The 939,767-nt window shown below is 38.4% G+C and overlaps 8 protein-coding genes and 2 long non-coding RNA genes across 25 annotated transcripts in view; 5 read left to right on the forward strand and 5 right to left on the reverse strand.

Annotated features, from left to right (window-relative positions):
* Nucleotides 1-1,711: 1,711 nt before the first annotated feature.
* Nucleotides 1,712-43,385, reverse strand: bud23 (BUD23 rRNA methyltransferase and ribosome maturation factor). Of its 3 annotated transcripts, XM_039756576.1 has the most exons (13): nucleotides 37,452-37,644; nucleotides 35,598-35,742; nucleotides 35,167-35,204; nucleotides 31,768-31,863; nucleotides 29,151-29,233; nucleotides 25,186-25,282; nucleotides 23,934-24,030; nucleotides 23,448-23,498; nucleotides 23,118-23,203; nucleotides 20,956-21,001; nucleotides 14,560-14,621; nucleotides 5,133-5,222; nucleotides 1,712-2,272 (listed from the first exon to the last, which is right to left on the reverse strand). In XM_039756576.1, the coding sequence occupies exons 2-13, from the start codon at nucleotides 35,697-35,699 to the stop codon at nucleotides 2,218-2,220; spliced, it is 903 nt and encodes a 300-aa protein (XP_039612510.1). In that variant the 5' UTR covers nucleotides 35,700-35,742; nucleotides 37,452-37,644; the 3' UTR covers nucleotides 1,712-2,217. The 3 variants fall into 3 exon arrangements, with proteins under 3 accessions (XP_039612510.1, XP_039612512.1, XP_039612511.1); XM_039756578.1 differs by lacking the exons at nucleotides 35,598-35,742; nucleotides 37,452-37,644 and adding an exon at nucleotides 43,313-43,385; XM_039756577.1 differs by lacking the exon at nucleotides 35,598-35,742 and having other exon boundaries at nucleotides 37,452-37,641.
* LOC120531299 (dnaJ homolog subfamily C member 30, mitochondrial-like) lies at nucleotides 43,089-45,294 on the forward strand. The gene has a single exon (XM_039756575.1). It carries the CDS (start codon nucleotides 43,103-43,105, stop codon nucleotides 44,030-44,032), a length of 930 nt encoding a protein of 309 aa, XP_039612509.1. The 5' UTR covers nucleotides 43,089-43,102; the 3' UTR covers nucleotides 44,033-45,294.
* A 1,662-nt stretch (nucleotides 45,295-46,956) lies between these two features.
* LOC120531298 (SH2B adapter protein 2) lies at nucleotides 46,957-121,605 on the reverse strand. Of its 6 annotated transcripts, none has more exons than XM_039756568.1 (9): nucleotides 121,482-121,601; nucleotides 93,890-94,757; nucleotides 86,970-87,071; nucleotides 63,242-63,333; nucleotides 61,187-61,287; nucleotides 60,324-60,479; nucleotides 59,637-59,839; nucleotides 57,563-57,734; nucleotides 46,957-49,397 (listed from the first exon to the last, which is right to left on the reverse strand). In XM_039756568.1, exons 2-9 carry the CDS (start codon nucleotides 94,724-94,726, stop codon nucleotides 49,090-49,092), a joined length of 1,971 nt encoding a protein of 656 aa, XP_039612502.1. In that variant the 5' UTR covers nucleotides 94,727-94,757; nucleotides 121,482-121,601; the 3' UTR covers nucleotides 46,957-49,089. The 6 variants fall into 6 exon arrangements, with proteins under 6 accessions (XP_039612502.1, XP_039612503.1, XP_039612506.1 ...); XM_039756569.1 differs by having other exon boundaries at nucleotides 121,444-121,601; XM_039756572.1 differs by lacking the exon at nucleotides 121,482-121,601 and adding an exon at nucleotides 97,858-97,939.
* Nucleotides 121,606-121,655: 50 nt separating this feature from the next.
* On the forward strand, nucleotides 121,656-122,718 carry LOC120531302. Its single transcript, XR_005634091.1, has 2 exons — nucleotides 121,656-121,894; nucleotides 122,095-122,718. It is a non-coding gene; the product is annotated as an uncharacterized LOC120531302 (long non-coding RNA).
* An 18,508-nt stretch (nucleotides 122,719-141,226) lies between these two features.
* On the reverse strand, nucleotides 141,227-638,770 carry cux1b (cut-like homeobox 1b). 6 transcript variants are annotated; one of them, XM_039756582.1, is made up of 24 exons: nucleotides 638,544-638,770; nucleotides 519,962-520,072; nucleotides 456,831-456,878; nucleotides 414,622-414,700; nucleotides 382,141-382,278; nucleotides 379,924-380,047; nucleotides 377,065-377,141; nucleotides 376,363-376,429; nucleotides 335,761-335,809; nucleotides 330,509-330,613; nucleotides 315,125-315,313; nucleotides 314,657-314,715; nucleotides 310,269-310,317; nucleotides 304,871-304,967; nucleotides 296,901-297,653; nucleotides 269,602-269,667; nucleotides 267,863-267,964; nucleotides 266,718-267,211; nucleotides 265,763-266,089; nucleotides 262,603-262,762; nucleotides 236,586-236,855; nucleotides 225,614-225,802; nucleotides 206,629-206,896; nucleotides 201,950-202,966 (listed from the first exon to the last, which is right to left on the reverse strand). In XM_039756582.1, exons 1-24 carry the CDS (start codon nucleotides 638,604-638,606, stop codon nucleotides 202,483-202,485), a joined length of 4,368 nt encoding a protein of 1,455 aa, XP_039612516.1. In that variant the 5' UTR covers nucleotides 638,607-638,770; the 3' UTR covers nucleotides 201,950-202,482. The 6 variants fall into 6 exon arrangements, with proteins under 6 accessions (XP_039612520.1, XP_039612516.1, XP_039612514.1 ...); XM_039756580.1 differs by having other exon boundaries at nucleotides 269,587-269,667; XM_039756586.1 differs by lacking the exons at nucleotides 201,950-202,966; nucleotides 206,629-206,896; nucleotides 225,614-225,802; ... (5 more) ...; nucleotides 269,602-269,667; nucleotides 296,901-297,653 and adding exons at nucleotides 141,227-142,602; nucleotides 148,796-148,860; nucleotides 150,196-150,276; ... (4 more) ...; nucleotides 185,721-185,787; nucleotides 186,130-186,266 and having other exon boundaries at nucleotides 638,544-638,606.
* Nucleotides 638,771-638,782: 12 nt separating this feature from the next.
* LOC120531304 lies at nucleotides 638,783-715,725 on the forward strand. 2 transcript variants are annotated; one of them, XR_005634092.1, is made up of 3 exons: nucleotides 638,783-638,880; nucleotides 711,943-711,996; nucleotides 715,480-715,725. It is a non-coding gene; the product is annotated as an uncharacterized LOC120531304 (long non-coding RNA). The 2 variants fall into 2 exon arrangements; XR_005634093.1 differs by lacking the exons at nucleotides 711,943-711,996; nucleotides 715,480-715,725 and adding exons at nucleotides 655,109-655,171; nucleotides 667,236-667,550.
* Nucleotides 715,726-719,950: 4,225 nt separating this feature from the next.
* Nucleotides 719,951-758,174, forward strand: LOC120531307 (myosin regulatory light chain 2B, cardiac muscle isoform). Of its 2 annotated transcripts, none has more exons than XM_039756589.1 (7): nucleotides 719,951-720,050; nucleotides 724,291-724,380; nucleotides 725,062-725,137; nucleotides 729,020-729,124; nucleotides 740,889-740,967; nucleotides 744,685-744,733; nucleotides 757,830-758,174. In XM_039756589.1, exons 1-7 carry the CDS (start codon nucleotides 720,048-720,050, stop codon nucleotides 757,932-757,934), a joined length of 507 nt encoding a protein of 168 aa, XP_039612523.1. In that variant the 5' UTR covers nucleotides 719,951-720,047; the 3' UTR covers nucleotides 757,935-758,174. The 2 variants fall into 2 exon arrangements, with proteins under 2 accessions (XP_039612523.1, XP_039612524.1); XM_039756590.1 differs by lacking the exon at nucleotides 719,951-720,050 and adding an exon at nucleotides 720,076-720,099.
* Nucleotides 758,175-761,436: 3,262 nt separating this feature from the next.
* Nucleotides 761,437-874,676, reverse strand: LOC120531305 (collagen alpha-1(XXVI) chain). Of its 2 annotated transcripts, none has more exons than XM_039756588.1 (14): nucleotides 874,074-874,676; nucleotides 866,957-867,079; nucleotides 862,469-862,566; nucleotides 798,524-798,585; nucleotides 798,167-798,302; nucleotides 790,782-790,907; nucleotides 784,618-784,749; nucleotides 768,098-768,190; nucleotides 767,595-767,683; nucleotides 765,811-765,852; nucleotides 764,787-764,822; nucleotides 764,442-764,486; nucleotides 762,484-762,568; nucleotides 761,437-762,100 (listed from the first exon to the last, which is right to left on the reverse strand). In XM_039756588.1, the coding sequence occupies exons 1-14, from the start codon at nucleotides 874,229-874,231 to the stop codon at nucleotides 761,931-761,933; spliced, it is 1,395 nt and encodes a 464-aa protein (XP_039612522.1). In that variant the 5' UTR covers nucleotides 874,232-874,676; the 3' UTR covers nucleotides 761,437-761,930. The 2 variants fall into 2 exon arrangements, with proteins under 2 accessions (XP_039612522.1, XP_039612521.1); XM_039756587.1 differs by having other exon boundaries at nucleotides 862,469-862,572.
* Nucleotides 874,677-901,794: 27,118 nt separating this feature from the next.
* ift22 (intraflagellar transport 22 homolog (Chlamydomonas)) lies at nucleotides 901,795-931,853 on the forward strand. The gene is made up of 5 exons (XM_039756594.1): nucleotides 901,795-902,214; nucleotides 905,529-905,611; nucleotides 912,452-912,541; nucleotides 925,934-926,136; nucleotides 930,665-931,853. The coding sequence occupies exons 1-5, from the start codon at nucleotides 902,176-902,178 to the stop codon at nucleotides 930,811-930,813; spliced, it is 564 nt and encodes a 187-aa protein (XP_039612528.1). The 5' UTR covers nucleotides 901,795-902,175; the 3' UTR covers nucleotides 930,814-931,853.
* Nucleotides 931,854-932,118: 265 nt separating this feature from the next.
* The window catches only part of mis12 (MIS12 kinetochore complex component), a 19,536-nt gene continuing 11,887 nt past the window's right edge, over nucleotides 932,119-939,767 (reverse strand). Inside the window, exon 2 of the mRNA XM_039756593.1 lies at nucleotides 932,119-933,654. Coding sequence (XP_039612527.1) covers nucleotides 933,032-933,654 — 623 coding nt within the window. The 3' untranslated portion in view covers nucleotides 932,119-933,031. The remainder of the gene's footprint in view (nucleotides 933,655-939,767) is intronic.

Here is a 939,767-nt window from a genome sequence, read left to right on the forward strand (position 1 = left end):
TAAATGGGCTTTAGGAAAATAAATAAATAAATCAAAGGAATAGCCGCCATTTTAACAAACTGCAGTCGTCCCATACCCGATGAGGAAGCGGGACTCGCACACGTTAAAATGTTTTAAGGCAGTAAACGGCGCCCTGGTTTTTAAAATCCACTTTTGAATGAATTAGGGTGCCCATTAGGTGGGGGCTTTAGCACGTCACCTTCTCCATCCTTCACCGGGCACTGTGGCCCAAGTTGGGGAGATGAGAGTGAGATGAGAGCCCACTGTCATTATGGGCTGCAGGGCCGTTTTCAAGAGGGGCTCAAACTGGAGGTGTAGCTACGCTAGCAGGATGCGGCCATGTTAAAAGTAAAACATCAATCTAAACAGAAACAGAGTGCGGAGAGGCGGGCGCCCACTTCGTCAAGTGCAGGTACGGCCGAGTCATTGGGGCTGAAGTGGACACGCTGGAACCAAACTGGTGGTGGTGGTGGTGTGGCATTAATGGATGGGGCTGCACCAAACTGGGCAAAGTTACCACTGGGAACCCATAAGCCTGCCCTTCTGTAAAGGACACACCTGCCAAATAAGCTGCACCCCCCAACAGGAGAAAAGCTCTGCGCATAAATCAGTCAAATGCACGCGCAGGATCATCTGGTTCTGAGCACAGATGAGAACCTCCATGTGAAGATCCACCAAAGCGAGAGACCAACGGGCCACAAGTACGAGGTGTGAGACATTTAACTGCCCTTTCACCTCACGAGATAACAACAACAATAAAATCCAGATTGGCTGTTTTTTTTTGTGGTGCATTTGGAAAAGTGCAGTACACACTTCTACCACTGAGTGGGGCCGAGTTGTTATAAACAAATGGAGGTCACAGTTATTTGCTGTAACAACTCACAAAACAGCAACACGGAAAAAGTGGCAACATTTGATTCCAAATCCCGAAAGCCTCTGTGCACTGCTGCAAGCCAACGGACGCCGAGCCAACTCTGCCAGAGCAGCAGGATGGATCAAGATGGAGTGCCAAAGGGCCTGGGACCACACCAGCACACGGAGAAGACCCCGGAAGATGGAAATGAACAAGTCCAGTCCAGACCTTGCAAAAAAAAAAAACTTAAAAAGGGGGCGATGGGAAATTTGGTGAGTCTGGGAAATTAGGCACGTAGAAAACAGGATACCAAAAGTATGTGGAAAAAGGGGGGGAAAAAACCTGGTTTGAGACATGACTTAAATAAAATGTGACGTCTGTCTCAAACAATCACGCTGCCACCACCACACAACACTGGGAACTGCAATGTGATTTGGTCTGCGACGTGATGCTAAAAACTGACCAAATCTGGACAACTGACATTTTCTACACTGAACCCAATTACTGTCCGCACACATTGTCTATACTGTAGACTGGCAGCAGTGGCACGTGGTTGAACACTAATGGCGGCAGGCCGTCTCTGCACAAGTTCAAACCCAAGTGTATCTACGCTGGCTCAGTTAAAAAGCTGACAGTAAAAACACAGACGAACACGATGGCTCCAACAGGACATGAAGCTGCACTTTGAAGAGACCGACAGACATATATCACGTATATTCAACCACGTGCCACTGCTGCCAGTATATATATATATATATATATATATATATATATATATATATATATATATAAGATGTGTTCTTAGGCTTCTAATAAATTGGTTTTTTTCCCAAAAAATACAGGCTCACAACACAAAAATCCAACCCTTAATTGAACAGCATTTATTCATTTAGGAACAAAATCCCACATTTTACATTAAATCATGTGTGCGAGACCCTTAGCAAAGCCAGCATTGAGTTGTGCAGACCCCCAGGCGCTTTTACTGCCTCCCCTTCGTCTTTAACCAGCAGTTACCCAGAGGAGTTCAGCCAGCCTCTGAGCACAACGTGATCACACAGAATGGCTGCCGACTCGCTCCGTTATTTCGCTGTAATGTTTAGCTGGCACGACAGTTGAGCAGTTCCTGAAAAGCAGCAGTGGCACAGCAGACACACAACAATGGCTCTCCGGTCATTTACATGTGTGTTCAATGAGCTACACAAGCACCTTGTACAACTTTCAGTTGTCTGGTACATATTTACTAACGTCCTTTTGGCTTTCAGTCACATGAAGGCCAACAGTCTTCTTGATTGTAGGTGGCGTACACATTAAGTGCAGCGTCTGGCTGAGATACGTGGCGGTCTGCTGCTGTTAAACTGGGTCCATTAAAACCGGGCCTTCCGCTGTCTTCCAGTGTATTTGGTGTCTGCGCGAACCTCCCTGACAGGGAACAGAGTATTAAAGTTAAGACACTTCAGCAGTTATGTAATATTTACACAAGGAAAATGTCATCATACACTTGTCAATTAAAATAAAATTAAAAACACAGCATAATATATTTGAGGTTAAATAACACATTCCAGTACATAAGCATATAAGGGAAGGCAAAATGTCGTTTAGTAAAATAAACCTTCAAAGGCCTGTAGCAAGATACACGGTAATCAAGGTCCCACTCTGTTTTGGGCGAATTCAATGCAAGGATGCAGAACTGTTATCTCAGTTTCAGTAAGTGTGTGTGTGTGTGGTCACGCTGTGCCCCCATAACCGTACCACTAACTGCTATTTAGGGTGAAGTCCATCATGTCCAGCAAAGACGGTCAGTGTCGGTGATGAGCGCAGAGATCACACAGCACTGAATGTCCACGCCTGCTACACTGATGCATTTATTATTATAAAGTACATAAAATGAGGAACAAACATGTTCCTCACACGTTATGGGTCTCAGCTTGTGCTGACAAATGTGAAATTTAATTTCTGCCTTCCCCAAGGTGACGCGCACATAAAACAAAGACTCGACTCTTCAAACACCCAACCTGCTCATTTCGAACACTCAACTTGATCAGCGCACAGCCGACCGTCGTACTGTCACAATAAATGTGGCCTGGCAGCTACGACCCAAAGCTATTTAACATTTCTCAATCCCACTGATCTGCAATGGCTTGTCACTCCTTCCAAGGGCCAGAACAGACCGACGCTCACTACCAACAGGGATTTGTGTTAAACAGTACAACCCTTGAGGTCCACAGCCAACAAGCAGCACACAATTTATCAAATGGCCACACGGTATGCGAGAGACAACTTGGCAGAGCACCCTGACTGGACTTCCTTTCCCTACCCAACAGCTTTCTTGTGCAAAATGGCCAACCAATTTGAGAGCAAAGCTTCACAGCCGTAAACACCACGATGATCACTCATGTTTGACTCACATTGCCAAGCATGATGGAGGTGTCAGTTAAAGAGGCAAGACTCAGATTCTCAGTGGCGCCAGCTCACCACTTCATCCAGCTACTGCAATTCTCTTGCCAGCATTACCAGGCTCCCTGACAGGGTGGCCATGTCAACCCAGTGTGCTGGCTTTGTGTACATTTAAAAATGTTACTTTCAGACCCACAAATACCCCCAAAACACTTTTAGAATCTCCTGAAGACCTGTGCTTTGGACACTATTTTTATGTACAGTAAACCCTCAAAAGGTGGCATTCCTGGCACCCTGAAGACGTCTTTGCAGCTTATTAGCAAACATTCAGCAGCTTTAAAAAAAAAAAAAACCCTGCAACTAAATGTAATCAAGTAGAAGCCTCTGTGCGTAAAGTTGTAAGATCATCAAAATCAATGATGGGACGTGGCCCACTGGCGCTCTTTGAAAATTAAAACCCGGCTAAATCGTCTGCTGTCGGTTTCAACAGGCCTGCGCTGCTCTCTCGACGTCCTGCCGTAATGCCAGTCTCTGTACAGTACACCCAGTTTTACGCAGGACTGTATCCGAATATGCTGCACACGTGCGGTCCAACACGATTCTAACAGCAGAGCATTTAACGGAGTGACAACACAAGCGGCTTGAACTCCTCGTGATGCACGTATTACGATGGCAGTTCTTAGGCCAGAACAGCAACTCCGTGTACACAAAATCCTGATGGCTCTTTTTCTGTCTCTTCATCCCAAAGTGACACGAAATGCTGGAGATTTGCAAAATGTTATTCTACAACCAAACTCTAAGACTATGTATTTTTTAAAACACACAGACAGATAGACAGACAGACATTTGTCTCAGTTGTCACCTTTCAGCCAAAGCTACACCAGCACTTTCAACCAACGAGAACAAGTACTTTTGAAAACGTCAGAGCGGTGTTTCCGTATGGATGGGTTTGTTTGTGCTTATTATGTTGCTCCTCCTTGACTGGATCCTCCTCATTTCAGCGCCTCATTCTCCGACTGGTCATCGTTCCCGAAAAGAAAAATACATTCCAATATAGCAGGAATGAAATCGTTGTTTTACATACGGCTTATTGTGTTGCTTACCTGTATGCATCTAAATTGCGCCCTGTGCAACTTTTAGAAACCGTAATCACGCGACTACTCACACTGCACGATGGAGCTGGCAGTCACATATGTGCTCCAACTGCAGGGGTGTGTCCGGCCCGGTTGACGTGACACGACTTGAATTTGGAAAGGAATTGGATGGCAGTATCAGAAAGCTGGCTTGTCCGACTGCTCACAATACAAGACAATGGACAGAAACCACTCCGATACTGCATGTGAAATGACGGCCGATGAAGCTGAAAACGAATTGCAGTTTAAGACATCGATGCTGCGCACAGGCCCCATGCAGGTGAGCGATTACTACATCATATGCCTTTTGGTTATTTTACTATGGACAAGGATGATTCCAACAATGTGAAAACACTAGCGTGGAAGGAGATGAAGGAGTGTGGGCATTGCCCAAGGGTTCAAATGCCAGTGTAGATATGTACCGAAAGAACAGTAAATCCAAGCCATTAACATGTTAAACTTTCACAAAACAAACTCTGTCATAAGCAATCCCTCCCAATGTTATACCAACGCTGATGGCAGTGGTCTATAATATGTCATAAACGATGATTCTGCTATTGTCATCTTTTGTTTGGTTAATTTATGAAAATAAATAGCCGTTACCAGCCTTAAAAATGGCCTGTTCAGATTTACAAGCTGAATGAAATACATGAATAATCATCATCTCCCACCACACAGCATGAGGAAGTAAATCTTCCCTGGACGGGGGGCACCGTTTCCTCACTTCGTCACCACCACGGTGTTAAACTCACCTCCCCTGCCTGCGCCGTCTTTCTTTCTTCTCTAGAATCCAATCTTTGCTCTTCTTCAGGGATTTCCCTTTCAGGTTTTTAAACCTCGTTCTGAAATGGAGACAGCAAAGCAGAGTCATTCTGCAGTAAATAATGTGAGCTAAAGCACAGAGAACTCATGGCGACAGACCACACAACATTCAGTCACGTGCTTCACATCTACTTGAAACAAAGCAGGGAACACAAACAAGAAACGTGTCCTCCAAGGGCCGAAGTCTATCGCTGGACATGTGAAGTTCAAAGGGAGGCAATATGGAGACACGGATTGATCATTGAACTGTTGGAGAAAAGAGCAGTTGTGGGGAAAACATAGAAACATAAACAGAATACACAAACCTCCATACAGAAGACCCCAAAATATGAAAGAAAAATGAGCCGATGGCCTGTGAGGTGGTAAAACAAGATGCCCTGTGCCCTCTGTAAGCCCTGGCAGTGAGCTGTGACAGATAAAGGAGGTCCAGTTTTGATTTAGGACTGTTTCTCCAGCCTCCCTAAACATCAGAATGCTTTCCACAATCACGGCCCAAATGATATGAGCACTCACTCCATACACGACACAGCCAATAGCCGGACCGTTTATATACTCCATGGGCTGCTTTAGAACATTTCTTGGTTTCACATTCCTACGTTACACATGGAGCACATACACTTGGTCACTTCCTCCACTGCCCTCGTTGACCACAATGAATGCTACTGTTGGACTTCCAAATGCAAACCTGTGCAGCGCTCCGAGCTGAAAGAGTGAATGCCTAGCCGTTTAGCAGCTAAATGGACACCCTTGTTAAACCGAGAAAGTGACACAGCGGGAAGCAGGGGTTTTTTGTGCATTTCATGAGTTCCAATCATCCATCACTGACTAAGAAGGCATAAAATTGGTCTGAAAATCAGCGAGAGTAAACAGAACACAGCATATCATGCACGCCATGAACTTCAGATCCTTACAAATGCATACTGGAGAGCGGATGTAAAATGTGCTGCGTTAATCAGGAAGATTTCTGTTATTAATCTCATCAAGCTTAGTTTTTTTTTTGTGCCTTTCTGCCAAAATTAAAATTTGCCTTTTTATTTATTATGCTGCCAAAACATTATTATTCCAAAGGAAAACTTGTGCAGACATTTCAAAGCAGTTAATAAAGCAACAATGTTGTCTAACTGGCATCTGACTCAGGGCCGACAAGCCCTCACGACCAGCCCTGCAGAGGAGAACTTGGGAGGCGGACTGGGGGTTTTGTTTCAATGGCTGATTTTTAAAACGTCAAGAGCAATGAGTGCTTATCATTTAGTGACGAGCAGCACCCAAGGTCACAATCAGTTTGCCTACACCGCGTGATACACATGGGTGACACTGATAAGGGGACTGGGCTAACATCCTGGATGATGTCGGTCTTCCTTCATGCTTTCCTCCACATCTCCAAAGATGGTGCGAGTGGGCTCTTTGATAGACTGGCGCCCTGTTTGCTCATTACTGCCAGGATAGGATCTGGACCCCCATAAACCTGCCTTGGATTAAGCGATGTGGTTTGAGAATGACTGACTGACTGAGTGAGTGTTCAATATTTTAGGTCTCCTGCATCACGCTCAGTAGCTGCTCATTTCATTTGTTGGGTTTAACACGGAGTGGATTTGCTGCTTAGCACCTTAGCCTAACCCTGCCAATCCAAACCTTCCTGAATTATCCAGTAAGTTTAATGGCAGCAGTGCAGTGACAATGATAGGAGAGCTCAGCTCGCGTGTTTAAATATCAAGATCACACAAAAACCAAAGAAACTCATTAAACAAAAGGAAAGCGACTGATTTTAAAGAAGATGTGCAAACTATACAGTATGCAGACTTGCATTATATAACAAAAATGTCTGCCTTTCAAAATGAAGAAAAAGATTAACAGGACACAAACATTTTCAGTTTCCTTTTTTCAGGATGGTTTAGACATGTTTGCCAATTACTGCAGATGTCTCTACAGCCTGAAAATACAGGGTGCTCCAGATCTAATAATGCAGATCCAGATCGTCTGGATGATGATTCCAGTTCGGCACGAAGACGATTCTTCATGTCGTCAGTTCACACACTTCCCGATGGTCCGGGATTTTTCAGGTCATTTTCTATGTAATAAACTTAAGTTATAACGTGATGAAAATTGCATAACATCTGGACCACCCTATATAAATAATGAATGTTCACCTAAATTGTAGATTACCAAATTCAACTTACTTGGAAACAAGTTTAAGCCAAAAAAATAAATAAATAAACACCAGTTAAAACGACTGTAGAAACTTTAAAAGTGGAGCAAACTGCTTTACTATTCTGTATCTTGAATCCTTAACATTCCTCTCTAAGGGGCCCGGAGGATGAGGGGTTGGAGAAGGGGCTAGAAAGTTGTGTTTGGGGTTACGAAGTCGGCGATTGTTCAAGTAAAACTTGTGACACTTTATCATGTCAGTCGCTACAGTATCAAAGAAAAGAAAAGATCGCATTAGCACAAACAAAAGGAAATCATCAGGACCAGGTGTAATTGAAAAAATAGCAAGACAAAGCGAGGTCAGAAATAAAAGGCAAAGAGCAGAAAACAAAGTAAAACGTCATAAAGAGGTTCAAAAACGAGGGGGCGAAACACACGCAGAGCAGGTTAGAGATAATGAAGACAATGGAATTCAAAAGCCACAAAAGCGCGGTATACATGCAGAGCAATTTACAAAATGTAAAAGCAGAAAAATTTGAAAGTATCAAAACAAGATAAAGATCGCTTTAGCGCTAAAAGAGAGAAATTATGGACCATACGCTATGAGAATCTGTGGTCCCGCAACAGTTAAAGCAACGACAAGTTTAATGTCAAAGAAAACACAATTCGGTCAGGTGTATATTTATGATCACATTTAAACAGGCGAAAAGACTGTAGTAATGTAGTATATATTCCGCGAATCTTGATCTTGATATCCCATTCATATTAAAATGTTTACAGTTTCCCGTGAGAATACATTATCCTATGACAATCAATAAATCACAGGGACAAACATTCAAAAAAGTCGGATTATTTATTAGAGAAAAAGAAATGATCTTCACTCACGGCCAGTTATACGTTGCGTTGTCACAATGTGTCTCCAAAAACGGAATCAAAATTCAATGCAATCATGAAGTAAAGGGAATTCCAAATATTGTTTTTACTGAAGCTTTAAAGTAAAACTGCAAATAATGAAATTGACACAATTCCAAAGGGAAAAAAAAAGCTTTTAAAATTGTATACTGTATGTGATTAACCAGACACAGGGATTGGCGAGCGAAGCCCCCAAGTATATAAGAAAAGAAAAATAAAGATTTCACCTTGTGATATTAAAAATGGATTTACTACATTCCCCAAAAGCAAAGGATATATTTATATTCTTGAATGTTTATTCAGAAGCTGTCTTTGTACCAACGGCTCACTCCAAACTAATGAAGAGGCCTGTGGCCAGACTTTAATCCTTAACCAGACAAATCATTTCCAGTTGCCCTTATTGTAATATTTCTACCTAAAACTGACAAAAGCAAATGTTCAAAGCCCACTCTTGGTCAGATGACACACAGAATGCCTCTGAGCCTATCAGATCAGTGCATGCCATGGCCAGGGACACTTCCACTCTTACTCAAAGCAATTCACTTCAGTGATCCTGGTGGGCCTCCATGCCAACCTCAATTCAGCCGTTCAGTCAGTCAGTGATTCTTTAAATTGGACCTCGTGCTCTGCAGTTAGGCAGTCCATTTTTGTCGAGACTCCTTCTAACACTTCTAACTTATGCTTAGCAAGTTACAGTGCATTTATAACTTCAACTTGTAGGACACTCTGGGATTCACAGTAAAAAGAACTTGAAACCCAGTTGTACTATAAAGTTCTAAGTTATGTTTTATAGGAAACCAAAGTTAACCAGCAAGAGCATTAACAAAAATAATTAATGGAATGGCCAAACTATTCCAACCACCATGGCTGCTTTAGTATTGTTAGAAGACATTGCGAATTAGAAGAAGAATTAGAAGAGAGTGTGTATTTACAGTTGATGACGACTGGGTTCTAGGACGATTTCAATTTCCAAGAGCTATCCTCATAGAGCTGTGTGCTGAACTGACGACAGCTTTACAATGACCGACTCTGAGGAATTGTGCTTTACCTGCTCAGTTGCAAGTTCTGTTCATTCTCGGGTTTTTATCCACAGGAATTTTTCAACTTGAACTTGCTGACTGATCGGTTATTTTACTGTCATCACTGAGTCACACTGTGCCAACTGTATGGGATAGTATTATCTACTTGTCATCCAGATAGATAAGATTTCCTTAGACTGTGGTTGAACTAGCAAACATAAAAGCGCAATTTGCAGCAACGGTCTTTTTTCCAAATGTATTCGGAGTGGTCAGCTGCATGCACATTGCTGTTGCAATGACGCCGGACAAGTTACATTAGCCAGGGATGAATCACCAAAAGAATGAGCTGACATCCCATAATATATATATATATATATATATATACGTGGAACATCTAAAAATGGCAGCTCCGCACAGTCACAGGTGCTTTTTCTAACAAGTGCAGCAAAAGGCAAGCAGTCCTTTGAAGGACAGCGAGCCACCTCAAAGAGCAGAGAATCGATCCGTTGTGGAGCTCAGAATCAATGCCTGATTATAGAATCTCTTTCAGAGAATTAATTTGCTAATGTAAATAGAGAGCATTTCCACTTTTTTAATGTGCTGCTCTATCATGCACAGAAAGTGTGTCGCATTGTGCAAGCCCCTAGCATGCTGCATATATAAAGTGGCACCCTAACGTGGCTTGCCTGTAGCTGGACAGATGTGCTATGATAAACCTGACCCACCAAATGAGCAGCCAAATTGGACAGCGTTACAACTTTGTTTGAATGTAATTAGAGGAATTCACATTTATTTTTTAACCAATTCATTTAATTTGTGGTCAATATCACATAGTACAGCCCTTATATTCCTTAGTTCTTTTGCCATATCTTACAGCATCCGTCAGCACACAGCCAGTGGCCTCCCAGCAGTTTGAGGCAGAGGTGTGTGCAGCCAGCACCCAAAAACGTACCGCCTGACCATCGCACAGAGGTCAGCTTTTAAAATACTGTCTGAAACAGAACAAACAGATGGTGGGCTGCGACTCGCCTTTTCACATCGATTGTGATATCTGACCACTTCTTGTTTTTCCTTTTGGGCACTGTGCAACTTTCTGAACTTGAACTTTCAAGTGACTCCACCACACTTGTTTCTTATACCACTGCGTAAGCCAACAAATAGTACGTTTTTCCTTGCCTCCATTTCAGTTTCACATGCCATTCCACTGAATGGAACGCATTTATATTGATATATATATTAATATATGCAAAATTCTGGGTGGCGCTGTAGGAACGTGCATTTGCTAAATTTCACGTTCACTGGGATTTCTAAAGGTGACCTGCATGGAACCTGGTGTATGTACTAGAATTTATTGTGCATACGCACATTTCCACTTTTGTTCGAACTCCATGTTTTAGTGTGAATTCAGCGTTATACATGAGGTCCCAGGGCTATGAAAACACCACTTAAAAGACCCTAATAGATAAAATATTTTCTGGGGCTTCCTTTCTTAGTCAATCAAAGGATCGTATGGACTCTGCATGTTGAATTGCCTTTGCAATTCATAGTCTTCCATGTTTAGTTTACTAGAGTACAGTAACAATAGCAGTGTGTTAACATGCAAGCATGTACTGTATGTAAACATTATTTGTATACTCGGTTTCCAGTTTCCAGAAGTGCACCTAAGTGGCCTAAAGAAAAGTTTTCAGATGGATAAAACTCCGATTATACATTCATCCTGGCATGTCTCACCTTTAACAGCATAGGAGTACAGACCGACTTAAGTCATCTCTGAATCTTGTAATGTCTTCTCAACACTTCCTTGGAGACATTATGAGACAAGATGACAGACAGAATACCATCACGCTTCATATCCCAGAAATCACAGCCTTTATACAAAGATGGTGATCTCAGTACAAATAAGGCCAGTAATATTAATACTAGACAGTGATATTTTAAATTAAATGTTACTTTAAATGGTAAGTTATTCACTTAGAAAAAGAAAATTGTTTTCATTTTGTGTATGCAGTTTTGGAAAGATGTACTTGATGAAGGGGCTATTGATTATCTTTACAGCAGGTAAATGTATGCATTTTAACAAAAGACATAAAACCAAGACATTTATTGATGAAATAAACGCATTTCAGACTGAGCAGCTTAAACCACGGCATTTATCTCAATGTTATAGGAAACAGGCAGAAGTGTTTATAGACATTTCTGCTGACAAATGTGCTACAACGTGGAAAACAGGTATTCTGATTATTGATCTCAGTTTGATTGATTGCGGTGCCTTGGCGACAGCTCCATGTGGCCCAGCGTTCCTCCCAGCAGTCAAAGCTGCCAAGCACTGCAAGTTTAGGTGCATCTCCCATGCTGTACTGTGGTCCAAAATAAGAAAACTATTTTCTTATTTATTTAAGAGAAAATAAACACAAAAATATAATTAATGTTTACTTAACCGAGACGGTTGTTTGCAGCCATGAACTACCAAAGCCGGTGGATGGTATTCTGATCTAGGAACTTATCACCAGCTAGCTGAAATGCCCGGCAGGAAAATAAAGTGTTTTTAATTGTTTGAGAAAAGTTATAAAAAAAAAAAAAAAAAACTTAAAAAATAAAAATAAATTAACAAACAATGAAGACTCATTAATGTGCTTGTTTTGCGATCTTGTATGTATGTATGTTATCATCCAGTTGAAGCTCAGAACCAGCCAAGCCTTGAATTTCAAAAGTGGTGCTCAAACAAAGAATGCTGGCAGTCACCACCAGTTCGCCCACTGGTGGTCGTTCAGAGTGTCAACTGGATGATAAAATGCAAAAAGAGCGCAAGATCACCCCCACCCCACCCCACCCCACCCTACCCTACCCTACCCTATCCAGATGGGGTGGTTAAGGTTAATTTTTAGTTGACTAATGAGAAACATGTGTACCAAGTTACATGAAAATCGCTCTAGCTGTTCGGAAGTGATGCTGGAACACACACACACACACACACAGACTATCTATATTTATGTCCTAGTCCCATGTAAAACATGGTCGTATCTTCATGTCACTCACAATAATGAACAAACACAGTCTCCTATAACTAAAGACACACAGATTTTCAAAGAATCTTTGACCATATTAAGTAAATCACTCAAACTGTGAAATTGAAGGTTGGAAAAAGTGAACTCTAAGCTAATGACTTTTTAAAAAGCTCAATGCAGTCAGAATTTAGCACACCTGGAGTCCATTTAATGAAACGAGTTCAGAGGTGTGGCCTAGAATGACTTTGATTGATAACAAACACTATAAAGTTTGAGTTTGAGCTTTTGACAAGAAGCATATCCAGATGGGAATCAAGCCTGAAGTCTGAAGAGCTACAATCGAGACTTGTTAATCTGCATAATGCTGGAAAGGGTTACAAAGTCATCTCAAAAATTTTTAGTTATTCATCAGTCTACCGTTAGGCAAGTTGTCTGCCAAGATGACCCTAAAAGCACAACACAAAGTCAGCAATGAGGTAAAGAAGAACCCTAGAGTGACAGCAAAGGACTTGTAGAAGTCATTAGAACTGGCTAACATCTCTGTTCATGAGTCATCTATACGCAAAACATTGAACAAGTAAGGAGTCCATGGCAGGACACCAAGAAGGAAGTCGCTGCTATCAAAAAAGAACATTGCTGAACCTCTGAAGTTTGCGAAAGAGCACTTGGACACTCCACAACGGTACTGGAAAAATGTTTTGTGGAGTGATGAAACCAAAATTGAACTATTTGGGAAGAACAAGCAGAACTTCATCTGGCGTAAAAAGGGCACTGCACATCAACATCATCCCTGCATGGTGGAGGGAACATCATGATTTGGGCCTGGACAGCTTGCCATCATTGAGGGGAGAAAATGAATTTACAAGTTTATCAACAAATTCTCTAAGATAATGTGAGGATGTCTGTCTGTCAACTTAAGCTCAGAAGAGGCTGGGTGATGCAACAGGACAATGACCCCAAACATCGCAACAAATCCACAGCACAATGACTTCAGAAGAACAAATTCCACCTTTTGGAGTGGCCCAGTCAGAGCCCAGATCTCAATCCTATTGAGATGCTGTAGAATGACTTGAAGAGAGCCATACACAGAAGACAGCCAAAGAATTTGGAAGAGTTAAGACAATTCTGCTGGGAAGAATGGGCTCAAATTCCCCCCACACGATGTGCAGATCTGATCTGCAGTTACAGGAAGTGCTTGGTTGAGGTCATTGCTGCGAAAGGAGGGACAAACACTTATTAAATCCCAAGGTTCACTTAATTTTTTGAACATTGAATGCGTTTGTAAAATAAAGACATGAAAGAGTAGAATTTTTTGTGTGTCATTGGCTTAAGCTCATTGTATATATCAGTACCTGTGACTTGGATGAAGATCAGATCACTTTGTATGACCAATTCATGCAGTAAGCCTGATAATTCCAAAGGGTTCACATACTTTTTTACTTTGACTGTATGTACGAGGCTGGAAAATGTACCATCCAAACCCTTCTGGAAATGACAACGATAAGCCTCGCGTTTCTGTGGGTATCCGAGAAGATGCAGAGAAGGGAAGTCTGACCCAGCCCCGCCAAGTGCTCGGAGACCTTCGACCTGCACTCATTTGCCAGTTTTACACCTCAACATGAAGTCTCTTTGTGCCCGCCTGGTAGTGAAGTGGGATGGGCCCCCTGGTACAGCGGGTGTCTGCATACTCCACTTCTGACTTCTCGCAGGGCTGACAGACAGCAGCTGTGCCCCACAGTTAACCGCTTTGTTTTGTTTGCACGTAAGGAGCCCATAGATTCTCTCTTAAGCAGAGCGAGTCCTTTCTCCTAAAAAGCACTCAAACATTCATTCAGCAGACCCCGCAGTGACTCATTTTACTGTCTCTTCTCAAGTTCAATGATGACAAAGTCAACTACACAACCCTTCCTGAAATTCATTAGGAAGCGTGCGGGGGAGGCAGGAGCTGGAAAAAAAAAAGTGCAATCAAACAGAAAATCCCTTTAACCTTAAAGAAAATTAGATTTGTCAGCCCAAGTCATCTTCTGTCAAACACGATGATCAGCTCACAGACAAGCACACACATTAATGCTGACAGGGCTACATGGTCGGCTTAATTTGATGACAACGTGTCAAGCAGGACCCCACACAACCACAAATAAGGACTTCTTTCATTTGTTTTAATACTGCGCCAAGTTGCTGTCAATTAATGTTTTTGTAAGAAACGCAGATACAAACAAAGCAACACACACAACACTTCAGTGGATTACTTTAGATTGCCTTATTTTTCAGCTTACCTTTCTCCAGTGAACATGGCCTGATGAGCTACCCCCTTTTCCACAGTTTCGGAGCCTAACCCCTGAAACAAAAGGCAAAGGACCATCCAATTAATGACGTGTAAAACAACATGGTGTGGCTAGTGTGTACTTCAAGCTGTGGAAAGCTTCTCCATCTCTGACTTCTCATTCAAATGCACAAGTGCAAAAGAAAAGAAGTGTGAGATGTTATGTCGTTACTGATTTCATAAGATGCATCCCCTCGCAAACAGCAATTTACATTTATCTGCAGGCTGTAGTTACCCGTTAAGAGTAAAGACATTACAGAGAGAGCGTCCACTCAATCTGTCCAGCACACCACTTGTCACAATCTTGTCACTCTGTGTGACTTTGTTCAGCTGAAGCTAACAAAACCACGTGACTGTTCACACAGCACAAATCATCCTAGTATGAGCGGCCCTAAGTGAAGGCCATTACTGAGGGATAGGTCGAGCCTCCACGTTCATTTGACGACTTCTGCCTTACTTCTGTGCACTGGTGCCGACTAAATCACACTAGCAAGTCGAGTTCTGGATTGGCTTACCAGCACAAAGTCCCCTTCAGTGCCACATCAACAAATGACCACTAAAGCTGCACTACTGTAATCACACGTCTGGAGTTGCAGTACCAGACTGACAAATTAACTTGAAGTTTCCATCCTATTTTTATTTCTCAATGGTCTTTATGTGCCAAGTGAAATTTGAAGAATAGGAAGTGGCTCCAAAAATTACATAAAAAAAAAATATATATTGATTAGTCAATATTTTATTTTATTTTTAATTTGCTTGATTCATTACTATTACCTAACAGTGTCACTGTGCTGCCCTTAAAAGAAGTAGTCAATAAAATGAATAATAAAAGTACTTGAAAGGAAAAGTTTTTCAAGTCAAAAGTTATTTCTTCAAAATCATTTCATATATTAAATCAGTTTGCCACAAGTGACTGCATTTAAAAGTGAAGCATATTTTATACATTTTTAAAAATAACTACATTTACAATTGAGCTTATGGATACTGGGATCCCAAAATAAAAAAAGCCTCAACACCAAAGAATGAACTAAATACGCGCGTTTTTCAATCTACAAATGGTAGCGAGCATTGATCTGTGCCTTGAGATTGTAAAACAGCGTATCACGTCGTGTTCAGAAGGGAAAAAAGCAAAGCAATGATGTGAGATTTGGCTGTTTTAAGAGAATACTGGCTGTGCGCGTCACTTCAGCTACCCATTTGTCTTCCTCCACAGCACCGGACAGGGCCAGCGGGGTGTGGACTCGGTGTGGGAAGTCATCTCCACGCGCCATTGCACATTTCAAATGTTGAATTGCCATCTGTAGACATCTAGACAATAATAACTGAAAAAAGTCGCATGATCTCATACTCTTTCACTATTTCACAAAGATACCGTGCGGTTCAGCAGGACTGTTAAGGCATCATGAGCTTCAGTGAGACAGAACATTGAGCAGGCAGGTCACCAGGGACGGACGTGGGGCATTTGCCTGATGCAGCAGCAGACCACCTGTGGTAAATGGCGGCAGCATTTTGCACTTTGATAGCAAACACACCCAAACCAGACCCACTGTTCACTCTTTGATATAATATACTTTTAACAGGGCACTGAATGCTCCAAGGGGGACCCTCACACCCGCTCAAAAAAGAAATTGTGTAGCCTTTGAAATGCATCGTGAGGAGGACTAAACAGCCTACAAAAACACACACACTACCAGCAGTGATTCGTTTCCACTTCAAGCACAGCACACAGCAAGTCAAGAGACAAGAACTGAACAGAACGTTACAGGAATCTGACCCGCTTATCCAGGGCAGGGTCGCCAAACAGCTGGAACCTGCCGACACCAGGCAGAACAATCCATGGGCAGGGCACCAGTCCATCACAGGGCAAACACACACCCCGCAGCAATGCCCATCCACTTAACTTGCATGTGTTCGGCCTGTGGGAGGAAACTGGAGCACCGGGGGAAGACATGCGGACTCCACACTGAGAGCACCAGGACACAACACTGCAGCGCCCTTCACTGTGAGACAGCAGCACTACCACTGCAGTATCAAAGTGATTACAGTTATTATTACTGTCCTCAGTAGTTTCCAACCATTAATCTATTCATACATTTGTCTCCGCTACAGACACAATAGTAACAGCAATAATAAAAACTAGCCAACCCGCGGCGTACCATACGCCGCATAATCAGGCCGTTTCTTTAATGATTTTTAAGCACAGGGAGAAAATTAACATTTGAAAAAAATCGGTAATATAATAAATCAGCAAGAAAAGCAACATTGTAACAATGCATGGAACGAACCAACACACAATCGTCCGTGCCTGAAAACTGGCGGACCGCCATCGCTCATGTGCCCACCTCCAACTCGTCACTCGAGTCGTTGTCGTCTTTGCACAGTCCAGATGCACCTGTGACTCACATAGACTTTTCATTGCTCTGTGCGGTTTTGGCTGCTTTTCTATATATAATCCACCAAGACACCCGACCACAGTAGTAGCGCGAATTGCTGTATGTAGCATGTAAAACAGCTTGCTATGGTGCACACGGTCGTGCGTTGTAACTGAAAACTCGGTTTTTAAAGACTGCTTACTTCATTGTGCTTTGAGGGCAACATACAATACAGAGTTTTACACGCTGCATACAGCGATTCACATCCGCAACAAATACGACTCTTCTTAGATGGTGCTGTTGCGTCCACCCACGCTCTCAAAGCATACACACTGCCTGGTAATGTGCCCGCTCGCAAGAGCAACCAACAGAGACCCGCCCACCAACTGTAAGACCATGGGACACCCCTCGCAAACTGTTCTACATGCCGCATACAGCGATTCACATCCATGACATGATTTTTCCTAGATGGTCCTGTCGCGTCCACCCTCGCACTTGAAGCATACACACTGCCTGGTCATGTACCCGGTCGCATGCCGCGTCCACCCTCGTTCTCGAAGCATACACACCGCCTGGTCATGTGCCCGCTCGCAAGAGTAACTCACGGAGAGCTGCCCACCAGCTGCCTGTGTGTGTGCCTCTGTCTGTCTCTGGCACTGCCTATGTGTGTGCGCGGCTTTCTCTTGCGCTGCCTCTGTGTGAGCCGGTCAGGCACAGAGAAGGTCAGCTGCTGAGAGAGTGTCTCGACTGTTGCAGGGCCTGCATTGGTGAAGCAGGTGAGACGGTAATGAAACAGAGGCACAGGGCTTATTGGTTTTTAAAGACTGCTTCCTTCATTGTGTTTTAACCTAAGTTTTAAAGGATTGTTTTAAGGATCCCATGGGATACCCCTCGCAAACTGTTTTGCACGCTGCATATAGCGATTTACTTCCGCGAGAAACATGTCTCTATGAACAGTCAACGTGGCTCAGAGCTGCATGTGGACTCTACGACAGACGAACATAAATGATGCCGTTTTTCCTGTGTCGTTGCGTCCGACTTGGTGGGCGTGGTTCTGCGAGTTGTCGTTGTATCCAATGGTTAGAGTTGGTGGGCGTGGTTCCTTCCGGCGTGCTTTCCATGGGTGTCTTGCCTTATATATATATATTGCTCAAAAGAATTAAAGGAACACTTTTTAATCCGAGTATAGCATAAAGTCAATGAAACTTATGGGATATTAATCTGGTCAGTTAAGTAGCAGAGGGGGTTGTTAATCAGTTTCAGCTGCTGTGGTGTTAATGAAATTAACAACAGATGCACTAGAGGGGCAACAATGAGATGACCCCCAAATCAGGAATGGTTTAACAGGTGGAGGCCACTGACATTTTTCCCTCCTCATCTTTTCTGACTGTTTCTTCACTAGTTTTGCATTTGGCTACAGTCAGTGTCACTACTGGTAGCATGAGGTGATAACTGGACCCTACAGAGATTGCACAGGTAGTCCAACTTCTCCAGGATGGCACATCAATACGTGTCATTGCCAGAAGGTTTGCTGTGTCTCCCTGCACAGTCTCAAGGGCATGGAGGAGATTCTAGGAGACAAGCAGTTACTCTAGGAGAGCTGGAGAGGGCCATAGAAGGTCCATAACCCATCAGCAGGACCAGTATCTGCTCCTTTGGGCAAGGAGGAACAGGATGAGCACTGCCAGAGCCCTACAAAATGACATCCAGCAGGCCACTGGTGTGAATGTCTCTGACCAAACAACCAGAAAGACTTCATGAGGGTGACCCAAGGGCCCCATGTCCTCTAATGGGCCCTGAGCTCACTGCCCAGCAGCATGCAGCTCGATTGGCATTCGCCATAGAATACCAGAATTGGCAGATGCACCACTGGTGCCCTGTGCTTTTTACAGATGTGAACAGGTTCACCCTGAGCACGTGACAGAAGTGAAAGGGTCTGGAGAAGCCATGGAGAACATTATGCTGCCTGTAACATCATTCAGTTTGGTGGTGGGTTAATGATTGTCTGGGGAGGCATATCCATGGAGGGTCACACAGACCACTACAGGCTTGACAAAGGCACCTTGGCTGCCATTAGGTATCAGGATGAAATCCTTGGACCCATTATCAGACCCTATGCTGGTACAGTGGCTCCTGGTGCACGACAATTCCTGGCCTCATGTGGTGAGAGTATGCAGGCAGTTCCTGGAGGATGAAGGAATTGATACCATTGACTGGCCACCACACTTTCCTGACCTAAATCCAATAGAACACCTCTGAGACATTATGTTTTGGTCCATCCAATGCCACCAGGTTGCACCTCAGACTGTCCAGGAGCTCAGTGATGCCCTGGTCCAGATCTGGGAGGAGATCCCCCACAACACCATCTGTCATCTCATTAGAAGCATGCACCGATGTTGTCAGGCATGTATACAAGAACACAGGGGTCATACAAAGTGCTGCGTACAATTTTGAGTTGCTGCAATTAAATTTTGTCAAAATGGACTAGCCTGCCACATCATTTTTTCACTCTGATTTTTGGGGCGTCTTTGCATTCAGGGCTCTGTAGGTTGATCATTTTCATTTCCATCAAACAATGTGGCATCCTTTCGTTCCTAACACATTACCCAGTCTATATCAGTATAGATATCCAGAAGGATTTCTTTTTCCCATTGAGATCTGATGTGTTTTCAAAGTGTTCCTTTAATTTTTTTGAGCATATATATATATATATATATATATATATAGATATATATAGATATATATAGATATATATATATATATATATATATATATAGATATATATAATATAATATAATATAATAATAATATAATATTCATACTCCATCCATCCACCTTCCTAACTTGGTTAATCCAGAGTAGGGTCACAGGGAGCCTAGCCCAGTAAGCAATGGACGCAAAGCCCAAACAGTTTCTGGAAACAATCACACACACACACACACACGGGCCAGTATAGCAACACAAACTCAAATCAGACTGAAGTTTAGGAAGTTCAGTACAGATGGTTTAACACAGACAGAGAGGGCCATCTACGTACATGGAGTGAGCAACTCATCATGCATCCAAAAAAAAAAAAAAAAATATCAATAATTGGCCAGTGGAGCTTCAATCATTAAAAATCAAAGGCTTTCAATAAAAATACAGTGCAGTGTAATCCGTTCAGTTGAGATTGATTTGTATGTGTATAAAAGTACACTCGTCAAACATCTCACTCCATAAGCTTTGTAAAATAACAGCACAGAATGTAAAGTGCGTTGGGTTGTCACAACGCCACCCCTGACAGCCACAGCAAGCAGACAAAACAGGCAAGAAATGCATCCTTACCTCGAGCAAACACCACCAAGAATAAATCCGATAATAATTATGTCTATTTGCCTTTTGTTATCACAGAGAGGCCTCATGGATGTGGAGGGCAGGTTCTCTCATATCAACACCTTTACTGTTTCACGTCAATGCATTTGATACATTTTAAGACTTTTTCCATACAACCCCACAAACTGCAAAAACAAGCAAGATATTTTTAAAATTTATATAAAAAATAAAGCTTCACTTTAAACCCAAATTACAGGCAGCAAATTATTATATTAACATGATTGTGAAGGAATAACATCGACTTGAAAAATATTGACTTTATCTTTTAACTGGAAAATGTTCAGACAGCATACAGATGTAACAACAGGCAGTCTTAGAGAATGAAATTTAAAAAGCAGCAGATTCACCCAAATTAAAACCAACAGAAAACAACACGGCGTAAAACCAAAGTCTGCACTCCTGCGGCACTGTCTGGGATTAGTGGAGTCCAAAGATCCATAAGAAAGTTCATAAATACGCATCCTGCACTCATCTACCAACCCTTTATATACCTGTGATGTCTTTATTTGAAAACACCCAAGACCTCAAACAAAGCATACAAAATACGCTGGGCCGAGTACAAACTGAAATTTAGCCTCCTACTGGGTTTCACTCGGATCTCTTACCTTTGGCAATGCCCCTGATACTCCAACAAAGAGGCAAAGAAAAAACCTGTAAAAAGAAAAAAAAATAAATAAAATATTTCAAAGATACAGTGACCTAGAGCAACTTAGAGTACAGCTTGAGTGAATTCTCCAGAGATGCACTGCCAAAATTAGCCTAAGCCTGAATTGAACGAATATTTCTTCTTGTCAAGATGGCTTTCTCTCACTTTCCTCTCAATATGATACCTTGTCTGAGAGCGACTGTAAAAGATAAAAGGTGATGCATGGAGTTCTTCACAAGAAGGAGACTACTGAGACAGGACATGCTGTTAACAAAAAGCCAATGTGATTTGATAGATGACAGAATTTGTTCAGAAAGCAGCAAACAAATAGGACTTGAGTCAGTAGGCCGCTGCGTGCACTTTGAAGTCACAAGAGCAGGCCGGTCGCTTGCCATACTGAGGATGTGCGGTTTCCACCAGACACAATCACTTTTTGTCTGCTTGCTTTGAAGTGTAGTGATGGCAGCAGGCTGTGCAGGTCACACTAAAAGCCTCAAGTACCACTTGAAGAATTCTCAGGAGCTTTAGTGCCTCCAGCTTGACCAGTGTCTGCTTGTGGGCCTAACAACAGCTGCAGTGGTCGCACAAAGCTCAACATCTTATATAAGCACATAACTAAGAAACAAAGAAAATGTTTTTAATCGAAGCTTGTTTGTTACTTACCACCTGATCTTACTATGCTGTAGGATATTGACCTGCCTGTGCCAGGGGTCTTATGGTGTACCAGCTGTGTAGGACACTCACAGTACACCTGCTCAAGTACAGTGGCCTCCACAATATAGAAATGCAAAATGGGCCGCGATCTTGATCTTACATTCAAAACTATAAACATTAACCTAACCTTTAGTTAAAGTAAAACAGTTTGAAGGAAATAGAAATCCTCATTATTAAACAAACACATTTCACAAATGAATGTGTGCCACTATTGATAGGCATGTTTGATCTTCGGGCTTTAGTTACTTAGGTTAGGTGGCTGAAGCCCAGAGACAAAATCATGGAGCTAGTAGTAATGAAAAAGCCGTGCCAGAGTAAGGCGAGTCAAGCAGCACTAAGAGAAGATGGTGGAAAGATGTGACAGAATTAGCTGAGCAGCACCAGGAGACGCTGGTCGAGTAGAGGAGCCAAGAGGTGAACGGATGATCAGGAATTGCAGTTATTCTGGAGAAGATGATCAAGATTGGGACCAAAACCACATGACACAGACACACCCAGGTGGCTACAGATGTGGGGAACAGGGCCAAATCATGGCATGTTGGGGGGCACATGTGGGTGGTGTTTTCATCTTTTCCAACTCTTGGTGTGAACAAGTGGTGGTCAAGAAGTTAAAGCATGCTGCACTTCTACTGTTGTTACATTAACATCCTGTGCCCACGTAACAGCATGGAAAAAGAAAACGAGACGTTCTACCCTGCATCTGACAGCATTAGTAACAATCGTATGTAGGGGGCCCAAACGACACCTTTGGGTAGTAGTACTCTCAAACTTTCTGGTATGTGGTCATTCTGGGACAGGACTGGACAGAAACAACAAGCGAGACACAAAAACCAGCAAATTCCTTCAATCTCCACACAACTGGTCCCAATAAACCTTCCTGCATATTAAAAGTAAAGCACACAGCAGCAAGGTCATGTGGCCTCCAAAAAGCAGCATACTTTGGAAAAATTAAAGACTAATGACTGTATTTACTGCATTACTGTATTTACTGCTGGCAAACATCTGGCTTACCTCCAAACTAAAATAACTGGGAATGGACCAGGCCTGATGTTATCTGGGTGAGGGAAGAATGCCAGACAAATTCAGACAAGATTAGTCTTCACCTACTGTATGTACCTGCTGTTTTCATCTGCTTAGAGGAATTTTACTGACCCTTTATGTTCAGGTGTGCGCCACAACGGCCCAGCAACACCTCTTCATGCTTGTTGACAGCTGCGCCATATTCAAGTAGGACTTTGGCCTAAACGTTGAGTTTCCAAATTTCAAACAATGTGTGTATCTTCTAGTGGTAGTTTGTTACGTACATTTACAACTGCAAAGTCAGAACAATTTTGGGGGTGGGCATGAAATGCCACAGATTCGACACATAAGTGGGTACGAGAGTCAACTACTCATCATGCCACTTACTTCTTGGCTTTAGCACTGTTTGGATAATCGACCACCATGCCTCCAGTGAAGCCCGCCTTCATTGCTTGTGATGTGATCAATTCCAGCTACGTCATAAAAGAGAGGAGAAGAAAGATGTGAAGCACAGCATGTGATGAGCCACCAAAATACAAGAACACAGGGAAGCTCAAATGTGCAGACCCAGGCTTTAGTAAATCTCAGCCTGGCTTGTTTTTAAGGAAAACACACTTAATGAATAACACAGAAGTACCAGGAAAGAAAAATTAAAACATACTTCTTGAATTTTAACCACAGCACAATAAGGGTTATGACTATTATACAGATGCCTACCTGGTCTGAATTTTCTGGGTAGATCTGAAAAACTGCTCGAGAACCACGGGCCTAAAAAAAAAAAAAAAATTTATTTATGTAAAGCAAAAACTACAAAATGAATGCCCCCAATTACGACAATGGTTATCATTTTTGCAAACAATTCCATATAAACTGAAAGTAAACCACCAGCACACAAAGAAACACCCAAGGGACACACATCCAGCCCGAGGTGACACCTACTCAACGCACATTATTTTTTTATTTATTTCTTCATTGAGGACAAATGGCCTTCATGTTAGGGTTAAAGATCTCAACTGCATGCCAACACTACACACACCTAAGATAGCATCCATTTGTTTGGGATAACCAAGCAACGCTAAACCTGCAAAAATACGGACAGCTTAAATGGATTTGGTCTTAGCATCTGTAAAAGAATAACAGAAATAAAGAGCAGCACAACATCAAGACACGGTGTATAAAAACCAGCCAGGATAAGTAACATACCAGCGAGGAATAAAGAGTGCTGAAGAACCGGTAAAGCCGCCTGGGGGGACTGTGGGACTTCTTGTCTGCATTACAAAGCCACTGAAGTGCCGATATGCTGCAAAGGAAAAGAGGACTCGCACTAAGTAGGATTCTTCTTTTAGATTACATATGGCAGAGTGCATCACACAACAGGAAAACAGTTTTGGAGGAGGAATAAGGGCTGAAAAGACAAGACATTCATGCTGATTAAATAAATGTTATCAGCCTTATTCAACACAAATGGACGTCACAAAACCAAGCCTCCTTTCCTTCCAAAGCTCCTCACGTGTGCTGCTTCACTTAGTTGTCTGCCGGATTCTGCTTTACAGAAATTACGGGTTCAATTATTTATTCTTACACTTGTAATCAGTCTTAAAAGATAGACAAAACTATACAGTGAACGTATTTTTTCTAATTTTTATTTTACTTCCAAGAAAATAACACTGCATACAATCAAGCTAGAAGAAAAAAAAAACAAAAAACAAAAACACACACACATTAGAAATCCACTATGAAGTAAAGCTTTGGCCTCCCTGTAGTTATCGGTGTTTGCGTCTTTCTTATAGCAAACTGCCTAAGCAAAATGATCGACAAGTGTGAAGTGAACTACAGAAACCAAGTATGTGATAGAAAAGAGAAGAATGACAGCTCTGGCATCCGCTACCCACCAGGCAAATGTGGCACAGCAGCCTGCTGGCACTCACGTGCTACTGGGGCTGGAATCTCGATCTGCGGAGCACCGGAGGGCTTTGTGTTTTCTAGTTTTAATTAAAGTGAACCCTTGAACGTCTTTCTTTATGGCATTTCTTGCCTAATATTTATTTATTTATCCAGGCTTGTTGCATGTAAAAGTTTGCATTGTGATTGAAAAAGAATTTTACTTTCATAATGTTTATTAAGTTAGACAGGCAGTTTTCATCCAAACATATATTCCAGACAGGTTTTTAAATATTACTTCTCTTATTGGTCAAAGCACTTCACTAACTGGTTTATATTCATATTTGGTTTCTACACCATACTGATTTATGTGTTAGAGAGGCACTGGCTCATTTAATACAATAACCATGTATTTCAGAAAAACAAACTGAACTATAACTAATGTGTGTGCCACCTGATGGCACCTGAACTCTGCCTAAAACCCTAACAGGCTACTTAGTCACACAAGCTCATAAATCTTGGCATACAGGGCACCATTTATATCCATCAATAATAATTCAACCCAACACTGTACCTGATACAGCCATCGAATGTGCCAGCCCTAAAGGGCACTCCATGGCCCATGTCTGCCAAAACAAGATCACCTTCGACTTCTCTTTCCCGAGCAACATCTACAATGGCAAAAAAAAGGAAATGTGAAAAATTACAAAATAGTGCAGCTCGATTTCAAACTGAAAAATGTCAACAACAAACTCCATGTTACATTTCAACTGCAGGAGTAACTGGATTTTTCAAGACAAACTTTCACTGATTTTTTTTTTTTAAAAGAACAAAGATACTACACAATACACACACACTTAAGCCATTTAAATAATAATGCCAGGCAAGTACCTTGTTTTGTCTGAAAGACATTATGTAAAATGAAAAACAGACCATTTGCTATGCTAATGCCAACCCCATGCAAGAACCTCAAACAAAGAAAGAACTTGGCAGTGGATCCTCCGAGTGTGTATCTGATTTTCTCTTTTTAAGGATTTCCTTCTGATCCAATGGACCAAATGCGGATTTGACAAGAAAGGAGGAAGAGCCCAGCTGCGTTTCTGATACACGTACATTGTTATTTGGCATTCCAAGAACACCATTTAGCAACATCTGGTCTTTGAAAACAACACTTTTCTGGCTAGAACAGCCTCATTCAGAACCCAAGTACAGTGTGTCAATTAATAAACATATTGGGCCTAACAGTCAACGTCTTCTATGTTACAGCGAGAAACCATCATCATAACCCACACCTGGATGCACAGGAAAATCATTTTCTTCCAAGACCCCAATTACTAGTTAACAGAACTGCGGGCCTGAAAAACTTTCATCATACAGAAGCTACAGGGGACTCAAAGTATTCAGACCCCTTCACTTGCTTCACACTTTATTTGCATTGTAGATTCAATTTTAAATGGATAAAAGTATTATGTTTGTCAATTAATCGACACACAATAACCCATGAAAACATGTCTTTAGAAAAGTTTGTAAAAATTTCTTAAAAATTAAAAACTGAAATCTCTCACTCATGTAAATTTTATGCAGTACTTTGCAGAAGCCTTTTGGACAACTTTTACATTTTTAAGGCTTCTTGGTTAAGCCACTACAAGCTTTGGACAGTTTATCGTATTCTTCCTGGCAGATCCCCTCAAGCTCAGTTGAAGTGTCTAAACTCCCACCGTCAGGTCTCTCCACACTTGTTCTAGTGGGGCTTAAGTCTGGGATGTGGTTGGGCCACCCAAGGACAGTCAGAGACCTGTCCCAAAGCCACTCCAGCATTGTCTTGGCTGTACGTGTTGTGTCATTGTCATGCTGAAATGAGAACCGTCACTCCAGCCTCAAGACGTTTGCACACTGCAGCAGGTTTTCTTCAAGGACCTCGCTGTATGTATGCGACTACATTCAGCCTTCCCTCAGTCCTAACAAGTCGTCTTGTCCCTGTAGCGGAGAAACACTCCCACAGCACGATGCTGCAACCACCATAGTTCGTTGTAGGGATGGTATTAGGCATGTGATGAGCAGTGCCTGGTCTTTATCACCCTTGGTGCTTGGAGTTCTGCTCAAAGAGTTCAATTTTTGTCTTTGAGATGAGCCCAGAAGGTGACATTATCCCCCAAGTGTCACTTGGGCTTGGAATTCTGCGTAATTACAGTTAAGGTCGAGTCAGACTCGGAGCGAGTATAATGATCCCCTTTACGGTGTTAAACCTGAGTAACTCTTGGCACAGCATGCTGCTGCTGCCGCCCTCTTGTGAATGAAAGAACATCATTCTACAAAACAATCATGAATATTTCTATGCATTCTGCCTCTTTAAATTAAGTATGCTAGCTCATGAATATTTATGGGTGGGGCGGAGCCTTCAAGCAAAGAACAATGGCACACGAGAACCCATAAAGCCAGTTTTGGAAAGGACACTGAAACTTAACTATTGCTTGAACCAAATCGAATGATGGTGATGACAATCTGAATTGGTCATCAGACGCACACATGGACAGTGAAAGTGATGCATACAGAACCTCTGTGATTGCTTGGTGACTTCAGTCGCATGATGCTTCACAGTGGTACGACATTAGCTACACAGCTAAAAGTCAAAATGACTGCAATCAAGTACAAGAAAGACGTTAGCCCAAACAACACTGCTTTCTGCTCACAAAGCAGCAACTGTCAATGTTCGTTTTAAGGAGAATGTAGCAGTCACCAAGCCTTGAGCTGCAGTAACCTACAATAACAAAGGGGGCACATGCCCATTGTGCGGCTCAGGCACTGGCATTCTACCATCTCACTCACACGCAACAGAAAATAAGAAATGGGCATTAAGAAAAGAGCTTCTACTTCCCTGATTGCAATGTCAGCCTGTGCGCTGGTGAGGCAACTATCTAAAGAACGACATATCACATGAAGGATGCATACTAAAATGTGCCCCGTACAGCAGTGGGCAATTGACATACCTTTCCTACTGTATTTATGCTGACGTTCTGGTATTAACAAGTTTATGTTACGCATAATTTTTCTTGCTGGATAAATATATCTCCAAGGAGGCTTCTGTGTAGCTACTCTAAAATAAATGCCCAATTGATGGAGCCTAGCTGAGATGGCCATCCAACTGACCGGAAGTCCTCTGCTATGATGTAAGAACCAAAGTTCTATTAGAGTGTCCATTGTATTCCCTTGGTCACCTCCCAGACCAAGGTCCTTCTTGTCCAATTACTCAGGTTGGCCTGACAGCCAATTCCAGGAAGAGCGCTGGAGGTTCCAAACTTCTTCTGTTTCACAATTATGGATTCTACTGTGCCCCTGAGAACTTTCAAAGCGTTAGAAAACATGATGGACTAAACAATGAGAAGAGTGACACGTCAGGAGAGGGCACCAGCAATGCTGAACCATTTTCAAGTGATCGTCAGCTAAAGCATTCCATGAATATCGATTGCTAAATCAACGCCGCCCTGGGACATTCATCTTTGTCAATTTTAACTTTTCTTAAACGTTTTCTAAAGACTCTCTCTCTATACAGGTATATATCTCCAGACTTTGCTATCCACATTTTCGTTCATGTTTTTCTCGGATTGTATTATCGTTCTTTAATAAATACCATGGCTTTCAACTTTCTGTACTTTGTCTTCATATCTAGAATGACTGAAGTAATAAGGTAAATTATTTTTGAGCACCTGGAGCAGTAAGGATGTGCCATATGATCGAGGTGAGGACAAAGAGCTCTGTCTGATAATGTACACTGCATCAAAGCAAGACATTTATTGGCTGATAAATGGCCTATAGCCAATGCTGAGTCTTTTTATGTTCAAATATATTCTTGGAGACCAAGAACAATATTTAGGTCTGAGATATATCTAGGACATCATACACTGTTTGTGCCTATGATAAGTAAGTCTCTTGGAGTACTAGGGAAAGTAATGTGGTATTCATCCCGTACTTATGTGGGTTTAAGTGCTAGGGAATAACGTGCATGTGTATAAGTCTTCATTACGGTACTTTTGTGGTTAGGGTCTGTCTGTCTGTATGTGTGTGTTAGTCTTAAGGTGCGACAGCAGACCAACACTTACCCCTAAAGAAAATTGGTAAAGGGTAAGTAGAGGGAAATATCACGATAATACAATGCGTTTACTGTGATCTATGCCGCAGCACAATTTTACCGTAGAGGTCTACAGAAAGTTCCTTGGACCAAGAGCAATTTCAGAGTTTGGAGTTTTAGTAAATTTGCAAACTTTTCAAAAAAAAAAAAAAAAAAACCCAACATGTTTTCACTTTGTTATTATGGATTGAGTGTGGACTGATGGGTAAAAATGGCAAACGAATCAATTTAAAATTAAATCCACAACAAAATAAAGTGTGCAAAATGTGAAGGGGTCTGAATACTTGAGTACACACTGTGTATAAATCTGAAGTCAAAATGTCCACTGTAAACATTTTTCTTTGTTAAGTTTCCCCCGGCTGAGACAAAGGCTAAATAGACAGCTTGGTGATGGTTTCTGTAGCCTACCATACCCAGCATTGCTGTGCTGATGTCTAGTCCAACCCAGTAGTGTCCTTCTTCAGACAGGTAGTCTCCACTCAGGCCTGATCCACACCTGGAGGCAGAATATTTAATGCAGGGAAAGAAGCATGAAATAATGTATACATAAAAAAAATTATTATAACAGGACCAATACTGACCAACCTATCACGTGACTCATTCTGCACGTTCAAAACAGATTGGTGGAACATTATTATATGGCGTCCTTAGGACTACCGGCTATTTGGGCTATTCAGGCACATTAATGTAAAATAATGAAATTACTAATTAATGCATTATATACAACACACAGAAAAACTGAATTAACTTTGATAGAAATGCCCCTGCTGTTGGCAGCTATTTTTGGTTAATGAATTAAACAAGTGACATTTTGTTCAGAACAAAAAAGTATTACAGACCAAAGGGGGTTCATGTATAAACGGTGTGTACGCACAAAAATGTTGCGCAAGCCCGCTTCCACATTCAAATCACGATGTATAAAACCTAAACTTGCCGTAAAGCCACGCACAATTTCACAGTAGCTTCCAACCTTGCCACACACAAGTTCTCTGGTCGGTTTTGCGGACAGGTGGCACCCAGCGTCAAAACAGTGCTACTGTGCCAGTGAGGTTTTCCTTTCTTTTTTAGATCCACATTCCCGACGTGGCTTTATAAATACACTGAAATGAACCGCATAGTGTTTATTAATTTAATGTATCCGATTGTAATTAACTTGTAACAATATAATGGTCCACGGAATAGCCAAACAATTCCAAATACCATAACTGCTTTAGCGTTGTTACTCTCACTATACCACTCAAGACTATTTATACCACTGTATCGGAGTGTGCAATCTGACTGGAAAGAGAATTATTGGTATACAGCATCAAGCACACGCCGCCTCAGCCATGCTGTCTATTGAACTGCTCTCATATGACAAAACGCTTTACAGCCTTTCCCGTACGGACCTCGCAGTTCAGAAACAGTTTCATCCCAAGAACTCTAAACACACTCAATCAGTCCATCAACTGCTCCTTGTAGAACTGTTTGTACTTATTGGTACAATCACCTCACTGTAAACTTACGATACAGTTATAATATTGCACAACCTGAGCCACTGTATAATGTGCGTATTAACATATGATGACAATATAATTTTTAAGATGAAATGCAGCAAAAAATGATTATAATATACGGATAAAACTAACTTCTTTTAAATAATCTGTATTGTTAATAGTTAGACATGTGAGGACACAGTGTCGCAGCGCTAGCCAGGATCTGGCGCTCCATTCATGGATTGTTCCTGCCTCGCGCTGTATGCTTGCTGGTGCGACACTGGATGAATAGAATAATTACACACGTACTATGAAGATATTTCAATGTTCCTTAAAAGTTTTGAAGAATCGGCGTTCTAAACTTACAGATGGCTTAACGTCTACTACACAGCTGATTGTGTGGCGATTGGGTATTTGGAGAAAGAAAAGTAAGGACAGGAATTGGAGGTTAGTATGTTTGATAGAGACAGTACTGCTGCAATAAATTATTTCATCGAAGGTCGCGCATGGTGCAGCAGCATCTTGTGTGAGACATGAACAATCACTGAGCCATCATGTTCTCATGTTTAATAACATGCTTTAACTCCTATCATCATGAAAATGATATCACGTATACATCTCAGTATTTTAATTATTCAGAGAGCTGTAATATCACGAGTGTAATGGATTCTGTGTCCTGTCGGAGAAAAAGAAAGAACAGAAGCACGTAGTGATTCACACACAGAGCTCATAGCATTTAACGTGCTACTTTAGTTACGATGGGATTTGAGAAACTGGTTAATTAAACAATTTAAAGATGAAGTTTATGATGTCCTACTTTAATGACAAAATAAACTACAAGGTTAAAGTGGAAATTGAGATTAAAGTTGACCTTTGAGGTTTTTTCCCCACTATGCCCCTATTTTTTTTTTCTCTGTACCCTAATAAGCTTTCAATTTCACGGTTTATTTGAACAAATAGTATGTTTTTCCTTTGTCTCCACTTGGTATTTGCTGAAATTCTTATATGTCCCCCGTACTTTTCCCATTGTCTTTTCACAGAAAGCTGAGCTTAAGGGCAATTTTATATTGTTTTGCATATTCAAAGAGGTGTAATTCTGGGAGGAGTTGGGGCGTTACATTAAGCGCGTGCACGAGCGTTAGTTTTCACGCTGACCGGGATTTATGGAGCGGAAGAACGTGGAAGTTGGCAAACGCACAGATTTAGGCATCTGGATTTTTTTGTGTGTTAAGCACATTTCCGTTTTGGTCCTTAAGCCATGTTTTAATGTGAATTCTATGCAACGAGTTATGCATGAGGCCCCGGAAACATTATAGATAATCTGAAGTTGCCCTACTAACCACATCACTGTTTTAACGATACCACAAGTGCTATTTAATTCAAAAAAAGAAATCCTCTCTCTTTGGCCTACATGTTAATCACAACAGGCATCCAATTCTTATTATTTCACACTCCTGAGGTAGAAAAAGAAGGCGCAGTGTGCAAGACAGGATTAGGAGTCAAACATTGGTTTTCAACGGGTTTACTAAAAAATGAAAGGAAGTTAAAGCCTTACCCAATGTCAAGCAAGAAGCAAGACTGATTCTCTGGCAAACTGAGAAGTTCCACTGCTCTCTCCGACATCTGGCTCTGGATCTCGATCATACGAGAGCTACAATACAAAATGAAAGTTAAAAACTCAGGGCACAGCAGAAACCAGGGCCCGTCCAGCAAAGGACCATTTTTGCCGACATTGTTTTCTTCATCCGTTCTTCTAAACGGATTTCTTTCTGTTAGGATTAAAAGAGAGCCACCCCAGACACGAAAGAGGAGTCAGTCCTAGCTGGGGAATCCCCTCACTGCAGGGCACACAGGATTACACCGAGTTCTTGATGCTCACAGCTCCAAGACGACAGTCAGCTTCAGCAGGAGAGTACCCTTTACTCCTGGATCACGTAGGAACTCGCCATGCCCTGAGATGAATGCGTTTTTAGCCCTTTTTGGACAGGATTAGTTTTAGAGCAGGAGCTGCTGCAGTAAAGTGCTTATTACTGGAGGACTTCTGCAATTTCGGTCCTGTCTGGAACTTTTTACAGCCTGCGCATTCACACCTCAGTGAAGACCACAAGGCCTTTTCCCTTCTATAAACAGACCATAATAAAGGCTACACTAGTACTGTGCAAATCGACATGGCAGTGACATTCTGTCATTTGAGGGATTTGGACAGAACTAAAGTTACAAGGGTCTGCTGAGAACAGCTACCTTACCCACTGCCCAAAGCGGGAAGAAAGAAGTGCTGCTTCCCTTTGTTGTGCTTTGTGAACAGCAGGGGGTGAGGTATCCCATTGGTGGTCCGAAGGCACACAGATATGCACAATTGACACCCAAAAGCAGGATGGGGTGTGTGTGTGTGTGAACAGACGTATTATCATCAATGAGGGCTGCACTGATGTGGATGGAAGTGAATGTCCACACCGCTACTCCTAAGGCAGGAACACAGAAATGCTGGTATGGAGAAGCCCACCTCCTGGTGTGAAGTTGAGTGGGGCATTAGAATACCTGGATTTGTAACCAACAAGTCTAAATGACAAGCGGAACTGTTTGCTGATTTTTGTTGAAAACTGAACTTATGGTTACATACACTGGAGAGCTTCAGATCACCTGCTCCTACATGTCAGACATTACACAGTGGACAAGTGAACAATACCCATAGCACACGTGAGTAAACAACCCTGCAATGCACTGATGAGAAAGTGTAAAAGTATAAATTACAAATTCTGCATTATTAAACTTGTTACTTTTGTACACAACTATCGTATTAAACATTCTGGGGTTTTCCTTCTGGTGCTATAAGCAAGTCTGGGGAACATGGCAGCCGGAGGCCCTGACTGAACTGGGGAGGGCATACAGTGGGATGCAAAAGTTTGGGCAACCTTGTTAATAGTCATTATTTTCCTGTATAAATCGTTGGTTGTTACGATAAAAAATGTCAGTTAAATATATCATATAGGAGACACACACAGTGATATTTGAGAAGTGAAATGAAGTTTATTGGATTTACAGAAAGTGTGCAATAATTGTTCAAACAAAATCAGGCAGGTGCATAAATTTGGGCACCACAAAAAAGAAATGAAATCAATATTTAGTAGATCCGCCTTTTGCAGAAATTACAGCCTCTATAAACGTTTCCTGTAGGTTCCAATGAGAGTCTGGATTGTGGTTGAAGGTATTTTGGACCATTCCTCTTTACAAAACATCTCTAGTTCATTCAGGTTTGATGGCTTCCGAGCATGGACAGCTCTCTTTAACTCACACCACAGATTTTCAATTATATTCAGGTCTGGGGACTGAGATGGCCATTCCAGAACGTTGTACTTGTTCCTCTGCATGAATGCCTTAGTGGATTTTGAGCAGTGTTTCGGGTCGTTGTCTTGTTGAAAGATCCAGCCCTGGCGCAGCTTCAGCTTTGTCACTGATTCCTGGACATTGGTCTCCAGAATCTGCTGATACTGAGTGGAATCCATGCGTCCCTCAACTTTGACAAGATTCCCAGTCCCTGCACTGGCCACACAGCCCCACAGCATGATGGAACCACCACCATATTTTACTGTAGGTAGCAGGTGTTTTTCTTGGAATGCTGTGTTCTTTTTCCTCCATGCATAACGCCCTTGTTATGCCCAAATAACTCAATTTTAGTTTCATCAGTCCACAGCACCTTATTCCAAAATGAAGCTGGCTTGTCCAAATGTGCTTGAGCATACCTCAAGCGGCTCTGTTTGTTCTGTGGGCGGAGAAAAGGCTTCCTCTGCATCACTCTCGCATACAGCATCTCCTTGTGTAAAGTGCACCGAATGGTTGAATGATGCACAGTGACTCCATCTGCTGCAAGATGATGTTGTAGGTCTTTGGTGCTGGTCTGTGGGTTGACTCTGACTGTTCTCACCATTCGTCGCTTCTGTCTATCCGAAATCTTTCTTGGTCTGCCACTTCGAGCCTTAACTTGAACTGAGCCTGTGGTCTTCCATTTCCTCAATATGTTCCTAACTGTGGAAACAGACAGCTTAAATCTCTGGGACAGCTTTCTGTATCCTTCCCCTAAACCATGATGGTGAACAATCTTTGTCTTCAGGTCATTTGAGAGTTGTTTTGTGACCCCCATGTTGCTACTCTTCAGAGAAAATTAAAGGAGGAGGGGAACTTACAATTGACCCCCTTAAATACTCTTTCTCATGATAGGATTCACCTGTGTATGTAGGTCAGGGGTCACTGAGCTTACCAAGCCAATTTGAGTTCCAATAATTAGTTCTAAAAGTTTTGGAATCAATAAAATGACAACAGTGCCCAAATTTATGCACCTGCCTGATTTTGTTTGAACAATTATTGCACACTTTCTGTAAATCCAATAAACTTCATTTCACTTCTCAAATATCACTGTGTGTGTCTCCTATATGATATATTTAACTGACATTTCTTATCATAACAACCAACGATTTATACAGGAAAATAATGACTATTAACAAGGTTGCCCAAACTATTGCATCCCACTGTTTGACTGACTGAACCTGGGTCACTAGGCTCAAAGGCCTCCTTGCTGACCCTCACAGCGCCATCACGGTGCCGTTTCTGTTAACAGACCATCACACTTGCTACTCACTGCAAGCCCCAGCTACTTACGCCACCTTCTGAGATTATCTGTTAAGAACCGCATGCAGTGGGAGACGCACCAGTGTGCCACATTTCAGGTCAGAGGCATGACAAGCAAAGCTGTGCATGAAAAACAACCAAGCAAATGGAAACGGTGCTCTAAAGACACAGACGGCAGAATGGCCTACCCTTCTATTTTAGAATGCAAGCTTTCTGGCAAAGGCGAGGTGTTAAGACATCGTAGGCTGGCATTTGACTGAAGTGGACACAAAGCTACAAAACTAAACACACTGAGAGTGGGAATGAAGACGTGGAACACAAGGCCACTTACTTCTGGGTGTACTTTCTGGCTTCTTCTTCATTGTAATACTGTGAATAAAAAGAGATGCAGAGTGTGTGACAGCCTTCTCACAGGGACATATAAATATGCAGGTCACACTGCTGACCTTTTATTAAAACAGTAATAAGAATAAAATTGCTAATAATAATAAAGCTTAGAACTAGAAACACCGACAGGCACCTGTGTAGTCAAACACCCTTTTCTAAAAATATACACGACATACAAAAGATACCGTCAGCTACCTCACTGATCATCTTACCAAGAGTACGTGGCAGAAAGGAGACCCCGAATCCAGCGGAGGGCTGGGGGGTCACAGGCAGGATGGACAGGACTGTGGTCCGGCACGGGGGCCGATTTTCAGTCACCGTCCAACCTAATGTGCACATCTTTGGGGTAACGGAGGTAAAGTGGCCCACAATTACCTCTGCCATGTACACGTTCACTCCAAAAATGCCAAAGGCATCCTTCTCAGTCCAGCAGGTAAACAGGGTGAAGAGGCTGGTCTGCAGGTTCAAATGCAGCATCAAGCAGGCTAAGCACACCGTAAGGTAGATGGGCTGTTTGGATCTGTGGTGACAAAAGCAAAATGAAATCTGCACAGAGCTCAGTGCTGGGCGGTATGACTAGAAGTCTACATCACGGTGTTTTTCTAAATTATCCCGGTTTCACGTATTTTTGTTCCCCCATGCATGAGTGGATGTTAGCCACATTTTCCACTGCAATTACTGCAGTAGACTGGCTAAGAATAATCTATCCCACTGTCATGAGAATTGTACAAAAAAACATTTTAATGTGCACACCAGTATGAATACAGGTTTGCATGGCCCCATAAAGTGAAGGGTGTGGCACTAATGAAGAGAAGGAATCACATTGCATGACAGTTGAAGTCAAAATATAGAACCTTTTTATTTAACAAATTTTGCATACAACTTTTCAACCATCCAAAGAGGCATTTAGACTTAGTAAAATATCCAGAGGTGCTTGTCAAAAGTTGTATTGCACTGTACATGTCTTAGAAAAGGAATAAATAGTAAATATTTTTTGTAAACCAACCACACTTTCTGTTAATGTTAACAATCTCTGTCCACTGACACTTTAAACTGACTTTTTAAACAACTTTACCATCATTAAACTGCATAATATTTAAACTAATAAATAATAACAATAAAATAAATAATAGTGTAACTTCTAGTAATAATACTATTACTTCAAGCCCAGGTGCATTACACAGTATTCACCAAATTAAAATAAAATAAAACAAGTACAACTTGGTGATGACATCTTTACTGAACCATCATTTAGGCAAACTGCATTAATATGGACCTCGCTTCAAGCTAAGCTATATACATAAATAATAAAACTGCAACTTGCATTTATAAAGCCATTTGTGGTGTAGCCCTATGGAATCAGATCTGGGCCACGGTGAGGAAAAAAAATACTGTGTGTCGAGATTAAAGTCGACATTTCCACTTTATTCTCATAATTTTTTATAATAAAAGTAGAATATCGTGCAGTAAACTTCATCTTTAAAACGATTGTTTAATTTACTAGATTTTCTCAAACCACGTCATAAATTAATGTAGCACATTAAATGCTTCAAGTTGTTCCCTGACCCAGTTGTTAATCGCTACGCGCCTCTTAAACTGACCTCCTCGTCTATGGCGAGTAACACTGTACCATAAAAATGTTAGGTTCACTTCGATGGTTTCACTTTTAAACGTCGAAATGTTCGCAAGTGTGGCTTACTCAGACAAGGCAGCACACATCGACACAACACCGCCTCCCGAAACAGAAGCTAGCATACGAAATGCTGATTAACAGTCCGGTCGTTCTCCATCACAGCCCGTGTGCCCTTGTGGTCATAATCACGAATAAAGTGACCTGGAAATGTCCGTTTAACGTCAACTTCCAATGCAGCCAGTACTGACTCAGACTGGGATGGCCAGCAAATGATGCACGAGGTTCTGTACTGGTAACAAAACGTGAAGTATTTAAACTGACAATTCCAAATAAGGTATACAAAACTTGTAAAAGCACAGCACAAAAAAAAAACACACAAGCATCATAAACTCTGTGACATGTACGCTTTCGAACTTTAATGTAAAACTAGTTAAGGTCAATTGACTGTAGATGCCTTGTTTGACTCAAAAGCTGCTTTTTCACAAATCTCTGCCATTTCAACAGCCTGGTTTAACACAACAGCGTTCGTTTGCGGATTTAAAACGTGAAACATGATAATTGCGTCACAGTCCTGCTTGTTTAAACTAACACCTTACCACTTCTGGAGGCGCTTTATGTTCCGGTCTTCGGCAGCTGAACGACATAATTGCACTAACTAAAATCGAAGATTCATTTACTTAAAAAGTGAAAAGTTCGTGTCTGCGTCCATCTACAATCACCACATGGCGCGAGTGCCCCTTGACGTCATCGCTGAGCGACATTCTCCTATGATTGGAGGAGAATTCGGTGACGTTGCGCATGCTCCACAAGTGCCTTCATTTATTTAAATAGACCGCTCGTTTGGCCGGTCTATTTAAATGCGGTTGGCTGACACATCCGTACGTTCAACAGTATGGAATGTGTTTAAATGAACTGGATTAAAGAACTTTGGACGAACACTACACCCTAGCAGATTTTTTTTTCAAAGCAAATTGTTTCCGTAATTTTATCTGTTCGGGCGTTCATCGAGATGGCGACGCAGTGCTGCTTCTCATAGTTGCAGAACTGCGGGTTCAAATTTCGAGTTTACTCGTTTTTCCTGTGTGCACCTAAGTGAGTTTAGAGTCATTGTGGACATCTCTGACTGAGCCCAGTGTGCACGGTTATTTAGCCTGCCTGGTCGTAGAAACACTCAGCCATCCTACGATTGGAAAAATAGTTTGGGTAGGGCGAGGTTTCCTGCGTCATATAAATGCTTCTGTAGGAGAAATTGAAGAAAATGTCTCTAGAATATGGTTTAAGTCGTATCTCGGTGTTCCTTCAAAGTCAGTGGCGAAGTGCTTTTAGCCACTGCGTGGTTTACTTGGAAACAGTAGCACACTGGAATTGAATACTTGTGTACAGCTTGATTTGAAAACAGACCGTTCCTTCTAACGCCCATGTTATGATTCACCTATCCCGTAGGAAACGAAAAGTGACAGATTTCTAAATCCGCTAGACGAGTTAAAGTTGGGGTATATGTGTGGGGACCTCGTTCAAGAAATGCCTGGCACCACACTGAGAGGAGTCCCAACATACATTTCACTAATGTGTCTGTGATTAAATATTACAGTTATGTGAAATGTATGTAATGTAGCTCATGAAAGTGGTAGTGTAGAGCACAAACTGTGGTACACATGTCAGTTACACATTCTGTACATACAACGACAATGATGTGTATTTAGTGAGAGGTTACATGGTGAGTGACAGATGAATAGAACTTTATTTGTCCCCAGGGGGAACTTTGGCTCTTTGTAGAAACTCCTTAAATATATATATATATATATAGATAACAACAGCATTTATTCAAATAGCATGTTTTCATACAAATTATGTATCTCAAAGTGCTTTACAGGATGAAGAAAGTGAAAAAAGAAAAATATAAAAAAAGATTTGGCAATATTAGGTAACAAAGAATAAAGTAAGGTCAGATGGCCAGGAGGACAGAAAGAATAAAAAAAAAAACCAAGAGGGCTGGGGGAAAAAAAAAATCTTCAGGGGTTCTGAGGCCACGAGACCACCCAGCCCACTCTAGGCATTCTACCTAACGTAAATGGTCTAAATCACTCCTCATGGTATTCAGGGTTCACAGTCATGTGGACATCTGGCCTTCAATCCATTATTTTTAGGTCTGCATGGTGCTTTGGTCAGGTGGTGGTAGCACAGAAAACTGGACAAAGACCAGCAGAGAAAGTAGTGGTTAGTATGGATTATGGAGATATAATTAATGCATATACAAAATAGCAGGGTTACACTAAAATGAAGCTAATAGAAATCCATATTAAAGTAATGTTTTTTAGCAGTTTTTTAAATGCCCCTCCCTCTTAGCCTGGTGAATTTCTATCGGTAAGCTATTCCACATTTTAGGTACATAACAGCAAAAGGCCGCCTCACCACTTGTTTTAAGTTTAATTCTTGGAATTCTAAGCAGACACTCATTTGAAGATCTAAGGTAACAATTTGGAGTGTAAGGCGAGAGGCATTCTGAAATATAAGATAGAGCGAGATTATTTAAGGCTTTGTAAAACATAAGCAGTATTTTAAAATCAATTCTAAATGATAATGGTAACCAGTGTAATGACATCAAAACTGGAGAGATGTGCTCAGCTTTTCTTTTCCTAGTTAAGATTCTAGCAGCTGCATTCTGCACTTGTTGCAATTGATTTATGTCTTTTTTGGGTAGTCCTGAGAGGAGTGCATTACAGTAATCTAGTCGACTGAAAACAAACGCGTGAACTAATTTCTCAGCATCCTGCAAAGTTATGAGTTCTAACTTTTGCTGTGTTTCTTATGTGAAAAAATGCTGTCCTAGTGATCTGATTAATATGTGATTTAAAATGTAGGCCAGAGTTAATAGATACCCCTAAATTCTTTACCTCTGTATTGACTTAATCCTAATGCATCAAGTTTATTTCTAATTACCTCATTATATCCATTTTTGTCAATCATTAAGATTCCTGTTTTCTCCTTATTTAGTTTAAGAAAATTACTACTCATCCACTCAGAAACACAAGTAAGACATTGTGTTAGTGAATCAACAGGGTCGGGGTCATCAGGCTGTATTGATAAATACAGCTGCGTATCATTAGCATAGCTGTGGTGACTCACGTTATGCCCCGAGATAATCTGACCTAACGGAAGCACGTAGATCGAAAAGAGCAGCAGACCCAGGATAGATCCTTGTGGAACACCATATAGGATATCATGGGACTTTGAAGTATAATTACCACAACTAACAAAGAATTTTTTACCTGTTAAGTAAGATTCAAACCAATTTAAGACACTGCCAGAGAGGCCCACCCATTGACTAGGGCAATTTCTAAGAATATTGTGATCAATGGTATCAAATGCGGCACTCAGATCTAAGAGGATGAGAACAGATAAATGGCCTCTGTCTGCATTCACTCGCAAATCATTTACTACTTTAACGAATGCAGTTTCTGTGATATTATTCAAGTGATCATTTATACATATATACACAATCGCACACACACACATTATATATATATATATATATATATATATATATATATATATATATCAGTAGAGTCTCACTTATCCAACATTCCATATTATCCGACGTCCCACCGCAAAAAAAAACCCACAAAAATGCATCAATTGGCAACAAGAACTGCAAGTTGTGAGCGTGAGCGTAGTCTATTTTTTGTTGCTCCCAACTCTACCGCAGCTAATTACAGTGGAACCTCGGTTTGTGAGCATAATTCGTTGCGGAAACATGCTCACAGTCCAAAGCACTCGTACAGTATATCAATCCGAATTTCCCCATAAGAAATAATGGAAACTCAGAGGAGTCATTCCACAACCCAAAACTATTCATATAAAAATGATTAATACAAAATATAAAGTAAAAATACATAAAGCAAATTAACCTGCACTTTACCTTTGAAAAGAATCATGGCTGGTGTGAGTTTCTAAACTCTTGTGGGATTCCACCTAATGTGACGACACATGGAAGAGCGTCCCAAAGCAATCGCAGTCTCCCAGCGCTGTAGCAGTTCGCCGTATAAGCGAATCTGAAAAGATCGTGGACATGCTATAAGCACCTGCCATTGATGGGGGATACAAGGAACAAGGAACATTATAAATGCACAGGGCACAGTACTGCTTTGGCAATGACCCTGCCTGAGTGCCATGTCTGTCTGTGTATAGGAGAATGGCAGATCCCGCTACAATAAATAACCGCACTGTTGCGGTTTCAAGCTTAAAAAAGCTGGTGTTGCTAAAGTACTGAGACTCAGCTTTGTGTTTTCGGGTGCAAGAAGGGGATTTGCAGGTTACAGCACAAACACATACACACACAAGCAGTCACAATGCTGTAGTTACGCTCATACAGATGTTGACTATATGAGTGATGGAGTTAAGGCTAGAAACTGCAATTAATTACATTGAGCAACAAGAAGAAGCTACAGGAATCGACATAATGATGCTGCAAAGATGGCGAGACACATATACACATATATATACATATATATACATACACATACACATACATATACACATATACATACATACATACATACATACATACATATATATATATATATATATATATATATATATATATATATATATATATATATACACACACACATACACATACATATATATATATGTGTGTGTGTGTGTGTGTGTGTATGTGTGTGTTTATACATACAGTACAGGCCAAAAGTTTGGACACACCTCCTCATTCAATGTGTTTTCTTTATTTTCATGACCATTTACATTGGTAGATTCTCACTGAAGGCATCAAAACTATGAATGAACACATGTGGAGTTATGTACTTATGGTTTCATTTCAGGTGACTACCTGTTGAAGCTCATCGAGAGAATGCCAAGAGTATGCAAAGCAGTAATCAGAGCAAAGGGTGGCTATTTTGAAGAAACTAGAATATAAAACATGTTTTCAGTTATTTCACCTTTTTTTGTTAAGTACATAACTCCACATGTGTTCATTCATAGTTTTGATGCCTTCAGTGAGAATATACCAATGTAAATGGTCATGAAAATAAAGAAAACACATTGAATGCGGAGGTGTGTCCAAACTTTTGACCTGTACTGTATATATAAACACACACACACACACAGTGGTCTGAGCACACAACAAAATGAAGGTAAAAGAAGGAAAATGTCTGCCCTGGCAACCACAGTCCCAGTGAGGTATTATGCAGTATTGCTGTTGGTATCAAGGAACCCCAGTAGTGTTTCTTGACATACTTCTGCTGACTAATCTGTTGTTATCTAAAAGTACTCAGTGTTAAGTGTGTCAAAGAGAGGATGTGAAGCATTGTTCATAATGGCACTCAGTTTTGTCTTAACTCTGTCCTTTGCTACGACCTCCTGGTGCACAGAGTGTGTCCTATAGCTGAGCATTCCTTTTAATTAGCCAGTTGATTCAGTGGACCTCTCTTGAAGTGATGGTACCAGCCCAGCACACCACAGCATTGATAATTGCACTGGCAATCACAGAATTGTAGATGTGAAGGATGTCACTTCCCTCTCAAGAAATAAGAGCCCACACTGCCCCTTCTTGTAAAGTTTCTCTATGTTACAGACAATTTCAACTGAACACTGATGTGGACTCCTATCTACATCCACTCCTTAAATGGTGACCAGACATAGAAGAGGTTTGGTGTAGTAAGAGTCTATAATCAATTTGTTGTTTTTGCTGATGTTAAGATGCAGACAATTCTCCCTGCACCGAGAAACAAAGTTCTCCACTTGACTCCTGGAAAATGAGCCGGTACTTTGAGATTAAAAATCCAACTCCTTGGGTACTGCAGAATACCGGCTGTCTATACAAAACGTTTAACTAAACATGTATATAAATTTATTATTCCATCCATCCATCCATATTCTAACCCGCTGAATCCGAATACAGGGTCACGGGGGTCTGCTGGAGCCAATCCCAGCCAACACAGGGCACAAGGCAGGAACCAATCCTGGGCAGGGTGCCAACCCACCGCAGAATTTATTATTTCTTCCCTGAATTAATGTTTACGCAGTTTAAAAAAAAAAACAAAAAACGACGTCGTCCTGTCTCCTTCAAGTGCTAACAGCGATCTACCGTAACTAGACGAGCCGCTTTAAACCGGTCGATCTTGCACACGCAACTTTAGAGTCTCTCTTGCTGATTGGTTGGCAATCAACGGAAGTCATCAACGATTGGCCGTGTCTCCGGAAACAAGTGAGGGAGGCCATCGGAGCTGTGATGGCGGAGGTTGCCCGGTCGTATAGACTTGGGCTGCTCCGTGTTGCATGCGACTGTCATGTACCTGCCGGTACCCTATGGACCGAAGGCGGCGTGCGGGCACTGGAGGATCGGGCGCCTCGCGTCACCATTCACGTTCCCGGAAAAGGTAACCGGAGAGTGGAAGTGACCCGGCTGAAATCTGCCCTTTGCAAAGCCGGCGGTGCTTACCTCTTATCCTTTACCGCTGCGAGGAGACTCGAATCGGGTCTGCGGCAGAGCTTTAGTGGTTGGCCGGCAATTGGAGTCACGGCCGGCAGGGGTCCCTTCACCCTCGGTCCGCAGTTGAGCAGGTCCTACGTACGCAATGGCAGCCAAGCCCCGGAGCTGCAGCTGTACAGAAGCAAGACGGCGTACTACGACATCCTCCAAGTGACCCCCAGCGCCACTCAGGCACAGATCAAGACGGCCTACTACAAGCAGTCTTTCTTGTACCATCCTGACAGAAACGCAGGCAGTGAAGAGGCAGCGCTGCGCTTCTCGGACATTAGTGAAGCCTACACGGTACTGGGGAGCATCAGTCTCCGCAAAAAGTACGACCGGGGCATCCTGAGTAAAGCCGACCTGCTGGGTACTGGCACACCTTCCCCCAGCGAGGGCCCATCCGCGTCCAAGGAGCGAAGCCAAGGTGGCCACAGTCAGCGGAAGTGGACACGAAACGGCAAACCCGTCACCCACACCGGGGACAAGCCGATCTTTGACTTCGATGCCTTTTATAAAGCGCATTACGGACAGCAGTTGGAACGAGAGAAAATGTTGCGCGAGTTAAAGAGAAAGCGCCAGGAGAATGAGAAAAAGGAAACCACCCTGAACAAGATGACCGAGGTGTCCGTGGGTCTCCTCCTGGCCATGAGCTTACTCATATTCTACAATTTGCGCACGAGTATGTGAGCCGCGGCTGCTGCTGCAGTTGTTCACATTTGAGCAGTCAGACACTTCAGCGAATGCCTTGGTGATTTCTGTCAGCTTTGTCTCGTTTTTAAACCAAATCTCTGCTTTTATTAAGGCGTGTATTGTAAGGTGTTGGTCGGCTTCAGTTTTAAAGTAATCAGTAGTTGAACAGTAACCTCAAGGACCACCTAGCTGTTTCGGTTTAATCAGATTGGCTGGCAGCAAAGAGAGGCTTTGATTTGGACGAGTAGCTTTTCACTAAAGTGAAGTCACGTCCTTCAGGGTCATTGCATGCTGCCTTATTGCTGGATGGCAGTTCACACATATAGGATGATTATGCCTTTTATTTCACAGTCTGTCTGTTAAACAATGCCATTTCTGGTTTTAAATGTAGCCCCCAAGCCATTTGATGCCCCGACACTGGAAAAGTCCCTTTGTTGGAGCAGCTTCTTCACAACAGCAAGTACAGGGAGAGGGCAGATCACCCCAGTGCATGGTGCCTTATTCGGAATCTGTTATTTACAGCTGTATGATGGTGGTATGGAGTACATGTAACTGGACAGAATTTTTCAACTTAGTAGAAGCTTATGCCACACTTCGCCATAACTGAGGACTTTTCTGTGGGATGTGGTTGCATCTGCGGCTATTCTCTGGTTTGAGAATGTTTCTCTACATGTACGTGCGTGTCTTTCAGGGACAGAATTTACAGACTTAAACTGCACGGACGACTGCAGAAGAAGCAGCCTGCACTGGACTGGAATCAGGCATTTCTGGTGTAAAGTTAAACATTAAAAACACTTTTAAATGAAGCTGCATTTAGTTAGATGTTTTGTGTCAAGAGGTAGCAGCTTATTTCAAGATGGTGAGCCAGACGATTGGTGGGCCTGCTGGAAGTAAAAGCTGCACCCGCTGAAGCCAGCCGGCCTCCCCTCCGCTCTGCAGCCTGGTTGGTTTCCTTGTGTGATGGCTCGATGGAGGTGCTTGCCTTGACTCTTTCCCAGTAGTAAATGGAGTTTTATGGACTGACTGACTGACTGATGCTTCATCCTTGACGGCTGTCACTCACTTTACATCCATTATCTTTAAAACGGTTGATTCAAGCAACCAGTAGGGGAACCTCAGAGGAACTTGAGACATGGCTGCAAGAAATGGTATTAGCTGTAATGACACCATTATATTTCAGAACTTAAGCAACACATACACTGAGACTAAGTCCAGAAGGAACTGCTATCTGTTAAGCAAAGCTGTTAAAAAAAAAAAAATAATAATAATAAGCACAGATGTTAAAAGTCACAATCACTTCTGATGCTCAGTGCTGTAGTCTGGGGTTTGAACCATTTGCCATATTTGAACTTACTTGCCTAGTCGAGACTTCAGCCTTCCCTTTAACAAGTTTGAGACACCCGGTTTTTCTAAGCAGGTTATCAACAGAAAATTGTCCCTTAACTCCTTAGCCCGCAGTGCTGCTGCAGTGACACAGAAGGACAAGGTGCCTGCTTTAGTCCTGAAAATATAAAAAAAAAAAAGAACTTGGAGTGGGTTAAAGTGGCTAACCAGCGGGCCACTTGAGGCAAATTCTGTTCAAATGAATTAGGGGATGCTGGCGTCCTCCATTTCTTGTGGGTCTGTTAACATTTATTTAACTACATTTGAGGCTTTAAGTAAGAATGCACTTTATGAACTAAACAAAAAAGGTTTATTTTTATTACTATTTCAATAAATGTCTAGAAAGACACTCGGACTGTACCTTCAGAATGGTGTCTCGTACTCCGTGGGTTCATGACTGTTCCACATTGACTTCAGGTTTTCAACTTCCCGCTGATAATCTTTATTGGTCTCCTCTGAGATGTTCAAGTTTTATTTCTAATCCTTAGGGTATTTATAGAAAAGAGCAAATCACAAACACACTTTTCACCACTTTGAAAATGTTTTGCTCATTGTAACAGTTTGGTCTGGCACATTCAAAGGTAAAGGAATACTGTGACAAGGCGGACAATGAAAAACTGAATGTCTGAACCAACAGGACACGGCGGCCACTGGGCTCTGGAGGAGAGTGGTGCCTCACTTCATACCAACGTCTGGGCACACCTGCTGCTCATGTGGCCCAGGCCATCTTTAGTGCCATCCTCTTTCCATCAGTGGCAATGACACCTGCAACATGTAAAGTGGCACCAGATGATTTAGTGGCAGAGGCAGCACTGGTGAGCTGTGGAGCTGCTGTGTCCCTCATGGACACCATAGCTTTTAAAAGCTAAGGAACTCCTCCTTTACAAATCTTAGCAAGAACTGAAAGGAACAGTTGGTTTCCTGGTGATTGGCCTGTCTTGTATATTTTTGCTTTAATTCTCCACCTTCAGTTTTCTCGGGTCCTTGCACCCACCATACAGGCTTTCTGCCCACCCTAGTCGATTAGGGAGAGTGTTACAGAGATCTGTGACAGGTACCAGCCCATTACAGGCGCCTGTCGTGGCCAAGTCTGTTCGAGGTGTGCCAATTCCTGCTCATGCCCATCACAGTTAGACCTGCACATGGACGTTACATGCCCACTTTGGCTGCACAAGCTCTGTACAGTTCAAATGCTGGAGTGCCACTCCTGGTGACTTTATTAGGGCCCATGGTGGTGTTCTGGTTCACTCGTGGTGATTTAGGGGTCCTACACAAGGGTGTTAAGAGGTGCTTGTTGTATTCCAGCCTCTCATCTACAGCTGTCCCACCCCACACAGGCCTGGCACTGGCAGGCCCACTCGGGGCCTCTCATCAAGGACTTTGTTCATGACCATTGAAGGGGGTCTTTTCTCTAGCTGGCCTATTCTAGGTGTGCCCACGCTGGCTGCAGTGACAGGTCTAAAGTTTAATGTGGGGAGGTCTTCACTTCTTGTACGGACCTTTGAGTTCACAAGCTCAAGTAAGACCAGAGACGCAGGTAAAAGAAAGTTCTTTAATTGTTACCGTCTAGACAGTCTTGCACTGCACAATGGCAATACGATATTACACTATAAATACGGACCACTGATCTTTGTACATACACTCAGAAAATGCAGCATTAGATTTGCAAATACAGCACAGCATTCTGTGCGATTCACAGATAAGTTGTGGACTTGAGTGCCCGTCTCCAAAAACCCACCATATTTTACTCGGACAGCACAAGGTCTAGATAAACAGAATAAAGGTTGATTTGGCACAGCATTAAAATACGAGCAGTTCAGACTTGAACTTCATCTCACAAGTTAAAAATCCTGCATCCCGGTGGTCCTCTGTGCAGCTTTGTCACTCACTGATGTTTGGGCTCCATTTAAGTTTGAACTGCTTTAGTACATCCCACCCTGAGGTGACAAAGTAGCACAATGTGACATCCAGTCTGCAGAATGGCTGCTAGAGTGACATTAGAGTGGGGTGACAGGGCAGGGCTTTATACCGTTTGCCAAAGTTTAGGAAATGGAGTCAATAAAGGGAGACATCCTGACGCCATCCAACTTCTCGGGTTCCTGCTGTCCCAATGGGTCTCAGAAGAAATGAATTAAAACTGAGGCGACTTTCATCAAAGTTCCAGGGCTGAGCTGCGCTTGGTCATTTGTGGGCTTTCCATTTGTGCTCCAGTTTTCATTCCAATCTGGTTCTTCCAATTGCAATTTGGAAGACATTGGTCAGACTAAAACAAATGGTGTCCCGTAATGGCTCCCCAAACCCACTGCCTCTGGAGAGATAGCAATGATGGCTACGTGAATGTCACACGCTTCTACTTCTGCGATAGTCCAGGTCTGAACTGAAAAATTACCTTGTTTAAAAAATTAAAAAACCTGATTCTGGTGTCCCCTGAAGCCCTGCCTTTAATCACCATGCTGCTGTTTAATGGTTTAAGTGTCAGTGTAGGGTTAGGGTTTAGGTTTCTAAAACCTACCTGATTTTGCAGTGTTTTCTTCACATGAGCAGATTTGTTTTCTGACTGCACTTGTCTTTCTGAGCATTAATTGCGTCATAGTATGCACTGCCATTTGCAATGGCGCCCGAGATCCCTTTAAAAACTGTCACTCAGTGGCAGTAAGAATGATTGAAAATGAACATGTATGAAGAGATGAGCCAATACCACCAATGCGGTAAATGTCGCACAGCGGTGTGCTTGGTGACGTTACCCGGACACTGGGGCTACGTGTAAGGACTGAGAGCCTCCATAAAGCAGCTCGTCTTTTATGGGGGTCACACTTGTCACGTGTGCAGAGTACGCTGAAGGTCTCACTTGCATGTTCTAAACAGCATGCAACATACCACCATTCTGAAGAAAGCAGGATCAAGAAATGAGTGAATGTAGGGGCTAAAGGCAGGCACTGGACTCCAAGTGATACGCTGGTTGGAATACAAAATGAGCAACTGGGCCACTTTTGAGGACCACTCGCTGGGTCAGAAATGAACAGGAGCTGGGGAATGGGGCAGGGAAATCTCTACTGCTGTTTGGAACTTCAGCCTCGATGACTGCTCAAAACGTGGACTTTTGTCGATGGCTGGAATGCATTGTCTAGAATGAATTATATATACACGTTACAGTCTAAAATGGTGTAAAATCTTAAAACAGACAGACCTGTAGCTTGAGGCGCTAGCAGCTCAAATTCTCACCACCGTGAGCCGTGCTCTTTATTTAAAGGACTGGAAGGTGTAGACAGGAGCGAGACATGGGAAGCACAGTGGCACTCCAAGAGCTGATGGTGGCATTTGTGATAAAGTGTGTTTAAGCACCAGTTCAATGCAGACAATGGTCCGTCAGCTGTGAAGTGGAGCTGAAAACAACATCATCTATGCAGCATTCTCTAGATTGTTCTGCTTCTGTTTCAGGAAAGGTGACCCATTTCTGACAAAATGTGCCACCAAAGTGTAGTTGATTCATTCTGAGACACCCTTACAGTCCCGCTTGCCAAGTATAAAAGTCATTGTGGGAAACCAAAGGATTCCAAAATGTGCAAAAAAGACGTTAAAACCAAACTAGAAGGACAGCACTCCCACAACCGTGCTACTCCGCGCCAGGCACTATATATCCATGTTCCGATCTGGCCAGCTAGGCACACCTCTCAGTAGAACGAGTACTGGTTTTCCACAGCTCGGGTTCTGCGGGAGCCATCACTCTCGTGGTAATCCTCTGAGCTGCCCCCTGCAGGCTCCAGCAGTCGCTCAGAACTGTTACTCCGGCTCCGTAAGCCCCCTACGGCCGTCTCCCCGCGAGGAAAAGGTGGCAGGGATGTTGGTGAGGAGGAGGCTGAAGATGCCAGGGTCTCTGCAGGCTGGCTGGCCGGCTGAACGGATCCAGTGAAGTAGTGCTGGGAGTCGGTTCGACAGGTGGGCAGGCTGCTGGGCTGCTGGAGCTGAGGTGCAATGGGCTCTTAAAAAAAAAACAAGAAAACACACAGTGGGGTTATTGAGGTTTGCCTCGGCACAGGACTCCTCTTTTTTAAGCCTGCCTCTTTTCAGACTCACTGATGACAACAGCTACAAGACGTCACAGAGTGCTCAGCGTAGTAAACAAGATGGGGTCTTTACGACGCAGAGTCATAGCATCAGCGACTAGGCTGTGGTTTCTAGTCTAATTTTGCAAGTTTGTTCATTGGGGCCCATCAGTGACCTTCCACATTTTAAAAATGTTAAAGACTTTGGACTTCCAACCCTGAGGTTGTGGGTTCAAATCCCGCCATTGACACCATGTGACCATGAGCAAGTCACTTCACTTGCTTGTTCTCCAACTGGAAAAAAAAAAAAAACAAACAAAAGAAATGTAACCCATTGTGTCTCAAGTCAAGCTGGATAATGGCATCAGAAGTGTTTTCATCCCCAGCAAAACGCTGCCATAAGTATGTTACAACTTAGACAGAAAAATGGCTGGATTTCTACCGGGGGCACCATAAGGAGGTGTCATTACTATGGATCATGACTGATCTGTCACACCTAGAGCTGGATTCTGGTGACCCTGAAAAAAAACTTTGTACCCAGTGTCCCTGGGGATGCTGGAGCTAGCAATGCCATGTCAGGCCTGTGTGGGGCAGAAGTGCCAGCGTGTTTTAACGATGAATGTCTTTGATGCCCTCGAGTCCCTGCAGTGGGAGGCGTGCCATCGTTTCCCCTTCATGAGATGCTCTTGGGAGCGACAGAGTAAACGCACATGCAGGAGGGAGGATTTCATTTCTGAATTTCCTCTCTGCAGTCAGCTCGCAGTGCTCAGAGACTCATTCCATTTCATCAGGCGGTCTCGGCGGATCACTTTGTGGTTTAAAGACGCATCCATTTCCAGATTTTGCCCGCAACTAAATCCAACAATTTTACCAGTCAGCCGTAGAACTAAGTGAATGAATATATTAGGAAATAATGCCAGCTAAGGGCCACGGAGAGGCTGGGGAATATTATTAGCAGCCATAATTAACTGGTAGGCAGGGGGAAGCTGCTGAGAGCTCCAACCCAAACTGACGGCTATTAATTAAAATGCATGGAAGAGAGTCTCAAATTGAAGAAATCGAACAAGAACTATTGGTTCTTTTTGGCATTCATTTTCTGATTACCATGTTGCTAAAGTGCAAGAGCAGGTGGTGTGAACACTGGCCATGAAATGTCATCAGGTTAATAAAGACCACCGGCTTCATGTGTTCCCAGGACCCTGGCCTCTCGCTGCTGCGTCAGACTCATCAGGCCTCCCTCCAGTTTTGCTGATGTAAGTAAGAGTTGTGACAGGTGGGCTAGTGAGGTAAGCAAGCCAGGGGCTGCCTCGCAGCTCCATTAACCTGGGCTTCCTTCTAAAGCTGACCCCTGAAAGGAGTGCTGGGGTACTGGTCTCAGTGTGGATGTGTTGTGGCTGGGGTGGTGGGAGTCCAGTGATATGGCCCCGTCGCTTTGGACAGATGCATGATAAACCACATGTTGTTTCCCGTGCTGATCGCTCAACCCCCTTATTGGCATGTGAAAATGGAGAGAAAGGAAAACGCACCGTGTGATGAGTCCACCTGCTGGCTGTGTAGGAACAGTGTCCAGTGCGCAGGATTAAGTGCCTTTCAGGACAGAAGTGTGTACACAGGTAGAGTTATTACCCAAATCACTGGAGGCCTTCTGTTTAAGACAGTAAGTAAACCCAAGATTAATGGTGACAAGGCACAAGGATTTCGTGGGTGTTTGATGGAAATGATGAACCCAGGGGGTTTTGGGCAGTGAGAGTGACAAAGGGTTCATTAGGACCACCTAGCCACTGAAGCAGGGTGGGCAGTTTTTTACCCAGTGGGTCAGGCTGACCCATCACAGGTCCGAGACCCATGGAATGCTTTTATATTTGTATTAAACTGGACTGACTTCATAAATGAGGGCCCTTCATTTTGGCTCATATCTGAACAAACCCACCCATAGCACCACACCAGGGGGACATTTGCAGATAAGGAATGTTTACTCCATCGTGGCAGCTGTGCCAACAAATACTTAGTGTAACAGTGAAAGAGTTGCCCAGAGAAACTGTGGCTCGTTTGGTGTGAAGATTGTTATGACAGATCAGCATGAGCAGGCATGAATTGATTCAGCTTACACGTCCATCGGACTACCTAAGGGTCTCACTCTAGGCTCGTCCTAAGCAGGCAGATTTACAACTTCTACAGCACACCAAGAATACTTCAAGCCAAATCCAGCATAGATGCAGACAGGGATGGTAAGCAGTCAATAGAAAATGTCACAGCAGGTCCCCTGAGTCTGAGATGGCACCTTGCAAACATATCTGAAACATTTCTGAACATGATGCAAAGCGCTGATCTTCGGGGATGGCCGCCAGCAAGCCTCAAAGATCCTTTTGGACAGGCCAGAGCCTGCCTACAGCATCATTAGCGTTGTTGGACTGTTACATCTGCACACAGTAGCCAACATATACTGCGATATATGAAGCTGACCACCCGGCATCATGATGACCAGTGACTCATACTTGTCCGTACGTATGAGTGACAAGTGCGCTGTCAAGCTAGCCAGGTCTGCTGTGGCTACTGTCAGCAATGAGTCCCACCTTGATGCCACCCAGTTTAGTACATGGAGATGACAGACAGTTGTGCAGTGTGGCCAACAATAATCATAAAGCCACAGCAGGTGTCATGTCATGGTGTGGAACTTTAGCCTCATATTGGCATTTTTTCAACAGCTGATAACACTCCTTCTTCTTGTGCGCATCATGACGGTGCAGACAGGTCTCATAATAGGACAATGCCCAACCACACCACTGTCGTAATGCTTAAATGAAACTTGAGTGGCATGTTCTGGAATGCCAATCATAATACACCCCATCTGCAGATCAGTGCCTCCCTCAAGGAGCAGCCACAAAGGAAGAGTCTGACAAACAAGAGGAGACCACCAAGCTTGCTTGTATCTCCTGCAGACCTTTTATTTTTATGAAAATAAATGATGTTGAGCTGCATGACTTGGTAGTTTGCAGCAGGTAGTCATAAACTTTTGTGTAAAGACGTGCTTCCTGGCTTCACCGTTAAATGCACTTCGCCTTAATTTACACCGATGTCTTTGTGAATGTGATTCTCTTTAATTCTGATTAATTTTATCATTTTTAAAAATGTTAAAGACTCTGAGTTAAGCTCCCTGTTTGAGAATGACGAGGTTTCAGACTGAGTGGTATGTGCCCTTTGGTTCAAGATGAATGACTTCTAGTTCTGTCATGACCAGCACCATGCACAGCAGTCCAGATGTGGGGTCACTAGTGTGGGGACTGATAGAACAGGTCACACGTCACTCTCTAGTGCCTAACTGATAACATGAGTATTAAAAAGCCCACGTAGGACCCACATGCTTCAGTTTACTCCAGTATCCCTCTATCTGTTCGTGGAAACTGAACCACTAGGTGCCGCTATTTACTCCTCAAAAAGCTTATTGTTTAAAGGATATTTGCAAACGAAACATCAAATCTCCCACTTCACTTCCAGCTTCAAAAAGCACTGCTTACTTTAAAATGTCTCTCTTGTCTGAGACCAAACCCCCCAAAAAAACAGTAGGCAATCACAAAAGTCACATCAGTAAGTAAGAATATTATTATTGTGTGTGTGTGTATATATATATATATATATATATATATATATATATAAATATACACACATATATACGGTATATACATATACATATATATAGCTCAAAAAATTAAAGGAACACTTTTTAATCAGAGTATAGCATCAAGTCAATGAAACTTATGGGATATTAATCTGGTCAGTTAAGTAGCAGAGGGGGTTGTTAATCAGTTTCAGCTGCTGTGGTGTTAATGAAATTAACAACAGATGCACTAGAGGGGCAACAATGAGATGACCCCCAAAACAAGAATGGTTTAACAGGTGGAGGCCATTGACATTTTGGCCACTGACATTTTTCCCTCCTCATCTTTTCTGTTTTTTCACTAGTTTTTCATTTGGCTGTGGTCAGTGTCACTACTGGTAGCGCGATGCGATGTCTGGACCCTACAGAGATTGCACAGGTAGTCCAACTTCTCCAGGATGGCACATAATTACGTGCCATTGCCAGAGGGTTTGCCGTGTCTCCAGGCACAGTCTCAAGGGCATGGAGGAGATTCCAGGAGACATGCAGTTACACTAGGAGAGCTGCACAGGGCCGCAGAAGGTCCTTAACCCATCAGCAGGACTGGTATCTGCTCCTTTGGGCAAGGAGGAGCAGGATGAGCACTGCCAGAGCCTTACAAAATGACCTCCAGCAGGACAATAATGTGAATGTCTCTGACCAAACAATTAGAAACAGACTTCATGATAGTGGCCTGAGGGCCCGATGTCCTGCACCGTGGCGCTCAATTGGCATTTGCCATGGAATACCAGAATTGTCAGGTCTACCACTGGTGCCCTGTGCTTTTCACAGATGAGAGCAGGTTCACCCTGAGCACATGTTACAGACGTGAAAGGGTCTGAAGAAGCCGTGAAGAACGTTATTCTGCCTGTAACATCGTTCAGCATGACCGGTTTGGTGGTGAGTCAATGATGGTCTGGGGAGGCATATCCATGGAGGGACGCACAGGCCTCTCCAGGCTAGACAACGGCATCTTGAGTGCCATTAGGTATCAGGATGAAATCCATGGACCCACTATCAGACCCTATGCTGGTTCCTCCTGGTGCATGTCAATGCCCGGCCTCATGTGGCAAGAGTATGCAGGCAGTTCCTGGAGGATGAAGGAATTGATACCATTGGCTGGCCCCCACGCTTGCCTAACCTAAATCCACTAAAATACCTCTGGGACATTATGTTTCGGTCTATCCCACGCTACCAGGTTACACCTCAGCCTGTCCAGGAGCTCAGTGATGCCCTGGTCCAGATCTGGGAGGAGATCCACCAGGACACCATCTGTCATCTCATTAGGAGCATGCCCCCCAGATGTTGTCAGGCATGCACACAAGCACGTGGGGATCATACAAACTACTGAGTAGGATTCTGAGTTGCTGCAATAAAATTTCGCCAAAATGGAATAACCTTCCACATCATTTTTTCACTTTGATTTTTGGGGTGTCTTTGAATTCAGCCCTCTGTTGGTTGAGAATTTTCATTTCCATCAAACAATGTGGCATCCTTTCGTTCCTAACACATTACCCAGTCCATATCAGTATAGATACCCAGCATGACTTTTTTCCCCATTGAGATCTGACGTGTTTTCCAAGTGTTCCTTTAATTTTTTTGAGCAGTTTATGTACTGTATATACACTATATGTATATATGTATATAAATGTATGTATTGAGACACACTACTTAATTATTGAATTCAGGTGTTTCAGTCAGACCCATTGCCACAGGTGTATAAAATCACACTCTGAGCCATGCAGTCTCCATTTACAAAAATTTATAAAATTAAATAGGTCGTTCTGAAGAGCTCAGTGACTTCAAGCGCGATGTTGTAATAGGGTGCCACCTTTGCAATAAGATGTTTCATGAAATTTCATCCCTGCTGGATACTCCATGGTCAACTGTAAGTGGTATTATTGGAAAGTGGAAGCGTTTACGAACAACAGCAACTCAGCCACGAAGCAGAAGACCACGTAAAGTCACAGAGCGAGATCAGCGACTGTTAAGGTGCATGGTGCGTAAAGGTCGGCAAAGCTCTGCTGATTCCGTAGCTGAAGAGTTCCAAACTTCTACTGGCATAATGTAAGAACAAAAACTGTGCGGCGAGAGCATCACTAAGTCAAATGCCAAGCGTCAGATGGAGTGGTGGAAATGTGTTCTGTGGAATGACAGGTCCTGCTTCTCTGTTTGACAGTCAGAAGGGTGAGTCTGGGTTTGGCGGATGCCATGAGAACGTTACCTGCCTGACTGCATTGTGCCAACTGTGAAGTTTGGTGGAGGAAGGATAATGGTGTATGGCTGTTTTTCAGGATATGGGCTAGGCCCCTTACTTCCAGTGAAGGGCAATCTTAATGCTTCAGCCTACTAAGGCATTTTGGATAATGTCATGCTTCCAACTTTGTGGAAAAATTTTGGGGAAGACTCTTTTCTATTCCAGCATGACTGTGGCCCACTACATAAAGCAAGGTCCATAAAGACATTGTTGGATGAGTTTGGTGTGGAAGAACTTGACTGGCTTGCACAGAGTCCAGTCGTCAACCCCATTGAACACGTTTGGGATGAACTGGAACAGAGATTGCGAGCCAGGTCTTCTCGTTTAACATCATTGCCTGACTTCACAAATGCTCGACAGAATTAATGGGCAAACATTCAAACAGAAACACACCAACCATCTTGTGGAAAGCCTGTCAAGAAGAGTGGAAGTTGTTATAGCTTCAAAGGACAGACCAACTTCATATTAAAGTCTATGTATTTGAATGCAATGTCATTAAAGTCCCTGTTGGTGTAATGGTCAGGTGTCCCAATACTTTTGTCCATATATATATGTGTATGTATATGTTATCACACATGCGTGCTTGGGAGGCAGCCTAAGGGCTCAACAGGGAGTAAGACACAGAGACTGGGGTTGTTAAATGGTGCTAAAACCTTTTCTCCCTCTTCCACAGACCAGCAGAAGGAAAGTCTGCCTAAGACCCCACCTACTTCCGCTTCAACCCGCCCTCCTATGAGACCTCACTTCCTGCCTTAATCCCACCCTTTCCTGTCTACTCTCTATATAACCAGAAGCTTTATTCCTCTTGTTTAGTCTTGTTGAGACTTAGTTTTGAATGACTACTTTGTTTTGTGGTTACCACAGTATATGGTGTGGACTCCCCAAATCTTTATATTTGTTCTTTTTGTCTTTGTCACATTATACAGGGTGAGGCAGAAAGGACGGACGTTTTTTACAAAATCACAAAATTGTTAATTTTTTCTTACTGAAAATAGCATTTCAAAATATTGAAATAGCGTTTGACAATTTGTAGGGATGGAAATGCAGGTCTAAACGCAAAATACGCCTTACCGAACGATTACTGAGGCCAAATTCAGAAGAATTCTTCCGAGCAGATCGACTTAGACTGCGCATCAGGGCTATTCGTACGTTTTCCACATTTTCAGGGGTATGTGCCGTTCGTGTAGCCCCCAGCGGTCTTTTGTTCATTAGTGTACCTCGTGTACAAAGTGCTTTAACCCAGCGTAGGATAGTGTTACGAGCGGGAACAGCTTTATTTCTGTGGATATTGAAATGGCAACTCACGCTGAACTGCGGTAATAGATTGGTTGTTCTGGACAAAACAGTCATATGCAAAAACGCGGTGTTCTATCATCCATGGCTTCAACTAAAAAGAAAATAAAAAAATGCTAAAACTTTGCGAACCTAACGCCACCTACCGCACATCTGTCACTCCAACTAGTGGCGAGTTCTAGCCATTTCAAAGACGTCTGTCCTTTCTGCCTCACCCTGTATCAGGCAAATCATATGTTGTGCACTCTTTGCATTATTTGGCAGGTACTACAGTATATATATATATATATATATATATATATATATATATATATATATATATATATACTGTATATGGAAAAGAAAGTATGGCCATCCCACTCTGAAAACTGACTAGCAGCCATTTATTTGTGCCCGACTCACTGACTGTGTTTTTTTATTCTTACCCATTTTGCACTAGTGTAAAAATGGGAGCACCCAGGTTGGGCTCAATCAGAGGTAAGGCACGTGTGATTGCACTGAGGAGAAAGCAGTCATTCAAAGTGTGGTAATCAGTGGAGCGGCTGGCTTGAATAGGATGGACAGCTCCATGGAACTAAATGGATGTTTCTGTTATTCTACTCCTCATGAAGAAAAGCCGAAGCAAACTGACACAGTGTCACCCATCACAGTAGACCAGACGACCTTTGAGGCTCTCTGGTCAGTCCTGACAGTCAGCCCATTCATTATTTATATGCAGCAAACACAACTCAAGAAAAATGTGAAATAAGATCACATCTCTGCTAGAAAGTCTCACTGAAAATACACTAAAAAGCAGATGCACAGGGTTGGAGAATTAATGGAATGGAGAAAACAGTCACACAATCATCTCATGATGGATGAGTCTTGTCTGGCATTCAGGAAAAGAAGCAATGAGGGGGTTGGGAGGAGGGGTGTACCTGGCAGGGGGCGCGGTGCCTGCACATAGCAACGCAGAGTGATGTCGGCTGAACCCCCCGATTCCAGGGGGATGGGGTGGGCATGGAAGTGGCGCAACATGTCAGTGACTGTCTGGAACCAAAGATGGTGGACGTGGCACTGCCCGTTCTCGTTCACTGACAGGCGAAGATGCTGAAATGAGAAGCAGATGCTGTAATGAGAAACCAGGAAATGCTGAGAATAAAATTATATAATAATAAAAAGTAAGCAAAACACCTCACCTGAGTTCATTTCACTAACATACCTTTATACCAAGAGGTCAACCTGAAGCGATGACCTTTCAACAAGAAACAGCTACTGTAAATAGGCCACCAGGTCACAAATCCGACCAAACCACTGAAGCACTGCTCTCAGTTTAATGTCATTAGGTGGCCCCTGTCTCCTTCTATCGTTTTTACATTTCTGGAAAGTCAGGAGGCATTAAATGTTCAAAGTGTATAATAATGGCTGGAGACTTTAGGCCATAAGGCTGCTGGCTTAAGAAAGACTGTGTGACTATGAGCAAGAAATGTGTCTGAACTGGACAATGTGTGTAGGAGCCTGACAAATAATAATAATAATATTAAGATCAGGTACGGAATAAGCATAGTTACCAAAGGAATATCACAGTGTCAACAATAAGAGCAAGCTTGAGCCATAATGCTGCTGTGTGCCCAGTGCTACTGCAGAAAGGAGACACACAGTCGAATATTGAGCAACCTGCCATGGTCAGTCAGTATTCTAAGAGTTTGCACAGCCAGTGCCTGACCACTGGTATGATTATCAGCCTGAGAAAGTCACTAATCTTACAACTGGAATGAACTGATCAGACATCATACTCCAGGATCAGAGCCTTTATCTCTGCCTGTCAATGCAAATGTCTCCCTCAAGAAGGTAGAAAGGCCAAGCAAATACAAAGATCTTGAAATAGAGATCAAGGGCATTTGAAACACAAAGACTTGTTTGATTCTTATTGTGGTCACAGCTCTTGGAATCATTATACACGGTGACTAAATATACCCTCAATGAACTGCCTGGCAAAGCAAATGCTGCTCAAAGGTCACCCTCCTCAGAACAGCCCAAATACTCTGCAAAGTCCCGACCAATGGGCAGCAAGAGCGCCTGAAGAATCTCTCTCAACAACAACCAGTAGTACCAGTGTGGATTCTTTAGACCTTCAGTTGCCATTACTGTCTCACCATGTGTCCTGATGAAGTCACTAAAACTTGTCTGTGCTCCAACTGAAAGCATGCTCCCATTGGCCTTGGGCAAGAAATGACACGAGGAGACACAGCAGACAAAAATGGTGGAAACCCTGCGTAAAATAAGTGGCCCAGTGCCGAAAAAATGTAGGCTAGTGCTCAGGTGTGGTCTCTGAATTAAAGAAGGGATTAACATCTTAATATGTGCAGGATCCTATGTTCAAATTAGGAATAGGCCATGTGTTCATTGGGATACAACAAGTACAACAGGAGACCCTAGTGAATTTGGAAGAAGGCTGAATATGGATGTAAGGAAAGAAAGGGTATGGGGAGATGTGGACAATCAGGGAGTGCTAAGTACCATCGATGTGACGCCACAGTGTCCAAATACCACAGTTCTCTCACACACTACATCTAAACCCAATTAAGTATTTATGAGGGAACCTAAGAAAGTGCCGCACACCATAAGGGAAATGCTAGCTAGCTGCTCTGGTGTACACCCAGAGAACACTCTTTTGGCCATTACCTGTAAATGTTTACATGGCATTACCATTGCCGGTCTCCTGCTCATTTTTTTTGTTTTAGTGAGCTGCATTTCAGTACTCATTAAACTGCACTCATTATCACGACTGTCACATTGATGCTTGAGATAAGATCAAAAGTAAAACAATCTGCTAGAAACCCTGAGATCACCTGTTCAGCACCCACAAGCACTGCAACAAAAAGGGAGTATTTGGGTAAAACCTGATCTAGACCAAAGCATGTCTCTGTCTTTGGAGGATGTCCTCACAAAATGTCCATTTTTCTTCCTCTTGTAACCTGTGACTGCTTTCAGAATGGTAGCTTTATTCACCTTTGCCTTGCCCTGGAAATTGAAGGTGAGGACGTACTCCCCTGGACGCGTTTCACTCTGCCGAATGACAAAGAGTCCGTGGCTGCGAGCTCCTCCAGCTAAGACCAGCTGTGCAGCTCTCACTCGTGACAGCGTTCCATGGAACCATGGGTAATCTGTGAGGCAGATGTTTCCTTCAGAGTCCCTGCCTTCACTTGCCACTCCTGTGGAAAAATAAAGAGAGTTTAGTTTGTTTCTGCAGGAACATAAGTGGACACTAGGTGGTGCCAGAAGAGCTTGCTTTGCCATAAAGATCAGGAAGGATTTCTCTTTGGCTTGCTGAGGGTGGGTGGCATGGGGTCATGAGAGTGAATTAGCAGTTCCTGAGGGGGAGGGAGGTATGAGCAGCTGGAGTGGCAATCACATGGTCAGTGATCACAAATCCTGCTTAGGGCTCGCAGTTTAGCCCTGAGCAAGTCACACAACTAGTGAGCACTTGAGTTGGAATAAGAACATAAGAAGCCTTCATTAGGATGGTGAATATGAAAAACCCGGGACAAAATAAAAATGGGTAGGGAAGGATGGTGCAAGTCCAACCAGTTCTATCCCTCTAAATTTACAAAGTGGAGCACCATAGCACTAGTCACAGTATGTGGCTCAAAAGAGCACCTTCCCTCCAGCAGTCTACTCTCCCACCATGCTGCTTACCTGCTGACTGCCCAGCTCCGCTAAACTCTGATGATTGTAGAAACCTCTCAAGGGGGATGTGTTCGGAGAATGGATAGTCCTTGCAGCGGGCAGGCAGAGTATTGCGGGGCTCGCTGACTCCAGAGAGACAAGGCCTGTCTGGCAACCTGGGTACACCTTCAAGAGGAAAACAAAAACCTCATCCCTTTGAAAGGCAACAGAATAAGGCACCACCTGGGGACAGTCTGCTTTACAGCATCAAAAGCAGGTTAACAGTGGCAGCAGCTGCTTGTTTTGTACAAAGCGTCTCCCGGGAAAATAAGGCTAACCAACTAAGTCAGCTTGTGATCATAAATGCTAAACTCATCTAGGGGCAAAATGATCTCATCTCGCCAAAATAACGTGAAGAACTCCAAGTGTCTGGCAACAGAAACTCCTTCCAGCGACTCGCTAATGTCTACACATGCAAAATTAGTGCTTCGACTATATTTAGTGACAGTCTCATTATGCTTTTGGGGTGGCTAACAGGCCCAGCACTGCCTGACAGGTGCACTTTCACAGAGAACCCATGTGTGCCTGTGTCAGTGTCAGACAGGTTACCCTCATTCCATGGAACTTGAAGCAAAATAAAATCCCAAGAGAGCAGAGTAAAAGACAGGATTGGTTCAAATAAAAATAGAGTCTGCATCATCAGCACTCTATAAATACTTGCGTGCTGCTGGTATTTGCTGTCATCAGCACTGACATGATAATAAAGTATTCAAATTAGCAAATTTACAGTTAACTAGTTCCGGAACATTATTTTTAGTAGGCACTCTACACTTCATAGGGCTCATGACAATCATGATGAAATGGCTCATGTCTGATTTCTCAGTCACACTTACCTTCTCCAAGCAGCTCGCAGCTACAAGATGAACCTGTTGGGAAGTCTCTGCAGGGCCCTCCATGAGGACAAGAGGAGAGTTCTATGTCTTCACCACTGTCACTGCAGATACAAATAAGACAATTGTCATGTGAGTGGAGGGCAAACTGACCAATCTTCAGCTTCCTGATGGACCCCGATGTGATACAAAAAAAATGACATGGAGTGACGCTTTTTATAAAATCATGACAAGCTAGGTTGCTGCCATGTGCCCAGTGTAGCTAGCTTGCCATGGCCCTGCATTAGGGAAACAATGCGCAGACTGCAGCAGATGTGCTAATGCTTCCTCCTCATTGTTAGAAATTTATTTTCACGTGTTTTTATTATTGCTATACAAATAGGCTTAAGATCAGCAAAACGACAGAAGATTAGAAGACAGAAAGTACAGATGAGGCACTTAACACAGGAGACATGGCCCTCTGAGAAATCTGAAATCAACTCCTTGACACTGTTTAGACTGTCAAAGCTTTGTCACACACGTGCGCATGGGAGGCAGCTTAAGGTCTTGAAGTAAGGGCAATTCCGAATCAGACCGGGATGTGGCAGAGTGCACTGACTCTTTTGCTCCCTTTCCTGCAGACCATTCACGGGAGATTCCACCTTACCCCTGTGATGTCACGTCCGGGCTCGAGCCCATGGAAGAAGACCCTTATGAGCCCGACCCCTTTGACCTCACTTCCCCTTTAAAAGCCTCCACCTTTTCCCTATTCCCCCAGTTCTGTTTTGGACATGGTTTTGTGCACATTAGTGCTGTCATTTATTTGCAACTTGCAGTCAGGAAACCAAATATACGGGTGGCTGTCAGCTCATTGTGGAGTTTGTGACAACTTATACTGTAAATGAAGCAGAATCAGCCACAGGAACTGTGGACTGATGTTTTCTAAAGGGAATTTTTAAAAAAGATGGCAAAATAAATGTTTCTTCCACATCACTGTGAAGATAAATAATTATGTTTGTTTGCTGTTGTCTCACTTTAAAGGTTAAAACCTTTATAATAATCAAACTGGATGTGAAGCACTGACTCTGGCACTGAGGTGACATAAAAAAAAAATTTCCAAGAATGAAATAGGGAGATTCGCATTTCTGTGCTGAATTCCCCGTTCTTAACTGAATGTTTTATTAATGTTCATAATCCACAATTCACAAACCTGCTTAATCCAATCCAGGATTGTGGTTGGATGGAGCCTAACTAAGCAGTATCAGGTACAAAGCAGGAATCAGTCCTGAGCAGCACGCCAGCCTATTGCCCAGCCACACATCCACACACACACTGGACTAACTGAGCAAAAGCTGTTAGCTTTGTGATGTACTTGGGGAGGGATGGACAGGTGAGCATACAAAGTCCTCACAGCAGGCTCCTGTAATATTACAAACACAGGGAAAAAAGACAGAATTCAGAAAGACGGCACTTCAGGGTCCTGTACTTGCACCCTGAGTCCTTCTGGGTTTTCTCCAGACATCTGTCGCCTCCCAAAGGTTGTTGGGATATCTGTGAGGGTTGGTGCATGCATGAGTGTGTCCCATGACATACTGGCATCCCATCCATGAATGGTTTAAGCCTTGTTTTCATTGTTATTCAGCTTGTTGTTTCTTACAACGTTTTCATGAAAATTCAACAGCAAGCTCAGTGCAGCATTTCCGTTTGGAGTAAGACCTAAATAAAGGATCGGGGCCTCCAACTCAGAAAGCATCAGGGCGTGTGAGAACCTTGAAGTGGAGGATTTGCTCTTAGAATCAGCTTAAGCGTATACCCATTATATTCCATTCTTTTAATTTAAAGTGCAGGATCTTTAACATTTCTCTTTTGGGGAAATTTCTTCTTGTATCAATGCTCCTTGTAGGAAACAGTGATGCCACCTTCTCTTACTAGCACCCAGACCCAACCCATCATTAAAGGATTGTGCTAAACACAACTAAGTGTGTGCATTCCCACCTCGGCTTTGGACCGCTGAAGTCCCATCACTATCACTGTCTCCACATTCTTGTACAGGACTGCCACAAGTGGATCTGCTCTTACCTGGGCTCGATACAGTCCTGGATATCAGCTACCCAAGAGTGCTTCTGCAGTGAGTCAATGGTTTCTAAGATGTATTCTGCTCCGTTCTCCACCTGGAATACAAACATTTCATGAGTTTTCAGGTATGTTACTAAGAAAAGAGTTGCTCTAAATCTTTTTAACTGCAGAATATTATCATTTACTCAGTTTGGTATGGGAGAAACAGGCAGGACTGCAGAGTCGGCATTAAACACCTGTCCAAGTGAAGTGCATGATATTTAGGTCTCAGTGGTCTTTCTGACTTTGTTCCTTCTCGAGGGCTCAACACCAGTTAATACAGTGGTGTAATTCTGAAGTGTTCGGTTACATGTGGGAATATCCAAAATAAAAGGCGTCAAGTCCATGCAACTCAAGCCTATGGGAAAAAAGACAACTGGCACTTCAACAGCCCAGTATTTATGGAGGGCAGAGTATTTATCTTCTCAAACACATCCCAGTATACCTGAAATGTCGACTTTATAACATTCATTTTCCCTTTTGTGGATGCACACTGACAGCCTTATTGTAGATTATTTAATTCACAGACACCAGTTGTTATTTTACATGAACAGGGTCACTCTCAATGACTCTCACTGAAGTCTACTAGTTGGCACCATGATATACAATGTGCATTAAATCTAACGCACAAACGGGAGAGAAGTTGATGTTCATCTTGGTCTGCTTTCTTTCTGCTTCTCAATTTCACTTCCATAGGAATAAAAATGATAGAATTTTCAAAGAAAAAATAAATTGTAGATACAGAGACATGCCAAGGGTAAAGTGGCAGGCAAATGCTTGCTTAAAAATATAGGTAAGAAACAATAAAACTTCAAATCACACACATATCATATACAGTATACATATTTGTGTATATATATCCACTTTAATAAAAGGATACCTGTCTGTGTGTCTATCTTGTATCTGTCCAGTTGCTATGTGTCTGTATTTTCAACGGATGGTGCACCGCAAACATTGTTAGTAATGCAATGCATTGCATTTGTCATTCCAATAGATGGCACATTACAAACATTAGCACGTCTATTATGAATGCCATACCTAATAGCATTTAACAGGAACATTAACACCAAGGTCTATGCTGATTGCTTAGATGGGTAGCACAGTTATGTATATATTATATATACTGTATCTCAGTACCTACTGTACTGGAGTTGTAGCAAAAATGATTAGACATTCATGCATTTTACGTGATTTGAGTTGGGAACAGGAATTCAAAAAGATGCAAGATATACTTTAGGAAATACTACATAAACTACTGGACTTGTAGATCAGAAAGAGGCACAATTTGTGAGTAGCAATGTCAGGTTTCTGCAACAGAAATGTGAAAAGGAGGCAATACATTTTTATTAATTAAAAGTATAATCAACTTATTGATGAATTACCAATAAATAACATTAAGACACTTCTTAAAAACTGATTAACGGTAGCGTGAATTAGGGCCAGAATTTCATTTTTTGGTAAGGAATCTTCCTCTTATGTGACTCTGGAGTGGCAGATTTGATATACCTGACAGACAGTTCTAGCACAGGCTTTAGAAAGAGCGGTCATCACAGAATACGTATTTATCTTGACCCTGTATGCCTACAAAATTAATTTATTGATGTTTTTTTCTGAACGATAAATAATACTTAATCATATAATGAAAAAAACATAATATGAATGTCACAGAGACCAGTAAACACAGATTATTCAGGATACTTTATTTTATGACAACTTTTCAAGGCTGCTTCTGCCACTGGACTTTCTGAAATAGGCAAGCGTCCACAGGTATCGGGCATTTGAATATTTAGGAACAGTAATCTTATTAACAACATTCAATAAAAATAGTCTCTAGTTTCCCATCCATTATTTCAGAAATCAGTCTGTTGTTTGATTTTCAAGGTGTTGTCTCTCTTAGATGACCAGATGTTAGATAGTAATTATGTCATCCATGAATAGGCCGTTATGTGCTTGGAATTGGGGACTAAATCTCTGTCACTCCCACACTGTCCTATATGTGCTACCATCACATTTTACTTGTTATTTTGATGAATACCCTACAAGCAGCACGTATTCCGTGTTTGCTGGATCATTTTAGCAGTTACTTTTACTGCAGCAGGAGTGCAGTACTTTAAAGGAAATATCTCCATGAGACTGTGCTGCTCCTAGCACACTAGTCACTGTCTCATTAGAAGAGTTAGCCTTCGTGATTCCATGTCAGAGGAGCATCATGAGCTCAGTTACTGAGTGTCTGGCTCCGGTGAAGCTTTTGAAACACAGACTCGTATATTTTATTTTGAAATGAACGTATTTTATTCAGGAGTTCACATTAGCATTGAAGGGGAGTCATAAGTATAGTGAGATACCTGGAATGAAAATGGTCTCAGTTTTAATTTGGCACAACTGTAGATCCATTATAATGAATCCAAAGGGTTATGTATAGTGTTCTTTTATTAGCCCTACAATCCTTTTGCTCTCATTTCTAATTTACTCTTTCATCTAACACATCATTTTTCTGAACTACAAAACACTTCAAGTGAAGAAGGGCCAAACTCACAGCAGGTCACATTATCACACCCTTACTCATAAAAACGTGATCTGGTCTTCTGCCAAGTCACCTAAACTAGTAACACATACAGAATGCAGGCAACACAAAAGAGCTTCCCCTCAACGGTTTATAAAGAGACCCTGGATGCACTGCATCGCTGTATTTTAATGTTTTGTGCTTTGACTATGAGACCACAGGCGGCATGGTGGTGCAGTGGTAGCACTGCTGCCTCGCAGTAAGGAGACATGGGTTCGCTTCCTGGGTCCTCCCTGCGTGGAGTTTGCGTGTTCTCCCCGTGTCTGTGTGGATGTATGCCCCCCGGTGAGCTGGCGCCCTGCCTGGGATTTGTTCCTGCCTTGCGCCCTATGTTGGCTGGGACTGGCTCCAGCAGTGCCCAGTAACCCTGTGTTAGGATATAGCTGGTTGGATATTGACTGACTGACTATGAGAACACCACTGCATGTCATGATTTGTGGTCTGCAGCATTCACATACCTGCTTTAATTAATTACATCCAAATTATGAACATTTCTCACTGTGTTTCCACATATAGCCAGGCTAAATCCTGTCTTGGTCGGCTGGATTACCACCCCATTGGACCACAAACCCAAGTCACATATGTGGTGTCTGGAGCAAAAGGAAGCTCAGTGTAGAGATATTAAACTTGCAATTCAATTTTCAATATTCAAATTGTAAAAATACTGAAATGTACTCTTAAGTTAAGACCCACATAAGATACAATCCCCTGAAGAGACCTCTACAAATATAGCAGGGAGCCATTATAAAATGTAACAGCGAACATTTTTTTCAGCTGAAAGTGTCCTGGTCACTGTCAACCAGACTGGCACACAAACTTTTGTCCTGTCCTCCATGCACACAGTGACACTTTCAGTCAATCAGTGCTTTTCCTTCATTTTGAATTTGTGCCCACAAAGTGCACTGCCATCAGCATACCCTCATCATACCACAATGCTTTTAAAATGAGCCTCTGACCATCAGTTGGGTTGAGCTTGGAGTCAAGAGAGGAGCAGATGCAAGAGCTCACCTTGTAAAAGGAAAATGGAGACCAGAGAGAAGTAAAGGTGGTGGGAGGTCGAGGAGAAGCAGAATGCTCTTTTTGAGGCACCTGAAGGCTAACCTTTGTTACCGAGAACACTGCAGGATAGTTAGAGAGGTGTTGGTGTTCTCCCATCTTCATAATGTGTTACCTTCTTATCTGCATCCCATTCTGTCCTCCTGTGTGTACCTCAATACATCCTTTGGTTGACTGGACTCTGATCTCTCTTAGTTGTTGCTCTGGGTTTGCAAATTGCTCAAGAAAACATGTCAATGTCAATTTATTTATATAGCACATTTAAAACAACATAGTAATGCTGTGGCCAAAGTGCTTTACAATAATAGAATAATAGAATAAAAGAAAAAAACAAAAACAATAAACAATAAAACATAAATAGTAAAATAATATATGAACATAAAATAAGATAGATAAAAATAAATAGAAATAATGTTATACAATCACAAAGAGGAATCCATGAGTATTACTGAAGGTCACTGAATGCAAGTGAAAAGAAATGAGTTTTTAATCTTGTTTTGAACAGTTCAATTGTAGACGACTCCTTTATGTGATGAGGTAAAGAGTTCCACAGGCGAGGAGCAGCAGCTGTAAAAGCCCTGTCCTCCTTGGTTTTACATTTGGTACATGAGCCTTCCATGATTTTACACGGCCAGACAGGGCTTACTAAGGACAGACACTTCTTCTTTAATCTCTGCTACCTGCTTTAAGCAGTACAGAGTTTATCATTATCAGAACAACCAGAAGCACTATTATTATTGGATGCAGAAAAGAATTTAGATTTTTATTTTATTTTCCACATTGTGTAGGTTTGGGTTTGGCACAAAAATGACAGTCTTCATAAAACTGCACTTTCAAATTCCAGATGGCTTCATTCAAACATTCATTTTTACCATTGCTACCTAATGGCTTCCATTTTATCTGCATAAAAGTAAAATGTCTCAGGAACTCAGAACAAAGGTTCTCCTTGTAAGCAGATGGAATGTTACTCTGTGGATCTGACCACGACTGTTTACTTCATCATGTGTTTTATATATAGTAGATACATTTATAACATATTTGAGGGAAGGTATACAATTTCATGGTTTAGGTAACATGGTTCCTTTCACTGTGCTACGCACATTTACATATCTGAGTGCCACAACTTTAGAAAACTTCCACCATCAAACTCTGACTGTGTCTAGAGAGCACTAAGCAGGGTCTTCTCAAGTAGCTCAATAAACAGCTGTACTTTTAGGAAGAAGGAATAAGTTCCAAATGAGTATTATTCCAAAGAGGTGAGTTTATTTCAGTGTATTCTGTCTCTGTAACTTTTTGCATTTCTTTAAGATTTTAATCCCCTTTTGATAAGAGGCAATGTCCTTACTTATTTGATATTAAAAAAATGTCCCTTCAGAAACAGGACTGGCACTTGAGTTCTCTTCTATGAGTTCTCCATATCTCTCTGTCCATACCACAATAACTTACTGTGTATTTCTTTCTCTTTTTTTTCCAACTGCCTCTATTTTTTGCCATAACCATTCCCAAAAGCCCACTGGTTCATAACTTACTGAATATTTAATATCAGTGTAGCAGCGGGTTCACTCTTCATCAGTACTGTTAGGTTAAGTTCACCCTTAGGCCAGGTTTATACTTCACGCTGCGTAACGCATGCTGCAGCGGACATTCCTGCTATGCAAGTGTTGTACTGTTTATACTTGCGTGCGTACTTTACGTAAATTTGGAAGAATCCACCAGGTGGCAGTGTGAGATATCATCACAATGAGAACAGATTCAGCTTCGCTGTGTTGTGAATTGCCTGGAATTCCGATGACACTTTACAAGCACTCACATACACTAGTGTCATTTTAGTGTCACCAAATCTGCATATCTTTGGAAGGTTACCTGAGCACACTGTAGAAACCCAGCAGGAAAACATGTAAACTCCAGGCAGGGAATACCAGCGATGAAACTCCCTGCGAGGCAGCAGCACTACTGCACCACCCCCATGCGTGTAATTTAACAATATTCATTATTTAAACAAAGTTAATGATTTTTTCTGTAAAATGTAACATACATATTTTAACGCATTTCATCATGACAGTGATATCAAGTATAAATCTTAGGATTCTAAATGTGCAGAGAGTTGAACTATCATACATTTAATGTGTTCTGTGTGGCGATCTATTGCTGTTTGCCGCTGTTGTCAGGTCAAGAGGAAGCTCTAGAAAAAAAAAGACGGCACAGAAGACAGTATGTGAGACTTTTAAAAGATATTGTGTCATTACGATCGGGAATATGCGATGCTTGAATATAAAAGCACCACAAATGCATATATCAGCATTTTGCTTCACCACATCGAACCATTCATCAAACATCAAAGCGCGCACATCAACACCGTAGGACCCGCATAGCAGCTTTCTGTCACATGTAGATAGTAACCGATGTGAACGGAAACCGGGCACAGACAGGCAGACATGTTGTTTTCCACCACCACACGTTTATTTACAAATATTTACAGCGTTCAAAAGTGCACACACAAACCCCCAAAGTCCTGGCCACACACTATGCCTTTCTTCGGGCTGCCTCCACTCTTGCTTCTCCTGCTTTGTCCTACTTCCACCCGACTCCAGCCTCAAAGGAAGAGAGGCGGCCCCTTTTATCCACACCTGGATGTGCTCCAGGTGCTTCCCGGCAATCTTCCACCGACATGCCCCCGTGTGGCGGAAGTGCTGGCTGTACTCCCAGAAGCACTCCAGGTGTCCCTGCTTCTCTTCCCCCCAGCACTTGTTGGTGTTTCGGAAGTGCTGAGGTCCAGGGTCTCCAAGGCCTCGGGATGCTCCCTGGCGGTGACCACAGGCCCCTACAGGGTTGGGCTTCCAAGCCCTCTACCCGTGGCCACCAAAACCACCATGGTGGCGGCCCCCACGTGGTCCAAGGTGGGCGCATGCCCTCTTCCGGTCCTTCATGGCGTCCTGGCTGGGTCATCGCCCCCGGCATCCCTAACACCAGAGACTGATGTCACATTTCAACTTTCAGCACACTGCACCCCCAGACTTTTTGCCGGGACTGCAACTCACGCATGCGTTGTGTTAATTTCTGAGGACCTGCTCAAAGGACGCGTCAAATGAACACTGTGAACGTGTGGCAGCCTTGATGCATGTGCGTTCTGAGCGTAAGTTTATAAACGAGCCCTTAGAAGAAAAGTATGTGTATTTCCTATTTCTGAAATATCTATCATTTACTTTCTAGTATAAGCAGGATATTGGAACCCTTACAGATTTACATGGAAATGATACTTGCTTCAAATATATTTTTTATTATTTGCAAATCAGGGATTTTGTTCACTGTAATATATCTTGATTTCAAAATCATCTCCCTATGTCTAAATTATAGTTACTAAAATTAAACATTCCTGTTGAAAAAGAATGATTTCAAAATCAAGTCAAGGCTTTCAAAACAGCTCCCCTTAGACGCAGTAAAGCAACAGACAATACAGCAGAGACTCCATCAATTGAAGGTCAACATGGCCTAGCACCTTTTAAGGTGGTACAGTCGTGGCCAAAGGTTTTGAGAATGACACAAATATTAATTTTCACAAAGTTGCTGCCACTGCTTTTATGATGGCAATTTGCATTGACTCCAGAATGTTATGAAGAGTGATCAGATAAAATGCAATTGATTGCCAAGTCCCTCTTTGCCAAGAAAATTAACCTAATCCCAAAAAACCTATTTCCACTACTTACTGACTTACTGACATCATTTCAGTGATCCTCTTGTTAACACAGGTGAGAGTGTTGAGGAGGACAAGGCTGGAGATCACTCTGTCATGCTAATCGAGTTAGAATAGAGACGTTCAATTGTCGTGAAGAAGGATTCTGAGCGCCCAAGAAAGTCCAGCAAGCACCAGGGCTGTCTCCTAAAGTTGCTTCAGCTGCAGGATTGGGGCACCACCAGTGCAGAACTTGCTCAGGAATGCCAGCAGGCAGGTGTGAGTGCATCTGCACACACAGTGAGGTGAAGACATTTGGAGGATGGCCAGGTGTCAAGATGGGCGGCAAAGAAGTCACTTCTCTCCAAGAAAAACATCAGGGACAGACTGATATTCTGGTTAAGGTACAGGGACTGGACTGATGAGGACTGGGGTAAAGTCATTTTCTCTGATGAATCCCCTTTCTGATTGTTTGGGGCATCCGGAAAAAAGACTGTCCGTAGAAGAAAAGGTGAGTGTTACCATCAGTCCTGTGTCATGCCAATAGTAAAGCATCCTGAGACCATGCATGTATGGGGTTTAGCCAAGGGTATGGGCTCACTCACAATTTTGCCAAAGAACAAAGCCATGAATAAAGAATGGTACCAAACCATCCTCCAAGAGCAACTTTTCCCAACCATCCAAGAACAGTTTGGTGATGAACAATTCCTTTTCTAGTATGATGGAGTACCATGCCATATGGAAAAAGTGATAACTATGTGGCTTGGTGAACAAAACATTGAAATTTTGGGTCCATGGCCAGGAAACTCCCCAGACCTTAATCCCATTGAGAACTTGCATTCAATCCTCAAGAGGCAGGTGGATAAACAAAAACCCACAAATTCTGACAAACTCCAAACATTGATTATGCAAGAATGGGCTGCCATCAGTCAGGATTTGGCCCAGAAGCTGATTGACAGCATGCCAGTGCAAATTGCAGAGGTCTTGAAAAAGAAAGACCAACACTGCAAATATTGACTCTTAGCATATACTTAATGTAATTGTCAATAAATGCCTTTGAATTTCATGAAATGCTTGTAATTATACTTCAGTATACCATAGAAACATCTCACAAAAAGACTGAAGCAGCAAACCTTGTGAAAACCAATACTTGTGTCACTGTCAAAACTTTTGGCCACGACTGTATGCCAAGTACGCTATATTCATGTCTCCAAGTATGAACCCTGTGTGTTTTCACTTTAGTGTCTCAATAAACATGTAATCACCTACTGCTCTTGTTAGATTTATCTTGAACGTAAACTTATTTTCAAAGATACGTCCTGCATATCTGTTACCCTGAAGACTTGCCAGCTGATTTTACACACCTGGAAGAATCCTATACCATCCACAATGGCTGAAGGACAGAGTAAATGAACTTCAGTTAGAAAAACAAAATCTAATCAATGGAGGTCAGTCTAGTTATACAGCTCTGGGTACAGCTTTTATTTTCAGTCACCAAATTATAGATTTTAAAACATTAGAAAAGTTCAGACTAGAACATGCCATTTAGCCCAACAAAGCAAGCCAGTCCTATCCACTTAATTCTTCTAAAATTACATTGAGTTAAAGTCCTGCTGTCTACCAAACTACATAGCAGCTTACTCCACGTATCCAAGGCTCTCTGTGAGAAGACCAACTCTTAACTCTTCGCTGTGCGAAGTTTACCCTTAACAAGTTTCCAACTATGTCTCCATGTTCTTGTTGAACTCATTTTAATATAACAGTCTCATTCCACTGTACTAATTCCTTTATGATTTTAAACATTTCAGTCATGTCACCTCTTAATCTTCTTTTGCTTAAACTGTAAAGGCTCAGCTCTTTTAATCTTTCCTCATAATTCAACCCCTGTAACCCTGAATCAGCCTAGTCGCTCTTCTCTGGACCTTTTCTAGTGCTGCTTTGTCCTTTTTGTAGCCTGGAGACCAAAACTGCACACAGTACTCAAGATGAGACCTCACCAGTGTGTTATAAAACTTGAGTATAACGTCCTAGTAGTTTACACACCATGCTATATAACCTAATATTCTGTTAGCCTTCTGAAGGGCTTCAAAACACTGATAGTGTAGAGTCCACTATGACTCCTAAATCCTTCTCATAAGATGTACTCTCGATTTTCCGACCGCCCATTCTGTATTCAAACCTAATATTTTTACTTCCTATGTGTAATACTTTACATTTACTGACATTAAATTTCATATGCCACGAATCTGCCCAAGCATGTATGCTATCCAAGTCCCTCTGTAATGATTTAACAGATTCCAGATTATCTGCTAATCTACCTATCTTGGTATCATCTGCAAACTTAACCAGCTTGTTATTTATCCATCCATTATCCAACCTGCTATATCCTAACTACAGGGTCACGGTGGTCTGCTGGAGCCAATCCCAGCCAACACAAGGCGCAAGGCAGGAAACAAACACCGGGCAGGGCACCGGCTTGTTATTTATATTCCTATCCAAATCTTATATATATATTAAAAATAGCAGCGGCCCTAGCACTGACCCCTGTGGAACACCACTCTTAACATCGGCCAGTTCTGATGAGGTTCCTCGCACCATCCCCCTCTGCTTCCTGTGTCTGAGCCAATTCTGCACCCATCTATAAATATCACCCTGAACTCCCACTTCTTTTAGTTTGATGCCCAACCTCTCATGTGGCACCTTATCAAATGCTTTCTAAAAGTCCAGATAAATAATATCTTAAGCTCCACTTTGATCACATCTTTTGTTGCTTCCTCATAAAATTCCAGCATGTTAGTAAAACACGACCTCCCTCTTGCTGACTGTTCAGTAAAACTCCTGGTCTTGCCAGGTGTTCTTCAGTCTTATACTTAATAATTCCTTCCATTCATTTACTTGTGATGCTGTTAAGCTTACTGGCCTATAGTTGTCTGGATCTGCCTGGTCACCCTCTTTATATAACATGATAATATTTACAATTTTCCAGTCATTCAAAATTTCCCCAAAGTGCACAGTGACATCCTCAAATATGCATAATTGTGTAACAGAAGGGGTGGGGGGTGTAGCAAGACAGAGGGTCTGCTGCACTGTCAGAGGCACCCTGATGAGCTCCGGCACCACACGCAGGTTTCCTTCCCTCCACTGGCTCAGAAGGATGCGCTGACATCCAAAGGCTGGAACGCAGGCAGCTGATGACAGAACACTGCATTATCTCGAGTGAACTCCTGAACTGAGACAACCTTTAGAACTTTTCCTTTTGCTCTTTATTTTTTTTTATTGATTGGGGCTTGATTTAAAGAAATATCTGAAGGAAACAATCTATTATGCTGTACACCTGTAATATATTATCATAAACTAGCCAACCCGCGGCGTACCATACGCCGCATAATCAGGCCAGTTTTTTAATGATTTTTGAGCACACAGAGAAAATTAACATTTGAAGAATCAGCAATGTAATAAATCAGCAAGAAAAGCAACATTGTAACAATGCACAGAACGAACTAACACACAATCGTTCGTGACTGAAAACTGGCAGACCGTCCTCGCGCCTTCTCCTGCCAGACAGAGGGATGGGGGTGCACGGCGCGGAGTGTGGAACGGGAGAGGAGAGAAGGACGTCCATTCAGCTCCCTCCGTCATGCTAGTCTGCTGATTTCTCGTTCAGTATGCGCTGCCCGCTCATGTGCCCATCTCCAACTTGTCACTTGAGTCGTCGTCTTTATACAGTCCAGATGTACCTGTGACTGACGTAGACTTTTAATTGCTCTGTGCGGTTTTGGCTGCCTTTCTATATATAATCCACCAAGACACCCGACCACGGTAGTAGCGAGGTGGGAGGGGGGTGTGTACAAAGGGTAGGGACGCAACCAGTGGGAGCGTATGAGTCGCACTTAGTGGGAATTCCACGGTTTGCAGCCCGAATGGGGTTCAACGGCTTACCCACGCCGGGTAGACACACGCTCAATGTCATGCATAAGTATTTATTGAATGCTAAACACTTTTGGAAAGACACGGTTGTCTAAAACAGGTTGGTGTGAGAATACAACAGTAAGTGAATGAAAAGATGGAACTCTGGAGAGAGCAAAATATAACACAATAGTGAACCCGTGGCATAACAAACACCGCATAATTATTTATTGATGGTTGAACACTTCTGGAAAGACACAGTTGTCTAAAAAGGGAGGGTTTCAGGATACAATAGAAAGTGAATGAAAAGATGGAACTCTGGAGAGAGCAAAATATAACACAATAGTGAACCCGCGGCATAACAAACGGCGCGTGGCTCAGACGTGCATGTGGACTCTTACCACAGACGAAAGTGACTAACTGGGTGGTCGGTGAGTTTTTGCATCCGGGCAAATGGGCAGGCAGTGTGAATGCCTAGAGAGCGAGGGTAGACGCCGGCCAGTGAAAAAGGAGTGCTGGTGGGCAGGAAAACGTCTTCCGTGTTACTGCAGGAGCATCTAAGAAGACACATGTTTTTCACGGATGCGAATAGCTGTATGTAGCGTGTAAAACAGTTTGCTATGGTGCACGCGGTCGTGAGTCGTAACCGAAAACTCGGTTTTAAAAGAGTGCTTACTTCGTTGTGCTTTAACCTCAGTTGTAAAGGATTGTTTTAAGGATTTCATGGCATACCCCTCGCAAACCGTTTCACATGCTGCATATGGCGATTCACCACCGCTAGAAACATGCCTCTATGAACAGTCAACGTCGCTCGGAGGTGCATGACATGCACATGACATTAACCTGACCTGCACTGCATGTGGCCTCTACAACAGACAAGTATAAATGACGCCATTTTTTCTGTGTCCTTGCGTCCGAGTTGGTGGGCGTGGCCCTGCGAGTTGCTGTCGTATCCAATGGTCTTGGAGTTGGCGGGCATGGCTCCTTCCTGCGTGCGCCATAGGTGTCTCACTTGTTGGCAGCTTAGTGAATCCACGCCCCTCCCGGCATGCTTTTCATGGTTGTCTTGCCTTTCCATGGGTGTCTTGCCTTAGTGAATTATATATATAGATTATTGCTTTTAAAAAATGTAGATATTATAAATTAAAAGGACAAATTAAACGCTTTAGGCTGTTAACCGTTTTGTCAATTTTGTTTTTACTTTAGGCTCTGCATGTTTTTTATTTTACTCTATCACACTCTTATAAAGGAATCCCCCAAAGGCTCTTTGCAGTTCACTACTGTTTATACATACTGGTGTTGTCTTCAAAAATTGTTTAAAAGTGATGTGCGTCTTATTGCTGTACTAACACTTTTCTTAAGAAAGATGCTACCTGTGTCACGAATGGTACTGAACCAGTGTTTTTATACTTTCCTTTGTGTTCATTTTAGTAGTAACAGTAGATTTCTCTGTTTTCCTTGCACTGAACTTCAGTCATTCCACATTTGCTCACTTCTCATACTGATGTCTTAAGTACAAATACCTAGCCCTGGCAAGAAATGGGCTGTGTTTCGACTTACTGAACTGTTTACAAATCAAGTCACTTATGTTTCTAGACAGCTAACAAAGAATGTGGGCATGGAAATCCACACAGGATTGATGGGGCATCGTTCACTGCATCAGACCACATATGGCTTTGTTTTACATGTTGATGTACCGAAAAAAATGTTGCCAGATTTTGATAAAGATGAGTCTCTTATCTACAGAGTTAAATGTCTTTCTGCAACAAAGTGTCCCCCCGAGTAACAGTGTCCAAGAGGAGTTTAAAAAGTCCAATGATGGTTTGAACTTTGAAAACATAAAAGTCAAATGGCTCATACACAGATCATGGTGCTTCAAAGGTGTGCATTTGGCACTCACTTTTTTGTTTTTTAAAAGGCTGAATTTTCAGGCAAAGGACTGTTTCATGATAAATTTGTATCATAAGTAGGGTGTTCTATATTCATATATATGGTGACAATGATTTCTGATATGTTCACTAAAAGCCAAGAACTATTTGAGAAGTTTATCATATTATATCAGTGCTTCTCAATTATTTTCTGTCATGCCCCCCCTAGGAAGAAGAAAACATCTCGCGCCCCCCAAGCGACTATAAATAGTATCATTTGTCTATAAAATTGTTATAAGTACACCTCTGCATAACACTGTATCCTTATTAACGTATAAGAGAATAAAAAAAGAAGGAAATATGGACCAATTTACAACAAAGAATAGCTTTATTAAATGTAACAGAAAAGATTTAAAGTGCATTCTAAATTCAAAAAAAATTTAAAAGAAAAATAAAAAGCATGTTCCCCGAGGTCAAACGCGCCCCACTATTTGAGAAGCACTGTATTATATGGAGGATAGCATTATGAAGATGTTAATCTTTGTATGAATGGTTTTCTGTGTGACTTTAGCCTATTAAAATATATTTCTCTTTTTATGTCAATGGTCAGCTTTAAACTTTGCTGTCTGCCCATTTCTGAGTACCCCCTTAGTTTTTAATTATACGTTATGTTAAGTTTATCTGTCATTTGATGCTAATTCTCTATCTTCCCTAAATTCCTCAAACTCTGTCCTCAGTGTACTTAAAAGTCTCATCTAGTAGCAGAAACATAAACTCTTCCTTTAAAGCCCACTTTAGAAAGTCAAAAGAATTAGAAATGTGCACTTTGCTGTTATCCCTCTGTAATAATGTAATGGATATCATGGTTTCTGTGAAAGAACAGTAAAACCATATTAAATGTGTGCCTTAGCAGTTTCTATCCCATACCCGCTCGCTCTCCATCTGCGGGGGGTCTGCATGTTCTCCCCATATCTGTGTGACTGGTCAACTGCTGGCTGTAAACTAGCTCTACACTTGTGATTGCAGTGTGAATGTCAGCGAGGCTGGCGGTGAGCTGCCACTGTTCATGACTTGTGCCAGATACTGCTTGAGTAGGATATGACCCAGCGCAACAGCAAAATTGGATTAACTGAGCAGAGAAAATCGACAAACTGAAAGATGGTCTCAGTGAAAACACGCATTCACAGAACTGCCAAGTTAAACACAGTCAGACATTTTCTTGTAATGTTATGACATTGGCTGTATTTTATAATAAATTACTGATGTTTACTCAGGCTCCATGACTCCTGTTCAAAGTTACTGTACTGTACTGTATTCATGAAACACAATTTATTATACCCTTTTGATTGTAGATATTTTATACAGGCTTCCTATAAAGGCTACTCAGCATTGAGTTTTGGTATGGAGAACCTGGTTTAATTCAATAATCAATTGAAATAAATTAACATGTGGTGACATTTCTGATGAAACAATAAATACATTTTAATAATAACTTCCCAAAAAGCTTTTTTGTCTCCCTTGGGAGAAAAAAGAACATTAAACCATAAGCTGATTAATCAATATTATAATAAATAAGAATCTCCCAGTCTATGAAATTGACAGGTGATGATGTTTAATGATTACTTTAAATAAATGAAGGGTCATATATTATATAATATATTGATTACATATTCAGAGAGGAAAATTAATGCATACATATTGTGCTAGACCACCAATGCATTTTGTCTTGAGCCACAAGCCCCATAGACCTGTACGTGGACAGTAAGAGGCACATGGATGACATGTCACAACATATGGACTCCAAGGTCCAATCCTGTATGACAAACAGATCAGTGGAGGATGTGAGGCCCCACGGTCTTCACCATATGCTTCAAAATCAGCTCTTCAATGATTACATCTATGCTATTAGCACTATCATCATCCTAAAACCTAACAACAAAGTGGCAGGCACGAATGTCAGTCAATCAATCCTTGTAGTACTGGCTATTGAGTTTCTAATTCTGACAGGTCGCAAATGCAGAGCCTGAACGATGCCACCTCTAAATCTCTCGCTTTGAGTATGGAAGCCACACAGAGTTAGATCTTATCCACCCATCCATCCGCTTTGTAGCTTAGTTATCTACTACAGGGTTATTTGGAGTTAGTGTCTATAATGGCAGCAATGGTGCCAGGTGAGAACTAACCCAGTATGGGACATTAGTCAATCAAATGGCACACACATACACTGCCACATTCACTCACACAATGCTAATTCAATTTCTTTGAGTAATTATAACTGAGTGGGCACAACATATTTTGGGTATTGTCAGGAAAGCTCACCCGCATCTGAGGACAACTTGGAATTCTCAGAAACTTCTACAGGTCTACACTGAAGTTCATCCTCAATGGCTGCATGCCATCCTAGTACTGCACTGCTTGATGTAAAATTGTTAAACACTGGACAGAGTGGTGAAGGCAACACAGAATATTACTGGCACCTGGCTGCTTTTGTCACAGGGCATGTATAATGCCTACTGCTTTAGAACGTCACGCTGTCCTATTGAAAACCTCAACCATCTTGCACTTTCCTCATTCCTCCCTCCTAGTATATATAAATGATGATTTTATTTATTAGGGAAAAAAAATGTCCAAACATACATGGCCCTTTGTGAAAAAGTAATTGCCCCCTAATCCTAATAACTGGTTGTGCCACCCTTAGCAGTAACAACTGCAATCAAGTTTTTGTGATAACTGGCAATGAGTCTTTCACATCACTGTGGAGGAATTTTGGCCTACTCTTCTTTGCAGAATTGTTTCAATTCAGCCACATTGGAGGGTTTCCGAGCATGAACCGCTTTTTTAAGATCACACCACAGCATCTCAATTGGATTGAAGTCCGGACTTTGACTAGGCCACTCCAAATTTTGTTTTTTTTAAGCCATTCAGAGGTGGACTTGCTGGTGTGTTTTGGATCATCGTCCTGCTGCAGAACCCAAGTGTCCTTCAGCTTGAGGTCACAAACTGAGGGCCAGACATTATCCCTGTTCAGGATTTTTTTTGGTAGAGAGCAGAACTCATGGTTCCACCAAGTACAGCAAGTCGTCCAGGTCCTGAAGCAGCCCCAGACGAGCACACTACCACCACCATGTTTGACTGTTGGTATGATGTTCTTTTTCTGAAATGCTGTGCTACTTTTACGCCAGATGTAACAGGACGCACATCTTCCAAAAAGTTCAACTTTTGTTTCTTCAGTCCACAGAATATTTTCCCAAGAGTCTTAGGCATCATCAAGAGGTTTATTGGCAAAAGTGAGACGAGTCTTTTATGTTCTTTTTGGTCAGCAGTGGTTTTCGCTTTGGAACTCTGCCATGCATGCCATTTTTGCTCAGTCTATTTCTTATGCTTGAGTCATGAACACTGACCTAAACTGAGGCAAGTGTGGTGTGCAGTTCTTTAGATGTTGCTCTGGGTTCTTTTGTGACCTCTTGGATGAGTCTTCGCTGCACTCTTGGGGTAATTTTTGTAGGTCGGCTACTCCTGGGAAGATTCACCACTGTTCCATGTTACTCCATTTGTGGATAATGGAGTCCCAGTGCTTTAGAAATAGCTTTGTAACCTTTTCCAGACTGATAGATGTCAATCACTGTGTTTCTCATCTTTCCTGAGTTTCTTTAGATCATGGCATGATGTCTTCCTTTTTGGGATCTTTTGGCCTACTTCACTTTGTCTGACAGGTTCTATTTAAGGTCTGGCAGTAATCAGGCCTGGGCGTGGAAAGTGAAATTGAACTCAGCTTTCCAAAAAATGTGATTTAACAAGGGGGGCAATTACTTTGTCACATAGGGCCATGTAGGTTTGCATAGTTTTCTTCCTTAATAAATAAAATCATCACTTAAAAACTGCATTTTATGTTTACTTGGGTTATCTTTGTCTAATATTTAACTTTGTTTGATGATCTGAAACATTTAAGTGTGACAAAAATGCAAAAAAAAAATATTTCACAGCACTGTATATTGTACTGTATATATGCTTTTCATGTTGACTGTGTTTCTCCTTGTGTTGCTACTGTATCACTGTCACTATTCTGGGGAAACATACAAGTAAGAATTTCATTGTACTGCATTTACATGACAATAAACATTAACAACTGCATTTCATGTGTTTTTTGCAAGAACAGTCAAGTCTGCTGATGAGGCTACATTTTTGGGAGTCATCTCAATTTGAACCTTTAAAAAACTAACTTGTGGTGAAGTGCAAGTGACACAAAATATGCTGCCACCATTATACTGTACACCTAAGGCCAGGCTGAAGGGGCAGTCAAACATTTCATTTTCCTGGACAGAAGAACACCCTGCAGGGTAACATAGGAAGTATGAACATCTGTGATGGCCAAGAAAGCTCCCCAGAGGCGTTTCGTATCCTCTGATGGATCTTCTCGTGTCTGGTAAATGGCTCAGGTCTATTGAGAGTAGGCCTATGTGGCTTCACTGCAGCACATTCCCAATCTTGACACTACAGCCTTTTGCTTTCTACTCAGTTTTACTTTTATTTGCCACATAACTCAGAAGAACAGTCTAACGGGTTATTCTTTTCAAGCGCATTTGTGTTAAATTGGCTATTTAGAGGTAGTTACGATGATTACTGTGGACCATAGCTTTTGGGTTCTTTGAGATGTTTTATTTGTACGAGCTTCACCTAATCAAATGCAATGCAAATTTCATTGTTTTGGCAATAAAGTAAATACATAAATGCAATATAATAAATACATTTTGTTTTTTTTTGTAAGTGATTGCTTATTCTAATAGCTCATTTGCCTGGATATTCCTTCCCTAACACAGAGACTTGTCATCATCCTTTACATTTAATTTGCAACACACTCTCAAACATTATTTTTATTGTTAGCTGCCATCACTGCTCTAATGATATGACAGCACAGGACATCTTTAATGTTTAATAATGAAAATGATGAAAAATAATGTAGTGAAAGGACATAGTGAGTGAAGGCGATGGAAGCTCATGCCCAGCTCTCCCTCTTACACTTTCCACTTCCTGACAGCACGCCAATTTCCTCTCTGAATGCGTCTCTTTGGAAGCTTGCCATGTGTGTGCCCATCACAGCTGGTTTATCAGGAGATGGTTAGGCTGCTCACCCCCTTCTTGTCACATGTGGCTGGAACTGACTTGCAGAAATAATCTTCTCACTTGAAGCCACAAACTTTCACAATGACAAAGGACCGCAGACAAATAAATAAAAAATTGCCAACAAATGCACAAACACTGAAAGGAAAAAAAAAACCTTCAGTACGGCTGGCTTGTTGCAACGCACAGTACAGTATGTCTCGTCTGACAGCTTTTAAAAATAAAAAGAGGCACCTTTTTATCCCCATCATCCCTCTCCTCCGAGCAATTTGCAGCTATGCAGTACTAGAATTTTTTTTGAATGTGAAGATCTTCTGCCTGGCATAGCTAAAAACACTGAGCTAGGGGTCTGCAGAATTTATCACAAGAACCGTGCACATGGATTGCCGGCAGGTGTCTTTGACCTTTCTGTACATAGCTGCCTGTCTGCTCACTAAGTGGCAAACTGCATTTGAATGTAAATCTGCAATTGTCCAAGATCTCACAAATCAGGACAAAAAACACAGCATTATCCTCTTAGTTGTGTGTACATGTGAACATCGGGAAGCTTTTTCAGCTAGCCCAGCTGGAGGACAAATCTAGGCAGAATTATTCAGTGAATGAGCGTGGCCAGTGCGCAGTGGACCGTCTTCTCAGTGGCCACAGACACTACTTCCACTTGGCAGTCCTTTACCTCTTGGCTTGGTCCCTTATTTTATAATGAGGTGACCCATACTAAAGTAAATAAAAAGCTTCTAGTATGCCATAGAAAAATACATTTTGATTTGAAAATGATTTTTTTTTTATTGGGAGTCCCTGGGTTACAATTTTCTTCTATTGAAAAAGGGAGTGCATCTGCTGAGGAATCTGCTCCGAGCCACATCACCTCTCAGTTGCTCGTACTAATTAAGACAACAGTGGCAAGACTTGAACCAGCGCCCTTGGATTACAGAACAATCCTTTCAGCGTGGAGCTAAACAAGAACTCTGTATGGTACAGTGGGACCAATCAGGGCTTCTAACTATGATGGCACCCCATTTGTAGCAGCAGGCTCTTTCAATCTCTCCACCTGGCTACACACCCTCCCTGTTATACCGAGGAGATGCAAAACTAAACAAACTAATGCTTGTCTCCTTTCCAAAGCCCAAGTACATTATATATTATGTGGGGAATCAAATCTCTTGCCCAATGTATATACTGCATAAAAAATTGTTTTGATAATTCTTTTCCAGATAAAGTCTTCGGCTTTTTGCTCCTACTAGACTCTGTGCCCATCTTGCTTATTCTGCCCTGAAGAAAGTCACTACTGAAATGATGGGGAAATTTGCCCAATTGTAGGTCCTTCCTGAAGAAACCCAGCAGAACATCTCCCAGCCCAGTGGATGAAAAGAAAATGTGTAGTAAGAAGTGATGTGTGGGATCTCCCTACCCTACAAAACACTCAACAATGTGAAGTTCTAATTAGTGATGAGCGAGCACCAAAGTGCATCGCGATGACCGAGCACCCGAGTATAATGTAAGTCAATGGGAGACAACCAGGCACCCCCTGCTCTGAAGAGGGGAGGGTGCCTGCTCCATTGGAAAAGATCAGAAAGTGACAGAAACACCATCCAAATGGACCGGGAACAGCATGGGGACGATGTCTGGATGCATCTTGGACTCCCGAGTCGCTGCTGGGAACAAGTTTGTCCGAGTTGTAAGCCACTTTTACAGACTGACAAAAACACGCCCAAAACCCCCCAAAAAAATACATTTTACAGGAAAAATGACACTCTAAAACATTATATGCCAGTGCCTGCAGGTGAGCTGACGCTCTAAAACATTATATGCGAGTGCCTGCAGGTGAGCTGACGCTCTAAAACATTATATGCGAGTGCACACTGTTTAGCACCCGATGATGTGTTCTGGCCAGCCAATCACTGTAATGCCAGCACCTGACATGGCTACTGACATTACAGTGAGGGCAGTACTTACCTGCCCCTTGATTGGCTGTCTCCAACCCGCGAAACGTGCAAGGCGGACACTCGAGCATGGCGCATGAGCTCATGTGGTGTTCGTTCGAGTAGCGCCATGCTCCGAGCATAGCAATGCTCGAGCCGAACACATTTTTGGCCGAGCATGCTCACTCATCACTAGTTCTAATCTGAATCACCTTTAGGATGATGGGAAAAAAAACACATCAAGACAGACAGGGAAAGGCCTTGGACATGCATCTTCTTTGGCATGAGCTGTATGGTGACACACCTCAATAATAAACGTACATAGATGTGCATAGTATGACATCCAATTTAATTGTGATCATGCCAAGGAAGGGGTATTATCAGTAGGTGGGACTGCACAGGGTGGATCTCTCCAAGCCAAAGATGATCCTATGAAGTTCACTTGATAATTTGAGAATTTACAGGTGAAACAGGCTAGCAAGGGGCACATCAAGAAGAAATTGGGCATTGGAGATCACAAGTGCCAAGAGCACATCCACCATATCCATCATTATGGGAACTCCTAAATAAAAGGGACACTTTGAAGGCTGGGCACCAATGATAGACCACATGCGTTCCAAAGACAGACAAACCACTAGCCCTAAATACACCCTTAATATTTTGCTTTCTGAGCAGTCTAGCTTTATTTCTTACCCATGAGCATCTTTCGTAAGTGATTCCATCTTACCTTACTTCCAACATTAAGCCTAACCCTAAGGCTCATTTATTCTTAGCACAGTCACCATAGTCAAATGTGCACAAATTCATGGTGAGAAATCACCCAGACCCTGTGGGAAAGATGAAAGTCTATGCAGGCAGAAATGGAAAGATCTGTGAGTCTGATATGTAAGCGCAAAGAACAACTTTGAGGGAAAATCCAGGAATTCTACAACCACACTGTGTCAGGCACTCAATGCTTGAACTATAAACAGAGCAGGGTGCGCTTCCATGTTGGCGGCTGTCTGTGTCTGAGTATGAACGGGCCTTTACTCTCTCCTTAACCAATCCCTGAGCTATCAAGTCAAGCCACACTTCCAAGTTCACTGTGCCCCATACTTCATTTTGTCATGCTATGCCATGACATTCTGTATAACAGGAGAAACACCAAAATGGGACATGAGCTCAATTGTAGCACTCATTTTACTGCATAGTTCAGTATGTTTTTGCTTTTTACTTCCATAACTGACTTCTTAGTCTTGTCTTAGGTTCTGTCTTGCTTTGCTGTTACTGTTACTTGTTTGACAACATGACTTAAATTCTTTTTCACTAACCGATTCCATGTTCCTTATAAGGGCTGCTATGACACATAGATCTTTTGAGATTAACCCTTAACAATGGATTAATGATGCAGGACATTGAAATTGGCATTTTCAAAATTTTGCACCATAAAGAGATATAAAATGCAATGAGCTGGTAGCAGCACGCCAAGTAACTAGTGAGTGGATAGGCAATGCATTGTATCATCAACATGGAAGTGTGGGAGGGAGTCCTTCTTTAATGTTCTAATTGATTAAACGTGTGTCAGATAATGACTGTATATAAGTCATTTTTACAACTAACTAAATGCCAGTGTGAAGGTGTTGTGACAACAAGGGCATAACTGGCATGTCCTACTTAATTGCATGAATCAGAACAATTTCAAAATCTAGCCAAACAAGATAGATGGCAAGAGCATAGCTACAACCTGTTGGAGACTGGGAGTTTTGAAAAAGATAATATGTGCAGCAGAGGTTTCAATTTTGCATTCGGAATTCAAAGTGAATGCCAAGGACTAATAATATATTTATTGACAACTTATACCACTCTCCACTATCATATGCCAGTTGTAACTCTCTGGAAGTCCCCCAGAGTTTAGTGACAGCAGAAGAGCACAAACTGATATTCAGAAAAACTTCTTGATGGAAAGAAAAGGGTACAAGTATGGCCTGTTAACAGGCAATGCAGTATGGGTTGGTTGGTATGTAGGTTTAGGAAACTTACTTTATTTCATATTAATTGAGGTAAAAGTGGGAGCTAAACTGATGTATGTACCAACACCTTACAAAATAATCTCCTGTACTTCTCATTTTAATGGATTCCATGCATACATCTTAAAAACTTATGGCAGGTTCAGAACGCTGCCGTCAGAACTGCGATTGATGCCAAACACCACTGCCACATTGTCCCTTGTTAACCTTGTCTGCACTGGCTTCTGATCAAGTTTAAAAAAAAATCTCTGCTACTAACTAATACATCTTTCAACTTATCTACACTTCCACTTTCACCATATAAATCTGTTACAATTGCTGACATCTTCTGGTGCTGACCTAATCCAAAATCTTGTGGCACAAATCTTAGCAAATGCTCAGTCAGCTTTGTGGCTCCTGCTCCCTGTAACTCACTTCCCAGCAATCCCACCATTTAACGTTTTCATCAGCTCCTCTGTTCCTTGCTGTAGTAGTACTCACTTAGTTTGCTCGGTTTAGAAGGTTCTACCCTGACCTTACCAGCTGATCTTATAATCCTACTTTGCCTGTCTCACTATCACCATGTTCTCGTATTCTTTACTGTTCTTGAAAAACGCTTTGTGATTGTGACCACTGTTGATTATTGTGTACAATGCTGGGCTCCTGCAGATGTCCACCCATGCTGAATTTTGGCATTCACTTGGACTTGCAGTTTTCAGAAATGTGGTTTTGATTGTGACACAGTGCAGCAGAAGCTAGCAACGCAGCCTCAAGCCTCCAGAGTCCTAGGTTAGGTGTGCATGTTCTCCCTGTGTCTATGAGACTTTTTCTTAAGGTTCTCTTTTTGTCCCCTCGCACATTCTGAAGACATCTAGGCAACCCAAAATTAGACCTGTGAGAATGCAAGTGCATGTTGGTCCTGCAATGGAATGGTGCCATGAGCAGGGTTGGTTCCTGTCTTGAGCCAAAGCGGTCAGGATAGGCAACTCCTGAAATGGACTAAGAGAATTTCAGATTGTCATGATACTTAGTTCAACATTTAGTTTTCATATAGGCTTCTTATACTGTTATTCTCATCTTGCCAGTCCAGGGCTTGTTCTGCCAAAATGTTGACCAGATAGGCACTGACCTCTTATAACCCTAAACTGGATTAAATATGTTAGAAAATTGATGAATGGAAAGATGGATTCATGCTTCTTTGATTTCCATGTATCTTTAATACTGCAGTGATGGCATGTGCCTTAGATGGCACAATATAAAATAAAGATTGATGGACTGACTGGTGACCTGGATTTAGACTTCAAATCAAATTTCGTTTGTCAGATTGCCTTGTAATGTAATTTTTTTTTTCAGAAGTCAAAATGCAGGCTTTTATTCTCAGGGTGTCTTGTGATTCTGAGAGTGACTGGTGAAGAGCCAACCGCCTCCAAGCTCTTCACTCCCCACGCTACTGCTTGGCTGCCTGCCACTTGTCTCCTTTGTAGTGTGTTTGTTAAGCAGCTAGAACGATTCAGCGGCTGCACTGGACTTAAGATTCTTCTCCTTCCAAAAGCCAGTATGTGTGCTTGCTGCATCAGTTAACATTTATACTGTGCTTAGAAACTCACCTTGAGGACAAAGGTGTTATCTTTGTCAGGCATCTCCAGGGGCATTGTTGTCCGGACCTCTACAATAGCTGACAGGGGTACACAGACCTTCGGTTTGGTGGACTGCAAAAAATACAAAAAGACAGCCAAGTAAATGTACAACATCAAGCTTACTGTAGGTCCATAGAATCCAGCAGACAATGTCTCTACTGGGGCTTCTATAAGACAAGTGAAAAAATTCCCAAATTTGCATTCTCGTAAATGCTCAACCAACAACAAAACCCCCTTCGTTTTGGCCCTAAGTTGTGGACCTCTTACGGTAACCCACTGTTACATTCTATCCATCCATCATCCAACCCGCTATATCCTAACTACCAGCCAACACAGGGCACAAGGCAGGAAACAAACCCCGGGTAGGGTGCCAGCCCACTGCAGGGCACACACATAGACATCAAGCACACACAAGGGACAATTTAGGGTCGTCAATGCACCTAACCTGCACGTCTTTGGACTGTGGGAGGAAACCGGAGTACCCGGAGGAAACCCACAAAGACACGGGGAAAACATGCAAACTCCACGCAGGGAAGGACCCACAAAGCTGTGAGGCAGCAGCGCTACACACTGCGCCACCGTGCCACCCCTTGTTACATTCTAGTTTTTGAAATTTGAAGAAATCTCTTTAGGAACAAGGCAAACAAAGCTGATCTGCTCTTCGATGTGAACTTCACCCGTAAACCATCTTCTTCAACTCACCTGTGGTGCTAGCCTTAACCAAAGCAGCCACTGCTTACAACACAAAAGCATGTGTTCAGTGTGTTTTAAGGAGCTATTTGCTAATGTGTGCTAAATGAAAAGAAAAAAAAAAACAGCAAATGCAAAAAGAAGTTGGCAATGCTGCCTCATGGGTGCAGCATCCTGGGTTTGAAATCTGAATCCATTTGTGGTCTGAATGTTAGAACAGATTTGACATTAACCGGCCACCCAGCCCATCTCAGCACGTCAGTCTTATTCACCTAATATCTTCTAATATCTTCATCAAGCTCCATTTTAAAGGGCCTGCTGTTAACCACTCTACTTGGCAATTTATCCCATATATTAATAAGCAAAATTACACCTTTTATTGGCCAACTAAAAAGATTACAACATGCATATAAAAGGTGTCATTTTGCTTGGCTTTTCTATACATTCATAATGGCTAACACGGTACAACACCCTACTACTAAAGAAAGTGAAAAATTTTCCTTTAACAAGTTTTCATCTTTGTCCATATGCTCTTGAAGAACTAGTTTTAAAGCAACAGCCAGGACTGGACTAATTATTTTCATAATTCTAAAGACTTCAATCATGTCCCTTCTTAATCCCCATTTACTTTCACTGAAAAGATTCAACTCCTTCAGTCTCTCCTCATAGCTCAAACCTCTCAGTTTCTATAATCAGCTTAGTCTTCTCTGGACTTTCTCTAGATGTGCTATGTCTTTTTGTAATATGGACAACAAAACTGAACACAGTACTCCAGGTGAGGCCTTACTAGTGCATTGTATAATAAATAAATAACGTACTTCACACATCAGCTACTGTATATAACCTAACATCCTAACATTCTATTAGCATTCTTGATTACTTCTGCCTGCTAGCTGGATGTAGATGGTGACAAGTTCACAATGACAACTAAATCCTTCCCATAAACAGTACTTTCAAGAGTCCAATTTCCCATTGTGTACTCAAATCAAACATTTTTATTTCCTATGTGTAATGCTTAAGATTTACTTACATTAAATTTCATCCATCCATTATCCAACCCACTATAGCCTAACTACAAGGTGACGGGGGTCTGCAGGAGCCAATCCCAGCCAACACAGAAAACAAACCCTGGGCAGGGCACCAGCCCACTGCAGGGCATACACACACACACACCAAGCACACATCCGGAGCACCTGGATGAAACCCACGCAGACAAGGGGAGAACATGCCAGCTCCATGCAGGGAGGACCCGGGAAGCGAACCCAGGTCTCCTAACTGCTACCGCTGCGCCACCGTGCCACCCACATTAAATTTCACCTCCCACAAATCTGGCCAAGCCTGCCCTGGTCCCTCTGGAATGATTCAGCTTACTGTATTTTGCATTACCCACCATTCCACCCAGTTTGGTGTTATTTGCAGACTTAAGCAGCTTATTGATTATATTCGGGTCCAGATCATTAAAGTACTGTACATTAAAAAGAACAGCAGCCCCAGCACTGATCCCTCAGAGACACCACATTTAGCATCACCTAATTTAACTCTATCCTTTGTTCCAAGTGTTTAAGGCAATTTCAATGTGCCTTGAATTCCCACTTTTTTTTTAGTTTGATCATTAAGCTTTTATGTGAGACATTATTAAAAGTTTTTTGAAACTCGAGGTAAATAATATTACAGGAGGGATAGGCTCCAACAGACCCGCATGGCCCTGTTCAGGACTAAGCAGGCTAGAAAATCATAGACTGACCTCTCTTACCGTGAGCTTTTGTTGCTTTCTTAAAATATCCTTGCATGTCATGTTCAATGTTTTTCTTAATAACTACTTCCGTTAATTTACCCATAATGCACATTAAGCTTACATGCCTGTACTATACTTGGATCAGTTTGAACACATTTTCTATAATGGGACAATGTTAGCTACCTTCCAATCTGTAGGAATCTTTCCAGTGTTAAATGCTTTATTAAGACATATCCTAGGTGTAGAATAAATGCCATTTGGTGTGGACTTTTTTATTTCTTCTCTTTTAATCTAAGTAGATCTTTTCTCTTCAAACTCCCATACAGAGTTTGCATGTTCCTCCCATGTGTGTGCAGCAGAGTTGTGCAGTATACATTTAAAAGAGTATGGTACCAGCATGTTGGTGTTTTCAGTAATGGAAGTAAATGTTAGGCCTTGTTCACACGGGCGTTAAGTTTTTGGATAACGAACTTGCTCTGAACGTCCTAGACGTTTATGTTGCATTTTGTGGTGGCGATCGATTGACTTCTACACCGGCGTTCGTTTGTCTCTGTCTAACGCCAGCCTGCAGCCCAAATTGTAGTTTGTGTGTTAACCTGTGGAGGCAGTGTCGGGAACTGGATATGAAAGCCCTTGTCGTTTTATTTGAGGTGCCTCCTTTCAATATGGACCATTTTGCTATGTTAGATATTAATCTTCTTGTTTTAAAAATATTCGTAATACGGTGACGTAGGGAGAGAAAAAATCGGCGCCGCTACTGGGTTCAGCCTCTGACTGCACAACGTCGGGTTAAAGGAAGTTTTTTTTGTGCTTTATGAAGAAATGCGAAAATTTCCGCGCAAGTTTTTTAATTACTGTCGGATGTCGGTTTCCACTTTTGATTGTCTGCTGCAGCTGGTGCAATGCCACATTGCACGCCGATCAACCAATATGCGACTTGGTGTTAGCCCGAAGAGACTACTTGTCACTTTGAGGTAAGGAAACAGTAGTCGAGTGTGCGCTTACACCGGTGTTATGCACTGAAATGCCCCCCCCGCCATGGACTGCCCCCCCTACATAATCGTTATCAAATATTATATTAGAACATAAATTAATAGGTTCATGGTTTACAAATTACATGAGACAATAAAATAAAATAAGCGATATGAAAATATATATGTTGTATATGAAAACATAAAAATATTAATATCATGGGATATATCTGGTCCTCCGAAGCGTAAAATAAACGCGCAGAAAATGAACTAGAAGCGGTTTCCTTGCGTTCGTTGGGTTTTGAACGCCAAGAAAAAGCTGCATGCAACGTTTTTTTGATGCCGTATAACGCTGCTGCGGACAAACGCCGCCACCAAAGCCCGTGTGAACACTCTCATTGACTCCTACGTGTAGAAAACACTCGGCGCTTGATCCGCGCCACGGACGCCTCTGACGCAAAACGCTCGATTTTAACGCCCGTGTGAACAAGGCCTTAGTGCTACCCATCAAGCAAACACCAAACCCCCAAAAATCCAAACTCTTCAACACACAATAGACTACATGGGTGAAAGCTTTGACGTGGTGAAGGCTCCATGGGGTAAAAACATGCTTCAATGCCCTGGAGACCTCACAGGGGACCAACCCATAACCCTTTCTTGGATGCATTGGAAGCTACATGAGGGAACCACTCTTTGTATTGACGTGGTGCAACTGGGAGGCAGGAGTGTGATGGAGGTTTACCTGAGGAAGTTATTCGTTATTTGCTTTGGTACCAGTACCGCGGTCCAACACCTGGTATCAACTCCAAAGACTTGGGGGGAATAAATATCAATTATTAAAAAAAACAAAAACAGGTGGATGTGTTCATATGTGTGCCCTGTGATGGACTCTCTCCTGCCCTGTGTTCAGTAATGCCATGAAATGTTATACTATGTAAGACCAAGGTTCAGAGGCTTCCCTATCTTTCCTCATTTTAGCCCCAAACTAATAATCTTCTGGGGTTGGCCTTCTTTCTGGCATGTAGAGTCCCAGATTTGCCATTTCATGCAATGTGTAAAATTTCTTGTTTTGTTAAGTGTTTTTCCATAGCACACCACATGAATTAAAGGGGACTACTTGGATAAACAAAATGGAGCAGCAGGTAGCACTGCTGCTTCACCCCCTATCTTTTTTCTGGTGTGATGCCAAAAATGCTCCAATGAGCAAATGACATCCTTCATACCTTCAAATTTTGCCATCCTGTTGCTGTAACACACAACGGGGATGAAGGGTACGTGATAGGCTCACTGGAGTGGGGTTTCATGGCTGCTGTATGCAGGCCTCATCTTTTTAGATAGCTGGACACTGCCTTTGGGAGGATTTTACCTTTCTGTTTGTTGCAAGTTTACTTTCCTTCTTTTTTGGGGGGTTTGACAACAAGAACTCTAACTGGGCTCCATGCACCAGATTCTTAATTTTTTTCTTTTGTAGCAACCACTTTCAAACTTAAAGTGAAAAAGTCTTGTATTTCTTTAGTGCTAGTTGAGTCTTGGTAAGAAACCAGTACTGATTAGGTTGCGCTGAAAAGGAGCAATAAAAAATAAAATGTGGACTGAAAAATGTCTAGTTAGTTCAGACTCTGAATTAATCTAATGGGATGCATCACTCCAACTGTACTGGGATGGCCACAAAGTGTCACCTGCCCGCCATATTTGAGGCACTCACTAGGGTTGAATGAATTATTCATTGTTGTTCTTAACACCCACTCATCTATTTTTTGTCAAGTTGTTAGTATTAAAAGATGTAATTACTTATGCAGCATATACACAGAAAGAAGGAATTCATTATGAAAGAAGTCTGCAATACCAAGGAACACCAAGATTAACCCAAAAATCCAAATGTAGTGTACGTGTCAGTGTTTACATCACGCTGAGCTGGTACTGGCAGTTACGTCACATATAAACACATTGCATGGGACTCAATATCTCAGCATCTTGTGCCGTATGCACTGAAGTGGTCTTAAAACCTACTGAATCTGAACTCGTAAATTATTAGGTGGTTCTGTAATACAGGAGAAGACACTTCATCAGAGCTGGATTACATGACTAAGAGAGATAAAAGCAAATTAAAATGAGAAATTCTCAAAGACACTGAAAAAGGTGAAATAGTGAATTAAGTACCTGATGAAACCAATGGGAATTAAAGAGAATAACATTTATGATGGAAATCAGGAGGCTCAGCTTCACACAGAGTCGTGGGAATCTAGAATAATCTATGGAGTCAAGTAATTGAGAAGTTTTAAAAAGCATCTGGATGAGATACTGGCACAGTGTATCCGTCAACTAAAGAAATAAGCTTGTTGGACTGAAGGGTGTCTTCGCATTTGTGACACTTCTTGCATTCTTATTAAATAATTAACTCTTGGACATGAATACTGCTAATGAGGATTTGCCCGAAATACAAATGTTCAAATAATAATTCCCAAAAACACTGTTCACATAATAAAAATAATATTAGGCTCAATAAAACAATCCTCATGCAATCTTACTCTGTGTTTCACAGTTGTAATTCATTTAGATGATCTTGCACAGATTTCTTTTCACTTTGACATTAAAGTGTCTATTTCTGTTCTGTTAATAAATGTCAAAAAACTCAGAACGAAATCCTCTGTGATTCAATGTTGTAGAACAAAAAAATGGCAAAGATTCCGTTTTTATGGGCGCTATATGGTTTCACTTTGCTCTTTTTCCCTGTGCAAACTTTGGTAGTGTATGAACCTCAATAATTTCAACACAACCCTCTTTTGTCAGAAAAGTTAACCAGAAAAAAATGAAATAAAAACAGAATGACTAAGCTTTCTCTACCTGTTGCAGTCACACAGCATTTGTTTAATGCAGCCTACAGTATTCAGACACTGTATTCTCCATCTTTTTTCTTCATGGGACCTGCTCTATTGTGTCACTATATAATGTTTTATACCAGTAAAAAATCTATGTTTTATTTTCCTGAGAAACCAAATAGCATCTTTATAGTCTGTCATGTAGGTTTGCATGTGCTCAATAAGCAAATTAAATGTGCCAAATCCCAGCGCACCTCTATGGCCTCTTCCCATACAAGCTGACTTTCACCAAGAGTTACAACATCACTTCAACATGGCCACTTTCTTCTAACCTGGTCATGGTCTGGGAACTCTCTCAGAATGTATAGCCTCCAATCTATAACACATTCTCCAACAATTTTTCCAGTTCTCAGCTGAGTTCAACCCCATCTTTAAGCAGGCCCATTCCTCAAAACCTACTCACAATTCGCAGTCAGTTTGAGCTGAGGACTGAAACTGGATTGCGGGCAGGAAACCTTCACAGATAGGGGCCTCCAAATACCAGACCAGACATCAGTGCTGTACAGGCAATGTCAAGTCAAACAGACATGGGTAACTTCACTAATGATGTAGAGTTATTCTAGCAAGCTTGAAGACATCGTACCACTTATTTCCAAATTCTCTAGTTGGACCTACCTTGGGTGGCACGTAAAACTCAAGCAGGAACCGTTCCCCCTCTATTCGGACAGCTTTGCGCAGAAGCAGCCGGCACTTCTGCCACTGGGAGCTGCCCACGCAGTTGGTGTCATCTGCCACCATATAACGCAGCGTGCCCTCTCTCTGAATCTCCAGGAGCTCAGCCTTCGGTGTCTGGGAAGCCTTTGTGAGTCGCAGACGTTGGCTCCATTTCTCTCCACTCTCACTGTTGGCTCGCCGACCCTGATCAGGTTCAGGGGATGAGCGTCTGTGCCATATTTCTTTGACTCCATCCACCACGCAGAGGCTCATGTTGCGTAAGGAGAAGCCCTTTTTGAATTTGGCTTTGGGGTGGCCCATAGACACATCCTCGGTGCTCCGTGACTGTCCATACGTAGACACCTTGTGCTGCCTACCTGCTGACGCTTGGCTCCCTGCACCCCTGCCAAGGTTACCCTGACTGCTGTCCATGCTGTCTAGCGATTCGCTAGAGGCTCCTGCCTCTCTCCTGCGCAGGTACAGATCCCGAGCGTAGGGCAGAGGGCAGCTCTGGAGACCCACAAAGGGCACAATGCCGTACCTGAGAGCTCCACCCGGTGAGCCTGGTGTGGTGCTACGGCTCAGTTCTGCAGTAAAGCAGTCCAAAAAATGTGTGGCAAAGTGCTGCGAAAAAGACGTATCCGCACCAGGGATGTCGTAGGTGGGGTTCTCACTTATGAACTGGCGGAATTTTGCGGCAAACTCAGTGGCGGAGGTGCGAGCATGCAGTTCACAGAACTCCTTCCAATCAGGCAGCTGGCAGGAATACTCAGGGCTTGAGGGGGTATCTCCATTCATGGCTGTTCCATTCCACTTCTGGGGAAGTCAGCTGGGAAGGAAAGAAAGACAAAATTATATTTCATGAAAAAAAGAAGGGGTAAAGGAAATGCAAAATCTGACCTCAAACAAAGCAACTCTAAGAAGCCTTCATAGAGCAGGATCATATGTGCTGCCACAGCTGCCTGCCCCATTTGTCAAGCAGCAATAAATTTGTCTCCGCAGGACAGGCGTGCTCCTTAAGAACTGACTGACCACTGAGGGAACGTCCACCCCCACAGTAAACCCGACAGTCCGCTATGGTCTAATCGCTGTCACTTAATCCTCTACATATTTATCAATGTCATCATTAATCGTATCAAACCAGCCTTCTCAATCACTGTCCCAAACAATTCTACATTAGCAGCTGAAAAACAACCATAGATGTCTGGCAATGTCGGGGAAAATGTCCCCTTAGCAGACTGGCCAATGCAGCTCTTAAATGGCCAGTTCAGGGAAAGTCTTTTCATTTGTTACAGCCATTCCACCCACTCTTTACCTGCATGAATTCCACAGACTAATGAAAGCAGTGCAATCCTAACAAAAGGTGATGAATAAGAACAGAGAAAGTGAACACAGCATCGCAAATTAAAAGCTCTAGTGAAACATGTCTACAAGAAACATTCATGCAGCTCTCAGTTGAAGTGGCTGCTGAGCAACCTTATGAGCCGCATATCCAGTGGTGCTACTGTCTGAATGGATGAATGAGAACATTTAGATCATCTGAAGGTAGCGTGCGTATTGACCAGTTTAACGGGGGTCTATAGTGCACAATGCATCCTACTTGAAAGTAATGGAGCCTCAAAGATCTGTCACTGTGCGTTTCAAAGCAAAACATCCATCCATCCATTTTCTAACCCGCTGAATCCGAATAGGGTCACGGGGGTCTGCTGGAGCCAACCCCAGCCAACACAGGGCACAAGGCAGGAACCAATCCAGGGCAGGGTGCCAACCCACCGCAGGACACACACAAACACACCCACCCCAATTTAGAATCGCCAATCCACCTAACCTGCATGTCTTTGGATTGTGGGAGGAAACCGGAGCGCCCGGAGGAAACCCACGCAGACACGGGGAGAACATGCATACTCCACCTGGGTCTCCTAACTGCGAGGCAGCAGCCACTGCGCCACCCTGCCGCCCCAAAGCAAAACACCCTTTTAGTATTTAAAATTCTATGTTTGAGTGCACAAAGTTGCACACTGTGATGACGTGCTCTCTGACTATTCAAAGCTTCAAATTATGATGTTACTCCTTCTTACTTCAGAAGATTCACATGGATTTCCGGTTGGACTATTCGGCAAAATGCAAGGTCGCTGATGATTTATGACAAGTAATGATAAAAGGCATTTTCCTAGGAAATAAAGAGCAAAATGAACGTATTGAATGTGCATTACTTTGCTCCAAATCAAATTTGATCAACAAAATTGCATTTCTGGCTGACCAACCAGGTTACGGGTTTTCCTTTTTACAACTGACTAAAGTTCAAAGTTCAGTGTTACATCACAACCCAGGCAGTTCAGGTAGGTTTGCTTTCTCCAAATTGTCTGACTTGTAGAAACTCGGATTTACTATCAATCCGAGAGTTTGTGAACACAGCACATGTATGGTCCTATGATACAGGGGGCCAAACGGCCTACAGTTAGAACCTTTAAATAAACAAATGCATAAAACAATGAACACATTTAAAATGGTTCTCTGAGCACACGCAATAGTACGTAGTGATGATCTGTAAAGGCTGAACAGCAACTCACAGTCACAGTTCCTTTATTAATTATAAGCACATTGATAACACTTTAAAAATAAAATGTATTATTATTCTTGTTATCATATTCATTGTCTCTCAAAATCCTAAAAGGAACTTCAAGGTTCTAAAATAATTTGTCGGAAGTAGTATAACTTTATGTAGTATAACTGCTCAGACGGAAAAAACGAAATTCCTGGCTGAGGCTCGAGGCTAACTGAGGCCATCAGTACGCATTATGCTGAATTTCAGTGTAAACGAGCCCCGCAAGTCTCAAACCATTTGTGCTAAAAGTCTGGATAGTATGGTTCATTTGCAAACACTTCATAATCAAGTCTCTAAGCTGAATTTCTTCTACAAAACAGAACCCTTAGTATTTGCCCCTCTATATATTCATTCATATTCAGGATTATAGCGGCTCATCCAGCAATGCCTTAAATCCCCCAAGTTGCATCACTGCACACACAAGTGTAACAAATGCCCTCAGATAAATGTTTCCGCACGATACTGTAGGGTGTGTACGGCCAGTTATTCACCTCTGCTGGCCCGCAGTGGGCTCAGTTTTTCACCACAGTCTGAGGCCTGTTGCTGTCTCTTACAGAATGCGTCATTCAACCTGACTTTGCATTTCCCAGTTTTTGTAATCATGAATGAGCTCACAGCATGTGGCGTTTAGTAATCTTGAGTTCAGTTTCAGAATTGTCTCGTGCCTCTCTCACGTGCCGTCTGACTAAATGACTTTAAAACAGAGAAGCCCCAGTTCCAGTAAAATGTTACGTAGGAATGAAGAGAGGCTCTCGTTGTCATTCACACGTGAAGGTGTTCAAAGTTTAGAAAGAAAAAATCATACTGAGCATGCTGGAGAGTCAAGCAGGCGGTCACAACTTTAGTTCTTTATCAGCTTTCATAACTTGGAGTAATTCATAAAAGGAAAACAAGAAGTCAGCATAACAATGGTGCACTACCACCCCCATATAAACCTCGCAACAAGAGACAGAGAAAAGCTGCAGGCACAGCGGCCGTCTACAGGCTGACTGCTGGAAGATGACGAAGCCCCTCTTTCTCTACCATTCTGTTCTCAAATGCTGCAGACTGACAAGGGCTTTGCGGGTGTCACCATGACCTAGCCGGTGGTACAGGAAGGGGCCTCCTCCAAAACGGCACAAGTGTGATTGTATCCATTTTTTGGTTGCCATTGTCATGATTGTGTATCCAGATTTGACTCGTGGGAGACACAGAGGTATGCACTCCCAATTAATGTGGAGACATCCATGAAGTGAAGTGCTGGTCCATGGATTAAATCGGGAAATCAAAGCCTTGGGAGGAAACCCACACAAACGCATTAAGAACATTCAGTTTCAATGCAGACCTGAATTTAGGATCCAAATTATGTGAGGTGCCAACCTGCTGCAATTACAAAAAAAAAAAGAAAATAAAAAACATCCTTTGAGCTCATCATCAAGCACACTGCTCATTGACTGTCCATGACTCAGACCACCCAGTCAGTCCTTAAACATCCCAGTGGTCACAGGCCTGCCTTATCCTTCTGTTTTGGTGATCTTCTCCCCCTAAATTGAGGGACTCCCAGCGATGTCTCAAAAACTGTGACACGTTATAACTAAAATTACTTTGACTTGCACTCAGTCTAAGTCAGCAGCTGCTCTGAAAGATAAACGTGAAAGTAATCTGTAATGAAGAAAGAAACAAAGAGCAAAATGTCTGCCTTTTAGATAAAGCTCTTCTGCTTCCTGTTACAGCTGCTAGTCTCTCTAAGAAAATAAAAAACAAAGCACTAAAGCTTCTTATGGCAATTCTATGAAAAGAAGAAAAGGACATCTTAGAAAAGGGGAGTGTAGTAGGTTAGCACAGCTACCTCACTTCTCCAACGATGCAGTCACATCCTTGGCTCATGTAGAATCTTCATGTTCTCCCTGTGTTCTCCTTCCACATCCTAAACATGTGCAGGTCATCTTGATTGGTCACTCTAGAGTGGTGTACCATTAAAATGGTGCCTCTACAGCTTTCTCTGCTTTATATCTCAGACATCTCCAAATAAGATGGTAGCATTGTTAGACAGAGGGCTTTTGTTCTCTTTTGGATGTTTAAACTTTTCTCATTTGGTTGTTTTTTTTTTTTTTGAAAATCAGTAAAAATCATTTATAAAATAAAATCTTAACTAGTGCCTCTATACTGACCACTATCAGTGAGTGCCTTCCTGGACTGGTCCTTACCGTGTGGTCAGGAAGCACCACTGGTATAACATCAGAAGCCTGTCTTGTCCTTCCGTTTCAGTGTCATATGAGAGTTTGACGATGCAGGCAATCCTCCAAACACTTAGGCCCTCTGTCATACTAAAATCTTGAGTGTATATGAAGGCTAACCCCAAAACTGACACCACCAACTCACTGACAGGACCATTACTTCATGTCTTTAAAGCTGTGGCTATGAATATTGGACTGAGATCATCAAGACTGCAAGATCACATTTCACTGCTGCCTCATGGTGCAAACCCAGGCAGATCTCTGAAGTCTTCTGGAATGATGAGAGATTAGTTGAACTTTGGCTGCCAGTGGCACAGCTACAAACTGTATCTTCATCTCAGCCGGGGTTTTGGGGGGTGAGCAGAGTTTCAGCAGCATTTGAGCACAAGGCAGGAATCTGCTAGAGCTGGGGCAGCCATTCACAGTGGGACACACACACACACACACACACAGAATGACAGCACATTATGAGGTCACAAGTACCAAGTCAGCAATAAACAGAAGATTACACTGCATGCCTTGTTGAAGACTTCTTGTCTCAGGAAAATATAAACTCTGAATATTTACAAAGGACAAAAACAGCCACATAAAAAGTGAGAAGTAGCAATGGTGGTAATGCAGAAATGACTACATAAAGTCTGACGTGAAAGTTAGGTTTCAGCAGGGGTTTTTGTGTATTTTCTGTTTTTTATTGCTTTGGTTAAATTTGAAGGATTACTTGTCAAGTTTTTATGTAATTTATATTATGTTTGTTTGTTATTTATGTGTTGTGTCTTGAAGTTTATAAGTGTTCCTTGTGGAAGACCAGTGGCTGGGCCCATCATGATAGCACATCAGAGGGACTGCCTTCCACCAATGAGTGCTGTTTGGAGATTATTTTAAGTATTGATTTTTTTCATTTTTCTGATTTCTTAAAATTTTTGCTTCTGTTTTCAGGGATTAAGTTTTGGGATTTGTTCCCCTTGGATTGCCTTTTGGATTTTGGTTTGCCTTTATTTCAATAAATTCCTGATTATAATAAATATTTTGAGGAAATTGTCTCTTCAGGCCATAGGTTTTACAGTTTTACAGTAGTTTTGTATATTTTGAGCTTTTAAAACCAGCTTCCCATTTTTGGTCCTGTCTTGGCTGCAGCCTGTCCATGGTAATTGGGGTTGGTGGTTGGCTGCCTGGAACAAGGCCAATTCTAGACAGGCCAGAGAAGTCCTGGCCTGCTTTATGGATCATTTAGAAGGCCTCATAACCTTTTTGCAATATTTCTGAGTCCAATATACAACATATTATTCTACTTAAAGTGACTCTCTCTCCACCCCCCTTGTGAATTACAAGTTTCCTGGTGAATTTAATGTCAATGTGTCTAGTCGTTTAATGCAAACTCATCTCAAGTTTCGTTTTTTACTCAGAGCTTTGTCATGTTTCAAAGACTATATCAGATAGACCTTTGGATGAAAAAAAATTCTAAAGTTAAAGTAAAGGTGCCATCGTAACAAAGTTACTTAACTCTTTAAAGTCCTGTTAATTATTATATGCATGACTTAGAACACAAGAATAGCCTTTATGAGAAATGGATCTTAAGCCCAGTAGGGCTCGCCTACTCTGTTCACTTAATGATTTCAGCATGTCATCAAGGTGCTCCTATGAAGTGTACAACTTGGTAACTCATCCCATTAATCTACAATTCTTTGTGTAAAGAAACATGTTCTCACATTTCTGCCAAATACACTCTTAACCACCTCCTACCTGTGTCCCCATATTATCTTCATGAAGAGTAGATTTTAAATTAACAGCCTGCACTCACCTTTTAAACTCGCTTACTTATTTTAAACATGTCAGTCATGTCATTTTTATTAGCTTAAAGTGAAAGACTCCCCTCCTTTACTGACTACCTCACAATCCTGGATTAAGTCCTGTCACTCCTCTCTGAGCCTTTTCTAGTGCTCATGCATTTTTGTGTTATGCTGATATGTGGATGGACCATGATAGATGATAAATAATTATGTGCCCTCTGTTTACTACATCTTATGCATGTATTGATTAGAAACATAACACAGTATGTGCAACAAGCATGGAGTAGAGAATCATAGAAACGTTTAGGATTAATTGTACTCTGTGTAGAAATTACTCTATTACGAGATGTGCAGTGCAGCTTGGCTTGAAGCATCACTGGACAGAACTAGTAAAGAGGAGCATTTCAGGTCAGCACTGGACGAAGGTGTGAAATCACCAGGTACATCCTGTGAGACTGTGTCATAAGAAAACACTGACCAATGGAAGATTTGAGAAGAAAGGTTGGACCTGGAAGAACTGTTTCAGGTGCCACGGGCTGTCATGGGAAAGGTGTCTGTTTCTACTCTTCGATTCCCCATCGGCCCAAAAATGTCACATGGAAGTTTGAAAAAGACATAAAAGACATGGCAAATCGACGTTCTGGGTGCCACCCCAGCCACTGACGCCAGGAGTACTGCCAGAAAGACGAAACAGCTCACTGTTTAATGCAAGACACCCTTCCACCTGAGCACTAGATTTTGATAAGTAGCGCCAGTAACCATCCAGGTTGCATTTGGGGTAAATGCCACACCCATACATAATCAACTTCCTTCAGGTTCAGGCACTTTTTAAGAATTAAGGACATTTATACTCTACAACCTATAATGAGTGGCTGCTGTACGGTTTGTTTACAGTTTCTGAGTAAGTTAATGGTAAATGACACAGGCTTTCAGTCCTGGTTTGGTCTGCGTGTGATTAGTGTCAATCAATGATATCGCAGCCTAAATGTTTAGACGTTAAATTGGGGAACACCACATGACAAAACATACATGGAGACCAAAACTGCACACAAAATTCCAGATGAGGCCTATGAAGTGCGTCGTTTAACTTAAGTGTCACCTTGGACTGGCACACGATACAATGTGCTTTGTAACCCAGCTTTCTATCATCCCTTCTTGTGGTTTTTGTAAACCAGGATTGAAATGGCCATTGGGGCAGTTGGAAATTTTCCCCAAGTACTGCATAATATATAAAAAATTTGAATATAAAGTTTACCTTTAACATATTAATACAAATATTTAATGTTTAAAAACAAAAGGACCAAGAAACCTTTCTTTACTGTATGCAGAATTATTGAACTACTACTTATCAAATTCATTCCAACTTAAAACATCCATGGGTTAGAAGAAAAACAAAGTTGGATAAAAGAATGGTACTGAACGTACAAAAAGAACAAAAACATTGCTGCCACATGCAGCATAATGTACAAAAATAACTGACCTGTTCATCTCAGCACCTTCAACTGCTTATAAGTCAGCTAATTCTGCTAATGAGATGGTACAGCAGTCAGAATGCGTGAGGGCAGTAGCCAAAGATGAGGCAGCCCAAGCCGATCACAGCAGGTACAAGGGTTACATGCAGACTCTGAGGATTCTGAAAGTGACTCAGAGCAAGTAATGAAACAAGAACGAGGCTGTAGGTTTCCTTACTTTTCGCAAGCTTGTTAATAGGAGCTAAACAGTTCTTTTTCCCAGCAGAATCCATGACAGATATCTTGAAATGCAGTGATAAACAAGACTTGCTCCTTGAAATGACAGGATTAGTAGAAAACGGTTATCTTATTGTGAGGAAGCACAAGTCCTCTTTTGCTTTGTGTGTTCAGCATTTTCTAAGAGTGACAGTCAATTTGTTAATGGAATGACAGGCTAGAAGCATTGGAGTTTTTGTGGATGGCTATCTTCTGTAGTCAAGCAAGTTGGGAGAAGGTGATTTTCAGAAAGGCAAAAAGAAGCGCTTAGTGCTTGAGTACATTTTTGATGTGTAAGGAAGCACTTAGTTATGAGGTGGAAGGGTGGGCCTTTAGTATACTTTTGAGAATACTACAGCTGACCATGGCACCCTTCAGTAGTTAACTTTGTTGTACAGTAAATATGGCATATCCTTGAAGCTGCATCTGACACTTGAGTTGCAGTCTCTTGACACAGAAAAGAAACCTTTGACACCAGGCTTATGCAGCTTTAACAGTCAGCAACATATTTTTCGTCATGGCCGATGTAAGTGTCTTTTCTATGATTGGATTGGCTAAAGTGCTGCCAAGGCCACTGTGTTGTGGCATGTTGAGTTGTATGTTGTGTTCAACATGAAGCTGCAAATTGTTGTCATGTCCATCAAGCAAATACAGTTTGCTTTTATTTGTGTAAAGTTGTGTGGTGGTGTTTATGGTTAATAATGTAAATTTACATTCCAGTGCATTCATAATCCCTTATTATGGTATTTGGATGTCTGCACTCGGGGTGTTTATGTGTGCCTTGTGCATCCTGGTGCACAGACCAATCAGATCTATTTAGGCACAAGAAGCTTAGGATGTGCAGCTCATGTTCACTGGGCCACCAGAATCCTTAATTGCCAGGTAAACGCAATGTCCCAATCTGACCCTGCTGTACCATGTCTGAGTTGTGGACAGTTTGGACTTCAGGGGTTGCCTGTTCACTGACCTTGAACCCAAACAAGACACAGGTGAACGAAGCACCAAAAAAAAATGGAATGCATTAATGAAGGGAGGAATAATAAAAGCAAATGAAAAGGGGATGTTGCATAAGAGGGTAAAAACAACACCTATGCCTTCCTATAGAACAAGTTCAAAGACTACCCTTCAGGGTGGCTGATTCAGTTACCCACTGTAAGAGACACTCTCTTGCTCACCTTCCAACACCATGTATTTTCATTCTATGCCTCTGGGCTGCCTTTGCTTCTCCTGCTAACCAAGTACTTTCTCCCAACTCCAAGCTCTATCTCAGAGTGGCTGGAAAATGTATTCAAGTAAGGGGGCAGGACCATTTCTAGGTAACATTCAGAAGTACTTCCAAAGTACCTGGTGGCTACTCAAGCTGTAATGGTGTCTTCCCTTATTGGCTCCAGATGTTCCTGCTCTTTTTTCATACCACAGAGGTGTCCTGGGAGTACCAGAGAGGCTGCCAAGCCCAGTCACCTTGTGGACTTAGCACACACTGCCCTTTAGCAGTCAGTGGAATGCTGCTTTTATTAATAATATTATAGGATATTCTTGGGTCTCACCTGGCTGCTAGGGCACCCTTTTGGTAGTCTGGGTGTCTGTACCCCAAACTGTTTGACAACAATGACAAAACCACTACATTTTTCTCATAATATGCACTGACTAGTTTCAAATCCTTGCATTCTGCTGTTATATCCTGTATTACTTGAGCTGTACAAGGTGAGACACAAAAATAACCGGACTGGGCTTGGGGCTTTCCTGGAAAACCGTCTGGAGGTTGGCTGGATGTAAATCATAGAACTATGTCCCATCCTACATGCCCTCTCAAACCGCTGACCGGCTAGGTATATCCTGTGAAAAGCCCAGTCAGTATTTGCACAACAATCGCTACACAATTTGCTGCAACAACGTCAGGTGAAAAAAGCAAACAGCGAGACAGGGCAAGACAATGCTCCCCCGCGCACAATGCCTTTTCAGTAAAACAGTTTTTGACTAACAAAAACATTCTTGTCCTCGATCTTCTTCTTCTTTCGGCTGCTCCCATTAGGGGTTGCCACAGCAGATCATCTTCTTCCATATCTTTCTGTCCTCTGCATCTTGTTCTGTTACACCCATCACCTGCATGCCCTCTCTTACCATATCCATAAACATTCTCTTAGGCCTTCCTCTTTTCCTCTTCCCTGGCAGCTTTATCCTTAACATCCTTCTCCAAATATACCCAGCATCTCTCCTCTGCACAAACCAATGCAATCTTGCCTCTTTGACTTTGTCTCCGAACCATCCAACTTGTGCTGATCCTCTAATGTACTCATTTCTAATCCTATCCATCATCGTCACACCCAAAACTTCATGCTGTGGCTCATCAATTTTATTCCCCTGTAGTTACCGCAGTCCTGCACATCCCCCTTATTCTTAAATATCGGCACCATTATGCTTCTTCTCCACTCCTCAGGCATCCTGTCTATTTCCAAGATTCCATTAAACAATCTGGTTAAAAACACCACCGTCATCTCTCCTAAACACTCCATGCTTCCATAGGTATGCCATCTGGACCAATGGCTTTTCCATTCTTCATCCTCTTCATAGCTGTCCTTACTTCCTCCTTGCCAGTCTCTTCCTCTTCTTGATCTCCAACATCATCCTACAGACCACCATCCTATGCTGCTTAACTACACTTTCCCCTGCCACCACTTTGCAGTCTTCAATCTCCTTCAGATTGACTCTTATGAATAGGATGTAATCTACCTGTGTGCATCTTCCTCCACTCTTGTACATTACCCTATGTTCTTCCCTCTTCTTAAAATACGTATTCACCACAGTCATGTCCATCTGTTTGGCAAAATTCACTATCCTCTAACCTTCTTCATTCCTCTCCTTGACACCATACCTACCCATCACCTCCTCATCTCCACTGTTCCCTTCACCAAAATCCCCATTGAACTCCACTCCAATCACCACTTTCTGTCCCTTGGGTACACAGTTCATCACTTCATCCAACTCACTCCAAAAATCTTCTTTCTCACCCATTACACACCAAACTTGCGGTGCATATGCACTAACAACATTCATCATCACACCTCCAATTTCCAGCTTCATAATCATTACTCTGCCTGGCACTCTTTTCACCTTCAAAACACTCTTGACATACTGTTCCTTCACAATAACTCCCATTTCTTCTTCCATCCACACCAAGATAGAACAATTTGAATCCACCTCCAATCCACTTGGCCTTACTCCCCTTCCATTTAGTCTCTTGCACTCACAATATATCAGCCTTCCTTCTCTCCATCATATCGTCTAACTCTCTCCACTTACCAGTCATACTGCCAGCATTCAAAGTTCCTACCCTCAGTTCCACTCTCTTTACTTTCCTCCTCTCCTCCTGCCTCTAGACACGTCTCCCAGATCATCCTCCCTATTTGCCTGATTAGCTCCCTGTGATTTTTACTTGTTCCCTAAAATCAAAAGTAACCTGAAGGGAACACATTTTTCTTCAATAGATGAAGTGAAGACAGAAATGGCAAGCCTGTTGAACAGCCTCAAGCAAGAAGACTTCCAGCACGGTTTCAATGGATGGAAGATACTTATGGAGCGGGAGGGGGAGTATATAGAAGGTGACAACGTTTAGAATACTGTAATTCATCAATAAATATTTTTTTTTACCAATCTGGTTATCTTTGTATCTCACCTCATATATCTTGTATTTTTTATTTCCTACATGTATTATACCTTTCAAATTTCACAGAAATGCATAGTGTGAATTCTGTTCAAGTCCTTCTGCAGAGATTGTGCTGTCTACATAGAATTTGTTAATTCAGCTAGTGTAATGTCATCTTCAAATGTAACATATTTATTAGATACATTTAAGTCTAATCATTTATGTACTGGAAAGAAAGAGGTGCCCCCAGAATTCCTAGATTTAGAAAAACTCACTTCATTTTGAAAAAGCTCCCGATATTGCAATAAACTGTTCTGCATACTTGAGCCCCAGAGCCCTTTTGTGCAAGGAGTAGTATCCAATGCAAAATGTACTAGTTGTTTGTAAAGCCATCTCAGTGATTGCTACAACCCTACACTGAAATAAAATGTAATAAACTGTCCGCATGTGTCAGTTTCTAATACTCCATAATCACATCACACAGGCCACATGTGGAAGAAGCATGTGCTCTTGACGTTTTATTTACATGTGCTTAAGGGCATCTCAAAATGTCACTCCTAAGATTCTCTTTTTATTTCAAAACATTCCAATACACAGTACATCAGTAGATATTTTTTTTTAAAATTAGATTCAACCATAACCTCATTTATTTGGAATTCAAAACATCCACATATCCAAAGGATGATGGTGGCATGGCACTATCTAACTTTCAGTTTTATTACTGGGTAGCACATATACAAGCTATAAAAACCTGGACATGGACACAAATAGATGAACATACACAGGCTTAGTCCGCAATAGAAGTAAAATCCTGCAGTACTTCTTTAAATTCCTTGCTTTGTACCCCAATAAGTATAAGTCATCGCCAATATACTAGCAACCCGAATGTGCTTCACTCACTCAGAATAAGGAACCAATGTAGGAAGTATTTTAAGATAGAGAAGCTTTTAATCTGTGGCACCTCTGCACAACAACCACCTTTTTCCATCCTCTCAAACATATGCAGTTTTTAATGCCTGGAAAACATTTGGGATTAAATCACTTACAGATCTGTACATAGACAATGTCTTTGCATCCTATGAACAATTACACTCCAAGTGTAACTACCAGCAACACATTTCTTTCACTACCTTCAAATTAAAAAACTTTGTTAAACAGAACCTGCCCCATTTTCCTAACCTCCCACCTACCTCTATGCGGGAAAAAATATTGCTCAGTCTCGAGGACTCACACAGCATTTCCGTAATACATAAAGCTATTTTACAGTCCCTCCCTTTCAAAGACCCAAGAGAACAGTTTGAAAAGGATCTCTTACTCAACATCTCAGAAAAGGAGTAGAAGGTAGCAATGCACAGAATTCACTCGAGCTCCATATGCACAAAGCATAGAATTATTCAACTTACAATTATATATTGAGCACATCTGTCTGTTTAAAATTGTCCAAAATGTTTCCAGGGCAAGATCCAACCTGCGAACGCTGCAATCAAGTTCCAGCCTCACTGGGTTGCATGTTTTGGGCCTACACCAAATTAACATCATTCTGGACCAACATTTTTAATTATCTTTCAGACAGCCTTGGAGTCACAATCACTCCTAACCCATTAACAGCTGTGCTTGGCGTACTTCCAGTGGGCTTAAAGTGGAGAAGTGTGATTGCCTTCACTACACTACTGGCACGTAGACTTATCTTGCTCAACTGGAAGAATCCTAACTCTCCTCTATTAAGTCAGTGGGTAACTGATGTTTTACACTATTTGAAATTGGAAAAAAAATCTAATTCTCACTTAGAGGATCTGTGCAGAACGTTTTCAAAACCTGGCAGGACAATAAGAATAATAATAAGAATAAGCATTACAATTGAGGAAACAGACTCTCTCCCCTCTTTTTCCTTTTTTTTACTCTATTTATTTTAAATTATTTATTCATTTATCTATTTACTTATTTTTACTGGCTTAAAGTTTTACTCTGCTGGCCTAGTTCTTTTTATCATGGGTGGGGGTTGATTTGTTTTGAACCAAGTCTTGTAAAACTTAACCAATTGGTATGGAATGTTATTTGTTATTAAAATCAATAATTTCGCTCAAAGCCAAGTATAAACTAGGTAAAAAAATGTCTAAGTCATTAGGGAAACTTACCTCAAAGGTGTAACACTTACTTATTTAGTAGATTTAGTGCTGGAATTACTAAAGCTAGTGACATGTGGTCAAACCCCAAAATGATAGCTAAAATCTAAAATAAAAAAAAACAATGCTAGCAGGTCACAAACACAATCAGAAAACAATAATCCCTAACCCAAAAAAAGATCTATCAGAATTTAGTTGGTGATTTTGAATTTATCCCAAAGACAGGATACCTGGGAACAATTTAAGCAATGTTCGGGGTGATGATGGTGACAGCAACTGTGATGGCAGCAGCAAACACCATGGCTGTATCACATGAAACAATACAAAATGGCAACACCAACAAATATAAGACAAAATAACATTATTAAAAATAAATGCATATATAAGCCCAAAACCTCATATAATTCATGACAGTATATATTAACTCATGTTGTGGAGTGAAACTTTAAATATAAGTTGATAAATATTTTGTATATCTTTATGTATACATCAGACAATGTAGATGCAGTAGTGTTTCAGGAGAAATGTTTTATTTGATAAGAACAGCAATGCATTTATGTCTAACTAACTAAACTGGTTTTGTATCCCCTGCAAGAAGGCCACCTAGCTGGAAAGCTTCAGCTAAACAAATTTTATCCACTACTTGAGGGCATTTGTGAAAAGGCAGAGTGGGCAATGCAGTATCAGACCAGCTTGGCAAGAGTGACAGTGTTTGGACTGAGAGCCTAAAAGGCATCCATAAAGCCATAAAGAAAGCAACTGAGGGATGAGTTGTACCGGAATTTCATTGGTCCTGTGGCGAGTGCCCTCTTCTACGCGGTGGTGTGCTGGGGAGGCAGCATAAAGATGAAGGACGTCTCACACATGGACAAACTGGTGAGGAAGGCAGGCTCTATTGTAGGAGTCAAGTTGGACAGTTTAATATCTGTGGCAGAGTGACGGGCATTAAGCAAACTCCTGTCAATCATGAAGAATCCACTGCATCCACTGAACAGTGTCATCTCCAGGCAGAGGAGTAGCTTCAGTGACAGACTTTTGTCACTGTCCTGTTCCACTGACAGACTGAGGAGATCGTTCCTCCCCCACACTATGCGACTCTTCAATTCCACCCGGGGGAGTAAATGCTAACATTATTCAAAGTTATTGTCTGTTTTTAAATGCATTTTTATTACTCTTTAATTTAATATTGTTTTTTTTTTGTATCAGTATACTGCTGCTGGATTATGTGAATTTCCCCTTGGGATTAATAAAGTATCTATCTATCTATCTATCTATCTATCTATCTATCTATCTATCTATCTATCTATCTATCTATTTAAAGTTGGCTGTTTGGGATTGGTTTTGAATCAGAAGCCATTCCGTACCACGACGCCCTATTGGTCTAAGTATTTGGACAGGAATGAATAAAATCAGTAATTTTACTGCCACCCCACTCTCTCTCACACACCATGAAAAGAACAAAATGACGAGCACACCATGGCAGCTATACTGGGACAGGCATGTGGCCCGCCCTGAAGAAAGATGACAAGAAATGATGATCAAACCAGAGATATTTGAGTAACTGCAAGTCCTTGTGCCGCCTGAAACAACACATCTAGCATTTATCATGCTGTAAAGTTTCCAATATTCACATGTATTTTGTTATTATTTTATGAATATTATGAATCATACACTATTTAGAAGTTGTAACTTAACTCCTGCTTGTCCAATATCTAATTGCCTGAGGTTACAGATGTGGAAGGGAAGGCTGGGAGAAGTGCTAAAGTACAATACCCTATAAAGAGTGGTAAATCTATGGAATTTGAGTCATTCTGATAACGTCTGCACAATAAAGAGTACAAAAGGGGAAAGAAGAGTCACATAGCACTCTGCCAAGGCAAAACACACAAATCATTTAATTGGCTCAACTAGGAAAAAAACATTTCAGATGAATTCAATTTGAAATATATTTCAATTGTATTGTGTGTATTTGAATGCAAGAAGGGCCACATGTTAAAAAAATATCTAAAGAGAGGGTTGTGTGGCATTGCCTAACATTGGGTTGCAAACGTTCATATTTTGAGAATAAGGAAAAAACAAGATAATAGAGCATAACCTGCTTGGTTCACCTTGGAAACCAAATCTTTCTCAAATTCCTCTTGTTGTGCCTTGCTCTGCACTCCAGCCGTCAATAAACCATCTTTATATATTTACCAGCAATTCAGCTGGGCCTCACTCGTTGAAGATATGGCACCAACTGTAAGGCTGCTCCAGTGTATGATAATCATCTACTCCAGCTCTTGCATCTGCACAGTAATGTCATTTTTGGAATATTGTACTGATTGTATTTTTAACTGATTTGTGTTTTACTTCTTGTATTCTGATATTTACTCTTTAAGCACAATTAGACTCAATAATAAGAAAACATGCTCCCAGAGATTTCAAACAGTTTGACTAACTTGTATGTTACTGTGGCAGGTCACGAGTGTTTTCTCAGGCTGCCACTCTGAAACCAACTGCCACCCAGCAGGTCATGAGCATCAAGGACCAAATGTGATCTTGCACCTTGTAACCGGCTGTGTGAAATATAATGTGGACGGGAACCATGGCACATGCTTCAGTTAGAACCACAACAAATGCAGATTTGGTTTTTTCACTTAATGTAATAGAACCCCATAACCCTGAATTGGATTAGCAGTTTTGAAGATGGATGGACATACAGGTAAAGTTACAAAAATGCAGGAAGATATTCTAAACCTAAATACTAAAACACAATAGCCTTAAATGTCATGCTTTTGATGGGGCATACTGTAAAGTGCACAATGCTTCAGCACTGCCTGTGAGGTCTGCACCTTTTTTATATCTCTACTCACTGTAAGGGACATTTTCACTGTCTTACCAGCCTGTATGCTCTTCTATGTAGCAAACACCTTCCATCATAGAGATGATCTATGATCATATGATATTTAACTCTTTCATTAACTGTACTGTCTATATAAGTAGTGCCTACTCACTTGCCAAAGACTTTTAATCTATCCAGATATTTTATTACTTTTCATATCCACACAAGGTATTGTATGTGAGATGTTACACAAATGAACTCAGCCTTTGTAAGTTATATGTGTCAGCATTTGCCATGTGATCTCAGGCTGCTTATATGGCATAGCTCCTTAGGGCTATTGTAATAAGGGATGTCCACTGAAACAACCATTTATTTTATTTATTTAAAAAGAAAGCTCCCCAACACCCTCTTATCACTGCAGTGTAATTTGTGTTAACTAGCTATAAAAGAAGATAGCCTGAGTCAAATTCAGGGCCAAAGGAAGATGGGGCCAATTTGAAACGCATTGTTCAAGAACAGCCTAAATCAAACACTAAGTGCATCACAGGCCTGTGTTAAATAACCATGGAGGCAGGCAACTAAGACAGCCTACACACAGCAAAGAGGTTAAGAAATCAGGACACTCATCATGTGATGGCTTTTAGAGAAAAACTGAAGCTGGGTGGTAAATCTTCTTATCAATTACTGTACAAAACATCTAGAATTGCTAACACTAAAGGCTCAAACAAATGATGACAAACCAAAGAAGTGCACAGCAACTGTGGGAGATGACTAGCATTCAAAGTACAGATAGCAGCTAAAAAAAAACAGTCCATCAACACAGAAACAGTACAGGCATTATAAGGTAAGAGGGGCATAAAACTGTCACATATCTCTCTAGTATCATTTATCTTAAATGAAAAAATACCAAGAAATGCTGAGCTCTTTTTTTTACATAGCCAACAAGTGTTTGGGGAAAGACACTTTACAGGTGTCTGCTCACAGTCTGAGACCTGTCAATATGGACACTTATTGTAGATCTTTCACAAAGCTTGTATCAATAACGTGGGATCATAGGCGCACTGCCACACAGAATAGCAAGTGGCACTAGAACTTTCTAATGGCCTTTATTGTGATTCTGCTCATTAGTATAATCTCTCTGGAATGCATAGTGCCAGTTCAATATTCATGCCCAGCCAGACGTCCGTCAGAACTGGCACACAGACTGAAATACAAATTCAACAACAGTTTTATAAAACAACTGGCATAGAGGGCACAGAACAGATGCACTGTATACTATTATATAAACAACAAAAGAAAATACTTCTCTCAATAACTATCTTTTAATAATCTTAAAGTTCTGCAAAGCCGGTATTAACGGGCCTGTCAAAAAATAAAAACCAAAAAACACCTACAACACCTCTGAATGCAGTGGCAGTCTCCAAATTGTGGACGATGTGTCGTCAAACACCAAGGCGTACTGTACTCACTGTCATTCCCTTCTGAATGTACGGTATATACACTTTTCCTTCCCCCCTTTCCCATTTAAGAGGACATCTATATTTTATATTATACAGTATTATATATTATATATATTACATTATGCGCATGCCTGTGTTAGCATTCCATTCTTTTATATGCTGTTTCTTTTTATTTTTGAAGTGATCTAAAATGTACCAAACATCCTAACTGTATCCTGGATGTCAGCTTTTCATTTCCAAAACATATTCTATATTTCAACTACAGTACTTTGAAAAGAAAGGCCTACATCATGCTATTCTCTCCTCTCATCTTTTTACTTATTCATAGCTGGCAGAACAAAGCAACATTATTGACAACTGGTGGCCAAGACAGGAAGTAAGAAACATTCAGCCAGAGGCACACCCAACTGGTAAACCCCAGCAAGCAGGTGCATCATGGAACTCGTTCATGGGACCTTTACGCTGTCTTGTGGCGCTTTTCCACTGCATAGTACGGCACAGCACGGTTCAGTGCAGCTCACCTTGGTTCGGCTCGGTTTGCGTTTCGACTGCAGTTTAGTACCGCTTTAGAGTGGGCGGGATTATTCACGTGTCGTTATAGTTGCGCTGCCTCTACTGCTCGCTCTTCATTTTTTTTAACTTGTCCCTACACTGTATGTAAGTCCGATGGTAGCCATGTGCGCCCAAGAGCTTAGCGACCTCCTGAAAAACTTTTTCATTCCGCGTCGCCCCATCCAGCTCTCGCTGGATCCGCTCCTTGGCTACCAACGAGAGGAACGTCTGTACTTCCTCAATAGACCACGAAACAGCCATTTTTGGTTAAAACAAAATGGTGTGTCCGAACCTTCGCTGGCTGTGCTAAAAATATAGCGGGTCTGTTGTGTCTCATGTCGCAAGTTCAGTGACGCAGTAATGACAATTTTCTCCGGCCAACCAGTGACCAGCAGAGTTTACACGTCACGTTTTGGTAACGGTTCGGCGCTTGGAACCTCGGCTGAGGTGGTACTAAAAAAAGGACCAGGTACCAGGTACTGTTCCCAGTGGAAAACCCCCCAAAAGTGAGCTGAACTGAACCGTGTCGTGCCGTACTATGCAGTGGAAAAGCGCCTTTGATGGGTCAGGTGAACGTGTCCAGCGCCACTAATAGGTAAATGGTACAAACTGCTTTCAAGAGTCCCAAACAGAAATGGAAAAGTAGGAATAGAGGTGATAGAAGTGGCTTAGTCCAAAAAGAAAATCATTCAAATGTTAATTCAAGCGCACAGTCTGTCAGGATTTTGAATTGTCAATCCTACGGACCTTTGCATTGTGTTTTATTCCTCTGGTTACACAATCTCTGACGGTTTTCTGCGAAAGAATGACAGCTGCAAAAACTATAAATGCTTTGAGTTTCCCTTTGTTCAGCAGAAAGAAATGTCAGCATTAAAAAAAAGAGGATGTGTGGGTAAAATTGCTAAGAAGTGAAGGTCTGCTGTCATCTGAGGAGCTCCAGGCTCCCTGTTTCTGCTTTGTGGCTGTCTGTGCTACTCCTTCAATCGATTTGCCTTCAGGATGACTGCACCAAATCCAAAGCTATCCAAAGCTATCGGGCCACACCCAACAGACTCAGTCTGCTTCAAAGAAGAGGGAAGGTGAGAATTACTAGCAGTGATGCTTCATTCTCACCTATGCCAGCTGCACACTATGTCTACACCAGCCTGACCACAACTTCTGCAACTACATGTAGGCAGGAAATACCGAGGGTCTCACGTGCAGAAGGAAAGCTCCCAGATCACTGTCCACTAAAGCAGGTGACGCAGTCCTCCAACCTTTACAAACTGTGGGAAAATGCAGCATTCTGCACAAATATTATAAGAGGAAACAAAATGATCTGGAAATCCTTGCTGTCCTAAAAATAGCTCGCCAGAGAGACCCCTGAGTGCCAAACACTGTGTGACACACAGGATAAACGAGCGAGCAAGGGGCCTATGTGTAGCAAGGGGGATTGTGACGGATGTCAAGATGAGAAAATGAAAGGAACAAAGGCCAGCCTGCTGGTCATTCTTGAGGGGAATTTCTCTTGGAGTTGGCTCTGGAAAACAGGCGAGGTACATCTTAATGCATGAAAGAAGGAAGGCTGAACTGATACAAAATCCGGGAGTCAAGTAACACAATGTACTAAATAAAACGAAGACTAACTGGTGGAACAGCATCGCCAGTCTCATGGCACTTGTCCTCTGAGGAAGTTAGAATGATGACAGACCAGAGACATGTCCATCATGGTTCTAACTAAGGTAGCGCTTGCTCCTGGACAACAGTATCTTTGGGGCTTCCAACATAGCAAGGGGTTAGAATAAAGTCATAGAAAATGACTAAGTAGGAAGTGCATGCTGATGGAACTATTTCTGCTTTAATATCCCCTTTCCGAGGGAGGCAACTAGCCATCTTGGGTGATCCTATAAAATGGCCTAGTGCTGCATTTCCTTTATTTCTGTACAAGCCAAATGCATGATAAATTTGAAATTTCTTTTTTATCAGTTTGCCCTCTCAAACTGAGCAGGTTCATGATTGATCAATTAAAGCTCTCAAAGTTATGCCACCATTAGCCTCACTCAGTCAGCAAACACATTAAGTGCAAAAGAAATATAAAAATATGAATAGTTTGCTGCGGTGGGCTGAAACCCCTTTCTCAGTGGGGCTACTCTTAGGCTTATCTGAGGAGGACAGTAAGGCCACTTTATTAGGGACACATATCCTTCACATGTAACTGACTGCTCTGTCAATGGCCACATAATACAGTATGTGTGGATAACATTAGTTGAAGACGACAGGATGGCAATTTGTGTTGAGTCAAAAGTCATCTTAAGCAAGGCTAAGTGCTGGACACCAGACACACTACTTGAATGTTAACATGTGATTGTGTCAGGCTAAGGTGAGATGAGTAAGGTGTCAAAAATGGCTCAATGGCCAAAAATATATGGAAAAAGTGAGGCTAAGCAAATGGATCAGAGTTACAGCTGGGTGGCTAACAGCTGAGCACAGCAGTGGTGGTGCTGAAAGACACCTTGTCTTGGACACAACATGGTATCTGGCAGTTCAGATGGGTGCCACTCCTCCTGGTCAGTGCAATACAAAAAAGTGCTGTGGAATAATGAATGCAAACAACAGCACGTGAAAAGGACTGTGGGATCTGTTTCATGGGATATTTCCAAAATCCCTTGAGAATTTGGCTGTACTGGCAGTACTGAGCAGCAGCAGTTTTGGAATCAAGTGATGGGTAGTGGAGGTGTGAAACAAAAATGGTAGTCATGATACCAAATGAGCAGGTCAAAACCACAAGCAAATTGTGTCATGACTGGCAGTTTTTCATTTTTTATTCCTTTTCTGCGGCTATTTGGGTGAAGGTTTATGCTCATTGAGATGTTTTCTACCTCAGAAAAGCTCATTTTGACATTGTTTTATTTTTATCTCACTCCACTGAAATGTTGCATTCTTTTACCGTTTTGGTTGTGTGCACCACCACGTTCAGATAATTGTGTGGTCTGTTGCCATGACAAGGTTGCCCAGAGTCCTCTCCTCTGTTGCAGCATGGCACATGATGTCAACTATGTGACCATATAAAGGTCAACACAAGGGGGTCCATACAATTCAACATTGGATAAAAACAAACAAATTATTGTCAGTCTTTTTTTATGTGTGTTTCTGGTCAAATTATTTTTCCTTTATGCATTTTGACTTTAATTTTTAATTTGTCTCTTGGCTAAATGAAAGATGGGCTTGATTTATTGTTAACGATTTTAGCACAGCTTTTGTTTATATCTCCTTTTCTAAGGTCAGATTTATAAAACTGGTGTATGCTTTTCACAACAAAAGTTGAAATTTATAAAAGGAAACTTGAAGGAAAAACATTGCAGAGAGACTAAGAAATGACAAAACCCTTGCTCAAGTACGGAAATGCTTCCAAACTACCTAAATGAATTGCCCCATGGAATTACTGAAGTTTTGCTAATCTAATCTAAATGATGACTCACCCATATAACAAACATATTGCACCTCAAAAGTGATGAATATGATGCCCAGACTGTATTGTAGTTCCCTTTCAAGAGGACCAATTCTGCGTATTTACACTTTTGAACCTTTTTGGTTTTTTGTCAGTTTATATCGGCTACTTGTCACTTCTCGAGGAACTGGCCAACAGATCAGGACTGTTTCAGCCAAAACTTCAGCTACATTATGCCTGATGTGCTGGAGGCCATTAACTGACTGACGAGGTGCTACATTCAGCTTTTGTATGGTGTGGGTGCATATACATAAAACATCACCCTGTTTTAGCCAATACTGGACAACTGTGTTTCGTTTTCCCAAATGTAATCGGACCAATTTGCTGTACTCATATTGCAATTTGAGCACTTAGAAAGAATGAAGCTGCTTTTGTTAACCGTAAACAGTGATATTCCATTAACCCACAAGGCATTTGTGATGCTAAAATGAGACTGACAATCATCATGGCTCAGTGGCCTGGGCCAGCACATGATTCATTCATTTTAAGGCAAAGTAGCTTGTTGGTATGGTAACTGGCAGAATCCTCCATTGTACTATGTATCAACACAGCAATCATGTCATTACATATGCCAGGTGATAGTGGGTGCCTTGTGCCTTTACCTGATCCCCAAAATGCAGGGGAGAAGCAGTAAAATGCCACTCTTGCTCTTACGTGCTCAGCTACAGAGCACAGCATAAGGATCGATGCATCGTAAGGGATAAAGTGCATCCAGAAAGTATTCACAGCGCATCACTTTTTCCACATTTTGTTATCTTATAGCCTTATTCCAAAATGGATTAAATTCATTTTTTTCCTCAGAATTCTACACACAACACCCCTTAATGACAACGTGAAAAAAAGTTTACTTGAGGTTTTTGCAAATTTATTAAAAATAAAAAACCTGAGAAATCACATGTACATAAGTATTCACAGCCTTTGCTCAATACTTTGTCGATGCACCTTTGGCAGCAATTACAGCCTCAAGTCTTTTTGAATCTGATGCCACAACCTTGGCACACCTATCCTTGGCCAGTTTCGCCCATTCCTCTTTGCAGCACCTCTCAAGCTCCATCAGGTTGGATGGGAAGCATCGGTGCACAGCTATTTTAAGATCTCTCCAGAGATGTTCAATCGGATTCAAGTCTGGGCTCTGGCTGGGCCACTCAAGGACATTCACAGAAATGTCCTGAAGCCACTCCTTTGATATCTTGGCTGTGTGCTTAGTGTCGTTGTCCTGCTGAAAGATGAACCGTCGTCCCAGTCTAAGGTCAAGAGCGCTCTGGATCAGGTTTTCATCCAGGATGCCTCTGTACATTGCTGCAGTCATCTTTCCCTTTATACTGACTAGTCTCCTAGTTCCTGCCGCTGAAAAACATCCCCACAGCATGCTGCTGCCACCACCATGCTTCACTGTAGGGATGGTATTGGCCTGGTGATCAGCGGTGCCTGGTTTCCTCCAAACGTGACGCCTGGCATTCACACCAAAGAGTTCAATCTTTGTCTCATCAGACCAGAGAATTTTGTTTCTCATGGTCTGAGAGTCCTTCAGGTGCCTTTTGGAAAACTCCAGGCGGGCTGCAATTTGCCTTTTACTAAGGAGTGGCTTCCGTCTGGCCACTCTACCATACAGGCCTGATTGGTGGATTGCTGCAGAGATGGTTGTCCTTTTGGAAGGTTCTCCTCTCTTCAAAGAGGACCTCTGGAGCTCTGACAGAGTGACCATCGGGTTCTTGGTCACCTCCCTGACTAAGGCCCCTCTCCCCCAATCGTTCAGTTTAGACGGCTGGCCAGCTCTAGGAAGAGTCCTGGTGGTTTCGAACTTCTTCCACTTACGGATGATGGAGGCCACTGTGCTCATTGGTCCTTGAAAGTAGTAGAAATTTTTCTGTAACCTTCCCCAGATTTGTGCCTCGAGACAATCCTGTCTCGGAGGTCTACAGACAATTCCTTTGACTTCGTGCTTGGTTTGTGCTCTGACATGAACTGTCAACTGTGGGACCTTATATAGACAGGTGTGTGCCTTTCCAAATCATGTCCAATCAACTGAATTTACCACAGGTGGACTCCAATTAAGCTGCAGAAACATCTCAAGAATGATCAGGGGAAACAGGATGCACCTGAGCTCAATTTTGAGCTTCATGACAAAGGCTGTGAATACTTATGTACATGTGCTTTCTCAATTTTTTTTTTTTAATAAATATGCAAAAATCTCAAGTAAACTTTTTTCATGTTGTCATTATGGGGTGTTGTGTGTAGTATTCTGAGGAAAAAAATGAGTTTAATCCATTTTGGAATAAGGCTGTAACATAACCAAATGTGGAAAAAGTGATGCGCTGTGAATACTTTCTGGATGTACTGTAGGCTGCTTTACCAGGCAATGAAGTTCTGCAGCATACTGACTGAATATGTATGAGGTTAATTACCATTCTCTATGTATGCGCATTTCAGGGCAGCAACCAGGCGGAGTTCGAGGCTCCCTCTCATATGAACATTTACAAGATGATGGTGATTTCAAAACTGTGAACTGTGTAGAAATGTGGATATGCCAGGTTTTATACATCAGATTTTTTTGCTGTAAGTATTTTCCTGTCTTTTGCCATACACATTTTCACAATCAAAGTTTTATAAATGCAACTCTTTCTAAGAGCAGATTTCTATCTCTTTGAGATGGAACAAACTGGGCCAAAACATAAGTCAATGACTGTAGGCAAAAGGATACAAAGAGTTTAAAAACAGAAACCAAATTTAGACTAAGGGGAAATGCCACTAGTTATCAAGGTTGAATCCATGAACTTGAACAAACCATTAAGTGCATAATGCTGACCTTTTATACCGTTGACCTGGTAATGCCAAGCATTGCACATTTCTGATTGACCTTACATATTAACTGCTTGGTAACCAGACCAAACAAATGCATAAAATAGTGGCACTTGCAATGGCAAAACCTATTTGTACTTTAACATTTTACTATGTTTATTTAAAAGTACATTTATTAAACACTAAGAAAGACAATGGTAATCTACCAAAAAGATGTGTCCAGATTTAGACTGAATAAAGGAACAAACCAATGTTTCCATTCCAAGGAACCTTAAACAGACGTGCTTCTGCACCAAGTCAATGGTTATAATCACTCAGTTGTCATTTCATAAAGCACCCTTCTTCCTTGTGAAAACCGCTTCTCTTGGAATGAAATACAATTTCCCCAAACACTTATCCTTCCAATAGGACTCGTGCTCTCAGCAGGGTCAAGTGAACCTGCAACTCTGTGTTGTGCACATTCACCCTCTCTGCTTAAACCACCACCAAGTCCGTGTTCAAGCAAAAATCAGTTTGTGAGGGTGTGATCATATGCCGGTCAAAAATTTTAAATCTAAACGGACATGGCTGGTATGTCATCGGGACCGTTTCCATGCCACAAAGTTCCAATTTTTGGGGAGAAAATGTTGAAAGGCCAATAATTCATCCACACATTTTTTCTATCCCCAAGTCCAATTCAGCGTCACAGGGAGCTGATGCCTGTCCCAACAGCACAAAGCCAAAATCAACCCTGAATGGTATGCCAGTACACACTGGGTCAAACAACCTAACATACACATCTTGGGGATTAGGAAGGGACATTGGAGACCATGGAGGCTGAAATGCCAATTATTTGGGAGCAGCACAAGCCTGTGATCTAATTGTATTATTTCCAGAAATCTGTAGCACTAAGTGTCTCAAGGCAAGTAGAACTTACTTCAGATTTACTACAGCCCACTTACTAAAAAGATATACATGCCGTATACTGTATTCCCTAAGGAAAACATCCACCCAAACCTTGTTGTCTACTGTGAACAGCTGCTACACTATTTAGTGGAAGCTGATTCAAAAAGGCCCACCCTTAAGTCAGGCTGCAGACCCACCACTGCCTCATTCAGTAAGAGGCATTCTCTTACTCAGCTTTATCCTGTTTCGGTGAAATGAGATGAATAAGACCAATGAGCACCTTGGACCAAATGGCTTGTTATAATATTCTCTTAACTGACTGGAGTCCTTCTCATTTCTAGGCTCTAACTTTGTCCCTGCACTCTCAGACAAGCACCAAACGCGCCTCTTAAGAACAGGCATGTGAAAGCCACATGCCTATTCTGTTGCATTTCCAGCCAATGTGTGATATCGTTTCAATTGTAATTGAGCATTGTATAGTAAAATCACTGTGAAAGAGGCTATAGAATTTGCTATATTTTCCTTGCTAGGAGATTCTAGCGAAATGCTTAACTTCTTCTGGATTGTAATTCTTTACTGGTGATGGAGCTTGCTGTGACAGGCACTATATAAAACACTTCTTTTGGTGTGATGCTCTTTCAATGTAATTACAGTTTTTTGCCAGATTCCTTCTCAGTAGCAGTGCGGTAGTGCAGCACTGTTTGAGAACCACAAGCTGTTGGTATAGCTGTACTTCTCTTCTCAGGTGATTCGTGTGCACTGCCTGCTTCGTTCAGAATTTGAATGTATTACACTTTGCAGAGCGTTTGTAATGATGCTCTTTATGAGAGCCGCTTCTTAAAATAAATCTTGTTTGGCGTACAGGTGCTTCATCGTATATTTTACTGTAGTATCGGTTGTTTCTTATTCTCTTTGGATACGTACAATCACGCTTTCTGGAATCACTTTGATAATAACTGAGTGAGACAGACAGACAGTTAAGTGGGCTGCAGTCAAGAGACAGGTCAGCCGGACAGAAGCCAACAGGAGGCCAATTCGTGGGGTGCGGAAGGTGAACACCCTGCTGCTCCTCGGCCCTGTTTTCTCCGGAGACCCCCAAGATTAGAGCTCGTGTCTGCTTTCTCTTGTTCATTTGTGTCTCGCCCTTCTGAATGGAAGCACTATGCCGCGGGGGAGAAACAGCAAAGAAAGGATACAGCGAGGGAGGGAGCGAGCGAAGCTCCCACTCCTTTGTGAGTTTCAGCACCACGGCAAGCGGTCTCTTCAGGTAAAGCTGTCGCCAAACGCACGCATGCACGCCCTGGTCTTGTGCGACCGACCGTTTGCCTGCTCATACAACGTGCACACACGGACCGACAGACACGCGCGACACAAACAGGTAAAGGCCGGCGTGTCGTCTACCCCACTCACTTTTCCTAAACGGCTCCTCGTCCGGCGGATGCTCTTACCCGGCTCGCGTTTCATCGTCCGACCGCACTGTCCTCTTAACATCTGTCACACCAGCGTCTCTTCTGCCTATATACGCGCGCGACAGCGGAGAAACTCCTGGATACCGTAATCTCCCAAGTCTGCGCCGGCAAAATGATGAAGCGACGCGCGCGCGCACGCACGCACATACGAGAGCGCGCGAGCAGGGGGCGTCTCCCTTGCGAGCATCTGATTGCTTCGACAGATTCAGAGAGATGCCAAAGCCGATGTACTCGCGACTACAGGTATAGTGCCTTTAACGGAGTGCCGAACAAACGGGCAACAGCGGCGACACAGTTCAAGCGTAATAAACAAAGGGAAAAACAGGAAACCGTGCAGTAAGACGGACGTCAACGGACACAAAGACAACTCCGGCGGGCACCTTGAGCAATCAGTTAAGTACAGTTTTGCTAACAATCAGAATTAGATTTTATCTTACGTAAGACATTTACAGCCCTGCTGACATGTTGGTGGGCACAAAGCCAGACGTGGTGAGTGAATACAGTAGAAAAGTATCTCCTGGTGACACCTGACAGTGACAATAAAAAGAGTCCTGACCAGTACATTTAACAATTTTTTGTGTTTACCATTTAGAATGCTGTTCCACGAGGCATTGAGCCGCTGCCTCACGCATACAGACCCTGGATTCCAGTCCACCCTGTATCAAGCTGGCATTTTCCCCTCTGTTTGAATGGGTTTCCTCCCACATCCCGATGAGGATAGGTCGATTGACCAGTCAAAGACTTCATGACTTAGAGTTGCAATGGCATGGGTGAACCTGTTTTTGGATTAAGCTGTTCTGGGAGAGGTATGCTGCATTAGGTAAAAACGGTTCTCATATTCATGCCAGAAGGTTTTATGTGTGTTTTGTTTTTAATTATATTTTTGTTGACCTTTTGTAACTAAATATTTCACTATAATTTGCACTGTGTGTAGTATGTGACAAAATTTGTTTTGGATTTAGAATCTTAGCTTGGACATAATCCAAATGAGAATTGTCAAAAACATTTTCACACCAATTCTTTTTTGTCTGGCCTCTCTCTAGTGCCGTCTGGGCAGTTTTTTTTTTCTTGGAAGCTTACCTGACTTGACTCCACATTACCCGAATGCTCATTTTTGGAGGATGTCCATTATCATATAGATTTTCTTTTTAGTAATTATTCTCATGTTCTTAAAATAATTCTTGGTTTAATGGAATAAATTCTTGGTGCTTTTCAATAATCTTATCCTGCATTTGTTCAGAATGTTCTTCCGTCTTCCTTGTTTTGTTTTTTTTAACCTCCGCTGATGTGAAGTACCTTCATCTATTCCAGTAAGTTTCACTTCGGCTAGTTGTGCTCAAGATAATTTAGAGATATCATATAGCATAACACTGAATCCATTAATTTCCGTTTGTACTTATAACTGATTGAGAAGGATTGGTATAATTTTGTTTGCACTTTCGAAGTAGACCCTTCTGTTAATCAACAGAAGAAAATCCTAGTTAAGTACAGTCCTTCCACTTTAAGAAGGTGACTCTCTGATGATATACATTTTTTTTATTTTATTGATTTTATTAAAATCAAACAAAATTCCATACAAACAAGTCAAGTTTTACAAAACTAGGTTCAAAACAAATCAACCCCCACCCATGAGACAGAGAGCTAGGCCAGCAGATTAAAACTTTAAACTAGTAAAAATAAGTAAATAGATAAATTAATAAATGAATAAAAATAGAGTAAAAAAAGAGGGGAGAGAATCTGCTTCCTCAATTAAAATGCTTATTCTAAAATGTTATTGATTAGGTCCTGCTAGGTTTTGAAAAAGGTTTGTACAGATCCTCTTAAGTGAGAATTTTATTTTTTCCAAATTCAAATAGTATATAACATCAGTTACTCACTGACTTAGAATAGGCGAGTTAGGATTCTTCAAGTTGAGCAAGATAAGTCTACGTGCCAAAAGTGTAGTAAAGGCAATCACAGTTTGTTTCTCCTTCTCCACTTTAAGCACATCTGGAAGAACCCCAAACACAGCTGTTAATGGGTTAGGAGGGATTGTGACACCAGAATGATGTTAATTTGGTGCAGGCCCAAAACATATGGCCCAGTGAGGCTGGAACTTAATTGCAACGTTCGCAGGTTGGATCTTGCTCTGGAAACAATTTTGGACATTTTTAAATGAGAGAGATCTGCTCAATATATAATTTTAAATTGAATAATTCTATGCTTTGCACATATGGAGCTCGAGTGAATTCTGTGCATTGCTACCTTCCACTCCTTTTCTGAGATGTTGAGTAAGAGATCCTTTTCAAACTGTTCTCTTGGGTCTTTGAAAGGGAGACACTGTAAAATGGTTGTATATATTACGGAGATGCTGTCTGAGTCCTCAAGACTGAGCAATATTTTTTTCTGGCATATAGGTAGGTGGGAGGTGAGGAAAATTGAGTAGGTTCTGTTTAACAAAGTTTTTTAATTTGAAGGTAGTGAAAGAAATGTGTTGCTGGTAGTTACACTTGGAGTGTAATTGTTCATAGGATGCAAAGACATTGTCTATGTACAGATCTGTAAGTGATTGAATCCCAAATGTTTTCCAGGCATTAAAAACTGCATATGTTTGTGAGGGTTGAAATAGGTGGTTCTTGTGCAGAGGTTCCACAGATAAAAGCTTCTCTATCTTAAAATACTTCCTACATTGGTTCCATATTCTGAGTAAGTGAAGCACAATCGGGTTGCTAGTATATTGGCGATAACTTGTATTTATTGGGGTGCATAGCAAAGAATATAAAGAAGTAGTGCAGGATTTTATTTTTATTGCAGACCAAGCCTGTGTATGTTCCTCTATTTGTGTCCATGTCCAGGTTTTTATAGCTTGTATATTTGCGGCCCAGTAATAAAACTGAAAGTTACGTAGAGCCATGCCATCATCCGCCTTAGGTCTTTGTAGGGTCGCTCTTTGGATATGTGGATGTTTTGAATTCCAAATAAATGAGGTTATGGCCGAGTTTAATTTTTCTAAAAAATGATTTATTAATGTATATTGGAATGTTTGAAATAAAAAAGAAGCTTAGGAAGGATGTCCAATCAAATATTGTGTTCTTGAGAATTCACTGGGAAGAGTACACTTTTATTCAAAATAATTCTGAGACCAGAAATCTTTTGAAATTCTGTTAGTGCTGTTAGGACTGCAGGCACAGTATTTTGTGCATCTGATATTTACAGTACCATATCATCTGCATATAGAGAAATTTTCTGTCCAAGCCCTTCTCTGATAATCCCCTTTATCTCATAAGCATTTCGACAGTGAATTGCCAGTGGCTCAATGGTGATTGCAAACAGCAGTGGTGACAAGGGGCATCCTTGTCTATTACCATGTTCTAGTTTAAAGTAGTCTGAATTAATGTTGTTAATACAAACTGAGGCTTCTGGATTGGTATACAGTTGTTTGATTCATGTACAAATGTTTGGGCCAAACCCAAATTTCTCCAATGTAGTGAATAGGTAGTTCCATTCAACCATGTCAAATGGTTTTTCTGCATCCAGCGTTAATAATATTTCTGGGGTGTTAGACTTTGTGGGTGAATATATTACATTACACAGGCGTCGAGGATTGGAAGCTAAGTGTCTTCTTTTAGTAAATCCAGTTTGGTCTTGTGATATTACTGAAGGAAGCACTTTCTCAATTCTATTAGCTAGGACTTTGGAGAGTATCTTAACATAATTATTCAGAAGTAAAATTGGTCTCTATGATCCACATTGTAATAAGTCCTTATTTTGTTTAGGAAAGACGGTAATTTAATACTTGCCGAAAAGTTTGAGGTAGAATTTTATTGTTTCTAGCTTCTGTAAATGTTGCAAATAAAAGGGGAGCTAGCGGAGTTGAGAATTTTTTATAAAATCCGACAGGGTAGCCATCAGGGCCTGCTGCTTTCCCACTCTGAAGTGAGTTTGTAGCATCTAGTAATTTTGATAGTGCCAGAGGTTTATCCAATTCCTCTGCACTGAGAGCATCTATTTGTGGTATCTGTAATGCATCCAGAAATGCATTAGATTGTGTCTTGTCTTCTTTAAACTCAGTAGAATATAAGGACTTATAGTAGTCTCTAAATGTGTGCATTATATATTTATGGTCAAAGATTTTGTCTCCATCTGTGTTGGTGACTGCTGGGATTGCATTGCGAACTTCCTTGCTTGTGGATTTGTTGAGCTAAGATCTCATTAGCTTTCTCTCCATGTTCATAATAATGATGTCTTGATTTAAAAATGAGTTGTTCAGTTTCTTTAGTTGTTAAGAGGATGAGCTCTGAATGCAGAGCCTGTCTTTTCCTATGAAGAGCCTCACTTGGACACCTGGCTCATTCTTGATCTATTCTAGTAATTTCACTGATTAGCTCTAATACCTTCTTGGTTTCCAATTTAGTTCTGTGGGAAAGATATGAGATAATCTGTCCTCTCAAGAAAGCCTTCAGGGTTTCCCAGAGTATTCTTGCAGAAACCTCTGAGGATGTATTTGTCTCAAAAAAATTAATTTTTTTGGATATAAATTCTGTACAGTTCTCACATGCTATTAAAAGTGGGTTAAGATGCCATCTGCGAGATGAGTGTGTGGGGAATAATGAGTTTAGCTCCAAGATCAAAGGGACATGGTCAGAAATAACAATAGCATCGTACTTACAAGATTTAATCGTAGGCAAGAAATTGTTACCTACAAAAAAATAATCAATTCTTGAGTAGCAATGATGTACTGGTGAGTAGAAGGAATATGCTCTTGACTATGGGTTTAGAAACCTCCAAGGGTCTGATGAGTTGTAATGAGTTACAAACTGTGTAATTGTCTTTGCAGTGTTAGATGTCATCGCCCCTGTGGCAGGAGACCCATCTAGGTCTGGATTTAAAACATAATTAAAGTCCCTAGCAATTATAATTTTATGAGTGTTCACATTGGAAATGGATGCAAATACATTTTGGATGAAATCCCTATCATCCACATTGGGTGGCTAGACTGGGAATCATAGACTCTCTGATGATTTCCATTGGGGAATTTTTGACTTTAAAATGTTCTAGAATTTCACATTATTGCTTCCACATTTTGTATTATGGTAGTGTACCGAAAGTCACCATTTTTTAAATTTGTCTAAGTTTCTTTGTTTGGCACAGAGCTGTGCAAGTCCTTCAGTTCCAGTTCTCCCCTTTCATGAGTGACACAACCTTCCAGGTTTTGGTCACATATGGTAGTGGGGTGGACGTGTATCTAAACTAACACTCTGAGTTCTTTAATTGAATCACTTCAGTCCACAACTTTTTTGTTCACTTTATTTCTTTATAAAAATATGTAGGTCTGTAATATTTATTACATTCTTGTTTATCATGGTCCAGAGAGTAGTGATGTTTTGCATGCTGGTTGATCCTTCAAGTAAGAATTTCATTGAACTCTGTATACAGTACCTGCCATTTTCTGGGTTCACTCACCTTAGCCAGTTGCCCCATATTTTCGGGGTACTGAAGCAGAAGTCACAGCTGCTGTACCTGACAGCAGCCTCCTTTAGTCACCTTTGACAATACATACAAGAGGAAAGGTAACCTTATGCTAACTGCAAGTCAGAGGGGCAAAATGCTACCACTAAACACTGTACATTAGGATTCCATATAACAAATGAGGTTTTACATCTGCCCTTTAGGGTAACTGCCACAATTATTCTTCCTGCCTCCGTATTTCTTACTTGTCCCAAAACTCACCCTTTTCACCCTGCCCTCTGTGCCCATTTTAGCTTTTTTATATGATATATGCACTACATCTCCTTGTTTCCATAATGTCATCATCCGCTGAGCAGTTTAGACTCTCAAGTAACTCCTCTTACAGCTGTGTATACATGTGATCCCCTTATGTCTCCTACTGGCCTGTGATCTCCCTCCCTTGGCATAAGGACATGCATACATGTCCTTCCTTATGCCACTGAGGCCCCCTTTTATTTGGCAGGCCCTCCAGCCTGCCTTGAGGCTTTTATTCTCTCAAGCCACTTTTTTTTTGGAGGGGGGAGGCGACTTGACAGGCTTTTCAGTCAGGTTTCAGAATGCCTTTGCAACTTAACTTATCTTGCTGCTTCCCGCCCGACCCCTGCCAACCATTCACGCCAAGTGTCAACACCTCCAACAGTGCTGTCTCCTACTGTTCTTTTTGAGCCCTTGATTTCCTGTGAGCTTGGCCCATCAGCTTAGGTCCTCAGAGCTTAGTGGCTCTGAAATCACTGCCTCTAATTCCCATCCTTATAGCCGGCCAAGGAGCAGCTGGTGTTGGTGTTAAGCTGATGGCAGAAGGTTTAGTTGACAGCAAGCCTTGCAGCCAACTTGAACACTGAAGATGGCAAGAGACAGCCGAAACAGGCTGCAACTCTTTTTAAGTATGGAGGGGGTCAATTAACTGAAATGTATGGAGGAATATTTCGGACAAAATGAAATAAATAAATAAATGCGTAAATAAATAAAAGTACTGTGAAATGTGAGCATAAATAAATAAATGTGTCATGAAATGACAGCCTTAATAAATAAATATGTCATGAAATGAGAGCATAAATAAATAAATGTGTCACGAAATATGTTTTTCGTTGCTTATTTATTTCATTTTGTCCGTAACATTCCTGCAAACCGTCATGAAATACGGCTTGAAATAAAACTGTCACTTTCACTCGTCAAAGTTGAGAGGGTGGGCTCTAACACGCCCTCTAGTTACTGATTGGTGAATCAATAGCATAAAAATTAATTAGAAAAATGCTTACTACTGCCGATTAAATGGATTCTGCCGAAGATATTACGTATTTCAGAGAGAGAATTGAAGATTTATCGGAAGAAATTACAATGTTGGCGGCCCTTTTAGAACTGAGTATTTGACCCTTGTTTTACGGGTAAAAAGTCAGTTGCATATTCGCAGCTACTTTTTCAAACAACTGTACAGCTCTGATCAGTGGTAAAGTTGTTCAGTTCAAAATATTAGGTGGAGCTGCTTTGGGCATTCCATGTCAAAGTACCTAAACTAATACAGCCGTTGCAGCTTACCGTATATCAAACTGGCTCATTCGCCTTGTGATCGTCTTCTCTGATACATCATACAGATCTGCAATCTGTCGTACTTTTAAACCGCATAACAGAAGGTGTTCTATTGACTCAGCTGGAATGTCAAAGGGTGGACGTCCAGATCAGGGAACTGCATCACCTGAACTGGAGTGTAGTAGAGTCTGTTCCACCTGTTCTTCGATAATTTCAAAAACAGTTTCATCTATATCGGAGTATAAAAGGGCCGCCAACATTGTAATTTCTTCCGATAAATCTTCAATTCTCTCTCTGAAATACGTAATATCTTCGGCAGAATCCATTTCATCGGCAGTAGTAAGCATTTTTCTAATTAAGTCTTGTGCTATCGATTCACCAATCAGTAACTAGAGGGCGTGTTAGAGCCCACCCTCTCAACTTTGACGAGTGAAAGTGACAGTTTTATTTCAAGCCGTATTTCATGACGGTTTGCAGGAACGTTACGGACAAAATGAAATAAATAAATAAGCAACGAAAAACATATTTCATGACACATTTATTTATTTATGCTCTCAGTTCATGACATATTTATTTATTAAGGCTCTCATTTCATGACACATTTATTTATTTATGCTCACATTTCACAGTACTTTAATTTATTTACGCATTTATTTATTTATTTCATTTTGCCCGAAATATTCCTCCATAGAAATGAGGTGTCATCACTCAAAAACAAAAAAAGCCCAAATCAGACTGGACTAAAAGATGGTTAGAAAACACATTTTTACACTTGCTTAATAATTGACTACAATTATTGTTGCCTCAAAGACAAGCATGGCAAGGAATCATTCCCTGCATGCATACAGAAACCTTGGTTTTAATTTTAGGGTCCAATAAAAATTGTTAAACCCTATTACTCCATTATTATATGAAATGACTTTGTGTCAAGCAGGTGCACATAGCTAAGTTTACTTAATTACAAATGCTTGTCCTGATCAGTGTGTGTTTTTGCATCAGTTTGAAAAGTCTGTCTGGAGAGCATAATTTTTCTCATTGTTACAGTTCTCGTCTGAGGGGTTAGTTGATTTGACTTTTCATTGCTTTTTGTAGCAGCAGTTTGCTGGCAACGATTACAGAGTTGATTGCTAATGCCATTTTTTTGTCTTTAAAATGCTTATCCCATCGTCAGACACTACTAGCACCCATGCAGACTCGACATGTGCACACTGAAGATGTGTGGAATGTTTGTGGCTCGCCACAAATTGTTGAAATGACATGTCCTACCCTATGAATGGGTAACCAAGGTAGACAACAAGATCTTCCACTTGGTTGTGAGCTGACAGATGAAGCTACCAGCTGCAATAAAGAGCATTTCAGTATTATGGTAGCATTGTCTCATGTACTGTGAAACTGTTAGTTACATGCTAAACAAGACGTGTTATCAGGCATTAGGTGGTAATTCCAAAATGTTGTTTACTTTTGCTATGCCACTCATATACACTAATGAAAAAGAACAACTTGGAGAACCAAATGAATCTGAACTAAAACATTTTTAGAAACACAATTCAAAAGAGGGTAGCAAAAACAATCTTAGTTGCTCTATTGGAAGATAGCTATACTGTACAGTAGTTTAGTCTGTAACAAATGTGTAATGAGGCTTACTGATTTACTCATTCCAAACATCCACAAATATACAGTTTATGGGGATTTTCACTCTCACATTTCACTCACTGGCTGATGTGAGTCATTTCCTTCTGGCTGTCCAAGACCTGTTGCACTGTCATCTCCTAGGGCTACCCCAGCAAAGTCTCAATGCATTGGACCTTGGTCTGAGACTTGTCCTGGTCAGCCCATTCTCCATTACGAACAGCAGTATTATTATGTCTTTAAAGCCTTCTTTTGGTCTGGATAGATATAAATTGCATCATGTCAGTTACTGAATGGATTTTCCACACTGCTTCCATTTTTAGCACCCTGTTTACTGAAATATATTTTGCCCATTGATTGTTATATACAATTAGTTAATAATCATTAGCCCCTGAGGAGAAAAGAGGCATTTTCAAACATTCATGTCAAATTTTAACATAATTTTTCAAACTTTACAAAGCCTTCATCAATGTTAAAACCTTCAACTGGTACATTTTGCATTAAAAAACAACTTCCATATTGCTGTATAACAACTACTGTATATTGAAAAACGGGGTTGTCAAAATTATTAACCCCACGTGAATTTGTCAGGAAGCATTGTAGTAGTAAAGTTAAATGCTGTGGTGTCAAACCACACCTGGACCCCGTATGACTTGATTGGCTCAATCAATTAGCTCCACACCCTAACAAATGGACTGAAATGACCAGGGTTAGTGGAACTTAAAAGGCAAGATTGAGAAGCATCAATGCTTACATTCTTTGTAAAAAGTAATTCATCATACTAAAAACCAATTAAATAAATATGGACCTCGGAAAAGATAGTCGATGAGCATCGCTGGATCTTTCAGCAAGATAATGACTCAAACCACACATCACAGTTGGTCCAGAACTTTTGAGGAACACCAAGATGGAGGTCTTGGAGTGGCCATCTCAAAGCCCAGATCCCAGTCCTATTGAGAGTCTTTCCAGTGCGCTCATGGTTAATGTCCATACTTGAAAACCATCTAATTTGCATGAGCTGGATCAATTTACCATGGAGGAATGGTCTACAATCTCTCAGGAGATTTCTGCAAACCTTGTGAAAAACTGCAGCAGGGGGCTTCTATCAGTTGCGAGTCAGAAGGGGTATAGTATTGACAATTAATTGTCAGAGGGCTAATTTTGGCCATGCTATTTTTGTGTTATCTTTGTTTCCGTTAAGTGCATCAGTAAATTATTTTCATCAAATGTCTTGGAAATTGTGTCTTTGTTCTTTTGGAAGTAATTCTCATAAACACTTTAAATACTAGTCATTTTTCTTAGCAAAATTAATGGCTGTGTTCAATTTTGGACATGGGTAAGTATTATGACCTTAACTGTTGGTGGTCCCTCCTATTGCCATTTTTTTTTTATTTGTATAGTTGTGTTCTTCCTCTCTTTAATACCTCCTACAAGCTTTAATCATTGGAAATCTCCTTATAGGTAGTTTTGTTGCAGTTTTTCAGAATACTGTAAGAACTAGAAGTTCAGTACTTGCTGATTAAGTGCAGAGGTTAATCAAAATGACAGCATAACTTGAAGAGGGAGGATTAGTGCTATTGGAAAAACGTATGGTTAAAAACAAACTTCTAGTAAAGCAAAAAATATAATTATGACAGTTATAAACTGTATGGAATGTAAAGTGTTCCACCAATAAAGAAGATACTCCTCATATTATTTTAAGAGCATGTCGGCCAATCCATACCAACCTCAAGTAAAGTCCATGGAACCAAAACCTTCTCAGATCTATCCTCCTTGACAACCCTAACATATTTTTCTCTCCCTATGTCTTTTCTATTTTACACACTGGTCTTCTGAAAGGAGCCCTTCATTGAGATCCACCCTTTGTGGTCAGGAGTGGGATGAAGTTTTGGATTACATAAATAAATCAATTTTGTTATGTTTTCCATACCTTCTGTACTGCTTGCTTATTAGGTTTGCATGGGATTTCCTTTCTGAATTGAAGATCTGCCTCTCCCCTCACTCACTGGTCAAATGTTCACTTTTCAATTCAAGGCTGTATCCCACACAAATTGTGTTTCCTGTTCATGCTCTGCACCAATTTTCTGCAAGTATTTATCTAATAATGCTTTAGCAAAAAAATGAACGCATGTGACTAGGTAACTGACACGGATGTTTTTGGTATCTGTTTGTTGTGGTCCAGAATTTGTCACCATTGACCACCATTCTATCGTAAACCTATTCCTATTCCTATTTCCATGAAAATATGAAATTAAACATTTTTTTCCCTCAGTCATCATTACAAAACATATGGGGTAAGTAACATATAAAAAATATTTTTGTGTGGTGTTTTCCTTTAATGCATTCTGTGTTGGATGACAGAGATTCTGAAAAATGTAAAAATATCCTTCACTTTCAGCTAAATTGATAACACCCTCAAACCTACTTAATCTAATTTAATGTTGTGACAGGCCCAAGGCCATCCCAATACAATGGGCACAAGACAAGAGAAAGACCTTGACAGGTCACCTCTTCTTCATATGTCACATGCAGAATTATATACTATACTATATAGAACTGTGACCTTAAATGCCTACTTTCTGTAAGCTGTTAAGGTCTTAACGACCATTCCACAGGTGCATGTTAATTAATTGATTATGGTTAATTGAACATGCATGGAAAACATTGTTTAAACCCTTTACAATGAAGATCTGTAAAGTTATTTGGATTTTTAGAACATTATTGTTGAAATACACAGTCCTGAAAAAGGGACATTTCTTTTTTTGCTGAGTATATAATGTAAAAACAAAAAATGTTTTTCATAACACTTAATCGAGAAAATGAATTGAAATAAATGGGAACAGCATTTTCCTCAGTATTTATGGGGAGAAAAATCCATGCAAAATACTGAACCTCTCTGGACGTGCAGGTGTTAGACATGGTGGTAAGTTCATCAATGAGAAGATGAGTCCTAGGAAGGAGGGGGAGGAGTATAAGGCCTAAGGGTCAAACTAATAAATCTGTCTGCTGTTAGTTTTACTGGATCAATTGTGAATCTCAGGACTTCCATAAATTCCGATCGATGCTCCTGTAATAGACTGTGATGGGCTCTTTGACTTCTCTGGAGAATCACCTACAGTCTTACAGGTCAGCATTTAGTATTGACGAGCAGTACAAGTAACCAGCATTTTGTTTCTTGGGGGCCAAATTCAGAAAGTCTTTACCAATGTATAGCATAGTGAGCTGTCAACGGCGTATGGGGTTGTTATATGCTCTTTTATTATGGGATCTTTTACTTGCCCTTCCCAGTCATATTCAATTTTATTTTTTTCATGTTCTTTTTGTGCTTGTTGCAGCTCTATTCTGATCCTATAACTGTAATATTCTGTTCCTAGTGCTTTTTCTCACCTTGGGCTGGTTCAAGGCTCTGGCACAATAAAACTGCCATGCACTGGTACTGAATCAAAACACTTGGCACTGGCCCAAAAGAATGATCCTTTGGGTGTGAAATTCGGAGGTTATTCTGGAAGTCAGATCTGTCCTAGGCTTTTCTTGTGGGAGTTCATTTTCTGGGGACTGCTGAGCTGCAGATTGTGTTTTGCAGTTCAGGCGTTAAATACAAATCTGTAAAAATGAGCAATAATGAGTCAACATGGAAAAGGGGTTTGGGTAAGGCCTTCAGTTACAAATGGTGTGGATGTACTTGTGCTGATTTGTGGGTTAAAGCACATGATTAATCTATCCATTATCAGGTCTGGCTAGGTGTTTTGGTTTGGGATGGGATCTGGACACGGGGTGTTAACTTGGAGTCTTGATTACTTGCACATAGTCCTCATTATCTGCTTCTTTAATGACTCCTCAATATGAATTGGAGATTACAGGTATAAAGTGTCTATTGGGATGCACTATGCTGTCAACACAGTGAGCATCTAAATACAAGGTAAAAACATCTGGGCCATTAATAAGTGGCCTAGAAAGACAATTCTTGATGTAAGACTTATTGAATTATTGTGGTGCCTGTTAGGCCGGGAAAGTATATAGCATATAAATGGCAAGCTGCTGAAAGGTGCTAGATTGCGTAGTATGTTTACTGTGATGCACAATAGGATTTGGTCAGAACTCCATTATCCTTAGGGGTAAACAAAAAAACCTTCAGTTGGTGGCCACATTAGTTTTAGGTTCACTTTTAATTCTAGAAATAACCCCTGAGGTGGATATAAATGACCACTTTCAGCAAGAGATAAGCACACCTGGAGTAGAAGACAAAGGCAACAACTTCCTGGTATGGCCATTAGTTTTACTGACTCTAAATTGGCATAGAGTGAGGCAGTAGGGGACCCTTGTTTATTTTATGACCTCTTGATGTTGGATTAGCTCTTGTTGACAGTAATGTGTACCGTGGATTATGTAAGGTAGTCATTGGGTCTTAGCTGATGCTTCTTAAGCCTCAGTGTGGATGGCTGCCACTACAGAAGGTCATTGTTGGACTGCTTGCTCAGGCAGGATATTTCATAGGAGGATTAGATTAAGAAGAGAAGTGACAGCAAAAAAATTATTATGAAACAATTTAAAGGGATTGGAAAGAAGATGGAAATCAGAACATCTGCACTAGACAGAAGATGAGCAAGTGCTGCCAATGTTCTGGTATTCTTTCATTCTTATACATAATAAACCCGGTAGAGTACTTGGAACATACACTTGCTGATTGAGGGTGGCAAGGACTTCATAGTGTTAAATCCTCATTTTCAAGACTCATCTGAATTCCATCATCTCAGAGTATCCCCAAACATATATTTTTTTTACACTGGAGCTTCTGTGTTGTGGCTCAGGTCCTACTGAGGTGCGGGATTGCTCTTTAAAGCTGCTTGTATGGCATTTCGCATTGACCTTTAATTTTTGTCCTATTGACACATTATTCTGCTGATCTTCAAAAGTATTATCTGTCCATTTATGTTGATAAAACAAATTGTTTCACATTTTTTGTATTGTGTTCTGTTTAACCTTTGTTTAACACAATTAAAGAGGCAATAAAACTTAAATAACTGATTGTTAAGGTGAGCTGATGTTAACTTCAAATTAGGACCGGGAAAGACAACTATTAAATTATTTCCTTCTTTAAAAAATTTACCCAGATGCTAAGACATGTTAAGAATATGCCCAGACAAAAAGCCCACCCATTCCTGTTGATCAGCAGCCCAGGAACGATCTGGAGCAACGCCAGCAGACATGCCAGCTCTTCACTAATTAACTGCTGCAGAGAAGTGCTGGAAGACAGTCTTTTAAGAGGCTCTGAATTATTCAGCAGATGTGCGTCCAAAATTCCTTTAGCGTCTTGGGAGCGATCACAGGTCACATGTCAAAGCTGAGGGCATAGAAGTTCCCAGAAGCATTTGCAAGGCCAGCACGTCAGATAAATGGTAGCTCTGTTTGGCCCAGTGTGAAGGTGGACAGTGACAAATGAGACTTGACAACAGATTTGTCTGCTCCTTCCAGGAGGCCCAATACAGAATTATTCAATTCAGTCTAAATGTTTATCCAATTAGAAACATGGCAGCTATACGTGCGGCACTGGATCAAGACAGTGTACACTTAGTGGGTTTGGGGAGGGTGTCTTTGATGCATTGAAATACTCTAAATATAAAGATTTGAGTGATCAAGGCTTATGGTGTTGCTAAGGTGTGGAGGATCTACCATAGGTGGCGTGCTCACTTAGGTAAACTTCAAACGGAGAAAGGCCACTGCTGACATCCACTTTATTCCTAAGCGGTAGTACCTGCTGCTTCAGGCCTTCAAGGCAGGCTCAGTCTAGCACCTTCCCTTACATGATGTATTTTCCAGTGTACTTAGCTTCATTTCTAGTTTGCCTGGCCACGTTTCACATACTTTGTATTAATGACCTTTATTTTTCACTTGTGTACAAGTCTTAAAATATTTTCAGGGCTTTGATCTCTTCACCTCTGGCTGGGGTCCCAATTTTGTACAGCAGTAACAAGGCAATTTGAGGATCCAAGCCTTCTTATTTCTGTGTCATCTTTGTATAATTGGTGATATAAATCTGCATGAGAGTTGCCTAGTGGATCAGTGGAATAAAAAAAAAAATTAAGATAAACAAATGACGGATATGAATGCTAGTACTACCAGCTCGGCAGGAGGGAGGAATGACACAGAAATTATTCTATTAAGATGCATCCCAAGTATCCTACATCTCAGACTCTTCAGTATGTTTTCTGGCAATGCTATTCACATTTTGCCATTTCTTCTTTTTCATCACAAAGATACAGTAAAAGATCTTGGTAAACTTCAGTGTGCCAAGATTACAGTTTCTGGGAAATTGCCCAAAAAAGTCCAATTATCAAAATTTGTCTTGTTTTCCAGCGAGAAACATCAATTTTTTTTTCTAGCAGTTTTTATTACACGTTTTCTCACAGAGCTCCTGACTTCACATTACACAAGGTGTGTCAGTGTTTCCTTGTTCTCTCATTTGGATCAGATTTTTAGTTTTCCATGTTAGTGTATATTTTAATTCTTCTCCTTCTTTAGACATTTCTACTACTTGATGGTACCTCTCTTCAAAGGTCTTTCAACTTGAGGAAACATTTCTATATTGAATCAATCATGACCAAAACTGTTAGTCGTCTAATAAGTGGAAATTTAACTATCCACTCATTTATGTTGTTAAACATTAAACGGAATGATGGGACATAACTGGCAAACACTTCCTGACACTCTGGAGTTCTCCATAGCTAAAGGACCAAGTATCGATCACTATGCAAGTTTAAATCATGTTAAGACAATGTTAGTGTGGTTTGCTACAAGGCTATAAAGCAAAATGTTCACAATACACAAAGCTTCCACTCATTTAAAGTTGTTGCTCTTCTTTTGGCTACAGTCTTACAGTTTTGTATGTTGCTTTCAAGGAACATGTTAGTAATGTTAATCTATGCATTCAAGTGGGCAGTAACATTAATTGTTTGATGACGTGACTGATTTTAAAATAGATGATAAAACCTAACAGTGAAAAATAGCTATTCCTGTACATTGTACTATGATATGCCTAATTCTCCACAATTGTGCTGTTTTCAACTTGGAAACCGGTCTTTGATTACAGATCTGGGTGGAATGAAATCATAAGGGGCTTTTATTTCACGTTGGCTTCTTTCTAGTAAGCACGTCAGTAGAAGATGACTGACAGGTGAGTCACCCAATCAGCAATAGTAATTTGCTGAATAATTTTCTAAAGCACAGTTTAGAAATCACTGTCAGTTAACTGGCTCCTGCATAGTCGGGCCCTTTAGTGTTTGGTGTTGTGAGCTCTATGAGAACCTCTGGTGAAAGGCAAAGAGAAGGACCAGTAGATGTCGGGTGACAGGGTCCTGGCAAACTCGTAGTCAAAAGTCAGGGAAGTATTTTATACTTTTTATAGGGAAAGATATTGACAACAAATCACATTTGGACTAAATCAGTGGTCTAAAATGACAGTCTAAAGAAGAGAACAAAATGGCTCCACTTAAAAACAGGCACAAAGACTTAATTTGATTTGTCCAAGTTCTTCGGTCCAGGATTCTATAATGCTATTTTATATACAGGACATGTCACAAAGTCTACGATCAAGAGGTTTAGTAACTAACATTGCTGCTAAACACAATATACCACCACCATGTGCAAACATGTTAATTTTGATGGCAGCAAGGTAACCTTATTATCATATAAAAACAAACAAATACATGAGAAACAAAATAGTGACAAAAAATGGTCATAAATTATTAAAAACAAACAAAAAAAGAACATGATTTATGACACTCTGTTTTAAGACATTGCAAGACCATGGCTATAATTAGCAACCTCCTTGAACTCTACGATGCAAAATCTGCATGTTGAAACACAAGAGATTGAAAACTATATGCTGTACCCTGTTCTGCCCTCAATATTAACATGAGATTACTGAGTACAGTAGCTAAATCCAGCCCATTGGGTCACCTGACTGCAGCCCACCCTGCACAGTTAACATGTTGTGATTTGTGTGAAGTAAAAATTAACTGCTTGCTGGGTTGCCTTCAGCCATACCAGTGTGCCGGACCCACAGGCATCAAGACGTTACTGGCATTGCAAGTGTTCAGTAATGATTACAGCTACTCCTTTCTGTTCATATGACACACAGCTGTAGCTTCTTTGGGCTTGGAAATCAAACCAGTTTTGAAGTCCACATTTCCGAGTCACCCAGACTTTTAAGTTACCATTTTAAGCGAAACAATCAGACATCAATTTCAGCCTGACCCCCTGTGGACCAAGGCCAGGGTTTTTGAGGTTTTCTTCTCCACCCTAGCCGTACCGCTTCCCTCAAGGACTGCAGAAAGCATCAAAAACAGCGAGGACTGCTCAGCACCAGGGGGTACACAGAGATTACTACTGAACTGCTCGGTACAGGAGATGGCACCAGGCGCTTGTGATCAGAATTTGGTAATCTTATTAGATAACTAAAATCACTCAAAGATGATTTAACCTTGCTATGAATCACACTTCTGTATTGGCATTAGAGCCTGAAACAGAATTACACTACCATAATATGGACTTGAACAAATAATAAAGTTAATAATTACTTTCACTCAAACACACTAGTATTTTTTTGAAGTTTGAATTAAGTTAATAGTTGACTTACAGATTTTTTTTCTTGTTAATGCATTTAAGTCAGTTATGTATTTTGGGACAAGGTAGTCCAAGAATAACTAGCCCTATCTAGTCAATAAGAGAAACAAAAATTAATCTAAACTTCAAGTAATTAAAGTCAATCAATCTTGACAATTTCAAGAAATCCAGAAATCAGAAATGATTCACTCTGTTGTGAGCACACTAAAGATGAGCCATTCAGAACGGTGACAGGCAACTTTAGATTTAACAGCATATTCCTTTTCTGGACACAGCAAGCAGGGCCCACTCTATTCAAATGTTAATGTCTTTAAACGTAACCCTAGGCAGGAGTTACCATCTTACTGCCACCTACAGGCTTGTTATTGACAGCACCAGCTTCCATTATCCAAAACAGAAGTTCTTGTGTGTGCCGTTGTTTGTTTATCATTTATGTTTATATATTCTTCTTCTATGTTGTGTAAAGCTTTAATTTCCCCCTTGGGGATAATTTAGTGCTATGATGAACCCAGCTCTAATAAGGTCCACCAAAGGAACGTCAGGCCAGGAGCCCATATAAATACTTCAAGTTCTTTAACCAGCAGACACATGTCAACATCAGCTGTTCATGATCCTGCATGAATTATACTTTCCTTAAAGAATTGCTGCAAAGGAGCCACTACTGGCAGTGGAGGATACAAAGAAGAAGAAACCTGTCATCAAACTGAAGGTAGGCTACTTTAAAGAACTTAAAATGTAAGATTAGATTTGATTTAAATTTCTTTACCACTATGCAGTCTGTTTCATATGTATTATTTCATAGATTTGATGTCTTTGTTATTATTGTAACAGCAAAAACAAAAAGTCTTCTGTGAAGTAGGGTTGTTCAAACTTTGACCAGCCTTTAAAGTTGATGCAAACAATTCCTACAGGTGTCCCAATTTCTATTTATTACTTACAAACCCTCCATCAATATGTAAAAGCAGTGGTGAAACAAACCACATTGCTACACCATCTGAAGCATTTTTGACAAGGTTTAATTAACTTCCATTGTTGCAGAAAAGCTGCAAGTTGTTAACCCACTACTTGTTCCCTGAAAAAGGCTTTTTTGTATAATCCAGTATCCTAAATTTTTTTCTAACCTCTGTCAGTTTACTGCACAGCCAAATACCATTTCAGGTTACACACTGGACTTAAATGGCTTTAATTTAAAAAAGGAAAAATGGGGGTGTTCTAAAACTTTTGACCAGTAGTGTTTATATATGAAGAAAAATAAATACACGCACTTCATTCAGTTGTTCCCCAACTTTAAATCAGGATTGAGATCCCAGCTCAGTTTCAATCTCTGACTGCTAACTCGCTGCCTACTAAAATAAACATGATGGAAAAAAATCCAAGAAATGTGAAAGTCTGCTGTTTTTTATCTGCTTTCTGCATGTTTACTCACACGAGGGAGGTGGTTATAACTAAATCAGGGTGGGATAAGCAATACAAGCAAGTGTTTGGTGTCAGGACATGAGGACAAATGAGGCCCACAGGACAGTGTTCTGAAGATGGCAGTGCTATCCATTCATTACTGAATGAGGTTGTTTAATTCAGGGTCTGCCAGGTGTAGGAACCTAAGCAGCTATTGGATGAAAGAGGCTCTCCTGAATAGGACACCATGCTATGATAGATAGATAGATAGATAGATAGATAGATAGATAGATAGATAGATAGATAGATAGATAGATAGATAGATAGATAGATAGATAGATAGATAGATAGATAGATAGATAGATAGATAGATAGATAGATAGATAGATAGATAGATAGATAGATAGATAGATAGATAGATAGATAGATAGATACTTTATTAATCCCAAGGGGAAATTCACATAATCCAGCAGCAGTATACTGATACAAAGAAACAATATTAAATTAAATAGTAATAAAAATGAAAAGAATTAAAATAAAATTAATGTACGCATTTACTCCCCCGGGTGGAATTGAAGAGTCGCATAGTGTGGGGGAGGAACGATCTCCTCAGTCTGTCAGTGGAACAGGACAGTGACAAGTCTGTCACTGAAGCTACTCCTCTGCCTGGAGATGATCCTGTTCAGTGGATGCAGTGGATTCTTCATGATTGACAGGAGTTTGCTTAGTGCCCGTCGCTCTGCCACAGATGTTAAACTGTCCAACTTTAATCCTACAATGGAGCCTGCCTTCTTAACAAGTTTGTCCAGGCGTGAGGCGTCTTTCATCTTTATGCTGCCACCCCAGCAAACCACCGCGTAGAAGAGGGCACTCGCCACAACTGTCTGGTAGAACATCTGCAGCATCTTACTGCAGATGTTGAAGGATGCCAACCTTCTCAGAAAGTATAGTCTGCTCTGAGCTTTGTGCACTGTGCTATGGATATACTGTAGATTACATCAACCTGCACACAAATATTATCAACAGAAATGTTATCATAAATGAAATGATTCAAAACCAGCAGATGCATTGCTTCACATTTTTATTAGCATAACTTGTCTAAATCCATAAAGCCCAAAAACCTAATCCCAACTCATAAAAAGGCAAAGACAACGGTAGAAGGAAAGCTATTAAAAACAACATTAATCTTTCAAAGTGCCTTAAAAAAGCCAACCAACTCCTTCATATTTATTTTATATCCCTTCTACACACACCCTAATAATCAGAGTGGGAACAAAATAAGTATGCTACAGGGGAATGTGGGAAGAAAGTGCAAAAGCCAAAGCAAGGGTCTCCTGGGATTTAATTAAAGAGAGGTACAGAAAGCAAATGCATTTACTGGTTAAACGGGCAAGTTAAACAGCAAATGAAATAAATAAAACAGGCTGATTAGCCAGACAATGTGGAGGAATGTTAAACATTTATGAGAAATGAGCTCATAGAGGGCAGACAACAGACTGGATCTGTTAATTCATTTTTTAACAATATGATAAAACTATGCAAGTGTAAGCTGAAGAACAGAAAAAAAAATTGAAAATGAAAACATCAATGCAAAAGGGCAACCAGTTATCTTTTGATATAAGTAATGGCCGTTGGTGATGCTGTTTGCTATTAAAAACAAATGTGCTTCTGCATCTAAATACAGGCCTTGTGGTTACAACTCTGTGGATTTAGGATGATGAGCATTGTTTTTTAATTAGCATTCATAGCCCTAACAATACAAGCTAAATGTATGGGGATGTGTGCCAACACAGTACCTACTATGCACGAGCAGTGTGAAATGTTAATAAAGTACACCATATATTTAAACAGTAAATATACCCCATGTGTATTTGCATGCATACATGCCGAAACAAAAAACCCCACACACAAATATAAGTATATAAAGAGCGATGACTGATATAAATATATATATCAGGTATATAAGATACAAGGTCTACACTTCCAAAACAATACACATTTCTCATTTAGTCCCAAAAATAACACATGTAGAAAAAAAATCAACTCAAGTTTCTAAAGAAGTCCCCACATTTTTTCATATTTACCCCGAAATCAATACCCAGATTATGATTAATCCACTATTTCTGAACAGGCCACAATGACAGGTATATGAAACATCCATTCAAACTTCCTTTAGTTAATGAGATTACCAAAGCATCTTGAAATGAGATGAAATGGCATTGGGAAAGTGTAGACAGACGTCTAAATGGGTCAGAAGGCCAAGTGACCTACACAAAGGCCATGTCTTCCTCCAAAGGCCTAGGGCTAACATGACAAGAAGGGCAGAATAAAAGGCCCCTGATCACAGTCTCACATTTCCCCACCACTTCATTTGACATTTCACTGCCATATCCCTGCATTCTCTCCATTCTCATGGAAACGATGCAGGTGGTCTGAGTACCTGTTAAAGAAACAAACAAAAAAAATTACACAAGGAAATATCTGTACAACAGACACCAGGCAATCTATTCTTTTTCAACCATAAAACAGTATCTTATGGTAAGGTATATTCACCCCCGTGGCCCTGCATTTTCATTTTATGGTGTCAACAGAAAGATCACACTTGTAGGTTTGGATCTGCAAACACATTTTTAGCACAATATAAAACAAAGCCTGATTGATAACACAATGAAAAATCCATCAAATGAGCAGCACCTCCTCAATGAAGTGACGTAAAGGTACTGTAGACCCTCTTTTGGAGCGTTTGCTCATTTACTATGCCATATATGACACTGAGCACCTGGTCTCAGAATTCAGAGCAAGGCCCTTGACAATTGATGAATGCTTTGAGTAGTGAGGAAAGCACTATATAAATGCAAAAGAATTATAAATAAAACAAATTCAGTCTCTGCCAGTCCTTAAAATGTCCTATGACTGTATGGCACCCTCTAGAGATCTTAAAGATGCTTACAACTGTAGGAGCTAACATGTGAGATACCTGTGTTTGTGTCATTTAGCCAGAATTTACTTACTGATTTATGCTGAAGTAAAGGTCTTTTTAAATATATGTCAATAAGAAATCAAGATATATAGCTGCAGATGCTAATACAGTGGTCAAGTGAATAGTGCCTCTGCTTCACAGATCTAGGAATATTGCTTTAAATGTCAACCTAGTCATGGTCTGTAGGGAGTTCATGCGCTCTTCTCGTGACTGCATGGGATTTTCTCCCATATCGCAAAGCTGTGCAGGTCCAGTTGGCAGGTTAATGTGAACTGACCTGCTATGAGGGAGTTTAAGTGCACCAATCGTTCCCTCTTATGTGGTCCATCTTGATTAAATGTACTGGTCTAATCTGGCATTAAAAAAACATTTACATTATTTGCAGTATTTAGATGTTTTCTACTGTACACTTTATAAAAATCATTTAAGCTACTGTATATATTAGAATAACTATACATCTTATATATTGATTTGAGTATGTGTAGTTTTTTTTTTTTTTTTAAATCCACACCCTCAAGAAAATTTCACACGCATCACAATTTTTCGGGAACAGACACTAGGCTACTTTGGAACCCACAGTTTTTCCCTTTGGGGAAAAGGGTGGGGAGTACTTTTACTATGGTGAGTTTTAAGGACAAAGGGTTAAGAAACACCATTTATGAAAGATAAATAGTTCTGCCTTAAAATGACTTACCTTTTGCCATGCTAAGTGCTGCTGTTAGTTTTTAATAATCGGAAAGTACTGGGGATGTTTTATTATATACAGGTAGTAATATAATGAACTCTTGTGTATTTTATTTCTGTCATTTTTGTAAGTCACTTTGAAAATAGGCATCTGTCAAATAAACAATGATAACAAAAATAATTTTAAAACATTTATTTCAATAATCATGATAGAGGTCTGGAAGCACTGGGTGAAGTTAGGACCGGTCCACTACGGGGCACACATGCGTGGCTGCTACACACGTGTGCATGGGAGGCAGTTAAAGGGCCTGAATGAGGGTAATTTCATGCCAGCCCAGGGGGTGGCAGAGTGTACTGACCCTTTCTGTCTTTTCACCGCAGACCTATCATAGGAAATTCCACCTGGTTCTGAAGATGCCACTTCTGTTTCCGGCCCTGATCACGTCACTGCCATTTCTGGGCCTGATGATGTCACTTCTGGTGCAGGTCCTAATGACATCACTTCCGCCGGCAGGTTTATGAGTTGGTACACGCCCACCTCCTAGGAGGCCATCTGGGCACGGAGAAAATTTAGGAGTGGATTAAGCTTCAATTTTATTGGCCGGGAATTAATGAGGATGTTCACCGCTTTTGCACATCCTACCTGGAGTGTCAATTGCAACAAATTCCTAGGAGGGACTGTGCTGCTCTTGTTCGCCTTCCCCTAATTGATGTTCTGTTTGAAAGGATTGGGGTCGACTTAATAGGACCCCTGGAACCCTCAGCTAGAGGACACAAATATATTTTAATCCTAGTAGATTATGCTACCCGGTATCCCAAAGCTGTTCAGTTGTGCTCAACCTCTTCTAAAGCTATTGCATGGGAATTGGTAGGGGTCTTAGCAGGAATCGGCATCCCTAAAGAAGTCCTAATGGACCAAGGTATGCCTTTCACCTCGCGGACGTTCAAGAAAATGGCCAGATTACTGAAAATAAAGCATCCAAAGACCACTATGTATCATCCTCAAACCGATGGTCTAGTGGAGAAATTTAATCAAACTCTTAAGCAAATGCTACACAAGGAGGTCAGCGATAATGGAAGAAACTGGGATCAGCTCCTCCCCCTTGTTCTTTTTGCATATTGGGAAGTCCCACAAGTCTCTACGGGCTTCTCCCCTTTTGAATTATTATACAAACGACAACCCTGGGGCGTATTGGACATTCTAAAGAAAGGGTGGGAGGAAGAGGCCCTCCCCTCTACAAATATATCACACAATTTTGGGATAGATTTGGAAAGATTCAGCCCTTACTCAAAAGTCACATGGAAGAGGTGCAAGCAGCACAGGCCCAGCACATCTCTTAGGGGATTCCAACTAGGGTTCTTGTTCCTACCTGCCATTCTAAATTGCTAGCCAATTGGCAGGGTCCTTATGAAGTTAAGGAGAGGAAAGGATTTGCCGATTATTTGGTGAAACAACCCAATCATCGACCAAGCAAGAGGGTCTACCATGTAAATCTGCTGAAGCCGTGGAAGGACAAGGATCCTGGCCCCTACTCCGGTCAGCCCTGCTTACTCTTTGCTCACAAACATAATCTAAATTTCCAGCGATGGGAGCTGGAAATAATTATCCTATCTGTCACAGAGGTAGTGACTGAAACACATGGAAGGACCTCTCTGATCGCGTATGATATTGTGACAGAGCCTGGGGTTATAGTTCAAGAACACTCATATCATCTTCCTGAGACAAAATGAGCTGAATTCGAGCTTGACATGAAGTGCATGCTGGAACTAGGAGTAATAGAGGAGAGTCAAAGTCCCTGGTCCAGTCCCATCATCTTGGTCAGTAAGCCTGATGGGAGTTGGAGGTTTTGCAATGACTTCCATTGGCATAATCAAGTCTCCCGGTTTGATGCCTGTCCAATGCCACTAGTGGACGACCTCCTCAAGAGGCTAGGACAGCCCAAGAATTTGACCACTCTTGACATGACTAATGGGTACTGGTATGTTCCTTTAACAGATACCGTAAAAGCTAAGGCAGCGTTTAGCACCCCTAATGGTCACTGGCAGTATCGTGTCCTCCCATTTGGGTTACAAGGGGGCTCCTGCGACTTTCCGGCGCCTGGTGGACAAACTGCTTTAGCCCCATAACTCATATAGTGCTGCCTACCTGGATAATGTGGTAATCTATTCCAGCACATGGGAGGAATACCTACAGCAGGTCCAAACAGTATTGAGGATACTTGGTAAAGCCGGACTTTGGATTAACCCCAAGAAATGCTTCTTTGGATTAAATGAAGCCAAATATTTAGGCTAACTGATGGGTCGGGGTACCACGAAGCCACAGTGCTCTAAAGTAGTTGCCATAATGAAATGGTCCAGTCCGAGAATCAAGCAGAAAGTCCAAGCCTTTCTCGGCTTAGTGGGATACTACTGCCGGTTTGTACCCTGATTTTTGGAGAGAGCAGCGCCCTTGACTGATTTGACAAAGAAGAGGGCCCCAAACTATGTGGTACAGACTAATAAGACAGAAGCTGCATTTGGTGACTTAAAACAGGTTCTTAAGTCAGCACCGGTCTTGAAATCCCCTAAATTTTCTCTACCTTTCATTCACCAGAAGGTGACTTCGGACACAGATCTTGGTGCCGTGCTACACCAGAGTGTCGACAGTGTTGAACTCTCTGTCATGTTCCTGAGTTGGAAGTTGCTGGAACGAGAAACCAGGTATGCAGAGGTGGAAAAATAGGCCTTGGCAATTAAATGGGAGATTATACAGCTGAGGTACTACTTCATGGGCTGCGAATTCACCCATGTGATGGATCAAGCACCATTATAGTGGATAGCCCTACAAAAGGAGTTGAATCCGTGAGACACCAGATGGTTTCTTGACCTACAGCCATAAAAGTTGTCACTGGTTCATTTACGCGGATCCCTCCACGCCAATTCCAATGCTCTTTCTCGGGTTCACCACCTCTTGGTCAGGAATGCCTGACCTAATGGGTCTGGGCTGAAGGGGGGGCCCTTGTCACACATGTGCTCATGGGAGGCAGTTAAAGGGCCTAAATGAGGGTAATTCCATGCCAGATCAGGGGGTTGCAGAGTGTACTGATCCTTTCTCACTTTCCACTGCAAACCGATTATGGGAAATTCTGCATGGCTTTGAGGATGCTGCTTTCTCTTTTCTGGCCCTGATAACGTCATTTCCGGTTCCAAACCCAATGATGTTGCTTCTGGTACTAGTCCTAATGACATCACTTCCTGCCCTCTCCTTTTAAAACGCCATCTTTACCTCATCAAGACAGTTCTGTTCTGGACTCAAATCTGTACTCAATTGCACACAAAACTTAACTCTTATGCAGCCAGGAAACAATATATGGGTGGCTACCCCAACTCTTTTTGTGGCTCACTTGTCTAATCTTTGACAGTGCACAAACACACCAACACTGTGACAATTGAGAACAGCCATTCAAATGAATAGGTAAGTTTTTGGGATTGAGGAAGGAATGGAGGAACTGCCCAAGTGACTCACACTTGGATAGCACATACAAGTTTCACACAGACCTCAGATTTCTGGAGCTAGGAAAGAATTGTGCTAAAAAGTGTCACAATGCTGTCCTATTATAGCATATAATGCCATTTTTCATTTGCCTGCCCTTAAGTAAAACCAAAACAGACCAGCAGAGGGTAAAATAGGCAGCAAAAAAGAAATGTTATTATTACTATTATTTAGCTGTTATCTGTTTTAATCTAATATAACAGGAATGCATAGAATGTTGGTTTTAGCCAATTGACTTCCTGTAGCTAGGAGAAGGCAGCAATAAAAACTATAACACTTCAAATTTTAAAATGTACATATATAATTAGAATAGAAATTACACAACACAAACAGCAGAATATCAATGTTAATATGGAATCTCTCCAAAATATTGAACACATTCAATAATTTGGTGATGCTAGGCCAAGCTGGGCAATCTGACAACTCATTACATCCCTCCTTACATGTCAGGATATGTTCAAGTTTAACACTGGAGAATCAAATTCACATAAGACACAACTGTTCAACTAAAACACTTCCAACATGGTGCAATTAATAGTGGTAGAAAAAAGTGGCCTAGTAAAACTCTCTATATTGGAAAGCAGACAGCTGCATCCCTGGCATGGAGGAATACCAGACCAACAATGAGCACTTGGCCCACCTTATTATTAGTGTAGCACCATATGACAGGAGCAGGGTTATATGGGACCTCCCTGTCTCTCTTGTGCTCTCTCTCTCTCTCTTCTCCTAAGGAAGGAAGACAACTGAGTGTATTACAGAGAAGTCACGAGGGACCCTCTCCTAAGCAAATGAGATGGAGAAAACGAATTAAGTGGGCAAGCAGGATAGCCACTCCAAATACAAAACATTGATGATATGTATGTTATATAATATAAAAAGGAAAAGGGTTACTCGGACTGTCTTTATCTTCTAATTATGCATGAAACTCAGTCAGTGGCAGTGAAATGTGGGCAAATAGTAGCATCTGGCGGCTGCCTATCAGTAAGTAAAGTGAAAGGGAAAGATGCTATAAGCATTCGCTCTCCTGTAATGATTTGTTACTGCTTTTCTGAAGAATGCAATATGTAGTGTAGTAAAGGTGCATATGCAATTTCATCTCACTGTGCACCTCCAGTGCTTACATGTGACCCTCCTTTGACTTTCCTTGGCCTACCAAAATGCTTGTGCTGTTTTTGCCTGTAACTGGCAATAGTCAAATTTAATTTGACAACAAAATGTTCAAGATCCCCATAGAGTTTAGTGGAGTTGCTTCTGATTGCCATGTTCCTTCAATTATAAAATATTAGAGACCCCAACTCCCTTAGCTCCTCCAGAATGAGTTGTGATGCCTGCTATTTTTAAATGTCAAATGAGGGAGAGGCCCACTTGAATATCTTTTCTCAAGCAAGAGGTATATTATGTGTTAAGTTCCTATATATTTCAAAAATAATTCCTTACTTTTTTGCGCAGTATGCAGAACAGTCTCTTCCAATACTCTCACTCCAGGCCGTTTTGTACAGCACCTAGAAGAAAACAAGAGGTGAGTTTCTGTCATGCACTGCAAATAAAAGTAATATGGAGGAGGCATGTGTCTCATTGCAGGTATCATATTATTTTCTAATAGCCAAGCCAACTCCCGTATGAACATAAGTAATGCCATTGAGATTACATAGTAATATTAGTGCTGCTACCTATCTATCATGCTTAGGCACTGCAGCTCATTCTAAAATTGTAAAATGCTACAGTGTTAGGAATGGAGAGTTCAATAAATATGTCAGCATAATGGCTCACTACTGTGTCCATGTTCTGTGGAGTAGCAGAGGGTCAAAAACTGATTTTTTGAAAAAAGTTCTTCATCATGCAGAGGTTTGCTTGTGGGTTGCATAATCTGAGGCATTGTGTGACTAAAATAAGTTCCACAGTTTAACCAACAGCAAAAGCAGGCTTCTTCTAATGTATGCATTGGTGTAATAACTAACGAGAGAAAAATGCAAGCCTGGCGGTTAAAAATAAAGTGTTTAAGTGTGTGTAGGGTTGTCACACAAAGGTGACTGAACTATCTGTTTTTTTAAATTATAAGCTGCAAGTGAAGCTTGGCCACTTCAGACGCTTTATCCTTTGTTAAACGGGAGCAGAACATTACAAGCAGCCCTACAAGGAACGTGTACTTTAGGCTGCAGAAAACTGGAAAGCTGTGAAATATCAAGTCCAGAGAAGCCTGAGTAGAGTCCTGGCATAATTTGTTAGCTGAAGAGGTTCTCTTTATATCCATCCATCCATTATCCAACCCGCTATATCCTAACTACAGGGTCACGGGGGTCTGCTGGAGCCAATCCCAGCCAACACAGGGCACAAGGCAGGAAACCATTTTCAATTCTAAGCAGAGACTACAAAGATCCGAATGCAAATTGAACCTGTCTGAGTACAAGTGTTACTGGACATAAATGCCAAGAAAGAATGGAAAATCTGGTACAGATAGAACTTTCCTTAGATGGGGACCCTGAGGCTAACAACTTGGAAGCAGGTGGGAGTGCCCATTGAACTCTGGCATGAAAATGATTGCCAACATAAGCATCAGTAAGAATATGTAAGTAGAAGGACACAAGATTCTAAGGGGTCACCCTCCCACTCCTATGTGACTTTTCAGTCTAGTAGACTACACATATGAAGAGCTATTGCAAGTTACAGAAATAACAGCATTACATCACTATATGTTTTTACCCTTAACAAGACCTCTTCCAGATTACTAAATATTGTCTGTGTAGCAGCTGACTCAGTACCTTTGCCCCCTATCCCAATCTGTGTAGGTTTTACTGTAGGGAGTAAACATTGATGTAATTCTGATGTAGTGCACTTACCAGAAAGACCAAGCAGTGGAGGAAGATGGTATAAAAGAAAGCTATGGTCCGGGCCATCTTGTTTGAGAGAATCACCTTTCCCTGAAAGAAATATCATTCTTATTTTCCACCTTTCAACTTAATATTATTGTTATAAGACACACACACACACACATACATTTATTAGCCCTGGGGCATTGTGTGCTTAATTATCAAACAGACAAACATATATTATACTTTCATATTCTAGTGGTTACTTGTTTTATTCTTCTAATTCATTCATACTGCTTATCTAATTTTAGTGATTCCAGAGTGATAACCGAAATGCACAATGAAAGAATTTTTTTTTTTTTTTTTTAATTGCTTTCAGAAAAACTTTGCACCGACTGATTCCACATGACACCAATTTCAGATGGGAAAGTGTTGAGTCCTGTCCTCATTTTGAGTCTTAGATTTAAAATGACACTATTATAGCAGTAAATCAGCACTGCCTGCTGTACTCAGCTATAATCAGATAATTTTGAATTCAGTCTGGCAGAAAGTGGATGTGCAGGACATTGTTTTGCACATATGAAAAGGCCCACTGTTCAGACATATCTGGCTTGGTGCAAGATTCATGAAAAAACCTGCTCTGTGAACTGTTTTTGACCGATTATAACTCAGGAGAGAAACATGCACCCTGATCACCAACAAAAAAAGCAAGTCTGTTTCTGATTCCTGAGAGTTACACTGCATTCACTGTTAGAGGTAGATGGTCTCTTCCAATTTATAAATGATATGCAGTGCCCCAATAAAAATGGTGAAAAGCACTGGAATCTTTAGAGATGCATTCTTTGTGCTAAAGAAGTGTGTCTGCTTAAGATTCCCAAGAGACCTGCTCTACTTTTCAGTACAGACGGTTGGACATTGGATTCTTGAAAGTTACTTTTTGTTCAGTGTTGAAGACAGGTGTCTACTTCAGGTTTTTAAGAATTACTACTTGATCATGAATCTGGGTTACAGATCTCTGGAAAAATGACTCAAAAGCACAAAGCAGCACTAAAGACTATAATAATCTACACTGTTCTCATCGTGGTATATATCTATGGTGAGATGACAAAAGCTGTAAATGATAAATGTAAAAAGGAAAAAAATGTACAGCAACAAATGCATACTGTTAGTAAATTGCTCCACAACTCCAGTACTTCAGCTTGACATCTGACAGTGTTTTCGTCTCTATCATGTTAATGTATACACACACTGATACGGAAACTGCAAATGTAATTTGGTTTAAGTTTTGCAGAGAATAAAATATGATTCAAGATGTGAAGCACAAATCAAACATGTAAATTATGAAAACGTTGTGAAACGAATGAATACTTCAACTAAATATTAAGCAAGTCCCTATAAGTATTTAGCACCTACAAAACCACATGGAAGATATTTTCACACACAAGTCCGACACAATGCTTAATGCTAGCAGGGAGCAAATCTTGCTATACTCAGAACCTCAGTTTGATTTGGCCAAGGAACATTAAACACAACTCAGATAGTTCAGTTCCTGTTTTTGATCATAAAGCAGTTAAAGCCTTCTCCAAATGTTTGACTGCCCTGTCTTTTTTTTTTTTTAACAATGAAAGACTGATTAGTTTTGATTGCCCTTGTCACATCTGTCTGTTCCATTTTTTCAATATGCTTTGAATACCTAGTGCTAAGAAAGAACATCCAATCATAAAGCTGCTATTTTTGTGATTTTTATTATCATTAAACGACTTTTTATAATGTAGGCATTTTTCTTCTTATACAAAAAGTTACCTTTTTTCTGGAGTTTTACTGATGTGTCATCCCTTATTTCTAAATTCTGATCATCAAATTTATGCTCATGAGAGAAAAGGCCTTGGATCCAGCAACTCTTACATTGCATTCTGTGGGATTTTAGTCCTGGTGCACACCTCTAACACAAAGTTCATTCTCTAGGACCCTCATTTACCATATGCTCTATGACATGAGGGTGTACACCATGCTTTACTTTAAATTAATAATGATCAATCAACCAGAACAATAATGCTTTGTATAAAAGTTACTATTTGAAAGATAAAAAATTCTAAAGTTGAACTTTAAGTTGGAGTCATAATTTTTAAGCTTACTACAGTCGGAGGGTCCAAAGCCTAAGGTAACACAAAACACACAATTTGATATATAATATATACCATGATAAATGAATCTCTCATGAATAGTGATTTTATTGCTAAAAAAGAAACAAACAAAATAAAGAATACGTGGCAAAAAATAACATAAGAACAAAAGTTAAATGGAGTGGAAAAACAAAAAATGGAAATAAAAGGGTCGCTCTACTGTTTAATGTTTAGCACCACATTATGCAAAATCCCTCAGAAAAAGTCTAAATGTGACACTTCCAAAAACATGAGCATTAATATAGAGCTGACACCCCTTTACGGCTACAACAGAATCCACTCTTCTAGGAAGGCTTCCCTCAACATTTTTGGGTTTGTGTGGGAATTTGTGTTCATTGAGCGTAAGGTCAGATACTGAGGCTGAACAAGAAGGCCTGGCTTTCAATCAGTGTTCCCATGCATCCCAAAGGTGTTCAGAAAGGGTGTGCAGAAGGGTTGCAACCAGGGCATTGTGCAGGCCACTTGAGCTCCACCACACCAGACTTGTCAATATCACAAATCTGTCCATACACAAAGGCACGTCTCTTTATTGACCTGGCATTGTGTATAGGAAAAGGACTAAAACAGAAAAGGGCTTTCCCCAAAATGTTGCAACAAAGTTTGAAGAGCACAATTGTCTAAAATGTCTTTGTATTCAGTAGCATTTACAGTACTCATCACTGGAACTAAGGGGCTTAGCCCAAACCCTGAAAAACAACCCCAAAACATAATCTCTCCTCCACTGTGTAGTCTGGAAGGTATTGTTGGCCAAGTACCCGCCATACCCAGATTCGTCCATCAGTCTGCCAAACAGCCAAGTGTGATTCATGGCTGAACTGTTGTCACTCCTAGATGCTTCCACTTCACAATAATAGCACTTATAGTTGATTGGGGCAGATCTAGCAGAACAGAAATTCCACTGACTGACAGGAGTCAAACATAACCATCTATGACAATGACATATTTAAAGTCACCAAGTTCTTCAGTACGATCCACTCTAATACCAATGTTTGTCAATAGAATCTGCATGGCTATGTGCTTGACTTAATGCACTTTTTAACAATGGGTGTGGCTGAAACACCTGAACTCACTAATTTGGAGGGGTGTCCACATACCATTGGCCATATAGTATAACTGGACATAAATTGACATATCTTAATTTAGGTACCTCTAGGTCGGGACAGAACATATTCTCTTAAAAATGTCCCCAAGATATTTCATGTATATGCAAATACTCCAAAATCTAAAATATCCAAAACCTGAAACACTTCAGGTCCCAAGCACAACCTGCATGCTGATGAACCTTTTCATTATTTTTTCTAAGGGTCTACAAAATTAAATTTCACTATTTTTACTTTGTGCAGTTTTTGTTGCTCTTTTGTCCCCCACAACTCTGTCTGTGCAAAATGGTGTGTTTTTTTTTTGCACTTTTTACTGCTTGGGCCTATCATGTATATTATTTGTTAAAGTCACTTTTTTATTTTAGAAATTACAGGGCAAGTGGATTAAATTCCATCGCAATTGTTGCATGTAGCAATCAAAATGTAACCTGAACACAGTCATTGTGGCCTTCATTTGGTGCTCATGAGGTATAAGTAGAGAAGATGCATTACATGGAAGACTACACCTCTGCACTTCTTAATGGAAGAAAATAACTAACACTCTATTTACCTGAATTTCACTATAATTTTTTTAAATTCATTATTTTAAATTTTAATTTAACGTTAACTTCAGATGTAGCCTTAACCAGGGCTGCCAAAGACGATTAAGGCAAAGGTGCTGTTGGCAGAATGTATGAATTTTAATTCCAAGCTGAAATGTTTAGCTTCAGTCTGCCGACACTTGTTCAGGCACTCTGAAAAGTACAGTAGAAAGACCAGAACTTCAAATATTTTCACTGATGTTTTGTTCATCACCCAGAGATGAATACAGTTCAGAGTTTGGCCTTTATTTCCTCCCACTGTTTGACTTCACATTTTCAGTTCTTTGTTTGTACAGACAAATGATGAGAATTTACTTTACACTTGACATGCTTTCAAACAGAAGCTTACAACATAATCTTCCTTAGCTCAGTATTAATCTGCCAAACTGAGAAGCACCATCTTTCTTCTCCCACACATTCCTCAGAAGTTCCTGTACATGGCCCCTTAATGTTAGCAATCCTTTTTTTTTTTAACGCAGATCCCTGTCTAATTGGAATACTGCCAGGCTCACATGTTTAAAACTGTATTTTCCACAATCCAAAACAAGTTGAGACCTTTCTTATATGCCTCCCACATTATCAACAACAAATCAGTACTTTCAAGATGTACTGTATAACTTTTTTGTGGGCAGTACAATGGTGCTGCTTCTGCTTCACAGCTCCAAAGTCCCAAGTTGAAATCAGAACCCAAGCATTGAAGAGATTTGATGTTCTCCTCAATTCTGGCATCCAAATATATCCCATACATGTGCACACAAGAAAACTGACCACACAGTGGCTGAAGAAGAAAAAAGTTGAATGCCCTTGCATGGCCTAGTTAGAGCCCAGACTTAAACCCTACTGAAAATCTGTGGAATGACTTGAAGATTGAAGTTCAACAATGGTCATCATTCAATATGACTGAGCTTGAACTGTTCTGTAAAGACGAGTGGGCAAATATTGCACAGTTGATTATCTTCAGGAAAAATGCCACGGTCACTACTTGAACTGTGTTAATAATAATAGCTTATCAGTCTATAGACTGAATTTTTACAATCATGCCATTTACATCAAACACTGGACATGTTATTGCGACACTTCAGATCTTTCACTTAATAAGCAACATGCAAAACCTAGGGAGCTCCCTGTGAGGCTAACCTGGGAGAATGTGATTTAACAACACAGGTAGGAATAATGAGATTTTGGCAACTGAGAGTGGATAATGACACATTTCAAATTTTCATCTAATAAACTATACTTGAAGTTACACAAAGTTAGTCCACATACACCTGGGGAGAACATGCAAGTTCAATACAGACACAGGCTAGCAATCAAACCTGAATATAAAGGTACTGTGTACTAATAAAAATAGTAATACATTTTATTTATATAATACTTCACAAATTATCAAAGGAATACAATAGAAAGTAAAGCAAAAATAACAATAATACTGCTGAAAAGTAAACACTCAGATGGAGATCTCCTATTAAAAACATTGTAATACCGTGCCATTCTAAATATGTTTTTCATTTTTATTTTAGTGAACAAAATGATTCTAAATGTTTGCAAATGTATTAAAAATAAAATATTTAAACTAAAAGGATGTATTAAAAATAAAAAAATATCACATTGACATAAGTGTTCAGACCCTTTACTCGGTACAAGGTTGAAACAATTTAACAATTTTGGCAGTGATTACAGCCTTTAGATTTGTTGGTTATGATGCAACAAGCTTCAAACACCTGGATTTAGGGATTTCTGCCATTTTCCTCTGTAGAGTCGTTGGACGTTCTGTCAAGATGTGTGTTCAAATATAAATATAAATATATATATATTAGGCCTGGGAATTTGACACCGGGCAAACTTTTCATGTATTTTTTTTTTTAACAGTACAAAACAATAATATAAATAAGTACCTAAAGAATTACATACACATCCAGTATCATATTTATATTCTTCCTTTAAAAATTTTCTGAAATAAAATGTTTTCTATAGAGGTTTAACATTTCGCATTATGTGGTTTACATGTCAATACTCAGCACTGGTGCTCATTTTCTTGATTTATTCATACAGGCATAGGTGCAGGGGAGTGGGAGTAAATGGGGTGGGTAGGGGAGCTTAAGGCAGTCCTGGTGCCTCAAAATGAGAAAAGCTGCGAAGGTAAAAAGTATGCTCTTATTTTTTTTCATGTTACTGTAACAAAAATGAATCAATCCTATATCACAATACTGAATCATACTATAGTGCTACTATCAAGTGCTAAATAAGTTATCTAGGTATGAGAGGCACTAAAACCAAAATAAGTCTTTAGTATATCTGTATCTAACTTGCCAGTTTGCCAGCCAGCTTACAATGCTGACTGCCCTGATATAATGGCAAAATTCTATGAAATTATAAGTGTAGTGATTATCCCAATTATTCCAGTTTGCAGTATCTTCACTAATTTATACAAAGAATGCAACCTAACCATAATGTACAGTGTCAGATTTTAAAGGAGACATGCAGCTATAGAGGCATTATTTTAGCGTGCCAGGAGCAATGATGTTAGGTACAGCAGCATTTTCCAACCGTTTAACTGTGATGGCAAACTTTTTGAAACACACAAAATCTTAAGGCACACCACCATTCTACCAAACACAAAAGAATTAAATCGATAAATGTGCTAAACTGTCTGACGAGGTGGGACAGGAGGGAAATAAAAAAAAAGCTGCTTACAGATTGCAAGACCGAATAAGGAATTGAGAATAAGTAGCTAACCAAATAATGAGCTGTGAATACGGAGCCAACTTCATCCTTGTTCATAAATTGCCATTTGCAAACACAATTTCCAGTTGTTTTGTCCCTTTGTCCACTCATACAGGTGGTCCTTCTCTCTGCATCACTCCACTGGCCCAGGGTCTCTACAAGAGTTGCTGGATAACATACACCCAGGCAGATGGACCTGGCTGCTAAAGGCTTCTGCGAGAATCAAGACATCGGGGACCTCTTTTGGGAAAGGCCGCGTTGCGTTTCTTCAAGTGGGATGGCCTGCATCCGAATAGATTCGGCGCCCGGGTCCTCTCCGAAAACATTGCTAAGGTAATTCGTCTAACTTGACTGTCTATTTCTACTTTAAACCCCTTCCGTAATGCTACTGCTTTGCTAGGACATGATAATGGCTTAACAAAGTCTTCCGTAAAAGTGCACAACATTGATACTCTAATAACCAATCTTAGTGCACGTAAAAAATCTAGGCAGTGTGGCATAAACACCAATAATTTAATTGAAATTACTACTTTAGATGAACAATGCATTAAAACTATAAAAACAGATTATAAATAACATAAAAAATACACACAGAGCGCCCCTCTGAAACATTAAATATGGCACTATTAAATGTTAGAGCTTTAACTAACAAGACGTTTTTTTATCAACGATCTTATTAGTGATAGAAAAATTGATTTTACTAAGTGAATTCTCAGGCTTAATGTCAATTTTAATTACAAACTATGACACACTCTTAATAGTCGGCGACTTTAACTTTCATATTGATAATCAGTGTGACCTAAAAGTAAAGGAATTCATGAACCTCCTGGACTCTTTTCATTTGAGACAGCTCGTTAATCAGCCTACACATAAAGCAGATCATACGTTAGACTTAGTAATTACCAAAGGACTAAAAGTTGATGTAAAGCAGGTCATTGATACGGGTCTATCAGACCATTTTCTTCTACTATTTAATACAGAAATAATCATAGAAAACATTCATGAGAAGCATATTGTTAAAAACACTTCTTTGACTCATCAGCAGCTTTAAAACTTACAAACATTCTAAGCAATCATTCCATTTATAGTGCCAACTATAATAGCGAAGATAATGTAAATAGTAAGGTGGAAAAATGTAATTCTAAAGTGAGAGCTGCTGTTGACATAGTTGCACCTGAAAAGACAGTTACTGATTTAAAAAGAACATGTCGTAGAGCTGAGCGTAAATGGAGGAAAACTAAACTGATTATCCACTATGAGATATTGAAGGCTAAAATAACAGAATACAATAATACAGTTCGTCTTGAGAGGTGCTGCTATTTCTCTAAGATTATAAATAACAATGCAAGTAATCCCAGAGTCTTATTTTCTACAATTGATCGTATGCTAAACCCAAGTAACACAAAGGAATGCCTCCAAAATACTTCCAGCGAAACCTGTGAGGCTATTGCTGTATTTTTCAATCAAAAAATCAATAATATTAGAAATAACATAGTACATCTCCCCAACACTGCGGATCCTCCTAAGCCCCAGTACTCTGTTATAAACAAATGAAATTCTTTCACCAGGACAGATTTACCTGATTACATAGAATAATCTCTCGTCAACTGAAACCCTCCACCTGCGTCCTTGACCCAATACCAACAAGTTTTTTCAAAGAAGTATCGGGTGTGCTAATTGATAATATTCTTGACATAGTAAACTCGTCATTAAATATGGGGGTCTTCCCAGACTGTCTTAAGACTGCTGTAGTTACACCCATACTCAAGAAAAATAATCTTGACCCCTCTACTTTTGAAAATTTTAGACTCATCTCTAACCTGCCCGTTTTAAGTAAAATTCTAGAGAAGGTAGACATTATGCAGTTAAATGACCACCTCAATAAACATGCTATTCTTGATAAATTTCAGTTAGGTTTTAGAACAAATCACAGTACAGAAACTGCACTTGTTAAAGTAGTAAATGACTTGCGGGTAAATGCAGACGGAGGCCATTTATCTGTTCTCATCCTCCTAGATCTGACTGTTGCATTTGACACCATTGATCACAATATTCTTAGAAATCGCCTTATGGGTGGGCCTCTCTGGCAGGGTCCTAAATTGGTTTGAATCCTACCTGGCAGGGAGAAAATTCTTTGTTAGTTGTGGTAATCACAACTCAAACACACATGATATCCAATATGGTGTTCCACAAGGCTCTATCCTGGGTCCGCTGCTCTTCTCAATCTATATGCTTCCGTTAGGTCAGATTATCTCGGGGCATAACGTGAGTTACCACAGCTATGCTGATGACACACAGCTGTACTTATCAATAGCACCTGATGACACCAACTCTCTCGATTCAATGTCTTACTTGTGTTTCTGAATGGATGAATAGTAATTTTCTCAAGCTAAATAAAGAGAAAACTGAAATTTTAGTGATTGGCAATAATGGATTCAATGTAAAATGATTTTGATAAATGTTTATGCACCTAATGTTGATGATAAGGAATTTATACAAAATTTATTTGCATCCATTCCCAATCTGAACACTCATAAAGTTATAATGGCTGGGGACTTTAATTGTGTTTTAAATCCACTTTTAGGGAACGGCATCTAACACTGCAAAGATAATTACAAAGTTTATAACTGATCACAACTTATCAGATCCCTGGAGGTTTTTAAACCCAAATTCAAGAGCATATTCTTTCTACTCACCAGTACATCATTGCTACTCAAGGATTGATTACTTCTTTATAGACAATAACTTCTTGCCTAAGATTAAATCTTGCAAATACGATGCTATTGTTATTTCAGACCATGCACCTATGATCTTGGAGCTGAAATTACTAAGCCCCATACACTCACCCTGCTTCTATTAGTTGACGAGAATTGTACAGAATTTATATCCAAACAAATCAAATTCTTTCTAGAGACAAATACATCCCCGACATCTCTGCAGGAATACTCTGGGAAACTCTTAAGGCCTTCTTAAGAGGACAGATTATCTCATATCTTTCCCACAGAAATAAATCCGAGCGAAGAAAGTAGCAGAGATAAAAGCGAAATTACTAAAATAGATGAAGAACATGCCAGACTACCAAGCAAGATTCTACATAGGAGGAGGCAGGCTCTGCATTCAGAATTAAAACCTCTTGACAACTAAAGAAACTGAACAACTAATTTACAAATCCAGACATCCAGACATGGAGAGAAAGCTAATAAGCTTTTAGCTCAACAAATTCACAAGCAAGAAGTGCGCAACGCAATCTCGGTAATAACTAACACGAATGGAGATAAAATCATCGAACACAAAAATATAATGCACACTTTCAGAGACTACTATAAATCCCTATATACTACTGAGTTTAAAGAAGACAATACACAATCTAATGCATTTCTGGATACATTACAGATACCACAAATAGACGCTTTTAGTGTGGAGGAACTTGATAAACCTCTGCATTATCAGAATTACTAGATGCTATAAAGTCACTCCAAGGTGGAAAAGCAGCAGGCCCTGATGGCTACCCTGCAGAGTTTTACAAGAAATTCTCCGCTCAGCTAGCTCCCCTCCTATTAGCAACATTTACAGAAGCCAGAGATAACCAATCTCTTCCACAAACCTTTCGCCAAGCACTAATCACTGTCTTTCCAAAACAAAATAAGGACTTATTACAATGTGCATCATACAGACCAATTTCACTTCTGAATAACGACGTTAAAATACTCTCTAAAATCATAGCTAGAAGGATGGAGAAAGTGCTCCCTCGTAATATCACAAGACCAAACTGGATTTATTAGGGGCCGACACTTATCTTCAAATCTTCGACGCCTGTTTAATGTAATATACTCACCAACTAAATCAAACACCCCAGAAATATTATTATCATTGGATGCAGAAAAAGCATTCACATGATTGAATGGAAATACCTTTTACTACATTGGAGAAGTTTGGGTTTGGCCCAACATTTGTGCATGGATTAAATTACTGTATACTAACCCAGAAGCTTCAGTTTGCATCAATAACATTTGCTCAGACTACTTTAAACTAGAACGTGGCACTAGACAAGGATGCCCTTGTCACCGCTGCTGTTTGCGATTGCCATTGAACCACTGGCAATACATTGTAATACGGATCAGATAAAGGGGATTAGCAGAGAAGGACTTGAACAGAAAATCTCATTATATGCAGATGACATGGTACTGTATATTTCGGACCCAGAAAATTCTGTGCCTGCAGTCTTAGCAGCACTCACAGAATTTCAAAAGATCTCTGGTCTCAGAATTAATCTGAATAAAAGTGTACTCTTTCCAGTGAATTCTCAAGCATATAATATTAGATTAGATACCCTACCTTTTATCATTGCAAAACAGTTTAAATACCTAGAGGTAAACATCACAAGTAAACATAAAGCTCTATATCAGCAAAATTTCGCCGTCTGCATGGAAAAAAATAAACAAAATTTGCATAGATTGTCAACTCTTCATCTCACTCTAGCTGGAAGAATTAACACTGTTAAGATGAATATTCTTCCTAAGCTCCTTTTTTATTTCAAAACATCCCAATATACATTAATAAATCATTCTTTAAGCAATTAGATTCAATAATAACCTCATTTATTTGGAATTCAAAACATCCACGCATTAAAAGAGCGACCCTACAAAGACAAAAGGCAGAAGGCAGCATGGCTCTACCTAACTTCCAGATTTATTACTGGGCAGCAAATATACAGGCGATAAGAACCTGGACAAAAACAGAAGAACATACACACACCAGAGGAGTGTGTTTCTCTCACGTCAGGACCCGGGCCACTACACTTTTATTTCAACAGTGCACTAGCTGAATAATACTTGAAGAGAAATCATCATGTCATTAATGATGATGAACAATTGAGGATGGTATTTGTGGAGTATTAACACAAGTTTTAATGTATGCCCATTTAAGAGATCCTTATACTTTTAAAGCATTCTTTAGCAGTGCAATCAAAGTCTACAGTTGTTTTGATTGTTTAGTTTTACTTTGACATGTCTGTGCTTTATATACTATGCCAATTTGAGAATTAACACAATATCTTTTTGTTGATATTTTTGTAGGTGCTTATAATATTTGACCTTGTTTTCTTATTGCCTTCTTATCTTCTTGCCAGGAAGGAATATAAATTCAGATTGTACTTGCTTAAGTAGTATTTTGTTAAGTTCAGGTTTCAGTTCATTTTTGAACTTTAAACTATGCCATTCATTTTTTAAATTCCTTTGTGTTGATTTTACATTATTATTTTTGTAATTCAGTGTATATTTACTTCATGATTTATGTACTTATTGAATTGTGTCCCAGCCTCAGAGTTCCAGTTTCACATTGCAGAGCTAACTCTGGAAAAACCTGGAGCACAGCAGCAGGCTCCGCGAGGTGACAAGGGGGTCTGTGAAGGGATACAGAAGAAAGTGCGGTGTGCTGTAGCTAATCCTCTGGCCTACTCGCATACAGGAATAGCGATAGTAAATGGGCAAAAAGTTACATCTTTATTTGATACTGGCAGTAACATTTCCATTGTTGCTTGCAATTTAGTGTTGCCGAAACAATGGCTTAAAGATACGACCTGTATCACCTGTATTCATGGGGATGTCCGGAACTATAGGTCCGCCGTCTGCTACGATGGCATCCTAAAAAAAACTAGTGGTGCTGGTCCTTGATGATCCTCTGTTTCCCATGATACTGGGTACAGATTGGTCGGACAATAAATGCGGTACAACACTTGCTATTCCCACACAGCGTCCTCAGCCATCTCCACACCATGTTCACAGCTGGACAAGAGACAGAGTTCGGCCACTAACGATGACGTGGATACACCCAGGACATCGCGACACGATACGTCAGGCACGCCAAACACGCGGCCCGCAACAGAAATCTATGTGGCCCGCATGACAGATCCTAGTTAGCACTGAACTTGTACAAAATGATTACTATTGTTTGTGACTGAATCATTCTGCATCTTCGGCGTTACTTATTGACTTTTCTTACTTCTGCCTTCTGACAAATGCGCGTTTTCCAATGGCATTATGGTACCGGAAACGTCATCTGCTAGTATAGCCACGAGCCTTGACCAAAGTTAATGAGCCGCAACGTCACAACTGAAGTGCTAGGCTGCAGCAGTGGGCAGCAGGGGTAGCTTTAAGCATGTGCAAAATGTGCACCTGCACAGGGCCGCCACGCCAATATATACTGAATATAAAAAAGAAAGAGAAAATAATGACATAGCTGAAGGCAATGTGACCGAAAAACATTGTGTTTCTTGTTAATTAGTACACTGTATTTACTAATGTCGCTAGAGTCGGAGCAGTAAGCTATATGTAGTATTATAACGTTCTGCTGCAATGGGAATATCATGGGCCGCCACTTGGTTTTCAAGTTACAGACACGCGCATATAGAAGCGTGTCATGAGCACGAGACGGCTATGCAGTGTCTGCAACGGATGTGGCCATCCGCCGTGCATAAAATACCATATTGACGTTGGCGGGTGATGGGGCCACCGATTCTTTATCTGCCCAGGGCCGCCACGAGCCTAGAGATGCCCCTGCTAGGCTACACTACTGGCTAGGCTGCTGAGACTGGCCACTGGGCAGAACTGACCATCAACAGTAGTAATAGTCCGCATATTTCCACATTTTTTTGCTCTAGTTTTATGTAATTTTGTGCTAGTATTGTAACAAACAGTTAGTGCAGACTACAGATGAAGATCTGAAGTGGACGCGAGAAGTTGGTGAGTAGTTTATTAATATATTTTTCTGATTTTGAGTTTGTAAAATTAGTGTAGGTCAGTTAGCGTTTTGCATATCGGTTATTTTACAATATAAACTTTGAAGTAAACTTAGTAAAGTAAAATTTGATTTTTGGAGGATTTGGTTTCCAACTTGAATTACTGAGCAATGAATTCAGTGAGCGTTTTCGTGATATCAGTTCACACAAACTGGACTTTGCGCTGTTCTCTTACAACGTTGAAAATGCGCCTGAGAATATCCAAATGGAATTGACTGAACTGCAGTTAGATTCTATTCTGAAGGCCAAATACAACGGAGTCGGTATGCCAGGCTTGTATGCTTACCTGCCACCCTTGTATGTGCAAATCTGTAAGTTGGCATCAAGAGTACTGTAAATGTTCGGAAGCACTTACCTTTTTGTTTTCGTAAATGTAAGCTACCAAAACCCCACATCGCTCAAGACTTACTGTCGAGCAGCTTTCATAAAAGTTGCAGGTGTACAAGATTTGAAGCCTGATATTGACGAACTGGTTACTAACAAGAGATGCCAAGTGTCGGGACAAAAGAAATAGATCTCACACTGTAAGACTCCTATATAAGCAATGAAAATAATATAATAATATAAGGACCTAGCTAAGAGGCTAAGATTCTTAATTGTACGGTGTTGTATGGTGAGTGTATTAAAAATAAATTGCTTTTCTTTAAACTTTAAGTGTTACATTTTTTAAAGTTTTCAGTATTGGAAAGAAAGCTACAGTAACTTTGTATAATAGTATTTGTTACAGTGCGGCCCACTGACGCACGTATGGCAGTTAAAGTGGCCCACCAATGGTAGTGAGTGTGATATGCCTGTGATACGTCATCTACAACCCATGCCACAAGGTCCCTACTTTGTATTGAATAATGACCTTTTGTATCGGATAGCAGAACATGAGGTGGAGGTAAGGTCACTGCTGCCTGTCTGTGAGCTGGCTCATACCTACCTCATGGGAGTCCATCTGGTGTATTAAGTTCAGATTCTTTTGGCCCAGAATTAATGAGGAGGTCCGTCACTTTTGCATGTCATGTCCTGAATGTCAATTGCGACGTATTGGTCGGAAAGCCTGACGGAAGTTGGAGGTTTTGCAATGACTTCTGCCGGCTTAACAAAGTGTCCCAATTTGATGAATATTCGATGTCACAAGTGGACAATCTCCTTGAGCGGCTAAGACAAGCCAAATGTCTGACTACTCTTGATATGACCAAAGGGTGATTGGCAAGTTCCCTTAAAGGACTCCACAAAGGAAAAGACAGCGTTTAGTACCGCTAGCAGACACTGGCAGTACTGTGTTCTCCCACTCGGGTTACATGCGGCACCTGCAACCTTCTTTGTCTGGTGGACAAAGTGCTCTGTCCTCATAACTTGTATAGTGCTACTTACTTAGATGATGATGGAAAGAACATATACAACAGGTTCAAGCCAAATTGTGGTCATTAGTGGAAGCCGGTCTTCGCATTAATCCACAGAAATGTTTCTTTGGACTAGTCGAAGCCAAACATTTAGGCTACGTAGTGGGCCGGGGTATAGTATAACCTCAGTGCTCCAAAATAAATGGCATCTTGAATTGGCCCGTCTGATAAACAAGGCTACTATTGGCGGTTCGTACCCCGGTTTTCCAAGAGAGCAATGCCCTTGACTAATCTAACAAGGAAGGGGAAACCGAATCATGAGGTATGGGATGATACAACAGAGGCTGCATTTAGTAACCTAAAGCAGGCCCTTACATCAGCTCCAATATTGAAAGCACCCAACTTTTCTTTGCCTTTCATTCTCCAGACAGATGCTTCAGACACAGGTCTTGGAGCCATGCTGGGTCAAAGCTTTGACAGAGTGGAACACCCCGTGATGTACCGGAGTTGGAAACTGTTGGACCGCGAAAGCAGGTATGTGGCAGTGGAGCGGAAGGCTTTGGCGATTAAAGGTGCGATTACTCAGCAGATGGCCTTACACAGGGATTTCAAACCTACGAGGTGGTTTTTGGACCTACAGCCGTATAAGTATTCGGTTGTTTATTGTTGGGTTATCCTGCAATCCAATGCCGATGCAGTTTCCTGGAGTCACAACCACTAAGACTGGTACACCCAACCCGATGTGTCTGGGGGTGGGGTTGGGGGTATGGTGCCGTGTCACACGCGCGCAACTAGGAGGAAGTTGAAGTGACCAGGTGAAGGTAATTCCATGCCAAGCCAGGGGATGGCGGGGTACACTAAACCTAATTCTGTTAACTCTGCAGACCAAATACGGGAAATCCAGTCTGATCCCATATTGCTGGTGTCACTTCTGGTCCCAGCACTTAGATGATATCACGTCCAAACTCTTTAAAAATGTCATCTTTCCTGCATAATGTTAGTTCAATTCAGGACTCAAACCATGGGTCGAGGCTGTTCATTTCTATATACTGTACATACTGTGTATATATATATACACTAACCTAAAGGATTATTAGGAACACCATACTAATATAGTGGTTGAGCCCCTTTCGCCTTCAGAACTGCCTTAATTCTACGTGGCATTGATTCAACAAGGTGCTGAAAGCATTCTTTAGAAATGTTGGCCCATATTGATAGGATAGCATCTTGCAGTTGATGGAGATTTGTGGGATGCACATCCAGGGCACGAAGCTCCTGTTCCACCACATCCCAAAGATGCTCTATTGGGTTGAGATCTGGTGACTGTGGGGGCCATTTTAGTACAGTGTATTCATTGTCATGTTCAAGAAACCAATTTGAAATGATTTGAGCTTTGTGACATAGTGCATTATCCTGCTAGAAGTAGCCATCAGAGGATTGGTATATGGTGGTCATGAAGGGATGGACATGGTCAGAAACAATGCTCAGGTAGCCCGTGGCATTTAAACGATGCCCAATTGGCACTAAGGGGCCTAAAGTGTGCCAAGAAAACATCCCCCACACCATTACACCACCACCACCACCAGCCTGCACAGTGGTAACAAGGCATGATGGATCCATGTTCTCATTCTGTTTACGCTAAATTCTGACTCTACCATTTGAATGTCTCAACAGAAATCGAGACTCATCAGACCAGGCAACATTTTTCCAGTCTTCAACTGTCCAATTTTGGTGAGCTTGTGCAAATTGTAGCCTCTTTTTCCTATTTGTAGTGGAGATGAGTGGTACCCGGTGGGGTCTTCTGCTGTTGTAGCCCATCCGCCTCAAGGTTGTGCGTGTTGTGGCTTCACAAATGCTTTGCTGCATACCTCGGTTGTAACGAGTGGTAATTTCAGTCAAAGTTGCTCTTCTATCAGCTTGAATCAGTCTGCCCATTCTCCTCTGACCTCTAGCATCAAAAAGGCATTTTCGCCCACAGGACTGCCGCATACTGGATGTTTTTCCCTTTTCACACCATTCTTTGTAAACCCTAGAAATGGTTGTGCGTGAAAATCCCAGTAACTGAGCAGATTATGAAATACTCAGACCGGCCCGTCTGGCACCAACAACCATGCCACGCTCAAAATTGCTTAAATCACCTTTCTTTCCCATTCTGACATTCAGTTTGGAGTTCAGGAGATTGTCTTGACCAGGACCACACCCTAAATGCATTGAAGCAACTGCCATGTGATTGGTTGATTAGATAATTGAATTGATGAGAAATTGAACAGGTGTTCCTAATAATCCTTTAGGTGAGTGTATATATATATATATATATATATATATATATATATATATATAGTTACATAGTTTACTGTCAAATAATGCAAAGAGTATGCGACACGTGTTTTGCCCTTATTTAAGCTCATCCGGCATACACACTCCACAGCACCCCTCCAGGGATCGAACCTCCAGGCTGTCAAATAAATGAACCACACACCGTGGGGCAGCGTAAAGGGACTTCGTCTCTGACGCTGACGTTCGAGGTTTGATCCCTGCGAGGGGTGCTGTGGAGTGTGTACGCCTGATAAGCCCAAATAAGGGCGAAACACATGTTTTGTACTTTTTGCATTATTTGATAGTAAACTATGTAACATTCTATGAACTGCTTCTTGCAACTGAGAGGGCCCATGGCGGATGTTTGTAGACTGCAGACCAACCTCATGCGTTACCTGGTAAGTAACCACCCATACAATCAGATCGAGACTCAGACTATGGATGCTATGAAATTATATATATATATATATACACACACACACACACATACATACACACAAACATATACATGCAAACACACACTTCTTTAGGCAGGTGTTTAAATTGTTCATTTATTCAAAACACAACAGCAGGAAGGCTCATAACTAGAATTAAGAAAAATGACCATCTAATTCTAGTTTTTAAACCAGGTGATTGACTCAACTGAGAACTGAGGCCTTTAAAATATCCCTTCCACCATATACATTCATAAATGGTTTGACTTCCCCTTGTCTTAAAAAAACATAATACTTCCTATACTCTAGCATGTACAATGGAAATTGAAGATGTTGGCATACTTAAAAGTCCAAGAATAAATAAGACAAGTGTAGATGGGTAGAATTTTCAGTTTTAACCAACGCCCCAAACTTTGGAATAATCTATCTACCAATATTACAGAAGTCCCATCATTCCCAACATTTACATCATGACTAGAATGTGCACAAGTGGTGCTTTCATTTTGTTTTAAGTAAAAATATATTATTTGCTAAACCTTCAATAATTTGTCTGCAGCCTATCTGGTTTTGCTTGCCTGACGTGGTGCTTGTTGCTGCTGGGAAAACCTTTGACCCAATGATCTAATGTTAGAATGAGTTGGTTTGGAAACCCAATGAGGTTTTCTTCAAGGTGCACACTGGAGAGGTGACAACACTAAAAGCAGTTTTATTTATGCCTGCATTTGAATGTGAGGATCACATAAGTTTACACATTTTAATAATAAGTCAGAAATACTTAATGTGAAATTAATCAAAGGCATCTTTAGTTAGAGTATGTATATATTCACATGACCTTTGGAGTATTATACTGCCAAAACTTCCAAGAAACCATGGTACATTTAATGTGCAATTCTGTATCAGCTGAGGGTTGACAAGACATTTAGTTGTTGGTTGGGTGGGGAACTTTCAACTTTATACACCATGTGTCAATGAGACATTCTAGAGTCTTAAATCCAAACTTCAATTCAGAGTTACAACTAACCACAGAAAATGCAAGTAATGCTTGCCCCACCACAATATTTATATGTGAATAAAAGAAGTAACAAAATAATTAATAAATAATAAGGAGTGATCATAACTCTCCAACAATTTCTGCAATACTAGTTGTTTTTAATTATTCTGATTTGTTTTATCTACAAGCACTATGAATTGTGAAAGTGAAATCCATGAATGTGCTAGGTTTACTTGTTTACCCTTCCTTTATCTTGAATCTCCAAATGAATGCTTTCTAGATGACTAAAATTGGTCTTTTTGAAATTTCTGCCTAAACTGTTTTGTGTTTATCTGTAAAGTTTTCAAAATAGAATCAAAACATCATTATTAATTATCAGTTTACAACAAAAGTCAGTTGTTTTCCTGCTATAAGTGCAACTAGGTTGCTTATGTAAAAACACTCACCATGCTGAGCGTTGCTTTATCCCAGGGACTAAGACTGAGATACCTTCGTTGACGTTCCTAAGATGCAAAAAGAAATATAAATATTTGTTACATAAAGGAGAGGATTTATATAAGTAAACATGATGGAAAGTATATATGGTAATCTGTACATTTATGCTAACTTGATGGAGAGATGGAGAAAGCTTCATGACTATTTTCAGCAGAGGCTTGGCAAGGATATCAACTTAAAGATTATACTTTCATGTATGGGAAAAGCTAATTAATATTAAGGATTTTCATTGTCAAATTATGGCAAATAATTATAAAAATAATTTGGTCATGATGGTATAAAGGTTAGGGCTGGTCAGCACCAAAGTAAAGGCCCAACTAAGGACAGCTGCCATGTTCTCCATCTCCCCAACAAAGGACAGCTGCCATGTTCTCCATCTTCATATAGGTTTTTAGAAGGTTCACTGATTCTCTCCCACATTCAACAGGTTCAGGTTATGTTCACTGGCAGCAGTAAATTATGACATATTAAGTGAGTGTGGATGTGATTGTGCTTTGGGATCACTCTTGTCGTGCACCAGTACTTGTGGAACAAGCTCCAGCTCTCTATGACCATATGCTGGAATAAAAATGTTTAGAAACGGAATGAAGGAAAGCAATGAAATGAAATGAATGAATTGGCATTAAATTTGAGATTCTGTTTTACTTACTTGCAAAAATGTGACCATATGAATAACCGTGCTAGGACCACGTTAATGGAAACAAGGAAACGTTTTTGGGTCGTTTTTTCTGGGGTAAACATAATGCTAAGGAGGCTACCTCTTTGCTTTCTTTTGCATTATCAAAACTGTGATGTTCATTTGAAAGGGAAAAAAATCAACCACATCCTTAAGTTTCAAGGTCTCAAACTAACAATATGTTCTGGTAATCTGCAGTAGCTGCAGGTTTATATAATAATTATTCTCCTAATTGGTAGTCATAAAACACTGCTACTGGAGCATATTTTTGTGCATTACATTTACCCAACTCACTTTTTAAAACCTGGAATCTTTAACTGCTTTGTTTATCCTTAGCCAATGCATATAACAATGAGATGCAAAGGCAGCTTAATTGGACCAGCAAAATACCTGCGCTTCCCAGAGGAGAAGTAGTGTGTTAAAGAAGTTATGAAAAAAAAGGAAACATTTTAAAAATAATGTAACATGATTGTCAATGTAATTGTCATAGGCTTATTTTAGTATTGAGAGTGAATTTGATGATTGTAAATGTTGTGTATGAGAAATGCACATTTCCCCATTTCTATACACTTGAAAGCGACAACGAAACAATTCCGCAGCAGCTATCAGTTCACATGCAGGACCATAGGTTGAGAGCTTAAGCATTTCACTGCTATAGTGGTCCGGTGTAGTATAATTGTATCCTGTACCATCATCATTCCACACCTTGAACCTGTCCCAGTCATTCAGTACATAAGACCCAATGTCTCTGCGGATATCAAGGTTGAGACTGATATGGCCATGCAGTAAGTAAGAGAGAGAATGGAAGAGGCAGGTGCAATTTGGAGGCATGGAAACCAATGGTTACGGGTTGGTGAAATTTTGAATGACAGTGATCACCGGAATAGACATGTTATTCAGAGTAAACTTACACCCGTTGAGAAAAAAAGTACAAAGAAAGGTGAGAAGCGGTAGAGCAGGGAATGAAAGGTAGAAGTCAGCACCAGGAAGATGTACATGGGCAAGTAAGGAAGCCCTAAAATGACAGCCTTGAAGCGGTGGAGTAAATGAAAAGGCAGGAGTCACCAGCAGGAAGACGTGAAGGAAGGCGAACAATAACAGGTTTGAAGCGGTACAGTAAAGAAGAAGGGAGCAGTGAGCATGAGGAACAGCTGAGGAAAGTAAGGAAGCAAGTAAAGAGGCACATGAGCGCGGGATGTCGTTAATGTATATAGGCAGGGAGCCAACCACGTGGTAGGTGCGAGGACAGCAGGTTTGCTGAAAAAGGAAGGGTGACCGGGAGCAGTCCTTGTGCGTCTCTGCCGTGAAATAAATTGTCTGTTAACGGAAATAAGGAATGAAACTGCCAAAAGGAGAGATCAGTTCCGAAAGTCCCTTACTGCAGAATGGTGAGAACTGCCAAAAGGAAGACGTTATTTCTGAAAGTTTTTTACGGGGTACAGCGCGAAATGAAACATTATTGTTTATAAGTACAGTGTAAAGGATGAGCATGGGAAATGTGGGCTTCCTACATATATCGGAAGTCACAGAAATAGTGAGGCGGGGTTTCCCCTTTCTAAATATACAGTTTAGGGGGTACACCCGTTTCTCCCCCTTGGGTGTTGCAATAGGACATGAAGTTTACCTAATTTTTGTAAGTACACTGCAGGGAATGAGCATGCGAAATTTCAGCTTCCCAGCTATATGAAAAGTAGGAGAATTAGTGATGACTCAGTGAGGGCTTTGCCTTTTAGATAGACAGACAGACAGACAGACAGATAGATAGAAAGATAGACAGAGAAATAGAAAGATATGTTTAATGAATGATTTGTGAAGAAAAAGAGCAAAGGAATTAGAAATACTACAAAATATTTGTGTTGTGTTACCGCAAAAGAAAATCAGCAATATTAAAAATATTAAAACGGGGCACCGCATTGGTTTCACTGCCAACAGTCACTGGCTATGAATGTAGTAGCTGAACAAAGTCAAATCATTTAGCTACTGAGGCTTCTTGGAGCACATTTTGAGACCTCTTCTTGGCTAAGCTAGTCAATAAAAATTTCACTTGTTTAATCAATAGCTCATAGTATATTCCTATTTCCTAGTTTCAACATAGTTTCTTTTTTGGATCATAAAATGACATACTTTTGTCGTAGTGAATATTACTGATATATTTTCTGTTTTATTCAACCATGTTTTGACTAATAATTATTTTACTCCTACATGTAGACAGAACAATGACCACTCCTTATCTTGGTGCCAATATACTAATTTGAAAAATCATTTTCAGGACTTCATAATTTGTTTGTTTTAATTATTTAAATGTTTATTCTGGTATACATTCTATTTTATTGTAAAAATTCCTGTCTTATGATTTATGATAATTTAGTCCTTTTAATCCAAATATTATAAATAATAGTTTCCATTTTATATGTAATTCTAATATTATAAGTCTGTCTTACTGGTCTTTATTGTAGCCAATGTAATGAAACCATTAAACAAATAAATACATAAATCAATCTAGTATTAAAATATTCCTGCTGTTACATGGCAATTATCAACTCTTAAGACTTGTGATTTCTTCTTATGAAAGCTGTTAGGCAGGACTGCAATTAAATTTAAATGAAAAACTATGGTCTAAGTTTTGAAAATGTAACACCGTTAAAAAAATTTGTGCAGTTAACGCAGGTTCTTTTTGACCCTACAAAATTCCCGTAGTGCAAGCTGAGCCTGCAAAGTTATTTCTTGTAGAAGTCACTCCATATTCCTAATTGTTGAACGATGGAAAAAGGTCCATTAAATGAGAAGTTCAGTTTCAAACCTTTGCCTGACGGCTCACCCGATAAAAATAAGGTTGTGTGTAGTTACTGTAAAAACCGAATTTAGTTATCACCGGAGTACAAGCAGCCTACAATATCACATGCAAGCCGAGCATCCATTTTATACTAATAGCATTAATCCGGGTAATATGCGACAGACCACGCTTGACAGTTGGCAGAAACCAATGGATGCGTCAACCTCCAGCAAATTAACGGTAGCAATTGCTAACTGGATAGCCACAGCATGCAGACGGATTTACATAGTGGAGGATGAAGGTCTGCACGACATAATTCGGATTGCATCCAATGATCCAACTTATGAATTATCCTTGAGAGCCACAGTTATAACTAGTATACACGAGCTGTATGATTCAGAAAGGGTAAAACTAGCTAAGGAGTTGCAGTTCACAGAGATGGTCACTCTTCCTAGTGTCCACTGGACATCACTTGGAAATCATAACTACCTTGGGGTTACAGCCCGTTATGTTGATGAATTGTGGAAACTGCATTCACATGCTTTGACGGTCATGAAAACATCAGAGAGACATCATGTCGAAACATGTGCCGAAAATTTTATGGATGTAGCGAAGCAATGGAACATTGAGAATAAAGTAAGCACACTCAGTACAGATAGTGCACGAAATTTTATTTCAGCGGCGAGACAGCTGCCTTTCGAACACTTGCCATGCATCGCACACAGCATTCAACATTCTGTTACAGTGTCTCTGCAGAATAGTGCATTTGACGGCACACTTTCCAGATGCTGAAAGGTGGTGGGATACTTCAAGCACAGTCCATCAAATACTGCAGAACTTAAGAAACAGCAAGTCGCGCATGGCCTGAAGACTGAGACACTCGTACAAGAAGTGACGACTAGATGGAACTCCACTCTGGAGATGGTGAAGTGTGTGCGAAGAAACAAACAACCACTAAGAGATGCACTAGCCCTACATAAAACTAACATGGTCATGCCAACAAATGCTAAGCTGGAGAAACTTCAGATGCTGGAGGCATTGCTTGAGCCCTACAGGTAATATACCCGTTTTTTTTATCTTCTAGCAATCTCGCATGCTTTTATTGAAATATGTGAGTCTCCATCGATCATTAAATACACATAGTGGGAGTGTGGAGTCTCTAACTTTAGCAGCAAGTTCTTTTTTCATACTGTCGGCTATTTGGACAGTCGTTTAGTATATGGTTGTCATAAGTTGGATTGACGTTTATGACATTTTTTATGTAGTTAATATGAGTGGGCCAAATTTTGTAAAGGGATGTTCGTCTTTTGCAATAAAGTACGCAATGCTCACTTTGATTTTAAGAACCTCCTCATTAACTTTTATTTTTTCTGGGTTATTAGCAGCAGTCGAAGATGAGAACATGCCATGTAGGTTTTTTTTTTCTTTGTTTTCTGAAAAGCTATGCTTATATGTTATATGTCACTACACTGGTTACCTGTGTCTTTCAGAATTGACTTTAAAATTCTGCTTATGGTTTATAAAGCCCTAAATAATCTCGCTCCATCTTGTATATCGGAATGTCTGACACCCTATATCCCAAATCGTAACCTTAGATCCTCAAATGAGTGTCTCCTTACAATTCCAAAAGCTAAACTTAAAAGAAGTGGTGAGGCGGCCTTCTGCTGTTATGCACCTAAAATCTGGAATAGCCTGCCAATAGGAATTCGCCAGGCTAATACAGTAGAGCACTTTAAAACACTGCTGAAAACACATTACTTTAACATGGCTTTTTCATAACTTCACTTTAACTTAATCCTGATACTCTGCATTTCAATTCATCATAATAACTATTCATAATGGCTCTAAAATCCGTACTGACCCCTACTCTCTCTTCTGTTTCTTTTTCCGGTTTCTTTGTGGTGGCGGCCTGCGCCACCACCACCTACTCAAAGCATCATGATGCTCCAGAATTGATGGACTAAAAGCCATAAGTCTACGTGACCATCATCATCAAATCCTTCTGTGAGAACCCTAAATCCAAAGAGGACTGTTTCATCATGTTAGGTAGATTGCCCAGAGGGGACTGGGCGGTCTCATGGTCTGGAATCCCTGCAGATTTTATTTTTTTTCTCCAGCCGTCTGGAGTTTTTTTTCTGTCCACCCTAGCCATCGGCCCTTACTTATTCTATGTTAATTAATGTTGACTTATTCTGTTTTCTTACTGTGTCTTTTATTTTTCTATTCATTTTGTAAAGCACTTTGAGCTACATTTTTTTGTATGAAAATGTGCTATATAAATAAATGTTGTTATTCCATTTTAAAATCGGGTTTCCAGTAATGTACGGCATTGTGCATGCCAACATTTCTCTCGATGCTTGTAGTACCTGCTTGTAATAATAAAAAAAGACAAGGGAAATCTTTTAGCCACTGTCCATTAAACTGGTACATTTTTTTGTGTCTGATAATGAGATATTTAATGGCAGGGGCCGCCTCCTCACATGACGCAACAGTAGTAGTGCTGAGTTTAAGTTGGATTGGGAGGGGGGCTTGCCATCCTCTACTCGTTGCCTACTCTCTCCTGTGAGTGTTGTGATATTACATTATAGTACATCCACAAAGAATGTTTTATAATTGCAAATTTGATAAAAAAAACAAACATAGCTGAAGTGTGGTCATTGATTGTTGGCATCCTCAAAGACGAGATACAGCAACCAGTGCAAGCTGCAACATCAGAACCCCCAAAGAAGAAAGCATCTCTCTTAGTGGTTTCAGAGTCGGAATTAGATGAGAAGGAGGACTGTAATAAGAAGTCTTTAGCACTATAAAGCAGAGCCTGTCATCAGCATGGAGGATTGCCCCCTAAAGTGGTGGTCCACACAAACTCTGGTATACAAACAGCTAGCTTGCCTTGCTTGCAAGTACTTGGCAACACCTGCCACATCAGTGCCTTGCAAGAGATTGTTTTCACTCTCTGGGAATATTATGCAAAAAAAGCGAGTTGCCTTGTCCTCTGGAAATGTGACCAAACTTTTATGTTTAAGCAACTGTCTTGGTTTAATAAAATAGAAATAGTGTATTATTCATAATAATCCAAAAGGCCAACCTGCTGTTTCTGCTGAGAAATTAACTTGGCTAGATAAACAATTTTGAATTGTATTCTGTTTAAACAAATCCTGTTTTATATTGCTTTTGAGTGAGATTTATTAAGCATTACTGAGAAATACATGGAGACTGCAGTATGAGACTACATGTCTTAAATATATGTCATCTGTTTTACAATATAAGTCCAATTGTTTATTTTCTATGTTCAGCATTGCATCTCCCTAGAGTATGAGTGAATAAAGCCTCCTCACAGTTGAAGTTTTGTCTTTATCTCCTCTTGTTCCAGTTACCTGAACACGTGAAGTACATTTATATGACATTATGTTGTGTCCATTCTTCTTAATACGGTCTGATTGCCCTTATAATTCTTTGTGGTACAATTTGTAAAAACTTGATTGCTTTGTATGGATTCCAATAAAATTAATGAAATAAAAAAAAAAAAATAATAAAGTCATGCGACTAATCGCAACTAAACTTTTTGATCACTTGACAGCCCTAGTATAGACATGATGAGTTAAGGAGCTCTAATTTCAAAAATACTACAATCAGTAGTTGTACCCTTTTGCTGAAGGAGGCAAATGGATCCAGCCGTTCTTCATACTGAGAGGAATAGCGCATCACCGTGTCATCATTCCCACAACCCTGAAGAGACAATGAAGAAAGAGAAGAATTCTTGGTGATGGAAGCACTAACAGTTGCATCAAGAAAAACAAAGCAAATGGGCAACAACTCCACATAAATAACTTCCCAGAGACTCATGGTAATACTGCTCATCTCTGACATCCAGATTTAGCTGGCCATCTGTGACTGTCAGGGCTAAAAGTGGTCATGCCATCTTACTGTGTCAAAAACTGCATTGTGAAGCAGAAAAGACTGTTTTTTATTTTATTTGTTAAATTGCAAGGCATACAATTTCATTTGACTCACCACTACAAAGAAATGTACAAATCCCAGAATATAATTGAAAAAATAGTTACGAATATATGGAATACTCATACCCATTGATGGGCACATGGGAACTGACTGAGCATTCTGGGTGAACAAAGGCTATTCCAGGAGCAGTGGACACAAGGCAGGAACCAGCCATCAACATAGCACCCTGTTTATTGAAGAACAAATTTGCGTACACACATCCACAATCATCCCGGGCCAATTAAGAATCCCTAATTAACCAAACCCGCATGTTTTTGATTAGGAAAACTGCAGTAGCTGGAGAAAATCCACACAGACATTGGAAGAATGTGCCAGCTCCATCTAGGAATTCACTGATTGTGGTATTCATACACAGGGTGTTGGTTCCATGAACCAGTAGTACCAACCACTTTGCCATGGTGCTTCCCAGATGACTAAAGAGTCGATTCTTGTCCAGAATGCAGAATTAATATTGTGGACATTACACTATTTAATTGTTCAAATTACATGAAAAGTCATCAAAAAGGAAGAAACATTATCAGCCACAACAGCCCAGATTCTTCACTCCATGTTTGCCTTGGTTTCTCATTATGACAGGTTTAGTAGAAGATGATTCAAAATGATTGGTAACAAAACATTCTAACTAAACATACCTTGTTCGGATAACCCTGTAAAAATTTGATCTTCTCATAAAGCTTGATGTTGTCAGCTCGTAAGCTGTCCAGTTCAGTCTGAAGAGCCTGCATGGTTTGCTGCATACTTCTGCTCTCCTGCATAAAACAAGAAAAACATTTGAACATGACAATGTACCAGGGAGAGCAATGAATGTACAATTTGTACATACAGTCATGTCAGTTTATTTTAATGCATGCTCTGAATTCTCTGGGCAGGTTTCTAGGTCTCTTGTTGTAGTTTTATGAGAAAATAAAATAAGCCATACTGGAATTGTGCCCTGTGGGATGCAAGCTTGGTGCAGCTTACAGTCACACACACACAGAGCCAGTGCAGAGACACCAGTTATCTGAAACTGTACGTCTTTGGGATATGGGAGAAAACTTGATGCAGACAGGGGAAAATATGCAGATAAACACAGCAATCAGGAATAGGATTTCAACCTAGGACTCTAAAGCAGTAAGTCCGTAATGCTAACCACTATACCACCCATAAGATGTATAAGAAGGGCTTTGCTTACAAAGGAAATCTTCTTTAAATCAACAGTTAAGAAACATAAAAAAAAGTCCACTTCTGAAGCTTGCTTTGTGCCCTCAAAAAAAAAAAATCTCTCTTGTGCATTCAAAATTCATTCTTGCTACATTTGTACTTTATTTTCTTAAGGATCGAAATGCTTTCCTAAACATCTTTCCTTTCATTCATTGCCAACGAAATTATAGAATGGACATAGGGAGCAGATACTCACAGCCTCCAGCTCCTGGTTACGGGCTCGGAAACGCTCCCTCTGGCTAGAGATGATGGACAGCAGGGAGTCCATTTGCCCTTGGGGAAGTTCAGCATAGGAAACCGTGCTGACACCTAGAGATGGGGAGTAACAAACATGTATGACAAAGGGGATGGCAGAGAAAATCAGAAGACTTTAAATAAGTAAGCAAACTTCTTGTTTTTCAGATTCTTCTTTTTTCTGGTACTTGATTAATGGGTTGTGCATATTGATCGTGTATAATTGTTTTAATTTTCTGGGTTTTTATTTCTAGATTTATTATATACTAGCAAAATACCCACGCTTCGCAGCAGAGAACAAGTGTGTTAAAGAAGTTATGAAAAAGAAAACAAAACATTTTAAAAATAACATAACCTGATTGTCAATGTAATTGTTTTGTCACTGTTATGAGTGTTGCTGTCATCAAGGATTTGATTATCATTATTTCTTTCAATCAGGTTCATATTTGGAGGATGTGTTGTTTTGAAGTTACATTCCGTGTTTGTCAACTGTTGTAAAGATAACAGGTTTGATTAATCAAAGTGTTCACTACACAAATCGCTACTCCTGAATTTAAGATTTTAACAGGCATTCCAGGTATTAACTTGTGCTAAACGTACCATGGTGTGACGTAAGGGGAGCTGACTGTAAAAAGGCAAGGAGGAGTGTATTTTGAACAAAAAGGGAGAAGACAGCGAAGGAGCGGAAAAGTGAGAAGGAAAACTGTTTAAATAAAGAGCTAGGAAGGTGAATGGTAAGAAGCAGCCAGCGGTAAAGCAAGGAAGACTCCGTAATAAGGACGGTTGGGTGCACGTAGAAGGTGTAACAATAAGATCGTTAAGCCTTATGATAATTGTTCCCGCACGGAGGGTTTAGAGAGACACACTGGGAGAAGTATAATCTGAACCTCTCTACAGTTTCGTTTATTTTCGGGTTGTAATGTTCATCAAATTTACGTATCATCTGGTCCAGTGGCGGACTGTGCATTTCACACCTAGGCCTTCAGTAGTGCTCTATCTGAATCAACCCGCCCCTCAAAAACTAATTTATGGTTATAAAAACCACGTTATTATGGAGAAATAGAGCATAAAGAGCCGCTGCATTGCAGATAGATAACTCCTGTAGCCACAATCAATGCCTTTAGGTGGATTGGCGATTCTAAATTGTCCCTAGTGTGTGCTTGGTGTGTGAGTGTGTGTCCTGCCGTGGGTTGGTGCCTTGCCTGGGATTGGTTCCTGCCTTGTGTCCTGTGTTGGCTGGGATTGGCTCAAGCAGACCCCTGTGTTCGGATTCAATGGGTTGAAAAATGGATGGATGGATACCAGACATCACTGCATGCAGTTACTCCTTCTCAATAATTCATTAGGATGAACATAATTTCTAACATTGTTTTGTATACCAGTATACCATCTGGGCAACTCACCACATAGATACTCTCTAGGCTAACTGCCTGCACTGTCTACCACACAGATTGGCCCTGGATTCAATGCACATCTAAAATCATAAAATGGATTGGAAATGCAATTAAGGTGCATACCCACTTGAGGGAGCCATCTCTTACAGGGATTGCCTTCGAGAAAGCTTTACATTATTTAGAAGAGTTTCTTGAAATGTTAAAAATTTCTTTCCCAAAATAGTCAATGGGATGCAGATGAAAGGTGAAATTAGCAGCCAGGGATGAGGTGCAGATGGTTCACAAGTTTATACCAAACTAGCAAAATACCCGCACTTCGCAGCGGAGAAGTAGTGTGTTAAAGAAGTAATGAAAAAGAAAAGGAAACATTTTAATAATAACGTAACAATTGACAATGTAATTGTGTTGTCATTTTCATGAGTGTTGCTGGCATATTGCATATTGTGTTGCGTTCCAGAACCCCCGCGATAGATGAAAATCCGCGAAGTAGAAACCATATGTTTGTGTAGTTATTTTTATATATTTTAAGCCCTTATAAACTCTCCCACACTGTTAATTATTAGAGCCCTCTAGACATGAAATAACACCCTTTAGTCAAAAGTTTAAACTGTGCTCCATGACAAGACAGAGATGACAGTTCTTTCTCACAATTAAAAGAATGCAAATAGATCTTCTCTTCAGGAGCAGAGAATTTCAGAGAGAGAGAGAGCTCGCAAAGAAAAGCAAACAATCAAAAAATCAATACGTGTGCTTTTAAGTTTGCCATGGCATTTTTTAGAGGAGCGTCAGTATCTTCTAAGCAAACAGCCTCTGTGCAAACAGCCCCTCTGCTCACATCTCCTCCGTCGGAGAACGTCAGAGAGAGAGAGAGAGAGTGAGATTAAAGCAAACCATCAAAAAATCAATAAGTGTGCTTTTGGAAGCACCGTGATAAGGCGGCATTTCTTAGAGGTGCGTCCGTATCCACTAGGCAAACAGCTTCTGTGCAAACAGCACTTCTGCTCACAGCCCCTCTGTAAGGCGCAGAGAATGTCAGAGAGGGTGAGATAGAGGCAGAGACAAGCAAACAATCAAGCTCCGCGCGGGATGCATATCTTATAGCATTGAGGAGTTTTAGTTAATATGTAATATATGCTCTGATTGGGTAGCTTCTAAGCCATCCGCCAATAGCGTCCCTTGTATGAAAACAACAGGGCAAACAAACTGAGGAAGCGTGTAGCATAAGTTAAAAGACCCATTGTCCGCAGAAATCTGCGAACCAGCGAAAAATCCGTGATATATATTTAGATGTGCTTACATTTAAAATCCGCGATAGAGTGAAGCCGCAAAAGTCGAAGCGCGATATAGCGAGGGATTACTCTATATATATATATACAGTATATATATATATATATATATATATATATAGACACACACACACATAAACATATATACATATACATATCCATACATATATACATATACTGTATACACACACACATATATACAGTATATATACATATATACACATACATCCACATACAGTATAGATACATATACATACATATCTACATATATATATACACACACACACATATATATAAACATATAGATATCTACATATATACATATACACACACACACACATACATATATATTATATATATAGCAAAATACCCGCGCTTCACAGCGATGTCGTGTGTTAAAGAAGTTATGAAAAAGAAAAGGAAACATTTTAAAAATAATGTAAGATGATTGTCAAAGTAATTGTTTTGTGTATTTGGCGGCAGCGTCACAAAGTTTTTTTCGTCTAGCTGCATCAGAAAATGTACCACAACGTCTGACACGCCTCCTTTTTAGTGTTTCTCACAGCTTGGATTGCTGCTGTCATAATGGGTTTGAGTCTACACATATATATATATATATATATATATATATATATATATATATATATATATATATATATATATATATATATATATACACACATATACACACACATACATAGATACATATATATATATATATATATATACATACATATCTTCATATCTACATATCTATATACATATCTACATATACACATATATATATATATATATACATATACACATACCTATCTACATCATATATACACACACATACATACATACACACAAATTATATATATGTGTGTTTGTATGTATGTATGTATATGCATGTGTGTATATATATATATATATATATATATATAATGTAGATATATATATGTATATATATATATATATATAATGTAGATAGGTGTGTGTGTGTGTATATATATATATATATATATATATATATATATATATATATATACACATACATATATATATATATATATATATATATACACACATACATATAATTGTGTGTATGTTTGTATGTGTCTATATGTGTGTGTATAGCTTTGGTCACTGAGTGCAAGGGAAAAACAATAAAATATAGTCTATAAGTTATTAAACAGTAAAACATTAACGTTTTAAGAAGTACAGGTACATTGAGCACTACTGGAGTGGTTGTGGGTAAACTACATTTTAAAGACTGTGTAACACAACAGGTAAGTAGAACTAACAGCAGCTAAAATGTATATGGATCATCTCTCGGTAGTAGATCCCTTTTGAAAGGCGCTACACGACGGCTGTGGTATAGAAATTACATTTTCTATGTGAACGTTCAAATTTGTACCTCTGGTAATGTGCCTTACCGGCATTTAAAGAAAATTAGTTTTGTGTCCTCTGCAGTGTTAAGAGAGAAAGGCTTTGGTTTGGGATAAAAGGAAAAAAGGTGTAAAGAAAGGAAAGTTGCCTTTTCTTTTATATAGTATAGAGAGATGTGTTCGCTGACGTTATGATTGCCTTTTGGGGACAGTCGCGGTGGGTCTTGTGTAGACTGGTGAGACGTCCCGCCATTAATCGGTTGTGATGGCACTGTCAGTCCTCCACTCGTGTGCGTGTCTTCATAATCCGAGCTGACGACCTCATAATCGTATATGTGCAAAAGAAAGTGCAAATCGCCTTAATATTAGTTTGCCGCGGTGTAGAAAAGGGGTCCTGTGTTTGCACTTGTCTGGGCTATAGCTCAGGGGGAGGAGGAAAAAAATTAAAAGTGCTCACTTTGACTTAAGGCAGAAGCGCAGTCAGCGCCTCAAAGGCCGGCACAGCTATGCACGCTGGCTGCTCGACTTTGCTGGGCAGGAGACCCCAGTTTTGCAGACACGTTCATGATATCAAAAGTCTCAGCTCTTTGGAGGTCATTCATATATATATATATATATATATATATATATATATATACAAAATACCGCGCGCAGCGAGAAGTAGTGTGTTAAAGAAGTAATGAAAAAGAAAAGGAAACATTTTAATAATAACATGATTGACATTGTCATGAGTGTTGCTGTCATATATATGCCTGCCTAAATAAGTCACCCTCGCTTTGCTCTTACTTTTTTACCGTTCATTTAATCATGGCTAGTGGCGGAAAAATTATAAAATGGAAGGAGGATTACACTGAGTATGGCTTTACCAAAACAATTATTGATGGCGAATCGATTATTCATAAAGCTTGAATTGGTGATCTGTTTTTCTGTGTTAACCTCATATTTTTTCATACTTCTTCTCAAACTAAGGTGGTGCGAGGGTAAAATGAATCGGATGCGCTGATCAATGTAATCGGTGTACCAGGAAATCATGCATTGACAAAAGCTCCCCTTTGCTTGTAATGCAAAGTGTGATTAAATGCATTATTTTTAACGCTTATGGAGCACATGCATGAAGCTTCTCAGCTGTGCTTGTGCTAAGAAAAGGAAAGATTTTAAAAATAACGTAACACGATTGTCAATGTAACCTTTTGTAAGTAGTGCCTGGAGGATTCAGTGTGGAGAAACTCTAGAGACAGCGTGTGTATTAACTTGTGGATTTTTCTGTGAGTATTTGGTGGCAGTCTGACGAAGTTGCTTCGGAAGACGGCGTTAGCCGCGGAGCTCAGCTCAGAGCGAAATGAGGTAAATGGGAGGGGTGATGATGACGTGACTCCCCCACCCGCCTTAACTGTCAATCCCCCACAAACACAGTCTTTCGGAATTTGCATAAGCACACCCCTTTGCCTACAATTTTAACTTAGTTACAAAGTGATCAAAACTCTCGCTTATATCCTCGTCCTCTCATTAAACTTGTATCCCGCATTCCCTGTGGGCATGTGAAACGCCAGCGTAGCCTGTCTATGAACTTAATTTAAAGTTTAGGTTTACACCTTGCTTTCTTTCCGAGGTAGCAGCACTCATGAATATGTTAGTATATGTCACTCGCTCGCTTCTTATTGTTTCGCTGCCTTCTCAATTATATAATGCATGTTTTCTTAAGCGCTTTTTGGAGGTCTTCCTGGTTTTCTACGCACTGCGTTGACAGTCAGTTCACGTGATTACGTGGGAGGCGTGATGATGTCACACGAAACTCCACCCCCACGTCTTTCCAGCTCAACTCCATTACAGTTAATGGAGAAAAATACCTTCCAGTTATGACCATTAGGCGTAGAATTTCGAAATGAAACCTGCCCAACTTTTGTAAGTAAGCTGTAAGGAATGAGCCTGCCAAATTTCAGCCTTCTACCCACACGTGAACTTGGAGAATTAGTGATGAGTCAGTGAGTGAGTGAGTGATTGAGTGAGGGCTTTGCCTTTTATTAGTGTAGATACTCAGAATAGTTTACATTTTTAGAAAATGAACCATGAAGTTAAAGTCGACCAAAACAGTTTTTCTATTTATTGCTACCAAAAGAACTGCTGAAATACTGCAACAATCTATTATTACAAGAAGAAAGTTCTCCAATTGTACAGTACTCAAACTTCTTATTAAAAAAATAAATTATTGTTTACAAAAAATAAAAACCATGAAATATCACACTGACACAAGTATTCAGACCCATTTTTATGACACTTGATTCAGGTGCATCCTACTCTATTTATTATCATTGAGATGTTTCAACACCTTGTTTGGTATCCACCGGAGGTCATTTTAATTGATTGCACACGATCATGAGAGGCACAAACTTATATGAGTTCCAAAAGTTAATAATGTGTACCAGAGCAAAAACAAAGCCATGGGGTGGAAAGAATTGCCTGACAAGCTTTGAGTCAGGATTGTGTCAAGACACAGATCTGGAGATGGCTACAAAAACTTTCTGCAGCACTGAAGAAGAGCACAGTGGTCTGCAATTCTTAAAAGAAATGAGTCTAGAATAACCATATATCTTCCTAGAGCTGGCTGCCTGGACAAGCAAGGCAAGAACAAATTTAGGATGAAATAGCTGCCCACTACTACGCAGTTGTTCGTGCCAGGACAATTTAAAAGACTGTCTATGCTGACCCATTATTCTGGGAAACAGAATTACGTGGTGTCAATAATGGGAGCTTTAGGAACACCTTCTGGATTCTGCTGAAATCACACCATGACAAGAGGGGGCACAGTCACTAACTGTAGTCTCTTTCTCTCTCTACAGTGGCAAGACAACACCCAATTAGAACTACTGAGCCCCGCCACCTCTGGCTGAGACTTCCCTACAGAAAGTTGTCTGACTTCAGGGGAAACCCTCACATGCTAGAACTCCCTATGGCTAAAGCTCTCAAACAAGCTATTTAAAAATGAGACACAAGTTGGTTAAGAAAGCAGTTAAGAAGCTTTGTTTCTGTTACACCACTAAAGACATGTTCTTGTTCTATTTATTGGACTATTGCTTTGAACATGGTAGACTGGTTGGCACTCCACATATTCTTTGGAACACCAGTCAACCTTCTGTCCTTTACACTAGAGAAAATCCAGAAAAATGGCATGAGAAAAGGTGCAAACTCCATATAGACAGTGATTGAGTCATGAATTGAACTCGGGAATTAGACCTTGTAAAGTACCAACATGGGGCGGCACGGTGGCGCAATGGTAGTGCTGCTGTCTCACAGTAAGGAGTCATAGATTCGCTTCCCGGGTCCTCTCTGTATGGAGTTTGCATGCTCTCCCCATGTCTGCGTGGGTTTCCTCCGGGTGCTCCGGTTTCTTCCCACAGTCCAAAGACTTGCAGGTTAGGTGCATTGGCGATCCTAAATTTCTCCTAGTGTGTGCTTGGTGTATGTGCATGTGCCCGGCAGTGGGCTGGCACCCTGCTCAGGATTTGTTCCTGCCTTGCGCCCTGTGTTGGCTGGGATTGGCTCCAGCAGACCCCCATGATCCTGTGTTAGGATATAGCAGGATGGACAATGGATGGAAGAACAAACATGCCACTCACCAAACTATTGTAATTAAAATATGATAGCATGTTTCATTACCACTGAAGAGAGCTGTGGCTTCTTTAATTGGCTCTGGGATTCTTTCCAGATGGGTCATGTCTGCACCCTGAAACAAAGCAAAGGACATCTCAGAATGGACGTTTAGTAAGGGAAGATAAAGTCAGTTACAGATATCTGTCCTCTGCACTCAAAAGTCTGTGTACAAGGTACACAGAAGCTGAAATTAAAGTGGTGACTGCATGTTCTGTCAGTATTAGGAAAAATGATCTACCTCTCCCACATTTATCTGAAAAGACAAATGAAACTCAAAGAATTAAATGAGTGCAGACTGCTTAAAGTAATAAAAAATTCAACTTCTGGACACCCAATTGAATTGTATCAGTTTCATTCCACATATGGTGAGAACTAAAGGTCACATTATCTCCTTCTTGAGAAGTCTCTGACCCACCTCTGTGTCTGGTCGCTGCAGAGATGACATGGACTGAATGGTGCTCAGATCATGCTCCAGCTTCATTATCAGATCTTTTTGGTCAGCACTGGTTCTGACTGCCTCAGCAAACTCCAGCTGCAGCTTAGCATAGCGTCCTGTCAAAGGAAAGAATATGGTCACATGTGTTGCCATTTCATTCAAAAATGAAATGAACCTTGGCTTGATGCTCTCTAAAGAAACATGTTACCATCACTTCCATTTTTTTAAAATGTGAGTATCTTGTATTAGTCTTGAAGAGGTTGCCCTGTTAGGCAATTATAAATAAAATTGGATACACAGCAGCTGATCCACCAATAGAAAACACCAACGCCAAGCATCAAACACATGTACATGCCTTTGTGAACTGACTTATGTGAACTTTCTCAGTACAAATCTTGAAGATCAACACTTAACTCATCTATCAGTGTGACTGATGCCATGCAGGGCTTGGAGGAACACTATTGAATGTCCTTTGAATAGCAGGTGAAGGCAGACAGCTCTCAACAGTAACAGAAACCTGCTGCCTATTGGGTTAGCAGGTAACGGTTTCATTCAGGGCACAGTGCACTGATTTCAGGAAGTTTAACAGGGCACTGTGACTACTTGACCCTGGAACTGACTTCTAAAGTCAGGAGAGAAAAGCAGGCCAGAATAAAGTGGAAAGAGTACCAATTTGTGGTGTGGGAAAGCAGGAACATGGAGATTCTATTCCTCCAAATATACAGGGCAAAGAAACTTTTTTGGTAAGTGCAGGCATGCAGTAAGGTTGGTTTGTTTTCTGTTACTCTATTTTCTAGTGCTTTCCTGTAATATTCCCTATTGTGTGCTTTTTAGTTTAATATTATTGTAAACAATACAGACTTGCAGACAATAAAATTAAACTTCTATTCTTGCAATTTTCTAGAAGATCAAAGCATACCGTTTTAATGAAATATTTACCCAAAATGACTATAAAGGTATATTATTACAAACATATGTGGAATACCAATTTGACAATTTTACTACTGCCTTCTCTATTTTTGGACATACAAAAAAAAAGGTTGTGCACTTCACAACTTAATGAAACATATTTCACCTTTTGAACGATAACACAAAATTAATGAATGTGCATCTGCTAACCACCACAAAACTTAATTCTACTCCAGTAGTGAACATCTTCAAATAGCTGAGTCTATACTTAGTTTTACCAACACCTTATAAACAACTTTAATTTGTAGACAGCAGAAATTCAGATTGTTAATTATTTGTTTCCAGGTCCAGAATTCGCTAGTGCTACTTTAAATATATATCACATAAATGCCTTACACCTGCCAAATGTTTTGACGCTTTCTGTGTCAACACTCATAACCCTGATCCTATAAATTAAGAAGAGATGAGAAAACAATGGGCTAAGCTTTTTCAAGGTAAAATCAATTGCATGTTTAAAATAAGCATTGGGAGCAAAAACAATTCAATATATTACAGAATTCACATTTCAATTATTCATATAAAAGTTCCATGTATACAGTGGCATGCAAAATGTTGTGTACCTTTGCTTAAACTACTGTGAATAGTTAAGTGAGCAGAAGATGAACTTATCACCAAAAGGCATAAAGTTAATGAAGACATTTCTTTTCAACGTTTTTATGCAGATAATTTTTACCAAGGTTTCAGACCTTCATGTTAAGGCTATGGCTTGTTCACAGTCACCATTAGGAAAGTCCAGGTGATGCAAATATTAAATCTGTATAAATTCTGATTCCTTAAACCTTGCCCCAACAATCAGCAGCCATGGGCTCCGCTAAGCAGCTGCCTAGCATTCTGAAAAATAAAATAATTGATGCTCACAAAACAAAAGGTGGCTAAAAGAAGATAGCATAGAGATTTCAGGTAGCCATTTCCTTACTTTGCAATGTTATTAAGAAATGACAGTTAACAGTAATTGTGGAGGTCAAGTTGAGGTTTGGAAAACCAAGAAAACTTTCTGAAAGAACTGCTCATTGTACTGCTAGGCAAATAAAACCCCTGTTTATTGTGGCGACACCTGAACAAATATGATCTTCATGGTAAGCATGGAGATGGATCTTTCATGCTTTGGTCTTGTGTTGCAGCCAGTGGCACAGGGAACATGTCATTGGTGGAGGGAACAATGGATTCAAATAAATACCAGCAAATTCTAAAAGCAAACATCACACCATCTGTAAAAAAAAAAAGCTGAAATTAAAAAGAGGATGAGTCCTACAATAGGATAATGGATCAGAAACACACCTCAAATCTACAATAAAATATCTCAAGGGGCACACGCTGATTGCTTTGCCATGGCCCTCACAGTCCCCCCAATATAAACATCATTGAAAATTTGTGGATGAATCTCAAAAGAGCAGTGCATGCCAGAAAGTCCAAGAATCTTGCAGAATTAGAAGCCTTTTACAAGGATGAATGGATGAAAATATCCCAAGTAAGAACTGGAAGACTCTTACCTGGCTAGAAAAAATGTTTACAAACTGTGACACTTGCCAAAGGGGATGTTACTAATTACTGACAATTTTAGGTTCAAAAAATTATGCTTTAGGCCCTTTTCAATTTTTTTCGTATTTTGTACCTGTGAATACTTGAAATAAAAATGTAATGTTGCCTAAAATATTAAACAAATATGTCATATTTAACTTTGTCATTTGGTGATCAGTTCATCTTCTGCTCACTTAAATATTCACAGTAACAGACATTTTAAGCAAGGGTGCCCAAACTTTTGCATGCCACCATATTCTAAATACATAAGTAAATCAAAGTGATTAAAGTTAGGCAATGAGAGACCCCCATCACCAAAAGAAGAAGCCAGTGCTTACCTGTGTCACCACATACACACCTGTAGAATGTCAGTGGTTTAGTGATAACTAACAAACAGGAAGACTGTCTCAGCACAGCCAATATCAGTAGTATTGTACTGTCAGATATCTTGAACTTCAGCCATTGCTGTTACTTCACTCACCAGTGCCAAAGGGTCTATAGAAGCACTTGTATGTGAGATTTTCATATTTTGATTCCCATATCCAAATTCAAAAAAGATAAAATGACTCTGTGACCCATAAAATTTGCTATCGTTTGCACTTGCTAAAATGGTAGAAGAAAAAATAATTCTTTAACAATACAAATCACCAACAGCCCACTTCCCTACAACATGAAGCAAGGCTGGCAAGCTAAATCGGTCAGTGTCCAGAAAAAGTTATGTGAAGGGTTATTTCATAATATTGATCTTTTAAAAAGATTTCAGTAGGCAAGGTGGGTCACAAACAGCATGGGAGGGAGCTACTGGAATGAAAACATGTCATTATTTTGTCTACCACAGACAATTTGTGAGATCTACAGTGATGCAGCAGGTTGATGGTTTTACTTCTTCAAGAGTAAGTACCAGCAGCTGTAAAAAACGGTTAACAAATTACAAGTTCATTGCCCCTATAAGCAAATTTGCTGGATAGATTAAAAATCTACCTGTTAAAAATACACATAAAAATAAGTAATAGTTGCTAAAATTAAACATTTTCATTAGTAGTTGAATACAAATACAGTTTGCACCCCACTAGTGGAAAAAATAGCTTAAATAAATACACCACACATCAAATTGTGTTTGTATAAAAGATATTTACTTCAATTATCACACCTAGGGTGCTAGTGAATAATAATAATAATAATAACAATAATAATAATAATAATAATAATAATAATACATTGTGTGAGTTTCATACAGTGATATTGCTTCTCCATATTGTAGAGGGAACTGTCTTACAGTGCTGAGAATAGACTTACAAGGAAAATCTAAAAAGAAAAGAAAAACTCATCTGGACAGAAAAACAGCGCCATGGAGGTATCAATTTTTCCTGCTGCCAATCATAAAGCTTCACATACGCACAGTATGTCTATATATAAATACAACTTTTATGGTTTAGTGTGTAATATATAATATATATATATGGACATTAAACAATTGCCCATACCTATTTTTGACTAATTTGTGCATAGTTCACACGCACAAAGAAAAATAGTGTATATATATATATATATATATATATATATATATATAAATAAAGATTGTGATGTGGAACCAAGAGAGAGATTTTTTACAGTTTATAGACAGGACCATAGATGTGCTAGGCGGACTGTCCACATAGCCACAGAAGCAGCAGACTCAAAGACTTCAATCTTGGTTTTTCTTTAAAAACACAAACAAAATTAACCCCCAGATCAATTGCCCCACCCTAGGTAAAGACAATTACGATTGTTTTCTCCACAACTGTTACAAAAAATCAAAGTGCGGCATCTGAAATAATTGCCTCTGTATCTGTGGCTAAGTAGAGTGTCCCCTATTTTGGTTGTGGCTGGTGCAAGTTCAAACCAAGTTCGAACCATTCTACTGCAGCTGCCCAAGACAGTTTCATCATCCTGTAACGTGGCAAAAACATGGTTTGTGGGTGGAGAGGGGGTTACAAATAATATCATAATACAGGCTGACAACATAATTACTTTTTCTAGACAGGCCCTGAAATAAATGGAGTTGCCTTGGTTGGTGCATCACAGTGAAATGCTGAGGCAGCACAAATATGAAATTTCTGAACAGGCAGGATTTTTCTTTTACATTTTTTTTTTTGGTCAAATTATTTTTTTTGTAATAACAGAACAGATACTTCAGTGTGAAGTTTGGAAGCAAGAGTAGCGCTCCAAAATGCCCAGTGCACAAGAAGTGTAGACATAACAATTGTACAACACAGACTAAGTCATTAATTGTTCTGAACACAGGCCTCCAATCACTAAATAACCCCAAGGTGGAAATGGCAATTTGTGATGACTGAACCTTTAAGGTTAAATTAAATATATGTAAATGCCACAAAACAGATAATGCAATGTTGTAGAGCTTAGCTTTTAAAAGAACTACACATGTGGAAGCCAGATTACTGCCAAACAAGCACAGTTGAAAGGGGAAAGGATATACCAAGCGGCACTTAACTCCATGATCAATAAGTCATTTTTATGACCAGGAAGAAAATCAAGTCTCAACACCCCTACCATTCTGAGTCAAATGAAATGGTACCTGCAAAGTCTTTACCTATTTCTGTTTTTATGGCACTCCACTTTCAGACAAAAAAAAAACAGGGCAGGGCACAGATGCATTGCAAAGCTACAACACTGATATCACTGCTATCTACCCATCCACCTTTGCTGGTCAAGCATATTGGAGGCCTCTGTCTCTTGACAGACTTTTCTATGAATAGAAAGTAGTGTCCCTCTTGCTGTCAACATTAGAAAATGGCTTATATATCTGGTGATTGTATAAAAGTGATTAATCACCATCATCATGGGAACAAAATGTCATGGGAATATTACAGCCTTGAAAATGATACAGCAGAATGTGATTCCAACCAGGGCACACATTAAATGGGATGCATAAGAGATGAACAGAGGTAAGCACTCTTACTTCTGGGCTAAGTACATCTAAACAAGTAAAAGTGATATTTAAAAAATAAAATAAATAAATAAAAAAACAGAAGAAAGACAAAATGCATGGGATAACTTCCTGCAGGAGTTCTACTTTACCAAACCATTAGTACTTGATACAATTCTTATGAATTGATAACCACTGCTGTTATATATAAAAAAACAAACAAACAAAAAAAACATCACTACACCCTACATCATGGCTGGAGCCAGAAGCAGAAATGTGGAAGAGGAGCAGCAGCAAGGCACCCTGGGAGCTTTACTTATAATATGTGTTTCCTATACTGTACTTCACAAAAGCCTTGGACAATGGTTAACTGGAAAGTGGTGAAGTGAAAATGTAGTGTAGGAATAATGTTTTGAACCTCTAATTTGATGAAAAATATTTTTTTGTTCTAGCCCGTTTATTTCTATGTATTTCTATGTATTTATATATATATATATATATATATATATATATATATATATAGTATAGAACCCTTTCTCTCACTACTTACATATATGTATTACGTGCATGTGTACATATACATATAATAATATTAATTGATTAATTGATTGATTAATATTCAGCCTTCAGACCAAGGTTGATCTATGTTGGGAACATGGTGCAGGAAAAGTTTTTGAAAACTACAAAATAAAACACCTACTTAGGTGCTGCATGTGCCTTGTGATTACTTCATCCGAGGGTGCTGCTTTACTAAGTCTGCAGAAAAATTTTTGCTACTTGTTAAATTTTAGCATTCCTAGCACAGCTTCCAGAAAACAAACCTTAGAATACAAATAATTTATAGAATTGATGCCTCCCACCAACAACCTCAAAAACAAACAAACAAAAAAAAAAAACATAAAACCAAAAAACCAACACAACGAAGAATGGTGCATATTTTGCAGTGTGGCAACATTTAAAGTGGGCACATTAGTGTTGTAATGCAGGAATTAATCAAGGAAGCAAAAAGTCAATAACAAACCACAACATAAAAGAGAAAAGATGGGTTCAACTATATGTGTTTTTTTTCCTTTTAGTTAAAACCTGAGTACTACAGTAGCTTTTCCAGTCCCTATATACAACTAGAGCATGGAAAAATAACAAATCGAATATGGTAAGAAGAAAAATTTCAACAGATGCTCTAATTTACCTTCACAACTCAAAAGTGCAGAAATGCAATTGTTGTATTACACAGCGACCACTGACACTGCTGTTGGTAGGGAGCATCTAAATGCCCAGTATCCTATTCAAATGTAGCCAATTTTCTTCTTCTTAATATAGGAATAAAAACACTGGATGCTCATGAAATTAGCAATAGTTATATTTTCTTTAGGTTTTATGGACATTTCACTAAATGATAAATAAAAGATATGCACCTGTCATTTCAGAAAGAATATAAAAATTTAACATTGAAATGTAAATAAAATCAAATTGCTTTCCAACAAAACTGTTCACACCTACAGTAGCTTAAATCCCATTATATTACATATTGATTTCCTTCCTCTACATCAAAATTTTTAATCTGTAGTAAGAGTGCCAAGGCCTGGTTCAAGAATGCTGCTAATCTGCATAATTCTACCAGTAAAGAAGTTATTTAAAACCTGATCAGTGCTGCTAAAAACATTAAAGGTACAACTCAAAAGCCAGGTCAGAAAGTAGTTAAGAGGCAATCTACATAGCAAATTCCACAATCCTCCATAACACAGAACAGCAATGCACTCTGGATTTTCTTTTTTTATTGCTTTCATAATGCTTTTTGCTTGGTTAGAAAACAGAGAGCATCCACATGTTCAGCCCCAGTTAGCTGCCAATATAATATTAACTTTGAACAAGATAAGGACCTAAGAAGTAGAAAAGAAAGCTCTTCATATGTGTTCTAGTTAAAGTATACATATTTACTTCATACCAGCCTCACTCCAAACCATTCAGCTCATACATTTCCACATTTAGCTAGCTCTCAGTATAGCTTATAAGCAAATGACCTAGGTCTAACAGTTGATACCCGCTTAGAATTGTAAGAGGAAAGTTTAAAAACAAAATACAGAATAAATAAATTACACATTTCTCTCAGATAAAACTGAAATCTCAACTTCTAAATCCTGAGATAGACATCCCTGATTTGCCAGTGATTTGCTTTCCTTGCTTCCAAGGAGACAAGAATCATGTATTTCTTCCTTGCTTTGGTTACTGTAAAAAAAAAAAAAAAGAAAAAAAAAAAAATAACATACTAAGACACAAAAAAGCACAGCACGTGGTGGTCCTGAACAATACGATGATTAGATATATTAAATGGTTGTGTGGTCTTGCATCCCATGAACTTAATTTTTTTTTTTTAGACACTCTGCTGAAAACCAAAAATACTTGAAATCTCCAACAAATTTCTTGGGTAGCATAGAATCAAACTCAAATGGCAGATCTAAAGACCCTGAAGCCCATGAAAAATACAACAGCAAAACAGTATGTACAGGCATGACACAAGAAGTTCTAATTTCCGGCATGAAGGTTAACCGGACCCAGACAGAAATGAGGCAACCTGCGGGAATATACACAGGCTCTTACACTACTTTAAGGATATGCAAGATTACCTGGCTACAGGTCCATATATTTAAATGAGTTTGGACTGTCCTTTTAAACTGACATGGATCTCTGGCTGGCTGTTTGCATGATGTAATCAGTCCACAGGATCAAACACAATTTCTTGGCTAAATCAGCAAAAAATCCTACACCATTCTCACTTAATCAGAGGAGTTCACAATTAAAACAGAATAGGAAAAACATTACTAATATTATCATATGCCCTTCTATTAAAACTTATTTTCATAATGAGATATTTGAAACAAACCTGTAAAAGAGAAACCATCTTTAACGATGTTATCCTCCTGACCTGAACTAAAGCAGAATTAAATTTAACGTTCATCATTAATGTGAACTCTAACTGAAACATACGTGATATGAGAAAATCTTCAGGCTGTTTGTTCAGATTTTGTATCAGGCTCTGAATGAACAAAAATGCGCAGGAGGCTTAACAGAAGGAAAGGCAGAGCATAAAGGCCTGTGGAGAAATTTCAAGTATGTAAACAACACAAAACAATCAGGTAAAAACAGGTCTCATTGTCATCCATCATCAAGAGGTGCTGCCAAATCGCTGAAACTCAGCATCACCCAGGGATTGAAGCCCTAGGTAATCTGGTACATTTCATGAAATTCTACCTTTGGTACAAGTTTCTTTACCCTTTCCAAAGAGTAACACGCTTAAGTGAATCCTGTGATTGTTATAGTTAGTGCATGATACCATGATAAGCCAGCAAATTTCCCCTCAAAACTAAAGGGGCCCACTGCATTAGTTCAACTACAAAATGTTTTCACACAACAAAAAAATGGATAACCAGTTGAATCCATACCATATAAAATTTTGCCTATTTTGCCATAGCATTCTAATGGTCCAGCAATTATACCATGGCCTATTTCACAAAATCTTTAAAAAGATCAAATGACAGTTCATGTGATTATTGATATTCTGTGCTGTTTTCATTTAATTATGTGGCCTGGAGAGGTCTACACAATGGAAACTTTATATTTCCTTTATACATTACAGGGGAAAACTGCACATATTATCTAATGGCTAAAAAACAAAATGTGTTTCTTGCAACATTGTTAAAGTATAGGTGTACATAGGCCAACTGGGTTTTATGAATTAACTTCAGCAATTTTTGCTAGAAAACCCAGAATGAACAAACTGGCTTGTGGGACAAGGACTTGTATCATCATGCTAAGCAATTACAAGCATCTCTAAAATAAGCACAATATTGAAATTTGTGTATAAAATAAAGCCTCCAAATAAGGATCATGGTCTTCATCCATCTATCTGGACTTGCTGACTACCACTATATGACACCTAACAGAGACTGCAGTAAAGGGGTGAGATAGCAGGATTTATTCTATCAGTACTGAATGTCACAACCTTCAATCATTTAGTTATCATCAGTAATCAACAGGCAAGATGGTATATGGTAAGCATGGATCAACCACAATAAGAGAGCCTTTAACTAAAGTTACAAATCACTCATATTTATCTCTTAAAATCTTAATCAGCCAGAGAATCAGCAAACAAAACTATTGGGCTTTGTAATGCTTTACAATTCAGATGTAAAATAAAATAAAATAAAATAAAATAAGGAGATTCATTATTTCTTAACACAACACAAAAATATAACCTTGTTAAATATTCTTGGTTTCAGAGTTAAATATGGGTTTATGAAGGCAAATTAAAATAAATTTAATGACATCTTTCAGTATATGTAAGAAGGGACCAGAACAGGTCTTTTGTAATTTACTGAAAAACTGTGAACATTGTATGCTGTTTTTAATGGATTAACTAAGGCAGAAGGAGTAAGTCATCTGCCATGCTTCTTTTTCACCCTATACATGGTACTCCAACAACAAGGTAGACATATAAAAATGGCACTACCAAAGGTACAGATTTACACTGGTATAACTGACTTTCTCCAGTTCAACTTTCTAATCTGAAGTGCAATGAGACCCTACCATAATAAAACATAGTTAACAAAAAATAAAATATTATCAAGACACTGAAATTATAACCATTACATTTTATAGAGTTTCTTTGGATTACTACTAAGTAAATAAAGACAGAAACCAAAAAGCACAAAGCTTAATTTCAGCTGCTAGCTATTTTCGACCAAAACATGTGGGTCCACCTTTTATCTGTTCAGCCCACTGTGAGGTAGCTCTCACTAAAGGTTTAGGTAGCTTCATATGGTGCATTGGCGGAAGACATTAAAGATAAAGAGAACAAAAATAAAATTTCCAGATAGGTTGGCCTCATCAACTTTCAACATGCTAACTACATTTATTGTATGCACTGCACAGCTATGTTAGATACTGATAGTAAAGAACGAAGTAACTGTAATCTGGATCTTAAGGAGGTCTGTGCACAGCCACTAATTGATATTGTAGATTTTGGGATTTTGTAGTGGTCAAAAGCACACTTAAATTGTTCTTTTACTCAATTCAAATTGACAGTTTTTTTTCAAATTCTGGACACTGAAATGTACAATATATTGTAGTTACAACATAAAGGGGAAGGCACAAAAAAGGGTATGAAAAGATTAAAGAAATTGAGGCCTTTATTTAACTGCCAGTATGTCTGAAACCATGCTTGATATGTGGCAAATTGTAATTTGCTCCCTTAATTATGACTAATTTGTTTCCAGATTATCCGAGTGCTTCTTGAAGCTCCAATGACGAATGACATTGCTGCCAGTCTTCTCCCAAACATGTCTATATCAGTAGCATTGTTACAGCATGCTGCCTCCATACTTATTAATCATTAACTGGTGTAAAGATTATTAATTTTAAAAGAGCACCTTCAAGACTGAACTAACATCCATTTAGTGACGTTCTCACCTGTGTCAACCATTTCCAATGATGATTGAACTTAAACATGATATTATGAATGGCCTGTCCCTTTTGGCTCTGTTCTCCTGGGTTTCTAGCTGAATTAACTCTCATTTGACAAAGTAATATGATTTACCTTTAAAAATGATAAAAGTAGCTTCACTAATTTTTGTAATTAAAGGAACCGAAAACCAGAAATTATCAATTAAAATGCTGGAAATGTTTTGCCTACCAAAAATATAATGTGGCAGTGTATCTTGCTAAGGATTAGGCACAAAAAGGCTTTGCTGTTGAGCCACTGTGGCTGATGGAGGCACTCAGGACCCTGGGAGTGCACTTGGTTTGAAACCAATGGCATATTTATATGAAAAAAAGGCATCAATTAAAGAGACTGCACCCCACAGGATCCAGGAAGGCTGGCTCATAAACTTCTCTGAAAAGGCATTCTTGTGTTTGCCTGTATTTCTAAGGAGGCTCTCTGATTTCAGGCTCTGCTTAAGCAGAGTGGAGTGTCTCTCAGTACTATGTAATAAGAAGTTAGACTCTTGGCGAGTGCTTCGGTTTCTAACCTTAATTTAAAGGCACCATGCCCCGATTTGCTGTCCAATAGTGGAATAGAAGGGCTAGAGTTTAAAGGCTTCACGCCCCAAGGTGCTTTGTAGTAAAAATGAGTGTTTGGTTTGTAACCATTTGTGAGAAGGCCATAATTTCATAAGCCACTATTGTGCACTCTGCTACCTCAGTCTCCAACAGCAAAGCCTAGAAGTGACTTCAAGTCTAAGTTGCTTGGTTTGTTGCCTGCACTTGTAGAATGGGTCACTGAATGCTTCTCATGCCTGTGGGTGCATCGGTGTTTAGCTCCAGTGCCATGAACATGTTCAGCACACATCAGCAATTGCAATACCAAATTAAATAAAACTGATATCTGAAACTGAAATGCAATGAGATGGTGCAAACCACCATTAAAGATGTGCTTGTGCTTCATTCTGTGAGAGCTACACATTTAAAAGCAAAGATGTTGAGGAGCCAAAAATATATGTAGCTGGTAAATGAACAACATATTCAATGATAATTTAAGCTCACGGGTTTTGTCTAGCAAGACATACTTAGTGAGCAGTGCAGTAAGTAGGATTATTTTAATGCCCATGATACACACAGGACAAAGCAAACTTAATGGAAAGGTAAACTAATGTTCTAGTTACCCATATAGAGTAAAAGAAAACATAATACATGTGAAGTATGAGAGTTCTGCCTTTTCATAGGAACATGATCCACTGCCCAGTGATTCAATATTCTGCTTTACGTCTGTTCTCCTCCCGTTCCATTGTCATTTAAATCAACTGTTAACAGTGATATTAACATTAATGGAGATCCCAAGTCTCCAACATAGTTCATCCACTTGGACTAAAAGAAAAACAAAAAACAAATTAAAAAAGTACTGTATTTTACAAGAAACCTAAATAAGTTCATTGTATGTATGCCCATTGAAACAGTCAAAAATAATCTACAGAAAACTGTACAATTCAGCACCGTTTTATTATTTGGACACAACCTAGGTCAACCTTTGGTCAACACAGATACGCCTGCTTGTATATTTTTAATTTTTTCTGTCAGATGGACACAACCTAGGGCTCCTGGTAAACAGCCCTGTTTGCTGTTTTACATTTTTGACTACTTTATTTTTCTTAGGTAGACATAAACCAGAAATATCAATAGTTAAAAGCCATGCCTATGACCGTTTCTAATTAATGTTTTCTTTAGGCCCAAATTTCCCTCCAGTCACCTTTGCCAAGCCTGCTGCTTAGCAGCGAGGCGGTGGCCTTTGCCGCAATGCTTCTGCATCCAAGAACTCATAGGTGCGCACGTCACCTATGGCTCCCCTATTTTTCTAAAGAGTTACCTTAAGAACACTTGGTACAAAACAGCTAAGTGCTTTTCTGTTGGTGTATCAAAGAATCAAATCAGACAGTATTAAAAAAAGAAACTAAAAAGGATCATTTGTGCTAAAATAGGTTCTGCAGCTGTCCAACACATAAAGAAATACTAACACATATCAGTCAAATGAGTAGAAGCATGATGAGGCATCCAGGAATTAATGTTAAGAAAAAGGATGGACACACACACACACACACACACACACAAATAACAATACAGTCAAATAAACCCCAAAATAAACCTGTTATGACAATAATAAAATTGAGTTATGAATGCACTATGTAATGTTTTCATAACTGGCTTTTCTTATTATTACTTTTTATCTTCTCTTGAAATAATATAAATGACATTTTCAAAATAGTCTTCAGTTCATTAATATACATGTATGACAACTAAATCTTGTAAATATTACCCAATACTGCCGGCAGTCTATCAATCTAAAAAAAAAAAATAAAAAATAAAGTTGCCCCCCTTTTTAATTATTTTCTAACCAAAAAACTTCAAATAAAAATACAGCACCTATAAATAAGCTAAAACAATAAGAAACAAAATTCATTATATACTGAAATAATCTATTGTTAAGTCTTGTAAAATATGGCATAAAAAGGAACCTACAAACAGAAAACGATGGTGAAGCCATTGATGGATAAACGCAGCTTATTAAAAAGAAAGGGTGGCAGTTGTGCACTCTACATGTGCAAGGTACATACAAAAAAGAAAAAGAAAACTCACACAGACCTAGAAAATCTTGCTTGTGTCACAAATTGCTCTTGTGTACACCCACACACTCAAGTATACAGCATTCTCACACACATACGGGCAAAGAGAGGCAGGAGGCACAGTAGAGTTGAAGATGTGCGCCTTAGAGGGGCCAGGCATTGGTTGCAGGTTAGAGGTGCATATTTTTTGTTCATGTATAAAACTATATACACATATTACGATGGGGTAAACAAATAAAAGGATATTTACACAGGGTAGAAATTGATGTAATAGGTTGAGTTTTTGCTTGCAATTATGTCTTATTGGGTACACATTATGAGTAATTCTATCCCTGACAACTGTGTAAACAAAAGCAAAGGTATCCCAGGTCTTAACTTGCTGCCAGTCTTGAACTAATGGCTCCCAGTTTTACTTCTATTTTTGTATACTTTTGATAAGCAAAAGCATACATTGCACACAATGGATCAGTACCCCCAACATGAAAGTGGTACATGAGTAAAACTGATCCAATACTTTAATTTTTTATTGGCTTATTGCAAATAATTAGCTGCTTTGCTTATAGTACTTCACAAAAATGTCATATTTATGGTCAGCTGCATGTCTTCCTTTGGTGCCAGATCCAAATAGATTCCAGTGAAACAGAAAATCAACATACACAATAGTTCAAATTATAATTAAATTTACTCTACATAGATTGCCACAGTAGCTCTGGCAGCTCTATTATAAATAAACCAACTGGCAATGGTAGTAATTGCACCACCTTAACTTTCAACACAAGGATGTTCTGTAATCATAATATTACAAAGTCTAAAAATGATGACTTTTACAAAACAGCAATAAAGAATGATTCAGGTTTAAGGGGAACAAAAAAATAAGATTAAATATAAAATTAGTGCTTATATCTGATTTTTTCTTTTGAAAAATATTTGCAATAACATGTACTACAGTCAGCTCTACTACCCTTCCACATTTAGAAAGTTGTTTTCATAGTCTAACCTCATTATCTCTGACCATGCAACCCAGGGGTGATACCTAAGTTTGTATGGATTTGAAGCAGTTTTTCTTTGGGTTAAAACATTTCAAAAAAGTGTAATTTAAATAGCCCAGAATTCTTGAGATTTTTGAATGCAGATGCCATCAATGTTATCCTGTGTAAATATCCCTTAAGACATTTCCTTAGGTCCTGAGAAATACTCCATATCAAAAATAAAGAATACCAAAACAATTTGAAGGGACTCCCGATGGCCAAAACAGACAAATAGCTAACATATGAACACTCGTTTAAATGAGATAAATGGCAGGAGAGGCAAGCAAAGTGAAACCCAAAGAGAACCATCTGTTTTAAAATTGCTTGCTCTTTCTATAATGCATCTCCAACTCAAAACACTAAACCTTAATAGATTGCTTCAGTCTCTTCTGTCTGTTTTGAACATCTAGGCTCTTTGGGATGTGCACACTGTGCTCTTTCAATGCAGCTATAACAAAGATGCTTGGAAATGGGACAAACAATGCCAAAGCAAGCCCAACGCCATGCTTCACAACTGTGCCAAACAGCACTCCTGCCCATGAGGTCTGAACAGCGTGTTTTGTGGTTAGAGGATAAAAAAGCAGGTTCTTTTCTGTCTTTTCCTTTTTTTTTTAAATAGCTAAGCTTAAATATTTTCTCAATCTGTTCATGTCTCCTGATTTTGGCCTAAAATGGAGTGTATTTCAAAAAACTCTCCCCCTTTTAATGACCTAGTAGTCAATTAAAGCTATGAAACAAATGTGCACTACATATCAAGAATTCTAGTCCACTCACAAGAAAACACTAAAATCAGCTACTACAAATTGATTTTTATCCTGACATAGCCGTTTTTAGTTAAAAAATAAGTGAAATGAATGTGTTTTTTCCCAAAGTTTTAAACATCAAGTGTTTTTCCCCCAAAATACTTAGGAGTTCCAAAACTAGTGTGTTTAGAGTCAACAGACTGTGCAATCTCTTAGTGGCAACCAAACAGCTATAAAACTGGTTTTTCTTTTACACACACAAAAAAAGTGTTCCTTTTATCCTTTTCTTCTTAAAGTAGTTGATAGTGTACTGGAACATCAACGCCATTAAATGGCAGCCTCAGGGGAAAAGAAAAAGAAGAAAAAAGTAGCTTGTGGGGACCATATATTTATGAAGATCCCTCCCCCATTTACATTATATATATATATATATATATATATATATATATATATATATATATATATATATATATATATATATATATATATATATATATACTTGGGATTCTTATTTCATTTTCCTGCTCATTCTTGGACACCAAAGAACAAAAAATGGGGAAAAAACCCAAAATGCACGCACACACACACGCACGACAAGGCAAATGCTGTAACAGTTATTCAGCTCAACAGTGTGAAGAAAATTCACGCAGAAAACAATTATTCAAAAACATTTTTGAGGGCAACATGCCCTCTTTGCAGAGAAAAAAATTGCTTCTTAAGTTTTTTTCTTCTGAAAACTGCATGGTATCCTAGGATTTTAATGCTCCTTATCGTCTCTGGTTCTCCTTTTCAGTTAGGCTTCTAAATCTTTTTGCACCATTTGGCCTATGGTGGGAAGGCCCTGTGGCCAGCAGGGCATTAAGTGCTTCACAAATAAAAACCAGATGGAGGTCCTTGTAGTTTTTTTTAAGATTCCCTCACTTCTGAATTCCAACTGACCTTTTTCTTCACTTTTCTGCCAGGCTTTGCCTCTGCAAAAAAGACTGCATGAATGTTTAAAAAAATACAAAAACAACAAACAAAAGCCCCTAAACATCTCAAAACTCCCACTCAGAGGGCTCTTCTCGACTAGCAGCCTTCTCTAAGCGATGGATGATGTTGTTTAGATTGGCAGCCTTTTTTTTGCGCAGACTGCTATCCCTGGGATTCTTGGCAGAGGCTGGCGTTGTCTCTGGAAAGCTGAACAAGCTCTGGAGGGCACCACCCTTGTGCCCACTGGTGCCGGGTATACTGGATGCTGAGGTAGTGGCGTCCTGCAGGGCAGGGGAGCGAGTGGGAGTTTGGGTTCCTCCTTCTTCTCTGGAGTCAGGACCCTCTCCCTCTGAAGTCACCCCACAGTCATCAGGCCCCAAGGCAACTCCTGGTCTGCTTTCCATAGTTCCATCAGACTCAGTGCCATCACAACTGTCCCGTTCACCACTGGTCTTACAGGCTCGAGATGTAGGAGAGCCACTCTCAGTAGGTGCACCTTGGCTGCCTGCCTGGATTTCCTCAATGAAGAGCTCCCTGCGGATCCTGGACCTGTGGGGCACCAAAATGAAAATGGAATAGAATTAAGTTTTTAGAATTGTGACTAAATTAATTTGCCTATAACAAATACTTTCAGTATGTCTCTTATATTTGTCTAACAAAAGGGATCTTAACTTTTCTTGACAAGGAAAGATGTCTAAGTGACCATCAAGACTAGAAGACAACCTAGAAGCTACCAATGACTAACTCAAGTGAAACACTAGTTTGTGAGCATTTGGTATATTTTCCATGTAACATAGGGAGGAATAAAAAGCAAGGCAACACTGTACATTACTTTTGCCAAAGAGTACTTGGATGACAAATGAAAGTCAAAAGGGAGAAATGTCAGAAAACAGTAAGACAAAAATGGAAGGCTAGAATAAAATAAGTACAGGTGAAGAAGAAATCAAGGTCACAATTTATAGGAAGGATAAGGTCACAAGGAAATGTTATTACATTTACAGTATGTGCTTCACAAGTTTACTCACAAAGGACTCAGGATTTAGTGAAGTGTGCAGATGAAAGTATAAAGTTAATTTTAACCCCTTTTCACTTTTGTCCAGTTAAAGAAGGCAACATACTGACACATAGTTGTTCCTCACCAAATTTGAAAGCTAGAATAGACATGGTAACAAATTGTCAGGAAGGATTCTCTCTTACATGCCACTTTTAGGTCTTCTAGTATCACCTCGGATTCAGATTGAATGTTGTCTAGACATCTTTAGAAGAAGTAATCAAAAATTCCAGTAAGCACTAAATATAGAATTTTTCACACTGTTAAGCAGTACTGGGCATGACTTAGGTACAAGTCAACTTGGATCAACATAGCTTCTGACAATCCCTGTTTTACCATCTTAATGGCAATGAAAGAGCCTAGCCTATTAGCGATCTGCATTCCATCATCCAAAAATACAAATGAACCAAAATTTTCCAAAATTGGAGAATGATTTTACATTACTTACTGAACAAAATTTATGTAACAAAATTACTGATCTTACACCTGAAAAACCCACCACCAAAGAATTTTTGTCTCCCCGTTTTATACTTTATGACATAACAGTAGTTGCTATGACTTAAACAAAAATCATTAGGTAAAAGTAACCCTGAGTGAACAAATAACCGACAATATAGGGGACTTATTTCATTCATAGATTAACGAAAGTGGTAAAATGTCTGTTAATCTATGTGAAAAGGGAATCGTCCCATAACTAAATAACTGGCTTTGTAATATTCAGCAAGAATAACTGCAACCAGGTATTTCCAGCAGTTAACTACTTAGTCTTTCACACCACTATTGAAAACGCTATGGCCCTCTCTTCCTTTTAAAAGACGGCTGCAAAGTCATACACTTGTGGATTTTCAAATATGAACTTTTCACATCAGATCATATAAAACCTCACTAGGATTTATGCATGCACTTTGACTAAGCCATTTCATTGTGAGGTAGGAGAAGCCTGTTGATACCTAGAGGGTATCGTGATTACCACCTGGCAAGACTGTCTCAAAACTTTTTAGATGGACAACATGATTCAATGGAGATCCACTGCTTCAGAAATTACTTTTTTCCTCACCAAATTACATTAACTATTTTTCTGTAGTTTTGCTTCGAGTTTCTTTTACTAGTGGCATGAAGACTGTAACCAAGGTACTTAAAAATTTAAATTTTTTTTTCCTTTTAACTAGGAAGAGTTAGCTACAACAATAACTTTTTAACAACCGAATATATGAATTTGTCATTACCCTGTACACAAAAAGAACTACAAAAATGTGGCACTTTTTTCACTCAGACTGTCACCCTATATATACATGTAACACAAAGCTGGAATTGCACAATTGTTTAAAATGTTTTTGTATGCTGTAGCATTAACAGTACTCTTCTCTGGAACCAAAGGACCTAACACAAGCCCTGAAAAACAATCTTTGACCATCATATCTCATCCACCAAACTTTATTATATTCACTGGGCAGTCTGGAAGGCACCATTGTTCTGGAATTTGTCAAATTCATCAATCAGACTTTAAGATAGTGAAGTGTAATACATCATTACAGAGAACACATTTCGCTACTCCAGAGTCCAATGGCATCATACTTTACACCACTACAGCTGTAACTGTTGCATATAATGATCCTAGGCTTGTGGGCAGTTGCTCATCCATGGAAATCAATTTCATGAAGCACCCAGTGTACAGTTCTTGTGCTGATGTTGCTTCCAGCACCAGTTTGGAACTCTGTTATGAATGATCCTAACAGAGGATTGTCAATTTTAGACTCTATGTGTTTCAGTACTCACTGGCCTTACTCTGCGAATTTGGTCTATGACTTCAAGGCTGGACTGTTGTTGATCCTAGACACTTCCAGTTCACAATAACAGCACTTATATTTGACCAGGGAAGACCTAGCACAGCAGAAATTTCACGTAAATTGCAAAGAGGAATTCTATAGTAGTGCAGTGTTTAACATCACTGAGCTTTTCAGTTCGACCCATTCTACCGCCAATGTTTGTCAACGGAGACCGAATGGCCAAGTGCTTTATTTTATTAACCTACATCCACATACCTTTGGTCATATAATGCACCGTTGCTATGTAACATGATACTTGTATAATAACCAATGAATATGTCAAACAAACAAAATATAAATATCATACTCATCTTGAAAAGTATTTCGCTTTATAAACTGAGCATTGTGTGTTTGTAATCAGATTTTAGAGTAAAGACGCACTGTAATTAAACCAAAGACAGTTTAAAATTATTAATCAGTATAATGATGTCTGATCAGTATTTTAAGAATACTTTGCTGCAGATCAAGCAAATTAAAAATTACTTGAAGACTTTTTATTTTAGAATGTTAAACAGAAGACACTGATTTATAATTGTGAAAAAAATCAAGTCCAAGAACAAATTCACACTTAGCAAAAGCAATAAAATGTAAGATACCAAAATAAACAACATTGGCCCTGCCAGCCAACACTAATGTTAATAGTGGAGTTCACATAGTCACTGCTCCAAAACATGCTAGGACAACATTATACAGTACTATTTTTAAATGAACAAATTATAACAAAACCTAGTTTAACATGGCTTAGGTTGATAGTGGAAAGAGCCTCAATCTATTGCAAATTGGGGGTAGGTAGAAAGCTACTCAGTTTGAGTGAATTTATATTCTAAGAAAATGATTCATGGTTTAGTTGGCAGGCAAGGAAAGACAAAAAGAATGCCAAATAAAGATCATGTGGTATTGATCATTTCTTCTGACAACCTTGACATGAGAGTGGGCAATGCTAAACTACATGGTTTGCAAGAAACCTTACAGAGAAGGACAAGTTAAAGAGAACTAGATAGTCTAAGGAAACAGAGGGCATGTCAAAGATGATAGGGATATCAGAATCATATCTGTTATAACTAGTTAATAAATCTCAAAGTCTGAAGAAAGCTCAAAAACCTGTACCAAATGCAACAAGTCAAACTGAGCAATATAAAATGTGAAAGTCACTTATGACAGATAGAAAATTAACTGCACCAAATTCTTGTCTCCAAATTTTATATATGTTCCATGAGACACATTTCCTTTGTGTATAGCGTAATCCCACTGAAAATGATGGTTAAGTCTTAATTGGATTGCTGGATGTGCAAAAAGGAATGGTGTGGACCTGTATTTCACCTCACCCAACTTACCTGTAGTTATGGAACCAGTTAATGACAGTGCTTGTTTTGAGGTTGAGTTGGTTAGCAAGTTCCTCAATTGTTTTAGGGGAAGGGTAGGGCTTTTGCTGGTAAGCTCGCTTGAGAGCCTCCTTCTCTTCAGGGGCCAGTACAACACGAGGCTTTTTCAGTTGATGATGCTGGTGCTGGGGGCTGGCTCCTTGACTGTAGTCGATTGTGGTCAAACTGCTGTCGACAGGTTGGCTGTCACTTACTGAACTATGACGTCGCTTCATGTAAGCTAGAAAATAAAATGAAGTCAGATTAAGATAAGTGATCAGGTTTAATACAAAGTAAACAATACTGAACTGTGTATTTAAAAGCTGTTTAACTAAATTATATACAGTATATATCTATCTCTAATCACTAGGATAAAAGCTGTGTATGGTTTCCTTATAGGACTTGCAAGATATGAGCAGTTCAAACCTTTTTAATTTTACAATATATAATGAAGTTTACAGCCAAGTATTATATACTGTATATGAAATGTATTGTGATGGGGTCAAAATTATATAATTATGATAGGAAATATCCTGTGCTAAATGTGTGTGATTTTTAATTTATGACCATCAAGAAGAATACCAAATAATACCCAAAAGAATAAAAAGCACTTCTGAGATGCTTCTACTTGTAATACAGTGGGATGCAAAAGTTTGGGCAACCTTGTTAATAGTCATTATTTTCCTGTATAAATCGTTGGTTGTTATGATAAGAAATGTCAGTTAAACATATCATATAGGAGACACACACAGTGATATTTGAGAAGTGAAATGAAGTTTATTGGATTTACAGAAAGTGTGCAATAATTGTTCAAACAAAATCAGGCAGGTGCATAAATTTGCGCACCGTTGTCATTTTATTGATTCCAAAACTTTTAGAACTAATTATTGGAACTCAAATTGGCTTGGTAAGCTCAGTGATCCCTGACCTACATACACAGGTGTATCCTATAATGAGAAAGAGTATTTAAGGGGGTCAATTGTAAGTTTCCCTCCTCCTTTAATTTTCTCTGAAGAGTAGCAACATGGGGGTCACAAAACAACTCTCAAATGACCTGAAGACAAAGATTGTTCACCATCATGGTTTAGGGGAAGGATACAGAAAGCTGTCCCAGAGATTTAAGCTGTCTGTTTCCACAGTTAGGAACATATTGAGGAAATGGAAGACCACAGGCTCAGTTCAAGTTAAGGCTCGAAGTGGCAGACCAAGAAAGATTTCGGATAGACAGAAGCGGCGAATGGTGAGAACAGTCAGAGTCAACCCACAGACCAGCACCAAAGACCTACAACATCATCTTGCAGCAGATGGAGTCACTGTGCATCATTCAACCATTCGGTGCACTTTACACAAGGAGATGCTGTATGCGAGAGTGATGCAGAGGAAGCCTTTTCTCCGCCCACAGCACAAACAGAGCCGCTTGAGGTATGCTCAAGCACATTTGGACAAGCCAGCTTCATTTTGGAATAAGGTGCTGTGGACTGATGAAACTAAAATTGAGTTATTTGGGCATAACAAGGGGCGTTATGCATGGAGGAAAAAGAACACAGCATTCCAAGAAAAACACCTGCTACCTACAGTAAAATATGGTGGTGGTTCCATCATGCTGTGGGGCTGTGTGGCCAGTGCAGGGACTGGGAATCTTGTCAAAGTTGAGGGACGCATGGATTCCACTCAGTATCAGCAGATTCTGGAGACCAATGTCCAGGAATCAGTGACAAAGCTGAAGCTGCGCCAGGGCTGGATCTTTCAACAAGACAACGACCCGAAACACTGCTCAAAATCCACTAAGGCATTCATGCAGAGGAACAAGTACAACGTTCTGGAATGGCCATCTCAGTCCCCAGACCTGAATATAATTGAAAATCTGTGGTGTGAGTTAAAGAGAGCTGTCCATGCTCGGAAGCCATCAAACCTGAATGAACTAGAGATGTTTTGTAAAGAGGAATGGTCCAAAATACCTTCAACCACAATCCAGACTCTCATTGGAACCTACAGGAAACGTTTATAGAGGCTGTAATTTCTGCAAAAGGCGGATCTACTAAATATTGATTTCATTTCTTTTTTGTGGTGCCCAAATTTATGCACCTGCCTGATTTTGTTTGAACAATTATTGCACACTTTCTGTAAATCCAATAAACTTCATTTCACATCTCAAATATCACTGTGTGTGTCTCCTATATGATATATTTAACTGACATTTTTTATCGTAACAACAAACGATTTATACAGGAAGATAATGACTATTAACAAGGTTGCCCAAACTTTTGCATCCCACTGTACAGATACGCTGAAAGCTCCTCTTATTTTTTATAATAAGGAGTCAATATAAGTTGAAAAAATTAACAAAGTAATTTTTTTTTGCATCAATTAAAGCAAAGTTGACTAGTTTCTAATTACAAAATCAATACTATTAGGTAATGTGATTCCATAAAATAAATTAGCAATGATTAAATTGAATTATCTTCAAAAAATATTTGGTCTGAAAATCGTACATTTTGTATCTGTTACTATACAAAATTGTTCTCAGCTATCACTACATCATGTATCTCATGTTTACAAGGAGAATGGAGATATCTAAATTCCTGACACAATAATTAAAACATCATACAAAAGCAACCAATATCAAAATGTCTAATACAAAATGCATAATCCTAGTGCTGCATAATCTTAATGTTATGTATCTAGATAAATGCACACAATGTCTCAAACACTTTAAAATTATTAAATAAACAATTTACTTAAAATAATCTTGTGAATGACAGTGAAGCATCTTCAAAAGACAAAGAGATTTTGTATTAAAGAACTGTATCCCTCTTTATTCACTGGTGGATACATTTACAGTCATAGTGGTAAATCACAACCAGAGTACTATATGATTTTTCAATGGCAGTTTGTGAAACTGCACTAATGAATTGACCTTCTGCTTGTTGAACCATCTTAGACTACACAAATATAAGCTATACTTTTAACCAGATACTGTTTTCACTTGTTTGTCTTTCAACCTTTAATCTTTAAATGCATACCCCTCTCATACAATACTTTGCAATGTTTATCTCATGTGAAGTGTCTTGATAGCTAAGAAATAAGCCACTGTTGGGCAAGACTCCTGACCAATCAATAAAGGTGGAGTCAGGTTTTTAATTAGAAAACATAATGTTTTGAGCTCACTTAATTGTCACACATGAGAGAAAATGGTTTATTTAATAACAATATTTAACAAACACAGAAGTACTGTATCTGGGAGCATATGACTGGATACCTGAAATTTGGTTTATGCAACATGGGATGTTTATAAATGTATGGTTCGGTTTGTTTGGTGTTGGTTAAGCTGCATCCTAATTCAACTGCAATGTGCAGTGGAACCTCAGTTCACGAATGTCTCGGAACACGTACAAATCGGTTTACGACCAAAAAGTTCGACAAACTTCTGTATCTGTTCACAACCACACACTCAGTATACGAACAAGCCAGTTTCCCTTTCGGTTTGTGCGTGCCGATGATTTCTGCGTGTGTTCAGTCTCTCCGTGTGCATTCTCTGTGCAGAGTGAGAGAGACACACACACACACAGACAGACGCGCACGAGTGAGACAGACACACATACACATACACACGAATGAGAGACACACAAACACACACATGAGCAAGCGAGAGAGATGGCTGAACGCATAAGGCTGAGAAGGCAGTTAAAGAATGCACCAGGCTTGTTTTTAAAAAGACAGATCCGAGAATTGTTTTAACCTCATTGTATTTAATGAAGACTTTTTTCTATTGGATTTTAACCTCCACTTCTGTTTACAGCGATCGGTTCATAGTGTGCATTGTTGCAATGATACTTTTCTTGGTGGTTTAGTAAATTACAAATTTTAAAAATGTTAATTTTTTCCCTGTGCTTCAAACTCATTAAAAAAAAGTGTTTTTAGCGAGAGATTCGTAGCGCTATAGTGCGAACTCTTGCAGTGTTAGTTTTTTCTGTTGTTCAAAGTTTTTAGTTTAGTTTACTATTACGGGGTGCATTCTATGGTATGATTAACTATATTTGTGCTTAAAAATCTTTAAAAAATTATATTTACATACAGTTTGTACGGTCTGGAAGGGATTAAATGTATTGACATACAATCCTATGGGGGAAATTACTTCGGTTCCTGACCAAATCTGTTTACGACCAGAGTTCTGGAACGAATTATGGTCGTGAACCGAGGTTCCACTGTATCAGGAATTTATTTGTCTCCATTTTTCATAAAAGACATGACATCAGAAAGTGTTTTGATCCATCACTACAAACAAAGAGGAGTGAGCAACAGATACAATTTTAAGGTGGGGTACTCATTTTAGATTCAAATTGAACTAAAATATGAATTACATTGCTTACTGAATAATTGGATATGACTCTCTTTATGGTGTTAATGTCAGTTATGGGTGCATAAAAGCTGACTTTATCTCAAACTGATTGCCCCAGAGAATTTCCTGGCAAAGAGTATTTAAGTGCTATGATGTTTAAACCAGCTAACCGGGACATATGTTCCTCTTTTGGGAATAAACAAAGCAAGAAGTCTTTCCTAAAGACTGAAAAAAGAATTGAAAACAGAAAGAAGCCTTTCAGAAGGGTTATGGTTATGAGTTGTTTTTCAAGCAATATGTATTATCAGTAGCATAGCTTGACACGAATTACAATGAGTAGTTCACCAGAATTATATTATTTTACCACTGCCAAAACACTAGCAAAACAATGGAATCAAGACCAAAGAGCTTCAAGTCCAAGATTATTTTACTGTGCTTATTCACTAATCAAATCCTTATCTTAGACAAAGGGGTTCCTGTGCTGCACTGAAATTGATTAGAAAGTCTTTATGACCCACTTGTTGCACTTTCTACAATGGCACTGTGACACATAAAATATTTAAAAGAGAAAAATTGAACTAAAATCTTTCTCAGACCCAAAAATAGAGTACAAAGTCATACATCAAAACAAAGCTTAAAAATTAAGCTTCAAAAGTACAAAATTCTCATGAACAAAAAAAATATTCAAAGCACAAAATTTTCTAACATCCAATACACTACTGAATCTTCTGAAACTAGTAATAATTCTTCTTTTCCCTGCTTCTCAGTCTCTTAGCTTTCTTAGCTCTCCATGGCAGCTAAAGTATTCACACATACAACAAAACAGTGAGTTTAGCTTTCCATCCAGAATTTATTTTCTTTTTACTCTAGTTCATAAGAATTATGAACTGTTTGAAATCAATTTATTATTTTTTTATCCAGCGCCTCCTGATTCACCAGTACAACAAAACCCCTACATATGATATACAGTTCAACTCATCTTAATGTCTAGTTATGCAAGACTTTGAGCTTTTGGGGAGCTTCTCCCTATTTTTGGCCGTCTAGATCCAAGAAATCCCAATTTTTAGGCCATATTGTGCAAAGGAAATTACACCCTGCAGATAAACAGTAAACTAATAGGTGTTTTCAGCACAAAAATGTGGGTTGGTAATATAAGCAAGTGGAGTGTTGTTTTCTGCTACTTCAAGGCTGCTGATTATGAAAATGATAATAGTTTTGATATTCAATTCTTTACCAGTGATCCTAATAATAATAATACATTTTAAGACCCACTTCCGGAAGTTAAAAAATAATTAATTTCATCTATAAGCATATGAGGTATTGTTTTAGACAGGTATGTCCAACTGCGGTCCTGGCGGGTTAAAGTGACAGTAGGCCAGTTCATTCTAACCATCTTCTTAATTAGTGAGACGTTTTTGCTGCTAATTAACTTGTTTTGCCATAGTTTTAAGTGACGTGACTCAGACCCCTTAGTTTTTTCTTTTTCCTTAATGAGCAGCCAAACAATAATGAGACACAAAACAAGCTGCCACATGATCATTTAACCTGAAAATAAAGAAAGGTGATGGTCTCTGTCTTATTGGTCTGCTCAGGTCACCAAAACATCTTGACGGTGGCTTAAGAAAAAACAGAAACTCAACAGCCTGTTGTGTCAGAATGAGAGCAGCAACAAGTCACGATATTCAAAAACATCTTTAATGAACAGCAAGAATTGGCTTCTTGTTTGGAAATTGGTTGGAATGAAATTGGCAGGAGTTTGACGTTCCAATTTAGCTGGTCATCAGTTGGCTTGTTTCATGTCTCATTTCTGTTTGGCTGCCATTTAATGAAGAAACAAATCAATTCAGAGGACTGAATCCTTAAAAATAAGGCTATTAAACTGAAGGGAAAAAGAGTTAATTAGCAGTGAAAACTGCCTGCTGATTAGGAAAGGGACCAGAATGAAAACCTGAAGCCACTGCAGCCCACCAGGACCGGAGTTGGACACCCATGTTTTAAACTATTTCAAGGTCAGTGATTACAAATATAAAGATATTTTGTATTTTTCCCCCTATATAATCAGGAATATTTTGACTTTAAAAATTTAAAGCACATATTTTAATATTTCAAATATTATATTTGATGCAACTTTTTTGTTTATTATGTACTTCCGATGAAGTAAATCATTACATTTCTTATTAACACCACAAATTAGGGTAGCTTCTGCAAATTCAGACTTTTTCCAAATTAAATGTTAAATATCATTGCTAAGGACATGCATACATTATTTGAAAACAAATATATGTAGCAATCACAGTCCTGTTCCTCTTGTAATTTCTTTATACATATTTAATCACAGATTTTTTAAATTGATTTTTTCTGATACTGTCTGGTGCTACATTTCCCTCTTTTATCAGTATAGTTTTGGAATAACTCAAGTCACATCACATAATGAAAAGAATGCACTTGATTATGATGTTTGGTGCAACCAATTTAGAGTTAATGTAAGATCAATAGTAGTAAGGACTGTAAAATGACCTCTACATAAAACTCCAGTAAATTGGAAATATTTTAACTGGCTGACCATTTACCCCAAATTTAGCAAATAATACAGAAAACTTCAAATTATACAGTTGGTAATCCATCATAACTAATCAGTCCCATGGAGATTTCCAAAACTTAACTAAAACTAAATCCAAACTTAAGAGCATATTTCTTCTTCTCACCAGTACATCACTGTTAATCAAGAATTACTTCTTTATAGATAACATTTTTCTTTCCAAATCTTCCAAGTACAATACTATTGTTATCTGATCATGGAACTCAAATCACTAATTCCCACATACTCATCTCACAGCTTGCATCTTAACCCCCTGTTATTAACTGATGAGACAAATGCATCCTCAGAGGTCTGCAGTAATACTCTGAAGGCATTTTTAAGAGGTCCGATTATTTCATATCTCTCCCACAAAAATAAATAGGAAACCAAGAAGACATTGGAGTTAATCAATAAAATTACCATAATAAATCATGAAAATGCCACGTCTCCAAATGAGGCAACTCTATAGGAAGAGACCAGCTTTGAAATAAGAATTCAACCTCTTGACAACAAATGAAATGGAACAACTCAATTTTAAATCGCAACATCATTACAATGAACATGGAGGGAAGTCTAATAAGATCTTAGCTCAACAAATCCGCAAGCAGGAAGTTCACAACACAGTATCAATAATTACCAACACAGATGTAGATAAAATCATTGACCATAAAAATATAATGCACACATTTAAAGAGTACTATTAGTCCTTATATTGTACTCAGTTTAAAGAAGACAAGACACAAGCTAATGCATTTTTGATGTATTAGAGATAACAGTTAAGATGTTATCAATGCAGATGAACTGGATAAACCTCTGACATTCACATTACTACTAGACGCTATAATTTCACTTCAGAGTGGGAAAGCAGCAGGTCCTGATGGCTACCCTGCCAATTTTTATAAAATAAATTCAATTCAATTAAGTTAGCTTATCTATTATTAGCAAGATTTTTAAAAGCCAGAGAAAATAAAATTCTACCTTGAACGTTTCACCAAGCATTAGTTATCGTCTTTCCTAAGAAAAATGAGGACTTATTACAATTTGTATCATACAGACCAATCTCATTTCTGAATAATAATGTTAAGATACTCTCCAAAGTTCTAGCTAGAAGGATTGAGAAAGTGCTTCCTTTGGTAATATAACAAGAAAAAAAACAGATTCACTAAACTTAGTTTCCAATCTTCAAAACCTGTTTAATGTAATGTATTCACCCATAAAGTCTAACACCCTAGAGATCTTATTATCTTTGGATACAAAAAAGGCATTTGATATGGTTGATTACCACTCCACCACATTGCACAAATATGGGTTTGGCCCAAGCATACGTTCATGTAAATCAAATTACTATATACCAATCCAGAAGCTTCATTTTGTATTAACAACATTATTTCAGGCTACTATAAACTAGAACATAGTACTAGACAAGGATGCTCTTTGCAATCGCCACTGAGCTACTGGTTGTTCACTTTCAAAATGCATCTGAGATAAAGGGGATTATCAGAAAAGGATTTGAACAGAAAACATCACTTTATGCAGATGATATGGTACTGTATATATAAGACCCACAAAATACCGTGCCAGCAGTCCTAACGACACTAGCAGAATTTCAGAAGATATCTAGACCCAAAATTAATTTGAACAAAAGCGAGTTTTTTCCAGTGAATTCTCTAGCACACAATATTAGATTGGACACCTTCCCTTTAATTATTGCAGATAAGTTTAAATACCATGGGGTAAAACTTAAACAAGACATGCATAGCTGGCCTACCCTCCATCTCACTTTAGCAAGAAGAATGAATCAAAACTGTCAAGATGAATATACTTCCCAGAATTCTTTATCTATTTCAGAATATCCCCATACATACGTATTAACAAATCATTTAAGAAATTAGATCCAATCATAACCATATTTATTTAGAATTCAAAACATCCACTGATCCAAAGGGTGACTCTACAACGACCTAAAGTAAAAGGTGGTATGGCACTACCTAACTTTCAATTTTATTAGTGGGCGGCAAATATACAAGCTATAAATAACTGGACAGTGACAACTCAATTGTCCTTCATTCACTCAGAATATAGAACCAATGTAGGAAGCACCACAAGACAGAGAAGCTTTTATCTGTTGCACCTCTACATAATAACCACCTTTTTCCACCCTCTCAAACATATACGGTTTTTAATGTTAGTAAAATGTACAGGATTAAATCATTTAGAGAACTGCATACAGATAACGTATTTGCATCCTATGAACAATTACACTTCAAATATAACTTCCCATCACCACAATTTTTCCAGTGCTTTCAAATTACAAACATTACTAAACAGAATCTGCCCAATTTTCAACACCTCCCACCTATTTCTATTCCAGAAGAAATATTGATCAGTCTTGAAGACTCCAACAGCATTTTTATAATATATAATAACATTTTCAAGTCCCTTCCTTTCAAAGATCCCAGAGTACAGTGGGAAAAGGATCCCTTACTTAACATTTTAGGAAAGGAGTGGAAGGCAGTCACTCTAGCTCCATATATGCAAAGCCTACAATTATTCAACTTAAAATCTTTTATTGAGCACCACCTTCTCTTGAGTGGGGGTGGGATTTAGTTTTGTTACGCTTGACTTGATTGTTCATAATGTTATTTTCTTATAATACAATTAATTTAAAAAAAAATTAATTTTAGTTTTTCTACAGGGGAGGGAGGTTTACGCATAAAAACTGATATATCAAAATGTCCTTTCTTAGCAGGTACCTACTTGCGTATATGTACTACCCTGCCAAATTTCAGCTTTTTAAAAAAATGGAAGAGAGTTATTGTTGATAAGTGAGTCAGCCAACTTTGCATTACATATTTTATATTTTTTCTGTATACTATGTATGTGTGTACTGTATATATATATATATATATATATATATATATATATATATATATATATATATATATATATACACACACACACACACATATATACATACACACACAAACACACACGTGTGAAAAACATACAATAGGAAATGAGATTTATTCCACAAATTAACAGGTAATAGTGAAAAACTCTTATTACAGCATGTGCTTCATAAACTAAATAGTGTATAAGAAAACATTTATTCAGCCTGCAGCACTGAAAATGTTTTAGTACATTACCATTGCAATTTGAACTATCATTAAAACAAAAAGAGATTAGAATCTTAATGATAAAGTTAATCAAATTCTAAAATAAACAGAATGTAACAATACGAAAAAAAGTATTGTCACAAGATTTAAATGGGTCTTTAAAGCTGTTGTGTTTCCCTTTAACATTGATGGTATGTTTTTCTTTAGGAAAAGTAGCATCTCAGTTTCCTTGCCTAATAATCTGTTTTTTTTTTCAGTGTGAAAGCAGAGCTAAAGAATTGCTTGTTGCCAACACTCAGATAAGATGCAAACAGGGAAGCTCATGCCAATTCAGCAAGTGTAAGAAAAAAAGTTTAATTGTCCCAAGAGAGAATTTGGTTTGTCAGCAGATTAGACGGAGATTAAAAAATACCTCAACAAAGAACATAGCCATAAAAGAACACATCTTGGCCTCCTCATGATGGGTTTTGCACGTCTTTTCTAAAACAATTAATAAAAAAAACTCCCAGCATTTGTTGCTCTTTTATTTAGATGAAGTAGCGAACCTGTACCATGTGTTCAATCAAAACAGAAACTATAATTATGTATTTATACAATTCAATTTTACAAACATTCATTTATTTTATCATTGACATTATACTGAGTAAGCTTTATCAGTTAGTAATAAAACAAGAAAGTGTTTGTTAAATGTGGTAATTTACTGTATCTGCAAGTAACAAATTATACATTATTTGTTTGAAACAATTAAATGTAAACTTAAGTGTTCTGTTAGATTTTTAATTAGTCTAAAAGCTGTTAGCAAACCCTGGATTAATGAACCAAAATCACACAGTAAAACAACTCAGCCTCAATGTTGTTTAATCTCTGCTGAATGCTTTCAACAATAATGATTTTTTGCGGTTTTCACTCTGTTATCCATACCAGCACTTTTTTCTTGTAGTCTTTTCAATGCAATGACTGACAGGTAACATCTTTCATTTTCACTATAGAAGGGAACTTACCTTTTCATAAGTTCCTCAAAAATGAGAGAATAATAGTGTTTGTAGTGAGACACAATTTGTTTTGCATTTACAGTGATTAGTAAACCAAAGTCTGCAGTATATGCACATAAAGCATTTTTCTGCTCTTGAAGGTTTTGCAGCACATAAAGTATGCGCTGTTCTAACTAGTTGGCACATCTTGTTATGGTCTTTCGTTTGGCTGCCTTTATTTTGTCTGTACACTCTGCAACCAGAAGTATATACAGTAAGTAGTGGATGTTTAAAATGTTCAACTAATTGTATTACAATCGCTACAATACTATTTATGCTAAACTGCGAGATCATCCCTTCACTTACAAAGAACTGGAATGTATAAGCAAAACAATGCAAACTGGGTAGAGAAGCATTTGTCATTGCTTTTGAAACACTTTAGACATTATTCTATTTATTAGGCATAAAAACACACCCTTTGCTTTTTTCAGTGCTCTGATTTTCAAGCATTTTTTTTAAATGCCACTGTTAAAGCAGCAGCTTTGTGTGAACAAAATATTTCTTGTACATTTAGAATGCCTTTCTTTAAGCAAAAATTACAGTTACAATCTACTGAACAGTAAAATTCAAAAATGACAATGAGCTTATTTCAGAACTCTACATGTCATGCTTTTTGAGGTTAAGCTACCTAAGAGGAGTGCTCATATATGAAATTACAAGCAAATAACCTTTGATAATGCATTGTCTGAAAAAAGCTGTCTGCTTGCTTAAGTACATTGTGAATCAAATTAAATTACAGAATCCTAATCATTCTATATCTTAAAAAATGCCACCCAAGACTATATTAACTCAGTTTATTTGTAATGCGTTTTGACATCTTACAATCAGGGTCACACTTTAGCTTCTTTTCAAACAATGCCATTATCAGTGCTTGAGCGTCAGAAGCTCTGCTGCTCTCACTGTATAGATTAGGTCAGTATGCTCGGCAGAGTGATGTTGCCACAAAATGTCTTATCAAAATTAGTTGTCCCAAACATTTATGATTCAGTTCCCATCAACTAATTTTTTTTCATTACGAATGTTCAATAGTGTTGTTGACATAAATGTTCTGATGGGGTCATATCATAATGTTTGCTTTAAGTGTGCAGACTTCTCTAATGTTAACATTAATTGACCTAGCTAATCATATCTGTTCTCCTTTTGCTAATTACTACCAGGATATGCAAATGGTGTGTGAACTTGAACCTCACAAAAAAAAAAAATAATAAATGGGATACTGCACCTCAAATGGTGCTACATCACTATGATAACCTCTGACATCGTCATTATTTGACAAATACAGTAATACAGATTGAAATGTAAAGTAAGCTGAGAGCCTCACAACCACCCGCTGCTCAGGAAAATATAATGGCTATGAACTGGCTAAAATAAAATAGCAACACCTCGTAATGAAAATTGAATAGAGCTGAAATGAACAATGAGAATCCACAATAACATGGAAGCTACATGGAGATATACAGTAAATACATACTGAATGACTTGAACTCAGGTCTCTGGGGCTGTCCAGTAGAAGTGATAACCAATGTGTTTTCACGTGTTTGCTGGACAGCGCAAGGCTGGCAAAAAATTACAACAGTTTATATACCTACACTTTCTTCAATAGAAGAAGATTAAAGATTCTTTAAGATTCTTTGAAAAAGAGGCATTGTATTACTGATTTTTGTTCCATTAAGTGGAAAGAACAAATGCAAGTCTTCGTTGCTGGCTTTTTAAAAAGTACTGCTTATAGTGGAGTGTAAAAAAAATGAGTAACATTTATCATATAGGTTGATAAATAATGTGTATGTCTTTATTTGTCAAATTAAGTTTATACTAATAATAAGAGTGAGACTGAAGATGTTACCTTCAGACCAGATGATGGCCACAAGGCAGCACAACAAAATGATTATCTGAAGACAGCTGACTAGAATTAAGTTAGTGTAAATACAAGCTTAGGTGACCCTTAAAACTATGCAACATGCAATATCAAGCTATATAGGTTTGTAACCAGTAGACAGTAGTGCAGTTTGTATACAGGGAGTGCAGAATTATTAGGCAAGTTGTATTTTTGAGGATTAATTTTAATATGGAACAAACACAGTGCTATCAGTCAATCCAAAATGTTAATAAACCTGAAACCTGAATGTTTCACAACGGAAATGTGAGTGTGAACATCATCAGGGGAATACATATGTGCGCACAATTATTAGGCAACTATTAGTGTGCAGATTTATTATGCAACTAAAGGAAAAATGAAAATTTTCCCATCTCACTTGTTTATTTTCATCTGTTATAGTGAGAATAATAAACAAACACCTCAAAATTTACAAATAAACATCTCTGACATTTCAAAAAAAATAAATCAATCAATCAATGACCAATATAGCCACCCTTCTTTCCAATAACAGTCATAAGCCTTTCCATTCATGGAGTCTGTCAGTTTCTTGATCTGTTGACGATCAGCTTTTGTGGAGCAGTGACCACAGCCTCCCAGACACTCTTCAGAAAGGTGTATTGTTTTTCTCCCCCGTAAATCTAGCGTTTAAGAAGTGCCCACAAGTTCTCGATAGGGTTTAGGTCAGATGAGGAAGGAGGGCCATGTCATTATTCCTTCATCTTTAAGGCCTTTACTGGCTGGCCACGCAGTGGAGAACTTCGATGCAAGTGTTGGAGCATTGGCCTGCACAAAAATCATGGTCTTTTTCCTGTATCACTGTTTGAAGAAATTGTCTTCGAAAAACTGGCAGTAGGTTTGGGAGTTGATTTTGAGTTCATCTTCAATTGAAAAAGGTCCAACTAGCTCATCTTTAAAAATACCAGCTCGTACCAGTACCCCACCTCCACGTTGGAGTGGAGCTCTGTGCCCATTACTGATCCACAGGTCCATCCATCTGGTCCATCAAGAGTCACTCTCATCTCATCGGTCCATAAAACCTTTGAAAAAAATCTGTCTTCAGATATTTCTTGGCCAAGTTTTGACGTTTCAACTTATGTTTCTTGTTCAGTGGTGGTTGGGTTTCAGCCCTCCTTACCTTGGCCATGTCTTTGAGCACTGAACACCTTGTACTTCTGGGCACTCCAGGTAGGTTGCAGCTCTGGAATATGAAAGTACTGGAGGATAATGGGTTCCTGGTAGCTTCACGTTTGATTCTTCTCAAATCTTTGGCAGCTAATTTGCGTCTTTTGTTCTCAACACGTTTCTTGCGACCCTGTTGACTATTTGCAACAAAATGTTTGATGTTTCTGTGATCACACACCAATATCTTAGCAATTCCAAAAGTACTGCATCCCTCTGAAAGACTTTTTACAATTTTTGACTTTTCAGAGTCAGTTAAATCTCTTTTTTGGTCCATTTTGCCTGAGGAAAACTAGCTGCCTAATAATTCTGCACACCTTGATATAGGGTGTTGATCTCCTTAGGCCACACCCTCCCTCATTACACAAATACACATCACCTGACGTGCTTAAATCCAATAAGCATTCAAGTTAATACAGCTTGGAAATGGAATATACGCATTAAAAATGATGATATGGTCAAAATACTCACTTGCCTAATAATTGTGCACACAGTGTAGAGTGCTTTCCTCTTTTACATGTCAGAAAGCTGCTCCAATCAGCAAACAATCTCAAGCCGTAACAACAAACTTTTTAAATAATTGCAAAGCTGTATGTGTGTGTCCTTGAGTCTCAACTTATGCTTGAATGTGCTGTCTGTTCTGTATGGCTTCACATTTATTGAGTTAATAAACCTTAATACTGCAAGGATTGAAAAGGATATTCTGGCAAACTGGGAATTTGAAGAGATGCCACAGCCACCATCTTCTGCAGACTTCTGTAAAAGTTCATAAGATTCAGTTTCTTACAAGATGCAACATTCTGTCAAAATGGGACCTTTTTCAAACCAACTTGTATGTTTGCAAATATATTTGCGGTGTCCACATACATTATACAGAATTTCCTTTAGCTGGAATCCTTAAATTACCATTGACTAAACTCTCTAGTTTCATTGTGGTTTTTTAAAAAAAATAAAACTAAATCATGAGCAAATATAAAAGAAAAAGCTATATATTGAATGGAGAGCATTACAGACATATATAAGTTCTTCATGCAATAATTCGCCCATCAATCCATCCATCCAATTATAATCATTTTTAACCAAAAATAATCCAAATGTAGAGTCTCCTATTTCTAAAAATAAACCAGTGGACAATAACCAGAAGAAAACTCACTTTGATATTGGGTAAATACTTTAAAAAGATATGTTTATTTTTAAAAATGTTTTTCACTGAGTGCCAGCTCAAAGAGCTGTAATAAGTTCACAAAATACAAGTAAAGATTTTACAAATGATTAATTACATAATGCAAATTTATTAAAGGTACAGATTTAAAACACATGTCTGTTTCCAGGGGCGGATCTATAATCAGTGCATGACAGGATGGGGCCTTTTCACTAATTCTGAACGCACAGCTTCCCCCTGAAAAGGTGGCTGGATGAAATGATGGAGTAACGGTTTTCCAATATGTCAGAGATGATCACATCTTGCGCTTAAATCAAAAGTGAAAAATATCGCACTGCATTAAATGACATGGTGTCCGGGCACTGCACTATTAAAAGAATGATCAACCCGGGGTCCTGCGAGGGTATTAAACCAGCCTTGTCTGTATCTGACTTGATGTCTTAGTCACTAACACAGTGCATCCAACAAAAAAAACTGCATATTGAGGAACAAAAGGTATACACACTGGGCCAAGTCTGAATATAGTATGGGATCACTTCAAACCCTTCGTTTTGCAGAACAGAACACTTAATGAAGAATAATAATAATAATAAAGAAATGGTGCTGTAAATGTTGTTATTATATAAGGTTACCAGTTGACATTATAACTAATATTATTTGAATGATTGTGCCCCATGATAGAGTGGTGTCAAATTGGGCATGGGGGACTGGAGGCATACCACTGCAACAAGAGCTATTAGCAAGGGCAATTTCAGCAAAGCAGGTTGTGCTATAGGGTCAACATGCAGTCAAATGAATCCTAGTACAGACTCAACTTTAATTTTTGACACTGCTGCTCATACAAACGGCAAATAAATATTATAATTCATTTAAGTCAAAACACTTACTTATGAAGAAGCACCAAAGTCAAGTGTATAATAGTCCTTTTTTAGTTCTCATTCTTTACCTGTGTGGTAAAGTCAGATACATTATAGAAAGATAATATATTCTAGATTCAGTTCCAAAAGAGTTCCACTTCACTGTTGGTGGCAGCTACTATATGCCTTCCATTTTTTGCAGCCTACAGTTTAGACCTCAGTTCAGAAAACTGCACAAATATGTATGTAGACAAAGTGTTGTAGTGTATTATTAGGTCCCAGACTCTTACCCTAGAAGCTTTCAGTTAATTTCTTGCTTTTGACCACTGTGTGGCTACCACTAATAAATTAGTTGACCTGACTAAGCTCCACCTGCACAAATGTACGTAAACAGATCCATTAAGCGTCTGGAAATGTAAACTGCCATGATTAGTATTCATTACAGACAGCAGTAAAAGAAATCACTAGATGGAATACTACACAATCACTAGACACACTCACACAAATAATCAGACTCACTCACAACAAAGACAATTTAAAATTGGCAAAGATTATAAACCAGAATTCCCCAAGTAAACTTACACTAAGAACATCCAAGATTCATATCTGACATTTTGGCTGGGGGGGTTGATTTTTTTTTTTTAATATAGTTTTGTTAAACTTGACTTACTTATTTGAAATGTTATGTGATTTTAATAAAATCAATAAAATGTTGAATAAAAAAAACAAACAAGATGTCTGAAGCACTGAGGAGGCTACATCAAGTGTTACACAGGTGAGCTAAGGCTATATACTTCACCTAAGATTTACCTAAATTCGATTGCAATCTCTAGAATTGTTAGTGTTTGAGCTCTGACTCACATCATTGATCTTCATGAACAAAGTGTTAATATATCATATTCATTTTTGATGACGAAAGATAGAGACTGACCCACTGTTTTTGACCTTAGCTGATTTTATAAATTACATTTCTTCTCCTAATCCCTATTCAAAATTACATCTTACCTCAGAAGGCATGACAATGCAAATACCCAAAAAGTTTTCTTGCATTTTGAAAACATTCTGATAAGTCAAAAAAATATGAAAATGTTCACAAGACTGCAAATGTAAGATAAATGTGCAAATTCTGTTAATTTTTCATAGGTTTTTAACCTTTTACTTGTGCTGACAACATATTCCAGAAACCTATGTTTAAATGTGGCAAATATGCTTTTTTGCTTAACAACTGTGAAAGATACTGAGGAGACTACATTTATAAATGCAATAGTCAGACAGAGTGCTGCTTACTCATGACTATACAATGAATCAGTAAATAACATGTACTAATTGAAACTATAGATATTAGACATTACTTAACATTATCAATGCTAAATACTTAGAAATAAAAATCAAAGTCATTATCTACCACTAGGTGGCGAATCTTTCACACATTTACAACATTTGATAACAATACTCAAATTTTAATCACTATTGCTGTGAACAAATAACACACAAGATAAGGTGCTTTATTGGCTTTGTCCTTGTTCTCTCATTCTCAGTGTGTCTCCCGCCACACAAGTAATATTCATACATAACGAACTGTACAGAAAAACTTAACCTATCAGAAATGTACACTCTGACAACGATTTGATGGTTGTGGCAAAAAATATTGCTGTGGAAGTAAAATGCATTGTTAAGACCAAAACTGATAAAAAAATTTCCCAAAAAAAAGGTCTTTTGGGAAAACGCACTAAATCAATTACAATTAAGACTAATGAAAAATATCAAAGTTAAATTCCACTTCTGAACTTACAAGTTTTAATGGATTTGTTTTTTAAGCAGTCCTTTGTACAATATAGAGACAATGTTAGTGTTTGCAAACTAGTTATAACTGGATGTTGAATCTTTAATGTATACAGATGCATTGGCACTGAGGGGATCTCTGTTCCCAAAGGGGCCAATTCTAAATAAAATACATGACTTGATGTTCAGATGTTAAAGATTTATTAAAAAAATACACCATGGTACTTCAAATTCAACCTTACTATAACACACATTTAGCTACTGAGGTACTAAATCCATTTGTTTTCCAATAAAACAGGACTTTCACTAGTAGCCAGTAACTCATGTGTTTTAACCTGCCTTCACAACTAACTGTTACAATACCTGTGACCCAATCCAGATTAACTCTATTCAATTGCAATATTGATTTAAATCACCAGTTAAAAAACGATTTCCATAGATCATAACACTTTATTTAACAATTCACATTTTCAGCTAGGAAATGTACAGCGATCTATAATGTAACAATACACTTTTTAAACTGATGCCTTACAAAAACTATTTCCCAAAAAAAGCTTCTGGTTAACCTTTAAAATATTATTCAGCTGTTTGACTTCTCTGAAAGCCAAACTTATGTAGAAGTCTAGCTCAGAGAATCCGTAACATTTTTTACATTATAAGTTGTTTCCATAGCCTCCAATATAGGACAGATGTGGATGAACCCAAACAGATGAATCAAATGAGATTAAAAACTGTAGCAGATGAGTTACAGTACTTATTTAATTAACATGTTTATAGCAGAAAGTAAAGAAAGTAATAAATAGGAAGGCTCTGTTTCATTGCAACATTTCACTGTAAGTGTAAGGCAGTGAACAGAGCTGGGACAGCAGCTGGAGAGGATAGGAAACTGAAAAAGCTAGCAATATCGTTTTCTCAGGGTGACTACCACTGTTAAAACCTGCCCACTTGACATCGCTGAACATAGTCCTAATTTTATTATGTGATAGAGAAGGACAAGGAACAGGAAGAGGAGAAAGAGCGGAGACGGTGGGCAATTACCTTTCTTCTCCATGCGCTTCATGTCCATTAGCTTCTCGACGTTGTGCGGGTCACTCAGCCAGAGCTGCATACGCACAAAGGGCTCCCTCCCCTTCAGACTGAGCTTGTGCCAGGGTTTTGGTCGGGCCAGCAGGTCCGAGACAGAACCTTGGGTCAGGCCTAGGATAGTCTCGCCAAAGAGTCGCTGCCCTACAGAACACAAGCACAAAAACACAGGGCGTGTTAATGCTGATTCTAAACTTTGTGGTGAGGTTCTTTAGGATAGGCCAGGGCACAGAAGTTGTCAGTGCCACTGGATAACAGAATCCGTAGCAGCTCCAGCGTGATTTTGAAGAGTAGCATTCCAAAATGGATATTCTTTGAGGCAATTATATTGAAAAATATAGTACAGTATCCGATTACTGTCAGTGGATTAAAAATATCTTGATTAGGAAAACCCAAACATGTCTGCCTTCTTAAAGATATCCAAAAATGTAACAAATGCTATAAATAATATACTATAAGTACAAGCCCATTCAATTTATACAAATCAGTCTAAAGTACTCTGTTCACCATCCCGTTTTAGTTCCTCAAACTCTACCAATTATGTATTACAACATTTTCTATGACACATTAAACACTTGTGGCTGCCATGTAAAACGTTTAAGAGTATGCACCTTCATTCTTTTTAAATAACTTTACAGGGTCCAAATTATCAAAACATATAATGATACTTGATTTTTTTTCAACTTGCCTCTCATCCACATAAAAAAGGAGTGTCTGGTAACACCAATAAAATGGTAAACTACACCTGTGTTGTTAAAATACAAATAAAAAAACTTCAGACCATAGTTTCAATTAGGCGTACACTATACTGTTAAAAAAAAAAAAAAAGGAAAATAAAAACTGATTTAAGGGTAATGTTTTGTTGTCGCATTGTATAATGAGACAAAGAATAAATATGAAATCAGAAACTAAAGTATGTCTTATTTGCTTAAATTTATATAATAGACTTTATACATTAAAAATGTACACTTTGTGAAAAGACCTGTGTAGGCTCTAGAACTTCTATGCATCTTCACTTGTTAGTAAAAGCAAGAATTTTCACAACCAGCAAGTAGGGGTACATTCAGGCTCATTTATAGATTGTTTCTTTCACATGCCTTTCTGACCATGAGAATTCATTCTGGAGTGAAAGACCAAATAGAAGTCTATAATCAAAATGTCATTTTTTCCCAGCACAGAATTGTTGTCTATAGTTTTACTCTGGTCATGATGGGTGTTTAAAAATTATAAAAAGTTGGCATTGTGAATTTCCTGGTCATCCAAGTTTGTGGATAATCTTAAGAAAGATCTGCATGGTTGGTGTTACTGTATTACTATTAGTATTCAAAACCACTTTTTCTAGCTTCTACTTTGATTTTTGGTTTACTGTTTTCATTTTCATGAGTTTGCATGTTCTCCCCGTGTCTGTGTAGGTTTCCTCCGGGTGCTCCAGTTTCTTCCAACAGTCTAAAGACATGCAGGTTAGGTGCATTGGCAATCCTAAATTGTCCTTAGTGTGTGTCCCTACCCAGGGATTTGTTCCTGCCTTGCGACTTGTGCTGGCTGGGACTGGCTCCAGCAGACCTCCGTGACCCTGAGTTAGGATATAGCGGGTTGGAATATGACTGACTGACTAATACTTTGATGGAAAGATGGGACAGACACTCAATAATGACTTTCTTGGCTAGTATTCTGATATTTCTTTGCTTGGTCTTTCCACTGTTACACGTTTTCCTTTCTTCTTGGCATGTACAGTATACTAACTGTTAGCTTTATGCATTAACAAATATACTTTAAAAAGAATGTAATTTCTAAGTCTTTATGCCAAGGAATATACAAAACATCTCATCTGCCATACACAACATAACATGAGATTCACATTATATGCAAGACTTAGGATTCTGTTAAATGATGTATTTATTATAGATTTTTTATTATAGATTTATTATAGATTATAGATTTATTATAGTTGGGCATAAAGCATATCTGATTATATTTCTGACAGTAGTCTTTATTTAACACTGAAGCATAAAACAAATGGAAATGCAGGCTTCTACAATATACTGGCTATAAACCAATAAAAGAAAACTACATGTTGTAAATTATTCTAAATGCCCATCTTTGTTAACAGGTTCAATAAGCTAAAACACTGGATGACTGAGAAATCTGGAACACCCAAAACATATTTTCTAAAAACTGAAGAGGGTCTGATTTTTAGTTGTATCTGTGAGAAACACAGGCATTACACTTGACAGTGATCTATCTCTTAGGCCTAATACTAATGCAGTAAATTGTATAAATTCTGTGTTTTCAAACATGAAATACACAAAAATAAGTAGGTTTCTCATTATGAAGGTTTTCATTTTGCTTTAAACCTAATCAATACAATGGTTTACTTGTATTTGTGTTCATTCTAGCTTCAGCCTGCAATTAACTCACAATGATACCATAAGAATTAAGCAGAATTAGAGGAGGAGACAGTAAACACTGCAGGACTTGCATGTGTGACATGGGGTGTACTTTTTTTTCTGTGGGTGGGAGCAGGCAACACCAAAAGTTTATTCTGTGTGGAAGTGTAATGCGGTATTTAAAAAGCAAGTGGAATCTTTTTTTTTTTTTTTTTGTCCCAATGCACCCTCTGTTAGCAAAGTATGACCATATAAGTACTATACTTAATCTCTAAATTGGTTGAAATGAAATCAAAAGTTGATTTCAATATTCCCCTAGTGACATGGAATGGTATGAATAATTTACCCCTTTACCTTACAGAATTTATTAATATTTACAGTCCAGACTGTACATTGTAATTACAAGAAGGTCTTTTTATTAGGTCCATCAAGGATAAAATCAAACACTTGCATGCAAATCTGAGTACGAACCATGCTATTTAAGCTAAAATGACTAATTAAAATCTATGTAAAAACTATTTAAATGTATGTATACATGGTGAAACCAAACAATTAGTCATTGATATGTAAAAAATAAAAAATATATAAAAATTTTTCCATTATAGTAATTGAAATACTCCAATTTCACTAATGCTATATCCTAACTACATTGTAACAGGGGTCTGCTGGAGCCAATCCCAGCCAACACAGGGCGCAAGGCAGGAAACAAACCCCGGGCAGGGCGCCAGCCCACAGCAGGGCGCGCGCGCACACACACACACACACACACCCCCAAATAACCAAGCACACACTAGGGACAATTGAAAATCGCTAATGCACCTAACATGCATGTCTTAGGACTGTGGGAGGAAACCGGAGCACCCGGAGGAAACCCACACAGACACGGGGAGAACCCGGGTCTCTTAACTGCGAGGCAGCAGCGCTACCCACCGCGCCGCCCCTGAAATACTCTATGCATGTAAAGAGAAGCAAGTTAAGTGGTCTATAAAGTGAAGGTTATCATGCACATCCAACCCGCAAAAAAAAAAAATTAATAAATAATGCTTAAGTCACTCACGTACATTAGTTCATTATTTATTTACTTATCTACAGCATTTATAAGAACGCCCACTTCTGTGCAGCAAATTGACATTCACCAATGCTAGAGCTAAAACAATAACCACAGAATGCTCCATTCACCTTTCGTGCAGGCAGTAACTTAATTTTATTCTACCCCTTACTATTCTGCTTGCAGCAATTGCTCCTTCAAGTCAATCAATCTACATCATTGCAGTCTCTTTTAAATTCAACCTCATGTCCGCTTGCTATTGCATGTTTCATTCTGGAGAAAAAAAGAAAACATTTAACTAATAATGTCAGACGTGTTAAGTGAAATGTGACATTATGTGTGTTCCAAAAACATCCATAGCTGATTTCCATCAAGTAGATACTTTGCAATGTTATTACATCACACATAGCATGCGCTGTGGAAGAATAATTTAGGGTAACATAGCATTCATCTTAAGGAAATAGCATAAAGTGTTAAAAAATGTCAGAAACCTTTGCACGCATATCAGAAGACCAGATAAAGGTCAAAATGAACAACAAAATGCACTAAGAGATGACAAAGAAATCAACAGATGTCCTGTAAAACAACCAGAATAGACATGAAATATATGCACAGAAATTTCAAGGACAGTGGCTCAATTTCAAAGGTATAAGAAGAACCAGAAAATAACAGACTTTTATTATATAAAAGTCATTTGGGTGTAAAAATAAAAATGAACCAACCAGAGTAAAATGTATGCATTGATTGACACTGTATGTCAATTCGACAGTTTATAAAATGAAGCTCTATTCTTTGTTTCTCTTGTTTCATTCTGACAGTGCTGTAACAGACTGCTTTTGAAGAATGCTCCTTCTAAGGCAGGGATTCTCTGCAGGTTTTTGTTCCAACCAGCTTCTGTTTTTAATTGAACTCCTGGGCTAATTAAGTGAACTGATATTTCCCAAGTTCTGCGTTTAAGGAACAATATATTAATTAGAAAACTAAGTTTGCTAAAAAAAAAAAAAATATTAAAATGTACCAAACAGTTACTGTATATAGTGATAATGTATTTTTTTTTCTTTTTAACATTATTTTCATCTTGATTTTCATTCTGCTTTTCAAGGTGTTCTAATAGTTTAATTAACCCATTATTTACTAATTAGTGGGTCTGACTCTAAAGTAGCTGCAGCCTTTGATTATTCAGTGTTGTTTGCCTGGGTGTCTGCTCTGCTTGTTTTAAGTTGTAATTATTAAGATACAATGAAGGGGGAAAAACTGAGAAAGGGCAAAGTATAATGAAATCAACAAAAGTGAGTTAAGCATTTAAATCTATAGCAAAAGCAGAAATATTTATAAATGTCTTATAAATGTAAAAATCATGCTGCTATGCTTTTCTGAATGTTGAATAAAAGAAAAAAAAAGACAGGTAATTAAATGAGATCAGTGTTATCAGGTGTTGTCACTGATTAGGAATCCTGTTGGAACAAAAACCTGCAGCCACAGGGGTCCCCAGGACCGATGTTGAGAACCCCAGCTCTAAGGCATTTTGCAGAGGAGAATTAAAAGATGCAATAAACAGCTTTTCTTCTACCTGATTACTGACTTGTCCTGTTAGAGGATGTTTATTTCTTTAATAAGATGTTAAATTTCTACCACAGCACTTGATTAGAGGTGGGGGGAAAATCATAGGACCAGCCTATAACAAATTGTCTGGGTTATGGCCTTTTACCTAGAGGTCAGGGTCATTCCTTGTCATACACACACGCACACAACTAAACATCCTAAAAGAATGTAACCATTTCAAAACTTTATAGCCCTAGTAAACACTAATTTGAAAGAGTATTTGTGCATTAAAAAAAGAAAAGGCTGAATTCCATTGGGAGCAATGGTAACAAATAAAGACACATTTCAATTCTTTCAATGCCAATTCACTCATATCTGTTGTAACAATGGTGATAGCTACACAGAAGGCCAACTACATAGATGTTTTCAGAGGAAGCAATATTTTTAGGTAGGGAGTTGTGGGTGATTTTTCCAGCATACTGGATCAAAAGAAAGCACTATACTGGTTTGCTGGTTGGAGAGTACATATTGTGGCAACTATAAAAGAAAATAAAAAAGTGCTGTACATGTAAAAATTATAGAGCTTGTTTGGTATTTAATTGGTTATGACCTTCTGAAATGGTTCAATAATTTCATTAATATAACAATCCTTATTTCACACCCTTCTTTTTTACGTTTATTTTTATATTGGGACTGTCAAATCGTAAGTTAGTATGCATATATAATTTGAATACATTATAAAAACATACTATTCTTTTTTTTTTTTATTTATTAATTTTATTACAATCAATACATAGCAATCAAGTTTTTACAAAAAAAAAGAATTATGCTAAGAACAGATCGATCCCCACCCTTGAGAGAGAGAGCAAGCCAAACGGTGTAAAATTTAAGGCTTTTAAAAATACCTAAATCAACAAATTCTCTGTGCTTTATAAAATCATTTCAAAATATTACTGATTAGATCCTGCCATGTTTTGAAAAAAGTCTGCACAGATCCTCTAACTGAGTATTTGATTTTTTCCAATTTTAAATAATATAACACATCAGTTTCCCACTGACTTAAAAGAGGAGAGTTTGGGTTCTTCCAGTTTATCAGAATAAGTCTGCGTGCCAACAGTGTAGTGAATGCAATCACAGTTTGTTTGTCTTTCTCCACTTTAAGACCCTCTGGAAGAACCCCAAACACAGCTGTTAATGGGTTAGGAGGGATTGTGAGTCCAAGACTGTCTGAGAGGTAATTAAAAATTTTTGTCCAGAATAATGTTAATTTGGAGCAGGCCCAGAACATGTGACCTAGTGACATACTACTCTAACATACTATTCTAAGGTAAAAACTGAAATTTAGATGTAAACAAACGGTCCTTTGCTTAACCTCACAAATTAATATCAACATTATGTTAATTGAGACACAATATGCAATATTACTCTATTTTTAAAGATATATTTTATGCATCACTTCCACAATCAGCCTTTTCATAATTTTTAATAAATTACAGGTATTGTCAAAATGGACAGTCAATTACAATACATCCTTTCACAATGCATTTTGGGAGATATTTTTTATTTTCCTACCTCACTGCTCTGCTTTTGGATCTACAATTGTACTAAGAATAGAATTTGATGGTCTTCTTTGATAACCTAAAGCTATTCTTCTGCTCCTGATTCTGTTCCGATTTACTCCTGAAATGCAGATCCCTGGTGTACTGCCGTTTTTTGCCAGAATTGTTTAACATCTATCACAGCAAGCAATAGCTGGCTTCCTTTATAATTAATGACAATGGGAAACCACTACCATATTTCTGATTTTACTTTTATCATTGTAACAGCTATAAAATTACCATTTTAAAGAGCGTTTTCAGTGTCTGAAAAGTCCATATACCTATCTCAGCTAACAAGTGGTTTCATGCACAGTCTGAAGTGGCTGCTTACTTGACACATCATTACGTGAGACATATTAGATATGTTCGGATTGGCTGTATTATATATTTGCTGCAAGTGCAAAGAATAAAAAAAGCAAATCTCAGTTTAGTGCAGTCCTGTATGTTATTCATCGACTGACTGTACCTGCACATCCCAACTAATCTACAACTCATGCTGTTTATGCCTTACTTTAAGCTTTTGCTCTTTGTTGTTTGTTAATGCATTTATTTCCTGATAAACTCTAAAACTCTTTTTATACAGTTTTTCTAAGTTGCTGCACATAAATCCATACACTTAAAGAAAATGTATACTGTGAAGAAAACACTTTAAGACCATTATAATGCAAAATTAACTAAATTCAGCTGTTTCATTTATGAATCACATACTGCTCACTGTGCCTTATTTTAAATAAAACAGAAATGGGCATTCACACTTCTTCATATGACATTCAGGAGCAAAAAGAGGCATAGCTTGTAAAAACAATATTAGCGTGTCAAGTGGTCCTTAATCTCTAACAAATTATAAACAAATTAGCGATTGTCATATTTCCTTCCAAGTGTATATAATCTAAAGGTTTGCAAGCATTAGTAGGTGAATGCTAACTTAAACATTATGGGAATGGGTAATCAATGCATAATCTTCAGTAAAATTAATCTTTAAATATTATGAATGAATTGGAGTCAGATTAAAAATTAATCATAATTTATTCTGTTGTAAATTAAGTGGTGTAACAAATGTAGCTTAGAAGGCTGGTGAAATAAACAATTAAAATAATAACTATATATGCCTGTAGTACTAGGGTGTTGTACCTTGTTAGCCACTATGGATGTGGTGAGAAGTTAAGCAAAATGATACCTTTTATTGGGTAACTACAACTTGCCTGAAGAAGGGGCCTGAGTTGCCTCGAAAGTTTGCATGTTATAATCTTTCTAGTTAGCCAATAAAAGGTGTCATTATGCTTAAATTCTCACCATAACTATATATGCATAATTAATAAATGCATAAATTAATAGCCAGTTAGAAGTCCTACATGTCTTTTAAGAAACAGTACATGATTCCCATGTATTTAATGCTTTACAAATACACTACAAGAAAATGTAAAAATAATAACATAAAATTACAAAAAAAAATTATCCTAGGTTTAAATATTTTTCAATATGTACTCATTTTTAGCATGAATATTTATACATTAATTTTTGGCTAATTTGACGGCCCTATTTTATATTCCTCATACACAGCAAGTAAAAATTTTGGGGTCTGGCTTTACTATCATAACACTGAATTCACACTGCATGGAGGTTACCACAATTCCTCACACACATCAAGTACCACATTCCTCCATATTGAGATCTAGGAAATAATTTCCTGTTGGAAACAGCAAACGTTCACCCTCTTGGGTTATTTTTAGTTTAATTTAATTAAGCCTTGATTGAGTAAACTGCATTAAATAAAAATGGTACAAAAAACTGTGGCATGGGCCTAACAAGAAATACTGACATGAATGTGAATAGATAAAGAAAATATATAATATAATATATAAATATATAAAGATAAAGTAGTGACATAAAAAGTAAAAACAAACCTAGACTACAATAAAGCAGTTGCACTGCTATATGTTTTACCCCATTGCTGAGGCTTGCATTCTCCTCTTCTGTTCTGCTCTCCTCTCTACTTGCTAATTACTTGTTAACTACTCTTATTAATTAAACAATTCAATGCAGTGAAGCAATCGCAAGGCTAAATTTTTTAACATAAAAGTTTAGTTTACTGGAGAAATTACCTAAGACCTTGGTTAATGGAATGGGAGTTAAAATGGGTGGAGCATAGATAGATAGCTCTATCATCACTAAATTTTAAATGTTTCTCCAATGTTATTTAAATTCCATATTGCTTTTCATGCATGATGAAATCAACAGTGTATTTTCAACACTTAGGTTCATTTGCCTAGAATTGCATGGATATAGTATATCCTAAACAAAAAAAAAGGCAAAAGGCAGAATCCAATTCTAGACAGAATGTCAGTCAATTAAAATTACATACTTAATGCACATCACCATACTCCTATTGAACCGATTTAAACATATTTATCAATGTCCTGTACAAGGAATACTAGAGCCCCCAAAGAATAAAAACCAACAAAATTCTTAACGAGAATTATACCTAAACACTGTGAGGTGTAGCTTTCCCACATGTGTGTCTTCTACCCAAACGCACTATTTTCTAAACAATTTCTTTATGGGAGAAATTAATTTAGGCTAGATACTGATTTTTTTCTCAATTCTTACACTATTCCCAAGAGCAAAAATGTATACAGTAAATGGCATAAAGAAAGGCCTGTTTTTACACTGTAAGCTGTAATTTGCATAAAGAAATGCTAATAAGGAAACGTTATCTCTTTCTAAATTAGTATAAAGTTACATTATTTTCTATGTAAGTATATTAAATTGGGGCCCATGTGTCCCCCAACAACCTGCTTAGAGAGGTATGGAGTTAGATAACAAACACACTTCTTCCCAAGAGCTGTGGTTTTTGTGTGTATGTTTATAGGATTTGGGGCTATTTTTACATTGACAATCTGCTAACTACGTTTATGTAAATCATAAACTGCTCTATGGAAAACATGACTTTGTAATTACTACAATTTTTCAAAGTAGGAAATCATATAATTGTGGTTTTTACTAAGGTAAATGAAGAAAAGCTCCTATTAAGGACACTTTCTCATCAGTTCACAGCAAAGGTTGAAAAATCATGGAACAAAACACAATAAGCAAAATGTATTTTCGTTTCTACAATAGACCACAGAAATGCAAGATTTTATATTCAAGTGCTGTTAAACAACTATTTAAAATAAAAAAAATAGAACATTTTTTATTTTAAAAGTAGAATGCGCTCTGGTATAGAGTTATACAAAATAAATGTATTATTTTGTATGTACATAAAAATATTATATGCATGCATACAGGAGCTTGTGAGGGGCCCCACTGTGGTTTATATTGGGAGGCTGTGACAGCATATTTTAGCAATGGAGATCACATTCTTTTTAAAACTACTTATGAAATATGATTACTTTGATTGATGCTAGACAGATGGACTTATTTGTGGTGTATGGTAAAAGATACTGGGTAGCAGAAGACTCATTTTCTTATAGGAAATTTAAGAGAATGAATGGAAAGGCTCCATCTAGTAAATAGGCTGGTGAGAGACTAAATTAGTGGATGGGAAGAGAGATTGTATAATCTGAATTTTTAGTATTTCGACAGCTCAATGTAATAGTATTTTCCTTTGGTATAGTAAATCCAGATTACATAACTCATGAAACTGCAAAAAGCCAGAGTTTATCTGACCTATATTACAAAAATAATTTGACCCTTTTATGTGTTACAAATACAACTGTAAGATATTAAATTGTATTACACAATATCTGAGCAATAACATAGCTTTGTCTTCATATTTGATTTAAAAGAAAGCAAAAGAACATGACTAAGGACTTCCCACCATACCTAATTGACATGCAGGGCTGCTATTATTGCTAAACTAATGCTGCAATACGTGTTTAGCCATCAAATAATCTGTTATATCTTGCATCCTAAAAATGATTCCCTTTCCTACTATTACAATGTGTCAGGTACTATTTGAGAGAAATGTAATCTGTCAGAAATATTAGTAATTGTGTAACACAAGGCAGAGATGTATTATCATTTTCATATACTTATTTTCCAATAAATAAGGAGTACTCTATTTCATTTATACTAAAAGAAGGCTGCTGGCTCTCCACTGTCCTACGGAAATGCATGGCTCAACAAAAAACAGCCTGGAGTGACTCAAACATACTTGAGTAGTCAAATCCATGTGTACCCAAGTGAAAACCTGATAATTTCAATGAAACAGTGACAAAATTTATTGGGATACAGAGAAAGTTACAAATGTATTAATAAGATTACTCAAAAATGACATAGTGTATGGGTGGAGAAAGCAGCCATATTACACCAAGCTTCTAAAAGGAATGCAATTCTAGTAAATTAACACTCACCAAGATTGTTGTCTGTCAGAACCTCCTTGACCTTCTTGGTAATAACATAGGTGTCAAGCTCTGGAGACATAGCAACCATCTCCTGGATGCTAAGGCCAGAGTGTCCAGGGGGTGGAAGTGGTGTGCTGGGCTGGGACTCAGACGGTTCGCAAAGGTCTTGAGATGAAGTCTGTGTGGTATTATCTGTCAGGCTCTTCACAGACTCCCCTGCTGAGCTAAGTGGAGATTCTGGAGCTGGACTGCAGCTTGCTGATGTTTTTGGAGTGCTCTCTGCAATTGTAAAAAACAGGTAGAGGATGGTTGACAAGACAAGACAAATGAAAATCCTAAGCCATTAACTATCATTGGTATGCTTTCCACATACAGAAACCACAGTTATTCATCACATACTCACATAAAATTCTAAGTCCATCCAAAAGCATTAGTTCAATGCCACTGTCAATTTGTGTGCTTGGTTTGTGTTTAACGGCCATTTAACTGTTAGTCTTACTTTTAGTGAACTAGCAAAGAGCATAACAGACTGCATCATCTTGAAACACTGTAGTTTCTTTAAAACCAGAATTCCTACTTGGAACTATGGACTATACTGGATAAACGCATTCATCTACTACTCTTTCACTGTCAAGAATTAACTACTGCAATGTTCGGAGAACAGCTGAACGTTGTGCTTAGACTTGTACCATTTCAGTGTTACAAATCAAGAACATGACAGCAAAATAATGATACTGAATTACAATAGGGCTAGTACTTAACAAATAAGAAAGGTTCACTGATGCAACATAACAGACAACAGACTACATTTGGCATCAGACTAAATAATTAACATATATAGCTTATGATGCAGTACTGTAACTTATGACATAGAACTGCAGACGCCATTTTCATTATTTTTTTTTTTTTTTTACAAAAACAATATGTATTTTTTCTGTAAACAACAGATTAGAAAACCAGCATTAAGTTTGAGCTCTCATAACAAAAATGCATCACCGCTATCTGAGGGAATAAAAAAAAAAACAAAAACAAAACAGAATCCACTCCAATAATCTGATTTCTCCTCCGGCAGAAATATCAGTGAACAGGCAAGCATGGTCACCTGGGAATTTTTAATAAAGGGAGCAGTGAAAGCCCAACGAAAGAGCACACTGGCAGACCATCCATCTTGTTCAGGCAACCCTGTCACGGGCTGCACAAATTTCTATGTGATGAAGCCAGGGGGCCATGTCCTTTAACCTGAAAGCAAGGTCGCATTGTATATACCAGCACGGGGGGGATGTGTTCTGTTTTATTTCAAATTTGTGTTTAATAATGTCTCTAAAACATGAAACAAACAAAAGGAGATTAAAAACAACAAAATATGGTGGGTAGCAAAATATGTGTCATGGTTGAAAATGGTTCAAAATTAACACAAAGTTTTAAAAACAACAAGATTTCATAGTTGCCTCCAATTCTATATAAGCATTTAAAAGAACCAATTTTCAAAAAGACCTTACAGACATTTAGAAAGTAAAAAACATAGTCATAAAACGTAAAGAATATACAGGGTTGTACTTCTTCCTACTTGCATGTATATGTGAGAAAATATAGGCTTGTGTTTTAAAAAAATTAAAATCAGTATAATGAAGAGAGAAAAAAGTAACAGAAAAAATAATGCAGTTGCATGATGTGCTGTTTCTGTCTGATGTAAGACATTCCAATTTCTTATAATTACATTTATTTACAAAAATAATTTGAATCTATATAGGGGCCATTCTAACATGGAACATAACATTATTGGGACAAAAAACATATCTAACAACTCAAAATAAAAGTGAGTAAGTGGGTGGGTGGAAGCAGTATATAAGAGGAGGGGTCATTGACAAATACAAGTTTAAATCGAAAACAGAATTTTAAAATTACTTAATAGAAAAATACAACCACTTACTGTTTAATAAATTCAGGCGTATTGTAACCATCGCAAAAGGTAGTTTAACAAATGTTCCAAATTAATAAATGACAACTTTTATGATATACAGTATAAGAAAACAAAACACTTTGTATAAGCTTTCCAATTATCTTCAAACCTAAATTAACATAGTCAGTTAACAGAAAATAAAATATGGAAATAACATAAGGACAGTAGAGTGATGCAACTGGAAGCACTACTGCCTCACAGATCTAGTGCATTGGATTTGAATCAACACTTATGGCTCTTGTCTGTGTGATCTTTGCACATCCATCCCATGTCTGAGTGGATTTTCCAAGTATGAAGATGTAAATGACAGGCTGTAACTGCCTTGTACCCATTGATGCTAGGATAGGCTCTAGCCCAAAGACACCTTATACTGGATTAAGTACGGTTGAGAAAGATACATATTCATTGTTTTAACTTATATTACTCTTTTGACTTCAGCATAATTTTACAGATAAATGACTGTGTAATAAAAACAAACAAAAAAAAATTTACCCTTGGAAATAAAGTAAATAAGTATGTATTTTGGCAGAGGGATTAACCCTGTGTTCCATCTTTATCCTGAAAGAACAAAATATTAAGTTCTTTAACTTTTGAATTAATTTTAATTGATTTTTTTTTAAGATTCTTAATTGCATCATTACTTTCTATAAATGGCACCCAAACAGAAATGAAATGTGAAATGAGTGAGCCAAGAAAAGACCTACTAAGGTAGGGCATCAAACTTCAACCAATTTCACTCCAAACAGTTGCTTACTTACGTCCTGAGTCTTGCCATTAGTTAAACACATTCTTTAATTCCATGGCTTGTTGCTGCTCTCACTGTGAAATATCATACACTTCCGAAACTGAAGATTGTCTCTTTTCTAAGAGCACTATTAACATTTCTGAGACTTTCATCTTTCTTTATTTTCAGATATTGTATTATTGACACAGTCTGCTGGTCATGTTTTGGCTCATTTTGTATCTCATTATTGTCTGGCAGCTATTTAATGAAAAAGAAACAATTAAGGGGTCTGAGTCTTCAAGTGCAAGTCAATTAAAATAAAAAGAATCAAAAAGAAGTTAATTAGCAGCAAAAACAGGGTACTAATTAAGAAAAGGGTTACAATGAAAATCTGTAGCCACTGTGGTCCACCAGGACCAGAGTTGGGGGACTCTTATTCTTGAGCTTCTTCTGGTCCTACAACTTTCCCTACAGAGTTCCCTGAAGCAGGCAAGGGCTTCACTGTATGCTTGACCTTTTTTCATCTTTTATTGTGCTAATCCCCAATACACTGAATTGGGTGCAGGGTTCTCCTCAGCAGTCTAGATGTCCCCAGCATGGTTGTTTCCAGGGCACTTAAAAAAACATACAGGAAGTTTTTTCCCTTTAAGGGCAAAAGGCAAATTAACATTATTACCATTGTAAACCTATACTGGGCATATCTTATTCATTATTTTGCTCCTGTTGTGTCTTAGCAGAGTATCTATCAATATTGAAAATAATTTTCCAAACTGATTTTATCATTATTAATCATCATTTTATACAATTATTCAACTTAAAATTATATATCGAGCACATCGGTCTTGTTTAAAATTGTCCAAAATGTTTCCAGGGCAAGATCCAACCTACAAACGTTGCAATCAAATTCCAGTCTCACTGGGGGGCATGCACCAAATTAACATCATTTTGTACCAAAATCTTTAAATGCCTTTCAGACAGTCTTGATGTCACAATCTCTCTTAATACACTAACAGCTGTGTTTGGTGTACTTCCTGATGGACTTAAAGTAGAGAAGTACAGACAAACTGTAAGTGCCTTTACTACACTATTGGCACGTGGACTTATCTTGCTCAACTGGAAGAATCCTAACTCTCCTAATTCGAAGTCAGTGGTCACTGATGTTATACACTATTGGAAATTGGAAAAAACCTAATTCTCACTTAGAGGATCTGTATAAAACTTTTTCAAAACCTGGCAGGATCTGATCAATAATATCTTAGAGCAGGGGTGCCCAATGCGTCAATTGCGATCGACCGGTAGATCGCAAATGTAGTGCAGGTAGATTGCGTTGCATTAAAAAAAAAACATTTTTTTAAAATTAGTCTATCATATATCCTCCCTATGGCATTTGCCACTCGATTGACACACAGGGCGGCCAGTCTGAGATTTCTTTTCATCTAACACACTGGCCATTCCGCAAGCACGATCAAACGCGCGAGCTACTGCAAAACTTTGGCTTTGATCTAGTTAGCCTTCCAATTTATATCGACTAAAGAAGGGATTTAATAAAAAATTGTTTGGGGAGGGTATGGGCTGGATGTGGAATCGCAACAATGTCACAATCGAAGTGTGTTTGTCTGATCTGTCAATCTATCATTGCTATTCCAAAGAAGGAAAATGTAGAAAGGCACTTTCGAACTGTTCATAAAAGCTATGAAACTGACTTCCTTCTGAAAAGCGATCTGAGAAAGAGAAAGGAGAGGGAACTAAAATCGCAATTAATCGGACAGCCGTCATTTTTTACTCGGCTGAATTCAAAAGCTCCTTAACTGCATTATTTGGCTCTACTTGTTTATGCGAGTCAGCCTTTTCCCACTTAAAGATTATTAAATCCAAATACTGTAGTGACCAGAAATGTACTGAATTGTTATTGTGCCATAAAGGTTATTCAGTAAAGTATACTCGATATTATATATAATATATAGCATTTTTAATGTAGGTAGATCATTTCAACCTGGTCATTTTAAAAGTAGCTCGCAAGCCGAAAAAGTGTGGGCACCCCTGTCTTAGAATAAGCATTTAAAAATTAGGAAACAGATTTTCTCCCCTCTTTCTTATTCATTTATTAATTTATCTACATACTTTTTTCATCTTTTTTACTAGTTTAACATTTTACTCTGCTGGCCTAGTTCTATTTGTCATGGGTGGGGATTGATTCGTTTCGAACTTAGTTTGTTAAACTTGACTTGCTTGTATGGAATGTTATTTAATTTTAATAAAATGCAAAAATAAAAAAAAAGTTATAACTTGTAATTGTCCATGTATTTGACTTCTGAAGCAACTTTTAACCCCGAGATGACCTCAAGAAGATGGAGCCTGTCATGGCTGCATAAATCAAACAGATCTTTAGGAGTATGGAACAAACTGGACTATCCACAGAAACCCCACTGACACAAGGAAAATTGAAATTTTACACAGTGCCCATGCAGAGATATGGACTCATGTCACTTAAGTCTTCAGATTGCAAACAATGCACCAAACTGCAAAAGTCAGAAATTAAAATGATACATTAAACAGGTTGGTCTGTATGAGCGTGTATGAGTTTCCCTTGCAGTTTCTGCATCTTACTTTTGGCTTGGTTCTGCTTTATTCTCAGTGATGCACTGAATGGATTAACTGAAATCACAGCATACAGATAAGGCAAAACCTAATCCACATATTTATAATGGTATTATGGAGAACAATATTACACTTAAGGAGCATTTCCAACAAACAAAAAAAATTAAGATGCAACTCCAGCTAAACTAGCAGCTTTTAACTAAATCAATCTAGCCAAATTTTTTAACTGTTCTGCCACAAGCTTAAAGGATGAGACCTATTAATGGAAGATCTGCAAAGCATAATTCACTCTCTCATATTGGAAAGGGCAGTAACTGACCATGCGGAAAAGAGTTAGAATCTTTAAGAAAAAATAAATGGCTTGGTATGGAAATTATTATTATATATATATATATATATATATATATATATATATATATATATATATATATATATATATATATAAGCTCCCACAGGTTAAACAAAATCGACCATTAGTTCAAGTAGATTTGGTTATGGACACAGTGGATCAAAGGCTGACAAAGGCTGTTTTGCAACTTCAAGCAAAGTGACATAGCTTGCTCTCATTGTAATCTACAGGGCAGAGTTAAGAAGCATCCACCTGAATTCAGTAAGATACCATGCTGAAAGAGTAATGACTACTAGGCTAGAATGCTTATTCAACTTAAGTTCTGCATCTGGTATTACTCAAAAAAGATTATAAAAACAGATGTGGAATTATGGTAGCCCCAAAGGTGTTTAGTTATAGTGCGAAAAATAGCATTCATGAATGTGGAAGACAGAGATATACAGTAGCCATAACATATGGCTGTGGGAAGAGGTAGCATGAAAACACCTTTCACGAGCAAGATATAATCCTAGGTACATCTTTGACATTCTAACTCAAAACAGATGTACATGATCCACAATATGGCCACATCTAGCATAGATTAAGGAGGTGAGTATTATACTCTATGCTAAGCAAAGTTACTTTAAACAAAAAAAGACAACTCTTTAGCAGATAAAGTAAGGAAAGGTAAGGAACTAATTGGTTTCCAGGAAATCTCTGATCAACATGAATTCTGAAAATTCTAAATATATGATCCAGACTAATCACTTAAACACTACATAAATGAATACGCTTAAAATAAATTTAGAGTTTAGGGTTAACTCAGGCAAAAACATGCTATTCTCTAGGACCACTTGCACACACAAGTGTGAAAGGTACTTCTTTATATAGTATGATTGACTGTGCATCCATAATCTTGAACTGTCAGAAATAAAGCAGCCATCTATTGGTCACAAACTCCATTACATACTCCATTGTTAGTATGTGTATAAGCAAATAAGCTGTATGACAGACTGGTGTACCCTCCGGTTTTGTGCACTTTTTCTTTGATTACCTGTGGTATAAATGCAATATTTTCTACAATTTAGTTTAGTTTCTGCAAAATTTAATACAATGTATAAATAACAATGGAAATTATATGTGCTTAAAACACAAAAACATGAAAAAAACAACATCAACAGTTGTAGTTATATGTAAAAATAAAATATTTATGCAAAATTGTTTAAGGTAAATATAAAAATATTTATAAATGTGTACTTGGGATGTACCCTAATTCTGATAATGTAAGAGATATGTCTACCAATAATTACCTTTCTTGGTTTACTTTGATTTATAAATATTGCCTATGCTTAGAAACAAGAATATATACCTGCGCTGTGAAAGCATCAGCACCTCCAGCTGTCTTTCACAAAACAGTCCACCAGTTTTATGAAATGTACATTCAGGCAGCATCTGACATTCATTAGTTTTTCATCATTTCATGGTCCTGGATAGAGTGGCACTGCACTTTTAAAGCAATGGCAGAGCCTGGGAGCACACAAGCTGTACCTGTGCTGGTTATGGCGAGGCACACTGCAGTCATCGAATGAGCAGTCAGCCTTGCCATCACTTCCTATTATCTCCCTGCCGTGTTAAGGGAAACAGCTGGGAGGAAGGCAGTCAGCTCGCATCTTTGGCAGGAGGGATTCCTCACTAGTGACATTTTTACTTCTGGCATGGCGGGAGGCGTGAAGACTGGGAGTAGAAATGACAGGTTGTCCTGTGGCAGGCTGCCAGCAACAAACAGCACAAATGTTTGAAGAATCAAGGGGAGGGAAAATGAAGCCAAACCAATAGAAGGATTGGGGAATATTAGAAGATAAAAGCAGGCACAATTACTGGGTGGGAGGAAAACTATATTAAAAACAGCTGTGTGCCTCAGTCATATACCCTGCGATTTTATTTTTTTATTTTACATGTATCACTTAACATCTTTTCCATGCCTTAGAAATGAGTTTCCACTATCAAACTTTTAAAGACAAATTTTACTGGGGAAAAAATAAAGCATGACTATAATATACTATTTATACATAAAAAAACCATAAGGCTTCACTAGTGACTGTTCCATCTATAAATGTCTCTGATAAACCTGTACATAACTAACAATAACTTTTATTATAGAAAAAATACATCATAAAGCATAAAAAGACAAAAGGCTAGCTTTAGGAGTGAAAGTGAAATCAAGCAAGAAATCTGGCAACCAATTTCTGTCATTAAGAACAGCAGCAGCTAATGCATATTCCAGATATTAAGGTTCACCATAGGCATTCTTTTGGAAGTCCAAATTATTTATAAGGATAAAGAAAAACATTTCAAAAAAGGATTGTTAAAAAAATCACTGCCAAGGGCACATGAATGGGTACCTTTTTGCAAAATATTTGAATTTGCAATATCTGCACAACTCTTCTAAGTCTTTGAAAAATAAAACAAATTTGATGAACTGAATAGCTTTTTTACAATATACCTTTCATTTAAAGTTAATTTTGAAAATGTATAACAGATTTTACATATCACAGATGATATTTTCTGTGGTTAAAACTTAAATTTCAGCAATGCCTAACCATTCAATAATCTGCTTGTACGCATGAATTTAAGGTCCTGGGTATAAGGAGTTTACTGAATAATGAACAACTACCAACATTTTAAATAATATTGCCTATGACCTGGTGGTAACTGAATATTAGCTCCAAATGCAACAAAAGAGAGAGTATTATTGCACTGCCTAATGTTTTATGTAAAATTTTCAATTATTTTATTATTTTAAACAAAAAAGCTTTACCTTTCTTCTGGCATTATCATTTTAGGTACAGAAACATAGTATTGTGAATTTCCCCTTGGGATTAATAAAGTATCTATCTATCTATTATTTTAAAAAAAATGTCCACCTCTTAGAACTCAGCACCACAATGTAAAGGTAAACAATCAGTGCATTTACATGGACACACACAACCAGTATAAGGCAAGTACCTCATTTAAGATAGAATCCTGGTTTCTAAAAACCTCAGTTTACATCTGCAAGTATGCTTCTGGAGTTCTTGTTTGGCAAAATGCTCCAACACCTAAACTGCACAAAAATGTCATCATTGGCTACCAACAAGCATGCAGCCTGTAATAATTTTCTTTGGTTTTATAAATATGGTTAGTTCTTCATGTACTTTGATGTAAGGAACATCCATTGCCTTTTAACATCTCCTGGACACCCGAGGATTTACATTATGAACACTGGTCACTGAACTTCACTGTATAGATAGATGAAAACTAAACTGACACTTTATTAAAATGTTTATGTTACTGGATTGCACACAACACACTCTTTTCTTTTGGTTGAGCAAATGAGCATTGCAAAGAACCCGTGTGTCTTCTTGCATTATACCCAATGATGATCGGATAATAACAACGCTGTTATTTTTACTTCAATAAAAAAGTATGGTGATAGGTAACTCTTTACTTTAAAAGGTAATCAGACTACAAAATACACATTACTCTTAAAATGTTACCATATTGCTCCCAAGATTGCTCTGATGAGCATAGCACTGCACATTCAGCTAATCAAACTTAAGCTAGCAATTTCTGAAATATTGAGACAGACTATTTCAAAGAGGAGAAGAAACAGTGATTGTACAAATATTTGCCTCAGGAAATTAATCTTTGTGGACGTTTTCACTGTTTTCTACTGTACCTGTGGATGCAGAAAGTGTGTGTGAAACTAGCACATGTGCTGGCAAATAAAAGTGCAATGGCCATACACAGATTTCAAAATCCATATGTGTAATAGGGATAAGGGTTTACATGGCCACATAACCAAGTAACTCAAGAAGAAATCTATGCCTGTTAATTAGTTTTCACAGGGACTAATAACCTGGATTCTCTGGACAAATGCCACATGGCATTTTAGAAACTATGCCTCTGTAAATAACCAGGTTATTAAAGTGCAAATAAACACACTGAATTAGAACATTTTAATTAAAGCATACCTACATCTTGTCTTTACACATTATAAATGTTAGATGATACTGCACATCTTTTCCTTGATCATGGACTTGGCACTAGGACTAAACTGCTCAGTGGTGACACTGGCCTTATCAAGATTCACAATACTGTAGTCTTGTCTAATATCACGTATTGTACTATGATGTTTTGCCCTACTGAGACGCCCAGTAATAACTTCTGTAAGCTTCTTTTTTTCTGTCTCCAAAACATATATACATATAGCATTATTCATCCTGAATAGTACATTGTAATGCACTGAATTTAGGAGAGGTGATTTCAAAATTAATTTGGTGAATTAATGCTGAGTAGTACAGAACTGAATAAAAAGGTAGAGATAAAAACTTATGGACCGCAGGACTGTACTGCAAAGACTTGCCAACTAGCGGAAAAATCAAGGTACTAACTCTAAGCCATCACCAGTAAAAGTCAAGCAAGGTAAAGTAATGGTGTCTTTAAATTTCATACTTGTGCTGTTCTCAATTACGTTCACAGAAAAGTTTACATGATGACAGTTCAAGGTGCATTGAAAATTTTTTTTTAAAAGAAATCACAGAAATTTGCTAATTGCAATTTGTACAGAGGGCTGTCACAAAGATGGGTTGCAGTGTTTTAGTATTAATGAAAATGCCAACTAAAACACAAAAATACTGTCACAACATGTCCCTTTCCTCTATATAAAATAAAAAGGGGAAAAAAACAGTGGATTGCTTCCTACCAGGATGTATTGTACAATAAATGCATGGACAAATATGGTTTGATATAAAGAAAAAAGCTTAAAAAAATAACTGCAAGAACATGTACCTGGCACAAAACATGCTTTGCATTAAAACAGACATGAATAGTTAAGAAGACAGTTTATTTATTTATTTATTTATTTTTTTATAACTGACAGAAATAAACAGAGAGAACAAGAACAATGACAGAACGGTATAAAACTGCAACAAAACAAATCAAAATTTTCTTGAAGTGCAACTTAAAAAAAACAAAAAAACAAATGAGACAGAATCCTGACAATTGCATGGTAGCAGTGCTCTTTTTATTTACATCACAAAGTCACTAATCGTCCGGTATTATGACTCGGAAAGTAACTGTCATATGATTACAACTAGGGACAAAACAATCAGATGGAAATACAGTATTATTTAACTACCCATTTTATATATATATATATATATATATATATATATATATATATATAGGTGGTCCAGATGTAATTATGCAATTTTCATCAAGCTATAACTTAAGTTTAATACATAGAAAATCAACCGAAAAACCCTGGACCATTGAGAAGTATGCGAAATGGCAACATGAAGAAATGCGCCGAACTTTAATCATCCCCATGTAAATCAAAGTCATCCAGACGATCTGAACCACCCTGTATGTGTATATGTATATATATATAAATTTGGGTACCCTTGTAATTTTGCTGATTTGAATACATGTAACTGCTCAATACTGATTACTTGCAACACCAAATTGGTTGGATTAGCTCGTTAAGCTTTGAACTTCACAGACAGGTTTGTCCAATCATGAGAAAAGGTATTTAAGGTGGTCAATTGCAAGTTGTGCTTCCCTTTCACTCTCCTCTGAAGAGTGACAGCATGGGATCCTCAAAGCAACTCTCAAAAGATCTGAAAACAAAGATTATTCAGTATCATGGTTCAGGTTGAAGGCTACAAAAAGCTATCTCAGAGGTTTAAACTGTAAGTTTCAACCGTAAGGAATGCAATCAGGAATGGAAGGCCACAGGCACAGATGCTGTTAAACCCACAGGTCTGGCAGGCCAAGAAAAATACAGGAGTGGCATATGCACAGGATTGTGGGAATAGTTACAGACAACCCACAGATCACCTCCAAAGAGCACCCGCGAATTGTGAAAGACCGTGAATTTTGGATGTGTTAAAAAAAATGCCTATTGTTATAGTTTAAACCCCAAATATGCCCCCAAAACACTTTAATTTCAAACTCAGCTTAATAAATTACCCTAAAAAAAAGAATGTACAGGTAAACCTGTATACTGTACAGTACTGTACTGCTATGTCACCCATAGTGCTAGAATGTAAAATATCAATGTTATCCTTATATGTACTGTAATTAATGCAAAGCGCATCTTCTTTGGTATGCGCTGTTGTTTTCTTTGGTATAAGTAGGGTAAATACAGTAATAATTTAATAAAAATACAGTAAAATGTATGGGTATTCACCAATAATGAATGATATTGATTGAAGATGATAATGATAATGAATTAGCTGTTCAGTACAATGAAGGTATGTAATGAAGATAATGATTATACAGCAAAGCAGAGGATTTACAGCTCCTCAGGTGGGGCCTCTTTGGGTGCTTCAGGAGGAGTCGTATCTTCTGATGGGTCTTCTTCTGGTAGGGTTTTGCGCTGGCTTTTCCTTATAGGTGTGAGGAACACTGTGATGGGAAGTTGCTGTCATTGCTTCTTCATGGGGGCAAGGAGGATTTTATATGTCTGAATGGCAGCATTGATGCCATTATTAACTTTGAGAGCCCGAACCATATAGGGATCCCATGCTTTGGTTCATTGCCAGAAGCCTTAAAAGGTGCAAGGCATTTGGGCAACATCTTAGAGCTTTAAGAAGAACAAAATGAAACACACGAGAACACTCAGCGAAACACTCAAGATAGCTACATGTGGTAAACTGTTATGATGTGGGAATGCTGAGCTGCATCTGCCAGAGATGCGTCACAGGGCAGCAGCCAATCAGTGTCAAGGAGGAATGAATAACGTTCTCAGATTGGGTACTTTCAATCCTCCCGCCTAAGAGTACAGTGGTACAGTATTTCACCATTACAAGCCGTGTTTTCCTCTACAGTTGCTTGTGTTCTCTCTACAGTACTAAAAAATTGATACAATATTATATTTTACAGTATATGGAAATTTAGCTGAATGTACATTAATATTTATGTTACAAAATTAGTAAATTATATTGTTCTTAACATTTTAGCATTAAAGTGCATGAAAAATTATATATTGCCATGAAAAAAGCCATAAAAAAAATTGTGGAAGATATTTGTAGTTTCCGTGAACAATTATTAGTTAGGTACTAAGGAAAAATTTGCGAACAACATCAGTGAACTACTGTCACAAACACACGCTTGGGACGCAGCTAACGGACTCAACAACGTGGGATAACAGAAAGAAGGTGAGTTTTGTACAGGGCAATAATGTCCCTCTCGTTCAACGCACCATTTGAAGACTGGGAGACGATTCCACACACACAATAACAAAGCCTTTACTTCCAACCTCACCTGACGACTGCACTTCCAACCTCAACGTTTCACGTCATTTCCACTCTACCTTCTTGCCAGCATTCCCTCTGTATTCAATTTCCTGCCAGTTTCACTATATAAACTTCTCTCATTCACTGTAATGTTGTCCTCTTTATGATTCATTTTGAATGCATAAGCCAGGAAAGGCTACTTTGGTCCTTACAGTACATGGGGCTAACCCCAAACTTTTATGAGTGTGTTGTCTCATAAACTTTGTCTAGATAAACTTTTGTTTTTAAAACGTTTTCAAGACTAAAGATAAAGAACTTTTTTGGCAGTACATAAATGGTCATCTTTGCTCTGTTTACTTAAATTTTGCCCTATTTTATTTTCCTTCAAAGTTACGAATTTTGGACTACACTGGTTTGCTGCCCTGTTCAGAGTTGGTTCATGCCTTTCACCTAATTTGCTCTGATAGGCTATGGCCCCTAGTCAGCATGAACTGGAATAAGATAATTTGAGAATGCTATTTTATTAGGACAGGTGACTAGAACTAAATGAAGAAAGGATAGCATGTGTAAGGCATGTTTGCATGTGCATGTGGAGAAAGAGACACAATATATTTCATTTTAAACTGAAGGCATAAAAAACACTGAGGAAAAAACATGGATTCTCCTAACTCAGGTGATTCTGTGCCACACTTAGTGAGGCATAGTGAACTTTCAATAACTTAAAGATGACAAGTCAAAGTGCTGCTTACTTATAGCACAAGCAAAACAGTCATTAAGTTGTAAAGCATTTCTTCCCAGCTTAATTTCTGCAAGTGCCTCTTCCTGAAAACTTTAATATATTTAAAATAAGCCTGCTATTCATTGAGAAAACGGTCTTCTTTTTTTCCTTAATATTTCACTCTTCTTTGATACTTTTTGAAGGCCATTTTTAGCAAACTGACACATTAAAACGATCATAAGAACTTAATATCCTTTTAAATTTCTATGATTCCAAAGCGGGCATAGTGTTAAGAAAAAAAATGACATCCACTTGGCCATCTATGCACCAGTTTGCAAAATCCATTACAAACTTCTCCCTCTCCCTGACATACAAATAATCTATACATTGCTCACTTAATTTGCCATAAAAATTATTGAGAAGAGGGTACTTAATATGGGACTGGCAGTAAAAGCAATTTATCATCAATGCGCTCCACTGCCTACGTTATGGCCAGGCTTCTTTTCAGCATTCATCAAGCAATCAGCCGATTATTTGCATATTAATCAGGCAACCGAGCGTGAGAGCTGAGAATAGCGGCCAAATGCTGCACCATCTCGGGAGGAGAGCTCAGTAATTACCATACATCAGCGTTATGATGGGGTAATTGATTACAACATCTATGAGAGGCCCTAGGGAGAGCCAGAATTCATCCACACACCCCCAAAACTCACCCATCCCATCAACTGCCTTTTTAATTGCTCAATACCTCAAAATTTGTTTCTATCTTAATTATAACTTGCCTTTATTTATCTTAAATGTAAAAGGATTAATGTTTCACTACAGAACAATAAGGCCTTTAGGGCAAGGAACACCTATAAATAAAAATACAAAGCTAGAGCATTTCAGAAGTATAAATTAGCAAAATTAGCCATTTCTGAACTTTCATGTTTCAGAGGTCAGCCGCTATAAAATAATACTGGTTTGTTCTGTGGGAAAGATTATAGTCCAGTGTCACAAAGTATGATTTCTAATGCTTTTCTTTGATTAGGGCTTTTTACATATAATAATCATGATTTTTTTGGGCATAACTTCCAGCAAACACAAATTGGACTGAGAAACTTTGAGAATGATGTAATATGATGGAGCTTAACCTTAGTAAGTCAAAATAATTAACTGAAGGATTCCAGTTCATTGGTATGTAATATGTGTAACAATTTAGCACAGACTTGATAAGTACTGTCTATACAAACCTTAAGTGTGCATGTTACAGAAATTATTTAGCAAGCAATGAGTAGACTATCACCCTGTTGAGCAGCAAGATGACAACTAATAAGTATTTCATGGATTTTATCTTTTTTGATTGTTTTTTTAAATTTTGTCTCAGAATGGTAACAAGTGGTAAACAAATGACTAAAGTACATTATTCCTAATTTTACTGACTTCTTTCTGTCTTTTGTGAAGGCAGTAATAGTAAGGATGTGCTTTTTCAACTGATTTAGTAGTCATGTTTATTGGTAATGTTTAAATACTGCCTTAGGGTCGAGGGTGTGTCACTTCTGGCCATTAGTGGGGGACTAACATATTGTTTTCAAAAGTAGGCTCTCTACTAGAGGTCTACATGTCTAGTGGATTCTATTATCCCCCTATTAAGGCAAGTAGCAGATTACTGAAATGCACTACAAAGAAAAGCATCTCAATCGCGGTTAAAACAGCTTGTTCATGACCAAAAAAGTCATTTTCCTTTTGTATTTCTGCATTGTTTAATTTGCTTTTTTTAAACAAGATATAGGGTTACTTGTATTCACCTTGTGTTTCTCAGACCAATGGATATGATGATTTGCTTTCACAGCTGTACCAACCACTTTCAAAGTCTGTAAACCACTATATAAAATATCACATTCATACATTCCTGGCTGATTCAAGGTAGCACTGTGGAATATCATAAACACTTTACCTTCAGGTTACAACCATTGCATTTTTCACCAAACGGGAGAATATTAATGAGAAATTGAACAGAGAAAACACTTCTCTTGAATGGTTCAGAGACAGGTTAACTATAGCAATCAGGAATCGTTAATTTTTTTCATAAGTCTACTTAGAAAAAATTCTGAGGAAGGGATTTTCTACAAGAACAGACTTCAAGACTACCTCAGTTTTACTTTGTTTAGTCTCAATTACAGCTCAATAAATTCAATTAATGGAGAGGGCGAATAGTAAAATGCTTCAGGATGCATTCACGATTATATATTATGGCCAATCACTTGTGATAATAGTTATATTATAATAATATGACAAATAAGACACAAAGCAAAAGTAGTTGGAGGCTGGTCTCTGTAATGATTAACCAATGCTAGTGTAACTGAAAAATGGTTTATGATAGATTGGTCAAACATTTCAACTTTAATTGCAGGCTTTTCAACTTTTTTAAGCCTGTTCAATTCCAAAAGGTTTTGGTTGTCACTAAGAAGCCATGCAGTACTTGCTAGTTTTTTTTTACCCTTTATGCTTTTTTTCATCTTCTTAAGAGAAAAGCACTTTGCAAATAAAGGGAAGGTGTTCAGTTCAAGCAGCAGTGGCATATGTACTGCAGAAGCAGTCAGCAAGTAAATAATTAACCATCTTTGCATAAGGTATTAGTGGTTAACGGAACAAATTTCCTTGTAAGGAAGGAAATAAAATATTAAAACAAAGAGTACTGTACTAGTTAAACCAAGTACATGGTACACAAGCTGATGAGCATTTTTACTAAAAGAAAGAAAGAAAGAAAGAAAGAAAGAAAATGAGACAAAGACAATCAGCAAACAGCTTAAAGTTCATGATTAACAAAGGGAAGTGGGAGCTTAGAGAGGTCCAGTAGGTAATAGCAGGCACTGTTGGTTCGTTTAACTCTTATTTATAGTTAATATTAAATGGGGTTAACAGTCACCCACAAATATTTTTAAGAGTTACACCAATACCATACAAGTCCATATGATATTGGACTTTCAGAGGCTTGAATTTGATAAAGCCTGCTTCTATGAGGCTTACATAAGCAAGGGATGTAAACCACTCCAACATTTTTTTAGGATCACAGTTACAGTAAAAATGTAGCACATGAGGTGGATACTGTACAATCCAATAAAAGTTCAAGTCAAAATTCAGAAGCAGTAAGAAATAAAACAGAACTCTGTAGTGAATAAAGAGCTAAAATAAAAAAAATCAGTGGTATAATGTGTATAAGACATGTAATTACCACAGTAACCTTAGGGCTTATGAGAGTGACCGTTACATAGGATACTTGGGAACCAAAAAGGAAGCTGGAGAACAATATTGAGGAAAACGTGGCAGATGACTGAAATAGATTCTTTCATTAAAGTAGTAAAAAAAATGGTAAAATGTATTAGGAATATAAAGGGCAATCTAAAATATGCTGTATAGATAGTGTAATGGCTAAAACTCTAAATGTGCATTTTCTGTTGTTTACATGTATAAAGATGTAAAGAAGATTGACAACTCCTGTCCCCATTAGCAGGAGGGGCAATCAAGGAGATCTTAAATAGGCTGAAGTCTAAATAAAAATCACCAGGAGCAGACAAAATGTATGCTACAATGCTTAAGGATGTTACATAGTACATATATATAAAACCATTGACACATATTTATTTTAACTGCACACTAGAGAAACTCATAAAGAAGATAGAAAATATTATCCTATTATATAAAGAGGGTAACTACAGGCCAGTAAACCTAATATGCACCACAAGTACATTAATGGAAGAAATCATTAAGTAAAACATTGAGCATTGCATGTTAAAGAAAAGGTGTACTTATGAAAAAAGAAGGTCAAAAAGACGATGACAAGAGGATTAAATGGAGAGAACATGCATGCTCTACACTTTTGCTTTTGAGCCTCTGTGGCAAAACTGAGATTCAAATCTTAACAAAATGAATGCCAGGAATCCTAGAATGTGCCACTGAGCACATGACTGTGGACAAAGGATGAACACCTTTTATGTACAGTCATTCAACTTTTTTAGATTTTCAATGTTTTAAAAATCAGCTTTAAAGATAACCCTCCTTAGCTCTGGTGACTAATAAAGATGTCACCTATAGAGTCTGAATATGTTCCCTGTGTCTGTGTCGATGTTCTGATACTCCTCATCCAAAAGATAAGCTCTGGCCACATACAACCTGAACAGGATTAAATTAGAGGAAAAAAGACAAGCAAGTGGATTGGTCATGCATGTGTGTGATGTTTGTGTGTGTGTGTGTGTGTGTGTGTGTGTGTGTGTGTGTGTGTGTGAGAGAGAGTGTGTTCACTCTGCAGGCACACAAATTCAAGAAAGATTCTTTATAAGCTTAGCTTACCACAGCATGTAATTAAAAAGGTTAGCAAAATCATGTCACTAACTGCTGGCTTAATATTTAGCTTGCAAAACACATCAAAGGTAAAACTGCAACAAGACTGTTGCATGACATTGGTAGGTATATGTTAAACCACTGAACACATGATTAGAGTTAAATGTGACGCATCTGTGAACTGAATCTCTGCATCAGTCATTTGATCAAAATTGCAAAGCACTGCTGTTAAGGAAAACTGCCAAAATGTACATTTTTTTACCAAACAATTTTTATTTCAGCCCATTTTTACATTTTTCATAACACATGCATTAAAAATATATATACATATATATGTTTTGTAAGAAAACTTGTTGGAAAACCAGCAATGACTGGGTCTGACTGTGCCTAAAGAGCTTGAATCACTCATGAAATTGCAGCATTCACATAGTAGGCTACAAGAAAATCATATCCATGGTGGGGGTGACTGTAGCAGGCAATGAGGTGAAGATAACACCCAGACTTCAATTAGAATTAGTAAAATAACATGAATATGCTATTTTACAGTATATCCACAAAATCAACACACAGATCAATACTTGATAACATTCCTGTCTAGAAAATTGACATATTTTGAATGTTGTATGGTATTTTTCCCTCCCTTGTTTTTATCCCAGTGCCAAGTAAATGCCAATTTAAACGTTAAAAACATGTATAGTATGTTATCATTTTTTGTTAATTCTTAAAAAAAGCATCACTTAAAAATAATTTCCCATGGCAAATTTTATACAATGTTGTGAAGAAATAACAGACTTGAAAAAATTAGAACTTACCATTTAAAACTGCCAGAAATCACAACTCTGTCAGCATAAAAATTACAGTTACCTGTCTCATCACATTTTGGACTTACAAAAATAACTTCCATCCAAAGATGTTTTTAAGTTCCTTCCTTTTATAATGTTTTCCATCCATCCACTCATTCTTAATCAAATCCACCCAGTTGACCTAATCCACAAGAGCCTATTCTGACAGCATCATGCGCAAGGCAAAACTCAAACTCACTGACCAAAAAGTGTTCTCAAGAAAGACAAACACAAGAAGAAAACAGACAAAAACTGAAAGCTACACTAACTATCAAAAGCATTGATATACCTTCAAAAATGTAAAAAAATCTTCTTAAAAATTATGGACAGATTTCAAAATATCATTGCTTTCTTATATTAAGATAAAGCTGTAACCTCAATTTCAGTATTTGCTAAAATAAGATAAAAATGAAAAGATTAATTTTGCTTATAGCATTGACTACAAAGCATCAAAATGGTAGAATTATGCATTTTTATTTGAAAGAAGGCAAGAACGTAAATCTACTCAGAAAATGCTGTGCAAAGTTACTGCATAGAGCTTGGATGGCCTTTCAAAGTAATTGGGAAGAGACTAAATGCATTTGGTTTTGTTTAAAATACTATTTCATCAATTGTCTGGATGCCTTTAACCTTAAAATAATGAACAATTAAATGATGCTTTCACCATAATGCAAAGCATCATTTTCCCTCTTTTGAGCCATAAGTAAGGTCAGAGACTTGTTTGCAATAATTGAGGATGGATGTGGCTCATTTATCACATTTGAACTCCAATTCCCTGCACAACAGGGCAAAGAATGCAAGAGAATAATTAGGCAATTTTGTTCTCTGTGATGTTTTGTTACTCTGCCCTTCTGCTGCCTCACTGGTTGATACCAGTGATAAATGGCATAGACATCGTTAGACAAATAGAAACCTAAATCAAACTCTTCTGGATTCCCACCCACCAGCTCCAAAACAACAAAAACGAGCAAACTCACATTCTACAGACTGAACTCAAAACTAAGACACTGTAGAGTGGATAACTACCTAAAAAAGTGCAATGACAGTGTAAATAGCTGAAAAAGTTAAATTCCTGAGTTAAAGCACTTAAGTGGTATAAAGTAGTTTCTAATTTAAAAGCAGAAAAAATAGTATTGTTATGGGTTTTTATCTTGGAAGAAGACAGTTATAGTGATGCTGAGTGAAAAACAACAATCAATTAAACATTAAAATCTTGGCTAAAGTACATTATACCTGTAAATGTAATTATTACATACATAAGCACTCTGGGGAAGTGATATCTTTCACTACTGATCTTCAAAACAGGAAATGAGGAGAATATTGCAATTCTGACACTAGCACAACACTAAAACCTGTTCATAATGGAAGCTGCACACTGATATTTAACCACTTTCTAAATATTAAATGGAACAACAAGATGTTGTTCCAAGAAACTGTCCCTTGTCAATTGCTGAGTAGTTGTGGAAATCCCAGAGGTGACGGTCTACTGGCTAACATATTATTTTAATTGGGCTGAGTAGGTACACAAGGGGTATATTGCTTTGCTTCCAATCTGGAATTTGCTTGGGTGACTTCTGGAAATCTACTATGATACATCTTAATTGGTTGTCATGGATTATTATGTCTACTTTGCTATCTAATGCAGTCACTTCTTCAAAACCAAAATATTCGCCAGATGAACTGTATCGATTTCGAACAAACTATGAAGTGCCTGCTGATCTCTTGCTGCACCCCGGCATTCTCCGACGACCAAAGTACGTTCACTGAGGCTCTCGTCATCGTTTTTGCCTCAGCAGGAGTAGCAGCAGGTCTATTTCTTCAATTTGGTCTGAAGGATGCACATGTCCACGTACTTCTGAGCAATGTGCTAATCACAACGTGTGGATTCCCTTGGTAAAATCACCGGAATATACAGTACGTCCATAGATGCTTTGAAGTTTGGATTATTTAATACTCGATCTATCGCTAACAAAGCTCTACTGATTGGTGTTATCATAGATACTAAGATGGACTGTTTATGTCTTAACGGAGACCTGGCAGCAACTCAGTGATTATTTCCATCTAAATCAAGTGCTCACTCCAGAGTCTGTCTGCATCTCCAAATCCTGTTCTTCGGGGAGGGTAGGCAGTCTTGCAATAATATACCGTAAAGACTAAAAACTGTCACCGATACCTCTTCCAAAGTATCCATCCTTTGAACTGTTAGCTGGCAAACTCTATTATAATTGCTGTTTTATATAGACCTCCTAAACTATCAAGTGTTTTTATTGCTGAACTTTTTACTGTTTTAACAACTCTGTGTGCAATGTCTGCTAATGTCATCCTCATGGGTAATTTTAACATACATGTTGGCGTGCCAACTGATGCACTGAAAGCCTTGACTGTTTTAATTTAATTCAATATGTCAAGTTTCCGACTCATAACAAGGGTAATATTTTATACTTCATTTGCTGCTCTGGTATCACACCTCACAATCTTATTCCTACTGAACTATCTATCTCAGATCATAGAATGACCACATTTGATGTTAGCTTATCTCTCAGTAAATCTTATGTTCCGTGTGTAATTTCATTTCGTAATGTCAAGCATGTAAACCCAGAGATCCTTATACATTGATTGCAATCCCAGTCTGTTTCTCCTTCCGCTACCACACCATCGGGATTAGTAGACCATTACAATGCTGCTCTGTCCTCTGCCTTTGATACGCTAGCTCCCTTAAAAACACGGACTGTCTCATTTATTCGCACTGCTCCCTGGTTTACATTTCAATCCCGTCAGCTCAAAGCCTCGGGCCGACAGTTGGAGCGCCTAGCTAAAAAGACGGGTCTTGTTATACACAAGGAAATGTACTCAAGATCATGTGTTGAAATACAAAAATGCTCTCTCTGCTGCAAAACTGTATATTATTCTAACATTATCAATACAGGAGGGAATAATATTAGAGATATTTTTTTCTATAATGAAAAGGCTAATTACACCACCAGAAAGTGCTGCTCACCATAACCTCTCTGTTAAATACTGCTGCACTTTTTTGGATTTCTTCAACTCAAAAATTGAAAAAATCCACCAGAAATGTTCTTCCTCTATTTCTGCAGAAAATGACATATTCTCCACTATCACCCATGTTCCCTTACCAACCACCCTATTCTCAGATTTCAGTTTACCAGCTGAAAATAATATCTCAGAGCTTGTAACAAAATCTAATTCTTCCATATGCCAATTAGATCCAATACCTACAAGCTTTGTTAAGTCTTGTCTGTCCCATATTTCCCCCATGATAACTACTATAGTTAACTCTTCCCTTACTACAGGCACGGTCCCCCTCTCACTAAAAACCGCCTCAATTACTCCAATTCTGAAAAAACCTGGTTTAGATCCAAATATCCTTAACAATTATCAGCCTATTTCAAATGTTCCATTTATATCCAAAATTCTTGAAAAGATAAGTTGCCTCCCAACTCTAGTCCCACCTTTCAAAAAATAATCTTTTTGAACAGTTTCAATCTGGGTTTCACCCTAAACACAGCACAGAAGCAGCCCTGGTCAAAATCACAAATGATCTTCTCCGGGCAGCTGACATGGGACTTTCATCAATTTTTTGTGCTTCAGTTCTGCATTTGACACCATATCTCATCAGATACTTTTGAAAGGTCTAGATGGTTTTGGAGTCCGTGGCCTTGTCCTCCAGTGGTCTTCTTCCTACCCCACTGATAGGAAGCAATTTGTTCAAATAAAGGCCTTTAAATCTGAGAACGCAGTCGTTACTCAGGGAGTTCCACAGGGTTCTGTTTTGTGGCCGCTTCTTTTTCTCATTTATATCTTCCCAATAGGTAATATCTTCTGGCACCATGGTATTAAGTTTTATTGCTACGCTGATGACACACAGCTATATCTATCCACTAAATCCACTTCTGTTTTCCCTCCAGATGCCCTCATGGCATGTCTCCAAGACAAAGACATGGATGACTCACAATTTTCTCCAACTAAACAGCAATAAGACTGAGGTGCTCCTCATTGGCTCAAAATCTACACTTGTTAAGGTTAACTATTCTATTATTTTAATCAACAATATCAACACAAACATCTATTCCCAAGTTAAGAGCCTGGGTGTTATTCTTGACAGTACTCTCTCTTTTTCTTCCCATATAAGTACCATTTCTCGAATTGCTTTCCTCCATCTCCGAAACATTTCTAGACTTCGCCCTGTTCTTACCCAGCACAGTACTTAAGTATTGGTTAACGTCCTAGTCACCTCACGAATAGACAACTGTAACACTATTCCATCTGGCATTCCACAAAAACTTACTCATCGCTTACAATTTATTCAAAATTCTGCTGCCAGGATAATAACCTGTTCTAAATCCACTGAACATACTACACCTATTCTTTCTCAACTTCACTGGCTCCTTGTTAATTACAGAATACAATACAAAATACTGCTCTTAACATTTAAAGCAACCACAACCTTGCTCCTCCCTACCTCACTGATCTCCTCCAGATTTACACTCCATCTCGCTTACTCAGATCTTCATCTGCAGCTCTACTTTCTGTACTACACTTCAAACTCAGTTCTATGAGAGCTTGAACATTCTCTCATATTGTTCCTCAACTCTGGAATTCTCTTCCCTCTCATATTCGTCAGCTTGATTCAATAGCACAGTTTAAAAGTACCCTCAAAACATCTTTTCAAGCTGGCATATCAATTGTGAATTCTACACTGTTACTGCCTGTCATATTTGTCCATCCATCCAGCCATCCTCTTCCGCTTATCCAAGGTCGGGTCGTGGGGGAAGCAGCTTGAGCAGAGATGCCCAGACTTCCCTCTCCCCGGCCATCTCTTCTAGCTTTTCTGGGAGGATCCTGAGGTGTTCCCAGGGAAGCTGGGAGACATAGTCCCTCCAGTGTGTCCCGAGTCTTCCCCAGGGCCTCCTCCCAGTTGGACGTGCTCGGAACACCTCACCAGGGAGGCGTCCAGGAGGCATCCACCTCATCTGATTCCTCTCGATCCGGAGGAGCAGCGGCTCTACTCTGAGCCCCTCCCAGATGACTGAGTTTCTCACCCTGTCTTTAAGGGAAAGCTCAGACACCCTGCAGACGAAACTCATTTCAGCCCCTTGTATTCGCAATCTCATTCTTTTAGTGACTACCCATAGCTCATGACCATAGGTGAGGGTAGGAACATAGATCGACTGGTAAATTGAGAGCTTTGCCTTATGGCTCAGCTCCTTTTTCACCACAACAGACCGATGCAGAGCCCGCATCACTGCAGACGCTGCACCGATCCGCCTGTCGATCTCACACTCCATTCTTCCCTCACTCGTGAAGAAGACCCAGAGATACTTGAACTCCTCCACTTGGGGCAGGATCTCGTCTCCAACCCTGAAAGGGCACTCCACCCTTTTCCAGCTGAGGACCATGGTCTCGGATTTGGAGATGCTGATTCGCATCCCAGCCGCTTCACACTCTGAAGATCACAGTCTGATGAAGCAAATAGGACAACATCATCTGCAAAAAGCATGGACCCAATCCTGAGTCCACCAAACCGGACTCCCTCAACACCTTGGCTGCGCCTAGAAATTCTGTCCATAAAAGTTATGAACAGAATCGGTGACAAAGGGCAGTCCTGGCGGAGTCCAACTTTCACTAGAAACGGGTTTGACTTACTATCGGCAATGCGGACCAAGGTCTGACACCGGTTGTACAGGGACCGAAGAGCCCTTGTCAGGTGGTCCAATACCCCATACTCTCGGAGCACCCCCACAGGATTCCCCAAGGGACACAGTTGAACGCCTTTTCCAAGTCCACAAAACACATGCAGACTGGTTGGGCAAACTCCCATGCACCCTCCAGGACTCTGCTAATGGTGTAGAGCTAGTCCACTGTTCTGCAACCAGGACGAAAACCACATTGTTCCTCCTGAATCCGAGGTTCAACTATCCAAAAGATCCTCCCTCTCCAGGACCCCCGAATAGACTTTTCCAGGGAGGCTGAGGAGTGTGATCCCTCTGTAGTTGGAACACACCCTCCAGGTCCCCCTTCTTAAAGAGGGGGACCACCACCCCGGTCTGGCAATCCAGAGGCACTGTCCCCGATGTCCATGCGATGTTGCAGAGACGTGTCAATCAAGACAGTCCTACAACATCCAGAGCCTTTAGGAACTCCGGGCATATCTCATCCACCCCCGGGGCCCTGCCACCATGGAGTTTTTTGACCACTTCGGTGACCTCAGCCCTAGAGATTGGGGAGCCCACTTCCGAGTCCCCAGGCTCTGCTTCCTCATTGGAAGGCATGTTAGTGGGACTGAGGAGGTCTTCGAACCCCAACCGACCCACAACGTTCCGAGTCAACATCAGTAGTGCACCATCCCCACCATATACAGTGTTGACACTGCACTGCTTCCCCCTCCAGAGATGCCGGACAGTGGACCAGAATCTCCTCAAAGCTGTCCTAAAGTCATTCTCCATGGCCTCCCCAAACTCCTCCCATGCCCGAGTTTTTGCCTCAGCAACCACCGAAGCCGCATTACGCTTGGCCTGCAGGTACCTATTAGCTGCTTCCAGAGTCCCATAGGACAAAAGGGTTCGGTAGGACTCCTTCTTCAGCTTGACGGCATCCCTCACCACCGGTGTCCACCAATGGGTTCAGGGATTGCCGCTGCGACAGGCACCGACCACCTTACGGCCACAGGTCCGGTCAGCCGCCTCAACAATAGAGGCACAGAACATGGCCCATTCGGACTCAATGTCCCAAACATATTTGTTTGTTTGCTAATTATTGCTTTGTGATTTATCATTTTCTTATTTGTATTTTATTAATTGTTGTTTAACTTAATTGTAAGGTGACCTTGAGTGATAAGAAAGGTGCCTATTAAATGTATTATTATTATTATTATTTATTTTGAACAACAAAAATATTCTTTAACAAAATCCAATACTAAATATAAAGGATTTTTGCAGTCACAGGAAATATAAGGGTGTATTTATAAAGCATGCAGACTGAGTTTTGATAGTGAAAAGGTTTCTAGCAGAGGATGCTGATCAGCATGAGCAAGGTTTGACTAGCATAAATCTAATAGAGCTAACAGATTGTGTCTCAAAATCTTCTGCTTTTTTCAAAACCCTTGCCCATATTTCAGTCAGTTCTTAGCACTTAAAAATGTGGTCTAGGCAGGGAAAAAAAAATATTTAAAGCAAAGTCAGTAGACTTTAACACACTTTTGATTTTGCGGTCTTCAAAATACTTGCAACATGACCTACCTTGCTGTTGGCCCTGCAAAGGTAACACATTCTGACCAAGCTCTCCATTGAGCCATAACTGCATGCGGATAAATGGTTCTCGGCCCTTCTGTGTCAGTTTGCTCCAGGGTTTGGGCCTAGATAGCATATCACTAACACTTCCTTGTGAAAGTCCCAACACCTAAGGAACAAAGAGCATTAAAAAGAAATACATAAGTCAACTACACAACAAAAATAAACACCAAAACTTCCAGAAATGTATCCCACCTCCCAAAAAAATCTGTTCACAGACTTTTTACATACATTTCGCAGACAATATTACACACACTGTTGAGACTTCTCAGAAAAAAAAAGTAGGAAATAGAGGAAACACAGAATGTGCTGTTTATGCTTAAACACAAATTCAGTGTCTAATTCTATTACTTTAAGAAATAAGTAATCAGTGTCTACGTCATGGAAGGATAAACGATTTTGAACCAGGATGTTAACAACTAGCTGTTGATTCATTAGCTCAGCTTGAGTTTAAACTGAATAGTTGTGTTGATGATACAATTCAATTCAAAATTGTATGATTGGAAATTTAATTTAATTGCATCATTGCAACACCTAATAAACTTACTTTGAGACAAAATGCTAATTTAAACAGACACAAGGGCAGCATCTAAATAAAATGTCAAATAGTTTTACATCTTAAATAAGAACAGATGCATTCAGTGAAAATAAAGAGTGCTACATGAAGTTTGGATTAGTAGCACTGAAGGTCAAAGAGTGACAAACGGTGCTACAAACTGTGTAATATTGTGCTAAAATACAAAAGCAGCACAGCTACAATGCATTATCACACAAAAAACAAGTGAACTGCTTTCAAAGAAAGCCAGTGATAACTGGTGCCCACAGAAAAATCACACAATTGTGTACAATGACATGTTGTCCAGCAACATAACAATAATCATATCTTATTTATAGAGCAGTTGATGACACATGCTTTTGGCAGCTAATCAATTATGTTGAATTAGAGAACCAAAATTTATCTAGAAGTGGTGTCACTAGCTGAAATAAAAATAATAAAAAAAACATTTTACTGAGAAAATACAAGAGCTAAAAACTCAGCTAGCTACAAGCCAATAAGCTCTCAATCACAACTGACTTGGATTGCGCTAGCAATCAAGAGTCATATCAAATTAAAATGACACTATGCAGATAAAGACTGACTGATAAAAGGGCACTAGGGACACAACATTTTCAACCAGGCATATTGCTTGCTGAGAAACTAACCCCTTGTAGACATGGGGACAAGCAGGCAAAGTGGTTGTGCGTGTTTGTGATAACACACTAAACAATATGAATGTATATTCACAAACACTTGTGAGCCTCAGAAGCATGTTTCATTTGTATTCCACTGCCAATGACTGACTTAGTATGTATCTTAAACATGGCAAGAGACTACCTGAGCATACCTGGAACATTAGTGCATGGCATTAGTGCATTTGTAAAGGCCAAATCATGCAGATGTATGCAGATTGACACATGTATTTTGTAGACAACCACTTTCATCTTGAGAACTGTGCTCAAACTTCCACAGTTGAGTCCTTGCTGCTTGAACTTCATGTTCAAAGAGTATGTGGCAGCCTTGTCAATTAATAGATTGAGCAAGTGATTAACTCTTAAACAAATCAATACACTAAACTTAAACAAAAACACAAAGTACTTTCCAGTATTGCAGTGAAACACTTTGTGATCCAGTTTCACTTAACATTAAATAAATTCTTACATGCATAAAACATAAACAAATTCTTTTCTGGGAAATTTATCCTTGTATTATATGCTACGTGTACCATGGCAGCACACTGGTTAGTGCTGCTGCTTCACGTATCTAGCATCCTGGGATCAAATCCTCAGCCTGTCCATGTGAAGTCGTCTCATTCTCACCGTGTAAGAGTGGGTTTTCCTCACACAACCCCAAAGGGTTGACATTATCATTGTATTAATGTCTGACTCAAAAGTGGCCCCATTGTGTGTGTTGGTGTGTGTGTGAGCGAGCCATGCAGTGTCTCCAACACTGCTGAGATGGACTCAACATGTCTATACTCTCACCCTCACAAACCTGAATTGGATTAAGTGGGTTTCAGTATGTTATGGACATTAATTATTTCTGTGTGATTGAGCAGGCAGTCTCATTTTATTGATAATCATTCATCATAGGATGTCAACTATCACTAATGAAATGTGATCAAAATTTGCCTTCCATTTAGATTCCACATATTTTGATTTCAGAAAAGCACAAGGTTTTCAGCAATCCCAGAAGAAATGGGAGTAAGGTAGGAACCGTCCCTGGATGAAATCCCACAGAGCACACTCATAACAAACTATGGTTACAGCTTCAAATGGCTTTAGAATATTGGCAAAAATGGGATATATAAGAAATACACACACAAGCACGAGGAGAACTGACAACTTTCACAACACAGTGACAGATCCAGGATTAAAAATTGGCCACCTGGAGTTGTGCGGCAGCAACATAAACTATTGTAGTACACACAGCAACATTTACTGTGCCAAATCTCAAAGGTATATGGTTAAAAAAGCCAAATGCATTAACTGCATAGGCTCTGACTGTGGTCATAATTAATATATTTATAAGATATAAGAAGTGTGTTAAGGAGGGCTTGCTCATAGAGAAAAAAAAGAAAAGAGTCTTGTGTTTGAAAATGTATTTCTCTCGGCACATTGTTAAAATTTCTTTAGGACATCTTTAGTTATTTCCCAAAAAAGATGCATTATGGACAGCTCTTCATATGTATAGTGGTTGGTGACTCTTCCATTCACAATAACATTTAAAGGTAACAACTACATTACTAACTTGATACCCTACTCCTTACAACAGAAATTAAATGCCTTATGCTCACTAGGTTAAATAAAGCACACATGTTCCAACATGTGGGATATAAGAGGAAAAACAAATATCAGAAAGTGCCTAAATTTGATTTTGCTTCAATCAACAAACTGTGAAACAGTTGATATTTTTAATTGAAAAAATGTCATGTTAACTGGAGGTAAAAAGAAAGTTCAGATCAAAGATAGGCTTATTACGTGTATCACACAGACAAAGCCTAGTGTAGGGAGGAAGCTAAGAAACTACTTCCAAAGCTCAATTTAGGCTGTACACTGGGAAGGCCCTGACCTTTTCTCCAAAGATCCGCTGGCAGATGCCATTCTTGGCTAGCTTCTCCTTGACCTGGCGTGTCAGATCGATGGTGTCCACCTCCTGGTACATGTAGAACTCATACTGCTCCGGGGTCAGCGGTGGGACAGCAGGCTTGGTGGGCTTGGTGAGGGGCAGCAGCGGGGAGGAGGGCAGGGGGCTGCTCTGAGGGGTCTCGCTGCGGCTGGCACCCTGCATGCTTAGCTCTGAGCTCTGTGAATAAGGAGACTCTGCGCTCGGCCAGTCCTTCCAGTAGTCTGAGGAGGATGACGCAGGGGCAGAGGACCCACCCAGCCGTGGGGGCTTCTGACAACACAGAAACAGCGAGCAATGGGTAAGTTAGAAGGAAAAAAAAAACACTATGGAGAAATTAAATTTGCCTCTTAAGAGTTAAAACTTTGTACATTAAATGCAAAACTGCATGTATTAGTTAATATAGAAATAAAATCACAACTGAAGGTGTACTGATAAATAACTTTCATAAGAAGATAAACATTCCTTTGTCAAATTAAAAATACCAATATGCCAAATAAATTATTTTTCTTCACCTTCAGATTGGCCAAGTCATTTCAGACCCTGCTACCGCAAACTGCCCTTTCATTTACTGCAAAATCCTACCAGTTCTGCTGTGCAGCCCCATCCCCATACTCCTCTAGGCCACATCAGGCCAATCCAGCCCTGTTATATTATCTCCACTTCCAGCTGACCCCTTCTTGTTTTGTGTCTTGCTTATGCTCCGCAAGCATAGTATATACAAGTCAAGTGAGCGATTTCTAAGAGTGGTTAATATGGTTTCTTGCCAGTTTAACTGGTGAGATGTTCAATCCAAAAAACCCTGGCCTATCTGATCTCTGCTCACATATATCATACCTGCAATAGCTTTCCTTGACAAGCCACTAATCTCAAATTGCAAATGAATGGGTGTTTTTAATACCTCTTTGACATCTTCTGGAACACGGCTATCATCTGTAGCAAGTGGAGCACTGCGTCGATCTGAATGCATGGTGCTCCACCATTGGTCCCTCCAACAGGCTGTACGGTTGCTCTCAGCATTCTTTCCCTGCTTTGGACCGCCATCAGCAATTCCTTGGAGTTCTGCAATTGGTGACTCTGTATTCTCCTTTTTGATTGTACTGCAAGAATGAAACTCCAGGACGGAAGCCGAACCAGTAGGCTTCTTCAGAGAAAGGGACATTGGAGCAAATGCAGGAACTAACTGAGGAGTAGCCAGAAGCTTGGGTGATAATACAGAGATCTCTGTTGTGGACAGAGGTCCAGATTTGAGTATGGGCTCCAAAGCAGCTTGCTGGGCTTCCATTTCCCGTCGTGCCTGTTCCAAGATTGAGCGGATGGCTTCATCTGAGCTGCTTCCTGACCCAGTTCCACAGGCACTGCTGCTCGAAACTGAGGAAGACTGAGAAGGCTCAGCTAATGGAAAAAAAAAAATCCTATTAATTTCAGATGACTGATAAAAAAAGTGATCAAAATATAGGACTACAAAGTAACCTGAAACCACTACAAGCAAAATTTTCATTTGTGCTTCAAGGGTTGGGTAATATGTTGGCTAAAAATTAATGACACTGAACAAAACAATTTTAGAAGAAACTGGCCATAGTCCTTACCACACATGCACATACAGTGGAAGATCTAATTTTACCATTTAGGCCAACAGATGGCAGAGGTGGAGTGTGGATTTGTCCCCTTACATTTGTAATCTTCAAGAGAAAACCTCTCTGGGTGTGATAGACATAGACATTTGAAAAGCAGAAAGTACATGTTTCTAGGTTTATCTCTGAAACCAAAAATCATACATCCTTCTCACAGTGTTATAAGCCCATGTCTTTCTTTTCATGCCGTTTGGTGCCAGAGTTAATCTTGGTAGTAGAGGGAACATCACTAGAACCATTACAGGATGGTATGTAACGTAAAATATCTCCATTTGAGATTCTTTCCTGACAGATGTTATGCAAGCTGACTATGGACAAGAAATATTTATGCTGTTACAGTAGCTTTGATAGGGCAAGGTTGTATCACAGTGTGATTTATATGCAGATGCATACAGACCTGGAAGCATCTTACCTGTCTTCTGCACCTGCAGCTCCCTCTTAGCCTGCTCCAGGATAGATTTGATGGCTTCATCTGAGCCACTCTCTGTGCTCCGAATTCGAGTTGTAATGTTCCCTGTGGGTCAAGAGAAAAAGAGACAATGATCCACCTTGAGTGAAAGAGAAATAGGCATTACAGATTAGAAGAAACATTTTTCTTTCGAATGAATAGACCTTGAAGCAAGTATTTTATTTGCAAGGTTCCTCATATGTGACAGCAAAAAGGATAAAAAAGGGATAAAAAAAGATATGCTGCCACAAGAAGCAACTCTCTGATTTCAGGCATCAGCCTTTCTGTAATTAAATATCATAAAAATAGATTATGATAACAGAGAACTCTCTGGGTATTTGTCTGGTACAATGGATACCATAAATGAAAGACAACATAAAAGTCTAATTTCAGTTGAGAAAAGTGCAAATCTTTCCTATAGCTTAAGTGTAATAATACTGATGGTCTACCATGCATAACAGCCAATCACAAAGTGGCAAGTAAAGGCTTTTAAGCTGACTTTGAACTGACCCTTGAAATCAGGAAATGGAAGATATTCATCATTTTAGAATCATAATTAATACCACACAGTGTTTGGATTCACCAAAAATGAGGAAGTGAGAATTTACTGTCTATTACTGACACAGGAAACAAGTCTTTCACTTGCTTATATACAGTAGAGAGAAGCACAAAGAGAACCAAAAGATGCCATCCTCTTTTAAATAATAAGGAAGTGACCTGTTTCAAACAAGAAAAAATCTCCCTATGTTCATCTTATTGTATCAAAGACCTGATGAACATAGCAAAAAGTAAAATACTAAAGAAATTAGAAGGCATTCACTTACTAAAACAGCAAAAACTTTCCTTGTTAACTGAAACAAATCTGGCTCATACAATTTACAACTATGTTCACGCCATTTAAATAAACTAAATGTTCATCCATCAAATACAAAACTGCATCTCTAATCCATGATATCTATGAAAACAGCAGAGGGAGCTGTAGTTTTGGTTTTGGGTTTTGTAAGCACTTGTAGGGCACCATTCATTCACAGAAAACTGTCCTATGTCATATGGGTAGAAAAATTTTAGGAATTCAAATTAAAGAGCAGCCAAGTGATGTATTTGAGATAATTTGATCTATAAACTGTTTCTTTTCAAGTTCATCAGATATCACCCTGATGTATTTGACAAAAAAAGAACTCAGACTGGATTAGACATGCAGGGGTTGAGAAAGATAGTTGGGGAGGAAAGAGAAAAAGGGCCAACCACACCCGGACATTTAAAACTGCTTTCACAATGATTTTTCAGATCATATCCAGAAAGATTAAGAAATATGTCAAAAGGAAAGAGAAAAACAGCTGAACTAGTTGTTTCTGTGGCCAATCTGAAGAAAAATGTTTTAGTGTCAAACAATCTTGTGTACAGGCAAAATTTATTATAAAGCTGAAAACTTAACTGGGCTCTTATTTCCAGACCTGAAAGGAGACCAGATAGACATGTATTTTGTTAAACCTATGTGCTGTGAAAAACAACTCCATTAGTCAGGTCCATCACCCCTTTTGCTTCCATTATTACTTTTTGTTTTGATTGTTCAAGTCCTTGTTTTTCAGCAGACTCCAGGCCAGAATGAAAAGACTAGGCAAGCCAAAAAATACATCAATACAAGTTTATCACACTCCAATCACAATAAGTGACGGCAAAAAACAGACCTGGCCACGACGTACCTTCTGAGCCATTTCTTCTTTTCGGTATCTCCTGAAACACTCTGTTCAGGGTCTGGCCTGGATTCTCTGTTGAAAAACAAGCGGCAACAGATAGAAAAAAATAAGTAAAGAGGGGTTGGGGAAAAAAAAAAACGAAACTGAAGGAGGTGAAGGAAAACATGTCTCATGTTCAATAGAAGGAGAGAACAGCTACCACTCTCCACTGAAATCCATGTCTCCTTTGGAATCAACTAAGCCTATTAAATTCCGTACATGGACTGACTTAACAGTTATCCTGAAGTAAATTGCAAAACACAATTTAAATGGTGTACACCATAGTAACTTCAGAAATGTTGCAGATGGCTCAAAAGCGAGACAATTCACATGCATGCTCAGAGCAATACAAATAAATCTATTAAGTTCAACTTAGTAAAAGTCAAACCATTCAAGACCAAGATGTAGGAGGTAGCATGCCTACAGTAAGCAACCGACAATCCCATCCATCAAGTCTGCTGCGTTGTCATTCTAGACAACGTTTCTAAATACTGAGCTATGGTTGCACTGGTCGAGTGCCCTGACTGACCACCCTTAATAAAGCAATGTGAGGTTGAAAATTACATTTGCTGTCATCATAAAAATATAGCCACATCAAAAATTTCAGGCAACTATTCCAAGCAGTAGTTGGAAAGAACAAATAACATCAAATAACTTCAAGCTCTACACTAAATGTCTACTTTTGCATCAAATTACATTTGTCGATGATATTAATATTTTATGTTTGATCAATAACTTTTCAAATTAAAAGATTTTTCTAGTGAAACAACATCAATGACACTGGATCATCTCTCATTAGTATACTGCTAGACTGTCAAACGATTTCCATTTTCAAGCCAGTGGTACACAACCGTAGCGTCTGGGACCAATATATGCAAATTTTAACAAGTACGAACGATCTGCTATTATTTAAGAGCAACAAATGGAGACCATCAATGATTGAATTACACCAGCCTTAGGTGTCTGTGACAAAGAGTCTGCTTTTACAAAGACTGCAGTTAGCAGCACATACTGTTAAGGATGTCACAATACATTTTTGTATTAGATATCAAAACCAGTGAAAATTAACAATACTCAATACCACGGCAAAAACAGAAATCCCATTGAATGTCTTTTTATTAAAGTACTGTACATCCATTTACTGAAGTGAACAATATTTTGCCTTTTTCTGCATTACAATATAAAATATATAAATACTATCAGTAACAATATCTTTAAAATATTGGTATATCCATTGAGTAGGTACCCAAATAGATAGATAGATAGATAGATAGATAGATAGATAGATAGATAGATAGATAGATAGATAGATAGATAGATAGATAGATAGATACTTTATTAATCCCAAGGGGAAATTCACAGATATCATTTTAGTAAACAATTACTAGCATTCATAAATATCAAAACGCAAAACGCATATAAAGGATTATATATCATGAACTACCTGGTTTATCTTAGTATGTGAACAATCTAAATGTATTCTCTGACATTTTTTGTCCAGTAACTGAAACTAATGCTTAAAATCCTTACTAAATATAAATATATATGGACTGTTGAATTAGTCAATTACAATTCCAGATATTTCCATTTAAACAGACTCTTTAAAGCAGCCTTTGTAAAAACATGCTTTTACAGTCTGGTTTGTCAGTAAACTAATCAGTTAAATTTGTTATATTTGCTATTGTGAGATTTATATTTGCATAATTATCTAGTTAAAAAATATTACTAAACAGTAACATTTAACAGGCGCATCAAATTAATTCAACTTTTAAACATCAGAAACTCATGGTGCTTTTAATTTTCCAAATCTGTCACTCCTTTTTTTTTTTGAACATTTGCCCCAACTTTCAGTTTTACATGAATCCTTTATTTCAGAACTCATGTCAAGCAGCATTGTTTTGTGTTTTCAAGGTTTTTGCATGAGTGATTAGACTTTATTTCTTATGTTTGTGTACAAATGAAGAACTTAAAATTCAAAGGCCTGTTTTAACCTGTACTCAGTAAATTTAAAACTATGAGGCAGCACTACATTCTCCAATGTACCATTCAAATATATGATGTGTACTTTTAATTACGGCATATACTAATGAATGGTAGTTTGCTCTCAAAAGCCAAATGAGTGACATAAATTCAGTGTTTGCAGATTCATATTTAGCAATGAACTATGTTGTATTGATTCTCCTTGTAACTGCATGTTTTGCAGATGATATATCTTTATTAACATGGTATATGTCATATTAATAGGCTTTTCTTGTATTATTTTTCCTTCCAGAGTAAACTATCTACTTGCACTATCTACAATTTACTTACTTACTATACATGAGTGCAGTGCTAACTTTCTTAGTACTACCAATACTATTAAAAAAAGCTGGTACCAATACATTTTTGAATTTTGGTAGTGAATTAGTACTGAAATATCAGTTCTTGTGACATCCCCACATGCAGTAGATGGAAATTTTCTAGCTGTGGCCATCACTACTTTCGTCATCCTCTTTTCATCTATAATATTGCTTAGACAATCAGTTTATTTGTTCAAAAGGGCTAGTTAAAAAAATTGGATATGTCTGCAGGAAGTCTACCCTTAAAGGTAAAGCATAGGGGACAACTGAACATTCATGTGAAAATAGAAAAGCTTAAAGACTTAATATAGGAAAGCTACCATGTAACTAACAGACCCAGAAGTTACCTTGAGACATAATCAGCAGATTTGTCCATAATTAGATGTTAGTTTTTCCCAATTTTCCTAGTTTTCCTAATTTTATGTAAAACAGACTTGCTAAGTGCATGTCCATTGTTTAGTATTATGTTTAACAACACAATGGGGTTTTTTTTTTATTTATTTTATGGCTCCAGCAGACCCCCGTGGCCCTGTAGTTTGGATATAGTGGGTTGGATAATAGATGGATGATTTTACTGTAATCATTCCATACAAATAGATACATTTTTACAGAAAATAGGACTGAAAACAAATCAACCCCCACCCCTAAGAAAGAGAGTATGGCCAACAGAGTAAAACTTAAAGCTAGTAAACATATGTAAATTGATGAGTTTAATAAGCGGATAAAGATAAATGGAGAAGAAAAAGAAACGGGAAGAGAATCTGCTTCCTCAGTGCTTTAAGAGCTTAATCTAAAATGTTATTAATTTGATCCTGCCAGTTTTTGAAAACGTTCCGCACAGATCCTCTAAGTGAGAATTTGATTTTTTTCCAATTTCAAATAGTATAAAACATTAGTTACCCACTGACTTAAAAGAGGAGAGTTAGGATTAGAAGTCTATGTGCCAGTAGCGTAGTAAAGGCAATCACAGTTTGTTTCTCCTTCTCCACTTTAACCCCATCTGGAAGTACACCAAACACAGCTGTTAATGGGTTACAAGGGATTGTGACACCAAGGCTGTCTGAAAGACATTTAAAGATTTTGGTCCAGAATGATGTTAATTTGGTGCATGCCCAAAACATGTGACCCAGTGAGGCTGGAACTTGATTGCAGCGTTCGCAGGTTGGATTTTGCCCTGGAAACATTTTAGAAAATTTTAAACGAGACAGATGTGCTCGAAATTGAATTTTGAGTTGAATAATGATATGTTTTGTGCATCGAGTGAATTCTCTACATTGCTACCTTCCACTCCTTTTTCTGATATACTGAGTGAGAGATCCTTTTCCCACTGTCCTCTTGGATTTTTGAAAGGGAGGGACTGTAAAATGGTTTTATATATTGCAGAAATGCTGTCTGAGTTTTCGAAACTGAGCAATGTTTTTTTCCAGCACAGAGGAAGGTGGGAGATGAGCAAAATCGGGCAGGTTCTGTTTAACAAAGTTTCTAATTTGAAGATAGTAAAAGAAAGGTGTAGCTGGAAAGTTAAATTTGGAATGTAATTGTTCATAGGATGCAAAGACGTTGTCTAGGTAAAGATCTCTAAGTGATTTAATCCCAGATGTTTTCCAGGCATTAAAAACTGCATATGTTTGCGAGGGTTGAAATAGGTGGTTCTGGTGCAGAGGTGCCACAGATAAAGGATTCTCTATTTTAAAATGCTTCCTACATTGGATCCTTATTCTGAGTGAGTGAAGCACAATTGGGTTGTTAGTATATTGGCGATAACTTGCATTTATAGGGGCACAAAGCAGGGAGTATAAAGTACTACTGCAGGATTTTATTCTTATTGCAGACCAAGCCTGTTGTATGTTCATCTATTTGTGTCCATATCCAGGTTTTTATAGCTTGTATGTTTGCTGCCCAGTAATAAAACTGAAAGTTAGGTAGAGCCATGCCACCTTCTGCCTTAGGTCATTGTAGGGTCGCTCTTTGGATGCGTAGATGTTTTAAGCTCCAAATAAATGAGGCTATGGTTGGATCTAATTGCTTAAAAAATGATTTATTGATGTACAGTGGAAACTCAGCTTGGTTGTGAACCAAAGTAATTTCCCCCATAGGATTGTACTGTACGTAAATACAATTAATCCGTTCCAGACCATACAAACTGTATGTAAATATATATTTTTTAATATTTTTAAACACAAATATAGTTAATTATACCATAAAATGCACAGCATAATAGTAAACTAAATGTAAAAGCATTGAATAACTCTGAGAAAACCTTGAACAACAGAGAAAACTAACACTGCAAGAGTTTGCGCTATAGCACTATGAACCACTTGTTAAAAACACTATTTTTAATGAGTTTTAAGGACAGGGGAAAAAAATGAACATTTGAAAAATCCGTAATTTAATAAACCATCAAGAAAAGTAACAGTGCAACAATGCACGCTACGAACCGATCGCTGTAAACAGAAGTGAAGTGGAGGTTAAAATCCAATAGAAAAAATTCTTCATTAAATACGAGGTTAAAACAATGCTCAAATCCGTCTCTTTAAAAACAAGTCCGGTGCATTCTTTAACTGCCTTCTCGGTCTTATGTGTCCAGCTCTCTCTCTCGCTCGCGTGCGCGTGAGTGCACGTGCTAGTGTTTGTGTGTGTGTGTGTCTCTCTTGCGTGTGTGTCATTCTCTTTCTCTGTCTCTCTCTCTCTCACTGCACAGAGAGAGAGATGGAACACATGCGGAAATCATCAGCGTGCACAAACCAAAAGAGAAACTGGCTTGTTCGTATACCAAGTGTGTGGTCGTGAACAGATGCAAAAGTTTGGCAGTTTTTGGTCGTAAACCAATTTGTATGTGTTCCGAGACATTCGTTCATTCATTCATTCATTATTCAGAAGTGAAATTGGTCCTTATTTTGTTTAGGAAAGACGGTGGTTACTGCTTGGTGAAAAGTTTGTGGTAGAATTTGATTGTCTCTAGCTTCTGTAAATGTTGCTAATAAGAGGGGAGCTAGCCGAGTGGAGAATTTCTTATAAAATTCGACAGGGCAGCCATCAGGGCCTGGTTAAACAAGCCTATTATGTATACTGGCAAACCTATTATCTGTATCTTGGCTATTAGCATATCCCGAAATATAATGGTAAATAACAAGGTATTTGTGAGATACTTAATGTGTGAATTCAATTAGCGCTGCCTTTAAATACTTGACATAAAGAGACCATAATTATTTAGTAATCTTACTCGCGTCTAAAGCATGCCTCTGATATTATTTAAAAATAAATATATAAAGAGGTATATAAAGAAGGTAAGAAAAGTAGGAAGGTTAATGAGAATTAACTGAGCGTTAGATTAGTCAGGGCAGGGCTATATTTCAGCCAGTGCCTAAAAACTGTTCTCCACTACACTCTCACCAATTCCTTTCTATGAATCACTCACCTTCAACTGAATTGTTAAACTTAAATTAAACAGGAATATCATTCAGTTATAGGTGGACTCTAGTTTACAGAGACTACTACAGTAATTTATTTAAACAATTTAATATAAAAAATGTACAAGTTTCAACCCCCCCGTGCTGTTTGTTTACTGGTTGCTACTGCAATGGAATCAATTGTATTAGATCATCAGCCTTCTTCTGGCTACAGGAAAATGAAAGGCTCTATAACTTGCTGTTTTCAAAGACATTTAGAACTGTTTTACTTTTACTCTGCTAAATGGTAACTTTCTTTTTTAAATAGGGCATCATCTGAAATTTACATCACTGTCAAAATACTACATTTAATCATTATACTATTCAGTTATCCAAATGGTTTTTGTGCATGGTGCAGATTAAATCAGTCTTTTTTTTTGTTTTAAATTAGTGAACCAACAAATAATAAAAATCTGGTATCGGAATTGACCATAAAAATACTGACTAACACATCTTTTAAGAGTTACAGTGCTAGATGTTTATCTTCCTTTCTGAAAATCTATTTACTACATTTAATTAGTTCTGCTTGATTCTTTTCAACTTCATTATAAAGGCCAACTTGCCAATTTAGCATAGCCACAGTAAATTTGGTTTCACAAATAAACAGAAAAGCTTTCTTTAATAAAGCAACATTCTACAATAAACACCATTATTCAAAGGCAGTTTACCAGTGCTCAACTATGGTACAATTTTTCAAAAAAGCACATATAGGTTTAGTGACATATTCAGAGTTTCATTACCCGAGGCAATCTGCTACTATACTCCCCCAAAAGCCCCATCTCTATGGGGTACTCCCAAAAACACTTGCCTATTGTCACTGGGATCAAAACTAGATATTTCCATAAAGAAATGGATCTCTGCAAGAAGTACTGCTGTGATGTGTAATGACTGCCAAAACCACACAAACATGTCAACATCTTCATCAAGCAACCATGCAAAATCCACAATCAACTTTGGAGAAGAAGTGGGGTTAAGTTTTACTTTTGTCAAAAACTTGTGCAAATAAAAAAGGTCAAATTCTAGAGATTTTAGTTTATATATTCCAAGGCATGAAAGCAAGTTTTCTTTTTTTCTTAAATAAATTCAGCATAGGAAAGAAGAGTATTGGAGCAAAGGGACAAAATGGTACACATTCCACTGATTAGGGCTTGAAATCAGTTAAAAAAATGTAATCACATAAATGTATGTAATTATGATTAATAACATCTAACATTAAAATATATAATTATATAATTAATACAAATATCATGAAGTAAATAAACACTGAATCACAAAATTGAAGTAGAATCACCACAAAGGAATTAAAAAAAATAATGGCATAGTTTAAGCTTAAACAATTATTTTACCCTGAACTTTTATCAAAATACTATGTGAGCAAGAACAACCTGAATTTGAATGCCTTTCAAGATAAAAAGAAGGCAGTAAGAGAACGAGGCTAATGTATTAATTCTCAAATTGGCATAACATAAAAATGACTGAAACAACTGTAGACGTTGAATGCACTGATAAAGACTGATTCAAATGAAAGAATGAACATACTATTAATTGTTCATCACCATCAATTATTGAAAATTATACTCCCCACAAGTGCTGTGTCTGCGAACATCAATCTCAGAGCTGCTTTTTTTTGCTGTCCCCCTGTTCCACACCATCGGATAGTTTAGCAGATGTATAGATTTAATACTTTTTTTTTTGTTAGAATCTTGGTGTGCCTTGAGATTTTCTGGGTTACAAAAACATGCCACCAGAGAAAAATGGTTGCAAAACACTACTTTACCTACAACTTTGCTCCTGGCACACTAAAAAAGACTTCCATAGCTACCATCTTGCATAACAACTGACAGTGTGCATTGCTTGGATAGTTATGTTGCATTCTTTGCATAAATTAGCAAAGATACTGCAGACTGGAATAACGGGTAGGGATAATCATTACATTTCTGTTTCGTAGAATTTTATCATTATATTAGGGCAGTCAGCACTAAGTTAAATACAGAGATACTAGGGACTTATTTTATGATAATGCCACTTAAAGATAACTTATTTAGCACTAATGGGATATGACATTGAATTGATCTTCTTACAGAAAAATGAAATGAAAAAAAAAGAGAGCGCTTAAATTTTACCTTCGCAACTTTTCTTTAGCATTGCACCAGGCCTGCCGTAACCCCCCCAAACCTTTTTCTCCCATGCCCCTGAACCTATGTCAGTATGTATAAATCAAGAAAATTAACATCAGAGCCACGTATTCACATGTGGCATATCATTGTGAACCGTGTAATATGAAATGTTAAACCTTTAAATGAAAATTATATTTCATAAAATTTTTAAAGGTAGTATATAAATATGGTACTGGATGTGTATGTAAGTCTTCAGGACAGGTACATTCTTAATTTTTTGTATTATTGTTTCATAATGTTTAAAAAAATTACATTAAAATGCCACCCTGACTAAAAAGCTGCTTGAGGTGTTTGCTTCTTGGCCGGCTCTGAATGCAACAATATTTTTACCATGTTAAACATGGCCACATTAATGGCAAAACTTCATTATAATTAAGGTTAAGCACATATCAGTCTGATGCTTGACACGCTAACATATAATATACAGGAGTGCATGCATATGTATTTGTGCCACACAAGAATTTCAAAACACACCAATAACATTTTAGAATGTGCCAGCTTTTAAAGAGGCAAGTTTTGGATGAAGAAATGATAAAGCAGAGAGATTGTAAGTTTTTATGGACATGTTGACAGACCAGGATAGTCTAGCCGTAACAATTTCTTCCAACCTGTCCCAGAAAATTCCCAGATGCTCCTAGGCCAGATGTAATCCTTTTAGCCTATCCAATAACAATTCCTTAGTCTTCTCCTACTGGGCAAAGCTTTGAGCACTTCCCAATATGTGAAAATTATTAATAGGAACCAGTAACTATCCCGTGAAATAGCTTTGTGCAAAAATACACAGAAAAATTCACATTGAATTTTAACCATACATTAATCCAATTAAGGGATGCAGGGGGCTGAAGCCCATCACAACAGTGCTAGACAAATGACTGTTAAACAACCCAAGCTGGGTTGCTAGGTAGTCAATGGGCATACCTACCAAACAGTTTACCTAACATGCATATAGGAGAAACAAAGAAGGGAAAAACTCAGAGAAAATGTGTCATTGTGTCCAGATATTAGATTTGATGCCAGCCTAATGGAATTGTGAGGTATCAGCACTGATGACTATGCCACAATTACATTTCAAAAACCACAGCAAAACAGTAGACACACTGCCAAAGAAAACATCATACACTCAAAATTAGAAAAAGCAATACCAACAATTCAGGACTGGGGATTTCTGACTGGCCACTTAGCATAACATACATGGCACTTCCAAGTGGAATATAGGTAACAACTTGCATAAAAACAAGAAGCAAGTGAATTTTCAATATAAAAATCAAAAAGGCTGTCTAGACACAAACCTTGTAGTTTAACATACTGTATTAACAATAGAGATAGTGGACAGAAATTAACTTATCCATCTTAATAATAACTAAAAGTGCCTACATCAGGGGCCTCGTGTAAATGTTGTGTATGCCTGTTTCCACGCTCACTTCGAGATGTGTAAAAACTAAACTTGACGTAAAGCCACACACATTTTCACAGCAGGGTCCCACCTTGCATACGCACATTTCTGCTCAGTTTTGCAAACTGGCAGCACCCAGATTCAAAGCAGTGCTACTGTTTCTGATATCTGCTTATCTTTTATAGAATCACATCTATGATGCGGGTTTTATCAAATACACTGAAATTAATTGCATATTGTTAACAAATTTAGTTCACTTTATTGTAATCATTCTGAAACAATATAATGGTGCATAGCCAAACTATTCCAACTACCATGGCTGCTTTAGCGTTGTTAGAAGACATCGCAAATGGAAGAGTCAGAAGAGAGTGCATATTTAGAGATGATGATGACTGGTTTCTAAGTCGATTTCAATTTCTAAAAGCTATCCTCTTGCAGCTATGTGCTGAACCGGTGCCAAAGGCAGACTTTAAGGAATTCTGCTCTATCTGCTTCTTTGCAAGTTCTGTCCACTCTTGGGTTTTTAGTCACAGGAGCTTTTGAAAGTGAACCTGTTGAAGATCAGGTATTTCTCAATCAACACTTAGTCACGCCATGCCAGCTGTATAGGATGGTATTATACACTTGTCATTAAGATATACAAGATTTCAATACACTGTGGTTGAACTGGGAAACATCAAAGAGTACTTCGCCGCAACGTCCGGTTTTACAAATGTAATCGGAGTGGTCAACTGCACACACACTGCTATTGCAACGGCAACAGACAAATTACATCAGCCAGGGATGAATCACCAAAAGAATGAGCTGACATTACATCATATACTAGCAGGGGTGCCTATAAAAATGGCAGCTCTGCACAGTCACGGGTGTTTAATCTAACTAGTGCAGTAAAGGGCAAGCAGTCCTTTCAAGGATAAATAGCAGAGAATCGATCTGTTGTGGTGTTCAGCACAAACACTACTATAAAGGCACCTTCAGAGAATAAATTTGTTTATGTAATGTGAAGGATGGCCGGCTATATATTCCAGACCACACCTCCAAGCAGCCAAATAGAGCCCTAACAGCGGCATGGAGGTTCCCCGAATTCCAGCAGAGCCTCATGGACCTTGTAGTTTTTATAAACAACCCTGCTGGGTACCATGGGGACCACCAGGAGCCGCTATAGGGAGGCTTGGGAAGTGCTACGTGCCCTATAACCCGGAAGTACGTCCTGGTCACATGAACAGTAGGAATGATGTGCTTCCGGGGTGAAGAAAAGACTTTGTATCCAACCCGGAAGTGATAAGAAATCTCATGGACCATAGGGTGGATTCACTTCTGGGTCAGGAGATATAAAAGGACCATGGGAAATCCCAGACGCGGAGCTGAGCTGGGAGGAAGGGTGGCAACGCGTCTGGGAGTGGAGGATTGATTATTGTTATTGGTTATTTATGATTATGTAATTATAATAATAAAAATAATAATTATTAGACTTTTACCTGGTGTTTGGCGTGGTACCTGAGGGTTCAAGGGAGCTGTAGCTCCCCCAACTGCTACAGTAAATAGATAGCATTTGCATTATATTAATGTGCTGCTCTATAGTGCACAGAAAGAGTATTGCAGCGTGCATGTACAGTACCTGAAGAGATGATTTATGATGAATCTGACCCACCAAATAATCAGTCAAATTGGACAGCATTACAACTTTGTTTGAATGTAATTAGCAGATTGTAAAAAACAGGTAATCAGATGCAGTATTTATTTTTTAAACAATTCATTAAATTTGTGGTCAATATCACATAGTACAGCCCTTATATTCCTTAGTTCATTGAGCACACCTTTTACAGCATCCACTATTGCATTTTGTGACTGTCTGCCCACCATCAAATGGTTGCCCGGCGGTTTCTGAGGCAGAAGTGTATGTGCAATAAGCACCTGAAGACATGCTTGGCACAGCAGGAACATCACCACCTAACCATCGCAAAGGGGTCAGCTTTTGTAATATTGTCTGAAACTGAATAAACAAACATTGGGCTACGATTCACCTTTTCACATTGACTGTGATATCTGATCACTTGTTTTTTATTTCAGGTACTGTACGACTTTCTGAACTTGAACTTTTGAGTGTTTCCATCATGCTTTTGTTGCTTATACCACTGCTTAAGCCAATAAATAATGTTTATCCTTGATTCTGCTTCACATTCACTGAAATTCCTTTAATTCACGCGCTTTTGTAATTGTCTTTTAACCAAATGCAGAATGGAAAGTAATATTTATATCAATTGCATATTAAAATATGCAAAATTTTGGAAGGAGACAGGGTGGGGCAGCAGGCTCATGCACGTGTGTTACATTTCACGCTGACCTGGATTTATGGAGTGGAAGTGCGTGGAAATTGGCTTATGCACGGTTTTGTGCACCTGAATTTTTTGTGATTAAGCACATTTCCACTTTCGTCTGTATGCCATGTTTTAATGTGAATTCTACACACAGGTTTATACATGAAGCCCCTGGTCTTCGTTGATTAATTAGATTTCACAAACAAACATTAAATATATATAATGTGTGTGCATTCTTTCACAGGGTTTCAAAGACACTTTTCAAAGAAAAACAGAAGAAAGCAAGCTCATTCTCAGCCTGGAAATGCATGTTTCTAAAGGTCTTGAAAAGCAGCTGAATTTTTAGTCTCTCCCTTCATTTTTGTCTAATTGCTACTCTTACCTTTTTTCCTTCATATTGCCCCAACTTTGTTCCCTCCTTCCCATCCTGCTCTTTCCTTTTCAGTTGCACGCCTAATTAAGTCTATACAGCTGTAACACTGTGTCTAGGAATGTTCTGATCAGGTTTTTTTATTCTTTATTTTTTTAAGGCTGAAACCGATCGTCAATTTAATGCTACTTGATTGACCAATTTAAACACTGATTTTTTTTTCATTATCCTTTTAAAAAAACATTTTACACTAACCTCCTGTATAATTAGACTCACAGAAGTGAATAGAAGCCTTATTTTCTATGTTACCTTTGGTATTTTTTTTAATTACTACTAGGGGGTTCACCCACAGCCCATTTTGCTTGCCAATCCCCCAGGCCTGCGCTATGCGCCAGCCACTTCGCGTCTCTACCGCTCACGTTGTGAAGAGGGGGGCTGAACACACCCCAAGGAGATGCGGTTGCTCCTCCAAAACCCCATCTTAAACAGTGATACAATGGAAAACGTTTTTTTTACCTCCTCTTTCCTCGATCTGCTGCTGGAGTGCTGCTGCAGCCGTGCCGCATGATCTCCATCTTGTGGGGAGCTTCGAACATGTAAAAGCATTTACAGTAGATGTCCTACTCTTTGTCTTTTATTTCTGGCACCGGGCGTGGTTAAATCTCTTGGCACAAAGTCTCGTCTCACAAGATGTTAATTCTTGATATTTTTAGTTTATAATTTAAAAACAGAATAAGAATCTGAAAATCTAACAAAATCACATTAAAATCTGATAAATTCGGAAAAGAATGATACCAAACATACAGTATATATGTAGGTTTTAAAATAAGCCCAATTTAAAGCGCGACAAAAAAGTGACATAAAAATGTCACATAAAATCGTTGCACTTTTAGGCTTAGGAGATATATATATTTATATATATATATATATATATATATATATATATATATATATATATATATATATTTATATATATAGAGTAGATAGAAAATTAACACCACAGGTGTTAACTGTTAATTTTTTATTAACAAAATGAAATTCTGTAGGCTTATTGTTCAGTGACCATAAAAATACTAGACAGATAAATTGATAAATGAATAAAGATAAATGGAGTAAAAGAGGGGAGAGAATCTGGTTCATCAATTTAAATGCTTATTCTAAAATGTTTTGTACAGATCCTCTAAGTGCAAATTTGATTTTTTCCAGTTACAAATAGTTACCCTCTGACCCTAGGTGAGTTAGGATTCTTCCAATTGAGCAAGATCAGTGTATGTGCCAATGGTGTAGTAAATGTAATTACAGTTTGTCCGTCTCCACTTTAAGCCCATCTGGAAGTACACCAAACACAGTTGTTAGTGGATTAGGAAGGATTGTGACTCCAAGGCTGTCTGAAAGGTATTTAAAGATTTTGGTCCAAAATGATGTAAATTTGGTACAGGCCCAAAACACGTGGCCTAGTGAGGCCGGAACTTGATTGCAGCGTTCGCAGGTTGGATCTTGCCCTGGAAACATTTTGGACAATTTTAAACAAAACAGATGTGCTCGATGTATAATTTTGAGTTGAATAATTCTATGCTTTGTGCATATGGAGCTTGAGCGAATTCTGGACATTGCTACTTTCCACTCCTTTTCTGAAATGTTGAGTAAGAGATCCTTTTCCCATTGTTCTCTTGAAACTTTGAAAGAGGCGGACTATAAAATAGTTTTATGTATTATTGAAATGCTGTCTGAGTCCTTGAGACTGAGCAACATTTTTTTCCACCATAGAGGTAGGTGGGAGGTGAGGAAAATTGGACAGTTTCTGTTTAACAAAGTTTCAAATCTGAAGGTAATAAAAGAAATGTATTGCTGGAAAGATAAATTTGGAGTGTAATTGTTCATAGGATGCAAAGACATTGTTTTTGTACAGCTCTCTAAGTGATTTAATCCCAAATGTTTTCAAGGCAGTAAAAACTGCATATGTTTGAGAGGATGGAAAAAGGTGGTTCTTGTGCAGAGGTGCCACAGATAAAAGCTTCTCTGTCTTAAAATACTTCCTACATTGGTTCCTTATTCTGAGTGAGTGAAGCACAATTGGGTTGTTAGTATATTGGCAATAACTTGTATTGGTACATAGCAAGGAATATAAAGAAGTACTGCAGGATTTTATTTCCATTGCAGGCCAAGCATGTGTATTTTCATCTATTTGTGTCCATGTTTTTTTATAGTTTGTATGTTTGCTGCCCAGTAATAAAACTGAAAGTCAGGTAGAGCCATGCCATCATCTGCCTTAGGTCTTTGTAGGGTCGCACTTTAGATACGTGGATGTTTTGAATTCCAAATAAATGAGGTTATGGTTGAATCTCATTTCTAAAAAAATAATCTACTGATGTACTATATATTGAAATGTTTTGAAATAAAAAGAGAAGCTTAGGAAGGATATTCATCTTAAAAATGTTAATTCTTCCATTTAAAGTGAGATGAAGGGTTGACAATCTATACAAGTCTTGCTTAATTTTTTTCAATACAGACAGCAAAATTTTGTTGATAAACAGCTTTATATTTACTTGTGATGTTTACCCCTAGGTATTTAAACTGATCTGCAATGATAAAAGGGAAGGTGTCCAATCTAATATTGTATGCTTGAGAATTCACTGGGAAGAGCACACTTCAATTCAAATTGATTCTGAGACCAGAAATATTTTGAAATTCTGTTAGTGCTGTTAGGACTGCAGGCACAGTATTTTGTGCATCTGATATTTACAGTACCATATCATCTGTATATAAAGAAAATTTCTGTTCCAGTCCTTCTCTGATAATCCACTTTATCTCAATAGCATTTCGACAATGAATTGCCAGTGGCTCAATGGCGATTGCAAAAAGCAGTAGTGACAAGGGGCATCCTTGCCTGGTACTACACTCTAGTTTAAAGTAGTAATTTATCCAGAAGACATAAGACTAACATGCTTAACAGGTTTATAAGTAAAATACACCTTTTGCGGTTAAGTTTACCAGCCTGTAACAATTTCAAATTTGTCTTTATCTTTTCTTTTCTTTTTCCAACTAAAAATGTAAGCTGCTGCACTTAAAAACAAGCTCACCATACAAACTGAAACAATGTTCATTTTAATTAAAGAACCAAAAAAAAGGTCTGAATTTCAAGTAGCTTTTGTTGCCTTTTGTCAAAATGTACAAGACAACTTCTACAATTCTTTTTTCTTAGTTTATTACTCTCCTTTCTCAATGTAAACGTTAAACTCCCTGATAAAACAAGCCTCCACTGCTGCTCTTTGTTTGCACTGCAGGAAGTTTGTGACTTCTGTAACAACTTGCGTAAAGGTGCACTCCAAGTATATTACCGTACAGTTTGGGACAGCAGGGGCTGAAAAGAAGCTGTCTTGCATTAATTAAATTAAAAAAAAATGTAATTCACACTAAAAGAAACAGCAAAGATTTTAAATACTATCCTCCACTAGCACACTTCATAGCAATCACAGACTTCTGTAAGCACTTTAACCATGTTATGTTTTACAATACTACCTTTACCTCCTCTCATTCACAAAACAAACAAAATGAAGAGCGGGTTAGAAAAAAAAAAGTCTCAGTCTACAAACTTCAGCTTGCTATAGCTAAATTTGAATGTTCACATGCAATTAAGTAGTATTTAGTCCACATGTTGTAAAACTCAGTGTGTTTGTTTCGTTTATGTAAAGTCATGCATGTTGTGGAAGATACTACGATAATAACAACAATAATAATAATAATAATAATAATAATAATAGGCAGTGGAATCATGTCAGTAGGGCTCTGACTACTTTTGTTTTATCAATTTAAAAATAGTTATTTTAAGTTATTAAATTTTGTATGCAATATGATATGACAGCACAACATGACATATTTTTTATGTCAAAAGTATATGATCAGTGTTTTTCGAATTTGTTATTCTTTAACAATCATGCTCTATATTAAATGCCACATAAAATTGGATTCTAAAGTGAAGTGCTTTTTTATATATTTTAAAAATACCTTGTCTGTTCTTGATGATTACAATGGGGCTGAAGGGTAAATTGATCCACAAGTGACAGAAAAAAAATAAAACTTACCAAATATACCAATCAGCCACAACATTAAAACCACTGACAAGTGAAGTGAATAACACTGATCTCATCTTATTACAATAACATCTCTCAAGAGTGAGATATAATAGGTGGCGAATGAACAGTCAGATCTTGAAGGTGATGCATTGAAAGCAGTGAAAATGGGCAAGCATTTTTGACACGTGTCAAATTGTGATGGCTTAATGATTGGGTCAAAGCATTCTTAAAACAGCAGATGTTTTTGGGTGTTCACATTATACAGTAATTGGTGTCTAACAAAATTTATCCAAGGACAGACAACTGGTGAACTGGCGACAAAGTCATAAGTGCCCAAAGCTTGAAGGCTAGCCTGTCTGGTCCAATCCCATAGCTAGCTGCTGTAGCACAGACTGCCGTAAAACTGAATGCTGGCCAACAGAGAATGGTGTCAGAACACACAGTGCATTGCAGCTTGCTGCATATAGAGTTACACAGCAGAAGAACACTCAGAATGCCCATGTTGAGCCCTGTTCACTGTCAAAAGTTTCTTAAATGGGCACATAAGCACCAGAACTGGATCGTGGAACAATGGAAGAATGTGGCCTGATTTGACTAATCAAATCTTTTAGATCATGTAGATGGTCCAGTGTGTGTACATTATTTAACTTAGAGAAAAGATGGCACCACAGTGCATTATAAGAAGAAGGCAACATTATTCCATGGTGGCAGTTTCCTCTTTCAGCGGGCTAATGCACACTGACACACAAAAAAAAAACGTTCAGGAATGGTATCAGAAACATAACAGAGTTAAAAATATAGACTTAGCCTCCAATTTCCCCGGATTTTAATCCGATTGAGCATCTGTGCGATTTGCTGGGAAAAAAATACAATCCATGGATGCCCAACTTCATAACTTAACAGGACTTAAAGGATCTGCTGCTGACATCTTGGTCCCAGATGCCACAGGACACCTTCAAAGGTCTTGTGAAGTCTATGCCTCATAGGGTCAGAACTGTTTTGGCAGCAAAAGTGGGACCAAAGCAATATTAGGTAGGTGATTTTAATGTTGAGCCTGATCAATGTATGCCCACTTTGAAGTAAGAAAAGCTTTGATTTAAGAAAAAACATGCCTTTCGCGTTAATGAGGCATTCGATGAAACTAAAAATAATTATTTTATCACAGATCTTTTGAACTGTTTTTCTTGAGGTAAGAACACGTCTTGTGTTCGCTCAACGTGGGTGGAGTTTAGGTAAAAACTAGCTGTGTAACTTGCCTTTGCTTGGGAAATTTTCAAAGAAAATAGGTCTTAGTTATAGTGCCATTGGCTAACCAGATGTATCAGAAGTACTATGTAACTAATTTGATTAGATTTTATGTATAAGATATTTGCTGCGGTGGGTTGGCACCCTGCCCAGGTTTGGTTCCTGCCTTGTGCCCTGTGTTGGCTGGGATTGGCTCCAGCAGACCCCCGTGACCCTATTCGGATTTAGCGGGTTAGAAAATGGATGGATGGATGGATATTTGCTGTTTGAATGACAGACAGGTTTCCTCACCAGTGAATGAGAGGGAGAAGCAGAATTTCAATTCAAATGCATAGCACTGTGAGAATGACAACTTCCTTGATGACATATATTCCATAGCTTGCAGGAAGTAACAGTTAATAATATTTTAGCAAAAAATGCACATATTTTGTAAGTTTTTACCATACAAGTGGATATTGGGCATGTGGATTATGCAATATTAGCTACATGTAGATTTTCTTATTTTTTGCCATGGATGTTTTTAGTTCGTTTCGTACTGTTCAGCACTGATCACCTATCAACACAGCTGAACTGGGAAATTCAGTATTTAATTTCTCTGTGAAAACATGAGATCAAAAGTTTTTCTTGACCACCACTGCAAACTACATAGGGTAAATAACATTTTTAAAAAAATGTCAGTTTTAGATGGAGTAGCAATATTAAAACAGTATATGGCAACCTTGAGAAATATTTCAATAGTAACATGTTTATTATATGCTGCTACCTGACTCCTTGAGTCCTTGAGCAGCATCATCACCCTTCTTGGGGAAAGTATTGTAAGGAAAGGTGCACTCATTTAAAGAAGCAGTGTTGAAAGTATCTGCTATTTTTTAGCATATATTCCTTATCATTATAATGATCTGTCATGCTCAAGCATGCTTCCATATTTCTACTCAACCACAAACAAGTGCTACTTGTTTCAGGTCCATTTTGGTTTTTGTCTGATATTTGGAATAAAGTGGATGTAACATGAATTCAGAAGTATAATTGTAGAATGGGATGACTTCTCCTGTTCTGAATGTTAATCATTTTTAAAAACTTTGATGCACATTGTTTCAAACATGGTGACTACTGTCATTTGATTTTCCTTTCAATAGCCTGCTGTATATAGACATGCATTAAAGTAAACTGGTAATTAATGATTATCTATGACGCAGACCTACTATTACTGGACATAGTGCTGCTTGCTTAGCTTTAATGCAATCTTCATACTGGACTATGTGGTTGAATATTAAATGGCCATTGTGGCAGATGTCTGGGGCAACAACCTGGCCGGGCCGCCTTGAAGGACCGGAAGAGGGCGTGCGCCCACCTCAGACCACGTGGGGGCGGCCACCCTGGTTGCTATGGAGCTCAACCCTGTAGGGGCCCGTGGTCACCGCCAGGGGGTGCCCCAGTGCCTTGGAGACCCTGGACCTCAGCACTTCCGCCACACCTGGAAGGGCTGGAGGGAAGAAGAACAGGGACACCCGGAGTGCTTCCGGGGATGCAGCCAGCACTTCCGCCACACTGGGGCATGTCGGTGGAGGATTGCCGGGAAACACCTGGAGCACATCCGGGTGATTATAAAAGGGGCTGCCTCCCTTCAGACAATGGCTGGAGTCGGGTGAGTAGAGGACAAAGCAAGAGAAGAGAGTGGAGGCGGTCTGAAGAGTGAGGCAAAGTGTGTGAGAGGCCTGGACTTGGGGAGTCTTGGGGGTTTGTGTGCACTGTTGACTTGTATATAGCTGTAAATAAACGTGTGGTGGTGATTTAAAACATGTCTGCCTGTCTGTGTCCGGAGCTTAGTCCACACTATATAAACATTCTGCACAGTAAAAAATGAAATATTTTTAAATTACGGATGATTCTCTTCATTTTGGTACATACTGTAAATGTCTGAAAAGTGTCAGATTATCTAGATTCAATATTACTTATATTCCTCAACTTTTCTGAAAGATGCTGCAATTAGAAAAGAAATCTGTTTACACTTTTTAGAAGATGTTGTCTGAATTTAAACTCTAGAAAATGCATTACCAGCATTTGCCAACTATTACTTTTTGCTTCTTCCTTGAGATTCACTGAACCCATTCTTTCCATTTTCCAACGTAATCACATCTCTTTTTTCCTGTCCAGGACAATGCCCCATCTTCAGACATCTGTCTATACTATTGTCTACTTATGCAATTCACATGGCTCATCAATCACTTCTGCTGCATCCTTCATTTGCATACAGTGTGCTCTCAGTGTAGCCAAGAGTATTTATGTTAGCATAATATTAATAAATACTAAAAAAAATACCCGCGCTTCGCAGCGGAGAAGTCATGTGTTAAGAAAGTTATGAAAAAGAAAAGGAAACATTTTAATAATAACGTAACATGATTGTGAAAGTAATTGTTTTGTCACTGTTATGAGTGTTGCTGTCATCAAGGATTTGATTATCATTATTTCTTTCAATCAGGTTCATATTTGGAGGACGTGTTGTTCAAGTTACATTCCGTGTTTGTCAACCGTTGTAAAGATAACAGGTTTCGTTCATCGTAGGCGAGTATTTAGCGGCAGCGTCTCTATTAAGTTGTGGATTTTTCTGCGAGTATTTGGCGGCAGCATCACAAAGTTGTTTTCGTCTAGCTGCATCAGAAAATGTACCACGACGTCTGACACGCATCCTTTTTAGTGTTTTCTCACAGCTTGGACTGCTGCTGTCATAATCGGTTCGAGTCTACATATACATATACATATATATATCTACATACATATCTACAAATATGTATACATATATCTATATACATATCTACATATATACACATATACATACATATCTACATCATATATACACACACATAAATATGTATGTGTGTGTGTATGTATGTATGTGCATGTATATATAATGTAGATAGGGGTGTGTGTGTATATATATACATATATATGTATGTGTCTATATGTGTGCATGTATATATATATATATATATATATAGCTGATTACCCATTGCCTTAGGTCACTGAGTGCAAGGGAAAAAAAATAAAATGTAGTCTATAAGTTATTAAACAGTAAAACATTAACGTTTAAAGAAATAAAGATACATTGAGCACTACTGGAGTTGTTTCGGGTAAACTACATTTTAAAGATGGTATAACACAACAAGTAAGTAGTACTAACAGCAGCTAAAATATATATGGATCATCTCTTGGTAGTTGATCCCTTTTGAAAGGTGCTACATGACAGCTGTGGTATAGTAATTACATTTTCTATGTGAACGTTCAAATTTCTGCCTGTGGCAATGTGCCTTACCGGCATTACCAGCAATTAAAGAAAATTAGTTTTGTGTCCTCTGCAGTTTTAACAGAGAAAGGCTTTGGTTTGGGATAAAAGGAAAAAAGGTGTAAAGAAAGGAAACTTGCCTTTTTGTTGTATATAGTGTAGAGAGACGTCTTCGCTGACGATATGAGTGCCTTTTGGGGACGGTCGCAGTGGGTCTCATGTAGACTGGTGAGACGTCCCTGCCATTAACCGGCCGGGAAGGCACTGTTGGTCCTCCACTCCTGTGCGTGTCTTCCGCAACCTCATAATTGTATCCGTGAAAAAGAAAGTGCGAAGCGCCTTAATATTAGTTTGCCGCGGTCTAGAAAATCCCGTATTTGCAGTTGTCTGGGCTATAGCTCAGGGGAAGGAGGAAAAAAATTAAAAGTGCTCACTTTCATTTAAGGCAGAAGCACAGCGCGCGCCGGCTGCTCGACATTTATAGTATTTTTGCAGGGCAGGAGACGCCACTTTTTGCAGATACATTCACGTGATTAAATATCTCTGCGCTCTTTAGAGGTCTTGCTTGTTCTCTGTGTACTGCGTTCATATTCAGTTCACGTGAGCCGCTCAGAGTACATGCATTGAAGCTTCTGAGCTGTGCCTGTGCTATCTCGTGCGATCTCGCGCTGTCCACGGCTTTATTTAATGTTAGCTAAGACCGGGACTTAAAAGTTTCTCTCTCAGTTTTGCTGAGTTTGTGTCAAACACCACCCTGACCATCTCATCTTCGTCTGAATATTTAGTGGCAGAGTGTTTCTATTAGATTGCCGCTGAGGGACGGCCTTATATGGGCAGGCACTCAGTTACGTGGGAGGCGTGATGATGCGAGACGCAAGACGCAACTCCGCCTCACATAGCGACCAAGCTGCCCGCTATGGCCGTATACAGTATATGAAAGTAGGTTCCAATTATGACTGTTACGCGTAGAATTTCGAAATGAAACCTGCCTAACTTTTGTAAGTAAGCTGTAAGGAATGAGCCTGCCAAATTTCAGCCTTCCACCTAAACGGGAAGTTGGAGAATTAGTGATGAGTGAGTGAGTGAGTGAGTGAGTTAGCCAGACAGGGCTTTGCCTTTTATTAGTATAGATTAGCATATTGATAAAAATAAAGTGTGTCAGCCCATTTTTTTTTTCTAGAATGTCACTATTCTTAAATCAATTCTGTCAAGGCATTTTTGAAATTTTGGGATTTTTAGTTTCTCTATTGTAGGGGGTGTTTTACCCCTAAAAGATGAAATATCAAAGTGTTCTTTCTAAACAGATACCTACCAACCTAGATGTACCATCCTGCAGAATTTCAACTTCTTAACTAAACAGGAACCAGTGATGTTTTTGATTGCCCATTATTGTAGGTAATTACTGTTCCAAGCATATTTCAGGTGAGTCATTTTACTGCAGCTGTAACTAAAGCGGACTGAAATATATAGCCATAGAATAATAACAATGGCAATGTTGTTTACTAGCAAATTGAATCTTGTGTAGATGAGTAGCTCTTATGTAAAACAGAGAATCAGAATAATCATTAGTGGTACTGCTTCACGGATCTAGTGTCATTGATTTGAATCGAGCAGTAGGTTGTTGTCAGTGAAGAAAAAAAATAATCTCCATATGGTCACTCAAATCTCTCATGTATTAATGCTAAGTAAGTATTTAACACCACTAAAAATAAGATCAATAAGCAAACTTGTTCTAATTAAATATCTAATGAAAGCTGCCAATTTGGCCCTTCCGGTTTTGATAGCTTCTTCTAGTTTAATTTGGGAATTGAAAAAATATGTCTCAAAAACTCCATGACTGATGATAGTTGAAAATTCGTCTTCATCTATACTAACTAAAAGGCAAAGCCCTCACTGACTCACTCACTCATCACTAATTTTCCAACTTCCCGTGTAGGTGGAAGGCTGAAATTTGGCAGGCTCATTCCTTACAGCTTACTTACAAAAGTTGGGCAGGTTTCATTTCGAAATTCTACACGTAATGGTCATAACTGGAACCTATTTTTCTCCATATACTGTAATGGAGTTGAGCTCGATGGCCGTGAGGGGCGGAGTTTCATGTGACATCATCACGCCTCCCACATAATCACGTGAACTGACTGTCAACGCAGTACGTAGAAAACAAGGAAGAGCTCCAAAAAGTGCTTTAGAAAACATGCATTATACAATTGAGAAGGCAGCGAAGCAATAAGAAGCGAGCGAGTGACACATACAAGCATATTCATGAGTGCAGCTACTTCGGAAACAAAGCACGGTGTAAACCTAAAGTTTAAATTAAGTTCATAGACAGGCTGTCGCTGCCGTTTGTCATGCCCACGGCTAATGCGGGATACAAGTTTAATGAGAGGACGCAGGGTATAAACAAGAGTTTTGATCACTTTGTAACTAAGTTAAAATTGCTGGTGAAGGGCTGTGCTTATGCAAATTCCGAGTGACTGTGTTTGTGGGGGGATTGACAGTTAAGGCGGGTGGGGGAGTCATGTCATCATCTCCCCTGCCATTCACCTCATTTCGGTCTGAGATGAGCTCCGCAGCTAACGCGGTCTTGCGGAAGCAATTTTGTCACACTGCCACCAAATACTCACAGAAAAATCCACAACTTAATACACACGCTGTCTCTAGAGTTTCTCCACACTCTGAATCCTCCAGGCACTACTTACAAAAGGTCACATTGACAATCGTGTTATGTTATTTTTAAAATGTTTCCTTTTCTTAGCACAAGCACAGCTGAGAAGCTTCAATGCATGTGCTCTATAACGCGTTAAAAAATAACGCATTTAATCACACTTTGCATTCCAAGCAAAGGGGAACTTCTGTCAATGCATGATTTCCTGGTACACCGATTACACTGATGCACACATCAGAGCTACAAAAATGTAACAGTCGGAAGAAAGCGCGTTGCTAGGACTGTTTGGAGGAAAATTTCATTTCAAAAGACTACCCGATGGAAGCCTTGATAAAAGCGTGGTTTTGTGCACACACACACACATATATATATATATATATATATATATATATATATATATATATACATACACACACATATATATATACATACACACACACATATATATATATATATATATATATATATATATACACACAGTATATATACATATATATATATGACAGCAACACTCATGACAATGACAATGTCAATCATGTTACGTTATTATTAAAATGTTTCCTTTTCTTTTTCATTACTTCTTTAACACACTACTTCTCCGCTGCGAAGCGCGGGTATTTTGCTAGTCAGTACTATATACTACTGTTTCGCATAACAAAGCAGGATCATTTCCCGGACACATCTAAGTTATTACTCTTTAAGTATTAAGTCCCACTCACTGCAATGGGGCACTATTCCTTATTAGCCATTACTTCACATTTTTCACATTTGCATTACCAGTCACCACTTGTCTGTTACATCACGATACCTTCAGGTTGCATATTTTACTTTTTTTGTCTCTTCAAATCTGCTCTCTCTGTTCTTTCTCCTTTGATCTTTTGGAGCTCCTCATCAGTATATTCTTCTTCGTACAAATACGGTTCAATGATTATGCTAAATGTATCCTTACCATCATAGGTGGACATATTGCTGAAGTGACAGCTTATTTGTCTATAGCCTGAAAGAATACCCATAAGGAGTTGATTCTCAAAATTAAAACGGAGTGTCTGGCATTCAAAAAATAAGCTAGATAAAACCACGCTCCAGCAAAATAAAGTGCCGTGCTTGCTTCATTTTAACATGGCAATATCACAAACAGTTTATATACGCTTTTTATTTCTCTCTAAGGCAATGGGGATACACTGTTTTACACTACCTGTGAAATCTTAAGACATAGATTAATATCTGATAACATTCTTGCCTTAAAAAAATGCATGTAATTGGTAAGTTAAGCCCTTCTTTCATATTTGGATCTGTGTACCCTCCAACTCCATTGTAAGCTGCAAGAACAACCATTTTTTAAATCTATAAAACAAAATTCACTTTAGAAACCAATTTTATAAGAGAAATTAGTATATACTATAATTGTGAGGAAGCAACTTGAAACATACCGAAATTACTGATTCCAACTAAATTTTTGAAGGGGTCAGGTCAAACTCACGTGCAGTTATCACACTATAAAATATATGCTATGTGCAGAATGCTCATGTATGCATTTTACAAACATTAAACTGTGCAGCTAAAAATAATTCAGAGATATGAAAAAATTGTTAAAATAACATACTACAAACTAATGACAATTACTGAGATATTGTCAGGGCACAGTTCTGTCAACAAAAAATAAATGTGCAATGTTATTTAATGTCTGCATGCATCATGCAAGTGCTTTCCAAAGTCAGTCAGACTGCTTAAAGAGGGCCAGTATGCAACATTTTTCCGTTCTTGCCTAAACAGCACCAGCAGTAAACATATCCATAACGACACTTCTCATAACACACAACGAAACCTCTGAAACTGTTTTTGTATAACTGGATTCAGTTTAAAAATTATTTGTGCATAGATTACACTGTAGTAATTTTAAATTATATCATGATATAAATTTTAGCCATACCGCCCACCCCTAGCTGAAATGGAATTTTTAGTGATAAAGATGGTAATAAACATTAAGTAATGAATATTTACAGGTAGTTAAAAACATAAAAATACAGGTAGTTATTAGGCTTCAAGAAGGAGAATTCAACCAGAGAACTTCACTGTGGTGGCCCAAAAACAGCAATCACTCCATCATTGCTTTCACATGGTGAGGGATTCATCAGAGAGGGCCAACAGATCACCCCAAGAAAGTATGCAACTCAGTTTTCTGTGCCAAACAGAATTACAAACAACAATGCTGAAGCCTTAGGATATTCAAAAGTGAGTGAGCATGTTGGGTTCCACAAGGTAAAATTTCTGATCATAAAACTGACTGAAGAAATGTGCATTCAGATTTGTATTCCTGGTATGTGGCTGACTCAGAAAGCTATTTGTTTGTCTATCATCACTTGGTATGAAACACACATCCATCACTTACCAACAAAAAACAAAGCCCTCACAGAAGTGGCATCCTCAGGAGTAGAAGCTAAGACTTTAGCTGGAAGTCATGAACAATTTTTTTTAATGCAGAAGTAGTAATTTTAGGACATATTATGACACACAGTGAAACCTTTAACTCAGATCTGAACATTCCAACATTTATAAATTAAAGAAATACTTAAGGAGTTTTTGACTTCACAAAAATGTTGCTGAAATCCCCCAACATGAGAACACATAACTACACAAAAGTCTGAAACACAGGTAACAAGCAGAAACAGCATCAGAAATAATTGAGGGAAAAGGGCGAAAGTGTTCTTAGATAAAACAATTTTGGCCCATTAAACACTGGGAGGGGGATGGGCAGAACCATCTTCCCACCATCCTATGTAGGAAAAACCAGGGTTCTTGGCAGACAAACTTTTAGCTAGAAATGGAGTTGTAACAAGTTACATTTTCCCCAAGTGCCACATTAAGTGGACAGTTGGGCAAAAGTAAAAGCCTCATTTAACACACAAATTATTTTCATCTCAAAAATAGCTCTGCTTCCAAAGTCTTATTTCATCTATCATTCTCAATTGTGCTTACTATAGCAGAAAGATGATAAATGCATTTGCCACAACATAATTGCTGAAGCCAAAACAACAATAAGGTAAAAGAAGGTTAAAAACAGAAAAAGGACAACAATATCCTGGATTTCAACTTGAACATTACCTTATCATTTTCATTGTATTCCCCACAATCTGATATCACCAATCTAACTTATTATAAATCATTCTCTTCCAATGAAGGGTGACCAGACATTTACTATTCCCACCCCAAAAAATAATTTCATGGCAGAAGATCCTAAGCTCTACAGCAGTGATAGGACTGGTTACTTTATCCATAGACAAAAAGTTTAACATATGGAAACAATGCAAATACCCAGTAAAAAAGTAATTGTTTTGAAAGATTACTTATTGCTCTTATAACCTTAATATTATCAAATACTTTCAAATATATATATATAAAATGTTTGAGAAAAACATGAAATTTACTAAGACCATAGACATAAAGCATTTGGTCAGCACAGATTTGGTCAATTAAGCAGAAGAAATTATTTGGCTTCAACTATTTTTTGCCAAAAAAATCAGAATGTGAAATCTATGATACTTAATAAGAATGTCAATCAGTCATAAGCATGAAATGACCATATCAGTTTATATAAACAAGTTTATATTATATAAACAAAACTAATATTAGCAGTGGTGTGTACTTTTGGCACAGGATGGCTATCAATTCATATGAATTATGTAAAACAGCTTAGACATACGCAAATCTATGCTCTGAGCTCAGAACTGGTCAAGCACATTGCAGGGCAAACACAATCTGTGGGACAATGAAGGTGCAAATTAATCTGAAGAGCATCACAAGGCTACTCTTATTGGTTAAAAAATATGAGACAAGAAGACTCTCTATCTACCTGTGAAAATCACTGCTACAGAATTTGGCAAAACTGACCAGATACTTTAGTTCTACTAAGTACTTCAGCAAAGCAGCTGAGGATGTAACATAAGCTGTAATACTCACCTCTCTGGCGACCTTGGATGCTGCGTAGAGCCAAGATGTTTTGCTCATCTGACAGGAACTGTTTCATCTTGTGGAAGGGTTCTTTGCCACGAATCGTTAGCTTATTCCAGGGCTTTGGACGGGCCAGGATCTCACTGACTGAGCCTTGTGAGAGGCCCAAAACATAATGGCCAAAAATACGTTGACCGATGTTGTGCTTGATGAGCTGTTCTTTCACCTGCCTGGCAATCTCAGCAGTGTCCATATCTTCTCCTTCCGAGATGCTACCTGCACTTTCTGATTGGCTTGGAGATGGTGCCATACCGTTGACATCTGGGCTGCTTGCCTGCTGCTGAAGAGGGCTGACAGAAAGAGAATTTGTGCTATATGTTGCTGGGGCAAACAACATGGTAGCTGTACCAGCAGATGACTCCTGAAGGGCTTTAGAATAAAACGTTTGCATGATTTGGCGCTGTAGAAGAGAGTTCAATGCAACCTTTCCTGCCAAAGGGAATGAGCCAGGTGTCCCAGCCAGGGTGGCCCCAAAAAAGTCCTGTCCAATGCCTGTAGGAGAAAACTGGTGCGTGCCGTTGGTGGTGGATGCCTGCTCGGCAGGTCCGGTACTGTTGCTACCAGTTGTGCGCAGCAGTTGTGAAGGGGATGGGGTGGCCTGCAGGGTGGTGGAGGTGGTGGTGTTGGTGGCAGTGGTGGTAACAGCAGCGTTGACACATTGACTCTCCGGTGTTTGGTCTTTGCTTTTCCTCCCAGCTGACCCTACAAGAAAGGTCAAACACAATGCATTATGGGGGAGCAAAAGGGTGTTTTTTTTTTCTTTTCAAAATATTAAAAAAGGGGAGGGGCAAAAATACGAAGCACTTTATCATGGACTAAAAATATATAATAAAAAAGGCTTCATATGCCTTCCATACTACCATTTTTTGTGCAAAAAAAAGGAAAAAAGAAAGAAAAAAGACAAAATCTGCCAAACGTATGCCCCCCACAACATAACGCTCATGCATTTGATGTTTGTACCTTTCTTGCTTGGTGCAGCCTAGAGCCTGCTTCTAATTTAAGAATTCAGTCAATATTTTGCTTTAAGGAATTTGCTGTTTTGTCATTTTGAGTAGATACAGTGGACACACCGTAGAAACTCCAAGTAAATAAATAGGGAGAAAGGAGTTAATATGTGGGTTAATTATTCAGGAGTGGTTTCTGAAGCTCAGGCAGGTTAACGTCAAGGTTCATCCACTTCACTTGCCCTAGGCTTTCCTTGGTACCAGCCACATCCATCTAGGAGAAGCTCAAAGAAATCCTTTGTATTCAACCATGATAGAGTATGCTCAAAAACATCCGTCTTTAGATTTTGTTTTCACCTGGAGAAGTAAAGAAAAGGGTGTTCTGCCCACTGACAATGTCCTGAGTCCTTTGCCACAGAAAAATGTTAAACTGCAGTGATCCAAAGTGTCTGGAAGGCATGTAGAACTGGACAGGCAGAAACAGCTGCATCCTGGCTACCAGTGTAGCTGGGGTTTTTATTTGCATCTTGTTCAGTCCTTGCAGCCCTAGTTAGGAGGCTGGCATCTTTCAGTTGTAAAGTGAACAAGGATAAGGGCAGGGACAAAATAGTAATGGGAGTTTGCTTTGCTTTGCCTGTGTGCATTGCTTCCATTTCCAGGGTCCTTGAAAAAGCTGCTTAATATGCCATGAATGTGCATTGTGCGGGCAAAAAAATGCAAAAAACGTATAAAAAAAAAATTTTAAATTAAAAACAAAAGGAATTCAAATGGAAAAGTAGTACTGAAAAAATGTGTGGCCTCAACAGCAAATGATTGGCTTTATGGACTAAACAGATATAACAAGATTCTGTTATTTCCTTTTATTGTTAACATAGCTATACATACTCCAACAATTCCCACTATGGCTTAACATCTTTCTGAAGGAGGTACGCCCTCGATAGCCCTGCAAGTTACAGGCAATAAATGTGACACTGTCAACTGCAGCTGTTGAGGCACCTCACATGGTGAAGCCTAGAGAAAGGTGTTTCTGCTGACATGAAAAAAGTGTTGAAATACTGGTTAAATAAAAAAATGTGTTGAGCAGCACATTTGTTATTTTATTTTATGAACTAACTCAGACTGACAATTCTGGTTAGTCAACTTAAAACGAACAGCAGCAGAGTATATAGAGGGTTTTGGTGAAACTTTACAAAAATCTCAGTGAATTGTTTTCAGACGAATCTCAAGTAACAATACCTAAACGTGCTGCAAAAAACTGAAACAAATGTTTTGTTGTTTAGGGTTTAAATTTCAGTAGAAAAAGATTAGGTCTTCATTGTAAAATTTTGGAAAAATGCTATTTTAACCTCTTACATAGCAATATTTTTTCTGGAATTAAAGACTTGAAGATTCTACACCAATAGTCATTAAAAGACAGCTGTGGCCTTATGCACATTTAATTATGCTCTTTCCCTCACAAAACATCACAGAAATAAACAATGCGTAACCATTTAGGAAGATTGATTGATTGTTACATACAGTGGCAAGCAAACGTTTGCTTAAAACCTCCTTAAAATGTCTGTTACTATGAATAGTTAAATGAGCAGAAGATGAACTGATCACCAAAAGATACAAAGATAAAGATGACATATTCCTATAATATTTAAACATGATTGGGGCACAGAGGTGGCTCTGAGGCTAGGGTTTTGCACTGGCAGGTTGCCGGTTCGAATCCCGTAAACGCCAAAAGTGAATTTACTTTATTGGGTCCTTGAGAAAGGCCCTTAACCTGCAATTGCTCCATCCTGGGTATGACATTAATCTGCATAGAGCCCTGCATGTAAGGCCCTCCAACCTACAGGGAAAAAACTGGGGGTTGGTAGCAGAACTGGCACTCCAGCCACCAAAAAAAACCTCACACTGTTTCACTCCAACTGAACTAGTGTGGTGCCGAGATGTCACCCATTGCATGGCTGCACTCTGGTCCTAATCTGGGATCCTGAGTTGGTTTGTCATGTGGTGGGTGCGGTAATGCGCTGTATCAGCGCATGCTCCTAACCTCCTCTCCCTCTCTTAAACAAGATTATATTTTTATTTACATCATTCACAGGTAATGTATACAAAAAAACTAAAAAAAGGCCTGAAGCAAAAGTTTGGGCACCCGACATGGTCAGTAACACTCCCTTTGAAAAGTATCAAAGCTTTCTATAGCCGAGTAAGAGTCTTTCATTTCTCACTTGTGGTACTTTCACTCATTCATCCTAGCAAAATTCTTCAATATTCTTGGGCTTTCCGGCATGCACTGTTCTTTTAAGATCTATACCCAGATTTTCAATGATGTTTAGGTCAGGGGACTATGAGGACCATGTAAAACCATCAGCTTTTAAGGTATTCCATTATAGATTTTGAGGTGTTTTGGATCATTATCTTGTTGTAGGGCCCATCTTTATTTTAACTTCAGCCCTTTTACAGATGGTGTGATGTTTGCTTCCAGAATTTGCTGGTATTTATTTGAATCCATTCTTCCCTCTACCAATGACATTTAGCCTGTGCCACTGACTGCAAAACAAGCCCAAAGCATGATCAATCAACCACCATACTTAATAGTTGGAGAGGTGTTCTTTCCTGGAATTCTGCACCCTATTTTCTCCAAACATACCTTTGCACATTATTGGCCAAAAAGTTCTGTTTTGACTTAATCAGTCCATAGAACTTGTTTCCAAAATGCATCAGGTTTGTTTAGATGTTCATATGCAACCTTCAGGCATTGAAGTTTGTGGCTGGGATGTATATTTGTTCAAGTGTCACCGCACAGTAGAAGAGTGCATCACCAGTCAGCATCTGCTTAAACATCCTAAAGGTCTATTGCAGTGAAACAGGTTTTTCTTTTTTTTTTTTAATTTGCCTTTCTAGCAATCTAACGAGCAGTTCTTTTAGAAAGATTTCTTGGTCTTCTAGATCTTAACTTGATTCAACAGTTCCTGTTAACTGTCACTTCTTAATAACATTACAAAATAAGGAAACAGCTACCTGAAAATACTATGCTATCTTCTTGTAGCATTATCCTGCTTTGTATCAATTATTTTATTATTCAGAGTGCTAGGCAACTGCAAAGAGGAGCCCATGGCTGCTAGTTGTTGGGACAAGGTTTTAGGAGTAAAAGAATGTATACAGCTTTGCAATTTGCATCACCTGGGATTTTCAAATGATGACTATAAACAAGCCATAGTCCTAATGAGCTAATGAAGGCCTGAGACATTGGGATAAGTTATCTGGTACCTCAAATACCTTGGGGTGCCCAAACTTTTGCATGGTTCTTCTTTCCTTTTTTACTGTACAACTATACAAAACAAAAAAATTAACACTAATCTTGCATAAAACTAAGAAAAGTGTCATCGTTAACTTTAAACCTTTTTGGTGATCAGTTTATCTTCTGATCACTTAACTATTCACAGTAACAGACATTTTAAGCATGAGTGCCCAAACTTTTGCATGCTACTGCATCTGGAAAGATTCTTGCATGAGCTATAGAAAGTGACCCTAACCCATACTAAAGAACAGTGTTAAAACAGAATTTTTAATCTGAATCTGTCAATGGTTCCAAAAAGAAAACAAATCTGGTAAATTAAAACATACAATATGTCAAAAGTATATGCAAGTTGAGTATCCCTAATATGAAAAGTCTGGAAGCAGAGAATTTCAGGTTTCTACTTTTTTCCAATTATGGAATAGTTGCATATGCACAATGAGATATCTTGGAGACACCCTTGATCAAACAGGGAAATGTAGCCAAAGCAGCTAAATGACTTTATTAAATGTACTTATTCTTGCTTTAGGCCAACAGATGTCAGTATATATTTAGAGATGCCAAGCAATCACTGGTGGGTGTCAAAATGGACACCCTGAATAGAGGCTCACCTTTGTAATTAACAAGTTCATTGACAAAGAAATCACCAAACAACTTATGGACTCTGCCATATCTTTGGATGCATCATCCGTTGCTCATTGTCTGGTCATAAAACTAATTTAACTATTACATTTGTGTGTAACAACTTATTTTATCTAAGAACATACTAGAGCAAGCCTCTCTTGTTGCAAAATATTAATTAAAAGTGATGTTTTGCCATAATAAAATAAAGAAAAATCCTCTCCTCCCCTTCCCATGGCAGTTTCATATAGTGTATTTAATGAAAATTATGTCTGTGATTTAAACTATAATGTAAAGGTAAAAAGAAATGAGTTCATATATTAAAAGAAAAAAAGAAAGATTCAGTCATCATGTTTACATTTACTCTCAAAACTAGGGAAAGATGAGTAACCTGGTTAAGGCTAAAACCTGGTTTCTTAAAAATCTCTGTTCATACGTGCAAGAATGCTTCCAGAGTTCTCCTTTAGCAAAACATTCCTTACATTCCAATGCTATTAAACTGTGCAAAAAAAGTTCTACGTCATCAGTGGCTACTGTGAATCCAAAAAATGGGCATAAATCCTGTGATAATGTTCTTGTGTTTAATAAATATGTTTAATTCTAAATGGCTCTGAAGTAAATAATATTCATCCCCTTTTTAGAACCCTGACCTGATCCAGCGAAGATTTGCAGTGTGTAAGCTGGGTACTGCATCACCCAATCACATAGTTTCAACATATCTACAGCAAATAGCTAGATTAAAACTAAAGCGACTCTTTATTATATATTACTGTTACAGGGTTGCACGCAGCACACACTTGGCTGTGTGACTGAGCCCTGCAAAGGACCAGCTTACTGGTTCGTGTGTTTCTTGCCTTATATCCAGTGCTGCTGGGGTAATTTGTAATGCAAGTTACTTTATCATTACCCTGAACATAGCTCGCATGATTATGCTGCAGAGTTAGCACTGTATGATCAGTTCATCAACATAAATATAGTGATTTCTGAAATACTGGGATAGATGATTTCACCAAGCAGAAGGAATAATGCCATTGCTCTAGCATTTGCTGTTTTCTATCTATGGTTGCTGAAAGCATGTGTAAAGCTAACACATGCAGAGGCTGGCAGAGTACAACAGACATACAAAATACTTAACTGTAACCCAGTTGAAGGTTTACATGGCCAAATATACGGATTATTCACAGTTAACATGTGTTAACCTCATTTCTCACAGGCCAATAACTTGGTTTCACTAACAGGAACAGGGGCTTACATGGCAATTTAGAAACCAGGTTTCTTAAAATAATCAGGTTATTGAAGCACTTCTATATGCACTGAACAAGTATTCATTCATCCCTTTAGTTATGCCACACCTTAAACAGGCAGGTATAATCAGTTGTGTGTTTTGAGGCTACATAACTGGTTTAGTAACCTTGTCCAATGGAGGTGCTTCTAATGAGTTTAGGTTAAATGCTTCTTTAGTGGTACATCATTAGAACAATACATCATAAAATAAATATTAAGACAAAGAAACCTTAAAAGAGAAATTCAATAGAAATAATTTTGAAAAAGCACCAGTAACAAAAATGGAAAATCATATGAAGGACTGAATACTGTCAAAGCAAAGACTTAAAAACTGAGAAAGCATGTGACAAATGTAAACCAGCATAGAAAATGGGATTCCAAAAATGAGTAAACATTTAAGATTAATTAGTGAAAATAATTTTCAATCTTTAAATGAATTAGTTAGTAATGACAATAAGAATCCAACACTGTGGCAGAGAGACATTAGAAGCTAGCTTAGAAAATAAAAATAGGACACAGCATGAAAGGAAAACCTTCAGTAGTCTGCAAAAGACCTGCAAATTGGGACGTGGTTCATCTTCCAATAGAGCAATATCCTAAAACATGTGGGTACATAAAGATTCCATGTTAAAGTAACCATGAATATGTCACGTGAACTGAGAACAGCTGTTCTGCAATGGTCCCCATGCAGCTAGGAGAAATATAATCATTTTTAAGTCATTGTCGTAAAATACCAGATATTAGTAATTTTCTATTTTTGTAATTCTAATTAATTTTGAAAGCTTTGCAAAATTTTGACACCACTTTGACATTAAAATGAGCTTTTAATGTTGATCAATGATGAAAAATCCCAATGAGTACCTTAAGAGTCCCAATCACAACAAAAAATAAATAAAATAAAAAGGGTGGTGGGGGGAATAATTTACTGTGAGTAAAAAGTGTGATTAAAAAATAAGTTATATAAAGCATACAACAAAAGAAAAAAAAATCAATACAAGTGTGTTTTGTTGCTTTTTTTTCCTAAAGCCTCCTATTTTGGTATGGTTCAAGTTTTAAAATGTCCAATTCAATCAGGAAGAACATGAAGTCAGATATCCGTCCCCACCCATCTGTCTTAATGTCAAGGGCTTGCTGCACTGGTTGCTGTAATCATCATTCTACAGAAACAAGTCCCAACCAAGCTCTCTGCTGGGATATTCATTAATTGACTTGGTTAATATTCTGCTGTAAAAAAAACAACTTCTGCAGTGTGGTTGTGGTTAATTACAGATGCAAAAAAGAGAACAATGCAAAACAAGACAAATAAAATAATTAAGCTGTCAACAGATTGAAATACATTTTTAAAAACAAATGGATGCATTAATAATTATACATCTTTTGCCAAATGAATACTTGTTATCAAAAACTAAACAATGTGTCTCTAGTGACCTTTAATTTTAACAGGTAAACTTAATTAGTTCCCCTAAAAAGTCCCAATTGAACTACAATAATAATGTGGACTCCTCTCACAGTTAAAAAATTTTAAGGCATTGAAGATGTCTTGTGGGTTTCTCTAATTTTAACTTAATTAATCATTAGTGCCAACAGAAAGGCTGACAACTCCTCCTCTATAAATATTCAGGACAGTAACAAGAAGTGTTTACAAAGTAATTCTAATTTTTCTTCACTATGATACAAACATTCATAGTAAAATGTCATGTTTTATTTAGTACCAATTACCTGCCATCTAACAATAAAAATGTAAATGTCACATTGAAAAGACTCTCTGGGAAACCACCACCTACCGCTCAGATCACTGTTAGCAATACGAAGACTTGCACTTTCTGACTGCAAAGAGCGATTCTTCTCCAGTAGCAATACCTCCAGTGGTTTTGATGCATCCTGAAAATGAACAACATGCTTTGATGACTTTTGCTCAAAAAGGCATACTGTAAAAAACAAAACATACATTTGCAAATATAGTTATGTAGTAATATGGACTAATTATTAGAACATCACATAGAATGATAGTGCAGGATCTTAAATTATACTAATTCATGCACAGTAATATAGCAATAACATAGCAATATCTTGAAACCATTACATAAAGTAGTTTCACATACTCTATACTGTATAATCAGAAACTAAGGAAATTACAATAAGATGATAGCTCTCATCTATTTTATTGTTTTTAAAAATTTCTTATTCATGATCATTAAAGTCAGACACTATTGCTAAAATTAAAATATACAGAAAAGCCAATCAAAATGATACCTTTTATTGGCTAACTAAAAAGATTACAATATGCAAGCTTTCAAGGCAACTCAGGCCCCTTCTTCAGGCAAGATGTTGATTATATCTTTTTCTCTCTCTGCTTGTTGTTACCTTTCCCCTATGTCTCTTACTTTTAATGTCCCATTCTAGTTAATGTCCCATCTACCTCAGTCTCTTTCTGATCAGTGCAAAGGGCTCTTTTCTACACTCACTTTAAAGCCAATATGGAGATCCCATGTCTAGTCAAGGAAGCCCTGCAAACCTAGGCTGCTGGTGACTAGAAACATAAGTGCTGGCACAACTCCCTGATGTTGTATAATCACCATGACTAAGAGATTATAGTGGATTACTGACTAAAATCTTGAAATGCAAATCCAGCAACACTGGATTTGAATCTTAGTTCATGCCCAAAATGCCTTTTGTAAATTTAAATTTAAGAACTGCAATGCAGAATTATGCTAACAGGTGAATCTAATTCTCAAATGATCCACTGTTAGAAATAACTTTAGGTGGTTCTTAGTTCAAAACACTTGAGTTCTACTGCACTACATATATTTCTCTGCTAACTAAAAGAAATGCAAATTCAAGGTAGACAAAAAAATAAGATACAAAAAAGTGCTTTAGACAGCCAAAACAAAGAGCTAAGGTATGAGGAAGCTTTTCAGAAAAGGGTGGGATCAGTGCTGCAGCCACCATTCTAGTTAATATACATAAAAAATCTGGATTAAAAAAAAAAAAAACAAAAACAAAACACCAGGTCCATCATCTTAATAGATGATGCTAAACTGAGGAAAAAAGTACATAATGTAGAATCAGCTGAATTGTTACAAAATGACCTGAACAAATTATAGCCTTGGATAGTAGGATAGTTTCATAGTAGGTGAAATTTAATGCAAGAAAATATAAAGTATTACGCACAGGAAGATAAAATGAAAGAGTGGAATATGTAATGGGAATTCTGAAGCATGGAAGTACACCCTATAAAGAGGACTTTGGAGTCATAATGGATTCGTCACTATCTGCATCAAGACAGTGAACAGAAGCAATCAGGTTGCTAGGTTAAATGACATGATGTTTAGAGTAAAATTGAGGCTATGCTTAAACTATATAATGTACTGGTGAGACCTCTGCTGGAATACTGGGTATAGATTTGGCCTCTGTGTTACAAAGAAAAAACAAAAAAAACACTGCAGTGTCAGGCAAAGTCCAGAGAAGAGCAACTAGGCTGATTCCAGAACTGAGAGGTATGAGCTATGTGGAAAGATTAACACTAGAATTACCAGAGCCTACGAAAAAACTTGTAGATACGGCCACCTTAAATCCATTCGCACCTCTCCGTCAGCATCTTTTGTCCTGTAAATGTGCCGATAAAGACAAGTAGCAAGCAGCCTGGTATCCCATCCCCCCACCGCCGCAAAACGTGCACAGTGTTCTCCCAGCTCATGCCTTGATTGATTATCTGGGAATGAAGTGCTGGAGTTTCAGAGTGGAAATAACAGATTGTTATTTGGAACACATGCATTTCATGTGTGTTCCATTTCTACAATAATCTGCATAAGCACATTGTTAAAACAGAAACGTTTTCATATTTTAGTAGTAAATGACAAAATGTTGGCATAAACTATATAATGTGTGAAGCCGGAAGTCCAAGGATTAAATAAATACTTTCATAAAAGTTTCAAGGACGATTCTATCTGTCTATATCTATCTATCTATCTACAACATCTTCCGTGGTGTAGCGGTAAGATTTGCTGACTTGTAATCAAGAGTCCCCGGTCGATCCCGACTGCCTCATATATTTGCTATTTTCAGTAGTGAGCTACTTATTGTTAATATTATACAGTACACGCATACATTTGGTTTGCATCTGTAACAGACGGTGTACATTTATAGGACTTGTAAAAGTTACCTCTTTTTTTAATTTTTTTTACATTTTAATTCTCTCAGACACAATCATGATATATACTACCGCCCTATGGATCTGACGCTGTTAGATTTTATTTGAAACTGGGAGTAATTGTAGATGTGTGGTGTTTTGAGGCAATGGAACTGGACATTCTCTGATCTGGAGGGATAAAAGCTGACACACAAATGCTGGTGAATCTGCCTTCTTCGTATCTCACCATCACTTGATTTTTTTATTCAGTTTTATTGAGTGTTCCTGCTCACGCTGAATTAGTATGCACCTTATGGTCTATGATGTCAAAAAAAAAAACAGAGACATAGGTATATATGATATTTGGAGTTATTCATTTTGGAAAACATTGTGGCACAGATGCAACATTATTCATATTCATTCGCGTAACATCTTGCGCTTGTAATTGGTGACCGTGTCCCCCTGATCTTGCCAGTGTCCATGTTGCTGTATGGGGCTGTATCTTTTGTACTCCAGGACATGCAGAGGAAAGAATAGTACAGAGAGGTCAGTTCAGCACTATATGCAATCATCAAATTCAAATGTTAACAGTTCACACACACGCAAGGACCGTCCTTCCTACATTTACGACATGTGTAACTGTTGCAATTCACGCACTTCTCTCTATGCTGCGGTTCCTATTACATTGAAAGGCCACTTGATACTGACTCAGTTTACTTTCCCGGGGAAAGTGGCTGTCTTGGAACAGAACCTTGTCGATGCTGCATCCTCCTTTTCTTTTAATGAGTCATATGTGCTTTCTCAATTTTTTTTATTTTTAATAAATTTGCAAAAACCTCAAGTAAACTTTTTTCACGTTGTCATTATGGGGTGTTGTGTATAGAATTGTGAGGAAAAAAATGAATTTAATCCATTTTGGAATAAGGCTGTAACATAACAAAATGTGGAGAAAGTGATGCGCTGTGAATACTTTCCGAATGCACTGTATTTAAGCTTGGATAATCCAACCAGAGGCTTCGAGCTCCTGTTAAAGTATGGAAGCTCAAGTAGCCAGCCTCAGCCATTGTTAAAATGGTGCCTGTGTTGACTGAATGTTAAATATGTAAGCACTACAGGAAGTACATGTGAATCAAGTCTAATAAATTAGGAATTTCCAGTATTAATTCATTAATTCCAGTAGTAGTAATTTTTGCATCAATATAAAGACAAACTTAGAGGTTAAAATGCCATTTTACTACCTACATAAAAAGACTTTTTGGGATGATCTTTGGGCAATGTGCACTTTTTAAGGACTTCTGAGGTTTTTTTTCTTTTTTAGCTACTGTTTATTGGATTGCATTATTATGTCTATGACAACAATGCAACAGTTCTATTATAAAATCTGGTCCAAATAAAGTACAATATCATGAAATCAGAGTCTCAGAATATTTTGTTATAGTGAGAAGGATCTTGGCATCTAAAAGATGTTTTACAAATAACGTGAGAAGTGCTTCAGTGTTAGTATGTAAATGCAGAAAGTGCAGATATTTATCTTTTAATGACAGCCAGTGATGACTGAGAACAGTCTAATGGTACACTGTTGATTATTTTCATGCAGGAACAGGTAAGAAAGAAAAAATAACCACAATTTAAATTACGATGACAATAATGGTCAGAAATAATCTTTTTCAAAAACTGTAAAGCAAACTAAAGGCATTAATAAACTGGAAGGTATTCCTGTACTGTTTAAGCAAACTAAACAGAAGTTGATGCAGCAAAGTTGCCCTCTTCTGTATCATTTCAGCAGGAAGAAGCAGTTCAATTTAAAACTAGCTGTATGAAGAACAACAAATTATCACCTGAAGCACCACACACTCTGAGCTACTATTGCACATGAAATGAGTGTGGTTTCCTGCTAGGTAGGTAAGCTAAACTGCACCTCTAAGGTATGAGTGATGGTCAATGTGCCTTACCCACAGATAGTTTCAGCTTGATAACCTCTGGCACACCTAGACAACTGGTTAAAAAGAAATGGATTAATATCTGTAATTTCACTTTTATTCAAGCACTTTGAGCTACATTTTTTTGTATGAATATGTGCTTTATAAATAAATGTTGATTGATTGATTGATTGATTGATTCTTGCTTCTGGTGGCAGTAAGTGGACTGCATGCACTTGCTATCTCGGGGGATTATTTTATGAAGTTTTACAGATTGCGGCTGTTTCTACTTTGCATTATTTATTTTATTTTATTTGAAGGCAATGGAGATTAAAGACACTACTTTAAAATACTCTGACTCATAAATTCCTTAAGTAAATATTAAGTAATGGATATATTTGCCTATGCAGTATCTATAGTTATAGGTACTAATTTTTCCCACAGATGGGATTATACATAAATCTGTTTTTTCTGACCTTCTTGTAGTATGAGATGTATAATAGGTGCTTTGAGCCAAATACATTTGTGCTATCAATTGTTTGAACAATTTTTGGTGTACAGTTGTAAATCATAATTTGTGTTTGGTAAGAATAATGTTTAAATGAACATTAAATGTATTTTGTATAGACTAAAAACATTTATTTATTAATTCTTTTGTTTTTTTGTTGCAAATGGGAAATGTGTAATCTGGACCTGCGGTAAAATTTGAACAATACCTTGCACTCACACTCATACACAAATGCTATGAATTTAGTCACTCGAGAAGAAATGCTTATGTCTAATATACACCACATTTTGTGGATAAGTAAATAATGAATGAAATCCAATGTTTTTCCTTACCTTTGGTGAGGTGCACCTTTTTGATTACTTTAATTTAGGTATTTTTTTGGTAAGTAATGTAATTAATTCACTTATGGGAAGTTAAAACGGCTTATTTACAAAGTATTTTTCTGCTTTATTAAATAAATACTACAGTCTAGACAGAAGCCTTTTTCAAAGTTGTTCTTCTGTGTTAAAATTTACTTTATTTTTGTGTGCTTTTGGATGGCATTTAAAATATTCATCTTGAGTATCTACTCAATTTAACATAACCTTTATGAAAGCCTCCTATTATGTTCAATGATGCAGACATACCTGTGCAGCAGAACCTTCAGATGAAACAAATTCCATAGACTTCAAAATACTGTGGAGACAAAAAGAACGAAAGTCATGCAATAACATTCATAAGTGTGTATTACTCTGCTCTCTGTTGAGTTACCAGTCTGAACTATTCTCATTCTTACTAGATAAACAATTGTTAAATTGATAACACTGAAGCAATGACATCTCCCGGAAAGTCGAATGCAGAAAAGTGAAAAAAAAAACAAAAAAAAAAACCCAAATCAGTATGACCCTGCTGGATGCTGGGTAATATCTAACTTATAACTGGGCTCAATCACCTGAGTTTTCAAAACAAACACTGAACCCAAACATCTATATTATTCTGGCTCAGCAATGGACTGAAAGCGACCTGTAAACTGGTAAAAACACTTACACTCTACCAAACTGTAATTGGACAATGCTTTATCACTTAATGTTAGAGCAAAACACAAATATTCAAATTAAAGAGTAATCATTATCTAACCATGCAGGTCACAACTACATAAGTGAGACTAGAACACTGCATGTTCAATAATACTAAAAAAAGATTCCAACAACAGCTAAACAAGATCCAAAATAATCCTGATAGGGCACCATCAATGGCCCTTTAAGATGAGTACAATATACAGTAAGCAGAAATACCCACTTACACCAGAATGTTTTTTTCCAACAAAAACAACGCAAGACCAAAAATGCAAATAACCAGTATCACCAATCCATAACAAGAAATTTTAAAGCAGAATGCCTCAGTTTACAGATGTTTGCAGTTTTTGGATTGTGTCAGTTCAGCAAAATGATCCCATTGCAAATATTTGAAAACACTTGTAAACAATATAAAAACAAAACCACATCATTTCCACCACATTTCTTTCAGTGAGAAAAGGACAAATATATTGCAATATCAATAAAAAAAAGTAATCATTTATGGAATGATGAATTTAACAAATTTTTACTCTGCAGTGAATTTGCAGTTTTCAGAAATAGCCTCAAAAATTCATTCCACATGCTTTGGTGGAGACCGATAAGAGGTTGTACAAATGGCCATTACAAATGCTAACAATGGGTGTGTCAAGGCAGTTGTAATCAGTCTAACAAGTGTCCTTAAAATAACTTATTCAAAGACATTCAGGTATAAGTACATTAACACTAAAGGGAGGTGGAGAATGACCCGAGTGGCTAAAATACAGTAACTTAGAAAACCAATACCAACTGTCAACATGAGACATTCAGAGTGACAAATCACACAAAAACATGTCAAGTATAGATAAGACAACAATAATACAAGGTAAGTAAAAAAAGTAAAAGATTTTTATGTTTATATTCAGTCTCACAAAAAAGCCCAATGCATTCATTGTACGCAACATTTCCCATTATGTTTGAAAACTGTTTTCAAATATAATTAACTTGAAAAACCTTAAATTTTAGAATGAATAGAATTATACTTTGACAGATTTATGATGACTATTGCATTGATGACATCTATACCAGATCTTAAAAAATTACAGTTTATTATGAAATTGAAATGATGTTTAATTATTAATATTGCACTCCCAAGTGTGCAATATATGTTAGTTAATTTTCAGAACTGCCAGACAAAAATGTATTAGGTCTTGAGGCATAATATATCGTGAGGTGTAGGGTTTACAAGTGATGTACAAATGATGTCCAAAAATTTTACAATTTTCTCCAGTATGACTGGGGACAATGGAGTTATTTTATTACAAGAATGTTATATGGAAAAAATTGGACAGAATGGTAACAGAAATAAAAACACTAGTCACGTAATAAAGATATACTCAAGAACTCAATACAAAAAAGTATATAAAACACTTAAGTATTACTTAAGTATCTTATTGTTTAGAAACATCTATTGCAAACTAGGTATTCAACTCTTCTTTCAATAAAGTCTTTTATTCCCATCTCCAAGAATCACTTTACCAAACATTTCATTATACAGACCTGATGACCTGGAAAACTTAAATTTTTGGAAGTACAAGATGCTAACTGTACCCTGAAACCATACATCACATGTAAACTTTTACATGGTGGTGGTAGAACATAGCTGCTAAATGTGTTTAAGATATACTGCAGCTATAGAAATCAAACTTAACAAACAACATGCATGGTGGAGAAAAATAAAAAAACAACTAATCACTGAAATTCACTGAAAGACCTGGAGCTTAGGATCACAGTATTTGATGAGTTAAGGTGGCCAGAAATGCATTTATCAGCACACATAAAGTAAACACTGACAATTTAAGGAAGAGAAAAAAGAAGAAAACATGAATATAAACACAGCAATGCCAGTCTGGCTGCAGAAACTGCACAATCCCTCTAAAGACAAATTTAGCCAAAGGTTGGTAGATATAAAATATTACATATATAATGCATACAATAAACAGCCTAAAGCATACTTGATTTTTTGCCAAATGTCAAACCAAAATGTTATCTTTCTTGATGGAGATTAATGTGACAAACCATTACAAAAAACAATTGAGGCCCAGAATATAAGCACATGGTTTTCCAATAATAAAAAGGATTAATCACTTTCACAGCATGATCCATCAAAACAATATACCTCAACCAAGACTTGAATGCTACTTTAGCACTTGTGTTCCAGAACATCATGGGGTTCAAATATGGCAAAGATCCATTATAAGAAAGAAAAAAAAAGAAAAATTAGAATACATAACTTCCTCTTTAAAAAAAAAAAAGAAAATTTGGAAGCCTGTGTATCTTGAGGTGGTGAAATGACTGCTTAGAGAAAAATATGGTAACAAAATCTCTTAGAATTGCTGAAATAATTAAGGAAAAGTACATCAAGAAGATAGGATAATGATTCACTGCAAATAAAATAAAAGAAAAAAACATTTTGAAGGAAAAATGAAAAACTAACGTAGGAACAAAGCTAAGGGCAATTACTAACCATAATAATGTGAATTTCCCCTTGGGATTAATAAAGTATCTATCTATCTATCTATCTATCTATCTATCTATCTATCTATCTATCTATCTATCTATCTATCTATCTATCTATCTAACCAAAGCTATGTTATGATTCAACAACATTTATTTATAAAGCACATTTTCATACAAAAAAAATGTAGCTCAAAGTGCTTTACAAAATGAAGAATAGAAAAATAGAAGACACAATAAAAAATAAAAATAAGTCAACTTTAATTAACATAGAATAAGTAAGGTCCGATGGCCAGGGTGGACAAAAACAAAAAAAAAAAAAAAAAAAAAAAAAACTCCAGGCGGCTGGAGAAAAAAATAAAATCTGCAGGGATTCCAGTGGAAAAATGCTCGACTTTCTAAAAGTAATCTTATTGCTTTCTATTAATTGCAAATAACTCATAAAAACAGGGACTAGAATAACCAAATAGAACTGTTATTCACCTGAAAGGCTGTTTCCCATCTTCACAGGAATCTTAGTTTAGAAACACCCCAAACTCCACAGATATAAAAGAATTAAACTACATTTTTTACTTGGTTGACACAAAGATGAATATTAAAGCATACTCATTTATGAATTTCAAGTTCTAACTGGTGACAAATTCAATAAAAGTCAGGTCCATCAGATGTTTCCCACAACATTTTTTAACTTTAAAAATCTACCTAAATATTTTCAGTTAACTTATCTAATTATAAGGCAAAGACTAACACAAAGTTTAAACACCAACAAAGTGGAAAATGTACAGAAAAACAAGTGTATTAAAGTTCTGTTTGCTGTCTAAATGGAGTCTGACCCTATTATTCCACAGGCTAGGCTATCAAAATTTACAATCATCAGGCAATGCATTTATGCTGGAAAACAATCAAACAATGTAGTTTTTAATTTTTCTTTGACTGAGTACATACCCTGCTCTTGTTACCTGTTCATCACAAAATCCTCTTTTGTTCAATCAGAAAACGACACATAAGAAGACATACAATCAAACAGGTTTTAAAATAAATCCCTTTCTTAGTAATGTTCAGCATAACACACTGTTCTGAAAGCCACCTGGCAAACTGCTGGCAAAGCAATGTACACGTCACAATAAAGCCTTATGATGAAATGTGAACAGTGCTTGTGCTTGAAGGAATCTCCAAGCCAGATGCTTCCAGGCTACCCATTTCTAAAGGTTAATAGGACTTCACTATCTGGAACATGTCACTGCGCGCTATTTGAGTTTTACAAAACCTCAATGAAGGAAAATAGGCCTGTTTTATTGTCCCTCCAAGAAAGACATCAGTCATCAGAGAAAAGCTGCTTGGTTAGTGGGCTAGGAGCAATACCTTCAAAGAAAGCAACTTCTCCTTTATCTGTTCTTGCCCAACAACCTGGTTTGTCTAGTTTGATAGGAAAATCTTTAAACAGTTTGCAGCACCAATGAACTTACTTCAACTCCTTCTTGACTTCTTCATAGTCAGCCTGTCCTTTCAGCTTATCCTCTAGTTGCTGAGGAAAACAATAAAAAGATTTTTTTTGCCATAAAAGTACAAGAATTGACACAAATACACATAGAAAACACTAATCTTAACTTATATCCATTTCTTCATGAGTGTAGAGGTTTATTTTCTGAAAATACTACATATTTCAGATTAACTCCAGAAAATTAGATATTTTGATAATTATCAAATTTGAAAATTTGACAATTATCAACAGTGTTATTATCTTATTTGTGAACAATAATAAAGCCAGTTACATCTAATCTAATTCTGAATTCTCACAGAATTAGGCTAACCCAAAGCTTGCCTGAACAAACAAGAAAAACAGAATTTTGCCCTTTTTGTTTTAACATTCTTTGAAATTTCCCTTTGGTTGAATTTACAAAAAAAACCTCTAAATAAGACAAAGATTCATTAACCTTGAGAGTGGAGTTCTTGGTGTTGAGCTGCTGCTCAAGTTGAGATATCTGGCTGGCAGAGCTCTCGCGCAGTGTGCTTAGGTTGGCTTGCAGTCGCTGTACATCTTCTACCAGCTGAGTGATCTCTCTGTCCTTTGCTGTTAGTTCCACCTCCAAGCTGGACCGTGTCAACACTTCAATTGCTTGCTCCTGTTTCAATTGGAAGCATACAGAAAATGTATAATTTCTTTGAAACAAATATAAACATTACAACAGTTTAAGGAATACCTGATATTAAGAAGTCCTGAAATTACTCATTTGGTAAAGAAAGTGAGGCTTAAGGCAAAGCATTTTTTCATAAAATACAAAAAAATATCTCTGTAGAAAAGCTTAAAAATACTAAGAGATTCTTTGAAATTCAAAAGACCATGAAGTTATTGCAATGTAAGAAAACTTTAGGCCCAGGCAGTTTTAAACTCTGTACGATTATTGTTTGCAAGATTTAGCAGACACATAAAATAAAATCTCATCTAAAACATTAAGCCAAGTGTCAATTACTGTCTTTCAAAGAAAAAATAAAGACTACAATGTGCATTGCATACACAAAGATCTTGATGAAAGTTTTAGCCAAACAATTAGAAAACGTGTGTCCCTCTTTAATATTGCAAGATCAAGGGGAATTTATTAATGACTGACAATTAGCATCCAACATTTGGTCCTTGCTTCTGATATAGAATGTTAATCTCTAGTGGTCTTACTATCTTTGAATGCAGAAAAGGTCTTTGACATAGTTGAATAAGGCTACGTAATGTATTTCCCATATTGGGTTTGACTCCAATATATCTGCATGGATTACATTATTCTAAAAGCCTCTGTCCATATTAATAGTTTCTCAGATTATTTCAAATTAAAAAGGAAAAGCAAACAAGTGTGTCTAGTATCAAAATTCTTTTTGTAATTAATATTGAAGCATTATATTTTTATCTTCAGAAACAGCATGATCATGGATCATAAGAGAAGGGCTTAAAAAGAAAATGTCTCCTTATGCTGAAAATATGATGCCATAGATGTCACCTATACCATTACTATTGAATCTGCTAGGAGATTTTTATAAGATTTTTGGGATTCAAATGAATTCCAATGAAAGAGTTTTTAAATATAAATATTTCGAATTTTATCAGAAGGGTGCATCATAAGCACTTTAAAGAGAACATATTCATTATGTTTTAAGGCTTTTGCATTCATCAATGGACAAATGTATCCTTTATCCCCTTTGTAAACTACAAGAACAGACAAAATATATTTAATAGTTATAAAAAATGCTTCACCTTAGAACACAATTTTATGTGGCAAATTAATATATTATTGTGAAGAAATAACCTTGACTTGAATACCAAACGTCTATCATTTAACTTTCAGTTCTGCTACTTAGTTGCACAATAAAATATTAAAAATTGGAAGAATTCCACCAAACCTAATTTGACTTGGGTAGCAATGGAAAGGAAACCTTATTTTAAATATTTCGGTATGCTTTGCTCTGTACTTCACTTAACACTAATCCAACAAATCAATATTTAAAATACAGAACCAATGTAGGACATATTTTAAAGAAAAGAATTACTCATCTTGCATCCCTGCACATCATAATCACTAATATCAGCATTCTTTAATCTATATTATATATAATATATAGATGATGATTATGGTCGCATCATTTTGAATTCACCATATTGATAAAGTATTTCCACCTTATAAACTAATAAGCTCCAAATTTTTTCTTCCAACTGCTCAATAAAATTAAAGGAACACAGAAAACACATCAGATCGCAATTGGAAAAAATCATGCTGGATACCTATACTGATATGGAGTGAGTAATGTGTTAGGGGCAAAAGGATGCCACATCATTTGATGGAAAAGAAAATAATCAACCATCAGAGGGCTGAATTCAAAAACACCATGAAAATCAAAGTGAATAAATGATGCCGCAGGCTAGTACATTTTGCCAAAATTTCATTGCAGCAACTCAAAATCGTATTCAGTAGTTTGTATGACCCCCATGTGCTTGTATGCATGCCTGACAATGTCAGGGCATGCTCCTAATGAGACAATGGATGGTGTCCTGGGGGATCTCCTCCCAGATCTGGACCAGGGCATCACTGAGCTCCTGCACAGTCTGAGGTGCAACCTGGCAGTGCCAGATTGACTGAAACATATTGATCCAGAGGTTTCTATTGGATTTAGGTCAGGCAAGCATTGGGGCCAGTCAATTCTTTCATCCCCCAGGAACTGCCTGTATACTTTTGCCATGTGAGGCTGGGCATTGTCAAGGACCAGAAGGAACCCAGGGCCCAGTGCACCAGCATAGGATCTGACAATGGGTCCAAGGATTTCATCCTGATACCTAATGGCAGTCAAGGTGCAGTTGTCTAGCCTGTAGAGGTCTGTGCGTCCCTCCATGGATATGCCTCCCCAGACCATCATTGACCCACTACCAAACCGGTCATGCTGAACGATGTTACAGGCAGAATAACGGTCTTCACGGCTTCTCCAGACCCTTCAACATCTGTCACATGTGCTCAGGGTGAACCAGCTCTCATCTGTGAAAAGCAAAGTGCGCCAGTCGTAGACCTGACAATTCTGGTATTCCATGGCAAATGCCAATCAAGCTCCACGATGCTGAGCAGTGAGCACAGGACCCACTAGAGGACATCGGGGCCCCCAGGCCACTCTCATGAAGTCTGTTTCTGATTGTTTGGTCAGAGACATTCTCACCAGTGGCCAGCTGGAGGTCATTTTGAAGGGCTTTGGCAGTGCTCATTTCTGTTCCTCCTTGCCCAAAGGAGCAGATACTAGTCCTGCTGATGGGTTAAGGACCTTCTATGGCCCTGTCCAGCTCTCCTAGAGTAACTGCCTGTCTTCTGGTATATCCTCCATGCCCTTGAGACTGTGTTGGGAGACACAGCAAACCTTTTGGCAATGGCACGTATTTATGTGCCATCCTGGAGAAGATGGGCTACTTGTGCAACCTTTGTAGGGTCCAGATATATTGCCTCATTCTACCAGTAGTGACACTGACCGTAGCCAAATGAAAAACTAGTTAAAAAAACAGTCACAAAAGATGAAGCGGGGCATCTCAGTGGCCTCCACCTGTTAAACCATTCCTATTTTGGGGGTATCCTCATTGTTGTGCAACTGTTGTTAATTTCATTAACACCAAAGCAGATGAAACTGATTAACAACCCCCTCTGCTTCTTAACTGACCAGATCAATATCCTAGAAGTTTCACTGACTTGATGCTATAAAGTGTTCGTTAAATTTTCTTGACCAGCATATATGCATATACATATATATATCCCTCAGACAATACTGACCAGTATGGATAAATATTTAGACAGCACCTCCAGAATAAATAAAAAAAAATTCAAGGAGTTTCTTAATGATCTTAAGGAACGGAATGAAAGGGGTCTTTCAATTAGAATTTCATAAGAAGATTGGAATTCAGTCAGTCATAAAATATACTCTAGTTCAATGTGAGTTAAGCAAATCATAATTCATCTAACATTTGTTCACATATGTCTCAATTTCAAATGGTCTAAAATGTAGCCCAAACAAAATCAACCTGTGAGCAATGTGATCAAGTATCTGCATCATTAGATTACATGTTTTGTAAAGTCCTACACTTAAAACCATTTTTGTCAAAAAGATGTGCATATACCTCTCAGACAGCCTTGGAATAAAACAACTCATAAAGCCTTAGCAGCAATATTTAAAGTAATGCTAAAAGAGATGAAAGTGTGCTATAAAAATTGGTTGTTATATTCAATATGACATTATTTTTACAAAGACTTGTTTGCTCGATTGGAAGAGTTCCTATCCACCTATAACTCAGGAGGAAAGCAATAATCTATATTATCTTCTCAGGTTTGCACTTGAGAGGAAGGAACTCCTGTAGTGATTTAATTGGAAATTAAAAGCGAATTTCCACCCTAATAAACTGAAGTTCTGCATGGAATGAGTGTTTGTCATCAATTGAGACGATTTCTAGTTTTTTTCATTGCCCTCTGGTACACTTACCAAATCATTTAAGTCAGCTACAATATCCTGCTACAGCATTTTAAAAATGTTGGCTTGTCAGACAACTATGAAGCTGGAATTGATAATAGGCTAGATCACATGCTTAAGGTCCATGTTCACTTTAAACAGTCTGAGTTTACAGAGACGAAATAAGCACTGATTGCATTTAGAGTATACATTTCTGTATTAATATTCCAATTAAGATTATTATCTAGGGTAGATCCTAAATATTCTATGCAGTCACTATTTTCTACATCCCCACTCTAGTGGGTGAGCATGCAAATTTCTGCAACTTAAATACTAAATGTTTTTCTTTTTACAGAGTAAGATGGTTCTTATTACATCAATTTAATAAACATTCCACTTGATTTCAGTATCAACACGGTGTCATCTACATACTTGATAATGAAACATTAGCAACTGTTCTGTCTTAGGTCACTAGTGAAATGTGTAAATGGGAATGGAGACTAAACACATCCCTGATGGGCCACTGTACTTGAAAGAGTGACTTTAAAAGTGTGTCATAAACTTTAGACTGTGAATGATTTAAAAAAAAGTTCTAAATTCATAATAAATGGGTCAACATCCATACTGTTCTATTTCTCAATCAGTTAGCAAGGCTTGTTGTAATGAATAATGCTCTGACATATGAACCAGTCTAATCGAAAAAAAGTGTAGGATGTAGGATGACCAACAGAGCATCTTCCACACTTTAGTTTGCACAGTAAGCAAATCGGTGGTTATTTTGAAACGGCTAAGTCTGTGTCATTGAAATGATTTTTACCAAATGTTTGAAACACATCTTTGGAATGGAAGTGTGTGCCACAGGTCAACAAGTCATTCATACTGCATGAATTGGAGACTTTAAGAACTGGTGTCATGATTGACTGTTTCAATAAATCAGATACAATATTATACTTTATGGACCAGTTAAAATGCAAATGAAAGAAGCACTCCTGTAATTCTTCTACACTGTCATTGCACCAGTTTTGAATTTTCTATATGGCTGGTTTTACTTGTTTCAGTTTTGCTTGTACTTTGGAAGTAAATAAACAACAACATGGTCAGACATACCCTGCGATATGTAGGTGCCAGAGATTATTCTGTAAAACTTGTCCAATCTGCACTTCCTCTCAAGTATTAATATTCACGTACTAATGGTAGTGTGAAAATACTGATTCCAATTTATATAAATGAAAATCTCCTACCACAAGTTAGAACATGTCAGGTGATTTGGTTTCCAGTTTCTGAAAAGTTTTAAAAATTGTTTCCCCTGCAGAAGTACATAAACAACTGTCACACATATTAGATTAAACCTACACAATAGACAATATGGATGAATATACTGCCTTTCACTAATATACAGGCAAACATCGCCACTAGTCTGCTTTCCAGATGCTTAGTTTCTCTCTTGCTGTTCGCATACAGATTTATCTGTTTCAATGTCTATGTCCAAGTGTGTATTCTTAACACTAGAATTACCAGGGCCTACGAGAAAACTAGTAAATCCATTTGCACGTCTCCGTCAGCGTCTTTTGTCCTCTAAATGTGCCGATTAAGACAAGCAGCAGGCAGCCTACTATTCCATCCCCCCACTGACTTAGAACGTGTACAAACTTCTCCCAGCTCATGCCTTGTTTGATTATCTGGGACTGAACTGCTGGAGTTTTAGAGTGGAAATAATAGATCGTTATTTGGAAAACATGCATTTCAGGTGGGTTCCGTTTCTAGAGTAATCTGTGTAAACACATTGTTAAAACAGAAACTTTTTCATATTTTAGTAATAAATGTTACATGTAGGCATAAACTATAGATTGTGTGAAGCCTTAAGTCCAAAGATCAAATAAACACTTTCACTAAATGTTCAAGGACGATACAACAGCTTCCGTGGCGTAGCAGTAAGATTTCCTGACTTGTAATCAAGAGGCCACTGGTTCAATCCCCACTGTCTCCTATATTTGCCGTATTCAGTAGTGAGCTGCTCTTATTGTTAATATTATACAGTACACACATACAATTGGTTTGCGTCTGTAACAGACCGTGTACATTTATAGTACGGCACTTGTAAAAGTTATCTTTTTTTTTCACTTTTATTCTCTCAGTCACAATCACGATACATACTACCGCCCCTACACCCAGGGATCTGACGCTGAGTAGTGGAACATTTTAATTCATCTGGTATGTTAGCAGTACATGAGGCATTAGTTGTAGCTGGTCTCGCTGATACCAATGTATCATGGCTACAGATGAACACTGCTGGGCACCCATTTAGGATATCCTTCACAGGCAGTGCGTAACTGTCCTATTTAATTCCAAAAACAACAACAATCAAAAGTAGAAAATTCTAATATTGCAAAAAATTTTACAAAAAGAACTACTGACAGAATGTTAACAGAAAAGAAATAATTTTTAAAAATTTAAAAAACAAAAACATAGAGAGAGGTGAAGTGAGAGGTTAGCTACAGTGAAAGAACCAGAGTACAAAAATAAAAAAGATGGAATGTGACAACCTGGAACTGGTCACACATTTTGACTGTGCCCTCAACATAAGCTTTACTGAAAATTTGTTTTTAGGTGACCTATCATCATTGTCATGTCTACTTCCTGCATGAAACAACCCTGCCCTGTGAACCGTATTGAAATTTGGTACACATATTTTTCAAGGAAATTTGTTGGTAAAGTTCTATATTCATTGGGATATCCCAAGTAGGGTCCACTACAGAAATCTGAAATGAACTGGCGAAATTTCAAAATTGCCTATCTTATGAATGAGAAACATTCTATGCGACTTCAATTAAGGATTTGTTTATTGTTTCAAATACACCTTGTGAAAGGTTACTAACTTTTCATTTTGTATATTTTCCTATTATACCCATCCAACATGCCACTTCCTCACAGCAAAACAGATCCCTAATTTTAGTTAAGTAAATGCCATGGGCCAAATGCATAACGCTGTGCATAGAAATCATACTATAACGTGGCGTAAGCACAAAGCGCAAATGTGCTTATGCATAAAAAAATCCAGATGCATAGATCTGTGCGTTCGCCCACTTCCACGTTCTTCCACGACATAAATCCCGGTCAGTGTGAAAAGTAACGCACGTGCCTGCTGTTCCGCCCCGTCTCCTCCCAGAATTATGCCTCTTTGAATATGCAAATCAATATAAATAGCCATTAAGCTCAGTGTTCTGTGAAAAGGCAATGGCAAAAGCACAGGGGGAAATAGAAGAAGTTCAGCGAATACCGAGTGGAGACAAGGAAAAACGTACTATTTGTTGGTTTAAACAGTGATATAAACATCGAAAGGAAGTTGATCGAGTGACAGAGTGTCGGAGAAATTTGAAGGCTCAAGTTCACAAAGTCGCCCAGTGCCAGAAATAAAAGAAGTTGTCAGATATCAAAGTCGCCGTGAAAAGGTGACTCATAGTCCACCATCTGAGTGTCATATTAAAGCTTATTAGGGTACAGAGAAAAAAAAAATAGGCACACAGTGGGGAAAAACGCAGGAAATGTCAACTTTAATCTGGAAATTTCCACTTTAATCACGTAGTTTATTTTGTCATTAAAGTAGAACATCATAAACTTCATCTTAAAATCGTTTAATTTACTAGTTTCTCAAATCCCACTAAAGTAGCACGTTAAACGCTTTGTTTTGTATTTGACCTTCTATGAGCTCTATGTGTGTGAATCACTATGTGCTTCCGGGCTTTCTCTTCCTCCGACAGGACACAGAATCTATTACATGATAGGAGTTACAGCATGTTATTAAACATGGGAACACGGTGGCACAGTGATTGTGTGCGACCTTCGATGAAATAATTTATTGCAGCAGTACAGTCTCTTTTAAACGTACTAACTCACAATTCCTGTCCTTACTTTTCTTTCTCCAAATACCCAATTGCCACACAATCAGTTCTGTAATAGACATTAAGCCATCTGTAAGCTTAGAACGGCGATTCCTCAAAACTTTTAAGGAACACTGAAATATCTTCATAGTACATGTTTCATTATTCTATCCTTCCAGTGTCACTCCAAGCCCAGCAAGCACACAGCACAAGGCAGGAACAATCCGTGAACTAGCGTAGCGACACCATGTCCTCACGTGTTTAATTATTAACAATATAGATTATTTAAATGAAGTTAAAGTTTTATCTGTATAATATAATAAACATATTTTGCTGCATTTCATCTTAAAAATGATATTGTCATCATATGTAAATATATGCTTTATAAAGTGGCTCAGGTTGTGCAATATTTTAACTGTAGTGCAAGTTTACAGTGAGGTGATTGTACTAATAAATACAAACAGTTCTACAAGGAGCACTTGGACTGATTTGAGTGTGTTTATAGTTCTTGGGATGAAACTGTTTCTGAACTGCGAACTGCGGTCTGTACAGGAAAGGTTTTGAAGCGTTTGCCGTGTGAGAGCAATTCAAATAAGCAGCATGTGCTTGATGCTGTAGACCTATAATTCTCTTTCAAATCAGCTGCTCTGAGTGGTGCAGTGAGAGTAATATGGAAAAAGTTGATCCGCTATGGCAACCCCTAACGTGAGCAGCTGAAAGAGGAAAAAGAAGGTGCAGTGATAGTAACAACGCTAAAGCAGTTATGGTACTTAGAATAGTTTGGTCATTCTGTGGACCATTTTATTCCTATAACCTAATTATAATCAGATGCATTAAACTAATAAACAATATGCGGTTATTTTCAGTGTATTTATAAAGCCGTGTCAGGGAAGTGGATCAAAAAAGAAATGGTAACTACACATGAAAAGTAGCACTGCTTTGACCCTGGGTGCCGCCAGTCTGCAAAACCGAGTGCAGAACTTGTGTACGTCAGGGTATGAGCTACCGTGGAAATGTGTGTGGCTTGTATGCCAAGTTTAGGTTTTATACATCGCGATTTGAACTTGGAAACAGGCTTACACAACATTTTTGTGAGTACGCACCGTTTATACATGAGGCCCCTGGAGAGGGTGCACGTGTAAAACCTGCACTTCAGATAGACCAACTCAATTGTCCACCTGCTTGAGGTAAGTTAAACATAAAAATAAAATAGTCACTTATCTAGAAATTAATTTAAGAGGAAAAGGAATTAGTTAATTATCAGTTGCTCGGTAGGCACAGAGTGGACAAATCCCGGCTGCATTATTTGAACATTATAATATTTCAATATTTCTTTAGCACTGCATTCATGGGCAAAGCTCCAGACCAGCTGCACAACATCACGGTCTGAAACATCAAACATTTTTTACCTCAATGAAGATTTTACCTGTCTATCAGGTATGTCTTCCAAAAACTGCTACGTTTAAGAAATCTGAACTATGCTACAGTTGTGCTTGAAAGTTTCTGAACCCATTACAATTTTCTATATTTATGCATAAATATGACCTAAAACATCATCAGATTTTCACTCAAGCCCTAAAAGTAGATAAAGAGAAACCAGTTAAACAAATGAGACAAACATATTATACTTGGTCATTTATTTATTAAGGAAAATTATTGAATATTACATATTTGTGAGTGGCAAAAGTACGTGAACCTTTGCTTTCAGTATCTGGTGTGACCCCCTTTGCAGCAATTACTGTAACTAAATGTTTCCGGTAACTTTTGATCATTCCTGCACACTGGCTTGGAGGAATTTCAGCCCATTCCTCCATACAGAACAGCTTCAACTCTGGGATGTTGGTGGGTTTCCTCACATTAACTGCTCGCTTCAGGTCCCACAACATTTCGATTGGATTAAGGTCAGGACTTTGATTTGGCCATTCCAAAACATTAACTTTATTCTTCTTTAACCATTCTTTGGTAGAACGACTTGTGTGCTTAGGGTTGTTGTCTTGCTGCATGACCCACATTCTCTTGAGATTCAGTTCATGGACAGATGTCCTGACATTTTCCTTTAGAATTCTCTGATATAATTCAGAATTCAGTGTTCCATCACTGAAGGCAAGCTATCCTGGCCCAGATGCAGCAAAACAGGCCCAAGCCATGATACTACCACCACCATGTTTCACAGATGGGATAAGGTTTTTATACTGGAATGCAGTGTTTTCCTTTTTCCAAACATAACGCTTTTCATTTAAACCAAAAAGTTCTATTTTGGTCTCATCCGTCCACAAAACATTCTTCCAATAGCCTTCTGGTTTGTCCATGTGATCGTTAGCAAACTGCAGACGAGCAGCAATTTTTTTGGAGAGCAGTGGCTTTCTCCTTGCAACCCTGCCATTGCACACCATTGTTGTTAAGTGTTCTCCTGATGGTGGAATAAGGAACATGAACATTAGCCAATGTGAGAGATACCTTCAGTTACTTAGAAGTTAACCTGGGGTCCTTTGTGACCTCATCGACTATTAAACGCCTTGCTCTTGGAGTGATCTTTGTTGGTCGACCACTCCTGGGGAGGTTAACAATGGTCTTGAATTTTCTCCATTTGTACACAATCTGTCTGAATGTGGATTGGTGGAATCCAAACACTTTAGAGATGGTTTTGTAACCTTTTCCAGCCTGATGAGCATCAACAACTCTTTTTCTGAGGTCCTCAGAAATCTCCTTTGTTTGTGCCATGATACACTTCCACAAACATGTCTTGTGAAGAGCAGAATTTGATAGATCCCTGTTCTTTAAATAACACACGGAGCCCACTCACACCTGATTGTCATCCCATTGATTGAAAACATCTGACTCTAATTTCACCTTCAAACTAACTGCTAATTTCACCTTCAAACTGCTAATCCTAGAGGTTCACACAGTTTTGCCACTCACAAATATGTAATATTTGATCATTTTCCTCAATAAATAAATGACCAAGTATAATATTCTTTGTCTCATTTGTTTAACTGGTTTCTCTTTATCTACTTTTACGACTTGAGTGAAAATCTGATGATGTTTTAGGTCATATGTATGCAGAAATATAGAAAATTCTAAAGGGTTCAGAAACTTTCAAGCACAACTGTATTTGGACACCTCTCCAAATTATTGAGTTCAGATGTTTCAACGTCACCCATTGTTAACAGATGCATAAAATCCAGCACATCACCTTGCAATCTCCACTGATAAACAATGCAGTAGAATGGGTTGCACTGAAGGTCTCATTGGCTTTAAATGTTACACTGCGATAGGATGCCTACTTTGCAAAAAGTCAGTATGTAAGATTTCTCATCTACTAGATGTGCCCCTGTCAACTGTAAGTGCTATTATTGTGAAGTGGAAGTATCTAGGAGCAGTAACTACTAAGCCAAAAAGTCACAGACCACACAAACTCACAGAACAGGGCTGCCAAATGCAAAACACTTAAAAATCATCTATCTTCTGTTGCATCACTCACAACAGAGTTCCAAACTACCACTGGAAGCAGCAGTAGCACAACAACTGTGTGTCTAAATCTACATTAAATGGGTTTCCATATGCAAATAGCTGTTTACAAGACTAACAGCACTATTCGCCAGCTGGAGAAGTGTGATGCACACCATCTAAACAATTAGATTCTGGAGCAGTGTAAATGTGTTCTCTTCCATGATCACACTTCAGACAAATCTGGTTTGGCAGATGCCAGGAGAACGCTACTTTCTGAACTGCACTAATGTAGGGCTGCTTTTCAGGGTTTGTGCTATGCCCCTTGGTTCCAGTGGTAGTATTAATGCTACAGCATACAAGGTCAATTTAGACAACTGTGAACTTCCAACTATGTAACAATAGTTTGGGGAAGGCCATTTTCTGTTCCAGCATGAATGTGCCCTTGTGCACAAAACAGGTCTAGATAGACATGGTTTGACGAGTTTGGTGTGAAGGAACTTGAGTAGCCTACACATTTCAAAATATTGTAGAAAGAAAGCATTCCCAGAAGGATGATAGCTGTTATAGCTGCAAATTGAAGGCCAACTCCATATTATGGCCCATGGTTTTGGAAAGGGGTGTTCAATAACCTCATAAAGAGGTGATAGTCAGGTGTGCACAATCTTCTGCATACAGCGGTGTAAGAATAGGAATGGAAAACGGTGAGAAAGGAATTCAGAAATCAAGAAGAAAGAAATACTTTTTGAAAGACGCAGTTGTGAATAGGTGTTTTGCTGGAGACGACAGATGAGTTTAAAGATCTAACCCTAGAAAAAGCCACGGTCAGTGAAAATTGCTGCAACAACAGTGTGACATGTCGGGGCATTGTATCGTTGTAAATCCTGCCCAGAGTTTTCCTTGAAAACCATTCGCACAGATGCTTTTGGATTGGACTGAGCGATTTAATGCATGTGTTTGTATGATTTAGCGAAGGGGTTGATGGTTCCGAGCATGGGATCTAACTGGAGAAGTACATTTTCGCTGCATGCAAAGTTTGCTTTATTTTGTAAGCGTACTTCAGTAGCTGCATTGTGTCAAAAACATACAACTGTCTATATCCTGGAGAGGTAGAAGTGTTAGCATATAGTGGAGAGATTTGGTGATAAATTTGCCCACGTATTTTAAAACAGTATGGTCCGTGGCCAGGAGGTTGAGTTATCTGTGCACCCATGGAAGCAAACGCTAGAGAAGAGTTGTATTCTCGAATGTGTTCACAATAATTTTTACCTTCTGCTGTTTGCTGTGTAAGAAGCTGTTGTAAAGACACAGGAGGCTCCAAGCAAAAGTGGTAAAGCTACTTTACTGTTGTTGGAAGCACCTCGAGTACTTGTTGGATGTATTACACTCAGCAGGCCAGTATAGTGCATGACAGTAATTGCACTGGTGGTCTGGAGTCCCAATGATGTACTCTTGGATGGGAAGACAGGAATGAGGTGAAGAAGTACCTGTGGTAACAGGAAGAGGATTGTGTGTAGGTCTGCTGAGACTGCGTTGGTTTGGAAACGTTACTTTGCAGATGTCGCATTGCAAGACTTGTGAATCAGTTTTGTTGTGTTTACTCAGACAATCCTGTGTAGTGAACTTCTTATTGTATTGCATTTCTGGCACTCGTATAGTTGTTAGAAAGAATGCCTTTTCTTGTGTTTAGCAAGTGAGGTTCACGTTTGAAAAGTTTTGTTGCAGGAATCGTACTGGAAGAATGTGTTACGGGAGTGGGAATCAGGTAATTTTTCATCGGTATGAATTTTTGCGTGTTTGTGAAGATAGTTCTGTGTTGTGAAACGTTTTGTGCAAGTGTGACACTGAAACAATTTGTCACTGCAGTGAATTTTCTTGTTTGGCAAGGCTGGGTTTTGTTTTGAAAGGTTTACTACAAATGTTGCAGAGGAAGGCTGTACCAGTAGACAAAACTGTAGTGTTTTGTGGAAGAGAAGAATGACTGAGGACTGATGTGTTGGTGTTATCAGACATTATATGCTGCTGTGGAGATATGATCGGAATCGGTAGGAGAGCTTCATATTGGCCATTGTCCCGTTGTCCTGAGTATAGAAGGTAAATGAAGAGAGTATTTCCAGAATTGTAAATGCAAGGTGGGATATTGGGGTTGTGTTTGAAGTAAATGACAATGGTAGCATGGAGAATCTCTGAAACAGCTTGAATTTCAGCCTCACCACCATAAACTCCAGATGTTGCCATGTATTGATAGTACTCCTGACTTGTTGTGATAACTCGATTTGCGTTGGAAAGAACAACAGGAAGAACGTTTCCAAATCTGTGTGATGCAACAAAATCTACTGTCCTATGTTGTACTGAGAGTGCATTGCCTTCATCAACCGTTTGTGTCAAGAAATAACCCACTGATAGGAACAGACAGTTGCCGGATCCCGGAATAGAGATGACGTTGTACAAAAGCCCGTTGATAGAGAAGATACTGTTGTTCATTTTATAACAAAGGCTTAGGAAACAACCGTCGCCGTATAACGAAAATAGCAAGGTTAATGGGAGGCCACAGGCAGCATGGGGAAATGTTTGGAAGAGGAAAAATAGGAATTGAGATATGCTGTGTCGGCTGCGTGTGGGCGGGACCGGTTTTGAAGAGGAGCCGCAGCAAGCGTAGGGAAGGGATTGGAAGAGGACGAATAAGAATCAAGAAATGCCGCGTCAGCTGCGTGTGGGCGGGACTGGTTTTGAAGTGGAAGCAAGACGAACCAGAAGAGAAATATATATAAGAGACAATTAGACATATGCCATCCACAACTATTGATCAATGCCATTTTTACATTACTTGAATTTTATTTGGGCCATTACAATACTATTTGGGTAATGTTTTTAATGGAATGATATTTCAAAGTAGTGTTATAAAGCATGTATTTAATGTCTTCTACTACATTCTATTGTGTATGACTCACATATTGAATAAACACAAATGTGATAACTGACTGATGAAATACAGTAAAAAAAAAAAAAAAAATGAAAACGCTATAGCTTTTAAATCAGTTAACTAAGCCCTCTAACACATCTGAATATTTTGCCAAGTGTACAGTTTCTAAATTGGTTTATTTTGTTGTCTGAAAAGCCTGAAGTTTCAATAGAGCCAAATCAACCTAATTGTTAATGTAGGTGCTTTCATTACACTTGTGATCCAGCTTTGCTCAGCTTACTCAACCAGGATCTACTTGGCAAATCCATATAATATAGCAGCCTTTCTTGGTTACAGTTTTTTTTCCCTTCAAATCTCTGATCTTGGACTTTTTCACTTGTTTTAACTTTTCTGATATTAAACTTATATGGGGGAATAGGAGAGGGGAAATAATTACCAGCCAAAAGAATAAGTAAAAGAAAGAAAATGAAACCGAAAAAGTAATTACACTGCATTAAAGATAAAGAAAAATAGGTAAGAGTTTCTTGTTCATTCAATAACTTAATAAAATAGGTAGAACTTTACTTAAAATGCTACATACAGATTTTGTAAGATGAAAGAGTTTTTCAGTTAAATGTTAATCCTGTGAGCTGAACAAGACTGTTCAGCACTGATATTTCTGTACTTTTACTAAATCCTCAATGCTGTAGGTTATGCATGGACATTGGTGAAACACAAAACGGACATATTTATATCAAATAGAATGCTGTATTTAATGTCTGTAGTCACTGTTATTAATGAATGCTTTTCTTACTATAATAGTGGACTTGCCAATAAAACAAAATATAGAATTGAATTTAAGATTATTTTAAGAATAAAACATAACAGAATAAAGCAATAAAAAGACTAGTTAAAGGCATAAGCAGTTTTACATATGCCTAATGAAAATGAAGAAAAGGTTTTGAAGTATAATTAACTAAAAAAAACTGTGAATGAAACAATACTCTCCTTTCACACTGACAAGAGAGATACCACTTCCATACTGAAAGCTAGAAGACTCAAAGAAGATAACAGGAGCCCCCTCTCTCACCCCACCACAAGAATGTGAACTGTCTAGTTGTGTGTTAAAAGCTTACCACATCAGGAGCCTTCTGAATCTGATTGGCCAGCTGAAGGGACTTGTTGGCAGATGTGAGCTGCTCTCGTAAGGTCTCAGCTTCTCTCTCAGCTGCCTCTGCTCTCTGCAGGAGGAAAGCAAAACAAGGAAATGTATTCATTTCAACAGATGACAATTATTACAAGCACATTCATCAATTCACGGCCTGCTGACTATAATTGATTTCCTAAACACTCTACCTAATAAACGGTGAGAAGGGAGAAAAAAAAATGAAGTGATGGATTTCCGTTTGAAACAGAACAAGGGGGAAATAATTGAGTGATTATGACAGTAATTTCACGCCAGAGTCAAGGACTCCCCTGCTGATAGCAACATTGTGGGTTTCTGAACCTTGTAGCCAGAATGAAAACAGAAAGAAGATTGTTAAGGATAGGTATTTGGCTGTTTCTGGAAAATGGAAGTGGTCTGCTTTTAAAACCCCAATCTTAAAATGTGCAAATTTGTGATATATGCTAATGTTAAGAGGTGTAGCAGCTTCTATTTTATCTGCCTCAAGAATCAGCATTTGCTGCTTTTCACCAGTGAAACCATTTTATGGTTCATGGGAGACATCCTTTAGTTTGAGTGATACAAATTCTGCTAACAACAGAAGCAATTCTTAAACTAGTCTCAACTAACTAAAAATGCTGACTTGAAGTTTGATTGATAAACTAAACAAGTCTGGAATTGAAACAAAGTTGTCTAAACACAAATGAAAGCTAAATATTGGCAATAATTTACAAAAGTGATTCTTTGTTTCTTCTCACATTACACTTAAGTTGAAAAGTATTGTATTTGTATGTCCCCTAATTGTATTTTGTGGATGGGCAATGGGTATATAGGTTGGGATTAAACCATTCATATGTAAAAACATTACATTGATAGATGACCAACAAACACAAAGCAACATTCAGAAAATCGTAACTAGCCATAAGTATGAACTGAGGTAAGCAGTGGTTGTGGGACAGTTAGAGGGTGAGTCCTACTTCAACATTTTCTTGTGAACAAGAGTGGAGACCAGCAAGTCCTTGGCCAATGTCTTTCAATACACACTAACGGTCTGGCAGCAAGTCAAACAGCAAAGGTTATTCTTTGAACTTATATTTAGAATTCAAACTGAACTCTGTTGAACAACTTTAGAGTAATACATTGAAATTATCCTAACTCTTTTATATTAAGGCACTGAATCTCCTCTGTTGCCCATTTTAAGTAATCACAACAATTCTTACCCTAAAAGAAATTACAGGCAAATATGTTTAACAATGTTGATGTACATTTGTAAAATGAAGTGTCATATTGTTTCTGAAATTATTCACAAATAAATTTTCTGCAGCAAAGGACCTGTCCCATAAACAGTGTTCCTTTTCATCTGACAATTTCAGCAAAAGAAAATTCAACTATAAAAGCTGAATACAACGATTACTATGTTGCCCAGCAAATCTGTTCACAAAGTCATCCAAATTCAAAGATTTACTGCATTTGGACTTGATGTTTAGTATACTAAATTTGACATTCTACTTTCTGTCATAGTAAATTTTACAAATGATTATTAATTAGTTTTAGGAGTGAAAAACGTTGTATACAAGAATTACTGCTGACTGGTAATTTCATGACTATCTTACAAAACCATTACAGCTCAAAGAACAGATCCTGGTATGGGTAGAAAAAATTAGCAAGTTCCAAAAGAGTGGCAGGATTTTGTTTACGATTCTTTTTAAGCCTTTCTAATATTCTCCTTTTCTGCAGAAGTGCATGCTTAAAGTCTTCAATATTGGACTCATAATCATTTGCCAAAAGATGAACAACCTCCTCTGATAGAAATCTAGAACTAGATGCATTTAGAACCTGAATACCAAAAATGATACGGCAGTTGGTACTAGAAAAATTCCTTTCCATTTCCCCAATCATACTGTCAATAACTGGGTAGTATACTTTGACTTGAAAAGCATATTTGCTCTCTGGTTCTGCACGCTGTCCAAGGCTGGTGCTGACAACACAATCTTTGAGTTTTCCTGATACCTTTACTGACCGCTTTGAGAAGTACTGGGCTGTAGAAATATCACTTCTTTGACATGTGTCATCTGTATCACTCCAAATCTCATCAAAGTAGGCACTGCTGCAATAATGTGTCATTGTGTCTTTCACTGATTGAATTAAATAATCAGCTTTAGAAAGATAAGTGTTTTTGACTGAAACATGTCTTGACAAAAATTTAGAATCACCAAAAACCTTTCTGAACACTGGAAAACACCCTACAAAATCCAAATCAATTTGACCCAATATTCCACGAGGTTCGATAGCTCTCTGTGGATTGTACTCATACTAAATTTTTTCAAAGGCTTCAAGAATTGCAGGCAGTCTGTACATTACATCGCGGCATGCTACATGTCTGCAAGCCTCACATGTATCGCTAAGGTGCTAAAGCTCCCTTAGTGCCCCTATAAACAGTTCACACTGCACATCCAACAATTTCTGATGTATACAGGGTCCAGACATGAATGTGTACAATATTTTCCAACAAAGCAAAAAAGTTTCCAGCATCAGGTACACTTCTGACTGTGTCAACTAACACAAGTTTAAGCAATGTGCATTGCAATGAACATAATAAAATGCAAATATGGCAACATCTAGCTTGGACACTTGAATATACCCTACTTATAACTACTGCTCCATTGTATCCTTGACCTACAAGGGTATTTTTTATAATACAAACAGCCAATAATTTGCTCACGTTTCACAATCATTTCTCTCTCTCTTTGCTGGGGCTCTCTGTTCTCTTTTTTTGGGGGAAAAAAAAAAACTGACATCAGCTTTTCTCTTCATTTTACAAAGCAGACAACACAACTTTTCAAATGTATCTGAAATGTGATTAAAAGATGTATTAGTTGTACAGCATGCTTATTATTATTTGGAATTTGTAAGGAAAGGTCATTCTGGGTTAAAGGCAGCAGTATACTTCAGACAGAACAGACATTTTTTTACCCATGTGCACCGAAGGAGGAATACCTAGTGATTACATTGTATACAAAATCAATGTATATATTGAAAACAAAAAGTTGGGTGAGATTATACAAACCCATGCAAATGACCGAACTACGAAAGAGGTGGCAGACTCAATGTGCATGACCATTGCACGTGAATGGCTAGACTTGAAAGCAGTGTGTTATCCTTTGAAAATGTATACACGAATTAATGTTCTAAATGAAAATGGCACAGGTATGTGTATAATTGTGGGTGTAAAGTGTTTATAAAGTTTAAAAAACAATGTTAAACACATCTTTTCACAGTTTGTTTTTAATATATATTAACACCAATAATAACAAAAGTATAGAAAATGCACTGTGCAACAAGAAGCATTTGTAAGTTTAAAGGTAAAATGATGTTCTTAAACCATGCACATAAAACATGAAAAAGAATACAATTAAGTATAAACATTACTGTAAACAAAGGAATTAACACATATAAAAAGTAATATAACATGGAGCTAATGTTAATTAGATGGTGTTTCAACGTCAGATTTAGTTTTTCTTTGAGTATACCACCATCATTAATGTTAACTTCAGCTAAGCACCTAGCTATAAATCACACACACTACAAAGAGTCAAAGGAGAGAAATTAAAAATTATTTTTAACATTACCTCACACTTTCATCCAAGTCAGACAATCTCAATCTCACAAATTGTGCACCGTTAAATCCGCAGCGGCACAAAAAAAAAACAAAGGATGAGGAGTCTCAAGTGGTGCATGAAACAAACCACTGTTCTCTGAAGGAGAAGTTTACACGGAAGGCTGAGCACAGGACATGTTTATGTCAAAAGAATGTTTATGAAACTTAGTTATTAACTACAACTTTTGCGTTTTATATTATATTTTCATGGGGGATGGGGTTGTTTGGGTAGGGGAACTGAGGTGTCCCCTGGGATAAAGAATCTACTCAACTCCTTTAATACTTGTGGCTTGACATTAGTAGTGGAAATGCAACATGGAAAAGTCAGATCAATCCACAACTATATCTACCCAGACTAGAACAATAAATAAATAGAATTTAGTCTTATCTGACTTGTCAGGCACATACAAAAGCTGTTGACAATAAGACACCAACCAGAAAACAAACATCATAGCCGATAGATACTGAACAAATGTAATCAAATATTCAAACGCTCTTTTCAATCATTCTGTGAAACATTGGAATTACATCTAAACATAATTTATTGATTGGGAAATTGGGATTGGGAAAACATTAAATAAAATAAACTGTGCAGGTGGGAAATACACAATATAAACAAAAGCACATCGCTAGTATTATCTTGTCTGTTTACATTGTGAAATGTGGCCGGCTTATAATCCTGGCCAATACCCTCAGGCCGCCAGATGGAGCCCTCCCTGCAGTATGGAGGTGCCCCGAAGACCAGCAGGGAGTCATGGGACATGGAGTTTTTATACAAGACCCTGCTGGATACCTCAGGGGGCGCAAGAGGGAGCTGCAGGGAGGACCGAAGACTTCTTTGTGCCCTATGACCCGGAAGTTCGTCATAGGAAGAGCGACGGGCTTCCGGGATGAAGAAAAGAACTTGTGTCTGACCCAGAAGTGATTGAGAGTCACATGGACTGGGGATGGAGAACACTTCTGGGTCAGGGAATATAAAAGGACTGTGAGAGCTCCCAGACGGGAGCTGAGGCGTCTGGGAGCTGGAGGATTGATTTATTGAGTATTTGTGTGAGTTTATATGAGTATAGTGGAGGAGAAGGTGTTTTGTACACTGTGGAGATTAAATAAAGTCAACTTGAGGACTTTTACCTGGTGTCTAGAGTCGTGGACGGGGTTCAAGGGACCGAGAGCGCCCCCTATCTACCACAACATGTACAAATTCTGCCAAAAAAAAATCCCATTCCAAATCATTTATTTTATTAATGCCAATTTTTTCATACTTGGTTGTGCTCTGTCGCACAGTGGTACCCTGGTTTCATGTGATTGAACCTGTAATCTATTGACAGTGTCTGGACTCTTGGCATATTTTAATTTTTAGGATATAGAATAATTGATGCAGTTTATCATCTTATGCAGGTGAGTAAATATAATCAGAATGTGGTTCAAAAATTTAATCAATAAAAAGTTAGTAATCAAACTATACATAGAAAAAAATCAGTTTTGATTAACAGACAAGTTCATCTCACACTGCGAAACACTATATGTGTAATATTATGCCTTCAAAAGGTTTTGGTATAGCATACCTGATTAGCTCTCTCAAGGTCAGTCATAACCATCTCAATTTCATCAGACCTACAAAAAGAAAAAAAAAGCTATAAGTCAACCCATCAGTATTTAAAGACCCTTCTTAAACATAAAGATGCTTCACTAAGATAACATATAGCCACATTATAATATCCCACTATTGAATTAGTTTTTAGAGTGAAGGCACTTCTTTAGTACTATGACAATGCCTGTCAAGTGCCAAAGTCAAGTTGTTCAAATGCAACTGATGCCGAAACAGTAGTAGTAAGTAAGTGATAGAGACACTAACAAATTTAATTATGCCAATAATTTCTTTATGCTAATTCTCTGATATGGGAGTTCTATTTCCCAACAGATTACCAGATCCCTTGCATAGACATTCAATCTTGGTCTTTCTAAAAGCGGCTGGTATACAAGTTTCTGGATTTTTTTGGTTTAATGGCCTGAAGAATCAAGATAAGGTATATATTATACACTAGCATTTATAGCTGAAAAGTAGATGCATGGTCCTGTATGTACAGCAAAGAAGAGCAAGAGTCAAGAGATTTAAAAAGAATAATTTCTAATGAGAAAATAATTTGAATTATTTTATAAAAATAAGATTGCCAACTTTGTTCTATTTATATAAATATTAATATCAGGTTCTGGGCACTATAAACTACAGATTTTAAAAAGATTACTATAATATAATGAACACTAGGATGTAATTCTCAGAAAATATACAGGGAGGTAAAAGGGACAGTGTGTTGACTGTATTATTCTCTTCATAAACTATTCATGCTGTATCTTGGTTGTTTAATAGGGAAGAGGAAAAAAAGGAAAAGACTAGATTGTGAGCAACTTTTCGTATACATTCATCATGGAAATAAAAAAGGAAAACCAAAATTGTACTGTATTAACAGCAGAGGAAAACAATGACAAAGATACCAAATTGGATCAGTGGTAAGGGAAAACAAATTATAATACAACCAATTCAATTACTCATCCAAAAAGGTATTTCATCTGAACTGATATATAATCTATGTCAAAGCTAAAGCAAAAAACCAATAAGAGTCAAACACTGCAGCCTGCGGCTATTTACATTAACACGTTCAAATAAGATAGATGAAAGCTAACTCTGGTACTTTAGGATCCACTGCAAGTGGTACAGCTTAATTCAGTTTAAAAACAACTTAGAAATACTATTAAAATAATTTGGAATGAATGTCACTAAGCTCATTAACAATGGTAAAAAAAAAATTAAGGGAAAAACAAACAACCACATTTAACTAGTCTGTGATCATTTAAGTCATCAGTTTATACCAAAACTTGGTTGTGATTTGTTTATATAGAAACTGTAGGAAAAAACATAAATAACAAAGATTTAATGTCAGAATTGTCGAATATGAAATGAGATCAACAATCAAATTCAAACTCATTTAAAACCCAGAATTTCATTTATTAGTGCATCCCTGACCCTCTAGTTTTTCCAGATCCCTAAATTACTGTCAATCAATTATTATAGGTCCATGAGAGATAGGGCCCTGCAAAGTACCGTTGCATCAGTAGCCAACTCTGACTTCTGTGCTCTTGTATTAGAATAAGGCAGATTGGAAAAAGAATGAATGAAAGAAAAATATACAATTAATCAAATCAAGTAATATAATTGTGCAAACTTATACTAAAGTTAAACTTACTAAAATGTAAGGATGGATGATAAAACTTAGGAAATATTACCCCAATGGAGATAGCACATGCATACATTGGTTATTGATTTGTTTGGCTATTAAAAGGCTGTGACAAGTACTGTAGCATTTAGACTTGTATTTTGGGATAACTGATATGTGCATCACACCATTCACTACTATAATGTATTAATATATATATTATAATTTAAGGTTAAGATTACCATCACCTTGGATTATTTTTGCCAATAAAGAAGTACTGCAACACTGATTTGCTTTATATAAACTCAAATGGCTCTCTTTAAAGTTAGTTTGAGAATGCTAGCAGATTCTGGCCAGCTCCTTCTTGATTAATTTGGTTGAAATGAAAGGCATTTTTCCATAAGGCATTCAAATATTGATGGTCTCTGACATATAAGCCAAACATATGACAGTGACTAAGAAATAAAACTATATGAATAGCACCTAAAAAAAATAAAAAGGTAAATCATAGTACATATCATATGCAAAAAATAATGAGCCGGTTGTGCATAGTTTTTCAGCAATTCAGACATTAAGAATTCAAAGCAATAATTATTAAGTACATGTACACTAATGACAAGATTCTGCTTCAAGAACTAGTTTTAATTGCAAAGTGATTTGGTCGCCATGAAAATCTAGTCTAGAAAAAGCTAATAAGGCATAGAAGAACTTTAAACCAAGGAAAAACAGACAAAGCACAGCAAAATTATTTATTTATTAAAACAATATGTAAAATGAATAAAATAAAACGGTGACACAGCAGTATTTGAGTTCAGGAACAGTGCAGAACAGTAAATGCACTGAAAAATAAGAATGTTTTTAATTTTGATTTGAAAGCTTCTTCTGTTGAATCATCCCTAACATGTTTTAGCAGATTATTCCATTTTTGTGTTGCATAATGGCTAAAAGCCATTTCAACCTGTTACAGTCTCACACTGTGTATAACAAGCTGTCCACTCCAAAGTTATTTAGTTTAGTGACTTGTATACTAAAACCAGTATCTTAAAATCAGTCCTATTGCTGACTGGAAGCCAATGTAATGTTCTTAGTACAGGAGTGATATCTTATCTTTTCTTAATTTTGGTAAGTATTCTGGCAGTAGCATTCTCAACAAATTGTAATTTCTAAATAGTCTTTCTGGGCAGGCGTGAGAAAAGAGCATTGCAGTGATCTACTCATTTGAAAATAAAGGCATGGGTAAGTTTCTCCAAGTCTGTTCGTGACATCAAATGTCTGATTTTAGAAATAATTTTCAGATGACAAAATGCAGATTTAGTTACTATTTCAATATGATTACTAAAATTGAGATCTACGTCCAGAAGTATCCAAAGATTTTTGACTTGTTTTTCAGCCTTTTGTGCTGTGGACTGTAAGTAAGAAGCAATTTTAAGTCTTTCCTGTTGACTACATTACAATTCAATATCTTTTGCAAATTCGAATTATTATGAGGTGCCATGGACCATTTACATTCAAGGACCAAGATTGCAGAGGAAAAACAATTAAAGAAAATAATTTTTAGACAGCTACACCTCCACCACACAGTAGTTGTTTAAACCCAGTACCCAACCATCATTCAAACAAAATTAGGCCTCTCTTTTCCATTTTCCAGAAAAGCACATGCCATTAAGCTTACAGAATAACAGTGTAATCCTACAGGCTGAGAGGAGGGAAGATGTGGCTGGGAATATGCATCTGACTTACAGAGAGACAGCAGCAATAAAGGAGAAGGATTACACTAATAGTCGATAGGCTCATTTTAATTCACGATAATCTGATGTAATATCATCTCTTCTATTAATGTACAACGGGAACCCACAGAAGGTTTAGCAGTAGACTTTAACTACAGATCACTTGCATGCCTCCCACAATAAAACACTTCTCCTGATGATGCACAAGGCACACACCAAGTAACACTATAAAAAGATTTCAGGCTCTGAACTTTTAGATAAAAATTTGGTAGAGGATATTGAGAACCTGATTCAGTTTTTTCTAACCAGACACTGTGCAGTTGGCTATGTAAAAGTACAACAAAAACAGCAATATAAAATCCTTGAGTACAGAATCACTAAACCACCAACTAAGTCAAATGTGAACAAGTAGGCAGCAATCCACACAACCACACATAACTGTCCTGTCAATAAGACTAGAGTCCAGGGATGGTACAAAATTGAAAAAGGAAACAATGAAGTTATCCATTATCAGTAGGAGATGGATTTAGAACTGAAGAAAGAAAATGAAGTGGAACACCACTCTACATACTAAGATGAACATTTAAATGCCAGTATGGTGATTAAAACGAACTAAGAAGGATTTTTGCTTAATTTCCCCTGCTAAAGCTCTACACTAAAGCAGAAAGCTATGAAGTGGAATTACTGATAAGTACATCCGATACTAATGCAAAATAAAGAGGTTAAAACAGCAAAAGCAGTTAATCAAACATGCAGATGTAAAACATTTTAAATACCTCTGGATTTAGATGGATTTTCCTGTAAACCCTGGCAGCATTGTGGAATTAAGAGAGAAAAACTGCCTCTATCACTTAGCAGGGTCAAAGAGAATTACTTTGGTATAGGCTTTGCAGTATGAAGCAACACCTGTCAGGTATCACTATGATTTGAACCTTAAAATATAGAATATGAAAGAAAACAGATGCACAGATGCTATGAGTGAGGACTGGGCAATGCTCAACATTTTCATTAGTCTTGAATATGATAGGAATTCTGGCTTAGTTGATTACAAAAGCTTAGATTAACAAGATAAATGTAATTTTATAATGCTGATGGGAATAAGTCAACATTTAGGGACAGAGAAATATACTGCAAGCGTCTCAATCGAAGGTGTCAGTGTTCCCTGGACAGTAAGGCAGAAAAAGTCTAGTCCAGCACTTGCAAAATATAGACACCTATGTGATATATATATATTGTGGAAGCCAACCCAGACACAGACAGGCAGACACCCATGGTTCAACAACCAACACACGTTTATTCGTCTGTACAATATTTACAGTGCACACAACCCAGTACCCCGTACCAAACACCCTCAAAGTCCAGGCCTCTATCCAATACCTCTCTCTTCAGGTCCGCCTCCACTCCACTCCTCTCCTCTCCTCCGAGCTCTGTCCTTCTTCCACCTGACTCCAGCCATTGAATGGAGGGAGGCAGCCCCTTTTATATCCACCCAGATGTGCTCAAGGTGCCTTTCAATGAGCTCCTGCCGGCACTCCCGGGACGCCCAGGAGGACTGGAGGAGGGCTTGTACCTCCTCCAGACCGCGAGGGGGCAACATCCCTGATTATGTTGGGGGCCACGGGTAAAGGGCCTGAACAACCCTGGAGCCCAGCACTTCCGCCACACCAGGAAGTGCTGGGGGGAAGACGACAGGGGACACCTGGAGGGCTTCCGGGTGCGCAGCCGGCACTTCTGCCACACTGGGGCGTGTTTGCGGAGGAGTGCCGGGAAAAAGCTGGAGCCCATCCAGGTTCCTATTTAAGGGGCCGCCTCCCTTCAGTCAAGACTGGAAGTCGGGTGGAAGAGAGATGGAGCAGGAGAGAGGACTGGAGGTGGCCAGGAGAAGGAAAGGCACAAAGGACTGTGAGGCCTGGACATTGGGGGAATGGTGCAAGAGGCACTGGGGAGTGCACTGTAAATATTGTAAAATAAACGTGTGTGTGGTGAACTTAAGATGTCCATCTGTCTGTGTCCGGGTTCAAGTCCACTATATATATATATATATATATATATTTACACCACTGCAAAGCAGTTTTGTGTGAACAGTTTAAGAATGAACAAGTGTGAAATGCTTAAAAAAACAAATAAAAAGCAGTTTTCAAATTCTAATCAAATTCTTTGTTTTGTAAATGCTTGATGAAGATGAAGCTGATGCATCAAAATATGTTTACCTATTCAGGTTATTTACAACTATTTAAGCACAGCAGAAAACTTTTATGTTTTGTCAGATAAATTCGCTTTTTGACTAGAAGGACCCAATTCTTCTCTAATTCTCTTAATTGACCCATTAACATAGTTGCCTGAATATAATATTACACTATGCTCAATTATCTTTCCATTTTAAATTTAATCATCCAGTCTAGAGTCACAGGATGTACAGTATGTACCCCTAGAACGCTGGGCACAAGGCAAGAATTAAAGCTGGATGGGGTTCCAGCTCACTGCAGGACACACTTGTGCACACACCCAACAGCACAACCTGCTGGACTTTGGAATGTGAGAATAAAATCAAATTACCAAGAAGAACATGCTTGTAGACTTGGGGGAAAAAGATGCAAACTCCACAAAAGCAGCACCTGGGCACTCAGTTTGATTAATTTAAGTATGAAGGTTCCACATAAGATAGACACATGCCAACGAAACACATTGCATGCAATAAATAAAGCATGGGTGTAGAAATACTAGCTTATTAGCAATAAATGGATATTGTAAGCAGAAGATACATAGTCAAACATCATATAAATACATGTACTGAAGACTCAATTTAGTGAGGAAACAAGGACTATGGTAAGTTGTAAAGCAAGCTCCAATTTGTCAGCACTCAAACCAAACATATTTAATGTTTGAAACTGACAGCAGTGTGTCCGAGTTCCTGTGCTGCTTAATTGTGAAATTATGCTGGTTTCTGTAGACACAGAGTAGTGATAACATATTGCTTGATGCTGTCTTCTCCACTGTGGTTAACTGTTGTTTGTATGCATGTAACAAAAAATAATCCAGAGGTATTTTTAGAGACATCTACTGACTTTGGAGATACCTGAAAGGTTGTTGCTAGCATGTGAGGGTGGATGTGGCAAATAAACTGCGTGTTTATAATATGAACTTTGCCAGTTTTTTCAAACACTACATTTTAGGTGAGGAACTACTGAAAGTACACTCATTAACACCACTGCACAATTGTCCTACTCTCTCAAGAAAAACAAAAATTCCCCCCTAAGAGAAAAATTCATAAAGATGCATTTGTAAGCCATATAGATAGGACAGAAACCTGAAATGATTTAATATCACAGTGAAACCACAGGAGGCACAGAAAACTTGGATATTTTAATAGTTTTATTTAGTTTTCATTTTTGTCACATTTTATTAGTTTTGCTTTACTCGCCAAACATGTCCACATAGACACAGGTTTGCAAGTGTAAAAATACAGTTTTCAAACTGTGTACCATCCCTGTTGTACCCTATCAACACATTCAATTTTACTGTCTGTGGCAGAAATCAGTTTACTTTTGATAATGGAACAGTTCAAGGCTTCCAGTATAATCAAAAAATGAATGAATCAAATAATTACATGTCATTTGTTAATTTAACTTACAACACGTTTAATCAAATAGTAATTTAAAAATGCTTTCTTTTTTAGTTTTGAGATTCTCTTTGTGAGCAGTAAGACCAATACACACATATACACTTATTTCATATTTATTTTTGATATGTTCTGATGCTGACTATGTCATTTACCCATTTCAAAACTTTGAAAGTCTACTTTTTCAGTGTTAATAACACTAGAAATAAAGATGAGTTTTATCAAGTATATAGTGCATTTCTACAAGCATTTTATTTATATTAAATATTGCACGTGTTATAGTAACACCTCAGATCATTCAGTTGACCCTAAATTGGGAGGATGTAATTTAACAACACCTGTAGGAATGAGCAGGTTTTGACAATCCAGAGTGCTTAATTACACACTTCTATTATCCAACTATAAAACAATATCTGAAGCTACACACACACTTAGTCCACATATTGAACGGTAGAACACTCAAACTCGACAGAGACATTAATCAGGTTAGAAATCAAACCTGAGCTCATGGCACTGTATAGTAGTAATAATAATAATGATAATAATAAGATTTATTTATACAGCCACTTTCCCATGCTCAAAGAGCTTCACAAATACTCAAAGGAATACAGTAAAAACACAAGCAAAGATGACATTAACAACACAGGATACAAACTAAATATTAAACATTTGAAAGTCAAAGCTTTGAATTAGATTATTAAAAAAGCAGAAAAAAGAAGCCATAAATAAAAAATACAATTTGTGTAAAATTACATGCAGAAAAACAAATGTAGATGTTAAAATTACCCAAAGACACAAAGATCAATGTATCAAATAAGAGCAGATTTTATATCAGTCAAATGCTAGGAGTATATTGACCATTTAATGGATATTCATTTGCTGTTCAGCAAAGATTCAACAGATGCAGACAAACCTATGTGCTGTTAAGAAAGTAAACAGACCAGACAAAGTTCTCATTTTGAGGTGCATAGTGAAGTGTTTGTTTTCATTTTCATATTTTGCATGACTTATCAAGATTGCATTCTGCAATGAACATAATAGTACTAGTTTCTTATTCTCTAAGATTGATCATCTGCTAAAACCTGGTAACACAAAGGAATGCCTCCAAAATACTTCCAGTGAAACCTGTGAGAGGATTGCTGTATTCCTCAATCACAAAATTAATGATATTAGAAATAATATAATATCTCTCCCGAACACTGCAGATCCTCCTAAGCCCCAGACTGTCTTAAGACTGCTGTAGTTAAACCCCTAATCAAGAAAAATAATCTTGACCCCTCTGCTTTTGAAAATGTTAGACCCATCTCTAACCTGCCTTTCTTAAGTAAAGTTCTGGAGAAGGCAGTCATTATGCAGTTAAATGACCACCTCAAATGCAGACAGAGGCCATTTATCTGTTCTCATCCTCTTAGATCTGAGTGCCGTATTTGACACCACTGATCACAACATTCTTAGAAATCACCTTAGTCAATGGGTGGGCCTCTCTGGCAGTGTCTTTAATTGGTTTGAATCCTACCTGGCAGGTAGAAAATTCTTAGTTAGTTTTGGTAATTACAACTCAAAGACACATGATATTCTATATGGTGTTCCACAAGGCTCTATCATGGGTCCGCTGCTCTTCTCAATCTACATGCTTACGTTAGGTCAGATTATCTCAGGGCACAACATGAGCTACCACAGCTATGCTGATGACACACAGCTGTACTTATCAATAGCACCTGATGACACCGATTCTCTCGATTCACTAACACAATGTCTTACTTGTGTTTCTAATTGGATGAAAAGTAATTTTCTCAAGCTAAATTAAGAGAAAAAAGAAATTTTAGTGATTGGCAATAATGGAGACAATGAGACTATTAGAAATAAACTTGATGCATTAGGATTAAAAGTCAAGATGGAGGTAAACAACTAAGAGGTAACTGTTGACTGTAACCTGAATTTTAAATCGCATATTAATCAGACCACTAGAACAGCATTTTTTCACTTAAGAAACACAGCAAAAGATAGACCTCTTATATCATTGAAAGATGCTGAGAAATTAGTTCACGCTTTTGTTTTCAGTCGTCTAGATTACTGTAACGCAATTCTCTAAGGACTACCCAAAAAAGACAAATTGTTTGCAACTAGTGCAGGATGCAGCTACTAGAATCTTAACTCGAAAAAGAAAATCTGAACACATCTCTCCAGATTTGATGTCACTACTCTGGTTACCTGTGTCATTCAGAATTGACTTTAAAATACTGCTTATGGTTTACAAAACCTGAAATAATCTCGCTCCATCTCTCTGTATATTCAATTTATTATAATAACTATTCATGTTGGCTCTAAAATCCGTACTATCCCCTACTCTCTCTTCTGTTTCTTATCCCGGTTTTCTGTGGTGGCGATCTGCGCCATCACCACCAAATAAAAGCACCGTGATGTTCCTACATTGATGGATTAAAAGCCAGAAGTATGCATGACCATCATTTTCTAGTCCTTCCAAGAGATCCCTAAATACAAAGAGGACTGTTTCATGTATGTTAGGTAGAATGCCCAGAGGGGGCTGAGCGGTCTCGTGGCCTGGAACTTCTGCAGATTTTATTTTTCTTCTCTCCAGCCGTCTGGAGTTTTTTTTTGTTTTTCCTGTCCTTCCTGGCCATCAGACCTTACTCTTATTCTATGTTAATTAGTGTTGTCTTATTCTAATTCTTACTTTGTCTTTTATATCTCTTTTCTTCATCATGTAAAGCACTTTGAGCTACATTATTTGTATGAAAACGTGCTATATATATATAAATGTTGTTGTTGTAGTGCTTTACCAATGATGAGCCAACAAGCAAATAATATCTGTGCAAAATATGGGTGAAATTAATGAAATTTCAACTTTCTTTGGTGTAAACGGATAACATTTTTTCAGTCTAAACACTGACTGAATTTGAAGCATGGGGTGGCTATTCCAGCATGAAATATTCTCCATCCATGGCTCTAATTTTCGAAGTGCTTCAAGGTGCCTTCCAAAGTAATATGTGGCAAGTTATAAGCTCAATTTCCTTGATGCCTACCACTCACAAAAAACAGATCATCTGTAACTGGCTTTCCAATGTTATCCACAAAATAAATCACTGACAAGTAATGTAGTTTTGGTATTCGCCCACAATCCGAGAAGTGAAAGCTGACTGATGGATGAAATGACCAATGAAATCCACAGATTTAGACATCTGTAGCAAGTGGTACTTGCACACTTGCACATGCGAACGATGCATTGTTTTTCTCTAAGATAATATTACGAATGTCTGCTTTTAAATAATATTTAATAAATATACCAGCAAATGCACACTCAAATATACATTATGTACAAAGACTATTGGTGTGAAAATCAAAGTTACAATTACAAAAACTAGCTTTGTTGTCATTTTCAATTGTTCACTTTAGTTTAGTTAAAGAAATTCAGATTTTTTTTTTATTTTTGATATACTTTTTTTTCTTTCTAAGTAACACAGTTTGTTATAGTTTTCATTAACAGGAATTACATTGGTAATGGCCGCATATACCAGACAGCAAAACAATACCTGTGGTCTCTTGGTCATTTTAACACATGATTAAGTTTAGCATTTACAATGCTCTTGTAATTTGGAGTAATATTAACAGTACATGAGAAGAGTTCCTTCACAGATTATGACCAGTTGCATCCACTGTGAGTGGTCTGTGCCTGGCAGTCATGTTGACAATGAGAATTGTGGGAGGGAAGTTACAGTTGTGCTTGAAAGTTTGTGAACCCTTTAGAATTTTCTATATTTATGCATAAATATGACCTAAAACATCATCAGATTTTCACTCAAGTCCTAAAAGTAAATAAAGAGAAACCAGTTAAACAAATGAGACAAAAATATTATACTTGGTCATTTATTTATTAAGGAAAATGATTGAATATTACATATTTGTGAGTGGCAAAAGTATGTGAACCTTTGCTTTCAGTATATGGTGTGACCCCCCCTTAGCAGCAATAACTGCAAATAAACATTTCCGGTAACTTTTGATCAAACATTAACTTTATTCTTCTTTAACCATTCTTTGGAAGAATGACTTGTGTACTTAGGGTCGTTGTCTTGCTGCATGACCCACCTTCTCTTCAGATTCAGTTCATGGACAGATGTCCTGACATTTTCCTTTAGAATTCTCTGATATAATTCAGAATTCAGTGTTCCATCAATGAAGGCAAGCCGTCCTGGCCCAGATGCAACAGGCCCAAGCCATGATACTACCACCACCATGTTTCACAGATGGGATAAGGTTCTTATACTGGAATGCAGTGTTTTCCTTTCTCCAAACATAACACTTTTCATTTAAACCAAAAAGTTCTATTTTGGTCTCATCCATCCACAAAACATTCTTCCATTCATCCACATGATCTTTAGCAAACTGCAGACGAGCAGCAATGTTTTTTTTGGAGAGCAGTGGCTTTCTCCTTGCAACCCTGCTAGGCACACCATTGTTGTTCAGTGTTCTCCTGATGGTGGACTCATGAACATAAACAGTAGCCAATGTGAGAGATACCTTCAGTTACTTAGAAGTTACCCTGGGGTCCTTTGTGACCTTGCCGACTATTAAACGTCTTGCTCTTGGAGTGATCTTTGTTGGTCGACCACTCCTGGGGAAGGTAACAATGGTCTTGAATTTTCTCCATTTGTACACAATCTGTCTGAATGTGGATTGGTGGAGTCCAAACTCTTTAGAGATGGTTTTGTAACCTTTTCTAGCCTGATGAACATCAACAACTCTTTTTCTGAGGTCCTCAGAAATCTCCTTTGTTCGTACCATGATACACTTCCACAAACATGTGTTGTGAAGAGCAGACTTTGATAGATCCCTTCTCTTTAAATAACACAAGTTGTCCACTCACACCTGATTGTCATCCCATTGATTGAAAACACCTGACTCTAATTTCACCTTCAAACTAACTGCTAATCCTAGAGGTTCACATACTTTTGCCACTCACAAATATGTAATATTCGATTATTTTTCTCAATAAATAAATGACCAAGTATAATGTTTTTGTCTCATTTGTTTAACTGGTTTCTCTTTATCTACTTTTAGGACTTGAGTGAAAATCTGATGATGTTTTAGGTCATATTTATGTAGAAATATAGAAAATTCTAGAAGGTTCACAAACTTTCAAGCACAACTGTAAATACTGGAAACTTGTATTGTTAGCATGCCTGACGCACAAGTGTTCGGACAGACCACTTCTCTATTTGAACTTGCCTGATTGCATTTTTAACAGTATGCTTTCCTTTAGGACCAAAATAAGCCCAAACATAAATAGCAGTAATATCCTTGGTAACATACATTTCTATTTTAGAATTTTTCTTTTTTTTTTTTTGGTGCAAACAAATGGAATCTGTATTTGTTTCTACTTAGGTCATAACAAATAAACCATGAAGCTTGCATAACTTGGTATAGTAATAATGTTTTAAAGACATTAAAAAATTTGATCTCCTTTCTGAAATGTGCATACCTGCTTTGTGGAAAAAGAGTGTGTTAAGGCGTTGATCATTTTCTCTCAATTATGTTTTAATTAGTGTAAAAAGTTTAAAAGAAATATGTATAAAGGGGAAACAAACAGGCTAGTTCAAAAAAGTATTATTAGGTTAACTATTAATATTTTTAAGCACATAAACCACTGGGGTCTCCGGATGCCCAAACAATGAAGTAGTAAATTTTACCTTAACAAAAGACGTCTCTGGCACTTGAACAGGAAAAAAAACTGATATCACAGACGGAAAACACAATATTATTTTGAGCAAGAAAATGCAGCATGATCTATAAGTTAAAACATAAAAACATGATCTTGCCATAGCTCTGGAACTTTTCAATATAGTATGTGGGTAATTATGCTATGAATCCTAATCTCAAACATTCTCACACAATCTCAAAGAATCATTCGTGAAGACCACAAACGATGAAAACTACTTAAAATCGCACACGCTGTAATAAAACCTCCATCAACTGAGGCTTATAAGTGGTGTGCATCTACACAAGTATATGCTAAATCGTCATCCTAACATACACAGAGGCAATCAGCAAAAGACTCAAATGTTTCTATCTCCATATCACTCACATAGTTATCTTTCAAAATGAATTAAGCATGATAAAAAAGGAATGGATGAATGAATACATTATTTCAGGTAAATTAAAGAGGATCAAATTCTTATGCAGCTTCATTCTAAATTAAGTTTGTAGTGGTAAATGAAACAAGCAGGATAGAAGGAGATAATCACATTTCAAAACTAAAATGTCTTTTAGTTCTAAATTCCTTGGCCTTGTGCACATAACAAAAGAAGACTCTAACAGGTCAAGAGAAAAACCATTGGTGGTGTACCATCAAGATACTTCTACCTCCTTTCACATCTTCCTGTCTCATTATATTTAAATATCCATCCATCCATTATCCAACCCGCTATATCCTAACTACAGGGTCATAGGGGTCTGCTGGAGCCAATCCCAGCCAACACAGGGTGCAAGGCAGGAAACAAACCCCGGGCAGGGCGCACACACACACACAAAGCACACACTAGGGACAATTTAAGGTCGCCAATGCACCTAATCTGCATGTCTTTGGACAGTGGGAGGAAACCGGAGCACACGGAGGAAACCCACGCAGACATGGGGAGAGCATGCAAACTCCACGCAGGGAGGACCCAGGAAGTGAACCCAGGTCTCCTAACTGTGAGGCAGCAATGCTACCCACTGCGCCACCCATATTTAAATATGTACTGTAGTAATGAAGGCAAAAACATGAGCTCACTGCAGGTTTATTTCAACCCTAGATAAAAGACTTCAAGAGTCCTACCACCCAAATAAACCATCCATCCATCCATTTTTCAACCTGCTGAATCCGAACACAGGGTCACGGGGGTCTGCTGGAGCCAATCCCAGCCAACACAGGGCACAAGGCAGGAACCAATCCCGGGCAGGGTGCCAACCCACCGCAGGACACACACCAAGCACACACTAAGCCCAATTTAGAATCGCCAATCCACCTAAACTGCATGTCTTTGGACAGTGGGAGGAAACCGGAGCACACGGAGGAAACCCACGCAGACACGGGGAGAGCATGCAAACTCCACACAGGGAGGACCCGGGAAGCGAACCCAGGTCTCCTAACTGTGAGGCAGCAACGCTACCCACTGCGGAACCCATATTTAAATATGTACTGTAATAATGAAGGCAAAACATGAGCTCACTGCAGGTGAATTTTAACCCTAGATAAAAGACTTCAAGAGTCCTACCACCCAAATGAACCAATTACTCTAAAAAAAATGTATACTGTAAATGCCACACGGGCTGGACGGGCATCCCAGCCAGAAAAGGGGAGAAGAAGGGGATTCGATCCAGAAGATAGGGCCAGAAAGGTTGGACGGACAGCCCACCAGATGTGGAAGATGTCGCTGGGGACTTTTCACACCCTCAGCATGCTAGATGGCAGAGGCCCAGGATATTGCAGCCCAGAAGGGAGCCAGCAGAGCATGCAAGATATGTAGTCTGGCAGAGTAGTCCTGCTGGAGTCAATGGGTGCTACAAGAGGAAGCTGCAAGGAGACACGCTCCCTGCTGTATGAGACTTCTGCAAGACCTAGATGCACTTCCAATGAGCAGCAGCTCTTGATCTCAAAAAAGAGACCACACTCCCTTATCCAGGCAAGTCGGAGCTGGGATGACGGACAGCAGCACTCAACTGGAGGAAGGCAGTACATAGATGAGAAGTGAACTGTGGAGACAGAAACATCTGTGCTTGTTTTACATTGGACGTATTGTGGTGAATAAAAAACATCCATTATTTGAACCCAGGACTCTTGGTGTGTTCATGTTGGGGTTTGGGGCTCGCTGACAGCCCAGTTTTAATTACAATACATAAACACTAATACCATAACATACAGTCATATGAAAAAGTTTGGGAACCCCTCTCAGTCTGCATAATAATTTACTTTCAACAAAAAGATAACAGTGGTATGTCTTTCATTTCCTAGGAACATCCAAGTACTGGGGTGTTTTCTGAACAAAGATTTTTAGTGAAGCAGTATTTAGTTGTATGAAATTAAATCAAATGTGAAAAACTGACAAAGTGCAAAAATGTGGGTACACCTGTAATTTTGCTGATTTGAATGCATGGAACTGCTCAATACTGATTACTTGCAACACCAAATTGGTTGGATTAGCTTGTTAAGCCTTGAACTTCATAGACAGGTGTGTCCAATTATGAGAAAAGGTATTTAAGGTGGTCAATTGCAAGTTGTATTTCCCTTTGACTCTCCTCTGAAGAGTGACAGCATGGGATACTCAAAGCAACTCTTAAAAGATCTGAAAACAAAGATTGTTCAGTATCATGGTTTAAGGGAAGGCTCCAAAAAGCTATCTCAGAGGTTTAAACTGTCAGTTTCTACTGTAAGGAATGTAGTACTAGGTTGTTGTACCGTATTAGCCATTATGAATGTAGAGAAAAGCCAAGCAAAATGACACCTTTTATTGGCTAACTAAAAAAGATTACAATATGAAAGCTTTCGAGGCAACTCAGGCCCCTTCTTCAGGCAAGATGTAATACAGAAACTGAAGTTTCCTGTGTTTATATCCACACACTAGGACAAGAAACAACAATGGTAAATTTTTAAATGAAAACTCTTAAATGTAAAAAATTAATAGGTTCATTCAGGCTAAGATTAATTTAACAGGAGATAGAAGAACAATGTATGGTCAAAATCTTTAGATAAGATAACTGTCCAACAAAGTCCTTTGAAGTTTGTGATGAGTTTTTCAAAACAATGCAGATCTGTAGTCAGGTTGTCTGTGTCAGTCTGAGAGATGCAAACAGTCTTCATATCTGGCTATAAAACTCTTGTCTCTGTTCAAGCCATGCTGTAATGTATTAAATTTTAACATGAGCTTAACTTCCCATTCTTTTCTCTCTTGCTGCGTTTTGAAGTTGCCCATAAGCACTGTGACTTTAAAGTCCCTCTGGACACTGTGAGCATGGCTTGAACAGAGACATTATTATATATTACTAGCAAAATACCCGTGCTTCGCTGCGGAGAAGTAGTGTGTTAAAGAAGTAATGAAAAAGAAAAAGAAACATTTTAATAATAACATAACATGACTGACAATGTAATTGTTTTGTCATTGTCATGAATGTTGCTGGCATATATATATATATATATATATATATATATACACACACACATACATGTCTACATATATAGACACACATAATATACATACATATATATCTATCTATCTATCTATATGTATATATCTATCTATCTATATAATCTATATATCTATATCTATCTATATAATCTATATATCTATATCTATCTATCTATATATGTATATCTCTCTCTCTCTCTCTCTCTTATATATATATATTTATATATATATGCTAGCAGAATACTCGCGCTTCGCAGCGGAGAAGTAGTGTGCTATCGCAGCGGAGAAGTAGAGTGCTAAAGAAGTTATGAAAAAGAAAAGGAAAAATTTTAAAAACAACATAACATGATTGTTAATGTAATTGTTTTGTCATTGATATGAGTGTTGTTCTTATATATATATATATATATATATATATATATATATATATATATATATATATATATATATATATATATATATATATATATATATACCGCAGCAGAGAAGTAAAAAGAAAAGGAAACATTTTAATAATAACGTAACATGATTGACAATGTAATTGTTTTGTCATTGTCATGAGTGTTGCTGGCATATATATATATATATATATATATATATATATATATATATATATATATATATATATATATATATATATATATATATCTCCTCCTTGAACCGTCACCTTATCGTGGTGGAGGGGTTTGCGTGTCTGAATGATCCTAGGAGCTATGTTGTCCGGGGCTTTATGCCCCTGGTAGGGCCAGCCAAGGCAAACTGGTCCTAGGTGAGGGATGAGACAAAGAGCGGTTCAACAAACCTCCGATGAAGAGCAAAACTTTGGACAACGCTTTCCCTTGCCCGGACGCTGGTCACCGGGCCCCTCTGGAGCCAGACCTGGAGGTGGGGCTCGATGGCGGCGCCTGGTGGCCGGGCCTGCACCCATGGGCTGCCGGGCACAGCCCAAGAGGTAACGGGTCCTCCTCCCATGGGCTCACCACCTATGGGAGTGGCCAAGGAGGTTGGGTGCAGTGTGAGTTGGGTGGTGGCCGAAGGCGGGGACCTTGGCGGTCTGATCCTCGGCTACAGAAACTGGCTCTTGTTCTCCCGGAAGAGCTGGAAGAAGTGGCCGGGGAGAGGGAACTCTGGGCCTCTCTGCTTAAGCTGCTGCCCCCGACCCGACCTCGGATAAGCGGAAGAGGATGGATGGATGGATGGATATATATATATATATATATATATATATATATATATATATACACACACACATGTGTAGATATATACACACACACATATACTATGGGGTGCCAAACAGGCAAATACATTGATTTTGTGAATATATAAAGTCGGCGTCAGAATATATAAAGTCAAAACTTGAATATATAAAGTCATTCCCAAATATATAAAGTCAAAACTTGAATACATAAAGTCACTGTCGGAATATATAAAATCAAAACTTGAATATATACAGTCAGCGTCGGTATACATAAAGTCAAAACTTTTTTCTGAATATATACAGTCAAAACTTGAATATATAAAGTCAGCGCTGGAATATATAAAGTGAAAACTTGAATATATAAAGTCATTCCCGAATATATAAAGTCAGCGTCGGTATATATAAAGTCAAACTTGTTTCTGAATATATAAAGTCAAAAGTTGAATATATAAAGTCAGCGCTGGAATATATAATGTCAAAACCTGAATATATAAAGTCAGCGTCGGAATTTCTAAAGTCATTCCTGATTATATAAAGTCAACATCGGAGTATATAAACTCACTCCTGAATATATAAAGTGAAAGTCAAAATCTATTGATTGAAACGACTCTGAACTGAACTAAGTTAACAAAAACGTATTCAGAAAAATAGATTAAAAAAACACTGTTCGGTTAATGTTTTGAAAATGATGCATGTGCCCTGCCCAGGACTGGTTCCTGCCTTACGCCCAGTGTTGGCTGGGATTGGCTCCAGCAGACCCCCGTGACTATGTGGTCGGACTCAACGGGATGGGAAATGGATGTATATTCCAGCGCTGCCTTTATATATTCCAACGCTGACTTTATATATTTAAGTTTTGACTTTATATATTCCAGCGCTTACTTTATGTATTCAGAAATATTCCGACGCTGACTTTATATATTCAAGTTTTGACTTTATTTATTCCGACAGTGACTTTATATAATCAAGGTTTGACTTTATATATTCTGAAATGACTTTACATATAAAAGTTTTGACTTTATATAGTTAAATTTAGTCATCATTGCATAACTTTTTCTTTACCATAGAAATTTAAAGACTAAATTCAACTTCCATTCTTAACAAAGATATTTCTGGCGACTAAATAGAACCTACTTATATCCAAATTCGAGCTATTGAGCTGTCGCCTACCTGCCTGAATAAGTCACCCTCGCTTCGCTCTTACTTTTTTACCGTTCATTTAAAACGAATACAGTTCATTTTGAACGAATCTTTAATGTGATTCGGGAAGAACGAGTCATCTCGTGAGAGCGATTCGTTCAGTCGCGCATGCGCATTTGCACAACTTCCTATAGTTTCTGTATTGGAATTGATTCACCTGTCTCGAGTCTTCGGGTTTGAGTCGTTCGATCATAAGCTTAACCTATGCAGTCTGAGCCGGAAAGAGAATTGAACGAATTGACTCGAAAAAAGATTTATTCATTTTGCTGAAGGAGACTCAAAGGTCCAAGTCGGTAAAATGATCCAAACTTCCCATCACTACTGCGTTAGCTGAGGAGCTCAGATCAGAGAAAAATGAGGAGAATGGGAGGGGAGATGATGACGTGATTCCCCCACCCGCCTTAACTGTCAATCCCCCACAAACACAGTCTCTCGGAATTTGCATAAGCACAGTCACCTGCAATTTAACTTAGTTACAAAGTGGTCAAAACTCTCGTTTATATCCTGTGTCCTCTCATTAAACATGTATCCCGCATTACCCGCGGGCATGACAAATGTCAGCAGCAGCCTGTCTATGAACTTAATTTAAACTTTAGGTTTACACCGTGCTTTGTTTCCGAAGTAGCAGCACTCATGAATATGGTTGTATATGTCACTCGCTCGCTTCTTATTGTTTCGCTGCCTTCACAATTATATAATGCATGTTTTCTTCAGCGCTTTTTGGAGTTCTTCCTGGTTTTCTACGCACTACGTTGACAGTCAGTTCACGTGATTACGTGGGAGGCGTGATGATGTCACAAGAAACTCCGCCCACAACGGCTTTCAAGCTCAACTCCATTACAGTAAATGGAGAAAAATAGCTGCCAGTTATGAACATTATGTGTAGAATTTCGAAATGAAACCTGCCTAACTTTTGTAAGGAAGCTGTAAGAAATGAGCCTGCCAAATTTCAGCCTGCTACCTACATGGGAAGTTGGAGAATTAGTGACGTTGGAAAGTTCAATATGGCGACCGACAGTGGCGTCATACCACCAAAATAAGTACGTACATTGGTTTCGGTTAGCGCGGGAAGCCGCCTACCAAATTTTGTGAAGATGGGGCCATAAATAAGAAAGTTCAACATGGCGGATGTTTTCGACCATTATGACCGTTACACATAGAGTTTCGAAATGAAACCTGCTTAACTTTTGTAAGTAAGCTGTAAGGAATAAGCCTGCCAAATTTCAGCCTTTTACCTACACGGGAGGTTGGAGAATTAGTGATGAGTGAGTGAGTGAGTCAGTGAGGGCTTTGCCTTTTATTAGTATAGATAAAATTAATTTTTTCTACATAAAAATGCGGTCATTTTACCTACAATGCAATTGTTTTCTCCACATTAACCTTGTTAGGCAGTTAATCTTTCCTGAAATTTGCGATTTCGCGTAGGTTGTGATATATTGAAGAGTTAAAAAATTTATTGCGTGACATTAATTTTGATGAGCTGTCTATAGATCGTTTTTGATTAGAGAATTTTTCATATAAAACAAGTTGGTTTCGTGCTGTCTGTTTATTAAAAATAAAGAAAACATTCTAACGGTTTCCAAATGTTATGAAATATCAATAAAAATCTTCACTTAGACGCGATTATTTTTTTACCGACAACAGCGGTAATATTTACTTCTTTGGAAATGTACCATCTTGTGGAATTTCGAATACGTCATTAGGAATTACCTGCGTAACCCATAATGCACTGCGGTAAGCACGGTGTTCTCACTATATGTGTGTTGCTGAAACTGAAATAAGTAGCATCGCGGATGAGAAATGGATCATTGCTTGATTAAAACTGGCACAACAGGCCCTGAAAAACCCACAGGAGCGTATTAAGGCCACTGTGAAAAAAATACAGACACAGTGAAGACAAAAAAAATGTAAATGTCGAGATTAAAGTCGACATTTCCACTTTATTCTCGTAGTTTATTTCATCAGTAGAATGTCGCAAACTAAATTTCACCTTAAAATGAATGTTTCATTTACTAGATTTTCTCAAACCTGGTCATAAATTAATGTAGCACATTAAATGCTTTATATTAAGTGTTCCCCGACCCAGTTGTTAATCTCTGCTCGCTTCTTAAACTGACTTCCTCTTGCACTGAGGAAGCGCTGGCAGCAATTGCCGCACATTGACTTCATGAAATTCCTGCTCAATGAACATTCAGAATACTAAGATAAATACTTGATATCTTTTTCACGATGAAATGCATTAAAGCATGTATTAGACATGGGTGGCGGGGGACACGGTGGCGTGGGTGTAGTGCTGCTCCCTTGCATTAAGGGGTCCTCAGCTCTACGTTCAATGTAGAGAACTTTATGGCAGGTGTAACGAGGCTCCAAAAAAAACGGATATTTGAATGGGTATCGCACAGGTTTACCTGAAATATTGTGTAAATGTTGGGTTCGTGATCTGGAGGTTGGAGACACGATCGCAGAATTCAATGGATGTTTTTCTGAGCGGGCTTTCTTTATTGCATGTTTGCTGTGTCTATCTTACGTACTAAACCCCCAGTTCCTATCCTTTGTCTTTCTCCATATAACTAATCACCACACGATAAACGTCTTTGTAAAATTAAAACTAGTTATAAACCTAGACCTCAGAGTTTTCAGAACTTTAAAAAAAATTTTTGTTATACATGTTTAATTATGCCATCCATTCAGAGGTATAAGCTTATAACTAGTTTTAATTTCACAAATAGAGACATGAGTCTAAAAGTAAGAAAAAAGTTGGTTCAATTGAAAAGCGTTTTCTAAAGCTGAACGCTCAGAGGTTGAGCATTATGCTAGGCTGTTCAATACTGCTTCTTTAGAAGAGTTTGACCCACGACCAGCTGTGGAATTCTGGCTGTCACCTGGCAACAGGCACATCACTCAAAAAAACTGAAAAGTCGTTAGCATCCACTTCTGCAGGACCATCAGTCCAGGAACCATGCAGTTCAGCTCAAGCAGAAAAGAAAAGCATTCAGCCCATGCTGTCTGAGATAGTAAAGATTCTTGGGGGAGAAGATGTTGCAAGACAAAAGCTGAAGAACATGGCAGAAAATGAATCAAGACAGTGTTCTGTTATGTAACTGCAATATATGAAAAAAGAACTAGTGTAGCTATAATGAAGGCATTGTTTATTAGCCAGTTAAAATAAGGGAATCTTTTATATAATGTTCTAGAGCAAGGTGGCAAAATACTACTCCCTGAAAGAACTTTTTTCAGTTTTAAAATGGAAGGCAGTTTTGGTATCAATAAAAGAGATCAGAAAAAATAAACTATTTTTCACTTTTGTTATTCGTTTATGGGCAAGTGAATTTAACTGGCGGACAAGTGGATTTTCTAAGTTTACTTGTCCGTGGACAAGAAGAAATAAATTTGATTTCCACACCCCTGACAATGTTCTGGAATGGCTGTCACAGTTCTCTGACTTGAATATCATCGAAAATCTATGGGATGATTTCAAGCAGGCTGTCCAAGCTCAGCTGCCATCAAATTTAACTGAACTAGAGAGATTTTCTATGGAAGAATGGTCATAAATAACTCCATCCAGAATCCAGACACTCATCAAAGGCTACAGGAGGTGTCTAGAGGCTGTTATATTTGCAAAAGAAAGCTCAATTAAGTATTGATGTAATATCTTTGTTGGGGTGCCCAAATATATGTACCTGTCTAATTTTGTTATGATGCATATTGCATATTTTCTGTTAATCCAATTAACTTAATGTCACTGCTGAAATACTACTGTTTCCATAAGGCATGTCATATACTGTACGTTTTCCAGTGTGGAAGAAAAGCTAGAGGAGAGGGTTTTAAACTATAACAGTTTACTTCTGTCCTCTGATTCAGCAAGTACACAATGAAAGTCATTTCACCTGCCTATGCTTTAACTAAATAAGAGAAAAAAAAAACCAAACAAAAAAGAGGTACTCTAAAATTGTAGATATTATAAACAGCTGTTTAGTACCCTTTTGGCCTGTAGGTAAAAACTGTGCCTGAACCCAATGATACACATGTTAATAATTCCAAAGCATTACCTGAAACTGGGGAGAAAATTTACAAGGCAGGCTGGTTTAGGTCTTTAATAACAGCAAGGTATCATATACAATATGTACTGAATGAAGATGAGCTGTGTGTTACTAATATTCTGAACGTAGTTTACCACTCTCTGTAATGCTTTGCTGTTTTGAGCAATACTGTACAGTATGAGAAAAGATTTAGACAAGTTAGAAAACATATGCATGGTGTAACATTCAGGTACATTCGAGGGCTGTGGAGGCACTGTAACCCTCAATGGACTGAGTTCAGCAGGTAGGTTCTAGAACCTTCTCAATTCATTTCAGGGTTTTAAGGGTCTGAGGTATCCCACTGAAACTGGGCCAAAGGCTGAAAATAGGTGTTTTTGCAATTAATTTTCATGAAATGGGACGTGCTAAGCTATTCAGTTATGACAAATGTTAGGGATGAATGCAAACTTTATTACAGTGAGTGTCCATTACGGATATCAGGTGAATGTGGCACTCTGCTGGTAAATTATAGGGTCACTAATTTTCAAAGTTTCAAACTGGGACATTTACTGTATGTAGCATGTATGCCCATGCATAAAAAAAAAACCTATCTTCATAATGCTTGTTTTATCTCATTATTATCAGAGAGGGATGACGGCATGAGGGGAAAAAAACATCCTATGAAAAACATACATTTTCAGAAATGAACACGCACACAAAACTTGAAGTATAAAAAAAAATGTTGATTCTCTCTTTTTGTCTGCTTCTTGTTCCATCTTGCAATGTTGTTTAAATGTAACACAAGTTGTTAATTAAGCAGGGTTGCATCTTGGGTGTTTTGTGCATGCTGTTGTAAATATATTGGGATGATGTTTGTTTCAGAGAAGCAATTTTAGCAGCACTGAAAAACTTTAAAAGATGAACTGATTGTTAAAACCAGAACATTTTGATATTCTTCAGTTATTTGTCAGGATGCATACCATGAAATCAGGACTGTTCCTGTCACCATAACACCTGGTCACCCTAGTAAATTATGGTGTCAGTGAAACACAGGATACTTTATTCATTTCTAGATAACGCTTTGTTTTCCTTGCTTGCATTTTATAATTACACAGTCAGAAAGATCATTTAAGTTATAGCATTTTTTTAAACCTTTTTGACAAGTGGACTGTATTTAGTTAGGGAATGTTTTTGTGTACCAAGTGGTTCTCCGTTGGATTTTCAGCAGCACAATCAATTAATAATAGATAGAAGAGTAGGTTGCTTTTGGGTTTACTTGTGGTGGAGCTCTCTGGACTGGTGACAATTTATATCTAGCACTTCATACATCAGCATGAAGTAAAAACATGATTAATATACACTCACCTAAAGGATTATTAGGAACACCTGTTCAATTTCTCATTAATGCAATTATCTAATCAACCAATCACATGGCAGTTGCTTCAATGCATTTAGGGGTGTGGTCCTGGTCAAGACAATCTCCTGAACTCCAAACTGAATGTCAGAATGGGAAATAAAGGTGATTTAAGCAATTTTGAGCGTGGTATGGTTGTTGGTGCCAGACGGGCCGGTCTGAGTATTTCACAATCTGGTCAGTTACTGGGATTTTCACGCACAACCATTTCTAGGGTTTACAAAGAATGGTGTGAAAAGGGAAAAACATCCAGTATGCGGCAGTCCTGTGGGGGAAAATGCCTTGTTGATGGTAGAGGTCAGAGGAGAATGGGCCGACTGATTCAAGCTGATAGAAGAGCAACTTTGACTGAAATAACCACTCGTTACAACCGAGGTATGCAACAAAGCATTTGTGAAGCCACAACACGCACAACCTTGAGGCGGATGGGCTACAACAGCAGAAGACCCCACCGGGTACCACTCATCTCCACTACGAATAGGAAAAAGACGCTACAATTTGCACAAGCTCACCAAAATTGGACAGTTGAAGACTGGAAAAATGTTGCCTGGTCTGATGAGTCTCGATTTCTGTTGAGACATTCAAATTGTAGGGTCAGAATTTGGCGTAAACAAAATTAGAACATGGATCCATCATGCCTTGTTACCACTGTGCAGGCTGGTGGTGGTGGTGTAATGGTGTGGGGGATGTTTTCTTGGCACACTTTAGCTCGAATCATTTCAAATTGGTTTCTTGAACATGACAATGAGTTCACTGTACTGAAATGGCCCCCACAGTCACCAGATCTCAACCCAATAGAGCATCTTTGGGATGTGGTGGAACGGAGCTTCGTGCCCTGGATGTGCATCCCACAAATCTCCATCAACTGCAAGATGCTATCCTATCAATATGGGCCAACATTTCTAAAGAATACTTTCAGCACCTTGTTGAATCAATGTCACATAGAATTAAGGCAGTTCTGAAGGCGAAAGGGGGTCAAACACCGTATTAGTATGGTGTTCCTAATAATCCTTTAGGTGAGTGTATTTGCAGTGTCTGCCTTTTTTAGACTGATCTATTGCGGACTTTCTGCCTTTTTTCAGAAAATCTATGGACCAGTACCAGTCCATGAGAGACAATGGCTTAAAGCACTGGGAAGAGTAAAATATTGGTGCACTGGTTGTCAACTGTATGTGATCAAACCACTGAAAATAATTAACAAAGAAAAAAGCAAGGTGCTGATTCTAAGGTTTCCTCGTGCACCTAGCTGGAACTGTAGATGCCAGGTTAATCCCTCATGCAGCCACTCATGCAAACAGCCAGTAACAGTGAGCAACTTTCTACCAGAGCAGTCAGTCTGCTACTGTTTAATTGAGTTTCAGTGGGATCTGTTCACCGTGAGTAGTGACAATCAGATATGAAAAAGAGGAAAGAATGCAAAAGTTGGTGTAACCGCTGTCAAGGTAAAATTAAACCAGTAACCTAATTTGTAGTTTAAGTCACACAGAAAGTTTGTCCCATTTAAACACAGAGGAGTCCACAGATTTGCCAATGCTTTTCAGTTGGAGACTTTGAAATAACAAAACTTTGTACCAGGCAATCTGTTTGAGATATCTCAACAAAAATAAAAGGTCTCAACAAATTTTCTTGAACAATAAAGTGTGCCACACTTCAATAATATTTGTCCACTAGGGGCCCAGTTGCTTCATGTGGACAGATGGACAGACAGACAGAGGCTATTTGCAATAGGTGCTGTAAGAATTATCTGTCAACACAGCTAAAAAGGAAAGAACATAAATAGGTTTACAGGAACCTTGTGAACAAGACTTACTATAGTACATGTGCTATTAAAGAAGACATATATTGAGTATTGCTCTAGTAATAATGGGTGAAGTTTTATTTTATCAATACTTTAAGCCCCCAGTTGCTAAAATAATAAAACAATAACCTCTCCACCACTTACTAATCTTACCAAAAGTTTTGTCCAAGGCAATGTTCTTTTTTAGCAACAGACGCCGTAATGCTTCTGATTTCAAGATAGAGCCAGGCCCCTTGGCAAATCTTGTCTATTAGATTGTTTATGTCATCTTAATGCAACAGATTTAAAATATCAGAAACCAAAACCTAAGGTTCAACACCTAAAAATTGTATAAACATTATATGCTTCTCTTGGTCTCATTTGGTCTTGTAAAGACAAGATAAACATACTAGTACAGGGAACTCCATGCTTTTCTGTACACACACCTTCAGGCAAGTTTTAGAGGGGCATCAACCTCACAGTTGATCCTATGATTACATTTTATTACAAAAAGAAAACTACACTAAGTAATATGCATTGAAGCTTCTTCAGTTGTATATGCTAAAAGTAAGTCTCATTAATGCACAGCTTGGTCTCCTGCTCTATGGGTGCTCCTGAGCAGAGATGGCTGAGGCCCTAGCTAAGGCCATAACCTTTCCTTCATGCTGCTATTTGAAATAAGAGGTTAAGCTGCAGGTCAGGTATAGCAGACATAAATAGCTGGATACATGAATATATTTACGTTAATCCTCTCCCACACTAACTTTTTTGATATTCTATGTCAGTGCTTGCCTAACATCCTCCAAGATTATCATGTAATTTTGCAAATGTAGCCCACAATAGTAGTTTCAAACACCCATGCCTCATGGTAGTCTTTCACAAACAAATGCAAACTACTAAATTACTTATTTATAAAAAGTACTTTAATATGCTATATTTGTAATCACCACTGCCAAATGGCAATGTGTATTTAAATTACACTGTAAATGTTTTACAGGAAAATGGACCAGGAAGGAAAACACCTTTTCAGAATTTTCAACTTGTGCAACCCTTTCTTAATGTAACACACATGCATTTTAAACAATGTGCCAGAACAATGAATCCAAAAGAACCATTTCAAATTTATCCATGCTCAGTTCATCACCTAGTGCTTGTGAGAGTACTCAGTATGACAACAAAGTGCATAAAAGGTCTTTTTTATTAAAAGGCTTAACATGCTTACATTACACTGGAGAACACATTTTTTTTAGTTAGATCTTGCGTTTGTGTTTTACACATTTTTGGGTGGTGATCCCAGAAATTACCCCAGTTTTTTGCTATCACATCCAGTTTTTACAATAAAGGGTACCCTCCATTTTTGTCAAAAAACACATACAATGAAAAAATAATGAAATAATAACTTGAATAGACTGTTTATTTAAATTTCTTTTATTAATACAAAGGATTTATTGTTACTCTATGACTTCTTTTTTCTACATTAAAACATTTGAAAATTAATCGGGTAAGCAGTTAAGGTAAAAATTTACGTTTATAGCTTTTCCTGGAGCGTTCAGTGTTAGGACAATCCTGCCAGATGCTCCAACAATAGTCAGCCGTTATATGTACATCCCATCCTTTCATGACCTTCAAATATTGGTGGAATCATTCACCTTGCTCATCATTGACTGCACCAAGATTTCCAGGAAGTTAGAAAGATGGCTATGCAGAAAATGCACATTGATGCTCATATTGCAACCAAGCATTTTGTAGCTATCCAAGAGTTTCTGGACAATTTCTGTGTAATTATTTGGTTGTGTGTTTCCAAGAAAGTCCTTGACAATGGCTTTGAATGATAACCAAGCCTTCTTATCAACTTCTGACACTGTCCTGATGAAATGTTCATCTTTGATGAGCTGCCGAATCTGTGGACCATCAAACACACCGGCCTTTATTTTTTCAAATGACAGGCTAGGAAATGCCAAAATGAGGTACTTCAAACTTGAGTCTCCTTCAGTTGGCAAAGCTTTAACGAACTGCTTCATCAGACCCAGTTTCATGTGCAGAGGTGGGAATATAATAATCTTTCTATCAACAAGTGGATCATGTATAATGTTTGGATCACATGGTTTTAGGGCAGATCTTGGAGGCCAATTCCTTTCCACCCAATGTCTCTCACGAGCTCTGCTGACCCATATGCACAGATAACAGGGATACTTGGTGTATCCGCGTTGCTGACCAAGAAGGAAGCATACCATTTTAAGGTCAACAGATGACCCAATTGTGTTGGTGATATTACAACAGCTCAATGACTCTCTTTATGTCTGCATATTCTTCACAAAGAGAAACCGAATGGCCAATTGAGACTGACCCAAATATATTGCCATTATGAAGGAGGACACACTTTAAGCTCCGCTTTGAGCTATCGATGAATAGTCGCAATTCAGTTGATTTATAGATTGGAATTCCAAATTCCTAAATTAAACCAGGAATGTTATGGCAATACACAAAGCCACTGTCAGTTCTAAAGTAATGCAATTTCTCTGGTTCGAAAGTACAATACCATTGTTCCTTTTTAAAGTAAGTTTTTCTCACGCAGTCTTGCGTGGAAGAAGTTCTGAAGCCTTCTTCGATAGTCCCAAAGCATGTGCCAAATCATTCAACTCATGCTGATCAAATCCTTTACGAACAGAGTCCTCTTCAATTTCAAACTCTTCATCATTGTTGTCACCTAGTTCATCACCACAATTATGTTCTTCAAGAGAGGGTAGTGTAACGAAAAACGGCACTGGGATTTCATCTGAATGAGCCACTGGGCGTACAGCTGATGGTAGACTAGTATACTCTATGTTACATTTATTTTCCTTGTTATATCCTGAGGTTTTCACTATACAAAAGTAACAGTCACTGTAATGATCTCCTGGCTCTCGCCAAACCATAGATATACCAAATGGCACCTTATCACGTGTTCCCTTTGGCCATATCCATAAACCCTCAGCACACTGTTTGCACACCTGATTAGGGGTCCAAGACTTATCTTGATCACCAAGTTTAACTTTGAAATATGCCAAATAGGCTTGCTCTACAAATGTGCTTATGTTCGTCCTTTAACTGGGAATGGTGAAACTGCCACAGATGTAACAAAATAAATCAGGGTTGTTTAGGCACTTATGATGAGAAACAGCAGAGCCAGACATAATATGAAAGAAAGGAAATACATGTGCAAGTAGAAAAATAGATTTTGCTTATTCACTAAATAGAGCAACCTCTGACCACACTGTCTTGCATGTAAATTAATAGCCTATACAAATTAACGCTACAGTAATCGCACTAATATAAGCGGTAGAGAAAAAAGAAGAAAACTAACTGCGCTTTCAGAATCAGTATACATATTTTAGTGTAATAAGCTTATAAATTGAAGTCAACAAACAATTTGTTCAAAATTGTTCCCCAGTTAATTTTATAGTTCCAAAATAATACAATTAATGATATACTGCTATAAAACCAAGAGCTCGGGCTATGTAAGAAAAAGGGATATTTAAATTGTGGCTATATCCAGATACACCAAGAGATTTTCTGATGCTTTTTCTATTATTTTTTCTTTTCTTTAGGGAAAAAACATGCAATTTCAAGAAACTTTATTTCTACTGGTCAAGTCTAAGACAAACTTTTATAGACAGTCATACAGATAGAAACTGAAAAGAATATATATATATATTCTATATATATATATATATATATATATATATATATATATATATATATATATATATAAATAAAAAACAGTATTTACCAAAACAAGCAAACAGAAGTATGGCTACTGGTAACAGTAACTGGACCACTCCTCCAGTGCCTCTGCTTAGTGAATGTTAAAACAATTATTCTATGTGTAATATAATGTGTGTGCTTGTAAATGGACCTTGAATCTTAGCATCTTAGACCATCACATGTAAAATATTATCCTAACTACTAATAACTTCTTAAAGAGAAGGGTAGAGTGGTTGGAGGGCCAGAAAAGTATTTAAGTCCTGAGCAATAGTACGGAGTAACTTGCTTGTAATTGAAGTTATTTGTGTTTATTCTAATGTCATATAGTATCTTCAGAAGCAAATATACTGTATGTCATACAAATGTATTGGTGCTTGGGGCACACAGCATAAAGCTCTAAGCAGAAGCAGGATTTTTATGAAATTTGATGCCTTTATCAAGAAAACAAATTATGTGTTATTCGTCCCTTGAGATATGTGAATGCTTCCTGTCCATGTGTAGCTGTTTTTGAATTTGGTTTCCCTATAATACATTATTCTTATTTTATGCTAGCCACTGATGATTTCACCTGCATATTGAATTCAATATTTATTTGATTAGGTTAATAATAAAACAAGAACATGCAGGGACTGCACATTTCCATATGTAGCATGCTAAAATATGACTCTTCAGAAAATGACCTTTCAACATCTATCAAAATATTACCCAAGGGCAACAAGCACCCAAAGTTTGCACTGCTTCTACAGTAAACTAAAACTTGTATTCACTGTGTGTCTAATGGCAGAAGACACCATTTCCACAACAACTCAAATGTTTTTTGTTTTTTTTAGTTCAGAAACAGCAGACAAAGTACACTAGCTCACAATCTCTATATCCATGAAGCACAATCTTTGTTTATTAGTATGTTCTTTGTGTACAAATTATTTGGCACACAGGTCCTTCTCACCCAAATTCAAGTTTTTAACACATAACTTTCAGCCTTGTATCCGGCGATGGTCTAGGATGGCTACACTGACCCTGGTAGCTTGAACCCTGTACCATCAATAACATGTCCAAGGATAGCCCAGGCAAACTAGGACACACATAGTCAGCAAGGGGTTAGTGTAAAATGCTTCAGTGCTTTATTAAACAAAAAAGTCATACAAAGAAAAATGTGTGGTGCTCTTCCAAATAAATAAATAATCCATAAAAATTCAGGATACACTGGAAACTGTTGTGGAAAAAGAGTATGGTAGCAAAATTAGATTCCATCGTGAAAAATCCCCTCTATCCTGCCCGGAGGCGGTCTCTTGGAGCACTTTCAGCCATAGGCTCATTACACCATGGTGTGCTAAGAAACGCCTCTGGGGTCTTTTCTGCCTACTGGTATCAGGCAATTCGGTGCTTCCTCCCAATATACTCTTTAAATTAAATTAATTTTGAAATTTCTAAACAATACATATTTTGTTATTTGTTTTTAGTTATTTACTTAAAAAATGATTGATTTATTGGCTGTGTTATGTGTCCTGTGAGTCTGCATCTTAGTTTTTTATGTTTCTGCTGCTGTATTCTTGTGAATTTCCTATTGGTATTGATAACATTTATCTTATCTAATAAATACAATGAATATAAAAAGTCTGCACACCCCTGCCAAAATTGCAGATTTTGTGTAATAAAAAAATGAAACCAAGATAAATCCTGTCGAAATTCAATTCAGCTTTACTACAAAATTGCAATATATACAGTACAAAGAAGGTGAAAACAAATCAGAAACTGTGAAAAAAGAAAAAAAAACACTGGTTGCATTAGTGTTTACACACTCTAAACTAATGCTTAGTTGAAGCATATTTTGATTTTATTACAGCATTCAGTCTTTTTGTGTAAGAGTCTATCAGTGTAGCATATCTGTCCCAATTATGAAGGCATCTCATTTCAGGTCACCTCACAGATTTTCAACTGGATTAAAATCTGAGCTCAGGTGGGGCCATTCCAGAAAAATTATCCTCCTTTGTTGATTCTGATGTATGCTCTGGGCCATTGTCATGCTGAAAGGTGAAGTTCCTCTTCATCTTCTTTCAGCTGAAGATGCTTGAAGGTTTTGTGCCAATGTAGACTGATATTTGCAGCTATTCTTGATTCCATCCACTTTGACTAAAGCCCCAATTCCAGCTGAAGGAAAGCAGCCCCAAAGCATGATGTTGCCTCCACCATGCTTCACTGTGGGTATGGTGTATTTCTGATGATGTGTTGTGTTATTTCTGAGCCAAACATACCTTTTGGAATAATGGCCAAATAATTTAACCTTGGTCTCATCAGATCATAATACATTTTTCCAAATGGTTGTGGAAGACTGGGTGTACCTTTTTTGCAAAGTTTAACCAGGCATGGATGTTTTCTTTGTGAGTAAAGTCTTTCACCTGCTACACTACCCCACAACTCAGACATGAAGAATACATCTGACTGTTGTCACATGTATGGAACAACCAGTACTTTCCTGCAGCTCCTTTAATGTTACTATAGGCCTCTTGGTGACCTCTGTGACCAGTTGCCTCCTTGTCTTCTTAACAATCTTAAGAGGTAAGTCCTGATCTTGACAAAGTCATTGCTAAGTCATATTTTTTGCATTTTTTAATGACTGTCTTCAACATGCTCCATAAGATGTTTAATAATTTGGATACTTCTTTGCACTCCTGTCCTGACTGATAAGAGGATATCAGAATAATCCTACAGGAACAGGCAAACTTTATCCAAGCTCAATCAGAACCACTTTAATTGATGTCAGGAGTATGCTAACTGCTATTTATGATAATAAGACTTATTGTGATTGGCTGATTCTGAACACAGCTACAACCTTGATTATTAAAGGGTGTACACACTAATGCAACAAGGTTTTCGTCTTTTTTTCAATAAACAGTTTCTGATTTGTTTCCACCTTCTTTGTACAGATTGCAATTTTGCAATAATGGTGGAATAAGTTCAGACAGGATTCATCTTGGTTTCATTTTTATTACACAAAATCTGTGATTTTGGCAAAGGTGTGTAGACTTTTTATATCCACTGTAGAATCAATATTTCCAATAAAAACAAGGTTAAAACTTAGGCAGGTCTTCCTTTATAAAAAAAAAAAACAGTAACAGAAATCGCACTGAATACACTTGACTTGAAGCATTCATAGTTTTCATACTCTTTTTCTTTGTACATTTAGCATTAGTTTGCTCAGAGGTTGATGCGCTTGCTGCTTCCTGAGCAGCTCTTCTTTTTTCTTCCCTAGTGGTATGCTTCTTCTCTTCTTTCATCTGCATCTTTTTGTGTTAAAACTGTTTAAGTCAGTGTTTGTGTTGCAATTACTTCTCCTCTTCGTTGTCCAGCAACCATGCAAAATCTAACTATGCTTAATTGGGATCCAAGGTAAATCTACTCTCTCACTCCTCAGCTCCAACTCTTGGCAACTACCCCAAATCTGAGACTGACCGAAGACAGGTGGCATCTTTCTCTCTCTTAGGTTCAATCCGCCAACACCACAATATTTTTAGTTTTAGTAAACATTTTAGCGTGCCATCATTTTTACAACATTTGCAAAAACTGTCAAACTAATGAAGAAGAATATACAATGAGGAAGCAAAGACAAATGTTAACAATTATTAATAAACATATCTAAAATTGCATTTTAGTGTTTACAAATGCTAACCAAAAATAGAAAGGTGTTTTTTTTTCCACAGAACTGTCAATGTTCAGGACGCTTCATCCATCCATTAAAAATAAATACAGAACTAGGGAGAACCTAAATGGTATACTCAAGAAGCAAACTTAGCCTTCACAATAATCAAGTTATTTTTATCTTTTTTAACCTGAAGTAGTATGTAAATAATGAATACTTTTAAAATCTGTATTCACATGTATACTGTTCTTTTTATCATTTTTGTTTATTAAAATTCCGTATCAATTCACACTCAAGCTCTATCATTAAAAAAATAATTTATTAAAAAAGTATTTGTCTCACACAAGGAAAACTAAAAAACACACACCCACAATCACACAAAAGCTAACAGTAATCACTTGACAAAATCAGAAAATACAATTTTAGGGATGGGGGATTTAAGAACATCACCTTTAGATGCTTGTGCCTAAACTGGGACCAACACTTAACAATTTAAGAACTAACAAATTCTGGCACTTCAAATCATTTAATTCCTGGGGGGAGTTTGCCAAGAAAAAAGGATGACAACTCCTTGTTTAGATCAAACAATATTTGATCACTTGTGTCAGTAGTTTACTGTAGTTAAGTATATACTTCAATTTTGATAGGTCTACTGTTATCCCTAATCATGCTGTGTTATTAGTATTATTACTGTTAGCAGTAGCCAAGATCCAAGATTGTACTCTACTTTGCAGCATTGGGTTTATATTAGTGGGGGGGCATGATCAGACACATTTGGGGACCCCAGCTTTAAAAACGTTCGGGAACGTATTCAATAAACTATTGACATTGAGTAAAATTACACACATATTAAAATGTTACACTGTAAACTTAGTAAATGTATTTAAAACAAAGTAATTATAGCCACTTTGTTTTCTTGATGTCAAAAGTTTCAGTTAGAAGATTTTTAGTCATACTTATTTAAAAACTGATGGAGATAATTTAAAGACAATTATTACAATATAGCTTTATTTTTGATGAACGGCAACCTTGGCACAGTTACAGCAGTCCTTTGCTTGTAAGCCCCTGGTTTATTGCAGTCTATTGAGGATTAGTTTATGGAGGCGAAATTGTTAATTTATTTTGAAAATACATTTTCTTAAAAAGGCACATGAGTTACTAGTTTGAACTGGATCAAATTTCAAATTGTCTGGTAAAAAAAGGGATCGAACTGAATTGACAAAGTCACCATTAATTCACAGATCAACTTCAGAGTCACCAATTAAACATTCACCATGATTTTATACTGAGAGGAAAGCAAAAAAGATGGAGGTCACAAGCAATTTATGCACATAAGGTCACTTTGCTGAAAAATTATTTGCTTTTGAAATAATTTAAACATGAAAAAAATTACACCTGGGTAACATTAAGGGCCTAATGCTTTGTCTTGATTGCGATTTTTTTTTTTGGTCAGCACATTTTCAAAAAAGCTTAGTTCAATCATATAAGGAAGACTTTTATTTGAAAATCTGGAGCTTCTGATAATCCTAGATTCAAGGCTAACATGCCATCGACGTCTTCCCAGAACTTTGTACAACACACAAGACTCACTGGGACCCTTTCAAGAGATTGTATGATGGGAGATAAGTGCAACCTGTCAAAACATTTATTTGATGGAGCATAAGCAGCATGATTCTGTAAAAAGTAACTTTTTTATTATTTATAGAAGAATCTTAAACATCTCAAGCACAGAAGTTGAACAAGGGCTGCTGATACATTTTAGGTAAAAGTGTTTCTTTTTATGTTTTGTTTTTTGATATTTTTCTGCTTTTTGTGGTACTTTTTGCTATACTTTCTAATTAAGAGTGTCTTTCTCTATAATCAACTTAGAATTAAACATAGGGCTAGAGTTATACTATAAAGTTCCAGCAAAAAACCATAAAAATGAGACCTAACCTATTTTATTTTTTAAGCCGTACTTTAATTAAAAGTTCATCTATTGTTTTGTTTTTGTGGCCTATATGCATATATTGGTTGTTCCTGTATATCACCAAATGACAAGGTGTGAAGAGGCAGTATAAAGATTCTAATGCTGCTTTACAATGTCCTGTTTACTGATATAAACTAAGATGACGGATCTATTCTTTTTTTTTAAACAATATGAAAAGATCATAGGTCACACAGCCTTTATCCCATATGCAAGCCTACTTTGTATCCAGGGCACTCTCTCTGTGAACAGGAATTCCCTAGGGGGCAGTATGCCTACTGTTACTGAAGTGTGAAAGTCTCCTGCCTGATAACTTCTTGTTTAAGGGAGGGTGCAAGAGGGAATGTTTCCATGACAAGTTTGAATTGAAATGTAATTAGCCTTTGGACACAGAACAAGGATCCATTGATGAAGTACAAGGCAGGCTGTCTGCATGTAGCTCGTGTGAGGGGCGGTGCCCAGCACCATATGTTTATTAATGAGGAATATCTCCATGCTTCCCCCACATTTCCAGCTACTGCTGCTAAGACAAACTTAACAATGGCATTTTTTTCCCACTTCAGCAGATGCTCACTTTACTTACTTACTCACTCCCTCATGTGCCAGGGAGTACAGTCCAGCCTATAAAATACAAGATTCCTTCTTGTTCTTTTTTATTGCATTTAAGTCCTAATGTGATGCTATGTCAGCACTGTCTTTTGTATACGACAGCAGAGAACTACAGAGATCCATTGTATTTAAACACATTGTAGACAACAGAATAATGGGGCTTTAAAGGAAAGTAAACTGAAGGAACAAATAGTTGTAATATGTAGTAAAATCATAATGATTATGCTACAATAAATCCACACACAAAAACAAAATGGTACAGCTGTGCTTCAGATTTCAAAACTTCACTATTTAAATTGTACTGAATTATAACTGATTGGTTTTGTCTAAGGGTACCTCGGCAATAATAATAATAATAATTTTTCACAGTAATCCAAAACATAATAAACAACATTACATTTTTTTAAATATTTAACCACTATCCCTTTGGAGTTATTAGCTACCCTGCAGGTGACTGAAAATCCATCACAGGTCAAGACTCAACTTTTTCACTTTTTCACACTTTCCACAAATAGCATTATGGCAGAAATTATATTACCCCAGTAGATAAATGTAAAGTAATGATACCCTATATGAAGAGGGAGCCTATAGCTTATATAAACCTCTTGAGAAGAGCTAATGGAAATGATGCGACACCCTGATAACAGGATAATGCGGTCACAGCTCTTAATGCCCTATGGATCCAGAAAGATGTGTTCATCTTTTAATACATTTACACTGTATCTCATGATCAGCTGTTTACGCATGCTGGAGTAATCTAATCTGCTCTTGATCACAGAAAACAAACCCCAACAAAGAAACCTGAACATACAGCAAGCAGCATCACAGGCGAGCCGCAGAAATGAAAGCAAAGGCAAGTCCATCCATCAAGCTGACACTTTCCAGGCATGTGTTACAGAAGCACCAAAGCACTTGGAGGCTACTCACAATTTCTATTCAAAGCCCTCTAAAAGCTCTGTTAAAAAACTGTAATAGTGGTACACTTTCTATTTGGTCTGAAGCAGAAACTGCCATTGTCTAAAAATAATGTATTTTACAAAGATGATTGAATTACTAGTATTTCTTAAACAGCATATCTAGCTAAAAATATATTTCTGCAAGGAAAGGAAGGCAATGTCATTTAAATGAGTCTCCACTGGAGCATTTAAAATTGCAAGGGTTTCGCATGTCAATGCAAACAGTTACTTACTTGAACTGGATTGCACAGAGGCTCTCAGGAGAGGACAGAATCATGGCACTCACTGCTGACTGCTAGAACAAAATCTAAAGTGATTTATTATTTAAAGCTGCTTTTTATTCATTTTAAAGACAAAGAATGCTCTTGATTAACCTTGAAAGCTTATATTTAAATTCAAAAAACTCTACTTGAGAAAATGTACATATATTTATTTTTACTTATATCTGACTAACTTGATTTCTGTAGATATTTCAATACAATATCAGATGGAAGTGTAAACTTTTAACATATTAAGCTTTGTTTGAGTCATGGTAGAATAGTGTGGTCAACTGGGGGAGTGAGTTAGGAGAGGGTTCTTTAAAAAAAAAAAACGCCTGTGTATAACAATATAATTCTAAGTAGATTAACAGTAAGTGCCTTAAATGGAAAAATGCTTGGACATTGGATTCATTCATGGAAGAGAAATAAAAATGTAACTAACATAGTGTGAAGATGTTTGAGGAAAATGATCATAATAACATAATACAGAAGAAGCACACTTGATACTATGAAGGAAACCATACTTTAATGGACATAAATGTAAAATCCACAATATTGTTAATTGTGAATTTCACCCAGCTAAAAAATGGAATAGGGTGCAAGGACCTTAACCTTTCATTACTGTTGAAGGTTTGGCGCTTATTGGCTTTAGTGAAGTGTTACTTCACTATTGACTGCAAGCGTGAAGAGGTAAATATGTTATGCAAGCTGTAAATTTATGTCAGTCAAGGAGAAGAAAAAAACAACATGGCCCAAGATGGTTAAAAATTGCTATTCAAGGCAAAAGCAATCTTCCTGGTGAAAAGTACATCAGATTTATTTGAACATTTTGAATATGGAGAGAAGATATCACTAGCTTGTTGAGAAAACCAAAGCTTTCTTCATTATAGTTTACATAGATATCTATAAATTTGTCTTTATACAAGAGAGAGCATTCCTTTTCCTGGCAGTCTGTCCTAGATACAGTCTTGCATATATACAAAGCAATGTTTTTTTAAATTATTTTCAGTGAACATGTATTTTTCTTTTTTTTATTTACAATGATGTCTTATTCAGGGTTGTTTTTGGCCTTGGAATATCAGCTAACTATAATTGCATTAAGTAGAATTAAGGGTATGTTATGCTACATAAAGAAAAATCAACCAGAAATACTAAATTTAGTCTTGCACAAGTGATTTGAAGTATGTTTTCCATACTTAGGTAAATATAAATTTCAAGAAACCGCAGAACCAGAATCAAGAAACCACAAACAATTAATTTTATTATTATTACTATATGAGCAATCACTTGAAATTGCTGGAAAAAGAATAGTATATTGGAGCTTAAAAGGGGAAAAAACTCCACAGCATTCACACTGGGGACAAAATAAAAAAAATCTATTCTTAAATATGAGTTAAAGAGAAGCCTTGTCTAAAACTATTAAGTGGCAATCCTGTGAGTCCTGGATAAAAGACTTTTCAGATGTCACTCAAGTGTTCCTGTTTCACTAGCTCCTATTTAGTTTGACTTATTCTACTCTGAAAGTTTTGACCAAGACCCCGATAGTTTTTGTAAGGAACAGTGATCAACAGCGCCCTGCAGCAGTTACTGTGCAGTCTGTGTGCTGCGGTCTGTCTGAACATTGGTAGAGCCAGCAGTGTGATGACATGAGACCTGCTTACATCAAAGCACTGCAAACAGGCTTGGCAAGCACATGGTCTATTTGGTTACCAAAGGTATAATTAAGGAGCTTCCAAACACTGGGTGGTAAGCCCCAAATTAGCTCCAGGGTACAAACTTAGCAATAGGCAGCATACTTGTATGACAACTCAACATGTAAATTACAGTCTGTGCTCGACCACAGTGAGAGAAGGGGAGTGCCGCAAGTGGGAAGGGTAAGCGTGTGTGTGTGTGTGTGTGTGCATATGCATCAGTGTGTGTGTATGTGTGTGTGTGCGAGAGAGAGAGAGAGAGAGAGACAGACAGGACAGGGCGCTAGCACAGACTGCTTAGGACTGAACAAAAGTTGCTCTCTTGCCTCTCTTCCATAAATTTAACAGAAAATCAGAGTGGTTGCAGCCATGGATGCAGACTTTAAAAAAGATCATAATCTCTCATCCAAACAACATACCCCACCCCACCCCCTTCCACATTGAGTCTACTAAGCTCAAGTACAAATAAAGATTTATTAAAATGTACTTTCAAAAGAATCATATAAAATGAAGGCAGAAACTAAAAAATAATCCAAGCATCCATTTAGCAGATCAAATAAATCAATTTTCAGAGTCACAGGAAGCCACACCCCAAACCTCTGGATGCAAGACAAATACCAACCGCAGGACACACCAGTGCACAATGGGATACTAAGCTATATACAAGTAATTACAAGTGACTAATTTAACTTTGTGATGTGCAAGGAAAATGAATAATACATAGAAAAATAAAAACCCATGCAAGCACTGGGAGAATATGTAAACTCCACATTGTCAGTAACCAAGACACGATCTAAAATCAGTCTCCTGGAGTTCTGGGGCAGTTGTTTAATTCAATGCACTGTTATGCTGCCCTAAGGAAGAATCCAAACATATCTGGAAAAATTCTTACCTGCATTCACATGTACAGCTCATTTTGCTAGATAATAAACTACTTCAGGCTAAATAAAAGGCAAAGAATCAGTTCCAAATGCACTCATATACAGGAATATGGAGTTTTTCCGAAGCAAAAGCAGTAAGATATAAGCTCCCAATATCAACAAAGACAGTCACAACTGCTATTTACTGTGCTGCAATGTAATTTATTACCTATCATTACATATCTGTGTCTTTTTTAAAGCTGTAATATTGTTACTTCTCATATCTTTCAGATTCCAAATCTTAAGTTCTTATATGCAGTTTTAACTTCATTATATGGCTTTCCTCAAGCACACAACAACTACCCTGACCTGAAAAGCAAGGAACAGAAAATTAAAAAGGAGCCGAATATAAAGTACAAAGTATGACAGTGTTGAGAGGGAGATAACAGCAAAGTAGTGTATATGGAAAAAGTGGGTACAAATACAAATAAAAGAAGAGCTATAATTGGTGCAGTGATGATTGTAGCTTGTTTCAGAGTTAGTGGGGTAACCAGCAAATCAGTTATGTAAAATGGTCCCTGTTACATATATGGTGCTTAGATAACAGTTTGACACCTAATAGTATGTAATATAAATCTTCACTAGTTATTTTTTAGTTGCTGGCTGCTTAGCACATCTAAACTTGTTAAGATGGGTTTATTATTAGTTCTTAAACTTCAAAATATACCAGTTAGATTTTATCGAAGAGCTGATTTGCCACTGTGTTAACTTTTAAAATTCTGAGATATGTGAATATTATGTATCTAGATAAAATGTGTTGGATTAATTTCACCATTTGATACAACAATGCTTATTAGAGGTAAAAAGTGATAAACTGCAAAGGAAATGACAGGGTTCAATAATCCCATCTCCTTACTTCAAAAATTACTAAGCATACATGTGATGATCAAATATAAACAAAAAAGTGGATATCATGGAAAAGATTGTCTACTATTAGCTTTATTGGACAAAACATTAATATATGGTTCCTTCAAACACAGGTGGCTCTCCTGTCACTAGAAAACAAAACAAAACAGTGATTCTCTTATTAGAAACTTACTTTGCAGTAGACTCTTCATCATACTTTGTTTTCAGATCAAACAGTTCAGCCTGAGTGGCATCCAATGCTGGAAAGAGGTGAAAAAACAGCCCAGAAAATAAAAAAAAAAAAAAAAAAAAAGGCAGGGGGCGATGAGTTCGTTACATATGCGCTGAAAGCAATTACATCAAAAAACATTTAAGTTTTGTGTTCAAGACTGAAAACAATCAAAACCAATCACATTCTTAGAGAAGAAATGTTGATTTAGTTTTCTTTCCCAACAAAAATTATTTTTTATGAATTTTCTAAATGCAGCCAAAAGTCTATGCGAAAATACATTTTCAATGATATGAAAAAAGAATGACTTTAGATTTGACTTCACAACAAGCTGAATTAATCCCAAAACTGTTTCACAAAATTTAAATCACTTGTGTCACATTCTCCATGAAAGCAGTGGTGGCAATTTAAGGAATTTACAGTACATACATGGAAACCAACACACAATATTCTAATATTACAACAGTATGACAGAAAGAAATTTATCTCTGTCATGAAAATAACTGAGTGCAACTTTTCATCAGCATCACACCACTACAGTTGGGCAAAAGAAACTAAACTTAAAATGTGATGTTCTACACTGGACATGAAATATATAGGTAAGCGAATTTAAAAAATAATAATAATTAATCAATTTCCCATAATTACTGAAATGTTTCCACTTACCTGACTGCAGTGACTGAGCCTTGCGATTTGCCTCCTCCAATTTTGAGGAAAGGGACTCTTGTGTTTCCTGAAGCCTCCTGGAGTTAAAATTTAAAGAGGTTTACTATTAATCCCCTCAAGGGATACTCTGTCATCTTCTGATTGTCTTTTTTAGACACCACTGGAGCTACAGCTAACCAAACTTAAACACAAGTGTGCTTTTATGAGAAATGTGAACTTGAAATCTGAAACACACCATACACAACTAAAAGAAATCATCTTACAAGTTTCAGTGGCTTGCTAATCTGACTGGAAATACTTTTTTGAGGTGGGGATGATTCTATCAATTCAAAGGTTAAACTGTTCATTTTAACAAAACTGTACTTTTTTTTCTAAAGTTTAACGTCATCCATTTAGCCAATGAGATTCAGCGTGAAAAACAGAGATTGAAATTTGCAATCTACTTCACCTAGTTTCCTCTTGGGCACAGCCATCAGCAATGTGTCCATCTCCAGAGAGTGTCGACCTTGTCAAGAGGTTTACTTACCTTAGCGGCAACATTCATGTCTATGGTGACTACTCCTATGAAGTAAGTAGACGGACTAGGAGAGCATTGGGGGTCATGAGGTTACTGGAAAGGGGTGTGTGGCGCTCCCAATATCTATGCAAAAGGACGAAGGTCTAAATCTTTAGAGTCCTTGTGCTACCTGTCTTGCTATTTGGTTGTGAGACATGGATGCTGTCCAGTGACCTGAGACAAAGAATGGACTCCTTTGGTACTGTGTCTCTTCAGAGAATCCTTGATTACTGCTGGTTTGACTTTGTGACAGAGTATTAGTTATGGCACTATGACCATGTGGCATGAGGGTGATCCATCTCACAGAGGACCTGAGGGGCTGGACCAGGCCAAAGGGATGCCCACATAACATCTGGCTGTGCCAGATAGATGGCCATTTCCGGAGGGTGGGCCGCGTGTCTGCCTTGGGGATTTGGAACCTGGACCCCAAGCTGTTTCGTTATGTGGTTGAACATTCAATTCCCTTTCTATACTGATCATATACTTTTCATACTCCATTAACTACATAATGTGATCAGAGACCTGTAGCACGTGATCTGCATCCTAACTTGTGCTGGTACTAAGGTATAAGAGAACGACGAATGCCTGTTAGGTGCAAAATTTAATGAGTTACACATTTTCATCCAATTTTCTAGTAAATAAAAAAAATGATGTATCAGCAATATCTCAAATAAAAGTTCAAAAAAGCAATGTTAAGTGAAAAATATGATGTGAAATCTTTTCATAAAGTGAAACCTTGCAATAAGCAGTGCAATGCTAACCTAGAAATCTCTTTGTATTTTTTTGATTCAAAATTACATGTTGTAACATTCCTTTGTGAAACCCACATTTTTGCTTATATCATTCATTTGCCAATTTAGGATACAATGAAGAAGGGCTGCATACCCTTATGTTGTGCCACAGATACCCATAGCATGAACTTAAAGTAAGGGGAAGAGAGGAAAGAAACTATATTAAGATGATGTCACTCCACAATCAAAGCACAAGCAAGTTATAAGCTTTCATTTAAAAAAAATAAATTCGCAATAGGGGATGGACCAGCAGTGTCCAACATTCCTTGTGCTACATAAAAGAAACCATAAGCATCCTACCAACTGATCAGAGGAATAGTACAATTGCCTTCCTGTGATGCATTTAACCAATCACAAGTGTAACACCAATCAGAACCAAGAATACTGGTCAAAAACTACCTAATGGTCTATGAATGTGGGTGTTCTGCAGACTCCAGCAATTTTTGTGCAGTTTGTCTTAACTCCCATCTGAATGTGTAGTTCATGACATCAGTTTTTCATCTGTTAATGCTGAATTATAAACAGTTGGCAAAGATGTGATCAATGTACTAAAAATGACTGCATTATACTGCCACATTAAATAAAGGAAAGTTACTTTGGATTCTGAGACAAAACCAGAATTCTGGGTTGCTTTAGTACTGTCAAGTTGAGGTTCTAATGCAGAAAATCTAAAAAATATCCTGATTCATCATCAGAAAATGTGCAGTATTGTTAGCTTTTATGCACATATAATGTGGACCATGATGACAAAAAAATGAACATTTTATACTTTCCTACCCAAACAAAACTGCTCCTGAACTTATTCAGGTGCATTATGAAAAATGTGTTCCCATTTTTACCTAAAGTCTTTTTAAAGGTACACTTTAGAAGAGTAATCTTACTCATGTATTCCTAGATTTTATTTTAGGGTCCTTTGTTATATCATGAAAAAATGAATGCATTGCTCTTGAGGATATCACGGCAACACCAGGATAGATATTTTCCTAATCTTACTATATTTGGACATTTTTTTTTCTCAGTGGGTTCTCAGAAACTTGGAAGCTGCTTTTGTAACCACTTTAACACCTCAACATTCCTTTTTGCCACAGATTTCACATAACCTTTTTGATTGTGGCATGCTGAGTGCTTATAACTTTTCTGATATTAAGATGAAAGGATAGCCAGAAATATATTGAACATAGTTGGCCTGAATCAGGTCAAACTGTTAAGCATGTTATTTAGATAGCTGATTTTTAATTACCTACTTAATTAGTTTGTAATCGCTCGAGGGGGTAATAATTGCATGCATGATTACCATACAAAACAAGCAAATTAAAGAATCATCAAAAGTTTTGTGTTAAGTTTTTTTCTCAGGCACTTAAATCATATAGCAGGACATGAAAAGATTAAATAAAATTAATTGTACAAACTGCACAACAACTTATAAAATCAAAGAAAATACCACAACACTGTACCCTGATGTGCTCAACAGTTGAAACAAAACATTAAAAAAATGTTCCAACTAGCACTTACCTCTCCTTTTCTGCATAGTTGTTTTGTAGCTGTTGCTCCTTCTCAAGAGCTAGGGTCTCCACTTGGGCTTTTAAAGACTGCTCATATTCCCGAATCTTTTCTTTAAGTGCTTTAATTGTTACTTCTATTTAAAAGAAAAAGAGGGTGAATTAGGGACAAAATGAAGATAGTGAAAAGGGATGCTACTATCAGGGAGAAGGAGTGACAATATTATTCACATACACACACACACACATTATATATATATATATATATATATATATATATATATATACATATATACATATATATACAGTATATATATATACACATATATATATATATATATATATATATATATATACACACACACACAGATAGATAGATTATATATATATATATATATAAATAAAATATAAAAATCTAGACTGATTGGCTTGAAAAGCAGGAGTTACACGGAATGGCACAGCAGAATATGAGTACACAGGACAGCAAGGTACTATGTGACAAGAATGCTGTGACGTGAAACAGCACGGTAGACAAGCTCCAAATAGTGGCTTAATAGTTTCATCTGCGTTTAAGTGAGCTTTCTCCAATTCTTCCTTCCTGTTTTTTCCCTGTGATTTAAACTCAAGTGTTTCAACCCTGACACATAATCAATGGAAACGAGTCCCTTTGGAGACCTTTTTGCTCCTTAACTGCTAAATTGAACTTTAAACGTTTAGGTTCTGTAGGATCAATCGTTTCTGTTGTGCAAGTTTGTGGGGGGGGCGATGTGGGGGGTGTTGGTGGGACTGGTGTGTGTGTGTGTGTATGTAGTGGGGGGCATGTTGAAGAGGATTTAAACACCCATAGTAGAACAGGCTAAGGCAAAGGGAGGAAAATATATCATAGATACATACAAGGAATGGCAAGAAAAACATTGTCTAAAACATAATATTGCAGCTATAGAGTGCTCTTAATTAGATAACAGTAAAAAGGGGAACTTAAAGTAACCACACTGAAGCAGCACATGTTAATTTGGGACATTGTAAACATCCTGTGATTAAGCATATTATCAAAGTAGAGAAGGTTGCAAGACTTAAGATACCTGAATTCTAATTATACTAGAGATGAAAAGAAAAGTCACCAGAACAACCATCTCAGAACATACTCCAGAAGCCAGAAGATGTTAATTGCAAGAAAAGATATGAGACGGAAAAGGATGAAGTTCAAGGTATAACCATTGTGAAGGACAGCCGGGTCCCAAGCCCGGCAGGGACGCCCCTGCTGCTTATGTTCCGGGGGAGCCACCATGGGCAGTCCAGTACCTCCCCCGGGACGCTTGGTGGCAGCCTCCATGGCTGACGGTGATTCCCCAACCACCCGCAGGGCTCCATGGGAGATGGAGTCCTCCACAGCCTGGTTGGGGGCTCGGATGGCCACTAGGAGGAGCTGCATGGAAACATCAGCCTGGCTGGACGAATCTTCAGCCCCACCCGGAGGTGCAATTAGGACCAAGTGGTCAAGCACCTGGAACATTTCCGGGTGGGTTATAAAAAGGGCCAGCCACCACCACTCGAGGAGCCAGGGTCGGGAGGAGGAGGACTACGTTTGTGGAGGAGTGGTGGTAGAGGAAGAAGAGTGTGTTGTGCTTTAGTGTTTGTGCTTTGGGACTGTGTATTGCCTGTGGGTCCTGGGGAAGACGTGCGCCCACGGGTGAAGAAAGAAATAAAGTCTTTGTGTTTTTATACGTGCCTCCGTGTCTTTCTGTGTCGGGTCAGGCGCCTATATAGCGCCTTTGTTACACCATATATTAAAATAGCGGTACTGTACTAAACAAATGTATTTCTACTGTTACTCCTGGAATGCAATAACCTCCCAAAAAGACAAATGCTGAACTAAAAAGGGAAGATAAAGTTTGAAGAACATGGAAGTTGTTAACAATTACTTCCTATATATCACAGCAAACAATGATGGGTAATCCAACATTACAACTTTATCTTAACTTTTAAATCACCTAGCTCAGCCAAGTTACATAAACAGGAAAAATTAAGTAAGGGATTTGAACTCTGTCTCTAGTTGGTAGAGCTTTTCAGTCTAACCAATTTCTGATTTTACTTAGACATCTATATCAATCAAGCAAATACTGAGCTTAATAACCTGAAATAGAGAGCTTTACTATGAGCTACAGAATGAAAACTGAAGATGACCACTACAGTACAATAAACAATCCCATATCATTATTTAAATACACACCCTGATTTTTAACCTCTGCAAACTCCTTGTTGTAATCCTCCAGTGTTTCCCTCAGCTTCTGGTTCTCGGTCTCAATATCATGCATGCGTTGCACCTTCACCTGAAGTTGCTGACCCAGTTCCAGGGCTGGTACTGGATCTGAAACACAAAATATACAATTGTATCCTGGATCTAACACAGGTTTGAATTAATGTCACTGACATAGTGGACTGTGATGTTGAGTTTAAAGCAGGGAAAAAAGCAACAACCTTCTTGAAGTGTATTATACATATACACATACATTTATAAATGGAAAACAAACAAGAAAGACATTTGTAGTAGCCTGAGAACATAAATATCCTTCCCAAGTAGGATATATATTACAAAATATTTAAAAATAATAGGTCAATGAATGCAAAAATTTCCAGTCAAAAAATCAGTAACCATATCAAACTACATTGTGACTTTGTACCTCCAGTTACACTTGAAAACATATAACCTAACATATGCAATGACCGTCAGACTGAGCATTTTGTTTTTTTTTAATTAAACAAAAAATCATTTTGATCTTTGAATAAAATGGTGTAAGGGACAACGTTGGGATAAAAACAAGGGCCAAAAGACAGAAGGGGAGAAGGGAAGAGAAAAAGCATGAACAAAAAAGCAAATGTATACAAATAATGTAATAAAACACAGAAAGATTATATTTCTACATCCCAATTCTTATTTGGATTCACACTACAGATCTACTACTTCACGTCAAACAATTTTATTTTTTGGAAGAAAGCATGATTCTATACAGATGTAGCCCTAGGCTCATATAATATAATATTCCCCTTAATAATGTTTACTGGTTGTTTATTTAAAAAAAAAAAAAAACCAAAGTGAGTTTTACGTGGTTTTCAGAGGCTTTAGAGCTCCGGGTGGTATTCACGTGAGAACCTGTTGGACACGAGGACATCAAGAAGTGGGGGTTTAAAAAAAAAAAAATTGAAAGAAAAAAAAGTGGTTGTGAGTTGAGCAACAGAGGCAAACTAACAGAGTTAGCCTACGAAGAGGCACTAGATACTTTGGATAGCGCTCCAGGTGACCAAAGGAAAGCCTGGCAGCTCCTTGGGCAAGGAGGAAAAACAGCAAGTTTTACAGCATTTGAATGGACTAGCTCCATTTTGTTTGCAGCATTTTGCCATGAGCCTGCCGGCCTGCAGGGCAACTCCATCATTTTTTCACAGCGTGGAAGTGCTGTATTTGGACAATGGACACTGATATTCACTCTGCTTATTAGTGAGTACTGTGACCTTTTATGTTGGCTCGTTAAAAGTGAATGGGCCTTAACGTTTTTGGCCACCATGTTCACGAGCGTTGACCAGGCCTGCAATGAGGGGGGGTTTGTGTTAATATTTTATTTTAGTGGCCACTAGATTGTGTGTGTGTCTGTCTGTGAGCCCCTAAAGTTGTTAAGTTAAAATGAGGTTTTACTGATTAAGTTTGCTCATATTATAGGTTTGTTTATTGTGTTCTTCTTTAACAGAGGGATGTTTTAAGTGCTGGTAAAAGCAAACAGTTAAAAGTACATTTGTAAGGTTTAAGTGCACTGCCTGAACCAATAGGTATTTGTTGTGAAGGCTAAATATACTGCAATTTGTGTGATTTTTCTCATTTCTATAATCTATGATTTGTGGGAATTTTAATTGGACTTAACTATAAAAAGTTTTATTCATTTTTTTTTTGATATTTTTCCAATTTAGTCAATAAATTTTGTTATAGTTTGGGAACATATTTGTATTGAGAATTGTGTTACAAGTTACTAATTGTGAAACAGCTGGCAGCTTATTACTGGGTAGTAGGAATTAGTTAAGTGAATCTAATTTATCCTCTAAAAACACATATTTAAAATTAAAGGGGTTTCCATAAATCAGTTTAGTGAAATAGAGTTTACAAACTTAGGGCGTTATCTTATGGCTAAAGGGTAAAGAAAGTGCTACACAGAGATTCAATATAAAATGTAGAACTGGATGAGAAAGACGAAAAGATGACAGAAATGGAACAGACACAGACAAGGAGAATTTCCCTGCCTCTGCTGGGAGAGTATGGGCAGACATTACGCCTGTTTGTCTAGAATGCACAAGCCTGTTAGAACTTGCTTAAGAACTAGAGAAGCAGTTTAGTTAAAAAGTGATAAATTGTGTATGAACATTTGTTCAAAATTCCATTTACTTTTACAATATTCTCAAGCAGCTTTATCTAATCAAGGGTCTCTGGGAGCCTGAAGCCCTAACCCTGCAGCACAAGATGCAAGGCATGAAACAGCCCTATACAGGACTGTTCAGTTATGAATGCAGATGTGTGCAATATAAGTATACAAGGTGCGTCCTTTATTATTTTGTGTATTATTTTATTCTTTTAAAATTTACTCAAATATTGCAAAGCATCTTTAAAATTGTTTGTGATGGAGAATGAATTGAGACAGATAAAATAAGATGCAGAGTGGAGAAGAGATATATAAAGGGGAGAAAACATGGGGCAGAAAGCACTTTCAGATATAAATCACTCCAGACAATATTAAAAAAAAAAAAAAGTTGGAGCATTGTTTTGAACCAAGGGAGGATTTTAGACTATTTCCTGTGCACAACATATATTATATATTACTTAATTTAAGAAATGGCTAATTACTAAAATGAAAAAGATAAAAATCAGAGTGTGTCTGGGCTGGAAGAACTTCAACAATAAAAGGCTATTTGCCAAATTGCAAGCTTAATGTACAATACTTAAAGAAAACAAAAGGAAGTGTGAGAAAGGACACAATTCTTAAAATAACTTCATTCTTTGTGAAATGTGAAGGCTTTGGATTCTTATCCCTACTATGTGTTTCATCACCTCATTAAATGTACACTGGAGGGAATTTTTTTTTACTGTTTATTTTACTGTTGCACTGCCGAATTTATAGATAAATTGCATACACTGATAGGCCACTATTAGAGCTGACAGTAAAAATGACAATAAGTCTGGAAAAAATAGCAATGGAAAAAGAGCTTTCACAGGAAGGATTAAAACAGGTAGGTGGGCAAAGTTACCCTGTAGCAATAGTCTATTCTTGTTCTATTTTACAAATTCCAATTAAAGAAACTACCTAAAGCCAATGTCACATTACACAACTTCTAGTCATTGAGTATTTCAGATTTGCTGACTGGGTCTCCAGACCACGTTAGTTTATATTGTAGGGCTCTGCCCTTTTTGTGACAGCTAACACTAGAATCCCTGGAGCCTACGAAAATATTCAGAATGCCAGGCCACCTTAAAATTCCCACGTACCTCCTCATCAGTGTGTTTGTTTTGCAAAAGTATCCTTCAGCACAAACAGCAAACTGCCTTCTCACCCATCCTCCACCGAGGCAGCTGAAGTCATTCACATAAATCTCACAGCTGATGTCTATTGATCTAGGAGTTAGGTGTCTGGATTTGTATATGGTCAATAATATATCATTATTTGGAATACAACATGTCTACAGTGATCTGTGTAAATACAGGATGACAGGAAATACGAGGCAAGAAATGTTGAACACATAACTAAAACGGAAATTATTTTCATGTTCTAGTTATAATGACAAAATGTTCAAGTGAAGTGTATAACGTGTGAAGACTGAACTCCAAATATAAACACTTTCATAAAAGGTATAATAAAACAAATGTGCTTTTATTCAAGAATATAACCGAATAAAAAGAATTGTTCAATTTGCATGTGTAAAAACTGAAGCCCAAATATAATTCAATACAAAGAAGACCTGTCCGCTTGGCTGGTGCAGAAGTAGGAACTACTAACTCATAATAAAGAGGTTGCAGGTTTGATCCTGTATCCTCCCTATTTTGAGTAGTGACCTGCTATTATCATTACTATTATACTGTACAATAAAAACATACATTTGATTTGAGTCTGTAACATCCGATGTAAATTTATGGTACTTTTAAAAGTTAGTGTTTTAGTTTTTTTAAATTCAGATTTATTCTCTCAGTCACATTCACATTCCCCCCCCCCGATCTGACACTGATAGTTTTCAAATAAAAACATGGTATAACGAACTTACCACTACCTCTATGAGTTGATGACATGTATTTCCATTCTTTTCACAAGAGCAGCGATGACCACAGTTGCTGCTGTGGTTGATGCCTGATCAGAACAATATATTGTAATGGCAGATACGATGCCCTGTGACTGCTATCAGGATACCATGAGGCATTTGTTCTTTGACAACAAAGACACCCGTGCAGAACGTGAGAAAAATGACAGATTTGCTGAAAGGCAACGTTGTGTTGGGAACTGTGTTTTGAGTTACAGCTCAGGGCAACATATTACTGTGGATAAGCAACTGTATCCAACCAAGGTCTGTTATCCTTTCTTACCGTAGATCTCAACCAAGCCTGACAAATTTGGCATAAAGTTTGGTATTGCTGCACATTTGAAGAGCTGTTTCAAGACAAGGGGAAAAGTGTAACAACAGACAACTTCTTTACATTCCTTAAACTGGCAAATAGTCTATTCTCTGCAGTTCGCATACCAGGAGAAGGTGGGAGTGGAGGATGCCATCATCTATATGCTACACCAATCCCTCTCCCACTTGGACAGAGGCAGGTGTTATAAGAATTATGTTTTTGGACTTCTCTAGTGCCTTCAACACCATCCAACCTCAGCTCCTTAGGGACAAGCTGACTGAGATGGGAGTAGACTCACACTTGGTGGCATGGATCGTGGACTATCTTACAGACAGACCTCAGTATGTGCGTCTTGGGAACTGCAGGTCTGATGGTCAGCAACACGGGAGCGCAGCAGGGGACTGTACTTTCTCTGGTCCTGTTCAGCCTACATACATCAGACTTCCAATACGATTTGGAGTCCTGCCATGTGCAAAAGTTCGCTGATGACACTGCAATTGTGGGCTGCATCAGGAGTGGGCAGGAGGAGGAGTACAGGAAGCTAATCAAAGACTTTGTTAAATGGTGTGACTCAAACCACTGAAACCTGAACACCAGCAAGACCTAGGAACTGCTGGTGGATTTTAGGAGGTTCAGGCCCCTCATGGACCCCATGATCATCAGAGGCGACTGTGTTCTGAGGGTACAGACCTATAAATACCTGGGAGTGCAGCTGGATGATAAATTGGACTGGACTGCCAATACTGATGCTCTGTGTACGAAAGGTCAGAGCACACTATACTTTCTGAGAAGGTTGGCGTCCTTCAACATCTGCAATAAGATGCTGCAGATGTTCTACCAGACGGTTGTGGCGAATGCCCTCTTCTACGCGGTGGTGTTCTGGGGAGGCAGCATAAAGAAGAAAGATGCCTCACACCTGAACAAACTGGTGAGGAAGGCAGGGTCTATTGTAAACATTGAGCTGGACAGTTTGACATCTGTAGCAGAGCGACAGGCACTAAGCAAACTTCTGTCAATCATGAAGAATCCACTGCATCCACTTAACAGTGTCATCTCCAGGCAGAGGAGTAGCTTCAGTGACAGACTTTTGTCACTGTCTTGCTCCACTAACAGATTGAGGAGATCGTTCCTCCCCCACACTATGTGACTCTTCAATTCCATCCGGGGGAGTAAATGCTAACATTATTCAAAGTTATTGTCTGTTTTTACATGCATTTTAATTACTCTTTAATTTAATATTGTTTCTTGTATCAGTATACTGCTGCTGGATTATGTGAATTTCCCTTGAGATTAATAAAGTATCTATCTATCTATCTATCTATCTATCTATCTAGACTGCTGCAATACAACGCGGAGATCAAGCAAGTTTTGCAGGAGATGTTTCCAGGAAAGCTGATCTCCCTGAGCAGCAATGTTCAGGTGACCTTCACGTTTACCTGATCTCTGTGCGGTTTCTGCTTGTGGGAGGGACTATCTCAAGTCGAAAGTATACACACACTGACCTCAAAACCTTGAAGCCGTCAAGGATGCTATTCACCACGAAATCTCCACTACCACCCTTTAAATGGCTGAATGAGTCTCGAAGAGTGTATCGCTAATGATGGCCACCACCTTGAAGACATAATTTTTAAAACGCAGTAAAAAAAAAACTATTTTTGCACAGGGCACAAGGCAGAAACGAATCCCCGGGCAGGGCGCCAGCCCACCACAGGGCACACACACACACCAAGCACACATTAGGGACAATTTCAGATTACCAATGCACCTAACCTGCATGTCTTTGGACCGTGGGAGGAAACTGGAGCACCTGGAGGAAACTGACGCAGACACGGGGAGAACATGCAAACTCCACGCAGGGAGGACCCGGGAAGTGAACCCAGGTCTCCTTATTGCAAGGCAACAGCGCTACCACTGTGCCACTGTACCGACCTCAGAGCAGTAAATAATTCCTGAAATATAATAGAATATAATAGTTCAGGTAACTTGGTTCCTGGCGCGCAAAGCCTAATTACTAATGTTCACGTCCGAATTTTTTGTTCTATCCCACTCATGGCCAGTGATTCTGTAAAATAATCTCCAAGGAGCTCTTCCAGAGATAATTTTTTGCAATGTGGCTGTTCCAGCTAAGTACCATGTTGTTCTGCTCCACCTACTTCAATGCTCTAGCATCTGCACTCCTATCTCCTGCTCCCTCTGTTTTCTGTATCGACAAATAGCTACAAATGCAAATCTTCAAATAATACTACTAGGACTTCCAAAACATAAATTTTACTACTGAGCACAGACACAAACTCATACACACAGAGTAAATAAATACCTGTAACCTGTAACTGCCTTGCTTCCTCCTTCAGCCTGTTGAACAAAGCATCGTTCTGGTTGGGTTCCAGATGTGGTAAATTTCTAAATCTTGGATCCATCACGGCACTTTCCACAGGAAATACACTGTCCTTACTGTATCTTTTTCCTGGGCAGACGTGTTTGCTCGCTCCACTCCATGCTGTTTTTTGTTTTGTTTTGTGTTTTTCTTTTTTGCCTTCTCTACAGCGCACAAATGCCTTGCACTACTATCATACAGCGGACAGGCATTGCTGGACATAGTTAACTCACACAGTCCCCTGGAATTTACCGGTTTTATACCATCTGAGCTACAGTTCATTGTTTGCTCCCGCAACCAACACCACAACCACACCCAGGAAGACCCCGTAGCACAAAGCTCGAACGACCAAGCTGACCACAGGAGAGTGCTCTGGAGACGGCGACGCAAGTGAGGCAAGAGGGGAGGGCTCCACGCTAGGCTGAAAGCCCGCACTAGTTGATCACCGCTACCCAGCCTCTTGCTAGCCAACATCTGGTCTCTGGAAAAAAAAACTGGATTAGCTAAGAGCCAGGATTACAGCACAGCGAGAAATAAGAGAGTGCTGCGCTCTAATTTTCACTGAGACCTGGCTTTAGCACAAAGTCCCAGAATGCGCCGTTCAGCTACAGACTCACTCTGTGCACTCACTCCAAGCATCACAAAGTGTTTTGAGAGAGTGGTGCTGGCCCACATTCAGAGCAGCATATTGGACACTCTGGACCCCCTGCAGTACGCCTACCGGCAAAACAGGTCCACCTCAGATGCCATCGCAGCCGCACTACATTATTCCCTCTCCCATCTGGAGGACAAAGACTCCTACATCAGGATGCTCTTTGTTGAATACAGCTCCGCCTTTAACACGGTTATCCCCCATAAACTGTCTGCACTTGGCCTGCACCCAACCCTGTGTGACTGGCTCTTAGACTTTCTGACTGGCAGACCAAACACGGGCACCCCACAGGGATGCGTCTTCAGCCCCATCCTCAACACCCTGTTCACTCACGACTGTGTCGCCTCCCACAAAGATAACATCATCCTAAAGTTCGCAGATGACACCGCAGTGATTGGACGCATCACTGGTGGGGATGAAGCAGCCTACAGGAGGGAGGTGGACAGTCTGACATCATGGTGTGAGGACAACAACCTCACCCTCAACACAGACAAGACGAAGGAAATGATAGTGGACATGAGGAAGGAGAGGAGACCTCACCAGCTACTGTTCATGAAGCATCTGAGCATCTATATCAGTGAGGACCTCAATTGGACATTTAACACCACACAGCTGGTCAAGAGGGCTCAACAGCGGCTGTACTTTGAGGAGGCAGAGGAAGTTTGGTATGTCGACTAATATCCTCGGCAACTTTAACAGCTGCATTGTTGAGAACATCTTGACCAGCTGCATTACCATGTGGCACAGCTATACAACTGCTATGGACCACAAACGAGAGTTGTAAAGACTGCTGAGAAGATCACCAGGACCCCACTGCCCTCTCTGCAAAACATCTAAAACTGCACAGTCCGCAGGAGAACTGCCTCGATCCTCAGGGACCCCACCAACCCCCAACACAATCTGTTCACACTTCTACCCTCAGGCAGGAGGTATAGAAATATGAAATGCAGAAATTCCAGGCTAAATAACTTTTTCTTTCCCAAGGCCATTAGACTCCTAAATAACTGACTGGAGTTTACAACCATGGTTCACCTCATTCTACATTTATGTGTATTTACCTCACACAACTATATTTGACTAGTCCATCACACACCTACCTGCACAATTACACTTTATACTTCTATTCTGTTTTTATACTTTATGCTGCCTCTGTTACTTATTATCTATCTGCTACTTATTATTTATGTTTATCTTTATATGTTGGTTTTGTCATTTGGTGTGGACAGCAAAGAAAGAATTTCATTGTACAGGGAAACGTGTTTCCTTACTGTGCACATGACAATAAACATTGAACTTGAACTTTATGCTTGCCACAGTGGCCAAGTCCTTCTCGTTCGGTGCCATGCGTTGCTCAATCATGTGTCTCTGGGGCACAATGTGAGACACAGTAGAGATATGTTTATCGCAAAACACTGTGGTGGTTCACTTGATGGGCTTAAGTAGTTGAACGATGTCCTCAGTATTACTATTGTTGATTTCACGCACATTTCACTGTATCTCTTATGAGGGCTGTTGAAATTGCTGCTTGCTGCTCAAGATAGTGATTGAGCACTTCCAGTGTACTATTCCATTGTGTTATGACATCAGTGTATGTGACAGAAGGCTCAATAATTTCTTTTTGGAGGCGAATGTAGCTATAGCTATGAGGCTCTGGTAAAATTAAGTTACTACATCTTTTACTCAGCCAAGCAGATGAGGAAGAAGAGGTACAAAGCACCTGAAATGAGAACAAAGCCCAGCTTTTCTGACTGCTACATCTAGTGTTAAATGTATTATCAGTAAGAACAGTGATGTTGCAATTAGCCATTTAAAGCTCCAACTCCAAATTAGCCAACTTCAGCACCACAGCAATGTTTCATCCAGAGTGAGTTTCAAAAACAGGCCAAGTGTAAAGTACAACACTCACTATTTGTCAGTGGCTGGTGATAGCACAGGCTGTGATCGTGATACAACTTTGGTTCACCCTGGAGATCCAGCTGTCTGTAGTTATTACAATGCTCTCTGAATCTTTCAGGGATTCTTTCACACTCAGCTTCGTCATAATAGGCTGGTAATACAGTGCCACTAAACTGTAAGCATCAAAGAATACTGAATGTCAGTTCTAGCATGTTCACAAGCAGAAAAAACCCCTCATTTTCAAAAACTGAAAAGGATCTCAAGTAATTTGCAATAAAAACACCAATACACCTTGTTATTTCTTTGCACTTTGTACTCCGCTCTAGCATCTGCAAATACATTTGCCAAAGATGTCTGGCCTTTAGGCAATTGCCTCCTTGTAGGTGGTGATTTGTATTTGTCACTATGGTTCAACATGTTTGTAATGTTAGCAGTAATGTATGTCAAAATAATCTTGCAGTGCTTGTAAATGGTCTTCATCTTATCAACTTTTTTTTCTTTTTCAAATGTGTTTTTTTATTAAACACAAAATACACAATGCTGCCAGAAAGCAGACCTTACACAACGGGACATCCACAATTTCAACTTTGTCCGATTCCATTATGATTTAGGTTAATTTGCACTTAGCCACACACACTCAAACCAAGACCAGAGATTGTTAATGCCATGTATAATGTTGACTACACCAACTGTTGTTGACAAAGATCATTTAAAAAGAAGAAAGTATGCTTAACTTTTTGGTAGCACTTAAAGAAACAGATTCCATGTCACTGCAAATGAGCATCTGTATCCATGATGAAGATCATCACTACATTATATTTTTTGTACTTCGAAAGGCCCATTAATTGGTTTTCAGATTTCATGCACACAGAGCACAACATACAACTAAAGACAGAATCACAGACTAGTTAGAGTGAGTCATTAGGTATGTCAAATTATCTGATTGGCTTCAAACTGACAACTGCTCCTGATTCGTTAAGATTATGTAAATGAAGGGAATGACTGGAAAATGCAGGAAAAGTTGTGTAATGTGACATAAGCCACATTTCCATTATAGGTATGAGCAAAAAAGCAAGTGATACTTATGAAAAGTCAACAAAACACAAATGCAAACTGTCTATGTTTCCACTGAACGATTTTATGTGAATAAAGTTTGGTTTATCACCTGAAATTAGAAATGACAACGGATATGATGGGTGTTGGTTCTATTATTTCAATTGTGTTTACAGTCGCTGTGTTCGTTTCTAATTGGAGGAGACGAGAACAAGTGAATACAATAAAGGGAAGGCGAACTCCCTATATCTATCTATCTATCTACTTGGCAGAGGCCACATACAGTCATATGAAAAAGTTTGGGAACCCCTCTTAATTCTTTGGATTCCACCTGTGGTAAATTCAGTTGATTGGACAAGTTTGGAAAGGCACACACCTGTCTATATAAGGTCCCACAGTTGACAGTTCATGTCAGAGCACAAACCAAGCATGAAGTCAAAGGAATTGTCTGTAGACCTCCGAGACAGGATTGTCTCGAGGCACAAATCTGGGGAAGGTTACAGAAAAATTTCTGCTGCTTTTAAGGTCCCAGTGAGCACAGTGGCCTCCATCATCTGCAAGCCACCAAGACTCATCCTAGAGCTGGCCAGCCATCTAAACTGAGCGATCGGCGGAGAAGGGCCTTAGTCAGGGAGGTGACCAAGAACCCGATGGTCACTCTGTCAGAGCTCCTCTGTGGAGAGAGGAGAACCTTCCAGAAGGACAACCATCTCTGCAGCAATCCAACAATCAGGCCTGTATGGTAGAGTGGCCAGACAGAAGCCACTACTTAGTAAAAGGCACATGGCTGCCTGCCTGGAGTTTGCCAAAAGGCACATGAAGGACTCTCAGACCATGAGAAACAAAATTCTCTGGTCTGATAAGACAAAGATTGAACTCTTTGGTGTGAATGCCAGGCACCAAGTTTGGAGGAAACCAGGCACCGCTCATCACCAGGCCAATACCATCCCTACAGTGAAGCGTGGTGGTGGCAGCATCATGCTGTGGGGATGTTTTTCAGCGGCAGGAACTGGGAGACTAGTCAGGATAAAGGGAAAGATGACTGCAGCAATGTACAGAGACATCATGGAGGAAAACCTGCTCCAGAGCGCTCAACCTCAGACTGGTTGAGATGGTTCATCTTTCAGCAGGACAACGACCCTAAGCACACAGCCAAGATATCAAAGGAGTGGCTTCTGGACAACTCTCTGAATGTCCTTGAGTGGCCCAGCCAGAGCCCAGACTTGAATCCGATTGAACATCTCTGGAGAGATCTTAAAATGGCTGTGCACCGATGCTTCCCATCCAACCTGATGGAGCTTGAGAGGTGCTGCAAAGAGGAATGGGCGAAACTGGCCAAGGATAGGTGTGCCAAGCTTGTGGCATCATATTCAAAAATACTTGAGGCTGTAATTACTGCCAAAGGTGCATCAACAAAGTATTGAGCAAAGGCTGTGAATACTTATCTACATGTGATTTCTCAGTTTTTTTTATTTTTAATAAATTTGCAAAAACATGAAATAAACTTTTTTCATGTTGTCGTTATGGGGTGTTGTGTGTAGATTTCTGAGGAAAAAAATTAATTTAATCCATTTTGGAATAAGGCTGTAACATAACAAAATATGAAAAGGTGATGCACTGTGAATATTTTCCGGATGCACTGTATTTCTGACCATTCTTCCATACAAAATCTCTCCAGTTCAGTTAAATTTGATGGCTGACGATCATGGACAGCCTGCTTCAAATCATCCCATAGATATTCAAGTCAGGGGACTGTTACAGCCTTTCCAGAACATTGTACTTCTCCCTCTGCATGAATGCCTTTGTAGATTTTGAACTGTGTTTTGGGTCATTCTCTTGTTGGAATATGCAACCCCTGCGCAACTTCAACTTTGTGATTGATGCTTGAACGTTATCCTGAAGAATTTGTTGATACCGGGTTGAATTCACCCGACCCTCGACTGTAACAAGGGCCCCAGTCCCTGAACTAGCCACATAGCCCCACAGCATGATGGAACCTCAACCAAATTTGACAGTAGGTAGGCAGGTGTTTTTCTTGGAATGCGGTGTTCTTCTTCCACCATGCAAAGTGTTTTTTGATGTGACCAAATAACTCAATTGTTGTCTCATCCGTCCAAAGCACTTTGTTCCAGAATTAATCTGGCTTGTCTAAATCAGCATTTGCATACAACAAGCAACTGTTTGTGACGTGAGTACAGAAAGGGCTCCTTTCTCATCACCTTGCCATACAGATGTACTTTGTGCAAATTGCACTTGACTGTAGAACGATGTACAGATACACCATCTGCAGCAAGATGTTCTTGCAGGTCTTTGGAAGGGAATCTGTGGGTTGTCTGTAACCATTCTCATATGTCGCTCCTGTATTTTTCTTGGCCTGCCAGACCTGGGTTTAACAGCAACTGTGCCTGTGGCCTTCCATTTCCTGATTACATTCCTTACAGTTGAAACTGACAGTTTAAACCTCTGAGATAGCTTTTTGGAGCCTTCCCCATAACCATGATACTGAACAATCTTTGTTTTCAGATCTTTTGATAGTTGCTTTGAGGATCCCATGCTGTCACTCATCAGAGGAGAGTCAAAGGGACGCATAACTTGCAATTGACCACCTTAAATACCTTTTCTCACGATTGGACACACCTGTCTATGAAGTTCAAAGCTTAACGAACTAATCCAACCTATTTGGTGTTGCAAGTAATCAGTATTAAGCAGTTGCATGCATTCAAATCAGCAAAATTACAAGGGTACCCAAATTTTTACACAGCCACTTTTTTACATTTGATTTAATTTCATACAACTAAATACTGCTTCACTAAAAATCTTTCTTCAGAAAACACCCCAATACTCAGATGTTCCAAGGAAATGAAAGACATACCACTGTTATCTTTTTTGCTGAAAGTAAATTATTATGTAGGCTAAGAGGGGTTCCCAAACTTTTTCATATGACTGTATTAGGGGATTTCTTTGAACTCGTCCACAGTGGTTTTACTTAGCAGCTGTGGGAATAAAATTTTAGGATGACCAGCTTAACATTCATGGAAAAATGCAATGCAATAGATCCTCCTGTTCCCTGCCTTAGCATACACAAGGAAGACAGTCCGGACTGAGAAACGCATAGCCATCGCACTTTATAAACTGGCTACCTGTGCTGAGCATAGAGTTGTTGCCGAGACCTTTGGTGTGAACAAAATCACCTTTTACAGGTGTGTATATGTGGTGTGACAGGCCATATGCTTCAAACTAATGAGGCAATACATCACTATACCCGATCTGGAAGAGGTACAGCATTTTTTTGCAACACAATTACGAGGCACACAAAATACTTCAGGTGTATGGTGCAATCGACCGCTCGCATATCCCTATTCAAAGCACTACGAAACGGGTGTTAGGATTATGTTAATAAAAAACCGCTGAACATCTATTGCTCTGCAGGGAGTCACTGAAGACAGAATAATGATCAAGGACATTTGTGTTGGGTCAACCGGTAGTACTTATGATACTGCTGTATTCAACACATGACATTCGCACAAGTATTTGAACATGTATATCCTGTCATGTGACCTAAATGTGAAAAAAAAGTGTTTCCATTGCAGTTTTATGAATTATTCCTTGGTCGAATCACCTGAAAAACAACCTCAAGCGAGTGTATACTTTTTTTGCAAATTTTGAGTTTCCATTACCGTTTTTTTGTTTCGTAATTTCAAAATATGCATTAAGGAGGTTAATGGAAATGTGGCTATAGTCTTAAATTGTAGGGCCCTCTGGCAGCCAGGATGGTATAGTCATTAAATTAAATGATTGCAAATAATAAGAGCAACCATGAAAATAAAACATATATGTTAGGATGTCTAGCAGTCAAAACTGAACAGAGTAAGTAAAAGCTTTTCTTTAGGAATCTCACTCCACTCTTCCACATTTCAAAAGTCCTGAATTCACAAAAGATTAATGAAGGTAGAAACCAATGTCACAGTATCCTTTGGAAACCAGATGAATGCGTCTTAGGAGTCTGTTCTAGTTAACTGGAGTGGCAGCCATTCCAGCAGCTCCGTGTATGACCTTTTTTCTCTATTTTACTGATCACTCCTACCACTTTCTTTTATGTGGACTTGTTCCCTGGACACTTTTTACTACTTTTACTACTTGGACATGGATTTTTACATGCCTAGACTCATCTATTCAAGTAGTCAACTTCAAGCGCTGAGAACAAATGCCCATGCCAGCTGGTGTGGTTCCCTGTTTACCTGACGAGGTAAGAAGGCGGTTCCCTATTTACCTGACGAGGTAAGAAGGCAGTATCGGGGCAGCAAAGATAAAAGCCAAGCGTCTAGCGAGAAAGTGGTGCTACAAACCTTTGGTGCCTGCTACGATCCTGGTAAATGTGAATTCACTACCAAATAAGATCGACGAACTGGCTGCGCTTGTGAAAAATGTCAGGACCTACAGAGAATGCAGTTTGCTGTGTTTTAGTGAAACGTGGCTAACAACTAACATTCCAGATGCTGATGTGGAGCTACCCGGGTTTAGCACAGTTAGAGCGGACAGAGACGCAAGTACCTGCAGGAAGCAGAAAGGAGGAGGACTCACTCTAAATGTAAATAAAAGATGGTGTAACTCAGGACATGTAAACGTTAAAATCTCCACTTGCTGCAGGGATATCGAACTGTTGGCCGTAAGTCTGCGTCCCTATTACTTGCCAGGAGAGTTTGGACACGTCATTGTTGTTATTGTTTACATCCCTCCTTGGGCGAACTCGGAGATAGCGGGTGACGTCATCCATTCCGCAGTTGCTAAGTTACAAACACGGTTGTGCTAATCGCTGGAGACTCTAACCATGTGACGCTGGACAAAACATTACCTGCCTTCTCCCAGTATGTGGATTGTAACACCCGGAAAAATAGGACTATCGACCTACTGTATGCAAACGTTAAAGACGCATACAGCGCTTGGGAAAGCAGATCATAACCTGGTTCTGCTTCAGCCTCACTATAAACCAAGAGTGAGGGAGCTACCTACAACCACACGCTCATTAAGGAAGTGGTCCCCTGACGCAGAGCAGGCTCTGAGAGACTGTGTGGGAACTACGGATCCAGGGATACTGCAGGGGTCATACAGTGAGAACATTGAGGAGGTTGTTGACTGCACTACTGAGTACATCAACTTCTGTATGGACATTGGAGTTCCAGTAAGAACAGTACGCTGCTATGCTAACAACAAGCCATGGATTACAAGTGACATCAAGGGCCTTTTGAACCAGAAGAAAATGGCTTTTAAACGCGGTGATCAGCATGAGCTCAAGCACATGCAAAAGGAACTCCGAGTCCAGCTCAGGGAGGCAAAGGAGCAGTATAGGAGAAATCTGGAGCAGAAGTTGCAGAATAACAGCATGAAGGAAGTGTGGGATGGGATGAAGATCATCACTGGCTGAAGGTCGAAGTGGGGTGCCACCATTGAGAGAGACGTGGAGAGAGCAAACCAGATGAACAACTTCTTCAACAGGTTTTTGACCACCCTAACCCACTCTCACTTCAGAGTACTGAAACCACCACCCATTCTTCTACTGATACCAGCATAGGAGAGAGTTTCCCCCAGCCCACAATTACAGCAGCCCAGGTAAACAGAGAGCTGAGGAGACTTTGTGCCAGCAAAGCAGCGGGTCCAGACGGAGTATCGCCACAACTGCTGAAGGCCTGTGCATTGGAGCTGGGGAGTCCTGAGGCTTTGGAAAAAATCTTGCATCAACACAGTCCCAAAGGTATTACGTCCAAGTGAGCTGAATGACTTCCAGCCTGTCGCTCTGACTTCACATGTGATGAAGACCATGGAGTGGCTGCTGCTTCACCACCTGAGGCCACAGATCCGCCACGCCCTCGATCCTCTGCAGTTCGCATACCAGGTGAAGGTGGGAGCAGAGGATGCCATCATCTATATGCTACACCGATCCCTAACTTACTTGTACAGAGGCAGTGGTGCTGTAAGAATTATGTTTTTGGACTTCTCTAGTGCCTTCAACACCATCCAACCTCTGCTCCTTAGGGACAAGCTGACTGAGATGGGAGTAGACTCACACCTGGTGGTATGGATCGTGGACTATCTTAAAGACAGACCTCAGTATGTGCGTCTCGGGAACTGCAGGTCTGACATTGTGGTCAGCAACACAGGAGCGCTGCAGGGGACTGTACTTTCTCCGGTCCTGTTCAGCTTATAAACATTGCACTTCCAATACAACTTGGAGTCCTGCCACGTGCAAAGGTTTGCAGACGACACTGCTATTGTGGGCTGCATCAGAGTGAGCAGGAGGAGGAGTATAGGAAGCTAATCAAAGACTTTGTTAAATGGTGTGACTCAAACCACCTACAACTAAACACCAGCAAAACTGAGGAGCTGGTGGTGGATTTTAGGAGGCCCAGGCCCCTCATGGACCCCGTGATCATCAGAGGTGACTGTGTGCAAAGGGTGCAGACTTATAAATACCTGGAGTGCAGCTGGATGATAAATTGGACTGGACTGCCAATACTGATGCTCTGTGTAAGAAAGGACAGAGCCAACTACACTTCCTTAGAAGGCTGGTGTCCTTCAACATCTGCAATAAGATGCTGCAGATGTTCCATCAGATGGTTGTGGCGAGCGCCCTCTTCTACGTGGTGATATGCTGGGGAGGCAGCATAAAGAAGAAAGATGCCTCACACCTGAACAAACTGGTGAGGAAGGCAGGGTCTATTGTAAACATTGAGCTGGACAGTTTGACATCCGTGGCAGAGCGACGGGCGCTGAGCAGGCTCCAGTCAATAATTGAAAATCCACTGCATCCACTGAACAGGATCATCTCCAGACAGAGGAGCAGCTTCAGCGACACACTGCTGTCACTGTCCTGCTCCACTGACAGACTGAGGAGATTGTTCCTCCCCCACAATATGCGACTCTTCAATTCCACCCGGGGAGGTAAACACTAATATTATACAAAATTATTGTCTGTCTGTTATACCTTCATTGTTATCACTCTTTAATTTAATATTGTTCTTTGTCAGTATGCTGCTGCTGGAGTATGTGAATTTCCCCTTGGGATTAATAAAGTATCTATCTATCTTCTAGTTAACTGGAGTTAACTTCTAGTTAACTTTAAATCTCCTGCTAACAAAATATACACTGTAGGCCAAAATGTGTCTAAATGTGTTGTAGTTTTCATGTTGTCCAAGATGGGAATTTTCCATTTATTTGATATTTTTCATAGTGAATTTCCATCATGTTTTGTTGAAGTAACAGCTCTTTATCTAAATATTAGATGTTGGCCTTACCAGGAATGAGGGGTAAATTCTTATGAATGTAACCAATTGCATCATAAATGCTGTAAGTTGCCTTGAATTAAGCAATCAGCCAAATAAGTAAATGTAAATGTAGATTTATATCACCCTTCATTAAAGACATGGTGGAGTAACAATACAGACAAAACTAAGATAACATTAACAGGTGCAGGTCAGATTTATTTATTGTTATTTCTCTACAAATAAGCATTATCCCATTGGTAACAATTTTATCTGCAACAGCTGCACATGCCTGCCTTGTTTAAGCAAATATATAGCATTATACTCCAGTTTTTAAACACATATCTACCTAACAATTAGCTCCCCCCACCCAAGCTGCTTTCAGAAAAGCACGGACTCAACGAACATATGAAAATGCTTTACTTGCACATTGGGCCGTGTTAATTCCAGCAAGCAAATCGGCTGGTAATGTGTGTTTATTCCAAGCATTTGACACATGGCATGATGGATGCAAGAACCCATGTGGCTTATCAGACCAGCAATGACCTTACAATTCCTTCATGTTTCCTAGGTAACTGATATAGAACATTATTCATTTTTGCACGTAGAAGTTCAACTAAGTGGACATGTAAGAAGCCCAGTTGTAGAAAAAAAATGGCTTGTGCAAGCTGTTATGCCTGTTTTATGCCATTGTTAATCTCAGCTCTTAGATGAATGACTAGAGCTTATTTTATAAGTTATGTCAACCTCCATCAAATTCTTTCATCAAGTTTCTATTTTTGATTACTGGTTCACCATTGACTACTGTTTACATACTGATTAAGTTTCAATAACCTTGAGACAGTATTGTGTGTGAATACTCTAGAAAAGGTACAGATCCTAATACATTAATCCTTGCAAATATCTGGTTCTAATTATCTTGCTGTGTTTAAAGGTACTTAATTGAACAGTTTTATATATTTTCCCTTCAAAAACACACACAATGTTTTATTTATACTGTACATTTCTCTTAAATATTACTATCTCAACAAGTAATACTCTCCTGGATTAGGCAGTCAGCTAAGCAAGAAGACCAAGTGTACCTCATACTGTGGAAACATAGTTAAGCACCTAAATGCATATTGCAAAAATACAATATACTCTGCATGATGGAGATTGGGGGTGGTTGTTTTGCACAGAGATATCAATGTGCATCATTAAAAGGCTGAATAATGTAAAAAATTTTTAAAAATGATTCTAAATCACCTTCTAAAGTTTTGAGGAAACACTCTGAGAAAATAATGCCAGAAGAAGAATTTCTCATTGATGTGCAGGTGAGCTTAAATTGTGTTAAGTAGTGCTGATCAGCGAATTTCGCCAAAGCATTATTTGCAGTGAATTGGTTGTGCTCATGTTCACCCTTGTTCATCAAATTATTTACTGATAATTAGCCTGACTTAGGAGATCTTTTTTCCTCAGCACCCCATAATGCTTTGCAAGACCAGCTCATCAACCCCCAGAGTTGTAACAGCCAACCTTGGATGGGATCAACCCCAGGACATATAATGCTGAACATATGCATTACAGACTCTTAGTGGTAGAATAGATAAGTAAATAACGCAGGTTCTCAAAATTTAATTAAGAAACATACGCAGTATAAATAGTTTTCTCTGCTTGTTACCAAATGAGCAGATAGATCTTCAAATTCCATGTCAGTATAAGAGAAGGAGGCATGTGCCCTATGATGATTAGCATGATTAGCCACGTGGAGTTAGAAAGCAAACCGTGAAGGAGCCTGACAAACACAAGAGACTCTATGAAATAATAATAACGAACAATTTATTACTACTTGCAAGATGTTTCTATCTTTTAGACAGAAGAAAAGTGCAAAGGATCAGCACAAACAGTATGGAGAGCCTTCAGTGTGACTTCAAAAAATATCCAGCAGTTTCAATCATGACATGCCACTTTGAATAAGCATTTATTCCGACTTTTTACTATGATTTCGGCATTTCTGCTTTGATTTGATGAAATTATGCCATTAATCACCATTATGATCCAGTCAAATCTAGTTCAGTTAGTCCTCTCCCATTGACTTCAATGCATTTTGCTGAATTCAGCGATTTTTGTGAATACTTCGGTGATTTCTCTGAAGTCAAGTAATGTGGAGTTCAATCATCACTAGTATTAAGCTTCAAAATAGAAAAAAAAATTGTTATGTATACAAAGCAAATACTCTTAACCTCACAGTTTAGAGTAGTACCAAAGGAAAGCTTTTAACATATTCCAAAGAGGTAATGTGGGTTTTCACCAAAGAAGATACCCATCATTTACCCATGCATCTACTCATTTTCAAACATATTTATTCATTTCAGAGTCATGGAAAGCCAGATTCTATCCTAGTCAAAATAAACTCAAGGGTCAAACCAAATCTAGACTGGGCTCAAGTCCATCTGTAGTCTCACACACATGCATACAGAACTTAACACTCATCCACGGCAGTTACAACAGTAACTGGCCTTACAATCATGTGTTTGGAATATGGGATAGAAACCCAAAGTAGCCAGAGAAAAACTTACACAAATGCAGGAAGAATATGCTAATTGCATACAGGAAGTGTCTGGGCTGCGATTGAAGCAAGCCCAGGACTCTTCAAATGTAAGACAATAGCTCTAACCACTGTGCCTCCCTTAGACATTAATAAATAAAATAATGAAACATCCAAAATTGGTAATGAAGATTTTAAATGTTTTATAGCAAGAAATCATGCTTTTACTATACTGCTAAATATACACTAAAGGTGTTATATGTAGGATTTGAAATATAAAACAAAGAACCTAATATCTAAAGCCATTACAGCAGAGAATGGCCTAAGCCTACTTCTAAAAACATAATCTAATGAAAGAATGAATGAATGTTACCCTAAACACAAAAAATAATAAAAATAATAAATTTGCAACTTAAATAAAGTTGTCAAGCCAGCTGACATTGCCTTAGTCAGATTTATAAATAATTTACAATGAAAAAAAAACCTTCACAGAAGTTTACATAAGAAAAAGTGAAAATATGATATAATTGTACCTAAAAAACCTACTTCTCTGTAATAGCCTGGAGTCGTGGCACAGTATACAATTTTTTTTTTTTTTTTTTACTTGTTTCAGTATTTGCTTTACACTATGCATATAGTTTCAGAATGGCAACTTATGTGTAAAAATAACTGATCTGATGACATTTTCTGTCCTGTGTATTTTGTATGAGGTAAGGACATCTTAGTATTTGTTCCTGCAGACCAAATCATAGCATATACAGCTAAATTGAGCTAAACAAATTAAGCTATAATGGCCTTGATGTCAAAGAGTCTCTAGCTATTAACTGTGGGTTATAACTTTAACACTATTGGTTTACTTGATTCTTGTGACATAAGCATGCAAGAGAACTAAAGTCAAAACAAGTGTAATATGGCATTTGATTCTTTACACAAGGCAGAGAGTAGGATTTTTTTTTTTTGTTTTTCTCACTGACTAAAATCCAGGGTAATTTTATAAACAAATAGAAATATTTACTAAAACATACAAAATAAATTTTACCTTATCCAAATAGTAAAAGCAGCTTATTTAGTTTCATCAACGTTAGACGTTACATAAATTTGAATATTATATCTATTGTCATGAACAGTTGGGTTCATGTTGATTTTGTGGGTTCTAACATTGGTAAATGCTGGCCAGGAATAGAGAAACTACTGTTTGTAGGACTGAAGAAGGAACTGATTTTACATCATGCAGTTTTCAAATTGTAAAAGCCATACTTCCCAATATGTCAAAGAGCAAATGCATTCTATGGGAAAATATAACCCAACAACAACAGGCACATAAGAGTTACTAAAAACTCATACATATTTTAAAATTTTGACAGTTTCCATGGACACTATTATAATATATTTGTATGTGTGTGTTGTCACACATATGTGCATCAGAATCATCTGGATGGCTCTGGTACTGTAAGTCCGCAAATCCACCTCGTGGCAAGAGGAGGTGAAATAGCTATCTAAATCTCCTACTTTCTTCATGACTCTGAGCATTCGCCCGAAGAGGTAGCACAGCCCTAAATTTAGCCCACAGGCTAAATCAGTCCCACTCTCCATGGACTGGGCCTATAAACAGGGAAGAATGAAGAAATGAAGTTCATCTTTTTTTGACCCTGAAAAACTTGAGAGAGAGAGAAAGAGAGATGGACATTTGGACCAGTTTGGACCCTGGGTTCAGAGAGACTCGGGGTAACAGTGTGGCATGTGGGTTACCTCTGACCCGCATAGTGAGGTGGAGCCATTTGGCATGCATGATGTTACAATGGGCCAAAGCACCTGGGAATGTGTGGCATTGCTGAAGACTTGAGTAGCAAGGCATAAACTGTGCATTAGAAGCCAAACAGTCCTTTCTAGGGCAACTCACTAGTAATTACTATAGAGAGGCTAATTCTATTTCTCAGTCACTTGCACACCCCAGGTTGTTACTGTATTACTGAGGATCCCCCAGGCTTCAAAGCGTCAAACTCTGCAACTGGAGTGTAAACACAGTATATATGTGTGAGAGACAATAAATGTATATTTTCTATATTTATAACTATATTTTCTACATATACTTGCATTTTAAATGTTCTGTGTTTTTCATTATCATTAAATGAAAGCAATCTCCAAGTGCTGAAAAAAGAAAATGTTACACTGCTGTTAATGTGTACTCTGTAGTTAGGCATACTCATGTTGCGTCTGTACTGAAACTGTTCAGACTTTTGTACTTGTTATTATTCCCAAATAATATCTCCAATACAGTATTGTATAACAACTATTTACATGGCCTTTACATTTTATTAGGTATTATAAGAATCAAATATATTATAAATATAGGACAGTATGTTAATATATATATTAAATATAAATAATCTATAAATGATTAGTATATGGGAGGAAATGCTATGCAAATATTTCATCTTTTTTTTTTATTTTATTTTATACAAAGGGCTTGAGCACCCATGGATTTTGATACCTGCAGGTGGTCATGGAACAAAACCCCTGCAGATACAGAGATCACATCTTTCAGTGAGTATTGCATTTTTTTTAAACAAATACAAAACGTATTAATAAATAATTACACACTATAACAACATATAACCAATTGTTTGAATATACATATAAGCTCTTGTTGCAATGTTTATCCTCTCATATACATAACAATAACAATAAACAAATAACCAATTCACTAACACAGACCCTGAAATAGATGCTAGTATGAAAGTTATAAAGGAGTTTAGCAATGATGTTTTTATGTGGCGTGAAGTGCAAAAGACATGTAATCACCAAATCTTGTAAAAATGTGAACTGTTTTGCCTAGAGATGCTCTGATAAATTTGGAGACAATCTATATTTGGCTGATTTTTCCTATGAAAAACTAGTTTAGTGATTGGTAAATTGGCCAATTATAAAAAATGATTTTTTTTCCAGCCCTTGCTTAAGCCTAATTTTTACAGTGGTTTAGTTATAATCCTCCCGTACTTGAGGTACTATGGTAGATGAGCTAGTGCATGTCTTTCTTTTTTTTTATTTGCTGAAACCACCTGTAAATAGAAAGCAGCCATGCAAACTTTACCAGAGAGAGAGAAGATAGAAATATTAGCCTTTACATTAAAGAATACAGTATAGAGTAATACACTGGGAAAAAGAAATCAGAGGAGTTGTCTGCAATTAGATAAATTGGAAGAAAAGATACTTTACTGAATTCAGAATTTTTTATTTGGCCCTTTGATTAAAACAGACACTGCTTCTTTGAGTATGGATGGTGAGCTGAGCTCATGTTAAGTACAGAAACTCAAATTCTCAATTAGAAAAAGATAAAGAAGAATTTGAAATTGCTACATAGTAAACAATAGGCTTGTTAGCTAAACAGTAAAATTTGTCTTTTACACATGTAAGGTTGTTAAGCATGTTAGCCTTGCATCAAAGGGTTTGTACTGTGTTTACTTTTTGTTGTGTGTGTGTGTGTCATATAGTATAACTTTTGGTAAGAAAGAAGTACTGCATGATTAAAATGGTAATCCATAATTATAATTACACTTCAAGAATTAGCAATGTGTAGCTGGTACACTGCAAAACAAATAAAACAAAAACAACACCTGAACAAATATAGTAGATCTAAATTTTAACAGCAAAAAAGATGTAGAGAAATTAATTATTAAAAATGATTAAAACCAATAAATGCATGTATATTTACATTTAAACAGTGTTTGACTGCTAATATCAATTACCTGAATCAACGTGTAAGAATATATTTGTTTTTTTGTTAGACTAATGGTGAAAACTACTTTTTTTAATTAAGATTTGTTTCAGAGAAGCTTATCAGGAACCACATCATGCCATTCATTCCTCCCATGCTTAATCCGCACCAATTTGCCTAAACAGCAAACAGGTCTACGGAGGATGCTGTGGCCACTGTTCTCCATGCTGTTCTGTCCGATCTGGAGCAGCAGGGGAGCTACACACGGCTGCTCTTCATAGACTTCAGCTCTGACTAATGACCAAACTGTCAGACATAGGACTTCCACACTCCACTTGCCTTTGGATCAAGCACTTCCTGAGAGATCGCACTCAGAGGGTTAGAGTGGGCCCCTACTTCTCCACACCCATCAGCCTCAGCACTGGCACCCCACAGCGCTGTGTGCTGAGCCCCCTGCTCTACACCCTCTACACCCAAAATTGCATTCCTGCCCACCACAGTAACACCATTGTTAAGTTCGCTGACGATATCACGGTAGTAGGGCTCATCTCTGAGGGTTGAGGAGTCCACCTACAGGGATGAGGTGGAGCGGCTGGAAATGTGGTGTAGGAATAACAAGTTGCTCCTAAATATAGCCAAGACCAAGAAGCTCATCGTGGACTTCAGGAAGAAGGCAGACAACATCCAGCCACTCATCATCAATGGGGACTGTGTGGAGAGGGTCTCAGACTTCTGCTTCTTGGGAGTCACCATTAGGGAGGACTTGACCTGGGGAACACACACTGTTGAGGTAGTGAAGAAGGCCCAAAAGAGACTCTACTTCCTGAGGGTGCTCAGGAAGAACACCATTCCTGAGAAACTGCTGGTGTCCTTTTACTGCTGCACAGTAGAGGGCATCCTGGTCTACTGTCTCTGTGTGTGGTTCACCAGCTACACAGTAGCACAGAAGAAAGAGCTCCCCAGGGTCATTAAGGTCGCCCAGCAGATAGTCGGTTGTCCTCTCCCCTCATTAGAAGAACTGCATAGTTCCTGTTGCCTCAGGAACGTCAAGACAATTCTTCAGGACCCATCACACCCAGGACATCCATTGTTTGAACGCCTGCCTTCAGCTAGACGTTTCAGATCCATAAAGACTAAGACAAATAGACTGAGAAACAGTTTCTATCCTTCAGCCATCACCATGCTGAATGCTGCTAAGTGGTCAATCTGACCTAGTGCACCTTCATGTTTACAATACAATACACTCTCATGTTTACAATTGGATTAGGGACAAGTGCAATATGATGTATGTATGAGTGGAAAACATTGTTCTGCTGTTATGGACTATTTTGGTACTCCTTTTTTATTTTAGTTTTAACTTGAGTAATTGTGTTTTTTATTTAATTTTTTTTTGCACTGGAAAATTGCACCTAAAATTTCATTGTACAATGTCTCATTGCTACAATGACAGTAAAAGATTTTGATTTGATTTGAAATTAGACAATATGACAGCTTGCAATTATGAGGGCCATTATATTTCTTTCATGCCATATTTATTGTGGTTAAAAATTTTCTGTACATATTTTACTACTTAAACAAGTATATATTTTAAGGGAATTTTATGTATTTTAGTATTTTTAATGCCACTAAACATAATTTTGTTAATAAAAAATGAACAGGTAACACCAATGGTCTACAGTTTAATTAAAAAAATACCAAATTTAACAGTTTAATATATAAGCCTTCAAGGGCTAAAGGAGAACAAATCTGAATCAGTATTGGAATTGGCCAATTCAGTAACATGAAATTAGTGATTGGTATAAATCCTGATCTGCCTACTATTACATCTGTGAAACAAATTAATTAGAGCTCAGATTTTCTCACTTATCATTCACAGCATCACTGCTAACAAAATATTAACTTTTCATGTGTCCTCTTTAAAACATATACTCATCCCTCCCTCTTTAAAGGGGTTAGGACACCTGCACAAAAGCTACTCAGTAAAATTAAACCAACATATTATATATAATTTGCACTGTGACGCAGTGAAATGCATTGTTTTACAAACCTACAGGCACATTCAATTTATTAAAACATCTGTGAAATACTTAATGAAAGCCCTATAAACCAACATCTTAACCTGTAATCTAGACTGTGGTGCAGTGTTCAGCATTGCCGTTTATGATTACTAACAAAACATCTATGAATATGACCTGTGCTAAAGTGTTAACATGACCAACAATAAAGTGCTTTTCGATTTAAGTTATAAATTCAGTATTGCTGATAAGCTTTAGAGATTTTTATTTTCCTTCATGAACATTTCCTGACAATAATTATTTAGTTAATTATTCCCTCACATGCCACACCAACCCCAAAATATTTCTGGATATCCCACAGTCACATCTACACTAAAAGGTCTTGTAAGTTTTTTTTTTTTTATTGTTCTCTGAATTTTTTGTTCTACTGTGATACTTCTTTTGAATAAATAAAACTGCATCCTTTCACCTGACTCTTTCTGTGCAGTAAGAGTAACTGCTGGTGGCAAACTGAAGGCAGCAACCTTTAGATTTCCATATACTAGAAACTAAACCAGGGAGCCCAAATATAGCACAGAGGACACACTGCTGACCACCCAGTTGGAATTATATGACCAACAAAATTAACTTAAGAAGTTTATGAGCTAAGTTTTTATTATTACTAAAAGATTGTGCTTGAAGTTACCTCACTACCAATGTAGAGCAAAAGTGGCAAGAGGATAGAAGTTTATCATACATAACACAAATAAACATTTGACAAATAGCAAGGTTTAAATGTAGTTTACACTGGCTCTTATACTACATTTTTACAGAAGTTAAAATATGTCAGGATATGACCATTCACACTTCTTCATACGCATTTGTAAACATATCCATTTGAAACTCTGCAGCCTTTATTGGAAAAAACTAAACAGATGAACAGAGTCTAAAGTTTAAAACTCATTTCATAGAAACACTGAAAAACTACTTAAAATGAAGCAATTCCTGTGCATTGCTAAGTAGCTAGAAATAATAATCAGTTTATGCTATTTTTTTAACAAACCCTTTATAATAGTGGTGGGTGAAGTCAGCATCTAAATGTTAATTGAGACGCATGATCAAAGACAAATACTGCCTGCCTGTGCAAGATAGCAGTGCCATGTTCAATAAAAACATTTTACTTCAGTGAAGAAGATGACCATTGGGCAGACGAAGAATGTTGTTTTTGATTAATTTACCAGTAGGCATTCCATGCAACATATTTTTAAATATCACACCTCCCTCTTTTTAAATTGCCAGTATCTGATAAAGCATTTTTTACGTGTCAATCACAATATTCCCCTTCTGAAAGCATAACAATTATATTTATCAATGATGGAGAATATGTCTGTAGGCTTTCCCAGGCAGATAAATTTGCAGAGTGTAGAGCAAAATATAAGTACTAAAAACTTGGAATGTAAAAAAACAGTTTTCTCTGTTTCATCATGGACAAGGGAGGAAAATAATATCACAAGACTGCAAAGGGAAAAACTTAAATTTTACAAACTAGTAAAAGGGTGTTGTACCATGTTAGCCAATATGAATGTAGTGAGAAATCAAGCAAAATGACACCATTTATTGGCTAACTAAAAAGTTAGCCTTTAACATGCATACTGTAATCTTTTTAGTTAACCAATAAAAGGTGTCATTTTGCTCGACTTCTCACTACACACTAATGATACAAAGACAGTTCAAAGACAGATCAGCTGTTTGTTATGAAGAAGTTATCTCTGAGTTTGCAAATTATGCTGCTGCTCTGAATTGTTGAAAGAACAATTCATGATGCGATCTCAAAGTAATTTTTTCTTCACATTCCATTCTAGGAAACCCAGAGCATCACAAAGGGGGCTATCTGGCAAACTAATGCCACACATTAGGCCCCTGAGCTGTGATGGTAAGACTTTCTGAAGATAAGGCAAATCCATTCTTACATATGAGTAAAATCTTTCTTTATAAGAAGCAGAATGGCTGAACCAAAAAAAGAATTTCTGGCAATTAAGTGGACAATCAAAGCTGAGAGTATATTGCCTAATATGACCAACAGTTCACCACAGTGACTGGTCAACATTGGCAAACTGCACTTAAGTACAGATGCAGTACTGTATTTTAGCCAGCTTTCTTATATTAATGCCAAGCACAAACATGTTTACATGTACTTATTTGACTGACTTCTTTATCCAAGGTGACTTGCAACATTTATGATATAATTGGTTACATTTTTTTTGGTTTTCCAATTGAAGCACAGGTAAGTCAAGTGACTTGTTTTTGGTTACAGAGTGTCAGCAGGAAAAGAACACACAACCTCAGGGTTTGAAGTCCAAAGCCTTAACCTCTATGCGATACCATAGGATGAGGCAAAAGAGCAAGCCCTTGCACTTCTGATAGCTTCAAAGAGTGTTGCTATAAATGTTGGTGGCTCCCTTTTAACTAGCACCAGGAAGCAGTGGTAAACTGCAGGGCCATACGATAAAGGTACTGAGTTTAAAATCAATGTGATTAAAGATCAAATATTCTATAAAGAGCACTTGCAAGCACAAAGTTGAAGATATTGTTTCTTGTGAGGTCAAGCAAGCCTCAAGCTATGCTGATGTGTCTAGTAGCATAAGTAACTCATTAAGAACCTGAAGAATCTGAGGAAGATTCCTTGTTACCACTAAGTGAGTGCTATGGAACTGAAGCAGAAGTTGTTACTGAAGTGTTAAGCTAGAAATAAATCACCTGAAATTTATCATTTGAAAGGAATGCAGTAATCCCTCCTTGATTGCGGGGGTTGCGTTCTAGAACCCCCGCGATAGGTGAAAATCCGCGAAGTAGAACCCATATGTTTGAATGGTTATTTTTATATATTTTAAGCCCTTAGAAACTCTCCCACACTGTTTATAAATATTCTCCGCACAGTTATACAGTAAACCCTCGTTTATCGCAGTTAATCCACTCCAGACAGATAAATGAATTTCCCCGAAGTAGGATTCTTTATTTATAAATCTAATATTTTCGCAGTTAGAGCATAGAAAACCTGTTTACGACCTTCTAAATACGTTTTTTAACATTATATATCTTCCTCTTCAAAGAAATGCGCGTCAGGAGCTGAGAATGTCAGAGAGAGAGAGAGAAATGTAAACAATCAAAAATCAATAGGGTTGTTGGGCTTCTAAGTGGAAGCATCGAAGCGGCCGGCCACAATGAAGGGATCAACGTGAAGGTAGTCTTTCAGCATTTTTTAGAGGAGTGCCCGTATATTCTAAGCAAACAGCCACTGTGAAAACAGCCCCTCTGCTCACACACCCTCCCGTCAAAAGCAGAGAATGTCAGAGAGAGTGAGAGAGATAGAGAAAAACAAACAATCTAAAAATCAATATGAGTTGTTAGAGCTTTTAAGTGTGCAAAGCACCGCGCAAGAAGCATATCGTATATCACTGAGGAGTTTTATTTAATACGTAATATGTGCTCTGATTGGGTAGCTTCTCAGCCATCTGCCAATAGCGTCCCTTGTATGAAATCAACTGGGCAAACAAACTTAGGAAGCACGTACCATAAATTAAAAGACCCATTGTCCGCAGAAATCCGCGAACCAGCAAAAAATCCGTGATATATATTTAGATATGCTTACATTTAAAATCCGCGATGGAGTGAAGCTGCGAAAGTCGAAGCACGATATAGCGAGGGATCACTGTCCCTGTATTCTTGACAATGTGAAAAGATTTTTGTTTACAGCACATTAATGATAAACTGATTGCTCTAGTGTGCTTTTTTTATTTTGGATTGCAAAATTCCCTAAATAGTCACATCAGTGGAGAAATAAAAGCATTCTGATGGGTCCCACTCACAAATCTAGCAGTAATGAAGTTGTATGGTTAAAACAATTAGGTAAAGGATTTCCTATTACATGCAATAATATGACTTTCTAAATACAATATTTTGACCATGTGGTTTCTTCATTTTGTAGTGTAACTATGAATGAGAACAAGTTGGTGTTAGTATGCCAGAAATCTATAAAGGGCAGCTGCTTGTCTGAAGCAGGTACATCATTATGATGAGCCTATCCAAACATTTCATCTATGTCCAAGAACTGAGTAGATGGAGGAAGATATACTATATGTTCATTTTGAACATTAGTGGATACTTAAAACTGGGGTAATGTACTTTATGTGATTTATTCAGAAAACCTTTAAAATTACAAGTAAAAAACTGATTCTTTAAAAAAAACTAAAGTACAAATAACCTATAAGCAATCTATATTTAGTGACCGCCTTACCTTTTTCTTGAACAAGTCAGCACTTCAGGCTTATGTATGAACCTAGTATAGCTAGATTTGTTGTCCTTAACAGGCAAGATTCAGAACAGACACTCAAAGACTCTTTTCCCAAATGACTAAACACTTTTGAGCCTTTTGAAAGAAAGCAGAACTTACATGATTTTCCTCATTAATCTATTTTCACCACATTGATATACAGCAGAAGATAGATTAAGGTCCAACTCTAGTTATACAGGATACTATTACAAAGAAAAAACAATGTAAATATTTATTACCTAATGGAACAAAAGCCACAAAATTAACAAAAGCATCCATAAATCTGCTTTCATTCTGTAGCAATGAATAAAAAACTGCTCTTTGCTTTTCTCCTTTATGTGTAAGATGGCAGTCCTCCAAGTCAATGTGCTGCCTGTTTGGCATACAGAAGACAACAAAAGAAATGGGGGCAGAAATGGACACTTTTATTTCTCTGTTATTATGCAGTCTACATATACCCCTCCCACCTCAGTATATTAAAAAAAAAAAAGACTTCTGCCCAGTGGGAGAGCTACAAGGGTGCCCAAGCAGAGTGATCAGTGCATGTATCAAGGGTGGTCTCGGTATGAGCCCCTGCCAGCAAGACAAGCCTTTTCATCAGTACTCATCATCAGCACACTAATTGCTGTATGACTAATTATGCCCCAATTCTAGTTGATTTTCCTTAATGAGACAGCTGGGTTAATTATGTAATCATATGATTATATTAGCCCTGAGAAACCCGGCGGGGAGAAAGGACTGTGTATTTGCTAGAGAGAGAGAGAGAGAGAGAGAAGCAAAACTGAGGTGAGAACGATAAAATAACAGTCTGGAATTACAAAGCTAAAAGATGTGGCAAATATATTTGCAATCATTGAGGTCAGAAACAATTGAAAAGGCTAAAAATACAATATTGAAAGACACTACAAGACAGAGGGGTTCAGTTAATTGAAAACTGCCAGTGTGGTCTGCCCAATAATTGCAAAGGAACAATACGATAATAATATGGAAACAAAAACACATGCCATTTATTTAAAAATATGTCTAAAACTAATGGTGCTATTCACTCTTCTCGACATTTAAGATTCATGCATATCACTACTCCCAACCAGTGAAGTGTGGCACAAAGGTAACAGTGCAACAATAGGCTCCATCAGCAAAGTAAATGGCACAGATATTCAAGGATCCATTCAAAGTAGCAATGCGACCTTAGTAGAAATACTCAGAGTAATAATAAAACTGGTTAACAGGTAACACATTGTGCACAAATGTGTAAAGAATGACAAGTCAGGTAAATTAGTTTCTGAACTTTAACTTCAACAAAGTACTTTCATGTGCATTAAGGAACAATAACAATTACCTAATATTCAAATGATACTGCACATTTTACTTTTTTTAAATTACAAGTGTGCAAGTAAAACTCAAAACTCAACAAGAGCCAGGAAATCTATAGATAAAACAAAACAAAAATGAATAATGGTAGAATTTATAACTAATGAGACATAAATTCAATGAAAGCTCTACCAAAATGGAACATGAGCAGAAACAGTTTGAACATAAATAAAACACCAACATGACAATTAATTTAATATGAAGAGATGAAAAATGAAGAGATGAAAGCATCAACTGCAGACAGTGGTAGCCTGGTCAACAAAAGATACACTATGACAACTACAGAAGAGAAAGGCAAGAATATTAAAGCTAATTAGTAGTAAAATAGGATTCAAACATAGCTGCCTATGTGGAGGTTGTACATTCTCATTGTGGGTTTTCTCTTGATTTTTACGTTTCGTCCCACTTCTTCAAGATAACACGATTAGGTTAAATAATTTCTATAATTGGGTTAATGTGTTATGAGTGTAAGTATTTGTAAGGGATAACTGGACAATACAGAAAAAGTCAGAGATGGAATGGTACAGCAGCCCCAGTGTAATTCAAGCTGACGTCATAGATGACAACAGAAGGTCTCTAGGTGCTCTTCATCCGCTTTGGCAAGGCTTCCGTTCTCTGTGTAGCAGCATGTTACAAGCCTCCCCCCCAACCCCTCAACCCCCGCCTTACTATAGGAAGGCTGGGAACTCCTAACCACAACAGCCATAATTTACTGATGCACTAAGTGGTTCCCCAGGCGTGCCAGCTGTCTGCATTTCAAAATGCAGGCAACCACAAAAACCTGAAATGGAGCACAGCTGCACGTTTCAATATAGAAATACTTCTGACCCAGGCTTTTAAACTATGTATGACATAAAGCAGAGCTCCAGGAAACACTGCACCGGGTGAAACCTAGCCAAAGCTTACCTGGGACATCGATTAGTCTCTTATAAACATTCAAGAAAGCTGCTTCTGCTTCTTTGCTTCGTTTACTCAAGGCATCAATCTGGAATAAAGGCAAAACAGATGAGGATGAGAGTGAGATGTGTAGTTTTGTGTCTGTCAGTTCCTGAGGTGCCCATGTGCACCACTTCTAGATTTTAATCTACTCTCTCCTGATTCTCAAATCTTGAAAACATGAAAATACAAACATACTTACTAGGAAAAAAAAGAACAGACATGTGAATGAAACATGCATAATCACAGTAAGCTCAGTGTGCTATTTCTATTATATATGTGAAACCATTCCAAAGATATATGTACAAGGGAGAAGAAAAGAAAGATGTGATCTTTAAAGCTCAGAGTCCACAGTTATGAGCAGATGCCATTTTTAGTACCATCAGTTAATGCACAAATTTTACAATGAAACAATGTACAATTTGTAATAAACAAAGTAATGACTTAATCATTCATTATTTAATTTTAATGAATACTAAACAGCATTTAATAAAAGAGAATTCCAAAACACATAAAATACGCTCTAATGTTTTCCCATGAATAAACTAATGTGTATACATAACGTATAACAAAGTGCAGCTACCTTCTTCTCCCACTAAGTAAAAAAGTATAGCAGGGTTACATGTGAATGTGGGAGGAATTCACTCCATAATTTTGTCGAGCCTATAACGAGACCTGCTCAAAACTAACAACCTAAATTTTTTAAATCCTTAGCCCTCAGTGAATGGTTATATGGCCTTCACAATTCACCACCACCTCATGCATTTTTTCCGATTAATATGGCTTGCTCCTGTATCCCGATGACATGTATATAAGGTTAATTGGCTGCTGCCCTGTCACAGTCCAGGTTCTGTGCCCAGCAATGCAAGGAAATGCTCTTGCCCCTTGCAAAGATGTAAAGGAAAAAAATGGTTCAGAAAATGGACGAATGCACAGATAAAAATTACAGATTGATTTGCCCAATCAAAACTACTAGAGAAAGGTTTATCACTTTTGATGATCCCTTGAATGACGTCCTGAAAGTTACAATCTTAAAAATTATACACTTCGCAAGAAGTAGCAATCTCACTCAGAAATAGTATCTTACCAGTAACAAACTGAACTTATTGTTTAAAAGGTAAAAAATGATAAACAAAAAGATAAACTCCAGACAAAACAAATGCATTTTTGTAAATGCAGAAACAGCACAGAAACTCCAGGACAACCACCAATCACAGATTTTTGTTTCAACATTAAAAAATGGCTGTATTACCAATGATTTGGTTTTCTTATAAGATGCCTCATAGAGGCATGTCAAGCAATCACAAAGAGGCATACACCAGAACAAAACAGAGATATTTTTAAACTTCCTAATTAAATCTGCCTTTTTTGCATTTTCTTCTGAGACTTGACAGAAAATACCAAGCAGGTATTACCAGTCAAGTTCATTTCCTCCAAAAAATCTAAGTAATTACTAAAGCTGCACTTTGTGTTCATGCAAAATTTATCTTACAAAAAAAAAAAGGAAATGAATATCTCTCAACCAGGTTGAAAATATAGAGTGGAAGGAATGGTGGAAAAGTTCAGCAAACTTGCCTAATAAAAGACTGGACATAAAAAGACCTTTTCAAATACAGTACAAATAAATTGTTGCTGACTTTATTGAAATAATCTATATTTACACAATCTAATGTTTAGCATTAGAAGATATAACTGCCACTGCTGAGTGAAACATAATGAACTGCACTGTACTGTTCAAAATATGAACAAATGTAATGGAACAGGTCTGACTGACACAAGTATTAACAATGATGTGCATTGACACAGACAAATACAATTTTATCAAGGAGGTTGACAATTTCATAGGGCTTTAAAAGATGCTTAATGAATGAAGCAAAAATGTAACAAAGTGGTTCTTGTTTCTTGTCTGGTTTCTTACACAAATCTATGTGACTTTCAAAAAAGTCACTGTTCTGAAATGAATTCTATTTCTTCCTAGCACTTTCAGAGCTATCACTGATCGATAATTTATGTAACTTAAGACAGACAACTTCAGACTTCATGACTCAAGTCTTCAGCTAATGTAATGTGGATAAATCAAACTTAGAATCTATTTCAAACATATTTTGGGATAGTAAAACAAGTTTACAAAAATGATTGAAGCCGATTTTATCATCTGAATAAACTAGGGAGGTTTTGAATACTCTTTAAATAATAACTGAATTGTGTAGGAGGAGAATGGGCATCCTGGCCGGGAAGAAGGATGTGTTTTATGCCCAGCCAGACTAATACATTGGATGGACCAGCAGAAGATGAGATTCAGGAGAGGTTCCATTCCCCAAATGACAGGTGGCACTGGTTCTCATAAGGCAACCCAGTTGGAACAACTGCATGGGTGCTTGGGAATAGGAATCCAGAAGTGCAGCCCTGTCGGGGTCCCTGGGTCAGGGTGGAGGGCGCTGTCAGGGAGGACCTCCCTACTTTATGGCCCAGAAGTGCACCCCAGAAGACATTGGTATGACCCCAGAAGCATTCCCAGATTCAGCATAAAAGGATGCCTGTTGCCACACATGGTCGTGTCAGAGTCAGAACGCTGCAGGCAAAACTCAGTGGAGGTGATGGAGAAACAGCTGGTGATTTATTGTTCATTTATTATATTTGTGGCTTAATATTGGAGAGGTGATTGTAAAATGTGCTTTAGTGGAATAAAAAATCCTTTATTTTACACCCTCAACGTGTGGTGCTTTACCAAGTCTGTGGTTTGGGGCTCTCTGGAACTCCATGTGGTCACAATTGTAATCCGCCGTCTTCACCAATTCTGAATTTCATGCATTATGCCATGCATTTTCAGAACCTGCTCTCATCCAGTAGAATTCTGCATGGTTAAACTTCCGGAATTCTCCTCATACATACAGTTGAAAATTTGCTTTCTACTCTTTACATGATAGGCTTATGTGACCAAAATGTACATTCTCCCAAAGCATGCCACCAAAAACACTATAGAGTAAAAATACTTTGGATTTTAAACAAAGAAAGAGTTACTTTGATTTTTTTAAGTCATCTTGTGGTAGAGGAAAAGAGAAGGGGAAAGAAAGTAGTTTGAATAATGGTAACAGTCATACATGCAAAGCGGCCCTGGAAACAAAGAACTCAGAAATGACATTCATTTTAAAACAACAACTACAATCTCTTCATATCATGATAAATTTGAAATTTTTTGCACATTTCTGTGAAAAGCATGACAAGTACTCTTAGTACTTAGAGTCATAGTTGTGACTTGTTTTCCAAAATGCCAGTATTTCTATGATAAAAAGTTGAATATTATTCTAAGATTACAGGTTTTCATTTGTGCATAGGCTCAGAATTGAAGTTATATGAATCTGTACTTTTGGGAACTGACACAAAATCAATGCTTTTGTTTATTCTTTCATTATCATCAGACATCATCCTCTATCAGGGTGACCATCAATGGTTCTCCATCTGAACTCTGTTTTCTGCTAGCCTCTTTATTTATCATTTAGTCTGGTACTCATTGTTCTTCCTTTGGCTTTTTACCCTTCACCTGCCCATACTTGCCTCTACGATGTTCAAGGTCAAACCTCCAGGTGAATACTTCATTACATGCCCAGGACACTTTCCTTGAGTTCAACCTATTCATAGATGCCTCTTTGTTTTCAATCTGAGCAATGCAGCTTTGTTAGTTACATTGTTTATCAAGCTTATTTGTAGAATTCTTCTGTAGCACCATTACTCAAAAACATCTATTTTCCTTTTCCGCTCTTTATGCAGAGTCAACGTTTCACACCGATAGCCCAAAACTGAGAAAATGTGACACTTTAGCAATCAGCGAATCGTGTTTTAAATCTCTTTTCCTTACTTGTTTGTTTCTAAAAAATCACCTTTGTTCGTTTTGTGTTTATTACTGCTTTTCCAATTTTCTGTTATCCAGCATCCCAAGTATTGCACTCGTTAACCATTCCATTTTCATTCCTTTGGTTACTATGTTACATGCTTTTCCTACAGAATAGATTATTACTACTTTGATCTTCTTTGTGTTGAATTCCATTCCATATTCCGTTCTTTCTATAATTAATATTGACAATTTGTTTCTGTATGTCTAATTTGTTCTACGTAATCAGTACTGTGTCATGTGCACATCTTATATTGTTTACTATGTGTCCCCCAATATTTATTCCTTTATCCTCCTCCCATGCAGGTGTTACTAAATATTTACTATATACAGTATATGGAACAATATTGATGATGAAATATCCTTTTTCCCTTTGCAGATCTAATGCAATATTTGGTTGTGGTTAATTTTCTTTCAGTATCTGGAATAGCTTCTAATAGTTGGTTGCCTAATCTCTAATAATTTATCAATTGCTTTCTATAATCAATACATAAGGTTTTCCACATTTTCTAAAGCTCTGTCACAAAGCATTCTTAATTGGAAAAATTGCATCTTTCATTCATCTCCATCTATACAAACCTACTTAATTCTCTGATTTTGTTCTATTGTTTTTAATTTCTTTACTTTTAATCAATTTAAGCAGTATTTTAGATGCATATGCAATCAAGCAGATCATTCAAAAGTCAACAACAATCTTTGACTTTGCCTATTTTTGGAATTGGACTAAATATACATATTAGAACATCTACTGGAATAATCCATGTACTGTACAAACATTTCTGTGCCTCATTCCTACTGGTATACTGAGAATCAATTGTTTGCTAAATGTTTCTGGTACTTAGGGTATAAAATGTTTATGTTTTGCAAAATAGTTTAATTATCTGCCACTGTTAAAACCTCTTTAGATTTTAAATGTTTTTCCTCAAGTTGTGCTGTGAATTTCAGTCTTATTTCTTTTAACCATTAATGACTCTCTTTCCAATGACTTATTGTCATCTTTTTTTTTTTTTTTTTATTTTCTTTTTGATTTTTTTTCTATTTTCTTTAGTTTTATTCTAACACTATTTCGAGAACAATTTTATACTACAATATAGTCTATTTGATTTCTTGTGTTGCCATCTGGTGACTTCTAGGTGTATCTTGCATTTTCTATCTATCAGAACCACGTATTTGTGACTGCTGAAATTCTGTATTACGTTTCTTTTAAAATTTAAAACCTTTAGGTCACAAACAGATGCTGGCCACTTTCAAGTTCCTCCAACAATTGGAACATCATCCTTTTAGCTTGCAAGGACTGGTTTACTTTGCCTTTAGACTTTATAATTTGTGTATGCTGGATATAGAATCTGAGCCTATGTTTATTCTATATTTCAAATAATAGTGCTGGAGGTCAACCACCTCCTTTCACATTATTTTGTGTGATAAAAATATATTTGCCTACATCTGATATTCTGCATTAAATGAACTTAATATTAATTACAGTTAGTAAACACAATTTAAAAGACATGCATGTAATATTGCCACTGTTGTAGCGCTGCTAGCACACAACAAAGGAAACCAGTGTTCAAATTCCAGTTAATCTCTGCATGAAGTCTATAAGTTCTCCCTGTGTCCATGTTGGTTCCCTCCCACAGTCTAAAGACAAGTGGGTTAGGTGAATTGGAGATTCTAAATTGGTCCCTGATATCTCTGTGTGTGCTTTCCCTTTACAATAGGCTAATGTCCACATGGTGATTGCTGGGTTAGACTCCAGATACTCCACGACCCTGCCCTGGATAAGAATGATTACCAAATAGATGGATGGATGAATAACATGTAATACCTAGTGCCCCATATAAAGATTAAATAGCCTTCTTGGATTCAGGACCTGCTTAGAGTACCTGGTTAATCAGAGAAACAACTGGAACTAAACGTTCCTTGTTGTTATTTTTCAGGTTTTCACAGCAATGGCAGAAAATCTAGCCCACTTTTCTTTGAACAATTACTACAACTCAGTAATAACTTATGGGTTATTAAAAGTATATTGCCCACTTCAGGTCCACAACAATTTGTTTTATATGTAGGCTTCAAGAAGAATAAATCAAGATTTTTTGAATGACTTCAATTATTCTAATTTATGCTTGCTTTAGTGTTTAGAATTATATTCTCGTTGCACATAAAAGCAGATACACAGATGACATAACATTCTCCAGAGGAATTAGATTAATATAGATAAACTTTATTAATCCCATGGGGAAATTCAAATGCATACAGCAGCTAAAACATAAAAACAAGAATACAGACTCATATGGAAGATAATTCATCCAATTAATCAATGGATAGATAGATAAACAAACAAAAAAATACATAAACAACTTATCAAGTACATAAGAGGGAAGCATTGAATTGCCTAATAGCAGTGAGCAGAAAAGACCTCCAGAGCAACATCTTAGCACACCATGGTGGAATGAGCCTGTGGCTAAAAGTGCTCCAAGAAAGCGCCTCCTGGAGGGAACGGAGGGGATTTTTCATGATGACATCCGATTTTTCAAAATAGCTTCCAGTGTGTCCAGGGTTCAATCTGTGATGGAGCAGGCTGTCTTGAGAAGTTTTTTCAGGCATTGTGCTTCTCTGCTCAGGTTGCTTTCCCCCGGAGACTGCCGTGTAGAACATCACACTGGCTACTATGGACTGGAAAAACATTTTCAGCAGCTTTCTGCACACATTAAAAGACCTGAGTCTCTTTAGCAAGTACAGTCTGCTATGGTCCTTTTGGTACAGTACTACTGTGTTATCAGACCAGTAAAGTTTGCTGTTTATGTGAACCCCAGTGTACTTGTAGCTCTGCACGACTTCCATGTCCTCCCCTTGAATGGTGACTGGTCTCAGAGGCTTCTTGGCATGTCGGAAGTTCACCACCAGTTCTTCTGTCTTGCTGATATCGAGATGCAGGTTGTTCTCCCAGCACCACAAGACAAAGTTCTCTACCTCATCTCCATTATTAATGCAGTCTACGATAGACAAATCATCAGAAAATTTCTGTAGATGGCAAGTGCTCGCATTATGCTAGAAGTCTGTTATATGGAGGTTAAACAGGAAAAGAGACCCTGAGGTTCTCCATTATTACACACTACCATTTCTGATACACATTCCCTCAGCCTCACGAACTGCTGTCTGTTGGTCAAGTAGTCCATAATCCAGGACATTGTGTAAGCATTAAGATTCAAAGCCTTGAGCTTTTTTCCAAGTTAATAAGGCAGAATGGTGTAAAAAGAAATGGAAAAGTTAAAGAACATTGATTGTGGGACCAACTTTGTCGAAGTGGAAGAATGTACTATGGAGCATGTACTGTAGATGAGAGCAGCCTTCAGAACTACAGTATATGTGCCTGATAAGCAAACTGCAGAGGATCCAGATGTTCTGAAACTATGGGTTGTGGCTATTTTAGGCCTCTCATAGGTTTTCATGATGGAGAAAGTAAGAGCAACTGGTCTGAAGTCCTTTGGATCACTGGAATGCCCCTTTCTTTGGCACTGGGTCCACACATGATGCTTTCCACAGCTGGGGAATGTTATGCAAATTCAGAGAAAAGGAGAAGAGGTGCTGAAGGACTCCTAAGAGTGGGCTGGCACATGTTTTCACTATGCTGGGTCTGATTTCATCGGGCCCTGAAGCCTCTATGCAAAGTTTCCCCAGCTCTCTCCTTACTTGATCAGCAGAGAAACATAATCCAGGATTGGGACTGGGGAAGGCGCTTTGAAGACCATAGATATGATATAATTGTATGTCATGCAGGGTGCAGAAGGCGGCTGAGATTCCAGAACCACCTCAGCTTGCATACAGACTTTGCAGTGTCAGGGGAAGGCTGGACTGAGAAGAATGAGTCAAACATATTGAAAAACTGGTTCATTCATTAGCTCTGTTCTTGTTCACAACCTCTGCATGTTTAACAGCCTGCTTGTAGCCACTGATAGTTCTCATCCCATTCTACATGTACTATGTGTTGTTTTAACTTGTGCTCAAGTTTTCCCTGTAGTGGCCTTTCCTCTCATGGAGCTGCTTCATCAGTTCTAACTGCACCAGTTTGATTTTGTCCTTATTCCCAGAAGTAAAGACTCTATTCGTCATATTCAGTAGGGCTTTAAGTTCTTTTGTAATCCATGTCTTGTTGTTGGAAAAAATGACAGTCTTTGTGAGGACTGTGTAATATACAAAAATGTGACATAATCTGTGATACAGTGACATAATTCCTTAATGTCCTGACCATGTATATCCTACATCTAGCATATCCTAGACATTGTGTTCAAAGGCATCTTTCAGATCCTCCTCAGTTTGAGTTGTCCATACCTGCACAGTCCTGCTTGGTAGCTGGCAACCTCTGGATAACAGGTTTACTGTATATGTAGGTATGAGCTGTATCAAATTATGCCTCTTAAACATTAGCATATAACAAATCCAGGGTCCTGTTTTCTCTTGTTGTACAGTCCACAAGGATTTGACCTGCTAGCACAACTACATGTGAAAACTCTCATGGCATATAATAAGGTCATATGGCCACCAATGTAATGTGCCTGGGGTTGCACCATTTTTAATTCACAAAAACGGCAAAACCGTCTCCTTTCTTCTTACCGCTTTCGTTCCTCCTTCTGTACACCCACACAATTTAAAATCCATCCAGTACAACCACAGAGTCTGGTGTTTCTTCTCTAAGTCACATCTCAGTGGAGCGCCTATTACACTGCAGAGTTTGTATTCCCTTTGGCTCCTGTTGAGCGTTACAAACTCATCCATTTTATTCACCAGAAATCTAGTATTTCCCATGATAACTGAAAGCAGATAAGATTTGTACCAGTCAGGCACCCGCTTTTTTTCCCTATATGTTTACACTGTTCCTCTGCTGGCTGCCCAGCGACTAGATCTGATGCTCTAGTAGACAAAGGGCGTAGGTCCAACGGTTGCTGTCGCGTGTAAGTGAGTACAAGTACTTCCTCACATTTTCGTTTATCCAAGTTATCCATAACAAAAAGTAGCAAACAATAATGAAGACAAACAAACACAGTGCTGCTTACGTGCAGCCACTTGTGGCACCAATACAGAGGAGACTTATACATGTACCAGTGATGTTAATAATCCAGGTCTTGATGCCACAAAATAATACCAATCCACAACACTACCTTCACCAAGCCAGACTACTGCTATGAGGATATTCTTGCAAAAAGCAGGGTTAGCTTTTCCCCCAGATGGAACAAATTGTCTATTGCAGCATAGACTCATATATTCATACTACATTGCACCAAAACTCAAATATCATTCAGACTGTGGCTAACAACTCTCTCTCTTACAGTATGCTGCACGAAGCAGAAGTGGAAGCGGGCAATGTCCAACAAACATGAACCGCATCGTTGATGAACTCCAGGCTCTCGATATCCAGATCAAGACACTCCTGTCCAGACGGAGCTACCTGAGGGATTTGAACGCTCGTCTGCTGGAAAAATCCTCCCCAACATCTGAAATCGTCACAGTAAATCACAGTTCAGTAACATCGACTCCACACTGTGCCGCTCACTTTCAAATCTAAGTGAGCTTTACCCTCGTGCTTCGTGATCGCAGTGACGATGTCAATGATGAAGAACTCAGCCTTTTTCTGTTATGCAGGCGGGGGTTAAAGGCTAGAACACCTCCATTGGCACAGGCAAGCATCTCCACCCAGAACCGGCTCGACCCTCACCGCTCCTCCAGTTTGCCTTCTACCCCGGGTGATGTATTTGTGATTGCAGATTCAATCGTACGAAACCTAAATATCTCTTGCTCTAATCAGAAAACTTTTGTCTCTTGTTTTCCCGGTGCTCGTGTCCGAGATGTTATGAGACAAGCGCTGACAAGTCTTCAAGAGGCACATGAACAGGGCAGTGGGATCCATTGTGCGCCGGGGTAAAGGACGTGAGAAACAGACAGTCAGAGACTCTCAAGGCGGACTTCTCAGCATTTGTTAACACTAGAATTACCAGAGCCTACAAGAAAACTCTTAAATCCGGCCCACCTTAAATCCGTTCACACCTCTCCATTAGCGTCTTTTGTCCTGTAAATGAGCTGATTAAGACAAGCAGCAAGCAGCATCCTATTACATCCCCCACCATCACAGAACGTTCACCAAGTTTTCCCAGCTCATGCCTTGTTTGATTATCTGGGAGTTAACTGCTGGAGTTTTAGAGTGGTGTTTTGACGTGGCTATTTCATGTGTGTTCCGTTTCAACAGTAATCTGTGTAAATACATTATTAAAACAGAAACTTCTTCATATTTTAGTAATAAATGTTACAAAATGTAGGCATAAACTATAGAATGTGTGAAGCCTGAAGTCCAAAGATCAAATAAACACTTTCACAAAAGGTTCAAGGACGATACAACAGCTTCTGTAGTGTAGCGGTAAGATTTGACGACTTATAATCAAGAGTCCCCAGTTCGATCCTGATTGTCTCCTATATTTACTGTTTTCAGTAGTGAGCTGCTATTATTGTTAACATTATACAGTACACACATACATTTGGGTTTGCGTCTGTAACAGACCATGTACATTTATAGTACTGTACTTATAAAAGTTACCTTTTTTTTTCCTACTTTTATTCTCTCACTCACGATCATGATACATACTACTGCCCTAAGGATCTAATGCTGTTAAGTTTTTATTTGGAAACTGGGAATAACTGTAGATGTGAGTGGTGTTTTGAGGCAATGGAACTGGACATTCTCTGATCTGCAGGGATAAAAGCTGACACACAAACGCTGGTGAAACTGACTTCTTCGCATCTCACTGTCACATTATTTTTTTTAATTCAGTTTTATTGAGTATTCCTGATCACACAGAATTAGTATGCACATTATGGTGTATGATGTCAAAAAAAAAAAACACAGAAGTAGGTATATATGATATTTTGAAGAAATCATTTTATGACCTGAATAGTACCAACCAGAAAACATCATCGTACGAATGCAAAATTATTTGAAAACGAACAGCATCACATCGGGTGGGAATTTACGCTGGCGCTGTTACTTAGAGTCAGATCAGGAGAGGTGTTAGAGCGTGATCATGATTGAGAGAGTAAAACTGAAAAAAGCTACATTTTACAAGTACCATAAATTTATACCTAATGTTCCATATGTTTGTCTCTTTCTTTTTTTTCTCCATACTGAAAGAACCATCTTTCCTACATTTACGACGTGTGTACCTGTTGCAATGCGCACACTTCTCTCTATGTCTGTGTTTTTATTTTGACATCATACACCATAAGATGCAAACTAATTCTGCGTGAGCAGGAACACTCAATAAAACTGAATAAAAAAGAAATAAAGTTACGGTGAGATACAAAGAAGGCAGATTCACCAGTGTTTGTGTGTCAGCTTTTATCCCTCAGAGAATGTCCAGTTCCATTGCCTCAAAACACAACTCACATCTACAGTTACTCGCAGTTTCAAATAAAAACTAACAGCGTTAGCTCTTTAGGGCGGTAGTATGTATCGTGAGTGAGAGAATAAAAGTGAAAAAAAAAGGTAACTTTTACAAGTACAGTACTATAAATGTACATGATCTGTTACAGATGCAAACCAAATATATGTGTGTATTGCATAATATTAACAATAAGAGCAGCTTACTGCTGAAAACAGTAAATATACAGGGTGGTCCAGATCTAATTATGCAGATCCAGATTGTCTGAATGACTTTCATTTATGCGGGGACAATTCCAGTTTGGCGCGAAGGCGATTCTTCATGTTGTCAGATCGCACACTTCTCGATGGTCCAGGATTTTTCAGGTGATTTTCTATGTAATAAACTTAGTAAGTTATAGCGTAATAAAAACTGCACAATTAGATCTGGACCACCCTATAAGAGACAGTCAGGATCGAACCGGGGACTCTTGATTATAAGTCATCAAATCTTACCGCCATGCCACGGAAGCTGTTGTATCTTCCTTGAACCTTTTGTGAAAGTGTTTATTTGATCTTTGGACTTCAGGCTTCACACATTCTATAGTTCATGCCTACATTTTTATAACATTTATTAATAAAACATGAAAAAGTTTCTGTTTTAACAATGTGTTTACACAGATTACTGTAGAAACGGAACACACATAAAATGCATGTGTTCCAAATAATGATCTATTATTTCCACTCTGAAACTCCAGCAATTCACTCCCAGATAATCAAATAAGGCATGAGCTGGGAGAACTTAGTGAACATTCTGTGACGTGGGGGATGGAACAGCAGGCTGCTTGTTGCTTGTCTTAGTCGGCACATTTACAGGACAAAAGACGCTGACAGAGAGGTGCGAACGGATTTAAGGTGGGCCGGATTAACAAGTTTTCTTGTAGGCTCTGGTAATTCTAGTGTTAAAGCCATGAAGGAGAGGGCCCCGGTTGCAAGAATCTTCATCTCAGGTCAACAACCTCTTGTTAAAAGATCGAAGGAGTACTACAGTCATCTGCTGACATTAAACATGTGGCTGAAAGGCTTCTGCGAGAGTCAAAACATCGGGTTCATTGACAACTGGGACCTCTTCTGGGAGAGGCCGCATTTCTTCAAGCAGGATGGTCTACATCCAAATAGATTCAGAGCCCGGGTCCTATCTGAAAACATAGCTAAGGTAATAAGTCTCTTGACTGTCTATTTTTGTTCCTAACACTTTCCATAATGCTTTGTTAGGACGAGACAATTCAGTAACAAAATATTCCTCCAAAGTGCATTGCATTAATACTGTAATAACTAACCTCAATGCATGTAAAAAGGACTAGGCAGTGCAGCATAAATCAAATAACTTAATTACAATTACACCTCTTGATGAACAATGTATCCTTATATATAATTTGATACTATCCATATGTATGGTGTTCGCGTCAATACCCCATATGTATGGTGTTCGCGTCAATACCCCATATGTATGGTGTTCGCGTCAATACCCCGTATGCATGGTGTTCGCGTCAATACCCCGTATGCATGGTGTTCGCGTCAATACCCCGTATGCATGGTGTTCGCGTCAATACCCCATATGTATGGTTTTCGCGTCAATACCCCATATGTATGGTGTTCGCATCAATACCTCGACTCAATACAAGTTAGAACCATGCAATGGGACTCTGCCTCTGTAGTTAGAGCATAACGTGGCAAACGCGGACGCAGTAATGCATGATTGGCTAAGAATGTTTGAATGCTTCATTGACGCCGCTGGACGGCCGAGTATAGTAAGTCGGTGTTGGTTCGAGCAGATAACAGTAAGTTTGGTTGGTTTTTGGCATGTTGGTTTGGTGGGGCGTACTTTCTGGGACTAACATCGTCAACTGACTTAAACCCTTCGACAGCTCCGGAACCATAAGTAATTTAGAACGTATTGCCATTTGCTTGGTACGTCGAAATCTATCTTTGGGCACTTTGGTTTTGGCATCCGTCCTTCTGTCATCTATTAGCAAATTGAGTAATGACGGCTGGGAATTAACAACAGTCATTGTTTACATTTTAGCCGATCTCAGATCTAAAATGACCACGCCAACATATTACTCCGACTCTGATTAGAGTCGTAAAATACGGTGCGTTTTGAAAATTTGTTTGCCAGAAAAAATTAAATGAGGTGCGCCAAAGAGCTGAGTTCACGTCTCGCAGCCCCGTTTAAAAAGTAAACTCTTCATTACATCCGCAGAAAATGTCTATTTTAAGCACAAATCAGTGCCATGATAAAATCATTTCAAGGACTTAAAAAAAAAAAAAAATTCTTTGCAAAGAAAGTATGGACTTCACAAATGAAAAATTTGTAGCCCGATTCGATTGGGCTCCCACTCGCTAGTTAAAACTATAAAAACAGATTATAGATTAAATAAAAAATATGCACAGAGCGACGCTAATAAAAATAACTTAATTTCTATCTCGAATACCCATAACACACAACTCAGTTCTGCTCTTCCCAAACATTAAATATGGCTTTATTAAAAGTTATAGCATTAAACAACAAGATATTTAGTGATAGGAAAATTGATTTTATTGCACTAAGTGAGATGTGGCTTAATTCTGAAGGTGCAGCTGTGTTAATCGAATCTGCGCCTCCGAATTACAGCTTTGCTCATGCGGATCGCCATGGAAAGAAAGGCGGCGGTTTAGCAAACATTTAATGTAGCCAGTTAAAGTGTAAAGATATTGGCTTTGGCAAATTTAAGTCCTCTGAGTATCTTGCCATTGTTATTCATGGAGTTTCAAGTTTCTAGTATTATCCGTGCATAGACCTCCTAAATACAATGCGACTTTCGTTGAGAAATTCTCAGACTGTCAATTGTAATTATGAACTATGACATGTTCCTAAATAGTGGGTGACTTTAACTTTCATATCGATAATCAGCGTGACCTAAAAGTAAAAGAATTTTTGATCATCCTGGACTCTTGATTTGAGCCAGCACATTAGTCAGCCTACACACAAAGCAGGTCATACGTTAGACTTAGTAATTACAAAAGGACTAACAGTTGATGTGAAGCAGATCATTGATATTGGTCTATCAGACCATTTTCTCATACTATTTAATATAGAAATAAAGCATATTGTTAAAAAACATTTCTTTGATTCATCAGCAGCTTCAAAATTTACAAACACTTTTAAGAAACCAGTTCATTTGTAGTGCTTACTACAATAGTGAGAAAAATGTAAATAGTAAGATAGAAAATTTGAATACTAAGACGAGAGCTGCTGCTGACATAGTCACACCTGAAAAAATAGTTAAAAAAATCTTCTAGCACTATAATATCATGGAAGAACCAAAGAGTGTCTGATCTAAAGAGAACATGCCGGAAAGTGGAACGTAAATGGAGAAAAACTAAACTATCCACTATGACATATTGAAGGTTAAAATAACAGAATACAACAACATAGTCCGTCTTGAGAAGCAATGTTATTTCTCTAGAATTATAAATAACAATGCTAGTAATCCCAGAGTCTTGTTCTCTACAATTGATTGTCTGCTAAATCCAGGTCCCTAAATGGAATGCCTCCAAAATACTTCCAGTGAAATTTGTGAGGCTTTTGCCGTATTTCTTAATCATAAAATTAATGATATTAGAAATGATATAGTGCAGCTCCCCAATAGTGACCCTCTTAAACCCCGGTACTCCATTATAAACAAATTAAATTCTTTCACCAGGATAGATTTACCTGATTTACAGTGGTGTGAAAACTATTTGCCCCCTTCCTGATTTCTTATTCTTTTGCATGTTTGTCACACAAAATGTTTCTGATCATCAAACACATTTAACTATTAGTCAAGTATAACACAAGTAAACACAAAATGCAGGTTTTAAATGATGGTTTTTATTATTTAGGGAGAAAAAAAATCCAAACCTACATGGCCCTGTGTGAAAAGTAATTGCCCCTTGTTAAAAATAACCTAACTGTGGTGTATCACACCTGAGTTCAATTTCCGTAGCCACCCCCAGGCCTGATTACTGCCACACCTGTTTCAATCAAGAAATCACTTAAATAGGAGCTGCCTGACACAGAGAAGTAGACCAAAAGCACCTCAAAAGCTAGACATCATGCCAAGATCCAAAGAAATTCAGGAACAAATGAGAACAGAAGTAATTGAGATCTATCAGTCTGGTAAAGGTTATAAAGCCATTTCTAAAGCTTTGGGACTCCAGCGAACCACAATGAGAGCCATTATCCACAAATGGCAAAAACATGGAACATTGGTGAACCTTCCCAGGAGTGGCCGGCCGACCAAAATTACCCCAAGAACGCAGAGACGACTCATCCGAGAGGTCACAAAAGACCCCAGGACAACGTCTAAAGAACTGCAGGCCTCACTTGCCTCAATTAAGGTCAGTGTTCACGACTCCACCATAAGAAAGAGACTGGGCAAAAACAGCCTGCATGGTAGATTTCCAAGAAGCAAACCACTGTTAAGCAAAAAGAACATTAGGGCTCATCTCAATTTTGCTAAGAAACATCTCAATGATTGCCAAGACTTTTGGGAAAATACCTTGTGGACTGATGAGACAAAAGTTGAACTTTTGGAAGGCAAATGTCCCTACATCTGGCGTAAAAGGAACACAGCATTTCAGAAAAAGAACATCATACCAACAGTAAAATATGGTGGTGGTAGTGTGATGGTCTGGGGTTGTTTTGCTGCTTCAGGACCTGGAAGGCTTGCTGTGATAGATGGAACCATGAATTCTACTGTGTACCAAAAAATCCTGAAGGAGAATGTCCAGCCATCTGTTCGTCCACTCAAGCTGAAGCGATCTTGGGTGCTGCAAGAGGACAATGACCCAAAACACACTAGCAAATCCACCTCTGAATGGCTGAAGAAAAACAAAATGAAGACTTTGGAGTGGCCTAGTCAAAGTCCTGACCTGAATCCAATTGAGATGCTATGGCATGACCTTAAAAAGGCAGTTCATGCTAGAAAACCCTCAAATAAAGCTGAATTACAACAATTCTGCAAAGATGAGTGGGCCAAAATTCCTCCAGAGCGCTGTAAAAGACTCATTGCAAGTTATCGCAAACTTGCTTGGGCAATTACTTTTTCACACAGGGCCATGTAGGTTTGGATTTTTTTTCTCCCTAAATAATAAAAACCATCATTTAAAAACTGCATTTTGTGTTCACTTGTGTTATATTTGACTAATGGTTAAATGTGTTTGATGATCAGAAACATTTTGTGTGACAAACATGCAAAAGAATAAGAAATCAGGAAGGGGGCAAATAGTTTTTCACACCACTGTATATAAAATAATTTCTCAACTGACACCCTACACCTGTGTCCTTCACCCAATACCAGCAAGTTTTTTCAAAGAAATATTGGGCGTGCTAATTGATAGTATTCTTGACATAGTAAACTCGTCATTAGATACGGGGGTCTTCACAGACTGTCTTAAGACTGCTGTAGTTAAATCCCTGCTGAAGAAAAATAATCTTGACTCCGCAGCTTTTGAAAATTTTAGACCTATTTCTAACCTGCCTTTGTTAAGTAAATTTCTAGAGAAGGCAATCATTATGCAGCTTAATGAACACCTCAATAAACATACTATTCTTGATAAGTTTCAGTCAGGTTTCAGAACAAAACACAGTACAGAAAAACATTTGTTAAAGTAGTAAAGGACTTGCGGGTAAATGCAGACAGAGGCCGTTTACCTGTTCTCATTTTCTTAGATCTGAGTGCCGCATATGATACCATTGATCACAATATTCTAAGAAATCGCCTTAGTCAATGGGTGGGCCTCTCTGGCAGTGTCTTAAATCGGTTTGAATCCTACCTTGCAGGTAGAAAATTCTTTGTTAGTTGTGGTAATTATACTTTAAAGACACATGATATTCTATATGATGTTCCACAAGGCTCTATCCTGGGTCCACTGCTCTTTTAGATTTACATGCTTCCGTTAGGTCAGATTATCTCAAGGCATAACGCAAGCTACCACAGACAGCTATGCTGATGACACACAGCTTTATTTATTAATAGCACCCGACAATCCTAACACTCTTTATTTATTGACACAATGTCTTGTGTTTCCAAATTGATGAGTAGTAATTTTCTCAAACTAAATAAAGAGAAAAAAGACATTTTAGAAATTGGCAATAATGGATATAATGAGGTTATTAGAAATAAACTTGATCCATTACAATTAAAAGTCAAGTTGGAGGTAGGGCTGTTCGATATAACGATATATATCGGATGACAATATGAAAACGTCTATCGCTGCACATTACGCTATCGTTTGTTTCGTGGTGTCGCAAAATAAACTGTTTACGGTAATGTTTTTTCATTGTTTTGATGGCCACCACGTGAATGCAGACACACTAGCATGGCTGATGAAGACGAGGCAACACCAGGTAGCTCCACACAGAAGGACCTTGTTCCTAAACAAGGGGCTACCTCTGTAGTATGGAGATGGTTTGGATTTGAAAAGTCTGACACGGACCAGAAAACGGTACTGTGCAAATTATGCTGCAAACCGATCGCTACCACAGACTCCAACACGACAAACCTCTTCTACACCTCCGCAAAAAGCACGTGAGCGAGCGAGCGTGCAGAGAGTTTACAACTGAGAGGCAGGCCACGTAGGATATTACAGTTGTAAAGGTACCATTTAAACGAGCATGTTAAAAGCTTGGAAGATTAATTGCTACCAAAACAATTTGCTTAAGGCATAATTTTCCTGCAGCGCTTGCTGTCAGCGTTAATCTTGTTAAAATTACGCTTACGCCACAACTGATATCGGCAAATCTCCGTTAACGAGTTACGCGGATCGCCCGCGCTTGGGGCTGGACGGCATCAACACGCTAGCGCGCTCAGTCCCACGCGGGGGCGATCAGCTGTAACTAATTAACGGAGATTTGCCACACTACGATGTGCAAATTAACATTTTACTAGAATGTAGCCTAAAAAATATTATATTTAATATTATATATTTAATATATTTTTATCGTAAGACTTATTGCTGCTACACTTTGAAGTACAATGTTTACATTTGGTTTTGACAGTTAATGTTAGACTTGTATTTATTTTGTTTAAAGGGTTTATTGGCCTTATATAGTTTAGTTGTTATTGCTTTGATCCTTTTATATTTAATATATGTTGTGAGAGTTATTGCTGCTACAGTTCACATTTTGTTTATGTCAGGCATTTTATATAGCAGTATTTTATATTGGGCCTTTAGTAATTTGTTTTTGAAAAGTGTTTTATATTTGATACATTAACATTTTATGTTTACATTCTAAGTCAAACATTTGCTCAAATGTTCTAAATAAAAGAACAGAAATAATTACAAGTTGAGTACTTCTCATTTTTGATTTTTAATTTAAATGAAAAAAAAGGAGTGGTGATTATATAAACTATTCACTGAATACAAAGAAAATGTACTATATCGTGATATCGGGATATGAAATGAAATATCGGGATATAAGATTTTGGTCATATCGCACAGCCCTAGTTGGAGGTAAAGAATTTAGGGGTAACTATTGACTCTGACCTGAATTTTAAATCACATATTAATCAGATAACTAGGACAGCATTTTTTCACTTAAGAAATATATCAAGATGCTGAAAAATTAGTTCACGCTTTTGTTTTCAGTTGGCTAGATTACTGTACTGCACTCCTCTCAGGACTACCAAAAAATGACATCAATCGATTGCAACTAGTGCAGAATGCAGCTGCTGGAATCTTAACTTAGAAAAAAAAATCCGAGCACATCACCTCGCTTTTGATTTCACTACATTGGTTACCTGTGCCATTTAGAATTGACTTTAAAATAGTGCTTATGGTTTACAAAGCTTTAAATAATCTGGCTCCATCTTATATTTCGGAATGTCTTACACTTTACACTCCAAATTGTAACCTTAGATCTTCAAATGAGGGTCTGCTTAGAATTTCAAGAGCTAAACTTAAAAGAAGTGGTGAGGCGGTGTTCTGCGCTTATGCACCTAAAATCTGGAATAGCTTGCCAAAAGGAATTCACCAGGTTAATACAGTGGAGGACTTTAAAACACTGCTGAAAACTCATTACTTAAACATGGATTTCTCATAGCTTCATCTTAGTTAAGTCCTGATGCTCTATATACAGTATTCCATCAATTATCATTATTATTCATGGTGGCTCCAAAATCCATACTAACTCCTACTTTCTCTTCTATTCTATTTCTGGTTTTCTGTGGTGGCAATCTGCATCGCCACCACCACCTAATCAAAGCACAGTGATGTCCCTACATTGATGGATTAAAAGCCAGAAGTCCACATCACCATCATCATCAAATTCTTCCATGTGAACTCTGCATACAATGAGGTCTGATTGAGGTCATTTATGTTAGGTAGAATGCCAAGAGGGGGCTGGATGGTCTTGTGGCCTGGAAGCCCTGCAGATTTTAATTTTTTCTCCAGCCGTTTGTATTTTTTTTTTCTATCCTCCCTGGCCATCAGACCTTACTTTTATTCTATGTTAATTAGTGTTCCCTAATTTTAATTATTTATTTTGTCTTTCTTCATCATGTAAAGCACTTTGAGCTACATTGTTTATATGAAAATGTGCTATATAAATAAATGATGTTGTTGTTGTAACTTCAGGCGAGCATGAGTGTTCTTATTATTGAGTGTTGATTTAGATCTTGTACTTCAACCACTGACTACACTGTCACCCAGGTGAAGCTAGGAACACTGACCAAAGCCAATATACAAATGTTTGCAGATCTCTAGATGCTATGATTAGAATGTGACTTCTTTGAAAACATTAAGCACATGAAGAGAAAAACACTATGAAAAGTACTCAGCAATTCATAGAATAATTCATACATTCTTGACACACTTAGTTCAACTATCCAAGTAAGGAGTTGAGTTTTTCCAATCTACATTACATGGAAAGCAGGAGTCCTCAAACCAAACATACACCTTTACACAAACACACATAATCAAACAGCTTCAATTTCAAGTCTCCAATTATATTGTATGTTTCTGGGATGTGGGACAGAAAAAAACAAAACCTGTAAAACTCATGCAGAGAAAAAGTATGAAAATTCAAACAATGGCTGAATCAGGATTTAAACACAGTCCCACTAGAGAAATCAACACTTGGGTAGTAACCTTTTCATAACAATGGCTAGCCAGTGATGTTTCACTGTGGCACGATTTATATCTATTTATTGCCTGAGAATTATGCAAATCTGCCACTATCTATCTTTATAGAAAACATAGAAGAAAAAGTAATTTATTAATTTGAACTAGAAAAAGTAATTTATTAATCTTAACTATATAAAAATAGGCAACAACTAATAAACACAATTCATTACTTCTTTAATAGCACCCCCTGCTTAAAAGCAATCTCCAGTGCCACAGACATGAAGCAAATCGTTCATACCCAGATATATCGAGTTTACAAGGTTTGAGGTAGCCCATATTCATAAACCTATCCCATTCAGAAACGATGAAAAACTGAATGTGAAAGACTATCTGCTATCCAAAATTCTTTAGCTCTCTCAAATATGAAAAACAAACCTGAAATTAAAGCGCGCACTTAAAACTCAATCTTTATGTCATACAACTGGCAATTGATTGTTGAGTTGTAAGCAGATTTGTTACTTGAGAATTAAAGTGTTCAGTACACTACTAAAAGTGGGTTATTATGTAAAAAGAGCCATCCATATATATATATATATAGCACTTGTATATTCCTCCACACATCCAAATTCAAGCCAGTAAAATCCAGCTCAAGGTTACAGGGGCCAGGGTTGGTTCTAAACATGATTATGCATTAGTAAGCTACACTTATAGAAAGCAAAGACAAAACATTTATCACTGCAAACTTAAAAGAAAATGCACTAGATTGTTTTGTGATAAATTAAAAGATTTGCTGCATCCTGCAACGAGTGTGAAAAAGAAATACATCTGTCATTGGGACACATAGTAGATGGCCTGATATACTGTACCAAAAACACAAAAGAAACTCTGGATTGCTTCTGCTGGTGCAGTAAATTAATGTATAGCTTAATGGATGAAAAAGGACCTGAAAGGATTTAGAAACTTAAAAGCAAAGTTATAAAAAATATAATACTGAAATTTGCCCACATTACAAATCCTGGCTACACTAGAGCACGTCTATTGTGTGAATGACATGGCATGCAAGATTTGAACGTGGACCTTAGTTTTTAAATTATTCATTACAAACACATTAATACAGAGGAAGCATTTTTGCTTAACAAATGTAAAATTCCTCAGAGAAGATACATTATTTTGTTCAGCCTTGGTAAATATCTTTAATAATATCTTCCCAAAGACAAATAACAAAAAAATAAATAAACTAAATGGTACACAGTGTGTGAAAAAATACGAATAAAAGAATGACCAGAATATAAAATATGCATTCATTATATTACATGGTAAAGTATATGCATTACCTAAAAAGGTATTCACACATCCCACCCAGAATTCTCATACAATATGGAATACAGTGTTTGTATTAGGATTTCTGAGAAATGAGCATATTCAAAAATATTTAGGGGTTCAGTTCCTGTATTTAAAGGGGTAGATAAATTGAACCAATTTACCAACTATCATCCTATCTGGGTTGGTTGAGAGCAAGGGAAATATAAAAATGTAAGCCTCTCAATAATGATTCACTACTAAATAGGACTAAGTAAAAGATTACACTATTTCAAGCATGTACTCAATGCAATATATACACAATCTAAACAATTCTAAATTGAAACTGGTAATACTAAAGCATCAAAACTTTTCTGCATGCATAAAAAAGGGGAAAAAGTAAATGTATCAAGAAGGCCTTAAAGGTTACATTTCAAAGTTTATTTTCACATTAAAAACAACCAGGGTGTAATGTGGCTCTTTTTCTTGCTTGAATATTAAAATTGGTTGAGAGATAGACAGGGCGGAAGCAGGATATTAGCAGACAGGCAGTTGTTAGGATTTGAGAGCAGACTCCTCTTTATTACACACTACTAAAATACAGTAAAGGTGGAAGATTTCACTGCTTCACCGGTTAAAAAATAGACGTTATACACAAGGCAAACTATGTCAGTAATGTATTCATGCATACAAAGTTTTTTGTGTTACTCAAGCAATTGGGATTGCCATGAGTTAACACTGCCCAAATATTATTGAATTCATTAAGATGTTATTTATGATAATCATAGACGATCTGTCAATGTTTCTGTAACTGATTGGGCAAGAATTTTTATTTTTTTGGTTCAGCTAAAGGTAGTATAAAATGGTCCTGTCACTTGGGAAGCTGAAGTGAGAATCAATACCTTGCAAACATTATACATATACACATATATATATATATATACATATACATATATATATACATATACATATACATATATATATACATATACATATATATATATATATATATATACATATATATATACATATATATATATATATATATATATATATATATATATATATATATATATATATATATATATATATATATATATATATATATATATATATATATATATATATATATATATATATATATATATATATATATATATATATATATATATATATATATATATATATATATATATATATACATATATATATATATATATATATATATATATATATATATATATATATATATATCGGTCAGCCTGAACTAGACCGATTCAACAGCTTCAAAATGTATAAACAAAAACCTGACATGTGATGCCTTTAATCTGCAATGCTAAAAACAAAATCAGAGGCTCAATATCGAGGCCCATATCTAGGCCATAAACTATCTCCAAAATCATATCGACTGTACAATCTTTTAAAATATATAATAAAAATAACTTTAAAACATTTACAAATGTCTGCATCAAATAGATTCTTATATTCAATCCTCAGTATGCATCCTGAACTCATTAAACTGTGCCAGTGTTATATTGTATAGTTTTCTAATAGAAATACAATAAATATAGTCACATTGAGTAAAAGAGATTTTCATTATTTATCAAACTTGACAAAATCTGAACATTAATATTTTCACTAAGAAATTATTTAAAAACACAATGTTAAAGCTACAACACTGATCATTTCCACTCTGCTTCAACTGACATGTCAACTAGCGTGGGGAATTTTAAACTCAAGAGGAAGAAAAAACAAAGCAAGGGAAATGTTCATCTAATAGACCTAATGTATGTTTTATTGTCTTAAGTTTTCTTTAAGGCCCTTAAGAATGGATCTTAAACATTTAATGTAGAATTTCCTATTATGAACTGCACAGAGGCATGGGCATAACACTATTGTGTTATCATTTCAAATGCAAGAACAACAAGGAAAGGGTGGACAAACAAACCATAAGAGATTAAAAATATAATAGTGGCAAATAGGTTCTGCTTTATAAACATGGAGTAAAAATCTGGAGTAAAAGGCATTTCGAGGCAAGTGTGTCAACATAAAAATAGCATTATGAGTAGTTTGAAAAACTATGAATTCACAATATCAATAGGGATGGTGCAAGGAGCAGTGTTGTTATCTACTGACAGTTTAATATCTTTATACCAAAGTAAGCAATATTGTCAGAAGAAGCAGACTGTCAGCCTTGCTAATGCAATCAGCCTAATCCAACTAAAAGATCATGGAATGATGTATCTACACAAAAACTGGTGTATGCAGCTACATCTGCTTGTGCCTGTTAAACATACTGTATGCATTAGACATAGAACAACCATAGGCTAAAGCAATAAAGAACTATTTAAAAACAAAAGGAAATGTTGCAGGTTTAGAAAGGCAACATACAGTGTGGAGAATGGCCAGCCGTTTATTCCGGCCAATACCCCCAAGCCGCCAGGTGGAGCCCTCCTTACAGCATGGAGGTCCCCAGAAGACCAGCAGGGCATCATGGACAATGGAGTTTTTATGCACAGCCCTGCTGGATGCCATGGGGGCCACTAGGGACGCTGCAGGGAGGAGTAATGAATATTTTCCCTACGCCCCGGAAGCACACGTGGACAAGAGGAATGACGTGCTTCCGGGGTGAAGAAAAGAACTTGTACCTGATCCGGAAGTGATTGAGAGCCAAATGGACTGAGGATTAGGAACACTTCCGGGTCAGGAGATATAAAAGACTGTGGGAGCTCCCAGACGGCGAGCTGAGTTGGGAGGCAGGGTGGCTAAGCGTCTGGGAGTGGAGGATTGGTTATTGGATTATTGTATTGTTCATTTGAGAATTGTGAAGAGGAGCGTGCTTTGTGCACTTATTAGTATAATAAATATTCATCTTTTGGACTTTTACCTGGTGTCTGACGTGTGGTCTGAGGGTACAAGGGTGCGAGAAAACCCTAATTCTGTCACAACAGTTAAACGTTATTTAAATAAAGCAGAGAAACAACAGACGGACTTTTAGGAGGATGTATGCAAGCAGCCATATACATACATCCTTGTTAAAGATAAAATGGACTAATATGGATTTTTGCTGACATAAATGTTTTCTACTTCTTGTCTTTCTTCTTTGTCTGTTACATTTCTTTAATCTTTGTGGGGCAGAGCACAATTTATAGCTCAGGCCTAACGGAAAGGTATCTGACAACTTTTTGTTCCTCTATTGGCTAACAATTCTTTGATGAACAGAGACTTTTACCTTGTTTAGTTTATTAAAAAAAGTGGACAAATCTGCATCATCTTCACCTACAACATTTGCTTTTCAAAAGAAATGACTCAGGCATGTACTTTCCATTGTTTTTCATATCCCATGTGTTTATTTTATCACATACCCCAATGAGCCTTTATGATTGAAAATGGGTATGGCTATCACACCTGTTGATGGCATTTGCTCTGTTTATAAAGTGATTCCAGTTCTCTAAGCTCTGAAGGAGTCTTTTCTATTTATAAAAGACGCAGTTGCTCCTCTGACACCCCCTCTTAAACGGTGATACAATGGGGGAAACATACAGTTTTTTTTTTGTTTTTTTTTTACCTCCTCTTTGTTGGATCACCTGCTAGCTTACTGCTGCTGCCGTGCTGTGTGATCTGCATTTCATGCAGCGCACTTCTGTCATATCATCTATGTCCATATATCTGATCTCTTTTCGCTTTTACCTTTTCATTAATATTGCGTTGAATTTTGAGTCCGTGTTTAGAATTACATTGTGACAATGCAACGTATAACTGCACTGAGTGAATATCGTTCCTTTCTCTCTACAAGAAATGTGTCTGACATAAAAATGCAAGACTTTTCCAAATTTCTTTGCATAAGCGCTTGTCTTGCGGGGCTTCTCTGAGACAATCACGTCTCGTCTCCTTCCAAGATTTTTTTTTTTACATGTTGTGGGCGGCACGGTGGCACAGTGATAATGCTGCTGCCTCACAGTAAGGAGACCCAGGTTCACTTCCTGAGGCCTCCCTGCATGGAGTTTGCATGTTCTCCCCGTGTCTGTGTGGGTTTCCTCTGGGTACTCTGGTTTCCTCCCACAGTCCAAAGACATGCAGATTAGGTGCATTTGTGATTCTAAATTGTCCCTAGTGGGTGGGCGGGTGGCTGTGTGTGTGTGTGTCTGTGTGCCCAGCGGTGGGCTGGCACCCTGCCCGAGGTTTGTTTCCTGCCTTGCTCCCTGTGTTGGCTGGGATTGGCTCCAGCAGACCCCCATGACCCTGTAGTTAGGATATAGCGGGTTGGATAATGGTGGATGTACATGTTGTCTTCTTGCTTAACTGTTTAGGTAAACCAAGCATGGTTCAAAATTAGCCATAACATACATTTTTCATAAAAAGAAAATTATTTTCTTGTTGTCATGAAGGTACAATTCCACCAAACTTCTTCAACAATGATCTTTTGAAACCTGGTCTGATTTGTTCAGCTCTGTAAAACTAACTTCAGGGCAATCATAACCAGCTACTCTGAAACTTTTAGTGAAGTTCTTTGCTTCATGAGAAAAAACTAACTCAACCAGAAACCTTAAAGTATTTAGCTGTTATCAGCTCTGTCAAGCAGCTACAAATGCGAATGAACTCTATTAAGCTTGATAAGCCTTTAGTTTCCACACAGATAACCTTGCCCCAGTTTGAAACCAGTAAATAGTTAACTTCTTTAAGTAGTGTTTGGCTAAGAATATTCTCATCCTTTCTACATTTTTTTAAAATAATAAACGGTAACAGTTATGGTGATGGTTCACACTACTACAATACTGAACTGGAAAAGAATATCTCTTAACAATATAAAACTAACCCTTAATCTTCTAACACATTTTATTTTCATCACCATCAAAGCCCTTCATTCCCAGTTTAATTGAATAAGATACATTTAACTTTTTTTGACTGCCCACTTTCAGGCCTCAGAACGATAATTCATATTCTTAGTACCAGGTAATGGGTCTGATCAGGCTTTTTTTAAGGTCGATACCTATCACTGATTTCAAGTTACATGATCAGGCGATGCCATTTCAGATATAATTTTTTTGCCCTTTTAAAAAATTTTTTACATGAATCTTCTACTTAACCACACAGATAGAAATTTTATGAAAATTCAAAAATTTAAAGATGAATAGTTACCACAACATTGTAAAGAGCATTAGGAAAATTGAAAATATACCATAAGATTTAATGTATAATTAATTATAGACACATTGCTTTGTATTTTTTAAAGGTATTACTTAAACAGCAACATGTGCATCCTAGGGAACAAATGTGCTGCTGCATCTTCCTTTTTTTAGCCCAGTTCTTGCCCTGTATGATTTACGGTGTAATGCAGCTACTACTACAAATAGGCAACATGTAAAAAGTCACTCTTTTTTCAGTCCTATGGGAAGGAAATTAAACCCTTTCAGATGTTTCCTGAAGAAAAACATCTGGACAAAAACAGCACAGGCCAATTTTCCTTACAGCTTGAGCTATTTAAATTTGTACCGTTTGGGGCAAAAGGAATATGCATAAAAAAGAAAATACCATTATTGTACCCACTTATATGTTTTTAAAAGCTATGGGGTAAGTCTTAAAATATATACAGTCAAGTAACAAGAATAAAAGGAAAGAGTGTCAAAAAGTAGAACATAATACTAAGAATTTTTCAGAATGAATAAAACAGATCAACAAAGACAGAAATTCTCCATGCTGTCCATCAGTAAAATAAGATATTTTTAAAAGATACTTTTAAATTTCCAAATCTGTATATTTTTTGGAGATCAGTGGACAGATAGCACCTATTAACTCTCTTTCTCACTTCCCTGTAGATCAAACCCGGGAGGTTCCACCTGGCTCTCTTGACATCACTTCTGGGACCGAACCAATGGAAACAGACCTTACCAGCTCCGGCCCCCCAGATGTCACATCCGGGCCTGATCCAATGAATAATGAACACGTGCCCGACCCTTATGACCTCACTTCCTGTCTTCCCCTTTAAAAGCCTACCCTTTTCCCTTCTCCCGCAGTCTGGTTTTGGACTCCATTGTATGCACTTCAGTGCTAGTTGCTTTAAAAAATGACTTTTTGCAGCCAGGATACCAAATTATATGGGTGGCTGCCCCAACCCTTTATCTGTATTTGTCTCGTTTTGTGACACTATACAGAGATGTTAAAATCCAAACAATTTGGTAAATGATAGACAGACGGACAAACAGATAGATAGATATGTTCAGTACTACATAAGATAGATAGATCTGTCTTTGTTGCTGGGGGAAATCTGGCTTTTTACAGAAGCTCAATAAAAAAAATAAAGGCGCCACAGTGTAATCTCTTGACACATTTCTGCTAAATGATTCATTGACTGAAAGTACTCTTAAGTGTGTCAAATAGAGAATGTGCAGCCTTGTTCATAAAGGCACTCAGTTTTGTTTTAAATGTCTCCTTGGCTACTACCTCCAGGGGGTCCGCAGTGCATCCTATAATTGAGCTTTTCCTTTTAATTAGCTTGTTGATTTGATTGGCTTTTCTTGAAGCAATGTTACTGGCCCAGCACACCACAACATAGAAAACTGCACTGGCCATTACAGAGTTATACAAGATATGAAGGATGTCACTTCCCACATTAAAGGAATGCAGTCTTCTAAGGAAAAAGAGCCTGGTCTGCCCTGTCTGCAACCAGTCCAACCTGTCATTAATTCAAACACTCAAGTATTTGTAGGAGGGCACCACCTCTACATCTACTCCTTGAATAGTTGCTGGACATAAAGGCTCTTTGGTGCGGCCAATGTCAATAACCAGTTCATTGGTTTTGCTGAAGTTATGTTGCAGAAAATTCTTTCTACACCAATTATTTTGTAATCCACAGTAACATTGCAGAGCTGGAGGACCCACTTCAACTGGGGAAAAAACAAATTTTACCCATGGCTTTGCAAGCTTTACATGGCTTTATCTGTGCTTTGCGGATGGGTATTCTCAAAGGCAGGGTAAGTCAATTTAAAAAAGATTGCATCAGCCCTTATATATAGTCGGAATAATTTGGCTTTCTAAACAAAAATCAATAGCCTCCCTTTAAAATTATTTATTTATTCTATTTCTTACAATGTTACTCATCCACAGGTTATACAAATACTTCCTCCTAGTCCTGCTTAGTTAATGCATTTCCACATTTCATTGTAAGCACAGACAGCCTAAGCCACCAGTAAATCTAAAAAAAAAAACTGACCAAAGAACCAATATTCATATGCATTTGATGCATTATTCATAAAGTTACAGTGTTTACAGTAATACTGCTATTTTAAATATATGCTGATCAATAAAGACTAAATGTACAAAGATTTTCATTTATTTATAATTTACAGTTAAATAGTAACCAGACATTGAGGCTCTTTGGTGTGGCAAAAGTCAATTACCAGTTCCTTAGTTCTACGGATGTTAAGATGCAGCCAATTCCCTTCCTACCAAGAAACAAACTTTTCCACCAGACTCCTATACTCTGTCTCATCCCCTTTGTCAACGTGCCCAATAAATGCAGAATCATCTGAGAATTTCTGTAAGTAACATGACCTGCTATTATATTGTATTTGTAGTTGTAGTTGGAGGTGTAAAGAGTGAAGTGAAAAGGTGACAGGACTGTTCCTTGTGATGCTCCAGTGCTGCTCAAACTGTGGTCTCCGCAAAAGAAAGTCCATTATCCAGGATACCATAGGCTCATCCACCTGCATCTCTCTGTGTTTTACCCTTTAACAAGAAATTCTGGTTGGTAATGAAGGAGCTGGAGAAATCAAAAAACATAATTGTCACAGTGCTACAAACTCAGTCCAGGTGAGAATTTGCTTTGTGAAGCAGTTAGATAATTGCATCCTGCACTTCAATCTTTGTCTGATAGTTGGACTTGTCACTGACCAATCCACATGACATAGTAGGAGTTTTTGATGTAGTGGGGGTGATGTGGGAAGACTGGTCATCGGAAGAAGGTTGTAGCAAGAGAGAAAATCTATTAAAAATTGGTTCAGGACATTAGCTTTGTCCACATTCCCTTCTACAACCTGAGCCCTGGATTGCTCGAGTCCAGTAATTATACCCAGTCCATTCCAGACATCCTTCATGTTATTCTGAGTAAGCGTGTTTTCTATTTTAGGTTTTTAAGCTTCCTTTACTTCACTCAGCTTTTTCTTCAGCACACACTGTACATCTTTTAGAGCTTCTTTGTTTCTGTATTTAAATGTTCTCTTTTTCTCATTCAGGAGACCTTCTAGCTCCTTAGTAATCCTGGGCTTGTTGTCTGAAAAGCATCAGACTGTTTTTATGGGTACCACTCTGTTGACACAAAACTTAATATAAAGTCTGTGATCTCAGTATTGTCCCCATTAGATTGTCATTCAGAGCCATTTCAGTATAGAGGCTCCACTTCCTCAATATTCTGGTGGTAACAGGTTGCTTTTAATAACAGGCTTGTAGCTGTGAATAAGATGAATCAGGATGTGGTCAGATTTGCCTAAAGGTGTTAGTAGATAACAATTAAAGGCATCTTTAACATTTGAAAACTGCAGGTCCAACTTCTTATTTCAAGTGGAACCGGTCAAAAACTGATAGAAATTTGTCATCATTTGTACCAAAGTCACATGGTTGAATCATCACATATTATAACTGCAGGGTCAGAGCAACTCCTCATTTATCATTTCCATTGCCAGGTTCCATTTGCAGAGGAAGGAATATAAACATAAATAAGAATGATGTAATCTATATCCCTGTGCAAATAACATGGATGAATTCTGACAGCCAAATTTTCAATGTATGACTTACAACCTGTAGTTCTAACTGTAATATAATACCTTTACACTATACCTCATTCACATAGATATTATTGAAGATTGCACTAAAGGCTGAGAATTAAAAAACCTGGCTGCAAACTGAAATGGCAAAATACACAGAAAACCCCCCCAAAAAAAATATGAAACACATGTCATGTTCAAAAAGATATTCTAAAATCAAAACATATAATGTAGGGAGCAAAAATAATACAGTAGTGCCTCACATTTCAAACTTAAATTAATTTCAGGAGGCCATTTGAACTTGAATTGCTTGAGGTCTGAATCAATTTTTCCCTATTGGAAATAATGGAAAGTGAATTAATTCATTCCCAGACCCCAAACAATACTCAATTTTATAACCTTAAACAGCAAATACACATAATGTAAGGTAAAAATAACACAAAACACTAAATAATAAAACATTAAAACAATAAATAAAATACGTAAATAATGCATAATAAAATGAAAATTGCATTTACTGTTCCTGAGTGAGGAATGCCAATGTCCCATGTGTCTGGTAGAAAGGAAGAGAATGGTTACCGTTTAGAGAATGGTGTGGGTGGGTCACCTTATGCCAAATTACTGTACTTCGCAGTAAGTTCCTTTTTCAACTCAATCTTCAATGTTACAACCTTCCTCTTAGGCTTCCTTGCTTCCATACTCTTCTAGGATGCCATGGTTAAAAGACAGGGGTTATATACAGTATATAACCAAACACACAAAAAATAAAGCAAAAAAAAGCTTTTAAAACACATGAGTGTAACCCCAGAGATGCTTTCACAGCAAGAGCAAGAGACAATTTTGGCACTCAATCGAAGACGTTTACACTTGCTGCGTAAGTGCCACCTGTTACTGCATTTTTTTCACTGCGTGCTTAGTTCGAACTTAGAAGAACTGTTCGAACTCTGGATCATATTTCACTTGAATTTAGCATTCAAACTCTGGAACATTCAAAGTCAGAATTGTTCAAAGTATGAGATACCGTTATATTATACAAAATTTGGACTGATTGAAAACCTGGAAGCTACATAATTTTTCAAAAAATAAGCTTAAAAGCATCAAGCATGGAAAATATAAAAATGGAGGAAAAATCCTCTTTGATTCTAGAGCCTCTGAAGCATTCCGCCTGAAATGTGTACCGATGCTCAAACTCAATAATATAAACTAGCAAATTAAAACTTTTTTACCCATTTATGTTAGTATAAATGGATTTTTAAAAGTTTCCTGTGAGGGCATATTTTCACATCTCAATTTATTTCCTTTCATTTTTAACACCCTGAAAGTAAAATAGTGAATTCAAATGATTATGTAAAATGATCGGAGACAGCTAAAATAACTGTAATCAGGCAATCATGTAGTAATTGTAAAAGGTATATGTATGTGCAAGGTCTTTCATTTCCATGTTTTTGCTTTTCTGAATACAACAGTATACTCACTGGAACCCAATGTTTTCATCATAAAGGTGATGGAGTGGCCTTGCCATTCCATTCACATACCGTACCTCCCCTGGCAGTATTCAGATACTTGTAAGGAATGATAGCCCAACTGATTACAGTAAGTGACCTAAAGTGCCTTGCAGTTTCAGACTGTTTTTTAAGCTGTGGGATAAGATCTCTGGCGGAAAGATTAGGGGATTTTTCAGACTTTCTAAACAAAGGTATTAAATTAAATGAAGTTCAGGCAATCCAGCTGTGTGTGCTTTAAATGTCAGATAATGGCGAATACGGTATATTATCTTTTAGGTTCTTGTACCGGTGAGGCTTTGGACCTCTGCACATCCCCAAAAAGAAAGGAAAAATATTAACTACACAGGTATGAGCACCATCACAAGGTATTTTATAAAGTGAACAAGAATACAGCTCAGAACTGGGGCCACAACATAAACATCTTCTGACTCTGCACTTGTACTTATGTTATGTTACAGGAATATGTACAATTACATTTTATGGCATAGAAATGTGCCCTCCATCCAAAAAAAGACAAATACACAAAACATGATCAAGCACAAAAGTATCACAATGACAGTATGAAGCATAATTATATACAGATACCATATACAGCTGGAATAGTTAGCTTCAATTGCTTACACCATGGGGCACAGCAAAGTGGATTAAGTGGGGCTAAAAGAATGACCTGCCAAATTTTAATCTGAGACTAGAATTTCTGATGCTTTAATAATCTTACTCGATTATAAATGTGCATGTTTTCATAAACATATTGCATGGTGTTTTCATTTTGCATTAATGTTTGTTTATCAAGAGTTAACTTTCCCAGATAACAGGTGCGTAATTGGTTACTACCCCTTCCATTCATGCTGAACTACTGATTGGGTGTCTACCTAGAAATTCAGTCTAATACATTTCAGAATGACACAATAGCTACTTGATTTCTTTTCAAGTCTTAGGAATGAACGCCTGTGTTACCCCTATCATTGAAATTAGTGAAAGGCTACCCACTAGGCTACTCTACACAACTTGAAATTTCTGTAAAACTCAGAAATAAATGTTTAAGTAGGTAAGCACTGCTATTCACTTAATGTGACTGCTATAGGGGCAAAGAAATGGTGATATTTTGTTAACTGCAGTTCCTAAATATGACATGCCTTGCATTTAATTCTTATTGCAAGTTATTTCAAGATGTACATTTTACACTGCCTTTAGACAATAACATGACCCAAGACACACCAAACCTCCATCTGCAATCACAGTCAGCCACTAACAATTTTTTAGAAGAAACATTAACCACAACAAGATTTTATTGGAAGATTTGGCTGGATATAATGGCAGTGTTTCTGCTCTACATCTAGGATTTTCTACCATTCATAATTCTACATGTTTAGCACGAGGTGATGAAAATGTGATAAGTAACATAAAAGGACAAAAAATTGGCGGTGATTGAGTGTGGATGTTACCATTTCAATAACATTGTGTCCGATACAAGGGTTGGGTCTTGTTGGGAGCACAAAATTGTAGACCACTGGTCTGTACCAATAGAGGCTGTTAACAGCTTCAGTTTCCTTGAAGTCACTCATAGCCACCGGAAGCTAGCAAATAGTAAATCTGCTGCCAGCTAGAACTACAAATATAGACCTCGTATCCCCAACAGAGCTCACTGGCAAGAACATCTATTGTTCAAAATATACTCTTTTATATAATTTTTGAAATGCAAACTATGTTTTAACAAAGGGAGCAAGATGGAAAGCACTGCAGCCTCACGCCTCTAGGGATCTCAGCCTAGGCAATGTCTCTGCAGGGACTGATTCTTTTGTGGTGTTTGTGGGGAATGACCACTGGTTTGAAACCCAAGGCAAATTTCACAAAGGAGTTGTAAAAGACTTAACTACAGGTCAGTGCTCCTCCAGTAAGTCTCGGTAGTAATAATTAAGTTTTGAAATATGGATGAATGTGAAACTCCACTTTTGGCCAAAAAGAGTCAACTAATACCAAATTCTGGTTAGTCTTGAAGTGTCAAAACTGACATCAGCATCAAATAGAAATTTCTGAACCCAAACTCAGTTATGAAGGATGGATTCATCACTGAAAATTTTGATTGCAGCAGTTTGCGACCAAACAGGTGAACAGCAAAATTCAGAGCATCTATATTAAAAAAAAAAATACAACAAAAGAAAATCATAAAGGAGTAACTTGCTTATTGGCCATGCTAGGTTGGAAGACTTTATCTTTAAAAAAACAATAATGTGTGTGTGAGACTTTCTAGTGTGAGATATTCAGATGAACACAAGGTGCTCAGGGGACTCTGGCTGGAAAAAGGCAAAACATCTCTTGATCAACAAAAGAAAGCAGACAGAGGCGCTGTACTCAAGGCATGAAAGGTATTTTTAGAGACTCTCAGAAGCCAACATTATTTTTCTTTTTTATTAAATCCCATCTGCACTTGATTTCTTATTAGGGATTTCCTGTCTGAAGTTCTCTGTATTTATAGCGGCAGAGCTGCTGATAACAGCAACTGACCAATTACTGGTATTCACTTGTGCCAGATAGTTCTTTTCTGTTCATTGTTTTAAGTGCTTGCTTTCTTAAAATCACAGAATAATGAGGAACAGGAGTGCAGGGTTATCATTAAGGTGTGAAGCACAGGGTGACATGCATGCAAGAACGCACACAAGTTCATATGTTGAAAATTCTTTTAATGAGATTTGTCTGTAATATTGTTGGTGACTTTTCTGGTTTTGTAAAAATCAGAAAAAAGGTTTTATAATAAAAGAGCAGCCAAGATGCAGGGAAGCATGAGTCTAAATAAAATGAGGTGGAACTTTCTTAATTCAAGAGAATGTGGCAATGCATGAAAGAGAGGTGCCAGGCAAGAGACATGAGCATACAGCCCACAGTTTATATGCAGGGGAGAGCAGCACTCTCTTGCTGGAAGTTTGAGAAATGGACTGACAGTGATTAATGACCTGCCGAGTCTTCCCCCCACCTCCACTTCTCCCTCTCTCTTTCATGCACTTGGTCAGCTTCCACCAAACAGAGGTCTGATCTGCAAGATATCTGACTCAAATTAAATTTGGCTTTCCTCTCCACCATTTATTTCCTATGTGACGGAAGGTTATACTCCCTCATCTCTCAACAGTAAGAGAAGACAGCCCCATTGCAGCAAAATGAAGAGACTGTTTCCAATTACAAAGAGAAACCATTCAGGCAACCTCTCACAGGCACTCATATATGTATAAGTGTGCCACCAAAAAACCTGGCATCAGTGCTTGTGGCCACTACAACATGATTTGAAATCTCATCTTATTATCTATACTTCATGCTAGAAAAAGACCCATTTATATACAGCATCGGTAAATTCAATACAGGGCACTTTTACTACCCTCATTTAGCACACATGGTTCGTAAATATATTCAATTGATTGCATTTTAATGTTTCAAAAGAAAATTTATTGATACTCAAATACACACAATCCTTAGCACTGAGGCAAAAAACATCTGATTAAGATAAAGGATAAGAATATTTGGAACTCCATTAGGATGTCGAAAGGTTTATGAATCCTGTAACTGTGCCCACTGGAGCTAATCTAATATCTGAAATGAAACATTTGTACACTCCAGTGTGCTGTGTAGTGGACTAACCAGAAGAAATAAAGAAGATTACCTTATTCATGATCTATTAGCATTGCTGTTATTTTTGGGTTTGCCAGAGTCACTATACTGACAAGGTTCTATGCAGCCAACATCTTTAAAAAACTGTCAAATCATCTAATGGTCCATATTCAATCTATTCAGCAATTTACTCTGCTCTACTCTTTTGTTTAGGTTATTATTCTATTGTTGTTGCTCGATATCTAAACCCAAACCTAAAACATAACATTGGAGATTGTTAACTTTTTTCATAAAACTTTGGCGAGAAAAATTATGATGGGGAAAGAAAAAATGGTTGTTGGTAAGGTAGAGGGACATCTTTAATAGAAAAAATAAATTTTTTGAAATTGCTTTAGAAGTAGTCACATTAGTAATATTGTCACATGTGTAGGTCAAGTCAGGTTGGGGAGCATGCACTGGTACAGTGCGGTGCTGCACCCAACACACAACATAACAGCTTGGGATCCTGGCTTGCAACCCCCCAGGAAGACACGCGGCCCAGTCCCACTCTCCAGAAATGACACTCTATCTGCCGCAGCCAGGTATTACGTGGGCATCCCCTCGGTCTGGTCCAACCACTTGAGTCCTCAAGCGAACCGGATCACCCTCGGGGAATCGCGCCACATGGCAATAGTGCCATAACTGACTCTCCCTCACAATGCAGTTAATGTGACTCATTCACAACTCCATGAGTAACCACTTATTCGACACAAAGTCACACCAGCGGTACCCAAGGATTCTCTGAAGAGACACAATACCGAAAGAGTCCAGTCTTTGTCTCAGGTCAATGGATAGCATCCATGTCTCGCAACCATATAGTAAGACAGGAAGAACAAGGACTCTAAAAGACCTGGACCATCATCCTTTTGCATAGATATAGGGAGCGGCCCCCAACCCTTTCCAGCGACCTCATGACCCCTCATGCTCTCCCAATCAGTCTATTAATTTCATAGGAAGAGCCACGAGAGACATGAATGTCATTTCCTGGTAAGTAACATGTATAGACTGCAGTAAAATTCCTATTTGCATGCCCAATGTATCAGGAATAAAGTTGCAGTGAGTAAAAGACTATGATTGCAAAGATGAGCTCAAGGTTAAAAATTAAAGGGATGGAAATTTAATATAGGCACTATTCACACAGGGCAAATTTTGATGCTCTAAGTCAATCTAACAGCACATTTTTGGGGCAAACTGCATGTGAACATAGAGAGAACAAAACTCCAGATAGAAAACTTTCAAGTCAAGGTTTAAGCAGTGTGTACCCTAATGCAACATAACAACAGGACAATTTTTAGAAATAATTATAACCTTATAAACTAGAAGAGAGATGGAGTGGTTGAGTTTTCAAAAGTACAGTAGCTAAACTACTTTCAATATTTAATTTAAAGCAGTTAATTAATCAATACATTGTTGAACTAAACATACTGGACAGAAATGTGTAAATGATAAAACAAAATCCTAGGAAAAACAGTTTTGAAAAATACAGTTGTGCTTGAAAGTTTATGAACCCTTTAGAATTTTCTATATTTCTGCCTAAATATGACCTAAAACATCATCAGATTTTCACTCAAGTCCTAAAAGCAGATAAAGAGAAACCAGTTAAACAAATGAGACAAAATATTATACTTGGTCATTTATTTATTGAGGAAAATGATCAAATATTACATATTTTTGAGTGGAAAAAGTATGTGAACCTCAAGGATTAGCAGTTAGTTTGAAGGTGGAATTAGACTGAGCTGTTTTCAATCAATGGGATGACAATCAGGTGTGAGTGGGCACCGTGTGTTATTTAAAGAACAGGGATCTATCAAAGTCTGCTCTTCACAACACAAGTTTGTGGAACTTGGAGATTTCTGAGGACCTCAGAAAAAGAAATGTTGATGCTCATCAGGCTGGAAAAGGTTACAACACCATCTCTAAAGAGTTTGGACTCCACCAATCCACAGTCAAGACAGATTGTGTACAAATGGGGGAAATTCAAGACCATTGTTACCCTCCCCAGGAGTGGTCAACCAACAAAGATCACTCCAAGAGCAAGGTGTGTAATAATCGGCGAGGTCACAAAGGACCCCAGGGTAACTTCAAAGCAGCTGAAGGCCTCTTTCACATTGGCTAATGTTCATGTTCATGAATCCACCATCAGGAGAACACTGAACAACAATGGTGTGCATGGTAGGGTTCCAAGGAGAAAGCCACTGCTCTCCAAAAAATAACACTGCTGCTCGTCTGCAGTTTGCTAAAGATCATGTGGACAAACCAAAAAGCTATTGGAAGAATGCTTTGTGGACAGATGAGACCAAAATAGAACTTTTTGGTTTAAATGAAAAGCGTTATGTTTGGAGAAAGGAAAACACTGCATTCCAGCATAAGAACCTTATCCCATCTGTGGAACATGGTGGTGGTAGTATCATGGTTTGGGCCTGTTTTGCTGCATCTGGACCAGGATGGCTTGCCTTCATTGATGGAACAATGAATTCTGAATTATATCAGAGAATTGAAAGGAAAATGTCAGGACATCTGTCCATGAACTGAATCTCAAGAAAAGGTAGACAACGACCCTAAGCACACAAGTCATTCTACCAAGGAATGGTTAAAGAAGAATAAAGTTAATGTTTTGGAATGGCCAAGTCAAAGTCCTGACCTTAAGCCAATCGAAATGTTGTGGAGGGACCTGAAGTGAGCAGTTAATGTGAGGAAACCCACCAACATCTCATTGCTGAAGCTGTTCTCTACAGAGGAATGGGCTAAAATTCCTCCAAGCCAGTGTGCAGGAATGATCAAAAGTTACCAGAAACGTTTAGTTCCAGTTATTGCTGCAAAGGGGGAGGTCACACCAGATACTGAAAGCAAAGGTTCACATACTTTTGCCACTCAGAAATATGTAATATTCAATCATTTTCCTTAATTAATAAATGACCAAGTATAATATTTTTGTCTCATTTGTTTAACTGGTTTCTCTTTATCTACTTTTAGGATTTGAGTGAAAAACGGATGATGTTTTAGGTCATATTTATGCAGAAATATAGAAAATTCTAAAGGGTTCACAAACTTTCAAGCACAACTGTACATCTGTGTACACCTTCTGCTGCTTATTGGAATCACTTATAGGCATGGACTCCACTCTGGTCATACTTTGAAAAATGTAAAATTAAATTAGTTTACTGTTTAAGGCAGTACGGACAGGAATATACACACTGAAAGACTGAAGATACAATCAAAATCAAATGACACCAACAAAACTAGCACTACGAACATAAACAATACCCAAGTTTAAAAACTTTCACTGCAGCTTTAAAGTCAAACATGCATCAATGAAAAAATCAAAGAAATGTGAAATACAAAATTATGTATGATTAGTAACAACCATCTTTGACATTTCTGACACCACAGTTAGTTTCCACTAAAGGAATTTCGTACTAGATGCAGCTTATAAAGGAATATATCATGTGCCATGTCCTGCAACTCAGATAGTAGGAAAAGAAATGCAAAATACCATTCATTTGCTACATAAAGTTAGATTTACAGCATTATGATACTCAGGTCTATCTAATATGAACTACAAAAGAGGTGACAACCTTCCCTCCAGACCATGACCACCCGTAAGCTGCAAAACTGGCAGGAAAGACGGTGGCCAAGAAGAGCAAGGCCTATCATCAATACAAAAGTTTATGCATGTCTGGCTGGCTCCCATTAGCCCTGTTTTAACTCAATTTTTTCTCACAAGGAAGCAATTTAAACATGGCTGCAAGCTAGGAAGTCTAATAACAGGACACTAATAACATGTTCCACCGGCACAGTACTTCAGAGGCTGTGAAATGGTGTGATTGAGCTAAGACTCAGTGACTGCCTCTGTGTGTCTTGTGTGTCTAACAAAATGTGCACCCACCTAATGGTAATACATTGCCATTTACACAGATGCAAAGGTACATAGTACAAACAGTCACTAAAGGGCTAATAAAGAGAGAGTATTTTTTGTTGGTAGAACCCTTTTGTTAAAATAACATATATAGTATATACTGCATATATATAATAAAGTATTAAAGCATGTCAACATTTAACATCTGTATGTGCAAATAATATTACAAAGCTGCTAAAATTCTGAAAATATTACTGATATGTATAAAAATGCTAACTGCATTATAAACTGAGTAAGACCAATGTTTTTTATTACATACTGCAGCAAATTCTGCAGACATGATTCTAAGTTTCTGTAAATTATCAGGGGCCTGCACTTTGACTGCATGCAGGAGAACAAACGCAAAATGAAATCCAAAAATGATAAATTTCTATCTTCTTAGCCTACAGCTGGTGGCAGTTAACATGCTTACCTATACTCATTTATAAATACATTTAATACGCTGGTAATTCTTTTGCATTACAATTAAGCTTTTGCCAGAGTCGCTTTCTTATATGGATCTATAATGTCCAGCAGAGGCAGCCACTATACTGGTCGCTGTCAGCCCCGGGCATGTTACAACAATGATCCATTGTACACTGAGGGGTAACTTATTTCTATATATTCAAGGTTATTACTGCACAGATTCCATCTTACCCTGAACTGAAAAACTAAGGTACAGTAACTCCTTTTGTTTTCAACAAACACCTTAGGACAGGAGTGCTCAACTCAAGCCTTGGGGGTCTGCAGTGGCTGCAGGATACTGTTTTTAATCAAATTTTTAAGTAGAATTAATTTATGGATAACTAATGCAATATGCTTTTGGGCTTTGTCTTAGTTAACTCATTTGTTATAAGTAATAACTCTTAATTACATGTTTTAGCTTTAAGTAAGTACATAAAGGTTCAAACTATTTCCTGAATTCTTAGGCCCCATCAACACTTGCACATTATCATTTAAAAGGAAAACATTTTTCTCCATTTTGGTCTTTTAATAGCAAGGCATCTTAATGAAGTGAATGGGTGCAGAATGCAGCCAAGCTCTCAATATTACAGGACAGAGAGAAAAACACAATCCAGTAAAGAGACAAGAGACTCAAGTCTGTTCCGGACCACAAAACATATCGGTAATGTCCTCAGGAAACCAAAAAAAATCTAATGCGTGATAAAGATTTGTCTTGGAACAATGAAATCACTAACAAGCCATATAATTAAATACCAAGTTTCATTATCTTCTGGGCCTGGCATCTACAGTAATTACCAAACTTGGCGGAATCAAAAAGTGCCATCTCTGTGGACCTCCAGGATTGGAGTCGAGTAGCCCTGCTCTAGGAGGAAGTTTTACCTTGCCTGTGTGACCACTTTACATGTAGCCTCTCTTCAGTTTTTGTTTACCTCCTACATATTTTGGAGATATATCTACACTGCAATCTGCTTCACCTCTGTACCTTCCAGACTAACCCATAATATCCAGCAGATACAACCTTAATTGATCAACCAAACAGTTTCAAGTGCAGTACCTTTTCTGTTTTTACAGTTCTGCTGAACTGATTTTAAATCAAATCTAGTTTGATATTATATTTGCATCATTTTACATTTTCCTGGTCCTGTCTTTAATGAAAGTACAATTCTAGATTTTTTCAGCTGTCAATTTATGCAGCATCATTTTCATTGAAAATATTTGTCCTGGTTTGGAGGAGTCCTAAAATGGTTTTTACTTGTTCAATATCATTTATTAATAAGGAATCAGTACTCATAAAACAGCACTTATTTTCAACTGCAAGAGATCTGAATTCTTAAGGGTAGAGTGTTCACGAAATTGTTGTTAAAATATCAATGCTCTTTGCTTTATAAGACATGTCCAATAAAGGAACCATCATAATCATTAGATACAAAGCACTGTTTAAACTAGAATATTGCTTAGAATATAAAGATCTGTACTTTAAACATCAAAGAAGACATAAAAATCATTGCTGGAAGAGATGAACTGTTTATTACGAAAATGTACCTCAACTTAAATGAAATAATTATTTTAGCAGCATTAATAATTTCATTTTGTATTCTCAGTAAACAGGTGAGAGAATTACAAAGGTTTGTCCTGATACCCAGAAATATATTACTGCTGTTGTTTGTTCATTCAATTTTTTAATTTATAAAAAGGATATTTTCAAAATATGACAACACCCAACCAACATTAAAGATAACAGTCAGTTAATAAAGCTAAATTCTCAATATGCTCACCAAAGTATTTTACCAAATAATTTGAAGTAGAATGTAGCTGGCCACTGAACCTCTGTCAGTCTAAACTTGCACTGTATATATTTAGAAACTAACTAAGGTTCCAGCTACAAAACGGTAAACAACTAAAAGCAACAGGACTCTTACATGCAAAGAAGAAATACAAATACAAAATGCAGTCGTATAGCACATTGTGTCTTAGGACGTGGGCTGCTCCACCACCTTCTTCTTTTATTTCCGTATCCTGGGTCACTGCAATGGAGTTAATGCTACAGTTTCACCTACTCAGACTATATTAATATTTCAGTTATGTTACAAACTCTTGTGCTACAGCAGATCTACTGTTCCCTCTTCAATTAGGAATTTCACACTGAAGTCCATTTTGAATAACAAGAACACTTCATACTCACTTCTGCCTGGAAGCTCTTTAGTAATGGAGCTACCTGCTTGCGGAGATCCTGTGGGGAGAGAGAAAAACAGGAAAAAGTAATCAACACTCTATTCACCTTTAAGAAGACTACAGGTCAATCAGAGTCGGAAAAAAATGTGAATAATATCACCCAAGCCCGTCAACATATCTCCAACTTCTAGGACTAAAACACGGACACCATTAAAGATCCACTATTCTGACAGAAGCTAACTGCTGAAAACTGTGTAACTCCACCTGTCATACACCTAAAATGACCTTGCAATATGGTAGAGGGTGTCCCTAGATGATTACAGATGCCAGTTTGCCCACATGCAAGCAATACTATACTTATTAAACGTTTAGACAAATCTAAATTATCAGCAAAACAAAGAATGTATAAGAAAATAAGGTGGCACAAACATAGGCTTATACCTCCATGAGGATAAATTTAAATTGTGTCCACTGATTTAGCAGTATTTATACAGTATATTGTTGCAATGTTTTCACTGAATTTTCACTTGGTAGTCTAGACATGTTGGCTATGTTAACTGGTGATTACAAATTAGCCTGGTGTACTGTTAAGTTATTGTAGGTGTACCTTGTGATTAGTGATGAGCAAACTCTGTGGAATTTCAGCAAAATCACAGAAATCACCAAAAGTCAACCTGCTCATCCATAATACATTCTAAGTGAATTTCCACCATATTTATCAAAGAAAAGTGAATTGCATCGTATCAATTAATCTATTGAAGTCAATGGGGGGAAGAAAAACTGAAAACGTTTTAAGTGGATTCTAATGGTGCAATAGTGTTTAATTGTCCCTGAGGGCTACGTAAGCATCTACCAATTATGCTGGACCTAATATTGAGGATGCATACATAAAAAGCACTTAATGTACCAACTCATAATATAAAGAGATGAGTTAGGACAACAGCAACAGTGCCATTTACTAAAACTGGTAATTACACGAATATTCAGTTGGTGCAATGTAGCTATCCTGCCTGTAACAGATTGGGTATTGCACTAGAACCAATCAGTTAAGCGGACACCACCCCTGCAGGATTCTCAAAGACAAATTTTAACCTGGAACAAACTGATACAGTATTTTCATTTAGTAAGGTGATATGCCAGCAGACATTTGTTTCTTACATAGACCATTTATTTACAGTTTTCAGTCTATGTATTTGGTAGACTTGGCAGACCTAAGCCTAAGGGCACATGATAAAAGAAAAAGAACTCACTTAGGCCTGGCTGGATTGTGATGAGACTGAATGTATTAACCTTCAACCGTGAATAAAGTGAATGAACAAAGGGCTCCATTTGGAAGACGACTCTTCCCCCTCTGTCTGGGAATGAGGTCAAAGCCCTTGGAGTGCAAGGCACAAAGGGCACAGCAGCCCACAGTGTCTGACAAAGAAATAACCCAGCACAAATGAGTGCAAGCAATCAGCAAGACACGGATATGGTTACCAAGACAAGAAAGAAAAAAATGACTAATGAGAATTGACATGGAGACAATATTGATTCATTGTGCCCTTAAAATAGTATGCTTGTTTTAACATTAGTAAAAAAATTACACACCTATTCTGAGAAAGTTGTGATAAACAGACCAAGGTAGATGCCAGAAACCCCTAAAATGACAATATCAAAATACTTTGATATGCACAACTATAATTCGTTCATTTCTATGAAAATTCAAATTTTAGGCTAGAACATTGAAGACGTCTTACAAAACTGAAGCATAATTTCTGAAGGTGTGATACTGCCATTAAGGCAGGTAGGAATTTCTAATGCCAGAATGGCTAGTGTTTATAAAATTACTTTAAATCATCATCTTATTCATAAAAAAAAGTTACGGTAATCAATTCATTAATTACAAAAAATGTTCAGAATGAAACATATTTTAAAGTATCCATTTAGATTCCTCTGTGGAATAGCCTAATAACATCTAACATATATTTTTGTGATATGCAGTAACAGCCTGTTGAAAAAGGTTATGAAAATGCCTTGAGTATATTGAAAGTTTGATTAAGCTCTTTATTAAGGGCACAGACTTTGTCTGGAAAACCTATCAAGTCCACATTGTGATTATACTGTAAATCAACAAAAATGGGACAGTGTAACCCATCAAACCAAACACAGAGTCATAAAGAACATTAGAACAATCTAGACAATAACAAGACATTCAGTGGAACAAAACTCGCCATTTTAATCCACTTAACTGTTCTAAAATAACATCCAAGTCTTGTTTTTTTTAAAGTCCCTTAAGTCCTACTATCAACCACACTACTTGGTAAATTATTCCAAGTGTCTATGGTTCTCTGTGTAAAGAAAAAACAATGTGCGAAATTTACCCTTTAACAAGTTTCCAACTGTGTCCCTGTGTTCTTGATGAACTCATTTTAAAAAAAGTCTTGATCCACTGTACTAATTTCCTTCATAATTTTAAACACTTCAATCATGTCTCCTCTTAATCTTCTTTTGCTTAAACTGAAAAGGCTTTTAAGTTTTTAAACTTTCCTCATAATTCAGCCCCTGTAGCCCTGTAATCAGCCTTGTTCATCTTCTCTGGACTTCTCCCAGCTCTGCTATGCCATTTTAGTAGCCTGGAGACTAAAACTGCACACAATACTCCAGATGAGGTCTCCCCAAGTGCATTATAAAATTTGAGTATAAGCTCCTTGGTCTTGTACTCTATACATCGTGCTACGTAACCTAACATTCTGTTAGCCTTCTTAATAAAAAGGCTTCCAAATACTGTTGACAGTGTCAAGTCCACTACAACTCCTAAATCCTTCTCATAAGGTGTATTTTCAATTTTCAGACCTTACACTGTGTAATAAAACTGAACATGTTTACTTCCTACATGTAATTCTTTACATTTACCTACATTAAATATCATCTGTCACAAATCTGCCCCAGCCTGTAAACTGTCTAAATCCTTCTGTAGTGATTCAAGAAGTTCTAGATTATCTTCTAATCCACCCAGCTAAAATATCACCTGCAAACTTAACCAATTTATTACTTATATTTCAATTCAAATCATCCACTTTAATAAAAGCCCTGTGTGCGTCCAGGTGTCCGTGTGTGTGTCTTCTGGTGAAGTGCGCATGCGCGGGGCCACAACGCACATCGCACCATGCCCCGCCCATGTGCACGGCATCTTGGTCGCACACAGACTCGAAGCCGGGCACACAGTGAATGGCCTATCCGCGGCAGCGCATAATAAACAAATAAAGCACACACACTGGAAGCTGGGCACACAGTGAATTGCCTTGCCGCGGCAGCGCATGATAAGCAAATAAAAGATATCATTGCTGGGGAGAGTGCTGATTAGGTAGTCTGGCTGCGCACATAAAATCCATTGCTGTGGAGACGCCACACATACAATAACTCAGAAACTGCACAGTACTTGCTGGGGAGACGACACAGTCACGATTATCAACTGCACGCCACACATTACATCAGTTGCTGGGGACACTCTGCTGATTGCCCACTGTTTTGACAGAAAATTAAAGTCATATTACAGAAATCAAAGCCAGTATTACTGTCAGAGAAAATTACAGGCATTTTACGGAAATACAAACCAGTATTACTGCGAGAGAAATTTAAAGGCACACAATACACTGACGCATATTACAGCCACATACAAGCCAGTATTACTGTAAGAGAAAATATTTTGGACATATCTACTAACAACATGCCACCCGGAAAAAAAAGGACACGTCAAGTAGGACAAAAGGCACAGACAATCAAATCCTATATAAGTAACATCTCCTGGAAGAACGGTCAGCTCAACAAGTAAACATCAACAAAAGAAAGGCTGAAAGACAAAAAAAAATATGAACAAATAGATCGATTGAAGAAAAAAAAAAGAGCGTCAGAAAAATGCTAAAAGAGAGACTCAAAAGAGCAAACCTTACAAAAAGTTGGCATTTACTTGCCAGAACCAGTATTCAGCCATGGTCAGTTATATGTTGCATTATCAAGAGTGAGAAGTTATCCAGATGTTGTTGTCAAGGTTGTAGATGGTCCTGAACAAGGCAAACTCTTGCGAAACTCAGACAGAATATTTACAAGAAATGTTGTCTATAATGAAATTTTATAGAAAAATTTCATGAGGTAAAAAAATAGAAAATTTTTTCTAAATATCTTCTTCAGATATTGTGTATTACAGATTGTTACAAAGGTTTACACTAAGGCAATATTAATTATACTTACTGTATTGTCATACGTTTCTATTTTATTTTTATTATTATCTTACTTTAGGCTTCTTGCAAATATATTTAAAAAAAAAAAAAAAGATATTTTTTAATTTTCCTACTAATTTCAAATTTACATATGGCCCCATCCTGCATTATATGTAAAACTTTTTAAAACCTACTTTTAAATCTTCCATTGCTCCTCAGCTGTCCCCACACTTAAACATTTATCCCAGTCTTAGCATCCGCAATCTTCCAAAACACTGAGGACTGCATTATATTATAGTCAGTTGAGTCAAGTGGTTCAAACACCTCTATATCCTCAATTCTATCCTGATTGTTTTACAAAATACTAAATCTAGACAAGTTTCACCCTTCACACTGTGTTAAAAAACAATCACTGATTACATCTATAAACTCTGCTGTTTGCAAGACTATCCCAGTTAATATTCAAGTAGTTAAACCCATGACTATAATATCCCCTCTGTTAAACTTGCCTTTTACATTGGGTGGTCTATAACACACTCTTAAAATAAGGCCTCTTTCCCTAATAGATCTTTCCAGATGAAGCCAAATGTCCTCACTAAGACAGGGCTCATCATCCAACGGAAGGGGGAATGGGGGGTGGGGGATGGTTGGGAGCATGCACTGATTATAGCATGTTGCTGCACCCACCACACAACAAACCACCCAGATTGGGACCAGAGTGTAGCCCTGTAACAGATCACACCTCAGCACCACACTGGAATAGTGTGAGGCTTTTACAGTGGCTGATGAGGACCTGCATTAAAATTCGGTTTGAAATAAACAGCAACCCCACCTTCTTTTCTGTACTGTCCATCCTCCTAAAAATGTGTATCCTTCTCTGTTATACTCCTCCATATCTTTGTTAGTTAACCAGGTTTCTGTTATTGCTATCATAATTATGTTCCACTACATACAACTCACTTGTTTAATTTCTGATACTTTGAGGCAAGCAACTTTTAATTTGTTACTCATTTTATTTTTGTATTGAAACATTAGGTCAGAATTTACATTACTATACATTTTTATGGTGAATATGGGACTTGATCACTTGAGAAATCCAAAATGTTACTGCGGAACATAACAGCATAAGGTTTGAAACTGTAAAATGGTTGTAGGTAAACACAAACTTATCCTTATATATCGACTTACACCATGAACATTACAGGGGGAAAAAAAGGTCTTTGTACATTTGTATAATTGGACCAGAACAGCTTAAGGGACAAGTTCAGTATTTCTCAAGTGGAAGTTATTTCTTCACAATCATGGTATATATTAATTTGCCACATGACATTGCATTATAAAGTGAACCATGTTTTTATAAATGTTCCCCAAAAGCCGGAGAACTGAATTGTAAATACCACGTGTAACCTTGAACAAGTCACTTAACCAATTCATGCACCAAATGAAGAAATTTAAAAACAAGTACAAAGCTGCATTTTGTAAGATTTAGTTTTTATTATTTTTAAATAAAAATAAATGCTAAGAAATAAATGTAAACTTAACCTCTAAACCTCATTGGCTGCAACAGCAATGAGAAGTGTTAGCAGGCACATGAAAATACAAAGGCTACAAGAGATAACAAAAGAGAACTTAAGGAAGCAGCAAGGGTAGGCTGCTTGTAACCAAGTTAAAACTACAGGTTCATAGCATACATTTATAAACATTACTTTTTCCTTTTCACATCATTGACTATCAAGCTGTGAGGAAATACTTAAAAGATAAATGATTATCAGAGAAAATAAGAAATACAGAGGTGATGAAGTTTACTAAATTGCACACTCATTAGCTAAGCACTCACTTCTGGTACAGGGTGGGAGGAGACCAAAAAAAAAAAGAAAGAAATAGAGGCAGGGCTAGTAATGAAGATAACGGCAGCCCAGATGGGGAGTGGGTAATGAAACAAACAGGAAACTGTGCTTTCATGCAATTAGTCCTGATGAGCAGGTCTGCCTGGCAGCACGCAATTCAAGGTCTATTTTTAGAGTGCGCTTAAGGACACAACCAAGGATGCAACCAAGCACAGTAGGAGAAGCTCTCACATTGGTGCACATATGGGGCAGTTCAGTCACTTTGCTTTACTTGTGATTCTGAACTGCACAAGAGAGAAAATAAAAGATCCCAACATGCTCATTAGAAAGTGAGTATGTGTGAAGATGAAAACAGACCAATGCCTGGTATTTCCTATGCTAGTCATTCTTGTATTGATAAACTATACAGCATTATTATCCTATAAATGTCATATTTCAAGATTAAAAAAGGAATACAATTGTTAGCATGTACTCTAGAAGGATATTGATGTGAAATGTCTCTTTGCCTATGACCAATGGGGACTGTCAAATTGTGCTAAATAAAATAAAATTAAAGCATGACATTTTGTCTCTGGTCCCAGCTGCAAAAGCCTCAAAAATAACAACAACATAGTTTATTTGGTATTTGGTAAACTGTATTAGCAGCACTGGAGCCAGTATAAACTGAATATGTTTAGGAAAGAACCAAACATTTTTGGGGTACAAAGGCCCATAAATATTTATATGTCAAATCAGACGACAAAATATTGAGAAAAAAACCTGAGTGAGCTGATATTCAGAGGTGTCATACATTACGATACCGACATTATCAGGACAGCTTGTGTAAGAAGAGTCAGTTGTAAAAACAAGGAGTTTATGTAAAATTCAAGAGAAATGAAGATACATTTTTAAAGAAATGTGTTGACAGACACATCTAAACAGTGAGTGTCACAATGTAAAGGAGAATTTACAGTAAGGCTTTAAGATACGAAGAAAACAAACACTGTCATACTAGTCACACAAAAAGATTAATACAACTCAATCAATGAAAACAGTTGTATAAATTAGAAGCAGAACCTTGAAAAAGACCGGAAGTCACTTGGAGAAGAACATTTTGTCCTCGTACAATTTCACCTAAATTAGGACTCTGGCGGCAACATTTTATTCTCTGGGCATAATATTCAAATGGGAAATTGATCAGATTTTGGTAGGGGCATGGTGGAGTTTTTCCATTACCTTGTATGATCTCAATATTAATGTCTCTTAAAAGAAGACAGCAGGAAAGTGTGTAAGGAAAACACTTCAGAAACTATGGAGATAAATAAAACACAAAGTCATCAGCATAAAGATGATGTTCAATGCAGAAATTTAATGAATGATTGAGGCTTTAAAATAAAACCATGAGTTGGCAAAGCAGATTAAGTGAAATATTGTGTCTGTCAGCAAGGCAGATCTTTCCTGACTAAACCATTTAGAAAAGGAAGCTGTGCTGTGTCACCAGCAGCGGTTCTGCAAAAAGCTACCCAGAGACATTGGCAAAGCTTTAGCACAGTCAGGCCAGATTGGAAGTGCCATTTCCTGGAGGGAAGCTGGCGAGGATGGGAAAGTCCAGTTATGCTGACTAAATGTCTCAAGTGCTTTGAAGATGATGGCAAGGAAGCAGAACTAGTTAACAAGGAGAGATCAAGGAGGTCTTCCCACAAACACTGGCAATGAGCCAGGCCCCAGGCCAAAGAGAACAGCATTAGTTGGACAGGCTGACCTTATATGCCTTGCAGTCAGGACATCATCCACTGAGCCACAAAGACACAAGCATAAAAACCAGTGGTATGTGTACACACATACAGATCCATGCATTCTCACTTTTCTTCTAGCCTGAAGGCAAACTCTCATCATTTCATTTCACTTGATACAGTTTACTTTTATCTTAACGGAGAATGATCACAATACCCCTTATCTACTTGAAACTTGTAAAGGTGTGCCTGGAGAAATTAGTGTGGTGAATTAAAATTTAAAACAAAACATTACCTATACAACATTTTGTAAAATAAAGATCATTATTTTGTTGATAAAACAACTTACATTTTATAGGAAAAGACAAACTACCGATTCAGCTTATTATTAGGTTAATCATAAATCCTTAAACTCCCTATTTGTTTTATCTCTAGAACATTAAATGATTATAATTGATCATTTTATTTTGTCCTGTCACATGTCTACTTTCCATTCAGAAGGGAGACCTACTCTTACTAAAGTTATCATTTAACTGTAAGCAGGTATTCCTGGAATCCAAGCATACCACCTATGACTCCATTCAGGACTGCCCAAATATTCCACAGTGAGTTTGCAATCAAGTACATCACTCTAGCAAAGATGACAGCAGGGCCCTCCCCACAGCTGGAGCGGCTGACATGCAGCTGCTACACATATTTGCTTGGCTGCTTGTCTGCGAGGTCCTGATGCGGGCTGCCCAAAAGGGGCAATTAACCAGAGCCAAAGGCAGGTCTGGGACTTGAATGCCAAGAGTACTTTTCTCCGTCTATCTTTTATTTTGCTGGAGGTATAGCATGTTCTGATTCCCTGCTGAATGATGTGACCTTACAAACATAGCTCAGTTTTAGACATTCTACTGAAGTCTGGTTTCCTCATTCCAAAGGTATGCATGTTAGGTTTACTAGCATGATACAAATGCACACTGCATATCCTGCACAGCACTGCCATCTTCATGGCTTTTGCCTTAAAATCCCTTCAGGAAAGAATTGGCTTTGGCATGATGCCAAATGAAATGGAAGTTAGAAAATTGATGGATGGTTTATGAATCTAGTCTACTTCTTAAGGAACCAGACAATACAATATTTTCCTACACTGCAAAATCAGTAAACATCTTCTTAGCCAGAACATCACAGTACTATAAAGGCAGCACACTTATCCTTAAAATGACTTGGCATTTGTTAATCTAGCCTAAGAGAGGAGGGACTAGTGTCAATAGTATTTCTTTAGAATTCTAATGAACTGCTGGCAAGCAAACAGCGACATACAAGAAATTTCACTGTGAATCTTAGACTCCGGACAGACTCACACAAATAAAAATTACATGTAAAGTATCAGAGGCAACACTTTAAGCAATCTGTAAGGAGATGATGAGTGCGTACGGTGACATGGGGCTTGAGTATTACCAAATGACTGGCCAGACATGAGGCTCATTGGACAGGTGGATGTCAAAAACAGAGGTCATACAAATGCTTAAAGGCAGAAAACACTAGAAAGACAATACTGTGCAATCTATATATATAATTCACTAAGGCAAGACAACCATGGAAAGCACGCCGGAAGGGCCGTGGATTCACTAAGCCGCCGACAAGACAGACACCTATAGCGCACGCAGGAAGGAGCCACGCCGGAGGTGAATCGCCATATGCAGCGTGTAAAACGGTTTGCGAGGGGTATCCTATGGGATCCTTAAAATAATCCTTTACAACTGAGGTTAAAACACAATGAAGTAAGAAGTTTTAAAAAATGAGTTTTCGGTTGCGACGCACGACCGTGTGCGCCATAGCAAACTGTTTTACACGCTACATACAGCAATTCGCATCCGCAACAAACATGCGTCTTCTTAGATGCTCCTGCAGGAACACGGAAAGTCCACGTGAGTCACAGGTGCATCTGGACTGTGCAAAGATGACGACTACTCAAGTGACGACTTGGAGGTGGGCACATGAGCGATGGCAGTCCGCCAGTTTTCAGTCACGGACGATTGTGTGTTTGTTCGTTCCGTGCATTGTTACAATGTTGCTTTTCTTGCTGATTTATTACATTACCGATTTTTCAAATGTTAATTTTCTCCCTGTGCTTAAAAATCATTAAAAAAACGGCCCGATTATGCGGCGTATGGTACGCCGCGGGTTGGCTAGTATGTTTTAAAATAGGAGACCTTGGCTGGAGACTATTAAACCCTCCAAATTATCCAGTGTTTCATATTTATCCATCTCTCAATTTGCTAACCACTTATTCAAATCAGGATCATGAGTAACTAATGCCTATCCTGTCAGTACTGGGCACAAGTTTAATGCCTTTCCATATACAAATATGCATACAATGAAAGCCAACTTGATTTGGCGTTGGCATCACCAATAACACTAACTTATCATTGGAACATGGAAATTCAACCCTTTTATTCAAAAAAGAATTTTCCAGATTCATCCAGGTTCATGAAGGCAGTGGCAGGGTAGGATTCAAACCTGAGATTAATGCAGCTGCATGGCAGGAACACTAAGAAAATGTAAAAATCAGTGGAGTTTCTATGAAAGAAATCAGAGTCCTGTATCAGGAATAATGCTACATGACTTTTAGCAGTAAAAGAAAATGCAGGAAGCAAGATGTGTTGATGGCATAATATCATTTAACTGCAATAACACTGGTCAGTCCAGCAGTGGGAAAAGTATTAAATCATGCTTGAATAAAATGAACAGATACCACCGCCCAACAGGATCAAAAAAAGATTTCTTCCTCTGTAAATGAAAATGTTAAAATATATTTAAAATTTTGTATTAGTATTATAGTTGCAATGTCTTATTTGTCACTGTCCTTTGCCATTACCATATGAAGGTTTATCTGATTATTAGTTATCGGAAACTTTACTGATCTTCACTGGCCCAATTAGTTATTGAGGCATTAGAACTTGTCTAGCCCTCTACTTTTCAGCCCCAAAAGCCTCATTTAAACACTATCAAACGTCTTCTTGTTTAAAACCTGAATATCCATTCAACAACCTCCAATTTTCTTCTATTTTCTGTGTTTTCCTGAATTTTAGCTTTGATCTTTACTCAAAACTTAACTGCTCCTTCAGTTTGGTTCATATTTATTTGGTTTCCAGCCAAAACTTATTATTGCTGCAAGTCTGCAGCTTCATTGCTGCTCAATGTTTAAATTCTTAATTCATATTTAAACTAATACCACTTTCATGCTATTGTAGGTCACAGTATTTTCTTCAAGTACTCAGTTGTACGACACTAACTGCTCAAAACTGAGGGTCTTGTAGGAATCCTTCTTTAACTGATGAAAAATTGTACTGGCAAAGGGAGTGAAACAAATCTAAAGTGTGAACTAAATATACTTTTGAGCTCATCCCACTGTTTTATTCTCAATTCCACTTCACATTCTTAAAGATTTAATTGATCCTGTATTGGAATCTACAGACAAAATAGATGCTATTTCTAACAGCACGAGCATGTACTGCACTACTGAAAGCAAATAAATTGTGTGTTAATCATCAAATAACTTTTGTGGTGTGGACTGATAATTCTGTCTATACATTAGGGTTACAGAGTATGCCAGTACTTGAAAAGTGCCAAAATAATCCAAATGTTAAAATGGCACAGTACCAACATTTTGAGATTTTTGGTACTTGAAGTTAATATCTTTCCTCTCAATCCCAATCCCCCAAATCTGTTATTTGCGTAGGAACAGTTTTGGCACTGGTACCAAGTTCCAAAGACTAGTATTAACACCAAAGTCAAAATTTTCAGTGATGATCCACACTACTATACATAGCACTATAGGCAATACTGAGGCATAATGTTGTACAGTGTCTCTACCATTTTGATGTTCATTTGCTTTACTAGTGGATAAGTCCTCACCTATCTGCTAATCTAACCTTTATCATCATAACAAGTTCAAGAATTAAAACAAGATTTACCTTGCAATATTATTTTGCTCTATTACTTTGAATCTTTCCCTGTACTTCAGGATTCTGTTATCCCAGCTGAAATTAAGAGATTGAAATTACACAGTGGTAGCGCTGCTGCCTTGCAGCAAGGAGACCTGGGTTTGCTTCCCGGGTCCTCCCTGTATGGAGTTTGCATGTCCTTCTTGTGTCTGTGTGGGTTTTCTCCGGGTGCTCCGCTTTCCTTCCACAGTCCAAAAGACTTGCAGGTTAGGTGCATTGGTGATCCTAAATTGTCACTTGTGTGTACTTGGTGTGTGGGTGTGCCCTACAGTGGGCTGGCTAGGATTGGCTCCAGCAGACCCCCGTGACCCTGTGTTAGGATATAGCGGGCTGGGCAATGACTGACTGACTGACATTCCTAAATTTAATAGGGTCAGAAACTATCTGAATACTGGCCACTGTCAACCTTATACCAGAAATTTGGAATATTAAGTAGCACACCAAAGCAATTTGTCAGATTTAAATTTAACCAGAGTATACAGTGCTTGCTGCCGGTGTTTTGAGATATCAGAAGTTATTTCCCAAGACATAACCAACAAGATAGGAATTTGAGTTCTGGTCAACTTTAACAGGAGGAGGACATGAAATTAAAACTCACACATATAGAGACAAGTATCTATCTATACAGTTCCAATTTGGAGTTCCCAGTTTACTAAGCATACAGGTCTCTGTAAACACACATTGAGACATGCTAGGGGAGTCAATTATAATGGAATGAAACATTATTTATTACATTGTCAGATTTTCATGTTTTGCCAAAATATTTAGTACAAACCATTACCTTGTACAACTAAGACTATCTTCTGCAGACTTTAAAACACAGGTGTTCCAATATTCTTAGCTTTTGTTTGGCTACAAATTCTAAATCATGGGAACTGCTCAGTATTAGGGTGCAAGAAATAGTATGGTTGCAGCAGGTCATGAGCTTTGTCTTTTTAAAAAGTACACAGCAAGACAACTGAGCTCTTTTAATTAAAAAGTAAACAACAGCAAGACAACTGAGCTCTTTTAATTAAAAAGTAAACAAACATTCTTATTTCTCAAAGAGCAAATAGAAAACAGTTAATTCTACCTTATGGCTGGACTTTCATACATACATAGGGAACACGGACAACCCAACAATAAATCTTGGTAAATGGAAAATGCCCTTGAAATCACAACACTTAAAGAACAAATCTATCTAGTGGGTCACTGCAGGTCACACATCTCCAATTCCAGTTCATTCCTATTACCTGTATATTGTTTAATGCAGACATCCAATGAAATTCATGCACAGTCTTCACAAGTATAAAAAAAATAATTGTCACTATCTCAGTAAAATTTGACTTGTTTTTGCACTCTGAACTTTACAAGGAGCTACAGTGTGTGACAGCACACAGAAACCATGTACATACAGATTATTGACCCTTCTTGATAGTGTTCCCTTCAAAATATTTAAATATCAAAATGTTTTTGAGTTTACTCACAATAAAAATGGTAGTGATATTTTTTTTTTGCTTTCTTTTTAAGCAAAAAATATTTTTACAGCTACAAATTTCAATAAATATAATTTCCTCAAAATTTTCACTGTAGTCAAAAATTATTTTTTTAAAAGTTGAAAAGTAGAAACATTTTCTACCAGCAAACAATCTCACGGAGGCACAGTTTATAATAAATAAATATGTAAAGAACTATGCTAGAAGAAAACAGAAAAAATGAGCATGAAAACAAAAACAAAAGGAAAAAATACACCTTGTGAGTGCAGCCAGACTCCAATCTAGATGACTGAATACAGTAAAGATATCCAGTTCCTGATATGAGATACAGCTGAGAGTCAGTTCTTAATATTTGTTTTTGAAAAACCATTGATTCTCACAGCTGAAAGTTAAGACCAAAATGATTTGTAAAAAGAGAAATTCAAAAGATTTATAGAAGAGTCAGTTTTTCTAAAAGTATCTATTTGATAATATTTTGACAAAAAATGCATGCATTGCATGTTGCAATGAAACACCAGGATAATTATCATGTGGATCATGCAACACAAGTAACATAATATTTTATTTTATTGGATATTTATTGTATCATTTGCCATTGTGTAACATTGGTTACCACTGGCTTGAATAATATCATCAACTGTTTTGACCTCTGTTCTCCATCAAAGAGAAATACATTTTTTTTCTCAGACATCACTACTAAATGTATGAGCTAAGTATTATATTAAAAATATATAATTTTGGGGTGGAGTATTTCTTTAAGATAATAGAAGGCTAAATGCCGTCATTCATCTTTTATTTATGTATATGATTTTTTTTTAATGAAGGAGAGTGTGTTAAATAATTTGCCATACTATCTAACCAGTATTGCTATTAATAAATTTCACTGAAAATGGTATTAACTACAAAAATTCAGATACTGTACCATTCTATCCCCAGTTCCACGTAGAAACACTTTCTCCCTATAAAAATATGGTACCAACACAAGCTCTGGGTACCAATGACCCAATATTGCAATGAGCAAGTCTGGAAAATTAATAAATGATGGAATGGATGATTACTTTAAAATCAACAAAGGGATTTGAGGAGATGTACACCTTGAAATATTAAACAAGCTGGGCATCATATTTCAGCTTGCCACGACAATGTACTGAATAAAGCAGGTTCAGTAAATAAGTCGGTGGATTATTTTCATACTTTTCAATTAGCAGAACACAGATTACAAAAGAGTTTTGAAGACTTTATATAATTTCACTGATCCAGCAAATACAGAAACCATACAAGATGCAGGCTAAAACTGGCACAACCAGAAAACTATGTTTAAACACAAATCTCCATCTTCCCCATTTATTTTCTTTCAGAGAGAACAAGAATACTATTAGAAAGTGGACGCCACAGGCCATTAAAAAGATACAGGTTTGTGCTTCTCCTCGACCCAGGAGCACTGATGTGCACAGCTCTTGTAAGTCTTTTGTCTTTATGAAGAAACATAAAAAAGCTTTCAACAAAGTACTAGCAAGAAGACAAGGACTTAACCAAGCATTAGTGAATTGTGTTTTGCACATCACAAAGGACGCCACTTTCTTCTGGTCTCTCTGAGAAACAAAACAATAAAACAAAAGAGAAACTAATAACACATACAAAGATGTTTATCTCTGCCTGGAAGCTCAAGGCTTCCAGATCACAGTGCCATGAATTTGCTTATTTATACCAGTGTAGTGGCAGTTTGGCATGCTACCAGAGTGGTCAATTGGTTTATTGGACCATTTTTATTAAAGTTTTTTTCTGATGAAAATTTGCTTCTATCTAAAAATTCCAAAGTATTCATTGAATTATATGAAGGAAAAACACATTTAATTAGAAAATAGCTTGAATGGATATTAACAAATGTTCTTTATCCAACATCTCTGCCATCTATGCTGAAAACCAAGGTCTTGACTTTTGTACCTCATTTTTATTTGCTAGGGATAGTGCTTGATGTCATACAGTTCTGGTTATAAACTGGAGACACTTATTTTTATGACCATGAAACACAGCTGTCCATGTCCCATTACTTCCAAATCTCATTACTTTAATTACCAACTATTTAGATATACTGTTTTCCATGTACAGTACTCTCAAAAATAAACTCGTCTTCTTGCTCAATGTAAAAATAACCAAGAGTTATGTAAATCCAAACAAAGCAAAATACACTGAAGCAGAGACGTACATTGTTTCAGCTTCCAAATATTCTTCTGATGAACAAGTAACAATCTAACAGAAGCTGTTTAACATGTAAAATTTACCTAACTCAGTTCTGTATAACAAGCTGCTCTAGAGCAAATTTTAAATGAATCTGCTTTAATTCCATGACACTGTCCATAATGCAAAACCTTTTCAATGAAGTATAAAGTAACATCGGGCTTAAAAGACTGAAGATTTCAGCGAGAACGATTTATACATATTAAAGTGCATGTCCACAGACCTGCCACATTCTTAAAACGTGTGGATTCTATATTTCCTCCTTCATTTATGTACTTCTGATGGAAATTTAAAAATGTTTGAAATCTTTTAGAATAATTTTATCAATTGTTTCAAATATTGTTTCCAATCTAAAGTTCAATAACAATGAAAGTTACAAATGACAGGAGGCTGTTCACTTTAGCCATATATTATTGATATGTACAAAACAAACTTAATGTGTAAAACTATTAAAAGAAAAAAACAATGCAAGAAAAGTATATTTATACTTTCCATGTTGTGGAAAACAATCTATAAAAATAAAATAATATTATTACTTATTTATTTTTAGATTTTTGGCTTCATTTGATGTTATTGGTCTATTCTGCACACTGAGGGTCTGATTTTATATAACATTGGTCACTTTTCTCAGCAAAATGGATTTTCACAAATTTTGCATGTAGGTTGCCATTGGCCTAACATACAATGCAGGGTCTATGGTGAAGTTCATGAAATTTTGCATGCATAATACAGTTTACAGAATTTAAAATCTATACTTTGAGGCCTTTCAAAAGTTCCATTTAAGACAAGGGGTTGTAATAGGAGGGTGAGGAGTGGCAAAAAAACAAAACTGCACTATTAATTCAGTCAATGCCAACAAATTTGGTATAATGTTTAGGTCTGGTCCTACGTGAATTCTACATTGCACACAAGTCAGTGGACTTATATTCACACACAAAACCAGAATAATGCGAGTAACCCAGTTAAGGGAGAAACCTACAGTAGATTCTCAAAAAGCCCTGTTTACATGCAAGAGTACATTTATGGAGTTCTCTCTTGGCAAAATGGTCTGACGTTATTAAACTGCACAAAAATAAGTTAAATGCCCTGATCAGCCACTGTGAATTACAAAACCAGACGAAGTAGTATGGTAATCCTAAGATCTGAGTGCTGGCTCAGTGAACAACAGAACGATATCAGTGCCAAGTTTAACTAATACGCAGCTAGTCTTGTTTTGGCCTTGGTTTGATCAGCTGGCTATCTGATTGCCCGTTAATGGCAGCATTACACATTCCTCTTGATTTAAGGGAACAGAGCACAGGGAAGAAGTACATCCTCAGGTAAACTTGAGCAAAAATAATTGCAATAAAAAATAACTGCAATTCTTAAGCTATAATTACAGCAAATGTAGTTCATTTCAAACATACGAAAAGGCCCTGAAATCCCTATATGAAAAGTAATCACAACAAGAGATACACATTATTCATTATGCATGAAGATTTTCCTAATAAACAAAATAATCCAACAGTAAGCAAAGTATATAAAATACTCAGACAGAGACTGGACAATATTCATTCATGTCTCATTGCAGATCAAACTTCACAGCAGTGAACATATTCTGTATAATATATAGTATTATATAGAGATATATAGTGTATTAAATTGTACTTTGTGAAAGATCTTATATCAGATGTTCAGAACACCAACAAAGATTCCTTCACGACTTTCAAATACGAATACAACTGGCAACATCCTTTAATGTGCACTTTTGGAGCCAGCACTCAAGCAGCATAAAATGCAATATAAATATCTCTATAATAATGCAATTACCAAAGCATTTGTCTCTGGAAATTTATCCTTGTGGATGCTTCCACCATTTTCTACCAGTGGCTACTGAAGGAGTTGGTGAAGCAAAGACTGGTGGGATAGAATTGTTTTGAAAAAGTTTGCTAACAACAAATGGACATGTGCAAGTTAACAAAGTGCAACAGACATGAGCAGATTATGAAATCCTTAACTGCAATCTGGTTATATGTGCACAAGTTTTCATAACCGGGTTACTCTCTGAGAAATCTATGTGTGTTAATCCATTTTCTCAAAGATCAATATCCCGGTTTCTGTGAAAGGAATAAGGTTATGCATGGCACTCTTCAAACCGGATTTCTGTGAATAACATGGTTATTACAGCGCATGTAAAATCACTCGGTGATTCAACAGAAACTACTGCATGGGGGTGGACGTTGTGTAATTGGGAGGGTAAACAACACAAAAATCGTGCATCATGCAAAAAGGCTGTCTTTCACAAAATGTTTATATTTACATTATTGTTAATGCAATTTAAAATATAGGGTTCATGGGACAGCTACAATAACATAAACACCACACATTACTCTGAAACAGCTAAGAGATATTTATGAAATTTAGTATATATGTTATGATTACCTCAACTTAACATATCGACTTTATTGAGTTTCAAAAGTCTCATTATAAACAGGAGTTCAATAGAGGGAATAACACAAAAAACAGTGGTTTTCCCATTTTTCATACCATACCATCATTTCCGGCGCCGCATCCGAGTGGCAGCCTTTCCAGCATACTCCGTATGCGATCTTTTTACCTTTTTATCTCTATTATTCTCTATTTCACTGATCACTTCTACCACTTTCTTTAATGTGGAATTGCTCCCTGGAGACTTTTTACACATTTTACTATTTTACTATTTGACATGGATTGTTACACTCCGAGAATCGCCTATTCAAGTAGTCAGCTTAAAGCACTGAGAAGAAATGCTTATGCCGGTGTGGTTCCTTATTTACCTGACGAGGTAAGAAGACGATATCGGGCAGCCGAGCCGGCGCAAAGATAAAAAAATAAGATTAAATTGAGACAACTTGAGAGAAAATGGCGTTATAAACCGTCGGTGCCTTCTGTGATCCTGGGAAATGTAAACTCACTACCAAATAAGATCGACGAACTGGCTGTGCTGGTGAAAAATGTCAGAACCTACAGAGAATGCAGCTTGCTGTGTTTTAGTGAAACGTGGCTAACGTCTATCATTCCAGATGCTAACGTGGAGCTACCCGGGTTTAGCACAGTTAGAGCGGACAGAGACGCAAGTACCTGTGGAAAGAAGAAAGGTGGAGGACTCGCTCTCTATGTCAATACAAAGTGGTGCAACTCAGGACATGTAAGCGTTAAAATCTCCACTTGCTGCAGGGACATCGAACTGTTGGCCGTAAGTCTGCGCCCCTATTACTTGCCAAGAGAGTTTGGACACGTGATTGCTGTTATTGTTTACATCCCCCCTCAAGCGAGCGCGGAGATGGCGAGTGACATCATCCATTCCGCAGTTGCTAAGTTACAAACGCAGCACCCTGAGGCACTTGTGCTAATCGCTGGAGACTTTAACCATGTAACGCTGGATAAAACATTACCTGCCTTCTCCCAGTATGTGGATTGTAACACTCGGAAACAGGACTATTGACCTACTATATGCAAGCGTTAAAGACGCATACAGCGCCACCCCACTGCCTGCGCTTGGGAAAGCAGATCATAACCTGGTTCTGCTTCAGCCTCAATACAAACCAAGAGTGAGGCTACCTACAACCACACGCTCATTCAGGAAGTGGTCCCTGAGGCAGAGCAGGCTCTGAGAGACTGCTTTGGAACTACAGACTGGGATATATTGCTGAGTCACATAGTGAGAACATTGAAGAGGCTGTTGAATGCACAACTGATTACATCAACTTCTGTATGGACATTGTAGTTCCAGTAAGAACAGTATGCTGCTATGCTAACAACAAGCCATGGATTACAAGTGACATCAAGGGCCTTTTGAACCAGAAGAAAAGGGCTTTTAAAGGTGGTGATAAGCATGAGCTGAAGTGCGTGCAGAAGGAACTCGAGTCCAGCTCAGGGCGAAAGAGCAGTACAGGAGAAAGCTGGAGCAGAAGTTGCAGAACAACAGTATGAAGGAAGTGTGGGATGGGATGAAGATTATCACTGGCTGCAGCTCGAAGCGGGTGCCGCCATCGAGACAGACGTGGAGAGAGCAAACCAAATGAACAACTTCTTTAATAGGTTTGATCACAGTAACCCACTCTCACCTCGAGTACTGCATCCTCCAACCATCCTTCTGCTGATACCAGCATAGGTGAGACATCCCCACCCACAATTACAGCAGCCCAGGTGAGCAGAGAGCTGAAAAGACTTTGTGCCAGCAAAGCAGCGGGTCCAGATGGTGTATCGCCACGATTGCTGAAGGCCTGTGCGTTGGAACTGGGGAGTCCTCTACAGCGCATCTTCAACCTGAGCCTGGAACAGGGAGAGTCCCAGGCTTTGGAAAACATCTTGTATCACTCCTGTCCCAAAGGTATCACGTCCTAGTGAGCTGAATGACTTCCGGCCTGTTGCTCTGACGTCACATCTGATGAAGACCATGGAGCGGCTGCTGCTTCACCACCTGAGGCCACAGGTCCGTCACGCCCTCGACCCTCTGCAGTTCGCATACCAGGAGAAGGTGGGAGCGGAGGATGCCATCATCTATATGCTTCATCGATCCCTCTCCCACCTGGACAGAGGCAGTGGTGCTGTAAGAATTATGTTTCTGGACTTCTCTAGCGCCTTCAACACCATCCAACCTCTGCTCCTTAGGGATAAGCTGACTGAGATGGGAGTAGACTCACACCTTGTGGCATGGATTGTGGACTATCTTACAGACAGACCTCAATATGTGCGTCTTGGGAACTGCAGGTCTGACATTGTGTGCAGCAATACAGGGCACCGCAGGGGACTGTACTTTCTCCGGTCCTGTTCAATCTATATACATCAGACTTCCAATATGACTCGAGTCCTGCCACGTGCAAAGTTCGCTGATGACACTGCTATTGTGGGCTGCATCAGGTGTGGGCAGGAGGAGGAGTACAGAAAGTTAATCAAAGACTTTGTTAAATGGTGCGACTCAAACCACTTACACCTTAACACCAGCAAGACCAAGGAGCTGGTGGTGGATTTTAGGAGGCCCAGGCCCCTCATGGACCCTGTGATCATCAGAGGTGACTGTGTGCAGAGGGTGCAGACCTATAAATATCTGGGAGTGCAGCTGGATGACAAATTGGACTGGACTGCCAATACTGATGCTCTATGTAAGAAAGCTCAGAGCAGACTATACTTTCTGAGAAGGTTGGCATCCTTCAACATCTGCAGTAAGATGCTGCAGATGTTCTACCAGACGGTTGTGGCGAGTGCCCTCTTCTACGCGGTGGTGTGCTGGGGTGGCAGCATAAAGATGAAAGACGCCTCACGCCTGGACAAACTTGTTAAGAAGGCAGGCTCCATTGTAGGATTAAAGTTGGACAGTTTAACATCTGTGGCAGAGCGACGGGCACTAAGCAAACTCCTGTCAATCATGAATAATCCACTGCATCCACTTAACAGTGTCATCTCCAGACAGAGGAGTAGCTTCAGTGACAGACTTTTGTCACTGTCCTGTTCCACTGACAGACTGAGGAGATCGTTCCTCCCCCACACTACGCGACTCTTCAATTCCACCCGGGGGAGTAAATGCGAACATTAATTTTATTTTAATTCTTTTCATTTTTATTACTATTTAATTTAATATTGTTTCTTTGTATCAGTATACTGCTGCTGGATTATGTGAATTTCCCCTTGGGATTAATAAAGTATCTATCTATCTATCTATCTATTGATGATTCAATTCATAAACATTAGTGTATTAATGTGGGATTAAACATCTATTTGTAAAACCACAGTAAACCAGGAAATGCAAAGTAGTAGCATTCATGCTTTCAACCCAGCTAGGAGTTACCACAATTACAAAGTCCAATCAAACAACTTCTTAACTCATGACAATACTTTTTATTATCAGGGAGGGAGTGCAGATACTGCTTTTCAACTTGTGGAACGGCAGAAGATTGAGAAAATGTATGCAGACTGGGGAGGTGGATAATACAACCAAAAAAAATAACCAATAAAGTTTGTGTGCTTACCAAAGTTATTACAGTATAGTTAATGAAAACTAAAATCAAAACTGAAACTATTATTAAAAAAACATTTTCGTAAAATGAAATAAAATAATTAACAAAACTGAAATGAAAAACTAAAACTAAACAAAACTATTAAAGTAGCTGGAAAGACAAACTAAAATAAAATAATAATTTACTAAAATATTTTTAGTTTTCATTTTTGAATGAATATTCTTGCCATTAGTCTGTAACCCTTGTAAGTTTTAACTCTAAAACAGAAAGTCATCCACCACAAGCCGCCTGCACATATTCATCCAGTGAACAGTGGCTGGTGATGGAGGGTGAGTGTTCGCACAGCATTTGCGGTGACACTGCAAGCTGAATGTAGGTGCGTAAAGCATGTGAAATAGAAAGTGATTTACATGGTGCCGCCTTTCTTTGTGCTTGTTGTATATCAAGATGTAATTCAAACGGCAGAAATCAGAATGTCCTGCTCAACAAAACGTTTACTATATGGACAGAAAAATCACGAGTGAGTAATGTTTCAGTTTATTTCTCAGGTGACTGCTTTTTGTTGACATCAATTCACCTGCCACTTCACACAGGATAAATCATTTTTACTTTCTCATATACAAAGTATAGAGAAAGTATAGCTATCATGAAAAAATTCGACCTTGATATTTTGAAGAATCTTGACATTATAGACCTCCCAAAGTCCAAAAATACTGTTTTTTGGAATTTTGTGTGTGTGTGTGTGTGTGTGTATAAACACGATAACTCAAAAACGCACTAGATAGATGGATATAATTCGGCATGTGATTGTTACACCACAATTGTATATCTGCAGTAATTATGCCATAATTACTAAAACTGAAACTAATAGATATAAAAATAAAATAGAAACGTCTTTGTGAAATAAAAACTAAACTAAAACTAAAAATACACAATGAAGGAAAACTAAAACTAAACTGAATTTCCAAGAAAGGTCAGAAAAAATATAGAAATAAAAACTAATATAAAAAGGCAAAACTAACCTTGGTGCTTACTAATTAAACCAAGCTCTTTCCAGGGGTATAATTCTTTTTATGGCAGATTTTGTCATACATGGGCAATACTACATTTTTAATACATCATATGTTAAAAAGATTGATTTATTACAGATAGACACCTAGTTTTTGCAGAAAAATACTATATACCATGAGTAATTCCTGTCAAAATTTGTTCTGATGTGGTTTAGTGTATACACTGTATATAAAGGATCAAAACTGCTGTACAGCACAAAGATATTTTTATACAATTTCCAGCAAACCTTGAATTTATGAATATGCAACTGTGGTCCAACTATTTTAGAAGTTAAAGAATCTAATGCTAAAGAAAAATTTCACGCTTCTAGCATTAACAGTTTAAAAGTTGTGACATATGGAACACTTAGTAGCACTTGTTTTATAGTAAAATTACGGCCACAACACCATTTTAAAGCCTCCACATCTCACAAATGAATGAATATACAAGCTTAAAATTCTGCACGCCGTGTAACAACTTGGAGATGGTTAGTTGGGAAGCCTCTCTTGATTTTACATGGATTGACTCATCTCAAAAGAGGATTTCCATATCTCATCCTAGATGCTGTTATTAACAATGATAGGGGAAAAAAGGATAAAGCAGTGTAAAAATACAAAGCAAAATAACATAAATAACTGAGAGAATATGCATATTCTAAGTACCGTTTATACTCACGGATGAGTCGGGACTTGATTTTACTGTATAATTTCCGGTATTTTATACTGTCGGTCGTATAAGTTGAATGCAGAAAACTCACGGTATTGGTCCAAGAGATTATGATATGCTGCTGCCCACCTGAGAACATAACCACGGAATACACTGCCTTTTTTTTCTATGCATTGTGCCTACGTGGCCATACGGTAATACCCGAACTATTCTGAAGCGACACTTGCACTAATTTGTGTTTTTTGTACTTCACATCCTCATACACCTTTATCATAAGAGAATCCCTTATCTACGATGGCATGTTCGGTCAGAAGAAAATGAAGCTGGTTTTAAATTAAAAGTTGAAGTAGCAAAAGAAATTGGTAACTACGCTGCTGCAACAAAATTCGATGCTTCTGAGAAACTGATGCAAGATTTGTGAAGGCAAGAAGATGTAACAAAAAAATGTGTCGCATTTTTTAACAGGCGTATAAGTCGGGGTCTGATTTTATGATCAATTTTTCAGGTTTCAGGATCTGACATACACGTGAGTATATACAGTAACTAGACAATAACAAACCAACAGCAATTCAATTCTGATAAAGCAAAAATATACCGTACTTTAGACAAATATCACTCTTATAATGGGACACAGTACATATGTGTGCTGCAGCAAACTACAGATGTTAATCTGTGACAAAATCCTATCTGCTTAAAATTATCAGATCTCCTTTATAAAGAATACTAGCAAAATACCTGCGCTTCGCAGTAGTGTGTTAAAGAAGCAATGAAAAAGAAAAGGAAACATTTTGAAAATAACGTAACATGATTGTCAATGTAATTGTTTTGTCACTGTTGTGAGTGATGAGTGTTGCTGTCATATATATATATATATATATATATATATATAATATATATATATATAAATATATATATATATTTACACACACACACATAAACATATATATATACATATATATACACACACACATATATATATCTACATATATACACATACATATACATACACACATACATACACACACATATATAAACATATATATACATATACATACATATCTACATATATACACACACAGCTATTTCGTATCAGTGCAATACGCTGCTTGTTAAAACGGATAACTCCGCTCTTACGTGCAAGTCTGCGTGGATATTATGAACTATCGTATTTGTTCAAGTTCTATTTAAATTTTAAATAGAAGGAATTTTTATTTAGTCGACAGAAATATCTTTGGTAGGAATGGTAAAACAGACAGGAATATTATTCTGAATAAATCAACTCAAACCTTAAACAACTTATAATATTTTGCTCTCCATAAAAATATATCCTGTCTAAATTATACAAGTTAGAAATAAAGTAAACGTTAAAAGAACAAACATTCAAATTTCTTTACTCTTATGTAATTTTATATAAAAAATAATCTTAGATTTTAAATATCCCAAAAGATTTTGCTCTCCATAAAAATATATCCTGTCAAAATTATACAAATTCAAATATGAACATGCTGCATAACAAAACCTGGAAATATAAATAAAATGTGTTCCTTTCAGCAATAACAAATCAAATCATTCAGTTGTCTTTGCTCATATGTCATTTTAGAGCTGGACGCCTGGCATCTTTTTGGCAACAGGTTCGTTTATGTTTGGTGTGAGGTTCTGTGTTGTGGAGATTCTCAGGATGGATTGCAGGTGCTCATCAGTGAGGCGACTCCTGTGTGCTGTTTTGTTAGTCTTTATCACTGAGAAGAGCTTCTCACACAGATATGTGCTACCAAACATGCACAAGGTTCGAGCCGCATGTAGACGGACTTTTTTTGTTCTTCAAAGTCACCAAAGCGCCGTGCAAACTCAGTGCGCTCAGTTTATCAGCAAAGTGCGTATTTGGGAACACCGTAGTGACGACTTGGTTTAACATTACTTGGCAACAGGGAAAGTGGGGCAAATTGCACTGGTGCATTTGTGTCTCCCATAAAAGCAGCTTCACTTGAAATCACTTTGTGATTGTGCACGGGTAAAAACGTCCGCTGAAGTGTCAGATTCTTATTTAATTCTTCTGCTTTCTGTATCTTCTGCATTGCATTCAGGTTACCCTGATGTTTTGTCTCATAGTGCCGTCTTAGATTAAATTCTGTAATTACAGCCACATTAGCTCCACAAATGAGACACACGGGTTCAGTAAACATATACTCAGCCTCCCATCGGTTTTAAAGGCTCTATTTTCAGAATCAACTTTTCTCTTCAGCATCGTGTGAGCTAGCTTCGCAATAACTTGCAGCATCATAAGCTAGACTTGATTAACGCGTAAGTGTTAGGCAAGGCAGCTGAAGCTCTGCATTATGGGATCTGTAGTTTATTGTGTTACCAGCGCTTCATATACCCGGCCATTAATAACAATAATACAGTATATAAAATGATCTCGGGCGGATATAATTACGCCGGGCGGATGTGGCCCGCCCTTGAGTTTGACACATATGGACTAAATAGAACTTGAAAAGATATATTTTTTTAAATGTGATCGCACAATTCATATAGAGTTGACGCGCACTACAGCCTGCATGCCTCAATAAGTCATCCTCCCTCGCTCTTACTTTTTACCGTTCATCTAATGAATACACTGAGTATGGCTTTACCAAAACAATCATTGATGGCGAATAAAGTATCCATTATTCGAGTATGTAGATCGGGATATATATATATACATATATATATACCAGCGTATCGAAGCGGAGAAGTAGTGTGTTAAAAAGCTAGAAAAGAAAAGGGAACATTTTAAAAATAACGTAACATGACTGTCAATATACAGTATTTGTTTTGTGAGTGTTACTGAGTGTTGCTGTCATCAAGGATTTGATTATCATTATTTCTTTCAATCAGGTTCGTATTTGTAGGATGTGTTGTGTTCAAGTTACATTCCGTGTTTGTCAATCGTTGTAAAGATGACAGGTTTCATTCATCGATTCGTTTCTTACTGCATCAATAAACAGCTCGTCTTCTTCTTTATCTGAGACCTGACACACTGCATGCACGGGTTTTTTACACTGTCTTCCTTTAGCGGGACATTGACTTTTCCACCGTGTGCTTTGTTTCCGCAGTAGCTGGATTTATGAATATGCTTGTATCAGACGCTTCATATTTTTTGCTGCCTTTTCAATTGTGTAATTCGGTTTTTGTTCAGCGCTTTGGAACTGTTGCTTTTATCTGTGCACTCGTCAGTTCACGTGAGCCGCTCGGTGTACATGCATCGAAGTTTCCCAGCTGTGCTGGTGCCATCTCGTGCTATGTCCATGGCTGTATTTAATGTTACCTTAGTCCTGGCACTTAAAACTTTCTCTCGCAGTTTCGCTGAGTTTGTACCAAACACCACCCTGACCATCTCATCTTCCTCTGCATAAGCACAGTCCTTAACCCGTGAATATTTAGTGGGAGTTTGCTATTGGATTGCCGCTGACGGACGGCCTTATATGGGCAGGCACTAAATTACAAACGCCAGCGGCAGCCTGTCTATGAACTTAATTTAAAGTGTAGGTTTACATCGTGCTTTGTTTCCGAAGTAGCAGAACTCATGAATATCGCTCGCTTCTTATTGTTTTGCTGCCTTCTCAATTATATAATGCATGTTTTCTTCAGCGCTTTTTGGAGGTCTTCCTGGTTTTCTATGTACTGCGTGATTACGTGGGAGGCGTGATGATGTCACACAAAACTCCGCCCCCACGGCGTTCAAGCTCATCTCCATTACAGTAAATGGAGAAAACAGCTTCCAGTTATGACCATTACGCGTAGAATTTCGAAATGAAACCTGCCCAACTTTTGTAAGGAATCTGTACCCACACGGGAAGTTGGAGAATTAGTGATGAGTGAGTGAGTGAGTGAGTGAGGGCTTTGCCTTTTATTAGTATAAATAAATAAACATGCCATGTGCAATTTAACACAGCATTTCACAATTCTATATTTTAATCACTGCAATTGTGAACCATCACCAGCATCAGCTCCAGTTTCACTACAGCATAGGAGTAAGCAAAATAAAAAGAAATGCTGGAAATCCTCATAAGTGATCTAAGCAGTCAGTGTAACCTAACTGACTTTTCCTTGAATTCCATTTTGGCCCAGTGAACACCAGCAGACCAGGTCGGCATTGGTCCAAGACAGACTGTGTGAGTGATACCTCTACAGCTGCCAGAGAAGGTGAAGGCAATTCACTGCCAATGCTATATATACACTGCAATTTGTTACTGCGAAAAGCCATCTGTTTCTTGGTATTACTATTCTCAGAGGGCAAATTACAGCTAACATTCAACATAAAACATCAATTTAAAACCATCAGCTATTCATAATTTCAAATCGTTATTGAAAACAAGGACATAAATGTCAGAGAGTAGAGGAGTAGTTCTGTTAATAATGCTCCTATTTATCTGGACATGGGTATATAAAAAAGGAAGACAGGCACTTAATAAGCAGGACTCACAATGTACTGGACTACAAATTATAGCATCCCGTCTCTGTGCCTTCTTTGAAAAGTGGGCCTTCTTATTTAGTAATAAAAATGATTCTGAGCCAACATACTCCGGGGAAGACCATGGTGGTGGCATCCAGTTCAAGTTACCTAAATAAACTATGTCCACATCAGCGGTCTTGCTGGAGCAACATGATAATTACAGCCTGGACTTCACGCTCAAAGTTCTACCTCTTCACTCCAAGAGGAAATTCAGTAATTCCATACCAAGAACTGACCTGAGTCTGATATACAGTGTTATGCTATATTGTAGTAAACTTATCTGAACACCCCCAAAAAAAAACTCACATACACACATTCGCTATTCCACTTTCACATTACATTAATATCTCTATATTTTTACATTTAAAACACTAAAAAAAATTTTTTTTTCTTTCTTCTTCAAATTTTCCCTACTTCATTCTGACTGCATTGTGTATTGGTCAAAGAAAACTGGGGACTATAATGAAGTGAACACTAAAATTTAAAAGCTCAAGTTTATTTCATGCAGCTGTTCACATTGCAAGACCTGCAACATCAACAGCAATTATTTCTCAATTTTTCACTTACAGTCTAGGGGTATTTAACTGTCAACACATTGCACTTTGAAAAGCAGCAATAGATGGTCTACAATATCTATGATCTGTAAGTCTTCCATTCACAGCTAAAACAGGGAGACATACAGTTGCAGAAGGGATATGGAAGGAAAACCAGACCTTGTGGAGTAAATCCTGCACGGACACAATGAGAGTTTACAAACTTCACACTGACAGCAACCAGGCACATGATTCAAAACAAAGAACAGGTCTACAAGTACTGTGCTACCAATCTAGAAACTATGACAAAATCACAACACCAAAAATTATTCCAGTAATGTCAGACTGAATGTTACTATTAGAACATAGTTGAAAGATTTTATTAAAAACTGACATTTAGCTATAAAAGTACAGTAGTTTTTTTCACTTTATAACAATTATATATACAGTACTTTGAAAAGTCTTAGGCACTTATAATTCACAAATATATTTGACAGTTTATGTCTTCTGAATTGGTGTGTCAACAGAAAAGAGCAAAATCCCACAACTTTCAAATTAAAATATGTGAGATCTTTGTAGGCATATTACCCAGTGCTTGATTAAGCAAATATAAAAAATAGGTGCTAATGATCAATCAACTAATGTGTAGAGTGAACCAAAATGATCAACTGAAACAGAAACATCAAGTAATAAAACTTGACAGGGTACAATTAAACTAAAAGCTGGCAAAAGTGAGAATATTGACAAGACATAAGATGGTCATCCTGCATCATCAGGGTCTTTAGCAAGCAGCCATTTCCTGTTAGACAAGTGTTTCTAGATATGCTGTCCAAGCTCTTCTGCAGGAGCATGAATAAACAGACAAGGCTGAGGACAGAAAATGCAGTGATCAACCTTGGAAACCAAGTGCAGCAAATGAGAAATACATCAAGCTTACCTCCCTTCAAAATAGGCAGATGTGCACCACTATCAGCCCAGAACTGGCAGAAACCACTGGGAGCCTGGTACACCCATTTACAGTCATGTGACATCTTGTTAAAAGTGGTCCTCATGAAGCAGATACAACCAGAAAGTTATTCCTCTGAGGTGAAAAAAAGTCAAATGACTCACTTACACAAGAAAACACATGGACTGGGGTGTAGAAAAATGACAACAGTAGCACTGGTTTTGAGAAACCTATCTTAAACAGAAGGCAGTTTATCTGTCTATGGGCTGGTGAATGGTAAATAGATGAACAAATGAAGGAAACAGTGAAGCACAGGGGAGGTTCCCCATAGATTTGGGGTTGCATTACCACAAACACTGGTGGTGATTTGATCAAAACGAATAGCCCCCTCATTGCTGAGCAGATTCTTACCACCCATCATGCGATACCATCAAGCATAACAATGACCTCTAGCATCAGCCAAAATCATAAAAGAACTATTTGCAGCAAAAAGAGGAACACATAATCCTTGAATATGTAATCCTTGAACAAATGGCAATGGCCCACACAGAGTTCTGATCTCAACATCACTGAGTCCAGGATTACATGTAGAGACAGATGTAAGTCCGTCAAAGACTGCCATGGAATTGTGGCAAGTTCTCCAAGGCACTCAGAAAAGCCCAGTATCTGTATGCAAGTATGCCTGAATTGCTACTGCTTTAACTCAAAGGCCAGTCACACCAAATCTTGATTTCAATGATGTTTTTTCATTTTATGTTTGCTGTTCTTTCAAGGAAGTTTGCTGATTAATTCAAGCTATTCATGAAATTTTTTGAAAGCATTCCCATTACATAGCATTTTCCCACAAATTTTCTGGAAATGCTCATGATTCTAAAGCTAGCTTTAGAAAATAATTGACCAACTTTAAAATGTAGGTTTTTTCGCTATTCAATTTTTAATATTATAATCACTCATAACATGGTAATTTTTCATTTTGGGGATAGCATAGTATTTACAAAGAATATAGAGCTGAAAAAGGGCTTTAAAACAAAATGGGAACCATTTCTGTGCAACTTATATTTAGGGAGATATAGCCAGTCAAAGTCATAATCCTCCGATAAGTTCAAATTTGCTACCTTAAATTTCCCTCAATACCGATGCAAGACACATGCAATTTCAGTTCCATGGGTCACTCATATGACCAAATAAGCATTTCAAGTTTTATTAAAATCTGTGATAATTGTCCAAAAGTGTGATGATTTGACATGGAATTACCCTAAGGTAGTTGCAGCAATGCTCAGTAGCTCTCAGTGAATATGACAGATGCAAAACTTCTTAAGCTGCTCAAACCACAAAGACCTTCATATAAATCCTTAATATGTGACATAAATCTCCCATAAGAAAGTAATGTATAAGAATTGTCAGACCTTCCTGAATGATGCATCTCAGTCCTGTTTATTTAGAGGTCTGCAGTCTGATGCAAACCATTCTGCAGTAAACAGCAATACTTAAGCTTTTCTTTGTTGCCTGTGGAAACCAGTGGCAGCTCTGCATTCACATTACTTCCATACATGCAGACTAGGTGGTTTGGCATTGCTAAAGTAGACCATGCATGTCTATGCATGCACCCTGTCTTGGACTGGTGCCCTGTCCAGAGACTGGTCCTGCCTTGGATCTGATGGTTGCTGGGGCAGACTTCTGATGCCCCATTACCCTGCAAGGTACAAGTGGTTTAGGAAGATGGATGGTAGGATATATAAATGAATGTTCAACTTTTTCACATGCTTACATGTTATGTACCTGCTCAATAATCTTTCACTATAGCATAACATATGCATTATCAATCTAGTGGCAGAAGACAATCTTTGCTACATACACAAATAAGCTTCCATAGAATAAAATGATAAAAGCCTTTTTCAAATATTATTGTCTAGTTGTCTACAGAACAGAGACATCAATTTGTATCTACACATCAACATTTAATAATGTTAATAACAGGTGCTGGGTGATGACTTTCCAAGGAAAATCCACGTCCCTAGAGAGAAGTTCCTCTTCCCTGTTCCACTGGCTGCAGCGCTTACTTTACACAGGGCTGAAATGTTGCCACAGAGGAAGATGAACAGGGTAGCTAGCAAAGTAACACACTCTGCCATTCTCTCTTTAAAACAGCTGAATCTCACAACTGTGGTTTTTTATTTTCCTTTTCCACCTCTTTAAAACTACATGGATACACTGTTTTGTAATATGTGTGTAATTCCAAGACATGGATCAATACCTAATGACAGATTAATAACTTAATTTACACTGTAGCACTGAAAGAACTTTTGTTTTCAGGTTTTGTTTTACCCCAAGCAAAAAAATGCACGCCAAGATTCAAAACTTTAACCTTAACAATGTAAGAGTTTTAAATTTAATACAAAAGGGAAGCATGTACAAATTTGTAGGAATTGTCAGGAAAAAAATATCATCATGAAACTATAAATATTAAAGGTCTACATACCATAAAGTATAGAGGCTAAAGAAATTAAATTCAAGAACAGCAAGCAAAATTGCAGTTCTTGACTGTGACTGGCCGGAATGAAGCATCACAATCTTTGATTCAGAGGTTTGTCTTTGATGAATTGTAATCATAGTTGATAAACAATGGCTTCCACAACCCAACGTATATTATTTTAAACTTCTACACAACATATAGCACATTCCACTTTGGTGGAATGGATTACAAGGCAAAGGCTGATAAAATGTCCTGTAATGAAAAGTACTCTTCCAATTTCAGAGCAACATGCCTGTAGGCTGCACATTCATGTCCAGGGGCTCGTCTATATCAGTTGCCATTGCTCACTCACATTCACACAGCTCTGTACTTGCACAGAGGGGTTGGGGGAGTTGGCTGCTGTGCACAGAGGGGCTGCTTGTTAAGCTATTCGATCATCTGGGTCATTCATCTAAGGCAGCTCGCCATTAATGGGAAGCACAAATAAAGTAAACATATTAGCGTCACTTCTCATTTCCACGGATGGCTGCGTTCACAGACAATGACTCATCGAAGTTGCACTGGAGAAATCAGAAACTTGGGGGCCATAGCTTGTGCTGCCTGCATCCCAGCATGCTTTGTGCTGACCTACTGAAATTGGGCTTACAAAATTAAGGAAAACAGCGAGTCATCGTATATGTACCATTTACCTGCACGACTTTTCCTCACGCTATGTTTTCACTGTTTCTTGTAAGCATTACTGTGGACTGCTATGTATATTAAAATAAAATAGATATTTGCATACGTATAAAAGAAGCTTGTAAAAAGAGAAATAATCAGTCTAACCACCACAAAAAAGTTATTATATGTGTTACTAATTTCAAATAGGAGGCACTCATATTCACTTCAGCATGCAGGTTAGGCTGAGGAGCATGCACTAGTACAGCATGTTGCTCAGAATACTTGTTGGCAACCCCTAGGCAGACACCCCCCGGAAATGACCATCTATCTGCCACAGCTACGTGTTAGATAGGCATTGCCTTGGCCTGGTTAAGCTGCTCAAATCATCAACAATGAAGATCCTGCAAGATGGATCACCCTCAGGGAATCGTGCCACATAGCCGTAAAACAACAGATGGTCTCTGACAATGACAATAATGTGCCTCATTTGGGGTTCTGTGAGTACTCAAGGGTTCTCCAAAGAGACACAGTACCAAAGGAGTCCAGTCTTTGGCTGAAGAAACTGGACAGCACCATTTCTCGCAACCATATAACAAAACAGAAAGCACCAAGACCCTAAAGAATTGCACCTTCATCTTTTTGCAAAGATATCAAGAGCACCACACACCCCTTTCCAGTGATCCAATGACCCCACACCCCCAGGGCTCTTCCTATCTATTTTCATGTCTCTGGTCACTATTCCTTCCTATGAAGTCAACAGATGAATTGGGAGACTTCAGCATGCCCCACATAAAATTAACAACTTTATTATCTATCCCCAGCCTGGCTGCTCATTTTCTAATACATTACAGATTAATGCATAACAGGCAGATAACACAATGTTTATTTGAAAAGCCAAATTAGAGTCGAGTTGCCTCATAGTCAAACAATATCTGTTCATTCATTAATTTACACTTATACCTTGTCATATATATTAATACAATCAGAATACATTCACTGGCTTAATGCTATTCCTACAGGGGACAATTAAAGAGATAAAAAGCTATACCAAAGTGATCAGATCCATAACTGAGCAAAGTAATTCAGTGCAGTTAAGTTCTTGGGATACCTGAGCTCAGCAAAGCCAAGAAGCAGATCTCTGGGTGCTAATGGTATAGCCAAAGGACCCCTCCTTGTTGCATTCATGGATAAATCAAGTTGTTTACATTCTGCCATAAGCCCCAAAAGCTTTTACAACTCACCATTAAAACCTGAATGCTCTTATGCTGATAGTCTGAGCTGCAACTCAGCCCTAGGCCTGTAACATGGACATGGTTTCAGAGCGGGTCTTTTTTTTTTGTGATTAGACAATTTCATGACAGCATTTGCCAAACCTAACAACAGTAAACCATCGCATCCTGGGGAACTGGCACTTTAATGACCAAGGCATACTCTTAAATTACAGACATATGAAAGACTTTTTTTTTCTTTTTGACTATCAACCACCTTTTAAGAATAACACTTTAGCACAACTGTATCTAAGTGTCCACAACCACACATGTTGACTAGAAACCTTTCTCAATATGATGAATTTTATATAATCCAAGAAAGAGAAATAACACTTGGATTATTGTGAAGATGTTTTGGCTTGAAGTACCCATGGATAGAATGTGCCTCAGAGACCTTCTTCTTTGTCTGAATACTTTTATAAAACCCCACGTTTTCCTATGTGACAAGTTACCAATGAGGCAATAGTCCAAATGTGAACCAAATCCCTGGCATTTGCCAGATATGTCCCCTTCCACATGACAAAGTCCCTGCTTGGACAAAATGCATCTTCTTCATTTTAAAAAAAGATTAAAATTAAAACAGTTCCTGAGAAACGCACACGTAATGAATTCAGCTGGAGATCTTATAAGTAAAACAAACCAAAGGTCAGTGAGATAAATCAGTCTTACTGCTGAATATAGCTAGGTTTTCTAAAAAATCATATTTCCTAAACATAGACATGAGTTCTCATTATGTGTTCATTTTGGAAATCACCATCTGTAAGCTGCTCAGAGCTTCCCCGTATCTACAGGCTTCATATTTTAAGATGTCTGTTACTTTAATGTTTTATCTGTTACAACTCACCTTCACCCGTGTATTTTGGATCATCAATGACAGAGAGAGTTCAACACAGTCAATTGTGCGGTAAAAAATATTAATGGCTTATGTGACAGTTACTTTGTCTAAACTTTTGAAAAACAACTAAATAACTACAGACTCAAAAATCTCTCAAAGTAAGTTTCTGAGTAAGCAGCTTACCAATAATCATGCAACAACAGGGGACAGAGGTCTTGAATAAGTTTCCACTTCTTTCAACAATGACACTGTGTTAATAAAATAAAATATATATCTGTGCAAACAGAGTACTTGAATGAGTACTTATTTAGTACATGTGATGTTGCATAATGTGAAACAATATGTAGTGATACTTCCAATTTTCATATGGATACATTTGGAACATTTTAAGGCTTTTGTCTTCCATTGTTAATGACGTCCCAATGGCAACAAGTGTAGGGCCCTTAGGGTGATGCAGTATTTAATACTTTATTTGAACAGCCCTTAATATCAACAATGCAAATGAATAGCATAAACAAAATTACACCACTATTATAATAAATAAATAACCTTAACATAAAAAAAATGTGAAACATAACTTTTAGTTTCAGGGAGACAGACAGATATATGAACAGATGCACTCTGAAGCAAGCCTTCATTAACTTCATTACCAATGCATTAACTGCATCTGCACCAATGAAGCATTTATGATTAACCTTATGCAGAACTTTTTAGAACGCGAGAGAAAACTACAGTACATGGAGAAAAAATGCACAGATACAGTATGCATACAATAATCAGGTCAGAATTTATTATCTTGGAAAACACCCTTAATCCTCACTAGAACAAAATAATATATTGAAACAAAGCTGTGGATTCATATTTGTTCGTATCTGCACTCTAAAACACACTATAAGGCGCTGGCCAAACAGAGATTGATTATGGAGGAAGAGATTGGATTTTCCAAAGTTTAACAAAATCTTCAATATAATTAAGTCTAATCTTCTGCTTCTTTCTTCAAGCGTGATGCACTCTAAATTCAATAATAAAGCTGTTTGTTTTGTCTTGGTAGAGTATTATATTGCTCTACTTTCCCCTTTTGTATTATTAATATGTAGCCTTTGCAGAATGCCTCAAATCTCACAGTCTTACCACTGTTTATAAGGTATTATACCATATAACTTCTCCTCACCTTACCTTCTACATTTATAGCCTTAGGCAATTAGGTGTATTAAAAGACAAGCAGGAGTTAAGTTACAATTTAAATAATGTATTATTGATAATATTCATAAACAATAACAATATGCAAAGTACATTTGAATATTGGCAACCATACGACCTAATAAATGTTGATGTGTAGTTTCAGGCAGCACACAGACTTGTTAGTTACTTAAAAATGTTTCTAGTTCATTTGTGGTCAGCTTTCTTCAGAACAGGCCACATGCTTGTCTCAATATGGCTACCGAGCTGTGCTCTTTATTGTGTTGTCCTTTCCAGTTCATGGTGTGAGATGGTCTTTCATCAATTTGGCAAGAGAGAGAGGGTGAAGTAAACCAAGCAAATTTATAGGTTTTTCTGTCCAACCCCTAGAGCCAATAGGATGTCATGGTGCTTAAAGGCTTCTGATACAAGCCAGTTCCAAACAGCCATATTTCAGACCAATGGAGGGATTGAACACCTTCACACCTGCCTTCGAAACCAAGTGTTAAGGTAAAGCTTGGCAGATATGCAGCCTGACTTTGCTGTGGGAGTTGACTGAGAGACTTTAGCAGAGAAACACTTACCGAACTTGTTTGAGTTACCTCACCCAACCCAGTCATAAAATTACAAAGAGACTCATTCCTAAAAGGGGGGTAAACATGAATGCTTCTCACTAATGTAACACTAATATTATATTGCTTTGCCTAAGTTACACATAAAGACATACAAAATATTTATCAACTTGTATGCAAAATTTCACATCACAACACTTCCTGTTCTTGTTCACTTCCAGTGTGAGCTTCTCAATACCTATATGAACTCCCTGCTGTATCCTAACACAACTGTTAGCAATACACAGAGTATATATGGTAAAAACACAAACAGGGTAGACTGCCACAGACTGTTTCCATCAGGCACTTATCCCTTTCTTCCCCAAAACACAATATTTAAAAACACAAGAATAGTTCTGGTCTTAAACAATTGTCATTTTAGTATAAGGAGCTTCCCCAACTGAAACACTCCAAACATATAATGGGTGCCTGTGATGGAGCTCACTGCTTCTGTCTCTCATTTAAATTTAGTTCTGAAGTAAAAGCTCCTGTAAACTTCCATAATTTTATATACTACATAAAATGCACAGTACTGTGTGCTGGATGATTTGTCAATTTACTTGCTTTAATTTCCTATTACTTGATCAGTAAACCACATTATTAAGTTATAATCAGTGCAATGCAGCAGCGGCTACAGATTTTATGGTTAATGCTTATGGTTAATTCCTTCTTTTTCTTTTTCTTTTTTGGTGTCAATGCATTTGTAAGTGGAGCTGGTCAGTGGTTTAGTCCACTACTCTTGTCTACCACAATCTCATTCTTTTTAGGCTTTCTAATACCATATGAGAACTTTATTATTGCCATTATTACAATTTAGAATCATGACCTCTTAATGATCTCCAGAAAAAGAATACAGCTTAAAAGAAGGGGAAAGTAGAACTCAGCCCAAGCCACCGTCTGCATGTGCAGGAGGCACAGGGGCCGTGACTAGGGAATCCATTCCTGGGCTCCCAGATTCCCAGACATTAAATTGCTGTAATTCCTGGGAAACCGGCAACAGCCAAGCTCGCATATATAGCGTGTAAAAGTGTAAAAATCGATCAAGAAATAACAGAGTTATAGCTGAAAATAATTAAGTGGCGCGATTTTTGGCCCATGATGTAGTGTGTTGCCGATTAATTCAGTCAACAACAGACCAGCAGCAGTCAGTCTCCTGGCTCCCACTAAGACTGAGTACAGTACAAATGCCGGGACGGGGCAGACTTCATTGACGTCTGTCAGACAACAGCTTTGAACAGCAACTTGAAATTTCAATGCGTCAGTCTGTTGCATCCGCATTATCTGTGCCAAGAAACTTGCCATCGCAGAATGATGACAAGAAACCGGATGCATCAGTAAAAGCTGAAATGGCGGTGTTTCAGAGCAAAGGCATGTGCGGGCGTTGTTTAAAACAAGTGTATCAGTATCTGGTGACTGTGCCGCCTACTTCAGTGGAGGCAAAGAGTGCTTTCTCAGCGGCTGGCGCATTCTGCACGAAGGTGCGCTCTCGCCTGGAAGACCGCACGCTGGACACATTGTGCTTTCTATGCTCTTATTACCGCAACTAACTAGATACATGTATTTATATGACAGCATGAACTGCTTGTAGATAAGGTTAGTCTTTTATTGGTGTCAACATATTGCAGTAGTTTTATTAAAAATAAGTGTTGGTCATTCTAAAACCGTTCACATGTGAGATGCCGATGCACTGTGTCATCCCGGGAGCCTGGGATTCCCGGGAATGACATTCGAGAGTCTCGAATTCCCAGGAATGGATTCCCTAGCCGTGATGGATTGGCTGTTGGCAGTGCAGACACAGAATGACTGATGGCCAAAGGTCAATGTCGGCAATGTGACACACCCATCTCCATTCCACAGGGAACACAGGGCATTGGAGCCAGTAACAATAAACTAGATTAAAAGTAAAGTGGACATTTGCATGTTCACCCAAGTTATAGTCACTCAGGGTACAGTTTTATACTTTATATATTTTAAAGAGACTGTCTAAAACTTGTATCAGTACAATTTTATTTTTGTTACGTCAAGCGTGTCACTGCTACAGGGGCATTTTCAAGCCAATGTACAGAATACTTCTACAATCTTAAGCATTTACAGCTCAACATTTCTGTTTTTACAACTTCCAATTTTTAAGTTACTTGATGGAAAAAGGAGCTCATTCTTTAAAAAAGGTGAAGGCACATACATTTTTTTGTTTCCATTTGGTTAACATCCTTTGTTTGAGAAGCATTTTCTATCACCACTAGTCAGTATGGTGAATGAGCTCCGGTCAGGTTGATTCAGAGGCATTTATTCAGAAGGCAAATTAATAAAGTCAGGACAAAAGGGTAGCCCAGATTTTCAGAATGTCCCTCAGAAAATTAGCCTAAATAAATAAAAATGGGCTAAGACTAAAATTTAACAGACAAAAGGCTAAAAAGAACTTGGGAAAGAGTAAGAATTTAGAGACTAGCAAAAATACACGGACATGTCAACATTTTCTCAACTGCCAAAAGGACTTTAAAGGAAGAGAGGTCATCAGCAAAAGTGACAGACTACTTGGCAATGCTCGCTTTATTATATTTCTAAAAGTTCCAAAAAAACAGATATTTTTAAAATTAATGAAGACTTCTAGATTATACTATATGTACACTAAAAACAATTTAAACTTTTTAGGACCCTGCGTCCTTAAATGGTATACTAAGTAACTATATAGAAACTAAGAAGTTTAAAATGATTTAATTGTTTCCAAAGAACATTAACAAAAATCTAGTGTGTACCACTAGGCACTAAATGTTAAATATTGGCAATCCACGCACACACCTGCAAGATGCAAGCCGATCTTAGCACAGTCGACCACATTGCTAACCCTCAACATACAAAGGTAATTCGGTATTGATACAATGTAAAAGGAAAAAAAAAACAGCATCACTCTAAACAGAAATCGTTTTGATCACATACCCTACAAGCTGCTAGGCATGTGTATCACTATGCCTGAAATGATTCACACACATGCATTTTTCTTCTTCTCTGATTGAACTGAATTTTACAGTGAAGCCTTATTGATTATGAGATCAATGATATAACATTACAATAACTTTACATGTAATATACAACTTATTTTTCAAGAATTTTCTCTGGCCCATCACCATAGGAATTAAATCAACTCCACCCAATACTATTGCATTGTAGTACTACATTGTTAAAAAAAAAAAAAGAGTTGGGTCCCGCAAGTATGCAGACCTGTAGTCTACAGTGCCAATGCAGCATGTCAGAGAGCAAAAGAATGATGCCATGTTACTGAGGGTTTTCAGTATATTTTTAGCTGTATATCATGCAACCCTATATAGGACTTGTACAAACATACAAAACTGAATCCATTAAACTGCAGTATCTACCAAAACAAAGTAATTCCTGAAATTTATAGAATTGCAGTAGTGAGGAAATCATAGGAATGATAAGAAAAAGATTAATAGATAAAGGGTATTTTTACATACCAATCCTGGAGGCAGAATGAAATTTAAAACATGAGAAAGCAGGCCTATCAAAGATGTGTGGCATATTTATAAACACAACTCAGTATTGATGGGGAATTCCAACAAAGAAAAATTTCTGTGGGTGGAACTTATTTATTACAAGGACAAAGAGACACATGATTTCTTACTTAATTTTTTTTGCATTTCTTTTGCTCGGTGTCCTACACATTTTTGCAAATGTGAAATGCAGTGAAACCGCAAATGGATTTGTGTTTTCTGTCTCTCAGATCAGTACGTCAAGGTGTTGGACACAATTGAGGACTGTTGTTCAAGTGTTTATTCTGAGATGACTTTTAAACTCCATATCAAAACTTATCTCTTTTATCTACTTCTTTTACTTAGTTTCAATCTTCATTTTATGGCAATCTCACCCTAGGAAGCATTTCAGTTTGGCACGAGGCTTGCCATCAGTTATCAATAAACAAGTAGCACAAATCTAAATTCCTAGATATACAGCATATTACACCAGAGAGGTAGACAAAAATAAAACTATAAAACTAAAAAAAGTCCAGGGCCAGGCTGAAACAAGGGTCTACAAAAGGATGAATGCCTTATCAGTGCAAACAGCAGCCTGATTATAGCTGGAAACATTTGCTGAAGCTACATGAAATATTTACCAACCCTGCATCTTTAATAAGCTTTGTGATTAACTGCTTTGGGACCTCCACCACCTAAAAATAGAGGCAGTACTCAAGCTGTAAAGAAAGTGACAAAGGAATTCTCCAAACAGCTAAGAGGACAGAGAATATTTCAATTTAGAAAAAGAGACATGGCAATAGTGTAGTTACTAAATGTGTTGCACAATAGATTTATAACCACTGAGGACTTTTTATAATACATAATGTAGGTTTAATTAAAAAAATCTGAATTATTTCTTAAAGGTGTTTTTCATGCAAACATGTCTTTCTTTCAGTATGGTTGGGAAGAAAGACATCCTATGATGAGCATAGACATACCTACTGATTTTTTTCATTGCCTTGTCTTTGAAGAAAGACAATCACATCAGTTTGCCACAGTGCCAGCCACAGCTCTGGTACAGTTTGAAATTCAGTTTGTTCTTCTCTGAGATTCTGTTAATTTTCTTTCCTGTTACCATTTAACAAAATACCGCACACAGAAAGTCCTTTTATACCACATCCACATCTTCCAGTTAATGATTTAATTTGGCAGCTGGGACTGGTTAGCTGCTGGGAGGATATGGAGTGATAAGAAGTGACATCACAGAGAGGCATCCCACTGAATGCCTGAAGCTTTACTACAACATTAATAATTCAGCAGTGCTCAAGAAAGACATGTCCCTATCCACATAAAGCTGTGTATGAATTAATGGCAATATTTGACATTAGTAAACGCATTTATTTAAGCTAATACTTTTGCCAAAGTTGAGTTACAAATTGCTAGGTTAAGAGACTTGCTTAAATTCACATACATACATACATACATACATACATACATACATACATACATACATACACACACACACATGCATACATACATTTCCTCCATCTGCCCATAAGTCAAAAGCACGGGAATAATTTTAAGGGAAAAGAGAGGGAACACATGTCTGCAGAGCACTCTGTTCTCTCTTTTCTGGGGAGGACCACAAGCATTTCGATAAGAAAGTTCATGGGTGTAAGTAAGACTGACTGACCTAGTGAAAGTAGATCCACACTTCCGGACTGGTGACAAATGGACGTTTTACACGGGGACAGTAACCAGGAAGGTCAGCTTAAATTCAGCAGCTGAAGGAGAAGAAATTCTGAATAAGGCTAGTCAGAGAAGTAACTTGGAAGTTTGATTTAGAGAACCTTCTACATTAACTAATGTTTGAGACAGATCTATGTAAACGTAAGAATGAAATTTTGAGCCTAATTTTAGAACATCAGAATTTTAATGAAAACAGACAATTTAGTCCAACAAGCTAGTCAATCCTACTCACCTAATGTCTCCAAAATCAGATTGAAGTACTAATATGCATCAATGGTTCTCTGTGCAAAGAAAAATCTATTATTTGTGAAAAATTCACCCATGACAAGTTTCAATCTGTGTTTCCATGCCCCTACTGAAGAATTTATTTTAAAGCAACAGCTAGTATCCATTCATCCATTATCCAACCCGCTATATCCTAACTACCTGCTATATCCTAACTACAGGGTCATCATTGAACTAATTCATTTCCTTTTAATCTTTTTTTACTTGACCTCTATGGCATTAACCCCGAGCATGACTTGAGAACAGAATTCTATGTAATTACAGTTAAGGCCGAGTCACTCTTGGGGTGACATGTAATAATCTTCTTTATAGTGTTATATCCGAATAACTTTATGGATAGTATTCTGCTACCATGTAGTGGAAAAAATAACATTATGCTGCAAAACATCATAAATATTTCCATGTGTTTTGTCACTATAAGGAAATCATCAATACCCATGAGTAGAGTGAAGCCTTCAACCAAAACAAAATGGTACATAAATGAGAAGCCAGTGTAAGGGATGGCCGGCAGCTCAACCTGGCCAGGAAGCCCCAAGAATGGAAGGATTGGAGAAGGCAGCTACTTTTGGACATTGCCTCCCCCCAGATGCTAGATGGCAGCTCCCCTGGAGTATAGTGGTGCCCCGGATTCCCACAGGGCATCCTGAGACTTGGAGTTCGCTATCTCAGCCCTGTTGGGTGCTGTGGGTGCCACCAGGGGGTACTATGGTAGGACCGGGGGAGTCGTGCTTCCCTTATAGCCCAGAAATAGTAGGAAGTCACAAAGACGGAAGACCCGATGTATTTCCAGGCTGATTAAGGAACTTTAATTCTCTGTCTGACCCGGAAGTGCAGGCAAGTCACGCGGACGGAAGAGCAGAAGCACTTCCGGGTCAAGAACTATATAAAGGACTGCTGAAGACCCAGCAAGCGAGCCGGTGGAGGTGGAGGTGGATAAAGCTTGCTGGGAGGTGTGGAGGAGAAAAGACAGAGAAAGAATTGTGTTGATTGTGTTTATTTGCTTGTATATTGTGGCTGTGGTGCTTTGAGCACTGTTTTGAGAAGAGAAGAAATAAAAATAATTCTCAGTGCTTTTACCCTGTGTCCTGAGTGGGTTTAAAGGGGCAATTGCAACCTCTTGTGTCCAAACCAGTTTTAGAACAAAATGAAACCAAGCCATTTGTTGAATCACGCGATAGGACAATGTGAAATGGTCTTCAGACATTGATACGGATAATGAAACTGATGCATTGTGTAACTGAACTGCCATGATAATCCTGGTGCAATCAGATGCTTCATGCTTCATCACAGTGAAAGTAGATCCAAGGCAAAAGGGTATTAATAAAGTATCTATCTATCTATCTATCTAAAATGATTATGATCAAACAAAAAGACAAGAAAAATGTTAGCCCCTAAGTACGGTTCAAAATGCAGCAACTGGTATTATTGCAAGGGGAAATGAAGTTGTCACTAAGCCTTGTGCTGTGAAAACCTAAAATAATACAAGAGATATGACTCTTGTAACTGGAAAAAATATAAATGTGCAAAGAAACACATTTCTACTGTCCCAATTGCAATGTGTAATGGTGCCTGTTTCAAAACATGCAACACAAGGGACATGAACTAAATTGGCATTAGTACAATAGTGGACGTTGGACATACCTTTCCTGCTGTATGTTGACATTTGATATTGACATGTTTCTCTTACATAATAATAAAAATAGTAATACCATCTTTTCTTGTTAAAAACATTCAATGTTTGTGACTTGTTTTTCCAGGGATAAACATAATGCTAATGAGGCTATACAGTGATCCCTCGCTATATCGCGCTTCGACTTTCACGGCTTCACTCCATCGCGGATTTTAAATGTAAGCATATCTAAATATATATCATGGATTTTTCGCTGGTTCGCAGATTTCTGCGGACAATGGGTCTTTTAATTCATGGCACATGCTTCCTCAGTTTGTTTGCCCAGTTGATTTCATACAAGGGACGCTATTGGCGGATGGTTTAGAAGCTACCCAATCAGAGCATGTATTACGTATTAACTAAAACTCCTCAATGATATACGATATGCTTCCTGCGCGGTGCTTGATTGTTTGCTTTTCTCTGTCTCTCTCACTTTCTCGGACATTCTCTGCGCCTGACGGAGGGGGTGTGAGCAGAGGGGCTGTTTGCCTAGAGGATACGGACGCTCCTCTAAAAAAATGCCGCTTTATCACAGTGCTTCGGCATACTTAAAAAGCACGTATTGATTTTTTGATTGTTTGCTTTTTTCTCTCTCTCTCTCTCTAACATTCTCTGCTCCTGACACGTATTCTTTGAAGAGGAAGATATGTTTGCATTCTTTAAATTGTGAGAAAGAACTGTCATCTCTGTCTTGTCATGGAGCACAGTTTAAACTTTTGACTAAAGGGTGTTATTTCATGTCTAGAGGGCTCTAATAATGTTAACAGTGTGGGAGAGTTTATAAGGGCTTAAAATATATAAAAATAACTACACAAACATATGGTTTCTACTTCACAGATTTTCATCTATCGCGGGGGGTTCCAGAACGCAACCCCTGCGATCGAGGAGGGATTACTATACTAAAAAGGTTTAATATTTCTCCATAGCTCATACCTTGCAGGCCTGCCACAAGTCTAGCAGTTTCTCTTTCTACCTTTTATTAGTGCTGATATGTCTTATTAGAAATAAATTGGAATGTGGTGTTAACAGAGACCAAATCTGTTAACAGGAAATAAGTTGTGGGGAAAAGAATTCTGGTCTTTGGGAAACTTATAAGTAGTTAATGCTTTTATTATTCTTCGATTTCTCTGATTTTTAATAGCATTACTTATGTCAGGGACATGTGCATGATCCCTCAATTATGAAGCTAAACAGATGAAACCCTTTGTAAGGTGAACTTTTGTATCATAAAGAAATAACTGCCTGAACTTAAAACAGAAACAAATTACTGTACATAATTACTCCCATTTCTGCAAAAAGTATAGAGGGTTATCTATGCCTAAATAAAATGCAACCCAACATATAAAATAAACTGAAATGCAATGCTTTTTATGTCATGCGTTAAATTTTGCCTCTATTACTTTCATTTCATAATTAAAAATAAATCAATTATATTGTTCATTGCTCTTCACCACAGCACATAATATCCATGACAATTTCAAATACAATACAAATATTCACTTTGTTTTAATCTATGTCAATTAGATCAGGTCTTTACTAAAAGCAAACCAAACTCGTTACATTTCACTGAGAGTCCTGAAAGTGTACTTGAACAGCACTAACGGATTAACCGCAGAAAATGCTTAATGAAACTGAATGACTGATTACTGTCAAGAATTGGAGCAAAGGGTGTAAACAGCAGGACAAGAGATGTTCTAATAAAAAACATGAAAGGTGTAATTCAGGTACAGTATTTCTAGGTAGCATAATACAGTTTTCTCAATTATTAAAGCAGTTGGATATTTGAAGTGTGGCTAGTTATGTTTAGATTTTATAAATATCGAATAAAGGCAAACCTTTGTCTTTGTTAATGTGATCACAGAGTTAGGGTTCTTTATATTTTTTTTATTCTAACCATTTGTAATAAGTAAAAAAATAAATATATAATATCCGGCTAATTGTTTTGTTTTTTTCTGCATCTGTACTATAGTCCTCTGTAATATAAATTAGCAAGTGATGATGAGCTGTGGCATGCATCCATGAATGTTGGTCGCGTAGTGTGATATTTCCAGCCTGATTTTGTCTCATGGTGTAATATGTGTCTTTTTTAGACAAGGATTGACAACTAATGAACAATGAGTTGGAAGTACAATGCATACAATGTAAACATAAGGAAACAAGAAAAAATAAGTACTTTACACTGAGCAAGCAGAAAACAGGCTTTTCTATCCAATATACAGTATAGTGCCTGTTGTATTATGACAGACATTATCAATAGCTAATAACAAGTGTCTTTTGCTTATAATATAGTACAAGGTAAAATATAATATTTATTTATTTCAAATGATCTCTTGAAGCAGACCAAAATCACTCACAGTAATGATTTCAAAGCCTCTTACCCATACTGTTCACACCCCTGGCCGCACTTCCTGACACTATAGTAATTTGATTTAATTTAGTTTTGGGATAGTTAATGCATGGTTGTCCAAAGAAATTCCATGAACTTTGTTACAAACCATACTGAAAAGCAATGAATCATTTGACAGATTCATACTTAAATATGGCACCAATAAAGGCACCAATAAATGTACCAAAAGAAAATGTGTGACACTAATATGCATTGCATTTCACTGTATTTTACATGCAGGATTGCAAATGAATTTGATATGAACATAAAATAGCACTAAAACATATGAGAACTGAGCTAAATTAGTTTAATAATAACATTAGACATGAAAAGAAATCATATTAAGACATTTATCTTGAATAAATACTGTTTAAAATGGCTGCTTTTTACTTTTTCTTTCACAATCTTTTTTTAGAGCCATGATGCTCAATATATAATGTGAGAAGACCCCTGAGCAACACACATGATAATCTGAGTGTACCACAGCAAAGTGAATGCAGCATCAGCTTTCAGAATGTGCGATTCTGTGTTTGCATTTAATTGGCATCCACCTCTTCTTCAAACATCTAGCCCCACCCTTTTTCCATTTGAAACGGCTGTAAAAATGATTGGGTGTCTTCACAGGCAGCATGCATCTGAAAACTGTCCCAGAGTGAGTCTAATTGTGGCACGTAAGATTAAAAGGAGTATTAAAAGACTGTCTCCCAAAATTCTCAAACATACAGCATATACATAAAGCAGCATGTAGGAGTGCGTACGAGTTTTTAAGGAGGATATAATCATCCCAAAATGGATCTCTGAACAAAGTGGAAAAAATCTACAATAGTCTAGCCAGTTTCAATGGATGTTTCATTGTGTCTTGCAAAAGTGTCATGGCCTAAAGCTTGTGGACATCTAATCATCACAGTTATATGAGCTTATAGTCCATACCACTGCCACATCGTTCCTTTATGGCTACAACAGTCTTCTCTCTTCTTGGAAGGCTTTCCGCAAGATTTTGGAGTGTTGTCTGTAGGTATGTGTGTCCATTCTGCCAAATGAGCAATTAAGTCAGACATTAATGTTGGGCAAAATGGCCTGGCTCGCAATCAGTGATCAAGTTCATCCCAAAGGTATCATTCAGAAGGGTTGAAGTCAGGGCTCTATAAAGACCACTAGAATTTCTCCACAACAAACCTACTAATACATGTCTTTATGGGCCTTGATTTGTGCACAGGGTTACAGTCATGCCAGGATAGAAAAGGGCTTTCTACAAACTGTTGCACAATTTTGGAATTGCAGAACTGTCTAAAATGTCTTTTTCTTTTGCAGCATTAAGAGTACTCTTTTACTGGGACCAAAAGACCTAGCCCAAAACCTGAAAAAAGCCCCAGACCATTATCCACCCTCCATCAAACTTTATAACAGGCACTATGCAGTCCAGATAGTAGCATTCTCCTGGCATTTGCAAAACCTAGATACATCATAATGTCAAATAGTAAAACATTGTTAATCACTCCAGAGAATCATTTCCATTGCTCTAGAGTCCAATGGTAGTATACTTTACACCACTCCAGCCAATGCTGGGCATTACACATAGTGATCTTAGGCTTTCATTTAGCTCCCAACACACAGTTTGTGTGCTGATGTTGCTTCTAGGGAGAGTTTGGAACTTTCTTACGATTGATGCATCAAAGGATAGGTGATTTTTGTGTGTTGTACGCTTCGGCACTTAGCTGTCCGGCTCAGTGAGTTTCTGTTTGTGGCTGAACTGTTCTGGCACCTAAACAATTCTACTTTAAAATAGCAGCAATTACAGATGTAGGAGAGCATTAGGTAAATAGCTAATGTGTGGCGATCATACTGCTGCAAGAATGTATGCCAAATATTGGTGGTGGCAGAAATGGTAAAGCTCTTTTAATGGAAACTGGCTATGTGCTTGGCTTTATGCACATCTTAACAATGGATGCAGCTGAAACATCTAAATTCAAAAATTTGGAGGGGCGTCCACTTACTTGTGGCCATGTACTGTAGTGTATTAAACAACTGATATCAGTGCTCAAGACCCATACAGCCTGAGCTCCCAGGGTGCATTAAGGGAGGGATGTAACTTTTAAACTAAGAATGCCTATGTGTACACTAGTCTATACATCTTGTTATGCAGTTATGTCTTTAATTTTTTATTGTGACCTGGCCATCAAATTTGTACACATTTTTCTAAATGTGAAGTGATCAGTGTACTGTTAAAATATGAGCAAAATAGTCACTGCTTAACTAAGTTCTCTCTTAGATTAATGTAAGTGAAGACTGAGATAAAATGTTGTATTTTCCATTTTACTGTAATAGGGAGCATAAGAAAACACCAACGGACAGATGCACCTGCTTCTGGCTAAAAATGCCCCGAAATGTGCTGCGTAATTTGATTTTATGCTTTTTTATGCACTTAATAATAAATAAAATGTGATCCTTGAACCCTCATCTTTCCAACCTAAAGACCAAGCATAAGATATAAAATATAAGCAGAAGCATGTTCAAAATCAGCAACTCTTGTGTATTCCTTCTTCTTTTATCTTTCACAATTAAGAGGCAGTAGACACCCTTATCTGAGCATAGGTGTGGTACTCATATTAGCCTATCATTAACCAAAGAATGTAACCAAATATATCACATTCACAGAGACAAAAGTAGGATATACACTTCTATCAACCAAATATACAATACAAATGACTCTTCTAAAAAGCCCAGATTGTCTCCCACTTATGTAATTTCACATTAGCCATGTCTATTAATGACTTTTTTTGCTAAACTACTTCCACTGGTAGAAATACAAATTGAGCTTTGAAGTCACTGCTAATGATGTGGCAGAATTTTCGCCCACCCCTACTGCCAACTCCCCACATAACATGGATTACCCTTTAGTTAAATTTTTCATCTAAAAATGTATACTTATTTACTTCTACTTAGGCTAATTTGAAGAAATATAAAGTGACAAAAACTGTTTCTAAGCCTATAAAAGTCAGTGTACTCCCAGATAGCCTGCCTCATCTCTAAAGCTGAATCCTTTGCTGGCTTTGGTTGGAAGTCCACAAGAGCTGACTTTTCAGTTAAGTCAGGAATTGAATTTGACTGCCCCCCCTCACACCTCCACCCACAAACACTCAAGCTCAAGCGGATTAAAAGGAACGCCTCTTAAATCAATAGCTTGTTTCATTAGAGAGGCATCCACGCTGGGCTTCTCACTGTCTGGCTGGTAAAATATCTGTGCGCTGTGTTAAACAGAGCTATAATTAACTGTGCAAGACGCCAGTCAGTCAGAGCGGGCACAGTGCCAGCAGATCAGCCCTAATTACTATATTCACTTTGTCAGGAACGCTCACTTTACAGCTCCTTCTGATTCGCCCTGGCAGCCCCTCAAATCCCTCATCACAAAACATCACATCCTCCAACGGCTGGGCTTTTAATCATAAGTGACTAGCTTTAGGGAGTCAGCCAGGCAAGGCAGATACCAGGCTTCCTGGGGTCACCCAGAGAGATCAGGGGGGCCAGTCATGAACACTAGCCCAAATCCTCCCCCACCAACACAATGCAGAGTGGAGAAAGCCCACCGCAAGCATGTCAGGAAAGTTCCCTGTGCACCTCACATATTTAGGAAACCGATAGATCTGAGCATTCCAATGTAAACTAAATTAAGCAGGCATTCAGAGCTCATCATCTACAGCTACCCTTCAAATCACACTGGCATAAGTCCCCTTACTGAGACACACCACTCTCTTTTCTATCAAGTTTCCAAATACTCTCTCCCAGCTTATTCCAAAAAGAGCCAAACAGTCTATAAGCTTACTCATTCCCATCTCTGAGCCATACCCCTCTAGACTATCTAGTGTCACCACTAAGCTACACTGCCTCCCAGTTTGTTCACTCTCATTGTTACAGTCACACTCTCCACCTAGCCTTTCCACCCATCAAAGAATCATGCCACTTCCTTATATGATCACTTTTATTACTAAGCGATACTGCCTACCAATTTGCTCAATTACCCCATTCATATTATTTATGCATTTGATCATGTTCATCACTAGGCCACACAGCCCTCTAGCCTGTCCAGCCTCCTTATTCAGCCACAATTGACATATTTCAGTCAGGTTTCACCATTCTGTTAATTCTCACTACTGATCTGTCTGCTTTCAAGTTTGTTTGTTCTCATAAATGAGCCGCCCAACATGATTATTCTCATTAATAAAACTACACTGCTTCCCAATCTACCTGCTCCTTTGACAATGCACCTGTCTTGTCAATAGGCAATGCTGCATCTTTCAGTCTGCCCACTCCCACCATATAACCACCAAGCCTGTTTACTCTGAAAAACTAAGCCCCCACTGAGTACTAAAGGCTCCTCACTCTTCTCTTTCATTAAAACTGTCTCCCAATCTATCCTCTCTTACCACTGCAGCACACACAGATGCCTTTCACACACTTAGTCCAATTCTAATTGTAATACAAGTAGTAACTGAGGCGGAAGCTCCCTATGATACTACATTAACAACAACAAAAAAAACTGTCAGTCTTGGGTTTGCCCTGTGATAGACAGTCCAACCAGTGGTGCCAGGATAGAATCTGTGACCCTTGTCATGGGAAAAGAGGCTCAGAAAACAAAATTAATGTATTGGGAAGATGTAGTTTAACTAATGAAATAAAAACTCAATGCACTGTATTCAAACATAGAAGTGTGTAGAGAATTTGTTTTACAATTAAACTGACATATTGTTAAACGAACACTCAACAATCGCCATCAATGCATTTCAATAAGGCTTTGTTACCCCATGCAATCTCTATCTACTATTTGATTACATACATATGAAGCTGCATTGTCACTGATAAAAATCAGTTTACATGTGCATGTTACACATTTGCATCAAACAGGTTTTTCCTGTCACTTCACCCAGTTCTTCGCTACATACTCCTTTCACATCAGCTACCACAGTCACCACAAATGGAGTTTTTTTTAAACCCAGGCCAGAGTGCAGAGTAACAACCCAGACTGGAGAGATAGGGAGAATCTTCAAATCTGAGACACAATGAGCATGACCCCCACACACTCCATTCTGCCTTCTCTAACCACTAAGCAACATTGCCTCATTCTCCAGTTAGCTTACTCTCATCACCAAGTAATGCTACATTGTGTTTTGGTTGGCAAAGCAGAGTGTCTTGACTTGACTTAATCCCCATCACCACTCATTACGTATCTCGCCATGTATCATTGTCAAGCATATACAGGTGCTGGTCATAAAATTAGAATATCATGACAAAGTTGATTTATTTCAGTAAATAAATCAACTTTGTCATGATATTCTAATTTTATGACCAGCATCTGTATATCAAAAGTGGAAAACAGGAGGCATCATGATGAATGTGTTGGGACACAATAGTAACACTTTAACTGGGACCAGTGTAAAAAAAAAAACAGACAAATGTAGTATATTCAGCTCAAGACCAACCTTGAAAAAGTATTTCATGCTGATGAACATTTAATAGCACATCAATTTATAAACAGAGAATGTAACTAAGTTTTCCAAGTTATAAAAAACTACAGAAAAAACAACTGACATTGATCCATCTCCCTTCAGGATATGCTGCTTTCTTCGAAGGAACACTGGTAGACTAGGAGATAATGAATCAAAAAAATGTATTCAAAGGCTTGCTAATCATACCTATGCAACCTAAAAAAATTAAGTTTTCTCTATATCTTTATAATTTTAGAACAAAAAAACAAAATATAGTTCACAAAGTGGAAAACTATGCCAGTCTTTCAAGACTGACAGGTTGTAAATTAGGCTTCACTTTGCACCTATATACACTAGAGGGCACTGCTGTGTCTCTAGATTTGGTATATAGGAGGAAGGTATCACACCTGATGACATGCGAGGGTTTGGCATAACACAGTTAAGAATAATAAACAGAAATATTTTACTATTGACTTTTTGAATAATGTTTAATTAGCCGTTCAAGAGGGCCTGTCATTTTTGAGAAATGTTTCAGTCCCATTTAACCTAAATTCAGTACAATTAAAATACAAACTAATGCTCTCCTACATCATCATCATTATTATTACTATCTTTATATACCCAATAAGTGTAATGCTTATTGGCCAAAACAATAAACATCAAGCAAAACTGCTGGATGTCAACAGTAAAACTGAGAGTTCAAGTAAATATGCTTCTATTACTTTTGGTTGTTGCCATGTCTGACAGCACTGATACTGTATGTAGGCTGTAGCAGGATTAGCCAAAAAAAGCCCAACCACTGAATGCATGCACACGTGTGTAAATGTTGCTACTGTTGGTGCACTGATATTTTATCTGTCACATTTACCTCATCCTCATTACTTCCCAGACATCATGGCATACTAGTTAAGGAAATGAAAGTAAAGTACAAACTTACTAGTTACATCTCCGCCTCGCTGTGAGACCCTGAATAAATCACCTTACCTACCTGAACACCCACAGCAAAAATGTATATATAAACAGCTGTTCTATGGATGTGTGCTAGTAAGGTGTCTTGGGATGGTTTTCAGTATACCAAGTTGCAATATAAAAAGGAGGTTATTTGTTGGCATAAGCAGTTTGAATAAATAACTTTTAGAGTATATACCTTGACTGGTTATACTGTTAGGAATGATTGTGTGTGGTCAGCAACATTTCATCTCCAAAGGAATGACCAAACCCTGGATTAGGTCATCTCAAGGTATAATTTAGGATTCTTTTAATCCATTTACATTGGAAGTTTCTTGCAATTCCATGAAGAAGCCATGCAGTCATTATTAATCAAATTCATTTCATTAAATACCTTACATAGTAAGACATTTATAATCAAGAATTTGATGGCTTATACACTTTTTCTGTAATCTCACCTATCGAATTTAAGAATGGAAAACTGTTCTCAGCAAACACTGCTTCCTATTTTCTTAGACTAGCTGAGACAATAATCATTACTGGATATTTTTCAGGTATGGAAAGTGCAAGGCAATATCAAGGGAATCACCATGAAGTCAATTCCTGTAAGATAACTGTTCAAGTTGAGAGATACAACCAGTAACTGGGAAGTGAAAAAAATTACTTTATTGTCAAACACTAGGGGGTTGCTGGTATATGTAGTCAAACACAATGCAAGGGATCATAATGAATACCAGAAATGAGTTTATAAACTAAAATGGGTTGAGAATTTTTTTTATGAGGAGGGTAAGATTGAATGGGGTTAAAATTTTACTGTTTAAAAAAGATGACAACTGCATCTGCAACATCTCACACAACTAATATTGTCTTATACCGTTCTTTAAAAACAGAAAGAGGGAGCTGGATCCAATTGTAGAAAAATGCATCCTGAGAATGGCAGTAACTCATTACACAAAAGACAGTTCATTTCACATTCTTAGTATGCCTGCTGGCATATCTTTTAATATGGGAGTAAAATTCTCTGTGAGCAGAAAAGTTATGTGCAGAAATTTCAAACCTGGGACCAAGGTACAGCCCACTCAAACATTCTGAAACAAAGTTTCCCATGGAAAAAAAATATTAATAATTTTTGCCCTTAGCCAAAGCCCAAATGCAATTAATTTAGTAATGGGTTATTGAGTTTAAGCATAAACTGTAAACCATGGACATTTTAAAAGGAAAATATGTCTGATTTATTGCATTATTGGAGACAAAGCAGAGAAGTGTTTTTTTCCATTTATTCATCAACACTGTTCATAGTGCTAACTCAGAAAGAATTTTGGAGGGGGAGGCAAAACAAACTGTACAATATCTCATATCTTGAAGACCAAAGCTATTAAAAAGAAAAAGGAACACAAAGAAACAAAAATAAAAAAAACTCCACCACCTAAAAAGGGCTACTAAGTGTCTCTGGTAAAGTGCAACAATGCACATTCCTCCTAAGTCATTATAAAATAAACTCCATGACAATGGTAAGGCTACAATACAGAAAGCAGTAATATATGGGGCAGAAAGAGTTAAGCAACATTTGAAAACAATAACACATTAAACAAAAAACTCAGTTTATATGAAAACAGAATTGCTGGACACTGAAATAGAAAATTACAATTTGTAGAAACCAATGGGAAAACTCTTTAGATGCATTTAATCAGAAGACGTCCATATCATGCTTTGATCAGATGGGGATTAAATACAACACATAATCAAGACAACGGGCACTATAAACTGTAAAGAAGAAGATTCAAATGTCACTGGGTGCTGGGATATTTTATCTGTAAGACATGCAACATGTGACAGACTACTTTCTGAAAGCTAGCTTGAATCATGACAGAGTATGCAAGAAAGGAGAAACCAGCATTTCACATTCCAAATAAGTGGTTGTTTGAAATCCAGTTTTTATCTGTAGCAAAACTTGAAAAGCTACAACATCCAACTACATTTTTCTTTTGTCAACTGTTGTTAACTGTGAATGAATTACAATGAAGCAAAAGTGGTCAGCCCAGTTACCTGCAGGAGCTGAAATGATACAAAAGGAGCAGGTAAATAATAGAATTATACGGGGCAATGACAAACTACTTGCATAGATTCTGAAACTTCAAGTTGTTCTTCTTCCTACCAAAAGGTACTTTTGATGGCCTCTGATGAGCACGCCTCCATCTATTTTCAGATGCAGAAAACCCAAGGCCCTAATGACTTGCATTATAAATAAATATTCAAACAATAATTATGATAATGCATCTTCCTCAGCAGAATGGGAAGTTATCGCCAATTTGGGGTCATGGGTGCTCAACAAACATGCAAGTTCACATCTAAGAAACCACAATCACCTTACCAATATGCAAATTGCATACATACCATAAACAAGTATCCATAGCATATTATATATTTTAAAAAAAGGAAGCTAACTTCAATCTGTTGTCAAGCATAGTCTTAATTTCACAGCATACCCAGCCTAATTAACTACAGAACAGAACTTGTGCTACCTGTACCAAAACTTTTTCATCAAGCCTTTGCACATTTTGTGGTTACTTTTAAGTTAAACAATTAACATGGGAGATAAAAAGAGAAAAAGTATCAGATGACTGTTCTGTGATGTTTTGCATGAATTTTGTATTTTATAACTTCTTTAGAGATTTATCTTCTTCTCAAATAACACAAAAGTAAGAGTGAAATGGCTTTTAAACATTCAGAGAAACAAGGACGTTCATTTTTACACAAGAAGTACTCTATTTTACATAAAACAGGGGTGACTTTGACAACCCTTGGAGCCAGCCACGGCAGCATTCATGTTATCTGTAGTACAGTGCTTATGTTGTACCAAACAGGCTCACATATTGAACGCTATTTAATTATCAATGCTGGGCAGAAAAGGCTGCATTAAGTAAATTTTAATAAGATGAAAGAAGCGGCTATATAAGAACATGACAGAGCATGGCGCACAGTTAAATGAAAAAAACTGAAAAATGTAGGGAAAAAAAATAATGAAACAAATCAAAATTAGTAAATAAATATTAGCTTTCTTTGCAGCTTTTCTTTGAACTCTCCACAGCATTGGTTTATCTCATTTTAATTTTAGGTTCTGGTAATAAGCTTACTGCTTAAAATATACAAATAAATTTGCAATTTAAACTTTGTGGTTATCTCCGAAAACTAATAATGGTGTTTTATGCTGCTTTGCCTAAAACTCCAAAAGTGATGGCCTTCTTTTATCTGAGCAATGCTTATAAGTAGCCTACCTTTCAATGCAGTAGAATAGATACAGCCAGATAAATAACAAAATGGTAGGTTAAAAGTGTCTCATGCTCTCAGTTTTTAAAGAATGAGCTACACTGACGTTTTATATACAATGAGCTAAGAAGGATAAGGAGTGTAATTTATTGCACATAGAAAGTGCATTATGAAAAAACTTGGCCTGCAATAGAATAGACTTTTATTGAAGCCTGACATCTAAATGTCAGATGCCTGTTTATTAAAACGGTAAATAGCTATTCTTCATTTATTTCTCTCAATCCTGTTGGTTATACTTCATAACCAATAACATTATTATGATAACCCTATTGAAGAATTGTCAAAGAATTTAAATACATTCAGAATTGTGATGTATTTATTCATATGTTTAGAATGGTACTGATTTTGTTCGTACTGATTTGCTCTGTGCCCTTCACAAATCTCTTTGGCCAGGTATCATTTACCACTAAAAAAAAAAAAAACACCTTTTTGTGCCATAAAACTGGATCACTTTAAAAAAAAATTTAAAATAAATAAATTACATTACTCTGATTCATAGACCTAATTTGATCCTGGAAGATTAATATAAAAGATAGAAATCTGAATACCAAAAGGACTGCTCCAATTATTTTGTATGCAAAAAATGATAATCTCTTCAAAACGTAAATCATATTCAAGATTGCTCAGAAATTATGGTGAAGCTAACAACTTAAGGGATATTTTTCTAAGCTTAATAAAGAATGCAACTATCATCAAATAAGCCAAATACTGATGTAAAATGGTTGATGAAATTGCAAATAATTATCCTGTTTTTATGCAATAGGTTACAACATAGGTAATAGGATCAAACACCATTACACAGGAAAAAAAACTTACAAGACATTATATAAAATAGCAAGAATTGAATATAATAAGCTAAGCAATTAAAAAATAGTCTTACTATTAATGAAAGCTGTGTGAACTGAAGAGGTGAGTGATGGAAGGAGGAAGCAAAAGGTTAAAGAACTGACTGCTGGTGGTAAGTGGAGGCTTGAGGAGAGGGCATTGGCAATTAGTTGGTGGAAAGTGACAGACATGACGAAGGAGTACCAGGGTAAACTGAAGACAGTGAAATGCATCTGCCTCAATTACAACAATTTCTTCTATATTTTCCAGAAAGATAACTGGCTCTTTTGAAGGAACGCAAGCTGATGTAATTCAATAAAGAATAAAAAATAAAAAATCTAAGACACTAGCTTGAAAGTACACACAAACTACTACAGCATTTTCACTCAGTATGCACAGTATCTATTGTCTTTGTTAGAAGTTAGCGTCATATGCATTACAACACAGTTGACATGGTCCAAGAAAACTGAAATGTTCAGATAACAGTGGTGAGCTTTCTAAGGTGATAGTAGTAGTAGTAATAGTAGTTGTTGTAGTATTGCCCTTAATATATATATATATATATATATATATATATATATATATATAAACATACACACATAAACAGTATAGGTTCACCTCAGGCGCAGATATCTGAGGTTTGATCCCTGGAAAGGGAAGCAAAGTTGCTTATGCCTGATGAGCCACAATTAGGGTGAAAAACGTGCTGTGTATTCTTTGTATTATTTGACAGTTACTCTATAACCTGCCTGTGATCTGCTTCTCTCCACTGAGAGGGCGTGGCAGATGTTTGCTGACTGGCTGACCAACCTGAAGCGTTACCTGGTAGGCGATTTAGACCTATGGATATGGATAAATTCTATATATATATTTTATACATACAACCCCAATTCCAAAAAAGTTGGAACGCTGTATAAAATGTAAATTAAAACAGAATGCAAATCTTATAAATCCATATTTTATTCACAATAGAACACAGAAAACATATCAAATGTTGAAAGTGAGACGTTTTACTACTTCATGAAAAGTATTAGCTCATTTTGAAATTGATGGCAGCAATATGTCTCAAGAAAATTGAGACAGGGACAACAAAAGGCTGGAAAAGTAAGTAGTACTGAAAAGAAACAGCTGGAGGAACATTTTGCAACCAATTAAGTTAATTGGCAACAGGTCAGTAATATGATTGGGTATAAAAAGAGCATCTTAGACAGGCAGAGTCTCTCAGAAGTAAAGAATAGCAAAGGCTCACCAATCTGCAAAAAAATGCATCTACAAATTGTGGAACAATTTAAGAATAATGTTCTGCAACATTAAAATTGCAAAGACTTTGAATATGTCATCATCTGCAGCACATAATATTATCAAAACTTTCAGAGAATCTGAAGAAATGTCTGTGTGCAAGGGACAAGGCCACAAACCAGTATTGGATGCCCGTGATCTTTGGGCCCTCAGGTGGTGCTGCATTAAAAACAGGCATGAATCTGTCATGGAAATTACTGCATGGACTCAAGAACACTTCCAGAAATCACTGTCAGTGAAGACAGCTCACCATGCCATCCACAAATGCAGGTTAAAGCTCCATCATGCAAAGAAAAAGCCATATGTGAACATGACCCAGAAACACCACTGTCTTCTCTGGGCCAAAACTCATTTAAAATGGACGGAGACAAAGTGGAAAACTGTCCTCTGGTCAGACAAATCAAAATTAGAATTTTTTTTTTGGAAAACATGGGATGCCGCGTCCTCCGGACTAAACAGGTGAGGGACCACTTGGCTTGTTATCAGTGCTCAGTTCAAAAGCTGGGTTCTCTGATGGTATGGGGGTGCATTAATTGTCTATGGATTTGGCAGATGGCTCATCTGAAAAGTTACCATCAATGCTGAAGCGTATAAACAGGTTTTACAGCAACATGTGCTCTCATCCAAATGACATCTCTTTCAGGGAAGACCTGGTATATTTCAGCAAAACAATGCTACTGCACACTGCATCTATTACAACAGCATGGCCTCATAGTATAAGAGTCCAGGTGCTGAATAAGCCTGCCTACAATCCAGACCTTTCATCAAATGGAAACATTTTTGCGCATCATGGAACAAAAAATATGATAAAGACGACCCAAGACTGTTGGGCAGCTAGAATCCTATTTAAGACAAGTAGGGGACAACATTCCCAAAAGTCCAGCAACCAGTCTCGTCAGTTCCCAGATGTTTACGGATTGTTGTTAAAAGAAGAGGGGATGCTACACAGTGGTAAACATGGCTCTGCTTTTTGAGATATATTGCTGCTATCAAATTCAAAAGTACTTTATTCTTTTCTTAAAATAGTACATTTTCTCATTTTAAACTTTTGAAATGTTTTCTTTGTTCCATTGTGAATAAAATATGGGTTTATAAGATTTGCAAATCATTGCATTCTGTTTTTATTTACATTTTACACAGTGTCACAACTTTTTTGGAATTGGGGTTGTGTATATTCTTCAAATCATATAGTAAACTCATGCACCTCACACCTTGTGGGTAAGTATTATGATGAAATGTGGTAGTCCTCATCTTGACTAACCTGAGCTATTTATTACACAGGACAGTGAACAAAGTACTAGGACAAAATGAAGCATGCAGGATCTCAATAACCTTACGCTATAATGTACAAAATTAGAGCAAGTCCACAATGAACAGGTGGAAAATGATTGTGGTGTTGCACACCACTCTCACAAGCTGCTTCTTGCTCTTGGCAAAGATACTGTCATATTAAACCAGGATGGAGAAGGGTAAGGCATGTTCACTCTATGGGGCCACTTCTGTTACCTCATTCATTTTCAACATCTATAATTGATGTTTAATACATAAAGGTACAAAGGTGATATGTATTTCTAAATGCTATATTTTGCTCCTCAATCCTTTTCATCAACTGTCTTTTATTCTGTACTATTCAGATGCTGAAGGATGTTACTTTAACATGGCCTTCTCATAATTTCACTTTAATTTAATCCTGATACTCTGTATGTTCAGTTCATTATAATAACTATTCATGGTGGCTCTAAAATCCGTACTATCCCCTAATCTCTCTTCTGTTTCTTTTTCCAGTTTATTTGTGGTGGCGGCCTGCGCCACCACCACCTACTCAAAGCATCATGATGCTCCAACATTGATGGACTAAAAGCCAGAAGTCTACATGACCATCATCATCAAGTCTTTCCGTGAGAACCTTAAATACAAAGAGGACTGTTTCATTTATGTGAGGTAGAATGCCCAGAGGGAACTGGGCGGTCTCATGGTCTGGAATCCCTGCAGATTTTATTTTTTTCTCCAGCCATCTGGAGTTTTGTTTTGTCCTCTCTGGCCATCGGACCTTACTCTTATTTTATGTTAATTAATGTTGACTTATTTTATTTTCTTACTGTGTCTTTTATTTTTCTATTCTTCATTATGTAAAGCAATTTGAGCTACATTTTATGTATGAAAATGTGCTATATAAATAAATGTTGTAGTTGTTGTTGTCATAGACATCTCTAGCAGTCAGAAAAAGATTTACACTAGAAACATGTAGTACCTTGGGCAGCCTTCAAACTCCTTTCTAAATTTGTTTTAAATAGTTATATAGTACAAAACTAGGCTGTTTCAATCCTATGGTCTATGTAAGTTACACAAATATTGATTACCAGTGTCTCAGTGAGGTTAACACCATACTGTTTAGGTTCTCAACATTGCTGCTGTGTTGGTATCTATGAAAGCCCATAGCCTTACATCCTCAGGAATCGAACTCACTCTGTCTGTGTACAGTTTAACTAATACATTGGTGCAGAAGACCAGTTCCTGAGCTGTAGGAAACTCCAAGAAGGATATACTCTCACAAAGTCCATAAGGAACACAACTCAGTAAAGATCATTTGACTGAACTCGGAAGAAATTATTGTTTCCCATTTAAAAAAGGCCCCACACATACTAAAACCTACCCCCACCCATCACTTGCAGTCAGTTACACAACAACCCACACTCCAGCTATCTTAATCCTGATTAATGTGTTGAGAGGGAGAACAAGTCTACATATTTTCATGCTTTCATATTATTATAACTTCAGTGTTATGCAATACAGTTAAGTAACAAAAGCTAACTTGACATTTTCCTTTATTTAATGAAGGTATAAATTCGACCTATCCTGCATCAACAACATGTATATGCATGTATCTGGTAAAAAATAAATAAAGAATTAAATAAATAAAATAAGCACATGATTAGCACTAACAAATTAACAAGAGAACAGCCTACAGAGTTATCAGACACAGTACTGCAGCACAGACCCATACTTCTCATACAAACCAGCAGGAAGAATAAGCAAATAAGTAAAATGCACTTGCCTTACAAGGCAGTTCTAATCATGCCTTTTAATCCACCAGTTTTCTATGAAATGATAGCTGATACCTCTTACTCTTTTATTCAGCCTTATCACTTAAACCCTTGCTCCAAGATAACTTTTTTCTGTGTACAATCAAGTAATTCAGAAATCCAACCTGTCATCTGTTTATAAGCACTCTCCAACATTTATGAATAACTTAATATGGTGTTAAAAGATCAAAATGGTAGACAGCACTGCAGTTACAGCAAAAATAAAAGAATGTATGCACATGATAGAAATTGAACTTCATATTATTTTAAACAATTACAAAAATATGATCACTGGTAGCAGCTACCTTAAGGAGTAACGTGAATTACTTTTAATTTCCAAGTTCAATTTCCAGGACCTACACCCTAGTAAATACTATACACTGCCCAAGACTGCTCTGAATTTCTTGAGATTTCAATGTCCTTCTGTTGAAAATCCCCTCCCCCTTAAAAAATGAAAATGCAATAATGTCAAGGCCTGCATCAACACACAGTGATGCCATCCCCAAGGTTTTAAACTCCATTTAATTTCCCTTCATTAGTTTTGCTGCCATTACTTCTTCATGCCTTATCAGTTATGCAATGACTGTGTCCTTCTATTCAGTTCCCTTGGTGTTAAAAATTGTGGGCAGGGCTAGAGTCAGACAGCTGCCAGCTGACACAATGATGATACACCACAAAGAATGTTCTGAACAAGACTCATTCACAAGTTCAAGAACTCTAAGAGACATACACACTTGTACCCACAGCTGACCATGCCAATAATTTCCACTGAGAGCTGTCTCTTAGGGCTTTGAACATTCTCCTCATGTATGCATAGGGTTTTTCTCCAGGTACTCTGCTTTCCCTCTCTCATACCAATGTCAGTTAGGTTAGCTGTTGACTTTAAAATTGCTTTGTTCCAGTCTCTGTGGTTGTTTTTGATTATGCCCTTCAGTACCAAGAATTCATTTCTGGAAGGTGCCTGATTCTGGAGGGACTGGTTCTGGCTATCTAAAACCCTGAACTGGATTAAGAAGATTAAGGAAAAGGATTAAGTAATTTTTAAATGTATTGTGTTAAAAGTGTCTAGAAGAGTGTTTGTATATAAAATACTGTACAATGCAACACTCAGAATGTTTTTTTTTTCTTTTTAAAACTCAGCTAATACTTAATAATGGCTGAAATATATTTCAAATGAAACATAAGAGCTTTGCACACTATGCCAGATGTTTTGGTAACTAACACATTAGAAAACATCCATCCATTATCCAACCCACTATATCCTAACTACAGGGACAAGGGAGTCTGCTGGAGTCAATCCCAGGCAACACAGGGCGCAAGGCAGGAAACAAACCCTGGGCAGGACGCCACCCCACCGCAGGGCGCACGCACACATACACACACCAAGCACACACTAGGGGCAATTTAGAACCGCCAATGCATCAAACCTGCATGTTTTTGGACTGTGGGAGGAAACAGGAGTACCCGGAGGAAACCCACGCAGACACAGGGAGAACTCCACGGAGGGTGGACACAGGAAGCGAACCCGGGTCTCCTAACTGTGAGGCAGCAGCACTACCCACTGCGCCACTATGCCACCCTTAAAAAAAACCACCCAGTGAAAATTATACTGTGGCAGTTTCTAAAAGGTAATTAATGCCATAACTACATTGTATGTTCATCTGATATAACACACCATCACCACAGCAATGGGATGGAAAATTCAAACCATCTTGATCTGCTGATCCAAACCCCAGGTATTTCATTTCCACACCACCACCATCATCATGCCACTTCATAAAGGACCTGCTAAAACTTAAACAGAGTTAAGGCCTAGTAAAGGACATATAATCAGAGATCACTTAGAATACGGACAAAATATGTTCCCAAAACAACCATGCAGTACAAAAAGCATGAGCCATACAGTAATAAAGAAAGCTTTTATTGATGCAGCCTCGTAAGCCACAGCCTCACTATCCCTCATGCCAAATGGTTCAGGGTTTAAGACAAGTTGTTGCCACTCAGAAAATGAAAAACATTAATGGCTAATTACATATGAAGTTAGCAAATGAAGAAATTTCAGATTTTTTTGAACAGTAAGGCCTGTCTAACCTTGTCAGAGTTGGAGGAGAATAATGAGTGCTAGCTCTGCAAAACCAGGCACAAGGCATGGCTCTGTTCTGGATGGAATAGAAGTCTACAGCAAAATTATTAATTCACTTTAGTAGTGAAATGTTAGACAATAAAGTTAGTCAAATACCTAGGTTGGAATGAAAATTTGCATTAACCCTTCCTTTAGGTATAATACCATGTTGTCAAGTATCATTACACCTTGTGCTCAAAAGACAAAGTATTTTATTTATCCATCAGCTGACCTGCAGAATATGCTGGTAATTGGCTGCCCTAATTACTATTTACAAGAACACCAAAGGATCACCATTACCCTCCCTCTCCTTTACCATCCAGAGAAACCCATGCTGAGAGACTCACCTCTGGTGTGTTCTTCTTAAACTCGCGGCTCTGATCAATAAGCTTTTTTCTGGACTGCTCACTCTCATCTTGTCTGTTGGCCAGTACAGTGGCGGTAGCATCAAGCTCTCTCTGGGAACAAAACAAGACACAAGTCTGTCATTACGCATAGCGCCTTGCTGCGGGTTTCTCATTTGCATTAGAACACCAAGGCGGCCAAGTGCTTCCATGAAAAAGAAAAAAAAAAGTCTCGCTGAATGCCACTGCACTACTGAGCTCCCATAAGCCAAGCAGATTATGGCATTCATGCAGAAAGAAAAAAGGGGAGAGAGAGAGAGCAGCGAGATTGTTCCCTCACCGAGACTTTAGAATAAAAAAAAAAAAATAGCACTAATAACAGCAGGAGAAAATATACTTAAAACCTAAAATAGGAGACATTTTTGGAAATGTTTAATTGGTATAGCTAAATAAATAAGAGAAAAGGGTGGGAAAAACAGAAAAAGTTAACAAAATGCTCATTAGAAATTATGCAAAAACAAAAATAACCTCATCCTTTGTATCATACAGTTCAGCTTGGGCATGTTGAGGTGGATCCTACTATATCTTGGAGTATATATTACATAAAACACACATAACCACACATGGAGTGATCAGCGAGCTTTTTACAGCATTTCAAAATGCTGATGCGCACATTTTCTGCTTTTTGGGAGTGTTAATTTTCTTTCAACCATGGGTAGGCAAAACACACTACATTGCCATTGTTTTCAGAAAGACAGATGTGCCCAGCTAGTGCCTTTCAAAAAATGTCTAGTGGCAAATGCAAATTTGACAATTTGGATATCAAAATAATAGGGGTAACTGGAATTTTGGGATTTTTAATTTATTGGTAGTTCAAACTCAACCCTAACAATGTAATTAGAAAAATTACAGACAACAATTACCAATGTATAATTCAGGATCTGATTCCTTACAGTCTACACAAACAGAAAATAAAAAGATACAAGTATTTCACAAAACTAAAACAATAAATAAGGTTAATAAGAACAATTACAGCAAGCTTATGTAAGATATTATGGAAGATATTTTCAGGAAATGAACTGTGAATTATCAGTATGTCTAAAAGTACAACTTCATGGACATTATAATCAAGACAGAATATTGGTTTTGTTAACAACAGATAAATGAGACTTGACAAGCTTTGTGTGGCAGGGATAAAGGAAAGCAAGTCTATTCCCAGTCTTCAACAAGTGATAAAATGTACTGAAGTCAGTCAACATTACAGAGATCACATGTTTTGATTTACTTAGCAACAAGTTTCCATTCAGGGCAAAGTTGAATACAGTTGAGTATTTCCCTATAGATTTGTATTCAAAAGCACGTCTTTTTACAGTCCAAAATCAACCTTCAAAAAATGGACATTAGGCAGTGACCTATGAAAAATGCACAACATTCCAGGCAGTAATCATATAAGAGATGTAGGAGATGCACTTCTGTGGTAGCAAGACGCTCTAAGCTAATGAGATGAATGAAAATGAAGATGCAGTTCTCTTCACTTCCCTATGCTTGCACAGATCTCTGCCTTCTTAAGACAGTTTCTGGCACTGAAATGAAAAATAGTTCAACTCACTAATGTCTGTAGTGCTAAATAATTTTGTTAAAATGCACTATCCCTAAGCAAAGATGCACAGTATATTGTTGCCTAGTGGATTAAAGAAATTCAATTCAATAATATAATACATAGAATACCTTTAGCAATGTCTCTGTTATATTGTTAGTTGTACTTACAACTGGATACCATCAAAGAGCCACAACTGACTGTATAGCCTAGAGAAGAGGGATCTGTCCGATTATAGGTTGCAATTAATAAAAGCAATGACTAAGTGTTAGGTTAAGAGTTAGCATTTTACAGAAGTTATTACCACACTAAACACTCTCACAAAGTTTACAGTTACCGACCAACCAATAGTTTGCCTTTCTTACTAAGGTCTATTACAAGAGTGCATCTACAGTCAAAGACATGAACACACAATGCAGCTTCCTTTACCTGTAAAGGACATCATCTTACTTTCTGTGCTATATGCTAAGGGCAGGACCAGGGCCGAAAGACTGGACTAGGGACACCTTGAGGCAGAAGCAACTGCTATGCAAAATGCACCATTATATGAATACATATGCATGTGCCATTGATGTCCCAATTCAATTTGATTTCAATTCACAATGTCCTGCTTCGATTCAATATCGGTTTTATCATTATTTAATTGCCAAGCACTGAAATATTTGAAGTGCAGGCATTTTTAGAGATTACTAAACTTTGCATTGAGAACATTAATATAATGTGACAAAATTCAATAACACTTTATTCGAAAGGTGTCTACACAGTGTTTTCATAACATACACACAAGCATTGAACAGCATTTAAAAATCAATTCTTGATACGTAATGAACAGTTAACATGAGTACTTGCAAGAGGTTGAACAAAATATTATTGCTCGTTAAAACTTTTTCTTAGCACTGCACTCATTGAAAATTCACCATAATTTAGCAAATATATCTATCTCCACATCAGAGTCAACACATATTATATGGAGGTCTCTTCCTGTTAATACAAAGCAGTGACATCTGCTTTATAAAATGCCTGTATCATCTAACAAATAATATCATTAAAAATAAAATATTGCTAATTAAATAGTAAACATTATTCAGTAGCTTATTAGCTTATTCCCCTACTGCACTTTAACTAATCTTGAATTAGTCGAAATTAAAGATATAGCAGGAAGATTTGTGTCTTTCTATAATCTTATACATACAGTTGGTCACGTGTAACTGTTGAATTAATCAGTCTTGAAAATGTATCCTCACAGTTCCTCCTCAGACAAAAAAGGAAGTGTTTTAAAATGAGTATCTAGTGCTGAGGCTTGTTGACAGTGGTGCTGGATGATTGGAACAGTTGGGTATCACAGGCTGCTCTGAAAATTCTGACTGATGTGGTCACGTAAAGAGATGCCACACTGGAGATGCTAGAAAGATTTTCGGAATAATGGCCAGCATCTCAGCAGCTCTGCATACCTTATAGGCAGTGAGGTTGCTCCCGGTGTGACTGGCATACACTGCACTTATCTGCAACATATCCGCCACATGCACCCACTCAATTTTAATGTAATGACATATGACTGTCACGTAAGAATCAGCTGTCCAAGATGTCCAGCTGTCACAAATTAAGGCTACTCTCTCCACTGGCATAAGGATGTAACTCATTAAAAAATAATGCATTCCAGTTACAATTGTTACACTCTGCACTCCACATCAGTGGAATGTGACAATATTTCTTATCTGCATGATTGCAGCACATCTTCCAGAGATAAAATTGTACCACCTGTACAAAAACCAGATTTAGCCAGCAGATGCTCAGTGTACTGCAAAATTGTGCCCAGTCATAAAATATTTGTGAATGCAGATTGCATCTAAAGTAAATGTACAAAGATTGTTTTTAAAATTACAGAATCAAATCAATTATCAATTTTACAATCAATGCAAAGAAAAATGTATTAATTAAAGGCAACCAGCACTTTTCTGAATTTGGACCAGGATTCTTAAATGACTCACAGAATTTGACAAGAATTCTGCATATTTTGCCATTTAAAATCTGGTTATGGTAGTTATCAATGGATACAATTCTTCCAAAAGATGGTCGACACTCTTTTTTTATATGATACTTATGAAAAATATCTAGTGTTACATGTTAAATGTAAGCTGAACTAAACTTAAAAGTAGGACTCAACATTTTGTATTAACAGTAAAATTGAAAAGATGCAAGCTAAAATTTCAAAAACCACACAATGCTAATTATATACACAGTATATTGTGAAAGAAAATAACAATGTATATACAGTGTCTTCTTCAAAAACAGACTAGACAAAGTAAATCCTCTCTGCTCCAGCCTGACGTGAACATGTGTGGTCTAAAGCCTAAAAACTAGCTGGGAAGAGGAGAGCTGAGACTTGCAATAGTAGACTACCAGAGATTACTTGGCTTTGGTAATTTTAAAATTCAAATAAGACAAACTGCACAAAGTTAATATATTTTCAGTCAATACTATACTTATCCCCATCCTGAATGTATGTAGTCATACTGTATGCACAAAAACATAAGCATGGTATTCACCATGACCTACTACTGAACGTACTCTGTATCCCACCACTGTTATGCTGCCAATTCACTACTCTTGTCCATGGAAAGTGATACCAAAGATCTAGTGAGTCTTAAAACCCAAGAGTAAAAGGAGTTAATTTATAACTCTGCCTAGCACATACACATACTACTTTAGGATGTCTAGGAGATGGTGGATGGTGAGTTGGCCTTGGTTACCAGAACCGTAACTTTGTCATTCATAACTGCCCATGCGTGAACTACCCCAAAAGTTATCTTCTCCTGGAATGCTATTGAATGGAGTTTGTTTTTGTATTCCTCTCCTCTTCTGTCAATTGGCCACATCTTAATTATAATGTCATGATTTCTTTGTTTATCAAATTAAACTACTCTGTTTTACTGTGTACTATTTGTGCATATATATATATATATATATATATATATATACACACACACACACATATATATATGTATATATATATATATATATATACACACACACACACACACACACACACACACACACACACACATATATATATATATATATATATATATATATATATATATATATATACACACACACACATATTTTATATATATATATATATATATATATATATATATATATATATATATATATATATATATATATGACAGATGGTTCAATTATTCCAGTCAATCCATTATAGTGGAAAATATTTGTGCTTTGAATCTGTACTCACTGAAAAACACTACATGCCAAACTATAAAAACTAAGGCTTCCTAACCCTCTATAAAAGAAAAGCAGTACCAAATCTATAAAAAAACTACACTAGAGTGATTTGTTAACTATTTTTTTCCAGTCTAGGTTCACAGGGAGTTGGTGCCTATCTTAGCAACCCTGGCAACAAGGCAGAAAGAAACCCTGGACAGGTTCGCAGTCACTGTAGGGCACACTCACTCACCCTGGGCCATTTCAGAGTTATCATATTACCTGCAGTGGTAGCAAAACAGCACTCTGGTTAACACGTCTGCCTAACACATGCAGCATTTTGGAATGGAATCCCATGCCTGGCTGCAGTCTGTGTGGAGCTGACACTTTTCCCACATGTGTGTTTTTCTCTAGGTAGCTTTAATTCCATATTCCAAAGACGTGTCGGTTAGGTTAATTGGTGATTGTAAACTGGTCTCGTGTAAGACATCAAAAACTCAGTTGCTTGTTGTAATTAACTATCTACATAATTGTACAGCCTGCTCTGTCTGACAAACATTAAGAAGGAAATGAAACATATAAAAAGTTATATATACTGTATATGTAATCTAACTTGAAAGATTACAAGGAGTTCTCTAATTATGTGCCCGTTTAACTCACAAAACCATACAATATGAATATATGACTAAAAATATGAAAGCAAGTATGAACAGACAAGCCATAACAACCATTTCCCTAGATAATATAAAAAATGTAGTTTATGGAAAAACTGCTGATTGTGAATAAGTTCTTAAGGAAAAAATGTGTGCAACTTGATGAAATTATTATTAGGCCTATCAATATTATATAATCACCTGATCGCGATTATTGGACTTGACCATGATTATTTATCATCTGTATAATAGCAGGATGAAACAGGACCGTCATATTTCTCTCAGTATTTCCATATCATTTTACACCATTTAATGTTTGACTGGGGCTCGTTTTTGTTCAGTACGAAGGAAGGTTACTTTTTAAAAGCAAATTAGTTATATTACTCATATGTTACTTATTATAAAATATAACGTACTACAAACAGTGTGTTACTTTTGTCTTACTCTTTCTTCTCTTACATGAGAAACTGCACATTTCACTGGGCAGAATTTGTTATTAAATCCAAAACCCAAGAACCTTCATAAAACCAACCAGACACAATCAAATTTAATAATTTTCTTGTGCTTTATAAATATTGTAGCTAAACTAGGTCGGAATCTGAGAGGAGCATGCTCCCCTGGCAGCCAAGACCTGTCTGACTGGGCGGAATGCTTGAAGAGGCCGGCTATAAAAAACAGCTACCTGAGTAGCGGAGTGATGCCGCATACAGTGCCCTGCTATCGTGTCTCCCTAGCTTCTGCATCACACCCAAGTGCTGCAGTGATCACTAGCCAGGGGTACTGTACAATGGCTGAACCCTGCAACTCTAAACTGGATAGATTAAATGTACCCTCAGCACATGCAGTAGTGATTTTAAAGTAGAGGCTGGTTATGTGGGTGTGAAAATGGTATACAAAGGGCTAATAGGATGCAGCAGGTCATCTAAGCTAAAGGTAAACATTCATAGCTTTTTGAAGTGTTCATCATGTAGGTCTCCCACTCACAAAAATATACCCTTCCTCCATTTACTGCTTTTGTTTAATGGTTATAACACTCTATCTTCTCTTTTCCTCTCAAAGCCAGTAATAACAGGCACAACTCTTCTTCCATCAGTAGAGTGTCACTTCCTCTGCAGTGACATTGTTAGGCATGAGACACGGATCAAACACTGTCACCTGCTGAATATAAGAATATCAACTTGTGAATGAAATGGGCTGGCATCTGGAAGGTTGCCAGTTCGAATCACCATTACTGCCAAAGAGATCCTGCTCTGCTGGGACCTTGAACAAGGCCTTTAAACTGCAATTACTCCAGGGGCACTATACAACAGCTGAACCTGAACTCTGACCCCAAGGGGTAAGCAAAAACTAACAAATTCCTAATACAGTGGAACTTCAGGTCACGACCGTAATTCGTTCCAAACTCTGGTCGCAACCCAATTTGGTCGTGACCTGAAGTAATTTCCCCCATAGGATTGTATGTAAATATTGTAAATACAATTAATCTGTTCCAGACCATACAACCTGTATGTAAATGTTTTTTTTAAAGATTTTTAAGCATAAAAATAGTTAATTATACCATAGAATGCACAGTGTAATAGTACACTAAATGTAAAAAACATTGAAAAACACTGAGAAAACCTTGAACAGAGAAAACTAACACTGCAAGAGTTCGCGCTATAGCCTTACGAACCGCTCGCTGTAAACACTTTTTTTTAATGAGTTTTTGAGGAGGAATGAGGATTTGAAAAATCCTTAATTTATACAAAAACTAACCATAAACAACCAAGCAAACTAACCTTGCATGAGTTGAGTTCTGGCATGAAGGAACTGGGTGGAGAGAAGATTACAGTTTTGAGGTAAATTCCCTCTGCACGATGCACGTCTGACCGAGAACAATGTACTGTACAGGGAGAGACTGAACACATGCGTAAATCACCAGCGTGTACGAACCGGAAGGGAAACAAAATAGAGCACAAAGAGTTCACAGCGAATGCACAGGGAGAGACTGAACACGTGCGGAAATCATTGGCGCGTACAAACCGGATGGGAAACTGGCTTGTTTGTCACCCGAGTGTGTGTTCGTGAACAGATGCAAAAGTTTGGCAAACTTTTTGGTCATAACCCAATTTGTATGTGTTACGAGACGTTTGTGTCCTGAGATTCCACAATAAGAAATTGTATAAGGTGAAATAAAGAAAAAAAAAAGTATTGTTTGGTCGCCAAGTTTCACACAGAAAGTATACTGTAAATCAGGTTTACTCCAATGACAGCAGGCAATGTCTTTGCAAACAAACAAAAAAAGCAGTAGTTCTGTAAAATATTGCAGTCCATTTTTTGGGGAGTTGGCAGGAATAATCTTCCATTGTACCGCAGCTTTTTTTGCTTTGTTTTTTTTTTAAATATAATGTAATGCAGGAATTGTTACTTCTAGAAAATAGATATTATGTTACGTTACTCATTACGTTACACAATGTTCAATGCATGAAGTCTGATTTCACTTAAATTATTTAGATAAATGTTTATTCAAAATATGGGTAACATCGTTGCTTTTGTAAAATTAAAAGAATTATAGTTGTTATTGCCATCACTTATTGATTCATAAGTGCTAAAAAATGAAGGGGTTTTGGTTTGCTACTAGCACAGTGACAGGCAGCATATGACATAATTCTTACAACTTTTCAATCTACTGAGAGTTGCTTTTATTCTGTCACACATACAGAATTAGGTGGCAGCCTAAAAAATGAAATATACTTTCTCTACTCTCTCATCCAACAAAAACTGGCTTTATTTCTTTGAAGTTTGTTTATTAAACCAACACTACACTGTGCAAATGTCATCTGAACACAAATACCTCAGAGGATCAAAACAGAACTCTGTACAGTGATACCCAGCAAACAAAAAAGTCACAATTTTATGCTTTGCAAAGGAAAACATACACATCCGAAAGCAAATCACCACCAAAGTCATTAGTTTCACCTGAGAAAAGCTGAAGTCAATAACCTATCTCTTTACAGTTACAAAAATTAAAAGCTTCCCTCTTCACCCTAACATCCAACTTAAAGGCTAAAAAGGAGTAAAGATGTCCAGGAGCAGAATCTCTCCTTACCCAATGACATAGGGAGTAGGCAAAGTGGTGGGAAACCCTCTTTTTGACTCACAGGGCGGGATTTGTGTATAAAAGACCAAATTGTACTATGTAATGGCTTTATAATTTTCCTAATGGAAGAATTTTGCTGGCTCAGGCAGTGGTGCTTGTCTTAGTTAATTTGTTCAGTAGTAAACGCTGATGGAACAGATTACCAAGCTCCCCCGAGAGCCGCCTGTGCCAGATGCTATCAGCTGCGTATGCAACGGCAAATATTATTAGGCCATTTTCATACAGCTCGCGCCTAAACCAGAGGAGATCAGCTTTTCATTTGAATTAGCAGCTGGGTAGCAAAGTGTCAAGCTCCTAAACACTTACAAAATTACCTGGATCCATGCTCTAACAGCTACAAACAATATATAGTGTTTGCCTATGTGCATGTAAACATGCAAATAGGCACATATGTATACAAATAAATGTTCATCTTGCCCTTAAGGAGCAAGTCTTTTCCAAGGCTAATCTTATATGTTGACAGATCTCCCTAGTCAAAAATAGAAAATACACTTAAAACATATGTACAGACATTTAAATAATATTGAACAACACCTATGCTGAATTATATGGAGAGCTGCCCTAGATAAGACTCTGCTCAGACAGCCCCTAACTACATGCAGTCAATAGCAGTCACAGCGCCAATCTGTTGCAACAGAGCCAAGTAGTACCTAGGACTAACCTGGTTTTAGTAAACTGAAAAAACATACTATATAACTTAGTGTTCTTTTAACATATTGCTATATACACTGCATTACTGTTAACTTTTAAACGTACCACTTGAAAATACACATTTTCATTTTTTTCTCCTTTGCCTGTTTCATATGCAGGATATACTATTTTTTCAGTGTCAATATTATTATATAGGCTGTCAACACTCAGCACAACTTTTTAAAGTATTTCATGCCATGTTGGTGTAATTTTATCAGTGAAACACATTAGCAGCCAATCAAACTGATGTGTTAAGGGTCCAATAAATGAAAAGAATAAAAATCTGTATGTGGCAGCTGGGCCAGTTCAACTGCTGCACTATGTGATGATGATAATGGTTCATCAGGTAAGGATTTCACTGGACTGTGTACACAAGAAGCTACAAAAAATTAAAGGAACTTGAAGATAACAGAATTTGGTAGAAAAAGAAAAGAAAAGGGCATTTAATTTATTCTCATACACTAAATTACCTTCAGTGTGCCTGAAAATTTTTCATCTGGTCTTGTGCTTTGTGTTTCTAAAACAGGACAGTTTTCTCAGGTGTAAACCTGCCAAGCCCATTACATGATAACATAATGACAATAAAACACGTTTTGTCTATAAGGCAACACAAACATGTTAATTTTGTGCTTACACTTATGAAAACACATGCACAGGAAAGTCACTGCCCAACTCAATGAAGCTCCCAAGGAAAGAGCCCCAGGAAGTGGGCAATACAATAACCAAACATTCATCTGTAGCTAATCGTTATGTTCAGTGTGTTGAGTAGTCCTGTGGCTCACCCCCTTACAAAATACACAAGAATCTGTAAAACAGTTTAGCTTGAACTAATTAAATATACAGGCACCAATGTTAAAAGGATGACTACAATGGCAAACAACCAATACACCAGCAGGATTAATAAATTGCTGCACTGCTGATAGAGTGTAACTGTAGAGTGGAAACAGGTATGCAATGAAAGAATTTGGATCTAAGACCACAATATTGCAGATTGAAATCTTAACCTGTGACAACAATTCATCTTACCTCTTGACACAAAAATAGTAAAATAAACAATATACTTGAATTCTGTACAATGCTAAACACGTGAAGGTTAAGCGAGCTGTATACTATGAAAGGCACTACACAAATGCAAAACTGGTTACTCAGTACTCTCTCTGTGTGAATGCCAAGAAAAAAGAAAATATGCATCAAAGAACAAGTCTAACTTGAGCCATTGTACCTTCTGTAGAAATACATTTTTCATAAAATATTTTTATTTACCATTAAAAAACCGAAAAAACTCAAGTTGATAAAATACAGTTTTATAAATATTTTGTAGTACTAGGGTGTTTTACCATGTAAGCCATTATGAATGTAGTGAGAAGTCAAGCAAAATGACACATTTTACTGGCTAACTAAAAAGATTACAATGCGTAAGCTTTTAAGGCAACTCAGGTCCCTTCTTCAGGCAAGATGTAATCAAATATTTTGGTAATTTGATCATGATTAAAATTTCAAAAACACTAAAGCCCTGCAATTTTCAATCATTTTCTAACTCACCTATTCAGTTTAGTGTCACAGGGAGCTACTGCCTATCTATCAGGAAGTACTGATAAATAGGTAGGAACCAACCTAGAACAGGTGACCAAGGCCACAATAACACACGCACTGCAATAGATCAAAATTATACTAAAGGAAAAACCAAGCAGGCATGTGGAAAACATCTGAAAAAAATCTCATATACTCAGATATGGGAATGGTATTTGAGGAGTAAACAAGACAATGATTATATTTTTATATTATGTACATTAAACAACCATCGACAACAAAACAAATTAATATTATATTGAATAATTATTATAAAAGTAAAGTTGAATAAATCGGACTTTGCAGCTGCATGAATTTAAAAAAAAACACAATCGAGTATGTGTTAAAGTAAAGTACCACTTCTGGTTAACAGAAATAGCCCAAAGATTTACAGAAATCTATATTTTGTACCTAATACTTGTATGCAAAATTTGGTTGACCTAAGTGTACTCAAGTTATCATGTTTATACACACACACACACACACACACACACAGACAGAATTCCAAAAATGGCATTTTGTGATTCAGGGAGATCTAAAACATCGAGACTGATCAAAATCTTGAAATGGAGTTTATGGAGAATTCCAAAACTTTCCCTATACTTCATATACAAGAAAGTAAAAATAACTAGCTAACAGGACCTCTCCCAAAAAATTTGCTTTACTAAATCTGAATGACAAAGATCTTCATATACCTGCAAAAAGGTATGGCAGAAGTAGGCAGTGTTAAATACACTATTTGCTCAGAGACCACCCAAATATATATATATGTATAGTTTTTCTTACTGTAACTTTCTTCCTACTTGCTCAGAAAAAAAAAATTAACTTTTACTAAGCAAATGACAAGAAAATAAACTCAACAATATACTTGACATATCACCATGATTTAGATTTCATAAGTTTCCTTCCTAATTTCTTTCTTCAACACTTCAGTAAATACTTTGCTTTACTGCACTGAAAACACAAAAATAAGCTGTCCAGTCCATTATTGTAAAAGCGTTACCTTTTTACACACCCATCCTCAAGGAATGAAGAGAACTTCAGTTACATCTGATGTAACACTATGTCGGTTCAGTTTTTCTTGGCTGTGGCTCTACATTTTTGTGTTAAACTGTACTTTGGAGTATTTAATAAACACAGGTATTCAAAGATATGTTCAGTGTGAACAGAAAACTTCAGTGTAGCAGAAACACAGACATTTGCTTAAGATGGAGTCTTGGTAGAAATATAAGCATCAGCCAATTAATATGTGCAAGAAAGCCTACAGCAGTGTGTGGTGTCCTAGCATCTGCATCATCATTGCTTTTAATATTAGTAACAACTTTTTGCTTACCTTAAAATTCAACTTTCAAACAAACACAAGATTTATCATGAAATAATGCAGAAGGTAGATGTAGTTAGAGGTAAATCTTTTTAGAACAGCTAAAGGCTAAATCACATTATGTGACTTTCCAGCAATTGTTAGTTGTAGCCTTTTTTTTAGATAATCTTATAGATTCAAAGGCACCCAGCATACTACCATGAATTCATTCACCTAATGTGACATACCCAGTGACTCATTCCAACAAGCATAACTAGCTAAGATAAAATCAAACAGATTTTATTTTGTCTTTAGTTCTGTGGGTGGGCTTGTATACATGGGAGCTGATATGCCCTTGAAGAGGAACTCTTTACTTACTGTATTTTATTCAACTACAGAGTCTACTCACAGAATTTATTAAAAGAGACTTAAACCCAGTTAAGAGTAATCCCAAATATGCATGGAAAAAAACATGGTCAGGCCAGGTATAGTATAGTATAGCATAGCATAGTTACGGATGCCACTGCTCAAAAGAAAAGCCAAATATATCTTGGAGAAAGGGATCAAAGCTGCAAAAAGGAAATACTCAGATAAGCTGCAGAAACAATTGTCTGCAAACAACAGCACATCAGGCTGGAGAAGCCTTAAACAAGTCACTAATTACAAGAAACAAACAGATTTGCTGATACCAGTCTGGCTAATAAGTTAAATCAGTTTTCCAGACATATTGAAAGACAATGGGACATAAATCTACTCAATAGTATCATTGATACTACAGTGCACTCATCTTCTTTTCAGCTTTACCTTCCTGCCATCGCTGCAAAAGACATCTGCAGCCTATTCAAAAAACAAATTATTAAAAAGCTATAACCCAGGACCTAAATTTCCCCTTCTTTGCTCAGGCACTGTGAAGACCAGTTGTCTGCAGTATTTGCAAAAATTTTCAACCAATTTCTGGATCTGTGCACTCCCCCTGCCTGCTTCAAGACCTCCACCATAATTCCAGAAGCAAAAAAATCAAAGGTCATAGATCTAATGAGTATAGACCAATACCTTTAACTTGGGATGCTCCAATACTGTTTTTTAAGGACAATACCATCAAAATTTCATTTTACTTTATCAACCAATTCTGATACCAATTTCATTTTTTTCCCTTCTCTTTAAAAAACTAAGCTCCTGCAAAACTAGATGAACAGAAGTGTTATGTCCTATATTAAAGTGTTAACTTTGGTATTTTTATAACTAAACTACTGTATAGACCACAGTTATTAACTGACTGGCCATTTATATTAACAAAATTGAATTTTGAATGCTGCTTAAATGTAAATATACGTACACTTATAGGTTTTAATCATTTTAAATCATTAATTGCACTAAAGCTGTTTGCTAATAAAATATACATTTACTACATTTATATACTGTAGGTGTTTTTTTCTTCAGTGTATCTGCCAGACATTGTAATTCTTGAAGTGTAATTATAAATAGGGATTACCATTTTCTTACCAAAACTTATGCTGTATGACACACAACAACAAATACTAAAGAGTACAAATATTTTTTAAAAGTATTTTGATTATTAGGCAGCAATTTCAAATTTGTCTTTATCTTTTCTTTTTCCAACTAAAAATGAAGGGTGCTACACCTAAAACACCGCCTGCTGTCCAAACTCAAATGGTGTTCATTTTAATTTAAAGTACAAAGTAAAAAGGCAAAAACCTTTAGACCGTCTCAGGTTCCTTTTTTTCCAGTTTATTACTCCACTTTTTTAATGTAAAGGCAAATATTCCAATTGTCTCTCACTCTCTGATAAAAAAAGCTTCCACTCGCTGCTCTTTGTTTACAATGCAGGAAATTTGCTGCAAAAAAAAAAATATCAACAATCATAATACCTTGCGTAAAGAAGCATTACAACTGAATTATCATAATGATCTAGAAAAGCAGGGTCTGGAAATATTGATTTTTGTGATCGGCTAATTTAACAATCATCAATCAAGTCTTTTTTTACTGAAAATCAGCCGATTATGATCAGTGGCCGATTAATCAGAACATCCCTTGCTTTAACCTCTGTGGTAATGAAAACTTCGAAACAACTGAATCTGAATTCCCTCAAGAACGCTACAAAAGACTTCCTGGAGCCATTTCAGTTTGCATACAGAGCCAACCAAGTCTGTGGATGATGCAGTAAACTTCAGTCTGAGCTTTACTTACCAACACCTTGATATGTCAGGGACATGTGTGAGGATCTTGTCTATGGACATTATCTCTGCTTTCAATACAATCATCCCATAGCTCCTAGATGAGAAACTCACCCAACTCAAATAGCCCATTTCAATCTGCCATTGCATCACGGACTTTCTTACAGGTAGGAAACAGTATGTGTGGTTGGGCACACACATTTGACCTATTAACACTTAGTACTAATGCACTGCAGGGATAAGTATTTTCCCCACTACTCTTTTCACTTTTTACAAATGACTGTACCTCTGGCAATTCGTCTGTCAAACTTCTTAAATTTGCAGATGACATTATACTAACTGACCTCATTTCAAACAATGATGAGTTCATACACAGACATTATTGATATTATGGTGCAGCCATAATAATTTGGACCTTAAAATGCAAAAAACTCAGAAGATCGTAGATTTCAGGAAACAGACACCTGCTCACCTATCACTTGCCATAATCTGCTGAGTTGTTGGGACAACATTTACGTTTCTGCACACTGTGCTGCCACAAAATCTTCAGTGGGACAGTAACATTATATATATTATTCCGAAAGCCCATCAGAAGATATTCTTTTTTGCATCAACTGAGGAAATTCAATCTCCCCCAAACAACATTGGTTCAATTCTACACAGCCAAAGGAGTCCATTCTGACCTCAGCTATAACTACTATCTGGATTGGTGGTGCCTCTGTTGAGGCTAATGTCAATCTGCAATGTATCATAAAAACCATGAAAGGATCACAGACTGCAACTTACCATACATTGAAGTCTTATATGAGTCCAAGGAAGGAAAAGGGCAACAAAGATCAATGATGATCTAATTCACCCACAGCATCCATCACTTGTTCCAAAGACATCCCTCTGGAAAAAACGTCTTTGTGCAGTCACAGTTCAAACAACCCATTATCTAAACAGTTTTTTTCCACGTGCAGTTATTCTGACTTAACTGGTCTGAGCTTTTACTCAGTATCTATGAAAACCTGTATACTGGACTGCCTGGACATTTTAATTCTTCTATCTCTTTAATGTTTTTGTATTGTCTTTGCATAATGCAAAATAGTTTATCATTTTATATTTTTGTATTCTGTGTTGTCTAATGTATGTTGCACCAATACTATCAAGATACTAGTACACATTAGTGTATCAGGCCAACAAAGTAAATTCTGATTCCGATACAAAAAGAAAAATAGAGCCAAGCTATATAATGCATAGCAAGCTGGACAAAGGGCTTGGTCCATTAATTTTGGACATGAAGATTTTAAGGGCATGGTTACATTGGTTTGAAATAACAAATGACTTACACCAAAATCACTTTCTTTGCGTTTGATGGACTGACTTTGGATTCAGGTGGGGAAATGAAATGCAGGCTTGTTTCTTATAGGCATTTTTAACCTGCTTGAAGAGTATAATGGAGACTTGTTCAAGTTAATTGTACAAAATTACAAAATTCAAACAAAGAAAGAACCACTGCAATTTAGTAAGTAACCAATGCGGATCTACTAACAATGTTAAAACTATCAGACAACTGCAGATCTTTGATCATCTCAAGTTTTCTGCTCTGGCATTTTAACATTGGGATAACATTTATTCCACTCACACATATAAAATATAAATCCATAAAGCACCATTCTTTTCCTTTAATATTTTTTAATACTCTGCTAAATTAAAATATGTGTTTGGTGCAGGTTACTGTCTCTGTAAGTAAAGCAGAACTCCTAGACCTAAAGTGATGGAAATTTTTCCTGATTTCCCCTCATCAGCCAGTTGCATTATCTACTGAAGCGGTATCTCTGCTGATAACCGAGTCATGTTTAGCCATCCTGGCTCAGCCAATTACACTCTGCCACCACGCATCTTCCATTTCCATTTATGCACATTGCTGTCAAACATACTGTTCTTCATTCCTGTAAGACATCTTTCTAAGTCAGACACAGGGCAACATGTATGAGACAAAGAATACAAATGTAAAGGTATAGTGTAACACAAATGTAAAGTCTCTAAAATGTAGGTATGACTGAAGAGATGCAGAGAAATGAGGCATCAGTGACTGGGCAATATATCCAAAAAAAAAAAAATCTCTTTTTTAACGTATGGATGATGTATGATTTATTTAAATATTTTAACTCAGAAAAAAAATTTCAACTAACTAAAAATGTAACTGCATCATTCACAAAAATTCAAAATCTAATGGTTTTATTGTCAATGAGAAAAGGTGCAAAATAACAATGCATCTTTCTCTGCAGTCTTTTCTATAACTTTCTTCCTCGTCGTTCTTCCCTGTGGCATCCACACTCTTTTCAAATCACTTACTGCGACCTTTCCTTCTATTTCTGCAGTTTTCTGCTCTTTCCCTGTACCTAAGACACACCTTTATCACAGGTTACTTTTTTTCTTTCTTTGTACAAACACTTTAGGATGCAGATCACACAAGCTATCTTCTTTCTATTATAACTAGTGGTCTCTGGCATGAGCTGCATTTAGAAGATTAGAGGAGCCTCTTCTTCCAAATGCACTCCAATAGCCCTCCGACCACGCATTACAGACAGCCTGCTTATTCTTCTCTCCATCGAAGCCTAGCCATCACTCCAAGGTGAGAAGGCACGATGGACAAATCTGGCATATTACTATAACAGGTAGCATACCTTGTGTAGCCCGAGCTGAAGCAGGAAAAAGAATATTCGGGAGCTGTTGGTTGGTGAAAGGCTTTAACTGCATCCCATGCTTTCTCACACTAGTTCCAGTCTGTTGCTTCCAGTTAAGGTTCTGAAACTGAGCTTTTCATTTTACTTTATTTAGTCCAACATCCGATCCTTCATATATGAACCAATTCTTTAACATTACAGCCTTTACTTGGATCAAGTGTATTCATAAGAGAAGCACCACTCATTATATTGTGATGCCCCTTTCACGGACGTGAGGAACAAAATCACACTGACAGTTGGCTATACAGAAATCAAAATAGGTAAAATTCTACCAAAATATACACTCAAAGAAACAATAACACAATCAGTAACTATTTACAACCCTCCCACTGTTACAGGCACAGGAAACACCATCACTTTGGTCCTTACCCTTTCCTTTATATTTTAAGTAAATTGCACTTTTCAGCCTACTGTTTCAAAGTCACACTAGTCTGCAGGAGCTTTATGTGCAACTATCCTGCAGGCTCTATTCACTTCCAGCACAATAATCAACTTCACTATCCCGCACACAGTTGAGCACTACTGTAGCACTATCACCATCCAAATTGAAAAGAGTGCCACTTCCAAAATCTGATCCATTTTCATCCTCAATCCCTGCCCCTTGCATCTAGGTTGCAGAATTTGCATCAAGAACAGACTAATGCAGCTTATCTGTGCTTAAACCACCTCCACGATGCTCTGCCACTTGTCAGGATAAGTTTAAAAAAAATTCATTTGAATTATACGATTTAATCAAACAAAAATCGTTCAACCAAGCCCTACATGGTTTGTCTAAAGATTAATTTCACTTGTCAATGCTAATCTAATCTATAACACTTATGCTATCCTCAGCATAACCATTCAAGTAGTGTGCCGAAACTTTCCTCATGTGCCCATCTGTCTCTCTGCTTTGAAAGTCACAGGGTTTGGCTTCATAACATTCCTGAAATTTCTTGGGTCACCTTGACGTGCCATTACTCCTGTCCTTATCACTTTGACTCGAATTACTTCTGGTTTTTTTTTTCGTTAACAGCCTTGATATATTTTAGTCTCAACTTGAAGGAAATACTATGTCAGCATTCAGAAATGTACAGTATATACTGTAGGGATTAGAGGGATCACTAGATGGAAGCTCAGAAAAACTCCATTCCATAATGTCTCATGTCATCATGAGAAGAACTTATATGGGGGCCAGGTCTGCACTGTTTTTCCTTTTATCTTTTTAGGAAAAACAGCGCAGACCTTTCCCCTCTCTACATCAAGGGTGTTTGTGTGGAAAGGACCCCAGCATTCAAATTCATGGGTACCTTTATCACTGCTGTCTCTTCTTGAACTACAAACATCAAAGAGGTCAGTAAAAAGACATAGCACTGACTTCATTTCCTTAAAGACTACTTAGGAAGAAAAATCTGGAACAAAAGTTGCTAGTGATTATTTACCACTCCTGAATAGAGAGCATTCTGACATACTGTATCACAGTGTGGTACTGACGCTACAGTGCAGCAGACAGGAGGAGGCTTCAGGGTGTCATCAATGCAGCTCAAAAGACTGTAAGCTGTTCTCTACTCACTCCAAAAGACTTGTATATTTTGCTGCTGCCTTTGCAGGACAAAAAACATTTTGAAGGACCCCTCACAACCAGATTTTCACCTGTTTGACTACCTGTTGCTCTCTGGTAGACGCTACAGGTTCATCAAATCAAGGAAAAAACACTCTGGAACAGTTTCTTTCCTGGAGCCATAACTGCACTGAATCTCAACATATAGTGAGCATCTCTCCCTGTGCCTCCGTCTCTATCCCCTTCTCTTTTCTCTCTCCTTCTTTCACTCTCCACGCCGCCCACTGTTCACTTTTTATTTTGGATGTGCAATAATCCTCTGTGTAATCCCAGTCTACTGCAATATTAGTCTGCAATTTTTTCTTTGTGCAATATTTTACATTATTAGTATTCTTTCTGTAATACTCATATCATGGGTAATTCATTGTGCAATACCTGCATGATCAAATATTTCTTGTTTAGTAATAGATTTGTTGCTTAGCAATACCATATTATTACCTATTAATTACTATTTTTTTATATAAATTCTTTTTATTTAGCAGTTTTATATGTAGTACTTTATAGTTACTGTAAAAATGATTGGTTTTGTTTTCCATTGCATCTGAAGGAATAGCTGTTCTGTAATTTCATTATACATGGTATAATGACAATAAAGGCTTCTAATCTATAAAAAAACAAACTATCTTTTCAAACTGACATTTTAATCATGTCATGGGGAAGAATACATTGGATATTTTAAGAGAAGACTGAACTTATCAACCATGGCCACGGCCAAGTCCAAGTCCAAATGGGAAAAATTAGCATGTACTTAATTTTTCAAACAATTGACTAGTTCACTTGTTTACTTCTTCTATGTTCTATTATACTATCCATATCTACAAAACTGGATAACACTGTAGATTGACACAAGATGTACAAGTGCAACATTTCCTTCTTTTTCTTTTGTATTCCTGTGTTCTCATGTTAAAAGAATGAGTGATTTCTTCAAATTAATGACAGACCTATTTGAGGCCCCAAAACCTAACTTAGGGTGAAGAAAAGCTGCAACTGTGAATCTGATGGCACCCGACAGAAGCTGGACATGAGTCACAAGCAATTCAGGACGATCCAGTTGTTAAATTTTAAAACAGCTAGGGGGAGTATCAAAAGTACTCAACTTTTAATTTTGCGGAAGTCTTTCTGCTGACGATGCTCAAGGAGCCAATTTTTCTGTTTGTTGTATACTTGCTTCAAATTCCGCCCTCGGCCCATCAACATTCACATTCCACAAATACTTTCCAGGCTTTTGCGGTGACTAATTAAGAGAAATTATACAGTCTGTTCATGGAGAGAAAAGTCTCAGAGGAGCCTGGTCTCAGCCAAAGAGCAAAATGGAAAATACACCTTTAAGGATAAATTAGTGTTTACCTCATAAATTTCTGATCATGTGCAAATTTGATCCATATATTTTACCATTCTAAGCAGTTTACAAAACTTCATTTAATTCTCAACTCAAGAAAAAAGTAATACACCTCGAAATATAAGGGATGAAAAAAAAGCACTTATTGATAACCATATAAAAAGAAAAAATAAGCTAAAAGAAAAGAACTACCCTCCAGATGTAGAAAGAAAAGAAAAAACTCATTCTTTTCTTTAAAAAAACAGCATGTAAGCACTGTTTCTGCTGTCAACATGGCTTACTGCACAATTCTGGTGACACACTGTGAGTCACGCTGGCAGCAAAGGACAGCTGACTTTAAAAAGTCAAAATTGTCAATTTTTCAGTAAGGGCACATAATTGCCATCCCTTTGGCATGGCTGGTCTATGATTCACATCAAGTTCTATTATAATCAAGTACAGCTGCACCACCCTAAAACTTCAAGTTACTGCTGGCTACATAGCTGCAGTGAATCCTGGATGGGTCACTCAGAGACGGGAAGGAGCCTGTCAACCACAATTTAGGATAATACAGCCACTTATTATAAAAGCTTTTTCTTAAACAGCAATTATTAAAAAAGTCCAGGTATCAATCAGAAGCAAAGACTGAAAATGACCACTTGTTGTTCAACTACATAAGGCCATATTAACCTGCAATTTTTGTCCACCAAAACAAAAACACAAACATTCAGTTAGGAGTCAATGATGCAGATGGCATTAAACCGATCCAAAGAAGAAGAAAAACAGGAGATATCCCCCAATAGTAACATCACAAAAGATGGTGACCACAACCCTTTGTGATTACATAGCTGATGAGAATTATACACTTTGCCACACCCCTTAATATATACAATGGGAAAAGTGATGCCAAGAAGACTGGGATTGCTACAATACAGGCAAATACTACTGATAGTATTGTATTGGATGCTAACTGGTACTTAGCAGAATCGATTATATTTCCAACACTCAAAAGTAGCATCTGATACTGAAACCCAGGATTCCACACTCCTCAGGAAAGAAAAAAAAAATAAAACCTCAAAAAACATGGTGGAATATTACATCTATCAGATGTGAATGTATTTTTTCACTGTTTGCAATAGATCTTGAACATGATGGAATCTGACAGACCTCTTTTGGACATCAGTGGGTAACACTGAACAAGATGATGCATACAGAAGAAGACTTCTGAGGAGTTTAAAATATTCTACCTGTTGAGCAAAATTACCAAAAGATTAACAAGATTTACTGCATACTATAGGTTTATATAATCACGTGTGAAATTCATACTTGAAATAACTTCATATTCCTATATGAATTAGTGACAAAAAGGTTAGGGAGTTGAGGACAAAATGTTTTTTCTGGTCTCCAAAGAATATTTGCAGGTATGAGCTAAAATCATTTCACTTCTCATGTCTTACAAAGTCCTAATGTGTTCAGATTTTGAAAAATGAATGTACCTGGATGGTAGTTTTTGGTAACATGAGCAGAAATATTGATAACATTTAAAAGGAAGATTTTTTTTTGTTTGTTTTGATTGCAATAAACAATGGGTAATGTTAACAGAAGATAACAATAAGCACGCTTTCACTGTATCACAACATTTAAGAATTATATACAATATGTGTGCCAGTCAGAGATATTTTTGACACCACCACTTTAACAAATAGTTAAAATACTTGGCGGGAAATATATTTTTTCTTATCCTGAGTACTGAATAGTACAGAGCAACGGGGATTGTGGAAGAGAGGTGAAAATGAGAGTGCAGGCAGGGTGGAGTTAGTGGAGAAGAGTGTTAGGAGCAATTTGCGACAGATGGGTATCAGCAAGAGTGAAATGGAAGACCTACAGGACAGTAGTGAGACCAGCTGTGTTATATGGGTTGGTGACGGTGGCACTGACCAAAATACAGGAGACCGAGCTGGAGGTGGCAGAGTTAAAGATGTTAAGATTTGCATTGGGTGTTATGAGAATGGACGGGACTAGAAACAAATACATTAAAGGGTTGGACAGTTTGGAGACAAGGTCAAGAGAGGCGACACTGCATTGGTTTGGACATGTGAAGAGGAGAGATGCTGAGTGTATCGGGGAAAAAGATGCTAAGGATAGAGCTGACAGGCAATAGGAAAAGAGGAAGGCCTAAGAGAAGGTTTATGGATGTGGTGAGTGAGGACATGCAGGTTATGGGTATAACAGAGAAAGATACAGATGACAGGAAGACATGGAAAAATATGATCCACTGTGGCAAACCCTAACCGGGGCATCCAAAAGATGATGATCCTGGGTACGGAATAGCCCATACATGATTTGTTTTAGCGGGTTGAGTGCAACAAGAAAATAAAGTACTAAACAACTTAACTCTTAATGAAAAGTATATGCTCAGACTTTTTCAGCAAACCAACTCAAACTAAAATGAGTAATTCCAATTTATGAAATTATGTACTGTCTCTTAGTTAGAACCCCAAATATCCTTTGCTTATTACATATTGTACCCTTCAAAAGTTATCACATCTATCCATGCAATTTTTAAATTTGCTTATCCAGAACAGCGTAACAGGAAAGGTAGAGAGACTATCCAGAAAGCATCAGGCACAAGTCAGGAACAACCTCTGGACAGGGTACCCTCCAATCATAGGGTTAACACACATGCACCCAAACACTCACATCAAGGGTCAATTCAGCTTCTCTAATCTACCTAACCTGTATGTCTTTGGACTGCAGAAGAAAACTTAAGAATCCGGAGGAAAGAAATCCAGATGGACATGGTAAGAACATGCAAAATGCATGCAGTAAGCACCCGGGACGCAAACTCCAGTCTCCTTGTTGCAAGGAAGCAGCGCTACCACTAAACCACCAGGCAACCCATTATTATAACCAAGACTTTACTTTAAATATTTTTCCATCCATTTCCTTATTATATCTATTTAATCTACTTTAGTGTTATGCTGCCCATGGACTATCTTGATAGTATCAGAGACAAGGCAGAAACCAATACTGGATCAAGTTAAGTACTCTACAGCATACAACACCCACATGTACAAAGTTACATTCATAGAAGGCCAGAGTAAAGTTGTGAATTATATATATCTATCTATCTATATATGCTGACATTTGGAATAACGGAAAAACACACACACACACACAAACTACCCATAAGAATTGATACACAGTCATACACAACAACAACATGCAATTTTCATCTAGACTGCGAGAAGGCAAAGATTCCAAACTTGTCTCCAGAGCTCTGTGGCTGCAGTGCTTAACACTGTCCTGGTCTTTTAATGTTGCTAATTAATGAAATTCTAAGTGTGGTCAGGTTGTGGAGTTCCAACACTGCTGGGGTCAGGCATTGGTCCCTTTAAACCCAGAAATGCACAAAGGTCATCTGGAAAATAACTGAACGCATTAAACACAGGTTACTGCTTTGCACCCATTGCTGTTGGGATAAGGTCCAGGACTCCATTACCTTAAATTGGATTAAGCAGGTTTAAAAATAATATAATTCTGAAAAGGACAGAAACTAAATTATATAAATTTCCTTCTTTTATGATATTCTATATAATACAGGGACAGGAAATATATTTTTTAACAGCTCTTAACAGTTAAGACAGAAGATTCTTCAGTCGGAAATAATTCTCATTTGCCTGCTTGGGCAATTATGTTGATTTTACTAAAGTCACTAGTGTTTTGATATGCCTTAGTAAAAGATTGCTTTACATTGTTTTGATGAAGATCATTTTGCCAAAAGCTCTCCACCACCTTTTCTTTCAGATTATAAAGCAAGCTACCAGAAAGACTAATACACAATAAGGTTGGGAACATGGTTTCTACTGACCTGTTATTTTACACAGCGTATAGGTGTGCAAATTTTATAGAATTAGGAATACTATCCTGGAAAACACTCTCATACATTAATTTAACATAGTACTGTATTGCCTTATTTATGTTTAGTTTTATTCCCTTTGGAATGTTATGTCCTCTTCAGATACTTTTGTTTAATTTTTTTAATAAGTATACAAGAACAAAATTGCCCATAGGAAAGATAATGATTAAACCTAACTACTGAAATAAAGTATGTAGGAACTGAAGATTGAATGATAATTCACTTTTAAGCAAAAACAATGCACCAATCACAGAATCCAAGTAACACTATTGTGGCTCAAGAGTTAAAAAGTTAAAAACAAAAAAAAGTAAATGCAGTGCTGGAATCAAGAAGAAGGTGGAGCAAAATTTCCTAAAGGAATGGACAGAAAGCATTTGAGGCCAGCCTCCAAAGCCGGTAGAAATATAACCTACAAGACTTAAAGCTGTTAATGCATCAAATAATAGATTAGCCAAATATAAATTTGAAGTGTATAAATTCTTATGCAAGGAGTAAATTTCAGTTCCGATCTTTGAGGGATCTTATAATAGACTAGCCACTGGAAGCCCGATCGAATCAGGCTACAAATTCTACGTTTGTGAAATCCATACTTTCTCTGCAAAGAATTATTTGTTTTTTTAAGTCCTTGAAAGGATTTTGTTATCATGGGACTGATTTGTGCTTAAAATAGACCTTTTCGGCCGATGTAATGAAGAGCTTCCTGTTTAAACGGGGCTGCGAGACATTAACTCAGCTCTTCAGCGCACCTCATTTGATTTTTTCCAGCAAACAAATTTTCAAAACAAACCGTATTTTATGACTCTAATCAGAGTCGGAGTAATAATTATGTTGGCATGGTCATTTTAGGTCTGAGATCGGCTAAAATTTAAACAATGACTGTTGTTAATACCCAGCCGTCATTACTCAGTTTGCCAATAGATGTCAGAAGGACAGATGCCAAAACCGAACTGCCCAAAGATAGATTTCGACGTACCAAGCAAATGGCGAAACATTCTAAATTACTTACGGTTCCGGAGCTGTCGAAGGGTTTAAGGCAGTCGACAATGTTAGTCCTGGAAAGTACGCCCCACCTAACCAACATTCAAAAAACCAACTGAACTTACTGCTATCTGCTCGAACCAACACCGACTTACTATACACGGCCGTCCAGCAGCGTCACTGAAGCATTCGAACATTCTCAGCCAATCATGCAATACTGTGTCCGCGTTTGCCACGTTATGTTCTAACTACAGAGGCTGAGTCCCATTGCATGGTTCTAACTTGTACTGAGTCAAGGTATTGACGTGAACACTATACATACGGGGTAGTGACACGAACACCATACATATGGATAGTATCAAATAATATATAAGGATAAGCACATTTGTCCTTAAAACTCTATTTTTTTTCCTTGAGCATGAACATCCATCCAGTATAAAATCTGCTTAATCTATTGTTATGGGCACTAGAGCCTCTCTTTGCAACACTGGACACAAGGAAGAAACTAATCCTGGACTGGCCATCGTTTTGGAGACACTTGCAAGCACTCAAACTCACTCTTACAGGGCCAGCATAGAACTGCCAACTTTGACATCATCTGAATGTAGAAGGCAAATAAGTAATTAGTATAAAGAGAATGTAGCAAGTCCACACAGGCACTGTTTGGACAGATTAGAAACCAAGACTCTGGACCAGATGAGATACATTTTGCAAAAAATAGAAATGCAAACTAGAACAAGGTGTGCAGGTATCATCTATATTCCAAGAAATTTTGAAAACTTTTAGGTAGTATGAGTACTTCTGCAAAGTTTTGAATACTGTTTGTAACAGAATATAAAATGGTGGTAACATATGAACAATACTGAATAAAATGATGACTGCTTGTATTTATCCTACTCTGACAAAATAAATGGTGAAAAAGAGTGATAACACATTTATATGGTACACAAATGTCCAAAAAACACCTCTATTCCAACAGCAGTGCAAGTCTTACATATTATTGAAATGTCATAAAGGTGCTGGTCTTGAGAAGCATTCAACAGCAAGAGGTGGGGAAGTGAGGAAGGAAGGAAGGTACCATTTCTTAACCAGAAAAAATAAGCACTATCTGCCTACAAGGTACTTGGTTCATGTTTCCAAAAAAAAAAAAAAACTAAAAATCATTACACTTTCTTCATACAAAACATTTCTGTGGAATAAGGGAAGCATGTAGTAAATGTAAAAAACACTCTTCTGATAAACAACACAGATGGCTTCTGTTGGGGGGCGGCTGACTCCAAGCACTGAACTGTGTGCTCTTTTAGCACAGAAACTGTGTCACAACCACAGTTGGTTTATTGTTCTCCCACTCAGCTCCTGTTATCATAGCTTCGCCTAAGCCACTACCATCACATCCCCCACAAATTCTGAACGTCACTTCCTCAGATAGTCACACATCTGTACTGTATCCACACTGTATGTCTTGAAATTAAGTGTAGGTGATTTATATAAAAAAAAAAAGCAAAAGTAAAAAAAAAAAATCCTACTCATAACAAGATCAAGACAATCACTATTTGTTACTATAGTTATATATAACGCCCATGAAGTATACTGGTTGTCTCAAGACTCCAGGAGGTTAAAGCTACTGCTCTGTGAAAAACTAGAGATCACGTGCAGAATACAGTTTGGGAAAACTGTCACTTGCATCAATTTCTAAGACTCAACACTTCTTGTTCTTATTGTTTACTGACTACAGATAAGCCAAGCACTGACTTGTAAAACAGCACCTTCATCAGCACTTCATTCCTGACATGCATTTCCTTATCATCTCAACTCACTGTCCAAAACCCACATCAATGCCACCCTAAATTCTGTCTTGAGTTAGGTGATCACTGTGATCTGATACATTCAACTTACCACTGGTTACAAAGGGCTTTCAATTTTCTGTTAAACTTTTAATAGAAAGACTTTGCAGTCTTTGAATTGGTATGCAGCGCAAGTGGTGGCTCTGAGGCTAGGGATCGGCACTGGCAATCGGACGGTTGCCGGTTCAAATCCTGTAAATGCCAAAAGGGACTCTTGTTTGTTGGGCCCTTGAGCAAGGCCCTTAACCTGCAATTGCTGAGCACTTTGAGTAGTGAGAAAAGCGCTATATAAATGCAAAGAATTATTATTATTTTTCCCCTATTGTCAATTTTTACTATGCACTATTACCAATGCTATGTCAAAAGTCTTGTTTCATGTAGTTTTCATGGTAGGAGGTGTGCATTACACCCAATTAATCCCTCAATAGAGACCTCTGGAATTTAATTAGTCTTCACTTTTATCTACAGCAGTGTTTCCTTCTTAAAATACAATGTTTTCCATGCATGTGCACCATAGGTGTTTTTACAGTTACTGAATTGATTTTAAAAGTAACCTGATCAGCTGATCTGAATGTATTTGCCTATTTGAAGCATCACACAGACAATTTCAGATTAAAGGCCAAATGCTGTCAAATGTATTTTAACCCTTAACTACTCACAACATTTTTCATCTTCTAAGTATTCACTGTGTACTTTATGCACCAGTGTTAAAATGGCTATTTATATGCACGCTGTGAGGTTGTGATATAAAATATTGCAATCATTTTAAACTGTACATGTTTTCAATGTAATCTACTAGCATATTACTGAATAGTATGACACAGTCTAGAACTATCTGAAAATAAACCGTAAACACTTCTCCAGTGCTCATTCGTCACTGGTCACTTTCATCCACTGCAGGATTTACACATGCATCACATTTCAAGTCATTGCAAGAACAACATCTCATCGTTGTCATACATACACAAGTATTTGCACGGTGTACCAAATGTACCATATGGAACTTGAGACAGTGCATCCACTCATAAAACCGGATGGTGGCACAATGGAAGGAAACCATTGAGACACTGTACTTGTAGTGAATCAAGCTGAGGATTGATGGCAGATGCTGCTGGCAGGCTCTAGTAAAAGGACGTTGGACAAAAATAATTGAGATTGGTGTACAAAATATATCCGCGCAAATGATTAAGGCTTAAGAAGACAGGACAATACTTTTCAGTGATGGCAGACTCAGCACATTGTAAAAAAAGAGATGTCTGCTTGGCAAGGATATCATGCGCCCATGTGTTGAACAGCTGCAGGCTAAGATCCAAAGGTGAGAAGCATGTGAGTAATCAGAAGTGTAGGCAGCCGCTTAGTTACAAGGTGTCCCTTTGGTGGACATCACCATATTTCAGAGTTGTTGCAATAAACTCACAAGTCAATCAAAAGCAATAATTGTATTTTTATATACCCAACAGTGTATTCTTTCATTAGTAAAATATGTGATTTGCACATGTATATTCCAAGTCACGGATGAGTGACTGCTTTTATCAAAGGTTTCACCTACGTCAAGCCACATACCATGAAAGACCCATTACAATTTGACTGATTATGTTCGTAGCACTCCAATGACGTATAGATGCCTATAATTGTTCATTCATACTATATATCACACCTGTTTTGTTTGTCATTTTTGGATTTTGGACTTTTGGATTTAAACATGCTTTTGGACTCTGAAAAGGACAACTTCCCACTCCCAAGATCCTGAAGAAGCCCAGAAAAATTTGGTTATTTCTTCCATTTTAAACACTGATGATAAAGCAGCCCTGGATTAACCATTAAACAAAATAAGCAAATGCTTAGGCCACCTAGAAAGGAAAATAGAGCAGCACAGACGAGAGAAAACAGTTCATAATTATTAAACAATTTATAAGTAGGCATAATTATGCATTATTTTTACATCTGTTGATCCATGTATGCTGAAATGCTACATAATTTCAAAGGTAGAAAAGAATGAAATGGGAGAAGTTCTGTCTCATACAAATGGGGATTCTTCATTATTATCTCTTTTTAAAAAATTCTTCACCAAAGTCAGTTTCTGTAAAAGGAGGATTTTGAAAATGAGTTGTGTGACAAGTATGAAAGCTTTCTTTACTAGGCTGTACAGCAGGGCTTGGTTTGATGGCATCTGCTGAAGCAGTATTCAGTCACTGGAGATCTAAAAATGTTTTAGTTTGACTTAATATAAATTTTCTTCATGTTCATAAAGATGTTTCTAAAGTCAATATTAAAGTCTAGTTAGGCTTGCTTGTTTTTGTTTAATGGGAAACCAAAGGAATTGGGGAGAATAGTTCTTTGAAAAATTTTTTACTGTCAATCTTGTTTATTTCTACTGTACATTTTCAAAGATTCTGTGTCTTTATAATGGCATCTGCAAAATATTATTTACTTCTTAACCAGTTCCTATTTTTTTATTTTATATAGTAAAGATATTTTGAAATAATCTAATCTAATTAGATCAGCAGATTCAATTCATTCCAATAAAAAAAACTTAAAACTCACTTGTTCATGGCGGCATTTATTTTACCATAACATTATGACCCTTTTTTTTGGTTCAATTCTCTGTCCAGTTGCTCAGAATGATTTACATTTGTATCACAAATGATGTTATTTGTTCAAGGGTTTTTTTTAGTATTTCTATTAATGTAGGCGATCGTGCCTTATTGCCTGTTGTAAGTCAAAGCTTTGTGTTTCTTGTATTTATCTTTATTTAGTGTTTTACGCTAATAATAATATTTCATAACCAGTGCTGTGTATTTGACCCTTTTTCTGCTTTTTCCCTGCGGTTCATTTTGAAATTCTGAGAAGCACTTTGAGCATGGGAAAGGCACTAAGTTATTAAAATGTACATTATTTTTATTATTATTATTACTAATACTATTAATTTAGTTGATTAAAAAGGTCCTAATAAAAAGAAACAACACACTATAAGTACCTACTGTCAATCCATAAACTTCGGCAAACTGAAGCACCTAAACTGGATAGTGACTGAAAACCATATGCACGTAGATTATACCATGATATACTGAAATCATGACAATTTGTAATTATATAGTGATGTATCTATACAAATTTATGGCCACACTGCATGACTCTTAGTCTATAGTACAACTCCTAAGTGTTACGGTATTCCGTTTTGCAGTTTAAGGGTCATGGGTTCAATTACCATACCCTGATGTTGTCTGCTGCACATTCTCCCATTGTTAGTTTACTGATCAGTGTTATTTCAAGTTCTACTTACAGTACTGGCAACATTTCTTAACCTCTTAGGCACTAAGGGGTTTTTGGCATTATTGTGCCTAAAATACCCAAAAATGAACAGCTATCATTCTGCTTATGTAGTAAAGGAGCTGTAAATGGCTGAAGAGTAGTGGGCTTATACCATGAACAAGACAGCAGCTGAAACAGCTTTTATGCTCAATTGAATGTGGGTCCTCGCATGAAACTTTGATAGGCGCAGGTACAGTATAACAGCACTCACAGGTACGTCAAGATGTGTTTTAGTTAGAAAGAGTATGGTTGAGTAACTTCTCTAATAACGACTTAGAAAAAAAAAAAATATGCAGTGTACCAGACCCTGATAATTAATATAACACAAGCAAAACACTTTAATCCTAAATGAGAAATCCACAGTACAGACTCAGTATGTGTCCACAAGAAGGGAGGCGGCAGCACCTGCCCATCTTTGCTCTGCTTTATTCCACACCAACCCTAATCTATCCAGCTCTTAAGAGTACATTCTGATCCTACAGCTTAAGATTTGACTTGTCCTCCTTAATGATGCCAAATGTTGACACACTGTAGAAGTGCTGTGAACACTTGGGTATCTGTGGTCAATCACAAGTATTTTAAAACAGGATCAAAGGTACTAAAATGTGCTCAAAGATCCCAAATGGTATAAAGTCTCCTAGTACTAGATGTGCTACTAATGTAATACTCATTAGAATATACCTGCAAATAGATATGAATGGGGTAGCCCCTACTAACGTTACCTGTTTGGCATCAACATTAGAAATAAATTACTTTTCTGATTTGACACAGCAAACTGAAAAGACTAACATACAATATAAAATAATTAGCAGCAACGCATGCTTCTGCAACTGTTAAATGGTTTCATTTTATATTTAGTTATTTAGCAGGATACCAAGAATGGTAATTTTGCAAAGAAAGGCTATAATTAGATAACATGTTTGATGTGACACATTCCTAATTGTTCTGCAAATAAAATACTGTTTAGAATCATTTTACTAAGTAATTAACTCCAAAAATTGGATTCCTGATCATATATTCTCAATTACATGTTTACTTTAAGGGGCAGCCACTTCCAAATATGGGAACTCTGTAGTAGACTTCCTAAATATTTACTAGAAGATTTGCCATTCTGTTTACTCTGCACGTTGTCTTTGGAGGCCCCATTGTATATTTAACATGTTGCATACATCATCAAGAAGAAATATAGTACACCTGTTATGTGCTGTAGAATAATGAAGAGATATCGGGTTTTACCTGTTCTGCTCTATGCACACCTAGACCTTGAAGATTTCAAATTATTGTACTAGCCTTCTGCATTCAGTGCAATGAGCTGGCCACTAAAACAACACTTTCAGAACATGAAATTCCCACACCACATGTGAATGTTATAATGGGATAACCTTGGTATAGAGTTTCAAACTATGTACAAAAAATTCTGATAGCTATTTCTCATCATTAAATGGCTGAAGGACATATACCATTAGTCCTCCAACTCTCCACAAATGTCTGCCCATTCAGGACAGGCTAATATATCATACAAGAGACACCAGACAAGATGATAGCTCTGCATCACAAAAGGCTACTAATCCAGATTGACACAGTTTAATGCATGGGATCACATACACAGTGTATTAAAAAAATGTGTAAATTCTACAGGTGACCATATCACTTTAATACTAATTCAGTACTTCATAAAGCCTTATAGGAAGAAGCAGAGAAGCAATGGATAATACAAACCTGTAACAACTGCAGAACACCATGCCTTCATAATAACTTTTGTCCTGTCCCTTACATCAACTTTAAGTAGCTTAATTATCTAAAGCAACCAATAATTCTATAAAGGCCAAGCAGAATCTCAATACACAGGGAGAATGTATTAATGAATTTAAGATTTTTATTAACCAGGTTTTCACAATCATGACAAAAATTACTGCAAAGTGTAGCTTATTTGAAGCTACAGCTTTCCAAGTATCCATTTCTTCTAATCTACTTTAGTACAGTACATGAGAAGTTCAAGTCTAGTTTAACCAGTAAAATCAATTTATGGCAAAACGGATTTAAAACACACGAGCCATTTTAAAAACACACTAACATTCAGTAGACAGGCCTCTTAAAACACAACACAACATCTAGTGGGCAGAACACACAAGCAGCACTTCATAAGATGAATCAGCACATCACTATGGTGGAGAGGCTGGTATTATACTATCAACATTTTGTGATGAAAAGGGCAAGCACATTTCATAACACACAGATTGCCTCACAGTGAGCACAAAGATAATGCTTTTAAAAGATACTAAGTGCAGGAGATTCTTCTTTTTATTCATGATCTTAAAAGGACACAAGTCATTAATTATTTATTGATTCTCTAAAATCATCCTCACAAAATAAATGGGTTAACAAAATTTTGTTAGATTTTATTTTTAGATTGATTGACAAAATATCTTGCACAGTTCTCATGCCAATCCAGGTATTTCCCTTACTGTGAATAATGTGAACATTATGGACAAGACGAGATCTGAAACTTGCTTGTAGGTTTCAAAAAAGTGCAAACAAATTAGACACAGAAAATGCATACTTTATACCTGCATTTTTTGTTTGTTTTTGCTTTGTGAACAATGTTTTATGTTAAACAGACTCATAAGGAAATTTTATACTTGTAGGAATAAAATTCATGCATCTACAAATGGTAAAAATAATATGGTCCAAGAAAGTAGTGTAAAAGTTGCATCTTTTTTCCATAAGCATGTGTTCACACAGTTACTGTATACTGTAGGAAAAGGTAGCTTTGTGCCTAAACCCACCCATAATGGAGTGCTTCTCATCTGTAATGGGGTTCATGAACATTATACCATGGCATGCTAGCAGAAATTACCCAGCTTCAATGACTTGAGAATCTGTGTCACGCTGAATCAGTATCACAGTGGCCTAACAGACATGCAATGAGTTTGTTAGCATTAGCATACATTTCTGAGAACCCAAAATGTTTGAACATCTAATATTTATCTCACAATATGCCAGGCATCTGCAGTCATATGTCAGATAATATCAAAAAGCAGAGTTGGAACAGGTGATTTAATACAACAAGGAATAATTAGTGACACCAAACTAGATATTCATGTAAAACTCACATAACAAAAACACATATGCTTTGTTGAGATCATTAAAGCTTCAAAACTAATCACCCTGTGTTAAAAGGGTACATTAAAAAAATAATATAAAGGTCTTATTTTTAGTGGCTTAATAGACATTATTAGTCTGTGTTCTATAGTATGCAGCCCACAGCCCACAAGTTAATATATTTTATAATAATTTAAACAAAGGGAATCATGCATCGCATTCATAACAATGAAATACACAAGTAAGAATGCAAGTAAAAATTCAAATAAAAAAAAAAAAATCAACAGCCTTCTTAAGCAAATTTTAGCATGTTACCCGAGTGTTCTCTTGTGAGTTTTTTCACAAAAGTCAAGAGATAGTAAGCTGGGTGATGAAGTCGAATTAGCTCAGAGGCTATGTGTACCCAATCCAGTATATCTCCTGCCTTTTTACTGTCACTAGTGAATTTGACTTAAAGAAACAGGACACACAAAAAGGATAATTGGACTTCAATAAACAGCCAGCAATTGCAAACACCCAGAAACATTCTTAAATGCAATAGCATTCTTGATGACAGCAGAACTACAGAATAATAAAACTCGATAAGCCCTGAACTACTTATAGATGTGCCCTACCACTACACAGACCTAAATTCCTTGGTTAGCATTTGCAGGGATTGGAAAACTACGGTAGTGAGGGCTGCTTTAAAATCTGTCTCAAACTGTGCTTTCAGACTGTTTATTTTTCTGTGGAAACTGTTTATTATGCACTCACCCCAAGAAATCACAAACTTTGGCCCAGAACACGCCCTCCAAAACCATTGCAGTTGCCACGTCTGAAATAACCCCCAAGACAGAAGGCAAAAAAATGGGCAGACAGGCCCAATTGGTTGTTTTACAGCTGCTCATAAAACAGTGGGCCAAGTGGACTGCTTCCAGTCAGAATCCATTTTGTAACTCCATTCCTTTCTAATTAAGCGTCTTCAAAAGTGATGATGGGGGTGGGGTGGGGGGTGTAACTTTACAAGCACAATACAGCACTTAATGAATGTGTAGAGCAGCTGTTATTTTAATTTTTTTATTATTAAGTGATGTTATCAAGAATGCACGTTATCAATATCAGAGTGAAGATGATAAATTAATAAAGAAACAAATTCCAAGGGGGAGACTTCTGGCACATTTGTGTGGCACACTTTTTTTTCTAACACATACACACACAAAGCTAGTTAACCACTCAAAAGCAGCTGCTGGCTACAGTCTGACAGCCGTTAGTCTGAGCAGCCGTGTCTCCGGAAGATGTACGCTAGAGCTAATTTCACTCAGCTTACGAAAGGAGAGATGGGGATGTATTATGAAATGTTGCAGTGGAGCTGTGCCGAATTCTCATTTCAAAGGTCTGTCGCTCATTGAAAGTGTCTGCTCGGCAGGGTAATTATCCAAGTGATGTAGAGGCTCAGATTAGTGCAGTAAAGCATTCCCCAACTATCCACCAGAGGAAAACGTTTCTTCCAGACTACTGCCCGAGAAGAGCTGCAATAAAGGGGAGCCTTATCTGGAGTCCTCCTTCTTCCACCCCCGCATAGGAAGAAAGAGCGCACTGTACTGGGCCACGTAGATGGATTAGTCTTGCGGTGAGCGCAATCAGATAAACGTAATAAACCTTTACAACACATGGAGAGAGTGCTGAAGCTACAATGCCGGCACACATGTACAGCCTGAATGGGCTCAAAGGCTTATCTGCCAGCCAGGATTTCCTCATTTTTTCTGCAAGCAGCACCGTGACAGACTCTCCCATCTGAGCAATTTATAAAGCAAATCGAAAAAGGCTAAAAGTGGAAAAATATAAACCCCCACTTTGTCCTTGTACCTGAACTGTGTCTTTTGGTAATGAACCAAAAGACAACTATGGAACGAGTTCATTCTTCAAAATGAATGGAACCCAGGATTTACCCACATAAGCATAGGGGACTGAAACAATTTATCTGGAGGTAATTTGTGAAATGGACTTTATTTTTACTTTAAACACAAAGTCCATCTCTTAAAGATGTTACAAGGTACCATAATGCTAAAGAACTAAACACGAGCAGAAATTTACATTTTATCACATTAAATTCCAAATGTGCTTCAGCTCAAATAACCACTATTTGACAAAACTGTATCTGACTATTGGCAAACACAAAACAGTGAAACACTGACGCTTGCTTGGGGCAAGTCTATGACTGGGCATAAGGCAGCCAACTGTGAAGGAGAGTGATATATGGCAAAATAGCAAGCATTTAAACCCTATCTCACCTCCAGAGTGAACAGCCATAGCTCAAAATGTTAACATGAGCATGCAGGGAAAACAAATATTACCATGAGAGAGGGCAAATCACTTTCAATGGTTACACACTAGACAAAGTATAAGGTTTAACGAGAACTTAGAGGAGGAATAAACACATGTATGACTACAGTTAAATATTTTAATAACAAATTAAAATTGCATTACATAAGATTTTAAAAAAGGTAAAATGATAAGTGCCATCTATGTGGAGTAAGCACATTTCCCACAACATCACAATCATGTGGAGGTTAGGTTGACTGGCACGTGAATGTGTATGTGTGCGCATCAGTATTCAATGCTTCCAGGATAAATTTCCACTCACCATTACTGCATATTGAAATGAACCAGTTCACAATATAGTTGGATGGATAAAACTCTTTGCTCACTATCACCTCAAGAAAACATGGGCTACCACAAGCCAAACAATATTTATAAAGCCAGCCAAGCTATAAGCACGCTGTAAATGAGACAATGTCAATGTACAGGTACATATGCATTTATTGTAAAACAGGAATTTCTTGCAAATGCTGGCTGTGCAACATTTAGCAGCTTTCAGTTTGTCATTTAGAGAATAGGTGCAGAGTTTACCAAGGTAAACGACACTGAGTAAAAACAGATCTACCTTCCCACATGGAAGTAACAGAAAAAAAATTTATAAGAAGTATGTAAAGTAACATGCTTCTACTGTCCTGACTGTGACATTGGGCTGTCTGCTGGTGACATGAAGGACATGTACTACATCTGCATCAGCTCAGTAGTGGACAACTAGACATATCTTTCCTGCTGTATTTATGTTAGCATTTTTGTATTTCCATGTTTTTGTTACACATAATTCCATTTTCTCTTGTTGAAAAAAATTCCATGTTTATGGTAGATATAATATCAAAAAGGTTAAAGTAAATGTTTCCTCAAAACACTGTCCCATTTTGAGTGGGAGATCCAAAAATGCCACAAATGTCAGCACACACTAGGGACTGGTCATGCTGCAAAAATTTCTATACATGCAGTTACCACTGCACAAGGTATATATCAAGGATGTGAACCTATTTTTGACGATTTTCAAGAAACCAGATAAATGCTGAGAATATAATTTTTTAAACCTCATTGCTCACCGAACATCACTACATCTGCAGTTTCATTTTCCTCCACTCAACAGTTTGGGAGATACTGATGTGTTGCACGTGTTTTCTAATCACTATGTGCATCTCCTCTTGTGTGCGAGTACAACCGACAGGATACAGCTTGCTGAATGCAACGTTTTTTTGCTCTTTGCCTTAACCGCCTTTCAAACTGCAGGGGAATTGTGCCACATTTCCTGAAATGAATAGTGCAAAAAAAAAAAACCTGACATACAGTCAATGAAACATTTTTGAAATGATGGAATATGCGTAGTGGAGTTTTCATTTCTCACATCTTCATTTAACTCTTATAGGGAAATTCCTAATGTCCTTGAATTTATTTACCATTACTAAAATCATACACACAAAAATTAAATAAATGCTCATTTTTGCCATTAACTGAAACAGGATAAGCTAAAGCTGTCATCTCTATACCCAGTCTCTCAACAGAAAGTCTCACAAAATATATTTAAATATTTATTCTTCTATTTGTAAATACTATAATCCTTACTTTCTTTTTCAATACACGGCCAAAGAGAACACTAGTAAATGTTGTGAAGGTGTCACAAATGAAATATCGGGATACCATTTTAGATATTCTTACGTGTGTTGATTTCCTGAGCCTCCCATCACTGGCAGTGAGGTACAGTACTGCAGACTATGGACTTTTTCACTGCTTTCAGTTATTTTGCACTTTTGTACACACATGTCGCTGAATATAACCAGCTGTACATGCAGTAGTGTCAATCACAAATTAGTAGCATGATCAGGAATTGACTGTAATTCCCAGTGTCTTAAGTGTGCTTCACAGCTGTCCTGTTTCATGAGGTGTAGCTTCTCAGAGGAGGACGTGACAGTGATCCCTCAACACAGAATGTCAATTTTGCTGAGGGATCAATCATAAGTTACTGGTGGATTTTTGTGATACCATAATGTCTTTTCCATCCCTATGACATACCGTAGATCCCGTTATATAAGCCGAGAATTTCGTCCTAGATGTTTGGCTTGGAGTTTGGGGGTCGATTTTGCAGCCCCGGCCGGGACGCCCAGGAGGACCGGAGGAGGGATTGTACCTCCTCCAGACCGCGAGGGGGCTTCTGCCCTGGTTATGTTGGGGGCCACGGGTAAAGGGCTTGGAAGCCCAGCCCTGTAGGGACCTGTGGCCAGCGCCCTGGTGCCTGAACAACCCTGGAGCCCAGCACTTCCGCCACACCAGGAAGTGCTGGGGGGGGAAGACAACAGGGGACACCCGGACAGCTTCCGGGTGTGCAGCCGGCACTTCCGCCACACTGGGGCGTGTCTGCGGAGGAGTGCCAGGGAGCAGCTGGAGCCCATCCAGGTTCCTATTTAAGGGGCCGCCTCCCTTCAGTCAAGAGCGGAAGTCGGGTGGAAGTGGACAGAGCCTATAGGAGAGGACTGGAGGCGGCCAGGAGAAAGGCACAAGGACTGTGAGGCCTGGACATTTGTGGGGAATGGTGCAAGAGGCACTGGGGAGTGCACGTAAAGAACTGTGTAAATATTGTAAATAAAGGGTGTGTGTGTGGTGAACTTAAGATGTCCGTCTGTCTGTGTCCGGGTTCAAGTCCACAGTTTATACAACGAGTATCGTTTCAGATTCAAGATTTCCAGCGCAATGCCGGTTTTGCCGATGAATACGGAAATAAATAATGACAAAACCACAGAGCCATCTTTCAGATGAAGAAGTAACTTTGCATGCCGGTACTTTAAATTAAATAAAGAACTTATTCAAAAAAGTGTTTTAGTTGTTGATTTTATTAATAAAATTTATAATAAATTATCAAGTTTAAAATAAAAATTTTTGTTTTGAATTACGATCAACATCTTGCGTTACGACCCGGATGCAGTCACGTGTATCAGCTTGCGCGATTGTAAACAAACAACCGAGAGCGTTAGTAGCGTCAGTCGGAGCCCAGATACACATGTTTGTGGATGTAATTTCGGTCATTTCAGTGATTTACCTATATATATATAATTCATTAAGACCATGCAAGCAAGACACATAATTGCTAAGGAAGGAAGGAAGAGAAGGTAAAGAAAGAGATCACAATCGAAATGAAGATGGAAATTGTAGGGAAATATGCGAGTGCTGTTCGTGTGACCGATCTCTCTAATATGTACAGCATGTCGAAATCCACCATCTCGACAATTTTACAAAGAAAAGATTTGCATAAGGAGGCTCCTTCTAAACAATAACCACCTTTTGTTTCATTCTCCTCCTCCTGCCTTCCTGCAGCCCAAAGATGTCAAATTAAATGGTGAGTACAGTATGAAATTGTTGTTTCTAGAATAGAATGCCTTTTATTGTCACTATACACATCTACAATGAGATTAAAAGCAGCTCCTTCAGTGCACAAAAAAAGTTTTGTATAGGGTTTGTATGGTTATTTTTTTAGCCTTAGCATAACGCCGGATCTGCGGCCCCGTTTCTGCTTTCTTTCCCTCCTCCGTCTGTGTCGTCTCCTAGACCCGACAACAATCCATGGAGAGCCCGCTGGTCTCGCTATTTTGTCTGGGATGTTGTGCGTGTGATGAAAAACACTCGAAACAGATGTCTGGCTCTGGACACCGATGTCTATAAGGTTCTGACGGGTGTAGCGGATGTTCGCTGAACCGATCGTGCACAAACAAGGGAAAAAAAAGTAGAAAAACAACAAAAAAGTGCACTGAAAAGGAGAGCCATGAGTTGCTGCGACCATGCGCGCCGCCATGCTCCTAGCTTAATCTAGCCTACTTTTGGTAGGCTAGGCACTTTTTATAACTTTTTGGTTAGCACATTAGAAAAAATATTGGTGTTTTGGTAAATTATGCACATTATACAACCCTTTTTTATTATGAAAAGGTTAAGTAAGTGTTGCAGTGGGAGGTTCGGAACGCATTATGGGTTAGCCTTTGCGAACGAATTAAATTCGTAAGTTAAGGGTCCACAGTATTGCGTATTTAAGTTAATAAAAATTTATAACGAGTTTCTGGAAATCCACCCGCCGATGTAATGTATTTGCGTATATAGTTTCAACACAAAGGTTTCATTTTACCAAACTTCTCCGCAATCACTTCCTGGTTTCCTATCAAAAATGCCAGTAGTCTCAAATTCTCGCCGATAAACATGATAAATATACCTGAAGAGACACTTTTAAGGAAATTTAGAAAATTCTGCTCGGAGAAGGGGGTCGGCTTAAATACCAGTCATCGGCAAATACATGTAATTTAGTAGGAAGAGAAGGGGGTCGGCTAATATACCGAGTCGGCTTGTATTCCTGGATCTATGGTATTTGTTTAAGCATAAGGCTGGCATGCTGTACATGCATGGTTAATTTTTACATTGTTTGCTTTTTGTGATTTAAAGTACAGTAATATTGCTTTACTATCATTTTATTAACAAGACTGAAAAGTTTTTCTGCGTATTAAGTACTAAAGCATTATGCATTTTTGCCAATATACAGGTACACATTACCTTTTATTTAAAGTGCAGCTTCTGACTTGCATACAAAATATGGATACAAATATCAGTGGAAATGGAACTCCTACATAACCCAACGGCCTAAGGTGCATTCATACAACTAACAGCTTACAATTCTTGATAATTAATCATAAATTGATAATTGACATAATGTGCATCCATTTCAAATTCTACAAACAAAAAACAAAAAATAGGCTATAGGATTTTGCACATGTCAACAGATATTGAAGGCCAATTTCTACTTCCTGCACAGTTAACGTTAGGCTGTTAAACGTGTATGGAATAAAATCAGGGTAGTAAAAGTGGAGCTGTTCATAAAATTACATGAGTGCTGCACAAATTCACTTCACGTATAGTACATATAGTAGTGATTCTAATCATTTTAGTTAAGAAGAAGACATTCAAACAAAATATTTTGGAACTAATCAAAAAATGTAAAAAAAAAAAATGTAAAAAAAGTTAAAAATGTTCTTATTTGCTCCGTATGTTAAAAAGAAGAAATGTCTTTCTAAATTTTGTCAAATCATTTTTCATTGGTTTTCCAAGTCTTGTCACTTCACACTTACTGCAGAGAAATGTCCTGCCATTTGTGAAATGTTTCTGTATTCCTCACCCAACTTGTGTTTTCCTGGGGTTGCCCTTATGTCTTATTGCTTTTTATTACCAAATGGGTGGTTTCACATAGACAGGTTTATACAATATTACAAAATCAAGGGAATTCAAATTAATTGGTAAGAGTGTGCAGGTGGATTTCTATCAATAACGTGTTCATATTCTAATTTGCAATAATATGTGCAAATGTACTTTTCTGTTTTTTATGCCTATGAAAATATAAATGTTTCGTTAACCCTGCCAAATAAAATAAAAAAATACTAATTTAAATATGTTATAACTGTGGAACACAAGGAGGCAAGATCTAAATAATTTCTAGATTTGCATCTTACAAATTTTAACACATACTCATTCAAGAATCGCACATTAATAATGAATGGAAATTGGTCAAATGGCTCACAACTTTATGGAAGAAAATGTGGGGAGACCACTTTCACTATGACTGATGAAAGACAAATTAGGCTGAAGGTAAATGCTCAATGATGAAACATATTTTTTTAAACAGTTTTTTTAGTATTTGGGAAAGATATAAGGAGGAAAATGGTGGTTTATTGACTGCACCAAGAGTTAGCAAACATGAAATTGTTGTATGTTAGCAGTGTGGGTCCTTGATGCAAGGGCATGCCACGCAACAGCAAACAGGAAATCAACAAGAGAATGAGGCATGGCAGACTGTTTGTTAGAAGCTTACAATGATAGCACAGGCTGCTTTAAAAATTCACCATTGTCAAGCTCAGAGAAGAAGGCAATGGTAGAACATAGAGTTTAAAATGTCTCATCGCAGTCTCAGCTCTAGGACTGTGGGCATCTTTTAGGGTGTTCCACTTTGCACATACTGTAGACACAATACTGTGCTGTATATGGTTCCTTATACTTGCATTCATAACTTCAGTGGCCTTTAAGTTCCCAGAGCTGCTGCTCCCTTCTTTTGATATTCTGTAACGTGGATTGAGGTCCATAGATCATATTAGTGGGATGATTTTAAGGCCAACTTTATGACTCAATAAATTCTTTGAGCAAATAATCTACCGTAATAATAACTGTATACCACAGCCCTGAGGGCAAGTGGTCGACTGTGCAAATTCTTCAATTTATCGACAAAGAACTACTGAGCACAGGCTCCAGCATCAGAGAAATGTGATGGTTAACTTGATTACATACTCTTCCAGTTAATAACTCAGCCGGGTATGAAAACCTTTATGTTCAGGTCGGCCTTGCTGTGACCCTCATAGGAAATGTTTTCAGCTTTTCAGTTTATAAAACAAGGCACAGTGAAATGCAGGGAGGTATTTTAAAATGAAATCAAACTAGAGCTGAAGACTTGTGGAGATATACTGTATATAGAATCACAATTCATAATTGTAGAAACTAAGAAGATAATACTAATGGAAATGCAAACAAAAAGCAAAAGTGAAAAGGTTTTACAACTGGAATTCTCAAAATACCACTGCAGCAGACAAATAAATTAAATGAAAAATAAAAACTGAGTCTTGGTGTCTATTGTACAACATTGAAATTTACTATACTGTATTTGGCTAGTACAAACTTTAATAAAGACATGCAGTGTGTGGAGGGGAGAAAATCTCAGGCGAAATAAACAGTGTAATGTTAGATTTACAGACAAACACACTACGTCAAACAAAAATTTCCCAAAATGAATTAATCATATGGTAAGTCCCTGCAAGGATTTAGCTGCAACGCAATACAAATTTTTGGAATGATTCATCCCACTATTGATGATGAAGGGAGAGACAGGCAGAGCTCAAGCAGAAAACCGCCTCACTTTAAGCTCAGAGCTAAGCAGAGAGAAGAGTTCTGGAGGAGAAGTACCTAAAATACCATTATTTTCAAACACAAATTTTAATATTTTTTGACTGGGTGGCAGTGAATTGTTAATGTGTTATTTATATTTATTTATTTTATTAGAGAACTTGATAACAACCTCTTGTATTTCAAGTAATCAAATCTAAACAAAACTGAGACTGATTTGTCCAAGGTGTTGGCAAATACTCCAAAATTAAACAGCTGAATGCTGCTTGAAGTATAGATATTCAAGACTGCTAAATTGTGCCTATGTCTTCTCTTGTAATAATTCAATATACAAATGTCCATATGTATCTCAGAATAGCCCACAGACAAACTTATAAAGAGTCTAGAAAGATATTGTTGTCCATGTGACTGACAGCACCACAAAAGCACACAAAATCTCACTGGATTTGGGCTTATGACACAACTCCAACACCATGCAGCTTGCCATATACAGTCTCCACTGCACAATCCATACACTAGGCAATTGTCTAGATTGTCTCCAATCTTAATTCCTCACTCATTAGCCTTCTCTTTGACTGACTAATTTTTCCTTGCTGACATAAAAGGAAACAGCCCCTTTCTTGATTTTGGATAACTGGAATAGGCCGATTCTGAAAAACATACAATTAAAATTGTGTCGAAAACATTTTGGCAAACTCAAATTGAGAAAGTCCAACATTTATATACTGCATATTCATAACTTGAACAGTTCATAACGATGTTAATTGTGGTACAGAGATGTACAACTCTCATATATGTAAATTATAAGGACTTTAAAATATATAGTTTATGTTTACAGAAACTTCACTGGTTTAATTAAAAGTCTGTTTTATTTCACTTCTAAATTATCATGGACAAATAACAGCAACATAATCAGACAGTGCAGAAGAAAAAGAGACCCGCATTTAAATAATAATGAAAAAGAACAACCATGTACAACCTTTCCCCAACCACACCTCAAATTTCACTCCGCAGTGTACATGTTTAGGAGTTTGCGTGGGGTATGTTTATACAGTTCTGCATCTGGGTGAAATGTTTTTTCAATGGGAGAATTCTGCTCAGCTGAACCCACTGACTCTAACTTAAGGCCCCCAGGCTAGCAAAACATAGGCCAACACCTGAAACAGTAATGAAAAAGTCAGCATTCTCACTATCAGCAAGGCTAAGTATTACAATTCACAGTCTTGCCAGATAACACCTACCAAGACTCACAGGCATCTTTGCCAGACACTGGCACTTTCAATGGCATGTGCGAATTGGAATGTTAGTCACACTATTAAAATATATGTGTGTGAACAACCCTAATGCACACCCAAATATAACCAACACTGCATTATCTATGTGCAGACATGTTACATAAAGGACAAAGAGTTTAAGCAGTCCCCCTTTGCTTAAGTATTAGAGCTCCACATGTGTGCAAATCTGAAAAGGGTTTTTCCCTGGGTGTTGGACAGGCTCCAGTGAAAACTGGTTGGAACATGGGAAACATGGTGTCAGAGCAAAGCAGAATCAGCTTGTCTGGCTTGTGGTTTTGTCTCTCTCTCACTATGGCTCTCGACAGCATTCATCATTCACAAGCTCCTTCTCCTGCAATTAACGCTTGTCAGTGCATCACATGCTACTGATACCCTTCTCTGCCTAAAGTTGCTTTTAATTAAAGCAGAAAACAGATAGATAATAAATGACAACATGCTGCTGCTCCCTTTACGTCTCTTGCTTTGTCTTACAGTTTTGTTCATGTTTTGCTTTACAGGTATTTTTATGAAAAAACTGCGAAGAAAAGTGAATTTCACAGGACTGCATAACATTAGTCAACATAAAATTTTCAGTAAGGTTTCTACATGGCACTGGCTTGTAACAGTCAGTCCAAATAATGGATCTTCATTCCTTTCAGTTATAACTGATACAATGACACTGGTAGGGACAAGGTTTTTCTGGGGACACTATATATTAAATGCATTCTATGAATACACTATACAGTATGTATGGGCCTTGTGCTTGTATGCAAGTTTGTAAGATGCCTTTTGTATGCTTTAAGTTGAACTATGCTGGTGGATAGTACAGGACCTTCCTTCCAGTATCAATAAACTACTATACATGTATTCAAGTGTTATCAGTTTAAAAATAACTTACATAAGAGGCAAAACCAAAAAAAAGGAATATAGTAGCTAAGCCAAGATAAAAGGGGAGGAGAGAAAAAACTACAATTTGTTAGCAAATAATCATTGTAACTATAAAAACCTGAACAAAATCCAGTAACTAAAGAAACCAAATATAACAGGAACATATCATAAAACAATATAGTCCAGAAACTGAAAAAGAATTAATTGAGCTCTTAACATGACAAATACGCCAAGAGCAACAGAAAAAAAAAACATGCATACACCCTGCTAAAAACATGTTAGTTACTTTAAAACAAAGAGCCACAGCCAATGCTGCACCAAAAAAAAACATTAAGGGACAGGGAGCAAAGAAAATACCTTGTTAGTAACAGAACATCTTATCCACACACTAGGCCCACCTTTACAAGTACTGAAGACACAACTGCTTGCAGCGCTGGAACCGGCTTCCACTAGGCTTGCATGTAGTAGCATGGCTGACTAGGTAAAGCCAAGTGATTGCTTCTTGCCCAAATCTGCCTCACCAAACAGCATCATAGTTCCTAATGTGAGGCCTGCTCAAGTACATTAACAGTGCCTCCCCAACAACTGTGCATTTAAGCAGCATTATATTAAACAGCTGGATGTCCTTCAAGCAAACTCAATGAGATTCTCTCCTGAAACTGAAAACTGAAGAAGACAGAACTTCACTGCTCAAGACATACTCCCTTAATAAACTTCATATATAAATTTTGCAAACATTTTAGCCAAAGATGAAGCAATCTCTTCCTAAATCACAATTCTAGAGGATTTAGCTGAAAACAGCTGTCGTTAAGAAGTCCAGCCCCACAGTAAAAATGTCTCCTGCACAGCTTCACAGAAAACCACAACTTTTCCAGCTGACCGCAGCTACTATGGAGATGTAGGGAGACCTCACGGATTAAGTGAAGTCATGTGAACAGGAAGAACTGCAAACAGAAAATGGAAACCCTCCCCTCTCCTTAACAAATGTGACGAAACACAGTGCCAGCTAAAACAAACCCTGCTTCTAAGAACGAGGAAAGGTTGTTCACTTGAAGAGATATTGTAAAATCTTTGCATTTATTTCAATCTTATATGTGAACCAAAGGGAACACTTCACCTGACCACCAAATCCTCAAAGAACCCAGACAGTGAGGCTCCTGAATGTATTTGCTTTAATACAGGGCATGAAGCATAGCAGCTGGCTCTTGATGCCCTGCTGGTGTGCTCAAAACATTGGACTGATAGAACTACATTCATTCCTTAAAAGTGTAATACTATTAATAGAAAATTAAAGTCATTTAAAGAAGTTACGACAATTAAAAAATTAGAAAGAAGTCAAAAAGGAATATACACAAGTGTTTTGATTCTCTTTTCACATTGTGTGTCTTTCATTTTGATGTACCGACAATATGGAATAGGGAAGCTCTGTGTACCACACTAACCCGGGACTAAATCAAATATAACTATCATCTCACAATTACAGGATTTATTATACCAAAGCACAACAGATGCTTTAATGAAGAGAGTAAATACAAAGTTTCAAATAAAACATAAACACAAAAGAAATCAGCTGCAACAATGGTTACTAATTATCTAGTACTGCAACTCACCAACTTACTTCACAACTACAGCAAAGCATGTATCAAAGACCATCCCTCCTCTTTACTCTTACTCTCTCTATGTCTTTTCCACTGCCAACTTCCTTTGGGCTAACTGCCTGCCAGCTGAGATCTTATCGAAAATGCACTCTTCTACTATGAATGCAGAAGTAACCATTAAGCTGCTTCTAATACTGCTTGCCATAGTCAGTGATGCTTAAAAGGTCCTTACCCCAAATCCCTCACACTGATTTAAAAGGCCAGATTCGCAACACAGATTTCATTATTCTAGGCAGCCTAGTCAAAAGCATGGTCCTATATGGACACACAAACACATAATGTATCACCATTATTACAGTGCACAGTCCAACTTCCAATTCCATTTATGCTTGCTTACTACCAGTGCCCCATAAAATGCAACTGTTACTCTAATTAAAGTTGAAAAAGAAGTATCTTCTACAAGGTGACTGATATCCAGACACATGGTTAGCCAGGGTAAGACCAGAGAGAGCCAAAATGGTGTCGTCATTTCTCAAGCTGACAAGTCTATACCTTAACAATTTGTTAATACTTAAGGGAATAACTGCTTTAACTTAATTAACTACTATGCAACTAAGGTTGATAGTAACTTGATGCAGTTAATTACTAAAAACTAAAATTATAGGACAAAGTTTAAAAAGGTAATACTTAAAATGCTAATTAGTTTAAAAGCCAATAAAGTTTTAGTGATCAAGCATTAGGAAGAATTTGTGTTAAGTTAAAGGTCATATTCAAACTACCCACATTCAATTCAAATAGATCTCTCATACTACATTTATAATAGGGGTATACTTTCTTAAGTGAATTCCGAGAACAGTAGCACAAGGAAATGAATGCAGCAGTTGATAAATTTAAATGTCTTCTGCTTCATATCCTATCATTTCTCAAAGAAAGTAATATGGGTAAGTACACAAGATTTTAGCCTTTCAACACAACATTGCAGTTTCTAACTTCACAGCTGAATCAATCTATCTCTTGAGAGTCTCATTTAAATTTATTATTTGAATAAATACAGATCTTCACATGCCAAAAAGAGGCACAATAAACGAAGTAAAAAGTACTTACCTAATGAAAAACTATGCTTATGATGTATTAACCAATTGATTTATTTTCTTCATACAGCACCCCATTCCAAAATGATTTTTAAGTTTATTATAAAACAAGCAGGGTACCACAATGGCTCTGTGTTCTGGGTCTGTGTGGGATTGTTTTTCTGGGTAATTAGTCCTCTTCTGACATCTTAAAGACACTGACCCAGTGTGAGCTGGGCGACTAAGTATGTCCCACACAGACCTGTGCCCCACACATTCTTCTGACTTTATAAGAACCTTAATTGGATTAAGAAAGTTTAGGAAATCAACATATGAAGGGGCGTTAATATAATGTGTACAATTTTAAAGTCAAATAAACAGTACCGAATCATACAGTAGGTCAGGAAACTCACCAGTATCAATAGTCATCTGACTAACCACTAGATCACACTGTCAGTCTAAAAAGCCAAGGCAAACCCAAACCTTTGAAAAATAATTAACACAAAAAAATAAAAATCTTTAACATCTTCACCATATAACTATATTGGAGTATGCATTATTGGCAGGGGACCACCTAACAAATAAGTGGCATCAGACAGGTGCAGGGCAAGGAAATACCCTTGACAGATAAGAAACAGAATTGAACATCTACACTTGCAAATGGAGAGCTCCTCTGCATGCCAGATATACTCATCATGTCCCAGTATGGAATCTTTCTTTAGGACCCCAGAAAATGGGATAGAAGGTGGTGCTTGGTGAGCACAAGTAAAGGTGAACACAGTACAGGAGGCAACCCAGTTGTTAAAATAATTAAACTCTCCAACAGAGGGAAAAGAGCAATGGAGGAAGTGTGGAAGGCAAGCACACCACCTCCAGAGTTCATTCAGGGTGCAAGGTATTTCCACAAGCAAAATGTCTGTTGTACAATCTATAAAGCAGGCATTCCTGAAGCTATCCTACAGCTCTGGTCTATGCAAGAGCCATTTAAGGCCTGAAAGTGGAGTCACCAGACATCAAAGTGTGTTACATGATGTGCAGCTAGATAAAGCATTCCTGACCACAAAAGTGATTCCATGGCCTTATGAAGGTAGTAGACTCAGAATGAAATTTAAAGGTCATATCCTGGGGGTATACCATGAGGAGGCAAGGGTTGCTTTTTGGCCAAAGGAAGTGAAACTTTTTTTTTCATTAAAAGAAGATATCCAATATAAAACAAAATTGTTCTATCATTGCAGATGTTGTGCTTTTTCTAACAAGACATGTAAAAATGATCTATGACTCTGTCCATCAAAAAAGACACTTAAGTCACCTTTTCAGTAGCCAATGCCACACTTCAAGCCAGGCCAGTTATAACAAAAACAACAGGGAGATAAAAACACGGCCATCTGCCAAAACAATATCTCCATTTTTAGGACAGTGGGAAGGTCCACACTCAACATGGAAAATATGTCAAACTGTGTTTTGGTGCACTTTCTTCTAATACATAATATAATTTTCCAGTGACTAACTACATCTGGATTTCATTTCCAGGACTCCTGGAGGTTTTCAGGTCAGTAATAATAACTATTTCAGGCAAAGGAAAAGTTCAGCCAAAGTCTACCTCTAAGCCAGAAAGTTGAATTATGCTACAGATGGCATCTCCAGTTTGTCTTTGCAAACCCCACACAACCTACTCAAACCAACAAAACCTGCATAGTCTCAGGAGTACTGCTAATGCCTATAAATTACATGGATTGTACATCAGTCCAATCCCCGCCAGAGCCCTGGCTTGCTTTGCACATCATTTTAAAATTTAGGGCCACATTTCCACGAGGCACAAATCTTTCAGCACGCCCCCAAGAAAGCACAAACGTCTCCCTGATGTGCAAGTGTTTTTGTGCTGAGTGAACGTCTGGAAACTTTCATTGCTGCACTTTAATTTATTCTACGTCTGTATGTTGCACAGGAACAGCAACCTAGCAAGTGACATTTTGGCTTTAATAAAAACGTCTAGGATGCATTTCAGCCAGCAGACAAGTAAGTCTATGTATGAAAATGAACTGACGACCTTAGAGTGGAAACCAACCACCAAAACACACTGAGATAACTTCCCTTTCTGGAATTCATTCAAACAGATGTTGCATAGGGCAGGGGTCCAAACATGAGCCTACACCTCTAACATTTACCTAGAAATCCACACAAGGCTTCCACTTCTGGCCATGCAAGCAATTGAAGATATCAATATATTTGAGTCATAAGGCTATTTTCATATGAACGGTCAGTGACCAATTTTTAAAAAGTTGCGAAAAGAAAAAAGACCAATTTTCCTCCAGTCCATTAAATCATTCTCACTAAATACTAAAAGCATGGCACAGATCAGCACTGCAAAACACACGCTCTGACTCCCACACACTGATACCAGCACCTTCTGGCTAACCTGCAAATCATTGCTTCATAACCAAATTGCTTATAGTAAACGCAGCTGAAACATATTTCATGTGTTGGTTACAGACAACTAATACCTTTAAAAATCACTTAATAGCTGTTCCTAAATTTCTGGAGAATATGTGAGACAAAGTGCTAGACAACTATCCAGTAATTACATTTGCCACACTCCACTTCATCAGATATAACTATCTGTAATATTATCAATGAAATCAGAAGTGAACTATACAGCAAAGGAAAATCAACACAGCCTTAACAGATAATCATTTTAATCAGTCATCCTATTATATATTCATGTGCTATATAAATAAAATTTGTGTGACAGCCAGACAGAACTTATTTGTCCCCAAGGGGAAATTAAAAAATATACTATACACACTGCTTTTTATAGCGTCACAGACAGGTGAGGAGGCTGAGGTTAAGGGATTGGATGTTAAAAGCTGTAGTGACTGCCATAAGCCAACTTTTGCCTATTTAGCTTGCGCCCAGAAAATACTTGTAGTTTGTCAGTGATCAATTAGCTACACCAGCAAGTAATTCACATTACACCAGAAGTTAAGACGTGTGCAATATGCACCTAAAATTCTTTTACTCTCTGCTACTGTAATGTTACAAGCCAGAATAAAAGCAGTAGCCTTAGTAGATTTTTTTTTTCTTTTTCTTTCTTCAAAGTTTGTGTATCAGTTATGGGGAAAACTGCATTACTGAACATTTTAATTTAATGTTGAGTTATTTTATTTTACTTTACAGGTGAACTAAGCTTCCTAATGACTGTGACACAGTATTGCCTAAATGATTAAGTTACAGTGTTGTCTTATCTCATCTCCTTTAGTGTTCTGTTTTGTCCTTGTTAGCGTATACTTGGTGTCTTCTTGCTGCTTTAAGAAACAGTTGTTTGTAATGTTTACCCTATAACATTTCCCAAGATGTGTGCATCCTTGATCAAATGTAAGTTTATATAGTGTTAAAATCACTACTGTTCTAAAAGACTAGCTAATGTCTATATATAGATTTTCATCAAGATCATCATTACCTTTCTAACAAGCATTCAATCACATCTTTAAATGCAATCAGCATTTTTTCGTGTGCCTCTGTAGATAAATGCAAATTATTTTACTATAGGTTCTGTTAATTGTTAGATTTGTTTCATAATTCTATTGGAAAACATGGTTGATAACACTTTCAAAACTGTATTTTTGTTACTTATTGATTATTTTTTTTCTTTTCTTGTAACTACCTCTTTGATATCTTGTAAAGCATTTTGAGCTACATTTTGTATTAAAATGTATTAAAATGAATTAAAAGAACTGTGAAGTTATTGTATTTTACTCATCATTTGTTCTAGTTTAACTGGTGTGTTTCATTATTTAGTTTAGACCACCCATACAAAAACATGTTAGACTGATAAATAGAATTTCTTTATCTTAATAAAATAGGCAAACAAAGGATAAGATATACTGTCCTCCTCTATACTCTATTCTGTGACTTTCTGACCAGAGTTAGAAAAATTATTAATATGGAAATACATAATTTTGAACCATTATAAATGATGTAACTCATAAAAAATCCACAATATCTTGTATGAAATAGGTTGTGCAGACATTATATTTTATAGCACTTAGCAATGCTATATGGGATATTGAAGTGTACCTGTTTTGACTAAATACAGAGGAAAACGTTTTAATAGGCAATTCTGATCATTACATTTTTTGTATTATTGGCCAGTTAGAATCTGCTTGCTGATATACAGATACACCTCATTCTCAAGTGTCAAATGAACATTAGTATAACATATAGAAAGAAACTTCAGTATAACAATAGCACAGCATGCAGTTTACTTGATGTTCCATGGGCCCTTTTAAACACACAAGCTTTAAAAGCAGAAGAGTGTGGATTTTTTTAATAATGTAAATGATCTCATCCTCATTGTATCGTATCCGTGATGTCTTTTGAATTGGTCTATTATGGCCATAAATCAGTTTCTTTGACATGCAAGCTGAATTACTTGCAGATAATATGATGTGATCTCTGCAGTTTTCCAGTGTGTTTTACTATGGCTGATCAAAAATTACTAATAAAACTGGCTACTGACTGGCCAATCAACCTTTAGAATTTACACTGACTGATAACACATTAACGAGAATGGAGCACTACTAGCCACATAATAAGTTGCTAATCAATAAATGTATTTTGCATTTAACGTTGCTCCAATTTCCATTTCTGAGAATGGGGATCATGTGAGTTGGTAACTGCTAATTAACTGCAATGTTCATTTCAAATGAAAAGTACAGCAAACAAAAGGCCACATAGTCCAGTCTTAAGAGGAATGTTGATTTTGCTAAGTATTATAAATGCTAAGCAATAAAGACTATATTTCAGAATGATGAATAAGGATATAACTATTTATGCTGTTACTGCAGCTTAATTCTTAAACCTTGAATGGACTTCAGGACACATTTTCAATGTTTAAACAAATACAACAAATTCTTTTTTCAACCTGAGCTTCAATGTCCTTGGCTCATTTTCTTAGTAGAATATTTTACAAAACATTTTTTTATTGAGTACATACTATAAGCCCCACCTGAACACACTTATATCACACACTGATGGTGTTCAGGTCTGCTAGACCCTGGAGCAATGCAGGTGTGGTAATGTCTCTAAAACACCACAATCACTTTAGAGGCATTTTTTCTAAATACCCAAAACCTAATCCCATCATACCAACCATCACCATCAACCATGAATACCTCCATACCCATACAACCTCATTCCATTCCCTTTCTCACACAATACTTAATCCCATCAGACCAATCACTCCAGTTTCTTTTCATAATGGAATTGGGGAGGGACACAACAAATTAGCCACATATACAACATTGTTTCTTTCCAAAAACAAATCAGTATGGCAAAGAAATTCTCTGCTCAGCTGGCCTTAGAAATCATTTTGGGAGAGTAGCTAGCGTGGCAGGAGTACACTCTTTAGAAGAGGAGGAATTTTCAAAAAACATGGATCATGTTTCTATTAATTCGGAGTCTGACTGTGAGTTTGAAGAATAGGATAGGACTGACTCTCAAGCAGGAGAATCAATAATAAAAAAAATAATGAAACTGAATGGCATTCCTACAAGGAAGATGCCACCCTGCCTTGCTGCAAATGTGATACAGATGCAACCTGGGCCAACGCAGATGGCATCCATCAGGTATTCTTTTGAACATTTCATTCCAGACACCATCCAAAATATCATTCTGGACTGTTTGGAGGGAAAGTATGTTTTTGGAGAGAGGTGGAAGAAAATTAACCAAAACAATCTACATGCATACTTTTGATTTCTTATACTTTCATGAGTTTTCAGATCCAATGGGAAATCCATCGAATCCCTGTGAAATGCAGAAACTAGTCAATAACTATTTCATGCAATAATGCCTATGCAAAACTTAAAACAATATTTCCAGGATTATCTGCTTTGATAACTGAGGCACAGGGCAACCAGTCCTGCTCCACAACAGAGAGACAAACTAGCTATAATCAGGTCACCACAACAGAGAGACAAACTAGATACAGTCAGATCACTGTGGAACAAGTGGGTGGGAAGCCTTCTCCTGTGTTACAACCTAGGATCCAACATTACTGTCTATGAACAGCTTATGTCATTTGGAGGCCACTGCCACTTCACGCTGTACATGCCTGTCTATACCTGCCATCAAGACCTGGACTGCCAGTGACACTACTTCATCATTTTAGTGAACATGTATTGTAGGTATATACTGGAAAACCTGATGGAGGAGAATCTGTGGAGAGGGGCAGAATAAAACAGAAATCAATATGGATTACAATGCTACAAAATGAGGAGTAGATAACTTAAACAAGTTAGTAAGTGGATAAAGCTGCAAAAAGAATCCCCCTACACTGGCCGCTTGTTATATTTTTCAATATCTTGGATGTTTTTCTCATACAATGCATTTGTCATCTGGATGACAATGAATCCAAAATGGAATACAAGAATGCTCCAAAGGTGACAACTCTTTTCGTCAAGAGCTGGGCAAGGAATTAGTACGAACTCAAATCCACAGGACAGAACACATCTTAATGACTTCTGCCTCTGTAGCCGTTGTGAAGAGGATTCAGGGGGATGATGCATCACAGAAAGAGAAAAATCTGTAATGTTTGTGGACCCAAAAAGTACAGGAAGACACAGTGTGCATGTATAAAGTGTACAAAATACATTTACAATGCACAACTGCACACACAATAAAAACTTTGTTTCCAATGTGGTCTGTAGATGCTATTAATGCGTGTTCAATCGAGCTCATCATATCTTTTCAATTTAACACTGTATGTAAACTTTCCACTTTCAGTTTGTTCAGTTCAAAACAATAAACATCAATAGCTCTGGAAACCGTGTCTCATTTATATTTGTTCAAGATTAATATGATATATTCCACCTATGTCTGAATTATTATTGATTTCTACACAAAAAAACACATTTTATTGCAAGAATTGAAAAGCACTTTTGTTGATAACGTGAATGTAAATGGAAAACATTTTGAAATGTTCCAGGACACCCAAATATGACTGCCATTATTGTTCAAATTAGACCAAAAAAAAATTTAAACTAATAAAAGCAATAATCAAAATAAACCCTAATAAGGTGCTGTTTAATAAAGCTTTTCACCTAAACTTTATTGACGGATTTATAACTTTTATGCAACCCTGAAAAAGGTTCAACTACTTCTGAAATGACGTTTATTATTGTTTGCTTATCAGCATGTTGAGTGGTGGGACAAGTTAACTTAAAGCAAATCATTCTATCTGAATTAAGGATCACAATGTTTTCAGTCCTGTGAAACTCTAGGGGTCTACTAATTTTGAACAAACAGCAAAATATATTTCTTGTATTTCATTCTACAGAACAAAGTATTACCCTGAAATACTTTACTTTTAAAATTACAAATTTACATAGGCCATGTGCTGGCCACATCAGATTTTCTTTCATTGTTCTAACGAACATTCTTGTTTAATCACACCAAAGGACTGCATGACAGTGGCAGCCAGTATACATAGAGTTAATTAAGGTGTTATACAATATATAAAAATAAAAAAGTGGAGTTTTCTCCGTTGCCATTCCTATACGTTGGAGAAGCATTTTATATGATCTCCAATATTCTAATGTTTGACGCCCACTGTAAACAATGCAGAGGAATAGGGCAGTGTGGCAAAGTGGTTAAGGCTTCTGGACTTCAAATCCAGAGATTGTAGGTTGAAACCCTGCTTCTGACAATGTGTTATTATTAGCATGTCACATCACCAATCCGTCCTACCACTAAAAAAACAAAATAAAAGTAACCAATTGTATCTCAAATAAAGGCCAAATAAAATAATGTAAATGTAAATAATTATCTTATTTAATTGTACTTGGGTGCAAGAAAAGAAAAAAACCCAAGGTCTCCTTTATTCTCACTTATTTACAACTAGCCAACCCGCGGCGTACCATACGCCGCATAATCAGGCCAGTTTTTTAATGATTTTTAAGCACAGGGAGAAAATTAACATTTGAAAAATCGGTAATGTAATAAATCAGCAAGAAAAGCAACATTGTAACAATGCACGGAACGAACCAACACACAATCGTCCGTGACTGAAAACTGGCGGACCGCCATCGCTTATGTGCCCACCTCCAACTCGTCACTTGAGTCGTTGTCGTCTTTGCACAGTCCAGATGCACCTGTGACTCACGTGGACTTTCCGTGTTCCTGCAGGAGCATCTAAGACGACACACGTTTGTTGCGGATGCGAATTGCTGTATGTAGCGTGTAAAACAGTTTGCTATGGTGCACGCGGCCGTGCGTCGTAACCGAAAACTCGGTTTTTAAAGACTGCTTACTTCATTGTGTTTTGACCTCAGTTGTAAAGGATTGTTTTAAGGATCCCATGGGATACCCCTCGCAAACCGTTTTACACGCTGCATATGGCGATTCACCTCCGGCGTGGCCCCTTCTGGCGTGCTTTCCATGGTTGTCTTGCCTTAGTGAATTATATACATAGATTCTGACTGGGTTAATGGAAATGAGGAAAACAAAAATAAAAAAATCACCTACAGTTTGTGCAAAAGAAATATAGATTGTAAAGAGAGAGTGTATATTACTACATAATTTTAGTTTTTGGACTTCTCTAGCGCTTTCAACACCATCCAACCTCTGCTCCTTAGAGACAAGCTAACTGAGATGGGAGTAGACTCACACCTGGTGGCATGGATTTTGGACTATCTTACAGACAGACCTCAATATGTGCGTCTTGGGAACTGCAGGTCTGACATTGTGTGCAGCAATACAGGGGTGCCGCAGGGGACTATACTTTCTCTGGTCCTGTTCAATCTATATACATCAGACTTCCAATATGACTCGGAGTCCTGTCATGTGCAAAAGTTCGCTGATGACACTGCTATTGTGGGCTGCATCAGGAGTGGGCAGGAGGAGGAGTACAGAAAGTTAATCAAAGACTTTGTTAAATGGTGCGACTCAAACCACTTACACCTTAACACCAGCAAGACCAAGGAGCTGGTGGTGGATTTTAGGAGGCCCAGGCCCCTCATGGACCTCATGTGATCATCAGAGGTGACTGTGTGCAGAGGGTGCAGACCTTTAAATATCTGGGAGTGCAGCTGGATGACAAATTGGACTGGACTGCCAATACTGATGCTTTATGTAAGAAAGGTCAGAGCAGACTATACTTTCTGAGAAGGTTGGCATCCTTCAACATCTGCAGTAAGATGCTGCAGATGTTCTACCAGACGGTTGTGGCGAGTGCCCTCTTCTACGCGGTGGTGTGCTGGGGTGGCAGCATAAAGATGAAAGACGCCTCACGCCTGGACAAACTTGTTAAGAAGGCAGGCTCTATTGTAGGATTAAAGTTGGACAGTTTAACATCTGTGGCAGAGCGACGGGCATTAAGCAAATTCCTGTCAATCATGAATAATCCACTGCATCCACTGAACAGTGTCATCTCCAGGCAGAGGAGTAGCTTCAGTGACAGACTTTTGTCACTGTCCTGCTCCACTGACAGACTAAGGAGATCGTTCCTCCACCACACTATGCGACTCTTCAATTCCACCCGGGGGAGTAAATGCTAACATTATTCAAAGTTATTGTCTGTTTTTACATGCATTTTAATTACTCTTTAATTTAATATTGTTTCTTGTATCAGTATACTGCTGCTGGATTATGTGAATTTCCCCTTTGGATTAATAAAGTATCTATCTATCTATCTATCTATAACCCAGGTTTAAAAATGTGCTCAAAAATGAGACAGAATAAACTTTCATCACAATATTAAATTGAAAAATAATTTGATATACACACCTGCTTGTAGTATCAAAAATCCATTTATTCAATCACAGCTGTATATGTTTGAATGCCATGTTTAGTAGTAGTAGAAGTAGTAGTAGTAAAACTACAAAATATATTTTGTCACTGCTCCAATATCATCTGGACTGAAATGAAGCTTTCTATACCTCGTTATCAGTTAAACTCCTAGACAGAATTTCTCCACCTATAGTAGGCACACACACAAGTTTAAAGTTGCACTGCTTCAGTAACATCATTCTTTTTAATTTATAATATATGTGGCACCAAATTTATCCTGACAATCCATCCAGGATTGGTTGCCTTGCACTCAGTGCTGTCAGGTTAGATGTATACTACCTGCAAAGGATAAGCAGGCTAAATAATTAATGAATGGACGGAGGTTTATTCATACATTATTCTTTTTAGTTCCTTCCCATAATAAGTGATAGTTTTATATGAGGTGGTCTATAAAATTTGTTAAACTTTATAAAAAAAAAAAAAAGCAAATTTAAATTAAAAACAAACTGTCAGTCAGTCATTTTCTAAACCACTTTGTCCTAAACAGGGTTGTGAGAGGTGCTGGAGCCTATTGTAGCTACCAAAGTGTGCAAGCAGGAATAGCGTGCCAGCCCATCACAGTGTAAACAAATGCATACATACAGACACCAAACACACACTAGGGCCAATTTAGAATCATCATTAAACCTAACTTGCAAATTTTCTGACTCTGGGAGGAAACCAGAGCACCCAGGGTAAGCCCACAAAGACACAGGCAGAATATGCAAACTACACGCAGGTAGGACCTGGGACGTGAACCCTGGTCTCCTTACTGCAAGGCAGCAGCACTACCACTGCACCACCATGCCACTCTGAAAACATTTTTTTCATTATTTACTTAATGACAATAACTAACTGACTTGTTTATTTTATTTGAAATGATTTAATAGATGCCATTTTGTACTATGCCTTTTGTGATACTTGCTCATTTTGTAACAACTGTATATACAGTACTTTATTTTGCAATAATTGTACATACATGTAATAATATTACTACAAATGCATACATTATATATACAGGGCTAAAACAGCAAAACAAAAATGGTGTGGGGAAAAAGAGAAGCTTACCTTCCACCTAAACAATCAGACAATAAGCTCATCATGATTTAGTATATCACAGTTTTTCTGGAATAGGTAAAACATGGTCTTCAAGAATCCACATTATTTGAACCAAAATAATAGTTGCATCTTTAGGAGACTGAGCAATATATTGTGCATCTTGTGATACAGAAAAAAAGGAACGCATTTGTAGCTAAATTTAATTGGCTTAGTAAAGGCTCTTCAAACAGATTTCTCTAGGGCTCACCAAGCATGGTATGGGACTTTTTCTATTCAGACTCCACTTAACAGGTAGCTCTCTTGTGGTTTTGCACCTCTACCACAGCTAGCTTGCCAGCAAGCAAAACAGCGAGTGCAGACCATGCCGCTGAGATTAGAGTGACTCTGTTGGCATTACCTTCCTGTGACAGACAGTGGCAAAGACAGCCACAAACTTATGACGTCCCTTGCTCTGTTACATATCTTTTCTTGGATTCAAGAAGCAAAAATGAAAATTTTTTTGTCAACTTCTCTCCTCTCCTTCTGGCACAATCTTACACTCATAAATTTTTCCTCAATTTCAACCCCAAGCTGTTTTTGTATGTTTTAGGTTGGGACAAATATAAGAATATTTCCTGAAATTATGAACATGTGCCATTCATAGAATATCAAACCATTTGATTTGCCGTACTTAAGTAAAAGTAAAAATGTTACAAACTGTACAGGGCAACAAATCAATCTAGTCAAAAACTCAATCAAGCTCAGTACATAGTGCAATAAAACAAGACACATCTTGTCACAAGAAAAATCATTGCTAAGAAATAGACTGTGAGGTTTTGAATTTTGTCAGAAGTATTATAAAGGGCGTACAAAAAAAAGAAATACCACATTTCAAATGTTTGTTCTACAAAAACACTAAATAAATTTATTTATGACACAAAAAAGGGTATACAAAATAGATTTCTTAACTGTGTTTAAAAAATGATGTCTTTAAGGTGGTGGCCATCATTAGCGAAACACTCTTCCAGACGATTTCTGAACGCATGACTTATTTGGCCATTTCAAGGGGAATAGCAGCGATTTTGTGGCAAATATCGCGTCCTTGTGGGCTTCGAGGTTTTGAGGTCAGTGTGTGTATACCTTTGACTTGAGATATCCCCACAAGAAGAAATCGCAAGAGAGCAAGATCAGGCGAACGTGAAGGCCACCTGACATCATCATGCAGGGAGATCAGCTTTCTCAGAAACATCTCCCGCAAAACTTGCATGGATCTCTGCTCCATATGAGCTGTTGCTTCATTCTGTTAAAACCAGGCATCCACCACATCCATTTCTTCCAGTTGGTGTCACAAAAACTTCTCTAGTATTTCAATGTAACGTTGTGAAGTGACAGTGACCATTGTTCCCTCTTCTCATAAAGGTAAGGGTCTACAATGGCAAATTCTGCAACAGCACACCAAACTATAACACACTCACTGTGCAGGGGTCTCGAAGTTCATGTGGGATGGCTTCAACCCAAAAGCTAAAGTTCTGCTTATTTACGAAAACATGGAAAACTGCCTCGTTGCTGTGTATGTTGATCACATCTTGATAGACGGTTTGCAGAATGTTCACACACAATTCTCTATGGCTCTTTTTACTATGTTATCATGCATACATCTCAGAAAATACTCGTCACTCTAACCAACAATTTGAAACTATAGTACAAGTAACTGCTAATCATCTTACAGAAATTACATTTAATGCAAGACCAGATCCAATGATGAGCCTGCAACTAGCTAACTGAATAAGGCAATACAACACTCATATTGATCTTAAAAAGAACATTAAAGAGCTAGAGGGAAAATGTTTCATGCATATTTTCAAGCTCGTGCCTGTGTGCAAACAAATAACAGACATTTAACGCAACACTTTAAAACAGTTATCTACCAGGCTTTGGAGTGTTCCAATTCAGTAGTTTGTCATACACTATATTCCGTTTAGTGCCAAGTGCTAGAATAAGTGAAATCTCCTGTGCCATCTCTTGCTGTCAAACTAATGACTCCTGTCTTCTTAGCACATAATTTGAGATTTACAGTTCAAGCATCCACATCTAGCTTCAAAGATTAGCATAATATTAATTATTCAACTATCATGATAAAAACTAAGTAAAAATGAATGATCTGAATGATTAAAATATTTTCCACAACTGTCAAGAAACAAGTTTAGCATATCTGAATAGTACTTTTATTAATTCAAAAGTACTTACTCAATTATTATTCATATCCATATGAATCCTTATTATATTATTATATTATATATTATATTATTTATATAAGCATATACACTCCTCATAGGATTGAGATATTTGTATGGTTGAGGCAGGGCTTATGTACCTTAGGGATGCTTAGAGATAAATTGCTGCCAACCTTGTTTGTCCGTTGGTAGCACTAAAAATAATACAATTAAATAATATAATAATAATAATACATAAAAAATAAATAAAAAGTGACTTCCACAATGGATTGAAACAAAAACAGAAGATGGAGGAGGAGGAAACTGAGATACTGGGACACATTTATTTATCCAGCACTTGGCACATTTTCTGCCAGCAAACACCTAGTGTTCAACTGAGATTCTACCCTACTCAGACTAGTCAACAAAAAGTCTCATGAAACCACTAAGGTCAAATGCAATGTCTGTAAGAGTGCTTTAGAAGTCTGGATGTACTAGAATTCTGACATGAGCAACTGGCTGGCAAAGAAGATTATTCAGGTGATTGTGTTATAGCTTGAGCAAGAGTGGCCATTTCTGGAACTGACAAAGAAAGCCATTTTTACTGTAACGAATGATTGCAACATTGAAAAGACTTTTTGAATTTTCCAAAAACTATCTTCCCTAAATGAAAAGAGGGATCAAGCTGAATACTCCACTCAAAAAGATGTTTTTATTTTCAATTTTACTTAACCCATGTAGTTTGTAGTGAATAGTGAGAAAAAAAATCATTCAGAACAGAGCTAAAAGTTCTTATAAAACAGACATCTATGGTGAACATGACTGGACAACAGTAAACAATACCAAAATGTCAATGAAAAAAAATCTCACATTACTCATGTAGTATATATAATCTACATCACATTATCAAGTAATATCCTCACAACATCCAAAAAGCATGTATTTTTACCAAAATATTATTAAACTAATCACATTCCCATTAACTAAAACAGAACACATGCAGATGCATTGGCCACTCCCCCAGTTATAAGTCTAGCCAACTGCACATTCACTGGCTAAAATTCCATTTCATGTGATATCAATGGTGCAAGGGTCACTGAAAAAAGTATACAACTAAAGATAAAAAGTTTAAGAAAATTGAATAAAAGCATCGAAAAACCCCAGCCACAAGGGATGCACAAATCAGTGTTTCTTCATGCCGCTCCCAAGTCCGGATAAACGGGGAGGGTTACATCAGGAAGGGCATCCGGTATCAAATTTTGCCAAAGTAAATATACAGACAAAAATACAAATTTCCATACCGGATTGGTCAAGCCCCAGGTTAACAACAAACAACAACTGCCACCAGTAATGTTAGTCAACAGGGTGCTGACGGAAATTGGGCTACTGTTGGCCGAAGAAGGAGAATGAGAAGGGGTGCATGTCCGAAGGCAGGAGGAGAGGAGGAAAGTAAAGGGAGTGGAACTGAGGGTATGAACTTTGAATGTTGGCCGTATGACTGGTAAGGGGAGAGAGTTAGCAGATATGATGGAGAGAAGGAAGGTTGATATATTGTGCGTGCAAGAGACTAAATGGAAGGGGAGTAAGGCTAGGTGGATGGATTGGAGGTGGATTCAAATTGTTCTATCATGGTGTGGATAGGAGGAGAAATGGAGTAGGTGTTATTCTGAAGGAACAGTCAGTCAAGAGTGTTTTGGAGGTGAAAAGAGTATCAGGCAGAGTAATGATTATGAAACTGGAAATTGGAGGTGTGATGATGAATGTTGTTAGTGCATATGCACCGCAAGTTGGGTGTGCAATGGATGTCAAAGAAGATTTTTGGAGTGAGTTGGATGAAGTGATGAACAGTGTACCCAAGGGACAGAAAGTGGTGATTGGAGCAGATTTCAATGGACATGCTGGTGAAGGGAACAGAGGAGACGAGAAGGTGATGGGTAGGTATGGTGTCAAGGAGAGAAATGAAGAAGGTCAAAGGATAGTGGATTTTGCCAAAAGAATGGACATGGCTGTGGTAAATACGTATTTTAAGAAGAGGGAGGAACATTGGGTGATGTACAATAGTGGAGGAAGATGCACACTGGTAGATTACATCCTATGCAGAAGAGTCAATCTGAAGGATTGTGGTGGCAGGTGAAAGTGTACTTAACCAGCATAGGATGGTGGTCTGTAGGATGATGTTGGAGATCAAGAAGAGGAGGAGAGTTAGGGCAGAACCAAGAATCAAATTGTGGAATCTGAAAAAGGAAGACGGCAAGGTTGAGTTTAGGGAGAAGGTGAGACATGCAATGAATGGGTGGTAGTGAAGAATTACCAGACAGCAGATGTAGTAAGGGTGATAACAAGAAGGGTATTTGCCGTGACATCTGGACAGAGGAAAGAGGAAAAGGAAACATGGTGGTGGAATTGGGAAGTACAGGAGAGTACACAGAGGAAGAGGATGGCAAAGAAGAAGTGGGATAGTCAGAGAGATGCAGAAAGTAGACAAGAGTACAAAGAGATAAGGCGCAAGGGAAAGAGAGAGGTGGCGAAGGCTAAAGAAAAGGTGTATGATGAGTTGTATGAGAGGTTGGACACTAAGGAGGGAGAAAAGGACCTGTACTGATTGGCTAGACAGATGGACCAAGCTAGGAAAGATGTGCAGCAGGTTAGGGTAATAAAGGATAAAGATGTAAATGTACTCACAAGCGAGGTGAGAGTGTTGAGCAGATGGAAAGAGTACCTTGAGAGTCTTATGAATGAAGAGAACAAGAGAGAGAGAAGAGGTTGGATGATGTGGAGATAGTGAATCAGGATGTGCAACAGATTACCAAGGAGGAAGTAAGAACAGCTATGAAGAGGATGAAGAATGGAAAAGCCGTTGGTCCAGAAGACATACCTGTGGAAGCATGGAGGTGTTTAGGAGAGATGGCAGTGGAGTTTTTAACCAGATTGCTTAATGGAATCTTCGAAAGTGAGAGGCTGACTGAGGAGTTGAGAAGAAGTGTACTGGTGCCGATATTTAAGAATAAGGGGGATGTGCAGGACTGTAGTAACTACAAGGAGGATAAAATTAATAAGCCACAGCATGAAGTTATGGGAAAGAGTAGTGGAAGCTAGGTTAAGAAGTGAGGAAATGATTAGTGAGCACCACGGATGCGATGTTTGCTCTGAGGGTGTTGATGGAGAAGCATAGAGAAGGCCAGAAGGAGTTGCATTGCATCTTTGTGGACCTGGAGGAAGCATATGACAGGGTGCCTTCGAGAGGAGCTGTGGTATTGTATGAGGAAGTCGGGAATGGCAGAGGAGTATGTAAGAGTTGTACGGGATATGCATGAAGGAAGTGTGACAGTGGTGATGTCTGCGGTAGAAGTGACGGATGCATTCAAATTGGAGGTGGGATTACATCAGGGATCGGCTCTGAGCCCTTTCTTATTTGCAATGGTGATGGTTAGGTGGACAGACGAGATTAGACAGGAGTCCCTGTGGACTATGATGTTTGCTGATGACACTGTGATCTGTGGCGATAGTAGGGAGCAGGTTGAGGAGACCCTGGAGAGGTGGAGATATGCTCTAGAGAGGAGAGGAATGAAGGTCAGTAGGAACAAGACAGAATACGTGTGTAAATGAGAGGGAGGACAGTGGAATGGTGAGGATGCAAGGAGTAGAGTTGGTGAAGGTGGATGAGTTTAAAGATTTGGGATCAACAGTACAGAGTAATGGGGATTGTGGAAGAGAGGTGAAAAAGAGAGTGCAGGCAGGGTGGAATGGGTGAAGAAGAGTATCAGGAGTGATTTGTGTCAGACGGATATCAGCAAGAGTGAAAGGGAAGATCTACAGGACGGTAGTGAGACCAGCTATGGCATATGGGATAGAGACGGTGGCACTGACCAGAAAGCAGGAGACAGAGCTGAAGGTAGCACAGTTAAACATGCTAAGATTTGCACTAGTTGTGACAAGGATTTATAGGATTAGAAATTAGTACATTAGAGGGTCGGGTCAAGTTGGACAGTTGGGAGACAAAGTCAGAGAGGCAAGATTGTGTTGGTTTGGACATGTGCAGAGGAGAGATGCTGCGTATATTGGCAGAAGGATGCTAAGGATAGAGCTGCCAGGGAAGAGAAAAAGAGGAAGGCCTAAGAGAAGGTTTTTGGATGTGGTGAGAGAGGACATGAAGGTGATAGGTGTAACAGAACAAGATACAGAGGACAGAAAGATATGGAAGAAGATGATCCACTGTGGCAACCCAAAACGGGAGCAGCCGAAAGAAGAAGAATAAAAGCATCAAAAACAGTATATTTATCATACTTGTGCATATCCAAAATACATCACCATGAAAAAGGTCAGTTCACATGTGCAGTTTTACAGTCAGCTGCAAATTATCCTGAGATACAGATATATTCATATCCACAAAGGGAATGAAAAAACGGGGAGTGAGTTTACATTGCAAATGTTCATTCGCATCTGAGCATGTTCCATTTTCATTACAGAAGTGACTCATTTAACAATATTTTAGTAAGAATACACATCTTTGGAAATATGACTGGACATGTGGATTATGCAATGAGTAATGTGAGATTTTTTTATGGGTGTTTTGATGTTATTTGTTGATGTCCAATGTTGGTTACCTCAGCCTTCTATCAGAAACTTTATGTCAGTTTTGTATGAAAACATGACTTCATATTTTTTGGATATGTTACCTTTTGTTGTTTGTAGTGAATTTAATTTTTGGGTTTAGTATGCCTTTTACCAGCAGCCCTTCAATCCACCTGGCGGGGTATCTTGTCTGCATAATCAATGTACCAACAAAAGTACTCACTTTTTCATCCAATTACCCTGGCCTTTTCCTCATGCGATTATGGATCTATAAAAAAATATTTTTTCAATATGCTAAAAATATGTACAAAAACAAGAGCCCAAGATGAAGCAAAATCTACTTCAGAATCTGCATACCTGTGCACTTTCTACCTAAACCATGCTTTTTTTTTTAAATATTGCAAAGCAAAACTGAAGTACAGTGAACCCTCGTTTATCACGGTTAATCCGTTCCAGACTCTACCGTGATAAATGAATCTTCGCGAAGTAGGATTCTTTATTTATAAATCGAATATTTTTGCAGTTAGAGTATAGAAAACCTGTTTACGACCTTCTAAATACGTTTTTTAACATTATTAGAGCCCTCTAGACATAACACCCTTTAGTCACCATTACACTCGTATTACCCAATATATTAGACAAAATAAGAGAAAATAAGACATGTTAGACGTTACAAATATATTACTAGGCGCACTCGCCTTTTAAGGCGACGACTTTTATCCTCAATTTTTGTGCGCTCCATGTGTACATCAGGCATGAAAGTGTAGGGAATGAGAACATCAAAGTGCCCATTCATAACAACTCCCGAAAACCAGTTTTTTTTTTATCCCCTCAAGTGCCTGCCCAAAGTCGTACAATGTCAGCCTGAATCTGTACTGCTAAAGACGGAGTTTCATGCACTAAATAAGCTATAGATGAGAATAAGAAAGCACCATCTCCCATGATATTTACTACGCGGTGAGGAATTTGTACTCCATCAACATTAATTATTTCCAGAGACATAATTTTGTCTATTTTTCCAGCGCATCGCACAAAAGCAAGGGAACGATGAGAGCACCAGAACTCTGCTCATATCGCGTCGCTTCGTACCTCAAGCCACAAGTAGTAAGTCTGTAATAAGCGGAATACCGCTACACTTTGCACTCACGGGAAGGAAGGACAATCCCAAACGCTTTTATATAGTAGATTATTGTACTGTACAATTAATTGCACACAAACACACACAATTCTTACACACAACCACTAACCTATGAAGGCACGACCTCAGTAGGAGAGTCTTCAGAGGTGGTGCAGTATCTTCAGCAGGTGCGTTGTTGTCTTCTACTCCTAGGAGTACTAGGAGTAGGCTTAGAAAAAGCAGCACGTTTAGGACCCATCATAGGGCTTAGATAAAAGTTCTCAGAAAGCGCATGCGTAGTGACGTGAAGCGTGTATGAGAAAAAAATCGCGATAGAGTGAAGCTGCGAAAGTCGAAGCGTGATATAGCGAGGGATCACTGTACTAACAATGATGTAAAAATATGCAATTATGTGCCCATCTATCTTCTGCCAAGTAAGCATGTGATTTAAAAAAACAAAAAAGAAAAGAAACTGATATTGTGGCTCCTTCTTAAAACCTTAGGATTATGTAATTTACATTACAAAAAAGACTGACCTAAGCCATTTCAAATGCTAGTAGTTAATTACAAGACAAGGTCCTTCCACTACAATTCTCCTACTCAAAAACTTTAAACATGCACAGAGTTCTTCACATAATTTCTGCAACATTATACAGTGGGTACAGAAAGTATTCAGACCTCCTTCAATTTTTCACTCTTTGTTATATTGCAGCCATTTGCAAGAACACATCACTGTTGCACAGATACATGAAAATGAGTAAATTTATAGACAAAAGAGGAGGTGCACTAGTGTAGCAACTCTAACCTATAAATATACACTCACAACACAGCTACACAACTTTCAGGAAGTCATTACCCATTAGGACTCAATTTAAAAGAAAAATTTATTTCTTATCATCACATAGATCACAGTGTAGTACTTTGAATAGCAATATGGGCTCTGTTTTTCTTTGGAGTGGTTGAGGATCAGATACCAACTCCAACTGGCACATAAAGCTAGGTAATGTAAAAAATAAATTAAAAAAAAATAAGATTAAGAAGCAAAACAAGCAGAAAAATCATACACAACAATGAGATATTTCAACTGCATGTAAGACTTTCTTAGTGTCTAAGTGTGACTGTTTCATTAACCTTTTGCTTAGAGCTCACAGTAATTTAATCCTTTCCAGCATGTCAAAGAAAGCCTTGACAAAGTCACTAAGATGGCATAATGGTATAAATACCTTCTTGGTAGTGTGATAAAAAGTTGCCTTCTTTGTTCTTGTATACACATACACACACACACAAACACACGAGTCGACCTCAAAATTGGCTTATCTAAAACTCAAAGACTCAAAATCTTAGACAGGATGAATTCAGGAATGTTCTGTCTTTCAAACCAGAATAAAGGCCAGGCAGCATATTCACACTGTAAATAAATCAGTTACTGATGTCTGTTTAAGCTCAAATGAGTACTACCTAAATCATACTAGTCACTGCGTGCATTTTAACATCTTTGGTTTTGAGAGAAAATCTTCAGGTTTCTGCTAACAGAATGTTTGCCTATCAAAAATTAAACCATGGATGAGGTATTTTAAGACAGTATTAAACTTTGCATCACCATGTCACATGTCTGGCCTGGCACATTAATTCCATAATGCGCAAGATTTTCAGACCAGTTTTGCATGGACGCCCAAAATTGAAAAAGTGTTTCAACTTATTCTTTAAAACAATGTCAGACCAACTGTAAAGCACTTCATAAAGAGAGGTCACCTTGAAGGGCAACATACTGACTAATCTGAAGCTTGAAAAAGATAAATTTGCCACTAACACAATTTACCTACGATTCCAGCAAAATGCAACCTTCAAGAAAGTGATTAATTCAGTTTCTAAGTGATCCCAAACATTAAACTAAAAGGCCCTTTAACACAGCTGCTGATTTTAAATAGCATCTGTAATTTCCCAGCTGTACTGGTGCAAGTGTGGCTGATACAGATCAGGGTCTGACAGTGACCATATCATTTTATATATGAAGAGGTGACTGGGTTTTTGCAGAGGTGACAAGATGTCTGACCTCTGGCAGCTGCAACATGCATTTACTAACATTTTTGTTACTGGGCCAAGGGAAGCTGCCAAAAGGCAGCACTTCAAGGCATTGCATGCCATTCTAGAGGTGACATTTAGTAACTAATCATTAACCACTAAGAAAAGGACAAAAGTCCAAATGCCCTCTATCAGTGTACAATGGAAAAGGAGAGGAAGAGAGAAAACAGTTTATGTGGCGGTGCTGCAGCTGGCAAACGCAGGTTAACAAACTGTGGTGACACTGTACTACAGCTCCTCAAAAACATTCATACTTGATGCACCTTGAGGGAGCAGCACACAATAAATTTACAGTAACTCCCTGTGTGGGTCAGTTTTTCTTGATGTCATTACTAGGAATCTACTATGCCATCTCAAGACATGAAAACATGTTTAATGGTGTCCTACAAGACCCCACCCATAAAACACATTACCTGTATTACATTCTCATAAATGCAGTCCTCTAGTTGAACTGCCTAGGTAAGTGTCTCAGGATAATAAATATTTAGAAAGTGAATTTGATTTTTATCTGCACTAGTTAAATGACTGTTTTAGGAGGCACACAAGGAAGATCAAGAACAGCCACCATTTAACTAATCTTTCAACTTCTTTGTCTATGATTTCAGTACCCCCCTCCACCCCAAAATCCTTTATCATGACCAGGCCTATGAAATTACAGGAGATAAATCAGAAAGCCTTACAATCTGCTGAGGATATCCCACTCAAGTCTTGGGGTCAACCAGCCATACCTTACTCTAGGTATAACTAAACATAAAGATGGACTGCAGTTAATTCAAGTACCCATAATCTTTCAAAGACTGCCTGAATGTTCTGAACAGCAATTCAACTGTCTGCACAAGAATGAAAAAATTTAATTCGAAACACAATTAAAGATAAAATTATTAAAATAGGTTATAGTTAATTTTTAACTTAAAAAATACCTTTTTTATTCCAAAAACCTTTTACTCAGAACCATTCTTAAGTAAAATGAAAAAAATGATACACCTTTGATAAGAAAAAGTGTTTAATTTCTGTTTCATTAAAGGAATCTGGCAGAAAGAAATCACATTTAGTGGAAAATGAAAACTTCTGAGTTACAGTAACTCCACGGTTCTCTGAAGCAGAGAGCATTCAAAAGTGAACATAAATACTAACATGATGCCAAAAACATGTCTGTGTGATATAATGTACTTTTGTGACCATATCTGCAGTACAATATGCAATAATTATTCCCAATAGAAAGAGGACATATACAGTATATGCAGTACAAAAAATTAGGAGGTGACCTATTAGACACATTCCAATAGAAAAGAGATCTTTAATGTCATGTCTTACTATTGTTTTGAAAATACAAGGTTTACAAGGTTCATTAGCAAATGATGAGTTACACTGGGCTAAATTGCCTCTTCTCATCACAGCTTTTTCATGGGTTGTCAAAATACCATGCAACCCTTAAGCTGGGCACTTCTTACATCTTAATATGCAAAAAAATCCTTTGATCTGGAAAGGTAGAAGATTACCCATCATCAGCAGTAGACAGGAGTCAGTTGAAAAATGCATAAGTCAGGAAAATTCAGTTAAGACAATGTGGAATGAATATGTTTTTTTTTTTAAAAAGTGGCAACACATACTTGCTATACATGGCCTTTATAAATTCATGGACCTGTCAAACCTAACACACTGACAAAAAGCTTTTGCAAATCTCTTCCTATCCAAAAAATCCCATTTAAGTAACTGACACCATATTCCAGCTAACAAAATATTTTGATGTCTAAATCTTAGAAAGCATTAAAGTCGGTGAGTGGTTGCTACCTACAAAAAACTACAACCAATTTATTAAACAAAATTACAGCCACTGGTCACAAAACAACAGGTACAAAAAGGTATGCACACCCAATAAAACTATTCAGCTCTTCACGGTGCTTCACAGTGTAGTTTTCTTAGGGCTAATCAATTCTTCCCAAAACCCAACTTAATAACTTTATTCTGCTTAAGTTTCTTCCAGGGATATTTACCACAAATTTGTTTTTCAGCTTTGCAACATGTTGAAGAAAGATCTCCACACTGAGAAGACCTAAGATGAACATGCTAATAAGATTAAAACGAATATGGTCATCTTCTGCAGGGTTATAGTAAAGTTTGTGGTTGAACAACAATGTTGTCATGAGCAACTTTATACACCCCTCAATTTATGATTTCTCAATTATACTGACCATTATATTCCCCAGGAAACTCAGAAAATAGCTCACCTTTCCTCTGAGGACCAGTGGATTACTCTGCTCCTTGAAGGACTTTGGAAATGAGGTTCACACCATTTCTTTTGTACCAAGCACATAACATTAATTTGCACCTCAGGACACATGACTTATGACTTATCTTATTGTTACTGGCAATTTTTTTGGCAACCAGTATATTTTCCCTACAATGGTTTCTTCCCTGATCTTTCTTCTATAAGTCATTTAATCCTTTCTCTTCATTCAGGTCCTTACAATTCCTCTGTTGACCATGATGCCTGTGCTTAACAAAATTTTATTCAGACTTGTATAGTTCAAGTAGTGATAATTAAAGTCTGGTGACTGTTTTGCACAGTGTCTTTCTATAACAAGCCAACGAAGATGCTCCAATACAGGTACATACTCTTTTTCCAGTCTTGACTTTGACAGTGTTTTGCATTCACACTTGTGTGTCCTTATTTGCCTATCCTGTTATTTGATGGCTGCTAGGAGAGCTGTGCTCCCAGTATCTCTTTACATCGTCTACAATCTCTACAGCTTGTAATAATCACAGCATTCTTCTTCTTCTATCCGAGTACTATATATGGTTCCTAAATATGGTATCCTTAGTGACTGTTAAATTACTCCATGTATGCAATGTGTTGTTTTGTTTCCTATAGCACCTCTCCATTATTTCTTTTTTGAGGATGTGGCACAGCTGCATGTGTCAAGGTTTTTTTTAAATACTATGATTATTAAAATCATACTGGTTTGTCATGCTTTGTTAAACGGTTCAGGGTGCCATTCAGATGGATTTACAGGTGGAAACTGAGTAAATGGTTAATGATGTTCAGAAACAGGGTGATCCTATAGCTAAGTCACCACCTTAACTTCCAATTAGTGTTGCAACAAATATTTTGATAATCAATAATAAAGGTGTATTTTAGAACAATTAATTATTTAATCCACTTAGCTGAAAAGTATGGGTTGTAAACTACACTGACAGCACTATTCTTTCTTCGAAAGTGTATGTTTCCCAACATTAAAATTAATACTGAAATAACAACAATAAACTTGCTCTTAAAATGGCAATTTTAAAATTATTAAAACAAAGGAAAACCTTGCATATGACAGTAGTTTCTCACTGTGTACTGCATTAAATGGCAAACTAAACTAATTTAAAATGAACACAAAGATGTTATCTGCAGGGTATTGTACTAACATCATTAGTGGGTACTGCTATGAAGAGGATTCCAAATAATTAAAAGTACTGATTGAAACAATATAACGAGGGACAGACAGTTATGCAATTCAATAAATATGCATGAGCAACCGCTAATCAGAAACCATGAGATGACTGTGCACTGCTGTTACAGCGCAATAGTACTTTTATCATCAATTACTGGAGCTACTGGACAGAAGAATATTACAGATTTTGTTATATTTACAAATACTGTTATTTGCCCATTCATTATCTAAACCATTCAATCCCTGTAGAACAATGCTACTGCATGCTCATTTTTCATCTGAAATGTTTCTTAGTTACACCTATTTTCTTACACTTGTAAAGTTGTAGTATAGTATATTTACAACGCAATTTACCTGTTTGTTTCAATAGAAAAAGCAAGGGTTGTGTCAAACTCTACAAATCTATGATTTTGCAGAACAATTTTTTTCTTAATGGTGTCTTTCACTTAGCGAATGCCTTCCCTCTACCAAGGCTGTTTATAACATCACACTGCAGATCAGTAGGCTAGTTCTGATTTATTTTTTCCAAGTGTGAGCGAATGAGGCTATATGGTGTCCACATGCTCTGCAATGAAGGCTGCTTCTCATTTTGCTTTGAGTGTTGCCTAATTCAGAGCTCCATGAAAGTCCCTTGTATACTGTGGGGATTACATTGGGTTCTAAATGTTTCACTATACAATATGTTGGCAGAACTCTTTCCTTTAGACATACCTTGGCACTTCTTAAAGGATGAGAACTGGCCCTGAAATCAAAGCATTGTGATACCAAATGTTTCATCTCCTTATTTTTTGACAGATTTTTTTTTTTATTTTCAGTCCTGTGTTATGGCAGTGACTGAGCAGAACTAGTGTTCTTTCTGTGAAAGTGTTCCAGAACGGTGGGTAATCATTTCAGCCTAATGTCCAATCAAATATAGTTTGGTATCTCACTATTCTCTCTTTTCTCCCCTGCATCTTACAAAATATTAAGTCATACATCTCCCACCTTATTATCTTATTTGTTATGCTCTCAGGATTCGGTGTTGGCCTTAAGAATATATCTGCCTGAGCTGCAACTCAAATTCTTTTCCCTTTTCCCTCCCAGCTTCTTTCAGGTATTTCTAGTTCAATGCCTATGCATTCTGGGCCCATCTCACCCCATGTAAACCCCAGTTTGTGCAAACCTGACAATAGGCCATTACCATTGCCCTCAATTTAGAAACATGACCTGCCAACTTTTCATTCTTTATTCTGTAGCATTTAAAAATATCTTGTTTTCCCTAACAAAATTCTGATCACCAACAAAACCAGTTTAAGTCCCTGTAACAACAGCTTCCAGTTAGGTATTATGATGTACACAAAAAAACTTCTGTAAAATAAGTACTACTTTACCACTTTAAATTTCAAATTAGTTCTAGATTTTACATTTTTTTCCACGTTGGTCTCTACAGCTGTTTGAAAAATGGTCTTCTCTAATAGAATATAAATATTTTTAACTGTTAATCAAGGTCACTTCCTGCTTTGTCCAACCAAATCTCCTCCTCTGCCTCCATGTGATGCAGGATGCAAATTAAATGCTGATACAGCCCTGCTAACCTACTACATAATACAACACAAAGCTGTTTTTCTTTTCAGAATAAGCTGTTACTGATATTCGCTGACATTTGCATAATTGTCACACAGGAAAAAAAGGGCAGCTTGTCTACTATGCCCTGTTATTTACATGTCATAAATGCAAGCAGTGCCTTCTACTATAAGTAAATGTTCAACTGTAAGCTGCAACTAAGCAGGTTTTACTAGACCCACATTAACATTTCTGTACACTCTGGGTGGTCTCATTTGAAGTGTAGCTCAATATCTGCTAGTCATATGTTTCAATATCTGCTAGTCATATGTTTCATTCACCATAATAAGCACAACTAACACCATCCTCCCCATGCCAAAAATTCACACTTCACTGTAATTCAATATCTGAAAATATTTCAGGTTATGAAGCTACCAAATTCTTAACCTGTAAATATAAACTTCAAAACACCCATTCCACCACTCACACAGTGAGACTTGCTGTCCTGGTGTTCATTTTTCAGTAATCCATTCTTATTACCATATTTTCTAACAGGCAGGTTAAAAGAGGATTTCAAGTTCCCCATTCTCCATATATTTAGAGGATGGTGAGCTATATACATACATATATATATATATATATATATATATATATATATATATATATATATAAAACACCAAGGGTCTCATAAATAAATGGTACATAAGCACAAAAAATGTTGCATACGGCCATTTCCACGCATAATTCGAGATGTATAAAAACTAATCTTTGCGAAAAGCCACGCACATTTTCACAGCAGCCTCACACTATGCAAACGCATGTTTCTGCTCGGCACCCAGCATCAAAGCAGTGCTACTTTTTCTTTGTCATTTCATTTTCTTTTTCTAATTCTCATCCATTATCAAATACACCAAAATGAATTGCACATCATTTACATCGGCAAGTTAAGGCTCTTGATTGTAATTATTTTGTAATTGGCATGGACTGGCCAAACCATTTCAAATACCATGGCTGCTGTAGCATTGTTAGAAGACATCGCAAATGGAAGAATTACAAGTCAATGTTGATTTCCAAGAGCTGTGTACTGATCCGGCAGCGACTTTCAGGAATTGTGCTCTACCTGCTCCTTTGCAAGTTCTTTCCACTTTCGGGTGAACCTGCTGACTGACTGGGTTATTTAAGAAACATCACTGAGTTGCACCATGCCATGGTGTGCAGAATGGTGTGTTCATATTTACATTACATTTATTTATTTGGCCAGCACGTTTACCCAAAGCGACTTACATTTGCGATACAATTGGTTATATTTCTTTTGGTTTTCCAACTGGAGAACAGGCAGATCAAGGGACTTGTGTCAATAGCAGGATTTGAACCCACAAACTAATGGTTTGAAGTCCAAAGCTTTAACCACTGAGCCACATTCCCTGCCTATCTATATGCCTAAAATGTAAGCCAAGTCACTGCAATTTTTCACATCATGATGAAGTTCCCTCCCATTTCCAAAAAATTGTGTACTTTAATTTTAGAATGTCTGCACTGGCCTTGTTGAACTGACTGAGAGAATGCGGGTAAAAGAAGCTCAACAACAGACTAGGTATTCTTAAAAGGTTTGGCTTTTGCAAACAATGAAATTAAATTATACTCCATTATCTAGGACCCTGTAAAGGACCATGCAGCTAGGAGAGTTCATAGATTGAAGTATTGTGATCATGAGAAAAAATTTCAAATCGTTTCCTCTGTAATTCACAAGAACGAAGAAGTGGTTTTCACCAAAGAACTGTACAATTTAAAAATCACTATTTGCAGAACAAGTACAGAGTGGTTTCTGCCATTATTATTTTATTGCTGATCAAAAACAACTGGGGAGAATGAGGAGGTTAATGGGCATCCTATCTTTACGCACCAGTCAAAATTATTCATTGGCATTATTCTCCTAGTGGCAGACAAAAGAAGGACAAAATAGAAGCCTGTCTGTGATTGGTTATTTTCTGTATTCTTCCAGATCTACAAGTTTCTTTCTCATTTACTTTTCATTAAGACCGATAAGGAAGGTGCCAATTCGCTAACATTTCCATATATTTGTTCTGCCTCATGAACTGCTTTTATTATTTCATCCCTCATTTACTTTATATTGATATATTAATTTAAGCTCCCTTTTTGCTGCAATTTCCATCTCAATTTGTCAGCCACCAGTTGTTTTTGTCGACTCACCATTACTATGTCTAAGTAGTACTAGAGACTTTTAAGCAGTAAGTATTTTAATTTATTATTAGCATATTATTTTCAAAATCTGAATTTGTTTTTGGGGGGGGTAGATAATGGAAGTACAGTATGTAAAGAGCCTTACTTTCACTTATAAATACTGTACATAACTACATACAGTACATCTGTGCATCAGCTGCAAGGTGGGAGCAAGCCAGAATTTTTGTTTATGTCTGAAAGTGCTACCACAACACAAGTACACATCACACATAGTAATTCTTTCAAGATCTGGCTTCCGTTTCCCCTTTTCTTGATAAGGCATTTTCCAGCAGTGTTGCCCACTGGAAGGCCTTTACACAAATGGCTGTAAAGCTTGAGAAGCTAAAGATTAATTCAAATAGCCCCACACACACACACACCAATTACCTTCCAGACTAAAAGATATGGTTAGAAGAAAGACTGTCCATTGCAAAAGCAAAACCCACACAACAGGCTTTTCTTAGAAGCAGCCTGTAATCAAATGGCACAACCTAGAATAAAACATCTGGGTTAGGTAAAGACATGTCCTGACGCTTGGTTACATAAAAATATCCCAGCGTTGTTCTGCCCAAAATGAGTCACTAGAAGTTAAAATGGATGTTCTAATTTCAGTATTTAGTTTTGCAGATAGAAAATAAACCTGTGAGAGTAGCAACCCACATTTTCTTTTAGCTGCAGCTCAAAGAGCTACACATATCCTGGATATGAAACACAGAAAGGCAGAGACACCTACGCCTAGATAGCCTTCACAAAAACATATTAGTGAGTAGCAATTTATTAGTAACTAGCTACTTTGCAGGTTGAAGGCAAGTAATAGAATACATTTAAAAATATTTGATATCTCTTGCCCTACATGTACTTTCAATCCATTTCCTCTGTATCCTTATTTGTCTGAACTTATTTTGAGCAGTTTTTCCACTCTTTAGTGCTTTCCCATAAAGCCTGCTTCTCAGACTCTCGTCATTTTGAGGGGCTTTGCTCACCTCCTGTCCACTTTTATACTGTTCACAATTGAAGGCGACTCTCAGCATGCCTCTTACGCCTTTATTCCTCCTCATATGTCTCACTTTCAAACTACCTCTTTCAAATCGTATCACCAAAGCCAAATTGACCAGTCAGATTGCTCAAAGGGACCAGGCAAACACATAGCATTTTATTACATAGTTGATCCCATCAATAGCACTAAATATTAGTATGTTTTAAGGTTTGACAATTTCAAAAATATCAGTATGAATACTGGGGGAAAAATATACAGCATGTTTGGAAGTGCATTTGTTGCCTGTAATACAGTTATTTTTTTGTTACTAGTTCTTGTGAAGGTAAATCCACAGTTTGAAATGCATCCGTTTTGTTTTCACAACTTAAAGTCACACATTTTCAGGCTTTAACTGCCATTTTCTAACCATCGCCTCTGGCAATTGTGTTTCTATGCCAAATGTATGAAAAAATGCTCTTTGGTCTTGTGCTGTCCCAACAACCCAGCAGCAAAGCTCTTATCATGGATAGTTTTATCAACCCACTTCCATACTCTTACCGCCAGTTAAAAGATGTACAGTGCATCCGGAAAGTATTCACAGCGCATCACTTTTTCCGCATTTTGTTATGTTACAGCCTTATTCCAAAATGGATTAAATTCATTTTTTTTCCTCAGAATTCTACACACAACACCCCATAATGACAATGTGAAAAAAGCTTACTTGAGGTTTTTACAAATTTATTAAAAATAAAAAAAATTGAGAAAGCACATGTACATAAGTATTCATAGCCTTTGCCATGAACCTCAAAACTGAGCTCAGGTGCATCCTGTTTCCCTGATCATCCTTAAAATGTTTCTGCAGCTTAATTGGAGTCCACCTGTGGTAAATTCAGTTGATTGGACATGATTTGGAAAGGCATACACCTGTCTATATAAGGTCCCACAGTTGACAGTTCATGTCAGAGCACAAACCAAGCCTGAAGTCAAAGGAATTGTCTGCAGACCTACGAGACAGGATTGTCTCGAGGCACAAATCTGGAGAAGGTTACAGAAACATTACTGCTGCTTTGAAGGTCTCAATGAGCACAGTAGCCTCCATCATCCGTAAGTGGAAGAAGTTTGAAACCACCAGGACTTCCTGGAGCTGGTTGGGCATCTAAAGAACCCGATGGTCACTCTGTCAGCTACAGAGGTACTCTGTGGAGAGAGGAGAACCTTCCAGAAGGACAACCATCTCTGCAGCAATCCACCAATCAGGCCTGCATGGTAGAGTGGCCAGACAGAAGCCACTCCTTAGTAAAAGGCACATGGCCCGCATGGAATTTGCCAAAAGGCACCTGAAGAACTCTCAGACCATGAGAAACAAAATTCTCTGGTCCGATGAGACAAAGATTGAACTCTTTGGTGTGAATGCCAGGTGTCACATTTGGAGGAAACCAGGCACCGCTGATCACCAGGCCAATACCATCCCTACAGTGAAGCATGGTGGTGGCAGCATCATGCTGTGGGGATGTTTTTCAGCTGCAGGAACTGGGAGACTAGTCAGGATAAAGGGAAAGATGACTGCAGCAATGTACAGAGACATCCTGGATGAAAACCTGCTCCAGAGCGCTCCTGACCTCAGACTGGGGCGACGGTTCATCTATAGCAGGACAACGACTCTAAGCACACAGCCAAGATGTCAAAGGAGTGGCTTCAGGACAACTCTGTGAATGTCTTTGAGTGGCCCAGCCAGAGCCCAGACTTGAATCCGATTGAACGTCTCTGGAGAGATCTTAAAATGGCTGTGCACCGGCGCTTCCCATCCAACCTGATGGAGCTTGAGAGGTGCTGCAAAGAGGAATGGGCGAAACTGGCCAAGGATAGGTGTGCCAAGCTTGTGGCATCATGTTCAAAAAGACTTGTGGCTGTAATTTCTGCCAAAGGTGCATCGACAGAGTATTGAGCAAAGGCTGTGAATACTTATGTACATGAGATTTCTCAGTTTTTTTATTTTTAATAAATTTGCAAAAACCTCAAGTAAACATTTTTCACGTCATTATGAGGTGTTGTGTGTAGAATTCTGAGTAAAAAAATGAATTTAATCCATTTTGGAATAAGGCTGTAACATAACAAAATGTGGAAAACGTGATGCGCTGTGAATACTTTCTGGATGCACTGAACATCACATGTTATACCTAGAAACACCCATCCATATGTATATACCTGCACAGCACAGCGAAAAGTGTTTTTGCATTATTACATCATGGACAGTCATAAGCATGTCCCCAGCTAAGCATGTAACCAGTACAAAATATGCTTTGGAATTTACTTCAGTTTGTCATCACATGCTGAATACAACAGCAGAATGAAATGCTTAAGACCACGCCTGGACCACTGACAATAAGTAAGACTAATATAAAACTACAGGGTGGTCCAGATCTAATTATGCAATTATGAAAAGGCGAACACATTGCACCTGCTGTTCGACTGACAACCGTCTCCCCACCATTTTGGAATGCAGGGCAGGTGCTGCCATCTATCGGCAACAAAAATATTTTTTTGTGAATTCTCTATGTAATAAACTTAATAAGTTACAGCGTAATGAAAATTGCATAATTAGATCTGGACCACCCTATATATACAGTACTATCTGTGTTTTGCTTGTACTGTGCTGTATCAACTGACCAATTTTATCAGCTCATAATTCATTTGATTTATAAGCAAGCAAAAATAAGAGACAATCCGCAGGAAACTACGAGTTTTTGAAGGGGTGGGGCATATAAAAAGAATAACTCAAACCAATGATTTAAGCTCTTATAAGACAGGGTGCATAATGAATAATCACACAAATTAAAGAGAGGCATTCAGAAATTTAGACTAAAATATCTAGCAAGTTTTTTTTTATATAACACCATAAATAAAGAGCATATATAATATATAGCCATAGTGACAGCTGAAATGTCATAATAATATAAACAGCAAAATGACTAATGAAATCCTTAGCCCTTAGTAAAAAGGCTATCACTACAAATTCATTTTTTAATCACTATGAAGAGTTTTGTTTGCAATACTCTGGAAACCAGGAATAGTTTCTGTTGAACCCATTACAAGAGGCCCTTTAAGACGCAATCGTTATTAAAGAACACTGTATTATACAAATGTAAGCTCCCATGGGCATTCAGTCTTACATAAAAAACATACACAGCTACAAACAAACAGAAGTCTTCTCTGGCTAGACCAAGGTGGTGAAAGTTCTCGCTTTTCTAACCTTCTGTGTACCACAGTTCAAAATGAAGCTTTAGTTTTTCAATAAACTCTTGTAAAATGAGCTTCAGGTTTTATAAGCAGGTCTAAAAGTTGGGTGTGGGAAGCATACTCACCTGCTTAAATGCTGGGAAGCAAAAGAAAACAAACTGTGAATGACCATTGAAGTCCACCCCAGTTAAGACTAATTTGAAAACTATAGGGTACAGGAAACTGAAACTTACAAGCAGGTTTGGTTAAAGACCTTAGTTTATAACTTATTTTGATAATTAACACGAAACTGTTATATGCAAAAATATATTACTATTTCGACAATCTTGGACAAAATATGCCAATGGTTTATTAAAGATTTTGAATATTCATTTAAACAAACACAAAAAGTAGTAAACCATCAATTTCAGTTTTTGCCTTCATGGACATCTTAAAATGTTATTTCTAAGTGAAAAAGCCCATGTTTAAAGAAATGCATCTGATGGTTTTTTTTTTTAATGTATTTGAATGCTGTATTAAATTCTAATTTACAAAACACAGTGTTTATTACTAATATTATTACATTACAGATAATTACTAACTACTTAAACACTCCAGAGAAATTTGATGTGCTAATTTTGATTAAGGCTGTCAAAGTGAGCCACTCCAACACAGCAGATGACAAACAGCACTCACTAAAATAACTATACAAAGAAATCTTTGAAAATATGCTTCAACTAAGATTTATAAAGGCAACAGACAAAAAACTAAATCAGCATTATTACTAAGCAAAATTAAGAAACACTCGACAAAGCCATAAAAAATATTTAGAGCCTAAAAATATATTTTAGTTGTCAAAATATTGAACACCCAAACGTAGCCAAATATTTTTTCTGTAAAAGTACAAAAACTTATTTTAACTACCATAAACTCTCCTCTCTTTACAGTGAGTGGCCATGTACTTGTTTTTACAAAAGCTCAAACCATACTGAACAAAATGTAAAAGGAAATGACAGGTTTCAGTTTGAAATGAGGTACCTAGGTTTTCCATCTTAGTATTTATAACATAAGAATTCCTTAAATTCAGGTTACAAATAAGCAAGCATTTTGACTGTTTCAGGCGGAAGGTTAGAAATAATATTAAAGGAGAGATTACGACAATGAACCAGCAACAGTGACATTTAAGTGAGCAATAAAATTGTGTTAATCAGAAGCCTCTCTTCAGTTTATGAGAATCACAATCTATTATTCTAAACACACTACATTCTATATAGTCAGTAATATCTCTCTATTATAAAAACAATCCGGGAGGGAAACAGTAGGGCGACGAGACGTGATAGTCACATTAAGATCACGGAAGACATTTCAAAGACCCGCAAGACTAAAGAGATTGGCCACAGATTGTCTTGTGGGGACCTTAAACATGAGACTTTGTGCCAAGAGATTGACCCAGGACCGTCTCACAATGACGTAGAACATGAGATTCTTGCAAGACACGCCCTAATTACAACCAAATAAGAGCACGGGCAGCAACACACTCAGTCGTGTTTTAGCTTTGACCACACACAGATCCAGGGCTCTCAGCGCATATAAAGCATATAAGGACAATACATTATAAATGAAACATAGACGACTAAGCAAAGAAGAAAGCAGCATGGAGAAAAGAGACTCAAAAGTGTTGGAGAGTCAAAAAAGAAAAAGAATAATCTAGGTACAAATTCAGAAAATAAAAAAAGTAATTATCAGCCCGGAACAAGTGGAACTGGAAAAAAAGCATGTCCAATCCAGACATTGGTGCTATACACATGCAGAACAGGTTAGAGATTATGAAAGCAGTGGAATTCGAAAGGCTCAAAAAAAAAAAAAAAAAAAAAAAGGACACAATACACATGTTGAGAAAGTTAAAGAATATGAAAGGAAGAAAAATAGAAATATTAAAAAAAAAAGAAAGTAAACATTGCAGTAGCGCAAACTAGGGATGCACCGATACCGGTATCTGGTATCGGCCTCGATACCACATTTTCTAAAGTACTCGTACTCGTTAAAAGTCCCCCGATACCATGGACCGATACCACGGTCTGAGAAATGTCTATGTTTGAGCGTCGTGTAAGGGGTTAATCACAGGCGCCGAGTGCCCGCCACCAGGCCCCGGCTGCAGCTCAGAGCGGGGAGAAGGTGAGGCGAGACATGTCAGCCGTGTGAAACTATTTCAAAGTGAATGAAGACGACAAAACAAAAGCGGACTGCAAATTGTGCTCAGCGAAATTGTCCAGAGGAGGCTCAAAAGGTAGCGCATTTAACACAAGTAATTTAATCAAGCACCTAAAATCCCAACATGACGAGTACAAAGAGTTTACCCACGCTTCTAAACCAACACAACCCACGCTACAGCAAACTCTTGCAAGACGAGAGAAAATGTCCAGAGACAATCCACGTGCTGTGAAAATAACACAAGCAATTATCGAGTACATTGCATTGAGTGACCAGCCACTCTCAGAGGTAGAAAATGTGGGATTCCTGCTTCTCCTCCATGTTCTGGAGCCCAGATATGATGTCCCAAGCCGCTACATGACTGACACAGAGCTGCCTAAACTACACGACTCCATGAAAAAACATATCCACAGCCTACTGCAAGCCTCCTCTGCGTTTAGTTTAACCACGGATATTTGGACAAGCAGTGTTAGCCCCGTGTCGCTAATTAGCCTAACCTCCCAGTGGATAGACAAGAGTTTCACGCCGCAACGAGCCATATTACATGCGAAAACAATTCCGCGGCTCGCACACCAGCCAGGCTATAGCGCATGTGTTTGAGGAAATGCTCCAGACATGGGGTATACCTAAAACATCAGTACATGTTGTGCTTTGTGGCAATGCCAAAAACATGATTAAAGCCATGAATGACGCAGGGCTCCCAAGTCTGCCGTGTGTCGCGCACACGCTTCAACTTGCTGTTCACAAGGGCTTATTAGCACAGAGGAGCATAGCTGATGCTATAGCAGTGGGGCGGAAAATAGTTGGGCATTTTAAATATTCCGCCTGAGCCTACTCCCGCATCGAGGACATTCAGGGACAGCTCAACCAGCCAATAAAGAGACTGCAGCAGGACGTACAGACGCGCTGGAACAGCACGTATTACATGCTCCAGTCCCTCATTGAGCAAAAGCGAGTGCTGCGGGTGTAGGTGTCCGAGCATGAACTCCCTGACTATCTCACCGCTCACCAATGGGCTCTTATGGAGAAGACTGTTGCCATCCTCGCCCCCTTTGAGGAACTAACTAAAAAAGTGAGCAGCTACGACGCACTAGCCTCTGATGTCATCCCAGCTGTGACTGTGCTAGTGAGACTTCTAAACAGAGAAACAGAAGAGGACCACGGCATCAAGACAATGAAAGCAACCTTACTGGCAGCTGTCAAGAAGCGCTTCAGTGACGTCGAGACCAACCCACTGTACTTCATCTCCACCATACTTGACCCAAGGTAAAGTCTGTGTGCTATAGGTATTCAATGATAAAATACAGTACTAAATGTAAGATTAATTTCCATCTGAAATATTATATTATATTTTTGTAACTAAAATACACAAATACAAATGTATGCAATATATATAATATGAAATATATTTCCCTTATTACTACCAGAAAGCCAAATGGCTGGCATTTGTGACAGTGGTTTAGGGGAAACTAAAATCAGTCTTATTTTTCCACATATTAATACATTCATGAATTTTGTTCAGGTATAAAGATCGCTTCTTCTCCAACAACACTGCTCCAGAGGCCAAGCTGCACCTGAAGCAGGAGCTGCAGATGATGTCCAGAGCTGAGGCAGAGGGGAGTCGGGCAGAAGCTGCAGAACCTCCTGCTAAACTGTTCCTCAAGGCCCAGGCCAGCACTAGCAGCAGTCTGGACACTGTATTTGAAGTAATCGCTAAGGAGCAGCCCCAGGCAGCACAGCCGCTGGCAGCAGGTGCTGCCATTGAGCTCGACACATACCTCGGAGAGGCCCCAAGCCCTCGTGAAGACAAAGTACTGGGGTGTCAACAAAATCAGGTTCCCCACTTTGGCTAAAATGGCCCAGAAATACCTCTCAGCCCCATGTAGCAGTGTGGAAAGTGAAAGGCTTTTTAGCTCAGTGTCACACATTATAGATGAAAACAGAAACAGGCTGACTGCTGATAATGCAGAAAAGCTACTTTTCTTAAAAAACCTGCCACTCACTTTTTCTAAATAGGCTCCATTAAGTGAGTCGTCTTAGACTTGATGTTAATACCTACCTCAGTTGCACTGACTGCCACAGTTCTATGTTGGTGGATGTTGTTAGTTTATTCAAATATTGTGCACTAAATAGCAAAGATGTTTATTAATGCCCCTTGTGTTGTCCAAAGCAGCAGAGTTTACAACAAACTGAAAAAAATACTTGAGTTGCACTGTCACTGTTTAAATTTTTTTTATAATTATTTATTCTGTAATATGTTGCATACAACATGCTTTTCATTTTAAATAAATGTTCTTAATTCCAAACTAGTCCTTTGTTTTTTTTTGTTAAATTATATGACTAAAGCTGTTACCTGTAAATTTAAATCATGTTTTTATTAAGTACTCGGTATCGGCGAGTACTGAAATGCAACTACTCGTACTCGTTTTCCAAAAAAGTGGTATCGGTGCATCCCTAGCGCCAACAAACGTAAATTATTACTCGAAAAAGGGAAAATAATCACCATGGACCAGGAGTCATTGAAAAAAAGCAGGATAAAGCGAGGTCAGAAATAAAAGAGTAGAAAACAAAGTAAAACATCATAAAGAGGTTAAAAAACATAGGCGCGAAACACATGCAGACAAGATACAGAATATGAAAGCAGAAAAAAACGACAGTGTCAAAACAATGAAAATAAACATCGCATTAGCGCAAAGAAAGAGAAATTATTACTCGGAGAAATAACCAAAAGGCGAATAGAGATCGAATATATGGACATAGGTGATATGTCAGAAGTATGTAAATATTGTAAGGCTTTGAAATTTAAGTCAAGAGAATTTCAAAAACGGAGTTTACCTCACATGCATTTATTGGTTACTTTGCAAAATAAATTACTAACTGCTGATAATTTAGATCATTTAGCTTGTGCTGAAATTCCAAACAGAGAAACCTATCCTGAATTATAGTACAAAGTTATTAAACACATGTCTCACTGACCTCATTAAAAAGATTCAGCACGTTGGGACTCGAAAGATTTCAAATATTGTTTTTACAGAAGTTCGGAAATAAAAATGAAACTAATGAAATAGCAACAATTCAAACAAAAAAAAATCTTAAGTGTGTATCTGGGAAAAACAAAATTGGAGGTTGGTGAGCGAAGCCCCCTAGTTAAGCAAAAAATAGTAATGCTAATAATACAGTATTGCAATATCATGTCTTGTGATATTGTGCCAATTCTCCAGAACATTGTATCAATTTTAATTACTAGTTTACATGCAATGATTCATGGCACACAGTGGTTCATTTTGTGTTGTGTTTAAACCCCCAAATGCTAGATAGCAGATTACAATACTATCTTCAGCTAATGTAACAACGTAAACTGACACAGGAAGTAGTGTAAGAGCACACCGCTAACATTAGCATTAGCAAACCTAGCTTAATACTACTACCAATGCTACCAATGGAGTCCTGAACAGTTAGACTGGCTCCCGTGGTGTACTGAGTGGAAGTATGGGCTCATTTTGGCTTCCACAATAAAGAAGGCACTAAGGATATCAGTAAGAGCCATGCCATCTGCAAAATTTGTCATTCTAAAATCAAATAATCAGGAAACATAACAAATCTAAGAGTACACTTAGCAAGACACCATTCTGATATACAGCTAAAGGAGCAGCAAACAGTAAATATTAAATGAGTGGATTCCTCACAACTCACTTTAGAACAAATTCACACACCAAAGTTAGCACCGACCTCATCTCAAGCAACTAAAATAACTCTGTCAGTACTCTAATTTGCAAAGATATGACCCCCCTCAGTGTAGTAGAGAACGAAGGCTTCCAAAACGTTGTGAATACAATGGAACCTCATTACACCACACACTCCCGACAATATATCTCTAAAATTGTTGTGCTCGGGATGCGCAAGGAGGTAAAAACGAGGGTATTGGAATAGAGAGTCGCTTTGACATTTAGCATTTGGACATCAAGAGTCACTTAATTGTATATAACCATAACAGCATATCACATAACGGATGAATGGAAGCTGGACTTGTATGTGCTACAAACGAGAGTGATGCCACACAGGAGAGAATATCACAGTGTTACTAAAGGAGGCCATCAATAAATAGGGGCTGGAAGTGAAAGAACCCGTCATTGTAACAAACAATGCATCCAATACAAACATCGCAGCTGGACTTGCAGACATGTAGTCAAAGTTTTGAAGTGTGCCACTGTGATCTGTGAAGTTTACTCCAAACACATTAATTTTATGGGTAATGGAGGGCATAAATAAATGCAGCTCAAACCAAGCAAATCAGCTGACAAGTGGAACATGACTAAGGCAGGATATTTAAAAGTGATGACGTACCCTGTTTGGTGATGATCAATATATGGCCAGGGGCCACTGTCTACTATTTAAGAGATTTCCCTATGAATGAATTCTATGGGATTTTTCTTTCAGGCAGGGATTTTGGTTGATTAAAGCAGGCCCAAACTATCAGCTCAGGCCTGACACATCACTTTCAGGCAGAGGCCATGAGGGACTGAAACTGGTGTACTGTGCACAGATAGGAAAAAAAATGATGCTGTTTGGGTCTTAGAAGAACAAAGTCGATATATGACACATCTGAGATGGTCGTTATCCATACCTGGCAAGTTTCATAAAAAGCTCAATGATTATGCAAACTATGTGAGTATTTAATGGTGAGGGGGTCTTTATAGAAGCCAGAAGCCATCTGTAAGAAGAATGTCACCTGCACTCCACTGAACTGGGCGTACAGCATTTCCCACTGAAGAACTGGATGATGACAGTACTGTTCAAATAGTTTTTCTTTGGCCTGGATATGTATATATAAACAATTATACTACATTGTATGTTGAGAGTAAGAGCTACATTTTAATGCAAGTGAAATATATATATATATATCTTTTTGTACTATATTTCTCTTGTCTCAATTATTTCCGTCATGATTACTGAAGGTTCAAGTATGTCTTGCATTCAAGAAAGAACATAATCCCAGAGAGCAAGCATTCTCTGCTGGAGACAAGACATGACACATGTACAATGTTCTATTCTACACACAGCCTGAATCTCCCCTTGCAGAAAGAACTGAGATTGCCAATGGCTGAGCAGCTACTCAGCAATATCAGACATGTTACAATCTTTTTCAGATGCAGCACGTGGGGTGTGTGATATTGGCAAAAACATATATTTCGATATTTTGTGGGACTTTGATGATAATTAGACACTACTTTGCATACTTTCAAAACATGTTTGTAAAAGTCTTATTGATCTAGCTTGGTCTTGTTAATAGGATATTAATTGTAGCTTACTTATGAGATTAATGGAAACAACAGTTAAGGAAAACGGGTCCTATTTATTTATTTAAAACTGAAGTAAAATAACACAAAAACATTAAAATCATCAGTCAAAGTATTACTGAGATCAAATAGTGCAAGTGTGAGTAAGCCATTTCAAAGTGGTCTACAGGATTTACACAAAAGACCAACAAAATCTTTATGACAACATTTTAAACAGACACTTTCCCTTAATGTAAACAAGATAGAACTCCAAAGGGAATAAAATACTAATCATAATTAAATGACAGGACATGAACATTATAGTTTGGATAAATATAAACTGTTCTGCTGCAAGGTGAATTGTGCAGCATACAAGCAAGAACAAAAATCTAACATACTGTACTACAGAGTAAAAATCCAAAGTTCTATTAAATACTGCACAAAAAAAAACTATAGCATCTGTAAACAACTTCAGTCATATATTGTACTAGCAAAATACCCGCGCTTCGTAGCAGCGAAGTACTGCCTTAAAATTTTTATTAAGAAGAAAATTAAACCTTTTTAAACTGAGGGAAAATATACAAATAATTATTTGTTAAGGATCTCTTTGTATACCACATTGTGAGTTCGGCCCTCCGGTTGTAATATGACCAAGCTGTGCGCTGAGCTTACTCTTGAGCATGCAACGTACAGTTGGCCATGTGAACAGTAATCTTGTTTCAAATCTCACAGCTTGGATTGCTGCTGTCATAATCGGTTTGAGTTTCACGGTTTGTTTCAATTACGACAGTATTTGTAGGACTTGTGTTGAAGAGACATTCGGCATCTGTCAAGCGTTGTAAGTATACAACCGGTTTCATCGATAACTTCACATCCAGCTTTTGAAAGTTTAAACATTCATAAACATCAAAGTGTCCACTACTGAAATTGTCATGCGGGTACGGTTGGAATGATAAAGGAAATGGGTACCTGAACAATGTAAAGTAAATCTAAAATACCTACACAATAACTATAATCGTAATAAACGAACAATAAAACAGCGGAGAAGCCGTGGATTAAATAAAAAGTCTTTAGTTATCAGCAGGGAGACGTGAATCCCGTGGCGAAGCAAGGAAGGGAATGAAGAGACTGGAGCGACGGACGGACTTATATAGGCAGGCAGCCAACAATGTGGGAGGCATTGGGAAGGGGGACCCAACGCCGCCTCACACAGTGACTGAGCTGCAGGCTATGGACATATATATGTACGTAAGTAGGATTCAGTTAGCGTTGGGAACCCACGTACCAAATTTCTTGAAGATGGGCCCATAAGTAACAAAGACTGTTGAAAAGTTCAATATGGCGGCCGACAGTGGCATCATAACACCGAAATAAGTACGTACATTGGTTTCGGTTAGCGCAGGGAAGCCGCCTACCAAATTTCGTGAAGATGGGGCCATAAATAAGAAAGTTCAACATGGTGGGCGTTGTTGACCGTTATGCGTAGAATTTCGAAATGAAACCTGCTTAACTTTTGTAAGCCGTAAGGAATCAGCCTTCCAAATTTCAGCCTTCTACCTACATGGGAAGTTGGAGAATTAGTGATGTTTGGAAAATTCAATATGGCGGCCGACAGTGGCGTCATACCACCAAAATAAGTATGTACATCGGTTTTGGTTAGCGCAAGGAAGCCGCCTACCAAATTTCGTGAAGATGGGGCCATGAATAAGAAAGTTCAACATGGCAGACATTGTTGACCATTATGACCGTTATGCGTAGAATTTCGAAATGAAACCTGCTTAACTTTTGTAAGTAAGCTGTAAGGAACGAGCCTGCCAAATTTCAGCCTTCTATCTACACGGGAAGTTGGAGAATTAGTGATGAGTCAGTGAGTGAGTCAGTCAGTCAGTGAGGGCTTTGCCTTTTATTAGTATAGATAAAGATACAAAAAAAACCTATAACATTTTTAAACAAATTACTAACTTCAGAAAAATAAAACAATTATAAAATTATACTGCGGAAACTTCAAATTGTGTGGTAGAAACACCAGTTTGTCCACAGCATATGGCTTCAGAGCAGCACAGTTACATGTTACAACATTTCCTCCGGTGCTAAAAGCCCTCTCTGAAGGGCTGCAATGGAAATGTGCTTCTTGTGGTTTCCACCAGTCAAGTGGATTTAAATCACTGTCCACATCAGGCATTATCAAGTAGCCCCCATTCTCTTTTTCAATGGCAGTGTGCAGAGATTCACTTTCCCTGAATTCCTGTGTTAAACTTTGAAATCGCTGCTAAAATTTTTTTTTTCCTTTTGCATTCCCTCCCTTGTGTCATTACCTGCTCCAGCTTCTGCAGCCATAGGGGTGGGATAGAGCAGGGTGAGGATCTGTGGGAGTGTTTTAAATAATGAAAGAAAAAAACGTGCTTTGGAATCAAGGACCCCAACCAAGATGACTTGCAAAATAAAACTCGCCCAATAGGTATATGCTTGCTACGGAAATAAGAATAATTGATTCAAATTACGTAATTTGTCTGATTTTTTTTTTTGCCCAACACCTATGGGGCACTGTAATAGATCAATTTCACTTAAATTGCACTTTATAGAGGAACAACAGCTTTTGCCATGCCAACTCTGTATGCTGCAACTCATTCATCTCAATCTCAGTTTATTACCATCAGCAGTTTTCGACTACATTCAGTTACATTTGTCTAATTATTACAAGAAAAAAGGCAATTGATTTCGACACAGACATGAAGGTGATCAAGCAGTATATAGGAGGAAAGAAAGTGAATGTGATTGCATGTGACTTTAAGTTATCCCATTATAACCAGTATTTACCACTTGCATTGTACTAGCACGCTCTGGCTTTGAATCTGGTTAACCTCCAAAGCTTCTGTGTTGTGACTCACGACGTGCTGCTTTGTGCACACCACTGAACCCCTTTATGTGTTAATGTTTGTTATTAAAAAGTTGAAATGTTAATAGAAAAACTTTTGAATGCCCAAAACTGCCAGTACAATCCCTGCTCTCACAGTTAACACAATGAACACTGAAAAAAGTTCACAATGATGATGTAACAACACAGAGAAAGAGGCGTTTTTTTGATTGTTTTTTGCAAAGTGAGTGACATACTCAATAATTTCAGTTTGCATATCATTAAAACAACAATTAAGATATTACCATAGATATATATATCGCACACTCCAATGCAGCACCACAGACAGCCATCGGCTAAAATACAAACAAGACCTAATCCAGGTACCAAAGCACAGGTTAATCACAAACATGGTCACAAAGTGGAACAGCTCTTATGACATGATAGAAAGAATTTTAGAACGACAAGTAGCCATCTATGCAGCAATCCTTTCAAAAGAGGTCAAAAAGGAGTGAAAAGGATATCTTCAGACTGAGCAAGGTTGACATAACATGTGCTGAGGAAGTTCTCAAGGCACTCAAGCCAATGAAGGATGCCACCTTGGTAATGTCAGAGGACAGCATGCCCACTCTGTTTATCATGGTCAGCACTTTATGCCAAGCTTGTCATTAGCAGAGAGGAAAGCCTGGATGGCACCCAGAACATTAAGGCTACAATACTGTAGCACAAGATCCAGGAAAGATATGCCAATGAAAGGGAGACAATGTGCATGGCACATAGGTTTAAGTATCTACCTTTTCTCTATGAAGCAGAGATTAATGAGGCCTACTCCAAAATGACTGATGCTGTGATGGGTGCCATAAAAAAGCAATAGAATGTAAGTAAATCAATTAATAAATGAGGCTATTTGTTTTTATTACATACATTAAAGGTTATAATTTAGTGTATAAATCTGAGCAAATAAATACAAATGAAAGTGGCATATTAGTTTTAATAGGTGGACATGGATAATTATGTACAAAAGCAGAAATGTACAGTAGAATGAATATGGGTTCAGATTATGTGCTGTGGTTGTTAACATAAATTTACTATAAATGAATTTTGATTTTGATATACTCTGTTAATCCCTGATATGTTTCAATCATTGTAAAGTGCCCCTGGAGCAGTTTTCAGGTTAAAGGCCTTGCTCAAGTGTCCAACAGAGTAGAATCCTTTCTTGCAGTAGCAGGATCTGAACCAGCAACCTACCAGACACCAGCACAGATCCTTAGCCACAGAGCTACCACTCTTCCCAATACTACAGTAGTTTTTTTTGATGCTTTTATATTTTTCAGCAGCAAGAAAAGTAGTCTGTTGGAGGAGATTTACTAGTCAAATGAGGTTGCTCACCCACCTAACAAGAAGGACAGCTCTGCCCCCATCCCCGAAGAGACTATAGCACTAATAACCGAGGCACTGTAAAATTATCGGGTAGATATTGCAAGCTGACCAGTACAGTAAATGTTCTTGTGCTTTCTCACCTTTTCAATCCTAAAAGTAGTTTTTTTCCTGAAAACAAAGGGCCTGTTCAGTTTCTGGAAGCTCTGACTTGGTTTTGATTGGATCCCCTCCCTGCAGCCATCACTTCTTGGCGGAATATCCTCTGTATTTAATCTGCTAGTAATTACTAGTAACTTTTGTATTTTTTGTAGGGAGATATTTAAATCCACTGTATACTGAGGCAGTACTAATTGTAAGCTTTGATGCTAATGGAGAATTGAGATTCTTAGCAGGTTTTAACTTTCAATGAATCAACATTAACTTTTCTAATATTACCAAACACCACTGCAATGTCTGGCAATTGAGTTTATATTGCATTGGAACAGGGTTATGCACTCATAAACAACAAAACTTTATAATAAAGTTGTTGCAGAAAAAAAAGTTGCAGGTAGCCCTCCAACCCATATATAAAATGGGCTACAAGAAAGCATACCTGGGCTACCAGGTTGCAAAGGTGGTAGCCCAGCAGAATACCAAATGCATTTACAATTTATCCACAATTGAATACATAATTAAATATAAACAAAATTTAGAAAATGGCTAATCTTTTAGAATTGTGTTTTTTTTTTACTTCATATATACACTTCCATTTGATCGTTGACGTACACAACTCGAGAAACGTGTATGTTAAGCATGGCAAACTGCTGTGACTTAAAGTATCAAGACATAAAGTACGGTATGTACACAAGGACAAAACAGAACGTTAAACGAGATAACACAACACCGTAACTTACTCATTCAGACAAGACTCTCTCAAAGTCATTACGAAGCCCAATTTGTCTGCTAAAAAAATATAAACCTATTATGAAAATAAAATGACCCACACTAACTATCCAATGTGCATCACACACATGGCATTACAGAACAAAGTTTTATTTGAATAATAGCCAGATAAAAACACAGAGATACTAAACACCCAGTCAACCTGTCACTATTAACAGATTCAGAACTGACACTAAAAAGATGGCACTTCATGAAATTCAATTATTTAAAAATATGTCAGAGACGGGATTTTAATAAGATGCCATCTGACAAGATTTAACATTACAACAAGTTTGTTTTAAAACACCCTACAGGTGCAATTCTGTGCTGCAAACTTATGTGATCAGACACCGTTAACTAGTACAAGGAGCCTGAGGTGGAGATTTACATTCAACAGCAAGCCTGGAATAAAAGGAAGAGAAATGTACGATATTCTGTGGAAGTAAACCCTTCAAAATTAAATTAGCTGAAGCATGTATAAAATGCCCTTTACAAACAACACTGTGTTATTGTTGTTTAGCAATAAAAAAGTGAATAGTCATGCCCCACAACCCCTAAAATTCAAACTAGACTCGCATCCTAAAAAAGTCCCAGCAGCTTTGCCTCTTTTATTTTAGTGTTAATCAAATCTAGAAAAATCAGCAGTAACAGCAAGAAGGAAAAATAAAACAACATGAACGATAATACAGGGTAGGAGTTTAACATTTTAAATTACATAAATAGAGGCTCCATGCAGGCTTATCACAATTATAGAAATCCTTCCTCACTAGATAAAAAGTAAAATAGTAATAATTTGATGAGGAGCCAAATACCTATCTTCAGTTTGACACGAGCTTAAGCGTCAACATTAAAAATTATTGCATTAAGCTCCTTAACAACTAGCACAATTATGAGAAACTAAGGTCAACACAAATGTTGATAGACGTAACTACTGTCAAGGACGGACAGAGGTTCGGTCCGGCCAGGACATCCCTGAAAGAAAAGGAGGAAGAGCAGGCTTTACAGGGCACGGCATCCCCCAGGACGCTAAGTGGCAGCTCCCCTGGACGGCAATGGTTCCCCGGATTCCCTCAAAGCTTCCTGGGACGTAGAGTCCATTTCCTCAGCCCTTTTGGGTGCCACCAGGGGGAGTTCACAGAGGACCTGGGGACTCCTATCACAATAACCCAGAAGTACTTTGGAGTCACAAGGACGGAAGCCTGCAGTACTTCCGGACTGCATAAGGAAGGATGATGTGGCATTAACCTGGAAGAAAAGATGGAGTACCTCCGGGTTACAGACTATTTAAAGGACTTTGGGAAGCCCAGCAGATCGAGCCCTAATTAGATGGTAGAGGAACGGAGCTGCTGGGAGTGGAGGATTGTGTTATTGATTATTATTATTGTATAGATTGGAGAATTGTGGAGTGTGCAGTACTTTGTGCACTTTATTCAGAAGAATTGTTAAAAAATATTCTTAGTGCTTTTAAACGTGTGTCTGGTGGGTTCAACGGGGCAACAGCGCCTTTAGCATTCACACCACCTTAAATCCAAATGTTCCACTCACACATAGAACTAGCACATAACTGTGAGCAACACTAGAATTAAGTAATTTCATCAAAACAGACGATCACTAGTGGAAAACAGAGTGGTAGCAAGAAAACAAATCACAGACCTTTTCACTATTTAATAACAGCATCCATATGGCTCTTTTACAAAGCAGACTGCTACAGCCTGTCAAAGTACTTCATCTCTTACTCACATATCACTTCACCAGTTAACCCAAGAAACTGGCAAAACTGTCATCCATGTGTGTTTTAAGTATGCTTTATATTGCACTACTGATGAAGAAAGATGTGATTTGTAAACTCTCACCTAGGCATCCCAACGCCTTCAAGATGGGAAAATCAGTACTAAGTTTGCACATTTCCATATGGCCCCAATAAATACACTGTAATTCGTGATGACAGTCATTTCACCCACTACTGAAAAAAATAACAAAGCATGATTTTTAAAACATAACAGAAATACACGTGGAAGGAATCAAGTCAACAGATTTTCTTTATAGCGCTCTTTGCAACAGGTTGGTGAGGAGAAATGAAAAAATCATAAATCAAAGCATAAAGGATTAAAAACTGAGACAGCCAGGAGGAAAAGACCAGACAAGACAAATGGCATACTTATCTGGGAAGCACAGATGCAAGTATTGCACACTGAAGAAAATAAGTTAAAATACAATTTACCAACAAAAGCAGCATGTGGAATTATGGCCAAAGGCACTGTCTTAAGTCTAAGTTTCAAAATGAAAGACCAGATCAAAAGAGGATCACTTGACGACTCTTCTTTCTCTCCTCTACAAATAATTAACAACCCACTTACTCTTTTTGCCAATTTCAAACTATGTGAAATAAACAAACCCAACATAAATATGAACTGAAATCTACACACAAACTTACAAAGTTAGATTAACATTTACATAATGTTCACAACCAGTTTTGTTAGGGTTATTTTATTCAAAATAAATACATTTGAGTGAGACTGGATGGGGCTTTATGGACACCAATCTATATGTTGACATGCAGTATAGTTTTCTTCAAAAGACAGGTCAAGGTGACATTTGGCTTGATCAATTCCTGCAATTTTTAAAGTAATTAGAAACATTTTCCAAACTACACTGCTGGCTCCACCCACGTTTTGCGCAAAAAAAAAAAAAAAGGGAAATTAATACAAGCATCAAACAAATATAAATGAGAAGCAGAGGGCTGTTAGCAGTTAGCCAGTCACAAACTGCACAGGCTTCACCTAACCTTAAGGAAATGTTATTTCTACCCAGCTGCCAAAGTCATTACCAATCATGTTCACAAAAAATGTGTGACAAGTAGATTAAATTATAATGGGATCTGCACATGCTGCAAGGACTTGATTTTGCACTTAAAAAAAATCTTAAAAATAATTGCAAAACTTCAAACATCTTTTTTTAGTGCACTAGGGATGCTTTCTTTCAACAGGTTGACGCAAAACTTCTAAACTGAAAAACATTTCCATTAACATTGTGCCTAATCTGTAGTTATGATTATCTCAATGAACATTTTGTTCAGCTGCCAGCAGTATACTTGAACCGTTTTATTTGACAATAAGAATAATTTCTACATTTAATTGTTTCAGTCTTGTGTGAAGTCCTTTGCTCAGAATGAAACATCAGTACCAGCAGGAAAAAAAAGATACAATAGTATTTATCATGGAACTGTGCAGTGTATATAATTTGTGGGTATTCATACCAAGGAATTACAAAAGCTTCAATATATCCAAAACAGTGCTGCAAGAATCCTACTAAGAGTAAGGAAATTCGAACATATTACTCCCATCCTCAAATCACTTCATTGGCTCCCTGTTTCCTCCCAAATTAAGTACAAAATTCTTCTATTAACCCATGAATGTATCTACGGCCAGGCACCTTCTTACCTTCAAGATTTGATTCACTTACAAACTTCCAATCGGACCCTCAGATCATCTGGCAGCATGCAGCTTCAGACTCCCCTTACTAAGCTCTGTACTATGGGGGGGTCGAGCTTTTTGCTCTGCTGCCACACAGCTCTGGAATCAGCTCCCTGTTGAACTACTCAAAATCTGGACACTTTTAAAGCAAATTTGAAGACTTTTTTATTTAGGAAAGCATGTAACTGCTGAGATTGTAAATTTAATCTAGTCTTTTAAACTTTTCAACTTTGTGGTTATTGCTCTTGTTGTAGCACTTTGAGATTTTGTCAATGAAAAGCGCATTATAAATAAAATCTATTATTATTATTATTATTATTATTATTATTATTATTATCTGCCAGGCAGATTTACCTTCACCAAACATTTATGTGACATTAGCATGCACTTATTTGGTGGCAGAAGAGGTCTCTGATGTACATTCATTTTCCTGGCACTAACTGAGGATATGACACAGTGTCACAGAGTAATGTTGGCAAATTCACTTCTAGGATACCGCTTAGTTTTTTTTTTTTTGGCCATATATTATAAAAACAATGGAACTCTTACTCATGCTTATCCTGCGTAGTTCCTACAATGGAAGATGTCCTCTATAGTGATAACTGACTGAAATATTAGGAGTAGTGATACACTTTTCTCCTCCCTCTGATACATTTGTGCTTCTTAAACATTAGTTCACTCATTCCTAAAACTATTTAAGTCTTTGGAATTGTCAAAGAAAAGCAAAATATCACTGACATGGAAAAGCTTCCAGAACTAAATTATATATGTCATCATGACAATAAAATGGTACTGGCTAAATATTAAATATGTTACTCTAGGACACCAGTAAAGCAGCATACATGGGGTAAATCAAAAAAAGATGCAACAGTCACCTTATTCAAATTTAACTTTCCATATGACGGCATTAAACTGTTTTTCTAATTGTTTCTTGCTCTCTTGGTAATAATAAACATGAAAATTGCAATTATACAGAAAAACAAATTACAGAAAAGTAATACAGTAATCCCTCACTACTTCGCGGTTCACTTTTCGTGGATTCACGACTTCGCGGGTTTTTAAATGTAGTAGTATTTCTTAGTCTAAGAACAACAAAACAAGTTCGGTGACTAAGTGCATTGTAACACGGGCTGTGATTGGTACATGGGAGGGAGATGACAAATCACAGCTTCCCGCTTTCTAATCGGGCCCGTGATTGGTGCTTTGACTGATGCCCAGATCCCACAGCACCTCCCCTTGTCTCTCTGTCGTGGCCATTTTGCTTCAAGCTTTCTCCGAGCGGTTTACTTTACACTGTACTGTGTGTGATTTTTTGGTGGTTTCTTTGTGTTGAACTTCGCTTCAATTTTCACCCCCTGCAATGGCTCCCAAACGTGCTCCTTCTTCCAAGGCTGGTGCTGAGCCGAAACGCCAACGAAGAATGATGACGATCGCTGAGAAGGTGAAACCTTTGGATGTGTTGAAGGAAGGGAGAACGTTCGCGGCTGTGGCTGCAGACTGGCTAAGGGATTTGCAAGAGCGGTCACAGGAATGGGACGATGATATGGTTCGATCGGTCCAATTTTGCAACAAGGTCGACGACGTCATGACCGCCTACAGGCTGCTCTTCAACCGGAAAAAGAAGCAGCGGCAGCAACTGCCGATCACACTGTTTTTGCAGCCTCGCAAAAAACAGCCAGTTCCTACCACTACTACAGACACACCTTCGGAAACCATGGAAGAGGTGCCCCAGGAAATGGCACTGCCATCAGAAGAGACATAAAATACAGTCATCAGCTGAGCAGTAAAAGTCATCATCACCTTCATCGTCATCATTTTTACTGCACAGCATATTCATCATGTCATATATAGGTACGTGTACTTTGCTATACAGTAACTGTAAACTTATCTACCGATTTCATATTGCTTAACAGTTGTCCCTGTTATTAATAGAGTAAAGGGTGGGTTGTAAACAGTATAGGGAGGGTTTAAAAACATCCAAATACACGTTAAATAATTAAATAAATATGATGTCCCTACTTCGCGGAAATTCAGTTATTGCGGCCGGCCTTGGAACCTATCTCCCGCGATAAACGAGGGATTATTGTATAGTGTACAATAATGAGTAGTGCAAACAAATAACACTAGCTTACTTATGTTAATGGACAGCAGTCAGACAATCCACATTTTAACAGTACATGAAATGCATCATTTTAGTGGAAAAAATATTAGGGGGTCCTGCAGTTGCTACTAATGTTTCTTTGCATGATGGTTTTCAGAACAGAGACAGACAAATGATATCATAAACTAAAGTATTTTTACGCACATACAGGGTGATTATAAACTGCACAATAACAGTGACTGAGTTTCATAAAGTCAAGCAATACCCACAGAGAAATACTAAACAGTAATCCCTCTCTATAAATCGCGCTTCGACTTTCGCAGCTTCACTCCATCGCGGATTTTATATGTAAGCATATCTAAATATATAACACGGATTTTTCACTGTTTCGCAGGTTTCTGCGGACAATGGGTCTTTTTACTTCTGGTACATGCTTCCTCAGGTGGTTTGCCCAGTTGATTTCATACAAGAGGCGCTTTTGGCGGATGGCTGAGAAGCTACCCAATCACAGCACACAGTTAAGTTTCTGTGTGCTGATTGGCTCAGCGACGGAGCGCCGAATTCAATTCCACTGTGTTAACCAGGAAGTCTTGTTTCGCTCATTCAGCATCAACGTGTTTCGCTGTGTAAAGAGATAACTTTTGTGCTCTTTTGTGTTTATGTTTGTGCACAGTCATGCCCTTCGTTATGGCTCCAAAACGATCTGCTCCTGCTACTGCTTCAGGGGCCGTGCCCAAGTGCCAACAGAAGATGCGAACGATTGCCGATAAGGTAAAAGTTTTGGATATGCTGAAGGAAGGGAACAGCTACATTGCTGCAGGATGCCATTACGGCATCAATAAGTCCACGATTCTTTTTATTTAAAAAGGAGGAAAAAAATATAAGATCTACAGCCGCAGTGTACTTTAACCAGGGCGCAAAACGAGTTGTAAGCGGATGTAATAAGGCGGTAGTCCAGATGGAATCTGCTTTAGGGATTTTGATTGAAGACTGCCGGAAGAAGAACAACGGTGGTGCTACATAATCGCCTGAAGAGGCTCCTTTAGAAGAGCTGTAACGCTCTCCTTTGTTGTGCAGTAAAATTAAATTCATCGTTATCGGACAAGTCATCATGTCATTGTTGGCGAGTAATGATAATTAATTTTCTACGTACAGTACTTATTACATATGCATATGTTTAGTGTCACTGTACACACATTTTACTGTATACAATTTTTCTTGCATTGTACGTATTTATTGCTGGTGGCCTGTCTGTCGTAATGGCTGTAACATACGTGATATCGGAGATGGTCGATATCTTTAAAATGATATTTAGGTTTTACTGTATATAAACAGTGTGTTTACATACATAATTTCAACAAATCTTACCTAATATCTAAGAGAATACAAAGGGTTGTATAACTGTATAACTGTGCGGGAAATGTTTATAATAGTGTGGGAGAGTTTATAAGGGCTTAAAATATATAAAAATAACCATATGAACATATGTTTTTTACTTCTCGGATTTTCACCTTTCGCGGGGGGTTCTGGAACGCAACCCCCGCGATCAAGGAGGGATTACTGTAATACAGTGTTTATTGTTTTTTTCAAATGTATTCTTTCCAAAATGCATAACATTCATTTATTTATTATCCTGAACCAGAATATGCCTACTGAGACAATACTTTGGCAATCAGATGACACAGAGCAAGTAAAGTATCCATCAAAAGCACCTAACAAAATTCTGAAATGGCCAGTTAACCCAAGACATGTCTCTAAGACTGTTATTTGTTAAATTGGATCTATTACCACAGTAATGTGAATCCATTGTTGTCACACTTAATATGTTTTATACTTTACTCTTGATGTTATTTATTACGCACTACAAAGCATCTTAGAAACCACCTTTTATGTTTTTTGTTCCCCATTTGCTATGAATATTACAATTCCTTTTATTATCCTACTAAAAAGCAAAGAACAGTGTTAAGATTCTATTTACTGATCCTCACACACGAAAGAGGTGTGTTCTCTGCAAATACACAGCCAGTTTACACTCTTATCCTTTCTCCACTTTGAACACTCCCTTACACACAATTAAAGCTTGCCTGGCAAATCAGTCAAAAGTGAGCACTCCTTTTACACAAGCATTTCAACTCTGTTGCATCCCTGCACTGTGAAAGTAATGATATGTTTTGATATCTACTAAATTCGGCATATGGGATAATCTGAACAGCTAATACAAAGTGAAGCCTGGTAATATTATTGCTCTCTCAAACTACCTTCAAATGTATTTATCTTCCTTTCCCATCGAAAGCAATCCGCTTATGAAAAATATAGTACAAGAAATTCCAGTGTTGCAGACCAAGTAGGGGAAATTAAACCAGCCACTCAGCATCATGCTTTGCATTTGAAAAATGAAGAGTGACATTGTTCAATCAGAATATTTGAATACTTCAATAACCACAACTTATTTAAAGCACTTTTTTATGTCAGCCACAGAATTTGACATTTTTTAAATTTGCAGTGTTTACAAATATAACTTGTATTTTTACTCTTTGAAATGTTTTTGTCTACTCAAATGCTATAAAAGTTTTAACGTTTTTAAACAATGTGACTACCCGCACTCTAATTTGTTTCGTACTTGGTCAGTTTTCCTCAGATTGATTCAAACACCACAAGCTTATAGCTGCCCGACACTACAGTCCCTTCTACTCTACTCAGCACAGGTTCAGGAACTTCATTACTGATGGTGCACTAGCCCGATAACAGTACAGCATAGAATTAGGGAGAAAACAGAATACCTAGTGATCATTCTGTTTAAGCACACGTTTTAGTTTGCATAGCAGAAACATCAGTTTCTTTTCCAATCACATTAAACCTAATTCTTCAGGATCTCTACTATGAACAATACTGCAAAATAAAATGAAATATTTCAAAAGTGTTAGGTATTATGGAAAGAAAAACCTTTAGCCTAATACAAAATCTGGTGTGTTCTCCACTTAACTTTCTCATATACGTAGAGATTATATAATAATTGTATGTATATGTCAACTTGTGAAGCAAACAAAACATGTACATATTCAAATTTCAAGTTTATTTGATATTTTACTTGATTAGATACATTTCCAATTAAAATAATATGTGCAACATAGTTAATAAACTATGTATACGTATTCCCCAAATTATATATTATTCTAGGCCTGTCTTTAACTCTTTCATTCTGTGTATATGAAAAATCAGAGAGTAAATGTATATGCTACTGATTAATTTACTTCTGCCTTTGCGATGCAGTTTGTTTTTAACTCTCATTTTCAAATAAAAAATATAAATGTAGGTAGTAAAAAAAAAGTTCAGGCAATCCAAAAAATTAATCCATGAAAATGTTAATTAATTCACAAACATATAATATAAAACATAATACTGTATATGAAATACAATTTGTGAAATTAAACATAAGGACAAACAAGAAACACGTACAGTATCGCAAGTCAGAAAGGTACAGTATGTAAATTTCTAAATTTTAAAGTATTTCTATATACTTTAATTAAAAATTATCTCTTACAGCATGGTGGCACAGTGGGTACCGTGCTGCTGCCTCACAGTTAGAAGACTCGGGATACGAACCTCTCTGTGTGGAGTTTGCATGTTCTCCCCGTGTCTGCGTGGGTTTCCTCCCACAGTCCAAAGACATGCAGGTTAGGTGCATTGGCGATTCTAAATTGTCCCTAGTGTGTGCTTGGTGTGTGTGTGTGTGTGTCCTGTGGTGGGCTGGCACCCTGCCCGGGGTTTGTTTCCTGCCTTGTGCCCAGTGTTGGCTGGGACTGGCTCCAGCGGACTCCCGTGGCCCTGTAGTTGGGATATAGCGGGTTGGATAATGGATGGATCTTACCAGGAAAATTATAAGACAATGATTTCATTGATCATAATTTATTAAACTAGTTCAAATAACCACTGTAATTACCGATAAAACAAATTTCTTTCATTGACAATATAAAGCGTAACAACGAAAAACAAACTTACCAACTGTGTTTATATATAGCCAGTCATACATGGTAAGTATTGAACACAAATACTTACTAATACTAAGTTGCATAATTTCACCAGTAAATAACCTTTTGTGGAAATTAAGGACCAGCACAATGAAGAAAATTTCACAAATTCTATTAATACTAGAAGCAAAAACTATATTTAAAAAAAAAAACACAGCTCAAAACAATTGTGGAACACAACTTGCCTAAAGAAAGACAGTAAACAAGCAACTAAATGTCGAAATATGATCATTTGCTTAACAGATAAACCCGCTTCAACAATATCACAGAATCAACTATCAAGAAAGCACATTGAAATGTTGTCAGTCTATTAAAGTGGTGAGGTAAATTCTAGGAAATTCCGAGTTCTGGGTAAAAAAAGGTAGACACAAATTTGATGCCTATAAAAGCGCCAATCTTACAAGACATTATCCATACCAAAACTCAGATGTACATTTCCATATACTAACTATAGTTAGGTATTTTTTTTAATGCATTGATGAGTGCCAATTTACAAGTCTTTTGTAAAGCACCACACATATAGCATATAAAACCTGTATTGTTATCCACTCAACTTTCCTTATACCTGTTCAGGTAAAGTAGATACCACTTCTGCTTGTCCGATTATAATGAAACTTCATATGTGTGTTTCTTACAAAATATCAATCACATATTTGTTTATAATGCAAGTTTATGCAGCAAAGAACTAATTCTAGTAATCTGATCAAACTGAAATTTCAAATCTGATTTTTTGTGGTCATTAATATAACACTTCTAGTCTCCTGATCAAGATCAAATTCTGTAACTAATGATAAGTAATGATCATACAAAATTTTAACTATTTATCTCTATTGGTAATAATGCATATATAATAGTGCTGATACCTGTTAAGATATCATTTCTGGTTATCCGATTAAGGTGAAATTTTATATTATCTACGTGTTTCTTACCCTAACTAATGATGATATAAAATTTCAATTATTTTCCTTTTCTTATAATGCAATTTCACATGAAAAACTACTACACAAAATTTCAATTACTTGTTTATTTAAACTATGTGCCAGTTTATTTGAAAAATTCAGAAATGTATTCAGGTAAAGTACCACATCCGGTTGACAAAAGTTGATAGAAAACAAACATTTTGATATAACACCCATATGCCAAATTTAATTTATCTAGCTCAAAGTATTCCAAGTTATCATGTTTCCATACATACAAACAAACAAACACACACAGAGAGACATAATTGCAAAAATCGTGTTCAGAAGCACATGAAATGTGCAGATTCATCAAAATCTTGAGGTTGAATTTTTTTGCAATTACTATATACTTTCTCTGTATTACATATATAAGAAAGTAACAATGTCTTCTGAAAATATATGAAACTGCAAATCAGATACCGGTTAACATACTGGCTGAACTGGCACCAAGAAAGTTAAAAGAAAGTAAATGTAAATAATTCTTTGTTAAAACTTGTTTCTAGATGTTCACTTTTGTGGAAGTTTGTTTTATATGCCAACTCCATACAATATCTGCTTGACTATAAAACAATGTTCAGTTAACTGCTAGTAGTACAGCATAAGGAGCAGGGATAAATATTAATGATTTAATAACAGGTACACAAGAACTTCACATTACAGTGTTTTATATGGCCATTGTGTTAAATTTTAATGTACAAACATTTATAAACACATGAACGATAACATAACATATTTTCCTATTTTATCCAAATGTCTGAACCTGGAATAAGTCAACATTGAAGCTTAATCCAAAATCTGGTCTACCTCAATGTTTGCCATGTATGTTTTTAAAGCCTGGTCTTTACTTTAAATATACCAAGCATCACACTGGCTACCAATCTCAATTAAAAATTAACTCATGCTAAATAATAAATAAAACTTACTTTTAGGTAAATTCATAATTTTTTGTCTACAATGAACATCATGTACTAATCAAAAACATGGTGCAAAAGGGAACCAGCAGATAATGTAATTACAACAACAGTACCTCAATGCAGGACAAGAGTGGGGCCATAAAATCTCCAGGTGGTAAATAGCACTGAGCAATGTTATCATGGTCAGAGATAACAGGCTACTAAAAATGGAGGGTACTATGTCTGCATGTTATGCACTGTACGAAGCTCCAAAGATAACTAACTCTGGAACATCTATGTAAATCTGCACCAACTGAAAAGACTCCTTTCTCTCTTTACTATTCTCATAAGTTTTACTCTGACTGTTGGCCTTTTTCTCTTTCCCATGGGTGGGGGATGAATTGAATTTAGTTTTGTTAAGTTTGACTTGATTGTATCAAATTCTACATGCTTTTAATAAATTTAATAAAAGATAAAGTAAATCTGCAACACTGGAAGATGATAGGAAGCATAACTGGAGATCCCCGAACCATTAAGAGGCAGACAGGCGACTTGCTTAATACATTATCTACCTGCTCCACATTAAAATATGAATGGGCTCTAAAAGTAAGACCGCAGGAGTTTGTTAGTTTTCTCCTGACCTCAGAAGTAGTAAACTGGGCTTTGCCTTTACACAGTTCCATGTAGGGACTTGAAATACTCCCTCTCTATATGCCAGCTGAACTCAGAGCTGGAATTCAGCTGCAAAAAAATTCATCTGACAGGAAGAGGAAAAACAAGAAAAGGAAGAAACAGATGAAAATTGATAAAGGAAAAAAGAATGTGCAGGGGAGTAAAACAGAGGTGCAGCAAGTTAGGCAAGTGGGTCAGAAAATATACAAGTAGACAAGAAGTAACTAAAGGAACATTTCTGTGCTATCATGCTGTATTGTTAGCCCTTTCTCTATTGTATTTTTGTTATAATAAATACCTTTTTGAAAAGATATTTGGCCTCCTTTGCTCTAATTTAGGCTCATGAGTGCCAATCTCCCACAATATCAATTTAAACAAAGGCAACTGTTAAAATATGCCTGGCCCTGGACTCTAAACAGAAGTTAAAGATGTAAACATAACTGTAAACATGATGTAAACATTAACTGTTTACAATAATGCACTGAAAACAAACCAAAGAGAGGATGGCTACCCTGTGTTTTTAGGTGTGGTAAGACTGCCTACTCCACATGAGACATCCATTCAGAAAGCATAATTTATTACACATCAGACATACCATAAAAGACAACATGGCAAACGCAATGACACTCCAGATCACACGAAGGGCATAAAACATTCACATGCACAAAAATGTCACCAACATCTAAAAATTAACCACTACAGTAATTTAGTGACAAGTTGCTTCATAAAAACATATGACTAACTGGATTTAAGTGCTAGGGATAGGATATACCACAGAAGTACCAACAAATCCAAAATTGAAAAAAATGATAAATAAACAGCAAAATTGTATATACATCCAGGCTACATGTCCCCTCTCTCAGATCTTTTAGTGAAAAAAGAAAGCTGAGAAAACTCTACAAAAAAGGGCTGGAAAGAAATGCTTCCCATCTCCTGTCTTTTGTAACACGAGACACACTGCAGACTCATGTCTGCCACAGTCATCTGGGCATGTTTTGGTGACAGTGTTTCAAATTTCAGCACTTATTAAAAGACAAATAGAGTCAATATGTTTGGGGTGAGTCTATGATCTGCTGGTGCCTTCATGGTGCCCACCCAGCTGGAAAAAATAGCCACACACCCAAAATTCCCAGCCTTCAGAGGCCTTATTAAATGTGCCAGATTGGCCTAGCCTTCAAAATATGCTGAATAAGAATCCAAACAGCGTGACTTGTTTATATCACTATTTGTCATATTGGTAAGTGTAGAATGTGTTTTAATTTATTAAGTTACAAAAGTAGTACATAAGTTGAAAGACTGGCTCAAACTAAAATATTTTCAAATGATTGAGCTATAATAAGCAAGGTTGAATTGGGTAGACTGAAGTATGGGAAGAAGAGAGGAAATTACTGTGGAACTGAGCAGCAGTTACTCATAAAAACATTATAAACATAACCTACAAAGCCTTCCACAAAAAGCTACAAGAAAAAAAAAAATCAACAAATTTTGCAGAAACAGTCTTATAATGCAAAAACAAAAAAAAAGAGGTACCTAATCATGTTTAAAAGAATTAAGGATGCTTGTCTTTTCAGAGCTCTAGTCTCCATGCACTCCTCATTGGACAACACAATTACTAATGTGACTTATATAATTAAAAACTTACATTTTGGTAACTCCCTTTTAAACTTCATTCATTCTCCAAACCAGTTCATACCAATAATGGGTTTCTGGGAACTATTAACTTTTAACGTAGCAACCCAACATAGACCTACTGGCACTCAAGCAGTATATTCAGAATTGCTGGTCAACCCACTGAGCATGTCATTAGGAAGTAGCAGGAAACCAATGTATCTAGAGAAAACTCACACAATTTGTCTATATTCGACCTTGAAATAATTTAGGACTTTGGAGCTGTGAGGCAGGAGTGCAAGTTAGTATGCTACAATGCCACAAAACATTTTAAACTGGGGAGGTATGGTGCAAAAACAACTAAATTGTTGTTTACAGTTTTGCTTCTGTGGGTGGGAAACCCTCACACTGCTGTATAACACTATTAATCTTTCTCTAAACTCAAGCACCTACAATTAAGTGAGAAGTCACCAGTCCAAAGTAGCAAAAGCATTAAACCAAGACCTCATTCACACTTACAAAGCTAAGTTCAAGGCTGATTCAATTTAGTCCTGCATTTCTTACTTTGGACCAGCTGAAATGTTCTCACAGTTACTAGGGTGTAAATGTACTGCACTACATTTCATTTTGCAAGTATAAGCAGGAAATGTACAGCCAAGTGACAAAATGAGGTGCTATTTCAACTTTAGTACAAAACTCAATTGTTTATGTAGGGATGATGCATCTAAGCAGTACTAGATTTAGTGAGATTGCATTATTATTTGCAATCTTTTAGAAAACTTGTATTTTCAGATCAACATAATCAAAGCTATTTTAGTTAGTTACTCTGACTGGGCCTTCTGTACATTAAGAAGGTATGAATAATTCATGAATTATACAATACTAAGGCTCAAAATATTACTAAATTCAGACTAACACTATAGCAACACGATTTAGCAGACTAATACCTTAAAAACAAGATTGCTTTTACATGTTTCACAAAGCAGTAATTCTTGCAGTTTCCCTAGAGTTTGACTCTTACATTGTGAATGTTTATTTGCCTTAAGGACGTAGAATTGCCCAGATATCACTACAAACTTCAAGGAAATTATATTTAAAAAAAAAAAAAAAAGTTCACCACTTGATTTGTCTTTGTATTATTATGAGAGGTTTAAAAGAATATGTGATTTTTTGCAAAGTAATAGGAGGAAGCTGATAGGTCAATTAATTAGGATCATGTTGCATGCAGTTAGAGCCAAAAAAACCTGAAGTTCAAATATTCACATTTTTCCAACAAAACTCTCACATTTAAGGGTATTTAATATTTTGGTCATGCAGCACATTTTTGTCCTATGATCTTTACTGAAGAAATTAATATTTACAGAGATACAAAATATTTTGAATTTCGAAGACTAGATTTTAAATAATCAATAGTCCTGAAGAAAGTCATGGGGGTCTGCAAGAGCCCATCCCAAACAGCATAGGGCACAAGGCAGGAACAAAACCTGGACAGGGTGCCAGTACATCGCAGAATAATTAATAGTGATTTTCTCTAGTTTTAAATATATTGTTTGAACAAAGGACAACCTAGTTAATAGAAGATAAATGTGAAAATAAAAAGAAGAAACAATAACACAGTTGTAACTTGACATTTCCAGATCACAGTATTGCTGCCCTTTGCATACACACATAAAAGATCTGAGGAGGTGAATTAAACAATTGGGAGGACAAAACCATTGAAGAATCATACAGTTACAGGATTCTCTGCAGATTATGTAGAAATTATAGATTTAATTTTGACTTATACCACTTTGCAATTCGTAAGGAAGCAGTCAATATTGCTTTCTGATAAAGTATTTTACTTTGTTAGAAGCACAAATAAAGAGATTGCTGCTGCTAACTCATGGGCAAGTGAGATACAGCTACCCAAGAAAGACTAGGTGTGACCACAGATCTACATCCAATAGTCAAAGAGTCTGATCCCCTTTTTTTGTAATTTATTCCAATTCATTGACATTTGACTCAAACGTGGGTTTATGACAGATTGAACTGGTTAACACAGTACAGAGGTAAATATGAAAAAAAGTGATAAGCAGGTTGTGATTGAGTTGTAATGGCTAGCACACTTGCCTTCAAAGCTGTTTATTCAGGTTCAGTTCCTCTCCAAAAAAATTAACTTTGTCTTTATTCAAATATTTCTACTCTATTATTGTCATGGCCCAATGCCATTGAGATACCATAGAAACTATATGCAAAGTTGGACTTTCCCTAGTTATCCTGTCTCTTTCATGAAAATACATACAATAATATCCATTTTTACATGATGCTGGAACATATATAAAAACCTGCATACTTACAAACATACAAGCTGGTGTCAACTCAGCTCTGTGTATACAGATAATATAGTACACTGTGAAGGATTATGCAGATTAGAATTTAATAGCATTATGTGTAGAAAACAAATGCACTAACGTGAATTAATGAGGAGGAAATTGGGGCCTGATAATATCTTGCTAATATTTTACTATTTCTAAATAGTACATCTTTTCTTAATTTGAGGAGGAATGTAAAAGTAATGTGAATGATAAATCACAGGCATTTTACAGCCTTACAACTTAAGTGTGGAGCTTGTGAATGTAAACTTATTGTTTTAAATAACATTCAGTCATTTATCCAGAACACTTGATTTTGGGAGTGAAGCTCTAATGAGTCAAGGGGCTTATAATGATTAACAAATGGGCACTAGTTTAAATATAAAACAAAAGTTGTAAAAATTTATGAAAAATGTCCAACAAAGACGTCGTTTTAATAAAACAAAAAAAAATACACAAGTTAAATAGGTTTAGTGTGGGGGGAGAAAACTGAAAATAATTATATTTTATCATAGTTTTTCTCATCTTCCTTTAAATAAAAGTACATGTAATAATGTAATAGAACTGCATGGCAGGGGTCAGTGGCAAGAAATCATGAACAATCTGAAAATGAAACGCGTCTATAATTATTAAAGAAAAAATAGTCATACTGTCAACAAAAAACTTTGAGGGATCCAACTATGAAACACTTTATTTTAGTAAGTATGAATTCCTGAAATATAAGGACTAACTCATTCTGTCAGTACTGACATTTACCATCATGCTAAAACAAAAGGAATGGAAACATACAGGGGTCAAAATATTATTAACAAGTTCCCCAGAAATTACTGTACTAGGGGCACAGACATTCAAAATGAACAGTTAGGAACTTTAGGTTGTGGGTTGAAATTTCCTTAGCTCATCAGAATACAGCAAGAGAGTTCGCTATATTCTGCATGTGCACCATACCAAAGACATCCATAATCCTTTCTCTGGAAGTACTTCATTGGCCCAATGGATGCCCAAGATGGGATCTAAAACTCTTTATGTTGACTGGCCCACTTAACTTGAACCATTTCTGAAGTGAAACTGGTAAAGAAAAGTGAGGCTACAAATGTGAGTCAGAGGATTGGGAGGCCAGAGGAACAAGTGAAACATACTCATGTGGGCACAGAACCAACCAGCTTAACAGAGAATCAGTGGGGCTACCAGTGATTGTTGTCTTTGTAGTATTTAATGTGTGTACTACGTCCATATATATTATGAATTTACTTTTGTGGAGTCTCATAACTCTGATTAGAACAGTGGCTCAAGAGCACCATCTCTTAAAATGAGCATATTTAAAGGTAAGAAACAAAGCAAACAAGGAATTACATAATAACACTACCACTGAATAGATTTTGAAATATACATATTTAATTAATATACTTAATTTTACCTTTCTAAACTAACAAAAAATCCAATCAATAATACAGTCATCCTTAGAACCGATTTCTTTCAAAGCAATCAGCATATAATCTGACAGCAACAGGCATGCAGCGCAACATAATCCTGTCCTCTAAAAAATTTTCGCATGGGTTACATTGACTTTGGTTGAGTATTCTGTTCAATGTTTCTAGCATATTCATTAAAATATCTCTTTACCTTTCTCTAACAATTAATAATGAGGTAAATATACAATTGTCCAACTCAAGAAATCATACAAGGAAAATGAACTAATAATGACACTACGAAAGTAAATGTTAAAAGAACTCTGGAATTGCCATCTTTTACAAGTAAAACTCAGTGAGTGATAAAGGATTTATTAAGCCTGAAACACTTTTATCCCAATGACATGTTTCTCACATTCACACAATGCCCTGCCTAACCGTGTGTGCAACATTCTGTCAGCTGGACTAATCAGTTTTAAGATCACAACCTTCAAATTTAAAACAACATGCTTACATTTTACATACGCATAACTTATAACTTACAAACTCAATGTCCAAATCCTGTGATCCCTCAGAAGAACTCGCAGGCTCAAAAAGAGGATGGAAGTTTCAATCAGTACAGATCTTGAATGATTTGCTTTGACACCCCATCGTCTATCTGGGGCACTACTCATATTTACAGCATGTCAACATTTTTTGGGGGTCACATACCAACCATCTCCACTTGACTGTTCTATGACAGTTTTTCACAAGAAGCATTTAGTGTCACTGTATACCAGTAAATGCGGTATAAATATACTGCCGTATTCATGCAAGTAGAAAACCTTCAAAGGCCGAAAAAACTGGTTACTACCAAAAAAACTAGCAAAAAAAGGTGAAATGGCTGGTCTGGACTTATTACTACTTTTTGAAAAGTCAGTTTTCACTTTGAAGTCATTTGAAAAAAAATTTGAACTTTCTTCATTAAAAACATAAAATACTGTTATCAGTTTTCTGTTGCACTACTAACCGGCATCTTTTATGCATCGCTGTAGCTGCATCCATTTTCAGTTTGTGTGTTTTATGTCTTTTAAAGAATACCATCTTTAAAGAACTCAGTTAGTTCACTGTAAAATTTTAGCGGGTCACAATGATCTGACACCTACCAAAACAAAGACAGGGCTTTATTTAAAATAACCAAGAGTGAATTTTGCCAAAAGAACATAGAAAGATGCATGCAGGCTATAATGGCTATTTACTTCAGTATCAGAAAGTCACAGTTCTTGGTCACTATAGTCACACTATTATAAGAATGAATAAAACACTTTTTTGCTTAATTGTTTAGTTTGAAAACATACTACACTAACTTTACTGTGCACTCAAGTTTATTTCACTGAGCAACACCTATTGCAGTGGTTCTTAAACTTTCGTATTTTGTGCCCCCCTTTTCTACCTGGAATAATTCTGCGCCCCCTGCATCATACAAGATAGATGAGAATAACCCATGATGCAAACAACAAAGGTATGATACTCATGCGGTGTTGCGGTATCCTATCATTTTTACTTCGATAAGATTTGCATGTGTTCGGCTAACTTCAATGAAACATTTGCAATTTTTTTTTTTTTTTTTAAAAAAGCTTTAATAACTGTTAAAATGCCTTGTGTGGTTTTTGGCATTAATTCTAATCCCAAAAACAAAGAATACATTTTTTACTCTTATTTATTTTTTTATGTAAAGAAATGATTAAATATGTTTTCATTTTTAAAAATCTCGTAAACAAGGACACTGATGAAGTCTATCTGCGTGAGACGAACGTATTTTCATCCGACAAATATTATACTGCTGTTAGTTGTATCATGAAAATAACCCAATACGCAGTAAATTATTTAACTCAATTTGGCAATATTGGCTACGCTGCCAATGTGGAGCAGCCGCGCCGCATTATCACCTGATCTACTGTTACCCAAATGTTCGTGACAGATACCAATACGTCTCAAACTTTCTGGATTGAAAATACGTGACTATAAAGCAGCAGCAGCGGCACCACTCGTCACAGAAACAAACTTCAAATAGAAAAGGAGCTCAGAGTGTCGATCTTGAATATCAAACCAAACCTGGACAGGCTTTGTACTTTTAAAGAAGGCACATATTAGTCATTAGATCTATGCCTTAGAAATGTTTTATTTTAATTTTAGTTATAATGCATTTGTTGTAATTATATGCTTGCAAATTTAAATTTGAAATAAAAATGTAAAAAATGAATTTTGATGTCTTGTTCATTTATTCAACACCCCCCTTGTACAGCTTCAGTGATAGCCCCCCCCCACCCCAGTTTGAGAACCGCTAACCTATTGGATCAGAATACATAGCATTCTCAAAGCAAAGTAATTTAATTCAGAGATGTGAAGACCACAACCTATTTTGGCAACACTGGTCCTTAGAAAAAAGTCCTGGAGAGGCAGCCAGTCCACTCACAAATATCGATTATTCCGACTCGACTATTAATCTAACCAGCATAGCTTTTGGAGTTGAGAGAGGAAAACCCGCACATTCACCAGGAAAATGTGCCAACACCACTTGAGGATCTACCAGACAGAAGTCATGCACACAAACACTCACAAACACAAATCATTGAGATGAGATGACTGTTTCAAGATAGAAAAGTTTATTTTCCATTAACTCTTTAATTGTGGATCTTTTAATCTTGTGGGCTTTATTGTGAAAATTAAAATTCATGTTCTCTCACACCACAAACCTCCCAGTCAAAGATGATTGCACCTTTTTAGTCAGTACTACTTTAAGATCTGTGATCCCATAACCAAAACCCAATAGTTAAAAACAAAAATTGATGAAAAAAAAGATAAAGACTCCCATCTGACTTGTCAAACAGAGCTAACAGCCTCCTTAGCTGTGTCCAAACAGAAATCAAAAGCTAGATGCTCAAGAATTAACCGGATAATACAACTGGCAATGCAGTTTCAGACTGGACTAGAAATTTGAACATCAGACCTCCAGGCATCAGCCCTGTTCAAGCAATTTATGCATAAACTACTCACTTCTTATCAGATCATTAATTCAAACAAGCAGGATGACTGCTTCTGACACAAACTACATTTTGCCAACAGAAACACAGCAACAACTTAAAAACAAATATTAATGCTTTTTTTTAAATAAAAAAGACATATGCACAAAACAAGATCACGGGCATATTTTAAAGATTTTTTTCCAGTTTACGGCTTTACGTTGCTTCAGTAAAGGTTTTAAGAGTTTACAACCTTTAGAAAGATGTAGGGCAGTTAGAAACCAAATGATTTTGTATGTCCATTTGAAATAAACTACTTTCCACTGGCTTTTATTTCAGATAGTGCTGGGAAAAATAGTACACTCACTAAGACATGTAATTTCAGCAGTCCATCACCAACTATACTCCATAAACAGGAAACAATGTTCTTAAACAGTTATTTTCTATAATAAGTGAAATAACAGAATTTTGAAATACTTATATTACATACTGAATCAAACAAAAAGTTTTTAAAAAGCAAAAGAATATAATCTGTGATATTGTTCAGTTTAAATAAATTAATAGCAACTCTTTGGGTTTTTGAACCATGCTTTAATAAACAGAAAATAATGTTTAGAGTTAACTTTTTAGCAAAGTGTAACTTTAAAGAAACTCAAACATTTTGAACAGAAACCACAGAAAATAATAAAGTCTTTTATAAATGTTGACTTGTTGAATATTTTTTTTGGTTTTGTGCCCACCTAAACAGATTTTTTAAACAGTTAATATCTTTTAACAGGCTTAAAATAATTATGCACACCAGGAAGGTTTAACGTCTACCCAAAATACTTCAAATAAATGTTGTAAAAAATGCATTGCCTCAAATACAAAAATAAATTAATGAATTCTTCAGAGCTACATTTCTCAAGTTTAGGAACCAAGGCAGTTAGACAGATAAGTGTAAATATCTGGTAAGAAAAAGGTAAAAAAATATGACTTCTTAATATTAAGTACAAGAACCTTTAACAGCCAATCAAAATTAGGGGAACACCATAATAATCTAGGACACTTTTTCAGCTTGCGAGCTACTTTTAAAATGACCAGGTCGAAATGATCAACCTTCATTAAAAATTATATATATATATATATATATATATATATATAAAATATATGAAATATATATAAAAATAAATATATATATAAAAATATATATATATAAAAAAATATATATTATATATATATATATATTGTATATATACACACACACACACACACACTGAGTATACTTTATACATAAAATATATGTTGTTGTACCTTGGATAACTGAATAACCTTATGGCACAATAACAATTCAATACATTTATGGTCACTACAGTATTTGGATTTAATAATCTTCATGTGGGAAAAGGCTGACTTGCATAAATAAGCAGTGCCGAATAATGCAGTCAAGGAGCTTTTGAATTCAGCCGAGTGAAAAATGACGGCTGTCCGATTAACTGCGATTTTAGTTCCCTCTCCTTTCTCTTTCTCGGATCGCTTTTTGGAAGGAAATCAGTTTCATAGTTTTTATGAACAGTTCGAAAGTGCCTTTCCACATTTTCCTTCTTTGGAATAGCAATGATAGAGTGACAGATCAGACAAACGCACTTTGATTGTGACATTGTGAGAAAAAAAAATCCTCTTCCAATTCCACATCCAGCCCATAAACAACATTTAAAAAAAAAAAATCCCTTCTTTAGTTGATATAAATTGGAAGGCTAACTAGATCACTTAGATAGCTGGAGTTTTACAGTAGCTCGCGCATTTGATCTTGCTTGCGGGATGACCAGTGTGTTAGAAGAAAAGAGATCTCAGACTGGCCGCCCTGTATGTCAATCAAGCTGCAAATGCCATAGGGAGGATATATGATAGACTAATGTTTAAAAAAAATGTTTTTGAATGCAACGCGATCTACTTGCACTACCTTTGTAATAGACGCATCGGGCACCCCTGATCTAGGATCTCACACAGTCTTTGTAAAAAAAAAAATCATGCTTGTTCATGAAATACACAAACAAATATGATATTCTCTCAAACGTGCTTTTTATTTACCTGGGCCACATTAAATACTTCAACTCATAATTGCCTAAACAGATCTAGAGCATTGTTTACTGAATGGAAGCATATACCTACTCAAAGCAAAACTTAGAATTAAATTGAAATGATAAAAGTAAGAAGTCTTCCAAAACACTGATTACATAAAAAAATCACAAAATAAAGCTGACTGAAATTTTACTCACAAACATTTTAGGGAATTTAGAGAGTGAAGCCAATGTAATCAGCAATGTACAAGACAAAATATATTTCTACATGCAATGATTCCACAAAAAGCAAAAAAATTACAGTAATCCCTTCTCATTTCTCTCTGAAGCATCACCTGAAAAAGGCCATACTGTCTATGCACTGTACGAAAGTCAATATGCTCTTAACACATTCCCATTCATAAGCCCAGAGTGATGCACACATTTCCTAACACAGTATAGGTATAAAACTAAAAATATCTAGAACTGCCAGTGTGTGCAATGATGCACTATGATTGACTAGAACTCCAGTAATGGCTGGATCTTGCCTGACCTCATTGATAGAAAATTATCAAAGGCTTTATACTGGACAACAAGCTGACTAAATTTGTCCATGTCAATGCCCAGTAAAGTAAGTTACATCATCCTGGCTGACTCAGCAACAGAATTTATTCATTCTTTACCAGTGTCTTTTTGATGAATCATTCTTAATGCTGGTGACTTCAATGAAGGAGTCAAGGCCTGTTAGGCCTGTTCCTTTCATGGACACTGCTCTATTCAAATATTAATGCCTTTAAATACAGAGGCATTAATTAAATTAAATATAAACCTGTGGCACAATCCGAGCAGGTCTTACCTCACATTACTGTCACCTACAAGCCTGTATTGACAATAGCACCTCTCTGTAATCCAACCCAGGCATTTCTGTGTGTGACTGGGGTGGTTTTTTTTTTATCATATTGATTTTATTCATTTTTGGAGCTTCTGTAAAATTTTTATTTCCCCTTAGGGACAAATAAAGTACAATCTATCTAGTGGATACAAACTTTATTTTCATAGCAAAACACCAACTGCTATATATATTATTGGTAAAAGATGTTAAAATGTTTTAACCACCATCAAGCATTGAAAAGAGTTTAAATGTTACAATTAATTTAAAAATGCAGGAATGGGTGAAACAAGTAACTAAAGATTATTATTTTACATTGGTCAGTCATCTTCAGACAAGGCAACAAACAATACAGTTATTGGCAGCTTATTAATTTAACAGATGACGCATGCTCAGGTTCACACAGTGAGTTAGTGGTTGGAACTGAACCACTATGGGGAGTTTAAGGTCCAATGTCTTGACCACATCATATTGCCTGCCTAGAAGTGAACAATACTTTAGGACCCAGGTTAAAAACCTAATAAACTTAGGATCCAAAAAATAAGAGTATGAAGTTTGTATATTAATTAAATGTAGTTCCCCTGACAGTTATCGAAAACTGAACATGGGCATTTTTGGGACGTGAAGGAGTTATGGAAGTCTCAATTATTTATTTGGGAGTTCAGAATAAAGTGTTATAAAGTAATGCTTGGTTTTTCACATTTAATACAATTACAAGAGACAAGCAGGGGAACATATCTTTTCATATATTCTAGGGCACTTCTATTTACTGTTTTAAAAATGTTTTTCTATCCCCTCACACCTCTCTTCAAGCCTGAGGGGGAAAAAAACAGTTCTTTTGACTCTACCCCGACATCTGCAAAGAAGGCAATGACTAAGGAAGGGGGCAGTGGCTGCAAATGTTCAAGTTCATTGAGTGACCTTTTCACCGGCCAGACGGAGGAATGCGCGGCCTCAATTGACAGATGGGGGAGGGCGAGTCGGCTACCAAAGTAAATAAAATTCTACAACGATCTCTCTGCGCCCCGACACCATTTTTTTTTTTTTTTAACTTCACCAATGAAAAACCCTTCAAGAAATTCACTACGACGAACTCCATTTAAACATTTTGCCTAATCTACTCCCAATTCATACCACACCCCACCGCCAATAAATAATTACGTGTGGGCCATCAGAGGAAAACGAAAAATATCCTGAAATAACCCAAGAACTAAAAATACACAACTATTTAAGAAGCAAGAAACCAACAAACACAACTATCACTCTGCTCAGCTGGTTCGCTAATCTCGAACAGTGACTAGTTAAAAAAATCTATATTTACTAAAATAATGGCACCACAACCATTGCAGGACTAATAATGAGCGATCTAATCTTCTCATCTTTGACGCCTTAACAACTCGTCAACAACACTAAAAAGGCTCAAAGTGTACGTGTGAAAATGTTTAGCTAATGAAGATGTTAAAATCGAGTTTAAAAAGTACCTTCCGAATTTCAAAATTAGGACAAGTGTGTAATAAAACCCGACGCACTTTTATAAGCAGGGCAACCGTGATCAATAATTAAAATCCACCAAGAGTTCATCTATTATTTTATTACGAACAGCACAGAAATAACACAAACGACAGGCAGCTTTAATTAGCTCAATCTCTAAAGTAACCTTCGGTGTCCTGTAGACAACACGGGAAGCTATGGAGTGCGACACATCGGGGGAAAAAAATCGATGGACACGAATCGATAGTTTTCCAATACGGATTTGGTAGATAAACTCTTCCTTTGCAGCTGTAAAATAAATTATAAGCGTACTTCTGAAATCAAAGGGCTAATCATTCAGAATTCAAAAATAAAAGTAAACTATCTTCGAGTTTAAATTCCACTGAGGGGGGTGTTTTTATATATATATATATATATATATATATATATATATATATATATATACATACTGTAACAAAGTATACTTTATAAAGCTTTGGAAATTTAAATAGCAACTTTAACAGGATCCCACAGCGAAAATAACGTCCACTGACCAAACTTTAAACAAACAAAAAAAAATATATATATGTATTGCCTCTCCCTTTGAGCATAAAAGCAAGACGTATACATATTAAAAAGTTTTTACACATACTCATCGAAAAATATCGACGAATAATATAAACGATTATGAAAACCGTCGAAAACAAGTGGCAAAAAATAACGAAACGTGGCAATATAAATACCCTCACCTACCCCCCCAAAGTAAATAACTAGTGATTACGAGAAGATAAAATAACTCAAACAAAACACTGTTAAGATGAAAAGACAAGATTAAAAATGTTTCAGAAATAGACTTGAGAAACAGAAAAACAAACTTAAAAATGAGTCCATTTGAACCAAGAAAGCACGACCTGCAGGAAGCGCGTCACACGCAAATTAATGTGTACGAAAAACAAACATTTTTTTATTCTACCTCTTTCAATTAAAGTAGTAAAATTCAATTTCTAATACTAAATAATCTTCCACGTCTTAAGTGCTCGTACTCATTCGCTCGCTTCCAAGCTGCCTACTCAGACGCCACAGCGCCACCCGCGAACACGAAAAACAACAAACGCACTTCTGCTTTCCGTACCAAAATAATTCAACCAAAACATTTTATTAAAAATGAAATCCCTTCCAAAAGACCTCTTGCCAGGTACAAAGTTGCCAAAGCGCCGAGAAAGTGTGTTGGACGGTGCGCCCGCTGCCCCTAGCCTCTAGACGGCCGAGCCGGCCGTTTCCCCGCGGCGGCGCCGGGGCGCCATGATGGCTGATCGATGGGAATTGAACAAAGAGGATCAATTTCCGATCAGCGAGAAAGCCGCTTTAATCAATGGGAGAAACGGGGGCACCGAAAGCGGCCCCGAACACAGGCGAAACGAGGCCTCAGAGGAAGCCCATCACCCCGAAAGTGCCGTCCTCTCGCCGGCCTTCGGCGACGTACAGTAACCGAGGGGGAGAAAAAGGCTGACCTGCAACTGTTGTAAATCAAAGCGCTTCCAATATTGAAACATCGATCCCGCATTGGCCGCCATCTTGAGACATATTGAGACGGAGTGAGAGGCTGATAGAGAGAGAGCGAGGGGCTGGAGTTCAGGAGAAAGGAGGGGGAGCTCGCGGAAAACCCGGAGCAGAGCTATCGAACGCGACGTTCGCTTATTGAACAGGGGCGCGGAATGGAGTTATCGAACAGGAACCTGCCTTATTGAACAGGGCCACGGAATAGACTTATTGAACGGGGGCCGGAGACGCGTCTAACTGGTAAAACGCGGACTGGAGTAAAGCTGGATCGCGTTACTGGCAAGCAAGGTAAGGAAAGGAGGAAGAAGGGAGGGCAGAAAGAACGTAAATGACGCGGGCGGCGAGGAAGCCGAGCCTAGGGGCCACGCTGCTGTCCATTGTATTTCCTTTAGCGCCAATTTGACGGAGAAGTTTAAGAAACGAGAACAAGGCGGTCAGAAGTTAGGACTGGTGCTCGGAGAGCGCAGACTCCGTATTGGCTCGCAGGTTTTTACGGCAGTCGTGCCGACTTTGTGCCCTTTATTGTTTACTATTAGTAGTAATAGTTTGGTTTTATGCTTTAGATGTTCCAAAAATATGGTTGTAGGTTTAATGAGTAAAACACGATATCTTGGACACTGTTGAGGCTTAAGTGCAGCTTAGTCAGTTAGACACTTTGCAAAAGTTTGGTTTTATGGTTTAGATGTTCCAAAATACTGTTGTAGGTTTATTGAGTAAAAAACGATATTTTGGACACTGTTAAAGTTTAAGTGCAGCTAGTCATTTAGCAACTTTGCTCTGTTTTATCTGTTTTTTTCGCAGAATTTGTTGATTTTAATCAATCTTTATACTATATGGTGCATCAGAATTTTTTTTCTTATATTCCACTTTTAATATCAGGGCTCATTGTTTCGTACGTTTATTTATATTTATTTGCTTAGCAAACATTTATCCAAAGCGACTTACAAATGAGCTTAATACGATCGAGTAAACATCAGTCTGGGGGAACGATTAGGAAACACATTATTGGACAAAGGTTCAAATTTCATCGTCACATCCTAAGTGAATAGCTCAGAACTAAATACTAGCTTACAATTCTAAGTTACAAAACCGAATAGCTAAAATAAGTTAAGACAGGAATACATCAAAGAAGAGAGTTTTTAAACGCTTCTTAAGAACATTTTGAAGGAGTGAGAATTTCAATCGGAGGTGGGCAGCTCGTTCCACCACCTTGGCGCCACACATGAAACGAGTCTGGATTAAGATTTGATGCGCTACAGAATTGACATCAGCAGACCTGAGTGGTCAAAAGGGAGCATAGGACCTCATAGGTGTCTCCATAGGCATAGGTGCTGACCCACTGACTACTCTTTGGGGAAGCATCAAAGATATAAACTGAATACACGCAGCCATAGGATGAACACCAGCATTTTGAATCAACTCTAACGACTTGGAGTTGCAGCAGTATTTGAACAGTTCAGTATCAAATATTACATTTGCATTACAAGTGGGTTAGGTATTGGTTATAAACCAAATTAATTCTTCGCTATATCATAATTCACCAATATGGTTTGGTACTTGATGGTGTGGAAGGCTTAATGTAAATATGTAACTTCTGACATTCTTAAACTCACTTAATCCTCTTGAAGACAGCAGGTAGGGAAGAGCCTATCCCAGCAGTCTAGTTGCACTTAATCTCTTCCAGCATGTGCATTTGTGGACAACACGATTGCAGATTCCTGAGTTGAAATCACAGCCTGGGAACTTTCTGTGTATATTTAACACGTTCTCCCCATGTCTGTGTGGGTTTGTAAAGATGTGAGACTTACTTTTATTGGTACCTCTTAATGTGTACCATGTCTTTATGAATAGACTGGTGCCCTTTGCAGAATTGGTTCTGCACCCAATGCAGCCAGGCCCAGGATAACCAAGTCAGGTGGTGAATGGATTTGTATTTTTTTGGGGGGGGGTGTATTATTTATTTATTTATTTTTTGGCATATCAAGTTAGTTAGCTTTTGGTGCCACATTCAAAAGTGCCAGTATAGTGTCTCTTTGTGCAGTATTATTATTGCTGCCATTAGTATTAGACAACTTTTTGTACAATTAATTTTTCACTATGCTGACTTAAACTTGGGTGGAAAGTGTTGTCGATATAAGGTACTATTTGGGTATACCCTATTAATAATATTTACTTATTAGGCAATGTATCATAGTGGTTAAGGATCTGGTTCAAATCCTGCTACTGGCACTGTGTGACCATGAGCAAATCACTTCACTTGCCTGTGCTCATGGAAAAACAAAAGAAATTAACCATTTGCTTGACTTCTCACTACTAATCTCAAATGCTGTAAGACACTTTGGATAAAGGCATCAGCCAAATAATAAGTAGAAATGGTCACCGGTGTAGTTGTTTAAAAATAGGTTGATTAATTTTCATATAATTTCATGGTTCTGTTAACAAAAATTACACAATGTAGAGATCTCTAATTTCAAAAATAACCAATAGTTTTCTCCCATTTTTTCCTTGCACAGATTCTAAACTGGCCCAGAGCAAGTGTAAGCCTGCATGTGCCCATCAATAAATAGGTGCTTTGTCAGCCATTGGTTCTCTCCATACTTACAGTGGCTCAGATCCTCACAATCCTGGTTGGAATAAGAGGGTTAGAAGATGGAAGGATTGATTACTTCTGGGTCTGATTAAACATAGGCACAGGCCCCTCCGACTATACGGTTCTGGTATCTGTTTAAGCTTTGCTACTTGTTAGCATTCGTGGCAATGCATGTGTTTTAATTTTCTGGCTGACTGTAGTCGCTTGTTTCTTTGTCTGATTAAGTTTAGAAAGGCAGTTTGACCTCCAGACTAAGGCACCATGCTATATAAAGAACAAAGCTGCCTGTTCATTTCCCAACTCTGACTCACTGTGTGGCCCTGAGGAAGTCACTTAACTTGCATGTGCTCACACTACAGGAATACATCCTAACAACTGCATTAAAGTCCTTTGTTTGCAAAGTATTACAGGACAGCATTCACTCATAGAGTTGCTTCTTATGAGTATACAACATTGTGTCTGTAGAAGTTTTCACACTGCCTAGAGTCAATGCCTCTGTTTTTTGTATTTGATTAATTTTAGGCGCTGGTTTTAAGTGCCAATTCCTGTGAGGATGAGATAATTGTGTTTGTGTCTAGTTAGGTTTGTATACTTCCTAAAATTATAGCCACTTAGTCCTAGGAATAAGCACATTAGAAAGAATAGAGATGGATTTTCTACTGTATGTTTGATGAAGTTTAGGCACAGGTTTCTGAAAAACATTAGGCTTTGTGTTCAAGGTCTGTCGAGTTTTAGATGCGGGCTTCCGTGTATTAGGCACTAGCGTATATGTCTGGTTAACATTAGATTAACATTCTTTTTCAAAGTTGCCATAAATATATTTTCTAAGTTAAAATAATATCGGAAATCTCTAAGGGAGCAGAAATCTATATAACATTGGTTAGACATAGAGGGGGTGGTATTGAACATAAACAGTCACCTACTAAAGTTATCGAATAAGACATGGGCCGGGGTTAGCAGCGGACAAGATCGAAATCGTGGACTGGAGTTTTTTGTGCACTGGACCAGGATGCTCTGCAAGGTTCTCGTCGCACTCGCTCGCTCTTTGCCTTGTACAGATACATGTTCTACTTTGATTACATGCATTGATCATTTCCTTATACAATATCCAGTTTGTTAACTTTTTACAACGCTTGTCTCATATGAGGTGTGTCTGTGGGCTGCAAGTTGCTAAATATTTTGCTATCTGACAGGTACATTCAAAATAGAGCCATGGCTATTATTTCCCTTAATTTACTCGTGTCATTCTCATATTATTGTTGATTTGTAATAGTTGTTAGATTTAATCACAATCAGTATTACATTTAATATAAACATGAGAATGATTTTGTTTAACTAATGTTACTGGCATTCAAGATGAATGCTTTTTTTTATAGATAAAAGTGAACTGTGGTGATGGCAAGATAGTCTCTTGGTCCCAGTGACCCTGTACCGGAATAAGCACGTCTGAAACATGAATTATTCAATGAATGGTTAGGCCCATATCCAATGAACATTTCAGTCTTCAAATAACTTGGCTAAAGTAACTTTTTGTCTGATATAGAATCATCTTCAAAATCATGCTGTTACTTTACAAAGCTGATCATTTTAATGTTTGAAATAGCTGACACTGCATGCCCCTTACAAACAAGCACGTTACACTTTGAAATCTCCTGATATTCGGTTTCTTAGTATTTTTATGAACTCTGTAGCTGATGATTTAACTTTTCAGGACCATATTCCATATAACTATCTCAGTGAGTCTCTTAATAAGGTTCAGTGAGTTTTGTAAAAGTACATTTGAAACAAACACTTTCTGAATACTTAGCAGGACTTAGTTTTTACCATGGTTCAAGTTTTGGATGGGGTGCACTCTGTGTGGAGTGTGCATGTCCTTCCCAATTCCGGTGGATCCAAATACATGCCATTTGGTAGAATGGCAAATTACCCATAATGAGAGGAAGTTAATGTCTATCCTGCACACTTGCCCATCATACATCAGACCATCCAGGTTTTGAGTCCTGCCTTGAGCCCTTTGCTTCTGGGACAGGTCCAGGGAGAAAAGAGATTCTTAAATTGGATTGATTGATCATGATCCTTGTAACGCTGCTGGTCTGGAAAGTTGCCATCTTATATACACAATCAATTTTAACAATTTATGAAATTCAATCACTTCATTATCTTTTTTTGCTAGAGTAACATGATGTTTGGGTCTTGTAACTAACTGAATTCTGCCAGTTTGTATTTTCTGTTCATACCTGCATTATTCTTTTTGAGGAATCTCATTTCCCCATCACACTTCTTAGATCTGTTTTTAGTCTGACTGTTAACTGTATATTGACCAGGTATGAATAACCCTGGATATGTAAATCCTGCAGATGCTAGGTAGACTGCACCTTATACTCTTTGTTTACCAGGGTAAGAAACAGGTTGTCCCATTATTGTTAGCTGTGAAGCATTTCGGTATAATGAAGAAATTGTTCTACTACTTAGCATAAAGTAATATACAGAATGAGCTTATAGTTTGTGATATGTGCTGGCATGTCTGCCTAATTATAGTTACAGTATTCACTTAACATAGAATTGCGTTAGAGAAGGCAATATTGTTATTATCGCTATATATTTGAACAATCTGATTTTAAACTGGAAAGATGACACAGAAGTACCTACCAATTGTCACTTTTTCTGTGGGTTCAGAAAATGAAATGATGAACTGTCAATTAAAAATACTATATTTGGAAAAAAGTGAATCTAGTCCACTAGATTGATGTTTTTGTTTTTTAGGGAGATTGTTTTAAACAGATGGACCAAAATTAATCCATTTAATAGTTTAGTAGGTTATGTACATATTTCATGCAAATTAACACTGAGTACACTATCACACACATATGAACAGTACTATTTATCCTATTTTTTACAATTCTGTAACTGCGCAGAAGGTTATGTGATTGAATATTGAAAATGTGGCATTAATTACTCTCAATTACCAAAAGACATTGATCTCTACATGTACTGAAGAATAAACTGCAGCATTTACAAACTATAACAAAGGGTCTAATGCATTTACAATCTTTCTTAGTTTATTTCAATCATTTTAAATATTTCTTCTGAAACATCTTTTTTAAAGTTTCATAATGTACTCAGAATACTTTATTTGAAGTATATCTTTTGAAAGTCTTTACACATTTTTGATGTTAATCCAATATTCTGTAATATTATTGAAGCCAAGTAAGAATAGCAAATGACATCTTGTGCTCCTATTATTAATTTAATATTGTATTCCTAATATTCTTCCAGAGACAGTCATAATACATTGACATACTTTTAACAGAGAGGTACTTCACGGGTCGGCCTATCAAGTGCAAGGCAGGGACCCACTGCAATACAAGGCTTTCTCAGTCAAAAGCACTTTGATATTCACTCCAGTACAATTTAGACATGACAATAAACCTACCCAGAATCTCTTTCAGATGGGGCAGAACAAGTATCTGGAGAAAATCCAACTGAACACAGGAAGTATTTGCAAACTCCCCACAGACAGAGGGCACGCTGGTGTTTGAACCCAGAATTATGGAATTATGTAAAACCAGCGCTAATCATTGCAACACCCACATCTTAATCATCTATCAGTTTATGTATTAATATTGTTGTAGCTGTATTTATAAAACAACATTGTAATAAATGTGTATTTAATATTGTGTAAACTTTATTTGATGTAGATAATGTCATTGCAAAGATTCATCCATTTTTTAAACAATGAAATGTATTTTTCCAGGGAGTTCTTCTTTACCTTACTTCTTTTAAATACTGTGAAAGTATTAGAATGTTCTAGTTCTAGATTATTTGTTCCTTATTATCATATACGTGCTGCGATTTCTGTTCTTCTCAAGAAGTACCCATGTGTGAAATACTACCAGTTACATGCATGAAAGCAAGTTTTAATCTGAAAAAATATTCAAAGTCTGTTTCAGCGGAATAGTCAGTCCTAGACAGTACAGCAGTATATCAGTGGGTATAGTCATACTGACTAACTCCTACTGACCAATCCATGCGTACACTCTGCTACCCGGGTAGGAATTAAATCTGAGTTCTTGGAGCTGTACCATATTGTGTTATTTTAAAGTAATTATTTGTACTAAATAATGATATTAAAAAATAAGCTGATACTTTGTATATACAAGCTTTTGTTTTTCAGTAGCATGAAACACCATTGCTGAATCCGTGTAATGCCCTGGAAAAAAAACACACATGTGGGTAATGCTATTAGCTGTAACCTTTCAATAATTTGAAAAAGAAATCAAAACTTTTGCAAAATAACACAATGATTTTTGTGGAATCAATTTATGTACTGTATTGTTTTTATCCTGCGGTGGGTTGGCACCCTGCCCAGGATTGGTTCCTGCCTTGTGCCCTGTGTTGGCTGGGATTGGCTCCAGCAGACCCCCGTGACCCTGTATTCGGATTCAGCGGGTTGGAAAATGGTTGGTTGGTATTGTTTTTATCTGTATACTTACATACTGTATATGTGAATTACCTATATTTATTATTTCAGATGAAACATGTCACTGAAAGGCTTACCATCCATGGGATTACTAAAGTCAAGTAACATCATTCACCTTTCAATAACCTTTCAAGAAGTTGGCTTCTTCACTTAAAAATGCTAAAAATATGTTTTGTCAAGTTTTTGTCTGTTGTTCTTGACAGGTATAGCTTTTGATGGCCAGTTAGTAATACAATTATTTGAATAATAAAGCTTTTTTGAGTGACAAGAATAAATTTATGTAGCCAAGGCAAACATGTGGAGAAATAAAAAACAGCAGATGATTCAAAGCATACAACTCCATCTGTGAAAGCTAACAGAGGTTGTCATTGCTTTGGCATCCACAGTCACTTCTGGAACTGGCTTGCTCATCTTCATTGATGATGTAACTAATGATTATAGCAGTAGAGTGACTTCAGAAGTGTACTGAAATGTTTTGTCTGCCTCTGTACGAGACCAGACATCGGTCAGTGCTTCATCATGCAGCAATAAAATCACTCTAAACACTGCCAAAGCAACAGTGGAGTTCATGTGAGGAAAAAATGAAAAATGTACGAGCTAAGTCATTCCTCTGATTTACTGGAGGGAAACAGTTTCTCAAGAATAATCCACATAAAGTAGTAATTCCAAGTAGTAGACACCCCATCTTTAACTGAATGTTCAGCCCCACTGTGGTGTCCTGGTAATAATAACATTTTTTTTTAAAACTAAGCTTCTATTACATTACTTAAAATATCCCAAGAGATAGTCTCATTTAGTTTCAGCTCTAATATTCATGTCTTTTTTTTTTTCTAAATATTAAACATTGCTGGGGGCTTATGTATAGTATAGACCACAGCTAAGGCAAGAATGTGTAAATATTGCATTAGTTTTTATAACTGAATAATGAATTTTAACACGGGTAGAACATAACATTCTGTGTTGCTGTTTAAAAAGGCATATATCTGGAGAACCAATGGATGGACAGTCCTAATGAATATAGACCTGACCTATAAATATTGCATGATGAACATATCAGGTTAGGACAGTACACAACATATACAGAGATTTTGAATAGGAGCAGCATGGAATAATCGCTTAACTACATTTTTCTGTTTTCCCATGATGTATGTGTTTATGCAAAGCACCTAAGAGAGCACTCTAATAAAACTCCAAATAGACTGGAAAAAAAGCTTTACTAGTTTATACTGTATTTAAAATGGCATTTTTGAGAGTAGTAACCACCATTCATTGTGAGTATTATGGACATTGCCAGACTAGATAGATAGATAGATAGATACTTTATTAATCCCAAGGGGAAATTCACATATTTGCATTATATAGGACCTCTTCTTTGTCTTCAGTGCCCCACACCCAAACACTTCCCCTCCCACCTTTTCATTCCCATTTTATTTTAATATTACTTTCTTTCAAAATGACTGGAGCATCCAGCAGAAAAAAATAGATTCTGGCTCATTTGATTAGTGCTTTGGAGGGCTATCATATTTTCTATTATCATGAACAGAAGAGTGTGAGGGATTGCTGTAATTCAGCTCTGCAGCCTTGTTCAGTCAATTTCTTGGTGTTCTTCACAGTCATTTCTTCAACGCTTCAGTGGTTTGCCAGGTAAAAGGAATCAGTCCAAGTGCCAGTGTGATTAGAAGACACAATTCCAGAACCTTCTGGCTGTAGCATCCAGGCGATACACTGTCTAATAGCTACCATCCTAAAAAATGTAGGTGTCCATTTAAATATAAACAAGAGGTCATCTAACATATACAGAGCACGTACTAGTAACTCGGAAAGATTAATTTACATTAATAACAACTTATGTGTCCAAGATGCTATGACTGCCCAGCTGTTTCTGTGCTTGAAGCAACAAGCAATTTCACAAGTTTACTTAGTAAACTAAAAGGTTACTAATGTTGCCTACAAAACATTTGCATTAAAATATGTGCCTTTTTAAGAGGTTGAACTGTACATGTCAAACATTTCTAGGAAGTTTTTAATATGGTAGGTGGTATAAAAATGTATTCAAAAATTATTTTGTAGCTATATACAGAGTATTTTTTATGTGAATTTTTCTTGTGTATTTATATCTCTCCAGTTTAGCTGTTATGGAATGGCACTGGTACAGTATATATTAGCACTCCCCCATTACAGACAACATATATTTTTTTAATGGGAGAGGGTAGGCAAATCCTTTCAGTGGCTATATAGGCCATATTTGGACTTGGAGATGCATTTTGCACACTTGAATTATTTTATGTACATTTTGAGAACATCTAGATTGTGGTGTCAACAAGTACAGCCTGGAGAGGTAAAGCCCAATTATCCATTCATCAGTTTTGTGAACCTCTTTTTATTTTATTAGGGGAACCCAGAAAGTCGGAGACTATCCTGATATCATTGGACACAAGAGTGGAACCAACCCTGGGCAAGACACCAGTCCATCTCAGGGGCATGCTTAAACTCACATAACATCAATTTAAAGCGTACAGTTCACCTAACATGTAAACTTTTTCAAAGTGGAAATAAAACAGAATATATAGGGAAAGCCTACTTGGATTGCAGGTCTCTGAAGATATGAGGTCAAAACACCATCCAGTACAGCACTATACCACTTTAAAAGACGTTCATAACTCTTTATTTTATTTTTGCTTTACAAAGCAAATACAATAAAATAATTCAAGATAAAAAAACAAAACGAGATAAAAGTGGAGTTCACATTTAAAATTAGCTTTTACCATCAGTATTATACTAGACTTATATTTTTATTTAGGAACACCTAGAATAAATATTGTCTCCTCTGGCTTGATTATGTTATGTGTGTCCACTTTAAACAGAGATGGAATTTAAATGTCTTGCAGGCTATTGCCTGCCTGCCTCTGCTAAGGCCTTTTTCATACCCTGCTTTTCTGCACCACTGGCCCCTGACAAGCTCTACTGCGTTTTGTCTTATGGCACCTACTACTGTGCTGGTGATCAGCTCATTTAAAAGAACTTTCAAAAGAAGAGGAACTTATGTGCTGTATTTATATCATTAAAGTCATACAAATATTGTGCTAACTTCCTAAAAATCTAAAAGTGAAATATCACATGTACTGTATGTATTTTGAAGTTATCTTGTAAAATGGCATTTTTCTGTTGTTTCACCATTGCTATCTTAGGTGTTTTGTATACTAGTAAATTAAGTCCTTTGTTTACTGTTGCTACTATATATCCTCATTTTCAATCATCCCTCTATTACTTTATATGGAATCGTACAATAGAATGTTATACTTTATTTCCATGTAAAAGTGAAGAAAATTTTTTAAATAAGTAGCTACTGTATATCATGTCCAGTTGAACTTTATGGGAACAGAAACAAACTTGTTGAATTTAGAATGGTTTATTATTCCGAAATTAAACATCTGCAAAGTATAGCACTAGCTACACAGACTCAAAAAGAAAGCATTAGTGCCCCTGTTTTGTTGTGATAGTTTATAGCTTCTGCTACACTTACATGTAAATGGTTTGTTCTCTGAATGGTAAAAACTAATTCTGCTTGCGCTGTGATGGCAAATGTTTTTTCTTCAATAAACACTAATTAAGGCAGTTAATTTTAGATATAGTATTGAAAATATGCTCCATCTTGGTTTGTTTATTTCATCTGATCTCTGTTGCTTGATGTTGGTGCTTAGACTTTGCCACTACGCTGCCTCCCTTCCCTGGTGCACTGATGACCCTCCCTGCTACACTACTCAAACATGGCTATTAAATATAATCTCATAGTGCCTGCTGAAGTAATGCATTCTCTGTAGTTCACTTGTGTATTGTTTTGTTTATTTGTCATAAAGGAATTTTTTTAACTGTAATAATCATTATAAGACCATGTTGGACAACCACAGGGGTGATCCTGTTGCTTATTGACTAGCTTTGAAAATAGTGTAAATATAGAATTTGTTTATTTAACATAACGTTTCTAGCTTTTTTGTGTGTTATCACTACACATGCAATCTCTCCAGAACCTAAAGCATTTAATACAGTAAAAGCTTGTGTACATTATTATACAAGTGAATACAAGTGAAAGCTTATGTAAATTGATTTATTTTACTGCCTGCTCAACATCAATGCAAAGTTTTGCAAGGGAACGTTACAAAGTAAAGTTAACTTCATCAGATAACCATAGTGTCATAGTAGATGTCAGTGAGATGTCACAATGTTAATCATACATTCTTAAACTTCAAATACCTTACAGGCGATTTGCAAAATATTTGTAATGTTTTCATTGAGAAAATAAATGTATTACTCTTCTTTAAAGGAATTCAATAAATACAACATTAATAGCAGTAAATGGTAGTGGATCAAGGGCCAGCAGTAGAGCCAAGGAAGTGGGAAAAACAGCACATCAGGGGCTATGTCAGGGATGCAAGGATAATACTCTAAAATCTTCCTAAACATCTGCATATATCAGTGATTGAAATGATCTTTACCTGCACTGCTCTTAGTCTGATTTGTTTGTACATTATTAGTTTTCTAACTGATGTTCTTATTTATGTATTGGCCGCAAGGCGGGAGCCAATCTTTACGGGGTACCAATCCATCACAGGGCACACTTGTGTACAAACTACCACTCCCAGTCAGTCTTATATACACATCTCTGAGATGTGGGAGGTCACATGAAAAGCCATGTGGACAGTTGAAGAGCTTCTAAACTCTACACACAGTGTCCAGGCATGGATTTGAACTGAGGGCATTGAGGCTGTGAGACAATGTTACTAATCCCATTATCAACAATGCTTACCTGATATAATTGAACTGTGTTACTATCTATTTTAGTTTATATATATATATATAAATATACAGTAACACAGTTAAATTAAAATACCACCATGGCTATCTCTTTGTGCTTTTCCCCTACTAGATAATAGATGCTGCTTGTATCTAATGTGTATTTGGCAGACATTCAGGATCATGCTGTGTGTAAATCTGTGTTAGATGATGGTGGATAATACATGGTTGATAAGAGTAATTGTTTGATTTTTGTATGAGTTTCGTTCCAAATAATTTTGTTCCACAAAAGTACTCTTTGTGCCATTGTTAGCATACAATATTACTTCAGCATCATGTATAAACTGACTTTCTTCAGTGTCAATCTTGTGTTTTTATGCACCCATAAGTTGAGTAATTATGATACTGCCTCTTGGATCTAAAATAAATGACAGCTTAAAAAAGTTTGTTCCATTGAAATTAACTAGGTAACATAATTAAACTACTGGGGAATCTTCTAAAAATCGCAAGTGTCCCAGGGAATGATGGTTGTTCCCCTCAAACTATTCTTCCTCCAAGGAGGTGCTACCTTATTTTCTCTGACATAAAAATGCTTAGTAACCCCTCTTGGTTAATATTTAAGGCCTTTCCAGAAAATTGATGTAATTTTGTGCCTGGGCAAAAAGAGGAAGATCTGTTTCATACCAGAAAACATATTGAATAGAATGTTATAATAATAAAAAAAATAAGTTTATGGTTAAAAAGCCACAGTATTTTCTGGGAAACAAATGTTTTTTATAGGTAATCTGTGTGCAAAAGGTCTTTTGCAATTGTGAATAAACAACTTGGAGAATACCAGGATTTGGTACATTGTGTAATTCAAACTCATGGACTCTAAACGAAAAGAAATAACTCAGATCTATCATTTACTCCTTTACTCAACCTACGTCTTGGATGCAGCATTTCAAAAATGGACAAGAATACTGCAACATTAAGAAAATCGTTCTTCCTGACAAGCAATAAGAGTTTCTTTTTTTGCGTGTCGTCTGGCATGCAACACCACCAGATAATTGGGGGGTGGTGGTAATCATCTTTGGCAGGGATAAAGACAAAAAAGAAATTTCTTGAGGCTATAATAACTTGGGAAATCCCTGCCACACCCCTTCTGTTAATTCACACCCTAGGTGTCTGGCTGTGCCAGACTTCACTCTGTGTCTGTAAGTACATAGTCGTTTAATGTTTGTCCCATAGTGCAATTGCTATTTACACACACGTGACAGGCCAGAAGCAGAAAGAAGAGACTCTTTGAAACTTGTTTTAAGAAACTGGCTCCAGTGCCATCCTACACGTGAATCACAAAATGCCTCCATGCTCTGCCAACACTCAGTGTGAATCTGATGTGTTTTTTATGGCTAGTTTGTTCTTTGTATTGTTTAAAAGGAAACCACTGCCCTCCCAATATGCACTGACATGATTGCTCATACTGCTGCTGGGAATTTGTGATTTGTGGTGAGTGGAGATTTTTATAGACACAAAAGTAGATAATGAGCTAATAGGAGTGAAGAAGCTGGCAGGTTCTAGTAGCCTTACATTAACTTACTCTCATGGCAGAGAAAAATGAAAAAAGAAATAGAGATTGAGAATCTTTCGGCTGTAGGCAGCTTCCTGCAGCAACTCCATTCGCCTGACACACCTGATCAAATATTAACATTTCGGCAGATGCTTTAAATGGAACAGGACAACTGAGATCTGCATTATTTAGTAGTAGCTGATTCAAGAAAAATGTGTTTCTCTAAATATTCCTGCTGTGCTGCACCAAAGGGAGCTTTATGACTTTACTGACATTCATCACAAATATAAGGTGGTCCAGATCTAATTATGCAATTTTCATTACGCTATAACTTACTAAATTTATTACATAGAAAATCACCCGAAAAATCCCGGACCATTGAGGAGTGTGTGAACTGATGACATGAAGAATCATCTTCACGCCAAACTGGAATCGTCCCCGCATAAATCAAAGTCATCCAGACGATCTGGATCTGCATAATTAGATCTGGACCACCCTGCATTGTTCTGGAAACTATTGCACTAGAAGTGTATGCAAAAATGTACAAAACACAGAAAAAGAAATTGTGTGGTGAAAAACATTAAAGGGACCAATGCTTTCCTTTTAGAGTCAGAGATTGCATATTGTTATTGTATTGTGTTATTAGAGCATGATCCAAGTTGCCATTATTCAGGCATTCATTTGTGGAATATGGCAGGGTTCTTTGCAGAGATGACTTAATAATTGATTTTTCATGCTAAAGTGAATTAACAAATGTTACAGATTGAGAAAGCTCAGAAGCATGTGTTCACAATTGTTTCTTATCTTTTCACATCTAAGAAGCCGGGCTTGGTCACAGTTTGGATGGGAGTTTTTAATGGAAGACACATTGCGATGCTAATTGGGTTGATGTGTCATTAGAGAGTGGCAATTCAATTACAGAGTGTGAGTGCATTCACAAGGCAGTCCTGTAGAAGGTGCTGTCTTACAGGTGACATTAAAAATGGTGGGAATTGAAAACAGTCAGGTGTGTTGACACCAAAAAATCCCTTAACTGCCAAATTACTGTCTCATGTTCTTACCATATTGCTGTGGCTAATCATCCATAAGAAAAGTCTCAAATATTCAGTGAAAAACAAAAATACACCCTTCTGTCAATATCCATGGTTTTCATATTAAGATGTGAACCAGTAATGGCGCACTGCACAATAACGTGCAGTGAATACACATGACTTGAGCATTCGTAATTTTCATACTCTTTCTCTGAACATTTAGCATTCGTTTGCTCACAGGTTGCTGCGCTTGCTGCTTACTGAGCAGCTCTTCTTTTCTCCACCCTAGCAACCCGCTTCTTCTCTTATTTCGTCGGCATCTTTTTGCGTTAAAACTGATTAAGTCAGTGTTTGTGTTGCAATTATTTGGTACGTTTTTCTTAATTTTTCACTTAAGCTGGCACTTAAATGTTCAATCTGCCTCAAGAATGATTTGACATATGAAGAGGTACAGAAAGTGATGGTGAAGGCGGTAGGGAATAAGCACGGCACCCGTACACATGCGCCACATGGCCACCCTGCTGGCCGCTGCCGAGAGTTGATTCTACAATAAAATAAAAATAAAAAGAGGAATAACCTTCAAGGTCAGTGGATAGTAGATGTCATGTAGTATATGTGTACCAAATATCAGGTCAATAGGTTAAATGATTTGCGAGCTACAGGATTTAAAATCCTGGACAGACAAACAGACAGCCGCGTTAGCGTATTATATAAGATGACAATCATTTAGTCCTCATTATGTCCTAAAATTAGATAAATCTACAGTTATCTCAGTAGGCAAGCAACACATAACAGGTTTTGCTTACTCAGAATTTATTTAGAAAAAAAGCTATCCTGCAGAACCATATGTTAAAGTGAATATACCCCACAATTCAATAGCATCTACAACCAACTTTAGAAACAAAAACTGAAATGAATCTTTTTCTACAATTTATCTAACAACTTATTGGAGAGATGTTGCCCACAATTCCTTAAGACCCCGATTCAATTCATTGATGCCTGAGGATGTACGTTTATGCACAACTCTCTTAAGGTCATGCCACACCATCTCAGAAGGGTTGAGGTTTGGACCTTCACTTACTTGCTCGTTCCAAAATCTTTATTATTTTCTTTCTTAGTCAATCCGTTTTTGCTGTTGAACTTACAATCATTCAGATCAGGTCAGGTTGGGGAGCATGCACTGTCCAGTTAAATATTCACATTCAGTCAAGATTTAACTGTAGACAGATGGCCTCATATTTTTCTCCGGAATACTATATTATGAAGAGGACTTAAAACATAAGAAATCTGATAAACGAGAGGAGACCTTTCAGTTCATCTGACTCATTTAATAGCTAAGCTGTCCCATGGTGTCCTGTTAATTATTAGTTTTTTTTTTATTCATTGGATGCAAACCAACCCTAAATCATCACTGCTGTGCTTGCTGTAGGGTTTTAAGATTGTTTCAATGGCATGCTGTGTTGTGGTCTCCTTTCTCCTCAAGGTGTTGTCCTAGAAGTCCTTTGGTTGTTCATATGTAGCACTGCAAAGCCATGCTACCACCTTCTTTTTGGAGAGAAGGATTTTTGTGTCTGCTCATTCAAGGGAGTCATACCTGCTCCGTCTTAAATTGTTACATTGTTGACAAAGGCCTGCAGATCAATGGGTGTGTTTTTTGAGTTATTTGCAATTTTACAGGAATAATATCGTGAGAATTTCATGGGATACCCACTCCTAGTAACTGCTGAATGATGGACGTCACTCTGTTGGAAATGGTCTTCTAAACTTTCCCACTGATAAGCAGCAACAATTGCTTATCTGTCTTTGGTCCTTGTTACCACAAACCTGAATGTTTCTGAAGTACAGTAAGTGCCAAATGCTCTGCTTTTACATAGTGGTGGTAGCACTTCCTGATCATCAAATAATCAAGTTCTCTTGATTAGCAGCACCTGCCTCTCATTACCTTCTTAATTATTATGGAAACAGCAAGGATGTACTTAATTTTTCATGAATGGTTTCTGTGTGTTAGCTTGTTTTTGTTGAATAAAAAATGACAAAGTTGAATCTGTTACATAACGTGTTTTTTCTAATTTTAGGACTTGGTGAGGACTTGATGATTGTTGCAGTATGGCCTGATATGGAAACAGACCTGAACGAGTGTATGCTTTCTTTTTCACTTCACTTTGTGTTACCTGTTATACACTGAAAGATTGATTAGGTGACTGTAAATTAGTAACAAAGTTCCATTATTAGATAACCAAGGAGTCCATGGATAAAGCTCCCTCAAAGAACAACATGGTTGTCTGGTTTCCATGAAAGTCTATGAAATACTGTCCATATTAAAAGTCTGTGTTATTTGGCAGGAGCAGCTAGAACATCTTTATGGAAAGTCAAATTCTTTTTGATAGAATATTTTTGACTGCATAACAGTTTAAACAATTTCTGCACTTATTATCATTATTATTAGTTTATATAAGGCATAAAGAAGTAAAGAAAGTGCATCCCCTGAGGGGAGTAGGGCTGAGATTTTAGGAGTCAGAGAGGTAGGAATATGTTTGGTTTTGTTGTCAGTACTTTTATTATGATTCTTCAAAAGTGTAATTATATGAACCAAAATGAATGTTGCATATACTGCTGCAAAAAATCATTAAAGACATGATGATTACATTGTGACATGAAGTGAATCCATATATATATATTTAGATTCTAAAAAATTATTTTTGAGATTATTATCTGCTTTAACAAACATCCTTCCTCAGATTGCAGAGCACTATTTTTTAAATGCAGATGTGGACAAAAAAAGTGCTACATGTAGAAACACTAATTCTAAACAAAAATGGGTGAGGCTGACTGACAGGGTGCAACCCCTGGGAAGGATTAACATTTTTATGTGGCCCCACATTCTCGCCTTTTGTCAAGTAAGCAGAAGTGTTTAAAAAGGTGGATAAAATGTTAATGTATCTTGTAAAAAAAACTTTTATTTAAATCAAAAGGCGTTATCCTCAGACTCTATAATGTACTATTGAAATTATATATGGAGTTTCAGCTACTCCACTGCAAAAGACACTTTGTTACATAATACACAATTAAGTGTATTCTAGGACTAAAGAGCATAGTGTGCAATTAGAACTAATAACTGATGCTTAAATAATTAATATCAGATATACTTATTTGCTTGGATATACACTAAGATTATCTGGTATATTGTATTTTAATTGATCCTTGTGTATCATGCCAACATGTTGCTAGTCAGATACGCAAGTTAAGAATTACACACCACTCTAACAATGGGGGTAGCACTACTGCTACTACTCCTACATACAGAATAGTATCTGCTCATAATAAAGGTAGTTTCTGACTCTTGTATTGCAACAGAATATCTATAGAAGAGCATTCCATTAGCTTACATTGCCTATTTTGCAGCTTTAGAGCCACAACACAAAAGTTATAGTAGGAATGGAAGGTGACAGATGCACATTCTTATTTTTATTTATATGTTTAAAGGCTTGGATGATGATTAAAGGCTGTGACCTAGTTTTATAGATATATACAGAGCCAGCAAGCAACACAGAAAAAGGCCGGTGAGTGGTCGCAACAAGAAGTTGTACAGAGAGGACGTCTTGAACAAACATAAAAGGCAGAGTGAAATCATAGTCGATGAACCAAAGCAAACGTCGAGAAACAGGAGAAGTAAGAGAGCAAAAGGAATGCAAATAATCGAGAAACAAAAGAAATCCAAAAATGAGCAAAGGGCAACAGAATGCACCATATTAACATACTAGACTTTACTAAGGAAAAGGTTTGGGTGTGAGTGCTAAGAGTGGGGTTTCCATGTGGTAAGACACCCTGCTTAGTGGAAAACAGTTATGGCCTGTGCAAACTGGTATTTAAATGTGACAAGATGACAGTCATCACAAAGTGGCCTTGTCCTGCTGTTGGACATCTTAATGGTAAATTACTTTGGATTTCCCTAGATCCTAATGTTGAATCTAAACTTCGCAACAGAACATGAAAATACTGAAGTTACAGTCAACTATTGTCCAAACTTGTTTTCATCATGACAGAGTTGTGATGTATTAGATACAATCCTGACAGAAAGGATACAAGGCTGGAACCGCTCCCTGACGGAATGCAAGTCCAGCAAAGGGTACACTCAGACAAGCCTGCATCTCCCAAGTATGTGAGAGTCCTTGAAGAAAACCACAAGGAGCTTGCAGTGAGCAGGCAACCACCAAATAGACATTGACCAGGCCAGCAATTAAATATTCCAATTAAAAAAATCAGAAAACTTGAACTGTCTTTATAATACATGCAATATACTAAACAATCATACACGTACATATCATATTGTAGTATGAATACATATTGCTGAAACAACATTAATTAAAACTTTCTAGCTGCATCAGAACAGATTGTAGAATATCAAACTGTTGTATGCTCACCGTTGACAGTCTAGTTTGTGACATCCGGTACTTGCAACTTTTAAATAGCTGGTGTGGCACATCTTGAAAAATGAGTAATAAAATGTGAAACTTTAAATATTAAGACCTTGAAAAAATAGCGCGTGAGTGGCTTTGGTAGACATTTGAAATTGTTGAGGGACTCATTAAATAGGCCCAACACTGTACATTTGCATTGATGTGAGCAAGACCAATGAGCAGATGACACATTTAAAGTGGCAAGTAGGAGAAATTAGAATCATAAAACATACTGAACTGTGAGCCAAAAAAAAAAAAAAACGCAAGAGATTTAGAGATTTAAATATGGTCAGGAACCTACATCTTTTAAAAAAAAAAAAAAAGAGAGAAATTTTTCAGAGATTTTGTATTAGTCAAAGATTGCATCCAACTACATTAATTCATTTTATATCACAATTGAAAGCATCATAAAAACAAGAGCTTTCTGTGTGAGAGGACTGGGCAAAAAACATTCATCAAATGACAATATTCATATACTAATAATCAGTGAACCCTGCATTGTTCACCTCGTTGGGTATTCACATCATCAACATGAGCACATATCAGTCTAAACATGTTGGAGTGAAGTATGCAAGGTGGTTGAAGCTCACATTATTTAAAATTGTATCCCTATTTCTGAAGAAGATATCTGACATTTAGCTCCTGGGTGTTTGGGCTTATTCATAAAACACAAAAACAGTTAAGTAAACTGGAAATTTCTTAATCCCAAGACCAACACAATCCTAGATCCCAGGATTCACACCTCCCTTGCTGTTACGTACTGATCAGGATCCTCACCCCTGGCATCTTTCATGAATTTAGCCCTTTTAAATGGGCAATAGTGTATATGTTGTTCTGACAATTGCATTTAATTCATTCTTGTTTATCATGGTGCCAGAGAGTGGTCGTATGTTACAAACTGATATGCTGTGCAAGTAAAAATTTGACTGTAATATGTACACATGACATTATTGCTACTACTACTTGTATTGAAAAAAGAAACTGACCAAGCTGATAACTAACTAATGACATGAAGGACATCATTATGGAAGCCTGGCAGGAAAGGAAATGAGCACATTTTTAAAATTTTAACAAAAGTTACAATGTATATATAGTATTGCTACTTTACTGTGCTTGGACCCTCATTTGACAAGAAGAACTGAGATGTTTAACCTTAGAAGAGGAAAATCAATAAGACTGATGAGTAAAGCTGAGAATACAGTCACTCACTCCAATTTATTTTTCTGGAAAGCTTAATTTTGAGTCATTGATATATATTTTCTATCAAAGCACAAAGAGCTGAAATGCACCAAGGCTTCATCTCAATTTCTTAAGAAAAGAGCCAATCTACAAGAATCAAAATAAAATTTAACAATTTCTATGTCATTTTGTTTAAGATAAAAATATTTACAATTCAATGTTTAAGCAGAGGGACTGGCATTTCCAATGAAAATTCTCTCAAATTGTAGGTGAATAATTCCTGAGCTTTAGGTTTATTACTTAATGAGAAATTGCAATAGCAAGGACTCTTGGGATTTCTGCAGTTGAAGCCTAAACTTGGGCTTATTATGGCAGGAGTCCCAGTAGTTTGTTTCTCCCTGACAGTGTGAGTATCCCCATTATCACTTTATTATTTGTCAAGGAGACACATTAGTTATTTGCCCCCTGTTAAATTAATACACCTCTTTAGCACAATAAATTATATTTCTTGTTCTTCTTTTGCCTGTTAGTCCTCTTTTTTTCTCTCTGTTTGTTTAGAGGTTCACCACAGATATTTGTGAACAGGAAGTAGAATGAATTACTAATTTCTCTTTTACTCATGTAGATGGCATTACACATTTCTTTCTGTATATATGAGCACCTGCCTATAAGTCACATTTTTATTAGGTAATTGTCTTAGTTGGACATAATCTGATGCATATCGCTGTCCAGCTTGTTGACTTCTTAAAAGGCAAACATCTGATCTGGTAACGCTTCGTTTATAGGTGCACCCTATTATAAAGCTTAATGTAACCAACATACTTGTACCCAGGGCCAGTGTCCTGATCTGCATGAAAACAGCATACTGTAAGTGACTCGTGAATAAGAAAGGATTTCAAAACCAAAGCAATGGAGCAAACAACTAGTCTAGAATGTACAGTAGTACAAATGGATTAGAGGTCATCACTTTTAGGTGAACCCCCGCTTCTGGCCATATAGTTTAACTGTTGTGAGTCCAAAGCATCTCTAATAAGTAACAGAAGCAATAGGTTATCTTAAATAATGACTATCCATACCTTGACACCTTCTGTATGTGCAGTAAAAGCAGGTCTGGTGTTGGAAGATAAACCAGTGATAGACCATCACGGTTCAGGCTGCTGTATCCTGATCACAGTTCAAAGAAATTTGGTAATTGTTATGTACTTGAGAGTTCCCAAGCACACAAAGTCCTGACAGTCCTCAAAATGCCCACTAGCCTGATGAAATAACCATCAAACCCTGGCTAGTATGATAAGAGCCATGTAGAATCTTTATAATAAAAAGAATACTTTGTGGTGAAAATAAGCTTCTATGAGCACAAAAGGCACAGCAGAGAAATAGGCAAAGTCACAATCACAAATCCAGCAACAAAGTCAAAAACAGAGCATAAGGTCAAAAATACAGTAATTCATAAAATAATCAAAAAGCAATATACACAGGAGAACTCACCGTCACCACAAGCACAAGCAATGAACCGCAAGGGACTGCGGGTTTTCCTCAGCCTTTATAGAGAGGAGAGGAACTAAATAAGCAACACTATTAACATAAAGGAATTAAAAGTGAACAAGAAAGACATAAAAACACAATTTGAACCCCAGGCTGAAATACAACAGCAATGAAGAGCAGATGCCATGAAACAAGTCCTATCTCCGTGAGCTCTAAGCCGGTGGTCCACAGCATACCTGTAATACAGATGCCAATTTGTTGCATGATCATTCATTACAGGGTGCTGTTCTTCTGGACCTCATGGACTATTCCTGACAATCCTAAGATTCCTCCTGCCAATGTTTTTGTCAGCATTGTTCCATCATCACATTCATATGCTACTGCTAGAAATAGATTTTGGTCACCCTCTGACATTTATATACCTTATTTTAGAATTATAAATATTTTTTTATTGTATTTGTTTATTTTTACCATTATAATGATGATGTCATCACCTTGTCAGTTTTGAGGCAGAATGTTTATATGAGATTTCCGTTTCACATGTGATTTTATAACATCATCATTTTAAGATGGTGACATGGTATGAGAAATATCTTAGGTTTGGGATCAAATCAAATCAATCTTTTCATTTTCTCTTTGCCCTTTGGATTAGTTCACTATGTTGTTTAGACTGTGTGGCTGTCATGCCATAATACATTGCAGTGACCACCTCACGAAGTGCAGTCATCTGGTCCTTTATCAAGACTCATTCAATTATAGATATGCCTGTTTAGCACATATTCCTGGTGTGCTGCAGTTGACTGTATGAGCATCCTGAAATCACAATTTTCGCCATTATGGTTATTTGTACACATGCTTATGCTGAAATTCTATGCTGGTTTTCGCAGGAACTGGATTAGTGCCTCTGAGTACAACTCTATTCCCATGTAGTGTGCATTCATACCTCACATCACTTCATTATTTCGAAAGGAAAACTCAATCAATTACTGTGTCAGAATATTCAAAAAGGAAGACATACAACCTAAACTTCTACTTCTAAAACAGGCAAAAAGACAAGCCCACTGAGAACTTCTCCATAACTGTGTCCCATGCAGACACAAAATAATACAATAAATGTTATGTAGTGTTATGTTGTCAATTGTACAGCTTAAGTCTGTCTCTTAAGGGGAAAGATTTGGAGGTGACATGGTGATTTACCCATCTTCCTTTTCACCCTCAGCCAGGAAGACCAGAACCCAGAAGATGACCATTTAGCCCATTTCCATCTGCTCCCCTTCAAATCAACACAGTAGAATAAAGTAGCCATTACTGGCAAGACCACTGAGAGAGGGGCTACATCTCTCTGATAGGATATATGTTTAGATCGTCTGTATTGCTTTCTTCAGTTATCATATTTTAGTCAGCTGACTAATGAACAGAGTTATCACTTTAACAACCCAGACTTTTTTGATTTCTCTCGTATTCACTTTGTACAATGTATAATTATACATTTAGCAGAATAATCACTGATTACTGCATTCTGAAGTAAATTTACCATATGCAGCGATGGCTCACTTCTTGTTGCCTGAGATGTGACCCATGTTGAGCACAAGCCTTTTTTGGGATTATGCTTTCGGCTTCACTAATAGCTTCCTATAAGTGTCTTATATTTCTTTGTTTGTTTTATGCTTTAAGGTTTTTGATTGTTACGTTTCTGTTGATTCTGAGGTTTGGATACACAGGAAGCCATTTTCTAATTTTTGCTATCTTGTTTCAGTTATTTGAATTCTTCCCCCTTTATTGTTATTTTGGCTAGGCCACTTTGTTTTTGTTTTTGCTTTGATATGATCGCTGCCATATTGTTTACTGTTGTTATGCCTGTTGCTGGTTGTGTGTCATGGAAGTCACATGGCATATTATGTCATCATGGTCTGTCTGTATAAGATGGCGATGCACAGCTTCTTGCATCCTAGGTTTTGATCTTGTACAATTTTTCCCTATTTTTGTTAGTGTAGAGAAAACTAAAAGGTGTTTTCAAGAAACCTTTATTAACGTTTGCTTTGCTTCTTTACTTACATTTTGTGCTTGGGCCTATTTGGTTTTAAGTATCAGGGTTTCCTTTCTTTCTCTCTCTCTGTGTGCTTTGACTTTCTGCCTGTCTCCTGACTACATGTTTGCCTGCTCCAATCTTATTCTTTCTTCTCCCTGTCATTTTTCTTACAATAAACTTATTCTTAATAAGGCCATTACACTGTTAGGTTATTTTCTTTGTTTTCTTTAGTTGTTATTAATAATTACTTGCTTATCTAGCTTTGCTAAGTTATTCAGATGGTTATTCTTTATTATATTATTATTCCATAAATATATAAGTTAAAAATTATATGGCAGTCTGTTTCTGGGGCTATTTTAAGAGTTTTGGCATTCCCACCTAATCAAATCAACAGTATGATTATACGGAATACAACATCCAACACAAAACTAGATCAGTCAGCATGTACATCATATTATACATCACAAGCATACAACTAATGATAACGCATATGCAGGGACCATATTTTTTAAAAGATTATATCATGTTGTAGGACAGGCTGGTATTACAATTTTTCTATGCTTTGGCGTCCAACAACTTTGCTAAAAGCAACCAGTAAGACACTTTTAATTCTAGCAAGAATGTCCAATTCTTCTGTACAAGGCCTCAGTACTGATGGAGCCTCTGAGCCTTGTCTGATAAAATGATCAATCACAAGTTGACACCCAGAAATGCCTTCTTGTGGTCCCAGTTACAACATTGGCTTGAGCAAAGGCTCAACAACTGGCAATCTTAAAGGACAAAACTTTGCACCTGCTGTCAAGCAAGCGGGATGGGCTTATGTACACCTAAGAAACCAATGGCAAGACATCCAATGTTTTGTTTAAAAATTATTGCACACTGTGTTCCTTCTGTTAAGCTCATTGTTTGGCTGTAACTCCTACTCTCTATAACAGGACTCTTGTAGCCTAGGATGTGGCAGTAACAAAGGTTTGGGTGACACTACCAGTGTTCTTATATTGTTTCACTTTGAACTGATGAGTTGGAGACCATTATGGGAGCACAAAAGGGCCTGAATGAATCCTAAAATAACATAAAAGATAGGCAAAAACAATATGGCTATGCAATAACAAAGTCACCAAAAAACAAATACCAAGGATAAAAGTGCACAACAAATAACCGAAAAACAACTAAGAAGACAGATCTGACTCAGCACCACATTGCTTACTCAAGTCCCAGAGTTCACATAAATACCAGATATTACTGAGATAGCTCCATTATTAAAGTTACTTGGCAAAGACAACTGCATGTGAAAGATATGGCAGAAAGCATGTCTGGATGGGAAAGTGTGAGACAACCCTTTGGAATTTATTTCTGAGACTAATGTCCTTAGTCGATTCCCAGATTAGTGAGGGATCCCCTTTGTTGTCTCTCCTCCCTGCTAGTACGAATTCCCTTTAGTGATTTCTCCCTTAAAGTCAGTGAGTGTATTGAATTAAAAAGAGAAGTGAGAAGGGAAGTCCTGACAGAGTTGAGTAATGTCACTCCAGTGAAGGGAGTCCCCTTTTAGTCATTTGTTTCTGTTGTTCCTGGAGTCCCCCGTTAGTCATTTACCGTTAGACATGCTTTATCTTAACCATTTCCTTTTGCTGGTGTGGGATACCCCTTGGTTGTTTCAGTTCTTCTGTCTGTATGTAGGCTTTACTCATTTTCTTTTATTCTTATTAGAGGTGTTTGACCTGGTGTCTGATTTTTAAACTTTTTCTAATGGCTTCTTCTCACAAGTTTTCAATCAAGTATCTTGTATAATTAAAGCTAGTCAAAATTGGAAAAAGAACACCCAGAAGGACTCCAGATTGTAATCCTGTAATATAATACAGTAACATTGCTGGGCAGATAATGCACCCCAGCCAGTTGTGCACCCCTTGGTGATGTAGGGTACAGTGAAGGTCATGCCACAGCTGTCAACAGGTGGTGCTTACACTACAGTTGTTCATGTTACCACGTGTTGTACAGCATTGTGCAAAGTGTTTGTCTTGCCTGGTAGTTGTCATCATATGTTGTTCATCCCAATGAGTGGAGTTGTGTATTAAGACTATTGTGTGTCCTTTCCCACAACTAAGGAACGGATTTGGTTAAAGTTTTCTGCAGTGCAGTAGTGCTGGTGAAAATGGAAAGAGAGAATTACCAATTGCCAGAGACAAGGTGGTGGATAACCAAGACATTTGGATACACATCAAGACCGGTGCATCAGAAGGAAGGCTGTGGCACACCAAATTGCCACAGTAACATGTATCAGAGCCAATGCTGCACCAGAATTGTCCTCTCTCACCATATAAAATCAGATTATTGAAGCAGGGCTATCATTGCACAGAGAAAAGCAGTTTCTGACTAAGAATGAATGAGGCTCATGTTCGCCACCAAAGGAGATCTGCTGAGTATCTACAGTACCTTCATTGTGTATTTGCTTGGGACACATAAGTCCTAAATTTGACATCATGGTTTGAGTTGCTCAGCTACATAGTTTGTTGATGTCAGGTGCCAATGAAGGACATATTGACACGGCACTACCTACCTGAGTCATCATCCAGTCATTTCTGTGCAGAAGAGGAGATGTGTTCTTCCAGTAAAGCAATGCCTACCCTCATTTCACCTGTGCAACTCTAGAGGCCCCTTGGCCGCATTCTCACTGGACCTCTCCTTGATCAGGCATGTATGAAATTATACTAAATGGCATGTACTCTGCCCCCTCCCACTGGCGATGAACCTTGACCAGTTGCACCTGCAGGTCAAAAGGGCATGGACTGACATTCCTCATTAAGACATTTGTCATCTGTATGATTGCTTGCATGCCAGGGTGCAGGTCTGTATTGCAGCATGGGGAGGTTACACCGACACTGTTACATGACACTGTGACCCTAATAAACTACATTGTATCACCTTCTCTGTGTACTTATGCTCTTAGCAAACTCAGATGGTTCTGCTGCCCACATCTCAGGTACATGAGGGGACACCTACAAGGTGTTCTTTTTCACTTTCCACAATTGGTGACTCATTCATTTTAGTTACTTGGTTCCATTTTTTACTTCTCTCTCTCTTAGTAGACTATTCACCCTTGAAACATTTCTCTGGGGTAACTCCTTCTTAAGATGTTCCTTTGCTTTAGTTTGGGATTCCTCAAAAATGAGTTCATTTAACATTTAACCTGCTGTGCATTCTTCATCCTGACTTTGCCTGCTAAGGGCCAATCCCCTGATCAATAATGTGTGTTAAGTTGTTGTGGGAGGCCTGCATAGCAAAGAAGCCGTAATTTTGAGAGGGAAGCTAATTTTCCCATAGTGGGAGGAGAGGTTGATGAGAACCAATCTTTTAAAAGCTGCACAGTACATTCTGAAGGAAAAATTAAATATGGAAAAAGATTCCTGCCACCCCCAGGCTATTTTCAGCTCTAAAGGGAACTTGCAGTCTGGTGTTCACTAGTTAGTTAAACATGGGAAATAAAAAAAAAAACTTTTTAAAAAGCAAGCACTCAGTTCCATTTAAGGGCCTAACAGCAGTCAGACCCAAAGGAGCCATCTGCTTGAAATAATCATAAAATTTTGCTGCAGTGTCCTTATTATTAGACCCAATCTCTCTGAAAAGAAATGAATTTTATAATTAGTAAATTGCTGATGAAGGAGAAGGAACTGATCACGCCCACCACTTTCTCCATTTTGTAATTCCCAGCCCAGCAGCATTTGTCCCTCTTTAGCGCCGCTCTTGTCAGTCCAAATGGGCCTCCGCCACAGTGGGATTTGCAGAGGGGAGTTACAAGAAATATGTGATTCCTCCTTTGGCTTCTTACTTGTCTGCGTATTACCTTTGGACCAGATACATGTTTACATTTTTAAATCTAAGAGATCAAAAGAGCTTATTTTTGCATTTAAAAAATCCTCTTTAAAGTTTAAGCATGCCAGGCTTATTCTAAGTTAAAGATGATAATATCATAAAGACAATAAGGTCAATATACTATATTTGGTTTTTGCAATATTTTTCTTAGAATGTTACCGTTACAATATTATCTTAGCATCAGTTCTTTTTCCTTCGGGGATACTATTTTGTGTTTTTTATTTATATGGGCATTTCTATTTTGTGTTTTTGGTTTGGTTTGGTTTTTGGTGTGCCATTTCACTAGGATGCTACGCGGTTGCTGGGATTGTGACCCATGACTTATTAGGGGCCATGTTATACCATATAAGACGGTTATATAATTCAAATTCTGCCCAAACTTTGTTTATAAAAATGAAAGACTTTGCATATTCTTTGAGAGCTTTTTTGTTCAGAAACTTTTCATTTGCAATACAGTTACAACTAAACGGTGAACAGCCTTAAGTTTAGCGATCTGCTGAACTATCTATTGACCTTTTATGTATCTCCTTTGGCTATATCTGAATATCCTTCTTTTAACACCCTTTAAATCTTTGCCATTGGATCAACAAAGTCCTATCCACCTGAATTTTATGGAAGCTTCTTGCCGGACACAAGATGCTTTGGATTTCCAAGCTTTAACCAGCCAAAATGAGTAGATTGACTAAGACAGGTCACAAAAATGACATTGAAGGCTCACCTATCATCTCTCTTCAAGAAAATGATGGTGTTTACACAGCTTCTGTCATGGTTCACCTTATTTTAGAAAGTGTTTTCCCCTAAAATAGTTTTTTTCTCAGACCTTTATAAATGGTCTTAGAGCAGGAGTGTCAAATTGAAGGCCTGCAGGCCATATTTAGCTTTTGGACCTTTTGAAAGTGGCCTGCAAACAAGTGACAGTACATGAAGATTGTTAGTTTTATGAAAAAACACTTTCAATATTTGTGTTTCATATTGTGAGACCTGGTGGCCCACTTAGACCGAACCAAAGAAAGCCCAATTCCGAAATATGGGTGACATGCTCGCCAGACAACAGCAGGCTTGACGCAGCACAAACAAGTTAGTAGCATCGCCGTGCAACATGTCTGTCGGTCATGAGCTGATCCAGGGAGTAATTTAATTTGGCAAATGACCTGGTCCAGTTTTTCCTTGTCCCGTTTCCTCCAGGATAACCTGATCCCAGCCGCTGACCCACAGCCGCAGGACCAACCTGACAAGGAGGACTATCTGAGCCTGAACTGAAGAAGGGAGTCGAGACAGGACAACTGTTCAAGCCACTGATTGTTTGCTGTGTCGGTGCATTGTGAAGTGGTAGCTCCCGCTTCTATAAATTCACATGCTGTTTTTGTGTTAAACTGAATAATAAAGTTGGTTCTCCTGAAGCCCTGTGAATAAGCCTCATCTGTCTAGTGGTCATTCCATTTGTTCACAGCACAGCGCACTGCAGCCACTAACCAGTACTTAGAATGAGAACAGGCTGCTCATAATGACCCAGCAAGAAAAAGTGAAAAGAAAGTGAAATGCCACACTGCCAGAAGTCAACTTTATTGTTTTAACTGGATGCAAAGAAGTGACCGTCTTGTGAAAAAAATTCTAGCTTGATTTCACACACACCACTGCGTTCACTTTTTATAGCTGCATAGGAGTCAATGCTGGCTACAGGTCCTTCTGGTGTTTACCCGACAGCAGCTGCTGCTGTCCTACAAGATTCTTCTGTCTTTTTCTTTCCTTGATTGTTATATGTGGATAGAAAAGGCATTTGCATTTCCACTTGTGTTAAACAGCATTGCAATCTGTTTCTTACCAACTTCAAATGCAGTCTGTATGCTCCATCACCAGCGCATTTACAGTCAGATGCCATTGATTGTGATGCATGGAATAATTGCTTTAGTAACAAATTCTGGCCTATGTCTGGCCTGCCACCGTCTCTCGACTTGAGCACCCTTTACAGGTGGTCTTTCAAGGTGCAAAGTACTAGGCTTCACAGAGGCATTCTATAGCATGATGTTCTTCTTTCATTATTTCCTCCAGGTGCAAGTTCATCATTTCATTTTTGTTTTACTACTATGGTTTTATGAAACTTGCCAACCAAAACTGACTTACTTCTAACACCCTTGTTCTTCCTTTTGAGGTGCAACCTCTCTGCTGTGAGTTGAAGACACGAACATGAAAAAAAGAGATTTGAGGCCTCCAAAATGACCATTAAGCAGGCCAGAAAACTTCGCTGGCCAGCCAAGAAGATATTGACTTTAGACCAACCTGGCCCAGAAAAGTACCTGCTGGCTTCTTGTCTGGCAGGCCCCAAAATGGGCAGTTGGCTTAGAAAGATCAAAAAGACCATAGCAGTCACAGATAATACAAAAATACCTCACTAAAAAGAGAAACTATTAAAACTCTGGAAGAGACAAAGAATCTTTATAAAGGAAATTATTTATTGCAAAAAGTAGAATAAAAATTAACAAAATGCTCAAAAGAGAAAAAAACGCAAAAAGGATTTGCCTACAAAAGAAATCCAAGGTAAACTCCCAATATGACAAGCAAAATCTAATAACGGAAGTGAAAATCCAGAAACCAGAAAATATCAAAAGAAAAGAACACTTACAAATCTTCCAACAACAAGTCACAATGATCCAATGCCTGGATCTCTCGATCTCACCTCTGGATAAAGGCAGAGGGGGGAGTCAACACCAGTAACATCAGGGTAGCCTCTCCTCCTGGGGGGTTCCACCCACAAAATGCCTGAAATGGAGTCACATTTAAAGACACAGTACATAAATAGAAACATAACAGAATACATTAAAATATGAAAAACAATAATGCAAAAAAATACAGATGTCTATGTAACACTCCTTAATAACCCAGCAAAGATGAGAAAATGGTAATCTCCTGCTGCCCCAGGTTCCCAAATATTTACATTATTACTTCAGTCACTAGATATAAAGACAAAGCATAAAAATGTAAGAGCAATGTGATGTTTATTAAAGTCTAATGATACCATTGAAAGAAGAAGACATAACAGAAAATTAAAATAGCAAAGTCTAGATATATATACTGTATATAGTCTTAGAAGGCTTACTGAAAATCAGCAATGTCAAAGTTGGATGCTGTCCTGTGCGGCTTTTTGATTCAGCAGTTGGTATGAAGCACATATTACATTCTCTGACATCGAGATTACATAACTATTCTTTCTCTCTTTCTGAAGTGTCTTGGTATCGGACATCACTTCCTTGAGGTCCTTTCGATGGGGCATTATTTATGTTGAAATCACACGTGGGATTCCAAGCTGTGTGACAACAGCTAGCTGTCCTGGTAATGGATGGCTCTGCCCAAAAGCTTTGATCATGTACGTATCTGTACAATCTCTTAGTGTCTCTGTTCTTTTCACCATTAAGTTGTAAAACTTGTCTGACCACTTTAACTAAAAGCATCAATAATTCCATACATAACAAAACAGAGGCATTAAAGTTATAATTTACTGGTGTAATACAGAAAGAATATATAGATGTATTTGGGTTACAAATTATTAGTCCACAAGAAGAGATGCTTTCAATGTAAATTGTTTCTGTACATTAGTCAGTTGAATTGCTGTAAGGGTCCTATGAATTCCTTTATAACTTAGTTCATTTATAGTTCACTGTGGATCATTTGAGCAAAATTGAAACTTAATATAAGCAGTCTGCAGTTTCAAAAAATATGATTTAGTTTTGGCAGGACACTGCAACGCCATTTTGTTTTGGCACGGGTGCTGCTGTTGTCATGGTGGTTGCTAGGGGTGTGGCTTGAAAAGTCATCTTATATATTGTGGTGGACGGCTGGGGGTGGTACCCAGCTGGGATGCCCATGAGGACCAGAGGAGGGCTTGCACCTCCTCCAGACCACGAGGGGGCGACTGCCCTGGTTGTGTTGGGGGCCACGGGTAGAGGGCTTGGAAGCCCAACCCTGTAGGGGTCCATAGTCACCGCCATGGGGTGCCCCAATGCCTTGGGAGCCCTGGACCTCAGCACTTCCGCCACACCAGGAAGTGCTGGGGGGGAAGAGGGGCAGGGACACCCGGAGGACTTCTGGCTACACAGCTAGTGCTTCCGCCACATGGGGGTGTGTCGGCGAAGGCTCCTCAGGAAGTACCTGGAGCCCATCCGGGGGTGGATAAGAGGGGCCACCTCCCTCCATTCGGGAGCAAGAGTTGGGTGGAAGAGGACAAAGCTCGGAGGAGAGGACTGGAGGCGGTCTGAAGAAGACAAGAAGGCATTGTTGTGCGGCCAGGACTTGAAGGGGTGTTTGGTGCTGCAGCCCTGGGTTGTGCACTTTACGTCTGTAAATAGTGTTGTAAATAAACGTGTGTGGTGAACCAACATGTCTGCCTGTCTGTGTCCGGGCTGTACCCCACAATATAAACGTCTACGCGTGGAAGTGTGTGTGTCTGTTTGTCTGTCTATCTGTCCTGCCCAGAAGTACAAGAGGGCCCAGAAGTGCGAAGCTACAGCATGAAGCTCAAAGATCTGGAAAGGTGGTGAAAGTTAACAAGTTAACAAAGAAGAAAGAAGTGCGAGGCTACAGCACTCTCTATATATAAAATCCTAAGCCTAAAAGTGCAACAATTTTGTGCAACGATTTTATATCACGTTTTTATGTCACTTTTTTGTCACACTTTAAATCGTGCTTATTTTAAAACCTACATACATATATGTTTGGTATCATTCTTTTCAGAATTTATAGAACTTTAATGTGATGTTGTTATATTTTGAGATTCTTATTCCGTTTTTAAATTATAAACTTAGAAATATCAAGAACTCACGTCCCGCAAGACGAGACTTTGTTCCAAGAGATTTAACCACACCTGGGGCTGGAAATAAAAGACAAAGAGTAGGACATCTACAGTACAGGCTTTTAAATGTTTGAAGTGCTGTGCGAGATGCAGATCACGTGGCATGGCAACAGCAGCAAGCCAGCAGCTGATCAAGCAAAGAGGAGGCAAAAAAAAAGAAACGAAGTTGCTGATGCGTAGCGCAGGCCAGGGGGGTTAGCAAGCGAAGCAAGCAGGGTGCGAACCTCCTAGTATATACAGTGCAGCCGGAAAGTATTCACAGCGCATCACTTTTTCCACATTTTGTTATGTCACAGCCTTATTCCAAAATGGATTAAATTAATTTTTTCCTCAGAAAAAGGTGTCGATGCACCTTTGGCAGCAATTACAGCCTCAAGTCTTTTTGAATATGATGCCACAACCTTGGTACATCTATCCTTGGCCAGTTTCGCTCATTCCTCTTTACAGCACCTCTCAAGCTCCATCAGGTTGGATGGGAAGTGTCGGTGCACAGCCCTTTTAAGATCTCTCCAGAGATGTTCAATCGGATTCAAGTCTGGGCTCTGGCTGGGCCACTCAAGGACATTCACAGAGTTGTCCAGAAGCCACCCCTTTGACATCTTGGCTGTGTGCTTAAAGTTGTTGTCCTGCTGAAAGATGAACCGTCGCTCCAGTCTGATGTGAAGAGCGCTCTGGAGCAGATTTTCATCCAGGATGTCTCTGTTCATTGCTGCAGTCATCTGTCCCTTTATCCTGACAGTTCCTGCCGCTGAAAAATGTCCCCACAGCATGATGCTGCCACCACCATGCTTCACCGTACGGATGGTATTGGCCTGGTGATGAGCGGTGCCTTGTTTCCTCCAAACGTGACGCCTGGCATTCACACCAAAGAGTTTAATCTTTGTCTCATCAGACCAGAGAATTTTGTTTCTCGTGGTCTGAGAGTACTTCAGGTGCCTTTTGGCAAACTCCAGGCGGGCTGCCATGTGCCTTTCACTAAGGAGTGGCTTCCGTCTGGCCACTCTACAATACAGGCCTGATTGGTGGATTGCTGCAGAGATGGTTGTCCTTCTGAAAGGTTCTCCTCTCTTCACAAAGGACCTCTGGAGCTCTGACAGAGTGACCATCGAGTTCTTGGTCACCTCCCTGACTAAGGCCCTTCTCCGCCGATTGCTCAGTTTAGATGGCTGGCCAGCTCTAGGAAAAGTCCTGGTGGTTTCGAACTTCTTCCACTTACGGATGATAGAGGCCACTGTGCTCATTGGGACCTTCAAAGCAGCAGAAATTTTTCTGTAACCTTCCCCAGATTTGTGCCTCGAGACAATCCTGTCTTGGAGGTCTATAGACAATTCCTTTGACTTCATGCTTGGTTTGTGCTCTGACATGAACTGTCAACTGTGGGACCTTATATAGACAGGTGTGTGCCTTTCCAAATCATGTCCAATCAACTGAATTTACCACAGGTGGACTCAAATTAAGCTGCAGAAACATCTCAAGGATGATCAAGGGAAACAGGATGCACCTGAGCTCAATTTTGAGCTTCATGGCAAAGGCTTTGAATACTTATGTACATGTGATTTCTCAGTTTTTTTATTTTTAATAAATTTTCAAAACTCTCAAGTAAACGTGTTTCACTTTGTCATTATGGGGTGTTGTGTGTAGAATTCTGAGGAAAAAAATGAATTTAATCCATTTTGGAATAAGGCTGTAACATAACAAAATGTGGAAAAAGTGATGCGCTTTGAATACTTTCCAGATGCACTGTATAAATATATATCTATACTAGCGACTGGGAGCCCGATTTAAGGCACGGGCTGCTCGATTTCTTTCAACCCTTGCTGTATTTGCGGCTGCTCGAGCTTCTTCAGTCACTTGTGCACGGCTGGCACGATGTCTGTCAGCGTTAGTAGCATTCTGTAGCGCATGTTCTTCATCTGTCCTTTGTGTCTGATTTGCACGATTTCTTTCAGCATTAGTAGCATTTGTAGCCGTACGCTGCTCATCCGTTTGTTGTGCTCATTGTGTGCGTGTGGTCGCATTAGCAAGTCTACGTTCTGCATCAGTCATGTGACTTTGTTTCCTACACATCCTTCCCGCGGCCGCTGCTCTTGTGGCTGCTTGAAGTATTGCTGCGAACACCATACATACAGATAGTATCAAATTATATATAAGATATATATATATATATATATATATTATATATATTTCTCTTCTGGTTCGTCCTGCTTCCACTAACCGGTCCCGCACACACGCAGCCGACACGGCATTTCTCGATTCCTATTCATCCTCTCCCAAACCCTTCCCCATGCTGCCAGCGGCTCCTCTTCAAAACTGGTCCTGCACGGTATTTCCTGCCAAGCTTCTGAAGTACGCTTACAAAATAAAGCAAACTCTGCATGCAGCGAAAATGTACTTCTCCAGCTAGATGCCATGCTCAGAACCATCAAACCCTTTGTTAAATCATACAAACACATGCATGAAATCGCTCAGTCCAATCCAACTGCATCTGTACGAATGTTTTTCGAGGAAAATCCTAGGCAGGATTTAAAACGATACAATACCCCGACATGTCACACCAATGTTGCAGCGATTTTCATCGGAGAAGATGGCGAACCGGCTGCCAAAATGGACATTTGCATCTATCCCATAGGCAACTCCTGTAAACAGATTTCCACCCTCAATATGAATTGCGATCTTTTTATTCTGTTACGGAGACATTGGCTGGCACAAAGATTTGCAACATGTTCCCAACAAAAGAACTGCCAAAACGAATAAGGCTTACTCAATGCCAATTTTACGCGTACAGATTAGCAATGATGAATACATGTAGTATTTTGCACTCCAGCGGCGAACTATTCCAACAGTACGTCGTAGATGCGTATGTTAAAACAGAGTGTGCGCGTCTCAACTATCTCAGATTAGATCAACAAGATCTGCGTGTGGAACAATACAAAGGACTGTCAGATGCACTGCAAGCAAACGCTGAAAATAACAAAGTGCGTGTAGGCAAAATGATCATATTACCGTCCACATTTCCAGGAAGTCCAAGATACATGCAACAAAACTAGCAGGATGCCATGGCCATAGTACGTAAATTCGGACAGCCTCATTTATTTATCACTTTCACATGTAATCCTGCTTGGCCGGAAATTCTACATGCACTGTCGGATACCCAAACACCAGAGCACAGACCTGATATTGTAGTACGAGTCTTTTGGATTAAGCTGCAGGAATTACTTAGAGACATTCTACAACAACATCTTTTTGGGGTTGTTATTGATTATATTTACGTAATCGAATTTCAGAAGCGCGGCCTTCCTAATACCCACATGCTGTTTACTCTTCACAATAATTCTAACAACCAGTCTTCAGCCATGGTCAGTTGTACATGGCTTTTTGTAGGGTTATATCTTTGGATTCATTATCTGTCGTCTCCACCAAAACACTTATTCACAACTACGTCTTTCAAGAAGTATTTCTTCCTTCTTGATTTCTGAATTCCTTTCTCACCGTTTTCCGTTCCTATTCTTACACTGCTGTATGCTACGGCGGGCGTCAGCTAGTATAAATATGTATGTAAAGTGACCAAGACAATGGTTGCTGCACATTCCTACCTTTCGTCACCAGCGGTTGTGTGCAGAAGATCTGTTAAACAGTATTTAAATAAGAAACAAGTACACTTCTAATATGCCCTGTGCGGAATCAGCTGCATGTTTACCATATAATGTGCTTATCACATGATGTTTAGAACATTTAAAGCTGAGCCTTCACTTACACTTTTGCTCTCTCTCTCCTACCCTCACTTCTCGAGACTGCATCTGACCCAGCTGATGCTTGCCAGCTGCTGAGCCTGCTTGACAAGGAATGATGTTGTGTTCTTTAAACCTGAAAAAGTGAGCTAAAGTAGGACAATTGCTGTGACACTTCCTGTGTGCCATGTGCATATGTGCTGAAGAGAAACTCGTATTTTGAATAAAGCCTTGAGACTGTTCCTGCCTTTTCAATAATAAAGTTATTTTATTGGACTCACCTTACTGTCTCTGGTGCAACACTGTGATCCAAGCTTGACAATATATATAAGAAAGCTGCTGCTGTCAATCCCAGGACTGCAGGTGGCAGTAACATGTGGTCAGATCTGCTCAGTTGTACTGCAGGTTTACATTTAACAGCATTGACATCCAACAAATGCTATGTGCTAATTGAAGTTTGTTCATATTGATGTTCCCTGTATTTAAAACCAACAACATTTTAGGGTCAGATGATTCATAGAACATTATTACAGAGTGCGTCATTTCATTTCCTGAGTTAATAAACCTTAATCAAGAAGATGTAACTTATCTCCCTAAATAGTAAGATGGATGAATTCAGTAAGCATTTCAATGACTTGATAACACATTTCAGTTTAATTGTAATTTTTTCAACATTGCTTATCACTCATTTTGAGTTCCCCTTTGCCTTTTCCACTCTCTCTGATCATATAATGTAAAAACCATCCAACATAAAGTTACTGTCTGAAATAAAAAAAGCAATGACCTTAACTTGTGACTCACTTTAACATGCAAGAGTTCATCTAACTTACTGTGGCAGATTTAAGTATGGGTGACATGAGCAGCTGCCCAAGGTGTCATCTTGCTTCTTGCTGGGGACTGCATGGGACACTGCACCAGAAAAATTCTAAATGTTGATTACAGCCTGAGCTGGTCAATCCATTGGGGATGGCATTTATGAAAGTTAAGGGCTCCGTGCTCTGTAAAGTCTGCGTTATGTACACAATAAGGCTCCAATTATGTAACTGAAGTGGTATGCTCTCCAGACACTGAGAGGGACACTGAGAGGGACCCCCTAGTTAACGATGTCTACCTGCTATGGATACCAAGGGGAGCTTCCGCTGGCACTGACAACTTATTTTAAAGCAATTGAACAATCCATGTTTAGGGATACTTTTATCCTTGTTCTATATTCATTCCATCTTTGGATGAGCTGCTCCTGTGATAAGGTGCAACAGGCAGTAGTGATCACAGTGTTACCAGCTGAGTACAGGAACATTTGATATGTCCCAGTGTATGTTCTCAGAATGTCTTACATTCTCTGATGTGAAGCCGTCAGATTCTTTAGATCCTTATCTGTCAACCTGTGACAACTTTCAATCTCTAAACTCGTCCAAACACAGTTGACATGGGGCAACCACTTGGGCCTGTGTCTGCGATGACAGCAGCATATCTTTGACTTAAAAATGTATTTAAGACTAACACTAGCAAGCCATTATAATCATAAAGAAAGAAAGTTGCCCCCAACCAAAAAAAATAAACAGAATGATGCCTACAATTTCTTGATAATAAATCTTTGATATTTTAAAGATGGAGACTTTTCACAGTTTTAGATTCACTCTTTTTTATTATTTTTGGTAATGAAGGCTATTAAGGATTGATTTGATTCTGGGCTTTCAATTTTTGTGCCTGTGTAGGTCAAAGCCTAAAACCATTTTGAAGTCTAGGCCTCAGATTACGTCTGGAGTCATATTTTGAGAGGCAAAGCCTCATTTTCCTATTTTTCACCAGAGCTTTGACTTCATTTAATATCTGACAGAAGCCCAAATACCTCCATCTATAGTCGTCAGTCTTTACAGGTTCAGAGTGGAGTCCATCATCACACACTGCATATGATCCTAGTGTGGCACATTTTCAACTCAGTATAAAATAGTACTGCTACACAGCTCCTTTCTGCCCAGACATGCAGAAACACACTGCCATAGAAAGGCAAACAGTACTAAAGACCTCAGCCAGGTTGTGCAGTCACATTTCTCCATTCTGGGAACCCGTACAGAACTATTAGCACTCCCACTATTAGATTCAGAGACAGCCTTAAGGTAAGTCAATAGTCACTCTTACTGGCAACTGTGTGAGTGTACCTGATTTGCATTTCTTACTCTACTGTATATACTGTATATCAGTTAATGGTACATTTAATGTACGAGGGACGTTAAAAGAGTTTCTGCACTTTAATATTTTCATTGGAAACAGTGAAGGCTGAAGGAGTAGTAATTGGGCATTAAAAATTGCATCACAAAGGAAGGTGACTATGTAGAAAAGTGATGTAATTTGTTTTTGAAATTTTTAATAAACAGAGTTTTAAAAAAGCGAGGAAACTTTTTCAACATCCCTTGTATGATGATTTCATTGTCTTTGTTTACCTGTTTTTGGTATTATACTACTGTGACTAGTTTGTGGGAGGCACTGAAGTAGGAGTTTCGCTGTAGTGCATATACTGTACCTCTGAAATAGGTTACATAGATGCACCAGAAGTAACTCTGGCTTGTTCAAAAAGTGACTTGTGTACAGCAGTATGAAGGAAGAACATATAGTTAAAGGAGGTGAGAGATAAGTGGGGAGCCATAAAAACTATCCTGATGCCACAAGCTGTGCAAAGGAGAGCAAGTATCCCTGGATTTAAGGACATGTCTTACTGTGACAGAGTTAAACCTGTTTAGTCTCAAGCAAAGGAGACTACGTGGGCACCTAATCCAGGTGTTTAAAATCCTCAAAGACATTGATAAAGTAAATCCAGCAGAATTCTTTCATCTTAAGGGCGAATCACGTACTCAAGGGCAGAGGTGGAAATTAAGAGAAAGTGCATTTAAGACTGAAGCCAGAAAGCACTTCTTTATGCAAAGAGTTGTGGGACTCTGGAACAAACTTCCAAGACATGTAGTTGAAGCAGAAAGCTTGACACCCTTTAAGAAGGATCTGGATGAGATATTGGGACAGTTTAGCTATTAGCTAAACAAACAGGCTTGATGGACTGAATGGTTTCCTCTCGATTGTTGTTTTATGTTCTTGTGTTCTAATTCTTTCATTGGTCCCAAAGTAACCCCAAGGAAGAGAAGAAATGCTGTGTGCCTCTCTCCTCACACCAGCTGCTAAAGCAAAGAGCCGAAGCGACGTATTGAGTGAGCTGCAAGGTGCACACTAGCGGGGAGAGGGGGAGATTCAGCTATGGTATGTAATCAACGATGCCAGCTATGCCAACCTGATGGTGAACAAGTTCAATCATATTTTAGATGCCGACCATCAATTACAGTTATGTCTAACCTGTTCCTTCATATTTGACCAAATTTTGATGATCTTGTGAATCCTGAAAATACTTGATAGATATGTACAGCACTCAAGTAATGGCGGTTTTACACATTGCTTTTTCTGGCAACAGTGGTGGTGAAAGAGGAATCATCCTCGAATTTTGCAGACAAAGGGATCATGCATTCTGCTCTTTATTCACTGCTGTGATAAGTCAAAGGGGACGCGTGTGTAGCTCCTTTCAGAAATACGAGAAGTAGCTTGGGTCAGTTGATGCAAATCATCTATTCTTTTATGTCTTTGTACACAGCAGCCATGTTCTTTCAAGTTGAAAATCAGACACACCAAGGGGATCATTGTTGGGTAGCTCCTATGGGGGAACATTGTGACCACCATACACAAATTAAACTACAAGGCATTTCTTGAATCCTGAGATCGATCTTTTTTTTTTTTCTGGTGACAAGCACCTCAAGATTACTATTTTAAGCAATGGATTTCCTTTTGATCCTTCTCCTCGTGGGACCTTTCCTCCTTTCAGTTGCATGCTCCACATACCAGGCATAAAGAGCACATTCCAAACAGCTCCCTCATTGCCTGAGTCAGTGTTGCCATTTTTATATACCAATAACATCATCTTAGTGGAGGAGGTGGAGAGTATAAGTGTTTACGGCAGCAGCAATAAATATATATATATATAAATATATATATATATATATATATATATATTGTCTCCATATGTATGTGTTTGTTAATAGCTAAGGCAGTAATGACAAGCTGAAGGATGTGTAAATTTGGCTGACATGCTTGGCTCTGGGTGCGGCCAATTGTGTGAGTCAACTTTTTAAGCAGACTGCTGAACTGCATTAAAACCAAAATCAAAAGGCTGATGAAAGCACATGGCAGTATGCCATCAGCAGTGAAATGCACAGATACAGGAATCTCTCCTAGTCTGGGCTCACCATTATATTTTGAATCACACCTTAATTACCTCTCGCTTGGCTGCTCTCTTTTCCATGTTGTTTTAGTGCAAAGTGTTAATAGACTGAAATCCATTCAACGTGGGCTGCCAGAGTTCACACTTGGACCAGACTCCATGTACACATCATCCTTCAGGTGGCCTGACTACACTGGCTTTCTGATTCATCTGTTAAAATCCGCTACTTACTTAAAAGCTCAATATCTGAAAATACATGTCTCCACCGCTAAGCCTTAGAGTGTCTGACACAGGCCTGCCCAGTACGCTGTTCAGGCATATCTTAGCAAATGTACTGTGGTTGCCCTTTCCCCTCTCCTTAGGTCTGTCTGCACCACAAAAGGCAGTACGAGGCTGAAAGCGCACCTCTGCACGCTTGTGTTTTAGGCCTGCATTTAGTTCTTGTGAAAGTGACTTGACTCCATGTTACACAACACTATCAATCAGCCTTAGTAGCATTGTGACGGATTGTGAGATACATATACTGTCTCAGTATATTAATCAACCCTTGAATTTCCTAAACTCAGTAGTTTATATTTTATAGTAATATATATTAAAGTGGGACACTTGGTGGTGCAGGGGTGAATGGTGTTGCCTGTAAGCTTCAGGAGACATGCACAAATTCATTACTTCCATGGGCTTCCTCATTGCCAAAGTACTTCAGCTTTCCTCCCTCATGTTGTTGTGAACTAGGCAATCCATAGCATGTAAGTCCCCAAATTTCAAAAAGCATCTCTAAATAATGCCTATTAGGAGTGGAAAATACCATCAAAATCCCGGCTAGACACAAAAAGGGCCTTGAAGAATCTTTATAAAATAAAAGATCTATTTTTAACAAAAATGCTATGAACAAAACTGTGAAGCTGCAAGGAGAGCAAAGGGCATACAATGTCTATAAAGGCAAAGCTAACAAAGTCCCAATACACAAACCAACGGCGAAGGTCAAAAAAACAGAGCAAAGGTTCAAAAATCCAGAACATTTCAGGTTCAGACCGGGGAGAGGGACTGTGTTTCATGAAAATGACAGAATTATAAGAGAATGCAACAAAAGTATTTGGTCAGGCGTTGTTATGAACATGAGAGTACTTCAACATAAAGTCCTGAAAAAGCCCCAATATGCAAAAAAATCTGTCAACCTTCAGCTTGTAAACATAAAGAGCAGATGAAGATTCTCTATAAATAAAAAATATTTATTGCACAAATAAGGTATTCCAGGGAGCACAAAAGGCACAGCAGGTATTTCCTGAAGTAAACAAGTTACAAAAACATAAATCCAGCAAGAATGGTTAAAAAACAAAGCTTTAGGGTCAACAGGAACCCAGGAAATCACAAAAGGCACAATAAATCTCTAGAACTCACTGAAACCCCCAGGCTTATTCAATGAACTACAAGGGAAAAGGCATAAAAAAGAAGCACAAACAGAAAATAAAGAACATGAACTGGTAGACACATAACAGGCAGATGCTTCTTTCTGGCAAGCGGTTTACGCCCATTGGTACTCACACCAGTAAGGAAAGTTATTGTAACATAACTAGCATATCACTGAATATATATATAGTTGCGGCTAGCCAGCGCCTTTGCTCAGCTGGACCCTCTGAAGTGAAATAACCAGCGCAGCGTGTACTCAGGACATTATCTCCCCCAGATCACTAGGTGGCAGCCTCCCTGGCTTGCAACAGCACCAAGGATTCCCACAGTCCTGTTGGGTTCCAGGGGTGCCGCCAGGGAGTACTCCAGGGACTCCTGAGCCCTACATCTTCAGGCTCCTAAACCAATCCCAACCCAAAAGTACTCCTGGAGGTTACAAAAAAGGTGCCTACTGCCACTGCTCTGAGAGTGAGAGTCGTGAGGAAGGCGACAAAGCTTGCTGGAGAATGACTGGAGGTGGAAAGAGAGCCTGGGAGAGAAAGAGAAAAAGAGTACTGTATATCTGTGCTTATGTACTGTGCTGTGGGAAACATTGAAGCTGAAGATGTTCACAAACTATTATTAGTTAGGAAAAGGCTTATTAGTTCAGTTAGGATCTTTACAGCATCTTCATTAAATGTTTCTGATTAATATTCTTTCGACTTTTGGTTTCTGAGTTTTGTTTTCAGCTTAAACCTTTTGTCCAACCTTTTCCATTTATGACAAAAAAACAAAGGGATTTGCTCCTTTCATTTTAAGCTAGCACTTCTCAGCTTCTCTCTGCTCCTTTCTGTTGCTTCACATTCTCTCTTCTTATTCAGAGCTGTTCAGTTCCTCTGTTCCTGGCAGGCAGCAGTTGTTTATATCGCTAATCAAGCGTTAACTTATAGACTTCTAGAGCAGCAGATTGAAGAATTAGAATGGGAGTTTTTCTTTAATTGTTGTGAAGTACTTTGACAACATTCATGCCTATTCTGGGAATTTTGAATCTGAATCTTTTGTAAGCATTTACTTTGCTCTACAAAATGTTTTTGAGAGGTAAAAATGATTTTGCATGGTGACTCCACTGGTTCACTGTGATAAGAGAGTTGATGGGAGTTTGCACTGATACAGTGTGCTGCCATACCCACCACATGACAAACCACCACAGCATCCCAAATTAGGACCCCAGTGCAGTCATGCAGCAGGTGACACCTCAGCACTACACTGGAACACAGTGAGTGGAGTGCCAATCATGCCACCAACTCCAGAGTTTTCCATGCAAGTTGAAGGGCTGGATGCCGGTTAATGCCATACTCTAAGGCAAGTCATAATTTAATTTAGATTCAGAGGTTTTCCTGGCTCTTTATAGCTGTAAAATGGAAATAGTTATGGTGGTACTTACCCGTTGTGTAACACTCCAAAGGCAACGCAACGCAAGGCGGGGTGAATTTGTGGTATGTGGGTCCACGGTTGCTCGTGGGTCATTCAGAGGCCTACAGATGATTCGTGTGTGTTCCTCAGGTTCAAATTAGGCAAACACCAAGGCAGTCATCCAGGGCTGCAGGACTAAGTGTTTAGTTTCAATGAGTTGCTGACATACACATGCATGATATAACTTGAGGTGGAAGATCGTAATTAGAAAGTTCACAGTGTAATTTACCTGGGAGATGAACATGCAACCACTGTGATGTGGTTATAAAGATGTATGCATGAAGAAAATCATGAGAGATAAAGGGAAACTATGCCTTTGGAGATGTGGGTGCATGGTGTACATTTCAACATTGTTCTTAATTGGAGAATCCTGGAAAATGTATGTGGGGATTGGTTAAGGGCAAAGGTTAGTTGTATAAAACCATAAGCCAAACCTACAGGGGTCTTCTTTTGATGTCTTCAAGCCAGTGCACACTTCTGAAACGCTGAGTTAGTGCAGCAGTAAAGAAAAGTGCTTGATCTTATACATGCCAGTAGAAGCTGATTAACTTCTGACTGTACATATTTTTAGTGGAGGTAATCTGTGGTTATGGCTCTTATTAATGTCTTTGTGCTTGATTTTCTTTCACTTTACGAGTTTGATCATTTTCTGTCCATCTTTCCCGAACTGTGTGAGCAGGAGGAAGAAGAATCTTTTTTCTTTAGTACTTTTCCACGTCAATTTTTGATTTGGAGCCACCGTAATCGTTGTAAATAGCACCCGCACCTATTTATCATGTGTTTTTTTTCTTGAAATGAATAGCATATATATACCATCCATCTTCCAACCCGCTGAATCCGAACACAGGGTCACGGGGGTCTGCTGGAGCCAATCCCAGCCAACACAGGGCACAAGGCAGGAACCAATCCACCGCAGGACACACACAAACACCAAGCACACACTAGGGCCAATTTAGAATCGCCAATCCACCTAACCTGCATGTCTTTGGACTGTGGGAGGAAACCCACGCAGACACGGGGAGAACATGCAAGCTCCACACAGGGAGGACCTGGGAAGCGAACCCGGGTCTCCTAGCTGCAAGGCAGCACCGCTACCACTGCGCCATCGTGCCACCTATATATAGGCTTACGCCTCCCCCAGACCACATGGGGGGCGCCCCAATGCCTATGGAGCCCTGGACCTCAGCACTTCCAGCAAGTGCTGGGAGGAAGAGTTATCAGGGACACCCGGAGTGCTTCAGAGTGCGCAGTTGGTACTTCTGCCACACTGGGGAGTGTCGGCAGAGGCTTGTCAGGAAGCACCTGGAGCTCATCCGGGCGTGAATAAGAGGTCTCCGTCTCCCTCCATTCGTTGGTTGAAGTCGGGAGCAGAGGAAGACAAGGTCTTGTAGGAGGAAAAGAGGCGGCCTGAAGACTGAAAGAGGCAGTGTGAGGTCTGGACTTGGGGGAGTTTTGGGGGTTTGTATGCACTTTGTTGTAAATAGTGACGTGTGGTGGTGCGTAATACAATGTCAACCTGTCTGTGTGCAGGGCTCGTTCCACAATATATATATATATATACAGTTAGGTCCATAAATATTTGGACAGAGACAAGTTTTTTCTAATTTTGGTTCTGTACATTACCACAATGAATTTTAAATGAAAAAACTCAGAAAGTGCAGACTTTCAACTTTAATTCAGTGGGGTGAAGAAAACGATTGCATAAAAATGTGAGGCAACTAAAGCATATTTTTTACACAATCCCTTTATTTCAGGGGCTCAAAAGTAATTGGACAAATTAAATAACTTGAAATAAAATGTTCATTTCTAATACTTGATTGAAAACCCTTTGCTGGCAATGACAGCCTGAAGTCTTGAACTCATGGACATCACCAGATGCTGGGTTTCCTCCTTTTTAATGTTCTGCCCGGCCTTTACTGCAGCGGCTTTCAGTTGCTGTTTGTTTGTGGGCCTTTCTGTCCGAAGTTTAGTCTTCAACAAGTGAAATGCATGCTCAATTGTGTTAAGATCAGGTGACTGACTTGGCTAATTCAAAAATTTTCCACTAGATTTTGCCACTCGTAATATTGCAGCAATTCCTCGGATGCGTTTTTTCTGTTTTCGCAGCCTAATGATGGCTTCTTTCACCTGCATGGAGAGCTCCTTTGACCGCATGTTGTCTGTTCACAGCAAAATCTTCCACATGCAAGCTCCACACCTCACATCAACTCCAGGCCTTTTATCTGCTTAATTGATAATAACATAACAACAGACTTCCCACACCTGCCCATGAAATAGCCTTTGAGTCAATTGTCCAATTACTTTTGAGCCCCTAAAATGAAGGGATTGTGTTAACAAAATGTTTTAGTTGCCTCACATTTTTATGCAATCGTTTTGTTCACCCCACTGAATTAAAGCTGAAAGTCTGCACTTCAACTGCATCTGAGTTGTTTCATTTAAAATTCATTGTGGTAATGTACAGAACCAAAATTAGAAAAAAGTTTCCTCTGTCCAAATATTTATGGACCTAACTGCCTAACTGTATATATATATATATATATATTATTTGAAAGACATTACTTTTTAAATAAATACATTTAGGATGTCTGGAATGAACCAGCAATTCTGTTTCTAAGCACTTATTTTTGTCTGTTAAAAGCCCCAGATGCTTGGAGTCTAAAGCGATACAAAGGTGACATTGCATAGGGCATCACATTCATAAATTAAGATTTCTAAATCTGAAATAAAAACTACAAAGGAAAAGACAAAGACCACAAGACTTTGAAAAGAATAAGCATTAAAGGGGGCGGTGAGGACCACTGAAAGCAGCTAATTCCACAACAAAGCGGCTGTGGTAACAGGTATCTTTAAATAGTCCTCAAAGCAACTACGGACTAATGACCACAACACTTGAGAGCATTCATTTAAATTTATTTCGAGGTCCTGCTTCTGCAAACAAAGAACTCGGTAACAGGTAAGGGACTGGTGGAAAACAAAAAACAAAGTGAGAAAAGAATGATGATAAGATAGTGGGCTGAAAATTTCGAATGAAATGAAAGCAAAGGTGAGACAGAGCAAAGGCGTTACTTTTAAATGTGATCTTTAACAAGCAAATGGAGGCACAGATGGAGGCTGGTTATGCAAACATTTCACACAAACAGATAAAGATCCTAGCACACACGTTAAGGACTTTCAAATGCTGAGCTGATGTCTAGTTAAAGTTAGGTGGACAGGGATGAAAAAGCGATGTAGGCCTCATCTTAACAACATTGCCCTTTGGTTCACTCCGTGAGCGTACATGTATAAGGGTACATATTTATGGTCTTTGTTGTGCACTCAAAGACACAATTTTCAAGTGTTGTTCATCACTTTTTGGGCTTAACGCTCAGCTTGATTTCTGACTATTGCTCCCTCCTCCCAGTTCTGCTCGAATTCTTGTCTCCTTCGTAGTTTTGACCTCCTACTACTCCCTGATCTTGACTTCATCCGTTCTATTTTTAATGTGTTTTGATTTCTGGCTTCTTACCTTTAGCACGTCCCATGAACATGCCTCAGAGTTTTATATCAGTGGGAATTAGCCAGTGCCAGCTTTTTATTATCTGCCAGGTTTGGTTGTCTTTGCTCTCTGAACCCCCATAAACTGTGAAGATAAAAGAGGGAATTAAATATGAAACAGGACTGGCATCTGGCATGAATTTAAGAAACACCTCAGTTTAAGCACATACAAGAACAACTTCTAACTCAATCATATTGTGGTGCCACCACCATGAAGTGCTGTGCAGCAACTAGAACAGAAATACCACTAGAGCACAATAAATTAGAGGTAAGGGCAACATTAACTTAGCACACAGAGAGGACAAATAAAACAGAATCACCAATGCCAGGCTGCCTGCTCTGATCTTAATACACACACTGCCATCTTCACACTAAGTGCTTCCTTGCTAACTTCTCTTACTCCACATTCTCTCTTCTTATCCAGGAGCTCTTTTTGCCCTGGAAGATTTTTGATTTTTATTTCTTCTGGCGGTGTCTTGTGTGCCTTGAACGCACCAAAGCTTCTTCCAGTCACCATATGTCACCTTTCCCATTGTTGTGGGGGACATGGGAAAGTGGTATGGTGTTCGGTTCTTCCTACTGCCCACCTCATCGTGCCTTTATCTGAGTTGAGGATAAAAAACTTTTTCTAAAGCTATCGCGAATATGTCTTCTTTTCTGAATTGATCTCTTGGGTTGGTGGCTTTTCGTTTTGTCCTTCTGACTTCGATTTCTGATTTTTGTTCTGGCACTTTTCGATCTCCCAGTTTTATCCCTTTTCTGTTTTGAATCTCTCTTAAAGTTTGCTATTACAAAAAATCTTCTTGGTTTCCCAACATTACATGTATGAAGCAATTGTTTTCACTTCAGAGTGGGTGTCACTTCCAGAACAAATCTTGTTTACTTGTAGAATAACTTTAAAATTACTTTGGCCGCCAGGCATGACATGACCCTACCTGTGCTTGATTGACTTTGAAGGAATAACTATCCATCCTCCATGTGTTTTCTGGACCTAATTCATCCAATTTTTGAAGCCTGTTCTTGGAGTGTTACAAATAAGGCAGGAGCCAGTCCTGGGTAGGACCCTAATCCAAATGCAAGGGGGACTCACTCATTTGCTATTCACCAGTCAACCTAAAATCCACTGAAGCATTCAGAGAAAATCCACATGGACAAGAGAAGAACAAGTAAACTTGAACACAAATAGTGAACAATGGGAAGTCGAACCTCGAGTGTCAGAGGTGTGAGGGCAGCAGTGCTAAAATCTACAGTAGCAGCCATTTTCAAACTTACTTAATTAAATTATATGGTCATGGAAAACACAGATTAACCCAAACTTTCACATTCATTTTGTTACTCTCAAAGATGATTTGTGGCCAAGAGGAATCTGCATTTTTGAGTCAGGAGGCTGCATATGAGCTTAGTGGTCTGCAAAATCCCCAGCAGCACAAACAAAGCCAAATCATTCAGCAAAGCAAACCATTGCAAAGTCCATCATATGTTAATGATAATGGCGGTGGGGTTATTTTCATTTTCCAAAATAAATTGTAACCAATTAACACAATTTTAACAGAGGATTACTTGAGCACTATCAGTACCATTCCACAGAATGGTGCAAAGCACTTGATTGTCAGCAGGTAGAGGAGATTCTCGTGAAGCTGAGCAATTTTCATTTAATGTGGGGTATAATGATAAGGAGTCACAGCCTTGACATTGATACATAACATAGCAGGTAATTTGAACAAAGTGACCAGGTATTTTCAAAATATGGCTCTAAACTTCTTCACATGGGGTATGCAGTACGATTCCCTAAGAGAATAAAGAGAAGAAGGGAAAACTACACACATTTCAGGGGGCATTGCTAACAGTGCTGCTTCAGACATACTTGGGGGGCTTTATTTTAGATCTGGGCCTGAATTGTATTACAGCCAGACCCTTCTGCTCCAGTAGATGGAGCTCTGATCTGCTATTTTGAGTCACGAGACAGATTGGCCATCGGTCATTAGAGTTTCCAAGGGGACAACAAGAGACTTCGGAAGTGCTTATGGCCTCAAGTTTATAAACGCCAGCTTGGAGGTGGGTTAGCAAAAGCTCAGCCACAAGGAGGAAGAAGGAAAACCCAAAGGTGGTGAAAGGAGGAACATGAAGAGGAAAGGTGTGCGGATTTAGAGGACATTTTGGATATATGCTGTGTAAGGCCCCCCATGGGTTAGTTTTGGACACTAATCTGGAAATCCTACTGGGGCCTACAGGACCCTATTTGTTTATAGCCTTCATTTTGTGTCATTATTGAGACTTTCTATAATTTACCTTGAATTCTCTGTGTGTTTTTAAATTGTGTTTTACATGATCTTGGAGTTTTTCATACACAGACAATTCACCTCTACCAATAGTTTCAAGAATGGAAATATTAAATAAAAGTTCATGATTTTTTTAGTGTCAGCCCATTTTATTTTGCCAGTTGGTACCACTGTTTTGGGGTGTTTGCGTCACCCATTTCCATTGGAACAATACCATAATGCATTAGGATGGTGTTGTGATGACTCCACTGGCACGTCGGTATAAAGGTCACCCCAGCCATTCCTTGATATGCGAGGTAGGATAAAAACTTCTATTTTTGCATGTGATCTTTGTGTTTCTTTTGATACTCAACTTCCTGCTTTTTTCTTTTTGACTTCGATTTCTGATTAGCATTCTGGGTCTGTCAATTGTGTTTCTGAATTCCAGTTTTGATTACGCATCGTTTCTTGTACTACATCTTTTTTTCGAGTCTGTACTCTCTAAAGACTTTAACTGCCTATCTCCAGTTAGCACACTTTGTACTTTGTCTTTGCACCTTATTTGTTGACCTGATGTACTGTATATGGCTTACTTTTTACTAAGACCACCATCTCAACAAACCTTTGGAGTTCTATGTGGATTTAAGGAAGGTTCAAGAGCACCCACTTTTGGCCACAATGGAATCAGTGGTCTGGCAACCCAGCATTCCTGCTGTTTAACCGCCTTGGCGTTAACCCCGAGTATCTCTCAGACTCAGAATTCAATGTAAAAATGGTCAACCCTGAGTCTTTATTGGTTTAAGCTGTTTTGATGAGATGTGGAGAGTTAAGCCTGTATAACAGTATTCTGCTCTCATCTTGTGGATGAAATAACATCATACTGCAAAATAAACATGCATTTCTCTCTTACCACTCTATGTTAACTCATCAATATTCATAAGTAGGGTGAGGCCTTCAATAAAACACCTGATGGCATGTAAACGAAAACTGTAAAGCAATTATGAACTCAAAAGGTTCCAAGCACAAAAGTCACAAAAACACTCAAAATACCCATTAGAGGGGGAAATACCATCAAAATCCAGGGTACATACACAAAGGGTAATGTGGAGTCTTCATAAATAAAAGATTTATTTTACAATGTTACTCTGCTACCAAATAATGCTCCACAAGAACAGTTGCCTGAAAAGGCAAAGGCAATCCAAAGGCAAACAATATTCCAATCACAAATCCAAAGAGTAGTCAAAATACGGAGCACAGGAGTCAAACAATGCATGAAACATGGACAAATAATCAAACAGCTCAAAAATCACACCACACCAAGAGCGCATTTAATGAGCGGTGAGGGGAAGCACAAGGTAAAAAGGACAAGTAACACAGAAACTCTGAGACTGAACGACCAACAAATGTAAAATAAAGGAATGAATTAGGAAGGAAGCCTTTATTGCCTTTATTGTCATTGCACACATCCTATAACAAATAAATACTATACAAAAATTAAATAAAGGATGGAAATTATTATCCACTAAAGTAATCATTGTACATATGGAGGAAAACATTTAGCAGTTCTATGAGTTTTTAAAATTTAAAATTCTGATGGGCCAAGGATAAAAACTCTGCACATCTTTTTAATGCTCTTGTACCACCTACTGGAGTGCAGTCGTATGAACAGTGAGTGGCCAGGATGGGAAGGGTCTTTAATAATTTTACCGGCTCTGTGGGGGCATTGGGCACTGGAGATATCTTACAGGGGAGCAGAGAGCAGCCAATGATTTTCTCTGCCGCAGATATTACCCTCTGCAGAGCTTTCGTGTCTGCTGCTGTACAGCCAGCATTCCATGTTGAAATACAGTACATTAAAACACTCTCAATGGTTGAGCAGTAGAAGGTCAACAGCAGCTTATCCTTCATTTCCACTTTCTAGAGAAGTCTCAGGAAATGTAGTGACTGCTGGGACTTTTTGGCCACCGCCAGAGTGTTTGCTGTCCAGGACAGGTCCTCAGAAATTTAAGTTACTAGGAACTTAAAGTTGGTGACCATCTCCAGCAGGTCCCTGTTGATGTATAGAGGGAAGTTCAGGTTATACGGCTTATTGATTAGTATGCTAGGGCTGATTGTATGAAACACTGAAATATAATCAACAAACAGCATCCTTACATAGGTCCCTGAGTGTTCCAGGTGTATGGAGGGCTGTACTGATGGGATTTTCAGTGCATCTATTTGATCAATAAGTAAACTGATGGGGGTCGAAGGTGGGAGGGAGTCTGGCTTTAATGTGGTAATTTATAGGTCTTTCAAAACATTTCATTGCTGTTGAAGTTAATGCAGTTGGTCAGTAGTCATTAAGAGTACTGATGACTGACTTTTTAGGGGCAGCCAACTTAAGACAGGGGGGAACAGTGACCTGCGCTAATGGCAGATTAAATATCTTAGTAAGGACACCTGCCAACTGGTCAGCACAAGCTTTACGTACCATGCCAAGTATGCCGTCTGGTCTAGCAGCTTTCCTCAGATTCAATGTCTGAAGCACCCGTCTCACTTGAAGTTCCTGAAGAGTGAGCATGTCACAGCTGGGAGTCGACGGGGGCAGAATATCTGTGTGAGACCATTTTGCCTCAATGTGAACAGAAAAAAGATTTAGTTTCTCTGACAATGAGACATTAGCACAGGTCAGCTCATGTGTACTGCTTTTGGAGATTTGTTATCATCCCTGCCATGAATTACAGTGTGTCAGAAGGGCCTCTACATTGGCCATGACCTCAAAAAGTTATTTTGACCTTGTTTTAGGGGTTTTTATAGGCGAAGAAATCCCATAGTTGCATCTCTTTGGTGCTTTTAAAACACTGTTGCAAATAAAAGGCTTTCTCCTGTGACACCATTTTGGTCCTCAGGTGGGAGCTGCCATTTTGAGCAGTATTTGTAGTTGGTTCCTATGCTGTTCTTAGGTAAGGTCACCCAGATGTGTGCAGTGCGTAACATGTCCAGTTGCGTTGTGCACGTCTAGTGGTCTTTAATTGGATTCAACCAAAACAGCTTTGTATTCATTCTTTGTTGTTTATCAATTCCTAGTTACAAATATTTTTTTCCCTACTTTTTGATTACGGTTTACAATTTACGATTTTGGCCCTGGTCATGTGTTCCTTCCTATTTTTTGGTTACCATCATTTCCACATTGTTTCCAGACTACAAATATTGAAACACATCCTGAGTACTGTTTGTTTAACTATTAGTTTTTCTGGCTTTTTGACTAAGCAACATCTTTTGATTCCAGTTCTTCTCAAAGCTGTTGCCACCACATGCAGTCAGCGCAAAGAGATGGTGGTGCCAAGGAGCATGCATATGAGAGTGGATCAAATTCAAATTGAGAAGACAAGAATTAATGTTAGTGAGGGGTCTTTGGTTAGTGTGACATTTTTCTTCATTTATTTTCATTCCCATTTTTGGTTGCTGATTCTGGTTTGGATGGCTTGGCTTTTTGGCATCTGATTCTGGCTCGCTTTCTTCTACGGTTTCTCCAACTCACAGTTTTCTTTCACTCTTATATGACATCCAAATAAAGACATAGCAGCTGTGCTCAAGAGATGACATTTTCTTAACTCCCAGATTTTCTTAACTCCAACCCTAATGCCTAACCCTAACCTGTTCAAGAAAACTATTTATGTGAACAAAGGACAGTCTGCAAAATGAAAGCACTGCAGTCAGGTTTACCCATCAGTTCTGACTCACTTGTTGAAGACCCCTTCCTCTGGTGTGTGGTGACAAACAGCAGTGCCAATGTCCACATCTCTCCACAGGACCTGCTAGCACCCACATAAAGCTTGCCAACTCCACAGCTTAGGGATTAGCTAAACAAATGAGCTTGATGGACTGAATGGTCTCCTCTCATTTCTCAAGATTTCTTACCTTCTGTTCTTAAATTGTTTATAAATAATTTGACTCGCTTTTGCCCTGTCACTGTAATTGCACCCCAATCCTAAATGCACACAGCCTGTGATTGAGAGAGTGTGAATAGATACTTTGCTTGTGTAGTACAGTAGAATATTTTTTTATTGTTTTCCAGCGCTAATTTATTTTTCATTTTTCACAGTTGCCATGCCAGCAGTTGTCAGATGACTTGTGCCACACCTCGGGTGACGTCACCAACTACCGACACTATTTAGGGTGTCGATGGGCAGCACACGCTATCCTAGCCTTAGGATACAAACCATTTTCTAAAGAATTCAATTTGTGCTTCTTTGTTGTAGTAGGTAACATTCCTGGCTTGCCTTTTGAACTTATTAGCAATATTTTTTTGACTATGAGTTTTGTTTAGGGCTTTGTTGCAGTCATCTTAATCTTTCTCTGTCTTGCTGAAAATAAAAGCAGAGTAAAATATTTCAAAAATGTTAATGCAGTAATAATAACTTCTATTTTAATCTCTGTATTCTTTTTCTAGGGTGACACAGTGTCCAAGTTGTTGTTATCTCATGGATCCAACATCTTGTCCTTGAATCCCACACCAGGAGTTAGAACATCCACCCCCCATGTCTGCATATTTTTTTTCTTGCACCCCGAAGACATCCAGGTTTGGTTAATTGGCAGCCCCATACTGGCATCATGTTGGTGTGTTGGCACAGCTTTAGACTGGAGCTCCTTCCAGAACTGGTTCTTACCTTGTGCCCATTGCTGGTGGTGTTAGGCTAAGGCCCACCGTGACCCTAAGTTGGATTACGCCAGTTTGAGAAGGAGATGTCATGTCATTTATTTTGTAAACCTGGTTCCACCAGAAAGATGGCATCTAAAAGGGTGTTCAGTTTTAGGTAGACAGCATTTATTGCAGGACACACGTACAGACTGGGTCAGTTTAGGGGAGTCAGTCCAGCTCACTCCATATCTTTTTAAGGACATTAGGGTTCCTGCAAATTCAAAGTTGTGCAACACAAAAAAATTTGTGTGAGCAACACCATCAAACCGCAGAGCTTGTGTGAGCAGGGCATCACCGCTTTTATTTAAACTATTTAACCAACATCATTTAAAGAACTGTTCAAAAACACGTCCACCACAAACCAGACCTCCTCCCCACACCGCGGAAGCCTTGATAGTGTGCAAGAAGAGAAATTATATTTGTTTCAAAAGTATTTTACATTTTGAATCTATTCCTGTACTGTTGTTTTATTGTAACTTGGGTTTACGATGATGAACAGCTTCTCTCTGGTGAGGCACATTACAATTCATGGTGACCAACTGCTGTATTAACTCAGATTAATTATAACTGCTTCAAATTTTTAAAACTAAATATTGGAAAAATTAATAAATAGACTGAAATGTGTAGACATATTTCACATAATGTAGTCTACTGATCTTTTCAAAGTAAGAAAAGAATTGAATTTTTCACTTTTTAGAGTGATTCCAATATTGTCTAGAGTGCTCAGTGTGCTGCGTCACACCTCCAGTACCCTAGTGCTGAGTTTGGACTTACTCCTCCTGTCTCTATGTGGGCTTTTCTATGGACGCTCTGCATTTCTTCTCATGGCCTTAAACTGACATAAGTGAGTCAGTGTACCTCAAGATCGACTGGTGTCCTGTTATTTCCTGCCTTGCATCAATTGTAACTCTGCTTTGGCTTTGTGATGAAGGGACTATAAAAGACTTCATTTTAAAGGACATGCAAACCTTGTTGTCAAAAAGGCAGAGTGAAGTTAAAACCGGTAAGCCAAAAGATTGTTCAGGAAACGTTGCATGTGCTGCCATATTTTATTGGAGTGGCAAGATGACGCAAGTGTGCAACGCCACTGACCGTGACATTACGGTAACCCACACAGCAAGCAACAGCAACATTGCGGTAACCAGAAAAAAAAAACACAAAACAAACAGTGGCATAAAAAAATACACATTTTAAATCAATAATTCCAGAAAAAGTAACTAAAACTTAACCCATGGCAGTGTCTAGCTACCTATGCCCCTAAAAAAATTTTGATTTAATGGAATGCAATATAAAGGAAGGTCCTTGAGGGCCAAAATGGACACAGTTGAATTGTCACCCCCTGGTGGCCCTCAACTAGAGCCACATTCAAATAAGGGGTGTCCAACTCTGCTCCTGGTAGAGCGCGGTGGCTGGAGGTTTTCCTTCTTGACACTTTCTTAATTAGTGACCAATTTCTGCTGTTAATTGACTTCTTGTTCCTTGATTTTCTTGGCCTTGTTTTTTACGACTCAATCCTCTGAATTTCTTCCTTTTTCTGTAAATGACAGCCAAACTAAAAGGAGTTGTGAGGTCAGGCAACAGATGACCAGCTAAGTTGTGGCCTTAAACTCCAACCAATTTCATAATTAACCTGTGTTCTTATTGTATTCAGCACCCCATCTGTGTTCAGCTTCGCTCATTATTGCTAACGCCAGCCAAGTCAGTAGCCAACCTTGAGGTGGTGAATAATGACTGGCTGTCCTTCACTGACCATGTTGCTGTGGTCTCTCTGTCTTGCTGATTCGCTCTGTACAACATTCATAAGATCAGACCATATCTGACAAAGTTTACAGCAATTCCTTGTCCAGGCTTTGGTTTTTTTCATATCTGGACTGAGCATGAGCTCCATTATGTGTCACCAAGCCACTGCAGATGATTCAAAACGCAGTTGTTCAACCAGCCATGGTGGGCACATGCTACTCCTATTTTCAAATCACTGCATTGGACTCCTGCAGTGGTAAATCCTGGATGTTTGTGTGCAGAGTAATCAGTGGGTCAGGACCCATGCATATGGAGATGCTTGAGAGGTCTTATGCTCCTGATCGCCCGCTCAGGTCTGCTGGTGAATGGTGACTGGTGATGTCACATCTGGGTGGCATCAAATCTCAATCCAGACGTTTCATGTGTAGCTCCTGGCTGGTAGAACAAGGTGCTCACCTCCATTTGCACTTCTGACTCCCTCAAAACGTGTGTAAGAAGCGTTTAAAGACTCTCTTGTTTGGTGCTTTCCTGTCTAACTTATATTAGCCATTCGGTTTTGTAACCTTAGAATCTCAAGCTTGTATTTTATTCTGAGCTCTTCACTTGAGATGTGATGATCTATTGCGTACCCTTATCCTGTAACACTTGTGCCCAAATGGTCCCCCAGAGTGATGTTTACTTGGTTATATTGACCTCATTTGTAAGTTGCTTTGGATAAAAGTGTCTGCTAAGCAAAAAAATATAAATGAAAATGTCATTCAGAGCCATTTCTTGTTATTAACTAAACCTGTCATTTAATTCCATGGCTTCTTGGTCCTCTCGTCCTGCCTCAGCAGACACTTTCTTAATTGTTGTTTTTCTTTTTTCTGTTTTAAAACAAAGTCAAAATGTTTTGTGGACCTGAGCAGATCAACATTACTGAGACTTTCTCCTGTTTTTTTATTTTATTGGACTCAGGTTGCTGGTCATATGTTGGCTCCTTTTAGTATCTTATTGTTGTTTGGCTGCTAGGAAAAAATAAATAATTAAGGAGTCAGAGTCTTAAATGTTATGCTAAGTAATTTTTAAAAAGAGTTAATTATCAGAAAAAGGTCACTAATTTAAAAAATGGTAAGAATGGAAACCTGCAGCCGGATGAGAGTTGGACAAGCCTGGCCGAAATTCTCACTCTGTCAGGGCCACAAACAGCTAACTACGCTTTAGCTTTGCTTTACGTCTTCAGAGCCCTTCAAGCTATCCATCCATCTATCCATCTATTATCCAACCTGCTATATCCTAAATACAGGGTCACGGGGGTCTGCTGGAGCCAATCTCTGCCAACAAAGGGCACAAGGCAAGAACAAATCCTCGGCAGGGCACCAGCTCACTTCAGCCTTCAAGCTAATATATAGTTTTTATAGTAGTTAAAATTCATCATAAGCACATAAAGTACAAAATCAAGGCAATTCTTACAATCACCAGTGCCCTCCTCAAAGCTTTGGGTAATGAAATGCAAAGTGGCTTTCACATTCTGACCTCCAGCATGTTTTGTCCCTGTTCAATGGCATAAAGTCACTGTGTGATGTACAACATGAACAAGTGTTCAAAGAACTGAAGGAATGCAGCCCAGAAATTCCTCGGAATATCCCTCAGATGCAGCGCTGGTCCCTCTAGTGGTCCACCTTCATCACTGCAGCCAGAAGTGAGTACCACCTACAGTGGGGTCGACTCCACAGTCTGCAGCGGCTCAGCATGAAATCAGCCTTGCAATTTTAAATTGCACAAAACGTCGCAGACGAGGAGTGATGTCAATATTGGCATCGCCACACACACATAACATGCACTGGTATGACATGGCAGTGCAAGGTGTTACATTAGCAGGCCACCATCCGTCCAAAAATAACAACCATGTAAGGCTTTCTGGTTTTAGCTCCAGCGCTGATTTAGCTAATGGGTTTCACGAAAATTGCTTGAACTTTGAACCGTTTGATTTTACTGAGCAAATGTGATGCTTCAAGTAGATGGTTTTGGATAAGGCAGAGGGATTTTTTTTATTCAAAAGGATGTAGACAACATTTTTAGAAAATGAATAACAAATAAAAGTCCTGGACCAGCACATCTTAGTGGAAGGCTCTTGGAATCTTGTGCAGAGCAACTCAGCTCCATTTTTTTATTTCCTTTTCAGGTTGTTGTTAGGACAGAAGAAGATCCCAAAGCTGGGAAAACAAGCTATAATAATTCCAGTAGCCAAAAACAAAACCCCCAAAACCTTCAATGACTTCAGCCCAGGGGCTCTGACATCGCTGGTTATGAAATCATTTGAAAAAACTGATAAAGAGGAAGCGAACAGAGAAAAGCTGGGGTTATTAGATCCATTTCAGTTTGCCTTGCAGTCTAATAGGGGCACAGAGGACGCCACTTGGAGGGCACCAAGACTCACATGAGGCTCCTGTTTGTAGACTTCTCAGCTGCTCTTAACTCCATTCAGCCCCAGAGAGATGGACGTAGAAAAGATGTTCATTTGGACGGGTGGCTGATTGTCTTTTAACAGAAGAGACTGAAAGCGTGAAAGTCAGTGGTTGTCTGTCTGTCTGACACGTCATCCTCACCCACAGGTCCCCTCAGGGGTCTGTTCTTCCACCTCTTTTGTACATCCTCTACACTTATGGTTGTCGCAATTCATCTGAAAATCTGCTGATAACTCAGTGATTGTGCGCCTACTCAGGCCCGCCAGAAATATTTGGGCCCCAGACAACTGGGTACGTATGGGCCCCTCTGCCTTCCCCTGGGTCCCCACATGCCAAAAGCTTCAAATACGTATACAAAATGATCGAAATGTAGTTTATTCGACAGCGACAATGCTGCATTTATGAATACCATACTTGATGAGTTAAGTCTTCTTGTACATCAAAGTTTGACTGCGAGAAGGAAAGCCAGTGCTAACGGAAGCTCATAGCGGAATTGAAACAATACATTAATGAGATAGGCCTATGTATTATCTAAGGTGTAGCTGTACAATTATACCAATGCAATGAATAGGAGTAACATATGAACATTTTAATATATACTAAAGGTTAGGGTTATCTACATGGTCATACAATCGGTATGGTAACTTGCTGCATCAGACTTCAAAGTTTTCAAAAAATCCAGGTGATCCAGAATCTTTAGTGAAACACACAAATCAACGCACACTCGTCACTACTTTAAAAGCAACGATAAAACACCCAAGTGGATGAATTATCAAACTACGGAGACGGACTTCTGCAACACCATACACGTCAACATCGCCTGTGTGTGTGAAAAACGGAAGTATTCAATTACAGCGGCGAAGTCAATCCATTATCCACGTACCCTGTACAACAAACATACTACTCAACGTCAAGCTCAAGGACATCGGCGTCGGCTCTCCTTTGTCTTTGAGAAAATTGCCGCTGCCGGCCCCCTTTGACAAGCATGCTTCACACGACACAAGCACGATATCTACTTGCGTGGAGCGTGCGGCTATTAAAACACTAACTTGTATTGTTGTAAGCTAAATGATTTAACTTTTCGATTACATGTAACTTGAATAATTGTCCGAATATATATCTACACGCACAACCAGGGCCGTTTAAAGGAATTTGGGGGCCCCAAACAAAATGGACATGGAGGCCCCCCGCACGCACGCACGCACGCAAAGGAGCCACAGCATAGCCATACTGTACATATTTCTGCTAGCCTACCTGCTGCAAAATTGCACCATTTGTACAAGACAAGTAGAGCTATTTTATGTGTGTAATTTATCACTTACCACTGTCTTGTTTTTTCTTATCCTCCTCTTCCTTTCTCTTCTTTCTTTTTTGGCTTCCTGAAGCATAATTCCGCTTCCTGACTGCCGAGGAAGTTTTGTATTTTGCCGGCAGCAGAGATCGCGTGGTTGGCTGGCTGCTGTCAGCGAGGGGAGCCCCCTTGAGGGGGATCCCGATAACAGTGTCATTGCACTTTACTGCATTCACTATCAATGGGGCGCTCACACAGTTTGTCGCTGCATTTTATTCTTAACCAGTCGTTGTCTTGCTCGGGGCCCCAAGCAGTTGCTTGGTTTGCCTGCCTTGTCGCGACGGGCCTGCACACAACATCAGCATAAAAAAATCAAGCGTGAAGGGGCCCCCTTCCGTTAGGGCCCCGGACCAGAGTCCCCCCCTGGTGGTGGGCCTGGCCTACTGTAGGACAGTGACAACCAGGCCTGGTCCAGTTGTCGATGATTTTGCTAACTGGTGTGATGAGTCTTTCCTACACCAAAACCTTACAAAAGCTAAGAAACTTACAATTGATTTAAGAATAAAGAGTGTTCTTCACCCACAAGAAACAATCATCAAAGTCCAGGCCGTGGAGATTTTTGATATTTAAAAATATCAGGGGACAAGCATAGATTCAAAAGTGACTTTTAGGGGGAACACAGAAGCCATTTGCAAAAAATGACTGTTTAAGTCTTCCTAACACGAGTCCTTCCATTATGTCAGTCTTTTATAAATCTTATATTGAGTCTGCCTTAACTGGGTTATGCTGGCCTGGTTTGGAAATCTTATTGTCAGCAACAAAAACAGAGCCAATCCAAGTGTAAAATGAAGCAAATAAAAATAGCGAGGTGCCAACAGTCCAATGTGACAGAGGTGCTCAACATGCCAGTCGAGTGTATTTGTCAGACAGGACTCTCAATTCCAGTTGCTGCCATCAAGCCACCGCTTCAAGGATAAAAAGCAACGGCTTCAAATACTCTGTCATTCCAACTGCTGTTAATCTCCTAAAAAGGTTCTGTTGTAATAAACATCATTGGCATCAGTCGACAGTCAAGTCTAAATGGTGGTTTCATTTTGATGTGATGCTTCACCATACGTATTGTGCTCACTGCTAAATTTTATTTATTTGTAATGTTTATGTTTGATGGCAGCGTTTTTAATGTTATGTTTGTAAAACCTGCTGATAAACCAAATTTCATTCTTGGGACAATAAACTGAACCGGGCATAATGATGTCACTTTTTTTTTTGTTCTTTATTTCTCCTTACACAATTTCTTGTATTAGAATTTGTTAGTTTTTGCATACCCCTTGGGGTCAGAGTGCAGGGTCAGCCATTGTACAATGCCCCTGGAGCAATTATAGGTTTAGGGGTTTTGCTCAAGGGCCCAGCAGAGTAGGATCTCTTTTGGCAGTGACAGGGATTTGAACTGGCAACCTTCTGGATACCAGCGCAGATCCTTAGCCTCAGAGCCACCACTCCGCCCCACCTTGTAGACGTGACTTGAACTTAAGTGAAATCACCCAAAATAAGCCAGTGCCGCGTAATAACCACCTACCTGCATCGCCCAATGGTGAGGCATGTCCTCCATTATACCCCCATCTCTCAGGTAAAGGACCCCCTCCACTATAGCTTACTATCATGATACCCCTTGAACTGTCAGCTTCCACTTCCTCAGCTCAACAAGTCCATGGACACACGGCCCCTCCACCAGCAGGTAGCTCTAGGGTACTTGACTGGCGCACGCAGCCTTGGCTTTTCCTGAAATGACAAAAAAAGTGAAACAAAGAAAAAATAAATAAATAAATAAATATCAAGTGTAAAAAAAGTGCTGGAAATGTTTTGTGTTGCATGGCAAATATAGGACCGCGATCAGGGGCAGGTGGATCGCTTAGTGTTAGTGTAAAAGGGACAAAGAGAGCAGCAGGCAGAAGGGTCTGGAGAAAAGCCCAGGAGTCATTGGTCCAGATTCTCAATAGCTCCCTTGGTAGACCTCAGAAAGGCACTTATTCTTCTTGGAATTTTTAAATAAAGAACATTCTTTTCTTACTTATGTAGTAAAATTCTGCCCATATATGTGCCGTATATGGCGCAGCCCTTGCTTCACAATTCTAGAAACCCACCTCGGAACCTTTACATTATGCCCACGTGTGTTTTTATTGGCCATCTAACTGACATGCAGGATACGGTTACTGGTAGCACTCTGTGAATGTGTGTGTTATAATAATGATACATTTTATTTATATAGCGCCTTTCCCATGCTGTAATAACACAACATCCAGAAAAGCTTCCTGCCTTGTGGCAAATGCTATAAGACTAGGGTCTGTGGTACTTAAATTGTGTATTCAAATAAAACATTTTTATGAATCAGGAAATTCAAAAGATTACAAATAACCTTTTCTGAAGTGGATCGAGCAAACTTCACAACAAATCAAAGACATCAGAACCTACCTCTGAGTTGACACGTATACGATGAAGAGGTAAGAGTGAAGCGATGGAACTTGTGCTGAGTAAGGCCGCTAGATTACGGATTGTAAGCAGGCCACTGGCTTTCATAGTCCATTAAAATAAAATCAACTGAAAAGAAGAAGAGCACAAGAACAGCTGCACGTGACCCTTTAGCGCCATCTACTGGTCAAAGGTTGTACTGCACCTCTGCTAAGCATTGCAACTTTGCAAAATTTGAGCGCTGGTTAGGAGAGTCTGCTTAAAAAGAGGTCAACTGACTGAAAAATGTAATGATTTTGCAGATTATGCAAGAAATATTAAATTTTATAATGACTATAACATATATTATAAAATATTTTTGTTAGTGTGAACAGAGGCAGTTTGAAGAATTTGTATTCCTTTAGGGCAGCCCAAACCTGTTTAATATGCCCCCATAATTAAGAACTGTGTGAATTTATAATAGATGAAATTAATACTTGTGATTATGAATCAATACAAGAAAGTCTAACAGTTTAAGCCAATCAAAAATATAATCAATAGTGACAGGACGCCAGAACACTTGCTGCTATATAAACACGAACTAATGAATCTGCAGACAGAGATCACTTTTCAAAATGGAGGGCACAGTGACTCTGCTGCTGCATAGCTCCAGGGTTTGACTTTGCCTTCTGGAACTTGAATGCTGTACCTGTGTTGTTTGGGTATTTCCGATTCCTCCCACATCCTAAAGACACAGCGGTCAGACTGACTGGTCATTCAGAACTGGCCCTGGGTTGCTGCCTTACTGGGGGTGGCCCTGTATGCAGTACTCCTGAGAAAGGCCTTTGCTCCCCATGGTCCCAATATAAAAGACTAGGGGGGTTTGCTTCTATTCGGCAATAAAATTAGACAATCTACAAGTCTCCGATTTAAAGTTTAAATCCGAACAATATATTCAATCTCTTTTCCATTTGTTTGAGCCAATGCGATATTTACTTTCATTTTTTGAGACTTTCCAATTTTTGTACTTCCATTAACTATTACCTGCTCTGCATGTGTATTGGGCCAGTGTTTTTTAATTCTTTACGACGTTCTACTTTGACATCTACTCTTTGTCTTTTGTTTTATTGGTGTGGTATGGGTTTTTTTTTGTGCAATTATGTATTATCTAACTGCCTTAGCTTAACCTGTCTTGTTTCTATTTGTCTGTTTTATCTCATTCTGTCTGTTATTAGATGCAACTGAGAAGGCAAATTTCATGTTTTCTTGTGTAAACATGACTAAATAAGGAAACCCTAAACCTTAAACCTTAAATCTCTTGGTACAATGTCTAGTCTCACGGGACGTGAAAGTATCTCTCTGAGAAAGTCACATCTCGTCTCCTCCCAACCTTCCAAATTTTTTTTTTATAATAGAGAGAGAGAGAAATGTTGCGTATGTGTTAAAAGATCTGCAGATATGACCAGCCATGTAAAGACAGTAATTACTACATTTGGATTTCTTTTTCTCAGTGACTTGAGGGTCTCCTCTGTATGCTAACTGGCAGCTCTGGCTTATTAACTGTAAGTATTTTCAATATGATATAAGTCACGAGTGACCCCAGGCACAACGGAGTATGGCTGTTTCAACCCAGTGCCTCAGAAAACTGGTGCTGTGGGACCCATGCTGGCTTCCATTTTTTATTTAGAAGACAATTTTTGCTCCTTTACTTCAGTTCACCGCTGAGGTGACTTATTTCAGTTTTCATTTATGAGACTGTTTGTGTGTGAAAGTGGGCCAGACAATGTAAAATCTGTCAATTGTCTCCATAGTCTTCAATCTTTACATATAACACAACTTAAAAATAATAATGAACAGTTCTAAACCGGCTTATAGCAGTTCAGGACAGCAGGGGGCCGGTGCCTTTTTCAGTAGCTTTGGGTCCAAGTGAGGACACCATTACAGCACAAGTCCTGCACAAGTACACATTCACGCTCACACTGGACTGAAGTGTTCTGGGGACACAGAAGGAAGTCCAGCACAGACATGAGGAGAACGTGCAGTCTCCACATGGACAACAACTATGAGGCAGTGACACAGAGTCACAATTTTATTTATCTATTAGCAAAATACAATTTTCAGTGATAAAAGTTCCAAGAAATGCAACTACTTCAACTGGTAGTGTGTGGCCTTTAAGAATACTTGGCTGGTGAAATGTGAATTATTCTATGAAATATGTCTATTTGGAAACAATGCTTCTTCTTTTTCTTCCTTAGCTTTTCCCATTTTTATATTCCCATTTAATCCTTTGACATTTCATCCACCTCTGCTTTGGTCTCCCCCTTCTTCTTCCTTTTCTCAACATCCAATCCAATCACCCTTTTTTTTTTGTTCTTCATTTTGCCTTATGCAATTTCTCATATTAGGAATTTGTTAGTTTTCGCATACCCCTTGGAGTCAGAGCGCAGGGTCAGCCATTGTACAGCGCCCCTGGAGCAATTGAAGGTTAAGGGTCTTGCTCAAGGGCCCAGCAGACTAGGATCTCTTTTGGCAGTGACAGGGATTCGAACCGGCAACCTTTGGGATACCAGCGCAGATCCTTAGCCTCCGAGCCTCTTACCTACATCTTTATATAATAACTACGATACATAATTCTCTCTTGTAATTACATTATTAGTAGTAGTATTATTGCATTGGTATTAGTACATTATTACATTTGTGTTATTACCATCCATCCATCCATTTTCCAACCCGCTGAATCCAAACACAAGGTCACGGGGGTCTGCTGGAGCCAATCCCAGCCAACACAGGTCAAAAGGCAGGAACCAATCCCGGGCAGGGCGCCAACCCACCGCAGGACACACACAAACACCCAGCACACACTAGGGCCAATTTAGAATCACCAATCCACCTAACCTGCATGTCTTTGGACTGTGGGGGGAAACCGGAGGAAACCCACACAGACACGGGGAGAACATGCAAACTCCACGCAGGGAGAACCCAGGAAGTGAACCCGGGTCTCCTAACTGCGAGGTAGCACCACTGCGCCAACGTGCCGCCCATTGTGTTATTATATTAACGCATTATTATTATTAGGATAATCCTCTTTATTATTATTTCCCTGAAATGTTTCCAGTAAATGAATTGCATTGTGTTAAACCATGTTATATTGCACTCATGATCCTTTAGTAAAGCAACTTGTGATGGCAACTCACCACCATTTCTACTGTTCGCCTCCATGAGCAGTTTCCTTTCAAGTAATAGTCAAAGTGACATCCACTTCACCTCAAATCAGCAACATCATTGAAATGTTCAGAATTTTTGGCAAACTCTGAAATGCATTGACATTCATGGGGAGTGAATTATAATGATGCAATGGTCTTTTAAGTGACCGTGAGGGTTGGGCAGCATCTGTCAGATATACTGGAGCAATTATTGTGGAGAAAAATGTGACCTGAGCTTTGGAGCAGAACTGTTAGCCAAGTCACCTCATCCACAGCACTCCAAATCCTTTACCTCTCTCGATGTCTCCCAAACTCTTATCACTACAGCTTACTAACACCCACAGAGCATGTGCTGTAAGGGATCAGCATTATATACTGTGGGGGACCTGTCCCTGTCACTGTTAGATCTGCACTGTATAGTGAAGCGCATAACATGTTTGATCCTGCAGTGAAGACACAATGAATCTATGCAGAACAATAAATTATTTTCGTAATATTCTTACTACAGTCAGCTAATGTGCCCCTTAAATGAAAATACTCTTGAGATTTTGTTTTAACCCCATGCAGGCTGCACATGTGGATGCACCGTAAATTATTAGTTGACATGCAAAATGGTTCAATAAAGTGTTAGGTGAAGTACGCTTACAGTACACATGCGTGAATATTATGCAGGGCACAAATCGGGTAGTGACATCCCCATCCAACATGGCTGCTATAGCTCAGTGATGTCACACTGGCCTTGCAAAACATCGTGGGGCACTGGAAACAAAAAGGTTTGTCTATACTGGCAACAGATGAAAATTCAGTGCATATTTTTTGTGATTTTGAGGCTGACATTGTATATGGCACTCCAGACAAGGCCTTCACTAGGGCGCTATATGACACCAACCTAACCTCCCTTGACTTATACTGCACATATCATAATAGATATCACAACACCCTACTAGCCTTCTTGACCATTTCTGTACACTGCCTGGATGAGTCCACTATGACTGCTAAATCCTTCTCAACTTCCAAGTTTCAGACCTCTCATTGTGTATTCAGACCTAACGCTTTTACTTCCTATTTGTAATACTTTATATTTACTCACATTAAATTTCATCTGCTCAAGCCGCTATACTGTAAAGGTCCCTTTGTAATGATTTAGGTTATTGTGCATAATCTACAGTATCTTTCCACCTAGTTAAGTGTCATCTGCAAACTGGATCGTTTGTGTACACTATATGGCCAAAAGTTTGTGGACACCTGACCATCACATCTCTATGAGCTGGACAGACATCCTATTCCAAAACCATGGACATGAAAATGGAGCAGCCCACTCAAATTTTGTTATTTGGAAATCTCTTAAAATATCAACCTCCACTCTTCTGGGAAGGCATTTCACAAGATTTTGAAGTGTGTCTGTGGGAATTTGTGCCCACTGTAACCAAAAGAGCATTGGTGAGGTCAGGTATTAATGTTGGATAAGATGACCTGGCATGAATTCAGTGTTTCAAATCATCCCAGTGGTGGGTCAGGGCTTTGTGCTGACAATGTGAGTTCCGCCATGCCTTTGTGGACCTGGCTTTGTGCACTGGGGCACAGTCATGCTGGAACTGAAAAAAGCTGTCACAAAGTTGGAAGTGCTAAGTTGCTTAAAATGTTCTTGTATGGTATAGCAATAATAATAACTTTCATTGGAACCATGGGGTCCACCCCAAACTCTGAAAAACAATTCTATTAATCCTTCTCCACCGAACTTTACAGTAGTCACTATGCAGTCCAGATGACAGCATTCCCCTGGCATCTGTAAAACCCTGATTCGTCCATTAGTCTGCCAAATTGTGAAGTGGGATTCATCACTCCAAAGAACATGCTTCCACTGCTCCAGAGTCCAATGGTGGCATGTTTTACACAACTCTAGCCAACTCTTGACATGGTGTGTAGTGATCTCAGGCTTGTGCGTAGCTGCGTGGCCATGGAAGTCCATTTCATGAAGCTCTGGTGCACAGTTCCTGGGCTCAGTTTGCTTCCTCAGGGAGTTTGGAACTGATTTTCACATATTATGCACTTCACAAGTTGCTGGCCCTGTTCTGAGAGTTTGTGTGGTCTGCTACTTTTGTTGATGATCTATTGTTGCTCCTTGATGTTTCCACTTCACAATAACAGCACTTACAGTTGACCGGGCAGATCTAGCAGAACAGAAATTTCACATACCGACTTGTGGCAAAGTTGGTTTCCTATGACAGTTCCACATCTAAAGCCACTGTGAACTTCAGTACAACACCTTCTACTGCCAGTGTTTGTCAATGGAGATTGCATGGCTATGTGCTTGACTTGATGCACCCCTTAACAATGGGTCACTAATGTCTAGGTAAGTGGTGATGCTATATGACAGAACGTGAGAGGAAGTGTTAAAGTAAAGAGCTGATAAAGCGCCTGTACAGAAAACAGAGGCTAAGTTAGTGATATGTGCTTTGCTTTTTCTAACTCAACACAATAAAGTGAATGTGGAAACACATTAAATTAAGTGTACTGAATCAACTGTACAGTTAGGGCCATAAATATTTGGAGAGAGACAACTTTTTTCTAATTTTGGCTCTGTACATTACCACAATGAATTTTAAATGAAACAACTCAGATGCAGTTGAAGTGCAGACTTTCAGCTTTAATTCAGTGGGTTGAACAAAAAAGATTTTATAAAAATGTGAGGCAACTAAAGCATTTTTAACACAATCCCTTCATTTCAGGGGCTCAAAAGTAATTGGACAATTGACTCAAAGGCTATTTCATGGGTAGGTGTGGGAAGTCTGTCATTATGTTATTATCAATTAAGCAGATAAAAGGCCTGGAGTTGATTTGAGGTGTGGTGCTTGCATGTGGAAGATTTTGCTGTGAACAGACAACATCCGGTCAAAGGAGCTCTCCATGCAGGTGAAAGAAGCCATCCTTAAGTTGCGAAAACAGAAAAAAAAAATCAGAGAAATTGCTACAATATTACGAGTGGCAAAATCTACAGTTTGGTACATCCTGAGAAAGAAAGCAAGCACTGGTGAACTCAGCAACGCTAAAAGACCTGGACGTCCACGGAAGACAACAGTGGTGGATGATCGCAGAATCATTTCCATGATGAAGAGAAACCCCTTCACGACAGCCAACCAAGTGAACAACACTCTCCAGGGGGTAGGCGTATCGATATCCAAGTCTACCATAAAGAGAAGACTGCATGAAAGTAAATACAGAGGGTGCACTGCAAGGTGCAAGTCACTCATAATCCTCAAGAATAGAAAGGCTAGATTGGACTTTGCTAAAGAACATCTAAAAAAGCCAACACAGTTCTGGAAAAACATTCTTTGGAAAGATGAAACCAAGATCAACCTCTACCAGAATGATGGCAAGAAAAAAGTATGGAGAAGGCGTGGAACAGCTCATTATCAAAAGCATACCACATCATCTGTAAAACATGGTGGAGGCAGTGTGATGGCTTGGGCGTGCATGGCTGCCAGTGGCACTGGGACACTAGTGTTTATTGATGATGTGACACAGGACAGAAGCAGCCGAATGAATTCTGAAGTGTTCAGAGACATACTGTCTGCTCAAATCCAGCTAAATGCAGTCAAATTGATTGGGTGGCGTTTCATGATACAGATGGACAATGACCCAAAACATATAGCCAAAGCAACCCAGTAGTTTATTAAAGCAAAAAAGTGGAAAATTCTTGAATGGCCAAGTCAGTCACCTGATCTTAAGCCAATTGAGCATGCATTTCACTTGTTGAAGACTAAACTTCGGTCAGAAAGGTCCACAAACAAACAGCAACTGAAAGTCGCTGCAGTAAAGGCCTGGCAGAGCATTAAAAAGGAGGAAACTCAGCATCTGGTGATGTCCATGAGTTCAAGACTTCAGGCTGTCATTGCCAGCAAAGGGTTTTCAATCAAGTATTAGAAATGAACATTTTATTTCCAGTTATTTAATTTGTCCAATTACTTTTGAGCCCCTGAAATGAAGGCATTATGTTACAAAAATGCTTTAGTTGCCTCACATTTTTATGCAATCTTTTTGTTCAACCAACTGAATTAAAGCTGAAAGTCTGCACTTCAACTGCATCTGAGTTGTTTCATTTAAAATTCATTGTGGTAATGTACAGAACCAAAATTAGAAAAAAGTTGTCTCTGTCCAAATATTTATGGACCTAACTGTATATAGAATGAGATTTCTGTAACACCAACAGCTAGCAATGTCTCAGGTGTGCTCCGTGAATGCAAATCATATGTACCAGTGTATCATGAGGGGGCTCACGTGGTTGAGGAGTATCTACAACTTCTCAGAGACCAGCTATTGGGTACCAGTGCTAAATCAAGGACTGGCACATCAGCAGACTTTGAAGGCCATTTTACTTAATCATACTGGGATTCATTTTGTCATTTAGAAAAAATGACAGCATTAGAAACACTTGGATCTATCCACCCTGAAGAAGTACAGACATTCTTTTCTGTGAATAACGTGGTGGAGGAAGCCCTCACCTCCAATAATTTGATCTTCTGTTACGCTTGGAGTGAATAACTTGTGTTTATGATGCTCATGTCGTGTGGTTGACCTCTCGCTTTGGAATATACACTTTGTTTTTTGATCAGAGTTTATGACTTTCAGTTATCAGTTGGCCTATGCAATGTGATTCACTGTTAGTGCCGGATAGATAGATAGATAGATAGATAGATAGATAGATAGATAGATAGATAGATAGATAGATATTCCCTTGTCCTACAGAAGCTATGATACCATTTTCAGAACATTTATCAACAAGTATGTGATCACCCAAATGGTCAAATTTCTTTTTCACTTTTTATGCAGACTGGATAAATTACAAGTTAGCATAACAAAAATGTTGCTTCTTGTATGAACTATCAAAATGAATTGCAATTAACGAGTGGAAGTCAGAGAAAAGAGACTCTGGTAAAGCTTGTCCAAATGCAGCATAAACTAGAACTTTTGAAATATAAAAGACATATATATTTATATTTTAAATATGGTGCTTTAAAGTTTGAAGGATTGTTTTGAAAAACCCCTGAGACAACATAGAGAGCACACGAAAACCATGGAGCACTGTCCACCAGCTGGTACAATAAGACCATCTCGGATAGGAATAACATCTCTGGTATAGAGAAGCAAGCAGAGGATTGGTTGAGAAAGAATGACAAGTCTAGCCTGCCAGAGATGTTCCAGGCATGGCTTTATCAACATGGATTGCTGACTAAAATTACTTGGACTTTTGACATTGGATGAAGTCCCAATTACAGTGGTAGAACGAATGAAGAAGAAAATCAACAATCACCTTTGCTTGTGACTTGAAATCCCTCAATGCTTCACATCCATTGGGCTATACATTAAGTCTCATGAACGACTCCATTAAGGAGGAGTTCAAAGTAGCAAAATGCAGGTTAGTTATGACGTATAGAGATTCTAGGGATGAAAGAGTTAGAGAGGCACAAGTGGGGTGCTAGTGCTGCCGTAGCTCAGGTGAATGTTTGCTTAAACTCAGGGACATCACTGGAAGACAGAAATTGGGATCAACATACTTTCAATAGTGGCGAACATTCAGTACAAGGGAAAGGAGTGCAATGATCCAAAATGAGTTGAGGAACATCAAGGAAGAGGAAAGAAGAGTATGAGCTACAAGGTTAGAGCTGCAAGGAGCCTAGACAAGGTGGGAAATCCCCTGGAGGGGCTGACCTATGACGGACAGAGACATTTTGCATATCATTTCTGTTGCACGCAGTGTATGATACTCTCCCAACCCCAGTTAATTGGCACAGGTAGGGTAGGAGGGAGGATCCACTATACAAGGTGCGTGGTGGGAAGGTGACTATTATATGCATTATGTCAGGTTGCAAGACAGTATTAACTCATGGGAGATACAGGTGGCTCCATGACAAAGGTGACTATGGTTGAGCACACCAGATGGTGTACTGGAAAGTTGTGTGTGCATTGGTGAGCAGAGTAGCCATTGAAGAGTAAAGCAAATCATGTATCTGTTTTACATATTGGCCTTTCCCTGCGTCTTTTGTCCTTTTAATTAAAATGTCACATGCATTTTGATGTGTGCTGCTGTTATCCCAGTGCACTTTCACCTTGTGGTAGACTTCTGAGCTCTGACAAACATTATGAAATGAAAGAACAATTCTGACGAGAACATTCAGTGCAACAAAGCATGCCTAACTTTACCAAATTAACACTGAGTTTAGTTGTTCTCCACGACAATACTTTTAGTACAGGTTGAAGCTTTCATACAGGTCAATACTGGAGTTTACGCCATATTGGTGTTGTCACATGTACAAATTACAATGGAATTCTGACCAACACTGAACCCCAGTCTCTAAATGATGTATTAGTATCCCATCCTAGTTGTGTTACTGGAAAACCAAAGCAGTAATGAATGTGTATTGAGTCAACTCCTAGTCTTACAAGCTCTCAGATTCCCAAATTTATTCAAGTACAGGTTCTTCGTGTTCAGGTAAGTGGGCACTTTATTTGCAAATTGAGATATGAATGCAGTATATATTATAACATTGGTTGTTTTTTTTACTTTGTCACACACGTGCGAGTAGGTGGATGTTGTGTGGACCAAATAAAGGTAATTTCCCGCCAGGTCAGATCCAGCAGGTCAGGAGTGGGGTGCACTAAACCTTCTCCTGTTATCTCTACAGACCAGCCGTGGGAAAACCTATCTGAGTCAAGAATGTCACCTCAGGTTCCGGTGTCCAGAAAAAAGTCACTTCTGGTTCCAACTCCCAGGCTGATGGTCAGAAGAACATCACGTCTAGTTCCCCTACATCACTTATGGTCTGACCACTTAAAGCTGCCATCTTTCCCAACCTTCAACAGTTCTGTCTTGGACTCCGTACTATCAACTACTCTGTTCTAAACAAAAGAAACCCTTTGCAGCTAGGAATATTATATGGGTGGCTTCCCCAAACCTTTTTACGTGTGTGGACTCCTGTTCCTTTTCAAAACTTAATTAGTAAGTATAACAACTTCAGATGCATTGAATTTGGTGGCACACACGTACATAACACTTTATAAGGAACGTGGTCTCCAAATATGGATTATCATCCACACAGTTCATAAACACAGTGAAAAAGCTAGCAGGAGATGATCTCAGGTGTCTCACACGTTTGCAGAGGGCTAGTAATTCACAATGAGAAAATTAAAGGGCCTGCGGTGGGCTGGAGCCCTGCCCGGGGTTTGTTTCCTGCCTTGCACCCTGTGTTGGCTGGGATTGGCTCCAGCGGACCCCTGTGACCCTGTAGTTAGGATATAGCGGGTTGGATAATGGATGGATGGAAAATTAAAGGGCTCAGTTAAAAAGGGCCCATTCTACTTCTAGATGCCAGAGACCTGCAGAAAACATTTCCTGCGTCAGTAGAAGCTCTCCCGCCTTGAACTCCTTGGACTTCAACCAGTCTCGACTGTGCTAAGTTATCATTCCCTCTTGTGTGCTGGCTGAACTTTGTGAGCCCAGCTTCATGTGATAAGCGCTTGTCTACGTGACTCTTGTTAGATCCCACAATCGCTCACGCCTACCTTAAGCTTGTTGACTGGGAGGAGGTTTGCCTGCTCATGGCTCACTGAATGTCAATTAATTTATTTACTTAATGTACACCTAATGTGTTTACTTTGCTGTAGTTGTGTGTCTCGGACCTTAAGAGCTCCTACTACTAAGAAATTAAATAACACTGAATTAATTCACTCCCAGCCTTCAGGGCCACTGCTGCCATCAGCCTCTTCTCCTGCCACTTGTCCCTATACCACATTTTATTATTATTATTATTATTGTTTTGCACTATTCAGCCGCTACTAGTTATGCACTGGATGGCTTCTTAGTGAGAGCTAAAAAAACAAATAAAATAAAGAATTGTACAAAGAGATTAAAAAGTATGGTGTAATGAGCACACCAGCAAGCACAATGAAGCAGAACACAGAATAAAGCAAAGCCACCTCCTCTGTAAGCCAGTGTTGTGTAAAATAAAATAAAATAAAATAAAATAAAATACTTGAGGAAAAGTAGAAATTTACTCATTAGAACTTTTGAAGTATCTGATACAGTATCATTGTTTTACATATTGTCAAAAAAGTTCTGACAAATGTAAAGTAATCGAGGCTGTCTTCTTTTTTGGTGTCAGTCACATTACAAATTATGTGTGGAACTTGCAGCAGTGACGTTCAACACAATCAGACATCTTAATGACTGTACCTTCATTCAGTGGGGCAGGAGAGACGTGGAGGCTTAGTCTGTTCCTGAAAAACTCCTTCATAAGGGGTACATTTTGTAACATGAGCACCTAATTACAATTCATTTAAAAGGAACACATTTTTAGGCATTCCAAACCCCCCCATTTTTGTTCAAACAATAACAAACAACATGAAAATTGACAGAATTAGTTTAATAATAATAGTCATCCAAACACACTCTAATAAAGCTTTATCTAACATTAAACAATGTTTAATAGATAGATAGATAGATAGATAGATAGATAGATAGATAGATAGATACTTTATTAATCCCAAGGGGAATTCACTTACCTAGACTTCAGTTGTACTTTCAAATTAATGGCCTTTCATTTTTTCTTAGGCTTTTCCACAATTTGGCGCTCTGAGAAGACATGTGAGCAACACAAGTGACAAGGTGAGCGAATGCACAAATACCCCTTGCTGCCCCCTTGCAGATCAAGCGCTGGCCCGTTTGGCAGGCTGCAGTGAGGGCCACAACTGAACACAGCAGTACCAGCTCTGGAAATAAGAGACTGGGATTGGGCGTCGCCCGCGTCCATCCCCGCCCCTTTCTGTGGGCCACAGTCAGGTGTGCTCGGAATGACTGCAGCACACATTTGAAAATTGTCTCAGGTTCTTCATATAAAGGGACTGAGCATATGCCATTGGTTTGCTGTTTAATGTTGCAGTAGTGAATGTGTCTAGCAAAATATATCGGAGTTAAAGCAGCCATTTGTGTTTGCAAATGTAAAAGTGAAGGTAAGCCGTATACTTAAGGCCACACTCCAAACCTACTCAAACACAGTGTAGTACTTTATTAGTCTACCACACTGCTGTCAGCCTACCACACTTGAGGATACTGTACTCCGTTCTTCAACACAGCAACAAATGACCACATGTGATGCATTCAGAGGAAGAAATGCTCTTGGAGGTCCTCTTCTCAGTATGACAGTCTGTCTAAAGGTCAAAAGCATCTGACAATCTTTGAGCCAGGCCTTGTAACCCTAAGCACTCTGGGTTGCTGCTGCTGCTGCTGCTGTACTGTTCATCTGATTTTCTTTTACCCTCTTGAGACCACCTTGTACTGGACGGAAATCAAGCCCTCGGACTGTTCACATCCATTTCTTTGCTCTACTGGATGAAGTGGGTTTGCTAAAAGGGCTTGTTACAGGGTGCCCCCGACACTTGTAGCTACTTGACTTTATATTTGAACCATTGTATGGTGTATTTGTATATGTTTAAGTTGATTTCAAACATGGATCTTAATGGAGCAGTGGAAGAGCAAGTATCCTCTCATCATCATCATGATCATCATGATCTAAGTCTGTCAGCTGCTATCTCAAGCACCAACATTTACTGGCTGCCCTCCATTCATTTCAGCAGTGGAAAATTTCCATTGGAATTAAATCCCACAATACAGAAAGCCAGAAATGAAGCCCAGTGGAATGAAGGCCTATTGTCTTTTTAGCAGCTGTGACTCCACTTAGGAGAATTTTAAGCCTGGAAGGACAGGACGGTTTAACGATGAGGCATCCCTCATTCCATATAAACTATTCAGACTGGCAGGCCCAGTCCAGAGGATTGTACTCATGCGATTCCAGAAGAAGCTCAGCGCGTAGGGTGTGGAGTTTGCTGTCTATAAAGGCAGACTTATATACCAAACAATGGGCAGAGAAGCTACAGGTCATGGAGAAAAGTATAAAACTGTAATGCAACATCCTTTTTAAAAAAAAAGGAAAAGAAGAAAATGTAAAAGTTTACATTACAAGGGATTATGAGAAACACAAGCCACAATCAGGCGCTGCTCCTGCTTGGGGGTCTATAATAGGAACTAAAGAACTCAGAGGCCAGGAACAGGAATACAGTCTGGTCAAGTGCATCCTGCATGGACAACAGCCAGTGTTTACTTAAACATGGCAAAACAGGACACAGAGCTCCCATCCCATAGGAAGAAAGACAGAAATCAATGAAACTAGCTTGGGATCTGGTCCAGGCTTCTCAGATACCTTCATGTAAAGTCTGTGTGCATGAGTAGCGCAGCCGGGTCAAGTGGCAATTTGTCCAAAGGCTCCACATTCTGCACATTATTATTCAGCAGGGCCATAAACATCCATCTGATTAAATAAAATGATGTTATCTATGAGTTCAGGGATTAGTAGAAGAAGAAAAGGGGCACAGGCACTAGCACTGCAACCTTGTGGCACTTGGACTTTGGTTTGATTCTGGGCTGTGCCCGGGTTGAACATTCTATATGCATTAGTGTTGGTTTTCTTACAAAAGATAACCTTAAGTTTGACTATAGACCTTGATAAGCTGGCACAGTTTAATTAATAATAGGGCCTAGCTTATTCTGAGCCCACCTGCAAGCCCAACCTTTCCAACCGCTGCTGGAGACTGATTTGGAGATCTTAGTTAGAGGCCGTTCTGGTGGTCAGACAGCGGTAAGATTTTGATTTTGGACTGGGACTCGGCTAAGCTCTCACTTCATAACCCCAACCTGGCACTTTCTATTATCAGCACTGCACACAAACTCGGAGTACTGTAGACCAGGACAGTCCTCTGCAGTTTATTATCTTTATTGAAAAAGTCTTCATTCATATTTTTAAAATGTATACGAAACAATGTCGATTTGTATATTCACTAATGAAATCACTCTATAATAGGGCTACTCACCTCAAGTCCTGGGGGTCTGCAGTGGGAGAAGATTTTCGTTCCAACCAGTTTTATAATAAGAAGCCAGGCCTAGCAGTGCTTTCATTCTTCCAAGACATTGTAGGTTTTTAATTTTCTGAGAACTTTTTCATTTAATTTTAATGGAGGCATATTACCTGGAGAGCTGGTGGTTCCTTTGTCATTTGCACCTCATTATTAACTGATGACTAGTGATGAAAACAAGCAACAGTTAAAACCTTAAAATATTCAATTAAAGGCTCTGAATTATAACAAATGAGCTGACTAAAACTAAGCCCAAAAAACATAATACTTTAGTAGCAAATAAATGTGTTGAACAACTGATAAATAGTTTAATTAATGGATTAGGTGGACGGTGATGCAGTGGTAGCATCGTTCCCCCTTAGTAATTTGTTTGGGAGTCGTGTCCTGGGTGCGTGGAGTCCACATGTGTTTGCTCCAGTTTCCTGACTCAGTCCAAAGACATGTGACGTTGAATCCATCCATCCATTTTCCAACCTGCTGAATCCGAACACAGGGTCATGGGGGTCTACTGGAGCCAATCCCAGGCAGGGTGCCAACCCACAGCAGGACACACACACACTAGGGCCAATTTAGGATCACCAATCCACCTAACCTGCATGTCTTTGGACTGTAGGAGAAAACCCACGCAGACACGGGGAGAACATGCAAACTCCACACAGGGAGGACCCGGGAAGTGAACCCAGGTCTCCTAACTGTGAGGCAGCAGCACTACCACTGTGCCACCCGTTATGTTGAAGGGTGATGCTGAATTGTTTCCTAATGTATGAGCGTGTGCTTGCATCCTGCAATGGGTTGCCGTTCGGTCTCACAGTTGTTTTTGCCTGCACCTGTTGCTGGCACGACTCCTGCTGCCACCCTGCTCTGGATAAGCAGGTTTACAGGATGGATGGATCAATGAATACTCTAATCTGTCCTGCCCAATAGGAACGTTCACTTGCACGTTGCCAAACAGATAGAGAAATACTCTGTAATTACAGGTTAGTTCACTGCTTCAGATTTAGCTTGAGAAAGGTTATTTCAACTTAATTGTTATATATATTGCATGCTCTTCTTTTATGTGTCTGAAAGATGCCGGTTCAAATGAAGACTATTTCATTGTATAAAAGTACCTTTTACAGGTTCTTCTTTCAGAAGCGCAATCACAGATCCAGTAATAGTTACAATTCTAATTATCTTCCTCAAGTCTCCTCCAGGCAAGCCTTGCCCACTGACTCCCAACTCCCTGAACGAGGCAGACTGGCTCCTTTTATACTCTGCTACAGCACTGCATGGCAGAAGCACTTCCAGACAAGGTAGAAGCTCCATAAAACAGGGTGCTCAGGTCCAAGCAACACTCCCTGGTGCCACACAAGGACCCCAACAGTCATGAAGAATCCACTGCATCCACTGAACAGTATCGTCTCCAGACAGAGGGGCAGCTTCAGCGACAGACTGCTGTTACTGTCCTGCTCCACTGACAGACTGAGGAGATCGTTCCTTCCCCACACTATGCGACTGACTCTTCAATTCAACCCGGGAGGGGTAAACGTTAATATTATACAAAGTTATTGTCTGTCTGTTATACCTTCATTGTTATCACTCTTTAATTTAATATTGTTCTTTATCAGTATGCTGCTGCTGGAGTATGTGAATTTCCCCTTGGGATCTATCTATCTATCTATCTATCTATCTATCTATCTATCTATCTATCTATCTATCTATCTATCTATCTATCTATCTAACAGGGCTGCTCTTTCAAACTACAAGTCCTATACAACTTTGCAGGTGTCCAAACTGGGAAAGGAGTACTGTTACCTATTGTACTGGGGGATGCACTGTCTCAGGCATACAGTCTGCCCCTAGACCATCCATTATTGTGCGTCTCCACTAACAAGGACGAGAACTGGAACCATCTTGGCCAGGCGGTCAATCTATCCACACAGTCCATCCATTATGGCCTCCCGGCCAGTTAAGGTATCACACTTCATCCCAGTCAGGATGTCTCTTTGATTAATCAAATAAATAAGAGAATATGGTCCAGCTTTCAAGTCGCCCCCCCAAATGTTATGCTGTGCATAGTTTTTTTTAACTTCTTGATATAAGAAAGTGCTTTTTTCCCACAATTGAAATACATAGATAAACAAAAAAAAAAAAGATTTTCTGTCATTTAAATATTTTTAATGATATCGGTGTCCTTTTTGGTAATAATATCTGACTTGTACACAGATTTAAACGTCCTAGAGCCGTCCTCTGGGAGATGTGCGTTGAATTGGAGCTGACATTACAGAGACCATCATGCAGAAATTGCACAGCCCCTGCTCTGGTACAGGTTTAGAACATCTGGGTTTAGATGTTGATGGAGAGGTTGATGGACATCTGAATGAGCATAAGTGAAATGATCAATGATATGAATGTTTCTGTTTACTTCATTGTCCGGCTGCCTGGAGTCACTAAAATGGCCACACCAATAAACTTTACATAGGATGTACGGATGGTTAAAACTTTCCATGGCTTTAAGTGAGTTCTCACACCAAGTTTGTGTTTTAATAAATCCTGGCTTTTGCTAAGAAATGACTTACGCTCATTTCCAAGGATAAACAAGTTTTATACATTAAGCCCCAAATCTCAATTTGTGTCTGCACTTGAACAAGGCTGTTCATTTATAATCCCCATACAACCTGAAGAACTTCAGCAGATTAGCAAAGAAGAATGGGGTGGCGGGGGGTGGCAGTGTCTAGGGCGAGGTTTATCAGACTTGCAAACACACAAAAATAGGCAGCTTTCTACACAGATGTGAGCATTTATAAAAGGAATCTTGATGGGGGAACTTGTGAATATTTACAACAACTCTGATCCACCCTTACGAAACCTTTGGGTGAAAGTGGAAAATGACGACACACGTGATCAAGCAGGGAAATGCAGCCAAACCAGGCAAATGGCATAATAATTCATATCATTGAACTATATTATAAGGTATGTTGACATGACAAGCATATTAAATCTCAAAAGTGACGAATATGATGTAGACTCTATAGGGTGGTCCAGACCTAATTATGCAATTTTCATTACGCTATAACTTATTAAGTTTATTACATAGAAAATCACCTGAAAAATCCCAGACCATCGAGAAGTGTGCGAACTGACGACATGAAGAATCGTCTTTGCGCCGAACTGGAATCGATCTGGATCTGCATAATTAGATCTGCTGGACCACCCTGTATTTTAGATCCCTTTTAAGAAAGCCACTGCTGCATATTTTCACTGAAGAACCTTTTTGGTGTTTCGTCAGTTTATCTTCACTTCTTGTTGTCAGACTGTTTGATAGGCCAGGAATGTCTCAGCCAAGTTTCACTCTTTCATGTCCGCTGTGCTGGGAGCCATTAAATGACTAACGAGGTGCTACAACCAGTTTTTGCATGGTGTAAGTACACATACAGAGAACAGACCATGATTTTGCAATATAAAAAGGTGATTTGCAGCAGTGTTCGATTCTCCTTATGTAATCGGAGTAATTTACTGCACTCATATTGTCATTAGGACATCTAGCAAGAATGAAGCTACTTTTGTTAACAGTGACATTCCATTAACACACAAGTCATCTGTGACTGGTCACCTCCAGCCCCGGCCGGGGACCACACTCCTTTGTTTTTTTTTACAAAACTTCAAAAAATGGAGATCAGTAATATAAGCATGTGGAGTGTCATTTTATGCTATTTCAAGGTTACTGATCACAAATGGGATAATATTTTGATATTTCATTCTTTACCGGTGGTCCTAGCTGTCTAAGAGCCACTCCCAGAAGGTTCAAATGACAAATTTCAAACATAAGCATGCAGGGTGTTGTTTTGGACTATTTCAAAGTCGGTGATTATGGCTATGACGTTATTTTGGATGTTCTGATTGTTTCCTAGAGATCTAGCTCTTCTAAGGACCTCAATCAGAGGGTGAAAAAGTTCTATTACAATTGAAACTATTTAGACTTTACAGTAAACGTTTAAGCTGAAGCACCCGTTTTAGTATTTCAAATATCTGACACAACTCTTCTTATTTATCATGTACTTCTGCCTCATGAAGTAAACTGTTTACTCACTCCAAATTAGAGGTGGCTTATTACAATTCAGACTTCAGACTTGCCGTAATGGCATGAAGAGGAATTTCTCTCATGGAGCCACAAATATTTTAAAGTCTTTTTTCTGTTTAGTTCACATTAGTTACTGTTTAATGAAAATACTGTGTAAAGATAGGGGGTGCTGTCATCCCCTTGAACCCTCCGACTATACGCCGGACACCAGAGAAAAGTCCAAATTATTATTTTATTTGAACTGCACAGTGCACAAAGCACCCTCTTCTCCACAATACTCATTAAACAATACACAATAACTAATCGATACAATCCTCCACTCCCAGATGCGTTGCCATCCTGCCACCCAGCTCAGCTCAATGTCTGGGATCTCCCACAGTCCTTTTATAGTCCTTGACCCAGAAGTGTTTCTTCTGTCTCTGTCCACGTGACTGGTAACACTTCCGGGTCAGATAAAAACTCATTTTCTTCAACCCGGAAGCATGTCATTCCTCTTGTCCATGTGACTCGGCCGTACTCCCGGGGTGTAGGGCAAATAGTCGCTGCTCCTCCCTACAGCGCCTTCTAGTGGCTCCCGTGGTATCCAGCAGGGCTGTGGATAAAATCTCCATTGTCCATAATTCCCTGCTGGCATTCGGGGCACCTCCATGCTGCAGGGAGGGCTCCACCTGGTGGCCTGGGGGTATTGGCCAGGGATGAATGGCCGGCCATGTACCACAACTGATACAGATTTTAAAACCACAAGCTTACATCCTTTATGGTCATTCTGATTAGCTTAAGGAGACATCTGAGGAATAAAAACTTTGTAACATCACGCTCAAATTAAAGTGTACAAATCTGAAGACTGCAGAACGACTCTAAATGCACACTTACCACTTCATAATTCAGCGTTGAACAGCATGTCAAATACCTTCCTGAGTGCCATACAGCAGTCATTCTCCTCATATCCGTGCACCCCTCAACAAGTAGGTTTTATTTTGGATGTAGCCCACCAACTCAGTTTACTTTTACTGAGTGACACAGCAGAGTAGCTTTCCATTCTTGATGCAATGTGAGTCATTGTTAGGATTTCATGCTGCTGTCAGGCTCCCAGATTCCCAGCTCCAGCAAATGCCATTTCAGGTACTTCATTTTTGTTTAATACCAGTATAGAATTTGAGCGCAGTTTATTTTTTTCATACAATCTCACTGGAGTCATATACCTATTTGCGGTCGTAGACCAAAATCATATTTCAACAATGACCTGTTAAAGATATATTAATCACACCTCTGAGTGCCAAACAAGCTGCCTGTCAACACAGAGGTGAGACCCCCGTCCCACTAGATTGTGTCTAAGAGACCCCAGCCAGATTCCATTCAAAGTACCAATCTGTGGCAGCAATTAATTGAGAGGGCTTTGCACATCAGGTGCAGTCGAGGAGTGTTAAACAAAATAGCTTGTTGTGTTTGCTGGCAGCCCCATGGCTCAGGCCTTCATATCTTCTTTTGTAAAGAGCCACCTGCTGCCTGGGGAGCTTATGCTGGATTATATGCAGTTACCACACTTTTCCACTGACTTACAGTATCATCTAAACTTAGTGGATGTGTATTTTTAACACCAGTGCTATTAATATATATATATATGGGAGAGACAATAGGCATTGTCTGTTTGACAGCGAGCTGTGCGGAGCGAGACGCAGGACTTGAGGACCATGGTACTGAGCTGTTAGCCTATGTCCCTGTTGTACATCAGTCTCTTTCACGGTCTGTCTTTGTCTCACTCATTCCACCTGCATGTCCATCTGTCTCGTCTTAGTTTCTGTCTGTTTGCCTGTGCTTGCTGTTTCAGTGACTCCATCTCTTAACCTCCTTTATTCCATCTGTTGGTGGTTCCCTGTTTGCGCTCCCTCCTTTGTTATTCCTCACCAGGATCTTTGACTTTTTCCTTTCAATTGAAGATACTTTCTGTTTCTTCTATCCCGTGTCAATGTGTCTGTATTTTTCTTTTCATCCAAATGTCTGAGTTGATATCTATTTGTTCCTGTGTTGGTGGATCTTTTCCATTTGTGACTCAGGTAACACTTTAGGTATTGTTAAAATGCATCTATATGGAGAGAAGATAGAGGGCTGGAGATAAATAGGAAGACAACAGAATATATGAAGTTTAACAATGACCAGGATTCAGAAGTTAGCCTGCAGAGAGAGCTTTTGAAAATAGTGGATTTAAATATCTAGGATCAGTGGTAGCCTGAGATAGAAAACTAGATGCAGAGATAACCCATAGAGTGCAAGGTGGATGAAAAAACTGGAAGAAGGTATCAGGAGTATTGTGTGTTTGAAGAATTAAGGCAAAGGTAAGGTTTGTGGTAAGACCAGCAATGATGTATGGAGCTGAAACAAGGTCAGTAAAGGAGAAGAAGTTGGCAGAAATGAGAATGTTAAGATGGATGTGGGGAGTTAAAACCAAAGGACAGAATAAGAAATGAAACAATCAGAGGTGCAACAAAAGTGGGAGAGAAATCTAAGAAAACAATGAAGTGGTATGGACTTATGGTGAGGAGAAACAATGAATATGTGGGCAAAAGAGTGATGGGAATGAAGGTACAGGGTAAGAGAAAGTAAAGGGAGGACACAGTAGAGTTGGCTGGATGAAGTAAAAGAAGATCCGAAGGAAAAGGGCTTGACTGGCGAGGAGGTGAAGGACCGAGCGGTTTGGAGAAGGTTGATCAAACACATCGACCCAACACAGCAGTGGGAAAAAATGAAGAGGAAGAAGAAGGCTTGTTTGCTCTTATGTAACCAGACCTTAACAAAGGCTTCTTTTGGTCTTCATGACACTTCTATAACATCAGTAGACAGGTCATTCATCTCTGTGCAGTGTGGCATATTGGCATGATGGTAAAATGACTTGTACATACGATGGGTCTTATACCAAATGTGTAATATCAAGAGAAGTGCGTCTCCGTTAAGTCAGCTCAGACCACTCCAAAGTGATGATTTGTTGGTCGGTCACATTGCACAGATGAATAAACACTTTACTGATGCTTTGTAAGTGTTTTGAAGACCCAAAGAAGTGTTTGTTAAGGTCTTGTTACATGAGTAGCAAATGAGTAATACAGCAGATGCGTTTTTTCAGTACCTAAACTAAAGTGTTACCATGGCTTCCCTTTTTGCTCTTCCAACTCTCCATCTGTCACCATCCCTTTTCCTGCATTTGTTGTGCCCGTCCTCTGCCCTCATGTCTCTCTATTGCTGCTCACCAATTTGTCTTTCCCAGTCCTTGTCCATCATTAATGCATGTTTCAGTCCTTATGCATTTCCTTCCCTCTCTAGTCTTTGCTTTTCTCCCCGTATCTGAGCGTACTTCTTTGAATGCGGTGCAGTTTTGTGACTTGTTGCTTGGCTTCACTGGTAGCCACACTTTAATTGCCATCATGTAGGTGTTGGGATGCTTTGTTTCTTAATGTGAATGCGACCGAGTGAGTCTCACATATTGTAGACTTTGATTCCTTTTTAAAGGTTGCGCTGGACTCCATGTCCACTTGTGTAGTGTGCTACGATATTTTCACCGAGGAGTGTTTTCTTTTACATGACTTGTGACTCTCTGTTGGCAGTTGTGCAGCAGTTAGCACTGCAGCCGCACAACTCGGATAACTTGGGTTCATTTTGTGGCTCAGACACTCTTTTCATTTTACAATGAGGGTTTTGTGTAGATGCTGCACATAATCAGCACCAAGTGTTTTGTTCCTCATTTATTTGCATTTCGATGGTTTGATTCTGCGGTGGGTTGGCGCCCTGCCCGGGGATTTATTTCCTGCCTTGCACCCTGTGTTGGCTGGGATTGGCTCCAACAGACCCCCCGTGACCCTGTTCCTAGGATATAGTGGATTGGATGATGGATGGATGGATAGATGGATGGTTTGATTCCTTATTTGAAAGAAATTATTTGAGCAAAATCTGTGATGTTCTGTCCAGTTATTTACAGTAGTTTTAAATATTTTGTACACAACTCTGAAATTATAACGGTCTGTAGCTGAGCGCTGTGAACAGAACAACAAAACCTCGGTGCAGTTCATGCACACCACGTTGCACAAACCCAAAATCAGAATGGCAGCGAGCCTGAAACTTGAGTAAACAAGCTCCCTGAAAGTGTGGTTGGGTGATAAATGACAATGGAGCTTGTGTGTTATTTTTGCACATTTTAAAATACCACTTCAGTGCTTTGAAGTCTCATATCATGAACCTCTACAGCAAATGCTTAAACTTTTAAAGCAGCATAGCAGTACAAAGTACTGATTGACAAAACTAACTCCATTAAAATTATGAAATGCCCTGCCTGGGCTTTGTTTCCTGCCTTGCACCCTGTGTTGGCTGGGATTGGCTCCAGCAGACCCCCGTGACCCTGTAGTTCGGATATAGCGGGTTGGATAATGGATGGATGGACTCTATAAATAAAATGTAAACTAGTCAAATACTGAAAGTGACTATTACTTATGACTGCGCAATTTTATAAGCTATAAATGATGCTGAGGTCCTCTCTGCGTGGAGTTTGCATGTTCTCCCCGTGTCTGCGTGGCTTTCCCCCCTCAGTCCAAAGACATGCAGGTTAGGTGCACTGGTGATCCTAAATTGTCCCTAGTGTGTGCTGGGTGTGTGTGTGTGTGTGTGTGTGCCCTGTGGTGGGCTGGCACCCTGCCCGGGGTTTGTTTCCTGCCTTGTGCCCCGTGTTGGCTGGGACTGGCTCCAGCAGACCCCCCGTGACTCTGTAGTTAGGATACAGCGGCTTGGCCACTGACTGACTGACTGTTAAATGTTCCTGTCGTGTTTTCTTAGATTTTGACTCTTTACTCGTGTATATGCAATGTGGCTCAGAATCCGTTATAACTAAACGTTATGTAGGCTCATGGAAGCAAGAATATTTCTTTAAATTGGCGACTAACCACCTGCACTCTTAAAAATCTTGGTTCCTTACTGGATTGCGCAGTTTCTTCTAGAACCATTGCTTGACTTGACAAAGCACCATTTCATTCTGGGAAAGTGTCTTTGCTTTTGAAGTTGGTTCTTGAAAAAACCTCCAAATAAGCAGAAAGTAATCCTGAAATCTTTACTGTATGGTAAGTGACATAGCAGGACAGTAACAGACTTAGAAAACCTGAACTTGGCCTGTGTTATTGTATGCAGCAAGAGTCCCAATTATGACCCACTGGTATCTCCCAAATCTGTTACCATCTGTTCCTGCTTATTTACTGTGTGGAGTCTGCTAACAGCTATAAATAAAGAAAGGTTATTTCTGGAACCCACCCGTGGATGCATCTTTTGAGAACCAAAAATGGTTCCCCTATGGTATCGTCCTGCAGAAATGCTCTGGCACCTTTATCTTCAAGAATGTGTGGCGGCACATTTTATCGACGTTTAGCGCTGCCACCTCCCACCTAAAGGGATGATTCTCAGGCCTATCAAATATTTTTTGTATCTCTCTCTGTGTTTTGTTTTCTAAAACAAAATGGTGCATTTTGCTGTCTAAATTCCTTCAGTTCAGTTTTTTTTAATTATTATCCACAGGGAGACTGTTACTTAAAGAGTAAAGAGTGGAATTCATTTTCCTACTAATCCAAGAACAATGAGAGTTGCTGCTCTTCTCCTTAAAACACATCACAACCTCAGCAAGGACTCCATGGGTTTCTTGTCTTTCTAGGCTGTCCTACCCACCTTGATTTAGTCTCCATTTACTCAATGTTCATGATTGGTGTCTCTTTTAAGTCTCTGCTGGCCTGGAGAAGATTAAACAAAAGCTATATTTTGTTCAATTGTGCGGCTGTCTTAAATAAATTAACGTTATCATTTGGAAACTGCTCTTTATGCAATATAAAAACGAAATAAACCTACGGTGTGTGTCGCTCCCCTTCCTCTTCAGAAAGCCCGTGCCATCATTTCTAATCTTCACTTTCCCATTAGCCTGCTAAAAAAGCAAAGAAGAAGACGGAAGCAGCCGGCTCCAATGTATTCTCTATGTTTGACCAGTCACAGATCCTGGAGTTTAAAGAGGTAAGTGTGTCCAGCCTCTAATGTCAGAATGGAAAGGCGGATTGTCAACCTTATTGAAAATGCAGCATCTACGCTGGCCTTATTGTATGAAAGCAGAATTACCAGATGTTGTTCAGGTTCATATTTCACATGAAATATGTCTGTAAGTGTAAAGAGAAACCTGTAAGAGATTCCATTAGATAGATAGATAGATAGATAGATAGATAGATAGATAGATAGATAGATAGATAGATAGATAGATAGATAGATAGATAGATAGATAGATAGATACTTTATTAATCCCAAGGGGAAATTCACATAATCCAGCAGCAGTATACTGATACAAAAAAACAATATAGAAGTGAGTTGCGCTGTTATGTTACAAGCAACTCTTGTGCTATTTTATTTTAAAATGTGTAAAAAGTAGGGCAAGCGTAGCAAGGCTGAGAGAGGAAGAGCCTGTGGCTACATAAGAGGCTTCCTCGTAGTTAGCAATGGTGCCAGCTGGCTGAAAGAGTCCTTCTGTAATCTAAAGGGCTACTTTTCCCTCAGCAGAGACTTAGCCTAATATGAAAATGAATTGCAGATATGAGTTTTAACTCTGAAGAATGGCCTTTTGCTTTAGTCACCCCATAAACATAGAAAGTGCAAGCAGATGGGCTTTTCAATTGCAAACAGACTTGGTATGCTCTTTCCTTCCAGGCCTTCACCATTATGGACCAGAACAGAGATGGCTTTATTGACAAAGGGGATCTACGAGACACTTTTGCGGCACTAGGTAGGTCACCAGGCCATACGCAGTTTTGTGACTGTAGCCATTACTTTACTTAAGTAACATTTTTCAGCTATTTGTAACTTTACTTGAGGAGAGAGGTTAGGAGCACATGCTGATACAGCGCATTGCCGCACCCACCACATGCCAAACCAACTCAGGATCCCAAATTAGGGCCTGAGTGCAGCGATGGAGTGGAACCAATGTGAGCTTTTGTATGGTGGCTGGAGTGCCAATTCTGCCACCAACCCCCAGGTTTTTCCCTGCAGGTTTAAGGGCCTACATGCAGGACTGGATGCAGATTAACGTCATACCCAGGAAGGAGCAATTGCAGGTTAGGTTAAGGGCCTTGCTCAAGTGCCCAACGAAGTAGAGTCACTTTTGGCATTTACAGGATTCGAACCGGCAACCTTCCTATTGCCAGTGCAAATCCCTAGCCTCAGAGCCACAGCTTTACTTGAGTAAATTTTATTTAGCGCTACTTTTACGTATACCCCACTATATTTTTAGGCAAATAGCATACTTTTTACCTCGTTACTTTTTTCAGCAAGTACTCGTTACTTGTTGCACAGAACAAGCTATTATAAATTCATAAAAGATTATAGTTCAGCTTTGCTCAGACACAGACAATATAATGCTGCATATCATTCAAAAATAAAAGCACATGAGTGTGCCTTCCACTACTCAATTGGTAGGACAGTCCCATACTTCTCACCCACCCACTGTTGAGAAATTGGAACTGAATGTGAACTTTCTCCACAGTCATATTTGAAAACAGCCCCTAAGGAAATTGTCGCTTTCAAGAATTTGCCTTCATATTTAAAGAAGTATGTTGAAGTATGTGCTTTCTTCCCTCTTAAGCTATTTTATATGGAGCTACTGAATTTACAAAAAGCAGCACCTTTTTAATCTTGTGCAAACAATATTTTATGGGCACAAGTAATATCTTGAGACCATAAGTTAGTTAGACCACAGGTTAGTGTGCAAAAAATATAAATTTATTGTACACACAATATATTATGGTGGATTCTTAATAGCCTAACTATTGAAACGTTAGAGTGAGTTTGGCTATAAACTTCCTGAGTTAACTGGAAAAGACCAACTTGGAGTTCCAATAAGATCTTGTGGCTTGAGAGGAGTCTTGCTGTTCCTTGTTATGTGAGAGCAAATTAATAAAAGGAGTGTCAGTTCTATTTTTGTTGCTACCTTATGGAATTTGAGCTGGGGGAAAGCTAACAGAGCACTGTCCTACCCATCAGAATCTACGAGAGCCACAAAGAGTAATGAAAGCATTTGTAGGAGGCTTAATAAGTGAACATTCTAGTTTTGTGTGCAAGTGTGAACTTAGAATAGTGATATATTTTGTCTTGGTCAATTATTCTGTAATAATTCACATCTGTTATTCTGTATTCAACTGAATTGCAAAAACGGACTTTTTTCACTCTGAGCTTTCCTTTTTATTAGTCTTTTACATGATTCAGGGGAATGTATTTTTACATTTAAGAGAACTGACCCTTGTCCAGAATATTTTTAATTAGAACACTGACTTTGAAATTTGTAATTGCTGTTTTATTATATTGAAGCCTTATTAAATTGAATTGTTGTAGTGGAATATTAATGCATCTTAGTTTAATGCTTATGTGTGGGAAAATGTTATTTTGTAGAATTTAAATTTTCAGTGGGAGTGCATTAAAAATGTATATATATATATATATACTAGCGACTGGGAACCCGATAGAATCAGGCTACAAATTCTACGTTTGTGAAATCCATACTTTCTCTGCAAAGAATTATTTGTTTTTTTAAGTCCTTGAAAGGATTTTGTTATCATGGGACTGATTTGTGCTTAAAATAGACCTTTTCGGCCGATGTAATGAAGAGCTTCCTGTTTAAACGGGGCTGCGAGACATTAACTCAGCTCTTCAGCGCACCTCATTTGATTTTTTCCAGCAAACAAATTTTCAAAACAAACCGTATTTTATGACTCTAATCAGAGTCGGAGTAATAATTATGTTGGCATGGTCATTTTAGGTCTGAGATCGGCTAAAATTTAAACAATGACTGTTGTTAATACCCAGCCGTCATTACTCAGTTTGCCAATAGATGTCAGAAGGACAGATGCCAAAACCGAACTGCCCAAAGATAGATTTCGACGTACCAAGCAAATGGCGAAACATTCTAAATTACTTACGGTTCCGGAGCTGTCGAAGGGTTTAAGGCAGTCGACAATGTTAGTCCTGGAAAGTACGCCCCACCTAACCAACATTCAAAAAACCAACTGAACTTACTGCTATCTGCTCGAACCAACACCGACTTACTATACACGGCCGTCCAGCAGCGTCACTGAAGCATTCGAACATTCTCAGCCAATCATGCAATACTGTGTCCGCGTTTGCCACGTTATGTTCTAACTACAGAGGCTGAGTCCCATTGCATGGTTCTAACTTGTACTGAGTCGAGGTATTGACGTGAACACTATACATACGGATAGTATCAAATTATATACTGTATAAGGATATATATATATATATTGTAATAACAGCAAAGACCAAAGAAAAAGGTTTGGGGTTCTACCCCATATACTTCACACAAAAAGAAGCACAGAGTAGTTAAAGAGTTTAACTTAAAGATAAAATTGAGTACCAGATTTAGCAAAGACAATTCTTGTTAAAGATAAACAGCAATTCTTAAATTGTTGTATTATAATTTAATGTGGCAGCATGGTGGCGCAGTGGGTAGCGCTGCTGCCTTGTAGTTAGGAGACCCGGGTCCTCCCTGCATGGAATTTGCATGTTCTCCCCGTGTCTGCGTGGGTTTCCTCCCAAAGACATGCTGGTGAGGTGCACTGGTGATCCTAAATTGTCCCTAATGTGTGCTTGGTGTGTGTGTGTGTGCCCTGCGGTGGGCTGGTGCCCTGCCTGGGGTTTGTTTCCTGCCCTGTGTTGGCTGGGATTGGCTCCAGTGGACCCCCGTGACTCTGTAGTTAGGGTACAGTGGATGGATAATTTAATGTAATAGTAGCCCTTCTAAAATCCATCTTTACTTCAGTGAAGTATAATAATCCCAATCTGTGTTGATTTTCACTCAGTTTTTTATATTGTGTATCTACAATACAGTTTATTTTTGTATAGCCCAAAATCACACAGGAAGTGCCGCAATGGGCTTTAACAGGCCCTGCCTTTTGACAGCCCCCCAGCCTTGACTCTCTGAGAAGACAAGGAAAAACTCCCAATAAAAACCTTGTAGGGAAAAATGGAAGAAACCTCGGGAAAGGCAGTTCAAAGAGAGACCCCTTTCCAGGTAGGTTGGGCGTGCAGTGGGTGTCAAAAAGAAGAGGGTCAATACAATCCAATCCAATCTACTCAAGTGATACTCAAGTGATAAGGTTGTCAGCTCTTCTCTTATTTTAATATTTTATTTTATTCTTCTTCTCCCTGCAGTAGGGGTGGCCTCATTTAATGCTAATGTATGGCTGCATATTCCATTAGTGGAGGAAGACATTTAAACCCTCACTAGCAAAACACTTCAGGTCATCAACTTGACACCAACTACAGTTATTGCCTTGATTCTTCATTATGTGTTGCATTTCTTCAGAAAAAATATTGTGTGAGGGTTGTTGAAAAGTAAAATAAATGTACTGTGTGTTCTATCAAAGCCTTGCACCGTTTCATTGTTATAAAATGCACTTTTACTTTTGGTACTTGAGTGCTTTTGAAAGCAGACACTTCTTTACTTTAACTCAAATATTTTTTAACTGAAACATTTCTTACTTTGTTGAAAGTACAATTTTGACAACGTACTTTAACTTTTTTCAAATATAACTTCTGAGTACTTTTTATACTGGTAACAGCATTAAAAGTAAAACACTTAAATGTTTTGTGTTGGTAGGACGCATCAATGTAAAGAGTGAGGAATTGGAGGCAATGCTGAAGGAAGCTCCTGGTGCCATCAATTTCACAGTCTTTCTTACCATGTTTGGTAACAAGCTCAAAGGTGAGTTGCGGTACCCCACATTTTATTTAACACCTCCACATTGAGTCTGCATCTATTAATCTCTGTACTCATGCAAAAAATTCAGCATAAAGTAATAGCGATTCTGACTGCTACAATGTGAGGAAAATACAGTATGTGAAGGGCTCCATTGATGAAGCCCAATATGCAGCGAAGGATGACGTGAGGAGACAACTCAAGTGAAAAGGAGACAGGATTAGTAAGGAGATCTGGGGCAGAATGGCAACGAGCCCTGAGATAAAGAGTGTGACATTCTGACTGATGTGCTTCGAGGCAAACCCTGTGACACGAAGGACAAATGACATATTGTTATAGCTGTCAACATCACTCACACCAATAAAGAGCATTTCTGTATTCTTTCTATTTCGTAATTCTCATCTATCCACTCCATATTTAACTAAATAACAAAACTAATAAAGGACAATGTTGGAGAAACATCAGTTGGTCTAAACGAAGGGTATAACTGGGTGTCATCTGCATATGAGTGAAAATGAATGTTATGTTTTCTAATGAGAGATCCCGATGAAAGCATGTAAAGTGCAAACAGTAAAGGCCCCAGTACTGAGTCCTGCGGGACACCATATTTAACACGCGAGTACAATAATGGAGTGCTGTCAGCACATTTATTTGATAAATTAGAAGTAAACCTGACAAGCACAGCACTTGTAAGCCCAATGTCATTTTTCATCCAGTATAGTAAAATACAGTAGAATGGTCAATGGTGTCAAACAATCTATAATATGATTACTGTGGAATTTCCTTCAGAATGTCGTTTGCAACACGGGTTAGTGGCGTTTCTGTACTAAGTATTTAAGAAAGAAAGTGTAAATTTAAAATAGGGGTCTATAATTAAGTATATGTGGGTTTTGCTCTGGCTTTTTAAGTAATAGTCTGATGGCTGACGTTTTTAGTGTAACAGGAACTGTGCCATTTAATAATGAATTATTGATAGTGCTAAGAACTTTGCTACTTTAGTTGGGACAGGAACTAAGGGATAAGGAGTAGGTCTCCCTTTTGAAACTGAAGTTATGACTTCCTGTTCTGTTACCAAATTAAAATTGGGGCTCTTGTTCAGAAAGCGGACTCCACTTGATTGTTTCGCAATAATTAAGATTAGGTATATAAGTAGGTTTTACATTTCTGTTATTATTTTAGCCCTAAAATAGTGACTTAACTTCAGGGACCTATTTTATTGACCTTAAGGGTTAATGTTTGGGCGAGGGCAAGGCCGTCTCAAGTGGCGTCCGCTTTCTGAACTAAAGTGCTGTGCTAATCTAGTAATACGTCTGTGAGGTGACTCTGGAATCGTATGCAGTCCAATTTCTCATTACAAAAGTTCAGAAAGTCTGCACTGCTAATGTCTTTATGTATTTGGCATTGTAGTTCAGCCACTGTTCTAAACCGTACGTGAGAATTATTACTGTTGTTATTTACTGTCAAGGCCGAGTGGTGGCTCTGTGGCTAGGGATCTGCACTGGCATTCGGAAGGTTGTCGGTTCGAATCCCGTAAATGCAACAGGGACTCTGCTCCATTGGGCCCTTAACCTGCTGAGTGCTTTGAGTAGTGAGAAAAGCGCTATATAAATGCAAAGAATTATTATTATTATCTCTCAAAATATTGGCACCCCCTCAAAAATTGAACAAAAACAGTAACATAAAATAGATACTACATACAATGATTGTAATATTTCTCAAATGATTAGAGAAATGATTGACTATTTATTTAATAAAAATGATTTCTGCAAAAGTTTTAATCTTGTCGAAAATTATGTGACAAAATTAATGTCACCCTTGAAGAATACTGTAAATAAGACCAAATAAATTTGCATCTATGGAGAAAAATATTTCTTAATGTTGCATTTAATGTCTAGGAACGTTTGGTGTCTAGGAACTGTTGTCTATGACCATTTCCTGGTTCATTGGGTATAAATATGAGGTAACACACAGGTATAATCCTTTTGTCATCCATCAGCATACAGCAGGTTAAAACCAAAGGGCTATCAACTCAAATGAGAAAAGAAGTGGAGCTGCATAGATTGTGGAATTTCTACAAAAATAGGAATTAAATTGAAATCATCTGTAAGCACAAACAGGACCATATTAAAGGAGTTTGAAAAGCATGGAACTGTTGAACATTTGCCAGGTAGGTCAGGGGTCCTCAATCCCAGTCCTGGAGAGCCGCAGTGGCTGCAGGTTTTTGTTCTGACCTGGTTGCTTAATTAGAAAGCAATTCTTGCCAATAAAGCACTAACAAGCTATGAAATTAAATTAACTCTGCTATGTCAGGTCATTCTCATATCCTAGATTTTCTTTCCCTTTCTATCATGCAAATGATTTGAAGGCTAAAATGGACGAGTAATTCTCAGTCCTTCACTTTTTTCTCTTCATTTTTCTTCCAAGTATTTAATTAAACCCAATAGTGCAGATAAATACACACAGGTGTAAATGTAAATAAGCTAAATGGAGAAATGCTGCTCTCTCTTGTCATTTGCATGTTATTGATAATAAGGAGCAATTAAAATAGCTGTTTAAGACAAAATTGAGCAATAAGGGCTCAAAAGCACTAAAGTGAAGCAGAAGTGTTACTTTAGCAATAAGTGCTTTTTATTAAGCAACTGGGTTGGAGCAAAAACCTGCAGCCACTGCGGCTCTCCAGGACCGTGATTGAGGACCCCTGAGGTAGGGGACACACTCTCATATTGCCCTCACAAACTGTGAGAAGGCTAGATAGATAGATAGATACTTTATTAATCCCAAGGGGAAATTCACATACTCCAGCAGCAGCATACTGATATAAAACAATATTAAATTAAAGAGTGATAAAAATGCAGGTAAAAAAATGCCAAGAGAGGCAAAAAGGAGTCCATAGATCACGGTTTTACAACTGCAAAGTTTAGTTGAATCTTGGGGATTCACTATTACAAAGTCAACTATGAGACAACAGCACCATGACCAGAAGTTTTATGGACAAGTGGCACGAAAGAAGCCTCTCCTGAGTCCAAGACATAAATCCCAGTGTCTCAGCTTTGCCATATAAAATTGGAGATACAACTGGAATCATGTGTTGTGGTCAGATGAGACAAAAATGGATCTTTTTGGCCACACACAACATCGCCATATTTGACGTAAAAAGGGCACTGCATACAAAGCAGGGTACCTCATATCTACGGTAAAATCTGGTGGTGACTCTTTGATCCTTTGGGTCTGTTTTGCTGCCAGTGGTTTAGGAGCTCTTGTTAAGGTCAGTGGCATAATCAATTCCATTAAATACCAGAACATTTGGGCTGATAATCTGATTGAAACTGGGCTGTGGTTGCCTCTTCCAACAAGACAATGATCCAATGCACACATCAAAAGCAACACAAACTTGGTTATAGGAACACAGAATCTACGTTTTTTAATGGCCCTCTCAGTCTCCACATTTGAACCCAATTGAAAATCTGTGGTCTCAAATGAAGAGCTCAGCTCACAGGAGAAAACCTTATGAGATGGAAATGTTTTACATGGACGGGTGGTCCAGGATCCCTCCACAAGTGTTTTCCAGCCTTGTCAAACACTACAGAAAGAGGCTGAGTGCTGCCATTTTCATCAGGGTAGGCTCCACCAAATACTGAAAGCTGGGGTGCTAATATTTTTAGAATCTGCATTTTATGAAAATTTGTATTAATAAAGGAAAACTTTATTTTGTTTGACAATAAAAGCATGTGGCTTATGCATTTATTTAAGCCCAACATATCATTCATTCAATGTGTGGTTCCTTTTATATATTCATTTTACCTCATTTTCATGAAGGGTGGCAATAATTTTAGAGTTCACTGTATTAATTCTGAACGGCAGTCTGAGTGAGCTATAAAGAGAGCTTTTTTATTTTAAAACACTTATCTGTTCATTCAGTTTGGACGTCCTGCAGCTTTGTTTCTCTCCGTCTATGTTCCAGGTTTTGACATTCTAATTTAAGACCTCACGTACTCTCATTAAACCAGGGTGAATTCCTACGCACGTTAATTGCTGCTGTTTCAAAAGGAGCCATTGTATCCAAAGTCTCTTTCGAAGTCACATTATAACTTAATGTTAGCCGATCCAAATTCCATCCATTATCTAACCCGCTATATCCTAACTACAGGGTACCGGGGGTCTGCTGGAGCCAATCCCAGCCAACACAGGGCGCAAGGCAGGAAACAAACCCTGGGTAGGGCGCGAGCCCACCGTAGGCTTGAGATTGTCGAAATATCTACAAATTTTAATGCAGAGTTACAATTTAGATGTTGCACCATTCTTGTTTTAATCTGTGAGTGTGCTGGTAAGGGCAACACCCAATCAAACATAATTAAGTAGAGATCAGAAATGGCTTAATTTAATGCCATAATATTGCAATTTTGTAAATCAACTCCACAAGTAATGATTAAATCTAATGTGTGGTTGTGACTATGAGTCAGGCCATTGACAACCTGGTCAAAACCCTACTGAGTTTAACAAATAAATAAAAATGTGCTAAAAACATCACATCAGTGTGTATATTAACATCTCTCTTCGGCACTACATGATCATAATGTACGGCTAAATTGGATAAAAGTCACGAACAATGAATAAGGACCTGGGGCCTCATGTATAAACGGTGCGTACGCACAGAAATGTTGCGTAAGAACTTTTCCACGTTCAAATCGCGATGTATAAAACCTACACTTGGCGTAAAGCCACGCACTTTTACACGGTACCTCATGCCTTGTCGTACGCAAGTTCTCCACTCGGTTTTGCAAACTGGCGGCACCCAGCGTCAAAGCAATGGTACTGTTCTTGTGTGATTACTCATTATTTTCATGACGCGGCTTTATAAATACACAGAAACTAACCGCATATTGTTTATTAGTGTAATACATCTGATTGTAATTAACTCGTAACAATATAATGGTCCAGGGAACAGCCATAGTATTCCAAATACCATAGCTGCTTTAGCGTTGTTACTCTCACTTCTTCTTCTTCTTCTTCTTCTTCTTCTTTCAGCTCCTCCCGTTAGGAGTTGCCACAGCGGATCATCTTTTTCCATATTACTCTCACTGCACGACTCGGAGTATTTATATCACTGTATCTGAGTGTGAATCACAGCAGCAGCTGATCGGAAAGAGAATTATCGGTATACGGCATTAAGGACACGCTACCTCAGCCACTGCAAAATGTTTTAAAGCCTTTCCTGTACGGACCTCGCGATTCAGAAACAGTTTAATCCCAAGAACTTTAAATGCACTCAATCAATTGCTCCTTGTAGAACTGTTTGTACTTATAAGTACAATCACCTCACTGTAAACTTACACTACAGTTATAATATCTCACAACCTGAGCCACTTTATAAAGCGCGTATTTACATATGATGACGATATCATTTTTAAGGTGAAATGCAGCAAAATATGTTTGTTAAATTATACACATAAAACTTTAACTTCATTTAAATAATCTATATTCTTCACTGGGAGTGTCGTGAAGGATAGAATAATTAAACATGTACTACGAAGATATTTCAATGTTCTTTAAGCGTTTTGAAGAATCGGCGCTAAGCTTACAGATGGCTTAACTTCTATTACAGAGCTGATTGTATGGCGATCGGTTACTTGGGGAAAGAAAAGAACTGACTGCAGTGACGGCTACGCCAATATATATTGAATATAAAACAGAAAGAGAAAATAACAACACAGCTAAAAACGCAGCAACAAATTTCGACAATAAATTATTTCATCGAAGTGAAACCCATGTTTAATAACGTGCTTTAACTCCTATCATCATGAAAATGACATCACGTATACATCTCAGTATTTTAGTTATTCCGAGAGATGTAATATCATGAATGTAATGGATTCTGTGTCCAGTTGGAGGAAGAGAGCCAGTTTAAGAAGCAAGTAGTAATTCACACACATAGATCACATACGAGTAGAAGATCAAATACAAAACAAAGCATTTAACGTGCTACTTTAATTACGATGTGATTTGAGAAACTGGTTAATTAAACGATTTTAAGATGAAGTTTATAATGTTCTACTAAATAACAAAATAAACTACGTGATTAAAGTGGAAATGTCGAGATTAAAGTTGACATTTCGTGCTTTTTCCCCACTGTGTGCCTTTTTTCTCTGTACCCTAATAAACTTTCATATGACACTCAGACAGTGGGCTTACAACTCTTCTTTTCACGGTGACTTTGATATGTGACTTCTTTTTTATTTCCGGCACTGTGTGATTTTGTGAATGTGAGCTTTCAAGTTTCTCCAACACGCTATGTCACTCGATCAACTTCCTTTTGTTGATTATACTATGGTTTATTTGAACAAATAGTATGTTTTTCCTTTGCCTCCACTTGGTATTCGCTGAAATTCTTATATTTTCCCCGTGCTTTTCCCATTGTCTTTTCACAGAAGGCTGCGCTTAAGGGCGATTTATATTGATTTGTATATTCAAATAGGCGTAATTCTGGGAGGAGTTGGGGCGTTACATAAAGCGCGTGCACGAGCGTTAGTTTTCACACTGATCGGGATTTATGTAGCGGAAGAACGTGTAGGTTGGAGTACGCACAGATTCCTGCATCTGGATTTTTCTGTGCGTAAGCACATTTCGGCTTTTGTGCTTATGCCATGTTATAGTGCGAGTTCTACGCACGGCGTTATACATGAGGCCCCTGGTGGTCTGTAGACTAGGACTACAAGTGTGCTGGTGTCTCAAAAAAATACATTTGCCAACATTTTTAGAATTGATTTGCAGTTTATTACACAGAATTATCCCAAGGCCACCTCCTTGACTGGTTCACCAACAAAAGTGCGATAGACATATGCGCCCTGAAAAAACCGCGACGGACAAATGCGCGCCGACAAAATCGCGAGAGGCCAAGAGAGTGGGACGCGTACGTGCGCATTATGTACACATTATGTGCTAGGTTATAACTGTTATAACTGCTGATGGCATGCCGCGAACAAATAACTTAGTCGAGGGTTGGCATAACGCGTCGTATACAAAGCGGAATTATCAGCAGTCAGGCAGCCAGCAAGTCTAAAGACGCTCAACTATCAAGACGTCTTGCTGCAAATCTTCCTACATAATAAGGGTGTGATCTTAAGGACTATCTGTGTGCTGTGCTGATGGCATGCCGCGTCTAATAATATTGACTTCTAAAATAAACATTATTATCTATGCTTTAAACTAGTGATTCATATTAAATGAAACTTTCGCGATTTTGTCGGCGTGATTTTGACGGTGCGTTTTAATCGGCGCTATTTTGTCGGCGCTCATATGTTTATCGCACAAATGTTGGGTCACAACTTGGCCAGTATTTCTTGATTTATGAAGGAATGTAGAACCTTTTGGTGATGCCTCAGCTAAAGGAATGGTGTCAGATTTACTAAGCCAGGTTTTAGTGATAAGACACAAATCAGATTATGTACATAAATAATATAGTTTATTTCTAAGAAAGGAAAAGTTCAGTAAGCAGCACTTTAAAACTGTGAGGATGTTTCTTTATTGGTGTTAAGCTGTGCTTTATTTTGAATTAAATTACTTATACAGTTACCCATAGTGTCATATCTCAACCCTGGCTAGGATTCAAATGCTTGTTTTGTCTTTTTGTTGTAAGTTTTTGCTTTATTTGTATATGTTACTATTCCCTTTGTTTATGCTTTGCAGTATTCTTTACGTTTTATGTGTGTCTGTATCTAAGCCTGTGTTGTGTTCCATGTGTTTTGTGGGTGGTCCCCCTAGAGGAGGGGCTACCTGCCAATCACCACCAGGAACCGCCTTCTGCTCTGTAAATCCAGAGGGTTCTGGAAGTTCATTGAGTCTGTGAGTTTACTTCTGTGTATCATTTTTCTGTGTTTATTGGATTTCTGGATTTTTGACTTTCTGCTCTGTGTCTGGACCTCACTACAGTATTGGAATCTGTATTGGGAATTCTTCGATTCTCATTGCTCTTATGTTACAGGCAATTCTCTTTTGCCTTTGTGCTCCATGGAGCTTTGTTGTTATTACAAAACTTTTTTGTAAAGAAGAAATCTGCACTGTAACTACTATGTAATTACCTGTATAAGCACAGTGTAACTATGAGTTACATTTGCAAAACGGTTAACGCTTTTGCCTCACAGATCCATTATCCTGAGATGGAATTCTGCCTGGAGGCTCCAGCAGACCCCCGTGACCCTGTGTTAGGATATAGCGGGTTAGATAATGGATGGATGGATATGTGTGTAAAATTTGTACGTTCTACCCATGTGTCCCTATGTCTTCTTCATGGGTTTTACTGCCACATCCCAGGGACATGTAGATTGGGTTACATGGCCATATGTGTAAGAGCGTGAGTGTTGGTATGTTTGTCAGTGGGCCTTGTAATGGAATGGCTCCCCATCCTGGGCAGTTTCCTGCCTTGTGCCCGGTGATGCATGGAATGGCTCTGCGACCCTGTGTACCTTGATTGAATGATGCAAGTTTGGCAGTATTATGTTAGGGATGGGTATAATAATAGCCAAAAAAATTCTACAATAAATAGTGTAACACAACTATAAGAACGTGACAAATGCTTGTTTAAGCAAAACATGTCAAGGAGGTGCCCCTCTAGATTTTGGGAAAAAGCATTAACCATTTTGCAAAGGTGTTTTCGCCATTTAGAAAAGATCTTGAAATATCATCCATCCATCCATCCATTTTCTAACCCGCTGAATCCGAATACAGGGTCACGGGGGTCTGCTGGAGCCAATCCCAGCCAACACAGGGCACAAGGCAGGAACCAATCCCGGGCAGGGTGCCAACCCACCGCAGGACACACACAAACACACCCACACACCAAGCACACACTAGGGCCAATTTAGAATCGCCAATCCACCTAACCTGCATGTCTTTGGATTGTGGGAGGAAACCAGAGCGCCGGAGGAAACCCACGAGACACGGGAGAACATGCAAACTCCACGCAGGGAGGACCCGGGAAGCGAACCCGGGTCTCCTAACTGCGAGGCAGCAGCGCTACCACTGCGCCACCGTGTCGCCCCGTCTTGAAATATCATTGAAAACCTATCCAGTTATCACTGCAATTCTCCATTACAATTTCCCATCTGTTACATAGTTGTAGTTACATGCCCTGATGTTTTTATTACATTTTCAAAGTACAGATACAATGTAACTATGTAAGTACACTTGTTTTTGGATCCGTGATAAATTGTTACATTGTAATTATATAAACTGTAGAATAACAATATCAACTGAGTAATTAACTATAACGTTACTTTGTATTACACAAGAAGTACGGAGTAATAACTCATAGTTACTTACACAGGTAATTACATAGTAGTTACAGTGTAATTATAGACACTTAATATAAAGTGTTACCAGAAACCTTTTATTTTCTAAAGATTTTTTAGGCCCTTTTGTGTGTGTCTGGCTTTTTGATGGCATTTTCCTCTCTACTGGGCATTTTTGGAAATTCTTTTGGGTGTTATGTATTTTCAAACTCCTACTTCACAACACCTATTGGAGGATCCCATTTTAACTCTTGGTCTAATTATGCTCTTTATCCTTATGGTTATCAAGTGATTTAGATTTTGCTTTCAGGCTAAATTTATAAGATACCCCACAACTAATGTTTTGATTAGAACCTCTCAGAATGTTAAAGGTAGGAAAAACAACAGCCTGCGATTTAAGATCACAAGGCTGCGGCCTGAATTGTGTTTTGATCAGTCAGCCAGGCAGTTTTGCTGCCATATTTTGGGGAATGAAGGATCCCGTCCAGTTAGGATGAAGACCATCTTGTATTATAGCGGGTCTGCAGCTCAGAAGGAAAGACCAGTTTTTAAATAAATAATCAACACATTAGCGGCTTAAAGAGGGGGCGTGGTAGTGTGGCCAGAACTGTTCCCGGGTGCGATACGGGCTTGGGCATTTCTGAAATGAAGTGCACAGATGTGGGATCGCCAGCGTTCATAGCAGATGTCGGGAGCTGCTAATCACCACACCTGTGCCATGTTCCTATTATGTGCAGAGGGGAGGGAAAGAAAAGAACAGGGGATAAGAGAGAAGGTGGTAGGAGAAGAAAAGAGCCGGTGCAGGTGTGAGCGAGCAAGTAGGGAGGTCAGGCTCGCTGGTGAAGGCAGGCAGCTGAGAAGAGAACCCTGAAGGAGTGTCTGGCCAACACTCGGGGTGGAGGCAGAAAGAAGCGGTCGCTCCAGCTAATCAGTTTTGAATAGACGACTTGCCATGGAAGGGAGCAGAAGTCGGAGGCTTGGGAGGTTGAGCCGCATCGTGAACTGTTGGGAAACCCGAGTCTTGGTTTGAAGGGATCAGCTGTATGAAGCCAGGGGATGGAAGGCTACCAGAACAATATAGTAGGGAGCTGCTCCTGCAGGTAAGGCGACTCCCCTGTTGCAGGGCCCAGATGGGAGAAACAGGGGAGCCGACAGCTAAAAGAAGGCACCAGGCTTCTAAAGATAGATAGATAGATAGATAGATAGATAGATAGATAGATAGATAGATAGATACTTTATTAATCCCAAGGGGAAATTCACATAAAGGAAAACGTCCAGCCTGCTGTTGATTTTAACCTCGTTTAAATTGGATTTATTTATTGAATTATTTGTTAACCTCCACATTACACCTGATTTTATGGATGATTTATTTATTGAACCGTTTTGAACACTGCACTATTGCCTTGAACACTCTTTGGTTTTCACTGTCTTTTTAATTAAAACACTGTTTGCACTTTGCACCTTCCCCTTGCTTTATTTGGTGTCCTCATTGTCCAGCTCATCCGGTTACATTACCGACGGTGTCGGGTTCAAGAGGCTCCCGAAAGAGAAAAGGAGCATGGAGCAGAACCCGCTTCGTCACACATCTCTCTTGAATAATCCAAGCCAATCCCAAAATTCATACCAATTATTCACAAAAAATGTACTTTTATTTGCGCACCAAGTAAAGGTGCTATGAATCACCTCTCCTCTATATCATCTTGGTAATGGGCCAGACACAATTCAATTCCAGCAGTTTCTTTCAGATTTGGTGCATAAAGATATGAAATTCTTGTTTGTTACCTCAGATTGCTGCATATAGATCTCATTTGTACAACAATAAGCGAGACACTTCATTGTTGGCCAGAAGGTCCAATTTAGCCTCTACGTCAGATACCTTTGCCCCAGGAGGCATTTAACTTTAGCTGCTGGATTAACATAGTTTGGAAAACTAACATTCCACACTATGGAGTCACCGGTTATTCTCAGCCTTGACCGAATCTATTTTGAGCCCAAATTGGTGACCTGGGTGCTGAAGGGCTACATTTTGACTTCTTAGACCCCATCTCACTGTGATCCACTCGTCCTGTGACTGAACTGCTAATTCTAATTTTGGCCACACACAGACTATGGTGACACCTGGAGAGACTGAAGTCAATTCAGAAATGACGGAATTGTCTAAGCAAACAGAGTCAATCCCATTTTCAGTTTACCTAATAGCTATTGGATTCCTAACATGCTCCTCCGAAGAGTGTGTTTTCCCATCCAACTCTATATTAATTACATTTTTGGCAGGTGAAGCTGACTGTTCTATATGATAGAAAACATGAACTGCACATACTGTATCTTGACCTAAGGAGACCATCCAATGAATGGAAATATAAAGATATGAGGCAGAACTTCCTGCAATTAGCCCATCACCAAGAACAGTAAACCTAAGGAATATTTCTGAACTGTTGTGAAGAGTCACGAGTCTTGCTGACCTTCTTTGTTTTTACATCCATCAGGTACTGACCCAGAGGAGACCATCCTGAATGCTTTCAAGATTTTTGACCCTGAGGCCAGTGGACACATCAAGGCAGACTAGTCAGTATTAATCAGTATCAGTACCTTAACAACTTCAAACTGGCTTGGTGGCTTTTGTTTCGTCCCCTTACTTAAAGTATAGCATTTTGTTTAACTTCACTGATCATCTCCATTTCAAATCTCTAATGGCCAAGTAAACATGAACTTTTATTTCCCAGCACACATTCTGGGTTTTTAATTAATTTCAGATGTTTTTCCTTATTTAAAACATTTATTGCTGTTACACTTCCAAAGGATCAAACAACATGCTGTTTTTTGACTTAACATATTTCATATTTCTTACCTTTCATTGTAAGCACTTTTCAAAAATTCATGTCACATTATAAATATGCATCCAGACAATTCCTCACTTGTGTGACCTGGCATTTGGTTTTAGTTTTACTCAGTCAGGGTTTAAAATTTGAAATAATCTTCTGGGCCTGCTCTCTCTATATTAGAAAGTTATAAACATCACTGGCTCTCTGACGCTGTCACCCGTACTGTGCCAGCCTGGAGCTGTGGGCACAATGCGAGAGGCGAGTAGAGACCCAGAGAAACCTCAGGCAGACATGGGGGAGGAAATGCAAACTTTACAAAAGGATAAAGGATCTCAAAATATGCACAAGTTAGGGTTTTATTAAACACGCTCAAGGAGTTGATGAACGCATAGGTAAATATGTAATATTAATAATCCAATACAAAACAAAATCCAATCTTCCACAATGAGCCAGCAATAAAACCGTTAATCTGTAAGTGTCTCGTGAAAACAGGTTAAGGGCCTTGCTCAAGGGCCCAGCAGAGCAGGATCTCTTTTGGCAGCGATGCAGATTCGAATCGGCAACCTTCGGGATACCAGCGCAGATCCTTAGCCTCAGAGCCACCACTCCATTTAGAAAACATCTTAACCTTCCAACATTTTTAAGATGGAAAAAAACTACTTTTGCCCTCAAACATCATACAATGTATGGCGCCGAGCGTCACCCATAGCAATGCCTTAGAGAACCACTCAACAAACCCGTAGAAAATGGCAATGCTAAAGACAACTAAAATTGCACCACAAGACAAAATCTTTTTAGGACCCCCAAAATGACTGGATCCAAAAAAATTAATGTTGGAGATGGATTCAGGGTTTAAAAAAAAAATGAAGCAAACTGCAAAGTTTGGAGTTAGAAAACAGAAAATAACACAAAGACAGCACTCTTCCTGCAGTCTTTTGTTCCAGCCAGTTTCTTAATTTGACGTCATTTTATTTGATTAGCTGAACTTTTACTTATAAGTTAATAATAGTGCAACTGTGGTTTGTCTTTGAAATCTCAGTATTACTGCCAGTACTTTTAGTAGGTGGGCATCTTTTCAGTTTCTTCGTTACCTTCGTCATTTTGATTTCTTTGTTTGTTTTCAATTCTGAATCAAAACTCATTTATATTTAGCCTGCTAACCTACAGTGCATTCGGAAAGTATTCACAGCGCATCACTTTTTCCACATTTTGTTATGTTACAGCCTTATTCCAAAATGGATTAAATTCATTTTTTTTCCTCACAATTGTACACACAACACCCCATAATGACAATGTGAAAAAAGTTTACTTAAGGTTTTTGCAAATTTATTAAAAATAAAAAAAACTGAGAAAGCACATGTACATAAGTATTCACAGCCTTTGCCATGAAGCTCAAAATTGAGCTCAGGTGCATCCTGTTTCCCCTGATCATTCTTGAGATGTTTCTGCAGCTTAATTGGAGTCCACCTGTGGTAAATTCAGTTGACTGGACATGATTTGGAAAGGCACACACCTGTCTATATAAGGTCCCACAGTTGACAGTTCATGTCAGAGCACAAACCAAGCATGAAGTCAAAGGAATTGTCTGTAGACCTCCGAGACAGGATTGTCTCGAGGCACAAATCTGGGGAAGGTTACATGAAAAATTCTGCTGCTTTGAAGGTCCCAATGAGCACAGTGGCCTCCATCATCCGTAAGTGGAAGAAGTTCGAAACCACCAGGACTCTTCCTAGAGCTGGCTGGCCATCTAAACTGAGCGATTGGGGGAGAAGGGTCTTAGTCAGGGAGGTGACCAAGAACCCGATGGTCACTCTGTCAGAGCTCCTCTGTGGAGAGAGGAGAACCTTCCAGAAGGACAACCATCTCTGCAGCAATCCACCAATCAGGCCTGTATGGTAGAGTGGCCAGACGGAAGCCACTCCTTAGTAAAAGGCACATGGCAGCCCGCCTGGAGTTTGCCAAAAGGCACCTGAAGGACTCTCAGACCACGAGAAACAAAATTCTCTGGTCTGATGAGACAAAGATTAAACTCTTTGGTGTGAATGCCAGGCGTCACATTTGGAGGAAACCAGGCACCGCTGATCACCAGGCCAATACCATCCCTACAGTGAAGCATGGTGGTGGCAGCATCATGCTGTGGGGGGCAGGAACTGGGAGACTAGTCAGGATAAAGGGAAAGATGACTGCAGCAATGTACAGAGACATCCTGGATGAAAACCTGCTCCAGAGCGCTCTTAACCTCAGACTGGGGCGATGGTTCATCTTTCAGCAGGACAATGACCCTAAGCACGCAGCCAAGATATCAAAGGAGTGGCTTCAGGACAACTCTGTGAATGTCCTTGAGTGGCCCAGCCAGAGCTCAGACTTGAATCCGATTGAACATCTCTGGAGAGATCTTAAAAGGGCTGTGCACCGATGCTTCCCATCCAACCTGATGGAGCTTGAGAGGTGTTGCAAAGAGGAATGGGCGAAACTGGCCAAGGATAGGTGTGCCAAGGTTGTGGCATCAGATTCAAAAAGACTTGAGACTGTAATTGCTGCCAAAGGTGCATCGACAAAGTATTGAGCAAAGGCTGTGAATGCTCAGTTTTTTTATTTTTTAATAAATTTGCAGAAACCTCAAGTAACCTTTATTCACATTGTCATTATGGGTTGTTGTTCTGAGGGAAAAAATTAATTTAATCCATTTTGGAATAAGACTGTAAAATAACAAAATGTGGAAAAAGTGATGCGCTGTGAATACTTTCCGGATGCACTTTAAATGAGCCCGTGGATGTATTCAGCCCTAAAGCAGTCAAATATTAGAACAAAAGAGAAAATAAGCTGACAAAATGTGAACAGTCTTATTTACAAAATGTAATTGATTTTCTAAAAACATAAAATGTGCATTAATAAGAATTTGTGATGCAGTAACAGGAACAAGGAGATGAAGGTGTGATTTGGTTTATAATTAAGATATTGGTTGGAATGAAACACTTCAGCCACCGTGGCACTACAAACATACAGTATGAATATTTCTACACTATAAAGTACTAAAGGCCCCTCATCCCGTTTTGTCTAGCGGCCCCTGCTCTCAGTGCACCTGTAATTACCAGTGACCCCCGATATCTTCTTCCCACTGATGCCTACTGCACCAGTTCAGGGGATGAGGCTCACATACTGGTTAGCTCCCAGGGTAGCCCTTTGGATGTTGTGCTCCTTCGGACTCACAGACTCTATGATGTGTTCTCCATGCACTGTGTGGGTTCCTTTCAGACACATAACCCCGTCTTTCCACTGTCCCATGACATCTTATTATAACTTTTATTTGTTTTAACTGTTAACCTGCTATACTCATCATAAAAGGCATAATGTGGAATAAAGCAAGTAAACTGACGAGGATTTGTGCAATTCAAATCCCAGCTGCTGTCAATGGACATTACAGGAAACTGAAAGAGGCTTCTCTCTTATTTTATTACAGCATCAAGCAGATGCTAATGACACAGGCCGACAGATTCAACGAAGAGGAGGTAAGCCATTCTGTGTGCTGCGTGTGGCGTCTGCAGGTCAAACCTGGAAGAATGTCTGACCAGTAACTGCCAGAACAAAACATCACCAGTTCTAGTCTACACCTTTAGGCTGTGTAGCTTCCATACACATTTCACATACGCGTGGGACTGAATAACAAAGAAAAGAAGATTTGGGCGAGTTACATGAGGTGCATTTTATAAATGTTCGCTTTCTATGGGTTTTCATTTGCATCGGTCCTTATATTAGTTCTGATTATTACAATGCATGCACCCTTAACTCTTAACTTAGTGCTTGCTGAACATTCGTCTGAAGATCAATTCATTCAGAAGCAGAAGTGGATCTGCTATAAAACTAATGAAGATTAAGCTTCATGGCCCTAATCCTGAACAAATTTAGTCCAGTTATTCGTGAGGAAAAAGAAATGCAGGTTATGATTATTACAATAGCTTTATTAATTCAGTATCTTTATTAACTCAAAAGAATGTCACATTGGCACAGTGCACTTGGGTATAATCTCGTCAGTTTTCAATTTGCCAGCCTCACATTCTCACAACTGTAAACCCAGTTTGGCCCACCCCTGTGTAGACAGTTTGTACGTATTGTGACAGATAGGGGGCGCTGTCGACCCCTGAACCCTTAGACAACACGTCAGACACCAGGTAAAAGTCCAAGAAATGAATTTAATATTTCTATTATGTGCACAACATGGTGGAATGAGGCTGTGGCTAAAAGTGTTTCAAGAGAGCACCACCTGGAGGGGATTTTTCATGATGGCATCCATTTTTGCCACCATCCTCTTTTCCACAACAGCTTCCAGTGTGTCCAGGGTTCACCCTGTGATGGAGCAGGCTTTCTTGATAAGTTTTTTCAGGCATTGTGCTTATTTTGTGCTCAGGTTGCTTCCCCAGGAGACTCCAGCGTACAACTTCACTTTGGCTACTATGGACTGGTAGAACATTTTCAGCAGCTTGCTGCACACATCAAAATACCTGAGTCTCTTTAGCAAGTACAGTCTGCTCTGGCCCTTCTGGTACAGTACTACTGTGTTGTCAGACCAGTACAGTTTGTTGTTTATGTGAACCCCAGGTACTTGTAGCTCTGCACCACTTCCATGTTCTCCCCTTGAATGGTGACTGGTCTCAGAGGCTTATTAGCACGTTGAAAGTCCACCACCATGTGGGCTGTTGTCCCAGCACCACAAGACAAAGTTCTTTACCTCATCTCCATTACTAATGCACCCTGTTTTGTCTTGGTAGAGTAATATATTGCTCTACTTTCCCCTTTTGTATTATTAATATGTAGCCTTTGTCAGAATGCCTCAGATCTCCCAGACTTACCACTGTTTATAAGGTACTGTCTCATATAACCTCTCCTCACCTTCCCTTCTATATCTATAACCTCAGGCAATTAGGTGTAGTAAAAGACAAGCAGCAGTTAAGTTACACTTTAAATAATGTATTATTGATAACTAGCAGAATACCCGCGCTTGGCAGCGGAGAAGTAGTGTGTTAAAGAAGGTATGAAAAAGAAAAGGAAACATTTTAAAAATAATGTAACATGATTGTTAATGTAATTGTTTTGTCATTGATATGAGTGTTGTTCTCATATCTATCTATATCTATATAGCAAAATACCCGCGCTTGGCAGCGGAGAAGTAGTGTGTTAAAGAAGGAAAGAGAAACAAAAGGAAACATTTTGAAAATAACGTAACATAATTGTCAATGTAATTGTTTTGTCACTGTTATGAGTGTCGCTGTGATATATATATATAGCAAAATACCTGCGCTTCGCAGCGATGTCGTGTGTTAAAGAAGTTATGAAAAAGAAAAGGAAACATTTTAAAAATAATGTAACATGATTGGCAAAGTAATTGTTTTGTGTATTTGGTGGCAGCGTCACGAAGTTGTTTTCGGTAGCTGCATCAGAAAATGTACCACGACGTCTGACATGCCTCCTTTTTAGTGTTTCTCACAGCTTGGATTGCTGCTGTCATAATGGGTTTGAGTCTACATATATATATATATATATACATACATATATACATATATATACACATACATATCTTCATATCTATATACAGTACATATCTACATATACACATATATATATATATACATACCTATCTACATCATATATACACATACATACATACATACACACACACACAAATTATATATATGTGTATATATGTGTGTGTATAGCTTTGGTCACTGAGTGCAAGGGAAAAATAATAAAATATAGTCTATAAGTTATTAAACAGTAAAACATTAACGTTTTAAGAAGTACAGGTACATTGAGCACTACTGGAGTGGTTTCAGGTAAACTACATTTTAAAGACTGTGTAACACAACAGGTAAGTAACTAACAGCAGCTAAAATGTATATGGATCATCTCTCGGTAGTAGATCCCTTTTGAAAGGCGCTACACGACGGCTGTGGTATAGAAATTACATTTTCTATGTGAACGTCCAAATTTGTACCTCTGGTAATGTGCCTTACCGGCATTTAAAGAAAATTAGTTTTGTGTCCTCTGCCGTGTTAAGAGAGAAAGGCTTTGGTTTGGGATAAAAGGAAAAAGGTGTAAAGAAAGGAAAGTTGCCTTTTCTTTTATATAGTATAGAGAGATGTGTTAAGCTGGCGTTATGATCGCCTTTTAGGGACAGTCGCGGTGGGTTTTGTGTAGCCTGGTGAGGCGTCCCCACCATTAATCGGCTGTGATGGCACTGTCAGTCCTCCACTCGTGTGCGTGTCTTCATAATCCGAGCTGACAACCTCATAATCGTATCGTGCAAAGAAAGTGTGAATCGCCTTAATATTATTTTGCCGTGGTGTAGAAAAGGGGTCCGTGTTTGCACTTGTCTGGGCTATAGCGCGGGGAGGATGAAAAAATTAAAAGTGCTCACTTTGACTTAAGGCAGAAGCGCAGTCAGCGTCTCAAAGGCGGCACAGCTATGCACGCGCTGGCTGCTCGACTTTTGCTGGGCAGGAGACCCCTTTTGTACACACGTTCATGATATCAAAAGTCTCAGCGCTCTTTGGAGGTCATTCATATATTATATATATAGCAGAATACCCGCGCCTGCAGCGAGAAGTAGTGTGTTAAAGAAGTAATGAAAAGAAAAGGAAACATTTTAATAATAACGTAACATGATTGACATTGTCATGAGTGTTGCTGTCATATATATGCCTGCCTAAATAAGTCACCTCGCTTCTCTTACTTTTTACCGTTCATTTAATCATGGCTAGTGGCGGAAAAATTATAAAATGGAAGGAGGATGGCTTTACCAAAACAATTATTGATGGCGAATCGATTATTCATAAAGCTTGAATTGGTGATCTGTTTTTCTGTGTTAACCTCATATTTTTCATACTTTTCTCAAACTAAGGTGGTGCGAGGGTAAAATGAATCGGGATGCGCTGATCAATGTAATCGGTGTACCAGGAAATCATGCATTGACAAAAGCTCCCTTTGCTTGTAATGCAAAGTGTGATTAAATGCATTATTTTTAACGTTATGGAGCACATGCATCGAAGCTTCTCAGCTGTGCTTGTGCTAAGAAAAGGAAAGATTTTAAAAATAACGTAACACGATTGTCAATGTGACCTTTTGTAAGTAGTGCCTGGAGGATTCAGTGTGGAGAAACTCTAGAGACAGCGTGTGTATTAACTTGTGGATTTTTCTGTGAGTATTTGGTGGCAGTCTGACGAAGTTGCTTCGGAAGACGGCGTTAGCTGAGCTCAGCTCAGAGCCAAATGAGATGAATGGGAGTGGAGATGATGACGTGACTCCCCCACCCGCCTTAACTGTCAATCCCCCACAAACACAGTCTCTCAGAATTTGCATAAGCACACCCCTTCACCTACAATTTTAACTTAGTTACAAAGTGATCAAAGCTCTTGTTTATATCCTGCGTCCTCTCATTAAACTTGTATCCCGCATTACCTGTGGGCATGTGAAACACCAGCGGTAGCCTGTCTATGAACTTAACTTAAAGTTTTGGTTTACACAGTGCTTTCTTTCCGAGGTAGCAGCACTCATGAATATGGTTGTATGTGTCACTCGCTCGCTTATTGTTTCGCTGCCTTCTCAATTATATAATGTATGTTTTCTTAAGCGCTTTTTGGAGGTCTTCCTGGTTTTCTACGTACTGCGTTGACAGTCAGTTCACGTGATTACGTGGGAGGCGTGATGATGTCACACGAAACTCCGCCCCCCACGACCATCCAGCTCAACTCCATTACAGTAAATGGAGAAAAATACCTTCCAGTTATGACCATTATGCACAGAATTTTGAAATGAAACCTGCCCAACTTTTATAAGTAAGACGTAAGGAATGAGCCTGCCAAATTTCAGCCTTCTACCTACACGGGAAGTTGGAGAATTAGTGATGAGTGAGTGAGTGAGTGAGTGAGTGAGTGAGGGCTTTGCCTTTTATTAGTATAGATACTCATAAATAATAACAATATGCAAAGTGCATTTGAATATTGGCAACCATACAACCTAATAAATGTTGATGTGTTGATGGGTAGTTTCAGGTGGCACACAGACTTGTTAGTTACTTAAAATGTCTCTAGTTAAGGCATCATTTGTGGTCAGCTTTCTTCATAACAGGCCACATGCCTGTCTCAATATGGCTGCCAAGCTGTGCTCTTCATTGTTGTCCTTTTCAGTTTATGGTGTGTGATGGTCTTTCATCAGTTTTCATCAGGCAAAGCAAGGAAAAAGGATGGCTTTATATGTCGTTCGTTTATAAAACAGCGGAGAAGCTGTGTAAAGGCTGCTTCACAAAAAACCAGCGGAGCGCCTTATATGAGCAGGCAGTCAGCTAAAGAAAGGAATCAATAAATATCTCTAATCGTAATAAATGAACAAAAAATAGCGTACAAGCCGCGGATTAAGTAAAGGAAATGGGTACCTGAACAGTACAGTAAGTCTCGAATAGCTACACAATAACTATAACAATCGTAATAAACGAACAATAAAACAGTACAGAACTGCGAAGCAAGGAGAAATGACGGCCTTATATGGCGTTCGTTTATAAAGCAGCGGGGAAGCTGTGTGAAGGCAGCTACACAAAAAAACAGCAGAGCGCCACACTCTGAATGTATTCCTCGCATCACCGTTATACCCTCTGATCTCCCATTTCAATTCAAATGCCTCAAATTTCCAGTAAGGCTCTGCTTCGCGATGACAAATAATAAGTCTCAGGGACACACCCCACAAAAGGTTGCCATTGATCTGAGGCAACATTGCTTTCCTCCTGGACAAAACTAGACGTTGCATTCTCAAAAGCAAGCTCAGTGCGCAACTTGGTCATATTACAACCGGACTGCTGAACTGACAACGTGGTATACAAAGAGATCCTTAACAGATAGTTATTGGTATATTTTCCCTCAGTTTAAAAAGGTTTTCTTTTCTTCTTAATAGAAATTTAAAAGCAGTACTTCGTCGCTGCGAAACGCGGAGATTTTGCTATATACAGTATATATATATATGTAGATATGTATATATATATGTGTAGATATGTATATATATGTATGTAGATCTATATATATATGTGTCTGTGTGTATATATATATATGTATGTATGTGTATATGTATATATGTATATGTGTGTATGTATGCGTGTATATGTATGTGTATATGTTGTGAACTTGACCCAGGACACAGGCAGACAGACATCGTTATGCTCACCACACACTCGTTTATTATATACTATTTACAGATTGTCCCGCGCTCAACTCCCCAGTGCCTCTTGCACCGATTCAATAGCTCTAGGCCTTACAACGCCTCTGTCTCTCTTTCCAGGCCTTACAATGCCTCTTTCTCTCTTTTCTCTGGCCGCCTCCAGTCCTCCCGCTAGCTCCGTCCTCTTCCACCCGACTTCCGCTCCAGACTGAAGGGAGGCGGCCTTATATAGTGCTCCCGGATGAGCACCAGGTGTTTCCGGCATCCACTCTTGGCCACGCCCCAGCGTGGCGGAAGTGCCGGCTGTCCTCCCGGCAGCTCTCCGGTCGCCACAATAAGTCTTCCCCCCGGCACTTCCTGGTGTGGCGGAAGTGCCGGGCTCCCGGGATAATTTAGGCACCGGGGCGCCGCCTGGCGGTGGCCACGGGTCCCTACAGGGCTGGGCTTCAAAGCCCTGTACCCGAGGCCCCTGACTAACCAGGACGGACGCCCCACTCGGTCTGGAGGAGGCACACGCCCTCCTCCGGTCCTCTAAGGCGTCCCGGCCGGGCTCCACCCCCGGCCGAGGGCCACACGGGATGAACCGGCATCGGGGCGCCGCCTGGCGGTAACCACGGGCCCCTACAGGGTAGGGCTTCCATGCCCTCGACCCGTGGCTCCCAATAGAACCAGGACGGACGCCCCCTCGCGGTCTGGAGGAGGCACAAGTCCTCCTCACGTCCTCCTGGGCGTCCCGGCCGGGCTCCAGCCCCGGCCGGGGGCCACAATGTATATATGTTTATATGTGTATTTGTGTCTGTGTGTGTATATATATATATATATATGACAGCAACACTCATAACAGTGACAAAACAATTACATTGACAATCATCTTATGTTATTTTTAAAATGTTTCCTTTTCTTTTTCATAACTTCTTTAACACACGACTTCTCCGTTGGGAAGCGCGGGTATTTTGCTAGTCAATAATGTAACACTAATATTACATTGCTTTGTCTAAGTTACAAATAAAGACATACAAAATATTTATCAACTTGTATGCAAAATTTCACATCACAACACACCCCAAGATGGACAACTCATCTGAAAGCTTCATTCAAGTACTGGTATTGTGCTGGAAGTCTGTTGTGCTGAGGGTAAACAGGAAGAGAGACAGGACAGTTCCAATGAAGACCACGTTTACTCAAAATATTGTGTATAAGGAAGCCATTCAGAAAAATGATCGAAAAACACAAGACACAGGAGAACCCACCACCACCACGAGTGCATTCAGTCAAAAAACACAATGGCATGTAAACAAATAGCTGTAGAACAAACGTAACCGTTAGTTGAGAGCGATGACAATTTGAATTGGTCACCAGACGATGATACGGATAGTGACACTGATGAATCCGGCAAACCACCATCATATGCCTGGTGAATTTGATTGCCTGAAGACTCGCCATGGTGCCAGTTGGTTTATGACAAAATGATTGAGACCAAGTAGGACAGGAAATGCATTAGCCCCCTGAGCACTGTTCACAATTCAGTGACTGTCAGTTTTTGTGTCACAGAAAAGGTGGAAGTCGCTAAACGTTGTGCTTTGATAGCCTGCAGTAACAAAGTCAGTATTGTGCGGCTCAGGCAGACATTCTACCCTCTCATGCACAAGCAACAGAAAAAATATTATCTGAAAAGTGTGTAAAGAAACTGTGATGTCGGGCTCTGCACTGATGACTGTTTCAAAACATAACACTCAAGGAAGTGTAGGAAGTCTGCCTCAGTACAGCAGCGGACACTTGACGTACCTTTCCTACTGTGTTTATGCTGACGAGTTGGTATTTACATGAAATAACATTATTTTTTTTTGTTGGAAAAAACTCAGTGTTTTATAGGGTAAACATAATACTAAGAAGGCTATGAGAAAAACAGAAACGTAGAGAAAACGAGCAAAGGCCAAGCCGGAGAAGTCAATAAATTTATTATAGGATTCAAAAAGAAGAAGCACTAAACAGGCAGGGCATGAAAAAATGAAGGGCGCTCCTTCAGTGGTCACGTCGGGGGGAACGTCTCCTGAAGCTCAACTTGCTATAATCTCTGATTTTTATCATTTTTTGTGTAAATTCCTGTGCAATTCCTATCAAAATCCAATAGATTTTATGGTTGTGAGAGTCCAACATGGAGTTTCATTTTGTCCAGGGCTTCTTTTGAGAAAGTTTATTATTTAATCCAGTTTGTTTTCTATTTAGCCGCCACTATGTTAGCTTTCTCTTTCTGTCATCTCCATGGAGATCCTTCCCAGAGTTCCCCTGGGTGTGCTCGTTTGTAATGTCAATTTTGCGGAAACAAAGGTCACCTTTCGTGTTTCTAGGGCATCTGAGCTTGTTTTGCTGTATGAAATGACCATTACTGAGTCCTTCTGCTTTTTCCAATCTTGGTTATCGTGTTTGACTCTGTATTTTCCAAATGTGTTTTTCTTTTGACAAAAGATCTTCTTGATTTCTAGTTTTGACCCTTTACCCGTTCTTTGCCTTACAAACCTCCTCGTGATTTTTATTTTCTTTTTACTGTCTCTTACAAGTCAGCATATACAGTATACAAAACAAGATCTTTACATGATACATAAACACAGAAGAATCAACACCACATTACAACACGATCAAACCCAGTGGCGTACCTCGAGTTCGTGCCGCTTGGTGCGGGGCGGTGATTCAATTTGCCACCCTCCAAGATTTCTGGATATGTTAACCTGTTTAAATAGAAAATTAAAATGACGTATAGAGAAAAATTAAGATACGTTTTGCATAGATTTATTCATATATAGAGAAACAGCAATACTTTTTTCACATATAATTATTTATAAGCATCGACTAGACAAGAATATAGTATTGACGCACTGATAAGCCGTGTTCTAATATTAGTTTAATATAATTACGCTACGAAAACCAGAACCAGTGTAGTGTACAAGTGATAGGTGGGGATGTTTTCTGTGTACAGCAAGAACGCATTCGGATTGATCACGAAACAAAATTCTAAATTGTTAGAAATTATTATCGGTGTAACGTTTATGTTTATTTTTGTTATTGCCTCATAAATTTCAACTGCTGTGTCTGATGCTGTCACAGAAAGACAGTCTGCTAATTATTTTTGAAGCATTTGTGGATAGAAATCAGAGAATTTTACTTTTTTCTTACATGAGTGATATTTTTCCGAACCCTGCTGCTTACACACAAATTGTACTGAGCCTTGTGGCCAATAACGCCTCCCCCAAAAATGTGCCGCCCAGGGCAGACCGCCCGCTCTGCCTGCCCCTAGCTATGGCACTGATCAAACCATAACTTTAAATACATTTTAAAATGACAAAACAAAACCTAAAATGGAATTAACAACAAAAAAGCAAAATAATATCTGAAAAGCAACAAAAACCATTAAACAACGACTAAACTTCAGCCAGGGCAGCAACAGAACCACCATGACAGAGGGAATAATGATGGCACAATTTTTAATACAGCTGCTTCTAAAAACATCCATTTTCCAACCTGATATATCCCAACCACAGGGTCACGGGGGTCTGCTGGAGCCAATCCCAGCCAACACAGGGCGCAAGGCAAGAAACAAACCCCAGGCAGGGCGCCAGCCCACTGCAGGGCACACACACCAAGGACAATTTACAACCCCAAATCAGAAAAAGTTGGGACAGTGTGGAAAATGTGAATAAAAAAATAAAGCAGTAATTTACAAATTTCCCTTAACTTGTATTTCATTGCAGACAGTATGAACACAAGATAATTCATGTTTTTTTTGGTCAACATCATTTGATTTGTAAATAAATAAATAAATGTCCATTCTTGCCATTCAGGCTTGCAACACATTCCAAAAAAAGTTGGGATGGGGGCAATTCAGGGGTAGTAATGAGGTATAATAACTAAATAATGATGTGATTTGAAACTGGTGATGTTAACAGGTGATTGCAATCATGATTCGGTACAAAAGCAGCATCGAGGAAAGGCCTACTCCTTTAGGAGCAAAGATGGGCAGGGGATCACCAGTTTGCCACCAAATGCGGGCAAAAATCTTTGAAATGATGAAGAAAAACGTTGCTCAAAGACAGATAGGAAGAGATTTGGGCATTTCCCCCTCTACAGTGCATAACATAGTGAAAAGAATCAGGGAATCTGGAGAAATTACCGTGCGCAAAGGCCAAGGGCACAAGCCTAAACTGAATGGCTGTGATCTCTGAGCCCTCAGACGGCACTGCATTAAAAACCGTCATTCATCAATAAATATAACTGCGTGGGCTCAGGACTACTTCAGGAAGTCACTCTCAAGCACTACAGTACATAGTTACATTAGGAAATGCCAGCTAAAACTGTACTGTGCCAAAGGAAGCCCTACATAAATAGTGCCCAGAAGCGCCGACTTCTCTGGGCTCGGAGGCATCCGGGATGGTCCATTGTGCAGTGGAAACGTGTATTGTGGTCAGACGAATCGGTTTTTCACATCTTTTTTGGAAGAAATGGACGCCGTGTGCTGCGGACCAAAGAGGAAAAGGACCATCCGGACTGTTACCAGATACAAGTCCAAAAGCCAGGGTCTGTCATGGTATGGGGTTGTGTCAGTGCTTTCGGCAAAGGTAACTTGCACTTCTGCGATGGCACCATCAATGCTGAGAAGTAGATCTCAGTTTTGGAGGAACAAATGCTGCCTTCAAGACGACGTCTTTTCCAGGGACGCCCATGCTTATATCAGCAAGACAATGGCAAACCACATACTGCGCGCATAACAAAGGCATGGCTGCGTAAGAAGAGGGTGCGGATGCTTGACTGGCCTGCCTGCAGCCCTGATTTGTCTCCTATTGAGAATGTTTGGCGCATTTTGAAACAAAAAATGTGTCAACGAAGACCCTGTACTGTTGCGCACCTAAAACGTTGTTTGCAGGAAGAATGGGACAAACTAACACCTGCAACACTTAGTCACTTGATTTCTTCAATGCCTAAACGTCTTAAGTGTTGTTAAAAGACAGGGGAACTGTACAAAGTGGTAAATGCTGTACTGTCCCAACTTTTTTTGAAATGTGTTGCAAGCCTGAATGGATATTTATTTACAAATCAAATGAAGTTGACAAAAAAAAAAACATGAATTATTTTGTGTTCATACTGTCTGCAATGAAATAAAATTTGAGGAGAATTTATAGCTTACTTTTTTCTTTTTTTATTCACATTTTCCACACTGTCCCAACTTTTTCTGATTTGGGGTTGTAGAATCGCCAATCCACCTAACCGGCATGTCTTTGGACTGTGGGAGGAAACCCATGCAGACACGGGGAGAACATGCAAACTCCACGCAAGGAGGACCTGGGAAGCAAACCCGGGTCCCCTAACTGCGAGGCAGCAGCGCTACCCACTGCGCCACCGTGCCGGGCCCTCTGAAAACAGATAGACGCTAATAAAAGAACAGACCACCCACAAGAAAAGGCTTACATTAAGTACAAGGCTCACCTCTACAGTAATCAATACATTTGTGGGAATACACGCCAAGCTAGGAGACAACATTCATCTTTCACTTATACATTTGTCACTTGATTACTCAATTGAGATGTTTTTGGATCAGACTGCTCGTGTTTATGATGTGTGCAGAGGTTTCGGGATTTTATGACAAGTTACTCTTCACACTTTATATTAAATCAAAAGAGTTAAACTCTTTGTGTCTGTGGAGAGCCAGGACAATAAAAACGTTCTGTCATTTCTAGCCACAGACACTGTAAGTCATGAACCAAAATGTCAACACTCGCAGCAATGCAATCTCTCCTGTGCAATATAAGCTGCATCAGCTCTACCTCCTGAATGTTCTGACAACTTGTGTACTGTAGAAGGTTGCTTCCATTTAGACACAACTGCCATCTGTCAATGTGCTGTGTATTTTTCCTTGGCCATGATAACACCTAGTCATCATCGTCTTTCCTGCATGATGCCATCTTCTTCTACCCTGTTTTATAACCAAAGTTCTGGAAGCATTGCTCTTCTTCCTTCCTATATGGTGACAGGCATCCAGAATCATTTCTGGATTGAGGATCTAAAATAAAAGCAGTGGTCCTTCACAGTTTGCATGGAGCACCAACATGAGTTTGAGTCCTGCAGCAAAAATGAAGTTATGTTCTCTCTTGGACCAAAACAGTCTCCTGAACATAACAGTTTTTAGCATGAGCCACTATGGCTGGTTCTTCCAACCACAATGGCTGACACCCTGGCCTCTTTTCTTCTTTAGACCTTGAATGCAGTGGCCCTTCCCCTTAACCTGCATGCTGGTAACTATCAAACATTCTTCTGTCTGGGCATAACCTTTTACTTTCTTGTCTGAAGACAACCAGTCCACCACAACCTTTTCTTCTTTTCACCTTGTTGACTTATTGTTTCTGGTGACGGAGACCCACACAGTTATTTCCTCCCTTGCACCTGACCTTACTATGGAAGTCCTTACAGTATCTTTTACAACACTGCAGACTCTTGACATTCTGCCTTCTGTACATACACATTGATGGTTTTTATGTTCATGGAGCCCACCTAAACTACTTTAGGGTTGCAAGGCACCAGAAGAGACCAAGGCCTAGAGCAGGGCATGCCTGTGGCCATCAATTCAAGGAACACTGAAACTCACACAGAAATTGGAGACATGGAAACCACATGCAATACATGCCCAAGCCAAAGTTCACACCGACTTTCCTTTAGTAATAGGGCTGCATCACCAAGCCTTATTCCGCCAAGTCCGCACCCCACCTTTCATATTCATACTTTTTCACATGTAATTTGTGTCCTCATTTTAAAGATAAGGCGTTACGGCTGTGGTGAGCAAGTGTTCCAGATGAATTACGCACTCAGCCCAGCCATCCATTTTCTGAACATGCCTTGTCCATGGCCAGGCTGTGGAATGTAACAGCCTGCCTTGGCCCTCACATCGGCTCAGAATGTGCCAGGTCCTTGCAGGGCACACACACACACCCACACAAACACTTTCTCGCTCCCTCATACACTCTGACACAATTTAGTGTTGTCAAGTAATTTAATTAATGGCCTGCTCAGCTTTACTTGTTCTGGACTGGAGAGGAGGCTCTCTCTCTCTCTCTCTCTCTTTTTCCATGTCGAGGGAGATAAGACTTGATATTTCAGATTTAATTCATGTCAGGTGGAGTCCTTTTAGTTTCCAATAAATTAAATCCCACCAGCATACAGTGTTTCACATAAAATCTTCTGCTTGTCGATGCTGCATCATATATCAAGACATCCATTACTAAGGCAGTGTGTCCGAAGCCAAAAAATGTGTTCTGCCAGTTATCACTGGGAAATGAGCAAACCCAAATAAAAACAATGATAGACATGCATGCGAGTTGGAGCCAGTAAGCCTGGAACTGCTTATTTACTCTCCTTCCTCTGCAGATCAAGCAGATGTTTGAAGCATTCCCTCCAGATGTTTCGGGTAATCTTGACTACAAGAATCTGTGCTATGTCATCACCCATGGAGAGGAGAAGGACCGAGAATGAACAGACACGGATACAAAGTTCCAGCTGCTCTCTTGGAAACCACATGGGGGAAGGTGTTAAGAAACTATAACACTTTGTCAATGTAGTGGCAGGAAACTTGTGGAAATAAACCATGTTTTGCAAGAAGCACTTTTTGTCAGTACTGTACGTGATAAAATCAGATTGTAAAGATTAAACATGAGTTTGCTCACACTTTTGAAGAGATGATGTAGACAATATAGACTGCTAGAAACAAAAAAACTACTTGTGTATCTGTATCTGTTTTGATTTGCAACCTCCATAATTTCTTCAGAACAAGTTTTTTTTTTTTTTTTTGAGAAAAAGATACTTCTCTGGTTGTTTTCTTGGAATAAAACTTTAAAATTTATAGTCTGTCAGAAGACTCCCTCACACAGTCAATGGAGAATTGTCTGCCAGAATTCAGCGGTGAAGCATGCTGAGAAACTGACAGTTCATGCCAAGCTTGGTCTGATGTCCCTAGTGCTGTACTTGAGACTGGGTTCACTGGTACAAACTACGACCGTCTGTCGTTTAACGATGCCATGTGCTTATCATGACGTGCCAATGTGTTGAAAGTCGGTTAGACATCAAGTGAAAATTTCACTCTCCCTGTACTACTTTACTACATGAAACAAGCACAAAAGTCACCTAAAAATCTTCTGTTGCCCAGATTGTTACTTCTCTCTTTAATCTGCTTTTTTGTACTGTGAGCAGCTCTTTCTTTGAATAGTTTTTCATTATTTTCATTCATTTTTCATTTCACTAAATTCCAACATTTATGGCAAAGTTCTAAGGATTTAGACTTTTTGATGAGTAAAATGTTGTATTGATTCCAGGTTTTAAAAGAAACTGTTATTCTGTATGTACAGTACAGTGATCCCTCCTTTACTGCGGGGGTTGTGTTCCAGAACCCCCCGCGAAGTAAAAACCGTATGTTCATACGGTTATTTTTATATATTTTAAGCCCTTATAAACTCTCACACACTCTTATAAACATTTCCAGCACAGTTATACAGCATAATCCCTTTGTATTCTCTTACATATTAGGTAAGATTCGTTGAAATTATGTATGTATACACACTGTTTATATACAGTAAAACCTAAATATTATTTGAAAGATATCGAGGTCTCCGATATCACATATGTTACAGACATTACAACAGACAGATCGTTTTGGAGCCTTAATGAAGGGCTTGACTACGCACAAAGATAAACACAAAAGAGCACAAAAGTTAACTCTTTACACAGCGAAACACGTTGATGCTGAATGAGCGAGACGAGACTTTCTGGTTAACGCCGCAGAATCGAATTCGGCGCTCCATCGCTGAGCCAATCAGCACACAGGAACTTAACTGCATGCTCTGATTGGGTAGCTTCTCTGCCATCCGCCAATAGCGTCCCTTGTATGAAATCAACTGGGCAAACCAACTGAGAAAGCATGTACCAGAAATAAAAAGACCCATTGTCCGCAGAACCCGCGAAAAATCCGCGTTATATATTTAGTTATGCTTACATATAAAATCCGCAATGGAGTGAAGCCGCGAAAGTCGAAGCGCGATATAGCGAGGGATTATTGCATACACTACAGGGTTCACCAATCTCCTTAAAGAGACACACAATTAGGTTAATTTAACTCCACCATTTTCTCTATGAAACAAGAAGACAAGCAAAATGACACCTTTTATTGGCTAACTAAAAAGATTACAATATGCAAGCTTTCAAGGCAACTCAGGCCCCTTCTTCAGGCAACATCCTTTCCGAAGAAGGGGCCTGAGTTGCCTCGAAAGCTTGCATATTGTAATCTTTTTAGTTAGCCAATAAAAGATGTCATTTTGCTTGACTTCTCACCACATCCATAATGGCTAACACAGTACAACACCCTAGTACTTTATGAAACAATAAAGTTGATGTCAATATGTATTCATTCAGCATAACAATTACTTGATTAAGTTTTTAATGTTGTAAATATTTAACGGGTCTCGAACAATCACTTTCCCAGGGTTGAATAATTAAGATTCTACAGGCTACAGTATGAAGAACTCATTATTTAATACCAGACTGCTACTTGAGTCAGATATGGTACTTTATGTGAACTTTGCCCGACATTCTGCTTCCTTTTTAAGGAAAACCAGTGGTATTATTGTTGTGCCCCTCAGCAGAATTAAAGAAGTTCCTTGTTAAAGTCTACAGAGGCGAATCTTCACTTCTATAATTAAGGGATGGCTAAAACAAACAAAAAAATACATATACAGTATATATAGTTGCCCTCTTTGATGAACACGGTAGTACAATGATATTAGCGTCTTTTTAGAAATAATGAAAAAGTAATTCAATCTAAACAGACAACCTTACAATTTTACAAAATGTGCATCAAATCATGCATCAACTTGAACATGTCACATATGACGTACAATTTTTCAGAAAATGTCCCTGGTTGGCAGAGTCTGATAAATATTTGCTATGTCACTGAGAACCAATGCCACTCTGTGCTTTAACACATTACTGCAAAAATGCCCTCGATTACTCATTTATCACTGTGTAACAAGACCTTAACATACACTTCTTTGGGTCTTTGTAACACAAAGCATCAGTAAAGTGTTTGTTCATCTCTTCAGTGTACTAACAAAACTTCACGATGGAGTGGTCAGAGGTGTCTTAACTGAGACACACTTCTCCTGATATTACATATTTGGTATAAGACCCATCATATGTACAAGTCATTTTACCATCATGCCAATACGCCACACTGCCAGAGATGAATGACCTGTCTACTGATGTTTTATAAGTGTCATGAAGACCAGAAGAAGCCTTTGTTAAGGTCTTGCTACATAAGAACAAATGAGTAATAGGTTTATTTTTGCTGTACCTCAGCTAAAGTGTTGTCAATATAAATACGTGAGAGAGGAAGATAGGAAAAATAACTGTGACATAGCTGAAAGCAAAGTAAGGTCAGTTTACAGGCCAGGAAAACACAGAAAAAAAGATGCTGGCAAGGACATATTCAAGTTCAGTAATTAAGTCAAAACACTAATTAAGGCAGAAAAACAACAATGGCAGGATGGCTAGTGTCAAATATTTGTTGCAAGGGAAAAGTTCAAGGTCAGAAATACAGAAGACATTAGAAGCACATAAACTAGGACACTGGCCTACAGTAAGTGAAAGGAGTGCAAGGAGCATGTTTAGATGTGTGGCCATTAGGACCAAGGAGGCCTCAGGTATCAGTAAGAGACCTGAGGCAAATTTTGAAAGCTAAGTGAAGGCCATCCTACATGAAAACACAGTCACCTGATTACAGGATTCAGTTCTGAACCATTTCAGCCTCGGTGTGAAATAACCAAACAGGATTGTCTCAGAGCCTTGCTTACCTAACGACAAATCACAAATTGAGAAATTAGCTAACACAGTGTGGACAAAGGCAATCAAGAACAACTTTCATTAGACGGACAACTTCTTTTAAGGAACCATTACATCCTGAAAGTCACAATTATAAAAAGTCGCCAAGTTAGTTTCAACTTTCCAAAGCTGTATTTTGAATGGAACACATACACTTCTTTATATACAGAGTAAAAAATCCAATTAAAAAAGAATTTACATGATCATAAGGAACTCAAAAGATTTGCCCTGCTACTGAAAAATACATTTTTATTCTTTAGGCAATTACAAAATAAACATTTGTTAAAAAAAATGACATGACAAGTAATACATGTGCCAGATCCAATACTCATGTGGCCCAATTCACAGCACAAACCTCCATAGCAATACTACGGAATTTGCTGCTTTGGCTACAAAATCCCATATAGTACAAAGCCAAGCCCCTGCACTGGACTGCAAATTCAATTTTAATTTACAATACCGAGTACAAATATCCTAATGCCATCAACTGTGCTAATGTGTTGTTTGGCATCCAAATTTGACCTCTTACCCATGTCATTTAAGTGCCTAGGTAAACAGGCCAATAAGAAAGCACATATTCCTCCCTCCCTCCTTCTAAGGAGGTCATTCTTGGTCCTGTCCATCAATGTCCAGTCCAATTAGATTACTGTCTGTCAGATAAGGGGAAGATGACAGATAGCCTTTCCCCAGTCTAAGTCTCTTCATGACTGGTGTTTGAGTGGAGCTTGAAAGGATGTCCAGTCCAGATCCAGGCTCAAGTGATGAGGAGGGTTCTGAAGGGAAAAAACAAACACACAAACAAACAAAAAATGATAATACGTTTTAAAGTACTCTGGACTTTGAAAAATGCCTCAGATATGTTCTTAGGCCAGAATCCAAGAGGGTTACTGGAAATGAGATGAATACACAAGTAGATTAAATATGTTATGGCTTTCTCCATTTTTTTGGTTATGCATAACTTGCTAGAACCGGAACACCATGAAACGCAACAGCCTAAAACACAGGGCTAATGGTTGACAGACGCACACTGGGAATGTCAAAATATAATACTGGAAGTCACAAGAACATGCTCTAATCATGCTCAACTCTTATATAATGGGTAGTATGGCAGAAACAGAATTCAGGCATATCAAATTGTTTTATTTTATTTGCTTACCGTGAATGCCTATCATGTGCTCCAAAATGAGGACTCGCTCAGCAAGAATTTTCAGTGCTTCTCTTAACTGCTGCACCCCTTCACCCTAAGTGTAGAGGCAAAAAACAATTAAGGAATTAAAAATTAATACAATGCACCACCCGTACTGCAGGTTGTGTGGGTAACACTATTTTTTTGGTTTTGGTTAAACAAAGGAACAGATCATAAATTATCTCTGTGCTATAGAACAGCAGTTTTTAAACTTTTTGCACCAGGAACCCTTATTATATTCCAGGCCTAGCTGGCGGACCCCTATATTGAACAAGTAAAATTTTATAACGTAAAATGCAATCAAAATAACGAACATACAAGTTCCACAGTACCTACTTTACTAACAGAAAATCATAAATGAACAAGTAACGCAGTAATTTTCGTTACGCCTATGTGCACGCAATAATTATGCAACAAAGTCATTTTTAAGAAATTATTAGACTACCATTGGTTTCGATTAACACTAATAATGTCAGTGGGAAGGATGTGCTTGCTTTGATTTGCGTAAACTGTCAATTCTCGGTGCTACTTTTGATAAGCTCACACGCAAGTCACTTTCAACGACCAGTCTGGATCTGTACTTGCTCTTCATATTCCTAAGTTGCTGAAAATGCTGTTTCACACAAATATGTTGTCGCAAACGGTAACAAAATCTTGACTGCCTTGTCGGATATCAAGGGATACTCAGAAGCCACACTCAACCAAAAAGATGACAGTGATTGCTGCTTGAACTTATTTTGTAAGCTGCGATCACATGATAATTCAGCTAACTCCTCCTGCTTGTGCCCAGCGAGGTCAGTCAATTCAACATCAAAGGGACTGCGGACCCAATCAAAATTAGCAATGTTATCATTCAAAAAGTATTCATCAAAATGGTCTGCCAGCGACTGCAAATGCTGCTCGATATCGCAAATTATGACATCGGTATTGATCAACGAATCCAAGATTGGAAGCATGTCTAAAACCTTCTTGTTAATTCTGGTTTTCCATATACTAAGCTTCTTCTTAAATGCTGCAATCTTGTCGTGACTTCTTAAGATGTTTGAATCTCTTCCCTGAAGTGACAAGTTCAGCTCATTTAGTAAGTTGAATATATCGGCCAGATAGGCAAGTTTGCCTGGGCAAATGTTATCAGCCATGACTGAAGCTAGGTCAGCATTACATTCCGTCAGAAATACCAGTAGTTCTTCTCCAAGTTCAAATACATGCTGCACTATTTTGCCTTGTGATAGTCATCGTACTTCTGTATGGAGCAAAAGATTTGAATGCTCAGCCCCCAACTCTTCACAAAGAATTGCAAACTTGTGAGCATATACTGGTCTGGTTTTAATTAAATTTATAACTTTGATGCAACCAGACAAGACTTCAGATAAGTGATTGTGTCATGTTCTTCACTGCCAGTGATTGTCGATGAATCATACAATGTGTCGCTGTGATGTTTGGTGTTTCTTTCTTCACACGTGCCACAACTCCAGAATGCTTCCCGGTTAATTAATGGATATTTCACATCGCCCTTGCGGACCACCGCCATATCCTTCGTGGACCCCCTTTGGTCCACAGACCACAGTTTGAAAACCGCTGCTATAGAACACCTTATAAAATGTGCTGCATAAATGTTTAACCCTTGGAACTAGGATTCTTAACCCTGGACACTGGACCCAAGTGTAGTTACTAGTTTTATGTCCAACTAGACTGTTAAGTTCTGAAGTAACTTTATATTAGTCATGTGAGGTATCATTCAATTAAATGCCTTATTTCTCCTATTTTTCTGCAAAGAACTGGAGCAGAATAAATTGATATAATCAGTTAAAACCAGAAATTGTTTTTTAATTAAATATATATTATATATAAAGAACAGCCAAAACAGATCCCAAAAATTAGAGTTAAAAACTGCTATATTTGAGGAAGACTGACCAGGCAGAACTTACCTCAGCAGCTTTGTCACCTGAATCCCCTTTCATTCCTGGTTGTCCCTGTATTCACCAAACATGCAGAGAAAAAAACAAAACAAAATAAAATCACCTTTCAATTAAGCAAAACCAAGACTCTGCATATGCAATAATATACACCATCAGTTGTCTACCAAGCATTACTAGACATGACACTAAGATCTGAAGATGTTCAAGGCATGGACAGCAGTATTTCATATGAATTACTGTGGATGGACTAGGAGTCACTTCATTATCAAAACAAAAACCAAACATATGACTACACAAGATGATCACAAGCTTGACGTTACGATAAGCAGTAAAGGTGCTGCACTATGTACTTACAGGCAAACCCTGCTCCCCTGTCAGTCCTGGAGGCCCCTGTGTTTAACGTTTAATTAATAAAAAAAAAAAAAATCATTAGTGAACAGCCACACATCAACAGAATTTAAACTCTGATGTGATGTTTTATGCATGCTTCAACTTGTACAGTACTTTGAGCAACACATAATACAGGGTAAGAAGCAAGATGGTCTAATTGCCACTAGCTACTTTCCTTAAGTCACTCCTCTATGTGCACCACACAGGCAGAGCTCCTAAAGTGATATCTGAGGTGCATGCATTCAGAAAATGTATACAATGTATTAATCCACCAGGAATACAAGCATTTGAACACAATGTCCTTCACAGTATGTTCTTGAATGAGCCAATGATTCTTTCCTTAGATGTCAATGGGAACACCACCTGTAGCAGAAAGGATGCTACTCTTGAATAATGTTAACTAATTTCATTTAATCAGCTTTTCAAAAAATCTAACTTGGCTACAGAATGTGAAATATATTTATTTAACAAATGCTTTGATTTAAGTCCTCAAAAATATTTTCAATCAGATTAAGTTGCTTTCTTTTCGTTAAATTATTATGTTACATTGCATGTAAACACAAGGCTGACTTAAAGTAACCAATAGGGACCTTTCTTTCTTCACTGAGAATGGAAGGCAAACTTCCAGAGTGAGTGTCACTAAAACAGCAGAACACTACAAAAACACGCAAGTGGAAAAGAAACTTTGAAGTGGATTAAAAGACGACCATGAGCTCTACATTGGCCAATCTCGTAAGTCAACATAAGCAGTCAATATAGAGTCCATCTTAAAATTAACTCTGTCCAGATGCTGAGCAGATGCTATGTTCTGATTCTCATTACATTTTCTGCCCAATGATCTTACTTACAAATGCATAATGATTGCAATAGCTAATTATGGTTTTGCATCAGTGCTTTCTTAGAAACCAATTCTATTTTCCTGTGGGATATAGTTAGGAAATGTTGTAACTATTTTTTTCCTGAAGAAAATCAGCTTAGCTTTACTCACCCTGTCCCCTTTTTCACCCTTGGGACCACGAAGCCTATCAGCCTATAATACAAGAACAGACAAATCAAGGATACGCACAACCACACAAATACACACTTTATGCAGTCATATACATAAGAGAAAAAAGCCATGTTGAAGATAAGCCGTTTCTTGAAACAGAAATTTTAGTGATTGGCAAAATGGATATGAGGTCATTAGAAATAAACTTGATGCATTAGGATTAAAAGTCAAGATGGAAGTAAAGAATTTAGGGGTAACTATTGACTCTGACCTGAACTTTAAATCACATATTAATTAGATTACTAGGACAGCATTTATTCACTTAAGAAATATAGCAAAAGTTAGACCTCTTATAACATTTCAAGTTGCTGAGAAAGTAGTTCACGTTTTTGTTTTTAGTTCACTAGATTACTGTAACGCACTCCTCTCAGGACTACCCAAAAAAGACGTCAATCGATTACAACAAGTGCAGAATGCAGCTGCTAGAATCTTAACTCGGAAAAGAAAATCTGAACACATCTCACCAGTTCTGATGTCACTACACTGGTTACCGTTACCATTTAGAATTGACTTTAAAATACTGCTTATGGTTTATAAAGCCTTAAATAACCTCGCTCTATCTTATATTTCAGGATGTCTGACACCTTACACTCCAAATCGTAACCTTAGATCTTCAATTGAGTGTCTGCTAATAATTCCAAGAGGTAAGCTTAAAGGAAGTGGCGAGGTGGCCTTCTGCTGTTATGAACCTAAAATCTGGAATAGCTTGCCAATAGGAACTTGCCAGGCTAATACAGTGGAGCACTTTAAAAAACTGCTGAAAACACATTACTTTAACATGGCTTTCTCATTGCTTCACTTTAACTTAATCCTGATGCTCTGTAATATTCAATTAATCATCATTATCATTCATGGTGGCTCCAAAATCCATACTAACCCCTACTCTCTCTTGTGTTCTTTTTCTGGTTTTATGTGGTGGCGACCTGCTAAACCACCACCTGATCAAAGCACCGTGATGTCCCTAAGTTGATGGATTAAAGGCCAGAAATCCACATGACCGCCATCATCAAGTTCTTCCATGAGAAGAACCCTGAATACCATGAGGACTGATTGAGGTCATTTATGTTAGGTAGAATGCCTAGAGGGTGCTGGGTGGTCTCGTGGCCTGGAACCCCTGCAGATTTTATTTTTTTTCTCCAACTGCTTGGAGTTTTTTTTATTTCTTCTGTTTTCCCTGGCCATCGGACCTTACTTTTATTTTATGTTAATTAGTGTTCCCTAATTTTATTGTCTTATTTATTTTGTCATGTAAACCACTTTGAGCTACATCATTTGTATAAAAATGTGCTATATCAATGAATGATGTTGTTGTTGATATTCCTCCACATCTGGTGTGTACTTATGAATTTGCCAGAGAGCTGTATATGATTGATATTCAATAATTAGGTGCTTATTATGGGCAGTATATGCAAGGTATCCATTGTAACAATCCATCCAATAAAGACTAGGCTCCCCAATAAGTACATGTGACAATAAATGTAACCTTTACAGTCAGACTGAACTTGATGAGGTCCCCTCAGTACTCTTATAATAAAAAGCTCCTCTGGCAATCCCTCTTTTAAAAATGAATGGGCACTATATTTGCTAAGGCAGTTTCTAAAGTCATCACTCTCTTGGCATGCACTGATTTTCCTGGAAACAACATCCTAGCGATTATCTACAGAAATCTGATCACACAAACCCCTTATGCGTTATATTGCAGAGCTCAGATTACTTGTACTCACTTCATGCCCCAGATTCTCTGAGTTCCCAGGAAGGCTCACAGGCCCTGAAGGTCCAGGGGGGCCAGGTGGCCCTGGGGGTCCAGGAGGGCCTGATTGAAATAAAAATAAAATTTGATCTTCATCCTCTTATAATTCAGAAATGACTTGTAATCCATCCCTACATCTACTCATCTGTTTTTAATCGTAAGGACCTGTTATCAGGCCTTTTTGTGGTTTTTAAGCTAAGAGAAAATACACCAACAAACTCTTTTTTTTTCAAATAGAATGCATAATACTAGCAAGGTGAAAAATGTGCTTACAGAGAGAAATCAAAAATGCAAACACTTTAGGACGAAGCACCAGCTTTGACTCCTGTATATTTATTTTAATCCATAATCACTACTACTTAACTTACACAATTGCAGGTGTCTAAAGCAGTTTAGAGTTGCTAACAGCCTACACACTAGGCATCTAGCCTCATTCACTGATGTATGGAGACCCAACAAAGAAATCTTATGGCTCACCTGGAGGACCTACAGGCCCAGGGATACCTCTTTGTCCAGATATCTCTTTTTGTGGCGTGTGCACCTCTGGAGGAGGAAAGAGAGACTCTGCATCTGCATAAGGGACATAAAAGAACTCTTAAGTTGAATAGTATGAGAAACTAATAGAAAAATACTGATGTGAAGCCATCTCTTTCATTATTAATGTTTCAACATTCATACAAATCCTATAATCTGAGGATAACACATGCTTCCAACACATGAAACCCCAATATTTAGGTCACCGTCACATTCTTTAAAGGTAAAATCTACTGCTTTATGTCCCATTTCAAGTGTGAATGTTGGTTACATGGACACTCAATTACAATCTGAGGTAGACTAATATTCTCACTCGGGAGACACCTTCCAAGTTTCATCTCCTAAGTAATGGTATGATAAAGATCAATACAAACACTATCTTTTTGGATTGAATCAGTGGTTCCCACTGCTTGAGCCCTCTTTTATCCCTACACCTTTACAGTAACAATGATGTGGACACTCTCATTTGATCAATTGTTCAGCAAACCAGGGTTACGGCAGGCCAGTCAGAGGGTATACCTGATGGAAGGGTTATCCTCTTCAATTAACCAAATGAAATGGAGTAACCGAAATTTAACCTCAGGCTCAAATGCTGACTGTGGTTTATTCTATGTTGATTCTACATCTTCTACTCTAGCCTCATATTGGTTTCTTCCTACAGTCTGAAAACATGCTATTAAGGTTGACTAGGGACTGAAACTTTGCCTGAGATTCATAGAGTAGAAGTACTTTAATGAGCAATGTCTGCCCTTCCAGTTTTAGATACATGCAGAGCCAGAGTCTATACCTGTGATATCAAGTGCAAGCCAACAGCCAGTCCTGAACAGATGACAGCAATTGAAAGTCATATTTGTAATGGAATATTTTATAGAAATCAATTGAATATCTACTTCAGTGCTACATTCTTTTTTGGATTTAAACATGATATAACATAAAAAAGTCTACAATGTGTTGACATCAAAATGGTCATAGCGGTACCCATACTTTTACCTTCTTATTTTTGTCAGGCGTATGTTTCACAGCCTCTGACAGTGCCAATACTTTGCAGAAGGGGCCACCTAACTGAGTTTCTACAATAAAGCCACTAAATAATGTGCTATGGCATAATTAATGTATACCTTCATTTCTAAATTTTCAAGTAACCATTTTAATAAACTTTACACATTGATAACCTTAGACTGAATTTTAAACACAAATGTTCATTCTTTTCACACAACTGTCAACAGTGAAAAAAATTATAGTTTGCATCGAGAAGTATACAGGTATATTTATTATTGAAAAATGAAGATTTGAAACTGATAATCACTCTTTTATGGCACTACTTGATACATTACAAATGAAATAGCTGTGTGTTTAGCTCAAGTTTCTGTTTCAGAAAAAACTGACCAGTTTCTGAATGAACCACACTTTTGGCCACAAGCAGAAAACTGAGCTCACAATATGCATTACATCTGCAACATCCTGAAATGAACAATTCAAGAGGACAAGGCATTGGGCTGGTCCCTGTCTGCATCTGCTTTAAGGGGCTAGACATGTGCTACCAGTACCAGATCCAGCATCCTGGGTTTGAATCCTGCCTAAGGTGTTTGTGTATTCAATTGGTGTGTGTGTTTGTGTGAGTAGGTACTGTGATGGACTGAAACTAGGTCCATGATTGCATCCTTTCCAGTGCCCAGCGTAGCAGGGACAGACTCTAGCCTACCATGACCATGAACTGAATTAAGTCAGTTTGAGAAGGTTATTTTATTGATATCAGAATTTGAAAATGAAAAAAAAAAAAAAAATCACCACTACCATTGTCATTTTTCCCCTTGCAATTCTAGTTCCAAACACAAACCCTGGTGTGTGTTTAATACAGGGGTGACATTAAATGTCTGCAGTCTCTATTTCTTAGCTTTGAGGTGTATTTTAGTTTATATAAGGTTAATGAAATACTTTTATTGCTGAAAATAAAATGTAACCACTTTATTAAGCACATGTAAGAAGTTTATTCAGATAGTGGAGCCAGCACCTGTAGCTTATAGTCACTCTGGGAGCTGAAAGTTGCAATTGAAGTACAAGCTCTATACCAAAACACAGTCTTTTTATTGTATAATGATGTTGGAAATTGTAAAACACTGCAAACCAAAAATAAATGTGGCAGCATAAAGATGAAAGACGCCTCACGCCTGGACAAACTTGTTAAGAAGGCAGGCTCCATTGTAGGATTAAAGTTGGACAGTTTAACATCTGTGGCAGAGCGACGGGCACTAAGCAAACTCCTGTCAATCATGAATAATCCACTGCATCCACTTAACAGTGTCATCTCCAGACAGAGGAGTAGCTTCAGTGACAGACTTTTGTCACTGTCCTGTTCCACTGACAGACTGAGGAGATCGTTCCTCCCCCACACTACGCGACTCTTCAATTCCACCCGGGGGAGTAAATGCGAACATTAATTTTATTTTAATTCTTTTCATTTTTATTACTATTTAATTTAATATTGTTTCTTTGTATCAGTATACTGCTGCTGGATTATGTGAATTTCCCCTTGGGATTAATAAAGTATCTATCTATCTATCTATCTAAATGTTTCAAATAAAGACTTGTAAAGAGTACTGACATAATGACAGCTCTTCTACAGTGATGTATTGTGTGCCTACAAAGCAACTTTTACCTGTTTGGCAAATCAATGATGAATGTTATGATTTGCAAATTAAGTTTTGATTTATAACCAGCTTAATCAAGCAGGAAGAAGGGTGCTGGATTCTATCACATCATATTATCACAATATACACTCATAGTTTTAAAATTCCATAATCTAGTAACACATCTGTGTGATGTGGCCAGAATCCATAATGTACATGGAACATCCAAACAGACTCAGTAAGAGCTTGCTAAGTCCTCACAGCCAGTAACTGAATAAAGGATTAAACTTGGGGTCAAAGTGCCATCCTTTATTAGTGTGCTGTGCACTGAATAACATCAGCACAATGAAAAACTGGTTTTAGTAACCCCAGTGTGACAGGGTAGTTGGCGAAAGAACACCAGTGTTTGTGTACAATTTATCTTTACATATAAACACCTGAAAGAAAGATATTGAAATAAGTTCCTGGGCTCACCAATTCATGATTTTTGCTCATTTAATTGTTCCCATATACTTCAAAGATTTACGCCTTAACTGAAAATTACCTAGGGGTGAAAGTTTGATTTGTTATATACTGCGCACTAACGAAAAATTTATTGCAATCCATACAAAGCAATCAAGTTTTTACAAAAAGAAAAATTGAGTTAGCACTAACGAAAATTAAAGCATTTACAATAGGATATGTGATACGTAAGCACTGAATGTCCAATTTCATTCTACATAACATTTTAATTGTATTTATGTTTTACATGCAACATATTGGGTGTGTGTTCTTAGTAATATTTAAGTTTCAGAAGCAGGACTAAATTGTGATATAATTTTTGTCTTCAATTAGGTCCAAAATTCTACAGTATTATGTTTTTTGCACAATTTCAATTTTGCCAGCAAGCAACCTTGAGTTTTCAGCTTATTGTTGGTCTCTGTCGTTCTCCAACTGATGCATAATGCTGTGCGTAGAATTCGCACTATAAATTGACGTGAGCACAAAAGCCGGAATGTGTTTACGCACAGAAAAATCCAGATGCAGGAATCTGTGCGTACTCCAACTTCCACGTTCTTCCGCTACACAAATCCTGATCAGTGTGAAAAGTAACGCACGTGCCTGCTGTCCCACCCCAACTCCTCCCAGAATTACACCTCTTTGAATATGTAAATCAATATTAATAGCCCTTAAGCTCAGCGTTCTGTGAAAAGACAATGGGAAAATAGAACAATTTCAGTGCATACCAAGTGGAGGCAAGGAAAAATGTACTATTTGTTGGTTTCAACAGTGGTATAAACAACAAAAGGAAGTTGATCGAGTGACAGAGTGCTGGAGAAACTTGAAAGCTCAAGTTCACAAAGTCGCACAGTGCCCGAAATAAAAAAAGAGTTGCATATCAAAGTTGCCGTGAAAAGGCTTCTTAAACCGGCTTTCTCTACCTCCGACAGGACACAGAATCCATAACATTCATGATATTACAGCTCTCTGAATAACTAAAATACTGAGATGTGTACATGATATCATTTTCATGATGATAGAAGTTAAAGCATGTTATTAAACATGGGAACATGGTGGCGCAGTGATTGTGCGCGACCTTCAATAAAATAATTTATTGCAGCAGTACTGTCTCTTTCAAACGTACTAACCTCCAATTCCTGTCCTTCCTTTTCTTTCTCCAAATACCCAATCGCCACACAATCAGCTGTGTAGTAGACGTTAAGCCATCTGTAAGCTTATAACGTTGATTCTTCAAAACTTTTAAGGAACATTGAAATATCTTCGTAGTACATGTTTAATTATTCTATCCACGCCAGTCCCAGTGAAGCATACAGTGCAAGGCAGGAACAATCCGTGAACGGAGCGGCAGATCCTTGCTAGCGTAGCGACACCGTGTCCTTTAATTATTAACAATATATATTATTTAAACAAAGTTAACATTTTATCTGTATAATATAATAAACATATTTTGCTGCATTTCATCTTAAAAATGATATTGTCATCATATGTAAATACGCGCTTTATAAAGTGGCTCAGGTTGTGGAATATTATAACTGTATCACAAGTTTACAGTGAGGTAGTTGTACTTATAAGTACAAACAGTTCTACAAGGAGCAGTTGATGGAATGATTGATTGCGTTTAGAGCTCGTGGGATGAAACTGTTTCTGAACCGCGAGGTCCGTACAGTAAAGGTTTTGAAGTGTTTGCCGTGTGAGAAGCAGTTCAAATAGGAAGCATGGCTGAGGCAGCGTGTGCTTGATGCTGTATACCGATAATTCTCTTTCCAATCAGCTGCTCCAAGTGGTGCAGCGAGAGTAATATGGAAAAATATGATGCGCTATGGCAACCCCTAACAGGTGCAGTGAGAGTAACAACGCTAAAGCAGCTATGGTATTTAGAATAGTTTGACCATTCTGTGGATCATTATATTGTTACTGGTTAATTACAATCACATGCATTAAACTATTAAACAATATGCGCTTAATTTCAGTGCATTTACAGTATAAAGCCGCGTCAGTAATGTGGATCTGAAACAGAAAGATAAACCACACAGGAACAGTAGCACTGCTTTGACGCTGGGTGCCGTCAGTCTGCAAAACGGAGCGGAGAACTTGTGTATGACAGGTTATGAGGTACCGTGGAAAAGTGCGTGGCTTTACGGCAAGTTTAGGTTTTATACATCGTGATTTGAATGTGCAAACGTTCTTATGCAACATTTCTGTGCGTACGCACCGTTTATACATGAGGCCCCTGGTCTTGAGGAAAACCCTATGGGTGTATTTCCCCTTCCAAACTGTTATTTAGCAGCTATCGCCTGTTTTAAATATAAAGCCTCACTTAACTCAAACCTGTTATCAACATATACATTTAAGGCCAACTCACAAACACTTTAGATTAAATATATTGTAGTTTTCCAGGAAATACTGTTGGACTGTACTTTCGATTAGTTTAGTTTACTTTTTAATTTTTGCAGTCCTTTTATTATTTTTCTACTTATATTTAAATGAGCCATTTTATTTGGTCAAATAAACACATACACCACACCACTAAATTCTTTCTCATTGCATAATCTTTTTGCTTTTATTTATTTTAAATGTGCCCTTATGAATGCCAGTGATGTAGGGGTGTGTATTTTTACTATTTTATATTTATGAATATGTGAATGTTCTCTGAGTTGATCTTCAGTAAACAGTAAAACACTTAAATACATTTAAATGATAAAATTAATCAAAACTGAAGACAACTCCCCAATTAAGTAGGCAGCTATTAAATTTACCCTCAGTGTTAGTTTGGACAAGAAAGATGAGAGCATCATAGAATCAGAAAAATGCAGTAATGTTGGGGACTTCTGGAACGTTCCCTAAATCAATCAGTAGTCTGACTGATTAATATTTCTGTTTGGCTTCAAGTTCATTTTTTAGGGATAATGATGTATAAACATTTTAGCTCATTTTTATAATTGCAGCATACTCTGGCCCATTTCAGATATATTTGAGCCATAACAGAGCTAGTCCTACAATTGTAGCCTCAGTCTGTCTTGTGCAAAAATGTAAGACTTGTTAACATGACACTTGATTCATGGAGAACACTGACAAGAGCTTCACAAATGAAAAAAAAAATAGAATTATATTGTTTCCTTTTTCTGGTAGCAAAGTTTATGTGAAAGTGAGAAATAACCTTGACAATTTGTCAAGCTATAATCAGATGATTAAGAAAAACATAGATGTTTCATGTAGAAGAAACTGTAACCTCTCTAAAAGTTGCCCTTCTTAAATGATGATGGTGATGAAGAAGATAATTCTAGTAATTTAGGACTGCAATAACAGCAGTCATGCTGAGGACAACACTGTGCAAGCAAAGCTGTCACTTGGGTAAGAACCTATAAGTAAATGAAGAAATAGGCAGATGATTCGCACTTCAGATGGAGTCCAGTAAGAAGCTTGTACAGCAGCTTATAAGTCAAACAAAGACTCTATAAGAGCATGCATTGTTAATGTTGCAAGTCATTTTTCTATGGGGAAATGCTAATTTTGCTGGGATATCAAGGCATTCTATATTAGCATTTACACCAAAAATCTGATTATGATTAACCTCCAGACAACTAACCTCAAAAATCTGCAGAATCACCTGTGGGACACATGCTTCTGGAACCAATTTTTCCATTCTGGCACTGGGTAAAAAAATACATTATTTCAGCCAGTGGTAGCTACAGTTCATATTTATTATTATTATTTTCTCCATTTTATTTTGAATATTGTCTCCTTCTTACTAAGCAGGTTTTTGGCTAAGATGACCGGTTTGACTGCCAGCAACTAAGTGAAGTGCTGACAGGTTACAAATTGGCTTTGAATTATAGCTCTCTGACATCAGCAAGAACAGAAAGTCTAACAAAGCCAGGAAACTAATTGAACTCACATTGCCAAAATCTTTGTCCAAATGAAATAACTAAACCTCTGCCTCCCTCTAGTGACAACCTGCTGCTGGTTCAAGTACAGGGGAATAAATACAGGTCAAACAGTAAATGGTGTGCTGCTGTACATGTGCATCTAAATCTGACTCCAGCACTCTTCTGTTTGTAACAACCCTAAATGTAAGGAGACATTTTAGCCCCAGTGTTACCGTTTAAGGTTAATCTCTGTTTTTTATTCACATCATTCTGCCAAATTGTTGATATTTGCTTAAGCAAGTTTATCTATCCGGGCAGCACGGTGGCGCAGTGGTAGCGCTGCTGCCTCGCAGTTAGGAGACCCGGGTTTGCTTCCTGGGTCCTCCCTGCGTGGAGTTTGCATGTTCTCCCCATGTCTGCGTGGGTTTCCACCGGCGCTCCGGTTTCCTCCCACAATCCAAAGACATGCAGGTTAGGTGGATTGGCGACTCTAAATTGCCCCTAGTGTGTGCTTGGTGTGTGGGTGTGTTTGTGTGTGTCCTGCAGTGGGTTGGCACCCTGCCCAGGATTAGTTCCTGCTTTGTGCCCTGTGTTGGCTGGGATTGGCTCCAGCAGACCCTGTGTTCGGATTCAGCGGGTTGGATAATGGATGGATGGAAGTTTATCTATCCTAAATAAAAGGTCCATAAAGATGTGATTTTTCACTTTCAAACATAACTCAATAAGAAATTCATAAAGCTACTGGGTATCATTTCAATGTTCTTGTAATGGCACACACATGTATCTGTCTTCTTTGGTCAAGTTACACAGTCTATTGAATATTCTTGCTTGCAAAGAATTGAACTGGAGACAGACAGATAGAAATTAAAAGTTTGTTCAACGAGTAATAGGTGGTCCCACTAATTAAAAAATTGGAGATCTTTTGGCATCACTGGAGCCTGCTGAAACCAGTCAATAAATCAGTGCATTTGAGAGTGAAGAAGCAAAAAAACAGTAATTTGTCTGGAAGAACTGGAGCCAGATGGCCACCATTCACAAGGATGACTCAAGACATATATTTCATACTTAACTGACAACACTTGGCCTGTATTCTTTAATTAAGTAATAATTGTTATAATTCAATGTATCAATTTAACATTTATCTGGCCACACTGGGATTACATACCACAAGTATAGCATTTCATATCAAAAGACAATTCATTGAGTGTCCTTTGTATGGGGTCATTATAAGGACTATGTGTCTAATTAGAAATCAAAAAAATGACTTGCTTATTCTATCCATTCTTTCCTACATTACATCCATAATGGGCTGGGCAAAATGTGTATCTAGGTACAACAATAAAATATGAAAATGTGTAGCTGTTTATCAAAAAGTGAGTTCTTTATGGAATGTTCCATAAACATCAGGTCCTTCGATGAAAACCCTAAATACAAAGAGGACTGTTTGATTTATGTTAGGTAGATTGCCCAGAGGGGACTGGGCGGTCTCTTGGTCTGGAACCCCTACAGATTTTATTTTTTTCTCCAGCCTTTGGAGTTTTTTTGTTTTTCTGTCCACCCTGGCCATCGGACCTTACTCTTATTCTATGTTAATTAATGTTGACTTATGTTTATCTTTTATTGTGTCTTCTATTTCTCTATTCATTTTGTAAAGCACTTTGAGCTACATTTTTTGTATGAATATGTGCTATATAAATAAATGTTGATTGATTGATTGATTGATTGATTGATTGTTCAAAGAAAACCTAACAGGTCAGATTGGAAAGCATTCACTGGTACAGCACATTGCTGCAACCACCACACAATAAAACCGCTCAGAATCCTGGTTGGCAACCCCCCAGGCAGACACATTGTTCAGACTCACCGTCTGGAAATGCCCATCTATCTGCCATAGCCAGGTGTTACGTGGGTGTCCCTCACAGTCAGGTCCAGCCAGTCAGGTCCTCAGCAATGAGGATCCTGTGAGCTGGATCACCTTCGTGGAATCGCGCCACATGTCTGTAGTACCGCAACTGACGCTCCCTCACAATGCAGGTAATGTGCCTCATTCGGGACTCTTTTAGCTACCGGTCATTCAAAACAAAGTCAAGAGACACAGTAGTGAAGAAGGTCAGTCTTCTTCTCAGGTTAATGCATAGCATCCATATCTCAAAACCATATAGCAAAACAGATAGCACCAGGACTCTAAAGACTTGGCCCTTTGTCCTTGTCCTTTTGTAGAGATATCAGGAGAACCACACATCCCTTTCCAGTGACCTCATAACCCCCATGCTCTCCAATCCATCTACTGACTTCATAGGAAGAGCCACCAGAGACATGAATGATGAGGTTGACATTCCCTCTGCAGACAGACACACTACTGATGGTTGTGCCTAAGAGGTCTTTAAATGCCTGGATTTTGGTTTTTATCCAGGACACTCACAAGCCCACACACTCAGACACCTCACTCCCTCTCTCAAGAGCCCCAATCAGAGCCTCTATTAGCTCCATGAAGATCACAGCATCGTTGGCAAAGTCAGGATCAGTGAATCTCTCTTCACCAACAGATGCCCCACAGCCACTGGACCCTACAACCCTGCCCAAAACTCTGACAAACTCCAAAATCAATTGGGAAGAACACATATGTTCTGTCTCTAATCTGCTCAGAACTCACAGTACCAGTGTAAAGGTCAGCCGTGATATCCAGCAATTTTGGGGGGATCCCACAAAGTCTCAGGATGTCCCATAGGGCAGCTCAATCAACTGAGTCGAATGCTTTATGAAAGTTGACAAAGGCTCCAAAGAAACTCTGCTGATATTTGTGTTTGCACTCCATGACAACCCTCTAGTGCCAGGATGTGGGCAATGGTAGATTTGTTATGAGCAAAACCAGACTGTTCTGGTCGCAGGCAAGAGAGCAAGTCTTCACAAATCCTATTGAAGATGGCCCTAGCAAGGACCTTACCCGGCAACGAGAACATTATTATCCCCCTGTAGATGCTGCAATCAAGACGATCAACCTTCCCTTTCCAGATAGGGACAACAAGTCCCATTTTGAAGTCAGTTGGGATAATGCCAGTCTTCCAGATGGAAGCAAAGGTTGCTTGCAATGCCAAAAGGATAGCCTTAACACCAGCCTGAAGAAGTTCACCCCCAGATATCATAGTTCCCTGCAGCCTTTCCTACTTACAGCTAGTTCACCACCTGTGCAATTTCAAACAGACTGGGTAGTTCACAGCTAATTGGAGGATTGGCCTGAAGAACTGTGGACGTAGAGAAATATCCAATATCCTATCCAGAGGATCAGCTTTAAACAGCAGCTCAAAGTAGCCAGCCCAGTAGGTCACAACTTCAGTGTCATTCATAAGGAGCATTCCATCCCTCCCTTACAGCAGATCCCAAGGGACAGATTCGGATGTGTGTAATGCTTTGATTCCTCTGTAAGCCGGACATGGGTCACTACACCATAGATGATGTATCACTTGCTCACATATTTCTCTAACAAATGCCTCCTTATCTGCCCTCAGAGCCCTCACAGCCATACTTCTCAGTTCCTGGTACAGACCGGAGTTGCCATCAAACCATGTGCTGAAATTCCTCTTGATGATATCCAGGGTGCCCTGTGAGATGAAATACCTCCTTCTGGGAACACTAGTGACACCAACACAGCCGTCAGCAACCTTCAGGGTCTTGTCATGGAAGGTCTCTCACATCACATTTGGACTGGCAGTCGCACCCAGTTCTGCAAGTTCCTCACACAAACTGCATGCAAACAGCTTGATCTTGGGAGTCTGGCCAGGTTCAGCCTCTTTCTCCTAGTAGGTAGTAGCCTAATGGACCTAAACTGGATCTTCAGAGTAGAAACAACAAGTCTGTGGTAAAAATTTACAAACTAGGCACTTCTGTAGACCCTGCAGTTCTGCACAAGCCTGCAGCATCCGCTCACAAGGATGTGAATGATCTCCTTCACTGCACCACAAGTACTGGAGTATCAAATCCAACGATGTGGATCGGTGCAGTGGAACCAGGATCCAGCAATCCACCGCCCTTGACCTTTTGCAAAGTCAAGAAACATGAAGCCACTTTCAACACGATCGCCAGACCCATGGGGACTGGCAAAAGTCTCATACCCAGCCCTGTCAGTAGCAGTGGCCGCATTGAAGTCACCCATGACCAGAGGAGTGTCACCTCGTGGGCACCCATCAACCAGCGAGTGCAGCTGTGAATAAAATGTCTCCCTCATTGATACATCTCTCACCATTTTCAGAGCATATGCTGAGACAACAGACAAGGCACCCAGACAGTGTCTTAATCAGAGTCTTATAATACACTTGTTGAAAGGAGTGACATTGGACACAAAGAAGCCGATCCGCCACAGCAACAGCTACTCCCTGAGAGCCATCAGAGTGACCAGACCAATAAATAGTGTACCCACCTACAGAGATCTGGCCAGTCCCATGTCTGCGCACCTCAGAGAGTGTCACCACTGAAATATGGAGTTTACAAAGCTCTCTGACAGCAGAGGAAGATGATCATCATGCTGGAGAGGCAAGATGTTCCACACGCTTACCCAGATGGGCTGCCTCAAAGTGGAACTCGAGTGCTGCTGTGCAGTGGGTGACACCTCGGCACCGCATCAGCTCCGATCCCCAACAGGTCTGACTCCATTGGCTCTCCAGCAGTTTCGACACTTCCGGGGATGAGGCTCCCGAGGGCTTTCCCCCACCCCCTTCATAAAGTGTGCTGCCTTTCTGTGAGAGGCTGCAGCAAAGCAACTCCTGCAGAGAGCATAAAGAAGTCTTGTCTACCGTTTCAGAGCTGCTTGAAGTTTTTACAGTGGCTGAAGTGCCAATCCTGCTAATAACCCCCAAATTTTTCCTGCAAGTTGGAGGGCCACTTTCAGGGCTGGATACAGTTTAAAATCATACCCAGGACAGATATTCCTGACACACACAAAAAAACCAAGGAGTAGTGAACACAAGTCTGTCTTGGTGTAAAAAGATAGCAGCAAGACAAAATGCCTGTCCATTGTATGGTACACTGAAAAACAAGCCTACTATCTAAATTTACCTTCTGACAGCATGTCCAACCTATGATTTTGAAATAAATAAAGTGATAACATACTTTTGTACATTTTAATAAACAAATAAAACTCCAAGAATGCCAATATGGTCACTTAGGACCATGAAAACCAAGATGTAATATACGTTGAGCTCATTAACAAATGCCATATTAGGTATGTTTTTTTCTTTATCCATCAAAACATTCATACATTTTTACATTTGCTTTAACTGGACCAAGGCAGCAGGGTAAAAAGGTTTATAACTCACACATTTATGAGCACAAGTTATGAATAAGCCAGAGCAGAATGCCAGGACACTGCAGGGAATGCTCATCTTTAACCTCATATACCATATATAAGAATACCAGGTCAATTTAGCATTGTTAATCAGCCAGAAAGCATGCCACAGGATTGTGGGTGAACACTTGCATGAAAATTGAACAAACCTACAAACTCAATTCAAAAGGAACTTCCAGCTACAAATACAAGCAGGGTAAAAAAATGCATAAATCTTCAATAGTACCTGACATAGAACATTTACTTCTCACTCCAGTTTATTGCTGGTGTATTATTTAGTTTTCTGAACCTGTTTATATCTATTAATTAATCAATTAAGAGGGACCAAAGCCCGCGCCAAAAGTATCAGGCATAAGGTAAGGACCAATCCTTAATGGAGTGCTATGACAGACCAAGTCACAAATACCTTTATGCAGATTCAATATTACATTCCCAACACTAGAAATCTAAGCACTTCATTAACTGTGACATGGAAAACTCCCTCTATATGTAATCTGAAAAGGATGTAATGTCTCTTTATCGTTTCCTTTTTAAGGATCCTACTGTGGCAATATTTGCTTTAGGAGCAATGCTTCTGCAGACACTCAATCATCACTAAATTAGTATGATATCATGATGGATATTGACTTGCATAATGCAAATGTAGAATTCTCAGGAAAGCCACTTTAATTTTTGAACTTTTAAAAACCTTGGGTCCCCAAAGGATTATTTTCTCCAGAATTAGAATTCATGGAGCTTTTATTTTCCTCTTTTGCAATATCATTTGGCCATATTCGGCTATTGTTAAAAAATAAACATATGACTATATCACATTATCACTTTGGGATAAGTGGATAATGGTTCAAACAACTTTTCAGTTACTCTGTATATTTTATTTATCTACTTTTTTAAAATGCTTCTATTTATTATTATCATTATTAATATTAGCAGTAGTATTAATAGTAAGATGCTAGCATCTTAATAGCATCAGTTTTTAACTTTTGTAAGTACCATATTGGACGGATGGGCATCCTGACCAGGAGAGGAGAAGGTTCCTTACCCAGACAGGAGGCTCCAAGTGGACAGACAGGCATCTCGGTCGAGACAGGGAAAGCTGCTGTACCCAAACAAGACTATCAAGAAGAATGGACGGATATCCCAGACGAAGGATAGGAAGATTTCTTAACCGGATGGGAAACCCCAGGCAGATGGACAGGTGTTCCCGTTGTTACCTTCCCTGACTGTGATAAAAGGGAAAGGCAGGGAAGGACTGTTACTGAGGGTGGTTTATTCCTTTAGGATGCTAGATGGCTGCAGAACTTGATATCAGTGCCCAGCTGGAAACCAGTAGGCATCTTGGGAAATCTAGTCTGGTAACACAGCCCTAATGGGGTCCATGGGTGCCACAAGAGGGCGCTGCAGGAAGTTACATTCCATGTTCAATATGATCCGGAAGTACTTCAAACAGGCAAAAGCCCTGGCACCAGAAGTACTCCCGGGTCCTCAATAAAAGGAACTGTGCTGCCTTGTCCAGGTGAGTCATAGATGGGAGGAAGGAAGGCAGTGCGGTAGAGGGAAGAAATTACTTGTTTTGTGCTTGTTCTTTATTGGACTGTTTTGTGTGTTTGGGGCTCACTGGCACTCCCTAGCCTTCACACTTTATATATATATTTTAAGGTAAATGGTATTATCTATACTAATAAAAGGCAAAGCCCTCACTGACTGACTGACTGACTCATTCACTCATCACTAATTCTTCAACTTCCCGTGTAGGTAGAAGGCTGACATTTGGCAGGCTCATTCCTTACAGGTTACTTACAAAAGTTAAGCAGGTTTCATTTTGAAATTCTACACGTAACGGTCATCTACTTACGTACATATATATGTCCATAGCCTGCAGCTAGGTCGCCGTGTGAGGCGGAGTTGCGTTCCCCATCACCACGCCTCCCACGTAGTTGGCTGCCTGCCTATATTGCGTCCCCCATCCCCACGCCTCCCACGTAATTGACTGCCTGCCCATATTAGGCCGTCCGTCAGCAGCAATCCAAGCTGTGAGAAAACAGTAAAAAGGAGGCGTGTCAGATGTCATGGTACATTTTCTGATGCAGCTAGACGGAAACAACTTCGTGACGCTGCCGCCAAATACTCACAGAAAAATCCACAAATTAATAGACACGCTGTCGCTAAATACTCACAGGCAAATCCACAAGTTCCTAGAGACGCTGCCGCTAAATACTCGCGGGCTAATCCACAAGTTCATAGAGACTCTATCGCTAAATATTCGCAGGCAAATCCACAAGTTAATACTGGGAATGCCTGTTAAACATCTTAGATTCATGAGTAGCGATTTGGGTGGTGAGATGTCTATCGAGGTGATCACCATTGATCACTGAACTGTCACTTACCGAGTGGTTTCCATGCCCGGAGATGGCACCTATCTTTTCCATTCTCTTTGTTACATATTGAATGGCCATATCAGGCTCAATCTTGATATCCGGAGGAACATTGTGTCTTATGTATTGAATGACTGGGACAGATTCAAGGTGTGGACTGATGACGGTACAGGAGATAATTATACTACACAGGAGCACTAGAAGAGTGAAATGCTTAAGCCCTTCACCTATGGTTCTGCATGTGAGTTGATGGCTGCCGCTGAATTGTTCGGTTGTCGCTTTCAAGTGTACCGAAATGGCCAAATATTTTACACCTTTTGACAACCGCCAATGCCTCTTAAACATCTTAGATTCACAGGTGACAATTTCAGTAGTGGAAACTTTGATGTTTATGAATGTTTAAACTCTCAAAAGCTGCATGCTAAGTTATCGATGAAGCCAGTTGTATGCTTACAACGCTTGACAGACGCCGAATGTCTCTTCAACACAAGTCCTACAAATACTGCCGTAATTGAAACAAACCATGAAACTCAAACCGATTATGACAGCAGCAATCCAAGCTGTGAGAAAACAGTAAAAAGGAGGCGTGTCAGACGTCATGGTACATTTTCTGATGAAGCTAGACGAAAACAACTTCGTGATGCTGCCGCCAAATACTCGCAGAAAAATCCACAACTTAATAGAGACGCTGCCGCTAAATACTCGCAGGCAAATCCATAACTTCATAGAGACGCTGTCACTAAATACTCACAGATGATTCCACAAGTTCATAGACACGCTGCCGCTAAATATTCGCAGGCAAATCCACAAGTTAATACCGGGAATGCCTGTTAAACATCTTAGATTCACGAGTACCGATTTGGGTAGTGATCACTTCGATGAATGAAACCTGTTATCTTTACAACAGTTGACAACGAAGATGAGATGGTCAGGGATAGACTAGACAAACACGGAATGTAACTTGAACACAACACATCCTCCAAATACGAACCTGATTGAAAGAAATAATGATAATCAAATCCTTGATGACAGCAACACTCATAACAGTCCCAAAACGATTACATTGACAATCATGTTACATTATTTTTAAAATGTTTCCATTTGCTTTTTCATAACTTCTTTCTCACACTACTTCTCCGCTGCAAATCGCGGGTATTTTGCTAGTGTTTTTATAAAGCACACTGTTCTGCATTCAGTGTGTTGTGTGTGCTACAGAAATAAATTCATCATTATAATAATATGTAATCTTCAACAATGATGATGTTAATATTAATAAAAGTGGAAAATATTATGTTCAGTATACTCTGAAATTTGACAGTACAATGGTTTAGTTTATAGACTGACCTTCCAGGAAGCTAACATGAGAAACAAGACACTAGTTGACACCACATTCTTAACATCTTCCATGATACAATCTCCGCAGACCTGCTTGTGACTACACTCAAACAGTGGCCAGATTCAATGAGCATTTAAAAGACATAGTGAATATAAAATGTAAAAAAAAAACCACCATTGTTCTTCTAATAACACAATCTGGATTTTCCATTAAAGATCTACTAGCCAGAGGCTCTCTAGTATATTTTATTATAAATCTGACTTTATTTCCCAAAGTTAAGCACAGATTGCTTTGCAATTTTCTATAATGAAAATGTACTGTATAGTTCATATTCTTTACAACACCCGGCATCCAGGAAAACATTTGTTTGTAACACTGACACACAAACATATAATGGGCATCCATTCTCTCACTGAAACTCACTGTCTCCAAATTCTGGAACATCTCCTCGAGGAATAAAAGTCCTTGCTGGTCCTGGTGGTCCAGGGGGTCCTGGAAGTCCCATTTCCCCCTGCGAACCCTTTGGCCCAGGTGCTCCTGGTTTTCCAGGAAGTCCTATAAAGGTAAAAGAGAGTGAGACAGAGAGAGAGTGAACAAACAAAAAGGGTCAGCTTTTCAGAAGCTTCCCTCTTGACCTTATAGTATATGCTTATAATTTACTTGTAGTAATCAATTCATTTCTTATCAATTTGTTGACAAAGTATGCAAATCAGAGACCTTCGCTTTCATACATGCATTTTCCACCTTCTTTGAATTCTGATGCTCATTATTAAAGCCTATTAACGTACATATGTTTAGACTGAATTCCAGCACACACCCGTAGAGAATTTACCTGCAATTCTGTGTTTAAATAAAGTTGTCAAAAAAAAGGTGAAAACAGAAAAATAATCACTAGACTCATTTTTTGGCAAATGCAAATTGTTGAACCGTGTCATGTGTGTTGTGGTGTTCTTGCTACAATGCCCATTTCCAGTTATGATGGGAATCATGGTAATTGTAAAACTAAAGACGCACCATTAAGTACATAGGTCAACAGAGAATGTACACCATGTGTGGGGAAAACATGCAGCATGTCACAATTAGTGAAATGAAAAGGAACTAATAATACTGTATATACTGTAGAAATTAAATGTATTATTATGCTGCATATTAATGTTATGGGGATGTGAAAATAACACAAAGAAACAGAACTGTGAAACAAATACTCTTACAGTAAAAAGCTTATTAAATAATGGTCATTGAGAGGGAGTGCGACCTGTCATATTACATATTGGAATATTGAACACAAACAGTGTCCTTCCTGGCACAGAGCTAGAATAATTAATGAGTCATTAAAAAACGTAGTCTCTGGGTAGCTGATACAGGCAGAAGAAAGTGGGTACACGTATGTTTATCAGGTATCTTTTTAACAAAAAAGGTGATATTCAGTCTGAATGGTAAGCTGTAAGCCCCATTATGTGTTTAATGTGTACAGTATACACACTGTGCCTTGTCTCTTTTATACTATTTGAAGGTTGTATGGCGGATACAGTTATGTAAGGTTAAACCCTGTCCTAAGAAATACCTGGAATTAATTTAGAGAACAGGTTAAAATTCTTATTATCCTTTTGTTATCTATGTTCTGGTATAGACACCGTGGTAACTATGACCAAGTAACTCCTCTTGAACTAACAAAGCACTATAATGCTAAATGACATTTCTGCAATTACAGAAAATAGCTCGCATCATAGCACATTGCTGACTACCTGTGTGGGGGCAAATGTTCAGCTGGACTTGACCTAGAATACATTGATTTATGGGAAAAAAACTTTAGGGTAACTGCAAGATTTGCATTAACTAATTTCCTCTCTTCAATTATGAACTGCTGTTACAAACATAACTTAAGAATATACCTATATGTATAAATCTAGTTGCATGTATATACAAATTACTATACATTTAATGTTTGGTTCTATTGCCATATATAAGCATTTAGCACAGTTTAAAAATGTTTGCATTGCCCTAAGCCTGCTCCCTCAGAAAAATGCTACATAAAGCTGAAATCAATGCTGTAGTAATAGCTATGTTACCTGCCTTTGCCTGGGAGATTTCCTAAGGTTATACTGCATTAGTTAACTGAATGACACTGGTTTCAATTGATGGTTGTTACAAAACTCAACTGTACAGTTAACTGGATTGTTTTGAATTGTAACAGGTATTTAATAGGAATAATGGGAATCAATCAAATTTAAACAACACTTTGATCTGTAACTTTGTATAATTGCAAAGTTTTGAAGGGTTTAGAAATAGGAAAATTGAAACAGGTCTAGTTTACTTAAGAGAAAGTTGGGAACTAAAAATTGCAACTTAAATAAACCCCAAATAAACGTCCAAATTGAAAACAATGGAAAGTCCAATATGAAGTACAGCTGTCTGCAAATGTAAGCTTACAATGCACACTACTGAGATAAACTCCTGTTTAAATGTGGGGTTTTACTTTATTCTCTTAAGAATTAGTTTTTAATTGTATCACCAGTTGCATGTTCACCTGGGATACAGGAGGATGTGGTACTATATTATTACAATTATCATCATCATTATTAGATGTTTATGATTTGCATTTGTTTACGTCATTCACGGATGCGATTGTTTGTGTGTTTTTAACAGTTAAGCTTCTATTTTTTTGTAATTTGTTTTTGTTTTTTTATTTTATTAATATGTCTTTTCCCTGAAAGCCATAGCTAGACAAAGTTCTAACACTTGTGTTTTAATTTAACTTATTACAAATAGCAATAATGTTTACAGGTGGCAGATTTATGTGGCCTACGCCAAGAACTGAAAGGTTTTAATTTTGGGGTTGTTTTGTCCTTGTAAATGTATGGTAGTGACGTATTCGCAACCCCAATGCACACATGTACTGCGACTCAAGTTTTATAACACACCAACTACATCTTACTAGAGTTTCTCTAAAATTTCCTCCTGCTTACTCTTCATGCCACATATCATACCAAGTAAGCCCAGAAACATTTGAGTAGCACTGTGTCTATGCCAGCTTCATCTCAGCACTGAAATGAAAAGAAGACATAGACCATTAGTATAGTGCACTTAGTACTGTATTATTATCAACAAATAAAAAAAAGTCAGCTACATTTTGTTTTCTACTGTATTACATTACCAGCATTTCTTAGATTTTGGCATAGTTTATTATAGAGCTTAAATATTATATATCAAAATGTACTTTCTTAGTGTGCACCTACTGCCCTACATTTGCAATCCTGCCAAATTTCAGATTTTTAACTAAATGAGAAATAGTGTTTACATTGATGAATGAGTGAGTGAGTGAGTGAGTGAGTCGGTCGGTCAGTCAACTTGGCATTGTTTATGTATTGTATATGTATTTTACTCAACGGATTAGGATATAGACTGTATTTTTTATAAAAGAATAAAGGCACGTTAAGTGACTTGCTCTACGGTTATAGACAAAATCAGACTGAATTGTCAACAATGTGGGTCAAAGTTTAGCGTCACGGCTATTAAGCCACGATGTCTGTCTACTCAACATGGACCAAAAGGTAAAAGGTTTTCTCTGTTGCAAAGAACTGTATCCTGATACGAAACGAAACAGAGAAAGAATGACAAAGAGGTTGCTGCGAAACTGGTTAACTGCCCTGTGTGACAAGCACCATAAAACACTGGTTCTTACTGGTTAGCAAGGAACGGCTTTATTATTTGGCACATTTATGTTTTATTTCTTAAAAATATCTGCCTTGTTAGTAATAAATATTCTTAGTTTATGTATCTTCTGCTCAGGTGTAATTACATTCAGATTCCAAACTGTGCCCACAGGGGGTGCTAAGACACAAGAAAAAATAAAATTGGCACACAGTTCTCTGCAGAATTATCATCTTCAAGAACTTCATTAATATATTTCCCAAACCCACTTCATCTCACTCAAGGATCTGAGGAGCATTCTAAATGAAAAACAGAAACCAACCTTGGATTTGAAACCAGCTCAGATTAGGGCGCTTGTACATAAATGTGAAAACCTTTACAGATTCAATGTAGAGAAAAGACAAGCAAAATGACATATTTTATTGGCTAACTAAAAAGATTACAATACTGTATGCAAGCTTTTGAGGCAACTCAGGACCCTTCTTCACACATCTTGCCTGATGAAGGGGCATGAGTTGCCTCGAAAGCTTGCAAATTGTAATCTTTTTAGTTAGCCAATAAAAGGTGTCATTTTGCTTGTCTTTTCTCTACATTGAATCTGTAAAGGTTTTCACATTTATGTACAAGCGCCCTAATCTGAGCTGGTTTCAAATCCAAGGTTGGTTTCTGTCATTTAGATGGTTCCTTAAATCCTTGAGTGAGATGAAGTGGGTTTGGGAAATATATTAATGAAGTTCTTGAAGATGATAATTCTGCAGAGAACTGTGTGCCAATTTTATTTTTTCTTACAACACCCTAGTACTACAGATTCAATTTAAAATGCAAATATTTGGAGCTATGAGGCAGTAATTATAACTACTACACTACACAGACGTCCTTTGCATGTCTGTATTGTTTAACACGATTGAATTTCAACCTGTACAGTATGTATGAATGTTGGTAACAGGTGGTGTCAAGGTTGATTCATAATGTTCATAATGCTACCAGGATACAGCTCCCATAGGGTTAGGTCCTGCCTTGCATCCATGATTAGTGTGATGTGCTCATGCTCTCCATGACCCTGAACTGGATTAAATGGGATCAAGAAATGAATACATGCAGTGCTTGAAGTGGGCTAGTAAGTACCAGAAAACTGTACCCTTTGCGCTCAGTTGGCTCCAGTCTATCAATGACAGTGTATCACCATAAACAGAGTACTGTCAGTTATTTAGTTCAACTTCAAGCACCGAATTGATGAATCCAAACCTATTGAGTATTTGAAGTAAATAGAAAAAGCCTACACAGACGTAGTAAGAATTTCCAAATTCCCCACAAATTAGTCTTTACTTTATATTGTGCCATTAATGTTGACCTTTTCTTCAAAATACATTACATAAACAGCATAACAAACAGACTGCCTTTCAGGTTCTACTCAATTCAGTTGACTCATGACAACATTGTTATGTTTCAGCATGATAGAGATTAATGTAACAGTAATTAAAAAGAAGTAGGGGGCTCTGCCCCCTGCTCGCTTCGCTCACCAACCCCCGTGTGGGCCCTATGCGCTAGTCATTTACCGGATCTGCGGCTTGCGACAAATCTTGCTGTGCTTTTGGATAAATACGAATATCAACTCTGTCTTTGATATTTCTGTCTTTCTAACTAATATCGCTGACAATTCTTCACATGCTGGTTTATTATATATGCAAGCGTGATCTTTCTGATTCATATAGAAATCCAAGAAAACTTCTTTGTCTGTGTTTTTCAGATACATTTCGTGTAAAGTGCGATACTTTTGGACGTATGGATTTGTATTCATTATTGGCTGTAGAATTTCTTATATGTCCGATCGTTTAACTCTTTCGATTCTATGTTGTTTCGCTTCTCCGTGGTCATAAATATAAACCTGACTGAACTGTGGTTTCTTTGAAATTAAACTTGTAGTTGCTTTAATTGTTGCAGGACCACAGATTCTCATAGCGTGCGTTCCTGAATCGTGTAAATCTAAGTTTTGAGCATTGAATGATGTGAACGCGAACAGAGAGAGATTCAGATATTTTTCCTGTAGTGTTTGTGGATTTCACTTTCACCAAATAACAAATCTTTTATTTCTCGTGGATATGCCTCTTCATTGGGAAGAAACACTACTTTCCCCTGATGGCAACAGAAATTAGATGATCTTCAAGTCTCCGACTTAAACTTTAAAGCCAAACAATATCTACATACTTCTGTCATATCACATATGTCCATATATTTGATCTCTTTTCACTGTTCCATTATTTCACCGAGTAATAATTTCCGTTTGTTTTGCGCTAATGCGATCTTTAATATCAGTTTTTTGAGACTTTCAAATTTTAGTACTTTCATAATCTCTAACCTGCTCTGCATGTGTATTGCGCAGTTTTTGAAACTCTTTACAATGTTCAACTTCGTCTTCTACTCTTTGCCTTTTATTTCCTCCCCGTCTTGGACCTGTTAGGTTTTTAATTCCACTTGGTCCGGGCTGATTAGTACTTTCATTATTTTCTGAATTTGCACTTAGATTATTATTGTTCTTTTTTGAATCCTTTTCTCTCCAACGCTTTTGGGCCTCTTTTTGTTGTGCTCCCCTATCTTCTTCGCTTAGCCGTTGACATTTAATCACGAATGTATACAATTATTGTCCAGAAAAGGACTACATTGAAGGAAACAAACAGATTGCATGCTTTGTATTAAAATGAGGAAAACATAAAAATTTATAAGAGCTGAGAGCACAGGAACTGTGTCTGACAATAGCTTTCACATGAATCGGAGGTGAGTGGACCGTGGGCGTGGTTAAATCTCTTGGCACAATTATCTCTCTGAAAACGTCTTGTCTCGTCCCAGGACTTTTTATATAATAGAGAGAAATGGCATTCAGTGACCTGCACATTCAAGTGCAACATGTCTGTGATATAGTATAGATGATCCAAGCTGACCTTCAGGACCCATGGGTCCAGGTGCACCAGCTGGGCCTCTCTCTCCAGGAGACCCAGGAAGTCCATCTCTTCCTGGAAGTCCTGGCATTCCATTTGATCCTGGCAGGCCTCTCTCTCCAGGGGATCCTAAATAGCAAAGCAAAAAAATAAAAATATGAATGAGGGTCAATAATAAATGAACATGATACTAGAGACATAATGTTATCAGAAAGCACAACTCTGAGGAGACTTTTGGTAGAGCTGCCTACAAACTTACATAAATTAAACAACTGCTGATCACAACCCTCTGGACACTTTTTGAATATATGTTGGCAACCCTCTCTGGCTAATGAAAGCAAAATGCACCATCTTAATGTTTATATTTTTACAACTGTGCAAGTCACCTAGTAGAAGAAGGCACATTACCAGACACAAACTGACCCATGTGATCCTGCAATATTTCCAGGAGAATCTTAAAAATGTTGCAAATCAAGATTTTAATTCACCAGACAGTTAAATTCAAACCGGCTTTTAAGGAAACCCTTAATTTCAAGAACCAATGAAGTACCTACAGATTAGGGGACTCAAGCAATTATTAGCTCGTATGAAACGTGATGTGCAGCACAAGTGCATGGCTGGATGTCTCCATATTTCAGAGGTAACAACATATCTTAGGAAATTGCCTGGGTGTGAGACACAGCCGTTGTAGATTTTGCACCTCTAGTGAGCCATATAAAACAAGCTATGGAGATATCATACTGGAACTGCTGCTAATACAGTATATGGTAATATGCCCCCACAGAGCTGACATTAATGTATATGTTCGAGATTTGCTTTTATTAACCAATATGTGAAAATGACATAGACACCTGGGTCTTTGAGGTGTGAGATGCCTTGGATCTTACATATTACCAGCACTTGGATTTTTTATTGACTTTCAACAATCACTGTTTAGGAGAATGTATTTGCATTGGCATTAATTGATGTATCAGTAAACCAATGGGAAAACTCGGGCATGTACACACTATCCCCAACATAGCTGGCCAATATGGTACCTCAATTTTAGAATGTGTAAGGGTGCTTACAGGAACTTGAGAAAACTCACAGAGACATTAGAACACACAGATTTCTCACAAAAGGCTTGTTCTTGGATGCAGTGAGACACCAAAGACACCCACAGCACCACTCAGACATCCACTTTTTTAACATCTACTTCTCAATCATATGTAATACAATTTCAGCTCATCATAAGAACAACGTGATTATTTGTAATTGGCAAATATTTGTAATACATCAAATGATAGTATGTTTATTAAGACAATTAACAAAAATTCTATCCGCTCACCCACTCTCTAAATCCACTTAATCCAATTTTTGGGATTGCAGTGTGAGAAGCTAATTCAACAGCATTGGACAAAAGGCAAAAACAAACCCTGGACAGGACCATTGTGGGTATGCATAAAAAAAAATTCCATGCAAAGTTACACAAACTTTTCTTTATAAATTACAATCAACATTAATTTTAATGCACATGCATGTGCCTCCAACCCCACCCCGACTCCTCCCAGAATTTTGCATATTAGAATATGCAAATCAATATAACTAGCCCCTTCCATTCAATGTTTTGTTAAAAGACAATGGCAAAGGCACATGGAAAAATGAAAAATTTCAGCAAATGCGAAGTAATGGCATGGAAAAACGTACTATGGATGGAGTGATACAGCTTGGTGGAGATACTCTAAAATTCAAGTTCAGAAAATCGCAAAATGTCTGAAGTAAAAAAAGAAGTGATCAGATATCAAAGTCGACATGAAAAGGCCAGTCGGAACCCACCATTTGTTTATTCTGTTTCAGACAATAATATAAAAGCTGACCCCTGTGCCGAGGACGTGACTCCAGGCGCTCTTTGGGCGCTGGCTGCGCACACACCTCTGTCTCAGAAACTTCTGGATGACCATCTGTCTGGGTATTAACAAACACTGTTCTGGAGTCACAAAATGCAATAGTGAATGCTGTAAAAGATGTGGCCAATGAACTAAGGAATATAAGTAGGGCCAGTGCCACCATTAAGGCGAATTAGGCATTTACCTAGGGCGCACATTATGAGGTGGGGAAAAACCCAGCTGCACAGGTTAGCTACCTAACAGCGCACTGGCGCACTAATAAGCTTGGTCTATGGAGCAAAATAACCTAGGACCAGCACTGAATATAAGGGCTATAATATGTGATATTGGCCGCAAATTAAACAAATTGGTTAAAAAATAAATGCTGCATCTGATTACTTATTTTAACATTCTGCTAATTACATTCAAACAAAGTTGTAACACTGTCTTATTTGGCTGATTGTTTGGTTGGTCAGAGTGAAGTTCATCACACCGCATCTCTTTAGGGATAGGCAAGCCATGTTTGTGTGCCACATTATGCAGCACGCTACACGCTTGCACATTGCAATACACTTTCTGTGGACTATTGAGCAGCACATTAATAGAGTGAAAATGCTTTCTATTTGCATAAACAAATTCATTCTCTGCAGGTGCCTTTATAATTTAGTGTCAGCACCAAGTGCCACTATAGATAGATTGTCTGCTGTTTACATGACTCTTTGAGGTGACTTGCTATCCTTAAAAGGACTGCTTGCCTTTTGCTGCACTAGTTGGAAAAAGTACCTGTGACTGTGCGAAGTTGCCATTTTTATAGGCTCTCCTGCTATAAATAATGTAATGCCAGCATTTTGTTTTGGTGATACATCCCTGGCTGATCTAATTTGTCCTGTGCCGTTGCAATAGCAATGTGCGTGCAGTTGAGCACTCCAATTACATTTGGAAAACCAGACATTGCTGCACATTGCTCTTTGATGTTTACCAGCTCAACCACAGTGTAAGGAAATCTTACATATCTGGATGACAAGCAGATAATACCATCCTATACACCTGGCAAGGTGCGAGTTGGTGATGTTTGTGAAATACGCAATTTATCAGCTAGCATTGAAAAGCTCATGTGGCTAAAACCCCGTGGGTAGAGAGAATTGGCGGAAGAGCAGTAAAGCCGGCGCCAGTTCAGCACACAGCTGCAAGTGGAATAGCTCTTGGAAACTGAAATTTACTTAGAAGCCAGTCGTTATCATCTCTAAATACATGCTCTCTTCTAATTCTTCCCTTTGCGATGTCTTCTAACTATACTAAACCAGCCATGGTAGTTGGAATAGTTTGGCTGTTCTGTGCGCCATTATATTGTTACAGAATGATTACAATCAAGTGAATTAAATTTGTAAATGAGATGCAATTAATTTCGGTGTATTTTATACAGCCCATGTCATGGATATGAATCTGAAAAAGAAAGACCACAGAAAGAGTAGCACTGCTTTGAAGCTGGGTGCTGCCAGTTTGCAAAACTGAGCAGAAAAGTGCGTATGCATGGTGTGAGGCTGCCATGAAAATGTGCGTGGCTTTATGCCAAGTTTAGTGTTTATGCATCTCGAAATGAAAATGTTTATACATAATGCCACAAGGGCGGCACGGTGGCGCAGTGGTAGCGCTGCTGCCTCGCAGTTAGGAGACCCGGGTTCGCTTCCCGGGTCCTCCCTACGTGGAGTTTGCATGTTCTCCCCGTGTCTGCGTGGGTTTCCTCCTGTGTTGGCTGGGATTGGCTCCAGCAGACCCCCGTGACCCTGTATTCGGATTCAGCGGGTTAGAAAATGGATGGATGGATGGATGGATAATGCCACAAAGCATCCACCTGAAGCCAAGCATGTTCGGGTTCAGCCAGTACTTGGATGGGAGACCATCTAGGTAGAGCTTGGGTTGCTGCTGGAAGAGGTCATGGTGAGGCCAGCAGCAGGAGCATATCCAATGGTCTGAATGTGGATCCCAAAGCCCCAGTGTAGTGATGGGGACACTATGCTGTAAAAATGTCGCTGTCCTGTCCTTCGGATAAGACATAAAACCGAGGTCCTCACTTTCTGTGGTCATAAAGGATCCCCGGGCATCCTTTGTAAAGTGCAGGCTAAACTAAATTGCCCATCAAGTCATTCTAGCTCTCTAATCATTCGGCTCTCTCTTACTATTTCACCACCTAATAGCTCATGTGTGGTGGGCGCACTGCCGCAAAAATGGCTGCTGTTGCATCATCCAAGTGGATATTACACATAAGTGGTGGGTTAAATGGCTCTCCACTCACATGTAAAGTGCTTTGAGTAGTGGGTAAAGCACTATATAAATAGAAAAAATTATTATTATTATTATTATAATATCAGCATTGTTATCTCATAATAAGTATACAAACCATAACTATGATATGGTCAGTCTCGAGTCTGAATGAGAAAGGAGGAAGGTTGGGCAAGAGGGTAGTTACCCCATAAAATGTTGCAAGCTACAAAAATGCCATCAAGAGACACTCAGGACATCTCAGCACTAGAAGGAGTTGGACCTTGAGCAAAAAGACCTATGACACTGGAGGGTGAAAGGCAGAAAAATCTGGAAGCCATTCAGCCAACTACCATCTTCACAATGAGTGCTACCACTATCATCAGAATACTGAATGTAAAGACTACGTATGAACCTGGGAAGCCAGGGCAAGTGATTACTGAGATGAGTAATTATATCTTTACCATAGAGGCAAAACTGCAAGGCCCACAGGGCATATGGAAGCCAACAGAAGTGTGAAGAAGAGCTGACAAGGGTGACAAAAAACATGTAGGGTCATTTGCAACAAAAGCAAAGGAAGGAGCCTGACAAGAATACATACATGAAAGACCTTCACAGTACCACCCAGAAGATGACTGGAAAATTCAGCAAATCAAAGGCATATGAGGGACAAGGAAGACAAGCCAACTGAAGGAGAAGAGTAAGAGCAAAGCAGATGGGTGGAGCATATACACCAGTTCCCTGTGACACCACTTTACACAGTATGTAGAACTGTCTTCATGCTGGTTACTGCAAGCCTGTTTCCAGCTGAAGGGCTAGCTCTATGGCCCTGCAGTGTTTTAGGTTAACCATTGAGTATGAATGCATATGTGCAATCTAAACTTTCCAATTTAGCGATGATAAGTACAGGCTATACTACCTATTGCTATATTAATATAACATTCATTTTATTTTAATTTTTTTCATTTTCATTACTATTTAATTTAATATTGTTTCTTTGTATCAGTATACTGCTGCTGGATTATGTGAATTTCCCCTTGGGATTAATAAAGTATCTATCTATCTATCTATCTATCTATCTATCTATCTATCTATCTATCTATCTATCTATCTATCTATCTATCTATCTATCTATTCTTAGAATTAAATTGAACATTGCCTTTAATTTTTTTAATTGCAAGTTTGCACTTCCAGTTTAAGCTTTTGTCAGTCAAGGCTATGCAGCACAAGCTAGCAAAGACATACGAAACGTCCAGTACCATATGCTACCTTAAAGAATAGCCTTGGTATTTTTCCAAGTCAAACTTACTTCTTTAAATCATATTATACACTAATTTCACTTGAAATTGTGCTCTAAAGTGAAGCTTCTATTATAAATATCAGAAATAGTTGCTTGTTCTTGCGGTTTATAATAGGGTACACAAGTGCATTGGTGATAGTAATTTCATTAAAACTGATCAAATACATCCACTTTGAAGAGACAAAGGTTCCAAATTAAGAAAACATCACTTCTGCGTTTATGAGAGGTTTTTGTGATAACTAGTGATGAACGAACATTGCTAAGTTCACTTTGCTGTGAGTTTCCCGAAATCACAGAAGCGTTTGTGAATATCATCAAAGTTGGCAAAATGCATTAAAGTTAATGGGGAAGGACTAACTGATCTAGATTTGACTGGATTATGATGCTGCAATTGTCTTTGAAGTGTCCCTGAGGGCTAGGGATACATCTGCCAACTATACTGGACTGATTATTGTGGCCAAAAAGGTGACCTGAGCTGTGCGGCAGCAGTGCCAACCACTGCACCACCGTGCCTCTGTGAGAAAGAACACAGTCAGAGACGTGCAATCATATATTTCATCAAAACAAAGCTGAAATGCCAAAATTATAGTCAAAAGTCAGGTCTTTTAAAGGCAATAAATTCAAAGTGGTGTGTCATGATTGAAACCGCTGGCTTGTTCTGTTTTTTTGAAGTCGTGCTGAAGGGTCTCCAAACTGTCTGTGCTGAAACTTTGCACTTTTTATCCTATCAAAAAGATAGAAACGTCCTGCAAATAGTAATACATCTTTTGTCATTATTGTTATTTCATAAACTCTCCTGTGTTTTTGGCGTCAGGCTCCTTCAAGGTTTGTTTATACTCTCACTCTGTCATCTGGCTAATTATTATGTATGCATAGGGCACGCACCTCCTTCTCTTAAACTGACTTGGAACTAGAAGATTGACCTGCACATTTGGCCACGAGCACAGATAACTCATCCCATAGAGTCTGCAATGCAAATGATCAGCATTATATACCCAGGGAGGCAGTCCCATCAATGCAAAGCATTGTGGAGTTATGGTATTAAAAAACAAATTCTCCTAAACCGGTCAAATTATCAGTAAATAATTCCATGAACGCGGGCGAACATGAATGCAGCAAATTTGCTGTGAATAACTCTTTGGCAAAATTTGATGATCAACACTAGTTATAATGGAAAGAAACTAGAAATAATTATTTTATCATAGATTCTTGGTAATATTTTCTCAAGGTAAGGATACGTTTCTTGCTCGTTTGTCTGCTTGCAGCAGCCACTGCGGATGGAGTTGTGACAACCCAACGATGAGATGCCTATTAAAGTCTGTGCCATTTTATATAGCATGCAAAGTAAGATGCACACTATTTGTATTATAGTGGCTTGTACTTTCTTCACCTCAGAATCATTTGATTTTAAACCTGCGTTAACGTAAATTTAGGCACTTCATATTTCCTGGGTAGCAACTCTTGGTTTAAATCTGTATTGCTTTATTTTGTCGGATGATGACAATATTAAATGGTTTCACAATGATATAATGCCAAAAGAGTCAACATCCATTTGCTTGATTGCTTACTGTGATGCGAATGATGCATGAACTTGCATTTCTCACTTTTCATTAGGAAACATAGGACAGATTATTATTAGTTAGGAAAGTTAATCTTAATATTAAAAACGTATCAACAAATAAAGATGATTCTGGAATGGTTTCACCAAAACTGACATGCCCAAAAACACCACTGTCATTGTGTATGTTCAAGCACTGTAAACCTTCTCTTTATCACAGAATATGTATTGAATTGTGTGAAGATCAGACTTGGTTGAAGAAATCCCGCTGAAACAGATGCTAGAGAGCTCAATTTTAAAAGGCTGAATCCCCCACTTACTTATCTGACATTCTGTACTAAACTAACATTTGTGAAACCAATACATGTCTCCCACAAGAGAAGGAATGTGACCTTTCACTTCTGACCTTTAGGTCCTGGAGGTCCCTTCATTCCAGGTTGCCCATTAGGAATAGGGCTGGGAGGGGCAACCTCATTCTCAGAGGGGAGGGGCATCTTATTTACAGCTGGTGGTGGTCTTTCAGCAGATTGCAGCAAAAACATCTGCAACAAGGAGAATCACATTACTTTTAAGGTCAGGTAAATTTAGTACCTTTTGAAAAAAAATCATTATTTGCTTTCTGTAACAGATAACAAGATGAAAGACTGTTCTCTCTTTGAAAGAAAACAAAATACTTTCACTATAACATTAAAAACAACAATTATAACAACATTTATTTCACTATGAAACTAATTTAAGAAAAAAAAAAAATGGAAGCCCTTACCTTTGTTTCAAGTAAGCTGAGTCTGTCATTCATTTCTGAGAACCTGGTGCAGTTCATACAATCTGTGATGAAATACATACAGTAAATTCAAAAAATGAAATCAAACATTGGAGGATGCATTTTTCACAACAGTAAATGCAATTCCAGAACCTAAAGACCAGATCTATACAAAAAATAGTTCACTTCATAATGAAAACTTTGACGATACTTGTATCTTGCAAGTAAGAAGGCAGTATGCCACCTGAGGTACTAGAGTTTTAAAACATCAGACTGTGGGTTCAATCTCCACCTTTCACCAACTATGTCACTGACTAAGAGTCTAAACAATTGCACCTTATTTGACTACTTATAAAAATGCCTTCCAATGGTGTTCACTGTAGAAATATACTACTGTATATTAATTAGCAGTTGTCTGCTTTGTTAAAAATATCTTATTTGTCTTTTCATCAATGAACACATTGTCTGATGGACACCAACTCTCATTAAACAGCATGTACAATGTCATTTGATGCCACCCAGTCTGTTCAGCGGTTCTTTGGACACTCGCACATGTAATGTACGAGGAGAAAATGTTTCTGCAAGGAAAGATGAAGAAACATTCTGATGATTTGGTCATAGTGTACTAGTTACTTGAGTCAGCCATTTTTATCTATGAGAAAAGTTGCATTTTACTCCTCAGTGGTTCTGTACAGACGTTGTACACTTATGATGAGTTTCACATTAGTTTGTAAGAACCAATTTGTGGAGACTATTTAGAGGCAGTACATGAACAAAAGGAATGTCAGTTCTTCCTTTAAGATATTTGGTAAAACCTCTCTTTCCCATCACTATTTTGCAATGTAAAAGCACTTGCACTGTAGCTTGAAAACAGACAGCACTGTTTAAAGCACATCATAAGGATAAGACCCGATCTTTGAAAATACACTGCTTGACAGAAAACACAAAGGTGGAGAGTTTCAAAATTGAATGTGTGCAGTTTAATTAATTATTTAGAATTCAAATTGGATGCCAATTGTGTAAATACTGAAAATTACAACAGATGCCTACTACATGGTAGTTTTAATATTAATAGTGGCTCTGAACTTCACTTCCCTTTGTCAGCTTGAGTGCTATGTCACAAACTCATTATCATTATTCTTTAAACGTATTAACAAGCTACATTCTGCCAGAGACACACAGTTCATGAGAAATAGACTCTATTACCTTCATGGCCTAATGTTTAAGACTTTAGGGCCTTCCAAAACTTGACTTGGTGTTTTTTTGGAAGAAATAAATGGATAGGACTGGTAAACTTTGTTGGGCTGAATGGCCTGTTCTCATCTAGATTGTTTTAATGTTCTAATGGCCTAATGTTATTTCAAAGATGCACTCACACATCTCAAAAACAGGACAGTGGATGAAACACTGGGCCACGCTGTTTAAATAACTTGAAACAAACAGCTGTGAATGAAACAAAAGTTTCTGATTTCCAACAAGATAACCATCAAATGGCGAGACAGAAAAACAGTGAGTGTGCAAGTAATTTCCATAATTTCCCCTTTTTCATTCTCATTCTTTCTGTAACCAGACTGTTTCAGCAACGTATTGGTTATATAGAACATTTTGCACTGGTCTTCAGTTCCAATCTTGTTTTCTAGTTTGTCACTAGATGGTTAGAGTTCAAAAGGGCATATTTCACAACTCTTACAGTGTCTTACATTCCAGCTACAGACTAAAATACATTTCTAAGTACAGTATGTGCATTTAGTCAGTCATTATCCAACCTGCTATATCCTAACACTGGCTGTAGCCAGTCCCAGCCAACACAGAGTACAAGGAAGGAATAAACCCTGGGCAGGATGCCAGCCCACCACAGGGCACATGCACACACCAAGCACACACTAGGGACAATTTAGGATCGCAAATGCACCTAATCGGCATGTTTTTGGATTGTGTGAGGAAACCCAAGCAGACACGGGGAGAACATGCCAACTCTATGCAGGGAGGACCCAGGAAGTGAACCCAGGTCTCCTTACTGTGAGGCAGCAGCGCTAACCACTGCACCACCGTGCCACCCGTATGTCCATTTATGCAAGCTAAATTTACATGTAAACATTTAAAAAACAAACTTTAGCCAATTGGATATTTCATATTTCTAGCAGCTGCACTTTGCAGCTGGCAATGGTTGATTTAGGAAATGTAAGCATAATTTCACATAATTGCAGTATGTTCAGTGTGCAGTATTTTCTTGACATATTTAATTTGGTATTTACTTTGACCAAAAAAAGAAAGCAAATATCAACCGTGAATGAGAGTGTGGAATGAATGATGACAAATGCTCATTACTTTGTTTCATGTTCCACTCAATCACAAAAAACTGAACCTTCTTTTTCAAATATTAACAATGCTTATTTTAAGTATATGCCTATGGCACCTTTGGGCAGATCTGACCCTAATCTGATCCATCTAACTCCCTATGTAATAACAGGTTTGTAGGTGGAACATGTTTCCACCAAGACAGTGAGACAACGCTGTCTGGAGGCTGGAATGGCCCTGAATGACTGCTTCCAAAGGATAGACTGGTAAATGAAGTGTGACTCACATGGGGATAATATTGTGGGACTCAGCCACTGCATCACAGGGTATATGGACTTCTTTGTTGACATTATTGTAACCTTAATAACAGTACACTACTTCCCAAACAACAAGCTCTGGATTACCAAGGATCTAAAAAGACTCATGAATGAGAAGAAAGAATTCAAATCTGGTGACAAAGAGGCCAAAAGTGTTGTACAAGTGAGTTGTGAAGAAAAACTTGAGTACAGAAAGGAAAGGAAACATACAGAGCTAAAATAGAAAACAGAAGTGAATGTGGAATGTGGATTTTTTGATAGATTTTTTCCTTTTCCGTCATGACCACTTTCTTCCAATGACCAGTTCTTATACACAATCCTTACTACAGCAACAACAGATATGGCCAGTCATGAGTCAACTTCTGATCATCGGTATGGGCTGTCCATTAGCTGATAAACAGGTAAGGAGACAACTGAAGAAGCTACAAACTGGAAAGACATTGGAGCAGAGTCAGTTCTTGAGTTCTTAAGGCCGGTGCTGATTAACCTTTTTGGTATCCTCTGTTCCCTGTTCAGCCTGTCACTAAGTCTGAAAAAAATGATGCTGCTGTGTAAAGCATCCTGCCTTGCTCCTGTGTGAAAGAAGACAGATACCTCTTCACCTAATGACTGCAGACCAGCATCACTTATGTTCCCTATCATAAGGACTTTTCACAAAGTGGACCTGGACAATATGTGACATCCTGCGAAAGACTATCTGGACCCACTGCACTTTGCCTATCTGAAAAAGACTGGAGTGAAGAGGCAATATTATGTCTCCCCCACAAGGGCTCCTTCCCACCCGGACAAAGCTAGCACTACTGTAAGAATTATTTTTGCTTTGCGCCCTCCCCAACCATATTCTACTGTCTATGGGGGAGGAGCAAAAAATCTTTCAGGTCAGGTCATGTTGGGGAGCATGTACTGTTACAGTGTGTTGCTGCACCTGCTACATGACAAAACAACTCGGGATCCCGGTTTGCAACCCCCCAGGCAGACGCATGGTCCAGTCCCAACCTCCGGAAATTACCCTCTATCTGCCGCAGCCAGATGTTACGTGGGCGACCCCTTGGCATGGTCCAACCACTCGGGTCCCCAACAGTGAGGGTGTTACAAGCCGGATTACCCTCGGGGAAATGCGCCACATGGCCATAGTGCCGTAACTGATGCTCCCTCACAATGCAGGTAATGTGCCTCATTCGGGACTCCATGAGCAATTGCTCATTCGACACAAAGTCAAACCAATGGTACCCAAGGATTTTCCTGGAGAGACACAGTACCAAAGGAGTCCAGTCTTCGTCTCAGGTCACTGGATAGCCTCCATGTCTCGCAACCATATAGCAAGACAGTAAGCACCAGGACTCTAAAGACTTGGACCTTCATCCTTTTGCATAGATATTGGGAGCGCCACAAACCCCCTTTCCAGCGACCACATGACCCCCCCCCAATGCTCTCCCAATCCGTCTACTGACTTCCTAGGAAGAGTAACCAGAGACATGAATGTCACTGCCAAGGTAAATAAGGTCAACACCCTCTCCGCAAACAGACACACTGCTGATGGCTGTGCCCAAGAGGTCATTAAAGGCCTGGATCTTGGTTTTTATCCAGGACACTCACAAGTCCAGATACTCAGACTCCTCACTCAGTCTCTCGAGAGCCCCGATCAGAGCCTCCATTGACTCCGCAAAGATCACAGCATCGTCAGTAAAGTGAAGATGCATGAATTTTTCTTCACCAACAGACGCCCCACAGGTGCTGGACCCCACGACCTTGCCCAACACCCAGTCCATACAAGAAATGAACAGAGTAGGAGCAAGAACACACTCCTGATGAACCCCAGAATCAACTGGGAAAAATGTAGAGGTCCTACCTCCACTCTGCACAGCACTCACAGTACCAGTGTACAGGCTGGCCATGATATCCAGCAACCTTGAGGGAATCCCGCGAACCCTTAGGATGTCCCACAGGGCAGCTCGATCAACAAAGGCTGCAAAGAAACTCTGCCGATATTCGCTCCATGAGAACCCTCAGTGCCAGGATGCGGTCGATGGTAGACTTCTTAGGCATAAAACCAGACTGTTCTGGTCGCTGGTAGGTCAGCAAATGATCACGGATCGTATTGAGGACGGCCCTAGCAAGGACCTTACCCGGCACCAAGAGCAGTGTTATCCCCTTGTTGTTGCTGCAATCCAGGCGATCACCCTTCCCTTTCCAGATAGGGATGACAAGTCCCGTTTTCCCGTCATTTGGGATGATGCCAGTCTCCCAAATGGAAGCAAAGATTGCTTGCAATGCCAGGAGGACAGCCTTACCATCAGCCTGGAGAAGTTCACCCCGGATACCACAGATCCCTGCATCCCCCTCAGCTGGTTCACAGCTAACTGGAGGATCAACCTTAAGAACCGTGGACCCAGAGATATCCAACGTCCTAGCAAGAGGATCAGCTTTGAACAACTGCTCAAAGTAGCCAGCCCAGCGGGTCACAACTGGGATGGGTATTTGTTATAATATAATAAAAACCTTCTGTAAAAGTCAAATTTCCCCATGGACAAATAAAGTGCCATTTAGTGAGATGAATGAAGATGGTCAATATAATATCACAAATAGTAACACAAATACTCCTATAGCTAATGATTTGAACCACAATGATAAACAGGAAAAACAGAAATGATATCTAAATGGTTCCAAACATAAATTATACCTAAATAGTCCTATACAAAAGAAGTTTAAAATATTATTAAAAGAACACCAAACTTTCAACAGCATAATTAAAAGGAGGAATCAAGTTTATGTAGATTAAATGATTCCAATAAAATCAGAACTGTTGACAGGTACATAATTATCACCAGGATCAAGCCAGACCAGGAGACTCAGTTTGAATCCTGGCTGTCACTGTCTGTGTGGAGTTGTGTTTTTTTCTCTGGATTCCTTGGCTTTCTTGCATATACATACATGGAATATTAACTGGAAAATGATGTTTGTTGCAAGAAAGTGTGGGTGTGTGGCATGCATGATGAACTGGTGCCCCCTCCAAGGTTAGTTCCTGCTCTAAACTCAGTACTATTAGGATAGCCCTGTGGAGATATATTTAGGGGTCACCTATAAAGGAGTCCTTGCTGAGTATTTTGAGATTGTTTATTTGATTTTATACAGGAGATTCCACTAAGGAAATCTGAAAACTTATTTTAGTTTTTCATACATTTACTTCTTAATAGACACATTTTCAAAATGACTTGCATATGAGAATTTTTTAGTTGGCTATTACAAAAGAAATTGTGCTTTTTAGCTAAAACCTTCATAAAGGAAGTATCACTAAGGTGGCACAGCCATTGGCACTGATGCCTCAAAGCTCCAAGGACCAGGGTTCGATATCACATCTGAAAGGGTTTTCTCCAAGTAGTCTGGTTTTATTCCAGCATATCAAAACCCCTGTTTACTTAGCCAATGGCTTTGAGCTGGCACAATTTAGGCACAGCATAAAAGGCAGTCTGCTCTGTAAAGAACTGCTACTACCATGTGGATCCAATTGAAGAATTGTTCCCAGTGCTGCTGTGATAAGAGACTTTCCTCTTGTAATATATAGTGTTGAAAAAGTACACTTGGTATAAAAATGGATCAACAAAAAGACAATTACTTGAAGACCCAAAATAAAATCTCACTAGGTTAAAATGTGGTTCATTCCATGGTGCTAAACCAAAAATTCCATTGGACTTGATGTTGACATGATATGGTGTGATCTGAGTAAAGTTGTTTTTGTGCTTTAATATCCAATTTTGACAATAATCTGATTTCTGGGTACAAAATAAAAGAAAACAAGACTTTTAGTTTAATAGTAGTGCTCACAATGTTTTCTATTACCTCCTAACAATAAAATGTCAATGATAATGAAAAGTTATAGATGAAGCACATTTATTCTCTGCGCATGGCTCTGTCAGGAGCTGCTGGGGGGAGGTTGGCCCTTTTTGGCAACCACTGGGGTCACCGTGCTCATATTAGCTGCCAAACAGAAATACTTTAATCTTTCAGTTTTATGAGATGCAAAGCAGTACGTCTAGACAGAGTCCAACAGCAGGCACTTTGAAAAATGGCATATCTGGTAATAATAAGCAGCCAGCCGTGGGGAGAAGTTGTGAGGTATTACCAAAGGGAGAGCGAGACTGACAGAAACCAGAAACGAAGGTGGGTGTGGCCCACATGCCCCCCTAACATACTAAAAAATGACTGTCCAGTGCAAGCCTCATAAGTGCAGGCTCAGTTTCTCCTGTGCCTCAGCTTTGTTTTCTCTCTGTCTGCCCCCTGGCATTCTCAGACATTGTAAACATGCCTAAGTGACGCTCTACCCACTCCAAACATTCCCGCCTGCCCCAGCAAACATGGTCTGTCTTGCTATGTCTGAGCTCAGGACAGCTGGATGGCTGATGGTGCCACAGACAGCTCCAGCTTAACTCCCTGCATCTTCCTGAATCAGGGGGAGCAGAATCTACATTATGGCACTTCTCATCTAACATCATGTGGATTGCTATGTTTTCCATTTTGTGTTTCAGCTTTAGACTGATGGTATTCTTATTCTCCTCATCAGTTGCATGGTTTTGAAACTTATTCAAACTGGTATTTGAAGTAAGAATCGAACTTGAGGTAAGAATTGAGTATAAATGTGATAACTGGGCATAAGGAACACAAAAGGCTCAGGGATAATATTTTTAACCACTGGGAGGAGAAGATTGCTTTTCAGGACAAGAGGGAAAGATGTCCTTGCCCTGACATACACTGTGAGTCAGTGGATTATCTTAAAGTAGAACCAAGAACCTGCTATTTTAGACACAAACCACCATTAGATTACTAAAAAATTATGTCACAATGATGGGGAATTATAACAATCAGAAAGTCACCTGAGAACCCTCTATCTGCTAACTAACACAGACTAAAGAATAGGAGCCAGGCACTTAAGTGATATAGTCACATGTTCACAGTGACACACCAAATTAACTGATTTTTTTTAAAACAGTAATATTCTAAATTTATACATCCATCCCACTCGATACATACATGGGCAAGGTGGAATATGAGATGTTAAACTTTGATGTGGGTCACAAACGTTTATGTTGACGTAGTAAGCCCTAGATGTTGGTCTTCGTAAAACAGGTGCATATTCCCTGAACTTTATGTTTAGTTTGCAATTGGGCTGCCAAGAGTAATATGCAAGTCTGATAGCCTCTAGCAACTGTAAGGAAAAACTGGACTACATCTGCAAAGCAGATGTTTGAACCAGTGGCATTTTTGGGTTTATCCTAGATCCACACAGTTTAATCATTAAGTCTTCACTAGCTCAGGTCTGTCTTAAACATCCAAAGAGGCTGCAGGTAGCCTGAGTCACAGTGGGTCCTCACAGCCCTGCTGTCTAATAAAACCTTGAAGAATCATTGCCATTTTATGTAGCTGAGCTCCAAAGGGAGATCTCTTCCCCAATTTCATGTTGATATATAAGTGAAAAGGTCTTAGACTTAATTAAATAAGTCATATTTAATGTCAAGTGTTATCAACTCTACTAAAGGTGCTTTAAGGTTTTAAGATTTGAACCTCATTTCAAAAGAGTGGGCAGCACAGTTGACACACCATAGTAAAGACTATAGTAAAGAAAAGTTACTATAAGAAGTCTCAAATAAAGTGTATTTTAGGCTTAATTGTTAAGACCAACGTTAATGTGAATATGTTAATCAACGAACAAGGCACGTGATGATGCAGTGGTAACTCTGTTGCCTCGTAGTAAGGAGTCTGGGTGTTGAGTCCTGGGTAATCACTATGTGAAGTTTGCTCCAATTTCCTCACACAGCCCAAAGACAGAAGGGTTAGTTGTAATGGCAGTGCTAGATTATTCCGATATAGGTTTGTGTTTGTTCAACTGCGATTGGCTGGGGCTCTGTCCTAGATTTGTTCCTGCCTCCACCTGTTGATTCCTGGCATAGGCTCCAGCTGCTCCCCTTCCCTGGATAGGCAGGTTTAGAGGATGGATGGATCAACAAATACTATAAGCCATCTTGCCTAAAGCAACTCTCACATGTACATTTCCAATCCTTAAAACATATAGAGAAATATTTTGCACAATTTCAATTACAGCTTAGTTCACCGTTTCAGATTTACCTTGAGAGAGGTTATTTTACAGTATTTTCCTCTTTTGCATGCCCAAAAGATGCTCCTGTTGACAAACAGATCCTCAATAGTCAGCCTAAGAGACTTTAATGGTAGTGTGTGTGGCTGTGTGTTATGTCAGCTAGTACAAACAGTGGCATGACAGTTTAAACGAATCTCCTAATGTCCCACATACCACTATGACAAAATAACTTTTTCTTTGATGCAGCAAATAAATAACAGGAAATGTTTCAACATTCAAATCAATTAACTAAGTCACATCCAAATGTTACACTATGCTTATTTTGGCTGAATTAAAACATGGAGACAAACACCTTAAAACACAACATTTTCTGTCATTTAAACATCATTAATGGTATTTGTGTCCATATTCATGATGATGAAGCCAATCTAGACTTCTCAGAGGTTTCCTCTTCAAGATGTGTGTTGAATTGGAGCCTAGATTCCTACATGACAGAGACCGCAAAGCAGAAATCATATTGTCCCTATTCTGGTACAGATTTTCACAATTTAAAAAATGGATGGATGGACAGATGAACATCAGAATGAGACTGACAAGTCACTGATGCAATGAAATGAAATTTTCTGTTAACTTCATTATCCTGTCACCCGGAGTTGTTAAAATGCCAAAAACAAAATATCTGCATAGGATTTATGGATGGTCCATAATTTTAAGCCAATTTCCACTCCAAGTATTTTGTTTAATAAATTTTAACATTTGCAAATTAGATTGCTTAACATATTTCCAAGCATAAGCAACTTTTACACACAAGGTTTCAGGTTTTTATACCCCTTTCAGGTTTTACTTACTGGGTCTCATTTAAATGATTTACGGAAATAAGACAACTATGCTATTGACTGTTCATGGGGGAAGAGTCCAAAGTATGGTGCCTCTTGATTTCAAACCCCAGATTCCCCCAAGATTATCTGGTGAATGGAAGGAGATGAAACGTCTTTATTTTATGCCTGATGACCACTATATAACTGAAAGAAAGTTGTTGTCAGTAAGCCCTTTACAATGGCTAATTCAAATACCAAAGACTGTATTTATGTGCACCTTAAGAGTAATACTATACATGAATTGTGCATTAGCCTCAAGAGATTCAATCAATCTAAAAAAATGATAGATATATAACAGAAGCCATCATTAAATTGTTTAAACCAGAGGTATCTAACTCTGGTCCTGGTGGGCCGCAGTGACTGCAGGTTTTCATTCTAACCATCTTCTTAATTAATGAGCGATTTTTGCTGCTGATTAACTTGTTTTGCCCTCGTTTTAACTGACGTGACTCACACCCCTTAGTTGTTTCTTTTTCCTTAATGAGCAGCCAAAGATCAATGAGACACAAAACAAGATGCCAAATGACCAGCTAACCTGAAAATAAAGAAAGGTCAAGGTCTCTGTTGGTTGGTCTGCTCAGGTCACCAAAACATCTTGACGGTGGTCTTAGAAAAAACAGAAAATCAACAGTCTGCTGTGGCAGAATGAGAGCAGCAACAAGTCATGATATTCAATAACGGCTTTAATTAACAGCAAGAATTGGCTTCGCATTAAGAAACTAGTTGGAGATGGAATTGGCTGGAGTTTGATGTCATCTGTTGGCTCGTTTCACATCTCATTTCTGTTTGGCTGCCATTTATTGAGGGAACAAATCAATTCAGAGGACTGAATCCTTAAAAACAGGGCTATTAAAATGAAGGGAAAAGGAGTTAATTAGCAGTGAAAACTACTTGCTGATTGGGAAAAGGGTTAGAATGAAAACCTGCAGCCACTGCGGCTCTCCAGGACCGGAGTGGGACACCCCTGGTTTAAACTAATGTAATCTTACTCAACATTCCATGATGCTCTCACTATTGCCACTAAGTTAAGACTAGGTTAAATTTGGGTCTGAATCCCACTGTGACACGGATATATAATTTGAATTTCAGATAAACTTTTTAGACTGTTTAGTGCTCTTGGAATGAAATGTTGGACTAGTTTTATACTTCAAGCTTCAAGACAAAAAAGGTGAATTTATTTGAGGTTAAAACAACTGTTGATGGTGCAGACAAAAATCACAAGACGTTAAGGGAGCAGTTTGAAAAAAAAATCACAAGCACTAGACAGAAAAGGCAATAAGTGTACCATTGCATATGAAGAGCTTCACTAAACCTGGGACTGGCCCACAAGGGGAAGGATAACCTCTTCACCGTAAGCAACAAACAAGTCAAAGGCAACAACTCACAGGTCATAAATAACCCGTCTCTGGGTATCTGCAGACAGCTACTAATGAAATTCTGTCTGCAGAGTTTAGGAGTAGGAAATGGCAGATGACCCCTGAACCAGAATTCCATCTGCAAAAAAGCAGGGAGGAAACCTCAAAATACTGATACACCCTGTGGCACCATGGGGGACGGGGTAGTCAGTACAGTCTCACTATGATGTGATGTGCTTTGTCTTGGTTATTTTATCTTACTGTACCACAAACTGCCAGCATGAACTTTAGAATTCTACTTAAGGAGACCCAGGATGTACTGTATGTCTAAAAATGACCTGTCAAGGAGTAAAAAATGAGGAGGCTAAATGTTTGTTTGTTTTTTATTTATTTATTTATTTATTAATTTTATTACAATCAATACATAGCAATCAAGTTTTTACAAAAAAAGAATTATGTTAAGAACAGATCGATCCCCACCCCTGAGAGAGAGAGCAAGCCAAACGGTGTAAAATTTAAGGCTTGTAAACATACCTAAATTAATAAATTCTCTGTGCTTTATAAACTTATTTTAAAATATTACTGATTAGATCCTGCCATGTTTTGAAAAAAGTCTGTACGGATTCTCTAACTGAGTATTTGATTTTTTCCAATTTCAAATAATATAACACATCGGTTTCCCACTGACTTAAAAGAGGAGAGTTTGGGTTCTTCCAGAGGAGGCTAAATGTTTAAAGGCATTCTGAAGCTGGTTGTAGTGTGGAGTTTTTTCCTGCTTCTATAAACTTCATCACTAACAACAGATTAGTTTTATTCCATATACTGCTGCTGGTGGCAAACGCCAACTCAAAATGCTGCTCACTTCAGACCGATCTTGAAGAGTGAGATAACATTTGTCAAGTCAAGTCTATAGTTGCCCACAGATGCTTGCTGATCATCAGAAGCCATATTTCCTATACATTTCTAAATGAACATCTTAATTATATGGATTTCTTCATTAGAGTGGATTGTTCTTCCACTCAACCAACAAAATCTGGCATGGAGTTTCTTTTTAAATTCAGTAGTTTGATTACATTTTCTCCTGCTAGATTCCAACCAAAATGTAGGAGTGTTTCCTGACATGACTGTACACTTGATGGACTGGCACCCTGTCTAGGCTGTTTCTAACCTTATGTTCAATGTTAATGTGATAGACTACAGATTTGTTCAAACTTAAGATGGATCAAGTGAAATCAATAATGGATCGACGACTTACAGTAACTTCAGTAAGTTATTTTGTTGCCTAAAGACTCCAATGAAACTGTGGTGTATGTACAATGTAGAACAGCACAAGAAAGAAGAAAGGTAACGCGATCTGATTCCAAAAAATATTACCCCATGTTTTTCAGGCCTATTTTGTTGTTTAAACCACTTGAAATATTATAAGTATGAGATAACCTGAATGACTTTGGTGGCTGCAGTTCTTTACCAGTTAGCTCCTATTTTAATCTTTTTTGCGTCATTGTCATACTTACAGTATTTAACTGTGTCTACCTTTGATCCGGTTGAGTAATTTTTTTCCAAAATATCAAAATAGATTTTGCACTTTTGAGAGCACAGGAGAGCATTTGCACAGATTTGGCCTTTTAGTGTGTGGCAAATGTAATCAATAAATTAGTATGTCACTTTAAATAATTATGGGCATGTACTGTTTGTGACATTTTTGGCTATATTTAACATTTTTACAACAATATTTACTCTACTGCGGTGGGTTGGCACCCTGCCCAGGATTGGTTCCTGCCTTGTGCCCAGTGTTGGCTGGGATTGGCTCCAGCAGACCCCCGTGACCCTATTCGGATTTAGCGGGTTGGAAAATGGATGGATGGATATTTACTCTAGCTTGCAATTACCCAATAAAGTAATAATAATTTTAAGTAAGAGTGTATAAAAGTACTTAAGCTTGTACTAAGAATATGAAATGCTATATTTGCTGCAAATCAAGTACATTGTGAAACATAAAAAGCCAAAGTCAACTTTATTGTCATCTCAGTCATATAGAAGTATACAGATCATCTACAAACTAGAAAAGAACATTACAGTTGAAGACCTTGAAATCATCATAATTTCTGTTTACAGAGAGAAAAAATGGGAGGAAGTCTTTGACATATTGTGTTTATTGGGCAAATGTATATGATATCTGAACAAGATATTGTTTATTATGTCTTCAGAGTTTCATATCTGAGTGCAGTCTTGATGAAAGTAATGAAGCCACTGGACCACTTGTTTCTGAACCAAAACACCTGGGCACAGCTGCAAAACCAAAAAACTCAACAACAGACCAGAAACTTGTATATATTCCTGCTATACCAGAGACTCATGGTTCATGATGCTGATGTGGTGCCTTCACAGATGTTTGTGTCAAAAAGTTACATCAGGATTGAAATTCAAGATAAGTAGTACCTTTCCCTAATGTTAAACTGCTTTGTCCTCTACCACCTGTTTGAGGTGTATGTATTGCAGGGCCGGCATCAATCCACGAGTTAAAACAACCTGTTCTTCAGGGTGCAGGGTCTATATACTAAAAAGGGAGCTTATCAGCAAACAGAGAACAATAGTAATGATAGCAACTTGTGATTGCCACATACCTGTATGTTTCATCATCAATAATTGTATATTTTATTGAAACCATTATGACAAGGACATTTCTAGGTTTTATGGGAAGCTGAGTGAAGTACAGAAACACTATTTTACCTATGTGGGAGAAGCCAAACCCATCTTCCCTATTTAATGTAGGTTAAAGAAAAGTTACAGCCTGCTTAGCAAGCACTGGACATTACGTAGAAACTAACCCTGGACTTTTCAGCCAAACACTGATCAATTCCGGGTCAACTTATTCTGGGTCAGATTTGTGTCACCAGTCAATCTAGCACATCTATCCTTGACATACGTGAATAAAAGTAGTGTCCCCAAGATAACATGGACACAGACATAATATATAAATTACACCCCTTGGATCCTAAATTTAGGAAAATAAGGAAGTGTCTTAAAGGACAAGAGTCAAAAAATGTGTACAATTGTAAAGAACACATAACAGCAAAAGCTAAATAAAAAGGTTTGCATTCAAAGGGGCAGACATGGCCCACCAAGTCAGCAACTGAAATCGCAGGCAAGCCCTTGAGGAAAAGGCAAGTACATGGCTTTTCTCTGTGGCTTAATTTAGCAATCTTGTTATCAGACATTTTAACTCAATAATGCACACGACCCAAAAAAAAGAACTGGTACTCTGTAGCAAAAAGCTAAACCCAGTAAAATTCAATGAAAACATAGTCATTACAGTATATTCCTTGAGCTAACAATGAAAACAACCAGCTATGTACAATCCTAGCCCTGAAAGGCCAGAGTGGTTGATTCTTACCATCTTATCTGATTTTTCAGATGTTATGAATCTGCTTTGCTAGAATTTCCTACTAATGTATGTTTTACGTTTGGGGTAATGCAACAAACTGCATTACAATCTCTCAGCCCTGACTCAATATTTTATTAAAAAAACTTGGTAAGGTTAACAATATATAGTGCACATTTAGCTGGTCAGTGACCCTTATTAATTAAATTAAAATAAAGACAAAAATGTAGAAACTGAATAGACATCCATGTAACAACTGTAGTTGCTAAGATCTTTCGAGACTTCTAGAACAATAAAAGTCTAAACCAATATTTAAAGCAACTGGGGTAAGTCTTACCTATGGATCAGATGCCTACATTTGGCTCTGTCTTGAGCATCCTTGATTTTAATACCTTTCACCTTCATATCGGCAGGTACAACCTCATGCCATGTTTTCCTGGGTCTGCCCTTTGGATGCTTTCCATTTGCAATGAAACTTTGGATTTTCTTAATCCATGCATCATCTTCTCTTCTCTGAACATGCCCAAACCATCTAAGTCTGCTCCATTGCATACCTTCTGCAACATCTTCTACACATAACATGTTATGAATATCCTCTTTATTTCTACATTCTCGTAAAGACACACCACCCAGCCATCTCAGAATTCTCATCTCAGTATGCCGAATTGTGCTTATTTTTCCAACTTTCACAGCCCATGTCTCAATTGCATAATCCACAGCAAATCTAACATGGTATTTGTACACAATATCCTTCATGCGCAAGCAAGCACCTTTCCTTAAAATAATGCCAGAAAGATTCCTAAACTTATTCCACTCAGTTCATACTCTGGCAGCAACTGCACTGGAGCAGCCTCCTTCAGCACTCAGTAATATCTCCATGATAACAAACCTGTTCAAGTGTTTCAAACCTATGACCTCAAGAAATGTGAAAGTTGCATTGTCACTTAACTCACCTATGCATCTTTTGCTTACAAATGGCACCTTCAACTGTCCAAAAGAGCCTCTGACACCACTACATCACCTTTGGTTCTACAGTCACTTGTATATGTACTTATCAATGCAATTATCTATTCAGCCAATCATGTGGCAGCAGCACAATGCATAAAATTATACAGTTACAGGTCAGGAGCTTTGGTTAATGTTCACAGCAAACATCAGAATGGAGGAAAAAATGTAATCTAAGTGATTTTGACATTAGCATGAATTGTGGGTGCCAGATGGGCTGGTTTGAGTATTCTGTAACTGCTGATCTCCTGGGACTTTCACATAAAAACAGTCTTTAAAGTTTACTCAGAATGGTGTCAAAAAAACACCAAAGAGCAGCAGTTTTGTAGATGTAAACACCTTATTGATGAGAGAGGTCAGAGGAGAATGGCCAGACTTGTTTGAGCTGACAGAAAGACTAAAGTAACTCAGATATCCATTTTGAACAACTGTGGTGAGCAGGAAAGCTCCTCAGAATGCACAACATGTTGAACTTTGAGGCTGATGGGCTACATACAACAGCAGAAGACCAGGTTCCACTCCTATCAGTCAAGAACAGAAAGCTGCAGCTCATCAAAACTGGACAGTTGAAGACTGGAAAAATATAACTTAGTCTAAAGAATCTCAATTTCTTCTGAGACACTTAGATGGCAGGGTCAGAATTTGGTAACAACAGTATGAATCCATGCACCCAACCTGACTTTTGTCAAAAGTCCAGGCTGGTTGTGGTGTATTGGGCTCATTAATGCCAATCAATCACTGCTTGAATACCTTGGCCTATTTGAGTATTGTTGCTGGCCATGTTGCTGACCAAATTCATTTCCACAATTTACCTATCTTCTAACAACTACGTCCAGCATGAAAATGAACTACGTTGCAAAGTAAAGGTAATCTCAAGCTGGTTTTATGAACATGACAATAAGTTCAGTGTTAATCAGTGGTCTTCCCAGAAGTCGGATATGAATCGAAAAGAACACCTTTAGAATGCTGTAAAACAGGATATTCGCAGAATGAATGTCCAACTGAAAAATCTGCAGAAATTGTGTGATACAACCATGTCAACAAAATGAATACGTCATGTCTCAAAGGAATACGTAATCCATGCCACAATGAATTGTTTTACAAGAAAAAGGATACCCAACCCAGAATTAATATAGTGTTCCTAACAATTTGCTCAGTGAGTGAATATTTTCAGTTAGTTCATAGCTGAGAAAACATTATGATCCTTAAGGTTAACTTAATAAGTTAAATAAGTGCCTTAACATTGATTATTCCACACTAGAAGTGTACTACTAATAATTTAACATTAGTGATGCTATTCAATAAAAACCATGAATGATAACAACTTTGTTTTTCTCAAACCAGAATGCCTATTCAGACCCTCAATTATTTACCTATCTATATATACATAAATACAAAGTAGAAATCAGAGAAAATTAAATAATATCTAACAAAAGGCATCTGTACTAAAATCCAAGAATTTATTTCTAGGACCAATGTCTGCCCACTTGAGCAGTGGATGTTATGCTAATAATTCTAGGAAACTGACAATAGAAAACAAAGGGATGAGACAAAGTTTATCCACATTCAATTCATTGTTTAAGCCTTACTTATTATATGTAGCCAGTACATTTGTGTTTTAATTCATGATTATTATTAGAAATATTGATCAGCAAGATTAACATTCATTCACTTAAATTCCTCTGCTTATCCGAGAATGGGTCGTGGAGACAACAATCTTAGCAGTGAGGCCCATACATCCCTTTCCCCAACCACAATTTCCAACTCTTACTGTGGGATCCTAAGGTGTTCCCAGGGCATCTGGGAGATATAATCAACCCGGCAACCCCGGGATCTTGCCCAAGGTCTCCTCCTAACTAGTTGTGAATCAGATGCCTGAACTATCTAAATTAGATCCTCTCTATGCAGAGGGTCAGCAGCTTTACTTCAAAGCCTCTTCCAGATGCCCACTCTTTTCTTCTTCTCTCTAAGGGAGACCCAGCGACCCTGTGGAAAAATCTGATTTCAGCCACTTGTACCCTCAATCATATTCTTTTAGTCATTACGCAAAGCTCATAACTTTAGGTGAATGTAGGGATGTAGAGTGACTTCTTCACACTGTGGATTGGCATAATGACACATAAATGTATTTGCCGCCCCAATCCATCTGTTGATTTTACCATTTCTTTTCCTCTAACTCAAAAACACGACCAGGAAGTACTTGAGGAAGTAACTCACTTCTCACTCTGAGAGGTTTGCCAGCTTTTTCTTTTGGAGGTGCTGATCCCCATTCTTGCTGTTTCACACTCAGTTTCAAACTATTCCAGTGTGTATAGGAGTTCACAGCTGGATAAAGCCAATAGGATCACATCATCTGCAAAAATTAATGACGCAATTCTAAGTCCACCAAACTGGACACCTTCCCCTCCCTAGCTGCACCTTGAATATCCTGTCTATGAAACTCACAAACAGGACCGGAGACAAATAACAGCCTAGCAGAGTCCCACACCCCACAGCTCTCACTATAATTATTTAAGGCCCAAGGAACCTCATGTTCTCCCAGCACCCCCTAAAGACTCCTTCAATGAGCAAGGTCATACACCTTTTCCAAGTCCAATTAGGCGTACTCCCATATCTCCCCCTAGGATTCTCATGATGACAAAGGGCTGACCACTCTTCCACATTCTTGATGGAATCCATATTTCTACTTCTGGATTTGAGGTTCCACAACTGGGTAGAGACTCCTTTCCAGTAAACAGGCATAAGCTTTCTCAGGGAGTTGAAGAAGTGTGTGATCCCACAATAGCTGGAGTACCCTCCGGTCCCAGTTTTTGCAGTACTTCCGACGACCACACAACATTGTAAAGTCTTGTCAACCATGCCAGTCTGACAATGCCACCGTGGAGTTGCTTAACTACCTCAGTGACCTCCCTCAGGGAAATGGGTATTGATACCCTATCAGCTTCTTGCTCTTCCTCCTCCACAGAGGACGTATCAGTCAGGTTTGTAAGGTTCTCAAAGTGTTCCTCCCAGCGCCAGATGACATCTTCAATCTGGTTCATATTTTTTCCACTCTTTTTAAGAGACGCTTAGGTGAAGCTCTGCCTTCCTCTGCTGAGTTGCCTGATGGTTTTTAAAATCTGTTTTGAGTCCGATTGATAGTCACTTTCATGTTAACTCTGATCTCCTCCCACACCTGGGTTATTGCTTCCTTGAATGCCAAGGACTGAGCCTTTTTTGGCCTATCGCTACTAGTTATATTTTATTATCTTGTGGAAGCAATATAATATATAGCAAAATGGTGCAATAAACAGTGCAGAAGAACAAGACATTTAACAGAAGTGAGACATAAAGTATGGATGCCCCTTTCATTCACTGTAGGTACTAGTTGGGAGTGATAACTGTAAAGGTCTGGACTTTCATGCTTTGATATGGTCTGCTTAACCATAAAGGTGAGTATTCTTTTTGATCAGGGAGGATATAATCTTTTACTGTTGAAAACTTGTTATTTTGGCAGGTTAACCACAAAGATCTTTACAACACATGGCAATTTACTTCATTCAGATCATTGGTATTTTATAGGAGCCATGAATATCCTGCTTGCTTCACGTGACACCACAATATATAGCTGGCTTAAATGAAATACTCCAAAATTAGTTTGATTCCAGCTATTTTGTTGTATAATTGCTAGTAGTTCAAAGTTTATTTTCATTCTCATTGTTACAAACTCAGGTTTTTCATCCTATGTGTATGCCAACATTCTCTTAATAAAATTAACTAGCTATTTTTACAATCCATATTTGGATCCAGAGGCTGCAAAAGAGTTTCCCATCATTAAATTCACACTGCAGTACTCCGCAATTTAGATGAGGTTGTGTTGTTGGTATGTAATGTTTTGTTTACACCAAACAAAATTTCACAATTATGCCAGAAGGGTCCATTTTTCAAGATAAGTCTGAGCCAGATTTAGCAGGTTTAAATGAATGAATGATTGCGTTCCACTTTCAAAACAATATACTCTGTATTATAAGGTAGCAATGGCTTTTATGAAAAGCACCCAAACCCAGTATTCCTTATAGGGTAATCTCTGTTCTTCTGAGTTTTCGTTATTATGTAGATAACAACATTTATTCATCCATCCATTTTCCAACCCGCTGAATCCGAACACATGGTCACGGGGTAACAACATTTATATTTGTTAAAATAAGTGAGGCATGTACTTCTTAACTTGTACCTCAGGACAGTTTGTGTTGCAGATTTTTTTCTGTTTGAACATTGTCTAATGTAATGTGAACTGAGAAGTCAAGCTCTTTAGTAATCATTTTGTAACTTTTTCAGCTCCATGAGTGTGGACAAATTTAGTTCCAAGTTCCTCAAAAATCTCTTTCAATTGGAGCATGATTCAATTTTTATGATGTCAAACAAAATTAGTAAAATTTGCATTTATTTTAAAGAAGGGAGTATCATGGACAAAGGCATCTGAGAGAAAATAACACATATAATTCCAAGGGTTCTTGAATACCCCTACTCTCACAAAAACAAAAATGAACATTTACATTCCATGATACACTTGGAGCCAGATTCTCTGTTTAATTAGTAATTTTGGCTTTAAAAGTATGTTAAATACAGAGCATTATACATCAGCAACGGTACAATAAGCTTTACAAGACCTGTGAAACATGACATCTTGTATTGAGATAAGGTATCTCATTGACTAGCAACGTCTCATATATTCCAGCACAACACTGTACTCTAGGAAGGGAAGGAGGGGATTTTCAGTTGAACAAACCATAACACTAGGGTAGTGTTTGCAAATTTTCCAGTAAATCTGTTTTGCCAATACGGTGACGAATACGTATACCATTACCTTTTACTCCTTCCTACACAACTTGAAGAAAATGTGTGTTTATCAAAGGACAAAAAGCAAGACCACCCTGTGCCACATCTTGCTTATTTCACTGTGGCAGAGATAAAGTACCATGCAGCACTCTAAACCAGTCTTAAATCCTCTGATATTAAGTCCTGGCAAAGTTTACAGGTAACAACTGGAATTTATTGAAGATAGAATTGGCAAGGTTAAGAGAAAATCAAGAACAGACTCTGATTATTCACATACTGAGTCAATCAGATAAAACATGAAGTTGAGTGACTTCTTTGCGCTGATGAATATGTTTTGTGGTGAACAGGAGCAGGAAGATCCTGAAGTCTTCACAATGATTCATTCTAATGAGTCAGTCAGGTAGGTAAATGGTGCAAGCTCAGCTTTAAGAGCCTTTTTTTCCCCCGGTGCACTAACACAGACCATCTGTGACTGGGAGCTGTCAGAACCCTTAAATCAGAGAATCATATATATCTTTAATTCAAAGAGATTATAACAGAAAGCAAATTTGTTTCAAACATAAGCGACACCTTCCCCTCTCTATCAGTATAGTATATGTATGAACACTAGGAATATTCCTTAACTAGCCAGCTGCTGAAATCCTTATGTTGTTATAGAAGGATTTAGGAATCTTTCCATAACCTCTCAAACACTGAGGTCTAGCTGCTTTTCCACTGTCTTTATGAGTCAGCAGGTCATTGACATCAGTCAAACTGATAGATAATTTGATGTGACTGTGTGTGAACAAAAGACCTAACATTTCTAGAAAATTAACAAACCTGCAAACGTGTCTCTTGCATCATTGTGAAATGCTCAGTTTAAAGTAACATCTAGAATAAACCTTGCTTGTTTCTCTTAGAATTTTAAATGCATGTCTCTTAGAAAACCTTCAGTCAGTGTTGGTGACAATGAGCGCTAAAAATGTATTAAAAGAGCAAGTTAATTTATATCCTTCACTAAAAATTGCCACATTACTAATATAAGAAGTTTGCTACTTAACTCTGATTGCAAGAGAGAACTGACAATCATCATGCCACAACAACGTTAATTTCATGATGTAATTTCCTAAAAAGCCTCTTTAGCTCTGCTTCTATCAAAATAACTCTGTATATTATGTGGTGTATGGCTAGGGCCCTTGCCCAGTTGGGATGCCTCCACGCTGGAAGGACCTGGGGAGGGAGCTTATCTAGAGCATTACCTCCCCCCCCGGAGCACTAGGTGACAGACCCCCAGGGTTGCAGCAATGTCTCGGACTCCCGCTGGGCTCCATGGGAGCTGGAGTTTGATACAGCCCTGTGGGCACCGCCAAGAGGTGCTGCAGCTGGTGCTGAGCCATTATGGGCAGCTCTTCTGCCACACCTGGAAGTGCTGCCAGAAATGGAACAACAAGCACCTGGAGAACTTCTGGGGTGCCTTATAAAAGGAGCCAGTAGCCACTACTCAGAGAGCCAGAGTTGGGAGGGAGAAGACAAACGGTTGCCAGAAGTAGTGGAGGAGGAAAGAAAGAAGAGTGTTGTGTGTTTTTTTTTGTGCTGAACTGCGTTGTGCTTATGAGAAATGGTGGAACAAAGTAAATTTGTTTCAAACATACAGTAAGCACCACTTATGCCTTTGTTTTTTGTTCATTGAAAGTTACACAAAAGTAGCATCTTGTAATTTTTCTGTAGCTACACATGGTCTTATCACCACAAACATACATTTCTTGCCTGAACACTTTCTGTTACCCAAATGAAGAAGTAGCAGAAAAAAAAACTGCTAAAGCAAAGCTGTAAATTTACTACATGGTCTCTAGAGACAACCAAAACCAAGCTTTAGCAGAAAATGTTTTAACTGCAACAGAAGCTCTACAGTAACATAAATTTCCAAAATGTACTCTGACCAGACACAGAGGCCACAAGTGACTTCACCAGAACAAACTCCACTCTGTACACAAACACATAAGCCCTCAGCAAAGTACTCTAATTAACCAGGCTTTTATTTTTTTATTTGACTGTACACTCATAGAAAACCTTGCCAAGTATTTTATTTAGGTGTAGTACATCAAATTTACTTTGTGGTTAATTTTATCGTTTCAGGTTTGCAGTTTTTAGCCCACTGTGAATAAGGACTCATTTTGTCATTGGTTTCATAAAAGAAAAATTGTTTAACAATTGTTTCTTGAGCACAGTAGTTACACATTACTGATCCATAGTCCTAGGCTCAGTTCCTAGTCTGTTTATGTGGGGTCTGCACCTTCTCCCGGTGTTTCTACCCGTGTCCTCATACATCACAAAAACATATGTGTTAATTTAGCTGATAAGTATGATTTAGTGTTGATACAGTATGTACTTAAATATGACCTGAAATGGACAGGTGCCCTATACAGAATTGTTTGCACTCAATGTTACCATGATGGATGGAATGTTATATCGTGCATTTCAAAGTGGTCATCTTTACAAGACGATTTACAAAGTAAGCTATACAACATAATCATGTTAGATTACTTCAGTATAGAATTTCAAAATTATTTACTGGGAAACACTGAAAGACTAGAAATATACTGCCAACAAAATAAAAATCAAAAATAAATTGACCTTATATATAATAATCATTCGACATACAGTACCAATTTAAAGACAACATAACTAATATGTGGCTAGATTAGACATTCATATCTTTACCTACAACAAAGTTCAAAACTCAAAAGCACAGCAACTGTCTAGCACTGTGTCAGTGAGTAAGAAAGGAAAGTTCAAACTGTTGAAAACTGAAAGAGGAGTACTGCTGCAAGACTTGAAATTATTTCAGGAAGCTATCAGAAACTGCCATGCATTTGGACTATTGGTTGTGTAATGATGATATATCTGGCCCTGAACTTGAAAGTAATAGTAAAAAAGTCAAAGTAGGGATCTGCAGTTAAATTTGTAAAAATCATGTTTATGTGCCAAATTAAAATATACTATATGTACGGAATGCTAAAACAGTAGTCAGGAGTACATTTTTTACAATGTAATCTTAAAATGAACTATTGAGATACAGTATATTAAACATTACTGTTTATAAATAGCTAGTATACAGTAAGTGATATGTTGTTTCCAATGACTAATGATTTGTAGCTGCAGAGAATTCCTAGTGGCACATACTGCACCTGCATAACAGCAGTACACACTCATTTAATAATGAAGAACAAATAAGGATGAAGACATCTGCTTTGTACAGCTCCTCAAATACAGTAAAGCACGATGTATCCATCCAAGATCTGGTAAAGTTTTATGTTTTATTGTTATCATTTTAAGACTGACATTATCATCTAAATCACAGACAGTCAACAACAGATCTAATAAATGTGACTGGTAAGCAGTTCTGTAAGAATATGACAGAACACTGACAGAAAACAGTGAAATGGTCAAAAAAAGAAGAGGAACCACCAGGGACTACAACACAAAGGAAAAATGGGGGAAGACCTTATCTCTGCAGTTCAGTTCCACCAGGGTTATTTTACACACTCCCCTAATAAATGATTCTAGTGGAAACACATTTACCAATATAACAAAATAAATCTAGATACTGAACAATCAGTTTTATCAATATTAAAAACAGAAAAGTTCCTTGTGCTTTTCATTTAAAAAGTATTTAATTTTGCCCACTGCTGTCGCATGTTTCTGAAATGCTGATTAATATATACATCTTTTTTGATAGTGTAATTCATCCATCCATCCATCCATTTCCTAACCCGCTGAATCCGAATACAGGGTCACGGGGGTCTGCTGGAGCCAATCCCAGCCAACACAGGGCACAAGGCAGGAACCAATCCTGGGCAGGGTGCCAACCCACCGCAGGACACACACAAACACACCCACACACCAAGCACACGCTAGGGCCAATTTAGAATCGCCAATCCACCTAACCTGCATGTCTTTGGATTGTGGGAGGAAACCGGAGCGCCCGGAGGAAACCCATGCAGACACGGGGAGAACATGCAAACTCCACGCAGGGAGGACCCGGGAAGCGAACTGCGAGGCAGCAGCGCTACCACTGCGCCACCGTGCCGCCCCATAGTGTAATTCAATTTATGAGAATTCAGATTGAAACACTAATAGTTTAATTTAGCAGCACCAGGTTTCTGTGGAGAAACAAGGTCACAAATTCATGTGCATACCAGAAGCGTAAATACAGAAAAAGCAGTGGAAACAGGTAAGTCTCCAAGAGGCTGGAACACAATATACATTATTTAGCTTCGAGATCAGATTACGCTGTGTCTGATACCATGTGAGCAGCTGCCAGTACCAATAACATACAGGCCGGGGACAAAGCAAGAAAAAAGATCATTGGAGCTACATGGAAGGAGCTGTGGAAGATCAGATAAGTGGCAGAAGCATTGCATTGGAGGACTTTGGTAATGTGCCTGCCAGATATTACCAATTTTAAAGGAAAAGTTCCAAGAATGGTGTAAAAACGACTTACACATAATAAAAAATAAAAGCTTTTACCTTTTGAATCCATCGAAGTGTTTGCGTGAGCGGGAGGTTCACTGTGTGATGCCAGTGGTGGGGTAGGCAAGCATCTCCATAGCCACCTAACGTTAAAGTACTGTGAAGCATTTAGTTCAAGCATGCATGCATTAGTTACAAGAAGGGGATCCCAAGGTAAAGTCCTGAGTTAGAATTACAAGAAAAGTAGCTTACTTTCCGGAGAGCATATCGGCTTGTTTGGTGGAGGCCCATCACGTATGCATAAATCTTATTTATTACATGCCTTGCTGGGATTGAGCATAACACGTACAAAGAATTCACCAGCATCAGCCGCTATTGGAGAACGAGAACAGTGTGATGCAGGATTAGTTACAAGTTTCGTACCCTAATATAAAGGGCACTTCCTGCCTCTAGGGGTCATCTTTTGTGACTCAGTCGTCGGTCTTATTGTGCCTAACTTTGTATATATCTTTTTTTGGTATACAAATAGATATAGATATCTCCTAGTTATAACTGAGTTTTTGGTGGAGGTATTTAAATAGCCTGGATTTGTGATATACGTTTTGTTTTTCTTCTATAAACTCTGTTTTTACTACTTAATTATTTACGTTAATAATTTTTTGAGTTGTTGGAAGGACTTTGCTTTGTGTAGGATCTTCTTGATTGCATGTTTTATTTGGGAAGTCTGCTGTTTTTTGTGTATATACATTTTTCACTTTGATTATTTTCATTTTGGGACTGGCAAAAACTACTGTAAATAATATTCACTATTTTTGATTGGGACATAGCTTTTTGTGCACCTGTAAATAAAATCCACTATTGTTTTTGTAAATACCATCTTTTTTGTGTCTGTGTCTCCATGTCTGACATCTCTCAAGTCTGATCCCGGTCAGTCCTGAACTACAAAATGCCCAGAGTGTAGTCTGGTGCCAACCTTGCCACTACAGGGGGTGTCACAAGGATACAGTGGAACCTCGGTTCACGACCATAATTCGTTCCAAAACTCTGGTCGTAAACCGATTTGGTTGTGAACCGAAGCAATTTCCACGATAGGATTGTATGTAAATGCAATTAATCCGTTCCAGACTGTACTAACTGTATGTAAATTAATATTTTTTTAGTTTTTAAGCACAAATATTGTTAATTATACCATAGAATGCACAGCGTAATAGTAAACTAAATGTAAAAACATTGAATAACACTGAGAAAACCTTGAACAACAGAGAAAAGTAACACTGCAATAGCTTCCGCTATAGTGCTAGGAACCGCTTGCTAAAAACACTTTTTTTTTTAAAATGAGTTTTAAGCACAGGGGAAAAAATGAACATTTGAAAAATCCGTAATTTAATAAACCACCAAGAAAAGTAACATTGCCAAAATGCACACTATGAACCGATCGCTGTAAACAGAACTGAAAACAAAAACAAGCCTTTTCTACCTTATGCGTCCAGCCCTCCCTCTCTCGCTCGCTCTCTCTTTCGTGTGTGCCTGTGTCTGTTTTTCCCAAGCCTGGAGCGCCTGTGTGTGTGCCTCTCTCTCGTGCCTGTGTGTGAGCCTCTCTCTCGTGCCTGTGTGTGTGTGAGCCTCTCTCGCGTGTGTGTGTGTGTGTGTGTGTGAGCCTCTCTCGCGTGCCTGTGTGTGTGTGTGAGCCTCTCTCGCGTGTGTGTGTGTGTGTGAGCCTCTCTTGTATGTGTGTGTGTGTGAGCCTCTCTCTCGCGTGTGTGTGTGTGCCTCTCTCGCGTGTGTGTGTGCCTCTCTCGCGTGTGTGTGTGTGTGTGTGTGTGTGTGTGTGAGCCTCTCTCGCGTGTGTGTGTGTGTGTCGCGCTCTCTCTCTCTCGCTCGCTTGCTCACTGCACAGGAAATGCACAGGGAGAGACTGAACATGTACAAACCAAAAGGGAAACTGGCTTGTTTGTATACCGAGTGCGTGGTCGTGAACCGAGGCAAAAGTTTGGCGAACTTTTTGGTCATTAAGCGATTTGTACGTGTACCGAGACGTTCATGAACCGAGGTTCCACTGTATCTATGAAAAAATATGAACTCCAGTAAAACTGGAAAAGAAGCAAGGAAGAGACCATGCATTTCACAATATATTAGATTATCAGCACCAGTGATGATAACATGTCAGCTGAAAAATACTCCAAAAAAATATAAAATAACAATCTATTAACATTTTAGATTTTTAGAAGATATAAAATGTATTTGTTTTATTTAAATATTGTAACACATAAATCACTTTCAACTAAAAAAGAAATACATAAAATTAAATCCAACAATATATTTTTATTGTCAATAAGAAAAAGTGAAAATTAAGTAAACATCTTTCTGAGCAGACTGTTCTGTACATTTTCATTGTAATTAAAAAAAAAAATTTCAACCCTTATTTTTTTCCCTGTGTTCTCCACATTCCTTTCACTTCACCTTCAGGAACCTTTCCTTAAATTGTCTGTAGTTTACAACTTTTCTTTTTTGCAGCCCACATTGCTCTTCCCAATACGTAAGCCGAACCTTTATCACAGGTGACTTTTTCTTAAACAGTTTAGCTTGCAGAACACACAACCCTCTACCCTCTACTACACAAACAGGCCTCTGGAGCGAGCCAACTTTAAAGGAGCCACCAGGTGGCCAAAAAAACATGGGTGTTATTATACATTTTACACATAAATAATAGATTATAAAATAGTAATAAAATAGAAAAAATGGATTTATTTATTTCAGTAAACTTTGTACAGGTGATTCCTGGGCTGAGAGTTTAACAGGACACTCTAGATCTGATCTTGAGATAGCCGTGATTCCAGTGGTTATCTCCATTTTACCAGTGCTTCAATGGCTGAGCACCACCACATGAGCTAGGCAAAAATAGAAGCTGTGAAGCTAAGCACTCATGATCCAGTGTGCAGATAATTACAACAAAGTGACAAATCTATTTTCTTTGTATCCGTGGCTGTATCTTTGCTTGCACATCTACGACAAGGTAGTTCATTGAGTAAAATTCAGGGACAGCATGATGTAGGAAACAGGGCTTCTGTGCAGTTTCCACTTTCAGAATGGGATTTCTGTTTTTTTTTTTTTTTACAACCTCACTCTTTAAAATTATTTGCGCACTTTTTTGGGGGGCATTTGTCCTTTAGGTACACTATAGTGATTATGACACCTAACTTAAGTTTGCTATACATTTATAACATTTAAACAGTACATTAAATTACTTGGGAGGCCACCAGTAGCACAGCTCCCTTGCAAGAAGGAGACCGGAATTCATGTTCTTGGTGCTCCCTCTGTGGAGTTTGCATGTTCTCCTTGTGTCTGGTTTCCTCTCACATTCCAGAGATACGCAGGTTGAATGAACTGGAATTGTTAAATTGGCCAGTGTGTGTGTGAATGAAACAGCACATTGTCCATGGACTGTTCCTGCCTTGAGCCTGTGCTTCCTGGGATAGGCTAGAGCTTGCAAGTGGCCTTGCTCTGGATAAGAGGATTAGAAAAACGAATAGATGGATTAAATTACCGAGATATTTACTACTTATTTTAACTTTTGCACAACAGCATCATCTGCTGGGATATAGAGGGGGGGGGTGCCACTTGCTCTAAAAGCAGCAATGCTACTGTTCTATATACAGTAAATTCTGTAATTAAAAAGAAGACAAGGCCTGAAGGTGAGAAATAAAAAGGTGATGTTGATTCACGGGATGCAGCTATAATACTGGTGTTACAATATGATAGCGATAAGTCCCCAAATATTGCCTATGAGTATAAATAACTTGAATATTGCATTTATTTTAGAACAATTTCCATACCAGTGCTGGTGATATTCTGAAAAGAAGCCTCCTCCTTATCATACTTTACTTAATTTCTATAAAACACTTTGTAGCTGTTTGCTGAGAGGCAAGAGGTAAAGCAGCCCATAGGTTTTTCTACAGTGAAGTAATTTTTCTTATGGCTGCAGAATAAGAGGGTATGGTGAATCAACAAATACTTAGATCAGACCCTAGACTAATAGAATGTCGAAATAAGAGCCCCCTTGGATCTAATTGGACAGTGCTATCAATTTTGACAGGCCCTTTATTATGGATAGTATCTCAGGCATGCATAAACTACTAATGATAAGAGATGGAGTTCTTTTCAGACAACATAAACACTTTCAAAGGACATCCCAGTTCCCAAAACTAATTTGGGGAATTGTCATACAAACAGCACCAGAACTAAAGGTAGCTCCCAGTCAGTGTCAAAAGGCAAGCTGGATTGAAGACTCATGGCAAAGGATAAACACAGTAAAATGAGGGCTGAGAGAAATGCTTTGATGTGGTATCAGAATGCTGCAAACACAAGAAGCTATCCTATCTGAAAGGCAGTACATCAAAGGGCACAGAAAGATCTAGAACTAGCCTAAGCTTTAATTTGCGTTGTTTAACTTCAGTGTTTGCTTTCATTCTTGCACCTTTATTCAGTCCTCCTTTCAATGTTTTATTAATACATATACTATTAACATCATTCCAAGTGCACAGAGATGCCTAAACAGCACTCTTCAGATCACAATGTTTTCATGTTCACGGTTTGAAAAATGTATAAGCAACAATAACACTTTAAAAAATAGAAAAAAGTGTATACTACCAGAAGGAACTAAATCATTAGCTAATGAAAGTTTACTCAGTTCTTTAGCCCCTCACAACATTGCTGCCATTTACTCACTACTGTAAGACAATAAAAAAGGCTTTTTCACTGATAATCTAACACACTTTATCCAGTTAAGAGTTGAACCCATCCCAACAGCACTGGTTGAAGTGGAGGAACTAATCGTAAATGAGATGCCATTTCACCGCTAAACACACACACACACACACAATTTCATTAGCACTCACATGGAACCAATTAAAGTTGACGAAGAACCTGAATAAAACCAGCACAGACATCGAAAGAAAATACAGGTTTAAAACAGAGGTTACATAAGCCTGGGATTCAAACACAGTGTCTTGAAAATGTGAAGAAATAGTTCAGAATTGATCAGAATGACTATAAAGATTTTATTCCTTTGTTTTAAAATTTAAAATGGATATTGAGAGGAGTCACAGTGCACAGCTTGATGGCAACTCCAGTCTGTACTGGGGCCTCAGAAGGTTGGCTGCAAGGGCTCTGAGGGCAGATAAGGAAGCATTTGTTCGAAGAATATGTGAGCAGGTGACACACTGTCTGTGGTCTACTGACCCACATCCTGCTTACAGAGGAATCAAAGCATTATGCACATGCAAATCTGTTCCTCTGAGAGTTGTAGTCAGGCAGGTGTTGGAGCAGTCCTTAAGGATAAGGCTGAAGTTGTGACCCACTGGGCTGGCTACTTTGAGCAGCTGTTTAAAGGTGATCCTCTGGCTAGAACACTGGACATCTCTGGGTCCACAGTTCTTGAGGTTGATACTCCAATTAGCTCTGATCCACCCAATCTCACTGAGATTGCAGAGGTGGTGAACCAGGTGAGGGTAGGGAAGGCTGCAGGGATCTGTGCTATCCCGGATGAACATCTCCAAGCGGGTGGTAAGGCTGTCCTCCTGACATTGCAAGCAATCTTTGCTTCCATTTGGGAGACAGGCTTCATCTCAACTTATTGGAAAACAGGACTTGTCCTCCCTATCTGGAAATGAAAGGGTGATCGCTTGGATTGCGGTAACTAAAGGGGGATAACACTAATCTCGGTGCCGAGTAAGGTCCTTTCTAGGGTCATCCTCAATATGATCCATGATCACATGCTCACCTACCAGCGACCAGAGCAGTCTGTTTTTACCCCTAAGAAGTCTATCATCAAAAGCATCCTGGCACTGAGGGTTCTCATTGAGCGTAAACACAAATATCACTAGAGTTTCTTTGCAGCCTTTGTAGATTTTCGCAAAGCATTCAACTCAGTTTATTGAACTGCTCTGTGGGACATCATGAAACTTTGTGGGATCAACCCAAAGATCCTGGATATCATGGCCAACCTATACATTGGTACTGTGAGTGCTGTGCAGATTGAAGGCATAACCTCTTCATTTTTCCCAGTTGATTCTGAAGTTCGTCAGGAGTGTGTTCTTGCTCCTACTCTGTTCGATGCTTGTATCGACTTGGTGTTGGGCAGGTTCGTGGAGTCCAGAAGCTGTGGGGCATCTGTTGGTGAAGAAAGATTTACTGATCTTGACTTTGCCAAAAATGCTGTGATCTTCATGGAATCAATAGAGGCTCTGATCTGGGCTCTCAAGAGAGTGAGTATCTGGGCTTGAGAGTATCCTGGATAAAAACCAAGATCCAGGCCATTAATGACCTCTTGGGCATAGCCACCAACATTGTGTCTGTATGTGGAAAGACATTCAAGGTGTGTGTGGTTCTTTCTACATCTTGGCAAAAGGATGAAAGTCCAATTCTTTAGAGTTCTGGTGCTCCCTATTTTTCTATAAGGTTGTGAGACATGGACGCTACCCAGTGACTTGAGACGAAGACTGGACTCATTCAGTACCATGTCTCTTTGGAGAATCTTTAGGTACAGCATTGTATGATTTTGTTTTAAAAGAACAGTTGCTCAAAGAGACTTGAATGAGGCACATTACCTTCACTGAAAGAGAGCATCAGTTATGGCACAATGGCCATGTGGCTTGATTCCCAGAGGGTGATCCAGCTCGCAGGGTCCTTATTGTTGAGAACCCAAGTGGCTGAACCAGGCCAAGAGGATGCCTATGTAATACCTGGCTGTAGCTGATAGATGAAAAAGTCATTTTATTTAATTGAGAGAAAAACATGAAATTCAATCACGGGCAGTTATACATTGCATTGTCACGATGAAAGTCCAAACACAGAATCAAAATTGAATGTGATATTGATGAAAATTTTATTCAAAAAATAGTTTTTACTTAAGTTTTACAGTAAAAGTGTAAGTTTAAAAAGTTTGTGTGTGTTAATTTCAAAGCCAAACAGAACGAAATTGTATTGTGCAACGAATAACACAAACTCAACATGAAACATAATTTACTTTCAAACTATTATGTTTTACTATTTTTGAATATGGTTAATTACTCGCTGTAATGTAACATAGTTCTATAATGTATATATAACAACTCCCATGAAAATAACAATCTGTTTAAATTGTACATCCGCAACCCCAAATGTCAGTGGCAGAACTGCAAAGAGGCTAGCGCATAGCACAGGCCGGGGGTTGGCGAGCGAAGCAAGCAGGGGGCAAAGCCCCCTAGTTTAACAGAAATCAAAAACTGTTTGGGGCTCAGTGACCAACATTTCTTTATTTATCCCATTCACTAAAAAATCTCAGATCAGCACTCAGTGATCAGTAAAATCAAAAAGTGTATAAACAACTTTACAAACAAAAAAACAATTTTGTTATGACACAAAAATCCCAAACAACAAATATATTCCCAAATAAAAGCACAAAATTTACTACAAAATGTAAAGCAACAAACTATAAAATCACTGATTAGCTTGATTATGAAAACGGCTCCTGTCTCATATCTTGTGTCACACAGATTGGCTCCAGCCAGCACCAAAAAACAGAACTAGGCTAGGCAAGTTTACGATGTTATGTATGAATAAATAAGCAAACTCTTCGATATATAAATAAACATGAGGCTAAACATTTAGAAGAGATCAGGCTAATAAAGTCAATAGGTCTAAACATACAATTCAATATTGAGGACATCATCCCAATGTATTAGTAGATACTAGCCAACCCGCGGCGTACCATACGCCGCATAATCAGGCCGGTTTTTTAATGATTTTTAAGCACAGGGAGAAAATTAACATCTTTGCACAGTCCAGATGCACCTGTGACTCACGTAGACTTTCCATGTTCCTGCAGGAGCATCTAAGAAAACGCACGTTTGTCGCGGAAGCGAATTACTGTATAAAGCATGTAAAACAGTTTGCTATGGTGCACGCGGTTGTGCGTCGTAACCGAAAAGTCGGTTTTTAAAGACTGCTTACTTCATTGTGTTTTAACCTCCGTTATAAAGGATTGTTTTAAGGATCCCATGGGATACCCCTCGCAAACCGTTTTACACGCTGCATATGGCGATTCACCTCCGGCGTGGCTCCTTCCTGCGTGTGCCATAGTTGTCTTACTTGTCGGCGGCGTAGTGAATCCACGCCCCTTCCGGCGTGCTTTCCATGGTTGTCTTGCCTTAGTGAATTATATATATATATATATATATATAGATGATATAAAACAATTGTTTCCAGAACGAGTCTGTGATGGACTGGTGGTCTATATATGACTGATTCATGCCTTGAAAATCATGCTTATGGGATAGGCACTGTTTCAAAGACCCCCCACTGGATTAAACAGATTTGAGAATATAACAGCAGTACTGGCAATAAAATGGGGTGGCAATTGACATGAACTGCAGACCACTAAGTAAGCAAGGAATCTTCGTTACAGTTCAACGTCCAGAGCTGGCTCTACCACAGCTATCACCCTAAGCAAACAACCTTAGATTTTATAGCTGCTTTAGGAATCTAATTAAAGTGGGTGTTACATCTGAATACTTTTCTATTAAAACGATTACTTATAGAAAATGGCATATCACAGTCCATTACAGCACCTGTTAATCGCACCAAGATGGTATCTTTAAGAAAGCACCAGGATGGCGCTATCAACATTTTAGCCAAAATTACAGACTGCCAGCAGTCAGTCCACAAAACCTTGTCCTGGTCACCTATGCAACGGTATCACTTCAACCTTTAACTACACTATGCTCATAAGGCTAACAGAAAGTGTTCCACCAGAATTATACTCCTTAATTTTGTAGCTGGTTTGAAAATATTTAGGTAACCATTTTACTAAAGGTGGTCAGGAGACTGAGAGAATGACAACTAAGCAGAGAAGTCTACTGCTGTGAGCCACTGCAGCCCACGGAAGCAGTGACAATAGGGGCTCTTCAGAATCTGAAGATTGCTTCCCAATGTGACGGCCTTCAAGAAGCATTCTTTCTTTCATAAATACAACACCCAATTGTTTCTTTTGATTTTTCTTCTTAGAAATTGAGCATTCAAGTAAAGGATGGGGGATGGGTTTGCAAAACATTTTTTCTGACTGTAACGGGAAAAAGTCTTGATTTATTTAGCATGCCTGTTGTCGCCGTAGGGCTCTTGGATGTTGCCCAAGTCAAACTTCGAAGATGTCACTGGGGAGAAAGTCTAAAAGTAGGATGTTTTGAGATAGGAAGATTGCTTGTGGTCTTTAACTCTTTGTTCTCCACCACAAGGCTTCTAAGACAAACTGGTAACTAATCCTAAAGTAATCTGATATCTTTGTTACAGATATCAATGTAAAGAACATTTTAGTAATGTTCACACTGAAGAAAGCTTAAATGAGAAACCACAATTATTCAAGTTCTCTATATAGACCCATCTTTCTATCTTTCCAGACAAATGCTGACTAATAGTGTTCCCTTAGAGGTGTTGCGGCTGAAGGCAGCCTTCAGAGAAACCTGGGAAGGGGGGAAGAATGGGGTGGGAGAATAGTACAGTATATTAAAACAAGACAAGCAAAACCTCATCTGGAAGTCATTAGCTATACCAGCCCCGGGAGGCTGGACAATAAGATTTTTGAGCTGACCAGCTCACTGACATAGTAACGCAAGCCGGCAGCTCAGTACTGCCTTATGCAATACTGCATGTCAAAAGATTAACCTTCAAGATTGATTTAGCTAAGATATATAAATTAAATATTTTCAGATGACAGAATGAAGATTTTCTAATATTTTAAAGCCCGATTGCAATCACTCATCTACTGTTGGAAACAAAGATAGGTAAAATTTGACTGCTTAAGGTACTGGCTAAACATATCAACTACTCCGTTAGTTATGAATGCTCGGTCCTGTTCTATAGAAGAGGATAAGTAACTAAGCCATTCAGACCATAAATGTTCTTCTTTAGAATATGGTAAGACCTTGTATTTTGATGTAGCAGCTTATATGGGGATACACTTTATGATGGTGATGTCACATTCTAGCTGTAAGCAGACATCAAAAGCAGTATAGGGGTATTAAAGAACAAGAAAACAAGTTATAAAACTAAAAGTGGAACTTTTTACCATAGAATACTGCTAAAGATCAGGGAGAAAAATCAGCTACAAATACGAACAGCACTGGCTAAACTCTATAGGCACACAATTTCTGCAATTCACATTATGTGAACAGATGGTTACTGAGCATTGATCATATTTCTTGCCTAAAATACCCTAGTTATAAATAATTTCAAATCATATCCACTATAATGCATATAAAACAAAAATTACAGCAAAGCAGTGCCCAAAGTCCAAAATATACTGTAAATCAAAACACCTGATTGATGTTTTGAAAGACAGAAAGCCACTAGAGAACTACACAATCTATACTGGTAAATTGAAAATATGTAGTATTTTATGCACTCAAGCTACAGTGACAAGCAAGCCCTTTTACATGTTAAATCTTTTCAAATGTTTTGGATCCATTTTGTAACACATGCATCACACTTCCAACAACATGTCTATGCACATTATGGGTAACAAAATAGCTTCCAAACCAAGGATTTTAACAATTAACCATTGTTTAACTAACTTGCATTAAAAATTTGAACTAATAATCTTCTTAATTAAACAATTAATTTACATCATTTACTGCTTTTTTATACATGGATATTTGACTACATACAGTGGTGTGAAAAACTATTTGCCCCCTTCCTGATTTCTTATTCTTTTGCATGTTTGTCACACAAAATGTTTCTGATCATCAAACACATTTTACCGTTAGTCAAATATAACACAAGTAAACACAAAATGCAGTTTTTAAATGATGGTTTTATTATTTAGGGAGAAAAAATCCAAACCTACATGGCCCTGTGTGAAAAAGTAATTGCCCCTTGTTAAAAATAACCTAACTGTGGTGTATCACACCTGAGTTCAATTTCCGTAGCCACCCCCAGGCCTGATTACTGCCACACCTGTTTCAATCAAGAAATCACTTAAATAGGAGCTGCCTGACACAGAGAAGTAGACCAAAAGCACCTCAAAAGCTAGACATCATGCCAAGATCCAAAGAAATTCAGGAACAAATGAGAACAGAAGTAATTGAGATCTATCAGTCTGGTAAAGGTTATAAAGCCATTTCTAAAGCTTTGGGACTCCAGCGAACCACAGTGAGAGCCATTATCCACAAATGGCAAAAACATGGAACAGTGGTGAACCTTCCCAGGAGTGGCGGCCGACCAAAATTACCCCAAGAGCAGAGACGACTCATCCGAGAGGTCACAAAGACCCCAGGACAACGTCTAAAGAACTGCAGGCCTCACTTGCCTCAATTAAGGTCAGTGTTCACGACTCCACCATAAGAAAGAGACTGGGCAAAAACGGCCTGCATGGCAGATTTCCAAGACGCAAACCACTGTTAAGCAAAAGAACATTAGGGCTCATCTCAATTTTGCTAAGAAACATCTCAATGATTGCCAAGACTTTTGGGAAAATACCTTGTGGACTGATGAGACAAAAGTTGAACTTTTGGAAGGCAAATGTCCCGTTACATCTGGCGTAAAAGGAACACAGCATTTCAGAAAAGAACATCATACCAACAGTAAAATATGGTGGTGGTAGTGTGATGGTCTGGGGTTGTTTTGCTGCTTCAGGACCTGGAAGGCTTACTGTGATAGATGGAACCATGAATTCTACTGTCTACCAAAAAATCCTGAAGGAGAATGTCCGGCCATCTGTTCGTCAACTCAAGCTGAAGCGATCTTGGGTGCTGCAACAGGACAATGACCCAAAACACACCAGCAAATCCACCTCTGAATGGCTGAAGAAAAACAAAATGAAGACTTTGGAGTGGCCTAGTCAAAGTCCTGACCTGAATCCAATTGAGATGCTATGGCATGACCTTAAAAAGGCGGTTCATGCTAGAAACCCCTCAAATAAAGCTGAATTACAACAATTCTGCAAAGATGAGTGGGCCAAAATTCCTCCAGAGCGCTGTAAAATACTCATTGCAAGTTATCGCAAACGCTTGATTGCAGTTATTGCTGCTAAGGGTGGCCCAACCAGTTATTAGGTTCAGGGGCAATTACTTTTTCACACAGGGCCATGTAGGTTTGAATTTTTTTCCCTAAATAATAAAAACCATCATTTAAAAACTGCATTTTGTGTTTACTTGTGTTATATTTGACTAATGGTTAAATGTGTTTGATGATCAGAAACATTTTGTGTGAAAAACATGCAAAAGAATAAGAAATCAGGAAGGGGGCAAATAGTTTTTCACACCACTGTAGATACTGTACTTGTATCTATCACGTCAATGAATTTCCATATTTATGAATTGGTATTATTAATTTCTCAAGCATCAGTCTGCCTATTCCCATACTGATAAAGCTGAGCTTACAAAGTTAAAAAACAAATTTCAATAGTGTTTATGTTACCAAACAATATTAACCGTATTTAAATAAAATCTCCTTGCCAATGATTTGGCCGTTTGACCTTATCTTCAGACTCATATTTAGAGACTTAAAAACCAATTTCTATATGTACAGAATCTACTTTTGTATTAATTATATATCTATCAAATGTAAATGTGCATTATCTATTTTTTGCATGTTATTTATTTATTGGCACACATACATCAGCAAAAGATGGAGTCACCAATTAAAGAAACCTGCATGTCTCAGGATATGTATGGAAAACCAGAGTACTCAAAGAAAATGGCAAACAAAAAGTTGACCAGGCTGAGATATGAACCCAATGTCCTCAAGCTGTGTAGTACCAGAGGTAATTGCTATGTTGCCTTGGGAGAATATGAGCAATAGAGAAATACAGTAAAAAATGTAATTTTGCAGGATAATGTTTTTAATAAAAACATACTGCACACTTTATTAATTAATTCAATACTGATCTATTTTTTCTATTATTCTATCTAAAAAAGGCAACAACTGAGTGCTTTATCTGCTATGTTTTATTAAGCTATCCTGTACAGAATCACTGAGAACCATTTTAGGACAGACTGTCAGCAGAATACGTATAGTCACCCCCAAGGCATGTAGTTATGTCTCCAGACCAAATTATAGAGATTAAACAACTCTGCCTACGTGACTGTACAAGACCTTCCAGAGTCTGAGACTTATAAGGGCCCTCTGTTTTTCTTCTAGCGGTTCATTAAAAGTTTCTTGTAACATATCTTCTTGTAATATTTTTACTGTATCACAGACAGCTTTATAAAGGATTTTCAGGTGTTGTTCACTGTGAAAGGTTGATCCATTTTAATTTCCAAACTCACAGTCTCCATCACAGGGTCATGGGAAGCTGGACATTATCCCAGAAGGAGGTAATTAACTATGGACATGACGCCTGTACATCACATGACCCAATCATATTCTCACAGTCATTCATACCAGGCAAATTAACCAAACATATATGAAGGAGGAAATCGTATAACCTAAAACCTAGTGTGAATGTAAAAAAAAAAGAACTATGCACAGAACACATAATTATGGAAAGAAGGTATGAACAGTTTTTTTCTGTTTTGTAGCACTAGTTTGAATGAGACCACTATATATACAGTATTGCCTGTTACTATAGAAAAAGAAATATTCAAAACAATGCAATTTTTCAAACACTGGTACATTTAATGGGATCAACAAGCTTTAGAAGATGCATGTGGGAGGACACTGTAATCATAATTTATTGTATGAGGATCCCACCATTAAACCTGGTTAGGCCATGTGTGCCAGGATCAGCAGAGACCGAACAACACTAAGTAGTACTTCACTTACAGTGGCACAAAATTAAACATAACATAGATTGGGAAGCATTAATTACATGTTATCTTATTCTAACATAAAGTTTTGTTTGACATGTACATGTTTGACATCAAAACCCTGTCTCTTCATTTAGGCAGACACTGCTAGCTAGTAGTAATAATCACAGGTTCAAATCCTATTTAAGGGTCTTGTGCTTTGTGTCTGATGCAGCCAAGATGGGACTTGACCTTCTGTATTCTTGTAATAGACAAAGTGGTTTTATAAAGTAAGTGGATTAATAATTTACTATGAAAAACATGACAAAAATATTGATTTTTTTTTTTTTACATGAAAATATCATGGAGCTGAACGTTTGAATCTTGACACTACAGCCCTGTGTATTTTGTTTTTTTAGGGAGACAGACTCCTCATTAGTGTAGCAATACCTGGATTACGGCAAGTGTTACAGAACAGTCTGTGGACTAATTTTCAATCTTTAAGCCTCCAAGGCCCCTTTCTCTGCCTTGTTGCATGTGAACTTGCACGCCCTGCTGTTCCCCAAACACCACTGCCACAGGTCGGCTTGATATCTGACAGGTCCTGTGTCACTGGGGCTTTGCCTCTCAGTTAAACATATGGATGTGATTTTGAAAAAATGCTTTAAATATTTTGGAAATATTTGCCAATGCATTTCCCAAGGAGGTTAAGCAAACATTAAAAAAAAATCTTCTATATTCTTTGACATAAAAACAAAGAAATTAACCCTTACCATGAATTAATTACACAGTGCAGAACAGGCCCTTAAAGCTGTTACTCTATAAATTACAATCCAGTCCATGTATGTAAGAAAAACTGAGAGATGTACCTATGAAAGAAAATATATTTGAAGCCCTGAAGTGATACCCTTCCATTTGGTTACCATAGTGGTAATCAAAATAGAATTTTGAGGTATACTCTACTTGTTTTTTATATTTCACTTGGCCAATTTCGTTTCAGAAACATGGGATAGCCAACATTGATCGGTGTAAAATTACTCATTGAACATGATCTTTTTTAGTGTTGCCTCTTAAAAACTATTCACAAAAAAGGATAAAATCAGTTTTGTTTTTACACTTATGTTTTACCAGTTTATCATGTAAATCAAAGCACATTGCTGAAAGCTGAATCAGAATATTATCAATTCCCAATACTGACGTGCTGAAATGTATGAGCTGATTCTATGCATATTAGATTGCACTATGTACAATTGTATGCACTGTATACATTAGTAACTTATGCACAGTTCATTACTCAGTAGTAAGGTCCACTTGTGACTGCAAATTTTCAGCAATGCCCTTATCTATAGCTTCCAAAAATCAAATAATGCAAAATTTAACCAGTCTTCCGCAGCAATATTTGTTACATTATCAAGACATGGAAATATTTCATCAGGCCCTTGACACAGGTGGCTGGGGGGGGCGACCCAGCCGGGAAACCCCGAAGGAGGGCTTACGCCCCAATGCCTATGGAGCCTGGGACCTCAGCACTTCTGCCGCACCCAGAAGTGCTGGGGGGGAAGAGGATCGGGGACACCCGGAGTGCTTCCGGGTACGGAGCCGGCAATTCCGCCACACTGGGGAGTGCCGGCGGAAGAGTGTCGGGAGGCACCTGAAGCACATCCGGGTGATTCTAAAAGGGGCCGCCTCCCTCTGTTCGGGGGCTGGAGTCGGAAGCGAAGGAAGACAAGGTCTTGGAGGAAGAAAGTAGGCGGCCTAAAGAGGGAAAGAGGCATTGCGAGGCCTGGACTTTGGGGTTGTGTGCACTTGTGTAAATAATAGTAAATATGCAGAATAAACATGTGTTGGGCGAGTTAAACATGTCCACCTGTCTGTGTCCGGGCCGTGCTCCACACCCTCTACATTTGTGCAGGAAAAAATATTTTGCATAATAATTAAAGAGAAAGAGCTTTATGCTGGAAGGTCTGACTGTTTTTTGTTTTACCAGTTACAAAATATGAATACAAAAAGAAGATCAACACAGCATCCTGATCTGTCTCCCGATAACGCGGAGAGGTGAAAAGTACTCACTGGTGGCATTTTCTGAAGTGGTTGAAAGTGACACTGCAACTTCCTTTAAACTATGTTAAAAAAACACATTATTGTAATTTCTAAATGTTCTGTGCTCAGTTTAAAACAGAAAAAAGACAAGGACTTTTACAGACAATAATAACAGAAGCAGTTGTCTCATAATAGTGTTGCACACTATTTTCTGATTAGCATGTGTGGGTTCAGTTCTTAACCTGGTCATTGTTTAGGTAAATTTTGCATGTTCTCCTGGTATTTCTACTTGTTTTGGTTGTTGTTTTTTTTTTCTCTTGATATAAGAATGTCAACTCTGATGTGGCCGTGTGTATGAATGTGCCCTATAATTGACTGTCAAGGCAGACTCCAGCTTCCAGCAATTCTAAAACGGATTAAGATCCTTCTTCTCTGAATTTCTACTTCAGCCATGACCTTTACTTAGGAGCCATGGGAAGACAAGTTCACAATAAACTTTCCTCGGTTTGGTACTGCACATATCTGAAAATATCTGTTTACAAATCAGTGGATGTTTATTACTTCCTTTATACTGAAAGTCCTACATTAGGCTGCTGTGCATGGCCATGAAGAATATTATGTAGAGAGAAACAGCAGTCTAAATAATCTGAATGTTGTGTTAACATTATATCTTTCAAGTTGAGTAAACAACCTGTCCTTTTATCCACTGCTGTAAATGAATAAATGTAATTTTTCAGCAACACACACACACATATACAGCACAGGCAGATGTGGAAATCACCTTCCCAAGGAGATGAACTTGTCTAAATATTTTAACAAGAACAAAGATTAGTGTATCTAGACACCAGACAAGGCTCTCCAAGTGGTCCTTATAACGTTGGGTAGAACTACTGCCTGAGGTCAAACACTTCTGCTGCTGGACTACAGAATTTTGTATCCCACATTATCCAGTTTTTTCCCACCTCTGTGAACCTCCTGGACAGCAATCCCAATTTCATATGTTTTAATTCTCAACTAAATAACCAAACCCGAGGAAGATCGCAGGATGAAGAGGACCAACAGTATAAACAAGTTGTTCATTAAAGAATCCTCTGGCTCTGCGCTGCTTCCGCTGCTACTGTCACAGTCAAACTCAGAAGACTACTTGCATTACTGGATGGATAATTACATTTAGGACAAGGCTGTTTCAAGATTAAACTCTTCAGGTAGTCATTCATTACAATAATGACATTTTTATACACATCCAACATTTATCTACTCCCACATCAATTCATCTGAGAAAGAATCTTATGGCACATTCTACCACCATATGATAAGAGGTCCGTGGTAAAGCACGATTTTTAAATAATCAAGTTCCAGAGTGTGCAGGTTCCGAATGGGTGTGAGTGCACGTGTACCCTAGCATGCACCACTTCAGGGTTGAATGGGGTGCTTGGTTCATCATTCATTCACATGCAAATACAAGCAGGTCAGTCAGATGCCTCATTCACACACTGGAGTAGGAGGAAGATAGCTCTGGACCTAATCAGTCAGGATAAAAGGAGCCTGCACGGTAGAAAGGGAAGCAGATCAAGAACAGAGTAATGAGAAGGTGGACCAAGAGTGAGCGCAGTGTTGGATGCCTAAGCACAGCCACCTTGACAGAGTGAGAGGAGGAAGAGCAGTCAGAAGCTGTACGGAAGAGCAAACAATCAGCTCCCTAGGGACAGATTGATGCCCACTGATTAAATGGAGGAGTGGGTATAAAGGAGATGGCGTCCTCCTCAGGGATCCATGGGACGTCAGGAGAGCAACAAGGAAGATGGGAGGGTAGCTGACTCCAAGCAGTCTGGCAGATGCTAATGGAGGCAACCAAGACAGGGGTTGAAAAGGAGGACCACAGCTGCTGGTGTCTCCCAATAGCTGAGGAAGCCATGGGGTGAGATGAGTAGACAGGAGAGAGGAAGTTGTGCTGCACTCAATTAAAGGAAAAAGGAAGAAAGATCAAGGACCCAATGACTGTGGTGTTTAATTCTGGTTTTACCTTTGGATTATTTATTGATTGGAATTTTAACACACTGACTATCACTTGGATTTTAAGGATTATTTATTTATTTGTAGAAGTCCTTCTTCACTTACACTTTTGAGCACTTTGGTTTAAAAAAAAAAGCACTTGAAGCACTTTGCACTAACCACTTGTTTACTGTGTGTGTCCTCATTTGCTCAGCTCATCTTGGTTTAGGACTGTCGACGGTTCCGGGTTCAAAAGGCTGCTGAAAGCGACCAGGGAGTGTTGAGCTGATCCAGACCATTGCATACTAGTGACTGCTGCAAAAAGCTTTAACACTCTCAGGAAGCCAACATATGTTACGAGAATGTTTGATGTGTCTAAACATATCTGGTGCAATCACTTCCTGTATCCATTTCATACAGGAAGTAAGGTAACAATTGAGGACAGGCCATCTTGAAAGCCTAGGTGACTTTTCCACATCTCTGGTCTAGTTTCTGTTGGATAGTGGCATTAACTAGTTACAAGTAAATCAAACAATCCTTCATCAACACTGTTCACAATTTTTTTTTACAAATAAAGTCAACTTTGGAAGAAACAAAACATACAAAAACGAATGAAACATAAAAAAATAACATTTAAGAACTAAGAAAACATCAGCAATTTCACACATTTGATTAAAGAATGCTAAAGTCTTAGCCATCAGCACAAACAACTTGCTAGTCCTCATGAGTCCCTGACAGTTCAGAGCCCTGATATATCTTTAGGATGACGCAAAACAACTTTAGTAAACCTCCAACTGGATGTCCCAAGTGGTCTTACCATCTCTTTTTCTCTGAAAACGCCACATGTCCTAAAAAGTTTTCTGGCTGCCATTCCTCCACAATAGCCAAAAAAGTCCAACCTAACCCAAAAAGAAACCATTTATAGACACCTGCCAACTAATAGTAGCTCTTGTAACCTTCTGCCAGCCCTCCTTGACCTCTGACTTTACTCAGGAATTAACAGAACTCCCTGAATAAGTCCACAATGGAATATAAAGTTGTTCTCTGGCTAACAGCACCAAGTAATACATTGTCCGGCTTCTAACACGTTCTTTTCCTCCTTCCATCTTTTTCTCTTACGACCTCTTGCCAACTATACAACCAATTACATAGTGTATAGACAAATATTCATAAGACATGCAAAACACTGAATGATGTATACACTTAATCTCAAATTAAATCAACCAGTATACTACGTCAGTGTAGAAAAGAAGTAAGGGATTACAGAAAATGACAGAACTAAAGAATAATGTTAAGAAGCTTATTTTAACCAAACTAGGGCAAAACATTCTGCTTGCAATGCAATTTTTTTTAAAATAAACAACTATGCACAATGGAATTAAAAAAAACAAAAAAACAATGGATTTTCCTACAGCGATTTGAAAGAAACACAAACAAAAGCTCTTTCTGTAAGTGGCAGAAAGAAAGACCAGAGGGCCCCCCTCATAACTGAATGGAAATTACATGACTTAATAGCTGAGCATTTGGACTCCCAGCCACCACTGTGTGGCCCTAGGCAAGAGTTTATTTCATACAATGCCTTAAACAGTGAACACTGTCACAAAGTGTTTTACAAATACAATTAACAACAGGACTGTACTAAATGAACTTCAATGTATGTAAACTGCACATAAATGGTCAACATACACTGTCGTGAAGAAAAAAATGTGAACCCTTTGAAATTACATAGATTTCTGCATTAATTACTCATAGTAGACAAACACAATCTGCTTAAACTAACAACTTTCAAAACAACTGCAGTTTTTCTTGCTAATACTGAACACATGCAGGCAAGAATTTTACTGGATTGTGTATATATTACAATATTGACTCTGTTACATAGTCTAGGAAGGAAAAAGTATGAACCCTTGTAGTTAGTAACTGGCAGAAGCTCTTTAGCAGTATTAACCTCCACCAAACGTACTGCCTATAGTTGCTCATCTGACTTGCACAATGGTTAGGAGGTCACAGCATCTTGAATGGGTGGAGATATGGATTCTGATTTGACCATTCCAGAACACAAAAGTTCTTCTGTTCATACCATTCTGTTTTTAATTTGCTGTGTTGAACCACGGTCTTATTGCATCACCCACTTCTATTAAGCTTCAGGATCACATTTTTCACATTTTCTTGTAAAATGTCCATAGACTCTTTCTATGATAACAAGCCGTCCATGTTCTGAGGCAGCAAGGCAGGCCCAAGTCATCAAGCTATGTCCATAATGTTTCACAGCTGGGCTAAGGTTTTGGTGCTGGTGTTTAGTGATTTTTTTTCCCGTCCAAAAATTGTGTTGCATGTTCCTGCCAAAGAATTCAACTTTTGTCTCATCCACCCTCAGAATGTTTCCAAGAGGCTTTGTGGAACAACCAGGTGGGCAAACATGAGAAAAATGGGATAGAGACAGGATAGAGATATGAAGTAATGTTTCTTTTGGAGAGCAGTGTCCTTCAGTGAACATCATTCTTGACCACTGTTTTTTCCTATAGTGGGCACATAAACAGACTCTTTGAAAAATTGAAAAGTATTGGTGCTTTTTCATCTCCTTAAGAATTACATCCTGCATTGCTGTCATGATATTATAGTATATCCACTCCTTGGATGAGTAACAACAATACAAACGTTCCTCTCTAGGTAGAAAATTTAACTTATTTTGGACTGATGAACACCAAGGCCTTTAGGAATGTTACTGTATACTTTACCAGCTTTAAACATCTCTACACTTTCTCTTTAAAGTAGCTTGACCAGGGAATGGTTCACATGAATCCAACAAAAATCCAAATCACATTATGTGATATCATCTACTGTTAAATTCTGCCCCATACTTGTACATTTTTTATTTTTTATACGGTATTGAGGATTTGTTTTGTTCTGTGTATTGTATTGTATTGACCCCCTTCTTTTTGACACCCATTGCATGCCCAACCTACCTGGAAAGGGGTCTCTTTTTGAACTGCCTTTCCCAAGGTTTCTTCCATTTTTTCCCTACAAAGGTTTTTTGGGAGCTTTTTCTTGTCTTCTTGGAGAGTCAAGGCTGGGGGGCTGTCGAGAGGCAGGGCCTGTTAAAGCCCATTGTGGCATTTCTTGTGCGATTTTGGGCTATACAAAAATAACTTGTATTGTATTGTATGAACATACCCTTCTTGAAAAGAAGAGACTCTGTTGGCAACCAAACTCTATGTTGTTTTTTTTTTGTTTTTTTTAAATAGAGCAGAGTGCCTTCAACCCACACCTCCAGTCTCAAATCACTGATGGGAATACCGGACTCTAACTAGCTTTTGGAGAATTCCTTAGTCTTGAGATTCACGCACTTTTTCCATCATAGTCTATGAATATTTGAATGTTGTATTAAGTACTGACAGTACTGAAGTATAATTGTTTGTGTGTTATTAGTTTAAGCAGATTGCATTTGTCTATTATTATGTCTTAGCTGAAGATCAGAACATAGTATTATTATCAATGAATGCAGAGATACAGCTCATTTCAAATGGTCCAGAAACTGTTTCTTGTATATTCATAACACATATTCCACCCATTTGTATAATAAAAAATATTTTAAAAACAAGAGGCACACATTTTGTCTGTTTTTTTCTTTGGTTGGTTTTGTCAAGCTATACCATTGAACGCACACATTACTATGCCTACAAGCATACTTGCCAAATGTTATTTGTTCCTATCAACAATAACTGCAATTGGATGAGATGATTTTAATTCATCAATACTATATACAGTAGCTAAACAAGCTCCTGGCTTTTACTGACTGTATAATCATTATATCATGCATATCTTACTGTGCTATCTTTTCATTTTCATATTTAAAACCTTTTTATACTATAACATTATCACATTTCTTTCAGTGCTTGCTCATGTAGATATTGACCTAATGAACATAATACATACTTTTTTGAAGGATATTAGTAGCTTACCAATCAAGTTAAAGCAAACTGGTGAAAGACGCCCTGAGAACAAACTAGGCCCCTGACCTTTTTAGCAGGTTCTCTATGACTGTATACATACTGAATAATAATTTTGCGTAAAGCATAAAGATGGGTGAAAAACTGGGTTAAAAACAGTAAATATAACATACGTTTCTTCTTAATAAAGTAATGGTAACTCTGGAATTTCTTAAATCAGTGCTGTTTTCAAGTCATATGAATTACTGAAATAAAAATGTATTAAAGAAATCAATTAAGTAATCAGATGATGCTACTGTACTTGTTAAGTGGAAAAACCAGATACCATAAGCCCAGTAAGATCACTACACATAGACCAAATATGAATTTATTGCATGGCTAGCAGTAAATAACATTTATGGTGCAAAAATGTCAGATATAATTGCACAAATCCATCCACCCATCCATCCATTTTCTAACCCGCTGAATCCGAATACAGGGTCACGGGGGTCTGCTGGAGCCAATCCCAGCCAACACAGGGCACAAGGCAGGAACCAATCCAGGGCAGGGTGCCAACCCACCGCAGGACACACACAAACACACCCACACACCAAGCACACACTAGGGCCAATTTAGGATCGCCAATCCACCTAACCTGCATGTCTTTGGACTGTGGGAGGAAACCGGAGCGCCCGGAGGAAACCCACGTAGACACGGGGAGAACATGCAAACTCCACACAGGGAGGACCCGGGAAGCGAACCCAGGTCTCCTAACTGCGAGGCAGCAGCGCTACCACTGCACCACCGTGCCGCCCTGCACAAATCTACCTTAATAAAAGGAAAAGTGACTGTTTGTGTGTCTGCTTGCTACAGTATGTCTCTGTTATATACCATTTGGTACAACAACCTCTTGCTGCAGTCTGAGGAATGGGGCATACCTAAATATGGGTTGAGTTAAACTTTAACTCCACCCATAATCCTCAGGCATCACAGCCTTTTTCACATGCTGGTAGTAAAAGTTGTCATGCTACAGTGACTATAAATGCAATACACTGGGGTATACTATCGCTTAAATAATGGCTGTGGTTTGATTATCGGACTCAAATAATGACAACTATCAAGAAAACCAGATTACATAAATGTGTAATTTTCATCATTTGCATGCAGGTCTCATCTTTCCTGTCTACCATGCTTCAGCAGGACCCAAATGCATAATGCCTATGAATTACTGTCCGAGTTAAATGTTTAACTCTGCCCACATTTAGGAATGCCCCATTCCTGCTCACACACCGCAGTAAGAACCTTCTCATTTGGTAAGAGAATAATAAGACCACTGCTAGCAATTATGATGTGCTATCTGTTGGAATGAAAAAATGCAATAAATTACATTACCACATACATTAAAAAATACATTCCAATTGATGGTGTACTGTAAACGTTAATGCTGAATATTGCAAACAGAGACTGACTGCCAGATGGACAGAAATCAGCTTATCCACCTGAATAAAAGGACAATTGTCTCTATGTGTGTGTGTCTGCATATCATTGAGTCCACCCAATTGATAGGGTTAACAAGAAAATTAAAAAAATAGGCAGACCATGAAGAAGAAAAAATGATATTAAGAATACCACATAAAAGTCCAAAATAAGAAAGTTGGCCTATTCTATTGTCTGATGATCTATGCTGGCAACAACAACATGGTAGTGACTTTATTGCACCCACCTGGGGCTACATGAATGAGGTTTATAGCTGTAACACCACAGAGGTACAACTTTGTGTGGTGGGCAGTGAATAAGTGGAAACAACAACAAATTGACAGGCACATCAAGAAACCAAGCTGCGACACAATCTGGTGGCAACCACCCCTGCACTTTACCAGTAAAACACCAACTATAAGAGTGGTCAGCTTCATTGGTGGTTCTATCCAAGGAGGAAAAAGCTGCCACGAGGGAATGAGTGGGCATTATACTAGACCAAATGGACACCTGATGTACCATATATACTGTATCATTCCCAAGTAAGTTGAGTATTTACATTTTAACCCATCTTAGATGGGTAGCATAGTTAGTAGATACATACAGTAATACAACTGTCCATCAATGAACTCAACAAAGACAACATCCACGGTAAAAATCAAACTAGGGTCAAGTCACAGTAAAGTCAAAATACGTGTCAAATTTTCTCAATGCTGCAAATTTGTATATTAAAATCAAATTAGTATTTATAATTTCTATAAACAGTAAATAAAACAGACTGCTTTAACTGTCTGTTTACCTGTATTCCCTAAACTAAGTGTTTCCTAAATTCATGTTATATATTTATATATAGAATGGCAGGGTGAATTGGTCATGCAGTGTTAAAGGCGTGTTTCCTAATTGTACAGACATGGGTTTGTCTCCTGACCCAGTCTATGTGAAGTTTCAGATTCCCTTTTTGTCCGTGAGAGTTTTCTCCAGGTGCTTGTGCAAACTGCCCCTCAGCCCTATAATAGAAAGGTTGGTTCTCTAAACACTTAGATGAATATTCATTTAAGGTACCTCTTTAAAAACTCTCTGAGTGCATTGAACATATTGTCAAATTCAGACTTATGAGCTGCATTACAGAGATAAGCTAATAACAGCACACAACACCTTAGCACATAATGCAAATACAGGTTAAGTACAAAATGACACAAAATGTTTACTAGATTTTGCATGTCAACAGTTAAATTGTTCAGCATAGAAAAAGAAAAAAGTCAAGTAAATTATTTGTCAAGCACGTTCATCACTCTGCTTCTACCTAGGTCATCCATCCCTTAACCCCAGGGGTACTTATCTTTGGTCCTGGAGGTCCGAAGTGGCTACATGTTTTTGTTTTAACTAAGTTTTTTCATTAGAACCAATTTATTTACATCTAAACCAATACAATTTTCAGGCATAGTTTTAGTTAACTCGTTTGTTACGATTCAGAGCACTTAACCTTCTATTTTAGTATTAAATAGCTGCATTAAGGTTTTAATTATTGCCTGCTACCTTCCCAAGCCAGCAGTCAATAATGAGGTGTAAATGATAAAGAAACCTCCATGCTCTCCAGCTAACGTTCTTTCATTTAAACCTGCGTATATATTATGAGGCATCTGTGTTAATACAATATTTTGAAATAAATAAGTAGTGTGGCAGTAGGGGGCACTAGTGCTCCCTTGAACCCTCAGGTACAACTCCAGACACCGGATAAAAGTCCAAGACTCTTTATTATTTTTTACAGTGCACCAAGCACCTTCCACACTACTCATAGACTCACAATAAATTAACACAACACTATAATTTTCTCTCCTCCTCGCCCAGACACTTGCTCCTCTACCTCCCAGCTCAGCTCAGTGTCTGGACTGGTTTCTAGTCCTTTTATAGCCCCTGACCTGGAGGCGTTCCTGTCCAATCAGACCACAGTTCCTTATTCGTTCCGGGTCAGGTCAAACAGTCATTTTCTTCACCCCGGGAGCACGTCGTTCCTTCCCGTCACGTGACCGTGACGTACTCAGTGACGTAGAGCCCACAAGCCCCTTTACAGCGACTCCTGGTGGCCCCCAAGGTATCCAGCAGGGCTGTGTATAAACACTACAAAGTCCATGAGGCCCTGCTGGACCTCGGGGCATGATCTTGCTGTCGGGAGAGCTCCTCCTGGTGGCCTGGGGGTGAAGACCGGAACCAAAAGCCGGCAATCCTCCACAGTAGGAAGGGAAGGACCAAGAGGTACAAATCTGTTTTAAACCTCAGAACATACAGTATGAGAAGGTAAGCACTAACAGGCCATGTAATTAAATACCAAGTTTCATTATCTGCTAGACCTGGCTTCTAATAACAAAAGTGGTTAAAATGAAAGCCTGCCCCCACTGACCACCTTTAAGACCAGAGGCAAGTACCCCTGATCTAGACAACACTTGCCATTCTGCTTCCATATCACTTCCCATATACATGAGTGAATTGAGTGTTATCACCGTCTGTTCCCATAAAAGATAATGACAAAAGGAAACTACAGGTTTGTATCTCTTGCCTATCACCACCTATCAGCAAATAGTTTCTCCATTTTCAGCCTTCTGTTGGCCTGATGACCCATGTACTTATGATGAAAGGTCCTGCCCATCCGCAAGCTGAAAGCTGTGCTGCTCCACACATTCTCCCTGTAAACAATAGTCATCGCTTCCCTTGGGACAGGCATGGCATCCTGACCTTGTAAACAACATGGCCATGTAAGGGAAAAGGAGTGTCCCAGTCCTTTGGGAATTAGCTGTGGAAGTACTCTTAAGAGTTAAAACTTGATTTACTACCACTGGGTAAATAGGAACTTCCAGGATGCTCTGCTCCAAATTCCAGAAATGAATTGAAAAAAGCTTGGTTCCACCTGCCTCGGCTAACAAGGTTTTCTTTACATTAAAAGCTATATTTTCTCTGATAATTAAAAGAAAAATACACTGGATTTCCTTTTGTTTATTTCAGTACTGAAATAGATAAGCTGTCAAGAAGCTTTGAGAAAAAGAAAATGTTGCCCTCTCTGACTTTCATGGATTAAAGGAAAGTTGATTTATGGGCACTGCCATTACAATGCTAGAAGTGAGTGAAAGGATGCTGTTAAGTGGATTGTAGCTGTTATAGACTACACTTTTATGCAACCATACTTATTTTTTTGTATCTTATGTCTATAAGCATTCAGCAATAGTTATATGGTCAAACAACGGAATTTGCATTTAATAATCTGTCTCGTGAAACATGAATAGTGATGAACATTCAAACAGGGGAGTCCCCTACACATTATTTAATGAGCTAAGGCAGCACAAACTTTGTGTTGATAGCTGATGGTATAAAGTTCCAACCATCATTCAACAGTTAGTGGAATACAGTAAACATGTTTAGGGATAGCTAAAATCTACACAGACAAATTTAATTGAGAACAGGAAGGTGGGCATTCAATTGACAAATGATAATTGAGAGGCCCTGATATGGACTAATATGGACAACCTATATAATTAGGAAACACTAAAGAAGCCACATCTATTCCAATTATGGTAATGTAGTAAATCATTTTGAGTACATGACTGCTTAAAGGCATCACAGAAAATATATCTATTCACCCTTTTCCAGTGAAACTTATTAATCAAGTCCATATATAAAAGGTTTCACTGAGGTTTCATGTTTGTTTTCAGACTTGGGTGTCACCTCTTTGGAGTTTATTTATGGTCCTGGATTTCATGTCAGTTTTCTTCAATGAATTGTTAAAAGACTTGCTCTAATACCCTCAAACCCAATAACATCTTGATAAAATACAAACCAAAATCATCAGCAGCAATGTGTAGGGAATAATAAGGCAAATTCACTTATGCTAAATTATGCAAATGCCACAATGGATGTTATATCATTAATCTTCTAGTAGACCTGGCGCAGCAACCTAAAGTGGTCATTCAGCTTAGGGTGACTTTAAACATAAAAATATAATGTAGCTGTCAGAAGCCGACGCAAACAGTGCCACAGGCATTTTCCACACAATGAACCAAAAGGTAGAGTTCTCAAGCCCAGAATGAAGGATCCATGTGGCAGCTGAACGTTGCACTGTGTCACTGTACTGCACATAATGCAAGGAATCATGCAAGTAACACTAAGAAAAAAAAATCAACAAAAACGAGATATATCTCTGGTTAAACAAATAACATAATAATTGAGTTTAAATCTACTAATATATATATATTTAATAATTAATTAAATACTTTCTCTGTAGTTAAGTGTATATACGGTGCTGCTGATCCCTGCCTGGACAAAGTGCATATCACCTATTGCTATTATATGTATTCCATAGTCTCCACTCAAAGATACACAGCAGGAAATGTGCAGCTACAAAGAACACAGATAAAAAGTAAAAAAGTACAGCAATAAGAAGAAGGTTAACACTACCACAATGGTATACACAAAAGTACAATGTAATAAGAAGCAAAAAAATATCAATGTACACATTATCAATTGAGTAAGGCATTTAAGCATCACTAAACTTTTAAACTTCAGTATGCCATTAATTATGTGTCCTCAGGTTTTAACAGCATATGGATGACAACAAATCCAAATTGCAACTAAAAAGAAAATTCTGAGCAAATTGAGATTCCGTTTTACAAACTTGCAAGAGACATACTTCAACAAGGCCAGATTGCTAACTTTGAAAGAGTTAAACAAATAACAAATCATTTAAACAAGCAGGCTGGGGCAAATTATATCAATAAACAAGGGAAAGTTCAGTGACAAAATATTCAAACTTTAATTTAATCATTACTCATGTTTATTTGCAGAGAACCCAGGCATTAAGTACTACTAGTCTAAAGTAGAATAAAAGATACAGCCTGAATAATTCCAATCAGTGTCCGTGTAATTGAGAGATGTCTGTGCAATTGAAAGAGTCAATTCGTCTTAATTCAACTGACACATTCTTTAAAAGTTACCACTTCCTTCATGGCCTGTTTTTTCGCTGGAGTGCAGGTGGTGCTGTACTTTCCTAACATGATGGCTCTGTGCAGCTTCAGGACTGACTAAGCCCTGTTTCTCTCATGCTAACACTGAGTTGTCATTCCCTCCATTTCACCTGCCTCATATTTGCCTCTCTCGAATTCCACTGCATCTGTATCTCTCAATAGATGTATTTCTTTTTATACGTAGTTGGTTAGTTTTAATAAATTGCGTTAGTAAAAATCAGACGATTGAGAGTTTACCCTTTGTCTTTGCGGCCTGTCAACCTGAAGTTATTTTAAGTTAGTCATGAATTATAAGTTAAATAACAAATACTGCACAAGTCCCCCATTTCACATGTTCACATCTTCTTGAGAGCATTTACACAATCAATGGTTTACCTGTGCTTAAACATATTTATTCTTAAAGTCTGCTTTACACTTGCATATTTCCCATAATGCTTATATGCTGATTATGATTATATGATTATATAATATATATATATTATATAATTATATATATATATGATATATGATTATATGCATAATCTGCATATCCCACAATTCTACACTCTGCTAATATACTGTTTATCCTCATCAATTTGTTTAGGCAACGGTTTAAAAGAAGAGCACATCTAACAGACTCCTTTTCCAAAGTGGTCTCAAGCTTGGTCCAAAATGTCTTGCCTTTAAATATATGTCTTCATTCAGCTTCTCCCTCCTGTCCCCGTTGTCACACCTTCTGACAGTATGAGGTCATTGCCTGCCTATCAGCTAATCGTTATTTGTCTTATCAGCTTTTTCGCCAAACATTTTGGAGAAACCCATGGTTAAATGTAAACAATCAAAACTAAATTTCTATAGTATAGTTATTGTCTTTATCTCATAGTTTACTCACTTAAAAGCTACATCTTATCTATCTATCTATCTATCTATCTATCTATCTATCTATCTATCTATCTATCTAATAATGCAGTCATATTACAAGTAATAAAATATTACAAGTCTCTTTTACTAAAGTAAAATAACTATTATTTTAATCCCTGTTACAACATGAAAAGAACAAAACACAGGTAAAGGAAAACTATAATTATTAAATAAGCATAATGTAAAAAAAGATACAGGAGAGACATACTACAAATTTCAACAGCTACTGCAAAACCACAGATATAAGCAATGGTAAAATGAACAACGATGGCCAAAAATCTCAGTCAATGGCAAATATACAGCTGGTGTGCAATAGTTATATTGCCACTACTAAGTACATGTTTTTACTTCATGAAAAATGGCATAATGTATTAGAATATTAACACATGCTAAGTTATTAATAAAGGAATATATTGCAGAGCAATTATATTTATTTATAAATTTAACTTTTTTTTATTTTTCTGGTGTAATCGTTTCCACAATTCAAAATGCAGTCTTTTACTAGAATTGTGTTACCCATAGCTAGACAATATAAATGCTGTTAAATAGAATTTCACAACACTAACCAGTTTTTCCATATACTGTATCCTATTAACATATCAAAGTATAGTTTAGTTTGTTTGGGGTTTGTATGTAAACAACAGTTACACCTTTCTGAAGTGCCTCAAGTGCAACTGTAACTCTAAACAGAAACCTGACAGCATCAGGACTGTGTTTTGATTACAAATGGAACAAAAGGGGCCTGAAAATTAGAGCTTTAAAAGTACGGTAAGCACTTCTTGACATCATTTAGACAGAAATGTACATAATATTTAAACTACAGTATTTTTAAATTTTATTTAGAAGAAAGGCATTTACATTTTTTTTTATATTTCCTAAGCAAAAATTTATACATCTCAAAATGAAGATAATGTGAACTCGGTTACAATGGCAAGTTGGAAAAAAGTTACAGTATTCCTCATTAAGGCTGTCTTGTAACCTATCAGGATCAAAATCAGGTTTCACTTAAATACTCATACAATGAGTTGAATTCAAATCAAGAAACATTATACCCAGACTTTATACAGCATAAGCAAGAGCACATCTGGATCTGGAGTACAATATTGGTCACCACATCACAAAGGAACTTAGTAACACTGTCCAGGGAACAGTAACCAAATGCACCCCTAGACCACAGTTTTCATCAAATGGAGTACCAGAAAGCAGCACAAAAGGCTATATATAAACCTACAAAAAAAGCATACTCACATTTATAGACTTTTGTTATTCTCCTCTGTACTTTCCAATCTGAACCCACAAAACTTTCTAAGCCATTAAAGTTCAAATATATCACCGTCCTTGATGTCCAGTCTCTCCAATAACAGTCTTGTGGACAAAAAGCTGAAGTTTCTTACACTATGAAACTTGGAAAGTACATTGCTAAAAAAGGCAGTAAAGGCAAGAGGAGGACGACATAAAAGATACTAAAAACTGAAGCCTGCAGAGATTCGCAAATCAAATTAAAGAGGTTCTGAAGGATGAGTTAGTTACTGACACAGTGAAATCATTGGCAGTTGTACTGCTTAGTGTTTTGAGGCTTCACAGAACTAACATCTTTCTGCTATTCTAAAATATTTTCAATTTTTCTCAAGCAAGCAGACCATAATCACAAATGCACAATTGCTCCAGCTGAAGTAGTGTTATTGAAATAATAAGAGGGCTCATATTTTCAACTTGGAATTGCAGTGCAACTGTGGCAGTTATTGAGTCCCAGGTGTAAGCAGTGATATTGACGTCACTAACATAAACGAATCAGGGCAATTAAGATTTCAGACCTGTTGAGACCAAAAAAAAAAAAAAGTACCAAATTACAACAACCCCTCCACCTCCACGTGCCACCAGGATCCTTTGTGTAAACAGGATGCCGGTGCCGTCTTTGGAAATAATTACAGTACGTCTCATGCTATACAACTGTGTTTCATTTAGCTGCGGGTGAATCACTTTAAAGCAGCTCTTATACAGTACAAATAAAATATGTCTCTTTCCCAACTGCCAACCACAAAAACATACCACTTACAGCAAAACTTTTATAGCCAGACAACAAAAGAAAAAAAAAATTGTTTAGTTGGAGACTAGACATAAAAATGCAAACCATAAAATATTAACACAACCACAATTCCCAGTATAAGGAATATCACTATTTAACTAAAAAAGACAAGCATAATCACTCTACTTTTTTTTGGGAAACAGTTATTAAAACTAATGTTAGCCATTCCATTCCATATTTCCAAATCCACATTATCCAAAGGAGGGTTGCTGGGATACAGTTATTTATGAGGTACCAGTTCAAATAAGGGCATATTAACTTGCATGAATTTTTTTTAAATCACCTCTCTCACCTGCACATCATCATAATATTGTTATGTGGAGTACCTATGAGAACATGGAGTGGACAGACACAAAGAAAGCATGCAAATACTACATAGCTGTGATCCGAACCCAAGACTGAAAAAAAAACACTTTTTTGGGGCCAGAGGCAGAGGTGAGTTTCCTGCTAATACTAAAATGTTAAGGAAGAAGCCCGAGCAAAGCACTGTGTACAAAAGTAATATTGCGTCCCCCCATTACAGGCCGTAATGTATATAAGTTATAAGTTTAAGCACAAACTTAGTGCAGTAATATAAAAAACCCTAAATTGATAGGGTGTTCAAATCTTCTCTCTCAAAGAAATTAATTCCATGTGAAACAACAAGACATTGCAGGTGGTCCTAGAGAACAGAAATAAGCCGACACCTGGAACACTATATTCAATGGAATAACCCCACATTTAGACACTGTATTATCTATATCTATTATTTATTATTTATTTATTATACAGTGATCCCTCGCTATATCGCGCTTCGACTTTCGCGGCTTCACTCCATCGCGGATTTTAAATGTAAGCATATCTAAATATATATCATGGATTTTTCGCTGGTTCCCGGATTTCTGCGGACAATGGGTCTTTTAATTTAAAGTACATGCTTCCTCAGTTTGTTTGCCCAGTTGATTTCATACAAGGGACGCTATTGGCGGTTGGCTTAGAAGCTACCCAATCAGAGCATGTATTACGTATTAAATAAAACTCCTCAATGATATACGATATGCCTCCCGAGCGGTGCTTGATTGTTTGCTTTTCTCTGTCTCTCTCACTCTCTCTGACATTCTCTGCGTCTGACGGAGGGGGTGTGAGCAGAGGGTCTGTTTGCCTAGAAGATACGGACGCTACTCTAAAAAATGCTGAAAGACTACCTTCACATTGCTCCCTTCTTTGTGGCTGCTTTATCGCGGTGCGCATACTTAAAAGCCCAACAGCACGTATTGATTTTTTGATTGTTTGCTTTTCTGTCACGCTCTCTCTCTCTCTTTCTCTCTGACATTCTCTGCTCCTGACGGCGCTCCTTTGAAGAGAAGATATGTTTGCATTCTTTTAATTGTGAGAAAGAACTGCCATCTCAGTCTTGTCATGGAGCACAGTTTAAACATTTGACTAAAGGGTGTTATTTCATGTCTGGAGGGCTCTAATAATGTTAACAGTGTGGGAGAGTTTATAAGGGCTTAAAATATATAAAAATAACCATACAAATATATGGTTTCTACTTCGCGGATTTTCACCTATCGTGGGGGGTTCTGGAACGTAACCCCCGCAATCGAGGAGGGATTACTGTATTACATATCTTACACTTCAATATTGCTGCTACTTCTTTGTCCTATCCTGTCCTGTCTTGTGTTTTAATTTTTAAATTTTAATTCTATTTTTCATTTATTATTTGCACATCATGTTGTTACACTATGGACCCTGAGCTTCGCAATTTTGTCTATCTGTATACTTGTATATGGTTGAGATGACAATAAAGTTCACTTTTTGAATTGACTTCATAACACACATCATTTTATTTATATATTGCTGGAATAGGAAACATTGTCTGTCTCTGAGAGAGGGAGAAAAAAAAACTTCCTTGTTGCTATTTACTAAATGTAAATGAAAACTTTCAAAAACTGTACCTTGAAACCTTGCTCCAGAATTTGCCTTCAAGGTGCCTACTCAGCAAGTTTTTTTCAAGAGTTTTACAGTCCCCGTTCTTCACGTTAACTAAAACCTGGCAGGATTCCTGTCTGCCCAGGAGGTTCTTGGCTCTAAGTGGATCTCTCTTTGGTCCCTTTTGTCTGTTCCCTTTCTCTCTTGTGAAACTCTGCATGGAAAACATGTGGTCGCAATTGGCTAGCTTGCGAACGTGTGCCTCACAAAGTCTTTGCATGCCCCTTTCATTCTCTTTTTATTGCTGTCTCTGTTAACTTGAGGAGGTGGGGTGGCTTACAAGAATGAAATACTTTTATGACACTGCCTGATACGTTACCTCTTGTTTTATTTGATCACCAAGCAAACTAGAAAAAAAGGACAAAAATGTTCATTCTCCCAAAAAAACACTTATACTTCCGTATTTCTTTTCATAAATGTGTTTTTATTACATCTACATTTTACTTGTGTGCAGGTAATTTAATATAAAACTACAAAATAAATACAGAAAACTTTTTTGGGACCTTTAAAGTGATGTGTGAAATTTAAAAAAAATGTCAATTTTAAAATGAATTGAAATCTTCATACAGAATGCAAAAGTATTCCTTTATGTAGCAATTCTATTTTAACAAAAATGTAAACCCCTAACTTTTAAAGATTCTCTCTTCTAATTCAAAGCCTTTCAATTTAGCATGTACAGTATATCCACGACTGCATAATAAAGTTGATTTGCACAAATGGAACAAATAAAATAACATCTTTCTTTTCTAGGGATTTTCTTCTCAGGCAGTTACTGGTCATTGTTCAGAGATTTTAAGTGATTTACGAGATATACTTGATGTCTTTTCAGCAAAACCAATAATTTGCTTATTGCTTATCTCGACTCAAGGCGAGAAGCTGGAGTTGGCTTTGCTATCAAAACCTCTCTTGCGAGCAAACTTTTCAGTTCCCCGAAAAGAATAAATGATCGTCTCATGCCGATGAAACTCCCCCTCATCCATGGAACGAAGGCTGCCACCATTGTCAGCGCATATGCACCCACCATGACAAACCCAGAAGAGACCATAGACAAGTTTTATGAAGACCTGAACACCGTCATCTCCTCTACTCCTACTGCTGACAAACTCATCATTCTCGGAGACTTTAATGCACGTGTCGGCAGTGATAACACCCCCTGGGAAGGTGTGATGGGGAAGCATGGGGTTGGAAAGTGCAACAGCAATGGCCTGCTGCTCCTTCAGACCTGTGTTAAACATGGCCTTCTAATAACAAACACAGTCTTCAACTTCCCCACACTCAACAAGACATCCTGGATGCACCCCCGCTCAAAACACTGGCATCTAATCGATTACGTCAACGTCAGAAACAAGGACCAACAGGACGTGAAGGTGACTAAGGCCATGTGCGGAGCAGAATGCTGGACGGATCACCGTCTCATTGTCTCAAAGATGAAAATCCACATCCAACCTAAGAGAAGACCTCAAGCCACTAAAGCTCCGAAACGCCTTAACATCAGCAAGCTGAAGATCCCGGATGTCAGACAGACCTTTTTTGACACCCTGGATGAACGCCTTGCTTCCATCACACTGGACGACCAGGACGCGGAGATGGCTTGGACCACACTTCGTGAGACGGTGTATAGCACAGCCACTGAGCGCCTTGGACTCTCTACCAGGAAACACAAGGACTGGTTTGATGAAAACAATACAGTGATCCAACTGATACTTCAGCAAAAACTCCGGGCATACAAGGCGCTACATGACGATCCAATGTCAACAGCAAAGAAAGTTGCACTGAGAAGCATCCGCAGCAACGTCCAGCTGCAACTGCACTGGATGCAAGACTCCTGGCTGAGTGCCAAAGTATGATGAGATTCAGGGTTTTGCAGACAGGAAAGACATGAAAAATTTCTACAGAAGCCTGAGAGAAATATATGGCTCTACCACCTCAGGTTCTTCCCCTGTCCTCAGTGCAGACGGCTCTACACTCATCACAGACAAGGAAAAAATCTTAGAAAGATGGGCAGAACACTTTTCTAGTGTGTTGAATACGCCTTCCGTCATCAATGATGAAACCATTGAAAGACTGCCCCAGGTTCCAGCGAACAAGGCACTAGACGCTGTTCCAACATTGAACGAGATACAGACAGCCATCCGCCAGCTGTCCAGTGGTAAAGCACCTGGCTCCGATATGATTCCTGTCGAAATCTACAAAGACGGTGGACCAGCGCTGACGGATAAGCTGCTGTGTCTAATAAAGATTATCTGGCAGACCGAAATTGTACCACAGGACCTCAAAGACGCTTCCATTATCCACCTGTACAAACGCAAAGGAAACCGCCAGGCCTGCAATAACCACAGCGGAATTTCACTACTGTCCATTGCAGGCAAGATATTGGCCCGTGTCCTACTGAACCGCCTGAATGTACATCTTGAGCAAGGTCTCCTACCCGAGGGTCAGTATGGTTTCCGCAAAGAACGTGGGACTACCGACATGGTGTTTGCTGCCAGGCAGCTCCAAGAGAAATGCCAGGAACAGTATATACGGACCTATATTCTATATTTATTGACCTGACCAAGGCTTTCAAAACAGTCAGCAGAGATGGCCTGTGGAAATTCATGAAGAAGTACGGATGCCCAGACAAGTTCACTGCCATCATTCAACAGTTGCATGATGGCATGCTCGCCCAAATCCAGGACAACAGTCAGTCATCTCAAGCATTCCCTGTCACAAACGGAGTGAAGCAGGGCTGTGTCCTGGCCCCCACACACTTCAGTATCATGTATTCTGCAATGCTGGCTGACGCGTTCAAGGACTCCATTACGGGCTTGTCAATCCGTTTCCGTACCGATGGATCAGTCTTTAACCTTAAGAGGCTTCAATCGAAAACCAAGGTCAAATGTAACACCATCAACGAGCTTCTGTTCACGGATGACTGCGCCCTCAACGCTGCCTCAGAAGCCGACATGCAGCACAGCGTTGATATCTTTGCTGAGGTATGCAACAACTTTGGTCTCACAATCAACACAAAGAAAGCTGAAGTGATGTATCAACCAGCCCCCAGGAAGCCCTATGTGGAACCCACCATTACCATCAGTGGGCAGCATCTAAACGTGGTGGACAAATTCACCTACTTGGGCAGCACCCTTTCTAGAACTGTTGTAATGGACGACGAAACAAATGCTAGACTGGCAAAAGCGAATGCAACATTTGGCAGACTCCACAGCACCGTGTGGGACAGGAAAGGTATCAGACAAGAAACCAAGATCAAGTTGTATCGTGCAGCAGTCCTCTCTACATTGCTCTACGGATGTGAAATGTGGACAGTATACCAGCATCACGCCAAGAAATTAAATCACTTTCACACAACCTGCTTCAGAAAGCTACTCGGCATCAAGTGGCAAGACAATGCCTGACACGGAGGTTCTTGCCAGAGCGGACCTACCCAGCATCTTTACTACCTTGATGCAGTCTCAACTCAGTTGAGCAGGACACGTAGCCCGTATGGGTGACAATCGGCTTCCTAAAAAGATGTTCTTCAGTGAACTCATGCAAGGCAAGCGCTCCCAAGGAGGTCAATGTAAGCGCTATAAAGACACACTCAAAGCAGCCCTGAAAGCCTTCAACATCAATCCTACTAAATGGGAACAGACAGCTCAGGACAAAATCAAATGGAGATCAGCTGTCAAGAAGGGGGCTCAATCTTATGAAACCAGCAGGACTGCGGCAGCTGAACAACGCAGACAAGTCAGAAAAACAGCATTAGACCGTCGTCTACCGCAACCATTCACTGTCCGCATTGCCAGAGACTATTCCGAGCACGCATCAGACTAGTAAGCCACCTACACACCCACCCAGACCCACCCCACCCTTAACCTGATGACTAGATGGTCCTTGTCGATTCGACGGACGAACAAACTATGTACATGTCTGCTCAACATTAAATAGAAGACATAGACAAATTAGAATCTATATGGAGGAAAACAACTAACTTCTTACCTTGAATAAAAAACACATTTTACTCTAAGACAATTAAACCAATTTAGATTTAAGGATATGGGATGGGCAGGGCTTATAAAGTTTTCAAAATCATCAAAGGTGTTATTAAAGCTGGAAGAATCCACACCAGTAATGAGTAAACCACAGGCACATACTGTACTCAAAACAGGTGTGTAATTGAAGGGAAAACTTATTCAAGATAGAAGGAAGCAAGCATTTCTTCACTCAAATGTTAGTGGGAATACAGAACAAACCAACCACTGAGTTATGGAGCCGAGATGACTCTCTGATAAGATAGCAAAGTCGGAACAGGGCCGTTCTTAGCAGTTTGGAGGCCCTATATGGTTCAGGCCCCGGATGGTAGGGCCTGGGGCCCAGGAGGGCAGAGCACCCCCCCGAGCTCAGGAAGGTGTTCTAATAAAACGTCTGGAAAAGAATGATAAATTTACGATGAGGAGGGTATTGTGACACACGACATGAGGGACTGGCACAGACAGCTGCAGTGCCAGTGGCATGACAGGGGCCCTAGGCCCACAGCCCGACAACAAAAAAAAGTCGAAGCCCTACGTGGATGCGTAGTCCGCGTGTGCGTAAGAACTTCCCTGGTCGGAAATGACCCTATCTCTGGCAATTATTTCTAATGCAGTCCACTTGGATTCTTTCAGGGAACTCTAGTTTCCTACCAAAGTCCAATGGCATCCTGTTCACTGGTAACTATGAGCTGTCACATTGTTCATGAGAGTCCGCTGCATCCATACTCAGGAATTGTTCACCTTGTGACCTTTGATTCCTGAATTTTGGAGGTAGGGAAAATAAACAAGTGAATGGCTAACTTAAGCCAGGCAACCAGTGTTTTTCCAATCTACTCGTCCATTTCATCTATTTCAAATTGTGATATTGGAGATACATCAGATTGAATAACATGTTTTTATAACTGAAACACAAAAAAGATTATAACTTTAATTGAAGCTCAAAAAAGAATTGAAAGGTAGAAATCTCATTTTTACATTTGATGCACATTAGCTTTTAAGTAATCAGTAAATTGAAATATAATGTTTTTACAATGTTGTCTAATTTTTGTGCATATTTTTGTCCATGTGACAAACTAACAATACAGTGCAGTAAAAACATTGTGAAGATTATGTTGGCATTTTACCTAGGAATTCCTGCTCAACAACATATTATTCATGTTTTAATATATTGAAAATGAGATACACCAATATATAACTGAAAAATTGATATGATATACTTAACATTGTTTGAGATATTGTGAGATAAATTCTTGAATTAAAATTTATAAACACACTAACATTCTTCACTGTGCTATTCACAAATGTGTTTATTTAAAACCCTAAGGTATTTGGCAAAAAAAAAAAAAAAACTTAAACTGTTGCTTTCCAAATCAGTAGCTAAAATACGCAACAGTGAAGGAACCAACAGGAAAAACACTGAAAGTTAAAAATAATTTTTTATAATATCCACAATATGGGAAAGAATTCTGAGGCATCTATAGAATTCTTGTCTATAAACCCAAAAATTCCTAATGATTAGCTGATTTCTTTCTAAACACTAGCATCAGGTATATTAATTTGCTGAAACATGAGTAAAAATAACAGAAAGAATTTAGCAGTTGGTACAGACAGGTTTAAACATCCCTTTATAAGTCTAAAGACATACAAAGTAGAGTTACTAGCAGAGCTACCAGATCCTATTAAATCAGTTTTGTTTTGTCTAAATGAACCAATTGGAGCCAAAGGCAAAAGCAGATCTGGTGGAACTCCCTAAGGCGACATATCAAAATGCATGGAAGGGGTCGGGTAATATTTCAGTTAAATCCCACTTTGCTTCAGTTAAAACAACACTGTCATTACTTTGAGGGGAAAATACGTTTTGTATAAAAAGGCCACCCCAGTGTTGTCTTGTTATGGATACCTGCCCACTGCCCAATAAAGAAACCCAGATTATTATTGACATATGCAAACACAAATTGAGGTGTATGCTAAATAACAATAATAAAGCTAAAACAAAGCATTAAAATGATTACAATTATTTTGCAGGTAAAGACTCATAATTTAGTTATCAGTTACTCTTAGTTACTTGGTAAACTTTCTCACAATAAATACCCACTGAAAAATTGTCACACAGAAAATATTTTAATCCATTCCCTCTCAATCCATACCTTTGCCACATATCCAGGAAGGAGCACCATTGACTTACCTTCATTGCAGTTTTCACCATGAAAGCCAGGGCAACAGCGCCATTCTAGTGCAGTCACAGTGCGGTAGGAAACCCTGTATGTGGGCCTTATGACAGTCCTGTAACTAACACAATGGAAACATTAGTACCGAAATCTTCATTATTTAAAGAAGAAGTGGAGTGTTGCAAACATACTTCAAACAAAACCATATACAAATTCAAATTCTCAGTCCTTACCACATGAAAAGAGTAGCAATTTATCATATTATATTGCTTTTTTGCTCCGTCCCTCCTCATTGATTGCAAATATTGTCATTATTACTGATAACAGAATGTATTAATGTATGAGTAGAATTGCAGCCTTAAGCGGGAGATGTCCTCAACAATTTATAAGCAATTCAACTTTGATCAATAGGGCATAAAATTTGGACAAGGACACTGCTATTGAGCATAAAGCTGTGACCACTTTGGCATTATAATCTCCAGGACAGCATGCCGTCTTTACAGAATTACAAGAAAATGTCCTTGCAGGTTTTTTTTAGGTTAGTTATCTGCAACAGGATTACAACCTTTGATTAAAGATATCAATAATAACCAACAACTAGCCATGATAAACCATAGATCCACCTCACATGAGAACCATCCTTGTCGCAGCTTAAGAATTAAAAAAAATGATTTTATGTTCTAATTCTTAAGATAGCTCCTTCTACAGCTGAAAAGGGGCCTGTATTGATAGAACTGCAAAGTACCCTGTTAAAAAAATAAAACACTAAATTACAATATGAAGCAGAAGGACTGAATTAAAGAAAAAGAAAAATTAGGAGACAAAGAAACGGGTAAAAGAATGTCTTTATGTAGACAGATTAGTGAAAAGAACTAGATCACACAGGGTATACAGTAGTGGAAATTATGCTGTTGCAAACTTGTGAGATGCAGAAATCTTATTATTCAGGTAAGAAGAATTCTAGACTAGTGAAGGAAATAGTCTGAAAAATTATTTAAATTCCATTGACCTTTGACCCTGTTATCCTACATAGGCCATGCCACGGTCTTCTACATGTATGTTCAACTATTTAGCTGTATGTGATACATATAAATATGTTCTGCATCATAAAAAGTAATATGTAACATATTGCATTCATAGATTCACTGAAGATGTTGATAAATTCAAGCAAGGTCATTTACTTTTTTCTGCCAGACTTAACTCTGAAGATGCAAAGTGAAAAACACCAAATAAATATAAATATTAGTCTCCTACATTCTAATCTGACAGTGACTTCTCCCAGACGGCTGATAAATTATTTGTTATATTCAGACCCTATAGATACAAGTCAGTCTTTTCTTTTTGGGCACTTAGTCATCACCCTTAGGAGACTGTATTATAAAACAGTAGGGCTGGAAACATGAAGAAGGTCATCATTCATACAACACCCTAACAGTACACTCTATGCCAACTCAATTTGCAGTAGGTGGAGTGTCAAGTTCCCTGGAACTAGTAAAGCAGCCCGGTTATGAGCATTTCTGTTGCAGTATTGTTTGGCTGCTGTTGCCAGACCACAAAAATGCAATCATAATGTACAACAGCCAAACTCAAGCTGTGTTTTTCTCATACATCCTCTTAACATGTTTTCTGTCCTGCACCTCCTATAAACAATCACCACAGGTCTTCTCAATGACAAACTCATATTGCTACAGGAAAGGCTGATCTTTATTCTCAAGTAATGAGCATGGTTCTAGTGGTAATGCACTCATTGCTGCAATTTTTAAAACCTGGCCAATATTTAAAAGAAATACCAAGGAAAATGTAAAGAAATATTAATTCCAGTTAAGAAAACTGGAAAGGCCAACAGTTATTTCATAACACACATGACAACAATGCCTTTGTTCAGTAGTTGATTTTTAATGAATAGGTAAAATGCATTACAATATCAGTCATTGATTTTTCTCTTCTCTATTCAGGAAACACCAGTAGGATTAGTAGGTTTACGATCATTTAACATTAAAGCATAACTTAGGGCCTGACATAGTGTCAGGAGGGATCATAAAAGAGACTTGTGACTTTTAAATGTGACCTTGTCATAAGCATAAACACAGATATAAATATTGATTGACGGATTAACTGAACAGCTGACAAATTAGTGAGGTGGAGGTACACCAGAAATTCAGAGAAAAACAGGTGCTTTATTTTATTAGTCAAATTTACTATTTTGAACAGAATATGATAGAATTAATTCTTATACAGTAGACTTGGTAAAGAAGATAGAGTTTGGCATAGTTGATTATAGTCCTGTGTTATTCTCATTTTTTTATTACTCATCGTAGTAGAAAAAAATAAGTTCTTAGATTTTACCACGTTTGAGGGTTTCTTTGGAATATCTGAAATTGTAACACCAGGCATAAAAAAAAAAAACCAATAAGAATTATATAACAACTATATTATTATCTGTAAGGACCGTTACGGATGACACTGCAGTTGTGACCCACTGGGCTGCCTACTTTGAGCAGTTGTTCAAAGCTGATCCTCTGGCTAGGACGTTGGATATCTCTGGGTCCACGGTTCTTAAGGTTGATTCTCTAACTAGCTGTGAACCACCCAGTCTCACCGAGATTGCATAGGTGGTGAACCAGCTGGGAAGGCTGCAGGGATAAGTGCGATCTGGGGTGAACTTTTCCAGGTTGGTGGCAAGGCCGTCCTCCTGACATTGCAAGCAATCTTTGCTTCCATTTGGGAGACCGGCATCATCCCAACTGACTGGAAAACGGGACTTGTCATCCCTATCTGGAAAGGAAAGTGTGATCGCCTGGATTGCAACAACTATAGGGGGATAAAACTGCTCTCAGTGCCAGGCAAGGTCCTTGCTAGGGTTGTCCTCAATAGGATCAGTGATCACTTGCTCACCTACCAGCAACTGAAACGGTCTGGTTTTACGCCTAAGAAGTCTATCATCAACCGCATCCTGGAACTGAGGGTTCTCATGGAGCGCAAACGTGAATATTGGCAGTTTCTTTGCAGCCTCTGTCAATTTTTGACATTTGACTCAGTTGATCGAGCTGCCCTGTGAGATCCCCTCGAGATTGCTGGATATCATGAGCGGCCTGTACACTGGTACTGTGAGTGTTGTGCAGAGTAAAGGCAGAACCTCTGCATTTTTCCCAGTTGATTCTGGGGTTTGTCAGGGGTGTGTTCTTGCTCCTACTCTGTTCAATGCTTGTATGGACTGGGTGTTGGGCAAGGTCATGGGGTTCAGCACCTTTGGGGCATCTTTTGGTGAAGAAAGATTCACAGATCTTGACTTTGCTGATGAAGCTGTGATCTTCGCGGAGTCAATGGAGACTCTGATCGGGGCGCTCGAGAGACTGAGCAAGGAGTCCGAGTGCCTGGGCTTGCGAGTGTCCTGGATAAAAAACAAGATCCAGGCCTTTAATGACCTCTTGGGCACAGCCATCAGCAGTGTATCTGTTTGCGGAGAGAGTGTTGACCTTGTCTAAAGGTTTACTTACCTTGGCAGTGACATTCATGTCTCTGGTGACTGTTGCTATGAAGTCAGTAGACAGACTGGGAGAACATAGGTGGTCATGAGGTCACTGGAAAGGGGTGTGTGGTGCTCCAGATATCTATTCAAAAGGATGAAGAACCAAGTCCTTAGAGTCCTGGTGCTTCCTGTCTTGCTATATGGTTGCGAGACATGGAGGCTATCTAGTGACCTGAGATGAAGACTGGACTCCTTTGGTACTGTGTCTCTCCGGAAAATCCTTGGGTACCATTGGTTTGACTTTGTGTCGGATGAGCAGTTGGTCATGTAGTCCCAAATGAGGCACATTACCTGCATTATGAGGGAGTATCAGTTAAAGGCACTACGCCATGTGGCGCGTTTCCCCGAGGGTGATGCAGCTCATGGGATACTCATTGTTGGAGACCCAAGTGGCTAGACCAGGCCAAGGGGTCTCCCACATAACACCTGGCTGCAGCAGATAGAGGGTCATTTCCGGAGGGTGGGACTGGACCGCGTGTCTGCCTGGGGAAGTTGCAAACCAGGATCCTGAGTTGTTTGGTCATGTAGTGGGTGCAGAAACATACTGTACCAGTGCATGCTCCCCATCTTGACTTGACTTGCTATATTATAATCTACAGTGTATATACGAGTATCTAAAAGTAGAAAATTATAAATATTTTATTTCATTCAGCTTGTCAATCTAATTAAAATGACTTTTTGAAACAGTGAAGGTATGTTTCAATCAAATTAGGGAAGTGCTATTAAAAGATTACTAATGACAGTGATTTCAGTCACTGAAAGAAACCTTGCAGATCATTCCCCCTGGATGCACTGAAATACTGGACGATATACAGTATAGAATTTGCCTTATTACTATAAAAAGTTAATTTTATGATTCTCTCATAAGAGGGTTGAATAAGTGTTTCTTCTTATAACTGCTGAATTTTACATACCATAAATCAGCTGAAACATACTGGATATTGAATAGTGACAGTTTTAAGTATTCAAATAGTACCTTATAAGGTTGGTGCAGGGTCCAGGCCAGCGGCAACTTTGGTAGACCCTCTGCATTAAAGTATCAGAGCCATTCTGGATCTGGCATGACACCGTCTTCGTTACTGTGAACTGGCACCAGTTCCTGTGACAAGCAAAATTTAAACAAAAGTTTTTAATTGATAAAATTTAAACACAATAGGCAAAATATTTACCAAACAAAGTACATAGTGACAGAAGTAAGGAGTATAGTTAAATTAATTCTATTATAAATTGCCACTAGCCTACATATCTTAAAACAGATGCCTTAATTTAGTGACCTAGGTAAAAGAAAATACATAGACCAAAAACAGTACTTCCACCCCAAACTGTTAAAATACTGTACAGTGATAGGTCATCTTCAGTATAAACTAGAAATATCACAATGTTATATGAACATTAGGGAAACATTTGTACTAATGAATTTGAACCCATGAAATTATAATCACTCAAGAGAACTAACGCATTACGAAAACAAAGAATAAACAAACCTATCATATCTAAACTATGTATAGGGACCATACTGCCAAGGTTTGTGACTTCACATTACTAACAAGCCATAGGAGCTGCTTAAAGCCCACTGAGGAGTTACCTAAAAGGGATGTTACACCTCGAGTTTGCATCCTTCTTGATATCCTAGGCAACGCTCAAAATCATTATAACAGACCACCAATGGGGTCCTAGTGTTTTCAGACATCAAAAAGTCTGCACTTAGATACCTTTAATGTTTTTCTTTATTCCAGACCTCTGTGAAGTATCAGTACACTCACGATCCCCTCAGGTGCTTGATTTACAGGACAAGTTTTTGGCTTTTCAGATGAACAAGCAGAAGCAATACACAAAATTTGGCAGTTGCTGGCACTATGATTAGCCATATATAATGTATATTATACAGTATCTGCGAAATAATACAGAGTATATAACACGTTTCGCCCTTATTGGGGCTCGTAAGGTGTATTTACTTTTGCATCCCGTTTACAGGGTATCAGCACCTGAGGCAAAGCCTATGACGTTGAGCTACAGCGGCTGGTTTGCTTATTTAACAGGGTGAAGCTTGGAGTATTACATTCTTAGATCTGAAACACAATCTGACAGCATTCTCATGGATCCCATTGTTTTCACATTTTTATATGCTTTCACTTTATACTGCAGAATGTGCGATTCTCACTCAAGTGTCTATGTCAGTTAGACTGAATATTAAATGCAACTACCTTTGTGGTCAGAGCTGCAAAAGCTGAACTTGCTTAGTTGAGATACTACGCTTGGCATCCCAAGGAGACAAAGCCACGCCAAACAGAGCTGTAAGTGAATAATCAAATTCAGTCAGGCAATTTACTAAAGGATTACTCATACAACTCTAAACTCTTTCCAGCTGCTGTAAGTGAACTTTCTTTTTCCAGACCAACAGACTTAGCCACACATAAACTGTCAATTTTTAAAAGAAAAGGATTAAGTGTACAGGCAGGTATGATTGTATAGTGAACATGGTCTTCTCCATATTGCATTCTTTCAGTGATATTAATTTCCAAAATCCAAGTCCAAAATCTTGTGACCTGCCTGGTTGACTGGACTAAATTCCACTGGTACCAGATTGCTCAACTAATTCAGCAACAAACTGTTTACTATATTCATTGCTTCAGAACTATCTACAGCTGTTCTAGTGATACAGAATTGATGGGTGCATTAATAAAATAAAGAACTTACTGGTTAATTGACTTCATGGAACTAACAAGGAGGCTTAATCTTACAGACTCAAATAAATTACACTTTGGGACAGTAATTCAGAAAAAGGGTGCTATATAGATCATTTTTTATGGAATATGCATTGGTTGGGATGGTTCTAACGATAATGTGAATTTTCCTCTGGTTTTACCTCACATTACAAATAACCACTAAACTGTCCCTCTGCAAGTTAATTCATATGTGTGCACTGTAAAAGACTGGTTTTCTATACTGGGTTGGTTCCTGCCTTGAAATCAATGCTGCTATGATACACTATGGACTTTGTAATGGAAAAAATTAAATGATTGGCCATATGAAATTTGCATATAGATTGGATGTCATTGAATTAATGCTATATTGAAATTCCCATCATTTGTACCAATAAACTTCTGCGACTCTCAGTTGATGGTTAAATTCCTGAACAAAAAAGCATGCTGACAGAGATAACTATTATTATTTGAATGTAAAGAAAATAATTGTAAACTGCAAACAAATAATAATTAATGAACCTGCTCTCAAAGCCTGAACACAGGCAAGTCTTGTTACAGTTTAACTTTCAAGGAGCTTTGTGTGGATTCAGATATAGAGACCAGGTGGTTTGTCACTGGCTGATCAAGGACATCAGCTTGAACTGACCATTTTGAAGACCAGCTCAGATAATCACCCACATACAGTAGTTCAGATAAGGCAATTTCTTGGAGAGGAGCTGTTCAGGTGCTGAAAGCTGGAAATGCCCTATGACCTGTGCTCTCCAACATGACTGTATTTCCTGGGTCCTCATTAACTATGCTTTTGTTTTTTCCATTCAATGTAATCATGACTAATTTAGGCACATTGCTGAACACTATTAAAAATATTGCCCGTAAAGAATGAATCATTATTTTTTATTTTTCTCTGCACTGTGGCCATGTGCTGTTGTCAATAATCGCATCTGTAGAAATGAAGAGCAGACTAGAAAAATAATCAATAGTCATATCAATGTATTATGGTTAGAGAAGACAGTAATATAACGAATAGGTTTATTTTTCTATTCTTCAGCAGAGTTATTTAAATGATGTAACTATTAATGGAATAAATGAATGGACCAATTTAACATTCCATCAAAAAATAAGCAAACTCTTTAACACTGTTACAATTAGTTTGTATAGTCAGTTTGTTTCATCTCTGTCTCCTGGGTCGTGACCACTTTTTTGTTTTTCCTTTTCCTTGCATTTAATTTATTGTGGTCAAGGGAAGTGAACTGTACATAAAAGTGCGTAAGCAAGATACATGATACTTCCTTTCCAAAGTCATATTGTGCAGCTTCGTCATCAGACGTTTCTAACTTGCCGGAGGTCTAACTATGGGTATTACTTGTAGAAAGCATTCAGTGGAGGTCATCCAAAAAACAGAATGTCTTTGTTTTTTTTTTAATTAGAGAGAACTTATTTTCTCTATATTACTCTCATTAGTTTATTACAATACCAAAACTATTCTCAGAATACAATCCCCATGCAGTCAATATCAAAATAACATTAACATTTGGGAGTCAAGCAGCAGCCATAATATGTTGTCTCTCAATAACAGTAGTGTTAATGAGCATAAAGAAGCTGAAGAAGGCTTTTCACTATTTAATAAATTAAAAAAATATCTCAACCAAAATGTTTTCTCATTATCATGAAACCCCCAAGCTTATCTCAACAAAAAGTAAATTCAAAAAGTGAACAAATTAAAGAAAAAAAAACAGAATTTACAACTGAAATGCAGCTAAGAATGCACTTTTATGGCAAAGCATAAAAGGAATATATTAAATAGAGGCATAAAGTCAAGGAGAATGTTGGGATGTGCTCAGATCTTGCAAGAGATTTCAAAAATACTATTACAACATTACAGTGGAAGGGATCAGGGCAAGGGATATAAAATTCAAAAATGGAGATCAGAATCCACATTAGAGGCTCAGACAGGAGTTGTACTAACTACTGTAAAACAGATTGGAGGCACATATGTAACAGAATGATATTAACAAACAGAATGGAAAAGAAAAGCCAGTTTTATTACAAGATGGACAGCGGTATAATGTCTACTATGATAAAGATGAAGATGTACAGGTTTAATCGAACTAAGCAGGCAATTATAGGATATAGGCCTGAAAAGAGTACTGGATGTTCAAATGAAAGTGAAGAAGGGCAGTAAAAAAATATATACTGTATATCACTACAGCAATTTGGAAAAATGTAAGATTTCAGAAGAGATGAACAGTGAATTTAACAAAGGTGTCAAACTGAAACAGCCCCTTCCAAGAAGGAAAGTCACAGATGAACATAGGCAAGGCTGGTTTAGAGTAGTAGCAGCAGCCTATTCATTTGAAAATATTTTGACACTCTCACTTGGGACACTGTAATTAGGCCTTCTTCAAGAAATGATGTACAATTTTAACTGTATTTAACTTAATGATTAACTATATAAATATGGTACAAAGATATCCAAGTAAACAGATGGTGTACCGTTCATTTTTGTTTTTGGGTTTAAAATAGGACCCATTAAAAATTAAGTTCAAGCCCATAAAGACAACATTTTTCTCCAGATGTGACAGTTTACATTGCAAACTATCTGAGGTTTAAAAAGAATATGCTGGGCATGGACTGAAATGAAAATAGTTTGTATGAGGTTTTCCTAGATCACCACCCTGATTTCTTTAACTCTGAAAATATGAAGTCTCCTCTGAGAAAAAAAGACCAATTCATATTTTAAAAATTAAATATATATATATGGTATGTATGATGACAAACTTTAGTTGGGTCTGATTTATCAGTTCTGCTAGGTTCACTGCCAGGCTTATCACAAGTGTATTTCTTCACTTCTGCTTCAACCTAAAAAAGTAGACATTCTGAATTACAGTGTCCACATTTGTGAAGCTTACGATTCATATTGTGGGATAGATACAGAATCTGAACTTATTGTGTCAAGCCCTGCTCCTGAAAACAATGATCACTACACCTTCCTAATCGTCATTTCTAGGCAAAAGGAGTCACACAGTTATCACCCAATGCTGCTTTGAACCTGTTAGCCTTGTCATTTAAAATTTAGTCTAATGTCTGCACATTTTTACTACATTCACATCTTTTTCTTAATAATTATACTTGATTCGTTAACTTATCTTTACTTATTCCAATATTCTCTCCATGTTCTCCAGCTTTCAGGCCTATAACTTCAATACATCTTCAAATCAGGTCATCAGCAGTTTTTGCTATTTCCTTCATTTCAGAATTCTCTGCTGTCACCAATAACCTTCCATTCGGCCATTGGATTGGCTTGTCATGCTTTAAGAGCGGGATACTGTCAGCTTATGATATCATGAAAAAAATATCACCATGTTTTTCCATCTACCCATGTGCACCAACAGAATTCACACAACTTTCAGATAATTTTCAGCTTACTGGCTTTGTTATTGTTACCCAGAAACAGATTAGTGCTAATTCAGAGAGGTCTTTGTTGCGGTTTCTATTTTATCTTGTTTTCATTATTTTTCAGCTTTAGCTTCTATCTTTATATAGTTTGTTCAAATAATATGTATACTTTTTTTCCATTTCTTTTTTTGTTTCCTTCTTTAACTATAATAAAGTATCTATCTATCTATATGTAAAATAGTTAATTCATGTTTGTTGTCATACTTGCATTTTTATACATTATATATATATATATATATATATATATATATATATATATATATATATATATATATCTTTTACTTGTATTTCCCCAATATTTTGTTCAATGTTTATTTAACATAGACAGGAACCATTATTAGGAGAGCAAGTGTTTCAGGCTCCTGCCCTGGGTGCAATTATATGGACCCTTCCTGTTTTCAGTAAGTGTAAATTTGGCTTGCTTGAGGTAGGATGTGCTTTGCAGAGCACCATTTAATTTTTGCTTAAAATGTATTTTTATAACCATTAATTATTTTTTTGTAATGTTTTTCCTTCTGTTGGAAATTGGAACACCCTCCTTTCCAGAAAGCATGCCTCGGGAAAATTATAATTCTTTTTACTATACCAGAGCCCAGGGAAATAAAAACATCAGATATTCAAGTCAACTAATATATTGTTGTTTGTTACCTGATACCAAGGGAAGAAAAGAGCAGCATAGCGAAAGGTTTCACATATTGTAAGTTTGCACTTAAACTCAGGTCCTTAATTTTGAAATTATATTTAAACAACTGTCTTCCTTTGAAATCTGCAAGAGTCCTGAATTTCAGAGTACCTGAAGTAAATGCCAAAAATGGCAGCTGTACTCATTGCATGCTGGTAAATATCTGCACAGATATCAAGTAGCAGTAAAATGCAAAGATGGCGCTAAGATGCAGGCCAACAGCTGAAGTATGCATACCAAATCTTCATCGATAAGCACCACATTACAGAAATGTCTTGGCCAATACATAAAAGTGATTCCTAATTAAGACTACAGGAATTAAGGGAAAGAATGAAAAGGAAAAATGCAACTGTGTTTATACATTCACAGATATAAAATGTTGAACATTTTGTATAATAAAGGTTTACATGCAGCTCAATCCAATCATAGCAATACTGGGCAAAAGGTAGGAAACAAGTCAGGAGAGTCACTCAGTCTGATATGCACACCATTGAGATGTAAAAGGAAACTGGAGTTTCTACAAAAAAAGGTTGCAAGACAGCACTGTTTACTTCTCTTTCACAGCATCAGCTCCATCTGACCAATTTTTTCAAGAGTGTTCATGTCAAACACCATGAAAACAAACACAAGATGCACAATATAACAGCATAGATTACAAGATAATTCAAATAAGAAACTGGATGTCTGAAGACATTAAAAACAGCCAATGTCTGTTAAACTAATGGCTTTATGACCAATGGAACATTGGGTACACTCACATAAATGCACTAAGCATATCCCAACTGATGAAATTACTTATGGTTTGATGAGACATTAACCAGATAAACTTGATAGACTCCTCTCCAAGTTGTAAAATTTCGTATTCATTGTATTTACACATTCATTTTCTCATTTTTGAATATGCTTGAAACAGCACCTGGTCATTGTAAGTCAGATTCAAGAAAGGAACCAATCCTAGATGGGATGCCAAATCATTTGGAACCCAAAAAAAAAAACCATTCAGCTACACTCTTCTACTTCTGGAAAGCAACCTACAGGCATGTATTTGGAAATACCTGGAAGGTCTGAGTGTTTAAAAGAATGAATGTGAACATGGAGAGAATATGAAAGCTCAACTCAGATGGCACCAAAGCCAGGAATCAGAGTATTCCAATAGGAAATTTAAATTAAGTTACACCGCCTGTAATATTTTAGCTACACAAATATTATATCATAAAATAGCTTGGTGTAAAACTTTAAGAATTGCCTACCTGCGGTGTCTTAAGGTAGATCCACTTGGATGTCCTGCACTTTGGTCTGGGTTCATATGTTGCAGAGAAGCAGATGGAAATTGATAGAGGAAGCCAGTGGCTTTTGCTGAACCAAAAAAGACGGTCCCCAGGCACAAAATGAAAAAAGTCGGTGTCATTATGCGCGAGTGTTTAATGTTAAGCTTTGTTAAAAAAAATTATTGCAGATCTTCTAAATGTATTGACTGCGGGTTCATGGACATTACGGTACGTTCTTGAGGAAACTTGTGCTACCCGGGCTTCTTGGACTCTGAAGCGCTGTATCACACGCCTGTAATTTGGGCTCTGCAGGATTCTGTGCTCTGCTCCACTCCGTGTCTTGTACGATAGCCTCTCCGCTCAGCAAGCTTTTCGGGTGACTCTTGCGTCCCGTGCTCTAAGTTAGTGCCCTTCCAGACTCAGCCTTTGTTCTGCCCTGACTTCTGTAACTATTTCTGCAGGATGTGTCCCGTTCTTAAAGACCCTTTGCCCCCCTCCCCAGTCGTCAGTGTCCACCCCCCTTAGTCTAACTGTCCGGTCCCCGGAATGCACCGGTGTGACTGCCTCTTCAGAGGTCTGCAAGGAAGGATTTAAATGACTCGAGTGGCCGCTGCAAGATTGCAGGGGAAAAAGGGGGTGGGGCGTGGAGCTGGGGGTTTGGAGGAATTAACTGTTTGAGGAAATTTAAGAGGCCAAAAAAATCCTTTCGATCGGACACTGCGTCTCTTATTTCCTGAGACCTACTCATATCGTGGAGTGATCATTGCTCCGGGCTCGACAGATAGGCTCATGCCTTCTGGAAACACTTTGAATAGATTAACCATTTAGTCTAATGTCGTATGCTTTGCTTTTTGTTATTTTCTTTCTTTTAGACTACGTTAGGAAGATGCTGGTGTTCAAATAAATGTCCTTTACGGGGCCCCTACCAAAATTTAGATCCTTGCCGTTAGTTTATATGTTAAAGTTTGGTATCGAGCACGTTGAAACGCTGTGGGTAATTTATATACGCCTTTGTGAATCAGGAGTAAAATGCCCAATGTGTACACAGCTTTTTATTGAAATATTTCTAAATAAATATTCGTTTCTCTAAAAGCGATTCAGATTATACTTCTAGTTTGTTGCACGTTAAAAATAAAATGTTAAAAAAATGCGATGCAGTTTTCCAAATACGTTTACTTGCCGTCTGGGCAAAAAGTAGGGAGAAGGTCAGTTCGAAACTGCACACCGACGCCTTTCAGACAGCCGTACCTACAAGTCCTTCTCTCGTGGCTATGTAGCAAACCAACACGCCGTCTACACTGTAAGATTCAATATACGAACTCTCGGTAGAAAATATGTTTTAAAATGAGTTACAACAGTAACATACAAAACATAAGTTGTAATAAGTGCATGATCTATGATAGACAGGCGTTCAGTCCATGGTTGTTCCACGTGACTGACGGGTTTGATAGGAAGGTCAGGGCAGTGTTTACATTTTTCATGAAACATGAAGCATCCCCGCCAGTTGGGGTCCTGAGGAATTTGCGTGATGAGACCATACATAAAATAATTGATAAGGACTGCTTCAGTATCCAGTGGTCGTCCGTATGGATCAGCACGCGGGTTTTGATCAAGCACTCCAGTTTCCTTCAATTCTCAGGTAAATTGATTCGCCGTCCTCAAATGACGCAACATTTGTTTGTTGATGTTGCAGTTCATATACCATGTATTATGCATTACAATCAACAGTCTAAAAGAAAAAAACATACGAATCAATACATTTAAACATTTAAGTTTACCCTTTTTAAAGGACTGCTTGCTATTTTATTCTGTGTCTCGGGCGACACACGCCGACGGGCTGTCTAACTCTGAAACTTCGATCTTTTGCCGCTTACCTTAACAAATTCTCATGCTTTGTCATCGCTCCTCCACACCGAAATGTCATCGCCCTTATGCATCTTCCCGCCAAAGTACTCCTACCTGCCGATGCAAACTTCTCAGAATTCTTCGAGTGTGCGACTGGCGCGATCCACCTCAATAAAAGGACAAGTCTCATTGTACGTCTCTGTATCTGTTTGTTCGTCCGTATGCTCTTGTCTCAGATAAATGCCTTTTGATATGGGATTTTTTAAATCAGTGCTAATGTTTGTGATGCACAGCCTTCAATTGAAATGAAAAATGTCATGTACTGTATGTTATTACTACATGAATTACAAAGTACATTCCAATAGGTAGTGCACAGCAAACAACGCTGAGTATGATGAGGTTTACGTTAATTACTGTAATGAACCAGGGTGTGAGAGATGGAGGAAAGGAATTAGCCACTGTACACCAATCTCTGGAGAGCTGCTGTTGTTTTTTCAGCATACCTCCACCAGTGCCACCCAAGTGTCCAATAGCGCCTCACTCTCCCAGCTGCTTTGTCCCTTTGTCCTTTCACGCATGACACACCAGCTCTATCTTACATTGCTTACTCTACTCACTCGAGGTTAGAGACAGCCCACATATCACATGGTTCCCGGGCTCAGTGAGATCCAACGTCCAATGGAGGTTTTGTATGTTAGCTGGTGGGCTTTAGTATCCAGAAGATGCATCCGAATTGCTCTCTAAGTGCTATATCTGTGCCCCCCCTTACCTGCTGTTACACAACTGCTTTGTAGCTGGCTTCTCCAGGTATTCCCACCCCCTCAGACATTCCGCCACCACTTGAGGAGGAGTCTGTCCCTCTGAGGTTCGGACACAAAGGTATTACACTGCCTCATCCTCCGAAAAAAACATCAACCTGAAGGTTTAACAAGAACTCAGTTTCCCAAGGCATTAAGGGGTTACAAGTAACCTGGTCATCTCTGCCTTAAGTAAGCCATCATGAACATGATCTAGAGATCTAACAGTGTTAGTGCTAAACCAGTCCTCTGTCTCGAAAGTTCTTACACTGTGTGCACAATTATTAGGCAAGTGAATATTTTGACCATATCATCATTTTTAATGCGTATATTCCAACTCCAAGCTGTATTAACTTGAATGCTTATTGGATTTAAGCACGTCAGGTGATGTGTATTTGTGTAATGAGGGAGGGTGTGGCCTAAGGAGATCAACACCCTATATCAAGGTGTGCAGAATTATTAGGCAGCTAGTTTTCCTCAGGCAAAATGGGCCAAAAAAGAGATTTAACTGACTCTGAAAAGTCAAAAATTGTAAAAAGTCTTTCAGAGGGATGCAGCACTTTTGGAATTGCTAAGATATTGGTGTGTGATCACAGAACCATCAAACATTTTGTTGCAAATAGTCAACAGGGTCGCAAGAAACGTGTTGAGAACAAAAGACGCAAATTAGCTGCCAAAGATTTGAGAAGAATCAAACGTGAAGCTACCAGGAACCCATTATCCTCCAGTACTTTCATATTCCAGAGCTGCAACCTACCTGGAGTGCCCAGAAGTACAAGGTGTTCAGTGCTCAAAGACATGGCCAAGGTAAGGAGGGCTGAAACCCAACCACCACTGAACAAGAAACATAAGTTGAAACGTCAAAACTGGGCCAAGAAATATCTGAAGACAGATTTTTTCAAAGGTTTTATGGACCGATGAGATGAGAGTGACTCTTGATGGACCAGATGGATGGACCTGTGGATCAGTAATGGGCACAGAGCTCCACTCCAACGTGGAGGTGGGGTACTGGTATGAGCTGGTATTTTTAAAGATGAGCTAGTTGGACCTTTTGCATTGAAGATGAACTCAAAATCAACTCCCAAACCTACTGCCAGTTTTTCGAAGACACTTTCTTCAAACAGTGATACAGGAAAAAGACCATGATTTTTATGCAGGCCAATGCTCCATCACTTGCATCGAAGTTCTCCACTGCGTGGCCAGCCAGTAAAGGCCTTAAAGATGAAGGAATAATGACATGGCCCCCCTTCCTCATCTGACCTAAACCCTATCGCGAACTTCGGGGGAGAAAAACAATACACCTCTCTGAAGAGTGTCTGGGAGGCTGTAGTCACTGCTCCACAAAAAGCTGATCGTCAACAGATCAAGAAACTGACAGACTCCATGAATGGAAAGGCTTATGACTGTTATTGGAAAGAAGGGTGGCTATATTGGTCATTGATTGATTGATTGATTTTTTGAAATGTCAGAGATGTTTATTTGTAAATTTTGAGGTGTTTGTTTATTATTCTCACTATAACAGATGAAAATAAACAAGTGAGATGGGAAAATTTTCATTTTTCCTTTAGTTGCATAATAAATCTGCACACTAATAGTTGCCTAATAATTGTGCGCACATATGTATTCCCCTGATGATGTTCACACTCACATTTCCGTTGTGAAACATTCAGGTTTCAGGTTTATTAACATTTTGGATTGACTGATAGCACTGTGTTTGTTCCATATTAAAATTAATCCTCAAAAATACAACTTGCCTAATAATTCTGCACTCCCTGTAGTCTGTTCTATCCCACTACTAACACCAGTGTGACAACCTGTGGGGTGCGAGAAATGGAGGAATAGAATTAGCCACATTATGCCGATCACTGGAGAGTGGCCCTTATAAGGACCTTTGTGGTTTCTTTAGCATGCCTTTACCTTCACCATCCTGGTGTTTGATGGCACCTTGTGCTCCCAGCTGCTTTGTCCCTTTGTCCGATCACGCATGCCACATCACCTCGACTTCACTCCGTTCACTCGGGGTTTAGAAACAAGCTGCATGCTACACTGTTCCCCAACTCAGTAAGCTCCAAAGTCCGCCACTCGCTTTTCATGTCAGCTGGTGGGCTTTAGGAGTGAGAAGAAACATCTGATGAGCTCTCAGAGTGCTGTAGCTGTGCCCCCGATCCTTACCTGCTGTTCACAGGGATGCTTTATAGCTGGCTTTTCCAGTTATTCCTGCACCCCCAAACAGTTCACCACCACCTAAGAAGCATGTCCTTTGAAGTCCAGACCCAGGGATGATACATTACGTAGAGCTCAAACCACTTTAGATGGGTACCACAGCTAGAATTATATTACAGGAATAAGCAATTTAGCACATCAAGAAATCAACTTTTGTATACTATTTATATTCAAAAGCCTTCTCCTTCCTTTCATTGACAAAGGTTTTTCTGGAAGGAAATGTGCACAATCAAAGCTCATGTAGAGTGAATGGAGGACAACAGAACATTGACAGTTTAGCCTATAAATTAACTGAATATAGTATTATAAAATCCTATACATGCAGCATCGATCATTTTCGCATGAGGAACCAACTCATCACAGGACATCTGCACATCCACTATCTCTCACTGGGCCCATTTAGAGTTGTTAAACAGCTTAAACACACATTTGGGATTTGAACAGAAAACAGGAATATCCAGGAAAAACCCACACAGGCAAGGAGGAAACTAACAAAACATACACAAGTAGTGCCCATGCTAGCATCTGAACTGGCATTGCTGCAGCGTTGAGGCAGTAACCAGTGCACCACCATGTTACCTGGACTCATAGCTCCTTGTTAATTTGTTGCCAATGTGGAGTCTGAATGTTTTCATTGTTTCTGCAGGGGTTTTTATTCCACATTCCCAAAGTTATGTTAATTAGAAGTCCTAAATTGGTCCTACATAAAAGTGACTGGCGTGATCGTGCTAAATATGGCCAGGATGGGTCCAACCACACTTCAATATGGAACTGGATAAAGCAATTTTGAGAATGTGATGTTACACAACAATTACCATATTAAAATGTGAAGGGGCAAGTCAGTCCTTCTAGTTCCTTTGGTTATGTAATGTCTAAATTATTCAGATATTGGTTCAGTTGCCAGCTTAACAAACTGGCAGCTTTTCTTTATTTTTTTTTTTTTGTTCGTACTCTTCCAATACCTGCTGTGAAATGATGTGCTTACTAGTAACTTAAATGTGCTTCCTCCAGTTTCTGCTTACCCAACGTTTCCCATCTTGCTTTTAAAATGTATGATTTTTTTACAACACCTGCATTTATCCCTATTCACTTCTTTCATTTAGTGACATAAAAAACTAACTGCAAGATGACTGGTTGCCAATGGTGTATCACACATAAACCTTCACTTTCATCTTTTTGAAAACTGACAGGCATGACACAGCTGTACTGAGTTTCAGTCCTTCCATGGTAACAGTTCACAGTTTATGCTCCGAGTTTCACCAATGCAGTTTTCAACATAAAGTCAAGATGCAGGATGGTTCACCTGGACAAAGCTATGGCTTCATCAAGCTACACAGTGTCTGGATCCTTCAGCAGAGAGACATATAAGCCATTGTAGCTGTGGAAGTACTAAGGACAGGCTCATGGGAAGTGTTTTTGACATTGTATGTTAAGTCTTAAAAACAAAATAAATACTGCAGCGAGATGTGATGTGCTCCCAGATGCCCTATGTCTGCACATGGTATGTAGCGAGAAATAACTCTGGCTTTGCAGCCACTTGTTCAGTCAGCAAGAAAGGGGCAACAGCTGTTGTCTGACAGCTGGGTTTAAGAAACAATCCTGCAATGGTCTGATAGTCAAAATATTTGAAAGAACACATTGGCAAGAACCTAGTGGCCTTGTGCCAAGAAAATAATAAATATACTATGCTTTTTAATTCACATGATAGACAGTCGGAGATGATCTGCAGCATGTGTCAAGGGGCTTCTGTTTCATGTAGTGTGCATTTGCAATTTATAATGATACCACTGAGAACAAGGTTATGAACCCTCTGAGATGTTCTGTGTTTCATCAGTATGTATAGTTATAACATGATTAGGCATGACTGACATTAAATTGGTTGAAGAATGTGACCGAAAAGTTGATCACAAATTCTGAGGTCATCATGGCTAATGTTGCCTGTCCTCTTCATTATTTGTTGTCCCGTAGTACTATTAGTCACTGTCTCATTCCCTTATGGTGTGCTACAAGGTACTACTGGAGCTCTTTTTTTGCCCACAGTTAACAGACTACATAATATCTCCATCCATTGTTCCTGTCTTCACCCTGGCCAGACACATGGCCATATACAATATTTTTTATATTATTATTATATTGTATGTTTAGTTCTGGGTTTTGCACTTTTTCTGTTTTACTATTTTACGCTATGACTTTATGTTCTTTTTTGCTGCTACAGTAAATGAATTTGCAATCTTTTTATGAGAGAGATGCATTATTCCAATGAATAATGACTCAGACAAACAATATGTTTCATTTATAGGTTTAATAAAAAGATCTAACAGTTGATTTTCTTGGACTGAAACAGCACAGGAACTGTTCACTCAGGAACTGGTGGCACCTTCTTAAGTATCAATCATTTGTACTAAGTGTTTCCTTTAACTATTGAGGAGATGTTGAGCTATTTTCTTCCATTCTTCCCTACATCAATAGATCTTTCAACTGTATGACTTTTGAGGGCTTCATAACATGAACAGTAGACTCTTGATCTTGCCAATAAGGTTTAGGCAGATACTTTAGCTGTTCAAGTACAAAATCCCTCATGATTCAGCCATCATGTGAATGTTTAGGGGCCTTGTCAGTCACCTCTTACAGTTCAACTATAAGTTCATAAACCGGTGGATTGACACTCACCTTTAGAATATTCTGATGACAACCTGACCTCACAGCTTGATCAATAATGGTAGATCTTTCAAATCTTCATGCAGCATAGCAGCCTCTGCCTGTGATACATCCACCACGACATTTCAAAACGTGATCAGGTTCTTAATTTGGAAAGAAAGTTTTGGGTTTTACCAAAATAAGAGTACCTCATTGTCCTTACGATGTTTTTTATTCTTTATTCCAAAGGCCTTCTTGGTCATCCAGATGTTCTTTAGCAAATGTGAGGCATAGAAAGAGAAATTGCCAGTTCGAATCCCGTAAATGCCGAAAGGGACTCTGCTCTGTTGGGCCCTTGAACAAGGCTCTTAACCTGCAATTGCTAAACGCTTTGAGTAGTGGGAAATGCACTATATAAATGCAATGAATTATTATATATTATAATGAAGTTTACATATCCTTAAGTTTACTCAGTGTATTCTTGTGTCTAATCTCTGGGATTGTGTGGACACAGAGGACACATGAGAGTGACTAGTGGTGTTATTTATCGACAGATCTGGTAATGTGGCCAGAGAATGCAGAGGCATAGTCAAGGAAGGTTAAAATACACATAAGGTAAAAATAAAACACAAAGGACAAAGAGAACCAAGTCAGAATCGTGGAGCAGAAATGTTATTGAAAGGGAAACCCAAAAATCCAAAGTCCAGAGGTAAAACACACACTAGAAACATGAAAGCTGGAGAGTGTGACTCAGGACTGTGTGACTACTGAGTAGGGGCAGTCTGTTTAAATTTCCTGTAATAAAGATTTAAACAGTCTAAAGTGACCATAGTGTTGATTATGTTTTCAGAAGTGGCAGACAAATACAGCTGTGACTAATGGTGCATGTTGTGGCAATGCCCCTACAAACATAGTTCTCGTGTAGTTTAATAGTTGACTCATCAAAGGTGCAATCAGAGGATTGCAGATGTTTAAATGTGAGCTGGCGGTCCTTGTGACCTTTTGTATGCTTTTCTTGTTTTCCTTAATGATGATGATCTTGCAAAGATGACTGCATGTAGGTAAATTCACTCAACATCATTTTTCATTTGAAGACTGATGGTGGAAGCATGGGACCGGAAATGTTTAGGGGTGTACTAGCATCCAATAGTCTCAATTCACAGCTTTTTTAATTGTTGCCAAATGATTTCATAATAACTAACTTTATAGAAGGTCAGCCTAAAAAATATTTAGATCTATCTTTATTTATAGTAGAATGGTCAGCCTCAATCAAGCAGATTTATTCTGCACATTGATTTATATATTACTTCATTACTCTATGCAAGTACTGTACCTGATTTTAATTATCAATTAATTTCACTAAACAGACAAGAGGTTCACAAATGATCTGTGATGCACTGATTTTGAATAAGTGATATAGTAGCCACACCGAAGGAACACTGATTTGTTTCCTATTATATCAGACAAACCCATTTTGATTAAACAAAGGTACCATGAGCTGAATTTGCATGTTTCAGTATAGTAGTAGAATTTAATGGTAATATTGGAACTCCAGCCCTCCTCCATTCCACAAGAAACTAAAGTCATAAGGATTTTGGATCTCTTGAGAGGAGCAATAACACTACTCACAGTGTGAAATTCACTCTTGGTAAAAATGAAAGCCAATAAAAGTTAACAGATGGCCATGGGTAAAATTCAAAAATGTAATAATTTCTGGCTATTCCAAACAACTAAGAGAGTGCATCTTCTCACAGTGTAAGATACTGTGAAATGCTGTCAATGTCTTGTAAATAGAGAACTCAAGCCTTGCATTTAATTTTAAAAAAATCTACCATTGATTTTAATTTATGGATTGTAATGAAACCTTGAACTGTGTTTTAAAAAAAATGTTTTTCTCACAGTTCTTAGTGTGATTCTGAATTGGTATCCTTAGTCTTTAGTCCTTTGTTCCTACAGCCCCTAGTGGGACACTGGGCAGCAAGATATGACCATCTTGCTCTGTCAGTGGCCAGCTGAGTTGTGTTTTCCCAGGTTACACTGCAAGTTTGGAGGTCATATTAAAATGTTGCTCTCTAAGTCTTCCTGGGACATCCCTTCCTTCGCTATCTCTTGGTGGGCTTTTACTTCATCGCAAAGTGGGCTGGACGGTTATGATCAGCTGAAAGATGTGCACTGCAAACTTCAGTCTGCATTCTTTCACAAGTTCCTGTAGACTCTTTAGCCCTGTTCGGTTCAGTATTACCTCATTTGCCACATGATCCAACCATGTGACCTTAATCTCTAGAAGCACCTTTGCTGGAATACATCTAGTTTGTGAGCTGTTTTCACTGCCATGGACCATGTCTCACTGGCATATATTGTGGTGGATACAATTTTTGGCTTGTAGAATTTAATCTTCAAGTTTTGTGTTAGCGTGGTTTCTAAATGCTCTGCATGTTCCGGAAAAATCCTGCTGCTTTACTAAGTCAAGCCTGGACAACATCTTCGACAATGCCATCTGGTGCTATGGAGCAGTCCAGATAGATGAATTCCTAGACTTATTCCAGAGGGGTTTGTTTCATGGAAGTTGGATTGGTGCTTGACTTGGTTCATTTTCTCATTATCTTGGTTTTGTCATGACTCACAACCAAACCAGTGGTGCAGGCCTTTTGACAAGTTTGTTAGTCATGGTTTGCAGCATCAGGTCATCCTTAGCTAGCAGTCTATGTCAACAGCAAAGCTGAGGTCTGTCAGCCGATTTTCCTTACCACAGTGGATACCAAAGTCTGTTGTATCCATTGCTTTATTTGGTATATAGTCCATAATGATAATAAACAAGAAGGGTGAAAGGGTGCAGCCTTGTTTGACTCCATTTAATGTTTTGAAGAATTCATTGTAGTCTGTGGGAGATTTGTTGCAGCAACTTGGGTCTGCATACATTGCTTCAGATATGTTTATAAATTCTTGTGCAATACTGTAATGCTTCAGTATTCTCCACATACTTGAATGCTGTCAAAGGCCTTTTTGAAATCAATAAAGTTGATACACATGTATCTCTGGTATGCTAGACTTTGTTCAAGAACATTTCATAAAGTAGGAATTTGTTCACTACATGAACAACCTTCCCTGGAGCCAGCCTGTTGTTCAATGTTTTATCAACTGTTTTCTGCAGTCTATTTAGTAGAACCATCCAGAATCTCTCCCTGTTGTTGATAATAATGTTATACCCTGACAACTATTACAATTACTTGAGTTTCCTTCCTTTGGCAGTTTTATTATTACCCCTTTGGTCGATTCCTGTGGCAATTTTTCTTGCTGCTATATTTTATTGAACAACTTTGTAAGTTCCATGATTACTGTATCACTACCCTATTTCAGAAGTTCTTCCTGGATGTCATCAGATTCTGGAGTTTTGTTGTTTTTAAGGCTACTGATCGTTTCCTAAATCTCAATAGCTGTTATGATGCTTTGGTTGTTTTCTAATGGCTCTAGCACGTTGTTCTCTAAGTGCAGATCCATCTTGGATTTGGGCTGGGTTATAATCTCCTGGAAATACCCATCCCATCTTGCAATCTGTGAATTGGTATACAACTGAAAATCTCAATACTTCATATTTTTCACTTCAGATATTTTCTTGAATTAATTAATAAAAAGGAACAAACTCAAAAGATAAAAAGCAAAGCATTCTAGATTTGGAAATCTGCAACAGACAATAATTTTACAGTATTAACTATTCAGTTATGTGTGTGGTTAACTTAATTAACTTTACATGTTTGTAACTTTATTTTTCAGATTTAGAAATGTCATTTACAGACCATAACACATTCAGAGATGTGGCTGTCTCTGCATCACTAGAGCACTGAAAACGCTAATAACATATACAGCAAGTTTAATACACCGACATAATTCTAAACAAACATCATATTCAATTAGTGTTTGTCTTATGTGTTACCTTTTAAAATAATGTTAAAGTTTGTTTTCTTTAAAATTGTTTATCCTACTTGAATGAAAGTTCTATTCATTCATCAATCCACCTTTCATTTATCCAATTATCTATTTTTCTGTCTATAGTCTGACCTCACTTTTTCCAATTCATGCTCTAGGAAAGTCAGAGCTTATCCTGGCAGCACTGGGCACAAAGCAGGAATCAACCCAACATGGGACACCAGTACATCATAAAGACACTCATTCACACATCCACACTTACTCATCAAATCTAGCGCAGGGTGTGCAAACTCCAGACCAATTTATGCACAATAATTAATCTAACACGCACATCTTTGAAACAAGAGGGAAACTAGTTTACACAGAAAAAAAGCACCATGAGCATATGAAAAATTCCTGCAGACTATAACTGGGCAATTGGAAGGTTGCTGGTTAAAATCCCTGTAAATGCCAGAAGTGCCTTAGGCAAGGCCCTTAACCTGCAATTGCTCAGTCCTGGGTATGACATTAACCTGCATCCAGTCCTGCGAGCAGGTCCTCCAACTTGTAGGGAAAACATGGGGTTGGTAGCAGGATTGGCACTCCGACCACTGTTAAAAAAGCCCACACTGTTCCACTCCATTTGAATGAGTGTGTTGCTAAGGTGTCACCTGTGCTGAGGTCCTAATTTGGGATTCTAAGGTGGTTTGTCGGGTGTATTTGCGGCAACGTGCTGTATCAGTGCATGCTCCCAACATGTCTCTCTCTCTCTGTCTCTATGACTGGGCCATTAATAAAACTCAGATCCCACCCGTGCTCTATGTGCACAGTAATACAATGCCTTGCAAAAGTATTCCGACCAATTCTCTAATTTTAATGAACAACAAATCTTACAATAATATTTTGTTTTTAGCAATGTTTTTAATTTTAACTGATTATTGAGGCATTACTTTGGAAACCATCTTGTGAAGAACTAATGGACTATGCTGTTTAAGTATTCAATTCCTGTGTTGTGAAAGCTCTAGGTTTACTCTGGTAAAAACAATTAACTAACAAGGAGGCAATTGCCTTACAGTTGGCCCACACCAGTGAATCATTAAAACAGTTGCCGCATATTCAGGATATAAACCCTACAGTTAAGATCAGGTTTTATGAATCTAAAGGATAGCTCTCAAAGTAAAAACTAAAGAGCATTCTAAAGAAGTTGCATATAAAATAATACACATGTATAAGTTAGGAAAATGGAAGAAAACAGTACCTAAGTGTTTGGATGTCCCAGTGGGAAATGTCAATCCAGTTGTCAGGAAGTGGAAGATGCATTAAGTCACTAGGATCCTGCCTAAAAAACTGCTAACCCTCGAGGCTCTCTGCGGAAACAAGTAAGACACATGTGAGAGAAGTCACAGAGAGGCCAACAATGACTTTGAAGGAGGTTCAGAGGTCAACAGTTGAGACGGGAGTGAAGGTGCATCCGTAAGTTATCTCAAGAGCTCTCCACAACACTAGCCTGGGTGGGAGTGTAGGATGAAAGAAGCTATTAGTCAAAAAGAATAATGTGAAAACACATGTGGAGTTTGCCAATAAGCACAGGAGTATACCAGCTGTGATGTAACAAAGGGTTTTGTGAGCAGATAACAGTAAGGCATAGCTTTTTGGTCCAAACTCAAAGGTTTGGACAATATGTAGTCATTTGACTAAAGCTGCTGATTAGCTAAGCATGCGGCGCCTCTGTTTGTTAGTCTCTTGAGCAGAAATGTGAATAATGAAATGTTTATAAACCGTTAATAGCACTCCTCTATTCTGTTTCTTTCTTGGTATTTTGATGTGGCAATTGGTGCCACTGCTCTAGTAGCAAGCTGCTCTCTGGCATATGGAAAGGACATTTCAAACAAAGCAGCACTGGAATCACTGGATGAAAAGATTCTGTCGCCAGGTTGGACGGCCCAGCACAGACTCCAGTGTAGAATGAACAAGAGGGCGTAGGTGGCTAGTTGGTTGAGGCCTTCAGGACTGTGACCATGTCTGACTTTTTCTTTGACTTTCTCTCTTACGATTTTTAATTCCTCCATTGTCGGGTGGCCATTAATGGACAGATATCGTTGGTTAGTATCTACTTTTTTCTGTGTGTTTTAACAAATCTGTATTTTTACATGTATGGCCTCTTTATTTAGTAATTAGTGTAATCTATACTAGTATTTTACCTGAGACTTTATTCACAACACTCTGCGCCTACACTCAGTGAAGAGCACTATACAAAAGTAAATTGAATTGTGTTTCTTTCAGAAACCTTAAAATATCTGTCCCTCTATCCTTGCTGGATCCATTGCAAATATTTTTCTGCTTTCCTCTCCCTATTCCATCCACATTAGTCTTACTGATCACTATAATTCACCACTAGATAAAACAGCTTCTTTAAAACACATTAATGTTTCCTTTAATTGTTCAGCTCCTTGCTATAATTCAACAATGTGGCCTATGAAAACAGCTGGCTGATGCCTTGAGACAGTGTCACGTAAGACAGGCCTTACTGTGCATGCACAGGATTTCTCTGACCAGCAAAGAGCTAACAGAGATCCATGACCTACAGCCAAGAATACACAGTGGCACAATAATAGAGAATGGCCATGATAACCTAAGGGTTTTATTCTCTAGGGTTATTAGCCTACTTCAACATGAATCTGGCCCAATCACCTCATCCACTGAAGACTGTGAAAAATTCCTTTACCTTTTCTGTGATAAAATTCAAAATCTGAATAATTCCACTAATACAAGTCCATTCTCTTTTTATACTTCCCTCTCCATCCAGATCCTTTTCCAGATTTTAACCAGTTTCATTTACATTTATTAATGAACTGGTCTGTAAGATGAGGCCTGCTACTTGTGTGCTGGACACCGTATCCGCCACACTTCTTAAATCCTGCTTTCTTGCCATAATCCCATCTGTTATGACAATAATAAATAAGTCTCTTGACACAGGCTCTGTGCCAGCTACTTTAAAAATCACTTCTGTAACGCCAACATTAAAAAAGTCTGGTCTTGATGCTAACAGTCTGAACAATGTTTGAGTCCATCTCTCAATTAGCTTTTCTGTCAAAAGTTCTTGAGCGTGTTGTGGCTTCCCAACTCACTAGTTACTTAACTTGCTTAAATAAGCTAATAAGGCCCTTTCAGTCAAGTTTCAGAGCACAGCAAAGCTGTGAAACTGTGCTGCTCCAAGTAACTGATGATTTGCTTATGGCAGCAGACTCTGGGCAAACCAGCATATTAAATTTGTTAGACCTCAGGGCAGAAATTGACATGTCAAAAATGACATTCTACTGTTCAGGGGGAAAAACATTCTGGGTATCTCTGGCACTGCCCTATCTGACTGACAGGCAAGAGTTTGTTAGTCTTGGCCACAGCAGATTCGGGCCAGTGCCGGCCACACAAGGAGTTCTGCAAGGCTCTGTCCTCGGCCTTCAGCTCTTCTGTACCTGCGTGCTTCCCCTTGGCCATATTGTTCATAGCTTTGGACTGTATTATCATTTATATGTGGATCATACTCAGATCTATTGTAGTGTTGAAAGAGAAAGCTCATCAGAGTATAAAACAATGTCTAATAAAAAAACAGTTTCAGGGCTTTAAAGTAAAAATATTACAGACAACTCATTTTCAGAATAAGAATTATTATTTAGTAAACTTTGAGAACTGATCAAGGTTCTGTACATTTTTGGAAAACCCAATATTTTAATTAAAAAACAAGTTATATTGTGATTCCTGTTTTTATGCAGGTTGATGTAATACTTTTTGGAAATTAATTAGACAATATCACCTCTGGCTCACATTTGATCAGATGTTTTGCTCCCATTTTTTAGTATCAATAAGCTGTGGTAATTATCTGTCATAAAAAAACTTTAAATAATAGTTAGATAAGACAATTCCCACTAAATGGATCACCACTCTTTTACCACATAATTGCTCATAGACATTGCATTAATTAGATTTTTAATGGAAAGATAACTATCTTGCATATTGATATGGTTAATCATGTTACCCACTAGCTCATCACAATCACCTAATTAGGAGAATTTATATGACTGCTTCCACTCACCCACTGCTTCATCTTGCAATTCTTTTCATCCACTGCATTTTCAGTGCATGTAGTTTACTTTCCAGTTTTCATTTTATTCCAGTCTTTGTTTTTGTATATCATGTTTACTCCATGTAGTCACTGTTGCTTGTACTGTACATTTGCATTCTTGCTTTCTCCTCTAGCCTGTCTGGTCTGTGTACATATCTAGATCCTACTATGAAACCACAATACAGCAGGCCACAACATTCACCTTAAGTCAAGTCTCACCAAAGAGCCTTTGGCTTAATCAACGGTGTCATGTGAGTGTTTTTGGCAGAAGAAAATGTCTCTGGAGGTGATTAGCACTGTGCTTAGTTGTCAGTATAATATAAATGATGAAAGGTGCCTCTATTACTAGAAAGGAGGAAACAGATGAAAAAATGATAACCGAGCTACTAATTCCACTGAAACCAACTGCAAAATGGAGTTGTCATTGTATCAGACAACTGGAAACGCAGTCACCTTTAAGCTATTAAAAAGTTGTAAGTTGAAAATCCTTAGCGCTGTCAAAGCCTTTTAAAATATGTTTTTAAATTTAACTGCACATTCTTGTATTTCCACTTTTTTCTTCTCAGAAACACTTTTGCCTTTCAATCTGGCAGAGAGATAATCTGCTTCTTATTACTTCTTTGGCTGAGCTATAATATTTACACAAAATAACATACTGACCTTCGTAGCACAATAAGGTAGGAGAGAACAGCCATTATTTCTTATAAACTGTTAATGATTAATCGAGACCATATACTAGCTAAATAATTCAAAATATTATATTTATAAACTGTTTTTTAAGTACCAATCATATCATCATCACATCATCACGCTCTATTAAGGCCCACCCCTGAACCAGCTCTGCATTGCGTTGCATGTTCTCCTGCATTTATGTACTCTGGTCTTCCACCCACATGCCACAGATATGCAGGTTTGGCTGACTGGTTATTCTCAATTGGCCATCTAAGAAACAGTGTGGTTATCTAAGTGACTACGCTCACATTGATACGAGGCTCTGGCTTCCCACAACTAGATTAAGCCTGAGATAATGGGCAACGGATGGATGGGGAGATGATCAGTTCTCACCAAAATTTCTTATTTTATGTTATGCAAATCTAATGTGGTAGTATCACTTTTTGTGGTCGAAGTTCTGCCGGAGGTGGGAGTTGAAGTTACTTCTGACAGGGGACTCTGCCAGACATTCCCAGCAGACCCTCACAACATGTTTGGGCCTACCAGGCCTGACCAGCATCCTTCCCTACCATCGAAGCCTACTCACCACCAGGTGGTGATCAGTTGACAGCTCCGCCCCTCTCTTCACCAAAGTGTCCAAGACATGTGGTCGCAGGTCCAACGACACGACCACAAAGATCATCAAACTGAGGTCTAGGGTGTCCTGGTGCCAAGTGCACATATGAACACCCCTATGCTTGAACATGGTGTTTGTTATGGACAATTCGTGATGAGCACAGAAGTCTAATAACAAAGCACGGCTCAGGTTCAGATCGGGGGGGCCATTCCTCCCAATCATGCCCTTCCAAGATCACTGTCATTGCCCACATGAGCATTGAAGTCTCCCAGCAGTACGAGAGAGTCCACAGAAGGTACACTGTCTATCACCCCCTCCAGGGTCTCCAAAAAGGGTGGGTACTCCAAACTGCTGTTCGGTGCATATGCACAAACAACAGTTAGGACCTGCCGCCCCACCCAAAGGCGGAGGGAGGCTACCCACTCGTCCACTGAGGTAAACCCCAATGAACAGGCTGCAAGTCGGGGGGCAATAAGTATGCCCAGACCCGCTCAGTGCTTCTCACCGGGGGCAACTCCAGAGTGGTAGAGAGTCCAGCCCCTCTCAAGGAGATTGTGCGTCGAGGTGAGCCCGACTATATCTAGCCGGAACCTCTTGACCTTGCACACCAGCTCAGGTTCCTTCCCCTTCAGAGAGGTGACATTCCACTTCCCAAAAGCCAGCTTCTGTAGCCAAGAATCGGACCGCCAAGGTCCCCGCCTTCAGCCACCACCCAACTCACACTGCACCTGACCTCTTTGGCCCTTCCCATAGGTGGTGAGCCCATGGGAAGGGGGACCAACGTTGCCTCTTCGGGCTGTTCCCGGCCAAGCCCCATGGATGCAGGCCCGGCCACCAGGCACTCGCCATCAAGCCCCACTGCCAGGCCTGGCTCCAGAGTGGGGCCCCGGTAACCCGTGTCCGGGCAAGGGAAAACGCCGTCCAAATTTTTTGTTCTTCATAGGAGGTTATGTTAAACTGCTTTTTGTCTCATCCCTCACCTAGGACCAGTTTTCCTTGGGTGGCCCTACCAAGGGCATAAAGCCCCGGACAACAGAGCTCCTAGGATCATTGGGACACACAAACTCCTCCACCACAATAAGGTGGCGATAAGGTGCAGAACTTCGACCACATCCCGAGGGAGGTGGGGGACATTGAGTCCGAATGGGCCATGTTCTGTGCCTCTATTGTTGAGGCGGCTGACCGAAGCTGTGGCCATAAGGTGGTTGGTGCCTGTCGTGGCGGCAATCCCTGAACCTGTTGGTAGACACCAGTGGTGAGGGATGCCGTCAAGCTGAAGTCCTACAGGGCCTTTTTGTCATGTGGGACTCTGGAGGCAGCTGATAGGTACCGGCAGGCCAAGAGGAATATGGCTTCGGTGGTTGCTGAGGCAAAAACTCGGGCATGGTAGGAGTTTGAGGAGGCCATAGAGAACGACTTTCGGACGGCTTCGAGGAGATTCTGGTCCACCATCCGGCGTCTCAGGAGGGGGTAGCAGTGCAGTGTCAACATTGTATATGGTGGGGATGGTGCGCTGTTGACCTCGACTCGGGATGTTGTGGGTCGGTGGGTGAGTACTTTGAAGACCTCCTCAATCCCACTAACATGCCTTCCAATGAGGAAGCAGAGCCTGGGGACTCGGAGGTGGGCTCCCCCATCTCTGGGACTGGGGTCACCGAGGTGGTCAAAAAACTCCTTGGTGGCAGAGCCCCGGGGGTGGATGAGATACACCCGGAGTTCCTCAAGGCTCTGGATGTTGTAGGACTGTCCTGGTTGACACGCCTCTGCAACATCGCATGGACATCAGGGACAGTGCCTCTGGATTGGCAGACCGGGGAGGTGGTCCCCTTCTTTAAGAAGGGGGATGAAGGATGTGTTCCAACTACAGAGGGATCACACTCCTCAGCCTCCTTGGAAAAGTCTATTCGGGGGTCCTGGAGAGGAGGGTCCGTCAGATATTCGAACCTCAGATTCAGGAGGAACAGTGTGGTTTTTGTCCTGGTCGCGGAACAGTGGACCAGCTCTACACCCTTAGCAGGGAAATGGAGGGTGCATGGGAGTTTGCCCAACCAGTCTACATGTGTTTTGTGGACTTGGAAAAGGCATTCGACTGTGTCCCTCGGGGAATCCTGTGGGGGGTGCTCTGAGAGTATGCGGTACCGGACCCCCTGATAAGGGCTGTTCGGTCCCTTTACAACCAGTGTCAGAGCTTGGTCCGCATTGCCAGCAGTAAGTCGAACCTGTTTCCAGTGAGAGTTGGACTCCGCCAGGGCTGCCCTTTGTCACTGATTCTGTTACTAACTTTTATAGACAGAATTTCTTGGCGCAGCCAGGGAGTTGTGGGGGTCTGGTTTGGTGGACTCAGGATTGGGTCACTGCTTTTTGCAGATGATGTTGTCCTGTTTGCTTCATCAGGCCGTGATCTTCAGCTCTCTCTGGACCGGTTCACTAAGTGTGAAGTGGCTAAGATGGGAATCAGCACCTCCAAATCTGAGACCATGGTTCTCACCTGGAAAAGGGTGGAGTGCCCTCTCAGGGTTGGGAGGTTGGGAACGAGATCCTGCCCCAAGTGGAGGAGTTCAAGTATCTCGGGGTCTTGTTCACAAGTGAGGGAAGAATGGAGCGTGAGATCGACAGGTGGATTGGTGCGGCGTCCACAGTGATGCGGGCTCTGCATCGGTCTGTTGTGGTGAAAAAGGTGGCGAAGCTCTCAATTTACCAGGTGATCTACGTTCCTACCCTCACCTATGGTCATGAGATGTGGATAGTGACCGAAAGAACGAGATCGCGAATACAAGCGGCTGAAATGAGAGTCCTCCACAGGGTGTCTGGGCTTGAGAAGCTCAGTCATCTGGGAGCCGCTCAGAGTAGAGCCGCTGCTCCTCTGCATCGAGAGGAGTCAGATGAGGTGACCCAGGACACGCTGGAGGGACTATGTCTCCCGGCTGGCCTGGGAACGCCTCAGGATTCCCCCGGAAGAGCTAGAAGAAGTGGCCAGGAAGAGGGAAGTCTGGGTACCTCTGCTCAAGCTGCTTCCCCCGCAACCCAATCTCGGATAAGCGTAAGAGGATAGATGGATGGATGGATAATATCACTTATTAAGAAAAAAGGATCGAGGCTTCTGGGTGCAGCTATATGTTAATCGCAGAGTGTACTGTATTTTCATGTGACAAAATGCTTAGTGAAAGGTGCTAATTAAAAAACTAATTTATCATTTTTTTCCTCTGTGTGTTCACTGACATTTGATTTAATATAGTAGTGTGACAAAAGATAACACTTCATATATAAAACTTTGTCTGTGACACCCGTTGCTTCCAATTCATTATTAGTTATAGTATAAGGTTTGACCCTCTTTACTACCTAGAAGCAGGACCATTTGCTTAACATAGAAATCATTGTTTGTTTTCCAAATAAATAACAAAGTAAATTACAGTTGGACTTACAAAACCACTCAGGCCCTACATTTTGAAATATTCTTGTATTATTAATGGTTATTACACATTTTCAATCTGTATTTTCTTTGCAACTCACAAACATGGAAAATAACAACTTTTGAGGAAAAAAAAAGTTATTTGCTAGAAAATATATTAGACAAATTTAAACAATGAGAAAACGTTTGTGTCCTATGATTGTTTGTCTTTTCAATTAAACATCTACCAGCATTGAACACTTGTGAAGAAAGATTGCTGTTCATTCCTCTTGTCATGTATTCTCCAATTCATTCAAGTTTTACCCAAGGTTTATAAACTGCCTCTATCAAGTAATGCCACTGATTGTTGATGGGATGGTGATTGGGACTTCAACCAGACCACTTAGTCTAATGGGACCAAAAGAACTTTTGCCAAAATACAACTGAATGACTGTCATGGCTTCTGGCAAAATTTTGAAATCCAAAACCCAAAACAACAAATGAAAAATTAAAAATTCTACAAAAACGACAAAACTAAATGATCAAAAGACCACTCAACATGTACACACCAAGGCAGCAGAAGACCACAGCTGAGAAACTGATGGCACTGAAAAGAAGTAGTTAATACACGTTGATCAAATATCCCTCACTGCTGCAGCCAACTTTAGTGCAGCATTTCAGGACTGTGACCTAATTAGGGGTCTCCTCCCTCCACTATTAACAAATACAATAACATAATTAAATGTGAATTAACTTAATTTATACAGAAAATATAAGAAATGTAATTTACAAAGATGCCTTAGTTTTTTAGGAGCTCCACCTTTAACATTTTCCTTTTGCACTTTTTAATTTTTTTCCATTAAATCACTTTTTATTTGTTTTTTTTCCCTTCCCTCCTTTAGAATTAATCCTAGAAAGATTAAAAGGGTGGGTCTCCAATTATTTTTATTGTTCTGTCTGGCTGCTAATTGTTGAATAAAAAGTGTTGCTAACCCTTTGCTCCTGACTGAGGCATTGGGTTTCACTCTTTGTTTAGCAGCCACTTTTCTTAGCATTCTGAGTGCTTTGAGACGTGAGAAAAGAGCTATATAAATACAAAGAATTATTATCATTATTATTATTTGTGTTTGTGTGGTGATTTTTTTGTGCTTTTCTTTGGCTTTAAAGTTTTTAGTTTGGTATTTGATTAAAGCTTCCTGTTATAGTAGTTTGATATTAGAATCAATTTATTTAATCTGGTTTTTACCATCTTGTTTTTGCTTTTTTATTTTTGTTACTTTTAATTAAAAGCAAATAACAATTCATACAATCAAATCAAACTTAACAAAACCAAAATTCAACCCCCACCCAAAAGCAAATCCCTGAAGCAGCTATGAAGGAAGAGTATCTTTTTTTTTTTTTGGTTTTTGTTTTTTTAGGTAGGTTTAGTGCTTTGGTGAATTCAAAGATTCTTTAATCGACCAGATATATGTTAAGGCTGCCTTTTTATTTTACAGTTCTTGTTGTTTCCTTTGTTTTTCATGCTATGAGCTTGTAGTTATTTAGATCTCTCTCTTTTTTTGTTCTATTTTCTTTTGCCCTGCCTTAATTTCAATATTGCCCTGTCATTACAAACAAACACTTAATCACCTTGTCATTACGTATTTATTTGGTTAATTGGGATTGAGGATTTGCTCGGTTTAGATTAGTGGGTGGTCCCGACAAAGAATTGTGAAGTGCTGGTTGATTATTTGCAGGAATATTTTGTGAAAAATAAAATAATTAATAAAATTATCTATTTGACTATTGTAACAGGGTGAATGATGAGGCAGGACAAAAGCCAAATCCTTGGGATGCCAACTGGGCACAACCCTATTTAATTCCAACCAAAGACAAACAAAGCAACAAATAAGGATAAGCTTGTATGCACTTTTTGTAAGGGCCAATTCCCTTAGCTATCACTCATCAGCATTCTCTAGTTTCAGTCTGCACATTATCTGATATGAGACGCTACCACCCAGGAGCATCTTCCTTTTATACCGGGTGGATCGGAAGAGATGGAGCTTACTTGGCTTTGTTGCCCTCAAGGGGTGCTTTCTCAAGGCTGTGAGGGTAAAAAAGGAGACAAGACCATTAGCGACAGCACCCCTTCTCATCCTGGGGCAGTACCACTTACTTTAGGTGAGCCTGGAAAGTGCCAATCTGCTGACTTATTTGGAGATTTCAGAAACAAAAATGATATCACTGCTGCCATTAAGGTCATTCAGTTCTCAAGGAAAACAGTAACATATAGATGTGAAGCTAAGACCATAAAGATTAACTAAAAAAGGGCATAGCTGTGTGTGAGTTATTTTCCCTACAGTTTCACAAATCAACCAACATTAGAATGGTGTTTAAGAACATGAACACAGTAGAGGAACTATTCACAATTTTGTCTTTGAAATACACATGGAGAGATGGTATTTTTAAGCTATTATGAAGTTTATGAACAAGACTGGATTACTTACTTTTGCATTTGTTTTAATTACTGCTAATGGGGCCCTGACAATGACTACCTGCACTAATGGATTCAATATAGTGTGCAAAATAGAACTATTCTAGATTGTATTTATTGTTACTAAATAGTGCAGAAAGATTTCAAACATGGAAGACATAATGGACATTGCAGTGAAGGTGATGTGCTAAATTTGGGCTAGAAGCTTATATCATGGGCTGTTTTGCTTACTCCTGGAGGAGGTAGAGGCAGATGACACTTCTGGTCAAATATGTGAGATGGCTCAGTAAAGATAAAGTACATTTTAAAATAGGATCAAAGAGCTTTTGCCTGAAATCAAAGATTTTCTTAAATAATACAAGAATTAATATGCCCAATTAGATGATGATCAGTGGTTTGTGGATTTAGTGTTCCTCACAGACCTGCTATTTGTGTTCAGAGCTTGAGTGCCAGGGCAAAGATACAGCATAACAACATGACAGTGCATGTTACATTGGACAAGATCAGAATAACTGAGTTGAGCACAGGATTCACTGACTTTACAACACTGGAGGCTGTGGGCTCATATATGTGCCTTCTTTTTTGTAGAGGATTTTGAAATGGAAGATATGCCCTCAAAGAGCAGAGGAGAATGAAATCCTTCATCTGAAAAATGACACTCAGATGAATGCCAGGGCAACAATTGCAATGAACACAGACCTCTGGGAACTGCTGATAAAAGGACAAGTATTAAAACATAACAAGATGTGCTGTTAAACTGTCTGCACTTTTTGAATTAACCTACTTGGGTGAGTCTAAATTCTTTCACATGAAAATAATCAAGTCAAGTAGTAATGCACTGTGACTGAAGAGCACTTTGAGGTCCATCTGAGACTTACAGCCAGCTTCTACTGATCTATGTAGAAGTAACTGGGGTCAGGGCCTTTATCAGCAGTTACTGGAACACTTCCCGGACGGGATGCCAGATGGAGTTACAGGCAAAAAAAGTCCTTTGAACTATTCAAAGGATGTAAGGATAATGGAAAGGCAGTGGGGAATCCACCTAATAAAAGGACAAGTTTCTGTTTGTCTGTGTGTCCGTTCAGTTGCTATGTCTCTCTTGTTCCAAAAGTTGGTGCATCATAAACATTTTAGTACTAAAATGCATTGCATTTGTCATTCCAAAAGATAGCACATTACAAAAATTAACATTGCTTTTATGAATACCATGCCAAATGGCATATAACAGAGACATATGCATTGTGTGGTGCACTGAAAATGTTACTGCTGAGGTCCATGTTGATTACTTAGATTTCAGCCCATATTAGATGGGTAGTATGGCTAGTACACAATAAAGGTTTACACTTTCCCCATCCGTAAAACAGCTACCATCAGGAGGCAGCTATTGAGGCCTGCCGGCTGCTCCTTGTAGTCTGGAACAAGATGCCTGGGACAACCTGAGGAAGCTCTGGGCAGATGACCGCAAGGAGTTTTGTAGGGTTAGGAGTCTATTGAGTGTTTCAGATGACTAGAAGACAAGGAGTCTAAAGAGATCTGACTCAAAATAGGCCTGTGGCCATTGCTCCAGTGAACATAACATTGGGTAAATGAGAATGGATATGAGTTCACCTAATAGGACAAGGAAGAGAAGTACAAGAAAGAAGGAAGGAAGACAGAAGGTGTAGAAAGGGAGAAGTGTGAACATTCCTTGTATTTTGCCAAGGTGCCTAATTTGTTGTATTTATGCCTCTAAACTCGCATCCCTTTCTTTATAATTGCATTTAGTTGTAATTAAAACCTTTTTTCCTTGTTTTTTTTATTTTGTTTTTTGGGTTTGAGGACCACAACACCCAAAGGCCACACTTGAGTCTGTATTTATCAAGTGTCTCAGAATTACCCCTAGGATTTGCACTAAAAGTCACAGTAAGATAAGAAATATTCTACCGAAGAGTAGGATAAAAGACGTATTTAAAAAGTGTCCTGCATTTACTCCTAGCTGGGAGTAAGAGTTCATGTTGGAGAATGAATGATATCATGACTTTACAAAACCTCAAGCCGCAAATTGGAAATCATGATGATGTTTTGTAGTTTTCTGATAATAATACTAAGGCTGCACCATTATAGTAATAATAGTAACAATGATCAAAGTAGTAGTAGTAGAATAAGAAAGAAAACATAGTAAGGTAGAATATTGTGCTACTTTGCAACAATATAAAGAAGAATACTATAACAAGCTAAGTTGGAAGGAACAAGACACACACACACACACACACACTGAGTACGAGTAAAGCCAGAAACTATGGCTGTTTATTTAACAATAAATGTGCCATTGGATTGTTATTGCCTTGCATCCTATGCTTATTGGGATTGAGCTTCAGCATTCCTGTGATCCTGCTCAGGATAAAGCAGGTTTATAAAATGGATTGATGAATGGGTGATCCACAGCTGTACTTTCAGAAGTTACTGAAACAAGCCACAGTTATTCTTGCGCTATTTCTGAAGTCACGTTCTCTCTACCAATGTCCCAGTTGTCTTCCACTGTACCGTGCTCTGCCTCTGTCTGTGATCCCCTCTTATCTTCTGTGAGACTCTATTTATTTCCTGCAGTCTCTGCCTGCCTTCTTGAACTTTCTAGGGCTTATATAGTGTAACGTGAATGTTATAAGCCTTTGTGGAAAGTGGAGCTCAGCATAACTGTGTGACGTTTCACGGCCAATCACACGTCCAGCCCTGTCTGTCTTTAAAGTCTGGTGCAAAACTAGAGAAATGGTTGATTGTGACATACCTAGATCATCGCTATTACAAGGCTGCATTTTATATGTAATGTTTCAGCCTTCGTTTCAGCTGACAGCGCATGGTTTCTCTTCATGGAAGAATCGACTACATAATGTACAAAATGTGTTCCTGATATTATCCCATTTCTGTCAATAGTTTATTGTTGTCTGGCAATTCCAAAACATTCAGTCATTCCCAGGTTGTGTGTGCCGACCTCTGCCAGAGCACCTTCTGTTAGCTTCTAATGAGTTAAAACAGCTAACTCTCCTTAATCTTAGTGAACTTGGGAGTATTTTCCTAAATTAGAAAGCTTTTACTTTTACTCCTAAAAGTAGGTCCAAATTTGCATAGACAGCATATTTCAATTGAAGTGATATAAAAATAACATAGATTGATATCTAGTTGATGGTTGTTGAGGGTCTGTGATTAAGTATGGCTGAAATTTCTTAAGATATTTTTAGCTGCTTTGGTCCATGATGGAGAGAAGGCCTGAAGCTTGGGTGATAAATTATAGCACCAGAAAAATACTGAATCATTATATTGTGCAGATAATGTAGTTGTGAGGTTGTTTTTAGTGTAATGTAAATACTAAGTACATGTTTGTTCACTGCACTAAGAGTGACCCTTGCCTATTTACTTTCCTCTTTTTTTTGTTTTTTACTTTACAGTTAACTTACTTCAAACAGCAGGGGAAGTAAACTGGTGCACAACAAGTGTGGCTTGCATGCCCACCTCCCCAACATTTGACTGATTTGTATTGAGGTTCTGTTTTGCAATGCTGAATAGCTATACGATGATTAAAGAGTAAAATATACAAGATGAAGTGACCTTTCTGTCAAGGTAAATTTGAAACAGTAAACTAAACTGTAATTGAAGATGTTACCGTGTCCCATTCCGGGTAGGAGCAACCTGCCAGACAGAACTCCGATCCTGAAGCCTGACCGCTCCATATATCTTTATTACTCTAGCCAATGGCTGATCTTGCTTTTTGTTTCTTCTAGCCCCATTGTGGGCCTGTTATTTTTGTTTGACTTTATAATTTCAGTAAACGGGGTGACCCGGTTGGCACTCTAAAATTTCATTTGAACCTGTACATTATTCTCTGTTGATGACAACTGGTAAGCAAATTTGCCTATGCTTTGTAAAAGGAGATTATGATATTTGAAAACTTTGGACAGCACTCCGTATACGAGATATCACAGCAAAAATTCGCATCAGATTTCCTTAAAGAACATGTGGGACAAATTTCAACAAAATCAGTTCAAGGTCCACTGGTAGCCGAGGCGTGTCATGTGGCAGACAGACACAGTGATCACAATAGGTGCTTTTTGCATTATAGTGACAGTACCCTGACATTAAAGAGTCTTTTCCAGTAATTAGTGCCAGAAAGGCTAAATTACATCCACTGTGATTCAATGTTACACAAGAACAAAATGTGAAAACTTCCCAGGGGGTGAATAGTTTTTATTGCCACTGTATATGTCAACACACCTAATAAAATGTAAGAAAGAGAACGTACTCTATGAATTCACTACAAAAACACTAATTACATTCTCTCATGTCTAAGGATAATTCTATCTGCACTGCGGTTCGCACTTTTGTAAACATTGTTAAACACTCGAAACTCTGCCATTATTTTACAAAATAAGCATGAATAAAGTTTAATGGTATAAAACGACTGTTTAGTATTTAACTACATTTTAAAACTTTTTAGATCTTTCAGGTCCTACAAAAATTCCAGCCTAATGACGCTGTAAAACTCCCGTTAAAATTACATATGTTCTATGTAGAACATAATATGCTACTGTATACTGTATACGATAGTGGGTATGTGGATCCCCCTTGAGTTTTCAGGGCGATATTATTGGAGCCCCCATTTGGTGTTTAGAAACCATTGATACAATACAACGTTTTATATTTCGTTGAGAGTTGACACCGTTTACTTTAAAAAAGCCCCCAAAAACAACGCACACACCTTTTTAAAAATAGACCAGCTTGGCGAAAACAAAGCACATCTGGTAACCCTGCTTTCAGTGGATCCACGTTGCTATACTTCCATCCCGCTGGTTCTTCGCAGTAACACTTTCGAGCATTTTCAATTCTATAGAAAATTAATGAATATTAGTAAACTTCGTCATATTCGCATAATCATAACTATTTACAGGCTTTTATTCTAGTATTGTTTCAAAATAAATAAATAAATAAATTCTAAAGTCGATCGAGCCGGCTAAAATTGGGCTGAAAGTGCTCTTCAAAATCAAACGTTACATTTACCTTCTCCATGGAAACGGAGCCTAACTGGAAATGCAAGACTTATCGCGGAGGTTTTCACTTTTCTACAACGTCTTAAGGATGGGCAACTGGTGCATTAACTAAAATAAACGGAAAAAGTGGTTTGATTAATACATTCCTGGAGATCTGTATCATGGAAAGATAGGAAATAAAAATACAGTAGTGTTAGAAACGTACTAACTGACTAATGCGATAGTTTTCATTTGACAGGACGTCTAACGCAATATTATTTACGTTTGCTGCGTATTATGTAATTCCTAACATTTTTGCGACTACGCTACATTTTCTTGTGAGTTGCCATTCCTTTCTCATTGTAACTCCTCGATGTTAGAATCTTTAACTTGGACAGAAGACCGTTTATAAAATGTTTAAAGCAAAGATACTTGTGATTGGACCCTGTGAGGTAAGTTTAATTCATTTCAGTCTTGGTTTATTTTAATGCAAATTGTCATATACGAACGTATGCAGGCACACGGAAACCTTTGTTAACTAAAATGATTATTGTTTATTCAGAATAGCTTAGTTTTAACAGATAAGGAATTCCCTTTGCGATTGGCTTGTGCTCTGTCCAGGGGTGGCTCCTGCCTTCTGCCTGAAGATTGCTTTTAGAAGTTCCTGCCTCCAGCTCTGGATAAGCAGTTTTGGAAACTTTGTAGATGATGGATGGAATTAATAAAAGTCCATCAGTTCATTTTCGAATCTGCGTGATGTATTTCAGTATATGAATTTATAAATAAGCAAGCAGGCACAATTCTGGGTGAGATTAATATGTTTCTGCTCTCACAGGCATCTTGTTATGTCTCGAGTTGGCGTATTCGCCCCACGTTTTTGCGGGTGTGCTATCATATTCCTGAGAGTTGTGAACCATGTTAACTGGTGACTCTAAATTCCCCTCTTGTTAGTGATTTGTGTACTGTGATTAATTGGCGCATTGTCAAAGGCCCAAATTGTCATGGACACGATCAGTGTTGGAGGAATGGCATTGGCGATCATTAGATAGAAGAAAAAAACAGAAAACAACAACTATTTTAAAGTAAAAGTCATTACTAAACATCTGGAGTTTGGGCAAATTACTATTTACAAATTACACAGGGACATTTTTTTAGCATATGCATAACAATAAAATAGATATAACCAAAGGAATCGGACACTCCATCCTATAACAATCATATTACAATACATATATACACAATACAATACAATATATAAAACACGGTTCAATCAAAAACATTTCAAATAGAGTTAAAACACATTCATTCATAAAATGTCACCCATACCCAGTTCAGAGTGTTATCTGTAAAAGCTCCATGATAAAACAGTTCCAAATACAGCTTAAACACACTGGAAGTAAAGCAGAATCAAAGGCAAGACCTTTCCAGACTTATTTTAAAAATAAAAACAACATTCTTGCCAAATTATGAAAAAAAAGCAAAAAAACTCTGTTATTTTCAAAGAAAACTTCATTTTTCTAGTTTTAGATAACATAAAATGTGGATTTTGTTTACATTTTCACCAAATATCAATAATGACAATAACATTAAACACTCCTTACAGTGAAAGCAGACATGTAGTCAATATTAAAGACCAAAGAAGTAGCCATTTAGTTGCAGAATTTCATACTGTATATAATTAAGATTGCAGTTTGTACATTCTTCCCTAACAGATTTTACTATTGGTTTTTCTTTACACATCTCAAATTAGGTTAACTGGCGAGTCTAAACTGGTCCAGTGTGTGTCTGTACTTGAGTGTTCTCTACCATCGCCTGGCAGGTTCTAAGTGAGGCATTGCCAACCAACAACACTCATATAATCCCTCACACCACATAACTGCATTATTTGTGGCTTTTGTTTTTATACATTAAAATCAGACCTTTGTCTTTCTCCAGTGATCTACATGTGTAGGACAAGTTCAGAGCTATGGCTTAAATTTTTATTAATGTGCAGGAAAGAGATAATAGTTTATCAATAATTATTGGACATTGTGTTGGTACCAGACAAGGTAGTCTGTTCAAATTAAGAATTATTGTGTTGCTAAATTCTCAGATAAAACTGTTGTATGAAAATACATACTGATTTATATTACAATTTCTCTGATGTACTCAGGCCATAAGCTACTGCATCCTTTCCCTTTCCAGACAGGTTAAGTAAGTAGATTTATTAACCATTCTATTGCAGCACAGTTAGAGTGGGAAAATACAATAAGAAAAATTAGCTTGGCCATTTATTAACATGGCGACACAGTGGCGCAGTGTTAGCGCTGCTGCCTCGCAGTTAGGAGACCCGGGTTCTCTTCCCTGGACCTCCCTGCGTGGAGTTTACATGTTCTCCCCGTGTCTGCATGGGTTTCCTCAGGGTGCTCCGGTTTCTCCCACAGTCTAAAAACATGCAGGTTAGGTGCATTGGCGATCCTAAATTGTCCCTAGTGTGTGCTTGGTGTGAGTGTGTGTGTGCGCATGCCCAGCTGTGGACTGGCGCCCTGCCCGGGGTTTGTTTCCTGCCTTGCACCCTGTGTTGGCTGGGATTGGCTCCTGCAGACCCTGTAGTTAGGATATAGCAGGTTGGATAATGGATGGGTGGATTTATTAACACATAATATTTTATTTGGCATTAAATAGGCATAGTTTTAAACCTAATGAGAACTGGTGCCTATAATAATATTTTTACCAGTTGGCAATAGTAGATAGTGTCCACACACCTATTTGCACAAAACAGATACAAGATCAGTTTTGTACATTTCTTCGGTTTTATGGCCTGAAACACAATGCAAAATGATAAGTTTAAGTCCAATTTAACTTTGCGTGTTTTTAATTGTGTTTATTAATTTCATTACTTATAACATATTTATGTAGCTTTTGGCTTTTTACTTCAATATGTATGCAGATTTGTATCTAATTATGTAAAATTTCCCTAATATTTTGTGAATTCCCAGTTCTGCATAAACACAGAATACAAAGTCCCGGATTAATGTTAAATGAAGTACTAAATTTTCATGTTCATTTCTGAGAAAGCATTACTCGAATATTAACAATATCATTCTTAATAATCCTGATGCAAACGTTTATATTGCAAAAACATTTGGAGTAACGGCTTTAATCTCATGAAAGTGTGTCAGCTGTTCAATTTCTTAGTTAGAACATTTGGAATTCTCATATTATATTAAATAATAAAAACACATCACATATATTGTGAAGGATTTTCCTTCTTTAATGAACGTTGAAGACTCAAAATAAATTACTGTTATGTAAGGGAAATTGATTATCTGGTTTTGTCATAAAAAATAGTATACACTTGGAAGGAGATGATATGTGATTTTCTCAGAGACACTTTAATGTCCCGTAATTGACACTTTAACACCCCCGCGACACAAGGCATTGAGACAAAAGGACAGCTGCTGCACAGGCTTTTAAATGATTGACACGCAGCGCGACAAGCAGAACACGCAGCTCGGCAGCAGCAAGCCAGCAGCTGATCTAACCGCATCCCCTTAGCGTGCCTTTAGCTCCCCCTTCACAACGTGAGTGGCAGAGACATGAAGTGGCTGCTGGAGGGGATGGGGTTGGGCGAGCGAAGTGAGCAAGGGGGCACAGCCCCCTAGTATGCAATACTATAAAAGAATTGTTCATATATTAAAGCTCCTACTGCTTAAATTAATTTATTTACTGAACTATTCAGAAACTTCATGGGCTCATATGTAACATGTTCTCTGTTTTGCAACAGAGTGGTAAGACAGTTCTGGCAAATTTCCTGTCAGATGCCATCAAAACAGTTGGAGGAGAATACAGTCCAACACAAGGTGTTAGGTAAGGATATTTTTGTTTTTTGATTGGGGAAAAGGTAACTGATAAATTATTTTTGTGGGAGTAGTACTAATGTGTAAAGATAATGAAGGAAAGAATTTGTATACATTCTTGTTTTTGGTGAATGGATGTACAAATGAATAACAGAAAAATCATATGGCACTGTACTTTTAGTAGGTATTAGTATTATCACATGGATTCTTGATGAATGATTTCAGTGTTCTCCATGTTTTTGTGACTATCCCTTATGTACTCCGATTTCCTCCTGCATCTTCTTAAGATATATTGTGATGGTGGTTTCTGCTTAAGAAATATTCTGTATGTGTGTGCTCTGTGACAGACTGGATTTCTGTTTCAGCACATTCTGATCTTTTTGTAGTTGCTAGTATTATAGGTTTCAGTACCCTCCATCCTTGATTTGGAGGAGTGAGTACAATGGACTGACAGATGAAACAGAAAAAAAACACTTAAGTAATAAACTATCCATCCATTATCCAATCCGCTATATCCTAACTACAGGATCACGGGGGTCTGCTGGAGCCAATCCCAGCCAACACAGGGCACAAGGCAGGAAACAAACCTCGGGCAGGGCGCTAGCCCACCGCAGGTAATAAAATATATACACACACACACAGGCATGGTGTGTCACATTTAAGTTCAGTAGGGCTGCAGTGCCTACCTGTTTTTGTTACATCAGATTTATTAACTAGAAGCCAATTATTGCAGTGGGATGTAAAATTTAAAGTACTGGTAGCCACACAGGGTAGGGACTGAGGAAAGAGTCCAGAGTGAACAAATTCCCCAAAGTAATAATGGAAGGGCACCGAGAAGTGTAGGACAAGTAATCACACATTCCCTAACCTGTTTATTTTAAATTAGCAAAGAGGATTGCAGGAATACTTAAGACCACCAGGAGAGCTTTGGAAAGATGACACTAGGAGTTTAATAGAGCTGATTCTGGCCCAGATGTAGTTCAAATATGAGTGGAAGTGACCCTGGAATTACTCTTGGGACCAAACTTAAAAGACACTACAGCGCTATGTACCAGTGTAACAAAAAAAAAATTGTAACTGAAGCACTTGGGGAAAATATTGATAATATAAATGTCTTACAAAGCAGAATAAGACTACTGGCAAGCCACAGAATTTAAAAATACATTTCAGTAACATCAGATGTTTGACACACCTAGTATAAGGCATAGATGCTGACTGTAGTCACCTTTTGCAGTTTTAAGCAAAGTATCTGGATTTCATTTGCTGTTGTGTGTTCAGTATTAAATGTAATTTACAGCGTATCTCTGTGTAAAATGTAAGGGTGTTATTTATAATAGACTATTTGTATCATTGTTAAGTATTTATAATGCAAAGAGCTCAGATAACCTCTTTAGTCTAGTCCTGCTGACCTCTATAACATTTTCCTGCCGTTAAGCGTCAAAGTCATGGTAAAGGAATAACTAAACCATCTGTTGCTTGCCCTTAATTGAGCTCGGTAGCTACTTTTCTGCCATTAATCCTTATTACCCTGGACAGTCCCTAACTAGTGAAACAGGTGTTTAGCAGAGTTATTTAAAACAAAGCAGTGAGGCATGGTGGCAGAATAGTTGGTGCTACTGCCTCACAGATCCTGGGGTCAAAGTCACCCAAAGACGTGTGCTGCAGGTAGTCTGGTGACTGTATTTTGATTCCAATATGGGTGCATGTGAGTGTGTGCTCAGTGATGAGCTGGCACCCTGTACAGTATGATTCTTTCCTCACATTATGTGTTTGTGGGATAGGCTGTGCCCCCCTGTGATTCTGAATTGGATTAAGTAGGTTAAACAATGTATGTACGGTATATGTTGTGAAACTTGCCCGGACACCACCAGTCAGAAACCACATCTTTATAAAAGTCACATGTTTATTAATCACCTCAAATAACAGAAATAAGGTCCCGAACACCACACAATACATTCAGCAATTAAATCTCCCCAATAAACCTTCTCTTCGTCAGTCTTTAGCCACCTCTATTCTTCTCCTGGGAGCTTTGTCCAGCTTCCACTCCCGACTCAAGCTCCTCGACTGTTAGGAGGTGGCGCCTTTTATTCCCCGCCCGGATGTGCTCCAGATGGCTGATGACGAACTTCTGGCAGCACTTCCTGGTGTGGAGGAAGTGCTGCCCTTTGCACCGGAAGCACTCCGGGTGTCCCTGGCAGTTTCCTCCACCATCTTGCCGAGAGTGGTGGAAGTAACTATTTCCAGGTCCCACGAGGTTTAAGGTGCCCTCTGGTGGTGGCCACGGGTCCCAACGAGTTATATAACCTTTGCTGTCTTTTCCCGTGGTCCTCTCCTGCTACTGGGCGGTTGCACCCTCGTAGTCTGGAAGCTATTCATGCCATCTTCCGGTCCTTTTAGAAGTCCCGGCCGGGTCAAAACCCCAGCTGTCTGTGACAACGTGTACATTTGCAAAAAAGGTGCAGTTTTAGAAGTAATTAGATGATCATTATGGTCAGTGACGTGGTATTGCTGCCTCACAGATTCTGTGCCTGGTTGCTCTCTGTGTAAAGCTTGCACATTATCCCAAGGTCCGTTTTCATCCATTTTCTCTGCTTTTCCTCCCACATTCCAAAGATGTCCAGATTAGGCAGATTAGTGATGGTAAATTGGCCCCATGTGGGTGTGTGCAGGAGTGAGGCTCATGATGGACTGGTACTCCAGGGATAGGCTTCAGCCCTCTGTGACCCTGAATTAGATTAAACAGGTTTAAGAAGCTATGTTATATTATTGTTTCCATTGATGTTTAATGCATAGCACCAGGAATATGCAATTTAAACTACATAAATGATCTCATAATTTTGGTAGCTGATTATGGTAGAAGAACGCGTGGAACTAAAGTAATTAGCGTATCTGCTTAAGTATCGCTGTAGCTAACAATAAAGCAAACAGTACTATTTATTGAAACAATAAAAATAAAATCTTGGAAGTCAGAAAGGTTACATTAAGCTAATTCAAACTGAAAGCAAAAGTTAGCCTGACTGTAAGTAATTGAAACAAAAACCAGGAACAACATAAAGGTACAAGGACTGAGCATTGTGAATTAGGAAGATCATACAGGCACTGTGCATAACTCAGTTTAGAGTGTCAGAGAGAGGAGATGGCAGGTGAAACATGTCAAAAAATCGTTCATGCCATCTATCTAAGGAGATGTAATTTTCATATGATTGCGGATATCTCTGAAACCTAAGAAAGGAAAGTAATTTCCATGCACTGAAAATTAGTGCAGACATTCTTGATGGTGAGCAATGCTTGAATTTTTTCGTCTCCTGTATTACAATCAGAGTTCCAAGTACCTCTCTGTGAACAGCTGTACTGAAGGACCATCTGCTGGGCTACACTAGGCTTTTGTGAAAGTAAACATAAAATAAGCAGTAAATATTTTAGTAGACTGCTGCTATGTGCCATCTTCATGTTGTGCAAATTGTGGAATGTTTTTTCAGCCCTGTGCCAAGCCAAAGCAGGAGCTGCTATAGCAAAGAATGAATTCAGCAACAATTTCATGAATCACAGCATACCTTCACAGACAAGTGCACCTAAAACAGATATTAAGGAGAAATTCTGTTAGAGGCTTGTTAGGCAGCACTGAATTTTCTATTTTTTAAATACTGTTTTGGCAGAATCATAGGCCACAATTAACTGGCTAGTCTGAACAATATAGTTTAACAGGCCCAGATGCTGTTAATGCTAATGCAGTGGGAGGAAGAAAATAGGTACAGAAACAAAAGATCATATACACGGCATACAGATATATAGCACCCCATAATAAATGAACATTTCATTTTGTGTGAAATCTTAGGTACTTCCATATTATACTGTGTATCCTGCAATGACAGTTGCCAACCAGTGATAACTCTGTGTTCTTCCTGACTTGCGCTATGCTGTATATGGTATTCCATGTCATACTGTATTTCTTCTTAAATTCCTGGAGAGACATTAATGTATACTACTATGGATTGTTTCTCTCTTTCGTTAAAGTTCTAAGATTCTTAGACCAGGGAGCTTCAAAGCACCAAAGTCAACACATTTATCCATATAAATATGGGGTAATTATTATATACACATCACACTGACCAAATAAAAGCAGAACACAACTGAACTAAGCCAGTCATTTCTTGAATGTACAGTGCATCCGGAAAGTATTCAGAGCGCATCACTTTTTCCACATTTTGTTATGTTACAGCCTTATTCCAAAATGGATTAAATTCATTTTTTTTCTCAGAATTCTACACACAACACCCCATAATGACAATGTGAAAAATGTTTACTTGAGGTTTTTGCAAATTTATTAAAAATAAAAAAAACTGAGAAAGCACATGTACATAAGTATTCACAGCCTTTGCCATGAAGCTCAAAATTGAGCTTAGGTGCATCATGTTTCCCCTGATCACCCTTGAGATGTTTCTGCAGCTTAATTGGAGTCCACTTGTGGTAAATTAAGTTGATTGGGCATGATTTGGAAAGGCACACACCTGCCTATATAAGGTCCCACAGTTGACAGTTCATGTCAGAGTACAAACCAAGCCTGAAGTCAAAGGAATTGTCTGTAGACCTCCGAGACAGGATTGTCTTGAGACACAAATCTGGGGAAGGTTACTGAAAAATTTCTGTTGTTTTGAAGGTCCCAATGAGCACAGTGGCCTCCATCATCCGTAAGTGGAAGACGTTTGATACCACCAGGACTCTTCCTAGAGCTGGCCGGCCATCTAAACTGAGCGATCAGGGGAGAAGGGCCTTAGTCAGGGAGGTGACCAAGAACCTGATGGTCACTCTGTCAGAGCTCCAGCGGTCCTCTTTGGAGAGAGGAGAACCTTCCAGAAGGACAACCAAAGATGACTGCAGCAATGTACAGAGACATCCTGGATGAAAACCTGCTCCAGAGCGCTCTTGACCTCAGACTGGGGCGACGGTTCATCTTTCAGCAGGACAACGACTCTAAGCACACAGCCAAGATGTCAAAGGAGTGGCTTCAGGACAACTCTGTGAATGTCCTTGAGTGGCCCAGCCAGAGCCCAGACTTGAATCCGATTTGAACATCTCTGGAGAGATCTTAAAATGGCTGTGCACCGACGCTTCCCATCCAACCTGATGGAGCTTGAGAGGTGCTTCAAAGAGGAAAGGGCAAAACTGGCCAAGGATAGGTGTGCCAAGCTTGTGGCATCATATTCAAAAAGAATTGAGACTGTAATTGCTGCCAAAGGTGTATCGACAAAGTATTGAGCAAAGGCTGTGAATACTTATGTACATGTGATTTCTCAGTTTTTTTTATTTTTAATAAATTTGCAAAAATCTCAGGTAAACTTTTTTCACATTGTCATTATGGGGTGTTGTGTGTAGAATTCTGAGGAAAAAAATGAATTTAATCCATTTTGGAATAAAGCTGTAACATAACAAAATATGGAAAAAGTGATGCGCTGTGAATACTTTCCGGATGCACTGTAGTGTCTAATGAATGTAATTGTAGATATCATTCAGGTTAAAGGTAGCACTTTTATTAGACTTTTACGTCTTAATAGACATGACACATTTTTTCTAAAAATGGCCTTCATGTAGGCTCAGAGTCTCATTTGTTCATAGGCATAATACAGTTGAATTTCTTAACTTTGTCCATATAATTTAATTTGACTTGCTTTCTAGGTATTCCACTTGCTGTCATCTATGGCCAAATTGGACTGTTATAGAAATATTGTTTTTTTTCTATTTGAGCTAAAATGTTTTCAGAAAGAAAAAATGCTTATCAAAAAGCAACAGGAGTATGGAGGAGATTAAGTAATTAACTGACTATGCAGATTTTTTTCAATAAGCTCATTTGAAGAAGAGGAGCAGGGACACCCAGAGTGCTTCCGGGGATGCAGCCGGGACTTTCACCACACTAGGGAGTGCCGGCGGAAGTACTGGCCGTGCACCCGGAAGCACTCCGGGTGTTCCTGGTCTTCTTTCCCCCCAGCACTTCCGGGTGTGGCGGACGTGCCGAGGGCCAGGGCTCCTCTGGCATTCGTGCGTCCCCTGGCAGTGACCACGGGCCTCTACAGGGTTGAGCTTCCAAGCTCCGTATCCGTGGTCCCCAAAGCCACCAGGGCGGTCGCCCTCTCACAGTCGGGAGGAGGCATAAGCCCTCCTCTGGTCCTTCTGTGCGTCCCGGCTGAGTGCCAACCCCAGCCGCTCGCCACAACATACAGTAAGTAAGAGGTGTCTAATGTTGAGAGGTTTCCAGCCTTAGGATGTTCAGATCTACCTACTTTTGGGTAATTTCAGTGTCTTTCTTTCTACTTAAGGTATTGTCTCCAAGGATTTTAAAGCAAATGTGTCCATTTTTTTCTGATTCTATTTCTTTTTGGTGTAAATTTCCCTGGATCCTGACTGGTTATAAATTCTGTCAGTTGGCAAAACATGGGTTTGAAAAGTTCAGCTGTGGAAACAGAATATTTGCTGAGATTTATTTACTTATCTGTATCCAAGCTAAATTCCTAGAAAGCCTTAGCCTCACCACCCACAAAGACCCAGGAAATGTTAAATGATGGAATGTCTTTGCTGTTAATGCATTATCCATTCATTTTCTGTCCCAGCTGAACACTTCGGGGTTATATGTGGCTGATGCTTATCCCGGAAGTTTGCTATCCTGTAGTTAGTGAAATGGTTACCCCTTCAATTATTCTACATTTGTTCTCAAAGTAAGAGCTGTAATGGCCCAATTAAAAGAATTAACTAATCCATGAAACCTGAATGCTGTGAAACATGTTTACTGGCTTGCAATGCACCGTGTTAAAGAGTCATGTTTTTTTGTACTAATGTAATTTATATTTTTTTCTTGCAGGATTTTGGAGTTTGAATGCCAGTGTAGCAATGGTAGTGGCAAGAACATTGGCTGTGAGGTGGAGATGTGGGACTGTGGTGGAGATTCTGCGTAAGAACTGCTATGTAATTTGTTTCCTTCAGTGTAGTCATGTGTGTTGTTCAGTAAAAATATTTTTAATTTAGAGTATAAAATATACAAATGAAATGCTATATTTCCTGATTTATTTTTATATTTATTCAGAGGTTCATATGGCAATTGGCTTAAATATCTGCAACATCTCTAACAACAGTTCAGCTTCAAGAGTCATTTATCCTTACGCAAAACTGTGCTGCACGCTTTAGCTTTCATTAAGTTGTGCTTTAATTTAATTCTGTTTAACTTGTTTTAGTAACGACCATCTAATTGCATTCTATTCGAAGGCACACATATTTAAATTAAGTGTGCCAAATATTCTGCAGTTGAGTGCTTCTTCTCACAACCTGAAGTGATACATAGGTTTGTGGGACTCTTTTGTTCGTTTTGTTTTGCTACAGCAACAACAACAACAGTTTTCTTTGTAGAGCAAGTTTTCAAACAAAACAATGTAGCTCAAAGTGCTTTAAAGAAATTCAAAGAAAAAGCTTTCAAGAAAATAAAAAAATTAATAATAGATAAGGAAAGGAACTAATAAATTGCATACATAAAATATAAGAATAAATCAATACATACGTACATAACGCAGATGTAAAAGTAATAGAGAAAGTACAGGTCTAATTTACAGATTTGTTTTCAAGTCTCTAATGAGAAGTCTGAAGCTGTGGTCAGATGGCTGGGCAAAAAAAAAATTCTTCAGAGATTACACGACCAAAAGATCACCCAACCCTCACCCGACGTTCCAGCTGAAGTAAATGTTCATAAGAAGTTCTTTAGTAGTTTAGTAGAAATACAAAGCAAACTACTATTAGAAGGTCTAAGGTTATATCACTATGATTGTAAGGGGACAGATACTCTTTCCAATATGTTGGAGTACTGTAAGATTAGAGCTTACTGTACCATTCATATTATTTTGAAAGAAGTTCTAAAGGACAGAAATAACCATTATAACAATGGCAATGCTAAAACAAGTGAGATCTGCTCACATGTTCTTTTTCTGGTTAAGATTGCTGCTGCGTTTTAAACCAACTGCAACCGATTGATGTCTTTCTTAGATAGTCCTGTTAAAAGTACATTACAGTGATCTAGTTGACTAAAAAAAGTGTGAATTAATTTGTCAGCATTTTGCAGTGTTATAAGAGGTCTAACTTTTGTAATGTTCCTTAAATAATAGAAGACAGTCCTAGTAATATGGTTAATATTCAATGTAAAATTCAGATTGGAGTCTATGACTACACCTAAATTCTTTTTGTCTCGACTTTTAATGCTAAGAGGTGAGGTGAAGTTTATTTCTAATACTGTCATTATTTCCATTTCTACAAACAAAGATTTCCATTTTTTCTTTATTAAGCTGGAAGAAAGTACTAATCATCCATTCAGAAATATGATAAAACATTGGATCAGAAGGCCCAGAACATCAGGGTCATTATGTGTTATAGATAAGTAAAGCTGCATGTCATCTGCATAACTGTAGTAATTAAAACCTTGTGTTTTGAGATAATCTGGCCTAATGGGAGCATGAAGACTGAAAACAACAGAGGGCTCAGAATAAAACCTTGTGGTACACCATATACAACATCATGGACCCCCGAGCTACAATAATCACAAATAACAGAGAATTCTCTACTTGTTAAATAAGACAAAACCAATTTAAGACACTACCAGAGAGACCCATCCATTGTCTTAGGTAATTTGTTAGAATACTGTAGTCGAGGGGTTAAAAGTTACGCTCAAATCTAAGAGACAAGAACAGATATGTTGTCTGTGTCAGCATTAATCTACAAGTCATTTACTACTTTAAACAGTGCAGTTTCTGTACTGTGATTTTTTGTTTTTAATCTTACTGAAACTGATCAAGAATGGGCTATTTATTCAAATAATCGTTTAACCATTAAAAAGCTTCTTTTTCTAGAATTATTTTTTCTAGAAAGGCAGATTAGAGTCAAGATTATATTTCTTGAGTAGAAGTTTAACTACTCCAGTCTTTAGGTAATCTGGGAAGACCCGACTTTGTCAATTACATTTTCCTTTAGCGCGTCGGAAACCTCTTTGAAAAAGCCTGTTTGGACTGAGTTAAGGGCACAAGGAGAAGGTTTAAGTTGAGTGATTAATCTACACAGTTCAGGTAAATCTGTTTCACTGAAAGAATGTAATTCTTTGGTTGAGCACACTGAGATTCAACAGAGTTAATTTTGGTAGGATTTATTATATCAAATCCAATTTTCAAAATTTGTATTTTAAAAAAAATGCTACAAATGTTTTACAAGTTTCACTTAAAGTTTTCAAGAGTATTCCTTTGATAGAGCTGGATTTAAAGGACAATTAATTGTTGAAAATAAAACTTTTGGATTTCCTACATTATTTATAATTGTAGAGAAATAAGACTTCCTCTCAAGATAGATTACTTTGTTGTTTTCAAAATTTAGTTGTGGACTATTAATTTAGTTTTTCTCTTAAGATCAGGCACTCTGAGTCTTCCAAGATGTTCTGCTGCTGTAGGATTTCTTAACAAGATAACGCCCCAAATAATAATTCCACTAAAACTCTCTCTGTATACTGTGTATATGCTGTATATATACATACCGTTCCATGCAGAAGGTTGCATTTGGTAAGCAGAAGTAGTTTGTTGCGATTTGAAGTAACTAATAGTAAATACAACTTTGGCAGCAAACAAACTAAAACAATTACAGTTTACTTAATTAGTTAAAAAAATGTTAAAAAAAACAAAAAAACAAAAGTGGAATTTGCAAAAACTTGGGCACCCTACTAAGTCAGCACTTAGTAACACCCCCTTTGGCAAAAATCACAGCTTGCAAATTTTTTTTTTTTATTTTTTAGCCAAGCTATGAGTCTTTGGATTCTTGTTTTGGAAAATTTTCCCCATTCTTCCTTGCAAATCGCTTCCAGCTGTAAGAAATTCTTGGGCTGTCCTGCAAGCACAGCACATTTAAGATCTACCCACAGATTTTCAATGATGGGTTATTCCAAAACCGTAACCTTGTTGTCCTGAAGTACTTCCGAGTAGATTTCAAAGTGTGTTTTGGATCATTGATTCACCATCTGTCTGACATTCTCGGTAAGGATTTGTTAATATTTAGTTGTATCCAGTACTCCCTGTTACTTGCACAATGTTGCTTGTGTCAGTAGCTGTCACACAGTGCCAAAGCAAAATAGATTGACCTTCACAATTATCACTTGGTAAGCTGTTATTTTCTTCAGATAATGCTCCTTTTTTTATCTCCAAACCTGTGGTTATGACTAGAGAGTTCAATTTTAATTTCATCTGCCCAAAGCACTTGGTTCCAGTACATTGACTTATGCAGACATTGTTTTTTGTAATGAGATCACAAATAAGGCTTCCTTCTGATGGCTGTTCCATGAATGTCATGTACATGTAAGTAATTATGTACAGTAGACCAATGCATCACCACTCCTATCTCAGCTAATTCTGCCTGCATATCCCTTGCAGTCATATGGAGGGTTGCTTTCCATTCCTGCACGGTATACAATTTGTTCTATATGTCGGTTTTCTTGGTCTTGCAGATTTTGTCTTGGCCTCCAGAGTTCATCTTAGCTGTCATTTCTTAATGACAATTTGGACTGTGGAAAGCAGCTCAATGTCTTTTTTTAGCCATTCCCAGATTTGTAGTCATTAATTAGTTAAATTTTCAGATCCTGTATATCTATCTGTCTAAGTCAGAGGTTTACATACACTTAGGGTGAATTCTTTAAAACTTACTTAATAATCCCTACACAGATTTTATACTGACAAACTATACATTTGGCCTATTGCTTAAGACATATACTTTGTGCAGTGTAAAGGTAATTTTCAAAAATGTTCACAGAGAGGTTAATTCACTTTTTATTGACTATATCACAGTTCCAGTGGGTCACAAGTTTACATACACTTTGTTAATATTTGATAGCATTGCCTTTAAATTGTTTAACTTGAGCCAAATGTTCTGGGTAGCCTACCACAAGCTTCTGACAATGATTTGCTAGAATTCATTCCCATTCCTGCAGACAGAACTGGTGTAACTGGGGCAGGTTTGTAGGCCTCCTTGCTCACACACACTTTTGTAAACTTCTGACTTCAACAATATATATATATAAATATGTGTATGCATATATATGATTATATATATATACTAGGGGACTCCGCCCCCTGCTCGCTTCACTTGCCCACCCCAGGGTTTGGTTTACCGGATATACAATTTAAAGAGATTGTTACATATACATTATTTCCACTTTTACTTTAAAACTTTTGTAAAAACAATACTTGTCCTTTAGTTACGGCCCCGGGCGTGGTTACATCTCTTTCTCACAGGACGTATAATGCTGCTCGCATTGTGAAAGGGTCTTTCTGCTTCTTGTGAGCTGCCTGTTCTGCTTGTCTCACTGCCTGATCATTTCAAAGCCTGTACAGCAGCTGTGCTTGTGCCATTTTGAGTCTCTGCCGCTCATTTTGTTTTTTTATAAGGGTGGCTGAATTCAGGGTGAGGCCAGTAAGATGGAAGGTCAGGGGCAGACCACCTGTCAAGGCTATGGGCTCCCCCGAGATGATAGATGGCAGCCTACTTGGGTGATACTACAGACGCCAGCAATGCACGCTGGGAACTGGAGTCCAATAAAGCAGCCTTGTCATGTCCTGTGGGTACCATCAGAGGGTGCTGCAGGGATACGTGATCTCTATTCTCTGTGGTTTCTGATTGACCCAGAAGTACTTCCATCAGGCGATGCCCTGGCAGTGGTACTCCAAGATAAAAGGAACTGCCCTGCCTCACATGGGCAAGTCAGAGTCAGGAGAAAGGAGGACAAAGCTCGCCTGTAGGTGTGGAGGAGAGGAAAGAGATGAATAAAAGAAGAATTGTGTGTTTTGAAGAGTCATTGTAAAGGTATTATTGCTAATAAATCATTTATTTGAACCTGGGACTTGTGTCTGTGTAGTGTTGTTTGAGTTTTGGGAGGTTGCATCACCCCCTACAGGTCACACTATACAGTGCATCCGGAAAGTATTCACAGCGTATCACTTTTTCCACATTTTGTTATGTTACAGCCTTATTCCAAAATGGATTAAATTAATTTTTATCCTTTAGAATAATACACACAACACCCAATAATGACAACGTGAAAAAAGTTTACTTGAGGTTTTTGCAAAATTATTAAAAATAAAAAAAATGAGAAAGCACATGTACATAAGTATTCACAACCTTTGCCATGAAGCTCAAAATTGAGCTCAGGTGCATCCTTTTTCCCCTGATCACCCTTGAGTTGTTTCTGCAGCTTAATTGGAGTCCACCTGTGGTAAATTCAGTTGACTGGACATGATTTGGAAAGGCACACACCTGTCTATATAAGGTCCCACAGTTGACAGTTCATGTCAGAGCACAAACCAAGCATGAAGTCAAAGGAATTGTCTGCAGACCTCCGAGACAGGACTGTCTCGAGGCACAAATCTGGGGAAGGTTACAGAAAAATTCTGCTGCTTTGAAGGTCCCAATGAGCACAATGGCCTCCATCATCCGTAAGTGGAAGAAGTTCGAAACCACCAGGACTGTTCCTAGAGCTGGCCGGCCATCTAAACTGAGCGATCGGGGGAGAAGGGCCTTACTCAGGGAGGTGACCAAGAACCCGATGGTCACTCTGTCAGAGCTCCAGAGGTCCCCTGTGGAGAGAGGAGAACCTTCCAGAAGGACAACCATCTCTGCAGCAATCCACTAATCAGGCCTGTATTGTAGAGTGGCCAGACGGAAGCCAATCCTTAGTAAAAGGCACATGGCAGCCCTCCTAGAGTTTGCCAAAAGGCACCTGAAGGACTCTCAGACCATGAGAAACAAAATTCTCTGGTCTGATGAGACAAAGATTGAACTCTTTGGTGTGAATGCCAGGCGTCACGTTTGGAGGAAACCAGGCACCGCTCATCACCAGGCCAATACCATCCCTACAGTGAAGCATGGTGGTGGCAGCAGCATGCTGTGGGGATGTTTTTCAGTGGCAGGAACTGGGAGACTAGTCAGCATAAAGGGAAAGATGACTGCAGCAAAGTACAGAGACATCCTGGATAAAAACCTGCTCCAGAGCGCTCTTGACCTTAGGACAACGACCCTAACCACACAGCCAAGATATCAAAGGAGTGGCTTCAGGACAACTCTGTGAATGTTCTGAGTGGCCCAGCCAGAGCCCAGACTTGAATCCGATTGAACATCTCTGGAGAGATCTTAAAATGGCTGTGCACCGACGCTTCCCATCCAACCTGATGGAGCTTGAGAGGTGCTGCAAAGAGGAATGGGCGAAACTGGCCAAGGATAGGCGTACCAAGGTTGTGGCTTCATATTCAAAAAGACTTGAGGCTGTAATTGCTGCCAAAGGTGCATCGACAAAGTATTGAGCAAAGGCTGTGAATACTTATGTACATGTGATTTTTCAGTTTTTTTAATTTTTAATAAATTTGCAAAAACCTCAAGTAAACTTTTTTCATGTTGTCATTATGTGTTGTTCGTAGAATTCTGAGGAAAAGAATGAATTTAATCCATTTTGGAATAAGGCTGTAACATAACAAAATGTGGAAAAAGTGATGCGCTGTGAATACTTTCCGGATGCACTCTATATATATATCTATTATCAAAAAAAAATCTTGGGAGAGAGACTAGGGAGACAAGACGTGATCTTCTTGGAAGACAATTTGACATGTCGCGAGAGACACTTTAACGTTACGTGAGACAAGGCAGTGAGACAACATTTAAAACAAGTTCACGGACATCTAACCTAGCAGTTGTTGAAATCTTTTGGCAGACACACTTCATGTGCTTCCAGCTCTTAAAACAACGACAAGCAGAACACGCAGCTCGCCAGCAGCAGCAGCAAGCCAACAAATGAACCGACTGCTTCTCCTTAGTGTGCGTTCACCCCTAATTTACAATGCAAACAGCAGAGACGCTAAGTGGCAAAAGGAAGCTGCTGTACAGGCTTTGAAATGATCGACACGCTGCGCGACAAGCAGAACGCACAGCTTGCCAGCAGCAGAAGCAGAAAGGCAGCAGCTGATCTCATGCCATCTCCTTAGCATACATTCAGCCTCAAATGCGAGCAGCATTGTACGTCCTGCAAGAAAGAGATTTAACCATGCCCGTGGTCGGAAATAAAGGACAAGTATTGTTATTACAAAAGTTTTAAAGTAAAAGTAAAAATAATGCATATGTAACAATTTTAATGAAAATAACAATCTTTTTAAATTGTAAATCCTGTAAACCAAACCCAGGGGTGGGCGAGTGTATGTGTGTATATATGTATATATATATATATATATACAAACCGGATTCCAAAAAAGTTGGGACACTAAACAAATTGTGAATAAAAACTGAATGCAATGATGTGGAGATGGCAAATGTCAATATTTTATTTGTAATAGAACGTAGATGACAGATCAAACGTTTAATCCGAGTAAATGTATCATTTTAAAGGAAAAATATGTTGATTCAAAATTTCACGGTGTCAACAAATCCCAAAAAAGTTGGGACAAGTAGCAATAAGAGGCTGGAAAAAGTAAATTTGAGCATAACGAAGAGCTGGAAGACCAATTAACACTAATTAGGTCAATTGGCAACATGATTGGGTATAAAAAGAGCTTCTCAGAGTGGCAGTGTCTCTCAGAAGCCAAGATGGGTAGAGGATCACCAATTCCCACAATGTTGCGCAGAAAGATAGTGGAGCAATATCAGAAAGGTGTTACCCAGCGAAAAATTGCAAAGACTTTGCATCTATCATCATCAACTGTGCATAACATCATCCGAAGATTCAGAGAATCTGGAACAATCTCTGTGCGTAAGGGTCAAGGCCGTAAAACCATACTGGATGCCCGTGATCTCCGGCCCTTAAGCGACACTGCACCACAAACAGGAATGCTACTGTAAAGGAAATCACAGAATGGGCTCAGGAATACTTCCAGAAACCATTGTCAGTGAACACAATCCACCGTGCCATCCGCCGTTGCCAGCTGAAACTCTACAGTGCAAAGAAGAAGCCATTTCTAAGCAAGATCCACAAGCTCAGGCGTTGTCACTGGGCCAGGGATCATTTAAAATGGAGTGTGGCAAAATGGAAGACTGTTCTGTGGTCAGGCGAGTCACGATTCAAAGTTCTTTTGGAAATCTGGGGCGCCATGTCATCCGGACCAAAGAGGACAAGGACAACCCAAGTTGTTATCAACGCTCAGTTCAGAAGCCTGCATCTCTGATGGTATGGGGTTGCATGAGTGCGTGTGGCATGGGCAGCTTGCATGTCTGGAAAGGCACCATCAATGCAGAAAAATATATTCAGGTTCTAGAACAACATATGCTCCCATCCAGACGTCATCTCTTTCAGGGAAGACCCTGCATTTTTCAACAAGATAATGCCAGACCACATTCTGCATCAATCACAACATCATGGCTGCGTGGGAGAAGGATCCGGTACTGAAATGGCCAGTCTGCAGTCCAGATCTTTCACCTATAGAGAACATTTGGCTTCATAAAGAGGAAGGTGCGACAAAGAAAGGCCCAAGACGATTGACAGTTAGAGGCCTGTATTAGACAAGAATGGGAGAGCATTCCTATTTCTAAACTTGAGAAACTGGTCTCCTCGGTCCCCAGACGTCTGTTGAGTGTTGTAAGAAGAAGGGAGATGCCACACAGTGGTGAAAATGGCCTTGTCCCAACTTTTTGGGATTTGTTGACACCATGAAATTCTGAATCAACATATTTTTCCCTTAAAATGATACATTTTCTCAGTTTAAACTTTTGTTCCGTGATTTATGTTCTATTCTGAATAAAATATTAGAAGTTGGCACCTCCACATCATTGCATTCAGTTTTTATTCACGATTTGTATAGTGTCCCAACTTTTTGAAATCGGTTTGTGTGTATATATATATATATATATATATATATATATATATATATGTTTTGTTTAAGAAAGACAAACTAGCATAAAGGTTTGGGGTTTCCGGCCCCGTATACTGTAGAAAATAATTTGAAATATGAAAATACAACAGTCAAAGTCAGTACACATTTGCACCATACAGTTGGCATTCAAAAATGGTGGAGTGGGAAAATTTATGAAGAGGGACCGGAAGTACAGAGGTATGCTGGGAAGGAGCCGAGATGGATGGTGGGATTGCTAACGTCATCAGGAGTTGACAGAGGAAGGGCGGAAGTAGCGGTGCGAGGGTATTGAGTCAGGCAGATTCATGGCGGTGGTGCGTCTTTCTTTCTGCAGGAAATAAAGAGAGAAAGGTTAATCCCCCGCCATTCCCTTCTGGCATACGAGTTTACGATACGTCCGCAGCCCCCTACTCGCACGTGCGTGACAATATATATATATATATATATATATATATATACTAGACATTAAGCCCGTTAAAATAACGGGCGCTAGAACAGTAGTGCATAAACATTTGTATGAACAGACTATATTAAATGGCAAGGGACCTTGTATGTGGCTGTAATATGTGTCACTGTATTGTGTGCCTTTAATTTTCTCTCTCAGTAATACTGGTTTGTATTTCCGTGAAATGCCTGTAATTTTGTCTGACAGTAATACAGTGAAACCTCGGTTCACGACCCTAATCCGTTCCAGACTGTATGAAATGTATGTAAATATATTTTTTTTTAAGTTTTTAAGCACAAATATAGTTAACTATACCATAGAAAGCACAGCGTAATAGTAAACTAAATGTAGAAACATTGACTAACACTAAGAAAACTTTGAACAACAGAGAAAACTAACACTGCAAGAATTTGCGCTATAGCCTTATGACCCGCTCGCTAAAATCTCTTTTTTTAATGAGTTTTAAGCACAGGGGGAAAAAATGAACATTTGAAAAATATGTAATTTAATAAACAACCAAGAAAAGTAACATTGCAACAATGCATGCACGTGCCTGTGTGTGTGTCTCTCTCTCGCGTGTGTGTCTCTTAAGCGCACGCCTCTGTGTGTGTGTGTGTGTCTGTCTGTCTCTCGCTGGTGTGTGTTTGTGTGTGTGTGTGTGTGTGTCTCTCCTGCACAGGGAATACAAAGGAAGAGACTGAACACGTGCTGTGTGGCCCCGCGCATGTGCACTTCTCCAGAAGACACACACACACGGACTGTGCGCGCCTGTGTGTGTGTGTGTGACGTGAACGCCTGTGTGTGTGCGTGACTCGTGCGCGCCTCTGTGTGTATCTCTCTGCACAGGGAACGCACAGGAAGAGACTGAACACGTGCTGTGTGGCCCCGTGCATGCGCACTTCACCAGAAGACACACACAGACACTGGATGCACACAAGGGTTTTATTAAAGAGGATGATATATATATATATACACATACATACACAACTAAAATAGCACAACATGACATGCATTCTCAAATACCTTAACACAGTGGTTCCCAAGTTCATTTCAAGGAACCCCTGTGGCTGTGGGCTTCTTTTTAAACCTGTTTCAGAGTGAGTTACTGTTTTATCTTTTTATCTAAGAGATTTTGAAATAATGTTTCTTTGCTAAAATAACATTATAAATCATTAAATTCCCTCTGTTGTTTTCTTTTTAATTCTCCCTTTTCTACAGTTTGTCCCCTTAATTGCATCCAAAATCTAAATGCAAATGGGGAAGTTACTTTTGTGTTATATTCACTTGTGTGCTCATGTGTAAGAAGCATTTCTTAAAAAACAAACAAGTGAAAAAGGAAGCAAAGCAACTGGTCCCCCCTTATCATTCAGTTTGTATACACCAGTGTCTTAATTGCTCACTGCTGATCATCAACAGTTGGATTGAACTAGGCTATGGCTATGTCACATTATGTGTCTTTGCAAGGAATTTTCAGTCATAACCTTTATTTACATAATCTGAGGTAGTCAGCTGCACGCTTCCGTGAAGTCTAATGTGTCATACCCAGCTACTCAGTCCAACTAGTCCACCACTTGCTCCGACAAAATCAAACAAGTTTAACTTAGCCTTTACTCGTAGGCAAGTCTCTGTGTGCATCCATGCAAGTGATGCTGTTGTAGCTGCTACTTTGCAGTAAAGAGATTGTGGGTTCGCTTCCCGGGTCCTCCCTGCATGGAAAGCACTTCAAGTAGTGAGAAAAGCGTTATATAAATATAAAGAATTATTATGAGTGCTGACAACCAGAGAGTGCTTATGTGGAAGTAGAAAGTATTTAATGCAGCAACAAGAATAAGGAATGTGGGTGTTTTGAACCTTGTATCATCTGTCTGTTTTATGTTTTTGTACCAGGAAACAAAAAAAAAAAAAGGCAGAGACTGAAATCACCATACTGGTTAACCTTTCAAACCACATAGGCTCTCTGAGGTAGACATTCGACATGGCAGCAATTTTTTTTTCATTAAAATTGACATGGTCCGGCAACAAGATAAGCAACTGCGGTCAGCAAATCAGACATGCCCCACAACTAAAAACTGTGTAGTGTGACATTGATTTAAGAGGGAAAGTTCTACAGAAAAGGATAAATTGAAAAGAACAAGCCAAAAGACATATAAGCATTTAAAGCTATGACAATACAAATGTTCACAAATTTCTTAGATATATTTGTAGGCCAAATAACTAAAGTGTGAGATCAGTAAAAAATAAAAATGATGAATTGGCTGGGGAATTGGTTGGCATAAAAACTTGCAACCATGGGAGTCCTCAGGCCTGAACTTGAAGCCCACTGCCTCACGGTCATGGAGCGAAAACCAGAGCCTACTCCAGCAGCAACAAGTGCTTGAAATAGCCATGGTGAGACCACCAGTCCTATCTCCCACTCATACATGCATACTCCCATATTCGTACTCTTACCAGGAAGAATTTGGAATTTCCAATTCAGTTAAGGCTGGTGTTACACTACTTAACCTTTCCAATGATCTTTAGTTGGTTGCTTTTATTTTTTTTAAATAATCTTTAAAAAAATTGTAGCAAATTGCATACATTTGCAGTCAATTGTGTAGTGACAACCCCAGCAACTCGGTCATCAAACTCTAGAATTACCTGCAACACACTACAACAAAATTAAAATTTCTCGTACTGAATCATAGGGCTGAACTCGTGTGTTTGTGAGAGTTAGCAACCAATAAGCAATTTTCTGAAAGTATAATGTATACAATTCCACAAACAGCAAAGAACACATCAGCTGCAGGGAAAGAAGGAACATGAGTGCTTTGTACTGTACAAATGGAAGAGAGGATTTTTGAAGTTTGAAGCCAGCACACATGTACTTTTGATGGTTCATGGTTACTTTCATACACTGCTCCTCTTCTGTTTCTACTTTGTTTGGCTTTCAAAATGAGGTAATCCCATATTACTTTCACATTCCCAAATTTGGACCAGTTATGAGAGAATTAAGTAATCAGTTACCCTGATTCATCATCTGCATTAGTTATAATCAACCCACTCAACAAGTGCATTTTTTTTTTCGAGTCTTGTAGTTTAACCTGCATATCTTGGGTGATTTGGGGGAAAATCATGAACACTAAGAGTAAATGTACACTCTTGATTGACAACACAAAGCACAGAATTGGCGTGATCTGAACCAATGTGTTATCAAATCAGTTCATATACCAGTAAAATACCCATAAAAGATGATGTGCAGAAAGAAAGTGCAAGAACATGCAACTTTCTCAGGTTTTGATTAGACAAACCTGCCTTGGGATAACAGATAATGGTATGCATGGTGCAGCAAATTCCTTTGGGTGATCGACTAGCACACCATGACTGAAGAAACTCCCTCATTCTTTGAGCAGTTTGAAAATGACATGTTCTGTTATGTTTTTGTGTGTAAATATTCTTTCATTTTTGCTTTCAGTGAACGTTCTCTTTAAAATAATGAATTCCAATAAAAGATGTTAACACACAGACAGATATAACAAAACAAATGATATATATTGGTGTATGTTTTATTTTGGATTAGAGAAGTGCCTAGAAAATAGAAAATTGTTGGAATTTGTTGTTTACTGATAATTCTTTAAACAAAAATACACGTTTAATTCTCACGTTCTTGTTAGTAAATCAGATATTACTAAATAATTACTAAATTATTCCTTTATGCTTTAAAATGAGACTTTAGAGAGTTTTTGATTCTTTATATTGTAAACATGAATATTTAAAATTATAGGCAGTACATACAAATCAGCAGTGAAGTTGGATGTCTTAATTGAACCTATTACCAAAAGATTTTCTGTCATTAAAAAGAGCTTCTCATTTTTGTTTATGCTTGCTTTCTCTAGGTATTTGTTGTTCATTTATTTTTTTGTAATTGTAGGCTATTTAGAGATAAAATTAGCAAATATACACACAATTGTTTTTATGAAAGTCTACTTTTTATGTCACACTTGTATTTGCTGTCGTATTTCTTAAACAGGTTTGAGTCATGCTGGCCGGCTTTTCTCAAGGATTCCAATGGGGTTATCATTGTGTTTAACCCAGATGTGCCTAGCCATTTAAAGGAGGTCGAGTCATGGTATTCAACATTTGTTTCTAGCCAGGGAATACAAGACAGTCAGTGTATGCTGGTGGCTCATTACAAACCAGGATATGGGGCAGATAATGGACTTCCTGCTCTTGGTATGAAAAAGTCTTAACATAAATATCTGTCTGCACTGTGCACAATATTTAGCCTCTGTGTTTCCATTCATAGGTAGCGAAAAATAACACTGTAGCAATACATATGTTCTGAAATGTATTACCTGATTCTAGTATTTAGATAGTATAGTCAAAACTGCTGTTTACCTAAACAATTAGTTTAGGTCATTTTTAATAATAAACTGAAGTTTTTTTAAATATATTTTTGCAAATGTTTTCAGACATGTTACAGGAAAATAGGGTTTTAATTCTACCACTAATCTAAGGTAAAATATTTTGTATATGGACATGTGTAATACATTTCCAAATGTGTGTTTGTTTCATGATGAATTTGAACAAATCATCACAGCAGCTGCTAAATGCTGGGTATGGTCCCCGAGTATCAGATGAGGTGGGTGGTGGGCCCCGTGTTGTAAGAATACATACCCTCAGGTATGCAAGAGGTTTATTTAACTTTAGTAATCAGCCTAACAGGACAATAAAAGCCTAAAACAGAATGATAGTGAGATGCAATTTTCCATTGCATTATGAAGAAAACTAACCCGTGCGCATCGAACCATTCACTAGCCAATTGTGCCATATTGTACCATTGTAATTTTTTTTTCTTACTATACCTACTTTTAGTAAAAATTATACATTTTCTCCTGCAGTTAGAGAAACCATGTGTTTGTTGTTATTATGTGTTCTCATATGGAACAGATTAGCCACACTGTACACACTTTGGCACCGACAAGTACTTGCAGTAGAATACCGCCACATCATTATTTTAAAAATCATGAGCTTGTATTAAAAGAAACAAGATGATTTCATGGAGGTAGACAAAATAAAACAACACATGGAATAATGTAATATGATTTAGTCCTTTATCAGTCTACTTATACATACTTTATCTTGATTCCTGTCTACCATGCCAGTTTCTTCAAACACACAAAAAATCCCCTTTTTATCTTGCTTTTCCCTGTTGAAAGCTTGTCATTAAAGTGACTAAAGAAATAGTGTAGTCCAAAGGACAGTCTTTAACCAATTCAGTACCTTTGTGACAAATTAATCTGCCAATGTTCAAAATCAAAGAAATAAATGTAAATAATTGGTACAATACTCTAATCTTGTGAGATACCATGGCTAGAGGTGTCTCGCAAAATACACAACAAAAAGTTTAAACAAGTTCAACAAGTGTGTAGCCAAGCCGGTGTGCTAAGGCTTTGTACTGTCAACAAGGTTTCTTATCTAGTCACTCTCCCTATACAGTATATAGCGCAAGTAAAACAAATAAATAAAAACTTGAGTCTGCAACAGCAGCTCATTCTTGCATGAGCCATTCAGAGTTGTGTCCCTTTCCACTTTGTTAGTCATGTCTCCTAATGTGAATTTTGTGTTGGTTTGATTTCATTACTTTATATTTAACTTAAACTATTTCAGGAAAGTGAGCTAAATAAACCTGACAAAACTAAAGAGACCCTTGGCTGCGATGGGCGAATCTGTCTAGAGATCAGCTGTCTGGGGTGCCAGAATCCATCGAGGAAGAAAAATGAAAAACATTATTTGTACAAAATCTTAATTTATCTATCCATTCCTACATAATTAAATGGGCAGGCTATTTCGTATACACCGCTTTTTAAAATGGATGACTTACGCGCACTTAGTGCTGCGTGGGTATTATGAACTATCATATATGTTCAAGTTCTATTTAAATTTTAAATATAAGTAAGTTTTATATTTAGTCGACAGAAATCTCTTTGGTAGGGATGCAAGTTAAATTTTTTTTTTCTTCACCATAGAAATTTAAAGACTAAATTTAACTTACATTCCTACCAAAGAGATTTCTGTCGACTAAATAGAACCTACTTCTATTCAAATAGAACTTGAAAAGATATATTTTTTCGAATCTGACCGCAGTTTAGATTGATTTGCCTGCCTGCCTCAATAAGTCACCGTCGCTTCGCTCTTACTTTTTTACCGTTCATTTAATCATGGCTAGTCACAAAAAAATTAGAAAATGGAAGGAGGATTACACTGAGTATGGCTTTACCAAAACAATTATTAATGGAGAATAAAGTATCCATTATTCATAAAGCTTCAATTGGTGATCTGTTTTTCTGCGTTAACCTCATATTTTTTCATACTTCTTCTCAAACCAAGGGGGTGCGAAATCGGCCTCGTCCGTCACAGGGGGTGCGAGGGTAAAATGAATCGGGAAGCGCTGCATTAGACTATTCACTGTTTTGGAGATAATTTTTAACAGTAGTTACCTGACCATCTTGTCTGGCAAGGAAAAAAAAACCGAGCCAGATACAGGAATATCATAAACCGTAACCTTCTTCAGTCTAGAGATTGATGTCCTTATTGAACCCGAACTTACAAATAAAGTAACACTATATTTACACAAATAAGAATGTCCTAGTCAAAGCCCTACCTTGTGTCCTTCTGGTTTTTCTTCAGGAGCTATGGTTTCCACTCACATCCTGTATATGTGCAGGTTAGGTTACTGACAACTCTGTGTTGGCCCAGTAGGAGTTATTTGTATGCTCTGTTATGGAATGGTATCCCATTAAAGGTTGGTTTCTACTTTGGTCCTGATGCCACAAGACTATGCTCCAACATTGACTTTCTACTGAAACAACTAGGTTTGGTAAATGAATAATATGGTATTCTTCTCTCCAGCTAACAGAGTCAAACTAAATATGCAAGCAAGATCCAGAGGTCTACAAATTCTCCATAAAAATACAAAAGTATAATTGTTGCCAAAAATATTCAAATCAGTATGGTGTTGTGCTAGGTGAAAGATTATGTAAATACTGTTATTTTTCTCAGTTTTCATTTTTGTTACACAATTAAGATATTTTTCCATTTAAAAGTTTTTTGAATTATATGGATCCGTTTAAGGTGGTGAAAATTATTTATATACAGTATATATATTATTAAGAAGGTGTTCAGCCCCCTTTCTGCACACTTTGTCATGTTGTACATTTAATTTTGAATGGATACATTTGTCACTTTTGCCCATCAATCTACACTCAATAACCCATAATGACAAAGTGGAAACCTGTGTTCAGAAAGGTTTGTAAATTTATTAAAAATCAAAAACAGAACTCTCTCATAAAAGTATTCAGACCCTAATTCAGTACTTTAAAGAAGCCCAGCTGGCAGCAATTGCAGCTTGAAGTCTTGGGTATGTCTGTACAAGCTTTGCATTCCTGAATTTGGACAGTTTATCCCATCCTTCCTGACAGATCCTTTCAAGCTGTATTAGATTGGATGGGAAGTGTCTCTAGTCTACACTGCCTTCTTCAGGCCTCTCCACAGATGTTTAATGGGGTTTAAGCCTGAACTTTGGCTGGGCCACCCGAGGACAGATACTTGGTTTACATTTCAGTGCAACAATATGAGAACATCACTCCAGTCTGAAGACACATGCACAGTGGAGCAGGTTTTCCGCAAGGCCCTCTCTGTACTTGGCTGCATTCATATTTCCCTTAATTCTGACTAGTCTCCATACCCTGCATAGCACTCGGACAGCATGATTCTGCCACCACCATGTTTCATTGAAGGGATGGTAATAGGAATGTGAGGAGTAGTGCCTGGTCTTCGCTAGATATAGTGCTTGAATTTCTGCCCAAAGAGTTCAATTGTCTTATCAAACCAGATAATCTTTTTCTTCATACTCTTAAGACTCATTTAAGTGCAATGTAACAAACTTCAAGTGGAGTGTCATATGCCTTTTACTCAAAAGAAACTTCAAATGCTGCTAAGATGGTCCGTCTTCTGAAATGTTATTCCATCTGTTACAATGACCATTGGCTTCTTGGTCATCTCCCTGACCAAGGCCTTTCCTGCCCAGTTACTTAGTTTGGCTAGCCAGCCATATCTAAGAAGAGCCCTGGTGGTTCCAAACTTTTCGATTTTACAATTATGGAGGCCACCGATTTCCTGGAAGCATGCAAAGCTTTATAAACAATTCTGTAAAATTTCTCTAATTTATGCCTCACCACAGTCGTGAAAGAACGCATTCAAAGTTTTTCATGGCTTGTTTTTTGTCCTGACATGCAATGTAAATTATGACACCTTATATACACAGATGGGTGCCTTTGTAAATGATATCCAATCAACGAAGTTTCCCACAGGAATCAAGTTCCAGACATATCTCAAGGAAACTTAAAGCAAACTAGATGCACCTGACCACAACTTGGAGTGATACAGCAAAGGGTCTGAATACTTACATGAATGAGAGATTTCAGTTTTTGAATTTTTAATAAATTTGTAAACCTTTCTAACAACATATTTTCACTTTATCATTATGAATTATTGAGAGTAGATTGCTGGGCAAAACATTTTTTGTGTTGTAGAATTGAAATAAAGTGTGCAGAAAGTGAAGGAGTCTGAAAAGTACATGGATCCACTGTATATAGTGCAAAGACCATATATAAAAACATAAGCTTAATATGTATAAATATTTTTCAATATAGTTTTTGAATATAAAGACTTGCCTTAATATTTTACATGTTTTGTTAAGCTCCACAGATGAACAAACTTAATATAGTGCATTCCAACTTGGAGGAAGACCCTGAAAAAATGCGCCAGGAATTTCGACGTTACCTAGGATCAGTGGTGAAGTCTTTGTCTGAAAGCAGAGAGCGTGAGGAAATGTCAATTATTACATGAAGGCCCACTGGAAACTACAGATGACATCCAAAAAATCAAAATCACTACGGCTGACCTCAATAGAGAGTCTTTTAGGAGTGCTACCACGAATTTTCAACTTTTTATTTAACAAAGTTTATATTTCAACTTGCAGTAAGCTGTCTTTATAGGTGTGTGATTGAGCAAATGTATATTTCATGTAACTCTTGCATTCAGTTTCAATGTGTAGAAGGCTTGCTGAATAATAACTGCATGCGACTTAGGAAGTTTTTTCCTGCCATTTTCTTAAAAGATCTAGTCAGACATCCGAGTCCCTGCCAAAGTAAATTTTACTGGTACAGGTACTTACATTTTTATAAATAAATAAAATACACACACAGTATTAAATATGAATGTGCTTATTTATGTACAAAACAAATTTAAATTAAATCAGTAACATTGAAAATGTGCAATATCTTGCAACCTTTGCTAGTGATTTTTTTCCTACTCAATCAAAGTCTTTGGTTAAATATGCATCTCCTGGTTTAAATTTACAACATGACCAGAACCTAATTTGCCAATTATATTATACTATGTATAAACTGTATAGTATAAAGCACATCTCCAGAAACACATATGCCCACTACGTGTTCACAATACACATACAAAAATATACATTTTTAAAATGTATCTGGCACATTCTTTTAGGCTTTATATAGACACTGTTTAATATTTGCTTTTGTCTTAACAGTTAAAAATAGATTTGTTTGGACATGCAACTCACAAAACTGTGAAACTGTATAAAAAAAAAAAAAATTGCTAAATTAATGGTATCTTTTTCTTAATAAATGGCATGTGGACATCTGCCCAATTTACTGTACAATAGTCTCCAATTAATTTGGTATCGTTTCGAATAAGGTTTTTATTAGAGATAAACAGATTAACGGGAGGCAAAGATTATTTTTTGAGAAGGACATGCAGCACATATGAAAGCCTTAAAATGTATTATAGGGAAAAAAGGTGATAGTTAAGTCAAAAAACAATAAATTCAGCGTGAAAAACTTTATTTTTAGCATGATGAAATTAACTTACGAAAGGTTTTTTTTTTTTTACACAATAGAAAAGTATCCCTATATCAGCATCAAAATGAATTTTACAGTAAAAGTCTTCAAAGAATATGTAAGAAAAAAAGTCAGAAATATTAAAATGATTTACTGAAAATGGGAAATAAATATAATTGAAAGCAAAAAAAATGCTGTCCTGTGAACAATTATAATGTATAATCAAGGTAATTTTATAGCCGAGCTCTTCATGGAATATGTCCATTTCATGGATATGAATGCAAACTTTATTATTATTTTTTTTTTTTTTAATTCAAGTCTTTATATAACAGATTGGAAAATAAGCAGGTTAAGTACTGACATGTGCACCCCTCATGAAGCCAAAAGTGAATTAGACATACTGTAGAGTTAAATACCAAAACCCGGGGTCATGGCCAGGCAGAATAGCTAGAATAGTTGAATCTTCAGTCCATGGTGAGTAGATTGGATTACTAATGGCCAGCATTTGTGAAGCTGCATGCAAGTCTTTCATTTCACTCCTGCTGGTCTATGGCGCACATTTGGAAAAATATCAGAAGGTCCTGTGATCAGTTTTTGACTTAAAGTGTAGTGCTTTTAAACGGATTATTTTTCTTAATCCTTCCTAAACTTCCTATAGTGTTTTTGATATGCAATTAATGAACTTTTATGTAAATTCACTTTTAATTACATTTTAAAGAAAGAAACAGTACTACTATATTATATATAGGGGTGGGGTAAAGACTTATAAAATACATGTAATCTAATTCATAATATTTTACATACACTAACACTATAATAATTAAATGCATACAAAAAGGACTATGGGACATACAGAGAGGACATGATTTATCATAAGACCACCAAAAAAAAACCACAATCAGTAGGATAACCATAAAAAGTTGCATTATCATGTTTACAAAAATGTTCTCTCACTGTTTAAAGAAAAGCAGAATGTAAAACAGTTCATTATAGTTCAGAAATTACACAAGTATTACAAATTTAAAAAATGGAATATAAAGACATTACATATATATATATATAAAACCAAAAGGTTAATGAAGGGATATTTTTTGTAAATGTGTTACAAGGTAGTCATGATCAACAAGACAATGGAAACTTTTACTTTATGCTGATTTTGCATTGGCTATATAACAGGAAGGTGAAAGTACTTAAAAACTTCATGGAGGAACTGCACATTTCTGGAGATCATTTGACAAATGGCTAATAGTTTGCATCACAGAATACAGCCTTTCATACAAGCCTACAATTCCTCCCTCAAGGTCTTCTGATCTCAATTCCTTGATCCAATTAATCATACCTTCCTGCTTGGCTAAGATCAAGCTCTGTTGCTCCATCTCAGTAAGCAAGGCTTGCTTTGTGTAAAGCTCAGCCTGGTATCGCTGTTGGAGCTTGGCCAACTCGTCTTCAATCTTGGCAATATTTTCTTTTCCACAAGGATACTTGGCATGAGAAGCATCTTCAGGTAATAAAACGTTGGGTGGAACCTTAAAGACACTGTCCTTAAGTATACATTCTATGCGATTAGAGATGAGATCAACACGGCCCTGCAAGAAATTCAAGAACTTTTCAGTACATTCTCTTACACGGTTAGCCAATGAATTATCATCTTCAAAACCTCCGATATTTTTGAGGATTACTGTTTCTACAGCTATCATAACTTCATACAGGCAGTCTTGGAAGGCATTATGAATCCGATTCATGCTGCTGTGAGTAGTAAATCCAAAAAACTGGGCTTCATAGAGCTGCAGTGACTTCGCCATCTCCGGTGATAAAACACTAACTGATAAAAAGAAAGAAAATGACAAAATGCGATTAGTTTTAGATTATGCAGTTAGAATGCGTATAAAGCCAGAACATTCTGAAAGATTACACTAACATTTGATATAAGCTTTATTAAACTTTATTAGCAAGAGAATGCTGCCACTTCGAACCAGCAAGAATTAATTTCTATACAGAACTCTAGTTTATTTAAATGAATGATATTTGTCAATAAACTTGTACACCAATGTACTCATAGGAATCACATTCATACTCGTATGTGTCAGTGCATAGATAGATACATAGCTAGAAGCAAAAATAAATAAATAAATAAATAAATAATTAAGAATATTATGGCAAACAACAAATGCCCTCTCAAATGCACACCAGAATGACTATAAAGAAAGAACTTCACACAAGACAGTCACTGGGAGGTATTATAAATATGCATTGCATGTCTTACAGCAAAAAGGTAAAATATATGCTTAGAATTTGTGAACAAAAGATAATTATCTGAAATATAAAAAACAAACTGAAAACGTTTAGGGTGTAAGAAAATAAGATGGTTTTCTTCATCTTCTATTAATATCTAATTTTAACAGTACTCTTAAGTCTAAACTCAAGTGTATTTTTAATTTACAGTGAGTTTCATTGTAGACTATATGTTGAAACAGTAGCAAAGTAAAAAAGAAACCATCAAATTTAGGTGTCATCTACAATGTGTATTATTGTTTTACCATAGCATTTCCAACTACTGTCAGTGATGGCAGGGAGTAACATGATGTGACACCCAAGAGCTTTCTCTCTTTTCAGGCAAGATCCCCAAATATATGCCAATTTAAAATTAAATGGTTGCAAGAAATGTAGACTTCATAATATCCATCCATCCACTTTTTCTTGCTTATTCAGGTCTAGTTTGCTGAGGCAGCAGTCTAAGCAAAAAATGTCCAAACATCCCTTTTCTCTGCCATCTCCACTAGGAAAAGCTGAGGCATTACCAAGCCATCAAATAGACAATCTCTCCAGTGTGTCCCGAGTCTGAACCAAGGTCTCCTCCTGGTTGGACATGTTGGTAATACCTCCCCTGGGAGGTGCCCAGGAGGCATCCTAATGAGATGCCCAAACCACTTCAACTACCTCCACTTCTTTTCAATGCAGAGGAGCAGCAGTTCTGCTTTGAGCTCCTCCTGAATTGTATATGCTTCTCATCCTACCCCGAAGGCTGAGCCTATACACCCTGCAAAGGAAACTAATTTCTGCTGCTTGTATCCACGATGTACATCTTTTTGTCACTACCCACAGCTTGTGACCATAGGTCTGAGTAAGAACAAAGACTGACCAGTAAACCTAGAGGTTCATCATTTGGCTCACCTCTCTTCAATACTACTGACCACTATGATCCGCCTTTCGAACTTCCAATCCCTTCTTCCCTCACTTGTAAACAAGATCCCAAGATACTTGAACTCTTCTGCTTGAAGCAGCACCCTGTCCCCAACCCAAAGAGGTCAATCCACCCTTTTCCAGACTCATAAGGGCTGATCCTTATCCTGTCCACTTCACACTTGGCTGCAAACAGCCCCAGTGAAGCCAGTAGATCCACATCATCCACAAAAAAAAAAAAAAATTAACAATCATAAATAATTTAGTTATATAAAGTTAATGAGTTTTACAAAGGTTAATGTAAAATAAATTCTAAAATTTAATAGACCCCCTGCACAAGGAGCAGACATTTTCAAACCAAGCCATAGAATTAACAAGAAATATAGTTAACTGCAGCAGAATGCATTTGGAAAAAACACTTGTTGAAAAGAAAGCCAGCTGTCACGTGTGTACTTGAGAAGTACAACTGAAAGTCTCTTGGCTGTCAGAAGATACATTGAAGTACAATGGGAAAATCTTTAAAACATACACACCCATGAAGAGAAAAAAAAAAAATAGGAAATGATTTTGGTTTAGGTGGTACAAATAAGAAAAAATAAGCAGATGGCTGAAAATTGTGTGACACATTGCACTAGCAGGAAGGATCTTACTACAAAAAAAAAATTGCCTTTCTAAAAAACACCTGCCTCTAAGTTGTAAAAAATAGTTACACGATAAGCTCCCTTAAATTTCTAAATATATTTATTCCATATAGTTTTACAGTGAACATAAGCTTATTATAGCAGGAAGGGACCAGCCCTGGACAGGGCAAAATTTTATCTTAGGGCCCAGTCACCTACATAGGAACATAAGGCCTTAAATTAAAATGGAAGATTAGCATGACTCTGTTATATGGAGGGGGTGTAGGGGGGGTTGAGAGAGAGAGAGAGAGAGAGAGAGATAGGGCGAAATTCGGTGCTGTGATGTAGCACAGGTAATGGATGTCACTAAATCAAATATGCTTTACAAAATAATCCCAACATTAACATGCTGTTATCTTTCTGTACACTTTGTATATACCAACAAAATCAGATATACTTACACTGGACCAAACTAAACACTGCCTCCATGCCGTAATCTGTATAATTTGTTTTTGTAATGTCAGTGGCTGTTTGAGCCTTGCTAAAAAACACTTGTATTTTCTAGGACTACAGCAGGGGGATTTGTCACGTTTACTGAATTTTTAAAATTATTTTTGGCTGGAGTAAGTACCAAAAGGGATCAACATCTGCCTAGATGGCTGAGAAACTAGTTATGCTAAAGGGGAAAGAATATGCTTCAAAGGAAGTTAGTAGGCAGCATTTAAGAGCAATTAACAGATTGTTTTTGTTGTTTGACTTTTAAACATTCTCTCCATGCGATTATGTACTCACTGTGAGTGACCTATCCAGCAAAAAATGAAACTTTTTTTAAATCAATTACTAACATTTGGCAAACGATACCATCACCTGCATACTTGTACATCATAAAAGGCCTTTGTATAGTAAGTAAACTATGACCATGGAACTGTGTGTGTTTTAAATAGCCATTAAGTAGCATTTTAAAAAGATTACCTAATCTCCAGCAAGCAGTTCATTTTTAAATGAACTGATGCAAAGGAAATAGTCCGTCATATGAACATCAATTAAACTAATGTAGATTACTATATTATGCTTGTTATTACTATAGGTCTAAAAATGACATAGTGCACTTTGGTAAATGTTTGCATCTTTGTTCATACCAGAGTTACATGAAACGGTTTAATTATGCTATGCAGTTTGGTATAACAATTGTGCAGTTTAAATTTATATTTAATACCGCAAATATTAAGAAATATTGATCCCAACACAAGTCTGTCCTTTGTCTTTAAAAATTAATGCAGCAAATAAAGACTAGACTGTATCTTATGTCACATCTTCAATAGCATTACAAAGCAAAACCTGCCTTACTCTGGCTCTTTTCCTCCATCTTCAATCCCACTGTTCTTGGACCTATCCATAATACTATTTGGTTCTTTCTTGTGTGGAACTTGTACTGAAAGGAATGCCATGGTGACAGAAAGGCTCAAACATTCAGTAACCAATGTCATTTTGCAGGTTATAAGATGGTAAATGAAGCATTCCTAAACTGGATGCCATTTTAAATTCATTGTTTCAATTGGCTTTGTTTAATGCAATTCCCACTTTCTATAGAAAAATTTGTAGTACACAAGTAACAAGCACACAGAACCACAGACAAATGGTCAGCATATTAGTGTTCACTGCAAACATTGATCCTGAATAACACAATATTCAGGCAAATAAATAAGCAGGTAAAAGAAATAGTGTTTATATGAAACTTAAAAAAGCTATGTAAAATAAATGAAAACTAAAACAATAGCATATAAATGAAAAATAAAACAATAGCATAAAAACTCTCAAAGAAAGAATTAGCATCAAAGTAATTTCCTCTTTAACTTCCAAGTGAGAAAGTATACAAGTATTCATTACTCATGTTTGATATAATTAATATGCAAACACACACTCCCTTTGGCGTTCTTGCTTGTAATGGGAAAACAACAGTAATCAAGCCATCAGCCAGGTTTTTGTCCCTGTTATTAATCAAAGAATTGATTTTCTGTGCTTCCTGGGGAAATCTGATCTTGCTAGAGGGGCAGGGAGTGGTGTCATTCAGCATTCAGCTAAAAGGGAATCCAAATCAGCAAATGCAGCAGCTGCCATCTGCTACCACTGCGTTCACACTGCATTCCAGCCTCGCCACAGCATACAGAAAGCTTGTTGGCACTGTGAATGACTTCTTCCTTACCACTGGAGCTTTAGCTCAAAGTCACCACTTCTTGATCTTGTTGCTACCATCGACAGTTACTCCAGTCATATGCTGTTAGGCATTACTGATGGAGTATCTATTTAAATGGGATACTTCATTCTCTTAAAAGGACTTTACATTTAACTTTTATGTAGATAATGACCAGTTCTGTTTGAAGATTGCACATACATGCATTTTGCCTCTGGACACTATTAGCCTCAATTACTTCAGCAAGTGGATGTTCAATAACCTTCTTAAAATGTCTGCTACATTCACAACTGATGGGCTTCTTCTGGATATCACCATCTCAAATTAAGAAATCTTTACTTCTTACTGAATCTCAAATTCTGCATACTGTACTTGTTTTGTCACAAGCCTTGAAGTCACTCCCACCGAACTTTGGCTATTACCTCAGAATCTTTTTGTCCCGAGTTAAACATAAACAGATTGTCTGACCATACCGTTGCTCCTCCAGTGCAGAAAAACTGTCACATATTAATTAATTTTCGTTGGAAAACTGCTATTTTCAGGGGTTTTCCTTCATTTCGTATTAACATAAGAGGTTCAAAATGTTTTTGCCAGAATCTTTATTTTAAACAAATGCAATAAATCATTTCAAATCATTGTAATTCCTCTCCTGTTACTTTTTCTTTACTCATATAAACCAGAGGTCTTTGGATGCTGGTCTTCTCATCATTCGAATGTTTTACAAGCAACTCTTAGTAAACATTCACTTACAGTAGCTCTGCAAATATTCTCAAGAACTCATAACTTTCAGCCCATTAGGAAGCATCAGTTCATATGTGTCAATTACAGCAAATAAAACATTTATTTTCTGACTTTCGCTTACTGCTACTGGTTGTGCAGTGTCATTTATCAACTCATGCGGTTACTATAGTGAACAATCCCATACATAAGCCCTTCATTTTTTGATTTATCATGATTTGAATAATTTTGTATTTAATTCTCTTATTATGCTGGTATGAATATTACAGCTGAGAGTTGTATTAGGTTTCTAGTGGAGTGTGTTTGTAAAAGGCAAAATATAAAAAACAGTTTTTCTCAAATGTGAATAAAAAGGAAAAACTAGCAAAAAAGGGAAATGAGAAGTAACTAAAAAAGTGTCACGAAACGTGTCCTACATAAAGCTGGGGTTACTGCAAAACAATACCCATTTTATACTTACAGTATATGAACTTATCTTTATAGAGCAAAATATGCTGGAGTGATTTTGCTCAAAATTGATAGGTTCTTAGGATTTTATAATACGAATAACTATGTATGTCTAGTTTTATTTCAATGGGGCGATTGTTTTTAGAGTTACTAATCCACAGATTCACATTTTGACACACAAGCAGATGGTGAAGTAAAGAAGTTAATTTTCAGAAACAAAATAATTACATGCTAAGACTAGCTGTTTTCAGTCAATAGCTTGACAGATACTGTAGTTAAACAAGGCGACAGATGAAGAAGAGTCAAGCCCTGAAGTAAAATAAACAGACTTTACTTGAATGTTTTGGTTTGTACTGAATCACCAACATTATGAAACATAGAAAAACATATGTAAATTAAAGTAATATCTAATATATAAAAGCAGAGGCGATGTATGTGTGTGTGTATATGTTTGTTTGTTTGTCCTCCATACAAATATGCACCAGGCGTCCAATCGGCACCAAACTGGGGATGGGTCTCCTTTGTGACCAGGAGAAGGTCATGGGGTATGCTTGGTAGGGAAAAATGTTTGTGGTTACCTGCAGGGCACCTTTTCAGCGATACAACATTCAGCACACGTGCCCATACTTATCATCAACAAGATAGCCACACGTTGCAACAGATGTTCACCGCGGCGCCATCTAGCGGCAGCTTTGGTCTCTGTGCGTCGCTCTTTACCCATGTTTCTTTAAATTGTCAGGAGATGGCAGAAGTGTCCAA

This window comes from Polypterus senegalus, chromosome 6, assembly GCF_016835505.1.
Source record: "Polypterus senegalus isolate Bchr_013 chromosome 6, ASM1683550v1, whole genome shotgun sequence".
Taxonomy (NCBI): Eukaryota; Metazoa; Chordata; class Cladistia; order Polypteriformes; family Polypteridae; genus Polypterus; species Polypterus senegalus.

What these genes read in the sequence shown, in the direction of transcription:
- cux1b (XM_039756580.1), bottom strand. Translation starts at nt 638,606, where the DNA reads ATGGCGGCCAATGCGGGATCGATGTTTCAATATTGGAAGCGCTTTGAT. An exon ending in AACTATGCAGAAAAGGAGAG is followed by an intron (nt 377,142 to 379,923) that starts GTAAGTGCTAGT and finishes TTTTAACTCCAG; the next exon opens with GAGGCTTCAGGAAACACAAG. An exon ending in TTCCAGAAGATGTCAAAGAG is followed by an intron (nt 266,090 to 266,717) that starts GTATTAAAAACA and finishes CTGTGTTGTCAG; the next exon opens with AAGCCCCCACGGCTGGGTGG.
- LOC120531298 (XM_039756568.1), bottom strand. Translation starts at nt 94,726, where the DNA reads ATGAATGGAGATACCCCCTCAAGCCCTGAGTATTCCTGCCAGCTGCCT. An exon ending in ATTTCCAGGGCAAGGCAAAG is followed by an intron (nt 57,735 to 59,636) that starts GTGAATAAAGCT and finishes TTCTCATTTCAG; the next exon opens with CATCTTCGCCTGTCAGTGAA. An exon ending in GGCACCGCGCCCCCTGCCAG is followed by an intron (nt 49,398 to 57,562) that starts GTACACCCCTCC and finishes TTTTTTTTTAAG; the next exon opens with AGCCCATTGCACCTCAGCTC.
- LOC120531299 (XM_039756575.1), top strand. Translation starts at nt 43,103, where the DNA reads ATGGCGGAGGTTGCCCGGTCGTATAGACTTGGGCTGCTCCGTGTTGCA.
- bud23 (XM_039756576.1), bottom strand. Translation starts at nt 35,699, where the DNA reads ATGCTGCATTTGAACCTGCAGACCAGCCTCTTCACCCTGTTTACCTGC. An exon ending in ACCCAGAAAATTCAGACCAG is followed by an intron (nt 23,204 to 23,447) that starts GTAGGCATCTGT and finishes TTTATGACGTAG; the next exon opens with CTGGAATTGATCACATCACA. An exon ending in AGACGGCGCAGGCAGGGGAG is followed by an intron (nt 2,273 to 5,132) that starts GTGAGTTTAACA and finishes GTTCCCTGTCAG; the next exon opens with GGAGGTTCGCGCAGACACCA.
- LOC120531307 (XM_039756589.1), top strand. An exon ending in GTTTGGTAACAAGCTCAAAG is followed by an intron (nt 729,125 to 740,888) that starts GTGAGTTGCGGT and finishes TACATCCATCAG; the next exon opens with GTACTGACCCAGAGGAGACC. An exon ending in GGACACATCAAGGCAGACTA is followed by an intron (nt 740,968 to 744,684) that starts GTCAGTATTAAT and finishes ATTTTATTACAG; the next exon opens with CATCAAGCAGATGCTAATGA.
- LOC120531305 (XM_039756587.1), bottom strand. Translation starts at nt 874,231, where the DNA reads ATGACACCGACTTTTTTCATTTTGTGCCTGGGGACCGTCTTTTTTGGT. An exon ending in TCAGCTTACTTGAAACAAAG is followed by an intron (nt 798,303 to 798,523) that starts GTAAGGGCTTCC and finishes TCCTTGTTGCAG; the next exon opens with ATGTTTTTGCTGCAATCTGC. An exon ending in GGGACCTCCAGGACCTAAAG is followed by an intron (nt 790,908 to 798,166) that starts GTCAGAAGTGAA and finishes TTTGCTATTTAG; the next exon opens with GATCCCCTGGAGAGAGAGGC.
- ift22 (XM_039756594.1), top strand. Translation starts at nt 902,176, where the DNA reads ATGTTTAAAGCAAAGATACTTGTGATTGGACCCTGTGAG. An exon ending in AGTCCAACACAAGGTGTTAG is followed by an intron (nt 905,612 to 912,451) that starts GTAAGGATATTT and finishes TTTTTCTTGCAG; the next exon opens with GATTTTGGAGTTTGAATGCC. An exon ending in TAATGGACTTCCTGCTCTTG is followed by an intron (nt 926,137 to 930,664) that starts GTATGAAAAAGT and finishes TGTTTTGTTAAG; the next exon opens with CTCCACAGATGAACAAACTT.